This window comes from Giraffa tippelskirchi, chromosome 5 (assembly GCF_054371585.1).
Source record: "Giraffa tippelskirchi isolate mGirTip1 chromosome 5, T2T-mGirTip1v1.2.pri, whole genome shotgun sequence".
NCBI classification, from domain to species: Eukaryota; Metazoa; Chordata; class Mammalia; order Artiodactyla; family Giraffidae; genus Giraffa; species Giraffa tippelskirchi.
In genome coordinates this window covers 12,982,737-13,868,036 of record NC_137279.1, presented here as the reverse complement: position 1 = coordinate 13,868,036, position 885,300 = coordinate 12,982,737, and the positions used below count along the sequence as shown (strand labels likewise).

Here is an 885,300-nt window from a genome sequence, read left to right as displayed (position 1 = left end):
AATTGATCCTAGTATCTGTTATCTGTTGATGCAAGCCTTGTTGCATATCCTGGGCAGTATCTCAGTGGCTTCTCTCCATTCTTGTCTAAGTGGGTTTTGGTGCTCCAGCAAAGATCCTGGGGACTCAGGTCCCAACCTTCCATGGTCTCTGCTCCAGGCAGTAGATGGCAGAATTGAGCTTGGCTTTTGTGATTCTTGGGTCTCACATGTCTTCATTGGTGAAGTTTAAATAGTCTCAAGCTACTCCTTAAAATAACTTCAGTTTTTAATCAAAAGAACTTCAATGTGTCTCTTTTATTCTATTGAATCTCATATATTGCATACTGTATAATGCCTTTTGAAAAAGCTTATAATAACTCTGGTGCATCTCTACCTCATTCAGACTTTATCTACTCTAAAAATGATACCACTCTCATTTCTATACTTTTTCTTCTGTCCAAGCTCATCAAAATTTTCTATTTACTTCCCATTCATTTAGTAAATCTTAAAAATCAATGCTAGATTATTTTCTTTGTGTCCTTCAAGTCACTCAAACAGATCTACCAGTCTTAAGACTATGATGAGACCTCTTGCTTCCGTAGTATGTGAGAACTAAAGTATACTCTGTCAATGGAGGCAGAATCCTCTTTTGATATAAATGAGTGTTTTGAGAAAGCCAAAGTGTTATCAGTTCAGTTTAGTTCAGTCGTTCAGTCATGTCTAACTCTTTGCGACCCCCTGCAGCACTCCTGGCTTCCCTGTCCATCACCAACCCCCAGAGCTTACTCAAACTCATGTCCATCGTGTCGGTGAAGCCATCCAACCATCTCATCCTCTGTTGTCCCTTTCTCCTCCTACCTTCAATGTCTCCCAGCATCAGAGTCTTTTCCAATGAGTTCTTTGCATCAGGTGGCCAAAAGTATGGGAGCTTCAGCTTCAGCATCAGTCCTTCCAATGAATATTCAGGACTGATTTCCTTTAGGGTTGACTGGTTGGATCTCCTTGCAGTCCAAGGGACTCTCAAGAGTCTTCTCCAACACCACAGTTCAAAAGCATCAATTCTTTGGCATTCAGCTTTCTTTGTAGTCCAACTCTCACATCCATACATGACTACTAGAAAAACCATAGCTTTGACTAGACTGACCTTTGTTGGTAAAGTAATGTCTCTGCTTTTTAATATGCTGTCTAGGTTGGTCATAGCTTTTCTTCCAAGGAGCAAGCATCTTTTAATTTCATGGCTGCAGTCACCATCTGTAGTGATTTTGGAGCCCAAAAGATAAAGTCTGCCGCTATTTCCATTGTTTCCCCATCTATTTGTCATGAAGTGATGGGACCGGATGCCATGATCTTCGTTTTCTGAATGTTGAGTTTTAAGCCAACTTTTTCACTCTCCTCTTTCACTTTCATCAAGAGGCTCTTTAGTTCTTCTTCACTTTCTGCCATAAGGGTGGTGTCATCTGCATATCTGAGGTTATTGGTATTTCTCCCAGCAATCTTGATTCCAGCTTTTGCTTCATCCAGTCTGGCATTTCACATGATGTACTCTGCATATAAGTTAAATAAGCAGGGTGACAATACACAGCCTTGACGTACCCCTTTCCTGATTTGGAACCAGTCCGTTGTTCCATGTTCAGTTTTAACTGCTACTTCTTGACCTGCATTCAGATTTCTCAGGAGGTCTGGTATTCCCATCTCTTCAAGAATTTTCCAGTTTGTCGTGATCGACAGAGTCAAAGGCTTTAGTGTAGTCAATGAAGCAGAAGTAGATGTTTTTTCTGAAATTTTCTTGAAATTCTCTATGATCCAGCGGATATTGGCAGTTTGATCTGTGGTTCCTCTGCCTTTTCTAAATCCAGCTTGAACATCTGGAAGTTCTTGGTTCAACTACTGTTGAAGCCTGGCTTAGAGAATTTTGAGCATGACTTTGCTAGCATGTGAGATGAGTGCAGTTGTGTGGTAGTTTGAACATTCTTTGGCATTGCCTGTCTTTGGGATTGGAATGAAAACTGACCTTTTCCAGTCCTGCAGCCACTGCTGAGTTTTCCAAATTTGCTGCCATATTGAGTGCAGTACTTTAACAGCCACCCATCTAGGTCATCACAGAGCATCAAACTGAGCTCCCTGTGCTATACTACAGGTTCCCACATGAACACTATTTTAGATGCCATTTCTTAGTATCAGTTTCCCATGTTAACTGGCCAGCCAGACTTTGGCAAGAGAATAACAATAATTTTGCTCAACCTAAATTTAAACAATACCTGATAACTCTGTGCTTGCTGACCGGAACCAAAGTAAACAAGAGATGCCATAGCTCTGTTGTTATTTCTACCCTACTGAATTCGTTAGGATATGCAGAAAGAATGTGATGTGATTGGAAAAGAATTTTTTCCTGAATGAGAGATTAATCTATGTTCTGTGATTTTTTAATCCTCTGGATAAAGCCTTTAAAAATAATTTGGAACTAATAAATGTTACAGAAGTAATAACTTGAGCCAAGTTAAGCTGTACCCTGTCATTTCTTTTAGAGAGAGAGCAGTCAATACAGACGATTTCTAGGAGCCTCCAAATGGAGATTTCAAAAACAATTAGATCAGGTTCTCAATCTTTGCTACACATTGTAATTACCTGGAAAACTTTAAAAAGATATTAATGCAGATTTAATCAGTCCAGGGGAAGGCCCAGGCAGTACATTTTTTAAGAGGTCCAGAGGTGATTCCAAGTTGGGAATCATTCATGGCTGGATGGAAGGATACTTGGTAAAGAATAGCACAAAATGAAATTTGAGAGAAATTTGTACATCTGGTTAAGAAATCTGTATTTATCCTACAGATAATGCACAGTGATTGAGGGTACTCTAGGCAGAGAAGAGCCATAATTTTGATAGTTTTGAAGATTATCACCTTTTTGTTGGTGTGGATAATGAATGAATTGGCATTGGGAGCCCTTGGGAGCAGGCTTCAAGGGTTGCCTTCATATTTCATGATCTTGAGATTACATGTTTGCCCTCATTTCAGCAAATGTTTTTCATTTTATTTTATTGTTTAATAAAAATAAAGTTAAAATTAATAAAAATTTAAAAATTAAATTAAAAATTACAGTATGGTTGATTTACAATGTTAGTTTCTGCTGTACAGCAAAGTATATCAGTTATACATATATCCACTTTTTTAAAGATTCTTTTCCCATATGGGTCATTACAGAGTATTGAGAAGCATTCCCTGTGCCATACAGTAGGTCCTTATTATTTATTTTATATATAGCAGTGTGTATAGTGTATATGTCAATCCTACCAGCAGGAAAGTATTTTCCTCCTTCCCGCCTCCCCACTTTCCTCCCAGTAACTATAAGTTTGTTTTCTACATCTGTGACTCTATTTCTGTTTTGTAAATAAGTTCATTTGTACCATTTTTTTTAGAATCCACATATAAGTGATATCATATTTGTCTTTGTCTGTCTGACCTACTTCACTCAGTATGGTCATCTCTAGGTCCATCCATGTTACTGCAAATGGCATTATTTCATTCTTTTTTACAGCTGAGTAATATTCCATTATATATATATGTACACACCACATGTTTTTTAAAATTTGTTTTCTTTCTTTTTAAAATTCAAGCAGTCTTATTAACATGTCCTCATGTGGTAGCTCCTTTGATGATGATTTTGTTCTAGTCAAGACTTTCTCCAGATTAAGCCTTTAAAATTGTTTCCTACAAATCAATAGTTGTTAGATAATAAACTTACATGCTTAAGTCCATTTAATCTCTAAGCCTTTTTAGTTTGGAACATATACACTTAGTTTACTCCTTTGGAAGCGTCTTTCTCTTTCAAACAACCTGGAATTGTGAATTCCTTTTTGAGGAAAAAAAAAGACAATGAACAAATTATCAGTTTGTTGTTAGGAAGTTTATGGTTCATAAATAGGAGAATCAAATGACATTGATTTGAAAAAATACAGTTAAAATAAGAATCACCTTTAAAAAATGATTATTTTCCATTTTCTTCATTTAAGCCTCTAGAGACACTTCATTGTCTGGACCAGGGACTTCCTTAAGGATTACGGACTTGGAAGTGGTTTAATGAATATGCCAAAAAATTATAAAAGGCTTTGAAATGGGCAAAAATATTTTGAAGTATTTTTTTCAATTGAATCCTGTGCTTTTTTTAGTGTATGCTCTAGAGTTATCTAATTCTATAAGAGTCTGTGTCTTTCAATGTCTTTGACTTGTTTTACGACTCTGTAAACTGAAGAAAACTGACAGTAATGCAAATTACAATGCAAACCATTTCCATCTGCCCTGTAAAAGAGTCCTGTTTGAAATCCATAATGTATTTCAGCAGTCCTAATCATCTGTTGTGTCCGGCATCCTCCAACCACTCTCAGGCTTGATGATTCGCTTGAAGGGCTCATAGGACTCAGAAAAAACCCTTATATTAGTGGATATGGTTTGTTAAAGTGAATGGCTACAAATTAGAATCAGCGAAAGGAAAAGGTGGGTAGTACAGAGTCCAGAACACACGAGGCACAAGCTTCGAGTGCTGCCAACCTGGGAGAATCATCCAAGCCTTGAAGTCCAGGATTTTTATTGGGGATCAGTTGTAGGCATGTAGTATGTGAGTGACTGACATTAGCTACTCAGTCACTATGCCCCAGAGGTCAGACTGATGCAGTTGTGACCCAAAGCCTCAGACATGAAATAAACCACTCTTGGCAGGCAGGATATTCCAAGAACTCAGAGGTCTTCTCCCAGGTGTCAGCAGAGGATCAGTCCTTTCGTTGAATGTGCAGGGTCGAGTAACCAAGCCTGTTGAGTTAATCCTTTCCTGGACACACCCATACATATATACTAAAGAAACTGGTGTGTGTGTGTGTGTGTGTGTGTGTGTGTGTGTGTGTGTGTGTGTGTGTGTGTTCTTTAGAGTTCCCATTGAACTGGCTGTTGTTGATTTTGCCTTACTTGTTCCCTCATCAGTGGGTGGGCTAAATAAAATCTGACACATTTGTGTTCACATTAACTGTTATAGTTTAGTTTTACCCTTTAAAAATTAATCCTTTAACAAATACATGAGCATAAAAATCAGTAATTTGTTTTGTTTCTGTTTGTATGTTTTGTCTTCCTTCTTTCCTTCCTTCCTTCCTTCTTTCATTCCTCCCATCCTTTCTTCGTCTTTCTTTCTTTCCCCCCCTTCCTCTTTCTCCATATCTGTGTGTATCTATGCCAACAGGGACATACGGAAACACAGAAACTTACTGTATGCCCTATTTCACATTTTCCTTAACAGCGGGAGGAGTTACGTGTCACTAACCAAGCACTCTGCACATCTGCACTGAATTATAGTTTAGAGGGGCCCTTCACAGATGCTGCTTCCTCTGTCTTCCCTCCACCCTCTCGCGGCAGGCAGGTATTGGGTCTCATTTTTCAAATAATGAGACTGAGGCTCAGCGTTTACAAGGTGACTTGTCCAAAGTTTCGTGACTGATAGATGGCTTGATGTGTTTACAGATCTAGACACCTGTACATAACAGCCCACTGGTGTTTCTGCTTGAAGGTGTTGCAGACAATGCGGACTTCGTGTGCAGAACTGAAACTCTTGTCTTACTCTGTCCCCTTCTCCAGGGTCTTCTGCTCCAGTTTTTACTGTTCAGCAAATCCAAACTGGTGGCATTCCTGACTCCCCCTTTCTTTTCTCTCACCTCTCATATCTAACCTATCACTGAATGCTCTGGATTTTAACTGTAAAGCATATCTCCAACCTGTCCTTTTCCTTCCACCTGTACTGTGTGCATGATGGTTTGACACCAGGTCCTCTTTCCATTAAACCTATTTCCTACTTACCTATAATCATATATCCATATGCCCTCCAGAGTGATCTTTCATTAAAAATAAATTTCATTATTGTACTTAAAATCCATTCAATGCCACAGTAACTTACTTCCTAATGTTTCTGCAGAGTCTCTGTACAATTTGGGCCTGTTTGCTTTTCGAACTTCCATGCTGCTTCTTGCCAACATGTTCTAGCCCCATGAACCTCTCTGTGGCTCACACATGCCAAACTTGCTCTGCTTTAGAACCTCTCTATGCTGTTTTCTCTGATAACACCCTCCCCACCTCCATACAAGCTTTTCATTAATCAGTTGCCTGTCTAACTCATACACATCCTTTAAATGTCACATCCTCAAGAAAAGCATTCCCCTAATCATCCAATTCAGTGTAAGTCCTCCTGCATTTTCTAATGATACCCTTTCTTTTCCTTCTGGTTTTTATTATAATTTTAATAAATTTTTTTTCATGCTCTCCTAGCTCACAAAGGCAATGATTATGTCTGTTTTGCAATATTCCAGCAACTGTAGAGTTAGAAAAGGGTTTAGCATACAGTAGGCACTTAATACATGTTTTGTGACAGAATGAAAACAAAGCAAACCCCAGAACCAAAGTTTCTAATTTTGGTGGTAGTTTAGTTGCTAAGTTTTGTCTGACTCTTGCAACCCCATGGACTGTAGACCGCCAGGCTCCTCTGTCCATGGGATTCTCCAGGCAAGAATACTGAAATGGGTTGCCATTTCCCTCTCCAGGGGATCTTCCCAACCCAGGAATCAAACCCAGGAATCAAACCCCGGTCTTCTGCATTGCAGGCAGATTCTTTACCGACTAAGCTATGAGTCAGGGACTTTTCCCTGATGCTACGTTGACTCTCTAGGGAGCCCTCTTCCCATTTTTACAATTTCATTTTCAGTTCCACTCTTACAGATTTAATTTGCTATTACCCAAGTAAAACATGATTAACTCTTTTATCATTAATTTTTTTTTTCAAGTGTTGCATTAAAGGTTCGAAAATGACTGTGCCCTGAGGGGTGGTTAAGTCAGTGAAAGGAATTTGAGGCTCTTATTCTTAAGGCATTAAATCCTAGACCATACTGGACATTTCTATTCTCCATATCATCCCCTTAGCTCATTTCATTTTCTTCTTTTATTGCCTTGATCAAGTCTATAGTTTTCTTTTTTTAATTAATTTTTTTCTTGTGGTAAAAGTCATATGATATAAAACATACTATTTTAACCATATTTAACTGTACAGTTCAGTGGCACTAAGCACACTCACATTGATGTACAACTCACTATTGCCCATCTCCCAAATTTTTTACCTTCCTAAACTGAAACTCTGTCCCCATTAAACACTAACTCCTGATTCCCCCTCCCCCCTAAGTCTATACTGCAAGTTGGCCTTTCCACCAGCACCCACACAGCTCAACTCTCTTCTTTTCAAATTATTTTTGAGGTTGAAAAGAACTACTTTTTCCTTTAATCCATGTTGTGTTACATATTCTAGATATGTAAATGATGCAGAAGGTAGCTCACCATGTAGGGGAGCTATGTTTCCTGAGGAGAGGTTGTGTAACAAATGAGGCACACGCCATTTCTAACCCTCACAACGGCCTTGGAATGGAGATATTATTATTTCCATTTGTATTAACTGTGTAACAACCCCCCTCCAAAAAAAAAAAAAGAAAGCTTAGAAGCTTTAAATGATACATGTTTATCTAACCCATAGTTTCTGTGGGTCAGAAAAGCAGGCTTGACCCCAAATGGCTTAGCTTGACCCTCTGCTTTAGGGATGCTCAGAAAGCTGCACTCAAAGAGTTGGCTGATGCTATAACCATTCAAGGATCAATTAGAAGATGGTGTACTCTCACACTTCCAAGAAATTGAACTTCCACCCCACATGACTGTTGTTAGGCCTCAGATCTTCGCTGCCTCTTGGTCCTAACAGAGGGAGAGAGGAGAGAGAGAAAAGGAATATGAATAAGGGAGTACCTAATCTTGCAAGTGCTATCACATCATTTTTGCTGTATGCTGTTTTCTAGTCATTAGAAGCAATGGACTGGGTTCAACCAAGCCACAAAGGAAGGGGAATACACAAAGGTGTGAATACCAGGAAGCCATCGTTGGGAGCTGTCTTAGAGAATGCCTACCATGCCAGTGGACAGAAAAAGAAGAAAAGAGAGACAGACAAATTAATTGTGAGACTAGGATTCACACCCAAGTCTGTCTGATTAAGAACTCATATTCTTTCCATCTCATTTGGCAGCCTTATGATGTTCAACAAATGATGGTTGCTGAAATGACTCTGACATCACAAACTGGTGCCCTAAAATAACCAGGTATTCTCCACATCCACAGACTAAACTGCCAATCTTGGCCATCCGTTTAACAATGGCCTACAGTTGTTCTGAAGAAATGTCTGGTTAGATCAGCAATATAGTAGGAAATCAAGCACAAGAATGCAGAGAGTGCAACCTAAAAGCAGTCGGCTATGACATGTCTGAAAGACATAGCTAATTACTCCTGTGGAATCATAGGAATGTTGGTGTAGCTTCTGTCTAGATAAATGGGAATTTAGTCAAAGAGTTATTGATCCAAGTATTCAAGTAGCAAATGATTCCACAAGTTCCTGCTTGGTGGGAAATAAGTCTACTAGAGACTAAGTCTCCTAGAAGATCATTTCTTTGGTTTCTATTTTCTTCTGTTCAATTAAAAAAAAAAAAATCTTGGCCACACCACAGCTCATATGGGATCTTAGTTCCTGACCAGAGGTTGAACCCAAGCCCCTGTACTGACAGCACAGAGTGCTAATCGCTGGGCCACCAGGGAAGTGCCTCTTCTATTCAGTTTTTTTAGTACTATTCATTGTACATTTTCTGTACCCCAAATTTTGAGATCACTAATAAAGAAAAGTCACTCACATAATTCCTTCTTACTTTATAAAATAATCTTTATTAGAGTCACTCAGATAGACCTGAGTGAACTGACCTTTTAAAAGGTCAATTTTAAATGGTTTCAGGTGCCAATCAGCAGAGGAAACAGGAAATAGCTGGCAGTCTAATCACCACCCCTCCTCTGTCCCTAAGTTTTTTTCTCTTACCTTCTGTTTCTACACGCCCAGAAGCTCTGGAGGGGGTGAGCTGCAAGAGTTGCCAGCTTCTTCTTCCAAAAATTACATTAGAAGACTTTAAATCCTAACTGTAAAGATTATTCTTCACATCCTAAAGCTAGTTCATAGCTGCAGATTTATGTCTGACTATAAGAGGGACTTGCAGAAACGGACACAGAATTGTTTAATGTCAACTACATGGTCACTGGGCTTCCCAGGAGGCACTAGTGGTAAAGAACCCCCCTGCCAATGCAGGAGACGTAAGCGACGTGGGTTTGATCCCTGGGTTGGGAAGATCCCCTAGAGGAGGGCACAGCAACCTACTCCAGTATTCTTGCCTGGAGAATCCCATGGACAGAGGAGCCTGGCGGGCTGCAGTCCATAGAGTCACACACAGTCGGACGTGACTAAAGTGACTTAGCACACACATGCACGTGGTCACTACTTGTAAATTTGGGCATTTATAATTTTTTAGGATCTAGGCATGAGAATTTTAATAGATGGATGTTTTGTATTTCACATACTGTCTCCTAACTCTTTTAGAACAAAAATGCAGCTGAGTCCTCCTAATAACCCTTCAAAGGTATCCTCTCAAAGTCAAACTGCAAAGCAGCAGCTCTTATAAGATCCACCAAATGATTTTTAGATTACAGGAATGGAAGAAAGGGCAAGGATTCCATGCTAAGCTCCTAGTCAAATCTGGAATAGATAGCTTATGTGTAAGTGAAAGAAGGTTAGTGCCTTTTTCTGATAAGTGTCAAAGTACATGAGCTCTTTGTTAGCAACGAAGATCAGGGAAACAAGATAACCATCACCCATTTGATAGTAGGTAACCCGCCCTGTGTAATTTGGCTTTCTTTGAATTTTCTTTTCACATAACTGCTTTTAAAAAGCACTCCGGCAATTGTGCGACAGAATTGCCAGGGCCTTTCTTTCTTGGATAAGAATGACTTGGTCTGATTCATGTGACAGTCAGGAATAATAAAGAAACACACTCAGCATACTTAACTCCCATGAGGGCACTTTACCAAATAGCTCTACAGATCATAATTGAGACCAGAGAATATCTTTTCTTTTTCTGCTCAGTGATACAGTGTACAACTGTATATGAGATACAGTTGTGGGATAGGCAATGGGGCATGTAGAATTCTCAGGATTGGCCCTAATATAATTTAATCATCCAAGGTCCAGAACTCCCCTACTGACTAGAATTTTTAAAAGACCCAAGCAATTCTGGAAAAACTGGTGTCTGATCTGTCCATCTAGAAGACACACATACATATTGATGAATGAATGAGAAGCATGGGTCTTGGGGTGACACAATGTTTACATCCTTCACTGAAACTGCCCTAATTGGCATCAAAGAATTTTAGAACTGGAAGGGAGGTTAGACATATAGTCAGAAATGGTGATGTTTACAAGTAGATTATCTTATTAATCCCAGAGTTTTTAGGTGAGCCTGTCAGTTTGCTGATCAGTGGTAGAGTCCAATTGAATTCAGTAGGAGTCTTCGTTATGGGTACTGAAGTGAACTTTGAATGATTCAGGCAGAAAAGAGATTTATCTAGACGATATTGGGTGGTTCACAGCATCCCCAGAAAGGCTGGAGAACCAGAATCAGAAGGGGTTGGGAGCAGGGCATGCTGCATTCTGTGTGATATACGATGCTGCTGACACTGCCCCTCTTGGAAACTGGATTTCAGATGGCTCTTCATCTGCCATCAACACGGTAGAACCTCCAGCATCTCTAGGTCTTCTCTGGTGGCTCAGAGGATAAAAAGTCTGCCTGCAATGTGGGAGACCTGGGTTCAGTCCCTGGGTTGGGAAGATCCCCTGGAGAAGGAAATGGCAACCCACTCCAGTACTCTTGCCTGGAAAATTCCATGACAGAGGAGCCTGTAGGCTACAGTCCATGAGATCACAAAAAGTCAGACACGACTGAGCAACTTCACTCTCCAGCATCTCTGCTTGTCAGTGTCATGAAGTTACAGTTTGAAATGTGATTGGGGGATTGGAGTAACCAGGAACTTGGGGAAGTGAGTATCTACCTTTATACAAAGGGACTTGTATAAAGCTTTAAATATTAGGTTGGCCAAAAAGTTGGTCTGGGTTTTCTATACCATCTTACAGAAAAACCTGAATGAACTTTTTGACCAACCTAATACATGAGGGAGGTTTAGATGGTTGGAGATCAAAAAATTGACAGTGTTCACTGTCTCAGGTGTCTCCTGTTATGGTTCATCAGAGAATATTAAGGTCCACTTCATAGTTTTGTAATAGTTCATTCAATGTGATTTTTTGAGCAATTAGAGTATCCTGAGCATATTACCATGAATTCAGCAATTTCTCTCCTTCAGGGTTTCACAGATAGCCAGACGTGTACAAATGTAAATTATAGTAAAATTGGAAGAATGTTTTAATGTCTGTTCCGGCTGCTATGATAGAATATCATAATCTGGGTGACTTTATGCAACAAATATTTATTCTTCGCAGTTCATGAGGCTGGAAAATCCAGGATCAATGTGTGGGGTCTGCTTCCAAGTTCATAGACAGCAAAGTCTGTGTCCTCACAAGGTGGCAGCGGACTGGGGACTCTGGAGTCTCGTTTATAAGGGCGCTAATCCCATCCGCGACTCTCCACTCAGTATCTCCCTAAGGCTCTAGCTCCTGAAATTGTCATATTGGGAGATAGAATTTAACACATGAATTTGGGAGGGGACACAAATATACAGGTATTAGCAAATGTCTCAAGAAAAGAATTTCTCCCTAATCTACTAAATAGACAATATTCTTCCTTTAATTCTAAATAATCCTGCAGGTTAAAGTAAATTATATAGTTATTTGGTTGCTTGGTGATAGTTCAGAAGTTCTTCTGACCAAAAAAGCCCTCAGAGAGACAGGTTATATTGTATCCTTATTGAAGATAAATTTATTTTAGTCTCTACACAGAATAAACTTCACTACTTTTTTTCTTGTCCAATGAACATTTGAAAAATCAAAATACTGGCTTATACTGAATTTTAATTGGTTTCAAAATGTTATAAATTTGACTTAGTTTTTTCTCATTTTGAAGTTTAATAATAAAGATCAAAAGTAAATTTTCTTTTTTTTTCTGTACAAAAATGTATACATAATAAAGTTTTCGTCAGTTTTGGTTTTTGCTCAGACATTCTTATTAGAAACAGTTTAGAAATAAGACCAGACATGTTTCTAATACACAGAAAGGAAAAACACTTTATTTACTCAAGATAGACACACAGGAAAATTGTGAGGGGAGGTTTGTTTTCAGGGTCACTGCTTCTGCCCCTGCCACCCCCACCCCCTTTCCAGGCCTTTTCCTCCCACCAGCACCCTTCCTGGGTGCCTGTGTCCTTGACTTGACCACAAAGGCCAGCCCATAGATCAGGTGTTTCTCTCCTACACAGAGTTTGCTGCTGTTGCTACTGTTGTTTTTAACCAATTCCGTATTTTCTGTTCTGAGTTGGGCTTAAGGCATTTTGCTAGCTGATTAAACATATTAATTTTGTAACAAATGAAAAGGGTTAGAGGAGAACTTCTTAAATTATGCTCAGTGCTCTTTCTTCAGTCTTCTGATAATAATAGTTACCACTTACTGAATGTTTTGACAGACTGCTGAACCCTTAACAATTCTCACACCACCCTCTATGGATGAATAGCATCATTGGCATTCCCATTATATGTATTCATGAATGTTATATGACTTCTTTAAAATCCACTCATGTGGCTGGGTTTTCAGTCTAGATTGGTATGACCACAAACCAATATATTTCCATTAGAGAGTTATTTCATTTCTGAGAACTGTTTTGCTTTTCCTCCAATTGAAGATTAGTTATACTGAACTTTATAAGTGTATGTTCTTTTTTCTTTCCTTGAGTTTTAAGTATCCCCCTTTTCTTTCATTTTTTTTTTCTTTCGGTAGAACTCTATTCACTTGCTTCTTGTCTATAATTCCTTCCCTCGTTGTATGTAATGGTAACTAATGAGCCAAATTTGAAGTCGCCATAGGCAAATCAATCTAGTTTTTGTAAATAGGCAAGATGAAAAAAAAATGGCAGAACAACAAAAAATCCTGGCCTTTGCAGTAAGTACTTAGAAGGCAGGCTGTGTACCAGTTCCTTAGGGCCACCATAACAAATTACTACAAGCTGGTGGCTTAGAAAAAAAGATGTTAATTATCTGAGTTCTGGAGGGAAGAGGTTTAAAATCAAGATGTGGCCAGGGCTGTGCTTCCTCTGAGGACTCTAAGGAAGAATACTTCCTTGTCTCTTTGTAGCCTCCGGTAGGTGTGGGCAGTCCTTGATGTTCCTTGGCTTGTAGACACATCACTGCAATCTCTGCCTCCATTGTCACATGACCCTGTGTATATCTGTCACTGTGTCTCTTCTCTTCTTATAAGAACATGAGTCGTATTGGATTGGGCTTCCCAGGTGGTGTAGTGGGAAGCCAGGCTTCAGCAATACATGAACCGTGAACTTCCAGATGTTCAAGCTGGTTTTAGAAAAGGCAGAGGAACCAGAGGTCAAATTGCCAATATCCGCTGGATCATCGAAAAAGCAAGAGAGTTCCAGAAAAACATCTATTTCTGCTTTATTGACTATGCCAAAGCCTTTGACTGTGTGGATCACAATAAACTGTGGAAAATTCTGAAAGAGATGGGAATACCAGACCATCTGACCTGCCTCTTGAGAAACCTGTATGCAGGTCAGGAAGCAACAGTTCGAACTGGACATGGAACAACAGACTGGTTCCAAATAGGAAAAGGAGTACGTCAAGGCTGTATATTGTCCCCCTGTTTATTTAACTTATATGCAGAGTACATCATGAGAAACGCTGGGCTGGAAGAAACACAAGCTGGAATCAAGATTGCCGGGAGAAATATCAATAACCTCAGATATGTGAATGACACCACCCTTATGGCAGAGAGTGAAGAAGAACTAAAGAGCCTCTTGATGAAGGTGAAGGAAGAGAGTGAAAAAGTTGGCTTAAAGCTCAACGTTCAGAAAACTAAGATCATGGCATCTGGTCCCATCACTCCATGGGAAATAGATGGGGAAACAGTGGAAACAGTGTCAGACTTTATTTTTTTGGGCTCCAAAATCACTGCTGATGGTGACTGCAGCCATGAAATTAAAAGACACTTACTCCTTGGAAGGAAGATTATGGCCAACCTAGATAGCATATTAAAAAGCAGAGACATTACTTTGCCAACAAAAGTCCGTCTAGTCAAGGCTATGGTTTTTCCAGTGGTCATGTATGGATGTGAGAGTTGGACAGTGAAGAAAGCTGAGCACCAAAGAATTGATGCTTTTGAACTGTGGTGTTGGAGAAGACTCTTGAGAGTCCCTTGGACTGCAAGGAGATCCAATCAATCCATCCTAAAAGAGATCAATCCTGGGTGTTCATTGGAAGGTCTGATGTTGAAGCTGAAACTCCAATACTTTGGCCACCTCATGCGAAGGGTTGACTCATTGGAAAAGACCCTAATGCTGGGTAGGATTGGGGGCGGGAGGAGAAGGGGACGACAGAGGATGAGATGGTTGGATGACATCACCGACTCGATGAACATGGGTTTGGGTAGACTCCTGGAGTTGGTGATGGACAGAGAGGCCTGGCGTGCTGCAATTCATGGGGTCGCACAGAGTCGGACACGACTGAGCGACTGAACTGAACTGAATTAAACATGCAATGACATCTGTTTCCAAATCAGTTCTGAGGTTGTAGAGATAAAGATTTCCCTGTGTCATTTTGGGGAGAAACGTGTCAACCCATAGCAGGCCATAATATTTAAGCTAACATTAATTTCCTCTTATTTCTTAAGGGTTTCAGTTTGTGCTGCCATTACTTAAAAAATACATGTGAAAAATAGCCATAAAATACAATTATCCTTATACTGGGAAAAAAATGAGTCCTTGAAAAATTATTTCATTAGCATCTGTTTGTGCCTGGAGCTAGGTATTATGGAGAAAGATACAAGAGGGAAAAAAATTGTTGCAGTATCACCGAGCAACTGGTTAAAAATGCAGATTGTCAGGATCCACCCCAGACCTCAAGAATCAGAATCTGCATTTCAACTGGTGCCCACAAGCTGCAACAGACTAAGACCACCAGAGCAGGGACTCAGGGCAGTGAGTCTGAAACTAGGGTGCACATTTAGAATCACCTGAGAATCTTCAGAAACATTCCCATGCCCAGAATGTACCCCATGCAAATGAAATAGTAATTTCTGGAAAGAGATTAGACAAGAGTAGTGTGAAAGTGTTAGTCACTCAGTCATGTCTGACTCTGCAACCCCATGGACTGTAGCCTGCCAGGTTCCTCTGTCCATAGGATTCTCCAGGCATGAATACTGGAGTGGGTTGTCATGCCCTCCTCCAGGGGATCTTCACATCCCAGGGATCAAATCTGGGTCTCCTGCATTGCAGGAGGATTCTTTACAGTCTCAGCCACCAAGAACAGTAAAAAAATAAAAGCAAGCCCATGTGATTCCAACTCACAGCCATAACTTTGCTTCTCAAATTCTCAAGCACATATAAATCACTTGGGGCTCTTGCTAAAATCCAAATCCTGATTGATTAAGACTGAGGTGGAGACTGAGAACCTGTATTTCCAACCAGTTCCCAAGTGATGTTGATGCAGTTTTATGTCTCTTGTATCTTCTGCAATGTGTTGAGCTCCAGGCACAAGCAGATGCTAAAACTAAATTTTTAAAAAGCAAAATGGTCCAATTATAGAATAAGTCATTTCAGATATGAAGGAAGAAATGGTGTTTGCAATGTTTAATTTGTAAGTACTTCAAACGGATTTTTTCTCCTCCTCAAACTTGAAGAAGGCAGAAACACTTCAAACAAGATGGCTTTTGTTTTCTCAGAATTTTCTACAAGAAAATAGACTCAATAAGAGATAACAGCTAGGGTTGTTTTCCTGTTCCTTTTACACATTTGCTTCAAGTTTCATTTTAGGTTCCCTGGGTACGAGACACAGAGATCTTTCCCAGAGTGTATTAAGTTCTTGTGGACTGATTATTTCATCACAGCCCGTGTACACAGACCAGTGATTTGATAAACAATAGATCACCCAGAACTCTTTATTAAGCTTCATGCCACTAATGCATTGTTTTCTGTTTCAAAGGAAATACATCCTAGTTTTGTTAGAAAAATGCTTTGGGGGATAAAAGCTATATGATTTCTCAGTTCCTGATCAAAGTTTAAAGCATTTGACTTGATTAAAAACAATGGGCTTCCCTTGTGACTTAGCTGCTAAAGAATCCATCTGCAATGTGGGAGACCTGGGTTCAATCCCTGGGTTGGGAAGACCCCCCTGGAGAAGGCTACCCACTCCAGTATTCTGGCCTGGAGAATTCCAGGGACTGTAGAGTCCATGGGGTCGCAAAGAGTTGGACAGGACTGAGCGACTTTCACTATGCTTCTTTTACACAGACTCCATTGCAAGATAATCTCACTTTGGTATGATAAATCCGTTTTTAGGCATTCTAGAATTCAGAATATAAAAATGTAAAGTTCTGTATATTTCATTCATTTCTTGCTTCCCTCACACTCACTATTTCAAACCTCTAGTCTCTTCTTGTTTTTTTTTTTCCTAACCTCTTTTCAAAGGTGCTTGTTTACCTCTGCCTTAAGTCAAGGATTGTGTGATTCATATAATTTCACAGGAGAGTCAAACTACCTACAATAATAACCTACTCAGCCCTGTGTGTTCAAATTCAGTTCCTGCTTAGCACTCGGTTCAATGCTTCCTCCCGCCCCTGACCCTCTGTGCCCCTCTTCATCCCTCAGGCGTTCCTCCAAACTATTCTGTTTGTCTAGGCACTGAAATCTGGTATTCTATCTGTTCTAGGTGCTGAGCACAGGGCTAAGTATACTATGATGAATAAAATACAGCATCCCCTGAAACCTTTCTGGGTTTTTCCTTTTGCTGAATTCTCATGTACTTCTATTGAATACAATGTCATTTAGGATTAAATGGCTCTGTAATTTTTTTTTTTTCCTGTGAGTTATTTTTCAGTTATTCAGCAGATCAAAGACTCATTGAAGATGTTGAGTTGGTAGTATTCAAAGTTGGTAGCACACAAAGAAAATGCATACCTGGAGGGCTGAAGAGGCTCTGGAAAATAGTAAGGGAGACATCTGCTCTAACTTTTAGGGTCATGGAAGGCTCACTGAAGAAGATGACATTTAAAGCTGAGTAGGATAAGCAGGAGGTAGCTCAACCTGTGTCCTTGATGTGCAGGGGACAATACACAATTAGTATGATGAAGTGTCAGATGGTGCTATAGATGCAAAATTCTGTAAAGTAAGATTTTGCTCATCTTCCCAGGGACTTTACAGGGCTAACAGAATGCTATGAGACAGATGAGAGATGGACGAGAGTTGAAACAGTATCCGTAGCAGAGATGGCCTCAAACTGTGGGCTGAGTTGGAAAGACAGAGAGAAGGGCAATACCACTTCAGGCTGGGAATACAGTCTGAACAAAGGCCCAGTGGTTGGTAGTCATGTTTTATGGGCCTGCTGAGAACAGAGATTTCTGCTCTAATTTGCCCAGTGATACATTGGGTTGGCTGAAGCAGGACCGTAAAACCAACTATCTGTTTCCTAGATCACAGAATTATTTATTATGCCCCAATGTCAATTTTCTCGAATCCCTGAATATGCTTTCTTCACCTTTTCATTATTTCTGTTTGATAATCATACAGCACTGACATCTTTTATATCCAAGTTTGCAGCTAAATAGGCCAAGTAAGTTAAAAACAGAACAATGAGTTCTATGCTGAAACAACAATGATCTTTATCTTCATCATCTCAGAAATATTATCCTCATTATTTTCTTGCTCACTATCATTCTCTTCTTTCTTTCAGCTACTCTTCTTTAAGTTCTTTATGCTTTAAGCACGATGGTTAGCTATTTACAAATTGTAAGATACAAGGGATTTCTTCATTTTTAGCATCCCCTCCCTCTTCGTCCAGAAATAAATTTTTTCTTCCTGTTTGGAGACCAACCCGTCCTCATTCTAGGTCATTGCATCCATACCACTGCCCATAAGCTTTGCAGTGGTTGGTGGTCATGGCCTGGTTGAGTCCACAGGTGAGCAAATATCCTGAGGTATATGCCAGGCTTTTGCTGGAGTTTTTAGAGATGAGCTGCTCGCCTTCTGGTGGGGTCATTAGGTATAAGAGCCATTTAAACCTGAGACTGCCCAGAAGCACCTGCTCCAATAAGAAGAGTCCCTACCTGACTGAGGTCAACACACAGGAAAGCAGTCTAAGAGGTGGATAGGGAGCAGCAGCATCCTCAAGACATGAAATTCTGAAGCCAGCCATTCCCAAAGGGAGCATGCTGCTGGGCCTTTCTGTTAGGTGACCCAAGGAATTCCTATCTGTCCTCATTAAGCTAGTTTGAGTTGGGCTTTTGTTCTTGGTCAGTGGAATAGGCACTGCTGCTGCTGCTGCTAAGTCGCTTCAGTCGTGTCCGACTCTGTGCGACCCCATGGACTGTAGCCTACCAGGCTCCTCCGTCCATGGGATTTTCCAGGCAAGAGTACTGGAGTGGGGTGCCATTGCCTTCTCCGGGAATAGGCACAGACCTTGCCTTTTTCTCTTTTTACTAAGAAGCTCCTGTTTTTAAACACCAGTATCTTGAAGGATGTATACTGGTGAAATAATGTGAGTAGTCATGTATGGCTGTGAGACTTGGATCATAAAGAAAGCTGAGCACCAAAGAATTGATGCTTTCAAACTGTGGTGTCAGAGAAGACTCTTGAGAGTCCCTTGAATGGCAAGGGAATCAAACCAGTCAATCCTAAAGGAAATCATTCCTGAATAAACATTGGAAAGACTGATGCTGAAGCTGAAGCTCCAAAACTTTGGCCACCTGATGCGAAAAACTGAGTCATTGGAAAAGACTCTGATGCTGGGAGAGATTGAAGGCAGGAGGAGAAGGGGACAACGGAGGACGAGATGGTTGGATGGCATCACCGGCTCGATGGACATGAGTTTGAGTAAGCTCTGGGAGTTGGTGATGGACAGGGAAGCCTGGCATGCCGCAGTCCATGGGGTCAGAAAGAGTCAGACACGACTGAGCGACTGAAATAAACTGAATGTGACTAAACTCAGAATTGCAGTCCACCTGCCCCCAAATTTTGAGAGCTTCCCTTTAAAGAACAACGTATTTAGTATGGCAGCTTAGCAAAGTGTTAGATTGTGCACAGAAAAGCAAGTCCACGAGAGTGCTTATTTTCTCTTGGATGAGACCTGTAATAGGACGGGAACAGCTGTGTGAGTTTTGGGGAGCTGTTCAGGGTGCCTGCATTGCTGCCAGTATTCTCCCAGTCCTCACAGAGGGGATCACAGGCTTGAGGCACTCTCCCAACCCAAGCTGCCACTGACAAAGTGTCCTGGCTCTTCTCTTTTGCAACTGGTAAACAAACTCCTCACCACCAGTTGAAAAGCCTGCTGTCACAAGAAAACAATTTTGCTTCAGTACAGTCAGGCTTGAAACTGATGAAATGGCCCCCTCCGGTGGTTAGAGCAGCTGCTGTATTCTCCTTTTTCAAGAAGCTGTCTGCAGATAGGAGATCTAAAACGAACCTTAGAGACTCTTGTAGATTCTGTTGTCCCCTCATATTTACTGTGTTGGAAAAACTGTACAAACTAGCCTGCAGTGACCACAGTACTACTTAGATGGCATCGTTCAAGAAATCCCAGTTTGAATGACTTCTAAATACTAGAATGGAGTTCCTTATATTCTGTGAGTGTTAATTCACCTTTATAAGGGGCGGCTCATGAAATAAGCTTTTCGGGAATGTATACTAAATAAAACAAAGCAACCATAACATAGTAGATTAATTTATCTATGTTTAGTCTGTAGAAGGGCAAGATTAAAATGGAAGTACTATATCAGAAAATTTTTTTAAAAAATTACAGGTTTCTTGATGTCCCTGAACATTTGGCCTAAATACTTCCTGGCTTGTTTTTAAATCAGCTGATGTGAATGACAAGTTATAAATAATCAGAGAACCAGAGTGCCCTGCACTAGAGAGAGATGACCTTTGTGTTCCCTGAACATATACTCTAGTGAGTCCACTTGAAATTAGAATGAGTAGAGCTTATGATGGTGTTAAGAATAATTCTTCTTCTTTTCTTCTTTGAATTTTGTGAGACTTAAAGTGATTCTACAGCTACTAAGATGGACCTTTGAAATATTTTCAGAAATATTGTAAATTTTCATTTTGCAATTAGATTGGTAGGCCCAACTCCTACAAAATTACGTATTTAGTTGGAAAAATAACTTTGTAGATGTCACTGCAATGTTGAAGTCTTAATCTTTAAATAACTTTCTGATTCTAAAATTTTGATAGACGTATTCTTTTTTTTTTTATTTAAATAAATTTATTTATTTTAGTTGGGGGCTAATTACTTTACAATATTGTAGTAGTTTTTGCCCTACATTGACATGAATCAGCCATGGGTTTACATGTGTTCCCCTTCCTGGACCCCCCACCCACCTCCCTCCCCATCCCATCCCTCTGGGTCATCCCATTGCCCCGGCCCTGAGCCCTTGTCTCATGCATCGAACATGGAATGGTGTTCTGTTTCACATATGATAATATACATGTTTCAATGCTATTCTTCCAGAACGTCCCACCCTCACCTTCTCCCTCAGAGTCCATAAGACTGTTCTATGCATCTGTGTCTCTTATTCTGTCTCGTATATAGGGTTATCGTTACCATCTTTCAAATTCCATATATATGCATTAGTATACTGTATTGGTGTTTTTCTTTCTGGCTTACTTCACTCTGTATAATGGGCTCCAGTTTCATCCATCTCAATAGAACCGATTCAAATGTATTTTTTTAATTGCTGAGTAATATTCCATTGTGTATATGTACCACAGCTTCCTTATCCATTCGTCTGCTGATGGACATCTAGGTTGCTTCCATGTCCTGGCTACTGTAAACAATGCTGCGATGAACATTGGGGTACACGCGTCTCTTTCAATTCTGGTTTCCTTGGTGTGTATGCCCAGCAGTGGGATGGCTGGGTCATATGGCAGTTCTAGTCCCAGTTTTTTAAGGAATCTCCACACTGTTCTCCATAGTGGCTGTACTAGTTTGCATTCCCACCAACAGTGTAAGAGGGTTCCCTTTTCTCCACACCCTATCCAGCATTTATTGCTTGTAGATTTTTGGATACCAGCCATTCTGACTGGTGTGAAATGGTACCTCATGGTGGTTTTGATTTGCATTTCTCTAATAATGAGTGATGTTGAGCATCTTTTCATGTGTTTGTTAGCCCTCTGTATGTCTTCTTTGGAGAAATGTCTGTTTAGTTCTTTGGCCCATTTTTTGATTGGGTCGTTTATTTTTCTGGAATTCAGCTGCAGGAGTTGCTTGTATATTTTTGAGATTAATTGTTTGTCTGTTGCTTCGTTTGCTATTATTTTCTCCCATTCTGAAGGCTGTCTTTTCACCTTGCTTATAGTTCCCTTTGTTGTGCAAAAGCTTTTAATTTTAATTAGGTCCCATTTGTTTATTTTTGCTTTTATTTCCGATGTTCTGGGAGGTGGGTCATGGAGGATCCTGCTGTGATTTATGTCGGAGAGTGTTTAGCCTATGTTTTCCTCTAGGAGTTTTATAGTTTCTGGTCTTACGTTTAGATCTTTAATCCATTTTGAGTTTATTTTTGTGTATGGTGTTAGGAAGTGTTCTAGTTTCATTCTTTTACAAGTGGTTGACCAGTTTTCCCAGCACCACTTGTTAAAGAGATTGTCTTTTCTCCATTGTATATTCTTGCCTCCTTTGTCGAAGATAAGGTGTCCATAGGTGCGTGGGTTTATCTCTGGGCTTTCTATTTTGTTCCATTGATCTACATTTCTGTCTTTGTGCCAGTACCATACTGTCTTGATGACTGTGGCTTTGTAGTAGAGCCTGAAGTCTGGCAGGTTGATTCCTCCAGTTCCATTCTTCTTTCTCAAGATTGCTTTGGCTATTCGAGGTTTCTCATATTTCCATACAAATTGTGAAATGATTTGTTCTAGTTCTGTGAAAAATACCATTGGTAGCTTGATAGGGATTGCATTGAATCTATAGATTGCTTTGAGGAGAATACTCATTTTCACTATATTAATTCTTCCAATCCATGAACACGGTATATTTCTCCATCTGTTTGTGTCCTCTTTGATTTCTTTCATCAGTGTTTTATAGTTTTCTATATATAAGTCTTTTGTTTCTTTAGGTAGATATATTCCTAAGTATTTTATTCTTTTTGTTGCAATGGTGAATGGTATTGTTTCCTTAATTTCTCTTTCTGTTTTCTCATTATTGGAGTATAGGAATGCAAGGGATTTCTGTGTGTTAATTTTATATCCTGCAACTTTACTATATTCATTGATTAGCTCTAGTAATTTTCTGGTAGAATCTTTAGGGTTTTCTATGTAGAGGATCATGTCATCTGCAAACAGTGAGAGTTTTACTTCTTATTTTCCTGTCTGTATTCCTTTTATTTCTTTTTCCGCTCTGATTGCTGTGGCCAAAACTTCCAAAACTATGTTGAATAGTAGTGGTGAAAGTGGGCATCCTTGCCTTGTTCCTGACTTTAGGGGAAATGCTTTCAATTTTTCACCATTGAGGATAATGTTTGCTGTGGGTTTGTCATATATAGCTTTTATTATGTTGAGATATGTTCCTTCTATTCCTGCTTTCTGGAGGGTTTTTATCATAAATGGATGCTGAATTTTGTCAAAGGCTTTTTCTGCATCTATTGAGATGATCATATGGTTTTTTCTTTCAATTTGTTAATGTGGTGTATCACATTGATTGATTTGCGGATGTTAAAGAAATCTTGCATTCGTGGGATAAAGCCCACTTGGTCATGATGTATGATCTTTTTAATATGATGTTGGATTCTGTTTGCTAGAATTTTATTAAGGATTTTTGCATCTATGTTCATCAGTGATATTGGCCTGTAGTTTTCCTTTTTTGTGACATCTTTGTCTGGTTTTGGAATTAGGGTGATGGTGGCCTCATAGAATGAGTTTGGAAGTTTATCATCTTCTGCAATTTTCTGGAAGAGTTTGAGTAGGATAGGTGTTAGCTCTTCTCTAAATTTTTGGTAGAATTCCGCTGTGAAGCCGTCTGGTCCTGGGCTTTTGTTTGCTGGAAGATTTCTGATTACAGTTTCGATTTCCGTGCTTGTGATGGGTCTGTTAAGATCTTCTATTTCTTCCTGGTTCAGTTTTGGAAAGTTATACTTTTCTAAGAATTTGTCCATTTCTTCCAAGTTGTCCATTTTATTGGCATATAGCTGTTGGTAGTAGTCTCTTATGATCCTTTGTATTTCTGTGGAGTCTGTTGTGATCTCTCCATTTTCATTTCTAATTTTGTTGATCTGATTCTTCTCCCTTTGTTTCTTGATGAGTCTGGCTAATGGCTTGTCAATTTTGTTTATCTTCCTGAAAAACCAGCTTTTAGTTTTGTTGATTTTTGCTATGGTCTCTTTTGTTTCTTTTGTATTTATTTCTGCCCTAATTTTTAAGATTTCTTTCCTTCTACTGACCCTGGGGTTCTTCATTTCTTCCTTCTCTAGTTGCTACACCTTCTCTAGGTGTAGAGTTAGTTGATTTATTTGATTTTTTTCTTGTTTCTTGAGGTACGCCTGTGTTGCTATGAACCTTCCCCTTAGCATTGCTTTTACAGTGTCCCATAGGTTTTGGGTTGTTGTGTTTTCATTTTCATTCGTTTCTATGCATAATTTGATTTCTTTTTTGATTTCTTCTGTGATTTGTTGATTATTCAGAAGCCTTTTGTTTAGCCTCCATATGTTGGAATTTTTAATAGTTTTTTTCCTGTAATTGAGGTCTAATCTTACTGCATTGTGGTCAGAGAAGATGGCTGGAATGATTTCAATTTTTTTGAATTTACCAAGGCTAGATTTATGGCCCAGGATGTGATCTATCCTGGAGAAAGTTCCGTGTGCACTTGAGAAAAAGGTGAAATTGATTATTTTGGGGTGGAAAGTCCTGTAAATATCAATTAAATCTAATTTTTCGTTTGTATCATTTAAAGTTTGTGTTTCCTTGTTAGTTTTCTGTTTAGTTGATCTATCCATATGTGTGAGTGGAGTATTAAAGTCTCCCACTATTATTGTGTTATTGTTAATTTCCCCTTTCATACTTGTTAGTATTTGCCTTATATATTGTGGTGCTCCTATGTTGGGTGCATATATATTTATAATTGTTACATCTTCTTCTTGGATTGACCCTTTGATCTTTATGTAGTGTCCTTCTTTGTCCCTTTTCACAGCCTTTATTATAAAGTCTACTTTATCTGAAATGAGTATTGCGACTCCTGCTTTCTTTTGGTCTCCGTTTGCATGAAATATTTTTTTCCATCCCTTCACTTTCAGTCTGTATGTGTCCCTAGTTTTGAGGTGGGTCTCTTGTAGACAGCATATATAGGGGTCTTGTTTTTGTATCCATTCAGCCAGCCTTTGTCTTTTGGTTGGGGCATTCAACCCGTTTACATTTAAGGTAATTATTGATAAGTATGATCCCGTTGCCATTTACTTTGTTGTTTTGAGTTTGTGTTTAATCATCCTTTCTGTGTTTCCTGTTTAGAGAAGATCCTTTAGCATTTGTTGGAGAGCTGGTTTGGTGGTGCTGAATTCCCTCAGCTCTTGCTTGTCTGTAAAGCTTTTGAATTCTCCTTCATATCTGAATGAGATCCTTGCTGGGTACAGTAATCTGGGTTGTAGATTATTCTCTTTCATTACTTTAAGTATATCCTGCCATTCCCTTCTAGCCTGAAGGGTTTCTATTGAAAGATCAGCTGTTATCCTTATGGGGATCCCCTTGTGTGTTATTTGTTGTTTTTCCCTTGCTGCTTTTAATATTTGTTCTTTGTGTTTGATCTTTGTTAATTTGATTAATATGTGTCTTGGGGTGTTTCGCCTTGGGTTTATCCTGTTTGGAACTCTCTGGGTTTCTTGGACTTCTGTGACTATTTCTTTCCTCAATTTAGGGAAATTCTCAACTATTATCTCCTCGAGTATTTTTTCATGGCCTTTCCTTTTATCTTCTTCTTCTGGGACTCCTATGATTCGAATGCTGGGGCGTTTCATATTGTCCCAGAGGTCTCTGAGGTTTTCCTCATTTCTTTTGATTCTTTTTTCTTTTTTCCTCTCTGCTTCGTTTATTTCCATCATTCTATCTTCTACCTCACTTATCCTATCTTCTGCCTCCGTTATTCTACTGTTGGTTCCCTCCAGAGTGTCTTTTATCCCCTTTATTTCATTATTCATTATGTATTGACTCCTTTTTATTTCTTCTAGGTCCTTGATAAACATTTCTTGCATCTTCTCAATCCTTGTCTCCAGGCTATTTATCTGTAACTCCATTTTGCTTTCAAGATTTTGGATCATTTTTATTATCATTATTCTAAATTCTTTTTCAGATAGATTCCCTATCTCCTCCTCTTTTGTTTGGTTTTGTGGGCATTTCTCATTTTCCTTTACTTGCTGAGTATTTCTCTGCCTTTTCATCTTGTTTAGACTGCTGTGTTAGGCGTGGCCCTTCTGTATTCTGGTAGTATGAAGTTCCTCTTTATTGTGGAGGTTCCTCACTGTGGTTGGGGTTGGACGGGTGGCTTGTCAAGGCTTCCTGGTTGGGGGAGCTTGTGTCGGTGTTCTGGTGGGTGGAGCTGGATTTCTTCTCTCTAGAGTGCAATGGAGTGTCCATTATTGAGTTTTGAGATGTCTATGGATTTGGTGTGCCTCTGGGCAGCCTGTATATTGATGCTCAGGGCTATGTTCCTGCGTTGCTGGAGAATCTGCGTGGTATGTCTTGCTCTGGAACTTATTGGCTCTTGGGTGGAGCTTGGTTTCAGTGTATATGTGGAGGCTATTGGATGATCTCTTATTAATTAATGTTTCCCCTGGCTTTCAGGATAGACATATTCTTAATGAGAGAAACAACTTACACCAACTAGATACTGTGATTCCTTCTCCTTTTGAAATATTCCTCTGGCTTTGAGATGCCTGATTTCCTTGTATTTCTGTCCCCTCTCTTTCTGCTGGCTCTTCCTCTTTAACAAGTGCCTTAAACATTGTTCACCCCAGTGCCCTGCCTGTCCTTGGTTCTCTTCTTAATACACACCTTATCCTTGGGCAGTTGCATCCAACCTCATGGCTCTACTTAGCTACCCATATATTATGGCTTCCTAAATTAGTGTTGTTATCAAAACTCCAGAATTCAGCCCTAACCTCCAGACGTAGACATAACACTGACTGCCAAACATCTACCTGAATGTCCCTTAGGACTCAAATTTAATATACATAGTAATTTAATAAAGTAAAAATAAACCTACTCTATTTCCTCCCAGAACCCAGTATGAGTTCATTTCATGGCACCAAAACCTGGGAAACATATCAGAATTTCTGTTCCCTCTCTTTCTTCAACCAGTCACTTACTTTATGCTAAACCATCTACTTCTTCGATGTCTCTGGTATGTGTCTTCTCCTTACTATTCCCACTGATGTAACATCATTGAGGCATTTGCCATCTTTTAACCAAACTATTGCAAGAGATTCCACTCTCAACTCAACCTGCACATTGTAGCTAGAGTTACTTTTCCAAAATGCAAATTAAGTCGTGTTTCTTTCCTTTGAATACCCTTCAGGGTTTCCATTTCATAAGCATACATTCAAATTCCTCAGAGTAACAGACAAGCTCTTCCACACCTGGCTAACAATTATCTTTCTGTATCAGTTGTGTATTGCCAGGAAAATGCTGTGTAACAAACAACCACAAAATCTCAGAAACATACTGAGGAAGCGTTAATGCTCTCTTGTCTGGGCTGGTATGCTGCCTGGCTCTCTTGATCTTGGCTGAAATTGCTCTTGTGTTTGGTGGTTGGCTGGCCTTGACTGGTCTAGGACAGACTTAGCTGGAAAAACTGGGACAGCTTGACTCAGCCTGTGTGTCCCTCATCTTCTAGCAGGGTAGCCTGGGCGTGGTTTATGGGAATGATAGAGGTACAAAAGAAAGCATAATCAGAAACATACAAGATTTTTTGAGGCCTAGGCTCAGAAGCAACACACTGTCATATCTGCTAAATTTTTTGGACCAATGGAGGTTATAAGACCACTCCAAATCAGGGTTCAGGAAACAGAATCCTGTCTGTTTAATGAAAGGAATTGCAAAGTCATGTGGCAACGGGCTTGAAACAGGTTTGGGGGAGGGTGAAGAGGGGGAGAATTGGAGGCTTTATTGTCCTCTCCATCTTCATCTTCACTAGTCTGTACCTCTACTCTGGCTCTTCTAAACAGAATGGATGACAGTCTCCTAAACATGTTCAGCTCTTTGTCATTTCTGTTTTGTTTAGCTCTTACATATATTAAAAGATAAAAGAACAGGGCACAATGAGAAAAGAAAAATTAAAAGAAATACAATTTTTAAGAGGATGGCAAAATAAATCAGTGGAAAGTTTGGAAGATAAAACTGAGGTATATCCTAGAAAGGAGAGTAAAAAGGCAGCAAAGTGGAAAGAGGCATAGGAAAGAAATTATAAGGAGATCAGAGTCAATCTGGCTTCCCCAGTGGCTCAACGGCAGAGAATCTGCTTGCAATGCAGGGGACGCAGAGGACACAGGAGACATGGGTTCAGTTCCTGGGTTGTTAAGATCACCCAGAGGAGGAAATGGCAACCCACTTCAGTATTCTTGCCTGGAATATTCCATAAATAGAGGACCTGGTGCGTTACAGTTCCATAGGGTCACAAAGAGTCAGACACATCTGAGTGACTACATGTACATGCACACAGAGTCAACCTAGAATATTCAATACCTAATGAACAAGGGATCCAAATAAGAGAAGGAAATTATCAAAAGTATAGGGAAAAAATGCAGATGCCTAGGGTTTATGGCTGGAGAGCTCTTGATTCAGAAGGTCAGTAGGTTGGATTAATGAATTAATTGTATACCTTTCCTCCAGCTTCTTTGAAGCATTCAGTATGAAACATGGAACAGAACTCTAGGATTGATGATGCATTATTAAAAGTTGTTTGATTTGAAAATGTGGAGGCTGAATGTGGGAAAACGTCATGAGGATGGGGTAACTATGATTGAAACTTATTTTGAAAGCAGAAAATAGCTCCACAATGTTCAGTGATTACAGGAAGTAGAGACAATGCAGTTGCTAAATGAGTCCCTTAAATATTGACATGATTGATTCTGGTGTGGCTTGTTTAGTAGGAAGCGGGAGAGGAAGCAAAAACAGACCAAAGCAAACATTTGCTCAGACAAATGAAGAGAAGCACATCCTTTCTGTGCTCCTCCACCCCTGTGAAAACATGGCCACACGCTTATGACAAGTTTTTTCCCTTATGTTTCTATTGTTATATTTATAACAATATAGTAATTTTTAATACACTATATTATTTCTAAGTCATGATTGTGATGTAGCACATTCTAATGACTTATTTGTGCTTGTTTGTCTGACCACATGCTAGACAAATATTTTGTGTTTCCATTGTCACAACTCTTCAGGGATGAAGGTTACTGCTTTCCTTCATCAGAGACTGGAAAGAAGTATTCAGCACTAGCATCTTTTCTAAGATTATTTTAAAATGCAATTTCAAGGAATCTCATTTTTTTAATCTCATCTACTTAAAAAAATTATTGAAGTATTAGTTGACTTATAATGTGTTTAATTTGTGGTGTGCAGCAAAGTGACTCAGTTATAAATATATATATTCTTTTCCATTATGGTTTCAATTATTTCCAGTATGGTTTCCATTATTCCAATATTATCACAGAATATTGAATATAGTTCCCTATGCTATATAGTAGGATCTTGTTGTTTATCCATCCTATACATAATAGTTTGCACTTGCTGTTACCAAGTTCCCAGTCCTTCCCTCCCCAGTCCTTCTCCCCCTTAGCAACCACGTCTTTTCTCTATATTTGTGAGTCTGTTTTTGTTTTGTAGATATGTTCATTTGTGTCCTATCTTAGATTCCACATAAATGATATCATATGGTATCTGTTTTTCTCTTTCTGACTTACTTCACTTAGTATGGTAATCTCTAGATGTATCCATGTTGTTGCAAATGGCAGTGAGAGACTTTATTTTCTTGGGCTCCAAAATCACTGCAGATGGTGACTGCAGTCATGAATTAAAAGATCCTTGCTCCTTGGAAGAAAAGCTATGACAAACCCAGACAGCATACTAAAAAGCAGAGATATTACTTTGTCAACAAAGGTCTGTCTAGTCAAAGCTATGGTTTTTCCAGTAGTCATGTATGGATGTGAGAGTTGGACTACAAAGAAAGCTGAGCACAGAAGAATTGATGCTTTTGAACTGTGGTGTTGGAGAAGACTCTTGAGAGTCTCTTGGACTGCAAGGAGATCCACCGAGTCAATCCTAAATGAAATTTGTCCTGAATATTCATTGGAAGGACTGATGCTAAAGCTTAAACTCCACTTTGGCCACCTGATGAGAAGAACTGATTCATTGGAAAAGACCCTGATGCTGGGAAAGATTGAAGGCGGGAGGAGAAGGGGATGCCAGAGGATGAGATGGTTGGATGGCATCACTGACTCAATGGACATAAGTTTGAGTATGCTCCGGGAGTTGGTGCTGGACAGGGAAGCCTGGCGAGCTGCAGTCCATAGGGTCGCAAAGAGTCGGACACGACTCAGCAACTGAACTGAACTGATGAACATAGGGTTGCATTTGTCTTTTCGAATTATACTTTTGTCTGGGTGTATGCCCAGGAGTGGGATTGCTGGATCGAAAGACAACTCTATTTTTAGTTTTTAAAAGAGCCTCTATACTGTTTTCCATAGTGGCTGTACTAATTTACATTCCCACTAACAGTGTAAGACAATTCAAGTGACCCCATTTTAAAGGTTACGGGACTATGTGTAGACAAAGTTAGTGGAAGAAATTGAGGCAACACTTAAGTAATTCTGAACACATACTGTTTTACTGAATTTTCAGTTATAATTGAGGCAAGTTCAGTGAAATATGAACACAGTTGGATAATTGCTTAGTTCTCCACTGTGCCTTTTATTGTAATGTGAGCACTAGAGAGTTTAAATCCCCTGCAGAGAAATCTTAAAACAAAGGAATGGAGAGCACACATGTCTCTTTTGCCTTTTCTTTTAATGAATGAGAAATAGGTACTACAACAATTAACTCACTCAGGCTATATGGAGTGCTAAGCAAAAGATTTTTTATGTGAAGTAAATTAATTCATTATTTCTATCTCTATTGTTTGAGAAAGTATTTCTAGAGACATGTTAGGTGGAATTAGTGTAAGCACCTTGAGAAATGTCTGTTCTTATTGTACTTGTCTATCCTTACTGTACTGAATAGATGCATTTAGAATTAGACTGAATTTTTTAAAAAATTAAAGTCATAAAAATCATAGGCATTTATTGAATAAAATAATAAAAATTCTTATTCTCTGACTTTCTCTTTTATTCTTTATTTAGACTGAGCTTTTCATTTTAAACTATGTACCTAAAAATAAACTATGTATTGGTGGTGGTGGCGTTAATACTTCTAATACTTCAAAGTTTACAGTGGTAAGCAATTATATTCTATAATAAATATGTTGTTGTTGCTCAGTCGCTCAGTCACGTCTGACAGTTGGCCACCCCATGGACTGCAGCATGCCAGGTTTCCCTGTCCTTCACTATTTCCCAGAGTTTGCCCAAACTCATGTCCATTGAGTTGGTGATGCCATTCAACCATCTCGACCATAGCTTAGACTATATGGAACTTTGTAGGCAAAGTAATGTCTCTGCTTTTTAATAAAATTTAAATCCAATTGTCTGGGTTTGTCATAGCTTTTCTTCCAAGAAGCAAGCGTCTTTTAATTTCATGGCTGCAGTCACCATCTGCAGTGATTTTGCAGCCCAAGAAAATAAAGTCTGTCACTCTTTCCATTGTTTCCTCATCTTTCTGCTACAAAGTGATGGGACCGGATGCCATGATTTTCATTTTTTGAATGTTGAGTTTTAAGCCAGCTTTTTCACTTTCCTCTTTCACCTTCATCAAGAGGCTCTTTAGTTCCTCCTTGCTTTTTTATGCAATAGTAAATTTTGAGAATATATTGCAAGTGCTGTCCTAATATGAAATCCTGAAACTTAAGCACAATTTCTAGCAAGGAATTGCTGTAATAAAGCAAAATATTAATTGCCTATGCCTACCTTATGACATAGGTCATATGACTATGACCTATGACTATGACTTTATGACTCTAGGTCATTTGAAAACTTCTTCAGGTAGATTTAGCAACATCCTACCATAGCTGTTTAAATGTGAAAGATTACTATGCTTTTCCAAAGATTCTCCTCATGTTTATCAACAATAACAGTTGTATGAATTAAGCCTGGGTCAATAATAAGCCAGTTATAAAGAAGAGGCCACCAGCAGAATCCAGCAAGAACTCTGCTACCCAAATGTACTTGAGCACTTATTTTTCAAGGTCTATTTAATACTGTTTTTAAAGTATTATGAATTCTGATTAACTTTGACAAGTCGTAGCCCCCATATCTTTCTAAATAGATTTAATACAATACTATTGGGGGATAAACTGAAGCAAAGCAATAAGAAATAATAGTTCTTTGAGATGATAGAGACCAATATATATATATATTCACAGGATAATTTCAGAAATCATCAAAGGCAGGTTGGTGCTTCTTCCTAATCCTTAACTTCTTTCCCTAGAGGATGTCAAGAAAGTAAGATGAATGATTTTTTATTCTGTATAAACTTTAATAATTGTGCATTTTAGGGATCTGTTTTTTCTACCACTGCCTACTTTCTTAACTTTTCCTTCTGCTTTACTATAGTCCAAAATTACAGTGAAAAACCTGTCTCAATGAAAAATACTGATTCCAAAAATACCAAAATTCCACTACATGGTATTGGAAGCCCTGTGGTAGAAACAGAAAGGGAGTGAAGTTTACTATCATATTAACAAATATATTATCCACATATGGTTAGGAACTTTAAAAACATTGTCCGATTTCCTCGTTGCAACCAACCTGGGAAGAAATAATGAATTCCTCCACTTATAGACAAGAAAACTGAGACTCAAAGAGTTTATACGAATTTCCCAACATTACAGTGCAAGTAAGCAACAGAATTGTCACTGGTAATCCAGATTGCATGATTCCAAAGTCCATACTCCTTTTACTCCACCACCTAGACCTTAAGATCAGAACAAAATAATGCCAAACCAAGTCAGTTAGAGCAATGTTTCTCAGAGCCTGTCTGTATCCATCGAGGTGAGGTAGGAGTTTGTGTGCATCCCTGGTAGCTCAGCTGGTAAAGAATCCACTTGCAATGCGGGAGACCCCAGTTTGACTCCTGAGTCAGGAAGATCCCCTGGAGAAGGGATAGGCTGTTCAGTTCAGTTCAGTTCAGTTGCTCACGCTCAGTCATGTCCGACTCTTTGCGACGCCATGGACTGCAGCACACCAGGCTTCCCTGTCCACCACCAACTCCTGGAGCTTACTCAAACTCATTGAGTCGATGATGCCATCCAACCATCTCATCCTCTGTCATCCCCTTCTCCTCCCACCTTCAATCTTTCCCAGCATCAGGGTCTTTTCCAATGAGTCAGTTCTTTGCATAAGGTGGCCAAATATTGGAGTTTCAGCTTCAGCATCAGTTCTTTCAATGAATATTCAGGACTGATTTCCTTTAGGATGGATTGGTTGGCTCTTCCTGTTGTCCAAGGGACTCTCAAGAGTCTTTTCCAACACAGGGATAGGCTACCCACTCCAGTATTCATGGGCTTCCCTGGTGGCTCAGAAGGTAAAGAATCTGCCTACAACTTAGGAGACCTGGATCCAATCCCTGGGTCAGGAAGATCCCTTCGAGGAGGGCGTGGCGACCCACTCCAGTATGCTTGCCTGGAGAATCCCATAGCCAGAGGAACCTGGAGGGCTACAGTCCATGGGGTCACAAAGATTCGGACACAAATGAACAACTAAGCTCAGCACATCACAGCACAGGAGTTTGTACCAGAGCACAAAACTAGACACTGCTTCCCTCCCTTTGCCTTGAAAGCAAATGTCAGTTGAACTAAATAGTGTGCTTAATGAGGTAGCTGTTTTGTCTTCTGGAACAAGCCGTTTATCACAGATTCATAACAAAGAGTTTGGAAGCGGCAGGACTACACTTTCAGTAGCGCTCAACTCAAAAAAGAAATGATAACTACCGTGAACTAACCAGGGTCACCACCAAGCCCCCTTTGAAGATGGAATCAATACAACTGCATGCCTTGCACCTGTCTAATTTATTACATTGTTATCCATGTGTGTGTACATGTTCATTTGTGTCTGACTCTTTGTGACCCCATGGACTGTAGCCTGCCGGGCTCCTCTGTACATGTAATTTTCCAGGCAAGAATACTGGAGTGGGTTGTCATTTCCTTCTTCAGGTCATCTTCCCGATCCATGGATTGAAACTGAGTCTCCTGCATTGGCCAGCGAATTCTTAACCACTGAGCCACCAGGGAAGTCCATTGTTATTCATAGAGGAAATCAAAGTGTTTACTGTAAAGAAGTTCAACATTTCCTATACAAGGAGAGGGAAATGATTCTGAAATATGGACAGAATCCTGGCTTAAATCCTAGCACTTTCTGGAGCTGTGGTATGAAGGAAAAAGCAGAGTTCATGTCTGAATTACTGGAACTTTGGTAACTGGATGGATTGGTGAAAGTGTGTCATAGTGAGGTTAATAGCATAGGCCTGGGAACTAGACCAATTTGAATTATAAAAGGGTCTTCTTTAAAGGGCTGTTGTGGATAATGCAAAATGCTTAGCACAGCCTGGCATGCAGTGCTCAATAAATGGCACCTCTATTAGATTAGGATCAACTTTACAGAGAAGATACATAAGAGAAGTAATTTGAGCATCTTATTCACAGTACATGAAATGCCATCTTAAATTGTAATTTCTTCACATCTTAAAGCCTTTTAATCTTCCAAAAGCCAATTTTAAAATGCAAATACTCTAGACTCTTCTTATCTTTGGCTAGTATGAATAAGGGGTCAATTTAATTTTCTACTATGTGTTGGGCAGATTTCCAAAATAATCATTCAGAATTGTAAAAAGTATCTTTCTGGAAAGGAGACATCTTAGGTAAACTCATTAGGAATTAGCTTATGTAACAGTGCTTCCCAAATTGTGTTTTAATTTATTATAGTGCCTGTGACATATACTTTGTTTTAAAAAAACAACAAAAAATGTATTAAATCAAGTTGAGATGTGAATATCTGAAGATATTAAAGACCAGGAAAAAGTATACAGAAAAGAAACCTTTGTTTAACCTAGAATTTCCAAACCTCATTTTATCAGAGACCTCTTTTGTTAGGCAACATCTAATCATATGCCATGGAGCACATTTTGGTTTAGGACCATATAGTGGCTTAAGAGATTATTTTCCAAACAATAGTTAACTGGAAAACCAGACTTATTAGGAACAGGACATAGCCTAGGCACTTGGAACAAAGGAACATGATGGGATTGGGGGGAATCCTAAAAGGGAATATAGAAGGATGACAATTACCTCTGTCCTACATACAAAGAGCAGAGAAGAGAGATTCATGTGACCTTTTATCTATTTCTTGTTTATTCACTAATAGCCACTGACCTGTGCTTACCTCTAAGTCAGTTAACTTATCTGGTTTTTAGATTTTTCCTCTGTCAAGTGAGGGGTTCAAGGCAAGATACTTTGTAGAGTTTCATCTATTAACAGGTCAGCTGTCCTAATCTTTGCTTATTTTGTTTTGGAAAAAAAAAAACAAACATATCTTTTACTTTGCTGGAAGTGGTATAAATTTGCTTTACACTTTTAAGGTGTTTCATTTTCTTTCAAGAACTCTATAGACTATCCCAAAGGTCAAAAAAATATTGTGTTGGCCAAAAAATTGTGTTCCGGTTTTCCATAAGATGTTATCGAAAACCACGAATGAACTTTTTGGCCAACTAAATATTTGACATAAAGCATTTTAGTAACTTTTCTTAGTTCAAATATTGTTACTTGTTATAGTTCAAAGTCTCTGTCTATATATGGATTATTAATTCAAAACCTGAATTAATATTAAATGTTTTTTTAAATAATGGTAGATATTTTAGGTGGACAGATCAACTCATGATTTCATTGCCTCCTCTATTATGTCCACTCAGCTTACTGACAAATTGAATGAATCTCTAGACAATGGGAGAAGTAGAAGATGCCTCATGCTCAGTGGCTAACTGGAATTACTCCATTAAACCAGCAATTGTATTTCACTAATGTGCTCACTGTTGACTCAGGTTATTATGGTCTTAGGGAGGGATTAACGTATTTTCACAAAATACGGATGGATTGTCAGGTAGGGACTGGATGTCAGGTGGTCAACTTTTGTTACGAGATGACCTGTAGAGGATTCAGAAGCTTTATGGACTTAATAGCCGTAAAGTGAGTTGGCTGACAAAGGAGGAGAATAAAAAGAGAGATCTAGAGGGCATTACTAACCTCTGAATAATAGGTATGCATATCACTGGATTTTCAGAAGTAGCAGGTGGTCATGAGTCACTGTGTTTAAATTTGCCCACTTTTCTGTTACATAAGGGAAGTGTTTTGGTAAAATATGTGGTTTTATTGCAAAATAGTTATTTATCCATTATAGCAATTCTAATGATACCTCTTTGGATATAAAGTACATCGATTTTGTTTGTAGCCACATTTAACATTCTTACTACAGTGATTATATTTTCACTTAACAACTTGGTTTTTTTCCACTCCTTTTAATTCCTGGGAAAGAAAAGCACTTTCTGTTCAAGTCTTTTCTCTTCTTCAGACAGCATGATTATACAGAACATGAGGTCTCTTTTATACCAAGTAGGAAGTGCTTTGAACTTGTTGGATGATGAGATGTCAGCAGTTATTTTTGATGAACTTCTCAAGAATATTAAATAGATATGAATTAAAATTCTTAATGATTTTTATATAATATTTATTCTTTGAAATTGCAGTCAGCATGGAGAAAGAAAATCTTCACTATAATAGTCTTTCATTTTTCTAATTTAATTAATACATAATTGCTATCTTCAGCTCTCCAAGAGAATGACCATACCTTTCCTTGGTAAAATGCCATTACAATTAGATAGCTAAATGGTAGAGTTTAGAGAAGGTGGTAGTTATTATTTGGTGCTAATAGGTGTGTAGGGGCTTCTCTGGTGGCTCAGTGGTAAAGAACTGCCTGTGATACAGGAGATGCAGGTTTGATCCCTGGGTTGGGAAGATCCCCTGGGGAAGGAAATGGCAACCCACTCTAGTATTCTTGCCTGGGAAGTCCCATGGAGAGAGGAGCCTGGTGGGTTTACAGTGCATTGGGTCACAAAAAGAGTTGGACGTGACTTAGCAACTAAACACCACCACCAACAGGTGTATAGTTCATAATCAGAGAATTCATAGTCCTGATGATTTTCTAAGAAGTTCAGCTCAATTTTTGCTTCCCCAGTGGTAGAGCGGTAAAGAATCCCTCTGCAATGCAGGAAACACAGGTTCGATCTCTGGGTCAGAAAGATCCCCTAGAGGAGGGCACAGCAACCCACTCCAGTATTCTTGCCTGAAGAATATGGACAGAGGAACCTCATCGGCTACAGTCCATGGGGTTGCAAAGAGTCAAACACGAGTGAAGCAACTGAGCATGCTCCCACTGCTCAATTTAGCAAAATTGTCATAGTTTTTCAATTATACTTATTTCCTTGTTAGGTGTTAAATTGTATTTAGACTTTTATGGCTGAACAAGAATAGAATTTCAAGTGCAAAGAGGTAAGTGATGAACACATTTCAGTTCAGTTCAGTCACTCAGTCGTGTCCAACTCTTTGTGACCCCATGAACCACAACACACCAGGCCTCTCTGTCGATCACCAACTCCCGGAGTTTACCCAAACCCATGTCCGTCGAGTCAGTGATGCCATCCAACCATCTCATCCTCTGTCGTCCCCTTCTCCTCCTGCCCCCAATCCTTCCCAGCATTAGGGTCTTTTCCAATGAGATGGCCAAAGTATTGGGGTTTCAGCTTCAACATCAGTCCTTCCAATGAACACCCAGGACTGATCTCCTTTAGGATGGACTGGTTGGATCTCCTTGCAGTCCAAGGGACTCTCAAGAGTCTTCTCCAACACCACAGTTCAAAAGCATCAATTCTTCGGCACTCAGCTTTCTTCACCGTCCAACTCTCACATCCATACATGACTACTGGAAAAACCATAGCCTTGACTAGACGGACCTTTGTTGGCAAAGTAATGTCTCTGCTTTTAAATATGCTATCTAGGTTGGTCATAACCTTCCTTCCAAGGAGTAAGCGTCTTTTAATTTCATGGCTGCAGTCACCATCTGCAGTGATTTTCGAGCCCCCAAAAATAAAGTCTGACACTGTTTGCACTGTTTCCCCATCTATTTGCCATGAAGTGATGGGACCAGATGCCATGATCTTAGTTTTCTGAACGTTGAGCTTTAAGCCAACTTTTTCACTCTCCTCTTTCACTTTCAGCAAGAGGCTCTTTAGTTCTTCTTCACTTTCTGCCATATGGGTGGTGTCATCTGCATGTCTGAGGTTATTGATATTTCTCCCGGCCATCTTGATTCTAGCTTGTGCTTCTTCCAGCCCAGCGTTTCTCATGATGTACTCTGCATATAAGTTAAATAAGCAGGGTGACAATATACAGCCTTGATGTACTCCTTTTCCTATTTGGAACCAGTCTGTTCCATGTCCAGTTCTAACTATTGCTTCCTGACCTGTATACAGGTTTCTCAAGAGACAGGTCAGATGGTCTGGTATGCCCATCTCTTTCAGAATTTTCCACAGTTTATTGTGATCCACACAGTCAAAGGCTTTGGCATAGTCAATAAAGCAGAAATAGATGTTCTTCTGGAACTCTCTTGAACACATTTAGTTAAATGAAAATAGAGACGTTTAAAAATGAAAAATCCAACTAGCTAAGACAAAATAAGATCTGAGGAAGCTCTAAGGTCTCAGAAGCAAAGGAAATCTCCATCTTTTAAAATATTCCAAAAGCTTGCTTTTAAAGCTAAACTTTTAAGTTGAGAATAAAGACCAAATGCAAGGTTGAAACAAAAGCATGTTTGGAAATGTTTAAGAAAATATGTGGCAAAATATGCTTTAATTTGCATACTGACTTGGAATTTTAATATGAAACATATATTTCTAAATATGCAATTTGGGAGCACAGCATGTGCAATGGACATTTCTGGAGCATAGCCTTGGATCTTGAGGAATGGAAGACCTATATTCTTATCCTGGTTTTCTACCCATGAATTTTGTCATTATGAATACATCATGTCATCTGAGTGGCCTTGGCTTCCTCATCTGTAAAGTGACAGGAATGTGTTGACTATTTCATTCATTTCTAACAGCACTTCACCCTATAATTTTAAAATTCTATGGAAAAAATTTTTGACTAGTTTTCTAGATGCTATTTTTCGGACCTTAGCTCCTTGGAGGTCTAATATTTTGCACTAATATATGGTATCCTTTCAATTGTCTGAAGAAACAGGTGAAGGTTTCTTGAAACTTTAGGATGCCTCATTTTTCATAATCCTGAAAATTGGAGGAACTGAATATCAAAGCACAGGCTAGGCTGAAACTTTCTAATATTTTGCTCTTTGGAACGATCTATCACGAAAGGCGCTTGTTTGATGATGTTTCAGGCAACATGGTTAAAATCCTTAGAGAATAGCAGAACTGAAAAGGAATAAAATAACTTCAAATCCTCACCATTTATCCCAATAAACACCTTATACTTCCAGAGGTTCTCACAAATTCTTTCCTAGATACAGGCCTTGATCTCATCATCATTCCAGGAAAAAACAAACGAAATGTACGTGAAATAACTTTGCGACTTACTCATGACTCCTGAGTTAGCGTCTGCGTTAGGGAAACTCAAGCGTGAAAAGACAATGAGGATTTCCTTCTGTTTACAGAACAGATCAGTTTATAGAGTCAATCCATTGACGAGGAAGAGAAAACAAGCCTCCTTGACCCTGATTGAACTTCCTCAGGTGACTCCCCCTGAGGGGTAAGGAGCATCTACCAAAGAAATTCCCAGCCACACAGCCAAGGACGGGGGCGGCAGCTCCAGGAGCCCGGTGGAACAGCTCCGGGAAGGACTGTGTGCACACGCTCACATTGGCGAGGCTCTGAGTGGGAAGATTATACGTGCTGCTGAGCATCCAGTGGCCTTGCCATCCCTCTAGGCTTCTTCCTCTGTTACATAACATCCTAACAAGCCTTCGACAAGAACCAAACAGCGTTTATTTAGCTATGCACCGGAAAACCACTGGAGCGCTTTCTGCTCTGGCAGAAGGACATGATGGTTAGTCAATTTTTACTATGCCTGTGGTACAGAGAGAATTATTACACAGCCAAATGAAAATCACAATTGATTCTTTCTGAATCGAGCCTTTAAAAAAGTTGTCTTTTTTTTCTGGAGTACAGTTGATTTACAATGTTGTGTTAGTTTCTGGTGTACAGTAAAGTGAATCAGTTATACATATACATATATCCACTCTTCTCTTTTATTTTTTTAGATTCTTTTCCTATATAGGCCATTATAGAGCATTGAGTAGAGTTCTCTGTGCTATACAGTAGGTTCTTATTAGTTATCTATTTTATATATATGTATATGTGTCACTCCCAATCTTCCAATACATTCCCTCCCCCTTATCTGTTTCTGGGTCACAAGCTATAGATTAAATTACCCTCTGCTCCCAATAAACAGTTTACTTTCTCCACATCCTCTTAGCTCTGAAATTCTAGCTTAACCAAGGCCTTAGTTTCCTCTTACTTAGGGGAGGTGGTCAGACCTCTGCCCTCACAATAGTATAAACAGAACATTTCTGACTCATTGCTTTCACTTAGCTCTGTTAAATAGTTTCATATTCCCCATGCATCAGAATTCTATCCAGTAAAATGTGAGCCTCTGACCACCAATGTTGGTGGCAATCATTCTGGATCCTCTTTATTCTGCTAACCTACACCCATTTCTGTCCTTTCCTCCATTTTACACAGATCACCTTCATCTCCAAGTACCATTTTAATCTCACCACTTGATTCTAGGGCATGTTTCTGATCTCTGATTCCTGATTTATGGCTCCCTCTTGTGAATGTTGGCTTGGGTTTATCTCATCAGTTTTATCTTGCCAGAACTGGTTCTGATTTACCCCATTCCTGAGAGGAGGAATTCAAATAATGGTAATATTATAACACATAAATATGCGATAATAGAAATATTGCTAGAGTATATTAGACATTAGGAAGGCCTAAGTCAGTCTGGGAGAGTCAATTTAGGCTACACAGAATTGTGAAGGAAAAGTAGGAGTTCTTCAAGCAGAGAAGAGGAAAATATGGTTAGATCTTAGGCATAATACACTTTAACAACCAGGCAGATGGGCTTAGGACAAGGGGACAGCCCAAGATATAGCACAACCCAGGTTTCTGGCATCAGCATCTGGGTGCTGTCCTCCATATTGGAGAATTGGTGGGTGTTTCTCTTGGTTTAATAAAATATATCTTCATAATAATAGATAATGGAAACTAATGCTAAAATTACCATACTGAAATATTTTAAACACATATTAGAATATTTAAAGGTATTATATGTATTTGGATAATTGGTCAAAACATAATTTTTGTAGGCTATATGCTATGCACAGCCCTGTACTATAATGAACAGAGCAGGACTGGCATTATATCAGAGTACAGACTGTACACTTTGTGCAAGAATGGCATAAAGATTCTGATGTTCTTTGGTCTGCTGCTGCTGCCGCATCGCTTCAGCAATTTCTGACTCTGTGTGACCCCATAGATGGCAGCCCAACAGGCTCCCCCGTTCCTGGGATTCCCCAGGCAAGAACACTGGGGTGGGTTTCCATTTCCTTCTCGACAAATAGATGGAAAATTAGCTGCACAAATGGCTGATTTACAACAGGTTGTTATACTACTAGGTGATCAAGTAAATAGTCTGCAAAAACAGATTCGTCTTAAGTGTGATTGGAACATTACTTCTTTTTGTGTCACTCCTCACAAATATAATGAATCTTCATTTCATTGGGACAAAGTTAAACAACACCTCTTAAATCAAGTTAATCTATCTCTGGATATTAATAACTTACAACAAGAGATTATGGACACTTTCTCTCAGAAACTACACCTTTTGCAAGGATCTAATCTGCTGGAAGCAGCAGCAGATGGTATTTCTCAGTTAAATCCCATTCTTCACTTGAAGACTATCAGAGGATCAATGGCTGGTTTTATGTTAATCTTTATCTGTCTTTTTTTTCTGTTTCTACATAGTCTGGCAGCGAATCACTAAGAAAGTCGACAGACAACAACAGCAGTTAGTGACTATCGTTTTGGCTTCTATGATCAACAATAATCAACAAAAATAAGCTTCAAAAAATAAAAGAGGGAGATATGTAGGGAATATGTATGCACAGGCCTGTACTATAATTAACAGGGCTTCTTTGAAAAATAAGAATGACTTTCTCATCACCCCCAGGCGAAGGACTGGGAGCAGTAAAAAGTACATCATGGAAAAACATCTTGAAAACAAGATGCTGAAGTACTGATGTGACTGAGGGAAAACCATTAATGACTGTTCTTGTAACCAGAGCCTTAAGGGAGTTGCTGAGAAAGGTCGTCACTAGCTGAAGGGCTAAACAGAGTCATGAAAGGCCTGAAGGTTTGACATTGAGGACTGTGCACTGTGTATCTTTATCCCCAATCTGAGATTGTAAAAAACAGATATTTCTAGAGCATGTACAAAGAAGTAGATGTTAGCAATAAAAAGCATGCAAGGATTAAGATCTGGGCTTTTGCCTGCGAGCGGCATCAGCCCCCTGATCCCCACCTTATTTCTGAGTCTTATTTTTCCTTCTTCTTCGGTGGCACCGCTCCCTCAGGTCAGTTCATTGTGGGGCTGGTCCCAACAATTTTGGCTCTCATTATCAAAGGAGATTCTCTAAAGTCTTTTGTCAAGATACACTTTTGGTACGTTCTTAGAATAATAACCCTATGTATGTATATTCTTCTATAACACAGGCTTTTAATAATTGACTCTGCATCATTAGTCCAAACTGATGATATCAATTCACTTACTCATTCAATAAGAATGCATTCAGCTTCTCCAGGGTACAGGCCTTATGTGATCCTATGATAGTGAAAATCATAATAAGTTGGCTCTACTTAGTACAGATTATTGGAAAATTTACAACAGTAATCCTGGCTTTTGTTTTGTTATATTCTATGGCTCGTTAATAGCTCTTGCAAATATATTTTATCTTAGAATTGACAGAATTAAATGTGCGGAAAAATATCTCTAGCTGTCAGACTGAGCCATGACCGAACAAGATTTTCACAGGTTCAGAAATATTGACACTCTTCAAGCACTTAAAGCATAAATGGAGGTAAATATATATTCCTTGAGAAGTATGCTTAATATGATGTGAAATTTTCTTGGCAGGTGATGTGATTTTACTCTAATAGAGGCAAGTAATCTCTCAAAAAGAGAGGAATATCTCAAAATTAGAGTGAATTATCCATTTTACCTTATAAAGTTGATTTTATTATTTGTATTTAATGTGGGATTGGGAGAGGTTGAATAGAGACTCATATCACCTGTTGCTGTTTAGTCACTAGGTTGTGACCTACTCTTTTGTGACCACATGGATTGCAGCCCATCAGGCTCCTTTGTCCATGGGATTTTCCAAGCAAGAATACTGGAGTAGGTTGCCATTTCCTTCTCCAGGGGATCTTCCTGACCCAGGGATTCAACCCAAGACTCTTGCTTGGCAGGCGGACTCTTTATCACTGAGCCACCAGGGAAGCCCCTCATATCATCTACCACTTGTTGAAAGCTGTCAGGACTTAGCAAGTTTCATGTTATTAGTAGAATAAATAACATAGAAATGGCTACCCACTCCAGTATTCTTGCCTGGAGAATCCCATGGACAGAGGAGCCTGGCAGGCTACAGTCCATGGGGCTGCAAAGAGTTGGACATGACTGAGTGACTAACTATATATATACATATATATAGATAGTCTTTTAGTTATTTTAGTAAGGAAATGAACTCTGAGGGGAAACCTAAGTTGTTTTTATCCTTAGCAAACTTAACCTTTATTAAAGAGGACTAGAAACTCTTCTCTATAACAAAGGATCCTGTATTATTTATCAATGTGGTACATAAAATGAGCAAACAGAAATGTTAGATATTGCTATAGGAACACTAACCTTTTTTGTTTGTTTCAACTGAAGCCTGAAAGGACCAACAATGAGAAAATAACTACATCTGTATGTGAGTGTGTGTGTGTGTGTGTGTGTGTGTGTGTGAACCTGTGTGCAAATACATGGGCACCCCTGCATCTTTCCCCAGTCTTTGATGGAGACCCCAAAGGAAAATAATCAATAATAGAGAGTATATCGTCCCCAGAACCATGTCTCTCATACAATGTGAGGCTCAATAAATAGGTGTTGAGTCAATGGAATTATATCTGCCAGATAACTTTACTTAGGACAAAAGACAGCTATCAAGTTGCTGTTTCCTTGAAACCAATGCCACGTGCATTGAAATCTGATTTCTGTAGACTTTGGTTTTTCATTTGCATAGGTGTCTAGTGTCTGTTTTTCTGTCAGGTACTGTACTTGAAGCTGATGAAAGAATGATTAGAAAGACATAGACAATCCTTGCCTTCAAGTGACTGACTGTCTCATGGGGTGGTGCAGACAGTCATAAAATGGTGTAATGATTAGATTAGCTAAGGAACTAGGAGAGCAAAAGGGGTCCTTGGGTTTCAGAAGTGTAGCTGGAATTGGGAGTCTAGGAAAGGCTTGTTGGAAGGGAGGGAGCCAAATATACCCTCACTTTTTGTCTTTCTTTTAAAAAATATTTGTATTATGAAAATTTTCAAACATACACAAATGTAGGGAGATAATTTAACCATTATCTACAAATGCTCTGGGAGATGATGAAGGACAGGGAAGCCTGGCATGCTACAGTCCATGGGGTTGCAAAGAGTTGGACATGACTGAATGAATGCAAATGGTCAGTTTTGTTCCATCCATATTCTCGTCACATCTTCCAATCCATTACTGGACTAGTTTGAATCCAATTTCAGACCTCGTATTATTTTATTTGTAAGTATTTTATTATATATTTTTAAAAGATAAGGATACTTGTTTTATTAAAAAAACAATACTATTCAGTTCAGTTCAGTCATGTCTGACTCTTTGCGACCCCGTGGACTGCAGCACACCAGGCTTCCCTGTCCATCACCAACTCCCGGAGCTTACTCAAACTCATGTCCATTGAGTCAGTGATGCCATCCAACCATCTCATCCTCTGGCATCCCCTTCTCCTCCTGCCTTCAATCTTTCCCAGCATCAGGGTCTTTTCAAATGAGTCAGTTCTTCACATCATGTGGCCAAAGCATTGGAGTTTCAGCTTCAGTATCAGTCCTTCTAGTGAATATTCAGGACGGATTTCATTTAGGATGGACTGGTTGGATCTCCTTGCAATCCAAGTGACTCTCAAGAGTCTTCTCCAACACAGTTGGAGAAGCATCTCCAACATAGTTCTTCTCCAACAAAACTGAGTTTTCTCCAACACAGTTCAAAAGCATCAATTCTTCGGTGCTCAGCTTTCTTTGTAGTCCAACTCTCACATCCATACATGACTACTGGAAAAGCCGTAGCTTTGACTAGACAGACCTTTGTTGACAAAGTAATGTCTCTGCTTTTTAATATGCTGTCTAGGTTGGTCATAACTTTTCTTCCAAGGAGCAAGCATCTTTTAATTTCATGGCTGCAGTCACCATCTGCAGTGATTTTGGAGCCTCTCAAAATAAAGTCTGTCTGTTTCCATTGTTTCCCCATCTATTTGTCATGAAGTGATCAGACCAGATGCCATGATCTTAGTTTTCTGAAGGTTGAGAAACAATACTATTATCTCACCTAAATTTAATAATAATTATATTTTCCAATATCCAGTCAGTTTCAGATGTCCTCTGTTGTCTCATGATTTTTTTTAAGATGACATACTTGATGAAACTAAGAGCTGGTTCTTTGAAAAGATAAACAAAATTGATAAACACATTTAGCTAGAATCACCAAAAAAAAAAAAAGATAGAGAAAGGATTCAAATAAAATAAAAATTGAAAAAAGGTGTTACAACAATATCACAAAAATACAAAGGATCATAAGAGACTACTATTGACAATTAAATGTCGATAAATTTTACAGTCTATAAGAAATGGATATATTTTTGGAAGCATGCAACCTACCAAGACTAAATCATAATGAAATAGAAAATCTTGAGGTTGATTACTAGCAAAGCAATTGAATCAGTAATTTTTAAAAAACTTTCAACAAATAAAAGTTCAGGACCAGATGACTTCAGTGGGGACTTATACTGGACCTTTATATAAGAATCAATGCCAATCATTTCAAACTCAAAATATGGAAGGTGGAGGGAGGATTCTTCTAAACACATTTTAGGAGGTCAGCATTACCCTGATATAAATCCAGAGAAGGACACCACAAGAAAAAAAATTACAGATCAATATCCTTGATGAACATAGATGCAAAAATCCTCAGGAAAATATTAACAAACTGAATTCAACAACACATTACAAGGATCATACATTGTGATCAAGTGATATTTATTCCAGGGATGCAAGGATGGTTTGTTATCCACAAATCAATCTATGTGATATACCACAATAACAAAATGAGGAATAAAAATCATAACCATCTCAATAGATGCAGAAAAACCTTTTGATGAAATTTAACATCCGCTTATGGTAAAAATTCCAAACAAAACACGTATAGAGGCAATGTACTACAGCATAATAAAGGCGATAATGACAAGCCCACAGCTAACATCATGCTCAATGATGGATCTGACATCAAAAGCAAAGGCAACTAAAGCAAAATTAAACAGGTGGGACTGCAAACTAAGAAGCTTCTACACAGTAAAGTAATCAGCAAAATTGAAAAGAAACTTACTGAATGGGAGAAAATATTTGTAAACCATATATCTGATAAGGAGCAGATATTCAAAATACAGAAAGAATTCATATAACTCAATAGCTGAAAGACAAGATCTGAGTAGACATTTTTTCCAAAGAAGACATATAGATAGCATGCCCTAAGTACAGAAAAACATGCTCAACTTCATTACAAATCAGGGAAATGCAAATCAAAACCGCTGTGAGATATCACTTCACTCATGTCAGAATGACTATTATCAATAAGACAAGCTATACCAAGAGTTGAAGAGAATGTGGAAAGAAAGAAACCCTTGTGCATGCTCAGTGAGAATGTAAATTGGTGCATCCATTATGAAAAACATATTCCTCAAAAAACTAAAAATAGAATTACCATATGATCTGGCAGTTCCTCTACTCTGCACTTACCTGAAGAAAATAAAAACACTCACTTGAAAAAATATATGTACCCCCATGTTCACTGAAACATTGTTTACAATAGCCAAAATATGGAATCAGTCTAAGTGTCCATCAACAAATGAATAAATATAGAAAATGTGATACACACATATACATACAATGGAATATTATTCTGCTATAAAAAATGAAATCTTGCCATTTCTGACAATATGAATGGGACTTAAGGGCATTAAACTAAGTGAAATAAGTCATAAACAGACTTAAATACCATATAATCTCTCTTCCATGTGGCACCTAAAAACAATAACAACGATAGCAATAACAAATTAATACCAAGCTCATACACAAAGAGAACAGATTAGCGGTTACCAGAGCCCAGGGAGGAGGGGGTGGAAGAAGGGGATGAACTATTTTTTTTTTAAATACATTATAAGCAACACAAAACAAAGATGGCATGCTTGAGACCAGGTTCAAATGAGATCCACACATAGTTTTGTGCTGAGTTTAGAGTGTGTTTAAATGGCATAAAGAATTAGCCAAGATACTATGTGACATATGTAGGGCTTTTTGTGTGTGTTTTGTAATTGTTCTTGTAATTATTATTCACCATTTTGATCACCCCAGTGCTTACACATAATAGGTACTCAGGAAATATTTATTGTATAAGTGAACGAATGCAGGAGTCGGGTAGGGAAGCATTTCAAGCCAAGGGAGCAGCCGCAAGTGTGAGATCACAGTGCATGTGAGGAACTATTCATTTTATTAATGGCTGGAGTATAGCGTTGTGGTAAGGACAGGAAATGTGGCTGAACCAAAGTCAGGGCCAGACCATACCGTGCTAAGCAGAGTCGGAAGAAACTTTTGGAGGACTTTCAGGAGTGGAGGGACATGATCCAATTTGCATTGTAGAAAGGTTGTGATTTCCATTTACCCCCAAGGGACCAGTAGATCCCTTGCAGATCATGTCATATTCAAGACCACACCAATCAAGCTATGAAACTTAATTAAAGGGAAGTGAGTGAGTGTTGAATCTTAGTCACTCAGTCGTGTCCGACTCTTTGCAACGCTATGGACTGTAGCCCACCAAGTTCCTCTGTCCATGGAATTCTCCAGGCAAGAATACTGGAGTGGGCTATCATTCCCGTCTCCAGGTGATCTTCCTGACACAGGGATCAAACCTGGGTCTCCTGCGTTGCAGGCAGATTTTTTACTGTCTGAGCCACCAGGGAAGTCTCAGTTAAAGGGAAACTAATGTTTATTGCAATGTCCCAAGGAAAATTTTCTGGAAAGGTTCATCATAGAGAATCTCTTCAAATCTTCTCTCCCAAGTCTGTCTCCTGCTAAAATCTCTCTCATGTCCTCAGTTCACACAGGCTGGTTCTCTGATCCTTTCCTCATCTATTTTGCTTTTCTGTCCTCTAATATAAATCCAGGTGGACTTCAGGCCTCTCCTGTTTTCCCCATGCCCAGGAGGTCAGATGGACATATCCTCAGCCCAACGGGAGCAGAAAGGTCATTCCTTTTTTTTAATTGAATTTATTTATTTTTAATTGAAGGATAATTATTTTACAATACTGTGTTGGTTTCTGTCAAACATCAACATGAATCAACCATAGGTATACTTATGTCCTCTCCCTCTTGAAAGGAGTGGTTTAACCATATAGTCTGTTCTCTGTTACTCTTACGTGATACAAACTTCTCTCAGGTTCTGCAGCACCTGTTTGGATGATGGTGAGACTCTGACTTCTCTGCTACATAACAGAAAATTGCATCATCAGTGCCTTAGTGGTGTGTACAGTTAACTGGAATGTCACTTTTGCAGTCTTAGAATTTTGAATGCCCCCACAAGGGATGAGTAGCACCCTGAGGCTCTTGTGTGAACAGCAGTGGTGGAGGTTGATGGGCAGGAAGGGAGGCAGGCTGGGGAGGCTTCAGGCAGGAGGCCATGAGCTGAATCCCAAGAAGCTGTTTTCTGGCAGGATTCAGATGCTGAAGCTGAAGCTCCAATAGTTTGGCCACCTGATGTGAAGAGCTGACTCATTAGAAAAGACCTGATGCTGAGAAAGATTAAAGTCAGAAAGAGAAGGGGATGACAGAGGATGAGATGGCTGGATAGCATCAACAACTCCATAGACATGAGTCTGAGCAAGCTTCAGGAGACGGTGAAGGACAGGAAAGCCTGGTGTGCTGCAGTCCACGGGGTTGCGAAGAGTTGGACACAACTAAGTGACTGAACAACAACAACAAAAGCACATCCTTTCTGGATCCAACTCATTTCTGGGGACTGGCTTGTTTTGAATAAAATTTAGAGTCCATATGTGCCTGCCAAGTCACTTCAGTCCTGTCTGACTCTGCGACCCTATGGACTGTAGCCCACCAGGCTCCTCTGTCCATGGGATTCTCCAGGCAAGAACACTGGAGTGGGTTGCCATTCCCTCCTCCAGGGGATCTCCCCCCCCAGGGATCGAACCCACATCACTTATGTCTCCTGCATTTTCAGGCAGGTTCTTTACCACTAGCACTGCCTGGGAAGCCCCTAGAGTAGTTAGTGACAAAATAGTGATTATTCTGGGCCATTCACTTTATATTTGTGTAAGTATTTTATAGTCTACCAAAGTGTGTAGTAGGAATGAAACCTGATACTTATTTTAGAATTTTATTTACGTGGCATGGGCTTCCTAAAAGAAATCTTTATAGATCAATCATGAGGGTTTTTTCCCCTTTTCTGAGTAGCTGCTGCCATCTTTGCTATTATTGGATTTCTTTTAACAGCCTGTTTGGAAACATGCTTATTTTGAAAAAGTCTTTAGGAGCACTCATGTATTAAAAAAAAAATCTTAATATCACTGTGAAAGACACCAAAAATATCCTCTGATGAACTGCTATAAGAAAGGCTTCCTTACATTTTGAATCAGCACAAACTTCAATTGCTTCAATGGGATATATTATCAAAACAACCTCTTTGTAACCCAATTGAAAGGATTTTTCTCAAATGAATGTTCAAAGAAACAGAAGGGTAAAGTAGCAAACTTAGAGTTTTAAAAACTTTTGAAAAGTGAAAGTGTTAGTCGCTCAGTCACTTCCTTGCGACCCCATGGACTGTAGCCCACCAGTCTCCTCTGTCTATGGAATTCTTCAGGCAAGAATACTTGAATGGGCAGCCATTCCCTTCTCCAGGAGATCTTCCCAACGCAGGGATCAAACCCAGGTCTCCTGTACTGCAGGCAGATTCTTTACCATCTGAGCCACCAGGGTAGAGTTTTAAAAGCTTTTACATTCCAATAAAATAAGAGATCGTTAGTTTTAATGCTTGCTTTCCACTACCAAAAAGTCCTTTTTCCACTTTAAAAAGATACCAATGTTCAAACTATTCTTAGAGACTGCTTCTTAAATTTATGTTAATCTAGGACACAATTCATAAGGAAAGAATAAAATATGAAACAGACCAATCATAAGCCCTGTTGACATGCTTAGCAATTCTGACAATGAAGTAGAAATTCAAGTGCATTAATAAACTGTTAACCTCATTATTGATTTCAGCTACTGTGTAGTTTTTCTCACAATTTCACAGATGACAAAAAGTAACCTGTACAAAATCAGTGGCAAAATTAACTCTTCTCTCAGAGCAGTGCTTTCTCTTTCTTTTTTATTTTCCATATACCCTTCTTTGCTTTTGAAATGAGTATTTAAAATATAGATTGGTTTGTTAGTTTTGAAAAGTTCAGATCATGAAGAGACTTACAAGATGTGTTAAAGGAACTTGTATCCTAATGGTAATCACATTTGAATTTTAGAGTTTTATCTTCCAAACCTCACTATTCTTTGCATGTATAATTTATACCATTTCTCAGTCTCTACATATCCTTATTTTTATATTATCTAGTGATATATTTTTATATTATCTAGTAATAAATTATAGGCTTGCTATTTATATCATGTGGAAGTTGGTTCAGAGGTTCCTACACTTGAATTTTAGATATGCTTGTAACATATGTGTATACTTAAGGCTTTGAAGTCCTTCCTTCCACCAAAAAGGAAATAAATTGCAGAATGGTATATAGCTTCTGGCAAGAATGCCATTTCAACTGCATTCTTTTTTTATACGTGTGCAAGAATCTTTTTTCCTAATCTGGTAAAAGTTATGATTCTTAATGCTGGGATTTATTTTTATAGAAAACGCAATTTATCTTGGAAACTACCATTAACAGCAATAAAAGCTAAAGCCAAACATTTCTTCCCTGATAGCTCAGTTGGTAAAGAATCTGCCTGCAATGCAGGAGACCCTGGTTTGATTCCTGGGTCAGGAAGATCCACTGGAGAACAGAAAGGCTACCCACTCCAGTATTCTGGCCTGGAGAATTCCATGGACTGTATAGACCATGGGGTCGCAAAGAGTCGGACACGACTAAGTGACTCACTTCACTTCACTCCAAATATTGATGCACAGTGTTTAAATGGCAAGCACTCTCTCCTCCCAACCGTTGGCAAAATTCTACATAATCCATTGAATACTTCAATATTATTACTAAAGATGATGGGAAGATGATAGAGAATCGTGGTCAAACAGATGCTGGACTTGCCTGAGTAATTTCAGAGGTTTCACACAGACCTTATTAGTAAACAATAGGTTATATCAACCTTTTTCCATCTCTTTCAGTCTGGATTGTGTCACAATTGGGAAGCCCTAGGGAAAGAGAATCTTATTAATTAATCTTCAATTACTCATTGGCATTGATTGAATCAATGTAAATCTGAAACTCCTAGAGCTACCTAGAATAAAACAGAAGGACTGTGCTGAGACTTTATGTACACTCTCTTTAGCAACATAGAAACCCTATATTATATTCAACGCATAGGGCAAAGAGAAGATTCGATAATAAATTTAAACATTGGATCCATACGCATTATAGGGACATCACAACTGAAGGATTCTTCACCTGTAATATTGTTGGTGTTTGAGCAGCACAATTCTTGGTTATGTGGGAGGCCCCCAAAGTCAAGAGATTTTGCATCTCTGACCCCAGACCACAAAATATCCATAGCATCCACAGGTCAACAGTGTGACCTTGCCACCTATATTCCCAAATGTCCATTAGAGGGATGGTTGCATCCCATACTGGCTTCCCTAGTAGCTCAGCTGGTAAAGAACCCACCTGCAATGCAGGACACCCCAGTTCGATTCCTGGGTCGGGAAGATCTGATGGAGAAGGGATATGCTACCCATTCCATTATTCTTGGGCTTCCTTCATGGCTCAGCTGGTAGAGAATCTGACTGCAATGCAGGAGACCTGAGTTCGATCCCTGGGTTGGGAAGATCCCCTGGAGAAGGAAACGGGTACCCACTCCAGTTTTCTGTCCTGGAGAATTCCATGGACTGCGTAGTCCATGGGGTCACAAAGAGTGGGATACGACTGAGTGACTTTCACTTTCACTGTCCATCCCATATGGAGATGAGATGATATCCATCTTGCCTGTACTCAAACCTCACTCTATAAAGAATTTAGAGGAAAGATCAAAAGGTTTTTGTCAGAGGTAAAATTCCTGATCAACCTACTTGACTGGTCTCATGGATGGAGCTCTTTAGGATGCTGCATGGGTGAGGAAGGCTGAAAGTTATATACAATCTACTCCTTCTCCTCCCATTAACTAGAGATTCAGTGGTGCATCCATATAGGGTGGTAACAGAGTTGCCATACAGCTGCTGCTGCTGCTAAGTCGCGTCAGTCGTGTCCGACTCTGTGCGACCCCACAGAAGGCGACCCACCAGGCTCCTCTGTCCTTGGGATTCTCCAGGCAAGAATACTGGAGTGGGTTGCCATTTCCTCCTCCAGTGCATGAAAGGGAAAAGTGAAAGTGAAGTCGCTCAGTCGTCTCCGACTCTTCGCGACCTCATGGGCTGCAGCCTACCAGGCTCCTCCGTCCATGGGTTTTCCCAGGCAAGAGTACTGGAGTAGGGTGCAATTGCCTTTTCCATACAGCAGTGGTTCCTAAACTTCAGTGTGCTTAGAAATCAGTTGGAGTGTCTATTACAGTGTAGATTTTGATCTAGTGTGTCTGTTCAGGATTTGCATTTTATAAAATCACTCTAGATAAATGTGATTCAAGTTGCCACCTCTCCATACTTTCTTTTATTTTGTTAATTTACTTGTTTATTTTTTCTATTGAAATATAGTTTATGTGCAATCAATGTTGTGTTAGTTTCTAGTGTATGACAAAGTGATTCAGATAGATATATGTATATAGTTGGTGTTGTTCAGTCGCCAAGTCATGTTTGACTCTTTGTGACCCCATGGACTGCAGCACTCCAGGCTTCCCTGTCCCTCACCATCTCCCAGAGTTTGCCCAAGTCCATGTCCATTGAACCTGTGATGCCATCCAACATCTCATCCTGTCACCCTCTTCTCCTTTTGCCTTCAATCTTTCCCAGCCTCAGAAGCTTTTCCAATGAGTCAGCTCTTTGCTTCAGGTGGCCAAAGTGTTAGAGCTTCAGCTTCAGCATCATTCCTTCCAATAAATATTCAGGATTGATTCCCTTTAGGGTTGACTAGCTTGATCTTGTTTGTATCTGCTAATCCCAAACTCATAATTTATCACTCCCCCACCCTGTTTCCCCTTTGTTAATCATAAATTTGTTTTCTAAGTCTGTGAGTCTGTTTCTGCTTTGTAAATAAGTTCATTTGTATCATATTTTAGACTTCACATATAAATGATATCATATATTTGTCTTTCTCTTTCTGGCTAACTTCACTTAGTATGATAATCTCTATGCTCATCCTTATTGCTGCAAATGGCATTATTTCATTATTTTTTATAGCTGAGTAGTAGTCTATCATATACGTATATATACCACGTATATGTATACCACATGGTATATACCATGTCTTCTTTATCCATTCTCTCTACCGTTTCTATAGATACTTCCTTAGAAGATTTCAACTCCAGGAAGAATCTTGCAGAGCAACTGGCAATAAAACCCCCTATGTACACACATGTAGGGGATGGGAAAGGTTCTTAGGATAGATAAATGGCTATATTAGAGAGAGAGAAAGCAGTAGTCTTCTGTATGTAAGTCAAGTGGGTCAGGATTCAGACTTATTTGAAGAGAGAAGAAATAAACATCTGGTCCCACGGGAGTGGTCAGTTTATGAACCCTCTGTAGCACTCTCACCAGGGAGGAGGGATGTAGAAATTGATGGGAATGTCTTCAGTATACAAATGGGTGGAAATGGAGAACAGAAGTAGTGGCTTCCTGAGCTGTGATGGACAGGGAGACTATGTTCATGGACATAGCCCTCCACCTTTTCTGGGATCATTTCCAATAATAAAGGCTCTGATTAGAAATGTGTTACTGGGGTTCATCATCACTGTTGGCTGATACTCTACAAAGGTAGCATATTGTGTGAAACCAATTTAAGATGGCAGCCTACTACCTGTGGCAACCTCCTGTAGCTCCTCATTTACAAGACTGGTCCCAGGCAAACCCAAGGAAAGAGGCAAAATTTATCCTGAGAGCCCCATCCCCTCTTTCTCAACCTTCTTCAGCACCCCTTCCTTTTCCACCACCTCAAGTCTACTAAAGCAGACCCTCAGTCCTATTTCTCCAGAGGCTTGTTCTCAGCTAGTTGCTACCTAATCCTCACTGGTGGCTTAACCAGAAAATGAATTAAAATTGTCCTCTGGGAGCTGTGTATTCAAGTAGTTCCTGAAAAGTGATAAGCCTTTACCACACAAACGATAAAATGCAAATGCTGAGATCAGGCACCAGGGTGATGGGCCTTATGGGCAGTCTATTCGTTAGTCTTGAAATTAAATGAAATATCACTCATAAGTCTGATTATGTAACAGTATGAATTAGAAATTCATCTAAATCATGTTAGAGTATTAGAAGGGATATTGAATGGTCATATGGCTTTTAGGCACATCAATACTTAGACCCCCTGGAGAAATGACATTTTTTTCCCTCTTTGCACAAATTTCCACTAAATAAGATTATAGTGAATAGTTTATTACCACAAAGTCCAATCTACCACTGGACTCTAACACTAGTGCCCTAATCATCACTTGCCACAACTACCCCTTTGCCATCTGTTCTCCCTCCTAAGCCCCATCCCCTCATACCTGGTAATCTGTTTGGCACACTGAAGCCCAAGTGATCTTTTAAATATGCTAATTAGAGCATACTAATTCCCAGCTTAAAATCATTTTGTGGCTTCCTGCTGTTTCTAGGATAAAGACGTTCTTGTCCTACAACAACCTTCATGATCCTTACTTAGCCTGTCTCTCTCCCTCTCACCTCCAGCCTCTCTGGTCTCCTTTCATATCTTCAGAGGTACCCTCACCTCCTGTAAGAAAAAATTCATTTGACCTTACAAGGGTTGTAATAGCTCCTGCAGGCTTTCCTCTGTGCTGCCCCAACCCCACCTGTCACTGTGGTGTTTTAACCCATTTTTTGGTCCATTGCAGCTGTCAGTTTCTCTTTGTTAATGTATTGTGTACTTATCTGATTAATGCTTGTTTTCTCAACTAGACCATAAGCTCCATGGGATGAGGACTTGGGTCTCTTTTGCTCATACCCAGTGTATTCCCACAGAGAGAGACTGTAGTAAGTTCACAATTAATATTTTGCCGAATAGATGAATGAGATATTCCTTTTATCTAACAACCACATCTCATGCTTTGGATTGAGCCCATTTTTAATCATTGGAAGAGGTGGGGGACTGGTCATTTTCCTCAAGTTCTCCTTTGTTTGGGGATGTAATGTACTAATATTTTGATGGAAATGCACAGATGCATCATTAACATGGAAACTAGGTGGTATAAATTAATTTTAATGTCACTAGAGTGAGTTTATTCACACATGTTGTTAATTTTGTTCATTTTCTTCAATTTGTTAAAACTCTGACTTGGTAACTGGAGAGGGTTAACTCCACTATTCAAGAGTTTAAGGCTCCTAGACTTTTTCCATATTAAAAAAAAAAAAAAAAATCTTTTTGGGTGGTGCAAGGAGGTGTAAACAGCAGGGGAGAGAAATACAGCAGCAAGAGACGAATAAAAAAAGTAAATGTTAGAATGAGCTTTAAAATGGCAATTAAGGATAAGTTTCAAGAAAGAACCAGGGATCCTATCAGAGATTTTATTTTAAAGGAGAAAGATTGCTCGTTAGATCATATCAGTCACTTGTTATTTAATCTGAATCCAAAATACATATGGGATCCTAACCAAAGTTTCTCCTGTGTTTAGATCTCAGAGATTATTGCCTACAAGTGAACTGTTTGGTTGGTTTGTTCTTACTAATAGTGTCTGTAATTTTTAAAATAAAAACAACCATTTACAGAGTTTTATGTGCCAGACACCTCACATACAGTTTGTTTGGTTCTCAGAACCATATACAATTATTAACCCTCATTTTACAGATAAGGAAAGTGTGGGTCGGAAAATTAAGCAATTTGCCTAGACTTACAGTTTTGGACGGATTCCTGATTCAGATCCCAACTGTGACTGGTTCTAAACTTGGTGCTCATGTTTTGCCTCAGTTCCTCTTAAACTGAGATCTCAACATTTACTAAGGTTCAAGTTTTCCCCATTTTCACAAGTAAACTCAAAGCTGTGATTCTCCAGGTGGGATCCTCAGGTCAGATGAATCAGGGTCACATGGTGACTTGTTAGAAGTGCAAATTGTCTGACCCCATCCAAGAACTGGAGTGAAAACCAGATGAACACAATAGTTTGCATTTTAACTAGCCCTCCATGCGATTCTGTTGCACACAATGGTTGAGAACCACTGCCTGGAGGAATTAAGAACTGAGCCGCCCATATAGCTCACAATGCTTGTAGCTGATCATATTATAGCCCACACATCACATTCCCTTTCCAGATGCCACTCCTGAAGAATATGCCTCACTCATTTAGGTTCTCCAGGGATGAAGCCAAAGCTGAAAGTCTTTCTACAGATTTTGTTTGGGTTTGAAATGATGTCATATAAGTTTACACTAGGTTAAGTAAACAGACAACATTTGAACAACATTTTACTTGGATGTTGTGGTGGATTGCAAAAGGTCAAGTGTTTTTTGGTTAATGTTTTCATGTTTCTCCACTTCTGCTTTCCTCCAGAACAGGAAGCGGAAGTTCTAAATACTACTGTGAAGCCTGCTCTTGGTATTTCCGGACTGGCTGAGACCAGAAAGTAACGGAAGAGACAAATATTTTTTGTTACAGTTCCAATTTGATTTCCAAATCAAGGTGCACAGGATCAAAGGTCTTTTAAGTACAGATCAGCATCCCAAACTTTGATGCTTATCTAAATAAACAACTTTGGATTCTGTGCTACTAGTTGTAACATAGGCAGGTGACTGAGATAAAGAGATAAAGCAACCCTAAGGAATGTGGGGGAAATTCTCACCAGATAGCTGAAAACAACAATCCTTGAGATTGTGGTTGCCTTTCTTATTAGTTTTCTAAGTATTGATGATGAAAACCTATAATAAATTGAAGAATGAACATCTTAGAACCTGAGTAAACTAGGAGGAAAAACCATTTCCACAAATGGTTCTTTCAATATGATAAAAAGTTGCAGAAGACCTTTAAGAAATTACCCTTTGGAGAATTTTAGCTACTTTTGAGACTCATTCATTTACTTCTGTTGCATTCTCTTGCTAAGTTTTGTTCAGTTGTGTCCTACTCTTTGCAACCCCATGGACAGTAGCCCACCAAGCTCCTCTGTCCATGGAATTTTCCATGCAAGGATACTAGAAAGAGTTGCCATTTCCTACTCTAGGGGATCTTCCCAACCCAGGGATCAAACCCACATTTCTTGTGTCTCCTGCATTGGCAGGTGGATTCTTTACCATTGTGCCACCTGGGAAATCTGTTCTGTCTATAATTTCTAAAATAAGTTAAGGCATATGAAAGTAGATAAAACAGAGAGGGATAAAAATCATAACGTATTTTCTATTTATTATATAGCTTAGATTTTTGCTTTCAGTTTGTTTTGGTTTGTTTTTATGGGAAAGAATAAAAGTTCACACTACAAGAAACCAAGGGAAATTTAGATTATTTTTAAAATAATGAAACTTCTAGATGAGTAAACTGGGAAGATAATTTGTGAATCAAGCAAGTACATTTAGTGTGTAATTTTAGAAACTGATAAAACTCACTTATTTAAAAAGGAGGTGAGGGTTTTCTGCTTTCACTAGTGCCTCACTTGGTGAGCTGGTCCCACTACCATATGCAAATAAATAAAACCAGAGGGGCCTTTTAGTCATACTCTTGGTTTAGAATCTTCAGAATCATTAGTCTAGGACTGCTATCTGTCAAGGTAAAGGGATTTAATTACTCAATATCAGCCATAAAATATCTGTACTGATATAGTCACATTAGCCCCTTGTTAAATGTGCTCATGATCAACTGATAAAACAATGATGTTCTCTCTCCTTTAGACCTAAACTTGATATTTCTAAACAATACCTCCACTTTGCCATTTAATATTGTGTTGCTTAGAATTTCCTGAAATACTTGCATGTCGGGTATATTTCCAATCTATGCAAAAGAACCCTGATACATAAGCACTGTTTTCCTCTCGCTTAAACTAATAAGTCGGTTTCTGGCAGAATCTGAGAACACGCACCACTCGAATCTTAAATGAGAAAGTCTGGATTCTAAACTGGAGCCTGCTGTGCAAACGAATCTTTGCTTTAGATCTCCACCTTGTGGCTGTGCTTAGCTGCTCAGTCGTGTCTGACTCTTTGTGACCCCATGGACTGCAGCCCGCCAGGCTCCTCTGTTCATGGGGATTCTCCAGGCAAGAGTACTAGAGTGGGTTGCCATGCCCTCCTCCAGGGGATCTTCCCAACCCAGGGTTAGATGTTTAAAATGTAAATTCCTTTTGGTTTTGTGATCCTCGTTTATAGATTCTTTTTAGAAGGAAGTCGGGATGAACACTGTCTGAAAATCACTTAGAATAGATGGCATTGTCTGAAAATAACTGAGACTGATGATTGGGTATTTAGAAATTTATAATTTGGATTTAGCTTACTCTGGAGTGAATTTTTCCTCTGAAGCATATTTTCATCATTTGATTTCAACTACTTTGAGAAATTAATTTTAGATTTCTCAAGAGACATTCAGAGATCACCATTAGTGATTTCTCATATAGAAGGATCCCATAAGAGAAATCTCATTATTAGTATCTTCCTTTGCCTTCAGTAAACTCCCATGGGTGAATTATAAGGGGTCCAGAGCTTACAACTGCAGAACACTAGGGAAAGATATACAAACTACTCAAATACATGGTTTACCTTGGTCCAAGAAAGCAGGTGACAACTAGGTAACTGCTAGGAATTCTGTGATTTCTTTTTCTAAATTTCTTAGTTAACAATATGGAAAAGCTGTATGGCATTCCCTGGGTGTACTGCTCAGCTCTGTGCAGCTTTACAGACCAGGTAGTTCAAAGATGAAGTCCTGCTAAAGGTGGGCCTGAAGTGCTGAGATCAAGATTGGAGCTCTTTGGACTTACATGAGACTTGATTTACAGGATGTGATTAACAAAACACAGTATTTTATTATTTGTATTTGTTATATCCTTGACTTCTATCTCTTTTGTCTGACTCTAATAGCAAATGGTGACTTTGCCCAAAAATCATATCCAGAATCTGATAACCTTTCATCACTTCCATTGTTCATCACAACCTGACATCCTATTAGAACAGAAGTTGAATTCCCATCATGCTGCTGCTCAGAATGCTTCTATGACTCCCTTTCACTCAGAAGAGAAGCCCAAGTCCTCACAGCAGCCCTCAGTACCCAGGCTACCTGGCTGGTGTTACCTCTGCCAACTCCTGTCCCCTGACTGGCACCACCCGTCCTGCTGCAACCCTGTCACGGTGGCCTCCCCCGGTGGTCTCAGCACAGAAAAAGCTTTTCATTACTGCCCTGTCTGCCTGGAATGCTCTCCCTCCAGACACCCATGAGGTGGGCTCCCTCACTCTTCAGGATTGCTCGCAATTCATGTTTCTTTCCTGGATGCATGCTGTATGCATGCTAAGTTGCTTCAGCATGCGACTCTGTGCGACCCCATGGACGGTATCCCGCCGGGCTCCTCTGTCCATGGGATTCTCCAGGCAAGAATACTGGAGTGGGTTGCCATGCCTTTCTCCAGGGGATCTTCCCGACTCAGGGATAGAGCCCCCATCTCTCATATCCCCTACATTGGCAGTTGGGTCCTTGACCCCTAGCGCCACCTGGGAAGCCTTTCCTGGCCACCCTGTTTAAAATTGCAATGCTCTCCCTACACCCCCATTCCTACTTCCCTGCTTTATTTCGTTAGTCCTGCTATGGTGCGGGCATGCTCAGTCAAGTGCAACTCTTTGTGACTCCATGGATTGTAGCCTGCCAGGCTCCTCTGTGCATGCCATTTCCCAGATAAGAATACTGGAATGGGATGCTCTGCCCTCCTCCAGGGGATCTTCCCAACCCAGGAATCAAACCCGTGTCTCTTGCGTCTCCTGCGTTGGCAGGTGGATTCTTTACCACTCTGCCACCTGGGAAGTCCTTAGTCCTGCTTTACATTTTACTTATTAATCTCATGTATTATCCATCTCCTCCACTAGAATATAAGCTCCATGAGTAGGGATTCTGTTTGTTTTGTCTGCTTTTGCATGCTTGGTGCTCACAACAGTGCCTGGATCCAGGGGATAACAGTAACTATTTTCTGAAGGAGTGACTATGTCACACATTAGTCTTTAAGTTCCTTGGGTCCACATCTTATTTGTTTGCCCCCAACACAATGCCCAGAAATTTGATTTTTAATCCATGTTTGGTGGATAAATGAATGACTGTTGATGTACCTTTCTGAGGGCTCTCAACTTACTGAACATAGAAACATGTAATAATTGTATTTTTTTTCTTATTACTGATTTTAAATGATCTCTGCTGCACTGCCCTTAAAAACATCTTGGCAAATTTCATTTTGTTCTTGTCAGTTTGATCATTGGGTCTGTCTTATTTGAGCATCTATAATGGTTCATTTGGAAACTTCATTCTTTTTTTTTTTATGTATGTATTTTAATTGGAGGCTAATTACTTTATAATATTGTAGTGGTTTTTGCCACACATTGACATGAATCAGCCATGGGTGTACATGTGTTCCCCATCCTGAACCCCCTTCCCACCATCCTCCCCAGGAAACTTCATTCTTAAACTTGATCTAAAGCTTTTCTCCTCTGCTTTCTCTGACACTGTCTACCTGCTGATCTGAAAACTGAGCATGTGTGGGCTGTCTTACATACTCTTTCTTCTTTTCTCTTTATTTTGGAACTTTCTTCTTGACTCTCATCAGGCCCTGGACTCCCGCAGGTTTGCAGTGCCTACTGCGGAAACTCAACAGGAAGGGCACAGAGCTCCACTCTCCTGACGGGTGGCAGATTTGTGGCTGACAGCGCTATCACTCAGACTTTCATGTGTAGGTTTATCTCCTAGTGGTCTTGATGAAAAAACAGCAGATTCTGATTCAGGAAGTTGAGGGTGGGGCCTGAGACCCTGCATTGCTAGTAACTCCCTGGTGAAGCTCATACTGCCTATTGGAAGTTCCCGTGTAATAGAAAGGCATACGCAGTCTTCTGCTCCTCCTGACCTAGCCTGTTTCTATCTAATGTTGGAAGCTGCTGTTGGTATGGTGGTCTCTGCATAGGGACAGTTGTTGGCTTTTAGGGGTCTTAGCTTCCTTTTGGCTCCTTCGTTGCTGCCAGAAGTAAAAGTGCTGAACTCTCCTCCAGGTTGGGCTGCCCGGGCAGCTCCTAGGGCTCTTGCCCCTTTGCTAATCTATGGGCACTTTCTTTTGGGGGCAAGGAATAAAAGGTGGTGATTGTGTGTATCCTCTAAGGGCCCTGGGGAGGTGGGATTGGGTAGGGCTCACCCTATCCTCCTCTTCAACATGTTAGAACTGTCCCATCAGACCTTGCCGATGTAGCCTTCTGGGATCTCTTAACACGAGAACAGATGTTAGGTGACCCTTCCTTCATCCCCGGACTGGGGAGGAGACTGTGAAGGCTAACGTGCCACAGGCCACTCCTCTGAGAATGCACCGTCTCCACCCTGAGAATGGTCTCACCAAGCCTGGCTCCTGTGCTGAGATGAATGTGGACCCGTGGGCTCTGCAGCCCAGTGTGGATCCAGCTAGGACATGATGTCCCTTTCTGCAGCCACCCTGCTGCCCTTTAGGACTTTTCTCAGAGCTTCCCTCCCTTGTCTTCAGGAAGGAAAACTTTCCCAATAGAAAGTTGGGGCATAGCCCCCCTTCTGGCAGACACATGACCTCAGAACCATGGGTGATGACCTCTTCTTTCATTCTTGTTATAGAACTTGGCAAGACTCCATTCTGTGAACTTTGCCTCCTTTTGGGGCCCCTCCTTTTCTCCTTGTTTTTCTGTGACTTCAACCTAGACTCAAAATTTCAGGAGGCACGGAGCCAGGGATGGGTAGGAATGATGGTCCATCCTCCTTGGTCCCTGCCCCAGGGATGAAGTGAAAACTGAGCATCACTGGCCACCCCACCCCTCACAGTGATTTTTTTCCTCTTCTCTCTCCACACCAGAGATGTGAGCTCCACCCTCCTTTCTCCAACTCAGGCTCACCTGACAAGGACCACCCCTTGTTCTGGCCCATATTCAGATCTTAACCACCACCATCCCACATTCATCATCTCCACATCACTTCCAGTCAGGCTCCCCATCTGAGTCTCACTCCCTAGATCTTGCACAGGTCAAGGCCAGTTATATCCTATTCTTAAACCTGAGTGAAAGTCAGTCACTCAGTCATCAGGCTCCTCTGTCCATGGGGTTCTCCTGGTAAGAATACTGGAGTGGGTTGCCATTCCCTCCTCCAGGGGATCTTCCCAACCCAGGGATCGAACCCAGGTCTCCCACACTGCAGGCAGAGTCTTTACCATATGAGCCCCTTACACCTTACCCCAATCTAAAATCAAGCCTAGACTTTAAACCTGCTTGTAGGGCTATGCACATCCTAATCCACCTTCTCTCCCTTTGAGGCCTCCATGATACTCCATTGACAGAAGGCTCTGCACACACAAAGAATTGAATAGATAGATGAATTTTTAAAATTATGATGAGTTTTGGTGGTGGCAGGGCTGACCCTAAATGCTCAAAGTTCTACGAACTTGAGATAAGGAAATATGAAGTGCCATTTACCCTCATCTGGATTTAAGACTTAAATGCAGGTTTGGGGTGATGGGAAAAACCACATTTCATATCCTGGTACCGTTGAATGAATGAACTGCAGCAACCCAAGTCTCACTCTTGTTTCTCCTCCTTTCCTGGGGGTGAGTCAGTAGATAGAGATTTTATAGGGAGGAAGGTAGGGTAAAAATGAAGATGAGAGGTTTGAGAGTTTAGGGTAATCTGTTAATAAGATGTGTGATGTGGTAGAGAAAGCACAGATTTTAGGTCAGGAATACTTGCAGCTCTGTCATTTGAAAGCTCTGTAACTGTGGGCAAGTCATGAACTTCCTTGACCTTATTTCCTTAGCTGATGAATGGGGAAAATAATGCTTATTTCTGCGGTGGTTAAATTATATAAATATTAAATTGAATGCTCATGTACTTAATAATCTCAGGCTTATAGTGAATATTTAGTAAGAGGTAGACATTTGGCTTCCCTGGTGGTCCATTGGTTAAGATTCCAAGGGGGAATCTTATTTCTATTGCAGGAGGCATGGGTTCAACCCCTGGTCAGGAAAGTTCTACATGCAGTGTGGCCAAAAAAAAAAGAGGTAGATATTCAATGAACTGTGGTATTACTATCTTCACCTTTGTTTTTATGACTTTAAAGATTTATTTTATCCTCAAAATCTAAATGTCCTTTGGACACAATGCATTGAAGAGGGCTATTTTAAGTTCTATAATAGATGGAAAGTGATGAATTGGAGAGTGGTATGTTATTAAATGAAAATCACTATTTAGTTAAGTAAAACTTAAATGTTACCAATGTTAAGCTTAGCATTATTTATTACTTTAAATGATGCTCACAACAAACTCTTACAAATGAACCTGTAAAATTTGTTAGTTAAATAAGGTGAATTTCATGTTTTTTGAGCTCTTAAGCATTATGCTTAAATTTTAAAAATTAAAACCAAATTGACTTCTAAAAGTTCATACTATCCATATTTTTTAGGGCCTATGAACAGTATCATACCATTTGAATTAATAGTAACAGTATAAAAACATTTTAGAGGCTATTTCAGATGAAGAGACTTGGCAGTTTGCTAAGGAAACTTCCTTCAACAGCCATAGCTTAATCATAATCCTAATTGTTACCCTGTCTTATTGTTGATGCAATATTTTGACTTCTTTTTTAATACAGTAAAAAGCCTTGGACAGATATGTAGTATTTTCCATTTGCAGGGTAATAAAAGATTACAAATATTACATTGTTAATCTTTACACACTCATGAGAGAATTGTTGTGAAATCCAAAATTTAATTTCAATTCTTGACAAGATATCTTGATGTTACAAGTGAGTTGCACTGAATCAAAATAAGCATACACAGCTGTGAAAATAAATTTTTTAAAATAACTATGCAAAAATTTTCCTTCAGCTGTGAAGTCTTACCATATCATGGCTGCAATAGTAAAAATAATTGCTTTTCATTGAGTAAAACTATATAGTAGTTACTGTATCAGGCATTTTAAATATACTTAGCCATTTAACCAACAAAAGTATGTCTAGTCAAAGCTATGGTTTTTCCAGTAGTCATGTATGGATGTGAGAGTTGGATTATAAACAAAGCTGAGCGCCAAAGAATTGATGCTTTTGAGCTGTGGTGTTGGAGAAGACTCTTGAGAGTCCCTTGGACTGCAAGGAGATTCACCTAGTCCATCCTAAAGGAAATCAGTCCTGAATATTCATTGGAAGGACTGATATTGAAGCTGAAACTCCAATACTTTGGCCACCTGATGTGAAGAAGTGACTCACTTCAGGGAAAAGACCCTGATGCTGGGAAAGATTGAAGGCCGCAGGAGAAGGGGATGACAGAGGATGAGATGGGTGGATGGCATCACCGACTCAATGGATATGAATTTGAGTAAACTCTGGGAGTTGGTGATGGACAGGGAGGCCTGGTGTGCTGTAGTCCATGGGGTTGCAAAGAGTCAGACATGACTGAGCGACTGAACTGAGCTGAGCCACTTAACCTTCAAAATATATACGGTAAGTAGCATCTCTTTTCCCATTTTACAGATAAGGAAACTGAGGCTTTACAAGTTTAAGTGACTTGACCAAAGTTACACAACTTGTAAGCATCAAAACCAGGATTCATGCCCCTAAAGGCTATTTCCAGTAACAATAAATGAAAAATGTAGGTTCAGTCTCCTACCCTAGCAACTAAACATTTGTTGCTAAACATCTGTTGCTAAACCCTTGTAACTAAACATCTGTAAATTGGGTAGAGAATGAAAAGCAGGGCTGGAAGAAAAATCTGGTCTGCATCCTCATTTGACAGTGGCAGAGTGACTTGACCCAACCCAGACAACTGCTTGTTGGTAAAGCTCTGATTGGAACCCCTAAACCCTGCTTTGCTTGGTGTTCTTTTCCACTCTGTTTCCGGAGACAAAACAAGTTAGTAGCGAGAGTAGATCCATTACAGGACATAGTCCTCTCTCCTTAAGTGAGCTGAGGCTATGAGAGTTCTCTGGCGATTACTTCCCTCATATTACTTTAGGAATGTCTTATGTAATGTGTCCTCTTGAAAGTTGTCTGTAAGTCACGAAATGAAGTTGGATGGAGTCTTAAAATTCCATTAGGCCCACTCATTCATTCTTGGATAAGGAAATCCTATCCCAGTGAGATGAAGAGGTTCCTCTAAGGTCACACACCACCAGTAGTACCAAAATCTCCCTCACTTTACCACACTGCTTTAAGCATTTGTATTGAGATACAGAGAAAAAATAAAAGAAGAAAAGAAAAGTTTAGAGTCCTAGGGAATTTTGTTCCTAAAAGGTCTTCTTATGTATTGTTTTGTACAGTGGAAAATCCTTCTATGAAGAGAATAATTCTCCCCGTTTATATCTTCTGTATCTTTTCTATTTTTCTTATTTTAAGTTTATTGAATTCTTTGTATCCTTGAACTTTTGTCCACAGAAATGTGGATCATTAGACTCAATTATTCATATAAATTTAAATTTAAATCTAGATTGTCCATATCTTTCTTTCTTCTAAATCTTGGGTATGTGAACCTATGATAATTTCCGTGGCTTACAGGAGTCATGAATTGAGTGGAAATTTGGCTCCAAGTTATGTCAAATGGTTGCTGTGTTGATGAGCATTACATATTACCAAGGTGAAAAAGAGCTTAAACCAATGAGCCCACTCCTTCAGAGACCAACTTTGTTCTCCTCTGTTGGCAGGAAAACTAGAAAGAAACTATATTTTGTATGTGCAAAGCCAGCCAGACATTGTGAGCATGTGGTAACATGAGCCTTATCTCTCAGAACACTACCAAAGATTGGAACAAGCAAGAAAGGGGCTCCGATCACAGTCATTACAGTGATTTTGAATTCATTGCAAACACAGTTTGTACAAGAACATAGAACTTCTGCCAACTTATCTGTTGCAGCAAGTGGCAGCTCTTCTTGATCATGCCTGAACACAGGAATGCCCCAGCTACAGGAAAATATAGAGAAAAACTCTAAATTGATTTAATAGAAGAACTAGAAAGTGATCATTCACATTGCCAAATCATCTTTCATCTTGTAAAAGATTATGGTAATTACTTTCTTAATAAGCTTTTTCAGGGCTGCTGACATATAATTTTTAGAAAATGAAAACCATGACTCACATGCAAATATAAAAGGAATCCATGTCAAAGATTTAATTCACTCATTTATTAATGAGGGAATTGGGAAGATGTCAAGACTCTTTCAAAGAGCATTTGAGGACTTAAGATTCTTACAGGCAATTTAATAAAAGAATATTAGAATAAGATTGCTGGAATAGATACTCCCCAAACTCCCCAAATATCCTATAGGGCAATAATCATAATCTTTGGGATTATCTATTCCACAAGAAAAAAAAAAACATTGTTTGCATCTCTACTGGACAAAAATCTATATGTTTCCTGGTAATATCACTAAGCCTAAGATCTTTAATTAGTAAATAGTAAATTAAACATGACATCCCCTAGATATCCTTGGGTGGACCTTCAGCCAATATGATCCTGACAAGACTTACCATCTACTCTGTCCCCCTTTTTCCAGTTTTCCTTAAAAAGATATTTAATTTTTAAAATAAATTGCATATTTTTAGTAAATTGACATGGGGAAGACTAGAGATCTCTTCAAGAAAATTAGAGATATCAAGGGAACGTTTCATGTAAGGATAGGGCGCGATAAAGGACAAATGGTAAGGACCTAACTGAAGCAGAAGATGCTAAGAAGAGGTGGCAAGAATACATAGAAGAGCCATACAAGAAATGACCTAGGACGATTCCTTAATGACCCAATAACCACAATGGTGTGTTTACTGACTTAGAGCCAGAAAACTTAGAGTGTGAAGTCAAGTGGACCTTAGGAAGCATTACTATGAACAAAGCTAATGAATGTGATGGAATTGCAGCTGAGCTATTTAATATTCTGAAAGATGATGCTGTGAAAGTGCTGCACTCAATATGCCAACAAATTTGGAAAACTCAGCAGTGGCCTCAGGACTGGAAAAGATCAGTCCAAAGAAGGGCAATGCCAAAGAATGTTCAAACTACCATACAATTGTACTCATTTTACATGCTAACGAGGTTATTCTCAGAGTCCTTCAAGCTAAGCTTTAGCAGCACATGAACCAAGCACTTCCAGATGTATAGGCTGGTTTCAAAGAGGTGGAGGAACCAGAGATCAAATTACCAACATTTGTTGGATCATGGAGAAAGCAAGGGAGTTCCAGAAAAACATCTACTTCTGTTTCATTGATTACGCCAAAGCCTTTGACTGTGTGGATCGCAATAAACTGTGGAAAATTCTTAAAGAGATGGGAGTACCAAACCACCTTACCTGTCTCCTGAGAAACCTGTATGTGGGTAAAGAGTCAACAGTTACAACTGGACATGGAACAACGGACTGGTTCCAAATTGAAAAAGGAGTACAACAGGCCTGTATATTGTCCCCTGCTTATTTAGCTTCTATGCAGAGTACATCATGTGAAACATTGGGCTGAATGAATCACAAGCTGGAATCAAGATTGCTGGGAGAAATATCAGCAACCTCAGATATTCAGATGAGGTACCACTCTAATGGCAAAAAGTGAAGAGGAACTAAAGATCCTCTTTATGAGAGTGAAAGAGGAGAATGAAAAGGCTCTGAAACTCAATATTCAAAAAACTAAGATCATGTTATCTGGTCCCATCATCTCATGGCAAATAGATGGGGAAAAATTGGAAACCATGACAGACTTTATTTTCCTGGGCTCCCAAATCACTGTGGACGGTGACTGCAGCCATGAAATTTGCAAGATGCTTGATCCTTGGAAGAAAAGTAATGACAAAACTAGAGAGGGTATTAAAAAGCAGAGGCATCACTTTGCACAAAGATCTGCATAGTCAAAGCTATGGTTTTTTCAGTAGCCATGTACAGATGTAAGAGTTGGACCATAAACAAGGCTAAGCATTGACGAATTGATGCTTTTGAATTGTGGTGCTAGAAGAGACTCTTGAGAGTCCCTTGGACAACAAGGAGATCAAGCCACTCAGTCCTAAAAGAACTCAACCCTGAATATTCGTTGGAAGGAAAAGGAATTCAAATTATTACAAAAAATAAAAGTTGTGTGTAGAAGAATGGAAAGTACTTAGAGGAAGCTATGAGATGAGGCACCATAGACTGCAAGCCCCCTTTGATCTCTACTACTGTGCTGTGCTATATGTAGTAGTAGTACTTAGTCACTCAGTTGTGCTTGACTCTTTGCAACCCCATGGACTGTAGCCTGCTAGGCTCCTCTGTCCATGGGATTCTCCAGGCAAGAATTCTGAAATGGGTTGCCGTGCCCTCCTCCACGGAATCTACTTCTACTATTTGTCAAATACCTACTGTGTGCCAGGTGTGTCACATTAGGTATTTTATTAGCACTGTGTCTAATTCTCAGGTAATGATCCTAAAAATAACTCTATTATGATACTAGATAACTTACTTGAGATCACACAGCTACTGAGTATGAATCAGGGTCTAAATCCTCAATTAGTGGGCTCCAAAGCTTGTGCTCTGTGGAGGTTACTCTATACTCTGCCACCTCTCACCGTGTTATTATGAAGGTAAGGATCTTAAAAGTTTGCACATTTAATTTTAATCACCGATATGGACTCTCAATCCTTGCCTCTGTATGAAACCTATAACTGATATTTAATGGAGATTTGATTGCTAGCCAGTGTTCAAGTGCTTTGCCCTGGTTGTCGTATTCAATTATCCCAACAGCCCCATGAGGGTGATTATAAAGCACCCTTACTTTACAGTTTAAGACTAAACACAGTGATATTTAATTAAACCCGAATTTGCTCTAATTTTAAAACCTCCAAGTGTCTTGTGACATGGTGTAGCTGTAAAACAGTCTCTTTCCCTCTCTGAGTGTATAATCTGGAGATACTGTGTAAAGGTAAGAAAATATTGACATTTGTAAAACGAGGCAAATACTGAGCAGAAACAGATTAAACAGAGATGTAAATCATGTCCATTAGTAGCTTTCCTAAAGCATTGTGAACATTTCAGAGAAAAATATATCAGTGGTAACTTTTAACTTTTGGAAAATCATGAGCTTGCTTTATTATGATGGTACAAACACTTTTTCTTACTCCTGGCCCTCGATTTAGAAAGTGGAGTTATAAATATATCCTGATATTCTTTCTTTATTTCAAAAAATCTCTAGGCAGGAGATTTCTTGGTAGGACACAAGACTTGAGAAGAACAAATTTGTCATTATCTGTGCTTTGTTTTATTTTTTATTTTTCTTGTAGCTAATAGTCCCAAATGACTTTCATAGGATTAATTTATTAGAATTCCCTTTTTACATCTTGTCAGAAGAAAATGTTGGAACTGATGGGTAGAGATATATGGACACATGGTATTTTGAGAAGCTGAGTACGTCTGATTTTAAATGTCTAGGGTTTGAATGAATGCACATGTTAGTTTGTCTGACCTTTCTAATGCATTAACTGCAATTTACATATTTATTGGCATGAAAATTTTACTGGATGGATATATGTAGAATCCTAGAGTGAGGAGGGATCTTTTGAGATCATCATGTCCAAATTCTCATTCAATGAAGATATTTGTTTCACAACATCCTTGCTGTATAATTGTCTCATCATAGGGAATTGATTATACCTCTTTGGGCTTTTAATGATTCATTGTCTATTAGTTTCCTAGGCTGCCATAACAAATTACCACAAACTTGGTGGCTTAAAACAACAGAAATTCATTGTCTCACAATTCTGGAGGTTACAAGTTTGGAATCAAGGTATCGGCAAAGCTATACTCCGTCCAAAACCTTTAGGGGAGGATCCTTCTTTGTTTCCCCCAACTTCCAGTTGCCCCAGATGTTTCTTAGTTTGTGGCAGCATAACTCCAATCTCTGCCTGTCTGTATCTCTCTCTTCACACAACTGTCTTCCCCTCTTATTATTATTATTATTCCCCCTCCAGCCACATTGGATCAAGGTCCCACCCTAATGACCTCATCTTAATTTTGTTACATGTGCAAAGACCTTACTTCCAAATAGGTTTAGGACTTCAGTGTATTTTTGGTGGGGTACTTGGGGGAGAAGTCATAATTCCATTCACAACACACAGTATACCCAAAAGAGCTAACTGAGTACTCTGGCTATGTCCCATTATTGTGCTTCTGTTCTTGGCTTTTTGGCCACAAATCCTTCATAGCTGTTCAGTCCTGAAGTCTCACCTGTCACTGTTTCCTTGTGACCCCCTACCTGCTGACTGGGTACTGCAGGGAGATTCCAGACTCAGATCAGACTTAACCCCTGACCCAGTCTTAAATCAGTCATTCCAGGAAGCTTATTCTACCTTTGGATAGATTAAGTTGTTTAGAGTTCTTTTTTATATTTAGTATAAAACTCCCACCTTTGGTCCTAATTCTTTTCTTTTTTTTTTTTCTGTAGTAATGAAAGGTTGATGCTGAGCCATTAGGAATTCAATACAGGGCCAGTGACAAAGCTTGATCACTCAGAACTTTTGTGTAATAAAGTTTTATTAAAGTATAAAAGAGATAGAGAAAGCTTCAGACATAGACATCAGAAGGGGGCAGAAAGAGTGCCCCCCTGCTAGTCTTTAACAGGAAGTTATATACCTACTAGGAGGCTGCTAATTAGAGAAAGGAAATAGCAACATCCATTGGATCATCAAAAAAGCACGAGAGTTCCAGAAAAATATCTACTTCTGATTTATTGACTATGCCAAAGCCTTTGACTGTGTGGATCACAACACACTATGGAAAGTTCTCAAGAGATGGGAATACCAGATGACCTTACCTGCCTCCTGAGAAATCTGTATGCAGGTCAAGAAGCAACAGTTAGAACTGGACATGGAACAACAGACTGTTTCCAAATTGGGAAAGGAGTCCGTCAAGACTGTATATTGTCACCCTGCTTATTTCAATTATATGAAGAGTACATCATGCAAAATGCTGGACTAGATGAAGCACAAGCTGGAATCAAGATTGCCGGGAAAAATAGCAATAACCTCATATATGTAGATGCTGCTGCCAAGTCGCCTCAGTCGTGTCTGACTCTGTGCGACCCCATAGACGGCAGCCCACCAGGCTCCTCCGTCCCTGGGATTCTCCAGGCAAGAATACTGGAGTGGGTTGCCATTTCCTTCTCCAGTGCATGAAAGGGAAAAGTGAAAGTGAAGTCGCTCAGTCGTCCGACTCTTAGCGACCCCATGGACAGCAGCCTACCAGGCTCCTCCGTCCCTGGGATTTTCCAGGCAAGAGTACTGGAGTGGGGTGCCATTGCCTTCTCCAATATGTAGATAACACAACCTTTATGGCAGAAAGAGGAGAAGAACTAAAGAGCCTCTTGATGAAAGTGAAAGAGGAGACTGAAAAAGTAGGCTTAAAACTCAACATTCAGAAAACTAAGATCATGTTATCTGGTCCCATCACTTCATTGCAAATAGATGGGGAAACAATAGAAACAATGAGAGATTTTATTTTGGGGGGCTCCAAAATCACTGCAGATGGCGATTGCAGCCATGAAATTAAAAGACGCCTGCTCCTTGGAAGAAAAGCTATGACCAACCTAGACAGCATATTGAAAAGCGGAGACATTACTTGGCCATCACAGATCTGTCTAGTCAAAGCTATGGTTTTTCCAGTACTCATGTATAGATGTGAGAGCTGGACTATAAAGAAAGCTGAGCACCAAAGAATAAATACAGTGTGGTGTTGGAGAAGACTCTTGAGAGTCCCTTGGACTGCACGGAGATCCAACTGTCAGGCGAGTGTATGCTCCTCGGTTCTGTCTCGTCACAGCAAAGATTTGTAGTGACAGACATTAGAGCCCTCGGTGGGTCACGGCTCTCGGGTCTTGGACAGACCGTGTTATAGCTCTCAGGTCTCAAACAGCCTGTGTTATAGTTCTTAGACGAATCACTGTTGCAGCTCAGTGTTACAGCTCTTTTATTTAGATAATAGCAGGAAAATCTATCCTCGAAGCATGAGGGCATGCCGACCGTCGACCCAAAGACACAAAGAGAAGAACTCCCCTGCTCGGGAGGGAGAGAGAGAGGAAGAGCACTTTTGGCTCCTCTTTTTATATGTTTTTTCCCTCCCCCTGGGCCTGCCCTTAGTCAGGAGTGCTGTTCTACCTGAAGTTCTCACTCAGGTCCTCGGACCTTCCTTTGTTCTATTTTTGCAGGCTTTTCCCTTCCTTGTCGTTTAGCCACCGCCATTTTGGACTCCTGTTTCCTATTCTAACTACCTAACACAACCAATCAATCCTGAAGGAAATCAGTCCTGAATATTCATTGGAAGGACTGATGCTGAAGCTGAAACTCCAATGCTTTGGCCACCTAATACGAAGAACTGACTCATTGGAAAAGACCCTGATGCTGGGCAAGATTGAAGGCAAGGGGAGAAGGGGACGACAGAGGAAGAGATGGTTGGATGACATCACTGACTCAATGGATATGAGTTTGAGTAAGCTCTGGGAGTTGGTGATGGACAGGGAAGCCTGGTGTGCTGCAGTCTATGGGGGTCTCAAAAAGTTGGACACGACTGAGCAACTGAACTGAATGTCTCAGAACTCAGAGAGTGGCACCAAGCCCCTCACCCACAACATGCATTTTGAGATAACATTGACACAAGGTGAGTCATCCCTGGCCAAAAAACAATTGACAGGAATCTTGAAGAAAGGCAGGTTTCCAAGCAAATACATAGTCTCATTAACATAGCTTAAGGGAATATTTGCATGAGTAAAACATACTGGTTTGTTGGTTCTGAGTCTTAGCCAAACCGACTTGAAGAAAGACAGAGTCTAAGGTAAATACATAGTTCATTAACATAGCTTAAGAAATACATTTCCAGAAGAAAAACGCACTGGTTAGCTCAAGGTCTGAGAAAAGTTAAATTCAGGTGGAACCAGGTGTCGTAATGGCAACACAGAATTTTAAAAGGAACCTCCTTTTAATTTTGTATAGAGAAGGAAAAAAATCTGACACTTGTAGTTTGTTTCCTCCTGCCTCTTAAGAGAAAGATAAAAAAACGTCTCGACACTTGCAGCCTATTTCCTCCTTTGGAGACCCCTAGGCTTCCTGCCTGTTACCCCCTCAGTAACACACAAAATAACACATCTATAGTGCCATATTTTACAATGAGAAGTCTGCTTCCTGGAAGAAGGCCCTCACGTGATGATGCTGGCACCCTGATCTCAGACTTTGAGCCTCTGTAACTGTGAATGGTAGATTTCTGTTGTCTATTTTTAAAAATCGTATTTCTATATCACTATAATTTACAGAGAGGTTTTATATCTTCACATTAAATCGCAACAAGAATTTCTTAGAAATTAACAAAATGAATTGTCCATGGTCACACAACCTTTGAACGGCAAAACTTGGATTCCCTTGAATGTCATCTGACTCCAGGGCTGAGTTCAGTCACTCAGTCATGTCCAACTCTTTGCAGCCCCAGGGACTGTAGCACACCAGGCTTCCCTGTCCATCACCAACTCCCAGAGCTTGCTCAAACTCATGTATCGAGTTGGGGATGCCATCAAACCATCTCATCCTCTGTTGTCCCCTTCTCCTCCTGCCTTCAATCTTTCCCAGCATGAGGGTCTTTTCTGATGAGTCAGTTCTTCAAATCAGTTAGCCAAAGTATTGGAGCTTCAGCTTCAGCATTAGCATCAGTCTTTCCGATGAATATTCAGGACTGATTTCCTTTAGGATGGACTGGTTGGATCTCCTTGCAGTCCAAGGGACTCTCAAGAGTCTTCTCCAACACCACACTTCAAAAGCATCATTTCTTTGGTGCTCAGCTTTCTTTATGGTCCAACACTCATATCCATACATGACTACTGGAAAAGCCATAGCTTAGACTATACAGACTTTTGTTGGCAAAGTAATGTCTCTGTTTTTTAATATGCTGTCTAGGTTGGTCATAGCTTTTCTTCCAAGGAGCAGGTGTCTTTTAATTTCATGGCTGCAGTCACCATCTGCAGTGATTTTGGAGCCCAAGAAAATAAAATCTGTCATTGTTTCCATTGTTTTCCCATCTATTTGCCATGGAGTGATGAGACCAGATGTCATGATCTTCATTTTTTTAATGTTGAGTGTTAAGCCAGCTTTTGCACTCTCCTCTTTCACCTTCATCAAGAGACTCTTTGCTTTCTGCCAGAAGGATGGTGTCATCTGCATATCTTGGATTATTGATATTTCTCCTGGCAATCTTGATTCCAGCTTGTGTTTCATCCAGCCTGGCTTTCCTTATATTGTGCTTTAATTATTGTAGTCCTCTTCCTTATGATGCTCCTTTAAATATTTGACCAAACATTTATATATCCTACTTTCTAGTAATCCCATTCTTACTTATATTCCTAAAATCAACCTTTGTAAAAATACTCCAGGAGACATATAAGAATATTCTTGGCAAGACTAATCACAATAGCAAAACCCTGAAATAATCTTACAGCCCCACTGACAGTAGAATGGATGATCAACTTTGTATTCATTCAATGTAATATTATTTAGCAGTATAAGTTATTGAACAAAAACAAAAAAGATGGATACTACAAATGTGAGACATTAAGTGAAACAGTAAGTTCTAAAAGAATACATCAAACATGATATCTTTTTATAGAGTAAAAATCAATTAAAATTAAAACTATACTTTTAAGATGAGATGAGATGAGATATGATTATGTAAGATGAAAGGAAGGGATGCATAAACACAAGGTACAAGATGATGGTTACTTAGTTGAGTATGACAGGGAAATGCAATGGTGATGGCCACCTACTAGTATCCAGTTATTGTTATTGTGTAACGAACCACTCAAAAGTTAGTGTCACAAAACAACTATTTAACAATGTTCACAGATTCTATAGATCAGAGATTTTGATGAGAAACAATGAGGATATCTTATATTTGTTCCATGATGTCTGAGTCTCAACTGAGAAGACTTGGTGGATGGGACTGAATTCTTGGCAGTTGTGAACTGAAGTTATCTAACAAGGTCTAACTGTTGATGCTGGGTAATGGTTGGAACACCTATATGTGGTCACTCGACATGGATTCTCTGTGTGGACTAATTAATCTTCCTCACAGCATGATGGCTGGATCCCCAGAACAAGCATCCATAAGGGAAGAAAACAGAAGTGCCTAAAATCTTGATGATTTAGCAGTTGCATAGTGTCACATTTGCCAGACTTTATTGGGCAAGGCCATTACAGTGGTCCTCCCAGGTTCAAGAGGAAGATACATATACTCCACCACTCCATTGGTAGAATGTCAATATTGCATTATAAGAATGGAGACTATCTTTCTGGTCATCTACCAGAGATACCCTTGTGGTCTCTGTCGGTGGTGGAATTAAGTTATTGCCAAGGTTCTTATTTTATTTTGGAGCAGTGATTCATGGGATTTTGCTGTATTGTTAACAGTAGGCAAGGAAACAATGAAACATAAAAATAAATAAGAACATTCATGGATTGGTGATAAGAATGTGTCTTAAATCAAATATTATGATTATCATACTTTGTGCATTGAGGTCCAGTAAACAAGTTTTCTAGTAGTCATGTATAGGTGTGAGAGCTGGACTATAAAGAAAGCTGAGTGCCGAAGAATTGATGCTTTTGAACTGTGATGTTGGAGAAGACTCTTGAGAGTCCCTTGGACTGCAATGAGATCCAACCAGTCCACCCTAAAGGAAACCAGTCCTGAATATTCATTGGAAGGACTGATGCTAAAGCTGAAACGCCAATACTTTGGCCACCTGATATGAAAAACCAACTCATTAGAAAAGACCTTGATGCTATGAAACACTGAAGGCAGGAGGAGAAAGGAATGGCAGAGGATGAGATGGTTGGATGGCATCATTGATGCGGTGGATGTGAGTTTGAGTAAGCTCTGGAATTGGTGATGGACAGGGAGGCCTGGTGTGCTGCAGTCTATGGGGTCGCGGGATGTCAGACATGACTGAGCGACTGAACTGAACTGAAACAAGTGAAAACAAACCTGAAGGCCACTGTTTATATCCCTCAACTTGGATGCCCCGCATTTCTTAGTTTCTCATCCGATGCAGCTTTAGAGCTTCTCACCGTCTCGGTCATCCCCTTATCAATGCTCTTCACTTAGTCAGCATTTTCTTTTCAAGTGTCACACCAGAGGGCAAACATGTGTTCTGTCTAATACAGGGCCAGTGGACCATTTATTCTTATGATCTGTATAGAAGAGTCCTATTAATACTAAATTTACATTAACTTTTTAGTCGTCATTTGACATCATTGGCTCATACTGATCTGTGGTCATTTGAAAACTTTGTATTATTCTTCATGCCATAACTCCCATGCCACATTTTTTTCATTCCACTGAATCCAGATTCTCTCATCTTACATTACATTTTAAAATTGCTTTCATGAATCTAAAATGTCATGTAGGGCTTCCCTGATGGTCCAGTGGTTAAGAATCTGCCTGCTAACATAGGGGGCACAGGTTCCATCCCTGGTCCAGGAAGATTCCACATGCCAGCGTGGCAGGGGGCAACTAAGCCCTTGCGCCACAACTAATGAAGGCTGTACATACTCTAGAGCCTGCGAGCTACAGCAGTTGAAGCCCAGGCACTCTGGAGCCCATGTTCTGCAACAAGAAAAGCAACTGCAATGAGACACAACTAGAGAGTAGCCTCTGCTCACTGCAACTAGAGGAAGCCCACGTGCAGCAATGAAGACCCAGCACAGTCAATAAACTAATAATTAAAATTAAAAATTCATCATACACATAGTTACAAGCTTTAAAAAATCATTTACATTTATCTTTGTTAAAATTTCAATTAGTCCATTTTTCAGATCTTTCAGATAAAGTAGAATTTCCATTCTGTTATTGAGTGTATTAACTTTCCTCACCAATTTTGTAACATTCACAAATTTAATTAGTATGCTGAGTATGTTTTGATCCAAATTGATCAGGACATAGCAAAGAATAAAATCCTCTTGGATTTAGCCTGGCGTGATTTGTTTTTAATGAGTCTGGGCTCTTTCTTCAGTTCAGTTCACTTGCTCAGTCGTGTCTGACTCTTTGCGACCCCATGAATCACAGCACACCAGGCCTCCCTGTCCATCAACAACTCCCGGTGTTTACCCAAACTCATGTCCATCGAGTCAGTGATGCCATCCAGCCATCTCATCCTCTGTCGTCCCCTTCTCCTCCTGCCCCCAATCCTTCCCAGCATTAGGGTCTTTTCCAATGAGGCAACTCTTCGCATGAGGTGGCCAAAGTATTGGAGTTTCAGCTTCAACATCAGTCCTTCCAATGAACACCCAGGATTGATCTTTAGGATGGACTGGTTGGATCTCCTTGCAGTCCAAGGGACTCTCAAGAGTCTTCTCCAACACCACAGTTCAAAAGCATCAATTCTTCGGCGCTCAGCTTTCTTCACCGTCCAGCTCTCACATCCATACATGACCACTGGAAAACCCATAGCCTTGACTAGATGGACCTTTGTTGGCAGAGTAATGTCTCTGCTTTTAAATATGCTATCTAGGTTGGCCATAACCTTCCTTCCAAGGAGTAAGCGTCTTTTAATTTCATGGCTGCAATCACCATCTGCAGTGATTTTGGAGCCCAGAAAAATAAAGTCTGACACTCTTTGCACTGTTTCCCCATCTATTTCCCATGAAGTGATGGGACCAGATGCCATGATCTTAGTTTTCTTAATGTTGAGCCTTAAGCCAACTTTTTCACTCTCCACTTTCACTTTCATCAAGAGGTTCTTTAGTTCTTCACTTTCTGCCATAAGGGTGGTGTCATCTGCATATCTGAGGTTATTGTGAGAACTAGCTTGCATCTCACAGGAAAACTGGTTTTCTTTAAAAAAAAAAAAAAAAACAACCTTATTAAGTTCCCCACTTAAAGTTTTATTTTGAGATTCTGTATGTGCACATAATACAATGCTAAAAACCTCTGGAAACAGTACCTCAGGCACTGCAGAAACAAAGTTTACAAATTTAATGTAGAATTAACTCTTTTTTTCTTCAAAATAGTAACTTTTTACTGCCTGGTTGTACTCCATTACTGTGCTAACAATTCTATGGGGATAAGGAATTGAGATTTTACTAGAAGTAAGCCAAATAACTTTCCCCTAAAACTACGTGGTAGAATTGTCACTTCATTACTAACATGGACTTCATTTTACCATTCAGTTATTCTTTTCAACCAAAATTTTGCCCATTATGCTGTGTGTGTGTGTGTGTGTGTGTGTGTGTGTGTGTGTGTGTGTGTGCATTTTGCTTTCTGTACTTGTCCATTTCTTTTCTTGTACCTAAGTTTCTTTCTTCTTTCAGAGAGAAAGAGGGGAAAAAAGCAATATTTTCTCAGTTCCCTTTCTTTAGCGCTATTGTTTCTCTTCTCAAAGTGTCTGCTTTTGGCCAAATTGAAGGTGGTGAGAAACAAATTGGCCAAATTGAAGGTGGATTAGGGATGGCTTTGTGACTGAGTGGTGTTTCCTTAGGGCTTTTAAAAAGCAGTCAACCACTGAGAGAGTCTTAAGAGAAAGGCTACAGAAGTAATTTAAAGAAGGTAGAAATGGTGAGGCAGTAGAAATTGTCACATATGCAAGGCTATTTCTTCAGTTATTATGTAAGTCAGTCCTGAGCTGACTCCTCTGACACCAGAGAAAGTCTGCTCTTAATGTCTTTTTTTTCCCTCTGTTTTGTGGGGGAAGAGGGTGAAGTGGGCAGCAGAAGCAGGGCCAGAGAAGAATGTTGAAGAAACAGAGGGAAAGGATAACAGTGTGGGTGGGATGCCTTATATATTGGTAGGAACTTGAGACTTCTTACTGAATTCTGAGCTTAAACGCAATTTGGGGGAATACAAATAGTGATTTTGAGGGAATACAAAAAAGTGATGAGTTTCAGTTCAGTTCGGTCGCTCAGTCGTGTCCGACTCTTTGCGACCCCATGAACTGCAGCACACCCGGCCTCCCTGTCCATCACCAACTCCCTGAGTCCACCCAAACCCATGTCCATCGAGTCAATGATGCCATCCAGCCATCTCATCTTCTGTCGTCCCATTCTCCTCCTGCCCTCAATCTTTCCGAGCATCGGGGTCTTTTCCAATGAGTCAGCTCTTCACATCAGGTAGCCAAAATATTGGAGTTTCAGCTTCAACATCAGTCCTTCCAATGAACACCCAGGACTGATCTCCTTTAGGATGGACTGGTTGGATCTCCTTGCAGTCCAAGGGACTCTCAAGAGTCTTCTCCAACACCACAGTTCAAAAGCATCAATTCTTCGACAGTCAGCTTTCTTTATAGTCCAGCTCTCACATCCATACATGACCACTGGAAAAACCATAGCCTTGACTAGATGGACCTTTGTTGGCAATGTAATGTCTTTGCTTTTTAATATGCTATCTAGGTTGGTCATAACTTTCCTTCCAAGGAGTAAGCGTCTTTTAATTTCATGGCTGCAGTCACCATCAGCAGTGATTTTGGAGCCCCCAAAAATAAAGTCAGCCACTGTTTCCACTGTTTGCCCATCTATCGGCCATGAAGTGATGGGACTGGATGCCATGATCTTAGTTTTCTGAATGTTGAGCTTTAAGCCAACTTTTTCACTCTCCACTTTCACTTTCATCAAGAGGCTCTTTAGTTCTTCTTCACTTTCTGCCATAAGGGTGGTGTCATCTGCATATCTGAGGTTATTGATACTTCTCCCGGCAATCTTGATTCCAGCTTGTGCTTCATCCAGCCCAGCGTTTCTCATGATGTACTCTGCGTATAAGTTAAATAAGCAGGGTGGCAATATACAGCCTTGACGGACTCCTTTTCCTATTTGGAACCAGTCTGTTGTTCCATGTCCAGTTCTAACTGTTGCTTCCTGACCTGCATACAGGTTTCTCAAGAGGCAGGTCAGGTGGTCTGGTATTCCCATCTCTTTCAGGATTTTCCACAGTTTATTGTGAACCACACAGTCAAAGGCTTTGGCGTAGTCAATAAAGGAGAAATAGATGTTTTTCTGGAACTCTCTTGCTTTTTCGATGATCCATCAGATGTTGGCAGTTTGATCTCTGGTTCCTCTGCCTTTTCTAAATCTAGCTTGAACATCTGGAAGTTCACGGTTCACATATTGTTGAAGCCTGGCTTGGAGAATTTTAAGCATCACTTTACTAGCGTGTGAGATGAGTGCAATTGTGCGGTAGTTTGAGCATTCTTTGGCATTGCCTTTCTTTGGGATTGGAATGAAAACTGACCTTTTCCAGTCCTGTGACCACTGCTGAGTTTTCCATATTTGCTGACATATTGAGTGCAGCACTTTCACAGCGTCATCTTTTAGGATTTGAAATAGCTCAACTGGAATTCCATCACCTCCACTCGCTTTGTTTGTAGTGATGCTTCCTAAGGCCCACTTGACTTCACATTCCAGGATGTGTCGCTCTAGGTGAGTGATCACACCATCGTGATTGTCTGGGTTGTGAAGAACTTTTTTGTACAATTCTTCTGTGTCTTCTTGCCGCCTCTTCTTAATATCTTCTACTGAGCGTGGCGGCTGCAGTGCACTGAGCGCAGCCAAGACGAGCTACCCCGGGCCAGAGGTCAGGGGCGGCAGCCGAGAGGAGCTACCACGAGTCAGAGCAAAGAGGTGGCAGCTGCACTTTGTTGGAGCAGCCGTGAAGAGAGAACCCGCATCCAGGGTAAGAGAAACCCATGTAAGACGGTGGGCACTAAGAGAGGGGATCAGGGGGCAGATAGGCTGAAACTACTGTCACGGACAACTAGCCAATCTGATCACATGGACCACAGCCTTGTCTAACTCAGTGAAACTAAGCCATGCCCTGTGGGGCCACCCAACACGGACAGGTCATGGTGGAGAGGTCTGACAGAATGTGGTCCACTGGAGAAGGGAATGGCAAACCACTTCACTATCCTTGCCTTGAGAACCCCATGAACAGTATGAAAAGGCAAAAAGATAGGACACTGAAAGATGAACTCCCCAGGTTGTTAGGTGCCCACTATGCTACTGGAGATCAGTGGAGACATAACTACAGAAAGAATGAAGGGATGGAGCCAAAGCAAAACAACACCCAGTTGTGAATGGGACTGGTGATAGAAGCAAGATTTGATGCTGTAAAGAGCAATATTGCATAGGAACCTGGAATGTTAGGTCCATGAATCAGAGCAAATTGGAAGTGGTCAAACAGGAGATGACAAGAGTGAACATCGACATTCTAGGAATCAGTAAACTAAGATGGACTGGAATGGGTGAATTTAACTCAGATGACCATTATATCTACTACTGCGGGCAGGAATCCCTTAGAAGAAATGGAGTAGCCATTACAGTCAACAAAAGAGTCTGAAATGCAGTGATGAGTTTGGCCAATACCATAATATATTTTGGTGTTGGGTATAAAGAAGCAAAAGCAGAACTTTTGTGAACTTTTCTGCATGATGAGAAAGAAGCAAGATGGACAATGGCTTTGAACCAGCTGCTTCACTTGATTAATGGGAAGGTGAGCAAAGAAAAACAGTGAATATCTACAAATTGTAATCTGTCGATTTATAAATTATTATTTATTAAAATTGATTATGTACTTTCTTATCAGATGCATCATGAGCTTATAAGCTTGTAATATGACCTTTGCCTCCCAGAAATCCTCTTCCAGAAGTTTTTACAAATACTTATTGTTAATATGTTGACTAAAAAAGGCAAAATTATGGTAGAAAAGTTTCTATTTTATAACCTACTCTTTATAAGTGATTCATCATCTATTGCCTGTTAACAGATATACTATTTGAACTTAAATTTCCTTTCTCATGTTTTATTCCTACTTTACTTAGTCTTTAACTTACCTCCAGAAGTCTCCTATTGTTGACTGAAGTTTTAAGATGAGAAATAAGTATTATTTTATTTGCACTGAAAATGAATATAATGGGGTACCTGTCTACAGCCATTTTTCTTTATCCCTCTTCTGAATAATAGATCCAACTGAAAATCTATTAAAAATATGAGCCTTCTCTTCATCAAAATGTACAAATCTAAATATGAGTTGGGAGATCAAGTTCCCTTAAAGGTACAGGGATCCCAGCTGAATACACTTTATCTGGGATGTAGGACTGCAAGGGTAACAATAGATTATATAGTTAAAGCCTAAGCATGGCGATAGATCTGATACAGGAACAGTGGTAGGAAGGTGTTACACATCTTTTACACAGAATATTTCTTGATAGTGTGGAAGCTTCTTTAATTAAAGTATGATGAGCACAGCTGGCTACCAGCTAGCACTGGCAACACAACAAGAATGTCAATAAATGCGCTGCAGGAGAAAACTGAAGGCACAGCTGTTTCAAATGGAGACTCTGAGTCTGTAGCCCTACAGACAAGAGCTTCAACTTTTCCATTCGATTCACATTTGCTTTAGCATCTTTAATGTTGAAAATAAACCGAGAACCTCCCTAGAATTTTTTTTTTTTTTAATGCCACCAAGGGCATTTAGTGTTTGTAAAATGATGAAAGAGTGGTTAATTCTAAACAACTCGTCACAAGCCCGACTGTGAGTTACCGAGAACTCATAAAAAAAAAAAAAAAAAGAGCTCCAGGACTCATGACTTGGGTGTCCTTTTTAACTGTGCCTGCTTACTCAATCGCGTGTGCCTCTTAGCGACCTCATGGACCGTAGCCCGCCAGGCTCCTCTGTCCATGGGATTTTTCCAGGCAAGAACACTGGAGTGGGTTGCCATTGCCTCCTCCAGGGGATCTTCCCGACCCAGGGATCAAACCCGAGTCTCCTGTGGTTCCTGCATTGGCAGGGAGATTCTTTACCACTGAGCCATAGTGGGAAGCCCCACGATGCCATCGGCAGCAGGAAACGCGGGGTTTGGGATGCAGTGCCCAAAGCAGGCGGCAGGGAGCGCAAGCGAGCATGTAATTGTGGCTCCTTGGGAGAATGCGTGAAGTAAAGCATCTCAGGTGGGTTAGGAATGATCCCTGGACAAGTCAGAACACATGGTTTCTGATTTTACTCCCCATATTTGGTAGCTCCCCCACCCCTTATTTCCCCTGCTCTCAGTTTCCTTAGCTTTAAAATGCGGTTAATATGAAACTGAAGTGAGAGAGTACAAAGTGTTTTGAAATCTGCAAATCATTAATGTAATGGAAGGTGTTATAATTTTCTCCACTTTTAGTTAATTGGAAAATGATGGTAAGTAAAATAAATTTCCTTAGTGCCTTCCCCAGTGTATGTAATCTCTTTTGAAGTTGGTAGAAACCCTCAAGCAAGCAAAATATGGAAGCTTATGCTGCTGCTGCTGCTGCTGCTGCTAGGTCGCTTCAGTCGTGTCCGACTCTGTGCGACCCCATAGACGGCAGCCCACCAGGCTCCTTCGTCCCTGGGATTCTCCAGGCAAGAATATTGGAGTGGGTTGCCATTTCCTTCTCCAGTGCATGAAAGTGAAAAGTGAAAGTAAAGTCGCTCAGTCGTGTCTGACTCTTCGCGACCCCGTGGGCTGTAGCCTACCAGGCTCCTCCGTCCATGGGGTTTCCCAGGCACGAGTACTGGAGTTGGGTGCCATTGCCTTCTCCGATGGAAGCTTATATATACATCTTATTCCTGGTGGGGGAAAGAAAGGTTTGTAAATTAAATAAATAATGTAACTACAACACGTTTTCTTTCTTCCTTTGTCAAAATGTATCTGAGCTGAATTTGTTGTGTAATACTGATTAGAAAGAATGAAGTTTGCAATTTAAAAAGAAAGGGAACTAAATTTTTGAATGCTTGTTATGTACCATATACTTTGCATAGTTTATCTCATCTAATCTCTACAGCAGCACAAGAAGAAAGTATTGATATTATATTTCTTATTTACAGATGAGAAACCTGTCACTCACAGAGGTTAGGTGAATTTCCTACCACACAGATGGCTATCAAAGCTAGGATTTAAATCCAAGCCTGTTCAACTCCAAAGCGTGTGTTCTTCCTACACACCATACCCCATTCTACCAGAAGCATTTTATTGAGAAATGAGGCTTAATCTATTCAAGAAGACTTCCTTAAATATGTATCAATTATAGGACACTCCTAAGTCCTAGAAATACAGAGAGGAAATAAGAGAGCGCTTGCTCACAACCAAAGCTTCTTGTATCCACATGAAAAAAAGGGAAATTCATTGAAGAATGTGGGAATCAACTTTCAAGTGTGATTCAAATCTTTTCAACAAACAAGGAACTTTCATGTTGTAATGCCTCTTAATCTATTAACACAGGATCATCTAAGACTGAGAGTTCCTACAAATATCTTGAAACATTCATGTCCCCAGATCTTGTGCTACAACTGAAGTTTTAACTGGAGCAAATTCATGCATCTCAATGGTAAAAAGAGAGGCATCATCATCTATCACATGAACTGAAAAGCCTACTCAAATGTCAGAGCTATCTAGTTCACAGGAGCCTAGAGCATCTTGGATGATTAAATTCAGGTTCAGTGAGATGAAATTAAGGTAAAACTGCTATGCTAGGAGACAGTACCTTCACATGATGTGGATAGAACTGTATTTTTAAAAGTATTTATTTTAGTTGGTGCTGACTATGTTTGTCATCATTGCCTAGACATTTTGGACTTTGTTTCCAAAGGAATTGCAAGCCTTACTTATAAGAAGCAAACTCTAATCTCTTAACCTCAAAATGTATCCCCAAAGACTGAGGAATAAGGTAAATGGCAAAACAGACACAATGCTTTTTACTTGAGGGATCTGCCAGTAGAGGGCAATATTAGTTTTCACACTTTCCTAATACCGCTAGTGATCCTTAACCGTTAAGTATAAAATACCTATTTATCACCGAGTGTCAGGCTGGGCTCCCTGTGTTAGATAGCAACTTCTCACCAGGTATCTATTTTACACATGATGATGTATATATGTCCATGCTCTTTTCTCTGATCGTCCCACTCTCTCCTTCACGCACTGTATCCACAAGTCCATTCTCTATGCCTGTGATGACTTAGAGGGGTGGGACAGGGTTGGGGCAGGGGAGGTGAGGGAGGATTAAGAGGGAGAGGATTATGGCTGATTTGCATTGTTGTACAGCAGAAACCAACACAATGTTGTAAAGCAATTTTCCTCCAATTAAAAAATAAATAAGAAAGGAAGTTTAATTAGGAAACAAAAATAGCTATTTAGTAGAAATCTTAGGTGAATAAGACCAGTAACATATTAGAGGCAAAGATAAAGTGTTAGTTGCTCAGTCATGTCTGACTCGATTCGACTTCATGTACTGTAGCCTGCCAGGCTCCTCTGTCCATGGAATTCTCCAGGCAAGAATATTGGAGTGGGTTGCCATTACCTTCTCCAGGGGATCTTACCAACCCAGGGATCAAACCCAAGGCTCCTATGCCGGCAGGCAGACTCTTTACCATCTGAGCCACCAGGGAAACCCCAGTAATATCAGGAGTGGGAAGAAACAAAGATAAGGCAAATGTTAATTATCAAAGACACTTCTACAGTTCTGTACACATCATGTGAAGGTATTGTCACAAGACCTTCTAGAATTAACACCCAAAAAAGATGCACTTTTCATTATGGGGAACTGAAATGCAAAAGTAGGAAGTCAAGAGATACCTGGAGTAATAGGCAAACTTGGCCTTGGAGTACCAAATGAAGCAGGGCAAAGGCTAACAGAGTTTTGCCAAGAGAATGCACTGGTCATAGCAAACACCTTCTTCCAACAGCACAAGAGATGACTCTACACATGGACATCACCAGATGATCAAAATTGAAATCACACTGATCATATTCTTTGCAGCCAAAGATGAGAAACTCTATACAGTCAGCAAAACCAAGACCAGGGGCTGACTGTGCCTCAGATCATGAACTTCTTATTGCAAAATTCAGACTTATATTAATTAAAGTAGGGAAAACCACTAGACCATTCAGATATGACCTAAATCAATTCACTTACAATTATACAGCAGAAGTGACAGATTCAAGGGATTAGATCTGATAGATAGAGTGCCTGAAGAACTATGGATGGAGGTTCATGACATTGTATAGGAGGCAGTGATCAAGACCATCCCAAAGAAAGAGAAATGCAAAAAGGCAAAATGGTTGTCTGAGGAGGCCTTGCAAATAGCTGAGAAAAGAAGAGAAGCTAAAGGCAAAGGAGAAAAGGAAAGATATACCCATTTGAATGCAGAGTTCCAAAGAATAGCAAGGAGAGATAAAAAAGCTTTCCTCAGTGATCAGTGCAAAGAAATAGAGGAAAAAAGAGAATGGGAAAGACTGGAGATCACTTCAAGAGAATTAGAGATACCAAAGGAACATTTCATGCAAAGATGGGCACAATAAAGGACAGAATTGGTATGGACCTAACAGAAGCAGAAGATATTAAGAAGAGGTGGCAAGAATACACAGAAGAATCATACAAAAAAGATCTTCGTGACCCAGATAACCACAATGGTGTGATCACTCACCTAGAGCCAGACATCCTGGAATGTGAAGTCATGTGGGCCTTAGGAAACATCACTACAAACTAAGCTAATGGAGGTGATGGAATTCCAGTTGAGTTATTTCAAATCCTCAAAGATGCTGCTGTGAAAGTGCTGCACTCAATATGCCAGCAAATCTGGAAAATTCAGCTGTGGTCACAGGACTGGAAAAGGACAGTTTTCATTCTAATCCCAAAGAAAGGCAATGCCAAAGAATGTTCAAACTACTGCACAGTTGTACTCATCTCACACGCTAGCAAAGTAATGTTCAAAATCCTCCAAGCCAGGCTTCAACAGTATGTGAACCATGAACTTCCAGATGTTCAAGCTGGATTTAGAAAAGGCAGAGGAACCAGAGATCAAATTGCCAACATCCACTAGATCATTGAAAAAGCAACAGAGTTCCAGAAAAACATCTGCTTTATTGACTACGCCAAAGCCTCTGTGTGGACCACAACAGACTGTGGAAAATTCTAAAAGTTATGGGAGTACCAGACCACCTTACCTGCCTCCTGAGAAATCTGTAAGTTCAAGAAGCAGCAGTTAGAACCAGACATGAAACAACACACTGGTTCCAAATCGGGAAAGGAGTACATCAAGGTTGTATGTTGTCACCCTCCTTATTGAACTTATGTGCAGGGTACACCATGCAAAATGCCCAGCTGGAAGAAGCACAAGCTGGAATTGAAGAAGATTGCTGGGAGAACTAGCAATAACCTCAGATATGCAGATGACACCACCCTTATGGCAAGAATTAAAGAAGAACTAAAGAGCCTCTTGATGGCATCACCAACTCGATGGACATGGGTTTGGGTAGACTCCAGGAGTTGGTGATGGACAGAGAGGCCTGGCGTGCTGCAATTCATGGGGTCGCAAAGAGTCGGACACGACTGAGCGACTGAACTGATGAAAGTGAAATAGGAGAGTGAAAAAGTAGGCTTAAAATTCAACATTCAGAAAACTAGGATCATGGCATCTGGTTCCATCACTTCATGGCAAATAGATGGGGAAACAGTGAAAACAGTGAGAGACTATTTTGGGGGGCTCCAAAATCACTGAAATGGTGACTGCAGCCATGAAATTAGAAGATAGTTACTCCTTGGAAGAAAAGCTATGACCAACCTAGACAGCATATTAAAAAGCAGAGACATTACTCTGCCAACAAAAGTCTGTCTAGTCAAAGCTATGGTTTTTCCAGTAGTCATGTATGAATGTGAGAGTTGGACTGTAAAGAAAGCTGAATGCTGAAGAATTGATGCTTTTGAACTGTGGTATTGGAGAAGACTCTTGAGAGTCCCTTGGACTGCAAGGAGATCAAACCAGTCAATCCTAAAGGAAATCAGTCCTGAATATTTATTGGAAGGACTGATGCTGAAGCTGAAACTCCAATACTTTGGCCACCTGATGCAAAGAACTGACTCATTGGAAAAGACCCTGATGCTGGGAAAGAATGAAGGCAGGACGAGAAGGGGACAACAGAGGATGAGATGGTTGGATGGCATCATCACCTCTATGGAAATGAGTTTGAGCCAGCTCCAGAAGTTGGTGATGGACCTGGAAGCCCGGGGTGATGCAGTCCATGGGGTCATAAAGAGTCAGAGATGACTGATGGACTGAACTGAACTGAACTATCAAAATGTTAATGTCTCTGATAAGAGTTGTTTATTTATTTATCTTATCATGATAACTCTAGATATTGGCTGATTATAGTGTGACTGGAGGGTTGCTATCTCTGTGTTATTCCCTAGTGTCTAGCATATGAAAGGTTCTCGATGACTATACATTGAATGACCTATGAATAAATACATGCTGACCAGATATATCCATGTGTAGAGACTGAGGGTAGGACAAAGACTTCCCACACTTCCTTCTCATTTAGAATGTAGTCGTTTTGTGCATAATTTCTCTAAATGTTTCCAGTAGCACCTTGGAAAGTAGTCTCTGGCCATTCTGAAAATTTTAGGGTAACCTTTAATCAGTGAGCTAATCGTCATAGATTTTTGATAGCAGAAGATAAACAAAATTGCTGATTTTTCCTTAGAAGTGTTCCAAGTTTTACTTAGTATTGGTAAATGTATTTGGCTAGACTGATTTTATGAAGAGAAAGCTTTGGGATATTAACATACTGTTGATCAATTGCTGGTTGAATTAAAGGAGCCACTTGATAAGAACTAGAGTCAGAGAGAGTGAAACTGTGACCTTTTTAAAGCGTCACTCCAAATCTTTGTTGTGACAAGACAGAAACAAGGAGCATACACTCATGTGACAAAAGGATGCATATAGTTGAGAGATATAATATAAATACATTTGCTGAATATGTTTGTACCTCTTTTTGTCGATTTTGGTGTGCAGTTATTATTATTTTGTTCTTTATATAATTGGATAGTAGTAATATTGGTAGTTTGAATTAGTTGGCATAACCCAAATTTTTTTCCAACATCTCTTAAATATGGTTCTAATTTTATACAAAATTTCAGCATATAGCTAAATATTTAGCATTAAAGAGTGCTCTTTGGGGATGACTGAATGAATTTTCATGCTTCTAATAATTCCTTGTACATTTGTATTTAGAAAAATCAACCCTATGCCATAAACTACAAGTCCAGTGGGAGGAAACCCTTTTCTGTGCAATCTTGATGTTCAGTTCCTTGGCAAGTCTATATGTCACAACAAAAGAAATTAGTGGAAATGTTTTAAATGTGGTACATAAAATCCTCTATCAAGAGATTTGGGATTAGCTGCAGTGTGAGTGGAAGGATTTTGCTGAAATTTGTCCATCAAATCTTAGCAAAGTTCTCCCACTAGAGTCATTTATAGTAGAATTTGCTTTGGTTCTGCTCAGGTTCTTTCCCAGGTCAATGCAGGTCAAGTTCCTTAAGAAAGTAAAATACATGATCTATCATCAGTATGACATTTTGTTTAAGCAATTTTTCCTGGGAGGGTTTGGGTTTATGCTAATCTAGGCACACTCTTGTCCCACACTGACTAATGACTGTGAGGCAACAAGCTGGTATGAGGCTGTAGTTTGTCACCAACTATATTAATAGTCAATCTAAATAATTTACATGCTGATGACTTTGGTTTCATTAGCAAGCTGTTCTGATTGAAATAGTAGTTGCAATTTATTATAGATAGGTTTTGCTTTTGAGAAAATAATCATGAATTTCTTCTACCCTCGATGTTTCAGTAACTAACACTAGCTTGAGCAGCAATGATTTGCCATATGGCAATCAGCAACAGCAGTATTTTTGCTTTAGGGTACATTTTTTTAATGCTTATTTATGCTATATAATGCATTTAGTCTGATTTCAATAGGCCCAATAGAATTTCTTTCAGATGTTCTGTATTTTAAGCTTAAGACATTATTCTGCTGATAAACTACACTCATGAATTACCATGAATTATTTAATTCACTTCATTGTATGGATGACAAATGACTAATACAAATCATTCGTATTTTTTGACTCTATCATATTCCTGCCTCATAAAAAATGACTTCAGGGCTCCTTTTGCTATTTATTTTATAAATAACCTTTTTTATTTTACAACAGTTTTAGATTTGTAGAAAATTTGTAAAGATAGAACAGATAGTTTCCATATACCCCATATCCAGTTTCCCACCTTGTTAATATCCTTCAGTGATATGGTACATTTGTTGCAACTAGTGCACTAACATTGCTCTTGTTGTTGTTCATTGTTCAGCTGCCAAGCTGTGTCCGAATCTGCGACCCCATGTACTGCAGCACACCATATTTCCCTTTCCTTCACTATCTCTCAGAGTTTGCTTAAACTCATGTCCATTGAGTTGGTGATGCCATCCAACCATCTCATCCTCTGTCGTTCCCTTCTCCTGCACTCAGTATTTCCCATCATCAAGATCTTTTCCAATGAGTTGGCTCTTCACATCAGGTAGCCGAAGTATTGGAGTTTCAGCTTCAACATCAGTCCCTCCAATGAATATTCAGGGTAGATTTATCTTTAGGATTGGCTGGTTTGATCCCCTTGTACTCCAAGGGACTCTCAAGACTCTTTCTTAAGTACCACAATTCAAAAGCATCAATTCTTTGGTGCTCAGCCTTCTTTATGGTCCAACTATCACATCTGTATATGACTACTGGAAAAACCACAGCTTTGACTATACGGACCTTAGTCAGCCAAATGATGTCTCTGCTTTTTAATGTGCTATCTATGTTTGTCATAGCTTTTTTCCCTAGGAGTAAGCATCTTTTAATTTTGTGGCCGCAGTCACCATCTGCAGTGACCAGCATTAGCTAAATATTAATTAAACTCTACCATACTTCATTCATATTTGCTAGATTTTTACTGAATGCTTCTTGTTTACTTCAGGATCCCATCCAGGATACCAAATTGCACATTAGACTTCTCTAATCTATGACAAAAATTCTTGGGGGGATTCTTGGAAGGAAGATGATAAATGCTAATCTCATCACATTAAGAATACATGCTACCAACATGACTTATCATTGTTGATGTTAATTAACCTTGATCACCTGGTGGACTTAATGTTGACCAGGTTTCTACTCTGTATTTTCCTCATTTCTTTACTGTATTTTTGAGGAGCAAGTTACTTTGTTTAAGGGGTGGGTATTTATCTTCCATTTCCTTGAGAGTGGTGTTTCTACATATATTATTTGGAATTCTTCTGCATAGTAGAAGAACCCCTTGTTTGTTTATTTATCCAGTTATTTATTTGTATCCTTATAGACTCAAGAATATTTATTTTATACTTTGGGTTGTAATTTAGTATTATGTTTTGCTGCTCAAATTGTTTCAGCTTAGACACTAGGAGTTCTTTCAGTTGGCTTCTGTGTCCCTTTGACATAAACTATTATTGTGTGTGTGTGTGTGTGTGTACCTTTTTTGTTTTGTTTTGCATTTCCTTCATTTATGACCCAATAAGACTCTCTAAGCTCATCTTGTATATTTTCTGTTCCAGCCTTATAATCAGCCATTTCTCTGAGGAGCCCTGGTTCCTTTTATTGGAAATTTCCATTAGAAACCAAGATTTGGGAGATTTCCTTTGTGGTGCAGTGGTTAAAAAACTCCATGCTTCCAAAGCAAGGGATGAGGGTTCAATCCCTGACTGGGGAACTAAGATCCCATATGCATGCTCTGTGGCCAAAAAGAAAGAAAGAAACCAAGATTTGGGCACTAAGTTTGCTCATTGCTATTGGAGTATCATTGCTTGTAGGCCCTCTCAGCTGACTGAGCAAGAAAATACATGTGTGTATATTAGCCTGCATATAAATATGTGTGCAGAATTGCTTCAATAGTATCTGACTCTTTGCAACCCCATGGACCTGCCAGGCTCCTTTCTCCATAGGAATCTCCAGGCAAGAATACTGGAGTGGGTTGCCATACCCTCCTCCAGGGGATCTTTCCAATCAGGGATCATACCCATGTCTCTTATGTCTCCTGCGTTGACAGGTGGGTCCTTTATCACTAGTGCTACCTGGGAAGCCAGCCTGCATATATATACATCTCTATAAATATTTTCATATGTATTTATTTGTATCTGTATCAAGTTAAACTGATTCATTTTGATGTCTCTAACTCTATTCTCTCACCACAGTATCACCGTAACCTTCTTTTTAATTAAAAAGAAAAATGTTAATTTTAAACTGATTGTAGGGTGAAAATTAAAAGGAAAGAAAGAAGACTGATTTTTATCATATATTCCCTTATTTCTTCAAAGGAACCTGGAATTATTTATCATATTTTGATTAATGTGATATGAATAGGGCTAAAGTGTTTTTTTTTTAAATAAAGGCAGAAAGCCTAGATCCAAGTGCTTATTATTGAAGCCAATATCTTTCCCTTTTCATGAATTGATAGAGAAAAAAAAAATATTTGGAGGGATGTGACCAGCTGTAGTTCTTCTGAAAACAGAACAAGAAGAAAAAGGCTGAACTTATGTTAGAAGAAATGTAAGGAAAACATTCTGATCAAGAGAGTTACTGAATTTTGGAATATAAGATAGAAAGTTAGAATGTCTTCCTCTGTTTGAAGTTAGGACAGATTCCCAGCTGTATAAAATAGTAAGTGTTTTCTGATTTTCAAAGCTCTTTTCCCTCCCTGAATTCTGGGACTCTTTATATACATAACCAAAACCTTAGCCTAGGGAAAATCCCTATTTGAAAATATGGAAGGGAGGTCTGCAAAAAGAGAAAAAAGTTTCATCTCTAAAAATAAATTGTAGTTAGACTAGAAGTGAAAACAGAAAATGGGTTGTTTACCATCTGAGCTATACTCTACTACTGTTTCTTATTCTTCAGAATCAAATAAATTGATGTTAGAATATTGGTCTTTCTCTTGTTGTTAATAGAAACTGGTCACAGGCATTGATAGATGTTTCTAATAAACAGATGAGTAGCTAAATAAAATATTCACAGCTTCACACTATTCCTTTTTTTTAAGAGCTGCTTCTTTTTTTTTTCCCCCAAAACTACATCCTGCTAAATTGTCCTCACTTTTACAACTCTTTGACTATCTATCTGGAGTTAAATAAAGATAGCTTCATGTAAGCAAGATGATTTAAATACATAATTTGGCCTTAGAATGAATAATTTTCTTTGCAGAACATTTATTTTTCCTAGAAATGTCAGGTTCAGGCTAATAATGAAATTATTTTGCATGATAGTGATGGAGTATATTGGAAAGAGTCCTAAAAGACTTGGGTTTAACTCCTAGATGTACCATGTACTACCAATGTGATTTTGGGCAAATTGCTTTCCATTCTTAGTTTAGTTTGTTCATCTTTGAAATGGTTATAGAAATATTTATCTTATAAGATCATTATGAATATTGAATGTTTTTATTTCACTTATGTGACAAGAACATGGTTAAAATATCCCTTAGATGGCAGTTGTTATTACTGTTGTCATTATTATTAACCATTATGAATTCAACAGTTGATTAAAGAAACATTATTGAATTCCTACTGCATATTGAGCCAATGTGTTTATGAAGATGACCCTAATATAGCCCTTCAGTTCAGTTCAGTCGCTCAGTCATGTCCAACTCTTTGCGACCCCATGGACTGCAGCACGCCAGGCCTCCCTGTCCATCACCAACTCTCAGAGTTTACCCAAACTCATGTCCACTGAGTTGGTGATGCCATCCAACCATCTCATCCTCTGTCGTCCCCTTCTCCTCCCGCCTTCAAGCCCTTATTCTCAAGGAATTCATGGAATCATGGGAAAAATATAAAATTAGCCTGACTCGATAAATAAGGAGGGAGAAAACTCAGAACTAGGCTTAGGGGCAGGAATAGCTCATTATATACATATAATAATAAGCATCCAAAGACTGCTTCATGGATAATGGACAAAGCAAAAGAAATCAAGATTGTAGTATCTTTTTTTTTCTCTGAAAAGACCAATAAAGTATTTTTTATTATATTACTAATAAAACTTTGAAATATACTATAAAGTAATTACTTCAAAGTGTGATTATTAAAATTTTCAATTTTACTGTAAAATAATAGGGAAAATATGGTCTAAAGGCAAAAGGAGGAGAATAAAAGTGAAGAGAAGAATGAGAACCAGATAGAGAACCAGGCCAGATGATCTAACCCCTTTGTATGAATTTCATCTTTAATTTCCTCTTCTGTGAAATGGAGGTCATTATGTTAACTACCTCATAGTTTTGGAATGAGAACTGAAGGTGGTTAACTGTGTTCATACCTAAAAAGTACTTAAATACTCAATAAATATTAGCTAATACAGCTAGTCAGGTAGAAAAGTGAAAATTATGGGTCCAAAATATATTTCCAAGCCCTACTTCAAAATTTTATGAAACCTTGGACAAATCACTCTCTGGGACTCAGTTTTCTCTCTGTAAAATGAAGACCCTGGAGTAGAAAGATACTCTCTAAAGGCATTTGAATTGAGATAAAGGAGCAGAAAAGACTGGGTGTGTGAATATTGCCCTGACTTTATGGGGACAGCAGCTATCTGTGAGAGGGGATGGAGGTTTGAAAGGACATCTGGAGAGAGGTCATTGAGAATAAATTTTAATTTCTTCCATTTTTTTTTTTAAGAAAGGGAAGCTGAGACATTCTTGGTTCAAGCCTCTCTCCTTCATTAAGTGTTCAGTTAAGCTTTCAAAACTTCTCCCCAAGTAGTCTGACCATCTCTTGGTCTTTATTTTAGGAGGGGGTGGAGAGCTGAGGTCCTGATGAAGAGCTCACCATTGAAATGCAAACCAGAGTCCTGAGTCCTAGAGAACTGACAGAGGCTGAGCCAAAAGGGAGGCTCCCTTTGGACAAACTACCAGACACATGTTCCCTCTTCCTTAGGCAGCGTCCTTTCCGTTCCATTATAGACAACAGGGGTTTTGGCTTATAAAGGGGAGAAGACTCAGTCCCAGTGCTTTTCCCTCTGCTGGCTGTCCCCCACAAGCTTTGTGGCTTCATTAAAAATGTAAAAGTAGAATGTTCTATTCCTCAAAGCATGCCATTGAAGAGTTATGCTGTTCTTTCTTCTCTTGACATTTGTACCAAAGGAGAATAAGATTGTAAACATCTGTTTTATATAAGCCAATTCCAGGCTTATAACTTGATTAGTATGAGAATATTTGATGTGATTAATTTTCCAGTTACAACACGATGGCTCCATCCTTTTATTGCCTTCTTAAGGGAGACGAGAAAAAAATAATCTAGCTTTATTCTTTTTTTTTTTAAGTTTCATAGTGGTGCCGAGTACAACCATTATGGTCAAAATACAAATGTACTTATGGTGCAAAAGTACTCTACTTTTAATTCACTGTATTGCAAAGAATAGCCCATTACTTACCCTGTAGAAATGCGCTAAAGTAAACATCAAATAATCCTGGGGCTCGTTACATGGAGAACTAGACATTTGGGGGAAGATCATTGAGGATAATGTCAAACCATCTAGTGATTTGCAGGAGGCAGTTTACAATAAGTGGTGTATAGACATACTACTTTATAGCAATTCTCTTGAGAACTCAGTCTTTTAAGGCAATGTTTTCCTGAGCTAGGCTTTATTAGGCCTAGTGTGATAAATGCTTCCAATTAGGTGATCTCTTAAAATTCTTAGCCAGTGAGCAGAGTCTGATCTTCTCCAGAATAGGTAAAAGAATTCCAAGGGAGAAAACTGAATTAGAGAGAAGATTCTAGTGTTGACTTTGCTATAAATGTGCTAGACCACTATTTAAAACACATTAGCTTTTCATATTTCCATCCTAAAATATAGCAAAGATAAGAATCTTTGTAAACAGGACTTCTGAGAGCTAATTTGGTGATTGTGAGCATGAAACAGGAGATGTTCTGCAATCTACTCCACCTCACTGCAAAATCTGCATTGTGCTTTCATTTCCAGGAGCAGCTACTCACTTCTGAACTCCCGTCCTTTACCTCCAAGGATCTTCTAGGACACCTTGGAGGTAATCTAGGATAGTATTTAGGGTTGACCAAGAAAGGATAGGTATCAGCTACCATGGAACTTGCTTTTTCCTCTCATCCTGGTCTCTGTCCGTGGAAACTTTAAAGAATGTTTTTGGCTTGTGCTTGTTTGGAATTACCTCTGCAGATCTTTCATAAAAGGCAATGGGAAATTACCAAATACTTTTGTTACTTTTTAAAAAAGTAAAACTATCTTTACTTGCAAATAATGTAATCACATATGTAGAAAGTCCTAAGAATCTGTCTGAAAAAACCACATCTTATTAAACTGATAACAAATAAACAAATTCAGCAAGGTTGTGGTATACAAAGTCAATATATTAAAAAGCAGTGGCATTTTTAGAACTTTTATTTTATATTGGAGTCTAGTTGACTTACAATGTTATGTTAGTTTCAAGTATACAGCATAGTGATTCAGTTATACATATAAATAAATAAATATATATATTCTTTTGCAGAACTTTTTCCCCATTTTGGTCATTATAGAATATTGAGTAGAGTTCTCTGTGCTATGCAGTAGGTCCTTGTTGATTATCTATTTTATATATTGTTATTGTTGTTCAGTCACTAAGTCGTGTCTGACTCTTTGTGACCTCGTGGACTGTAGCACACCATGTTCCTCTCTTCGACTAATTCCCAGAGTTTGCTCATATTCATGTTCATTGAGTAGGTGATGCTGTCTAGCCATCTCATCATCTGCCACCCCCTTCTCCTTTTGCCTTCAAGCATTCCCAGCATCAGATTTCTAGTGAGTCAAAGTATTAGACTTTGACTAATAGTGGCCAAAGTATTAGAGCTTCACATCAGTCCTTCCAATGAATAATCAGGGTTGATTTCCTTTAGGATTGACTGGTTTGAAGTTCTTGCAGTCCAAGAGACTCTCAAGAGTCTTCTTCAACACCACAGTTCAAAAGCATCAATTCTTTGACACTCAGCCTTCGTAATGGTCCAACTCTCACATCTGTACATGACTACTGGAAAAACCATAGTTTTGACAATACTGACCTTTGTCAGCAAAGTGATGTCTCCACTTTTTAATATACTGTCCAGTTTTGTTATAGCTTTCCTCCCAAGGAGCAAACGTCTTTTCATTTCATGGCTGCAGTCACTGTCCATAGTGATTTTGGAGCTCAAGAATATAAAATCTGTCACTTCTTCCACTTTTTCCCCTTCCATTTGCCAGGAAGTGGTGGAACTGGGTGCTATGATCTTCGTTTTTTGAATGTTGAGTTTCAAGCCAGCTTTTTCTCTCTCTTTCACCCTCATCAAGAGGCTCTTTAGTTCCTCTTCACTTTCTGCCATTAGAGTGGTATCATCTGCATATCTGAGGTTGCAGATATTTCTTCCAACAATCTTGATTCCTGCTTGTGATTCATCCAGCCTGGCATCTACATGATGCACTCTGCATAGAATTTAAATAAGCAGGGTGACAATATATAGTCTTGTAGTACTCCTTTCCCAATTTGGAACCAGTTTGTTGTTCTTGTTCTATTGCTTCTTGACCCGCATACAAGTTTATCAGGAGATAGGTAAGGTGGTCTTGTACTCTTTATCTTTTTAAGAATTTTCCACAGTTTGTTATGATCTATACAGTCAAAATCTTTAGTGTGGTCAACAAAGCAGATTTTTTTGGAATTCCCTTGCTTTCTCCATGATTCAACGAATGTTGGCAATTTGACATCTGGTTCCTCTGCCTCCTTGAAACCCAGCTTGTACATCTGGGAATTTCTAGGTTCATGTACTGCTCAATCCTAGCTTGAAGGCTTTTGAGCATAATCTTGCTAGCATGTGCAATGAGTGCAATTATTTGGTAATTTGAAAATTCTTTGGCATTGCCTATCTTTGGGATTTGGTTGAAAACTGACCTTTTCCAGTCCTGTGGCCACTGCTGGGTTTTCCAAATTTGCTGACATATTGAGTGCAGCACTTTAACAGCATCATCTTTTAGGATTTGAAATAACTCAGCTGGAATTCCATTACTTCCACTAGCTATGTTTGTAGTAATTCTTCCTGAAGCTCACTTGACTTCACATTCCAGGATATCCAGCTCTAGGTGAGTGACCACACAATTGTGGTTATCTGGGTCATTTAGATCTTTCTTGTATAAGTCTTCTGTGTATTCTTGCCACCTCTTCTTAATCTCTTCTGCTTCAGTTAGGTCCTTACCGTTTCTGTCCTTTATTGTGTCCATCCTTACATGAAATGCTTCCTTTATATCTCCGGTTTTCCTGAAGAAATCTCTAGTGTTTCCCATTCTGTTGCTTTCCTCTATTTCTTTGTATTGTTCATTTGAGAAGGCTTTCTTCACTCTTCTTGCTATTCTCTGGAACTCTGTTTTTAGTTGGGTATATCTTTTCCTTTGTCCTTTGCCTTTTGCTTCTCTTCTTGCCTCTGCTATTTATAAAGCCTCCTCAGACAACCACTTTGCCTTCTTGGATTTCTTCTTCTTTAGGGTGATTTTGGTCACTGCCTCCTGTACAATGTTATGAACCTCTGTCCATTGTTCTTCAGGCACTCTGTCTACCAGATCTAATCCCTCGAATTTATTCATCTCCACTGTATAATCATAAGGGATTTGATTTAGGTCATACCTGAATGGTCTAGTGGTTTTTCCTACTTTATTCAATTTAAGCCTGAATTTTTCAATAAGATACTCATGAACTGAGCCACAATCAGCTCTTGGTCTTGTTTTTGCTGACTGTATAGAGCTTCTACCTCTTAATCTGCAAAGAAAATATTCAATCTGATTTCAGTATTGACCATCTGGTGATGTCTATGTGCAGAGTTGTCCCTTAGGTTGTTGGAAGAGGGGGTTTGCTATGACCAGCGTCTTCTCTTGACAAAACCCCTATAGCTTTTGCCCTGTTTCATTTTGTACTCCAAGGCCAAACTTACCTGTTACTCCAGGTATCTCTTGACTTCCTACTTTTGCATTTCAATCCCATATGAAGAAAAGGACATTTTTTTTTTTTTTTTGGTGTCAGTTCTAGAAGGTGTTGTAGGTCTTCATAGAACCAGTCAAATTCACCTTTTTTGGCATCAGTGATTGGGGCATAGACTTGGATTACTGTGATGTTGAATGGCTTGCCTTGGAAATGAACTGAGATCATTCTCGCATTTTTGAGGCTGCACCTCAGTACTGCATTTCAGACTCTTTAGTCGACTATGAGGGCTACTCTATTTCTTCTAAGGGAATCTTTCCCACAATAATAGATATATTTTATACATAGCAGTGTGTATATGTTAATCTCAGACTCCTAATGTATTAACAATTTCCCCTTGTCTTATCCATTGCTTTATACCAGTTCATAATTTGCAGCCTGAGGGCAGCAGTGCAAAGCAGTGAAGGGCAGGAGCTTGGGAATCAGCTTGCCTGCATCCAAATCCTGGTTCCGCTCCTCACTAAACATGACCTTAAAGCAAATTGCAGAAACTGGCCAAGTCTCAGTTTTGTTAGATGAAGGATGTTGTTAATACTATTACTGCAGCCTACTCCTATTTTTGTCTTTTTCCCCAGTTTACTTCCTTTATTCCATTTCTCATTCATTGTCTGATTTTGCTGAAGTATAACTAATCTTTTTGCTCTTTAGTTCGAATTCCTTCAGTGTCTTTTTCATGCCTTCATGATATAACGCAAGCTCCAACCAAGTTCATGCAGGTGTAACCTGACAGCATTTTGCCTCAGGCATCTCCTGTGCCTCTCTTGTCTCTGTCCTGGGCTTTCCTATTGAGCCTTGGAGCAGGATGCCAAGGAAACCAGAGCAGCACACATATTTGTAGGACCCAGAATTGTGGAGTTTTTTGCCCGATGGGATAAGTCTTTGACCAATGAGGATGGTTGCTGATGGCTAGCTACTTTCCCCTTTTACTTCTTTCACTTCCCTTGCTCCTTCACAATGTTGAGGGGCTAACATAAGGGTTTTCAGTCTGTCCTATAGGACCCAGTAGCCAGTAGCATAAAGCAGAGGCCAACTTGACAGTGTACTTTTACACTGGCTCTCCTTCTCTGCTGCGTCATTCCCTCTACCCCTCATGCCTGCACCCTGGCATGACACCCCAGGCCTTCATTTCAGGCTCTGCTTTCTGAGAACTTCAGCTAAGACCAACAGAGAATGTTACAGCTGGAACCAATTTTAGAAATTGTTTAGTATGACCTGCTTGTGAGTGACAGAACTGAAAACAATTAGTGGTTGAAGTCACTAGATTCATAGACTAGTGTTCCTTCAGCCTCACAGAGAGTGTTTTCAATAACACAAGTGTGAAAAAAGGCTATTATTACTATTTATTATTATTGTTATTTCTGAGAAATACTCTGTTATTTCCCAGAAATATATATTGTTATTTCTGAGCAATACTCTGACTTAAGCATCACCGTCTTTTTCACCCCACCCTTTCTTCTTCCATCCTGGGCCATGCCCTCTTCCTAACCCATCACTTTCTCCCATTTTATATTCTTGGTATTCTTAGCTGACTGCCTGCCAACATCTACTTTCAGGGAGTCATTTATTTTAAAGTGTAACTAACATTTCTGTACAGGGCTACTTGGTCCCTAGAGATCTGCATTTGAAAAAAAGTTCAAATTTTATTGAAAAGCAGTGGGAGAACCATGTATGTCTCCCCTATGTTGCAAATCATAGTCATCAATTATATGAGACTGGAGTGGAGAGATGCACTGGGATTATGGAAGTTAATGTGTATTTACATTAAATACCCCTTTTCTATATCACCTGTTTTCCCCATCATGGTACCTTGTAAACCTTAAACATGTTCTTAAGTGTTACCACCCACTTCGATTTTAGGATGCTAGTGAAGCTACAAAAGATCGATTATAAATAAACAAGTAAAAATGCCTGCTTAGTTATCCATCCCTTCCAAAGCATTGTGTCCCCAATGCATATACACATAGCTTCAAACTTGCAATGCTCTAACTTCAAATAAATATAATGGTAATAATACTACTAAACTTTATGGAGTACTTGCTGCATTGCCAGGCATTGGGCTAAGTGCATCATCAGCATACTTTTCATTTTGCTCTCAGGCAAAGAAGGACAATGATCGCAGAGAGATGGGAAACAAATCCTATAACTGCCCCAGTTCACCATCTTCAGAGTTTCCAGGCTATGGTGTGTGGCGGTGGAGTCAAGATAGAGGGGAGTCCTCCTTGTGTATTCAGCTGAGTGCTGACCAGCAATGTGCATGTGAGGGAAAAAAAACACTTGAAAAGTAAAGGTGACAGGGCCTACACTCACACGGGGATGCGGGTAGCTCTGTCCCTACCTGCCAGACTAGAAAATCTCATGCTGCAAAGTGCATTGGGTAGAGTATTCAGAAGAGTCTTTCCTTAGCAGTGCGGAATAATTCGTTCTCTACTGAATAGTGCTTTGGTCTGACATGACAAATTTTAAAAGTGAGTCGCAAAAGGATCAAACTCTTTCCAAATAACTTTAGTCTGTCCTAGAATAGAGTTCAAGAATATTTATAAAAATACAAAAATATCTAGTATAAATTCATAATATAAAGGTAAAATTCATATGTCTGACATTCAGTCAGAAAATAGGAGACCTGAAAGGTATCAAGAAAATACAACCTAAACTAAGGAGAAACACTGATTAATTGAAACTGATGTAGAGCTGATACAGATATTAGAATTACCAGTCAAGGACATAAAAAGTTATTAAAACTGTATTCCATATATTCACACACTTAAAATGAGACATGGAAGACATATATATATATATAATCCAAAGAGAACTTTCAGAAATAAAAACTACAGCATCTGAGACGTAAGGTACACTGGATGAGACAACCGGCAGAATAAACAGTAAAGAAAAATAGATTAGTGAACTTTAAGAAATAGCTTGAAAACTATCAAAAACTGAAACATAACAAGAAAAGAAAACAGTAATTTAAAAAACTGAAGAGACCATCAGTGAACTAGGTAACAATTTCATGGCCTCATATATGTTGATTGTTTCATATAAAAGGACAAAATATATATGGTAGGAATTTCTCACTGGAAACAGTGCAAGAAAGAGGACAGTGGAGTAACATCTTTAAGGCACTAAAAGGAAAACAAAACCCTGCAAACCTAGAATCCCTATCCAGCTAAATAAACAAAAACAACCCACGGACATAAACAAAACAAAACCCCCAAACTTTCAAAAACAAAGGTGAAACAAAGAATTTTTTGAACACACAAAGGTGAAAGAATTCATCACCAGCAGAACTGCACTACAGGAAACAGTAAAGCAAATCCTTCATGGGGAAGGAAAATGGTATCAGATGAAAACCTGGATTTACACAAAGAGATGAACATCACCAGAAATGATAACTACATGAGTAAATATATTCATTTTTAAATTAATTAAATCTTTTAAAAAGATAATTGACTACTTTAAAAATTACATTAATATAGTGTGGGGTTTAAAATATTGTAAAATAAAATGGATGAAAATAGCAAAAAATTGGGAGGAAATTAATGGGAGTGAGGTTCTTTTACTGTATGTGAAGTGGTATAGCATTACTTGAAAGAAGATGGTGACCTGTATTTAAACATTGTTGTTATTCGGTTGCTCAGTCCTGCTCAACTCTTTTGCGATTCCACGGACTGTAGCCCTCCCACTCTTCTGTCCATGGGATTTCCCACTGCCAGGCTCCTTTGTCCATGGGAATTTCCAGGCAAGAATACTGGAATGGGTTGCCATTTTCTTCTCCAGGGGATCTTCCCAACCCAGGAATCGAACCCATGTCTCTCCTGCCTTGTCGGCAGATTCTTTACTACTGAGTCATCAGGGAAGCCCTGTTATAAACACTATGTGCTTAGTCACTCAGTCCTGTCTGACTCTTTGCAACACCATGGACTGTAGCCCTCCAGGCTCCTCTGTCCATGGAATTCTCCAGGCAAGAATACTGGGGTGGGTTGCCAAGTACTCCTCCAGGGTAAACACTATAGCAACCATTAAAATAAAATAGCTATAGCTAATAAGCTAGCAATAGAGATAAAATGGAATCATAAAAAAACATTCAATCAACCCAAAAGAAGGCAGAAAAACAAGAAAAAAGAAACAAAGAACAGAAGAACATATAAAAAACAAATAGCAAGATGATAGATTTCAACCCAGCCATATCCATAATCATACTGAATGGAAATAGTCTAAAGAGGTCAATAAAAGGCTGAGATTGTTTGCATAAAAAAAAGCAAGACCCAATGTTAAGGTGACTACAAGAAATACATTTTAATATACACAAATAAGTTAAAAGTGACAGGATGGGAAGTTATATATCATGCTAAAACACTAATCCAAACCGGAGTGCTATATTAATATCAGACAAAGCATATTCCACAGTAAATAATATTACCAGGGATAATGAATGTAACTTCATGATGATAAAAATATCAATTAATCAAGCTGACATAATAATCCTTAGTGTTTATGCATCTAATTACAGGCTTCAAAATGCATGAAGCAAAACCTCATAGAAGGACAAGAAGAAAACAAATCCACAATTAAAGTCATAGATTTCTATTTCACTTGTTCTGTTAGGAAGGCAGGAATCAGTAAGAATATAGAAGATTTGAAAAACACTATCAAACTAGTTGACATTTATGGAGAATTCCCACCAAACAACATTGTTTTCAAGTGCACATGAAACAATGACCAAGCTAGATCACTGACTCCTTATTAGGTCAGTCCTACCGTTATTTCCATTTACAGCTGAATCAACAAAGGCATGAAGAAGTAGGTAACTTGCTAAAGATGCACCTTTATTATAGGTCACAGCTGGGCTTTGCACCCAGGTTATCTGACCCAGAAGTCTTAATCAGCAAGCTCTACCACCTCCCCTGAATATTTGGAACAGCTCAGGTCTCAGTGAAATCTCTAGGACTTAGAATGCAATCCCTTTAAGATAAACAAAGGAGTAGGTTACTCAAATAGCATTTTCTAAATACTACTTAGAGAGGAAATGCTTTCCCCCTTTCTTCTCATATTCTCACTCAGCCCAAATGGCTAGGCTGCTTCCTTTAAATGACATGACTTATAGGTATCATAAACTCAGGTTCCAGAGTCGCTGGGTCTAAAGACAATTGCAGATTAAAGTCTAAGAGGCTCAGGGGAGCTGGCTTTTCCTGAGGCTGCCTCCGTGTTGGATGGGTGGTCTAACATACATTCCAACTGGATCAAAATGCCTGCTGGCCCCTCTTTAAATACCAGGATCCGGACAGCAGCTCCTTTGGCAGGATGTGAATACATTTTTATTAAAAAAAGGGAAAGAACCCTCAGCTTATGGTTGACTTTCTTTGTCCACCTTCTTATCTCTGTTACTGGTACCAAAATGTGTGTAATAATGACAAGACGGAAAAACGCTGTACTGTTTTTCAGGGCGAGGTTTCCTCACTTATCAGCATGAAAATGCCCCAGAGGGGAACACCTTTGTAATGGGTCTTTGGCTGAGGCTGGGCACATGGGTGTTCTATGGGAGGAAATATGAAATGAGGATATTACTCTGCCTTACTATGCTGAGGGGAGGATTTATGTTGCTCGGCAAGCATGAATCTTGATAGTGAAATTTAACAAAAAATCAATTTTCTCCTTCAGACGGTCTCTCTTCCCCTCCCTCTTCCTTTGCCTCTCGCCCTCTCATCCGGTGCCCTGAGCCTCCATCCTGCACTCACACCCAGCTGCTTTCTCTCCTCCCATCTTTCCCACCTACGCTCAGTGACTACCCAGGTCCCGCGGTCTCTCTCTCGTTTCCCTCAACAACCCTCTTCCCTGTCCTCCCGATTCTGGCCCGTCCAGCTTTCTCCTCCCTCCCTCCCCCTAAAGCCCCCGAGTCCCCGAGGAGATCAAAGAGTGATAATGTGGCTGCAGCCCAGCCGGGAGGACCTTTCCAGCTCCCCCTCCCGGCTGGGTTGAGTTGAGGGCTGAGGAAGGGAAGCTGGGCTGCGGGAAGCGGGGTGGTCTTGGCTTCCTGGGGGCGGGGGATGGGTGGTCTGAACAAGGTGTCTGAAGCAGCGTTTTGCATCGTAGAAAAAAAAAAGGCAATCCCTTTTGTGCACTGGGTTAGCGCAGTGTCCCTCGGTTCGGGACCTCGCCACACATTCTTGCAAGCCATTGTTTACCCTGGGGTTTTGGAGGGGAGGCGCCGCGCGGGTGGGCGCGGAGGGGACCCCGGGAGCGCTGCCCCACTACTCAGTTGACCCGGGACTCGGTGCGGCGAAGTTGCCCTCCAGGAGGCGGGGCCCCAGAGCCAGGGGGCGGGGGGGCGTCCCCTCGACCAATCAGGAGGCGGGGCCGAGCCGCTCTTCCCCTCCCCGGCCCGCTCGCGGGCGGGCAGCGGGCAGTGGAAAGTTGGGAGCCGCGGCGGCTGGCCGGAGCGGAGAACGGCGGCGGCGGCGAGGGCAGCGGACTCGGCGCGGCGCCGCTGGCTCGGAGCGGTCCTCGGGGCATGGGCCGGGCGCGCCGCCCGCACTCAGCCACACGCCGCCCGGGCCGCGGGCACTCCGCCCTCCCGAAGGAGGCTGCGTCCGGACGAAGGCTGCCGCATCTTTGCCTGCCCGACCCCGTGCAGGGATTTCGGGTTCGGGGCTCGTCCCCGTCTGATTCTCAGCCCCCAGCTTTTTGCAAGTTCAAAGACGTTTCTGGACTCAAATAAATTGCCCCGAGAGGAAACCCGCTGCCTGTTGAGGAGGGCTCAGCAGAGTGCTTAGGCGCTCCTGGAAAAAAAGAAAAGACAAAATGATTTCCTGGAACATGGTCCACACCATATTCCTGCTCGCTCTTCTTTATCCTTCCCGAGCGCAGGATGCAATCCCCCAGTCCGAGGTCGAGGCAGAAGAAATTCCCGAGGGGGCCTCCACCTTGGCTTTTGTGTTTGATGTGACTGGTTCTATGTATGATGATCTAGTTCAGGTGATCGAGGGGGCTTCCAAAATTTTGGAGACGTCTTTGAAAAGACCTAAGAGGCCTCTTTTCAACTTTGCTTTGGTGCCTTTCCACGATCCAGGTAAGGGAAATACTTGTTCTTTGTTATTCCTTATGATTACGTTTCTTATGCTACGAAATTGCGTGTCAGTAAGTTTCAGAACCATTTTAAATGTGTAGCCGAATGCAGTTGTAACAAAGAATTGCTCGCTTACATCTGGGTTTGCTCTCTGATACCTGCTCAAGTCTCAGCCATGGAGGTAGCTTGTTTGGGGTGCTTGCACAGTGGTACCCAAACCTGGAAAGTGTGAAATTATGAAAACCAGAGCAATGCTGTCAAAATCAGAGTTAATTAACTTAAAATTTTTTAGAACTAAAGAATGTTTCAGGCAGAGCGGTACATTGGGTATTTAGCAGCGGTACTTTAATGGCTAACACCCAACTTGAGAGCATTCTCAAGATAACTCTAAAATTAGGGGGAGAAAAACCTGTTGTGTGAAACACAGGGAAGCTTGTAAGCAATAATTACTAATGAACTGAAGAGATGAAAATAAGCCATTCATTTGTTAATTGAATCTACTGGTCTTCGCACCAGATCATTATTAGTTTGGCTCACAGGTGGTAATAAATGTGTCCTCCTCTCATCCAGTAGAAATGCATGTAATTTGGTATGGCGGTGCTCTTTAAAGGTAGTTGAAGTACAATCCCTTTATTTTTTGCCCTAAAGCCATGGGTTTCAGCTGCTGCGCGGTAATTTGATCCTCTTTACTTTTTTCAGTTTCTCTTTAAAGTGGCACCTTTCTGTGAGGCTCATAGGAGCCCTCATTGTCAATGTGAGGGTAGCATTGCCTGGGGAGCCCTGGGGCTGGCTGTCTAGCATCCACCTGAGTTTCATTAGCACAACTCACTGCCCAGTGGAAGAAATAAAGCAGTGGTTTCTTAAAGTCCTCCCCCACTGTTCTCCCACATTTTTATTGAAATTCTCTTTTCACTAGAAGACTTTGACACAGCCACTTCACAATGAAAACTTGATATTGAGAATCTCAAATTCTTTCCTTGTGCTTTTGACAAGCATATGAGAGTTCAAATTATTGCTTGGTTTTAAATGTGGCAGGTTTCAGCTATTAAAGAATTGGCAGAGGGAGGAGTTTAGAGGGGAAAAAACTCGGGGATTTTTGTTTGTTCTTCAAATGATGAAAACAATAACCTGTCTCTTCTGTGCTCTACATATAACCTTAGTAATTTCTATGTTGATTAAAAATAAAATTTTTAATATTTGATTAACGAATGATCATTTACTGTGTTAGCTGTCTCAGTGAGACACCTCATGTGTTACAATGTTTTAATTTATTAAATGTCAAGATGCCAATTGTGATGCAGACCAAGACTTTGTTAGCTTGGAATAGGCTAAATATGTTTCTTCTATAAGAATGAATCTGATGTTGGCAAAAATGTAAAGTAAAAATTCTTTTCTGTGACACCACAGTTTGCATTCCTCCAAAAAGCTCTTATGAAATGATGTTGCTGTAAACAGAACTCAAAAAATTGCCTCAAGTCATAAATGGAAACTAGGTCATCATGATATTTATTTTGATATGATATGAAAAAAAATATTGGAATAAACTGTATTGTGGTGTGCTCCCTGCCAGTTGTTAACAAATAGGAATATTTATTGTAGTTGACTTTCCTATATTTTGGCAATCTTGATTCAAAGTAGGAGAAAGTTAGTATGCTAATAAAAAATGGCTAATAAATTACAGTTATTTTGAATTAAATACTAAGAAAAAATGATTAACTTAAATTGGCTCCATAAAATTAATTGTATGTATAATTCAGCAGAAGTTATTCTAGCTTCATTGTGATTCAAAGTAAAGTGTTTTTGAAGTTAAAGACGAGAATAGAAATTAAAACATACTAACGTTTAGTTTACTGACTCACAATAATGGATTGTAATATTATCTTTGTATGTCATTTTCTGTTTGTGTGTGTGTACAATAATTAAGAGTTTTTGATTCCCTTGTATTTCTGGTTGGTTATCAACTTGGAATCACCAGTGGACAGAAAGGGCCTTGAATGGAGATTTTTTGGCTTACTGAGTGACACTGGAAAAGTCTAGCTACATTTTTGTATCCGTTATCTCAATTATAAAATGGCAGAATTGGATTTGAACATCTCTAAGGTCACTTCCAACAGTAACTTTTTACGACTATTTTACACATGGTAGTTTTTCACAGTCCCTGATACAACTGACAAGCAAATAAATGATGTGTGTAATTTAATATAATTATATTAATAACTTTGCTTACAGCTTTTCAAAGTGTTTTGGCATCTGTGGTTGAATTTAAGCTAGATGAAGTAATGAATAAGATTTGGGATATAGTCTCAGGCATTTGACAGAGACCTTAAGGCCTTCACAGATGATTGCTTTGGACCTCTGCATAATAGTTGGGGGCAAGCTGTATGTTTTGAGGTAGGGGTAAAAATGAAAATACGTGGAGGCTCTGAGGTGGCTCAGACAGTAGAGAATCTGCCTGCAATGCAGGAGAGCCAAGTTTGGTCCCTGGGTTGGGAAGATCCTCTGGAGAAGGGAATGGCAACCCACTCCAGTATTCTTGCCTTGGAAGTCCCATGAACTGAGAGGAGCCTGGCAGGCTACAGTCCATGGGGTTGCAAAGAGTTGGAATGACTGAGCCACTAACGCTTTCACATAGACATACAAGAGGAATAAGTCAACAAGTTGACAAGGCGGTAATAAAATCACTCAGAAAAATGTAGGAAGCTAGTGTTAGAGGAGTTAACAGCATCACCCACGGTAGGAGGAAGTACCACAGAGCACCAGGGTCATGGCAGGTCAAGACAACTTTTTGATGCTACCTCTGCTTAAGATGGGTTTTCCACTTTCATAATCGCATTTAATGCATTAATTTTTAATAGCTTTATTGATCTTACTATATAATCACTCATTCAAAACATATAATTCTGTGATTTATAGTATATTCAGAGATTGTTATTGTTGTTCAGTCACTAAGTTATGTCCAACTCTTTGTGACCCCATGAGCTTCGACCCCATGAGCTTCAGCACGCGAGGCTTTCCTGTCCTTCACTATCTCCCAGAGTTTGCTCAAATTCATGTCCGTTGAGTCAGTGATGCTATCCAACCATCTCATCCTCTAGCGCCCCCTTCTCCTTTTGCCTTCAGTCTTTCCCAGCATCAGGGTGTTTTCCAATGAACTGGCTCTTCGCATCAGGTGGCCGACATATTGAAGCTTGAGCTTCAGAATCCATCCTTCCAGTGAATATTCAGGGTTGATTTCCTTTAGGATTGACTGGTTTGAAGTTCTTGTCGTGCAAGGGACTCTCAAGAGTCTTCTCTAACACCACAGTTCAAAAGCATCAGTTCTTTTGTTCTCAGCCTTCTTTCTGGCCCCAACTCTTACATCCATGACTACTGGAAAAAGTATAGTTTTGACTATATGGACCTTTGTCAGCAAACCGATGTCTCTGCTCTTTAATATGCTGTCTAGGTTTGTCATAACTTTCCTTCCAAGGACCAAGTGTCTTTTAATTTCATGGCTGCAGTCACTGTCAGCAGTGATATATTCATAGATACATGCAACCATACCTCAGTCAAGTTTGGACCATCTTCCTCACTTTAAAGGGACACCCTGTGCTTTTTATTTATCTGTCCTCTCACCCCCACCCCCACTCCCCATATTATCCTCCTCCCAGGCCTAAGCAGCTACTAATTTACTTTTTGTCTCTGTGGATTTTCCTATTCTAGACTTTCATATGAATGGAATCATATATTATCTTTTTTGACTGACTTCTTTCATTTTAGCATAGTGTTTTTAAGATTTATCCACATCATAGCATATATCAGTAATTCATTTTTATGGCCACATAATAATCCATTTTATAGATATACCATAGTTTATTTATCTTTTAATCTATAATGGATATTTGAGTTGTTTCCACTTTTTGGCTAGTATGAATAATACTTCTGTAACTATTTGTGGGTGGTTTCCTGTGTGGACATGTGTGATACTGTGATTTGTAATATGAAATGAATATTTGATCTTTGTCACCTTTTCTGGCATGCAGCTCTTAAAATCCTTGAAATTTCCTAATTGACGGGAACCATAAAGGTATCTTCTGTCATGTTAATGAGGTGACTTTTGGACTCCGCTGAAGAATGAGGGCTCATTGCCAGGAGACTCATCCCTGTGATTAGAGGGTTGGAACTTTCAGTCCCACCCCTAACCTCTGGAGAATGTTCCGTGTGTACTTGAAAAGAATGTGTATTTTGCTGTTTGGGGATGGAATGTTCTATAATAGTCTATTATGTCCATGTGATCTAATGTGTCATTTAAGGCCAACTTTTTCTTATTGATTTTCTGTCTGGATGAGCTAGTTATTGATGCAAATAGTATGTTCCAGTCATCTATTATTATTGTATTACTCTCAATTTGTCCCTTTATGTCTGTTAATGTTTTATATTTAGGTTTGTCTGTGTTGGTTGCATAATACAAGTATTATAATCCTTTTATTGGATTGTTCTCTTTATCATTGTGTAACATTCTTCTTTGTTTTAAAGCCTGTTTTGTTTGATATTCTTATTGCTATTACAACAATTCATTTTGTTTGTTTGTATGGAATATCTTTGTTTCATTCCTTCACTTTTAATCTGTGTTTTTACAACTGAAGTGAGTCCTTTGCAGACAGTGTAGATACAGGCTATTGAAAAAAAATACATTCAGCCACCCTATGTCTTTTGATTGGAGCACTTAGTCAGTTTGCATTTAGAGTAATTAGTCATAGGTTGTACTTACTGCCATTTTGTTAGTTGTTTTTTGGTTTTTTTTTTCTTAGTTGTCCTCCTTTCCTTTCTTCTCTTGTTCTCTTCCCTTGTGATTTGACGACTTTTTTTTTTTTTTGTCTCTGTGTGTGTGTATTTCTTTCTCTTTATTTTTTGTGTAACTAGTATCAATTTTGTGTTTGTGGTTACCGTGGGGTTTGTATGTAACAACCTATGTATATATATAACAAGCTGTTAGTCACTTAAGTTCAAGTACATTCTGAAAGCACTAAATTTTTATTTCTCCATTCTCAACATTTTATACTTTTGATGTCATAATGGTATCTTTTTATTCTGTGTATTGCTTAACTGATTATTTTAAATATCAATGATTTTTATTACTTTTGTCTTTTGACCTTCATGCTAGTTTTATAGATGGTTGAACCTTTGCTATATGTTTGCTTTTATCAGTGATTTTTTTTTCTTTCATAATTTGTTTTATTTTGCTTGGTTTGGTTTGTGCCTTTTCTATTTAAAGAAGTCCCTTTAATACTTTTTTGTAAGGCCAGTTTAGTGGGAATGAACTCCTTTTAGCTTTTGCTTTTCTGGGAAACTCTTTATCTTTCCTTCAGTTACGAATGATAACCTTGCCAGGTACAGTATTCTTGATTGTAAGCTGTTTTCCTTCAGTGTATATATTTTTATATGTATATAATATATATATATATAATGCCAGTTTCTTGTGGCTTGTACAGTCTCTGCTAAAAATTAACTGATTGTCTTACAGGGTTCCCTTGTATGTAGCTAGGTGTTTATCTCTTGCTGCTTTTAAGATTCTCTTTTTTTCACATTTGGCATTTTGAGTGTGATATATCTTTGTATGAGCCTCTCTGGGTTCATCTTGTTTGGGACTCTTGGTGCTTCCTGGATTTAGGTGTCTGTCTCCTTTGCCAAGTTAGGTAACTTCTCAGTCATTATTTCTTCACATTGGTTTCATATCCTTTCTTTCTCTTCCTCCTTCTAGAACTCCTGTAGTGTGAATGTTACTATGCTTGATGTTGTCTTAGAGGTATCCTAAACTGTATCTTTTTATTCTTTCTTTTCGCTGTTGGGATTTGGAGATTTCCACTACTCTGTTTTCCAGATCACTGATCTGTTCTCTGTATCCTCCATTCTGACTGTATAGAGCTTCTCCATCTTTGGCTGCAAAGAATATAATCAATCTGATTTCGGTGTTGACCATCTGGTGATGTCCACGTGTAGAGTCTTCTCTTGTGTTGTTGGAATAGGGTGTTTGCTATTACCAGTGCGTTCTCGTGGCAAAACTCTGTTAGCCTTTGCCCTGCTTCATTCTGTACTCCAAGGCCAAACTTGTCTGTTATGCCAGGTGTTTCTTGACTTCCTACTTTTGCATTCCAGTCCCCTATAATGAAAAGGACATCTTTTTTGGGTGCTAGTTCTAGAAGGTCTTGCGAAGGGTTGACTCATTGGAAAAGACCCTGATGCTGGCTAGGATTGGGGGCAGGAGGAGAAGGGGACGACAGAGGATGAGATGGTTGGATGGCATCACCGACTCGATGGACATGGGTTTGGGTAGACTCCGGGAGTTGGTGATGGACAGGGAGGCCTGGCGTGCTGCAGTTCATGGGGTCGCAGAGAGTCGGACACGACTGAGCGACTGAACTGAACTGAACTGATCCTCCATTCTACTGTTGATTTTAGTGTATTTTTTTATTTCATTGTTTCTTCAGTTTTGACTGGTTCTTTTTAATATTTTCTCTTTGTTGAAGCTCACTGAGTTCATCCATTCTTCTTCCAAGATCGTTAAGCTTATTTATGGCTTTGAAGTATTTATCTGGTAGATTGCTGTCTCTGTTTTGTTGAGCTCTTTTCTGGGGTTTTTATCTTATTCCCATGTTTGGAAGGTATTCGCATTTGTCTCCTGCTTTTGCCTAACTCTTTGTTTCTGTATATAAAGTATATCAGCTATGTCTCCTGTTTTGAAAGAGTGGACTTAATATAGAAGGTATCTTGTGGGATCCAGTGGCACACTCGCCCCTGTCATCAGAGCTACGTGCAGAAGAGGGTGATATATCTTGGGTGAAGTTGGTAGCTGTGGAAATTTTGAGAAATAGTTGGATTCTATGTATATTTTGGAGATGAGACCAAAAGGGTTTAGTGATGAGCTAGATGTGAGAGAAAAATGATAGAAGGCAAGACAGATTCTGAGGATTTGGCCTGAGTGAGTCGAAGCATTGTGTAGTGATTTACTGAGATGGAGAAGAGGAAGCATGAGTAGGTTTGAGCAACAGTGGGAGACTGAGGTCTTTATTTTTTGCTATATGGTTAAGTTTGAGATGCCTTTGTTATCCAAGTGGAGATGGTACAAAGGCAGTTGGATATATAAGATTGGAGTTCAGGGGAGAGGTCTGGGTCAGAAACATAAATTTGGGATCAGAAGGTGTGTATAAGATGATAATCAGGGTGAGGCTAGGTGGGACCACTGAAGGACCTATTAGATGAAGAATCAATGAAGGTCTGAGGACCCAGTTCTGGAATACTCCAATGTTGAACAGTCAGAGGCAAGAATGAAAGAACAAAGCAGCCTAAGAAACTGAAGACAGAGAGAGAGAGAGAAGAGTATAACTAGAAGTCAAGAGAGGAAAGCTTTTCAAGGAAGAAGCACTAATTGGTTGGTTAATAAGAGGCCTGAGGATTGACTAATCTATTTAGCAATGTGGATATTATTGATGTCTCACCAAGAAATGTTAGAAATGAAAGCCTGTTTGGAGAGAATTTAAAAGAGAACGGGAGTATAGGAATTGAAAATGTTTGGAATTATATTGCTTTTTCCAACTACTGGAAAGATTGTTTTGTTCTTGAAGCTAAAATTGAAACTAGTTTTGATAAATAATTCACCCAGCATCTTACAAAATGCGAATGCAATGTAGAAGAAAGAGTCTCCAATTTGGAAGTGAAGATTTGTGTTCTTGTCCTTATTCTTGTCATTTAAGCAAATCATTAAACCTTGCCAGACTTCTGTTTCTTTACCTATAAAAACCAGTGCATTGCTAGATTATTACCTAAGTTGGTGGTTTTAGTGATCATAATTTAATGAACGATAATGGACTGCAAAGAGACTCAAAGTGGCAAGGACTTGATTCATTGGGAGAATTAGCAGCATTACATATCTCTGCACTTGCGTTTCATAGTAATAAAAGTTTTGAACTCTCAATGACTTTGTATGGTTCTGCAGGACCTACACAGTGTTAAAAAAAAGAACACTCTAAGGCTTTTCTAATGAAAATATTCTTTTAGAATTTTTTTCTGAACAAAAGAATAGAAAGATTTTTACAAGGAAAATATTGCCTATTGAGACCTTGAAAACCTATACAAATTTACATGAACTAAACTTCAAATGGAATGTTTTCAGTTTCAACATATTAAAAAAAAAAAAAGGAGCCAAGATGCTATGAGTCTCCCTTTGCCTTTGGCAGATCCTACAGGAAGACGGGTTTTCATGAGGAAAAGGATGTAAGTCCAACAGAAATCTAAAGGAAATTAACTAAAATTTAAGAATGAGAGATTTTGGTTAGACAGTGATAACTTTGTTTCCTAGGATGATAGACTATTTTAACCTGTGTATAGATCCCGTATCACTGGTTGTTTTCTGAGGATACGGAGATAGTTTGCACAGTGAAAACTTTGTTTCAAAGTATAGGGACTGAATCTTGATTTATCAAACATGTTAAATTTGTTGGAGGTGTTTCTATTTTAAAAAATCATCTTTGACTCCTGAAGGATGAAAGGTTTTTTTTTTTCATATTAAATTGAGAAACAGCCCTCTAATTGATTGATAGTAAATCAGAATTTAGTTTTATTTATAGTTTGTCTTTGGTCAAACAAACAATAACCATTCTTAGTGAGCTTTATGACTCTGCTTACCTATAATTAGAGGTAATAAAGTTACCATTTGTCAAGGACTATGCTAGGTGCCTTTGATTCAAAGATGAGGCATAACTTACAAGAGGTTAACAGTCTTTAGGGAGAAGGGCTAGAGAAATAACAGTATTATAAACTGTGAAACATTTTATAGTGGAAAAATAAGCATAGGGAATTGTGTGAGCTGAGAGCAGTGTCCCTGATACTGCATTCAAGAGGGTGATGGTTAGCAAAGGTTTTCTAGAAGTGTTACCTGGAGAAAGTGCGTGAGTAAAAGCAGTTTAACAAAAATATTAAGAAGTTTGAATTTCCTCCTGAAAGCTTTCAGGAGCCTGGAAGGATTATAAGTGAAAAGTGACATGATTGGGTTTTCATTTTAAATCCTTATCTTTTGGATAGATTGAAACAAGGCAATCCTGAGAGCTGAGAGAAAATCTGAGGCCATTATAGCAATTCAGGGAGGAAAATTGAGGTGACTTGGGCATAGGAAAAAGGCTATGCATTTCAGAGTTATTAATAAAGTCCAAAAGAGTGGAGTTGGGCCTTTAAAACATGGAGAAAAGGGAAATATTGGCTTTTGTAGATTAAAATATGAAATTGGCATATGATTAAAGAGAAAAGATATGTAAAGTTAGCTTTAAGAGACACTGTTACTCTCAGGATGGGAGTCTTGCTTATAAGCTCCTTATGCATTAACTTGTCCAAAATCAAGTCTCAATCAAAAGTGTTGAGGTCAGCAGTGAAAAAGTCACAGAAACAGACTTAGACATTGTGCAACCAAGTTCTTTTCCTTAAAAAAATTGTGGTGTAATTGACATGATATTAGTTTCAGTTGCACAATATGATGATTTGATATTTGTCTGTGTCATGATATGATCACCACGATAAGTCAGTATCTGTGAGCATACATGTTACAAAATGCTTTTTCCTGTGATGAGAACTTTTAAGATTTACTCTTAGCAACTTTCACATATACAATACAGTATTGAGTATAGTCACCATGTTGTACATTACAGCCCCATGACTTACTTATTGTATAACTGCATGTTTGTACCTTTTGACCCGCTTCTCTCATTTTGCCTACTCCCTGCCCCTGACAACCAATCTGTTCTCTGTATCAGTGTTGTAAAAAAATTTTTTTAGACTCCAATATCAGTGAGAACATACAATATTTATCTTTGTCTGATTTCATTTAGCATAAACCTGTTAAGGTCCATCCATTTGCTTGCAAATGGCAAGATTTCCTTTTTTTATGACTGAATAATAGTCCTTTCTCTCTGTGTATATGTGTCTGTGTGTGTTTGTGTGTATGCATGTCACATTTTCTTTTTCCATTCATCCATAAAAGGACACTTCGGTTGCTTCCATATCTTGGCTACTGTAAATAATGCTGCATTGAACTTGGCAGTCATATATCTTTCCATGTTAGTGTTTTTGTTTTCTTTCAATAAATACCCAGAAGCGGCATTGCTGGATCATATGATAGTTCTGTTTTTAATTTTTTGAGGAACCTCCAGATTGTTTTCCACAGTGATTGCACCAATTTATATTCCCACCAATACTGCACAAAGGTTCCCTTTTCTCCATATCCCCACCAACACTTTCTTTGTCTTTTTGATCATAGCCATTCTGACAGGTGTGAAGTGATGCTCATTGTGGGTGTGATTTGCATTTCCCTGATGATTAATGATGTTGAGTAGTTTTCATTTACCTGTTGACCATCTGTATCCATCTGTATGTCTTTGGGTCTCTTCAGCTCCACTGCCCATTTTTAAACCAGACTATTTTTTTTTTCTCTTCTTGCCAAATCTTATCTAAGGTTCAGAGTGTTCATTCTACGCTTAAATAACTAGTCCATCATGAGCAGTGTTCCAACTGTGGTGGTAGACTGCTTATCTTTATAAATATGTAATGATGTCATTACATATTTGGATTATACTATTAACGCTCCTTGTTTTGGTCCCATGCTCACTAAATAGCCTCCCAGTAATTTTTTAACCTCATGAATTTTACTTATGGGAAGAGAATGTTCTGATCACACTGGCATATACATCAGATTCACCAGACAGTTATAGTTCTCATTGGTAACTCACAATTTGGCACACCAGCTTTATACATCTGTCTCTATTGTTTAAAATAGTCTGACAGTGTGAAGTTAAAAGTTTCTGAGTTTGCAAGTCTGTGAGCCAGACATCGGTTGATGGTGAATTTATGAAAGGAAATGTCTCCCTGTGTGGATCTGTTTGGGTGGCCTGTCGATCTCCAGGTATTACCCCTCAGCATTTCCAGCTGTCAGTGTTAGTGTGAATAGTGCCAAGTAATGGTTCTGTCCACTTGAAACTTATGCAGATGACAGCTAAAGCCATTGGAATGAATGAGATCATCTAAAGAGAGCATGTGTAGATTGAGTAAAGAAGGGAGACAGGCAAGAACTATGGCAAACACAGCATTTAAAAGACAAAAGGGAGGAACTTCCCTGGTGGTCCGGTAGCTAATACTTCAGTGTTTCCAATGCTGGGGGCTTGGGTTTGATCCCTGGACAGGGAAATAGATCCCATATGCTGCAACTAAGACCCCCCTCCCCAGCCAAGTCAATAAATAAATATTTAAAAGACAGAAGGGAAATTTATAAAAGATTCTGGAAAGGAGAGTCCAGGTAAATAGGAAGAGAAATAAGAATGAGCAATGTTTGGAAATCTGAAAAGTTGTTAGTTTTAAGCAGGAGAAGTTGTCAGCTCTATCCATTTTTAAGGTTACTGAAAGTAAAGGCTAAACCAAAAGGCTACATTAAAATAGACTGTTTTGTAGGAGTTGTGGAGCCAGGTGGCTGAAATGATGGGTAAGAAAATGGAGCTAACAAGTGCAGTATGTTTCTGTCAAGAAGCATAACATCGTGGTTTATAGCATAGGCTCTGGTGTCTGATGCCTGGCTGGGAAAATGGGCTCCACCAAGTACTTTTTGTGTGATCTTAACTTCTCTGTGCTTCACTATCAGTAGCTGTGGATAGTATTATCTGCTTTGTAAGGCTGATGTGAGGATTGAAATACTAGTTGTCCAAAACTTAGCATAATCCCTTTCACACAGTAAATTCTCAGTAATCATTAGTTATTGGACTTGAGAAAGAACATGTTCTTTTAAGGTGGGAGACAGGAAAGAATATTTAAATACTGCTAGAAGAGACTTGGTAGAATAGAAGAGATAAAATATGCCAGAGAGAACAGATGATTTATAAAACCAGGACTTTGAGGAAGCAAGAGGTGATAGGATGCAAAGTAGAAGGACTGGTTGTTCGGGAGGAGATGCCCTTTGGCTCAGTGTGATAGGAGACAAGTGGACCGCTGATAGGTACAGTCATGGTCGAGGTGGTAGGTGAAGATGCAGGATGTTGGATGGCTTCTTGTCTGATGGACTCTTTCTCAAAGGAAAAGGAGGGTCATTTGATGAAAGGAGGGAACTGGCAGAAGGGTAAGTAAGATCTTAGGAAACTGGTGGAGTTTGAGAGGTACCAGGTACCTATGGACACAGAGACAGTTTCAAACCAGGATGAGCTGTGGTTCAAAAGATGAATTTGTAGTGCTTGTATATTGCCTACCTGGGTGATTTTCTCCAGCAATCTGGGTATAATTGCTGAGTTTTATCTTTCGTTTCATCTAGGACTTGGATTTCATTGAGCAGGTGTGGCTAAAGAAATAGAGTATGTTTGAGAAGAATCAGTTCAGCTCAGTCACTTAGTCGTATCTGACTCTTTGTGACCCCATGGACTGCAGCACACCAGGCTTCCCTGTCCATCACCAACTCCCGGAACTTGCTCAAACTCATGTCCATCAAGTCGGAGATGACATCCAACCACCTCATTCTCTGTCATCCTCTTCTCCTCCTGCCTTCAGTCTTTTCTGCCATCAGGGTCTTTTCCAAGGAGTCAGTTCTTTGCATCAGGTGGCCAAAGTATTGGAGCTTCAGCACCAGTCTTTCCAGTGACTATTCAAGTCTGATTTCCTTTAGGATGGACTGGTTTGATCTCTTTGCAATCCAAGGAACTCTTAAGTGTCTTTTCCAACACCACAGTTCAAAAGCATCGATTCTTTGGCACTCAGCTTTTTTTTATGGTCCAACTCTCACATACATACATGACTACTGGAAAAACCATAGCTTTGACTAGACAGATCTTTGTCAGCAAAGAAATGTCTCTACTTTTTTTTAATATGCTGTTTAGATTGGTCATAGCTTTTCTTCCAAGGAGCAAGCGTCTTTTAACTTCATGGCTGCAGTCACCATCTGCAGTGATTTTGGAGCCCAAGAAAATAAAGTCTGTCACTGTTTCCATTGTTTCCCCATCTATTTGCAGAGAAGTGATGGAACCGGATGCCATAATCTTAGTTTTTGAATGTTGAGTTTGAAGCCAGCTTTTTATTCTCCTCTTTCACTTTCATCAAGAGGCTCTTTAGTTCTTCTTCACTTTCTGCCATAAGGATGGTGTCATCTGCATATCTGAGGTTATTGATATTTCTCCCGGCAATCTTGATTCCAGCTTGTGCTTCATCCAGTTCAGCATTTCGCATGATGTGCTCTGCATATAAGTTAAACAAGAGGGGGAAGAAATATGTATTCCTCTGGCTGATTCATGTTGATATGTGGCAGAAACCAACCCAATATTACACAGCAATTATCCTCCAATTAAAAATGAATAATTAAGAGAGGCTGAAGAGATGGATCATAGAGTCAAATCTGGATGTATTGACTGACAAGAGGTGAGATTTTGCTTGTGAAGTACAATATATAACAAGGAACTTGGGATTAATTGGTAAGAATAGCCAGTGATTGGTCATAGAATTCAACTTGAGTAGAAATGAAGATTGTGGGATTAATATCAAAGAACTTGAGTCTATGGAGTGGATTATGGATGTTACCATAACTTGGATAATAACAGAGCTTAAAATAAGGAAGACAGTGAGTCAGGCATCAAGTTTGTATTTAATAACAACTATTCAGAAGTCTTCTTTGGCTGCCAACAATGGTGTAGAAGGTTAGAGGGTGTCAGGTGGCATGCACCTCAGAATGGAAGTTGTTTGCTCTGAAAGTAGGGGGATGGCATATTGGGTGTGGATAAAATGATGACCCCCCTCCTCATGTATCTCTGGTGCTGGAGAAGGAGTGGACTCTACTCGGGAAGTCTGTGGGGGAGGGGGCACCAATGATGGAAAACCTTATTTCAGCTAAAGTGGGAATTAGATGGCGAGTTACTGTGGGAAGGGCTTCCCTGGTGGCTCAGACCACAAAGAATCCGCCTGCATGGTGGGAGACCTGGGTTCAGTCGCTGGGTTGGGAAGATCCCCTGGAGAAGGGAACGGCTACCCACTCCAGTATTCTGGCCTGGAGAACCCTATGAACAGAGGAGCCTGGCAGGTTACAGTCCAGGGGGTCGCAAAGAGTTGGACGTGACTGAGTGACTTTCACTATGTGAAGATGGTTTGGAAGCCATGGAATATGTGAGGAAATAGGATGTGAATGAATGGGTCAGGAGAGAGGAAACAGGAAATGAGAGGAAGAGGGAAGTAAAATGGTTTGCTTTTGGGGCAGTGACCACAGTTGACAGTGATATAAAGCAACATGGGATACTTTGGTTGCAACGTCTGACTTGTTTAATCCCTAAATCATGTCCAACTCTTTGCAATCCCATGGACTGTAGCCTGCCAGCCTTCTCTGTCCATGAGATTTCCCAGGCAAGAATAGTGGAGTGGGTTGCCAATTCCTTCTCCAGGGGATCTTCCCAACCCAGGGATTAAACCTGCGTCTCCTGCGTTGGCAGGCAGATTCTTTACCTCTGAGCCACCAGAGAAGCCTGCATTGTCTGAGACTTGGATATAAATTTAAGATACCAGCTCAGGCTGGTGATAGTTGGGGCCTGATGAAGTCATCTGTTGCAGACAGCCTGGCAGGCAGGGACTGCTGAGGAAACACTTCAGCTCACACATCTTAGTGACACAGGCTTAGTGGTATCATTTTGACTTCTAATAGTCACAGCTACCATCTTAGTTTTTGAGTCATTACCAGGGACCAGGCTAGTTCCATTACCATGAAACTAGATACATTGTTCTCAAAATTGATGTTAAGTTTATTTTACATATGAGGCAACTGAGGCTTATATGGACTCTTGCCTTATGTAGTAAATTTCCTGAAAAAGAATAACTTTCTAAAAGTTATTTTTTGCCACCTTCTTTGGTTTTGAGAAATGTGTAAAATTAAGGAGATGTGCCCTGGAAGGTATGGCAAAGGGAACACCGTGTTGATTTGTGAGGGCTGCCGTCATAAAGTACCACACCCTGGGTGGCTTGAACCACAGAAATTTGTTGTCTCACAGGCCTGGAGGCTAGAGACCTACAGTTAAGTTGTTGGCAAGGTTGCTTCCTGCTGAAGGTTGTGGGGAAGAATCCGTTCCACGTGTCTCTCTTGTCTTCTGGTGCTACACTGGTGATCACTGGGGCTCTTTGGCTTGTAGAAGTAGGGATCTCTGTCTTCACCTTCACAGGGTGGTCTCTCTGTGTGCTGTGTCAATTTTCCCTTTTTGATAAGGACATCTGTCATTTTGGATTGTTGGCCCACTCCTTCAAATCCTAAAAGATGGTGCTGTGAAAGTGCTGCACTCAATATGCCAGCAAATTCGGGAAACTCCGCAGTGGCCACAGGATTGGAAAAGATGAGTTTTCATTCCAATCCCAAAGAAAGGCAATGCCGAAGAATGTTCAAACTATCGCACAATTGCACTCATCTCACACGCTAGCAAATTCATGCTCAAAATTCTCCAAACTAGGCTTCAACAGTACATGAACCGTGAACTTCCAGATGTTCAAGCTGGATTTACAAAAGGCAGAGGAACCACAGATCAAATTGCCAACATGTGCTGGATCACTGAAAAAACAAGAGAGTTCCAGAAAAACATCTACTTCTGCTTTACTGGCTATGCTAAAGCCTTTGACTGTGTGGATCACAACAAACTGTGTAAAATTCTGAAAGAGATGGTAATACCAGATGACCTTACCTGCCTCCTGAGAAATCTGTGTGCAGGTCAAGAAGCAACAGTTAGAACTGGACATGGAATGAACTGGACGTGGAATAACAGACTGGTTCCAAATCAGGAAAGGAGTACGTCAAGGCTGTATATTGTCACCCTGCTTATTTAACTTATATGCAAAGTACATCATGCAAAATGCTGGGCTGGATGTAGCACAAGCTGTAATCAAGATTGCTGGGAGAAATATCAATAACTCAGATATACAGATGGTACCACCCTTATGGCAGAAAGTGAAGAGGAACTAAAAAGCCTCTTGATGAAAGTGAAAGAGGAGAGTGAAAAAGTTGGCTTAAACCCAACATTCAGAAAACTAAGATCATGATATCCGGTCCTATCACTTCATGGCAAATAGATGAGGAACCAGTGGGAATAGTGACAAACTTTATTTTTCTGGGCTCCAAAATCACTGTAGAGGGTGACTGCAGCTGTGAAATTAAAAGACACTCCTTGGAAGAAGAGTTATGACCAACCTAGACAGCATATTAGAAAGCAGAGACATTACTTTGCCAACAAGGTCTGTCTAGTCAAAGCTATGGTTTTTCCAGTGGTCATGTATGGATGTGAGAGTTGGACCATAAAGAAAGTTGAGTGCCGAAGAATTGATGCTTTTGAACTGTGGTGTTGGAGAAGACTCTTGAGAGTCCCTTGGACTGCAAGGAGATCCAACCAGTCCCTCCTAAAGGAGATCAGTCCTGGGCATTCATTGGAAGGACTGATGTTGAAGCTGAAGCTTGAATACTTTGGCCACCTGATGCGAAAAACTGACTCTTTTGAAAAGACCCTAATTCTGGGAAAGATTGAAGGCGGGAGAAGGGGACGACAGAGGATGAGATGGTTGGATGGCATCACCGACTCGATGGACATGAGTTTGGATAAATTCCAGGAGTTGGTGATGGACAGGGAGGCCTGGTGTGTTGCAGTACATGGGGTCGCAAAGAGTCAGACACGACTGAGTGACTGAACTGAACTCCAGTACGAACCTCATCTTAACTAACTGTATCTGAAACATCCTTATTATTATTATTTTTTAAGAAGTCACATTCTGGAGTGCTAGAGGATAGAACTTTACCATATGAATGTTGGTGGGGACACAATTTGATCCATACTGAGACTGTTCAGTAATTATCAACACTGAATAAAACAAAACACTTTCACTCTTCTACTAAAGACAGTTCAGTCTATTGATTTCTAATAAAAGATGTTTGCATCAGGGAGTATCATGGACTCTAAGCTCTGATTTCTTTTTGGATAGGAACTGAGTTCTCAGTTGGAGTTATGGAGAGAGATATTAATATGTTTGGAATGCTATGTAAGTCCTTGAAGTAACTTGAATTTAAAAAAAAATCTGTGACTTTTACCCTTAAAACATTTAATGCTTTAGAACATTTACTCTTAAAATATTTTATAAAGCTTTATTTGATTTTTTTTTTTTCTTTTGGAGACGTTGAGACATTTACTTTAATTTTGAAATAGGGGGAATTATGTAGAAGCCAGGAATGCTGGGAATTATGTGTGTGTTCCACAGTATCTGGGGTTTGTATACCTGTAGATTTCTTTTCTTGGAAACTTCAAACACTAATTGGAGCAATTTTTCCATTAGCACTAAATTTCTGAGAGCTTACCTTTAAGCAGTGTTTTATTCTCAGGTAGGAGGAATTCCTTGAAGTTCCCAGGCTGGAAGTCACTTCGATTGCCATCAAAAATGCTTCAGGGCAACTCAGTAGCTGTTTTCGCCAAGATCTGACTGGGAGAGGCTGGTTAAATAAGACTAATGGGTGATGGGGAAGAGATAAATCCATGAGATGGATCTTGTTCTTTAATATTCTGTTTTTCTTTTTAAATCAAGTAGAAGGTCCAGAGAATACATTATTTCATCAAGCAGTAGAGAGTGAAATTCGAAAAAGATATTGTACTACCTGGAATATTAATTTTTGAGATTCAAAGTGATAACTGTTTTGCTTTTTAGTTCGTTATTTGTATTTCAGAGTCCTTTGTGGGGGCGCACGGTGAACTCAGTTCTAGCATTGCACATTCCCCAGAGGGGCTTTGCTCTTCCTAGCTGAACATGTTGTCTAGCGCCTGGATCAGGTGCTCATTCTCGTGCCTTGAAGTTCTCTCTGAAGTCATACCCTATGTTGGAAAATCTCTGTGTGCCGGACATTTTCTCTCCTGTAATTAAAAGATTTTTCAAAATTTTACCTCTCCCAGGGAATTTTTCTGCAGTATTGCAAAAGTGGCATTCAATATTCCATCTGTCTTAAATGGACTTAATTTGTGCCTTTGATAACGTCACTCCCCCCCCCCCACCTTGTAGCCGATATCAAGGTATTCCTTACTCATTCTTCCTTAAATTATTCACACCCTTCAGTAGCCCCCCCCTCCCTTGAGAATTGTGTATAAAAGTAGGTGTTGATTCACAACCACAGGAGTTTCCCAGGTGAAATTTGAATCCCTTCTCCCAGAGGGTAAGGAGACCAAGGAAAGAGGCAGACTATTCTGGATTCTTAAGTGGCAGTTTTAATAAGACAAGAAACGTACACACTAGACTTGTCTTGGGTGGCTGCGAGATGAGTTATCTTAAAAGAGTTTATGTGGAGGCCTTAATGGGATTCAGTACAAATGGTCTTAAACAGACATTTGTCTCTCAAGGCTTTGTCCCTGAAGTAGCTCCCAGTGTGGGAACAGTGGTCTGAACAAACTTATATTGTAAGGAGAAAGGAGGAGGTGAGGAGCCTCCAGCTCGAGGTCCTGTTCTCTTGGTGGCCTCCTCCAATGATAGGAAATCCTTTTGGCCTTTTTTTAAAGAGTGTATTTATAGAACCTTAATTTTTGATTAGTAGTTTAGTTAGGTATAGAATTCTGTACCTATCTTAGTTCATTAAAGATACTATTTTATTTTCAGTTTGTCATTCCTTTTTAGTCAAGCTGTCTTTCCTTTTTGATTGTTTTAAGATTTATCTGTTTTGCCTTCCTGTTTCTGCAGGTCTTTATTGTCTAAGCTTGGATTTGATTATGGTTTTCCTGCTTGGAACCTGGTTTGCCTCCCAACCTGAGGACTTCAGTTTGTATTCAATGCTAGACCATTCTTATCGCTCAGATATTTCTCCCTTTATTCTTTAGTATCCCCTTCATAAAATTTTTAGTGTATTTTGAGTCTTTTCATTCTATTCTCCAAGCCTCTTTATCTTTCTTTCATAGTTTGCTTTCTCTCTTTCTCCTTGCTGCATTCTGGATGTTTTTCTCAAATCTTTTATACAGTTCTCTTCAACTCCTATATACTCTTTTAAGTCATCCATTAAGTTTTCAATTTGAATAACCATAGTTTGAAAAAAATTCTAGAAGTTTCATTTGACTCTTTTCCAGATCTGCCTGTTTTATGTTGTATGCTCTTCAATATTACGGTCTCTTTAATATTGTTGTATTATTTTTACCTCTTACAGTGGTGCAAATTCTTTCAACTATTTGGTCTGCTGACATTCTCTCATTGTGATTTGTTTCCTTGTGTTGTTGTTGACTGTGAATTCATCTTTAGCAGGGAGCCTATTATACCCTGGGCTGTGCACTTACTAGTGTTTCTACAGAGAGGTTTTGCATTAGATTTTGTTGAGTTCCTAAAATTAGCCTTGAGGCTAATTTTCTCTGGCTTTGGGATCTTGCACCATGCAGTTAGTACAACTCCTTATCTGTTACTTGCTTAAGGTTTCAGTTTATCCTCAGGAGATTTATTCCCCCAATTAGAGACCTGGATAGATGGTAAACTTTCTTGCCAATTTTCTAGGTTAGTGTGAGGAATTTTTCCTGACCCTCATTTCACTGATAGGACTTGACTTTTAATAGAGTACTCTCTTTTAGTTCTCTGATCCCAAAAGACTGATACCATGAAAACTATACTCATATGGGCATTAAAATTTTAGCAGCCAAGCCCTGTATCAGAATCTGACACCCTCTTTTGTTGCCACTGTGACAACTGAAGGTTACTTCTGGTTTGAGTTCTTTTTATTTTAAGTACTTGAGAGATTTCCCCTTTTTATTATTTAAAAGTTTGGCTCTTTATTAAAAAAGAATTGTATTTTTTTTCCTAGCATTTCTATTTTGTAGGGGGAGTGTCTTCCTTGTCAGCTTAGCCTGCCATGTTGCTGAAAGGTCACTGCTCATATCTTTGTACTTTTCCTTCTATGTGATTTTCCCGAGTCCAAATTTCTCCCATTAAGAAAGTTTTACTCATAGTAAAATATCTGTGTGCTCAGTTGCTAAGTTGTGTCTGACTCTTTGCGACCCCAGGGGCTGTAGCCCACCAGGCCTCTCTATCCTTAGGATTTTCCAGACAAGAATACTGAAATGGGTTGCCATTTCTTCCTCCAAGGGATCTTTCTGACCTAGGGATCGAACCCATGTCTCCTGCATTGGCAGGCGGATTCTTTACCACTGAGCCACCAATGAGGCCCCAGTAAAATTTCTGCCTGCAAGTAAAACTCTAGGTCCCGATGCTTGCTCAGGAAAGGTTTACCAAGTATTCAAGGAAAAATAATCTCAATTCTACAAGACTATTTTTTGCCAAAAAAACCAAAAAGGCAACATTTTCCATGAGGCTCACATAACTCTTGTGCCTATATCTGATCAGGCTAATACAAAAAAGAAAAATTATAGGTCTAGTTGCAAAAACTCCAAATGAATTTTAGTAACTCCATCCAGAAATTTATTGACTGTAAAGAGGGACATATGTAATGATCAGGTTCTTTTTATCCTGTAGCTCAGAAGATTAGTTGAACACTAGTAATTTATCATATTAGTAGTAAAAAGAGAAAATAATGTCATCTCAATAGAAGTATTGAGATGTATCAGTAGATACATTTGATATAATTATATTCATTATCAAGTTAGGAAACAGACAACTCACAGAAAACTAGGAATATACAATAACTCCTTTAATCAAAAAGAAAAAAAAAACCTGTAAAAAAACCTCTTGAAAAAACACTATAAAGTGATCATCATGTTTGATGGTTAAATGAAAATTTTTCCCATTGTAATTGCAATCAAGATTGCATAAAGGAGGTTTAACTCTAGTATCAGTTCAGTTCAGTTCAGTCGCTCAGTCGTGTCCGACTCTCTGCGACCCCATGAATTGCAGCACGCCAGGCCTCCCTGTCCATCACCAACTCCCGGAGTTTACCCAAACCCATGTCCATCAAGTCGGTGATGCCATCCAACCATCTCATCCTCTGTCGTCCCCTTCTCCTCCCGCCCCCAATCCTACCCAGCATTAGGGTCTTTTCCAATGAGTCAACCCTTCGCATGAGGTGGCCAAAGTATTGGAGTTTCAGCTTCAACATCAGACCTTCCAATGAACACCCAGGATTGATCTCTTTTAGGATGGATTGATTGGATCTCCTTGCAGTCCAAGGGACTCTCAAGAGTCTTCTCCAATACCACACTTCAAAAGCATCAATTCTGCGGCACTCAGCTTTCTTCACTGTCCAACTCTCACATCCATACATGACCACTGGAAAAACCATAGCCTTGACTAGACGGACTTTTGTTGGCAAAGTAATGTCTCTGCTTTTAAATATGCTATCTAGGTTGGCCATAACCTTCCTTCCAAGGAGTAAGCGTCTTTTAATTTCATGGCTGCTGTCACCATCAGCAGTGATTCTGGAGCCCAAAAAAATAAAGTCTGACACTGTTTCCACTGTTTCCCCATCTATTTCCCATGAAGTGATGGGACCAGATGCCATGAACTCTAGTATATCCTTACCAATAACTCAGTTTTTATTTCCAGCATTATTTCATTGTGCCTTCTCTTTCTTTATGATCAATTTACATCAGTTTGTCTATTTCAAGGAAATGGCCTCTGTTTTTTTGGTCATCTCAGTTTTTTGTTTTCTACTTTATTAATCTATGGCCCTATTTTTATTGTTTCTTAGCTTCTACTTTCCTTAGTTATAGTCTCTTGTTCCTTTTTATCTTCTAAATTTATATGTTTATTTTTATGATTCTTATTCATAATGCAGAGATTTAAGTCTTTTAACTTGAATTCATACTTTTTCTTCTATTAAAAAAATTGACTAATTTTATGAAGAAACCTGTTTTGTCAATTATTATTTCCTAAATATTCTGAGTGTGTTTGAAAAAATCAGTATTTTCTGCTTATTGAATGTGATTCTTCACATATAGTTAGATAAACGTACTGATGTTAATTAGAGAGGCAGTGTAACGTGGTTAAGAACGTGTCTAGGTTTCAAGCTTGGCTCTGCTGCTTACTATGTCTGTGAATTTGGGCATAATCTCTCTATCTTCAATTTCTTCATCTGTAAAATATAATAATAGTACCCTTTCACAGAGTTATTTTCAGGGTTAAATTAATTAAAGTGTTTTTTAATAGTGCCTGGTGCATATCAAGTGCTGCAGAATATCTAAAATGCTGTTGTTCAAATCTGTACTTGTGATTATTTTTATTTGCTTACCCTATACATTTATAATTGAGATGTGTGGAAATCTCCTGTCATCATCTGTGTTTTTGTTCTTTTACTTTGGTCGGTCTCTTTGGTTGGTGTCTTTGTTGTAAACCTGTACTATTACGTGCATATAAATTATCATTTTTCTCTGGGGTTGGTGAGTTGCCAGGGAGATGGGAATGGGAATGAACGGGCTCCCCACGAGTGGAGCAGAGGAGAATCAAATTTCTTATCTCCTGTGTCGCATCCTCAGAAAGCATGGATTCTTCTAGAAAATCCAATCCATAAGCTGGACAGACAGTGTTCACAAATGAAGGTTTGGCAGTGGAAGTCAATAAGACAGTGTGAATGGTTGGGGAGGTGGAGCTCGAGAGAGAACTTAAGCCAAGAGTTTTACTGGACATCCATGATGAAATTCTGGAAAAAGAGTTGTTAAAGGCTTTAGCCAGTTCAATTGCTTATTCTTCTCCTTTGAACATTTTTCAGACATGCTGAGAAGCATGGAAATTTCCTGTGCATACTTTTTCTTGCATTATGTCTTTACTCCCACCTTTGATAACCCTAGAGAGACACTACGTCAGAAAGGACACAGGTTTGAGTCAGAAGAACCTAGATTTGAAACTGTTCTCTACTAGTCATGAGGCCTTGAACAACTTACCTAACATTTCTCTCTCAATTTTACCATAGAAGAAAAAGGAGGGGGTGAGAATGATATCCTCTGCAGTTGTTGTGAGAATTAAGTGAAATAATTGATGTAAAGCACTTAGACATAGCAGGTGATCAATAAACATGAAATCCTTTCCGCTTTTATTTCTCTACCTTTTTCTCTATCAATATTCTAAATTGTGAAGTCAGTCGGTTTTAAACACACGCGCACATTTATTGCACTTGTTTTGTTCTAACTTCAAAATACAGCCTGGACCTGCCCATCTGTCTCAGTCGCCACTATTATCAACAGTACCATCATCTCTCTTAACTGTATAATAGCTTTCAACTTGATCTCCTTTCTGTCAGTCTTGCTTCCATTCACACAAGAGCCATGGTAATCTTTAAAAAATGGAAATAAATCATATTAGAAATCTTTCAACAGCTTCCTTCAGGTTTTAAACTTTGGGTTGGTGGAAAAGTTCTTGGGCGGTTTCCATAAGATGCTACAAAAAAACCCAAACTAACTTTTTGGCCAACCCAATAATAAATTCCTTCTGATTACCTATGTTTGCGACCCCATGGACTGTAGCCGGCCAGGCTCCTCTCTCCATGGAATTCTCCAGGCAAGGATACTGGAGTGGGTTGCCATTCCCTTCTCCAGGGGATCTTCCGGACCCAAGGATTATCCTGGGTCTCCTGCACTGTAGGCAGATTCTTTACCATCTGAGCCACCAGGGAAGCCCAGTTACCGATGAAGCCACACATGATCCGAGTGCCTCTCTGTGCACTTTTTCCCTTTTCAGTTTCTTTCTAGAAATGCTCTTCCATGCTCAGCCCATTCTCATTTCAAGGCCTTTACACTTCCTATTCTTTCTGCCAAGAATATTTTCAGTTCTCAAATCAAATGCTAAAATATCAGAGAGATTGTTATTGACTACATTATCTGAAGTTGGGGGCTTCCCTGGTGGCTCAGTTGGTAAAGAATCTGCCTACAATGAAGGAGACCCGGGTTCAATCCCTGGGTCGGGAATGTCCCCTGAAGAAGGAAATAGCAACCCACTCCAGTATTTTTGCTGCCTGGGAAATCCCATAGACAGAGGACTGAGGAGCCTGGCGGGCTACATGTGTCCACAGGGTCACATGAGTTGGACACAACTTAGGGACTAAACCATTGCCATCTGCAGTTGCTTCCTCTCTGAAATTGATCTCCATCAGATTACTCTTATTTCAATTTATTAAAAAATAGTTGTCATTGTCTAAACTTGTTTATGGTTTCCCAGGTGGCATAGTGGTAAAGAATCCGCCTGTCAAGCAGGAGATGTGGGTTTGATCCCTGGGTTGGGAAGATCCTCTGGAGGGGGGCGTGGCAACCCTCTCCAGTATTCTTGGCTGAAAAATCCCATGGACAGAGAAGCCCGGCAGGTTGTAGTCCAAAGGGTTGCAAAAGAGTTGGACACGACTTGGTGACTAAACAACAGCAACAACAAACTTACATATATATAGATGTTCATTATTTTCTTCTTTGAAAGTTTAAATTTCATCTGTCTTGATTATGGTTGTGTTTCTTGACTCTTTAAATAGTATCAGGTACGTGGTAAAATGCCAGATTAAATTCGGTTAATGCATAAATGAATGAATAATATTGTTTTCTTCAGGAAGCCTTTTCAGAGTACTCCCACTGAAGGTAATTTTTTTGTTGCAGTCTTTATTATATTTCATTTGCATTTCTCACTATCTTTATCACAAAACCTGTATTTTGACTATTTATGGATATTATCCTGTATATTCTACTAGACCATAGGATGCTAGAGGGCAAACTTGGAGGACAAGTGTTCAATAAATATTGGTTGAATTGATGAATCAATTACAACAAGAAAATCATCCTTATTTAAAATGCTGATAGAAGAGTCAGTGCTGAAAATGGCTGTAGCCTAGCTCACTATCACTTCTCAATATTCTTTGACAGTTGTGACATTTGGACTGTAACTAGGATTGTTGGAACACAGTTGACCCTTGAACAAGTGTGTGGGTTATAATATGGGTTAACCCATGTATAACTTACAGTTAGCCTTGCCCCCCCTCCCCATATCTGTATTTCCTCCTCATCCCTGGATTCAGCCAACCATGGGCAGTGTAATACTGCAGTATTTACTACTGAAAAATTTCAGTGTACAAGTGGACCTGTGCAGTTCAAACCAGCATTGTTCAAGGATCAACTATATACATTGTCTGAAGGGTGAAGTGTTAAGGTGCTCAGAGTTGTCTGACTCTTTGTGACCCCATGGACTGTAGCCTGCCAGGCTTCTCTGTACATGGGATTCTCCAGGCAAGAATACTGGAGTGGGTGGCCATTGCCTTCTCCAGGGGATCTTCCCGACCCAGGGATCAAACCTGGGTCTCCCACATAGCAGGCAGATTCTTTCTTTACTGTCTGAGCCACCAGGGAACCTCTAATTATGCCCCTGCCTTTTCTCAGCCCCATTAGATTTGTACAGTTCATTCATTCTTTATTCATTTATACACAGCATTTCAAGCAAACAGCCAGCTGATGGCTTTATTTCCTTTTATGCTTTTAATTTTATAGCTGTTTTGCTTTTGAAGTCAGTGGGTTATGGTTTCCATACTCGATGACATGTTTAAAAAAAACAAAACTTTTCCATTGTCTTCCTTCTCTTCCTCCCTTTTCTTTTTCTCCTCTTCCTGTTCCTTCCCCCTCACTTATCCTTTTTCTTCCTCCTGCCTTTGTCCTCTTACTCCTCCTTTCTTAAAAATTAATTTTTGATGTAATAGTTAGAGAAGCAACAGTTAGTTGTTAGGCATCTTCATATTTTTAAAAGATTTTTTTCTGTGGACCATTTTTAAAGTCTTTAATTTATTACAATATTGCTTCTGTTTTGTGTTTTTTTGGCCAAGAGGCTTGTGGGATCTTGGCTCCCCGACCAGGGATTGAACCCATACTGCTGCACTGGAAGGCAGAGTCAACCCCTGGACCCCCAGGGAAGTCCCTTCATATGTCCTGTATTTTTAAAAGTAGTTGTTATTATCTACCATTGTGTAAATGAAGATCAGCGAGGTTAAAGAGCTTGATCAAGACCTCCTCAGGTGGTGGAGGGGGAATTCATATCCAAATATGCCTACTTCCAAAATCATAACTGTAGACTAACCCAGCAGTGTTCCTTGAAACTGTATTAATAGACAGAAGAGAACAGAAACATGACTGAAGGCCATGGTTGGAGGTTTAAGAGCCTAAATTACATTAGAAGAAAAATGCGTACATTTAAACAAAACTTGACTGGGGTCTGTTTTTTGTACTGTCTGTGGTTATAAACACTGGAGAATATTGTCCTTTCCCCTTATTTCCTTCTTGCCATATGAACACATTTTCACTGTTTTAATACGGCAGCAATGTGAGTTCACTGAACAGATGAGAATTGTGGAGGGAGAGTGTCTTTGGTTGTTGAACTTTGATTCCCTTTCCTGGAATGTTCCTTGAATATTAACACTAGAACATATAATGAGTTGGTTATTCTGTTAGACTCTATCCTGACCTAAACATTAGGGCCATACAGAGAGAAAGTCCTTTTGGGTCTGTTCTGTATTTAGAAAAATTTAATAGACATGAAATACTGCAAAAAAGATGATTTTAGCAGCTGTCCTTCAAGATCGTGATGGCTCCTTATCCTTTGGTGAAGAGCAAAGTTGGAAGCTGCTTTAATTTCAAACACTTAAGTATTATTTTAACCTAAATTTAAATCCACTAATTTATGAACTTCTTAAGGCATAGAACATGATTCATCTTTATAGCTCTATTCTTTAATACATCACAGTGTAATAGGAATTCAATACATATTTTTGAATGAACAGATGAAATAACATTGTTGTAGTACCCTTGATATGGACTTGTATACAACGTTGTGTTATCATCCCATGATTTTGTTAGTATGAAATGTTTTCTGTTACACGTCACAGACAATGGGATGGTGTTATGAATATGAAATATTCTTAAACATGACAACTAATGAAGCCCAGAAGAGTAAACTGAAACTGAATGTATTGAGTCAGGTCATTATTAACAATTACCAATTGCCATTGTACCATAATAATAAGAAAGTAACAAGTGTAATTCTAATTGATACTCAGAACAGATAATTCTTTTCTTTACAGCCACCTAGTTAATGAACAAAGTTGTAGTTCGGGGTGTTATGGTGTCAATTTCCTCAATTACTGGTTGGGGATAAGATATAAGTTGAATGGGAGGAAATGCCCATCCAGGTGGTGACCCTGAGCAGGGTATTTCTTATGCGCAGCTAGGGAACCACGTCCTGTAAATAGTTTAAGAGACAAGCCAAGTCCAAACACTCAGCAAGTAGTTTAGTCCAGATTCTAAAGTATCAAGTTTAGAGTATTACAACAGCTGACCCAAGTCCAAAAGCCTCAAAGTAACATACAGTGGAATTTGGTGTGAGAGCAGTTGAACGCCTGTTGTTGTGAGTGGGGGCCGTGGACTTGCAGGGGCATGGTGACAGTTTCCTAAAAGCAAGTTTGACCTCACGTCTTGAAGGCAGAGTCATTGTCTGATAGTAATTCACTTCTTCTTTGATTCATCAAACGCTTACTGAGTGCAATTCTATGCCTTATATCGCCAAGGCATATGCCTCGGTACTTAGAATGCAATAGTTAATGAGTCAGATCAGGTCCTTTATCTTAGCAGAGCTTATAATGTTTGGAAGATCATGTTATAAGAATAAGAATTGTGATAATAATACACATCATATAATAGGATGTGGGAAATCCAGATTTTGTGGCAATGATAGTATCTAATTCTTATTGAATAGGTACTGCACATCTGATACTGTTACTGCTTTACATGCTTTAACAGATTTAATCCTCACAAAAACTACAAAATAACAATATTGTTTATATTTTGTGTTTGTCAAAGTAGAGGCCCAAAGAGGTGACATTTTCCTACCCTGGGCCTCACAACTAGTAAATGGTAGATCTGAGATTTGAAATCCAAGATTCATCTCCAGAATCCAAGCACCTAGTCAACATACTCTCCCACCTCCCTATGTCCTATTGATTTCTCCAGTTCTCAGTAGCAGGTGATGGAACTGGGACAAAGAACCAGGAAACCTTCCCCCAAGCAGGGGCATGGCAGATAGCTGGGTGAAGAGTTGGAGGCGGAGTTGGGGTGAAAGGCGAAATGCACAGGGCAGAGGGGAAGAAGGAGAGAGAAGGCATGTTTAAGCCTCAGAAGCAAAAAGGCAATGGTGACATTGGAGAGCATCAGTCAGGTTGGCAGTAGAGCTGTTTTTGTTGGCTGATGTGTAAGCTTCTACATGAAGGTACTAGGGTCACAGGGGGAGAGTCTTTTGACTGTAGACACGTAAAAACTAAAGAAGAGCAGGACCCGGAGAGGAAGATGGGCAGGTGGGCTCTTAGGAGAGAGATACCTGACTGTTAACAAGAGCCTAAGTCTTAACATAATTAATCTCAAAAATGCTGTATTTAAGTCTTAGCATGAGAGAATTGTGATAAATATGAAGACATGTCTTAAAACAATATTCACCTTTAAAATTGACTGTATACAGAATACTTTCCTGGCCTGCTAACCTATTTTAATAGGCTCACAGCAGCCTTTTCAGTCTTACCAGTTGTAAGGAACCAGAAGAACTAGTGATAAGGAGCCGGCCTGCCAATACAGGGGACTGAGCGACTTCACTTTCACTTTTCCTGTTCATGCACTGGAGAAGGAAATGGCAACCCACTCCAGTATTCTTGGCTGGAGAATCCCAGGGATGGCGGAGCCTGGTGGGCTGCCGTCTATGGGGTCGCACAGAGTCGGACACGACTGAAGTGACTTAGCAGCAGCAGCAGCAAGAGATGTGGATTCAGTCCCTGGGTTGGGAAGATCTCCTGGAGGAGGAAATCGCAACCCACTCCAGTGTTCTTGCCTGGAGAATCTCATGGACAGAGGAGCCTGGCCAGCTTCAGTCCATGGGGTCACAAAGAGTTGGACACGACTGAAGCAACAACTGGGAACCAGAAGGACTTCCATGTAGAATATTCTGTGCAATTCATACTCTAGGGAAGAAAGAGGGGAAGAGTATTTTAGAAAAATGATTTCTTTTCACCAGGGAAAGACTTAATATGCTACCCTGCATTTAAGTTCTGTCTGGGAAGAAATAATTGGCATTATTTTTTTTGAAGGAGTTTTACTTGAGAAGTTTTATATGTCTCTGCACTTAAAAAAAGTGCAATAATTTGTTTTAATAAAATTCTAGTTTCATCAGGAAAAGATCTGCAGATGTTACTTAGGTCTTTCATTTATAGATGCCTGAGATACCTGGTGTTTTTGAGTGTACATATTCTGGATACTAGTAACTTGTATTAAGGGGCTCATATTTTGCTTGGACACTGAGGTTATTAAAATGAATGAAGCCTGTGTTTGTGGTTTTGTTTTTTTTTTTTTTTTTCAGTTCCTATAGTCATGGTTCCTAGTAAATAATTAAATAAGAAAACGGGAGAAACTAGAAATTGTATCAGTCTGTCAATAACTAATGAGAGGAGAAGCAAATTTTACCACTCTTGGTGATGAAGACAGGCAGAGAGGCTAACAGGACACCACCGATGGAGTTCAGCAGAATCGACCACGGCATTTAACACTAGTTCTGATAACATGTTAACAATAACTTAAAGGAAAAAACGGCAGGGACTTGAAAGCTTTTAGTGTAGAAGAGATTTAGATGTTGGTTCAGACCACAAGATCCCCCTTGTTTTAACACTAGGAATGTTTATGCAAAACTTTTTTGAAGACTTTTATAGAGGCTTTTGTTTTTCCTCTAATGTTATTGTCCTCCTCCTTCTTGTCTTCCTCGAATGATGGAAGTTTCTTCCTTGGCTAACTTATGTATCCCTTTATGCTTGAACCATTATGGCCCAAAGATTAAGGAACAGGGCTGGGGGCATGAGAAGACCTGAAGAGATTGGTGCTCTCAGGAACTTATGTAGAAAAGGGTAGCATTGAGTCCAGTGGTACCTAGGTGCATAAGCCCACAAACACTGGTAAATTGATCATGCCTGGAGCGATTCCATTTTCTGCAACAAAATGTGAGGGAGAGCTGATAGCAGAAGTGGTATCAGAAACCTAGTCCCAAGCCCACTAGAAACAGGCCGACAACCACAGAAATGAACTTAGGCCTGAGGGAAAATTCCAAGGGTGAAGTGTGGGGTCAAGAGTTGGCTGGAATTACAGAGATACAAAGGCACATTCCCAAAATGAGGCTTAATTGCTGAAAGCATTTACTTGATGGAAGATCAGAAAGATCTAGCGGAAGGTAGAGACGCAGAAAAGATTTTGTCAAAAGTGATATCCTTTGCTGGTGCTCTCTCCCCCTGGCTGAAATATGCCTCTGTGTTAACTAACTTTTGGAACAAGCTGATGGTGGCTCTTTGAGAAACTTTGTAGTTTCTCTTCCTAAATGCATAGTGATAATAAAGAGCAATATCTCATTTTAAGGCAGACTCTGTCTTACATTATATTTTGTAGAAGAAAAGGAAAGGAACTTATATTTCATAAAAGTACTCTGCCAAGTGCTCACATGCATTATCTCATGTAATTCTCATAATTTTGGCTTGATGTAAGTTCTTCGTATCCCTGTTCTACAGATGAGAAAGGTAACGCTCTGCGGAATTAGACTGGAATTCACCTTGTCACCCACACCGTGCATGTTCTTTGTTGTCTAGTTACTCATGCTCTAAGTTAACTTAAACATTAACTTAAATGTCCACATGATATGACAGTTTCACACAGCTGAGGCATATCCAAACAAAAATGTTTATGCAACTTGTTTATTCAGGTCAGGAAGAGAAAATGAATTCTAGGACCCAGGAACTAGATATTAACCCTATGCTGGGGCGGGGGCGGGCCATGAGGAAAGGTCCAGCGAGTTTCCTGAGTGGAGAACAAATGTGTGTCAAGAATAGCTTGCAACTCTCAACTTCTTGAATCAGCTGGTGGAATTCCATAAAATGAATTCAAGAAAGAGAAGTATATGCCAGCATATATGCTGTACTTACGTACAAATAGTGTATTAGTGGCCATTATGAGATGAGAAACCTACATTTTCTGCTTTGCATGGTAAATTGGAGAATGAAGGAGAAAAAAGTGTATGTGTTTATCTTCAGTTCAGTTGCTCAGTCGTGTCCAACTCTTGGCGACCCCGTGGACTGCAGCACACCAGGCCTCCCTGTCCATCACCAACTCCCGGAGTTTACCCAAACTCATGTCCATTGAGTCGGTGATGCCATCCAACCATCTCATCCTCTGGCGTCCCCTTCTCCTCTCACCTTCAATCTTTCCCAGCATCAGGGTCTTTTCCAATGAGTTAGCTCTTTGCATCAGGTGGCTAAAGTATTGGAGTTTCACCTTCAACACCAGTCCTTCCAATGAACACCCAGAACTGATCTCCTTTAGGATGGACTGGTTGGATCTCCTTGCAGTCCAAGGGACTCTCAAGAGTCTTCTCCAACACCACAGTTCAAAAGCATCAATTCTTTGGCGCTCAGCTTTCTTTATAGTCCAACTCTCACATCCATACATGACTACTAGAAAAACCATAGCCTTGACTAGACGGACCTTTGTTTATAAAGTAATGTCTCTGCTTTTTAACATGCTGTCTAGGTTGGTCATAACTTTCCTTCCAAGGAGTAAGCGTCTTTTAATTTCATGGCTGCAGTCACCATCTGCAGTTATTTTGGAGCCCAAATGTGTGATAAATTCAAAGATTGTGGATCTGTAACTGGCATTTCTGTAAGAAGTTAGGGCTCTGTGGTTGATATTTCAAGATGGTGTTTTTGAAGAAACTATCACAGTTTGCATAGAATTTTTGTCTGATGCCACTTCCAGAAAGAGTTGGGAGCATTGTTTTCATCCTTAATAATATTTATTGTGCTCTTCATGTTAGTATTACGGATTTTCTCTTGAACATTACTTTCTCAGGCAGTCTCTATAAATTATTCCTTTAACTGTGCTTCCTGACTGATGGATTCGATAGTAATATAAATGCAGGTGATGTGCATATACACATCGTAGAACCTTTCCCCTGGGACAGGATCAGTTTCTTCCTGTTCCCACTCAGGAAGGTCCTGCTATACTTATTGCTGACAACCTCCAGTGATTTTAACATGTGTGAAACACATGGCATGAGCACTCAGATATATTTGAATAGGTTTGTGTAAAAAGAGACGTGCTAGGATATAAGGAAATTTAATCACAGCATTTCATTTTCATGAGAAGACATTGAGCAACAACACTAAATGTTTTTAAGCCTGTAATTATCTTTAGACATGTCAATCATGCTTTCTGCCTCATTTCCAGGCCTTTCTTAGGGCATCTTCCACATTGGTAGTCGCTGTTGGAAGAGCCGCCCCGTGCAGCCTCATTTTGTTCTACCGCCCTCTCATCCTGCTGCCCCATGGCTAGCAGGACCAGGGAGGGTGACCTGGTCCCAGGGCAATGAATTCATGGGTTGTGATGTGACATGGTAGCAAATGAGAATTTGACTAGTCAGATTCCCTGTTAGGAATTTAAACTTTTAAAAATGGACGGCATTAAGTATATAATTAAGTACATAGAGTGTGTGAAGGCAATGGCAACCCACTACAGTATTCTTGCCTGGAAAATCCCATGGATGGAGGAGCCTGGTAGGCTGCAGTCCATGGGGTCGCTAAGAGTTGGACACGACTGAGCGACTTCACTTTCACTTTTCACTTTCATGCATTGGAGAAGGAAATGGCAACACGCTCCAGTGTTCTTGCCTGGAGAATCCCAGGGATGGGGGAGCCTGGTGGGCTGCTGTCTGTGGGGTCGCATAGAGTTGGACACGACTGAAACGACTTAGCAGCGGCAGCAGCAGTCTGTCAGGCATGTTCGACTCTTTGTGACCCCAGGGACTGAAGCCAGCCAGGCTTCTCTGTCCATGGGATTCTCCAGGGAAGAATACTGGAGTACGTTGCCACTCCCTTTTCCAGGGGATCTTCCCAACCCAGAGATTGAACCAGGGTCTCCAACATTGCATTGCAAAAGGTGGCTTAAAACTCAACATTCAGAAATCTAAGATCATGGCATCCGGTCCTATCACTTCATGGCAAATAGTAGGGGAAACAATGGAAACAGTGACAGACTATATTTTTTGGGGCTCCAAAATCACTGCAGATGGTGACTGCAGCCATGAAATTAAAAGATGCTTGTTCCTTGGAAAAAAAGCGATGATCAACCTAGACAGCATATTAAAAAGCTGAGACATTACTTTGCCAACACAGGTCCATCTAGTCAAGGCTATGGTTTTTCCAGTAATCATGTGTGGATGTGAGAGTTGGATTACAAAGAAAGCTGAGTCCCAAAGAGTTGATGCTTTTGAAGAAGGTGTTGGAGAAGACTCTTGAGAGTCCCTTGGACTGCAAGGAGGTCCACCCAATCCATCCTAAAGGAAATCATTCCTCAATATTCATTGGAAGGACTGATGCTGAAGCTGAGACTCCAATACTTTGGCCACCTGTGTGAAGAACTGACTCATTGGAAAAGACTCTGATGCTGGGAAAGATTGAAGGCCGGAGGAGAAGGGGACGACAGAAGATGAGGTGGTTGGATGGCATCACTGACTTGATGGGTATGAGTTTTAGCAAGCTTCGGGAGTTGGTGATGGACAGGGAGGCCTGGCGTGCTGCAGTTCATGGGGTCACAAAGAGTCGGACACGACTGAGCGACTCAACTGAACTGAACTCCAGCACTGCAGGCAGATAACTTTACTGTCTAAGCCACCAGAGAAGCCCTGAGTATACCATAGTCATTAATAAACTCAAAAGATTGGAAATAGAGAAGCTATAAAGTAGACAGTCATATATGACATCATGTCCCTCCTGATACAATGTGTTAAGAAAGATGCAATATCATTTCAGTGGTATTCTTGCCAGAAATGTGTAACTGCAATCTAATCATGAGGAAATACTGGGTAAATCCAGATGGAGGGACATTATTTAAAACAACTGACCAAGACTCTTCAAAAATGAAAAAGTCATGAAAGATTAGGAAACATTGAGGAGTGGTTATTGTCATTATATAAGCTGTTAAGAAGGCAAGCAGTGTAGGGGATGTGCAGGAACTCTGTGCCATTCTTGCAACGTTGATGCAAGCCTAAAATAATTACAAAATAAAAAGCTTTAAAATTTTTTCATAATTAAAAAGTCATGAAGGGGGATAGTGACTAGTCTGTGAGTGTCATGGTGAGCCAAAATCCCAAGGAAGCTATGCTTGAATATTTTTAAAGGCATTTGTGAGAGAGAGGGAGTTGGGGGCAGAAAAAGCCAATTAACATGGTAGAAAATAAAATTGTACATAGGCAAAAGGAGAATAAATGCTGAAATATGATTTAGTTAAAATAGATGAGTGATAATGTTATTAGTAGTAACTGATGTTACCAGTTGCTTGTCGTAATAGATACCGGCACTATTCTATGCATTTTACATCTTTTGTTTCATTTAATCTTCTCAACACATGCTTTGAGGTAAGTGCTACCAGTTTCTCTGTTTTACAGACAAGGAATCTGAGTCACCCAGACAGGAAATAGGCACAGAGAGGTGGGAAAATACAGTGTGTCTAAGGTCACACGTGCAGTAGAGGAGCAACTAGTATTGGGATCTCAGCAGTGAAACTCCAGAGTCTTCATGTTTGAACATGGATGCAGTAGGGCAGTGGTTCTCACAGGGTGATCTCTGAGATCATGAGCAGCACGAGCATCACCTGGGAATCTAATTGTTGTTTCGACTCTTTGTGTCCGACTCTTTGTGACCCCATGGACTGCAGCACACCAGGCCTCCCTGTCCTTCACCATTTCCCGGAGTTTGCTCAAACTCATGTCCGTTGAGTCGGCGATGGCCATCCAACCATCTCATCCTCTGTTGTCCCCTTCTTCTCCTGCTTTCAATCTTTCCCAGCATCAGGGTCTTTTCTAATGAGTTGGCTCTTCACATCAGGTGGCCAAATATTGGAACTTCAGCCTCAGCCTCAGTCCTTCCAATGAATATTCAGGGTTGATTTCCTTTAGAATTGACAGATCTCCTTGCAGTCCAGACATGCAAATTCTCAGGCCCTGTTTCAGAAACCCTGCAGGTGGGGCCCAGCAATCTGTGTTTTCACAGCCCTCCAGGGTATTCTGAGTCTTGCTAAAAAAGGTTTAAGGAACTCTGAGATGGAGTGAAGGCCCACAATCTCCTACTCTTTCTAGTTCTTCTCATCTTTTTTGGCACACTATGAAAGGCTCCTTCTCTTCCCAGTTACTCCTGGGATCCTGTGCACCTGCATTCTTGTAACTTGTTGTTTAGTCACTACGTCGTGTCCAGCTCTTTTGCAACCCCATGGACTGTAGCCCACCAGGCTCCTCTGTCCATGGGATTTCCCAGGCAAGAATACTGGAGTTGGTTGTCATATCGTTCTCTAGATCTGCCTGACCTAGGAATCAAAACTGCATCCCCTGCATTGACAGGAGAATTCTTTACTACTGAGCCACCTGGGAAGCCAATCCTTGTAACTACCCTCAGTTATTTGAAGTAACTTGAGCCATGTTTGTTACGTGCAATTAAGAGAGAGAGTTAAAACAAACACTTCAGACATGTGGGATATGTTTGTTTGAATGGGGCTTATTAACCCTGGGGAAACATCTGTTTCTGGAACCATAGTGGACACTCAGGACCAATTCTGCCACTGAAAACAGCTAACAAGTCTGGGGTGGATGCATATAATTTTAAAAGTATTAGAAAGCTAAAAAATAGTAAAGGAATTACCTAGCTAAAAGTTTAGAGGAAAATGAGACCCAGAATAGTCAGTGGAACACTGAAGCCACTTCTGCTTGAGGACATATGTTAGTTGCAATGCAGGAGACCCTGGTTTGATTCCTGGTTGGGAAGACCTCCTGGAGAAGGGAATGGCAACCCATTCCAGTATTGATGCCTGGTGAATTCCATGGACAGAGGAGCCTGGTAGGCTATAGTTCATGGGTCACAGAGTCAGACACAACTGAGTGATTAACACTTATAAGGAAATAAGCAGATAATTAAGTGAGATGATAAATTTGTCAAGTCCTAAGCTTGAGGTTTTCTACATAAAATGTGGGTGTATCAGTTTGTTTACTAATTAAGTAAGTTATTCTTATTTTCTTTTTCTTAATGGGATTATAAATACCTGTGTGGGTGCTAAGTTGCTTCAGTTGTTTCCGACTCTTTGCAACCCCATGGACTGTAGCCTGCCAGGCTCCCCTATCCATAGAATTCTTCAGGCAAGAGTACTGGGTTGCCAGAGTGGGTTGCCATTTCCTTCTCTAGGGGACCTTCCCGACCCAGGGATTGAACCTAGGTCTCCTGCATTGCAGGCGGATTCTTTACCACTGAGCCACCAGGGAAGCTTGAAGACATGGGCAGGGGTTATTCTTGGTGGCAAAACCTAGTCACATTGAACCCAGGACCTACCCATGGAAGGGTGTCTAAGAGGAAATCTCTCTGTGTAAAATTGAGATCCCCAGGCTACCCCCCGAGCATAAGGATAAGGGCGAACCAGAAGGCAACACTCCTTGCCCTCCCACCTTTAGTGGTCAGTAGTAGAGGACACACAAACCAAATCATAATGAAATTAATCATTGAGAAGTTACAGCCAAACCCTGATGTACTCAAGGATGCGGTACTTAAACACACCTCACCTAGGCAGTTCAAAGAATGCTGGGTGTGGATTTGGTTTAAGGTGGTCCTGAACTGGTTGTGCCCCTGTGTGTACCTAGTAAAAGCAAATGAAGATCCTAGGCTTCCAGGAATTCCCAGAAATAGTTCCTGAGTGTAATGGGAAAATCATAGTTAAATTGAACTAAGCACTTGTGGAAGCCAGGCACCTAGGATAAGTACAAGCAGAAACAACCAGCTGCTGGAACAGATGCACAAAAATGTGAGGTTTTAGAATGATCAGAGTACAAGATGCAGTTCTATCTTTAAAGAAATAAGATACACTTGAAAACATTTTTAAGGAAACAGGAAACTAAAATCCTAGCAAATCTGACGGAAAAAAATAGAATTTAAGAAGGGAAAAAGTAAAAATATATTAAACAAGGACTGATGATGATTAAAGTACACTGTTTTATGCTCTGAATAACCTTCTGTATTTTTGATGAGTATATTTTGTGAGAGCTTATATTTTATGTGGTTAACTTTTGATTTAAATTTATTTGAAATTAAGAAATGACATGTTTAAATTGTAACTTGATCTATAAAGACAATTCAAAGTGGTTTAAGCTTACATTAAATCTGTATTTCAGTTTGGGCATCTGACTGTAATATAGATAATGGTATGGATGTATGAGTGACTTCTCTAATAAATTAAACAGGCCCTAAGTTGGTCTTAATTATCTGAATATATCATGAACACTTGTGGATTTTGAGGCTCAATATTTCAGTTAATATTCAGTTAATATGAAGTGTCCCATCACTTCATGACAAATAGATGGGAAAACAATGGAAACAGTGACAGACTTTATATCCTTGGGCTCCAAAATCACTGCAGATGGTGACTGCAGCCATGAAGTTAAAAGATGTTTGCTCCTTGGAAGAAAAGCTATGACAAACCTAGACAGCATATTAAAAAGCAGAGACATTACTTTGCCAACAAAGGTCCATCTAGTCAAAGCTATGGTTTTTCCAGTAATCGTGTATGGATGTGAGAGTTGGACCAAAAAGAAAGCTGAGCACCAAAGAATTGATGCTTTTGAACTATGGTGGTGTTGGAGAAGACTCTTGAGAGTCTCTTGGACTGCAAGGAGATCCAACCAGTCCATCCTAAAGGAAATCAGCCCTGAATACTCATTGGAAGGACTGATGCTGAAGCTGAAACTCCAGTACTTTGGCCACCTGATGTGAAGAACTGACTCATTTGAAAAGACCCTGATCCTGGGAAAGATTGAGGGCAGGAAGAGAAGGGGACGAGAGAGAATGAGATGGCTGGATGGTATCACCGACTCTATGGACATGAATTTGAGCAAGCTCTGGGAGTTGGTGATGGACAGGGAAGCCTGGCGTGCAGTAGTCCATGGGGTCATAAAGTGTCGGACATTACTGAGCAACTGACCTGAACTGATTTCAGTTAAATGGAGTCAGTTCCCATTTTATGTATCAAATTTAATTAAAGAGTTTAGAGTATAAATAACTTCCGAAGAAATGCAAAAATATGACAATAGGCTGAGTATGTAAGCATGTGAGTGGAAAGTTTCTAGGCTCAACTGGCATGCCAGTGATTCAACAGTAACACAATCTGTGTTCCCCAGAGGAAAATGTCAACTTTCAGGACTGGTAAAACTTACGACTGAGGCTTAGTGTATGGAAAGGATAGAACCACCATTTTCTAACTGTGAGTAAATTTATCTGCAAATGTTGGACGTGTAATATTTGATTCATCCCCAGAGATGCTAATTATTCTTTAAGAATGTGGTAATGAGGTGTAACATACTGTGTGCCAGCAGGCATAATAGATCATGTTTCATATCATTCGTTTAAATCGGGGCATTAATTTTCACTACAAGATAGAGTCAGTGATAGAGGCATACTATAGAGGCATAGATAGAGGCAAACTATGGGAAAAATTTTTTAGCAAGTATAGACAATCAGCCACACAATTATTGGCTCTTAAAATGCTGATCTCATTTGCTTGCAGCCAGACTTGTTGAAAGATGGCTATCAGAAGAAAAACAAAAGTCCCTTCTCTGGTGCCCTATTGATGTTAATAGCCCTTAGCAAGGAAGAAAACATAAAGTTCAAGTTAAATGCCATAAAAGATAATTCTTTTGAATGCAACATGAAGCCACTGGGGCCATAGTTTCTACTTTTGTAAATATTATTATTCCTCAACATTGATTTACTGAACATATGCCATGTCAAGATATAAAGGAAGAAGTAGACTTTGTCCAGAAAGTTTACAATGTTATAACCAAGAACCTGGGATGCATCTCATAGGTGAGAGTAAGTTGGCATCTTATTATTTGTTTAATGGATGTTTTCATGTTTTGATTTGTATTCCATCTTTCTCCCCCACTGTCTACCTCAGTCACAGATTAGAAGACAGGCTGGAAAAAGTCAGACCTTTTGGAGTAGATGACTGATTAGTTTTTAGAAACAGGAAAACACATGTAGAAATGAGTTAGGTGAAAGTGGCTTAGTCCATTGTCATGACCTCCGAGAAGAGAAGAAGCAGGGAAATAGGTAGGTCAGTGCTGAGGATTGTAGGTTCAAGAGTGCACAGACTTAGGCTACATCTGCCACTTGGATGGATGAATAAGCAAAGTGAAGGATTTTGGTTTGAGTTCTATAAGTTGATGCAAAATTTAGTATATCTAAGTCTTTTAAGAAATTAGGGCATTAGTCACATACTCTCAAAGTGAAAATAACCAGTATGGTTTAATGAAAAAAGCATAGACTCTAGAATCAGAAGGACTTGAAGATATGAATTAGCCTATTTTCTCATAGAGAAGGTGAAAAGAGATGTAATTTGTAAAATAGGTGGCACATAGCAGGTTATATATAATCCTAAAAGGATTTGTTTCTGTATTATATGACAATTGTAGGAATTTGTATAATCTTAAATATTTGGTTGAGGGAAATTTTACATAATACTTCCTGTGATGTCATTATGGCTAAGAACACCCTGTCCACATACTTTGGGGATGAGGAGAATTTTTGCATTGAATTATAAGAACTTATGTGCTAGGTGAAAGGATAGTCTAATTGATGAGAAAATTTTAGCCTATCATATGAAAAGAAAAGTAGTAAAGAAGAGGCTTGGTTGTTCAGGAATGTGTATGGGTGGCTGTATTAGTTAGCTTTTGCTGTGTGACAACTTATCCCCAAACTTAATGGTTTTAAACAAGAATCATTTACTAAAGTTCAGAGAATGAACTTCTAGTTGTCAAGGGGAAGGATGGGGGAAAGGATCGTTAGGAGTTTGGGATGGACATGTATACACTGCTATATTTAAAATGGACCAACCAACCAAGCCTCTTCTTTACATTGAGCACAGGGAATTCTGCTCAGTGTTGTGTGGCAGCCTGGATGGGAGCGGAGTTTGGGGGTGGAAATAGATACACGTATATGTATAGCTGAGTTCCTTTTCTCTCCACCTGAAAATGGTACAGAAAATTTCCCTCAGTCAAATATTTAAGATTATATGAATTCCTACAATTGTCATATAACATAGAAATAAATGCTTTTAGGATTTTATATAACCTGCTAAGTGCCACATATTTTACAAATTACATCTCCTTTTACTTTTTCTATGAGAAAATAGGCTAATTCATGTCTTCAAGTCCTTCTGATTCCAGAGTCTATGCTTTTTTGATTAAAATATATTGACTGCTTTCAGTTTGAGAGTATGTGACTAAAGCCCTAATTTCTTAAAAGACTTAGATATACTAAATTTTGCACCTGAAACTATCACAACATTGTTGATCAGCTATACTCCAATGTAAAATGTTTAAAAAATAAAGTTCACAGTCTTATGGGCCAACAGTTTTGGCTGAACTCAGTTCTTCTGGTAGTTCTTCTGGTCTTGGCTGGCTTCACTGATGTGTCTTTGATAAGCTGTTTAGTCAGCTAGGGCCTGGCTACTCTCAGATAATTTCAGCTGGGATGCCTTGCTCTGCTCCTTGTGGTCTTCCATCATCCAGGATGCTAGTTAGGGTTCATCCAAGAGATGTGAGGGATCCCAGGAGACTGAGGGGGAAGTGCACAAATGCTCTCAAAGCCTTCTCTTGGAACTGGCACACCCTTTCTTTTACCATATTCTATTGGCCAAGGCAAGTATCAAAGCCAGTCTAGATTGGGGGTGGGGGAAAGAGATGCTGCCTCCTGGCAGGAGGCCATGCAGAGGGCAGGCATGTATGTAGGTAGTTGAGGCCATTTTTGCAAACTGCTATAGCCGGGAAGTGAGTTCTGGTAGATTTTATGATGAGAACAAAAGATCTTGAGAAGGAACTACAAGAGACTAATCAAAGCAAATGCAACGGTTTCTCAACAGAGGTGGTTAGAAAGGCCTGGATGACTGAGGTAGAACTTGGTGGGAACTCTTTTTGAGAAGAATACTAAAGAGAGGTGCAAAGGGGATTTAAATTTTTTCAGAGAGAATATATAAGGTATTTTATAGATAAAAGAAATTAACTTTGGAGAGAAAATTACTAGTGTTAAACTTTAAGTTAGATAAATGTTGAAGTCAGCAGTTGGGTAATGGACTGTAGCCCTTCAGGCTCCCCTGACCATGGGCGTCTCCTGGCAAGAATACTGGAGTGGGTTACCATGTTCTCTATCAGGGAATCTTCCCAACCCAGGGATCGAACCCAAGTCTCTTATGTCTCTTGCATTGGTAGGTGATTCTTTACCACTGGCGTCACCTGGGAAGCCCGGAGAAAATCAAGTGGAGTGTATACATGTTAAAAAAGAAGAGAAAGGGAAAATACTATGAAAAAAATCCAGATCCTATCCAAAAATATAAATATGACATACACCTATCTGTGATTTTTTTTTTTTTTTTCCTGTAGAAATGTGGTACTTTTGTTTTATGAGGCAGTAAGTTCCATTTTAGGGAACCCAGATGCAAACAGGAATTTCTGAGAAATCTGATCTTCCCCTTGTAAATAGAATGCAGGCAGAGGGAAGAGAAGTAATGTCCCTTCAGGCTGCAGACTGCCTTTAGTTCTGGCAGTGGGGGAATGTGCCTTACCATTTTTCAGAATTTATACTCTATGTGCCTGTCACTGATATTCAGTTGCTTCTACCACGGAGCAATCATTTAGCAGTGATTCTCACTCTATCCCAGCCAATTAAGCAGGAAGTGAAAACACAAGGGACATTTAAGGGCAGTGCCTTATTAAAGAAGTGTCTGTGATCACCAGACTGTTAGTTAAAAGCAATAGGATCACACCATAGCCCAGGCCATCTTATTAGCTCTTGTCTGTATCTTGGTGTCTGTAGCAGTTTTATGTTATTATGGATGAGAGCCGGATCTTTGGCTATTCCTGGCAAACAGGGTTAAATAGAAATCTAAGGGACAGAGAGAATAGGTCTACAATATAGCGTTTTTATACAAATCTCACTTTGGATGTAAGATTTAGCAGTGTGTTACTGGGGCACTGTTTATATCTCTTTAAACAGATTTAAGAAAAAAATAGCTTTTTATGTATGCACAAAAAGAAGCCCTTAGAACTACAGTAGTTGAGAATTCTGGTCTTCTGGCACCATGGCCCACAGGCTAATGCGGTTAAGGTTCTCTGTAAAGAAGAGGAGAAGTGAGCAGGGTTTGGCAAATAATCACAGGTGCATCTTCACCCTGTCCAGGCTGGGACTTCCATCAGGCTGCCAGAGCAGCTAGGTTTAGATTTTTTTTTGAGTGAAACCTCATAAACTTCTGTCAGCTAATTCATATTCTTTGGGACACTGCTGATGAATCTTATGTCTGCAGTTTGGAGTTGAATTCCAAACTCCTGGGACTTTCCAAGAAGTGAGATCAAACTGGGCCAGGGACTCCAACAGGATGTGTTCATCTTTCTCAATGGCATTCCACCCAAACACTGGCCTTTCCAAAGACCGGTGCTTCGTGCTGCCTGTGCTTGAAGGCGTACATAAATGGATCAGATTTATTTGTGGTTCTCTTGCCGACTTGAAATTAAACTTTTGAAAGTAACATAACCACAGTATGGAAAGTTTAGAAGATAATGAAAATCCCAAGCGTAGAAATTATTACACTTAATGGTATAGCCATTATCTTTTTTGATAGATTTAGGTAGAGCTTTTCCACATATGATTGTTTTAACTAATATAATCGTGACTGAAATGTAAGTATCAGGTATCATAAGTACCTCATGTTTTCACATAGAGGCTGCATAGTTTCCAGAGCTAATTTCATTGAATGAATGTAAAAAGATGTAATTAGTCTTTTATGGTGGATTTGTAGATCAATTCTATTTTTTCTTGTTTATAAAGAGGGCTGCAGAGGCACAAAGGTGCTTACAGACTTCCTTCTGGGTTTTTGATTATTTGCCCAGCAAAGATTCCCAAAGCGGAACCTCTGTGACAAAGAGAACTCACACCTCTATGACTCAACACATAGTGCCACATTGCTTTTCCCATTTATAGGCCTCTATAAATTCGGTTGTTGTTTATCTTCTAATTGGGCATCTCGTGTACTAATAAATGTAACAGACCATAGCATGACGCCTCTGTTAGTCTCCCCAGATGGTCTCTGTTGACCTTGACTCCTTTCCTCTGTACCCAGTTTCTACTTCGGTTTGAATTGAAACCAACAACAGCAACCAAAAAACCCCTTTCTTCTTACCCCTTTGGAGATGTGGCTTTTGCTTCATTTCTCTAGTTCAGCATCTCTTGGGGTCTAAGAACACTTGTACTCGAGCTCCTGTTCTCAGAGAGCCCACCCAAAACCCATTCATCGTTGAGGGTGAAGTGTGAGAAGGGATTTGGATAGTCTGTGGGGAATACACGTGTGTAGAAGACTCTCTGAATCATGCAAAGAATTGGAAATTATCATTCCTCTTAACGCATGATTTTATAGATGATATTGATGAATTTTTATTTGGCACACTGATTTTCGCTTTTTGAATTGTTACAATGGCACCCCACTCCAGTACTCTTGCCTGGAAAATCCCATGGATGGAGGAGCCCGGTGGGCTGCAGTCCATGGGGTCGCTAGGAGTCGGACACGACTGAGCGACTTCACTTTCACATTTCACTTTCATGCACTGGAGAAGGAAATGGCAACCCACTCCAGTATTCTTGCCTGGAGAATCCTAGGGACGGGGGAGCCTGGTGGGCTGCCGTCTATGGGGTCGCACAGAGTCGGACACGACTGAAGCGACTTAGCAGCAGCAGCAAACAGGCATTTTGTATGTGTTTTTCAGATAATTTGACTTATTATTAGAGATTAAATGCTTAAATACCTCATTATTTTTTTGGCTACGCTGAGTCTCCATTGCTGTGCGTGGGCTCTTTCTAGTTGCTTCTTGTTGGGGTGGCTTCTCTAGTTGCGGAGCACAGGCTCTAGGGCCCGTGGGCTTCAGTAGTTGTGGTGCGTGGGCTCAGCTGCCCTGTGGCAGGTGGAATTCCCCGGACCAGGGGTCAAACCCATGTCCCTTGCATTGGCAGGCAGATTCTTAACCACTGGACCACCAGGGAAGTCCAGAGATTAAACACTTTTAACTGACTGGTTAGACTTAGTCCCTGAGACTTATAATAGTTTTGGGCGTGGAAATATATTGAAATCAGTTCAATTCCATTCTTTTATTTCAGTAGCTCTGCATTTAGAGCTGTTTTGTTTACATTCTAAGCACTGGACCATAAATTGTTGTTATAAATAGAAGTAATACCTTATTTTTAGTAGCCCTGATCTAACTGCCAGATGAATAAAGCTGTAACATGTTGCATTAAGTGCTCAATCACAATTATATGTTTAATAAATACTGTGCGGATACAGCTGCTAGAGTAATTAATTTCCCATGGGGAGAATGTAAGTCACCGAAAAAAGAAATAGTGCATAAGAAGTATGCAGGACTTGAAGCAGGATTAGGAAGTTAGAGTGAAGAGGTCATTCCAGGCAGAAAAAGTGATACAAACAAATCACTGATATATCAGATGTCTGGTTTGAAAAATAGTAATCTTGAGTGGTAAAGAATAAGGTAAGTGGAGGGGTTGGAGTTTAGACTGCAATAATAAGCAAAGGACATATCATTGCAGCCTTTGTATATAATAGGCTAAAATTTTTCAGTTTGCTTTTTTGGGTAATGAGGAAATACCACCAAACATTTTTAAGTTGTGGGGTGATTCGAGCAGATTTATCCTTAGATGATAACTGTTAAAACTGTAGGAAAGCCTAGGAGGTAGGAAGCATAGTAAGGAGGCAACCACTGAGATACTTAGGTGACAGTGGAAGTGGAGAGAGAAGAGAAAGATCCACAAGGAGCTTCGTCATCAGTGTTGATAGGAACTGTTGACCACTGGACATGAGAAATAAGGTATAAAGATATTACCAGGGTTCTTGGTTTGGGCCATTGTTCTTAGTTTGGGTCACTTGAGTATCTAGACAGTAATATGTTAATCAATATCAGAAATTCAGGAGAAATATATTTTGAACATGGGAAGTAGAAAACAAGTTTGGTTTTGGACATTGCAGTGGCCACTGTTGGTTGTCTAGTTAGCTTTAATTTCTTACCTCCTTTCTTAAGATGACCTTTACTTGTGTTCTAAGGCTGTATCATAGCTAGTCTAAGCCAGTGGTGATTGTGCCCCCCAGGGGACATTCAGCAATGTCTGGAGACATTTTTGGTTGTCATAGGTGGCAAATACTGTTGGCATGTAGTGGGTAGAGGCCACGATGCTGCTAGACAGTCTGTAATGCATAGAATAGCTCCCTACAAGAAAGAAAGATCTGGCCCTAAATGTCAGTAGTTCCAAGACTAAGAAACCTTGGTCTAAACTAAGTATGATAGTCTCATACCATTTGCCAGTGATTGGTTTAGAAATAAGCATGGATCTCTTTCAATGGGACTTCTATAATGTTTTTTCTCTTAGCCCTAAGAGAAACGCTTCATTTATGGATGATATTGTGTTTGAATATTACATTGGTGCATCCATCTTACCATCATCATTACCCTGGAGGATAAAGCCAGCATGCAGAGAAGGGCAGGGCCAAGAAAAATGCAGAGACGAGATTCAGAACCTTGATGTACATCTGAACAGTGCCTGTAGCCTGTTCTACCTCTCGTTACATGGGGCTGTAAATTTACTTATGGTCTAAGTTTGAGTAGAAATTTTTTATTACTTGTAAGCAAAAGCATCCTGATACTGCCATGTTGAGTTGCTAATGGATGATTCAGAATGGTAGTGTTAAATGAAATGTTGCAGTGTGATATTAGAGCTTAGGGAGAAGTTTAAGCCTGGAGTTAGAGCTGTGGAAGATTTCATATAGAGATGATAGGCATAGTCATGGAGCTGATGATCTAATTCAAGCTGGGCTTGGAGAGTGAGAAGAAAAGGCAATAAAAACAGAATCTTACACTGTGGGTCTGAGAAGAGGAAGACTTAATAAAACACGTGCTGAACGGAGTTAGGAAAGCTCAGTGTCAAACCTAATGAGAGATACAGTATGTGGGAGACAACTTGCCATCTTCTGATAAGTTGTGTTTTTGATTCTATGCTGTGGAAGAATCACTGGGATGCAGTGGAAAAATCTCTGGGATGTTCAGCCAGAAATTATCTTTCCCAGACTCCTCTAACTTCAAGAGAGTCCAGTAAGAGAGAATTTGTTATTTAAAGTTTGAGAGAGTTTTGAGCACATATCCCAAGCAGGTGGGAAAAAAAGGCTCTGAAGTGAAAGAATCATTGATTAAAGAAATGAAAGTTGTGATTGATAGACAGCTTTGGAAAAGTGAAGAGTTGCATGTGAATTCACTTGAAGTGTGAAAGTCATTCAGTCATGTCCAACTCTTTGCGACCCCATGGACTATATAGTCCATGGAATTCTCCAAGCCAGAGTACTGGGTAGCTGTTCCCTTCTCCAGGGGATCTTCCCAACCCAGGTCTCCTGCATTGCAGGCAGATTCTTTGCCAGCTGAGCCACCAGGGAAGCCCAATTCACTTTAAGGAGGAGGGTATACCTTTGGCAAATAAGCACTCACGGTCGTTTGTCTATTGCAAGAAGGAAAGTAGTAAGAATGGATATAGTATAAATCAAGAGGGCAGTTTTGGGGGTTCTTGGCTAAAGTCATCTATTTTTTTCTGACAGTTGTTTACTGAGAGTGAGGAGGGCAGAAGCAAGGAGTCTTGTGCTTGAAGTGAGTGTTAAACATTTGGAATAACTACCTGTAGGCAATGGAAAAGGAAGCAGATGAAAAAGAAATTAATGGATTGCTGAACAGCTGAGGTTGAATCTAATAAATTTGTGATGGATCCCATTAACATTTTTATGTGATTCCTCTGTGAATGCTCAGTAACTCTTGAAAGGAAATACAGTTGTATTAATCCAAACTTGGAGATTGGAAGGAGGGGTAGAATGGGGGTACAATGGACAGTAAACTGGCAAAGTAATAATTCTAAAAGTTGGTACGAAAGTTGCTGGTATTATTGAGCATCAATCACATTGTCAACAGAAACACATTTAGGTAAATTCTGAAGGGTATTGAAGATCACAGTAGGAATTACAAATGATTAGAATGGATCATTAGTCATCAGTTAATCTTTCAAGGATAGGCTTATAGGGTGGTAGGGCTTGAATACTTACTTAAAATGAGAGCAGGATAGGATGTAATTGAAGGCAAGAGATCACAGATGGATAGCCTGTTTCATGAATTAACTTTTTTGTTTTGTTTTTAAAGCTATTTTTAAAAATTTTATTTACTTATTTGGCTGTGTTGGGTCTTAGTTGCCACACATGGCAAAGATCTTTGATCTTTTCTAGTTGGGGCGTGTAGACTCTTAGTTGAGGACATGGCATCTAGTTCCCTGACCAGGGATTGAACCCACAACCTCTGCAGTGGGTGCATGGAGTCTTAGCCACTGGAACACCAGGGAAGTCCCAAATTATTAACATTTTGAAAGAGAAATGGAGTTAACCAAAATTCACCCACTTTGTAGATAAGGAATCAGAGCTACCAAGGTCAGGTGGCTTGTAATGGCTAAACTGAGATTATAACCTGGACAGCTTTGTTTCCAGCTGAATATTCTCATCCCAGAGCAGTTCTGGAGTAGATGAAAGAAAGATACTTAACAGACATGTCAAGCAAAGAACAAGTAAGCTTCTTCAGTTGAACAAACATGTGCCTCAGTTGCCCCTGCACAATTGTTTTGAAAACATCTCTCTACCATACTGTTAGAAGTTCTAGAAGGCTAGTCACGTCCTTAGAGGCTAACTCCCATGGTCTGGGAAGGGCATGCTTTGCAGAGACGCTGGATGCAAGCCAGGTGAGGCATTTGCTTAGGAGTCAAGTAACAGGGTGGCAAAAAGTCACTGCAGGGAAACAAAAGGGGATTTGATGTAACTAATTGATTGTGAATGTAGCCTGAAGCCTGCGAATTGGGGGGGGACTTCACAGTCCACTGGCTAAGTATGTGCTTTCTAATCAAGAGGTTAGTGTTCCTGTGAGTCCTGTTTCTCTTTTGAAAGGGGCTTATTCATTGGGGAAGTTATTGGGAACATGTGTTTATTAGGCCGGGCTGGTGAAAGCCTTAACATTGTTCCAAGAGGTCAGCTCTGTTCCTCAACCTCCGCTGTGCCCTACAGTAATTAACAAAGCCGCTCATAGAGTAGAATGGAGAGAGAAGGTGTGGTTTTCTCTGCAGGTTTTATTGACTGTTCCATACGTTGAAATACAATACTGTCAAGGTTGGGTTTGTTTTTTTAAAGTGATCCAAATCGTGGCTCAGAGCGTATGGTTTACTAAGTGATAAGTCATTGGTATTTCCTGTTTATATTTATTATTAGATCTAGTTTATTGTTTTCGTATTTAAATTCTTTGTAAACTCGCTCTGGTTTTCTTTTTAGAGTTGTTTATGAACCTTTAAATGGCCTCTTTTGTGTATTTAGTAATTGGAGAGCTGAGCTGTCTTTCTGCATTTTAATTAGATAGTTTGTTTCAAGGGGGTCATAGCTTTCTTCACGCTTTAGGACGGAATGTCCTTTGTTGTCACTGAATTCTCCCACACTTGGGTGAGTGAGGAGCATGCCCTTGAGGAGGTGGTTAACTTTCAATGTCAGCAATAATTTTACAGGTCTCTCAATTTCCTCCCTTCCTAGCTCCCTCCCTCATTACCTCAGCCTTTTCCTTCCTCACTCACTCAAAGAACATAGCCATAATATAATGTGGAGTAAATACAAGTAGATGCGAATCTTTTTGAACAATTACATTCGCATGACTTCTTTTTCTATGATTAAAAAAAAAATCTCACTAAGGATGAAACTCACTTCGTTAGGTCTCTGCTGGAGGTAAATTGTGAAAAGCTTAGTACAATAAATAGGATTATTTTAAGAGTGGGAAAAATGCATCAGCGTTTAGCATCCACAGATGCTTCACTTGTTCCAGGGTAACAGAAATCTTGATTACTTCAAAATGTTAATGTGAATGGCGTGTCTTCTGGTTGTCTATGTAGGATACTTGTCTTTTATCTTGTTCCTGGTGGGATACTCACTTTTTGTAAGTCTTTGCAGATTTTATCTCAGTAATTGCTGTTTTCAGTTGGTGACCTCCACTTTGTTGTGTTACTGGTGATTGTTGAGAACAGTCTGCGCTGCCTTTGAGTGTGGGTTGCTCATATGAGAGGACACAATCATGCTGCTTGCTTTACTCTTTCAACTTAGCATTCAAGTATAAAGCTGAAGTCAGTAGATCAATATAGGAGAATACTTATTATCTATAGTCTTATTTTGCATAATTTTCAGTCCTCAGGAATTTAGGTTCCGGTGCCTTTTCCTATTCTTCATTTCTGCCTTGGCCCCCTGTCTGATAAATAAGGACATGGAGAGGTGGGGAACCATTTTTCTAATAACTGTCGTCATGGCTTAGTTTTGCACGTGAGTGTTGTCAAAAGAATATGTATTCACTTGTGACTGACTTCTTTCACTCATCGCATTGGTTTTGCATGTGTTTTTTCACGACTATGTAATATTCAGTTATATGATTATACCACAGTTTGTTTATTCAGTCTTGCATAGGTAGACATTTGAGTTGCTTCTAAGTTTTTGACTATTATGAATATTTTTGTATAAGTCCATTTGTGGACATTATAGAGAATGTTTTCATAGGTTTTCATTTCTCTTGAATGAAGATCTGTAAATGCATTGCTTGGTCTTAGATTGCTTAGGATGCTTCTTTAAAGAAATAACTAGAGATATAGTGGAAAACTTGGGGATTTGTCACTGCATATTGCTCTAGTAGAATGTGGTTTAAGATGACTGAGCTACTTTCTAGAATCTCTTTGTCCTGTAGCATCATTTCCTTAAAAAAGATTATTGAAGAACAGATGAGTTACAATTTTGTGTTAATTTCTGCTGTACAGCAAAGTGTAGACATATATTCCTTTTCATATTCTTTTCCATTATGGTTTAACACAGAATATTGAATATAGTTCCCTGTGCTATAGCAGGACCTTGTTTTTTTTATCCATCCTATATATAGTAGTTTGTATCTACTGCTCCCAAACTCTCGATCCTTTCCTTCCCCACCTTCTGCCCCCTTGGCAACTGTTTGGGGGCAGTTGTTCTCTATGTCTGCAAGTCTGTTTTTATTTCATAGATATTTTCATTTGTATTGTCTTTCAGATTCCACATGTAAGGTATTTGTCTTTCTCTTTCTTACTTTGCTTAGTATGATAATTTCTAGGTCCATCCATGTAGCTGCGAACGGCTTCATTTCATTGTTTTTCATGGCTTGGTATTAGTTCACTTGTGTGTGTGTGTGCGTGTGTGTGTAAGTGCACACGTGTAAACTACATCTTTATCCATTCATCTGTCAGTGGACATTACATAGGGGCGCTTGTATCTTTCTGAATTATAGTTTTTTCTCAGACAGATGCCCAAGAGTAGGATTGCAGGGTCATATGGCAACTCTATTTTTAGTTTTTTGAGGAACCTCCGCACTGTTTTCCATAGTGGCTGCACCAGTTTACATTCCCACCAGCACACCAACGTTGTAGAAGGATTCCCTTTTCTTCATACCCTCTCCAAGATTTGTTATTTGTAGACTTTTTAATGATGGCCATTCAGACTGGTGTGAGGGGGTACCTCACTGTAGTTTTGGTTTGCGTTTCTTAATAATTAGTGGTGATGAGGCACATCTTTTCATGTGCCTTTTGATCATCTGTATGTCTTTTTTAGAAAAATGTCTAGTCTTCTGCCCATTTTGGTATTGGGTTGTTTGTTTTTTTTGTTCTTCAGTTGTATGAGCTGTTTTTATATTTTGGAAGTTAAGCCCTTGCCAGTAGCATCCTTTGCAAATATTTTCTCACGGTCTATAGGTTGTCATTTCATTTTGAGAATAGGTGTCATCTGTTTATTTTTGCTTTTATTTCTATTGCTTTGGGAGACTGACCTAAGATAATATTGGTTGGCAATGTTTCTTAAAAAGAAAGTGGCATTAAGGTTTTGCCTCCTGCTTTATTAGATTGCTATGATACATTTTTAATTAGTTTTAGCATATTTTTTTTCATTTGTTTGTAGGAAGGATGGTTCTGTGCTCTGGCTTCAAACAGCTAATATTCATTAGAAGTCCAATGCATAGCAGACAAAATATTGAGTATTGCTCAACTGATTCAGAGTTCTCCTTGCCATGTATTATATATATTTCTCAGAGCACATATTTTAAAACCAAATTTGACTTTATTCTGCCATCTTCCCTCAGAAGTCCAATAAATCTGCTTTTATGGCCAAACAGGGACAATACATTTGCAGTGCAACAAATGTTACATGATTCTGTTTGTGGCTGATAGTAGACTCTCTTGTCCTTAAAAATCAAACATGTCATTAACATGAGCAAATCCAAGGACAATTCTGAGATAGTCATCTTCCTCTGTGGGACGTTTTAAAACACATGGATCATTCTCTTCACTTGCTGGACTTTAATCATTCTATTGTGAGGACACTTGACTGAAACAGCATTGCTTACTGAATAGATGTCTGTTCCATACACTGGATGACCGTGCGTCTAGTCCTGTCTCCACCTATTAGCTGTTGTTGGCAAGTGCCATTTTTTTCTGTGACTGGAATCCTCAATCAGCAGTGTTCTGTGTGTATCTTAGGGAGCCCCATGCCAATAAACACAGAGATGTCTGTAAGACATTTTGAGATATTTTAGAAGAAAAAATGCATTTGTGATCATGTTGTTATTTATCTGGCTCCAAGGAGACCTCTTTGAGTTTCCAGATTGAAGGCCCAGAAATGGTTTTCCCTAACATGAGGTTTTTCCATGGGAATTCAGAAAACGATATTTGGAATTTGCATTTATGGAATTCATATTCTTCCATGTTCTCCCTGTATGTCCGTTGCTTTATATTTAGTCTTCTTTTTTTCTCTGTTAACAGTGATTATCCTTTTCTTCCCTGTCATTTATGTCTTTTTAGGGGGCTCACTATCTGGCCAATAAGAAATAATCCTAATTTTGTTTTAAGATGGAAATGCACATAGGCAAAGGGAGGCTGGGCTTTGTATTAAAAATGGCGTCTTGGCTCTTTTTGCCTCATCTGGGATTCTCTTGCATCTTGGCTTTCTTTGACTTCCTTGGAAATCTGTTCTATGGCTCAGTCTGATTCCAGCAGTTGCGATGTAGCATTGTGCAAATCTTTGCTAGCTGCAGATACCCCCTGAAAGATGTATGTAACTGCAGATTTCAATCTGCAAATTATTAATGCTAAAACTATTTAAAGACGGACACATTTTCAGATACCAAGCCAACACTGAAGCTTTTACATAAATTAAATATGGCAGAACCAAATTAAAACGATAGAATTTTTCCCAGTCTCTAGGTTTGGGCCATCGTAGCGGCCTAATTTCCCATTTGTGGTTAGCATCATTATATCTTACACCATGTGTCACACCAACGCTGCATTTGCCAACATTGCCCAGGGAGCGCTTTTTCTCTTCAGGCTGTTGCAAGTTAAATGTGAGATGAAGGTTCATGCTTTTTGGACTTGCCTCTAGCAACATGAGATGACTTTGCTGTTTTTCAGTGTTTTCTCTTTCTCTTTTAAAATGTAATTTTACAAGTTAAAATACGCTTTCTAAAATTTGAACTTAGGAGGTGGATGTGTGTATGTGTGTGTGTTGTACATAAGTTTTCTTGATGAAAATTTTGCCTAAAAGGCAGATGGAAATGAGAGACCTGCTAGGGTAACTTCTCTGTCAATCAGCTGTACGAGGATTTAGCTAAGACCAGGCTCAAAGGTGGTGAGAGGATGCCCTTCTCTGAAGCTGTTTTAAACTCCGTCTTGGCTTGGTTCCTGACTCTGGGGTGGGAAGGTGGGAATTGACAGGCAGGTGCGTGGCACACCAAATTAAAGTCTGAGAGACTGACAGAAGCACATGCAGGGCTCAGGGATGCCGCTTGACCAAATACATGGTATGCTAATATTGTAAGATGTTTTCTGAGTGCTCACAGGAAACTGTTGTAGAGGGAATGATCAAGGTGAGAACATGGAAGACAGAAAAGCCTTAAAAATCCTGAATCTTCCATTGCCATTTTTCAGCTCTCCTTGGCAAGTCCTGTTTCTCTCTGTGGCTGAAATCCTCAGCAAAATGGAATGCATTTTATCTGCATATTTCAGGGTGCTGTGCTTAATTGCTCAGTCGTGCCTGACTTTTTGCAACCTCATGGATTGTAGCCCACCAGGCTCCTCCATCCATGAGGATTCTCCATGCAAAAATACTGGAGTGGGTTTCCATGTCCTCCTCCACAGGATTTTCCCAACCCAGGGATTGAACCCAGGTCTCCCACATTGCAGGTGGATTCTTTATTGTCTGAGCCATCAGAGAAGCCTAAGAATACTGGAATGGGTATCCTATCCCTTCTTCAGGGGAACTTCCCGACCCAGGAATCAAACTGGGGTCTCCTGCATTGCAGGCAGATTCTTTGCCAGCTGAACTACCTATTTCAGGGTAGAAGGAACAAATGCTGGAGAAGAGATAAGGAAAGTAACATCCATTATGCTTATGTGGATTTTCTCTTTTAATCTTGTGAGATTGTTTATACCAAATTATAGGTAATAAGGCAAAGCTCTGAGGAGTCACGTGACTTAGTGAAGGCCAAACAGCAAGTAAATTGTGGCTGGAATTCAGACCCTATTATTTGGATTCTGAGTTTATGTTTGGACGAATAGATACGAAACCTTTCTCCCACTTGCTTACCCACAAGTACTGATACCCAAAGTAGCAAGTCTGTCCATAATTAAAAATCACCTTAGCTTGCTCTCTCCTAAAGGCCATAACCCAGTGAATTAGATTAATTTTAGGCTGAGAGTTTGATGTGTTTGAAATGTATGATATTTCATCTTATCTTAATTTTTGTTCTTGAGAGATTTTATGGATTATTGCAGAGTTTTGGCATTTCTCTAATGACAACAAATAGAAGTAGGACATAGCTTTATCTCTGCATTTATTCAAATGCCATTACAAAATACCCAGTTCAGTACATCTGTACACACAGATAAGGCACTGTGCCCAGACTTCCCCTCCCCTTACCTTACTCCTTCTCCAAAACAAGAGAGAGGGAGAGAAAGACAGAGACAGTGTAAATTAATATTACATTAGAATACATGACAGTTTTTTATTTTCATGGAGCATGTAAAATGTGGAAGATTTAGTATTGACAGATAAATGCACAAATCAACTTTTAAGTAATAGATGTTTTTAACCCATGCTAGTGGTTTGGTTGGAATTTTGCCATATTGTTTAAATTAGTCCCATAGCCTGGAGGGGGCTTCTGCAGGAAGCCATTGTAATTTTCATCCCTTAGATGCTGGTATTTTCATGAGCTGAAGTTAAGTGTCTCAAGGGGTAATGGAATATCACTAAAACATTTCCTGAGCTCTCCTGAATTGGACATTGGTATGCCCAAGTCTCCTCTCAGAAGAACAGAGCTTTTGTTTCATTTTGTGAAAAAAATGTTGCTGCCTCTAAATGCAGTTTTTTAATGGATTAAAAAAAATATATTCAGAAAAAACTAGTTCAAGTAATGTATTCAATGAAAATGTTCCATGCTTAGTTTGAAGAAATCATGTTTTTTCTTTGCATTTTCATACGTATGTAATAAAGTGTTTGGTTTAAAACAAATTCAAAGTGTTTGGTTAATCTAAGGTTTTCTGAAAAATTATGAAATAAAGCTTACTGGGCCATTTTGAGGTAGAGAAAGAAAACACTTTAATGACACTTGTTTTTATTATAAATTCCTAAAGACTTGTAAGTTATTTTAATAAAAATTAAAATTTACATATAGTATTTGACAAAACTTATCTACCACTGATAATGTATAAAGCAGTAAATAACCATCATAAATAATGGTACCTTACTAGATATTGATGTGATTTAACTGACATTTATGTTCTCCGCTTTAGCAGCTAGGTGGATATGTTTTCTGTTAAGATAAAGAACAAGGATATACGAGAAAAGAGTTGGCTGTTTGGGTCGTTTGAGGTAGTTTATGGGACCGTCACAAGTAATCACAGAGACACTGGCAAATAGTTCCAGGTTTAGCATGATGTGGTATTCAGACTTCATTATGGCTCAGATTGCATTTTGAAATCACCAGATTCTCACTATGACATGATAAAGAATGCTTGATTACATCAGTTAGAAAGCAGATCATGTGCATTGATTCTTTGTGATTTTGTGCAACAGGAATGTTGTAAATATTACAGAACAAAACTATTGTAGATTTTAACTAAATTGTACCATCGATTGTGGTAGCAATCCAGAGAATGACACGTGACATGGCTATTTTCTCCACCACGTTTCTGACTTGATTATAGTCTTGTGATTATACTCGATGTACCTTGTGATGATCTTTCAGTAATCTAAGTGACTCAATCAGCCCTGGCTACTGGCAGAGGCAATTTTATTTTTATATGCTATCTGTTAGCTCCTGTGGGGAGAAGGCAATGGCACCCCACTCCAGTACTCTTGCCTGGAAAATCCCATGGACGGAGGAGCCTGGTAGGCTGCAGTCCGTGGGGTCGCTAAGAGTCGGACACGACTGAGCGACTTCACTTTCACTTTTCACTTTCACGCATTGGAGAAGGAAATGGCAACCCACTCCAGTGTTCTTGCCTGGAGAATCCCAGGGATGGCGGAGCCTGGTGGGCTGCCGTCTATGGGGTCGCACAGAGTTGGACACGACTGAAGCGACTTAGCAGCAGCAGCAGCAGCTCCTGTGGAATCAGGCAGAGTCTGTTTCAGGGTCAAAGATTTACTGTTTACTGGTGTAGTCATTAATTCTATGCTTTCCTTTTCTTTTTTTGTTTGGTCCTATCTCTGGGCTATACCTGCCAAGAACTACAGAATCTTCCTGAGTCTTTATGTTTGAAAGATCTTCCATACTTGAGTATTTGTCAGATCCGTATTTTCTACAAAAATATCTGTTTCAATTCTGTTCCTCTGAGACGCTGTTCTTCATTCAGTTTCAATGGGCTCTTGCAAACAGCTTCTCATATTATTTGTGAAACACACACACCCTGCACTTTATATCCTAGTGTCCTGATCAAAACAACAACAGAACAAAAATTTCCTCTACAACCCAACAACTCTTTCAAACTGCTACTTCAGTATCATGCATTCCTTCATTGTCACATTTATTGAAAGCACATTTTAAACCTACTTGAAATTTCCACTTCCTAGTCACCCCTTCCTGTATTCCTTGTGAAAAAAAAAAAAAGCTACTATTCTTCAGTGGTTGCCAACAACAAGCTTGTTGCCAAAGCAAACAGTGTTTGGTCAGTCTCCTCCTCCTCCCCTTTTCTGTAGACTGTGATGCTACTGACCGTCAGCCCTTTCTAACTCATTGTCTTTGTGCTTGACTTCCATATCACAGCTGTATCCTGACTTGTGGAAGGAGCAGGGCTTTGCAGTTGGATAGACTTGGTGGGAGCCTCTGACTTGGTGTCATCCCCATTGTGCTAGCCAAAAAGTGCCCTGCACATTCCCAGATATCCTCTGCAGAGATGATTCTGCCCTGGGTTGAGGGGAAATGGGAGGTTTTGATTATATTTTTTCCTCAGAGAGTCCTTGACCTTGCATATAAACCCTTACTCATTTATTTTGTTTGAGAGACTAGTGTGGTATCTGAGTCCAGCATCATTTATTTCTATTACCTTTGTCACATAGGATACCTTTTATCCTATTCATACTTCTCCAGACTTGTTTCTTCTTTACTTCTAAGCCTCTATCTTAACTGAGGCAAAACTGTTATGCTTGAGAAACTCCTATGCATACTTTGAAATCCATCCAGACCTAACCCCCTTGACGCCCAGATATAGGACCTGCCTCCTATGAGCGCCCTTACCACCTGCAGAGCATTTGTTGTACTGAAATCCAGAGTCTGTTTTCATGTCCATCTGTCTCAATATACTCAAAGACAGAGACTTGATCTTGTTTATGGCTAGTGTCCAGCGTATAGTAGGCCCTCAGTAAATATTTACTGTTATGTGAATAAAGCAAAAAGTATAAGATTCAGAAGCATTTTAGGTGGATAGAGCTTATATTAATGGTTATGAATGTTGTAGAGTGATATGGGCTATTTTAGAAACTTGGAATGTGGAGGGAAATTTTACTGCACTTATCCTGACAATGAGAACAAGTTAACAAAGAATAAATAGACTTTGAAGTAGCACCTGCTCCCATCTGAGCTTAGAAAGAATGTCTTTGTAGTTAACTTAATTTTTATTCAAGTAATTTTCAAAAACCCTGGGGCAAGACTGAAAAAACTGTAAAACTGTAGAGTTGAAATCATAAACATGAAGGATTGTGATTATTCAGAAAGATTTCTAAAGGTCAGAATTGGGAAAGAAGGAAGAGCTGGAGTCCCGCATAACAAGAGTAAGTTAAAAAAAGCAACAAGCTTTTTTATGAACTGTATCTATTTAGTACAGAGATTTAAATACATTTTGAGAATTTTATTTTTCATAGTTTTTAAACCGCTATCTTTATCATTGAGGACATTAAAAAGAATCTTTATTTGAAAACTTAACTTTTTCTCAGCACTATTTACAGTTGTCAAGACATGGAAGCAGCCTAAATGTCCATCAACAGGTGAATGTATAAAGGGGCCATCACTATGGTATATACGTACAATGGAATATTACTCAACCATAAAAATGAATGGAATAATTCCATTTGCAGCTACATGGATGGACCTAGAGATGATCATACTAAGCGATGTAAGACAAAGAGAAAAATATGATACGATATATGTGGAATCTAACATATGATACCAATAAATTTATTTACAAAACAGAAACAGACTCATATACATAGAAAGCAAATTTATGGTTAACAAAGGATAAGGGGCAGGGAGGAATAAATCATGAGTTTGGGATTAACAGATACAAACTGTTATACATAAACAACAAGGTCCTACTGTATAGAACAGGGAAATATACTCAATATCATGTACTTAACTATAATGAAGAATATGAGAAAGTATATATTAATATGTACATATATTGAGCTATGTACATATATTGGGCTTCCCTCATAGCTCAGTTGTTAAAGAATCTGCCTGCATTGCAGGAGACTTGGGTTCAATTCCTGGGTCGGGAAGCTCCCCTGGAGAAGGAAATGGCAACCCACTCCAGTATTCTTGCCTGGAGAATCCCATGGACAGAGGAGCCTGGCGGGCTACAGCCCGTGGGGTCACAAGAGTCAGACATGACTGAGTGACTTTCACTACTACTACTACTACATATATATGTATAACTGAATCACTTTGCTGTGCACCAGAAACTAACACAACATTGTAAATCAACTGTACTTTAATTAAAAAAAATTTTTATAGTTGCTAGATTATGTTCTCAAAATTATATTCTGTTTATTCTTATGAGCATGTCTTCACTTCTCTGGCCAATTACTTTGTTCCAACTGTTACTAGTTGGCATAGCTGTTTTGTGTAGAAGTCTTTTCCTTAGCACATAGATAAATATGAGCTGCTACTCAATGAGCATAAGCACATCTGCTCATATTTATGTGGCTTAATCTTCATTTTTTGGGTGCTATTTAAGATTTTATGTGGTTCAAGAGATAGGGTACTGATTTGGTTTCCTAGTAGTATTCTAACTGTGTCAATAAAACTGTGCTGTAGCTAATAAACCAAATCATTGGCCAAGGATCCTATGGAGTTTGTAGTTTTCTTATTCTGGTAGTCAGGAAAGCTAGAAAAAGATCTTTCCCTTAGGACATTACAGTTAACTGTTAATATAACCACTTGTTTGGAAGCAAAAACTAAGTTAATGCTTAAAACCAGATGAATGAATTTTTTCTAAATACTATTTTGCTGATTTTATTCAGTGATTTTTGATCCATTAGCTGCCTAGTAGTATATTTGTCTTTGTACAAGAAAAAAGAACTCAGATTAAGTTAACCAGTTGGTTTATATATTCCAGTTGAATGATGTCATTTTTAACATGTCATGAATGTTTAGAGCAATCCTAAACAACTTAAGTGAACTCATGTAAATCCTGAGCTTGTACAGGTGATTTTGCGGTCTTTTGCTGTGGGAGATGCTTCACCCAGGTATAGGTCAAAATAAGATTGAGGGTACTGATGGGTAGGTGGAATGGTTAATTGAATAAACATTGATAAAATGCCTACCATGATACAAGCAGTGAGGGTATAGAGATGAGTAATAGATATGAAAAAATAGCTATAATAAAACCCCCAAAGCCATGCAATGAAAGTATAGAAGTCATTTTAGAAGGACAACTCAAGGTGGTATGTGATTAAAAAAAAAAAAATTGCTTGGCACTTTTGCTAAAGGGCCATCACTATGCTAATAAGAGCAATTGTTTTTACTTGCCTGGGCCATTTAGCAATTCATCTGTCCTATAACCACAAACTGTATTCCCAATCACAGTCTTGTGGTAAGCTAGATGTAGAGATAAACCTTTAAGAGACTGACATAAATCCTTCATCACTGTAAGAAAAACCATCCAGAAGTGTCCAGTTAGTTGTTGTTACAGGTAGCTAAGTGCTGTCATCTTTTCAAGTAGAAGATAATTTCTCCAGTGTGTGCATGTTTAGGAGCTATTTGAATTGATGATGTATTTAGTCTTTAAACGTCTTGATGTCAGAATAAAAACTTGGACCTATTCAGTGCCAGCATTTTCTTTGTGCATTTTCTTGGTTTTTATTTCTACTATTACGGTTTAAGTAATGATACTGTATCATTAAATCTCTTAAAGTGGTTTTTACCTGCTAAAACACAGACATGACGGAGAATGGCTTCCACTGGGAATTTTCAGACGAGTCCACAGCCGCATGACAGTCCTCCCTGAGTGACTGCACCTCATTAATAGTTCATGGTGGGGGGCGCAGTGACGTCTCCTGCCAGCCACTGGTGGTCACGATCACCCCCTCACACTACAGCAGACTGACTATGATTATTAACATGAAGGGGTTTAAAAATTGGGTCATCATTAGTATATTACTTTAAAATAATTTTATAATTATTAATACATTTTTGTAACAATATTTTCAGTGTCTGGACTTAAGAATAGACAGTCTGCTATCTAAAAGGAACCAGCATTTCTTTGAAAAAATAACTTACTGATGGCTGTGATTTAAACACATACCTTTTAAAATGATTTTGTCTAGCCATGTTCAGGTTATCACAGATTAGCAATTTATAATTTTTAGCCAGTTAATTCTAGCATGGTTCTGGTAGATTTTACAATTCTTGACATAATAGTACTGAATTAGTTTCCTATTGTCGCTGTAACAAATTACTACAAACTTAGTGGCATTAAAAAAACACTGTCTTACAGTCCTGGACTTTAGAAATCAAAATATCAAAGTAACAGCAGGGCTGTATTCCTTCTAGAGGTTCTATGGGAGAATCCGTTTCTTTGCCTTGTCTATCTTCTAAAGCCGCTTGGATTCCTTGTCTTATAGCTCCTTGCATTGCTCTAGTTTTTCTTTCATCGCCATAGTTCCTGCGTGGACTCTGATCTACTTGCCTCCCACTTGTAAGTGTTTTTGGGATTACATGGAACTTCCCTGAATGATCGAGGAAAATCTCTGTATCTCTAGATCCTTAATCACAGCTGCAAAGTCCCTTTGCCATGCAAGGTAACTTATTCTCAGGTACTAGGGATTAGGAAATGGACATCTTGAGGGGACCATTATTCTATCACAGATGCTTTAAAAGTGTCTACATCATTAAGAATTATTTTAACTCATTTGAAATGCTGATTGATATCAAAGATGAGTAACATCAAATATTATAAATTTTTTAAACGGGATGGGAAAGTGTTTTAAGAATCATTTAAGTTTTAGAAGGGCATTTTTCAAATAGTATATGACTCTTAAGAAGATTCTTACATACTCCATGTGGGGGTTAAATGTTGCATTCCCCTACCCTCCCTTCTGTTGAGAATCACTATATGTAATGAGAGATAATAATTGGAGTGTCTTTGTGCAGATGAGCTGTATGCCAACTTAAAAAATGGTTCAGAACTAGTGAATTCAATTTTTAGAAACTATCAAAAGATTGATCATTTAACTGTGTTTAGATACGTAATCATTCATTCCAAATCGTAATAATTTCTGACTTTAGTGGCATTAATTTACAACCAATGTTGTCACTTGATTTCTGTAAAACTTCTTGATAAGGAGACAGGCCTGGGAAATGTTATGATTGCCTTAATTATCCAGAATTTTGTCTTTATTTCATAGGTCCTTTTGAAATTTTTGTTTTCTCCTTCTCAAAGGAGAAAACTTTTAAAAATTTTGTTGAAAATAGTAGGGATGTTTTAACAAGTCTGTAATGTAGCTGCAACCTCAAGCCCAAATTATGTATCTATGTCTTATTAATGTATGTAGGGCATTCATTTAAAAACGTGTTATAATAACATTGCCCAAATATGACTTTTGTAAGTAACATGAAAGTAATGTCACTATATTTAGAGTAGGAATTCTTAGATTAGAACCTTAACTTTTGGAATATTAATGTTCAGAAATTGTTTCCATTCTCCATTAAGATCCACTGTGTATTTTAGGAAACAACTACAAATCTTCGCCTGCTATTGAAGAAACAGTGTGTATGTATGATGTATTAGAAAGAAGTGAGTGTACCTTACTCCACACCCACCTTTACAAAAAGTCCCATAACTGAGCATCCAATAGTCTAGTCTAGTGTTAGTTGCTCAGTCGTGTCTGACTCTTTGCGACCCCAGGGACCGTAGCCCACCAGGCTTCTCCAGCCATGGGATTCTCCAAGCAAGAATACTGGAGTATGTTGCCATTTCCTTCTCCAGGGGATCTTCCCAACCCAGGGATTGAACCCAGGTCTCCTGCATTGCAGGTAGATTCTTTACTGTCTGAGACACCAGGGAAGCCCCTCAATGTCGAATAGTAGTGTTTTAAAGATAGGAGCAGTCATAGTCGAACTTGTGAAATTTCTTTCCCATAGTAATTTGGCCACTAGCTGACAGAAGCTATAGTGCCTTTGACTCACTTAGAACACTCAGTTGCCAACCCAAATATTTTAGTTTCTTAGCTGTCCAACAAGTATACATTTTAGTCTTGTTACTTCATATAATCACTGAATTTGAAAACAATAAGTTAAAGAATCATTTCAAAATATTTTCCCAAGAGAAACGCCTTCTCCCCACCCCAAGGAGTTGCATGTTGAGTTGGTTGTGTTACAAATCATCAATTTCTGACTGTTGAAATAACCTCGTAGTAACATACTAAATTGGGTGCCCTCATGCCAAAGATACAGCTCAAGAAAATCATGATGAGAGTTTGGGTGCCAGATTCTACTTTACACTTCTTCACAGGAATGTGTTGAATGTGAGGATCTTGCTTCATTGCTTAAAGTTCTCAGAAATGAATGTGATCTTGGTTTACATTGGTAAGGTTATGAAGAGGAGCATGTCTGGCATATGAGAAGAAATTTCTTACCTCTTTAGTCCTAGAAAACAGCTTCTTGAAGAACCAAAGTCTTGGAGTATCCTTTTTAAATTGCAACACTGATTTCTTCCTCTTCAGGTTTTAAAAGTTACACTTATTAGCTTCAGTGAGGGTAAAGGACACTGGCCATCTTCTTCCCTGTAGTATCCTGAAGTCTTGACCCGATAGGTACTCACTAAATAGCTATTGATTGACTAAGAGAATAATGTTAGTGATGCTTCCATAGTTATGTCTCCTTCTTTTTAACTCCATGTTAGAAATCATCTCATCATCTGTTTGATCTTTAACATTTTCAAGCTTTAATTTCCTTCTCTGTAAGTGTGACATTGTTATATTAATTTTACAGACTGTTTTGAAGATTAATGATGAGCACTTGATACATGATAGATACTTATACGATGGTAGGAAGTAGTATTATAAATAAATGCAGCTTTATTTCATGATTATATTGTGTTGCAAATGAATCAGATCTTCAGTAAAAATTTCCATGCATCAAAATAATTGGATTAACCACATATAATTTATGAATTGTTTTTACTCCTTTTAATTGTTTATGTTAAAGAGGAAATAAATTCCTGCTATTGAAAATATGTTAGGCTGTGTATGAGATGTGAATATCTGATACTACCTCTTCTATTTTTGTGGAGAATAAAGCATTTTTAAAAAAATATAGATTTATATGACATTTAAGAAAATAAGCTGCGTTACACAAAGTGAAAGATGAACTGGTTTCAGCATATATAAAAATAAAACACAACAACTACATCATCACAAGCACAGTAGCATAGCACACGTGTGATACCAGTTACACAGGAAACACTTATTGTTTTCAGTTGCACTGAGTGAAACAACTCTTTCCTGAACAAAAATCGTATACTGCGACAATGAGCATCTTGCCTGGTTAGAGTTTGGTCAGTAATTTAGAATGATTCATGTTAGTGATGAGTGCTGAAACAGGAAAGAATCAGTTGGCTAAGATATATTCACTTGTGTGCTAAGAAAAAGAAATATTCTGGAAAAATAACAGCTAAAATGACTGGATGTGTTCTTTTCCATTTCTTGCAGAGCTCCAACAACTGCAGGTTATTCTGATGTTTTAGAACTCTGAGGCTCTAGTTTGGTCATTAGTTCTTTTTGTTTTTAATGAATTTAGTTTTAGCTGCGCTGGGTCTTCTTGCTGCATTGCAGGCTTTCTCTAGTTGCAGCAGGCAGGGGCTACTCTCTAGTTGGGACACACGGGCTTACCACTGCAGCGTCTCCTCTTGCTGCGGAGCACAGGCTCTCCATCGTGGGCTCAGTACTTGCGGCTGCTGGTTGCTCAGTTGCTCAGTGTCATGTGGGATCTTCTCGGACCAAGGAAGATTGGCAGGCAGATTCTTAACCACTGGACCACCAGGGAAGTCCTGGTCATTTGTTCTGTTATTCAACAAATATTGTTTCCATAATGTCCTAGGAACTCACGTGGCACTGGGATGATTGAGAAACCAAAAAACCAGATGCAACCCCTTCCTTCTTTGGCTGGCAGTCTTGTGGAATGATAGAAATGGATGAAACAGTCAAATTAAAGAGCTGAAAAGGCAATTTAGTGAGTATGAGGCAGTTGGGGGCTTTAGGCAAGGCTTCCTCAAGGTAATGAAGACAGAAATAAATGCCAAGGAGGGACAGGAGTTAATCAGAGGAAAGGATAGAGAGAAAAACACTTTAGGATAGGGACACAGAGGGAAGGTCCTAGGGAATAAGAGTGAGCAGGTAAGTAGGAGAAACCCAAAGGGGTGGAGAGGATTAAGGATTGCTGGAGGAATGGGTAGAAGCCAGACCATACAGGGAAAGACTGCGCGTTTAGGGGTTTCAGCTTGATTCTAAGAGCAATAGAAGTCATTGTTGTTGTTAAGTTGCTCAGTCATGTTCAACTCTTTAGAAGTCACTGGGAAGGTTTAATTAGTAGATGATGTAATTAGATTTATGTCTCAGAAAAATCCCTGTGGCTCCCTGTGGGGAATGGATTAGAGAGAAGTTCGCAGTGAATGATGGGAGGACCATCCAGGCTTCTTTCTATAGTCTAGGTCCTCTAAGAGATAAGAGACGGTAGAGCTAGGACTAAGGTTGTGGTTGATGAAATTGGGACAAGGAGAAAGATTCAAGAGCTATTTAGTAGATAAAATGGTTAGGGTTTGGTGATGGTTTAGGTAATGGAGGAGTGAGCCTGGGAGGCTGAGTGATGATAAATCCAAAGGTTTTGTATTGTGCAACTGGATGAATGGAAGTACTTTTCAGAGATGGGAGACAGTGTAGGAGGACCAGTTGGGAGGGTAATGATAAAATAAGTTTTTCTTTTATGTATTAAATTATATGTAGCTTAAAGACATTTTAGTTCAAGATACATTCTTGAGTCACTGTTGCCTAGGTTTTAACTGCCGTCACTGGCATGTATGAGATCAGCTAGGGAAAAGTATTAATGAGATGGTTTAAAGAGAACAACAAAATTCTGTAAAGCAATTATCCTTCAATTAAAAAGTAAATATATGTGGGGGAAAAAAAAAAAGAATGAGCCTTTAGGAACTGCAAAGTCATTATTGGCCAGGTGAGGCAGAATGAGCATGCAGCTAAGAAAGCTAGATCAATGATAAAAGAGGAGGGAGAGTGACTTCCCTGGTGGTCCAGTGGCTAAGACTCTGCACTCCCAATGTGGGGCGTCTGAGTTCGATCCCTTGATCCCTCATCAGGGATTGAGATCCTACATGCTGCGACTGAAAGATCCCGCATGCTGCAATGAAAATTGAAGGTCTCACATGCCGAAACTAAGACCCGCACTGCCAGTGAAATAAATAATTAATAAAATAAATATTTAAAGAAAGAGGAGGGAGAAAATCAGAACAGTGTGATGTCAGGGTCACCAAGGAAAGAGAGTATTTCAAGAAAGAGGGAGAGTTGCCAGATGCCCTTGAGAGATCTTACAAGATGTGGACTGTGTGCTTATTTGAGTGGAAGTAAAGCCGGTGGTAACTTCATGCAGAGCTGTTTTGGTGAAGTGTTGGAGGAGGAAGCTGGATTTGATAAAGTTGAGGCTTCAGAAGGAGATGAGGAAATGGTGAACATAGACAAGTATTTTGAAAAGTTTGCCTCCAGAAGGGAAGAGAAATAGAGGGTGGCAGTGGAGGAGAACAAGAGGAGCAGAAGCTACCCTTTTTTTTTTTTTGGTTTTAATTAGAAAATTTGTAAAGTTCAAAAGCTAATGGGAAATCAGTGTGGCGTAGATGTGTATAGCAGGAAATCAAATCTAAAAACTGACGTTCCTACTGCATATTTAGAATTAGTTTTTTTTTTCTCTTTGCTTATTAATCAGAATCTGATTAATTTGCACCAACCTATAAGAAGAGGAAGGTCAGAATTTTCTGTGAACTACTCAGCTCCCCACGAAGTAACTGTTACACAAGAAACGGTTTGATTTTATTAAACATCTCCACTAAAGTTAGCAGAACCAAGAAAACAAGACTTTGAGAAGTAAAAATGATGAGACAAGAAAGCAAATGAAACATAAATTCCTCTAAACTAGTTGTGTAAACTTATTTAAGTTCACTCTTCAGTTTTATCATCTCTAAAACCAAAGGGTTGGAAGAGATGACCTCCAAGTTTCCTTCCTGATCTAAGATTCCAGAATTCAGTAAACTTTAGTCATTGCTTCTTGGCTGTCATTTGTTCTCCTCAAAATAAGTCTTTTTGGATCCTTTAGCTATCTGTCAACAAAAATAAATTTTTTATTTCTGAAATATCCCTCCTAGAGCCCCAGATGTGAGAATTGGTACAGAAAAGGGAAGAGATTTTATCCATCTCTCACCACACTCCCTAGATGAGCTGGTTTACAGAGCACTTACAGGTCACTGTTTTTATGGTCATTTGAAAATTGAGAGAAATGGCTAAAGAGGGCATACTGTGTACTGTCTGCTTTCAAGATAAATTTTTAGTAATCAAAGAATGATTGTGATAATTGCAAAATTGAGTAACAATAATTATACATTGAGCATCACAAAAATAGTACTAACAAACCCTTATTTGGTATAATGTCTGCTTACTGAGATACTGACTGCTTTGTATATTTTGTATATTTCATGATTTTGGTGTCTATTGAGTTGTTTTCAGTTTGTTTGAGAGTTTTCTAGAGTGCTTATTACCTAAACTTCAAATGTCTAAATCATTGTCTTCTAAATATTTCAAGAATGCTTCACTGAGTAATTAAAGAAAAAGAAAACCTGATTTTCCTCAAACTTGGGATCTCAGGAGTGACTGTGGAACTCCAAACACCCAGAGCCCTGTGGAATTTTGTTGTTTTGCATTTAAAAATCCACTTTTACGGTTTTCTGAGCAAAACTTTTATGTGCTTAAAGATAGCTGAGTTTATCACCAAACAGGTCTCCTACACCCACTTCCACTCATTACATCATTATTTATCTGTTAGTTTCACCTTTAGGACATGTCTTAAATGTGTCCTTACTTTAACCCGATTCTGCGGAAATTCTTATTTTTGTCTTAATTGCTTCCTGTCCTGACTATAGCAGTTCCTCTTTTATAGTCTGCCTAAATCCTTGTACTCTAAACTTCAGAGGGGTCTTAGAATGATGTTATGACGAGATTACAAATTCCTGCTTTTGGAAAGAATGTGCATTGTGTTAAAGTGATGTCTGTTGCCCTAGTGTTTTTTTCTTTTTTAAACTATACTGTTTTCCTTTTGACCTGTTATGATTGTTTGGTTAGGAAATGGACAAGACTAACATTTAAAAGGGAGAGTACATTTGACAGTTTCTGTTGGAAACTGTATCCTGAATCATTTCAGTTAGATTTTTCATGGAGAAAAATGATTATAATGGTAGATTATTCCTTAAATTTATGGTAGACTTTTATTCAAATTTTACTTATCTAGCCTTAGCTGGGAGGATGAGAAAAGTACGTGAAACATATTCACATTTCTCATATTCTAAAGACATTAAATTTATAGAGATAAAAGTTATAATTATAGTAAAGTTTATAGTATTTTGTCTTATATTTTCAAAGTAGTTTTAAAATTAGTAATCCAATTGCCCACGTATGCTTATAAAGTGGACAGCTAAGAGTTTTGTACTCCCTCAGTCCACAATGATCAAGTGGAGAGGCTAAACTTCAAATATTTTACCTCTGGAAACAGTAAATTGTCATTGTTTTCTAATAACATTTAGGTAGGAATGTAAATTTTTGTGTATGTGAAATGAAAGTGACTATCAAGTTTGACTAACATTTGCTAACTTTAGCAGGAATTATTAAGCTTTTGACACTCCTCATTATTAATAAAGAACAAAAAAGGGGTAATGAACTTCTTATTTTTCTAAAAAACATAAGCTGTTTGATCTTTTTGTGAATTTATTCTGGGAAAGCAGGATTTTTTTTTGTGGCATATGTGTTATTTCTTTCTCTGGCTCTTCGTTTCAATCTCTGTCTGTTGACCACACATGTCTAACTCTCATCCATGGATGAGAGATGCTTGGTAAATATTGCTGAATGAAATTTGGAGTACAAAAGTACTTCTAAAGATTCTGTGAGCAGCACAGTCATTTGCCTTCTTGCTAAAATGCTCCATTGTTGGTCCAGCCAGGACTTTAGTTGATCCTGGTGCAGGCAAAATACACATTTTACTCATTACCAGATTGTGTCATGGCTCATTTTCCATTAAAAAATTATGGCTGAAGAAATGGAGAGCCACCTGTGAGTGAATCTAGGCATAAACAAACTTAACATAATGATAATAATAATAGGTAAATTTATTGGGGCTTCCCTGATGGCTCAGCAGTACAGAACCTGCCTACCAATGCAGGAGACATGAGTTTGATCCCTGGGTCAGGAAGATCTTATGGAGAAGAAAATGGCAACCTACTCCAGTATTCTTGCTTGGGAAATCTCATGGACAGAGGAGCTTGGCAAGCTAGAGTCCATGGAGTCGCAAGAGAGTCATACATGACTGCGTGACTAAACAACAACTTTTATTGAGAGTTTGGCTGTCGATAATGATAACTTACCAAAAATAACTGTCCTAAGTGGTTTTATTTATTAAGTCATTTACATGTACAGTGACTCTACAAAGTAGTTTTATTATTTGATAGATGAAGAAACTGATACTAAGAGGTTAAATGCTCGGATAGTTAAAAAGACACAAAAATGGGATTTGAACTCAGTCCAACTTTAGAGTCCACATTCTTAACTGTCTAGCTTTTCCACCTCCACCTCTGATAACTTGGGAGTACTTTTCTCAGATTGTAATTCTATGTTTCTGAGGTCTGACAGAAGTTTCATTCAGCAATATTTACCAGGCATCTCTCATGTACACTGGCATTGCTTCTTTCTTCATTAACCTGTACAAACTGTCTTACTTCTTAGAAAGAGCTTTTTTTCCCCCTAGAGTTTGAAAATTAAATGCAATCCAGGGAGGTTTGTATCAATGTAATATTATGAGTAGGTATATAAAATGATCACTGTTTTGGTTGTGCTTACTTTGACATGGCTTAATGAAGGCAACATGTTGAGAAGGTTGAATTAATTAGCCTTGTTATGAGAGGACTTCCCTTCTCATTTCCTGTCTTGTAAATTTTTTTCGTAACATTTCATTTATGAAACAGTTGGGGTTTTTCCTCACTAATTGAGAATACTTAAGATCATGCGTTTGACTTTGAAATAACTTTAATTTCACTAGACTTTATAATTATAATAGTAATTATAAGAGGATGTTTAAGGTTTGAGTTATTTGTATGTTGAAGTTTGTAAAATCAGTAAAATAGGTTTTCTGTTAAAAAAAGTGCCCTTGTCCCAACTACCTAAGAGCGTTAAAAAACCTTGAATGCTATGAAAAATTTTAACATTTTAGTGTGATTGTTTCCTGTGGAAGATTACATTATCCTTGTGAAATAAACAGTGATGTTTTGGTTCCAAAGAGTTAATGTTTGGACTGTTTTCCACCTTGCCAATATTCTGTTCCATAGTTGCATGTAATACTAGGGTCCTTACGCCTTTTGCATGGTTCTCAGACAAAACAGATTGCTTCTTAAAATATGAAGAATAAATATGGTTGAGAAAAGCAAATTAATATATTGGTGGTGGTTTAGTCCCTAAGTCATGTCTGACCCTTGTAACCCCATGGACTGTAGCCCACCAGGCTCCTCTGTCCATGGGATTCTCCAGGCAAGAATACTGGAGTGGCTTGCCAGTTCCCTCTCCAGAGGATCTTCCTGGCCCAGGGATCGAACCCAGGTCTCCTGCATTGCAGGCAGATTCTTTACCCACTGAGCTATGAGGGATCTAAAAGATGCACAAACATGTTCATACATATGCACACATGCTCATGTACCCTCACATATTCAAACATAGATTCAAACAGATGCACATATATACATATGCACACTACCGACAAATACATATGTATGCATACACACGTCTGTGTGTGTCAAGTATACACTCACCAATATACACATGTGCACATAGATACTCACATACACACATATGTACTCATGCTCATACACAAACATATCTGAAAGACTAGTTTTGGCCAAAAGGCTATTCTTGGATGACTGTGTTTTGATGTAAAGATTTAAAAACTCCTTTAAAATAAGCTTTCCAACATTATTTAGAATTTGTGAAACTGAACTTTGCATTCCTATCTTTTGTATCACTTCCTTCATGTTTATGAATTTTACATCTTTACACTGGATTCTTTCTGCAGAAATTCTTTTATGACAAGAATACTCTTTTTTCTCTTTTAGCTGAAAGATGAGATAACAAATTAGGTGGTATAACTTCACCAGTTTTCTAAAAAGTAAACATCTTAAAACATTATATTCAGAAGCACAAGTGAGAGAAAATTTCTCCTGTAGAAATATTTAAGGCGTAGAATTTTCTGATCTAATTTTTGGATATAGAGAGACAGTTCTGGTTTGTATTGAAATTTCCAAATAATTATAAAAATGATGAATTGAAACTGAGCAAACTATCTTTGATTTGCCTCTGTTATTGTTTATGGAATGGACTACATGTTACGTTTTTGAATGGGTTGTGATGCTTCCTACAAGGTTTTCTTTTTTGTGGGAATAAGCCTAATAGCTGCATTTTGTATTGTATTTCAATCTTTGCAACTTGATAAACTTCGTGAAATAAGGGAATCCTTCAAAGTACATTCTGCTTTCCCTGCTCCACAGACATCTGAATGACACAAGAGGTTAACTGTTCCATTTTTCTTGGCAGATCAATATTTCCTTATTTGACTATTAATGATGTGATGGCATCCAGCATGGATCTTTGGGCAACTTTTGTAAGAGTCCAAAGCATTCAGAAGGGAAATAGCAACAGGCAGTACGTAATGGATTAGCTCTTTGGAATGGATAGCTATTAATTTATTCCAGACCACTTGTTCAAGGTTACTTTACCCACCCTCCTCTTCTGTGATCCAGAGCCAAAGGATTCAAATGGGTAATTACCTTTTGTCGAATTACATTTTGACTTACCTTATGAGAGCACTTGGTATAGAATTTTTCTCCCAAAGGACATATAAGCACTTTATTAACATCTCTTTCATTCCTAACATATGTCTAAGAAAAAGATTGAGGCCAAGTTTTTTTTCCTTCACAGTAGTAAAAACCCCATTTTACTGACAGGGCTGGACCATAAGGCCATTTTCTGGAACACAAACTTTGGCAGTTTTCTCCAAGAATTTTAATTTTGAAATACTTTCTTTTAATAAGCTTTATTAATAGAAATCTTTGAGATACTCATGATTAATAAAATATGTTCTCTTCTTTGCTTCATTGACAATTGTATATACAAACAATCATGTATGCACACACATGTGATTAGATATATCACTAGAAATTCCTAGTGTGTGTACACACACACACACAGCTTCTTGAAAATAGTAGGCATTCCTGAAATACCTACTATGCATCTTATACTCAGTTGATGAAGATAGGAAGATAATATTGATGAAAAGGTGATTCTTGCCCTGGTACAGTTAGCATTTCTGAAACTATTATTAAGTAGGAACTTGACATACTTCCTGATATGTGGATATTGGGATCAGCTAGGTATGAAGCACTCCAGTATTATTTAGATATTGTCTATATTTATCAGATTTAGTAAATTACTTTCAGTCATTAATCAGTCATCACTTTGAGAGGCTTAAGATACTTCCCAAAGTAATTCAAACTCCTACCACTATCTACCAGAAACTTCAAAATGTTTGTTGCTTAATGTAGGCCATCCTTGTAGTATTATTTTTCACCTTGGGATCAGTTTTATTCTGTATTCTGGAATTCCTTTGGCGCTGCTTATTGTCATTCAGTCAGTTCAGTCACTCAGTTGTGTCCAACTCTTTGCAACCCCATGAACCGCAGCACGCCAGGCCTCCCTGTCCATCACTGACTCCTGGAGTTTATCCAAACTCATGTCCATTGAGTCGGTGATGCCATCCAACCATCTCATCCTTTGTTGTCCCCTTCTCCTCCTGCCCTCAATCTTTCCCAGCATCAGGGTCTTTTCTAATGAGTCAGCTCTTTGCATGAGGTGGCCACAGTATTTGAGTTTCAGCTTCAACATCAGTCCTGATCTCCTGAACATCAGTCCTGAACACCCAGGACTGATCTCCTTTAGGATGGACTGGTTGGATCTCCTTGCAGTCCAAGGGACTCTCAAGAGTTCTCTTCAACACCACACTTCAAAAGCATCAGTTCTTTCGTGCTCAGCTTTCTTTATAGTCCAACTCTCACATCCATACATGACTACTGGAAAAACCATACATAGCCTTGGCTAGATGGACCTTTGTTAACAAAGTAATGTCTCTGCTTTTTAATATGCTGTCTAGGTTGGTCATAACTTCCCTTCCAAGGAGTAAAGTTTTACCTAGTGAAGAGATTAAAGATGAGGAAATAAATTCTTGGAGAGGCAAGGCAAGCTCATCTTTGAAACACTGTTCAGGGATTCTTGGTAATTGCAAAGTAATCTTTTGATGCTATGATTGTAGCACTGCAAAGCACAGGAAACTCAGACTCATTTGAGTTTTCATCACACCGTTAAATGGAATGAGGGGGAAGACATTTTGCAGTTAACTTATTCAACCTCATTCACTTTCATCTGTCATTTTTTCCCATTGATGAAAAAGTCTTTATTATCTCTATAGGGCAACTTCATTATAACTGAATTTAGAAAGTTTTCCATAATAATTGGGATAGTTTTGCATATTGGACAGAGTTTGGAAAGAGACAGAAGTGAAACTTATCCTATATGTTGTTGTTCAGTTGATAAGTCGTGTCCAACTCTTTGTGACCCCATGGATTGCAGCATGCCAAGCTTCTCTGTCCTCCAGTGTCTCCCCAAGTTTGCTCAAATTCATGTCCAGTGGTCGGTGATGCTATCTAACCATCTCATCCTGTGCTGTCGCCTCCTCCTTTTGCCTTCAATCTTTCCCAGCATCAGAATCTTTTCCAGTTGGTGGTATCCAATTTAATCAGTGACAATTTTAAGTTTAAAAGGAAAAAAACTATTTGACCTGATAAAAAGATTCAGGGGCGTCACAGTAATGACTGAAAGTAAAACTCAGGTGTAAGAAAACCTGCATCAATGTTTTACTTGTTGAGTATTGTTTTGATTTGACAGTGAACACTTAAATAAAGGTAGTTTTGCATGTTATATAAAAGTGAACCCAAACCTGTGTAGTAAAATGAAATATTTCATCCCATAATCTACTTATGGACAACTTTAAATATGTTCCTGGAGAGTGACAGTTGAATAAATACTTACTCAATGTGTGTATGTATATGTATGTGTGTGTACACAACATAGGAAGACCATGAATTTTTCTCACAATTAATTAAAATTTATAAAGGACATGGAAAATAAAAGTTAAGCAAAGAAATATTGATCAGAAATGATCAAATGTATAATCTCAATGGTAAATTGATAAATTCCATTTTTCAAAGTTTAGCTGGATTGTGGTTTAAGAAAAAAAATACAGACATTTCAACATTATTTCCATATGGAAAACATTTGAAATTTTGTTAGCAAAGAACAGTGTAAAAAATCTAAGCATTTTCCCCTCAACATCTGCATTTGCTTATTAAAAAACACCCCACAACCCCAGTCTCTCAAACAAGTTAAGTTTGTCACAAAATGTTTTCAAATGTCAAGAAATTTAGTCTTAATTTGTTTGTGCATCTCCAAGTTTTAGTTTATTTGCTTATTTCATTTGAGTTCTTGTTGATTTATTTATTTCATTTCCTCATATCCTTATATTTAAGACTTAAGATGGGAGTAGTCTTACAGAAATTTGAAAAAAAATGCTTAAAATCGTTTGGGGTCTCAATTTGAGACATAGTAGATTCTGTTATACTGGCTCCACAAAGAAAGAACTATGTATGTCCCCTCCAAGATGCTATCAGGCCATTTCAAACAGGGAAGTAGAATTTTGGTAGATATGTGTGAGTCTCTGTTGGTGTAACCCATCTTTCTTATGGTTCTGAGTTTTAAGTTAGGAGACTAAAAGGAAAGAAAGCAGTGTGGTCTCTTGCTTTACTTGCTCCGAGAAAAAAATAAATGTATATTTGAACACATATGCAGATACCTTCATTGAGTCGTGTTAACAAAAAGATTGAAAGAAAATGCTGAATATAGTGAAGTAACCGAACTAGGAGACTTTTCTTCTTGACTTTTTTCATATTTTTCTTTTTAATATTTGCTCAATATTTCAAGATTGCCTCAGTTAATGAGATGAAGTAGTTTCTAGGGCATTTCCTTAAGAATTGTGATCTTATAGAAAACTAGAGACGCATTTAATAACATTTATGTAGGTCATTTATTTTCAGTTTAAGGCAGATCCTGTCAGAGCTCAGTTTTTGATCACCTATCAGCTAATCTCTTGGTAGTATATAGTTGTTTCAGATGGCCAGCTTTAAACCCTTTGCAACTGCTTAATAGTATGTTGGTATTTTTAGAGCAAGATGTAAGTGATGATAAGAAGGAAACACAGCATATGAGTGACTGGAGAATAAACTGGTTGTTGCTGTGTCTGTCCTCTCTGAATTATTTGGCTGATTTCTTCTCAGTCAGTATCTTTCTGCTGAAACATTAATTTTAGTATTATATTTGACTGAAAAACAATACAAAAAGCAGTATTATATTTGAAAAACAGAACATAAACTCTGCTTAAATATTAATTTTAGTATTCTATTTGAAAAACAAAATACACATGATAACATCAAACCAATGAAAAACACAAGCAACTGGATCTTTGTAAGAGCTGATTGACATGGACAAATGAATCTAATTTTGACTTACTGCAAATATTCCTTAAAAAAACTGTATGGGTTGCCATATTCAGCTCCAATTTGAAATGATGGGTTTTTTCACATTCTCTGGTTGTCTGTTGGTGTTAACAATATATAATATTCGAGATCTAAGAAATAAAAGTTATGATCTGCTTCCCAGTACAGAGCCCACTTTGTAAATTTTTAAAGGTAAATATTTAATGCAGATATTGGGCATTTGAAACAGTTTATATATTGGTACATCATGTAAGAATAATTGGGTAATTGAGAGAAAGGGTTGAAAATATTTTTGACAGTTTTGTTATTCACCAAATTGCTTCCTAGCCCTTAATTATCCCAATTTAATACTTTCATGTACATGCACACACACACATTCCTTCATTGTGTATCATGCTCAATGAGATGGGAATGAGTCCTAACTTTTTTAATCTAAGAGGGAAAACATACAGCATGAAATTTATAAGAATTTCAAATTGTCAGTGCTGTACTTCCAAAGAGATAACTATTATGAGTTTTCTCTACAAAGTGCATGGGCACACTTTTGATATGCTTTCCTTATGGGAGCATTTCCCGATGGTTTCCTCATTGCATCTCACTGAAATGATTGCAACAACCTGAATAAGGATTTGTTTAGTTTTTGTTCATCAATTACCCTATAAAGTTCATGTCTTCCTTGCTCAATTCTGCTTCCCACAGCCTAACATGGAACTTAGCCCATTATATGTAGATGCTCAACTAATATTTGTGAATGAATGAATTAATCAACAGATACTTAATTATGTAACTTTCTTTCATTTATTAAGATTGAAACATGGGTATGTGGAAGCAAGGTAGACTGAGTTTAGTGACTAAGGTTTTGACTACCTAGTTAAAATGTGAAAATATAAGAAGCTTTGTACAATAGCAGAATAATTTCCATTTAATTGTACTTTTGGACACATTTTAAGCAAATAAAATTCTAATTATTCTTGTGAGAGATACTGCTATAGGAGGGTTTGGGTCAGTTTTGAATAAACAAATTTAGGTAGAAAGGTTTTTAACTTGGATCTAGAAATACCAGTAGGTGGCTCTGTGTTCCAGTGCTGAATAAGAAATAACCCTTCTAGAGGGTTGACTCATGGGGTAGGACCAAAATCTTGGTCAATACTTCTGTAAGGAATTTTTGTATACCATAGTATGAAGTGCATATCTTAAGTTCTATATACAATATAACCAGAATTTGTAGTTTAATAGAATTTTTTTTTTTTTTTTTTTTTACTCCTTGGCATTATTTTTGGATTTGAACCACAAGTTTACTATCATGAAACAGTCATAATTTCACTATATTACATTTGATATACCTTGACCAGGAACTGAAACCGGAGTAACTGCAAAGCCAAGTGTAGAAGCATCATGAGGAAAGAGTGACAGGGAAGCTCTAGTGAAGGTTTAGATGCTATTAGTTCATGTAAGCATGTTTGGCTTACATATCACTTTTACATTTATGACATCTTATTATTTACTGCTGAAGACACTGCGTATTTTTTTCTGAATGATACACTGGAATTCTAAAAAGTAAAACAGGAACAGTCAAGTGTAATGTTTAATTGGGAGAGAAATAGATGGAACCTGACAACTTGAGAATGGAAACGGCCTTCCTTCAAATTTGAATGTTGTTTTCTTCCCTTAAACCAATAGCTGTATAAGCTGTTCTTAACTCTTTGACTTCGATGTTTATCCTTCTGCCTTTTGAATAGATGATGCTTTTCTGGAACATTTATATACGATAAAATTGAAAATTAGTGCTACTAACAAGGATGAGGAAATATTTCCTAATATGTACTCGTTTTCACCATACAATAAATTTTAAACTACTCCCAGTTCTACCTGGGTGTAGTTGAAGAGAAACATCTGCTTTCATGTTTCTTTTTTTATTTAAACAATAATTTAACCTACCCAGTAGAAGGCAGATTTGGTGCTTGGTGATATTTAATCTGTTAGCCACAGGGGACTCAGCAACAAAGGAGTCTACTTTCTCTTTTCTACTGATTGTTTCTCAAGAGGTTATCTCTTGATAAATTATATTATTATATAATTTAAATAAAATAATATACAAATATCATTATATAAAATAATTATTATACTTAGTATTTTTTTAATATTATTGTATATCATAATTTAGATGTGAAGAGTACAAAAGAATCTTTTGGAAAAGATCTTTGTTAAAAAGAGAAAAGGGAACAATCTTGTTGGTTTGACAAGAAAAACAGCACTGACACCAATAGCAAATAAAAAGAGCTTTATATCTGAGAAATTTTACATTTATAATGGTAGATGTATCACTCAGAAATGCTGACTAGATGATGCTGAAGCACAATATCCGAAGGATGATCTAATTAACCTTCAAAACATGTTGTTTGACATGGACCATAAGGAAATGGGGGGCTTCCCTGGTGACTCAGAGGGTAAAGAATCTGCCTGCAATGCAAGAGCCCTGGGTTTGATGCTTGGTTGGAAAGACCTCCTAGAGAAGGGAATGGCAACCCACTCCAGTAGTGATGCCTGGAGAATTCCATGGACAGAGGAGCCCGATGGGCTACAGTTCTTGGGTCACAGAATTGGACATGACTGAGTGACTAACACTTATAAGGAAATGAGCAGATAATTAAATGGGATGATAAATTTGTCAAGTCCTAAGCTTGAGGTGTCTTACATAAAATATGTGTGTATCAGTTGTTTACAACTTGAGTAAGTTATTCTTATTTTCTTCTTCTTAATGGGATTATAAATACCTGTGTGCCTGCTAAGTTGCGTCAGTTGTGTCCAGCTCTTTGCAACCCCTGGGACTATAGCCTGCCAGGCTCCTTTGTCCATGGAATTCCCCAGACAAGAATACTGAAGTGAGTTGCCATGCCCTCCTTATGGGGATCTTCCTGACCCAGGGATTGAACCTGGGCCTTATGCATTGCAGTTGGATTCTTTACCACTGAGCCACTGGTGAAGCCCATGATACCCACAGTCATCCAGGCTTCTTTTGAAGGGATTTCATGTTTTATCATCTGTACTGCCAAGAACTGTGCTTACACGTGGAAGGTACTCCAGGAAGATAAATAAATGAAAGAATGTGTTTATTCTGAAAAGGAATTTTCAAATCTTTCCTTTCATTATTTAGATTATTTGCTGGGGAGGTAATTTTGATGTAGTGTTAAAAACATCAAGCCAAGCAGTTAGGTATGCACCCTGGAAGAAAGTGACCTATGTTAGTGTGCTCAGTAACAAGTCCGGGACAGTGTCATGCAATTATTTGTTTCCTCTGACTTTGAAAATGTATGTACACTGACCCATGAATGCAAGTGTAACTGACAGTAGTGTCATTAGACTTTATCAACCTGGTTGTCTATGAAAACAGCTTTCCAGTTTTGAGACTATTGCTATTTTCAAAGGTTGTCATTTCTTACAACTTGGCCACATACAACTTGTGGATGACTGGAACTCCTTGCTAAAATATTTGTACTGCTGAACGCCATTTTGATGCATTTATTTATTATAATGCCAAATAGTGCTGTATTCTCCATATCTTGGTGATAATGCTGTTTTTTTTGCAGTATTGTACCCATGAGACTGTATAATATATGTCCCCAGGAGTCAGAGTCCAGGCAAGAATTCTTGGACTAAGTCTGGCATAAGGAAAAATTGGGAGCAGTGGAGTGGAAAGTCTTTTGCCTTAACCAGAAAAATTCCATTTTATTTCCCTTTTAAGGAAGGGCGTTCAGCATGGTCATCATGGGCTATGTCACCATCTGGTCAAACTGGAAGATTAAGGGACCCAAAAGAAGAACAAATTATAGGCAGTTACTAATGCAAATTCATCAATCCAATATGCTAAGGTGACTTTGTAACGCGGTCAGTGATAATCTTCTTCTACCACTTTAACGTTTGAAAAGCAGACTTGTATATTGATGGATGCTTATAGCATGGTAAAAGGAGAAGAGGTTCCCAGAATTTTACCACCATAGCTTGATCACAGCTCTCAAATCTCTTAAAACAGTGCTCATCCCCTTTTGACTTCCCAATATACATCCACTTTATTGGTGATAGGGAAAGAGATGAAAACAATTTATCTCCACTATGCCCGTGACAGAGTAAGTTTTAGATAATGAGGGATGATGTTTGTATGATAATGTCAGCTGTATCTGATTAGCAATAAAGGCAAATTGGAACATAACATGGAAAACCCTGTGGTCAGTATTGGGTAATGTCCTAGCAGCGAGAGTGACTCAATACTAGTGCCCCAACGTGGGGGCTGAGGCATTTCAGAACATCTTGTCTTAAGACTTCAGGAATGTCAAGTGTTGTTAGGGTTAGTGCCTGGAACTGGGTGCATCCATGGGTTGAGCTGAGGGGAAGCCAGGAGACAGAAATAGAAAGTGGCAAGGGCTTCATCTTTGATTATCATATGGTTTGATGGCTGACTGCAAGATGCTCTTGATGCTATGGCCTGAACCTCTTTCCAGTCTTCTGCTTAGACCTCCCTCTAATCACCGGTGGACACCCGACGAGGGCAGAGGTTGCTGGTGGTTTATCCTCCTCCCACCCCTGCCCAAACAACATATCTTTGGTGTCTCAAACAGGGCCTGGTACATAGTAGGAGCTCAGTAAATATTTGCAAATAAACTGAATAAGAGAGACTACTCTGTGCAAGGTGATTTCATAGGTGTGACAGGAGAAATAAAGATGAATGACAAACTCTCCTTTTCTTAGCCAGCCCAGAGCCTACCAGGGAACACATGTCATGTATATAAGACAACACAGAATATCCCTGAGGGTCCGCAGTGGTGAATGAAGTCTCTAAAACTACGGGAGTAGCACTCCAGGGCCCCCCCTGGAGTAAGAGACATTTAACTTGGTCCTCAAATATGGGTTGGAAGCAAGAGGCAGCCCGGAAATGTGTGCACCCAGGTGATGACACAGAGACAGGAGCAAAAGACAGTGGTGGAAGCATCAGAGCACGATTGCAGAGCAGTAAACAGAGAGGTTGGGCCCAGGGTAGGATATGTAAGAGGACAAGGTAGGAGAGAAAGTCGAAGGGAAGGGCTGGGGCCCGATGCTGGAGGGCTAGCAAAGCCCTGATAAAGCTGTTCACACTTCAGGCAGTGAAGATTTTTACTTAGAGATTTGTGCATGCTTAAAGGTGAGTTCTCAAATCCTGAAGGTCACTAGCCAAGGTTTATACCTCTTAGCATGTTGCACAGTTTCAAAAAGTAGTTCATTAAATTGTTTCGGATTTAAATTCACCGAAGCCTATGCACTGTATCTAATATATCTATTGTCAAGCGGCTCAAGAAGTAAGTCTGCATTCAGATTTTGACACGTGGGAAAGGAAGATTGAGAAAAGCCTTCCTTTTGGGAAAAATCATCTTCCTGTGTGGAGCACAGGAAGCTGCTTTGGCTCATAGAAGCTCAGGAGTTAGAAGGCAATGGAACCAAGCTTAGATGCTTGGTCCCTTGCAGCTACTATTTTTTCTTTAACATTAGTGGTTTTTACCTGTGTTGTCTTCTTTGGTTTTCCTTCCATCAACTGTCTGTCTCTTGTATTTGGCTAAACCCAACTCTTTCATCCAAACTTAGATCATTTGTTATTTTTTTCTGTGCTTCTCTCAAAACCTTCCTTCAACTTACCCACATTTATGAGGCAAATAGACCCCCATGTGCACCTAAATATATTCTCTCTTCATATTTCTTTCACTGTACACTCATCATCTTTGATGTCAAGAATGGATCCATTAATCATTCATTCATTCCAAGCCTTAAAGTTGATTATCTAAACTGTCCTTAAACATTTCAGGTGACTCAGTATATGTCATCTTATACCAGTTTTAGTTGTAAGCATACCTCTATGATTTTGTGGGTTCAGGTCCAGACCACCACAATAAAGCAAGTAATCTCACTAAAATGTGTCTTGTAAATTTTTGGATTTCCCAGTGTATATGTAGTCTATTAAGTGTGCAATAGCATTATGTCTAACAATGTATATATCTTAACTTAAAAATATTTTATTGCTAAAAAGTGCTGTTCATCATTTGAGCCTTCAATGAGTAAATCTTTTTGCTGGTGGAGGGTGTTGATTAGGGTGATAGTTGCTAAACGTTGGTGTGGTTGTGGCAAGTTTTAAAAATGACAACAGTAAAATTTGCATCAGTTGACTCTTCCTCTTACTTGAACTCTTAAAGGCCATTGTAGAATTATTAATTGGCCTAACTTCATTATTTTTGTGGGAATAGGGAAGACTAGAAAGAGGGAGGGAGACTGGGGAATGGCCAGTCAGTGGAGCAGTCAGAACATAAGCAACATATATGGAGTAAGCTCACTGGGTGTGGTTTGTGGCACCCCCAAAACAATTACAATAGTAACGTCAGAGGTCACTGACCACAGATCACCATGACAAATATAATAATAATGAAAAAGTTTGAAATATTGTTAGAATAACCAAAATGTGACACAGAGACACAAAATGAGCAAATGCTGTTAGATAAATGTCATCAGTAGACTTGCTTGACAAAGGGTTGCTACAGACCTTCAATTTGCTAAAAAAAAAAAAAGGTACGCATCTGTGAAGTACAATAAAATGAAGAACAATAAGCCAAGGTATGCTTGTACTAGAAAATTCCTTATTATATTGAGCTAAATCTATTTATCTGTTTATTGTTTTTATTGCTGTTGATTTAAGTTCTTTTCCTTATCAGTGACATGGCTACCAGTGTTTGAAGATGATTATCCTCTTATTAAATGTTCATATGAAATGATTTCCAGATGAATATGCCTTGCAACCTTATAGCCCTTCTCTGGATATACTTTAATGGGTCACTTTCCTCTCTTAAAACATGTACTTGCATACTATTCTCCAGATATGAATTGAGTAGAACTGAATGTACTGAAATTTTACCTTCCTTCATGTTAAGAAACATCTTTATTAGCCCTAAGAGTTTTAGCCTTTTTGTTAGTGATTTTGCATTATTGGATGACATAAAGCTTGCAGTTTACTGAGTTCTGAATATATTTTTCATAAGAATTGAAATACTCTGTGCCCAATAGCCACAGTTATTTTCTTAACTGCAAATTTAGCTAACCAGTCCATATATGCTTTCTCAAATTTGTCACTCTTTTCTTCTTTTTTTGAGAAAAGAATTTCCTATTTGTCATTTTCTGTTACATTTTTTTACTGTCTGTGAATTCTGAGATACTACATACGTCTATTTCCTTGTGTATAGTCTTTCAGAAAATAAAGTATAGTTTACTCAGAAATTAGAGAAAAATGTCTTCTTTAATTATTCTCTCCTTGTCTTTTCAATGATTTTACATGTGTTTCTCTGATTACCATGACTTTTTAAAAATACCTCTGTGTAATCACTTTTCTTAAATGTTTTATTTAAAAAATATTCTTTTGTTTGGAAAGAATTGAAGAAAGAAGCAGTCTTACAGGAAATTGTCCCAAATATTTAAAAACAAGAGAAATCCAAAATAGACTGCTGCTGCTGCTAAGTCGCTTCAGTCGTGTCCGACCCTGTGCGACCCCGTAGACGGCAGCCCACCAGGCTCCCCTGTTCCTGGGATTCTCCAGGCAAGAACCCTGGAGTGGGTTGCCATTTCCTTCTCCAGTGTGTGAAAGGGAAAAGTGAAAGTGAAGTCGCTCAGTCGTGTCCGACTCTTCGCGACCCCATGGACTGCAGCCTACCAGGCTCCTCTGTGCATGGGATTTTCCAGGCAAGAGTACTGGAATGGGTCCCCAGTGCCTTCTCTGAAATAGACTAAGGCAGTGTATTGAAGCAGTGATGTTTTCTTAATGTAAATATTCAGTAAAACAATCAATATTATGAAACCTGACCAAGATTCTGAAATGTAGTTTTACTTTCCTTTACTAACGCATCATGCTGTATACCTGTTAGACATAATCTCTTGAAGGTGTAGTAAGGCATGAGAGAAGAAAATAAAAACTCAGAGAAGGAGCAGGAGGTAGAGAAAAGAAGTAGCAGAAAGGAAAAATGCCAAATGAAGTGTGGTAAGGGTACAAAGTATGAGAATCACCGCCAGTGGGCTAACAAACATGTTCTTGCTGATGCCTTTGATTGGAAACTGTGGGCAGGGGGAAATGTTGATGTAATCTGTGGGGATACTTTGTTCTCCTCCTCCAAGAGACAAAATTCATTTGGGACATGGATCCTAAATGAGATTAACCTCCTATTTCATTCCACCTGAACCACCTCACCCAAAGACAATGGCTGCATTTCTGTCACACAGGGATGAATAAAATTATTGAGTCATAAAAGTAAGTATTTGGGATTGAATTTTGCTGTAGTCATTTTATAAACCAAGGCTTGCTTTATTTGTATCCTTAAAATTGAAATTTAAAATTATGATGCTGAGACAGCCCCAAATAATCTTAGTTGGTGGAATGTGTGCATGCTAAGCTGCTTGAGTCGTGTCTGACTCTGTGACTCTATGGACTGTAGTCCGCCAGGCTCCTCTGACCATGGGATTCTCCAGGCAAGAGTACTGGAGTGGGTTGCAATGCCTTCCAGGGGATCTTCCCGACCCAGGGATTGAACTCGTATCTGTTAAATTTCCTGCATTGACAGTCGGGTTCTTTACTACTAGTGCCACCCTGGAAGCCCATTTGGTAGAATAGATCATCAATGAATCTAGATCAAATTTGTCAGAAGAGAAAGACTTGGTTCCATGTGACTTTTTGTAATGTCTTTCTCTCTGTGAAATTAAAAATTGTTTTCTTTGATTCAAAGAAAACTACAAATAATAAAATCTAAAATATAATCTGAAAAATATGTTTAAGCTTGTGGTACATGTTCTTAGTCAGGGAAGCCTTTCTTCTTGGGCTTCTTTGGTGGCTAAGATGGTAAAGAATCTGCCCACAATGCAAGAGACCTGGGTTTGATCACTGGGTCAGGAAGATCCCCTGGAGAAGGGAATGGCTACCCACTTCAGCATTCTTGCCTAGAGAATTCCATGGACAGAGGAGCCTGTTGGGTTACAGTTCATGGGGTTGCAGAGTCGGACATGACTGAGTGACTAACACATATTCTTTTCAGCTTTGAGATCTAGTGAATTAATATGATTAAGATCAAGTTGAGGACCATTAACCAAATGTATTTGAGTCATCAAAGAATACTTTGTGGGAAATATTGATAGCATATATAATATTTCAATGCCTTATAGCATTATTTTCTGGCTGTGCAGTGATTGCAATAAACTATAAGTGAAATGGATTGTCTGTTGCCTTGAGCTGGGTAAAGATTCTTGCTCAGGTAGAGATTAGCACACTGACTTTTATATATATACTTTTACATAGAAATTTTCCTTTGCTAGTTCTGATGACTGAATTTCAAACTTTTAAAATCAGTCATGCTTACTGATAAAAATCTCGAGTATATAGCTGTAGTAATATACATATTAATTGAAAATCACATGCTTGTACTGTTGTTCTTATAAAGTATGTTAACTGAAAAACACACCAGAAATAAATTGATTCAAATAATTTAATATAACCAGAAATTTCTTGCATACTGAAATCTTTTTGCACCCTTTTGAGATATGTATACCTCACTGTAGGACCACCAGTATAAAGGATTGCATTCTATGGCATAATTTAACATTGAGAGGAGTTCTGAGGCTAGTGTCAAGTTTTGTTTTCTCTCTCTTTAAATTTATTGTAACTGGATGTCATTTGGTATTTGACATACATTTGGTCTAAGAGAAATGAGTTTTTTATGGTAGAAAGGTGTAGGAAACTCATATTCTGTCATGTATTTATTGACTATGCCAAAGCCTTTGACTGTGTGGATCACAATAAACTGTGGAAAATTCTGAAAAGATGGGAATACCAGACCATCTGACCTGTCTCTTGAGAAACCTGTATGCAGGTCAGGAAGCAACAGTTACAACTGGACATGAAACAACAGACAGGTTTCAAATAGGAAAAGGAGTACGTCAAGGCTGTATATTGTCACCCTGCTTATTTAACTTCTATGCAGAGTACATCATGAGAAACGCTGGGCTGGAAGAAACACAAGCTGGAATCAAGATTGCCGGGAGAAATATCAATAACCTCAGACATGCAGATGACACCACCCTTATGGCAGAAAGCGAAGAAGAACTAAAGAGTCTCTTGATGAAAGTGAAAGAGGAGAGTGAAAAAGTTGGCTTAAAACTCAACATTCAGAAAACTAAGATCATGGCATCTGGTCCCATCACTTCATGGGAAATAGATGGGGAAACAGTGCAAACAGTGTCAGACTTTATTTTTTGGGGCTCGAAAATCACTGCAGATGGTGATTGCAGCCATGAAATTAAAAGACGCTTACTCATTGGAAGGAAGGTTATGGCCAACCTAGATAGCATATTTGAAAGCAGAGACATTACTTTGCCAACAAAAGTCCATCTAGTCAAGGCTCTGGTTTTTCCAGTAGTCATGTACGGATGTGAGAGTTGGACAGTGAAGAAAGCTGAGCGCCGCAGAATTGATGCTTTTGAACTGTGGTGTTGGAGAAGACTCTTGAGAGTCCCTTGGACTTCAAGAAGATCCAACCAGTCCATCCTAAAGGAGTTCAGTCCTGGGTGTTCATTGGAAGGACTGATGTTGAAGCTGAAACTCCGATACTTTGGCCACCTCATGCGAAGAGTTGACTCATTGGAAAAGTCCCTAATGCTGGGTAGGATTAGGGGCAGGAGGAGAAGGGGACGACAGAGGATGAGATGGTTGGATGTCATCACTGACTCGATGGACATGGGTTTGGGTAAACTCCAGGAGTTGGTGATGGACAGGGAGGCCTGGCATGCTGCGAATCATGGGGTCGCAATGAGTTGGACACGACTGAGTGACTGAACTGAACTGAATGTAATAACCAAGTTTAAGGGTAGTACACGGTAATCCCTACTGAGTTGCAGACAACTGTGGACAATTGGTGTCCCCAGAATCGATATATGTAATTTATTCAACCAAAGCAACATTTTAGAATGTGTTAATAATATAATCATTTATCAGTTTTGTGAGAATCTGCTGACAGTTATATTCTGTGTGTGTGTGTGTGTGTGTGTGTGAGTGACAAGTGTGTTTCAGTCTTGGTGTGACTCAGTATTTTCAGCTTTTCTGAGAGCTATGGGGCTAGTCTGATTGTATCTTATTTTTGAACCGAGGAACATGGTTAGCAGCAGAGTCTGTCCATGGTCCCCATCTACTTGGCCAAATTGGGAAGGGCTCAGGAAGGCCATGGAGAAGGCTGGGCAGCTGGAGAGTAGTTGAGCACGCAGGCAGAGTTGATTCTCTGGGGGTGGGAGAGAGTGTTCTTGACCTGGGATATGAAACCTGTTGATTGCTTTACTGTACATTAAGTTTTATATATAGTTTTTCCCTTCATGTACTAGAACAGTAGAGCTTCAGATATATCAAAACTAGGGTTCTACTTTCTGCTTGCACAGTCAGCGTTTCCTTATTAACCTAAAGAACTTGATTGTGTTTGGTATAAATTACATCAACCCTTCCTTATACAACTGCTTTCATGTGCTTAAGTCTATTAGAATATCTAGGAGTGGTTTTTTTTGCAGCTGATAAAGGTTTTAAACTAAAGAGTGAGGTTAAAAAATATTAAATTAGCATTATAAATTAGTCTGTTGTTGTCTGTTTCAGTGGCAAAAATTCAGTGGCATATTGGTTGCTTGCTCTTTTTCAGTCACTAAGTCTTGTTTAACTCTTTACAATCCCATGGACTGCAGCATGCCAGGCTATTCTCTTCTTCACTGTTTCCCAGACTTTGCTCAAATTCATGTCCATTGACTTGGTGATGCTATCTAACCATTGCATCCTCTGCCATCCCCTTCTCCTTTTGCCTTCAATCTTTGCTAGAGCATCAGGGGCTTTTCCAGTGCGTCAGTTCTTCACGTCAGGTGGTCAACATATTGGAGCTTCAGCTTCAGCATCCGACCTTCCAATGAATATTCAGGGTTGAATTCCTTTAGGATTGGATGGTTTGATCTTGCAGTTCAAGGGACACTCAAGAGTCTTCTCCAGCGCCAGAATTTGAACGTATCAATTCTTTGGCGCTCAGCTTTATTTATGGTCCAGTTCTCACATCCATACTTGACTACTGGTAAAACCACAGCTTTGAGTATATAAACCTTTGTCAGCAAAGTGATGTTTCTGTTTTTCAGTGCAGTGACTAGGATTGTAATAGCTTTCCTTCCAGGGAGCAGGCATCTTTTAATTTCATGGCTGCAGTCACCATCCACAGTGATTTTGAAGCCCAGGAAAATAACATCTGTCACTGCTTCCACTTTTTCCCCTTTTATTTTTCTGAAGATAGGACCAGATGCCATAATCTTATCAGTTTTTTGTATGTTGACTTTTAGGCCAACTTTTTCAGTCTCCTCTTTCACCCTCATCAAGAGGCTCTTTAGTTTCTCTTCACTTTCTGCTGTAATCCATGAGTAACCGATGTTACTCGGTAGGAGTTAATACACCAAAATAAATAATATTTTAGCAAAAATATGGGCTTCCTTACTTATCATTTCTTAATTTTAAAAACTGATAGTGTTTTTCCTGATGGAAACATCCTTATTATCCCGTTTGCAGATAATACTTCAGATACAAGATTTTTCATTTATTTGCTTGTGAAACCAACTTTGCTCCTTGTAGAAAACGTGGAGACAGTGTGAAAGTATAGAGGAGAACAAAGCCAGCAAAGTTCTAACAATCTTACTGTTAAAATTTGGCAAATTTCATTTGTCTCTTGTCTTTCTCTCCCCTCCCTTCACTCTCCTCTCTTTCCTTTTTTTTTTTCAAATGGATACTACATGAGATAGTCGTTTTATATTGTACTATTTTTCCCTACTGATACATTATGAGTAATTCCAGAAAGAATTAACATTATACCAAAACATTATTTAAAATATTACATGTGGATCATCACTTCATTATTTTCTAATTGACCATTAAAATATTTTTCTACCCTTAAGAAATGAATGTTTGATTATGATAATTTTTTGGAAACAATATAGTCTTGTGTTGAGACATTTTATGGGAAAAGGGAGTTCATTTTCTTTTATTACGTAGTCAACAGCAGTATTAAAAATCTTTGTATTGACATTTTCACAAGCTCCCTGTCATATCTAAGGCAAACATGGAGAGTGTGAAAGAGTGGATAGCATATAAAAATGCTCTTAGAAATTTAAGTTCAAGTGTTAGTGATGTTTAATGCTAATTTTGTAGCTCTAAATATTGATAGATATTTTTGCTGTTGTTCTCGTTGCCTCAGTTCACTACAACTTTGGTGTTGCCTCATTTTACTACGGATTTCTGGCATAGATGCTTATTTTTAAGGTCAAAATTAGTCATGAGCTTCCTAGGCGCCATCACTCGACTTTGTGGTTTTGGCGAAATTCAACCGAGGTCTGTCTAGCAGTTCAGAGGACTGAATGCCAGAAGATAGAAGCGAAGTAAAATATCCTGCCCTAGAAAAATAAACTACCCCAAAGACCTGCATATGTTTCCTTAGGTTTTTTTTTTATTTCTAAATTAAGAACTAAAATTTAAACAGGAAGCAGCATTTTCAATTTAGAATTAAAATAATCCTGACTCCTAGAAGAAATTAGATTACCTAGTTCATAGTGCAGTCAAGTGTGTTATTATATTTTTATTGCTTTACTAATACATTACTACTTCTTTTCTTCCAAACATATCTGAGCTAGGGCTAAAGGCAAGTAGGTTTTTGTTTGCTTGTTTAAATCACCATAAACAACATTTAAGGGGGAACTGACAACATGTCTTTGCTAGAAATGAGAGTTGATGTAAAAGTATTCTGTCCTTAACTGTGTGACTTAGATGCTGATAGTGATATTATTCTTAACTCCTGGGTCCTGAGTTCTGAGCCTTATGGTGTGTTAAATCCTCTCTACAACCTTGGAAGGTCTGTTCTACAAGTGAGGAATCTGAGGATAAAAGAGTTTAAGTAAATTGCCCAAGGCCATACAACAAGTGGTTGAGCAGTGTTAGAACACAGGCTCTCTCCTTCAAAATCCGGTGTCTAACTGCTAAGCTTTTGTCCCAGGTGAATGAGGTACTCTTGCTAAACTCCAGTGGCTTTGTTTGCCCTGAACTTCTCTCACATAATCTTATTTGCACTTTTTTCCAGTCCTACTAAAGTGTAGATATTTTTTCTTCTTACTAAATTCCTTTTTTTCTTCCTACTAAATTGTAGACTTTTTACAATCAGGAGTTGAAAAAGCTGAGAATACTCAAATTGTCTAATCCAATAAAATATACCCCCTCTGCAGGGTACACAGTGCCTTCTGATAAAATGGCTATTTGATAAGCTGTTTTAAGAGGTATGAGGTGATACCTTGTGTTTTGATATGCATTTCCCTGATGATTAATGATGTTGGGTATCTTTTCGTGTGTCTGTTGGCTATCTGTATGTCTTCTTTGGAAAAATGTCTGTTTAGATATTCTTCCCAGTTTTTAATCCGTTAAACAGCTGATTTTGTTTGTCTCACTACTGAGTTGTATTGGGTTAGCTTCCTATCAGATATATGATGTGCTGTCATTTCCTCCCATTCAGTAGGCTGTTTTTTTGTTTTGTTGTTGGATTATCTGTGTTCTGCAGAGGTTTAGTTTGATAGAGTTCTACTCATTTATTTTTATTTTTGTTGCCTTTGCTTTTGCTATAAGATCCAAAAAAATCATTGCCAAGAATTATGTCAAGGAGCTTATCATCTTTGCTTTCTTCTAGGTATTTTATGATTTCAGGTCTTAGGTTTAAATCTATTTTGAATTAGCTTTTGCATATAGTATAAGATAGTGGTCCAGTTTCTACCCCCCGCCCCCCAATGTCATTATTGAAGAGACTCTCCTTTTTCCATTGTATTTTCTTGGCTCCTTTGTCATAAATTAGTGTAGGTTTATTTCTGCGTTCTCTATTCTGTTCTGTTGTTCCATGTGTCTGCTGTTATACCAATACCATACTGTTTAAGTTAGTATACCTTTGTAATAAGACTTGAAGTCAAGGAGTGTGATGCCTCCAGCTTTGTTGTTCTTCCAAATTTCTTTGGCTATTTGTGGTCTTTTTTGTTTCCATACAAATTATAGGACTGTTTGTTCTATTTCAATGAATGCCATTGGAATTTTGGTAGGGGTTGTATTGAATCTGTATATTACTTTGGGTAGTATGGACATTTTAACAGTATCAATATTTCTAATCCATGAGTACAAACATCTTTATGTTTATTTTTGTCCTCTTCAATTTCTTTCATTGATATCTTGTAGTTTTCAATGTACAAGTCTTTTATCCCCTTGGTTTAATTTATGCTTAAGTATTTCATCTCTGATGCAACTGTAAATGAGATGTTAAAAAATTCTCTTTCTGATAGTTTATTAGTATAAGTAATAAACAACAGATTTTTGCAAATTGATTTTGTATGCTGCAACTTCACTGAATTTGTTTATGAGTTTTAACAAGTTTCTGATGGCATCTTTAAGGTCTTCTGTATGTAATATTGATGTCTTCTTCAGATAATGACAGTTGTACTTCTTCATTTCCAATTTGGATGCCTTTTATTTCTTTTACTTGCCTAATTGATCTGACTGGTCCTTTCATTACTGTGTTGAAAAAAAGTGGTGGGAGTGGGCATCCTTGTCTTGTTCCTGATTTTAGAGGAAAAAGCTTTTCACCATTAAGTATGATGTTAGTTGTGGCCATGGTGTATAATACTTTTAATGTATTGTTTAATTTGGTTTGCTAATATTTTGTTGAGACTTTTGCATCTGTGTTCAACAGAAATACTGGGCTGTAACTTTCTTTTTTGTGTCATTCTTGTTGGTTTGGGTATCAGGATAATGCTGGTCTTGTATAGAATGTATTTGGAAGAGATCCCTCCCGCCCCCTTACACCTTTTGGAAGAATTAGAGAAGGACTGTTATTAGTTTTGTATGTTTTGTGGAATTCACCAGTGAAGCTCTCTAGCCCTGGGCTTTTGTTTATTGGGAGGTTTATGATTACTGATTCAGTCTCCTTGCTGGTGATCAGTCTGTTAAGATTTTCTTTTTCATCATGATTCAGTCTCTATAGGTTGTATGTTTCCAGAAATTTATCCATTTCTTCTAGGTTATCCAATGTTTCCAGTAACTGTTGTTGTTACTTTTATCATTCTTTGTATTTCCATGGTACCAGTAGTACGTCTCCTCTTTCATCTCTGATTTTAATTATTTGAGTCCTCTCACTTTTTTCTTAGTCCATCCAAACATTTATCAATTTATTTTTGTGTTCAGAGAACCAGCTCAGTTTAATTGATCTTTTCTATGTTCTTTTAAGTCTTTATTTCATTTATTTCTGCTGTAATCTTTGTTATTTCCCTTCTTCTACTAACTTTGGCCTTTGTTCCTTTTGTAGTTCCTTGAGGTGTAAACTTAAGTTGTATATTTGAGATTTTTCTTGTTTCTTGAAGTAGGCATTTATTACCGTGAACTTCCCTCTTAGAACTGCATTTGCTGTAATCCATAAATTTTGGTATGTTACATTTTCCTTCTCATTCTTCTTAAGATATTTTTAAAATTACTCTTTTTATTACTATTTCTTCTTTGACCCATTGGTTGTTCATTAGCATGTTGTTTTATCTTCATCATTGTCATCCTTGATAGAGGAGGCCTTTCAGGGTCTGTAACTACCAAGACTTGATGGAGGAGGCCAATAAAGATAAGAGGCTAATAAAGACAATGCAGCTCTTGGCTGTTCTGATTCACTTTCCACCTCAAGGGGACCTTGAAGGACTGAGAAGGCTGGACAGACCCCAAAGAAGATGCCTGGGCCTGAATCAATGTGCTTTTGTCAGAAAGGGGGGCACCAGAAGGGAGAATGTCCTGAGAACCCTCCTGAGGGACACCCAAGGGGCAACCCTGACCAGTCCCAGTTCTTCGTGAATAAGCTGGGTGAGAGAGCCCACACTGACTGATGGGGCCCGAGTGCCTGCCTGCCTGTAGATCCCACTTGATGCTTTCTCATTACCCCAGTGGAGCCTTGGGTCACCATTGATGTAGTAGGTAAAACTGAGTTTCTTGTGGACACGAGCTGCCTGCTGTGCTCTGACTTGGCTCGCCAGTCACCTCTCCATCCGTGGACTACACTGTGACAGGAGTTGGTGAGCAGCCAAAGGGAGAGCGACTTAAATCTCTCCTCAGATTCCCAGGTGGCACAGTGGTAAAGAATCTGCCTGCAGTGAAGGAGACACAGGAGACTCAGCTTCAGTCTCTGGGTCAGGAAGATTCCCCTGCAGAAGGAAATGGCAACCCACTCCAGTATTCTTGTCTGGAAAATTCCATGGACAGAGGAACCTGGTGGGCTACAATCCATGGGGTCGCAGAGTCAGCTATGACTGAGCGTGTCAGCACATTCATGAATTTTCCAGTTTTCTTCATGTAATTAATTTCTAGTTTCTGGTATGAGACTGATCTTATTTCATTACTCTTAAAGTTATTAAGACTTGTTTTGTGATGCAACATGGGATCTATTTTGGAAAGTGTTCCATGTGCGTTTGAGAAGAATGTGTATTCTGTTGCTTTTGGATGGTGTATTTTGTAGATATCTGTTCATTTTAACAGATCTATAGAAGTCTGTTAATTTGGTCTAATATGTCATTTCAGGCTGATGTTTTCTTATTGATCTACCCACTGAGGTAAGAGGGGTATTAAAGTTCTCTACAGTTACTGTGTTTACAAATGTAACAGATTCTTCTTGGATTGGCCCCTTTATCATTATGTAACACCCCCTTTTGTCTGTTAAAACTACAGTCTTTGTTTTAAGGTCTATTTCGTCTAATAAAAGTATAGATGTTTGAGCTTTCTTTTGGTTTCCATTTGCATGAAATATCTTTTTTATTCCTTCACTTTTTATCTGTGTAGGTCCTTACAGGTAAAGTGTCTCTCTTATAGGCAGCAAATGGATGAGTCATTTGTTTTAATCCATTCAGCCATGGTATATCTCTTGATTGAAGTACTTAATCCGTTTACATTTAAGGTAATTATTAACAGGTATGCTCTTTTAGTCTTTTGGTTGTTTTAAAGCTGTTTGTATAGTTCCTTTCTTTCTTCCTTTACAATTGGATGACTTTATTTAGTGGTATGCTTATATTCTCTTTATCTTTTATGTATTTATGATAGATGTTTGCTTGGTGGTTCGTGAAGCTTACATGCAGCTAACTTGTGTCTGTAGCAGTCTGTTTTAAATTGATAGCAAGTTAAGTTTGCTATCACTCATCATAACATCATGATATTGTGATATATAAATATACCATGATTTTCGTATTAACTCTGTGCAGCAGAAAGGAGAAATAAGAAATTATTCATAATGTTTTTCAGATTCAGTAAATACTTGTGTTAGAAACTACACTAGCCTGTTTACAAAGGTGTTAGCCCACAGAAACACTGAGGAGAGGGTATTTACAAGTCTATTTTATACACAAAGGCAGTGAAGTTTGGAGGTTAAGTAACTTGCTCAGATTCACATCGTGAATAATGCAGAACTGGCATAAAAATTCAAGTCTTTATTTGAAATACCGTGCTCTTCTATCACCTCTTCTTTTAGTGCTGTGTTTAGAGGATATCTATTAAAATTTTAAAATAAAACTTAATTTTGAAAGAAGGGAAGATTTGTGCATTGCTTCCTTCATTTTAATGGTAAGATGAGTATGGTAGCAATCACTAATTTCTGTCTGTAACGGAAATAGTGATTGTGTCTGAAGTTTTCATACATGTCACAAGTTTAAAACATTCATGAAGTAATTATATCAGTTCTGCCCAAAATGAAACATTCGTAATTTACTCTCAAAAATATATTTTTTTTCATGTGAATGCTCGCCTATTTATTATTTATATTTATTAAAAGTTAATTTTTTAGGTAGGGGTGTATCAACATTCTTAATTTTTGTCAAATCCATTGGCAGACACTTTTATAGTAGTGTTTGGTCAGTTGCTTAGGGGATGAAACCAAACAGCATATTGGTTGTGTTATGTTGGACTTTGTGGTTTTACAGTTTAGGAAGTCCAGTCCTCGTGCAATAGCATGCAACCATTTCTGTTCTAAAATTTTTCCTTCTATATGTAATCAGTGTTTAAAAAAATATTTGGAGGAGACTAAAAAAATTTAGATTCCAGAACAAGAAAATAATGCCACCATCTAATCAATCAGGAATTCCTTTGTTTCCATTACAATTAAACATTTAAAAATTATATTTGGAAGAGAGGGACTTATTTGTGTGTGGTTTGGAGTAAAGAATGTGGACCTTAGAGTCAGATAGAGTGAGGTTGAATTCTGGGCTCTGCTGTTCATTTGTAAAATGAAGATAATAATACCTAATTTGCAGGGCTGTTTTAAGGACTACAGAATAAAATAAATATATTTGTATGCAGAGTGCCAGATACAAAGCAGATGGCTATTATTATTTCTTAGTACTTCCAACTCAATTCCTAAACATGTAAAACATGTGGATTTTGAGAATGTTCATTGTTAAGGCTAAAAATGAAAGAATTAAGGATCAGACCTCTGATTTGAATGTGGTAGTTTATAGTCAGATTATTCCATCCTCTTCCCAGAAATTATCCAAAACAACAAGGTGAAAGAGAAACCAAAATATGAACAACTAGGACACTGATAAAACCCCAGATACACCCCAAAATGAATTTCTGTCCAAACCTATGAAACTGTACAGTAGGATGTTGAAATGGAACAGAATGGAGTGAGTGTGTAGTCAATACACTGAAAGAGTATTATTTTTGGAGAAGGGGGATGCATACTTTGGTGCAGTGTCTGACCTGCATTTTTATAACAGGTTGAATGGGGTGAACCAGCAGAGTGCAGGCTCTTTCTCAGACCCAGCTTGGCTCTCAGCAGTAAAGATAAGTCAATCATAATAAAATATAAGCCATAGTTCAGCAAATATCCAGCTTACGTTATAGTGGGGGAAAGAATGTTGAGCTAAGAAATATACCACAGCTACCATGTCCATTGGCTGAGGAAATGTGAAGTGCAAATAAAGACATAAACAAAATCCTTTATCATGAGAAAAAGTGCTATTATCCTGGAACATGCCCCTGGGTCCTTCCCCACCTGAATTTCCAGCAAACAGCTGGTACAGAAAAAAAAGTACCAGGGCTACTACTATGATACAAAAAAAGAACCAGCCCAGGATCTTTGTAAAGAAAATCACAAGGAAAATAATGAGGAGATGAAGAGGAATACCAAAAGATAGGTAAGAAAAAAAAAGTGAAAGTGTTAGTCAATCACGTCTGACTCTTCACTGCAGTCCACCAGGCTCCTCTGTCCATGGAATTCTCCAGGCAAGAATACTGGAGTGGGTAGCCGTTGCTTTTCCAAGGGATCTTCCCAATCCAGGGATTGACCCTGGGTCTCTTGCATTGCAGGTGGATTCTTTACTGTCTGAGCCACCACGTAAGGAAAGCTCATGAAAAACAAAACAAAACAATGCACCCAAGAAAGAGACACCAATTGTTAGGTAAACTTGTCAGAAAAAGAAGAAATAACAATGCTGAAACATAGAAAAGATCTAGAGGATGGATATGAGAAAAGTGAGCAAAACGAAACCAATATAAAGAGTTCAATAAGATTAGAGATAAAATTGTAACTACAGAATGCAGGCAAATGAAGTCAACCATGCATATTACTGGAGTTGCTAATAAATGAAACGGAAATTATGTGACAAAATAAATTATGTGAACCTCCATAAGCTAAAGACATGCTTTTACCAAGCCCAGTGAAAGTTGCCACAGAGCCATCATCCATGTAAAAAACATCCATGTAAACCCATTGCTGATTCATGTCAATGTATGGCAAAAACCACTACAATATTGTAAAGTAATTAGCCCCCAACTAAAATAAATAAATTTATTAAAAAAAAAGAAAAAAAAAACCATCCATGTTACATGTTTAACATTGGAGACAGTGAAAGAATCCTTTGGGTGGCCAAGAAAAACGTCACTTGTAAAAGAAAAAGATTAATTAATGTGACCTGAAACTGCTCTGTAACTGTTCAGGGCTAGAAGATAGTGGAGCAACATGTACAAAATCTTAAGAGAAAGAGTGTGACTCAAGAATTTTATAGCCAGCAAAAATGTTGTTCAAGTCCAAAATCAAAAGTAAATGAATTTGAACATGCTCAACTCTGGGGATGCTGTGCCTGTGAGATATCTTAAGGAATTTTTAAGAAGGTGAACTATGGATATCTAAGAGCTGTCTGAAAAAATTACAGTGAAAATACTAACCAGGAGCACTAGATCCATGTAACTCTTTTAGGAGTAGAGCAAATACAGGGATTAGGGCAACAAAATAGACTGTAATGATAGTTGTACTGACAGTAGAAACAATAAATGTTACAAAAAGGGGACAGTAGAGGGAAAGAGAATGGCAGATAAAGTAAGTACATTTATTTCAACACGGAAAATTCTTAAAGAGATGGGAATACCAGACCACCTTACCTGCCTCTTGAGAAACCTGTATGCAGTTCAAGAAGCAACAGTTAGAACTAGACATGGAACAACAGACTGGTTCCAAATTGGCACAGGAGTACATCAAGGCTGTATATTGTCACCCTTCTTATTTAACTTACATACGAAGTATATCATGCAAAATGCCGGGCTGGCTGAAGCACAAGCTGGAATCAAGATTGCCAGGAGAAATATCAACTTCAGATGTGGCGATTATATCACTCTAATGGCAGAAAGTAAAGAGGACCTAAAGAGCCTCTTGATGAAAGTGAAAGAGGAGAGTGAAAAAGTTGGCTTAAAACTCAACATTTAGAAAACGAAGATGATGACATCCAGTTCTATCACTTCATGGCAAATAGATGGGGAAACAATGGAAACAGTGACAGACTTTATTTTCTTGGGCTCCAAAATCACTGCAAATGGTGACTGTAGCCACAAAATTAAAAGACTGTTGTTCTTTGGAAGAAAAGCTATGACCAACCTAGACAGCATATTGAAAAACAGAGGCATCACTTTGTCGACAAAGGTCTGTCTAGTCAAAGCTGTGGTTTTTCCTGTAGTCACGTATGGATGTGAGAATTGGACCATAAAGAAGGCTGAGTGCCGAAGAATTGATACTTTAAAATTATGGTACTTGAGCAGACTCTTTTATTTTTTTTAATTTATTTATTTTAATTAGAAGCTATTTACTTTACAATATTGTAGTGGTTTTTGCCATGCATTGACATGAATCAGCCATGGGTGTACATGTGTTCCCCATCCTGAGCCCCCCTCCCACCTCCCTCCCCATCCCATCCCTCAGGGTCATCCCAGTGCACCAGCCCTGAGCATCCTGTCTCATGCATCGAACCTGAACTGGCAATCTGTTTCACATATGATAATATACATGTTTCAGTGCTATTCTTTCAAATCATCCCACCCTTGTCTTCTCCCACAGAGTCCAAAAGACTGTTCTATACATCTGTGTCTCTTTTGCTGTCTCACACATAGAGTTCTTGAGAGTCCCTTGGACAGCAAGGCGATCAAACCAGTCAATCCTAAAAGAAATCAACCCTGAATATTTATTGGAAAGGCTGTTGCTAAAACTGAAACTTAAATATTTAGGCCACCTGATGTGAAAAGTCAACTCATTGGAAAAGACCCTAATGTTGGGAAAGACTGAGGGCAGGAGGAGAAGGGTGTGACAGAGCATAAAATGGTTAGATGGCATCACAGACTCAAAGGATATGAGCTGGAGTAAACTCCAGGAGATAGTGAAATACAGGGACATCTGGCATGCTGCAGTTTATGGGGATGCAAAGAGTCAGACACAACTTAGCGACTGAACAACAGTTTCAAATGCAAATTAAAAGTAACCTACAGTCATGATCCAGATGATATAAAGCATCTGACGTTAAGTCAAATTAACCTTAAATGAAACAAAAAGAGCAGTTTATAATGTTAAACAGGATAAAATAACACTTTAAAAGGATTGAAGCGTTCATAGCAAAGGTATAACAATGAAATATATCTATGTACTATTCATAAAACAAGAGAAAGAATCAGCAAATTAGAATGAGGAACTTAAATTTTCCTCCATAGGGCATAACAGACTAAGTGGCCAAAAATATATAAATCTCTAAGACCTAGTTAATATTATTAAAAAGATGAATCTAATTGATGTATAAAAACGTTTCCTTAAAACAGAGAGTGCATCTTCTCTAGTGATCATGGAATGTTAATAGAAATGAAACACTTGCAGTATGACAAGGAAAATTGCACTAATCATAATACTGTGAAACTACAAATTAATAAGAGCACAAAATTGAAAACAACAAATTAAAATATCTTTCTCTCAAAGTCATGTTAAAAAGGAAATCCAAACTAATATTAATATAGAAAATAAATATAATAAAAATACAGCCTGTCAGTACCTATGATAATGAATAAATAACTTCGAGAAGAAAAATTATGCATTTACTACTTTGAGTAGTAAGTAAAGACAGAAAGAAATGAATTAAAAAAAGAGATGAATAGTACTTTTCCCTTAGGAAAACTAAATAAGATTACAAAAAAATGTAGAGAGCAGAAAGAAATACATAATGTAAGAAAGGATAATAGGAAAAATACCTCAAAATGCTGGAAATTTATCTTGTAAGAGAGTTTGCGTTCTAAACTCCAGATGAATAATTTGAAAAATTGAATAAAATGGTTAAATTTCTAGAGAGTGATAATTTACTAAAAGGTTCTCTATATTTTATATAGAGAAAATAAAGACAGACAAATTAAGATGGGGTTGTCTAGGAAGGCAGAGAAATATATACTCCCATTGACAAAAACACTAGGTCCTAGTGATTTCGCAAGAAAATTCCACTAAACCCTTTAAAACCTAATGTCAATGGTATTTAAACTATTTCAGGGAATATGAAAAGGAAGTGTATCAAGTTTTAAAATGATGTGAACATGATGTTAATGTCAAAACTTAATAACTGTTACAATTAAAAAGAAACTTTAGATTATTCATAGTCATATTCATGCAAATAACTACACAAAGTCCTAAATTAAATGTTAACAGGATTTAACACACATTAAAAGAATAAAACATCCTGATTAAGGAAGTTTATTTCAGGGGTATAGTAATGGTTCAATAAAAGGAAATCTATTAACATTACATTTAAGCAGAAAAGCACATGATTGGCAACAAAATTTAAAGTTCATACTTTTAAACAGAAAAATCTCTAATTGTGACTAGGTAGTTATTTTAATATGATAAAATTTATGTATTTTAATCCGAAATCCAGTATCATACTTAATGTGTAAACACTAGAAGCATTATTGCTCATTTTAGAACCTGACAATGATGTCCATTGGCTGACTTTATTTTTTTGGCCTCCAAAATCACTGCAGATGGTGATTGCAGCCATGAAATTAAAAAATGCTTACTCCTTGGAAGGAAAGTTATGACCAACCTAGATAGCATATTAAAAAGCAGAGACATTACTTTGTCAACAAAGGTCTGTCTAGTCAAGGCTATGGTTATTCCAGTAGTCATGTATGGATGTGAGAGTTGAACTATAAAGAAAGCTGAGCGCCGAAGAATTGATGCTTTTGAACTGTGGTGTTGGAGAAGACTCTTGAGAGTCCCTTGGACTGCAAGGAGATCCAACCAGTCCATCCTAAAGGAGATCAGTCCTGGGTGTTCATTGGAAGGACTGATGTTGAAGCTGAAACTCCAATACTTTGGCCACCTCATGTGAAGGGCTGACTCATTTGAGAAGACCCTGATGCTAGGAAAGACTGAAGGCAGGAGGATAAGGGGACGACAGAGGATAAGATGGCTGGATGGCATCACTGACTCAATGGACTTGGGTTTGGGGAGACTCCGGCAGTTGGTGATGAGTAGGGAGGCCTGGCATGCTGCGGTTCATGGGGTCACAAAGAGTTGGACACGACTGAGCAACTGAACTGAACTGAATCACAACTATTATTTAATGTTGTTCTGGAGTAATAACCAATTTCATTAGACATGAGAGAGAAAGCAGAGATACAAAAACAGAAAATGATTTGCAGCTTTCATGACTGTGTACTTGGAAAACCAAAAGAATCAGCTGAAAATTCTTACAAAGAGTAAAAAAAATCCAAATGGTAGTAAAGATAAATTACTATACAAAATCAATAACTTCTGTATAATACAAAGTTGCAACCACTTAGAAGACATAATGGAAGAAAGACCCCTGATTTTCAACATCAAAAAGTATATCTAAAATAGCTATAAACTTAGTAAGAAATATGCACACTTCTGTTCGGGGGAAAAAAAAACTATAAAAAACTTCTAATGATCCCAAAAGAATACTTCAATAATTGGAATAATGCATCATGAAAAATCTAAGCATTTTGTCCATTTGTCCTAATTTATTCTATGAATTTGTGTGACATAGACAAAAATATCTACACGAATTTTGAACTAGATAGACTGATCTTATATTTTTATAGGAAATAAGCACCAATAGCCAGGAAAATTCAGCCAAAGGAGAGTGATGATGTGGAAATTAGCCCCACCTGAGATTAAAACATATTATGCCTCAGTTATTAAGACGGTTTGGTTCTGGGCATGAAGGAAAAGATTAATGGAAAAGCATATAGAATACACATGTGAATTGTAGTGGCATGTAATATCAGTAGGCAAAAATAGATTTCTGTAAATAATTATGAGCCAGCAGGGTACCCATCTGGAAAAAAAGTGGATCCATACCTCACAGCTTACACCGCAGAAACTTCAAATGAACCATAGATGTCAATCTAAAACACAAACCTTAAAGAGTACTAGAAGACATCAGGGGAGAATTTTATATGACTTCACAATGAAGAAAGTTTTCCTAACGATGATAAAAACCAGGAACCAGGGGGAAAAGAGTAATAAATTTTACTTACTACATAAAAGAAAACTATTTTTCATGACCAAAATTGCCACAAGAGACACTGAGCTAGAGAAAGTGTTTTGCAACTCGTATCACAGACAAAACCTAATTTACTTAGTGTAAACAGCTTTCACAGATTGATACACACAGAACAGCAACCCAGTATAAAATTGGACAAAGATTATGGGCATTTGTTATTTTACACAAAGGAAATTCAAAAGGTCTTCCCTGAATGCTGTCCTATTATGCCCGCCCCCTGTCCACTATTTGTGTCGGTAGCTTGCTTATTTGCGTCACAGCACTGATTCCAACACGTTGCTGTTTTCTCTTTGCTCATTTACTTGTTTTATTGTCCTTTTCATCTGCCACACTGTGAAATCCTTGGGGAAGTGATACATCTGTGTCCTCCTGCTGTAGGATATAAGGCATTCACAACTCTGCTCTGAGTCTGTTCTATTCCACCTTAGAAATATGCCTTCTAAACTTTCTTCCTTATGACCTGTGCCAAACATATTCAGCTTGTTTATAGTAAACTCAATAGATGAATTGAGATTTACAGAATTAAAACATCACAAATTCACATAGTAACGGTTGCAGTGTGAATTATTTTATCAGGCTTCCAATAGTCAGCTTTAAGCATGGGGTATAATTAGCTAATAGGGATTGAAAGACGATTTGTTGAGTTAAAAAGTGTTAGAGTTTAAATGTTTGTCAATTTATTCTTTGGCACAGTGTGTGCTTTATCAATAACTTCTTTAGAGTCTTGAATTCAATTTCAGTTTCTTTTAATTTTCTAAATTCATCCATCTGATTAACTTTATTGATTTAATTTATCATGATGAAATTAATAGCTATGGAGAATGAATGGGCTTTCCTGGTGGCTCAGATGGTAAAGAATCTGCCTGCAGTGTAGGAGACCTGCATTCTATTGTGGTTTGGGAAGATCCTCTGGAGTAGGAAATGGCTACTTACTACAGTATTCTTGCCTGGAGAATCCCATGGACAGAGGAGCCTGGTGGGGGCTACAGTCCATGTGGTTGCAAAGAGTTGTATGCAACTGAGCAATTAACACTTTCACTTTCACACTATAGAGATTGAATATGTAGTGAAATGAACCTGTTGCATGAAAAATTTCTAAACCTTAGTGATGAAACATAACAGACATTTAGTAAATCACACTTTTTGTGAGTCAGGAATCACAACTAAACTGGGTACAACTAAACTGGGGCCTCTGACTCTCTCACAAGTCTGCAATCGAGGTACTGACTGGGTCTGTGGTCTTGGCATGGCTTGACTGAAGAAGGTCCACTTTCTTACTCACATGGTTGTTGTCAAGATTGAGTTCTTTGTTGGCTATTGGCAAAAGACTGCCCTTAGCTCCTTGCCATGGGGTCCTCCCTGTAGGATAAAAGGGTAACTCACATGGGTAATTTCCATCAGAGAGAGAGAGAGGGCATGCAAGACAGAAGGTAAAATTTTTTTCAACGTAATCTCAGTGGTGACATTTCATTAGTTTTGTCCTGTTATGTTCATTAGAGGCAGGTCATTAAGTTCATCCCGTTCTTAAGGAGAGGGGATTACAGAAGGGTGTGAACATCAGATGGTGGGGATCATTGGAGGCCATTTTAGAGGACATCTACCACATCAGGTTATTTACCAAACAGTTAAGATAAGTCATTACAAGAATTCAGAGGAGTGACCTCTGAGGATTGAGACACTCAGGAATTTGTTCCAAAAAAGTTGACACCTGAATTAAATCTCGAATAAAAGTTTGATAAGGGAGAAACCAGTGTCTTATATAGAAAAAATATAAACAAAGGTGTAGAGGTGGATATTTTTCTTGATTATTTTGGGCAGAGTGAACAGATAATATACCTTTAGTAGTATTTTCATATAACATTAATTAGCAACCCAGAATCATATACCTATTTTTTTTTTTTATAAATGCTGTTTCTATCTCAGTCTTGTTTGGGTGTTAATATTTTTCAGTATCATTGAAGTGGAAAGTGAAGATCAAGCATATCTTTTAAATACTTGATCATGTAACTTCAAATTCTGAGATCTGATTTAATGGCAAGTATGAGAAATGTTGTTCTGTTATCTCCAAAGGCAAGAAAGAGTTTTAGTCATCTGAAAGTTTGACATTTTTTATCTGATGCAAGGTAGAAATTAAGGCATGACTTGATACAAATGTGTGTGTCTGTTAATCGCTCATTCGTGTCCGACTCTTTGTGACCCCATGGACTGTAGCCTGCCAGGCTCCTCTATCCATGGAATTCTCCAAGTAAGAATACTGGAGTGGGTAGCCGTTCCCTTTTCCAGGCGATCTTTCCAACCCAGGGATTGAACCTGGGTCTCTTGCATTGTTTATTGTCTGACCACTAGGGAAGCCCTGATAAGAATGTACCTTACTTAAAAGAAAAAAAAGAAAGAATGTACTTAACTAATGCCTTTTTGAGTTGGAAATTCAAATTCATTAAATCATCTTACACAGTGAGAAGCACAAGAAAAGTATTATGTTTTACTAAACTCCCAGAGTGAATTTGTTCCTTACAGTAGATTTTTTAAAAAACCAATCATTGTTGTGTGTGTGCTCTTGTGTCTGACTCTTTGCGACCCTATGGACTATAACCTGCCAAGTTCCTCTGTCTGTGGCATTTCCCAGGCAAGAATACTGAAGTGCGTTGCCATTTCCTACTCCATGGGATCTTTCTGACCGAGGGATCGAACCCATCTGTGTTGGCAGGCAGATGCTTTACCACTCTGCCACCTGGGGAGCCCTTAACCAATCATAGTACCTAACAGGATGTCTTTTACATTGCCATGAAAGTCACCGACAGTAGTAGCAGTAGCAATAGCAGAGTTAGCGTGTTTAATCCATTCCAAGCATGACATTTGCTTGCTATCCTCATTAAACAACCTCATTAAACACTTCTCACAACAAACCCAGTGTTTTAGGAATGGTTCAGTTTTCCCATACTAAAGTGGGGGAAATAAAGTCACGAAGATTTAGGAACTGGATAAAAGTTAAAAACAAAACAAAAAAATATTATGGCAGAGCCTTGATTGTAACCCAAGTAGCTTTGATTCCAGTGCCTGAGCTCTTAAGCAAAATAACAGACTGCCTCATAGGTCAAACATTTAGTAAATGAAGGCCATGTGAGCGGACAATTCCAAATCCAGTGTCACTTTTCATCTAGGCTGTATCGGTTTTCTGATGGCATTTGAGTCATTTAAGCACTATAAATTAGTTTGGCTGGGAACTGCACTTGTCAAATTGCCTTCCCAGCGTCCCTTCTAATTGTTATTAGTGGATGCTTATAAAATATGTTAATTATTGCATTTTGGTTTGAGTAATGTTGTACAAAAAGTAACAACCCTCGCCTTGTGGAGTTCAAGTTTTAAACAGAGGCATGTGCTCAGTCGCTTAGTTGTGTCCGACTCTTTGCGGGCCCATGGACTGGAACCCGCCAGGCTCTTCTGTCCATGGATTCTCCAGGCAAGAATATTGGAGTGAGTTGCCATGCCCTCCTCTAGGGGATCTTCCCAACCCAGGGATCAAACCTGGGTCTCCTGCATTGCAGGCAGATTCTTTACCAACGCAGCCACCAGGGAAGGCTTGATATAATTGGTTAATAGGAAGGCTCTTCAGGGGAAGAAGAGAAGCATGGGGACTTGGAGCAGGGGTATTGAAACCCTGAGGTGGAGGACTTCCCTGTGGTCCAGTGGTTAGGACTCCATGCTTCCAAATCAGGGGGTGCAAGTTCAATCACTGGTTCGGAAACTAAGATCCCACGTGCTGTGCAGTGCGGTTAATCAGTCCATCAGTCAGTCATACCCTGAGACGGCAGGAAAGGACTGATTACTATGATACAGGAGAGATGCCACAGTGTCTCTTGTTTTTTATTTGGATGTGTACCATAGCCTTTTGGTGCCTGTGGGGACATGTGTGTCTTTGCTTATGCGGTAGTGCATTGATGAGTTGGGAGGAGAGGAAGTGAGATGGCTCTTATGCGGAAGCTTTCCTCTTACCAAGTATGGGCACAACGCACTGACTTGTCTTGGGTTGAAAACGCCTTGGGACCTAGTCACAATGGCAGAAAGTAATTAACTTCAGTGACCTTAGACTATGGTAACTTCTAAATCTGGGATGCTTTTAGTTACCAACTAAGGTGAATACTCGCAACATCTTTTCCATAGGCTGCTGCTGCTAAGTCACTTCAGTCGTGTCCGACTCTGTGCGACCCCAGGGACGGCAGCCCACCAGGCTCCCCTGTCCCTGGGATTCTCCAGGCAAGAATACTGGAGTGGGCTGCCATTTCCTTCTCCAATGCATGAAAGTGAAAAGTGAAAGTGAAGTCGCTCAGTCGTGACCGACTCTTCGTGACCCCATGGACTGTAGCCTACCAGGCTCCTCCATCCATGGGATTGTCCAGGCAAGAGCACTGGAGTGGGGTGCCTTTGCCTTCTCTGGCAAGAGGTGGACAGGAGTATAACTAGAGAACTAGAAAAAGTTGATGCTAAATTTGCATCTAACTCCTTTAGAGTGTCTCCTTGAGGGTCTACAGATGGGTCAAATGTATATGAGGACCTACTTTTGAAAACATCACAAGAAGATGTACAGACTTTGAAGAAAAAAGATATGATTTGAATGATAAATAGTAAAAGTTTCCCTATGGGACTGTTTACATGATGTTTTCATTGTTTCCCATTAAACATGATGAGAAATTCTTTATTAAAGGAAAATATTTTCATTAAAAAAAAAAATCCTTGAGGCTGTGTCTAAGCCCTCCCCTCCCCAGTCCTACCTGCACTCATGAAGCCCACTCCCAGGCTGACTCCTCAGGACGCAGGAATAACAAACACCACCTTCATCTAGAGGAAATGACCCTGCTTGTCCCTGACATTCCACCATTAGCGAGTCATCCTTTTGGATGGAGTGCTTCCAGCTCCCCCAGAAGGGGACCTTCACCCCACACACTTCTGGGTGACAGGTCGTCAGGTCATCCCTCATTAGGAGCAGGAGATTAATGACATACTCGGCACTCAGTTTAGGCTCAATGAACACGGATGACCAGCCTCACTCTCACTGTGACCTTGACACTCCGGGCCACCTTTATGTATGACGCACTCAGAGATAAGTTCCACCAGGTCCTTGCTTGGCCTGACTGGCCCAGCATTCTCTTCCAGCCTCAGGGGTCTTGGACCTTCACCCTCCACAAGTTACTTAGCTCCTCTGTGCTGAGAAAAGCATGGAATCCAGAGACGCTAGGAGGCAGACAGAAGCCACCCTTCAGCCGGAGAACAGATAATGATGGCTAGAGGCACCCAGCAGGAGGCACAAAAAGCCCCACTCATCCCTCCTCCATGCCCTCCTCCAGCCACTTCAAATAGTGCACATCTCCTTGGTCCATGGGAAGGCTGAAGAGCTCTGGGATTTCAAAAGGATGCACCAACCTGATGTAGCTGGAAAGCATATGGATCTTGGAAGTCTTTGTCTTTATTAACAACAGGACCTCGGTGGCTTCCTCTATTTATCCATTCCAATAGTATAGTGAGGATGCCTTAGGAGAGGTATTTAAATTTAAAATGGAAACTTACATTGATGGAGCTTCCCTGGTAGCTTAGCTGGTGAAGAATCCACCTGCATTGCAGGAGACCCCGGTTCGATTCCTGGGTTGGAAAGATACGCTGGAGAAGGGATAGGCTACCCACTCCAGTATTCTTGGACTTCCCTGGTGGCTCAGTCGGTAAAGAATCCACCTGCAATGCAGGAGACCTGGTCTTGATCCCTGGGTTGGAAAGATTCCCTGGAGGAGGGCAGGGTTTCCCAGGTGGTGCTAGTGGTAAAGAACCCGCCAATATAGGAGACATAAGAGACATGTGTTTGATTCCTGGGTGGGGAAGATCCCTTGGAGGAGGAAATGGCAACCCACTCCAGTATTCTTGCCTGGAGAATCCAATGGAAGAGGAGCCTGGTGGGCTACTGTCCACAGGGTTGCAAAGAGTCAGACACAACTGAACTGACTTACCTTGCACTCCATTTAAGCCAGTTTAGAACCATACTAAGGCAGAACGCATGAGCACAACCTCAAGCCTGTATGTGATCAAGTGAATTTCCTCTCTTTCTCCTTAATTTACAAATACAAATAATATTTGTAATTTATAATATTTACAAATACAAATTTACAAATTTGTAATTTACAAATACAAATATGAGAAATTTGAAGATAAAATAATCATTCCCCCACCTATTCCAAATATCAGTTTTTGCTCTGGGTGACATGGAACAACAGACTGGTTCCAAATAGGAAAAGGAGTACGTCAAGGCTGTATATTGTCATCCTGCTTATTTAACTTATATGCGGAGTGCATCATGAGAAACACTGGGCTGGAAGAAGCACAAGCTGGAGTCAAGATTGCCGGGAGAAATATCAATAACCTCAGATATGCAGATGACACTACCCTTATGGTAGAAAGTGAAGAGGAGCTAAAAAGCCTCTTGATTAAAGTGAAAGAGGAGAGTGAAAAAGCTGGCTTAAAACTCAACATTCAGAAAACTAAGATCATGGCATCCGGTCCCATCACTTCATGGGAAATAGATGGGGAAACAGTGGAAACAGTGTCAGACTTTTTTTGGGCTCCAAAATCACTGCAGATGGTGATTGCAGCCATGAAATTAAAAGACACTTACTCCTTGGAAGGAAAGTTATGACCAACCTAGACAGCATATTAAAAAGCAGAGACATTACTTTGCCAACAAAGGTCTGTCTAGTCAAAGCTATGGTTTTTCCAGTAGTCATGTATGAATGTGAGAGTTGGACTGTTAAGAAAGCTGAGTGCCGCAGAATTGATGCTTTTGAACTGTGGTGTTGGAGAAGGCTCTTGAGAGTCTCTTGGACTGCAAGGAGATCCAACCAGTCCATGCTAAAGGAGATCAGTCCTGGGTGTTCATTGGAAGGACTGATGTTGAAGCTGAAACTCCAATACTTCGGCCACCTCATGTGAAGAGTTGACTCATTGGAAAAGACCCTAATGCTGGGAAGGATTGGGGGCAGGAGGAGAAGGGGACGACAGAGGATGAGATGGCTGGATGGCATCACTGACTCGATGGACATGGGTTTGGGTAAACTCCGGGAGTTGGTGATGGACAGGGAGGCGTGGCATGCTGCGATTCATGGGGTCGCAAAAGTTGGACATGACTGAGCGACTGAACTGAACTGACCTTTCAGAATTTGTCCTTATACATATCTGCCTCTGTTCATAGTTGCAATCAAAGTACCTACAGGTCTGTTTTTTTTTGATGTGAGACATGTTTAATGTCTTTATTGAATTTGTTACAATATTGTTTCTGTTGTCTGTGTACTGGTTTTTTGGCCATGAGGCATATGGAATCTTAGCTCCCAACCAGGGATCAAACCTGCACCCTTGGGTTGGAAGGCGAAGTCTTAACTACTGGACTGCCGGGGAAGTGACTTTACCTGTAGTTCTGTGTTTTGCTTTTTTTGTTTAATGATATATGATAAACATTTACTTGTTTTTCAACATGGAATAATAGTTTAATTGCTGCCTAATATTTAGAGACTTATGTTTTTTAATCATTTCCCTATTTTGATACCATTTGTTACTGTCCTAGCAATCTCAGTATCTATTTTCAGTGGATTATAACTAAATGAGAAATAACTTTATCACAAGATAACTTTAAGACTTATCATACCTATAATCATATCATACATATAACTACAGTGAATTTCATAAAAGTTGCAACTACTCAAATCTTAAAGAGTACAAATATTCCAGGTTGAGTGTGACACTGGTTGCAGTGATACTATTAAAATAATTTTCTTTCTTACAAGTTACTTCAAATTTGCTATAGTTTATGTCTCTCTATAACAAAATATGAGCATTTGTTTTTAGTCTTTTTTTTTGTTATCCTGTTAATGAATTTTCCTTTCTTTTAGTGATGGTACTTTATAGTTTTTTTGGTAAAAATTTGAATCTCTTCAGATAACATAGATTTTAATTTAAATCAATGACATAAATGTTCCCAAATCTGGCTTTATAGCTGTTTTAGGTTTTAATTTTTACTTGATTTTTTATATTTATATATTGCCTCTTGTGATTTCTTCTATTGCTTTGAAAAGGAGAATGTTATTTTTTATATATCTGATATATATATTCTCATTTAGATTCAGTTGAAGTAATTATAATGGTTATACTGAATCTTTAACTCTTTGGAGGTTATTTTTACTAGATACTGTAAAATTTGAATTAGAGTTAAATATTTTTTAACATAAATAACCTTATTTTATATATCTTACCTTCAGATGCTTATTTGTTAATAATTATTCTTTTCCAGTTTTTACATATTTATTTGTATATCAATACTTCTGTCCTTTTAGTTAGTTACACTTAAGTTGTCCTATTTATACTTTTTTTGGCCAGTTTTCATTGATAAAATCACCCATGTGCTATTCAGAATACATTAAAGAATATTGTTGCTACTGCTGCTAAGTCGTATCAGTCGTATCCGACTCTGTGCGACCCCATAGACGGCAGCCCACCAGGCCCCCCCATCCCTGGGATTCTCCAGGCAAGAACGCTGGATTGGGTTGCCATTTCCTTCTCCAGTGCGTGAAAGTGAAGTCGCTCAGTCATGTCTGACTCTTCGCGACCCCAAGGACTGCAGCCTACCAGGCTCCTCCATCCATGGGATTCTCCAGGCAAAAGTACTGGAGTGGGTTGCCATTGCCTTCTCCGAATATTACTGCTAAGTATTCTAAAACACAAGTGAAAAAATTCTTTTTAAGATTTTTAATGTATTAAATCCATAAATTAACTTGGCAGAGTACATATATTTCAATATTTAGCTTTTCTTTATATAACCATGGCCTTTTAATTTAAAAAAATCTTTTATGTTTGTCCATAAAAGTACTACTTAGTTCGATATCATGATAAACCTGGAGTGTTCATACTATTGCTGGGATTGTGACTGAACGGTTCCTCCTTTAATCTTGCTGAATCTGACTTGTGTGTTTCTTCTGGACAGGTGGAGGCACCATCTGTAACCAGTGATGAAATACAAATTGTATAGTTTGCATAAATCTGCATACTAGTCAAATGTTCTGATACTTGCATTTAAAATTGGCATTACACAAAATAAAGATAGATGGTAAAATTCATGCTAATAGTTTAATCTAGACTTCAGAGGGTTACAAGGAGGAAGAGAAAATCTTCCCAGCATGGTACCTGCAAAAGCAGCACCCCTGGGTACCAGGATACCTGGAGGTCAAATGCAGACCAGCGCTGGTCCCTGAGATCCCTAGGGATATAGGCTGTCAATTCCCCCTTGTGCCAGTGGGACGCAAGCACTGCGCTCAGGCTGGAAACAGGTGAAGTTGAGACAGACATCTCTGTCCCTGGCCCCATTGCCTCAACCCTTGTCAGACAGGGCAGCCCCCAGGGATGTTTAAACCTTGGTGTTAGGCTGTGGGAAAGGCTTGGTGCATGAATATGAATTGGGAGTGTATGAAAAGGCTTGTCCCGGCTGAGAGGCTAAGACTTGGCCTCTAGCTTTGGCCAACTGTCGCATGCCTTCATTCTAACCCTCCCTGCCCTCACATCCAGGTCCTCGCTGGGTAGATGGCAGATGGTGACGGCCAGCAGAAGCAGGGATGGGGCTGCTGGGCAGGGCCTGGGGTTTGTGGGATTAGAAGAACAGGTGCCCTGCCCCCCTAAGGTGGTGGGGGGCAGGACTGTGGAAATGAGGCTCCAGGTTTGGAGTGCCTGTTACATCTGCCCATTGAACTTTGCTTTACAAAACACAAATTAAGAGATAAAATTACTTCAGGACAGCGACTGCAAAGCATTAAACCCCAAGGCAAGGGGTCCTTTTGAGATTAGGGTTTTGTACAGTTTACTGGTCATAAGTCCATTCAACCACCTCTTAGTTTGTAAGATACACCCAGATATTTCCAACTTTCTTATACTCAAGCCCTCCACTCTTTAAATATTTGCTTTCTGCTGACAATTTGAACCAACCTTAAGGATAGAATGCCTGTTTGTTGAATGAATGAATGAATGCAAGTATTCAGGGAATACCACATGCATAACATATATAGAGATACATAAAAGCATCTATATTTTTGCCATGTCTCTGATTCTCATTGTTTGCAGATAAAGTGTTTACTTCATGAATATGGTTTTGGACCACTGAAGTACATTTTCCCTGAAAACATGATGAAAGGATTGCATGCATTTATTTAGTTGTAGAAACAATCAGGACTGACATTGTTTATTCTCCTAACATGTTGAAATTTCAACAGTATTAATGATTCTTTTCTAAGGACTTGCAAGCATATTTTTTTCTTTTTCAAAAATACTTTACTGCTCTTTTTATAATTTTTCTTTTCTTTATCCTTCCCTGCTGCCTTAATTTATTTGGAAGACTGGTAATGCTAAGGAATTGTCTAAGAGAACAATGAAAACTTTGAAATGAATTGTCATATTTTTTTATCTTAAAGTTTAAAACACATTTTTCTGTAAGAATATCATTATTTAAATTTTAAAATATTTCTGAACATAGTATCTATTTTCTTCTTGTTTGTTTTCAGAATACCTTAATCATAATGGAAAGCTTGTTTATTAAATTTGTTAAAATAGCATGACTGAAGATATTAATATGTTTTATTATATTTCTGAGTGTAACTTACCAATGCTTGGGTATGTTTTGATGTTTAAATATTTAGGAGTACAGGCAAAACTGAGAATCTGGATTTTGTTGGGCCATTAAAAATCCCACGGCTGTTTTTGCAAGAGTGCTTGCTGGAGCTCTGGCCAAAGTCCAGTCTAAGCAGTAACATCCTACTCAGTACACCTCATGACCCTGTGTCGGTTATGAAGGCATTCTTCTTTGCTTCCTGCTCTAAACAGCTATGAAACATTGCTGAATTCATGTTCATGATTTTTTCTATATCCTGTTCGGTCTAAGTGAAATGACCCTTGCATTATGCATACATTATCTACAGTTGTGCTAAGTGCATCTGTTTAAGATTATACAACTCATTGCTAAATGAGTAACCTCTTTGGAAAGTAAAACAGAATGTTATGTATGTAATCAATATTACATACTCTTCATGAATTCATCCTTGACTCAAATTTTATAAAACATACTAAGTCACATCACTTCATGTCAAAACAATCATTAAGGGTCTTTAAGTTGTCCTGAAATTTACCTGTTTTAATGTGAGTAGGCATGTACTCAATTAAATGAGTCCTGAAATACCTTTGACATTAGCTCAGCTCAAAGTCAGAAAACAGTTCTTTTTTGTGACTTAGATGCAAATCATTTAAAAATGGTGCTGGATAGCAACATTATAATTAAATGAGGAGAGGGAAATCTGGAAAGAGTATCTTGTTAAGTTGAAAACAATGAAAGTATACATAGTAATCTGATTTTCTGTAGCATTCCAAAGCAAGAAACATAATTATTAATTTTTATTTAAATAAATTTAATGCTTTGAATATGTATATATTAATATGACAGTTTTGCACAGAAGATATTATAATTGATTTGTGTAAAATTAATTGAGAGTAGAATTTTTAGAAAGTGAATGTGCTGAGAGTCAGCTCAGAGAAGGCATTTGGAACAGGCCATGTCCCAGGCCTAGAATTTCTTTGCTCTGCTATCAGCCTCTGTGAATTCAATGTTCTCTGCAAGTCCCAACTCATACCACATCTTCTCCCTGATGTCTTCACTGTGTATTTCCCAAGAGCTCTGGACACTGAAAATATTTGCACTTCTTTTTGGCTAGATTAATTTTTCATAGCTTGCTATTTTAAAAATTTTTCAACTATATTTAAATTTCCTCTATAGCAAGCACTGTGATTTATATATTTATTTTGACCGTTTGTAATGCTTTGCAAATATTGATTAATTTACAGTGCAGCTTAGGGATTTTCATTTTAACTTTTCACATATTTATGCACAATTATAAATATAAAACTAAGAGCTACATATTTTTAAAAACCAAGGAAATTGTAAGCATTGTTTTCAAACCATTCACAAAAAGTGTTTGAGACTCCAGCAAGCAGCAGTAAATATACCTCTTGTTATCAAGGAACCACTTTGAGTAAAGAAAAACTGTAAGGAGCAGAAATCTGTTAGTGAAAAGGAAAAAGAAAGTGAGGAACTGGATATTGATCTTGCCAAGTGAAGCAGTAAAAGAAAATACTGCATTGTGTACTTCTTTCCATTATTTGCTCAAATTCAATCCAGCAACTCAGATTAGGAGAACAATGGCTGAGATGTTGGAAATAAATCCAACCCATCTGATAAATCCCTAGGAAACCAGAAATAACACAATTAATGGGAAGAGGAAAGACTTGTTTAGAGTTTCAGACATTTATTATTTTTTTTAATCAAAAATGATCTTCTGAAGTGTGACTTACTCCTTGTACTTAGAATTCATATTCCTTACCTTAATGTTTCTTTTGCTTTTTTTTTTTTATAAATTTATTTACTTTAGTTGGGGGCTAATTACTTTACAATATTCTTTTGCTTTTTTAAGATGAGCAGTATGTGGGAAATTGTATGTGTTGATTATCTGCATCAGTAACTTGATGAAAGAATAAATGCTTTTGTGTAAAGAGGAAGTCAACCATGCAGTTGACTAGTCAGTGTTGCATGCTGATTATGTAGCATGATCTTTAGTGTAGGCTGGAAGTTCCACGATAAAAGGAAAGGCACACAAAATGAAGGGTCTGCAGACCTGGGCTTAATCTTTATTCTTTCATTTCCCTTCTTCTCATCTTCAAATGTTTATTTAGAATCTATTTATAGGTACATGTCCTTAGGCTGATAATCCAGTGAGGGAGACAAAAAGCAATGGCAATCACATATCTTGTGATAGATGCTCTCATATCACAGGCAGACAGTATCGTGGGACCCTTCAAAGGGACTGGTTGGCTTTGGCTTATCATCCAACCTTCAATTATTTGTATAATAATATGGGCTTCCCTGGTGGCTCAGATGGTAAAGAATCTGCCTGCAATGCGGGAGACACAGGTTCGATCACTGGGTTGGGAAAATCCCCTAGAGAAGGGAATGGCTACCCACTCCAGTATACTTGCCTAGAGAATTCCATGGATAGAGGAGCCTGGCGGGCTACAATCCATGAGTTAGCAAAGAGTCGGACACAACTGAAAACCACCATGATACCAAACCATAGGTAATAACAGTAATTTGATGACATACAGAGCTGTTGTGAAAACTTGATATATAGAATTAAAAAAAAATTAACATTAGGGAAGAACTTTTTCATTTTTTCTAATTTGAAATCCTAAATTTTCATTTCCTTTTTGAAATCTCCTTGATTCTGAAAAGTGTTTTTTCTATGTTAGTACTCCCATGCTACTTTTTCCATACTTTTCTTCCTGCATTTATTGTGAAAAAGTGAAACTGTTAGTTGCTCCTTGTCCTTGTGTTGGTCGCTCAGTTATGTCCGACTCTCTGCGACCCCATGGACTGTAGCCTGTCAGGCTCCTCTGTACATGGATTTTCTAGACAAGAATACTGGCGTGGGTTGCCATGCCCTTCTCCAGGGGATTTTCCCAACCCAGGGAGTGAACCTGGGTCTCCTGAAATGCAGGTAGATTCTTTACCCTGAGTCAATTATATCTCAGTAAAACTGGAAGAAGAAAATTGCTTCTTTTAATCTATTTTCAAATATCTAGGCACATGACAATAAAGAATTCTAAATATTGTGTGCATCAGTTTAGGTACTCCAAGTATGGCCTGTTTTTCCCATGATCCAGAGGAAAGAAGAAAGTTCATAGTGATAGAATCATTGATAGAATGGAGATCTTGGAAAAGAGGAAATGTTAGTGAGCTGTGGAGGTTGCTCAGTGTAGAAAATGTTTTTGCATGTCTTAACCTCTTTCTTCACTACCAAAGTTTTTCAATTTGATCATCTCTGAACCTCAGGTTTTCTTGTCTGTAGATAAGAAAATTGAAGCAAATGATTTTTAATGCCCCATCTAGCTTGAGGATTCTCTTTGGAGACTGATGGTGGTTTTATATTGGATTGGCCAAAAAGTTCATTTGGATTTTTCTGTAACATCTTATGGAAAAAACCGGATGAACTTTTGGCCCAATACTTTGTTTGGTGTTGTTTTGGTAAGCAACCAGATAAAGTCATTGAATGTGGGATATGATCACTCATTCTGTTAAATGTTGTGCACCTTCATTCTTCCCATGCCTTTATTATACAAACATCAACCACCATTAAATATACTGAAGAAAAGGCAAAACATCCAGTGAGATGGGACTTCAATCATACTTTTTAGAATGAGAGGTGTATGGGCAAATGAAAGACGTGGGAATGGCCATGGAAGATGTGAAGGAAGAGCAGTGTCTTCATGCTAAGCAGTGTGACAAAGTTTGAAGATTAGATAAATAGAAGAGAGGGCCTGCAATGCTTTGGAGAGTTCTCATTCAATTCTATCAGCAATAGAGGACCATGTTCAGTCAGGAAGAGAAGACAAAGTTATACCTGTTGAATGTTGTCCAAGGCTTGGCAGGGACTAAAATCAACATGAGAAAAAAGGAAGAGAAGAGGAAATTGCTCATGACACAGCTGGTGTAGGGCTCTATTAAATGAAGAGAAAGACTGAAATGGACACAAGTCCTGAAAGGAAGGTTGATTTTGCCAAATAGTTATATCATTCCATTCAGAAGAGTTGGAAAAGATGCTTACAGCTGGAGGGATATGGCAGCCTGGCAAGGCTTTATCTCTCCTGAGTATTTTTTTTAGGGGGGGGGTCTGAGTATTTCTTATAACTGATAAAAGATTTATCTCAAGTGTCCAATGTGATTTGCAAAAAATGTATATTAACGAGCTTCAGGAAATATTTCCTATCTTTGTTGAAAACAGGTGGGTATTTGATTCTCTCGATAATTAAATGAAGGCTAATCAGTTCTCCTATTTTCATAGCATCCCCTAATCTCCACTATTGAGGAACAGACATGTATCAGGGCTATTTACAAAATTGTTATTATGAGGAATGTTCTTGCATGTCTGTACTATTTATTTTCATATAATTGATTTTTCTAGTATCCTTTGTATTCCTTTCTGGTTCTTGAGTTTTGAATTCTAGAATTATTTTAGTGTTATGCCATGTAGAAGCCCAGAAGCGTGGCTTGATGGTGCTGCTGACAGTTTATATGTCAGGGTGTAACTGCCTGACTTATTCTTTGCTGTTTTGCATTCCTTTGCAAAGTATGCCTTTGTTTAGTCTTGAGGGAGTAGTCTTCTCCGATTTTCCATAGACTTAGGACATGACGTTTACGTAGCTGATGACTGTTCTGCTCTGCATGGAAGGCAGATGTTTTCATTTTCACAGTTTCTCCAATCACCTCTTCATTCCTTTTGCATGCTGCAAGGTGTCTAATCTGTGGTGAAGAATGGAGACATATTTTCGTGTAATTTCTAAGAAAAATTATGTGGGCTATGACAAGTGTACCATGCTTCCTATCCAGTTTACCTCATTTATTTCTAAAATTCTGCAATTTGTTTTTGTATCACATTTAGCATACTATAGAAGGCCTGGCTCATTAATTATTATCCTTTGAAGTCATAAGTCTTTTTCTAACAGTATGCGTTTGAAGCTAATGTCTCATAAAAACTACATGTTAAGTATTTTTATAACTTTGTATTGTTATCTTCATTACTTAAAATAGAAAAACTTTCATCCACTCTAGGAATTTAAGATGCTATGTCTGTACACATGATACTCGGATGAATTTTAAACTATTACTTAAATATATGGATGTTTCCGGGCTTCCCTGGTGGCTCAGACTGTAAAGAATCTGCCTGCAATGCGGGAGACCTGGGTTTGATCCCTGGGTTGGAAAGATCCCCTGGAGAGGGGAATGGCTCCCCACTCCAGTATTCTTGCCTGGAGAATTCCATGGACAGAGGAGCCTGGTGGGCTATAGTCTGTGGAGTTGCAAAGAGTCGGACACATGGATGTTTCCTGGGGGAAGTAATTGATACCTGGAAAGGCCAGTTTCAGCTTGTCTATTTTAAAGGTTAATTTTTTTTTTTTTTTAAGAAAATGGTCTCTGCAGATTAAAATGTTTACTATTAAATAAACATGCTCTCTCTGTGTGTGTATCTATATTTATATCTCTATCAATTTAACCCTACTGGTATCTGGACTTCTTCTCTTCACCTGACTTAGGTCTTGGTTTTCACCAGGAAATGGTCCCCCTGCTTGTTTCCACTTGAAACAATGGTTTGTGCATTATATTAGGACAGTCATGAGGGTGGCAGTGACCCCAGAGGTAATTACTTTTATCAAAGGCAGTTTAGGAGAATGGTGATAATGAGGGATGGCAACCCCAGCTATGGCAAATGAAGTGGTAGCAACTGTGTTTGAACTTTCAATATCCTTATATCTGTGCTTCTGATCTTCCTATCTGTGCTCCTGCAAGTTCTTAAAAACCCTGTGGACAAAGAAGGGTCATTTGGCTTTTATTTTTGGTTTAGTATTAAATGTTTTATTTGCAAACATATTTACAATTTGTAGTTGACAAATCAAAATTAAAAGATGAATAAGTGATTAATTTAGAATTCAACAACAAAATAGTTGCTCCATAAATATTCACTGACTGGTGAGAGTAAAAAGAGACTGAAACTGATGTCTCCCGACTCTTTGCCCTGTGACATTTTAACTCCCTCTTTGCATTTTCCTGGTGGCTCAGCTGGTAGAGAATCCACCTACAATGTGGGAGACCTGGGTTTGATTCCTGAGTCGGGAAGATCGGGAGAAGGGAAAGGCTACCCATACCAGTATTCTGGCCTGGAGAATACCATGGACTGTTTAATCCATGGGTTTACAGAGTCGGACACGACTGGGTGACTTTCACTTTCACTTTTTTTGCATTTCCTAAGGCTAAAAATTCACTAAGTGAATTTTAAATTCACTAAAAATTTTAAGTATGCATCATTTATGACAAATTTTAAAGTAGTCTTTGGTAGCTATTAATTGAGAAATGGTCTTTGTTGTTTTGTTGACTATTTCTAATTGTTCAATTAACTATACAGTGCATAGTGAAAGGACATTTGCAACCACAGTACGCTAAAGACTTTAATGCTATTGAGCACTATTCTTGACTTATGTCATTTTTATCTCCCCAGAAATTGGCCCAGTAACAGTTACCACAGATCCCAAGAAATTTCAATATGAGCTCAGAGAACTCTATGTTCAGGTGAGTGCTTTCTTGTAATTTTATTTCTTTCAGGGGAAAGGAAAATCATGAACTTGCGGCTGATCATCTTCAGTTTTAAGTCTGAAAGTAATAATTCTTAGTTTTTAAATTCCAATACCACTTTTTCTGACTTGAATGATACACATGGAATTGGGACAGATTGGATTCAAAACACCACCTTCGTTTATGCATTGTCTGTAGCTGCTTCCATGTACCAGAGGCAGAGTTCTGTAGTTGTGACAGACTGGCCCACAAAACCTAAGTGTTTACTGTATGATGCTTCAGAGAAAAGTTTATGGACTTCTGCTCTAGATGACTTCAGTGGTAAAGAATCCACTTGCCAATGTAGGAGACACAGGAGATGTGGGTTCAATCCCTGGGTCCAATCCCTGGGTCAGGAAGATACCCTGGAGTTGGAAGTGGCAACCCACTCCAGTATCCTTCCTTGGAAGATTCCAGGGACAGAAGAGCCTGGTGTGCTACAGTCCATGGGGGCTGCAAAAAGTCAGATACAACTGAGCACTAGATGACTCCTTTCACTGCCTCCTTTCACTGTTTCATAAGGAACAGTTAATTCTTTTCCTGTAATCGTTGTGGTATAATTAGGATAATTTAAAAATTCTTTAAGTCATCTATATAAATGTTTGTAAGCATAATTTTGTTAGTTGCCGGAGTCCTACTCCAGCTGGTCCAGGGGTTCCCTCAGGATGGATGGTGTCGGCTGGAGAGAAGAGAAGACACAGCGAGACTAGGCAGATGTGAAGCAGCGTCTGAGCTTTATTTTTCAAAGGGAGTTTTTGTATCTTAAGTTGTACATAGAGGAAAATGTAAAATGTAGAGTCATGCCAAATCAGCTAAATGGGTCAGCAGTTTTTGACCCCTGTCGAAACCAGGATACTTTTTGTATATCTTAATTACAAAAGTCTCATGTTGTTTACATCATCTTCTGGCTTGGAGGCCTGCTAACATCTTATGACTCTTTATTGATAAGGGTTGATCAGCCAGAACACCTTTTCTAAAAGTATTTTTGTGTCAGGCACAGAACGTACCAGCTAGATTAACAGTTGTCTTATTATTTTTACATTAGTGCTAAACCTTTATTTATATAAGTCTCTAACTATTATACTTTTATTATACAGGCTCAACATGTTATGAGAAAAAACATAGCAAGTAAATATAGATTGAATGACAGTTTTACAGAATAATATTTCTTATGTTTTTCTAATAGGTTTTCTCCCCCTCGAAGGGTTCTGTGCCCATTGGGACTTTTTATGCGTTCAGGCTCTCAATGCTGTTTATTGTTAAGGAGCATTCATGCACATTAGCTCTAAAGGCACAGGCACATTTATCAAACAAACTAAGATGCTAACAAGAGGAGTTTAGATTAAAATACTCTCTTTTATGGATAATCTTCTAGAGTGCTGCCATTCGGGGGCATGTCGATTAGAGTTTTATTTATTTTTTTTTATTTTATAAATTTATTTATTTTAGTTGGGGGCTAATTACTTTACAATATTGTAATAGTTTTTGCCATACATTGACATGAATCAGCCATGGGTTTACATGTGTTTCCCTTCCTGGACCCCCCACCCACCTCCCTCCCCATCCCATCCCATCCCTCTGGGTCATCCCATTGCCCCGGCCCTGAGCCCTTGTCTCATGCATCGAACATGGAATGGTGTTCTGTTTCACATATGATAATATACATGTTTCAATGCTATTCTCCCAGAACGTCCCACCCTCACCTTCTCCCTCAGAGTCCATAAAATTGTTCTATGCGTCTGTGTCTCTTATTCTGTCTCGCATATAGGGTTATCGTTACTATCTTTCAAATTCCATATATATGCATTAGTATACTCTATTGTTGTTTTTCTTTCTGGCTTACTTCACTCTGTATAATGGGCTCCAGTTTCATCCATCTCAGTAGAACCGATTCAAATGTATTTTTTTTAATGGCTGAGTAATATTCCATTGTGTATATGTACCACAGCTTCCTTATCCATTCGTCTGCTGATGGACATCTGGGTTGCTTCCATGTCCTGGCTATTGTAAACAGTGCTGCGATGAACATTGGGGTACACGCGTCTCTTTCAATTCTGGTTTCCTCGGTGTATATGCCCAGCAGTGGGATTGCTGGGTCATATGGCAGTTCTATTCCCAGTTTTTTAAGGAATCTCCACACTGTTCTCCATAGTGGCTGTACTAGTTTGCATTCCCACCAACAGTGTAGGAGGGTTCCCTTTTCTCCACACCCTCTCCAGCATTTATTGCTTGTAGACTTTTGAATAGCAGCCATTCTGACTGGTGTGAAATGATACCTCATTGTGGTTTTGATTTGCATTTCTCTAATAATGAGTGATGTTGAGCATCTTTTCATGTGTTTGTTAGCCATCGGTATTTCTTCTTTGGAGAAATGTCTGTTTAGTTCTTTGGCCCATTTTTTGATTGGGTCATTTATTTTTCTGGAATTCAGCTGCAGAAGTTGCTTGTATATTTTTGAGATTAATTGTTTGTTGCTTCGTTTGCTATTATTTTCTCCCATTCTGAAGGCTGTCTTTTCACCTTGCTTCTAGTTTCCTTTGTTGTGCAAAAGCTTTTAATTTTAATTAGGTCCCATTTGTTTATTTTTGCTTTTATTTCCAATATTCTGGGAGGTGGGTCATGGAGGATCCTGCTGTGATTTATGTCGGAGAGTGTTTTGCCTATGTTTTCCTCTAGGAGTTTTATAGTTTCTGGTCTTACGTTTAGATCTTTAATCCATTTTGAGTTTATTTTTGTGTACGGTGTTAGGAAGTGTTCTAGTTTCATTCTTTTACAAGTGGTTGACCAGTTTTCCCAGCACCACTTGTTAAAGAGATTGTCTTTTCTCCATTGTATATTGTTGCCTCCTTTGTCGAAGATAAGGTGTCCATATGTGCATGGGTTTATCTCTGGGCTTTCTATTTTGTTCCATTGATCTATATTTCTATCTTTGTTCCAGTACCATACTGTCTTGATGACTGTAGCTTTGTAGTAGAGCCTGAAGTCAGGCAGGTTGATTCCTCCAGTTCCATTCTTCTTCCTCAAGATTGCTTTGGCTATTTGAGGTTTCTTATATTTCCATACAAATTGTGAGATGATTTGTTCTAGTTCTGTGAAAAATACCATTGGTAGCTTGATAGGGATTGCATTGAATCTATAGATTGCTTTGGGTAGTATACTCATTTTCACTATATTAATTCTTCCAATCCATGAACACGGTATATTTCTCCATCTGTTTGTGTCCTCTTTGATTTCTTTCATCAGTGTTTTATAGTTTTCTATATATAAGTCTTTTGTTTCTTTAGGTAGATATATTCGATTAGAGTTTTAAATCGACCTGGTTAGGAAAGGATCAGGGAAGGCTTTCTGCCTAAGTCACAGAAATTAGGGAGCAGTCTATTATAGCAAGCATCAGAAAGATAGATATCACCTTTAAGGTGAGCGCCGAGGCAGCTTATCGAGATGCCTGAGGCCTGAGTTGCGTTGCTCATCAGGTCTTCTCCTCACCCATATTTACTGTCTCCATAAATCACAGTTCCCTCTTAAGTGTCCCTGTGATGACACTGTAACTCAAGTTTGTCTCTGGGCTATATATCACATTCTTCAGTTTATTTCTTATCTCTTTAAATCCTGTTATCCCCTAGTAACTTAAGCTCATCATCTCCTAAAAAGGCTTTTAGCTATTAGTATCTCTAAAATTCCTAGTTTCTATAAGCTATAGTAAAATATGCCAACACTACAATATACCTTAAACTTTTAGCTTCTAACTATTCTTAATTATTCCTAACCCCTAAACTCAGAAAACTTCTTTTGCCATAACCATTCCCCTTACAGGCAGGTTTCAGATAACAATGTTTCCCATGGTCTCAAGCTGCAGCCTATGTGCTCATCCTGGAGCATTCTTTGTAAAGATCCTTGAACAAATGTCAATAGTTAACTTTATGGATTATAACATTCTTTCCAGCCAACTCAACAGGAGGAAGGAAAGGACAAGTCAGAATCACAAGACCTAACTCCTTCATCCCGGGACCGTGCCTGCGGGATGAGGATGGGGGTTGGGGCCGTGCCTCCATTTTATCAGTAATGCCTATTGCGGCTCCCGACAGTTAGTAGAGAAGATGAATAGTTGGTTGAAATATTATTCTGAAAATAGGACTTGGAGATAAGGTTAACATGTACCTTCTCCTCATTCTTCATTGAGGTCATTTTTCTCAAATCCATTTATTTTTTTAAAATAGCTTGCTTCTTTGAGGCTGTTTTACTATCCTATCCTCCATGGATGGTCTCTGCTGCAATCACCTATAGGTCTTTTGGGCACTCCTCATTGAAGCTGTTGGTGACGGGATCATTGGCTGCCTTTCCCCTTTAGGGCTGCCATCATTCCGGGGCACCTCACCAGTGACTGGAATGGCCTGTCAGAACCTTCTTCTCTCAGTTCTTTGACCTTTCCTTTCCTCCATCTCAGTCTTCTATTCCCGCACACCCTCGGGACCTTGTGTGTGTGCTTAGTTGCTCAATCGTGTCCAAGTCTTTGTGATCCCTTGGACGGTAGCCTGCCAGGCTCCTCTGTCCGTGGGGATTCCACAAGCAAGGATACCCAATTCATTGTGCCTGTCAGTGAATGAGGTGACTCATTCAAGCTTTTAATCTCCAGCCACAACCATCTGTCCACCAAGCTTGTTACAGCTTCTTACTACAACTGCTTCTTCACCCTCATCAAACATTCCAGTCCAGTGATCCCTATCCTGTCTCCCAGGCCTTCGGAGCTCTCCTTTTTCACTTTCTTCCAATCTAGCTCAGAGTCTTGTCATTTCAAAACCACTACATTTTTTCTTGTCTGTTGCTTTTTTGTTCAAAAGGCAAAACTTAATTCCTGAATGACCAAAATTATTATGCCAGGTGCCATTGAAGTCTCACAATATGGCAGGTTGATTTCACTATAAATATATAGCCACCTGCTTCCACTGGACTGTTAGTACTCCCATGATCCTATTCTGTTTCTTTGGTCAATTGTATCTCCCACGCCTCCCAATGACATTTGCAAACTTGAGCTATTCTTCTTAAATCTGCATTCCATTACCCTTTTACTACTGACCATTTTCAGCTAATGATCCATTCTGAGCAAGCTGTCTCACTTACTGTTTCACACACGGGCACATTTAAATGAAAGCTCTTGGCTTTCTCAGACCTTACATGTAGTCCACGTGCATTTGATGCCCATCCTATCCTCATTCTCTACTTAATCACAACTCCTTGGCTTTCTCAGGATCTTAATGCTATCAAGTTGGGTGTTTTTTTTTTTTAAACTACTTTAGGTTTCCCATTTACTTTTTAAAAAAATTGGAGCGTAGTTACTTTACAGTGTTGTGTTTCTACTGAACAACAAAATGAATCAGCTGTACATATACCTATATCATCTATTTTTTGGTTTTTACTTCCTCCTTAGGTCACCGCAGGATATTGAGTAGGGTTCATGAGCTATACATTAGATTCTCTTTAGTTTATATATATTATTTTATACAGTCAGCAAAAACAAGACCGGGAGCGGACTGTGGCTCAGATCATGAACTCCTTATTGCCAAATTCAGACTTAAATTGAAGAAAGTAGGGAAAACCACTAGACCATTCAGGTATGACCTAAATCAAATCCCTTATGATTATACAGTGGAAGTGACAAACAGTTTTAAGGGACTAGATCTGATAGACAGAATGCCTGATAACTATGGAGAGAGGTTCATGACACTGTACAGGAGACAGGGATCAAGACCATCCCCATGGAAAAGAAATGCAAAAAGCAAAATGGCTGTCTGAGGAGGCCTTACAAATAGCTGGGAAAAGAAGAGAAGCAAAAAGCAAAGGAGAAAAGGAAAGATATTCCCATCTGAATGCAGAGTTCCAAAGAATAGCAAGGAGAGATAAGAAAGCCTTCCTCAGCGATTAATGCAAAGAAATAGAGGGAAAGAACAGAATGGGAAAGACTAGCGATCTCTTCAAGAAAATTAGAGATACCAAGGGAACATTTCATGCAAAGATGGGCTTGATAAAGGACAGAAATGGTATCGACCTAACAGAAGCAGAAGATATTAAGAAGAGGTGGCAAGAATACACAGAAGAACTGTACAAAAAAGATCTTCATGACCCAGATAATCACGATGGTGTGATCACTCACCTAGAGCCAGACATCCTGAAATGTGAAGTCAAGTGGGCCTTAGAAAGCATCACTATGAACAAAGCTAGTGGAGGTGATGGAATTCCTGTAGAGCTATTTCAAATCCTGAAAGATGATGCTGTGAAAGTGTTGCACTCAATATGCCAACAAATCTGGAAAACTCCGCAGTGGCCACAGGACTGGAAAAGGTCAGTTTTCATTCCAATCCCAAAGAAAGGCAATGCCCAAGAATGCTCAAACTACCGCACAATTGCACTCATCTCACACGCTAGTAAAGTAATGCTCAAAATTCTCTAAGCCAGGCTTCAGCTATACGTGAACCATGAACTTCCAGATGTTCAAGCTGGTTTTAGAAAAGGCAGAGGAACCAGAGATCAAATTGCCAACATCTGCTGGATCATTGAAAAAGCAAGAGAGTTCCAGAAAAACATCTATTTCTGCTTTATTGACTATGCCAAAGCCTTTGACTGTGTGGATCACAACAAACTGTGGAAAATTCTTAAAGAGGTTGGAATACCAGACCATCTGACCTGTCTGTTGAGAAACCTGTGTGCAGGTCAGGAAGCAACAGTTAGAACTGGACATGGAACAACAGATTGGTTCCAAATAGGAAAGGGAGTACGTCAAGGCTGTATATTTTCACCCTGCTTATTTAACTTATATGCAGAGTACATCATGAGAAACGCTGAGCTGGAAGAAGCACAAGCTGGAATCAAGATTGCTGGGAGAAATATTAATAACCTCAGATATGCAGATGACACCACCCTTATGGCAGAAAGTGAAGAAGAACTAAAGAGCCTCTTGATGAAAGTGAAAGAGGAGAGTGAAAAAGTTGGCTTAAAACTCAACATTCAGAAAACTAAGATCATGGCATCTGGTCCCATCACTTCATGGGAAATAGATGGGGAAACAGTGGAAACAGTGTCAGACTTTATTTTTTTGGGCTCCAAAATCACTGCCAATGGTGATTGCAGCCATGAAATTAAAAGACACTTACTCCTTGGAAGGAAGGTTATGACCAACCTAGATAGCATATTTAAAAGCAGAGACATTACTTTGCCGACAAACGTCCATCTAGTCAAGGCTATGGTTTTTCCTGTAGTCATGTATGGATGTGAGAGTTGGATGGTGAAGAAATCTGAGCGCTGAAGAATTGATGCTTTTGAACTGTGGTGTTGGAGAAGACTCTTGAGAGTCCCTTGGACTGCAAGAAGATCCAACTAGTCCATTCTAAAGGAGATCAGTCCTGGGTTTTCATTGAATGGACTGATGTTGAAGCTGAAACTCCAATACTTTGGCCACGTCATGCAAAGTGTTGACTCATTGGAAAAGACCCTAATGCTGGGAAAGATTGGGGGCAGGAGGAGAAGGGGGCAACAGAGGATGAGATGGCTGGATGACATCACCGACTCGATGGACATGGGTTTGGGTGGACTCCGGGAGTTGGTGATGGACAGGGAGGCCTGGCGTGCTGCGATTCATGGCGTCGCAAAGAGTCGGACACGACTGAGCGACTGAACTGAACTGATAGTATTAATAGTATATATATATCAATCCCAATCTCTCAATTCCTCCCAGCCCCTCCTTTATTTCCTATAAATATGATCAAGTGTACTTCCAAAACAAACCCCTCTCCCAGTGAACCAAACTGTTGAAAAGAAAACAAACTAATTAACAAATCATTGTTTTTGTCAAAATTCTCTTACAAATAGCAACTTTTCATTTCTCAATTCCTTCAATGCCTGGAAAGTTGTCAGTATTCCCTGCTGTCTTTTCCTCACGTGCCTTCCGCAGTTACTTCTTAGTATATTTCCATCTAGTCCCCACACCCACGCTCTATGTAGCTCTAGCTTGTGACACGTATTCTCTGGTTTTGCTAAATGCGGTGGAAGCGTTTCATTTGTCAGTATGTTAGTTAAACATCTTTGTAGTTCTCAGCAATACTGGCCTGTCCCTTCATCTTGAGGCATTCTCTTCCTTTACGTATTCTTTCACTTTTCTTCCCACTTTTCTTAAGCTTCTTAGGTAGCTCATTTCCCCCTAGTTGGCCATTAAATGTTTTGGATCCTAGTAGGTTTGTAAACTGGCCCCATTTATTTCTCTCATTTTTTTTTTTTTCTCTTTAGGAAAAATCATCCATACACACATAAATACATTTCTAGCCTAGAACTCTCCTGAGAAATAGACCCTTTGGTCAGTCTGTGGGATGTCACAATGGCACTCCAAAGTGAAACTCACAGATGTTTTCTTTCCACTCCTTCTAATATGGTTCTAAATCCTTGTTCTTTGCCTTATGTTTGTTATCTTTGTGAATTATGCCTGTAGTATCCTGGTTATTCACCAAAATTCTGAATCGTCCTTAATATACATGTCTTTTCCCCTCTAAATCATCAATCAAATCTTGGTTTTTAACTTTCTAAATAATTTTTTTATCAATTGACTTTTATTCATTAATATTAGCATGTCATAGTCCCAGTTATTGTTATCTTTAGGCTGAATTAATGCAAAAAAGCTTCCAAGTGATTTCCCTGCTTTTATTCTTGCTTTGATTTTCCAGGCCTTTCTCTACTCTGACTGGCAGACAAAAGATCTAAAAAAAAAAAAAAGTCGCTTAACATTCCCCTCTAATACCCTGTCCACTCACCTCCTACCCTCACTTCATCAAGTCTTCCTGAGTGACCTGAGGCCTGTCTACCTGTCAGCCCTTCCTGGAGCCACTCTCTCCCTTCGGCCCTGAGATCTGCTGTAGGGGTCTCGCCTAGTCTCCTGTGTCTGGATCCTCAGCTGTCTCTCTGTGGGGCCCTTGCATGCGCTGTTCTCCTTGCATGTGTGTGTGTTAATCACTTTGTCGTGTCCGACTTTTTGTGACCCCATGGACGGTAGCGCACCAGGCTCCTCTGTCCATGGAATTCTCCAGGCAGGAATGCTGGAGTGGATTGCCATTTCCTTCTCCTCTCCTTGCATAGGAAGTTCTTGTTCTTCATCTTGCCTTCATGTCCATGCTTCTTTAATCAAGTTTAAAATCCTGTTTTCCAAATCTCATCTGGAATACCGCTTCCTCAGAGAATCCCGTCCTGTCTTCCAGGCTTGGTCATATCTCATGACCTCTTTCTGTCACAAAGTAGTTGGGATTTCATAGTGAAGGATTATTTCTGATTTAGCCCATCACTGAATCCCTTAGTAAAATGCCTGGCATATAGAATGTGCTCAATTTTTGATGAATGGAAGAATGAAGGAAGGAAGGAAGGAACAAACCACCACTGTGTACGAATTAACAGTTGAAATTAGAGTTTGAAGTTTAATACTTCAATTGGTTTCACTGTTGAGTGCATGACTTCATTTGGAACTATATGTGGTATGAGCATAATTGGGGCATAGGGTGAAAAAACTCAGGAGTTTGGCATTCCAAATATGTTTTCCATTGTGGTTCTTTCGTTGTGCCTGTCTCTATTTTTAAATTGCATACTAAATTGGATTAGGTTTCATAAATGTCTAAATAGGTTTTTATAGTTATCCCTTGTCTTTTTTTCTCTTTTCTTAAATTTCTTCTGATAATTTCTCTCATTAATCCTCTATTTTTTTTCTCATATCATTCTTTTTCAGTCATTATCTCAATACTTATTTACAATTTACTCTTCTATCCTCTGATATAGCAAATTCTTTTCCAGTTTGGATGTCTACATTCTTTGAATGGAAATTTCCATAAAAATTTCTATCCTGTATGTGGAACACAGGAATTAAAAATTGTGTTACCCTAATTGTTTATATTTTTATATTCTGGTGTTTTATCACGAACGCCTGAGGGCAAGAGCCTTACAGCTCTCACTGAGCCTCTGGTCTACCATGGGATGAATCAGTGTCTGCAGGAGAGTGGACTTAAGAGCTATTGAATAAACGAATGTCATATGAGCGTAGCTTCTTTTAAAAATGTATATTTAACAGTGAAACTATATCAAATACAATACAAACTTTACCTGATGGTACAGAAGATACTTAAAAATCTAATCATCACTGTTTGTAATATAAAGATTCCGTATGGCCATGTAATGGAGGTTTCTAGCTGAAAGAATGTTTGGAAGAGATTTACTGCATTCATTTCTTTTCCCCTCTGCAAGAATTCAGCTGGGATGTATTCTTAGAAATCTGGCCAGAATGCAAATGCCTACATTCTCATTGAGACCTGGCACTTCCTCATTTCCTGCCTCTCCCCTTCTTTTGTTCTAAGGGATCTTCAGATCCTCCTTGCTCCATATGTCTCCAGGGTAGAGGGTCATGATCCTTAATCATACTCCATTGATTCCCTTCCCAGAGCCCTCCTCAGCCAACCTCTGGAACTGAACTTGATAACAGATACTCTGTAGAGTCATAATGTCTCTGTTCAAGAAAATAATCTTTTTTTCTTCCCTGGAATGAAAGCTGGTGTCCATTTCTCTGGAGATGTCCTCTGTACTGGCTGCATCTTAAGGATTTATTTTTACATTGTCTTGAGATACAAGAGGATGCTTAATTAGAACAATTAGCCAGGGAAGGAATCAAATATTTACTTTTTCTCTTCATTCAAAATTGGACACTGTTATAAGCATCGGGGAGACCATGGAAGTATTTTTATTTTCAAAGTTTCTGGTGGATTATTCCTTTTTCAATCAGTGGCAAAAATTTTCATCAAGTAAGGGTCAAATATGAAGACACTAGGCTATATCATTACTTAACCCTGACCTAAAGAATGTATTTTGTTTTCTCTTCAGTGTTTGCTTAGAGAATATTTTAATTTATAACCCACTCTGAGAAACTAAAATTCACGAATTTCACAAAATTTTAGTATGATACTAAAGTTTGTGTGTGTGTGTGTGTGTGTGTGTGTGTGTGTGTGTGTAATTTCCAGACCCTTTTTTGGTTCCTCTTCTACAATTTTTAGTGACGTTGCTCAGTCATGTCTGACTCTTTGTGACTCCGTGGTCTGTAGCCTACCAGGCTCCTCCGTCCATGGGATTTTCCAGGCAAGAGTACTGGAGTGGGTTGCTATTTCCTTCTCCAGGGGATCATCCCAACCCAGGGATTGAACCCAGGTCTCCCGCATTGCAGGCAGATACTTTACCGCCTGAGCCACCAGAGAAGCCCTAACTCCCCCCAAATCACTGATATGAAGAGCAACAAGGATGGCTGTTTTATTAAAATTAGCGTGGATTTTTTTTTTAAAGAAATCTTTAAAAATATTCCTTTCATAATTTAATTGTTTTGAAAACAAGAAAAGGAAATTCACTTTGAGTAAATTAAATAATTGCCCATTAACTTTTCACCGGACTCAGCTATTTTTCTTGTAGAGATAATTAACTTGAGGAAAAAGCAATGTAAAATTTTACAAGAAAAATGTAAGAGAAATCACTAAACTTAAACCATTAAATGTATAACATTAATTTTAGTTTCCTATATCTTCTTTCATTTGGGATACAGAAAAGTAACTTGTACAGAAAGCATCTGAGCTTTCTCTGGGGAAAAGAAGGGCTGATAAGTGACAACAGTGGTATTCAAATCACACAGAGCTTTGAGAATTAATATCCTTGTGAATATGCAGTGCAAAGTCTTGTCTCAGGTCACATTCTTTATAAGAAGGTATAAACCTTGTTGATTTTTAGAAAATGGTGTTGACAATGATGTGCTTTCTTTTGTTTTGCATTATGAAGTTTTTTTTTTCCCCGTATAATTTCTTTTTTTTTCTTTTTTCTTTTTTTATGTATTTATTTTAATTGGAGGCTAATTACTTTACAATATTGTAGTGATTTTTGCCATACATTAACATGAATCAGCCATGGGTATACATGTGTTCCCCATCCTGAACCCCTCTCCCACCTCCCTCCCCATCCCATCCCTCAGAGTCATCCCAGTGCACCAGCCCTGAGCACCCTTTTCCATGCATTGAACCTGAAATGACAATCTGTTCCACATATGATAATATACGTGTTTCAATGCTATTCTCTCAAATCATCCCACCCTCACCTTCTCCCACAGAGTGCAAAAGTCTGGCCTTTACATCTGTGTCTCTTTTGCTGTCTCGTATATAGGGTCATCGTTACCATCTTCCTAAATTCCATATAAATGCATTAATATACTGTATTGGTGTTTTTCTTTCTGGCTTACTTCACTCTGTATAATAGGCTCCAGTTTCATCCACCTCATTAGAACTGATTCAAATGCATTCTTTTAATAGCTGAATAACATTCCATTGTGTATATGTGCCACAGCTTTCTTATCCATTCGTCTGCTGGTGGACATCTAGGCTGCTTCCATGTCCTGGCTATTATGAACAGTGCTGCGATGAATATTGGGGTACACGTGTCTCTTTCAATTCTGGTTTCCTCAGTGTGTATGCCCAGCAGTGGGATTGCTGGGTCATATGGCAGTTCTATTTCCAGTTTTTTAAGAAATCTCCACACTGTTCTCCATAGTGGCTGTACTAGTTTGCATTTCCACCAACAGTGTACAACAGTGTTCCCTTTTCTCTACACCCTCTCCAGCACTTATTGTTTCTAGACTTTTTGATAACAGCCATTCTGACCGGCACGAGATGGTACCTCTTTGTGGTTTTGATTTGCATTTCTCTGATAATGAGTGATGTTGAGCATCTTTTCATGTATTTGTTAGCCATCCATATGTCTTCTTTGGAGAAACGTCTGTTTAGTTCTTTGACTTACTTTTGGATTGGGTCAGTTATTTTTCTGGAATTGAGCTGCAAGAGCTGCTTGTATATTTTTGAGATTAATTCTTTGTCAGTTGCTTCATTTGCTATTATTTTCTCCCATTCTGAAGGCTGTCTTTTCACCTTGCTTATAGTTTCCTTCATTGTGCAAAAGCTTTTGAGTTTAATTAGGTCCCATTTGTTTATTTTTGCTTTTATTTCCATTACTCTGGGAGATGGGTCATAGACTATCCTGCTGTGATTTATGTCAGAGAGTGTTTTGCTTATGTTTTCCTCTAGGAGTTTTATAGTTTCTGGTCTTACATTTAGATCTTTAATCCATTTTGAGTTTATTTTTGTATGTGGTGTTAGAAAGTGTTCTAGTTTCATTCTTTTACAAGTGGTTGACCAGTTTTCCCAGCACCACTTGTTAAAGAGATTGTCTTTTCTCCATTGTATATTCTTGCCTCCTTTGTCAAAGATAAGGTGTCCATAGGTGCGTGGATTTATCTCTGGGCTTTCTATTTTGTTCTATTGGTCTGTATTTTTGCCTTTGTGCCAGTACCGTACTGTCTTGATGACTGTAGCTTTGTAGTAGAGCCTGAAGTCAGGCAGGTTGATTCCTCCAGGTCCATTTTTCTTTCTCAAGATTGCTTTGGCTATTTGAGGTTTTTCGTATTTCCATACAAATTGTGAAATTATTTGTTCTAGTTCTCTGAAAAATACCGTTGGTAGCTTGATAGGGATTGCATTGAATCTATAGATTGCTTTGGGCAGTATACTTATTTTCATGATATTGATTCTTCCGATCCCTGAACATGGTATATTTCTCCATCTATTTGTGTCATCTTTGATACCTTTCATCAGTGTTTTATAGTTTTCCATGTATAGGTCTTTTGTTTCTTTAGGTAGATTTATTCCTAAATATTTTATTCTTTTCGTTGCAGTGGTGAATGGAATTGTTTCCTTAATTTCTCTTTCTGTTTTCTCTTTGTTAGTGAACAGGGATGCAAGGGATTTCTGTGTGTTAATTTTATATCCTGCAACTTTTCTTTATTCATTGATTAGCTCTAGTAATTTTCTGGTGGCATCTTTAGGGTTTTCTATGTAGAGGATCATGTCATCTGCAAACAGTGAGAGTTTTACTGCTTTTCCAATCTGGATTCCTTTTGTTTCTTTTTCTTCTCTGATTGCTGTGGCTAAAACTTCCAAAACTATGTTGAATAGTAGTGGTGAGAGTGGGCACCCTTGTCTTGTTCCTGACTTTAGGGGAAATGCTTTCAATTTTTCACCATTGAGGATAATGTTTGGGTTTATCATGTATGGCTTTTATTATGTTGAGTTATGCTCCTTCTATGCCTGCTTTCTGGAGGGCTTTTATCATAAATGGATGTTTAATTTTGTCAAAGATTTTCTCTGTATCTATTGAGATAATCATATGGTTTTTATCTTTCAATTTGTTAATGTGGTGTATCATGTTGGATAATGATATGCTTTCAATGATACTCTTATTCAAATATTTTATAGAGCAAAAAGCATATTAGTCAAATATTTGAAATGTAAAAAGGTAAGATATTTCTACTGTTGATCCCCAGAATTGAAATGCTTCACATAAAATTTAATTTTTCTTGGAGAAGTCTTTTAATAAAATTGACCATAAAATTTTTTTGATGTCAAACAAATTTCAGTTCTTTTTTTTTTTTTAATAACTTGGGAAGTCCATTAAGGCTTACCTTTACTATGTCAACATTTTTAGTGTTAAATATGAAGACTCTTGGACTTCCCAGGTGGTGGTAGTTGTTAAGAATCCTCTGTCAGTGCAGGAGATGCAAGAGATGAGAGTTTGAACCATGTGTTGGAAAGATTTCCTTGAGTAGAAAGTAGCACTCCACTCTAGTATTCTTGCCTGGAAAATTCCATGGGCAGAAGAGCCTGGTTGGGTCCACCTGGAAAATTCCATGGGTCCACAAATAGTTGGACATGACTGGGTGACTGAGCACAGCACCATGGAGGCCCCTGGGTTTTTATATGTTTCTCCTTAAGAGAATAGAAAATTGAGTCTACTTGCACAATTAATCTGTGCTAAATACCCATTATAAATGTACTGTATGAATTGTATTAAATGTTCCTACCTCTCAGTTTCTTTCAAAAAAAACCAAAGTAAAATGGACCTTAATAAAAGCAAGAATAAGTAAAAATATGTGGACTAGCATTGTCACACAGTAACAAGATGGAGTTATGAATTAGGGTTCGGTACAATTATTGTCATTCTTTAACTGGAACAGAAGAGTAAATAGACAAACTGAAGTTAAAGGAAAAAATATTTTACTGTAGTATGGGAACAGTTGATGTTAAAATTAACTGCCAAAAGAGAATATGAAAAACTGTGGCCAGATAGGCAAAGAGTGTTAAAACTGAGAATGAGATAATGCTGAGTTATGATGCCAATTCAGTATCCATTTTATTTAATCTCAAGTATTCCAAATCATGCTACTATGTAGAAGTGTCCTTTTCATTTCTAAATTTATAGAAGTCTTGTATATGAAATTAAAAAGCAAAACTGATATATAACCAAAAATTTAAGAAAGTGAAAAGAAATTGACTAGAACCAGAAGGGGGAAAGCATCATATGTTAGCGTAGATATAATGTGGGCTTCCTGATGGCTCACTGGGTAAAGAATCCTCCTGAAATGCAGGAGCCTTAGGAGACACGGGTTCAATCCCTGGTCAGAAAGATCCCCTGGAGAAGGGAATGGCAACCCACTCCAGTATGCTTGCCTGCAAAACCCCGTGGACAGGGGAGCCTGGCAGACTACAGTCCATGGGGTATCACAAAGAATCAGACATAACTGAGCGTGCACACACACAGACACACGGATATAATGTAGAGTTATAAAAAGTGTGATTTTTATGTTTGGTGTTGGATGTGATTCAACTGAAGAAAGCAGTTTTTATTTCCATTTAAGTTTTCTTAATATGCATTTGTGGAGAAGGAAACGGCAACCCACTCCAGTATTCTTGTCTGGAGAATCCCAGGGACGGCGGACCCTGGTGGGCTGCCGTTTATGGGGTCGCACAGAGTCGGACACAACTGAAGCGACTTAGCAGTAGCAATATGCATTTGACTTATAAATGCATATATATCAGTGTATATATATGCACTTTTACAGAAGGAATGACATGTTTAATTTAGCAAAGAAAGTGACAGTCAAATACATGCACCGCATGATATATATGTAAAAGCTACAAGAATAGTAGAACGGCATCGGATTGAAAGTAAGGGCTTGATAAATGTTAGTTATTGATGCTACTCTTACTACTCCTGTCTCTGGTACTACAACAGTCTTTTCAAAAAGATAATCAAGTAATTCTACTATAAATGGACAGCAGTTATCCAAGTAATTCTACCATAAAGGGATAATAGTTATCTAAGTAATTCCACCATGAAGGGACAACAGTTATCCAAGTGATTCCACATGAAGGGTCAACAGTTATCCAAGTGATTCCACCATGAAGGGGCAATGGTTATCCAGGTGATTCCACCATAAAGGGACAACAGTTATGGAACATGTGCCTTGTGAAAGATTTTCTATGTGTTTTATTAAAGGCACCTTCTCAATTCAAACCCACACAAGTATTAATCTTCCTTTTTACAATTTCAGAGACTCAGGCTTTGAGGTATTAGATAACATGTTTTCCTCAGGTCATCACACTGGCAAGTAGCAAGAGCAGTCTCAAAAGTGGAAGTGTTTTAATGTCCGAGCCAGTGTCCTTTCTCACTTTGCTACTTGCCTTCTAAATATTGGTTTAAGTAACCTTATTAAGCTAATCAAATTAACATTTATTTATTTAATTTCTCTTTGTATTTTACTTCAAAGTAGGAAAGTAGAGGGTTAAAGATAGATGTAGGTATAGGACTGTCTCATTCTCAATGAAACAGTTTTACTTAAAATAAAATTCATCTTCTCCGTCAGTCACTTTGAGTAATTGGCTCACCTAAACTTAACTGAGCAGCAAATGACAGTTAACTGTAAATTGAAAATCACTCCCTTTACTCAGCATGTTTTCTTGCTACTTGGTGTGGTAAGCTTATTTAAGTGGAACCTCACAGTCACCTTGGAGAGACACAAGAGCAGAGTGCATTTCAAGAGATTGAAAGGTACTGTTTATACTGCAGTTGTGTTCATAGCTGGTTTTGATTATTTTTATTGTGAGTTAGGCTTCTTTGGGCCTGACTGAAGCATCTATTAAAACTTTAGTTTGCTGCTGGAGTTTTCTGTTAGAGGACTAAATTTTCTGAGAGACAAACAATCCTATATCTCTGGGAAGTGAAGAATGGGGACTAAAGATTGACACTGAGTGAGAATAATTGGCTCTTTCTAGCCTTCCATCCTAGTACCCTGTCCAGAAGCAAATAGCTGGCTGATTTCTTAATGATCTTTTGCATGAACCTCAAAGGACAGAGAGTATAGAAGGGTGTTCTGACTGTTGGGTTGCTTTTTCAAAGCAGAATACGCAAATACTTAACATGGGTTGGGGGTGGATTGTAATGGGGCATTTTTTGATGTTCTTTTGGGAGTGTGCATGTAGGGGTACATTCTTAAGTGTAAATGCATGAGTCATTGTGGAGTAAAATATTATAAATATATGTGAAAAAAATAACATTTTTAAGAAGAGTCTACTGACCTATGATGCCTGGATTTATTCCATTCATGCTATTAAGCCAACCAAAGGATTATTCTATTCCCTCAATAGTACTATACCTGATTTTGTCTGTTTTGAGGTGATGGTAAAAATGGAGGAAAAAAGTGTTTTTATTGGGAGAGTGTTTTTTTTTTTTCTTTTTTTAATTATTTATTTTAGTTGGTGGCTAATTACTTTACAATATTGTAGTGGTTTTTGCTATATATTGACATGAATCAGCCATGGGTTTACATGTGTTCCCCCTCCTGAACCCCCCTCTCCCACCTCCCTCCCCATCCCATCCCTCTGGGTCATCCCATTGCCCCAGCCCTGAGCATTTGTCTCATGCATCGAACCTAGAATGGTGTTCTGTTTCACATATGATAATATACATGTTTCAATGCTGTTCTCTCAGAACGTCCCACCCTTGGGAGAGTGTTTTTTTATCTAAAGCCTAGACTCCTAGAGAAAAAACTATAAACCTCACTTACAACAAAATGGAAAATTAAAGATTTTTAAAGTAAAAATTAATTTCTTTAATCAAATTAAAGAGTTAATCTTCTCAATCCAACTTGATCAGAAGCAGTTCTCAAGAAGCCATGTTTTTCCTTCTTAGGTCTTGAAAAAGTCTCAAGAATTGTGGAATCTTGATTTTGGTATTGACTTTGAGTATTATTTGCTCAGTTAACCCGTCAGCTGTTTGGAGCCCTTCCAGAAACTTATCAGTACCCCAGGCATCTCTAACATCAGTTAGAGATTTGATAGCACTGGCCTTTCCTCACCAGACAATACCTGGGGCTCCTGTGTGCAGTGTCTGGGACCCTCTGTTGGTGTTGGAGGCTGATAGGGACTTTCTTGAGCAGGCCTATCCCATTGTGATTACTGGTCCAGTCATTAGCTAAGTCCCTCAGGCTTCCTTATATAAACTTTAAACTAAGTCTCCATTCTTCTATATTCATGTTGATTTAAAGAAAAACAAACTCCCCAGGTAGCCACTGTCTATATATATTAGTCTCTTCCTTTGAGATGATCTAGATCTTAGTTTACCAATCTTGCTTAGTGACTACTTACTAGTTCTAAGAATAATGACTTGTCTATCTCAACTTCCATATAAATGCAATATTCATACATTATAATGATTTTATTAATAAAAATATGTTCTCTTGATAATTTTTTGTCAACACCTAATATACACAGTATAAATATATTTTTATCACCTTAAGTAAAAAGAATCACAGCAGTACAACTTCCTCAGTTAACTCAGAAACAAAGGTAATGTCAGTTATGCTGGAAACATAAAATCCATATGTGAGTGTTGGAGCAGAAAGGAAGAGAGAGATTTTAGTGGGCCAGGAGAGCCTGAGAAATTCAGAGGAACGGTAGAGAAAAGTGAAAGTGAAGTGGCTCAGTCATGTCTGACTCTTTGCGACCCCATGGACTCTAGCCTTGGTCCATGGGATTTTCAAGGCAAGAGTACTGGAGTGGGTTGCCATTTCCTTCTTCAGGGGATCTTCCTGACCCGGGGATGGAACCGTATCTCCTGCAATGACAGGCAGATTCTTTACCACTGAAGCCTCCTGGGAAGTCCTGTTCCAACCAGGAACCAGGGCAGTGTCTTAATTTGATGGGAAAAGAAAAAGGTCCCAATAGAAAGGTACAGAATGCTTGAAAAAGGAGGGAATTCTCTAAGTATCAGGAAAGAGGAGATGTACTGAAGTGTATTCTGATAATTCCAAGGTATCATTTTTGTAGTTTTCCATTTTTGCCTAGAGTTAACCCTGAACACGTCTGTAAGTCTTCTGATCACGAGAAGCTCTATGGTGGTATTTTTGTTGTGCTTGGTTACTTACATTCTGTTTCCCTCTTCAAATGACCATGTGTGTCACGCTGAGTCACTTCAGTCATGTCTGACTCTTTGCAACCCCATGGACTATAGCCCACCAGGCTCCTCTGTCTGTGGGATTCTCCAGGCAAGAAGACTGGAGTGGGTTGCTATGTTCTCCTCCAGGGGATCTTCCCGATCCAGGGATTGAACTCAGGCCTCTTATGTCTCCTGCATTGGCAGGCAGGTTCTATACCACTAGTGCCACCTGGGAAGACGTGAAAGGACCATGGTCTATTATAATTCATGTAAGTTATGAAGCTTTTGAAATATTTTAAAGTATGAAGACACAGTATTTTCTGATTTATTAATCAAGATATTGAGTGCCTGGTATATACATTCTTTTTAAAAATTTATTTTTAATTGGAGGAGATAAGTGCTTTACAATGTTGTATTGATTTCTGCCATACAACAACATGAATCAGCCATTAGTATACATATATCCCCTCCTTCTTGAGCCTCTCCCACCCCACTCCCCTATCCTACCTCTCTAGGTCATCACAGAGCACCAGGCTGAGCTCCCTGTGTTAGCGGCAACTTCGTACCAGTTATCTGTTTTACACATGGTGATGTAAATATTTCAATGCTACTCCCTCAACTCATCCCACCCTCTCCTTCCGCCTCTGTGTCCACAAGTCTGTTCTCTACGTCTGTGTCTCTGTTCCTGCCCTGCAAATAGGTTCGTCAGTACCATTTTTTAAATTCCATATATATGCGTTAATATTGTTTAAAGGCAAGTGAACTGAATATCCTCTTAAGGCTCAAAATGAAATAAGTTCCAATTAATGGAAAGATCAGTTTCAGAAGAGTTAGACCCTTACTACTGATGAGTGATAACCTGAAAGCCTGGAAATGGTCGTCATTGTTAAGCTTCAGTGTTGCTGGAACTGAGATCAGCAGTTCTTTGACACCTTGATTTGGATTCCATCTTCTTCAGCCTAGTAAAGGCAGCATGGTGGACTGCCTAGAATGTGGCATCTTCTTTTTTTGATTATGGAGATTTGAAGTCTGGACTCTGAAATATTCTGTCTCTTAGCATATCCATACCATATTTTCTACAAGTGATGAAGACCAAATGTCACTGATGCATTAGGATTCTACAGTCATTCTGATTTATTTCATACTTGCTTGGAAGCAACTTTAAATTAAATTCGATGTAATTTAATGGTTTCCACATGTACATTCTGTTTTCTTGGTTATAGAATCACACAACTGTATTTTTAGAAAGTGAACTGAGGGTTGTAAACTTTTGCACAGTTTATAACTGAGTTTCAATTCCAAAATTTTATACATAAAGGGAAAATTGTGCAAATAAGACATTCAAAACAGTGGATGTTCCATGTGAAAGGAATACAATTGCACTCTGAAACTAGGCTTAGTAAATGGTAGCTATGTTAGAATAAGGGTAAATGTTGTAATGCCAATGGTCAGTCTTTTGGACACAGAAATGAACCTACCAAAAATGTTTCATTTTTTTTGGTTGCTTTGAGTTAGGTGTAACTGGAAAACAATTGGTACAAACACTAATCCATTGAAAACAGATGATAATAGAATTGAAATGGTCTGGAAGAGAAATAATAAGGCATGGGCAAGGGCCCGCTTTGAGATTAATCTTCTTCCTTCTCTGATCCTTTGTTTGATGAGCATTTTCCCATTAGGTTTTGGGCAGAGACTTCATTTATCTTTAACTCCCGTCAGGGTTTAAAGGCTCAGTTTGTTCCAGTACTACTTCCACACTGTTTTGTATTTAGAAAAGACTACATGGTAATCTGTTTTATTACTCCCTTGACTAATAGGATTTCTAGTCATTTTTATTTAATCTTTTTTGACAAGAATTTATTTTCTGAACATAATTATCACTGTAATTCTGAAGTTAGTTTTCTTTTCCCTTTTAATCTCAAGAGCAGTTTCCTGTGAAAGGTCACATGCTTCTGATTTTTTTTTCTCTTTGTGTCTTTGGCAACTTGATCAATTGTAGCTATCAGTAGAATTATAAAGACAAAATGACGAATGAAACTACTAACACAAATTAGTTATGTTTCAGAGTTTAAATAAAAACACAATGTTAAGAGAGTTAGGCCCTTATATGTATTTAAAGAATTATGCAATTCAACACATTATGCAACTTTATATCCATCACAACTTTCACATATGTATGCAGGTTTATATGTGATACATATACATTGCTGTGTTCATTTTTATATATAAATATAAAATTTGACCTTACTATATTGGGAAGGGGTGGAGGATGGCAGGGAGGGAGGGGAAGAGAGAGAAAATGGCGGGGAAGGGAGATTTAGAGGAGTTAGTTTTACATACCACAGTACATATTCATGTATGTATTGCTTACTAAAGAGCAACTTTTGGCACTTTCATTCTTAGGAGACTTAGCTCTGGAATTTTATTACTTGAGTTGAGATGGTCCGGGCTTGGGTAAGCTCAGACTGAATATAGCAAGTAAGTATGTGTAGGTTGTGTCAAGATTGCTCTGTACAGTCTTATTCACCCACTACTCATTTGTTTATCCACTCATTCATCAAGCAACAATGGCATACTGAGTTCCCCATGAAACAATGGTCTAGTGGGAGGAAGCAGATAGATTATAAGTACAAGTCAGCAAATGTTGTAGTAAAAGAAAGCGCAATATTCTGTGGGCATCAGGAGAACAAGAATCTTTCTTCTGCTGCTTTTACAGTTGCTCTGATAAGCTACTTGCAGTCACAGAAGTTGAAGGAAATTAAATGCCTCACTGGAGTCTGTGTAGACTCTCAGGCCAGGCAAAATTGAGTTCAAATCCCTGCTCTTTTAGTTACTGGTTGTGTGATCCTGGGAAAGGGCTTTTTAAGATTTAGTGCTCTGTCAATAAATGTGCTAGAAATGATCTCTACTTCATAAATTGATGTAGAGAGTAAATAGCGTTGTGTATGAGATGCTGCTGTCTCAGTGCTTGGTGCAGAGTTGATATCCACTGAGTTAATACAAGTAGAGTGTCTTATTACCAACAGAAGTGTCAGGTAAATTAATGAGACTTTTCATAGGTTTAGGTTCATCAGTTCTAAGTTTCTCCATTGTAAATGTTTTATAGAATATTATTTTAGTTTTTTACTTGTTATGCAGGTAAAAACAGAAAACATTAAGACTTTTAAAGGACTGCCTTTAAAGTTTGGAACTAGAAACTTAAAACTGTTTGTTTTTATAGTTCAGTCACAATCCCATTGCCCTAATTTTATAATTTGTACATGAGTTTGACACAAATTAACCTAAGTATATGACTTGTGTGGCTTATTTATAAGCATGGACCTTGGACCTTTTGACAATGGTTCTCTCTAGTCCTGTTCTGACAAATGTGCCTTGTAGCTAAATTTAATGATCATAAGATCAGTTAATTATTTGGGAAACACTATTAGCAATCCTGTGAGTTAAGTTTCTGAGGTATTTTATACATTTATATAACTATATACAAATTTTATTTATAAACTTTGTATATAAGTAACATATATTTTAAACGAAGCAAATGATTTACAGATTTCTGGAGTAGATTTTAGTTTGATTCCTAACCCTTAGTAAATTAAAGCAACTTGAATTTTGTTTCTGATAACTTTCATAAAGGCAAAGTTCATGGAAGACTTTTAGATCAAAGCAACAACCTTACAAATAATGGTCAAGAATCCAGCCTACATAACTAAACCAAACATATTACTCTGAAGCAGTGCTCCAGAATGTGAGCCACATAGGTAATTTTAAAAAAACGGTTGAAAATAATTTTAATAATCCATGTAATCCATTATATTTAAAATGTTATCATTTTACCATGTCATCAGGATAAAGAATTAGTGCTTCTTCAGTTTTTAAATTTCAATTAATTAAAACAAAACATTCAGTTCCTCAGTTGCACTAACGATATTTTCAGTGCTCAGTCACATGTGGCTGGTTAGTGGTTATGATAATGAAAAGAAAGTGAAAGTGAAGTTGCTCAGTCATGTCTGACTCTTTGCGACCCCATGGACTGTAGTCTACCAGATTCCTCCGTCCATGGGATTTTCCAGGCAAGAATACTGGAGTGGGTTGCCATTTCCTTCTCCAGGAGATCTTCCTGACCCAGGGATTGAACCTGGGTCTCCTGCAATGTAGGCAGACGTTACCCTCTGAGTCACCAGGGAAGTTATGATAGTAGATAGCACAAAACCAAAGTCTTCCTTTTATAGCTGATTTTGGTGCTTATTTATGATTTAAAATGATTAGAAAATTAGACTCAAGTATTAGAGGCTTTTCTAAAGCTGTAATATTATATTTTAATTTCTTTTGGAAAAAAGAAACTTATTTTTCTTTTCAGGAACCCTCTTGTATAATGAGATAGGCAAACTTCCAAGGATTCTAGTGGTCTCTAGAGTCTACTCCTGGATGATGCTGAGGGATGAACATCCTGAGGTCCTCTTAGGATAAATTTGAATGCAAGTCAGGTGGCTCAGAGATTGTTCTTCACTAAGTAATTGGACAGCATTTTCATCATTCTTGCCATTCCTAGTATGTGTCTCTGGAGATGACTTAGCTGTTCTGATTTTTGGCCCACCGGCAGATGACTCCTCCTATGCCTTTGATACTAGATGACAGCAAAAAAATAAAAAAAAATTAAATTCATCTCTACTAGAGTTATTTACCACACAGCATTATTGTGTACTTGGCCACTTAACAAATGCTGTGAAATGGATTATTTATATAGTGATTTACTCTCAGGTGCACAGTATCAAGTACAACTGAGAAATCTCTTTTTTTTTTTTGCTTAAGCTTGTGAAAATACAATGAAAGTGAAAGTCGTTCAGTCATGTCTGGCTCTTTGCGACTCCATGGACTATACAGTTCATGGAATTCTCCAGGCCAGAATACTTGAGTGGGTATACTGGAGAGGGTAGCTGTTCCCTTCTCCAGGGGATCTTCCCAACCCAGGGAACGAATCCAGGTCTCCTGCATTGCAGGCAGATTCTTTACCAACTGTGCTATCAGGGAAGCCTGAAAATACAATAGAAATCTAACAAATTTTTGATCAGTCCAGGATATTCATTACCAATATGCAAAGTTGGCTACAAGAATAAATTATTCCTGGCCAACATACTAAAGTTACCAGTGTGCACAGTAGTTATTTCCCACTTTGCTAGTACACAAATGCTCATTCAAGGGCATTTGCTATATGCAATAATCTCCCCTCCCCCATAACTGTTATGTCATGGGAAGTGTATTACATTATTAAAGAAGAAAGCAAATTAGAGTCCGTCTGAAGAGTGAGTGTGGGAGTACTTCTGATTGGGAGAAAAGAGAACATTTTCAAGAGAGGAAGGCATATTATCTCAAACTTGGAAGGAAAATAGTTCAATCTGACAAATATTTACTCAGCAATTACTGTATGTCAGCAAATGCTATGATCTGAGGACTCAGGATTTAGCACACCATACTACCATCAAAGAGCTTATAGAAAATGGGAGATTTTAGATATGCATACATCTGTGAGGAATGTTTGATGGTTGAGATGAAACAGTAAAAAGAGTATTTAAGTGAAAATACTAAAGGAATTAAGGTGTGAAGCAAGGGGCATAATTAAAGAATAGAAAATAGATTAAAAGAAGCAATTTTTCCTCTCCAGTTTTATTGAGGTATAATTATTGTGACATACAGCACTGTATAGGGGCTTCCTTGGTGACTCAGTGGTAAAGAATCTGCCTGCAATGCAGGAGACCTGGGTTCGATCCCTGGAGAAGGGAATGGCAATTCACTCCAGTATTCTCACCTGGAGAATTCCATGGACAGAAGAGCCTGGCAGGCTGCCCCCCATGGGGTTGCAAAGAGTCTCAAAGAGATACAAAACCAGAGAGATATCTCTAGTTTTATATTTCTTTGTGCAAAGGTCACAAAGAGATGTAAAACCAGAGAAATAAAAGAATGTTTTCCCCTGTGATGAGAACTAAGTTTACTCTCAGCAACCTTCATATATAACATACAGCACTGTTGATTATATTTACTATGTTGTACCTTACGTTCCTAGTACTTATTTTAGTTGTATCTGCAAGGTGGTACCTTTTGACTACCTTCATTATGTTCCCCCTCCCCCTGCCTCTGGTAACCACAATCCGATTTCTTTTTCTATGGGTTCGTTTGTTTCTGAAATATAATTGATCTATGACACAATTCCTGTTACAAAATACGGTGATTTAATATTTCTCTACATTTCACGATGATTATCATGGTAAGTCTAGTTACCAAGGAAGCAGTTTTTGGAGAGGGAGCATCAGGAGATAGAAAGCTAGAGAGAGAATTTGACCCAACACAGTAGTTAATGAAAGATTTTAGTAGGAATATGATCTAGGCAGCTCTTTACTTCAGGAAATATAAAGTTTGGTGGTCGGAAGAGCAGAAGATTAGATAGGAGGCTATACTTGTAATACAATTAATGATAAGAAGAGTGAATTGTAGGAAGTAAAGGGGAAGGGAGGGAACAAATTCATAATGGATGGAGAAGGAAAATGGTTTGGCCACTGATTAGGTAAAGGAAGGTGGGGGAGGGGTCAGAGGTGACTCAGGATTTGAACTAAACCTCTAGGCAGGCAGTACCCAAAACAGGGACGATATGGTTGAGGAAAATATAATGAGTTCCATAGTAGATGCATTGAATTGTAGATACCTGTAAAACATCTAGAAGTAGAGATCTAAAAAGCAGTTGTAAATAGAAAGTTGAAATTTGGGAGATAGGTACAGTCTAAGGATATGCATATATAAGTTTTTGAGAACAGTATCACCTGTTAGACTAGATGCTGTGAAAATGCATTATCAGTAACAGAGGATAGGAAACATTTACTGCAAAAATAAAAGGACCTGCTAACTCAATAAAATTTCTGGGAGTTGATAGCTGTTATCTTCTCGAAATTCACTACAGCGTCCAGCCCCCTACTGTTTAATGACGTGATTTTTGATGTGTGACATTTTAAAGTGTGTCTCAGTTTCAGAAGTAATTTGTAACAGTTGGTGCTTGGTTCCAACTCATTCCATCGATGATGTTTAAAAGCTAAAAGCATTGAGTGGGATCCAGTGCAAGAAAAAAGATTCTTCAGGTGGTCCAGACTAAAGGGTAAACAATTCTGATGCTTGGTCTTGTATGACCCTGATGAGACCTGTGGTGCTCAGGGTATCTGTATCAAAATTCGAGACTGTTTGGAGTCCAGGGAAAGCCACAGTAGGAGAATCAAATAGAATTCCAAGAGTTTAGAATAAAGCCTTGTCAAGTAATTCTTTTCATTTTGAGAAAGAGCTCCCTCTTACTGGGTTCTGATGGACTGTGGAATCACAAGCCCTCCCACCCCAAAATGTTCCCAAGCTGCCCTGCTGTTCCTTTGATTGCCTTTTGTAGGCATGAGCTGCTTAAGTACAAGACGCCTTGGCTTCTTCATCTTTCTGTGCCTGAATCCTAGCAGGGTGTTTAAGCACTTACTCATTGCTCAAAACATACTGATTAAAAGTTCATTTCCTTGGCCCTGTAGTTATTGATATCTGCTAAGGAAACATGAGGAAAAAAATATATAAAATCACTACAATATATAATATGTATTATAGATATAATCATTCTACGATAGGTTTGTATTTATATCTTTAAAATAGAGGAAAATTTGAAAGAACATTAATGTTTAACAGTAGAGAAATGCCTGACTAAATTATGGGATGTAGACAGAATATTTCACAATCATTGAAAGCTGTGATTTTGGAAAAAACATTGATGACATGATAACATAAGTAGGATATAGTCTTAAATTTAAAATATAATGTATAACACTGTAAACACAGCATGCTCAGAGTTCTATCTTTAAATTCATATGTGCTTGAAGGAAATATATGTGGCAGGAATTCCTCTTAGGGCGAGGGCTGTTTTTGTTTAGGATGATATATTGAGCCTAGTAGTAGCGTGTGCTCAGCTGTGTCCGACTATTTGCAACCCCATGGACAATAGCCCGTCAGTCTCCTCTGTCTATGGAATTTTCCAGGCAAGAATACTGGAATGGGTTGCCATGCCCTCCTCAGGGGATCTTACCAACCCTGAGTTTGAACCCACATCTCTTGCATCTCCAGTATTGACAAGTGGATTCTTTACTGCCAGCACCATCTGGGAAGCTTGCTGCTGCTGCTAAATCGCTTCAGTTGTGTCCGACTCTGTGCGACCCCATAGACGGCAGCCCACCAGGCTCTCCCGTCCCTGGGATTCTCCAGGCAAGAACACTGGAGTGGGTTGCCATTTCCTTCTTATTTCGAGCCTAATACAATAGCAAATAAAGCACAGAGATTATGTGTTAGTAGTCAAAATGAAGCAGAGTGGAAAGAGTTACAAAGGGGCTGTACGTTACATAAGGTGGTCATGGAGGTTTTCTCTGATTGGTCATATCAGAGCAGAAACTTGGGTTATAGGAGATAAACCAGTCTGTTTGTTTGCTGGTGAAAATGATAATCCAGTAAAAAGAAAAAATTTGACAGTGGAATGGAGAGAAGGGATGGTCACAGGAACTGTGTCCTTGATTAGGCACCAGTGAGAAGTTAGCCTTAGCTGTGAGTGAAATTATTCCTTCACCATGAAGGCAAGGCATGTGGCTACTATTACTGTAGGTTAGTAGGTATTGGAGTGGGAGTTTATGAAAGTTCTCTATTGATTGCTTCTGTCTTCCCAGTACAACAGAGGGAAGGTCATGAAATAAGAGTCAGAATAAGAGAAGAGGAGATATATGAAATAGTCATGTATGAGAATGGGAGTCAATCAATATTTAATTACAAAGTGTATAACAATTTCTATTATTTTGTGTATCTGGGGTGAATTTTTTATTTATCTGTAAGTATGGGCTTTTTGTTTTTTTTGTCTCCACATCACTTTATGTCTTTTCCATCTCCTTGTAACCAAAGTGGTTAATCCAGTGGCAAACGGACAGAAAATAGAAATGAAGAGAACTTTCTTGGTCCTTGAGCTTCTAAGGCAATTTGTCATAACTGTCTCTTTTCTGCTAGTGAAATAATAGGATTTTTCTCACTGTTTCTCAACAGGGTGGTGGTGACTGTCCAGAAATGAGTATCGGAGCTATAAAAATTGCCTTGGAAATTTCTCTTCCTGGGTCTTTCATCTATGTTTTCACTGATGCGCGATCCAAGGATTATCAACTCACTCATGAGGTGCTGCAGCTTATCCAACAGAAACAGTCACAGGTGAGTAGGAGTCAACCTTCCACCCCCAAATTATCCATCTGAATGCAGCTGTAAGAAATACAGCATGTAAGAGATTGCCTCCCTTCGCACTATCCCATGTGTGGCAAATGTCAATAACTACAATTATGGATCCATATATAAGGGCTCCAATATGTATGTATGTGTCACTTAATGTAAATGGATATGTGGTATTTGTACATAGCATGTAAATGCATTGTTTCACAATATGGAAAAGAAATGATCAGGGTTTAATTAAGATGTTTGTTATCATCTTATCCATATAACTGACAAAAGCATAGCCCTAACAGAAAAAGCCTGTATTTCCAATGTCACCTTCTATGTGAAATCTTGTCTGAGTCAATTACTCATTGTATCAGTTAGCTATTGCTGAGTAACAAGCTGTTCTAACTCTCAGTGACTTAAAACAATAGTCATGTATTTCTCACATGTTTGTCAGGCTCAGTTGCCCTAGGCTCTGCTTGCTCACTTGTGTATCTAGGCATAGATTGGTTTTGGCTTGTCTCAGCTGATCTCTGGGTGACTTGGCCCTTCCTTGAAAGTTTCTCTACCTCTTTCTAAGACCAGTAATCTAGTTTAGGCATGATCTTGTCATGACCAAGGCAGAAACACTAAGAGATCAAGTGGAAATACACAAGGCCTCTTGAGTGTCAGTGAACCAGTAGAATGCTCATTTTGCCTTGTGCTTATGGCCAAAACAAGTCAGATTTCCAAGCTTTGATTCAAAGATGACAAAGTAAACTTTACCTCTTTTGTAAGATTAGCTTCAAGATCACCTGTAAATTGCGTGAATCGGGAAGATATATGTATATACACACACACATACATATATACATACATACACATATCTCCCACTTGCCTGGCAGTATGTTAATATACAGTAAGTGCTCAATAACCATATGGTGATTTCCCCAAATCCTTTAAATTATCTTCTTTTTTTCAAAAACTGTAGGTGGTATTTGTGCTTACTGGAGATTGTGATGACAGAAGCCATATTGGATACAGAGTCTATGAAGAAATTGCCTCTACAAGTTCTGGTCAAGTGTTCCATCTGGACAAAAAACAAGTTAATGAGGTCAGTTGAATAAAGTGGGTCTACTTTATTACTCACTACCTTATCAACATCAGTTGGGCAAACCTAATTGTGTCAGTTTTGATTTCAAGAAAAATTAAAACAAAAAGGCTTTGCCCCCTGGGCCACGCGTTAATAAAGGCATTAAACTGATGTGCAGAAGCATAGGTTTATCTGGTACTAATTTCTAGACAGTGTTATGCTATACTGATAAGTTATTTAGATTTGATTATACATTTATTTAAAATTCATTTAGCAGAACTTGAAAATTTTTGTAGTTTTTATTGTTTAGTAAGGTTAGTTTGTATTTCTGTTGTAAAGCTTTTGGATAACTGGCAAAATGAGGCTTGATTTGACTCTTCCTTGACTCATTTTACATTTGTTCACTAAACTAGAATATAAGAAGTTAGTTATTGAGCCAAATTCTAATGAAGTTTGATCTCTAAAATAAAAAATAAAAACTATCGCTCAATAACTATATACTTATCTAAAAATTTTTATGATAGTCTACAATGTATATATTAAGAAAATCTTTGTAGTTTCTAAAAATGTGTTTGAGATATGTTTAATTGTCATGATTCTCTCTTTCTTTCTGTTACCTTGCCTTGACCCTAACTGTGATGATAAGATTTTGTTTACTTACTTATTTGGCTCCTGGGTAAGTTTCTAGGAACACACTAAAACAAAGATAAGATATTACATTTGCATAATTCATGTTTGATTTGATGTGGTCAGGGTATCTATACAAATTTTGTTTTTTTGTTTGTCATTACTGAAATTAGTATCAAAATTTTTTTTAACAATTTTCAACTATTGAAGAATAATAGCGTGATTAACTGTATTGTGTGTGTTTATATAAACATACATACCTAAATATATATCGACAGATATATACACACATACTCATATATATGCATACATACACGTGGCTGCTGCTGCTGCTAAGTCACTTCAGTCGTGTCCGACTCTGTGCGACCCCATAGATGGAAGCCCACTAGGCTCCCCCGTCCCTGGGATTCTCCAGGCAAGAACACTGGAGTGGGTTGCCATTTCCTTCTCCAGTGCATGAAAGTGAAAAGTGAAAGTGAAATCACATACAAGTGGATGTGTGTGTGTTCTTATTTTCCTCTTTTTTTGTGATCTAATATGTGGTAAATACTTAAGTTTCTGATATGAGCTAAGAAGATGGGTTTTTTCTTTGTAACACAGGATTTTACATATATATAATACATATATTATATATAAATTTATATTTTTATAAAAATAAATTTATGTATATATTTATAATATATATAAGCTGATAAATGTATATTTTATAAATGTATAAGTTTACATATATAAATTTATATATTTATATATAAAATATCTGGAGCATATTATGCTTAGTCAAATAAGACAGAGAAAGACAAATACCATATATTTTCACTTATATGTGGAATCTAAAAATAATAATACAAATGGACAGATGTAACAGAACAGAAACGGACCCACAGAGAACGAATTTGTGATTATCGGAGGGGAATGGGTGGGGAGAGGGCAAAATAGGTGAAGGGATTTAAAAGGTACAAACTTATAAGCGTAAAATAAATAAGTTTTAAGGATATAATGGACAGCACAGGGAATATAGTCAATAAACAAATTCTGTTCATTTCATGACAGACTCCCTTGTCTTGAAAGAAATGGCTCATGAAGCCATTAGATCATGAAGAGTTCCTATTAGATCATGAAGGAACTAACGGCACATTGCAAATTTCTAGGATAAATAATTTAGTTAAAATATTTATTAATATATGATATACAAACATGGAAGGTTACTTTAGTGTAAACAAATTTTCTTGTAAGAAACAGCCTTTGGAGGAAACTATGGCTTGAGTCCATATTGTGTCCATTGTGGTAGTTTACTCACTAAGTCATGTCTGACTCTGCAACGTCATGGACTGTAGCCTGCTAGCCTCCTCTGTCATGGGATTCTCCAGGCAAGAATACTGGAGTGGGTTGCTATTTCCTTCTCCAGAGGATCTTTCCAACCCAGGAGTTGAATCCGGGACTGCTGTGTTGCAGGCAGATTCTTTACTGACTGAGCTATGAGGGAAGCGTCCCTGAGCTTTGAGGGAAGCTATGAGGAAAGTGTCCCTCAGTGTCCACTGTAGCAATTCAGAAATGCCTGGGCAGGTCTGACAACTACAGGGGGAGACCTTAACAGTTATTTGAATAAACATCTGCATGAGAGTTTGGGAGCCTGAAGTTGGAGAAGCATGCAAGGTGTCTCTGGAACTAGGTTTCTTGTCCCTTGACCTTGTGCTTGACCCTAATGATGGGAATGTCACCATTTGGAGTAGTTTTTAACCTGGGATTATATAAGACTCTGGGGTACAAGTCAATATCATTAGCATGAAGTAGGGCATTGTGGAGAAGAGCATCCTTCTCTCTTATATCAGTGAGGATACCACCCACTTAAGGAGTTGTGAGACTTTTGAGGAAGTGGTAGTGGTGTTCAGTGCAGACAGATGGGGCATTGATGGCAACACAGTATACCATGCCCAGAGGACAGGGTGGTTCCCAGCCGAAGGTACTACAGAAGAGAAGAGGTGAGAAGAGTCACGGCCATGGTCAGCAAGCGCCTGGTGCATTTGAAATAGCAGCTGACTGAACCTGCAGGCGTAACTTGGAGATTCTCAAAACAAGTTGGATAAACTTCTAGACCTTTGCCAACAAAGGTCCGTTTAGTCAAGGCTATGGTTTTTCCAGTAGTCAGGTAATGGATGTGAGAGTTGGAATATAAAGAAAGCTGAGTACCTAAGAATAGATGCTTTTGAACTGTGGTATTGGAGAAGACTCTTGAGAGTCCCTTGGACTGCAAGGAGATCCAACCAGTCCATCCTAAAGGAGATCAGTCCTGAACATTCATTGGAACTACTGATGTTGAAGCTGAAACTCCAATAATTTGGCCATCTGATGTGAAGAACTGACTCCTTGGAAAAGACCCTGATGATGGGAAAGGCAGGAGGAGAAGGGGACGACAGAGGATGAGATGGTTGGATGGCGTCACCGACTCAATGGACATGAGTTTGAGTAAACTCCAGGAGTTGGTGGATGGACAGGGAGGCCTGGCGTGCTGCAGTCCATGGGGTTGCAAAGAATCGGACATGACTGAGCGACTGAACGGAACTGAACTGAAACTTCTAGGGAGGACCTTAGAACTTTATTGTTGGATTTCCCTTGTGGCTTGGTGGTAAAGTATCCACCTGCCAGTGTAGGAGACTCAGGTTCGACCTCTGGGTCCGGAATATCCTCTGGAGAAGGAAATGGCAACCCACTCCAGTATCTTCTTGGGAAAACCCATGGATAGAGGAGCCTGGTGAGCTACAATACATGGGGTCATAAAGAGTTGGACACGATTTAGAGATTAAATGATGATAAACATAGGACATTATTAGGATTGGGTCCCAGAGCTAGAATATAACCTTGTCTTGTCCCATTAGTGTGGCAATTTATATTCATATACTCAGAGAAAATTGATATATGAAAAATTGAAAGTACTGTTGTCTTAAATGAAGGTTATAAGCCCTACAAAGATATAGACTTTCTTATTAGACAAATGAGGTGATGCATAGTCCTAAGAAAGAATTCTGTTGTTCAGTCACTTAGTTGTGTCTGACTCTCCTTGACCCCATGGACTGCAACACACCAGTCTTCCCTGTCCTTCACTATCTCCTGGAGTTTGCTCAAACTCATGTTCTTTGAGTCAATGATACCATCCAACCATCTCATCCTCTATTGCCCTCTTCCCCTTGTGTTTTCAGTCTTTCCCAGCATCAGGGTCTTTTCCATTGAGTCAGTTCTTCACATCAGGTGGCCAAAGTATTGGAGCTTCAGCTTCAGCATCAGTCCTTCCAATGAAGATTCAGGGTTGATTTCCTTTAGGATGGACTGGTTGGACCTTGCAGTCCAAAGGACTCTCAAGTGTCTTCTCCAGCACCACAGTTCAAAAGCATCAGTACTTCTGCACTCAGCCTTCTTTATGGTCCAAATTACCAAATAATTTATAGGAATAACAGTTTAAAAATTTTGGTATAAATTACAGAAAATTGTATGGATGTAGATATATAACAGAAATTTAACCCACTGCTATGTTAATAGTCTGTTTCTCCCAGATTATCAGTTGATACTCAGATCTTTAAATTCAGCTAGGCAGAAGAGGACTAGATAAAAGCATTACTGAAACTGCCCATTTTTATAAGCTGGAGTTTAATGCCAGCAGAGATGGACCTTAATGTTTATGTCAACCATAGCATTTCCAATCCCCCTTTCAGTTGGTTCATGAAAGGTCATTAAATCTCAAGAGACTTAGCTAAGGTTGTCTTGGAAAAGATATTTTCTGGATATTGTCCTGCATGGATGTAAATCCCAAGTCTGGTGCAAGCATCTTCATACAAGTCTGAGCTGGAAATAAATATGAAGTGAAGTTGCTTAGTCGTGTCCGACTCTTTGCGACCCCATGGACTGTAGCCTACCAGGCTCCTCAGTCCATGGAATTTTTCAGGCAATAGTACTGGAGTGGGTTGCTATTTCCTTCTCCAGGGGATTTTCCCGACCCAGGGATCGAACCCGGGTCTCCCGCACTGCAGGCAGACACTTTACCATCTGAGCCACCAAGGAAGCCCCTGGAAATAAATATGAGGGGGATTAAAGAGCTAAGGAAGTCCAGAGCCTTTAGATTAAGTCAATATTCAGACCATCCTACCTCTAAGCCCAAGGATTAAGGAAGTGATCTTTTTGTTTGTTACTTTGTGGCTCAGCTGGTAAAGAATCTGCCTGCAATGCAGGAGACCTGGGTTCGATCTCTGGGTTGGGAAGATCCCCTGGAGAAGGGAAAGGCTACCCACTCCAGTATTTTGGCCTGGAGAATTCTATGGGCTGTATAGTCCATGGGGTCACAAAGGGTCAGACATGTCTGAATGACTTTCACTTCACTTCTTTTTGTTTAAGCCAGTTAGAGTTGAATATTATGGTACCTTAAAAATAAATGCATCCTAACTTATAAAAGTGAAAAGTGAAAGTGAAAGTGATTCAGACGTGTCCAACTCTTGTGACCTCATGGACTACATAGTCCATGGAATTCTCCAGGCCAGAATACTGGAATGAGTACCCTATTCCTTCTCCTATGGATCTTCCCAACCCAGGAATTGAACCGGAGTCTCCTGCATTGCAGGCAGATTCTTTACCAACTGAACTATCAGGGAAGTCCTCCTAACTGATAAGAGTTCTGTATTTTTGTGTGACATGGTCTCTGTAAGTCCCAGTTTCTTTGTAAAAGAAAGGATAAATGGGGATATGTAAATATAAAATGGGGATAGTAGAATTATACATTTCAGGAAGTTGTTATCATATTAAATGAGATAATGTGTATAAAATGTTCCTCCCAAGTTCCAATATAGGGTAAGTGCCCAATAAATGTTAACTAGTATTGTTTTAATCCTTATAATGTTGTTATTTTGCTTTCAAAGTAGGGAAATTGTGCCACTGTGTTTGTTAGAAACCAGATGGCTCGTTGTTGTTGCTGGGAAATAAATTTGAGTGGGACAGTCTGGGAAGAGGCTGGAGAGATGGTTCTTTTTTTGATGTGTGTAAAAGAGATATTCTGAAGGGGTTTCTGGAGCCCCATAAGCCAATATATTCCTTAAAGCCACCAAAGTAAGTGATTTTTTTTTTTTTAAACAAAAAGCAGAATGACAGTGTTAAAATTGGATTTGCAAAATTTTTAGCATGTAATTTAGCCATTTCTCTTTTCTAATTGTTCCAGATTCTCCTATTATGTAAATATTATAAACTCTAAGGAACCTGGATGCTATAATGATGTCTGTACATTTAATGGGTATAAGAACTGCGGTGAAGTCATACACATACTGAGTCCTTTCATTTTAATGGAGTGATTTTCTTCATCTTTTGTTTCCAAAGGAATCTGTTGAGTATTATGCTTTATCCTCCTAACCCAGTTCATCAGTTTCCTAAGCGAGCAGGTTATATTTTGTGTCAACTCTCTCAAGATTACTTGAAGCTTTTTTCTTTCTTCCTGTTCATTTTTTTGGAAAAGATCTAGGTATCTTTCATCTTTATTTAACATAAAAGAGAAACCAAAGAAAAGGAAGTATTTGGCGGAGCATCAGGCGTATATAAATCATTGTGTGGTATTACTCTTTGGCAATACAAGTTAAGACACAAAGATGTACTTAATTCACCTTTGAAGACGGAAAAGGAACTGAACAGTCTAAGTTTTTCATTTCTTTGTAAACTGGGTGATTGTCAGTGATCCAATTAATGCTTCCTAGGTTTAAGTTCAATTTTGAAATCTCAAAGTTACCCACAGATGTTATGTTCTTGTATCCAAGAACCTAACACAAAAGATCCGTCATCCAATGGGTAATTCAGTTGTTCTGTTTCCCAATCTTTTCTCTCCACCTCTTCCAGCTGATGTCTTCAAATATCTCCGTTGCCATCCCCCGCCCCCAAACCTCTCCCTCTATATCCCACACTTGTAGATTGCTTTTATTCCCCACTCCTAACTAATGCTGGCTAGCTGACTATGTTATAGCAGAAAGAAATTTTATTAAATAAAGAAATAATTGTCAAAAAATTTACATTTTTGAAAGAAGTCAATGATGATATTTAGAAGTCCCATGAGACTACATCTTAATGACTATCCTATCATATAACTTGCAAGTTGTCGGTGTAGGATGTTTTAATTCCAACATTCCTTTTTAATACCCACGGCTTTCTTCTAGAGTGGTGTTCTGTGCTACTCTGTTTGGCCTGGACACATTCCTGTTGATTTTCTATCAGACATGAAAGACTCCTGTAACTCTTTCCTTTCCTTGGTGTAATGTAAGAAAATACACTGTGTGATTAAGAAAATGATACCAAAGCAGGATGATTGAGTGCTTGCTATGGCCACTAAGCAAGAGCTGAATTTGATTTTACTTCATTTCACTTAATCCTTACTACTGCCTATAAGAAAGACATCATGAAACAGAGGCTCTGTATCAACCTAGAGGAGTGGGATGGGGCAGGAGATGGGAGGGAAGTTCAAAAGGGAGGGGATATATGTATACCTATGGCTGATTCAGGTTGAGGTTTGACAAAAAACAACAAAATTCTGTAAAGCAATTATCCTTCAATAAAAAAATAAAAAAAAAAGACACCATGAACATCACCTCTATTTCACGCATGAGGGAAAGAGGCATAGGGAGGCAGACCATCTTACTCAGGGTTAAACTGCTGCTGGCTGTAAATGTCTGAATGTAGGGGACATACACATTCTTTATCCTGAAACCTCACCCATAACCACTGTGAATCCTGCTTCTGATTTCCTCTTTTGTTTTTATCAGAGGATGCAGTTTTAACAATAAAGTGACACATCAGAGATTCCATCCTGATTCATTTGTTCAGCACATGATTGAGCTACTGGATGCTAGTCACACACTGAGCACTGGGAAAGCAAGGTCTTCGAAGTTTCTTCATTGATAGATAGGATAGAGCCACATGAGATTAAGCAAATAGGGAAATTTCAATAGTTGTTGCTGTTGTTCAGTCACTCAGTTGTGTCCAGCTCTTTGTGACCCCGTGGACTGCAGCATGCCAGGCTTCCCTGTCCATCACCAACTCTGGGAGCTTGCTCAAACTCGTGTCCATTGAATCAGTGATGCCATCCAACCATCTCATCCTCTGTCGTCCCCTTCTCCTCCTACCTTCAGTCTTCCCCAGCATCAGGGCCTTTTTCCAATAGTCCGCTCTTTGCATCAGGTGGCTGAAGTATTGGAACTTCAGCATCAGTCCTTTCAATGAATATTCAGAAATGATTTTCTTTAGGATTGACTGGTTTGATCTCCTTGCAGTTCAAGGGACTCTCAAGAGTCTTCTCCAACACCACAATTCAAAAGCATCAATTCTTCAATGCACAGCATTCTCTATGGTCCAGCTCTCACATCCATACATGACAACTGGAAAAACCATAGCTTTGAGTATACAGAACTTTGTTGGTAAAGTAATGTCTCTGCTTTTTAATATGTTGTCTATGTTGGTCATAGCTTTTCTTCCAAGGAGCAGGTGTCTTTTACTTTTATGGCTACAGTCACCATCCACAGTGATTTTGGAGCCCAAGAAAATAAAGTCTGTTGCTGTTTCCATTGTTTCCCCATCTATTTGCCATGAAGTGTTGAGACCAGATGCCATGATCTTAATTTTTTGACTGTTGAGTTTTAAGCCAGATTTTTCACTCTCCTCGGTAGTACCCAGCACAATAGACTTGGACATTGGATCTAAATTGACTACCCTCTACTTTATAAGGGATTGGAAAGGCACTGAAAATGCTGTCTACTTTTCTTTGAATAAGTGGCAGGGTAGTAAAAGTCCAAGGTATTAGGAATCTCAGTTCTAAGTTCTCCTCCCCCATATGCAAGAGTGTCCCAGCCACTGCTGAAGCCAATGTGCCCTGGGAGTTTACCAGGAACTTTCTTACAGCAGTAAGGAGAGAGAGATGTCATCCCAGAATTTTTATTGTAAGAATGATTAAAGAAGCAGGATATCAGTAATTATCTGAGCAGAAAAGAGATGGCTCACTAAGCGGGGGCAAAAGAAAGTTTAGTGAATAACGGACTACCAAGGTGTGGGCAGGGCTAAGCGCAGCCAACAGGCAGTGTTGAAGCATTGAGTGTCCAGCAACAATAGAGGAGAGAGCTTGGACCAGCACCCAGGGAGATCGAGGTTGAGATCCTCTGACAGACAAACTGCAGCCGTGGAGGATAAAGCCTGGGGAATCCTCCTTCATGCTTTTCATTTCACCCAGTCTAACTGGAAGCTGGGACACCACGGAGCCCCTAGTGAAGCAGTTCTTAAAGGTCAGCATCCCTGGATGCAAAGCCTAATGGAGAAGGGCAGAGAATTGATCTGGAGGGGCAAAAGCAAAGTTTCTAGCACAAGCAGAACTGTGCAGTAAAGACTCCAGGCCCTGGGACCACGACTCATATCCCAGCCATGTGATGTTACATAAGTTACACAGCCTTTCTCTCTGTTTCCTCATCTGAAAAAGAGGAGAATGATAGTACCTATCTGAAAGTTATTGTATTTAGAATAAATACAATATTAACCAATAAATATTAACTTATTATTTTTATTTAGTGATGCATTTTAATCAAAATATTCCAGCAACGTTTTAAAAATTTTTCCTGAAACAAATACGCATTTAGTGTCCCATGTGTGGTGAGATAACCAAAGGTATTATGCTATGATGGGGCTTTAGGATCTCAGAGATCTGGATTTAAATGAGTACTCTGCCTTTAGCTAGTTGGAAACTTTCTGTAACTTCCCTGAGATTTTCTTCATGTGATAACAGGCATACTAATTAACTCACAGGACTGCCATGAAGCTTAAATAAAATAAGAGATACATGTAATAAGCCGAATAGAGTCCCAGGAGAATGGAACTCAGCGAGCCTGGAGGTCCTCCTACGCCAGAGGGAACCTATGATTTTGCTTTTATTGTAGGTCCTTGGGATGTCCTTCTCCTATGGGGTATTTTGGTGAGCCCCACCTTTACAAATAAATACCTAAGGAAGAATGAACTCAGACTGGTAAAGGCTTTGTGAGATTCTCAAATACTTACAATTGCCCTGTATTTGTCATGTTTTCTTATTTTCACATCGCAGTAAAACCGTTTAAAGGTAAAGGGTTTAACTGCTTATTGTGGTAATAATAATAGTATGAATTAATTGTCGTAATAATATAGGTCACCCCTAGAGAGTGCTTATTATATTCCAGGTACTATGCTGAGTGCATTCCTTTAATCATCACAGATCTATGGGCATTAGAAAAATGCTTAAACAGTAAGTTATGTTATTTTTTGCACCCCCCGCAATGTACCTATGGCCTCATTTAATCGTATTTGTAACCTATAAAACACTAGTGATGATAATAACATGATAAGCACTCTCAGGAAGCTCTGAAGAGAATAAATCCCACTTGCTTGAGTCTACCTTAGAGTCAGCCTGTGTAGTTGCAGCTGCAGAGAAGAGAGGAAAGTGGGAAGAGTCCCTGGATGCCCTGCATGGAAAGAAGCAGGGGCAGGTGATTGGGCGGAGAAGTGTCCTGGAGCTGAGGAGCAGACAGGTTCATGGAGTTCTGGAGGAAGACAGAACAGATGATCATCTTTCTGTATGTAACATGTATTGAGACTCTAAAGAAAACATCTTTATTTGTTTTCACTGGGAAGGGAAGAGTTGCACTTACTAGCTATTTCAGAGGCAGTAACTGAAACCCAAGAAAATGACGTTTCAATTGGCAACTGATCAGGTGAAAAATATGAACAACCTGGCAACCAAGGGCCTCATTGATCAGAAATTACTGGATATATTTCTCTTGTGAATTTTGTACTCCTTTTCCTTGAGGTCAGTATTGATATTAGAAAAGCTGTAAGCTTTTGCTGGAGGATGAATTCAGCACAGCCCCTTCCTGCAATATTGCTAAAGGCTACTTATGATTAGAATTCAGAGCAAGAGCTTTCCGTATATGAGCTTAATGATGAGACTCTGAAACCCAGGGTTTTCAACAGTTAGTGCTCCAAAATGAGGTATCTGCCATTTTCTTTTCCTCTGTTTCAAGTTTCACTCCAGTCATTATTTCAAAAACATAACCTTGTTGCTGACCTTGAAAATAAGTAGGAACGGGTGTTTCCTCTGAAATTTGAAAATGTATGAGATGGTTATAACACCTAGAAAGCTTCAGGAAATGTGTGAAAAGAGCACATAAATGTTTCCACTTGTTCCTTCTTTGAATTCACCTAATTAAGTATTGAAAATGAAGTGGAGAGCTCAGAGCTCATATTTTAAAATAATATGGATATCTCTACCTCCTCAAAAATACCAAAAAAGGAATACATACCTTAGTTCCAGTGGAATGCTTTCTTCCTTTATTATTATGCCGATTGACATATTGTCATGAGTGTGTGCTGGATACACACACTCTTGTCACTATCTTATCACTCCAGGGCACCTGGGAGTGCTTTACAGGTCACCAAGATGGTTAAATGAAGCCATGTGTACTTTATGGTTTCAGTTGTTTAGAAAAAACCAAAATATAACATAATTTATTGTTTAAAAAACTATTTATTGCTCACAGGCCTCTGAGAATGGGAACAGTTTTTCAAGATGGCATTTAAAGTGTGCATAATAAATAATATTCCCTGCATGTGGGGGGAAAAAGATGACTGTTCTCAATAGAATCTTATTTAGGCAGAATATACCAAGAGTCAAAAAGAGCCCCTTCTCCAATGTGAAATACTGGGAAATAGGGAGTATTTAAAAGATATGCTCTGTAAGGAAAATGAGAATTCCACCTTTCATTTCATGGTTTAATTTTCCATGTTGGCTCTGGGAAATGTTTGAAGCACTAGTTACAAAGTGTGGTGGTACTTTCTGTAAGGGCCGTGGGAGTCATACCCACGAAACAAAGCTCCCTGCCTATGAAAGGTAAAGACAGTCGTGATATTTCATCGCTGGCATTACTTGTCTACAAAACTCAGAAAACGAATGGATACCACTCACTAAATTTTCTTTCTAAAATGCCAAAATAAAGCAAAGAGAAAGGAGAAAAGAAGCTATTATAAATGCCTGAAAGAACATTTCTTAAGAAAAATAATGTTATTTAAAGGCAAATGTTAGCCATAGGTTATATGCATTCAACAGGATGAAAATAAGTAGAAAAAGAAATAAACTTGTTTACTTAACTGATTGTTTTTTTAATGTGCATTGCAAAATTTTTTAAAATACTTTTTGTTTTTTATCAGGGTATTGCCAGTTAACAGTGTTGTGATAGTTTCAGGTGAACAATGTAGCTGGTTCTATTTTGATTTTTGTTCAGTTGCTCAGTCGTGTCCGACTTTTTGTGTCCCCATGGACAGTATCTCACCAGGCTCCTCTGTCCATGGGATTTTCCAGGCAAGAATATTGGAGTGGATTGCCATTTTCTTCTCCATTTTGATTAGAAACTGAGGTAAAATATCAAACTGAGATGTCATCTTTAATTGAATCAGTTACTTGCATATCTAATTCTAGGTTTGCAGGAGTCTTATCAAAAAGTTGTAGTGTCAGTCTCAGTCTTTGAAAAATTTATTCAAATCTGCACTGACTTGAAAGAAACAGTCTGTTTTCTCCATTTAGAAGACTTGATGGAAACTAAAAATTTAAGCTGAGAGAAAAAAATGTCCCAAATGCTTGATATTTAAAACTGAAATAACGAATTAGCCTCTGAAATCACTGATCTTGTTCTCTTGAAGAGTTTCGATCGGGAACCACAAAGGAACACAAGAAAATATGAAGAAAATTATTGAAGCAGATAAAATTCTACTGAGCCATTTTCATAGAGCCTCAACAATTTGGATATTTCCTTTCATATTTTATCTATTTAAAATTTAAATGTTCCTTTTAAAGTTTTTTGTTTAGAGAAAGCATGTGTCTCCGTCACTGTCTATGTACACACATAAAATATATATGTCAGAGTATATCTGATCTTATTTCAGAAAGAACAAAAGAACTAACACATTTAAGAGATTATATACCTGTTGTTTAAAAAAATACTATATTTTATATAGATTTATATTATTGTTAAAGCAATTACAAAGCAATAAGGATTTACTGTGTAGCACAGGGAACTATAATATCTTGTAATAACCTATAATGGAAAATAATCTGAAAAAGTATATATATGTACATATATATAAATATATACACACACATTTATGTATATATATACATATATATATACATATATACATATATGGGACTTCGCTGATGGCTCAGTTGGTAAGTAATCTGCCTGCAATGTAGGAGACCTGACTTTGATCCCTGGGTTGGGAAGATCCCCTGGAGAAGAGAATGGCAACCCACTCTAGTATTCTTGCCTGGAGAATGCCATGGACAGAGGAGCCTGGTAGGCTGCAGGCCCTGGGGTCACAAAGAGTCAGACACGACTGAGCAACTAACACTTTCTTTGACATACATATATATATATATATACACATATATATTTCATATATATATCAGTTCAGTTCAGTCGCTCAGTTGTGTCCGACTCTGTGACCCCGTGAACCGCAGCACGCCAGGCCTCCCTGTCCATCACCAACTCCCAGAGTCCACCCAAACCCATGTCCATTGAGTCGGTGATGCCATCCAACCATCTCATCCTCTGTCATCCCCTTCTCCTCCTGCCCTCAACCTTTCCCAGCATCAGGGTCTTTTCCAATGAGTCAGCTCTTAGCGTCAGGTGGCCAAAGTATTGGAGTTTCAGCTTCAACATCAGTCCTTCCAATGAACACCCAGGACTGATCTCCTTTAGGATGGACTGGTTGGATCTCCTTGCAGTCCAAGGGACTATGATACACACACACACACACACACACACACACACACACACACACACACACACACACACACACACACACACACACACACACACACACACACACACACACACACACACACACACACACACACACACACACACACACACACACACACACACACACACACACACACACACACACACACACACACACCTGGAGAAGGGCCCACTTCAGTCTTCTTGAGTGGAGACTCCCATGGAGAGAGGAGCCTGGGGGGCTACAGTCCGTGTGGTCACAACGAGTTGGACATGACTGAAGTGACTTAGTATGCATACATATATATAACTGAATCACTAGGTTTTATACCTTAAACTAACCCAATATTGTAAATCATCTATAGTTCAATGAAAAAAAATAATGGGAAAAAAGAAAGCCAATTACATTTTAGTTGTCTGATCTAGGAATTACTAAAGACAGCAAGGTATTTTTTGGTGAAAATTTAGTGAGATCGTGTGTCTTAATTATTTTGAAAAGGACCTAAGTTTGAATCTTGGGAGGAGGAATGTCTAGGCCAGTTGCTCCATTTAACCAAGACACCTGTTTGCCCAGGATACAAAACATCAGTCTTTTGTTTATCATAGAAGTGGGGGATAAAAAGGTCTGGTTACTACATAACTGCCTCCTGATCAAGAGGTACCTACTGTTAGTATTTATCTTTATAATTGTAATGAAATAATTTGGCCTGAGGTAATTGGGTGTCATTAATCTCTAGACATAGAATAGTTTATATCATTTTCTAATTTTCTTGTTAATTGCCTATCCAGAAGTCCTTTTATATAATTACTATTCATTTGAAAAAAAAATCATAAGTTTTATATGAATAACATGTTTAGATACATATTATTGTAAAGTTGCAAGAAGAGTTGGTTAGTACTTTTGGCAGAAATAATTGTATCAGTTAAAAGTAGTTTAATACTCTGGAGAAAACATATGAATTTGTTTCTTTGAAAGGCAGTTTAAGGGATTTCATGAATTGAATACATGTATTGAATACAAGGAGTGAAGAAAACCCATGATTTTATTTCTAATATTTCTGTATAATAATGAACCAACAGACAACATTGAAAACAGTAGGCTTATTTAGAGAAGTGGTAGGCAATTCCATGAAAATACTAGGTTGCAAATGTAGGTAAATGCCAAATACATATCATGATTTATCCTTATTTACATTTGTTCCAGCATAAATTAGAAACATTCATCAGAGACACTCTTAATTTTTTGCTATTCCTGTAGTTGCAAAGAGGGGATGAAAGAGTTGAGTCAAAGTAAAGGTAGTTTTATATAAGAAATTTCCTTGTGACTTAGAGTAAATAAATGGAAACCGAGTCTATGCTTCATATATTTTCCAGGTTTCCTTATGCATTCCTGGAATGAACCAGCTGTAATAGGGTTATAAAAGCAAGGTATTTTGAGAAATTGTATGGACTACTTTTGATAGCTCCCTTGTAACATTTTGTACATGATTTGGCTGTATGACAAAAATTACAAATGGCGTTCTTCTTTTTTGCTAAAGACCGCAGAAGAAAAATGTACTTTAAGGTCTTTTACCATATAATTTAAACAGCTTTGGTGTGAATGAATGAATGAATTGGAAGAAAAAGATTTTCAAAATTCTTAATTAGAATTTTCAATAGACACAGATCATTTACTTTAAAAATACCATTGTTGGAATATTGTATTACCTTTTAAAATTATGAAAAAACACACGGTCTTGTTAAACCATTTAAAATTTGAATATTAATTTCTTCTGGGAATAGGAAGAAAGTCTTCAGAATTAGTAGCCCATTTGTGAAAATTTTCCCATTATCCATTCAAATATTATTTATTAAATTAATATATTGACTCAATAATTTGATAATGAATTTTAAAGTTTAAATAACAAGTTAGGAAAAGTAAGTAAATAAAATTATTGTTACTTCAAAGGATGTTTATTAAAATTATGTATCTGGTAAGATTTCAGTTTTAAAAATACATCAATCATTTATATATATATATCATATTTCTAAAAAAAATTTGGAAAGGTTGTAACTAAATATGCTGATACAATTACTGTATGGGTAATTTTAATATTTTTTGTTTTATGTACTTTTATAAAATTTTTGAAATAATGAATGTGCATGCATGCTAAGTTGCTTCAGTTGTGTCCGACTCTTTGCAACCCTATAGACTGTAGCCTGTCAGGCTCCTAAGTCTCCTGCATTGGCAAGAGGGCTCTTTACCACTAGCACTGCCTGGGAAGTCTCACAATAATGAATATATTACTTTTAAAATAAAATAAAAACAATGAAAGCATTTTCAGTTAAAAAAAAAAATCAAATACACTGCATATACTTAGAGACCAGGTTTATAGCGAGGCTCTCTGGCGCGATGAAAGGATGAAGCACACATAGACCCAGTGTCTCAAGACACCAGATTCCGGAATCTGGGAGGAGGCAGATCAAGACTCACTCATCCAAAAGCAAAATGAAAATCCAAACTTCTAAACTTTGCTTCTTTCTTCTTCACCAGACTTGTTGAGTGGTAACTACTTCGTCCCCTCATACATCTTTATTCTGGCATCTTAATTTTCACTCTCCACCCAGTTAGAACTATTCATGTAATCAATGACTAACCTCAGTCTTCATTCTTCGTTGTAAAAGGTGACACTGTAGACCACTTAGCCTTTTTTTGGAAACCCTCTTGCCCTGAGCACACCTAATACGGCTGATGTTCTTTTGTAGTCGATCTCCATTGCTTCTCTGCCTCCTTTGCTGGTACTTGTTCCTCTTACTCTAAATGTCTGTCTTTCAACCTTGGGTAGCCTCTGAATATACCCTTTCTCTTGATGTTATAATTTAGGCTTTTCTTCCTTTCTCTGTTATTTCTCTTCTTTCCTCAGTTCATTTAGATCTTTACTTACATGTCTCTTTCTCCTGGAAGTATTATTTAAAATGGCACTTTTCATTTTATGTTCTAGTTCCCATTATCCTACTAAATTTCTTATTGCATTGCTCTCTGTCTCGATTTATATCATAAATCCATTGCTGCTGCTGCCGCTCAGTCACTCAGTCATGTCCAGCTCTTCACAACCCTTGGACTGTACCCGCCAGGCTCCTCTGTGCATTTGACATGCTCATTTTTAGAGCTCCCCTTTGCTCTTGATATTACCACCCTTCTTGTATTCATCCCAGCCCAAATGGCGTGAGACGTCTTTGCCACCTTGCCTTCCTGACATGCAGTCAGTTATTAAAATGCTTTCCATTCTGTTTTCACACTAACCTTCCCATTCAGCACATCCTTTCTTCACCCGATGTCTCATGTAGTCTGTGGCTATAGGGTAGTTTTACTTGTCTCTCTGTCATTCTCTTATTTATTTATATCTTAATTTTTTGCTGTATTTTCTTCACTCATTTATTCATTCAACAGTGTTGAGGCCTATCTCCTATATGTTAGTCTTTAAGGATTCAGTTTTAAGCGAAAATAGGTGTAGTACACATTCTCATGGTGCAAAATGGTTTCAGAGAGAGCAGCTACGTATAAAGTCTGGAGGATTTGGAGACTGTGGTGAGAAAGTGAGATGTATGCGCCTACCTTTGTTGATAGCCAGTCCCTTGATGTGGCTGTGGGAGTCTGTGGCTGAAATGAAGTGGTGATGTGGTTACAGGAGGTGAGAAGGTCAAGGTATTTGAGAAGCAGGTAACAGATCATCTGTGTGAATGTGGAAATGACTGTGTTGACAAGGCTTGGAATAGAAAGGCAACTGGCCAGGTACCAAAATCTTCAGTAAATAAGGAACAGCAGCAATAGAACAATAAAGATGGATTGAGACAGCTTTCAAAGTAGCTGGGCTTTTTTCGGGGTGGGGCAAGCGGTAGTGAGGAAAAAGAAAGCCACCCCAAGGTCTCTAAAATATATGGAGTACAGAAGAATGAACGTCCTTCATTATAAGAAAGTTATCAGAGAAGAAACTCGCCTAAGTAACATATTTCCTTTGAGGTTAGGAAGTATTTTGAAGCTTTGGTGGAGACTGGGAGTAAGAGAGTTCATCAATGGAATGGGGTTTTTAGAAATCACAGTGAAAGTTTTGGGCTATAAGGATCAGGGAAAAGTTAAGTTACTGGGAAGAAGGCACAGAACAGAATGAGGGTGGTAGTACAAAAAGAGATTGATAATTGACGGAATTTCCATCCTAGAGGATGTCTAGGTTTAAGGTAGAGTGAGCCATGTGAGTTTAGTTACAATGTACTTCTTCCTACTTTTAAAATGAAGTGTAGTTAATGTGTACAGTATTATACAGGTGTACAGTACAGTGATTCACAGTTTTTAAAGGTTTTGCTGCATTTATAGTTATTATGAAACGTTGACTATATTCTCCACATTGTAAACGTATTCTTGTAGCTTTTTTTTACATAATAGTTTGTACCCCTTAATCCCTTCCTCCTATCTTGCTCCTCCTCTGTGCCCTCGCCCCACTGGTAACCAACCACTCATTTGTTCTTGATATCTGTGATTCTGCTTTTTTTCTGTTATATTCACTAGATTATTCTTTTTAGATTCCACTTATAAAGTGATATCATACAGTTTTTGTCTTCCTCTGCCTACTTATTTTATTTAGTCCATCCATGTTGCTGCAAATGGCAAGGTTTCATTCTTTTTTATGGCTGTATAGTATTCCATTGTGTGTGTGATTGATATATATATATATGTCCTGCATCCTCTTTATCCTTTCCTCTGTTGATGTTTGCTTGCTCTGTTTGCTTGCTTTCATTTCTTAGTAATTGTAAATAATGCAGCTGTGAACATTGGAGTGCATGTATCTGTTTGAATTAGTGTTTTTGCTTTTTTCAGATAAATACCCAGGAGTAGCATTGCTGCATCATATGGTAGTTTTATTTTTAGTTTTTTGAGAAACCTCCATACTCTTTTTCTACAGTGGCTGCACCAATTTACATTCCCATCGCCCGGGTAAGAGGGTTCCCTTTTCTCCACATCCTTGCCATCATTTGTTTTTTTTGTGTTCTTTTTGATGATATTTATCCTGAAAAGTGTGAGGTGATGTATCATTGTGGTTTTGATTTGCATTTCTCTGGTGATTAGTAATGTTGAGCATCTTTTCATGTGCCATCTATGTTTCATCATTGGAAAAATGTCTATTCAGATCTGCTCATTTTTAAATTGGGCTGTTTATTTATTTTTGATATTGAGTTGTGTGAGTAGTTCATATCTGTTGGATATTAGTGCCTTTTCAGTCATGTCATTTGCAGATATTTTCTCCTATTCAGTAGGTTGTCTTTTTGTTTTGTTGATGGTTTCCTTTGCTGTGCAAGAGCTTTTAAGTTTAATTAGATCCCATTTGTTAATTTTTGTTTTTATTTCCTTTACTATAGGAAATAGACCCCCCAAAATATTGTTAGGATTATGTCAAAGAGTGTTGTGCTTATGTTTTCCTCTTGGAGTTCTGTTTCTGGTCTTACATTTAATCCAGTTTGATTTTATTTTTGTATATGGTGTTAAGAGAATGTTCTAATTTCCTTCTTTTACACTTAGCTGTTTGATTTTCCCAGCACCCCTTACTGAAGAGACTCTCTTTTCTCCATTGTATATTCTTGCCTCTTTTGTTGAGATTAATTGACCATAAGAGTGTGGGTTTATTTCTGGGCTCTCTGATCTGTTCCACTGATCTGTATATCTGTTTTTGTACCAGTACCATACTGTTTTGATTACAAGATATACTTCTTTTAGTTTTTCTGATGCACTTTGTTTTACCATCTGAGACTTTGGATGGGCTGTTCCTTTCTCCCAGAAAACTTTCCAGACTCTGTACCAGTAACCATCAATCCCTCATCTTCCCTAAACCTGGCTAATTCCCATTAATCCTTTAGTCTCATGTTAGAAGTGATTTCCCTTTGTGGCCCTCCTTGAATCCCCGAATTTGGGCTAGGTACCTGTCCGTTGTCCCTCTCTTACTGTATAATCATGTTGTATAATATAGTATATCTACTGTCATAGCCTATAAACGTCACATGAGCCAGAACTGCTTTTGTTTTTATATTTCTGCTGCCTACCAGCGTGCCAAGCATATAGTAGACTAGTAGAAACTTGCTGTCTGTTGAAAGAACAAATACAGAATTAAAATACTGGAATTAAGTTGAGATTTCGACTGGAAGAAATCCCCAGCAATTTCCACATTTACATAAAATCTCAGATCTTCTATTCTGTGTCATGGAAAACTGAAGAAGAAAGGAATTGTCTGGCTAATAGGTTCACCATGCATAGGGAGACCCTATTTATAAGTTTAGCCATATTCCATGTAAGCAGGGATGCTGAGTCTAAAAACGAGCCTGATGTTGTCAACTGCAAACTGGCACTTGCCATGGGCGCTTGCCGTCTAGCTCTGCAAGGATTAAATCACGTGCTGCTACTGAGCTCTAATACGCCCTGAAGGAGTTCAGGGTGGAAAGCAGAAATGAGGCACTCTGTGCTCCAGGAAAACTGGCAGTACAGATTTGCAGATAGTTAAACGTTCTTAGGAGCTGATTTTATGAGCCCAGTTCTTCTATCTCCTCATATCTAGAAAAGCAGTAAAATTCTTTATGAACTTCTCAGGGAGCACTAGTGGTAAAAAACTGGCCTACCAACACAGGAGATGCAAGAGACACGGGTTTGATCTGAGTCAGGAAGATCCCCTGGAGTAGGAACTGGCAACTCCCTCTGGCATTCTTGTCTAGAAAGTTTGTGGACAGAGGAGCCTGGCTGGGCTACAGTCAGACATGACTGAGCAACTGAATAACAAAACCAAAATCTTTCATGGTGATGATTGTTTCTCCTGACTAGCAGAAACTTCACGAGACCATAGAAACTTTCTACCAAAAAACATGTGCTTGATTGCACGTACTCCCGCTTTCTATTCAGTCAGTCAGTTCAGTTGCTCAGTAGTGTCCAACTCTTTGCAACTCCATGGACTGCAGCACGCCAGGCCTCCCTGTCCATCACCAACTCCCAGAGTTTACTCAAACTCATGTCCATCCAGTCGGTGATGCCATCCAACCATCTCATCCTCTGTTGTCCCGTTCTCCTCCCGCCTCCAGTTTTTCCCAGCATCAGGGTCTTTTCCAATGAGTCAGTTCTTTGCATCAGATGGTGCAAGTATTCGAGTTTCAGCTTCAGCATCAGTCCTTCCAATGAATATCCAGGACTGATTTCCCTTAGGATGGACTGGTTTGATCTCCTTGCAGTCCAAAGGACTCTCAAGAGTCTTCTCCAACACCACAGTTCGAAAGTATCAATTCTTTGGCACTCAGCTTTCTTTATAGTCCAACTCTCACATCCATACGTGACTCCTGGAAAAACCATAACTTTGACTAGATGGACCTTTGTTGATAAAGTAATGTCTCTGCTTTTTAATATGCTGTCTATGTTGGTCATAGCTTTTCTTCCAAGGAGCAAGCATCTTTTAATTTCATGGCTGCAGTCACCATCTGCAGTGATTTTGGAGCCCCCCAAAATAAAGTCTGTCACTGTTTCCACTGTTTCCCCATCTATTTGCCATGAAGTGTTGGGACCAGATGCCATGATGTTAGTTTTTTAAATGTTGAGTTTTAAGCCAACCTTTTCACTCTCCTCTTTCACTTTTATCAAGAGGCTCTTCAATTCTTCTTTGCTTTCTGCCATAAGGGTGGTGTCATCTGCGTATCTGAGATTATTGATATTTCTCCCGGCAGTCTTGATTCCAGCTTGTGCTTCATCCAGTCCAGCATTTCTCATGATGTACTCTGCATATAAGTTAAGTAAGCAGGGTGACAATACACAGCCTTGATGTATTCCTTTCCTAATTTGGACCCAACTTTTGTTCCATGTCCAATTCCATGTCCCCCTTTACCAAAATCATATATACACTGACCTTGCCTCTTTGGAGCAGTTTCTCAGAGCTAAATGAAGTGCTGTCTCCAGGGCTGTAGTCCTCATTTTGTCCCAAATAAAACTTAACTCCCATCTCTCATGCTGTGCATTTTTTCTAAGCCTATAATGTCGAACCCAGGTACTCTGACTCAGTGTCCCGGGCGCGCTCTCATTTCTTTCTGCCAAGAGACTGGAACTTACTTTAATGGAATCTTGGAGGTGAGGAAAGGAAAAAGATAAATTTTCCTCTACGCTTCTGTGCCTTAGCTGGTAATCTTGTAACAAAAGACAGTTAAAGAAGAGAAGACAAACCGAAGTCTATTAACATGTATACCTTATGTACACATGGAAAATACCCAGGGGAAAAATTAGTCGCTTTCCAAGATGACTTAGAAACAGGCTCAAATATCACTTTCAGGAATCAAAAGAAGGAAAGGTTGGGGGAGGCAGTCTTGGGGAGGTGACCAGGAAAAGCAAGGTTATGAAAGGTAAGGTTTGTTATGCAGATTTAAGTCAAGCTCTCTCCATTGAAAAGATTCTTTTGTGACTTCCAATTATTCTTATCTTCCTGGTATGCAGAGGGAGACACCATTACAAATGGAGATTTCCTTTATAAATATAAATTTCCTTTATTCAAAGGAATAAAATCCTTTATTCAAACTTCTGCTCTGTTTTCAGAGCCTCTCTTGTGTCTGCTGTTTCTCAAAATAGTTCAGTCGCTCAGTCTTGGGCAACTCTTTGTGACCCCATGAGGTGCAGCACACCAGGCTTCCCTGTCCATCGCTCAAAATAATTCTTGTCCCAAAGAGGCATATGTGGGGATAGCATTCTGTCACTCTTCTGAAGCCCTTAGGAGCCTTCCTTAATTCCTTTGATTCAGCCTGTCCATCAATTGATGAGGTTTTGTTTGTACATCCACAGATAGAGTTGTTCAGATTGTTCTTGCCACTTTTCCTACTTCTTTGGGTTTCTTTATTTTCCTAATGGGGCTTCCCTGGTGGCTAGGACAGTAAAGAATCTGCCTGCAATGCAGGAGACCCAGGTTCAATCACAACACTAAATATTATAGTGTTAACAAACTCAACATTCAGAAAACTAAGATCGTGGCATCTGGTTCTGTCACTTCATGGCAAATAGATGGGGAAACAGTGACAGACTTTATTTTGGGGGGCTCCAAAATCACTGCAGATGGTGACTGCAGCCATGACATTAAGAGACACTTGCTCCTTGGAAGAAAAGTTATGACCAGCCTAGACAGCATATTAAAAAGCAGAGACATTACTTTACCAACAAAGGTCCCCATCTGGTCAAAGCTATGTTTTTTCCAGTAGTCATGTATGGATGTGAGAGTTGGACTATAAAGAAAGCTGAGAGCAGAAGAAGTGATACTTTTGAACTGTGGTGTTGGAGAAAACTCTTGAGAGTCCCTTGGACTGCAAGGAGATCCACCCAGTCCATCCTAAAGGAAATCAGTCCTGAATATTCATTGGAAGGACTGATGTTGAAGCTGAAACTCCAATCCTTTGGCCACCTGATGCGAAGAACTGACTCATTGGAAAAGACCCTGGTGCTGGGAAAAATTGAAGGCAGGAAGAGAAGGGGACAACAGAGGATGAGATGGTTAGATGGCATCACCGACTGGATGGACATGAATTTGAACAAGCTCCGGGAGATGGTTAAGGACAGGAAGTCTGGCGTGCTGCAGTCCACGGGGTTGCAAAGAGTCGGACATAACTGAATGTAGAATGTAGAATAAGACAATACTCAGTACATGGATTTAGAAAAATGTTTCTGAATTCAGGGTGCAATATCAAACAGAATAAAGTTCATTTTCAGGTGAAATTTCCAAAGTAAACACAATAGGATTAGCCAGTTATTATAAAATAAAAACCAATTTATACTTTTTCCAGACTTACGCTGAATACTTTTGCAGCTTCAAAAATATTTGGATAAGTCTTTTAGTATTTGTTCATTTCACTCACTCCCTATACTTCCTCTTTTAGATGGGGCCTGGAAATTGAAGTTCAGGATTTCACAAAAGAACTGTTCTTTCAGAAAAGTCTAACCCACACAGATGTAGAAAAGACTAGGACCCTCATGGAAAACCATTCATTACCTATTTAAAGGCTTGTCAGACTGAATAACTTTGAGAGGTTTAAACTTATTTTTGGTTTAAAATAGAAGTATTTAAGTGCTGTTTTTAAAGGCACATAAACGTGCTTGGCTAGCTGTATTGACCATAGAAGATTTTCCAAATATACGTTGATTTATGCAGTCATGGAATGAAACAAAGCTCATTCCCTGACGAGATCCTGTGAGCCTGGCTTTATCGAATAAACCCTAAGAGAACATCCTCAGCTTATTATTTCCTACCTGAAAGAATAATAAGCAAATTAATGTACTGTTTTTGTGCCTGTATCAAAGAAATGAATCAGTTGTGTTTTAAGTAGAATTTTATTCATTGATTATGCAACAAAGTGGTTTTAAAGTGTGCTTCATGGAGCTTGTTTGTAGTAGGTCTTGGGGGCTCTGCAGTGGCCTGTGTTCCAGTTTCTACTGGAACAGTTATGTGTCTGCCTGTTTTCTGTTTGTTTCTTTCTGATTAAAGTTTAGTTTGACAAATTGTACTGGTTAAACAAACAAACAAAGTTTGAGGAGCATTGATACTTGTTGTCATTGCAACTGAAAACTGAAATTGTTTCAGATTCATTCGTGTAAAACCAGAAGTCTGGGGACTTAACTCTTTCCACTGCAGAAATTAATATATAAAGAATGGTAAAAATATTTAGCTTTGCAAGTTGAAATATCAAATGGAGTTTTTTTTCCCCTTTGGTGAAATATCAAATGGAGTTATGCATTTTCCCCTCTAATGTTAATAGTAACATCAGCTTGAGTCTTCAGCCATGAAAAGTATTTATTTATAGTGTCCACTCTTCAGTGATTATCAGAAAAAAAATTTGTGCTCTTATTCGGCAAGAATCAAGAGCTAAAAGGTGTGTATTTTATAGCTGGTGAATGAGACCATTTATAAAGATGGCCTAAAACTGAGTTCTCTTTCTCCGTAGCTGCCTCTTGAATCCTAGGGCCCACTTGAATTAATCTTTTCCTTTTTCAATACTCTCCTGTTTCTCTCCTTTCTACTATGGTGCCAGATTGTAAGTCCTTGAGGGCAGATATTTTATCTTAAATACTTAGAGCATCTTATCCTACTGTGAAGTTCAGTTACATGCTTTCTGAACATATAATCAAATGAATCATAGAATACACATATATATTTTATTTTATAATTGTGGTATGATTGCTTCACAATGTTATGTTAGCTTCTGCTGTACAGCAGAGTGAATCAGCTGTAACTATACATATATCCCCTCCCTCTAGAGCCTCCCTCCCACCCTTCATCCCACCCCTTTAGGTCATCACAGAGCACCAGGCTGAGCTCCCTGTGCCATACAGCAGCTTCCCACTAGCTCTTAGTTTTACACATGGTAGTGTATATATGTCTTGATAGTTTGTATACATAAATATTTACTACTTTATCCAGTATGAATGCAAAGCATGCTTATAACGTATATCTTTGTATTTTTATGGCATTAACTATATTTCTATACATGTTATGTATTCACATAATACTTTTTTGCAAATGTTACTGAGGTAGAGTTTGCATAAACTAAGGTGAATCCATATTTAGGGTACAGTCTGAAAATTTTGAGAAATTTATATACTTGTGTAACCACCTACACAATTGTGTTATCGAACATTTTCATCACCCTTAAAATTTCCCTTCTGCCCCATCCCACTCAGCTTTTTTCTTTTCCTTTCAGCCTGTCAGTCACTCATTTGCTTTCCATCACCTGATTGGCATATTCTTTTCTAAAATTTCATGTAAATAGAAACTTTTATATCAAGTATTTTCACTTAATGTTTTTTCATTCATCCATGCTTTTGTGTATGTCATTAGTTCATCCCTTCGTATTTAGTGTATCCTATTTCATACTACAACTTATCCATTTCCCTTTTGTCAGACAGTTAGTTAGATGGTTCCAGTGTTTTGGTTAAAGCAGCTTTTGTCTGATCAGTTTGGCTAAAGGGCTATCAAATTTTAAAATTTGTTTTAAGGAAATAGCTTTTACTTTTATTGATATCTTTCTCTTTCTCTCTTTGTCTTTCATCTGTTCTGTTATTTTCTGTTCTTTATTGTTTTTGTTGTTGGGTAGAGAGTGTTCTATAAACATCAGTTAGGTTCAGTTGTTTGGTAGTGTTTCTCATATGTATATAGTTACTGATTTTGTGTCCATTTGTTCTATCATTTATAAAAAGAGAGATGCTAAAATCTAATTGTATATTTGTCTCTTTAGTTATGTTAGGTCTTGCTTGAGGCTGTTCTGTTATTGGGTGCATATGTATATAGAATTGTTGTGTGTTCTTGATTAATTGACCTTGTATCATTTTGAACGCTCTCTTTTATTTTTGGAAATGTTTCTTGTTCCGATATCTAGTTCTTCTTATTTTAATAAAGCAATTCCAGTTTTCTTATGTTTAATGTTTATATAATAGATCTTTTCTTTTAGTCATTCTTTTGCATTTTGTTTACCAGTGTGTTCATATTTAAAGTGTGTTTCTTAGAGACAGCAAATCTTTGGGTCTTGCTTTTTGTATGAATAATACTCCATTTTTAAAAACTGGAGTGTTTAGACCATACATATTTGGTATAATTACCAATATGCATGCGCTTAAATATGCCACTATTCCAGGGGTAGTTTTGTCCTACATATAAGGAATGGCCCTTCTATAGTGTCTACTGATTTCACCAAGGTCTCTCTGCTCTGGCTGAAAAGAACTCATATAATACTGGTCCTGTGTGATCTCTAGGAGTTTTTATCTTACTTATCTCAAGAAAATTTTCTTTTGCAAGAAGTGGTTCCATCTTGTCCTCATGAGGTTTTCCCAGGCCTGCACAGATTGTTACTCAGACAAGACTCAAGAGGCCTCCTATGCAAATATCCGAAATTTTTTTGTTTTCCAAACTTCCGTTTCTTTAGAATTCCTTCCTTAAAATTCTGGTTGCTTCAGCCTCTCCAAACTTAGATCTCTGTGTTCTCAATTCAGTTTCATTTCTCGGGTGGAAATGGCCTCCAGGTAGAAATCATAGGCTTTTCTTATTTGTCATCTTTTAAGATTCACAACCCTTGGCTATTGTTGGATTTTGTTTGAAAAAAAGTTATTTTCTCTATTGTCTCATGGTTTGAATTGTTTTGGGGAGCACAATTTCTAACTTGCTATTCCCTCATGAAGCAAAATTGATTTTAAAGTATCTGAAACAGGTTACTAAGCACATCAACCCAACACTATCAGTTTTGGAAAGCACATGGTGCTTTGCAGGGAATGTTTATAGACTCATGGGCACAAATGGAGGAAACTGCAAAGACATGAGAACTCAGGATCAGATAGAGCTGTTTTACTTTATCATGTCATATAATAGTCTTTTGCAAAAAAAAAAAAAAAGGCTTAAAGATGGCATTTATTGTTTTAAAGATTTTGCTGAGACAGGCAAACTATTATGTATTAAGTGGTAAAATAGCCTAGTTATAAATGATAAAAAATCTAAAATCTTAAAATATCATAAAGTTCAACAATAATGGCTAAGTTATATTACACTAAGAAATCTTTAGGAATGGTTTATAGTAATCAATAGAAGCATGACATCCTTGGTTAAACCTTCATTTTGTATTTTGTCTGGTAGTAGTCCTTGTTTGTCATAAAAACTGTTCAAACTTGAGGAATTCAAGAGAAGTAAAAGTTAGTGAAGGAATTATGAATTCAGTGTATTAGAAAATATTATTCATTATTAAGAATGTAATTACATTTCTAAGTGACATCATAAATATTCAGAAAAGGATAGATAACATCTTAACAAACTCAGTCAGGGAGGAATGAGAACAACCTTGTTTTACTTATAAAAAGGCATGCAGACATAAAGACTATGATTCTGCAGTTTTTAAAAATCGTTAAATAACATTTACCACCATCTCTCTTGATAGTTTGAGACATAATTGATGCAGACAACTGGATAATGTGATTCCATTCTCTTCTGAAATTATTATGTTCCATAGGTAAATAGTAAGTCTTTCTTTATTAGCTGTGTTAAAAACTACCTTTTTACTTTTAGGTTGTGACCAAAGTATTTTTTTTTTTTTTTTTCTAAATTGCTAGCATAATTATACTTCATGTCACTACAGTAAAGGACTGTGTTCCTATATTTAGTCATTTCAATTAGGTCTCTTAAGGTATAGGCTTAGCTCCTGTTGCTCTGTTATTAAGGTTTATAAACACACATACATGCCTATAACAGGATGAATCAGAAGACTTTGCGTGAATAAATATGAAATTCTACTTTCCTGTTCCAGACACATTATCCCCTTTAATTATATCTACTCTGGGTAACGTAGGGACACCAGCCAGTCTTCTACCCTTCAGTCCATAAAACTTCTAAGAGAAAAACTGATTCCAGTTGTCTCTTTTGGTGTGTTGGTAATACTGTGCTTTTCATAGAAATGTGACTCAAGTGGATGATTACACCGCATTTGTAACTCAGATGGTAAAGAACCTGCCTGCAATGCAGGAGACCTGGGTTTGATCTCTGAGTCCAGGAGATCCCCTGGAGAAGGGAATGGCTACCCACTCCAGTATTATTGCCTGGAAGATTCCAAGGATAGAAGAGCCTGGCGGGCTACAGTCCATGGGTCATAAAGAGTCAGACATGACTGAGTGACTTACACTTTCACTTCACTTTCAATCTAAACATAGTCACTCAACAGCTTTGTAGTCATTCTATAATGATTCACCAGTTGGAAATCTAACTTTTTAGGTTAAAAAAGTGCCCACATGCTTATTGTTACCGAAGATTCTATCTAAAGACAGAGAATTATTATTTGTATAACTCATTGAGGAAGATTTTGCCTTGTTTCATTGAGCAAAGCACTTTACTAAACATTCTAAGCCTTAATATAAAGATTATAAACACGTTTAAGGCCATGTGCTCTGCATGTTCTATTGGAAGGCAAAAAGGAAAAACGGGGATAGAAATACACACACACAGAGAAATCCAGTTATGGACATATTAAGTAGTTTTTAATCATTCATGATTTAACTAAGTAAACCTGGTAGCTCAGCTGGTAAAGAATCGCCTGCAATGCAGGAGACCCTGGTTCGATCCCTGGGTCGGGAAGATCCGCTGGAGAAGGGAAAGGCTACCTACTCCAGTATTCTGGCCTGGAGAATTTCATGGACTGTATAGTCCATGGGGTCGCAAAGAGTCGGACACGACTGAGCGACTTTCACTTTCAAACATCCAACATACATAGCTAAGTAGGTAAGTACCCAAGAAATTCTTTAGTTAGGTGTTTAGAAACTTTAGGTCTTACAAAGTTGAAGCTTGAGTGAATCTCCTTTGAAAAGGTTGGAAATATTTATTTCTCATCATTCTTTTTTATTCATCTCCCTTACTCAAAATATGTGTAGATCAAACTCATGTTCAAGTTTCTAATCATAAGTCAAGTATTTTATGAAAAAGAAAAACACGTAGTTTGCTTTTAGGATGTTGAACTTACTACTGCAACATCACATTTCGTTTTACATATGGAATGCACTGTAAAGGTATATTGTGGAAATTTTATTTAATGCATTGTCTAATGTCAGCACTCTAGTCCCAGTGTTCATCACTTCACACCTGTAGTACCGCAATCATTTCTTCTTTTCTGCTTCTCATTTCCCGCATTCAATCCAGTGAGATAAGCCTCCTCAAATATCATTTTAATCATGGCTGGTCCCTGTTCTAAACACCCGCCATTACTGCCAATTGAATGGAGTCCAAATTGTTTTTGTTGGAATTCCAACCCTTCTATTATCTGGCCTCACCTTGCCATCCCAATATATCTCCAGATATTTGCTAACACTCCATTCCCTACTCTAATTAGTCTGTCTGTTCTCTAATTAGGCCATCTCTTCTCTGCATCCGCACAGTGATGAGTACTTTGCTGCCTCTGCCCTTCTTCTTCTAAAGCTTCCTTAGCCGGGAATGACCTCATCTTCCAGTCCTTAACTTCTTTCCTTTCTAGGATTCAAAGGCCATTTTTTGTCCACTTAATAACTCCTTCCTAGAGGATACCTGCCATGTGGACCCTTTCTTAGTCTGAGTACCCACAGTTCCTACTGTTTATCTATGGCACATTTCTCATCCATTCTAAGAGACACTTAAAAGATAATGTATTTTTCATGAAATTTATTTTATAATCAGTGGCATTCATAGATTGATTAGAAGTTTTTCACCTTTCTAATTGGCACATAAAATAATGGTGCATCTAATCAATTTATGGTATCTTAAGAGCTGAAAAAAATCAGTGTATATATTTATTGTTTTCTTATGTTTTCCTATGTATCTGATGTGTTATCCTGCATTATTGTACGTTTGTACCATGGGAATTTTTTTTTAATCTTCTCTTGAATACTGTATAGACTTATATGTATGATTTAATTTCTTGGAATTAATTAGCAAAACTTTGTTTTGGTTAAATTAAACTTAATAAATAAAGGTATAGGTTTGATAGAAAAGTGCTTTTGGAATCATTGTAAATTTTTATTTTATTTTAACCTTTTAATTGAAGTATTATACATTTGCAGGAAAATGCACACAAATGTACAGCTTAATCCATTTTCACAAACTCAACAGATCTTAGATAACCAACACTCATATTGAGAAACAATACATTATCAGGATCCCAAAACCCTCTTTAAACCATCTTTCAGTTACAGGGGTTATCCTTATATCCTGGTCTGGAAAAACATAGATTGGTTTGCAACATTCTGCCCTGTATGTAAATGCAGTCACACAGCATAGGCTTTAATGTCTGAGTTCTTTTGTTAAACCTTGTTATTTGTGAGACTCAGCCACATTGTTACCTATAGTTGTAAATCATCCATCCTCATTCATGTGCTGACTTCTGTTTTATGAATATATCACAATCTGTCCATTCTATTGTTGATGTACTTTGGGTAATTTCCAACTTTAATCTTATACTGATAGTACTGCCCTGAATATTCTAGGATGTTCATTTGTTGTGTATATGGATTGATTTCTCTTGGTTAAATATCTAAGAGCAGGAATGTTGGGTCACAGAAAATAAAATCACCTTCAGTAGATGCCACTTAACTGTTTTCCAAAGTTGGTTCAATTTATATTCTCATCAGTAGTATGGAAGAATCCTGGCTGTTCTACATTTTCACTAACACTTGGTGTTTCTGCCTTTTTTAGTTTACCTTTATGGTGGATATGTATAGTATCATTGTTATTGTTTTTTTGTACATGTAAAAAAAAAAAGCGCTTCCAGCAAAATTTTTGGATTTTCCTTTAGAAATGTGACAGTTACTGAAAATAATCACTTTAGATTGAGTTTAAGGTTTACATGAAAACTATTAAAGCTATTATTTCGATATTTGCTTGACTATGGTTCAGTGCCTTTGAGACTAGTAAACACTGTATTGGGAACTGTTTCTAGTGATAACTTTCTGGTGTAATGATTAACTGTAATCATTTTTGTCTTTGTGAAAATTTACTGACCATTTCATATATCTCCAGAGTTATCTATTTGGCTGTTCTAATTCTCGAGTTTACAATTGGGGCTTCCCTGGTGGCTCAGAATGTCTAGAATCCGCCTGCAATGCCGGAGACCTGGGTTCAATCCATGGGTCTGGAAGATCCCCTGGAGAAGGGAATGGCTACCCCCTCCAGTATTTTTGCCTGGAGAATCCCACGGACAGAGGATTTGGCTCTTCTTCTAATTCTCGAGTTTATAATTAGTATGCTAGTTCCTGGCAGTTGAGAACAACTTAATTAACATTTTGCTCATTACCTCTTTGGATTAATGTCATTTGTTTTTTGTTTATAAATATCTCTGATTAATACCAGCATTGTTTACTGTGTAGATAAAAGTTAGAATAAAACATTGCTCCCCAATGACACTGTAACTATCATCTAGTATGAATATATTTTGCAAGTAAAAGCTGTGGTTTCAAATCTGAGCATTAAATCTCTAATGAACTAGTATTTCTCATTGATTTTTCATGTGCTTCAAAATATTTTATGTGCTTGAAGTACTAGATAATTGCCCTGTAATTCCATTTCTCTACCCTGTGACTGCTGAGAGAAACACTGTGGTCATTTTTCTTGCCAATATTCTTTCCTACTGATGTTCAGGCCAAGACATTTGATTTCTTACTGAATCATAAAGCTATATTTTTTTTAATTATTTTGAAATCAAAGATGCTGACTTCAGTATATTTAACTCCAGAAGTTAGTACAGATTGTGTGACTAATTACCATAAAAATTATGGCTGAGAAATGAGAAAGGTGTAGTTACACAATTTTCCATTTACAAAACAAGGTTTTAGAAAATAACCAAAGATGAATGCAGTAGTTTTATGAAGCCATGGTGTATTTCCAACTATTTCTTTAGTGGTCTGGAAATTCACAATGCAAAGGTCAACCAGGCACATCCCCACATAACTACTGGAAAAACCATAGCTTTGGCAATATGGGCCTTTGTCAGCAAAGTGATGCTATGAACTCTGCCTAATTTATTTTGTATTCCCAAGTATTTACCTGATGGGTGAGTACAGAGCAAGTGTTTATAAATATGTATTTGAATAAGGAAACTAAATGTGTAGTATAATCCTAATTATGTAAATAAGTGTGTATAAGCACATATGCACAAATGCACAAATATAGAAAGAAATATAAAAATATTGAAGTGATTATTTGCAGATAGTACAGTTATGGGTATTATTTTCTCCTTATATGATTGTCTCTTTTCCATTTTTTTTTACATAGTATATAGTACTGTTATAAAAACAGTTTTTATATATAATTTGAAAATTATAATATTAAATAATTTATCTAATTTATATGTTTACCTAAAACAAGTAGACTGCCAGATACTTCTGCAGCAAAGATGAGTTTGGGATCAGCAGAGAATTGCAATTCGGAGACTGCAACTAATGCAAGTTCCCCAAAGGAGAACACTTTTTATAGAGATAAAAAGGAAGTAGTGAGGGCTATAATAAACGGAGAGTCTGTGGCTTTTCATTGTCTGAGTTCTTGCCAGTAAAGATGTATTCTTTCTCCTTCCATTGGGCTCTGCAGTCTTCACAGAGTGTGAGACCACCTCCTTCTTGTCTCTGTTTAATTGAGGTTTTTGTTTATTAACTTGCTTCGTATGTTAGATACAGACACAGCGGGATCATTAGAATTGATTCCTCAAAACTATGGGTCAAACAATCTTGTTGTTATTTAATTGATGGAGAAACCAGGATTCTTCTAATTGTTCCAGTATGTAAATCAGTTTGATAGTCATGAACAGAACAGTTTTATAGTCATTTTATAGTCAGTTATTTGATGAGTAGGTAGGAAACTCATTAGGTTTAGATTCCTACACTACAGCAAAATGAGTATAAAACTGTTCTGTTCATGACTGTCAAACGGATTTACATCTCTCAGTAGTGTTTGACTCTTTGCGACCCCATGGACTGTAGCCCACCAGACTCCTCTGTCCATGGAATTTTCCAGGCAGGAATACTAGAGTGGGTAGTCATTTCCTTCTTTAGGGAATCTTCCCAACCCAGGGATTGAACCCAAGTCTCCTGCATTGCGGGTGGATTTTTTACCAGCTGAGTCGCCAGGGATAGGTGCACATTAATTTGTGTCTTTTCCTCATTCTTTATAATTGGTATAAATCTTATCTTTGTAGGAGATTTGAAATATACGTTCATGTTGTTTTAGTTTTCTTTTTCATAGTAGTTTTTGCCTTCCATGTAATGCCTTCCATGTAATGACTCTTGAGTGGCTTCCCAGGTAGCTCAGTGGTGAAGAACCTGCCTGCCAATGCAGGAGACACGGATTAGATCTCTGGGTCGGAAAAATCCCCTGGAGGAGGAAATGGCAACCCACTCCAGTATTCTTGCCTGGAAAATCGCATGGACAGAGGAGCCCAGTGGGTTACAGTCCATGGGGTTGCAAAGAGTGGGCCATGGTGACTCTTGAACCTTACTTTCCTTTTGTATTTCTGGTCATGGTTTTAAAAGATTTTTATTCTTCTTATTTCTCAAGCCAGAAGTCTGAGAGTCATTCCAGACTTTCCTTCTTTTTCATGTCCACATTAAATTGCCACCAAGGTAACATTGAATCTAAGGTATCTTTGGCTTTTGTTTTCTCTTCTTTCTTCCCTCTATCATTGATGTTTCGTTATTTTCATCCTGGTTTATTTTAACTGCCACATTGCTGATCCCATTGAAGAGTGCTGCATGTCTACCTTGTGGACATATAGCATTAGTTCATTGTAGGGATTTTGTAGAACCTAATGGCAATTGCTTAAAATGGTCCCTGTCATTTACTTAATAATTAGTCCATGACTGTGATATATTTGCGATGTATACCCTTTACCAAGCAAGAGCAATAGTGAAACTCACTATTGACTGGTCTTCAAGCAGCTTAAAAAAAAAAAAAAAATCTGACATTGTTGGTTGCCGTTTGAGTGGTGTCATAGGTGGGCAAGGAAGTTGTAATTAATGTATTTTCCAGAAAAATGGGAATGGAAGCAGAGTGAAAGTTTTGAAAACTTTTGTTACAGTGAAAGTAACAAAATTTAAGTTTGCGTATGTCCTTTTGTGTGCATCACAGAGTTAAAAATTGTGGCTTGGGGGCATTTGCAAAAGTAAGGTAGTTAAACTGTGATTGGTTAAGACCATTGTCTCCTTCAGCTTCAGCTGCCCCCCGACACATGTGTCCTGTGTCTACTGACATTGGGGTGATCTTGGCTATTTTTTTTTGTTTGAGCCATAGCTCTAGCAATACTTCAAGTGTGCCATGTAGGAAGTTGAAAGTTTTAAAGTATCTCAGATAATAAAATTTTTTTGGATAACTGACATTAAAAGACTGTCTTTCTAGTCTCTCTACATAAAATATTACATTTTTTGGTCATGGGAACAGACATTCAAAGAGTATGCAGCCAAAGATGCAAGGGGGGAAATATCATAGCCTCTTGACAGTTAACAGTAGCAGATTTTATATTAATGTATTTATTTTGGGGATTTACAGTATTTGTCAGCTTTTAATAATTTGAAAGGTATGTGAGCTATTTTTTTATTGCACATGTATTTTTCTTAAAGAGGGCCCTCAAGTTGTATAAGTGTTCAGCTCACAGAACCTATGTCTTTATTTAGAAGGTCTCTGGGGAAACATTTATGATCTATTATCTTTTGCTGGGGCATCTCTCACTGCTCTGTAGTCAAAGACCCAGGACTGTCCCCCTGCTCTAAAAGCATGGATTTACTAGGAGTGGAACAGAGAGGCTGTATTATCCTACAAATGTCAAATGCCTGTACTCTGGTTATTTGAATCTGATTTTGTAAACTATATAGGCAGGGCACATAACTTTTTACCCTATGGATTTAATACAGAACCTAGTATTTGATAAAATGACTATTTTTTTTAGTGTTTATCGACTTAATATAAAATCTCATTTCAAGTCATTAATCCCTTTCATTTTTTCCTTCAGTGTAATAATCTGTGATAATTAGATTTAAAGTAAATATAAATAGTATTTACTCTAAAGACCTTAATAGGTTATTCATTGGATGCTTTTTCTTTTTTTCCTCCTCCTTCACTACCCCTGCCCAATATTCAAAATATCCTCTCCTGCCTCTGTATCACCTTTATTTTATTTCTTCTTTTTTTTATGTTAAGTTACTAACAACAACAAAAAAAACCTTTTTATTTTATATTGGAGTGTAGTCAATTAACAAATGTGATAGATTCAGGTGAACAGCGAAGGGACTCAGCCATTCATATACATGTATTCATTCTCCCCCAAACTCCTTTCCCATCCAGGCTGCTACATGACATTGAACAGAGTTCCCTGTGCTGTACAGTAGGTCCTTATTAGTTATCTGTTTTAAATAGAGCAGCGTGTACATGTCCCTCCCAAGCTCTCTCAGAATCCCTTCCCAACCCTCCCCTTCCCCTTCACTTTCCAATCTCTTCTTTTTCAGACATGAAGATTACCTTTTGATATGTGGATGGACCAGACTTTCTCTGACTTAATCCATTGCTTTCTTTTACTTTGCAAATTTTGATTCTTGATTTACTTTTCTCTTTCCCCCTTGGGAGCTGCTAAGATTTGTACAGTTGATTTCAACTACCATCTGTAGTGATGATTTAGTTGTGGGTGCTAATAAAAAGTTTTACTGTAATTTAAAAGGGAGACTGAAGATAACTTGGCAAGTACTGAGTATTCACCTATATTATTTCAAACAGTACCAGTAAAACCCAGGCTGTTATATAAATTTAAGTGTTCTTGCTATAGATTACAGGGAATCTGGAAAGAGTTAGTGTTGCTGAGGTTTTTGTGCATGGTGCCAGATGTTAAAAGCTGCACAGTATTGAAGTTTTACCACTCCTATAAAGCATTTCCCAATAGTTTTAGTCCACACTGATGCTCCTCTTCTTGACTGCCTGAGGCACACATTGTTACTAACATTTATTCCTTGTGGGGCCTCTGAAATAGCTGGACCTTTAAAATCTTCCAGTTTATCTCCTCATCAAATGCACTTAAAGTTATATTATGTGACATTTGAATATATACTTCTTAAAGCTTCTTGTTTTTGAATACTAGTTCTTAGGAACCTAATTGGAAATATGGAAAGTATGATGAAATCTAGATAACTTCACTTTAAAATCTACGTATAATCAGAACAGAGATACACAAAATGTTCCTTTTAGTGGCTGAATGACCCAGGGGTCAGAGAAACTTGCCTGTAACTGAATGTGTTCAAATTTCTAGATAATATGTCAATCAGAATGGATGGGTACGGATCAACGTAGAAACAGGGAGACAGCTAAGTCATTATGGGAAATGTTTGCAGTGCCCATCCAAGTTCTGTCTAAAAGTGAGGGAGTCTCCACTATCTGTTAGGATCCACTTGGTCCTATATGGTTCTGGTTAGTGATGAAAGAGCTGTAGTCTCTAGACTGTGAGATTTTCCCATCTCACTGGTAAGAACACACTGATTGTGAGATTAACTTAATCAACCAAATGCTATTCCTGTTTAATGTATCTGAATTACTTCCTCTGTCTTATTCCCAAACGCAGCAAACACATGACAGTACGGTGGATTTACATACTAAGTATGTGCAGGCGTGCATCTTCGACAAGGACATAGTTTGAAATTTGCATATAATCAAAATTATGCTTGAAATCTTTTGAATTAATTTTGAATTAGTAGGATTTAGGCTTAGAAGCCCCCAAATTAAGTTCTTTCTTTTCCTGCCTCCTTTCCCTCTCCTCCTTCCTCCCTTTTTTCTCTCCTTTTCCTTCACTCCCCTTCTATTTCTTTCTGCCTCTCTTTTTTTCCCTTGGCCCACTTGGAATCTGAGGTTTCTTTCAATGGTAAGAATGAGGGGCAATGGGCACCCAAAGAACTTCACCCTATATTACATTACATTGGTTAAGAGCATGTGATTTGGACTTGTATGCTCTTTTTGGAATTATACTTACTAGCAATGTGTTACATACTATAACATTTAAAAACAGAATATAGAAAAATTGAATGAGGTAAAATTTATTAAGTTCTTAGCATGGGGCTTAAATGAAAGTGCTATTTAAGTGGCAGCCATCAAAATAACCATTCAGTTATGATTGGATTCCGGAATCATACAGTGTATATTGTGATGTGTGTACCTATTGATATACTTGTGTATTGTGAAAGGATTCTCCCCATCTAGTTAATTATCACGTCTGCTGCCTCCCATGTTTCTCTCTCTCTCTTTTTTTTTTTTGGTAGAAACATTTAAGTTCTATTCTCTTAGTAAATTTCAGTTATGCTATACAATGTTATCAGCACAATATTTATGTGGAATCTACCAAAAAAAAATTCTAGCTCATAGAAACACAGCATAGAAAAGTAGTTGCCAGGGGCTCAATGGTTGGGAAAAGAGAGACTAGTAAAAGGGTCCCAGCTTTCAGCTGTAAGATGAACAAGGTCTGAGGATCTAGTGTATAATAGTCAATGCTTTATGTTTTCATTATTTTAAATAATGCATATTTCTGGCAAGAGAAATTTCCTCAGTCATTTATAGCATGTTGAGTTTGTGACACATAGGAATTTTATGAAGATAAATTAATGAAATATACTTTGACACTTTAGAACAGCAGGAATGATTTCACCCTTCAAAAATGTATGAAGTGTGCTTTTATTTTTTCAGCTGTTACACATTAGAGAACTTCCATCATGTTGAAGGTGTGGTAGTTTTATGCAAGTTTTAGGTGTTCATAGAGTTGAAGTTGAGGGTCATTTTTGTCATCAATCCTCTGTAGTTCCCCCGTGGAACCCAAATTTTCTAATGCAATTCCAATTTCTAAGCCTTTTCCCTATCCCCTCCCTGTTGAGCCTCCCCAACCCGGCTCACCCCCTTAGGTAATCACAGAGCACCAGGCTGAGCTCCCTGAGTTATATAGCAACTCCATACTAGCTATCTATTTTACATACGGTAGTATGTATATGTCAGTACTACACTCTCAATTCGTCCCACACTCTTCTTCTCTTGCTGTGTTCACAAGTCTGTTCTCTATGTCTGTGTCTCTATTCGTATGTTGCAAATAGTTTCATCAGTACCATTTTTCTAGATTCCATATATGTGTGCTAGTATATGATATTTGTCTCTTTCTTTCTGACTTATTTCAGTCTGTATAACAGGCTATAGGTTCATCTACCTCAGTTCAACTGATTCAAATTTGTTCCTTTTAATGGCTGAGTAATATTCCACTGTACATAATGTACCACTCCTTTCCTTATTTGTTCATCTGTTGACGGACATCTAGGTTGCTGAGCCATTGTGTACTGATGGACATCAGGTTTCTGGGCCGTTGTGTATTAACATCTAAGTTTATTATGGCAGAATGATGTATTTCCTTGTTTATGTAAGTCCGTGGTGGGGGAAGGGCTGCGAGGGGAGCTTCATGACTTTAAATTTCATTATATTGCCAATCTGGAGCTTCCCCAGTGGCTCAGAGGTAAAGAATCTGCCTGCAGTGTAGAAGACGTGGGTTTGATCCCTGGATTGGGAAGATCCCCTGGAGGACGGCATAGCAACCCACTGCAGTATTCTTGCCTGGAGAATACCATAGACAAAGGCGTCTGGTGGGCTACAGTCCATAGGGTTGCAAAGAATCAGACACAACAAATGAAAAGGCAACCTATTGAAAGGGAGAAGTTAGAATAGTTGCGTATCATATGTTTGATGAGGGATTAATATTCAAAACATAAAGAACTCAATAGCAAAAAAAAAAAACCCAAACAGTTAAAAGCGAGCAAAAGATATGAATAACTCTTTTTCCAAATAGGATATTCTAATGGCCAACAAGTACATGAAACGGTGCTCAATATCACTAATCATCAGGGAAATGCAAATCAAAATCACAATGAGATATCACCTCACACTGGTTAGAATTGCCATTACCAAAAAGACAAGAAATGACAAGTTGTTGGCAAGGATGCAAAACAAAAGGAACGCTTGTGTACTGTCGGTGGGAATGTAAATTGGTACAACCACTATGGAAAAGAGTATGAGGCTTCCCCCCCAAATTATAAAGAATCTTGAAAAATGAAAGTGTTAATCTCTCAGTGGTGTCCGACCTTTTGTGACCCCGTGGAATGTAGCCCACCAGGCTTCTCCGTCCATGGAATTTTCCAGGCAAGGATACTAGAATGGATTGCCATTCCCTTTTCCACAGAATCTTCCTGACCTAGAAATTGAACCTGTGTCTCCTGTGTATGTATCCTGCATTGCAGGGAGATTCTTTACCATCTGAGCTACCAGGGAAAGCCCCTAAATGATCTTATGATCAAGCAGTTCCACTTCTGGGGATTTATCTGAATAAAACAAAAGTATTAACTCAAAAAGCATATTTACTTCATGTTCATTGCAGCACTGTTTACAATCGCCAAGATATGGAGGCAGCCTAAGTGCTCATCTATAAATGAATGACAAAAATGTGGTATATTTACATATACATATTGGGATATTATTCAGCCGTAGAAAGAAGGCAGTCTTGTCATATTTGACAACAGGGATGGACCTTGAGGGCATTATGCTAAGTGAAATAAGTCAGACAGAAAAAGACAAATACAGTATGATTTCACTTATGTGTGGAATCTAAAACAAAAACAAAATAAAACTAAACCAGTAATATATAGAGAACAGAAGCTGGGAATTTGGTTGGGTGGGCGAAATGGGTAAAGGGGTTCAAAAGGTACAGACTTCTAGTTACAAAATCAGTTAAGTCCTGGGGATGTAATGTAGCGCCTATTAGCTATAGCTAATGTATATTTGGAAGTTCCTAAGAGAGCAAGCCCTAAAAGTTCTTATCACAAGAGAAAAAAATGGCAACTGTATGTGGTGATAGATGTTAATTAGACCTATTGTGAGAATCATTTTGCAGTATATACACATATTAAATCATTGTACTATACACCTGAAATGAATTTAATGTTATATATCAATCATATCCTGACTAAAAAAAGAAAAATCTTTCCAAAGTTTTTGTCAAATTCTGTTCTTGAAGATGTATGCAAAATTGATTTCACTTCATTTCTACTAAATGCTATGTATTATGTTTCATAATACATAATAATGTAGGCTAGTTTTGTGTTTTGCAATGATACTTGCATTTCCTTCTTGAGTGAAATAGAAATAGGAACTATTTTTAAGCATTAATTATTATGTAGGATGCAAAATACTTATACTAGGAGAGTATCTTCAAGGACTCAGGGGCTTTATAAAAAATAACTACTGCACCAGAATCAGTGTTTGAAAGGTACAAGAACTCAAGTATCAGTTTCCCTAATTTATAAAATAAAGGAGATGAGTAAGATGTTCTCAAAGGCCTTTTGAGATTTAAACTGCTAAAAATCATTAGAGACTATTTTTACGTTAAAACTTAATGCACAGTTAATGGTGCCTTAATGGTTTGAAACACGAAACCAGTGGTTTAGTAAAAATGTACTCATTCAAAGAATCTCACTTTATTCTAGTTCACTTCTTTTTGTTGTTACAATTTAAGGTCCTTTCCAATCTCATAAGAACATTTCTCATGGTTAGACAAAGTTTTGTTTCTTTTTCCTTATATGTGGCAACATTAGAGACCAGAAACCTCACTTAACTATGATTGTGTGGCTTGTAGGAATCTGCTTTTATTCACATGTTGGTGATATCTGTATTTTCTAATAAAGTGAGTTGCATCTGTCTTCAATTTGATTTTTTCCTATAATTGTATAAAAAAGTGATTTGAGACTTCTGACAGAGGTCTGCACTGTATCTTTCCCAACCAGTAATATCATGATACATGGTAATCTCTTTGTGAAAGCCTCATAAATGTTGATGAATTGGAAACAGTATTAAGAATAAACCAAAAGCCCTCTTATATTTCCTACCATTTAAATGCAGTTCCTGTGTGAGAAGGCAACTAAATCAGAAAGTTTTCCATTTTCACAGGAATGCCTAGAACTTAGCCCTTGTCATCCATAACTAACAGACAATAGTATAATTTTCCAGTGATATATCATAACCTTTTTACATTTGTTTCCAAGGACAGATGTATTTGAGGAGTCACCCAGAATACACTACACATTTAAAGAAAGGTGTATTAAAACTTGATTTCACTTTTATTTCTGCTCAACACTATTGCATTTCATTGTTGAACTTGAGATACTGTAATATCCTTACTTTCTAATTCTTTTCTTTCTTACATTGAGAATTATTTATGACTACATTTTGTGTCTTGTCCTTTAAACAAATGTTCTTTCTATTTATCTGATTTCTCTTGTCTTTGCCTTCTTTAGTCTCTAAATCAGACATTATTCTCAGTTATTTATCACCAGTAAAATTTATCAAGTGCTTTCTCACAGAGTAAGTCAGTTCTTTGCATTCCTTTGAGTTAGGCAGCCATGTTCTATGTTGAAGACATAAAAATGTCAACACTCTGATTTTTAAAATATGTATTCTATTTATGGTCAAATATTAGCAATAATCAGTCTCTGCCTTCTATAGCGATATGGACCGATTTGATTGGCAGAATGATTCATATCTTCCTGTTCATGCATGATAGATCACTCAGAACCCATTTTTCAAAATATGGCATCTGCTTCTTTAGGTAATGATATTGATACATACCTATCTCATATGTAAAATCCCAGGTGCTTTATAGGGTTAACATCTGAGGAAATATATCATTTGATTTATGGGGTAATTTACTGTAAAAGACTTGTTTTTTTGTGCTCAGTTAGTTGATGATACCACTACAAGATTTTCTTTGTAAAATACTTCAAGTATTACTTCTCTGCTTAAAGCAGGAATTCTTTCAGAAACTTTTCACCTATGTCTTTAGTATAGAAAACGATTGTCATAGCTTGAGTTTGTGACCGTACAGACACTGCCCCTGACATAAGCTTCCAACCTCATCTTCTGCTTCTCCCTTTTCTGAACACTTAACTGTAGCCAGTTAGATGCACTCATATTCCCAACATTGAGTACTTCTGTCTCTGTATGTTTTTCAGAACTTCTCTTCTACTTGGAATGACTTTGTGTCTGTTTTTCATTTACAGAAGTCTTATCTTTCAGGGAAACATTTTTTCTCACTTTGCCCATGAAGTAATTATTGAAATTTTCAATTAGGGGAAGGGAAGGGAATTCAGTTGGAGATGGAGGAAAGCATTTGAATATCCACTATGTGGCAAGTACTATGATGGGCAGTTTACATACATTATTTCAACAAAGGCTTCCTGTTTTATGAATTCCTTTCTTTTACTTAAGAAGTTCAGTTCAGTTGCTCACTCGTGTCCAACTCTTTGTGACCCCATGGACTATAGCACGCCAGCTTTCCCTGTCCATCACCAACTCCCGGAGCTTGCTCAAACTCATGTCCCTCAAGTCGGTGATGACATCCAACCATCTCATCCTCTGTTGTCCCTTTCTCCTCCTGCCTCAATCTTTCCCAGCATCAGGGTCTTTTCCAATGAGTCCATTCTTCACATCAGGTGGCCAAAGTATTGGAGTTTCAGCATCAGTCCTTCCAATGAATATTCAGGACTGATTTCCTTTAGGATTGATTGGGTGGATCTCCTTGCAGTCCAAGGGACTCTCAAGAGTCTTCTCCAACACCACAGTTCAAAAGCATCAATCTTCGGCGCTCAGCTTTCTTTATGGTCCGACTCTCACATCCGTACATGACTACTGGAAAAACCATAGCTTTGACTATGTGGACCTTGGTTGGCCAAGTAATGTCTCTGCTTTTTAAAATACTGTCTAAGTTGGTCATAGCTTTTCTTCCAGGCAGCAAGCGTCTTTTAATTTCGTGGCTGCAGTCACTATCTGCAGTGATTTTGGTGCCCAAAAAAATAAAGTCTCTCGCTGTTTCCATTGTTTCCCCATCTATTTTCCATAAAGTGATTGGACCAGATGCCATGATCTTCATTTATTGAATGTTGAGTTTTAAGCTAGCTTTTTCACTCTCCTCTTTCACTTTCATCAAGAGGCTTTTTAATTCCTCTTCTCTTTCTGCCTCGAGAATGATGTCATCTGCATATCTGTGGTTATTGATATTTCTCCTGGAAATCTTGATTCCAGCTTGAGCTTCCTCTAGTCCAGCATTTCCTTCCCTTGTGGTTCAGGTGGTAAAGGGTCTGCCTGCAATGTGGGAGACCTGGTTTCGATCCCTGGGTTGGGAAGATCCCCTGGAGAAGGAAACGGCAACCTACTCCAGTATTCTTGTCTGGAAAATTCCATGGATGGAGGAGCCTGGTGGGCTACAGTCCTTGGGGTCGCAAATAGTCAGACTTCACTTTCATCAGTTTCATTCACTTTCATCAAGACTCAGTCCCTAGAAGAGTTCTTGAACAATGAGCATTTATTTAATGAATAAACATAATTGCCTCACACTGTTAATTTTATGATAATGTCTTAGCCACTTTCCTCATCCTTGAGGACAAAAAAAAAAGATGAGGGGGATCATTTTTACAGAGATTGAAATTATTACACAATACTTGTTGTTTGATTCATTGGTTTGTGACTACCATTATTGAAATTTTAAAAATACTGTTGTTTGAGTAGCTTGGCTGTAGCTTAATATCCAGTGCTGTTCAGTGTTTAATGAGTAATTACAAGGGAAATTGTTCATGATGGAATGCTGTCTTGAAGGATAAATGAACCAGAGGAAGATCTTAGGTGGATTAAAGCTTAGTGTGATTTAGGAGTAATCTTAGTAAGTTCAGCTAAGCAATACCTGTCCAGACATACCCTGTAAAATGAGGAATTGTATTTGATGTTGCGGAGTATTTCCTTCAAGAGCACACCACTTAAATTGGTTCTAACCTGAAGTATTTTTCCACTTTAAAAAACATAATGGTTATTTTTCCCATTATTTTTTTGTATTTTTTATTTTAAATGAATGTTTTGCTGGCATTGCAATTATTTTTCAATAATTAATATACTGCAGTATATATTATAATATACAGTATATAATTATAGTGTACTCTATTATAATAATTCAGTACTCAATATGTTGAAATTGGATTTGATGATTTGCTAATTGTCTTTTATTAGTTGAACTTTCAAAAAAACCAAGAAAGAATAGAGGGAAAGAGAATCTCAGTATTACCATTACCTTGTTTTCTGTAGATTCTTTTCATTTCTATTGAGACATGGAACTGTCTGTAGTACCTATGCATGTAATATATTGCACAACTAGTTTTTGGACATTGTAATCTCATTTTGAATATATTACTCCAAGATATAAAAATTGAAGTTGAGCATGGGTTAAACTAATAGTTTATTCTGAACCTGCTATAATAAGTGGATGTAGGGAAAGTTAGGCTTTTTTAAAAATAAAATATAGCAACGTGTACATGTCAATCCCAAGCTCTCAGTCTGTTCCTGCCCCTTTTCCCTCTGTCCCCAGGTAACCATAAATTCATTCTCTAAGTATGTAGATAGGTTTCTGTTTTGTAAATATGTTCATTTGTAGCATTTTTTAGAGATTCCACATATAAGCCATATGATGCTTGTCTTTTCCCTGACTTACTTCACTTAGTATGATAATCTCCATGTCCATCCATGTTGCTGCAAATGGTATTATTTCATTCTTTTTATGACTGTGTGTTTACCACATCTTCTGGTGATGGACATCTTCATTGCTTCCGTGTCTTGGCTATTGTAAATAATGGTGCATTTAACATGGAGGTGTGTCTATCCTTTCAAACCGTGTTTTTCTCTGGATGTATACCCAGGACTGGGATTGTTTTTATGGGACCTCCATACCATTCTCCATAGTGGCTGTACCAATTTACATTCCCACCAGCAGTGTAGGAGGGTTTCCTTTTCTCCACATCCACTCCAGCATCAATTGTTTATAGATGTTTTTGATGACGGCCATTTTGACTGGTGTGAGGTGATGTCTCATTGTAGTTTTGATTTGTGTTTCTGAAATAGTTAGCATTGTTGAGCATGCACCTCTTTTCATGTGCCTCTTGGCCATCTGTATGTCTTCTTTGCAAAAATGTTTATTCAGGTATTCTGTGCATTTTCCAATTGAGTTATTAGTTTGTTTGTTTTTTTATATTGAGCTGCATGAGCTGTTTGAAACTTTTGGAGACGAATCCCTTGGGGAGTGCATTTTTCCTGTTCTGTGCGTTGAGAAAGTTTGTTTTGATTGTGATGGAAATAAGCAACCACGTCATTTCATTAAGCAAATCAGCTGCTGCTTTAGCAGTTCGAGGTGGTATAAAGCTGTAAATATTTTGATATCACTTATATTTCTCTTTCTCTTATAGGTTTTAAAATGGGTGGAAGAAGCAGTGCAGGCTTCCAAAGTTCACCTCTTATCAACAGATCATTTGGAACAAGCTGTAAATACTTGGAAAATTCCCTTTGATCCCAGTCTAAAAGAGGTTACTGTGTCTCTGAGTGGCCCTTCTCCAATGATTGAAATTCACAATCCTTTAGGTGAGATATATGGAATATTCATATTGAAAATATTAAAAATATAGAATATGAAAAAAATAGAAAAACCATGAAAGGTAAAAGATTTTTAACACACTTACTTGTTAAAATTAATGCTAACTTTATGAATAAATTCAACAAGCTCAAAAGTGACTGGAGAAGATGTTTAAAAATTAAAACTGAGTATTTTCAGTCGTAAGTATTGTTGAATTAACATGAGATTCAAAAAACTGAAACTCCTAATAATTTAAACAGATGGCATTTACTAACTCAATTGTAACTGGAGGATCCAAAAAATATTTTAGATGAACCTGAAATCATATTTTCTTCATCTTTATATGAGGAAATACTTCACAGTAACTTATTCTGTAAAATTCAGTGTTTTGTCATTTTTAAATGAATCATGTGAAAGTCCTTTAATACTAAAACAACTATCTAATTTTTACCATATCATTTTCTTGATAAATTTTAATTCTTCAGGTTGTTCTTGTTCAGTCAGCAAGTTGTGTCCAACTCCTTGCAACCCCATGGACTGCAGTATACCACCAGGCTTTCCTATTCTTCACTATCTACCAGACTTTGCTCAAACTCATGTTCATTGCCTCAGTGATACTATCCCAGTGATACTATCCAACCATCTCATCCTCTGTCATCCCCTTCTCCTGCTCTCAATCTTTCCCAGCATGAGGGTCTTTTCCAATGAATTGGCTCTTCGCATCAGGTGGCCAAAGGATAGGAGCTTCAGCATCAGTCCTTCTAATTCAGGGTTGATTTCCTTTAGGATTGACTTATTTGACCACCTTGCATTCCAGTGGACTCTCAAGAATCTTCTCCAGCACCACAATTTGAAAGCATGAGTTCTTTGGTGCTCAGCCTTCTTTATGGTCCAACTCTCACATCTGTGTGTATATACTGGAAAAACCATAGCTTTGACTATACGTACCTTTGTCGTCAATGTGAGGCCTCTGCTTTTCAATATGCTGTATAGGTTTGTCATAGCTTTCCTTCCAAGCAGCAAGCATCTTTTAATTTCATGGCTGCAGTCACTGTCTGCAGTGATTTTGGAGCCCAAGAATATAAAATCTGTCACTGCTTCCACTTTTTCCCCCCTCTATTTGCCATGAAGTGGTGGGACCAGATGCCATGATTTTAGTTTTTTGAATGTGAGTTTAAGCTAGCTTTTTTCATTCTTCCCTTCCACCCTCATCAAGAGACTCTTTAGCTTCTCTTCAGGAGACAGTTTTTCAGGAGACAAGTAAACTCTGGTATTCCCATCTCTTTAAGAATTTTCCGCAATTTGTTGTGATCCACCCAGTCAAAGACTTTAGTGTAGTCAATGAAGCAGAAGTAGATGGTTTTCTGGAATTCCCTTGCTTTCTCTATGATCCAATGAATGTTGGCAATTTGATTTCTGTTTCCTCTGCCTGTTCTAAATCCAGCTTGTACATATGAAATTTCTCGGTTCATGTACTGCTAAAGCCTAGCTTGAAAGATTTTGAGCATTACCTTGCTAGCAAGTGAAATGAGCACAAATGTGCAGTAGTTTGAACATTTTTTGGCATTGCCCTTCTTTGGGATTGCAATGAAAAGTGATGTTTTCCAATCCTGAGGCCACTGCTGAGTTTTCCAAATTTGCTGGCATATTGAGTGCAGCACTTTTACAGCATCATCTTTTAGGATTTGAAATAGCTCAGCTGGAATTCCATCATCTCCACTAGCTTTATTCGTTGTATATTTCCTGAGGGCCATTTGACTTCACACTCCAGGATGTCTGGCTCTAAGTGAATGATCACACCATCGTGTTTATTAAAACCTTTTTTGTATAGTTCTTCCATGTATTCTTGCCACCTCTTCTTAACCTCTGCTGCTTCTGTTAGGTCCTTACTGTTTCTGTCTTTATCATGCCCATCCTTGCATCAAATGTTCCCTTGTTATCTTCCGAAGCATATTGCACACCTTCTAACCTGGGAGGCTCGTCTTCCGGCATCTTTTTGTCTTTTCATACTCTGTTGGGTTCTTGAGGCAAAAATACTGAAGTGGTTTGTGATTCCTTCCTCCACTGGACCACATTTTGTCAGAACTCTCCACTATGACCCTTAATGGATCACAGCCTTGTCGTAGCAAAGGGGCTTGTGTAATTTTACAGGAGATAGTTGTTAAAAAAAAAATTTATATTCTCATTAGAATAGTGTTTTAATTTGTTCCTTCAATAATTGCATGGTATGATTATTAGTTTTGGCTTAATTCCATCTCTGGTTGAATTGTACAAGACTTAAGGTTGAATTAAATAGTAATCTTAAAAAGAAACCTAATTTTTCTTAAAATTCGTGTTTAGGAAATATTTTAACCAATGATGTTTGTATAATATTTTTATTCCTATTGTAACTGAAGTATATGTTACATTTTTTAAACCTTTGTGAACATTTATAAATTGGGAAGAAGTAACTACCTTTTTTACTTTATTCGAATCTTAGAAAATGACTAATACCTTAGAGAAAATAGTGTATGAAGTTGTCCTCAAAGGCTTCAACCACCCTTAACAATCAAATTGAAATTGATGAGCAAGCAAAACCAATTTTTTGAGACTATTTGGTCTTGAAAATAGATTTGTCTGTAGAAATGGATTTGTCTTTTTAGGTAGCATTCTTCTAGTACCATCTATCCTATCTACCCAGGAAAGATTTGTTTGTCATTATCTGGATTGAAAGTACCTGTAACCATTGCATTAAGTTCTACTCCTTTAAAAATTCATTGACATTGATATTTTAAAAGTCATTTGCAGTGATTATAAAACTTCTGATGCAAAGGTAGGATTCTTTTAATTGATTTGTTTACATGACTGCATAAATAGTCCACAGGAGAGCCAAGACTGAAGTGAATAAGTAAACTGTGGCATAATTCCACATTTGCTTTCCTTCCTAAGTTCCAACTGTCAGATACTGTATATTGATCTCAGTTGGAGATGGTACTGTGTTACTTCATTATACTGTCTCCTCTAATTATTCCTTTGACAAGTAAAAGCCTTCTCCTGCACTTCATGGAAAACTGAGGTTTTACACTTTATGCAAAGTTATGCCCAGGGTTCTTAATGTTAGTAATATCTTGAGTCATCTCCCAAAAAGCATTTATTTTAGTTTACTGTTTTGCCATCTATTAAGTCGAAATGTCTCTAGTGACTGGACATAGCTTCTTTGTAGCCATAATAATCATTACCTAGATTAACTGGAAATATTATCGTCTTCCATGTTACTCTGTTTTTAAGATCACATCCACATAGCAAATAGGAATCTGTTACTTCAATTACAGTGTTCAGAAATGCTCAAGTTGAGTATATTTTAGATATAAAATGATGTTTTGAGCTAGAGGTGTAAATGTCCATCAGATAATTTGTACTGGAAATGTACATAGCTGAAATAAAGATTATGCTTGTAACCTCTATGTCTGTCTTTCAGGAAAGCTGATAAAAAAGGGATTTGGCCTGAATGAGCTATTAAATATTCATAACTCTGCCAAGGTGGTGAATGTTAAAGAGCCAGAGGCTGGAATATGGACAGTGAAGGTATTGTTATTTTACAAAGTCTATTTGTTGTTTTATTTTAATGTTGGCATGTTTTGTAAAGTGTATATAATACTTTATTTATATCTTCTCTAATGATCACGGAGAATGCTTTTACTAAAAATCAATAGATGTGTTGCGTTCTTCGGAGTTGTCTTGATCATGTGAATTGATGGTGTTTGGTTTTGATGACCATGAAAGGGATCAGTACCACCATAAATAGACTTAAAATGCTCAGGTAGTTTTCCTATCATCGAATCTGTAGATTGATTATATTAGCCCTGTCTGCCTCCAAAACAATCAGAGATGGAGCCAGTAGAGAATGATGGTTAGGGACATAGGCCCCATTTGGAACTGCCCTGGGTTTGAATCTCACCACCACCACTTAAAAGCTGCAATCCCTTAGAACTATAGCTTCTGTTGACTTTCTTTCCACCTCTTGAATATAGGATGGCAATACTGATCCTTTCCTTCATAGAAGTGTACTGAGAATTAAATGAAGATAATACAAATGAAGTATTTAACAGAGTTCCTGTTACAAAATAAGCACTCAACATTGCTGGTTATTGGTGTTTGGTAGACCGACATTCACTGTGTGCTTTAACACAAAATGGTATTTGTATCCTAGAGTCGCATTAAGTAGTATATGTTCATACTAAGAAAGCATTGTATTTTGGCAATATGGAGGAAAGAACGTGTTTGCCTTCGAAATTCAGGATGCCATAAATCTGAGATCTAGTCTTGCTGCAAATTATATGTGGGACCCTCCCTAGTAGAAGCTGTGCATGGCTTGCCCATATTTCTCAGAAATTTCAGTGTGCTCTGGCCTACTTCCAACCCCAGGATCTGTATTTCTGTGTCTGAGAAGCTTTTTTTTTTTTTTTTAAGATAGAACAGGAGAAGGCTGTTCAGCTAGAGAGTTAAACCCCTCCAGAGCGGCTTTCAGCCCCTGCAGGAATAGGCTCCCGTTGTCCACAGGGAGAGCAGGCTTAAAGGCACACCCTTTATGTGCTGCGTGTATTACTCTTCCTCTTCCGGTTGGAATCCCTTGTATCTCCCAAATAAGCAGTTTACTCTGGAATCCTGGGGCAACTCAAGTGAAGATTCCCCTTGCATCGTTTACTCTTTCACTGTCTCAGCTTCCCTACGTGAAAAAACAGAAAAACAATGGGATCAATTGGCTCGTTTCAAATTACATAGCTGCTGTGAAAGTGCATGGAGGTGTTATACCATAGAAATTTTGCATGCCAGTTTTTTTTAAAGAAATACTCAAATTAACTTTATAAAATTAAAGAATAAAAGTTTTCATTGTAGCTCCATTTAAGTCCTAGAATATCAGTGTTTCTTTTCCTCACAACTCTCAGTCTTAGAAGGAAAATAAAACAGTAATATGGATATTTTAACATGAATAATATGGAATAAGGGTTTAAGTAAAAAGGCTATGTGAAATAAAGTTAGTAACTTTCATCGAATGGATCACGAACAGTCCCATCTGCCTGTGTTATCCCCCAGTGCCTTGCCCAAAGTAGTGGCTCAGTCCTCCCTGAGTGCATCAGATAGTCAATAGTGAAGTGTTTTGCTGTTATGTTTTAAATAAATATGGCCAAATTTGATATTACAGTTATTTTGGCTAACTTGCCCCAAATATAACTAGATTGAGACTGAATTTCTGTGACCACGGTGGAAAGGAGTATAAGAAGTTTTGAGTCTCTCTATCCTCCAAACACATGCTCCAAGTCAGCAGTCTTGAGCTAGCAAGTTCACTAAGGTAATCCGTTCTTGCTCTCTGACTAGTGACGTTAAGTTGTCTGTTATTGACTTTGAGATGTGTACAAGTGATACTGTTCTTCTGTATGATTAGCAACTGATTGCGAAGTATTTGAACCCATTTTATAGGTGATTTGGATTGCTACCAGTGATATTTCCTCTAATAAAACTCTTGCCTAGAAGGGGGATATTTTACATGTCTGATGTTTCTTTCCTTGTGCCTAACACACCTATTCATCCAGCCATCCATTCAATAAACCTTTACTGAGTGTCTGATTCTGGCCATGTTCCATGATACTTAATGGGCACTAAGTACATCTTAATTGGTCATTACAACAGAGAGTCACTGAGGATGAATCTGCGAGTGAGGAAGGAGATAAGATGATAGGACTGTTTAGACAAGTCTCTAAACTTGATCTCCTGTAATTAAGAAAACAATAAAAAGACGCAGTATCTATTATCACAGTATTTTAAATTCATATCTAATCATCATCAAAGAAGCTTCTGGTCCTGATGTTACACAATTTCTGGTGTACAATTAGTGATATCTAAACAAAGGATAAGAATTACAATGCAAGTAAAGATAATGAACTTATTTTGCTCCTGAATGAAATACCGAAATAATGTGTCAGGTTGGCGTAAACGCAGTTGAGCTGAATCTACTGACATAAATATTGCTGCTGACTTTGGATCTCCCTTTTGGATAGCTAATGAAGGATAGCAATTACATGTGTGTTTTCTCAAGAGGACAAACGTCTGAGATTAGACAGCACATCCCTGGTGCCGTCTCTCATGCGCTCTACTATCGGGAAAGCTCTATCAGTGGAATTACTAGCAGCGTTTTTGAATGTTTTGCATAACAGTTTTAATATCATGTGTGAAACACAGCCCATCTCTTTTTTGACCTTATCATCGTTTTCAGGGAGCACAGAATTGAGCTTCAACCAGTCTTTTTGGTTATCTTCCACCATGTGCCTTTCTACTCTAATCAAATATACTTTTGCAGTGTCTCTCATCTTCTCTTAACACATTCTCTTGGTCTGTGATTTCTCTCAAGCTATTGCTTCTTTCTAGAATATTCTTCTTTTCTTATTTTATGTCTGATTCATAACTCCCAATAATGCTCAGCTCAAATGGTAGCATTTGTATCAAGACTTTTCTCATCCAGAATATACTCTTTTCCCTCTGGCTTCCTATTTCAATTTTTTTGGCACCTCCCTTTTGCATAACTTTTCCCCATTATGTCATATTTATTTCTGTACAGGTTTTGGCTTCCAGTTTTGCTGTAGATCAGACTTTGTCGCAAATATATGCCATAATGCCTGGGAAAGAACTGTATAAATTTTCCTGAATAAAAATGTATTCACTTATTCTGATGATATCCAGGGAAGCAGGCAGAAGGTTTGGTTTAGTTTGCATCACAGTTGATGTGCTGGCACAGAACACTTTATTATGTCCATGATTTGACTATGAGAGTGGTGACTGCTTTTCTTCTGTGATTTCCCTGTGAAACCCTGGTGATTACTTTTCTGTGATTTATTCGAACACTTTCTTTGAACAGAAACAATGAGCCAACTCATCAGTATAATTCATATAAGTAACCTGGATGTTTTCGGTTGCCTCTGATGCAGGTGAAAACTTGCCAAAAAGAAGTAACTGAAATAGACCCCAAGTTATTATTACAAACAAGAGAGACAGTTGTTTGAGGCCCCTAAATTTGTATCTGTAGGGAAGCTAGAAATCCTGGGTCTTATTTCTGAGAAGAAATGTAAATTTTCCATTCGGACAGCTCAGTTATACCCAGGCTATTTGAACATAACCACATAAACTCTGATGCCAGATTGTATGCTCTGCTCTTTAAGGGAAACTTTGTTGCAAAGACATTAAATAATTGTCAGTACCCATTATGTTTAGTGGGTAGAGACTGTTGGATTATCAGTGTGATCCTGGCATGTAGCACATCCCCTGAGGTGTTTCCATTAAGTAAATTTGGATAAACTGTCCTTAGATCATCTCCCAAGTAGAGAAAGGAGTGTACCCAACCACATGATTATATTGAGATTCTGAGACTAGCAGAAATATTTCTGATTGTAGATAATTACTTTGGTTGCCAGAACCTACTAATGTATTTTCTACAGGATAAAGTTAGTTTTAGAAATGCTCAAATGACATAAACTTGTTAAGGAATCACAATAAACCTCAAGTCTAACAAAGGACCACACAAGTAGACTATTACACTGGTCTCCAGTTATTCCCACCTGGTACCTCTTTTGAATAAGCAGTCAGACTACACCAGGTGTATTATTTACATGGATTAGCTATGGCTTAATTCAGTGTTTAGGGTCAATGGAATGCTCTATAGTAGATTTTTTTTCCTGAAATATTCCCCAGTTATATTTGTCTGCCGTTATCAGATTGTCAATCAAATGGAATATTTCCTTTAAAAATATATGTACACTTTTATTTATATTTAAGTGGGTATGTGTGTGTATGCATATGTGAATATATACAGAATTTACATTTCTTTCCTTGTATCATGTATTTTTAAACAAACAATGACTAGTAAAATGATAGTATTTAATCTAGCTGGCTTCATTATATCGTTTTGACTGGCACAACTCTTATCCCACATTAGCTTCTCAATAAATATTTGATTAAAACTATAATAGTCTTTACTTTGTAAAGGATGGTAGTTATATAAGAGCAAATAATTTGAAAATAGATGGACATCTATTTTAAAATATGCTACTTAATATCTTTTTGACCTTGAAGAAATTACCTAAACCTACCCAAGTCTGAGAAAAATAGGGGAAAATAATACCTACTTAATATTGTCATGATGAAATTAGATGTTGTTAAATGTTTAAACAGTTTCTGACACATGAGTGGTAAAATTAAATTAGTTCTTCTCCAGACTGTGTAGAAATAGTAAACTGTATCTATATTTTCTATCAATTCTAGATAGACATAAAGGCTTTATTTACTTTGGCTTATTTAGTATTTTATAAAACATTGAAACTCCTTAGGAGAGAGAAATTAAAGCCAACTCTAGCAATCATATTTTAATTCATTTATAACATGGCAGGCTTCACATTTGGTACCAGGATGTGTTCTCCCTGGCTTGATACAAGTTCCTTCCTCACTAGTGTCACATGTTCTGTGAGGGTTGACAGGATGCTCTCCCTCATAGACTCAGGAACCCAAGCTGATGGAGACACCGCCATATTTAGAACATTGTTGCTGTTCAGTCACCAAGCTGGGTCTGACTCTTTGTGACCCCATGGACTGCAGCACGCCAAGCCTCTGTGTCCCTCACCATCTGCTGAAGTTTTGCCCAAGTTCATGTCCATTGAATTGGTGATGCCATCCAACAATCTCATCCTCTGTCGCCCTCTTCTCCTTTTGCCTTTAATCTTTCCCAACATGTGGCCACTTTTTAGTGGAGGAAAAGACTGGAGAACGTGCATAGAAAAAGGAAGGGATTGTGTCACTTCTAGGATGAGATAGACATTTTTGTGAGTGACAGACACACTTCACTTCCTTTGTAACCCATTGGCCAGAACTGTCATCATGGCCTAATGGTTTTCTGGAGCTGGTTCATAAATGGCTCATGGAGAGTCAATTATGTGCTTTCTCTTCCCAACTCAGTGACATCCTGTTGGGAGCTTGAAATCAGCCACTTGGTAGTATTTACAGCGCAGAATTTGGCAAATGTCCCAAATTAGGGCTTTATTTTTTCAGAGAGAAGTTTACCAGCACTCTACTAACCTGACTCCTCCTAAGTTGAGAATGCATTTAGAAATTTAGAATGGCACATGAATAGATGGGGATATTATTGTTTTCTATGCCACAGGGTCCAAATCAACCCAGAAATTATGTCATCCCAAAATGTTATGCATTGACTTAGAGTATTGAACTTGGAGTAATTGCCATTTAACTTGCTGTCTAAACCTAGGCAAGTAATTAGTTTTCTGAGCCCCAGTTTCTTTATGGTGCTTAAAATCATTTTTGGATGGGACAGGATTTTATGAGCTATTGTGTGAACATACTTAGCATGATGTATCTAGAAAAATTCAATGAATTCTTGATGACTCTGGTATCAGTTGATCCTAGGGAAATCTAAGGGAAACTGCCAACGTTAAGTGTTTGTTGGCCTTATTATTAATGATACTAATAAATTAATTTCATTTATTAAACCTACATGTATTAAGTACCTATTGAATAGTATTTTATAGGTGATATATTTGACATAATTCCTGCCTTCAAGGGCTTTCTATGTAGAGAAGACTTTCAATATTTAATAGATATCTAGCCTTAAAAATAGATTCATCTGCAATATAGTTGACCAGGAAGATATCAGAAGAGCAACTGAGTTTCCCTGGAGCTCTCCATGGTGCTTGCTCCATGGTCCTTCAGCCTGTCCTGCTCCTTCATTTCTCAGACTCATTCTCAGTTCAGAAGCCTACACTCTGGTCCACTCTGCTGCTGTGTCTCTCTCACCCTTTTGTGTGGCTACCTATTTATAATTAGAGAATGCCATTAGGTATCTAGTCTAACCTCATCTTTGCCTCAACTCGGCTTACACTATAGCAACCTCTGTATTCCGGACTCAGACCCTTCTGCAACTTGACCAACCTGACATTCTAACTCAGGGCAAATAATGTAACACATTATAAACCTTTATAAATAACATGAATAAGTATACTGTTTAAAATGCAACTCTCAGAATTTCAGGCTAATACAAACCCAGTCCAGTGTCTGCCTAGAAAATTTCCTGTTATGCTTGGAACCACTGTGAGGCTTCTTAATTTCCCTGTTCCTAACTACAGGAACCATGAGGTGAGGATGCCTCTGTGCGGAAGTGATACTTCTAGATACTCTGTGGTGGAAAGATGCTTTTTGGAGCCAAATTCTCACTTTATTACAGCACACAGTTTAAATCTACATGATATAAAGATCAAATAGAAAAACATCAAGGCAGTGATTTTTATCATACTAATTTAGTTATGTATGAAGAAAAATGGTACTAAGATAGCTAAAATAATTCAGAAGGGAAATATGCAGCTGGACTTCCCCTCTATTTAACTTAGTCATCGATTAGCTAAATTAGCTAAATTTTCTTTGCCCCTCCAAGGCTTTCTTATCTTTTAATTCTCCTCCAACCCCACTCTGTCCATAAGACATTAGAACCCAAAGCCTTTCCCCAATGCTTCTGGGGTTTCCTGAAGGTTTACTCCGTTTTGGTCTCCTTGCCTCCGATTATTTGTATGTTGATTCTAATCTTTTATGCCTCCATGTTGGGTAAACCTCAGTCCTTCAAAAATTTCAGGGAAATCCAGTAACAAGACTGTTTTGTGAATTTAGTAAATTTGACCATAGATTTAGGGTTTATCTTGTAGTAACTTGTGTCCTTTTGCTCTCTCCTTGCCCTCCATTCTTCTTTTCTCTATTTTGTTTCTGCTTCTCTCCTGTGAATAGTCTCAGGAATTCCATATAGATATTCACTCAGTTCACTCAGCCCTGTCTGACGTTTTTGCAACCCCTTGGACACTAGGCTCTTCTGTCCATGGGATTTCCCAGGCCTGAATATCGGAGAGGGTTGCTACTCCCTTCTCCAGGGGATCTTCCCAATCCAAGGATCAAACCCAGGTCTCCTGCATTGCAGGTGGATTCTTTACTGGCTGAGCCACCAGGGAAGCAAAATTCCATATGACTCTTCTCTTATGTAGAGCAGTTGGGTATATTTCAGCCTTTGCCCCCACACCAGCATAACTGAGTTCATTGCAACGATGATGAGATGCGCATGGTGTGCCTGTGGAGTCAGTTTCTGGATCCTCACTGAGCTCACATCCCAGCTCTGTTACCCACTGTTAATCTGTGACTTTGAGCAAGTGACCCTACCTTTCTCATCTGTGAAATGAAGGTAATGATACTGTCATCTCAGAGGGGATTTTGTGGGGATTAAAGATGGTAATTTACATAAAAGATTTAGCCTCCTGTACAGAATGCATTTTGTGTATGTTGGACCTTTCTCCTTTTTCCAGTTACTGATACATTTTACCATCATTATTCCTAAAATCTTTTTGTTCCTATGACAATAATACTTGAAAGAGGGAGGTCAGCTAAGAAACAGACTAAAATAATAGCTTACTTTAAGAAAACAGGTTAAAATAATAAATTGTTAGTACTTTCTCATGAAGATATTGAATGTGATATTTTGTGTTCCTAAAATATTGTCCAAGTATTATTGTAATTCTTTTAAGAGAATGACTCAAGAATAATAAGTGCATAACTAACTAATTCTTAACTAACTTAGTTTAAAATATTTCTTGGCATTATATTTTTAAACTATAATTGTGGTTTATTTGTGGTATCTTTTGCTCCCATTACCCCGATTAACCCAGAGTTGGATGTCATTGTGCATAAATACTAACTCAGTTGGAAATATCTTTTACTTACAAACCCTTTCAAATCCTATCCAGGGATTCTGACTGTTTACAGTATAATATATAAATAAGAAATTACAATCTTCTCTAATTATGTGTCATATTTTTAGCTTCTCTCAGAGTATACCTACATCCTTATCCCCACCCGCTTTGTTGGTATGTTATTTGGATCAAGATTAATTTATAATAATTTTGTAGAGATTGTAAGGGACTCTCTATTCATCAACTCAGCTTTATTTTTAATGTATTATTTACCAGCAGGATACTATATTTTCAAACACTTGGGTAATTTCTAATTTTTCTCAGATGTTAAGCATCACTTTTTAAAAAACTTTTGATTTTGTATTGAAGTATAGCTGATCAACAATGTTGTGATAGTTTCAGGTGGACAGCAAAGCGATTCAGCCATGCATAATACATGTATCCATTCTCCCCAAACTCCCCTCCCATCCAGGCTGCCACATAACATTGAGCAGAGTTCCCTGTAAGCACCACTTTGAAAGTGGACTTATAATCAGTTGGTTTGTGCACAAAACACTTAGAAGATGGTTAGTACTTGATAGCAGTCATTAGGCAAAGTGTGTATCATATTTGCCCTTGATAACCTCTCAATAGCTGTTTTATCATAGAGGAATTTCTGAGGAACAAGGCAACTAACAGCAATAGATGATGTCAGTGAAAAAAAATCTAAATCAACTCATAAAATTGGCTGTTTTGTTTCTCCTTGACAAGAAACTAGTAGACAATAATATTTTCAGTAAAGCTGTCATTATTAAGGCAGTTGAACGTAGACTTGGCAAGGTTTTATATAGCCTTGTAGGAGATCCTCGATTTAAAATTGGATTATGATATATAGTTTCCTTTTATGTCTGTTAATTCATAACACATTTTCCTTTAGAAATAATGGAATAAGTGTACTGAGACTTCTGCACTGAAACATACAGTCCTGTGTAAGCCCTATTAAAATAAGCCATGGTAATTAGGACCATCATTTATGCTAAGAATACAACACATTTTTTGAGAAGATGTAATTTTTTTTTCTTTCCCTTCACTTTCATTTTCCTTTCCTTTGAGTTTTTGCAGGTTCTGCTCAGTGAGGAATATGATTGGTAGCAACAGGGACATACATATCTCCTCATCTTTTCTGTACTCATTGCCACATGAATTACAGTGATTTAGGGAAAACTGTGATTTGCAGAGCCTTGTAGCCATATATAGCCATGTATTGCGATTTATTATATGCATAGTCCTAGACTCCACTCACTAGTAAATTTTGGCTGGAGCTCGGAATCTGTATTTTTACAAACAACCCAGGTGATTTTGTGTAGGTGTAGATATAGGTGGTCCTCAAATCATAATTAGAGAGATACTGAGGTAGAGGCTCACTCTGACTTACTTTGCCCTTGGGAGACGATCTAGCACAGTGGAAAAGAGCCCAGAGTCTGACCTTTGGGTTAAAACCTGACTTCTGCAATGTTAGGAAAGTTGGGAAACCTTGTGAACTTGGGCAAGGTATTTAATGCTTTGGTGCCTCAGTCTGCTTATCTGTGCCGTGGGGCTAATGATGGTATCTACCTTATACTGTTGTAATGAAGAATAAATAAGTCAATGAATGCAAAAAGTCTGGACACAAAGAAAGCGCCCAGTAAATGTTACTGTTTTATCCTGTGGCCCTAATCCAAATTATTTATTATTTATGCACATAGAGGTGACTTCAGCTCTCAGCTATTCAATACATTGTTCACCTCCTTTAGGAGGTTTTAACTGAACTGCAAGCTAGTGTGTGCTCCTTTTATATACATTTTTTTTTTTTCTCTCTACCTTTTCTGTAATTCTATCACTCCATTTACTGTATCGTATTGAAGATTTCTCTTTCTCCATCTGACTCCCTCACTGGCCATAAGCTCTAAGAGGGTGAGGACCTTATTTTTTCACTCATACTTGTATCTTGAGAACTGAGTGCCTTGACTGGACACTGCTGAGCTGAAGATGCTGATCAGCTAAAATCTAGTTGATAATTGACTCTTGCGCTTGTCCTGGCTGTATCTTCCCCGAGCAAAGAGAAAGGAAATATTTCCCATAATAGAACCTGGATGATGCTTAGGGGAGAAGATTTAGTCATTCATTTATTTAATGAATATTCATTTCTTGAACATCCACCATGTGAATCAAGTCCATTCACTATGAGTATGCCTCTCTATCTTTTACCACTGAGCATGCAATGTAATACTCAATTTTATAGACTTTAGGCCCCTGGATATGTATTATAAAACTTGCATTGAAGATATGGAATCACAGTTAAGTTCAAAACACCCAGATAAAGGCCACCATGAGTGGACATCAAGTCTAACTGAACACTCTGCAGTGTCTTATACTGGTTAGTGTTTAGTGTGACCAGCACGCTGGATTAACTGCTGATGGAATTTGTCATTAAACATTTTTCAGACGTCTAGCACTGGAAGACACTCTGTTCGCATCACTGGCCTCAGTACTATTGATTTTCGAGCTGGCTTTTCCCGAAAGCCCACCCTGGACTTCAAAAAAACAGTCAGCAGACCAGTGCAAGGTTTGTATGTGTGCATTTAGTTCAATTGGCATCGTAGATATTGAAGTGCAAAGTATTTCTCAGACTGTAGTTTTGTAATTTTTTAGTTCTTCAATAAAATTGGGAAACATGGGCCTCTTTATTTGAAATATTATTGCACTCCTGTCAGTCATTGTTTCTCAAAGTATGATCCAAAGACCAGGGATATTGAACTCACTTAGGGAGTGTATCAAAAATTAAGATTCCTAGGGCCTACCTCAGATCTCCTGAATGAATATTATAGACAGTAGGTCCCAGTTTTGTTGTTTAGTCACTAAGGCACATCCAATTCTTTTGCGACTCCATGAACGGTAGCCTGTCAGTCTCCTCTATCCATAAGACTTCCCAGGCAAGAATACTGGAGTGGGTTGCCATTTCCTTCTCCAGGTCTCAGGAATATACACTTCAACAAGCACCTCATTGATTCCTATACTTACTAAACTTTGAAAACTGCTGACCTAGATCTTGGGACTTTTTCGTACTACATCTTACTTGCCTGTTGTCAAGGTGAAAATATAGAGTGTGTGTGTGTGTGTATAGTTAAAACATTGAAGATATCACATAGCATTATATGTTCCAAGGTGAAATTATTATTGATTTGAAAGGTGCTTTTTCACCTTATTTTTATTCATGCAAGAAGATTTATAGTTCTGTAGCTGAAAAGAAGGCTTAGTCCTACTGTGACTTTAAATTTCTTTTTTTCTGATTGTTCTTTTATTTTTATTGCTTCAGTTACTAGAAGGATACAAAATAGTGAATCTTTAAAAATATTAATATAATAAATATATTACACAATATTAATAATTCTAATTTTCTACAAATAAATGTGATTAGATAACTTAAAAACCATTATCTATGGTTTCCTGTATTTCTGTGGTCATAAATAAACTGTCTTTTAGGTAGAAAAGATTGCACAGCTGGGCCACAGTTTTTGGCACAGCCTGTAGTACTCATACATATGATCCTGGTTACCTGTTGTTATAATATAAAACTTATTTGGTAGATAACCTCGAGTACATATTACTTATAAATGATAAATTCTTTCTCTTGTAGGAATACCTACCTATGTGCTGCTGAATACTTCTGGAATTTCCATCCCAGCTAGAGTAGATCGTCTTGAACTCCTGAGTATCTCAGGCAGTTCTCTTAAGACTATTCCTGTTAAATATTATCCTGATAGAAAACCTTATGGCATATGGAATATTTCTGATTTTACACCACCAAATGAAGCTTTCTTTCTCAAAGTAACAGGCTATGATAAGGATGATTTTCTCTTCCAGAGAGTGTCAAGTGTTTCCTTCTCTAGTATTGTCCCAGGTAAGATGTCATTTTATTCGTCACTGGAATATTGATAGTTTAAGGGCTTTACGAGGTTCTATACGTAAAAAATGGACTCTAAAGTCAAAAATAATATCCTCACATTTTTACTGAGTCACTGTGTGGAAAAGCATTTACACATAGGTAACACAACTTTTCTTAACCATAAAAAAGACATTCAAAATTTCATGTTAAATCTCACCGATTTGTAGATCTGAGAATCTTAGTAGATTCTAAATCTGTACATCTTAGAACCTTACTTCAGTGTAAGAACTTGAACTGGGAAATTCTGATGCTCTTCATTTCAGTTGAGTCGATTGGTCGTGTCCGACTCTTGAGACCCCATGAACTGCAGCATGCCAGGCCTCCCTGTCCATCACCAACTCCTGGAGTTTACTCATTCATGTCCATCAAGTTGGTGATGCCATCCAACCATCTCATCCTCTGTCGTCCCCTTCTCTCCCGCCTTCAATCTTTCCCAGAATCAGGGTCTTTTCCAATAAGTCAGTTCTTCGCATCAGGTGACCAAAGTATTGGAGCTTCAGCTTCAGCATCAGTCCTTCCAGTGTACATTCAGGACTGATTTCCTTTAGGATGGAGTGGTTGGATCTCCTTGAAGTCCAAGGGACTCTCAAGAGTCTTCTGCAACACCGCAGTTCAAAAGCATCAATTCTTCAGTGCTCAGCTTTCTTTATAGTCCAACTCTCACATCCATACATGACTACTGGAAAAACCATAACTTTGACTAGATGGACCTTTGTTGGCAAAGTAATGTCTTTGCTTTTTAATATGCTGTCTAGGTTTGTCATAGCTTTTCTTCAAGGGAGCAAACTTTTTTTAATTTCATGGCTTGCAGACACCATCTGCAGTGATTTTGGAGCCCAAGAAAATGAAGTCTCTCACTCTTTCCATTGTTTCCCCAACTATTTGCCGTGAAGTGATGCTCTTACTCCCCATAAAAAGCCTGGCACTTTTGTTTAATGTTTGATTAAGCTGTCTAATTTGGCTGAAGTTTATATATGATTATCATAAACTTTCTATATAATAGTCAATTGTTCATTTTAAATAACATGATTTTGCCTTTATTTGATTGGTTGGTTAGTTAGTTAATTAGTAGGCTAGCTGCTTATATATTTGCTATTATTTCCAAATTCTGATGACTGAATTTGACCAAAACTTTAAAACTGTGTAGCTTGAACCATGAACTGACACAGATATCACTTCAGTCGCTCAGTTGTGTCCAAATCTTTGTGACCCCATGGACTGCAGCATGCCAGGCTTCCCTGTCTATCACCAACTCCCGGAGCCTGCTCAAACTCACGTCCATCAAGTTGATGATGCCATCCAACCATCTATATCCAACAGATATAGAAAGATTGATTCTAATATTGTCCTACTGGGTGGAGCAGTAACAATTTATCATTTATATAGAAGGTTATCATTTGGGAAATTCAGGAACAACTCTATAGCTATTGTTTAATTGCTGAAAAAAGATCATATTAGAACCAACCTCAGTATTTCCTTTTAGACAGTATTCAGAGTTAGTTGCTTTAGCCTCTGAACTGAATCCTTAAAAAACTGTTGGATTCTTAAAAAATCAAAATTTTCATTCTTTTTTTGGAAACAGTTACCCTGTGAATTCAATTCTAAGCTATGTGGGTTCTTACATACCTTTATATTTTCAGAATTAAATGCTCTTCTACAATTGATGATGCTTTGTAACTTATTTGGTAACTTTGTTTTCTATCTTGCTGGTACAAAAAAAAATATTATGCCTTAAAATCAGTGGACTCATAGATTCAATGAGTACTTTCTGGAGATAATCCAGAAATTAATAAACTTGGAACAAAGAAAGATAATTAAAGTGATATTTAGTTATTTAGATTAATTGGAATGCAGAGAATTTACTGGAGTAGTTTAAGCATGAAGCTTTTGAATGGATTAACAGGAAGTACCAAATATCATTGTGACCTTCTTGCCCATGTTCTTTTTTTTCCCAGATGCTCCGAAAGTTACAATGCCTGAGAAAACCCCGGGCTACTACCTGCAGCCGGGCCAGATTCCCTGCACTATTGACAGTCTTTTGCCTTTTACCTTGAGTTTTGTCAGAAATGGAGTTACACTTGGAGTCGACCAGTATTTAAAGTGTGTAAATGCTTCTATTAGTAATATTTTATAGCATGAAATATCCAAAATACAGATAGATATTTATGTTAGTGTACATATTCCTTATACATTCTTATTTGCTTCATAGTCTTGGATTATAGCACTGAGCAAAACAGACACGATTCTGTACCTTTGTGGAGCTTATACTGTAAAGAAGGAAGACAGAAACAGATAATAAGTATTCTATAGTAATATGATAAACACTAGGATACATTTAAGAGTTGATTCCAGGTTTTATAGAATCTGAATTTTATAGTTTGAGGGTCCCTTGATAAGACAATACAAAATTATGAATATAAAGTTAGGTACTGAACCTTGTAAGAGCCCTTGCAAATGAAAGACCCTGAAGTTTAAACTTAAGTGGCTTGAGGGTAAATATGTCTCTGAATCTGATTTAAAGTGTTATGATAAGTGAATCTGATGTGTTACAGTAAAAAGTAGAACAGGTTATTTCAGGCAGATAATTATTGGTTGATGGACTGCATGTGATTTTGGCCAATTTGCAATTTTAAAATTCATGGTAGAGACATTTGAGTAAGGACCTGAACATGCTGAACGAGATGGTCATGCAGATATCCAGGGAAGAGTGTTCACATACCAGGAACTATCAGTGCGAATGCACTAAAGCCAGAGTCCACCAGGCATGTGGGAAAGAAGGACAGGAAGGAAGCCAGTGTAGCTGGAGCGCAGGGAGCCAGGAGGAGAAGGGTGAAATGTGTGCTGGGATGCTGTCAGGAGACATAAGAGACTGGGGTTCCATCTGTGGGTGGGTAAGATCCCCTTGAGGAGGGCCCATGGCAGCCCCCTCCTGGAGAATCCCGTAGATAGAGGAGCCTGGAGGGTCACAAAGAGTCAAACATGACTGAAGCAATCAGTGCACACACACTGCAGCCAAATCACTGAAAGTGGGCTGGAGGACACCAGCTTTCCTTGAGAAGACCAGTGAATTTTCTAGACAAATTTAAGTCGTCTAATGATAAACATTAAGTAGGCCTTGAAAACTAAAGGATGATTTCTGGAAAACTTTTTTTTGTTGTTAACTTACTGTCAAACAAACTACATTTAAGGAGAAAAACTCTATTATTTTATGAGACTTTCACACTGGTAACTTAATATTCACATAAATAACTTCTGTAATATGTTAATTTTTGACAAGTCTTAGCTTATACAATCTCCTCATGGGGTTATTTAAAGCAAAAGCTGTGGCAAGAATGTTTATCATAGTTTGAGACAGTTTTCCATTAGGTAAAGATTGGACTTATTATTTGCTGCTACTTTCTTAACATATGTCTTGATGATTTCCTTAGCTGCATAGTTAATAACCAGCAACATTAACTGACCAAGATATCAAATGACAGAGTTACATACCTAACTGATGAAATCAAACAATTCTGCTTTGGATTTAAATAGTAACATTTCTCAAAGATACTTGAGATTCTTTATAAACATTAATTTATTAATTTCACACAATTCCTCTGAGGTAAACCACAAGGATTCTTTCTTGCATTTTTCCAACTCTGTGGCCCAGAGATGTGACATGCCTTGCTGACATTTGTTAAGTTCTTTGCATGTAAGAGTCTAGAGACGAAATTGGGCATGGGTGATGATGGATTTGATACTCTAATCCCAGTTCACTCACACATCTCTGCCTTAGATTTCCTAACGACTCCAGATGCATGATTGGATCTTTGTTATGTGAGTCACGATGGTTTCTAGGGGATGTGGGAGAGAATTAGTTTCCATTAGCAGCAAGACTCATTTCTAACTGACGTGTTCCTTCCCCTGTTCCAAAGGCCGTTCCTTCAAAACTTTTTATTGTGGCCATATAATCTCAGTGAACTTCCCTGGTGGCTTTGATGGTAAAGAATCTGCCTGCAATGCAGGAGACCTGGGTTCTCTCCCTGGGTTGGGAAGCTCCCCTGGAGAAGGGAATGGCCACCCTCTCCAGTATTCTTGCCTGGAGAATTCCATGGACAGAGGATAATGCCTACTGATAAGGCTACATGAAAAGGAGAATTGTTTTCATGTAATAATTTCATAAACAAGATAGGAATAAATATAACACTAAAGAATATTCTCTAAGCAACCCATACACTGGTTATGTGCCTTTAAATAAATTACTTATCCTTCTCCCTGGGTCTCAACTTTCTTGTTTTTAAATAAAGGGCCCTAAGACTAGAAGAATTTCTGCTTTCCATTCTAAAATTTCCACGTATCTTAAGTTTTTGATAACTCCTAATGTATACTTGGCTCTGAAGTAAGCACTGCAGAAGGCACAAAAAATGTATGTAATTCAAACTCCTACCTGCCTGGAACTTACCGGTACCTTCTAGATAATGGCCTTTGTAAACTTGGGCTTAGCATACTGCTCTAAAGCATTCAAGATGCATTTTAGGTGATTGGCGCAGCAAAGAGTAAGTCATACTCCATTTTCTTCTCAATGTGACAGTAAGGACCACTGACACCTAACTCAGAGACACACGTGAAAGGAACCAGTATTAACTAAAGTACATGTTCTCCGTTACTAAAATATATGGAATGGTCACCTTCCTTATTTTCTCACTTTCCCGATGGCAGGAACCTGTGTTTTGACTTTGTCTTAAAAGCTATAGGTTAGTGGTAAATGTACATTAAGAGCTCAATGAATTCTTTATAGTGATTTGGTGATGAGTACCATTCGTTTGAATTGGGAGGGCTCTGGAGTTATTACTGTGAGGAATATATCTTGTACCATTTTCAGCTTCAATGGGAGGTGTCTTGACTCTGCAGTGGGTCATTTTATCTGTACCTTGAATGTTTAAAAAATGTTGTAAATATCTATGGATGATTATAAGAAAAAAATGAAAATATTTATGACATTGCAATCATATTTTAGAACTATATAGTGCTTATTTAATGGCACCCCACTCCAGTACTCTTGCCTGGAAAATCCCATGGATGGAGGAGCCTGGTAGGCTGCAGCCCATGGGGTCACTAAGAGTCGGACACGACTGAGCGACTTCACTTTCACTTTTCACTTTCATGCATTGGAGAAGGAAATGACAACCCACTCCAGTGTTCTTGCCTGGAGAATCCCAGGGACGGCAGAGCCTGCTGGGCTGCCATCTATGAGGTCGCACAGAGTCGGACACGACTGAGGTGACTTAGCAGTAGCAGTGCTTATTTTATAGTTATCGGAATCTTTTAAATAAGAATTAAATGGCTATTACTAAGACATTTCCAGAAGATGAGTAACAATTTGAAGTGTTAGAGGACCTGTGTGCTAAGTTGCTCCAGTCATAACCGACTCTTGGTAACCCCATGGACTGTAGCCCACCAGGCTCCTCTGTCCATGGGATTCTCCAGGCAAGAATACTAGAGTGGGTTGCCAGGTCCTTCTCCAGTAGATCTTCCCAACCCAGGGATTGAAACTGGGTCTCCCACATTGCAGGCAGATTCTTTGCCATCTGAGCTACCAGGGAAGCCCCGCTAAAGGGCAGAGTATAGATATTTATTAAATGAGTGAATATATAATATAGCAAAAAGATTTGTTTTACCTAAATGGCAACTTTGACTATAAAACTGATCATTTTTTTTACTCATTGTATACATATATTGAACCAGATGTGGTATATAGTCTTATGTGGATCTTATACATAAGAAAAGTAAAGAGAATTTATCTTTTTGAGAACCAAAAATTCTGTTTTCTACCTTCACACCTGTTAATTACCTGGTTCAGTTGCTTTGACTAAAGCCCACTGAAAATGACCAAAAACTTGAAAAGCGACTGGAAGGAGAGAGGATTTAAGGAGTCTTTTTCTGCCAGTTTTTAAAAACCTTGTTTATTTATTTATTTTGACCTAGCCAGAGAATATTTTCCTAAAGAAATTTATAGTCTTCCTAACTTGACAGGCACAGACTGGATTTCCAAATAGCAAAGGTAGAGGCCTGATCAAAAAACAATAGTAAAAAGAAAGTAGACATATGAATGTGAAAAAAGTGAAAATTAAAAGTGGTAAAATTATTAGCAGTTTTTTTAAAGTGACTTTTGAGAAAAATTAAAGATGTCTCCCTGATACTTCCTCAGTGAAAAAGGTTCATTCTTCTATCCACAGCCTCTTTAAAGTTATTCTTACATTTGGAAATGAATTCTCTTGTTAGAACCTAGGAAGATCAATAGAAAAAAACAAAACCAAAGTTACTGTCATTGTTTTTTGCTCAGATTAGAGAAGGTTCACTTTCTACTTAAACTATAAAAGGTGTACGTTTTTAAGCTACAAAGAAATCTGCGGTTTAGTCAATTTACTTTCTTTAAACTGTTCTCTTTATTCATTTGAATGAATAAAACAAATATTGGAATCACTGCTTTCAACCTGGTCTTGTTTTTGTAGTAACTAAACATGCTTCTATTTTCTTACCCCAGAGAATCTGCCAGCGTGACCTGGGATATTGAAGAGGTCACTCTGTCTGACGAAGGCTCCTATGAGTGTGTTGCTGTCAGTAGTGCAGGCACTGGTCGAGCACAGACGTTCTTCGATGTGTCAGGTAATTATCACTAATTGCTTGGCAGTTGCCTCATTATCAGTGCTGGTATGGAAATGGGATGTTTGTTAACCAGGCTTTGCTGTGTATTAACTGTGTGACCTGCCTTGGACCAGTTACCTAAAAACTCAGTGCCTTGGTTTTCCCACTGTAAAATGATGATAATAGCAGTAATAGTCTCTTTTTTCATGGAGAAATTATGAGGATTAAATGAGAGAGTATATGTTCAGCACTTAGAATAGAATCAGGCACATAGAAACAACTAATAGACATGAGTTTTTAAAATTATTGTTGTTGTTGTTATTGTAGGGGTTTAATATTTTGAAATCCCTATATGGCATTCTCCTTTGAGAAAACAAGGGAGAGATCCAGTTTTAGAATAGCAAGGTTCAACTTTCCCTTTCTCTTCCCCATATAATATGCAAAGTGCTTTTGTGAATGGATTCTGACATCTGAGTTCAAGACAATAAGTATCACATTTAAAAACATAGGACCTCAGTGATTACAATATTGGTATTGAGAGGGACAGAGGTCATGCTAATTAATTCACATTTAAATAGTAAGTTTCCTGTAAATAGACAAGGCTCTGATTATATTATAATTTTTTCCTCCAATCTCCCAGAATTCTTGAGAAACCAAAACAACTCCCATATATTATCAGTGATCAAGATTAAGCCACCTACTCAACATGTATCTAGAATTTATTGGAAATTTTGTTTTTACTCAGTTATTTTCTGCCTGCCTCATAGCCTAGGGTTAATGTGTGTTTAATAGTAACCCTATTCTGACCTAAACGTGCCTGTGGGGTTTTTTTATAACAATGTCTGAACTGTCAGTTTGTGCATCTGAAATGTCAGATGTGCATTTTCTTGGAAAAATTTAAGACAAAAGAAGCTTTATAACTGTAGGACTGTTTAGAAGCCCAGAGTTTATGTTTATTATCAATAAGTTCAAGCTGAACTTTTAAACTGAGGCATGCAAGCCTGTTCTTCTTGCAGTAAATTATTTGTATTCTCTTATTCTTAGAAAAATAAAGTTTGTCTTCTGAAACAATTTAGCAAGTTGACATACATCATAAACTATTCATTTTTTCATCTCCAGTAATTATGAAAAGCATTGGAATCATGTCAACATTCCTCAGCTTCTGGGAAAACAAACACTTGAGCACTTGAGTTTTTTCCCAGGAATATTAATTAAGAGAAGGACAACAGGGAAAAGAGATTTCAGTGAGTGGACTCAGGCGTCTCGCATAAATAACTGGGAAGTGCCAGAAAGGGCTTATGAACTGACTGCTAAGAATTTGGCCCTATGGTGTCAGTAACTTCTCAATATACACACTACACATGCCCTTGTAGTGTTCATCTGTGCCAGCCAAGCCATGGTATCACTGGGAAGTTGTACTATGCCAAAGCCAATTTTCAGGAATTGTGTCCTGTTTGCTTAATTGTGAAAGAGGAGGAGGAAGTATGAATGATGTGGCAATGACTGTAAAAATAGAAGTAGCAAGAAAGTACCCCTCTGGACTTGAAAGAGTGGACATTTCTTTCTGAACTTTTTTTTTTTAACCTGCCAGCCTTAAACTTCCACCCAGGCCCTGGCTCAGCCACCCTACCGTTACTACTAACTAGCACAAGAGAATCAGCTGTTTATTCATAGGATAATTAGATCTTCTATTTTGACAGGAGTGTTGGGAAGCACAGCACGGTGGGATGGTCTTGTTTTACTTGTGTCACTGTGGACATTATTTTATAAAGTCACACAGCACCTGAGAAATGTTTCCAGGAAAGTTAATGTTCTACCAATATGTTACTTCAATATTTTTAGCATTTTCTTCCAGCCAACAATTTTAAGCATTTTTGGTTCATTGGAAATATTGATCTTGATAATTTTAAATGCAAAATGAGTATAAAAAGAATTATACTTCTTTTTTATTGCATATAAACATATAGAAACTAGTGAACAGAACTGCTGAAGCAGGAAAAACTCTTTACACATGGCATTTGGTACTTTAGTACTAGTACAAGTTTTATTAATTTTCTCTACTGAATTTATTTATTAGCATAATGTCTCTCCCCCAACACATACATACACATTACCAAAATTTTGGCCTTAAGTACAATTGAATACAGAAAACTTGTCAAGCAATCTTAAATTGTAATTACAGGATACTCTTTTAGAACAGGGTAAGACATGGACATGATATTGTACCACCTCATCACTTTGCAACTAAAAAAACTGAGACCCAGAGCAGGCAGGTGCCCCATTTCTGATGTGGATCGGTGGTGAGAAGCAGATTCCTGGCCTCCTGACTTTCAGTCCAGTGAGCCTTACTTAATGTCACAAGGCCTATACTTATCATTCTTTCTCAGTTTTGAGATTCCATTCCATTAGGGGATTCTGGTCCCCTAATCTTAGCCTCAGCCATTCTTTCACTTAGGAATGACTACCCCTCATCCTCTTGGGACCAGGCTGTTTCCAGTAATTTGTTATCTTAGCCTCTTCTGTAAACTGCTGTCCTTCTCCTTCATCCTCTCTCGATCACCACCCAATTTATTGATGTTTGCATAAATATTTCACTGTGCATAATGTTTATCATCTCCAGATATTTACGCAGCAGTGGTATTGTATGTCATGTTTAAAAGCTCTTCTGCCCCTGGATGTTAGTAGAAAGCTGGTATTTGATGTAATTGAATTTATATTTGAAGAGGAAATAGACCCTAAGGCAGATTATGCAAGCAAGAGAGTTATTGGGGAGTTTTCTAGGGAAGAGCACCCGTAAAGGAGTGGAAGAAATGGCATTGTGATGCAATCACAACAGAGGCCTCAGCTGATCCTACAGGGAGCTCTGACGCTGGGATGACCTTGAATTGAGGCAAGAGAGCTGTGTGTTTTTCCTTCATAAAGTGGTCACCAGAAGTGGGCTGCAGTGGAAAGGGAGCCTGACTGAGCATGCCAGCTCCCTTGGCTCTGAGCTCAGTAGTCACCAAGCAGAGCCATTAGGGAAATGAGTGCCTGGGTTCTTGAGAAGGATCTAGGTGAGCACCTGGCACCCCCTGTATGCTGACAATATGGGATTTTACAGTTTCTAAACATCCCTAGTCTAACTGAAGAAGGTTGTTTAAAAAGAACAACAACAAAAAAGGAAATTACACAACACATTTTGTGATCTTCAGGAAGATTTTGAAAGCATATTAACACATTCACAAATGCTCACTTCTGGGTCTTTGTATGTTACAATCATAGAGCCTTGGTGCTAGAAGAGTTTTCTGGATTACCCAATTTAATCATCTCATTTTCAGGTAGGGAAACATTGTGAATATATTGGCTTTTCTAGGGTCATCCAGGTAAATTGGGATAAAATCAGGCAGCCAATGTTTGCCAGATTCAGCAAGTAAAAATACAGGATGCCCACTTACAAGTGACTTTCATATAAATATGTCTCAAAATATTTCATGAGAGATACAAAAATATTATATATTATAGTTATAAAATAATATATAAAATATCTTATATATTATAAAATAATATTTAATGTTAATCTAAAATTCAAATTTAGCAAAGCATCCTGCATTTTATTTGTCAAATCTAACTAGAATTCAGTCAGACGTTTCTCACTTTCTCATATAACTCTCTCCAACTGATTCATTAACCTTTCATAAGCGGTTTTAAAAACAGCAGAATGGTAAAAATTATGGATTTTTTTTATAATTTAAAATAGCATATATTCCTTTAAAAATGTTTGGAAAACAAAGATAAGTGTAAAGGAAAATATGAAAAAATATACATATTTCCTTTTCTCAGAGATAACCACTATGGTTTTGGCATGTTACTTCCAGGTTTTATTTAGGCTTAAGATATTCATCTATATGGTTTTGAATAAAGTTGTATTTTGAATATCTGATCCTCTTTCACATTTCAGCTGAAACAGACACATGGCTTTCCAGCTAGTTTTTTATCGCTGTTATTGCTCAATAGTGTCTTGGTATGGCACGTTATTTTAAAGCTTTTGGGCAGAGTGAGCTTTACAGGGGCATTTAGGTTTATCCTGAAACCTAACTAGAGCAATATGTGATTTTCTCTAGAAATGCTGGTTAAATATTTAATTGGTAAATGGCTTTTGACCACATCTGAAATGAGCATGCATCACTCAATGCCTTTTGTGGTCCTATGTGTATAATTTTATTAAAAGTCTATCCCTACTGTTAACTTGAATTTCTTAAACATTCTGCTGCTTCTCTGGGGGAATATTCATTTTACTCTGCTGTTGCACTGTGTCTTAATGAGGTGATAATCTCCTTAAAGCTGATGCCATTGTATCTTTGCCATATCTCCCATCCTTCGTGTGCTGTTTTCTTTAAAACACTAAACAAATGGTTTTAAATTTAAAAATCCATAAATGCTACTTTCTTCAAAATTTGACAGATGCTGCAATGCTAAATCAGCGTAGTCATATCCTTTTGCCATGCCTCTTTGATACTCACAGCTGTAATTTATAGATTTGGGTTTTAGCGTACTTTGGTGTGTAAACATGCATTTAAAGCATTTTTCAACTAGATGGTAATGGAATTCTACAGGCTAGAATACTGGAGTGGGTAGCCTTTCCCTTCTCCAGGGGAATCTTCCCAACCCAGGGATCGAATCCAGTCTCCCGCATTGTAGGCAGATTGTTTACCTGCTGAGCCACAAGGGAAGCCCTCTTGATCACCCCATTTGTATTAATGAATAAGTTCTTTTGTACTGCATCTTTCCTACCAGATATGCAATACATTCTCATTAAAATTTTAAGCCACCACTGAGTAAAGTGATTTCTGAATCTTTCATCTTGAATCTTCTCATTTCACACAGAGCCCCCGCCAGTCATCCAAGTGCCTAATAATGTTACAGTCACTCCTGGAGAAACAGCAGTTTTGACGTGCCTTGTCATCAGTGCAGTGGATTACAATCTAACCTGGCAGAGGAATGACAGAGATGTCAGGCTGACAGATCCAGCAAGAATGAGGATCTTGGCTAACCTTTCCCTGGAGCTCAGGAGTGTGAAATTCAGTGACGCAGGAGAGTATCGCTGTGTTGTTTCCAATGAAGGAGGATCATCGACTCAGTCTGTTTTCCTCACAGTGCAAGGTACTGTGCTGACAGTGACTTCTGAGTCATGGTATCTTTCTGTTTTCCTTCTTTGATCTCTATTCCCTTAAGTTGTCCATCCGAGGTTATCTACCCAAAAAATTACAGTTTTGAAGGATAGAATGCTTGTGGACCTTGAGGGTCTGAAGGTGACTAAGCTGGAAACTAAAACATCACTAGCAAGTAGTTGACCTTAAACACAGTTAATCCTAGTAATTGAAGACCTTTATTTTAAGGGAGTAGAACTAGAAATAGTCTCTGGATGATTTAATAGTTTTAAAATTTTTTATCTATTCTGTGAACTTGAAAAAAAAACTGTTTTAATTGTTTTAAAAAAAAAGCAGAGTTCCCAGTTTGAGTGCATTATTTGCATATTTAATTTACTTTTATGGTTTTAATTAAGTTTTAAGATGTTTCCTATCAAGGTGAAATTTTATTGAAACTTTAACAGAGCTGTTTTTACCTTATTTATCTTAGACACATGCACAGACACACACACACAAAGAGCACTTACTGAAAATAAGCTAATGATAAACCAATCTTAGTTGTCTGTATAGACTAAATGAGATGTTCAAACAGCTTAAAGCAAGTGTGTTATCAATGTGGTCTAATTGCTACTAAATATGTATGTTATTCCAAACTAACAAATGAAGATCAGAAGCTATTCCCAAGTATCTCTTTCAGCAGAATCCTATTTGGCTTCTAAATGTCTCTGGAGTCTTAATGTAATGAGCAACTTACTATTGGCAGTTTTACACTGTTGAGCTGAAAGGTTCGGTTGCTGCCTTAGGAGAGTATTTTATTTCAAATCCTTGATGTAGGAGACTAATTGCATCAGAATCAGGTCTGGCTACTTGGTTATGGTAGTAGAAACAACTTTATAACACTCCTCACTTGGTTATAATGTTGTTGTTTAAGAAAGTTACCACTGAGTTTGGAGGTTAGCTCTTGGAATGCTATTAATGGCAAACAAAAAAAAAAGTGAAACTACCGTGAGACTTAATAAAATGGTTGACATCTGATTCTGGTTTTCTCACTAGTATTTGAGATATATATTGCAATCTGACTATATGACTGTGTGTCTTTCGTTAGTTAGTTGATCTGCTGAAACCTCTGGGGGAATGTTGCTTTTCTCAATGGCTCACTGCATTTCCACGTGGTAAACTGCACCCCACTCCAGTACTCTTGCCTGGAAAATCCCGTGGATGGAGGAGCCTGGTAGGCTGCAGTCCATGGGGTCGCTAAGAGTCGGACACGACTGAGCGACTTCACTTTCACTTTTCACTTCATGAATTGGAGAAGGAAATGGCAGCCCACTCCAGTGTTCTTGCCTGGAGAATCCCAGGGACGGGGAAGCCTGGTGGGCTGCTGTCTATGGGGTCGCACAGAGTCGGACACAACTGAGGTGACTTAGCAGTAAACTGCCTAGATATTTGAGTCAATCCAAGTAGTAACTTTAGTTACTAGAGTTTTGGAAGTATTTTTTACCAAACTCATTATTTCAGATAGGATATGTGCTAATGGACTTCTGAAATATGACCTTGGTTCTTTCCCTGAAGTCTGTTACAATGGGATTTTAAAATAGAATCAGAGCCTTCCTTGTTTCCTCAGGTTAACTGTTTAGTCCTTTAGTATTGCTTAGTCAATTTGAACAGTGGTTCTCAAACTTGTATGGATGAAGACTTATCCGAGGAGCTTTTTAAAAAGCAGATTTCTTTCTTCATGCCCAGAGATTCTGATTTCACAGGCCTGGGTTAGGGCCTGGAGATCTGCATTTATAACTGACCTCTCAGGTGGTTTCGTGGACAACATTTTCCAAAACAGTATTTGAATCTATTCTAAAGTATGAACATAGAAATGCATATTTTTAAAGGTAACCCTAAAACTTTATCTTCTTTCTTGTAAATAGACTTATTATAACCTAACATTTAAGTTCTTAGGTTAGATGTCACAAAATATACAAAATATAAATACAAAAAACATATGTCATTATATGATTACTGGTTAGCTTGCATAATATCTGCCTGCATGCATGCTAGGTTGCTTCAGTCATGTCTGACTCTTTGCAATGCCATGGATTGTGGCCCACAAGGCTGCTGTATCCATGGGATTCTCCAGGCAAGAATACTGGAATGGATTGCCAGGCCCTTCTCCAGGAGATCTTCCTGTCCCAGGGATCGAACCTGGGTCTTCCACATTGCAGGCAGATTCTTTACTCTCTGAACTACCAGGGAAGCCCCTATGTATAATCTCTAGTGGTGTAAATCTGTTTAAAGGCATTATTTTATGGCCTGTCTAGTTGGTCTTGAGTTTGAGCGAACAATTTTGATGAAAAATTAGGTCTTAAAAATCTAACAAAACTATATTCTAGAATTTGATGGCACTGTTTATTAAAAATAAGACTCTAGCTATTATTATGTCCTCTATTTTATGCTTGAATACATTATTGAAAAGCAGTGGTTAGTTGATGAAATAAAGTGCTGTACCTAGGATTATAATTCATGAGAATATAAGATGCTTGCCAACCATTAACATTGCAACATAAATTGTAAATTAGTTTCACTTTTATGCAGTTACATGTTTAAAAAGCATATATCAAAAATAGTTCAAGAAAGCTTAAAAGATATAACAGCTACTTGGATTGAATATACACTTTAGGAATGTTTTTCTTGCTTACAGAAGCATCAATAGCTTAATTTATAACCTCATTTATCTTGCTCTGCCTCCACAGATCTGTTTGGAAAGTTTTTCTATCTGTAATACTTTTAAAAGTTAAACATCCAGACTTTACAAGTTTTGGTAGTAGTTTTATGAAATATAATTAGCAAGAATTTTCTGGTTAAAAATAGCATATGTCTAGTTACTGCAGCCTTTTCTCATTAACAGTAAAATATAAAGGCCTAAACAAGACACAATTGAAGAATACCAAAAACCAGTTTCAATCTACAGTGGCCAAAATTGGGGGAGGAATTTTATATATTACATATCAAGATTGGTGTTTGTATAAATGAATTCAGTGGAATGAAAATTTCAACCAGTGGTCCACCTTTTTTATGTCCACATGAAAGCAGGGAGGATCTATCTTTGTTTTTTCATTTCTTAGTTTGCTTCAAAAAGAAAATGTTACCCTTTAGAAAGCCAGCATGCTATCTACTTAAACCTATCAATAGCAATAACCAGCTAGTTAAGAAAACGGTAGGACAAAAAGTGGATAGGAAACCTGGCACCATGTAAAAAATTAACCTGAGGTATATTTCTCATGGAATGAATATAGAAACATTGATGGGTATGTCAGCAGGGAGTTTAGAGGCAAATGGTAGCAGAGGGGAGCTTCCCACCTCAGCCAGAAGGGCATCATGGATGGGAATCAGGCAAGGAGCTATGCACATCAGACTCTTAGCCACAGAGCTATAGGGGGTTCAGCAAGAACATAAGTAGACAGAGAACAAAGCTAGGTCCCTTCAGATACTTTGTTGACTGACACTGAGTCTGGATAGATGCCACATCATTTGAGGATTAATAAACAGAAAATTGTTAAATACAGCAAAACAGGAGAAAAATAGAGCATAGAACCTAAGAAAAAATACTGGGGAACAAAACAACAGGGGATAGACTTAGAAGAAAGTCTGTCTACTACTACTGCTTTGAAAGTAGCATCTAAAGACTGGAAAAAATGTTTCTTGTCACCAGTGTCTTTCAAAATGATCTATCCTCTTTAAGTGGGAGTATATATTTATAAAGGAAGAACTGGCTAATATGAAAGGACAATTGCAAGTGTCATGGAAGAAATAAAAAAGGATTTGATTTTTAAAGTGCAGTATTACAATGCAATCTGAATCAGAGATACTGAGGAGCAGGATTTCTACTACGTAAGAATAAAATCAGAAATGTGCTGAATAAACGTGAGAAGTCCTTTCAGAATGGTGAGGAAAAGGACTACGGGTTGAATAATATGACTCTTAAGTAGAAATAAAAGCAGAAAGGAGCTTTAAGGTTTACAGGTATATAACATATATAGGTACACAACAAAAGCAACTGAAACTAAAGAAATAGGCAAAGATATAATTGAAGAAAACTGTACTAGTGAGGAAAAACAAATTGTCCACAGTGAGCAAATCAAGCAAGATCAATGAAGGGAGAACTTCATCTAAACACATGCTGGATGAAATTTCAAATTACTTGTATAAGGGGAAAAAACTCAACAGCATACAGACTAAACCAATATATTGTAAACAGGGAGAAAATCAAGACTGGTATCAAACTTCTCAGGAATGCTAAAAGTTGGAAAGGAATTAAAGTGGATCTTGGTCATATTTTGGCTCTTAGGATCGGAACATGTTCCCTAATTTGGAGAAGGATTCTTTACTACTTTTTTAAGTAGGAGTGTACATGCTTTACAGTGTTGTTAGTTTTTGCTTGTACAGCGAAGTAAATCAGCTGTATGTGTACATGTGTCTCCTCCCTTTTGAATCTCCAGCTCACCTATCTAAGTCGTCACAGAGCACTGAACTCTGCTCTCTGTGCTATACCGCGGGTTCCCACTGCTGTCGATTTTGCACATAGCAGTGTATATATGTAAAACCTTGTCTTCCAATTCATCTCACCCTTCCCCTCCCCCCCCGCCCAGGTTTACACCTTCATTCTCTACATCTGTTCCTGCCCTGAAACTAGGTCCATCTGTACATGTTCTAGATTCCTCATTCATGTGTTAATTTACAATATTTGTTTTTCTCTTTCTGACTAACTTCACTCTGTGTAACAGATGCTAGGTTCATCCATATCTCAACAAATAACCCAATTTCATTCTTTTTTAAGGCTCAGTGATATTCCATTGTATATATGTACCACATCTTTATCCATTCATCTATTGATGGACACTTAGTTTGTTTCCATGCCCTGGCTACTGTAGATAGTGCTGCAATGAACATTAGGGTATTATGTATCTTTTTGAATTATGGTTTTCTCAGGGTATATACCCAGTAGTGGGATTGCTGGAAAACAAATTTATGGTTATCAGGGAATAAGGGAGAGGAAGAGATAAATTGGGAGGTTGGAATTGACATATACATGCTAGTATACATAAAATAGATGACTTGTAAAGACCTACTGTATAGCACAGGGAATTTTATTCAATATTCTGTAATAACATACATGAGAAATGATCTAAAAATCTAAAAAAGATAAATATATATATGTATAACTGATTCACTTTGCTGTACACCTGAAACTAATACAACATTGTAAATCAGCTATATCCCAATCAAAAAATTTTTTTTAAAAGAAAGTAGAAAACAAAAGAGATAATTACCTTTCCCTAAACCCTTGCAGGTCACATTACCTAGAGTCAGCCACTCAGATGCTCCCTGTGGGATTTTTAATTTTTACTGAGACCATGGACATTTAAAAGACTTCAGTTTTGGCAGCATCATAGGATTTTGAGTCCAACAGCAGCAGAAGTAAATGATCTAGTGGCCTTTTTCCATCACTTTAATTTCCCTCACTGACTGTTAGGTTCATTATCAATTTATCAAAAGAACCTTGAAAGGAAATGCTGATCTCAGAAACTGGCTGTCGAATCAGTTTCACTAATGAGCATGAGAGAATGTGAATGGGTTGATATGCTTATTTCATTGTGCGAATTCCTCACTATGGAGATAATAATGTAACTAGACACAGGAAATTTTTTAGAAAACTCTGTTTACCGCAAGCAGGGTTTATCACAAGATTCAGAATTACAGCTGTGCAAGCAAAATAACAAACAGAAGACATTCATAATTATGCTAGGAGGAAAAAAATCTGGATTGATAGATACATAAATGTGACTGTTGGTGTCAATGGAACTATAAGTGACTTTTTTACTTTGCTTTTCTTTACTTGAAGAAAAAGTATTTAATAGAGATGAATTGTTTTAAAACTTTGTATAAATAGGATTTTAAAAGTTTTGAAAATTCTAACATTAATTTTATTAGGGAGATCAAATTATGTGTGAGTAATATGTTTTCTTTGTTTCTTTGCTAAATATTCTATAACTTTGCTTTATAACTTTTATATTTAAAATAATTAAGACAATTTAGAAAGTCAATAGGAGATAATGTAAAAATATGGAATAATTAAGACATTAAATTAGGAAATAATAATGCTTCTCAAATAAGTGTTGTTAGATGTTTTGACAATATAAAAAATCATATTTAAAAGCTTATGGGTCTGGAATTTTATAGGATTATATCACAGAGTCATCTGTTTTAAATCATTTCTGAACCAAAATGAGGAAAAGCGAAAGGAGAAATGCAGAGTATCAATTGATAATTAAATTAGGTTTTCTTATAATGAATAGCCCAGTAAGGGAGTCTTGAAAATTCCCTTATATTTCCCCTTTGCATGATTTTCACAGGAGTACATTTTGATTTATAGAAGTCTGAATCCACTTTTGAATAATATGAATTGAATTTAATTAGTTCATCTGTTTTCCTAGACATTTTAATACATTGAAGTCTTCCTAGTTAAGCTTTTATTTTTGGAGGTTGACCTGAGACACATGTATGTCGGCTTTAAATAGTAGTGCCATAAATCATTCTCTTGAAACTTCCAAATCATTACTGGTTGTCAAAAGTTAATCTTATTCAGTTCCTTCGTTCTTTGATGTCTCAGTGTGAATCAGCACACATGAGTCAGATGCTCTCTTAAAATACTAGGTTTTGCTGATTTCTGTACTAGGGATCTGATAAGGAGGATGTTTCAGGCTTTAAGATTTGAAGGAAAATATTCTAGGGGTATTTTACATCAAGTATTTCCTGCAGTGATATCCAAGGAATATGTAGTTCTCCTATAGAAATGTTTGCTTTCCTAATTCTTTCTATGCTGACTGTAAACTTTATGAAGAGAAAAGTCTAATATTAGCTTCATCTGATGAATGTATTCTACTGACTCCATGGTTAGAGGCAAGCTTCTGTTATAATATGATTCAGTTCCATACAGTTAAAATGTAAAAAAAATTAATATTACGCATTTCATTGTTTTTGTCTTTCATGCAAGGTATCTATATCTTGCATAGATCTTACACCTCTTTTTAAAATTTGTTATTTTTTAAACTTTTTAGTTTGTACTGAGGTATAGCCAGTTAACAATGTTGTGATAGTTTCAGGTGAACAGCAAAGGGACTCAACCATACAGATACATGTATCCATTCTTCCCCAAACTCCCTTCCCTTCCAGGCTGCCATGTAGCACTGAACAGAGTTCCACGTGCTATACATGGTCCTTGTGGGTTATCCATTTTAAATATAGTGGTGTGTACACGTCCATCCCAAATTCCCTAAATATCCCTTTCCCCATCCTTACCTGGCAAGTATAAGTTCGTTCTCTAACTCTATGACTGTTTTTTAAGTAAGCTCCTTTTTTTCATTTGTTTTTATATTCCACATATAAGGGATGTCATATGATATTTCTCCTTCTCTGGATCTCAGATCACTTTAATTGTAGATAGAAAGAACCCTATTTCTCTAAAACTTAGAAGACAGAGAGAAACCTTATTGAAATGTTTTTAAATGGAAATTATAAGGAAGTTTAAAGAATTAGTAATTTACATTATAAAAGAAAAAGAGATGTGATGACCTAACAGATACTTCAAGTATATGAGAAATTATTATAAAGAAGCTTTACACCAAGGATATTATAATTTTGAGCAAAACTAGACCATGAAAAAAATGTATATTAAGCCAGACCTGATGGATTTAAGTGAGCTAGAAAGATGTCCAGATGTCAGGGAGGTTAAATGATGGAACCTGCTACCTTTTCCAGTGCAGGGACTACTGGATGAGATAGGACAGATGAATCAGCAAGCACTTCAATCCACTAAATTATCCAAATGAAACTACAGACATTTAAAAATGTTTGAGAATTTGTGACATGCATTATACCATCTAACTCTCACATGTTGTGTGTATTTGTATTAATATCTGCATTTTGCCCATAAAGATGAAGAACCTCTGTGGAGTTAGTGGCTTGCCCTAGGTTATAAAGCCAGCAGGTGGCAGAGCCTAGACCTGAACTAGGTCTTCCCGTTGTTCTGCATAATATATAGAAATGCCTATGCGTGCAATTAACAGGCCTAAGGCACAGGTGGGTAGAAGAAAGTTTAAAAAGAGAAAATAAATGATTCTTCAGTAGCTGTAGGAAATTGAGTACTGAAGTAAATTTTTTTAAATAGAAAAGTTACAAAGTGTCTGTACATTCCTGGCACATGAGTCACAAATAGCTGGAAATCTAAATCTAAATAAAAAAAAATGACACAGATTAGTGAACCTTTTGACTTAAATTCTGGTAGAGTGGCTGGTAAGGAACAGCCTAGGGGAGAGAGGGGACTGTGAGTATGCACACACAGAACATGTAAGGTGACTGGACTGTGAGCTACATCAGGGCACGACCCAATTTCCTCCAGTTCTGTGTCTTCAATGCCTGACATGATATTTATTTTTTTATTGACGTATAGCTGCTTTACAGTGTTCGTTTCTGCTGTACAGCAAAGTGAGTCATCCACACGTATACCTGTATCTCCTCTTCCTTGGATTTCCTTCCCATTTAGGTTACCACAGAGCATTCAGTAGAGTTCTCCGTGCCGTGCAGTCTCTTCTCGTTAGTTAGCTAGAGCACGTGGTATTGCACACGTCTCTGAGAAGACTGAGAAGCAGAGTGCTTAGTTAGGCAAAGCAACCATTGCCAAGTCTGAAAAATCCTTTTGTCGGAACATGTACTCAAATTTTATTTGATTGAGATTCCCTTGAAACATTGGTTAATGTTTCTTTGAGTTATTTTATAAATCAAGAATTCAACTAAAAAGAAAATTCTGTTTCTAATTCCCTTGAAACATCGATTAATGTTTGAGTTACTTTATAAATTAAGAATTCAACTAGGAAAATTCTGTTTCTAAAGTTTACATATTTATAATACAGGAAAAACATGATGACTTGCTATTTTTATACATGAGGAAGGAGCTTTGGTATTTGACTATTCTAAATAAAAAATGGAATTAGGAATAATGCACAAAGTGGGAGCACTTACTGGTGCATCTGCCGAAGGGTGTGATATGTTAGGGGCACTTGGTTATTGTGACTACAAAGCTGATCACTATTATGTTGATGGGATCCTCATGTATGCTGTTAATTTTCCCATAGCCCTATCTAAATCATGCTATGTCAGGTATATTTTTTCCCATAATAATGAAATCAATACTGAAACATAGGAAGTGCCTTGACTTAAAATACCTTTTATAAAAAGGCATCTCGTTTGTCCATTCATTCATCCTTGTATTCACTGAAAATATGTGCAAGGCATTCCACTCCTTGCCAAGAATATAAATGGGAAGAAAACAACATCCTTTCCTTTAGTAAGTTCAAAGTAGAAAAAAGGACAGAAGTAAATTTTTAAAATATTTATTACCCAAGGGGATAGGAACTTCACCAAGGTACTACCGGAGCCTTGCATAATATCTTAGTAATGAGTGGAGTTTGAGAAGGGCTTCATTCAGGAGATGGTGTCTGAAGTATCTACTGGGATATGAGTCAGCATTTGTCAGGGAGAAGTCATGAAAGCCTTTCTAGATGGAAAACACTGCAAGCGCAAATCCATGATGAATGAGGACACAGAAATACGGGGTTGCTGAGAGTAAAGGCAAGATTGAGTAGATAGGCTGAGAGTAAAGGCGAGGTTGAGTAGATAGTTGTTTTCCCACGATGGTGTCATTTTTCTTTTTCCTGCCATCTTCAATCTTTTAAATATACACAAAGAAGAATCATTTAGGTTTGGGGTTTTGTGATGTTGGTTCAGCAAAAGAAAAAGTAATTGAGAAAAGTGTTTGTAGTGATTATCTGTGGAATTTAGACCAGATCAAGAACGAAGAAAAGGTTAAAGGCTTAGTCTGATAGATTAAATAAAAAAGAAGAAGGTTTAAAGGAGTTGAGGCCATGATGAACTTGGTGAAGGGAAATGTGGGAGTCAGGAAGTGACAGCTGGAAGGATGGGAGGTTGTGACTCAAATTGGACTCTGGAGACCAAATGTTCTTCCAATCCCGTTGTGAGTTGCTTCCCTGATAAGATAAGTAAGGCAGCAAATGAATTTGTCTAGCAAAATAAACGAATTGCCAGATTTTAAATTTTTTCCCTTCAAGCAAAATGCTATGTAGATCCACTTTCATATGCTTTTGATTCTATGACTGTGGCATGATAATTTGTAAAATAATACTTTTTTTGTAAAATGTGTAACCACATTTTTTAAAAGACTTTTTTTTCTTCCAGAGCAGTTTTCGCTTCACAGCAAAATTAAAAGGAAGGTACAGAAATTTCCCAGATGCTCCATGCCGCCACACATGCATAACTTCCCCCATTATGAACATCCCCCACCAGAGTGGGACATTTGTTACAAGTGATGAACCTGCATTGACACACCATAGTCACCCAAAGTCCATAGTTCACATTAGTGTTCACTTTTGGTGTTGTACACTCTGGGTTTGGCAAATGTCTAGTAATATGTATTCATCACTACAGTAACCATGCAGAGTATTTTAACTGCCTTAAATATCCTCTCTGCTCTGTCTGTTCATCTGTTTCTCCCACCACCCCAACCCCTTCAAACTACTTATCTTTTTACGATCTCTATAGTTTTGCCTTTCCCCAAATGTCATATACTTGGAATCATTCAGTAAGTAGCCATTAGTGATTGGCTCCTTTCACTAAAATTCCTCCATGTCTTTTCATAGCTTGATTGCTCATTTCTTTTTAACACTGAATAATATTCTGTTGTCTGAATGTACTTAATAACCTTTTTATAATCAAAAGGTATTCTTGCCATACTTCATTCTGAATTAGGAGTTCTAAGTACGATAAGTATATGTAAAGCTTTAATAGTCTCCTTCTAGTATGCCAAAAAGTAATAATGGTAATTATGATTTGCCTCTCCCCCCCACACCCCAAGTTAAATGAAAATATATAAATATATTGATATGTCTAAATTTGGCCTTCCTCTTTACTTTGGAAATTCTGTGATTGGGGGAAATTGTTATAAAGACCCACTAAAGAAAAGGCAATGCTAGTTATCATTTAGTTGAAGATTTTCTAAGAAAAAAACTAAATTAAAAGTTCTTTCTTTCTTATCAATCATATTTATTGTCTTAATCTGTTTTGGCTAATCATCCAAAGAAACTCCTGAATTCATCACTTCTTGTGGTTGTTGTTAAGGAAAGAAAAAATATAGTTATAGTGGAAATAAGGATAATGTATAATAATTTTGCATTAGGAATTATCTAAAATGGGTATCAAGTCAGCAAACATTTGGTACATTTACATATTCCTATATTTTATATTGGAAAAATATAGTTGTAAAAAATATAAGTTGTAAATTTTAAAGAAGTCTTGATGCATGTATGTATGCCATTAAGATTTTGTCATTAAAAGAGAACGTGACTTAAATTTATCATTGCTTATCTCTGAAATTATCACCTTTCTATTTAAAAATTTTTATTTTTATATATTTATTTTTATTTTTGGCTGTGCTGAGTCTTTGTTGCTGTGTGCAGGCTTTCTCTAGTTGTGGTGAGTGGTGGCTACTCTTCTTGGGATGTGTGGGCCTTTCATTGTGGGAGCTTCTCTTGTTGCGGCTCAAGGACTTCAGTAGTTGTGGTGCATGGGCTTAGTTGTTCCATGGCATGTAGGATCTTCACAGACCAGGGATCAAACCTAGCTCAGTGGTTACTGGACCACCAGGGAAGTCTCTGCCTTTGTCTTATTAACTGAATTTCATAACCACACTGGGATATGGGTGTGGAATTTTTTGCAAATCTAGCATATAGCTGTCAATATATAGTCTTCCCCTCTTTAAATTGAATTAAGCTAAATCAGTGTGTTTTACTGCTGTTGTACCCACCTAGTGATAAGTCATTGAGTTAGTGACCTTCTCTTGAGATTTAATTAATATTTTTCCTCTAGTCCAACACTGTCCACAAAAACCTTTTATAATGATGGAAATGTTGTGTATCTGTGCTGTCCTGCATAATAGCTACCAGCTGTTTGTGGCAGTTGAGTACTTGAACTATGGCTAGTGCACCTAAGGAGCCTGTTTGTGAAATTTGATTGAGCTTTAGAATTTTTAAATTTGAATTTAAATAGGCTTGGAGGTAGTGGATACAACTCTAGTTTTTCTGGAGAAAAAAGGCAGATATAGAAAGAGCAGAAATTTTAGGAAACCTGTTGCTACTGCCATGTAGAATAACCACCATCACAATTCGTTTGAGTTACTGCCGTTCAGTAATAATTCTACCATTTTGGAAAAGTTGTAGCCAGGCCTTCAGAGTTCCATTGATGAGATTTCATTTGAAAATGTTGCATTTGACTGCATATCTTTGGAATTTCAGTACTCTTGACTCTTTGCCCAGGTAATTATCTCTGTTTTGTTTGTTTGGCTGATTGGTTAGTTTTAAATGTTCATCCTTTGCTTTTTGAAAAGAATCCCTGGCCACTTATGCAAGCTGACTAGTAGTCCTGAAAAAACTTAAAAATCTTAATATATTTCATTGCAATTTCTACTCATTGAAGATTGAGGAAAAGTTAAGTGAGCAAGCATATCTATCTACTGTAAATCATTCTTAGTGACACTGTGTTAGTTTCATTATGCAAATTTCACATTTTAAAATTAGTTACCACTAAAACTAGCTAGAGTTATCTTCCTACTCAAACTGAAAAATACATTTTCAAGCAATGTATTATTTGAAATATCAATATGTTCTAAGTAAATGAGGTATATCAGTAGATATGCATCTATTAGAACAGGACACAGCTATTAACTACAGTTCTCAGCACGCTCAATGATAGTCATTATGTAACCTTTTGAAGCTAGTTTTTTCTGTAGTAAATACCGATTTTTAGAAGGGTCATCGATTGTGTAAAATACATTTCAGGCTGTAGGACTCCATGGAAATGAAGTTCAGTAATTAAATACTAATTATTTTCCAACTTCTCATGTAGCATGGCTTGATGTTAAGTCATGCCAATATTTTAATGGAATATATTATTCACAAAGAAAAATACATTGGGGAACAGTTGTAAAACAGTTGTATTATGTGTTCAGAAGTGCAAGTCAATTACGTGGTTGGACTGAATGTAGGTTTTAATTATCTCTAAAATGAGGATCTTAGCTTTTCTTGTGAGACCTCAAGTAAGAAAACAAACAATACTAAAAACTAGTTAATGGAGTATCTTTCTTCTCATCAGAGTCTTAATTCCTCATGATGTAAAGTTATCATTAGGAACATTTAGAAGTTTGGTAATCTTACATCCCAGAGATCAATTTACAGCCTTGAAATACTTCTTTTTTTAAAGGATGTAATTTTTATGCCTATTTAAACAACAATTGATAATCCATTGTTCTGTTAGGTTCATTTGGGGCATAAATCTTTTTGGAGGAGGGAAATAAAAGCTTCTAAAACTGTACAATCCTGTTTCTTTTGAACATGAAAAGTTATTGAGGTAAAAATCCTTTCATGGTTGATTCTGTTAATCTAATTTGCTTTGGGGGTTAAGGAAAGCTCTAGACCAGGAAGTAGGATGCTTGAGATGTATTTTCAGGAATCATGCCTCTCTCTCTCCCCCTCTCTCTCCCCCTCCTCAGTCCCCTTTTCCCAAGGCCACACAAACACAATGCATCAGTTTTTAACATTGAATTTCCCATGCCTTTTTTATTTCTGGACATCTGTATGGGACACATTTTCTACAGCCTGATGATGGAATCAGTGGGTGATTGGCAATGCTAATAAGGATCTGTAGGAATGATCTAATGGGAAATTTCAAGTTCAAATGGAATTATCCCAGATGTAATGATATTTTTCTGCCAAGGTGCCTCTCACTTTCCCTATGCATGGTTAGTTCAGTTCTTCACTGCCCCTTATATCACTAACTTTTTTGTTATCTCCACTGGCATTATCCTTTTCCTCCGTGTGATGTACATGCCTAAACTAAATCCATAAAAATTCTCTTTTTATGGACTTCCTTTCTTCTGATTTTGTTGCCCCACTCTACTCCATAGTACAATCAGTGAATTTCCCCTAAATATTAATTTAAATGTTCATCTATTCAAAACCCTTTTTGTGGTTTCCTAATTACCTTGGAATAAAATTTACACTCTGGAGTCTTCCACAAGCTAACTTTCTTTTAATAATATTTCCAGTATTTTATCTTCACCCTTTATTCACATAAAACCATGTATGGCGGAAAAAAAAAATTAAAATGTTTCCTTTCAATATATGAAAACTATTTACCCTAAAAGAATTAGATATTCATATGCCTCTTCTTTTATTCACATTTCCTTAATAAGGATAGCTGAATACTTGAACTTGCTTTTGAGAGCTCACCTCTAATTATTGATGACAAGTAGATAATCTATTAGATTAATTCTTTTATCCATAAAATATTACTGATGCTGCTATATTTCATGTCAGAGTAGTATCAGGCAGATAACTTTTGGTGTTTATATATGAGATTTGCATTTTTTGTTGTATAGAATTTCTCAAAAAGATAGATAGGTACTACTCTTATCCTGTCTTCAAGTTTCCAGAACCAAGGTTTTGTTTTTTTCAATTTTGTAAGTCTGTTGAATTTGTTACAATATTGGCTTCTGTTGTTTTTATGTTCTGGATTTTTGGCCGCAAGACATGGGATCTTAGCTACCCGACCAGGGATTGAACCACCAGTCTTAACCACTGACTACCAGGGAAGTCCCTAGCACTGAGTTTTTATGGTCACTGAGTGTTTTCTGTCATGCTCCATGTTCGTTGTGCCTTCAGTGAATTCTGTTTCCTAGTGTGTCTGGTGGGCTACAGTCCACGGGGGTGTCACAAAGAGTTTGACATAGCTGAGGATGCACGCGCGCGCGCACACACACACACACACACACTCAACTCTAGCCCCTGCCCTGTTACTTTCCACCACTATGTGATTTCCCTCAATTCCACTTCTCATATTTGAGTCACAGGCATGTCCTGACTGCTTCCAAATTACATCATTTTCATTCTAGTCCTATGACTTAGCTCACAGAGCTGTTTGACTTTAATGCTCCCTACCTGTATCCTGTTGTTGTTCAATCGCCAAGTCATGTCTGACTCTTCTCGACCCCATGGACTGCAGCATGCCAGGCTTCCCTGTCCCTTACCATCTCCTGGAGTTCACTTATATCCTACCTATAGTGAAATGCTAAGCCTTCCTTTCTGAATATTGTTAATTTCTTTTTAACTGGTATTCTGTAGAACTTTTATTTATTTTTTTGCCATGGAATTCTGTAGTTAGTCATGATAAATTTCATGTGTTGTGAAATTTTGTTTTCCCCTAATCATATTATATGCACTATGAAATATTTACTGCCCTTAAAAAAAAAAATCATGATGCCTTATACAGAGAGAAAAACACAATTGTACCCAATAGATGTATACTCCTCAATTGCTGAATGGACTTCAGAATAACAATAATAGACTCTTAGGAAGATTGGGGTCGCCAACCTTATCTTTCATGTTTCCATATTAACTTCAATGGATTATTTGAATCATATCAACAATTTTAGATTTCATTATATAGGTACTTTCTTTTCCTGTTACAACACATGCCAGTATATGACTGCTTATAAAACCATATTTTCTAACAAAATCTGATAATTATCTGGTGAAAAAATTTATAGAGATATTATCATTAAGGTATTGCTTAATCTAGTTCACCCTAATTTAAGAATTATGTGAGTTTTGCAAAATTGTATGGTAGGCTAAAACAGTTGATCACTTCGAAGGTGACACTGCTGCTGCTCAGTCGCTTCAGTCGTGTCCGACTCTGTGCGACCCCATAGACGGCAGCCCACCAGGCTCCGCCGTCCCTGGGATTCTCCAGGCAAGAACACTGGAGTGGGTTGCCATTTCCTTCTCCAGTGCATGAAAGGGAAAGGTGAAAGCGAAGTTGCTCAGTTGTGTCCGACTCTTAGCCACCCCATGGACTGTAGCCTACCAGGCTCTTCCGTCCATGGGATTTTCCAGGCAAGAGTACTGGAGTGGGGTGCCTTTGCTTTCTCCGCTAAGGTGACACAGTGGCCACTAAATTTACAGATGCTTTTTACTTGCCAAGGTTAGGAATAAAAATTAGAAAAATTGGAGTGGTATTTATTTATATGTAATGGGTTTTAAATTTTGTTTAAAACAGACTAGGGACTGCCCTGGTGGTCCAGTGGTTAAGACTGCACACTTCCAATGCAGGGGGTGTGGGTTCGATCCCTGGTTGGGGAAATAAGATCCCACATGCTGCACAGCGTGGCCTAAAGATTAAGTAAAACAAAACAAACAAAAAACAAAAACAGACTGTCTTCCTGTTTATCTGGGAAGAGAAAAAAATCTTCTGTTGACTCCATTGACTGCTCCTTTATGAGGAAGATTGTTGAAGCTGAACACAGGCATCCTGCTGAAATGTGAGCACAGTCACTGTAGAGCTGACGTTTCCTCCACAATCACATGCTGCCACATGGAATCGAAGGGCCAGACAAAGCCTCCTTTCCTCCTCCTCTGTCTGTATGAACACGAGAAGTATTCGTCTTCTGTGGTGTCAAGAAAGGGCAGATATCTGTCACTAATTAGACATGTCACTGGAGAGAATTTTGCAATAAAAAAGGAAATATTTCTCAAGCTGATTGATGAAGTAAGTCCCTAATGACCAGAATTACTTCACTACTATTGAAATTTATATTATCAGAACCATATGCTCATTACATCATCATAACTCTTTTTTAGCATGTGCCAGGTGGCATAGGTATTAGTCTTTTTTCATCAGTAAAACTCAATTTGTCTATTTTTATTGAAATTTCTAATATATTTTGAATATCTGGAAGCATCTCAAATTTCAGAGGAATCAAGTAACATATGATAAGTATTATATATTACTGGGATGTGTAACTGAATACTATGTGCAAACCTAAGAATTGTGATCAAGTTTCATGTGTAAATGTCTGGATAATACATTTGTACATACATATTTTAAATACTGTGGTACTTACTCTATCATTCTTTGTCATACTTTGCCATATAATGGAATATAAATAATAGCAAAAATTACAGAGAGCCTATTATGTGTCAGGAGTTTTTAAAGTGTTTTATGTATTCAATGGAGTTCCCCTGTGGCTCAGATTGTAAAGAATCTGCCTGCAATGCAGAAGACCTGGGTTCGATTCCTAGGTTGGGAAGATCCCCTGGAGAAGAGAATGGCAACCTACATCAGTATTCTTGCCTGGAGAATTCCATGAACAGAGGAGTCAGGCGGGCTTCAGTCCATGGGGTTGCAAAGAGTTGGACATGACTGAGCAACTAACACTTTCACTTTTCATGTATTCAGTACATTAATTCCACAATATGAGTTAAAATACCTTTATTATCTCCATTAAAGTATACATCAGATGCCATGGATTCAGTTCAGTTCATTTCATTCACTCAGTTGTGTCTGACTCTTTGAGACCCCATGAACTGCTTCCCTGTCCATCACCAACTCCCAGAGCTTGCTCACACTCAAGTCCATTGATTTGGTGATGGCTTCCAACCATCTCATCCTCTGTCATCCCCTTTTCCTACTGCCTTCAATCTTTTCCAGCATCAGGGTCTTTTCAAATGAGTCAGTTCTTTGCATCAGGTGGCCTAAGTATTGGAGTTTCAGCTTCAGGATCAGTCCTTCCAAATGAATATCCTGGACTGATTTCCTTTAGAATGGACTATTTGGATCTCCTTGCAGTCCAAGGGACTCTCAAGAGTCTTCTCCAACACCACAGTTCAAAAGCATCAATTCTTTGGTGCTCAGCTTTCTTTATAGTCCAACTCTCACATCCATACATGACTACTGGAAAGACCATAGCTTTGACTAGACACCATGTTTTGACTTTAACACCATGGATTATTTAACCATTTTGAGTCTTAGTTACTTTTTTTTTAACCTGTAAAATGACAATAACACTTCACAGGGTTATTGAGGAAAACAAATGCTGGGTCTAGAGTTAGATACTTGGCACATAGGTACTCAGTAACTACTGCCCTCCTTCCTATTTCAATGAACTGACTACTAGAAAGAGATTTAGTCCCTAATTGTATATAATACACTTTTGTGTACAATATTCTATGAGATCTTTGAGGTCACAGAGTGTCAGAAACATAGTAGGTACTCAGTATGTATTTGTTTTGTGAAAGGATGAAAGCAGATTTTCCCAAGTACTCTAGATATACCAGTGGTGAAAAATATGTTGAATTATTGTTTAAGTATTTCAAATCATTACCCATGTCTGATTAAACCACCTTGAAGAGAAAGGGCTTAAGTGTTGTCTTTGATAATTTCCTACCAGAGGCATAACATCAACAAATCAGACCCAGTTACCAATAACAGGAAATCTGCCTCCTATGTATGAAGATGATGTTGGAGATTTTTAAGAGGTTGTTGAGATTTTATCTTCTTGGTCTTTGTAGTCGGAGCCGTGGCTGTTTTCATGCTCTTCTTATATAAGATGCATTTTGCCAACTTGAGCAGTGATAGTATGTTAAGAGACCTAAGTCTTAGAGTAGTATTTTTCATTCCTAGTATCCTAATCTACATTTAACATTTTAAAATCATTGGTGGGGAATTATGAAAACTTGCATATTTCTCTTTTGTTGTGGTTAAAATATAAAGAATGAATTAATGCCTTGTTACCTAACAGAGTGCCATGTTCCCATCACTTTGGCTAATGAGCAGTAAGTTGTTATTTAGGATGATGGTGCTGGTGGTAGTGGTGGTGATGATAATGGCAATGACTGGTGTTGAAATGAGGTTGAAAACCAACTTAGAATGGATTACTTCTCCTCAAAGCCTAAAAGTGGACTCTGGACTTTGATGAAATTGAACTTCTTCTTACTTCATGAGAACTATCTTATTAAAACAAGATGAATTTTTTTCCCTAGGAATTAAAAAAAAATATCTGACAGTTGAAATAATTATGGTGAGAGAAGCCAATCTCTCCTAGCAGGAATCCTACTGGTAGGCTCTGTGGTTCAGATATCAAAGTGAAAATAAATGTCAGTTACCCAAACCAAGATGTAGAGATCTAAGAGGTCATTTCTCCAATAAAACCTGGATATAGAGTACATCCTCATATAACCTGATCAAGTAAGCGCTGAATCATTCTGATCATTTTTATTCAACAGTTATTTGGTCAAAATGCAGTTATGTGTGCCTATGTTTGTTCATATTCTTTCTGATTTTCTTATTGTCAGCAGAAATATTCTTTCCAGGGCAGTGGTAAATTTCTCACCTTCTGTGGGATGATGTCATCACATCTGTATGTTGCACACAGGCTTACTTCATGACCCTGAACAGCACCCTATATCCAGGCTTTATTGGAGAAATGACCTCTTAGCTCACTACATCCTAGTTTGGGTAACTGACATTTATTTTCACTTTGATATCTGAACTACAGAGCCTACCAGTGGGATTCTTGCTGGGACAGACGCCAAGCTAGTTCTGGCAGAGGCCACTGGAAGGCATCGTGTTTAGCCAGAAATCCCGGGAGCTGCTGAATCTTTGCAGCAATCCTATGTCAAAATGAGGTAGATATGAGAAATCTTTTTATTTTGGAAAGGTGGGAGTAAATGTGGGTATTCAAAAATTTCCAAAGAGAAGTGTTCGTTTTTTTTCCACTTCTTCCCCTGGAGATTGTCTGCAGCTCTCCCACAACATGTGTAGTACTCCAGCATTTCAGAATTGATGGACTCCAGATGGAAGCACAGTTCGGACTTACTGGCTGTGGCTAGTCTGCCCTTGACCTCACACGTTTCTCTAGCCCTCTGTTCACTAAGAGGAAACCATAGGATAGTATTAGCTATCAACCAAGTCTGCTGGCTGGAAAAACCCTTAAGCATTAACTTCAAAGACAAAATTATTTGAAAAACACAATATAAACAGGAAAAAAGGGGGAGTGAGTGATTAGAAGCTGCTAGCAATTAGGCACTAATTAGGTTTGTTCTGTGGTATAGCTGCCCAGTCGAGTGGCAACATTTGTATCTCTTTTAAATGTATAGGGATTCCTCAGGCTAGTGTTTCTTGGTGAAGCCAAACCACAATTTGCAGACTAACTTATTATGAAGATACACCACAAATATATCCAGATCTAACCGATTAACTGAATTCTCAAATTCATTTGTAGTGAAAACCCGGTTAAGTGGAAAACTGACACCCTGTCTGTTTGGCTCATCAGCGTATTCCTATAAGTTAGCACAGAGCCTGGAACTTACTAATTGTGCAAAAAGAATATTATTGAATTAATTTATTTTTCTTAATACTCATGACATCTATGGAGAAGGCAATGGCAATCCACTCCAGTACTTTTGCCTGGAGAATCCCATGGATGGAGGAGCCTGGTGGGCTGCAGTCCATGGGGTTGCAAAGAGTCGGACACGACTGAGCGACTTCACTTTCACTTTTCACTTTCATGCATTGGAGAAGGAAATGGCAGCCCACTCCGGTGTTCCTGCCTGCAGACTCCCAGGGACTGGGGAGCCTGGTGGGCTGCCATCTATGGGGTCACACAGAGTCGGACACGACTGACGCGACTTAGCCGCAGCAGCAGCAGCATGACATATATTTTAGACATCGTGGAAATGAATTTATTTTTATCTTATTGAGTGGGGCATATTTACACAAAGTAAATTATTTAAAATACCAGTTATAAATAAGTCACGGGATATAATGTACAGCACAGGGAATTTAGTTAGTAATATAACAATTTTGTGTGGTGTCTAACTATAAAAATAATCATGTTATACACCTGAAATAAATATAATATTGTAAGTCAGTTACACTTCAATAAAATTAAAAAAACTAAGCAGGCTTTAAAGAGAAAGGCAGTCATTAAATATTTCTTTGATGATACCTTTTTTGATGATTAATTCTTACTTTGAAGTAGTATAGATATAAAACATATAATTGATTAGATCAGCCTTATCAGCATCCCAGTTACCCTACAGAATTCTTCTATCCTTTTAGATAATAAATTTCTGATTTAATGTTTCATTTTTAAAGGTTTTTTTTTTTTTTCTGCCACAGAAGTAGAATGTAATATGCACTTTGAATAATGGATATCTTCTGTTAAGTTGAGCTGTTGTGAATCCGTGGGCATGAGGCAGATGATCAGTATAGCAGGATCTTGAGAGGTTGGCAGGCATAACAATTCTCAAAATCAAGTTACAGTTTAGGAATGACCTGTGTTCCCTCAGTGGTTTTAAGTCTCTGTTATTTACAAATCACTGGACAATGTGAAAGGAATGTTAAATATTGTGAAGTATACTGGAATATGGAATAATATGAAAGACATGGCCTCAACCTCAGCAAAATTTATAAAAAGGGAAAGAACAATTCAAACAAAGCAGGCTGCTGTCAGGACAAGTTTGGTTCTCAGCCTGTGTTCACTATATAGAAAGAGGCAAAAGGCTCTATCTGGAGACCTTACCTGAAAACAGGTTTGTATTGAAGTTACAGATGAGCAGGTAGAAGTCAGTGGTCAGCTAGTTGGACCAGAGTAACAAGGGTCCCCGTGGTAACCAGTGGAGATACTGAAATATTTGGATCAGATTCATTTTACTCTCAAAAGCAATTTACCTGTCATGCTTTCATTGCTTTTGGTGTCTCTTCTGCACTGATAGGGCCAGATCCCTGATGGAGAGTACCCTAAGAGCTCCTTCCCAGCCAGAGCCCGGGGCGGGTAGCCTAAGGCCAGTGTCATCGAGGCTTCAAGGGCACCACCATACATGTGTGGTCCCAGTTCCGCCTTGGCCATGGAGCTCTTGCTGTGGCTGACTGCACACTGCTACAGCTGCTACTGCTGTTGCTGCTTGTGTAGCTGAGCTGCATGGGCCAAGTTCTAAGCCAGGATCACCTTTATACTGCTTGCTCTGCTTCATGGTCATCACTGTGGCCATGGTCACCTGCCTGCCTGCTAGGTCAACATGGTCAGGTAGTAGAGACTGTGAGCATCATCAGGTGATTCATCCAGTCCTTCAAGTATATATATTCAAGCGTGTGTGTGTGTGTGTGTGTATTCAAGTGTATATAATATATATATTCAAGTATATATAATGCATTCACTTTGTGATAAAGGGCCACCAGAAGCTGGAGGTGGACCCCTTCTGTGTCATTGTTTCTAACCACTAGAGCATCCTGGGCATGATGCTGGAGGGGCAAGGAGGCCCTTCCCAAGTGTTGCCAAGAAGGAGCTGCTCTTCACAGGGCATATGGGCCTGACCGTGTGTACCTTGGGGCATCTTCATTGCTGATGCAGATAATCGGTAAACAGTCTATAATAAGAAAAGAGAGTTTTATTCAAGTCAAACTGAGGACGGTGGCCTTGGAGACACAGATTCAAGAAACACTTGAATTGTGTTCTGCCTGACTACAAAATGAGGGAGGCTTATATAGGCAAAAACCAGAGTGTTGCATAAGTTGTTTGTCAAGATTAGGATTGGAACTGGCAAGAAGGATGCTTGTTAAGCAAGGACTGTTTGGGGAGCGAGATGGTTGCATAGTTACAAGGGAAGACCTTGAGACCATAAGGTTGCAGCTGGCAACTGCTAGTAGATGTTTTGACAACAGCTGTCGGTGTCCTTGAGTCTGATTCAGTTCAGAAGATTCAGGTTCTTGGTGGTGCAGGAGCTTGTCTGAAACCACATCCACAGCAGCCACCTGGCTCCATTTTGAATGCTTGAGCCGCAGTTACTCCATTTTGATTTTCTAAATGCATTCTTTAATGGTTAAAGCAGATGTACAATGCATGTTTGATAATCCATCGACAGGCTGTTCTCATTAGCATAAAGTTCAAGCCAGATCATGTATAAGCCAGAATGACTTTGCCATCCCTCGATATGTGAACATTTCTTCCATCGTCATCGGCAGTGCCCCAGGACCTGATGGCCCACGTGGTCTAGTGTGTGGTTAGGGAGAACCTCAAAGTGTGGTGCCACTCCACGTGCACTCAGAATGACAATACGGACCTGCTGCCTTTCGAGAAAGGAGACTTCTACCTGGTGATCTGGTGTATGTTTGCCCCTTCCATCCGTGTTGGACTCTACCTTCTTCTCCTACAAATGCAAGAGGAAACTCTTGGCCTCAGGAACCATTAAGGTGGAGGTGCTGAATGCCACCCCTACCAGCAACCTCCCTGTGGCTGATGTCGGCAAGGTCATGGACACCTGCTGCCAGGCCATGAGGACCAGCTGGCTAGAGAATGGACAGAGGAATCCCCGCCCCAGGACCTCATATCACTGTCCGAGGCCAGCTGCTCTCCTCCTTGTATTTAGGGGCCAGAAAGGGGAGGCCTCTTCCTGTCATTGACCTCCGATCCAGGCTCCTGATGTGCCCTCAAAGGAGAGTGTGCCAGGCCCTTGCCAAGCTCTGAAGGCAAGGCCTTGCCCACCTCAGGCCTCCAAGATCTGGGAGTAGGAGCAGGCCTGCCGCTCCAGTGGGCTGACGGGGTGGGCTGAGCTACATGACCTTGGGACGGATGACCAGAGATGAGGCCCTCTGTGGTCCTCCCCAGGCCTGTAGGGTACAGAGTCAAGCTCTGGGGTCCTAGCCCCAGCCTGCATCAGTATTTCATGGAGAGGAGGGGCTCTGGGGAAGCGAGGAGAGCAGACCCTGATCTCATACAACTTGGGCTACTGAAAGCTGGAAAACAGAGTCTGCATTCCTTGCCCGCCTTGGGGAGCACATCTGCTGAGTAACTGCAGCTCTTTTGTTACTGTTTATAAACAAGCTCTTGGAAGTGCAGAATAAATAAATATTTACAAAGGAAAGGTGTGGTAGTGATAAGTCTGCAAATTTGCTAATAGAGGAAGCTCCTGACATCATTGGCATTTCACGCTGTGTTTTCTTTTTATCTGCAGAACCGCCCAAAGTCACTGTGATGCCCAAGAATCAGTCCTTCACAGGTGGATCTGAGGTCTCCATCATGTGTTCTGTAACAGGTTATCCCAAACCAAAGATCGCCTGGACCATGAATGATACGTTTATCATGGTTTCACACAGGTACTGGGTTTGTATCATGTTCTTTGTTTTTACTGAGTAAGAGGAGTTGATGAAATTTCTGGTCAGAACTAATCTGACCAAATCTCTGGGGTTAAGGGAGATTTGACCCAAATCCACAGCTTTAGATGTTCTCAGTAGGCCAGGAAATGTCCATAAAATAATAAATGATGGATGTTTAGAGTTTGAGGTTCTTGAGTGTTGAATTTAACAGCTGGAACTGAGTGTTTCCTCACTTTGCTTTGTAAACAGAACAGTGGAACAGCTGATTTACCATGAATAATTGTGTGCTAAGTCTCTTCAGTTGTGTCTGACTCTCTGTGACCTTATGGCTTGTAGCCCGCCAGGATCCTCTTCCCATGGGATTCTTTAGGCAGGAATAGTGGAGTGGTTTGCCATGACCTTCCTCCAGGGGATCTTCCTGACCGAGGAATTGAACCGGCATCCTTTATGTCTCCTGTATTGGCAGGCATGTTCTTTACCACTAGCATCATATGGGAAGCCCATGAATAACTGAAATGGGGATAATAAACTTTCTGTGGGTAAATTGATGTGCATTTAACCTATCCACTAAAGGCTTGGTCCTGGAATTTGACAGAAGAGAGAGGCAGAAGCACAGGATGGAACAGTAGCTCTAATTAAAGTGTGTGCGGACTTTCTTCATAACTCATGTTCACCGTTGCCTCTCATAGTACATTTCTCATTGTAGTATTTTATTCTGCTGGATTCTTTTAAAAGGAAATGAATCCTCTCATGCTCAAAGAAAGTACTGAACACGTGGGACACAAACAGTGACGTTTCCAGCCATCAGGCTCCCATTACTCTGGGTTTGGCACGAGGAGACGAGCTTAGCTGTGAGCCAGATTCTATTCCTGGTCTCTTCAGGGACTCGCTTGAGGCATGAGGCATTGCATCTCTCAGGTTTTCATTTTGAGGAACTGTTTAGCTTCGAAGTTCACACAGAGCAAGATTGCCTGGGAGCAAACTTCGCTTCTTCCCTTTACTGACGCTGACTTGGGGCAAGTTGTATAACCTCTTTGCTCATCTGTATAACAGACAGAATAGTAGTATCTAACTCATTGGATTGTTAGTGACATTTAAAACATGAATAAATGTAAAGCTGCTAGGTCAGCCTTGGCACATGGCAAGTATTAGATATGTGGAACCTATTGTTGCTGTTATTCTGGAGAAGGAAATGGCAACCCACTCCAGTATTCTTGCCTGGAGAATCCCATGGAGAGAGTAGCCTGGCCAGGCTACAGTCCCTGGGATCACAAAGAGTCAGACACAACTGAAGCGACTTAACACACACACACATATTGTTATTATTATAATGTTTCTTCTTACATAATGATGCTATTAATCATTTTTGTGATCAGCACCAAAAGCATAACTCTAAAGTAGTTGAAGATATTTGAAGGAAGATGCTATAGTTCCTTGATCCTATTACGATTTTCAATTTTATTTTATTTTTGTCTATAGGTATAGAATGACCTCAGAAGGTAACTTATTTATCAAAAATGCAGTTCCCAAAGATGCAGGGATCTATGGTTGCCTGGCAAGTAATTCAGCTGGAATGGATAAACAGACTTCTACCCTCAGATACATTGGCAAGTATAATCAGTTTAAAAGTCAGTTCAAATAGGATGAATATCATATCAAGCAATGTAAAAGTGCTTTTTAAAAAATTAGTATTAGGAATGAGTTATATCCAGTTGTATAATTTTTTATTTGCCTCACACACTGATTAAAGCAAATATATTAACTAATTTAAGTTAAAAATTCAGGGAATGAATAGCTTCATTAGTCAACAGAAATCAAGGAAGATTCCAGATTATGGAAGAGTTCTTGATTGTCCATAGAGTTCTGTCCTTCCATGGTTGATCTGTTCTTTGTAATATTTTACTTACAAATCAACAGATTCTGTATTTTTCCTAGTTTACCTCAACTTTTGTTTTACATTTTCCACTTATGTCTATATATGTTTGGATTTATATATTCATACATAAATGCATATATATGAAATTGTTTATAACATTTATATTATAATTAAATATTTATAAAATTTCTGTTACTATCTAGATATTATTTTTGTTTTTCATCTTCAGTTTTTCCCCTCCAAGCTCAAATATTTATTGAAGATAAATATTTTATTTTTCTTGTAATAATAATAATAAGTAATATCATGACAACTATTCTATAATACACATAATATAGTAGAATATAATACATTCTAACATGTATAATGTAATCTAATTATTATAATACATAATCATATATTCTAATAATATGTAATATAGAATATTTCTTTTAATTTGACGTTTCTTAGACAAAGAAAGGGCATTGGCATTACATACTCAATCTCAGTTTGTAAATTGTTAAGTAATTAGTGACTAGCAATTCACTCTTTCTCTCATTTTTATTTACCATAATTCATAGTAAGGCAGTGAACTTGGTAGTGGAGAGGAGGGAGTATAAGAGAGTCATAATAAAGGCTGAGAATTATAGGTGGTATGTATAGACGAGGGAGGTAACAGAAGTATCACAAATACTCAACCCAAAAGCCTGGTAAGAGTGTTCTCATTTGTAGAAATTAGAAAGGCATGTGGTGACTAAGTTTTTGAAGGGGAAATGGGCTTAGATTTAGAGATGACAATGAAAATCAATCACAGAACACCCACATGGAGAGAGACCAGACAGTTGGGAATGGAATTTGCATTGCAGAAATGAATTTTGGTTCATTCACAAAGAAACCAAAATATTCCACCCATTTATTTAACTTATTAATCACTCAAACTATGTAAAATGCTATGCTAGAGATTGTGGAGTGTAAAATTTTTAAAAAAGTACATTATGAGGCCCTTACTTTTCAAAGTGTGAATAATGAAAGTAGATATCCATAAAGAAATATAATAGGGAAGACACATAAGCACTAACGTGGAAGGCTGGCGGAGGGAAGATTAATAATTCCAGATGGGGAATTTGCAAGCATTTCTCAAAGGAGACAGGATTTAAGCTCAGTCTGGAAGAATGAGTGGGATTTAAAGAGTTGTGACATAGGGCATCAGGCAGAGGAAACAACTTTAGCAAAAGTAGGAATATGGGAGAGAATAGAGCATGTTTTGAAACAAGTGTAGCTCCATACCTGTGGCAAGTCAGAAAGTGTGAAGGGGGTGAAATTCAAGAAAAAGAGATGTACCAATATGATTTGAAAGGCAGACTAGGAAATTATGAAATGCAATCACTGAAGTTTTCTAGCCAGGTAGTAACATGATCTTTGAGAAGTTAACTCTTGGCTTTGTTTATAACTACCTCAGTTGAAGTTGGAAAGACCTAAAATGTTGAGTTCATTTAAAAAAAAATGGGTGTGTAAACTGAAGCATTAGGCAAAGGGGTGAATCAAACAGAGCTAAGGAAAGAAACTTAAAGAATGTCTGTATTTAACATCAAAGGGGAAAATAGAGTCAAAAGTGGGAGACTGCTTTTATAGGTGCAAAGTTTAGCCTTAAGTGAGTGTTAGTTGCTCAGTCATGTCCTACTCTCTTCAATCCCATAGACTGTAGCTCCCCAAGCTCTTCTGTCCATGGAATTCTCTAGGCAAGAATACTGGAGTGCCATTTCCTTCTCCAGGGGACCTTCCCAACCCAGGGATTGAACCTAGGTCTCCTCCACTGTGGGCAGATTCTTTATCGTCTGAGCTACAGAGAGAGGAACCCCCAAAAAGTTTAACCTTGGAGAACAACTGTCTCTGTAGATAGACATGAATATCCTTAAAGTCACATAGAAAATGTGCATCAAGTAATTGAAATATGCATCAGTTGTGCACATTTCAAAATGTGTATCTCGGTGAGAATGTGCATCAATTAATATCCTAAATTTTTGGACTGTTTTAGCAGAATTATTTTCACCTGATATTCTTTTGGTTTTTATAGATGATCTTTACATCACACCCATCATTGTGCATATACATTAGAAGAGTTTATTTCTTATTTATAAAATCTGAGATGGCCACAAGCACATAAATAATGATCGTTTTTTTTAAATTGCTTTGTTTAGTAAACATAAACAAGTTGCACGTGGCAATGTGCTGGGCTTTAACTGTTTGCATGTTTGTTGTTTTCAGAAGCCCCAAAGTTGATTGTAGTTCAGAGTGAGCTCTTGGTCGCCCTGGGGGATACAACAGTTATGGAATGTAAAACCTCTGGTGTTCCTCCACCTCAAGTTACATGGTTCAAAGGTACATTTCTTAAGTATGTTCATGTCTGATTCACTTAGTATTGCTTTCTCTTTTAGATAAAAATAATTTGTTAAAAATTTGTTTTGGTGTGTGACTTAGCAGCCCCATAAAATGTGTTTATGGTCTCACTAGAGACAGCAGTTCAACATGCTGCACTCTGAATTTCAGCATTTGACATCTGGTGTGGATTATAGAACCGTGAAAATCAAAGCAGGAAAATTTCTCCTCTGCTAATCCAGCTGAACATTCTCTTTGTTAGTTTAGGATTGTTTCCTGTAGAAAATTGTCCAGGAATACTCAGTTCATGTTTAAAATAGCTTCTCTGATTTCAGTTCACTTTGCTTTAGGCTCTCACAATTAGGAAGTTTCCTAGATTCTGCAGGATACTTTTCTATAAAGTGCTCAAATAAAGACTCGTATTAAAGCTTACAATTGAATAACATTTGTGATTTAAAGACAAAGGTATTTTGTGGTCAGACAAATGTATTTTTCATCATGCGTGGTAGATGTTTATGTCAAGTATAGAAATTATCTGCCCCTATTTATGACATAAAGGTTCTGCCTCTGTGATTCTGTAATAAAATAATAATAATGTGCTGCTTGTCCTTGGTGAAAATGCCCTTGGGCCCTGGTCCAGGCTCAGATGCTGACAGTGGCTATCTCTGCAGAATGTCCCACTCCTGTTTCTCTCAGTTTTTCCAGTCTATGAGAAAGAAAAATCCCCATAAACACCCTGAGAGGGGAGGTTGCTAGGATTATTGAGATGCTGTTTGCAAAATACTCTTTAATCTTCAGATGAAAAATGGTGAATAGTACAAAGCACTATTGTTATGATTCTGTTTGTTAAATCACAGACATTCCCATAGCAACGGGTTGATGTCATAATCACAAAATTGTGAATTCACCTCGGGTTCAAACTCTTGGGGAACATGAGGTGAAAAAGAACATGAAGCTTTATGCAGAAAGCAAATACTTTCAATAATATAAATCAGAAACAGGGAGGGAAACAAGGAGATAATGTCATTTTTCATAGTTTTCCTTGTTAAATGACTTTTAAGTCTTTGTGTTTTCTCTGATAAGAAAGCATTTATGGATTTGCTTCTTAATTAGGTTTCAATTCTATTTCTGTGAACAAAAATGAATTTTCCTTATTTGAAATGCTTAAATCTTTAACTTACAAATGAAATAGATAACAGTTTCAAACTCACAACTTAAAGAAATCCAGAAAAAATGTGTTACAGAGGTAGTTCTTTTTTAAATTGTCAATCAGTAGTTTATATTAAAAATAAAAATGTTTTAAAAACTAATAGAACCTGCCGAATTCTCTGCCTGTGTAGAGCTGAGTCACAGAAAGAGTCTTTTATGCTCTCAAATTGGGACTACTCTCCTGAATAACTTTGTATGTCAGTTTTGGTCCCACAGATACCTTGGGATCTAAATGAGAAGTTAGGGAACCATGCAGCCACCACATGGAAGATTCTAGAATTAAGTATGCATTTGTTTCTCTTCTCGACCAGAGACATTGGAGTTCAATGGGCCAAGTAAATCCTATCTCGTTTCTCTGTTCAAATGATGGACAAGAAGAGCTAGCATGTGGGCATTAAACACTGACAGATGATTATGGAGGACCTGCATTTTGTTCAGCAGCAACAGGCAGAGCAGCCCTGAGCCCCAGGATCACTGGCTGTCCCAGTCACAGGCAGGCAATTTATTCCTTAGGCAGAGTCTGGATCATAGAGAAAAGCCAGGAGACAAGCTCTTTTACTTGCAAACTGGCTTGAAAAAAGAAAGAGGTGGGGGCCGCTGGACCTTCCTTGTCCACCTCTGCTGGGATGAGACATCAGCAAAATTAGGAAAATCCTCCATTGGGGAAACTACAGGGTGAAAGATTAGTTCTTTCCCTAACCATAAGAATAAACTTTTGATCATTTCTTTTTTTTTTTCCAGGCAGTTCTGATTGAATAAACTAACTGTTTTTTAAACAGATGGTACAGCAGTGTTAACTCTATGCACTGTTGCACAGCAGATCTCTAGGACCCATTCATCTTGTGGGACTGAAACTTGAAGCCTGTTGAACAATGTCTTCTCATTTCCCCTGCCAAAGGTGCAGCCTTTGGCAGCCACCATTCTTAAATAAGTGGTATTTCATTCAGACCATTTGAGAAAAGGAATCTCACACATATAAATGCCCACCAAAATTTTAGATATTAGAAACGATCAACATAAGGTGGGTTCAAAGAAAGAATCAGGGACACTATTAAAATATTGTATGAAGAATATTTCTGGCAAAATAGTAAAGAGATTGGGTTTCTTTAGATTGGTGGTTATTAAAGTGTAGTTGGGAATCCCTGGAGGTTCTCATCAACTCTTTTCAGGTCCATGAGACCAAAATTATTTCCCTGATGATACTAAGTTGTTATTTGACTTTTTCACACTCATTGTCTTATGAGTGATTCGTGAAGTTTTAGGAGCTGTGTAATGTGTGATAGCCAGTAGAGTGAATGCAGAAGCAAAAATGAACACTCAACTGTCTTCTTTTAAGCTAGATAGTCTCGAGATTTGCAAAAATGTGAAACAATGCAACTTTTCTCACTAAATTTCTCTAGTTCGAGGAAATATTGTTTTTTATAAGATAGATTTATGTTAAAATGTCATGAGTTGCTAGAAAATAAGTGCATATGCTTTTAAACTTTTCAGTTTCCTTTCTAAAATGCTAAGTACAAATAAATATAATACACATACACAAAAACTCATTGAAGTCCCTGATGATTTTGAAGAGTGTAAAAAGAGTCTTGAGACAAACATTTTTGAGAACCAATAAAGAACTTTCAACAGTTTAAACGATCTTATGTCATGGATAATTATCTATTAGTCTTTACATGCATAGATGCCAAAATCTAATTTAAAATAAAGCAGAAATTATCCTCCTTAATGGTAATGATTGTTTTAAATCCTAGAATGTCAGCAAAGTTTATATGCTATAATGTATGCAAATATTCTTCTAATCTTATCTAATATTAAAACTAAAGAGTTACTCCCCCAATCATCATCTCAAAGTTCTGTATTTCTTAATGGCTTTATAGCAATACTTTGATTGCTAATTGTTCAGTAGAAATCAAGAGAGATTATCAAATATGATTAGTATATAAACTGGATATAATCAGTGTTTTCCAATTTATACATTTTTTCATTACTGCTATTCTTTAAATACTTTTATTTAAAAAAAAATGCCAGCAAAAAGGTCTTTATTTCATCCTATTGTGTCCTCTGACATATACAAAAAAAGCTAAGGGAAAAGTAAAATCCAAAACTCTAAATGTGTTTTAGTCCAAACATTTTAATGCTTGATGAACAGCTTGGTCACTTTGCATCTTCCCCTAGTGGGAGGAAGGTTTATGTCAACATCATCTGCTTTTACTTATGAAAATTTCCCAGAGACACATAGACAAGGCTTTCGCTGCTTCTCTCATTCTCGTGTGGTATGCAGTAGCCAGCTTAAAAGGATGATTGAGGTTTTAAATGTTGGAATGCTGAAAAATACTTTATTTTTGGCACTCACAGTTGCTAATGTAATTTTTTTGTTTTGAAATTTATGGCTTCTTTGACCTCATCTCCTCCTCAAATTATAAAAACAAAATGAGAATTTGTTTGTCACCCTAAGTCTGTTGGTTGTTGCTTTGTATACTGACCTAGAGAATTACTAGCTCTAGGGTTTTAGCCTGTTAAAAGCTAAGAGACACGGATGTAGAATACAAGCTTCTGGTTACCAAGGGGGAAGCAGAGGGATGACATAAATTTGGAGATTAGGACTGACATATATGTACTATTATTAATATACATATATATTAATTAACTAGATAACTAATAACCTACTGTATAACACAGGGAGCCCTTCTCAATACTCTGTAATGACCTATATGGGAAAAGAATTTGAAAAAGAATGGCTATGTGAATATGTGTAACTGATTCACTTTGCTGTACAGCAGAAACTAATACAACATTGTAAATCAGTTGTACTCCAGTAAAAATTAGTTTAAAAAGCTAAGGGAGTTACTTCTGCAGTCCTCAGTCCCAAGACACATGGCTAAGCTAGTAAACAGCGTTTTGGAGAGTACTTCTTCAGACTTGACATCTGGCATGCTGTGAAACCCTAAAAGCAGTGGCCTTTAAACCTCCTGGAATTTTTTAGGATCCCCACAAAAAGTTTGACATCGCCCTTTGCAAAATAGAAGCAAGAGAGATAGGAACACTAAACTGTCATTTAAACATCAGTAAGTAAGTGTTTATTGCTTAGTTGTGCCCGGCTCTTTGTGATCCCATGGATTGTAGCCTGTCAGGCTCCTCTGTCCCTGGAATTCTCCAGGCAAGAATACTGGAGTGGATTGCTGTTCCCTTCTCCAGAAGATCTTCCCGACCCAGGGATCGAACCCGGGTCTCCAGTACTAGGTATTGTTTTATGATACTTGTCATCCTGGTTAATTTCATTCTTACGTGAGGAAAAACCCTGGAAGAAAGGAAGCCTAAGGATAGGCTAACTCAGCTGACAGATTTGTTGAGGCCTTGCCTGCCCTCAAATAGAAATGGTTCTTAGAGGATCTGAGGTGTTACAGGGAGAAGCAACCCAGACATAAGTCATCTTTCTTGGGTTATTCTACCCTCATACTGAGGTCAAACTCATTATCTGGTTCCATCCTCAACTCGTTTATTCCCTACCTGCTTTTTCCCAAAACCCTATAACTCCGACTTAAAGAACTTTGATGTATAATACAAATTTAGTAGAGGTATCCTGGGAGATTAATATAACAACAGTCCTCTCTGGCCATTTCCAAGAGTTCTTCATCCATTCTTTTTCTTTCAACAAGCTCCTTCTCCTTCCTACCCTCTCTAGCCAGCTGTGGTTCCTTAGCCATTCTTAGAATCCCCTCAGGCAGCTTAAACCTCTCACAGGACAAAATCTGACTGAGAACATTAAGCAAACCAGAAACCTGGGCATTTAGCCAACCTAAGAACACCCATGTCTCCCAAGTATATCCTGGGTAATTGAAATTCATCCTGTTACAAAGATGGTAGAAATTTTGTTTCGATCTTCATCTTCCTTTTCCATTTTCACAACCATGGTGATAGCTTCCACTCTTCCTTAATCTCCCAACATAGCTTCAAAGAGTTTGTTCTCATTTAGGTACACATGCAGTAGGAAATATTTGCACATAATTCATTTAGGGCCTGATTTTTTCTATAGGTTAGCCTGTGGAATTATATAGGCCCAAATCAGCTCATTACCAAGAAACACTTCCTTCTTTCATTGCATAAGCATTGTTTAAGTGTCTGCATTGTGCCAGACATTTTGGATTTAAAAACTTTACCATCAGTTTTCTTCAGAAGTTTTGCAGTCAGATCAATAGCAAACTACTGAAACCCTTAACTGTGTAACATTCTCCCCGTCATTCTTACTTAGGGGATCTTGAGCTGAAGCCCTCAACATTCCTCATTATTGACCCTCTCTTGGGACTTCTGAAGATTCAAGAAACTCAAGATTTGGATGCTGGTGATTATACGTGTGTTGCTGTCAATGATGCTGGAAGAGCAACTGGCAGGATAACTCTGGATGTTGGCTGTAAGTAAGCATCCTGGCTCTGATTGACAAGTTTGTTTTGAAATTGACCTGGAATTTTGTCACGCTCACAGCTTTGAAACAGTTAGTGGAAATACTTGTCAGAATGGCAAAATTAGAGTTAGCATTTCATATTATTAATATAATGTAGTTACCAAGTTTTTTTTTCTATTTACCAAGCATTGTACTAAGAACAGTGTGTATATATATGTATGCATTATATCACTAAACCCTACCAAGTTTTTTTTCTATTTACCATGCACTATGCTAAGAACAGTGAATATGTATGTGTGTGTATATATGCATTATATCATTAAACCCTTCTAACAATCTTAAGAGGAATATACTATAATTTTCCCCACTATATAGGTAAGAAAATGGAAACTTAAAAAAGTCTGAGCAAATTGACCAGGTCAAGAGCTATGGAGGGACAGCCTGGTTGTTTGAACCCAGTCGTTTGATTTCAGAGACTATAGGCTTCAGTGTCTCTCATCTGTTTGCCAAACATTTTCCTATCAGGAGTCATCCATTTGGACAGCAAATTCCTAAGTATTAACATCTGAAAGCCGAAAATTAGACTTTGGCCCTCGATCATAATTTGGAAATGTTGATGACAGAAAAGGTAGCAGATTGTCCTCTTCCTTTTTTTTTTTTTTAAATTCACTAGCAGTGACTCCTTTGTGTATAAGAACAAAGCATGAACTACAAATAAACATCAATCACAATGCGAATGATGCAGCATGTGCATGCCAACTTTAGTCGAATTACTCAGGGAGTTTGGTCCTCCCTTCTTCGTCTCTCCGTCTCATGCTTCTTGAAAAATAAAATTACACAGTGATGGTTAACACATGAAATAAAACAGAGCTTGTTTCATTTGAGAAAGAACCCAGCAGCTTAATTTTAACAGATAAGTCAAATGGTTGCATCACTTAAATTTATAAAATATGACATTTCATTAAATTGCATTTTCATTTATGCATGATGATTTTCAAGCCAAAGCTGCTTTTTTTTTTTAAAAAAAAAAAAGGTTAAGAGCTATAAAGAAAGTGCATTTTTTATTTTGAATAAAGTAACACAGAACATTTTAGTTCTACTATCTTAGTTCTTTAAATGAAAATCATGTCCCTCTAAGCTTAGTATTTTGTTTTGTATAAACTAAATGTTTTTCCTCTTGGGATCTTTTATGATCCCCATGCCCCTAGGCTTTCTGCTGAACACTCTGCATTCTTGCTGATTATGCCCTTAGGGTAGAATCAACAAAGCTGGATATGACCACAAAGATCACTGTAGAATCTGTCTGGGGCACAGCAAGAGTGTTTGAACCATGACTAAACCCTGTGGTTACTGAGAGAAGTGCTTTGGAAATAAGATTGGACTCTCTGAGTGGAGGGTCTCTAAATCTATCAGCAGAGTGTAAGATATAAGAAATGCTTTTAGAAATACTGGGTCAGCCAACCCATCTACCAGTGTTCAGAAAAACTCAAATGAACTTTTTGGCCAACCCAATATAAGGTCCAAATGAAGTGGGTGATCAGATACAGAATTCTTGTTTTTAAGATACATACAAAGTAAAGAGTTTCACTTGTCAACATTTTCTAGTTTTGCTTCTCCCTCTTTCCACAATGGATATTTTCTGTTAACCCAACATTCTTTTAGAGTTGTCTAGCTCTAGAGGAGTGAAATAGCTCGGCGAAAAGGGAATGATATCCTCAACCCCTCCAAGATTGTAGAAAATGTCTAGAGAAAAGAGAGTGACACCCTCAACCCCTCAAAGATTGTAGAAAGTCTCCAGAGAAAAGGGAGTGACACCCTCAACCTTCCAAGACTGCAGAAAATCTAAACACCTTACATGCTTACTTGGTGCCTTCTTGATAATTTTTTTAGCTTCTGGACTTCCCAAGCTTCTCTTCTGATGAGTGAAAAGCCATTTAAGGTTAGAGCTGTCTGTGCTGGAGTGACTTGGAGTAGATTAGGAAACATCCTGATGAAAGTTTGGTATTTTATAACCTAGACATCAATCTGCCTCTCTGTCCTCAGTACATCTCTAATTAGTGCCCTCAGGTCTCTTGCCCTCTTGTGTTTACACCCCTCAGACAGGCTGTAACCTGGAGTCATCTTCCCATCCTTTCCTACAATCATGATGCTGACACACCAATGGGAAGGATCACCTAAACCTTGGGCTGTGATAAATTAACAAAATCCTTCCTCAGCTCTTGACTCAGAGCTCAGTCCTCCTGTGTATCTGTGCATAACTTTCTCTCCCATTCCCTGTGGATGGTTCAAAGCTGAGAACTTTTTTCAAATCTCTTCCTAATGCCCACCACCTTTACTCTCAGCTGTGACTTTCCCTTCCACCTCAGAGACGGAAGTGAGACATTTTGGCAGTCAGTCCCTTTGCCTCCTACCTCTGTGTCTGTAGACTAATCCTCACCTCCTTCCCTCTCCTCTCCAAGGTTGTAAAAGAAACGAAGATGGGGAAAAGTTGATAAGATGATAATATATGGATCAAAGGACTAAAGATCGTTAACACCAAACAGTAAGATTATGAAAGACTTACCTTAATAAGTCTTTGATTGGTACTTAATAAGCACCAACCATTGTGTGAGGCATTTTACATGCATTATTTCATTTCACTAACTGTGAAATCTGCACTATGAGTATCTCTATTATGAGCTCAAAGAGGTTAGGTAAATTACCCAACATCATACTGCTAATAAATGACTTAGCCTTCTCACCTGTTATATTATGAGACCACAGGCAAATTGTTGTTGTTCAGTCACCCAGCCCTGTCCGACTCTCTGCGACCCCTTGGACTGCAGCACGCCAGGCCTCCCTGTCCATCACCAACTCCCAGAATTTACCCAAACTCATGTCTGTTGAGTTGGTGATGCCATCCAACCATCTCATCCCCTTCTCCTCCCACCTTCAATCTTTCCCACATCAGGGTCTTTTCAAATGAGTCAGCTCTTAACATCAGGTGGCCAAAGTATTGGAGTTTCAGCTTCAGCATCAGTCCTTCCAACGAATATTCAGGACTGATTTCCTTTAGGATGGACTGGTTTGATCTCCTTGCAGTCCAAGGGACTCTCAAGAGTCTTCTTCAACACCACAGTTCAAAAGCATCAATTCTTCGGTGCCCAGCTTTCCTTATAGTCCAACTCTCACATCCATACATGACTACTGGAAAAACCATATTCTTGACTAGACGGACCTCTGTTAGCAAAGTAATGTCTCTGCTTTTTAATACGCTGTCTAGTTTGGTCATAACTTTCCTTCCAAGGAGTAAGCATCTTTTAATTTCATGGCTGCAATCACCATCTGCAGTGATTTTGGAGCCAATAAATAAATAAATAAATAAAGTTTGTCACTGTTTCCACCTTTCCCCCATCTATTTGCCATGAAGTGATGGTACCAGATGCCATGATCTGAGTTTTCTGAAGAAAAAAAAGATGGCTGTCCCTCATCATCTTCCAAAGTTTGCCCAAGATCATGTCCATTGCACTGGTGGACATCCAGCCATCTCATCCTCTGATGCCCTCTTCTCCTTGTGTCTTCAATCTTTCCCAGCATCAGGGACTCTTCCAATGAATCATCTGTTCTCATCAATGACCAAAATAGAGGTGCTTCAGCTTCAGCATCTGTCATTCCAGTGAATATTCAGGGTTGATCTCCCTTAAGATTGACTGGCTTAGCAAATAGTTATAGTATGGCACCCCACTCCAGTACTTTTGCCTGGAAAATCCCATGGACGGAGGAGCGTGGTAGGCTGCAGTCCATGGGGTCGCAAAGAGTCGACACAACTGAGCGACTTCACTTTCACTTTTCACTTTCATGCATTGGAGAAGGAAATGGCAAACCACTCCAGTGTTCTTGCCTGGAGAGTCCCAGGGACGAGGGAGCCTGGTGGGCTGCTGTCTATGGGGTCGCACAGAGTCAGACATGACTGAAGTGACTTAGCAGCATAGTGAAATTAAAAAACTGTTTTGAGTTTAGAAAACTGTGGTCTGGGCATGAAATTTGATGAAAAGGAGGAATTGCTGGACAGCTGAAGGTCTCGAAGTTGGTAGCTGGTTGACATGGGCCTCAGAGGAACACGATTACTAATTTGGAGCAGAGAGGTGGAAATTTGAAATGGCCTTAAAATAAAAGGATGTAAGAAAAAAGTTATATATTTATCCCTTATTTCTTGATCTGGATTTTTTTTTCTCTTCACTCATATTCAAAATCTTCACTTTCAATGACCTTTTCTAAAACAATGACTTCCTTAATTTTATTCCAGTAATTTTCCTGATGGAGCTACTTACATAAACCCTTGTTTGCTTACTGTAACCTTGATCATTGTTAGCAGTTGCCAAATAACTTAATATTACATCACCATTCATGATTTTGGCATGCCTTAACTATTTCCCTATTCACCATTAGTATTCTGATCATTGTATTGATAGCTCACAGAGTTTGATTAGACCTCTTCTGGCCACCTAAAAGTATTGTTGCATATCCTAGCAAATAGATGATGTAACTGCCACACACTATGCACATCACAGTTGTGGTGATGGTTCTTATTACTACAAGCAGGTTTAAAAGCAATCTCCCGCACCCCTAAAAAAGCCAAGTTTTTCCCAGAATTTATATAGTGGTTAAGAGAATGGCCTGCAGAAAGGGACTGGGTTTTCTGCCTAGCTTTTAATAGTATCTACTTGATAGATTGGGCTTCTCAGATGGCTCCGTGGTAAAGAATTCGCCTGAGAAGCCGGAGACATGTGTTCAATCCCTAGGTCGGAAAGATCCCCTGGAGACAGAAATGGTGACCCACTCTATTTTTTTTGCCTGGGAAGTCTCATGAACAGAGGAGCCTGCTGGGCTATAGTCCATGGGGTTGCAAAAGGAGTCAGACATAACTTAGCAACTAAACAACCTACCAACCAACAACTTGATAGGTTGGCTGTAAAGATGAAATGAGGTATTGTAGCCCATGTATTGGGTTGGCCAAGAAGTTCGTTTGGGTTTAAACTTCTTGGCCTACCCAGTACATTCAGTATGTGAGCAGTTATTGCTTTTCCTTCAAAGCTGCTTAATGGGACAAAATGGGACAAAAGCTGCTTAATGTATCAAATAGGTGAATATTTACTTTACAATCTGAGTGGTCATTTTGATTCTCTTGAGTCTTGAAAAATAATACAAGAAAGCATTAAAAATACTGGTATAGCATTTAATATTAAGCATTGTGCTTTTAATATGATAGTGTTTCAACTTGATTTTTGAAAAGAGGGCTTGAGATAATTTAACTGCTACTTTTAGTAGTGCATAAAATTATTCATTTGAGTTCTAGAACTATTGGGCATAAATTTGAGTAGATTATGACTTAAGAAGAAAAACTTGCTTTTATCCATATCATGTAACTAGTTGGACTTTCAGATTGTTTTTGTGGGTCTGTTACTTCACATAAACAATACTAGATCAAAAAATAATCATAAAAAGTCTGTTTCATGTTATTTTTGAGTTCTAGCTTCTTGTTGTGAGTCTCCGTTTTCCTATTTCTCATTATCATGACTTTAAGTTGTGGACATTTCAGGTCAGTGTTCAGGGAACGTTACCAGTGCTTTTCATCCTTTTTCAAAAAGGATGTCATTTGGAAGAGAAAAGGATTGGCTACGTCAAACAAAAAGTTGGCCTGGCAATGACTGTATTTTCAGGATTCCACACCACAGAGGGTGATGTTTTAGACATAGGCTGTGGTTTCATGTTTTGTGGTTTGGTAAAACCAAAACAGGGTGTTCAGCCATTTTAGAAAAAACAATTCTCAGTTGGACTAATGTAATGCAAAAGTTGCCATAGTGGGGAGAGATTTAATTATCACTGAAGGAACTAGAATAACTTTATAGAATAGGTTTTAGATCATAATGGTAAATCTGTTTGTAAGTTTTATATTTTTGAAATAATCCATTCATATAACCACGTCCACTTGTAAGTGACACCAAAGCTGTACTGAGCATTAACCCCGTGCGATCAAGGTGCTTGCATATAAATATTTAGGGGATCATAGAGGACCCAGCATAATAGATCTATTAGACTATATGCAGAAGCCAGGGATTTCCCTGGCCATTCAGTGGCTAAGACTTCACTTCCAGTGCAGAAAGTGAGGGTTCAACCCCTGACTGGGAGTTAAGATCCCACGTGCCTTGGGGCCAAAAATCCAAAACATAAAACAGAAACAGTATATACAGAAACCAAATTTAAAACTAGTATTAGATACATTAAACTCCAGAACTATAATTTAACAAATTAACTATACAGCATTTATGATCACTGATAGTCAATACTTGGGTAATTACTACATGCTAAATGACTGATGATTCTTTCTTTTATGAACATGAGATAGGATATGTTATTATCCGTCTTTTGTTGATGGGGAAATTTAGGCTGGGGGAGGTAAAATAATTTTTCAAGTTTATATATTAAGAAATAGTGAAGCTGCAATTTGATACCACCTGGTGGGCTGTAATTTCCCTAAGCTACCTCTCTAACCTACTAGCTCCTCTGTGTTAGTTGCTCAGTTGTGTCCGACTCTCTGCGACCCCATGGACTGGGGCCCATCAGGCTCCTCTGTCCATGGGATTCTCAAGGCAAGAATACTGGAGTGGGTTGCCATTTCCTTCTCCTATTTTTTGTTTGTTTGCTTTTAACTAAATTCACTTCTGCTTCCTTTCCCACTGGTTTTGCTAACCTGTTTACCATCCACCCAACGTAATTCACTTGGAGACTGAGTTGGCCACACTCAGAAGTAGGAAGTTCTTAAAAGGCCTCTTGGCTTGAGGTAGGAGCTGCTGCCTATTGAGGTTTGCTTGTCATTGATGCTGTCTTGGCTGCCCATCTAGTGCCTGGTACTCTCATTTGCCTTCTTGTCTGGTACCAGGACATTTATTCCCTGACCTTGTGCTTGTCTGGTGCCTCACAGCGTTCCCAAAGCTTCTTCACCACAGATGACTTCTCTCATCTCAATTGAGTTTTATGGGCACAACTTGAGCTTCACTTATCCTTTTTAAATCTGATTTGTTCTTGGCTTTCTTATGTCTGAAAAGTCTCATTCATCTCCATTTTCACTGATGACTGTGTTCTATTATGTCACTAATCTTGGTTTCCTCCCAAAGAGTTGATTAGTCCCTGGCTTCTGCATATCTTTTGCTTTTCTGGAGCTTATTTTCGGTCCCATCTCTAGATTCACCTGTTCCCTCTGAACCTAGCATATTTTGTGACATTTATACATCTCTTTTTCACAAAAGCTACTAGCTCTAGAATAAAGGACTAATCTCACTCTAGATAGATGTAAGGCCATACATACCTAGGATAAGCAAACGGTGAGCTGCTTTCTAAACTATTTTTAAGTGCATTTATTTTACCTATTGTTTTTTATTAGTCAGATTCCCATATAGAGGTAAGAGAAATCTGAATAGATACACAACTTCTTTTTAGAAACGCATTACTCAATATAGTATTAAATTTTATTTTATGTAGTTTGAATAAACAAATGACGGGACTTCTGACATTGCCGTGTTTTTTCAAAATTCAAATTCAAGTGTACTCAACCAATGTTGTTTTCAGCTTGTACACTTAATGCACACACACACACGCTAGGTTATTGTTTTAATATTGATTCAGTCATTCACAGATACCTAGCAGTCATGTATAATGCACAGAGTGCCATGTTAGTTGCTATAGAAGATAAAAACATGGTTGCAAATATAAATTCTCTGGGGAAATTCAAATGTATAGTCTAGTAAGAGACTGAATGGGGCCACCGCCATGAGAGTGGTGTAGAGTGAGTTCTCTGAAACCTCAGAGAGGGAAAAATGGATATCCATTTAGGATGGTAAGAGATGTGATTGAGGAAGGGCCTTTTGAACTGCATTCAAGAACTGTTAGTATTTCAATAGCCAGAGATCAACATCAGACATCACATTTGAAAGGAGTGGTGTTGGCACAGGTGCTGATTTGAGAAAGATCAGTCCTTGCCTGGGGTAAGCTCTGATTGTCCAGAGAATAAGATTTGTATAGAGAACTAATGGAAAATAGGGCTCCAAAGTTAAAGGAGGTCCTTTAGCCGAGGTTAATAAAGCTCTAATGCTACTTGGGAGACAAGTGTACACCTAAGTCCCAGAATTACCATTTAGAAGGAGAGAAGTGATCTCCACACCCATTTTTACCAGCTGTGTAACCAGCTTGAATATGAGCAGTTATAAGAACCCATAGAAAAGAGAGGCTGATAAAATGATAAAGAGCTGTGACTCTGGAGTCAGATCAATCTGAGTTTCAATACTAGTTCCATTGTTCAGCTCCATGTGACACTTAGCAAATTAACCCTCTCTGTCTCAGCTTCTATAAAATTGGGATAATAACAGTATCTACCTTGTGGGGATATTATGAAGATCAAATGAGATAATTAATGAAGAGGACTTAACCAAGTCTCTGGCTCTATAAGCTATAGTAGTTGCGATTCATAAACAATGTTTCATCTTGACATTATCAAGGAGACCTTCTTAGGGTACTTCCTTTTAGAGTCCTACATGAACAGGCTTATCTATTACCTCTAATATTATCTTATATGTTTTTCCTTGCCTGATGCCTCACACATCATTATTTATAAGTTCTGTGGGATATACTGAGAGCTTCATCTATTTGAGCTTGCTGACAGCATCCTCCCTATCTTGCATTCCTGTGTTTTCCAAGATAGGCCTGTTAACCTCTCATTTTTCCTTCTGGCTTCTGTGGTTACCTAAATTATGTAGATAACTGTAGACTTCTTATCTATAATTTTATAATATCTGAATCATTTCTTGACTCTAAAATTAATCACTCCCTAGGCTCCATTTATCAAAAGCTACCCTATAAATTTAAATTATTGATTTTCAAGCTGCAATTTCTTTAAATCAAAAATGCAAAAAATAAATAAAAGGTATTGAGAAGCAAGAATGTGATATACACCAAGAATATAATTTAAGATTAAATACTGTCTGCTTGTTATATAGTGATATATTGAAGAATAAGCCCTGATATGAATTAATTTATTTAAAAATTCCACCAAAAGAAGTAAGTTTTGGCAATTGTCTAAAGTATTTCATTACAAAGCAGACTCATTTATTAGAAAATTTAAAGTTTTGAGGAGTGTGGCATAAACTAAAAGACAAATTCCAGAAATGGAAGATTCTCTTTAGTTAAGGAAATCCTGATTTAAATTGCCATTGCTTCTATCTTATCACATTAAGGGAACAGTTGAACTTCTTGTGCCTCTGTTCATTTATTAAGAAAATGTGTTTTAATAGCAGACAGATAAAACATGTGTTTATAATAGTATATGAACAAGTTGATTCAAATTCAATCTGTTGTTTGTTTATTAAATTCAGTTCACTCACTCAATTGTGTCCGACTCTTTGCAATCCCATAGTGCAGCACCCCAGGCCTCCCTGTCCATCACCACCTCCCAGAGTTTACTCAAACTCATGTCCATTGAGTCGGTGATGCCATCCAACCATCTCATCCTCTGTCGTCCCCTTCTCCTCCCGCCTTCAATCTTTCCCAGCATCAGGGTCTTTTCAAATGAGTCAGTTCTTCGCATCAGGTGGCCAAAGTATTGGAGTTTCAGCTTTAGCATCAGTCCTTTCAGTGAATATTCAGGACTGGTTTCCTTTAGGATGGACTGATTGGGTCTCTTTGCAGTCCAACGGACTCTCAAGAGTCTTATCCAACACCGTAGTTCAAAAGCATCAATTCTTCGGCACTCAGCTCTCTTTATAGTCCAACTCTCACATCCATACGTGACTACTGGAAAAACCATAGCTTTGACTTGATTGACCTTTGTTGGCAAAGTAATGTGTCTTTTTACTATGCTGTCTAGATTTTTTTGTCATTGCTTTTCTTCCAAGGAGCAAGTGTCTTTTAATTTCATGGCTGCAGTTTATTCATGCTCTTTATTAAATTAGCTATAAATGAATTTACATTTCATGTGCCTGTATACGATACCAATGACCTTTTATTTTTCATTTTAAATATCTACAGCACCTCCAGTTTTTATACAAGAACCTACTGATGTATCTATGGAAATTGGCTCAAATGTGACATTACCTTGCTATGTCCAGGGTTATCCAGAACCAAAGATTAAATGGCGAAGATTAGACAACATGCCCATCTTCTCAAGACCTTTTTCAGTGAGTTCCATCAGCCAACTAAGAACAGGAGATCTCTTTATTTCAAGTAGGTTAAAGGAAATATATTTTATACAAATATGTACACTGAAAGTATACATTTTTTACACATAGGCGTTGGTATGTTTAAAATAGTAAATTAATCTTGCCAACACATTTTGTGTTTTTTGAATTTCATTTTAATAATACTGAACTCATGCCTGGAATTATCATACATGAATAGCATTTTATTCAATTTTATGTCGTTACTATATCATAAAGACTTATGAAGCAGTATGACTTCTTTATATCTCAGTTTCCTATTACAAATAGAGTCAACCTGGGCCTGTAGGTGGATAAGTAATCATGTCTTATTTACTCTTGTACCAACTGTTGTATAGAGAGGTAAAATATTACTAGTAGTTAGTTAATATTAATTGTTTGGGGCCAAGAATTCATAATCACATGCATAGGGACCCTATTCACTATCAATGTTGACTAAAAACTCTCTATCTGGAGCAAAACATTTTTTAAAAAGTCAAATATTCCCTCATCCCAAACTTTTACCGATAATCTCTTAACCATTCAGATGTTTGTAAACTCTTAGTACTTTTTCAAATATTGTTAAGAATATTTGGATAATGGCATAAGAAGAGTAAAAAGAATTCAATGATTAATTGACTTTTTTTAAAAAATTGAGTTTAAGGGTATTTTGTAGAAAGCCCTCCATAAGTGATTTTCATATTTATTAACAATGTCAAATGTACATTAACCTCCCTTAAAGTTTCAGTACAAATTAAACTAATTACAAGCACTTAAGTATTCAGCTTTGTGCTAGGCTCTGTGGTGAAGACTGAAGTCAAATATGGGGTTCCTCCCTCAGATATTTTATAATCTACTGTCTGAGCAGGTGGCCATATTAGTACATACGAGAATTACTCAATAGATGGGTCAGATTGTGCAGAACCTGAAATGTGCAGGTGAAGAAATGTAGTTGGTAAGATAGCAAATAGCCCCCCAAGCTTCCTCAGCGGGAAAAGGCATGTGAAAGTACTGTTTCAGAACAGCTCCTCTGCAGGATAGAGGAGACATGAGCTAGAAGAATAGAGAAGCTCACAGAGATAGGGTGATACAGTGGTGATGAGAAACAGCCCAGATGGAAACAAAAAGACTTGAAAACAAATCAGTTGGTGGAAATGAAAGAAAAGAAAAAATAAAGGAGGGCAGTGTGTTCATCAATGGTTTCCCAGTTGCTCAAAGTAAATTATCTAAAAGGAAGCTACAATTAGAAATTTAGTTCTCAGTGGTATTTTGTATTTCTCTACAAAATAGCCTGAGTTGATGATATGAAAAATATCTTGGTTAGAAATAATCTCCAACTTATTAACCAGGTGGTTTGCCGAAGTTGCCTTGGCAAATGAATGTTTGCTAATTTTGAGAGTATATACCATCAGCATTTACCAGATGCAATTTTGTAGTTACATGCATATGGTTAACAGAGTAGAAACTTGGTCAGCACTCTTTGAGATAGGATGGAACTATTCATAATGGAAAACTATTATTTTTTTCTCTGTCAGTGTCTTATCAATAGATTAAAATGTGCTTATTTTAGTTAAGATATTTGCAAAGATGACAGTCAGTCAGTCTCCTATTTAAAACCTTCTTTTGACTTCCCAGTTGCTCATAAGATAAAACTTTGCTTTTTAAAAGGCAGCAGTCTGCCTCTTCATCTTCAGGCTCCTGATTATGTCCACACAACCTGTAACCCAATAATCCTCCCCCTTATCCCAACACAATCTTTAATTTAAAATATTTCATAAATATGCTTTTTATTACTCTGAAAATTTTATATATTTGACTGACTTACATAATAAGAAATTTTAACATGCAAATTTAGTACAAAAGAAAACAAAGTAATTTTTCTTAAAATAATAGTATTTCAGTAGATAAATGGGCTTCCCTGGGGGTGGCTCAGTGGTAAAGAATCTGCCTGAAATGCAGGAGACCCAGGTTTGATCCTTGGGTTGGAAGATCTGGAGGGAGGCATGGCAACCCACTCTAGTACCCTTGCCTAGAGAATCCCATGGACAGAGAAGCCTGGTGGGCTGCAGTCCATAGGGTCACACAGAGTTGGACACGACTGAAGTGACTCAGTAGCAGCAGCAGCAATAGATAAATATCCAGGCAATGCTCACACAGTATGCATACATGTTTATTTATATCACCATGAATTTGACAGCTAAAATGTAGAGTGATAAAGGAATGGATTGATGACCCAGAAACTCTTAGCTGGTTCTAAAATGGTACACAATTTTGGAAAAGTTCTTTCTTCCACTTATACAGGATTAGGTTGTAGGCTCAAATAAATATAAACAAAGTCATCAAATCCAAAAATTTGCAGTAGGGCCTTCGAAACTCTTGCTGAACTTGGGATATTCCTATTGTGAATCCACCCCCACACGTTGTCTGCCTAGTTGTTGCCAGTAGACACTCCTTATCATTTGCTCTTGTTATTTTAAGTTATGTCTGACTCTTTGTGACCCCATGGACTGTAGCCTGTCAGGCTCCTCTGTCCATGGGATTTTTTTGGCAAGATTACTTGAGTGCATTGCCATTTTCTCCTCCAGAGGCTCTTCCCGACCCAGGGGTCTAACCCACATCTCCAGGTCTCCTGCATTGCAGATGGATTCTCTACTGCTGAGTCACTAGTGAAGCCTCCCCTAATCATGGTACCAATGAAAACAATCTCTCCTGCAAGCCTCCAGAATGTCTCCAGGGAGGTGATACAGCTTTCCATTCTTTGAACAGAGCATGATTTTTCAAGTCATGTTCTTGCCTTTGAGCCCATTGGTTTGGGACTGCCCTTCTTCTGTTCTACCTGTTGTTTAAGGTATAGCCCAGGCTTCCCTAGTGGCTCAGAAGTAAAGAACCCACCTGCGGTGCAGGAGAGGCTGGAGATATGGGTTCAATTCCTGGGTTGGAAAAATCCCCTAGAAGAGGAAATGGCAACCCATTCCAGTATTCTTGCTTGGGAAATCCCCAGGAGAGAGGAGCCTGGTGGGCTGCAGTCCATGGAGTCGCAAAGAGTCGGACATGACTAAGCAAATATGCGCGTGCAGATATTAGCTCCTATGTGACTCCTTCCCTAAGTCCTCCATGTGCCGTTAGGCACTTCTGTCTCTCTGCTCCCACAGCTCTTGGTCTGAAGCTCACATGAGAGCATTTTCACATTGCAATAGGATAGTTGTTTTCTATGTATGTCTCCTCTCCTAGAATGGGAACTACCAGGCAGCAGTATCATATTTTCCACTCACAGATCTCAACACTGTGACTCACACGTGGTTAATGGGTGGTGCTGAGTGAGTGAATAATCTCTTCTTTTTAGACTTATGGGCAAGTGATAAAGGAACATATGTTTGTGAAGCAGAAAACCAGTTTGGAAAGATCCAGTCCCAGACAACAGTCACAGTGACAGGACTTGGTAAGATCAATGAAGTACTTAGCACACTTTTTGCAAACATCAGGCTTCTTTTACTACCTCATCTCTTCCTTGTACCATTTAAAAAAAAAAAAAAAGTAAATATCTGATTGCAACATTAGCTGTCCTTCCCTCCTACCCTATTTCATATTTCACTGATGTTAGAAGTGGAAGTAACCTTAGACATATCCACTTTAAGCTCCTTACCTTCCACTTGAAGAAATGAAGGTCAATTGAATAAATTCATTTAAGTCTGAGTACACACACAAACACACATGGTGGTGGTATTCTTTTCTAGTTCTTCTCTTTACACTTATCATCTTTGTCCACATGGAATTATTTCTGTGTGTGATATGAAGTAAGAATACAAAATCCTTTCTTTCCAAGTGGTAAGACTTTGCTACAGTATCTTTTATTGAATATTCTCTTCCCACTGGTTAAATTATGCATTTGGCCACACGCTTAAATATATATTCTATGTCTGTTCCTTGGAATTCTGTTCATATGCTAGTCCTACACTCTTTAAAGTATTATAGCATTTATTGTGATTTTTAAATTTGTCAGTGCACATTTCTCATTAATACACTTCTACAATATTTTCTTATGTATCTCCCTTTATTCATCTACATATGCTTACATTTTCCAAGAAGAATCTCTTAGGGCTTTTACTTTGATTTATGTTGAATTTATTCATTGATTTCTAGAAAAGAATATATTTACAATGTTTCTGTGCCTTCCATCATTCTATTTGTCTGAGCTGTTATGACAGCCTCCTCATTAATCTCATTCATTCTAATTGTCCCTTGTCCAGTAATTTCCCAGATGAATATTTCCTGATGATTCTAGTTTTCTATTTATCAGTACTTTCAGTCATTCTCCATCTGTCTGCTGAATATTTTGCAGATTTCTTGGCCTGCCTTTTCTGCCCTTTAAGCCATAGACCTACTCTAGTAACTTTCTTTACTTCTATACTATTACCTGTCCTCTTGCCGTTCTCTCTGGCTTAGAAGGGTCCTGCATCTCTATCTTCTAATTTGTACATGTGTGCATTTAAATATCTTGTTCTTGAAAACTCAGTTTTCTAATAGCTTCATTAGTAGTCATCTTGGTCTATAAAAGAATTGGCCTTCCTTTTGAGTGAAATAGTGCTGATGGCGGCTGTGTGCTCTCTCTGATTTAGTCGCTCCACTCATTGGAATCAGCCCCCCGGTAACCAGTGTAATTGAAGGACAGCAGCTTACTTTGCCTTGTGCTCTACTGGCTGGAAATCCCATTCCAGAACGTCGGTGGATTAAGAATTCAGCCATGGTAAGAGCATTTTAAATCCATGTGTTCGTATTCCTAATTTTCTTCAGTAAGAGGCAGTGTGTTTTAACCACTGAAATTTCAATAAAATAAATATGCAAACATTTATTTTTTTAATGTATCAAAATGTTTTTTCAGTATTAACATGTTTATGCAGTTTATATGATTTTGGAATTAATATGATGGAGAAATAGTCAATGGTGTAATTTTCATGATTTTGCATTAAATTCACTGTTACTAGTAAATTCCAGAATATGTAAAAAATGAAGCAAGGATGAAGTTTGTTTTCATAGCATTTAAATATTTTATATACTTCCTTGCAGGACATAATAAAATGTTAATATTCTCATAAAATTGTTTCATTTTATATTTTAATCTTTATTATTATCTTCAAACATTCTTTTACAGTGAACTATTTTACAATGTGGATCAATTTTGTGTCATTGTTCTTCAAGGCATAACTTGTGATTATGAAGGAATTTGAAAAATTTTCACAGTTCTAAGGAATTATTCTGTAAACATACTATCTGTGGCAATAAATTTTCATCTAGTTCAGAGCATTTTTCCTTCTATTTTCCAGAGTATTTAGACTTACTTTCCTCTTGAAGTGCCAATTAAAAGTGAATTGAGTCCATGAAATAAGATGTAAAAACGTTCATATTTGCATAAAAATCCGAGAAAAATGAGTGCAGCTCACTCAATAATAAATGCCCTTATGACATAGGATGATACTGTTTGAGCACTAAAGTACCCTGTGATTGAACAAAATACATAAATGGTACAGAGTTAGAGGTAATGATTATTAACAAACTGTTGTCACCCTTCTCTCGTGTAGTTGCTATATCACGCATTGACTTCTAATATTTGTATCTGTCACTGAATAGAGTGGGTGTTTAGATCATTCTGTCAGTTTGAGTGATGCTTGACTGCCAAAATAAAAATGTCAAATGGCTTGCAAGTGGTAATCAAATCTTCTTGAAAAACAACAAATTAAGCCAATAGTAAGAGTCAAATTTGGGTTCTGCATGATAATCAAAATTACAGAGACAGGGGATAAATGTTTCTATTTCTTTCCCTTTGCAACATGTGCATAATTCCGACAGATGTTAGTGGATAGAATTTTTGGTTGTATATCACAATGGCATACAAATGTTACGATGCTTAGTAACATTTTATGCTCATCATTTTTCACTTAAGGATGTTAAAATATTTTGTTATTTTATAAGACATTTAATAACCCAGTTGGAAAAGAAAGCAGATCTGCTTTTGGCTTAGACACTATTGCCGTTTTAATTAAAAATGACTTTTTTTCCCTTCAAGTTGGTCCAAAACCCTTACATCACTGTACGCAGTGATGGGAGTCTCCATATTGAAAGAGTTCGCTTGCAGGATGGAGGCGAGTATACTTGTGTGGCCAGTAATGTCGCTGGAACCACTAACAAAACTACCACTGTGGACGTGCATGGTAAGAGGCGCACCCATCATAATTTTTTTCCCAGTTCAGAACTGGGTCCATGTCTTTAAATCAAATCACTCTGTTCCTCTAATTATAAGAAGTAGATATCTTTCCTAATTGTTATTCTTAACAAAAAGCCTTATTTCTTGAACAATATTTAACATTGTTAAGGCTGTTTCCAGATTTCCCTTTCCTGTGTACACAAAAAGATATTATTGGAAGTCACTAGCTGAGTCTGTCCAAGGGCTTTTGTAAGTAGTTTCTTAATTGATAAAAGTGAACTTAGATCTCAAAGAGTTATATTTAAAAATACATTTTAATTTCAGGCAAGCAGAACTTATTATACCATCCAAACTGCCTCTTCTTTTCAGATTGTGTAACAGCCATGTCCTTACTAATAACCCCTTTGTGTCTTAGCTAGAAATGACCTAAACTTTTCTAAAGGCCATCTCATGTGCTCCAAACAATCTTTTTGCATGTTATAAAGGTCACAAATAAAAAAATCCAAAAGCTATCTTTTTTTCCATTCATGAGTAACCATTGTCAGCTTTTTACATCTCAATAGATGACAGCTACATAGTTTAAGAAATTGTCATAATTTTTTTTAATATTTCCTTTCAAGACTTTGCAACATTGCTTTTCTAAAGTGTAGTATTAAAAAAACTAGCTCTGTGTACAGGGATGAAAGTAGAATAGAACATTTATTTTTAGTAGTTGATTCAGTCTTTCTTAGGGCCTGAATTGGACAATCCAGTAATTTCCAAATTTTGCTTGTTCTGTTGAAGTTTTCAGTGGATGCAGGCCATCTTCTTTTTAATGTCTGCTTTTCCTATAAATAGCCTCTTCGACCTCTTTCAGTCTCAGACCAATCTTGTGCCAATCTCCACCAACCTTGTATGAAATATTCTTGAAGAAATAGTAAAGTAACACTAAATTAGTTATGGTCCAAAAGAGTAAATACATAATGCCAGATTGGCTACAGTTATGTTTGATGTATGGCTAGAGCCCATACATTTCCCAGAGGGTGCTTATGGACTGGTTTGACAATCGACAGTAGAAGTGTACTCACGTCATCTTCCTTTGACTTCTAACAACTGCCTAGAATATTGTTTTGAGATGGATTCTGATGTAAATTTTCGCTTGGGTCAAAGAGTGACATGAAGTTGGCCAGTCCCAAGGAGTTGGAGAAGACTGACAAACCAATGATATGGTTTATCAAGATAATGGAAATTTAACAATGAAAAGTTAAAGAGGTCATTTGAGAACATTGTTTCATCCATTGTAGTCCAAAATGCATAACTGATTTAGTTAATAAGATTAAGAAAAAATTAACCCAGCCATTTGACATGGACTAAACCAACCAGCTATCCAGGGGAAAGATTTGTCTTTGAGTTGGATGTGATGCAGTATTATAGTTTCTCTATACCTCTGTATTTATGTTAATTTCATCACTCTGTCTCTCCACTTTTAAGAATATTTATTATATCCTGAGATAAACCATAATGGAAAAGGGTAAAAGAAGGTATATATATATGTATAAATGAGTCACTCTGCTATTTATGAGAGATTAACACAACATTATAAATCAACTATACTTTGATTTAATCAATTAAAAAATATAGTAAAGGCTCTCAATGAATTCTTAAAAGAATTGTATTAACTAATGTATATACAAATGCAAATTAAAATGACAAACCATTTCATTGTTATGTTGATTTACATAGATTGACAATCTGGAAAGAAAAAGCTCTTCCATATTCAAATGTCATCAGATTTGAAAACCATTGCCTGCATTTATAACTGACATTTGCCTTTATACCCATCAAACTTAATATGCATTTAAGAAAATGGCTTATTCCACATTGCCACAAAATGACAGCAAAGTTGAAAGTTGACTATTCCGTGATAATTCTGGGAATTAAATTTCTCGCTTTAAAGAGTAGCCCGACATTCTTGTTTAGGGCTTGGAATTTGCTGGCAATTCTTCAAGAAGATATTATCTAAGGAATAAGCCTAGTCTTAGGAAAATACAAGTATGTAACAAAGCTAATCTAAGCTTTTCCAAAAGGAAGCTTTTGCACTGAGGTCTCTGGTATCTCTTGTCTGGTTAACTTCAACTCCAGGGTAGCTGGGATCATTCTAGGGATATTTGACTTAAAGACAAGAGACGCAGTGAGTGCTTGAGCCCTAGAGAGCAGCTCCATCTTTCAGGGGAAGGAAAAGAACTGCATGGTATATATATATACATGTGTTTTTATGATGTTCATTGCGCTGTTAGGAACTTTCACGTATGAGAGCTTCTTTCAAATTCATTATTTTAAGAACATCAAATAATGGTAATTTTTTGTATTTGGAGAGGTTGTGATTGGGCTTCTCTGGTGGCTCAGATGGTGCAGGAGACCCAGGTTCAATCCCTGGGTCAGGAAGGCCCCCCTGGAGAAAGGAATGGCAACTCACTCCAGTCTTCTTGCCTGGAGAATCCCATGGACAGAGAAGCCTGGTGGGCTACAGCTCATAGGGTCACAAAACGTCAGACATGGCTGAGAGACTAACACTGGTTATGATTAGCAGACTTACACAGAATGGAGTGATAAAATCTCTTTCCTATTGCTTCACTCATTAGTGCCAATTCTTGAGTTGCTTTCTAAAATCAAAAGGTATCCTATTCTTCTTAGCAAAAAAATATTGACTTAGAATCTTGTATTTTAGACTTTTAAATGTAAACTCCTAAGGCTTTGCAAGTATAACTTTTGAATTCCTTTTGAGAAAACAGATTCTATTTTCAAGGTTAAATTTAGTAGCTTGCTAAGTGATTCTTGTGTATAGACAGATATTTAATGTGAAGTGGTTAATAGTCCATTTATCTAGAGGTGAGTTTAAGTCAGCTCACTGCAGCTTAATGTGTAATGCACAATAGTGAAGATATATGTTAAATGTGTAACTCTTAGGGTGTAGTTCTATGTTGAATTTCTGGAAAATACAGATTTCCTTCAATCCTCTCATATTTTTATTAGGAAAATCATATTACACATAATTTACTACTTCATTTTAAGTTTTTATTTAAATTGTTCAGACTGTAACTCTTGTATTTACTTTATTACACTCCCTTACAAATGACCCTACGTTTTAACAGAAAAGATTGTCTTTGCTTGTTCTTCTAAATATTCGGTTTATCACGAAAAAGTTCCACTTTAAACTTGTAAGGCAAAATGGAAGGGTAGGTGCTCAGATTCTTCATATTGCTTCCTTTTCCAGTTCTGCCAACAATTCAGCATGGACAGCAGATCCTTAGTACCATTGAAGGCATTCCAGTAACTTTACCGTGCAAAGCAAGTGGAATTCCCAAGCCAACTATTGCCTGGTCCAAGGTAAAGGATGCATTTAGTGGTGTTTGTTAATGACACATGCTGTAACAATAACATTTGAATATTTTTAGTTATACGTGGAACTTGTCACTCTATCGGACCTTACAGAAAGGAAAAACCACGCAGTCTTACCTCTTGGAAGGGACCTTAAAATGTCCTTGGTGCATTCACCTATTTGACCTTAAAGTAGTATTCACACAACAGAGAACATTAATATAGCACATTTTGTGGGCTAGGCATTTTTCTGAGCACTTCACACGTTTTAGCAGATCCTTTTTTTTATTCCCTGTCAGTGGTTAATTCCAAGCCATTTTGACTTCAGCGCAGATCTGGTGGACAGCTGCATGCTCCCTGCCAGGGTCACACTTCATACATGTACCTCTCTGGTTTGGGGACTCAGGGCTTTCTGCAAGCTCTGCAAGGTCACTCAGCCTGCTGAGTGGTCAGGAAGTGCAGGAACATTAACTCCTGGGAGGGGGAGATGTCCCATATACATGCCCGACTTCTCATCTATCAGGAGAACCCTTCTGAGTGTATGTGCATAGTGTCTCAGAGGGTCCCCAGCACACACTCAGCTTATAAACCCCTCCCCAGAGGAAACTGGGGCAGTGAAACCCTTTATTAGCCTGCCTTCCTTCTTGCTTCGCTCTCCCACCCTCCTCTTTAAGGCTCTGGGAGTCACTTTCCAAGTAGGTTCCCTGAGTCCAAATCTTTGTCTTGGAATCTACTCTTCTCAAAGCCAAAATAAGACACATATGTGAACTTGTGTGGACTTTGCTAGTGACTTGGTGGTAAAGAATCCACCTGCCAATGTAGGAGACGTGGGTTCAATCCCTGGGTCAGGTAGATCCCCTGGAAAAGGAAATGGCAACCCGTGCTAGTATTCTTGCCTGGGAAATCCCATGGACAGAGGAGCTCGGCGGGATGCCATCCATGTGGTCGCAAAGAGTCAGACATGACTTAACGACTAAGCAACAACAGTGAACTCGTTTATCCCCTCTCTGTATTCCCTGTCATGAAGCTTTATGGTTTTTCCTTGCAGTGAGGAAAAAGGCATTTTCTGATGAAGTCCTTTCCATATTTTAACAGCTTCTAAGATGGCATATTAAATCTGTTAGAAAATAATGTAAAATGATGGCATAATAATGAAACGTGTTTTTAGAATTAGTACACAACTAGAGTATTTTGCCTTAACATCTAATTGTTAAAAACTTTATAGTTTATATCAAAGTATTGCCAATTAACAATGTTGTGATAGTTTCAGTTGTATAGCAAAGGGACTCAGCCATACATGTCCATGTATCCATTCTCCCCTAAAACTCCTCTCCCATCCAGCCTGCCACATAACATTGAGTAGAGTTCCCTGTGTTATAAAGTAGGTCCTGCTGGTTATCCATTTTAAATATGGCAGTGTGTATATGTCCATCTAAAATTTATAACTATCCCTTCCCCCAGTACTTCCCTCTTGGTAACCATAAGTTCATTCTCTCAGTCTGTGGGTCTGTTTCTGTTTTGTAAATAAGTTCATTTGTATCGTTTCTTTTTCATATTCTGCATATAAGGGATATCACACAATAATTCTCTTTGACTTACTTCACTCACTATGACAGTTTCTAGGTCGACCCATATTGTTGCAGATGGCATTAGTTCATTCTTTTTAATGGCTGAGTAATATTCCATTGTATATATTTACCACATCATCTTTATCCATCCAAGACATTTAGGTTGCTTTCTTGTCTTGGCTATTGTAAACAGAGCTGCAGTGAACGTTGGGGTACGTGTATCCTTTTGGACCGTGTTTTTCTCCAGATAGCTGTAACATCTAATTTTATGCTTCTAAAAGTCTACAAGCAATAAATGCTGGAGAGGGTGTGGAGAAAAGGGAACCCTCTTACACTGTTGGTGGGAATGCAAACTAGTACAGCCACTATGGAGAACAGTGTGGAGATTCCTTAAAAAACTGGCAATAGAACTGCCATATGACCCAGCAATCCCACTGCTGGGCATATACACCGAGGAAACCAGAATTGAAAGAGACGCGTGTACCCCAATGTTCATCGCAGCACTGTTTACAATAGCCAGGACATGGAAGCAACCTAGATGTCCATCAGCAGACGAATGGATAAGGAAGCTGTGGTACATATACACAATGGAATATTACTCAGCCATTAAAAAAAATACATTTGAATCGGTTCTACTGAGATGGATGAAACTGGAGCCCATTATACAGAGTGAAGTAAGCCAGAAAGAAAAACAACAATACAGTATACTAATGCATATACATGGAATTTGAAAGATGGTAACGATAACCCTATATGCGAGACAGAATAAGAGACACAGATGCATAGAACAATTTTATGGACTCTGAGGGAGAAGGTGAGGGTGGGACGTTCTGGGAGAATAGCATTGAAACATGTATATTATCATATGTGAAACAGAACACCATTCCATGTTCAATGCATGAGACAAGGGCTCAGGGCCGGGGCAATGGGATGACCCAGAGGGATGGGATGGGGAGGGAGGTGGGTGGGGGGTCCAGGAAGGGAAACACATGTAAACCCATGGCTGATTCATGTCAATGTATGGCAAAAACTATTACAATATTGTAAAGTAATTAGCCCCCAACTAAAATAAATAAATTTATTAAAAAAATAAAAAATAAATAAATAAATAAAAGTCTCTGAAATACAGAGAAGTTGGTTTTGATGTCTGTAAATTAAATTGGAAGGCTCAGATTCCTGCATCCTGGGCACAAAAGTATGGTGGTAAAGCTGACTCCACAAACTGCACAGTGTCTGGTTCTGAATAGAAGTTTAATTTGTTTTAGGGAAATATAAAACCAAAATCTTTCCCGAATGGCCTTTGTTCTGTGATAAAACAATGGAGGTGAAGAGTTTGGCCTCCTGAGCCTGCCTGCCCAGGGTCAGGTTCTAGTTCTACCAATGACTGACTCTTTCACATTGGGCAAGTTATCCTGCCAAGCTCCCCGCTTTAATACTTTCATCTGTAAAATAGGGGTTGTGGTAATTACTACTCATAAGATTGTTGGGAGCATTACCATAATTAATTCATGTGAAGTGCTCAAAAGGATGAACATTTAGCACAAATACCCATCCCATTTGCTGCTTCCTCATCCAGAATGAAGGGGACCCTGTTTAGTAGGAAGAAATGTCACCTTGGCATTATTCGTTTTTCTTACAAAGAACTTTCTTTAAATTAGCGTCCTTTCAATCTAGTATTTTCTCCCTTAGAGATTCTTTTTTCTCCTTCTATTCCTCTTCCAGACATTAAGTCACTCCTTTATTATCTTAAAAAACACTTCACTGTGTTGTTTTGCAGAAGGGCGAGCTGATTTCCACCAGCAGTGCTAAGTTTTCCGCAGGGGCTGATGGAAGCCTGTATGTGGTGTCCCCCGGAGGTGAGGAGACTGGGGAGTATGTGTGCACCGCCACCAACGCAGCTGGCTACGCCAAAAGGAAAGTGCAGCTGACTGTCTATGGTGAGAGCCCCCGTGGACGACTGCTCTTCTCTGAGGCTGTCTGTCTGTGCCAAAACTCACATTTCTCTCCCAAATAACGTTACCAGAGGCCTGAACCCCTAGAGTGAACTACTCCCCCAAGTTTATAGTTTTTTACAAAAATGTACTTTTCCTGCCAACCTACATCTCCTCTCTTAAGATTCTGATTTAAAGGGAGAGAAATGGTATAGCCTTTTGGAAAAAATTTAATGGTGTTTTTCCAAGGAGTATGCTTATGGCACCCAACCCTCTTTAGAAACACCACGTAGTTAAGGCTGCTAGCAAAGCCAAACCTCAGCTATGTCTTGGTTAGCGCTCTGCCTTGAGGGGTTACTTTACATATGGCAGATTCTGAAAGGGCATTTTGGCGGACCTTTTCACTGTGTTCTGAAAGGAAGAGCTGAAAAGGAAAATGTTCTAGTCATTTTCCGTTAAGCTCTCACAGTAAATGTTTATGGAAAGCTTTAGATATGTCCCCAAACTTTGAAATCAACAGAATCTTTTTGAAAATTATTTAAGAATATTAGTAGTCCTGATTTTAACTTGAAGTGTGCTTTGTTTTCAATGTACTTCCCTTCTCAAACTTGTGTTTATTTTAGTAAAGCCCAGAGTGTTCGGAGAACAAAGGGGACCATCCCAGGATAAGCCTGTTGAGATCTCAGTCCTTGCCGGAGAAGAGGTGACCCTTCCATGTGAAGTGAAGAGTTTACCCCCACCCATCATTACCTGGGCCAAAGAAGCCCAGCTTATCTCTCCATTCTCTCCAAGGTAGGAGACCTGGAATGAATTGCAACACATGAAACAATCTCTTGGGACAGACGACTGTTCAGGTTTTCAAATGTGTCAAAAAAACAAAAAAACCAATTTTTATTTTTTATTAATTTTTATTGGAGTATAGTTACTTTACAATATTGTGTTAGTTTCTACTGTACAGCAAAGTGAATCAATTCTAAGTATACATCTAGCCCCTCTTTTTTAGATTTCCTTCCCATTTAGATCACCACAGAACACTGAGTAGAATTTTCTGTGCTATACAGTAGGTTCTCATTAGTTACCTATTTTATACACAGTATTACTAGTGTACGTGTGTCAATATTAATCTCCCAGTTCATCCCATCCCCACTTTTCCCCTTGGTGTCCATAAGTTCTCTACATCTGTGTCTCTATTTCTGCTTTGCAAATATGTTCTTCTGTACCATTCTCCTAGATGCCACATGTAAGCAATATTATATGATATTTGATGCTACTTGTTTTTCTCTTTCTTACTTCACTCCGTATGATAATCTCTAAGTCTATCCACAACTCTGCAGATGGCACTATTTTGTTCCTTTTTATTGCTGAATAATATTTCATTGTATGTACATACCACATCTTTATCCACTTCTCTGTTGGTGGACATTTAGGTTGGTTCCATGTCCTCACTATTGTAAATAGTGCTACAGTGGACAATGGGGTACATGTATCTTTTTGAACTATGGTTTTCTCCAAGTATCTGCCTAGGAGTTGGATTGCTGGGTCGTATGGTAATTCCGTTTTTAGTTTTTTGAGGAACCTCCATAGTGGCTGCACCAATTTACATTCCCAGGAACAGTGTAGCTGGGTTCACTTTTCTCCAGAATTTCTCCAGCATTTATTGTTTGTAGATTTTTTTCATAATGGCCATTCTGAGCAGAGTGACGTGATACCTCATTGTAATTTTCATTTGCATTTCTCTAATAATTGGTGACGTTAAGCATCTTTTCATGTGTTTGCTGGCCATCTGTGTGTCATCTTTGGAGAAATATCCATTAGATCTTCCCTCAGAATGGGAGAAAATATTTTCAAACAAAGCAACTGATAAGGATTAATCTCCAAAATATACAAACAGCTCATGCATCTCAATAGCAAAAAAACAACACAATCAAGAAGTCCAGTTTTGAAATTTGAGATAATTTACATTACATTGAGCCTACAAGAAACATGTAAACCTTCTAAATCATTCTTTAAGAGCAGAAATGCTAAAACCCAGGTTTGACATAACTTCCCACTGGTACATTCTATAAGGTAGTTATGGAAATGGTTTGCATGTAGATTTGTATGTAGATTCTTCTTAGCACAAAGTGCATATTATCTATAAAATTGCATTATTCCCAGAGAAGCAATAAAACACAATAGGTTCTCTAATATCAAGGTTTTGACTTTCATTAGGTAGTTTTGTACAAATCTTCTTAATTAAACTAAAGCCCTTAAACAAACAAAGGTCCACTGAAAAAATATATTTGATAGGCTAAGAGTCATGGGAAGCAGAATGCCAGAGCCTTTAAGAGCACAACTTTTGTTACCATGCAGGTGTGAGTTTAAATTTACCTCCACTACATAAAACTTCCTGAAACTTTGGCAGTTTTTTCAGTGAGTCTCTTTGAACCTTGGGTTTTTTGTTTATAGAATGAGGATAGTTCCTGAAAGGATGATGTAATCTACATTCCATATCTCTCCTCTTGTTCTCAAAAAATGGTATCAATTACTGTTTTAACTCGATATTATGCCAGAAGTTACCAGCAGAATAAGAACTATAATCTCTAACGTCTCTTGGACTTGTTGCTGTATATAGTTTTGAAGCTATAAATTCATACCACTCTAATTTCCCTCCCACTGTTGAGGGAAAAAAATAAACAACCAGAAACAACTTTATTATTTCTTTGAACAAAAATACTTGCCTTGAAATTTTTGAATAGCGGAAATACCTTATTTCAGATCATGTTGAGGTTTCAGTGTTCCCCTTCTCAGTCACAGCCTGTTTCTCTCTTCCCAGGGGCAAACACTGCCACAGACTTGATGTGTATCCTACACATACATCCTTAGATAGTATAGAATATTTTCTCTGCTTTTAATTCTGTTTCATGTCCTTGTTTTCAGTTTACCATTGTAGCATGTTATCTATTATTCTACTGCTTGCTTTATTGAGTCAACTTTTATCCATTTTTACACATGTAGATTCAGTTTACTCATTTTCATTACCATAAACATATTCTACGTTTTATTTAGACAAATTTCTCTATTTATGCTCTGGTTTGTGTTTCTACATTTTATTCTTCTTTTTTTCCCCTTGGCTTTAGAAACAAAACTTTTCAGGGAATATCTTTTTATGGCTCTCTTTGTATGCATATGCATGAGTTTCTTTGAGACTTGTACCTAGAACCACAATTTCTAATTAGAATGAATTCCTATTTTGAGCTTTGTAGACATTGCCTAACTGCCTTCTGAAGGGGCAGTCCTGATTTACCTTCCACCAGCGGAATATAGATGTACCTGTTGCCACATTATCAACAATACATGGTGATGACTGATTTAAATGTTTTTGCCATTCATATAGGTGTGAAATGGTATCTTGCAACTATCTTACTTTTCACATGACTAAATTCCACTGAGCCTGGAATGCTTTCTCTTGTTGTTGGCTATTTGTGTTGTCTGTGAATTGCATCTTTTAAATCTGCTCCAGTGTTCTGGTGACTTGTTTTTCTTTTTATTATTGAATGTAGAAATTTGGGTTTTTTTCTTAATAACAATCCTTTGTCTCTTGTGTGTGTTGAAAATATCTCAGAATACTCCTAGCCTTTCAAGTTAATTTATATCTGGTGTCTAGTTCCATCCCTGGGTTGGGAAGATTGCCTGGAGGAGGAAATGGCAACCCACTCCAGTATTCTTGCCTGGAGAATCCCATGGACTCAGAAGCCTGGTGGGCTACAGATCTTGGGGTTGCCAAGAGTTGAACATGACTGAGCATCCTAGCACTCACATACTGGTGGTACAGAATTTTAAAATTTACATGTAGCTCAAGGTGTTTATTTTTTAGATTTGTACCTTAGTAGATCATAAATAAAACTGTAATGTTTCACTGCAGTATTTTAAGTTTGTTTTCACATTTTGGATTTTAATACTTCTGAATTTTATTTTGTGTATTGTACTAGTTCGTGCTCTAATTTTGTTTATTTTCCCATGTGGAGAGCCACTTGCCCAACACTATTTTTGAATAGTCAGTCATTTCCTAACTTTCTGTAACATCACCTCTGATATTACATGTTACATATTGAGTTCTCATATATGCTTAAGTCTTTTGGTGGGGATGAGGGGATCTCCATCTTCAACTGTTTATCCATTTGTCAGTCTCAGGGCCAATAGCACACTTTATTTGTCTTAACTTATAAGAAATCTTGATAGTAGGTAGGTCTATTTGGCCCCTTCCCTCTTAAAGCTATTTTAGTAAAGCGAACATAGTAACATTTTATGTGTAGATCTGGTTTACCTAACTACATACGTGGAATGTGTGTGTGTGTGTATATGTATGTGTGTGTGTATGTGTATATTCTCAATATATATTTGCAAACTGCATATGTACCTTCTTTTGTCTTTGTTTTAGCACATAAAATTTTTAATGAAGCATTGGAGAAAAGCTATAATGTGTTTGAAGTATCTTCAAAGTTTATTAAAACATATTTGCTTTGTAAAGCTATAACTTAGTAAAGCAAAGAGATGTACAATTATTTGACAATGTCACACCCTTAGATTAAATTTAAATGTGAAAGCAAATTAGTTTGGTATTTGTGAGTACATCGTACAGAATACACAGGATAATTATGAAAATACCTGACTTTTAAGGTATATAGAGATGACATTATAGATTGGAGAATGGTTTCAAAAACTGTTTGCAGAGTAATAATTTCATAGTGAATTGCAGTTGCTTAGGGGATATAAATTCTCAAACTTTATGGTCTACCCTGTGGTTTCCTTCTCTTAGACACACGTTCCTCCCTTCTGGTTCAATGAAGATCACTGAGACCCGTGTTTCAGATAGTGGGATGTATCTTTGCGTCGCCACAAATATTGCAGGGAATGTGACTCAGTCTGTTAAATTAAACGTCCATGGTGAGTTTTGAAATGAAAGTACATGCTTTCTGTGGACTAGCCACCAGGAAACCTATTGTCCCAGTTTCTCTGATAGTTATCCTCAAATTGTATATGGAGTAATTATACAAAAATTTTCTAAAATCTGAGACTCACAACTTTCTTTCATTTACTTTGAAAATGTTATCTCCTATCCATAAACACCCTTCCCTTTTTTCCTCAGGTGAACAGTATTAAAATTTTGGATCTCAATTTTACTAGATGTCTGTTCACAGGTCCTTTATAAGTATTGTTGATACACCGTAAAAAAAGAAATATGTTTAGGAACTTTCCTGGTGGTCCAGTGGTTAAGAAACCACCTTCTAATGCACAGGATGTGGGTTCAGTCCCTTTTGGGGGGACTAAGATTCCACCTGCTGCAGGGCAGTTGAGACCTCCTTCCCTGGTGGCTCAGACGGTAAAGCACCTTGCTTACAATGCGGGAGACCTGGGTTCGATCCCTGAGTCAGGAAGATCCTCTGGTGAAGGAAATGGCAACCCACTCCAGTACTCACACCTGGAAAATCCCATGGACAGAGGAGCCTGGTAGGCTACAGTCTATGGGGTCGCAAAGAGTCGGACATGACTGAGCAACTTCACTGTCTGTCTGTCTGCTCTAGAGCCCATGCTCTGCAACTAGAGAAAGCCTGCATGATGTGACGAAGACCCACTACAGCCAAAATAAGAAATAAATAAGTAAAAATAAGTATATTCATTCTAATGCTAAAGCATACTTTAAAAAAGAAAAAAAGAAAGAAATGTGTTTAGACTGGTGGCCTTTTGTGGAAGCAAAGGCAAATGCTCAAGGAAGGATTTTATAGCATTTATACAGTTATTTTTAATGTTTATGGAGCTCAGCCACTGAAAACATTCTGCTCCTGGGGTTCTTTAACTACTTTACAAAATTTTCTAGGTAGTCTGCTTTCTTCCCCCAATTTGCCATAGTCGAATTACTCATTTATTCAACATATGTTTAGTGAGTACATATTCTAAGCCATGCATTCCAATAAGAGAAGAAATTTTCCCATATAGTCTTGACCTGATTTCACTCTCAGATCAGTCACTACACTAGTGCCCTCTTGACTGTGGGATATAAAATCCACTGAGAGTTCTGTTATTCACTAGTTCTAGGGCATTAGGTAAAACCTACCCTCTTTATCTTTAATGTTTTTTTCATAAAATAATGAAATAATAATACACATAATAATAATAATAATACACATCTTGGAGATATTAAGAGTTTGGTTCCAGAGCATCTCAGTAAAATGAATATGGCAGTCAAGTGAGTTACATGGATTGTTTTGGTTTCCCAGTGCCCATAAAAATTATGTTTACACTAGTCCACTCAATGTGCAATAGCATTATGGCTTTAAAAACAATGTACATGCATTGAGCATAATACATACAATGTTAATTTTAAAAATACTTCATTGCTAAAAATGCTAACCATCATTTGACAATGTAGGGTTGCCATAAACTTCCATTTGTAAAAATTGCATTATCTGTGAAGTGCAATAAAGCAAAGTACAGTAAAATAAACTGAAGTATGCCTGTACTATCAACTTAAAAGATTGTTGCAAATGAAACCGTTAGGATATCTTGGTTAAATATCAAGTTTTAACCAAAGGACAGAGGAATTGGGTTTTTTCGGGATGTAAAGTACATAAATTCTAATCATATCCTTAGAAATCAATTTGATTTTATAGTGCACAATGCATGTATGTGGAATCTAACACTACTTTTGATAAATTATCTCATTTACATTTCTGAAGGAAGGTAGATAAAGGGAAATAATAGAAGTTTTATCTTGATTTTCTTCTTTGAAATAAGTGAAAGCTATTATGAGAAATAGTTCTTACTGTCTGGTTAAACCTTCCACAAAGAGAACAGAAGCTAAGAATCCATGGAGAGAGACACTTTTTGGCTTACTCTATTTCAGAAATCAACTGGATTGCCATTTAAGAGGGTTTTAAACCTTAAGTTATTTATATAAGAAATCTGATATCCTTAAATGCTTAGTATTCCTTGAGTTTGGAATGAGAAGTTTAAATTCATTGTTTCCCATAATCCTTGCAGTGCATTGGTACTGAAGAGGTTATTTTGCCTGGATTAGCAAGGAAACAGGCCTCACACAGTATACTGAATCGCCCTCGATCACACAGCTAGTAAGTGGCCTGAGCCTGGGTCCCCATCCTGAGATGATTCTACTTTCCCATGCTGTGTCTTGGTGAGGAGGTCTCATTTAAAGTGAAAAAAGGAAGGAAGTTTTAAAAAATTGGATTATTAATACTCAGTCATTGTTTCCAGTGCCTCCAAAGATACAGCGTGGCCCTAAAGTTATGAAAGTCCAAGTCGATCAAAGAGTGGACATTCCATGCGGTGCTCAAGGGACACCTCTTCCTGTTATCACCTGGTTTAAAGGTGGAAGCGCCGTGCTGGTTGATGGACTGCAGCATATTACTCATCCAGATGGGACATTAAGCATCAAACAAGCGGTACTCTCAGATGCTGGCGTATATACATGTGTCGCTACTAACATAGCAGGCAGTGATGAGACGGAGATAACACTACATGTTCAAGGTGATTTGGGGCCTAGGAAGATATATGTATGTTGGGGGGGAGTGGGGGAAAATCCCTTGAGTCTATGCAGAAGATATAGTCTTGAATAGTCTTGGATCACTTTCAGAAAACTTCTGTATAACTTGATGACTCTGTAGTTATCTTTGAAAGGAAAATGATTCCAGAAATGAAATGAAACTATATGTTAGTAAACTGTTTACCTTTGAAAATGGAGTTGCCGAGGATGAGGTAGATAGTGCAAACAATTCTAGATAAGTACCCCACCCACTATTTTTGGTTTGGAAGAAATTGTGGGCACAGTTGATTGGAGTAGGATTTACCTCAGAGTAGTAAGGTGCACTCAACATTAATCCCTAGAAAGTCGAGGTCCACTGTTCCCTCTAATGATGGCCTTATGTTGAGGGTTTAAAGATTAATCTTTGGGGAATTCCCTGGTGAGCCAGTGGTTGGGCTCCATGTTTCCACTATAGGGGGCATGTGTTTGCTCCCTATTTGGGAAATTAAGATCCTGCATGCCACATGGTGCACCCCCAAACTTGAGTAATCTTTATTCCTTTAAGCAACAAGTGTTTGTCAAGTTCCAGCCAGGTGACTGTCGTGATCTGGGCAGTGAGGAGAAGATTGTGACAGAGGAAAAAACACCTGCTCTCATGACTGCTTCTGTAAGTAGGCAGAAAGCAAGCAGGCAAATAAATAAGAAATAACAGATTGTGAGATGTGCTTTCTAGAAATGTAAAATAGGGTGATGCTCCCAGCAGTTGGCTACTTTAGGTTGAATTGTCACGTAGGACTTCTCTGAGGTGATGATAAATATAGTGAAATCTTGTTGATGAGAAGGAGCCAGACACGTTCAGTCATGAGGAAAAGCATTCCTATCAGGGAGACTACCAGTGCAAAGGCAGGAAAAGAGAAGCAGGTGTCATACGTAGCCTCAGAAGAATTCAGTATTGCCCAAGGAAAGCCTGTGATAATGCATTTATTTTTCTAATAGAACCACCTATTCTGGAAGACCTAGAGCCTCCATATAACACTCCATTCCAAGAAAGAGTGGCCAACCAACGCATTGCATTTCCATGTCCTGCAAAAGGTGTGTACCACTCGGTCACATGGGCATTGGCATAATGTTGTATTGTTCTAGAATTCTGTATTGAACCCCAGGCATCATTAAATTCTACTTGTTACAACATTTGTGCAAAATGGAAACTAATACTTCTTTTAAATAAAAACTCTTTAAATGAGGTATTTTTCCCTCTAGGTGTTTTATTACCTTCACTGGAAATACCTTCTGTTTTTTCAGACTTGCCTAAACCAGTATGTTTTCCAGTTCGTTCATGCTCCTTCCTGTTACTTCTTAGTTCATTTTATTTCTGACAAGATTTCTCTTTATAATGTGACAGGGCTGTTCAAAATATTGCATATTTATCTCAGTCAGGGGTATAAATTAGGACCATCCCCTTGTTACTCTTCTTTTCTAAAAACTCCCTTTCTAGATTTATCCTCTACTGGTAATTCTGGAGCCAGGTGATAACTTGGCTCTCTGATGCTTGTCCAAACTCCTCCTTTCCCTGAAATTTCTGGGCTTTCTATCCCATCATGTTTCCTGAAAGGAAATGTTTATTCTTTCTCCTCCAAAGCCTATAAAAAAGGTCACTATCACCTTACCCTGGATGCCCAATAGGTGGCCCAAAATAGTCTCTGCTTCACATAATGTCCATCTTCAGTGACTCAAATGAGTCCATACTAATTCTGGCAAAAACCAAGCAGTATTCTTTCCATCATCTCCTGGAGGAATCCATCCTCCCACGTGAGTCTCTTAGTTGTTGTTCCTGGAGACAGTGGAAGTTGAAGGACCTTAAGCTGTCTCTGTTTCTGCAGCAAGGTTTTGCATCTCTTAATATCTCTCTCATCAATGATTATTTTCTACCAGTGTTCAAAAAAAGGTAATTCTAATAAGCTCTTCTGATATGTAAAGAGTTGTCAGCAACTATTCCTAGGGTCAATGATGGCTTTCCTGGTGGCTCAGTGGTAAAGAATCTGCCTGCAATGCAGGAGACATGGATTCAATCCCTCGGTTGGGAAGATCCCCTGGGGAAGGAAATGGCAAACCTCTCCAGTATTCTTGCCTGGAGAATCCCCGTGGACAGAGAGCCTGCCAGACTATAGTCCAGGGGGTCTCAAGAGTCGGACACAACTTAGCAACTAAACCACCACCACCATTCCTAGGGTCAGTGGGGTGGTAGGCAAGACCTGGAGAAGAATCCTTGAGAAAGGTAGGTTCAAGTAAGTTCTGTGGTTGCTCACTACCAAGGGAGCCCTGCCAGTGGTACTACTGCTTAGTATTCTCCGCTGAATCCCTGACTTACAAGCTGACTTGAATGTCCCTTTTCCGGTTTGATATACTACCTCTTCCTAGTTTCCTATTTCACCTGGGATAGAATTCTTGTGTTAATTTAAAATTGTCATGTTCAGTCGCTCAGTCCTGTCTGACTCTTTGTGACCCCCATGGACTGCAGCATGCCCAGGCTTCCCTGTCCTTCACCATTTCCCGGAGCTTGCCCAAACTCATGTCCATTGAGTCAATGATGCCATCCAACCATCTCGTCCTCTGTTGTCCCCTTCTAGCTTAGTGCTTTTTCATTATCTTTGCCATGAATTTCATCTTGACCATGGTTGTTCCACCATTGAGAAAGCAAAGATAATACAATTTATTTCTTATGCTTGTTTAATTTGCTTTTTCATTTATTAACTTAACAAATAATAGTTGAGAAATTTGGGAAGTCCATAAAGGAATAAGTAGGATGTAAGGAAATGATTATAACTCCCTTTAACCTTGGCAGCATGCTCAATTGTAGTCCATCAGTTTTATATTCTCTTCTTCATCAGTCAGCATCTTACAGTGAGGTCAGTGAAATATGCCACTATTTTTATTTTATTTTTTCCCATAAATATAGTCATTTTTATAATTCAGTCATTAATAGTCAAAGTCATTTTTATAATACTTTGACTCAATTTGAGTTTAATCTTAATGATACATTCTATGTATCCCTTCCATTTGTATACTTGTCTTTGATATATGACCATTCTCCATTCTTTGATATTTTTATTATGCTTTAAGATTATTAGCCATGTCTCATACAGTATATTGATTTTATTTAATGTGCTTTATTTTTTTATATAAAGTAAAATGTGAAAGTACTTAGAATAGTGTCGCGCACATTCTTTGCTGTATAAATAGAGTCATATTATGGAGTTAATGTTTGTCTATTTTCAGTATGTCCTTTGGCTCCATTATGCATTTTAAAATGGTTTTTTATCACTTTTATTCATATAACTTCCATTCACTCTGTTGGTCATAAATAAATCCAGGAAAGCAGGTCTGCTCTCACTGCTTTCTCAACTTTATTTTCAGTATAAAAACTCAAGAATCAATCTATGCCCTCTGTTTAACAGAATGGGATCCCCAGAAGATGTGTGAATAGTAGATGTTCCTGATCTCTGCTCTATCAGAACTGTTTAAAATGTGAATGATGAAGCGTCATTTCTGTACATCATTCCTTTCCTCTTTGTGTTTGCATAATCTTCATGTTTTGTTCCTCTAAGAGTATCTTATTTTTGCTCTTCCTTTATTATCACCCCAAAGCTCTGCCTATTTCTAGTCTATTTAACTAAAATAGCTTTTTCCCTCACTAATACCATGATCTCACTCAAGAAAATGTTTTGCTTACTATCATCTGAATGTCTTGATAAAAACGACTTTGATCAAATTCTACACTGGAGACCTTAGATCTTTTAAAACCAATCAGGAAATAGAGAGATGACATACTATAATCTCTTCAAAATTACATATCTTGAAAGTACCTAAGGGTACATAGTATAATGATGAGAAATGTTATTTCTCCTTAAGATAGTTGATATTTAATAGTGATTTCTAATTTTGTTGTAAAATATCACAAAGCTTTAATTTCTTTCTTAGGTACCCCCAAACCAACCATCAAATGGTTGCGGAATGGTAGAGAGCTGACAGGCCGAGAGCCTGGTATTTCTGTATTAGAAGACGGCACATTGTTGGTTATTGCTTCTGTTACACCGTATGACAACGGGGAGTATATTTGTGTGGCAGTCAATGAAGCTGGAACCACAGAAAGAAGATATAACCTCAAAGTCCATGGTAAATACAGATAAAATCATGTAACTGAATATGTAACATGTTCAAATTCCTTTATATGTTTTTCTTTCAGTGTAGTATCATTTAATATTTACATAAAAAGACGTGTTATCAATTTAAAAAGTAGTAGTCTAACTTCATTTATTCATTTGACTTAAAAATTTCATATAATTTTTATTGTGATTTTACATCATTGAAAATTCAAATGGTAGAAAAAGATACAAAGTCAAAAGTCTCCCGGCCCTGAGCTAAGCGATCGTCTTTATATCCTCCCTATGGGCAAGGAAAGTTGTTAGGGGTTTGTGTTTGTTTGTGTGTATCTTCCCAGAGATATTTGCTGCAAAAATGAAGAAATATGAATATATATTTCACCCTCTTGTTTTACCTATAAAAAGAATTTATAGTAGACCATTTTATCCATTACTCCATACCTTGCCTGTATCATTGAATACTTTATCTTAGAAATTATTCAATATTCCTAACTCTTATTTATGCCTATCTAGGATCCCACTGTACCATGACTTAGCTTTCTATGATATTAATGATGAACATTTAGTTAGGTACCACTTGTATACTATTTTAAGTAATGCTTCAGTGAAAGTCATGTACATATACCACTTTGCATGAGTCAAAGAATATGTACACTTAAAAATTTAATGGATATTGGCTTCCGTAAATACCGGGCAATATTCATTCTTATCAGCAAAGTAGTCCCACATAACTTGAGACGAGCAGTTTGCATTTTGAGTGGTATGTGAAATAAATAGTTTCTCCCTTAAATTTATCCTTAATACATAACTGAATTTTTTTTTAATTTTTAATTTTCAGTTTTAATTCATAACTGAATAACTAAAGTAAAAATTTAGTGAGTTACTTATAAATATATTGTCAAGACTCTTCATTTCATAATAAAAGCTTTGCTTAAGTATGACCAACCTTTTCTAACTATCAAATACCTCAGATTTGCTTTCCAAAGTCCTTTGTAAAGAAACTATATATAATATTTATTTTAAACTAACTACAGTTCCTCACTTTTTGCAGTTCCTCCAGTAATTAAAGGTAAAGAACAAGTAACAAATGTGTCCGTGTTGGTCAACCAGCCAACCAGTCTCTTTTGTGAAGTTGAAGGTACTCCATCTCCCATCATTATGTGGTATAAATATGATGTTCAGGTAAGTGGAGACGTCCAAATATGCGTACATCTTTGCCTCTGCCTCTGAAATTAATCATTCAGATGTGACTGTCTTATTAATAGCAATATAAAAATTTTGCTTCAAATTTTAATTATGCATTTTTATTAGGATTGGAAATAACATTGACCCTTTTGGCCTTAAAAGGTGACTGAGAGCAGCAGTATTCAGATTGTAAACAATGGGAAGATATTAAAGCTCTTCAGAGCCTCTCCAGAGGAGGCAGGAAGATATTCCTGTAAAGCAATTAATGTTGCAGGCACTTCTCAAAAGCATTTTAACATTGATGTGCTAGGTAAGGAAAATATTCTTTTAAAAAACTACAATTCAGATGTGTTTTATATAGCATAGCACTGACTGTATTAAAGAGTTAAAGAGATGAAAATTTGATAGAAATATCATTCATTTTACTCTTATTATTTTTGTCTTTAATATTGGTTAATCAGAAGTATATGATAGAAAGTTTGTAGATACTTGTTATTTATCATATAGTCATGTCTTTGGGTTCATGGTACTGTCTTATACATAAAATACTAAATTACTGCTCTTGCCAGTTTCTCTATTGAGGTGGTCAGGAAATTCTTTGGGAGGTAACTATAGAGGATAATGCAGAGTAAAATTCATTCATTTACTGACCTCTCCTGAAGCTCCTAGGTTGTACTTGAACTGATAAATGTAACAAATTCACTGTCCTCTGCATCCTGAATAATTTCTGTAACTAAATTACCTCAGCCCTAATTCTAATTAAGTGGGGAGAATTCTGAGAACAGGCTGAAACTGTAATAAATTGGTGTTTAAAATATTTAAAATGTTTGAATCCTAATCATAAATTAAAATTTTAATAAGTTTAGCTTGTGAGGTTATTTTTGCTGATTAAAGTTCACTTTGTGATAAAATGACTTCCTTCATGTTCAATATTTTGCTCATCAAAAGACATATGATTTGTAAGTCTGGAGTGGAAATGAGATCTGGGGAAGATCCTGTGCTAGAGTGATCATTCATAAACTGCTATAACATAAAAATTCTGTCTCATAAGTGTTGTCAAAGCCTGAAGTACTTTGCATTCTTCTGCCAAAATCACCATTATTATCTATAAGTATCGGCTATAAAAACAAAGTAATCTTTCTATAGTCAGTCTCAGTGGCCTTATTTCTCTTGATACTCATTTACTCTCATGACTTTTACTGCTTTCTGTGTGGTGATGACATCCACATTTTTATCTCCAGCTCAGACTTCTTCTCTGAGCTCTCAGGCTGTATGTCTAATCTCCTCCACAGTATCTTGGCTTTTTTAGCTCAATATCTTTGGCTCAATATCTTAGTTACATAAAGAGCAGAAAGAAAGAAAGTGAAGTCGCTCAGTCGTGTCTGACTCTTTGCGACCCCATGGACTGTAGCCTACCAGGCTCCTCCATCCATGGGATTTTCCAGGCAAGAGTACTGGAGTGGATTGCCATTTCCTTCTCCAGGGGACCTTCCCCACCCAGTGATTGAACCCAGGTCTCCTGCATTGTAGGCAGACACTTTTACCGTCTGAGCCACCAGGGAAGTCACTCAGAAAGGTCTCAGTAAATGTCTGTTCTGGTCACCTTCAGTGACCCACGTCATAGTGACCATCACCTCCATACTACCACTTGCTTCTGCCACAACCTGGCACTGATTCTTTCTAACTCCCTCTTCCCAACTCTGTGAATTTGTCTACATCCTGTTAAGTCTGCTTCTTAACCCCATGTTAATTATAAACTGAATTAATGTAACAGCCTCCTAACAAGTCCACTTCATCCACTCTTTGCCAGTGGAATCTGATCTTCATTTGGAAGCCAGCATGGTCTTAAAACAAATTTGATCACCACCTGCCCCTCCCGGCATTGATACCTTTTAGTGGCTGATCATTCCCTGGTGCCTCAGATGGTAAAAAAATCCTCCTGCAGTGTGGGAGACCTGAGTTTAATCCCTGGTTGGGAGGATCCCCTGGAGGAGGACATGGTTACCTACTCCAGTATTCTTGCCTGGAGAATCCCCACGAACAGAGGAGCCTGGTGAGCTACAGTTCCTGGGATTCCAAAAAGTCGGACATGACTGAGCGGCTAAGCACACCACAACACGTGGCTCTGAAGTTGCAGGTTAATCACCATAACATGATGTGAAGGGAGAGGATTTGAAGATCAGGGAAATTTATGGGAGCTCTTTAATATGCTTGATAATTATAAGAATAAAACTAGCACCTTTTCGCATGAGATATAATGTGAATCTTTTCACATTTTATCTGACATGCAATTTTAGCATAGGAGGCCTTTAAAAGAGACAAGGGTAGTATATTTCAAACAGCACTATGGTATAATATGTAGAATTTGAACATTATCAGATTGTCGTTGACTATGTCATTCATTATTTAAAATGTATAGCCATAGTAAATTTCATTATATGAGCTTCACTGCTCATTTATATTCTAAGCTCATTTTGTGCATTGATTTAATGTTGCTCAAAATGAATTCTTTATTACCACAATTCTTCCAAGTAATTGTTCTGCTGTCAGATCTTTCATGAGTGTGTTCCTATATTTAAATTTGATATTTGGGTCTACAGATATGATATGAAAAGGGAATATTGCATGATATTTTATTTTTGACATTAAAAACTTGTTGAAATATTATAGAAATCATTACCTTCTCTCCTCCCTCTACTCTTTTTGCTAAGTCGTAGATTTTCATAATAAAATATCTTTGTTTAAGTCCCACCCACCATAATAGGTGCTGGTTCCCTTGGTGAAGTCTCAGTTGTCCTGAACCAGGATACCATCCTTGAATGCCAGGTTCAAGGCACCCCCTTTCCCGTTATTCACTGGTTCAAAGATGGCAAGTGAGTACTTTTTCTATATTTGTTGCAAGGCTCAAACTGTAAATAGATGTGGATTTTTTCCCTCTTAATTATCTTACCACCTTGAGTGTTTTTAAGTGAACATGAAGGAAAAGGAATATTCAAAAATTGTCTCAGATTTATGAATTATACGATGCTTTATAAATGCTCGGAATTTATTTTAGAGACGTGGAGAAATTCAGTTTGTTATACACTGAATATATGCAAGGGCTTTCCTGGTAGCTCAGCTGGTAAAGAATCCACCTACAATGCAGCAGCGCCTGGTTCTATTCCTGGATTAGGAAGATCCCCTGGAGGAGGGCATGGTAACCCACTCCACTATTCTTGCCTGGAGAATCCCAGTGGACAGAGGAGCCTGGCAGGCTACAGTCCATAGGATCACAAAGAGTTGAACACCACTGAAGTGACTAAGCAGAAATACACGCTAAGAGCAACAAATGAAAAAATGCAAGATCCAAATAAAGAACTAATTTTGTGTTTACATGGAATTTTGTGAATTATTAAAAAATGAAATTTGCTTATGACATCGAGATAAGTACTTAAGCTAGTTTAGTATATGGGCAAAAAGAACACCCCCTAAAGAGCAATTAAATGTTTCCCAGACTTCAAGTTCCAGGGCTGCTGAGGTTTGCCCACATTGATAATAGGTGCAATGATTGGTATTTGAGAGCTTATTTGTAAATGAGAGCTTATTTATACAGCATGGTCACAGTTTGTGTATTTTTACAATACACAATTTGTGTATTTTTCTAAAAGTAGGTATCTAAGACTTAAGTAGCAAAACGTAAAGATTTGCAGTGTATGAAACAAAGGATTGTATAAAAAGTTTTTTTATGTCAAGAAAGACAACATAGGAAAATGTATGGAGGTTATAAACAGTCAATTAGAAAGTTATACAGTTAAGCAATAGATGTTGTAAAAGATGATCACCTTCAGTAATTTGTAGAAGGTAAGCAAAAATAACGTAACTTTATTTTTCATAGATCAGTTTGGCAAAAAAGTAGTAGAAGTTTGAAAATTATCAGTTGTCGTCTTAGAGTGTGGTAGGTCAGGATATAATACTCTGATGGAACAAGGTATCAATAAATTAGTGCTCTGAAAGTCAGAGTTGTTGATATCTATTAAAATTTAAATGCTCATATGCTATAATACAGCAGTTATACTTCCAGTGTCTAGGAAAGGGAAGTCAATTTTCTCTTCCACAGGAAGGCTTGTATGTTAATTCTCTGAAACACTGATGGCAGAAAAGTGAAAACTGCTTAAAGCTTGACCTTGGGAGAATGGATAGGTGACATACAGCTTTTTCATATTGTGAAACACTGAAAAGCAATTAAAAAGAAAATGAAGCTATAGTTACCAAAATTATCTCCATAGCTATTGTCAAGTTAAAAGAAAAATAGAACAATAATACAATGCCATTTATGTATAACAACTTGACATTCCTCTAGCAATACGTTTATGAGTGAAAATGTTTAGAAAAATGTGTGAAAGAACACAAACTGACAATGGTAAGTGGAAAGACTCACATTGTGACAATAAACCAAGAAGACCTTTTCTTATTATAATGCTTTTTTTGTTTCAATTTTTATGTTACTTGCATAGTGAGCAATCAGCAAAAGTTTTAAAGTTGCTTAAATTTGAGTAGCATTATCAAGTATTCCACTTCTTTGAACAGAATACATTAAAGTAAGGTACTTTATTCTGTCAGTTTTAGGGAACTTCAAACAAAGTGTCATACCAAGAAATGGTGAGGGGTGCTGCCACAGAAAATTAAATGTGTGTTCTTTAATCTTGTAGTCTTAGTAGTGACTTTCAATATAGCACTGCGTTCATTCATCATGTGGCAAATCCCCTGTGGCTTTTTAAAAACAAAATATAGGTCTTCCTGAAATAATATCAATAGGATTTTAAAGGTATGACTCTTAAGATATCATAGACTTTAATAACCATGATGTTTTAAGTATTAAATAAAACTACTACCAAACATAAAGCAGTCACATAATAGTAATTGGTTAATGAGTGAATAGTGGAAAAAGACTCCGTGACAAATATAGGAACTACCTTTGGGATAAATATCTTTCAGTATTCATGATGATGAAAGCATTCATATTTATTATAATACCTCCTTATTAGGAAAGTTGACATCATTGTCTTTAGTAATAACTATGTATTGTGAATATTTTCCCAGGTATTATAATATTAGTTTACAAATAATATTGCTTGGCTTGAAGCTCCTCTACACTTAGTTTTTCTTTTCTGAATGATGGTAGAAAATTTATCTATATAAATTTAAGAAAAGGGGGGGGTGAATGAATGAAACAAAACGTTTTATTTAAGTTTTAAAGGAAGAATCTTCATCTCAAAGTGATAATTAACTTGCATTAATAAGGTGATTTAATAATTCCATTCTTCTGAACAAGAGTACTAAATCATATCATTGCATTTTTTAGATTCCTACTAAAAAATTCAACTTTGATCCATATTTTTAAACTCATACAACTTAATGATTTCTATTGTGATGAATAAAACAGAAAATGTTTAGGAAAATAAAAATGCATCCATAGAATAAAATTGTATTTTTTCTAGGCCTTTATTTTTGGGAGACCCTAATGTTGAAGTTCTCGACAGAGGACAAGTTTTACATTTAAAGAATGCACGAAGAAGTGACAAGGGACGCTACCAGTGTACTGTGTCTAATGCAGCTGGCAAACAAGCCAAGGATATAAAACTGACAATCTATAGTAAGTGTGACTTTCTTATGCTTTTTACTGTTATTATCAGTTCTCAGTATACATTGAAAATTAGGGTTGACTCTGTTAGCTGCTCTTTTATTCAATGCAGAATAATTTAAAATGATACTGAACTTTAAGGGAAAAAGCCTATCTTTGGTTTTAAACTAGAACATTGCATCCAATTTTAATGCATTTTGTCATTAAGTATGTATTTCTTCAGGGTCTAGTAATTTTTATATGATCTCACTTAAGAGGTCAGGTATTCCCTTATTTGTTAGTGTAACATAAATTAAATGTCTCTATACCTGGAGGGGTTTTTAAAGAGCTCTGAAAAGAGTAGAGATGCATGAAATAAAGTGAAGTTGATAGTATGCAACCAAGTCAGTTATTCTATTTTCATTCCATCTTGGCCTTTCTTCAGACCACCTGATAATAATTTAAATATTTTAAGCAGTGCTATTATTTTCTTTCAGTTAAGTCCCCATCAGAGGTATGTAGCCCTTGTTTCACTAAAACTTTCAATATCCTCTGAGGAAGATGACCGCTAAAGTCATTTTATTTTTATGCCTGGAGCCATGGAAGTTATTTGAATATTCTGTTGCTGGCACAAAAAATTACACCATAGAAAGGAATAGAACTCGTTAGGTCTGTCATGCTTATTGGTGGGTCTGCTTCCTGCACCGTCCTCTTTGTGTAGTGTATGACGCTCAGTATAAGTTCAGATACCTCAGGAACGTCACTTCTACAGGATCTTCCCAATCCAGAGCAATCACCTAATGACTCTCCATTACATTGTCCTAGTTTTCCTTATAGCACGGATCACTGTCTGATAGTTTAATTGCTTGATTATGGGTTTATTTACTTATTTGCTGTTTCTCTCCAAGGAAAGTAAACTTCATAAGAGCAAGACCTCGCTTTGCATGTTCTCTAATGTCTGATAGCATCACACAGGCATACAGTAGCTCTCAAGAAATATTTGCTCAGTGAGTAAATTATCTAGTGACAAACTTTTCAGTATGCTAACCATCAGCTATAGCTGACTGCTGAGCACTGGAAATGTGGCTAGTTCAAACTGAGACAAGCTGTAAGTATAAAATGTTGTGGAGTCACAAAGTTGTGTTTGACTCTTTTGCGACCCCATGTACTGTAGCCTGCCAGGCTCTTCTGTCCACGGGATTTCCCAGGCAGGAATACTGGAGTGGGTTGCCATTCTCTTCTCCAGGGGAACTTCCTGACACAGAGATCAAACCCACATCTCCTCCTTTGCAGGCAGATTCTTTACTGCTAAGCTACCAGGAAAGATCTCAAAGACAAACTTAATATGAAAATATAATGGAAGATGCTTAAGTAATAATTTTACCTTGATTACATCTGAAATGATGATATTTTAGACATATTGAACTAAGTAAAAGGTGGTTTTTTTCATAGTTTTTAATGTGACTATTGGAAAATTTTAAATTATATATATGGTCATTATATTTCTGTTGGACAGTGATTGTTTGCTTATCAATAAGAACTTGGGCTTCTGAGGTAAATCAACTTGGGTTCAGATCCAACTTACGCCACTTACTAGCTTTGCAACTTTGAACAAATTACCTAACCCCTCTGAGCTTCAGTTCCTCATCTCTAAAATGGGGATAATAATAGCACCTACTTAATAATGAAATTGTAAGGATCAGTTGTTGGATACTTGACACATATTGCCTGGCTTACAGTGAAACTTCAATACATATTTATGGTTGTTGTTTAGTCGCTAAGTTGTGTTTGACTTTTATTATTATCTACTTACTATTCTATTATCTTGCTGCTTGAAGTCTGTATATAGAATATAGCTTGATTTCTATATAAATTCATTGAATTGCAGATCTCCCTCTTTTTAATGTTAGTTGTCCTTATATAATGTTTGACTAGCTTTCTTGAATCAAATTTTACTTAATACAGGCTTTTAAATCATTTCTGTCTATAAATAGAAGTGTGTGGAATAAATTAGTCTTGAATAGACATGTCCTCCAAAATACAGTAATGTTACTGAAAGATTAGCTATACAGGCATCCAAGTTAAACAAATGTGCTATTGCTACCATTGGCCTCCTACCAAAACCAGGCTTTGAAACAATAGGTGCAATATTTCCCTTAAGCCATTGAGTAGTCTTTTCTACATTGTTGTGTTGTTGCCAAAGTCTGTGATGAATACTTGTGGTGATTCAGTTCGACTCCTACTTCCATAGGACTTGGGCTCTTTCATTTCAGATCCTCTTGTTCATTCAGTATCATGTCCTCAGGCATGCAGAAGAGTATAATTTTAAATATTATAATTCAGGAAATACCATTTCTTCTCTAGCAAGCTTGTCTACACCTCTGAGTGGGTTATCTTAAGCTTATTTTATTTCACTTGTGAAAATGCTTTTATTTATAAAAATAAATGAAACATATACCATACTTGGACTGTGAGGAATACTAATATAGATCTCAGGTTGAGAATGTGTTTCACACTGCAACTGATTCATTCATTTTCTTTATTTATGTGAGGATAAAGCAGGTGGATCTGATGCACCTGAAAGGCAGAAATACACATTTTGCATGAATAAGGAAAGAAATGGAGAGAAAATATGAGTGAAAAATAAAAGATATGGAGGGAAAATGAATGTGAAAAGGAAAAAGAAATAAACGAGCATTTAATAACCTGTGGGGAGATCATGCAAATTCTTAGCTAGTAGTTTGAGGTAAAGATTTTTACCCCCAAAATAAATGATTTTTATCCATGATTTTTTACTTAATCATGGATAAGTTTCAGATCTGAGAGTTTCCCCAAATAGTATAAAAGTTTTTGAGTGTATATACACGGCACATTTTCATGTACAATGGGTTCATAACATTTACCTGTATCACCTTTCCTCAAACAGAAGTATGGAACTCAGGAAAGTATATATGAATTAAACTGATGCAGGAAGAAATATTTATCTGAGAAATTTAAACAGTAAATGGTATATTGTTCTGCTGTCAGCTAGAAATGTTTTTTGAGTAATTTTTTCTCAGTTTCATAAATGCAAACTTTTTAAACAAGCCCTTTTCAGTACAAGTGGTATTCCTTTGTAGAACATTCATGGAGGGTAAGGGGTTGTTTGAACCTATGTCCTTGACTTCATTAATGTATCATCCAACTAATTAGGCTAGCCAGTTTATTTAGACAATTTGAGCCATAAAGTTGATATATATTTCCAGATTAACATCAATAGGCTGAAATCAATATTAAAATTTAAAGTCTGAGTAAAATGTTCTTTCTTAAGATTTAAAAATGGTGGCTTGAATTTATATTAGCTAATTATTTATAGCAGAACTTGACAAACTTTTTTTATAAAGGGCAAGATGGTAAATAGATTTACCTATTGATGAACAGATTCAAAGAATTAAATCTTACAGACAGAATGCCTGAAGAACTATGGATAGAGTTTCATAACATTGTATGAGAGGCAGTGACCAAAACCATTGCAGAGAAGAAGAAATGCAAGAAGGCAAAGTGGTTGTCTGAGGAAGCTTTACAAATGGCTGAGGAAATAAGACAAGCTAAAAAGCAAGGGAGAAAGGGAAAGATATACTCCACTCAATGAATGCAGAGTTCCAGAGAATTTCAAGGAGAGATAAGAAGGCCTTCTTCAATAAACGGTGCAAAGGAATAGAGGAAAACTACAGAATGGCAAAGACCAGAGATCTCTTCAAGAAAATTTCATGTAAGAATGTGCACAATAAATGATAGAAACAGTAAGGACCTAACAGAGGCAGAAGAGATTAAGAAGAGGTGGCAGGAATGCACAGAAGAACTATACAAAAAAAAGGTCTTAATGACTGAGATAACCATGATGGTATGGTCACTCACCTAGAGCCAGACATCCTGGAGTGTGAAGTCAAGTGAGCCTTAAGAAACATCACTATGAACAAAGCTAGTGGGGGTGATGGAATTCCAGCTGAGCTATTTCAGATCCTAAAAGATGATGCTGTTAAACTTATGCATTCCATATGCCAACAAATTTGGAAAACTCAGCAATGGCCACAGGACTGGAAAAGGTCAGTTTTCATCCCAATAGCAAAGAAGAGCAGTGCTAAAGAATGTTCATACCACCATACAATTGCATTCATTTTCCATGCTAGTAGGATTATGCTCAAAATTCTTCAAGCTGGGCCTGAGCAGTACTTGAATTGAGACCATCCAGATGTACAAGCTGGGTTTAGAAAAGGCAGAGAAATGTGAGATCAAATTGTCAACATTCGTTGGATCGTAGAGAAAGCAAGGGAATTCCAGAGAAACATCTACATCTGCTTCATCAACTATGCAAAAGCCTTTAACTGTGTGGATCACAGCAAACTGTGGCAAATTCTCAAAGAGATGGGAATACCAGACCACCTTACCTGCCTCGTGAGAAATCTGTCTGCAAGTCAAGAAGCAACAGTTAGAACCGTATGTGGAACAACTGACTTGGTTCAAAATTGGGAAAGAAGTATGTCAAGGCTGTAAATTGTCACCCTATTTATTTAACTTATATGCAAAGTACATCATGCAAAATACCAGGCCAAATGAGTTACAAGCAAAGACATTACTTTGCCAACAAAGGTCCATATAGTCAAAGCTATAGTCTTTCCAGTAGTCATGTATGGTTGTGAGAGTTGGACCATAAAGAATGCTGAGCACTGAAGAACTGATGCTTTCGAGTTGTGGTGCTGGAGAAGACTCTTGAGAGTCCCTTGGACTGCAGGGAGTTTAAACCAGTCAATCCTAAAGGAAATCGATAAACCCTGGATACTCATTGGAAAGACTGAGGTCCAATACTTTGGCCACCTGATATGAACAGCTGACTCATTGGAAAAGACCCTGATGCTGGGAAAGATAGAAGGCAAAAGGAGAAGAGGGAAGCAGAGGATGAGATCTTTAGATAGCATCACTGACTCAATGGGCATGAACTTGGGCAAACTCCAGGAGATAGTGAGGGACAAGGAGGCCTGGCATGCTGCAGTCCATGGGGTTGCAAAGAATCGGACACAACTTAGCAACTGAATGACAACAAAGTTGGAAAATATTTTAGGTTTTTCAGACTGTGAGAAATTCAATGATATTATGTAGGTATTTACATAAAAAAATAGAAATAAATGTCTACCAATTGTTTGATATTCTGTCTTTCTGGTAATCATAAAAATTGTAAAATATGTTGTAATACAAGTCTACTAATGAGAATGGAATTCCTTTGGAAGGATAACATTTTACTAAGAGTTCAAAGTTAATGTTTACTATCACCAAAGTTGAATTCAGATGTTCATCTGTTAATACTGATCTGTAATGAGATTTTATGTATTTCATCTTTGAAAATGTCTTTTCATGAAAATAGATATTCAAATACTAACGTCATTTCACAAACATGATTTTAATTGATTATATTCATTACTTGAAAGGCATTTGCAGAATTCTGTTACATTCTTTTGAAATTTGACTTTCACCCTGCCCTTCTGCTAACTAGCTAATCAATTACAATTGAGGGTTAGATGGAAGGACCTCATTTTCAGAGATAAATGGACTTTAAATGTGGAAGGTTATTCTGCATTTGCATCAAAGTCTGACAAATGTTATTGAAACTGAATGTTGAGTTCAGAAAATATATTCGTTACAAATTTGTAGGGAAATCAAGATCTCAGTTTTGTTTGACAGCATGGAAAATGCGAAGAGCAACTTGTGATTACTTGTGATTCAAACAACAGAATGATTATCAGCAATATAGATTTTGCATTTAAGAGCTGATTTTGTCTGATACTTTTAGGTTGAATTTATTAAGAAACATTGTCAAGTTTGTAGTAAAACTTAAGTTCCACAGTCATTCAGTATGCAATTAGTGTTTGAGAACAATTCTCATTCAAAGAAAATTCAGTCTTAGTACTAAGCTCAAAAAATTAAAATGTAACTTTTCCACCATTAAGACATTAAACTGCTATAAGTTAGGATAATTCATTATATTCACCTTTTAATTCTGACAAAAATTCATGGAACTGATGGTATTTAAGTCCATAAGAGCAAGTAAGATACACCATGGACAGTACTGCCTCAATAACTCATGAATATTTTACACAAGTGCTTGCTGATTAATACTACAAAGAATAAAGATAGACTTTTAAACCCTTACATTTTAATAAGCCATGTAAATTTTTCTAGTAACCTTAGTAAATTTCTCTAAACTAATGGTATTTTTTATCACCATCAGTTATAGCACATCTTAGCAGATTCCACTTCAGACTGTACTGATTTAGTGTTTTTTCAACTTCTTTGAAAATATCTTTATCTGCAATTGTTCCATGCAGGCTATTCTTAGTGGCCAATTTTTCAGTATATTCAAACATGGCATTGACTCATCAAATAAAAGATGACTAAGCAGTATCAGCAACATCTGTCAATGTGTTAAGAGCCAAGAATATTGTTCAGAAAAGTCCCTTTAAATAAAATTATTAATGTTGTCAATGTTCTCAACTCTTCAAGCAATTATTCTTGTGGAAAAGCTAATAATCTTAAACAAACTGATTAGACACAGTTCTTTACTAATGCAATCATGCTTGATTTATTATACTTAAATCACTCTTAAATTAAAGGCTTTCCTTCCTTGGCTAACAAAATGAGCCACTAAGAAACTTAAATTGTAGGCTCATTTTGACTTTTTCTCTTTGTGAAGAAATTCTGCTTAAGGAAACATTCCATTTTTTATTAATTTATCTGCTGTCTTTCTTTGAATGGGAAATACTGTGATGAGTGCTTAGTCTTGTAAAGTTAGTATACACTGATTTTAATAACACTATATTTTTTTCAAAACAGCTATACTGTTATTAAAAAATAAACTGAGTGCTTTGCCATTGAACTTAATAACAGAATAAACCACAATGTGCTGTGCTTTAAAAATGTTACATTTTAAAGCCCATTTTTCTCTCTTTTATTTTCAATGTTTTTATACAAGGAGTATGCACTGGTAATAAAGGTAAAATAAAATATCATGTTATGGTGATATTTATGGCACTTCAAATGCTATTGGGTTATAACTATGTTACTGAAATTTATGGTGAGCTGAACAACAGTGAGAAGCAGTGAGAACACTGTATTTGGTATTTATTGCAACAATTTAACTTGGTCGTTGTAGAAGTGAAAGTATCCATAGACGGTACCTAAACAAATGAACATGACTGTATTCCAATAAAACTTAATGGGTGCTGAAGTTGGAATTTCATATAATTTTTACATGTCACAAAATATTATTGTTTTGCTTTTTTTCCAATTGTTTAAAAATGTAACAACTACGCTTGATTCAGCATCTCCATGATTGGCCTGTGAGCTGCTGCCTGATCTATATAGTAAATTACCTTATAGAAAAATTATTCTACCATCAAATTCACCTCACAATGCAGGTATACATCTGAGATATTGCAGGTTTAGTTCCAGACCACCACAATAAATATTGCAATAAAGTGAGTCACACACATTTTTTTTTTAGTTTCCCTGTCTATTAGATGTACCAAAGTATTATGTCTTAAAACTTAATTTTAAAAAATACTTTATTGCTAAAAAATACCATCATTTGAGCCTTTGGCAAGTCATAGTAGTAACATTAAAATCACTGATCAAAGATCTCCACAACAAATATAATAACAATGAAAAGGCTTGAAACATTGATAGAACTACCAAAATGTGATGGAGATGGCAAGTAAGCAAATGCTTTTGGAAAAATAGTGCCAATACACTTACTCAGTGCAGGGTTGCCACAGACCTTCAGTGTGTGAAAAATATACAATGTCTGCAAAGCACAATAAGTCAAAGTGCAATAAAACGAGGTATGCCTGTATAGTATGCCTGTATAGTAGATCTTGCCTTCATTTATGTGTGAGAAAAAAATGTGTATATGAATGTTTGTCACTATGAACTGGTTCTAAGAACAATTATCAGAAAACATTAAGGAATTTCGCTTAGATTCGGATATCATTTTCTAATATTCTTTTCTACTAAAAAGAACCAGAGCTTCTAGGAGAAATAGTTACTTCTAGGGCTGGGGCAGGGAATATATAGATGAGCCTGGAGCCTGTAGTAGGGGCAGAAAACAAGAAAGTACTAAAATAATGTAATGTATGTCAAAGGGGCTTGCTGCTGCTGCTGCTAAGTCGCTTCAGTCGTGTCCAACTCTGTGCGACCCCATAGACAGCAGCCCACCAGGCTCCGCTGTCCCTGGGATTCTCCAGGCAAGAATACTGGAGTGGGCTGCCATTTCCTTCTCCAGTGCATGAAAGGGAAAAGTGAAAGTGAAGTTGCTCAGTCGTGTCCGACTCTTAGCGACCCCATGGACTGTAGCCTACCAGGCTCCACCGTCAAAGGGGCTTAGGTAGGGTCAATTGGAATTGTTCTCAATGGCCATAACTGGAAAAATTTGAACAATAAAATAATGTAGTGTTGGATTATACTCAAAGTATAATAAGTCTCCATGAGTCTATATTGATTGAAATAGATAAAGTGGGGATGAGAGACAAATCTCCCATACAGAGAATTCCAAAAAAAATTATGTAGATACTTTCCCCCTCTCAAGGAAGTAGAACATAATAGCTCCCCACCTGATACCTATGGGCTGGGAAGAGAGTAACTTTCCAGTAAGAAACATAGCAAAATCTACCTCAACCAGGTGATGAAGGTCAACATCATCAGTGATATGCCATGTTGATAGTGTGTACCCTTGATACAATTGATGAGAATGGCACTCTACCTCTGTCATTGTGCTTCCAAAACTCATAATTCTCGTCCCATAAGAAAATATTCTCTTCTAAAATAAAATTTTATGTAAAAAAATAAGACACTCAAATTCAGGCACATGCCATTTGATTTCTTTTAAACTATTGGAATGATAGCAGAATCTTGGCATGATTGTGTTCAGAGTATATAGCAGGGCTTGAGCTAGTGCCATTGTTTTTCCAGCAGCACAGTCCTCATGTAGTGTGAGAAGCCAGGCATGTGGTTGCTGAATTATGGAAGATACACATGCAACCAATTAGATGAGTATAGTTCAGTGAATGAACTCTCTGTAGTTCCAAAAGAAAATAGTAAGCAAAAGTTAGACTCTACAGTTCTTACCAGTAGCTGGATTCTAAAAGCACTTAGACCTTTTGTATTTCCTGGGGAAAGGGCATGCAGTTGTATCTCCTCTGACATTTTTGCTCTCTTGGCCTGATTTCAAACTTACTGTATTTACTTTAAGTGGGATTTATTTTTGTTTTGCTTTGTTTGTTAAACATGACTTTCTTAGTTACAGTAACATGATCTATTGGACTTAAATGAACCCCTGAAATGAAAACTGAGTTTCTACTTTTACTGAAATCTGACTCCCAAAAGGAGGGTGATGAAAATTGTTTTGACAAGACAGGCAACTGATTGTTGTTGTTATCGTTTAGTTGCTAAGTCATGTCTGACTCTTTGCAACCCCATGGACTGTAGCCAGGCTCCTCCGTCCATGGGATTCTCTAGGCAAGAACACTGGAGTGAGTTGTCATTTTCTACTCCAGGGGATCTTCCAGACTCAGGGATTGATCCTGCATCTCCTGCATTTGCAGGCAGGTTCTTTACCACTGAGCCACCAGGGAATCCCCAGGCAACTAATGATCGGTAGATAAATCACAGACTTCCTAATTGTCTTTAATTCATATTTACTTTACTGCATTATTTAAACATCTGGAGCATTCATTTGAGACTTTTATGCAGATGCTAGAACTTAGAAGGCTTGTTTGTGTTCTGAAATCCTTTGTAGTTCCACCTAGTATTAAAGGAGGGAATGTCACCACAGAAGTGTCAGCTTTGATCAACAGCATGATTAAACTGGAATGTGAAACACGAGGACTTCCAATGCCTGCTATTGCTTGGTATAAGGATGGCCAGACAGTCATATCCAGCTCACAAGCACTTTATGTTGAAAAAGGACAATTTCTTCATATCCCTCGAGCACAGGTCTCTGATTCAGGGACATATAAGTGTCAAGTAACCAATGTTGCTGGAACTGCTGAAAAATCCTTCCATGTGGATGTCTATGGTAAGGAAAATACGTATGTTTTTATTATGTGCTTTTCTGCCTATGCTTCCCTGTACACTGACATCTAGTTTGTTCACTGATAAATCCCTGCTGAGTTGTGTTGTCTTCTATATTCATGGATTGAAATTGGAAGAATTTGTCCCTTGATTTGAAAAAAAGTTTTAAGAAACTAAAGGTAGTAAGAAGTGATCATTCATTCAGTCAGTCATTTGCCTTTGGCTCCTAGGAGTCTAGACCATTTGATTTTTATGGAGAAGGTAAAGTAGTTCTTAGGACAAAGATCATTCTCTCTAGTTTGTCCTTTGTAAACCAGACACGGTATAGAGTAACCCTCAATATTTAGGACAGTTGTAGATAAGCAGAACCAAGAAATTCTTTCCTGAGTAGCTTAGTGGGGGAGGGTCATGACTGTTGTTTGAGTATAGTTCCTATAGTCAACCTGTGTGAGTAAAAAGAAAGATCCCCTTTATTTCATTAGGATTCCAAAGAATTGCCTGAAATATTGCTTTTCTCTGCCTCTAGTTCCTCCAATGATTGAAGGTGACTTGGCTGCGCCTCTGAATAAGCAAGTGATTGTCGCTCATTCACTGACACTGGAGTGTAAAGCTGCCGGCAACCCTCCTCCAGTTCTAACCTGGTTGAAAGACGGTGTACCTGTGAAAGCCAGTGACAACATCCGTATAGAAGCTGGTGGGAAGAAACTAGAAATCACAAGTGCCCTAGAAGTCGATAGGGGACAGTATATATGTGTGGCTACGAGTGTGGCTGGAGAAAAGGAAATCAAATACGAAGTTGATGTCTTAGGTAAATGAGAAGGCCACCCCCTTATTCTCATATTCATAACACAACCTGCCTTGTTTGTGAAATGCTTTTGTGTTGTTGAAATAATCAAGCAATCTTAGAGAAGGTTTAGTTATCTGTTCAGCTCTGGACTACATATTACTGAATGGTGGATTGACCACCAGAGTCCCAAGATGTAAAATCCCACCTAAATCTTCCACTTATTCTGATAAGTACACTTTTTAAATATATAGATGCATTTTTACATCTGTGACAATATCTGATTGCAGTGAATGATAGCATGGTCTCTCACTGTGACTGTGAGTAACATTTTTACATCTGTGACAGTATCTGTGCATTGAGTGACAATATGTCATGAACACTGTGCTAAACAACAAGAAACAGTCTGTGGACCTTGGGAAGTCATCTTGTAGCCTTACTCTCTTTATGAAATGAAACTTTCAATGCAGGCCCAATTTTTGAGGTTCCCTTATCATATTCTAATGACAATAAACAGCATAAGATATGAACCAACTATGTTCTCATAGCATCTGCAGTGCCATAGTGCTAGATTAACTGAGAAAAATTCACAGTGTGGCAAAAGTATATTTATTGACTCTGGCAAATGCACATTATAAAATGTATCTTAGAGTCCATTTCAAGTATTCTTCATGTACCAAATGACTGATACTTATCAGCCTTCTAAAGAACAACTTAGTATTGCTTAATGTGATACTATATTTTCTCTTGTATACATTTCTTTGTATGTTTCATCCCTCTTTTTTTTCTAGTGCCACCAGCTATAGAAGGAGGAGATGAAACGTCTTACTTCATTGTAATGGTCAATAACTTGCTGGAATTAGATTGTCAAGTGACAGGTTCTCCTCCACCAACTATCATGTAAGGGCTTTGGTATGTCTTCTAAATACCTCCCACTTTTTTATTTGAGAGTTTTAGAGCTATTTTGAACGAGGTTCTGTGTCACTAAAAAGTGATTGTATAAAGTTATACTGATTATATACCTCTTTTATTAAAAGATGTATTCTGTAATTGGGTTGGCCAAAAATTTCATTTGGCAGAAGAAAGCTGAATAAACTTTTTGGCAAACTCAATGCAAGGCAACTTTTATCTGATACTCACAGGGCCCATAAATCTGCTCCATTAGCCGATTCATTATACGCTCTTGTGAAAGTGAAGTCACTCAGTCATGTCTGACTCTTTGCGACCCCATGGACTGTAGCCTACCAGGCTCCTCCATCCATGGGGTTTTTCAGACAAGAGTACTGGAGTGGGTTGCCATTGCTTTCTCCAGAGGATCTTCTCAACCCAGGGATCGAACCTAGGTCTCCCGCATTGTAGGCAGACGCTTTACCGTCTGAACCACCAGGGAAGCCATTATATGCTCTTAAAAATTACATTTTCAATTCATGGAAACAGAATATTAAGCATTATCTGTCAGATCTTCTTGAAGCACTGAGATGTTTAATGAACAACTAAATTTAAAACAGTGTACCAGAATTATTAGGGAAATAGAGGAACTTAACATGAATATATGACTACCAATTCTTTTTTTTCTCATTCCTTCATTCACAAAGTATTTCTTGAATACTTACCTTTCATTTACAAGGTGCTATGGGATACGCAAACAAACAGATGCTCAACTAGTTGTTGGAATAAAATAGGTCCACACATGATTATGGGCTTCTCTAGTGGCTCAGACAGTAAAGAATCTGCCTGCAATGAGGGAGACCTGGGTTTGATCCCTGGGTTGGGAAGATCCCCTGGAGGAGGGCTTGGCAACCCACTCCAGTATTCTTACTCGGAGAATTCCATGGACAGAGAAGCCTGGTGGACTACAGTCCATGGGGTCACGAAGGGTCGGACAAGACTGAGCGACTAAGCACATATACACATGACTATAAACTAAATGGAAAGTGATAACTCATAATAAACTAAAATTGATAAAATACCATATGATTTTATTTTTTTCTTTTTTTTTTTTTCCTTTTTCTTTTTTTTATAAATTTATTTATTTTAGTTGGGGGCTAATTACTTTACAATATTGTAATAGTTTTTGCCATACATTGACATGAATCAGCCATGGGTTTACATGTGTTTCCCTTCCTGGACCCCCCACCCACCTCCCTCCCCATCCCATCCCTCTGGGTCATCCCATTGCCCCGGCCCTGAGCCCTTGTCTCATGCATCGAACATGGAATGGTGTTCTGTTTCACATATGATAATATACACGTTTCAATGCTATTCTCCCAGAACGTCCCACCCTCACCTTCTCCCTCAGAGTCCATAAAATTGTCCTATGCATCTGTGTCTCTTATTCTGTCTCGCATATAGGGTTATCGTTACCATCTTTCAAATTCCATATATATGCATTAGTATACTGTATTGTTGTTTTTCTTTCTGGCTTACTTCACTCTGTATAATGGGCTCCAGTTTCATCCATCTCAGTAGAACCGATTCAAATGTATTTTTTTAATGGCTGAGTAATATTCCATTGTGTATATGTACCACAGCTTCCTTATCCATTCGTCTGCTGATGGACATCTAGGTTGCTTCCATGTCCTGGCTATTGTAAACAGTGCTGCGATGAACATTGGGGTACACGCGTCTCTTTCAATTCTGGTTTCCTTGGTGTATATGCCCAGCAGTGGGATTGCTGGGTCATATGGCAGTTCTATTCCCAGTTTTTTAAGGAATCTCCACACTGTTCTCCATAGTGGCTGTACTAGTTGGCATTCCCACCAACAGTGTAAGAGGATAAACTAAAATAAACTAAAATTGATAAAATACCATATGATTTTAGAGTTTTATTTTACAGATGTTTTAGGATTGTGTGTGTTTTGCTGGCTAATGTTATGTAAACATTGGAAGTAAGGGACGTGTAGGAGCATTTGCCTCTTTCTGTAGCCCGGCATTGATAGAAAAATGAAGAACTGTACGCATAGTTCTTTGGTTTCCTACAATATGCCAACTTCTTTTTAAATTTTTTCTTTTCCTGATTTACAATTTATTTCATAGAGTGAGCAAATGGGGAATTAGGGAAGTACATAATTGAGAATATATATAAACATATCATGCTCTTCTGTGCTGTGCTAAGTCGCTTCAGTTGTATCTGACTCTTTGCGACCCTACGGACTGTAGCCCACCAGGTTCCTCTGTCCATGGGGTTCTCCTGGCATGAATACTGGAGTGGGGTGCCATGCCCTTCTCCAGGGAGTGTTCCCAACTCAGGGATTGAACCCAGGTCTGTTATATCTACTACATTAGGCAGGCGGATTCTTTACCTCTAGCACCACCTGGGAAGCCCAAATATAAGTGTACACATACATAAATATATAAGTATAATATATGTTAGTAAATGTAGCTTCTCCAAGATAGAGTGGTTGGTTGATGATTTTTAGGAATGCAGTTATTTAAAATATATCTCCAGACTTCTTTTTGCTCTATTTCTATAGGTGGCTGAAGGACGGCCAGCTCATTGATGAAAGAGATGGATTCAAGATCTTACTAAATGGACGCAAACTGGTTATTGCCCAGGCTCAAGTGTCAGACACAGGCCTTTATCGGTGTGTAGCCACAAACACTGCTGGAGACCACAAGAAGGAATTTGAAGTAACTGTTCATGGTATGCTGAAGAAGGGACAGGAACATTTCACTGAAAATTCATTTACGCATCATTTCTGTATCTAATTCAGATGTGACTCATTAATCTGGATAAATCTTGAATTGTGGAAAGTAGTGCAAATTTAAATGTGAATTTGGATGAAAATTTGAGTTAAATAATGGAAAATTTTAAGGCACTTTATTAACACAGAAGATTTAACTGAGAGGTAACCATGTGAATGAATTGAGATGGAATTTAAATGGTAGGAGGTATATTCTACATAGCATGCAAGGGTCTGAGCAATGAGATCAAAGAAGATAGAAGAGATAGGCAGCAAATGTCAAATAAAGGGGGGTTATAAGCATTCAAGCTTTCAGCCAAAACAGAAGGGAGTGTGAATAAAGTCACTTCCAGAAATGGAGGCTGAAGGTGGGATGTGAGATCCATGGCACATAAGTGCATTCTTGGAACTGACATAATAGGGTTAGAACCATTACTCTAATGAGAGCAGCAAGCCTCTGCCAGGGTATTATGTATCTCATTTGCTAGTCGACCTTGGGAAGGGAAGGACTGGAATAAGAAACTGGAGAGCCTTTGGAAGCTACCAGCGGAGGTTTCTACGAACATCAGTTTCATTCTTCCCGGGCAGACTGGTTTTTCCCCCACTTTTTCAATCCCATGCTAGAATATAGCTAATCCCATTTCTCAGTGTCAATTCCAGTTCTTGAGGGAGGAAATCTGGCAGGCCCAGCCTAAATCAGATTACCATCCTGGATTTAATCAGCCCTGCTGGGGACAGATCCATGTGGTATAAATATGGGTACTGGAAACGTACCCTGATTTAATGAGGCAGTTCTGGAGAAATGGAAGGTCATAATACATTAGGAAAACAGACCAAAAGGTTGTAAGCCAAACATACACGTGGATTGCAGTTGCTGTAAACACATTTTACTTATTCTTTGGAGAACTAGAGATCCATACTTAAGAAATAAGTAACTCTAAAATTGCTAAAAATGAGAAAAGAAATGCATGGGTGAATGCATTTTGTTGTTTGTCAAAATAAATGTCTTTTTCTTTCTAAATGTCAAACCTTCAAGTTCTTGAATACAGATCTTTAAGTGTTGATCCTACTGATTATGGTTTTTGTTCTCTCTCTCCCTCTGTCCCTTCCTCAACTTTCTTTTTTCTTCCTTCTTTCCTTCCTTCTCTTCTCTTTTCCTTAAATCTAGTTCCTCCAACAATCAAATCCTCAGGTCTTTCTGAGAGAGCTGTATTGAAGTACAAGCCCATGACCTTGCAGTGCGTAGCTAATGGCATTCCAAATCCATCTATTACATGGTTGAAAGATGGACAACCTGTCAACACTGCCCAAGGAAACCTCAAAGTAAGTATGAATATTATTATGTCGAAGATAAGAAAGCTATATAAGGAGCTGTCATATTCTCTTTTCTTAATTATTGATTTTCCCGTTGGACAGATTTCGCAGGAAATGCACTAAAATGTTATGTGTTTTCCTTAGGCTTGTTTAGAATTTAATATTTTGACTTGAAAAATGAAATTAAAGGCTAATAACTTTAACAATAATGTTGATTTTAACGTAGTGGTTGTTATTCATATTATCTCAGCATATGCCTGTTTTACTTGTTAAAAAAACAGGTGTCCCATAGATGAACAGTTCATCAGTACTAAGTCTGAGTATCCCAAATATGTTCATCTTTGACTAGGATTAAGGTGGAGTTATAAATACATAAGCCTAGGTGAAATATGTCTTGGAAAATATAGTTTAGTTTATAATCTTCAAGATGGCAGAGACTCAGTCTCTATGAGTAAGTTGATTTCTGTATCTTTCATACTGAGTATAGTCCCTGGCATATAACTGTAGTCAGTACATACGTGTTGAATTAAGAGATGGGTAGATTGTAAACCTGAGTAATTTAAATGATGCATTTATAGTAATAGATTTTGCTTCTAAGATCAGGTTGGTTGACTAAAATGGGCTTGCTCTTTGCTTGAGGTAAGTTTCAGTAATGGGGGATATGCAGAGTTCTTTTCCTGGCAGAAGTGATCGTATCTGTTCATTTATTATTCCTAATCCAAATCTAGTGGAATTAATCTCACTCATTTTGTGCTAACAAAAGATTTAAACGTAGCCTTCTAACATAGTGCAGGTAAACAACTGCTTACCTGTGAGACAGATATTTATCATATAATCATACAAAAGTATAATTGGAGACAGGGATGAGTAATTTTAAGAGAGAGTTTAGAGAGGTTTAAGAACAGATAATAAAAAATGCTGCCTTTGAGCATGTGTGGTTTGCAACCCCTGGAGCTTCCTGGATGTAATCTTGAAACCACCCCCCTATTCAGAGGGGAGAGAGAGACCTCAGAAAGAGTCACAGCACTCCAGATTGGTAGGGGCAGGTTTAATAAGCAAGGGAACTTACTTTCCAGGCTTGTCTTGAATGTCTGTAAGATGAGTACATCTGCTCACCTGCCTACCAAATCTTAAAAGTTTATATGGAGGCCCTAACTAGGTTTAGTCACATATCCGTTCAGATGGTCTCAACACCACACTACTATCTCAAGGCTATATCCTTGGGCAGTGTCTAGCACTGGGGAGGCAGATGCAATGCACATTCCAAACTTGAGGAGAGGGTCAGGAGCCTCCAAATGCTTGAGTCCAGCTCACAGGTCCTGCAGGCGGTCACATCCTCTCAACGGCCTCTTCCAAAAACATGAGGGTGATTTATGAAGGAAGTCTGTAAGCAGAGACCTGAAGAACATATGGAGTTAAATGGAAAAATTAATAGAAGAGAACTGAGTAGAATCTTTCAGAGAAGATGTTTGTGGGCAAACAAAGGGCAATATGACACCTCTTGAGAACCTGAAAGCAAGCTATTGGCTTAGGGAAACAAGAGCAAGGGAGAAATGATATTACAGATCAGAGGATGGGTAGAAAGTATTCAAGTATTGTTAATGTTTTTATTTTCACATTAAAGCATTGGGAGATTTTTGAATAGTTTTAAGAGAAAAATGACATGAGTAGGCTTACATTTTCAGGAGTTACCTAGGCCTCTTTGGAGAAAGAATTGAAGGAGTCAAGAGTAGATATGTGGAAATCCGTTGAACTTATTTATTTTTGTCTAGGAGAGAAAAGATAGAAATTTGGACTCATATACTGGCCACAGAGATGAAGATACATAGATGTACTTGAGAGTTATTTGCTGGTTAAATCATTAGGGCTGGATTGTAGATTGTTGATAAAAGGTGAGGGAGTGGGGAATATCAAGAAAAACTAGTAGGAATCTAGCATACACAGGTGCATAGATAGTGATGCCATCAAGTGAGAAAGGAGATTTTGGAGGCAGACAAGTTTGAGGGGGAAAAACTATGAGTTTTAGACTTTTCAGGGTTAAGATGGTCTTGAAATAAACTAGTGGAGATGCCAGGTGTAGACCATTGAATATATGGTCTTGGAGCTCAAAGGATAGCTGGAGATATTGACACATTATGATATTTCAAACTCATAGACAGGGATGACTTAATTCAAGGGCAAAATAAAGAGTAGGAAGAAATGGGAGAAAACTGATGTAACGCAGAGTCTTAAGAAATTATGGCACTTTTTAAAGGCCATGTGTGAAAGTACAGAAGTGAATATAAGTGTGTGAATGTGCTGCTTGCCATGTTTAGTACAGTATGGCTGGAGAATAAGTTAAGTGGGAGTGTACATGGTAGCGTATGGAGAGATCATCTGGGGTCAGAATGTGGTGAGCCTGGAAGGTTTTGCTGAGCTCCAGTTTCGTTCTGGGCAAAGTGGTGAGCCATGCATGAGCTTTGAAGGGGGACTGGTAAAAGGATCAAATTTGCATTTTAGACAAATTATTCTGGCAACAGTATGCAAGGCAGATTAACAGTTTGGGAGGCTGGAGACACTGGAATATAAATTAAGGAGCTATTATAATCCCACAGTGGCTGTGAGAATGGAGACAAGGGATCTGGGAAACATAGCATTGCCTAATTACTAGGAGAGTCAAAGTGGCCTCTGAAACCCAGATGACCGGTGCCATTAAACAAGACTGGAAACGTGACATGAGAATTAGGTTCAGAAATACGGGGAAAACAGTTATAAGCTTTGTTTTGGATGTGTTACACTTCATATGCTAACTTGTCCAGCAGACAGTTGGAAGCTCAGGAGAGAAGTTGAGGCCAGCGCTGTAAATTTAGGAGACTGCGCAGGATTCTTCATCGAAGACATGGATTTGGATGAAAACTATCAGAGAGCCAAGTTTCCTGTTTATGGGACAGGAAGAGGAAGCAGGTTCTGTAACCTACTGAGAAAGTCAGAGAGTGAGAACTAAGGGAGTATTGTCTCTGCAGCTACCAGAGAGCACAGTGACTGAAGGAGCAGGAAGTCCACAACGCCAAATGCTGCAGTCTGCGCTCACTGCCTGGACTGCTGGGTGCTGTGATTAGAAGTTACTGATGGGACTTCCCTGGTGGTCCAATGCTTGAGACTTTGCTTTCCAATGCAGGGGGTTCAGTCTCTAGTTGGGGAGCTATGATCCCACATGCCTGACGGCTGAAAAAACCAAAACATAAAGCAGAAGCAATCTTGTAACAAATTCAATAAAGACTTGAAAAATGGTCCACCTCAGAAGAAATCGTAAAAAAGGAAGTTACTGCTAACCCCTGAATAATCAGTTTCAAAGTATAACCACAGAATCACGAGTTCCAAAATGGTGGAGGCTGGTTGTCATGTGCTTAAGAGGGAAATAAGGAAAACCAGACAGGAGGAAATTTATCTGCATTTCCATTACTCATATTTTATAATTTTTATTGTTTTTCTGGCCCCTGTGACCATTTAATCAAAAAAGATTGTTGTTTTAAAACTATTTATGAAGTGTTATATAAATATAACCATGTTTTTTTTTTTCAAATAGCTACATTTTCATCACATACCTCATAGTTGCAGTGCTAAAGCCTTTTTATTCAGTGGACTTTTATGACTATACCAGCAGGCTGGCCTTAGGTAACTTTGTGTTTTCCAATGCATAAGAAAAGCTTTTCACTCAAAATAGTCTGTTTTCTTGCGCATGATGAAGTGATCTGGCTCTAATTTGTCAAAAGGTAATTAAGATACCAGCATAAAATATAATTAGATATTATAAACTTAAATGAGTTTGTCTCTTCAGCAAATATTTTCAAGTCCACGTGTAAAGTACAGAATGCTGCCATACTTTCTGATCCCAATTAGATACAGTCTTCTGGTCGACTTCTACAAATTGCCAAAGCCCTGATGGAAGATGCTGGCAGATACACGTGTGTGGCTACCAATGCAGCTGGAGAAACACAACAGCACATTCAACTGCATGTACATGGTAATGGCACCTCCATGTCTTAACAAAAGAGTATTTCTATGGTCTTTTTAAAAAAACATATTGGGCCCATTTTTATTGAATTGTAATATAAAAGAAATGAGGGTTTATTTTAGTCTGTATGAGAAAAGTATATAGTTTACTATAGTATATTGTCATTACTCATATTGAAGATCTTCAGTTTTCATGTCAAATAGATATGCTAGAGCTCATAAACAAGCATTCTACCTTGTATTTTAATTATTTCAATTCTGTCAGCTGATGGCTTTGTACAGATAACTTTTGTTGAAAAACCAGAAGTTGCAGGTTTGTTCCTTAGCATTGTCTGTGATTATCTTGCTTGCCTAAAAGATGAATTTTTAGAAGCTCTCTATTTTTAGAAGCTAGAAGTGAGTAGAAGCTATCTTTGACTGGGGATCTTCTCTTGTGTACTTTAATAAAAAGTCTGAGTGGCCATGGAATGCTTCATAAATATTACAGCTTTGCAGTAAACTTGAAAGACTCCCTGACCGTCAGTGTGAGACTTCAGATCTGTAGAGGTTCATCAGAAAGGACCAAGAATTGAAGGTTTGGACTTTCCTAATTCAGCCAAGGATATTTACAGAGAACTAGCAAACATATCCTGTACACTTGATTCATTTTCTCTAATTCATCTGATTGGTTGTTAAGCATTTTATTCATTCATTCCATCCATTTATTCATATATTCACCCCATATTTACTGAGTGATCTTAACCTGAAATAACACCCCAGCATTTAGCTTAACTCCAGGTATATAGTAAGAAGTCAATAAATGTTTGACAAATGAAAGAGTAAATAATAAGTGAATGAAAAAATTTCGTGTGAACATTGAATTGTTCTGTTTCTTTACATGTTTTCTTTTAATTAAATCTCCCAGTTAAAAAAACTCAAATGATCAATTCTCTAAATGTTTCCAAAACCCACTTGATCCTTTCCCCAGTTTTTCAGATATGAACATCTGACTTATGTCATGTACACAAACCATATTTCTTAGAGGACCTTTAGTTTTTCATTAAATAATTAACTTAATGATCAATATCTGACTGTAACCATCTTGGAATTGTCTCACTTGCGGGTTAGGGGACAGATTGACTGTGCTGTTCCTTAAGTTGCCTTGAATTTACCCCATTCCTCGTGAGGCCTTCTGTATCTTTCAAGTGTTCTTTGGCAGCTGTCTGCAGCATTTACTCAGACCTCAACTTCCATCTAAGAGTGTACTGGGGGTGGGCTTGCTCTCCTTCCCCATTTTCCTGCCCTGAGTCTCCTCCTCTCCTTTTTTGTGCAGATTATTTATCTTCTCCTTTCCAATAGCTTCAATCCTCATCTGGTCTCCATGGCTGGCTAAAAGGAAGTAGTTGAGTAGGATAGCATGATATGTTGCCATCATCTCAGGCACTGGACTCATGCCAACTTTGGTTTAAATTCTTTGTTAACCATGATCTGTATAACTTTGAGCAAGCCACTTAATTAGTCTCTCTGAGAAACACTGGACTGGAAGAAACACAAGCTGGAATCAAGATTGCCGGGAGAAATATCAATAACCTCAGATATGCAGATGACACCACCCTTATGGCAGAAAGTGAAGAAGAACTAAAGAGCCTCTTCATGAAGGTGAAAGAGGAGAGTGAAAAAGTTGGCTTAAAGCTCAACGTTCAGAAAACTAAGATCATGGCATCTGGTCCCATCACTTCATGGGAAATAGATGGGGAACAGTGGAAACAATGTCAGACTTTATTTTGGGGGGCTCCAGAATCACTGCAGATGGTGATTGCAGCCATGAAATTAAAAGATGCTTACTCCTTGTAAGGAAGGTTATGGCCAACCTAGATAGCATATTTAAAAGCAGAGACATTACTTTGCCAACAAAAGTCCGTCTAGTCAAGGCTAAGGTTTTTCCAGTGGTCATGTATGGATGTGAGACTTGGATGGTGAAGAAAGCTGAGCACGGTAGAATTGATGCTTTTGAACTGTGGTGTTGGAGAAGACTCTTGAGAGTCCCTTGGACTGCAAGGAGATCCAATCAATCCATCCTAAAAGAGATCAATCCTGGGTGTTCATTGGAAGGTCTGATGTTGAAGCTGAAACTCCAATACTTTGGCCACCTCATGGGAGGAGTTGACTCATTGGAAAAGACCCTAATGCTGGGTAGGATTGGGGGCGGGAGGAGAAGGGGATGACAGAGGATGAGATGGTTGGATGGCATCACCGACTCGATGGACATGGGTTTGGGTAGACTCCGGGAGTTGGTGATGGACAGAGAGGGCTGGCGTGCTGCAATTCATGGGGTTGCAAAGAGTCGGACACGACTGAGTGACTGAACTGAACTGAACTGAGTATCTGACTTGAAGAGTGCTTTAGAGGTTTTAGATATAATACTAGCTCTCACTTCTACTCTTTTAGAAGCTGTCCAGAAAAGAGAATTTATTTGTTCTCTAGACTGCTTTAAATTACTTAAATGAAGACTCTGTAGTGAAGAAGAGAACATGTCTCCAAAACTGGGAAGAACCAGACCTCAGTATTTGGGGCTCCCAGACTTGTATTCATGAAAATCATATGTATTGCTTTTTAGAAATACAGTTTTCTGGACCCGTTCCCACATCTCATGAAACAGCATCTGTCATGCAAGTAATCTGAGCCTTTACATGGAGAAACATTGGCCCAGACTGTAAAGACTGGTCTAGAGACTTGCCAGTGTAGTCAAGACTGACTGAAAACTAGAGTCCATGAAAGAACTCGAGTATCCCATCAAACACAGGGCAACAACAGAAAAGAAAAAAGCAGATCTAATATCTGAGAAAACACAAGTCTCGTCTATATATTGCTAGCAAGAGATTCAATTAGAGTACACAGGTGGAAAATCATCAGATAGGAGAAGGAGGCTGGAGAATATCTGGGTTAGTGTGAAAAAAGAGAGAAACACAAGGTTGGTGATTGTAAGGATTTTTTAAAAACTACCAGAGTAGTCGGAAAATATAAAACAGTCTTCTTGATATGAATTACCATAGAATAGAAGTAAGATATATTACTAGCTGAAAATGTTTCCTTTAATATGATCTTGACTTGTCTGGATAACATTTCATCAGTCTGAAGGAAGAATAAATGATGAAGTGAACTAATCTGATATTGATCATGATCAACCTGGAGGAAGTAGTTAACATGACATGTGACAGGAATGTGAACAGAAAGTGACGTACCATCTTGGCCTTCATGATGGCTATGTCACATTGAAGGGGCATGGTGCCAGACTTGATCCTGTCCTCTTTCATACTTGTATTCATAATTTCAGGGAGAATTGGAGATGTTAAAAAAGATGTAAGAATTTCTAAGGGATTAGCTGATGAATTTCACAAAGACCTCAGAGGTTAAAAGTGACAGATTAATCTGAGGCAAAAAAAATTGCATAAGAATAGGGAGAGAGTGACTTAAAGATACCACACATTGAAATACTTGAGATATTAATGACTCTCTCTAATTATTAATTTGATAGTTCAGTTTTGTAATAAATCTAAGAAGTCAGTAATAGAAGTTTGCGGTAGCCTTCTCATACTCTTGCTTTCTGAGTGCTTCCAAAGTATTATATCTAAGTCTGGTGCTGTATATTAAGAGGGACATTGAAAAATCTATAGGCAAGCAACTGTCATTTAATTATTTCATTTATTGTTTAACCAATCCTATAGCTGTTTTTTAAATTAGGATTTGTTTTAATCCCAGGAGTAACACACTCAGCAAGCAAGTCTTTTCTATCCATACAATCGTCATCCAAAAGTATTCAATCCTAAGAAAGTCAGCTTTCAAATTGTTTATTATTTTGCTTTTCTATGAAAAAGGAGTGTAGATGCTTCCATTTTTCTCAAACATGGAATAAAGTGTTTCCAAAAGGTGGAGTAAGGGTGCGTGGTCTCCTAGACTGGAAATGAAGTCATGATTATGAGAAGGGGAACATTCTTATGATCCCCTGGGTTTTCCAGGGGAAGTTCTATTATAGAAGGTAGAGGCTCTCAGTAGGTGGTCCTTTTGATGATCAAAGTTTCATAATTCTGGAAGTTCTAATTCTCTAGACCAAACTATGAAATTATATTTAAACCTCAGATACTTGCCAAGTGAGACAGATGTTTCCACAAACAAATGATTCTTTGGGGTCTAATGGCTCAGGCATTCATCTGCACATAATTATTTTCTAGCCAAAATCAACCAAGGTGAAGCACCCAGAAGTAGAATATTGTGGTGAAAAGCTTTAAACTAGGGCTCCTACACTCTCAAGTATTATCTGGAGGAGAGTGGGTTAGATGCTAACTTTTTAAAAGCTTAGTTTTCTCATCTGTAAAATGGAAAGGATGAAGATAATACCACAATCAGGGAAGTTGTTCTGAGGAGTCAATGCAAGACTAGACATGAAAAATATAGCCTGATGTCTGGGTCCTAGTCATCATCTGAAAATAGCAGCTTAATGACTGTTTTGGCCAAACACTTATTTTGCTTCTGGCCTTTCTTATTACACCAACATTTTAACAAATATATCTAAAGTCCTGCTGTCGTTACTGTTGGCCAGGATCTATTTTGTGTCTGTATTACTTGTCTGGCTAAAACATTAGTAGAGCACCCTTAATTTTATTATTTGGAAGTATTTTCTTGGCTAAAATATGCTAACACCCACTGAAAAATTTTTTCTATATTGTTTTTGTGTTTTGTGTAATAGCTCACTTGTGGCCTAGAGGAGACTTGAGAATATTGTAGAGAACTTTTCTCTTTTAAAGGATAACTTTAGTTCAGGGCTCTACTATGCTATTTTCTTGGTATTGGTGAATTTATTACTCATTGTATTATAATTTTCATGGTTAGGGAGTATCCAAGGCACTTTTGATCAGTTATATATTAATTGAAATTTTACCATGATTTGAAAAAAATGAATTAATGCCTCTGAATGATTAAATAGGCAAAATTTAGACCCACAATACGTTCAGAGAAAGGTGTTTTGATTTTGGCATGATACATGCCTAGAACTTTTAGAAGAAAGAAAACAAGTCAAATCGAGTTCAGTTTTCTACTTGGAGTATGCAGTACGCAGATATCTTATTGTTATCACAAAATATTATTACTAAACTAATTCTTCTTCTACAACTGTTCACCTAAATTCAAAATTCCAAGACCATCTCTTTGTGCTAGAAGGGAATAATAGTATTTATATTTTTATTTAGTTTTTATAATAAGTGAACCAGCACCATTTATTGAAAAGGCTAATCTTTCACCCACTGAATGACTTGACACTCTTTTTGAAGTCATTTGATTGTGCATGTAAGGGTTAAATTTCTCTAAAATCAATTCTGTTCAATTGCCTAATTATGATTCTTATGCCAGTACCACTCTGTCTTTTTTATTCTTTTTTCCCCAGCTTTATTGAGATATAATTGATGAATAAAATTCTATACATTTGAAGTGTACCATGAGATGATTCAATATATGTATACTTTCTGAAATATTATTACAAATTAACACATCCACCATTTTACACAGTTATGATTTTTATGTGTGTAGTGAAAACATTTAAGATCTACTATCTTACCAGTACAGTATTTAGTTGTAGAATAGTCACCATGGTGTACATTATATTCCCAGAACTTGATCTTTTAAATGAAGGATTGTACCTTTTGACCAGTATTTCCTCATTTCCCCCACCCTCCAGCCCCTGGTTCAGTTCAGTTCAGTCGCTCAGTCATGTCCGACTCTTTGTGACCCCGTGAACCGCAGCACGCCAGGTCTCCCTGTCCGTCACCAACTCCCGGAGTCCACCCAAACCCATGTCCATTGAGTTGGTGATGCCATCCAACCATCTCATCCTCTGTGATCCCGTTCTCCTCCTGCCCTCAATCTTTCCCAGCCCTCAATCTTTTCAAATGAGTCAGCTCTTCGCAACAGGTGACCAAAGTATTGGAGTTTCAGCTTCAACATCAGTCCTACCAATGAACACCCAGGACTGATCTCCTTTAGGTTGGACTGGTTGGATCTCCTTGCAGTCCCAGGGACTCTCAAGAATCTTCTCCAACACCACAGTTCAAAAGCATCAATTCTTCGGCGCTCAGCTTTCTTTACAGTCCACTCTCACATCCATATATGACCACTGGAAAAACCATAGCCTTGTCTAGACGGACCTTTGTTGGCAAAGTAATGTCTCTGCTTTTTAATATGCTGTCTAGGTTGGTCATAACTTTCCTTCTAAGGAGTAAGCGTCTTTTAATTTCATGGCTGCAGTCACCATCTGCAGTGATTTTGGAGCCCCAAAAATAAAATCAGCGACTGTTTCCACATCTAATTCCCATGAAGTGATGGGACCAGATGCCATGATCTTTGTTTTTGAATGTTGAGCTTTAAGCCAGCTTTTTCACTCTCCTCTTTCACTTTCATCAAGAGGCTCTTTAGTTCTTCTTCACTTTCTGCCATAAGGGTGGTGTCACCTGCATATCTGATGTTATTGATATTTCTCCCGGCATTCTTGATTCCAGCTTGTGCTTCTTCCAGCCCAGCGTTTCTCATGATGTACTCTGCATGTAAGTTAAATAAGCAGGGTTACAATATACAGCACCTGGTACAGCACCATTCTATTCTCAGGTTCTATCAGTTCAACTCTTTTTGAATTCCACACAGAAGTGAGATCGTATAGTATTTATTTTTCTCTGTCTGGCTTATTTCACTCAGCATAAGTTCCTATAGTTTCATTCAGGTTGTTTCAAGTCACAGAATTTCCTGCTTTCTTGTGACTGAGAAGTATTCCATCTCTCTCTCGCTCTCTCTCTCTCTATATATATATATATGTATATATATATGTATATATATGTATGTATATATATGTATATATATATGTATATATATGTATATAAAATGTATGACAGTGCATATAATAAACACACAGATTAGAGAGAATGAGAGAGAGAGTGAGAAAAGTAGCATCTTCATTTTCCATTCATCTATCTATGGACACTTAGATTGTTTCTGTGTCTTGGCTTTTGTGAATAATGCTGTAATGAACATGGGAGTTATAGACATCTCTTTGAGATACTGATTTTATTTCCTTCAGATATATAACCAAATATGAGATTGCTGGACCATATGGTAGTTCTATTTTTAACTTTTTTGAGGAAAGTTCATGCTGTTTTCTAGTGATCATCATCATTTACATTCCTACTGAGAGTGTACAAGTTTCTTTTTTTCCACATTCTCACTAACACTTGCTATTGCTTGTATTCTTTATAATAACCATCCTAACAGTTGTGAGGTGATAATTCACTGTGATTTTGATTTACATTTCCCTGACAAGTAGTGATGGTGAGCTCCTTTCCATATATCCATTGGCCATTTGTATATCTTCTTTGAAAAACTGTCTATTCAGGTCCTTTGCCCATTATATATTTGTATTATTTGTTGGTGGTTTTTTTTTTTGCTATTGAGTTGTCTAAGTTCCTTGTATATTTTGATTATTCACCCTTTGTTATATATATGGATATGACACCAAAAGTACAAACAGTAAAAGCAAAATAAGCAAGTGGAAGTACATCAAACTTAAAAGCTTCTGCAAAGTAAAGGAACCCATCAGAAAAATGAAAAGCAACCTACAAAATGGAAGAAAATATTTGCAAACCACATATATGTATTTGCATTTATTGTTCATACTTTTGGTGTCATATCCAAGAAATCATTGCCAAGAACACTGTCAGGAAACTTTATTCTTATGTTTTCTTCTAGGAGTTTGTGGTTTCAGGTCTTACATTTAAGTCTTTAATCCATTTTGAGTTAATTCGTTAGTATAATACTGAATTGAATACAGTACTTTATTTTCATATGTTAAGCCAACCCTGCCATTCTGGAATAAATTCCTCTTAGTCATGGTGCATAATATGTTTTATGTGCTGCTGTATTCATGGTACTAGTATTTTCTTGATGATTTATGTGTCTCTTTTCATAAGAGATATTGATCTATAGTGTCATTTTATTGACTGTCTCTGGTTCTGTTTTCATGTTACACTGACCTCTTAGGATGATGTAACAAGTGTTTCACTCATTCTCTGCTTTATTTTGAAAGAGTTTGTGAAGGACTCAGTTTAATTCTTCTTAAATGTTTAGCAGAATTCACCATTAAAGCCATTCTCCAGTTTTGTGAGTATGTATGTGAAGGACTTTTTAAAATTATTATTAATGCAATTTGTTTTTATGTGTCTGTTCAGATTTTCACTTTCTTTTTGAGTCTGTGTCAGCAGTTTGTGTCTTTCTGAGAAATTATCTATTACATCTAGGTTATAACCTAATTGTTGCCACAAAACTGTTTATAATATTACTGTATAGTTATTTGTAATTCTGTAAGGTTGGTAGCAATGACCTTTGTTTCATTTCTGATCACAATAATTTGGTCTCCTCTCTTTTGTTTTGTCTTGGTCAGTTGGGCTAAAATTTTGTCACTTTTATTGATCTTTCAAAAAAACATATTTTAGTTTCATTGATTTTCTCTTTCTTTCTATTGTCTATTTTTGCTCTGTTCTTTATTATTTCCTTTATTCTGCCTGCTTTGGGTTTAGTTTACTCTATTATTCTGGTTTCTTATGTGAAATGTTAGGTTATGGATTTGAGTTTTAATATAGTTGTTTACAGCTACGAATTTCACACTAAGTGTTGCTTTATGTGCATCCTGTAAGTTTTGGTGTGTTGTATTTTTATTTTAATTTATCTGAGGGTATTATGTAATATCTTATATGATTTCTTCTCTGAGAAACATGTTATTTAGGAGTGTGTTATTTCACTTCTACATATTCGTGAATTTCCCAACTCTTCTCTTCTGATTGATTCATAATTTCATTCTGTTGTGGTTTAAGAACACACTTTGCATGACTTAATCCTTTTAAATGTCCTGAGACTTCTTTTATAGCCAATATATGGTTTATTCTTAAAAATATTACATGTGCCCTTGAGAAGGATGTTGATTTTGCTATTCTTGTGTGGACTATTCTATGTGTATCTCTTGATTTATAGTGTTGTTCAAGTCTTCTATTGCTGATTTTTGTCTAATTGTTATATCTATTATTGAAAGTGGAATATTGATGTCTCCGACTATTATTGTTGAATTGTCTTTCTCCCTTAGATTCTGCAAAATTTTTGTTCTGTGTATCTAGAGAGTCCATTGTTTTGTGAATGCGTATGTTAGTTACTCAGTTGTTTCTGACTCCTTGCGACCCCGTGGACTGTAGCCCACCAGGTTCCTCTGCCCATGGAATTCTCCAGGCAATAATACTGGAGTGGGTGGCCATTCATTCCCTTCTCCAGGGGGTCTTCCCGACCCAGGGATTGAACCCTCGTCTGCTTCACTGCAGGCAGATTCTTGCCTGGAGAATTCCACGGACAGAGGAGCCTGACAGGCTACAGTCCATGGGATCACAGAGAGTCAGGCATGGCTGAGTGCCTAACACTTTCACTTATGGGCTTCCCTGGTGGCTCAAATGGTAAAAAAAAATCTGCCTGTTCTTCAGGAGACCTGGGTTCAATCTGTGGGTCGGGAAGATCCCCTGGAGAAGGAATGGCTACCCACTCCAGTATTCTTTCTTTGAGAATTCCAAGGATAAAGGAACCTGGTGGGCTACAGTTTATGGGATTGCCAAGAGTCAGATACCACTGAATAACTGTTTTGTGAATATGTGATTATAATTGTCACATATTTTGGATAAATTGATACTTTGTGTCATTTTAAAATATCTTACTTGGTTGCTACTAACAATTTTTCTTTCAAAATCTGTTTTGTTTTTTTTATATTGGTATAGCCTCTCCATTTTTATTTGTTTACTGTTTGCATGGTATATCTTTTCCATCCTTTTGCTTTCAACCTATTTGTGTCTTTGAATCTAAAGTGGGTCTCTTGTAGACAACATACAGTTAGGTCATGTTTTTATTTTTCTTTTGCTTTTTAAATCCACTCTGCTGGTCTCTTCTGCCTTTTGCTTAGAGTGTTTAATACATTTGCATTTAATGTAATTACTGAGATGCTAGGATTTATGTCTACCATTTATATGTGTGTTTGTATGTGTTGTTTTTGTGTTCTTCCATTACTACCTTTTTGTGTTAAATAGATATTTTCTTGTGTACCATTTTGTTTATCTTATTCCTTCTTTTTCCATATTTTTGAGTTCATTTTTAGTGGTTGCCCTAAGGATTACAATTAGCATCTTAATTAATAATGTTAATACTTTCAGTTCAGTTCAGTCGTTCAGTCGTGTCCAACTCTTTGCGACCCCATGAATTGCAGCATGCCAGGCCTCTCTGTCCAGCACCAACTCCCGGAGTCCACCCAAACCCATGTCCATCAAGTCGGTGATGCCATCCAACCATCTCATCCTCTGTCGTCCCCTTCTCCTCCCGCCCCCAATCCTACCCAGCATTAGGGTCTTTTCCAATGAGTCAACTCTTCGCATGAGGTGGCCAAAGTGTTGGAGTTTCAGCTTCAACATCAGTCCTTCCAATGAACACCCAGGAATAATTTAGTTTCAGTATTATAAAAACTTTGCTCCTATATAGATCCCTTCCCTTTCCCCTCTTTTGTGCTGTTATAGTCATACAAATTACATCTTTGTTCATCATGTGCCTATCAATATTTATTTATAATTATTGATTTATGTTATTGTCTTTTAAATCAGGAAGGAGAAAACAGTGTTATATGCAAAATATACAGTTTTACTGTCTTTACTGTTAGTTACCGCTACCAGTGCTCTTTACTTCTTTATATGTATTAAAGTCACTCTTTTTATGCAGCCTGAAGGACTTCCTTTAGTATTTTTTTTAAATTTAATTTAATGTTGTCAATCAGTGGACCTTAAAATAGGGAGATTATTGTGGATTATCTAGATGGATCCAGACATGTCCTTCATGAAAAGTAGAAAACTAAGGCAGAATTTAGAATGATGGGATGTGAGGGCTTATGAGCTTCCCTATTACTAGCTTTGTAGATGGAGGAAGGTGTCCACAATTAAGGAATATGTGTCCTCTCTAAAAGTCGGAATAGGCAAGGAAACAGGTTTTCCTCTGAACCCAGCAGAAAGGAGATGAGTCCTTCAGCAACTTTGATTTTAACCCAGTGAAGCCATGTTGATTTCTGACCCACAAAACTGTAAAATAATACACGTGTGTTGTTTAAACTACCAAGTTTGAAATAATTTGTTATGGAAAGGAAAGGAAACTAATATGGTAACTTTGCTGGACAATCTCTGTGGAGTCTGTTTTGATAGACTTTAAAATGCCTCTGGGAAAGGGGCTGATTTCACTGAGCAAACTTTGGGTCTGGCTAGTTAAAGACAAGTCCTACGAGTGGAAATTTCCAGAGAAAGGATGGACAGGTCAAAGAATGAGTTTTCTAGGAATGGGGCCTTTAGGTAGCTCCACTCCCCTCCAATATTTACCATGCTTCTCTTCACTGTGGCTGCAGAGCTGTTTGTTTTCAAGATTACTGCTGAGGTAGGGAAAGAGTGATGGGAAGAGAGTGAGATAAAATGTCGTAAAACTCACTCTTCTTAATTAGATTTAGCTCTTTTTCTTGAATAAACCCTTCTTGAATTATTGCAAGCATTTGGTTAATTTCCCGAGTTGTAAGAAAGTTGGTTTTGATAACTTTCCACTATTCTTATTTTTATGGTGGCATGGATTTTGCAAGTCCTTATTCTGCCATTCTTGCTGACATCTAATCTTTTTTCTTTAAGTTGTTTAGTGGAATGAAAAATAGCCAATCTGTTTCATGGCTCTTTTATTTCTTATTCCCACCATATTGTTTTATTGCAGCAGTTACATAGCCTGTCAAAGCCGTCAATGATCACTTTAGTCCAGAAGGCTTCAAGTTAGTATTTAAATAACTATTTTGGAGGAATGTGCCATGGACTAATTATTTTTCCTTTCCAGTTGTAAAAGTCAGATAGTCATATTTAAAGGTTTTTTTCTTTTGCTTAAATGCCATATCATAAGTCAGAATTCAACAGAAAACAGAAACAATCCAAGCATTTCAAACAGGAAAGGTTAATACATTGAGTTTGATGAATACAAATGAACTACAGGTTTGAGGGCCAAGTGGCCCTCTAAACTTTGTCTTCAGGAACAACTTCCAAAAAAATAGAAATCTGATCTACAAGATCATCTACTTTTGAGGACAGACTTTATTTTAAACTTGTCAAAAACCAGCTTTGAATGATACTGTTTGTTATTCCTTTTGCTTGTTTGTTTGCTTTGGTGTAGTCTTCTACTTCTATTATTTCTTTATTCCTGATGTTTTGGGGTTTATTTTATTGGTCTTTTTCTAGAATCTGAGTTGAATGCTTAGAACATTTATTTTTAGCATTTCTTAGTTTTTAATATATTAATTAGAACTTGAAGATTGACTTGGGGTAACGTACTGCTTATTGATGGCACACAGATTTTAGTTTTAGTCAGTCTCATTCTAATTAATTTTTTCTACCTGTATACATTTGTCTTGACTTCCTCTTTAATAAGGTTTTTCCCCATGTAGAAAACTTTGTATTTTACTACTGAGTTCTGTGATTTTCTTATTATGATTTTTTAAATTGTGGTATAAATACCTTATTGAGATTTTTTGTGATGTAATATATAGTCTGTTTTGAAAATATTCTGTTGGCGTTTGAAAATAATATGTATTCTTTGTCAACAATAGATACACAAATAACGTGTGTGTGTATAAACATATATATGTATGGGTAATTTTAGCTTTCAAATTCTTTATAACTTTATTTTTTGTTTCACCATGTAGTTAATTTCTAAGAAATACTGAAATATACTACTTTTAGATTTTTCAAATTTTCTCTCCTTTTTTATTTACAATTTTGCTTTTTTATTCAATGCATAAGGCATTATCATTGTAGTGGATTCTTTCTGAATTACAACAGTTCAGTCAGTAGAAAGCATTACTTTTGCCTTGTATACCAGTTTGCCAGAAATTGATATCTCCCTTATTGTTCTGGTTTATCTCTGTCCAGCTCTTTACTGTCAGCACTTTTACAGTTGTTTTGCTTATGCTTTTTAATTAAAAAAAAAAAAATGTTAACCCTCAGATAGTCTTAATTCTTTCTGCATTGACCAAGAAAATAGACTCATTCACATTTATGCTCTTGATTTACGTATTTGATTTTATTTCTACCATCTTATTTGGTTCTAATCATTTTTCTTATTCCCTTGTCTCCTTTTCTCTTTCTGTTTTTGCTAGGTTAATGGATCAATTATTTAATTGTATATGGGGTGGAGGTGAGGTGCTCTAGTGCATTGGATAAGTTAAATTTATCAAATCTTTAAAATGTTTTTTATATAAACCCCAAAGTTAACATATACATAGCATCTTTTCCAAATAAGAGAAAACCTCTAGTTTATTTGCAATTTTGTTTTTCCTCACATCCTTCCTACATTCCTTAAGATAGGAGATGTAGGGCTTTGCTATTCCAAGTTGTCATTACTTTTACACTATGCCTCTTAAACTTTCTGAATTCCTACTTTATAAATACATGGTTTAGTCACTAAGTCATGTCCAGCTCTTGTGACCCCATGGACTGTAGCCTGCCAGGCTCCTCTGTCCATGGGCTTTCTCAGGTAAGAATACTGAAGTGGGTTTCCATTTCTTCAGGGGATCTTCCAAACCCAGGGATAGAACCTATGTCTCTTGCATTGCAGGTGGTCTCCTGCACTGCAGGTGGATTTTTTACCTCTGAGCCACCAGGATGCCCAACATTAAAACTAGCCCCCAACTAAAGTAAATAAATTTATAAAAATAAATAAATAAATAAACGAACATACACTTAAAAAAAAAAAAAAACTAAAGCAGCATTATCTGTGATTATTTAAAGTTGAAAATGTAGTTTTCTGTTTTATTTTACTAACAATTGTAACTTTCCTATCAAAAAGGACTCTAATAAACAAAAATGATTCTAATTTCTCTGAAATGACATAAGATAGTACTGTTCTAAGGTAAAGTCACGCTTCCCTGGTGGCTCAGACGGTGAATCCGCCTGCAACACGCGAGACTTGGGTTCGATCCCTGGGTTGGGAAGATCCCCTGGAGAAGGGCATGGCAACCCACTCCAGTATTCTTGCCTGGAGAATCCCCTTGGACCAAGGAGCCTGGCGGGGTAGAGTCCATGGGGTCGTAAACAGTTGGACACGACTGAGTGGCTAAGCACAAGGTAAAGTCAGATATTTTGAGAAATACTAATGTTCTTCACTGGAAGAGTTCAAATACATTAGATTACTTCTTGGAAAAGGCAGTTCATCATCAGACTGATCAGATTAATTGAAATTAAAAATACTCCTTTAACTTTCTTTTACTGCTCCGCTGATGTATGTATCCAAGGCTTTTCCTTTACGAGCATAGAGTAATGGGTGATCCAGAAAACCTTGTAAGATCTTTTACATCCTGTTTTTCAGTACTACTTAATAGTATCCCTCTGCCCATGGGGATTCTCCAGGCAAGAATACTGGAGTGGGTTGCCATGCCCTCCTCCAGGGAATCTTCCCATCCCAGGGAATGAACCCAGGTCTCCCACTTGCAGGCAGATTCTTGACCGTCTGATCCACCAGGGAAGCCCCGCTTAACAGTGTACCTTAGTTTTATTACAAATATATCATTGTATATAAGTGAAAGAAAGAAAGGAAAAAAGAAAGAAATGACAAGTCCCAAAGAGGAAACCATTTCAGTTTAACACCCTATTTATGTGTGCTAGTTACCTATTTGGGGTCGCACAGAGTCGGACACGACTGAAGCGACTTAGCAGCAGCAGCAGCAGCAGTTACCTATTTGGGCTTCTTGCAGAACCACCCAGCCTGGAGGATGCAGGGAAGATGCTGAATGAGACCGTGGTGGTGAACAGCCCCGTACAGCTGGAGTGTAAGGCAGCTGGAAATCCCTCGCCTGGTATGTTTGTTTGCGGGCTCTGTAACTTACCAACGTTTTAAGATTTCTGTGAATTGCTAAATCTGTTTGTAAGGATACTATAGTAATTGCTAATGAAGAAAATATTATAGAATACATTTCAAGGGTAAAACACTGATAAGGATATCATTTGGTGGATGATATTTTTGAATTTTCATTGCTTTTAGCTCCATGAAATAATTTACCCATTTAAACAATGTACAGATATGTGAATAATTGTCTTACTGCCCTTACCATGGCCATAAAACCCACAATGTCATTGTATATACTTTTATGCTGAAAGTATACTTTTAATCTAGTCTAAGTTGATTATGAATCATTCATTTGATGAGACTATTATTGTATTGATTCTCATCACTGGTAAGTTATTCATATGAATCAATAATAACATAAAATTCTTGAGGCTAATAGTATATACTGTGTTTGGTTTTGATTAGAAGCCTAAACAAAATTTTTGTAGATGAGAGGCATATATTCTACATGAGAAGAAATAGAATTGATTAAAAGTTTGCTCTCAAACAAATATTGATACATTAGAGAAAATGTAAAGAATATCATTTTTATAAATTCACTTCAAGACACTTATATTGGCCTGACTATTAATATTTTTCTAATGTTTACCTCCTTCCTTCTAAAAATCAACCTTAAATATTTAAACAAATTAAACTAGAGTGTTAAGTGTAAGAATAAAGCAGTTGTTACTGTTGTAGTTAACCTCTAATTCAGTGTGTATATTGAGTGTTTAAAATTAATTTATTTTTTACTGAAGGATGATTTTTAAAAGAAACATTTAAATGGATGGGCTTCTCTCCTCTTCTCCTTGCAGCTATTACATGGTACAAAGATAATCGTCCACTGTCAGATTCCAGTAGTGTGACTTTCTTGAACAGAGGACAGATCATCAATATTGAAAGTGCCCAGATCACAGATGCTGGCATATATAAATGTGTGGCCATCAACTCAGCTGGAGCAACCGAGTTATTTTACAGTCTGCAGGTCCATGGTTAGTGCCACTGCTAGATTGATCCAGGATAGAGAAGCATTCAAAATGATCGAGTGCCTCTATAAAATTCTAGTGTTGATGTTTAACAGAATGTATTATTGTCATCTTTATTTAAGGATGCAGTGCTCTAAAACTGATAAGTGTTTACATTTTTTGATTCCTATTAAATGCTCTATTTTCACATGCTATTGATCTTAAGTTTGCTTTAAATGAATTGTTCAGAATAGTCATCAAGTATCTTATCAGCTAATGACAGTAGCCCTGTTTGTCAATATTGTCTATCAGAATCATAGGTTCAAGATATGTTTTCAAGTTGTTTTCTCTAATAATGCTTTTAAGAGGAGTTCATAGTTAGCTTACTAGAGTGGATACAAGTGGAGGGAAACACACATATACACACAGACCTGGAAGTCAGGAGATAAAAATGTAAGACATGTTACTATGGACAGAACACATAGTTGTTATTATTCTGAGATGAAATATTCTGTGATGTTAACATGCCTTATTTTTATTTACTTTTTTGTTCCTTTTCAGTGCCCCCATCAATTTTTGGCAGCAATAACATGGTGGCAGTGGTGGTTAATAACCTGGTGAGGTTAGAGTGTGAAGCCAGAGGTATCCCGGCCCCAAGTCTGACCTGGCTGAAAGATGGGAGCCCTGTCACTAGTTTCGTTAATGGGATACAGGTACTCCGTGTCATTTGTTAAGGCAAATCTACCATCTCATTATTCATTCCACGAAGTCTGAACAAATAAAACTATTAAAGGAACTTGCAGAACAAGGATTCACAAATGTTATCCAAAAATGTACATATATACATCTATAAATATGGACACACAACTGGGATTTCTAGACAGTTCATTAAAAGCTCAGTATGTCTAAGAGTTCCCTTTGTCTCATATATAATTCTGTGTTTTGACTGTTGTTTTAGGGACATCTGCTTCCCTATTCCCACTCTCTGGTATCACCATAAGAGATACCTTACACAAAGAAATGTTCATCAATGACAGAAGCAGGAATTTCCTGGTAGTTATATTTAAATTTCTGAAAATAATAATGAATCAGAGAACCATCTAGAGTATAGTCACTTCTACTAAAACATCATATCAGGAAAAATGAAAAAAGACATTATGAGAAATGAAATTTGAGTCTAAGAACAGAATTTAAGTACTTTGCACTGACTCAAAATTTGAAATACAAAAAGACATATATCCCATTTAAAGTGTACTTTAATCTTGGTTTGCCTTGAAGAAGCCATAGTTATTCCACCATTCTATTTCTTGAGCTTTCCTTGAAATCCCTTTGCTTGCAGAATTTGGGATCATAGACTATCTAGAGTCAATGTCAGTATTTTTGAGGTATAGCTATGTGAATGGAATAAAAGGGCTATGAGTGTGACCAGTTAATTTGACTGCTATTATGATGTTAATTTTAATTTCTTAATTGTTCTCCCAAGGAAAAATTAGGAGGAGGATTAACTCCTCTTATCCCCACTTCTTATCTTTCTCCGCTGGTGGCTTTCTCTCTTTCTGTAGTAAGCATAGATAAAACTGGATCTTCACTTGATCCTGTATGTGGAGAGTTGTTTTCAGTGATTATTGCCAGCTTTGGTTCTATGCTCTGCCTTCCTCCACGGAGAAAACGAGGACATTGAATGATGCTTGCCCTCTTTAAAATATCCAGGTAGAAATCCTTCTAGAGGCAAATGTTCGATTGATTAAACTCAGAAAATAATTGAAAAAGTATGTTTACCCTTACCTTTCTCAGGAGACATGTTGGTTATTTAGTGTTCTGTTCTTTGATAGGTTCTGTCCGGGGGCCGCATCCTAGCATTGACGAGTGCACAGGTCAGTGATACTGGGAGATACACCTGCGTGGCAGTAAATGCTGCCGGGGAGAAACAAAGGGACATTGATCTCAGAGTATATGGTGAGACATTTTAATAATTATTTCTGCTCTGAAATAGCTCTGTTTAAGTCCCAAGATCATTGACAAAGTTGAGAGTTTTTAACAATGGAGAGCTATGAACAATAGAAATGAAGTTATAAGATTAACAGAATCAGTTTCACCCTTTCTGCCTCATGTTTTACTTTGACTGATTTTCCTTTTTTGAACTTCTGAGAATGAAAATGCATACAAAGATATGATCTTCTCACTAAAGCAAGATCCTCTTCAAGGAGCTCTCTTGATCAATTCTATTTGAATCCTAGATTTTCTTACCTTTTAATTATATGTACAATCAGCATATTTTACAGTTACTACTATGTCTATGAATTAAAAGATTATTTAGGAAGCAAAAATTGAATATAAATTAGGCGAAATTCAAGTTTTTTTCCTACCTGTGATGCAGCTGTAATATACAAAAGGAAAGGTCTGATTCCGTCACACCAAAAAGCCCCCAAGATGAAATTGCGGTCTCATTGGCCTCCATTCGTAGATTGCACTTGTCATTTCACATTTTAGTATATCTTTGCATTTAGGACTTTTTCAGGTTTGCTTTTTTCTTCTTAGTGTCTCATTTTCATTATAGTTTTGCTTCCTGGAATAATGGATTTGTTTCTTCTGTGGCCCTCAAAGAGTATCTGTTTAAAGCAGGCCTTTCCTTCTAGGTCCTACCTCAGTTCCAAAGAATTCATTCCTTTGAAAAATATATATTAAAAAATGTATTATTTTTTTTAACCTCCAGGCCATGTGAATTGATGTGCCTTTTTGAATTCGCCAAAAACAAATATAGTCATCACAAATAACTTTGACTTTGACTTAATAAGTCTTAATTTTTTAATTAAAAGGCCCCTCGTGACAACATAGATACCATACATATCTAATTAAGCTAAAAAAAACCCAGTTGGCATCAGTAAACTACTCAAAACTTGTATGCATCTCCCATTTTTGTTGCTTCTGCAGTTGACATGTGTGGGTATCCAGCCTCCAGATTTGTTGGTGCTGTCTAAGATAACAGAGTCTAAAATGCCTAATCGCAAGGAATCTAACTCCTTCCCTTAATGGATCACTTTTATGCTTTATGAAGAATTAAAATGTTTCCAGTCTAAACTGTTTTTAGAGGATGATTCATCAATTTAAGTTTGTGACACAATAGATCCTTCAGTCATGAGCAAGCCAAGCCCAGGATTGCCATTGGTATTCACTGGGTTTTAGTTAACACTGAAAATCTGGCCTTTGCTTTTTCCATTTCTGCATTGATTAATGTCAAAAGTGGACCTGAGTGGTGATAGAGAGTTGATATTTTCCAGGAGTTATGAAGATGTGCATGACTATTCTTTAAGATTTTGTTAAGATACTCCCATACAAGTCTCTTAGTCCAAAAACCAGAATCTTCCCTCTGTAGTAAAAGTCAAGAGGCTAGCAAACATGTACATGTGTTTGAAAATGTGTGTGTGTTTAGTAGCTTGCAATGCTTATATATTTCAAATGTTGTGTGAAAATAAACAATTTTAATTTAAAATTAGCCTCCAATCTATCCTCTACTATTTATATTATGCCCCTGCATTATATTCCTAAGTTTGTGGTATTAACCTTGGCAATCTTGGGTTGGTTTGTTGCTCATGGCCAAAGATAAGTTCAGATTCACATTATAGAGTGTAGGTGTGTAAAAGGAGCACATACTGGGCAAAATAGCTATCCCTGCAGTTACAAGAATAGTTCATTAAACTGTTTCTCCTTGGTATAAATTTGGAGGATGCTTTACCGTATTCTGAAGTGCTGAAACAAGAGAACTGAGTTTTTAAATGATTTATATTCCTACAGTACCTCTTCTTTAAACTGAAACTCAGAGAGCTTTCTTAGCGATCACACATTGCCCAGCATCTCCACAAGCATAACCCCATGGCAATTCTGACGTGGTTGCTTATGTGTCACAGATATAATGCACAGGATGAGAAACAGGCCAAATATACCCCTTTCTAAGCAACATGACTGCAAAGCAGAATAGGGATATCATCTAAGAAACCCAGGGATCTAAAGGGTGGAAGCTTTTTCTCTTCTCAGACTAAACAAAATTTGGAAATGAAAGACAGGGCAGAAAAAAAATAGATGGGCTTTGGTAATATATATCCTCAACTATAATTAGATTTGCTTTAATTTATGTTAAGAAACAAATACTCTTTTGTTTTTATATTTTTCCTCTCAATGTGAAAAACTTGATTTGCTTTGGAGCTTGACTCAACTCACTTAGCTGTAAGAAAAGTAATTAAAAGAAAACTATTTGGAAATTAGCATTCTGCTCTCTTGAATTATTTCTGACATTTACGTCTACAAGCAGTCCTAAAGAATCCACCTGCAATGCGGTGGATACTGCAAAGTCTACAAGTAATCTAAGTTAAACATGTTTTACATAGTCATGGGGCTTCCCTTGTGGCTCAGCTGGGAAAGAATCCACCTGCAATGCGGGAGAGCTGGGTTCAATCCCTGGGTTGGGAAGATCCCCTAGAAAAGGAAAAGGCTACCCACTACAGTATTCTGGCCTACAGAATTCCATGGACTGTATGGACTTCAGTATTCTGGCCTGGAGAGTTCCATGGGGTCACAAGGAATCGGACACGACTGAGTGACTTTCACTCACATAGTCATGGTACATTTTTATCCAGAGACCAGACTTGACCTGAAATTATTTCCAAGCTATGAAATATGCTGTTCTATTTAGGACTCTTTATGCAAAGACTGGTGAATATATCTTTTTTTTTCCATAATAGAACATGGCATTCATTGTGCTCAATTTGCTGAGATTATAGAAGTTTTCATCTCAGACTAGTTGCGTATCTTTTTCTGTTGTCTCACATGTTAAAAATAATCCCACTCTTTTCTGTTACCGTAGATAAATTTAAGCTGATGGAGAGCCAGTATCTGTGTGTGCTATTAAATTTAGCAGAATGGACATCACAGATCTCTGCCCAAATGCTCCACTGGTCTGTTCCAACCATTGTGCATGAAATTTCTTTTGTTAGCATCAATTCCTTTGGGTTTAGCACAAGTCCTGCATCCAGAAACAGCATAAGAAAGTACCCTCTAGTTCGTATGCCTTTTCCTGTGTAGCAGAGAAATCTCCTGGTTACAGAAAAACATGTTATTTGCTAAAATCCACAGAAAAAAACATGTTACTAGCTAAAGTCCATTGTCATTTTGCCACATGCAGCAGTGTCAAGCCAGAAGCAATGGCTAACAGGCTGTTAAAATGATCTTTACCACAAGCACCTTATTTCTCCCAATGCATTTGGAAAAATCCTTTAGGATTCATTTCAGTGAAACTTTGCCTTTCTTGTAAAAACAAAAACAAAAAACTACAAATATGGTATGTTTCTTACAATCCTAAATAGTTACAGAATTTAGTGAGAAATGGCTGGGGAAATTCCCCTTTGTGCTTTTTTGGAGTCGCCCTTTAATAACAGGCCTGATTTCATTATTAGTTCATGTTTTTGAATTATTATAAATACAGGCCTGAAAGAGGCCTTGAGAGCTTATGAAGCCCACCCTCTCATTCTTGGCAGGGCTGTACCTAGACCATCTAAGACAAATGATTGTTTACTCTCTTTTTTAATATACCCAAGGGAAGGCAATTCCTTAAACTCCTCCAAGAACATATTTCAGCATCTGACAAGCCTTATAGCCAGGGAATTCTCATTTTAATCTCATTAAAATTTCAACTCATTTCTTCTTTTTATGTAGCTGTGTGTTGTACAGCTGATCACTGATTTGGTTATCCCACTTGGTCTTCATTCCATAGAATCATGTTACTTCACGTAAGGTCTTATCTGTCACCCATCTTATATTTTGCATGCTGAGAGGTGTGACAGGATGATCCCGTTGAACTCTATTTTTATTTTGCCTTTACGTGTATGAAATTTATTTTATTTTGAAAAAAATATATAAGTAAGCGTCAAAAATGTATTTGCTTTTAATTCACTGTTATTTCCAAAATATTTCATGAGTGATTTAACACTTTGAAAATCTTAAGGGGTGACTTCGAGTTCAAGAAGTTTCTTAAATGGGCACTTGGTGAGAACTTCCAGTTCTAAAACTTTTTTGCATGAAAAGTAAGTGAAAAACTATTTTTGTTCAACAGGAACACATTAATCAGTGATTTATGAACACTTGATTCAGAACCAAGTGATGCAAAGAGGGTATACTAGAATTACTGTGATCCTACATCTTAAAAGGACTAATAAAGTTATTCAGTTTATGTCCTGATGATTAATAAAAGATAAGCAGTGTGCTAGCCTCTTTTATCCTGAGGGAAAACCCATCTTTCACTTAGTTGCACCAAATATTATGGGAGAAGAACAGAACGTCTCTGTCCTCATTAGCCAAGCTGTGGAGTTACTATGTCAAAGTGATGCTATTCCCCCACCGACTCTGACCTGGTTAAAAGATGGCCGCCCCTTGCTGAAGAAACCAGGTCTCAGTGTTACTGAAAATGGGAGTGTGCTAAAGGTAAGGCTATAGATTCATTTACTTCTTATTTCTAAGATCATGGCTTTAGTATTACCCCTATCAAAATAGTACACTATTAAACTTTATAAGGATCCTACTAAATTTATCCTCTAAAATTCTAGGAACCCTTTTGAGGTTTATGATATTTTTCCTAATTTATGCCTAATAAGATTTGAATATTTAAGTGTAAATTCATATTTGAAGGTAGAAGCGATTCAAAAAATGCTTCTAGCAAAACATTATAGCAACATTCTAAGAAGTGCATCATTTCAGTCATCCAACCAATCAGCAAATACCCATTCTAGATGCGCTGCATAGGGGTGCAATAAAGAATGACACATTTATGCAAAATTTTCCAGTTCTATATAAATATATATTCTATATACATACATATAAAATTATTTCCAATTTTATATAATATGTGAAAATCTATCAGCTTAATTGAAAAATGCAGTTAAGTGCTATAAGGCTCTAAGTTACTTACCCAGTAGATGATACAGACAGTACATTTGGGAAAGATAGCAAAAAGTAAGGTTATGGTTGCCTAGAATAGTCTTGGATGGCTATTTGGCTTTTTATGGGTAGATGGAACAAAAGACCTGATTATGAAAAGCAAGTAAACTCATGAGACTGAAACAATTTAACAAAGTGAATTTTGGAAATAATGTTGACAGGGCTGATTTGAGTGAAATAAGAACTAACATGGAAAGTCAGCCTAAGGAATTAGGATTCAGGAAGCTAACAGGCCACTGGAATGTTTATAAAATCCTCATAATAACCCTATGTAGAATTGAGAGAATGGCCAGGTAATCTGCCCACGGTTACTATGTGGCAGAAATGGGATTTGAATACAGAAGTATAAATTCAGCATCCTTGCTGCTAACCACCATGCCACATGGCTTCTTGTTAAAAGAAAATTATCACTGTCAAACAAAGAGAGCCTTGAGAAGTGAATGAAAATTGTCAGCATGAAGGGAAGCTAGGAAACTTACACAAGTAGAAGTATAAGAGAGAGAGGGAGGGAGTGTGAATGTGTGTATGAGAGGCAAGAGAATGGAGTCTTTGAAAATTACAGTCCCGTAATAGAGCTGGTAAGGCTGGAACAGTCAGGGTCACTGAAAGAGGAAGTAAGATACGTCAGTTGAGTTATAGAGTGGAAAAAAAGGCAAAAAGTGCTGCCCTTTTCAGAAGCAGAGCCCAGAGTTCTAGAAAGCAGCGAGAATTCTCCGACCTCAGCACTGACTGAATGACAGAGGGAGATGATTGTATTAACACAAGTCCCAGCACTGCTCAGGGAGAGCTGTACATGATTAGAACTGTCTTAGCAATTTCAGTGAGTAGAGGAGTTCATTTCTTCAGAGCACAGATCCCATTGGAGTTGGGAAGCCAGGAGAGAGGGAATGAAGAAATCCTGAGATCCACTGAATCGCTACCACCAAGGCCATCCAGGCACCCTGGAATGTATGGGTCCAGAGGAAGGGATGTAGGGAGAAGACTTCATGGAAATGAGAGCTAGTGAAGACTAAATACTTTCAGTGATAACTGCAACTCCAATGATTCACCCCCTTTTGAATATTCTAGCAATTGATTTCAAAGTTAGCTGTCAATTACATATTATTTGTTATACCTCTTATAGTATCTTATATTGTTATTTACACCTTGTTTATTAAACTCTTTTTTATGTTCACATGCTTTATATAATCAGCTAGATTGCAAACTTAAGGCAGAAACCATACATTACACTATATTTCTTAGTATCTTCTACCTGTAGTACCTAGTACAAGATTCTCAATAACTGCTGAAAGGTCTATGAGTAAATGATGGATAAGTATTCATGTATGTTGCAGATAAATATATGGAAAATATTTACTGATATTCAATTATCTACCAAGCACCAAACTGGGTACTAGGAGATTAAAACTAATTGAGTATAATGGTTGACTTGAAGGAGCTTTTAAGTGTGATATAGAAGAAAGCAATAAACTAAGAGTAAGGGTGTTATTTTACTTAACAGTGTCCTGGGCATACAAAAAATTGTATATTTAAAGCCATAAATAACTCATTCAAAGGTCAATTGTGGGGTTTTTTTTTTTTTGGTGCTATTTTATCTTAATCATATTTAAAAGACCTTTCTAGACCTTCAATCACTAAAGTTAATGAGATTAAAACAAGGTATGATGTAAGTGATAACTGTTGAATCTTGATAAGTATTGAATGTGGGTAATGGGCATATAGCCCTCAATTTTATTGGGCTGGCCAAAAAGTTCGTTTGGGTTTTTCATAACATCTTAAGTAAAAAACAGACCAAACTTTTTGGCTAACCCAATACTATCTTCTCTACTTTTTATATGTTTGAAAACCTTTAGAACAAATGAAAAATCAGAGATCACAAGCAACATTAATATAAAAACCCCAATTAATTACAAAATAGAAACTGTGGTTTCAAAGCATGATTTTGTTTTCAGATTGAAGATGCTCAGGTTCAAGATAGTGGTCGCTATACTTGTGAAGCCACAAATGTTGCAGGAAAAACTGAGAAAAACTATAATGTCAACATTTGGGGTAAGTGAGATCAACCCTTAAATGATTCAGCTTGTGGTTTGACCTTTCATTGTTTGTATCAGTTCTTAAACTGACAACCACATAAATAATACCTAGAAGGATATTAATTAATATGTTTAAATGATACTGAGCTGTCCTGAATATCAGCTTATATAGTTAATTCAAGGGCAACTAAATAGATTTCCTGAACCTAAATACGTAGGTCACTGTACCTTTGATGTTCTCCTCTGCTGACTGATTAACATGCCCTTTAGCTTCTAGAGCCAGGATCTGCTAATGATTGAGCATTCTCCATGAGGAGCAGAGAGCATGTTGGTTAATTGAAAATGTCAGAAGGTCAGATTAGGTACGTGAATTTAGTGTGTGAGAAAGACAAAGAGCCCATGCAGTTGGGGTGGGAGATGAAGTTACTCTGCTGAGGAATGTGAAATGCTATACTCACTTGAAGTTTTAATAAGTTACTAAGAAAGTTTGTTTGTTACTAAGATAGTTTTTAGGAATAATCGCAACTTTTATGTTAGCTGTGGTTGTCTGCCAGTTGTTAAAAAGTGTTCCCATTTCCCAAATAATCAACTTTAAGTACTTGTTTACATTCATTTATAACATATTAAGCACTATTAATTTTGATTATATTTGTTTAAACATTTTAATTATTGAGATAATGACCTGAAATATAACTTGGATTATAAAAGTTAATTAAAAATCACATTTTAAAATAAAAATAAGTAGAAGAAGTAATCTGATTCCAGTGGAGAACAACTATTGTTTAAAAGTATGCATTTACTTAGAGAATAGCTTGTTAATTATACATTGTTATTATCACTTAAAAAATCTTGAAAATTATGAGAAGTGTTATCATTTATCCTATAAAGGAATTCATTTACTTTTAAATACTAAAATTTATTATGTAGTAAATTTATATTTATTACATATTAGTTACATATTGGGCTTCTCAGGTGGCTCAGCGGCAAATAATCCGCCTGCCAAACAGGAGACACGAGATCAATCCCAGTGTTGGGAAGATCTCTGGAGGGGAAATGGCAACCCACTGCAGTATTCTTGCCTGGGAAATTCCATGGACAGAGGAGCCTGGTGGACTACAATCCATGGGGTTGCAAAAGAGTTGGACACAACTTAGTGACTAAACAACAAGTTACATATTATTAACTTCTCTTCCTACTTCCTTCAATCGTTTTTCTCCCTCTATGTTTCCTTTACTTCCCTTCTCTTATTTCTCTCAAGTGGGAAAAATATTCATATACTTCCCAAAATGGACAAGACACTGCTAAGTGTTAATCAAGTAAAGGTTGAAAAAAGAAGTGAAAAAGAAAAATTCGGAGTGATGATCAATTAGAAAGTGAGGTGAAGAATTCACTTTTTAAAAATTGTACAACAAAATATAATTTTATTTTCAATTCTTTATATTTTTAAAGTTTACTTTATTGAAATACAGTTGATTTATCAGTTCAGTTCAGTCACTCAGTCATGTCCGACTCTTGGCAACCCCATGGACTGCAGCACGTCAGGCCTCCCTGTCCATCACCAACTCCTGGAGTTTACTCAAACTCATGTCCATTGAGTTGGTGATGCCATCCAACCATCTCATCCTCTGTCGTCCCCTTCTCCTCCTGCCTTCAATCTTTCCTAGCATCACGGTCTTTTCCAATGAGTCACTTCTTTGCATCAGGTGCTGAAGTATTGGAGCTTCAGCTTCAGCATCAGTCCTACCCATGAATATTCAGGACTGATTTCCTTTAGGATAGACTGGTTGGATCTCCTTTCATTCCAAGGGACTCGCAAGAGTCTTCTCCAACACCACAGTTCAAAAGCATCAATTTTTCAGTGCTCAGCTTTCTTTATGGTCCAACTCTCACATCCATACATGACTACTGGAAAAACCATAGCTTTGACTAGATGGACCTTTGTCGGCAAAGTGATGTCTCTGCTTTTTAATATGCTGTCTAGGCTGGTCATAGCTTTTCTTCCAAGGAGCAAGCGTCTTTTAATTTCATGGCTGATTGCCTAGAGAAAGTAAACAGAATATGTATAGAAGAGTACTGTGTAGAATGACTCTCACATACCACGTAAGAAGGGAGACAGAAAAAGAAATCCCAGATGGGAAACTGAGTTGAAACATTTGTCAAAGAGGTAGGAGGAAAACTGGGTAAAACTTCTATTTTGGAAACTCAGGACAGTGGTGTTCCCAGAAGAAGAACGCAAACAGGAAATAGGTTGGACATGATTATGTGAACGAGTGAATGAATGCATAATGGCACACATTGCAGAGAAGTCAAATGAGACATAAACTACAAAGTGTACTTAACAGATGAGTAGACCTGTGCCTCTTAAAGAGGAAAGCAGTAGATGTAAGAATGAATGATAAAGGAAAGTTGAGACATTAAGACTAGATTCACTCAAAAATTATTTATAGTGTGACTCTGTGTTCTAGGCACTATGCCATGTGTAAGCATAGGTAGGTTCATAAGACAATGACACTGGTCACACAGAACTTAGAGTCTGCTGGTGTAGAAATACCTTTCAAAAGATAATTAAAATTGTCTCCTAAGAATTATCACAGGAGATTTTGTGGGAAGACATAGCAGGGGGCTGGCGATATCCAACCGAGGTTTTAAGGATGAGTAGGTGTTAGCTCTCTGAAGATGGAAACATAAAGACCTGGAGAACATTATCTGTATTCAATGAATGGAACATCATTAACTGTGGAGCCTCGTGTGGCTCAGAAGAGAATAAGAAGATATAATATTAGGTAGCAAAGATTAAAAGGGGCATATAGAAGAGTACCTCTTAAATCAATTTTAAAAGTATGGATTTGATTCTAAAGGTGATGGAACACCACTAATGGTATTCAAAGGAGGACTGGGGCATTCAGATTTGTATTTTAGGAAGAAAGCCAGTATACTCTAGTTTTTTAATATTAAATTAATTATTTAAGTTTTTAAGAAATTGAATTAATAGGATTGGTTGATTACATTGAGAGGTATGGATACAGGAAAGGGTAAAAGATGGATGTTGGTTTGGGCGGATCAGCTGGGCTGCGTGGACAGCAGTGTCCTCCCCTTGGAGAGGGAACAAAGGTTCAGTTTAGGGCAAGTTGAGTTTGACAGACCCTCTAAGGCACCCACATTGAGATATTAAGTAGACAAATATAAAGATGGTCAGCATCATTAATTATTAGACAAATGCAGATTGTCTAAACTACAATGATACATCACCTCACACCAATCAGAATGGTCGTCATCAGAAAATCTACAAATAATAAATGCTGGAGAGGGTGTGGAGAAAAGGCAACCCTCCTACACTGTTGATGGGAATGTAAACTGGTGCAGCCACTGTGGAAAACAGTATGGAGGTTCCTTAAAAAACTGAAAACAGAGCTACCATCTTATCCAGCAATCCTCCACCTGGGCATACAACTGGAGAAAAATGTGGTTCGAAAGGCTACATGTACACCAGTGTTCATAGCAACACTATTCACAATAGCCAAGACATGGAAGCAACTTAAATGTCCATTGACAGATGAATGGATAAAGAAGAAGCGGTATGTGTATACAATGGAACATTGCTCAGCCATTAAAACAAATGAAATAATGCCATTTGCAGCAACATAGATGGACCTGGAGATTATCATATTAAGTAAAGTAAGTCAGACAGAGAAAGACAAGTATCACGTGATATTGTTGGTATGTGGAATCTAGAAAATGATACAAATGAACTTATTTACAAAACAGAAAGACTTAGAGAATGAATTTATGGTTACCAGGGGGAAGTGGGGGTACAAAGGGTAGATTCGGAGTTTGGGATTGACATGTACACACTGCTATGTTTAAAATAGGTAACCAACAAGGATCTACCAATAAATAAATTTTTTAAATGTAGTCAGATATAAAAGTCCAGATCTCAGAGACTATCTGCATTACAGATACAGGTTTGCAAATATTTGTATTAATGGAAGCCATGGGAGTAGAGTGGAGTTTGGTTTGGGGGTCATGGATTTATAGTTGGTGGCAATATGTGTAGCTGTCATTTTCTTCTGTAGACATTTCATGTGTGGGATAAGTTATGACAGAGTAAACTATAGGATTTATCCCAAGAAATGGTATTGCCAAATAGGAAAAGCAGTGGTGCAAGTTGCAAATATTGGCAGAAGACTACTTGAAATTATTAAACATGAAGTCAAAGCTGGATAGTGAAGTCTGCAAATAAAAATGTAGATAGCAGATTGGGAGGCTTCTGAAAGGTAAGGACCTGAGATTCAATGAGGTCACTGAATTGAGGGTTGGGAATACTTCCGTGAAGGAGCTGTAAGGATAGAAAGTGGCCTACATTTATAAATTAATAGGAGAAATGTTATAGATGGTGAGAAGTGTATGGCTTGTGACGGAGAAAGGGACGAGCAAATCAAGGAACCGAGTAGTCAGATGTTTAGACATGGCAGTTGAGTTTATTCAGAAGGATAGCAGGTCTTCAATGTGAAGAGAAGGGATGGAAACAAGTACCAAATTGTTCAGTGAAAGGAAAAAGAATGACAGGTTCACAGAGAGTGAAAAGAAAGAGAAAGGGAAGTAAATGGATGATATGAGCCTCAAAGGAATAGAGACTTTCGTGGAGGTGGTTGAACAATGGCTGGAAGCTGCATTTGGGAGTGAGGAGGATTCTCCCACTCCTCAACTCCCAGGAGCTTAGGAGAACAGGCATCTATCATGTGATAATACTGCAGCCAGAAGAGTGTCCGAGGGGAGAATTTGGCCAGCAAATGCAGACTCAGCCTCTTAGAGAAAAGTTTGGGTTGTTGATTCACTTTGAGAGTTCCAAGGAGAGGCTGGAGGCCAGTGGGGAGACAGACGGTGCAATCTAGGATCGGTAACATATCTGTTTCTTAGATCAAATTCCTCACCTCTGTTTTTTATTGTTTAGTCGCTCAGTCGTGTCCAACTCTTTTGCGACCCTATGGACTGTAGTCCACCAGCCTCCTCTGTCCATGGGATTTCCCAGGCAAGAATACTGGAGTGGGTTGCCATTTCCTTTTCCAGGGAGTCTTCTCCACCCAGGGATCAAACCCATGTCTCCTGCTTGGCAGGCAGATTCTTTACCACTGAGCCACCTGGGAAGCTTTGCCTCTGTTCTTTACTTTATGTCGTATTCCTGATGCTTTTTGATTCTGTTCAGCATCTGAGATATCAAAGCTCACAAGCTGCAAATGGCTGGGTTAAGTTTAAACTTGATAGATGTCTCCATTTTTGAAATTTTACATGTCTCAATATCCATACTATACTATATCATCTTTTTATGTCGCTCTGAGTATTTTGATAATCAAATTTGTCTGTGAAAATGGGAAATCTGCTATTATATATTCATCTATATCTTACAATTGGCTTTTAATGTGGTGTTGATATGTCAGCTTCAAGTGCTAGATTATTTCTTCATTCCATTTGAGTGGGAACCTTTTTTTTTTTACATGCAAAGCATTAGGGAAATTTTATAATTGTTCTTAAAATAGTGTTTTTCCTTTTTTAAAAAAATCTTTCAGTACCACCAAATATTTCTGGTTCTGATGAAGTTGCTCAACTTACAGTCATTGAAGGACACCTCATTAGTTTATTGTGTGAATCAAGTGGTATTCCACCCCCAAATCTCATTTGGAAGAAGAAAGGTTAGTTTTTATCTTTTGACATTTATATAATTAAGTATAAATATTAAATGAATTTATGTTTTATTTGACAAATGTGCCAATTTATTAGCAAACTCACTTGAAGTTTGCATACTAAAATATTAGATAGCATACTTGCTTTATGCTAAATGTGCCACAAGTGATAATTCTGTGCTGTCAAGGTGAAAATCTTCAGATTTGAGACTACTCCTAAGAAGAAATTAACTTAAAGGGCACCTATACTCATCATGAATCCACCATTCAATTAACTATTTTTTTCTTCTTTAAAATAGATTTAAAAATTATTTTCTAAAGTATTTTTTGGTATATGTGACAGTTTTGTAATGTATGTTAAATTGAATTCTGAAGTTCAACAGATTTTCAGTTATTCACAAATAAATATGTGTCCTTTAAATACCAGATCTTCTAAATTTTTAGCTGATTTAAGAAATAATTTTTGTTTTACTTAGAGTTTTTTTTTAATTTATTTTACAAAATATGCTTTCTTAAATGCAATATTGATTGAAAGAAAAGTTTGCAGAAGATAGCCTTCTCTTCCTCCTCCTCTTCTTTCTCTTCCTCCTCTTCCTTTTTTGCATTGATTATTATACAGTACCCTCTGCCTTTTGATTATATGAACAGGAAGTAAATAAATATGTATGTGTACTTATTAGAAGTATATACACAAATGCCTTATATGTTTGTTTCCCATTCTGCCACTTGTTTTTTCTTGCAGGCTCCCCAGTGCTGGCTGATTCTGCAGGGCGAGTCAGAATTTTATCTGGAGGCAGGCAGTTGCAGATTTCAATTGCAGAAAAATCTGATGCAGGGCTCTATTCATGTATGGCATCAAATGTTGCTGGGACTGCAAAGAAAGACTACAGTCTGCAAGTTTACAGTAAGTTATTGATTAGCCAGGCTTTGGCACAATTAAAAACAAAAACTTTTCCATCCTTCTCTTTTACTTTTTCTTCATATCTTTAATATTCAAAGTAGTATAGTTATAACATATAGTTGGCCCTCCTTGGCCCTCCGTATCCACAAATTCCACATCCAGGGATTCAACCAACTGCATATCAAAAGTATTTTTTTAATGTCCAAAAAGTTAAAAAAAAAACAACAACAAAACTTAAATTTGCTGGACATCAGGCAACTATTTGCATAACATTTACATTGTATTTACAACTATTTACATATCATTATAAGGGATTATAATCTTGTGATGGTTTAAAGTGTAACAGAGGATGTACATAGGTTATATGTAAATGCTGTGCCATTTTCTATATAATGGACTTCAGCATACCCACATTTTGGTATCTGAGTCAGATCCTGGAACCAGTCCCCTCTGGATACACAGGGACAGCTATACCTTTCATAAAACCCACAGGTTTAAATTGTGTTGACATAACAAGAGAGCAGTTATTTATTTCTAGCGAGTACTTATTCAGTTATACAGCTGTCGATTCTGCATCAACTTGCTGATAGCAGACTCACAATGTGGCTATAATTTGTTGGGGGCAGGATGGTAGACATAAAATGGGGAGAATGGCATTGCATCATTGGGTGTAGTTACGGTACGTAAAAATAGCCCTTTTTGTTTGTTTGTTTGCCTTAAACTTTTTATTTTGTATTGGATGTAGCTGATTAACAATGTTGTGGTAGTTTCAGGTGAATAGTGAAAGGACTCAGCCCTACATATACTTATATCCATTCTCCCCCAAACCCCCCCCAAATATCCCATTTTAAAGATTATTTAATTCATATAAAATTTTAAAGTATTTAAAATATGTACATTACCTCATTTAATCCCTATATGAGCTATGATATAAAACAAAAATATGGCCTCCCTTTTATATCAGCAGAAACTTAAGCCCAGAGAAGTTTCCATGACTAGCTGAGGTCATATGACTTGTGTACGACAGGATGGGCACTCGAACACAGGATTACTAACATGGGTCTATTTGCTTCCCCCCACACATATGTCTTTGAGATCGTTTAATCTTCTTTCTTGGAATCAGGTTCCATTAGGTGAATTTAGCTATAAGGTTACAGAATCACTGGCCATCAGTGGCTTAAACAAATAGAGATTTCTTTTTTGATATAATGAAAAGCTGAGGTTGGCAGTCACTGGAGTTGGTCAGCATCTTACTTTTATCAGGACAGGACAAGAGATCTAGGATCCTCCTGGCTCTTCTTTTGTGATCTCAAGATTCTAGTTTCTGTATTTGTAATGACAAGTCCACATTGAAGGCAAAAAGGGGAAGGGATGTTATCTTTCTCTTTTAGCAGGAAGGCAAAAAATTTCACAAACCTTCCCCCTCACTTTACCCCTGCCAGCAGACCTCCATTCAGATTTTTTAGATCTACAGTGATTTGTTCGGTCACCATAATTTCTAAAGATGAAGAAACAGTCTCAGTTTTTCCAACTCCTCTAGGGGGTGGAAGAAAGGAATTGGTAATGGACTTTGGGTCATGAACTAGATTATCATACATATTTTAAATTAGTACTAGGAAGACTTACACAGGTTAGAGCTACAAGTGATGATAAGTTCAAATACCTGTATAATGTCTCCAAAGCAGGAAAAGTAGCTAGTGCAGCTTTCTTTCCTTACTATACTGAGTTTAGGTATGAACCCATTTAGAAACATTGGAGAAAAATTCCCCCTCTCCATATGGCAATGCTATGTCTATTAGTCCTAGGTCTTTTCTTTGTACTTAACTTTTCGACATCAAAAATGAATTTAACTTTGCCTGATGAAAATTCATATATAAGACTTGGTCTTCCCAGGTGGTGCAGCATAAAGAATCTGCCAGCCAATGCAGGCGACTCAAGAGATGTGGGTTCGATCCCTGGATCAGGAAGATCCCCTGGAGAAGGAAATGGCAACCCACTCCAGTATTCTTGCCTGGAAAATTCCAGGGACAGAGGAGTCTGGTGGGCTACAGTCCATGGGGTCACAAAGAGTCGGACATGACTGAGCACAGCACAGCACAGCACAGCACATACATCTGTACTCTGCCTCATCTGAGGCAAACATTTCATATTTCTTTTCTTTTTTTTCCCCCCAGTTCGACCAACTATATCCAACAGTGGTAGCCATCCTACTGAAATCATTGTAACTCGAGGGAAGAGCATTTCCTTGGAGTGTGAGGTGGAAGGTATTCCTCAGCCATCAGTGACCTGGATGAAAGATGGCCGCCCTTTGACCAAGGGAAGGGGAACGGAAATAATGGATGAAGGTCGTGTTGTTCAGATGAAGAATGTTCATGTGTCTGACACAGGCCGTTATGTGTGTGTTGCTATGAATATAGCAGGAATGACTGACAGAAAATATGACTTAAGTGTACACAGTAAGTATAAAGAGTCTCCTTGAGTCTATTAACTGGCTGATGTAATCTACAGCCTCCTGGATGGGAGATACAGACCTCAGGTGTTGAGTGTTTTATTTATACTCTATTGTTTTCTACTCATTGGGAAAGAATCTGATGCTGGGAAAGATTGAGGGCAGGAGGAGAAAAGGGCGACAGAGGATGAGATGGCTGGATAACATCATCAACTCAATGGACATGATTTTGAGCAAATTCCGGGAGATAGTGAAGGGACAGGAGAGCCTGGCATGCTGTATTCCATAGGATCGCAAAGAGTTGGACACAACTTAGTGACTGAACAACAACAATTTTCTACACGTATACCACTTCTTTAGATCAGTCTTATCACTTATCATTCTATGCCTGACCTCCCTTTTCTTGCTTTGCTGAAATAAGCATATATTGGATATTTTTTTAGAAAAGCACATTGTGAGGTCGATAATTATCTTTTTTAAATACTTTTGATCCAATGCCATCCCAAGTAATATTCCTTGATTCTATGTTTTCCACATTAGCTGACTTGACAAGTGTAAACCTAGATTCCTTACAGCTTACTGACTCAGCTTCAATTGGGCATAAGTTGTATTGAAATCAGCTTTAAAATTCTAAATAATGAGCATAAATGTCAGTAGGAATGGATCAGACACACATATACTCCTATTTATGTGTGACAGCTATTTGTATGCGTATAATTTGAGTTGGAGTTTGTTTTTTGTTTTTTTTTTTATAAATTTATTTATTTTAGTTGGGGGCTAATTACTTTACAATATTGTAATAGTTTTTGCCATACATTGACATGAATCAGCCATGGGGAGGGAGGTGAGTAGGGGGTCCAGGAAGGGGAACACCTGTAAACCCATGGCTGAGTTGGAGTTTTTAAATCTATAGAAACAATGGTAAATCTAATAGACTTAGTCTTTTAACTTAATTCCAGTTAGAATATGCACAAAGTCCAGTATAGTTTGCAAGCAGTGTGTGAATCAAAGCTAATGATTGAAAAGGAATCAGTCTTATATATCTTTTAGTTAGATTGTGGGGTTTTTTTTTTTCATTCTTTTTAACAGGCGCTTATTGCATTATTTGAATGTTTCATACTTTATTTGATCAATCCTCTAGGAAAGAACATTTAGGTCAGGTGTATTAACAAGAGTGTCTGTCATAAAATTTCCTAGGCAAGACTGATGTTGAGAAATCTAGATCTCAGATTATGAAAAATTCCAATTGACTCAATCCTCTGCTTGCTTCAATTCTGTGAGATCCTGAAAGTAGAGTGTCACTGGCCCTGCTCTGTACAGAAGGAAACCATGCTGGAGGGGTAACTCCCTGGACTACTGAGGGGCGTATAGAGGCACTCAAGGGCTGTGTGTAGCCTTGTTTCCTCTGTCTTCTGGTGTCGGCTTAACTGGATTTTAATGCCAGTTGTCCTCTAACCCAGCCCTTGCACTTGTCGAAGCCTGTTGGGTCAGTGTGACCTGCCACCCCATCCTTAGACTATCCTGATTGTACTCAGCTCTTGGCCCAAACTTGTCTTCTCTGCCTACTTTGTGTGTTGCACATGTTTTCCTCCACAAGGCATGCTTGACCTCTAGGAGCTGGTCGCTCCTGTCTTCTCTAGGCTTCTGGGTTCCCCCTCCTCTGCCCCTCTTCACTGATCCCTGACTCTCAGGCAGCTCCTTCCCATTTTTACTTCCAGGAGTGTCGCAGTCATCGTCATCCTCGTCCCATCGCTGTCGTTGTTTATTTTGCTAGTGTTGACCAGAAAATCATTAAGAATAAACTATTTAGAATTTGGTGCTTTGTCTTACAGCCCTTCCAAGCATCATTGGAAACCACAGGACACCTGAAAATATAAGTGTGGTGGAAAAAAGCTCATTGTCCCTAAATTGTGAAGCTTCAGGAATTCCCCTGCCTTCAATTACGTGGCTTAAAGATGGGTGGCCCGTCAACCTTAGCAGTTCCCTGCGAATCCTCTCAGGTATTAAAAATTCTTATAGCTTGGTAATCTGGTTAGCTTCCTGTGGCCACAGCTTCTCCTTAATTTCTCATATCTCCATGTTTTATTTTTTTCCTTTTGTGAGCTAACTGCTTACTATAATACCCACTGATCATATTAGGAAAACACTTTGGAACAACATCAGAAGCTATAGGACAATGGGGAAAATCTCTAAATATCTCTGGATCCTTTTGAAAGAGTAATCTTGGCATTCGATTATTACTTAATTCATGGGGATGTCAAAGTGTTCATGCTAGAATGAGTACAAACTAATTTGAAAAGGGAAGAATGAAAAAAAGTACTGGAATTGAAACCAGAGCCTAGAGGGTATAATGTTACATAACATATCTCCATATTCAAACAAAGTATTTGAATTTATTCATGGCTATTCTAAGTGAGATTTGTATTTCCAAGATGGGATAGTTTCTTTTGAGCTAAGAATAATAATGATTCTTTATCATTATTATAGAAGATACTCTGCTGATTCCTCATCTAATTATGTAGGGAAATCTATTATTCTTTATAGATCAGTGTAAGTGTGGAGAGAGATGTCTTGGGGCATGCCCCTGGAATCTACACTTGGCTCCTTTCACTAATGACTTAGATACAGACTAAGAAAATAATCTCTCCAAGTTTATGGGTAATAAAAAGCAGGAGTACTTAGAAGAATACCTAATGTGTTGAATGAAGACATCTGAATTCAAACACATCTTACTCTGGAACTTCTGAATTAAACCTAACAAAATGAAAGTTAAGTAGACTGCTGTACTCACATTCAAAAACCATGGATGAAAATCAGGGTGAGCTTTGCTTCAGAATTCCTCATATGAAAAGATCTCTGAATTGTGTTAGTGATTGAGTATGCATTAACAGTGTAAGGTGTTTTATTGCAAAAAGCAAATACAGTGTTTTGCCACCTGAATATGTTTTTACCAGTAAGACAAGACCAATTGTACTCTGGACTTATCTTACTCATTAGGAAGAAGTAAGAAGTATTTATTGACAATATTTTCATGGAGAATAACCATTATGGCCAATGATTGCAAAATAAGCTATATGCCTGATTCTATTTAATCTGAAAAAATAAACTTTGTGTAACCTTATGATCTCAAAGTGAAAATTATATTTAAATACTTGAAGAGCCATGGGGTAGAAAAGATCATGTTGATTCTATGTAGTTCTGGAGGTTAAAAGTAATGCTAATGTATGGAAAATTCTAGGGACAGATTTGTGTCTGAATACAAACAACTTTAAAAAAAATTTGTGTTGTTGAAAGTCAAGATAAACTATTTTAAGAGGTAATGAGCTCCCTGCCCCTAAGTGTATTCAAAGTTTAAATTCCCACTTTTGAAGGATTTTTCAGAAAAGATATTTTCCTAGTATTTGAATTAGATCTAAATGTCCTATTATCTATTTCTTCAAGATCTTGGTCTATAAATGATAGGGACTAAATGAGAAATGTACATTGCTCTAGTTATTATATTTATTGCCTATAATTAAATATATAAATAAAAATAATTATTAGCAATATTTATTGCCTATAATGGGCTTCTCCGTGGTAAAGAATCTGCCTACTGATGCAGGAGACGCAGGTTCGATCCCTGGCTCAGGACGATCCCCTGGAGAGCAGAATGGCAGTCCACTCCAGTATTCTTGCCAGAATAATCCCATAGACAGAGGAGCCTGGCAGGCCCCAGTCCATGGAGTCACAGAGTTGGACACAACTGAGCATGCATGCACACATTACCTACAATACTAGATCTATGCCCTCAGGCAAGTTACTTCACTTTGCTAATCTCAGTTCTTCACTTATAAGTGAAGATATTAGTAGTATTTAGGGGTTTTTATAAAGATGAGTTAATATGTGTAAAGCAGCTAACACAGTGCCTACTTATATCCTAAGCATTCAATAACATGTTTGCTTTTATTGTCATAGACAACCTGCTAAAAAGTTTGGGTCTCCCTATCCTGGGAAACTTTCCCATGTCCTACAATGCGTTCATTTTCTTGAGACGTCCATCCTCTGTTGATCTTAGAGAATACCTACTGATGGCAAAGGTTTTATTATAATTTGGTTACCAAAAACCTGAACACTTTATCTTCTTCTCTTAAAAATATCCTTGTATTGCTTTTTTTTTTTTTTTCCCATTCTCAATTGCTGGAAAAGTAGGAAACTTTTTAAATATAACTACATCAGAGCTCCTGGAAATGAAAAAGTCAAGACAGAGTGATGTACTCTGGCTTATAATAGATTCGCAGGAGTAGTGTTTTGGCTTTATCGTATGGTTTTGTTTTGCTTGACTAGCAAATGGAGATCCCTGAGCGAACACATTAAAAGTATTTCACCTTGTGATGCTGCCAGAGGAGTCATTCAGTTTTACAGTCTGAACATGTGTGTCGTGCAGTTGATGACTGAGAATCAGATGAATGGCGTATGATTCTCTCATTCCTTGATCGGCTGCATGCTTCTGTTTCATTAAGATTAGTTCTCCTGAGATGTTAAGTCAAGTTTTTCTGAAGGCAGTACATTGTTGAAGTCTCTATCATTGTTAGGAAGTTACCTGCCAAGAACAGATAGCTGCTATAAAAATTTAATAGGTTCAAGAAATGTCTCCATCTAAGTCTAACTTACTGTCAAATCTTTTTTCTTTTTTTTTTTTGGTCTTTCACTGGAATGGGGGAGAGGACCAGGAAACAGAGAAAAGAAAGATCCTGAGATTTATGAGGTTGAGGTTTGCTGAGCCAGCAATGACTCATAAAAGTTGTATTGTTTTAATAATATCTTTCAACTGGAATCATATTATTGTCTCATGGTCTCACTGATCTGAAGTAGCAGTGAGTGCTTGAATCTTCTCTTAATTAATATAAGTTTTTTGAAATGTTTAGAGAATTTTTGTATTCAACTTTGCTTACTTAAATTCAACTGGGAAAAAAGACTGAATTTGGTAATCCATTTTGTCTAAGTAAGATGCTAGACAAAGTTCATCTTTCAGTGGGTTGAGGATAAGTAGGTTGCTTAAAGGAAAAAAAAAGCTCAATTAAGACTCGCTGTGTTTATAAAACAGAAAGCAAATGGAAACTCCTGATGAATTCAGATCAAGGTAATATTTACATGAAAATTTTATGTTTAACCATTTCAGTTGTTTTAGCTCAAATTCAGGGTACTAAGCAAAAAAATACCAAATGGAAAATTATTACAAAATCTAAGAAATGATTTACATTTTGTTCTTAGAAATTACTTCTCAAATGATTTCAAGGACTCTGCTCTTTCAATATATTTCTTTGTTCTCTACTGGCTTTTTCTCAGTCCCATTTGCTGACTCCTCTTTCCTTGATCCTTAAGAGGAATTTTCCTCCAAATCACACCCTTCAGCATATCAGTTTCATTCCTAGTCTACCAGAGGCTTTCTTCATTAGGTAGAAGTTCAGAATATAAGAAGGAAAAAAAGCAGAGTCATGCTAATAAAGGGAGGTGACCCTCATAAACTTTGATATAAATAGCTCTAGAATTCCACGAAACTCAAATTGAAAACTGGTTGTCAGTCTCCATGGTTTCATCCATCCCTTGTATAATTGATGTCATTCCAATCTGGGTTGTTGGTGTAGTGTTCTTTCCAATGCTTCCATTTCACAAGTTCCATGGAAAACTGGGAATCTTTTCCTAAACATTCTGTCACAGTTGTTTCTCTAAAGTATGAATCATACCATGACTTTGTTTGTTTGCATACTTCCATAGCCTTCAGTGAACATAATAAAGCCTAAATTCCTTAACATAGCATTTGAGCACCCACAGAATCCTCAAAATTGATCATACTCCAACTAGTCTCATCTCTCACTGTCTTCTCCCCCTGTTCTGTTTTAGGTGCCACACCTACTTTCTACCTCTATATCCTCATGCTCTACCTACAGTGGTATCTTTTGATTGCTTTCTGTGTTAAAGTATACTTACCTTTCAAGATTATGTTCAAACATCACCTCTGTGAAACTCCATTTCTTGCTTGGTGTCACCTGGGTTTGTATTAACTTTCTTTGTCCATTAAACTGGAAAATTATTCTGAATTATCCATTCTGTCATATACAGCCTTAAAACGTGATATTTAGAAGAAATTTGACATAAATACATTTTAAAGGACTTTGAAGTGAATTGATTAAATTTTACCAAAATCAGCACTGCATGGCAAACTTGTAAAGTTACAGATTTCTTTTTGAGTCATCTGGTGGTTTGCTTCTCCAGGAGGTAGGATTCTCCGATTGATACAGACCAGAACAGAAGATGCTGGCCAGTATACATGTGTTGTAAGAAATGCAGCCGGTGAAGAAAGAAAAATCTTTCGGCTTTCAGTATTAGGTATTTATACAGTTTACAATATTGACTCAATGGCCATGAGTTTTAGCAAACTCCAGTAGATGGTGAAGGACAGGGAAGCCTGGCATGCTGCAGTCTGCAGTCCATGGGGTCACGAAGAGTCAGACATGACGGAGTGACTGAACAGCAACAGAAAAAATAAAATTGTCTTAAACACATTCTGGAAGCAGATTTAACATTTATCTGCAGCTTGATCTTATATTTATGTATTCTTTGGCCCCTGGATTATCACTCTTGGCAAGAATTCAGTGTTATAATGGTTTGTATGTAATCAGTTGGATTAAAATGGCTGAAATGCTGAAATGTCAGTTCACAATTGTACACCAGTGCTCTAAGACTGTGATAACTTTTTTAATGTGAGTGCGTATCTGAATTGTAGAGAGAGAAATAAGTGTCCAATAGATTTTGTTACTCATTGACTTGTTGACATATTTATCTGGATTTTATGATTTACATATAATAAAATTCATTATAATTGAATTTATAACATGTAACTTTATAGTTCATCTTAGAATTGATCAAACAATATGGTAACATTATTCTAGTAAATAATAATGAGAATTTGGAATGTTTTAAAGGCTACGGCTTAATAAAAAAATATAAACATAGATACCTGTAAATAACGAAACTGCTGCTATAATTGTTCCTTTTTCTTTCTTTTTTTTTTAAGTACCACCTCACATCATGGGTGAAAATACATTTGAAGATGTGAAAGTAAAAGAAAAACAGAGTGTTACACTGACTTGTGAAGTGACAGGTAAGGGGCTCCGCTCTTAGATTTTTCCTCAACTCACTGGTTATTCATTGCCTTCACTTACATCACAATTAGTTGAGAAAAATCAAGCATTTGAGATTGAATTCTAGACCAGTATAGGTGGTAGAAATATAGGAAGAAATCTTTTAGATTATATGAAGATAAAAAGGAAATTCTTAACAGTGAAAGAAGAAAGGGAGAAAAGCATGGAACAGAGACAGAAAAAGAAATACATACTGGTCTTTTCTTTCAATTAGGTAAATTGGTTTTTCTTTTTTAATTCTTCTATTTGTGGGTAGGATTTTTCTGTCCCACCTCCTGTTATTTTTTCTTTCCTTCCCTATGTTTGTACCTTCCTTTCCTTTTTACTGTTTTCTTCAAAGAAATAATTTTGGTGAAAGGATAGCATCATTAATAGTTACCCACCATCAATTATGACCAAAATTGTCACCTTTAGTTAACATGTTTGTTTATGATACGGAGAATGGAGATGAATAAAAATGAAAATTCTAAAGCCAATTTTACTGGCTTTCCCCATGAATCATTGTGTTGTATGTAATACAAATAAATCTATGAGAGAACATTTCCAAGACCGTCTCTTTCGTGAAGAGATGACCTTGCAGTTTTAATGGAACAACTGGAGCAGCCCATACATTTTATAGAAAGTAAGAGTTTTAAGGAAGATTCAATTAATTTATTGCTTTGTTGTTTAGATGCCCTATAAGACATTTATGAAAGCAAGGAAGTATTTTCATTTTAGAAAGGCAAATATAAAAACTGTCACATATACTATTATGTAACCTGTTTTCTTTCTTTTTTTAAAATGATGTGGTAACAACTATTGCAAGAGACCAGCTGCCTAAATTTTATAACATCTTATCTTGAGCCTTCTAGCTTCTTCTTAATGTTGTCATTTGGTTTTTAGAAATTTCTTTTTTATTTTTGTTTCATCAAGATATAATTGATATATAATATTGCATAACTTTAAGGTGAACAACATAATGATTATCCACACTCTCACACACGCACACACACCGACTACCACACTGTTAACATCCATCACCTCACATAGCTGCACACTATTTTTGTGATTAGGACTTTTAAGATCTACTTTCTTGCAGCTTTCAAATATACAATAAGTATTGTTACCTGTAATCATGATTACTATCTTGTTATTAGAAGTCTGTGCTTTCTGACCACCTTCACTTATCTATCCCACCTCCAACCCCGTACCTATACGATCACTAATGGGTTCTCAGTTTCTGTGAGTTTGATTTTATTAGATTCCATGTATAAGAGAGATCAGACGTATTTGTCTTTGTCTGTCTGACTTATTTCACTTACGGTAATGTCCTCAAGGTTTATCCATGTTGCCACAAACGTTAGAATTTCCTTCTTTTTCATGGCTGGATAATGTTAATATATGTATATATATATCGCATTTAATGTTAGTATTATATATTGTAGAATAATAGTATTTCATAATAACATTAAATTATGTGTATCGTTTTACATATGTCACAGTAACTTTATCCAGTCATCTATCTATGGGCACTTAGGTTGTTTCCTTGTCTTGGCTATTGTGAATAATGCTGCAATGAACATGGAAATGCAGATGTCTCTTTTGAGATAGTGATTTCATTTTCTTCAGATTGTTGGACACATAGTAATTCTATTTTCAGTTTTTTGAGGAAGTGTGATACCGTTTTCCATAGGGGTTATACAAGTTTACATTCCCTCCAAAGGTGTACAAGGATTCCTTTTTTTCACATCCTCATCAACACTTGTCATTGACTGTATTTTTTAAAAAAAGTTTTTATTGGACTGTAGTCAATTTACAATGTTGTGTTAGTCTTAGGAGTATAGCAAAGTGAATCTGATATACATATATCCACTCTTTTTTAGATTCTTTTCCCATATAGGTCATTCAAGTATTGAGTAGAGTTCTCTGTGGCATTCAGTAGATCCTTATTAGTTATCTGAGTTCTTTGTGCCATGTAGTAGGTCCTTATTAGTTAACCTATGTGATAAATAGTAGTGTGTATATGTCAGTCCCAGCCTTCCAATTTATCCCTCCCCTCTCTTATTCCCTAGTCACCATAAGTTTATTTTCTGAATCTGTGACTCCTATGTTTTTGGTAATAGCTATTTTAACAGGTGTTAAGTGTTATCTCATTGTGGTTTTGATTTGTATTTCCTGGATGATTAGTGACATTGAACAGCTTTTCTTGTACCTGTCAGCCATTTGAATATCTTCTTTGCAAAAATACCTTCTTTGCAAAAATATCTATTCAGGGCCTTTGCCAAATTTTTAATTGGATCCTTTGTATGTTTGTGTGTGTGTGTGTTGCTGTTGAGTTATATGAGTTCCTTACATATTTTGAATATTAACCACTTTATCAGATAGTGACTTGCAAATATTTTTACTATTTTATAGTTGCCATTTCATTTTGCTGATGGCTTCTTTGCTGCATAGTTTTTTAGTTTGATATACTCCCGTTTGTTCGTTTTTGCTTTTGTTGCCTATACTTCTGGTGTCATATCTCAGAAATCATTGCTAAGACCAGTGTCAAAGAGCTTTGTCCCTATGTTGTCTTTCAGGAGTTTTAGGGCTTCAGGTCATACATTTAAGTCTTTGATCCGTTTCAAGTTAATTTTTATGAGTAGTATAAGATATGGATCCAATTTCATCCTTTTGCATGTGAATATCCAGTTCTCCCACCACTATTTATTGAAGATACTGTTTTTTTTTCCATAGAGTATTCTTGACCCACCTGATTGTATATGTATCAGTTTATCTTTCCATTTATAATACTGTTCCATTGGTCTATATGTCTTTTTTTTATGGAATACCTTACTGGTTTGATGACTAGAGCTTTGTAATATAGTTTTAAATGAGGAAACATGATGCTGCTTGCTTTGTTCTTCCTTCTCAGGATTGCTTTGGCTATTGAGGGTCTTTTATAATTCCAAACAAATTTTAAGATTTTTTTTTTCCTATATCTGTTAAAAAAACAAAATGCCCTGGGAATCATCATAGGGATTGTATTGGACTTATAAATAACTTTGAGTAATATGGACATTTTAACAATATTAATTCTTTCAACCCATGAATACAAGATATCTGTCCATTTATTTGTGTCTTATTTATTTCATGAATGTCTTATAGTTTTCAATGTAGGGATCTTTCACTTCCTTGATTATATTTATTCCTAAGTATTTTTTGGTTTTGATGCTATTGTAAATGAGATTTTTTAAAATTTCTTTTGCAGATAATTTGTTGTTAGTGTATAAAATGCTACTGATTTTTATCTTGATTTTGTATCTGAAGCTTTACTGAATTTGTTAATTAAAGCTAACAGGTTTTTTTTGGTGGAATCTTTAGGATTTTCTCTATAATCATTCCATCTACAAACAGAGACAACTTCTTCCTTTCCAATTCTGATGCCTTTTCTTTTTTTGTGTGTGGTTATCTGGCTCAGATTTCTAATACTGTGTTGAATCGGAATGGTGAGGGTGGGCACTCCCATCTTGTTCTTGGTCTTAAAAAAAAACTTTTACTCTTTCACCATTCAGTATGATGTTAGCTGCAGAGTTGTTATATGGCCTATTTTATATTGAAGAATGTTCCCTCTATATATGATTTGTTGAGTTTTTTTTTTTTACCATGAACAGATGTTGAATTTTGTCAAAAGCTTCTGTGCATCTACTGATAGGGGTATATGATTTTTATCTTTCATTCTGTTGATCAGATGTATTATATTTTTTGTGTGCCTTGAACCATCCTTGCATCCCAGGGATGAATCCCATGTGATCATGGTGCATGATCATTTCAATTTAATGTTGAAATTTAATGTTGAATTTAATGTTGAATTCCATTTTCTAGTGTTTCTTTTTTTTTGAGAATTTTTTTGTGTGTGTGTGATTTTTTTATTTTTTTATTTTTATTTTTTTATAAATTTATTTATTTTAGTTGGGGGCTAATTACTTTACAATATTGTAATAGTTTTTGCCATACATTGACATGAATCAGCCATGGGTTTACATGTGTTCCCCTTCCTGGACCCCCCACCCACCTCCCTCCCCATCCCATCCTTCTGGATCATCCCATTGCCCCGGCCCTGAGCCCTTGTCACATGCATCGAACATGGAATGGTGTTCTGTTTCACATATGATAATATATATGTTTCAATGCTATTCTCCAGAACCGATTCAAATGTGAGAATTTTTGTTTTTGTATTCATCAGGGATATTGGCCAGGGATATTGGCCTGTAGTTTTCTTTCTTACCTGACTTTGGTATCAGAGTAATGCTGGTCTTCTCAAATGAGTTTGGGAATGTTCCCTTGTCAATTGTTTAAAGAGTCTGGGAAGAATTGATATTAATTCTTTTTAAACATTTGGTAAAATGTATCACTGAAACCATCTGGTCTTAGCTTTTCCCTGTTGGGAGGTTTTAGATTTCTGGTTTAATATACCTTACTAGTAATTGGTCTGTTTAAAATTTTCTGTGTTTTCATGGTTTAGTCTTGGCAGGTTTTATATTTCTAAGAATTTATTCATTTTCTCCTAGATTGTTCAGCTTGTTGGCTATAGTTTTGGAGAGTTCTTATGATTCTTGTAGTTCTGTGGTATTAGTTGTAATGTCTCCTCTTTCATTTGTAATCTTATTTATTTTGATCCTCTCTCTTCTCTCTCTTTTTTTCTTAGTCTAGCTAAAGGTTTGTAAATTTTATCTTTTCAAAGAACCAGTTCTTAGTTTTATATCTTTTCTGTTGTTTTCTTGTACTCTATTTCATTTATTTCTGCTCTAATATCTAATTTATTTCCATTTAAGAATGCCATTTTTAACTTCTTAGAAGACTGGTCTGGTGGTGGTTTTTGTTTTTGTTTGTTACTATCAGCTTTTGTTTGCTTGGGAAAATCTCTTATTCATATTTTGTCAGCTTTAGTATTCTTGGCTGACAGGCTTTTCTTTTTTTTCAATATTTAGAGTATCTTAGGCCATTCTCTCTTAGCCTTCTAAGTTTCTTATGAGAAATCTGCCTATACTCTTATGGGAGTTCCCTTGTATGTGATGTGTTGCTTTCCTCTTACTGCATTCAAAATTTAGTTATAATGTATTTAAATGTAGCCCTTTTTAGTTCAACCTATTTGGGATCTTTTGGGACTCATGAATATGAATGTCTATTTGGGGAAGTTTTCAGACATTATCGCTTTAAATATACTTTGTCTTCCTTTCTCCTTCTCTTTTCCTTCTGGGATTCCCATAATGTGTATATTGTTTTGGTGATAGTACTTCGTAACTCCTGTAGGCTTTCTTCATGTTTCTTCATTCTTTTTTTCATTTTGATCCTCTGATTAGATAATTTCAAATCTTCTAGTTCACTGATTATTTCTTTGGCTTGGTCAAGTCTGAAGTGAGGCTTTCTTTTGAATTCTTTAGTTCGGTCATTGTATTCTTTAGCCCTAGGATTTGTTTGTTCGGTTGTGGGGTTTTTGCTTTTTTCTTCATGGTTGCTATTTCTTTGTTGAATTTCTCATTTTGTTCATGCATTATTTTCTTAATTTTGTTTACTAGTCTTCTTTAAGAGGATTATTCATAGATCTCCACATTTTTAGGGTCAATTATTTTGTTCTTGGAGCTTTATTAGTTTCCTATGAAGAGTCATGTTTAACCAATCCCTTGCAGTAATTCCAGACTTTAAAAGTTTGCTTCAGCAGAGACAGTTCTTCACCATGCAACTCAATTTGGGATTCTGTCTGGGTCAGCTGGTAGCATGCTTGCAACAGATGGGCCTTTCTGCCAGGGTCTCTATGTGGGTGAGGCCCACCATCTCGTCCTGGGATGTGAGGTCGGGATGCAGAGTGCCATGTGTGCTACACCCAACAGTTAGGTGAACCTGTGAGCTTGCTTTCCTGCCCTATTAGGGCTTTAGAACAGACTTCATGGCCAGTACAGTGGAGCCTTAATGTATCATCCTAGTCCACTTTCCTAACAGAACTTGTTTTTATCGTTTTACATATTCAAAAATAAAAAATCTGAGCAATTTAAAGCAGTATTTTTAAAAGTCCCATTAAAAATATGAAAGGTATTTTTTCTAAAGGCTATAAATATTAAAGGAATAATACTATGTATTTCTATCTTTCTACCTATCTATATATCTATGCTAGAATCCTGGTATAAACACAAAATACCTGCTTGTTGAATTGTTTAATTAAACGCTTTCCTTATTTGCAGCTTTCCCTCAAAAATATAAAATCTTCTTTAGAAATTTAATATGCATATAAAGGTATTCATGAGTAACAATTTTAGTAAAAATGCATGCTCCATTCTTTTTTAAATGTATTTTATTATGAAAATATTTAATTATAATAGCCTAAGGTATGGGGTGTGTGTGTGTGTGTGTGTGTGTGTGTGTGTGTGTTAGTCACTCAGATGTGTGTGACTTTTTGCAACCCCATGGACTGTAGCCCACCATGCTCCTCTGTCCATGGACTTCTCCAGGCAAGAGTACTGGAATGGGTAGCCATAGGGATCTTCCCAGCCCAGGGATCAAACTCAGGTCTCCTGCATTGCAGGCAGATTTTTTACCATCTGAGCCACCAGGGAAGCCCAAGGTATGGTATAAGTTTAGTTAAACACAAAGACTAATATAACTATTTCACTTGTAGATTTTTAAAATATAAGCATGATTATTATTGTAAATTTGCTTATGTTTGCAAATTTATTTTAAAATGAATAGCTATTCCATTCTTTTAGAATTGGAATAATTAGAAATGGAAATGAATGAAAAGTGCATCCCTTTATTTAATTTTGTATTGGAGTATAATCCAGAGAAAACCATAATTTGAAAAGATACATGTACCCCAGTGTTCATCGCAGCTCTGTTTAAAATGCCTCCTTTTAGTTACCAATTGTAGACGTGATAATTAGCCAACTCTCAGAAATGTCTTTTTGTTACAGGGAATCCAGTACCAGAAATAACATGGCATAAAGATGGTCAGCTCCTCAAAGAAGATGACACTCATCATCTTATGTCTGGTGGCCGTTTACTTCAAATTACGAATGCCCAAGTGTCACACACTGGAAGATACACATGTTTGGCTTCTAATACAGCTGGTGACAAGAGCAAAAGTTTCAGTCTTAATGTGTTGGGTAGGTATAAGCATTGCTTCACATCTTGAAGAATCAGTCATGGCAACAAGTTCAATTCTCTTCTTTTATTGTTGAGCTAATATTTCTACCTGGACCAAAGCTTGTGTACATTTGCTTGTTTTCTTTCATTATTTAATTTATGCATTCATTCATTCCATTTGGCATACCTACCATTTCCAGGTACTGTGTTTTGTACTAACCACAACTATGAATAATATATACATTAAATAAACAGTAATAAAGGAAAAACAAATACTGGCCAAAGAAAAGCAGGTCAACAATGAAAGGGATTCAACGTGAGATATTTTTATCATCTCTTTGGGGGATTCTGCCATTATTGGTAATTGTACATACTGGAATCTCTGTTGGTAACTAAGATGAAGAATAGATGTGGACAAGCACATCGAAATTTTATGCTTGCTCATGAGTGATAATGAATTAACACAATCCCTTATGAGGCTGAAGGGTTAAAACAGCATTAAAATGCTTTTATTTTAGAAGTGTGTTTCCTCTGTCTTAAAACACATCCTCTCTTCTTCCCTTTGCTAACTTATATAGCAGTACTGGGGGCTGCTCCCACTGGGGTGAGCGACTGCTGTAGGTTTTCTTTTCCTTCACGTAACATGCTGCTCCTCTGTTTTTATGTGTGTTTATCTGTGTTGTTTGCTAACTCATTAATACCTAAAAAAATCTTAGAGGGTACTACTGTGCAGTAAATTACCTGGAAATTGCAAATTTTGGTTTTTTACCATTTGATTAATGATTCTTTTTCCTAGACAGATTCCCTCCCCTTGAGATTAATATGCAATGTGTAAATTCTATACTGAGTCAGTGATGAGCTGTGAAGATTCCTAGGTTAAAATGTACACTGAGAACACAAGTGTAGGTTTTAAATCTCAAATGGCTTCCATCTCATTTAACACAGATCAGTTGCACATTTGAATATCAAGCCCTTTGAACTCAAGAAAAACTATACCATGAAAATAGATGGACTAAGAATGGTGAAATAACTGTACATTCAGTTTCTGCAGCATTAAAGTTATACTTATGTCTCAGGAATAATATTAAAATAGAGTCCAGATTTCTGCTCACATTAGAAATTTAAAATGCACCACCTAAGTATATTGCATTTGATTACTGATATCAAAACATGTTTCATTCTACTAAAAAAAAACTGACTATAATTTAGGATGCAAATTTTTGCAATTTTTTTATTTCTTTACTTGTATGTTGTGATAGTTACTAGCTAGACTAGTGGAATAGCTAGTCTCATACAGGATACAGTCCTCAAGCAGCTTACTGTCTAGTTGAGTAGAAGAGACATGTAGGCCAGAAAAGTTAAGTCAGAATACTGAATAATGTATAAGTAAGTGTCAAATGAATACTATATATAAGTAATAATTATATAAAATATAAGCTCCCTAAGGCAAAACTGTTTTTATCTTGAAAAAATATACCCCAGCACCTAATATGTTTTGTATGGATCAATAACAGCAAGAGTTTGTGAACCAGTTGTCCTGTAACAAACTCATCTTCCCTGCATGCCCATCAGTGTTTGAAAGTCAAATGCCCTGCCCTGGATTTCCTCCCCTCTGCTGTAGCTTGTTGCTTCTCTTAGAGCTCTAAATTCCTCATGACCCATTCCTCCCACCACTGATTGACCTCCCAGAACTGGCCAAATCCTACCCCTGTCCTCTGGAAACCGGATTTCAAACTCTTTCCAGCTCCTTGCAGTAATTGAACTCTGACTCTTCCCAAAAGACATCAGCTCCCTGGGGATTCTCTGCAGTGGAGATCACTTATTGTTTATCATAGGCATCTCAAGTTATATAATCAGACTATATTCCTTCCTCCACCTCCTACCCGCTTCCAGGTTACTGATTTCTTGCCATTCTCATTGTTTCATTGAAGCTGAAGGATCTGAATCAAAGTCTTCTTTTCATCAACTTCATATAAAGTTCAGTTCAGTTCAGTCACTCAGTCATGTCCAACTGTTTGCAACCCCATGAACTGCAGCATGCCAGGCCTTCCTTCCATCAAGTCCCAGAGTCTACCCAAACTCAAGTCCATTGAGTCGGTGATGCCATCCAACCATCTCATCCTCTGTGGTCGCCTTCTCCTACTGCCTTCAATCTTTCCCAGCATCAGGGTATTTTCCAATGAGTCAGCTCTTCGCATCACGTGGCCAAAGTATTGGAGTTTCAGCTTCAACATCAGTCCTTCCAGTGAATACCCAGGACTGATCTCCTTTAGGATGAACTGGTTGGATCTCCTTGTAGTCCAGGGGACTCTCAAGAGTCTTCTCCAACACCACAGTTCAAAAGCATCAATTCTTCGGTGCCCAGCTTTCTTTATAGTCCAATTCTGACATCCATACATGACTACTGGAAAAACCATAGCCTTGACTAGATGGACCTTTGTTGGCAAAGTAATGTCTCTGCTTTTTAATATGCTGTCTAGGTTGGGCATAACTTTCCTTCCAAGGAGTAAGTGTCTTTTAATTTCATGGCTGAAATCACCATCTGCAGTGATTTTGGAGCCCAAAAAATAAAGTCAGCCACTGTTTCCACTGTTTCCCCATCTATTTGCCATGAAGTGATGGGACCAGATGCCATGATCTTAGTTTTCTGAATGTTGAGCTTTAAGCCAACTTTTTCACTCTCATCTTTCACTTTCATCAAGAGGCTCTTTAGTTCTTCTTCACTTTCTGCCATAAGGGTGGTGTCATCCGCATATCTGAGCTTATTGATATTTCTCCCAGCAATCTTGATTCCAGCTTGTGCTTCTTGCAGCCCAGCATTTCTCATGATGTACTCTGCATATAAGTTAAATAAGCAAGGTGACAATATACAGCCTTGACATACTCACTTTTCTATTTGGAACCAGTCTGTTGTTCCATGTCCAGTTCTAACTGTTGCTTCCTGACCTGCATACAGGTTTCTCAAGAGGTAGGTCAGGTGGTCTGTTATTCCCATCTTTTTCAGAATTTTCCACAGTTTATTGTGATCCACACAGTCAAAGGCTTTGGCATAGTCAATTAAGCAGAAGTAGATGTTTTTCTGGAACTCTCTTGCTTTTTCGATGATCCAGCAGATGTTGACAATTTGATCTCTGGTTCCTCTGCCTTTTCTAAAACCAGCTTGAACATCTGGAAGTTCACGGTTCAGGTATTGCTGAAGCCAGGCTTGGAGAACTTTGAGCATTACTTTACTAGCATGTGAGATGAGTGCAATTGTGTGGTAGTTCGAGCATTCTTTGGCATTGTCTTTCTTTGGGATTGGAATGAAAACTGACCTTTTCCAGTCCTGTGGCCACTGCTGAGTTTTCCAAATTTGCTGACATATCGAGTGCAGCACTTTCACAGCATCATTTTTTAGGATTTGAAGTAGCTCAACTGGAATTCCATCACCTCCACTAGCTTTGTTCATAGTGATGCTACCTAAGGCCCACTTGACTTCACATTTCCGGATGTCTGGGTCTATCTAAGTGATCACACCATTGTGATTATCTGGGTCGTGAAGATCTTTTTTGCGCAGTTCTTCTGTGTATTCTTGCCACCTTTTCTTAATATTTTCTGCTTCTGTTAGGTCCATACTCTTTCTGTCCTTTATTGAGCCCACCTTTGCATGAGATTTCCCTTGGTATCTCTAATTTTCTTGAAGAGATCTCTAGTCTTTCCCATTCTATTGTTTTCCTCTATTTCTTTGCATTGATCACTGAGGAAGGCTTTCTTTCCTCTCCTTGCTATTCTTTGGGACTCTGCATTGAAATGAGTATATCTTTCCTTTTCTCCTTTGCTTTTCGCTTCTCTTCTTTTCTCAGCTATTTGTAAGTCCTCCTCAGCCATTTTGCTTTTTTGCATTTCTTTTTCTTGGGGATGGTTTTGATCCCTGTCTCCTGTACAGTGTCACGAACCTCTGTCCATAGTTCATCAGGCACTGTATTAGATCTAGTCCCTTAAATCTATTTCTCACTTCCACTGTATAATCATAAGGGATTTGATTTAGGTCATACTTGAATGGTCTAGTGGTTTTCTAATTGGTTTTCTTCAATTTAAGTCTGAATTTGGCAATAAGGAGTTCATGATCTGAGCCACAGTCTGCTCCCGGTCTTGTTTTTGCTGACTGTACAGAGCTTCTCCATCTTTGGCTGCAAAGAATATAATCAGTCTGATTTCGGTGTTGGCCATCTCGTGATGTCCATGTGTAGAGTCTTCTCTTGTGTTGTTGGAAGAGGGTGTTTGCTATGACCAGTGAGTTCTCTTGGCAAAACTCTATTAGCCTTTGCCCTGCTTCATTCTGTACTCCAAGGTCAAATTTGCCTGTTACTCCAGGTGTTAAGTTAAAAGTTAAGGCTATTTAAGTGTGTATATTTGCAAGTTCCAGTCTACCCAGCCATATTTCAGTGTTTTACTCTTTCTTTTCCCAGAGGGTGAATTATCCTTTTGGTTCACAGTTACTGCTTCTGCCCTTCATCCTGTATCTTGTCCCCCTTTTTTGGTCTGTCAGTCATACTCACTGTCTGCCTTACCTCCAGCTACACCTTCTGTTGTCTCCATCACTTCACATAGTCAACACTCTGTCTTGTCCCACTAAAAACAGGCTTCTGCCCACACCATTCTTGATACTACTGTTGTAAGACTAGCTGTTGTTAGATCAAACATTGTTCAATTCTTATCTTAATGTTTCGATCCCTTAATGATGTGTCCCTTTCTCCGGGACACTGCCCTTCCCTAGTTATCCTTGCACACTTTGGTTGCTCTCTTTCTCCCCCCTTTATGAACTCTTACTTAATCTATCTCTTAAACATTAGGTCCCCTTATGATTCATCCTTATTTCACTGCTCATTTTACTCTGGTCTCATCAGGTAACAAATTGAATTTCCAAAGGTTTAATTATCATTTCCTATCAACTGGAGAGTTAAAAATCCATACCTATAACCCAGATATTTCTCCCAAGGTTCAGATTTCTATATACAATTGCTTGTTGGAAATTTCTACCTGGAATTCTCACAAGCAATTAAAATTTAAGATAGTCAGACTGAACAAACCATCTTCCCCTCCTGAATGTGAAGGTCTTTCCATATTTTCTCTTTGTTTCTCAGTGCAGTTTACCTAGGTTCTTTCCTAAACAAGAAAATTGGAAATTACCTTTGACTTTGGTTTCTTAACCCCTTAAATTCTATCAAGTCCTGACAGTTGGTTTTCTAAATCTTTCTTTAGTTGCCCCCTCCTCTCTGTCCTTTCTGCACTGCTCTAGTTCAGGCCCTCATTATTTTTTTTTTTTTACAAAATAATATTTCTGTTTATTCTCAGAAGTTTCAAACCTCATTCAAACTGTTTTTAATCACCAAGATAATAATTTTTTTAGATTTTTAGCAGCAATACTAGATGTCAGAACACATGGAACTATATCAAAATTTTGAGTGAATATAAATTAGAAATCTAGCATTCTATTCAGGAGAAGGCAATGGCACCCCACTCCAGTACTCTTGCCTGGAAAATCCCATGGATGGAGGAGCCTGGTAGGCTGCAGTCCATGGGGTTGCTAAGAGTCGGACACGACTGAGCGACTTCACTTTCACTTTTCACTTTCATGCCTTGGAGGATGAAATGGCAATCCACTCCAGTGTTCTTGCCTGGATAATCCCAAGGACAAGGGAGCCTGGTGGGCTGCCGTCTATTGGGTCGCACAGAGTTGGACACCACTGAAGCGACTTAGCAGCAGCAGCAGCAGCTTTCTACTCATGCTAATTCAAACAAATAGAATCAAAATGTCATAAATTTTTTAGCTAGGCAAAATTTCATAAGTTTTCTAAAAAATACATATTATATTATACATACTACATATATATATGGACTTCCCAAGCGGCTCACCAGTAAAAAGTCTGCCTGCCAATGCAGGAAATGTAAGAGACATGAGTTTAGTTCCTGGGTTAGGAAGAGCCACTGGAGAAGGAAATGGCAACCCACTCCAGCATTCTTGCCTGGAAAATCTCATTGACGGGGGAATCTGGCGGGCTATAGTTCATGAGGTCACAAAGAGTTAGACATGACTGAGTGGGTGCACACACGCATGAAGACACACACACACACACACACACACGTATATATATATATATGAAAGCTTTTTTGAAAAATACAAATGCCCAGGTATTGCTTTGTTTCCTCCAAAGCTCCACATATGTTTCTAATGAGCTACCATGTTTAAAAACAACAGGACTACATGGTGATCTTCTACTTTTATCTAATGTTTTTCACTTTTTCTATTTCATATTTAGTGCTCCCATTTCATTTAGTTTATGTTTTCCAATTATTCTGTCTCTTTTTTTCTTTTGATGTTCTTTCTCATGCCTTTACCAAGCGTAGTAGAAAAGCTTTTGTTATTTTTTATGGAACAAGTGTACCTATCTTTCTCTTGTTTCCAAACTGACCCCTTTGAGTCCAAACTCTGTATATTTCCTATATTCTCTGTATATTTCCTGCTTGCTCCTCACTGTTTACACTACTCTGCTCCCAATATGCTCCCGCCTCCTTTCACCTTTCTCTTCTTTCATCTTCAAACCAGTACCGGTTCTTTGAGGCTCACTTTGAAATCTGCCCCTTTAGGTGATCTTCCCTGATGAGAGTCCTCTCATAGCCCCGCACCTCAGATTGGGTTGGATGCTCTTCTGCCTCCGTATATCCTGTACCACGATTTCCATGACTGTCCATACTGCAGTGTGTGGGATTCCCTCTTATGTGTCATCTCCTCCATTACTCTGTGAGCTTTTGAAGGTTCTCACTGCTTTTGTGTAGAATGATAATAACCAATTGTTTCTACAGTTGTTAGGGAATAGAATTATGCAAATAAGTACTTACGGAAACTTAGAACTGTACAAATAAAAAGTCCCTGAGTCTATTTCTTGGACTAAGTTTTAAATCTTTTTCAGTATCGCCTATAATTGCTGGTGTTGATAGTGATGGCAGCCCTGAAGACGTCACTGTTATCCTTAACAGCCCCACATCTTTGGTCTGCGAAGCTTATTCGTATCCCCCAGCCACCATCACCTGGTTTAAGAATGGAACTCCTTTAGAATCCAACCGAAATATCCGTATTCTTCCAGGTAACTAGTTTACTTCAGATAACGAAGATGTGTTTGTGCTACCTACTTTTATAAAAAAAAGATAACGAAGATGCGTTTGTGCCACCTACTTTTATAAAAAAACAGAATCATTGTCTATTTTTATATAAACACTTATGTTGTCCATGGTGGTGTACTATTGCTATCTTATTTTTTAATTTTATCTCTATATCTTGTAATCTAGGATAATAAAATTATGTTTTGAAAGACCAATAAAGTAAATAAAAGGCAAATAAATAAATACTACAGTGTGATTAACTGCTTAAATATAATGTGAAATACCAAAAAGGGTAGAAATTCACTTCTTGTTGAATTGAACCTTGAAGGTTAGTATTTAGATTGGCAGAGTTTGTTATTCCTCATTAATACTTGGAAATATGTATGAAAACAGAAAGCATTTAAACGTATGATCACTGACTTTAAGAAATTTATAGGGTTAATACATGTGAAAGGAAGTTCATTAATGATAGGAATCCATGGATAATCATGGATTATGAATAGTCATGTTGTGTAATTGCTAAGTCATGTCTAAGTCATGTCTGACTCATGTCTGACTAAGTCATGAGTTGCTAATACTCATGTTGTGTAGTTGCTAAGTCATGTCTGACTTTAAGAAATTTATAGGGTTAATACATGTGGAAGGAAGTTCATTAACGATAGGAATCCATGGATAATCATGGATTTTGAATAGTCATGTTGTTGTGTAGTTGCTAAGTCATGTCTAACCTCGTGGACTGTAGCCCACGTAGCTCCTCTGTCCATGGGAATTCCCAAGGAAGAATACTGGAGTGGCCTTCCATTTCCTTCTCCAGGGGATCTTCCTGTCCCAGGGATTGAACCTACATCTCTTGCATTGGCAGACATTCACAGGATGATTTTTTATCAATAGTCATAGAGTATAATAAATGAGGTAGTGACAAGTTTTATAAGAATGAAAAAAGCAATGGCCACCATAGGCTGAAGTGGTCATGAAATGGTTTGTCATAGCCAAAACTTGAACCAAACCTTCAGGAAAGTTATAGAACTTTGTTGGTTGGAAATGAGTTAGGGGAGATTTCAGATCCATCAGAATGACTAGTGTGGGAAAAGTACAAGGTAAGAATGCCCTGTCTACATGCAGGCAATAATAAACATACTCCTTATCTCCCTCCTGAGTAGACTGTGTACACAGGTATATATGTCAGGGAGGAGGGCAGGGAGGACATAGATCAGAAAGGAACATTGGAGTCTTGTTTTGAATGCCTAGATTTAAGAGTTTTGACTTTAGTCAATTGAAAATCAGTGAAGATTTTTAGGAAGAAAGATTATAATGAAAAACTGTGTTTTAGGGACTTCCCCGGTGGTCCAGTTGCTGACTCCACAACCCCAATGCAGGGGGCCCAGGTTCAATCCCTCGTTACGGAACTAGATCCCACATGCTGCAACTAAGAGTTCGCATGCAGCAAGAGCCAGCCCAGCAAATAAATAAATTTTTTTTTAAATAAGCTGTTTTAGCAAAATCAGTCTTTACTGATAGGCCAGGTAGATGAAAGGAAGAAGATGACTAAGGCAGAAGACCTATTTGTAAAGACACATGTACACCCATGGCCGATTCATGTCGATGTATGGCAAAACCCCCCACAATATTGTAAAGTAGTTAGCTTCCAATTATAATAAATTAATTAATTTAAAAAATGCTAAAAATAAACTTAAAACCCTATTTACAGTGTGTGCAAAGAGGCAGGGGAGGGTCAGAATGAGTATGGGGTCATTACCACAGCAGACCACTGAGGACTTACCAATCTATATTGTATTTTGTCCATCTGTATTGTACTTTGTTTTGTCTGTTGTAGAATCGGCATAGAGTAGAATAAATAGGTTAATAGTAAGAACTAAAACTTGTGGTTGTGCAAACCCCACTGCCAGTGTGACTTCAGAGATTCTTTGGTGTTCTGTTGCTTTTCAGGAGGCAGGACTCTGCAGATCCTAAATGCACAGGAGGACAATGCTGGGAGATACGCTTGTGTAGCCACTAATGAGGCAGGGGAGATGATAAAGCACTATGAAGTGAAGGTCTACAGTAAGTTCTGAAAGAACACTATGTTCCAAGTTTTCTCCAGGTTTTCTAACTTTTTCAATTCTTTTTTTCATTCTGGGTTCATAATCATTTATATTCATCATTAAAGTTGATTGTTAATGCAACTCTGTTCATTAAGATGGAAGTTGAATTAAACATTGTGCCCATGACCTCAATTGCTTCAAGATGTGAAAAGTCCACTGAATCTGCTCACTGACATTTTGGAGAACTTGTCAGTAGCACTTTCTTAAGTTCCTCTTTTTTTTTCTTATGAATTACCCTCTTCTGAATTTTGCTGTGTAGAAGTACTTTCATGCTCAAAACCGTTCCTTAAATATACATGCTTTATTCAGCAGCCTCAGATGAGTTTGTCAGTGCCTTTGGGCTGATCCACTGTACACTGATTTATTTAAAAAAAAAAAAAAGAATAGTACTGTTAATAAGGACTACATTTGAAGATTTTTTTTTTTTTTTAAAAGGAAAAGCATCGTTTAAATTATCTTTTGTTCATTGAATAATTCCCCTTAGGAACTAATAAAATGCATTTTATGGGTTATACTCAGGCTGTGTTTGGGGACCCAGAACAAACTAAACTAACTATTTTGTGAAGGATATTAACCTCACTGGCAGTATTACAGTGATGAGGGGAGAAAGAACATTTTCTCCACATTCTATGTCTGAACACTGCCATTTCATAAAATGCTCAGTTGGGTCCTTGATGAAAGGAGAGCATAGCAAGTGCCTAAGTTATTTCCTTGTTTTCTTAAGTGGTTCTCATTGTGATTTCCATGGCATTCCATTTAAAGAACTAATGTTTGGGACCTCCCTGTCAGTCCAGTGGTTAAGACTCCAAGCTTCCACTGCAGGGGGCACAAGTTCAACCCCTGCCCAGGGAGCTAAGATCCCACCAACTATGTGGCATGACCAAAATAAAATAAAATTAGATTGCGCTAATGGTTGCACAACATTATAAAAAAAATTAAAATAGAAAAAATTTTAAAAAGTAAAAGAACTAATGTTTAATACTTTAATATTCATGTTTATGCAGTTCCACCCATAATCAATAAAGGGGACCTCCTGGGGCCAGGTCTTTCCCCTAAAGAAGTGAAGATCAAAGTAAACAACACACTGACCCTGGAGTGTGAAGCCTATGCGATTCCTTCTGCATCTCTCAGCTGGTACAAGGACGGACAGGCCAGTCAAGTTTTTTTCTTTTGTTGATGGTTTTTTATAGACTAAAATGGTCAATTAAATTAAAAAAACAAAACACCCAGACACAGGTAACTCAGAGAATCAATGTGAGCTTAAAATTAGAACAATCCCATGCTCCTGGAGTATAAAATTGCAAAACCACACACAAAAAAATTGAACCATATTCAGCAGTTTTACTATTATTTCATCACTAAAAAGTTTGAAGGACTGTTTTAATATACACTAGCGATTGTCTTTGAAAATCCAGCCACCTTGCCACTGGTGAATGATTTTTGTGCTCTGTGGTTTTTCAAAGTAAACTTTGTGGAGAAGAAACACAAAAACAGTGCTGAGTCAGATTAGAATGATCGGTATAACACAGGTACTAAATATACTCAGAACTTTCTCTAGACACCTTTAACTCTTATTCAAAAGGGTAATATTCCTAACATTTCAAGATGAAGAAAAAAAGCTAAATGTGATGATAAAGTGCCCAATACAGGTAACTAGGGCCTTGGAAAGACACATCCTTCAATTATGTAATCTGACTTTCAGACCACACACTAGTTCTCATTCAACTTACTTCAACTTACTTCTATGCATGTTTTAAAAACATGTGCTAGTGTTTTAAGACCAAAATAGATTTTTTTTAGCTGCTGTTAACAGTCTGCTTAATACAGATGTGACATAGCTAAGCTGATGTTTGTCCTGTTTTACACATAATCAACCAAATAGTCAGTCAAATTCCAATTGTAGATGTTCAGGTCAGAGTCATAATTTAAGATGCAGAAAGATATAGATTTATTTTTTTCAGATCACAGATGGATTTTGCAATCCTGGTGGCCAGAAAAAAAATCATCTCTTGTAAAATAAGCAAATTTCATCTGGAAACCATTGCAAAAGGAAAAATATGGGACTCCCACTGTGTTCTGTTTACACTTTCTTTTCTGACTACAAGCACGCTTTACGAACAATATCAATTCTATATGAGTTTGCTTGGAATCAAATAATTCCTTTCTCTTTTGAAATGTTATTATTTTATTTTTAATTTTACCTCAAACCTTTTCATTCCTTGCATTTTAAACACATGCACACATATACATATATACACATAAAAATTTGATAAAATCTAGCAGTTTACTAGGAATAGGGCAGTTTTTCTTAAGTTTTATAATGAACAGTTAAACTAGTTTCACATCTAGACTGAAATTGAGCCTATTATGATGCTTTAGTTAAATTGCTAAATTTCTCAGGATTTGCAATTGGTCCCCTAAAATGTGTACAAAAAATACTGGTTTTGGTTTATCTTCCATATCTTCCCTTCTGCTAGTTCATTTCTCAGATCAGCAACACTGCTTGAATAAAACAGTGCTCTTGAGAAAAAGCCACCAAAATATCGGCAGCATTAACCACAATAAGTTTTGATAGAATCTATGTGTTTGTTTATTCATGCTCTGAAAATTTTCTTTGACATGGAAAGTTTAAATTATACTATTTTTATATGTGATGTTAATAATGGTTCATTGCATCCCAAATTATTTATTGAGCATATAGTATTTGCCAAACACTATTTTAGATCCAGGTGATACCACTATGAAGGTAAGAGAAAAAAAATATCTTTGCTTTTGTGGAGTTTAGGGGGTAGGGAGGAAACTAAACAAAAAAGTATAATACACAGTGCTTAAGGGTGAATGTTATAGAGAAAATTCAGTCCGAAAGAATAGGAAGTATGAGGAGTATGATCTCCTGTTTATCTACGGAAGACCTCACTGATAAGGTGATATTTAAGCTGAAACTCAAAGAAATTGAAGGAAGCAGACGTAAGATATCTGAGAGGAAAATATTCTAGAGGGACTAGCAAGGGGCAGAGGCCCTGAGGCACTTGGCTGGAGCGCAGCGATCAATGGAAACACGAAGGAGGGTGAGAGCAAAACATGAATGGAGGGTTGGATCATATAAGGGCTAAGGTGGCACAGTGGTCAAGAATCTGCCTGTTAAATGCAGGAGATGCAGGTTCAATCCGTGAGTTGGGAAGATCCCTTGGAGAAGGAAATTGCAACCCAACTCCAGTATTACTGCCTGGAGAATCCCATGGACAGAGGAGCCTGGCGGGCTGTAGTCCATAGGGTCGCAGAGAGGCAGACACGACTGAGGGACAGCAGACACACAGATTATAATGCTTACAGACCTATTGGCCTTATACTGATGGAAAGCCTCTGGAAAATTTTGAACACAGGAGTCAAATGATCTGACTTAAAAGATTTTTGAAAGATTACATTGGCTTCTTTACTGGTTGAAGAAAGAGGAAGTCCAGAAATGAATTTATTGCCATTGTCCAAAAGATAGAAGTTGGTTGCTTGGATGAAGGTGGTAGCAGGATGTGAGGGAAAGAGATAACTCAAAGGTTTTGCATGAAATCTCTGGGAGAGTGAGATTAGGTGGAAAGAAGAGGTTCAAGGATTAAGCCCTGGGGAACTCCTCCGTTTAGAGGTTGTGGGGCAGGGAGTGAAGTGTCCCAAAAGATAAGGAAATAAAGTTGTCAAAATTAAGACAAGTTAAACTGTGTTAAATACCACTGATCAAGTAAAATAAAGACTGAGAAACTGACCAGCAAATTGAGCAACATGGATGTCACTGATGACCTTGACAATGTCGTTTCAGTTAAGTAGAAATGATAAAAGTCTTATTGCAGGATTCAAGAAAAGATGGAGAGAAATGGAGATAGGAAATGTAGGAAACTTTTTAAAGTCACTGGCTATAAAAGAGAACAGAAAAATATGGAGTTAGGCTGCAGTCTAATGAAGTGGGGTTTTTTTAAATTTATTTATTTGTCTATTTTTTTACTTTGCAATATTGTATTGGTTTTGCTGTACATTGACATGAATCCGCCATGGGTGTACATGTGTTCCCCTTCCAGAACCCCCCTCCCACCTCCTTCCCCATCCCATCCCTCTGGGTCATACCGGTGCACCAGCCCCGAGCACCCTGTATCATGCATTGAACCTGGACTGGCGATTCATTTCACATATGATAATTTACATGCTTCAATGCCATTCTCCCATTCTCATCCCGCCCTCGCCCTCTCCCATAGAGTCCAAAATACAGTTCTATATATCTGTGTCTCTTTTGTTGTCTCGCATACAGGGTTATCTTTACCGATTTACTAAATTCCATGTATATGCGTTAGTATACTGTATTGGTGTTTTTCTTTCTGGCTTACTTCACTCTGTATAATAGGGTCCAGTTTCATCCACCTCATTAGAACTGATTTGAATGTATTCTTTTTAATGGCTGAGTAATATTCCATTGTGTATATGTACCACAGCTTCCTTATCCATTCATCTGCTGATGGGCATCTAGGCTGCTTCCATGTCCTGGCTATTATAAACAGTGCTGCGATGAACATTGGGGTACACGTGTCTCTTTCAATACTGGTTTCCTCGGTGTGTATGCCCAACAGTGGGATTGCTGGGTAATATGGCAGTTCTGTTTCCATTTTTTTAAGGAATCTCCACACTGTTCTCCATAGTGGCTGTACTAATTTGCGTTCCCACCAGCAGTGTAATAGGCTTCCCTTTTGTCCACACCCTCTCCAGCATTGCTTGTAGACTTTTGGATAGCAGCCATTCTGACTGGCGTGAAATGGTACCTCACTGTGGTTTTGATTTGCATTTCTCTGATAATGAGTGATGTTGAGCATCTTTTCATTGTGTTTGTTAGCCATCTGTATGTCTTTTTTGGAGAAGTGTCTGTTTCGTTTTTTGGCCCGTTTTTTCAGTGGGTTGTTTATTTTTCTGGAATTCAGCTGCAGGAGTTGCTTGTATATTTTTGAGGTTAATTCTTTGTCTGTTGCTTCGTTTGCTATTATTTTCTCCCATTCTGAAGGCTGTCTTTTCACCTTGCTTATAGTTTCCTTTGTTGTGCAGAAGCTTTTAATTTTAATTAGGTCTCATTTGTTTATTTTTGCTTTTATTTCCAATGTTCTGGGAGGTGGGTCATAGAGTATCCTGCTGTGGTTTATGTTGGAGAGTGTTTTGCCTATGTTTTCCTCTAGGAGTTTTATAGTTTCTGGTCTTACGTTTAGATCTTTAATCCATTTTGAGTTTGTTTTTGTGTATGGTGTTAGGAAGTGTTCTAGTTTCATTCTTTTACAAGTGGTTGACCAGTTTTCCCAGCACCACTTGTTAAAGAGATTGTCTTTTCTCCATTGTATATTCTTGCCTCCTTTGTCAAAGATAAGGTGTCCACAGGTGCGTGGATTTATCTCTGGGCTTTCTATTTTGTTCCATTGAGCTATATTTCTGTCTTTGTTCCAGTACCATACTGTCTTGATGACTGTGGCTTTGTAGTAGAGCCTGAAGTCAGGCAGGTTGATTCCTCCAGTTCCATTCTTCTTTCTCAAGATTGCTTTGGCTATTCAAGGTTTTTTGCATTTCCATACAAATTGTGAAATTATTTGTTCTAGTTTTCTGAAAGATACTGTTGGTAGCTTGATAAAGATTGCATTCAATTTATAGATTGCTTTGGGCAGTATATTCATTTACACTATATTGATTCTTCTGATCCATGAACACGATATATTTCTCCATCAATTTGTGTCCTCTTTGATTTCTTTCACCATTGTTTTATAGTTTTCTATATATAGGTCTTTTGTTTCTTTAGGTAGATATATTCCTAAGTATTTATTCTTTTCATTGCGATGGTGAATGGAATTGTTTCCTTAATTTCTCTGTTTTCACATTGTTAGTGTATAGGAATGAATGAAGTGTTTTTAATGCAGAAATTATTCTGTTGTATGCTGACTGAAATCATCAAGTGGGCACAAAGCAACTGATGATGACGCATGTGAGAGAGGACACAGCTACTGGAGTAGATCCAGGGATGTGGAGAATGGACAGAGACGGGTATTAACCAAGGTTAGGGTTTTGCTAGGCAAATAAAGGGAGAAGGCGAAAGGAGTTGATTTTTTTTTAATGCAAGTTTATGCAAGGAGTGATTGCCATAATAGACCCTCTCTGAATCAGGAGAGTGAGTGATAGTGAAAAGATTGCAAGTTCAGTAAGTTTTGGGTCCTCCTGTGGCAACAAAAAATTATGGGAGTTGGGATGCTAGAGAAAATGAGTTAGAAAGTTAAGAGGTGGTGGTCAGAAGGTGAGAACTTGAAACTGAGACTATGAAGAGGGGTGATTATTGATAATTATCAAGTTTTAGGTATAACTCTCCTATTAAGTGACTGAGAGAAGGTTGGGACCAAAAAAATAAAAAAGATTCACGGAGCTGAGAGCACAAAGCATTGGATGGCTGTCTGTGTGTGTTTTGAAGCCACCAAGAATTATGAGAAAAATCATTGGAAGGAGTAACAGTGAGCCAAGAACTAAAATTTTCAAGAAATAAGAGGGAATTTAGTATATACAGAATGTTTAAAAGATGAGAAATGTCCTATTAAATGTAGCTAATGTTATCAATAAAACATCATAATATAAATATCTCCTTGTTGATTTTTTTCATTTATTAAGTAAAGATGTTTCTGAATGAGCAATAGTGATTTTTAAATCTAACAAGGCTATGCTAATGCCTTCAATCTTTCTTTAAAAAACTCTAGCATTTGCTACAAAATAATAAGAGATGCTGCACTACAATGTGGGATCAGCTGAAGTCAATTTTTTTCCAACATAGATATGATACTTAAGAACATTTTTCATCATAAATAATTTATAAATGCACCACCCAAAAATACTTAGCACAGATATAAACTACATGAACTACAAATTTCAATAAATAAAGACATGATTGCTCAAAAACAATCAACTTATTCAAAGTAAATTAAGTTGTCTTGAGTATTTCTATTTGACCTACATTTTAATTTTTATTAAAGAATCATAAAACTCTCAACTGCATGGCCCCCTAGAGGATTTATTGGAGTACTTAATGATAACATTATTATAATTGAATCACAGCCTCTTAAATCGGATGATCATGTTACTATTGCTGCCAGTGGACACACACTTCAAATCAAGGAGGCTCAAATATCAGACACTGGACGATACACATGTGTAGCATCTAATATCGCAGGTGAAGATGAGCTGGATTTTGATGTGAATATACAAGGTAATACTAATATGCTTATTAAATGTAATTTCATTTATATAATTTGGCAAAGCAATGACAAAGAGATTTGCCTTGGTTTGCTTTAGTATTTTTTTTTCTATTGACAATAATATAAATTCATTATTGAAAACTTGGACTCAAAAAATTAACAAAGCAGAAAATAATCCTGTCATTCAGGATTACTTCTGTTATTTTGTGTGTTTCCTTTTGATATATTTTTGTAAATGTATATATTATTTATAAATTGGGATCCCCCAATACATCTCTGTTACATTAGCTTTCCCCTAACGTTATATTGGAAGTTTATCAGAAAGCCAGTGTAACATTATATCAGATTTTAAAGTAGTAAGACTTGGAATCTGATGAATTTAGTCTCCTTCAAGCTTTGTGACTTGGTGAATTACCTACATATTTTAAGCCTCTTTTTCTTCACTTTTAAAATTAATGCCTTGTAGAATTGTAGTGATTACTAAATAAGATAAATTATATAAAAATCTTAGCAAAATGCTTAAGAAATGATACTTGTTTTTATTGTTGCTCTCAACATGATTTTTAATAACTTACTTGTTTTATCACTTGAGTATCCAAATGTTTATTTAACCAGATTCTTATTGTTGAATGTCTGGGTTGTGTCTAGGCTTTTACCACTCATAAGTAATACTTTATTGAACATCTTTATACTTAAAACTTTTACACATTTTTTATTTTTCATAAGTTGCTAATGATGGAAATTTTAGGTCCGTTGTTTATATACTTTTTAAATTCCTTTGATGTACAGGCAAATTGCCCTCTAGAATGTTCATAGTTCTCACCCAGAAAACTTTGAGAATGTCCCTTTATTTTTGTTAATACACTTTTTAATCTTGGCTACATATCTTCTTTAGATTTCTTAATAAGACAGATCTTTGGGAAATGCTCTATTGAGCCAATATTTTTTAATGGTTTCTCGAAATTAGTTTTCCCTGCTATGATCATATTCTTTAGCCATGTTTATTATTATGTTAACAGTAGGTCCTTCCTAAGAGCAGGACAGTCCATCTTCTAAGTGCTAGATCCTTTGAACAGAAATGGAGAGCAAGGCATGAGCACAGCATTCCGAGCTCCATCCTCTTGCTTTTCCACTGGAGAACCAGCTCTGACTTATGTCTCCTACCTTTTTTTTTAGCCACGGGCTGAGTTGGTAGGTGTATAAGTACTTGAAAAAATTTTCACGTTGTCTAATTTATTACATGTACAAATCACTCTCGTACCAGCCAAGGTCTTTCTTTAATGGATTGACACTGTCATTTACATGAGTCCAAAATTTTATTTGTCTTTGCTCTGTAGTTCCTCCAAGTTTTCAGAAGCTCTGGGAAATAGGAAACATGCTGGATACTGGCAGGAGAGGTGAAGCCAAGGATGTGATCATCAACAATCCCATCTCTCTTTATTGTGAGACTAATGCTGCTCCCGCTCCTACACTGACATGGTATAAAGATGGCCACCCTCTGACCTCAAGTGAGAGAGTACTGATTTTGCCAGGTAAAGACTGCTAGGAACAGGGTGAAAATCTGAATCTCCATCAGATGTGCTTCTTCTCATTTATTGAAGTGAAGTGAAGTCAAAGTCACTCAGTCGTGTCTGACTCTTTGTGACCCCATGGACTATATAGTCCATGGAATTCTCCAGGCCAGAATACTGGAGTGAGTAGCCTTTCCCTTCTCCATTAGACCAGTCGAATTGATTGATTTCATGGCCACTGGTATCTATGTAGCTTCAAATTAGGAGAGTCTAGGCTGAGAATTTGACATAGGATAGAACACCTTAGTTAATTTTCAGATCTACTATGGAATCATTCTATCAAGTTAAAATCTTTTGGTTCCAGGTGCCTCTATTTTTCTATATAGTGTGATGAAATAATCAGCTCTGTTTCTGTACATTATTAATGATAAGTTCTAAAATATATTTGCCCATAGTTACTACTCAATTATTCAATGCATTTCTCATAAATCAATCGTAAAGATTCTTAGTTTCAGATATTTCAGTTATTACATAGTTTATGATGGAAAAAGATGTTTAAATTGTAGAATAATATTTTCAAGGCTTCTATTTACTTTTGGCAAACATTCAAATAGGCTTGTCAAAATTTATCAAACTGTACATTTAAAGTCCAGTGCCTTCCATTGTATGTAAACTTCATCTCAATTAAATAAAAGAATCTTGGAGTAAAAAAGACTAAATAGAAATGATGACCAGATATAGTATGTGATCCTATATTGGATCTGAGCTTGGGAAAAAAATAGATATAAAAGACAATATAATAATAATGAAATTTGAATATGGACTCTGGTTCAATAGTAGTTTTTTTCTTGATTCTACATATTGATCATTATACTATCATTATAATAGGGATTATCCTTGTTTTATGAAATATAGATTTGTGAAAATTTAGGGGTAAGGGGGCAACATGTTAACAGCTTACTCTCAAATTTTATATATATATATGTAATCTTTTTCTAAATCATTTGAGAGTATTACATATTTATATATATATATAAATAAAAGTTAATAGGTATGTATATATGACAGATCAAACTAATGGATTGAAAGATAAATATTTGATAAATATAGATACAATTTTTATATAAATATTGCAACTTTTCTCTGTTTGTAATTACACCATCATGAAAAGGTTGAAAATATAGTTATTCTTTCAAAGTCATATGTGTAATGGTATACTTCATACCTTTTATATCCTTGGCTATTATTTGCTCAGATCAGTACTTGTCTCCAACAGCGTAAACTTCTTTTGCTGTTGTCATTTTTTATCATGTAGTCGGTGTGTCGTGTCTGACTCTTTGTGACCTACTGGCTGTTTAAAATTTTCTGCAAAAGCAAGAAGTCACCACGTAACAGCATCCCACATGGAGCATGGGCAGGGCATAGAGCAGCATTGCTCCCATGAGGAAAATCGACACAAGCTCTTTAGTTCTCGGGAGGTCTCATTTATACGCTGGGTCACTTTTCAGTAATGCACTGTTTGGTATAAATGTGGTATGTGGGGTTAATGCTGGAACACTGGATGAAGAGCCTTAAAGGAAAATGTAAGGAAGTGATTAGACCTGAAAAGTTATGTCTCTGTTTATGACCACTTTCACTCTAAGATTTAGAGTAGTAAACATGTGTACTGGGATCTGTTTCAGGAGGGCGAGTGTTACAGATTCCCCGGGCGAAAGTAGAAGATGCTGGGAGATACACATGTGTGGCTGTGAACGAGGCTGGAGAGGATTCCCTTCAGTATGACGTTCGTGTACTCTGTGAGTTTGTTTGTTTGTTTTTTGTTTATTGTGCATTCTTTCACTAAAAAGTTTTTTGAGGGACTAATGTTTGCATGATGTTGCACTCAGCATTTTAGAGACATAAAGATAATCAGAAACTGATAGTTCTCCCAGGGAGTTGTCGTATACAAATTGAGAGCACCTTAGTTAGTACGTCTGAACTATCAAATAAAAAACTGGCTTAAATTAAAAAAAAAAAAAAGAGAATCACTGATCCATGAACCTGAAAACTCCCAGGCTGCAATCATGTCTAACTTCTGTGACTCAGAAGAGATCCACTGAACTTTCTCTTTCTCTTGGTTTGGTTTTTCTCTGGGAGCCTCACTATCTGGTGAGGAATCCCTTTGATTAACAAGTTGACACCTGGAAACTCTCATCTTACATCTTCCTAGTTTCACATACAAGTAAAAGCGCTTCTTTCCCAGTATTTACAACCGGAGTCCTAAAATTGGATCTCCATGGCTTTAACTGGCCAAGCATGAGTCACATATCCATATCTGAACCAATTACAGAGGCCAAGAGGCCTCACTGATAAGGCATAATTTGTATGTCCACCCTTGGACCACAGACATGTTGTGAATTCATGGACTGAGAGTAGAAGAATTGTACCTTTAAGGGAAAAGAGAGGGGATGGTAGTAGAAGCAGGAAAAAAAGAGATGTTTCATTAGAAGGAGCTAAGCTAGAGAAGTAGCAGTGGGAATGTATAGGAGTCAGTTGGTATGAAAGTTTATAAAAATATAGAGGAAGTGATTAGGTTATATGAAGCGGTAGGCACTTATCTGAGAGTATAAGATGAAACAAATTTTTGTCCTGTGTGATTAAGAAAATTATAGAAAGAGTAATAAAAATAGAAGATTTAGGAAAACAACATGACTTTAGAAGAATGAAATCAGTGTTGTTTTGGATATGTCGAATTAGCATGGTACTAAGATATTCAGGAAGATGTTGAAAGAGACATTGGAAATACGGAACTACAACACAAGAGGGAGAATAGAACTAATAATATCGGTTTGAAAGTTGTACCCAAACAAGTGATATTCAGAGACATGAGATTTTTCAACAGAAAGTGTTATTGATAGAGTAGAAGATAAAAAAGATCATTGAACCATCATTTACAAGTAGGAAACAGGACAAAGAAAGTAGATTAGAGGAGGAACAATCTGAGGAGTTCATGTAACCTACCAAGTCATAGAATCCAAGGCATAGAAAAGGTTATCAAGAAGTGGGTTTAGTATGGAATGCTAAAGCAAATTTCAGTTCATTTCAGTTGCTCAGTCATGTCCGACTCTTTGCGACCCCATGAAATGCAGCACGCCAGGCTTCCCTGTCCATCACCCACACCCGGAGCTTGAACAAAATCATGTCCATCAAGTTGGTGATGCCATTCAACCATCTCATCCTCTGTCGTCCCCTTCTCCTTCTGCCTTCAATCTTTCCCAACGTCAGGGTCTTTTCCAATGAGTCAGTTCTTTGCATCAGATGACCAAAGTATTGAAGAGTCAGCTTCAGCATCAGTCCTTCCAATGAGTATTCAGGACTGATTTCCTTTAGGATGGACTGGTTAGATCTCCTTGCAGTCCAAGACTTTCAAGAGTCTTCTCCAACACCACAGGTCAAAAGCATCAATTCTAAGGCATTCAGCTTTCTTTATAGTCCAACTCTAACATTCATACATGACTACTGGAAAAACCATAGCCTTGACTAGATGGACCTTTGTCAGCAAAGTAATATCTCTGCTTTTTAATATGCTGTCTAGATTGGTCATAGCTTTTCTTTCAAGGAACAGGTGTCTTTTTATTTCTAAGCTACAGTCACCATCTGGAGTGATTTTGGAGCCCAAGAAAATAAAGTCTGTCACTGTTTCCACTGTTTCCCATCTGTTTGCCATGAAGTGATGGGGCCAAATACCATGATCTTCACATCGTTTTTATCACCACCCTAATAACTTTGGCCACCTCATGCAAAGAGTTGACTCATTGGAAAAGACCCTAATGCTGGGTAGGATTGGGGGCAGGAGGAGAAGGGGACGACAGAGGATGAGATGGTTGGATGGCATCACTGACTTAATGGACACGGGTTTGGGTAGACTCCGGGAGTTGGTGATGGACAGAGAGGCCTGGCGTGCTGCAATTCATGGGGTCGCAAAGAGTCGGACATGACTGAGCGACTGAACTGAACTGAATTTATTAATGTAAAATGTTACTTCAGGATCATGGAGTCTTCTTCACCTTTTGCTTCTCTCTTCTCCCAAACTTTTAAAAATTGTCATGAAGCTAGAATAATTTAAAAAGGACTTTGCTTCCTGTCTTTTCTCTTTGTTTCCATCTCTTATTAGTGCCACCAGTTATCAAGGGAGCAAATGGTGATCTCCCTGAAGAGGTCACCGTGCTGGTGAACAAGAGTGTGCTGATGGAGTGTTTATCCAGTGGCAGTCCTGCACCAAGGAGTTCCTGGCAAAAAGATGGGCAGCCCTTGCTAGAAGATGAGCATCATAAATTTCTATCTAATGGAAGAATTCTTCAGGTAACAGTAAACTAATTTAAAAATAGCTATTTGACTTTGTATTTTATAATCACTGTCTTTTTGCTTTTAAAAATAATTTGTGTCCGTATATAAATACTTGTGGACTTCTCTGGTAGCTCAGCTGGTAAAGAATCTGCCTGCAATGCAGGAGACCCCGGTTTGATTCCTGCGTCAGGAAGATCCCCTGGAGAAGGGATAGGCTACCCACTCCAATATTCTTGCCTGGAGCATCTCATGGGCAGAGCAGCCTGGTGGGCTTCAGTCCCCATTTATAAAAACAACACATCATAAAAAGGATATAAAATAAAATTCTTCTTCCTCATTCTTTTCTCATTATCACAAGGCGACCACTATTAACAGTTTTATGTGAATTCTTCCAGAAGTCATCTGTACATTCAACACACATACACCTAAATTTACTATAATATGGCCTCTGAGATAAAAATCAAATTATAAGCAAATTATTATAATCTTTCCATTGCAGATTTCTGATGATAAGATTCTAGATGGTATAAGGTTCCGTGTAGATTAAAATTTGTCCTGTGTTGGCAAAGAGTTGATAATAATGGAAACCATATAAATATCCTGAATATTGAGCACTAATGGGCATGTCTTATTTTTTTCTTTTGAAGTGTCCTAAAAGAAAGGTAGGCACTTGAAGATATAACACCAACTCTTCTGTTAGGACACAACTTAAGAAATTATTTCTTGAACTTGTTAATGGACGTTCTGTAGGCCCAAGAATTTAAGCATCAGGAAATCCAACCCAGAACATATCTCATGGAGTTCTTTATTTTTTTAAAAGAAAGTATGAGATTCACTGCTTATAAATACTCTTGAACTCTCAAAATATATTCTAAATATGACTTTTTATTTGATGTACGTACAACCTCTAGCTAAATGCTTAAATATTTACGTTGGCTAGAGCTAAAAGATATATAGATCAATAGAAATGTCTGCATAATTTAAAAACATAGCTACTGTATTTACTTTTGCTGTGGGAAAAAAAAACACTCCAAACAGCTTTAAACAATAGGGATTTATTCAGCTCACAAGCCTTCTGGTTGACTGGGTGATTTTCTGGTGTTGGCAAGGCTTACTCAAGTGTCTACATACTGTGGGTTGACTTAGTGGCTCTGCTGATCCTAGCTGGGCTCGTGCACGTTTCTGGGGCCTCAGTTGCAATAACTAGGATGACTCTTCCCATGTGATCGCTCACCTTCCAGCAGGCTAATCCTGGTGTCCTTGCAGAGTTGTGGCAGGCTTGCAGATGAGTGAGTGGAAGCACACGAGGCCTAGGTTTGAAATGGAACACTGTCACATCCATCACACTCTGCTGGTTGAAGCTGGTCACAGGCCAACACAAATTCTACATCTTTATTCCACTTCCTGATGGGAGGAACTTCCAGTGGTGTAGTCACACGGGCAGGGATGTAGATGGGGAAGTGGGAGAAAGACTTGCGACTTTTCTTAGTCAGTATACAAGTATGTACAAAATTGCCTTTTCTGATTAGAAATCTTTATAAATATTTATTTAATTGATCTCATAAAGACCAGCATCAGCCATGCTACATATGAAAATTCTTTATTATGTTTATCTGGTATTAACTAGAAAGAATATGGATTGTTTATTCTCAAAATTGACAAGTTGCTTTCTAAGAAGTTTCAGTTGGAATTTCTTCATTTTTCCCCTTAGGTTCTAAATAGTCAAATAACAGATATCGGCAGATATGTGTGTGTTGCTGAGAACACAGCTGGAAGTGCCAAAAAATATTTTAACCTCAATGTTCATGGTAAGAGCTCAGTTCCAAAAACATCTGTTAGAGTATGCTTGAAAAAGCAGGAAAACTGTGTTTTAGATTATGTAGGCTTATTTCCTATTTTTTAACTTGAACAATGTGTGGAGCCAGCATTCATTCAATCTTTCCCCTTCTTTCTTTCTTACCACAGCTTGTGGGATTTATAAAGTACAAATCTTTTAAGAAGACGTTTTTATATTATTTCAGTCCCCTAAGACAAAGTAGTTACTCCTACGTATTTGAAAGTTAAAAAAAAAAAAATCAAAATTTGAAATCCCTAAGAGTATAAGTTTATATGAAGTAAGAACCAAAATAGCTCTTCTACTCATGAAAATTTACTCACTGGGCCTGATTGGAACCAGTTTCTGTCCTCAGTTATAGAATTCATGTTGAGTTACACCCTCCAGAACTTAATACACTCCCCAAGGAAGAAAAAGTCACTTTGTGGAGTTAAATAATTCCTAAGAACCATCCATACATCTAATTCATTTATCAGATTTTAAGTTTTTGATAAATGCTAGACACTCCATAAATACTAGTTTTTTTTGTTTTTGCTAAAAATGCTGTTGGATGTCAACCATAAATAATTTTATTTTCATGACACACAGCTGCTTCCAGAATATTAAATTGGAAATGGTGAACAATTATTATAACAAATTTTCTTTATACTGTTGAATTCACATGGCTCAGCTGGTAAAGAATCTGCCTACAATGTGAGAGACCTGGGTTCAATCCCTGGGTTGGGAAGATCCCCTGGAGAAGGGAAAGGCTACCCACTCCAGTATTCTGGCCTGGAGAATTCCGTGGACTATATAGTCCATGAGGTCACAAAGAGTCAGACACAACCAAGCGACCTTCACTCACTCTCACTCTGTGTGATTCATATACCAAATTCTAGCTCATTTTGAAAATAGCAGAAATTTGACATTAGTGAAACATTTCTTCTTTCAAAAGACTTTCATTTAGCACAATGGATATTCTTTTGTGGTGCGATATGTAGGAAGTATTGATGTCTAGCAATGTCTGGTACTGATGCTGTGTAACAGATTTGAGGCACTGCTATCTTTGCAGTCCCAGTGCTTAGCAACTTTTATTGAGTAAATCTGACCAAAATGGTAATAATGTGTTATGATTTCCCAGAAAGAATGAATTAAACAATAATAATCATTGTGAAAGTATACATTCTAATCTATAAAGTACAGTAGAATAAATGTTGAAAAATAAAAGTGTTGATTATTTTTCCTGATTCCCCAAGTCAGTATTCATTTTTATTCCTTTATGTGATCAAAAGCATCTTGTAAAAACCCCAGTTTTAGCAGTTACAGATGCTGCCTTATTATCTTTATATGTCTGTATCTTCACCTCTATCTTATAACTTCATTATAAATGCTGTAGACAGATGGTTATTTCTTATGGACCTTGTTCTTCCTAAAACTAGTCTAATGGCATGGTAGTTGCTAAATAAATATTTGTTGTTCCTTGACTATGTTTCTTTCATATCCACTTTCTCTTCTTAATGTATAGCAGAATCATCTGAATTGGGAACCTTGCATGAATTTGAGAGGCAGCTGCCATTAGTGTTTACTGTTAAGAATTGGACAGGAGGGGGTCTCCTCTTTTGCCAGTTCCTGGTGTCTTGATCTCCTGACTACATTAGGGATCCATACTTAATATTGGATTAAATACTGGAAAATCCATGTAGGGGAGAAACCATTTAAATTGCTTCCCTAAAACCATACCATTTGTTTTACAACAGTGCTTGTTCTTTTTGGTCTCTTAACCTTCAGTCTGTTGACCTTCGATTATTTTTCAGCCCTCTGTGTCTTTGCTTTCCTTCACATCCAGCTTAACCTTCATTGACCAGCATATCAATTACTGCTCTTAGCCCATGTCTTCTCGTGCCCTTGCTTAATAAAAGTTCAGCTCCACATATAGCAACACAACATACTGACTGCTTGATACCTACAAGATGATGCATCAGGCCTTTATATGTATGTTATTTTACTTAATTGTCTCAGCCCCAGGTGGTTAGTACTATTATATATCTGTTTAATGGATGAAAAAGATGAGCCTCTGTGAAATAAAGTAACATGGCCAAAGTTACACAGCTGGCAAATACAGAACCAGGATTTTAACTCAGGTAGCAGGCTTTAAGCTTAGCTGCTTTTCTGTATTACCTCTCAACTGAATTTCATACCTACACCTAAGTAGGTAACCCTGGCTGGAGAAACTCTTGGCATCAGGAATATTGGAGTTATAAATTCACAGGTACTGCTTGAAATGAGCCCGTTATACTGGCTGGGGCGCATCCTCATGTCTCTACTTCAGAGTGGCTCTCATACCTTCTCGAATGTCAGGTGGCCCCTGTCATAGCTCGGGCAGCCATTAACAAAATACCAGAGACTACACGGTTAAACAACAAGAGTTTATTTTCTCACCAGTCTGGAGGCTGGCAAGTCCAAGATCAAGGTTCCAGCAGGATTCAGCTCTAGTGAAGGCGCTTTCTGGCTTGCAGATGACCAGTTTGTCCTCACAAGGCCCTTCCATGAGCGCACGTGGACAGAGAAAGCAAGGAAGCTGTCAGGTTTATTTTTATAAAGACAGTAATCTGGTAGGATCAGGTTTATGACCTTTATGGCCTCATTTATGTGTCATTTCTTCCTTTAAGTCCCCATCTTCAAATACAACCACACTGAGAGTCAGGGCTTTAGTATATGAATTTTGGAGGGACACAAACATTCAGTCACAGCCCCCCTCACTTTCAGTCAATACCCTTACCTCCTGTTTTACAGGGGAAAGAGATGGCATATTGCAGGAACCACTTCTAATTCCTACCATCCAATTGACAGTATCAGCTGCATCTGATATTGTCATTTCTTCTTTCCCTCTGTTACAACACAGAATGGAAGAGTTCCTCTGCGTTCCAAAGACTGACTTGGCTCTAGATCCCTGCCACTGCCTCCTCAGAAATCCCACAGTCTCCTCTCTTCCTCTCCAGTATTGAAATTCACACTTTTACTGGCTCTTTCCCAACAGCACTTAAATTTACTTCTCTCTTTCCTCTTAAAAAATAAAAATAAGAAACTCTCCCTTGGACCTAATATTTCTCTTCAGCTGCCTCCCTCTCTTTGCCCCCTATTTCAAAGCAACCTTCTCTAATCACTGTGTGTATTTACTGTCTCCATCTCTGTCTCCTCACTCCTGCTCACTCCTCCCACCACTACTCACCAGATTTCACCCCCACAGCTCCAATGAAGCTGCTTGCTGAATTCCTGAAATGACATCAGAAATCCAGTAGGCATTTTCCAGGCTTTATCTTTCTTACTTTTGGGCATTTGACATTCTTTAGCATTTGACCATCTTTTTCAAAATCTCTCTTCCTTCCTTTGGCTTTTGTGACACCTACGCCCCTTGTTTATATCTTTCCTTTCCAATCTCTGATGCCCAGTTTCCTTTGTTAGTTCCTTCCTTTCTACTTGACGTTACTCCTTATTTTTCTAAGCCCTCAACTTCATTTCTTTGAACTCTCCCTCATGCATCCTGTGATCTCATGAATTCCCAAATTTCAGATACCATTTATGTGCAGATAGTTTGCAAAGTTTTTTCTCCATCCAGGGCCCCCTCAGGAACTCTAGACTCTTCTATTCAGATATTTACTTCTTATCAATACAAACATGTGATAGTCACTCATAAGACTATGTATATGTAATTGAGCCTATTACCTTTCCCCAAAATGTGTTCCTCCTCCAGGGATCTCTGTCTCAGTAAAGGGAATCACCATCTTCCCACTGTTCAAGCCAGGAAAAGGAATGTCATCCTTGATTCCTCCTCCTCTTTAAACCTCACACCCAAAGCATTGAGTCCTAGATATTCTACCCACAAAACATCCTGGATCCACTCACTTTTCTGTTCTTTCTGACACCATCCTGAGCATAGCACTATAATCTTTTGCACTTATCACAGCAGTAGTCACCTCACTGATCTTTCTGAGTCTGTCTTAGCATCTCACCAGTTCCCTCCACTGTGGCCAGATTGGTATCTTTTAAGTGAATTTTTAAGTAAACCACTCTTCTGCTTTCCTTTCCTTAGACTGTTTCAGTATTCTTAATGATGCCCAGAAGACCTTGTAGGACTTGATCCTACTTAGTCCTTTAATCTTGTTTACTCCCCAGCCTAACTCCCCAACAACCTTGCTCTTCAAGCTCTGGTCAGGTCAGCCTTCTGGTGCCATGTTCTTTTCCCCATTTGGACCATTGTATATGCCGTGCCTTTTTTCTGGAAGACACCCCCATTTTCCATCTTCTTGGAGAACCCCATGGACAGAGGAGCCTGACAGGCTACAGCCCATGGGGTCACAAAGAGTCGGACACAACTGAGCAACCAAGCATGCACACTTGTAATTACAAGGCAGTATCAGATGGTGGCTAAGAATAGGGCTCTAAAGCCAGACACCAGTCTCTCCCAGTAACTGTGAAACCTTAGGCAAGATGCTAACCCCTCTCTGTCTCAGGTTCCTTATCTATAGTAAGAGGATAAGAAGTGTACCTAAAACATAAGTTTTATGAGCTTTCAGTGAAATGGCATTATGAAGTGTATAGTGCCTGGCACAGCATAACCACTCAAAAAAATGTTATCTGTCACTTTTTTGCTCAATGTCACTACCACCAAATTATTCTTTATAGATATTATCTATTATATTTTTGTACTGCATCAGCACTTAGCACAGCATCTGAAATAAGTATAAATGAATGGTCATGAAAATTAGTGATTAAAAATTTGATAGTAATATTTAAAAAGCAATTTTGTCTTTTTGATCTTTTTTGTTTTGTTTTTTGATGCTGTTTTAAAACCTCAATCTGAATATAATCTGTAGAGAGAATAATATAGAGAGTATAATATAATAATAGAGTGTTACATTACATTCTTTATCTCATGTCTTACTATCTTCGCTAGCCTGAGCAAGACCTATCTCTGCCTTTATTAACCTATTCATTCATTCATGTATTCATTCATTTTAAATGCCCATCCCCACTTCAGAAGTCATTTGAATCCATAATATTATTCCTTCAATATGCATGTGTTCTTATAAAAACATCTATTGTTCCATAAACGTGTTTTAATATGCATAATTATCATTACATTATTAATCTTTTTTTACTCCAGTTTTTTTCTGTACTGCTTTTGCTTTTGGAATTCTTTTTTGGTTTGTAACAATAAGATGTTATATTGTTTATTTCTCAGATTTTTTGCTCATCTTGAAAGTCATTTATTTACATTGTTGAAATTACCTGTATAATTTACAAATAGATACCCTAAAATAAAATGTCTAATATTACTATAAGCAAGAAAATAAAAACTTTAAGGGTGTAATATTAAAAGCTAGAATATTCAAATATATTTAATAAAAAGCAGTATTGGATCTTTGTACATTGACAAAATCATCTTAAGAACTTCCAACTACATTTTACAAATAAAATGTACAATAATTCTGCCTTTGAAAATTCTAGTATTTTCTTTCATTTCGATAAAACAAAACTGGTGTACATGAATTTGATGAAGGCATTAGGGAATTCTAAGAAGAAAGGTAAATAATTAACAGTATCATTAACTCAGTGTTTTAGCAGAATACAGTGGTTGGGCTTATATTAATAAATTGGAGTATGTGTTATTGATAATATAATCTTTCACTTTTAATATGTTTGATATTAACATATTTCACTTTTAATGTATTTACTATTATAGTTCCTCCAAGTGTCATTGGTCCTAACCCTGAAAATCTCACTGTTGTGGTGAACAGTTTCATCTCTTTGACCTGTGACGTCTCTGGCTTTCCACCTCCTGATCTCAGCTGGCTCAAGAATGAACAGCCTATCAGACTAAACACAAATGCTCTCATTGTGCCTGGTAAGGAACTTAGTACTCTTTTAAAGTAGGTGACACTTTCTCATTTTTCTTTATTTTTAATACAAATGGAATTTCAACTTAGTCTCTTTCCAGACTTTTTTCTTGCTGCATTCATTTGTTCACATTAAATGCCTCTCTCTAGCCATTCGGGGCCGTTAGGATGAAACTGTGTAGACTTTTATGAGTTTAGTGGGAATGTACAATAACAAGGTCTGCTTCAAAAAATTATGAAATTTAGGAACAGAACTGCTTACTAATCCCTTGGGGATGATAAGTTTACGAAATAGTGCTTTCATTGGATAAATTCACTGGTTGTTTTTAATCAGTACTAAAGCTCCTGGAGGGTAGATGAATTGACTAACAGATGATAGCCACTTCCGTCCTGAGGGAGATTTAAACCAGAAATACTTAACGTATCCTGACTATAGTACAATTATTGTTTACTCACAAGAATCTGTAGGAAACAGTTCTGTTATCCACATTTGGTTACTGGAGATAAATTTTTATTAATTTCTTCTTTTAGAAGGAAGTAGAGTAAGTAATGGGTTTACATGGTTGCTTAAATGGTAAAGAATCTGCCTGCAGTGTGCAAGACCTGAGTTCAAACCCTGGGTGGGGAAGATCCCCTGGAGAAGGGAATGGCAACCCACTCCAGTATTCTTGCTGGAAAATTCCATGGACAGAGGACCCTGGTGGGTTGTAGTCCATGGGGTCACAAAAAAGAGTTGGACATGACTGAGTGCCTAACACTTTAACTTTCAGAGTAAGTAATAATGGCACCCCACTCCAGTACTCTTGCCTGGAAAATCCCATGGATGGAGGAGCCTGGTGGTCTGCAGTCCATGGGGTCGCTAAGAGTCGGACACGACTGAGCGACTTCACTTTCACTTTTCCCTTTCATGCACTGGAGAAGGAAATTGCAACCCATTCCAGTATTCTTGCCTGGAGAGTCCCAGGGATGGCAGAGCCTGGTGGGCTGCCGTCTATGGGGTCGCACAGAGTCAGACACGACTGAAGCAACTTAGCAGTAGCAATAATGAAAGGGTCCAAGGAAACTGATGAAATTGTTTCATTTTATATATGAAATGCTTCTATTAACATATATAGAAAGGGAAAGGATATAATTGGTCATTTATGTTATTGAGAAACTAGTTATTACAACAATTTCTATACCACTCTTCAATTTGTATTATATTTGCCCACAGGTGGTCGAACTTTGCAAATTATCCGGGCCAAGGTATCTGATGGTGGTGAATACACTTGTATAGCTATCAACCAAGCTGGGGAAAGCAAGAAAAAAGTTTCCCTGACTGTTTATGGTTTGTTTATACTCTTCTCATAAGAGTCTTTCATTTTTAAACTGGTATTAGCTATCTTCTATCTGAGCATCTTAATAGAAAAACAAAACCTCTGTTTTTTATTTTCTTCCTTCAGTGCCCCCAAGCATTAAAGATCATGGAAGTGAATCTCTTTCTATAGTTAATGTAAGAGAGGGGACCTCGGTATCACTGGAGTGTGAATCAAATGCTGTCCCGCCTCCAGTCATCACCTGGTATAAGAATGGACGGATGCTAACAGAGTCTGCTCAGCTGGAGATCTTGGCCGATGGACAAATGCTGCACATCACAAAAGCTGAGGTGCATCTTTTATTCTTGTTTCTGTGTCGTGCGTGACTCCTTGGTGGGATTATGGAAGAGAGAATTGGAAGTTGTATCTTTCCTTTACTACACTAAAAAGTTATTTTCATTAAAAAAAATAACATCATCAATGCCATTATCTTCATTTTTTCATTTAAAAGAAAAAGCAGGATTGTAGAAGGCAATTAGGACTGGGGCATTTGAGCATAAAGATGACTGATGATTTAATCTACACTCAAACAGTGTGATTGGTCATCTGTAACTTAATGGAGCACAGACAATAGTATCTTTTTCTTTTAGGTATCTGACACAGGCCAGTATGTATGTAGAGCTATAAATGTAGCAGGACGGGATGATAAAAATTTCCACCTCAATGTATATGGTGAGCATCTGCCTCTAATACAAGTCTTTTTCCCCCAGATATGCAAATGAAAGAAAGTATCCTGAATTAACTTAATGAGGACACATGATTTTCTTCTGTCTTTTTACAGTGCCACCCAGTATTGAAGGGCCTGAAAATGAAGTCATTGTGGAGACAGTCAGCAATCCTGTGACTTTAACATGTGATGCTACTGGAATCCCACCTCCCTCCGTAGCATGGTTGAAGAACCACAAACCCATAGGTAATGTATCTGTGCATTTCTTGTGATTGTTTTCTTTTGCTCCTCATTCATTAGGTTAATAAACTAGCACACATTCAGTATTGTGCACATAGCTATGTTTAGTTCAGAAAGCCTAATGTACTGTAATATAAACTTACAAAAGAGCCTTCATTTTACGGAGATTTTTCTCCTTGTCTTTTTCAAAAAATAAGGCTGTCCTTTAAAATCAAAGTACAAAGGGAGGACCTTTAAGAAATACATTTATCACATAAAGTCAGACATTTTTATGGTGAATTGTAGAGATGTTAAAATAAAAGCTTTTTTATGATTTGCTTTGTTTCTACCACTAGAAAATTCTGGCTCACTGGAAGTCCATATTTTGTCTGGGGGAAGCAAACTCCAAATTGCCAGGTCCCAACATTCAGATAGTGGAAACTATACATGCATTGCCTCAAATATGGAGGGAAAAGCACAGAAAAATTACATTCTTTCAATTCAAGGTACGTGGGGTACACTCTGATCTGTCTTCAGTTTCTTTATTCCATTCTATTTATAGTACAAAATAAGTGTATATCTAAACAGATCATTTATAATTGATTCAAAATATCTCTTTTGAGTGTTTTGGATATTATAGTCTTTTCAGTTTATTGAGATTTAAGTGATGCAAAGAACCATAAATTTTAGAGTACACGTATAATGATTTGATTTACAAAACATCTTTTTTTTTTAAAGATTTTGTTATATGTGGACCATTTTTTTTAAAGTCTTTATTGAATTTATTACAGTATTGCTTCTATTGTTTTATGTTCTGGTTTTTCGTCACGAGGCATAGACATTTAAGATCTTAGCTTCCCAGCCGGGGACCAAATCTGTACTTCCTGCATTAGAAGGTGAAGTCTTAACCACTGGGCCACCAGGGAAGTCCCCAAAATATCTTTAGATAAACAGAAAATACTGTGAATTTTCTGTTTATCAGTAGGTAGTGTTTTCATGAAAATGGACATAAATGTGAAGAAAAGAATAGTAGAAATTTCAAAATCTATTTTTTATGTGTCCTGAAATGTGTACCTTCCTATAGTGTATATTCTATTGAATTACTTGTTCACTTAAACCTGGAATAACTTATTTTGATACTAAGCCTATAGGTCTCTTTCTGTTTATATAGATAAGTAAGATTTATCTCATGAAGAGATTAAATATGTCCTAATTACTGGTCAAGGAATGGGTAAATTTAAATAATCATGAGTCTAATTGGAGGTGAGAATAAAGAGCATTGATTTATCCAAGAAATATTTAATTAACGTCTATTATGTTCCAGCATAGAATTGAGCACTGCCGGGAGAACTTGCATCCTTTTGATTTTCAGCAAACCTTTGGGTATTATTTTCAGCCTAATTTTTAAATTGAAATGGAAGTCTAACTTGAAACCAAATTGAAATGCTTGCTTTTTCCTATTTTATTATAGTTATTGTGAAAAGAATTTGTCCTAAGTTTGTCCAATGCAATTGTGAATATGTATTATCTAGTTGCTGTGTGCTCTGCTGAAAATAACCACAGAAAAATTGAAATTTTTTTCCAGTTTTATTGAAATATAATTGACATGTAACATTGTATAGGGCTTCCCATTCTTTACTCAGAGGTAAAGAATTCACCTGCCAGTGCAGGAGACGTGGGTTCAGTCCTGGGATGGGTGGTTATAATCTTTATAACTGAAATTTTCCCAAATAAATCACCTTCTATAATCTTTGTATTATCACAAGGAAGAGGAAATGGCATCCCACTCCAGTATTCTTGCCTGGGAAATCCCATGGACAGAGGAGCCTGCTGAGCTACAGTCCATGGCATCGCAAAGGGTTGGACACAACTTAGTGACTGAGCATGCACCAACATTATACAAATTTAACATGTATAACATAATGATTTGATATATGTATATACTGCAAAATGATCACCACAGTAAGATTAAAATCCATCACCTAAAAATTGAAATTAAAGAAAAATCAAAATTAGTTTATGAACATCAGTGGTTTTTCCTGTTAGTGATGCTGAAGATTTTAGAAGCACAAAAGGAAATACAGCTGTTCAGAGATTCAGTGTCAGAAATTGCACACCTAATTTATGTTTAATGCATTAATAATAGATGTCAATCATGGAGTATGTAGTATGATCAAAGATTTTTACCAGACATTTTGTATATGTTATTATATCTTAAGACTATATAGAGACTATATATGTACATGAGGCCTAGTCCATGCTTTTCCTTTGTTGTTTTAGTCGCTAAGTCGTGTCTGACTCTATTGTGACCCCATGGACTATAGCCTGCCAGGCTCCTCTGTCCGTGGGATTTCCCAGGCGAGAATACTGGAGTGGGTTATTATTTTCCTTCTTCAGGGAATCTTCCTATCACAGGGATTGAACCCACATCTCCTGCATTGGCAAGTGGGTTCTTTACCACTGAGCTACCCAGGAGCTTGCTTTCCTGTATTAGACACTTGTTATGGAATGTCTCACTAGCATTCTTATTGATTCAACTTCTTTGGTAAATATAAATTTAGTATAATTATTATTATCTTCTGGACAACTGAAATGAGATTTGGAGAGATTATGCAGTGGTGTGTTGGTAAATGTCTAACAGCTGACTCTGCAAATAAAATGGTCTTGACTTGGAACCAATCATTTGTCAGTTTCTGTGGTGTGAGTATTCCCACAGTGGCCCATTTCAAGCTACCACTTGAAATGATGGCACTGAGCATGGAGTTGTAAAGATCTGCAAAACTGGCTCTTGCAAGTTGGTGTGAACTACCTCCACTTATGAACCACACCACTGTAATTATTAAGAAGAATAATTCAAATGTTTCTAATAGAATTGTCAATATTTTTATTATCCATTATTTCTTAATTGCATCATTAAAGTGAGGAAGAAAGATGCTAGTAAAAGAAATAGAGATGATTGAATCTTGAAAAATAAGCTATTTGCTGTTCAGAAGAAATTGTATTTAAACTGTATCATAGAGAAAGAAATACTCAACTCAGATACCTTTCTCAGACCTATGCTAAACTTTTATAAAACAGATTCTCCTGAACTGTATTAATTCTGAGCTATCTATTGAGGCTTTAATCAGGAGTGATTCTCTCTGGCCAAGAAGGGTGCCCATGAGGTAGATTTATCACCAACCCCTATGACTAAATAATTATATCAACTTATAATATAACAAGAATATTGAAGTGATTCCTATACTTATTTTTCAAGTAATTTCTGACAATGGCAAGAGTTTAATCTTGAACCACAATCTAGGAAGAATATGACATTAAAATGGCATATTGTTCTATGATTCTGTTGTATTCATAGAATTTACATTCTTATGCCTTGATAATGAAAGTCTTAATTATTTCTCCAAAGTTCCTCCAAATGTTGCTGGTGCTGAGATTCCAAGTGAAGTCAGTGTCCTTCTTGGGGAAAATGTTGAGCTGGTCTGCAATGCAAATGGCATTCCCACCCCACTTATTCAGTGGCTTAAAGATGGAAAGCCCATAGTTAACAGTGAAACAGAAAGAATTCGGTATGTGTAAAAACAATCTTTGTGTCATTAATTGTAATGTCTTCTACAATGCTTTATGCTTCAAATTTCACGTGAATAATAGTGAATTCAATCTCCCTACATGTTCATTTCTGCAAATGTAAGTTAGCTGTTGTATATTCTGTTCCTCTAATTCCAAAACATTTATACCAAAGTCTACATCATAAAAATAATTAGTTCTTCTTTCTTGCTAGCATCAAATCGATTTCATCCTACAAAAGATTCATCAGTCAGCTCTTAGATGTGATTTTGTGTCCTGAAATCACCAAACCACCAGACACACCATAGTGCTTGGTTCATTTTGAGAAAAGATACTATCGACATAACCTGGCTCATCCCTTATAATGATGTGTCCAAATCCTGTTTTTAGTTGACTCTTCATGCCACAAACCTCATAGAGATGGAATGATAAATGTTATGGGCTTCCTGATACTTACAGTAAATGCATTTTGAAGGACAATCCATTATTCTATACTCTGCTAGATTATTTCTTCACAAAGTCCCATAATATATACACACCAGAGTAATTGTAACTACTTGAAGAATTGTATATACCTTGCGTGCACGCTTAGTCGCTCAGTCATGTCTGACTCATTGTGACCCCACAGACTGAGGCCTGCCAGGCTCCTCTGTCCATTGGATTTTCCAGGCAAGAATACTGCAGTGGGTTGCCATCTCTTTCTCTAGGGGATTTTCCTGACCCAGGTATCAAACCCATTTCTCCTACATGGCAGGTGGATTCTTTACCACTGAACCACCTGGGAATCCCTTACATATACCTCAGCAGGCATTAATTAAATGTATTGCAAACTTTATTACTTTGCACCAATATTTTAAATTTAAGGGCTTGCAGTATATTTTCTAATCAATGAATTGAATATACACAATTTATGGAAAAATGTTTTTTTTCCCTGAAGTTTTATGTTAAAATTTAGATATTAGTCCCCTTTACAAGATAGGTGAATTGCCAAATAATGTTTTAGTTTAGAGGCACATTTTGCATTTCACTGCTCTGGTTGGACATCCCTCAAAAGTTAACCAATATTTAATTATTTTTATTAAATCAGCTATGATATCAACCGAGTTCCAAACCAAGTACTAGATAGTTGGTGGGACTTTAAGTTATTCTAAAAGGTAATATTTATACCTGGGAATTTAGGATCTATTACTTCCCCTCTTACATTAAGATCTCAAATATATTTATTCTTATTTTCAATTTTTTGATTTTTTATTCCCAGCTCCATAATATATGTAGGTTTGGGAGTGGGCCAATTTGTCCATCAAATGAAGTAATTTTTCCAAAGTCAGCTTACTGCTTTTCTTTAGTCATGGCAGCTTGCTTTTTATTTATTCATATGGTTAAACTCATGGAATTTTAAAATTTATGTTTTGAAAAAGAAAAAATAAAATAGACCCAGATAATAAAATTGTAATTCTCAATAATTATATTTAATAATATGATATAGTAGAAATGGAGTATTTACTCTTGACACTGGGAGAATCTAATAAAATGACTATTGTAAGAATAACCATAGATAGTAATTTAACCTCTTTATAAAACATAGGAAGTTTTATTTGATAATAAATGGTGTGTGAATAGAATCAGTAATGTAATAATCTTAATTTAGATATCATTGATAATGTAATCATAGTGTTAATATTCACTATTATGTAATTCAAAGAGAAAGCTATAGCAACTTGAAAAAATTTTACAAACGATGCCCGTACATAAATACTATGCTGTTGTCACTGTTTAAATAAATTATTCCATGTTGCTCCTCCTCATTAAGACTGATACTAAGTTGTTTATAGCTAGATTTTTCACTTTAATTTCTCATTAAACCACTATAAACATTCTTCAGTTTTTATACCGAAATTTTTATAATTTTCATTTAATTTCAACCTTATATTGATATGTAACAACAAAACATTATATTTCTGAGAAAAACATGCCTTTGCCTGTGATTTGGATAGAAAAATCCCTGATGTTGTTCATTTCCTTTTCCTCAGAAGGAGGCAGTGGGTATATGACACCCCTTACTGTAGAAGTTAGTTGGTTACCTGAAATCACCATCAGTTTCACTAGCTCTGATTTCCATGTACTTACTGAAAAAGATTTGAACCATTATATCCAAGATGAAGATGCATTTTAGTATGACTCTTTTTTTCTTTTTAAGAATATAATAATCCAAGTAAGTTTTCCAGAAATAGCTAGCTCCATACAAATCATGTCAGTGCATCTGTTATACTCTTTCCTACAGGGTGACTGCAGATGGCAGCACATTAAACATTCATGGAGCTCTCCCATCTGACATGGGGAAGTACACGTGTGTTGCTACTAATCCTGCTGGAGAAGAAGACCGGATTTTTAATTTAAATGTCTATGGTAAATATGAAATTTCATCCTATTTTGATTATGCTGCCTTAGAATCTATCAGATGAAATGAAGCCATAGGTGTCTGAAGCATTTAGTTCTAAAATCTGATGTCCTTGTTGTTTCCTTTTGGGATACAAAGCAGAAATATGGGTAAATGTAGTTGAATGATTTGAACTAGTAATAAACCCACTCCCCCCTCTCTCATTTTCTGCATGACATAGTTCCACCTGCAATTAGGGGTAATAAAGAAGAAGCAGAGAAATTAAGGGCTTTGGTGGATACCTCAATAAATATTGAATGCAGAGCCACAGGAATGCCTCCACCACAGATAAACTGGCTAAAGAACGGACTTCCTCTGCCTCTGTCCTCCCATATCCGGTTGCTGTCTGGAGGACAAGTTATCAGGTCAGCTTTTATTGTGTGTGATTTGCTACACAGAGTTACTGTAATTGTAAACCTTAACTTTGGTGAAGTTGTACCAAAGTTGGCTCCCTGATAAAGAATCCACCTGCAAGAGATGCAAGAGACATGGGTTCAATCCCTGGAGTGGTAAGATCCCCTGCAGGAAGAAATGGCAACCCACTCCAGTATTCTTGCCTGGGAAATCCCTTGGACCGAGGAGTCTGGTGGGCAACAGTCCATGGGGTAGCAAGAAAGTTGAACACAACTTAGCTGGTAAACAACAACAGCTTCATCTAAATAATGTTTTAAAAATGTCTTTTTCTACATTTTTTACTTTGCTTCCCTTTCAATTTTTTTTTTTAGAAGAGGGAGAATGGCAGATATAAATTTGAAATGTTTTATCATTCTTATTTAAATGTTCATGTTTTAGTAAATTTGTATACAATAGGTCTTTCATAGACTTATATCTATCATATATATTTTTTCAAGAGCTGCTATTTTAGCTAAAACTTTGTATGGAAAAATGATGGGAAGATGCTTACTATAATCATGTGATTTTCCTCATTCTCTATTAATATGTATTTGAAAAATATTCATCTCTCATATTGTGTTACATTTTCAGTGGCTTACTCTTAGTGCCTAATCAGCTTTGTCAAATAAATTTCATTGGAGGCGTCTATGTTTTGTGATGGATGGTTATAATCTTTATAACTAAAATTTCCCCAAATCACCTTCTGTAATCTTTGTATTATCACAAGTATTTTTATTTGTATGTTGATCAAATGTCAAATTATGAAGTGGGATAAAATTATGAAGTTTTGGGTCAAATTGTTTTTCAGGATTGTGAGAGCTCAGGCATCCGATGTTGCTGTGTATACTTGTGTGGCATCCAACAGAGCTGGGGTGGATAATAAACATTACAGTCTTCAAGTTCTGGGTATGTTACCAGAAACGTCCCTAGTACTTTACTATGTGTCCAGTATTAAGCCACAGGTTTAATTTAAATATTGACCTATCTGGAAAGATTGGTAAAATAGGATCTTACTAACTAGGGCAGAATGCCTTTCTTCCCAGGGGATACATATATATTAAAGCATACTGTCTGTCAAAATACTTTTGTAATCTAGAATTTAGCATTAAATGAAATGTCAATTTTTTAAAATAGCATTTCAATCCAGACACATACAAAAAGACAGTTAAGACTGTTTTCTAATGTGTTATCGTCTGAGAGTATTTAAAATATGAATGGATATTTGTGTGTAGACTAAATATCTCTCTGTGATATTAGACAGAGATAGAACTCAAAACGTTCCATTTCTGAAGATTTGCTAAACCAGAGAGTTCACAACCTCAAGAACATCCCAGAAGAGTTAAGTAACTATTTACTATAGGCTAAAAATGATTTGTGTTGTATTATATAAAATTGTCTCTGGAACTTATTATTTTCTTTATTCCACACAAGGTAGTTGAAAGTATACTTCTGGAGTAATATCCGGAACTTATTATTTTCTTTATTCCACACAAGGTAGTTGAAAGTATACTTCTGGAGTAATATCCGTTCAGTTCAGTCACTCAGTCATGTCCGAATCTTTGCAACCCCATGGACTGCAGCAGGCCTGGCCTCCCTGTCCATCATCAACTCCTGGAGTTTACTCAAACTCATGTCCATTGATTTGGTGGTGCCATCCAACCATCTCATCCTCTATCCTCCCCTTCTCCTCCCACTTTAAATATTTCCCAGCATCAGGGTCTTTTCTAATGAGTCAGTTCTTTGCATCAGGTGGCCAAAGTATTGGAGTTTCAGCTTCAGCATCAGTCCTTCCAATGAATATTCAGGACTAATTTCCTTTAGGATGGACTGGTTGGATCTCCTTGCAGTCCAAGGGACTCTCAAGAGTCTTCTCCAACACCACAGTTGAAAAGCATTAACTCTTCGGTGCTCAGCTTTCTTTATAATCTAACTCTCACATCCATACACAACTACTGGAAAAACCATAGCTTTGACTAGACAGACCTTTGTTGGCAAAGTAATGTCTCTGCTTTTTAATATGCCATCTAGGTTTGTCATAACTTTTCATCCAAGGAGCAAGGGTCTTTTAATTTCATGGCTACAGTCACCATCTTCGGATATTTTGAAGCCCCCCAAAATAACGTCTGTTACTGTTTCCACTGTTTCTCCATCTATTTGCCATGAAGTGATGGGACCAAATGCCATAACTTTAGTTTTCTGAATGTTGAGTTTTAAGCCAACTTTTTCACTCTTCTCTTTCACTTTCATCAAGAGGCTCTTTAGTTCTTCTTCACCCTTCACCATAAGGGTGGTGTCACCTGCATATCTGACATTACTGACATTTCTCCTGACAATCTTGATTCCAGCTTGTGCTTCCTCCAGCCCAGCGTTTCTCATGATGTACTCTGCATATAAGTTAAATAAGCAGGGTGACAATGTATGTCCTTGACGTACTCCTTTCCCTATTTGGAATCAGTCTGCCATTCTATGTCCGGTTCTAACTGTTGCTTCCTGACCTGCATACAGATTTCTCAAGAGGCAGGTCAGGTGGTCTGGTATTCCCATCTCTTTCAGAATTTTCCACAGTTTATTGTGATCCACACAGTCAAAGGCTTTAGCGTAGTCAATAAAGCAGAAGTAGGTGTTTTTCTGGAATGCTCTTGCTTTTTCAATGATCCAGTGGATGTTGACAATTTGATCTCTCGTTCCTCTGCCTTTTCTAAATCCAGCTTGAACATCTGGAAGTTCACAATTCATGTACAGTAGAAGCCTGGCTTGGAGAATTTTGAGCATTACTGTACTAGTGTGTGAGATGAGTGCAATTGTGTGGTAGTTTGAGCATTCTTTGGCATTGCCTTTCTTTGGGATTGGAATGAAAACTGACCTTTTCCGGTCCTGTGGCCACTGCTGAGTTTTCCAAATTTGCTGGCATATTGAGTGCAGCACTTTCACAGCATCATCTTTTAGGCTTTGAAATAGCTCAACTGGAATTCCATCACCTCCCTAGCTTTGCTCATAGTGATGCTTCCTAAGGCCCACTTGACTTCACATTCCAGGATGTCTGGCTCTAGGTGAGTGATCACACCATCGTGATTATCTGGGTCTTGAAGATCTTTTTTGTTAGTTCTTCTGTGTATTCTTGCCACCTCTTCTTAACATCTTCTGCTTCTGTTAGGTCCATGCCATTTCTGTCCTTTATTGTGCCCATCTTTGCATGAAATGTTCCCTTGGTATCTCTAATTTTCTTGAAGAGATCTCTAGTCTTTCCTATTTTATTGTTTTCCTCCATTTCTTTGCATTGATCACTTAAGAAGGCTCTCTTATTTCTCCTTGCTATTCTTTGGAACTCTGCATTCAGATGGGTATATATCTCCTTTGTGTTTCGCTTCTCTTCTTTTCTCAGCTATATGTAAGTCCTCCTCAGACAACTATTTTGCCTTTTCTCATTTCTTTTTCTTGGGGATGGTCTTGATCCCTGTCTCTTGTACAATGTCACGAACCTCCATTCATAGTTCTTCGGGCACTCAGTCTATCAGATCTAAACCCTTGAATCTGTTTGTCACTTCTACTGTATAATTGTAAGGGATTTGATCTAGGTCATACCTGAATGGACTAGTGGTTTTCCCTACTTTCTTCAATTTAAGTCTGAATTTGGCAATAAGGAGTTCATGATCTGAGCCACAGTCAGTTCCCTGTCTTGTGTTTGCTGACTGTATAGAGCTTCTCCAACTTTGACTGCAGAGAATATAGTCAATCTGATTTCAATATTGACCATCTCTTGATGTCCATGTGTAGAGTTTTCTCTTGTGTTGTTGGAAGAGGATATAATATCTGGAATATATTATAATAAAGGTGAAAGTCTAAAATGTTAAAAAATGACCAAATTTAAACCACATTTAGTTTTGTATGTTCAACAAGGAAACAGTCCTGAGAGCTTATTATTAATATTTTTCTTTTTTTTATTTCTATTTTTTTTTAATTACTTATTTTAGTTGGAGGCTAATTACTTTACAATATTGTAGTGGTTTTTGCCATACATTGAAATGAATCAGCCACGGGTTTACATGTGTTTCCCATCCTGAACCCCTCTCCCACCTCCCTCCCCATCGCATCCCTCTGGGTCATCCCAGTGCACCAGCTCTGAGCATTTGTCTCATGCATCGAACCTGGACTGGTGTTCTGTTCCACATATGATAATATACATGTTTCAATGCTATTCTCTCAGATCATGCCACCCTCGTCTTCTCCCACAGAGTCCAAAAGACTGTTTTATAATCTGTGTCTCTTTTTCTGTCTCCCATATAGGGTTATCGTTATCATCCTTCTAAATTCCATATATATGTGTTAGTATACTGTATTGGTGTTTTTCTTTCTGGCGTACTTCACTCTGTATAATGGGCTCCAGTTTCAGCCACCTCATTTTTTCAAAGTTAGTAATTAGCCTATAGCACATGTTTTTATAGTAAAGTCATTAATTAATTATATGCTATTTTAAATTCTATAATTTTATAGATCACAGTAACACTGTAGAACTAAGTGAACCATTTAAATTTTTAATCTAAATTGATATCCAAGAATAATAGATATATAATTTTGTTTTCTCTATAGTACCACCAAGTCTGGACAATGGGATGGGAACAGAGGAAATCACAATTGTCAAGGGTAGTTCCACCTCCATGACATGTTTTACTGATGGAACCCCAGCTCCCAGGATGTCCTGGCTTAGAGATGGTCAGCCTCTGGGGCTAGATGCCCATCTGTCAATCAGCTCTCAAGGAATGGTCCTTCAGCTCATCAAAGCAGAAACGGAAGATTCGGGACGGTACACCTGCATTGCCTCGAACGAAGCAGGAGAAGTCAGCAAACACTTTATCCTCAAGGTCTTGGGTGAGTAAAATAATTGGGAAATATGTCATAATAAAGACAATGAGTTAAGTGTACTTTTTAGAATCACTGGCTATGGTACAAAATTTTTAAAAATTTCATTGTACTTCTTATTTCTGTTCTATAATTCACCTATGTTTACTTTTATCTGAAGCATGTTAAATTATTGTTTCTTATCTGTATAAAAGGATGAGCCCTACTACTTATAAAACATCATTCACTGACCAAGTCATACAACTAGTAGATAAGTAGTTTTTTAACTTTTTTCCAAGAATTAAAATCCCCCTTCATGGATAACAGCCTTGTCACGGTGAAGGGGCTTGTATAACTCAATGAAGCTATGAGCCATGCCTTGCAGGGCCACCCAAGGTGGATGGGTCATAGCGAAGAGTTCTGACAAAACATGATCCACTGGAGGCAGAAATGACAACCCACTCCATTATTCTTGCCATTGGAACCCAACGAATAGTATGAAAAGCAAAAGGATATGACACTGAAAGATGAGCCCCCCCGAGTCAGAAGGTTTTCAGAATGCTACTGGCAAAGAGTGGATGGCAGTTACTGATAGCTCCAGAAAGAATGAAGTGGCTGGGCCAAAGCAGAAACAGCATCCAGATGTGTACATGTCTGGTGGTGAAAGTAAAGTCCAATGCTGTAAAGAACACTATTGCATAGGAACTTGGAAGGTTAGGTCCACGAATCAATGTAAATTGGATGTGGTCAAGCAGGAGATGGCAAGAGTAAACATCAACATCATAGGAATCAGTGAACTAAGATGGACTGGAATGGGCGAATTTAATTCAGATGACCAATTTATCTACTACTGTGGGCAAAAATCCCTTTGAAGAAATGGAATAGCTCTCATAGTCGACAAAAGAGTCCAAAATGCAGTACTTGGACTGTGGCTCAGATCATGAGCTCCTTATTGCCAAATTTGGGCTTAAATTGAAAAAAGTAGCAAAAACCACTAGGCCACTCAGGTATGACCTAAATCAAATCCCTTATGATTATACAGTGGAGGTGACAAATAGATTCAAGGGATTGATCTGGTAGACAGAGTGCCTGAAGAACTATGGGCAGAAGTTCATAACATTGTACAGGAGGCAGTGACCAAAACCAGCCCAAAGAAAAAGAAATATAAGAATGCAGAGTGGTTGTCTGAGGAGGCTTTACCAATAGCTGAGGAAAGAAGAAAGGTTAAAGGCAAGGGAGAAAGGTAAAGATATATACCCAGCTGAATGCAGAGTTCCAGATAATAGCAAGGAAAGGTAAGAAGGCTTTCTGAAATGAACATGGCAAAGAACTCTTCAAGAAAATTGGAGATATCAAGGGAACATTTCATGCAATAAATGAAATAAAGGACAGAAATGGTAAGGACCTAACAGCAGCAGACGAGATTAAGAAGAGGTGGCAGGAATATACAGAAGAACCATACAACAAAGGTCTCAATGACCCCGATAACCATGATGGTGTGGTCACTTACCTAGAGCCAGACATCCTGGAGTATGAAGTCAAGTGACCCTTAGGAAGCATTTCTACAAACAAAGCTACTGGAGGTGATGAAATTCCAGGTGAGCTACTTAAAATCCTAAAATCCTAAAGATCATTTTAAAGATGATGCTATTAAAGTGCTGCCCTCAATATGTAAGCAGATTTGGAAAACTCAGCAGTGGCCACAGGACTGGAAAAGGTTTGTTTTCATTCCAACCCCCAAAAAGGGCATTGCCAAAGAATGTGAAAACTACCATACAATTGCACTCATTTCACATGCTAGCAAAGTTTATGCTCAAAATCCTTCAAGCTAGGTTTTAGTAGTACATGAACCAAGAGCTTCCAGATGTTCAAGCTGGATTTAGAAAAGATAGAAAAACCAAAGATAAATTGTTAACATTTGTTGGATCATGGAGAAAGCAAGGGAGTTCCGAAAATACATTTGCTTCTGCTTAATTGACCACATGAAAGCCTTTGACTGTGTGGATCACAACAAACTGTGGAAAATTCTTCAAGAGACGGGAATACCAAACCACCTGACCTGCCTCCTGAGAAACCTATATGCAGGCCAAGGAGCAACAGTTAGAGCCTCACATGGAACAACTGACTGGTAAAAATTGGTAAAGGAGTATGACAAGGCTGTTCATTGTCACCCTGTTAATTTAACTTCTATTCAGAGTAGATCATGTCAAATGCCAGGCTGGTGAATCACAAGCTGGAATCAAGATTGCCGGGAGAAATATAAACAACCTCAGATATGCAGATAATACCACTCTAATGGTTGAAATTGAAGAGGAACTAAAGAGCCTCTTAATGAGGGTGAAACAGGAGAGTGAAAAACCTGGCTTGAAACTTGGCATTAAAAAAACTAACATCAAGGCATTGGGTCCCATCACTTCGTGGCCAACAGAAGAGAAAAAAGTGGAAGCAGTGACAGATTTCCGCCCCTGCCTTGGGCTCCAGAATCACTGTGGATGGTGATTGCAGCCATGAAATTAAAAGAAACTTGCTCCTTGGAAGGGAAGCTGTGACAAAGCTAGCATGCTGAGTTGCTCAGTCATGTACAACTCTTTGCAACCTAATGGACAGTAGTTCACCAGGCTCCTCTGTCCCTGGGATTCTCTAGGCAAGAATACAGGAGTTGGTTGCCATGTCTTCCTCCAAGGGCTTTTCCCAACCCAAGGGTTGAACCCACATCTCTTTCATCTCCTATAATGGCAGGTGGTTCTTTACCACTGGTGCCACCTGGGAAGCCCTACACAGAATATTAAAATGCAGAGACATCACTTTGCCAACAAAGTTCTGTATAGTCAAATTTATGGTTTTTCCAGTATCCATGTACGGATGTTAGAGTTGGACCATAAAGAAGACTGAGTGCCAGAGAATTGGTGCTTTCAAGTCATGGTGCTGGAGAAGACTCTTGAGAGTCCCTTGGGCTGCAAGGAAATCAAACCAGTCAATCCTAAAGGAAATCAACTCTGAATGTTTATTGGAAGAACTGATGCTGAAGCTCCAGTACTTTGGCCACCTGATACAAAGAGTCAGCTCATTGGAAAAGACTTGATGGTGGGAAAGATTAAAGGCAAAAGGAGAAGGGGGCGACAGAGGATGAGATGTTTAGATTACATCATCAATTCAATGGACATGAATTTGAGCAAATGCCAAGAGATAGTGGAGGACGTAGGAGCCTGGCACACTGCAGTCCATGGGTTCACAGAAAGTTGGACATTACTTAGTGACCAAACAACAACAAAGAGAACTAAAATCTCTTCTGATGATAGTAATTTAATGGAAAAGCATAATGTTTATGCTGTTGTGTTATTCCAACAGTCTTTAAATGATCCAGTCTGTAGATTATAGTTGTAATGGTCATTTCAGATGATCTAGTTCTATTTATTATTCTGTACATTTATATATATATATGGAAGAAAATTTTTACTGTGGAGATATATACACTTGTATATGGTTTCAAAAAGCCAACCTGGCAAGTTGAATAATTCTTGCCTAGATTTGATTAGGGATTTTTTGTTTTTACTTTTTAAAAAAAAAATTGTTATTGAAATATAGCTGATTAACAATGCTGTGTTAGTTTTTTCTGTATAGAAAAGTGAATCAGTTATACATGTATCCACTCTTTTGGGGGATCTTTTTCCATGTAAGTCATTACAGAGTATTGAGTAGAGTTCCCTGTGCTATATAGTAGTTCCTTATTACCTATTTATATGTAGTAGTGTGCGTATATCAATTCCAATCTCCCAATTTATCTCTCCTCCACCTTTCCTCTCTGGTAACCACAAGTTTGTTTTCTGCATATGTGACTCTATTTCTGTTTTGTAAATAAGTTCATTTGTACCACCCATTTAGATTTCACATGTAAGTTATATATGATATTTGTCTTTCTCTGTCTGACTTACTTCACTTAGTGTGATAATCTCTAGGTTCACCCATGTTGCTGCAAATGGCATTATTTCACAAAAAAAAATATTTTAAATGTGTATTCCAATGTTCTACATGCAAACAAATAGTTTAAAGAGAAAACATATGTTTTCCGTGAAGTAAAACATTTTTATTGGGAGGAGAAATGAACATGAAAGAAATGAACTATTTCAATGATCAATAATTTTTTGGAATTTTGTTTGTTTTTTCATAATGTTTGAAATAAAACCTCAGGCTCGTTAAGTTTTTTTCAACAAAATGTGCCCCACAAGGAAAAATTAAGAATTTTGGTAGCCAGATGTTTTCAGGATGTGCTATAAACTTTCTCATAGTACCTATTACAATTTTAATTTTTTGTGTAACCTTAAAAGTCTGTCTCAGTTAAACTCTGTGACAAGCAGTACCGTTTTTACATACTGCTGTATTCCTAGGGCTTAGTATGGCATTTGACACATAATATTTATCTGTTGGCTTGATCTGAATAGATTTAGCTACTTATCAGCTGACTAAAGTTAGTTTTAACTGTAGCAGGAAACAGAACAATATCAAATAAGCAAACAGAAATACTGTGGTGTAGATGAGCATTCCACAGAATGAAAGGTGATAGTGGAGGCCGTACTCCAGAATATTTAGAGACAGAAGGCAGAAGAAAGTGTGTGTTAGTGAAGAAGGGTGGAATAACAAATTCCTATATAATTCACAGAATATGAGGAATACCAGGAGATGACATAAATGTGATCTTGTACATTAATTATTCATATATTATTAATTATTGACTATATATTATGTGCTCAGCATGTTTCTAGTATCATGTAGCACATGATCACTGAACACCTACTATGTGCCATATGGTATGAAAGATATTTGAATGCATCATTGAATAAACGGGATGTGGTCTCAGCCCTCAACTTCCTCCTTCAGCAGAGAACACAGATATAGAACCAGTGATGACTTCTGAGTGTGATAGGAATGATATGGTGAAAATTCTGTGGGATGGGAATGTTCAGAGAAGATCCCCTCAAGGAGACATCTAAGCCTTAAAAAGCCAAACTGTCCTGACGAGTGAGGAGATGCATCCATTTTTCACCTAGGAGTGAGAAAGCTTGAGCTTTCTGTTTGTGCTCACTGAAGTTGAGCGCAACAGGAAATATACCTGGACAGAAGCCATGCTGTGAAGAGACTCTGAAAATCTGGACCTCATTAGGAAGGAAGAAGCAGGAATATGTTACAAGCAGATTTCACTTCCAAAAAAAATCCCTCAGACGACAGAGTGAAGAATGACTTGAAGAGTCTGTTATACTCACACAGGCCTGAAGATACAGGGGCCTGGTGCAGCATGTGGCAGTGGAGACAGAGAGAAGGAATACTTCCCCGGGAATTCAAGAACCCAGGAGCAGAATCACAGCCCGGTGTGTTTATGGATGTAGAAAACAAAAAGGAAAGTAACAATAATGCTGTTAGAGTCATATATCAATACAAAGAACAACCTTCCCTCCTGCAGGATTTATAAGGATATTAAAACAGGTTTGAAAACCGCTCAACAGAAAGATGAGCAGCTTTAGCATTTCAGCATCTGTTGAAGGCTCGTTCCATTAAAACCTGCAAAACTTCAATCTGTACTCCACTAGGAATGTGAATGTAAATATCCTAATTTGGGGAACTGCTAGTCTCAACTTAACTCCATCCATCTGGCGGGAGGTCTCACGGTGTGTTAGCAATTCTGGAAAGTCTGCTGTGGCTAAAATACTAAAAACAAGGGAGAAGATCATGCAGAATAAAGCTGGGGTTGGGGGGGGGGGGTTGACAGGGTTCAGACTGTGAAGGGATTGTCGACCACATTAAGAATCTGGGGTTTTGTCCTAGAACAACGGGAAATCTTTAAAAGTTGTAATAAATGGAATGCCATGAGTAGAGTTGCAGTTTGAGAATATCGCTCTGACTGCAAAGTGGAGAGTGGCCTGGAGCAGGACAGTGTATTATTAGGAATCATGTTTAACTGTGATTAACAGAGTCTAAACATGGTGACTTAAAGAAAGAACTTTTGTTTTTCTCACTGAACGAGATGTCTGGAGCTGGGCACTACTTGCATTCATTCAGCAGTTCAAATCTTTACAGTTCTCTTGGCCCTTGGCCTCAACATCATGGTCAGTCTGTGATCATGCGCCATCAGCTCACCCCCAGCATCACTAGTTGCAACAGTAGAGCAAGAAAAATAGGGAAGGCAAAAAATTGTCCCTTTCAGGATTTTCTTAGAATTCCCACAAAACTACCTCCACTTACATCTCCTTGGTTAGATTCTTCACATGCCACACCATCTACTACCAACTAAAAAGGCAGAAAATGTAATGTTTAGTGCAATGAGAGCCCTAACAAGATTGAGTTCTATTAATATAAAAGAAACAGGTGAATGATATTGGGTAGGCACCTATAGCCAAGATATATTAGTCCAAATAAATGGCATTGTAACTCAGATTAGTGATGGAGGTGACAGGGAAAGATACACTCTAAAGATAACTTCAAGTAGAAGTATTAAGACATGGTTGTGGATTTGGATGTAGGGAAGTGATGATGATGAAGAAGATATCAAGGATGACACCCAGTTTCTGGCTTGTGTGTCTGAACAATTGGCAGTTTCATCACATAAATTCAGGGAATGCTGGAAATGGACCAGGTTTTGAGGAATAAGGTCACAGGTTCAGTCTGAATACATGTTGAGTTGGAAGTTGTTTTCAAAGAACCTACTGAAGATTATTATCTGGTAACTGGGTATATGGATCTGGAGCCCAGAAAAGAGATCTAGGCTAGAAATGTAAGTTTTGGAGTCATCAGAATATGGACAACTCCTATCCTGCCCAAAGTGTAAGACAAATGGGCTTCCCTTGTAGCTCAGCTGGTGAAGAATATGCCTGCAATGTGGGAGACCTGGGTTAGATCCCTGGGCTGGGAAGATCCCCTGGAGAAGGGAAAGGCTACCTACTTCAGTATTCCGGCCTGGAGCTGTCCATGGACTCGATAGTCCATGGGGTTGCAAAAAGTTGTACAAGAGTGAGCAACTTTCACTATTCACAAGATACAGAGTGAAATGTGTTTGCAATCACTTAACACATGTGAGAACTGATGGCTGGGGTTTGAACCAGTTGGAAACATGTTGTTTGTGTTGTTACTGCTATTGCTGAGTCTTTAAATCTAGTACTATAAGCTTTTGAGGATAAAGGCCATAGTTACTTAATCTTTGTATCCACAGTGACTTACCCATAGTAAATAATGAAAAAGTGAGAGGAATAAAGAATTGCCTATAGTCACGTGGAGAATCTGATCAATGCTTTTGAGTGATACAAACAGCATACTATGAATATTGGTGGTGGTGGTTTAGTCGCTAAGTCATGTCCAAGTCTTGAGAACCCATGGACAGTAGGACAAGTAGCCTGCCAGGCTCCTCTGTCCATGGGATTCTCCAGGCAAGAATACTGGAGTAGGTTGCTATTAAAGGGATAGAAATTTTAGAGTTTGTTGCAGAGCAAGATGCAACTGAACTTGTTGAGGGAGAGTAGTAGTTTAATTTGAAATCTAGGTTACATAAAGTGTATTAAAAATAAATAATGTTATAAAGAGAGATTGAAGCTATGTTGTAGAAGTCTTGGAAATCGTGATGAGTTTTTATTTAATTCAGTGAGCAACATAGAGACACTGACATCTTTTAAACAAGGAATGTGGGACTGACCTAAAATGCACCTATGAAAATGTATTTTGACCAAAATACATCCTAAGATGGATAAAACTGAAAAAGAGTGGTCATATGGGACAATAGTTATGAAACTCTGACTTCTTAATTATAATATATTACCTTTTTCCAGAAAGGAAAACAAGGACCATAGGTACAAATTTTAAAAGGTAGTATTTTTTAATTTATTTTTAATTGGAGTATAATTGCTTTACAATGTTGTGTTGGTTTCTGCCATATATCAACATGAATCAGCCATAAGTACACATATGTTCCCTCCCTCTTGAAGGTCCTTCCCACTTCCCACCTCTCACCCCATCCCACCCCTCTAGGTTGTCACAGGGCACCCTCTGTTATATCGCAGCTTCTCATTAGCTATCTATTTTACATGTGGTAATACATATATTTCAGGGCTACTCTCTCAATTTGTTCCAGCCTCTCCAACCCCTGCTGTGTTCATATGTCTGTTCTCTATGTCTGAATCTCTATTCCTGCCCTTCAAATAGGTTCATCAATACCATTTTTCTAGATTCCATATATATGTGTTAATATGATACTTGGTTTTCTATTTCTTGTTTACTTCACTCTGTATAACAGACTCTAGGTTCACCCACCTCACTAGAACTGACTCAAATCCATGCCTTTATATTGCAGAGTAACATTCTATTGTGTACATATATCTACATCTATATCTATATATCTGCAGTGATTTATGACAAACCTAGATAGCATATTAAAAAGCAGAGACATTACTTTGTCAACGAAGGTCCGTCTAGTCAAGGCTATGGTTTTTCCAGTGGTCATGTATGGATGTGAGAGTTGGACTATAAAGAAAGCTGAGGGCTGAAGAACTCATGCTTTTGAACTGTGGTGTAAGCTCTATCAGTTCAGTTCAGTTCAGTCGCTCGGTTGTGTCAGACTCTTTGCAACCCCATGAATCGCAGCACGCCAGGCCTCCCTGTCAATCACCAACTCCTGGAGTCTACCCAAACTCATGTCCATCGAGTTGGTGATGCCATTCAACCATCTCATCCTCTGTCGCCCCCTTCTCCTTCTGCCGTCAATTTTTCCCAGCATCAGGGTCTTTTCCAATGAGTCAATTCTTTGCATCAGGTGGCCAAAGTATTGGAGTTTTAGTTTCAGCATCAGTCCTTCCAATGAATATTTAGGACTGATTTCCTTTACGATTGACTGGTTTGATCTCGTTGCAGTCCAAGGGACTCTCAAGAGTCTTCTCCAACACTATAGTTCAAAGCATCAGTTCTTCAGTGCTCAGCTTTCTTTATAGTCCAATTCCCACAGCCATACATGACCACTAGAAAAACCATAGCTTTGACTAGATGGACCTTTGTTGGCAAAATAATGTCTCTGCTTTTTAATATGCTGTTTAGGTTGGTCATATCTTTTCTTCCAAGGAGCAAGCGTCTTTTAATTTCATGGGTGCAATCACCATCTGCAGTGATTTTGAAGCCCAAGAAAAGAAAGTCTGTAACTGTTTCCACTGTTTCCCCATCTATTTGCCATGAAGTGATGGGTCCGGATTCCGTGATCTTCATTTTTTTAATGTTGGGTTTTAAGCCAGCTTTTTCACTCTCCTCTTTCACTTTCATCAACAGGCTCTTTAGTTCCTCTTCACTTTCTGATATAAGGGTGGTATCATCTGCAAATCTGAGGTTGTTGATATTTCTCCCGGCAATCTTGACTCCAGCTTGTGCTTCATCCAGTCCAGCATTTTGCATGATGTACTCTGCATATAAGTTAAATAAGCAGGGTGACAGTATACAGCCTTGACATACTCCTTTCCCAATTTGGAACCAGTCTGTTGTTGCATGTCCGGTTCTAACTGTTGCTTCTTGACCTGTATACAGATTTCTCAGGAGGAAGGGCAGGTGGTCTGTTATTCCCGTCTCTTGAAGAGTTTTCCATAGTTTGTTGTGATCCACACAGTCAAAGGCTTTGGCGTAGTCAGTAAAGCAGAAGTAGATGTTTTTCTGGAACTCTCTTGGTTTTTCAATGATCCAGCGGATGTTGGGCAATTTGATCTCTGGTTCCTCTGTCTTTCTAAATCCAGCTTGAACATCTGGAAGTTCACAGTTCATATACTGTTGAAGCCTGGCTTGGAAAATTTTGAGCATTACTCTGCTAGCATGTGAGATGAGAGCAATTGTGTAGTAGTTTGAGCATTCTTTGGCATTGCTTTTCTTTGGGATTTGAATGAAAGCTGACCTTTTCCAGTCCTGTGGCCACTGCTGAGTTTTCCAAATTTGCTGGCATGTTGAGTGCAGCACTTTCACAGCATCATCTTTTAGGAACTAAAAATGCTCAACTGGAATTCCATCATTCTTTAATGGATTCCACAACTTCTTTATTCATTCATCTGTCAACAGACATCTAGGTTGCTTCCATATCCTGGCTGTTATAAATAGTGTTGCAATGAACATTGGGGTACACGTGTCTTTTTTCAATCATGATTTTTTCAGATGTATGCCAACTAGTAGGATTGCTTTTTCAATTATGGTTTTTCTCAGGGTATATGCCCAGTAGTGGGATTGCTGCGTTATATAGTGTAGTAGTTTTATTCCTAGTTTTTTAAGAAATCTAGGAGGCAGTTTTTAATAACACCAACAGATATAGTAGACTTAGTAGTAGTTATAACTTTCTTAAAACCTTTAATTATAAAACAGATTCTGAAACACAAAAGAAATATACTTTATACATTATCTCATTGAATCTTTACAATTCTCTTAGTTAAATAATAGTGTTTTTTTTTTTTGAAGATTTGCTCAAATCCACTAACCTAATAATTGTTGGAGCCAGGAATCAAAATCAGGCTGTTTGATTCCAGATTCTCTGTCTCCTACTGTGAACCTCTGCTCTAAACTGTGTGCCCGATTTAAAACACACACACATATGCGCACACACACACACACAGCTAATCCTTGGAGCTGTCCAGCAGCTATTTTTGCTGCCTTGTGAAATAGTAAGCTGGAAAGTTTCATAGAAAATTTGAATGATTAGTGTAAGGGAAATCTGTTTTAAAGTGATTCTTAAAGTTAGGAATAGTTGGACTAAGAAACTTTAATGTTTCCTCCAAGTGTTTAGATTCTTTAACATCCTCTTGAGAAAGGTAATTTAGAAGTATAAATAACAAAAGAGGAAATTATTTCTGCCCAGACATAACAAATGTGTTTTATGCAGAAATAGTCTCCAAATGTAACTGTTTTTTCTTCTGCTTAGTCATTGTTTCCTCTTAAAGCTCTGCATGGAAAAGATGATTGCAAAATTTCATAGCATTTGCTTATTGCTTTTGCAGAAACAATAGATGTTTTAAAGGTGCAAAAACACACTGCTATATTTAAGTAGCTCTTTAAAAATAGTACTAGATGGGTTTAGTTTTTATCATTTTCAAATCTTCACAGGTAAGACTGCTCTAATTATCTGAATCTCAATTGCTGAGCTTTAATTACCTTTGATGGCTTGCCGTTTACTTCATGATCTATTATAAGAATGGTCTGTCTCTTTTAAAATAGTGCCAGTGAAAAGATAATGCACAAAGACTTTACATAGTGCTGACACTTAATAAATTGTTCCTCAATAAACTACAATAATGGAGAAGGAAATGGCAACCCAATCCAATATTCTTGCCTGGAAAATCCCATGGACAGAGGAGCCTGGCAGGTTCCTGTCCATGGGGTCACGAAGAGTCGGACCTGACTGAGCGACTAAACTACAATAAAATAAAATAGTGCCAATGACAAATAACATCTCATTAATAATACCAAAATGATAATTCATTATCATCATTTTGGTAGTCTTGTTTGAATCAATTTGTATTGTACGAAGATAAATTTGAGTTGAATTTTTAAAGTTTTTCTAAACTGTAGTATCTTATCAAACAGCAAGTTTATTTATTTGTTGTCTTTAATTCCCTTTAAATAGAACCACCTCATATCAATGGATCTGAAGAACCCGTAGAGATGTCAGTAATTGTTAATAATCCGCTTGAACTTACCTGCATGGCTTCTGGAATCCCAGCTCCTAAGATTACGTGGATGAAAGATGGTCGACCCCTTCCACAGATGGATCAGATGCAGACTCTTGGAGGAGGAGAAGTTCTTCGAATATCTAGTACTCAGGTTAGTTCAGAGTTCATATGATTATTTGGTCCTAGGTTAAACTTCTTACTTGCTAATCTCTGGGAAGTGTTGGAGAAATTGTCCTGGAGTCTGAATATATCACAGATCTCTATGATGACTTTAGCAAGGGTAGATTTGTTCTATGACATGCATGACTGAATAGACACTTACAAGGTAACGTGACTAAAACGAAGAAGTGAAATTATCAGATTAAATACAGAAGAAAGCAAGATACATTCATATTAATTTTTTCAAGTTTTCACAGTGCCATGAGTGATAGTATATTTCCTGAAGCTCTTGATTTGTGCCATGTAGCCCTTTATAGTAATGGCAAAAAGCAGTCAAACATATAAGAGGCTTCAAAGGGCAGTTTTGATCTTCAGAATGAACTCACAGACATGAAAATCTGAAGAGATGGAATTTTTCCAAAAATGGTCAATTCAATAAAATTGACTGTTCTTTTAGTTTATGTTTAAGGAAATTAATCTGAAATGTGAATATATTAAAGAGAGGTATGTCTCAGGGTGTCTTATTGTAACAATATACTCTTCTGCAAACAGAGGTAAACCTTATGTTACAAATATGAGCCATATGTTCCCTGATGCCTTCTTCTGTTAACTGGGGATCAAATAGGAACAATACTGAATTTATGTACTTAGGGCTTTAGAGATAATCTAAAGTGATGTGCTTAGACTGATGCCACAGACATGGAGAGATGCTGCAATGGAGTTAGAATGATTATTGTTACTGCTGCTTTTATTGTTATTATAATCATCATTGCTTTAAAGGTAGAATAACACATTACTTAACTATATTTCATGTACATTTTCACTGAGGAAACAGAAAAGTAAGGGAGCTAGAAAAGAGAGCTGAGAGCTATGAATTGTGTCAGTCTTATGTTGGGCTCTGAGCTCTATCACACCCATGATCACCATGACAACTCAGTGAGGCAATGTCTTTATCCCCTTTCTACAAATCCAGAAACAGACAGAGAAAGATGAAGTATTCACCTGTCCAGGACTTATCACTGTTCAGTGATGGAAGTGGTCTCAATCCTGGGTATGGTTCAACAGCGTAGCCAGTGGAAGTCAGCCCAGTTTCTTGTTTCTAACATTAAAGAAAACACCCAATCAAGCATTTTAGCAACCCAGAAAAAACTCAGGTCACACTATCAAACCACTTGCTGAATCAAAATACTTGAATGCTATAATTTCAATGGACCAAAAGGGAAGCAAAAGAATTTTGTGACTTAAGGAATAGCATGGAGACAGTGAAGTGTGCACTAGAACCATAAATATAAACGAATCATGGTAAATAAAGCTCTAAAGAGAGACTAAGGCCACATTACATTAGGTCTTAAATGTGAAAATGAAAAGTTATGTTCAAACAAGACCGAGTTTCCATCAAGAGTTAAATGGTGACCCACATGGTCTAGCTATTGTGAAGAACACAAATGTGATACATAAGACATTTCTCAGCCTTCAAGAAGTTTTCAGTTGTCTAAGAAAAGTAAAACTACACACATGACAAAATTAGGAAAAGAAACAATAGAAAACCATTAAAACATTATAGAATTAAAAAATTATTATCAAGTCCCAAGACTGCTCGTGGTTCCTCTGCTCCTCTGTGGTTTTATTTTATCTCTGTCAGAGCACTTATTACTAAATTATGTCTTAGCTACCTGAACTTTGTCTTTTTGTGTATGTATCTATTGCACATAATTATGCCTGGTACATAATGGATATTTTGCAAATTCCAAATTGTGTGGTGAAAGATGAGAGTTTGCTAAGACATTTTCCATCAAACTCTCCTTCTGTAATTTACTCTAAAGGGAGTAATATTCTATGACAAAACAGGTTGGAGAAACTCTATATACTGTACCTTTCTCTCCTTTGTGAGCCATAATGCATGTCAATAACTCTGCAAAATCTTTCTCTAAAAAACCTGATTAACTATAATTTTTCAGACATCCTGTTAAGAGAACACACGTTAGAAAAATGTGGCTACTGATAGTAATTGTCAATATTCAGAGGGCGTAAGTTGTCAGGAAATGGTTCTTGGAGGAGGTAAGATCTAAGTACAGTCATGAATGATGGTGCAAGTTTGGCTGAGTCAGGACAAGTGGAGGGGGCAATATAATTGGGGAATAGACTGTATTGATGGAGAAGAGCTGACTTGTAGAGGTTTTCAGGATCTGATGAGCAACTTTGAAATTATTCTCCAGGCAGTAGTGCATCCCTTTCAATTCTTCATTGAAGAACGATGTGACTGGCACTCTTCTGAAGTTATATTTAGTAATTTTCCAGACATACTAGTCTTAACATCCTAATCTAAAATTTTTTCAGTGGAGTCTATACACCCTATCAAGAAAAAGTTTTTCAATAACCCATAAAGTCAGTTTTGAATGTAAGAATTTTAAAATTCTCAATTTTCTAGGCATATTCAAGTAATAAATGAAAACAGGATTTTCTACTTTTTCAAAATACGTTTTTCACAGTAGTAAGACCATCTGTTTTTCAGTGTATACTTTTCACTTATTTAAGCATGGGCTGTGTTTACATAATGTCAAATATGAATAAAGTCTAATGCTTCAGTGGAAACTATGCATGGGGATTTTTAAAGAAATGTTTCTGGTATTAGTCAGAAAATAGTAGATTTTTCTGTCCGCATGACCTGTTTACAGCCAAATTACATAACATAGCTATATTGTTTCACTATGTGTATCAAAGATAGATTAAAAATATGGTATTAATGTTTTTTATTAAAATAAACTGATTTTTATTTACTTCTTTGCTTGGTTGGTTGGTTAACATATTTTACTTGCCTTAGGAAGCCTCCAATAGAATTTCGCAATGTGCAATTTAAATTCATAAATACTTAGTTCTTCAAGAAATACTGAGTAGTATTTGTGTCATATATGGTGCTACATTCTATATGTATCTGCCTTTTCTGACATCATTAACATAAATAACATGCAAACATTCTGAGATCAAATACTGAAACCCTGTTTTTGTTTTGTTTTGTTTTTTGACAAAACAAGAGACTTTATTGGGAACGAGTGCCCTGAAACCCTCTTAAATCTACATCAAATACATAGGTTTACATGTAGCAGAGATGCTGAGCCATGCTCAGTATCAGAGTGCTAATCACAAATGTTAAGACCATTTATTAAATTTTAATTATTGTGTTATATTAATGATACCTTGCTTTGTGTGAGTCCTTTACATTTGTTCTAATGGATATTTATTCTCATCATCAAAACCAGCATGTTAACTTTATGTAATTCACTTATTTGAATTTTATAGGTGGAAGATACAGGAAGATATACATGTCTGGCATCCAGTCCTGCAGGAGATGATGATAAAGAGTATTTAGTGAGAGTGCATGGTAACGTTGACAAAATGTCCTGAAGTCAATCATACACTTATACCTAATTAAAAGGCATAATTTATGGAACATAGGGCAACTATCCAACACATCATAAAACTATCCTTATATACTAGGAAATATGTATTTTGCAAATTTGATTTTTATATTTGGTTCATCATGTGCTCATGGGAGTAGTTTAATGGATTTTTGAGTTATATGTTTTGTTCCTGAACAAGTAATTCATATTCATTGATTTTAAATCATAGAATATAAATTACAGTAAAAATGAAACTAAAAACTATTCATAATCTCATCACACAAGAATAAGACCTTTTTTCATATAAATATTGTCACAGAAATGTGGTCATGCAGCATATAGTATTTAACTTTTTATCTCAGTGGCATGTTAAACATGTTTTCATGTCAAAAAATATATATTTTTATAACATTACTTTTTAGCAATTGCATGATTTCCAATTTTATGAACATGCCATTACTTATTTAATACATTCCTTATTTTTGGCTGTTTCTGTATTTTTACCAACATAAGCAGCGCAATTATAGACATCTTTGTTTAAGTGTGTTTGACTATTTTTACTTATTTTGTTTTCATAAATTTCTATAAATCCACTTTCTTGATTGATTATATGCAAGTATGTGCATATGCGTATACACACATACATTCAAGACCAAATTACCTTCTAGAAAAGTTGGGCCAATTAGACTGTGGCTCGTACTACTTTGACATAGAGCTGGAAATTACTCTTCAAAGAGAGGGACATTTAAAGAACTTAACAGAAGATCTTTATCTCCTCATAGCCTAAATCACTAAGCAATCCAAACTGTAGGACTGGTGTAATGTAGGAGTGTTCCCCTGGCCCCACCAGTCCTATACACAAATTAGACAAATTGACATGTAAATTGTGTATACAGCAGTCACATAAAAAAATATACACTTTTAAAATTGTAGTATAGTTGATTTACAATATTATATTAGTTTCAGGTATACACCATAGTGATTGAAAATTTTTATAAATTATACTCGACTTAAAGTTACTATGAAATATTGACTCTATTCCCTTTATTTTATATCCTTGTAGCTTATTTATTTTATATATAGTAGTATATACCTCTTAATTCCTTACCCCTCTTCTGCCCCCCCTGCATATTAAGAAAAATCTATTTATTTCTGTTTGTTATGATGGACAGAACCTAATTTAGAAGTTTTATAATATGTTCAGAGAAAATTATTACCAAGTGTAGACCTGGACAAAAAAAAAAAAATCCCTTCTTTGGGCCTTAGTTTCTTTACCTATTACATGGTGATAAAATGTGGTTATATTACTTATCCTATCATTCATGTGGCTATTGGAAGAATTTCATTACTTAAGGTACTTAAGTACTGAGTGCAATTTAAAAAATTCACTGTTTGTTATCAGGGTAAGCAGCAGCGTTTTAAATTTATGCTGCTTCTTTCATACAGCAGAAACAACACTGTTGCACACCTAAGATAATCCAGAGCATTTTATATCTCATTTATTAAAAGCCTTTGGTGTACTTGTTTTCACATCTAGTACCCCCTAATATTGCTGGAACTGGTGGGCCCCAGGATTTCACTGTGTTAAGGAACAGACAAGTGACTTTGGAATGCAAATCAGATGCAGTGCCCCCACCTGTAATCACTTGGCTTAAAAATGGAGAACGGTTACAGGTAAGTCTTGCCAAGTTCCACAGATTCATTTTGAGAGAAAAAAAAATCAGCTATAGAGTCCTTCAACATCAGGTTACTAGTTATTCAGCATTGCAGGGCTGGGCACAGAGTCCTTTTGTCAGCCTTCTTTTCTCAGCCTTTGCTGTTGTAGGTAGTCGCTAGTTATGAGTCAAAAGACAGGTATTTTAATTCACATAGTCTGTAAATTGGCCTAAGTCTGTATCCCCTGGAGCTGGTGAATTAAATTTGGATTGAAACACTCACCTGTGTCTTTTCTTGAAAGAAAAGAAACCATCAAAGTCTCAAAAGAACTGACTTGTCTTGCCAAGTCCCTGGGCAAACCTGTTACTGACTTTCCTTGATCTAAACCTGAACCTCAGGAGTGACCCCAATGATCTGTAATTCAGTTCTGTTCAGTCACTCAGTCCTGTCTCTTTGCGACCCCATGGATTGCAGCACGCCAGGCCTCCCTGTCCATCACCAACTCCCAGAGCTTACCCAAACTCATGTCCATTGAGTCAGTGATGCCATCCAACCATCTCATCCTCTGTCATCCCCTTCTCCTCCCGCCTTCAGTCTTTCCCATACCAGGAGTCTAGACTGAAATCTTTGGAAACACAATTACTGGCTCTGTGAGGCTCCCATGCTCTGGTGATACCTGTCTGCTTCCATAAAGTATCACAGCCCAGGATCCTAAGTAGCCTTTTAGGATTGGCTCTAAGCCTTGACTTTGAATGTTCTGTTTTCCTTATCTTAGTAGTTACTTATCCTTCTTTTTCCTCATCCTCTTACTATAACCAATTGTAATACACTGAGTCTAAATAAAAGGAAATTATGTCCCTAATACCTAAGACAGAAAGACTTTAGCCATCATCAAATCACACAAACACTAAACACAGACTGGATTCTGAGAGTTACTAACGTGTTTAATTATCATGCATATCACTTAACAGCCCCATGCCTCAGTTTCTCTATTTATTGTGTGCCTGCTATAATGCTATGCATTGATTGCTCCTGACAATAATCCTGATCCATAAGGAGCTCATAGACTATCTGAAAATATACAGAAATACATCAAAGATTATAGAAAATTGATACTGCTGATAAATTTTATCTTAGAGGGATATACAGAGGGGAAACAGTGGGAAGAAGCAAGTAACCCAGACTGAAAGGTAAAGAATAGCCCAGGGGAGCCTCTTGGAAAGGGTAAGTTCAGTTTAAATGTTGGATGAGAAAGAAGGGGACTCCAAACATAAGTGACAGTATGAACAAAGACATTACAGGAAAAGGAATGCTGTTGTTTCAGGAACTGCAGGTAGCTTGGTATGGTTGAAGTAGACCTTGATTAAAATCCTTTGATGATTCTCCCTAGATTTCAGGATTCAGGTTCAGTTGCCTAGCTTTGCTCATAAAGCCCTTCATGCTCTGACTTTTCCTGCATAGTCTTCTCTCCCATATGTGCATTTCACTCTAGACCACTAGATGTTCAGACAGGGACTGAGTAAATGTTAATGATGGAGAAATCAGGCTAATTTCAGATATGACCAAGTGATGTCAGTACTGGGACAGACTGAATTCAACAGTAAATGAAAAAAAAAAAAGAGATGAGTTGTTTTAGATATTTTGAGTTTGAATTATCTATATATTATCCAAATGGAAGTTCCAGAAAGTTCTAAGAAATACAGGTTCATATTTGCTCAAACATATCTTTGATTTGGTGGTCCTCAATAGTATAGCCTGTTGTTGAAGCCATAGGTTTATATGAGGTCAACCAGAAAGCATGTGCTGTGAGCGGACCTGTAAATGAGAATAACGCCTAAGGCAATATCGACAATTAAAAGGTGAGCAAAGGAAGAAGCGGAGAAAAGTGGGACTGAGCAGGAACACTTGGAGAAATTGGTGTCCTAAAAGCCAAGAAATAGAGAGGGAGCAGTTAACAGAGTTCATGTCAAGATACAAAGTAAATTGTATTTATTGGCTTTGGTAATACACAGATGTGATTCAAGATGTAAGCAGTCTTCAGTAGAGTGATCAAAGTAGAAGACACGTTACAGTTGTTGGGGGAGTGAAAGAAGAGGAAGTGGAAATGACGGTGGACTATTATTTAAATACAAAAGAGATAGTATATTCTTAGTTACTCAAAGAGTTTGAAGATAGAGAACTAAGTGTGTTGAGTAGGGAAAGGATGGGACCCTGGTGACAGATGAAGTGATTAGCCTTGGACTGAAAGGATGACCTTTTTCCACAGAGATGGAAATGCAGGAGGAAGGATGCATCCATATGCAAGATGAGAGGGAGACATTGCAGGCATTTGGCTTTGATTTTCTCAGTGGAGTAGGAAACAGGGTCATCTGCTCAGAATAAGGTTCTGTCGGAGGAAAGAAATCAAATTTGGAAGAACCACTGGCAGTAAATGGGAAGAGAACCAGAGAAAGTTGTAGTGAGACTGAGTAAATAAGCAGAACTTACTGATACTCATGGAAGAAAGACATGAAAATCAACTCGGAACTTTTTATTAGCATAAAGTCCTGCTATACCCATATTGAACTTAAAAATTAAAATATGTTTTGTAGAACTTACCATGTATATTGAAAAAATCACCTGTTCTCATTAGAAATAATAAAAATTTACCGTTAATGGCCCCTGTAGCAATTAAAAGCCTACAGAAAATGTGTGGACTTTAAAGATAAATTGACCTGCACTGTACATCTTAGTGTTAACAACTTTTTTCACTAGAAATATATGTTTATCTGGGACAGAACCCATATGGTAGAAAAATCTCATTTGGACTCTTCCTGAAGTAGATACACTTTGGCACAACCAGAAATCATTAGCTTTTGTTGCTACCTGGCATTTTTTTAAAAGTTTATGAACAATCCTCAATTGGACCTAACAGAGTAGATAGCATTATATTTCAGTATTTCATCTCAATATAGATCTCTATAGTTTCATAATTTTTGGTCCCATGCCTGGACACAAAATACATGCCTAACAAATATTTGTAGACTAAAATCATTTATTTACTTATTTGAAAAATGTTGAAGGATTAATTGTTTCCTTTAAGTTAACCAAAGGTAATTTATTATCAGGAAACTTTCATTTTTAAGTAACAGGCTTCAAACTGTAAACAACTTGATTGGCAGCAGGAGGAAGATATTTATTAGCAATAATAATTGGTGAACTTAAACTTTAGGCATTATCCAAAGACTGTAATTATGTAGTCAAACATCTCTGTCCTTCCTTCTTTATCTCAATTCTGCTTATGTCTTAGATTCACAGCAAGTGGTCCCCACAGGTGGTACAACTGCCACCAGCCTATGTCATCCTCACTATCAGATTCCAGTAAAAATATGCCTTATTCCAACACTTTCAGAAATGTCCTGCAGGGAGCTCTCATGGGCCCAACTTGAAACACTTTTCCATCCTTGAGTGGATCACTGTGGCCGTCACTGTGAAGAACAAGAGACACTGATTGTGCTCTTGCCTTAACTACACTCATAGAGACAGCTCCCAAGAGTTCTCGATACCAGGATAGTAGTAGGGGGAGCAGACAAAGATCCTGGGAGATGGGTATGCTACAGTTCACTATTTAGTTACTTTTGATGATTCTTATTTCATTTTCCTGTCATTTTAATGGTAAATTTTACTTGTTGAATCCAGGCAACACCTCGAGTAAGAATCCTATCTGGAGGGAGATACTTACAAATTAATAATGCAGATCTAGGTGATACAGCCAATTATACTTGTGTTGCCAGCAACATTGCGGGAAAGACTACGAGAGAGTTTATTCTCACCGTCAATGGTAAGAAAGCTTAACCACTGTTTCACACTTTGAAAATTTAGACAGGACATTCAAAGAGATAACATTTTTATTTTTTATGAGCATACTAAACAAATTCTTGTGCTTATCTTATTTCTTTTGACATAGCGTGTGACATTTGTGTTATAGCTATATTCAAACTAACTCAACTTCAAAAATATAATTAAAGATAACATTTCTCTTAGAGAACAATACATGTCCAATTGTTATCAGCATATTCTGATGTTTTGTATCATTCAGATCAGAGCCACTGGAGAAGTTAATACACTAAATCTCTGGGTGACAGGAGAAGGCAATGGCACCCCACTCCAGTACTCTTGCCTGGAAAATCCCATGGACGGAGGAGCCTGGTAGGCTGCAGTCCATGGGGTTGCTAAGAGTCGGACACGACTGAGCTACTTCACTTTCACTTTTCACTTTCATGCATTGGAGAAGGAAATGGCAACCCACTCCAGTGTTCTTGCCTGGAGGATCCCAGGGACGGGGGAGCCTGATGGGCTGCCGTCTATGGGGTCGCACAGAGTCGGACACGACTAAAGCGACTTAGCAGCAGCAGCAGCTGGGGACAAGTAGCTGATTATTTAGTCACTTTTATTGGTGTTGGGGTTTGATTATATATGTGCTAGACAGAGGCTGCCATGGGACTGTAATTTTCTCAAATACAAAATCTAAACACTAAAATTTGCCAGATTTCAGTAATATGACATTGATTTTTTAAAACCGTTCCTCTGATGTTTTAATAGATGAAATTTTACAAGTTGGATGACCCAGGCAGTTAATATCTCTAACACTAAAATTAAAATTCAAGTTTTCTATTCCCATGTGAACTTAGGGATTAGTAAAATACGTGTTCTGAGACTTGCATGATTAATCACAGATGTGTTTTTTTTAAAACAGCCCACTTTCTAAGCTTTATTTAAAGTGAAGTTGTTCCAGTGTTAACATTCTCTGACCATTATTTGACCAAAGAGAAATAAGAAATATCATCTTTAATTTGTATCATACCAGAGCTGATTTTTTTTTTCTTTCTTTACTCTTTTCAAGCCTCTTCCATAGAAAGATTTCACACACCATGAGTGAGTGAGTGAAAGTCGCTCAGTCATGTCCGACTCTTTGCAACCCCATGGACTATACAGCCCATGGAATTCTTCAGGCCAGAATACTGGAGTGGGTAGCCTTTCCCTTCTCCAGGGGATCTTCCCAATCCAGGGATCGAACCCAGGTCTCCTACATTGCAGGTGGATTCTTTACCAGCTGAGCCACAAGGGAAGCCCTCCACACACCATATCAGGGATTTAAAGCCCCGTCCCCACTATTAACTCTTCATTTTTGAGTAAATTTTTAAATAAAATCTTATCTTGAATAAGGTTTTAGGAATTCAACCCCAATTCTATTTATACTAAACTGAATTAGCTGTAGGCAAAGCCATATATTTGACTCAAATCTCAGCTTGTATTATTACCTAATCAGAGTCTTAGTTCAGGCTGTGTTACTGATATAAATGAAATTTTCCACATGCATCTCTTTTACAGTTCCTCCAAGCATAAAGAGTGGCCCCCAGAGTCTTGTCGTTCACTTAAATAAGTCAACTCTATTGGAATGCTTTGCGGAAGGTGTGCCAGCCCCAAGGATAACATGGAGAAAGGATGGAGCTGTTCTATCTGGGAGTCATGCAAGGTAACAGTTCTAGAAAAGGATGAAAAATACTGTAGGGACTGAAATGTAAGTCTTTAAATATTTGATTGAATGCATTATTTGAGTCTTTTCATTCTAAAATCAGTCTCTTCATCTTAATATGAGAATGAAAATACAGTATTTTAAAACTCTAACCCTAATTCCTAAAGGCTTGCATCTAAAATGTAATGATTATAATGTATCCAAGATCATAAGTCCATCTGCTCTACCCCTTTGCAGAATATCCTTTTTTTCTACCAAGGGTATTACAAATTTCTGAAGCAGGAAAAGGACCAAAAATGGATAACTGAGTCTTTTAAAATGCTCTCAGTTAAAATGTGCATAATCAGAAAGACTCATTCAGAGACCTTCACGTGTGATCTTTCTTGTAGATACTCCATCTTGGAAAATGGATTCCTTCATATCCAGTCCGCACAAGTGACTGATAGTGGGCGATATTTGTGTATGGCTACCAATGCTGCCGGGACAGATCGCAGGCGAATAGATTTACAGGTCCATGGTAAATATACATTTATGAACAACATCCAGTCTTAGAGTCAAATATTCTTGGGTTGCCTACATCAGTGAAGTCGTAGCACAAAGACCTTCAGGTCCAGTGCTCTATTATGAACAATCAAGACTCATGGTGAATAGCATTATCATAGCACTATGTAAGTTCAGAGAACCTTATTGTGTTCATAAATGTAAAGTAAGTTATCAGTGATTGATTTCAGTTTGGCAGAGATACTTCAGATGGCATACTGTTGGCTGAACGTGTTTTCTCTCTTACTTGGTGTCTTTGTTTTAGTTCCTCCATCCATTGCTCTGGGTCCTACCAACATAACTGTAACAGTAAACGTTCAAACCACTCTGGCTTGTGAGGCTACTGGCATACCGAAACCATCAATCAGCTGGAGAAAAAACGGGCATCTTCTGAATGTGGATCAAAATCAGAATTCATACAGGTAAGGAAGAATTTACCTGGAAAATTCCACCAGCTATTTAGAAACATATTTTTCAAAGAATTAACATTTTCACATTATCAATGGGGACAGAAAATGTATAAAGTATGAAGAACTAGCTAGTATGTAGAGAGTGTATTATTTTTTTTCTTAGTATTAGTTTTTCAATCTAAAGTATTTTTTCTGAATTATAAGTACAACCTCTCTTTCCATAAGCCCTATGGATAACTGTCAGTGAGCTCTATAGCATTAGATTTCCATTCTGCTGCTGTTTTTAGCACCTTTTGTAATTTTATAATGACAAAGGATAAAAACATCATTTGGCATAAAAGAAAAAGTGCTCTTTAAAAATAATACAAGTTTTAGTTGCAGAATAACAATCAAATTTTATACCTTCAAATACAGTGTATTTGGCAGCATGTGTAAGGAGGAGGAATAGCAGTTTCTCCGGTTTTCTGTACTCTTCCAGCTTTACTACCATTCTTCTTACTCTGACATCATATTTTTAAAGGCTAACCTTAAAAATACTACAGATTTCTGATTCCTTAGATGAGCATCATTTCTTGTATCTAAAGTTAATAGATATCTTGTCAAAAGATTTGCCATGTCACTAAAAACAAGAGTTTTCATAGACCTACCCTTTTAAAAATCGATTCTGTTACATCTGGAAATATGAAATTAGGAGGGTTTCACTTGAAAATCTGTTGTCTCTCTCTCTCTCTCATCCTTTTAATCTTTTGGCATTGGGGGTTTAATGACTTGAAAGCGTACTCAATGTGGAAAATGCCAATGCCCTTGAATTAAAAAGCAGGTCAAATATGTTCCCAAAGAATCAAATTATTCCCATTCATCAGTGCACAATTTGAGGTAAGAAAACAGATATTCTTATTTAAATTACTTTGAATAATGTATGTATATTTACTCAGCCTTTTGTATATTTGAAGTGATTCAGATAACTTTAGTTTTGAGTCTATTTCAAGTTAGACTCTAGTTTATGTACTGTGTATCTCCAAAGTATCTACCACAGGTAAGGAGACATGTGAAGTAGGGAAAGCTGCAAGACAGACTTGCGGTTGCCTATCAGTCAGTGGAAATAATCAAATACCAAACTGCAAAGTTACTGTGAAATTTAGAGGTCATCTATGCAAAGCCTCTGAGATGGTGCCAGGAATGTATTCGGTGGTCAGTGAACAGCAGCTATCATCAGTGTGCTCATTTCACTGTATTTCACCCAGGAGAGCGTGGCTGCTCATGCTATCAGCGTTCAGAAAATGCAGGATTCCCTCTTACGGCAATCATTCCACACCACTGCTTCCTGCAGATGTTGAGGCTGAGGCCCTGTTAACCCACTGCCATATAAACTTAAAAGTTTGATACATAAAATGATGCTCCCCTTATCATTTGAGGAAAGAGTTCCATTTCCTTCAGTTCACAACATGGTACCATGTTGAACCAACTAGAAACATTTATGAAAACTGATATATAGCACCTCATTGCTTTGAAATCTCTTCTAGGCTCCTTTCTTCAGGTTCACTGGTAATTATTTCCCCTTCTGTGGATGACACGGCGACCTATGAGTGCACTGTGACAAATGATGCCGGAGAGGACAAGAGAACTGTGGATCTCACTGTCCAAGGTAGAACCGGCTTAGTATGTGGACTGAAAGTTGTTATAATGATATCATTTCTTCTTTTCACTACTTCACAAAGGGCCTTCCTTTTCCACTTATCAAACATTCACTTTCAATGTAGAAAGAGAAAGATATATGAGTAGGCTTTGGAAATCTGTCAAGATTGGAAATATGTAGTTTTCTTTCTTTTTGTTGTTGTTCTTTAGTTCCACCTTCCATTGCTGATGAGCCTACAGACTTCCTAGTAACCAAACACGCCCCCACAATGATCACCTGCACCGCTTCAGGAGTTCCGTTTCCCTCAATTCACTGGATGAAGAATGGTATCAGACTGCTTCCCAGGGGAGAGGGCTATAGAATTCTATCCTCAGGTAAGACCCAGCCCAGTGATTACACAGATATTGATTGGGTTAGTTACTAATGGATGGCCTTACTTGGACTTTTGTTGCACCAAAATAAAAGAAAAAATACATCGATACTCCTAGGTTTAGGCATGTGGGAAAAAATTCAGTTAGGGTGAGGAGGGGAATGAGGGAAAGGGATAGGAAAAAAACCTAAAAACAAAATAATAAATAATACCTAAAACTGATCTGCATGTATTCAGCATGACCACTTAGAGTTTATGGGGATTTTTTCTAAACCTAAGGTTTGGAAGGACTTTCCTGGTGGCTCAATGGTAAAGAATCTGCCTGTTAATGTAGGAGCTGCAGGAGTCGCATGTTCAGTCCCTGGGTTGGGAAGATCCCCTGGAGGAGGAAATGGCAACCCACTCCAGTATTCTTGCCTAGGAAATCCCATGGACAGAAGAGCCTAGCGGGCTGCAGTACATGTGTGTGGTAGTCAGTCAGTCAGTCATGTCCAATTCTTTGCAGCCCACCAGGCTCCTCTGTCCATGGAATTCTTTAGGCAAGAATAGTAAAGTGGGTTATTTCCTTCACCAGGGAATCTTCCCAACCCAGGGATCAAACTCAGGTCTCCTGCATGCAGACAGACACTTTACTGTCTGAGCCACCTGGGAAGCTCAGTCCCTAGGGTCACAAAAGAATCAGACATAACTTTGCGACTAAGCAACAACCTGGTTTAAAAATTTTACTGGTTGCCTTTGAGTGAACCACACTTCTTTGGCCAAATAGAATGTCCATTCATTTAACAAACATTTAGTACCTCAAATGGGCTATGTACTCCACTAAATTTCTGAGGGTCTAAAACTAAGACAGGGTTCTTGCTTTGAAGTTTTCTATAATTTAACAAGTAAAATTGGGTGGTAAGTGTTATGATGTGGCTATTTTTTGAGGACAGTTGTAAACACCATTTATAAAATTTAAGCTCTGAAAATTTTATATATTAAAGAGAAAAAATAATTCACCTAAGTGAAAGTGCAGGTGAGTCACATTTGTGTTTCTGAAAATTCATCCTGCATTGAGGTGGTACACTGAAGATAAAAAGTAGCAACTAACATCCTGAACATCCTGGGGCTTTATGAGCATATGCATCTTATGCTAAGAGAATTTATTTCTTCAAAAGAAGAAAAATAAAGAAAGATGAACTTGGCTTTCATAGCAAAGTATGTTGGCTATCTCAGAAATCTGCATAGATGGATAGCAAGTAAAATCATAAAATATAAATTAACTGCTCTTCACCACAAAGTACTGTGCTAAGAGAACAGTTTAGAACTTTCTCAGAAAGAAAGAGTTACCCTACGACCCAGCAACTCCACTCCTGAGTATCTACCCAGAGAAATAAAAACATATGTCCACGCAAAGATTTGTATGCAAATATTCATGTAGCAATCTTCTAAATAGCCAAAAATTAGAAGCAGTATAAATTTCCATTAAATGGCTAATGGATAAACAGTGGGAATCACATTACACAATGGAATTCTATTTAACAATAAAATGGAACAAAAATATTGACACATGCTACAACAGATGCAACTCAAAAGCTATGCTCACAGTTGAAGTCAGACACAAAAGATTTCAGTATGATCCCATCTAGGTAAAATGTCCAGAAGAGGTCAGTGTTTAGAGACAGAAAGTAAATTAGTGATCGCTGGGGTTGAGAGTAAGGCAGGACTATAAATGGGGTGAGATTTCTTTTTGGTGTAATGAAAATGTTCTAAAATTAAACTGTGATAATTGCATGAGTCTGTAATATGCCAGGAGTTATTGAATTGTAGATTTAAATGGCTGAAGTTTATAGTCTGAAAATTTGCCTAAATAAAGCTGTTAATGGTGTTTTTTTTTAAAGTTCTATGCTAGGTAGGCACAGGGAATACGAGTAGGACTATAAGCCAAGTACCCCCACGCGAGGGGGACAGAAACACAAAAATCAGAGAGACATGGTTTATCAAACCAGAAAAAGAGGGATGCCCTATGCATGAAATTCTTTGTTCCTTTTTAGGAGCAGTTGAAATACTTGCCACTCAACTAAGCCATGCTGGAAGATATACTTGTGTTGCCAGGAATTCAGCTGGCTCTGCACATCGACATGTGAGCCTTCATGTCCAAGGTATGAAAGGGTACTTATTCATTAAAATCTTGCCATTATCTCTTTAAGTCATATTTTTTCTTCAAAGATGGTCCTGTCTAGGGTCATAAACCACAGTAATACTTTGGGGATATGAAAGCTGGTAGATATTCTTCAGCAGACTAAAGAAAGCATACAGATGAGAAACCACACTGAACAACCTCTAAATTATTTTCATTGAATTTTTACGATCTGTTTCTGATTTTAGTCTTTTCTCTGGAGTTCTTCTAATGGAAACTGGCTACAGTAACAAGACTCAAAAAGCAACGTGATACAGCTGATATGTGCTTTTCCCTGGGGCAATGAAATCACTAATATTTTGGAATTATGAATTCAGACAGGTTTAACCTCACGGCTACTGTAGACATTTATGCCACTAACTAGTGTCCTTGCAACATTTCTGTTGATTGGTTCTTATAGAGCCTCCAGTCATTCAGCCTCAGCCAAGTGAGCTGGACGTCATTCTAAACAATCCCATTTTGTTACCCTGTGAAGCAACAGGGACACCAAGTCCTTTCATCACTTGGCAAAAAGAAGGCATCAATGTCATCAGTTCAGGTACTGTTTCTCTCAAGACAATCATGGCAACTCAGTTTTATAATTCAGAAGTCAGTATAATTTTTTTAACAAAAATAAAAATTCTTCTCACCCTGTTTTTGTAACTATGATGTAGGTAGAAGCCATGCAGTTCTTCCCCGGGGTGGCTTGCAGATCTCCAGAGCTGTCAGAGAGGATGCTGGTACTTACATGTGTGTGGCTCAGAATCCAGCTGGTACAGCCTTGGGCAAAATCAAGTTGAATGTCCAAGGTACGTAAATGTGCTTACATTAGTGTCTATCAAAATTCATATTATGTCAAATAATGATGCTGCCATAGTCCTTCATATTCTTAGTTTACATTATTCTATTTGTTTTCTATTCTATTTCTATTCTGTTACCCTTTTGAAGGAAAAAAATTTAGTGCTCAGGTGGTTTCGGGGCATTATTTGTATGAGAAAACCGAGACATCTCATATTTTAAATTTCTGTGACCTCCACTTGGTACTTCCATTGTAGCACATATTTAAGGTGATTTTCAAAAACCATTCTCTCCATCATGCTACTGTGTACATGTTACAAAACACTGGATTGTAATATCCACTTAAAAATCATAATTGTTTTTAATTTTACAAAATGACAGAAGTTCTGAAACCAAAAAGTAAATCATATTGCAAGTAAACCAACTTGACGGGAAAAAATATTTAAGGAGAGAGTGGTTTTTTTTCATAGTTACCTTACATTTTCTTGATGTAATGTTCATATCTTGCATGCATTGCTTTTGTGGATAAAAACCTGACCTAGGAATGGATTCTGAGCTACTCAGTTCACATTGGCTGATTTGAATTTCCTTGTAGTTTGATTTTCTTAGGGTGAATGAATAACTGTAGTAAAGCTCACTTACTTTTCTGCAGGTTATAAATCTAATTTCCTTGTATTTTTCAACAATTTTAATAAACATTTATTGGGTGTTAAGTGGAAATACATTGAACATTAAGACATAATACTTTTATGGTGCGAAGAAGGAAAAAACAAAACTACCAAATAAATAATCATAAATTCTGACATATGCTAGGCAGAGGTAAAGCAAAAGGCTGAGATGGAGAATAATGGGCAAATATGAGGACCACTTTACACTAGTGGGCAAAGCAGTCTTCTCTGGGGGGCACCATTAGGGCTGAGATCTGAATGATGACTGAGGATGAGCCATGTAAAGGTAGCAGAGTGTCCACGGAAGAGAGGGCAGCATATGCAATGGTCCCGAGGCAGGAAAGGGTAAGAAAAGAATCGTGGCTGACAGCAGTGAACGTGGGAAGGCTGCCAAAATGGAAAGGAGATCAGAAAATAAGGTAGAACCAGAGCATGGAGCACCTGAAAGACTAGAGGAGGGGTAAGATTTTCTCTTCTGTGCAATATTGAAGGCTTTCAATGATTTAACGAAGACTTTTTGGTTTTAAGAAGCTCTCTTTTGCTGATACGGAGAAGGCAATGGCACCCCACTCCAGTACTCTTGCCTGGAAAATCCCATGGACGGAGGAGTCTGGTAGGCTACAGTCCATGGGGTCGCTAAGAGTCGGACACGACTGAGCGACTTCACTTTCACTTTGCCCTTTCATGCACTGGAGAAGGAAATGGCAACCCACTCCAGTATTCTTGCCTGGAGAATCCCAGGGACAGCGGAGCCTGGTGGGCTGCCATCTTTGGGGTCGCACAGAGTCGGACACGACTGAAATGACTTGGCAGCTTTTGCTGGTATGTAAGTAATGATTTAGTGAAAGCTCAAGACTAGATCTGGAAGAACTAGTAAAGTGCTTAGGCCAGGGGTCCCCAACCCCCAGGATCTAAGACCTGATGTTTGGAGGTGAAACTGATGTAATAATAATAGGAATATAGTACACAATAAATGTATTGAATCATCCCAAAACCAGCCCCCCTCCCCAGTCCATGGAAAAATTGTCTTCGAAGAATAGTCCCTAGGGCCAAAAATGTTGGGGACCACTGCTCTAGGCATCTTGTGATGTGGTCTGGCTGGGAGTGGGAGTGTGTGTGTGAGTTACAGGGGTAAATGAAAAAAAGTGGTGGTATCAAGAATTTTTTTGGAGATGTAATAGCCAGGATTGCTGATTAATCAGATTGGGAGGTTAGGAAAAGAGAAGAGTTCATGATGCTTCCTGGGCTTTGGGCTTGAGCAGAGATAGTGCTAGGGGAGGTTCAAGGAGAGGAACTAGTTTTGGAGGAAGGAAAATATGATTTCTGATCATGTTAGATGTGGGAAACTGTTAGAAATCCTAGCAGAGATGTCAAAAAGCATTGATTATTTATGAATTCAGGAATCAAGGGAGAAGTACAGTCTAAGATACAAATTTGGAAGTAATTAGGGTTTTTCAGTCCACAAGACTGGATGAATATTTGGATAGAAAAGAGCCCAGGACTCTGCAGTAAGAGGTCTGAAAAACAGAATGCTAAAAAGAATAACAAAGGAGAGGGAAGAGATGACAGAGGAAAACTAGATGGAGTCTAGGAGAGGATAGTGTTTCAAGAAGGAGTAGACAGATTTTTTTTTAATGCAGTTCAGTCGCTCAGTCGTGTCCGACTCTTTGCGACCCCATGAACTGCAGCACGCCAGGCCTCCTGTCCATCACCAACTCCCAGAGTCCACCCAAACCCATGTCCATCGAGTCGGTGATGCCATCCAACCATCTCATCCTCTCTCGTCACCTTCTCCTCCTGCCCTCAATGATGCCTTTCCTAGCATCAGGGTCTTTTCAAATGAGGCAGCTCTTTGCCAAAGTATTGGAGTTTCAGCTTCAACATCAGTCTTGCCAATGAACACCAAGGACTGATCTCCTTTAGGATGGACTGGTTGGATCTTCTTGCAGTCCAAGGGACTCTCAAGAGTCTTCTCCAACACCACAGTTCAAAAGCATCAATTCTTTGGTGCTCGGCTTTCTTTATAGTCCAATTCTCACATCCATACATGAACACTGGAAAAACCATAGCCTTGACTACTGCTGCTGCTGCTGCTAAGTCGCTTCAGTCATGTCCAACTCTTAGCAACCCCATGGACTGCAGCCTACCAGGCTCCTCCATCTATGGGATTCTCCAGGCAAGAGTACTGGAGTGGGCTGCCATTGCCTTCTCCAATAGCCTTGACTAGACGGACCTTTGTTAGCAAAGTAATGTCTCTGCTTTTTAATATGCTAGGTTGGTCATAACCTTCCTTCCAAGGAGTAAGCGTCTTTTAATTTCATTGCTGCAGTCACCATCTGCAGTGATTTTGGAGCCCGAGAAAATAAAGTCTGTCACTGTTTCCACTGTTTCCCCATCTATGTGCCATGATGTGATGGAACCAGACGCCATGATCTTTGGTTTTTGAATGTTGCATTTTAAGCCAGCCTTTTCACTCTCTTCTTTCACCTTCATCAAGAGGTTCTTTAATTCCTCTTTGGTGTCATCTGCATATCTGAGGTTATTGATATTTCCCCCCACAATCTTGATTTCAGCTTGTGCTTCATCCATTGGGATCATATAAAAGAATTAGTGAGGATTTTTTCTTTCACTAATTGATTAAAATTACATGAGCAATTATGGGACAAAGAAACACATTAAAACAACTGATAGGATTTCAGTATTCCAAAAGCAGAGATAACTGCATACTCTAGAAGCATGAAAAACTCTGAATAGACTGTCTCTTTTCAAATACAGTATGTAGGGACTTCCCTGTTGGTCCAGTGGTTAAGACTCCATACTTCCAATGCAGGAGGCATGGGTTTGATCCCTGATTGGGGAACTAAGATCCCACATGCCATGCAATGGGAACAACAACAAAAAAAAAATCTCCAGCAGATATAGTATGTAATAGCAAGCAGAAAATCAACTAGATAACTTTGGTTGATATAAATAATTTTAAGTTATTCATATTTTTCACAACTTGTTGATTTTATTTACTCATTACCATTATGTATGTGTGTGTGTGCGTGTGTGTGCATACGCACTCAGTCATGTCTGACTCTGCAACCCCATGGACTGTAGCCCACCAGGCTCCTCTGTCCATGAAATTTTCCAGGCAAGAAAACTGCCATTTTCTCCCCCAGGAGATCTTCCTGAACCAGGGATCAAACTCACATCTCTTTTGTCTTCTGCATTGCAGACAGATTCTTTGCCATTGAGCCATTGGGGAAGCCCGCTCACTACTATTAGTGTGCCCTGAAATTTGTTCTCACTTGGTTGGCCGTTTCTGCCCAGCCTCCTCTAGAGACGCAGTAGATAGTTCCAGGTCTCCAGGACTTGATATCTACAGGACATAACTTAGATCAGGAGAGTTCTCAGAGGCCCCCTGTTTCTTACAGCATGTGGTAACAAGGAATATTTTGAATGGATGGTAGACGTTTCAGACGATTTTATTCTTTTGGCCTGCACATGTTTAAAAGAGGTAAATTTACCATCACTGTTTTCTGCACCTTGTCGGTGTCTCTGGACTTGCGTTGACTGACATTGGGAGTGGGTATCATCCTTACCCTCCTTTCTCCTGTGCTTGTGGTTGGTTGTTCCTCACTTGTGTTTGATTTTTCTCTCGTAATTATGTGATGTGTCTTTAAAGCTCAGTAAAATAGCCTGAGTGGTAATCACTGTTGTAAACACTGGGAAGAGAAACTGTTATCATAAGCCTGTCCACAATTTTCTGAAAAAGTAGGAAGAGCTCTGTCTGTACAAAGTCAATCCTTAACCAATACGATTTGAACCATGCAGGTCCACTTATTCAGTCGCAAATACTACATTACTGCACGAGCTGAAGTTGGTTGAATCTAAAGATGTAAAACCACAGATACAGAGGGACAAGGATACTGAAGGCCAATTATAAGTTAAATTTGGATTTTCTGTAGTGCAGACAGTCATCATCCCTACCCTCTGTGCTTTTCAAAGATTAATTGTAATTCAATATCCCACTTCTTTATTCATTAAAATAACACGTTGTTAAATATAGTCCCAGTATATGAGATCATAAGCACTGCAGGAAAAGCAAGAATAAAGGGGTCTGAGCAGGTGAATAATTTCCAAACCTTGAAGAGATCTATTTTGAAAGTTTAAGGAGCTGATGAATGAATCACATAATACATGTATGTTAAAGAAAATACCTCTATCAAACACAGTCTTAGTTTTCTAGACACGCAATCCCTCATGAGTACATGTTTAAATCTTAAGATTGATTGTCATTTATATTTGTTAACTATGTAGAGAATGATTTTCTGCAATGGATTCAATGAATCTTCTTTTCCAGCAAAAACAAACTGTAGCAACCCTTTGGTGATGATATGGTAAAATCGGGGCTTCGTTTCTTAACAACGTGACTTCATTTTGCTAGAATAAGACCACATTGCATAAATAGTACATTCACGCTTTTAAGATGATGTTTAAACTTTGTAACTTTTAGTTCCTCCAGTCATTAGCCCTCATCCTAAGGAATACATCACTGTTGTGGATAAGCCCGTCATGCTACCATGTGAGGCAGATGGCCTCCCACCACCTGACATTATGTGGCATAAAGATGGGCATGTTATTATGGAGTCAGTCCTCCAGCGCATCCTCAGCTCCGGTGCTCTGCAGATAGCATTTGCTCAGCCTGGTGATGCTGGCCAGTACACGTGCATGGCGGCTAATGTGGCAGGATCAAGCAGCACGAGCGCCAAGCTCACTGTCCATGGTAGGTTGTTGAGCATAAGTTATTCCAGTTTACTACTTTACCATGGCAGAGAGAAAAGACCACCAGGGAAAATATGACGGAAATAAAAACAACGTAAAACAGCAGACTAGAGTGTGTGCGTGTGGTGTGTAGGTACGCTTGTCCTTCCAATATGTTTTTGTTAAGCTCTGTTTATTTGTTCACCTATCTGTGTGAGAGTGATTTTATTAATAAAGCCAGGATAATTAATCTGTTGCCGATACCCTCATATGTGGATTATTGGGGTCTATAAGTTAACTTATGAGGAGTTCATTTGTTTTGTTGTTCTTCTGCTTTACTTTTCAAGTTGCAAGTCATCTTGGCCTAAAACTAATCAGCATATGATCTACATTATAGCTGTAATGTCAACCTGGTGAGAATTGGAGATTTATTTGATTCGTTATTTTAAAGTAGCAAAACATTGACAGGTATATCTTTGTAATAGAAAAAAATACCTGTTTTCCTTTGCATCAGACAACTAATATCTAAAAGTCAACATTGAAATATCTTAGTTATTAATATGTATTTTTAAGACTAAAGATAGAATAACCATTAATATCAGTGGTAAGAAACAATAAGTAAATTACACTGTTTTCAACCATTATTTTCAGAGGTATCTCTCATTTTAGTAATGAGTTTCCATTTTTTCCTTTTTAAAAAATTTGTGAAAGCAGTTTTTTATCTTTCAGGTATATTTGAATTTTCTAAAACTTTATTCTTGCTTTCAGTTAATATAGTTGAATTAATCAATACAAACTTGTCTTTTAGTTTCAAATAAATAGTATTCTTTTCAAGTGTTTGTAGAAAATTTACCAAAATTAAACATATACTAAGCAACAAAGATGGGCTTCCCAGGTGGCTCAGTGGTAAAGAGACTGCCTGCAATTCACAGCCACAGGAGACACAGTTTCAATCCCTGGGTCAGGAGGATCCCCTGGAGGAGGAAATGGCAGCCCACTCCGGTATTCTTGCCTCCATAATCCCATAGACAGAGGAGCCTGGAGGGTTACAGTTCATGGGGTCACAAAGAGTCAGACACGACTGAGCATGCATGCATGCAAACAAAAAGAAATCATTATTAATAACTTAAAAGTATAGGCCACAATTCCTGCCCACAATGCAATAAAGCTTAAAATGTGTAATGAATTTTTAACGCCAAAACTCCAGCCCCAGGCAAATTAAAAATTATGATTCTGGTTAAGTAGGTCAAAGAATATGATTTTATTTTCAAATTATTTAGAAAATCATAAAAATAAGGACACCACATATCAAAATGTATTGTGTGTAACCAAAACTAAAATCAAATATAGTGGTCACAGCCTTAAAATTTTCATTTTGAAAAAGAATAAGTAAATGTACTAGTGCTGCAACTTTATAACTGTTAGCAAAGTTGAAATGTCAACTCCAAGGAAACCAGGATAAAGGAGATCATGAAAATACAGCATAAATTAATGAAAATGAATTGGATATTTATGATATACCATTCAACCAAATAGATTTTAGGCTTTTTTATGTTATCTATTGGCTTCCCTCATAGCTCAGTTGGTAAAGAATCCAGTTGCAATGCAGGAGACCCAGGTTCGATTCCTGGGCCCAGAAGATCTCCTGGAGAAGGAAGTGGCAACCCACTCCAGTATTCTTGCCTGAAAAATCCCATGGACAGAGGAGCCTGGCAGGCTACAGTCCATGGGGTCTCAAGAGTTGGACATGCCTTAGCAACTAAAACACCACATGTTATCTACCGTTTATACATGTCTGCATGCATACATGCATGTTAAGTGGCTTCAGTTGTGCCCGACTCTGTGCAACACTATGGACTGCAGCCTGCCAGGCTCCTCTGTCCGTGAGATTCTCCAGGAAGAATACTAGAGTGGGTTTCTGTGCCCTTCCTCAGAGAATCTTCTCAACCCAGGGATCGAACCCACATCTCTTACATCTGCCTGCATTGACAGGCAGGTTCTGCACCGCTAGCACTGCCTGGGTGTTTATGCTGCGCTGTGCTGTGCTTAGTCACTCAGTTGCGTCCAACTTTTTGTGATGCCACGGACTGTAGCCCACCAGGCTCCTCTGTCCATGGGGATTCTCCAGGCAAGAATACTGGAGTGGGTTGCCATGCCCTCCTCCAGGGGACCTTCCCAAACCAGGGATCGAACCTAGGACTCCTGCATTGCAGGTGGATTCTTTACCATCTGAGCCACCAGGGAAACCCAAAAATTCTGGAGTGGGTAGCCTGTCCCTTTTCTAGGGGAGCTTCCTGACCTAGAAATTGAACCCGGGTCTCTTGCATTGCAGGCAGGTTCTTTACTAGCTGAGCTACCAGGGAAGCCTGTTTATGCATGTGCATATAATTATTCATTTAATGTTTGTGTATTCAGATACCCATTTTTTTTTGCTGAAACCTATTGTTCTGTAACTTCAAAAAAATTGCCATTTAAGTTGATCCATTTCTCACTGATGTATTTGAATAATTTTGAAATTTACTGTTTCAGGAGGAGAGTATATTTTTACTTTTTTAGTCAAGTATTCCTAACATATTTAAACTTTTCTATTAGAAGTAAATATCTTAGTTCTGAATCCTCGAAGATAGTTCTTCGTACCCTGAAATGTTCAGTTGATCTTTCCATGTTGCCTAAATTCCATTTCAAAAAATTTGAAGCATAAGCAGTATTTGCATGGAATTATGAAATCACTATAAAACATTTCCTCTGTGATAGTATAAAAACTAAATGTTTTCACCAGTTTTACTTACATTTGTTGTAACGTGTGAAGTACTGCAATAAATTTTTTCTTTAGCTTTAATATGAGGTATTTTATAGTGTTTTAAACTAGTGAGTTTTATTAGTTTATCCTCACAATATCTCTGTGATACAAATCCAGCAATTATACAACTATAGATGTGGTTTTGGCTTTAGTTGCTCTTGTTTGTTTTATTTCACTGCAATAAGCAAAAGAAACTCAAGGGAAAGTAAGTCAAATAAAATCTAAATATTTCTCACCAGCTCAAATGTCATTTTTTCAGAGGCTCATTGTAAATATATTCAGCATGTACAAATGCCTTAGAATTCTTGCTGGTGTCAAAAATATTGATTGCTTTCAGAATAACAAATGACTTGATACATTTTGTTAGTATTTCTACCAAGTTACTCTCAAGAGAATCTATTGTGTGTTCATTTTCAGTGTGAATAATGATTGAACTCACCTGAATGATTTTCTTTTTTAAAACTCTTTATAGTACCACCTAGAATCCAAAGTACAGAAGTACATTACACGGTCAATGAGAATTCACAAGCCGTTCTTCCATGCGTGGCTGATGGAATCCCCACACCAGCAATTAACTGGAAAAAAGACAATGTTCTTTTGGCTAACTTATTAGGAAAATACACTGTCGAACCCTATGGAGAGCTTATTCTGGAAAATGTTGTGGTAAGTTTAATAAATATGAAGAGATACATTGAGACAGATTATTAATTCACTGTTTTACTTTTAGTGACTTAGCTTGAAAATATATTTTTTTGTTTTGTTTTTGTTTGTTTTTGGCTGTGTCACACAGCTTGCAGGATCTGGTTCACTAACCAGAGGCTGAACTATTCCACGGCAGCGAAAGGGCCAAGTCCTAACCACTGAAGCACCAGAGAATTCCCATGTATTACTTAATAATGAAAGAAAAGTACCCTTATAAATGCAGGTCAAAAAATTAATTTTATACATATTTCATTTTAAATCCCCGAGAATAGTATTTAGCACATTATGGGAACTCATAAATGACTGTCTTCTAAAGTTATTTTATTTTTGTGGCAATCTTTGTTTATCAGGAAAATTCTAAGCCTCTGTTATATTCCATGCTTGTAACAATGCATGAGAATTGTTCGAAGAGTAGAGGTGTAAGAATGTCTGATGTATTATTAAGCAGATACAAAAACCAGGCTTTTTGCTCTTTTCAGGTTTTTAAATAACTCTCAGTCTTAGGAATCTGTGCAAGCTGGGAATTTTGAATATTCTTAGGTGGTGTTTCTCCAGTCTGCAGAATAGTAGCCATGGGAAGCATCTGTTTTTCAATATTAGCCCATTTGAAGAAGAATCTATATCTATGCATACCACATGACTTTAAAAAAAGTTATCATGTGGTTTCAGTGTATCAACACTTGGTACCAACCATTAAACATGATTAAAACGTGAATCACTTTCAGAGCTTTTGTGCCTATCTCTGGGCTTCCCTGGTGGCGCAAATGGTAAAGAATCTGCCTGCAATGCAGGAGACCCAGGTTCTATCCCTGGGGCAGGAAGATCCCATGGAGAAGGGAATGGCTACCCACTCCAGTATTCTTGCCTAGAGAATTCCTTGGACAGAGGAGCCTGTTGGGCTACTGTCCATGGGATCGCAAAGAGTCAGACATGACTGAGTGACTAACACTTTCATTATTCCTTTTCATTACCCTTCAAAGTACCTAAATTTCATTACAAAATCTTCATAGAATTCGAACAAATTAAGTTGATAAAATTGATCACCCACTTCATAGTATAATTTTAGCAATTAGCTAGACTCCTTGATTACCAGATAAATAGCCCTAGAAATAGGCTAACTTGATCTTCTGTGAAAGCAGAAATTGTATTTATTCACATCTAAGTTTCCATCAATTGTAAGATGCACCTTTATTTTATGTACCACTAAGAAAGAAAGAAAAAAAATTCAGTCAAGTAAACTAGAGAAGACCATCAATTTTTAAGTTGTATCCCAATTTCAGAGCTATTAAAAGTTAAAAATGTGAACTTAAAAGTGATAAAATAATGTTAAATTTGTTTGTTTAAACTGGTATACAGTCTCTGGTAGGGACTACTATCAGATTCAAGAATGTTGAATTTGACCTCTCAATCGCTCTTACAGACCTGGAGGAATTAAATGAGAAAAGTTTAAACTTTTAGTGCGACAACTGAAATAATTTTTTTAAGATAGCAACAATAAGTTAGCTTATAAATATCAGATGAAAGACACAAATGATAAGTCTATCTGTGAATAATATATATATAATCTGGATTTTCCAAAGCTTTACGTCCATAAAATCTTTGATTTTTAAACTTAAGATGTTAAGATCCAGAAATTTAAGAGCAGCTAAGTGGTGTCAGGGTGAAGAGACCTTTACATGGAATATGATTTATTTCTGTTTGCCCTTAAAAAATCATTATAAAACCTACCAGTGTTAGACTGTATCTATAGTAAGTGACTATTAATTTTTATGCTGCATTGACAATCAATTACTTGATGATTCAATGCAAAGAAAATCTATTAAACTTCTTTTTAAAAAAGAAGGAAAAGTCTGTGCTATGGACCTGAATACAGCCAGAAGCATTCAGTTGTTAGTTTAACAAATATGTATTGAGTATTGAGTACCTTCTCTGTGATCAGCATAGATTTAGACACTGGGAATAAATACATTGAACAAAACAATCAAAGATCCTTGCCTTCATGGAGTTTATTCCTAAAGGAGGGAGATAGTCAATAACAAATAAAAATAAATGATGCATACATTTCAAAAGAATAAAAATAAAATAGTAAAAAAATAAAGAATGTATACAATTTAAAAGAAAACAACTGGTATGAAAAATAAAATAAGAGCAGGTAAAAGGTATCAGAAGCTGGAAGAGTACAAGTTACATTTTTAAATAGCATGGTCAGAATAAATATCCTCTGGGAAGCAAACACTTTGAGCAAAATTTGAAGGAAGTGAATTAGCTAAGCAGGTATCTGGGAGAGGAGCATCCCAGTTTTCTCTTCCTGGGAGAGAGGCAGAAAACTGGGATCCCCTACCTAGATTTGGGGGGCAAAGAAATGAAGCTGGGTGCAAAGAATAAAAAAAAAAAATAAGGTACGAACATGCCTGATGTATTTGAGAAACAGAAGACCAATGAAAACAAAGAAGGAAGAGAGAGAAAGAAGTCAGAGAAAAATGAAGACCAGATGCATGTAATACCTTATTGCTGTTCAGTTGCTCAGTCGTGTCCAACTCTTTGCAATCCCATATAACAATTTGCATTTTACTCTGAGTAAAATCAGAATCCATTACAGGTTTTGAGCAGGGGAGCAATGCTGTCTGCCTTATGTTTCTGCAATATTGCACTGACGACTGTGATGAGAGTACATGGTAGGGAGGCAAGGAGAGAAGCCGAAAGACCAGATGGGAAGATGGTCTGAAGGCAGATGAGAGATTATAGGACTCAAAGCAGAACATCAGCCGAGAAGGGGTGGGTGAGAAGTGGTTGGATTTTGTGTATACTTTGAAGCTAGGATTTCCTAGCTGACTGAAAATAGTGTGAAAAAGAATAAACAAACACTCCAGTGTCTGAGGGCAAAGTCATGAACAGCTGGAAGAACAAAACAGCCATCAACGGAGATGGTGTGAAGGCTGCAGATAGAGCAGAAAGGGGAAGAGGGGAGTTTGGTTTTGGACCTGCACTTGAGATGTCTTTTAGGCAACCAAGCAGAACGTTGGAATGAGTTCAGTACAATTGGAGTTTTGGAAGAAACCCTTGGGCTGGACATACTGGTACTCAACTCAGCATGTAGGTGGTCTTTAAAGCCATTAAAACCGAGTTGAGTGTAGACAAGAAAATAGGAACAGAGACTGAGTCCTCTCAGACACCTATGTTGACACATTAATGTGGAGGGGAAGCCAGCAAAAGGAGATGGAAGAAAAGCAATCAGTGAGGCAGAAAGGAAACTAGGGGAATGGGGTGTCCTAGAAGCCAAGTGAAGACATGGCTTTAAAAAGAAGGAAGCCAGAATTGTGTCAAATTCTAAAACTTCTAGTAAAATGATTGCCAAGAGCTGGCCATTGGATTTAGCAAGTGAAATCTTGGAATTGCAGCTAATTGCCCTGACTCTTGCCATTTCCTTTGATCATTTTCATGGTCCTTGGTGCCACATTACCCAGAGAACCAGCTATGCCATCAAGATTCTAATAGCCTTTGGGAGTAAATTTGCTCTTTAGTTGGACATTGCAGTACAGCAGTTGATGTTTAGTAAAACTGTATAAAGTTTTCTAAGATCTTATTACTGTAAAATGCTATAGTTCTGTAAGGTACGGACTTTTGTTTAATTTCTTAAACGTTGTAAATTATGCTATGTAAAAACTAGCCAGATGGTTCAGACTAAAAGATGGAAATTTAAATCATCTTTAGAGTGCTCCTTTGGGGACCAAGCTATGTAGTTTTATGAATTATATGTAATATGATGTAAGATCGTGTACTTTTATGCACAATGACTTTTCTTTCTTTAAGCCGGAGGATTCTGGCATCTATACCTGCATTGCTAACAATGCCGCAGGTGAAGACACACATACCATCAGCCTGACTGTTCATGTTCTTCCCACTTTTACTGAACTCCCTGGAGATGTGTCATTAAATAAGGGAGAACAGCTCCGATTAAACTGTAAAGCAACTGGTATTCCATTGCCCAAGTTAACATGGACCTTCAATAACAATATTATCCCAGGTTGGTAATTTAATTCTTAAGAAGTGAATAAGTACACTGATAGAGAACTTGAAACCCATCTCCATTTTCCTTAACTTGGGAATTGATTGAAAAGTTACATGGATTGCTTTAAATTCTGTAAAATGTGTACTTTTGCCTGGATTTTAGCCTATGCCCAGTATATGTGTTCTTTTTATTCTTTAGAAAGGACAAGTTGATCACAGGACCATATATTGAAGGATATAGGTAGGTTTTTTAACCTAAAAATAATTCCCCTCCCCATGAGAAGTCATATACACAGATGCCTAAATGTATCCCCCGGACCTCCTTGCTGTTCTTACTCAGTCATGTCTGAATCTTTGTGACCTCAACGGCTGCAGCCTGCCAGGCTTCTCTGTCCATGGGATTTCCCAGGCAAGAAGATTGGAGTGGGTTGCCATTTCCTCCTCCAGGGATATTCCCGACCCAGGGATCAAACTCGAGTCTCCTGCGGCTTCTGCATTGGCAAGAGGATTCTTTGCCACTGAGCCACCTGGCACCTGCTTCCTTATTGATAAATGGATTAAAATGACTGGGAGAACCCTGAAGATTCACCTGATTTTACAGAGAGCTCTACTTTTCACTGTATGAATTAACCTCTCTAATCCACTATCAGAGTGTAGATCAATTAATTAAACAGTTTCCAGTCTGTGTGTGCACTACATGTTCAGGTAGAGCCACTCATCCCGGGGAAGATGTGTTTCTTTCTATCTGTTAGACTTTTTTTTTTTTTTTTTTTTTGAGAATTTAAAAAATAATTAGTTTTAATTGGAGGCTAATTACAGTAGTGTTAGACTGTTAGACTTTTATCACCAGCACAAAGATACTGTTTGTAAAAAGAAATTGTTGCTTCCCCAAATTGAGTTCTGAAGTACTACACTATTAGCATTTAATAAATGTCTTGCTAGAAAGTTAGTAATAAGCTTAGCATTTAATAAATGCCTTGCTAGAAAGTTAGTAATAAGCTTGAGTTTTCTGTTATAAAGATTTATGATAACTAGAATTCATCAGCTGTGTCACCTTAACAGTAATTGTATAATACACTTCACTAAAGAAAAATAAACTCTAAGAAACCTAATCAGTACTGTTTTCTGAAGATATAATACTAACTTAGATATTTAAGTTTTTAAAGCTTAATTTTCCACTTACTACTCAGCAGTATGAAAACTTTAAAAGATAATTTGAACCGGCTATATAGCACAGGGAGCTCAACCCCGTGCTCTGTGATGACCTAGATGGGTGGGGTTGGGGAAGTGGGATTGGGGAGTTGGGGGGGAGGGGGTGGTCCAAGAGGGAGAAGATATATGTTCACATATACCTAATTCACTTTGTTGTACAACAAAAACTAACACAACATTGTAAAGCAATTGTACTCAAAAAATAAATAAATAAATAAGATAATGTGAATGGGAGAGAACCTGCAAAGTAAACATACTTAATGTAATTAGATATTGGTTGGTCTAATCAGAATCTTATTTAGTATCTATTGTTTTAGGATTCGCATATGTATCTTATAATCTATTCCAAGTATTGAAACTACCTTTGGTAATTTATATCATTACCACTTATGGGCAAGTTCAAATTATTACAAATTTAATTTTGTCATTATTACCTAACTAGCGTAGGTGTTCATGACTTTCCCTCTGAGCTGCCAGGTCAGTTGAATTACAGCTGAAAAGGTTTTCATGTTGTTGATGTAAATTGTTTGGGAGGAAGAGTGGTGGTGAGAGAAATGAGATGGAAAATGTCATATTTCTGAATGAAAGATTTTTGAAACCTAGAGAGACTGTGAGCCAGCTTTTAGGCAACTCTTTGAGATGAAAGGTGTAATCGAAAATAATTTTATGTGTTTGTTTTCATTCTCTTTTCCTGTTCCTGCTGCTGTTTTTATTCTTCAAACAAGTGTCTAGAGACATAGCAAATAGCTCAGAGGAAGAAATCTCTGGAAAGGGCTCTCTCCTCCAGTGTCGTAATGAGATCTCTTTGGTTGAACTGCTGACCAACTCATAAATCTAACCTGCAAAATACTGAGCTGTCGTGGTTATTTTCTGAGGTTACTGAGAGGCATCTGTGTTGTTTTCTACGTTGTTTCCTTCAGCCCACTTTGACAGCGTCAATGGACACAGTGAACTTGTTATTGAAAGGATATCAAAAGAGGATTCAGGCACTTACGTGTGCACTGCCGAAAACAGCGTTGGTTTTGTGAAGGCAATTGGATTTGTTTCTGTGAAAGGTGGGTGAAAGTGTTCTATTTTTAATATTTATGATGAATGGTTTGTATTTTGCATCCCTATTGTATAATAATATGATATAACTTCAGTTTGTTAGTCTTATTTCACAGATGTGCAAACTCATGAGATATAAAAAAATTATGAACGTTCATCTGAAAAGTAGGTAAGCAGCATGTGAAGAGATCATTTGGCACAAATGGAATCATCCACTTAGATTATTGAAATGGACAAAATTCTCTCGTCGATTAGCATGAGCAGTTGATTCTGGAAGATTCATGGGGCTCAAAAGTGGCGTTTCCCCTCTTCACTAAATTATCTTTTAAATAGGTTAGAATCACGAAGACTAATGTACACTCGTCTTTTGTAATTTCCCAGAACCTCCAGTCTTCAAAGGTGATTACCCTTCTAACTGGATTGAACCACTTGGGGGTAATGCAATCCTGAATTGTGAGGTGAAAGGAGATCCCGCCCCAACCATCCAGTGGAGCAGAAGGGGGATGGATATTGAAACTAGCCACAGAATCCGGCAACTTGGCAATGGCTCCCTGGCCATTTATGGCACTGTAGTAAGTCGCACTGAATTGCCAGTACACACTTTAAATGTCACAATCAACACCTCTCTGTAGGTGCCACGGAAAGTTTCTCTGCATTCCTATTTTAATCATAAAATCTGAACCAATGGGTTCTTTTAAAAAACTGAAAGGCTAGTTCAAATTGATGATTTTTAGCCCTTCAAAGGAGTACGAACAATAAAAAAATTTTGCTGCTTTGTTCTCCATCATTGACCTATTCAGCATCAGTAGATAACTTCCTCAAATCTGTTTTAGAATGAGGAATTTGAAGAATTACAAACACCATTTTAAATACAAGGTAGATTTCATCACTAAGTCAACAACTTTATCAGGCTTTCCAAAAGCTTCAGTAATTCTGGCAATATTAGTACTTTGTTGTTCTAATTTGAGGGTCAAATGAATGAGATATTTTATCTAAAAAATTCTTAACTAGACTAAAGGTGAGTTATTTGCTAACCCACTGTTGAATTAATTGAAATCATAATTAGACCATACTGTCCAATGGACCTGTTCCAATGGACCACTTTCAGTCTTTTATTCAGCTTGGTTTTATTTCACCATTAGATGTTGTTGACTGTTCCTTCATTTTTGAGATGATTTCTACCTCTGGCTACACTAATCAGTTGCTGCTGCTTCACTGCTGCATTCCCTGCTTTACCTCTACACAAATATAACTACTTTTGAAGTCCTTGGTAGTTCTTCTAATATTAATACTGATTTTTCCATCACACAATTTCAGATTCCTAACCCTGTATCTTCAACCCTGAAACTCTTTCAAGTTCCATCTACAGTTTCCTACTAGAAATTTCTATCTGGATCATGCATTGATACTTTGATTAAATATCTAAACCAACATCCGTCTCTCTTCCCCCACCCTCTTCCACTTCCTGCAATTCAGTTCCCCTTAATTGACTTACTCTTCTTATTAACAAGACCAGAATTCCTCTGTTCATAAGACCTTAGCAAAATCTCTCTGTAATTAGATATCAAATCTAAATTCAATATGGTACTTCTTTTCTATATCATATATGTATAAATTTATCACTTATGTTTTGATTTGCATCACTAGTAAATTAGTTTTTCACTTTCTTTCCTATATTTCAAGCTTCTAAAGTAGAGGCTAAGATTAATGTTTTTTTTTAATAACCTCTGTAACAAAGAACTAGATATTTGTTCATTTATTCTGAATACTTAATGCTTTTTCAGATATCTATGAGAATATATTGGCATTTTTCTTTACTAAGATAATTTTGGATAAATGATTATAAAAAAATGGTATTTCTGCTTTGGTTTCTACTAGTTATTATTCCCTGAGAATTCCCTGGGTTGTTTAGAAAAAAAATTAAGCTAAGATTTTTTTTCTTTTTTTTTTAAAATCTATTTGTGTGGTTAAATATATGTAAGTTTTCCTCTTTCTATTAAAATACCTTCTTAGAAACACAATTGCATAAACAAGCTCACAGTGAAAAAAAATGATTTTCCCTGCTCTATAGGCTCCTGTTTTTATAAAACACTGTTTATTTCCATAGAATGAAGATGCTGGTGATTATACGTGTGTAGCTACCAATGAAGCTGGGGTAGTGGAACGCAGCATGAGTCTGACTCTGCAGAGTAAGCTGCTTAATTACTTAAACACTTGATTGAAGAAATGTCCATATAATTGTTCATTTAACTTTCTAGCAAGTACATTAATGGTAGCTTTCAGAGTCTAATTTAGTTTTCTACTGCTGGTAGAGCAATTATCAACCATAAGACTGATACAACTTTGCACAGGCATTTTTGTCTATTTTACCTAACATATGCAGTTCAAATTTGCAGTGGTTTGGTATCAGAGCTTTTGTTGTTGTTTGCAATATATTCTGTCAAATACCCTTTTCATAGCTCCCTACCATTCTTGTAAGGAGCTTACAAAGATGTCATTTTACAGCACTTTAAAGCTAGGTGTTAAAAATGAAGACTAATGTAAATGAACTCAGGAGTTCTCTGGATCGGTTGCTGTCAATCTGTTGTGAAGTGTCTGTGTTCTGGGCAGGATGAGCGTGCTTATGATGAAGGTCCTCAGTATAAACAATTTGAAAAGCATGAAAGACTCAAGTGGCTCAGTGGACAGTCCCCAGGACCACTTCAGGGGCTGACCTGAGAACAGTGTCATTAAGTTAAGGAAATCAGTTTATTTTGTGAATAGGCTCAGTATTTAATGGAATGAATTTACATTTTTTTATTCACTATTAAGAGATGCTATAGACCAGCATTTGCTAACAGCTGTTTACCAAACTATTATTCTCTAAAACTTGAATAGATATTTAATAGATATTTAAGGCAGTGGTTCCCCCCTGCAGCCTTAGTGAGGTATAACTGACAAATAAAACTATGTATATTTAAACCGTACAATGTAGAACTTCCCTGGTGGTCCAGTGGTTAAAACCCCACACTTCTACTGAGGGGGGTGCGGGTTCAATACCAAGTCAGGAAACTGATCCTACATGCCATGTGGCATGGTGAAAAAAAGTAAAGTGTACAGTGTGATGTGTAAAGTGTGATGATTTGATATACATATATTGAATACACTGTAAAATGATTACCACAATCAAGTTAATTAACATATTCATCATCTCACACATTGTTTTAGGGATTTTTGGTGAGAATATTTAAGGTCTACTGAGCAAATTTCAAGTATACAGTACAGTGTTACTAACTGTAGTCACCATACTGTACATTAGATTCTCAAAAGTTATTCATTTTTATGATTGAAAGTTTGTAGGTTTTGACCAGTATCTCCCCATATCTCCCACCCTTCAGCCCCTGGCAACCACCAGTCTGTTCTCTGTGTCTGACTTTTTAAGATTCTACATGTAAGTGACACCACACAACTATTTGTCTCTTGTCTGGCATATTTCATTTGACGTAATGCCTTCCATGTTGTCACAAATGGCAGGATTCCCTTCTTTTCATGGCTGAATAATATTCTACTGTATGTGTGTGTAATACACAACCATATTAACAACCATGTCTAATAGTGTTTTATTAAAATACATATGTACCAAATGATAACTTTATGGATATTAAATGATAACTTTATGGATATTATTAGGAGAAAAGTTGAGTGCCATGATTGAATAACTCTGAGAAAAATAAAGTTTTCATTTATTAAACATATATATATAAAGAGCACCTACTATAGCCAAGTTCTGCTTGGGTGCAGCAGTGTTCTTTACTGCAGATATTTCCAGAAATGTTAGCATGCAGATGTGAATTTAACTCAATTAGAGGAGGATATAATATTCTAAATTTCCCCCCAAAAAATGTTATTCTCATGAAACCCCCCTCCCCACTTTCTTGGGTGAGTGTATAGGGCATCTCACAATTAATCTCCCCTGGAAGAGTGATTCACTGACCAAGTTTAAGAAAAACTGCATTAGATTAGCTCATCTACACATACTGATAATAAATTCATTGTAATAAATGAGGGATATAAAAAAGTCAAAAATATAATGTTTAAAATTAAGATTAAAGTACCATAAGGAATGTCTTCATTTAGATAAAATGCTCATATTTAACAAATCATTATATGACTGATAGAATTAATTCAACTTTGAAAGATGTACGTATGGAATTTTCGTTTCCTTTTTTAATTTTAAAAAATTTTTTTACATATTTTTTACATAATTGTTAAATTAATTTATAGACTTATGTGCCATTGGAAATGTTCAAATATGGAATCTAAATTAAGATTCTTAGTTTTATTTAACACTTTTTTGACCATAATGATATGAACAGGCTCATTTATTCATTGTTCTTATTTAATGTGTTGCATGATTAATCTGAGCCCTTTACTTTATTCAACAGTTTATTTAATACATAATGTAATCTGAAACTGGGGCGGTGTTCTTAGAGCCCAGAAAGTTCTTAGAGTGATTTTAATATAAACATCAAGTAAGAAGGCAATTGTGTAGGATGATGTGGACATATATATGAATAATTCATTAATAACACTGAAAGATTCAAACCTCATGTGAAATAATTACTTCTGTAAAAGACAACATGTCAGTGATGCTTTCACATAAAATACTATCATAGTGGTATCTCCATAAAACACATTTTACTTCTGTTTTTGTTTTGTGTTCTATCATTCCAGATACACTTCCTGATTTATAATATGCAGCCACTGCCCTGAATTAGCTCATATGCATTACTTTTTGTTGAACCAATCATTCCACCATTCAGTTCAGTCTCACTAAAACACTGCTGTCATCCTATCATACTCTATCAAGAAAAAACACACTCCCCTATTCTCACCTATTCAAATGTAAACCGTTCAGATTTTAAGATTTTAACCAAATGTTTAAAACCTTCATGCTACTGCTGTCCAGGCTGAATCACCTTTCAGAGCTAACTCTATCTCTATACTGTTTCCTTCTCTCCACAGCAGTTCCTTTCTCCTATATGTAATCTTACTCATGTTTTTAAAAATCCAGTTCAAGCTTCTCCATGAAGTCCTTCATACTCTCTTTGACACTGTAGACCAGTATACAGATAAACATTATGCCACCAACTTTTTATAGTTCCTTTTATCTTTCCAATAACTTCATTTGAACAGCTGTCATCCACTATAGATACTGTTGATCTCTCGCTCCTCCTTGAAACACACTTTGGTTGCTAGGATACCATTTTCTCCTGAGTTTCTTCCCTCCTCAGTGATCAGCTCTGAGTATCATTTACAGGCTCATTTTCTGTCCATTTCTTGCCTAGTAATATTGTAATAGTTTTTGTCTTTGGATCTCTCCCTCTCATTTTAGACTCACTCCTGAAGCAACCTTACCTCTATCTCTATTCTGAGCTTGAGATATGAATATCTAGACATCTCCACTTGACTGTCCTACAGATATCTCAAGCTCAGCATTTCTAAATGGATGCGAATCATCATTCCTTATTCCTTCCCAATAAACCTGTTCTTTCTTGTATATTCTACTGAATTTACCCAAAGATACACTGTATTCCCCACGTCAAAACCCTGTAGTCGTCAGTTCCTCCCTTTATGCCATACTATTGAGTGGCTAACTCCTATCACTCCTACTTTCTTAATAATTCTGGAATGTCTTCCTTTACCTCTTCATTTCCAGAGACATACTTTTGTTTGATGTATTCAGTCACTATTGTTTATGCTCTCATGTTACCACACATTTATCTATCCTTTACTAAGTTCTATTCTACTTATTGTGTTACTAAATTTTATATGTTTATTTTAGCTCAATAATTGGTTACTTGTCTGTCTTTCTTATAAATGGACTCTGAGTCCCTTGAAACTAGAAACTGTATCTGTGCACAATGCCTGGCAAGAAATAAATTCTCAATATACGTATATATTGAGAATGATGATCAGTGATGAAAGAATAACTTAATAATGCCTCTTTACCTCAAAAAGTGATGTAAGGAAAAGAATTGAATGTTCACCATATAAAACACAGACAAAAACAATAACAATCAAAACAATAAGAACAGTAGTACTGATATTGTCTTCTTGTCTATTGTTGAAGATTGTGCTTGCATCATCTTAGTTAAGTCAAACAAGATCCTCTGAACTAGGCACCATTTTTAAGGACACAGTGATTCAAAAAGGTAGAAACGAGCAGAGACAGAATTTCAATCCAGAAAAGCACAACTGCAGAGCCCATGCTCTAGGCTAGACTGCTTTAGTTCTTAGTGCAGTCGCTCAGTCATGTCCGACTCTTTGCGACCCCATGAATTGCAGCACGCCAGGCCTCCCTGTCCATCACCAACTTCCAGAGTTTACCCAATCCCATGTCCATCGAGTCAGTAATGCCATCCAACCATCTCATCCTCTGTCATCCCCTTCTCCTCCTACCCCGAATCCTTCCCAGCTGCTTAGGGATTTTAAATTTTTACCATTTACTAAGTAAAACATTCTGTCAATGGCAATTACAACCTTAACAGTTGAGAAGCTACATTGTATTAAAAAAAAATCAGCGTAATTTTTTTCTAAATAATGTTATTATATAATATGACTCACAATGTTTATAATTCCACAAAAAATAAGAAACATGTGCTTTTCTCCATAGGTCCTCCTGTTATCACTCTTGAACCAGTAGAAACTATTATTAATGCTGGAGGCAAAGTCATCTTGAATTGTCAAGCAACTGGAGAGCCTCGTCCAACCATTACATGGTCCCGTCAAGGGCACTCTATCCTCTGGGATGAGCGAATTAATGTGTTGTCCAACAACTCATTACATATCGCTGCTGCTCAGAAAGAAGATACGTCTGAGTATGAATGTGTTGCTCGAAACTTGATGGGTTCTGTCCTTGTGAGAGTGCCTGTCGTAGTCCAGGGTGAGTGTCATATTCGTTTACCCTGAGATATTCTTGTTAAACAGTACCTGGGGCAATCTAAACAGTAAAAATCATTAAGCATCTTAGGCCACATCTCTTATTACCCTTAAGATACTTCTAGATTATAGGGATAGGACAAAAATCACATTACAAACCGAAGAGATTAAAAACAGTACAGATGAGAGCTGCAGAATACCAAGTTAATAATTCAAACTCCCAAAAGGAATTTTGTTTTTAAAACTGGTTTAAAATTATTCTCAAAAATCTGTGCATAATTTTGCTTCAAAGAATGACTTATTTCCAAAAGGTAAACAGCATGTAAATGTCTTTGTCGTTCACTCTTTCAACAGGCATGTCCAAATGAGTCAGGACTGGAACCAGGAAGAAACTCGAGTTAACTGCTCAGTTCTTCTTGGATGCTTCGGTTTTAATTTTACAGTAAAGAAGAGCTTCCATAAACAATCTCTCAGCCTTTCTATGTTCCGCGCTAGACCCAGTGCATATCTTCCATGAAATCTGACTGACAATTTTTGTATTTACAATAACAGAGACCAAGCACGGTGTTTTATTTGCAGTGCCCGGTGGCTTTTCCCGGTGGTCTGCCTGGAGACCCTGCACTGTCACCTGTGGAAAAGGGATCCAGAAGAGGAGTCGTCTGTGCAATAACCCCTCTCCAGCCAACGGTGGGAAGCCTTGCCAGGGATCGGATTCAGAAATGCAAAACTGTCAACAGAAGCCATGTCCAGGTACACCTCTTTATTCAACAGACAGGCACGTGTTCAATAGATACTCACTTCTGTCCCCTAACTATGGCTTGTCTCAGTATAAGTTCTTTCGATTGAAATGTCTCTGATGGTGTTAACGTGTCGCCTTTGGATAGTGGATGGGAACTGGTCAGAATGGAGTCCCTGGGAAGAATGCACGAGGAGCTGCGGACGTGGCAACCGAACCAGGACCAGAACTTGCAATAATCCATCAGCTCAACATGGTGGGCGGCTGTGTGAAGGGACTGCCGTGGAACTCATCATGTGCAACATTCGGCCTTGCCCAGGTGAGAACCCAGAGATGGGCAAAACTTGCATCTTTTTGACCTGTACAAAGGAGTTATAATTACCTTTCCTTCTTTATTGGGAAGAGATGTTATGGCCTCAACCCTTGAACACATTCTCTATGTTCTCACTTCTGTCTCATGAATGAATTTATGGAGGTGTGACATTAAATCAGTGTTAATTCAAGTACCTGATTTAACTGAACATAAGAAAGAATTCCAAACTGTGATATATTTTTTAATCATTTAAAGGTAATCAATAGAATTTTAGAGATGTTGAAGACCTTAGATAACAGCTAATGCATTCATTCATTTTCAGATGAGAAAAGGGAAGCCTAGAGAGGTTAAAGACCTGCCCAGAAACACACAGCTGGCAAGGAGAAAAACAGCATTAGCTACATTCACTCAATAGATGTCATGTGCTAGGAACCATGCTTAGGACTTTACCTACATGTCATTTTTGACTTTATGAAACAACATAGGTATTTTAGGGTTCTAGGTATCTTCAGTATAAGAATCTTGGCTGCCAAGCAAGCAGTATTGCCACATAACTAAATAGACCATAAGACAATTTTGCTGTAAAAGATAAATTAATGAAAATAAAGGTACATCTAAAAGGATATAATTAAGATGAAAAATTAAAAACAAAGTTTTTTAAACAATTTGTCGTGAAAAATTAAAAATGAAAATATTTTAGAAAACACTTGAATACATTCCAAATGTGTGTAAACTCATGGTATAGTTGTATGGCTTCCCCAGTGGTTCAAGTGGTAAAGAATCTACATGCAGTGCAGGAGATGCAGGAGACTTGAGTTTGATCCCTGGATCTGGAGGATCCCCTGGAGAAGGAAATGGCAACCCACTCCAGTATTCTTGCCAGGGAAATCCCATGGACAGAAGAGCCTGGTGGGCTACTGTTCATAGGGCTGCAAAGTCGGACATGACTGAGCTTGCATGCACATAGTTGTATTGGGGTATATCTTGGAAAACAAAGGTACTTCCTTTCTCAAAGTTTATCATCAATGATTCAGGATCTCAGTGTGTTAGCCACTCAGTCATGTCCGACTCTTTGCGACCCCATGGACTATAGCCCACCAGGCTCCTCTGTCCATGGGATTTCCCAGGCAAGAATACTGGAGTAGGTTTCCATTTCCTTCTCAGAGGATCTTCCCAACCCAAGGATTGAAGCTGGGACTCCCACATTGCAGGCAGATTCTTTACCGTTTGAGCCACTAGGGAAACCCTCAGAATTTTATGTTGGATATAAATTCTTTCTGATATAAAAAAAATCTGTTGTTAAGTCTTTTCAGCTGTCCCCTGAGAGTTAAATGAACAGAGGAGGGATACTGCTATTTCTTATCAATATATGTAACATATGTAACTGATCATACATATCTGGACCATATTTAAATGTTCCATCCCATTCTCAGTCCTTATATTTCACCAAATTCTCTAAGTCAGATTCTGTCTCAAATACCACAATTCTGGCTACATTATGTTACCATTTTCTAGAAACATATTCATCAGGAAACACATAACCTTTTCCTTTTGCAAGGATATAAGAAGAGCTGGATACTTTTGCCTGCAACTTCTAATATTGTGTGATAAATTTGATAAAGACAGCATTAGAAGGCAATCTGTAGCACCTAAATTAGCTAAAAATGATACTGGAATAATTAATGCTCCTAAAGGCTGTTATGAATTACAGTTAGTCATTCAGTCATGTCTGACTCTTTGCAACCCCATGGACTGTAGCCCGTCAGGCTCCTCTGTCCATGGACTTGCCCAGGCAAAAATACTGGAGTGTGTACCCATTCCCTTCTCCAGGGGATCTTCCTGTCCCAGGGATTGAATAAAGGGTCTTCTGTATTGCAGGCAGATTCTTTACCGTCTAAGCCACCAGAGAAGCCCCTATCCTATGAATTATTCATCACCCTTTTATATTCACCATAGTTTGGTAAACCTTTGCTTTTGATAGGTGGGAGGGATGATTGTGCTCACCAAAAGATTTACAAACTGATATGTTATCACTTTAGTATGGTATGCAATCCAACTTTATACTCTTATTTCACACTTCCAATAAGTTTTCTTATCACTGTATTTTCTACCAAGTCATTATACATAGTTATCATCGACTTTTCTAAAACCATCACATATGCTCATCACTGTATAGATCTTAACGATACCTAAGATGTATATAATATAAAAATGGGAACACTGAGTCAGTGGAGAAATAAAACCACTGCCAACTAGTTGAAACCTGTCAACCAGTTATTTTATCTTTCACAGCAAAATTGCCTATAGCCAATTAGTAGGAGGAAAACCTCTTTGGGACAAAGATTCTCAGAGTGACTATAGTAGGTGTGGTATATTAGGGCTCTTTCAGATTAAAGGGACAGAGATTAAACTTAAATAAATAGACCATCTAAATAGACCAGACTAAATACTAAGCTTCCATAGAAAATTCTATTTTCAGGTATAATTGAATCCAAGAATTTGGCTAATGTTTGTACCAGAGTGTTTTCCATCTCTCATCTACTTTCCTTTCTTTGGCTTTATTCTTCATTATACTCTCTCTCCTTGTGGAAAAAATGACTGGCCCCTACAAGGGCCTTAGAACCTAAGGCCTCAGAGCAAAAGAGTTCCTCTCTCTCAGAATTTGTATCAGCCCCTGGGAAGGAGCCCTGCTTGATTTTGTGGGTCCCAGGCTCACCTCTGAACTCAGTGAGACCAGGAGAAGGATACTGCTCTGAGAGCCAGCTTGGACTACTTATCCACAGTGGATCAAGAGAGGCAGGGCTCCTTGTTTGATAGCCTGAAAGAAATCCTATGGGATAGATGAGTGACTATTGATTCATTAATTCATTCCTTAAATCACTCATTAATCCAACAGATATTTATTGAGCACCCAGTCTGTGCTCAAGGCACTGTTCTAACTGCTAGAATAGAATGGTAAATGGAGAATATCATTCACATACTGATAAGCATACAGAACAAACTCAAGAGCTGAAGTGATAGAACATACCTGGAAGAGATACTTTACCTGAGATGGTCTAAAAAAGGGATGTTGACAAAAATGAGATAGTTACCCTCTGCATTGGGTATTGCATTCTATTGCACATTTCAGGAAACTATATGATAAAATATTTGATATGAGGAAATCTATGATAATTTACTGAGGTTATATAACTACTAAAAAGTAAATTAAGGATTTGTGCCCAAGTTGATCTGATTCCTAAGCCTATTCGCTTAGATCTTGGGTGTCTTAATTTGCAGCTCTGAATATCTATTATGTTATAAAAATTAAATACTCTTATGAAATCTTTAAAAGCCAAAATTAATCTTGAAAAATTAGAAAGCTAATTTTAATAGCATAATATATCAAAGTAAAAAAAAAAACATGATTAATCTTTGTACAGTTTATCAGCTATGATATCTATATAATGAAAAGCTAAATGATATTTGTACATGTCCTAAAACAAAACTCAAGGTTTTTTTTTTTCTTTCTGTTTTTATTGAGTAACTATTGGCTTACTACTGTTTTGCTCACTGTTCTGTTGGCTTACTGTTTTTAAGACTTTCTTTGGTTATCTCTCAGCCTGTAAACCAATTGAATTTAGCTGTTTTTATGGCATAATGTCAGTGGTATTCTGGATCCAGCCTCTGAGAGCGTGTGTCTCTTCCCACTGGGAGTTTGATGCCATCACATTAATAGGTAGATATTGACCATGGTGGGAGTGTTTTGTACCATAAAAATTATAGATGCTATAAATCAGAGTTTCCTCCCTACTCCCAGAGAGCTGGCTGTTAAACATTTATCAGTGTATACCACTGCAAAATGGGCAGATAGCCTAAGATGTTCTTTTTCATCCAGGGAGTATGTCAGCATCTTAGGGACAGAGAGGTTTTCTTTTAATACATTGTTGGATTCAACTTGATAATATTTGTTGAGACTTTTTACATCTGTATTCATGAGAGATATTGGCCTGTACTTTCCTTTTCTTATAATGTCTTTGTCTGGTTTTAGTATTAGAGTAATGCTGGCCTCATAGAAAGAGTTAGAAAGTAATCTCTCTCCTCTGTCCTCTGCAAGAAAAGGTAGAGAACTGGTATATGGTACATTTTGTCCCACAAATGTTTGGTAAAATTCAACAGTAAATCCATCTGGTACTGTGTTTTCTGTTATGGAAGTTTATTAATTAGTGATTACCTTTCCTTATTAGATACAGAAATATTCAAACTATTTTTTCTTGTGTGATTTTTGGCAAATTGTGTCTTTCAAGGACTTGGTCCATTTCATCTAGGTTGTCAAACTGGCAGACATACAGTTGTTCAAACTCTATTAAAATATTCCTTTTAATGTTTTTAATACCCATAGGATCTGTAGATGTGCCTCCTCTTTTATTTCTGATGTTAATAATTGGTATTCTCATCCATTGATTTCATATTTTCAGTTTCAGTGATCTCTGCTCTATTTCTTTTCTTCTTACTTTAGATTTCATTTTCTCTTCTTTTTTAGTTTCCTAAGGTGGAAATGTAGATAATTTATTTTAGATCTTTTCTAATATATGCATTCAATACTATGAATTTCCCTCTAAGCACTACTTTTGCTGCATCCCATAAATTTTGATAAGCTGTGTTTTCATTTGCATTTAATTCAAAATATTTTTAATATCTCTTGAGATTTCTTCTTTGAAATTATTTAGTAGTGTGTTAATTTCCACATATTTGGGGATTTTGCATCTATCTATTATTGATTTCTAGCTTGATTCCACTGTGGTCTGAGAGCAGACATTATATAATTTCTATTCTTTTTAATTTGTTAAAGTATATTTTATGGCTCAGAATGTGGTCCACCTTGATGAATGTTCCCTGTGAGCCTGAGAACAATGTGAATTCTGCTGTTCTCAGATGAACTAGTCTATAGACGTCAACTATATCTAGTTGATTGCTGTTGTTCTTGAGTTCAATCATTTCCTTATCGTTTTTCTGCCTGCTGGATCTGTCATTTCTGATAGAGGAGTATCGGAGTCTCCATCTATGATGGTAGATTCATCCATTTGTCTTTGCACTTCTGTTAGTTTTTGCCTCACATGGTTTGATGAGATTTTCTTTTAGTAAAAGTTTGTGTTTAATAGTGTCAAACTTATAGAAAAGTTGCAAGAATAATACAAAGAACTTCTGTATACCCTTTACCCAGATTCACCAATTGTGCATATTTCCTAAAACAATAACAGTCTCTTTTATAAACACAATACAGTTATCAAAATCAAGAAGTTTAATACTGTTACCAATCTTGTCTAATCCACAGTTCAAACTGTTAATTGTCCTGGTCGTATACGCGTCACAAACCGGTTTTCCACTCCAGGATCTCATCCGGGATCACACTTGCATTTATGTGTCATGTCTCTTTAGTCCCTTTCAACTGGAACAATTTCGTAGCTACTTTTTACGTTTTATGGCCTTGCTGCTTTTTAAGTCTATAGGCTAGTCATTTTGTAAGAATTTTCCATTTAGGTGTGTCTGATATTTTTTCATGATTAGATTCAGATTTTGCATTTCGGCAGGCATATCATAGAAATGATTTCGTGTCCTCAGTACATCATATCACATGCTGTCTCAAACTGGTTACTTTGTTCACTTGTTTAACATGGTGTTTTCCAGTGTGTAGTTACTATATTTACCTTTGTAATTAATAAGCATTTTGTAGGGGAACTTTAAGACTTCATAAACATCTTGTGCTTATCAGTCTTTTACCTACCAGGTTTAGCATCTATTTTTGATTGATCTTTGCTTTAAATCAGTTATTCAATGATCTTACAAGACATTTTGTTTCTAACTTGATCATATCTCCTACATCTGTTATTGGCTTTCCATTGTAGGAAAGAACTTTTCTTTCTCTTTCTCCCTTTGAGTTATATCAGTAAGAACTCAAATATCATTTCCTTCAGTGATTTATAATGCGCTACTGTCGTCATTTATTGTGATGCACACACTGTCCTAGACTTGGTTAGTGGAGATCCCTGGAGCTCTCTTCAGTGTCCTCTTGACCTGTCCCCATGATTCTATGAACACTTCTACTTTCTGGTACAAATTGCTAATTTAGGCCTATCTTGTCTTCCCCCAGTTAGAGATATTTCTAAACTGACCATCTTCCCTCTAAAACAGATTGATATCTTCTGGGGTAGACAATCCTGCTGCCATTTGAGTCCGTCATTAAAGATACATTGGTGGATTGCTTAAAGACTGGGCTTTTTCTGAAGTGTTCTTCTGAAAGCATAGAGAACTTTGAGTGCAGAATAGGTGATATTGTGTGTCTTATACTATTCAAACACTTTTCATCTATCAACTCATTATTTTTCACGCCCATCCTAGTGAGGTAGGTTCTTATCCACATATGGCAGGTGAGGAAACTAGACGCCCAGAAGCTAAGTAACTTGTCTAGGATCGCACAGCGGTTATTCAGGCACAGGGTATCTGCTCTAGAGTCTCTGCTCTCCTGCCTTTCCAGAATCAGAATTGCAATGCAGTGTAATAACAAACTCATCTGTTTTACTTTTCATAATGTTCTAATTCCTCCATAGCTGTTTTCTTTTGTATTCTTTAAATACCATGAAATTTTACACCTTCTCTGGTTTATATTTGTCATTCTTGCTATCATTCCATTCACATAAAAGAAACATTTCAATTCTACCGCATTTCATGCCATAAATTCAATTTTGGTTAGGGTTTCCTGTATTGAATTAAAAAATTAAAAGGATCTTCAGCTGAAAACCTCTATCCATATGTCATAGAAACTGTAGCCCACCAGACTCCTCTACCCATGGAATTCTCCAGGCAAGAACACTGGAGTGGGTAGCCATTCCCTTCTCCAAGGGATCTTCCCCACACAGGGATCAAACCCAGGTCTCTTGCATTGCAGGCAGATTCTTTACCATCTGAGTCACCATGGAAGCTCCATAATAGAATCTACAGAGATAAGAAATTAATAAATGTCACCCAGTTATAATCCTCCAAAAAATGAATGTATTATAAGGCTTTTTATAAGAGATAAAGGTTTTCATTAACCAACAGCCTTGAAATTACAACATATTAAAATAGTTGGAATAGCAGAATTTTGAAATGCCATATTCCATATGTAATAATTTTGAAATGCCATATTCCATATGTAATAACTATGAACATCAGTGATCTTAATTAATAAAATAGTAGTCTTGAGTAGTACTTGGCATTTAATGAAAGGCTTTCTCTCCCTTTTATGTTTAGTCATGATTTTTAGTGAAGATTCTTGTCAGCTGAAATAAATTTGTGACTGTGTTTCTTGTGTCTACAAAGTACAAGAATGTGTAGTCAATTCAATTGGACAACAGTTAATTAGAAGAAAATTCAAGATGTGTTTTAAAATATTTTCTAAACAAAGAAACCAAATGATAATTCCATTCCTTGTTTTTCAACTTACAGGTTGTGTTAAGAGAATATTTAGACAAGACCTTAAAGCCCAATGGTTCCAATCTTGGTTAAACCTGGTGACCACAGCAACAAACTTTTTGAGCCCCACATCTCGAAAATACCTTTTGACAAAAATATGACCTGATACTGACTTATACATAACAGAAACCATAATGTTTATTCTCAGCCCCTACACCTTGAAGGAAACATAAGGTTGTTCCAGTCTTGTGGTCAGATGGTGTAATATGTTAGTTACTAAAAGCAAGGCCTTAATCTCATTTCTTGGAAACTACTGGTCAGTTTTTTCTGTTGTCTAGGAAGCAGGTGTGTTATTTAGAAGTTTTAATTCATGAACATTATGTAATGGGGAAAAATGTTCAGAGAGTTACAACTGTGCAAATCATCACGCTGTTGAAAAGTCCAAGTACATTTTTAAATGTGAAGCTGGATCAGGTTTGAAGATGTGGCCTTGCAGTGTGGGGTCCAAGTTATTATGGAGACATTTGTGTTCTCCATAACTACATCGAGATTTGTTATACAGCTTAGCTTCTGGTTTCTTCCACTTTCCCCAGAAAATACTTAGTTAGGGCTTATGAGCTCAGACTTTATTTACATATAGTAGTTTGATTACATTTAATTTTAATAAAAGAGCCCCTTTGGATAATTTTAAGCATTTATTTTGGCATCAGGTAGCCTTCTCAATTTCCCTATAGACACTAATTCTCATGAAAATCTAACCAGAGGGGGAAGGGAAGAACATCATTTGTTATGTTTACTTTGGTTCAATTTCAGTTATTTTAGATTCTGGGCTAATTTAACTCATTATGAGTTATTTATTTGTATAATTTTTTTTTATATAACAAACGTGGTTCTGTGACTTGAAACTCTGTCTTGGGATGTTTGTTTGTAGTTCATGGAGCATGGAGTACCTGGCAGCCTTGGGGTACATGCAGTGTAAGTTGTGGAAAAGGTACCCAAATAAGAACAAGACTGTGCAATAACCCACCACCATCATTTGCTGGATCCTACTGTGATGGAGCAGAAACACAGATGCAAGTTTGCAATGAAAGACACTGTCCAAGTAAGATAAATACAATATTTGTACCCTCAATAATTTAACCTCTACCTCTTATCTAAGGAGTATGTCATTAAGAATCAATGTCAAATGTACACACTGCTACATTTAAAGTGGATAACCAACATGGTCCTACTGTATAGCACAGGGCACTCTGCTCAATGTTATGTGGCAGCCTGGATGGGTGGGGAGTCTGGGGGAGAATGGATACATGTATATGTATGGCTGGGTCCCTTTACTGTCCACCGGAAACTATCACAACATTTTTGATTGGCTAGACTCCAATACAAAATAAAAACTTTAAAAAAGAATCAGTATGAATAAGATCATCACTCACTCAACCTATCAATGCACAGGGTTTAACTTGATCATTTCTTAGTAACAGAGCACATATGTTTTTCTTTAACTCAGTTGATGGCAAGTGGGCCACTTGGACCAGTTGGAGTGCCTGCTCTGTATCCTGTGGAGGCGGTGCCAGACAGAGAACAAGGGACTGCTCTGATCCTGCTCCCCAGTATGGAGGCAACAAATGTGAAGGGAGTGATGTCCAGAGTGACTTTTGTAATAGTGACTCTTGTCCAAGTGAGTGTTGGAAATAGTGAGTCAACATTATACTTTCTTTAAGTTTCATTATGGCCTTAAGTCCTTAAAATTACAACAGTCTGTTACTTGATTTGTCTACCATTGGTTTAGAATATCAGAATGTTGTGTGGTTGCTGTTGTGTCTATATAATACCATAGACCCCACTGATTTATATGGGCAGAGGCTGCATTCTATTTCATGTCCTTTATAGGACCAGCTGCAGCGTGCAAGGACTAGGGCATCCTTCCACACTAACTGGTGATGATGTTGATTCCTTAACGGAAGCAAGCCGGTGCCTCTCTGCCTTTAGTCACCCAAGCTAGAATTGTGGACCCTAGCAGCATTTCAGTTCACTGTATCCTGAATGTTATAGCTTGACTCCTCAGAGACCTTTTCTCATTCCTATTCTCCAGCTCCTGGAAAACTCTCTTTGTTGTGGTTCAGTCGCTAAGTTGTTGTCTGACTCTTTGCAACCTCTTGGACTGCAGCACACCAGGCTCCTCTGAGCTCTGCTGTCTCCTGGAGTTTGCTCAGATTCATGTCCATTGAGTCAATGATGCTACCTAACCATCTTACTCTCTACTGCCCTTTTCTCCTTTTGCCTTCACTCTTTCACAGCATCGGTCTTTTCCAGGGAGTCAGCTCTTCGCATCAGGTGACCAAAGTATTGGAGCTTCAGCAGCAGTCCTTCTAGTGAATATTCAGGACTGATTTCCTTTAGGACTGACTGGTTTGATCTCCTTGCAGTCCAAGGGACTCTCCTAAGTCTTCTCCAGCACCACAATTCAAAAGCATCAATGCTTTGGCACTCAGCCTTGTTTATGCAGGTTAAATAGAATTGCACAGTCACACCCAGTTTCCAGTCAAACCAACAGCCAAAGCACCTGTCTTTGGAAGATGCCTATTTATAGACCTGTTTCTTTTCACTTCCTGGATAGAGTCTTTCTGTACTCTTTGGATGAATGTCATTGTTTACCACTTCTCCAATGGTTCTTTGTCGTAGCTCATGGTAACTGGAGTCCTTGGAGTGGCTGGGGAATATGCAGCCGAACTTGTAATGGGGGGCAGATGCGGCGGTACCGTACATGTGATAACCCTCGTCCCTCCAATGGAGGAAGAGCTTGTGGGGGCCCAGACTCCCAGATCCAGAGATGCAACACGGACATGTGTCCTGGTGAGCTTCCCAACCCCTGGCAGCAGAACAAGTAAAGCCTTTCATTCAGTGCTCCTTGTAGCAGCCCCATCATTTCAGGTCTTGAAATGAAAGTTGTATAGGCAGAGTCACCCTGAGGGTAGATTTTTATAACCCAGTTGTTAATATTGACCATCTCGTTCTTGTTCACAGTGGATGGAAGTTGGGGAAACTGGCATAGTTGGAGCTGGTGTTCCACCTCTTGTGGAGGAGGTGAAAAGATACGAAAACGGCTGTGCAACAATCCAGTACCATCCAAAAGTGGTCGCCCCTGCCCAGGTGATGCTACTCAGGTATCCAGATGTAATATACAAGTATGTCCAGGTAAGCAACTACAGTAGACTTCGGCTGGACCACATTTACAGACTTTCTGTGAATTTAAAAAAAAAAAAAAAAGGTGTCACTCTGAGCCCTCAAATTACAAAATAGTGCCAACTCTGGGTGAAAGAGGGGCTTCCCAGGTCGCTCAGTGGTAAAGAATTCACCTGTCAAGCAGGAACATAGGTTTGATCCCTGGGTTAGGAAGATCCCCTGGAGAAGGAAATGGCAACCCACTCCAGTATTCTTGCCTGGGAAATCCCATGGAGAGAGGAGCCTCGTGGGCTACAGTCCATGGGGTTGCAAAGTGTTGGACACAATACAGAGACTAAACAATGAAAACAACTGGATGGAAGAATTAGGAAAAGGGCACTTTTTCCCCCCTCATTGATGCAGCTCTGCATCAAAGCTCATGCTGTATATTAGTCTCTACTTGCCCCCTTCTAGGCTCCTTTTATAAAAGGATATCATCTTCCCCCAGCTGTAAATAGTAGTCCTGGGCTTGAGGAGTAAAAAGGCCAAGGAAGAGTGGGAAAACCAGGCTGAGATTCCAGGCAGAAAAATGAGGGTGGGGCAGAAACTGAATAGCTAATAGAAATATACAATTGGAGGCTGTTCTTTCACAGATGGAAATATAGAGAACATGAGTATAGACAGTAAAACAGGGAAAATCCAGTTTAAGGGAAAAGATTAGGGGGAGTCCAACTATTATCATTCAAATCATGCAATATGGCTAGATATTGAGATACAAAAATTCAGAAGGAACAGAGTTGGAATTCTAGAACTCATGGACCTCACAATTTATTGGAGTCCCAAGAAATAGTGGAAAATATTAAGGGTATTCATCTCAAAGAACTGGACTGCCTACGGGCTTTCAGAAGACCAAAAAGGACATTTTCACACTGTTGAAATATTGGCATACCATTGGACATTCCCAAGCTTTAAGGTTGCTTTGGAAATTAAATATCCCTGAAAATCAACTAGGCCCATTTGACAGAGTGACAGAAAGGAGTTACAGGAACAGATGTATAGGATGTAAGCACGCTGAAAGAGCAAGCATCCCTCCCTCAGTTGCTTAATGCCTCTCCTCAACATGGCGCTGATCACCAACGATGTTGAGACTCTTAACATGTAGGCACAGTGATAGGTCTCATTTCAGTTGAGACATTTTGTAGCTCAGTCTCTCATGGTATCAGAGACCCAGTGACAGAAGGAAGTCCAAATAGGCAAATAATTTGGATTACAGGATCTAATAGAGAGTTTGAAGGATCCCAACTGGGTAGACAGAACTAGGAGACATCTGTTGAACACTGGGATTCAAGTTCCTCTGAGACTAGAGAATCAAGGTCAAAATGGGAGGCCACTTGTTAGTGATGACCTGGAGAACTAAGGAAATTAGTGATCCTACTATCCTCCTCTCGCCCTGCTTAGGACTAAGGATAAGAACAAAAGTAGCCAACCAGGTCCTACTATGTATTTTGCTGCGTCATCTTGCCACATGGTTCCCATCACTCTCTAAACTCTCGACTCTGAGCTTCTCAGATGTGACAAGCCACCATCTCCTAAAAGGGAGACATGTGCTGTATCTTCTACCTAGAAAGGCTTTCTCTGCCTTCCTTGACTTGTGTGTATGCTCAGTCCTCGACTTAGCTAAGACCTAAACCACTAATCTTCCCATCTCTAGTCTATTTTTACCTCTTTCTCAGACTTCCCTGAGTAGTAGATATCTTATACATTGGTGCATTTCACATCTATTTGTAGAATTCTAATTTCATTATTATCTCCCCTGTTTAGACATAAGTGCTATGAAAGCAAGCATCATGTCTTTTTTACTTTTCTTACCACTGTATCTTCAATACTTGACTAACAGATGAATATAATCAAGAACATGAAGGGTGAATCAATGTAAAAAAAACTGTTTTCTCTCACTAGTAAAATAATGCAACACTTATTGACTTTTCTCAGATTGAATACAACTGTATTTCTCCCCAGTATATAATTTGTTGTTTAGTTGCTAAGTCATGCCCGACTCTTTCGCAACCCTACGGACTATAGCCTGCCAGGCGCCTGTGTCTGTGGGATTCTCCAGGCAAGAATACTGGAGTGGGTTGCCACGTCCTTCTTCAGGGGATCTTCCCAACCTGGGATCACACCCACATCTCCTGCATTGGCAGGCAGATTCTTTACCACTGAGCCATCAGGGAAGCCCCAGTGTATAATACATGACAACAATATCTTAAACACCTTATGATTGCTTTAAACTATATTCAAGTAAAAGGAATTAAATAATGAATATTTTTAACTATTAACTGCTCTGAACCCAGATACCAAGAATATAATTTGCATTTCTGTGGGCTTATTCTGATTGTTATTTAAACGTTTTTTTAATCCTATTATCCCTTGAGCTATCATCCATGAAATCCTTTCCTTATATTGCAAAGAAAAAAAAAAAACTATTTAAAACCTGGAAATATTCACTTTGCTAAATATTTCTGAATGCATGCAGAAACATATAACATTGTAAATCAGCTATACTTTGATAAAATTAATTTGACAGAAAACAAAATTCTGTAAAGCAATTATCCTTCAGTTAAAAATGAATAAATTTTTTAAAAAGCCCTAGAAATAGGCGAAAAAAACAAACTATTAGTTTCTCCCCAGTGTATTTCCCTCTCTTGTCAAAGCATGGACTCCTTAGCCACTGATTCTGTACTAGTAACCAATATTTTTGTTGAACAATGGAAAGAAGGCATAAAGTTACTGTAAAGTTACTTTTAAAAGATTGCATGATTCTTGCTCAGCATAACTGTCTTGGTATAAATTTTGCAGCAATGTTAAAAGTTCAACATTCTTCTCAAATTTTTCTCAAGGTAAATATATTCCAATATATATATATAATATGAAGAGCTTGGTAAGCCATTGATCTGAAACCCAAGACTGAACAATAAGCCTTAAACACTTCACATTTATGTTGATAGTGACCTGTCACAAGGCTTCGGAGCTGTTTCGTTGGTGATACCTCCTTCCTTCTGTGTTCTCATGAAGGAGGCAACGGATAAAAGAATATGGGTTTTCTGAACCATTTTTCTAGATCCCACATATATGCATTAATAGATGATAACTTGTTTTTCCCTTTCTGACACACAGGGAGCTCAGTTCGGTGCTCGGTGATGACTCAGAAGGGTGAGAGGGGGTGGGAGGGAGGCGCTATATGTACACATATAACTGATTCCCTTTGTTGTACAGCAGAAACCAGCACATTGTAAAGCAACTGTACCCCAATAAATAAATTTAAAGAATATGGGTTTTGATGACAAGCAGATCTCTCTTTATATCCTCATTCTGCTGCTTCCTAGTTAAGTAATCATGGGACAATCACTTGAATTCTCTGAACTTTATTTTCCTAGTCTGCAAACTCTGGCTATTTATTTAAACTGTGGCTATTTAAACTTACCTTATAGAATTTTTGCTAGAATGAGTTAACACATGTTATGTGCTTCCTATAGTGCATGACATGCTCAATAAACCCTCATTATTATCAACATTTCATCACCGTCACCAAACACATACTTTATTTTGGCTTTGGGACTGGGCGCTGAATGTATTCTTTGGATTGTGAAATAATACTATGATGTACATAGATTGGAAGGATCCTAGATTTATGCAGGATGATGAGTGTTACATGAGAGTAGAATGTTTTGAAAGCTTATTTATTTCACTCTGAAATTCAGATGTCATATGATATTTTAAATGTTTAGCAGAAGATTTGGAGCATCTTTGAATACTGGCCTTCTCTTCTCCAATGTAATGTTGATGAAATTGTTCCCTTTTCCAAGAATGTTTTTTCTTCCCGCAATAGGTGGGCCCCAGCGAGCCAGAGGGAGTGTTATTGGAAGCATTAATGATGTTGAATTTGGAATTGCTTTCCTTAACGCCACGGTCACAGATAGCCCAAACTCTGATACTAGAATAATACATGCCAAAATTACCAATGTACCTCGCAGTCTTGGTAAGTCTCTTTGCTGATAAAAGTTGTCAATAAGCCTCTTTTTAAAAACATACATTATTCTTCTTCATCTGTTATTTCCCCTTAAAATTTCTAGAGGATGCTACTACTAAATGAGCAGTGTAATAGTCCTTAGTTTTATCACAATGGTAAATTCTTTTTAAAAACTGATATTTTTTAGATGCTGATATTTTTGTTGTTATTCAAGTATATTTAGGATTCATCCCTTTGAATAACTTGCTGTGAATAACAATGGGCTGTAAATATTTTGCTTTGACATCTTATTTACCCCTTTTTTCTCTAGGTCCAGCAATGAGAAAGATAGTTTCTATTCTAAATCCCATTTATTGGACAACAGCAAAAGAAATAGGAGAAGCAGTCAATGGCTTTACCCTCACCAATGCAGTTTTCAAGAGAGAAACCCAAGTGGAATTTGCAACTGGTTCGTATCAACTGAACTTAAATATCCTATTGCTATTTAAAAATATGATTGCTGTAAAAGTTGGCAGTTTATAAAAATACATTATATGTTCCCACAGAGGATAATTTCAAAGTTTTGTTGCCATCTTATCATAAATGACATAAAAGCAAGTTTATATTTTCCTATAAACTTTTACTGTCATGGTTCTGTAAGAAGCCATATGTTTCCAGATAGTATAGTGATTTTTATAGCCTAAAAGTTTTCTTTCCTTCATCTTTCCTGTATCTGTTCTCTTTAATTCCTTAGAGAGGGTTTTGAAGGCCAAGCAGAGCAGGAAGCTGAATCGTAGCTATTAATTAAAGGTTTTTGTCTTTGAACCGGAGACTCAGTTATGATATCTGATAGGGATTCTTTAATCAAAAAATTGGAAATATAAAAAAGCAAATCTAAAGACTTTTCACTTTATCCTTAGCCTTAATGCATATGGATTAGCAATTCATGGTCTTTTCCAAGGGCTAACGACTTTTTAAAGACCTTCTTATGAGCTATCTTCGAAGGTGGTCCCCCTTTGCAGCAGTGATCTTTAAGATAGCAGGGCTGAGGAAAACCATAGCTTTAATCAGCCCACAAGACATGTGGGTCTTTGTATGGCAATCCACTTCCTAAGATGCCCCTTTGCTGTTTCTAAAAGCATCAGAAAGAACAAAGCGCTGGAGCCAGACTTGTGGCTGATACCAACCTTCCTGGTGATGCAGACCCCTTCTCACAGGCAAGGTGTAATTAGGTGAAAATTTTTGTAAAAATTGTAAAAAAAAAAAAGGAACTTTAAAATCACTTTAAGTAAATCTAAGTCTTTAATTTGGGGACTAAGTACTATTTTAATTCTCATATGATCTGTATTTAATCAAGTTTAAAGTACAATAACATAGCTGAACAGGTATAAAAAATAAATCTGCAATGTGCTTACACAAACCATATTTTATAAATACACACACACACACACACACATATATGCATGTGTGCATACTCAGTCGTATCTGACTCTCTGTGACCCCCTGGACTGTAGCCTGCCAGGCTCCTCTGTCCATGGGATCTTCCTGACCCAGGGATTGAACCTGCATTGGCAGGTGGATTTTTTACCACTGGGAAGTGTAACACACACACACACAACATATATATGCTGTTGAAATGAATAAATTGTAATTCCTAGGAGAAATCTTGCGGATGACTCATGTTGCCCGGGGCTTGGATTCTGATGGTGCTCTACTGGTAGATATCATTGTGAGTGGCCATGTCCTGCAGCTACAGTCACCTGCTGAAGTCACTGTGAAGGTAAAGCGTTAGGGTAACTTGCCTTCACTGTTTATTGGAGTAATGATAAGAGTAAGAGTCAAAGATCATTAAAGAAGCACAGAAAACTTCTATAGTTTCCCTGGTTCACTTTGGAGAGTAAATCTCTAAACCACTAAGGGTAGAAATGGCTATGTGGCCTTGTCTAAAAATCTTTGAGGAGGAGTCTTTATAAGCTTTTAGTAGTTTTATGACCATGCTTATCAGGACTAAGATCAGAGCTATGTTGATTTAAGCCATTTAACTTTCTATACACATATAAGCTTTTAGTAGTTTTATGACCATGCTTATCAGGACTAAGATCAGAGCTATGTTGATTTAAGCCATTTAACTTTCTATACACAAAGAGAATAGTAAGTCTTACATAAAAGATTTTATAGACCATCCACAGAAGTACTCCAGAAATTAAAGAATGATAGCAATCGCCCTTTCACATTTTTACTTTACTCTTGACCGACAATTCTGAGTCCCTTATTAAACTCATTTATGACACTAAAATTATGAAACTAAGGTAGTTATAATGGTAGGTAGGTTCAAACTCTAAGTTTGAACACTACTATACAATTATAATTTTTATTTAGAACTGTATATTTTTAGCCCCTAAGTCGTTTTTATTTTTATCTCATTTTACATATCATAGTACCCTCAAGAAAAAAAAAAAAAAGATAGGAGCCATACTGATCCTCAAATCCGTATTGTCCTTCTTAGGATTACACTGAGGACTACATTCAAACAGGTCCTGGGCAGCTGTATGCCTACTCAACCCGGCTGTTCACCATTGATGGCATCAGCGTCCCTTACACATGGAACCACACTGTCTTCTACGATGAGGCACAGGGAAGAATGCCTTTCTTGGTAGAAACACTTCATGCATCCTCTGTGGAATCGGACTACAACCAGTTAGAAGAGACACTGGGTTTCAAAATCCACGCTTCTATTTCCAAAGGTAATTTGGTTAAGGCAAAGTCCAGCTCTGCATGCTATGTAGTCCTTTCTAAATGGGTAAAAGAATTGCATTGATGCCATTCAAAATAAGGATGTCAAGGTATAGACTGAACGTAACATGTTTTTCATGTGTGTTGTCTGTGTTTTATAAGTAAAGTCCTATGGTAAGTCCAATTCAATTAGCATTCTAGTACATTTGGTTTGCTAATATGCGTCTTCATATATTAATAGCATATTGGAGGTGTTACTGTTCTAGCCAATATACACAGAGCAGTTTAAAAAGATATCCTCTGTCAATGATTTTTCTTTGGGTAATAAAGTCCATTTGTTCTTGTTTTGAATCTTACAAGATTTTTTTTAATTCCTGAAACATGATGTAAAGATGTATCTTATCCTAGTCAAAAAAAAAAAAAAAAAGTTTCTGTATTTTAAAAGCAACTTTTAAAAACTGGGGAGTAATCACCAGAATTCCAGCTGTCATTTATTGTTCTTGGAAATTATAGCTTTTGAACTGTTTACTCTTGATCTTAGTAGGCCCCCTATGCTGGTGGGTTTTGATGTATCTATATTCTGAGATATCCTTTTTCACTTTTGTTTTATTTAAATATTTATTTTTTAATTTATTTTGAATTGGAGTATAATTGCTTTACCTTATTGTGTTGATTTCTGCTGTACAACAATGTGAATCATGAATCAGCCATAAGTATACATATGTCCCTTCCCTCTTGAACCTCCCTCCCACCCCTCTAGGTTGCCATAGAGCACTGGGCTGAGCTCCCTGTGTTATACAGCAACTTCCCATTAGCTCTCTATTCTGCGTATGGTAATGTATATGTTTCAGTGCTACTCTCTCAATTTGCCCCACCCTCACCTTCCCCCGTTGTGTTCACAAGTCTATCTTCTATATCTGCTTCTCTATTCCTGCCCTGCATATAAGTTCATAAGTACCATTTTTCAGTTGTAAGAGGCACCATGACAATTAGCATTCCATATCCCATGGGGTTTTGATGCTTGGAGATACTTGCATGGGTTATGTTATAGACACTAACTGTTTGGATGATTTTAATATTGAACTTTAGGCTCCCATGAGTATACTTAAAATGATTCAGAGTGGTCTGGTGAGTGTGTGTTTTGCATTGTGCTGGCTTTCCTAAAATAAATCCAAGTAGATTTAGCCAGCGTCATTTTATCACGTTCAGCACATACACTAAAAATTCATTTTCACTGTTTACCCTCGCTCTCATCAGTTGTGCATGTAACTGTTTCCTTCTTCAGCATCAGAACTGCTTCATCAAATCTGAGGTCATAGTAATGTAAGAATATATTCACATTTTTTGAACTAATCTCAGATTCATGAAGCCTCACAGCCCCACACCTTCTCCACCCATGTCAGTCATGACCACCTTATTTTACTACTGTCATGCATGTTACTTTAACTTGGACAAGAGAAAAGAGCCACTGGAACAAAGAGTTATATTTTCAGTTATATTTTCTTTTCCCCAGTAATACCTACTTTTCAAATTTCATCTCCACTTCTACTTTTTACAGTGCTCCATACAATTTTTTTAAAAAACTTTAGCACAAGATTTTGCTTAAAATGAATTTATATTATCTGGGACTAGAGGAATTAAAATGATTTTTGAAAACTCATATATACTTTCTACCCAATCGTGTTAAGTCGTCTCAACTTGAAACTGCTTGATGGTCTTTATAGTTTCTATCTATTGAGGGATTTGAGTCCCACGGTAGAAGGAAACACTGTGAGACATTTAAAACCTCTTACTATTCTTGAATAATATGATTCTATGAATTACAGCTGATGTAGTTGCCCATTGGTTGTTATTGTTCCTATGAGTTGTTAAGAATTGTACACCTGCAGTTTCTTTTTAAATGACCACCAGGGGGCAAGCCTGCATTCTGAGTTGCTTAACCAGCATGTTCTTTCTCTTTGTTGGGTCTAAACTAGAACTATGGTTACAGTGCAGTTAGACTTGTACAGAGACTGATGATAGTTCAGATTTCTAGACACAAAGATTTTGGTTTATGTCATCATGGTCAACAAGAGAGTCTGAAATGCAGTACTTGGATGCAATCTCAAAAACGACAGAATGATCTTTGTTTGTTTCCAAGGCAAACCATTCAAGTAATCCAAGTCTATGCCCTGACCAGTAACGCTGAAGAAGCTGAACTTGACCGGTTCTATGAAGACCTACAAGACCTTTTAGAACACCCAAAAAAGATGTCCTTTTCATTATAGGGGACTGGAATGCAAAAGTAGGAAGTCAGGAAACACCAGGCGTAACAGGCAAATTTCACCTTGGAGTACAGAATAAAGCAGGGCAAAGGCTAATAGAATTTTGCCAAGAGAACACACTGGTCATAGCAAACACCCTCTTCCACAACACAAGAGAAGACTCTACACGTGGACATCACCAGATGGTCAACACCGAAATCAGATTGATTATATTCTTTGCAGCCAAAGATGGAGAAGCTCTATACAGCCAGCAAAAACAAGACTGGGAGCTGACTGTGGTTCAGATCATGAACTCCTTATTGCCAAATTCAGACTGAAATTGAAGAAAGTAGGGAAAACCACTAGACCATTCAGGTATGACCTAAATCAAATCCCTTATGATTATACAGTGGAAGTGACAAAATAGATTTAAGGGACTAGATCTGATAGACAGAGTGCCTGATGAACTATGGAAGGAGGTTCATGGCATTGTACAGGAGACAGGGATCAAGACCATCCCAATGGAAAAGAAATGCAAAAAAGCAAAATGGCTGTCTGAGGAGGCCTTACAAATAGCTGTGAAAAGAAGAGAAGTGAAAAGCAAAGGAGAAAAGGAAAGATATTCCCATCTGAATGCAGAGTTCCAAAGAATAGAAGGAGAGATAAGAAAACCTTCCTGAGTGATCAATGCAAAGAAATAATAGAGGAAAACAACATAGTAGGAAAGACTAGAGATCTCTTCAAGAAAATTAGAGATACCAAGGGAAGATGTCATGCAAAGATGGGCTCGAGAGAAGACAGAAATGGTGTGGACCTAACAGAAGCAGAAGATATTAAGAAGAGGTGGCAAGAATACACAGAAGAACTGTACAAAAAAGATCTTCACGACCCAGATAATCACAATGGTGGGATCACTCACCTAGAGCCAGACATCCTGGAATGTGAAGTCAAGTGGGCCTTAGAAAGCATCACTATGAACAAAGCTAGTGGAGGTGATGGAATTCCAGTTGAGCTATTTCAAATCCTCAAAGATGCTGCTGTGAAAGTGCTGCACTCAATATGCCAGCAAATCTGGAAAACTCAGCAGTGGCCACAGGACTGGAAAAGGTCAGTTTTCATTCCAATCCCAAAGAAAGGCAATGCCAAAGAATGCTCAAACTACCACACAGTTGCACTCATCTACACACTAGTAAAGTAATGCTCAAAATTCTCCAAGCCACGTTTCAGCAATACGTGAACCGTGAACTTCCAGATGTTCAAGCTGGTTTTAGAAAAGGCAGAGGAACCAGAGATCAAATTGCCAACATCCGATGGATTATCGAAAAAGCAAGAGAGTTCCAGAAAAACATCTATTTCTGCTTTATTGACTATGCCAAAGCCTTTGACTGTGTGGATCACAATAAACTGTGGAAAATTCTGAAAGAGATGGGAATACCAGGCCATCTGACCTGTCTCTTGAGAAACCTGTATGCACATCAGGAAGCAACAGTTAGAACTGGACATGGAACAACAGACTGGTTCCAAATAGGAAAAGGAGTATGTCAAGGCTGTATATTGTCACCCTGCTTATTTAACTTGTATGCAGAGTACATCATGAGGAATGCTGGGCTGGAAGAAACACAAGCTGGAATCAAGATTGCTGGGAGAAATATCAATAACCTCAGATATGCAGATGACACCACACCCTTATGGCAGAAAGTGAAGAACTAAAGAGCCTCTTGATGAAAGTGAAAGAGGAGAGTGAAGAAGTTGGCTTAAAGGTCAACATTCAGAAAACTAAGATCATGGCATCTGGTCCCATCACTTCATGGGAAATAGATGGGGAAACAGTGGAAACAGTGTCAGAGTTTTTTTGGGGCTCCAAAATCACTGCAGATGGTGATTGCAGCCATGAAATTAGAAGACACTTACTCCTTGGAAGGAAGGTTATGGCAAACCTAGATAGCATATTTAAAAGCAGAGACATTACTTTGTCAACAAAGGTCCATCTAGTCAAGGCTATGGTTTTTCCAGTGGTCATGTATGGATGTGAGAATTGGACTATAAAGAAAGCTGAGCGCCGAAGAATTGATGCTTTTGAACTGTGGTGTTGGAAAAGACTCTTGAGAGTCCCTTGGACTGCAAGAAGATCCAACCAGTCCATCCTAAAGGAGATCAGTCCTGGGTGTTCATTGGAAGGACTGATGTTGAAGCTGAAACTCCAATACTTTGGCCACCTCATGCGAAGAGTTGACTCATTGGAAAAGACCCTAATGCTGGGAAGGATTGGGGGCAGGAGGAGAAGGGAACGACAGAGGATGAGATGGCTTGATGGCATCACTGACTCGATGGACATGGGTTTGGGTAGACTCTGGGAGTTGGTGATGGACAGGGAGGCCTGGCATGCTGTGATTCATGGGGTTGCAAAGAGTCAGACACAACTGAGCAACTGAACTGAACTGAGTCTAACGTAGGACCTTGGAGTCTGTATATTTAACATAGCCCCTGAATGATTCTATTGTATCTAGTCTTTACTATATGATCCAAACCTAGGTTGCCCACATCATAGTGACCGTAAGGAAACCTTCATACTGGTTGAAAACACAGATTTCCCAGGCTTCTTCCTTTGCCATTCTGACTGGGGTAGAACCAAGGGATCTATATTTTTAATCAACTCTCCAATAGATTATAGTATCAGTAAAGTTTGGCAGTTTTTAGTCTATAAAGATCTTAACTTAATTTTTTGAAGTGTATTCTGATAGTATACTAATATGATAGTATACTGATAGAAGTGACTGCAAGGAAGAGCATCAAAATCTTGGCAGTAGTTTGTCTCAAGTGAAAAGGGTACAGAGAATTTTATACTTACCAATGTTTTTACAATTATATATTACAATAACACATTTTGAATTGCCTTCCTACTATGTCAAAAAAGAAAATCACTATATAATTCAAAGTCACGTTCTTAAACTATAAGAGAAAGAATAAAAGGAAAATATGTATTTTATGTACTTTGATATGAAAATCTTTGGACATTATAGATAGAAGTGTTTATATGGCTGAACCAATATTTAGAGCCCAAGTATGATGTTTAAAAACAAAAAAGAAACATTCAGTAATTCTTGGTAACATTCCGACTAAAGCAATGTATGATGAACCATCCATTTACATGACAGTTGCATTCCTGGAAAGTTCATTGTATATTTTAATCACACAAAAAAATGTTTAATAATTGGAAGATGAGTTCTAGCCATAGATAATTACAAACAGCTTTCTGGATTCCACAAAAATCTTTTGAGTGAAGGGACACATCTTCATCTTGCATCCTTATCCCACACATTGCAATATTTAAAACTTGCCCTGGGGTCAACTCCACTCACGAAATAGGCTTCCTATTAAATTTTGTCATCATCAGGACAACCAAAGTCTCTCTCAGAAAACTTCCCAGATGCCACCTCATGGAAGCTATCTCCCTGTTTAGGACCAAAAATCTAAAGCTTCTATCAGATAATAACTTATATTTATGTGACACATTTTTCCACAACTGTGGCCCCAACACAATGCTGTACACAACATACTGGCTACATTAAGGCATCTGTAAATAAGTGAATAAAAATGAAGCATGAATTATAACCACCTGAAGTGTATTCCTGTTGAAACTTTATGTTGGGGTATAGTTTCTGCTGCAGAGTGAAGTGAATCAGCTGTATGTATACATATTCCCCTCCCTGCCACCCCCATCCCACACCTCTAGGTCATCACAGAGCACTGACGTGAACTCCCTGCACGATACAGTAGGCTCCCCCTATCTGTTTTACACGTGGCAGCGCACACATGTCAATGCCACTCTCCCAGTTCATGCCACCTACCTCTCCCCCTGCCGTGTCCACACATCCGTTCCCTACATCTGTGCCTCTATTCCTGCCTTGCAAATAGAATAGGTTCATCTGTACCTAATAGGTTCAAATGTACCATCTGTACATTTTTCTAGATTCCATATACATGTATTAATAAATATTTTTTTCTTAGTTCACTCTGTGTGACAGACATTTCTCTAAAGATGACCGAGAGACACATGAAAAGATGATCAAAATTACTAATTATTAGAGAAATACAGATCAAAACTACAGTGAAGTATCACCATCTCACACAGGTCAGAATGGTCATCATCAGAAAATCTATAAATAAAAATTGCTGGAGAGGATGTGGAGAAAGAGAACTCTCTTGCTCTATTTGTGGGAATGTAGATTGATAACAGTCACTATGGAGAACAGTATGAAGGTTCCTTAAAAAACTAAAAATAGAACTACCATATGACCCAGCATTCCACTACTGAGCATTTGCCCTGAGAAAACCATAACTCAAAAAGACATCTGCACCCAGCATCAATCATAGCACTATTTACAATAGCCAGGACATTGGAAGCAACCTAAATGTCCATTCACAGATGAATGGATAAAGAAGATGTAGTACATATACATAATGGAATGTTACTCTGCCATAGAAAGAAATGCGATTGGGTCATCTGAATTGTATTCTTTGGAGTTCAGGGGTTGAAAGTCACACGGACTTGCATCTAAATCCTTGTTCCAGATTATAATTTTATTACCTTCGGTTTTAGGTAACTTGCATGACCTCAGTCTCAAATTCTTCACCTGAAAATTGGTTATGATGGGAGTCGGAGAGTTCTGAGATTTAAATGTAATATAGCATGTGAAGCTCACAGTACTGTATGACAGTCAACAATCATTTAGCAAAGGTTTCTATCCCATCTATCCTGCCCCCATTCCCTTGAAGATGCAGGAAGGCTTGGATACTCTCAGGGTCATTTTTATACTTGGAGAGGAAATGGATCATGAACCTCTGCTTTCTCTTCAAGGTTTTAAGCAGTTTGATTGCCTAGAAATAGCAAGTATGGCTTTAGCTTTCTAGTCAAGGTACTATATTCACTGGAGTAGTATTTCTTCCACCACCCGCCCCCCGCCAAATATAAATGTATGAGAGTTTTGAACAGTGTCATGGTCTCAGCAGGGCTTAAATAACTTTGTAATCAGAGACTGTCCAAAGGAGAATGAATATGAAAAATAAATACCCAGACTCACTCTATGAAGAACGCCTAAGGCAATAAAAGTAAACCATCTCATGTATTTGGAATTGAAGGAAAATCTAAAATAATTTCTAACAGATTGACTATAAACTCAGTGTGTTATATGAATTAAATAAAATTCCCCTTAAGAGAAATCTATTATGTCAATGATTGTCTTTTAAGGTGTGTGTGTGTGTGTTTACATTACTTTGGTAACTTGAAAATGAGTTTAAGTTTTTGCATTTCATTAATGTTTATAATATATTGGTAAAATAACTTACATCTGTCAAAACAGAGTTACTTTCTAAGAAAAGAGATTCCCTAACCTACCTATTCTTGTTAATATGTTTTCTTCTAACGCTAATCTGACATCTATTCCATAATGATATGCCTGTTTCTTCTTGCTTTGACTACATGGAAAGGAGAACACTTGGTTACACACAGAGGAACTTTGACCCAGATGCTTCACTGTGCAAATGGAGATTGACAAAAGGAGAGGTTTTCTTCATTAGAGTTTGTTTTTCACTGGCATAAATTATTTTAAGGGTTTTCAAAATACCATTCCAACTTCTAGAACAGATAAAGTAAATGGCTGGAAGAATAGGATTTTGCCTGTGGTTATGCCTGGCAGTCACATTGATTTGTATCCTTTTTTGTTATCAAAGAATAATTAATTTTCTTTTGATTCATGTAAACTACTTAAGCAGAAAATCTTCCATTGGCTGCTTGCCAACAATCTCTGTACTATGATTCATTTAGTTCTTGGTTGAGAAACAGGAAGATTTTTCCATTCTGCTTGCATTTGCTGTGTCATGTGTTCCACTTTTGGCATATCTTCCCAGGGAGGATGGTTCTGGAAAGAAATAAGGTGGTAAAGTTCTAACGAGTCAGTTAATTTTGCTTTTGTCTCTATGGTAGGAGAACGCAGTAATCAGTGTCCCTCTGGATTTGCCTTAGATTCGGTTGGACCCTTTTGTGCTGGTAAGTACAAGAAAAAATGATGCATTTTTGTTTTTCATAATCTGTTCATGCTCTCATTAATGGGCATTTACTGTCATGTTGCTAGATTATCTATTAGTCACAATAGTCCCCTAACTGTCTCATTTTACAGGTGAGGAAATTGAGACGTGAAGAAGTTGACTGCCTAAGTTCACTCAGCTATCAGATGGCAGAACTAGATTTGAATTTAAGATAGATGCAAAGCCCGTGCTGTTTCAGTTAGTTCCACAATCAAGTGTGTCAGGGATGATGATCAAGTACAGGGGTAAATTGAACATAGGAACCGAACACTGGACTATGTTTGGCCACCTGATTGCCACAAATGCGAAACAGCAGTAACTCAACTCTAAGTCACCTAACCCTAGAATTGCTCAGCTGTAGCATAGGGCTGGATTGTGGGTGGAAGACTGATGACTAAATCTGCCTTGTGCCATCCATGTACCAGTGCAAGAGAGTCACAGATAAGTAAACAGCTAAATAAATGGCTAGAGGAGCTCACGCTGGCATCCACAGTGCCTTTCTTTTTGCTGGTAGGCAAGGAAACATCATACAGGGATAAAAAGGTCTTTAGAAACTGTACTGCCCAGGTTCAAATCCCAGTTCTGCCAATAATGACCTATGTGACCTTCAGCAATTTAGTTAACCTCTTTGTTCCTCAGTTTTAGCATGCAAATGAGAATAGGAATAAAAATACTTATCTCCTAGGAATGTTGAGATGAGTTAACATAGGTATACTAAAAAGCATTTCAATCACAGTAAATGGTCATTATGTCTTAGCTTTCATCATTATTGTTTCAAAATTAATCCAACCACTGTCAGAGATAATATGAGGACCCCAAAGTAATTTCATTTTGTGCTTCTATTCTGTGGCACATGGAGCATCTTCTATTACATTGGATCTGTTCATTGGCCTCTATAGGCAACTCTTTTCACCTACTTTAATAACTCCTTGAAAGTAGGGCTTCTCCATACTAATTGGGTCTTATTTCTTCTTCCAGATGAAGATGAATGTGCCGCAGGGAATCCCTGCTCTCATTTCTGTCACAATGCCATGGGAACCTATTATTGCTCCTGCCCCAAAGGCCTCACCATAGCTGCCGATGGAAGAACTTGTCAAGGTAGTTACATGGCTAAATCTAATCAACACATTTAAGCAATGGGCATGGCAATCTCTGACCTGGGGAAAGCATGGAAGACCAAGGCTCTTCTTTACTTCTTCTTCTGCCTCTGTCTTCATTAAGTTGAAAAAGTAAGACAGGGAGAAGACTGCTCACACACTGCCTTCGTATGGGGCACTCTGTGGGCAGGGATGCCTCTGCTGATTCACTCAATCCCCACAACACAATGATGAGAGGCAGGCAGGCCTATTACCATATGCATTTTATAGGGATAACACCAAGGAAAAATAAGGTTATAAAGAATTTAAGTGAACTGCACAATCCTGGTAGGACTTTAGGAACATTAAAAAAAGAAATCACACATTTCTATCAGATTCTAGGTATACTTCAAAGTTAGAAATTGTATAGGAGCCTAATTTATTATAAATAAAAAATGAAAAGAAGAAAGGATTTCTCCCTGTATGCCCAAGGAGGCCTCCGTCTAAATACAAAAGAGAGAGGGAGTACGGACATAAGAGGGCATAGGAATAACTTCTACGGGAATGTCCAGTATGGATTGGGCACTTTGTATACGGTATTTCCTTTAATTTTTAAAGCAGTACTGAGAGACATATATTATCCTCATTTTACAAATGAGAACTCAGATGTTAGAAAGAAGTACCTTTTTCAGTCACCTAATTTATAAGTGGTCTGATGAATGGCTTGGTCTTTGAAGATATACACTGTCCTGCTATGAGCTTGTCAGCCCTTTAACCCATCTGAAGGGACCTACCCCAAAATTCAACATTCTTGCTCTCTTGTGTATTTCAAGTGTCACTCATTGCTTTCCTTATTCTTATTTCACAGCAGGTTCTTAAGTTGGTTTTTTTTCCCCACTCCCCTTAGTTAAATGAATCACTTTGTTGCAGATATTGATGAGTGTGCTTTGGGTGGATACACCTGCCATGCTGGTCAGGACTGTGATAATACCATTGGATCCTATCGCTGTGTAGTCCACTGTGGAGTTGGCTTTCGAAGAACTAGTGATGGGCTGAGTTGTCAAGGTACACAAATGGAAGCCCTTGCTTTATCTTCATTATACTAAGAGTTAAAAACCCTGCCTATTGAACCATTTAAGGTGAACTCCATTTAATAGATTGAGCTTCATAGTAAAATATTTAAATGTAATATTCTATGGCTATTTTAAGTATTTGTAACAGTGATTTTGAACAAAACTTGCCTATAATACTAGAGAGAGGAGATCATACAGCATGATCTCAATAGAATCTGTTTCATACTTGAGATTCAACAGGTGTACAAGAAAGCCTTCTTAGAGCTCCCCTCACCTGAGTAAAAGCAGAACCTTCTGAGAAATGACCATGACTATCAATTACCTCTTCAGGGTAGAGTCTAGTCCCAGGAGAGAGACGTAGAGTAACCCTACCATAAATCTCTTCTGCAGGGTATTTTATGATCCTGAGGAAGATGTGAAAATCACTCATCCTTGTACAGACAAACATTATCATACAATCTCTTTTATCTCATTGTTTTCTGAAGAACCCTGTCTGTTCTTCTCATAGAAGCCAATTATTCCCTCTTTGTTTCTGTTCTTAAGTCTGGTTTATAAGCCTTTAACTTTCACCATGAAACATGTTACTTTTTTGGTTGGCACCTATGTGCACAGAAATAAACCTTTTCTCTTATTTAAAAAAAAACCCTCCATTTCATAAGACTACTGTTATTACTATTTATTGCAGGACTTTTGATATAAAACTTATTTTTTAGAGGAATTTTAGATTCACAGCAAATTTGAGTAGAATGGAAAGAGATTTTCCAAATTCTCCCTGCTCCAACTCCTTCACAGCCTCTCCTACTATCAAATTCCTTCTAGAGTAGTACATTTTTTACCAAGGATAAACCTACATTGACACATCATTACAACCAAAAGCCCATTGTTTACATTAGAATTTACTCTGGATGTCTATATTCCAATGTCATGTATCCTCCATTATAGCATCGTGCAGGATCATTTCCCTACCCAAAAAATCTATGCTTCACCTAGTCATCCTTCCCTTCCCCAACCTCTAGAAACATTGATGTTTTTGTCTCTCTAGCTTTACCTTTTCCATAATGTCATATAGTGGGAATTATGCAGTATTTAGCCTTTTCAGATTAGCTTCTTTCACTCAGTAATATACATGTATGTTTCCTCCATGTCTTTTCATTGGTTGATAGCTCCTTTCTTTTTAGTGCTGAGAAACAATCCATTGGATGACTCTACCACAATTTCTTTATCCATTCTCCTACCAGAGGGCATCTTGGCCCTTCCAGGTTTTAGCAGTTATGAATAAAGCTGCTGTCAGGATTTTCCAAAGAAAGACACAGTGGATACAAAGCTAAATTCTTATCAGTAATAGAAAGAATGAATGAATTACAGCATATCTATACCATAAACCACTGTGCTGCCATTATAAAGAATGGAATGAAGCTCTACTGTTTGGCTTGGAGGAATTTCCATGAGACATCCTTTAGTGAGAACACTAAGATGTTGGAAAGCATATGTAACTTGTGTAGAAAAGATTATGTGACTGGAAAACAAACAGTAACCAAAGAAAAAAGGAAGTGTACTTATATATTTAGGGAGAGCTATGGGTGTACAGAACAGAAATATTACCATTTCCATGCTAACTATAGATGTTATTTATATTAGATTGTTAATGTAGGTTGGCTTTAGTGAACAAGAAGGGTAAAAGGGATAAGGGAGGCCAAGCAAAGGAAGAAGAAAAACTGCACGAAGAAAATCTTTTAAAAGTATATGATCACAGAGAAGGGAGCAGACAAAATGGGGGAGCAGAAGGACTTGAGCTCACCTCCACTCATGAAATCACCAAACTTACAACTAACTGCTGAACAAAAAAGACTGACACCTACCAAAAAAGATATTCTGTACATCCAAAGATGAAGAAGAAGCCACAGTGAAATGATGGAAGGAGCACATTTGTGATATAATCAAATTTCATTCCTACCTGGTGGACAACCCACAAACTGAAAAATATTTATATCACAGAGGTTCTCCCATGGAGTGAGAATGCTAAGGTCCACATGTCAGGCTCCCTAGCCTGTGAGTCTGACATTGGGTGGAGGAGCCCCCAGAGTGTTTGACTTTGAAGGCCAGGAGCTCTACCGGACTGGGAGAAACAGAAATTCCCCTCTTGGAGGGCACACACAGGGTTTTACATGCCCTGGGACATACAGGAAAGCAGTGACTACATAAGAGCCTGAGCCACACCTACCTGTGGTCTCAGAGGATCTTTTGGAGGGGAGGGGGTCAGCTGAGGCTCACTATGTGGGCAAGAACACTAGAGGCAGAGGCTCCAGGGAATATTCATTGGTATGAGCTTTCTCAGAGGTCTCAACAACAAGACCTGGGCCCACCCAACAGACTGCAGGCTCCTGTGCTTAGATACATCAGTGCAAAGAACCAACAGGGTGAAAACGCAGACAGACTGCCTAAAGCCTGAGCTCACGGCTATGTTTAAACATACCCTTGACATGGACCTGCCTACCAGAGAGAAAAGACCCAGCTCCACTAGTGGGCAGGCAGCAATCCCTCCCACTAGGAAGCCTGTACAAGCCTCTGGACCATCATCACCCACCCGAGGCAGACACCAGAAGCAAGCATAATGACGTACTTGCAGCCTGAGAAAAGGAGGCCACAAACACAGGAAGTTAGACAAAATGAGTCAGCAGAGAAGTATGTTCCAATTGAAGGAACAAGATAAAAGCCCAGAAGAACAATGAAGTGAAGTAGAGTAAGGCAATCAGACTGAAAAAGAATTCATGTATGATAGTAAAGATGATCCAAGATTTCATAAAGACAATGGAGGCACAGACTGAAAAGATACCTGAAATGTGTCACAAAGACCTAGAAAACTTAAAAAAAAGAAAAAAAAAAAAAACGGAGTTGAGCAATACAGTAAGTGAAATGAAAAATACACTAGAAGAATAAAAAATACACTCGACAGAATCAGTATCAGAATAAATGTGGCAGAAGAGCAAGTTAAGTGAACTGGAAGAGAGACTGGTATTGGTGGAAATCACTGGTACAGAACAGAATAAGGAAAAAAGAATGAAAAGAAATGAGAACAGTTTAAGAGACCTCTCAGACATTAAAGCACCAAAATTCACAAAAAGGGGGTCCCAGAAGGAGAAGAGAAAGGTCCTGAGAAAATATTTGAAGAAATAGCCAAAAACTTCCCTAACATGGTAAAGCTGACATTCAAGTCCTGGAAGCACAGAGTCCCATACAGGATAAACCCAAGGAGGAAGATGCCAAGACACGTATTTATCAAACTGATAAAAATTAAAGACCAAAGAGAAAATATTAAAAGCAACAAAGGGAAAGCAGCAAGTAACATACAAGGGAATCCCCATATGGTTATCATCTGACTTTTCAGCAGAAACTCTGCAGCTTGAAAGGACTGGCATGATATGTTTAAAGTGATGAAAGGGAAAAACCTATAAACAAGAATACTCTACCCAGCAAGGCTCTCATTCAGATTCAACAGAGAAATCAAAGGTTTTATAGACAAGCAAAAGCTAATAGAATTTAGCACCACCAAACCAGCTTTACAACAAATGCTGAAGAAACTTCTCTACAACAAATGCTGAAGAAACTTCTCTAGGTGTAAAAGAGGCCACAACTGAAAAAAAGAAAATTATAAACGGGAAAGTTCATCAGTAAAGTCAAACAAACTGTAAAGATAGAAAATCATTTACAAACAAAAATGGTATCAAACCAACAATCATGAGGAGAGTACAAATGCAGGATATTGGAAATGCATTTGAAATTAAGAGGCCAGCAACTTAAAACAATCTTGTATGTTTATAGACTGCTATATCAAAACCACATTGTATTAATAGCTGCAAACCAAAAATCTACAATAGATATATACACAAAAAAGAAAGATCAATCCAAGCACAACACCAAAGATAGTTATAAAATCACAATACAAGAGAACAAAAGAGGAAGGGACCTATAAAAGCAAATCCTAAAGAATTAACAAAATGGCAATAAGAACATACATACTAATAATTACTTTCATCTATATTGTCTAAGGGAAGGGTTGGGGGCAGGAGGAGAAGGGGGTGACAGAGGATGAGATGGCTGGATGGCATCACCGACTCGATGGACATGAGTTTGGGTAGACTCCGGGAGTTGGTGGTGGACAGGGAGGCCTGGTGTGCTGTGATTCATGGGGTCGCAAACAGTCAGACACGACTAAGTGACTGAAATGAACTGATATTGTCTAAGAGACACACTTCATATCTAGAGACCATACAGACAAAGTGAGGGAATGGAAATAGGTATTCCATGAAAATGGAAATTAAAAGAAAGCTGGAGTAGTGACAGTCATATCAGACAAAATAGACTTTAAAATAAAGACTGTTACAAGAGACAAAGAAGAATACTACATGATCAAGGGATCGATCCAAAAAGAGATAATAGTTGCAAATACACATGTACCCAACATAGGAGCACCTCAATATATAAGACAAATGCTAACAGCCATAAAAGTACAAGTCAACAGTAACACAAGAATAGTGGGGGACTTTAATGCCCCCCTTACCTCAATGAATGGATCAGAGAAAAAAGTCCATAAGGAAACCTAGGCCTTAAAGGACACATTAGACCTGATAGACTTCATTCATATTTATAGAGCATTTCATCCAAACGTAGCAGAATACACATTCTTCTCAAGTGCATATGGAACATTTTCCATGATCAATCACATACTGAGCCACAAAGAAAACCCTGGTATATTAAATTGAAATTTCTTTTGCAACCACAGCACTATGAAATTAGACATCAACTATTAAAAAAAAAACTGCCCAAAACACAAACACATGGAGACTAAATGACCAAAAAAAAAAAATGGATCACTGAAGAAATCAAAGAGGAAATCAAAAAAGACTCAGACAAATGAAAACACAATGATCCAAAAACATTGGGATGCAGCAAAAGCAGTTTAAGAGGGAAGTTTATAGCAATACAATCTTACCTCAGGAAACAAGAAAAATCTCAAATAAACAACTTACCTTACACCTAGAGCAACTAGAGAAAGAAGAACAAACAAAACACAAAATTAGTAGCAAGGAAGAAATCATAAAGATCAGAGCAAAAATAAATGAAATACAGGAAAAAAAAAAATAGAAAAGATGAGTTAAACTAAAAGATGGTCCTTTGAAAAAATAAAATTGATAAAGCTTTAGCCAGACTCATCAAAAAAAGGGAGAGGGCTCAAATCAATAAAATTAGAAATAAAAAAGGAGGAATTACAAATAACACCACAGAAATACAAAGGATTGTAAGAGACTATTACAAACAACTACATGCCAATAAAATGGACAACCTAGAAGAAATAAACAAATTCTTAGGAAAGTACAGTCTCCCAAAACTGAATCAGGAATAGATAGAAAATATGAACAGACCGTAGCTCAGTTTGTAAAGAATCTGCCTGCAATGCAGGAGACCCTGTTCGATTCCTGGGTGAGGAAAATCCACTGGAGAAGGGATAGGCTACCCACTCCAGTATTCTTGGGCTTCCCTTGTGGCTCAGGTTGTAATGAATCCGCCTGCAACGCAGGAGACTTTGGTTTGATCCCTGGGTTGGGAAGATCCCCTGGAGAAGGGAAAGGCTACTCACTCCAGAATTCTGTCCTGGAGAATTCCATGGACTGTATAGTCCATAGAGTCACAAAGAGTCGGACATGACTGCGTGACTTTCATGAACAGACCAATCACAAATACTGAAGTTGAAACTCATTCAATGGGGACACCATCACTCTGATATGAAAACATGACAAAGACATCACAAAAAAAGGAAATCTTATAGGTGAATATCACTGATGAACACAGATGCAAAAACCCGCAACAAAATATTAGCAAACCAAATCCAACAATACATTAAAAGAATCATATACCATGATCAAATGAGATTTATTCCAGGGATGCAAGAATTTTTTAATATCTGCAAATCAATCAGTGTGATATACCACAGTAACAGACTGAAGAATAAAGCCATATGATCATCTCAATATATGCAGAAAAAGCTTTTGACAAAAATCAACATCCCTTTATGAAAAAACTCTCCAGAAAGTGGGGATAAAGGAAACTTAACTCAACATAATAAAAGCCATATGACATATCCACAGCAAACATCATGCCCAATGGAGAAAAGCTGAAAGCTTTTCTTCTAAGATCAGGAACAAGACAAGAATGTCCACTCTCACCACTTTTATTCAATATAATTTTGCAAGTCCTAGTCATGGAAGCCAGAGAAGAAAGAAATAAAAGGAATCCAAATTGGAAAAGAAGACATAAAACTATCACTCTTTGCAGGTTACATTATACTATACATAGAAAATACTAAAGGTGCTACCAGAAAACTACTAGAGCTCTTAAATGAATTGGGGAAATTTTCAGGATACAAACCTAATAGCCAGAAGTCTGTTGCATTTCTATAAAACACCAAAAGATCAGAAAAAATTACAAGGTACTTAAGAATAAATTAAGGAAACAATCCCATTTCCATCACAGCAAAAAGATTAAAATGCCTAGGAATAAATCTACCTAAGGAGGTAAAAGATTTGTACTCTGAAAACTACAAGATCCTGATGAAAGAAATCAAAGATGATTCAAGTAAATGGAAAGATATACCTTGTTCCTGGATTGAAAAAGTCAACATTGTCAAAATGACTACACTACCCAAGGCAGTTTACAGATTCAATGCAGTCACTATCAAAATACCAGTGACATTTTTCACAGAACTAGAACAAAGATTTTTAAATTTGTATGGAAACATAAAAGACCTGAAATAGCCAAAGCAATTCTAAGAAAAATGGAGCTGGGAGACTCGCTCCCTAACTTTAGATTATACTACAAAACTACAGTAATCAAAACAGTACAGTACTGCCACAAAAACAGAAATATAGATCAATGGAACAGGATAGAAAGCCCAGAAATAAACCCCACACACCTATAGCCAATTAATTTATAACAAAGGAGGCAAGAATATATAATAGAGAAAAGACAGTCTCTTCAATAATCATTTCTGGAAAAACTGGACAGCTGCATATAAAAGAATAAAGTTAGAACATTCTCTAACGCCAAATCCAAAGATAAACTCAATGGATTAAAGGCTAAATGTGTGACTGGACACTATAAAACTTAGAGGAAAATGTAGGCAGAATACTCTGACATAAATCACAGCAATATATTTTTGGATCCACCTCCTAGAGTAACTGAAATAAAAACAAACAAATGGGACCTAATTAAAGTTAAAAGTTTTTGCACAGCAAAGGAACCTAAACAAAATAAAAAGATAACCCACAGAATGGGAGAAAATATTTTCAAATGATGCAACTGACAAGGGATTGATATGCAAACTGCTCATGTAGCTCAATATGAAAAAACAAACAACCCAGTCAAAAAACGAGCAGAAGATCTAAATAGACATTTCTTCAGAGACATACAGATGGCCAAAAAAGCACATGAAAAGATGCTCAACATCACTATTAGAGATATGCAAATCAAAACTACAATGAGGTATCACCTCATACCAGTCAGGATGGCCACCATTAAAAAGCCTACAAATAATAAATGCTGGAGAGGGCATGGAGGAAAGGGAATACTCTAACTGTTAGTAGGAATATAAATTGGTACAGCCACTATGGAGAACAGTATGGGGGTTCCCTAAAAAACTAAAAACTGAACTACTATATGATCCACCAATTCCACTCCTGGGCATATATCTGGAGAAAATAATAATTTTAAAAAACACATGCACCCCAGTGTTCACTGAAGCATTATTTACAGTAGCTAAGACATGGTAGCAACCTAAATGTCTATCTATACATGAATGGATAAAGATGTGGTACATATATACAATGGAATATTACACACTCATAAAAAGAATGAAATAATGTCATTTGCAGCAACACAGATTATCAAAGTAAATAAACTAGAGAAAGACAAATATTATTTGATATCACTTATACGTTTGATCTAAAAAGATGATACAGGTGAATTCATTTACAAAGCAACCAGACCTACAGACATAGAAAACAAATTTATGGTTACCAAAGGAGAGAGGTAGGAGGAAGAGATAAATGAGAAATTTGGGATAAAGATACACACAGAACTATACAGGCTTCCCACGTGGCACTAGTGGTAAAGAGTCCTCCTGCCAATGCAAGAGACATAAAAGATTCAGGTTTGATCCCTGGGTCAGGAAGATCCCCTGGAGGAGGAAATGGCAATCCTTTCCAGTATTCATGCCTGGAGAATACTAGGGACAGAGGAGCCTGGCACGCTAAGGTCCATAGGGTCACGAAGAGTTGAACACCACTGAAGTGACTTAGCACACACGCACATATATAATAATCAACAAGGACCTACTGTATGATACAGGGAGCACTACTCAATACTCTGTAATAAGCTATATGGAAAAATAATGGATATATGTATATATGTAACTGAATCACTTTACTATACACCTGAAACTAACCAACATCGTAAATCAACTATAGCCCAATACAAGATAAAAATTTAATTTAAAAAAATGTTAACACATTTGTGCATTTATATGACATGTACAGATTTTGAAAGATTAAATTAGAAGATTTGAAATAGAAAATAAGAACAAAATAAGACACTGGAAATCTCAAATTTAGGAATGTAAGATGAGAACACGAAGACCCTAAAACACGTTTTGTTCTTCTAAGGGTTTGCAATAGGACACTAGAGAAGTGGCAGGAGCTTGAGGTGACTATAGACCCGAGAGAGGGACTTTGTTGAGAAAGGAAAGATTTAATTACGGCTACAGGGTTATAGGCAAGATGGCAGTGAGGACGAAGAGCTTTAAGAACGTATGAGAGGAGGCAGTGCTTGCTGGATCACAGTCCTCAGCTTAGTGAGGAAGGAGAAGACAGACTACAGAGATCAGAAGCTCAAGTAGAGGAACTTTTCTTAAATGGAGTAGTCATCTCCCTTTTTCTGGGAACAGAAGGAATGAAAAAAGAGAAGGAACAAAATACAAGCACGTACGTGTCAGTTGGGGTAATTCACACCCACACTTTTTTTCCATTACACTGTGACCCAGATGATGTTCACCAAGACTAACTTGGCAATGACTACAGATGAGGATAAAAGCTAAAGTTGCTGCAGTCATTTGAGCACAAGGTGATAAAGACCTGCATCAGGCTGATAACAGCAAAAATCCTAAAGTTCAAATTTCAAAAGATGTTGCAGAAGACCCTAACTTTATTATTATTATTTATTTTCAGTACTTCAGTCAGTCAGCTACGTTCCAGGGCTGAAAGTTCCTAAAAACAGGAATGGGAGCCATATAGTAAACAAAATAGTTAAACTACAGAAGTATTGCATCAACATAGCTCTGAAGCAATAGCAAATGTCAATCTTGGGATAGTGTTGAAGAGAGAAACCCTCACTAGCAGTTAATTCTATCAATTATCTAGCAGATTCCTTGAGAGCAATTAGATTGGATTCTGTTCAGGGAAGATCTTAAACATGATATTGATCAAAGATCACTGAAATATTAAACATTTGGGATAAATTAACCTGTTTTCTAACAGCATGTAATTAAAGTTTTGTTTTATTTAACAGATATTAATGAATGTCAAGAATCCAGCCCCTGTCACCACCGCTGTTTCAATGCCATAGGAAGTTTTCACTGTGGATGTGAACCTGGGTATCAGCTCAAAGGCAGAAAATGTGTGGGTAAGGAAAGGGCTATGAATTCAAAGCAGTGACGTCTTTGTAATGTCTTAATGGTGTCTGATCTAATCCATGTGTTGTATCTGATATAGGGCACCTACCATGCATCGTTTATGCGATCCATGCAAAAACAAAATGGAAACAAATGCTATACTTTACAGGTTTCATTTTCTAATTTTACAACCATTTTTAACATGTTCTTTATATTACTATTTTTTCACAAAATCATAATATATGTTTGTATATAGTTATATACTGGCTTCCCTGGTGGTTCAGACAATAAAGAATCTGCCTGCAATGCCGGAAACCTAGGTTTGATCCCTGGGTCCGGAAAATACCCTGGAGTAGGGAATGGCAACCCAATCCAGTATTCTGCCTGGAGAATTCCATGGACAGAGGAGTTTGGTGGGGTACAGTTCATGGGGTCGCAAAGAGTTGGACACGACTGAGCAAATAACACACACACACACACACAGTTATATACAATATACAACTTCCCTGGTGACTAAGTTGGTGAAGAAACTGCCAGCAAGGCAGGAGACACGGGTTCAATCTCTGAATCAGGAAGATTCCCTGGAGAAGGAAATGGCTACCCACTTTGTCCCATGGACAGAGGAGCCTGGTGGGCTGCAGTCCATGGGGTTGCAAAGAGTCAGACACAACTTAGCAACTAAATATACATATAATTTTTATTTTTCTAGGAGGGGGAAATGTTTTGGCATGGCTTCCAGCTATGTGATGTAATATTTTTTATTTTTATCATTGTGTTCTAAAATATAGTGTGTTACATACCTTGATGGATTTAAACACTTCAACCTTATACCATGATTATATAATCATCTATATTAGTTTATCCTTAAAATCCAAAGGCAAACTTTTATGAAAAAGTGGAAGAAATCAATTTCTCAATCTGCATGATCTTTGTTCTTTTATCAAGATATAAATGAGTGTAGACAGAATGTATGCAGACCAGATCAGCATTGCAAGAACACTCGCGGTGGCTATAAATGCATTGATCTCTGTCCAAACGGAATGACCAAGGCAGAAAACGGAACCTGCATTGGTGAGTGTCTGGCTATTTCAGTGACTGAGATCCATTTACTGTCAACAAGCCAAATAAGGCATCCCTGCTTAAAACTAATGATTAGAATAAATTTCATCCAACAAAGAAATATGTTTTTCTATAGGTTTTTCACTACCAACTTCTCATATGGTTGAGCTCTCAAGTCCCAGCATCATGACTATACCAGGAAATGAAAGCTCACCCAAGAGACTTAGACCATTTTGAGCTCCCATGAATTACACAGTTGGTTTATCTAGTTTAATATCCACCTACATTAATATTATCTCACATGATTTCTAATATGAAATTTAGCATAGATGTTAAGAATTTCATTGAAGGGGTTAAGAAAAATTATGTTTGTAGAGACTTATTGAAAGTTCAAAATATAATTATTTTAAAACTAAATATTCTTTAAATGTTAAACCAATGACCAGGCAATGAAGTAAATTGTATTTCTTCCTAAGTTTGTTCTTTGTGTGCCTATTCTGTGCTAGTCTGCCATAGTTGGCAGAACTGTGAGCTGCACAATTTACAGAACTGAGCAGATGGCATCCCTGCTCTCATGTGCTTACAATTGCCTGGGTTAGATCAGCCAACTCCACTCTGCTCACCAAAAGAAAAGAAAAACAGTAATATAAGATGAAATGCCATAAAAGAGGTACAAATAGGACTTCCCTGGTGGTCCAGTGGATAAGAATCCATATGACAAAGCAGGGGGCCTGGGTTCAATCCCTGGTCCAGGAAGATTCCACATGCCAGCAGCTAAGTCCATGAACCACAACTACTGAGCCCTCGCACTCCAAGTACTGAAGCTAATGCGCCCTAAAGCCTGCGCTCCGCAACAAAAGAAGCCATTGCAATGAGAAGCCCATGCACCAGAACTAGAGAGTAGCTTCCGCTTCCTGCAGTTAGAGAAAGCCCGTGCACAGTAACAAGACCTAGCACAGCCAAAAATTAAAGAAAGTTTATTAAAAAAAAAAAAAAAGGTACAGATAAAATTGTGTAAGAGTACTCAAAAGAGTGCTCATATCTAATAGGAGTGACTAACAGCCATATCATGGAAGTGATCATATTTAAATTATCCTTGAATGGGATGTCAATATGTGGAGGTGGTAGTAAAAGGAAAGAAAAATAGCCCTGTATGAGGGGGAAAGAGCTGGAGTTAGGGAGAACATGTTAAAATTCATCCTCCTTAACAGCTATCTGACCTTGAACAAGTCTTAAAATGACACAGAAATTTGAGTTTCTGTTGAGAAACACAGAAGTTTATCATTTTAAAAATGGGAAAAAGAAGAATTTCGTAATGAAACATTTATTAATAAAGTTAAAATAGGCCTTGGATTTGTTTCAAAATAATGTAAGAGTGAGGGGAGATTGTAGATATAAATGAAGGACTAGTGACCCCTTGTTGGTCTTTGTTGAGATACAAGAAGATTTAGTATACTTTTTTAAAAATGGGAGGGTGGACTATCAGATTTCAAAGACTCTTTTCAGCAATATGGATACAGGTAAATATTTTTCTAAATTCCTACGAATAGTAGCCAATTCATAGCATCATAACTTTTTAAGAATATTGACTCTAGTTTTGTAAGATTAATTAGAAATAAGGTAAGCTGAAAGATCAGAAGACTGTTTAAGAAGCTGTAGCAAAAATATAGCTACATGAAAATGGAAAACGGGGATACATGGCTTTTTTCGAAGGAAGTAGAATTACTCAGTCTTGGAAATTTAGGGAATAAAGATAACTCTGATGTTTACAGTTTGGGGAAAACAGAATGCTGTTATCATAAATGAGAGTAATGATAAGAGTAATGATACTATGAACAGGCTGAGTTTGAAGTTCTAGTAAAATATGGTGATGGAGATGACCAGCTAGCAGCTAGAAATCTGAGTCTGTAGATAAGAAGCAGTGTGGTACTACCGCTCTAAATCTACATCCCGAAGCTCATTAGAGTCAATAGTATAAATAAGATGGCAAAAGGAGGAGGGGTATAGAGAAGAGAAAGCTGAGAACAAAACTCTATCCAGAGTAGGCAGCAGAAAGAGGAAAATAAGCCATTAATAAGTGACCTGGAGGGAGGGCATGGCAACCCACTGCAGTACTCTTACCTGGAGCATCCCCATGGACAGAGGAGCCTGGCGGGCTACAGACCATGGGATCACAGAGTCGGACACAACTGAGTAACTAAACTTTCTAATAAGTGACAGAGCTGGGACTTGAACCCAGGTTTTCTGACTCCAGAGTTCAATCACTTGATAAGAAATGAAACATTCTAAACAATTAAAATGTTCATTTTAAATATAATGACTTCAGGTTTTGAAAGGGGAAATGTTATTGCTTTTTATTGCCTCCATGTCCATAGATGTTGATGAGTGTAAAGATGGGACCCATCAGTGCAGATATAACCAGATATGTGAGAATACAAGAGGCAGCTATCGTTGTGTGTGTCCAAGAGGGTACCGGCCCCAAGGACTTGGAAGACCCTGTTTGGGTAAGTTAACAGAAACACTTATTGAGTAATAAAACTGTTAATATAGTTACCCACCCCTACCAGCTTGATTAGGACCACTGTATTTTCAAATGCTTTCTTGCTACATTTGGAAGAGTTAATTGGTTTAAGTAATCCATTACACAGTTTGAATTACCCCTTAGAGACTTCATATTAAGTTCGACTTACACTGACTTTCAAGTGATAATAGTAACTACTTACAGAATGCTTACTATAAGCTACACATATCAAAACGAGGTGTGGTATAATTACCATGACAACTTAATTAAGAAGATTATCTCATTGTCTCACTATGCACATGATATGTTTGTATAGATACATTTTATTTGAATGTGAAGTATATTTGTATGTACTATGAAGGTTTAGTTGAGGGATTAAAATGTGAACACATTTTCAGTGAATTGGTAATTAGCACTTTATCTACCATATATTTAGCGTATACTATATACCATTCCCGGTGCTAAGAATCTCATTTAATTCTTCCAATTGCCTATTTGTTTTCATCTTAGTTATAATTGAGTGTAAAGTAAGACAGGTAGATAGAAAATATCTTTACGAAGACAACCATATGCTTTTTTAAAATTAACATATTTATAATCAAGAAACTGACCTATAAAATATTCTACCTCAGAATATTTACATTTACATGCAGCAAAAAATTTGTGTGAGCTTTTAAATACTGGCTTCTGGTTTGCATGCTATTATACCTTTGAAATTGGATGCCTTGGTTATCTATTTAAGAGACAACCTGTCTTTATAGCAACAGAGAGACAAGCCTGTCCTGTCTTTATAGTGAATTCTTCCATAAAAATTTAGTATTGTCTTTATGTAGTTCCTAGCATAGTACTTTGTGTATAACAAATGTTTATAGTAGTATCATTATTATGAACTCTTTTAAAATAAATACTGTTTAATAGAAATGCAAGTCATTTTAGTCTTCTATTTAGGTATTGTAGTTTATATATAATTTAACATTTTGATCAGTTATTACAGTGACCTAGCAGAATGAAATATGTTCAGTTGTTCACTTGTTTGACTTGAAACTGAATGTCAGAAATTAGGCTGAGGGGTAAATTTGTCAAGAAGGTAGGGCCATTGCCTTAGAGAGACTAAAAATGTTAATTTTAACTTTTGCCTACTGAAATACTTATTAAAGCAAAATTTACTCCTTTAGTCTACTTATTTATGTTGTTTTCTTTTATGGCACTTTGGTAATGAATTTAAGAATTTGGTTCTGATCTCTGGTATTTATTCACTTTACAAGAAGTGTTGTGAGTACATACTCTGTGTTGATCTAGGAAAGGATAGCTTTAATTTTTGAACTTTGTGAGTTTCTTAGGAAGAATGATCTTGTGTCATTTCCTTCTTTTTAATTTTTGTTAAGAAAATGTGCTTAGCATGATTATTCATGAGTAATTATGGATTCAAAAGAAAAAAAGGAAAATAAAACTGATTGTAGTTGTACCAATATTCCTGCATCTGAAACTTGTAATTATATAAAAGATTAGAAGCCCTAAGTGATCAAAAATATAATTAAACTGTAACTAGAGATATGATTGCATTCTTCACCAACAAAATTAAGATCTATATTAGCTTTGAACTCTAGTTTTTCTGGAATCAAGACCACATTTTTCATTGTAATCCTGTTTGTTTCTACTGTAAAGCAGTCTTTAGGGAGAATCATAGAATCTCTCTATATATTTATATCTTAGTGATGAAAGCTTTTTCAGAAGTTTACAGCAGTTGAAAAAGTACTGTATTCCCAGCTTTGGAAGGTAACATAATGTTTTCAGTTTGTTTCACAGACTGATTCTTTATTCCTGTGTTTTCTGTGTATATATGTGTGTATGTTTTTTTTTCTCTTTTTTATGTATCATGGCACACGAGCAGATATTAATGAATGTGAACAAGTGCCTAAGCCTTGTGCATATCAGTGCTTCAACACCCCTGGCAGCTTCAAGTGTATCTGTCCACCAGGACAACACTTGTTAGGGGACGGGAAATCTTGCGCTGGACTGGAGAGGCTGCCCAATTATGGCACTCAGTACAATAGCTATAACCTTGCACGCTTCTCCCCAATGAGAAACAACTATCAACCTCAACAGCATTACAGACAGTACTCACATCTCTACAGCTCCTACTCAGAGTATAGGAACAGCAGAACATCTCTCTCCAGGACTAGAAGGACTATTAGGAAAACTTGCCCTGAAGGCTCTGAGGCGAGCCTTGACACATGTGTAGGTAAATGTCAGCCATATTCCATTTCCTTTCTGTGGGTTCTCTTATGGACCAAAGCCTGAGCAGATGTACAGCAGCTGTGAGAGTCTGGGTGCAGTGATTTCAGATATGGGATGGCTCGAAGCTTCAGACATTTACTCTGGCACCTTCCCCTATTGCCAATTTTCTCAAATGAAGCGATGCATTTATATGTGTACATTCTGATAATTTATTGTTGTATGTTGGCAATTACCCTTTTTTGATTGCCCCGAAAGTGTTACTAAGTTTAATGCTATACAGAAGCAAAATGCAGTGGCATTCAGAATATGTTTTTTTTAAAAAAGAGAATATGCATATGGCCGCCGTAATACAGTACCAGCAGATTATGGTTTTGTCCAGTGGATGCCAAAGCAGTGGGATAAAAGTGAAACTCTGCTACTGTGTCAACTGCTTGCTCTGTATGACAACCAACCCTGTAGTTCCCCACTCCCCATGGAACTTCTGTTTGATTATTTTGTGTATATGTGAGTCACTGAAAAGATAATATTCAGGACAAAACTTTTTTCCATTGTTCTAAATTGTGTGCTTTTAGCACCTTTAAACTTACAAGTCTGTAACTTAATTTGTTTACAAAAGTGAAGTGTAATTTCCAACTCCAGAATGAAGACCCTGTCTTCAGTTAAATTGCAAACAATTCCATCTGTCGTTCATATAATTCAATTTTCTGTGAGTATCCACAGTTTGCATGACGTGGAACTATACACTGAGAGGAATTAGCAAGCACAAATGAGCCCTAGGGTTTGGTCGAAGAAACGAGAAAACAAGAAAGAAAGGGAGCGGGGAGGCAAGAGGGGAAAGAATGAAATTCTGTTTAAATTTGAAGACCCCCATGCCAACCTCATGTTATTGCATTTTTCTTAGGTATTTGATGCTTCGTTTATTCTCTCCCAAATGTGCTCTCTGTTAAACATTTAAGTATTTAAAAAATACCATCTGACTTCAGTTTTTGTCATTTCTTTTTCTGCCCTTCTCCAAGTCCTGTTCCTGCATCACAGTCTCCTTTGACATGTCTCCTTTGTCACTGTTAGGTGGACTCAGCTTCCCACATCACCTCCACTCTGCTGGACCTGCAAACCCTCCAGATCCTTACACTTTCAAACCTTTCTTCTTTAGCCCCAGATGTTCCCAGGACTTTTCTACCTAGCTGTCTTGAAGTACCTAAAGCTTATTATGATGTATATGGACTCTTCTACCTGTGGTCAGCTTCCCTGGACTGTGGACAGTGCTCGTTTCTTTTACTTCTTGAACGTGAAACATTCATACGTTCATTAACAACTCTCAACATTTTTCCACATACGGTCAAATACTACTTAATTATTAATACTAAGCCTGTGGACTCTACTGTTCTTGGGAGTATATCAGCCTTGCTCTCAGCCTGCTTCAAACCATTCTTACTGGGTTTTTTTCATCGGTAATTTTTTATGCCCACAATTTTGACCTATTTACTAGTGAAACTTTGCACTTTCCACAGAATTAACATCTAACATTTCATTTTTCAAAGTTTCTTCCAAATAGTCATTCCCACTGACAAGTTTTCATATCCCATTAACATCCCACTCTCTGCCTTTGTTTCAGACAACCCTTTTCTTCTACACCAAAAATCTTTGCTCATGCTTTGATAATGAGGGAAACAATGTTCCCCATACCATGTACCATCTAGTTGATTTCTAAATCATCTGAAGGTCCAAATCATTTTAAGAAGGCGTCCCTGATTGATAACCTTGTCTCCTTTTCCCTATCACAATCTATGCCCTGTAATTTCATCGCAGTAAAGTCTTATGAATGTTTTCTTTGTCTCTGTGTTTATATTACACTAACATATTTATGTGAATTACATTCCCAAAACAATCTACTGTGTGAGGCAGTTACTACTTCAGAGAAAGGACCAGTCTTGGAGAATCTAAAGTTAACTACTATAACTAGTTTATTACTGGATATTTAAGTTTTATTGGGAACCACTGAATAGGCTTGGAGATATTTCTTAAAATACAGTGAATATTTTATGGTGTTTGTACTAATAAAGAAATTCACACTATGATTGCAGACAGCTTTGGAATGATGTAACAAGCAACTTTCAGTAAACACCAAATGTCTTTCTTTAATTAACCATCTGGGATAGACAGATTACAAAAGATTCAGATTAACACCATGGCATTTTGTTAGACTTGGGCTAAAATTTAGCTTTTTAAGGAATTTATTCCAAAGCTTATTAGGGAAAATGAATGATACATCGCTTCTGGACATAGAAATCACACTTGGGGCCACTTTAAACTACTTGGAGTTCAACATGATTTACATTTCTGTTATTTTTTTTAAAGCAGATTATAAAGAGAAAATGTAAAAATAACAAGTGCTGCAGTGAATGCTTTGGTTAAATAAAATGGGGCAAAAACAATGACAAGTATTTGATGAGTATTTGTCATTAACAGATTGAGTCATTGCAATTATAATCTGAGCATCTACAGAATGAACAGGTTCTTTTGCTCTGAGTCGTCTACAAGTTTTCACTTTCTCTTCCCTTTACTTCCACCCCACAGGCCTATTGCTCCCATTTCATACCACCTTCTCCTTTTTCTTCTAACACTGGTTGGCAAATTTTACTATTAGGCAAAACACAGTTGGGTCAGTAAATCTAGGCCTCTCAAATCCCATCCCTGACTCTGAAAGCAAACAACAATTAATTTTTAACTATCTTTATAACTGTCCTTTTTATTACTGTTTTCTTAATTTTGTTTAGTGATAGCAGGTATATTAGCTCTTTATAGTTTATAAAATGTTTTTCATATCTTATTATATTTGCACCTTCTAACAAACCTGTGTGAAGTAAGGAGATTGTGTCCATGACTCCTCTTGGCAGAGAATCAACTGAGATCTTGAGAAGTTAAGTGGCTGGCCCAAAGTAACATAGCAACTATGTATATGTAGCTGTCATTAGTGAAATACTTTATAATTGTATAAGCTGGATAAATATTCCTATTGCAAAGATAAAACCACCTCCACTAAATGATATCTGCATATGGGAAAGTTATACACGGCTGCTGGAGAGAGACAGGCAGCTAAAGTTTAAATCAAATAGAAAAGAATATTTCTTTTTCCAGTTAATCTCAATAGAAACTTTATCTTTTTAGGTAAATTCTACTGTTCCGTCAAGAGTTTAGCACCTTAGTGGTTTGGGATCTTGCACAGTTGTGTTTTGTCTGTTGTTCTAATCTTACTTAAGTAACACTGAAATTGGCTAGGTTGGGGTTTCAGCTCAAATACATTTATACACAAAAGAGATGTTCATATTTTATAATATAGGACAGCTTATATTGGACTCCATTAAAAACAGATCCTGATATGAAACCACTTTGAGCATTTTTAAACACGTAGTATAAAATCACTAAGTTGTCGACTGTATGTCAAAAGCTTGTTTATAGTTGATTCTGTCACAGTTTCTGCCTTTGTTTTGTGTTCTTACATATTCTGCTTTCTTTCTGCACAGATATTGATGAATGTGAAAATACAGACACCTGCCAGCATGAGTGTAAAAATACCTTTGGGAGCTATCAGTGTATCTGTCCACCTGGCTATCAGCTCATGCTCAATGGAAAGACATGTCAAGGTGAGAAAACTGTGGGACGTTTACTGCTGCAACTTAACTTAAAACCAGTATAGCATAGTGTGAGAAATGTCTTTTTTTTTTTTTAATAATTATTCTTCTAGTTGATTCCTTTCCCTTCACATTCCCATGGGTCAGACTTACCTTTAATCATTGCTTTTGCAAGCAGGAAAAGCAGAAGAAGGCAATTAAGCAAAGGAAAATTTGAGAAACATTTTTGGTATGGTCTTATAAGGTGGCACCAGTTCATATCATGTATATTTAAAACTAAAAGGAACTAGACCTCTTCAGACATGTTTTCACAATCCAGCTAAGAAGAAAGGAGAAATGGGATGAATGCTCAGTAAATGTACTTCAGCATTAGGCATTATTTTATACTTTGTTTTAGTGATCAGTGGGTAATTGCTTAACTCATTCATTCTTTGAATCAAATGAAGAAAACCAATCATTTTCTAGAAATTCAGGATGCAGTAGGTTAAAACAGGTGAATAACGTACACTATTTTCTTTATGATCTTAGAGTCTAGTGGATACAGACATACAAATAAGTGCTTGTCAACATACAAAGTTCTATTAGTAGGTGTTACAACAGAGTTTTAGACAATGTGTAATGATGGTAAAAAGAAAAAAAAAATCAATCTCAATTGTACCCTCTTCACACAAAAATGTGAAAGGAGCATTGTATTCTGATGAAATGTAGTATGTGGCAATGTGTATTTGTACTTAGAGCAAAAAATTGTCAAAATCTAAGAAACAAATTCTATGGACAAAAAACCTAAGAATATTATATAGGTCTTTAAAAGCTGAATTTTATTCATCTCTGTCCTGTATGAAAGACTTCCCTTTACAAAATACTTGCTAGGATGCAGCTCATGGAAATGTGTTCTGGAAGGCAAGAACAGGATGGACAGCAGCTTCACCTGGGTTACTATGAGCCTCCCCACACTTCCTTACCCCGTTCACCCATCACACTCCCTCAGAGCCCCCATTGATCGTGTGAAAGCAATAATAAACTTTGCTCCAGTCAAACATTTATGAAAAGCTTGCCCTAGGAAGAACATTTTACCAAGTTTTGAAATACTGGAATAACGTATCTACATTATAGTTTTACATTTTTCTGAAACAACTATTAGCTCATTTTAATCAGCAGTATAGCTTTGTCAAGAACAATAATTCGGACCCACTCTAGAGATGATAAAACCAATTCTTAGAGTGATTGTGTGAGTCTCAGTGTCCTGTAACCATCAAGAACAAGGGTAGGACTTGATCACAGATTTCACAATGTTTAGAATGGTCCTTTGTTTCTCCTGTGATGCTGTGAACACCAGGGTCATTGTAGTGTGGCAGCAGAAGAGAGATGTAAGAGCACTTACATTGTCCATATCTTACAACTTTCTCCAGCTCTTCAACCCAAGAATCCTTCTGAAGGGGAGGCAGTGTACAACACTACCATTACTCTCTCTACAGTGCACTAGGTACCAAGGAAGGAAGGGGATAGATACTGAAACATTTGGAATAACCTAGTGGACTGCAAAGGAGAAGGCAATGGCAACCCAATCCAGTACTCTTGCCTGGAGAATCCCATGGACGGAGGAGCCTGGTAGGCTGCAGTCCATGGGGTCTCGAAGAGTCAGACACGACTGAGCGGCTTCACTTTCACTTTTCACTTTCCTGCATTGGAGAAGGAAATGGCAACCCACTCCAGTGCTCTTGCCTGGAGAATCCCAGGGACAAGGGAGCCTGGTGGGCTGCCATCTATGGGGCTGCACAGAATCAGACAGGACTGAAGCGACTTAGCAGCAGCAGTGGCAGCAGTGGACTGCAAACTCCTTAGCCAGATTTTTAAGGGTTATATTATGTCATATTCTCATTAGAGGATTTTTTTTCTCCTTTAAATTATGCCAATATATTTTTTAGTTGCCCTTGTCACTTATTCAGTTCAAAACATTTTTCCACTTTCATTTGTGCTCCAGAGAGTGGAAAATAATGCGCACAAATCAGAAACAGGCATCATCTAAAATGTTTTCAATTTAAGCAAGTTACATATTTTTGTGATTTTAAAAAAAGACATGAGAGAAAACAATTACAACCTTTAAAGAAGTCTCCACTCGAAAGAATAACTTGGAGTCTTTTATGGCTTTAGAAAGTGTTTGAGGCATTTATGAGGAACAAAAGACTACTTTTCATTCCCAGATGAATTTTTGAAGCATGTTTATACATTAGTGTTAGAAATATCAATAATAAAAGGGATATTAAAGTGAATTTTACATTGAACATGGACAGAAACTAGTCAAAAGTAGAAGTCATCAGATTGCAAAATGAAAAGCAAAAACATGACCAAGCATAATTTTCCCCAAAAGCAGAAACTGAAAAATTTGTATGCTAATTTTAAGCCCCACTAACCTAATTCCAATCCCAAAGAAAGGCAATGCCAAAAGTGTTCAAACTACTACACAGTTGCACTCATTTCACATGCTAGCAAGGTTATGCTAAAAGTCCTTCAAGCTAGGCTTCAACAGTACATGAACTGAGAACTTCCAGATATACAAACTGGATTTAGAAAAGGCAGAGAAACCAGAGGTCAAACTGCCAATATCTGTTGGATCATAGAAAAAGCAAGAGAAATCCAGAAAAAAAAAAATCTACTTCTGCTTCACTGACTACACTAAAGACTTTGACTATGTGGATCACAGCAAACTATGGAAAATTCTAAAGAAATGGGAATGCCAGACCACCTGACCTGCCTCTTGAGAAACCTCTATGCAGGTCAGGAAGCAACAGTTAGAACTGGACATGGAACAATGGACTGGTTCCAAATTGGGAAAGGATTATGTCAAGGCTGAATACTGTCACCCTGCTTATTGAACTTATATGCAGAGTACATCATGTGAAATGCCAGTCTGGACGAATCACAGGCTGGAATCAAGATTTTCAGAAGAAATGTCAATAAGCTCAGATATGCAGATGATGCCATCCTTATGGCAGAAAGTAAAGAGGAACTAAAGAGCCTCTTGATGAAGGTGAAAAAGGAGAGTGAAAGTGGGCTTAAAACTTGAACAATCAAAAATCTCAAGATCACGGCATCCAGTCCCAAGTCCCATCACTTCATGGCAAATAGATGGGGAAACAAAGGAAACAGTGACAGATTCTATTTTCTTGGGCTCCAAAATCACTGTGGACAATCACTGCAGCCATGAAATCAAAAGACATTTGCTCCTTGGAAGAAAAGCTATGACAAACCTAGACAGTGTTAAAAATCAGATATCACTTTGTCAACAAAGGTCCATCTAGTCAAAGCTATGGTTTTTCCAGTAGTCATGTATGGATGTGAGAGTTGGACCATAAGAAGGCTGAGCGCTGAAGAATTGATGCTTTTGAACTGTGGTCTTGGAGAAACTCTTGAGAGTCCCTTGGACTTCAAGGAGATCCAACCAGTCAATCCTAAAGGAAATCAGTCCTAATATTCATTGGAAGGACTGAGGCTGAAGCTCCAATACTTTGGCCACCTGATGCAAACAGCCAACTCATTGGAAAAGACCCTGATGCTGGGAAAGATTGAGGGCAGGAGGAGAAGGGGACAACAGAGGATGAGATGGTTGGATGGCATCACTGACTCAATGGACATGAGTTTGAGCAAGCTCCGGGAGATGGTGAGGGACAGGGAAACCTGGCGTGCTGCCGTCCATGGGGTCGCAAAGAGTAGAACACAACCAAGTGACTGAACAACAATCTAATTCTAAAAATGTGAAAATCGTCTGTCGGTATTTCTTCAAAATGAATAATGTATCCAAGTTTTGAAGACGCAATTCATGTCTACTGAGAATCTGAATTACTTTATACTCTCTATAAGTCAAATGTTTATTCTGAATTACTTTTTTAATGTATCCAGAAGCACTTGGTTAAATGCATTCATATGTTCTAAAGCTATTACTGAAAGTTTTTCAACTCATCTTGGTATACATTTTTTGTAGCAATAATATGTTATGAAAAGCCTATACTTTAACTTTTTATCACACTAATTTTTGAATATTTTGTGATTTTATATGATGTACAATTATTTAAATTAATCTTACAATATTTCATATAATTATATAATATCTTACAAAAACCAGATATCACCACACTGTCAGTTAACAGAAGATAGCCTGCTTGCTCCACCTTTTCTGGCTACTTTTTTTTTATGACTAGTGACTAAAGTGAGTGAACAAAGTGAGCAGATTGAATGCCTTAAAGATACTTACTCCTGAGGAGATAGTGACAGACAGAAAACAAAGAAAGGTTACCTTCTCAGAAGCTCAAATACTTTGTGAAAGCTCTTCTATGGGAAGTGTACATTATTATGGAGCTAGGGACAAACACTTTGTATATTAGATTCTGACGTTTGATATATTCATATTAAGCCAATGGAAATATGTGATAAGGCAGCTGTTCTTACTGTGTATAAATGTTATCTAGATTCTGGCCTCCAGGCCACCGTTTTCATGGACCCTAAGAGTCCACTGGCCCCATGTTTCTGTATGAGTTCACTATAAAAATTAAAGCTAAAATGAAATCTGGAATATGGATGGGAGGGGAATGGAATTTTTTTATGATAGCAAAGATAAGGTTAATTGAATTTCTTTCACATTTTCCTAAAGGGCTTTTCACTTCATTCTGAGACAATTTCATTTTGTCAAGGAGATGGAACACTTCCAACAGATAAAAATCATAATTGGAAGTTGGTTTGCAGAGTCAAAAGGCAAGATTTAACTGAAGTAAAACATGTTTCTATTTCATTCCTGGAGGAAAACTAATCCTGTTGTAAAAGGAGTAATAGAAAGCTCATTATGTCATTATCAGGCTCAAGTCCCAGCTCTACCCACCAGAGGGCAGACACCAGAAGCAAAAAAACTACAGTCCAGCAGCCTACAGAACCAAGTCCAGAAATGCAGATCAGAACCTACCCTAGAACCACCTGGTTTCTGGCCCTTTGGTAACAAAAGGGGAGTGTACTGCTGGGACACAGAGGACATCCCCCATAGAGGCCGCTTCTCCAAGGTCAAGAAACATAACTAACCTTCCACATACATAAAAATACAAATAGAAATCTAGACAAAGACTTCCCTGGTGGTACTGTGGATAGGAATCCACCTACCAATGCAGGGGACACAGGTTTGGTCCCTGGTCCAGAAAGATTCTGCATGCCATGGAGCAACTAAGCCCATGTGCCACAGCTACTGAAGCCTGCACACTCTAGGGCCCATGAGCCACACTGCTGAGCTCGCATGCTGCAACTCCTGAAGCCCCTGTGCTGTAGAGCCAGCAACAAACTATTGGGCTCACATGCTGCCCCGCTGAAGCCCATGTGCCTAGAGCCTATGCTCTGCAACAAGAAAAGCCACCATGATGAGAAGCCCTATGCACCACAGCTAGAGAGTAGCCCTCACTCTTTGCAACTTGAGAAAGCCTGCACACACCAATGAAGACCCAGGGCAACCAAAGATTTTTAAAAAAATAAAAAAGAAAGAAATCCAGGTGAAAGGAGATAACAGAGGTGTATGTTCTGGACAACGAACAAGATAAACCCCTAGAACGACTAAGTGACATGGAGATAGGCAATCTACCTGAGAAAAAGTTCAGCGTAATGATTGTAAAGATGATCCAACAACTCAGGTAAAGAATAGATGCATGGTGCAAAAACCTGTAAGAAATTTTTAGCAAAGAGTTAGAAAATAGAAAGAACAGCCAAAAAGTTGAAGAATACAATAACTGAAGTGAAAAACACCCTAGAAGGAATCAATAGCTGAATAAAGGAGGCAGAAGAATGGATAGGTGAGCTGGAAGACAGAATGGTAGAAGTCAGTACTGCATAACAGAATAAAGAAAAAAATGAGAACAAATGAGAGCAGTTTGAGAGACCTCTGAGACAATGTCAAATGTACCAACATTTGCATTAGAGAGATCCCAGAAGGAGGAGAGGGAGAGAAAGGGCCTGAGAAGATGTTTGAAGAGATAATAACTGAAAACTTTCCTAATGTGCAAAAAGAAACAGTAACCCAAGCCCAGAAAGTGCAAAAACTACCATACAGGATCAACTCAAGGAGGAACATGCCCACACACACAGTAATCAAACTGACAGAAAATATCAAAAGCAACAAATAACATACAAAGGACACCCATAAGGTTATTGTCTGATTTTTTAGCTGAAACTCTGGCTAGAGGAGAGTGGCACATTATATTTAAAGTGATGAAAGTGAAAAACCTACAAACAAGATTACTCTACCCAGCAAGACTCATTCACATTTTGACAGAGAAATCTAGAGCTTTACAGACAAGCAAAAGCCAAAAGAACTCATTACCACCAAACCAGGTTTACAAAAAATGCTAAAGGAATTGCTCTAGGCAGAAAAGAAAAGTCTACAACTAGAAACAAGCAAATTAGGAAATGGGAAAGCTCATCAGTAAAGGCAAACCTACCAAAAAGGTAGGAAATCATCCACATTCAAATATGATATTGAAACCAGCAATCAGGAGAGGAGGAGAGTAAAACTTCAGGGTACTTGAAGTGCATTTGAAATTAAGAAATCAGCAACTTAAAACAACTGTGTGTATACCTAGACTGCTGTATCAAAACCTCAAGGCAGCTGCAAATCAACTCTGTAATAAGTATATACAAAAAAGAAAAAGGAATCCAAACACTGAACATAGTCATCAAATCACAATAGAACAAAACAGGGGAAAAAAATGACCTTCAAAGGCAAACCCAAAAGAATTTTAAAAATGGCAATAAGAACATACATAGATACCTGTCTTAAATGTAAATGGATTAAATGCTTGAACCAAAAGACATAGATACAAGTGAATGAATGGGTACAAAAACAAGACCCATATATATGCTGCCTAAAAGAGACCCATTTCAGATCTGGAAGCCATGAAGACAAAGTAATGGAATGGTTTAAGAGATTCCATGTATATAGAAATCAAAAGAAAGCTGGGAGTAACAGTCACATCAGAAAAAAACAGACTTTAAAATAAAGACTTCTACAAGAGACAAAGAAGTATACTACATAATGATCAAGGAATCAATCCAAGAAGAAGAGAGAGCAATTGTAAATATACATGCACCCATAGGATACACAATGGGACACACAGGAACACAATGTAGGAAATCATCCACATTTAAATATGATGTTGAAACCAGTCATCATGAGAGGAGGAGAGTAAAAATTCAGGATATTTAAAGTGCATTTGAAATTAAGAAATCAGCAACTTAAAACAATTGTGTGTATACCTAGACTGCTATATCAAAATCTCATATTCACGGCAGTTAACAGACATAAAAGGAGAAATTAACAGTAACACAATACTAGGGGGGGGACTTTTAACACTCACTCCACTTACTTCAATGGACAGATGATCCAGGCAGAAAATCAATAAGAAAACATAGGCCTTAAAAGACACATTAGTCCAGATGAACTTAATTGGTATATACAGAGCATTCCATCCAAAAGCAGCAGAATACAGATTCTTTTCAAGTGCACATGGAACATTCTCCAGGATTGACATGTGGTACTTGTACAAGTTCAATCAAAGTATGTACTTGGCCACAAAGCAAGCCTCAAGAAATTTAAGAAAATTGAAATCTTATCAAGCATCTTTTCTGACCACAGCACTATGAAATTAGACATCAACTACAAGAAAAAACTGCAAAAAACAGAAACACATGGAGGCTTAACATTGTGCTACTAAATAACAAATGGATCACTGAAGAAATCAAAGAGGAAATTGAAAAAATACCTAGAGATAAATGAAAACAGAAACATGATGATCCAAAACATGGAATGCAGCAAAAGCAGTTCTAAGAAAAAAGTTAATAGCTATACAAGCTTACCTCAGGAAACAAGAAAAATCTGAAACTACCTAACTTTACACCTAAAGCAACTAGAGAAAGAACAAAACAAAACCCAGTTAATTAAAAGGAAAGAAAGCATAAAGATCAGATCAGAAATTAATGAAATACAGAGGAAGAAAACAATAGTAAAGATCAGGGAAACTAAAAGATGGTTCTTCAAAAAAGAATGTATGTATGTATACGTATAACTGAATCACTTTGCTATATACCTGAACTAACAGAACATTGCAAGTCAACTATACAATAAAATTTTTAAAAATAAAAATGTCAAAATATTAAAAGCAATAAATAAAAATAAAAGCTGATTCTTTGTAAAGATAAACAAAATCGATAAACCTTTAGCCAGACTCATCCAGAAAAACATGGAGAGAGCCCAAATCAATAAAATCATAAATGAGAAAGAAGTTACAATCAACACCACAGAAATACAAAGGCCCATACTAAAAGCAACTATTTGTCAATAAAATCGACAACCTACAAGTAATATGCAAATTCTTAGAAAGGTACAATCTCCCAAGAGTGAAAAATGAAGAAAAAGAAAACATGAACAGACCAATTTTAAATACTAAAATTGAATCCGTGATTTTAAAAACTCCCCCAAAAGATACCATATCAGATAACTTCACAGGCAAATTCTATAAAGTATTTATAGAAGAGTTAACACCTAAATCTTCTGAAACTATTCCAAAAACTTGTAGAGGAAGGAATGCTTCCAAACTCATTCAATGAGGCCACCGTCACTGATACCAAAACCAAAGATACAACAAAAAAGAAAAATTACATACAAATGTCACTGATTAATGCAGATGCAAAAACATTAAACAAATTACTAGCAAACTGAATCCAACATTACATTAAAAGGGTCATTCACTATGATTAAAGGGGATTCATTCCAGGGATGCAAGATTTTTCAGTATCCACAAATCAGTGTGATACACCACAGTCACAAATTGAATTAAAAACTAGATGATCATCGCAAGAGATGCAGAAAAAGCTTTTGATAAAATTCAATAGGCATTTATGATAAAAAGTTCTCCAGAAAGTGGGCATAGGGGGAACTTACCTCAACATCATAGAGCCATATATGACAGACCCTACTCACAGCTAACATCCTACTCAATGGTGAAAAGTTGAAAGTGTTTCCTCTAAGTTCAGAAACAAGACCGAGGATAAAGGATATCCACTTGGCACTTTTATTCAATAGAATTATGGAAGTCCTAGACATGTTAGAGAAGCAAGAGAAATGAAAGGAATCCAAATTGTAAAAGGAGTAATAAAACTGTCACTGTTTGCAGATGACATGATACTGTACATAGAAAATTCTAAAGACGCTACCAGAAAATTACTAGATTACAGTAATTTCAGTACAATTGCTGGACACAGTTAATACACTGAAATACTTTGTCTATACACTAACAGTTACCATTGCATCAAAAAGAATAAAATACCTTGGGATAAACCTACCTAAGGAGGCAAAAGACCTGTATTCTAAAAACTATGAGATGCTGATGAAAGAAATCAAAGATAACACAAACAGAAGGAAGGATATACAATATTCTTGGATTGTAACAATCAATATTGTCAAAATGAGTATACTACCCAAGACAATCTACATATTCAGTGCAATTGCTATCAAATTACCAATGGCATTTTTCACAGAATAAGAAATTTTAAAATTTGTATGGAAGCACAAAAGACCTCAAATAGCAAAAGAAATCTTGAGAAAGTAAAACAGAGCTGGAGGAAACAGGCCCCCTGACTTCAGACTATACTCAAAGCTATAGTCATCAAAATAATGTGGTACTGGCACAAAAACAGAAATATTGATCAATGGAACAGTAGAGAAAGCTCAGAAACAAACCAACACACCTATGGTCAATTAATCTACAACAAAGGAGGCAAGAATATACAATAGCAAAAATACAGTTTCTTCAATAAGTGGTGCTGGGAAAACTGAACAAACGCATGTAAAAGAGTGAAATTAGAACATTCTCTAACACCATAAAAATAAACTCAAAATGGATTATAACCTAAATGTAAAACCAGATATCATAAAACTTTTGGGGGAAAACATAGGCAGGATACATAAATAGCACGAATATCTTTTTGGATCCATCTCCTGAGTAATGAAAATAAAAATTTTAATTAAAAAGAAAATTTTAAAAAATGAGATCTAAATAAACTTAAAAACTTTTGCACAGCAAAGGAGACCATAAAAAATGAAAAAGGCCACCTACAGAATGGAAGAAAATATTTTCAAATGATGTGACTGACAAGGGATTAATCTCCAAAATATATGAACAACTCATTTTCTGAAAAATGGGCAGACGACCTAAATAAAAGATGCTCAATATCAATTATTAGAAAAATGCAAATCAAAACTACAATGAGGTATCATTTCACACCACTAAGAATGGCCATTATCCAAAAGTCTACAAATAATAAATGCTGGAGAGGGTGTAGAGAATAAACCCTCCTGCATTGTTGGTGGGAATGTAAACTGTTATAGCCACTGTGGAGAACAACATGGAGGCTCCTTGAAAAGCTAAAAGTAGAGCTATCCTGCTTTTTTTACTCCTGCAGCTTTACTTCTGGGCATATATCTAGAGAAAACCATAATTTGAAAATACCTATTCACTCCAATGTTCATTGCAGTACTATTTACAACAGCCAAGACATGGAAGCAACCTAAATGTCTATTGACAGATGAGTGGATAAAGATGTGGCATGTATATACAATGAAATATTAGTCATAAAAAGAATAAAAAAGGATAAAATAATGTCATTCACAGCAACATGGATGGATCTAGAGATTACCATACTAAGAGGAGTCAGAGAAAGATAAAGTAACATGTGATATCACTTATACGTGGAATATAAAATAAAAAAGATACAAATGAACTTTCATACAAAACAGAAACAGACCCACAGACATAGAAAACCAACTTAGGATTACCAAAGTCTTCCTTGAATGTAGAGCTTCTTTAAATTTCTACTACCCAACCTCCCACCCAGTAATTTGACCTTACAGAATATTAGGGAAAGATCAAGGATCATTCATGTTTTAAAGAGATTTTTCACTCCAAGAAAGGTTCACATGTGTCTTTTAAATTTTTAGCTTGTTTTTAGTGAATTTAAAGTATTGGCTTGATAGAACTCAAATGTATTCTATGTCCCGAGTGTAAAAAAAAAAAAATTTTTCTTTGTAGCTTCCCTTCTACTTTCATAGCTCTTTTTTTTTTCAATGTCTTTTCACATGTATTTTTTAAAAAACTTAACCTCAGAATAATCAGTCTGGGAAATAGCACACCAAGAATCACGATCCCCACTTGGTGGGTGAAGAAGTTTAGGTGCAGCAACCAAGTTCCTTCTGGTGGAGGAGAAAGCTAACCCTTAGTATTCCAGGCAAATATGCACAATGCCTGCCCTGATGGCCTCTTCTGACCCAACTTGCTGATGCTGTGTTCCTTGTGCTGTTGTAGATATTGATGAGTGTCTGGAACAGAATGTGCGCTGTGGGCCAAATCGCATGTGCTTCAACATGAGAGGAAGCTACCGTTGCATTGAGACACCCTGTCCACCTGACTACCAACGGGATCCTGTGTCAGGGTATGTCTTGCCTTCTCTTCCCAGGCATGCTTGTGAAAATCCTTCTTCCCCTCTCTCCTTGACCAACAGGCCCTGTCTGCGGTCATGTTTCTCACTCATAGGAAGTCAATAATCCCTCAGGGGCTAGGGGTTTACAGTGTGTTCCTTCTTCAGAGAGTGGGCAAAAAAAATGAAATCATCCTCAGCAGCGATTGCCAGCTTTGAGCTGCCAGGGTTTCCTGGGACAAGTCTGCTCAGTGTGTGATGCACCAGGCAACATCTAGAATCCTTCCTCAGCAGGGAGCATTTTATAGGGCGATAGAGCCTACCTATCTTTGAAATTGTCCTTTTTCTCTTGGTGTTGCCTCAGGGTTTTCAGGGCTCTCTGCTTTTAGAGCATTCGCTCTAAGAAGTACCGGGGTTGTTAACGGGATGAGTCATCATGACTCCGTGGGAGTGTGGAGGAGACCAAGGATGAGTCAGTAGTCTGTTCACATCTCATCTTGTTTACATATTCTGCTGTCTGAAACACTGTCTTTTCTGGGTTTTGAATAAACTGCTTTGTTTTCTCCCTCCCCTTACAGAAATGTTGCACTCTGTTTAGGTAGCAAGTTGGTGGGGTGCTTGGAAAATGAGATAATGGCCATCATGAATAGGCTCCACTAATAAGGAGGTAGTTCTGAAACCAAACACTGGTTGGATCTCACTGTTTTCCTCTCAGTGGTGACTCCCATGTTACTGTAACATGGTCAAGTGTGCGCTGCCCAGGATTCATCCAAAACCTCTGTGTAATCTGTCTGAGGGGAATAGGGCAGATTAAAAATACAGACTTAATCAGACTTTTAAAAATACTATGAAGAATCTGTATCTTCAGAACATGGACCTTTGTGCATTTTTTTGTTTTACTCTTTGTTACCAGTGATTTCTGGCACACAATTTCAAAGTCATGACAACTCATAAACAACTACTGTGGGCTCTGGAAAAAGAAAATATACTATTTTTAATCTAAAATGATGTGGAAGGCAAATACCGAGAAGAAAGGTTTTTTTTTTGGAGTCGTAATTGATCTTTTATTATTTTTAGAAAAATAAACCAATATATCAATATATTCTATTTCTGCTTTCAAATAGTCTTAGGGTAGATGTTAAAATTTTAAAGTCATTTGTAGTCGTCTCTTTACGAAGTCCTTGTGTGCAATATATATGGAGATGTTTCTCTTTCCAAAACTGACTTTTCATTTGAAAGATGTTCTGTGGTACTTTTTTTGGTGGTTCAAAAGATTCTGACTTTAATGGAGCTGCGAGAGAAATATATGACTCTAGACCAGCACACTCTTGTCGGCATCTGGCATCTGGTTTCAGTTAATAACACAGACTATTGGGTGAGCCTTAGTATTTTGCAGTCAGCCTGTCTCCTGCCTTTAATGCCCCAGAATTGTCATGGATCATGATCACCTGCATCATGCCTTCTCCTGCTACCAAGCCAAGATAACTTTATATATTTCATGTGATTCTTGTCCTTAGGTTCTGCCTCAAGAACTGTCCACCCAATGATTTGGAATGTGCCTTGAGTCCATATGCCTTGGAATACAAACTCGTCTCCCTCCCGTTTGGAATAGCTGCCAATCAAGATTTGATCCGGCTGGTTGCATACACTCAAGATGGAGTGATGCATCCCAGGACAACTTTCCTCATGATAGATGAAGAACAGACTGTTCCCTTTGCCTTAAGGGATGAAAACCTGAAAGGAGTGGTGTACACAATACGACCACTGCGAGAACCAGAGACCTACCGCATGAGGGTTCGAGCCCTATCCTACAGTGCCAATGGGACCGTTGAATATCAGACCACATTCATAGTTTATATAGCTGTGTCTGCCTATCCATACTAAGCAGCTCCCCAAAGCCTAAATCCACATAATTAAGCCGCATTTATCATGGGAATTAAGTTCCCTGAACAGTTGCAATCTTGGCAACTTGAAGATGGTGCTGTGCTCTGTTTTGTGTGCCTGCCTTGGTACAGCTGAGGTCTCTTCATGATCCCACCATGGTCATATCTTTTGGTAAGGTCTAGAAAAGTCTCGTAGTATTTTCTTTATTTATTACACTGGAGCAGTTCCTTTGCAAGGATTATTCTGAACATTTAACAGGACCCATCAGCAATGTTTTATAGTAACCTAGTAGCTAAGATAATTTTGTAAAAAAGAAAAAAAAAATTCAAAGCCAAGTGAGTTTGAGCATTTAACCATTTTGAGAATAATAAAGCTAGTTGCTGTGTGTTTTGATCAAAGCTTACTAAGTAACTTATGAAGATATATTTTTAAGTATTAATACTTTATATTAATAATAGGACTTACATACTTATTTTCACTTTAAAAAGGAAAGAAATACCACTCATTATGGAAGTATAGTACAGCTTCTAGAAAGCTTTTTAACACCAAATGATGTTCACCTTGATTGAGCATCCAAAATAAGGATATTGTTTTCAGTAACGTTGTGGAACCAGCTGAACCAGTTATAATAGTGGAAAAAAATATATTTGTCCTCAGTGATTATGGCAAGGATCTTTGCTCTAACATTTTTGACATGGCTTTCCATTCAGTTAGCGCCATAAATTTTACATTTTAGCATTTTTAACATTTTCCTGTCAATTGGAAACACTTTTTTAAAACACCAATGGGACAGTTTTGTTTTTCTTGAAAATCTTGTATGTTCAAATTAGCATAATGTTAAACGTCAATACACTGTACATGGTGGTAACAGACTCTGGAAGCAATTGCCGAGATGTATTGTATTTTTATGAAGTGTACATATATTACCTTAGTGTGTATTTTCTTTATAATATCTTGATGGACTCTTTCTTATTGTTATTTTATAAAAAAAAATTGTTCCAGTAAAACCTGCCTAAATAAAATTTTCACATCCTTTTTCTTAACCTTTTTAAAAACCTAAATTTGATTTCTTATACCCATAGCAAGTATTAAAATTTATAGACATACATACATGTATGTGTCATACATATCATGATTTAATCATCACAACTCTTGAAATAGTATTATTCACGTTTTATATGTCCACATCCTGGGATTCAGATAACCTATATAATTTCCTTAGGATAACACAGCTGATTAATGGCAAAAATGGCATACCTTCTACATCTCATAACTCCAAGTTAAATGATGTCTCCATTTCATGACAGTTTTCTTAAACAGTTTTATATTGCATCAAGTGATTTCATCTACCTATGATAGGTAATAAACTAACAAAAACCTAATCACTGTCTGTGATTGAAGAAACCTGGAAAAATCATCTATTCCACAGCCAGGCAGTCAGACAGGTGGTTATCTAAATCAGTGTCTGCCAAAGAAGTTCTACAGGACAAGAGCCCAGTTAAGGTGTTTTGGGTCAGTTGAGTTCCAGTATCAAACATGTTTGTGAAACACTACATAACATGTCCTCCTATTAAGTATTTACTATGATATTAAGCAAATACTTAACTCAGCAGGGGCCAAGGACTAGAAAAGGTCAGTCTTCATTCCAACCTCAAAGAAGATCAATGCCAAAGAATGTTCAAACTACTGCACAATTGCACTCATCTCACATACTAGCAAAGTAAACTTGCTCAAACTTCTCCAAGCTAGGCTTCAACAGTACATGAACCGAGAACTTCCAGATGTTCAAGCTGGATTTAGAAAAGGCAGGGGAATCAGATCAAATTGCCAACATCCACTGGATCACAGAAAATGCAAGAGAATTCCAGAAAAACATCGGCTTCATTGACAACGCTAAAGCCTTTGACTGTGTGGATCACAACAAACTATGGAAAATTCTTGAGAGATGGGAATATCAGACCACCTTACCTGACTCCTGAGAAACCTGTATGCAGGTCAAGAAGCAACAGTTAGAAGTGGACATGGAACAATGGACTGGTTCCACATACTGGGAAAGGACTATGTCAAGGCTGTAAAATGTCACCCTGCTAATGGAACTTACATGCACACTACATCCTGCAAAATGCTGGGCTGGATGAAGCATAAGCTGGAGTCAAGATTGCCAGGAGAAATATCAATAACCTCAGATACGCAGATGACACCACCCTAATAGGAGAAAGTGAAGAGGAACTCAAGAGCCTCTTGATGAAAGTGAAAGAGGAGAGTGAAGAAGCTGGCTTAAAACTCAACATTCAAAAAACTAAGATCACGGCATCCAGTCCCATCACTTCATAGCAAATGGACAGGGAAACAATGGAAACAGTAACAGGCTTTACTTTCTTGGGCTCCAAAGTCTCTGCAGATGGTGACTGCAGCCATAAAATTAAAAGATTCTTGTTTCTTGGAGGAAAAGCTATGACAAACCTAGACAGCATATTAAAAAGCAGAGACATTACTTTGCCAACAAATGTCCATATAGCCAGAGCTACACTTTTCCAGTAGTCATGTACAGATGTGAGAGTTGGACCATAAAGGCTGAATGCCAAAGAATTGATGCTTTTGAACTGTGGTGCTGGAGAAGACTCTTGCGGGTTCCTTGGATTACAAGGAAATCAAACCAGTCAATCCCAAAGGAAATCAATCCTGAATATTCATTGGAAAGACTGATTCTGAAGCTCCAATACTTTGGCCACCTGATGTAAACTGCCAACTCATTGGATAAGACCTTGATGCTGGGAAGGGTTGAAGGCACGAGCAGAAGAGGATGACAGGATGAGATGGTTGGATGGCATCACCGACTCAATGGATATGAGTTTGAGCAAGCTCTGGGAGATGGTGAAGGTCAGGGAAGCCTGGCGTGCTGAAGTCCATGGGGTCCAAAGAGTTGGATTCAACTGAGCGATTAAACAACAACAATGACATTGAGTCCAAATATCAAACAAGTTTGTGAAACACTATATAACATGTCCTTCCATTAAGTATTTACTATAATTACTGATACTTAAGTAATCTTAGAAATTCAGTAGTAAATAAAATTTGCTCAAGTTTTAACTGTTACCAAGATATTTAATCACAAACATTTTCCCTCAGTATATTGTAATATATATATATTGTGGTCTTCCCTGGTGGCTCAGAGAGTCAAGAATCCACTTGCAATGCAGGAGACCCAGGTTCAACCCCTAGATCAGGAAGATCCCCTGCAGAAGGGAATGGCAACCCATTGCAGTATTGTTGCCTGGAAAATTCCATGGACAGAGGAGCCTGCTGGTCTACAGTTCATAGGGTTGCAAAGACTCAAAACACAACTGAGCAATGAATACTTAATACAAGATATTTAATCACAAACATTTTCCTCCAATATATTACAATATATCACTGGACTTTTGGAGAATACAGGTTTAATATAGTCAAGATATCCGCTCGATTCCTCAGTCCTTAGAAAGGACAATTTATAGCCTACTTTAGTAAACAATTCTAGGACATGATCCTGACCATTGAACTTCTTCATAAATTAAACCACATTCACTTCAACATCCTAGTCACATCACTGGACAGATCGTCCAGACAGAAAATCAAGAAGGAAACACGGGCCTTTACATTATCTGATGGACTTAATTGACATTTATAGAACATTCCATCCAAAAGCAGCAGAATACATATTCTTTTCAAGTGCACATTTAACATTCTCCAGGATTGATCACATGCTGAACAACAAAGCAAGCCGGAGCACATTTAAAATAAAATCTTATCAGGGCTTCCCTGGTGGCTCAGACAGTGAAGAGTCTGCCTGCATGCGAGAGACCCAGGTTCGATCTGACAATACTATGAGATTAGACATCAACCATAAGAAAAAAAACTACAAAAAAACAAACACATGGAGGATAAACAATGTGCTACTGAACAAACAATAGATCGCTGAAGAAATCAAAGAGAAAATAAAAAATATTTAGAGACAAATGAAAACAAAAAAACAATGATCCAAAACCTGTGGCACAGGTAAAAGCAGTTTAAGAGGGAAGTTTATAGCAATACAACCTTACCTGAGGAAACAAGAAAAATCTCACAAATCTAACCTTACACCAAAAACAACTAGAAAAAGAGCAAACAAAATCCAAAGTTAGAAAGAAACCATAAAGATCAGAGCAGAAATAAATAGAAACTAAGACAACAATAGAAAAGATCAGTGAAACTAAAAACATTCTTTGAAAAGATAAAATTGAGAAACCTTTAGCCACACTCATCAAGAAAAAAAAGAGGGTCCAAATCAGTAAAACCAGAAATGAAAAAGAACAGACATCACAGAAATACAAAGGATAAGAGGCTACTGCAGGTAACTATATGCCAATAAAATAGACAACTTAGAAGAAATAGGCACATTCTTAGAAAAGTACAACCTCCCAAGACTGAACCAGAAAGAAATAGAAAATTTGAACAGATCAGTTACAAGTTCTGAAATTGAATCTGTGATTAAAAATTCCCAACAAACAAAAAGTCCAGAACCAGAAGGCTTCACTGATGAATTCTGTCAAACATTTAGAAAAGAGTTAAACACCTGTCCTTGTGAAGGTATCCCAAGAAATGCAGAGGAAAGAACACTTCCAAACTCTTTCTATGGGGCCACCATCACCCTGATACCATAACCAGACAAAGTTACCACAAAAAAAGAAAAATTACAGGTCAACATCAAGATGAACATAGACACAAAAATCCTCAACATAATACTAGCAAACCGACTCCAATGCAAAGGTGTCATACACCATGAACAAGTGGGTTTATCCCAGGGATGCAAGGATTTTAATATCCACAAATCAGTGTGGTATACCTCATTAATACATTGAATAAAAGCCATATGATCCTCTCAATAGATGCAGAAAAAGTTCACAAAATTCAACATCCATTTATGATAAAAAAAACTTTCTAGAAAATAGGCATATAGGGAACCTACTTCAACATGAAGGCCTTATATAACAAACCCACAGCTAACATCATATTCAATGCTGAAAAACTGAAAACATTTTATCTTAAAATTAGGAACAAGACAAGAATGTTTACTCTCGCCACTTTTATTCAACATACTTTTGAAAGTCAAAGAAATAAATTCAAACTGGAAAAGAAAAGCTATCACTGTTTGCAGATGACATGATACTGTACATAGAGTATCATAAAGTTGCCACAACAAAACTGTAATGATAGAACTCAATGAATTCGGTAAAGTTGTAAGATAAAAAATTAATACACAGAAATCTGTTGCATTTCTATACTAACAACAAAAGTTCAAAAGCAAAATTAAGGAAACATTCTTATTTACCGTTCCATCAAAGAGAATAAAACATCTAGAAATAAACCTACCTAAGGAGGCAAAAGACTTGTACTCTGAAAACTGTAAGTTGCTGATGAAAGAAAACAAAAGATAACACAAAGAAATAGAAAGATACACTGTGTTTTTGGATTGGAACAATCATGTTGTCAAAAGGACAAGGCCATCTACGCAAGGCAATCAACAAATTCACTGCAATTCTTATCAAACTAACAATTGCATTTTTCACAGAACTAGAAAAAAAGATTCTAAAATTTGCATTGAAACACAAAAGAGCCCAAATAGCCAAAGCAATCTTGAGAAAGAAAACTGGAGCTGGAGGAATCAGGCACTCTGGCTTCAGACAATACTACAAGGATACAGTCATCAACTGTATCAACAGTATGGTACTGGCACACACACAAAAAAATACAGATTAATGGAACAGGATAGGAAGCCCAGAAATAAATCCATACACCTATAGTTAATCTATGACAAAGAAGGCAAGACTATATAATGGAGAAGAGACAGTCCTTCAATAAGGGACACTGGAAATACTGCACAGTCACATGTAAAAGAATGAAATTAGAATATTTTCTAACACCATATGCAAAAGTAAACTCAAAATGGGTTAAAGACTTAAATGTGAAACTAGATACTATAAAATTCCTAGAGGAAATTATAGAACACATAGACAGAATGTTCTTTGACATAAATCACAGCAGTAACTTTCTGGATTCATCTCCTAGAGTAGTGGATATTAAAAAAAATAAATGGGGCCCAGTTAAACTTAAAAACTTTTGCACACCAAAAGAAAGCATAAACAAAACGAAAGACAATCCAGAGAATGGGAGAAAATATTTGCAAACAATGTAACCGACAAGGGTTTAATCTTCAAAATATACGAACAACTCACACAGCTCAATATGAAAAATAACAACCCGATCAAAAAATCTCATATGCATGTGATACCATTCTAATGGCAGAAAGCAAAGAAGAAATAAAGAATCTCTTAATGAGGGTGAAAGAGAAGAGTGAGAAAAGCTGGCTTAAAACTCAATTCAAAAACCGAAGATAATGGCATCTGTCCCATCACTTCATGGCAAATAAAAGGGGGAAAAGTGAAAACAGTGGCAGATTTTATTTTCTTAGGCTCCAAAGTCACTGCAGACCCTAACTGCAGCCATAGAATTATAAGATGCTTGCTCCCTGGAAGGAAAGCTATGACCAACCTAGACAGCATATTAAAAAGCAGAGACATTACTTTGCCAACAAAGGTCCATCTAGTCAAAGCTATGGTTCTTCCAGTAGTCATGTATGGATGTGAGAGTTGGACCATAAGAAGGCTGAGCACTGAAGAATTGATGCCTTCAAACTGTGGTTCTGGAGAAAACTCGTGAGAGTCACTTGGACTGCTAGGAGATCAAACCAGTCAATCCTAAAGGAAATCAACCCTGAATATTCATTGAAAGGACTGATGCTGAAGTTGAAGCTCCAATACTTTAGCCACCTGATGCGAATAGCCGACCCATTGAAAAAGACTGTGATGCTGGGAAAAACTGAGGACAAGAGGAGAAGTGGGTAACAGAGGATGAGATGGTTGGACAATATCATGGACACAGTGGACATGAGTTTAAGCAAATTCTGGGAGATGGTGAAGGACAGGGAAGCCTGGCATGCTGCAATCCGTGGGGTCACAAAGAGTTGGAGACAACTTAGCAACACAACAATAACATATCCAAAAATGGGTAGGGAGATGACATACAGAAGGCCAATAAACACGTGAAAAAATGTTCAACATCACTAATTATTAGAGAAATACAGATCAATACTATAATGAGGTATCACCTCACACCAGGCAGAATGGTCATCGTGAAAAAATCTACAACATATGCTGGGGATGGTGTGGAGAAAGGGAATCTTCTTGTACCATTGATGGGAATGTAAATTGATACAGCCACTATGGAGAATAGTATGGAGGTTCCTTAAAAAACTAAAACTAAAGTTACCATATGCAACAACCCCAATGCTGGGCATATATACCCAGAGAAAAACGTAACTGAAAAAGACACATGCATCCCAGTATTCATCACAGCACTATTTACAATAGCCAGGACATGGAAGCAACCTAAATGTCCATCACCAGAAGAATAGATAAAGATGCGGTACGTATATACAATGAAATATTAGCCACAAAAAGGAATGAAAATGGGTCATTTGTAGAGATGTGGATGGACCTAGAGACTGTGATACAACAGTGAAGTAAGTCAGAAAGAGAATAAAGATAAATATTGTATATTAATGCATATATGTGGAAACCAGAAAAATGGTATAGATGATCTTATTTGCAAAGCAGAAATAGAGACAGGCATAGAGGAAAAACGTATGAATACCAAAGGGGGAGTGGGAGAGTGGGAGGAATTGGGATCCACACATACACTATTGATACTGCAAAGATGGGCTCGATAAAGGACAGAAATGGTATGGACCTAACAGAAGCAGAAGATATTAAGAAGAGGTGGCAAGAATACACAGAAGAACTATACAAAAAAGATCTTCATGACCCAGATAATCACGATGGTGTGCTCACTCACCTAGAGCCAGACATCCTGGAATGTGAAGTCAAGTGGGCCTTAGAAAGCATCACTACGAACAAAGCTAGTGGAGGTGATGGAATTTCAGCTGAGCTATTTCAAATCATCAAAGGTGATACTGTGAAAGTGCTACACTTGATATGCCAGCAAATTTGGAAAACTCAGCAGTGGCCACAGGACTGGAAAAGGTCAGTTTTCATTCCAGTCCCAAAGAAAGACAATGCCAAAGAATGCTCAAACTACCGCACAATTGCACTCATCTCACATGCTAGTAAAGTAATGCTCAAAATTCTCCAAGCCAGGCTTCAGCAATACATGAACCGTGAACTTCCAGATGTTCAAGCTGGTTTTAGAAAAGGCAGAGGAACCAGAGATCAAATTGCCAATATCTGCTGGATCATCGAAAAAGCAAGAGAGTTCCAGAAAAACATCTATTTCTGCTTTATTGACTATGCCAAAGCCTTTGACTGTGTGGATCACAATAAACTGTGGAAAATTTTGAAAGAGATGGGAATACCAGACCATCTGACCTGTCTCTTGAGAAACCTGTATGCAGGTCAGGAAGCAACAGTTAGAACTGGACATGGAAAAACAGACTGGTTCCAAATAGGAAAAGGAGTCCGTCAAGGCTGTATATTGTCACCCTGCTTATTTAACTTATATGCAGAGTACATCATGAGAAAGGCTGGGCTGGAAGAAACACAAGCTGGAATCAAGATTGCCGGAAGAAATATCAATTACCTCAGATATGCAGATGACACCACCCTTATGGCAGAGAGTGAAGAAGTACTAAAGAGCCTCTTGAAGAAGGTGAAGGAGGAGAGTGAAAAAGTTGGCTTAAAGCTCAACGTTCAAAAAACTAAGATCATGGCATCTGGTCCCATCACTCCATGGGAAATAGATGGGGAAACAGTGGAAACAGTGTCAGACTTTATTTTTGGGGGCTCCAGAATCACTGCTGATGGTGACTGCAGCCATGAAATTAAAAGACGCTTACTCCTTGGAAGGAAGGTTATGGCCAACCTAGATAGCATATTTAAAAGCAGAGACATTACTTTGCCAACAAAAGTCCGTCTAGTCAAGGCTATGGTTTTTCCAGTGGTCATGTATGAATGTGAGAGTTGGATGGTGAAGAAAGCTGAGCGCCGCAGAATTGATGCTTTTGAACTGTGGTGTTGGAGAAGACTCTTGAGAGTCCCTTGGACTACAAGGAGGTCCAATCAATCCATCCTAAAGGAGATCAACCCTGGGTGTTCATTGGAAGGTCTGATGTTGAAGCTGAAACTCCAATACTTTGGCCACCTCATACGAAGGGTTGACTCATTGGAAAAGACCCTAATGCTGGGTAGGATTGGGGGCAGGAGGAGAAGGGGACGACAGAGGATGAGATGGTTGGATGGCATCACCGACTCGATGAACATGGGTTTGGGTAGACTCTGGGAGTTGGTGATGGACAGAGAGGCCTGGCGTGCTGCAGTTCATGGGGTCACAAAGAGTCGGACACGACTGAGCGACTGAACTGAACTGATAAAATGGATAACTCATGAGAACCTGCTGTACAGCATAGGGACTCTACTCAGTGCTCTGTGGTGGCCTAAATTGGAGGGAGATCCAAAAAAGAGGGAATAAAGGTATATGTATAGTTGATTCACTTTGCTGTGCAGTGGAAACTAACCTTGTAAAGCAACTATTGTTGTTTAGTCACCCAGTCATTATTGACATGTTTGATCTTTGCGACCCTATGGACCGTAGCTTGCCAGGCTCCTCTGTCCATGCAATTTCCCAGGCAAGAATACTGGAGTGGGTAGCCATTTCCTCCTCCTGGGGATCTTCCCAACCCAGAGATTGAACCCAAGTCTCCTTCATTGGCAGGTGAATTCTTTAGCACTGAGCCACCAGGGAAGCCCCCCAAAGCATCTTTACCCCAATAAAAATTTAAATAAATTGACATTTCTCCAAAGGAGACATACGCATGGTCAAAAAGCACATGAAAAGGTGCTAAGCATTGCTAATTATTCAGTTCAGTTCAGTTCAGTCGCTCAGTCATGTCCGACTCTTTGCGACCCCATGAATTGCAGCACGCCAGGCCTCTCTGTCCATCACCAACTCCCGGAGTCTATCCAAACCCAAGTCCATCGAGTCGGTGATGTCATCCAACCATCTCATCCTCTGTTGTCCCCTTCTCCTCCTGCCCCCAATCCTACCCAGCATTAGGGTCTTTTCCAATGAGTCAACTCTTCGCATGAGGTGGCCAAAGTATTGGAGTTTCAGCTTCAACATCAGTCCTTCCAATGAACACCCAGGATTGATCTCCTTTAGGATGGATTGATTAGATCTCCTTGCAGTCCAAGGGACTCTCAAGAGTCTTCTCCAACACCACAGTTCAAAAGCATCAATTCTGCGGCACTCAGCTTTCTTCACCGTCCAACTCTCACATTCATACATGACCACTGGAAAAACCATAGCCTTGACTAGACGGACTTTTGTTGGCAAAGTAATGTCTCTGCTTTTAAATATGCTATCTAGGTTGGCCATAACCTTCCTTCCAAGGAGTAAGCGTCTTTTAATTTCATGGCTGCAGTCACCATCAGCAGTGATCTTTGAGCCCCAAAAAATAAAGTCTGATACTGTTTCCACTGCTAATTATTAGAGAAATGCAAATCAAAACTACAATGAGGTATCAACTCACACCAGGTAGAATGGACATCATTAAGTGAAGTCGCTCAGTCGTGTCCGACTCTTTGTGACCCCATTGACTGTAGCTCACCAGGCTCCTTCATCCATGGAATTTTCTAGGCAAGAGTACTGGAGTGGGTTGCCATTTCCTTCTCCAGGGGATCTTTCCGACCCAGGGATCAAACCCGGGTCTCCTGCATTGCAGGTAGATGCTTTGCCGTCTGAGCCACCAGGGAATCCCATTAAAAAATCTACAAATAAATGCTCAAGAGGATGTGGAGAAAAAGGACGCTCCTCCATTATTGGTGGAAATGTAAATTGGTGCAGCCACTATGGAGAACAGTATGTAAATTCTTTTAAAAACTAAAAATAGAGCTACCATATGATTAGTAATCCTACTCCTGGGCTTATCTTCAGAGAAAACCACAATCTGAAAAAGTACATACACCCCAATGTTCATTACAGCACTATTTATAATAGTTAAGACAGAGCCAACCTAAACATCCATGGACAGATGAACAGATAAAGAAAATGTGGTGTAATGTCCAATAGGACATTACTCAGCCATAAAAGGAATGAAATAATGCCATTTGCAATAACATGGATGGACCTAGAGATAATCATACTCAATAAACCAGAAAGACAAATTATGATATTGCTTACATGTGGCATCTTAAAAAATGATACAAATGGACTTATATAAAAATATACCCACAGCCATAAAAACAAACTTACGGTTACCAAAAAGGGAAGGGATAATTTAGAAGTTTAGGATTAACACATACACACTACTATACATAAAATAAATAATAAGGATCTATTGTATAGCACAGGGAACTCTACTCAATATTCTGTAATTATGAGAAAAGAATCTGTAAAAGAATTGATATACGTACATGTGTAACTGAACCATTTTGCTGTACACCTGAAATGACACATTGAACATCAGCTATGCTTCAATTAATAAATAGTGTAGTGAACCCCCCAAAATAAAACAATATAAAAAAGAGCAGTGAAGTGACTTCGTGTGGCTGCGATAACGGGTTGGCCTCGTATTCTTTGTGTTTCTCACTGTCGTGCTCTTACTCTGCTCTTTTTCAGAACTCCCATCCACTAGTAAACATTTCCCTCTGCTGAAAAAAAATAGAGTAATATGATGTTTAAAGCCACTGATACTCCTAGTAGGACTTCTGACGAGAGGCAAGGCTTGGACAGAGTGGGAAAGTAATGCTTTAGTAAACATCTAAAACGGGCTTTGCAAATGGCAAAGAACCCATCTGCCAATGCAGGAGACATAAGAAATGCAAGTTCGATTCCTGGGTCAGGAAGATCCCCTGGAGAAGGACATAGCAACCCACTCCAGTATTCTTGCCTGGAGAATCCCATGGACAGAGGAGCCTGGCAGGCTACAGTCTAGGGGAGTCACAAAGAGTCGGACATGACTAAAGTGACTTAGCATGCCTGCAAACATCAAAAATAGTGCACTGGGAAGAAAACCTAGTTAATTGTCAGGTCTGCCGTAAAAATCCTGGCTTACAACAATCATTACAAGTATAAATAGGTACATGTTACATGAATATTATTAATTCAAACACAGAAAAAATCCCCCTTCACCAATTTGAGCACAACGGGCAATACCCTTTCCCTCTCAGGCCCGGTATCTTGCCTCCTTTTAAAAGGGTGGCTTATACCTTTTCCATTAATCATGACTACTTTCATTGTTGAAAAAAACCACTCATGCTTTCTATACCACTACACCCATAATGGTTCTTGGGACTGTGGTGAGCCTCTTTGGGGCCATCTCTGGCCACTGGATGCTACAGATATCGCCAGTGTTTTAGAACCAGGACCCAAACTGCATTCCCCTGAATGCCTCTACTCTATGTGCTTATAATGAAGACCAGACAGGTGCCCATAGGATAGCAATGGAAAGGACTAAAAGTTGGGCTAGAAATCGTCAGGATCTATGGAAGTGGTGGCTAAAGCCTTCTTACCACATCATCTCATCTCAGCCAAGGGCATGGGATACTCCCAGACTTAACAATTTTGAATATACGATTTTGAGTGGGCCCTTATCTCTGTTTTGTGTGCAAAACTTGTCCCTTCCATAGATTCGGATGGCTGCTTTCTTGTTAAATTCTTCTGCTCCCTGATCTCTTGTTTGAACCTTCAGAATATGTCTGGATACGAGGCACCCACCAGAATGAGGGCCCAAAGACAAGGGCTCCCCAGTGAAAATTTGGCCCCGGTGTAAATGCTTATTTTTTAATCAATGATGTATGACATGAGGGAGCTTAGACATTATGAAGTTTGCTCCCATTCACCACAAAACATAGTAATACTCAACATCATCCCAGGAGGGCCATCAGATTAACATTGGCAGGAATAGGATTGGCAGGGGGGTTGGTAGCTCCATGAGGAAGCCTTGCCTACCATGAGGTAACCCCAGAAAATCTCACCAACACTTTAGACAGCCTCACCCTAATCACTGGAAATGCCCTAAATAGATTTTCATCTTCTTTAAACTCACTGGCCAGTGTGGTTAGGACAATAGATTGGCCTTGGATTACTTGCTGGCCAAGCTGGGTGATGTTTGTGTGGTCATAAACAAAACCTGCTGAACCTATGTTAATAATTTGGGCCATATGAAGCCGGACTTCCCAGGTGGCGCTAGTGGTAAAGAATCTGCCTGCCGATGCAGGAGACACAGGTTCAATCCCTGCATCAAGAAGATCCCCTGGAGTAGGAAATGGCAACTCGTTCCAGGATTCTTGCTTGGAAAATTCCATGGACAGAGGAGCCTGGCAGGCTATAGTCCATGGGGCTGCAAAGAGTCAGACACAACTGAGTACACACAAGATGGGCATCAAAAAGATTTATGAACAAGCATCATGGTTATACCACTACCACCAGGGGTCAGACCCTAATGCCATCAAGTCCACCATTAAGGGTGCCCTTCCTAGGCTTACTTGGATCCTGCTCCTTCTGGACCCAATAATACTCATATTCCTCCTCCTCCTCTTTGGACCCTTCATGTTTAACCTCTGGGTAACATTTGTGTTTTTCAGGTTACAACAGTTCCTTATTAAAATGATGGCTATGCGAGGAGTCCAGCACCTACCACCCTGACTTAAGATGCTGTCCTGGCCCTGGGGGCCTTAGATCAGGCATCCCCAACAGGCAGGGTTGATGCTTCTGCCCAGCCATAAGGCAGCCCCAGAAGACAGACCATCACTCCTCTGCACCCCATAAAAATACGGGAGGAAACTCTGAGGAGGGAAATGAGACAGGAAGGAAAGGAGCAGGACACAGACATTAGATAATGAAGAAGGGGCACAGCTCTTGGGATGCAGTAAAAACTAGCTGAAACCAAGGTGGCTTTGAGAATAGTCCAGTAGTTCATTATACCTTCATTGTAATACTAAAAGTCACCACTCCTTATACCAGAACAGTTTCAAGGAAAGCCAAAAAGTGGGCAGTGACCCAATTCCTGGGAAATTCACACCTATTCTGAAACAGCAAGACTATTCCTCCAATTCATTAGCCTATGAAATGACTTAGCCCATAAAAACCTATGACCCCAAGCCCTGGAACACTTTCACTTTGAGACGATCTGCATTCTGACTATGGATTATGTATCTCTCTAAATAAACTTGCTTTTCCTTCACTCTGGTTCACTCTTGAGTTCTTTTCCTGTGTGAGGCCAAGAACTCTGACTTGGCGGTCCATCCTAAGGACTCCTGCAGGTACCGGGACCTGACATGTCCCTCTCCTCCAACAGCACCTCCCCCATAATGGGTCCTGTTATGACCGTGCCGCAGAGCAGTGTCTGCGAGTGCCTCAGGAATCAAAACAATTGTGCACTATGTCTCCAGCCTGACCAAGTATGATCTAAGTCAAACCCCACTCTATGGCCCTCTCTCTGGCCTTTTCTGAATATACTAGGAGGTATTTTGACAGGTCAATCTGTGGGAGAAGTGATCCTCTTGCCTCAGAGGATACAGTGTTAGATTAGGTGTCCAGCATCCCTTTTTGATAGGACTTGCATTGGCCATGGGAGAAGGCAATGGCACCCCACTCCAGTACTCTTGCCTGGAAAATCCCATGGATGGAGAAGCCTGGTAGGCTACAGTCCATGGGGTCGCTAAGAGTCAGACACGACTGAGCGACTTCACTTTCACTTTTCCCTTTCATGCACTGGAGAAGGAAATGGCAATCCACTCCAGTTTTCTTGCCTGGAGAATCCCAGGGATGGCAGAGCCTGGTGGGCTGCCGTCTATGGGGTCGCACAGAGTCGGACACGACTGAAGCAACTTAGCAGCAGCAGCAGCAGCATTGGCCATGTATTTTTGGCCTTTCGTGGGAGGCCCTGACACAGACTTCTGGTCTTACCTTTTCCTAGACCTCTGGGGGAAGGAGCTCCTTCCTGGGGGTTCCAAGAGTGCCCTCTGTAGGCATTAACGTGTGTTCTGGTAGGACTCTGATGTCAAGCTGTTCTGGTGAAAAACTTCAGGGTGGGGTGTATCAGACTGTTCACCAGCTCATCCCTCACTGTCAATTTCACCTAGGGCTCCTGTGGGTGATTAGGTGCCTCAAGCCCAAGCCCTTGTCTTTCTTCAGTGTTCCTCTCTTTCTATCATATGAGAGGCTCTTTTGTCTCATTGTTTTTCTTCCTGTGTTTCAGTCTAGGGCAATCTGTTTGCAGGGTTTTTCCTCCTCACAACAGCACACTGTATCTTCCCCAATAGCAGCTTCTCTCTGCCTGCCACCGCCTCCCATCTCTTCCCCTCTTTCGAGGGTTACTTGCCTTCTGAGAATTCAGTGCCACTGCCAAAAGAGTGGTGTTCCATTTTGCATTTTCCTTCTTGTGTAGTTCTCTGTTCAACATTTTAAAAGCAACTCTACCAACTGAGAAGAGTCTATTCCAAATGTTCCATCTAATCTTTGCAACTGTCTTCCTGATATCTGAGGCATTTTGCTCCTCAAAAAAGTTCAAGTTTACTGTTCTAATATTACCAGGGGCCTCAGGGTCTGCATTAGTACAATGTCTGTAGGTCTGATAAATCTTTTCCAAAAATCTTTTCTAAAAATTCAGAGGAGTCTACATTTGGTGCTTTTTGTTTTTGGGGGGTTTGGGGTTTTTTTGGGGGGGGGGACTGGATTTCTTGAGTTTTGTTCAAGCTCTCTTACTTTGGTTCCCTTTTACAAAGCCCTGCCAAGATGCACTAAGTAGTGCCCTAATAAGGGTGTTCCTCCCTTATTAGGTCCCAATTTGGTTCAGCTGTGGGTGCTGCCAAGTGTAGGAGATCCTTCTATAAGGATCTTCCCAAGTAAACAAGTCGAGAAACCCAGGTGGCTTGTCGTTTGCATTTAGCCCTTCTATAAGACAAGGACATAAAAAGAGGTTGCCCTGCCCTGGGCGTGACTCCTGACTCAAACTGGGTGCCCTGTCAGGAGTTAGAAAGCAATTCCAGACCAAGTCCCTGTTTCCAGGGAACTAACACAGGATTTTCTAACTCATCCCGATAAGGAGGGGCTGTTCTGAGCCCCTGTGTCAGGAACTGGAGCTGAATAGAAACACAAGGTAGGATAGGAAAAGGAGCGGCTGAGGCAGGTGTTAAGATTTAGAGCAACCTGTCCTCACTCTCCTTCCCTTTCTTTTCTTAATTTCCCCAACACAGGAGCACAAATGGTTACACATAAACAATTCTATCATTCTTCCCCTATTCTTCACAGAATAGCCACCATAAAACCGTAGATAACAATTGATCATCCCCAAGCATTAAAAGGATGCCTTTTTGCCTTGGCATCAACCAACCAGGCTGAACTCTGGGCTGGGGCTTTTTGTGATTTTAGGAACCAAATGAAACCTTTTCTTCCTGTAAATATGCCACAGACACATCTTTTTTTTTTTTCTTTTCTATTCTTATTTGACACCAGTAAAAGTTTTAAATATCACAAAACTGATTTGGCTATAAATGGAGAAATAGTACGAAACAAAAGGAAACAAAAAATCCAAAGGACAAACAGAAAATCCTAAATAAACCTTCGAGTTTGGTCTCGGGGCTTTACATATACCAATAACACAGGAGTCCACAAGTATGTAATTAACAAAGCTGCTGCTGCTAAGTCGCTTCAGTCGTGTCCAACTCTGTGTGACCCCACAGACGGCAGCCCACCAGGCTCCGCCATCCCTGGGATTCTCCAGGCAAGAAAACTGGAGTGGGGTGCCATTGCCTTCTCCAGTGCATGAAAGGGAAAAGTGAAAGTGAAGTCGCTCAGTCATGTCCAACTCTTAGCGACCCCATGGACTGCAGCCTACCAGCATCCTCCATCCGTGGGATTTTCCAGGCAAAAGTACTGGAGTGGGGTGCCATTGCCTTCTCCAGTGCATGAAAGGGAAAAGTGAAAGTGAAGTTGCTCAGTCATGTCCAACTCTTAGCGACCCCATGGACTGCAGCCTACCAGCATCCTCCGTCCATGGGATTTTCCAGGCAAGAGTACTGGAGTGGCGTGCCATTGCCTTCTCCGTTAACACAGCAAGGGTAGCCATATGTGGTGTACAGGGTCCCAATATAACCCTGCCTAAACCCCTTGTGGAGATCCTAACAGGTACTGTAACCACACATTGTTACAATAAAATAGCATCTTCTTCTCACTCATAGGTTCATGAGTGTAATCAAATCACTTATCCAAAAGAACATTAAATAACTTTTTTTAGGGCTTGTTGAAACATTCCCCATTTTTATAGACAAATTAAAGACAAACAAAACACAAAAGCCACACACAAATGCTAGCACACAAAGAAAAAAATGGACCGTTTCATAAATCAGGTAAAAGTCCAACAGCTTTTTCCTCTCTCTGACAGGGTACCCAACTCAAATACAAAGCAAATTGGCTTATTTCAGGAAAAAAAAATAAGCCTCAAATGGAGAGGAAATAAAGTTTCCAGTTGTACACACCAGAGCGACTTACCCTTCTGTATGGAGCCCGCAGGTCCCAAAGGTTGATTCCTTAATCCCACTGCCAGGTGCTGGGGCAGGCAATGACACTTTGGGGAATTTTGAAGGACAAATCCTCAGAAGTGGTCTCGGCAGCTGCTGGAGCCTGACCCAAAAATTCTCCAACCAGGTCGGCTGGCCTCAAGCAGCAAGGCTCCTGGCTGACTCCTCACAGTTTGTTACCAAGCCCAAGCTCATACTATTTGATGCACAAGAGACCAGTAAATTAAAAGATGAGCTGCTGGGGCAAGGAATAGCGACTTTATTCAGAAAGCCAACAGACCAAAAGGTAGATACCTCATGGAACCATCTTGCCTGAGTCAGTCTCCAGGGTTCTTTTATACTTAAAGTGGCAGGCGTGAAGCCAAACACTTCCTGTTTCCGGTCAACCTCCGGAAGGGGGTGTGTTTTCGTCCTTCCTGCAGTCATTCACAGGTGGGCCTACTCAAGATGTTTTCTGTGAATTAAAGAAAGGTATTTTAGCTTAATGCTTATTACCTGGGAGACAGGGTTCCCAGAGATGGGCCATTATGTGTAATTTAAGCTGACAGGCAGCATCTCTTTAGTGATTAATTTGTAATAAAGTATAAAGTTTCTTCCCTATTACTACACTGGTAGTTGAGCAGACTTCAGTAATGATATCAATTATCAAGCTTGAACGTTCTCTTAGGATGACATGACAGGGTGTTGAACCTTCCACAGCATCTAGAAAAGCTGTAAAAAGCAAGCCCAAGTTTTGTATGTTGCTATTTTAGTCATAATAGCGTAAAAGGGAAGGTCTCCAAAGGCAGGTAACCAAGCGTGGGGGGGGGGGGGGGGCAAGTGAGAAATCATTTAGGCAATAGTAGACTCACATATTTACAATTCTTTATGTGTCATATAAAGTCTACCTAGACTATAATTAAGTAATCTGGTGTAAACATAGCAAGAAGTGTGATCTACACTGGTGGTCAGCAAACTTTTTCTGTAAAGGCAAAGATAGTAAATACGTTAGGCTCTATGGGCCATATGGTTTCTTTGACTACTAGTCAACTATGATGTTTTATCAGAAAAACAGCCACAGATAGTATGTATACATGTGTTCCAATATTACTTTATTTACAAAATCAGGCTCCTCTGATCTACACCATGAGTATAATTCTTGTAATCCTTCAGCTTAATCTAAGCTCAAATACAGACACTAGATAATGGCTCCGATCAAGTTTTGTAACAGGAGTATGCCTCTGTTTATGCAATCCTGCCACATCTAAACCATTCTATTTTTTCTTAAAATCTATTTTATACTCTGATCCCTGATATTTAGGTATCTTTTTTTATTGGAATATAGTTGCTTTACAATGTTGCATAGTTTCTACTATACAGCAAAATCTAAGCCATTCTTATTCTTTACATTAACCCAGCCTACAGACTTAGTGGTTGAGTTAGTCTTTCACTCCCTTCATAAATACAACCTTGCACACAGGAACATGCTTTGCAGAACTGGATAACAGCACACTGAGAAATGGAGTATTTCCTGCCATATCAGTAAACACAAGGATGTCACAGTCATAATAGATTGCAGCTCTCCAAAGTGAGCTGGTTTAGCTCTGAGGGAACTCAGGAAGGAGAAGATTACCTGCCATCTAGCAGCATCAGATTGCAGTCACTCCTTTTGGTGAGCACTGAGAAAATTCAGGATGTGAAGACAGGATACTGCCCCCAGATAACGGAGGTGTATATCAAAGGAAGGATTTCAGTGAGCCCAGACTCTTGTCATACATAAAAAAAAAAAAAAAAGTGCTAAATTCCTTAACCTGGGATATCTGGTTTTCTTCAATTAACAATAATAATCTTTTGACATTCAGATTACCTGTCCTGCGTTGCAAAACCTCTATGTAACCTGGCTCTTCCCTTAACCCCCTATGAGCAGTTCTTTCAGCATTACTCGAAATGCTGACTCCAGGCTTGAAGTCTTAAAAATTCCCACCAAATAAAACATAACTCTCAACATTTATGATATGAATGTTCTTCAAGTCGACCACACTCACTAGAACTTATTTGACATTTCAGTCCCTCTGTGTGAGCAAGGTAGAGTGGAGATATGACAATCCCTTCCATGCTCAGAGCATGAACTGAGAAATATCATAACCTCATATATGCAGATGACACCACCCTTATGGCAGAAAGTGAAGAAAAACTAAAGAGACTCTTGATGAAAGCGAAAGAGGAGAGTGAAAAAGTTGGCTTAAAGCTCAACATTCAGAAAACTAAGATCATGTCATCCGATCCCATCACTTCATGGCAGATAAATGTGGAAACAGTGGCTGACTTTATTTTTCTGGGCTCCAAAATCACTGCAGATGGTGATTTCAGCCATGAAATTAAAAGATGCTTACTCCTTGGAAGGAAAGTTATGACCAACCTAGACAGCATATTAAAAAGCAGAGACATTACTTTGCCAACAAAGGTCCGTATAGCCAAGACTATGGTTTTTCCAGTGGTCATGTATGGATGTGAGAGTTGGATTATAAAGAAAGCTGAGCGCCGAAGAATTGATGCTTTTGAACTGTAGTATTGGAGAAGACTCTTGAGAGTCCCTTGGACTGCAAGGAGATCCAACCAGTCCATCCTAAAAGAGATCAGTCCTGGGTGTTCATTGGAAGGACTGATGTTGAAGCTGAAACTCCAATAATTTGGCCATCTGATGCAAAGAGCTGACTCATTTGAAAAGACCTTGATGCTGGGAAAGATTGAGGGAAGAAGGAGAAGGGGATGACGGAGGATGAGATGGTTGGATGGCATCACTGACTCAATGGACATGAGTTTTAGCAACTTCCAGGAGATGGTGAAGGACAGGGAAGCCTGGCATGCTGCAGTCCATGGGGTATCAAAGAGTCGGACACAAGTGAGCGAGTGAACAACAGCAAGTACCATTAAAGCAGTTACTTCAGCTGAAACCCTGGGATTCACTCATAATGTCTCACTCACTCATACTCCCCATATTCAGCTCATCAAATGATAACTCTCAATCTCTACTGCTATCACCTTAGGTGCTATGGTTGTATGTCTCCTCCAAATTCATATGTCGAAACCTAGTCCCCAGTGTGATGGTATTTGGAGGTGGGGCCTTTGGAGATGATTAGGTTGGAAGGACTACAACTCATAAATGGGATTTATGGCCTTATAAAAGCCCATGTGGGTTTCCCATGTGGCTCAGTGGTAAAGAATCCATCTGTCAATGCAGGAAATGCAGGGAGATGCAAGCTTGATCCCTGGGTCAGGAAGATCCCCTGGAAGTGGAAATGGCCACCCACTCCGGTATTCTTGCCTGAAGAATCCTGTGGACAAGGAGCCTAGAGGGCTACAGTCCATGGGGTCACAAAGAGTCAGATATGACTGAGTGAGCGTACACGCATGCATACACACACAAGAGACCCCAGGGAACTCCCTAGCCCTTCTACCATGTGAGGACACAGCAGAACAATAGCCATCTCTAAACCAGAAAGCAGACTACCAGCAGGCACCCATTCTGCCAGTGCCTTGATCTTGGACTTCCAAGAATCCAGACCTGTGAAAATAAACTTCTATTGTTTATAAGCCACTTGGGCTATGATAATCTGTTAAAGCAGCCAGAACTGACTAAGACATTAAGCAAGAGCACCATCTTTTCAAACAAGACATTCCTTACTGGGTCCTTCTCCACCTCTCTGCTACACTCCATCTTTTACCAGACTGATCTTTTAAAAACATCAGATCATGTCATTCCATCAATGACATTCCATTCTTCTTTTCTTCCATAGCCTAAAAGTCTTATATGATCTAGTGTCTGCCTACTGTACCAGCTTAGATAAGCTGGAACTACATACACCTTATCTGCATAGTTCAAAGTGTGTCCACAAGAGACATTTCTTACAAAACTTGGAAGGTAAAAGTGAAGCTACAGTCAGAGTGCTTTTACCCTTTGAAGGCTGGTGCAGGGGTCCCAGGTACTGTGGAAACCTATGTACCTTGTCACTGTAATCTGGCTCCCTTTGCCGGTATGAGGTGGTCATTGGTGTGGGTCAGCCGTTCCACCTCCCAGTGGATCTTCTACAACCCCTGAGTCAGATAAGTGTTTATCTCTGTGTCAAAGAGCCAGCTCTTTCCAGAAGAGACCCATACCATCGAAGGTGGAGGATTGATGATGAAAAATTAACACAGGTTCTAGTCTGTCCTCATGGGTTCCAATTCATATTCCTGGGTTTCAGTTTTGCCTTACTCTTCCCTGCACAGCCATGTTCCCAATTCCCTGCTCTGCTGAAATCAAACTCCTACCTGAGAGGCAATGTTTTATAGAGACTTTATAGTGATATTAATTCATATTCCATATTGCAAAAGCTCAAACACACACACACAATTTCCTAGTGATTAAGTCTCTGTAATAGAACCCTATGGATACAGACTTTAAATAGATTCTCTGAAATGGTTCTGAGTTAATTTTAATTGGTTGCATGATCTAGACAGATATCAGTTCAGTTCAGTTCAGTCGCTCAGTCGTGTCCGACTCTTTGCGACCCCATGAATTGCATCACGCCAGGCCTCCCTGTCCATCACCAACTCCCAGAGTCTACCCAAACCCATGTCCGTCGAGTCAGTGATGCCTTCCAACCATCTCATCCTCTGTCGTCCCCTTCTCCTCCCGCCCTCAATCCTACCCAGCATTAGGGTCTTTTCCAATGAGTCAACTCTTCGCATGAGGTGGCCAAAGTATTGGAGTTTCAGCTTCAACATCAGACCTTCCAATGAACACCCAGGATTGATCTCCTTTAGGATGGATTGATTGGATCTCCTTGCAGTCCAAGGGACTCTCAAGAGTCTTCTCCAACACCACAGTTCAAAAGCATCAATTCTTCGGCGCTCAGCTTTCTTCACCGTCCAACTCTCACATCCATACATGACCACTGGAAAAACCATAGCCTTGACTAGATGGACGTTTGTTGGCAAAGTGATGTCTCTGCTTTTAAATATGCTATCTAGGTTGGCCATAACCTTCCTTCCAAGGAGTAAGCGTCTTTTAATTTCATGGCTGCAGTCACCATCAGCAGTGATTCTGGAGCCCCAAAAAATAAAGTCTGACACTGTTTCCACTGTTTCTCCATCTATTTCCCATGAAGTGATGGGACCAGATGCCATGATCTTAGTTTTCTGAACGTTGAGCCTTAAGCCAACTTTTTCACTCTCCTCTTTCACCTTCATCAAGAGGCTCTTTAGTTCTTCTTCACTTTCTGCCATAAATAGCAACATTAATAAGCTGCTTCAAGTGGTAAAGTGGACATTGATAGTTCTTGGGAGGCAGTGCCAAAATAGTACTTAAATTGTCACCAATAGACATTTCTTTAAGAAAAATATATGTTATCACTGGAATATTTTCTGGGGCTCCAAAATCACTGCAGATGGTGATTGCAGTCATGAAATTAAAAGACACTTGCTCCTTAGAAGAAAAGCTATGACAAACCTGGACAGCATATTAAAAAGCAGAGACATTACTCTGCCAACAAAGGTCCATATAGTCAAACCTATGATTTTTCTGGTAGTCATGCATAGATATGAGAGTTGGACCATAAAGAAGGCTGAGCACTGAAGAATTGATGTTTTTGAACTGTGGTGTTGGAGAAGACTCTTGAGAGTCCCTTGGACGGCAAGGAGATCAAACCAGTCAATCCTAAAGGAAAACAATCCTAAAGGAAATCAGTCCTGAATATTCATTGGAAGGACTGATGCTGAAGCTGAAGCTCCAATACTTCGGCCACCTGATGCAAAGAGCTGACTCATTAGAAAAGACCCTGATGCTGGGAAAGATTGAAGGCAGGAGGAGAAGGGGACAACGGAGGATGAGATGGTTGGATAGCATCACTGACTCAATGGACATGAGTTTGAGCAAGCTCTGGGAGTTGGTGAAGGACAGGGAGGCCTGGCATGCTGCAGTCCATGGGGTCGCAGAGTCAGACACAACTGCTTGAACATCAACAACAAATAATTGCTTTATAATATTGAGCTAGTTTCTGCTGTACAGCTAAATGAATCAGCTATATGTATGCATATGTATATATGTATATATCCTCTCCCTCTTGAGCCTCCCTCCCACCCTAGTGTTTAAGGAATCAAGGCTTTGAAGATCATTTTGGTGAAAATGGAGAATCTGTTGGTTGCTTGCTTATAAGTGCACTGGAGAATGTGGAGACTGAAAATAATGAGTTCAGGGCTTTACATTCCCAACTAAAGTCCAGCACCAAGGATATAAAATTGAATGAAACGCTTATCTCCTATAACTGCAGAGTCAATTTCTCCAAAAACCAAAACAAAGATTTAATTCTTAGAGTGGCTAGATTATGTTACAAATTTAACTCACAATCTCTTATGCTAAAGTTAGGGCACTAAAAGAAATGTGTTCCTAAAACCTAGGATAGAGGCATATGAGCAGATTTTGATGAAGCTAGAAAACTTGAACCCAAAATCAGATGTGTCTTCTCTGCCAATAGAGACAGCACTTGCTCTGTCTGAGGAAATTATTCCTCTTTGTCTAAAGTGCTCATAATAGCCTCTCCCAAAACCCTTGCGAGAAACTCTTAGCCTCGTCAGATATTTTGATGCAGAGTTAGGGGGTTATAGGATTTGAGCAAAGGAGGATCATTGTCAAACTCAACGAATGTTAGGATGTGTGGAGTGATAATTATCACTACAAATGGATATATCATTGTCATTAATGATGATAAGAAGTTAAGACTTCATACAAGACAGCCTGTGCTTTTTCTGTTAAAATAGATGCTAAAACAGAGGGATTGGGAGTTTGAGAAGAGTCAAGTTCTGTAGTAGCAGGCAAGAAGAATCAGAATCACAAGAGACCTGCACTAAGATTGGCAAATATTAAGAGCATAATAGAAATAATCAGAAAGCTTGAATATTTATGAACAATAGTACAGATAATCCTGTGTCAGCAGCTGAAATGGTAAAGAGAAGGTAAATGGTTCAATTTGTCTGTAATCCAAGCTTTACTGAGCGGGTAAAGTGTGGGAAAGTTGAGGCAATGGAGTTGATGGGCTACTGATAGCGATGTCTAAACAAAGGGATGATGGATTGTAAGCCAGAGAGGAAAGAAAAGTGGAACCAAAAAGAGCATAATAGACCAAACAAGTAAGAAAAGTGAAAGGGATGAAGATTTATTAATTTTCTCACTTGAAAACTATTTCTTTTTTCTTTTTAGCAGCTTTATTGCAAGTATAATTTATAAACCATAAATTTTATCCATTGTAAGTGTAAATTTTAATTATGTTTAATAAATTTACAGTTGTGCAACTGTCATGACATTCTAAACTTAGAATGTTTATGTCACTCCAAAAATCGTATCCATTTGCGTATATTCTTTAATTTTACCTCCAGAGCTAAATAAACATTAATCAATTTTCTGTATAGATTTGCCTCTTCTAGACATTTTATATGAATGGAATTATATAATAATATGTTGTCTTTTGTATCTGGCTTGTTCTACTTAGCAAAAAATCCCTGAGGTTCATCCATGCTATCAGTATTTCAATCCTTTTTATTGCTGAATAGTATTCTATTGTGTGACTATGGCACTTTTATTTATCTATGACTCAGGGTCCTATTTTTGGTTATTATAAATAATACTGCTATGAAAATTCACACCTAAGTCTTTGTGTGGACATATGTTTTCATTTCTCTTGTATAGATGCCTTGGATACCCAAGAACCTAATAATTTTACTCCTGGCTGGGAATCTATGCAAGAGATGTCCACACAAAGACTTACACATAAATTTATGTTTAAATTTGCAAGAAGTTGTCAACTTGTATTTCAATGTGACTGCAATGTTTATATTCTGAATAGTAATATATGAGAATTCTAATTTATCCATATCCTCAACATCACTAATTATTATCCACTGTAGTGGATATAGAGTAGTATCATCAAGGAAGTGAAGTGAAAGTCGCTCAGACGTGTCCGACTCTTTGTGACCCCATGGACTATACAGTCCATGGAATTCTCCAGGCCAGAATACTGGAGTGGGTAGCCTTTCCCTTCTCCAAGGGATTTCCCAATCCAGGGGTCAAACACAGGTCTGCCGCATTGCAGGTGGATTCTTTACCAGCTGAGTCATGAGGGAAGCCCGGCATCTCCAAACAGCCAAGGGTATCATCAATACTGTGATTTATAAGAAATATATATTTAATCATTTGGTCTTGCACACAGTCCCTGGCTCAAAACTTTCCAAACCCTTGGAATTTCCTAAGTGTTGAGAGTCATAAAAGTGTCTTTTGTTATGTGAGTGAGGTGACTTTGGAAAGCACCTAAAGATGGGGGCTGGTTGCCAAGAGAATTAACCCTGTGATTTCTTGTTTAGTCGCTGAGTCATGTCTAACTCTTTCATGACCCCATGGACTGTAGCCCTCCATGTTCCTCCATCCATGGGATTTCCCAGGCAAGAATACTGGAGTGGGTTGCCATTTCCTTCTCTAGGGGATCTTCCAGACCCAGGGATCAAACCCATGTCTCCTGCTTGGCAGGTGGATTCTTTACCGCTGAGTTAGGGTTAGAACTTTGAATCCCACCTCTTCATTTCTTCAGAGAGGAGAGAAGCTTGAGGTTGAGTTAATCACCACTGGCCGATGATTTAGTCAACCAAGACTAAATGAAACCTCCATAAAAGCCTCCAAAAGACAGTTCTTTGGCTTCTTTTGGAGAGTTTTCACATTGTTGTTGTTGTTGTGCTAACTTGTGTCTAACTCTTTGCGACCTCATGGACTGCAGCACACCAAACTTCCCTGTCCTTCACCCTCTCGTGTTGGGGAACCAGAAAGCTTCTGCATGCCGCCACACCCTAGGAGGATGGAAGCTTCTTTGTTCATGACTTGCTCTATGCATCTCTCCACCTGGCTGTTGGCTTATATTCTTTATTATTGTTTTATAATAAATTGATAGTTCTGCTTCATTGACTATGCTAAAGCCTTTGACTGTGTGGATCACAACAAACTGGAAAATTCTTAAAGAGATGGGAATACCAGACCACCTTACTTGCCTCCTGAGAAACCTGTATGCAGGTCAAGAAGCAAGTAAGAACCAGACATGGAACAATGGACTGGTTCCAAATTGGGAAAGGAGTATATCAAGGCTGAATATTGTCACCCCGTTTATTTAACTTATATGAAGAGTACATCATGTGAAATGCTGGGCTGGATGGAGCTCAAGCTGGAATCAAGATTGCAGGGTGAAATGCCAATAACTTCAGATGTGCAGATGATACCACCCTCATAGCAGAAAGCAAAGAGGAACTAAAGAGCCTCTTGATCAAGGTGAAAGAGGAGAGTGAAAAGGCTATCTTAAAACTCAATTCAAAAAACTAAGATCATGGCATCCAGTCCCATCACTTCATGGCAAATAGATGGGGAAACAATGGAAACAGTGACAGACTGTATTTTCTTGGGCTCCAAAATCACGACAGATGGTGACTGCAGTCATGAAATTAAAAGATGCTTACTTTTTGGAAAGAAAGCTATGACAAACCTGGACAATGTATTAAAAAAACATAGACATCACTTCTGACAAAGATCCATCTAGTCAAAGCTATGGTTTTTCCAGTAGTCATGTATGGATGTGAGAGTTGGACCATAAAGAAGGCTGAGCGCTGAAGAATTGATGCTTTTATAGTCTGGTGTTGGAGAAAACTCTTGAGAGTCCCTTGGACTGAAAGCAGATCAAATTACTCAATCCCAAAGGAAATCAATCTTGACTATTCATTGGAGGGACTGATGCTGAAGCTCCAATACTTGGGCCACCTGATGTGAAGAGCCAACTCTTTATTTTTATTTAATTTTTTTATTTAATTTTTTTTCTTTTTTTTTTTCCAACTCTTTAGAAAAGACCCTAATGCTAGGAAAGATTGAAGGCAGGAGGAGAAGGAGACAACAGAGGATGAGATAGTTGTGGCATCACTGATTCAATGAACATGAGTTTGAGCAAGCTCTAAGAGATGGTGAGGGACAGGGAAGCCTGGCATGCTGCACTCCATGGGTTCACAAAGAGTGACTGAGTGACTGAACAACAACAAAAAATTCATAATCTAGTGAATAAATGAGTTTCTCTGAGTTCTGTGAGCCATTCTAACAGATTAATCAAACCCAAGAATGGAGTCTGATATCCAGTTGGTCAGAAGCACGGGTAATAACTTGGGCCAACAGCTGGCATCTGAAGTGGAGGTTGGTCTTGTAAAACTGAGCCCTTGAACTTTGGAATCTGGTTTTATCTCTAAGCATACAGAATTGAATTCAATGCCCAGACACCCTGCTGGAATCCAAGAACTGCTTATTGGTGTAGGGAAACTTCCATGCACATACCTTGGAATCGGGTCCAAAAAACCTTTTCTAATACCTCATTTTAATTTGCTCTTCCCTACTAATTATGAGTATTTCTTTCATGTGATTATTAATTATTTGGACATCTTCTTTGTTAAGATGTCTATTCAAATATTTCACCCATTTAAATTGAGTTATGTCTCATTATAGTGTGTTGTAGGAGTTTCTTATATATCCTAGATTTCTGATTTGGAAATATTTTTCCCAGTCTGTAGCTTATCTTTTCATTTTTTTAATAATATCTTTTGAAGTGCAAAATTTTATTTTTAAGCCAAACATCAATTTTTTCGTGATGAATTACACATTTGGTGTTGTAGCTAAGACATCTTTTTCTTTTTTTTTTGGCCACGCAGCTTGGAGGATCTCAGTTCCTTGATCAGGGATTGACCCTCAGCATGACAGTGAAGGCCCAGAATCCTAACCAATAGGCCTCTAGAGAGCTCCCAAGAAATCTTTATCTGAACTAAGTTCTCAACTATTTCCTCTTTTGTTTTCTTTTAAAACTTTAGAGTTCTAGCTCTTACAGTTAGGTTTATGATACAATGATTTAATTTTTGTGTATAATTTGGGCTAAAGATCTAAATTCACCTTGTTGCCTAAGGACATTCAGGTGTCCCAGAACCATTTTTGAATAAACTAACTTTTCTCATTGAATTGAGTATCATTGTCAAAAATCAATTGACAAAAAATTGATTACTGTAGTTTTATACATTTATAAGTTTTATAAACAGGAAATGAAAGTCCTCTACTTTTTTCTTTCTTTTCAAGAATATTTTGGCTATATTGAATCCCTTGTATTTCCACATAAATTTTAGGTTCAACTCATTGATTTCTATAAAATAGCCTGTGATATTTTGACAGAGATTATACTGAAGCTATAAATCAATTTGGGGGATTAAAACTATTCCTAAATTATAGAAAAATGGCTACAAAATAGATTCTGGAGTCAGATGATCTGAATTCACATTTAGTTCCATTTTCCACAGAACCAGGGCTTCCCTGGTGGCTCAGACAGTAAAGAGTCTGCCTATAATGCAGGTGATCCAGACTGGATCCCTGGATCAGGAAGATCCCCTGGAGAAAGGAATGGCTACCCACTCTAGTATCCTTGCCTGGAGAATTTCATGGACAAAAAAGCCTGGTGGGCTACAGTCCACGGGGTCACAAAGAGTCAGATGCAGCTAACACTTTCATTTCTCACTTCCCACAGCATAATCGTGGACAAGATTGAGGTTTATCAGTTTCCTCTTCTTTAAAATGAGGATATTAATAATATCTGTTTTTGCTTCCCTGGTGACTCAGACAGTAAAAAATCTACCTGTAATGTGGGAGACCTAGGTTCAACTCCTGGATCAGGAAGATCCCTTAAAGAAGGAAATAGCATCCTACTCCAGTATTCTTGCCTGGAGAGTTCCATGGACAGAGGAGCTTGGTGGGCTATAGTCCACGGAGTCTCAAAGAGTCGGACACAACTAAGTGACTAACACTTCACTTCTGCTTATTCAGAATCAAAAGATACATCTCCTATTACACCTATAGCCCAGTGCTTCGTGTTGTCCATTATTCGCGTATTGGCATTTATTAGTACCAGGAGCTGAGTCGGCAACTAAAGATGAAAAGAATTACAGGTTGAAGTAGTCTTTATGAAAAGAAGAAATGGGATTGCCCCAAATACTCTGTGTTCATTGCTTCTAGTGGGTGGAGGATAAGAACATAACAGGAAAGATGAAGCCTAGCAGGAAGACATGTGAAAAGAAAAAATGACTGACTCCCCCAGCTACCTATAAGAAGGGAAAAACTTCTCATGATTTTACATTCATTCAACCAACACACAAGCTCCCTACTCACTATTCTCAAAGAAAAATAGGTCAAGAAAATTATTGTTGCATCTCCCTCTCCTGTTGAGATTTGTTTTCTCTTCAAGATTTTTATGACCATTCTTACTTGATTTCACAGAGTAATAATGTGTCCACAGGTAGATGTGTGTGTGTTAGGGGGAAGGGTGTTACTTGACTCAAGCCCATGGAGAAGCCCAGTGTTTTCACCACTCTAAGAAAGTTCCTGGGCTTCCCTGTGGCTCAGGGGTCAAAAATCTGCAGGTTTGGTCCCTGGGTTGGGAAGATTCCCCTGGAGAAGTAAATGGCAACCCACTCTAGTATTCTTGCCTGGGAAATCTCACAGACTGAGGAGTCTGGTGGGCTACAGTCCATGGTAGGGTTGCAGAAGAGTCGGACACGACTTAGAGACTAAACAACAACAGAGAATCCTAGTAATAATAAGGGACTTGGATCCAATGAGACAAAATCTACATGATTTTCTGGCGCTAGAGGAGGCTACCATGCACCCTGATCCACTTTGCCCTATTGGTTTTCAGTTCCCGGAGCGCCTGAGTTTCAGGCCTGCAATCCACACTGTCCCAACCTTTCCAGTTTTCTGCAGCTCTGAGTCAGATGGCAGGATGGAGCTCGCCATGCTCTGGCCCAGGCTCCCCAGTAAAGCGGATCCATGTGTGGAAACAATGCCTGATGTGTCCCACTGGCTGAGGTTGTTCCAACTCTGTAGGGACACTGAAAGAATGTTATCAGCAGCCTGGCCCAGGTATCTAAAACACATTTTCAAAATGTCAAGTGACCCTTGATGACCAGACTGCTGATTAACTGCAGCATCCCAGGGGTCCTTGGAGGGGAGAAGCTGAAGCCAAGTTTTCAGTGTGTGATCACCTCTCACTGAGTCAGAAAGCTCACTGCCAAGCTGGAGCAGCAGTAGACCATGGTCAGAATGGTTGTAGTTTCCCAGTCACCGTCCTCAGCCAAGATTCTGTTTCAAATTCTCTATTCTCAGAGGAACAGCCTGGGAATTTGGAAGTTCTTCATAGAAGTTCCTGGATGAACTCCTCCCTCCTCATTTCTACCACCTCAACCCTCATGCCAGGTGTAAGACATTGTAGTTGCATCAGCTGACTTCCATCTTTGCTGGCCCTCCCCCCTCTCACATCACCCTGCACTCGGTAGCAGAACCATCTTTTACTAGGCTTTGTCTCTCACCTGGGAACCTACAGTAATACTTGTTAGTGATGGAGAGCTGATATGAAGCCAGCAACCATGACCCTCAATGATTTGCCACCCAATCACAATCAGTTTACATGGAGAAATAAACAAGGTTAAAGTGACACCATAGGCTTTTCTTGAACTGGAGCACTTGCTTACACTATGAGTAGATCCAAGGACCTTAGCAAAATAGACGAAGGAATATTTGGGGCTTCTTTTTCCTGGGCGCTTCCAGGAAACAGGTATTTCCCATAGTTGCATAGGCTATAGAATTCAACAGAGATTGTGAATCTCAAGGGAGAAAGCTCAAGGAAAGAGAATACACCAGAGAGAATCTAACCCTTCTGTTTCCGAGCCACTCCTTAGCTCCAACTTGGAGGTCCAGAATAATCGCTGACAATGTGGCTGTTTTTTTTGTCATCTGACAAAAGGATTGTCTTCACAATAATTTCCGAAGTGAGAAATTAAAAAATTCTACAAATGAAATAAATTTAGCAGATATTCTGTACAAAAATGAAATATTAAAAATGTGAATGGATGCTGGTTATCTCTTAACTCATAAATCTTGGTCAGCTTCTCCCCAAGCTTACCTGTTTACATACTTCATACTGTGGCTCAGATGGTAAGGAGTCTGCCTGTAATGCGGGAGACCTGAGTTTAATCCCTAGCTTGGGAAAATTCCCTGGAAAAGAGAATGGCAATCAACTCTGGTACTCTTGCCTGGAGAATTCCATGAACAGAGAAGCCTGGAGGGCTACAGCCCACGGAGTCCAAAGAGTTAGACATGACTGAGTGATTAACACCTTCACTTCCTTAAAGTATACATTTTTAATGTAAAAAAAACCATTGATATCCTGACTTCTTTATGTGGTTATTCTGCGTACACATGTCCCTGTTGGTTCTGTGTGTCCAAACTACATCTTATAAGGTTTTAAAGACATCAGACAGATTGGACTAAGGCCTGCTCTATTGGCCTTATTTTAACTCTATCACCTTTTTAAAAACCCTCTTTCCAAATAGTCGCACTCTGAGATATTGGGGGTTAGGACTTCAATAAATGAATTATGAGGTGACATGATTCCATCCATAGTAATAGTATATGGTGATTATCTGTTTACACAGATACCAATGCATTTATAAATACAAGTACATACCAATGCATTTGTAAATAAATTTATCTCCTGTGTTTAGCATAGCACAGCATATAGCTTGATATGTATGTATGGGCGTATGAGTGAATGTATATATGCCTAACATCATTGTGGTCACTAAGGGAAGGTTACTGATTTGCCTGGTTTTAGGTGGAAGGAAAAACCCTCCATTAAGTATTAATTAAAGATATTTGAATGTTGCTCAAAAACCCTCCAAATGTTGCTCCAAAACCAAAGATCTCTGAAGTTATGGCTAATGGGATTAAAACTGCCACTTTTCTGCCACGCCATATCCTATTCACTTGATGCTCATTTACATGTGAATTATAGTACCAGAGCTGTTTAAAGAGTTAACAGTTAAAGGGAACAGGCAGGAGTTTGGGAGTACAGGGTAAGACCAAATGAAATATTTAGTGAGAGGTGGAGGAGAGTGATTACTAAATGGATCAGCTGTCCTAATGTCAAGGAGACCTAATGAGATTAAGGAAATTGGAGCGGAACATAGAAACATCTGGATAGCAAATGAAAATTTCATTTTCCCAGATATTTGGTCGACACAAAACCTCACTCCACAGCATCAGACAGTCTTCAGAAGAGTAGCTGAATGCGTCACCTCTCTCCTGGGTTTCTCTTGTGTGTCGAGACACTGTCAGTCAGGCCTCCAACTCTGAACTCCCAGGAAATACGGGGCAGGAAAAGCAGTGATTTTCTAGTGCCAAATGATCACAGCTGCCAACGGGGCAACACTTTATGTGTATCCTATGGCATTTCCAGGATATGGACAATAGCCTTAGAAGCAGCAGTAAAAGATGTGTGATGAGACATACCTGCGTGTCTATGTACTGCATACCTCTGAACAGGTATCACCAAGTGTGAGGGAGGACCCATGATACAGGGTGAACTCCACGAAGCAGCCTATCCTTTGGGGATAGAGAAACTTGATAGAAAAGAGTATGTCACATTCCAGAGAAATGCAACAGCTTCCTGGACTCACTGTAGAGAATAAGCTTGTGAAAGAAGTTCTGTGGGCCCAGTAGGAAAGGAACAGGCTGTTTCACAGATATGGCTTTCATCTTGTCCTCCTTTGAAAGCAAAACTTTTTATGTGGTGTCTCTGAGGGTGGGTGGTATGGGAATTCTTTTCAGTGACTTGACTATTGAATACGGGAAAGAGCAAGAAGAGGTGAAGTATAACTACTCTGTGGTAGCAGTATTGGAGCCCTGTGCTACCTCATCTCAGCATCTTTCCCAAAATATAATACTGCTTGGAAGTCATATGGGAAGGATAAGCACAGGGAACTGTGAGAGTACACACAGGGTCCCTGAACCAGGATGAAGGGGTCCCTGAGGAATGTAGTAGCTAGGCAAAAATCTGGATCACAACAATGTTAGCTAACCCTTATGAAGCCAGACACAGTTCTACATAAGTTACATATATTATCAAAATTTGTCAATGAATACTTTAACAATGCCTTGAGGTAAGGACTGTAATTTATTCCTAGATTATGGTGAGTCAGTGGATAAGGGCCATTCTCTAAAGAGATCATTGGTTTTGTAGAGGCTCAGTGGTAAGTGAGTAGTTCAATGTGACTAAAAGGCGGGAGAATTAAGCAGATGCCAAGATATGAAGGGTCCCATAAATCCTTTTAAGAAGTTTTGACTTTATTTGCAGAGTAACATGAAACAAAATTTGTTTTGAGAGACCCAGGAGGGCTAGACTCAATGAGACCAACCCTGGCAAGTTGGTCCTTGTCCCACACTGAGGTATGTGAGGGGAAATTTAGGAATGGATTTTTTCATACTTGGGTGAAGTTCATTTATTTTCCATAAAGCAAAATGAGTGAACGCCCTTATTCTAGGCAGTGAAGTTGAATGAGTTTTAATCACATCTCTCTAAAATGAGATCTACCAGATGCTCAACAAGGCCAGGAAGCCAGAGGTGGAATCACTGGCACCAGAAAACCAGGACTCTGTCTCAGAAATGGAGTTCCCTCAAAAACTTGATGTTGCCAACGACTGCTTCCCTGGAAGAGCCTGAATCTGGCCATTAAAAGGCAATCAGGGTCCTTGCTGCCGCCGACACATACATGGAGTGTTTGTCTTCATGATAATTCTCATCCCTGGTGTGAGGTCAAAGGTACCAACAACTGTAGAAAATTATAGAAGGAAATAGACCACTTTAGCAGCATTTGGAAAGCCACTGCAAAAGGCAGGAAAAATTCCTAAGTACTTGTTATCAAGTAAGATTAAAAGCAAGGATAAAATTTACTAAATTAGCATTATCAAGTGAAGTGGTGCTCCATCCTTTTGGTGGTTTTTAACTGCACTTTGAAACAAACTACAATTCAAAATATCTGATTGTAGTCTAGGAAAATGATCATCCAAAAAAGTAGAAAATGTATATATGTATGTATATATATATATATATATATATATATACACACACAGAGAAAGAGAGACAGAGAGAGAGCTTTATTCCCCAGTAGCACAAAAGCTAGCTTTTATTCAAAGCAGATGAGAATGAACACGAAGTGATGCTTCTGTGCATCCACTCAGCTTCCTGCCTTCAGGGTATTATTCCACAGACAAAAGGTGAAAAATGGAAACACCTTAATCTTTCTCAACCCTCAGGAGCTTCATTTCTATACACTTACTTTTGAATACCAATGGCTACATCTGGTTTCTGAACAAATGAAGCTGAGCTTCCTTAGCCTCCAGTTAGAACAAGCACAGTCATCTGTCCTTAACTGACATATACCCAGCTCAAATGCTGCAGCACCGGCTGGCCTTCTGTCATTGCTCTCTTGATAGCAAAATCACTATCATCTGGCTCAGTTGGATCAAAGAAGGACATGCATTTGATGTAGGGCTGTTCCTTACAGCCTCACACGTCGTTATTATTACCTCTTTGGCAACATAGTAGAGAGATGAAAAATAGGCATCCTTTGATATGCAACAGAAACAACTACCAGACCTGCAGACTGAGCTTGACTGTTTGCCTGGTAGGCTCTTTGGAACTGCTGCTTCTGCAGTCCCTCTGTTCTGTTGGAGGTTGCTTCAGATGTTGGGTTTGAAGAAAACTTGAAGTGCGAGCCAAAAACAACAAGAGAACAATTGTTGATATGAGAAATGAGGGTGTTCCAAATGAGGAGGCAGTTTATCTGGGTCAATCCCAGTATGCCAAATGGTAGGGCTTGTTTTAGTCTGTCCCGATCACTGCCCCTAATCAAAGACCTCTGTTTCAGAAATGTTGGCTACCCCAGTTTGTTCACACATACTGTTACTCTTCAAGCTTGCAAGTTGTGAAGTCATTTTACACATGGGGAAGCTGAGGGCAGAAAGGATGACTACTATGGGTAAGGTCAAGCTGTTTAGGCCCTACTTTAAGCTGGATACCACTCGATAGAGCACTTCCCAACCTTTTCATTTTTGTTTACACTTACAAATCTCAAAATTTACTATAGTCACTGGAGTATGGAAAATGGAAATAATCCTAATGAAAATAAATATGGGAAAGAGTTTGGAGGTGGTAGGGGTTGTGGGAAAGAGAATACACCGACTATAGAATATGGAACAGAACAAAGTAACCAAATGATAAAGAAAGAATAAGGTGCTTGTTATGATTGAATTTTGTCCCTCAAAAAGATAATGTTGAAGTCTTAACTCCTCATTCTTGTGAAAGGGACCTTACTTGGAAATCGGGGTTGTGCAGATGCAATCTAGTTATAATGTGGTCATTAGGGTGGGCTCTAATCTAATATGACTGATGCTTTTACAAGAAGAGGAAAGTGTCATGTGAAGAGACAGACACACAGGGAAAATGCCAAATGATGACAGAGGCAGAGAACATCAAGAATTGACAGCTACCACCAGCTTCCCTGGTGGTTCAAATGATAAAGAATCTGCCTGTAATGCAGGAGACCTGGGTTTGATCCCTGGGTTGGGAAGATCCCCTGGAGAAGGGAATGGCTACCCACTCCAGTATTCTTGCCTGGAGAATCCCATGGACCGAGGAGCCTGGCAGGCTACAGTCCATGGGGTTGCAAAGAGTTGGACATGACTGAGCAATTATCACTTTCACTGATATCCAGGAAGAGGCAAGAAAGTGTTTTTCCCTACAGGTTTTAGGGGGAGTGTGCCCTGTCAAGACTTGGATTTTGGACTGTAAGCCTCCAGAACCATAAAAGAATGAATTTCTGTTGCCTTGAACCACCCAGCTTTTGGTTCTTTGTTAAAGCAGTCCTGGGAGACTGAAACAGGGCACACGAGGAGAAACCTGCCCCTGATATCATTCAACTCTACCCTGATGTGAAGTAGGATTGAGTAGCTTCAGCATCATCTCAAAAACCTAACATGGTCAGTATCTTCTTTACTCTTTGGAAAGTGAAAACAATCTTTGCTTATGCTCAGCTTTCCAGCACCTCTCTATGTCTTCACAGTGGGACAGAGCTCTCTGAAGCCAATTAGATTATTTCATTTGCCAGTTGTGTTGGTAACCCAGGATTTAATCTTCTCGTTCTAGAGACTTGACCTCATTGAAGGCAGCCAGATGAATCTCAACCCCTCTTTAGACGGTCCTGCCACCTTGAGGATGTTCTATCTTCTTCATCCTGAAGTTCAAGCTTATCAATAGACAGAACTGAAACCGAACGGATCTGGAGAAGTTCAACTTACCCATGTTAACCATAATGGACTTGTATCAGGTTTTTGTTTTTGTTTTGCCTAAAACACAACTTTGCCTCTCTGGTGGGGTGCATTGCGTTGTGTATATTACTGCTGGTAACACAGGGCATTATCCAGTCCCTCCCCCAAGAGTCAAAGTAAAAAGGACTCACATCTTGCCATTCTCCTGTCTGGGACTTTACATGGGGCAAAAGTGAAACAAAGCTATCCAAAGGGGAAGGGATGTTTGGATTTTTTTAGGCAACTTTGTATTTAGGCTTTGTCAACAGTTATATCCTGTTGACTTTGTTCTGCTAAGTCATGATTACTATACCTCTTTCCTGCTTCTGATTTTTCTTTTACATAAGGGTATCTTTGTCACATAAGAATGATTTTATAAGTAGATTTGCTGAGTCAAAAATTCTGATGACTCCTGAGATTTCTGAGAACATGTCCAAATTGTTCTGATAACAAATTATACCAAGTTACCTTCCCATATGTGGAAAATATTTTATCTTGTCAACTTCACAATACAGTTTTGTTATTATAAAATTATAAACTATATATTTTATGGTAAACTTTGTTGCTGTTATTGTTCAGTTGCTAAGTTGTGTCTAACACTTTGTGACTCCATGGACTGCAGCACGCCAGGCTTCCTTGTCCTTCACCATCTCCCAGAGTTTCTCAAATTCACACCCATTGAGCCAGTGATACCATCCAACCATCTTATCCTCTACTGCCCTCTTCTCCTCTCGCCTTCAATCTTTCCCAGCATCAGGGTCTTTTCCAATGAGTTGGTTCTTCCCATCAGGTGACCAAAGTATTGGAGCATCAGCTTCAGCATCAGTTCTTCCAATGAATATTCAGGGTGGATTTCCTTTAGGATTGACTGGTTTGAGCTCCTTGCAGTCCAAGGGACTCTCAAGAGCCTTCTTCAGCACCACAATTTGAAAGTATCAATTTTTCAGCATTCAGCCTTCTTTATGGTGCAACTCTAACACCCGTACATAACCACTGGAAAAACCATAGCTTTGACTATATAGATCTTTGTTGGCAAAGTGATGTCTTTGCTTTTTAATACACTGTCTAGGTTTGTCACAGCTTTCCTTCCAAGGAGCAAGCATCTTTTAATTATTTGTAAATGAACCAGACAAGTATAGTTTTACAGTCAATGTGTTTCTTCAACTCTAATTCTTATCATAGTTTTTTTAAAAGCTCATGTTTTTCTATTTGCCAGTATACCCCAGCACCTGACCAACAAGTAACACATAGTTAAGTGCATAATAAACATGTAAATAAATGAATATGAATTAATGCCTGAATGAGAGACCGGTTTGAAGAAAAGAAATCAGTAACATTGCAGAGAACATTACCAGTGTTTTTTTCCATACCAGAAATGTCCTCAAGTAGGTAATAGGACAAATATTCAAAGAAAAAAGAGGATACTATGAAGATTTTGCCAAATATTATTATTTTTTAATCTACTTTTGAATGATGTGTTAGCAGCATTATTAACAAACTACAAACAAAACTACAAACAACAGATACAGAAGTGAAAAGTGAATTTTCTTCCCATGTCTATGCCTGAATCTCCCACTTTCCTTCCAAGAGGCAACTATGATTACAGCCAAACCACATTTTTAAATGCTATTAACTCACTCAGAGGCATTCTCCAAATTCCATCCATCAATGGACACCATTCCTATAGATAAAAGCATGTTTGCAAAGCATTCCACAATTTTTCTTTCTACCCTTGGATGAAGATACAGTGTGGAGGACTCTATAATGATGGGTGACATCTGGACACCACCATTACTTCCCATGACCCTGGGGGAAGAAGCAAACATCTGTGGAGTGTCTGCCTTGCCTTACCAAAGAGGGTCTGAGAGCACATTTGTGTGTTCTGAGGGTGACATCCACTGGTGCACAGTCATCACTGCATGCGCCAGGCCTTCAGAGATCTGCACACAGAAAATCCTTAACTGAAACATTTTACCAGGCATGGTGATTCTCAGACATCCGTCCATGCAGTTCTCTTAAGTTTCCAAACATAGTGACTATATCTACGTTGAATCCATATCTACGTTGAAGAGAAGATATAACAACCACCAGGTCTAGATGGGATGCGTCAAAAATAAAGATGTGCTGCTAGACATCATTGCAAATGAAGCAACTGACAAAGAATTAATCTCCAAAATATACAAGTAGCTCATGCAGCTCAATATCAGAAAAACAAATAACTCAATCAAAAAATGGGCAGAAGACATTTTCCAAAGAAGAGATGGCTAATAAACACAGGATAAAATGCTCAACATCACTTATTATTAGAGAAATGCAAATCAAAACTACAATGAGGTATCACCTCACACCGGTCAGAATGGCCATCATCAAAAAATCTACAAACAATAGATTTGCAGAGAGGATGTGGAGAAAAGGGAACCCTCTCGCACAGTGGGTGGAAATGTAAATTGATACAGCCTCTATGGAGAAGAGTATGAATATTTCTTTAAAAACTAGGAATAAAGCTACCATATGACCTAGCAATCCTACGACTGGGCATACACCCTAAGAAAACCACAATTCTAAAAGACATTTTGTACACACCCCAAAGTTCATTAAAGCTCTATTTACAATAGTCAGGACATGGGAGCAACCTAGATGTCCATCAACAGATGAATGGACGAAGAAGATGTGGTACATATATGAAAAGAAACATTACTCAACCATAAAAAGGAATGAATTTGCATTAGTTCTAGTGAGGTAGATGAACCTAGAGTCTGTTATGTAGAATGAAGTAAATCAAAGAGAGAAAAATATCATATATTAATGCATATATATGGAATCTAGAATTCCATATATGGAATCTAGAAAAATGGTACTGACGAACCTATTTGCAGGGTAGCAATAGAGACACAGACATAAAGAACAGACTTGTGGGCACAGTGGGGAAAGGAGAGGGTGGGATGAATTGAGAGAGTAGCATTGAAGCATATGCATTATCGTATGTAAAATAGATAATGAGAATTTGCTATATGATGCAGGGAACTTAACCTGGTGCTCTGTGACAACCTAGAGGGTTGGATGGGTCGTGGAGCGGGGAGAGGAGGGGACGTATGTGTACCTATGGCTGATCCATGTTAATATATGGCAGAGATCAACTCAACATTGTTAAGCAATTACCCTCCAATTAAAAATAAACAAATGTTTTAAAAAATTTAAAAAAAGAAAGAATATACTTTAAAAAATATCCTGTGATAAGCCATAATGGAAAAGGATATTAAAAAAGAATGTGTGTATATATATACATATATATATATGTATAATTGAATCACTTTGCTATACAGCAGAAATTGACACATTAGAAATCAACTATACTTCCATAAGGACTTCTCTGGTGGCTCAGACGGTAAAGCATCTGCCTACAATGTGGGAGACCCGGGTTCAACCCCTGGGTCACGAAGATTTCCTGGAGAAGGAAGTGGCAACCCGCTGCAGTATTCTTGCCTGGAAAACCCCATGGTTGGAGGAGCCTGGTAGGCTACAGTCCATGGGATTGCAAAGAGTCGGACACGACTGAGTGACTTCACTTTCTTTTCTTCTTTCTTTTATACATCAATAAAATGTTAAAAATCCACACACATTCTGAGAAAAACCAATATCCTTAATCTCAATATCCATTGGAATTCCTTCTATGTCATCATCCCCAGGAAGCAAGTATCATTTTGGTGAAAGCAGCAGGAGTCCCATGTCAGAGACCTAGGCTTTTTTAATACAACCATTGATGACATGAGATTCAGTCTGCTCATGACTTTATGTAGCTGGAATCTGAGACTACACCCTCCAATTATACATAACGTGATTCTGTATACTCAGCGGCTGCCCGCAGAACTTCCCACCCAACCCCTACTTTGGCATTACTGTAATAACAACCAAAGCTTATGATCCTGGAGGCTTCAGAAGTTCTTCAAGGAGATGCTTCTCATCAGGGTTGCATTTAGGACTGGTTCTAACAGCAGTGGAATGTGTCTCTGGTCCTTACAATGCAGTCTTTCACAGTCAACCAATTCCCAAATCTCTTCGGACTTGATGGATCAAACAGCAACTCTTAACTCTTAGTCAAGAGCAGCTTAATTCTTATAAAGGTAAAGTTAATCCACACACAATGGATTAATGCAGTTTTAGCATGGAATAAATGCTAGCTACAGTCTTCTGCTCTCACAATAGGCTTAATTAAAAGTCTGAGTTTATTGAATTCTTATTAGATTTGATTTATAACATCAGCTTTCAGAATAAACCACATGACAGATCAAAAAATACTGTCTCTACTTGCAAATGTGTGACTATTTAAGGTAACTAGATATCATGTTTTTTTTTAATTGTAGTTGATTTACAAGGTCATGCCAATCTCTGCTCCACAGCAAAGTGACTGAGCTGTACATATATATACATTCTTTTTCATATTCTTTTCCAGTATGAGTTTATCATAGGATATTGAATATAGTCAGTTCCCTGTGCTATACATTAGGACCTTGTTGTTTATCCATTCTAAATATAATAGTTTGTATCTACCAGCTACCAACCCCAAACTTCCTGTCTTCTCTCTCCCCCACCTTCCATTTGGCAACCACAAGTCTGTTCTTTATGTCTATTGACTCCTTTTCGTTTTGTAGATAGGTTCATTTGTGCCATGTTTTAGGTTCCACATATAAATGATCGGATATCATACTTTTTAAGTACTGTACTTAAATGAGTGGGAGATTAAAAATAGCAAAGGAAAATCTCTGGTAAATCTCATCAGATACATTGAAACCTGCCATATTGTGACTTATCATGATTTACTTCGGCTGATGGCCTAACTGTCTTTTGAATACTCCAAATTGAGATGCTCTGGATATTTGACCCTTATGAGCTAATTATAATTGGTTTGGAATCTGAGTTTAAATTATTTTTAGAATATAAATATGGAGTATTGGCACAATGTTTGAGACTAAACAAAAGCAGTATTTTTCTTTCCATATTGGAAACCATTACCAGGGAAAATAAATTCTTAAAAATAAAACTACTATATAGCATAAGAATTTTGGTATCAAGGGATTATTAAATACCAGAATGCTGATCATGAAAATACAAGGTGTTGCTGTATTTAGTCTACAAGGCGTTGCAACAGAAATTTCTTTGTAGCAAGTCTGTGCTTGCATGGAAAACAAAAAAAGCAGTCTTACAGCTTAAATTATAATAAAAAGAAATCATATTCATGAATAATGCTACAGCATTGATCAAAACTCATGCCTGCATGTCTAAAAGGCATTTAAAATGTGGGGACTCAGAATAATAAAGCCAGAAAATAAATTAGCACCTAATCCAAAACATTTGAAAATCTAAAAGAGGAGCCCAGAAAAATGATATTATGGGTGATTCCATATCAGGAAGAATCATGCATATATGTTGTAGGTGTCCTTGTGGATTCATTTAATGGTGGGTGGCTTTGTTTCCCCTTGGGAGGTGAATATAAAATTGTTCACAAATAGCACAGATCTAAGTAGGGCCTAACTTACCTTTGCTGAGAAAGATCTGTACAAACAAGACTTTCTTCTGACTTGCTCAATGGGAGAAAGCCATATTCACATTTATTTAAACCGCATTTTGTGGGGTTTTTTTTTTTGAAAGCAGAAAAATAATTTATTCCAAAAGGTATTAGAAATAAGAGATTCATCCTGATAATATACTTTGGTATAATTCTGGTGGGACAAATTTTCCCTCTGAACAAGTTTTCCTACTGACAGCCCCCATGGAGTCTTACTGTTATGTAACATTTCTAAACACTTCACTGATTCTCATGTTGTGAGCAGGTAAGAGCTATCTTTAAAATCACTGGTTCCAAGGAGGGAGTAATGTTATCTCTCGGAAGAACAGCACTTTTGATCTCAGAAGAATACCTAATCATTTCATTGAGGCAGCACAGTTTAGATTAAGTGGGCACATCACTCATCAAAGTATAAAAATGGTGACAGGAAAAGATTACTGCGCTGTAGAATAAGATGTTCAAATGTGGTGTGAACATTTAAGGCAGCTGATGGCCAAAGGGGGAGAATCAAGGAAGGTGGTCTGGGTATGGAGGTGATTTTACATCTAGAGGAGTTCTCTTCCTGACCTCAATGATTGAGCACTGGCAAGCAAGCCTTCTTCCTCAAGGTCAACGATACTTGAAGTACCAGATGGTTTCATTTTTCAAGTGTGTTCTACAGAGAGGACTGATTTGGGCCAGAATTGCAATCAGCCAAAGGAGGAACAAACAGAACAGGTCACCAGCACAGTGATGGTAACTCCTTGGTTGGGATCCTTAGAGATGAACCAGGGCGCCAGGAAGCCGATGAAGCCCCAGAACATGCTCGTCACAGTAAGAGGCACGATGAGGCCAGTATAGGCCATGGTTGCTCATACTTTGTGCTTGTGATAGAAGAAATGAAACTCATATTTATTAAGCATCTGGTTTATGCCAGCACCAAGTTATGTACCTCTCTCATAGCTTTCTTATAACAGAGTTATTTTCTTTTTTAAAAATATAATTATCTTTATTTACTTGTAAAGAAATGGAAGCTCAAAGAGGTGAACTAACAGCAACTTAAGTGTCAATTAACAGATGAATGGATAAAGAAGTTGTACCTATATATACATATATGTATATATCTACATATAAGCATATATTTACATATAAGCATACATATATTTACATATCTACATATATATATCTCTACATGCATGCAATAGGATATTACTCAGCCATAGAAAAGACCTAAATTTTGCCATTTGCAACAATATGGGTGGACTTGGAAGGCATCATGCTAAGTGAAATAAGTTACACACAGAAAGAGAAATACCAGATGATATCATTTATATATGGAATCTAAAAATACAACAGACAAGTGAATAAAACAAACAAGAAGCAGACTCATAGAGGACAAACACAAGATTACAAGTGGAGAGTGGGAGATGGAGAATAGAAGGGTGGGAGTGACAGGTACAACCTATCGAGTGTAAGGTAAGCTCAAGGATGTATTGTATAACATGGAGAATATAGCCACTATTCTGTAATAACTGTAAATGGAAAGTAAAGATGCTACCAGGAAACTACTGGAATTCCTCCATTAATTGTAAAGTTATAGGATACAAAATGAATACACAGAAATCTCTTGCATATCTATACACTAGCAGTGAAAGATCAGAAAGAAAAATTAAGGAAACAACCTCATGTGCCATCACACCAAAAAGAATAAATCACCTAAGAATAAACCTAAGGAGACAAAGGACCTGTACTCTGAAAACTATAAGATACTGATGAAAGAAATTGAAGATGACACAAACAGATGGAAAGCTATACCATGTTCTTGGATTGGAAGATTTAGTATTGTCAAGATGACTATACTACCCAAGACAAATTCAATGCAATCCCTATGAAATTAACCATGGCACTTTTCACAGAATTAAAACAAAAAAGTTTTAAATCTGTATGGAAACACAAAAGACGCTGAATTGCCAAAGCAATCCTGAGAAAGAAAAATGAAGCTGGAGAAATCAGGCTCTCTGACCTCAGATTATACTACATATGTGTCTGACTCTTTGTGACCCCATGGACTGTAGCTCCTCTGTCCATGAGATTCTCCTGAACAGAATACTGGAGTGGGTTGCCATTTCCTTCTCCAGAATAACAATAATCAAGACAGTATGGTACTGGCACAGAAAACAGAAATGTAGACAAATGGAACAGGATAGAAGCTCAGAAATAAGCCATGCACCTGTGGTCAATTAATCTACAACAAAGGATGCAAGAATATACAACAGAGAAAAGACAGTATCTTCAATAAGTGGTGCTGGGAAAACTAGAAAACGACATGTAAAAAATAAAATTAGAACATCCTCTAACACCTTACACAACAACTCACATTGGGTTAAAGACATCAGTGGAAGACCAGATACCGTGAAACTCTTATGAGAAAAACATAGGCAGAACACACTTTAACATAAATCACAGCAGTATCTTTTTGGATCCACCTCCTAGAGTAGTGGAAATAAAAACAAAAATGAACAAGTAGGATCTAATTAAAGTTAAAAGCTAGAAATCAACACAATACTATAAAGCAATTATCCTTCAATTAAAAATAAAGAAAAAAGAACACACTCATAGTAAAGGCTGCTTATTAAAAAAAAGTCAAAAGTTTTTGCATAGCAAAGGAAACCGTAAACAAAAAGACAACCCACAGAATGGGAGAAAATATTTGTGAATGATGTAACCAACAAGGGATTAATCTTTAAAATATACAAACAGCTCATGCAGCTCATTATCACAAAAAATAAACAATCTAATCAAGAAATGGGCAGAATAGCTAAATAGGCTTTTCTCCAAAGAAGACATACAGAGGGCCAAAAAAAAAAACACATGAAAAGATGTTTCACCTCACATCACTCAGAATGGCCATTATTAAAAAGTCTATAAATAATAAATGCTAGAGAGGGTGTGGAGAGAAAGGAATGCTCCTATGCTGTTGATGGGAATATAAATTGGTGCACCCATTAGGGAAGTCCCTTAAAAAGCTAAAAACAGAGCTACCATATGATCCATTCCTGGTTATTTATCCAAAGAAAACCATAATTCAAAAAGATACATGCACTCCAGTGTTCAAAGAAGCACTATTTACAGTAGCCAAGACATGGAAACAGCCTCAAAGCCCATCGACAGAAGAATACAGAAGACGTAGAATATATACACAATGGAATATTACTCAGCCAAAAAAAGAACGGAATAAGGCTATCTGCAGCAACATGAATGAACCTAGAGATTACCGTACTAAGTGAAATAAAAGAGAAAGGCAAATATCATATGATATCACTTACATGTGGAACCTAAAAAATGATGCAAATTAACTTATTTTACAAAACAGAAACAGACCCATGGACTTGATAAACAAATTTATGGTTTCCAAGGGGGAAAGCCTGGAGGGGGGGCGGGGAGGGATAAATTAGGAGACTGGGATTAAGATATATACACTACTATATATAAAACAGATAATCAACAAGGACCTACTGTATAGTACAGGGAACTCTACTAAATATTCTGTAATAATCTATATGAGAAAAGAATCTGAAAAAGAATGGGTATATGTGTATGTGTAACTGAGGTCTTCCCTGGTGACTCAGTGGTAAAGAATCTGCCTGTGATGCAGGAGACTCAGGTTTGATCCCTGGGCTGGGAAGATTCCCTGGAGGAGGGCATGGCAACCGACCCCAGTATTCTTGCCTGGAGAATCCCATAGACAGAGGAGTCTGGTGGGCTACAGTCTATAGGGGAACGAAGAGTCAGACACAACTGAGGCAAGTAAGCATATATGTAACTGAATCACTTTGCTGTACACCTGAAACAAATAAAAATTGTAGCTCAATTATATTTTAATATAAAACAAAAACTAAATTTAGAAAACCATGGGGGATATAGTCAATATTCTGTAATAACTATAAATAGAAGGTAACATTTTAAATCATATAAAAACTTAAACATTAAAAAAATTTTAATAAAATAAATTAATCCACGGTTATATTAAAAAAAAAGAGGTGAAATAACTTTTAAAGTTGGTTCATGGAAGAGAAGAATGGGAATCCAAGTTATTCTGTCTCCAGTTCCACATGCAGGGCACCATCCTAACAACAGCCCTGTGCTGCCACCAGCATCAGCTTTGCCCAGGTGCTCCCTTTGACACCAGCTCTCTACTACAGAGCTCTGCTCAAGTGCCCTAGGGGTTTTGGAATCGCTAGACCTCTGTCAACTCTCCCTTCCCAGGTCTCTTACTGTATTTTATTTTGTCCAGAGTGGGAGGGCAAGAGGTGAGGGAGCAGGAATTCTTCACCTAGTTTCTCTCCTAGACACTCCCTGCATCCTCAAAGCTCCCAGAATACCTCACAGAGTCTCTTCTATTGGGCTTTTGGGAAAACAAAAAAAAAACACAGGGAGCCATGCCACAAACCTCTGCTGAAGCAAAAATGCCCAGAACCAGCTCCCTATTCAAATGCAGGGAGAAAAGGAAAGGGAGAAAACAAAGAGTCGAAAAACTCTAAATTATAATTTAAAAAAATGGGTACTGCCACCTACCAAAGAGCTGAACATAATGCAGTGACCTGCTCGGATTTGCGCTAAGTATCATTGCTTTAGCTGTGGTGCAGAGACTAGGGTGGGGCAAAAAATGAATATGCAGAGATCAGTGAGCAAATCATTGCAATAGTCTTGACAAGAGCAGATAGATGGCAAGAGGTTATAAGGAGCAATGGCAGTGGAGATGGAGAAATAGCAAACATACTCAACAGGTAAACCCCAAAGACATCATTATGGACTGGTGGGCGTCAGAGAAGGAAAAGTGTCAATGACACTCTAGATCTTTAGTCTTCACAACTATCCTGATAATAGAAATACTATTAAAGTAACTAAAGAACCTAGAAAATGTGTAAGAGTGGTGTTGAAATAAAGTACCATACTGTCTCAGCTACGAGTGTTTGCCTTAAATCCATAAAGTACAAAGTGAAGTTGCTCAGTCGTGTCCAACTTTTTGCAATCCCATGGACTGTAGCCTACCAGGCTCCTTCACCCATGGAATTTTCCAGGCAAGAGTACTGGAGTGGGTTGCCATTTCCTTCTCCAGGGGATCTTCCCAACCCAGTGATTGAACCTGGGTCTCCCACATTGCAGGCGGTCGCTTTACCATCTGAGCTACCAGAGAAGCTTTTACATCCATAGCCCATTGTCAAAAGCAACACTGTTATACTTTGTTCAGTTCAATTGCTCGGTCACGTCAGGCTCTTTTTGACCCCATGGACTGCAGCACACCAGGCCTCCCTGTCCATCACCAGCTGCCAGAGTTTACTGAAACTCATGTTCATTGAGTCAGTGATGCTATCCAGCCATCTCATCCTCTATCATCCCCTTCTCCTCCTGCCTTGAATTTTTCCCAGTATCAGGGTCTTTCCAATGAGTCAGTTCTTTGCATCAGGTGGCCAAAGTATTGGAGTTTCAACTTCAGCATCAGTCATTCCAATGAATATTCAGGACTGACTTCCTTCAGGATGGACTGGTTGGATCTCCTTGCAGTCCAAGGGACTCTCAAGAGTCTTCTCCGACACCATAGTTCAAAAGCATCAATTCTTTGGTGCTCAGTTTTCTTTATACTTTGTTATATTTTATACTTTCTTATACTTTGTTAAATAACAAATTCAAACTTATTAAGGAGACTTTTTTTTTATGAAAGAGATTATTGCAAGGTGGGAGTGGAAGGGAGTGAGAGTACTGTGACCCTAAAATCTGCAAAAGTCTCAAGAGTTAGGCAAAGTAATAGAGAGTCCTAAACAAGGTTGGGAAGAACTGAGTATGGGGAGGCAGGAGGAAAGGGTGATATGATCAGATAGTAAAGAACATTTCACCCTGAGCCTGGTGCATTCTCAGTAGGGGCTGTGTGCTGACCTGAGTGAGGGGCAAGGTTCAGGCACTTAGGGGAAGGAGAGAAGCACAAAATCAGAAGTATTTTGTATCCATTGATCAATGGGGACAAGTAGTTCAGCTAACTACTTAAGAAACAAAGAATGGAAATTTGAAGGGACTGTATCTGACCTTGTCACAGGTAAACAAGTGGGGAATCCATGAGTCTTATCTATGTTATATGAAGAAGGGTGATATTTCGCAGTAAATCATTTTCCAGAACACAAAGGTAGACAGGGTTTCTCAACCTTCACCATTTTCTAGGATCAGTTTAAAATACAACATTGTCATCCTTTATGACTTTTAGTGTTGACACAGCTTAACAGTTAGGTAATGTGTTAAGGGTTAATACCTCTGCTGAAAAATATCAGTTAGAAAAGTTTACATTGTACCTTTATCAGGGAGTCTTACAGTTTTCTTTGTATACATTGTCCACATTTCTAGTTAAGTTTTCTGTAGAAATATTATGTCTTTTGCTATTACTATAGAAGCTTCAATCTTTTAACATATCTTCTATCTGGTCATTGTCTCTCCCTATACACACATACACATACACACACACACACACACACACACACACATATGAAAACCATAAAAATAAAAGTAGATAGAAAAATTTAATCCCCATTAAATACATCCTTTTATATTTAAAAATACCAATTAGGCATAGGCTCTGAATGCCTGCACTAGACGGTCATTCTACTAGCTTGTGGTTTGATATTGCTTCCTAGACACTTCCTTTTAAATGCACACATTCTTGGAAAACTACTGAACTTAAAACTCTTGACTGTCTTTAATGCAGTGCCAGAGGGAAAGGAGCAAAGATTTTCACAAGATCTCCTTGAAGCTGGGCACATTCACTTTATTCAGTTATTTGTTCATTCATGCAGCAATATTTAATGACCCTCTACCACGTTCCAGGTACTTTCCCACACTGCAGAGATTCAGCCACGAAAAACGAAGCGACAACAAAAAACATCCTACCCTCTTGGAGCCTTCAGTTAGTGGGAGAGCTAGTCAAGTAAGTATGAACATATGAATGATATAATTTTTTTCATGATGAGAGTTACAAAAATAATAAAATAGCACTAAATAAATAGATGACCATGGGCAAACGATTCCTATTTTGTGTAGAAAAGTCCAAGAAGCTCACTCAGAAGAGAAATTTTAACAGCGATCTGACAGCCTGAAGAGTAGGGAAGAGGAAGTGATGCAGAGACACATGGAAGAATGCCCGAACAACGCGATGCCGAGTCCAAGCTCACACGCTCGCCACACTAGAAGCCAATAAACTGAGAAACAAGTTGTTGGGGAAGGAATAGCGACTTAATTCAGAAAGCCAGCAGACCAATAAGATGGTGGACTCGTGTTCCAAAGACCCATCTTGCCTGAGTTAGAGTTCAAGCTTCTTTTATAGTAATAGGGGAGGGAGTAAAGCCAAACATTTCCTGGTTCCAGCCAGCCTCCAGAGGAGATGTGTTCATTTCATTCTTAGCGCAGTCATTCTCAGGGAGGCCGGGTCAGGATGCTTCCTGTGTGCTAAAGGCAGGTACTTTAGCTTAATGCTCCTTACCTGGGAGTCAGGGTTCCCAGAGATGGGCCATTATGTATTAATATAATTTAAGCTTATAGACAACATCGCTTTAGTGATTAACTTGTAATAGAATACAAATGGGGTCGAACCAAAATAACACACCAGTGAAATGCCAAGATATCTGCATTGGCTACTAAAGATAATTCTACTAAAATCACTATTTAGTTTTTACTTACATAATTTTACAAGGAAAGAAAAAACCATATGTTTCCTAACTCCAAAACAATATGATAGCCTTTTATAAGGTTAAGTGTAAGAAAATCAGTTACTATTATGATTCATAAGTAAGTGCAATCTTCTCTAACAAACAATGAGTATAATTTAATGAAAATAAGTATCATAGCCTCAAAGTTAAGGTTTATTGTAATTAGGGTAGATGATTCCCATAGGGAACTTCTTATAAACAAACCACAGAATTTTGTAATGACAAGATACAGCTTAAGTATGGAAGTGGTAAGAAAGGTTCTTCATCCCTTCAGGCCCTGTGTCTATATATTCAAACTACCTAACTGGTGAATAGTCTCATCTTCTTTCTTACAGTTATTGTAAAAAGGAAGTTAAAATGACTTAGTACTCTGTATCCTGAAAGCACTGTGTTACTAGCTCAGCTGTTCTGTCTTAAGCTTCCTTTTGTTGGAGCCTGTGCCCTCTGGCCACATATTAATTTTAATCAAGACAGAAATAGATATTTTGAGCCTGTAATAATTTATCTTTGTAATTTGTTTTCATAATTAAATGAAATCATACATGTAAAGCATTTAGAATAGCGCCTGACACACAGTCGGTGTTTGGTTTCTTGTAGTTACTGTGATAAATTGTGTTACCCTTCTTATGCAGCATCCATTGGCTTTTGCTGGTTCCTTTCCTGGATGTCATTTGGCTCTTTTTCTGCAAGTCCAAATCCTGCTTACGTCCAACACAAATGCTGTGGCTTATAGGAAGCCCTTCCCCATTTTTATCCCAGAGCACCTTAGTAAACTTATATTATACATTTTCCCGCTTCTTTATATTACAGGTTTATGTCTTATACTTTTTGCTAAACAGTAAGCAGTAGTGCTTTGAAGGGAGGATCTTTGTCTTATTTTTATTTTCTTCTTGATACCTGAGTGACTGTTGCATAGAGGAAGCTCAAGGAATGTTGATTCATTATAATCAAGAGTAAAAACATGTTAGTGGAGGGCAAGAGAAAACAGAATCAGCGTGAGGAAAGCAAGGAAAAGCAAGAGAGAAGTTCAGTGATTGCTTGGGAAATGGAAATGACACTCGGAAAAAGAGAAGCTTCTGTGACTTTAGGCATCATCCTCTTTCCTTCTTTCCCCCAAAACTGACTAAAGTTCAGCTACGTTCCAGGTGCTGGGGAAGAACAGTATCTATGGTTTATTGAGTGACAGCTTGTGTACGAAGCAATTTACAAAGATCCTCATGTTAACAACCCCAAAAGAGAATTATTAAGTCACAATTGAGAGAGCTAAAGATGTGAGAAGTTTGAACATTTATCTAGGGTGATCCTGTCAGCGGGTGATAGAGCTGGGACTGAAGCCCAGGTCTGCCTCACTTGCCCATGTTGTTCCACATTCATAGATGCTTAAGTTCCAACTTGCTCCTCCCTGCCAGCAAATTATGCAGCTACTTATAAAAGAAAACTGAAAGTCGGGACAGGGAGCTCAGCTTGATGCTCTGTGATGACCTAGATAGGAGGGATCAGGGGTGGGAGGGGTGGGGGCGAAGGAAGGTCAAGAGGGTGGGGGGGGTATATGTATGCATAAAGCTGTTTCACTTCATGGTACAGCAGAAACTAACACAGCACTGTAAAGGAACCATACCCTAATAAATTTTTTTTAATTAAAAAAAAGAACGGAAAAGAAATCACTGAGTTCATTTCAAAGCATTCCATGGATTTCTGTTAAGTCATTTACTGCTCAAAGATCCTCACTTTGCCAAATTCAGACAGCTTTGCACCTGGTTCCCTTTCTCTGGATTCTTCAACTGAAACAAATGATTTTGAAACTCTTTGACCCATAAAGTGTTCAAAAATGATTCGGAAACCCCTTGCTTCTTGCTATTCTGCTATAAAGAAGAGTACTGTCCCTAGTAGGAGTCTGCTGGGAATCTAGACTGCGTTTGTTTCTCTGTAACAGTCTGTGATTTGACAAAGCGGATGTCGGGGAGCCGAGAAGATGAACATCTTTGGGACTTGGGTGTGTTCAGAAAAACATATTAGCAGCAGACTGAGATTGTCTCCGTTGATGTCATTGGGTTGGGTCTGACCGCGGTCCAACGCCTCTCACTGGCTCACTAGTCTGTTGGGTTTCCCACCCCTGAATGCTTCAGGACAGTGAAACCCTGGTGGAAAAAAAGAGACAGCTCCCTGGAGTCTCACTGTACAAAGAACAAAAGAGGAACATGAAGGACAGCCAGAAATCCATGTCTCCCCCAGAGAAGCCCAAAATGTGCTTCAACATTCAGAATGTATTACCTCAGTGTAATCTCCTCATGAAGCAAATATTGAGCTATGGGGAGAAAGGAAGGGATGTGCTGCAAAGAGAATGGGAAGCTCTTCTAGAAAGGGCCATGGTTATCCTTGTGAAGTAAATGCTACATGGCTGTTCTCACACACCCGAAGGATATTTATATGTGACCAACAGGCCTTTCCCTCATGAAGGACAAAGAACAATTAATGTGTCCCTGATTGCAGTCTCATTGCTCCTTTTTGTAGCTGTTAAAACAGTATGTGTCAACATCTCAGAAACATAACACTATGAATAAAGACGATTTGGGGTAAACACAAACCTGCAAGTATATCTGGCTCTGACATTAAGCTTATGGTACCTTGGACAGGCAAGCTAATCTCCCTGATCCTCAATTTCTGCTAGTGTAAAATGGTGAATATAATATCTAGCTTGAAGGATTAATATGAGAAGTGAAGAAAATAATGTAGTAAAATTTTCTGGCCCAGGATCTATGACATAACAGGTGTTTAATAGAAACTTTTTATGCTCATAATCAATGATGAAGGAAATGTCCAACTCTTTGCAACCCCATGGACAATCGCCCACCATGCTCCTCTGTCCATGGAATTCTCCAGGCAAGAATACTCGAGTGGGTAGCCATTGCCTTCTCCAAAGGATCTTTCCAACTGAGGGATTGAATTCAGGTCTCTCACATTGCAGGCTGATTTTATTTTTTTTTAACCACCTGAGCCACCAGGGAAATCCAATCAGTGATGAAATAAAACCAAAGAGCTATTTTTTTTAACTTTTCTATCTGACATCAAGTAATAAACTTGATGTACTGTCAATCAACTTCAGAAATTGCCTGCTTGATTGAAATGATCATATTCATCACTTGCTTAGGCATTCTGACCCAGCTGCTATGGTTTGAATGTTTGTGTTTACCTACCCATCCCCCAGATTTCTATGTTGAAATCTTAATACCCAACATAATGGTATTAGGAGGTGGAGGATTTGAAGGGGGATTTGAAAGGTGGTTAAGTCATAAGAGTGGAGACCTCATGAAAGGGATTAGTGCTCTTATAAAAGAGAGTCACAGAGCCCTCTTGACCCTTCTGCCACGTGAGGATACAATGAGAGGTCTGAGACCAGGCAGATGATTCTCATCCAGTCATGCTGGCACCCTGATCTCAGACTTCCAGCCTCCAGAACTGTGAGAAATCAATTTCTGTTGTCTATCAAACATCTGTACCTAACACTTTGCTATGCAGCCCAAATGAATTAAGACACTGGCCTTTTGGTTACTTTGTATGCATTCTCTCTTAATGCTTTTTTTTTTTTAAAGAAAAGCTTAGGTTAAAAAAAAAAAAGTGGGCTTCCCTTGTGACTCAGCTGGTAAAGAATCTGCCTGCAATGCAGGAGACCTGGGTTCAATCCCTGGGTTGGGAAGATCCCCTGGAGAAGGGAAAGGCTACCCACTCCAGTATTCTGGCTTGGAGAATTCCATGGGGTAGCAAAGAGTTGAATGTGATTGTAGTCTGGACATGAAAGTAATCGATCACACGACTTTCACTTAGGTAAAAATAAAAGAAATATTCTATAGAATTCCTTCCAGTCATGTCTCCCTGCCTTCTAATATCCATAAGCATTGGCAGCATCCAGGAGGGAGCTTCAATGCATCTTTAAGATATTGTGTTCTCTATCAACCTCATCCCCCAGGCCACCCCCTCATAGCTGTGTTATACCTCAACCAACTAGGATATAAGCCTGTCTTACCTTCTGGTATAGCTGAGCCCAAGAGGATTTGAAGTATATTGCTGCCATGCTAGTAGACCAGCTACCTTCCAGAATTCTGTCCTGATTGGCAGACAAAATGGATGAAAAATGTCAGAAAACTGGAGGTGACATATTACACAGGATACAAAAACTTTGTTCATTATAGACTTCATACCCTTGAGTCTAATGTCTTTGGAGAGCTGCTGTGGTAGGTGGAAAGATGATTCCCAAAGTGCCCAGGTCCTAATCCCCTAGAATTTGTGAATATTTTATCTGATATGTGAATATACCTTATATGAAAATGTTACAGATGTGATTAAGAGTCATGAGACAGGGAGATTATCCTGTATTATCCAGGTGGGTTCACTGTAAACACACAATTTTTAAAAGAGGGAGGCAGAAGGGTCAGAAACAGAGATTGAAATATACAATAATGATGACTTTGAAGGTGGAAGAAGAGGCCAAGAGCCAAGCAAAATAGGAAGCTTCTAGAAACTGGAAAAGGCAAGGGAATGACTTTTCCCCTACAGCCCCCAGAATAAATACAGGCCTGAGAATGCCTGGATTTTAGCCCAGTGAGACCCATTTCAGAATTTTGACCTCAAAAGCTGCAAGATAATAAATTGGTATAGTTTTAAGTCACTCATTTTATGATAATTTGTTTTAGAACCAATAGGAAACAAATACAGCTACTAGGTTTTATGTTTTCTGCATAAAATGGATGCCTATATAGGCCATTAGAAATTCATTCATTACAAAATGAATGCCTATATAAGGGTGTCAAATTTAGCACGTAAAAATAGTGTACACAGTTAAATTTAAATTTCAGATAAACGTGTAATTTTTTAGTATAATTATGTCCATTCAATAGTTGAGACATACTGAAACCATTCATTTTTATCTGAAATTTATTTACCTGAGCATCCTGTATTTTACTTTTTACCTAAATCTGTAAGTTAACTACCCTCTAGAGAAGGAAGACTTTATTCTTTTCATCTTAACCCTACTTTTTCCAAGTTTTGAGATTTCAATTCACCTAGATTTGATTAAGCCAAAATTCATCTCACCTAGTTTCATTAAAATATTATAGGCTGGGACTGTGTGTTTTCTCCATAGCTTTATAAAGAAATTCCAATTATATTCACATGGAAAATTCTTGCTGCCTAACACCTGGAATCAAGACTTCAGCAAAAAAAACACTTTTGTTTTGGTGTGAGGTGTCTGTGGATGAGGCCCACTAGAATTAAAATATGCTAAATGTGAAAGTAATGCTCAAAATTCTCCAAGCCAGGCTTCAACGGTATGTGAACCATGAACTTCCAGATGTTCAAGCTGGATTTAGAAAAGGAAAAGGAACCAGAGATCAAATTGCCAACATCCATTGGATCATAGAAAAAGCAGCCGTGGAAAATTCTTCAAGAGATGGGACTACCAGACCACCACACCTGCCTTCTGAGAAATCTGTGTGCAGATCAAGAAGTAACAGTTAGAACCAGATGTGGAACAGACTGGTTCCAAATTGAGAAAGGAGTATGTCAAGGCTGTATATTGTCACCCTGCTTATTTAATTTATATGCAGAGTACATCATGCAATGTGCTGAGCTGGATGAAGCACAAGCTGGAATCAAGATTGCCAAGAGAAATATCAATAACCGCAGATACGCAGATGACACCACCCTTATGGCAGAAAGTGAAGAGGAACTGAAGAGCCTCTTGAAATTGAAAGAGGAGAGTGAAAAAGTTGGCTTAAAACTCAACATGCAGAAAACTAAGATCATGTAATCTGGTCCCATCACTTCATGGCAAATAGACGGGGAAAAAATGGAAACAGTAACAGACTTTATTTTCTTGGGCTCAAAAAATCACTGCAGATGGTGACTGCAGCCATGAAATGAAAAGACACTTGCTCCTTGGAAGAAAAGCTATGACCAACCTAGACAACATATTGAAAAGCAGAGACATTACTTTGCCGACAAAGGCCCATCTAGTCAAAGCCATGGTTTTTCCAGTAGTTATGTATGGATATAAGAGTTGGACTGTAAAAAAAGCTGAGCTGAAGAATTGATGCTTTTGAATTGTGATGTTGGAGAAGACTCTTGAGAGTATTAGACTGTAAGGAGATCAAACCAGTCAGTCCTAAAGGAACTCACTCCTGAATATTCACTGGAAGGAATGATGCTGAAGCTGACATTCCAGTACTTTGATGCGAAGAACTGACTCATTGGAAAAAACCCTGGTGCTGGGAAAGATTCAAGACAGGAGGAGAAGGGGACGACAGAGGATGAGATGGTTGGATTGCATCACTGACTCAATGGGCATGAATTTGAGTAAGCTCCAGGAGTTGATGATGGACAGGGAAGCCTGGCGTGCTGCATTCCATGAGGTCACAAAGAGTCGGACATGACTGAGCAACTGAACTGAACTGACTGAAGTGTGAACTGTGACAGACAAGAGTAATGCCCTCTCTTATGTTGCTATTCCATGTGATGTCTCCTGTTAGATGTCTCATGGACACCTCAAACAGATCCACAATTAAGGTCATCATCTCTGTTTCCCATCTCTCCCAGATCTACCTCTTTTTCTTTCTTTTTTGAGGGAATGACATCACGATCCACCCATTTCCCAAGGTATTCTGGAGCCTTCCCCATCTTACCATCTCATCAGCACATCTTGGTCATGCTATGTATTTTTTAGTTTTTATTTTTGGCTATGCTGGGTCTTCACGGCTGCATGCAGGCTTTCTAGTTGAATGAGCTGGGGCTACTCTCTGGTTTGCTGGGTGTAGGCTTCTTGTTTTAGTGGCTTCTCTTGTCATGGAGCATGGGCTCTAGGGCACACAGGCTTCAGTAGTTGTAGCACGTGGGCTTGGTTGCTTCACAGCATGTGGGATCTTCCTGGTCCAGAGATTAAACTGGTGTCTGCTGCATTGCAAGGGGGATTCTTAACCACTGGACTACCGGGCAAGCCCTATGTTCTTAATATTTCTCAAATACATACCTTCCATTCCACCCCCACCACCACTGCCCTGGGTTAGGCTCTTGCTTATCATTTTTTAACTGGGCTTTTTGCCTCCAGTCTCCCTCTGGGGCGAGGCTGATGCATTATCCACACTGTGTTCTGAGTTACCTTTCTGAAACAGATCTGATCATTTCACTCTGGTGATGTAAAGCTTGAAGTGGCTCCCTGGTGTCTTTATTATAAATTCCAGACCCTAAACATGGGACAAAGTTATTTCTTATCCCAACTCTTGTCATGTTTCTATCGTCCTGCACCATTGCATTCACATCACAGGTTTTAGGTAAACAGAACTGCTTCACTGAACACACTCCCTTCATCACATCTCCATTCTTTTGCATCTTCTATTACTGCTGCAGATAATGTCCTTTCTTCACTTATTTATTTAGGTAACTGCTATTCATACTCAAAATACAATTCAGGTTTTATCTCTTTCCTAGTAGCCATCCTTGATTCCCCTCTGAAATCTGAGTTTAAATCTTCTTCACTCAAGAATCTAAGATTTCTTCTTTAAAAAAAAAATAATTTATTGGCTGTGCCAGGTCTTAGTTGCAGCATGCAGGGTCTTCGATTTTGGTTGCGACATGCACAATCTTTAGTTGCAGCATGTGAACATGAGTATGTGGGATCTTGTTCTATGCCAGCCTTCCTGAATTGGGAGCACAGGGTCTTAGCCCCTGGACCACCAGAGAAGTCCCTTAGATTTCTTCTAAGTCACCCTTGGTAATCAGCAGTCAGGCATCTCATCACAGCGTTACTACTTCCATGGTTTTTGTTCATGACCTCTCCTTCAATGGGACCTTTACAGTTGACACTATAAATTTGAGTTATCAAAGAACAAAATTTCATCTCCATTTCCTACTGACTAAATTTCTAATTTCCTCTTTTTTAATGAGTTAAATATCACGGGAATTTAAAAGCTTCTATTGAAACTAAGTTGGAAGATTTTGACAAAGATGAGCACCTGAATGATAGTTCTTCACTATACATCAGTTGATCACACCAAATCTTCCCAATTTTGTATATCTATAATCTATTCTAGAATATTTAGTAGTTCTTACGTTCAATAATTAAATATTTTGGCTTGAGTGAGCAACCTTCTAGTTATACAATATTTTCTCATTTTAATATTTCATCATAGTAAATAGAAACCAGAGACTTAAACTTCATAAAATGAAAAACACTGAATAGTAATATTTTAGGTACTATTGATGAAGTTGAGTATATAGAATAAATTTGAAACTTGTTAGAACATGCTGGATATAACAGAGGAGCTGTATTTTTAAATAATAGCATTTCTTAATATTAAATGGAAATGACACATATTTGAGTATTTAACTTCACATTTTTCCTAAGTAGGAATATTTCCCAGCAATTATTTAATATTAAAATCTTTGAATTAAAAAAAGATTTATTTTTGTGGATGATCAGCATGTCCCTGGCTATAACTCAAACTATGAATCTCAAAGATATAAAACCACAAAATGGATTTCAGCAATTAGCCTGTTAGTACTAGCATTAAATATTACATTAAAAAGAAGAGATAGATTAACATAAAAGTTTTGACACATTTTAAAAATTAATTTACTTATTTCAGTTGGAGGCTAATTACTCTACAATATCATGGTGGTTTTTGCCATACACTGACATGAATCAGCCACGAGTGTACATGTGTCCCCCATCCCAAACCCCTTCCACCTCCCTTCCCATTCCATCCCTCTGCGTAGTCCCAGTGCATTGGCTTTGAATGCCCTGTTTCCTGCATCAAACTTGGACTGGTCATCTATTTCACATATGGTAATATACATGCTTTAATTCTATTCTCTCACATCATCCCACCCTTGCCTTCTCCCACAGAGTCCAAAAGTCTGTTCTTTACATCTGTGTCTCTTTTGCTGTTTCGCATATAGGGTCGTCATTACCATCTTTCTAAATTCCATATATATGCATTAATATACTGTATTGGTGTTTTTCTTTCTGACTTACTTCACTTTGTATAATAAGGCTCTGGTTTCATCCACCTCATTAGAACTGATTCAAATGTGTTCTTTTTAATAGCTGAGTAATATTCCATCGTATATATGTACCACAACTTTCTTATCCATTCATCTACCGATGGACATCTAGATTTCTTCCATGTCCTAGCTATTGTAAACAGTGCTGCAATGAATATTGGGGTACATGTGTTTCTTTCCATTCTTGTTTCCTTGGTGTGTATGCCCAGCAGTGGGATTGTTGGGTCATATGGCAGTTCTATTTCCAGTTTTTGATATTGGAACATTCAGTTCAGTCGCTCAGGAGTGCCTGACTCTTTGCAACCCCATGGATTGCAGCACACCAGGCCTCCCTGTCCATCACCAACTCTTGGAGTTTGCTTAAAATCATGTCCATAGAGTAGGTAATGCCATCCAACCATCTCATCCTCTGCCATCCCCTTCTCCTCCTGCCTTCAATCTTTCCCAGCATCAGGGTCTTTTCAAATGAGTCAGTTCTTTGCATTAGATGGCCAAAGTATAGGAGTTTCAGCTTCAGCATCAATCCTTCCAATGAATATTCAGGACTGATTTCCTTTAGGAATGACTGGTTGGATATCCTTGCAGTCCAAGGGACTCTCAAGAGCCTTCTCCAACACCATAGTTCAAAAGCATCAATTCTTTGGTGCTCAGCTTTCTTTATAGTCCAATTCTCACATCCATACATGACTACTGGAAAAACCATAGCTTTGACTAGACTAACCTTTGTTAAAAAGTAATGTCTCTGCTTTTTAATATGCTGTCTAGGTTGGTCGTAGCTTTTCTTCCAAGGAGCAAGAGTCTTTTAATTTCATGGCTGCAGTCACCATCTGCAATGATTTTGGAGCCCCCCAAAATAAAGTCTCCCACTATTTCCATTGTTTCCCCGTCTATTTGCCATGAAGTGATGGGACCAGATGCCATGATCTTAGTTTTCTGCATGTTGAGTTTTAAGCCAACTTTTTCACTCTCTTCTTTCACTTTCATCAAGAGGCTCTTTAGTTCCTCTTCACTTTCTGCCATAAGGGTGGTGTCATCTGCATATCTGAGGTTATTGATATCTCTCTTGGCAATCTTGATTCCAACTTTTGCTTCATCCAGCTCAGTATATCGCATGATGTACTCTGCATATAAGTTAAATAAGCAGGGTGACAATATACAGCCTTGACATACTCCTTTTCTGATTTGGAACCAGTCTGTTTTTCCATATCCAGTTCTACTATTGCTTCTTGACCTACATACACATTTCTCAGAAGACAGGTGTGGTGGTCTGGTATTCCCATCTCTTGAAAAATTTTCCACAGTTTTGGACAAAAACACATTATTCAGAAAAATGCAATTATCATGGTCAAAACTTTTACTTATTTTGCTCTTCTTTCTATACCTCAATAACACTTTTCCTCAGTTGGAGGTGTCAAATTATTCAATAATTATGCATAATAAATTTAGAATCTTAAAACAATGCAGTTTATTCTTTAAAAATTATGCTCAAGCAGTTATAGAGATTAAAATAAAATTATATAGTCCAAAAATATTGCATCATAAGTTATTTTTTTCATTTCAAGTAAAAATAAGGATTAAAGTTAAAAAATTCAAACCAGATTAAACTACCAATATAAACAATTTAACCAAGATTAGAATGCAATAAATGATATTTGATAAAAAGCTGTTTGTACATGCATGACTACATCACACATTATTCACTGCCTAATTCATATAAAGTTGTTGTATTGATATCAATAATAAGATACTTTTACATTTTAGAAACATTAAAATTTTTTAAAAGATATGTGCTATAGACCCGAGGAGTATTAAAGATTCAAGGAACACAGATTTATTTGTATTTGTCTCTCTCCCATAAAACTGTGTTTTCCCACAGCACAGGTTCTGTGTCTTTTTCTTTATTACCTCAAGTATTTGATGAATATTTGAAAAATGAGCAAATGGATGAATAAATGACAATGTTCAGGGAATTCATAACATCTTAATCTCTGCTATGCCCAGTACTTCCCATTGAAGCAATTTTCTATACAGACTGTCTTGTGACCTGCTAACTGGTAGAATTAGTGATAGGTGCTAATACCCAAAGAAGTGCAATAAGGCATGCATGAGACGACAGAAGGGGAGACACAGCCCAATATCGGGTGGCCAGAAGAACTGATGACTCAATGAGACCCTTTTTTTCAGCGCATTCAGAGAAAGCAGCAGGGATAATAGTAGCTCAGCTGGTAAAGAACCCGCCTGCAATGCAAGAATTTTGGACTTAGTTGCTCAGTCTTGTACGACCCCATGGTCTGTAGCCCACCAGGCTATCCATGGAGATTCCCCAGGCAAGAATACTGGAGTGGGCTGCTATGCCCTCCTTCATGAGATCTTCCCAACTCAGGGATTGAACCCAGGTTTCCTACTTTGCAGGCAGACTCTTTACCAGCTGAGCTACATGGGAAGCCACTCTGGTTCAATTCCTGGGCTGGGAAGTTCCCCTGGAGAAAGGGCTAACCACTCCAGTATTCTTGGGCTTCCCTGGTGGCTCAGAGAGTAAAGATCCACTTGCAATGTAGGAGACTTGGGTTCAATCCCTGGGTTGGAAAGATCCCCTGGAGGAGGGCATGGCAACCCACTCCAGTATTCTTACCTGGAGAATCCCCATGGACAGAGAAGCCTGGCGGGCTACATTCAGTCCATGGGGTCATAAAGAGTGGACATGACTGACTAAGCACAGCATAGCAATCAGGGGAACGGAAGATGACTGGGTCAGTTCACGGGCCATTTTACCCTCAGTAGTGATGGACTACTATTCCAGTTCTTCGTGAGTCCTGCTGTATATTCCTTCTTGTCACAGAGACACCAAAACTTTGTGCTATTTCTGAGACAGTTTCCAGTCTTCCTTACTTGAACTTCTGTCTTTAAGAAGTAAACATAATTTCAACTTCAGATAATATATAACCTTTACTTCATTTTTGTGTGGTGGATTAAATTACTAATAAGCCTATGTTCACTTTCTCTCCTCATTTCCATGAGAGGTGCATGCTTCTTTACTCCATGGATATTGGGGTTGGTCATAGGACTTGCTTTGACCAACGAAATATGAGAGGAGAGACAATGGGCCAGATTTGAACTCAAATGTTAAGAAGAGGAATATGTTTTTGCTTACTCCTTTTGTATTTCTGCCTTTCTCCATGAGAAGAACATGCTACTGGTCCAACAAGGATCAGGGACACATTCAACAGACTTGTATCCAACCCACAGAATAGAACCAAGCCCTGTCTAGGTCAGATAAAGCCAGCCCACCCACCAACACATAATAGAGAAAAGCTCATTGTGTTAAGCCACTGACATTTTGTGGTGGTTTGTTGTGAAGCAATAGTTAAAATATCCTCTGAATCAGATTTAACTGTCTTTTTTCTCCCTGAATGGAGAAAATGTCAAACTGAGTCATTACTGATATCATCTCCATAAAAATCTCAGGCGTCTTACATAAGGTACAGAGCATTAATCCACATAAGTCACTGATAATAACATTGTCTATGAAAGCATGGTTGCCAAAGGTGAGTGACTTCACTGCTCCAAAGCCATCTTTATGCACTATGATCTTTATCAAGGTTGAAACTCTGATTCCTGGGGGCCAACCTCTTTAGATAGGGTAGAGATTGACTAGCTATTCTCCTTTACCTCCTGGGAACACAAATAGGTAATTTTCCTCTAGACTTTGTTAAAATTCCATGTACCCATATGACCAAATTCCAGCCAAGTGGAAGTGCTATACCAGGCAGACCTTATTGTAGTTTGTTTTATTGCACCTCACAGATACTGCATTTTTTATATGTGACTCCCACGGTAGCTACCATATTCTTTTATTTTTCTGGCTGGGTGGGAATAAATATAGGCCTCAAGGCAATCTTGGAAATCAAATGGTAAAGATGTTAAAGTTATAAAGCGGAAGATGTTAAAGTTATAAAGTGGAAGAAACCCAAGTACACTGATCACCCCTTCAAGAAGGGGTGTTTGACAAGTAGGGTAACCAACTTGTTCTAGTTTGCCCAGAACATTCCCAGTTTTAACAATGACAGTCTCACATCTCTGGATCCCCCGCCATCCTAGGCAAACCAGAACATTAATCACTTTACTGACCAAGAGCCTCTCCATCGGTGTAAGCTAGGGGACAAGCTTTTATTATGATAAGCTACTTAAATGTGGGGAATTATTTGTTTTAGCAACTAGTGTTACTGAGACCAACATTTTGACATGTGTGATAGTGTTTCATATTTAGCAGTTTGGAAGGAAGTCAGGACAGAGACATAAAACCCTTATAACTGCTCAGCATGTCTGAAATTTTGCCCAATTTTTAGTTGATTTTTTTAAGTCATGGTTCTGATATTGTATCTACACTGGATGATTCTTAAGTTATAGTCGTAACTAATAATTTGAATTTATTGGCAGAACTAACAGACATTCTATTTTTATAGACTATGAATCAAATCCATACTTTTGAACCTCAGTCTGGTATCTACTCTGTTTTCCCAGTGATGATATGTTACTATTCAGTTAACTTTTCCTTCCCTTCTCCCTTTATATGCCTAAATACATACACAGCCACATACGTACATATGACTGTAAGCATATGATATGTGGAGTGTCTGTTCACACTGGTTTCTCTCTATTTCCAAAACACAAATGCTTAAGCCTACTGCCTGCAATGCAGGAGACCCCAGTTCAGTTCCTGGATCAGGAAGATCCCCTGGATAGGGATAGTAGATAGTAGCTATCTACTTCTTCTTCTATCTAGCTTCCTCCAGTGAGCTTCCCTGGTGGCTCAGATGGTAAAGAATCCACTTGCAATGCAGGAGACCTGGGTTCGATACTTGGGTTGGGAAGATCCCCTAGAGGAGGACATGGCAACCCACTCCAGTATTCTTGCCTAGAGAATCCCCATGGACAGAGGAGCCTGGCAGGCTACAGTCCAGGGGGTTGCAGAGTCAGACATGACTGAGCAACTAAGCACACACCTCTGGCAATAGCAGATTGTCTAGAAATCAAGACTATCATCCTCCAGGCTCCTACTCCCAGAGATTCCCCTCATGCTTAAAAGAGTCTGGAGAAAGAGAGACCAGTTCACTTGAGACCTCTATTGATGTACACCATTATGATAGAAAGTCACTGATTCTAATGATAAATCATCCTTGGTGAATCATGCCTTGATGTTTATAAAGTAAGGCAAAACCCTGACTGACAAAAGTCACAGCCAGTGGGCAGCAGAGTTCCACACAGAAGCCAGTCTCTTTATGGTCGTCTATCCATCCCCCAGTGTTATGCTCAGTGGAAGAGCCCCCAGAGAGTATGCCCAGGTTCCTAATGATGGGAGTTCTTTTAATTTCTGGTTTCCCTACCGGTGTGAAGTTGTAAAAATTTGGCCTGTGATAGAACCAAGCTGCATGACAGTAGTGGACTTACTTTGGCAGAAGACACCAGGCAATCCAGAATGAATCTTAGCATGGAAGATGCTGGTAAGAAAAGTATTCTCTCTACCAACAAAGCTATTCATACATGTTGGGTCTAAAGCCTAGTGTAAAAATAGAATCCTCGGCTAGAGTTGATCCTATCCTGTGGGTGCCAGGATAGGACCCTTTACCAACAATGCTTTGGGGAAAGACTATCTCTAGCTCCATGGATACTGTCTCCATATTGTATCTGAATACTAACACTTGATGTAACCTCTGTCAATAAGTTCACTTAGACAGTTCACCTATACAGCCTACTTCCCTGAATCTGAACAAGTCACCCCAAGAGAACTGGTCAGAATGTTTTCTATCTCTCAGAGTTGAACCTCATTTTTTTTCCCTAGAACTAAGGGGGTGATACTCAGGTATTTCAAGGTGACTTCTCTCTGGCCCTATTTTAGTGGTGAAGACCTCTCTGGAACCTACTATGTGCACTACACTTGGTGGTGGTTTTAGTCGCTAAATCATGTCCAACTCTTGCAACTCCATGGACTGTAGCCTGTCAGGCTCCTCTGTCCTTGGGATTCTCCAGGCAAGAATACTGGAGTGGGTTGCCATTTCCTTCTCCAGGGGATCTTTCTGATTCAGAAATTGAATCCGTATCTCCTGCATTGCAGGCAGATACTTTACCAACTGAGCTACGAGGAAAGCCACCACACTTCGTTCAGTTCAGTTCAGTCGCTCAGGCGTGTCCCACTCTTTGTGACCCCATGAACTGCAGCACGCCAGGCCTCTCTGTCCTTCATCAACTCCCGGAGTCTACCCAAACCCATGTCCATCGAGTCAGTGATGCCATCCAACTATCTCATCCTCTGTCATCCCCTTCTCCTCCCGCCCCCAATCCTACCCAGCATTAGGGTCTTTTCCAATGAGTCAACCCTTCGCATGAGGTGGCCAAAGTATTGGAGTTTCAGCTTCAACATCAGTCCTTCCAATGAATACCCAGGATTGATCTCTTTTAGGATGGATTGATTGGATCTCCTTGCAGTCCAAGGGACTTTCAAGAGTCTTCTCCAACACCACAGTTCAAAAGCATCAATTCTTCGGTGCTCAGCTTTCTTCACCGTCCAACTCTCACATCCATACATGACCACTGGAAAAACCATAGCCTTGACTAGACAGACTTTTGTTTAGCAAAGTAATGTCTCTGCTTTTAAATATGCTATCTAGGTTTGCCATAACCTTCCTTCCAAGGAGTAAGCGTCTTTTAATTTCATGGCTGCAATCACCATCAGCAGTGATTCTGGAGCCCAAAAAAATAAAGTCTGACACTGTTTCCACTGTTTCCCCATCTATTTCCCATGGAGTGATGGGATCAGATGTCATGATCTTAGTTTTCTGAACGTTGAGCTTTAAGCCAACTTTTTCACTCTCCTCTTTCACCTTCATCAAGAGGCTCTTTAGTTCTTCTTCACTTTCTGCCATAAGGGTGGTGTCATCCGCATATCTGAGGTTATTAATATTTCTCCCTGCAATCTTGATTCCAGCTTGTGTTTCTTCCAGCCCAGCCTTTCTCATGATGTACTCTGCATATAAGTTAAATAAGCAGGGTGAAAATATACAGCCTTGACGGACTCCTTTTCCTATTTGGAACCAGTCTGTTGTTCCATGTCCAGTTCTAACTGTTGCTTCCTGATGTGCATACAGGTTTCTCAAGAGACAGGTCAGATGGTCTGGTATTCCCATCTCTTTCAGAATTTTTTACAGTTTATTGTGATTCACACAGTCAAAGGCTTCAGCATAGTCAATAAAGCAGAAATAGATGTTTTTCTGGAACTCTCTTCCTTTTTCGATGATCCAGCACATAGTGGCAATTTGATCTCTGGTTCCTCTGGCTTTTCTAAAACCAGCTTGAACATCTGGAAGTTCACGGTTCATGTATTGCTGAAGCCTGGCTTGGAGAATCTTGAGCATTACTTTACTAGCATGTGAGATGAGTGTGATTGTGTGGTAGTTTGAGCATTCTTTGGCATTGCCTTTCTTTGGGATTGGAACGAAAACGGACCTTTTCCAGTCCTGTGGCCACTGCTGAGTTTTCCAAATTTGCTGGCATATCGAGTGCAGCACTTTCACAGCATCATCTTTCAGGATTTGAAATAGCTCAACTGGAATTCCATCACCTCCACTAGCTTTGTTCATAGTGATGCTTTCTAAGGCCCACTTGACTTCACATTCCAGGATGTCTAGCTCTAGGTGAGTGATCACACCATCGTGATTATCTGGGTCGTGAAGATCTTTTTTGTACAGTTCTTCTGTGTATTCTTGTCAGCTCTTCTTAATATCTTCTGCTTCTGTTAGGTCCATACCATTTCTGTCCTTTATCGAGCCCATCTTTGCATGAAATGTTCCTTTGGTATCTCTAATTTTCTTGAAGAGATCTCTAGTCTTTCCCATTCTGTTGTTTTCCTCTATTTCTTTGCATTGATCGCTGAGGAAGGCTTTCTTATCTCTCCTTGCTATTCTTTGGAACTCTGCATTCAGATGGGAATATCTTTCCTTTTCTCCTTTGCTTTTTGCTTCTCTTCCCAGCTATCTGTAAGGCCTCCTCAGACAGCCATTTTGCTTTTTTGCATTTCTTTTCCATGGGGATTTTCTTGATCCCTGTCTCCTGTACAATGTCACAAACCTCTGTCCGTAGTTCATCAGGCACTCTGTCTATCAGATCTAGTCCCTTAAATCTATTTGTCACTTCCACTGTATACTCATAAGGGATTTGCTCTAGGTCATACCTGAATGGACTAGTGGTTTTCCCTACTTTCTTCAATTTAAGTCTGAATTTGGCAATAAGCAGTTTATGATCTGAGCCACAGTCTGTTCCTGGTCTTGTTTTTGCTGACTGTATAGAGCTTCTCCATCTTTGGCTGCAAAGAATATAATCAATCTGATTTCGGTGTTGACCATCTGGTGATGTCCACGTGTAGAGTTTCTCTTGTGTTGTTGGAATAGGGTGTTTGCTATTACCAGTGCATTCTCGTGGCAAAACTCTATTACCCTTTGCCCTGCTTCATTCTGTACTCCAAGGCCAAACTTGCCTGTACACTACACTTAGAGAAATAGAAACGTGTACACAGATCTGTGTGGGCTGAAAGGGTATGGTAAATATATGGATAATCCATGATGATTATTGGAAAGGGCATGGTGATTATTGTATGAAGTATCTCAGCATTTTATGGGAATGAGTTAAAGAAAAGAAAATTCAAGAGTTAAACTGCTCCATTGGGTCAAGAGAGCCACCCACTTTTGAGCAGGACTGAAAGGACAGCAGGGCTGAGTAACTCTAAGTAGAGGAGCAGAGTTGGTGATGTCCAGGGAGAAGCAGGACAAGAAGATTTCAGGAGGAGAGGGGTGTGTGACTCACTGCAGAGGCATCACACATCTGATCCCTGACACCATCTCACCCTTGGGCTAAGGAAACCATTCCCAGTGAGAGATACCCAAGCAACTCCCAGGGGAGCCTCAGTGAAATGACTTCCCAGGTCACGAGTACTCACAGGTGCAGCGTACGAGTGACTGTTGCCAACAGAAAGCAAAGCCCTCAAGAAATGGACCCTGGTGATCTTTACATGACCTTGAGATTTACCAAGAGAGGCAGACAGAAGGAAAAGGAGAAACAGACTATTTTCAACTAAGGTGCACAAAATAATCTGTAAATTTTGATACAAATATTCTTTAGTTATTGAGCTGAGTACCTATAGGTAAAAGTTGAGTAAAGGTAATGAATTAAAAGCATGATCACCAGAAACACACAGCCTGGATTATCTCCGGTGTGGTGCTGGACAAGGTACTTGAGTTCCAAGGGTCTCAATTCCTTCATCTGTAAAATGGGAATAATAATAATAGTTTCCAATCAGTTATCACTATCATCATCATCTATGTGTAATGATGTTTATTTCCCAGGTTTCTAAGTCAGGAAGTCCACATAGCTTAAGAGGAAACAATATGAACTGATTAATATCTGGAAGACAGCTCATACATTCAGACATCTTTAGAATAGGATGATATAATCACAGCCTAATGAAGATGTGGACACTTAGCAGCTACAGCATAATACTCATTCCCATTGAAAGGCATGGGTGAGTAAATATGTGTAATAGATCTGAAGAAAATCAGTGAGTTGCCACACATATGGAGAAGATGAAAAGGAAGTAGGCAAGAAGTAGAAAATTGTATACACACTTCCCTCGTGGCTCAGATGATAAAGAATCTGCCTGCAATGCAGGAGACCCAGGTCGGGAAGATCCCCTGGGGAAGGAAATGGCAACCCACTTCAGTATTCTTGCCTGAAGAATCCAATGGACAGAGGAGCCTGGCAAGCTACAGTCCATGGCATTGCAAAGAGTTGGACATGACTGAGTGGCTAACGCTTTCATTTTCTTTCAAGAGATAAGATTATGACTCCCTTCTTGAGGTTTTCACACACTATTTTTTTCATAAAACAAATTAGACAATAAAGAAAGGAGGAAAATCAGGCTCTTAATTACACTGTGACTTTCCTCTTATAATTTTGAAGCCTGCATACCTGATTTCTAATACTTGTTCTCTCTAGATCCCCTTCCAGGGTTCTGTTTTCACAAGACCTACTTTGTTGTGGACTGACTGCAAATAAAAGGCTAGTTAGTAACTCTACTCCTTCCTTGTGCAATGTGTGTATTCAAATAGGGGATTCTCTTAAAGGAATAAAGCTCCATCATGACCCAGGGACTTTCCACAAAACCCCTCACTTACACCACAAAAGCTCAACATTCAAAAAACTAAGATCATGGCATCTGGTCCCATCACTTCATCACAAATAGATGGGTAGACAATGGAAACCATGACAGATTTTATTTTCTTGGGATCCAAAATCACTGCAGATGGTGACTGCAACCATGAAATTAAAAGACGCTTGCTCCTTGGAAGAAAAGCTGTGACCAACCAAGACAGCATATTGAAAAGCAGAGATATTACTTTGCCAACAAAGGTCCATCTAGTCAAAGCTATGGTTTTTCCAGTAGTCATGTATGGATGTGAGAGTTGGACCATAAAGAATGCTGAGCACTGAAAAATTGATGCTTTTGAATTGTGGTGTTGGAGAAGACTCTTGAGAGTCCCTTGAACTGCAAGGAGACCAAATCAGTCAATCCTAAAGGAAATCAGTCCTGAATATTCATTGGAAGGACTCATGCTGAAGCTGAAGCTCCATTACTTTGGCCACCTGATGCGAAGAACTGACTCACTGGAAAAGACCCTGATGCTGGGAAAGATTGAAGTCAGGAGGAGAAGGGGACTCCAGAAGATGAGATGGTTGGGTGGCATCACCGACTCCATGGACATGAGTTTGAGCAAGTTCCGGGAGCTGGTGATGGACAGGGAGGCCTGGCACGCTGTAGTCCATGGGGTCACAAAGAGTCGGACACAACTGAGCAACTGAACTGAACTGTGGAAGTCTTACTGTTTGGCAAAAACCATCACAGGGTACAAACTCTTGGGTAATTTAAAAATTATCTCCCTCAGCCGTCATTAAGTACAAAATGTTCCTCAACATGCTGAAATCTGCTTGATGATGCTAGAGATTAGGGAGGGAAGGAAGGAGCTTGGATTTTCACAAAACAAGCCACTAAAATTCAAGTCTTTAAATGAAGAAACCATATATGAATAAAGGAAGACTTCTTAATTGAAATCCAAATAATTGAAATTCAAATATTCAATACAATCTTGGCTTTATATGGACCCAGGAAATGGTCTTTCCCTTTACTTGCAGTTCACCTCCATGAATAGATGGCTACGTGTTTTTTTCATCATCCTTTAAGAAGCTAATTGTATCAATATATACCTCTGAGATGTTGCTCAAAAAGAAAATATCCTTTAAGTATAAGGCCAAAAACACTAACAGTTTTCACCACTATCACCAACCCAGCCACTGATTCATTTAATACAATTAAGGCTTCAATTATCCTATAAGAGCCAAAGAACATTTGCTTTCTCTGAGATGGCCTCTTCTGTGACCTCAGGAGATCCACTGGGCCCCCAAGGAACATGTTTTCTCTCCAGCTCAAATATTTCACCACATGTTTTTGTTATGATTGGCTAAGTATGTGGTGACTACTATTTAATTAGGGCAAGATTTAAACTCCTAAAAGAAGATGTGGTTCATGTTTTTAAGATCAGACCATCCTGAGACCGTTCTCCAAAATAAAAACCAGTGAAGCCATAATTCTTCTCATGAAACAGATTTTCAGTCATATAAGGAGGGAATAATTTTAATATTCTCTAGTGATATGTTGGCACAAATAAAAATTTCAAAACCTCAGAACACCTGTTTTTGAAAATGAAGAAAAATGCATCTTTTTCTATTATATGTCTATGTGGTTCCAGATGACAATATTTCATCATGGATATATTTAGCTGTGACTTCTAATTCAGGACATTTGATTAAAATATGTCAAATTAAATTATTCACCATAATTTTCAGCCTAATGTGAATTCTCTCCAGGAACATGTTTATAATTGTCTACATTTGTTTCATTTTCTCAGAATTTTTTGCTTTTCTTTGCGCATTCTTTTTTATGCTATTTTACTTTATAATTCTATTTTATACTGCTTCATAAGTGATGCGGTATATTTTATGCTCTCTTTTGAGTTATATGTAGCAGATTTATGACAACCATATCTTCTCCAGGGGCAATGCTCTTCAAAATTGACACTAATCAAAGTATTTTTCAATGCCATAAGTGAATAACAGAAATCATTATTATATATTATATAAAATTACAGTATTTATTCATATTACACATTGTTGTTATCCAGTCACTAAGTCATGTCCAGGTTTTTGTGACTCTGTGGAGTGCAGCATGCCCAGCTCCTCAGTCCACTGTCTCCCAGTTTGCTCAAAGTCATGTCCATTGAGTTGGTGATGTCATCCAATCATTTCATCCTCTGTTGTCCCCTTCTTTTGCCTTCAGTCTTTCCCAGCATTAGGGTCTTTTCCAATGAGTAGGCCCTTTGCATCAGGTGGGCAAAATATCGGAGCTTCAGCTTCAGCATCAGCCATTCCAATGAATATTCAGGGTTGATTTACTTTAGAATTAACTGGTTGGGTCTCCTTGCAGTCCAAGGGACTCTCAAGAGTCTTCTCCAACACCACAGTTCAAAAGCATCAATTCTTCGGCACTTAGCTTTCTTTATGGTCCAACTCTCACATCCATACATGACTACTGGAAAATCCATTGCCTTGACCATATGAAGCTTTATTGGTAAAATGATGTCTCTGCTTTTTAACATGGGTCCGTCTGGGTTTGTCCTAGCTTTCCTTCCAAGGAGCAAGGATCTTTTCATTTCATGGCTATAGTCACCATCTGCAGTGATTTTTTGAGCCCAAGAAAATAAAATCTGTCATTGCTTCCACATTTTCCCCTTTTATGTGCCACAAAGTGCTTACTCTGAGGTAGGTACTAGTCTAAGTGCTTAACATTTATTAACTCATTTAATTCTCAAAACATCCCCATGAACAAGGTCCAACAGCAGTCTCTGACTTCTGATGGTTTAACTTACAATTTTTCAACTTTATGATGGTGTGAAAGCAATATGCATTTAGTGGATATCAAATGAATAATAATCTTCACTTTACAGATGGGGGATTTGAAGCAAAGAGGTTAATAACCTGCCATAACTCATCAGCTAATAACCGCTAATAGACCCAGTTTTCAAGCACCAAAAAGCCTCACATTGAGAGATCTTAACCACTAAGCTGGGTTGCCTCACTGAACTGAGATCACTTTACACCATTGCCACAAATGTATATCAAATACACAAAAATGCTCTTGCCATCCCCTTGTTTACAAAGTTCTGATACTTCCTCACTGATCCAGCTGTCCATGTATTATACATTTCACACTCAACTCATTGTATGGCACTTATGCTTGTGTAACTCTCCACATAAGAACCGTAAATTCTACACAGACAAAAATCATGGTTTATTGCTGCCTGTTTGGTTTAAAAAGTTTTTGCCTCATTCTCTAACACATTTCCTTAACTCAACAGAACTTGTTAAAGGCACATACAGTGAAAGAAAAGGACTGCACAGCTGTTGCTAGCTGAGGCTTACAGAAAGATGAGCAGCTCAATGTAAACAGTCCTATGAGTGTAAAAAAGCTCAGTTAAGTTCCATGGAAAAGTAAACATATTTAGGCCAAAGGGATCATTTGGTTGGAAAAAAATAGTTAAGAAAAATGCAAGATCTAAACGTAAGACCAGAAACTATAAAACTCCTAGAGGAAAACATAGGCAAAACACCCTCCGACATAAATCACAGCAGGATCCTCTATGACCCACCTCCCAGAATATTGGAAATAAAAGCAAAAATAAGCAAATGCGACCTAATTAAACTTAAAAGCTTTTTTGCACAACAAAAGAAACTATAAGCAAGGTGAAAAGACAGCCTTCAGAATGGGAGAAAATAATAGCAAATGAAGCAACGGACAAAGAATTAATCTCAAAAATATACAAGCAACTCCTGCAGCTCAATTCCAGAAAAATAAATGACCCAATCAAAAAATGGGCCAAAGAACTAAACAGACATTTCTCCAAAGAAGACATACAGATGGCTAACAAACACATGAAAAGATGCTCAACATCACTCATTATTAGAGAAATGCAAATCAAAACCACAATGAGGTACCATTTCACGCCAGTCAGAATGGCTGCTATCCGAAAGTCTACAAGCAATAAATGCTGGAGAGGATGTGGAGAAAAGGGAACCCTCTTACATTGTTGGTGGGAATGCAAACTAGTACAGCCACTATGGAGAACAGTGTGGAGATTCCTTAAAAAACTGGAAATAGAACTGCCATACGACTCAGCAATCCCACTGCTGGGCATACACACCCAGGAAACCAGAATTGAAAGAGACACATGTACCCCAATGTTCATTGCAACACTGTTTATAATAGCCAGGACCTGGAAGCAACCTAGATGTCCATCAGCAGACAAATGGATAAGGAAGCTGTGGTACATATATACAATGGAATATTACTCAGCTATTAAGAAGAATGCATTTGAATCAGCTCTAATGAGGTGGATGAAACTGGAGCCCATTATACAGAGTGAAGTAAGCCAGAAAGAAAAACACCAATACAGTATACTAACGCATATATATGGAATTTAGAAAGGTGGTAACAATAACCCTATATGCGAGACAGGAAAAGAGACACAGATGCATAGAACAGTCTTTTGGACTCTGAGGGAGAAGGTGAGGGTGGGACGATCTGAGAGAATAGCATTGAAATACATATATTAACATATGTGAAACAGAACACTAGTCCAGGTTCAATGCATGAGACAAGTACTCAGGGCTGGGGCAATGGAATGACCAAGAGGGATGGGATGGAGAGGGAGGTGGGAGGGGGGTTCAGGATGGGGAACACATGTAAACCCATGGCTGATTCATATCAATGTATGGCAAAAACCACTACAATACTGTAAAGTAATTAGAAGACTCTACACATGGACATCACCAGATGGTCAACACTGAAATCAGATTGATTATATTCTTTGCAGCCAAAGATGGAGAAGCTCTATAGAGTCAGCCAAAACAAGACCAGGAGCAGACTGTGGATCAGATCATGAACTCCTTATTGCCAAATTCAGACTGAAATTGAAGAAAGTAGGGAAAACCACTAGACCATTCAGGTATGACCTAAATCAAATCCCTTATGATTATACAGTGGAAGTGACAAATAGATTTAAGGGACTAGATCTGATAGACAGAGTGCCTGATGAACTATGGACAGAGGTTCGTGACATTGTACAGGAGACAGGGATCAAGAAAATCCCCATGGAAAAGAAATGCAAAATGGCCTCCTTACAAATACCTGTGAAAAGAAGAGAACTGAAAAGCAAAGAAGAAAAGGAAAGATATTCTCATCTGAATGCAGAGTTCCAAAGAATAGCAAGGAGAGATAAGAAAGCCTTCCTCAGCGACCAATGCAAAGAAATAGAGGAAAACAACAGATTGGGAAAGACTAGAGATCTCTTCAAGAAAATTAGAGATACCAAGGGAATATTTCATGCAAAGATGGGCTCAATAAAGGACAGAAATGGTATGGACCTAACAGAAGCAGAAGATATTAAGAAGAGGTGGCAACAATACACAGAAGAACTGTACAAAAAAAATCTTCACAACCCAGATAATCACGATGGTGTGATCACTCACCTAGAGCCAGACATCCTGGAATGTGAAGTCAAGTGGGCCTTAGAAAGCATCACTATGAACAAAGCTAGTGGAGGTGATGGAATTCCAGTTGAGCTATTTCAAATCCTGAAAGAAGATGCTGTGAAAGTGCTGCACTCGATATGCCAGCAAATTTGGAAAACTCAGCAGTGGCCACAGGACTGGAAAAGGTCAGTTTTCATTCCAATCCCAAAGAAAGGCAATGCCAAAGAATGCTCGAACTACTGCACAATTGCACTCATCTCACACGCTAGTAAAGTAATGCTCAAAATTCTCCAAGCCAGGCTTCAGCAATACGTGAACTGTGAACTTCCAGATGTTCAAGCTGGTTTTAGAAAAGGCAGAGGAACCAAAGATCAAATTGCCAACATCTGCTGGATCATCGAAAAAGGAAGAGAGTTCCAGAAAAACATCCATTTCTGTTTTATTGACTATGCCAAACCCTTTGACTGTGTGAATCACAATAAACTGTGGAAAATTTTTAAGAGATGGGAATACCAGACCATCTGACCTGTCTCTTGAGAAACCTGTATGCAGGTCAGGAAGCAACAGTTAGAACTGGATATGGAACAACAGACTGGTTCCAAATAGGAAAAGGAGTACGTCAAGGCTGTATATTTTCACCCTGCTTATTTAACTTATGTGCAGAGTACATCATGAGAAATGCTGGGCTGGAAGAAACACAAGCTGGAATCAAGATTGCCGGGAGAAATATCAATAACCTCAGATATGCAGGTGACACCACCCTTATGGCAGAAAGTGAAGAAGAACTAAAGAGCCTCTTGATGAAAGTGAAAGAGGAGAGTGAAAAAGTTGGCTTAAAGCTCAACATTCAGAAAACTAAGATTATGGCATCTGATCCCATCACTTCATGGAAAATAGATGGGGAAACAGTGGAAACAGTGTCAGACTTTATTTTTGGGGCTCCAAAATCACTGCAGGTGGTGATTGCAGCCATGAAATTAAAAGACGCTTACTCCTTGGAAGGAAAGTTATGACCAACCTAGATAGCATATATAAAAGCAGAGACATTACTTTGCCAACAAAAATCCGTCTAGTCAAAGCTATGGTTTTTCCAGTGGTCATGTATGGATGTGAGAGTTGGACGGTGAAGAAAGCTGAGCGCTGAAGAATTGATGCTTTTGAACTGTGGTGTTGGAGAAGACTCTTGAGAGTCCCTTGGACAACAAGGAGATCCAACCAGTCCATCCTAAAGGAGATCAGTCCTGGGTGTTCATTGGAAGGACTGATGTTGAAGCCGAAACTCCAATACTTTGGCCATCTCATGCGAAGAGTTGACTCATTGGAAAAGATCCTAATGCTGGGAAGGATTGGGGGCAGGAGGAGAAGGGGACGACAGAGGATAAGATGACTGGATGACATCACTGACTCGATGGACATGGGTTTGGGTAGACTCCAGGAGTTGGTGATAGACAGGGAGGCCTGGCGTGCTGCGGTTCATGGGGTCGCAAAGAGTCAGACAAGACTGAGCGACTGAACTGAACTGAAAATAAATTAATTAATTTTTAAAAATGCAATAATGATATAAGACTGGACTCCTCAATACACTCAAGATCATTTGCTCCTCTCCTGCACAACAAAAGCTGGAAAGAAAGTTTAGAAATTAAATAACCTAAATTCATCTTTAACAGATGAAGAAACTTACCCATACAGGTAAAGGGACATGTCTAGTTTTACCAAACTGGCTAGAGGTAAAACTAGGTCAAGAATCAAATTCCCCCATCCTCCCTCCAGGGCTCTGTCTATATTCTATCACACATCTACTTTTCAGTCTGGTCTGTCTTAACTGAAACTGCTCAGCTTCAGCTCCTGGTTTCCTGCTTAACTCAGACTAAATAAAGATTTCACTGTGTCAAGGATCTACCAGCCCAGATCATCTACTTTAATTGAAATCTAGGGTGGAATCAAGGCATCAGTACTTTTTGTTTTACAGTAAAAAAAAAAATTTCATGCATATACAAAAGTAAAGTTTAATAGCCAAGAATCATCCTGTTTCAGCAACTATCAACTCATCATTGTCAATCTTGCTTCATTGTGGCTTCTTCCTCCAGGTGATTGTTAAGTGAATTCCATATGTCATGTTATTTCATCTAAAAACATTTTGAGGTGTGTGCATGCTCATTTGCTTCAGTCAGGTCCAACTCTTTGCAACTCTATGGACTGTAGCCCGCCAGGCCACATGGGATTCTCCTGGGATTCTCCAGGCAAGAGTACTGGAATGGGTTGCTATGCTTCCTCCAGGGGATCTTCCCAACCCAGGGATTGAACCCTGGTCTCCCAAGGCTCCTGCACTCCTGGCAGATTCTTCACCATCTGAGCCACCAGGGAAGCCCCAATACTTTGATATGTGTATCTAAAAAATAAGGGGGCTTCCCTCATAGGACTGTTTAAAAACTGAAAGAAAAAAAAAAGAGTCATGCATAGGATTCTTCCCGCATAAGGACTCTTTAAAAACTGAACCAAATAGCATTATCGCACCTTAAAAAATTAATTCTAACTCTTTCATAATGACAGATATACAGATAGTATTATCTAGTTATCGTTATTTCACTAATGTTTTCAACAGGATCCACAAATTTATACCTTGCATTCAGAGTATACTTTTTAGACACCCTAGCTTATAGGCTCTTCCTCCATCCTCTTGCCTTTTAATTCTTTTTTGAAGAAATCAGGTTGCTTTCTGTAAAGCATTCCGTAGCCTGTATTTTTCTAATTATATACTTGTACTATAATACCCTTTAATGTGTTTCTCTGCTCCCTGTGTTTCCAATTGATCAGGAATTAGGTAAATAAATTTATTTGGCTTCATTTTGATTCTTTGCAAGACTACTTCATAAGCAGAGGTGCACATATAGTGTTTGGTTGTGCCTTTATATGATGCTGACTACTAACAATCATTGACTAGATCCACTAATTCACCTGGGTTGCAAAATGGCAAACACTAACTTTACCTTTCCTTCCATGGTCATTAGCTGGAATACTCTTACAAAGAGGAATTTTCCCTCATTAACTTTGTAGTTACTTTGAGGAATATTTCATATAGGAAAAGTAAGGAAATGCTTCTTTCTCTTAATTTACTACTTTCAAAATAAAGTCATTTTACTAACAACTTCCAAAGGTGACCATAAAGAGTTTTTGCTTTGTTTAATCTTTTGGTAGTGTTATTAATTTGTGGATGGAAATATATTTGATGTGCATTAATTGCTGCTAGTATCCTACTAGTACCACCTTTAGGTTAGTTCACACTTCTTTTTGCTATGACTCCAGTGGTATTTGATAGCAGTACTATCTTGCTTTCCAGAATGACAAGACATTCCAGTCTCACAGCCACATGTATATCAATGAAATTAGAGCACTCCCTCACACCATACACAAAAATAAATTCAAAATGGATTAAAGAATTGAATATAAGACATGATACTATGAAATTCCTAGAAGAGAACATAGGCAAAACATTCTCTGACATAAATTGTACTAATGTTTTCTTAAGTCGGTCTCCCAAGGCAATAGAAATAAAAGCAAAAAGAAACAAATGGGACCTTATCAAACTTACAAGCTTTTGCACAGCAAAGGAAACCATAAACAAAATGAAAAGACAATCTATTGAACAGGAGAAAATATTTGCAAATCATGCCACTGATGAGGGCTTGATCTCCAATATATACAAACAATTCATATAAACTCAACACTGAAAAAACAAACAACCCAATAGAAAAGCAAGCAGAAGACATAAATAGACATTTCTCCAAAGCAGACAGATGCTCAAAAGACATATGAAAAGATGCTCCACATCACTAATTATTAATATTAGAGAAGTGCAAATCAAAACCACAATTAGGTACCACCTCATACCCATCGGGATGGCCATCATTAAGAAGTCCATAAATAATAAATGCTAAAGAGGGTGTGGAGAAAAAGGAACTTTCCTACATTGTTGGTGGGAATGTAAATTGGTGCAGCCACTATGGAAGACAGTATGGAGTTTCCTCAGGAAACTATCCAACAATCCCACTCCTGGGTGTATATCTGCACAAAAGTTTAATTCAAAAAGATACATGCACTCCTATGTCCATAGCAACACTATTCACAATAGGCAAGACATGCAAATGACCTAAATATCCATGGACAGATGAATGGATAAAAAAGATGTGGTACATATATACAATGGAGTACTTCTCAATCATAAAAAAAGAACGAAATAGTGCTATTTGCAGCAACACGGATGGACCTAGAGATGATCATACTAAATGAAGTAAGTCAGAAAGAGAAAGAAAAATGTTATATCATATCCCTTATATGTGGAATCTAAAATATGACGCAAATGAACTCACCTGTTTAAGAGAAAAAGACTCACTGATATAGAGAACAGACCTGTGGTTGTCAAGGGGGAGGAGAGGGGGAAGGATGGAATGGGAGCTTGGGGTTAGCTGATGCAAACTGTTGTATATAAGAGAGATACATGACAAAGTTCTACTATATAGCACAGAGAACTATATTCAGTGTCCTGTAATAAACCATAGTGGAAAAGAATACAAAAAAAATGTGTATATATATGTGTATATATATATATATGTATAATGTGTATATATGTAATATATATTAATACTGTACTATACAGTTTACAAATAGCTGAGAGAAGAAGAGAAGCAAAAGGCAAAGGAGAAAAGGAAAGATAAACCCATTTGAATGCAGAGTTCCAAGAATAGCAAAGGGAGATAAGAAAGCCTTCCTCGGGGATCAATGCAAAGAAATAGAGAAAAAACAATAGAATGGGAAAGACTAGATATCTCTTCAATATAATTAGAGATACCAAGGGAACATTTCATGCAAAGATGGGCACAATAAAGGACAGAAACGGTATGGACCTAAGAGAAGCAGAAGATATTAAGAAGTGGCAAGAATACACAGAACTATACAAAAAAGATCTTCATGACCCAGATAACCACGATGGTGTGGTCACCCACCTAGAGCCAGACATCCTGGAATGCAAAGTCAAGTGGGCTTTAGGAGGCATCACTATGAACAAAGCTAGCGGAGGTGATGGAATTCCAGCTGAGCTATTTCAAATCCTGAAAAATGATGCTATAAAAGTGCTGCACTCAATATGCCAGCAAATTTGGAAAACTCAGCAGTGGCCACAGTCAGTTGGAATAGGTCAGTTTTCATTCTACTCCCAAAGAAAGGCAATGCCAAAGAATGCTCAAACTACCACACAATTGCACTCATCTCACACACTAGCAAAGTAATTCTCAAAATTCTCCAAGCCAGGCTTTAGCAATACGTGAACCGTGAACTTCCAGATGTTCAAGCTGGATTTAGAAAAGGCAGACGAACCAGAGATCAAACTGCCAACATCTGTTGAATCATTGAAAAAGCACAAGAGTTCCAGAAAAAACATCTATTTCTGCTTTATTGACTACGCCAGAGCCTTTGACTGTGTGGATCACAACAAACTATGGAAAATTCTGAAAGAGATGGGAATACCAGACCATCTGACCTGCCTCCTGAGAAATCTGTATGCAGGTGAAGAAGCAACAGTTAGAATTGCACATGGCACAACAGACTGGTTCCAAATCAGGAAAGGAGAACGTCAAGTCTGTATATTGTCACCCTGCTTATTTAACTTATATGCAAAGTACATCATGCAAAATGCCGGGCTGGATGAAACATAAGTTGGAATCAAGATTGCCAGGAGAAATATCAATAACCTCAGATACGCAGATGACACAACCTTATGGCAGAAAGTGAAGAAGAACTAAAGAGCCTCTTGATGAAAGTGAAAGAGAAGAGTGAAAAAGTTGGCTTAAAACTCAACATTCAGAAAACTAAGATCATGGCATCTGGTCCCATCACTTCATGGCAAATAGATGGGGAAACAATGGAAATAGTGAGAGACTTTATTTTCTTGGGCTTCAAAATCACTCCAGATAGTGATTGGAGCCATGAAATTAAAAGACGCTTGCTCCTTGGAAGAAAAGCTATGACCAACCTAAACAGCATATTAAAAAGCAGAGACATTACTTTGCCAAGAAAGTCTGTCTAGTTAAAGCTATGATTTTTCCAGTAGTCATGTATGGTTGTGAGAGTTGGACTATAAAGAAAGCTGAGTGTCAAAGAATTGATGCTTTTGAACTGTGGTGTTGGAGAAGACTCTTGACAGTCCCTTGGACTGCAAAGAGATCCAACCATTCTGTCCTAAAGAAATCAGTCCTGAATATTCATTGGAAGGACTGTTGCCGAAGCTGAAACTCCAATATTTTGACCATGTGATACGAAGAACTGACTCATTAGAAAAGACCCTAAAGCTGGGAAAGATTGAAGGCAGGAGGAGAAGGGGACAACAGAAGATGAGATGGTTGGATGGCATCACTGACTCAATGGACATGAGTTTGAGTAAGCTCTGGGAGTTGGTGATGGATAGAGAAGCGTGGCATGCTGCAGTTCATGGGGTCACAAAGAGTCAGACACGACTGAGTGACTGAACTGAACTGTTGGATCATAGAAAAAGCAAGAGAGTTCCAGAAAACATCTACTTCTGCTTCATTGACTACACTAAAGCCTTAGACTATATGGATCACAACAAACCATGGAAAGTTCTTGAAGAGATGGGACTACTAGACCACTTTTCCTGCCTCCTGAGAAATCTGTATGCAAGTCAAGAAGCAAAGTTAGAACTGGACATGGAACAACAGACTGGTTCCAAATCAGGAAAGGAGTACGTCAAGGCTGTATGTTATCACCCTGCTTATTTAACTTATATGCAGAGTACATCATGCGAAATGCCAGGCTGGATGAAGCACAATTTGGAATCAATGTTGCCAGGAGAAATATCAATAACCTCAGAAATGCAGATGACACCACCCTTACGGCAGAAACCAAAGAAGAACTAAAGAGCCTCTTGATGAAAGTGAAAGAGGAGAGTGAAAAAGTTGGCTTAAAACTCAACATTCAGAAAACTAAGATCATGGCATCTGGTCCCATCACTTCATGGCAAATAGATGGGGAAACAATGGAATCAGTAACAGACTTTATTTGGGGGGGCTCCAAAATCACTGCAGATGGTGACTGTAGCCATGAAATTAAAAGACGCTTACACCTTGGAAGAAAAGTTATGACCAACCTAAACAGCATATTAAAAAGCAGAGACATTACTTTTTAACAAAGGTCCATCTAGTCAAGGCTATGGTTTTTCCAGTAGTCGTGTATGGTTGTGAGAGTTGGACTATAAAGAATGCTGAGTGTCAATGAATTGATGTTTTTGAACTGCGGTGTTGGAGAAGACTCTTGAGAGTCCATTGGGCTGCAAGGAGATCAAACCAGTCAATCCTAAAGGAAATGAGTCCTGAATATTCATTGGAAGGACTGATGCTAAATCCTAAATACAACTCCCTGTATTCATCCTCACTAAATACATACTCACTTTTTTTCCTATAAAAGAATATACATATACATTATAAGAGTAAAACTTCGTTAATTAAAATAACTAAATAATGAAAATAATTCAATTTTCCATCTAAATTATAGTGAATAAATTATTGGTGAGTTATTGCTATGAATGTTATGCAGATCTGAAAGAAAATAATAGCAGCACAGATGAATCTCCAAAGAGACAATTAGATGATAAAAATATGTGACAGGAGTATACACAGTACATAACCTTGATATTAAATAGTCTTAAAGAGATAAGCCAGGACTTCCCTGGTGGTACAGTGGATAAGAATCTGCCTGCCAATGCAGGGGACATGGGCCCAATCCCTTGTCCAGGAAGATTCCACACATTGCAAAGCAACTAAGCCTGTGTACCCCAACTACCGAGCCCACATGTTGCAACCACTGAAACACATGTGCCTACAGCTTGTGCTCTGCAATAAGAGAAGTCCCCACAGTAAGGAGCCTGCGCACTGTGACTAGAGAGTAGCCCCCACTCGCCTCAACTAGAGAAAGCCTGTGCACACAAGTGAAGACTCGGTACAACCAAAATTAACACAATAAATAATTTTTTTAAAAAATTCTTTTAAATAGTAATTAAGCAAAACACTTTTAGGGAAAAATAAAATAAATTCAGGGTAGTGGTTATCTCTGTAGGGAGGAAAGTAGATAGGTTGGGATGGGATATACAGGAGTCTTAAAAGTCTTGGGAGTTCTATTCCATAAACTGAATTATGGCTACACAGGGGTCTAGTTTATTATTACTATCTATGATTATTCTCAAGAGTGCATATTTAAATTATGTATATATTTTTGTGTCATATGTTTAATAATATTTTAATTAGATGCACATGTCAATGAGGAAAAACATTTGAATGCTAAGCAACACTAATGATCAAATAACTGAAGAGTAATGAAAAAAGTTTATTGAATTCATAAGTAAAAAGTTAAATGTACATATTTCATATTTTACATATAAGAGCTTACCTGGTGGCTCAGCTGGTAAAGAATCTACCTGCAATGCAGGAGACCTCGGTTCAATCCCTGGGTTGTGAAGATCGCCTGGAGAAAGGAACAGCTACCGTCTCCAGTATTCTGGCCTGGAGAATTTCATGGGGTCGCAAAGAGTTGGACACGGCTGAGCGACTTTCACTTTCACTTTCATTTTACATATAAAGTAAAGGGACAATAAAGCAGGCACCCATGTTCAGCTTATCAGATATAAACCACTGTATTTCTAACAAATAACTTTGTTAATTATTTAGCAGAATGCATCAAGAGTCTTAAAAATGTTTTTATCATTTGGTGCAATTCATTTTTCAGTTTTCAAAGAAGCATCCAGAAAGATTATGTAATGATATTCATCATAATGTTTCTTATAAATTCAAAAAATGTAAGCAACTTAATATCATAATTAACTATAAACAAATAGATTAAAGTACACTCATGAAGTGAAATATGCAAACACTAAGAATATATTTTCAAATTTTAATAATGTGAGTAAATGCTTACGTGAAGTTATGAGAGGGGAAAAATCAAGAATCTAAACAGCTAATATAATATCCAGGTGTTCCTGAAAGCCTTAAAATTAATTTTCTTTGATGTTTGAATTCATTTTTTAGGCATTTATTGCAAAGTACCTGGAAATATTCACTGTTAGATTTTTGGAGGGATGTTAGAATATTAGAAGTGATTATTTCTGGAAACAAAAATTATAGGGGCTCCTGGGATTTTTTTAAACTTTTCTTTTAACATTTTTCTTGTACTTTACACTTTTCTGCACCTTTCAAAAATCTCACAAGAATGCAAATTTTGTACAAAAAGACATCACTAATATTTTTATTAATTCATTCAATAATTATGCATTTAATATCTGCTCTGTCTAGACACTGAGGATCTGTTTGCAAACAGGAATAACACTAGGTCATCTTCCTCAGACCTTACATTCAAGGGGAGGAGACAGAAAATAAACAAGGGAAAAAAAATTCCTGCTGGTTTGGATGTGGGGTGAGACAGGAAGGAAGGACTCAAGATGGTCTGAACTACTGAGAGCATGGTGACATTCACGGAGGGAGAGAAAGAAAGTGTTTCAAGTGTGTCAGATGCATAGAGAAGTTACTGATCAAATAATATACATGAAATACACATATAAAGAAGTTAGGATTGACCCTTAGCTGAATACACTGAAAAGCTAACTCCCCATTTGTCTTCAAATCATAAAAAAATAAACCTCTCTTTTTAATTATGAAAATTTCAATGTAATAAGTTAAGCACCTCTTATCAGAAGGGGAAAAAAATTGAAAATTAAAGGATTTTCAGGTTCTATAGTTTTTTGCAACTTCAGGTTTGAATTTCTTAACTTGCCTGAGAGGCTAAGAAAGTTAGGTGTGGAAGCTTTGAAAAGGCATTTTATAGGGTTCCTTCATCAGATTCATTTCACTATTTTGGCCAAAATTTTTACAAGTGTCCAAGCATCCTCTAATTATAACCATTATCTGTACTTTGATGATGCAGATTAATCAATCTCTCTTTTTGTTTCCATGAAAAAAGATCACTTCAACTTAAGAATTATGATGTTATCTCCAAGTGTCTTAATGTCACACACACCTAATACTTTTCTTTGACCGTTACTAGTAGATTCATATATTATTCAATGGTAACCTAGGCTACTGTGGCTTATCAAGCACCAAATAGTCAAATAATTTTTACACACAAACACACCTGAGAAAATAACCTGCATTTCTTAAATTTAAACAGAGAAAAATTTCAATATCGTACTATGTGACAGCTAAAGTCATAGGAGGGTCTTTACAATTTCATGCCTACCATCTTCTCCCTTCTATTCCAGGATGCCCTTGCCCTTCCCCATCCCCAACTGGTCTATAGTTATTATTCTTTCTACTGTTACTCCTCTTTCACAGTACACTTTAGGAGATCCCCTCATCTCACGGCCCTTACTGACACCCCACCTCACCCTGACTGTGTTAAGTGCTGCCATAACCATAGGAGATCTCCTCATGCTTATGTCTCATAGCCGCATGGAACTTGCTTACTCATCTGCATCAATGATTGATTGTCAAAGTCCAAGACACTGTGCTAGGGACTAGGGATACAGTGGTAAAGAAAACAGTCCCTATCTGAAAATTCCTTGAGTAAACAGAGCTTTTATAGTTCATACTCAATGTTTTGTAATCACACCAATAAATAAATTAATCTGGAAACTAGATAGACTCACTATTATCACAGAGCTGTTGTGTGCATAGTTGCTCAGTCATGTACAACTCTTTGCAACCTAATGGACAGTAGTCCACCAGGCTCCTCTGTCCATGAGATTCTCCAGGCAAGAATACTGGAGTGGGTTGCCATTCCCTTCTCCAGGGCATCTTCCCGACCCAGGGATTGAACCTGCGTCTCCTGTGCCTCCTGCATTGCAGGAGGATTCTTTACCCACTGAGTCATCGGGGAAGCACCATTACCACAGAGCTAGCCATAAAAAATTAACTTTGGTGGTTATAATATCCTTTGTGATTATGTCAACAAAGCATAAAGTAGATTTTAAAAGTTGAGAACACTTCCTTGTGTCTACTAACCTAAAATCTTGAAGAAATTAAAACAGTACTTTTGGGAGAAATGAAAAGCAGTCAGAATATAAGGATATGAGCTTTTCATAAAAGTTGAAAATGCTTTTGAAGCCCTGAAGCAGTCCTTTTTTTCAGGCCATAAATTATGCTTGGTTTTGTTTTGCTTAGTTTTCAGATTTTTGCACGTGTCCAATGCCTTTAAAATTAGTGTCATATTGTATAAAAAACTTGTAACTAAGAAATCAGAAACTTAGGTTTTAGAGCAATCACCATAGTTTCATACCTACTGGGGAGGTTCTCAGTATTTCTTAGTTTAAGCTCCCATGTGTACAGATGGGTCAAAGATACTTGTCTTTTGTCTCAAAAGACTTAGAAAAAAAAAAAAAGACTGTTCTCAGGTTCAGTTGCACGATCATAGATTGGAAGTCCATCAAAACTTAAAAATGATAAGAGAGATATACTTTGATGGGAGTGGAGTAGTTCTGTCATTGCTATCTACGGTAGGCAGACTAATACCCCCTACAAAAGAGGTATAATTCCTAAGCCTCAGAACCTGTGAATATGTTACATTATATGGCAAAAGGGACTTTGCATGCAGATGGGATTAAGAAACTTGAGGTGGAGAAATGATCTAGGTAGTAACAACGATTCTCTTCTTGATCAAACTCTGATCAGTCTCCTCTGAGCCCTCTTCTCCACGAGGCCTCAATAATGGCCTATGAAGACTTGAGCAAACACTGATATAGTTTCTAACAGCTCCAGCGTGCATTCATAGGAAGACCCTACCCCCTCCTTAAAGTTGCCTGCCAGAGTAAACAAGGCTGCCAACAGAATTTACTGTTTGTTCCAACCGACAGCTGAAGATAGGGCCCCTGTCTCCCAGGCTCTGTGGGAGAAATGAGTCTAACCATGATAAACACCAGTTAGCAAATCCAGATGGATTTTAAATAGACCAATGCCCACCTCCTGCTTTTTACAGTTTTTCATTTCCCTGATTCTGCTCAAGCCATTGCCACCCCTTAATATCTCATTCTCCCTTTAAAACACCCAAGCACCTATGCACAAATGAGAACTGAACTCAGATTTCCCCCCTATTTCCAGTAGTCACCAAATAAAATCTGTTTGTATTACTTTAACTAATGCCTGACTTCATTTATCTTCGATAGTGAGCCAATATAAAATGACAAGGATCCTTATAAGAAGGCATGACCATCAGAGAGAGAGAGGAGACGTGACAAAAGAAGCGGAGATAGGGATGTAGCCTAGTGTCAAGAAATGTGGGCAGCCTCTGAAAACTGGAGAAGGCAAGACAAGGATTCTTCTTTAGAACAAAAGAACAATGCAATCCTGCTGACACCTTGATTTTCAGTTCAGTTCAGTCGCTCAGTCGTGTCCGACTCTTTGCGACCCCATGAATTGCAGCACGCCAGGCCTCTCTGTCCATCACCAACTCCCTCTACCCAAACCCATGTTCATCGAGTTGGTGATGCCATCCAACCATCTCATCCTCTGTCGTCCCCTTAGCCCCCTTCAAAATGATTAAGACCTCTGACCTTCAAAACTGTAAGATAATACATTTGTTTTATTTTAACCCACTGTTTGTGGTAATTTGTTAAAACAGCAATAGGGAACTCATACATCATCTGTGTTACATGATCATCCCAACAAAAGAATGTTAATATCATCTGACCACATGAGACAGTATAATATCAATCATCTGTATGGACTTTGTTTTCGCCATGGAAGATCAAGAACTTATACCAAACTGGTAATCAACAGAGATTTAAGGAATATATCTTCAAATAGGTCCATGATTTAAAATCGAGTATTTTGGAGAATTCCCTGGCTATCCAAAGGTTAAGACTCTGCACTTTCACTCCTAAGGACATGGGTTCAATCCCTGGTCAGGGAACTAAGATCCCATAAGCTATGTAGGATGGCCCAAAACAGAACAACAAATCAAATATCTTTCTTTGAGAACATCAGTCAGTTCAGTCACTCAGTCGTGTCCAACTCTTTGTGACTCCATGAATCACAGCACGCCAGGCCTCCCTGTCCATCAACAACTTCCGGAGTTTACCCAAACCCATGTCCATCGAGTTGGTGATGCCATCCCACCATCTCATCCTCCGTCGTCCCCTTCTCCTCCTGCCCCCAATCCTTCCCAGCATTAGGATCTTTTCCAATGAGTCAACCCTTCGCATGAGGTGGCCAAAGTACTGGAGTTTCAGCTTCAACATCAGTCCTTCCAAATGAACACCCAGGACTCATCTCCTTTAGGATGGACTTGTTGGATCTTCTTGCAGTCCAAGGGACTCTCAAGAGTCTTCTTCAACATCACAGTTCAAAAGCATCAATTCTTCGGCACTCAGCTTTCTTTACTGTTCAACTCTCACATCCATACATGACCACTGGAAAAACCATAGCCTTGACTAGATGGACCTTTGTTGGCAAAGTAATATCTCTGCTTTTAAATATGCTATCTAGGTTGGTCATAACCTTTCTTCCAAGGAGTAAGCGTCTTTTAATTTCATGGCTGCAATCACCATCAGCAGTGATTTTGGAGCCCCCCAAAATAAAGTCTGACACTGTTTCCACTGTTTCCCCATCTATTTCCCATGAAGTGATGGGACCAGATGCCATGATCTTAGTTTTCTGAATGTTGAGCTTTAAGCCAACTTTTTCACTCTCCTCTTTCACTTTCATCAAGAGGCTCTTTAGTTCTTCTTTGGTTTCTGCCATAAGGGTGGTGTCATCTGCATATCTGAGGTTATTGATATTTCTCCCAGCAATCTTGATTCCAGCTTGTGTTTCTTCCAGCCCAGCATTTCTCATGATGCACTCTGCATATAAGTTAAATAAGCAGGGTGACATTATACAGCCTTGACATACTCCTTTTCCTATTTGGAACCAGTCTGTTGTTCCATGTCCAGTTCTAACTGTTGCTTCCTGACCTGCATACAGGTTTCTCAAGAGGCAGATCAGATGGTCTGGTATTCCCATCTCTTTCAGAATTTTCCACAGTTTATTGTGATCCACACAGTCAAAGGGTTTGGCATAGTCAATAAAGCAGAAACAGATGTTTTTCTGGAACTTTCTTGCTTTTTCACTGATCCAGAGGATGTTGGCAATTTGATCTCTGGTTCGTCTGCCTTTTCTAAAACCAGCTTGAACATCTGGAAGTTCACGGTTCACATATTGCTGAAGCCTGGCTTGGAGAATTTTGAGCATTACTTTACTAGCGTGTGAGATGAGTGCAATTGTGCGGTAGTTTGAGCATTCTTTGGCATTGCCTTTCTTTGGGATTGGAACAAAAACTGACCTTTTCCAGTCCTGTGGCCACTGCTGAGTTTTTCAGATTTGCTGGCATATTGAATGCAGCACTTTCACAGCATCATCTTTGAGGATTTGAAATAGCTCAACTGGAATTCCATCACCTCCACTAGCTTTGTTTGTAATGATGCTTTCTAACACCAGAATTGTCGGAAAAGACTTAGTAGAACTTCTTGCCCAACATTTAAGTGTTAAATCATAATCATTTTCCTCAGCACTTTTAACAAGGCTGACTCATCTTTACTGAAACAAATTCATTTCACAATTTCTAAGGGAAATTTTTGACTTATAGTAATCTCAGATAGCTCTGCTCACAGGAGCAATATATTAAAATTATATATAAAATATTAAAATTATATTATTAATTAATTATATCATATTATATATTATATTATGTTATATATCAGTTTCTTACAAAACCTTTAAAGGGTTGCTTCTGTTTTCTTGGTATGCTTACTTAGAAAAGGGAAAGAATGGTGGACTATATTCCCAGAAGCAATGTAGAAAGACCAAGCAGGAAATGATCAGCAACTACATGTAGCCTCTTTGCTGGAGATGAGATGTGATTTTTTATTTGGTCATTTATGTTCCCTCTCTTGAGTTTAGAGTGATTAAAGATTTTTGTATTTCAAGGTGTTTTTGTTGTTATTTGTTTTCAATTCTGAGGCAAAAACCATCAGATGCCACCATCAGTTCCTTTCATGTTTTCTAACTTACTGATTTGATAAGTTTCCATTGTTGATGTCTTTCTTAGTTAATATTATTCAGAATAAAGCATCTGGTCCAAGTTTGCCCAGTCATGAAGATGGCTATTAACATTCCCATTTATCTCACATATCTCTTAGATGTACACTTTATAATCTAATACTTCTGGGCTTAATCAATTTCTTCAATATACATGTAATACAAATAATTGTGCCCATTTCTATTTGGCTGCAGTTTTGGTTGCCATATCTGGGGGCAAATAACTGGAAAATGACTTCTTTTCAGGACTCTTTTTGATGTTCATCTAGGTTCAGGGATATTAACAATTCAAACTGGATGAACACTTGCAGCAAGGAAAGTGGAAACTATATTTTTCTGGGAACTTCTGTTTTGTCACCATTAAATCATTCTATGAAAAAGTTTCAGTTTGGAAAGATCCCATCTCTGCTCCGTCAATCCTGTGGCTCTAAATGGGCATCTTCCTTCAAACTATAAACTTCCTTCAGCTTAGTTTAAATTTAAATTAACTTCATCAGGAAAGTAGGTGAAGAAAAATATTATGTTTCAACTGTAAGTTTGGAAGGGATTCTGTTGTTGTGCCCCTTTGCAAATTCTGTAATGGCAAAACTGCCTTGATGCAAACAACACTTCTTTTAACACATGTGCATGATACACATGGTTTAGGAAAAGGAAACCAATTATACGCTGAGATCCACTTGTAATGAAGTAATGTCTCTAAAATTACCATTGACATTCTACCTTCTTTGGTGGCAAGTCTTGCAAAGGCAACAGCTAGATGAATAACCTTGTTACTTCAATTTTCAGAGGATTATAACTGGTACATCTACTCATGAGGGCCTCAGTGATTCATAAATTGAGAGTTGCCTTCTAAATTAATTAACAATGACCCAGTAGGAGAAACACAGATCTAGTCAACTTGATTGTAGAGCCTTGGGATGTAGCAAATCTCTAGAAGATAAGTGTCATAGAACTGACTCTTCTTTTAAAAAATACAAACTGATCTTCTAGAGAGTCAATTATTTTGGCATCTATCATGGTTTGGGTGAGTGAGGCACTGAAAAACAGCTTATTCTTACTAAGAGTTTTATAAATATGCCATACTTAACTTGACAATTGTATGCAAGAACTTTTAGCATAATAAAATATAATTTATTTTTAAAAATTATATGATATGGATTTGTGCTTCTAGGAAAGGTAGATCAGGTCTTCCACTGAAGACAACTAGAAAATCTAGACCAAAAGTTTTTGAAACTTATACATTACCTTATGTAAAACGGATATCCAGTAGCAATTTGCTGTATGACTAGGGAGCTCAGACCTGGTGCTCTGTGACAACCTAGAGGGGTGGGATGAGGTGGGAGGTAGAAGGGAGATTCAAGAGGGAGGGGACATATGTATGCTTATGGTTGATTTACATTGTTGTATGGCTCAGAAACCAACACAACACTGTAAAGCAATTATACTCCAATTAAAAAGAAACAAATAAAAAAATAAATATAAAAACATTTTAATGACTTGATGGAATATTAGAGCTAATAAAACAGAGAAGAGTTATTGAGCCAGAAGCCAGTGGAGGACAGAGGCTTGGAAAGAGAGTCTGGAGTTTAGGGTCACTTCTCCCCTGGGGATGTTTGCCAGTCTTGGAGGGCTCCTTTACTAAGCCCCGAGGAGAGCGCTGAAGTTGAATGGCGCTTCAACAGCCTCACAAGTCTTGCAAAACAGGGCATGAGATCCAGAAACTACCGCAAGTGTGTCTGATGAACCTTCTTTCCTTTATTTCAGAAAAAGAGAATTGTACTCTAGGAGCAGGAATGAACCAGAAGTTGATAGCCCAGAAAATGAAGAAAACATGTCTCAGCTTCAATTATGTCAATGCCTAAAACTGAAATAATATGAAGCACCCAGGCAGAAGCAAATGTAAATCCACTTTGGAGGAAGATTACATCTTCCTAGGATTCCAGTTCCAATCTGGCATAATCAAAAATAACCAAGGCCATAAAGGAAACACATAACATGAACTAAAAACTAGAAAGAAAGAAAGAAAAAGACCTACAGGTGCTTCAGAGAGTGGTATTAATAGACATGGACTCATGATTGTTGAAAAAGAAGAAAAAAAAGTTTGTTGTCTGGCCTATCCTGAAATATCAAATTGCTCTAGCATCTCTTTGCCAGACTAGCCAATCCAGACTGTGTCCCCTCTACCCTAATATCTCTTCAAAACTATTCAGCACAAGCCCTCCCTACTCCCCCTTGTTGACACACCCTATGGTTTCTTCCAAGCACATTCTCCTTGCAGTAGCCAATGAAATGAAAAAAAACCCGACTTTAACTAAAAGTGAATTTCCTGCAGTCTTTGTCTGGTGGCTTTAATACAATTCAGCCAAAGAGTTAATATCATGTCCCTCCTTGAGGGATAAGAAAGCTCTGATATGACTTTCTAACAGTTGTAGACATAATAACCTAAGAGTATGAAATATGAATTTTTTGAGTACTGTGAGTCACCTAAACAATGGAAAAAAGTCTTAGACATTTAATGTCTATTAATCACATATCTGAAGAACATAATAACAATATAATTCCAAGATTCTTTAAGCTATGATGGGCTTCCCTGGTGGCTCAGAGGTTAAAGTGTCTGCCTGCAATGTGGGAGACCTGGGTTCGATCCCTGGGTCGCCTGGAGAAGGAAATGGCAACCCAATCCAGTATTCTTGCCTAGAGAATCCCATGGACGGAGGAGCCTGGTGGGCTACATACAGTCCACAGGGTCGCAAAGAGTCAGACACAACTGAGTGACTTCACTTTAAGATGTGATACCAATCAGTTCCTTGAAGGAACAAAAAAATTATGACATAGACATCATGGTTTAGAGCACCTAACATCAGATGATAAAATCCTTCAAGTTTAAAGTAATTAATTAATTTCTTTGGCTGTGCCAGGTCTTAATTGTAGCATGTGGGATCTTTAGTGGTGGCATGAGGGATCTAGGTTTCTGAACAAGGATTGAACCTGGACTCTGGCATCAGGAGTGCAGAGTCTTGGCCACTGGATCACCAGGGAAGTCCAGTCCTTTCAGTCGTATATAATTATTTTTTTATTTCATCTTTTTAATATTGTAATTTAGCAAATTTTGTTTAAGATAAGCTTTGCCTTGGCCACAGGTTCATAATTACTTATATGAATACTGAAAGGCAATATTATTTCACTTTCTTTGACTTTATATTTGAGCGCTTGTCCAATTGAGTGCCAGAGATAACACTTTCATCATTGCCTGGGCCAATGAAATCAGAGTCTCTGGGATGGGACCCAGTTATCGGAATATTTCTAAGCTCCAGGTGATCTGAAGTTCATCCAAGATTGAGAATCACAAGTTTACACCTCGGTGTCTTTATACAAATACAAAAAGAAAACCTTGTTTAGGACAATGAAGGACATATTTTCATGTCACATTATTCTGTTCTGAAACAAATTAATCATATAATTGAAGCAAGGTTTAAGTCACAATAATAATAAAAGTTCTTTTCATAACCAAGAGGAAGGTGTCATGTAGATCAGACTTTCCACACATTTTTTCATTCTACAAAGATTTATTGAGTGTCTACTGGAAGTCAGGCCTCGGGCACTGGAAGCAAGAGTGAACCAAAGAGACCTGATCCCTCAAGAACCTATGGTCTACAGGAGGAGCCAGACATTAACTACAGAGTCACATAAATAAGTATTTTAGAATGTGACAAAGGCCACGCTATGAAGAAACAGTGCAGAGTGCTCCGAGAGAACACACGGGAGACTCCTGTCTCCGTCTAAAGTATTAGGGAAGTTTGAGTTGAAATGTTTGAGTTGGGAAATTGATAAGAAAGACAAGAGTACTCTGGGGGGAAAAAAAGAAAAAGCATGTGCAACATCCTTAAGTAGAGAAGTGATACAGGGTAATGTTTCTCAAAGTTGAATGTGAAAAAAAAAGTATTTGAGGGAGTCTTACTAAAAGACAATAGACCTGAAGTAGAACCTGGCATTTTCATGGCTAACAAGGCCCCAAATGATAATTTTGGCCCTTAGATCACAGTTTGACTATTAAGAGAACAGTCAAGAAACCAAATGACTTTCAATGTGTCTGGACCACAGACAGGGAGAAATGAAGCAGAAGCCACGTTCTACGGTAGGGTCACAAAGGTCATGGAGTGCTAACAATTTGCCACTTGATTCACCTGGGTTTTCTATATTGATAAGCGTTATCATCTAAAATTAACAGCTATTCTTTTTTTTCAATCTGTATAACTCATTGCATTTCTGAAAACCTCCAATATAATGTTGAATAGTTGAAAAGAGAGTGCCAATGTTTTTCTTCTCTCTGACTTTAACAGGGAGCTTCTAAAGTTTCACCAAGGAGTATGTTTGCTTTAGTCTTTCGTGTGTATCCTTTTTTGCAGTCAAGGAAAATTTATTTTATTCCTTGTCTGTTAGGTATGAGTGTGTGTCTTTACTTGTGAATAGGTGTTCAGTTCAGTCACTCAGTCGTGTCCGACTCTCTGTGACCGCATGAATTGCAGCACGCCAGGCCTCCCTGTCCATCACCAACTCCCGGAGTTTACCCAAACCCATGTCCATCGAGTCAGTGATGCCATCCAACCATCTCATTCTCTGTCGTCCCCTTCTCCTCCTGCCCCCAATCCTTCCCAGCATTAGGATCTTTTCCAATGAGTCAACTCTTCGCATGAGGTGGCCAAAGTATTGGGGTTTCAGCTTCAACATCAGTCCTTCCAATGAACACCCAGGACTGATCTCCTTTAGGATGGATTGATTAGATCTCCTTGCAGTCCAAGGGACTCTCAAGAGTCTTCTCCAACACCACAGTTCAAAAGCATCAATTCTTCGGCGCTCAGCTTTCTTCACTGTCCAACTCTCACATCCATACATGACCACTGGAAAAACCATAGCCTTGACTAGACGGACTTTTGTTGGCAAAGTAATGTCTCTGCTTTTAAATATGCTATCTAGGTTGGTCATAACCTTCCTTCCAAGGAGTAAGCGTCTTTTAATTTCATGGCTGCAATCACCATCTGCAGTGATTTTGGAGCCCCAAAAAATAAAGTCTGACACTGTTTCCACTGTTTCCCCATCTGTTTGCCATGACGTGATGGGACCAGATGCCATGATCTTAGTTTTCTGAACGTTGAGCTTTAAGCCAACTTTTTCACTCTTCTCTTTCACTTTCATCAAGAGGCTCTTTAGTTCTTCTTCACTTTCTGCCATTAGGGTGGTGTCATCTGCATATCTGAGGTTACTGATATTTCTCCCGGCAATCTTCATTCCAGCTTGTGTTTCTTCCAGCCTAGTGTTAGGTGTTAGATTTTATCAAATGACTTTCAATATATATTATCAAGTGATCTTCCCCATTCAATGTAATTTAGTAAATTACAATAATTTTCTAATGTAAAACCATCCTAAAATTTCTGAGAAAAATCTAGCATAAAAAAATCTAGGACATAAAGTACTGTTCTTTTAACTTACTGCAGTATTCAATTTATTACTGTTTCACTTACTTTTGTGTTCATAAATTGGCTTCAAGTTTTCTTGTGCAGTCTTTGTCTAGTTTTGGTACAGTGTTTATCCTACCTTCACAAAATGAATTGAGTAGCTTCCTATCTTTACCCTGTTTCAGGGATATTTCTATAAGTGAATATTGTTTCTTGAAGATGGGTAAAGCTTGCCCAAATACTGTAGGGATCTAGGGATTTTTAGAGATACAAAATATCTTGGTCTATTCAAGGTTTTTTAAAAATTATTTGATAAATTGATATTAGTAATTTATATTTTATAAACTGTTGGCATAATGTTGTATGTAGTATTCTCATAATTTTAAAGCATCTCTTCATTATCTGAGGTCAGTCTCCTATTTCTTCCTAGATGCTGCTTATTTGTGGATTCTTCTTTTTATTTGGTTATTTTCACACTCTTTTCTACCTTTTAAACATTATACTTCATTTTATTGAGGAACTTTTGTTATTTCTTTAGCTCTGGTTCCTGTTTCATCAATTTCTTCATTTTCATTTCTTTGTTTATGCTTTATTTGGATTTATTCTGTTTTACTTTATCTGGTTCCCTGAAGTGAAAGATCACTTAATTTCAAGCTTCACTGTTTTCAAATAACAATTACTTTAGTTTCATTATGCTAAATATTTCCTCTAAATACTACTTTAGCTGGATTCCACAGGTCTTATTATATAGTGTGTTCTTTTTCACTTCTTCACTCAATGAATACTTACTGAGCACATACAGTGCTCCAAAAACTGTTCTAATTGCTAAGACTACAGCAGTGAATGAACTAGACAGTTCTTCCCCTTGTGAAAATTACGTTCAACTCTTCTTTTAGATGGACTGAACAGAAAATGCCTTTCTCAGGAGATAAAGTTGAACAAAAATGAGAAGAAAAATCCCAACTAGTATCCAAAAGGAAATCAGAATAAGCATAGAGAACAATAAGTAAAAGGCCTTGAGGTTAAAAAAAAAAAAAAAAGCAGGAGGAAGCAGGTGTGGAAACAGCACAGAGAGTAAAGAGGGAAGCTGAAGAACAGGAATACCAGATGGGACCTGGAAGACCCTGGTTAAAAAACTTAGGTTATGTTATAATTGAGAAATGAGGTCAATGCAAAGTTTTGAGCAGGAAAGTGATGTGATCTGACTCAAGTTATAAAGTATCTCCCTGGTAGAAAAGACAGTTTCTTCAATAAGTGGTGCTGGGAGAAACTTCCCTCATGGTCCCGCGGTTAAGAATCTGTCTTGCAATACAGGGGACACCAGTTTGATCCCTAATTCGGAAAGATCCCACATACTTCGAAGCAACTAAGCCTGTGCACCACTGCTGAGCCTGTGAGTCACAACTACTGAAGCCCGTGTCCCCTAGAGCCTGTGCTCTGCAATGAGAGAGGCCACCACAAGGAGAAGCCCGGGCATCACAACAAAGAGTAGCCCCTGCTCCCAGCAACTAGAGAAAGCCCACAGCCAGCAACGGAGGCCCTGTGCAGCACAAATAAATAAATAAATGCAATTTAATAAGTGGTACTGGAGAAACTGGACAGCACATGTACAAGAATGAAATTAGAGCAATCTCTAACACCATACACAAAAATAAACTCAAACTGGATTAAAGACCTAAACGTAAGACTGGATACTATAAATCTCTAGAGGAACACATAAGTGTGACACAACATAAATTGCAGCAATATCTTTTTGGATCCATCGCCTAGAGTAATGGAAATCAAACAGAAATAAACAAATGGGATCTAGTTAAAATCTTTTACATATCAAAGGAACCCATAAACAAAATAAAGACAACCCACAGAATGGGAGAAAATATTTGGAAACAATAGGACTGACAAGGGATTAATCTCCCAAATATACAAACAGTTTATGAGCTCAATATTGAAACAAAAACCCAATCAAAAAATGGGCAGAGGATCTAAATAGATATTTATCTGAAGAAGACATACAGATGGTCAAAAGGTACATGAAAATATGTTCCACATCACTAAATTATTAGAGAAATGCAAATCTAAACTACAATGAGATACCACTTCACACCAATCAGAATGGCCATCATTAAAAAATCTACAAATAATGTTGGAGACAGTATGGAGAAAACAGAACCCTTCTACACCATTGGTGGGAATGCAACTTGGTACATCCACTATGGAAAACAGCATGGAGGTTCCTCAGAAACCTGAAAATAGAATTACCATATGATCCATCAATCCCACTCCTGTGCATATATCTGGACAAAAGTTTAATTCAAAAAGATACATGCACTCCTGTGTTCAGAACAGCACTATTCACAATAGCCAAGACATGGAAAAAAAACCTTAATGACCATGGACAGATGAATGGATAAAGAAGATGTGGTACATATGTACAGTGGAATACTACTCAGCCATGAAAAGAATGAACAATGTCATTTGCAGTAACATGAATGGACCTAGAGATTATCATACTAAGTGAAGGAGATCAGAATGAAAAGACAAATACCATATGGTATCACTTAGATGTGGAATCTGAAAGATGCAAATGAACCTACCTATGAAACCGAAATAGAATCACAGACATAGAGAACAGACTGGTGGTTGCCTAGGGAGAGGATTTAGGGGGAGGGATTAAGTAGGATGTTGGGGGTAGCATATATAAGCTCTATATATAGAATAGATAAGCAACAAGGTCATACTGTAAATTACAGAGAACTTATATTCAATATCCTATGATCAACAATAATGGGAAAAAATATCACAAAAAGAATGTATATATAACTGAATCATTTTGCTGTACAGCATAAAAATTAACACAACACTGTAAATCAACAATACTTCATTAAAAAATACTAAAACTGAAAACAAAACACTAAAAATAGAGCTATCATATGATCCTGCAACCTCACTCCTGACATAATCCAGAGAAAACTATAATTCAGAAGGATACATGCAGCCCAATATTCACTGTAGCACTATTTACAATAGCCAAGACATGGAAACGACATAAATGTCGATCAACAGATAAATGGATACAGATGTGGTATATTTTTACAATGAAATACTTCTCAGCCATGAAAAAGAATAAAATAATGCCATTTGCAACAACATAGATGGTGCTAGAGATGATCATACTAAGAGAAGTCAGACAAATGTCATACAATATCACTTATACGTGGAATCTGAAAAATGATACAGATGAACTTATTTACAAAACAGAAACATACTCACAGACATAGAAAATACACATGCTTACCAAAGAGAAAAAGTGTGAGGACTGATAAACTAGGGTTTGGGATTAATATATATATACACTACTATATATAAAATAGATAACAAGGATGTACTATATTGCACAGAGAACTATACTGAAAATTTTGTAATACCTAAAAGGGAACAGTTTCTGAAAAAGGATATATAAAATTATATATATATAAAATAACTGAATCACTTTGTTGTTCACCTGAAATAACACAACATTGGAAATCAACTGTACTTCAATAAAATATATTAAAAATAAAAATTTTAAAACAGCAAAAATAAATACATACATAATAAATAATTTCTGTGGCTACTCTGTAGATAATAAATTATACTGAACAGGAGCCTTTCTATCCTGAGGTGTTTTAAGCTTGCACTTTGGACTTTTTTTAATTTTAAAGACGTTTAGCAGATAGTTTGTATTTTCTAAATGTATTTTGACAAATTTCATTATTACATTTAGAGAAGTGAGTATACCTCATGTATTAACAGGTTTCATTTATATCGAGACTGAGACCCAATTCATGATCAAATGGTTTAATCAAACACCATAGTCATTCCAATCATAGTATGTTTCATATGCTTTATCTACCTGATTTGTAGGTTTCTGTGAAAAGTGTATGAATTCTTCCTCTGTGACTTGATACATTGTTATATTTCCATTAGTTACTACTTAGCATATTTTGGGAGTAGGCAATGGCACCCCACTCCAGTACTCTTGCCTGGAAAATCCCATGGACGGAGGGGCCTGGTGGGCTGCAGTCCAGGGGTCAGTAAGAGTCGGACACAACTGAGCGACTTCACTTTCACTTTTCACTTTCATGCACTGGAGAAGGAAATGGCAACCCACTCCAGTGTTATTGCCTGGAGAATCCCAGGGATGGTGGAGCCTGGTGGGCTGCCGTCTATGGGGTCGCACAGAGTTGGACATGACTGAAGCGACTTAGCAGCAGCAGCAGCATATTTTGAGGTGATATGGCTATATAACAATTCATGGCCTTCTTGGTAGAATATTCTACTTCCCATTAAGATTCTCTCTCCTTCTTCCTTTTTTTTTTTTGCATTAAATAATGTTTTGTTTATATTGTTAACCTGTCATCTTGTGACTGTTGTTTGCCTGGTATCCTCTCCCTCACTCTTCCATTGCTCTCTCTCTCTCTCTTTCAGTCGATTAATGTTATTTTTCTTCAGGAACCAGGCTACACATGGGGCATTTATTTGTTCATTTCTAATTACATCTTAGCACATGATAATCTGAGGAAAACCTAGGGAAGGACAATAAGGATTATGAAGAATCTGGAAACCATGGTGAATGAATAAGCTCATAACAACAGTGTACAAAAAGAAAACCTACAGGGAAGATAATAGTTGCCTTGACATATCACAAGATTCTGTGGCTGTGATATTGGAAGTTGGAATTTAAGAAATAACAGATTTATCTTCCTCCTCCAAGCTCTTCATTCTGCAGACCAGAAGTTAGCTCAAGGACATGAAAACCCTAATTTAAAGTCACAGGGCAGTTAGTTGCCAAGTTAGGGATAGAATCCTGAGCTTCTGATTCAAGCTACAAATAACCTAGGAAAGCTGATCTACTGCCTATAATACATTTTTTAATAGTTAGAGTGCTTTGAAACTGGAATGGACTGTTATGATTTGAATGCTGCTGCTGCTGCTAAGTCACTTAAGTCGTGTCCAACTGTGTGCGACCCCATAGACGGCAGCCCACCAGGCTCCTCCATCCCTGGGATTCTCCAGGCAAGAATACTGGAGTGGGTTGCCATTTCCTTCTCCAACACATGCATGCATGCTAAGTCGCTTCAGTCTTGTCCGACTCCATGCGACCCTATGGACAGCAGCCCACCAGGCTCCTCTGTCCACGGGATTCTCCAGGCAAGAATACTGGAGTGGGTTTATGATTTAAATAGTGTCCCTCAAAAATGTATGTTGAAGTCTTAATCGTCAATACCTGTAAACGTGACCTTATTTGGAAATAATCTTTTTAAATGTGATCAAGTTAAGATGTGTTCATACTGGATGAAAGTGTCCATGTAAGAGGTAAATTTGGACACAGATACACAGGGAAGTAGGCATGTAAAGAGAGAAACAGAGATTGAAGGGATGTATCTACAAGCCAAGGGACCCAAGGATTGCCAGCAACCACCCAGGAGCTGGATTTGTTGGTGAGGATATGAAGAGATCAGACCCCTTATACATTGCTGCCTGGAATGTAAAATGATTGAGCCTCTGGAAAACAGTCAGATCTTCAAAAACTTAAAATATAGTTACTACCTGATCCTGAAATTCTATTGCTAGCTGTATATCTAAAAAGTGGCTCAGTGGTAAAAAATCTGCCTGCAATGCAGGAGACATGGGTTCGATCCCTGGGTTGGGAAGATCCTCTGGAGAAGGATCTTCCTTCAGGCAGTATGCAGGCAACCCACTGCAGTATTCTTGTCTGGGAAATCCCAAGGGCAGAAGAGCCTGGGGGCTACAGTCCATGGGGTCACAAAGAGTCAGACATGGCTTAGCAGCTGAGCACACATGAGCACTTGGAAAAGTACACACACACACATGTTCAGAGAAGCCCTCTGCATAGCAGCCAAAAAGCAGAAACCACCCAAAGGTCCAGCAACAGAAAATCAAATTGAGATATACACATGCAATGGGATATTATTCAGGAGTGAAGTACTGACATGTGCTACAACATGGATGAACTTCAAAAACAATATGCTGTGTGAAAGAAGCCAGACACAAAAGATAACATGTTGTGTGATTTTATTTATATGAGACACACAGAATAGATAACACCACAGAGACAGAATAAAGACTGGTAGTTTCCAAGAGCTGGGGACAGTGGGGAGTAAAGAGGAACTGCTAAGTAGATAAAGGGTTTTATTTTAGACTAATGGAAATTCTTTGGAACTAGACAGAAGTGACGGTTGTACATTTTGAATGCCCTTAATGTCGCTGAATTGTTCACTTTGAAATAATTAATTTTATATTATGTTAACTTCAACTCAGTAAATATTTTTTTATTGGGGACTGATTTCCACTTCCATTTCTGTACTAGATAGAGTAGACACACTTTCTCCATTCCTCATATTAAATATAAATTCCTTCCCTGAATGTTATACACAAAACAAACATGATGAGACCCTGAAATGTAGAGATTAAAAAGTCAAGTCTAGAGACTTAGGGATCCAAGAATCTACAAGGCGGTATGCTCCTTGTTTTTTCTTTCCTTTCTGTCTGATATATCTGAGTAATGGAGAAGCCAGAAATGGAAATCTCAGTAGTACAGAACAACAACAACAAAAACCCCAAAGGAAAGATTTCTCTCTTCATTCAGGGGACCAAGAAAGAGACAGACTGGTGAGACAAAACCTTTTCAACAATAATTGCCCTAAGCCAGCCATATAGCACAGAAAAAAATAATAAAAGAACACTGTCTCCCATTAACAGAGGCTGAGTGGGGAGCTTAGGTTCCCACTTCAAAAGAGATAAAGAGGGATCTCTCCCTTCCCTGCTAGGTGATACCAGAGAAGGCCTAATGCAGAGTCAGGGATTTCACTGCTATGTGGTAGTAACAAGGTCACCCCAGGATGTATCAGTGGAAGCCACGTGCAGAACAGAAATAAGACACACCTGCCATTCTCAGCCAAGGTGGTATCGGTGGAAGCTTGGTGTGGCTGGAATGTTCATTCTCATCCAGCTGTGAAGAGGAGCCCTTCCCCCATCCTGCATCTCAATGGAAACTGCACTTCCACCTCCACTTAGTAATAATAAAGCAGTGCCCCTCCTTCCCCACCAGTATGATGTCAAAGAAGTCTGCTAAATAAACCAGAGGTTACCAGGGAGAGAGGAGATTAAGAGGTATAGACTATTATGTATAAAATAAGCTACAAGAATATACTGTACAACACAGGGAATATAGCCAATATTTTATAATAACTATAAATGGAGTATGACCTTCAAAATTCTGAATCACTATATTATTCACCTGCAACTTATATAATATCATACATCAAATATAACTCAGTTTAAAAAAAGAAGCCGGCTAAGCAGAACATTTGAGTATGATTCAGAGTCTCATGACAGAATATAAAAATTCCAGGTTCAAACATAAGTCTCTTTTTATACTAAGAGCTAGGAAAATCTCAACTTGAATCAACAGACTCCAAAACCAAGATGATGTAGATAGATGTTAGTATCATCGACAAAGATTTTAAAGCAGCCAAAGGAAGAACCAAATGGAAACGTTAGAACTGAAAAATACAATAACCTCAATAAAAAATCCAAATGAATAAGCTCAACAACAGAAGGGAGTAGAGAAAAGAATCAGAAAACTTGCCGATAGAAATTCTCCAATCCAAAGAACAGAGAAGACAGATTGACAAAAAACGAACACAGCCTTAGGGATCTGTGGGGGTATAAGCTATAACAAAAGATCTAATGTTTGTGTAATAAGAATCCAGAAGAGGAGGAGAAAGACAAGGGTTGAAAAGATATTTGAAAAAAATAAGAACTGAAAATTTCTTACATTTGGCAAAAGACATAAACATACAGCTTTAAGAAACTAAGTGAACCTCAACTTAGATAAATTCCCCCCCAAAACCCAACATAGTATAATATTTTCAGGACATAGGGCTTGGTAAAGAGTTACTAGACATGACACCAAAAATATGATCCATAAAAGACATTATTGACAAATTGAATTTCACCAAAAATTTAAATGTTTGCTCTGTGGAAGAATTCTGTTAAGGAGTTAAAATAGATAAGCCAAAGACTGGGGGAAAATACCTGCAAATCATTTATACTAGAAATGACTTACATTTAGAATATACAAAGAGCTCATCAACAACAAAAAGTATACAATCCACTGGAAAATAGACCAAAGACGTGGATAGATGTTTCTTTGAAGAGGATATACATATGGCAAGTAAGCACATGAAAAGTGCTCAAAATCATTAGATATTAAATAAATAAAAATTATATAGTGAGATATTGCTTTTTACACATAATTTTATTATGAAAGCAAAAAAAAATTGAAATAGTAACAATACTAAACGCTAATAAAAATGAAGAAAACCTGGATCACTCATATATTGCTGGTAGGAATTTAAATGATACAACTACTTTGGAAAATAGTTTGGCAGTTTTTAAAAAAACTAAACATACACCCATCATATGACCCATCAATCATCCTTCTGGACATTTAAAAAAAAAATGGAAAAATGCTCACAAAAATCTTTCACACTATTGTTCATTGTATCTTTATTTGTAATAGCCCCAAACTGAAACAACCCAGTTGTACCACAACAGGTAACTAATTAAACTGTAGTACACTGTGCATGGGATACTACTTGTTCCCTTTTTCAGCAATAAAAAGGAATGGCTATTCCAAGTAGGCCCTTCATTGATTGATTTTTTTCCCTCAAACAATGGATTTTAAATCTATGTGTACCTATTTGATTTTTTTCCCTAAAACTTCAAATGAGCTGTTTTCTTCCATGCAATAGTGTATACCTGCTTGTGTACAGAAGAAGCTGGTGAGAAAGTCCTACTGAAGCAAGTGCAGTGTTTTGCATGCAAAATTTTTTAAAAATTAAGTTGTACTGATTCTATTTTGTAAACGGAGAAACAATCATATCTTTCTCAGCAGTAATGGAAAAAGATTAGTGCTTTGTGCATTTTGATATATTTGAGCTCCTCTTTTTCCACAATGTAATATTTGACACAATTGGGTTTCTTATATTATCCGAATTCATGTATATCAGAATTCTAAATAATACTGTACTTAAGTTTTGTGTTGCAAGAAACAAATGAAATAAACTTGAATTGTGCTACCAAAAAAAAAAGAATGGCTATTGATATAAAAAACTTCTATGAGTATCCAGGGAATGATGCTGAGTGGGGAAAAAAGTCAATCTTAAAAAATCACATGCCACGTGATTTTATTATAAAAAATTATAGAGATAAAAAACAGATTAATGCCCACATGATTTTATTATATAAAATTATAGAGATGAAAAACAGATTAATGTCCATGTGATTTTATGATATAAAATTATGGAGATGAAAAACAGATTAATGTCCACGTGATTTTATGATATAAAATTACGGAGATGAAAAACAGATTAATGTCCATGTGATTTTATGATATAAAATTATAGAGATGAAAAACAGATTAGTATTTTTCAGAGGTTAGAGATGATGGGAAATGAGAGATGTGGCAATGGAAGGGAAGCACCAAGGAGACATCTGGGGTGAAGGAGTCATTCTGATCTTGACTGCACTGGTGGTTACACAAATCTACCCACGTGGTAAAATGACATAGGACATCCATTGTATCAATATCAATTTCCTGGTTTCAGCATTGTTATATTTAATATTATTATAAATAAGTTTATTTATATATAAATTATTTGTAAATAATTTTGATTCCTGGGTCGGGAAGATCTGCTGGAGAAGGGATAGGTTACCCACTCCAGTATTCTTGGGCTTCCCTTGTGACTCAGATGGTAAAGAATCCATCTGCAATGCAGGAGACGTGGGTTTGATCCCTGGGTTGGGAAGATCCCCTGGAGAAGGGAAAAGCAGCTCACTCCAGTATTTTGGCCTGGAGAATTCCATGGACTGTATAGTTCAAGGGGTCCCAAAGAGTTGGACACAACTGAGCGACTTTCACTTTCTTTTCACATTATAAATAAGTACTATTGTACTATAATTACATAAATTATAACCTCTAGGGAAAAGTGGATATAGGGTACATGATTCTCCCTGTATAATCTTTATAACTTCCTTTGATCTATAATTATTTTAAAAGAACTGGTGACTATAATTTGACAGCCATTTAATTTAGAGGAATTTTGCTTTAGTCATATTTTCTAATGATTTAGTATAACCCTCTGGGACGTTTGGTTGAAATTTAAAGGAATTACCACTAGATGACACCATAGATTGCACAACCAAACCATCAGAATATTCCCTAAGGGTTTGAAATTTACTTAAGCCTCCATTGTTTTTTTAAAAAACATGAGTTTTTATGAGTATAAATGATGGAATTTACAATCAGATGAAACTTTACTTTCTGTCGATCTTAAAATCTCTCATATCTTAAAGCTTACAGATCATTTTTGTTTTTAAAATCTTGGTTCAACAACAAAAAAATGGTTTTATTAAAAAACAGACTTCTAGGTACTTCCTTGGAAGCACTTAAGTTATTTTGTGGCCATGACTGAAGACCAGGAAGGTGGAAATATCACTAAAGAACCCTGAGAGATGTAAATCCTATGAGTTAAGTACCAAATCTGTGAGCCAAGTTACAAACCAACTTCAAATCAAATGTATATGAAGCCTCAGTTGGTCAGTCAGTTCAGTCGCTTAGTCATGTCCAACTCTTTGCAACCCCATGGACTGCAGCACACCAGGCCTCCCTGTCCATCACCAACTCCCAGAGCTTACTCAAACGCATGTCCATTGAGTTGGTGATGCCATCCAACCATCTCATCCTCTGTCATCCCCTTCTCCCGCCTTCAACCTTTCCCAGCATCAGGGTCTTTTCAAATGAGTCAGTTCTTAGCATCAGGTGGCCAAAGTATTGGAGTTTCAGCTTCAACATCAGTCCTTCTGGGTCCTCCCTATTTGCTCTAAGCGTCTAGGAGGACTTTCAGGCTAAGCAATCCCACACCCATATTTTTTTTGAAGGTGAACCTGTTTTTCCTGGTCTTGGAGTGCAAGAGGGGTCATATGGGGTGACAAATACATTTCAACTTCAGAGCCTTTGTTCTTACTGTTATCTTTGCCTGGAATAATCCTTTGTCAGATGTCTGTTGGCTCACTCCCTCCCTTTACACAAGTCTCTGTGTGTGCTTGCTCAGATGTGTCTGACTCTTTGTGACCCAATGGGCTATAGTCGCCAGACTCCTCTGTCCATGGAATTTTCCATGCAGGAATACTGGAGTGGGTTACCATTTCCTACTGTAGGGGATCTTCCCAACCCAGGGCTTGAACCCTCATCTCTTGAGCCTCCTGCATTGGCAGGTGGATACTTTACCACTAGTGCCACCTGTTCTTTAAAACATTTACCTACTCAGAGATGTCTTCTCTGAAACACCCTGTCATGTAGAGCAAACTGCCCCTGTCACATACACTCTATTTCTTTAACTATGCCACCCACTTTCTTTTATTCTTCTTAGTACCTATCTGACATTATGGCATAATTTTTCCCAAGGTAGAAATTTAAATCCATTTTATTCAGTACTCCTATCTAGTACAAACACATGTTCATGAGATAAATGAACAATTAACAGAGATATACCAGAACTTCTACAGCATGCACAATAAGAACTGGTTTCTGGGGCTTTTGAATATTCTGGGGCTTTTGAATATTCTGGGGCTTTTGAATATTCTGCTTCGATGGCCAACCTATTCCTGGTAGCCTCTCCTGACATCTAAAAACCTACAAGCAAAACATGACTGTTTAGAGCTCTTCACAGTTCAGTATTTAAAATCTGATGACTTTCCAATGAATTTTCAAAACTAAGCCATATTTTCTAAAAGTCACATCTTTAAAGGGCAGAAAATATCAAAAAACAGAGTAATTAGTTGTCAGCAATACTTGTACATATATTTAATGCAACTTTAATTAAATTTTATACTGGTTTTACTTTCTGCCAGTAAAAACCAAAACATGTGGCACTGGTTTGTTCTTATGAAAAACTAGCAAGTGTTTCTTAACATACAATAAGTATAAATCATCAGTAATATTTTTTCTTCTTATGAAGCTAGCAGTATAAAATGATACTCTATAATACCAACATAAAAAATTTGTACTCAAGTTTAACTACCATCTCCTCATCAGTACTTTCTTATTGTATGTTGAGAAAGTTGTACTTTCAGTCATATGATTTTTTCATCTCCTTTATCCAGGTCATATGTTCACTGAAAAGGTGAATTATCTTAAAAAAAAAAAAAAAGAATTAGAACATGATTCATATTCAGATAAAACTTATTTCTACAATTCAAAAACGTTCTGAAAAACTGAAACTCATTTAGTCTATAAAATATGACCTGAGAAGCACATTTTGTTCAGCAGAATAAGAAGCTCTGAAAATCAGCTCCTCCATAAAGGCAATGAGAATATTGGCAAAAGGGTCAAATCAACTTTTTCAGAATTCTGAGAAATAGCCAAAAGTCACAATAATACAAAGAGCATTTCTGAAGAAATATTACAACTCAATATTTTAAAGACAAAGAACCCAACTTAAAAATGGGAAAAGATTTGAATAAATCTCTCTCCAAAGATACAGAAATTACTAATAAGTACATGAAAAAGTATCTGAGATTATTAGCCATCAGGGAAATAAAAATCAAGATTGCAGTGGAAACCTCTTCACAGTCACTGGGGTAGCAATCAAAAATATGGACGATAACAAGTACAGGCAAAGTCAAGGGGAAATTGGAACCATCATACATTGCAACCATTTTGGTAAAAAGTTTTCCAGTTTCTCAAAAATTTAAACAGTTACCACATGACCCAGCAATTCCACTTATAGGTAAATACCATATGTCCACACAAAAAAATCGTGCCTGATTATTCTTAACAGCATTATTCATTAAAACCAAAAAGTAAAGAACCCAAATAGCCATCAAATGATGAATATACAAAATGCGATATATTTATACAATGGAATACTATTCATCAGTGAAAAGGAGTGAAGTACTGATATATGCTATAACATGGATAAACCTTAAAAACATTATACTTAGGACTTCCTGGTGGTCTAGGGGTTAAGACTCCATGCTTCCAATGCAGGGGGCATGGATTTGATCCCTGGCTGGAGAATTAAAATCCCATGTGCCACTTGACACAGCCCCCCTTCACCCCCACAAAAGCATTATGTTAAGTTAAAGAAGGCAGACACAAAAGGCCACATATTGTATAATTCCAATTGCATGAAGTGTCCAAAACAGGCAAGTCCATAGGGACAGAATGTAGATTAGTGGTTGCCAGAGGAAGGGAAGGGAGAAACGGGAAGTGATGAATATATTGTAGAATTAGAGAGTGGTGATGGTTGCATAGCCCTATGAATATATTGGAAACCTCTGAATTGTACACTTTAAGATGATGGATTTTATGGTATGTGAATTATATCTTGGTAAAATTGTTTTGGGGACTTTCCAGGTGACTTCGTGGTATAGAATCCACCTGCAAATGCAGGAGACGCAGGTTTGATCCCTGGGTCAGGAAGATCCCCCGGAGAAGGGAATGGCAACCCACTCCAGCATTCTTGCCTGGGGATTCCCATGGGCAGAGGAGCCTAGCAGGCTACAGTCCATGGGGGTTGCAAAGAGTCAGACATGAGTGAGCACAGACAATATTGTTTTAGAAAGTAAAAGTATGACTTGAACACATCTAATAGCAAAATCTAACTTCTATAAAATTGTTATCTTTCTTTATGCCACTTAATGTAACTTTTCATATAGTTTCCTTCAGAAATATTAATGCAATTCTTTATCAAGTACTGTCCTGAACCCTGCTACATGTGTTGATATTATGAAATGTGTTTTCCCTTTACCATTCTAAAGTGCTATAAATTCTGAATACTTAACAACAGGTTCCAGGGATTTTTGAATAACGAATATGAACCTAGATTATTATTGATAACCACGTGCATAATGACAAATACTGAACTTCAATTTTGGTTTCCCTCTTGCAGCCCAAGACTAGAATGAATAGATACATATTTAATAAAACAGCTACTACGGGGTTACTTGGTCTGAAACCACTCCTAGACATTTAGTCCAGAAAGGGACTATCTATGATCTATGAAGATACCTCTGATCTAATGCTGGTTTGTAAGCTAGGTTTGGTCCTTTATTCACAGAACTCACAGCTCTCAGAAGTTTTTGTTGATATGTCTACCATTTCCCTCCCATTTTCAATCACAGCTATAAAGATACTTCAGCACCTCCAAGAAGTGCTTAGAAGTTTTTTTTTTTAACACTTTTTTTAATGGGACCAAAAGTTTAAAAAGAAAAGCAACAAAAATAAGCAACAAAGCCAAGTAAAACACATATGTTCAATGTATACTTTCTGATACAAAGATCTCCTCCATCATCTGTAAGACTAACATGTCTCTTGTGAATTGCCCTGGGATGAAACACGAATCAGTGTGACACCCTAAGACAGTGTTTCTTTCATGTTAGAAGCACAGACTATGATTATTATATACATCAATGCTGTAATAAAACAACCTGTGGGTTCTTGGAGAAGCTCAGTGAATTATTAGTAGTTCTTGGTTTATACTTTTGAAAATACTAGATTGTGTTTAACCGAAAACAAAACAAAATTTCCAAGGTAAGATCTAATTTTTAGCTCGCCTCTTGCTGGGAGTTGAAAGATACAAAGAACCTCTAAAAATGTACTTAAACACAAATGGTTTGAGTACCATATATCTAGGCCAGTGATCCCCAAATACTGGACAAGCAGTATCAGCTTCAGCATCATCTGCATACATGTTAGATACACAGTCCTTGGGCCCCACCACACACTGACTGAATCAGGAACTCCAGTCAAGGTGGGCAGTACTGTGTACTCACAACCTGAATATTCATTGGAAGGACTGATGCTGAAGCTCCAGTACTTTGGCCACCTGATGCAAAGAGCCAACTCACTGGAAAAGACCCTCATGCAGGGAAAGACTGAAGGCGGGAGGAGAAGGGGGAGACAGAGGATGAGATGATTTGATGGCATCACTGACTCAATAGACATGAACTTGAACAAGCTTCGGGAGATGGTGAAGGACAGGGAAGCCTGGCATGCTGCAGTCCATGGGGTCGCAGAGTCAGACATGACACAGTGACTGAATAACAACAACAAAAGGCTTTAGGTGATTCTGACTCATGCTAAAATTTGAAAACTACAAAATGTCCATGTGGAATATGAAATATCTCCACGTAATCCAAAATACTGGGGGAAATGCTTTATGTAGCATTCCCCTTTAAAATGACATGCTGCACACTAACTGCATATTAAAGCTGAGTAGCCTACAGTAAGGTCTTCCCTGGTAGCTCAGTGGTAATCTACCTGCAATCCTGCAATGCAGGAGACCCGGGTTCCATTCCTGGGTCGGAAGATCCCCTGGAGCAGAGCATGGAAACCCACTCCAATATTCTTGCCTGGAGAATCCCAAGGACACAGGAGCCTAGGTGGCTACAGCCCATAGTGTTGCACAGAGTCGGACACGACTGAAGCAATTAAGCAGCAGCCTCCAATAAAAGAAACAAGAAAGCCCAGGAACCCAGGGAACTAGTGCAGGGCTTCACTGTGCCTTTGGGGGCAGTTTGTTGCTTTTCTGGAGGCACAACTTCAGTGTACAGAGATCAAATCTGTTTTTCCTTTAAGCACCGCAGTAAAAATTATTTTTAATGGTCATTTGTGCTTTTTGTCTTGCTTGGCTGCTATTGGTCTTTATGTAGGGCACATCTGCCTGCCTGTAATGGGCTATGGTAAATTGCTCTGGTTCCCAGAGGGACCCCACATGGCTTGGCAAACTCTCCCTATAGGAGGGGTTGGTTTTAGACTGTTTTTTTCCATAAAAGAAAAGCAAGGATACGACTCCAACCAGAGACAAGCTGCAAAGATTCAGAAGTTGGTACAGATGTGGTTCATTAGTAATATTCTAAAAAGGCCAAGGCATGTCAAGAGTGGAGCATTCTCTCATTCTTTCTCACTCTTTGTAAGATATTCTTTTATTTATTTATTTTTGTCCAAATTCACCTTTTGCCCTTTAAACACCTGTTTAAAATTAAGAAAGCAATTTATTATTGAAGAACCTGATAGCTATACTGCCTTTAAAAAAAAAGAGAAAAAAAAAACCCACATCCTCTTTTACCTCTAGGCTTGACACCTCAGTCTCAAACTGATCTGGAAGAAATAAGCAGTTCTCATTTCATTGTCATTACAACTGGACTCTATTAAACAAAAACTTCTACCTTCTTAGCAAACGTATAGATCATGAAGATAGACATTTTGTGCATTAGCCTTATTCTTCTCTACCTTAGTTTTTTCTTTGCATTAATCTTCTCTATTTATATTATGTTTTTATTTTTACCAGATTGCTTTACATTTTCTAGAAGTAATCTATGAATAAAAGTGAATTTGTATTTTCTCTTTCATTCCTATATGTAAAGAAATAACCAAGTTTGGTTTTTTCCTTTAGTATTCTTTCAGTTCAGTTCAGTTGCTCAGTCATGTCTGACTCTTTGCGACCCCATGAATCGCAGCATACCAGGCCTCCCTGTCCATCACCAACTCCCAGAGTCTACCCAAACTCATGTCCAGCGAGTTGGTGATGCCATCCAGCCATCTCATCCTCTGTCGTCCCCTTCTCCTCCTGCCCCCAAGCCTTCCCAGCATTAGAGTCTTTTCCAATGAGTCAACTCTTCGCATGAGGTGGCCAAAGTATTGGAGTTTCGGCTTCAACATCAGTCCTTCCAATGAACACTCAGGACTGATCTCCTTTAGGATGGACTGGTTGGACCTTCTTGCAGTCCAGGATACTCTCAAGAGTCTTCTCCAACACCACAGTTCTAAAGCATCAATTCTTCGGCACTCAGCTTTCTTCACCGTCCAACTCTCACATCCATACATGACTACTGGAAAAACCATAGCCTTGACTAGACGGACTTTTGTTGGCAAAGTAATGTCTCTGCTTTTTAATATGCTATCTAGGTTGGTCATAACTTTCCTTCCAAGGAGTAAGCGTCTTTTAATTTCATGGCTGCAATCACCATCAGCAGTGATTTTGGAGCCCAAAAAATAAAGTCTGACACTATTTCCACTGTTTCCCCATTTATTTCCCATGAAGTGATGGGACCAGATGCCATGATCTTAGTTTTCTGAATGTTGAGCTTTAAGCCAACTTTTTCACTCTCCTCTTTCACTTTCATCAAGAGGCTCTTTAGTTCTTCTTCACTTTCTGCCATAAGGGTGGTGTCATGTGCATATCTGAGGTTATTGATATTTCTCCTGGCAATCTTGATTCCAGCTTGTGTTTCTTCCAGCCCAGCATTTCTCATGATGTACTCTGCATATAAGTTAAATAAGCAGGGTGCATTCTTTACACCTTAGCAAATATTTTTTGAGCAATCCACTGTGTCTGCTCTATGGCAGGAAACATAGATATACAAAATTCTACTCTTTTTATCTCCAAAGTACTAATAAAAACAATTAGGTAGAAAAACTAGGCAGTTTATGGAAAAATTCAAGTAACAGTCCCAGACAATGGTGAAGTGAAGAAAGGAATATGATGAGCAACATTATCAAAAATGACTTGCAACCGGATTGCACAGACAAATTTAGAAAGCTGTCTACACTTTGTTTCTTCACTATTTATGACATAAATTGGAAATAAGATGAAAGATTGAGAAATGCTTTGTTTAAATTTACTATTTTAGGGACTTCCCTGATGATCCAGGGGTTAAGAATTCACCTTGCAATACAGGGTACAAAAGTTCCATCCCTGGGGAACTAAGCTCCCACATGTCACAGAGCAACTAAGCCAGCGAGCCACAATAGAGTCTGTGCACTGCAGCAAAAGGTCCTGACTCAGCGAAGATCCTGCCTGCCACAGCCAAGACCCGAGGCAGCCAGATAAATATCTTTTTTTAAAGTATAAATTAGTGCCAAATTTAGTGCCATCCAAACCAAGGCCCGATATCTATAATATAGCTCTTTAAAAATCCAGGAGAAAATAAGAACTCCAACTGAAGGGTTTGTTTGACCTCACTTGCAATTGGGAGAAATGCAACCTAAAACTATACTACATGCTTGTCCTCTATGTAATGGCAAAACAAAACAAAAGGCTGACAATGCATGCTGGTGATAAACTGTGGGGAAACAGACACTCTCATAAATCACTGGTGGAATGTTTTAAGGGAAATTTGGCAAATTCTAACAAAACAAAATATGCACTCAATTTTTGATCTAGTAATCCGACTCTGGTAATTGACCCTGAAGATGTACCTCCAAGTATACAAAAGTAATATGCACAAGGTTATTCATTGCAATATTGCCCATTATTTGCCCATAAAACACTTAAAGCCCCCTAAATTCTTATATAGAGAAGAGTAGTTGAATAAACTATGGTACATCTATACAATGGAATATACACAATTGTAAAAAAAAAAATAGAGTAACTATAATCTCTATAAATTGTTATTGATATTTCTCCCAGCAATCTTGATTCCAACTTGGGCTTCATCCAGCCCAGCGTTTCTCATGATGTACATTGTGCAAAACAAACAACAAACGCAAGAGAAATAAATCAGAAAATCATAAGATTGGTTAACTAAGAGGAATGGGGGTAAACATGGTGGGGAAATGGAGGAAAGGGAATAGGATGAAGGAAATCACATAATAGAATCCCTATGAAGCTGGATGGGGAAAAAAACCAAACTAACCTTAGCAACTTTGGACAATACTCTACTTAAACTATATACTCCAAGGTTAAAGAATTGTGCACATAAACACTCCTCAGTTAGTAGATTTGTTTTGCATAAGGACATTGTTTAGCATGTGAAACTACTTGCTCTAGGACTAAGCAAATAAGTAAATATATCGTGGATAATGAAAACTAAGTTTCTCACTGTTGGAGTAAGGTGTTACAAGTTAAAAAAGAAAAAAGAGTGAATACTGTGGTATTGGATTGAAATTGGAGGTATCACAGTATGAACTCGTGATTTTACTAAGCATGCACATGGTTAGATACAAAAATAAATATAGAGTGTATGAGTGTGTATTTGCTATTTTATGGCTCTGTCCTCTGAGAAGGCCTAGAAGCAAGGATACACCAGCACCAAGGAGCACACCAGATGCTCGGATTTGATTTCAGAACAACATCCGCCTGTGACCCTGCTTGGGTGAGGGAGGGCACAGAACTAAGGATCCTTGGAGAAGTGGCTGATTCCAGCACTACATGAGAAGTATAACGCTAAAATCTCTTGCAGTGCCAGAAAGTAGGAAGTGCTCTAAGAAATGATGGGGCTGTGTCTAACGGACATGGGAACCAACTTGGTAAGACTCCCAATGGCCAAATCTAGAATACTTTAAATAATAAATAATGATGTCATAGATTATTACCCATTTAATAAAATAAGAATCCATAAGTTCATTCTGAATAAAAATAGGAAAACTATTCCTTTTAGTAGGATTCCAACTAATAAATGTAGAAGGAATGAAGAAATTGAAAATTACTATTTGCTAACACCACTGTAATAATTGTTTTAGATGCTAACATGAATGGTTGAAAGTATAATGAGAAACAAAATATGTATTCTTAAATTATCTCCTCAGAAGATATTTATTAACTACAAAGGTTTAAAAACAAAGTAGCTTTACAGTGGAAGACTTGGTAGATACCACCTTTGCCAAGTGACCAAATAGATAAAATCTGCCTTCTAGGCAAGGGTACTGGAGTGGGTTGCTATTTCCTTCTCCAGAGGATCTTCCCGACCCCGGGATCAAACCCGGGTTTCCCACATTGCAGGCAGATGCTTTACCATGTGAGTCACCAGGGAAGCCTCCTAAGATATATTGAAAGGACAACATTACTTCTGTAGTATTCTTGATAAAAATGTATAACCTGAACTTAATCATGAGGAAAAAAAACTAACTCACATTTAAGGGAATTTGAAAATATTAATTGGCTAGCAACCCACTCCAGTACTCTTGCCTGGAGAATCCCATGGATGGAGGAGCCTGGTGGGCTGCAGTCCATGGGGTTGCGAAGAGTCAGACACGACTGTGCGACTTCACTTTCACTTTTCACTTTCATGCATTGGAGAAGGAAATGGCAACCCACTCCAGTGTTCTTGGCCTGGTGAATCCCAGGGACGGGGGAGCCTAGTGGGCTGCTGTCTATGGGGTCGCACAGAGTCGGACACGACTGAAGCGACTTAGCAGTAGCAGCAGTACTCTTCAAAATTGTCAATGTCACTGAAACAAAGTCCCCCTAAAAACAAATTTCCCAGCCAAGTTTATGATTAACTTTTCTATCTTAAACTTTATTCTGTATCTTGTTTCACCCCTGTTCCCTTCAGGGTTGAGGAGTATCAAGAAAAGGGAGGATTGAAACTGTGTAGAACCTTGAGGGACCCTCCTGGGTACAAAGGCCCTTCCATGTCCCCTGTTTCTTATTTGTAGAAAAAGACTTGAGTCTCTTGAGTTCCCAAGAGCAGACTCAAGCAATTACTAACTGGGAAAGTAACGGAATGCAGAAACAAAGGGAGCAGTTAAGCAAGATAGCTTGAATGGTACTAGTATTAAGTCACTTCAGTCTTTGCGACCTTATGGACTGCAGCCCGCCAGGCTACTCTATCCACAGGATTCTCCAGATAAGAATACTGAAGTAGGTTGCCATTTCCTCCTCCAGGCGATCTTCCCAACCCAGGGGCCCAACCAGCATCTCTTACATCTACCTGCATTGGCAGGAGGGTTTTTTACCACTAGCGCCACCTGGGAAGCCCCTAAGATACATTGAGAGGACAATATTACTTCTGCAGTATTCTTGATAAAAATATATAACCTGAACTTAATCATGAGAAAAAAAAAATCAGACTAACCCAAATTTAGAGAAATTTGAAAAGGAATAAAAGAGAGTCCTAGTTCCTTCCCAAGAGATACATGTAATAATATGATGTATACTTTTGAGTTGTTCTGCAAAAACTGAGATCAAGTGGAGGATGGTGACTGCATGCTGACTACAAGAGAGTGACCCCAGACTGGGTGGAACCAGAAGGTTGATGATTAAGATTTCTGAAACATCATCCCGTTATTTCACCACAATCAGAAGAAAGTCCATGAGCTGCAATTCCCATCTCAAATGTTGCCTTTAAAAACCCTTCTCTGAAGGTCACTGGGGAGGTCAGGTCTCTTGAGCATGAGCTCCTCATTCTCCTTGCTTGGTGCCCTGCAAATTAATGCTGAACTGGGACTTCCTTGACAGTCCAGTGGTTAAGACTGCACGTTTTCAATGCAGGGGGCCTGCGTTTGAACCCTAGTCAGGGAACTAGACCCCACATACCACAACTAAAGATCCTGAGTGCCAAAATGAAGATCCTGCATGCTGCAACTAAGACTTGGTGCAGTCAAATATGTTAATTAATTTTTAAAACTTGCTGAATTTCCTTCACCATGAACCACTGTCAGTAGATTCGTTTTGCTACATGGGGGTTGGCAAGTGGACCCAAGTGATGTTCAGTAACATCATTAAAGAAAAAAATTGAAATTTTCTAAAGTATAGGAGAATGAAAAAAAAAAAGTATAGAAGAATGAGGCTACATGACATTTAAATGCACTATATGATGCTGGATTGGACCCTGGGCCAGAAAAGGACATTAGTGGAATAATGAAATAAAATGTGTAAAGTCTATAAATTAGAAAATAATATTGTCATATTTCTTGATTTTTGAAATTGTGGTGGTGTAAGATGTTTACTTTATAGAAATCTAGGTGAATATATGAGAAATCTTTGTTATTTTCCAATTGTTTGTGTCTGAAAATATTTAAAATGAAAAGTTCAAAATAGTAATTCTAAAGTGGTACTCTTCTTATTGATAGTTCTCTTTCAATAATGTTGCTTGAGTTATGTAAATATAGTTTTTTCAATAGAGCTTTTTATTTTTAATTCAAAAATGCAAATTACAACTATTTTTTTCTGAATTCCTTTCATGAAAAGAAAGCCAAAAAAAAAAAAATTTCCATTGCTAAATGTCAATAAGTACAGTTGTCCATAAGCCAGAGCAGAATTCTACAGATAAAATACAGTATATATTTCTTTTCCTATGCATTTTAATACAGAAGGTATACATTTTAAGTTAATATCAATGGCAGCCTGAAAAAGAGAAAATAAGTGAAAAATTAAACAACACATAGCTTGAAGCAGGAGAAGTAGAAAGTTTGGGCCATTTCAGCTATTTATTTTGATGACAGTAGTAGATGCATTCATTTAGTCATTCAACGAATTTCTAGGCACTGAGGTATGAGAGAGAACAGAGATGAACAAAACATGAGCTTTGTTCTCTAGAAGCTCACAGCAGGGTGTGTGTGTTGGGGTGCTGGAGGAGAAGGTACAGTGAGCAGTAAAGTGCAATCACCAAACACTGGAACAGGGCTGTTACAGGGCTATACACACTGATGTTGGAACACACAGGGCTACACACGGGGCTATTACAAGGCATAGACGAAGAAACTGATCAAATGTCTTTAAAGGAGCAAAATTTGCCACTCCAAGATGAATCTCTTTTGCACAAGGATTAATTTAGGCTGATTATTTTTTATTAACAGAAGACTCAGGATGTAAGAGCCTGTTTCTGGAATAGAGCTATCATCAGCGAAATTTATAAAGAATATGGGCTACATGTGGTAGAGAAAAACTCAACAGGACCTGGAGATCAGAGTTCACTCTGTGTCCCATTGTCTTTGCATTGCCCAACAAACATTTGTTTTCCAAACATTTGCTTTTCCATCTCTGTTAATTGCCTTCCCCTGCCCCTCAACCTTTGAAGTCCTAAACCACTAACCCCAACATTCTCTTTTTAGCTGAAGATGGTGTTTAAGATGAGGCTTTCAGCCATTTTGGTGAGTTACTCAGCTCTCCTGGGTCTCTCCCAGGTATATAAGTTACTAAACTTTCGTTTGACTTTCTCCTTCTAATTTGTCTCAAGTCAACTTAATTCTTAGACCAGCTTCAACATCTTCCAGGTAGAAAAGACATCTAAGTGAGACAAAAAGGTCAGAACTACTAAACATATTTCTTTAAATCCCCTCAGATTGCCATTTTTTTATTACTACCAATTGCCTCTTTGAATCTCTGTCCAACTCGTCAGTCATAGGGAAAGTAAAAAAGAGCTTTACTAGCTCTGAGAAGAGAAACAACGTTGGTACAAAGAAAAGTAGAATCGGGAAAGAATAAGAGCAAGAGAAGAAACTATAAAACATTCAATATGGTCCATGTAAAATGGCAGTGGGGATTAAAAAGAGACAGGGATGTAAGGTAAACAAAACCAGCTCACGAAGGACTTGTATTCTACCTGAGTTTTTCCAAAATTATTCTGAGGGAAAGGGGCATGACTCTTTACAGAGAATTCTTCATTTCAGCGTATAAATTCTTAGTAATTTTCAGTTTCGTTTTTGGACCTGCTGTTGGAGAAATTTCCCTCTGTCTCTTCCAAAGATAACAAAGATCATACTGACTTGCTGGGTCCTATAGAAAACTCTGTCGATTACGTGATATATTCAAAGATGGAGACCAAAGGAGATTATCTTTGGGAAAATTTTTCTGCTTAGAATACTAATGTCTGGACTTCTCTGGTGGTCCAGTGGCTGAGAATCTGCCTGCCAATGCAGGGGACATGAACTTGACCTCTGGTTAGGGAAGATTCCATAAGCCGCACAGCAACTAAGCCCATGTACCACGACTACTGAAGCCCGCACTCCGCAGCAAGAGAAGCCACCGCAATGAGAAGCCCATACACAGCAAACGGAGAGTAGCCTCCTTTCGCCACAACTAGAGAAAGCCTGTGGAGAAGGCAATGGGACCCCACTCCAGTACTCTTGCCTGGAAAATCCCATGGACGGAGGAGCCTGGTGGGCTGCAGTCCATGGGGTCGCGAAGAGTCGGACACGACTGAGCGACTTCACTTTCACTTTTCACTTTCATGCACTGGAGAAGGAAATGGCAACCCACTCCAGTATTCTTGCCTGGAGAATCCCAGGGACGGTGGAGCCTGGTGGGCTGCCGTCTATGGGGTCGCACAGAGTTGGACACGACTGAAGTGACTTAGCAGCAGCAGAGAAAGCCTGGGTGCAACAACAAAGACCCAGCACAGTGAAAATTAAATCAATCAAAAAATTTTTAAATAAAAGAAAAAAGAACACTAATGTCTAACTCTTTCTGCAGGCTTCTCTCCCTTTCTGAAACTGGCTTTGCTTCTGAATCCAGGAATTTATGGCTAGTAAGTATCCTCCGTATCCTCTCAAGAATAATGGTAACTAATACTTAAAAAAAAAAAAAATGTAACGTAATGGGATTCCTGGTTTCCAGTTCTGTGTATGAGCAGCTTGGAGTTACCACTCCACTGTAACAAGTAAAAAGGTCTTTTTTACAAGTAAAAAGACTAAAAAAATCAACCACTCTTCTTAGGCCCATAAGAGAAGTGAGGCCACAGAGCAAAATGCTACCCCTAAATTTGGAGAACACATAGAATCACAACTTACCCAGCAGAAACCCGAAAATGGAATCCTCCATGGGAACCAATTCCCTAGTAGGAAAACCAGAGCTGTAACTGATAAATTGCTGGAGGCTCAGGCTGGACAAATCTGAAAGTAAAAAACTCCAGGGGGACCTAAATATAGGGGCCCACTGAAGCCGAGCAGGGCCCTGTGGGGCTCCCAGGCACGGAGGCCCTTTTGTCCATTTCTTGTTGGCAAGACTCCAGTCTCCATGACCTTCGCTGACTTCCAAAGAGCAGAGTTGCTAATCAAGGGAGGAGCATTCAAGAAATCACCTAAAACAAGGTTAAATGGACTAGAGAAGCTCATCAAGATTAGGAGACACCTGAGAAAAGGGCTTCCCTGCTGGCTCAGCAGTAAAAAACCCACCTGCTAATGTAGGAGACAGGGAGGCGTAGGTTCAGCGCCTGGGTGGGAAAGGTACCCTAAAGGAGGAAATGGCAACCCACTCCAGTATTCTTGCCTGGGGAATCCCATGGACAGAGGAGCCTGGCGGACTACAGTTCAAGGGGTCACAAAAGAGTCCGATACAACTGAGCGACTAAGCAACACCTGAAATGAGCTTAAAAAAATGCAGGTTCTACACACACCGTATTTTGCCAGAGACCCCACCTTCGAACCCTCATCAGATCCTCCTGGGCTGGGACACATAGTTTTTGAGGGCACAAGGCACTGTGTCCCCCTTTGCAAAGTAATCAAGTTATCTTTTTCTACTTCACCCAAAATTCTGTCTCTAAGGCTTGTTTCAGCACCAGTGTCAAGTTTTCAGTAACATCACCACCACATTTTTGGGACTCTTACCTCCAGGAGTTTGACCAGGGTCTCAGAGTGAACATTGTAGAAAAAGCTTGTGCTTCCAGCAGTGAGAGGGAAAAAGGAGCCATTTTGAAACAAACCAGAGCACTCTAGTTCTTTGTAACAGGGTCTGCCCTCAGGAGAAACTAGTCGACCATATTTAACCTGCTAGGGTTTTGTCTGGAGAAGGAAATGGCACCCCACTCCAGTCCAGTACTCTTGCCTGGAAAATACCATGGACGGAGGAGCCTGGTAGGCTGCAGTCCATGGGGTCGCGAAGAGTTGGACACGACTGAGCGACTTCACTTTCACTTTTTACTTTCATGCACTGGAGAAGGAAATGGCAACCCACTCCAGTGTTCTTGCCTGGAGAATCCCAGGGACGGTGGAGCCTGGTGGGCTGCCGTCTATGGGGTTGCACGGAGTTGGACACGACTGAAGCAACTTAGCAGCAGCAGCAGGGTTTTGTCAGAGGATAACTGACCCTGGGGAAGGGAAATACCCAACTTCAGTCCACTCTAGCCTTCCTGTTTCAGTATGGGGGAGGGGAAGGTGAAGAACAGTGCAGGAGAGGAGATTAATTAGAAGCACTTGTGAAGTCCACAGTCAAGAGGTGTAGGCTCGCTGAAAGACTGAGACTTAATCATAGGACTACAGGATGCTTCCCCTGCCCCCCTACCTCACCATCACATTAGTAAAGGCTTATTTACAGAAGTTTCTTTTACCACTGACATCATGTCTGGCTATAAGGAAAAACTGCAAGATACAGTAAAAGGCAAAAAAACACAGTTTGAAAATACACAGCAAGCAGAATCAGATATGGCTGGAATACCAGACCAGGAATTAAAAAAAAAACAAAACTATGATTAATTTATTAAGGGTATAAAGTAGGCAACAGACAAGAACAGATATGTAATTTAAGCAAAAGCAAACCCTAAGAAAGAACCAAAAGAAATGTTAGAGATTAAAAATACTGTAACAAACATGAAGGATGCCTGTGATGGGTTTGATTGAGGAAAACAGAATATTCAAGGGCTGTGGAACAACTACAGAAGATGTAACATATGTATGACGGGGATACCAGTGAAACAGGAGGGAAGCTGACAGGGCACAACCTTTAAAAGAATGACATAGTCATAGGACATGACAAAAGCTGGTTAGAATCCACTAGATCCAAGATGGCAGAAGATTTGGCTCCCAGACCATAAAAACTAACCACTGCATTTTCAAGGCCTCTCACCTTCTGAGACCACCCACACCCTAAAGAGTGCATTTCTCCCAAGGCTGTTCTCACCTTTTGAGTTGGAGTATATAGTGTCTATGGAATGTGTATCTCTTTAAATAAATCCACTTGTTACCTATCACTTTGTCCCTAGCTGAATTCTTTCTGCAATGAGATGTAAAGAACCTGAGCCTCATCAAGTCCTGAGATTAGGAGTGTAATCTCGGTTAAAAGACCGTGAATTCCATTTCCAATTTGAATTCTGGCTGGGTTTGAGTACTGGCATATGGGTTTAAATGCCAGTCTGAGGTGCGCAGTATCACTGGAGGAGAAGAAAGAGAGAAAGGAGCAGAAGACAAATTTGAAACAGTAGCGACTGAGAATGTTGTTGAACCCAAGTTTGTGCGCCCTACAGGGAAGATAAACCAAAGTGTCGGAGTCGGGAGCAGAGAAAGGTTAATTGCAAGGGCCAAGCAAGGAGAACGAATATCTCAATGCTCAAAAAGCCCAAATTTCCCAGTGGCTTTGAGGGAAGAGTTTTAAAAGGCAAATTTGGGGGTAGGGCTACAGGATATATGACTTTCTTCTGATTGATTGCTGGTGAGGTAACAGAGTGGTCCAGAAATCTCAACCATCAGCCTTCTGGTTCCAACCAGTCTGGGGTCCATGTGTTTGTGCTCCTGAAGTTTCCGTCGTGCACCTGGGTGGAGGCCCCAGCACCTATAGAAGAATTCAGAGATATGTATCAAACTGCTAGTCACAGCCCCTGAAGAGGGACCAGGGAGCTGCCCCATCGCTGCACTGCGGTTTCTGACTGCTTTTCCTCTGTTTCTGCATTCCCTCATTTCCCCAGTTAGTAATTGTTTGAATCTGCTGTATTTAACTCAGAAAAGGTCTAGGAGGATGAAGCCTTTTTCCTACAAACAAGAAACAGGGACACAGAAAGGCTTTTGTATCTAGAAGGGCTCCACAGGGTCCAGATCAGTTTCAAGAATTTTCCCAAATTAATGTCAGACAACAAACCACAGATTCAGGAAGCTCAGAGAATGCCAAGCAAGATGAGTGCCACCCCAACCACAAACTATCCCTAGGTATAGTTATATATATATATATATATATATTTTTTTTTTTTTTCCCATCCTAAAAGAAGCCAGACGGGAAGGGCAGGGGGAACCCCTTATCTATAGACAAAAAAAAAAGATATGCATTATATCTGACTCCTCAGAAACCATCCAAAGAAGATAGTAGAGTGAAAGTGTTTCAAAGTGTCGAGAGGAAAAAATGTAATTCATTGTGGACTGGTATAATTTAAACGGTTCACCACAATCTTTTGAGGTTTCAGAATGGTGAAGTTCAGGACTGATTTCAAGTGGCCAAGCGGAAAGGGCTTGACACTACTCACAATTCGATGCAAAGGATTTTCCATTCGGTCTCCTCTTTTCATTTGCCAGAGGCACTTTGTAAAATTACTCACCAGAGATGGTAATGTTTTTCAATGTTATCTCAAGGGTGTGTTTTGCTTCATTGGAAGCAAACTCAGTTTACATTTCCCCAGTTTTGTAAGATTTCTGTATTAGTCAGACTATGCTAACTGCTCCGTTGCCGTGTGGTCGCTAAGTCATGTCCGACTCTTGCGACTCCATGGACTGTAGCCCGCCAGGCTCCTCTGTCCATGGGATTCCCCAGGCATGAATACTGGAGTGGGTTGCCATTTCCTTACAGCCGAGTGGCTCCTCCTAATCGTAAAAGATGCAGATAAATGCAATTTCCATGTGAAGACTTGAGTTAACTGGCTCCATATTTCTGACTTATTCCAGTAATGTTTTTTTGTGACAGTTGTTGCCATCTTCTTCCCTTCCCAGCTCTGGTTGGAGGCTCTCATTTGGATATTGACTGGATATTGTCATGCCTTTTGGATTCATATCATCAACAGTTTAATATACTTGCTTTCTCACACGTTATTTATTGGTCATATTAATTTAATATGGCAGACAAGAAAATAAGCTGTGTTTACAAAACCTATTTGAACTATCTCCAGTGTCTTTTTAAAAACTTTGTAGCAGAGAGTTCACTGAAGCATTTGAAATACATGCTACTTTACAGAAAAAATCATGTGACTCAAGAGACTCTTGTTATAGTTAAGCCATAAATTTAGCCTTAAATTTTCAAGCGATTAATATAAATAATTGTTATTTCATCATATATGGATCTTAATTATTTATCATCTAATCATTTCATAAAATAGAATGCTGTAGGGACCTCTCAGGTTCGATCCCTGGGTGGGGAAGACCCCTCCTGGAGAAGGGAATGGCCACCCACTCCAGTAGTCTTGCCTGGAGAGTTCCAAGGACAGAGGGCCCTGGCGGGCTATAGTCCATGTGGTTGCAAAGAGTCAGACACGATTGAGTGACTAACACTTTCACTTCACTTTCAGGGACCTCCCTGGCAGTCCAGTGGTTAAGGTTCCTCATGCCTCTTGGCCAAAAAACAAAATATAAAGCAGAAGCAATATTGTAACAAATAAAATAAAGACTTTAAAAAATAAAAATATAACGTTATATATACAGGTTATATTTTTTGTGAATAAAACATTGAAGACTTTTAGAAATACAGCCTTTTACAGATATTTTTCAAGGGATTTTTGTGATTTTTTAAAATTCAAATTCAGTGGAGAATTATGAACCTTTATATTAAGGTTTGACTCAGGTGGATGATGGGATGGGGGTTTGAATGGGTTCAAGAATGTAGAGAATCTAGATGAGATTTCTGTGATAAAACTGTACAATATAACCATGAACTCTTCTGATTCCAACCTGTATTTTTCCTTCTCTACTATAAACCCACTTTCTATTTGAAGATGCCATACATTTTCATAGGATAATCTGTTAAATCTCAGAAGACAGTCCTTTGACCATGGATTGTGGTATCACATTAAGTAATTCTTAAAACTCATGAAATAAAAACAACAGTGATATTTAAAGGTAGCTTTCATTGAATGTTCAACAGCCTCGATTTGAGTTATATTTTTTATAAGAATTTTCATATACTATTCTTCATATTAACAGAGGCAGTGTTCAGCCTCACAGCAGCTTCACAAAAGTTTCTGATAGACCACCAGTTAGATTATGTGTTCATAATACTTAATCATAATACATAGTTTTCCCAGTTCACAGTAGAGCAGAATACCTTTTAAAAACCTATTTGGAACAAAACAAACACCTTACCTAAGGTATCATATTTTGTGTTATTGTTTTATTTACTCTATTTTTGCTAAATATGCCTACATATTAGGTATCATGTGGTATACTTAAATTTATTTAAATTTATAAAGTTGTCTATTATATCTGGATTTGCCTCCAGACTTTACATTTCTGTGCCTTATTTTATGATTATATAAGTTAACAGCCTTAATAATCAGAAACCGAATTGAATGTGCTCCTAGTTCTCTGCTTAATGATGAATTGGCTAGAAGCTAACACGGTTCCTTTTCCAAAGTTTAAAATCAAGGTGTGGGGAATTCCCTGGTTGTTCAGTGGTTAGGACGCTACACTTTCACTGCTGAGGGCCAGGGTTCAATCCTTAGCCAGGGAACTAGGATCCTACAAGCTGTGCAGAAGTGGTCCAAAAAAAAAAAAAAAATCAAGATGTGAAGATTTGTTTATTAAGTCTCTCAAAGTAGCTTTGATAAAGGTTGACACTGTAATTGCAGTTATGAGTGTTCACGCTTTAAAAATATTTTTTTTATTTTGTTTATTTATTTATTTGACTGCACCAGGTCTTAGTTGCAGCATGGGTATTAGTTGCAGCATGTGGGATCTGGTTCCCTGACCACGGATCGAACCCAGACTCCCTGCATTTGGACTGAAGAGTCTTAGCCATTGGACCACCAAGGAAGTCCCTCCATGATTTTTTAAAAATAGTTTTCTTTAATTAAACATTTGTTAATGTCTAAAAAAGCAAGTGGGAAATGTATGAAAAAAATACCCAGGTTACATATAAGAGAGAAAATAGTCCCAGTCCTCAGCTGGGGCATACTTTTGCATCTGATGTAATTAGCTGTTCCTTCTGAGAAGAAACTAGAATTCTCCTTGATAGGTTTTAATGAGTTTAAAAGTACTTCTGTGAACCCCAGCTTTCATCTCTCAGCCCTGGGAGAAACTCTTTGAGAGTCAAATGATCTTAGACTACGGTCCTTCATTTTCTTATCTAAGAGTCTAAGCTCTAGACTTTATTGTTAAATATCTCCTTTTTATTGCTGTTGTCGTTTAGTCACTATGTCATGTCGGACCCCAAGCACAAAGTCGCCAGACTCATCCATCCATGGCATTTTCCAGGCAAGAATACTGGAGTGGGTTACCATTTCCTCTTTCAGAGGATCTTCCCGACCCAAGGATGGAATCCTTGTCTCCTACACTGGCAGATAGATTTTTTACCACTGAGCCACCTGGGAATCCCTTAATGTCTCTACCAAGAGAAAAATCATGATGTGTGTGAGAAATGATTTTGTCTGAGAAATTTCTTTACAGATATTTTTCAAAGGTTTGTGGTTTTTTAAAAATTCAAATTCAACTAAAAAGTAACACAGCTTCATTGTTGAATTTATTTCCTCTACTGATGAATGAATACCCTTTATCCATTATTCAAAGAAAATGAATTTCCTTTATTCATGTCCTTTCCAAAGGCTTGCTTTTTTCCCCTTTAAACATTAATTTATTTATTTGGCTGTGCTGAGTCTTAGCTGTGGCATGTGGGATCTAGTTCTCTGACCAGGGATTGAACCCAGGCCCCTTGTATTAGGAGCATGGAGTCTTAGCCAGTGGACCACCAGGGAAGTTTCTCCAAAGGCTTGTTTTTGCTAGCATGGCTTTGATGGGAGGACATAATCTCAACATTGATGCCTGAGGGGAGGAAAGTGGAACATCTTTTAAGGGGCGAAAATATCAGATTCAAAACTTAGCATAAATTATATTTAAAATGGATAACCAACAAAGACCTGTACAGCACAGGGAACTCTGTGCACATGTCACAGACTGGATGGGAGGGGAGTTTGAGGGAGAATAGATGCATGTATATGCATGGCTGAGTCCCTTCACTGTCCACCTGAAACTATTACAGCACTGTCAATAGGCTACATTCCAATATAAAATTAAAGTTGTTTTTTTTTTTTTAAGTTAGCATAAGAAAGTCAAGAAAGACCCATGACACACTCTGATGTATGGCAGAGAACAGTTGCTCTCTAGCTCTATGACTGTAGACTCTCAAAGCCAGGGATGAGCTAATGTATTGTCTCTACATTTTATAGAAGATTACTTATTTAATGCAACTTAACTTTTGAAAAAACAAGTCAATTTCTCTGTGCATCAGTTACTTCAGGATATTATTTGCTTATTCACTATGGACCATACAAGGGCTGACTAGGAAGAATGATTTAACTCTTAACATCTGCTCTCTAAATGACTGGAATAGACTTGTCTTGGCTATCTTGAACCATAAAATTTACATTCTTGAAAATACATCGATTTTTTTTTACAAAATAGAAGAAAATTCATTGATGTTATAAAATTTTCTTTCTTCATATATTTTTAATTAGGTGACTTTTATTGGTACCACTTGTGCTGCCAGCATCAAACACTCAACTCCAGCACATCTGGATTTCTGGTGCTGCTGCATTCACCATGCCTACAATAATTCTAACTGCCACAATTGCCATTGCCACTGTGAATAATGGAAAATGTGCTAATTAAAACATAATCTTTCGAGGCACTTGTCTCAGAAAGTACCAGGTGAGAAAAAGACACCACTCTTCCTAGTTCTCCAAACACAGCACGTTCTTTGCTGAGAAGGGCTGTAAGTGATACGTAATCCAGGGGGTCTGGGTAAGTGCCCACCCGATGCACTCCACTCATCAGGCCTCATCACCCTTTTTCTTTGGTCAGTTCTGTCCCATGCCTATCCCCAGGTTGCTACCAGGTCTAAAATATCCGCTGACTACTCTTGTTTCTGGACAGTCGGAGGGGCTGGGTTGTCCTCCACCTCCAACCTGCCACCCTGGAGACCCATTAACTTCTCAGATCCATGTCTCAAGTAGTGACTCACTCTTTCCTTCATTAAACCCCTTGCCGATCATCATTTTTTATTATGTTCTACAATTCCCTGTTGGTACTTCCTCACTAATGCTAGCAGTTCTGAAACTGGCTGCTTTTCGGCAAAATATACTTTTCTACTGAGATTTCTCTTAAGATTTTGTCTTATATAACCTTTATATTTCCCCTGCCTTTAGTTTTCATGAGATTCAGTCAATAACCCCACATATGCTGGTCAGTCTGTCGGACCACTAGGATGAACCCATTGGTTGTCACAGAAACCGCAGCAGAGGCTGCAAATAAATAGCATTAGCAGCTTCTAAAGAGAAATCTTCTGAAGGAGTGAATGGTTTTGTGTGTTGCCAGTGGCGGGAAGCCTGGACTAGTGATTAGGTCACTCCCATTGAGCCTTTGATTCATAGGTATGCTTCCTGTAAAAGGCTTTTAAAAAAATGTGTTGAACCCAACTTTCCTTGATGCAATGAAACACGTCAAGGATATTCAGGTGAAATTCCAAGAGCAAAGGGAGAGGAATAGAAGCGGAAACCAGAAGATATAAACTGACCCATTACCCAAAAGTTGGTATAGTTTGTTGATCCAATATCCCGACAGTGAATCACTCTGGCCGTCAGACTTCATTCCGGTTTATGACAGAGCCTTGCTTATAAGAATTGCCATCAAGGAAGAAGAAGCTGGCCACAATCCATGAAGAACAAAGAGCCACTCTTACCTTTTCTGCTCTATATTTGAACACTTTCACTTGCTTTTGAGTTGTTTTCTTTATATCATGATTCACTATTGTTTTGTTCAATGATAAATTATAAACAAAAAAGCCACACTGTTGTCTCTCCCCTCCTAGCCACCTCAACCCAGGACTCTGGAATGGCCACACGGAACAGAGCAAGAATTAGCCCTGCCAGGACTCTGTGTCTGACAGAGGCCCCAGGAACATGGCAGGGCTCTGCCTGACCGCTCCACATCAGTCTTCAGGACAGAGATGTTTTCTCAAAGCCTTCAGTTAGCTCTAGCTATTTCTTAATTCACCGGAGCCATTCACACTGTCAGCCCATACCCCTCCTCGTGACTCTCAGCCTCTGAAGCCTCTGAAAGCAGCTCTGATGAGGTGGCGCCTTTTCCTAATATTTTACATATTAGATGTCATCTCACTGTTCAGTTTTCTTAGAGGTCAAGTATGAGAGTAGTCCACATGTAGCTTCTGGTTTGACACAGCGCCCACCATGACTATGGTCCACAAATCCACTGATAGCAAACACTTTTGTGAACGTGGTGGGATTTATTAAAGATTGTGTAAGGAGGGCTTCCTTACCTGGTTCAGTAGGTAAGAATCTGTCTTGCAATTTAGGGGACACTGGTTCGATCTCTGGCCTGGGCAGATCCCACGTGCTACGGGACAACTAAGCCCATGTGCCACAACTACCAAGCCTGTGCTCTAGAGCCTGGGGGCCACAACCACCGAGCCACACGCTGCAGCTACTGAAGCCCGTGCAAGAGAAGCCGTCGCAAGTGAGAAGTCTGAGCACCGTGACTAGAGAGGAGCCCCCGCTCACCACAACCCAAGAAAAGTTCACGCAGCAGCGAGGACCCAACATAGCCAAAAGTAAATAAATAAATAAAGATTTTTAAAAGATTAAAAATTAAGAAAAGACTGTGTGAGGAACAAGGAAAGGAGGAATGACACTGCACACCACACAGCACATGAGTTAATAGAGTCTTCATTAGTCAGTTGCCGTTTATTTCAATTTTCCATTGGAGGTAGGTTTCTCTCTCCATTTTCTCTCCAACCCAGCGGTCACTCCCTCTCCTTCCTTCTGTCTTTCTTTACTATGCAGAATGCCTGAATGCTGGCCAGCTTTTACTTTGCTAAGGGTGTATGAAATTCTTCTTATTTCAACCAAGTGGTCTCTCTCGGGAAGGCAACATGGGAGTGCAAAATGAGTTGTCACTTAAAAAAATAAATTTTTCCAGATCGTTGCATTTCACAATCTGTAGTTTCTTGACTTTCCTGTGTCAAAATAACTTTTTTAGATTCAAAAACAGAGCCACAAGATAGTTCAACTGGTTTCTCAAAAGTTTTAAACAATTGCCATCAATTGCCTTGATGGCAAATGCCAGTAAACTTTAGTTTTACTGGCATTCAAATAAATTGCTCTGCCTTTTCCCTTCTCTGCTATTCTTACCTGCCTCATACTGAATAAAGATAGATGGTTCTGTGCAAGACTGTGTCAACTATTTACGTCTAGATTTATCTTTTTGGCCTTTTACTTCTTTTCTCCTTAAGTCCCCCACATTCCTTTTCTACAGGAAGCATGGAAGAGATAAGGTGCCAGGAAAGATATTAGCTTTTGGCTGCTGGCCTAAATGTTGCCCTTTAGCATTCATTAGCTAACTTTCCTAACTAGCAATATACTTTAACATGAGCCATAAAGGAAAAAAGAACCAAAGGAGAGAGCAGTTTTTGTTTTCAACACTATGGAGGGCTGATTTTAAGTTTTCTGAGTTCTGGTGTCATTCAATGGAGGTTTCCTCCGGAAGTCACTTTTTTTCCCAGCACTGTTCCTTGCCTTACTGAGTTTTTACAAACTGTTTTCCAAGGCCAGAGGTCACATCCATTAGTTGTCTCATTTCTATAGATGCATGTAGTAAAATGGAAAAATAAACAGGAGTGTATCTAAGTATCAACTCATTTTGCTTGTTGGGATGGGAAAAAAGAATTTTAAAAAAGACCTGTCTTACTGATGATAACTCTACAGTTTCACTAAACTCAACTTGATATTTCATGAAACACTTATGTGCAAGTCCTTTGCTAGGTGTATGCACACGTGCTAAGTTGCTTCAGTTGTGTCCAACTCTTTGCGACTCTATGAACCATAGCCCACCAGGCTCCTCTGTCCATGGGATTTTCCTGACACAACTGGAGTGGGTTGCCATGCTCTCTTCCAGGGGATCTTCCCCACCCAGGGACTGAACCTACATCTCTTGCACTGCAGGCAGAGTTTCTTTACCACTGAACAACTGCATATGGACAAAATTTTGAAGAGAATATGTAAGTATATAAATTTGTAGTTGTATTACAAATGGTAAAATTATACATGAGTGTTTTTATTAATTAAAACATTTTTATAATTAAATAAAAATTAAAAGCTGAGACTTACTTCTCATATTCTACTGATTCATCACCTCTAATGTCATCTATGAAGGAGGAAGCCACATCTCTCTTTAAAACTGGATCAATGTTTTAAAGATTCAAAGCTGTTTTGGGTTCATACAGTAGTTCAGTGTTAGAATTTGGAATGTAACATTAAAAGAAATCTACTTCTATAATTTTTGGACAAATGTAGGCTGGAATCCTCCTTCCAATCAGAGGAAAAGCTACTGAAATGCTCGTACTCACTTTCCTTACTTGTAAAGAGAATAATAATAAAACCTACATCATTACTTGTTTTGTTTTTGTTGAGGTTTGTTTTGTTCTAATAAGAATTAAGTGCCTGGTGCCTCTTCAGGTTTCCCTGGTGGCTCAGATGGTAATGAATCTGCCTGCAATGCGGGAGACCCGGATCTTCAATCTCTGGGTCAGGAAGATCTCCTAGAGAAGGGAATGGCAACCTACTCTGGTATTCTTTCCTGGAGAATCCCGTGGACAGAGAGCCTGGTGGGCTACAGTCCATGGGGTTGCAAAGAGTCAGATATGACTGAGCCACGAACACTTTCACACTTTCACCTACTTGGTATTCACTAAACGTGGATGGGAGTTGGTGGGAGTGTTAGCTGAAGCCTGACCAGACTCTGGGGGACATTGCTGGGACCTTGAGTTCACCTCCATAAAGGGTACAGCTCCTCATGATACTATATTTCAAGGAGGACTTGAGGGGACAAAAAGATCTGGCCTGTACCAAGCCCCTGCCATAAGTGTTTCCTTTGCAGAAAGAGCAGAGTTCAAATAGAGGATAAATAAATAACCATTGTTTTCATCTCCCTCCCAGTCCCGCCCCTCTTGTGGTTTAATTGTCACATACAAAGAAACAAGGGGCTTGTAAATACCAAGACTGTCCTTCCCTGTCTAAGGGAGAGGAGAGAGGGGCTAATATTAGCTGTAACATTGATTCATGAATTCATTCAACCAAGATCGATGGAGCCCCCTGAGATGTGAAGACCCTCTGCTGTCTGGTTTCATAAGGCAACAGCTTAAAGGGTCAAGAGGGGAAAAAAGATTGAGTTTTACTTTACGCTTCTGACTGTTTTCTGTATCAAGCTGAATAAAAATTTCAGTGGAGCAATTCATCATAAATGTCTTGCTTCTTTATTCTTTTGACAGAAACTAGCTACCATGGGCAGACAAAGGGATTTTACAAAGACTATTACGTAATGTTCTACAATCAGCCAAAACTGCATTATGCTCAGTCTTTGAAGAGCCTGGCATTTCTGCTTTGGAATGACTCAATAAAACGTCCTAGATGGTGTCCCTTGGAAGACTTTCCTCTTGTCCCACCTATGTGTGGTCCTTCAACCACAGCCAAACTTCGCTCCCACTCTATGAATTTCCCAGTCTCAAGTATTTGTCACACTGAGTTATTAAAACATCCCAATTCACTTTCACTCACTTAAACAGTTACGTGGAAATTACTCACGTTGTTGGCTTCTGGGAAATACATTTGTAATGATTTCGTCTGAGCTGTCATACATAATATGCTTCCTTGACATCTGGAATCCAAGTTATGTAGATATCACAATGCTGTACCAGTAATGGCTAGAAAACAGAGATGCAATGGCAAAGTAGTCATTAGAAGAAAGACAGTAAACTTGAGTTAAATTCAACAAATGGATATAGAGTATCAATCAGGTACAGAAAGAATGTACACTACAGAATAAGCCTAATGTAATTGCTCTGGAGCCTTCAGAAGTTTATGACTTAGTGGGAAAAATGGATATTGATAAGTAAGAATGCCCTTATAGAATTAAAATAAAGTTATGTAGGAGCACAAAGTAGATAGTTATTAACCTTGGATATGACAGCATTGGGTCATAGAATTGGTTAAAATCATGGCTTTGTAGCCCGACAGGCGTGGGTTAACATATTCACTTTACCATTACTGCTTTCTAGTCTTGAGCACATTACTTAATCTTTCTGTGTCTTAACTAGCTCAAAGGTAAAATGGGTTTAATTACAATAATTATCAGATCACTGGAAGGCACAATTAAGCCATGTGCATGCGCCATGTAGCTTTCTATGAGAAGTGAGGAAAGAGGATGTCTAGGTTAAGTGATTTCCTGTCTGGGAGGCAGAGTGGAAGCTGTACATACTCCATCCACTCACATTTCACTGGAGAAAATGCAGTCACCTTGTCACGCACGACTGAATGGGGAGCTGGGCAGCGGAATCTCTAGCTGGGCAGCTGGAAGAGGGTAGAAAAGGCCCATGACCTCCACAAACAAATGCAATAATTCTTAGGTAATGGTCAGACTTTTAATCCATGTTGAAAAAAAAAGCCACAACTCTGTGAAAGTGCCGTGAACAGAGCAGACAGACCATGTGTCATGTCATACTGTGTCTCAGTCGTGTCTGACTCCCTATGACCCCATGGACTGTAGCCTGCCAGGCCCTTCTGTCCATGGGATTCTCCAGGCAAGAATAGTGGAGTGGGTTGTCATGCCTTCCTCCATTGGATCTTCCTGACCCAGGGATTGAGCCCAAGTCCCCTGCATCTCCTGCACTGGCAGGCTAATTCTTCATCGCTGAGCCACCTAGGAAGCCTGAGGTGGTCCCCAAATCCTCTGCTCTATTCCATAAGAGAGGTCCCCAAAGTTTTTGGCTAGAGACTGGTTTCATAGAAGACAATTTTCCTACAGAGGGTGGGAGGCAGGGATGGTTTTAGTTTTGCCCACCACTCTCCTCCAGCTGTGTGGCCAGGTTCCTAACAGACCGGTTGGGAACCCCTGTTCCAGAGTACATTAATTTGGCATTGTGAGCAACACTGGGACGATAGAGAGCAAAACTGCATCTGTGGTTTTCCCCTCCCAGCCTTCAGTTTTTCCTAGGCTGCTGCTGGAAGAAACAGAAACACATCCAAGGTGTGGAAAGGTGGAGAGCAGCCACTCAGGGCAGATGCACTGGCTACAGGGCAAAGTGCCAATGCACAGCAGGGATGGAGAAACAGGGCACACCAGGTGGAAGGGCACGTCGGTCTGGGATAATTTAATGCAGAGAAAATATCCCTAAACACACTTGGATGTTCTCTGAAGGCATCACTGTGTTGCTGCCAAGTACAGATACTGGTGTTCATGAGGGTGAATTCAGTGAAAAACAGCCCTAGAAGATGCGGGTAGGATCCAGTATTATTAACATACTCCCCACCTCTCTTCACCCTCCTCCCCATGTCCTTCAAACCAAAAACCAGTCCTGAGATAATTTTTATCCCAATTAAGTGAGATTTAAGTGAACATTAAGAAAAAACATTTAAATGAGAAAAGAAATCTCAGATGGGGAAACTATAATCTAATGGAAAGATTTCTGTTTGGTCAGCAAGGAAAGCTGAATGGCCCAATACTCACAGAATGAAGTGTTTAGTACAGTTTGTATATTTAGTAGATAAAATGAAAATGCTGCCATGCTTTACAGGCAAACTGTACTCACCCAGACAGCTTCATTACCCAATAGAATTATACAAATCAGGTTAAACTCCATGAACCTGATATTTAATAAAGTTTCTCATTTTTTCCCTACTGTAATATGCAGAGACAACATGTTTGATGTCTCAGTGGATATGTTTAAAGTTGTTATTGGTCACAATTATGTGTGTGTGTTGTCAGTTTCCCAAGCCTAGAAGGTGAATTTAGCAAGAATTACTGGAGAAGATTTTTCACTTTAAGAACACCATTTGTGAACTTCCCTGGCAGTCCAGTGGTTAAGACTGATGGTTCCACTGCAGGGCGTATGGGTTTGATCCCTAGTTGGGGCATGAAGATCCCACATGCCATGTGATGCAGCCAAATAAAAAAGAATATATCTTGCCATCATTCTAATGATTTTCCATCTTTATCCAAAGAAGGAAAACAGTACAGATAACTCTAGAAGGCAATAATCAGAATTCAATCTGTTTAAGAATATATGTCTGTGTGTATTTCTGATATTCTTGGTATTCCCAGCATTTCAAACAAATAACAAAAAAACAATGTAAATATCTGACTTGAAAAAGTTACAAAGCTTCAAGCTTCCCCTTCTTGACTTCAGGAAAGCTAAGAATTAAGAGAATTCAGTTCAATTCCATCCAACAAGATTGTCTGTACATCTGCTATGTACTGATTAGTGATTTTAGGTAAGACGAGTCATAATCTTTAGCCACCTTCATCCCGGAAGGGAGAATCTGCCATAAAGACTCAGAGCAAGAAGGCAACTGGGTCTCAGGAACAAGGAGTAACCAAGACCCGGAAAGCACTCAGAACAGTCTCTGCGTGACTGCTACCTTCATTTGCGTGTCTTTATTCTGAAGGACTTTCTCTACTTCTTTAGACAGTTGTTCACATGTTATATGTCTACATAGACAAACGTCGTCTCTGGATTGCAATTCCAAATTTCCAGGACAGGGAAACATATTAACCCAGTTTATTTCAGGTTTCTATTCCCCATCTTGCCGGCTGAGTCTCATGTGGCAAAATCCTGTATATGAAACTGGCTAAAAGGGAAATATCCCTAAAGTCAGGGAGGTAGTTCTCAGAGAAAGGAGATTATTTAGATCAGATAGTCTCTAAATTGTCCTCATACATATATCCCAGAATAAGAATTGCAGAAACAAAAGAGATGCTTATATTACAATCTCTGGCTTTACAAAGGTCACAAGATCATAAACTCGCATGTAACATTTAGTACTGGGGTTTAGGTATATTGATTAAGTACTGAAGGGTTGACTTCGATCAGAAGGGAGCTGAATAGAGTAGGAACACAGTAGACCTCAAAATAAATAGGTTCAAATTTTGGCTCTGGTTTCTACTCATTTATGTATCCTTAGGTGGGTCACAGATTCTTCATTTGTAGATCTTCATCTTATTTGTAAAATATGGATGATTATATATAAATTTAAAGACATTTTTTAATGACAATTAAATGTAGCACCTACCAAACACGTAGTATACAGCAGAATCCAGCTCACAATAGTTTGGTTCAATAAGCTTGTATTGAACACATCCTTGGTGAAGCACTGGACTACATACAAAGACATAGAAGTTAGGTGTCCCGGGGAAATTCAGATTGTTCGAGGGGCCTGGGAGGTGGGAACAAGACAGATGAACAGTTAATTCAATAATCATTCTAGTTGTGCTTTAGATTGATCTGACAAGACTTCAGGGAGGTGCTAGGACATAAACTAGGCCCTACGTAGGCAGAGAGGACTTAAACAGGAACATGCATGCACGCTCAGTCACTTCAGTGGTGTCCAACTCTTGGTGACCCCGTGGACTGTAGCCCACCAGGCTCCTCTGTCCATGGGATTCTCCAGGCAAGAGTACTGGTGTGCGTTGCCATTCCCTTCTCCAGGGGATCTTTCCAACCCAGGGATTGAACCCACATCTCTGTCTCTTAAGTCTCCTGCATTGGAAGGCGGATTCTTTACCGCTAGCGCTACCTGGGAAGCCCTTGAACAGGAACATTTCCTATCAAACCAGGTATAACCTTGAGCTAGCTGACCCAACTCTGGGAAGCTGACGGTTCACATTTCTCTGTGACAAGGAAGCTACATGAATAAGTAAAAAGACCTTTTCCAAACATTGCTGGGCTTAAATAAAGGTGTTAAGGGAGACATCAATATAGTTTTTAAGCAAGTTTCTACATAGTAAAGGAAGTTATAAAATCCACAGTGAAAATCATCCACCTAACAGGTAACTGAAAGCATATTTTCTGTGCTCAGTGAAAATGAAAATACTCAAGAAAAGAAATAAATATTTGAATGTGTAAGTTCTGAAAACTTATGCCATAAGCTGAAATTAGATAAAGTTTCAAAAACACTCTTTGCTGGATTAAGTGGAAAAAGAAAAAAAAGAAATGATACCAGCATTTGACTATTTTAAAGTTGCAGCACTAGTGAAAGCCTGCCAAGCAATTTACCATCTCAGAACAATTTGTTCACTTCACTTAGAAATTAGAAATGTGTTTGGGCCAATAAATCTAAATTTATTTGTAGTAGTCATTTTTATTAATGGAACTGTTTTCCAGATGTTACTTAAGTCTGGTCGTCTGGGACCTGTTCCAATAAATGAGGAAAGTTTGATTTCATAGGTTGTCACTGTTGATTTTGTCTAACCTTTGGACTAATTGGTTCATCCTAACATATTTGCTCTGATATATAAGACTTATGGGACATTGGAGAAATTCATCTCTCCTTTTACGGGTAAGTGTCACAGTTAACTTGCTTCATGGAATTATATGTTTTCAATTCAATAAGGATATAATTTATTAAAGGTGCTTGAAAAAGTTTATAAGGATAGTAGTTGGAGAGTTTAGAAAAGAATCACATTTATGCAATACACCTGCTGGAAGCTTATGAATTTAAATTGAGAGTTAAGAGAAAGTTGGAACTACAACTGTTTGTTAAATTAAATTTTACTAAAGCCGGTTACTTATTTTTTCCCTTCAAGATAAAATTTAAACCTTGCACTGTAAGTACATATTATAATTGGAGTAGAGTTTTAAGATAAGTCTTTTTTCTATTTGGGAGATTCTAAAGTATTAAAATGGTCAATAACATGATTGAGATGGTGATTTGATGATTTGTTTTCTGTATAAGATTAAATCTAATGGTCAAGTACTTACAATGAATTAAGGCTGGTTACTTTTGAAAGTCTTGTTTTAAGAATGGGAACTTTTTTTATCATTAAATTGCACTTTAAAATTACTGAAACGCTGTAATACAAGCATAAATTAGTGGTGAGATCCAAGAGTTTTCTAATACTTTTATTTTCTTTTCAGCGAGGGCTCAGTACCTGAAAACAGCCATGGAGTGGAAAATACTTCCCATTTACCTGCTGCTGCTTTCTCTTTTCTCGATTCAGCAAGTTTCTTCTAAAGGTACCTTAACTGTCAAAAATACTTTTATTTGACAGAGATTGCTATTTGTTCAGTTCTGACTTTTATGACAACAAAAGAAATAACTTTCTAAAAATGATGTTTGTTTAATGCATAGTAAAACCTTAAAAGTAAGGAAAGAATATGTAGCATATTTATAAGCATTTTGTATTACGAAATCTTTCTATAAGTTTTGAGTTTTCAATGCAGTAATTTTTGTACTCATTGTTCCTATGGTTCTCCCAAAGGTTTAAAACACACAGACACACAATAAAACTATGTTGGAATGATATATCATCAGATGAACTGAAATGAATAATATTTAAACAGCATATGACTTTTTCCTGTATGTTTACAAAGAAATTCAACTAATCTTTTATACCAAATAAATTATCGATAGTTTATGTTGGCATCATATTGATATAAATATACTGCAGTGAATATTTACGTTTCAAAGGGGATTTTAGTAATCTTGAAAGCGTGCCTTCTTCTTTCAAGGACTATTCATTCAGATAGGAATTTACACAGGTGTGAATGTCATTTTACAATATTGAACCATTCACAGCCCTCCAAAAATAGTCCTGTACGAACAGTTCTTGTTATTCATTTTTAGAAAATATTAAGGTACATGCAGTGTAATCACCTTAACAGAAGTCTCTAGCATCACGAAATAGATTACTTAACAATAACACCAAGCTTTGGATTTTTGTTTCCCTTTTTTTTTCTTTGATAAGCAAAATATGAGAGAAGAAAAATCAGGCACATGATTGTTACGGTAAAATTACTCTTATAAGGTAGACACTTTCAGTAAAATGATTAAATAAACTGAGCATGTGAGATACCTGCCTGCATAGACATAGTTTCAGAATCACTTAGGTAAGGTGGAAAAATTATGAGAGCAAATATAAATACTTAATCAGGAATGATGAGTACTCTGGTGTCTCCAAGCTCTTCTGTTCTCTCAGAATAAAATTACAAGGTTCATAACACAGGGTGCATTTCCTAAGTCACTTCTCCTTTGTAATACTATTCGTGGGTCACAAAATATTTTACTCCTTTGATTAAATGAATTTAAAACTAGTTGTTAAAATCATCAATAAAACTAGACAGTCATTAAATCTATGGAAATAAATATTTCCTATAAAAATAATTGACTTCCTATTTCAGAAATCTGCTAGTTTTAAAAGAACAACCTTTTGATGTTGTCTTGTCTGCTTTTCTTGCCTTCTCAATCTCTTCCCATTCTTTTTTCTGTATATATAATATATGTATTCATATACATACACTATATATGATATGCATTTTTAATGCATTGTGCACATATGTATGTAAAAAGTTCTGATAGTTGTCCTAATGTTTACTGTCTTATTTGCATAGTAAGACTTTAATTTTCCTGGATTCATTATTTTGAGATTTTTTCGGTGTTTCAACGTCCCTCTGTGGATTTAGAGCATTGCACCTGCCAGTATCTATTCCATAGATGGATTCAGTTGTTACATTTCTGTGGTTATTTCTCAGGGAGGTTTTCATGGTGTTTCCAAATGATTTAAAAAATATATGTAAGGATAATTATGCTTTTATTTTACCTAAAATAATTCTGTTCATGACTTTTATATTCATGCTCAGATGCTTTTCAAGAATTACCTATTTTGTACTCTCTTTAGCAGTGGTTGAAGGCCTCTGACTTCTCCCCACATTTATAGACCCCAGTTATCCCCACCAACAAAAGGAGCAGGAGTATAGGAAAATTAGTGCTGGCATCGCCAGCTTGCTATAAATGCATCATCAGGAATGAGAGGCAATGTAATTGGGTGGGGAAAATTTGGGTTTTGGATTCAGGTATATCAGAGTTCAAATTCTAGGTGGGCTGTTTACTTAGGATGACCATACAATTTGTTATACACATCAGGACACTTCTAAGAGTGAAAGAGGTCGATATGAATGATTGATAGGTATTCACCGACCTGTAATACATATATGCTGGAACTATTAACTAACTGGGTGCCCTTGAGCAAGTTCCTAAAATTTCTGAATTTCAGCTTTCTTATTTCTAAAACAGAGACTGCTGAAACCCTCCTGGCAATGTGTCATAAGCGTTAGAGATAATGTATGACTCAGTGACCAGCACAGAGATGCTCGGTAAATGGCAGCATTAGTAGAATTGTAGCTGCCAGCCCTCCCCCAGGAATAGCACCCTTTTTGTGCAAAGCCATTACCAGCCTGGTTTTCAAAGGTGTATTTATGTTCTCAGTCTGGTAATGACTAAATAGGCATGGTCAAGGTCACCTAGGAGGAAGCAAATGTCACTGGGACCCATCGTGAACCATCATTCCCAATCTTTTCCAGTGGATAAAATTTTCCATCACCAAGAGGCTTAGTCCTTCTTCTTAGACCTCTTCTTTATATAAAGTCATTTGGCCATGTTTACGCTAGTATTGTATGATTTTAGATTTATCAAGCTGTGCAGGGAGATGTGGGGAAGGGTATTCTAGAGATGCCATCTGCAACTGTGATTATAACTGTCAACACTACATGGAGTGCTGCCCTGACTTCAAGAAAGTCTGCACTGTGGGTAAGTCCCGAGAGCTGCTGTCTCCTCTGTCAAGCTCATGTCCTGTGAGAGTCCCCTTGCACCCCTTGCAGTACTGTTGTCAAACTGTTTCATGTCTTTGTGCTGAAGTGCCTTTCTCCCTCCCCTCGCGTAAATGTTGCAGTGTGCTGTGCCTGAAGATGACGTCAAAGCTGCAACCATAGGGGGAGGGTAAGGGGAACCTGGAAACCTGTCACTTGCGCAAGACTATTGACTACTGCCAAGTATCATGTCTTGTTTTAAATAGAGACTTAACACTGTGACTCAGGAGTCATTAAGTAAACAGGAGTAATTCTTTGCTATTAACCAGAGAGGTAATTACTTAGTGATGGACCCCTTCAATAGCTTCATCAAAGAAGCTCATGGAAATAAAATAATTTTGCTTACTCTTTGACTTTTTGATATTATGTTTCTAAGTTACCTGAAAAAAGGCACTTTACAGTGTTTAATAATGAGTATTTAATGATGTATTTCAGTTAAAACCAAAGGGTGTAATTTTAAATCGATACTTCACATAAACGTATTTTGGACCATTTTGTTGTTAATGTGCAAAAATTTCATATTTACGAAAATTATTAAGGTGGCTCAAAGTTATGTCTGCTTTAGAATTTGCATGTGAAGTTGGTAAATATATTGTTGTACAATTTATTTGTTGTGTAAGGTAATTATTTCAAATATGTCTGTGTAAATCACTGTGGCTTTAACCAAGGCTCTTGGGGGAAACAAGCAGACTTCTCTTATATAGTCCATATCAAAGGATTGGGCTGACATCTTTCAGTTCTATATCATGTCAGTTTGTCATAATAAAGGTCTGTGCATTCTGAATAAGTTTTGAGCCTAACTAGTGACCTAATTATTTTAAGCCAGCTTTTTAGGATATATTGTTATAGAATATGCATCCTCAATTAACGAAAATCTATTTGGAAAGTAATGGTGTGAGGAGAGGATGGGGGAATTCATATGAAGGATACTTACCTCTTTAGACATTTCTCAGTTTTCCACTGTTCATACATGAAATGACTCAGGCAGCACTGGGATGTCTCTTGGAGCCTTGAAGGGCAAGAAAAGTTTCCCTATGTCTCCAGATTTCTTTCTTGACTTCAGCTGTCTTCATTTGGGAAACCAACCATTTTCCAAATTCCAAAGAAGGCTTAGCTATGCACTTTTGGAGCTCTAGTCAGCTATAAGGTGGAAAATGGTTAATCAATACACAGGCACGACTGACCACACAACCAATAACCTATAATGTTTTCCTTTGCTCTGGGTAGAGCTTTCCTGTAAAGGCCGCTGCTTCGAATCCTTTGCAAGAGGGAGGGAGTGTGACTGCGACTCAGACTGTAAGAAGTACGGCAAGTGCTGTTCCGATTATGGCACTTTTTGTGAAGAAGGTAAGCATCCCGTTACCATCAGTGCCTCTCAGTACAGCCAGATCTGTGCACCTACCCTAGCGCCACAGATAATGTCTAACACGTGGTTCATCTCAGGTCTCCATTTTACTAACATGTAAGCTCTTTGTTTCACCATGATGAATTAAAGAAGGAATGCTTCTTCATATCACTCCCTGGCTCAGCCAGGTTCCAGGAGCACAAGAGATTGCGGGTTGAGTAACAGAGATAGGGGCCGGTATCCATGCTTCTCTCCTCCAGGTGTGGTTCAGCTGCAGGTTAAATCAGAATCATCCAGCTCATTTGATGATTTCTTGTATCCAGCTCATTTGATGATTTCTTGTCTAATCCCATTGTGCTGACCTCAAAAAGTCAACTGTCCTTTGAGCTATCTGTGCTTTTGCTCTCAGTGTTCTTGAGTGTGTATCTGAGGACAGAATCAACACGTTCAAATTCTCTGAACTAGTAAATTTAGGAGTCAGTTTAAAGCACTAAATTGATAAGCAAATCAAGAAGTTAACTGTCTACTGTGTTCCTCTCCCCTCTCTACAGTCTCAATAGTCTCTATCTAAATGCCTGTATATGAAGGGGTCAGTAAAAAAAGGTAGTTCCATTTTAAAATCCTCTGATTATAGGTCCTGAAGGAGTACTCTGAGAGCTTAATAAAACCCTCTAAATTTACCAAAAGAAAAAAGATTTACAAAAATGTATTTAAATAATTGATTCCTTTCGTTTACCAAATGTTTGCTCTTAAATCCTACTCTGTTAAAGCAAGAATATCTGTAAAGTAAAAGTGAAAATAAGTACTGCTTGCCTAATCTTATCATTTTATTTAAACAAGGTTGCATCTTCTGCTTCTGTCAAACAGCGAAGAAATAGGGTGGAAAACTATTAATCAGCATAGTGGAGGAACATTTCTTAACTCTTCAATGTTTTCATTGGAAAGCATTCCAAAAATAATGGAGACAACACCCTTGTAATTAAAATCTCCAAGTGCAGAGTTCCTGCAGCTTTCAGATGGACCTATGAGATGAGTGCTTCTTATTCACTCATCACTCTGATAATTGTTTTGGCTGTGAGACAAAAAACTAAGAATTTATTTTGGGCAGAGGACAGATGGGGAGGGAAGATGATTAGAGAATGATCATTGACAGAACCATATTAATAAAGGCAATAGTTTATGCTACCAAGTGGCGGGTCAGATTACTTGAGGTGTATGTAAAACTCAATGAAAAAAAATTGATGAAGGTAGTGCTTCATTCACAGAATTCACAGAGATGGTCAGGGTCCAACTGAAAATGGAGGCATCAATTAGAGCTTCAGCATTTTCTTTAAAAAAAAACAAACACCCAAGCTATCTTGCAATTCACCACTTAGCCATTTTAAGATTGCTATAGATACTGCTTATAGGCATCTAGATGTCTCAAAGTCCTAACAGTTCAAGAATTGAAGCAGTCAAGCACCTCTGAATGTGGATGAGAAAACCAAGAGGTTTTTCTCTGTTAACCACGAGGTTAAGTAGTTTGCTCAGGATCATTAGAATGTGAAAAAACTTTTTCTCAAGTTGTGGTACCTGGCATTTTTGTGGGGTGGGAGGAAAAAGAGGGAACATTGTGGTGGTCAGTTTATGGAAATTACAAAAACAGAGTTTGGAGAAGTTTGGTAAGAGTAGCAGGATTTATCTCCTCCACCCAGGGGGCCTCCTCTCTCCCTGTTTTCTGCTTTCTTATCTTTCAGAAGTCCCTCTTCTTTTCTTCTGGTTCCTAATGATCAAAACATGTTCCATGTCTTCTCTTCTAGGCATGAGAAGGGGTAAAGAGTAGGGGCAATAAAAGGTTAAAAAGATACATGCCAAACCATTAAGCTATTTCACCTTGGAGAAGGGCAATGCATTTTGAGGAAAGCATAATATGAAAGTGTGAAATTCTTCCAAGGGTACATATTCATGTAGAAATTTTGTAATTAAAAAAAAAGGTAAATTGGTATCATTTGATTTAAATGAATATGACAACAGGAAAATGTAAGTTTTATATTTTTCCTCTTGAGAGCATAAATATCTGTCAACCACATGCAGGGATTATTTTTATATCACAGAAGGCTGGCATAAAGGATGGAACGCATAGAGTTAAGCATGTTTTAGGCAAGGCAGGCAAACACCTCTGGAAATCATCTAGGAGAACACATCTCAGTTTGCAGGCGGGGGGGATTCAAGGGGGTTTGCCCATTTGCCCAAGGTCAACCGCAGAGCCTTGCAGGTCTAGAACTGGAATTCAGGTCTTCTGACTCCTGAGCCTTTGCTCCAAGTCATAATTTACAGTGATTTGAGAATCAGTTTTTTTTTTAAATAGCAATGCATTCTCAGAATTCATTAGTTTGGAGTAATTAGCGCTGGGCTGAGAGCTTGCCTGCACTGGTCTTCACCAGCATCTACTCTTGAAGCCAGATGGCATCTGTGCCTTTCAATTAGAGTTGCTGATGAATGTGAACAAGATGTTAACCGACCTGTCTTGCTTGGCCTCAGTGCATAAGCCCACAACACCACCACCTCCAAAGACTGCACCTCCAACTGCAGGAGCATCTCAGACCATCAGATCAACAACCAAACGTTCACCCAAATCACGAAACAGGAAGAAGACTAAGAAAGTTATAGAATCAGAGGAAATAACAGAAGGTAGGAAGATGACAGATGTAACAGAAGGTTGTTTCTAAGATGAAACAACCCGTAGGGAGACTACTTCTATAAACTCTTCATAGAATAAGGTGATCTTCTGAGTCATTAAAGGCTCATCACACTTTTTGTTTAAGTCAAAGTTCAAGCCAAAGTTATTTTCTTATCTTCTGAGTCATTAAAGGCTCATCACACTTTTTGTTTAAGTCAAAGTTCAAGCCAAAGTTACTTTCTTATTTACCAAACTGTGCAGGACTAGATTAAAATAATCAGAAGAAACAAGACTTATTGTTTTAAAAAAAGAGTCCATGATTTTCTTCGTATAACGATTTGATTCGGTGGGATATAAGAAAGTTGAGTGATGTATGGCAAAAATTAAAAAAAAAAAGAAAAAAAAAGAAAGTTATATATTGAATAGTTATACTCTAGCATCTGTGACAAGCTCAGGTGCCCTGCTTTTAACTGACATTTACAAGAGCAGTTGCTCATTTTACTGATAAAACAAAAGCAGAATATGACATTTGTAGATCAATAAACAGCATTTCTTGTTGTATTTGGACTGGCAGTTCTTTTTTGCTTTAAATCACAGTTGGTGTGATCAACTTTTTCATTTGATTTATAGAACATTCTGTTTCTGAAAATCAAGAGTCTTCTTCCTCCTCTTCCTCTTCCTCTTCAACTATTCGGAAAATCAAGTCTTCCAAAAATTCAGCTGCTAATAGAGAATTAAAGAAGAAACCCAAAGGTTTGAGCATTGATAAAGATCAATGACTATATCAATGCCATGTTAAAAATAATTATCTAGAAGCAATGTGTGTGGGAGAATGACTTGAGGACATTTCAATATTGAGGGGGGTGTAACTTCATAAATATAAAAAGATATTCGTGAAAATTTCCTATAGGAAATTAGTGCCAAGCAGCTAAGACACCACTCTGTAAAGCCAAAGAAGATGATAACAGCAACTGTAGAACCGTAGGATGGCATCAGAGATGATTACTAATGGTTTTCTATTTCAGTTCCTCTCTACCTGATGGCATTTCTCTCTCTTCTTTCTTATGGTTTCATTTCTCCTAAAAGAACATTTATATTGTTAAGTATTTTGAAACTTTAATCCATTAAATTCTCATATATTCCCAAAAGGCAATATTATTATTCACATTTTACAGATCTTCTTTATGATTTTTCTAATTATGTCATATCTGATTTTTCTGTAATAAAGGACATACTACAGAATTGGCTATTACCTCCTAAAGAGAAATTTCGTTTGTTCTGCTTTTGAAAAATTATTTCCTGAATTTCTAAAATATATTCTCATTCTCCAGGAAATGGCAGATTTTGGATACTGGAGTTTTGAAGAATTCTATTTCCTGGGTGGTTATTTCCCCTGAAGCCTTCTTTCTAGCTGAATAGCAAGATATTTAATCTCTGAGCATTAATAGAATTGTTTGATAAACAGAACTCATCTAAGTGATGTGCCTCTTGGGCTCTGTAGTTCACCTATGGGGTGGCTGCTATGGGAAGTCCTGTTAAATAGGGTCCTTTTGCTGCCATAGTATCCTAATCTCCCTCTCTGCATCCCCTGAGCCTGCTGAGTTTAGATGGACAGAGAAAAGGCAGTTCAAAGCCATGTGCATGGAAGCAGGGCTAAGCTGGAAGCTTGGGGGTGACTGGAACAGATTCCCTGGATGTAGTTATGGAGGTTTCTGAGGGAATTGGTGCAGTGGATCTAAAAGATGCTGCAACTAGGTTTCCAGTAAAGGGGCACTGAACAATAAGAAATAAGAAGAGGTGAGAAAGTGAGGAGCAAAGAACATTGATATGAAAGTTATTAGTGTTACTGATCATATTAACAATTTCCAAGTTGCCACTTGCTTCCATGTATCAATTGTATTGAGTTTTGTATTTTTCATCCTTTCTCTCATTCATTCCCTAAAATAGTCCAGTGAAATAGTATTTACCATTTTACAGTAATTCAAGACATGTTAGAGATTAGCAATTTGCCTAGACACACACAGCCAGTCAATGATAAGGATGGTATCTTTATGTCACAAAAATAAAAAGATGTATGTTTTTTTTTCTCTAGTAAAAGATAACAAGAAGAAAAGAACTCCTAAAAAGAAACCTACCCCAGAACCACCAGTTATAGATGAAGGTGGAAGTGGACTGGATAATGGTGATTTCAAGCTCACCCCAACTCCTAACATTCCCACCACTCAACGTAATAAAGTTACCACAACTCCCAAGATTACAACAGTAAAACCAACACTTCCTAAGCCCAGTCTTCCACCTAATTCTGACACAACTAAAGAGACACCTTCGACAGTCAACACAGAGACAACAGTTAAAACTAAAGAGACTTCTACAACAAATAAACAGACTTCCACTGGCGCAAAAGAGAAGACTACTTCAGCTAAAGAGACACAAACTACAGAGAATACATCTACTAAAGGTCTTGCACCAACACCTGAAGTTCCTGCTACATCTACACCCAAAGCTGAAACTATAACCAAATCCCTTACACCCAGCACCCCCAAGAAGCCTACTCCCACCACCCCGAAGGAGCCTGCACCTACCACCCCCAAGAAGCCTGCACCCACCGCCCCCAAGGAGCCTGCTCCCACCACCCCCAAGGAGCCTGCATCCACCACCCCCAAGGAGCCAGCTCCCACCACCATCAGGGAGCCTGCTCCCACCCCCAAAGAGCCTGCTCCCACCACCCCCAAGGAGCCTGCTCCCACCCCACCAAAGGAGCCTGCTCCCACCACCCCCAAGGAGCCTGCTCCCACCACCCCCAAGGAGCCTGCACCCACCACCCCCAAGGAGCCTGCTCCCACCACCCCCCAGGAGCCTGCACCCACCACCCCCCAGGAGCCTGCTCCCACCACCCCTAAGGAGCCTGCTCCCACCACCCCCAAGGAGCCTGCTCCCACCACCCCCAAGGAGCCTGCTCCCACCACCCCCAAGGAGCCTGCACCCACCACCCCCAAGGAGCCTGCACCCACCACTACCCCCAAGGAGCCTGCTCCCACCACCCCCAAGGAGCCTGCACCCACCACCCCCAAGGAGCCTGCACCCACCACCCCCAAGGAGCCTGCACCCACCACTACCCCCAAGGAACCTGCTCCCACCACTCCCAAGGAACCTGCACCCACTACCCCCAAGGAGCCTGCACCCACCACTACTCCCAAGGAACCTGCTCCCACCACTACTCCCAAGGAACCTGCTCCCACTACCCCCAAGGAGCCTGCTCCCACCACCCCTAAGGAGCCTGCTCCCACCACCCCCAAGGAGCCTGCTCCCACCACCCCCAAGGAGCCTGCTCCCACCACCCCCAAGGAGCCTGCACCCACCACCCCCAAGGAGCCTGCACCCACCACCCCCAAGGAGCCTGCACCCACCACCCCCAAGGAGCCTGCACCCACCACTACCCCCAAGGAGCCTGCACCCACCACTACCCCCAAGGAGCCTGCACCCACCACTACCCCCAAGGAGCCTGCTCCCACCACCCCCAAGGAGCCTGCACCCACCACTACCCCCAAGGAGCCTGCACCCACCACTACCCCCAAGGAGCCTGCACCCACCACTACTCCCAAGGAACCTGCTCCCACCACGCCCAAGGAGCCTGCTCCCACCCCACCAAAGGAGCCTGCTCCCACCACCCCCAAGGAGCCTGCTCCCACCACCCCCAAGGAGCCTGCACCCACCACCCCCAAGGAGCCTGCTCCCACCACCCCCCAGGAGCCTGCACCCACCACCCCCAAGGAGCCTGCACCCACCACCCCCAAGGAGCCTGCTCCCACCACCCCCCAGGAGCCTGCACCCACCACCCCCAAGGAGCCTGCTCCCACCACCCCCAAGGAGCCTGCACCCACCACCCCCAGGGAGCCTGCACCCACCACCCCCAGGGAGCCTGCACCCACCACCACCCCCAAGGAACCTGCACCCACCACCACCCCCAAGGAACCTGCTCCCACCACCCCCAAGGAACCTGCTCCCACCACCCCCAAGGAGCCTGCACCCACCACCACCCCCAAGGAGCCTGCACCCACCACCACCCCCAAGGAGCCTGCTCCCACCACCCCCGTCAAGGAGCCTGCACCCACCACCCCCAAGGAGCCTGTTCCTGCCGACCCCAAGAAGCCTGCTCCTGCTGAAGCCAAGAAGCCTGCTCCTGCTGAAGCCAAGAAGCCCACTCCAAATTCTCCTGAGACACCTGCTCCAAGTTCTCCTGATATACCTGCTCCAACCATCTCAGAGGCCTCTACTTCAACTACCACCATGGAGCCTCTCACTACTCCGAAGGGCCCTGCTGAATCAACTCCTCAACCTCCTATAGAACCCACACCAAAGGCTCTTGAAGACAGTCCCAAGGAGCCTGCAGTACCCACAATCAAGCCTCCTAAAGTGAACATACCTGAAATGACTACAACAGTTAAAGACAAGTCCACAGAAAAAGACATACATTCTATACCTGAAATTACAACAGCTGTAGCTAAGATTATAACAGAGGCAGCAACTAAAACAGAAAAGACTACTGAATCCAAAATACCAAGTACAACCACAGATGTAACATCTACCACAACTGAAGATGCCACTACATCATCCAAAACTACTCCTAAAGCAACTCTTGCACCTAAAGTAATGACTGCAACAAAGAAGACGACCAAAAAGACTACGAGCAAACCTGAACAAACCACAGCTGCACCAAAAGGCACAGCTACTCATTCTCAAGTGACAACTCCTAAACTGCAGAAACCAACCAAAGCACCCAAAAAGCCCACTTCGACCAAAAAGCCAAGAACACCTCGAGTGAGAAGACCAAAGACTACGCCGACTCCCCCAAAGATGATGACATCAGCGATGCCTGAACCGACTCCTACTTCTTTAGCAGAAGCCATGCTCCAAACCACCACCAGCCCTACCCCAGCCCCCAGCTCAGTAATAATTGAGGTAAACCCAAAGAATGAGGATGCAGATGCTGCTGAAGGAGAAAAACCTCACGTGATTGTCAGGCCCCATGTTCTAACTCCTATAGTCATTCCAGGCACTGAAATCATAGTGAGAGGACCCAGTCAAGGCTTCGGCATCAACCCCATGTTTTCAGGTAATATCAATCAGTTACTTTCATGTTTAAAATTGGCAATGTTACATCTTTCTGAACCAGAATGCCCGGATTTAGTATTATTCTATTGATATATATTTAAAACCCTGAACTTAAACTTGTGAAGTTTTACATCTTCTCTACAGGTAAGCAGAGGGGTAATCAAATAAGTTTATTTGGTATTTGGAAAATCAAATAACAACCTAGGGTTATAAGAATCTGCAATCTTCTTTGCCAAACCAATTCCACAGGGCAATCAGAACTAAGAAACAGAATTTCTCATTGAGACTGAACATCTAAGACCTGTCTAATTTACATGAAGATCAGGTATCCTGACCCATTCCAATTCATAATGTATGTTTATATACTTTTTTGAGTAATATCACCTTTAAGTAAAACTATGAACAGTGTCACTTTTTTTAACCTCTGAAATACATGTACCTCAAACATGTACTCTTCAAGAACTTAGGAAAGGGTGAAGAGAGGAACAAGAACCTAATGGGAAGACTTGAAAAGAGCGGAGCCCTCTTCTCATGTTTATGTTGACTCAATTTGTGTTAATTTGTTTCAGATGAAACTAATTTATGCAATGGTAGGCCAGTAGATGGACTGACTACTTTGCGCAATGGGACATTAGTTGCCTTTCGAGGTGAGTTTGGTGCACATTTCTTTTTCTGCTCCTTGTTTGGTTCTTGGTATTTAGGAGAATCAGTCACTGGAGAGTACAAATTTGAGTTGAGCTTCCTGGAGGGAAACCTGACTGATAAACTTACCTCACACAATTATTATAAGGACCTAAGGGTAAATACTAAAGTATTGGACTAAAAAAGTTAGACATACTGAAAGTACGTTAGTTGCTCAGTCATGTCTGACTCTGCAATCCCATGGACTGTAGCCTGTCAGGCTCCTCTGTCCATGGGATTTTCCAGGCAAGAACACTGGAGTGGGTTGCCATTCCCTTCTCCAGGGGATCTTTCCGACCCAGGGATCAAACCTGGGGTCTCTGACATTGCAGGCAGATTGCTGACCATCTGAGCCACTAGGGAATAAAGTAACAAAACTAAGTTATTTAATTATAACTACTTAATTCTAACAGATAAAGAAATTGAGAGATTAAGTGACTTTCTGTAAATCAAAGCTAGAAGGCCCTTTCTAGAGAAACTGGGAAGCTAAAAATTTTGTCATGCTAAATTTCAGACTTGAGAAACATCTATTCCCAAAAATGTTCAAATACTGTCTTCTGCATTTAGTACTCACAATTCTGACTAACCATCAGAGAATGCTTGTCAACACATTCAATCTGTTTATGATAAACTATTTTTAAAAGATTTGATTTTGATTTCTTCTGGAATAGGTTTCAGTCTTCATTCAGCTTGTAGGCTGAACATCACTTTCAATTTTAGGTCATTATTTCTGGATGCTAACTCCATTCAGCCCACCATCTCCACCTCGGAGAATTACTGCAGTTTGGGGCATTCCCTCCCCCATTGATACTGTTTTTACTAGATGCAACTGTGAAGGAAAAACTTTCTTCTTTAAGGTAAGAAAAATATCTTTGTGAGAGAAATCAGCAAACAGTTACTTTTTATTACAAAAACATAAATCAGTTTAACTTCCATTTCAGAAAGTCTCCACACTTTAACAAACTACCATTAAAATTTGATAAAAAGTTAATTTGGTAACCCTGTCAAATTATTCAAATTATTAACTAAGGTAAAACTTTCTCCCAATACTTAAATCTAATAATGAGTTTCTAACCTTCCCCCCACTCACTTTATAACCTTTTAAAAGAGCTGTTCGCATCATTTCCTCGTTTTAATTATCAGGATTCTCAGTACTGGCGTTTCACCAATGATATAAAAGATGCAGGATATCCCAAACTAATTTCCAAAGGATTTGGAGGACTAAATGGAAAAATAGTGGCAGCTCTCTCAATAGCTCAATACAAGAACAGACCTGAATCGGTGTATTTTTTCAAGAGAGGTATGTGTTACATAATTAACAAAATTGAAAAACTTTTAAGGAGAGATCTGACAGGAAAATTTCATTCAATATTTTCATTTATTACTGGGATTGCTGTCAACAAATATCTTTGATGTCTAGAACCAAATATTTTCAATTAAAAAATAAATTAAGGGCAGTAAGAAGTATTTTGTTTTCTTGACATTCAAAGCACAATTTCATGAGTTTTCAGGACATTTATATAAAGAATGTTATTTATTTTCAAACAAAGCTAAATATGTAACTATGCAGTGTGTTGGCTTTATTCACAAGTACTTCAAGATTCAGTTATTTTTACAGTACCCTTAACTAATAACCATTATTAATGTCTGGACCATACTGTATAAAAAACATCCATTGTTTCCTCTACCTTGTAAAAAGCTCTTTTCCACCTCTTTTGGGCATTAAGATTAATTTTCATATTATATGTGATTTTCTAATTCATCATAGGTGGCAGCGTTCAGCAGTACACTTACAAACAGGAACCTACCCAAAAGTGTACTGGAAGAAGGCCTGCTATAAATTATTCCGTGTATGGAGAAACAGCACAGGTTAGGAGACGTCGATTTGAACGTGCTCTAGGACCTTCTCAAATACACACCATCAGAATTCATTATTTACCCAACAGAGTCCCTTATCAAGACAAAGGTAATATTTTTTCACTGTGTTAATTCTTAGACATGAAGTAGATGTAATATAGTATCGATTATTAAATATAAATTCTGACCAAATAACCCTAATACTTTAAGCTTATTAACGTAAAACATCAATTTGCCTCAATGAATGACCAAAGATCAATACTGTATTTTTCTTTGTGGATAAGAAAGACAATTTATTCAGGCTTATTAATTATAATAAATACCATTAACTAAGAACATTAAGCTCAAATCTATAACCCTCAAAATAGTCCTAAAAGGTAGATATTTGTACCACATGAGAGACAGCAAAAGTTGAGGCATCCAAGTTAACTCACCCAAGGTAACAGAGCTACTAAGTGACCAAACTAAGGTTAAAACCCATGTCTGTCTGATTCAACAACTGCTCTTTCCAATACAGTACAATGCTGTTCAATCTAATACATTTAAAATGTCATCTACAGGTTTCCTCCATAATGAAGTTAAAGTGAGTACACTGTGGAGAGGACTTCCAAATGTGGTTACTTCAGCAATATCACTGCCCAACATCAGAAGACCTGATGGCTATGATTACTATGCCTTTTCTAAAGGTAAGTTATTATCTCTGAAACATGAATAAAATCAAATCAAAACCAAGTGTTCAATGGTGGCTAAAGGTGAGAAGTTAAATTCTATCACTTACTGTAATTATTCTGAAGAGAAAGCTTAGATTATTGGTTCATTTTCAATTAAACTGAATGGATTACAATTCATTTCTGCCCTATCCTTCATGAGATTAAAGCCTAGTGTAATAAAACATCCACTAAACTGAGTTAAAACTGCTATTGAAAATATTTTACTTTTATTACCAGTGGCATTTAACAGAGGCCTTATTTACTATAAAGTTATACCAATTTATATCATTATACAGTCTGTAAGATCAGAAAGAAGTTCCTAAGAAACTAATTTTATTAATTATATTACCTGGGGTATTTTTCTTTGAAAAAGTCATGAAAATATAAGCTATTCTGCCTATATAAATGACATCAGAATGTATTTTTTTAAAGAATAAAATTCAAACGAATTATCATTTTTTAAACTAACTTGGTTTTCTCAAATTCTTACACTGAAAAAGCAGAATTAAATATAATTTTATTGAAAGATGGTGAAAGGTCACTCTGCCTATGCAGCAGGTTTTCTTTTTGTCAGAAAGTTCAAATTAATTAATACATTTCTGATATTAAAATGATAAATACTCTGAGCATAATAATAAATAGAGACTACTTTTAAGTGTTTTACTTTTCTTTTTAATTGAAAAAGTGATCCTTCCTCTTTTTAGATCAATACTATAACATTGACGTGCCAAGCAGGACAGCAAGAGCCATTACTACTCGTTCTGGGCAGACCTTATCCAATACCTGGTACAACTGTCCTTAGACTGATGGGCGAAGGAAGAATCAACTAATTAAAATGAAGAAACAAATGATAAATGTTGACACTGAAATACATTTTATTAATAAAGAACACTGAGATAAGCATACCAATTTAAATACAAAAACGTTTTTAAACTCGACAGTCATTACACTAAAACAGATCTGACAATCTTATTCACAGTTATTGTAGTTTACAGAACATTTAATTAATATTTCCTCTGTTTATTCCTCCTCTCCCTCCCATTGCATGGCTCACACCTATAAGAGAAAAAAGGAATAAAACTGAATGCATCTTTAAAAAAGTTAGCTCAAACTAGAGTATTTTAAGAAGTTAGCTTAAAACAAGAGTATTCACTTACCCTAGTTCATTATAAAAATTTTCAAGATCAAGTGTCTAAGCGTATAGACACAAAACTGTGTTAGGTATTTTACATCTTCAATGGAAATCATTACAATTATATTCATGTTTTATAACATGAATGCAATCTCTAATAGTTAAACTGGAAAACAAAAGTATTAAAATTTTACATTTTTCTTTACATTTTTTTCTTTTTCTTTTCTTTTGTGACTAGCTAAACAAGTCACAAAGCCTTATTCTTCTGTTTAAAAGGTGTAACAACAAAAGGCATGTAACAAGTGATTACATAGCACTATAACATTTTAGCTTTTCCAGATCTTACCCTGAATTCAAGGAAGAAATGAGTAAAAATAAAATATAAGCACATATTCATTATATACCTATGGTACACAAACCTGTCTACAAGAAGCTTATAGATTAGTAAACATCAGAAGCTCAACGTGTAATTATTTAATAGCCCTTGGAATATTTTAAAGAACAAACAAAAAAGTCAAGTGAATACACACTGGAAGCTTAAGGATTAGAAAACTCACTCTATTTAATACTACCGCACATCCTATCACGTGATCAGTATATTAGAAATTTACCTCTCTGTCTGTTAAACTGGCGACCACGGACACCTTGCCTCAATGTTGTCTGAAGTCTTACTCGTCTGAAAGGCTTCGGCTGACTACTGCTAGTATCTAAGAAAAGCATTAATATACAGGAAAGCAAGTTAATAAACAAGAAAGCAGTTATTTAAAATGACAAAAACTAATTACTAAGTGAATGCATGAATAGAATGCAGAGGTGCCCATTGCTTTGTATATTTAAATATTGTTTGTTTTTTAACAAGGGACATTTAACAAACAAAAAGGTAAAAAGTTAAAAAATGTAAAAAAAATTTTTTTGACTTTTTCATTCATTTCACCCAACTCTTAGATTTAATAATAAATATTTACTTGGCTCCTATCCACATATCAGACACTGAGCAAGGGGCTGGGGAATACAATGGGAAAACAAACTACCAACATCCTTCAGGAAACCACAGTCCATTGCAATATACCACCAGTCATATCTGACTCCTCCCTTTTCCAGACATCCCTAATCCAATCATTAGCAAATTCTGTAAGCTCCAATTTTAATCTATATCCTGAATCGGAGTCCTCACAATCTTGACTCTACGATCCTGTCTAAAACATCATCGTCTCTATCTTCAATACTGCAATATTCTCCAAACTTTCTCTTTGTTGCTGCCCATTACTCACTTTCAGTCTCTTCTCTACCCAGCAGCCAAACTGATACTAAGTTCAGTCAGATCATGTCACCACACTGTCTGAAGCCTTCCAAAAGCCTGATACATCCATGAAAGCCGAAGAAATGACAGTGGGCTACAAGATCTATCTATCCTCCCCCATCCCATTATCTCCCGCTATTTTCTCTCTGTCCAGATCATGTTTCAGCCACACAGGCCTCTTTGCTGACCCTGAACATATCACACTGTTGCCTTATGGACTCCGCATCTACTCTTTTTCTCGTCCTGGAACACCTTCCCCTGAAGAGCTGCACAGCTTTGCTCCCTTACCTTCAGGTTTTTCCTTAAATATCACTTTCTTTCGTAACGCTTCTGTAAAACTGCCTGGCACTTGGTAGGCACTTAAATATTTGCTGAGCACATGGATGACTGCTCAGATGGGGAGGATTAGTGTTAACACCCTAATTTCATATTATACTGTAAAAGGGAACAAGAACCGCATTTTCTTATGCAAGCTCTGATAAGATATAACTTGTGCCCTCCCGTGGAGGAAAGACAATTCTCATGGGACATCAGAATATGACTAGGGGCATAGAATTTCAATTATTGTATTATTCATAATGCTATCATACTGATAATAATTATGACAGCTACAATTTGAACCTTACTGTGTGCAAAGCACTGAGTTATATAATTTACATACATTATTTCTAATCCTGATTGCAAGATGAGTTATGAATGTCCATATTTCACAATGAAGTGAGCAGAGATTTAAAGTTACTAGCTGTTAAAAGACAGATACAGAATCTGAATCTGAGCATATTAGCTAATGGGTTAATATGTCACAGAAAAGCAGCAGAAAGGGAGAAGAGGTCTTGAGATAGCCAAGTGCCATGACTGTTTTAAAAAAGTAAGTAACTGAGCAGGTCTTCCATAAAACCTGAAGGTTCCATGACAGAGTTTGAAGATTACTGCTATAAACAATTTAAAATGAAATAATTAAGAGTGGCTGACTGAGGATATATTTCTTTAATAATAAAAGAAATTCCCTAGCTAAAAACTCTGAGATAAATAAGCTAGCCCAGTGTACCATTTAAGAGTGGAGTCTCCAATCAAACTTCTTGAGTTTGCATCCTGGCTTGCCCATTATTGCGTGACTTTGAAGGAAATTATTTAATCTTTTTGTGACTCAGTTTCCATTCTATGAAATGGAGATATGTGCTTACCACGTTGGGTGGTATGATAATTAAATGAATAAATACAGGTAAAGGGCTTAGAATACTGTCTGATACAAAGTAAGTGCTCAATAAATATTAATTATTTTTTTAAAAAGAACTGCAGAAATAATTTTTATCGCAAGAAAGATCCATTGCCCTTTTCAAAGTTAACTTCAAAAATGTGAAAAACCAAACTTTAAAATTATTTACATCAGTAAATTTCAATTTCTTTTTAAGCAACAGGCCTCCCAACCCTCAACTCTACATACCAAATCTCATGTAGAACTTACCAGTTAGAAGAAATAAAAAAGGAACTGCTCTGGTTTAAATATTAGGCAAGAGGCCTGGAGACTACTCTTCAGCATCCCTCCCAGTAATCCATCCCTCACAGCCCCTATGGCACCTTTGATAAAACCAATTCCCTTTAATACAAATTAAAAGTTCCTTTTAATAAAGTAAAACTTTTCTTTCAAATGAAGCATTTTAAAAGTCAAGGAAAAAAGAATTATCAATTGTTACTAACAGAACAGTGTCTTTTGCAAACAAGACTGATGTGTAAAAGGTCTATTGTAGTCTGGAGCAGGAACTTACCTACAGAAGAACTGGAAGGAGGGTCCTGGCTGGTGGAAGGAAGATCTGACTCATCAGAGGCCTGAACAGGCTCTTCTTCCTGCTGGCTATCAATTTCGAGGCCTGCTTCTGAACTAATACTAAGAAAGGAAAACAAAAATTCATTAAAAAATACAAAACTGATCCTATCATGTATCCTAAACTGTTCCCACACTTTTTTTTTGATGTAGTCTATTATTTAAATAACCCAGAGGGTCCCCTCCAACTCAAAATTTCAGACTCTAACAATAGTAACCATATATTTAAAAGGCAGGGGAAAAGAGAGCTCAAGTTCCTTTTTCCTTCTTTTCTCACTAGGACATATTCCAATTTTATTTTTTCCTCTTTTTTGCTGTTCTTTTTTTTCTTTTTAACAAAAGATATTCACATTCTTGATGTTCACAGTAGATAACAGTATCTGGGTTTTGATAAATTGCAGAACAACTTTCAACGAAAGCAGATACTAAAATAATCCACAACAGTTCCAACTACTAATAATATACCACTGTTTCATCATGGGCTCTAGCCCAGATGAGGCTAGGGTAGGTGAATCCCTGGCTCAAAGCTATAAGTCCATCTCTTTCTCCCATTCGAGAAAGCACATCAAAAAACAAGTGAGGAAGATTCAGAGTACAAGAATAACTTAAATGCGCTCCTGTTTTTATCATCTGCAAACTTCAGTACATTTATTAATAACAATGTACCTGAAAGATCAAGGCTGTACATTGTCACCCTACTTATTTAGCTTATATGCAGATTACATCATGTGAAATGCCGGGCTGGATGAAGCACAAGCTCAGATCAAGATTTCCAGGAGAAATATCAATAACCTCAGATATGCAGATGACACCACCCTTATGGCTGCAAGTGAAGAAGAACTAAAGAGCCTCTTGATGAAAGTGAAAGAGGAGAGTGGAAAAGTTGCCTTAAAACTCAACATTCAAAAAAGGAAGATCATGGCATCCGGTCCCATCACTTCATGGCAAATAGATGGGGAAACAAGGGAAACAGTGACAAACTTTATTTTCTTGGGCTCCAAAATCACTGCAGATGGTGACTGCAGCCATAAAATTAAAAGACGCTTGCTACCTGGAAGAAAAGCTATGATCAACCTAGACAGCGTATTAAAAAGCACAGACATTACTTTGCCAACAAAGGTCTATCTAGTCAAAGCTGTGGTTTTCCCAGTAGTCATGTATGCATGTGAGAGTTGGAAAGCTGAGCGCTGAATACTTTTGAACTGTGGTGTTGGAGAAGACTCTTAAGAGTACCCTGGACAGTAAGGAGTTCATACCAGTGAATCCTAAAGGAAATCAGTCCTGAATATTCATTGGAAGGACTGATGCTGAAACAAGATCCAATACTTTGGCCACCTGATGTGAAGAACGACTCACGGGAAAAGACCCTGATGCTGGGAAAGACTGAAGGCAGGAGGTGAAGGGGACCACAAAAGATAAGATGGTTGGATGGCATCACTGATTTGATGGACATGAATTTGAGCAAGCTCCAGGAGTTGGTGATGGACAGGGAAGCCTGGCGTGCTATAGTCTACGGGGTCACAAAGAATTGGACACGACTGAGCAACTGAACTGAAATGAACCTGAAAGATACCTCTTATGATTCTGCTACAGTTGAAAACTAGAGAAGTACAGTCTAAGCAAGTTATTTTAACATGTTCAGAGTCTGAGCTTTCTCATTTGTAAAATGGGGACAAAACTTTGTGATACTGTGTGGATTAAAAATGACACATATAAAGTGACTTGCATACATGGTATGGAATTAAAGGCAGCTAGTATTTTCAGCAGGGTCTGTAACTTTTTCAAATTAAGTAGCACTGAGTTAGAGGTGTAACAGTAGACTTCATTTTTTCTTATATATCTTCTAGAGTTGGCCTGTTAATTACACTAACAAAATGTTGCTAAATAAAACAAAACTTGAGCACTACCTAGGAATCTGGGTTCTACTTCTAGCCATGCTTTTGACTACAAAGCATTCTAACATTTTTATTTTATAAAGAATCAGGTTCCACTTTGAAAGTTAAACTTCTCCAAAGCACTGTCCAGTGAGTTCTTTCTATTAAATTTTTCCACCCCCTTTGGTTTAAAAAATATCCAGATGATTTGTTGTGAAATATTTTTTAAACTTTGTTTATAACTGATGTGTTAAGTCAGGTCTTGAATATCTCTAATTTTTAAGAAGTCAGTGTTTCAGACCAAGTTCTAAATGCACATAAATAAAAAAATAGGTGAGGTTTGCTTGAGAGCCCACTGCTAAATGGAAAAGTGAGTCATTTCCTAACATTTTCTAATTTTCACAGAAAGACTTCTTTCTTGGGGAAAAGTTCAAGCAGCTACATTAATGGAAGAGGACCAGTGATTTTAGAGAATACTTTGTCCTAGAATGCATCATATGCAATTTTCAAGGATATAACCATTTAAAAAGTTATCTGTCCTCTGTAATAACAATGTCTAAGTCTTAAAATATAGTATTTTGTGCAAAAATTGGTTTTCCAAAATATATGGCTTGGTTTATTTTTGTAAAAGGATGCCACTGAAAATATAGCTCAAGAGACTGTTTCTTTCTGGCTTAAGCAGAGAACAAACAAATGTAAAAGTCTGACATGTATAAGCACTCAAAAATTACAACGTAAACATTTACCCTTCAGATTCTGCCTCCACAAATACTTCATCTCCATCATCGCCTGTCGCTGTTTCGTTTGTTGTGGACAAAGTACCAGTGGATGTTGTCACCATTGGAACAGACTGAGAAGCATGTTCTGAGGCATCGGAGGTGGTGCTCTCAGTAAAGACGGTCACTGGAAAATGAAAAGACCAGAACAGCAATGAAAACTTTAGCTTTGTGGTTTCCTTAAATTTTTAATCACAGGTTTCCATTTCACCAATATAACATAATCTACTGATCTGCCTTTGATACCCACCTGGGGCTGCTACTTGTAGAGGAGTAGTAGGAACACTTCGGCCGCCCGACTCCTCTTCATGAGCCAGGAAAAGGGGTGTTTCATACATTCCCAAACCTAAAGACAATTTTGAACATTAATGATTGAAAGGACAAAATACTGTCCACATCCTAGATATCTACAAGGAAGAAAACTAATCAGTGGAGACACATAACTCTGTTGAAGCCCACAATTAGCCCATTAAGCAAAAGTCAATCCCTAAAAAATGTAAATGCAATTTAAATGTATCCTTAAAGCTAACACTAATTTGTTGTTTAGTTGCTCAGTTGTGTTTGACTCTTTGAAACCCTATGGACTGTAGCCCACCAGACTCCTCTGTCCATGGGATTTCTCAGACAAGAATACTGGAGTGGGTTGCCATTTCCTTTTCCAGGGGATCTTCCCAACCCAAGGATCAAACCTGCGTCTCCTTTATTGGCAGATGGATTTTTTACCAATGAGTCACCATGGAAACAACAGTAATTTAAGTACCCTAAAAAAGACCAGCTGAAGTGCTCTCATAGTTTCATAAAAGCTAACTTTATTGAGTAGCCAACTATGAACTAGGTACTATGTTTGAATTTACCGTTCACCAAAACTGAAAGCTTACTATTAGTCTCCTTTTTTGCTAAAGAAACTGAATTTCAAAGACGTTAATTAATTTCCCAAAGTTACTAGTAAAGTGGTAGCATTCCAATCTAAGCTTAGATCTGACTTCCAAGTCTTAGAAGTACTATAATAAAGCCACATTAAAACTTTGAATTTCTCTGAAGTCAACTCACAATTTCCTATTGGTAGAGGGAACCAGTATTAGACCTAACATCCTAAACCACCCAGGGACTAAGATGAATTTCATGACTTACATAAGGACTGCAGATTAGTCTTCTGTTCTGGGCTTATTATTAGACCAGTATGCATTCCCTATTCATTTACAAAATACCCTAACAGCTTCCCAGAAATACAGTGTGTTCTATGAATGCCAACCAATGATTAAAAGGTAATTAATTCCAGAAATAGTGTAATTCATGTCCAAGTAACCAACTGCGATTCCTTAATTTAGATGTCATTTTATTCCTCACATTTTTAACATTTTTTATTTTGAATGTTAATGGGAAATATCTAACTAGTTTTATAAACTTAACTGGAATGTTAAACATCAAACTAAAAAAATATGCTGCATTCCTTCCAACAACTTTAAAATGGATGGTAGTACCCATGTATATTTATGGGCACAACAAATATTCCTGATACTATGCCAGGAACCAAAAGAGATACAAATGTAAAAGTTAGTCATTATGCCCAAAGAACTGAAAATTTTGTTGGGAACACTTATATCTAAGGCAGTGCTTAATAAGTAGTAAATATATTACACCTTTTTCCCATAAATCAGGATAAGAATTATTTAGATAAGTTTTTCTTTAAAATTAATACTTGCTCACTTAAAAAAAAAATCATGCCAGAATAGTTTATTACCAAATACATGCAAATTCAGGAAAGCTAAGCTTTTATTTAGCTATTTACCTCCTTGAGAAGCAAGTTGGCCAAGATCAGAGTGACTAGAACTCGTTTGTGGCATATCTTCAGGTGGCCCAAACCGGAATCTAGGAACACCAGCAACCTGTGGGGAACTAAATAGCCAAAATTAGTTTAAGATGACCTTTAAAGTTACCTTGCTTAAACTGAAATGATGGAAAGAAAACAGGAAGAAGGAAGAATAAACAAAAACAAAGTAGGAAAACAGTTTGAAAATAAAGTTGATAAAGAAATTCTCATATATGAAAATATTTTCAAAATATCAGTTGTCAAGAACTTAGCAATAATATAAATCATGGGATTCATATTATGTGATTTATATAAACATGATTTATACATAAATAGCCTCCAGCTCTCCTGACCTAATCCTCACATTTCTCAAATCTGCTAGAAATCTCTATGTAGATATATAAAAAGCAACATAAACTGAACATGAGATATAACAAAAAATGAATAAAATCATGAAAAAAGTTTTGTCTCAGTTTTCAATGTTGGTCTAGAAAAGATTTAATTATTAGCTGGCTAGAAATTTGTTTTCTTCCTGCCCTAATAACACTATCATTCAGCTTTCCACCCATAATCCAGGATAGAAATTCCTTTGAGCTGTGTGAGAATGCTGTTGATTGGCTGGCACTGAGCAGTTTTTTAGATGAGTGTTTCTGATTGGCTGACTTTCAGAAGGGTGGGGCTGACACTGATCAATTGGCTTGTAAAGCTGTGCTACCTGAGGTGAGTCGTGGTTAACTGAGCAAGTTTAAAACTCGTTCTATGGCCATATATTATCACACACCTTAGAAAATTAATCAGCTCCCATTTCTGTGGAAACTTTTTTTTTCTATTCTTCAAGTACATATCATGTAACAGATATTTAAGCCATAATTAAACATACACACTTCCACGCGAAAAGCCTTCTTATCCTTTAGAAGGAGTGGTACAGCACAAAGAGTTAAAAATAGGTTCCAGAGCCAGACTGGTTTGAAATAAAAAACTGCCACTTCCTAGCTGTCTGAAATCTAGTCAAAGTGTTAGCATCTCTGTGCTTCCTTATCTGCAAATGAAATAACAGTATCTATTTTCACAGTCCAGTTCAGTCGCTCAGTCATGTATGACTCTTTGCGAAACCACGTACTGCAGCACGCCAGGCTTCCCTCTCCACTACCAAATCCAGCAGCTTGCTCAAACTCAGGTCCATTGAGTCTGTGATGCCATCCAACTATCTCATCCTCTGTCATCGCCTTCTCTTCCCACCTTCAATCTTTCCTGGCATCAGGGTCTTTTCCAGTGAGTCAGTTCTTCACATCAGGTGGCCAAAATATTGGAGTATTGGTAGTACTGGACTATACGTCAATACCAAAGTATTCCAATGAACATTCAGGACTGATTTCCTTTAGGATTGACTGGTTTGATCTTGCTATTCAAGGAACTCTCAAGAATCTTTTCCAACACCACAGTTCAAAAGCATCAATTCTTTAGCGCTCAGCTTTTTTATGGTCCAACTCTCACATCCATACATGACCACTGGAAAAACCAGAGCTTTGACTAGACAGACCTTTGCTGGCAAAGTAATGTCTCTGCTTTTTAATATGCTATCTAGGCTGGTCATAGCTTTTCTCCCAAAGAGCAAGCATTTTTAAATTTCATGGCTGTAGTCACCATCTGCAGTAATTTTGGAGCCCCCAAAATAAAGTCTGTCACTGTTTCCCTTGTTTCCCCATCTATTTGCCATGAAGTGATGGGACCAGATGCCATGATCTTACTTTTCTGAATGTTGAGTTTTAAGTCAGCTCTCTCACTCTCCTCTTTAATCGAGACTCTTTAGTTCTTCTTCACTTTCTGCCATGAAGGTGGTGTCATCTGCATATCTGAGGTTATTGATACTTCTCCCAGCAATTTTGATTCCAGCTTGTGCTTCATCCAGCCCAGCATTTCACATGATGTACTCTGCATATAAGTTAAATAAGCAGAGTGACAATATACAGCCTCGACATACTCCTTTCCCAATTTGGAACCAGTCCGCTGTTCCATGTCCAGTTCTAACTTTTGCTTCTTGACCTGTATACAGATTTCTCAGGAGGCAGGTCAGGTGGTCCAGTATTCCCATCTCTGTAAGAATTTTCCATAGTTTATTGTGATCCACACAGTCAAAGGCTTTGGCGTAGTCAATAAAGCAGAAATAGATGTTTTCCTGGAACTCTCTTGCTTTTTCGATGATCCAGCGGATGTTGGCAATTTGATCTGGTTCCTCTGTCTTTTCTAAATCCAGCTTGAACATCTGGAAGTTCTCGGTTCACATACTGTTGAAGCCTGGCTTGCAGAATTTTGAGCATTACTTTGCAAGCATGTGAGATGAGGGCAATTGTGCGATAGTTTGAGCATTCTTTGGCATTGCCTTTCTTTGGGACTGGAAATGAAAACTGACCTTTTCCAGTCCTGTGGCCACTGCTGAGTTTTTCAAATTTGCTGTCATATTAAATGTAGCACTTTCACAGCATCATCTTTTAGGATCTGAAATAGCTCTACTGGAATTCCATCACCTCCACTAGCTTTGTTCATAGTGATGCTTCCTAAGTCCCACTTGACTTCTCATCCCGGATGTCTGGCTCTAGGTGAGTGATCACAGAAGAATACACAGAAGAACTATACAAAAAAAGATCTTAAAGATCTGATAACCACGATGGTGTGATCAGTCTCACAGTTATGAGGACCAAAATACTGATTCATGGGAATGCTCAGTAAGCTTCAGGTATTTTTTTTCAAGACTCAATTTAATGCTGTCCCCATTAAGTCCTCTCAGATTCTTTCCCCCTATGTGTTGGTATAAATCACTCCTTCATTTTTATAAACAAAGCTTCTTGCTCATTCCTTTATTCTAGAGTGTTAAGATTATCATTAGTTGTGCATAAGCTTAGCTTACACAACAGTAGTTTCCATTATGATGACTGTAATTATTAACACTTTCCCCAACATCTGATATAAAGCATTTACTATGTGCAGGTGATATTATATAAACATGGTAACATAAATTCATTTAATTCTCACAATTTATGAGGTAAGAAATATTGTGTTATTCTCATTAATAAAATGAAGATACTCAGGTACAGAGAATACACATAACTTGATATAGCAAGTAAGCAGTACAGCTAGGTTTAAAAGCCAGGCATTCTAACTCTAAAGCTCATGCTCTTAACCACTGTTATACTGCCTTTAGATTTTAAATTCCTGATGGAAGCAACTGTATTTCATTCACCTCGGTGTGATTTTCTCGAACACTGCATCCTCAACCCTTCTACTCTCAAGTGCTTAGTACCCAGCATAGAACTTCACAAATAATGTATCCATCAAATGTAATCAAGTTAAGAGGGAAAGTTTGATTAATCACAAAGTATGGTTCTGTCTCATTAACTTACTGAATTGCTTCAGCAAATCCATCAGTACGATGTGGCACCACAAGAGTTGGGGTACTTGGAACTGTTCTATCTTCATCATCAAAAAAATGCTGCTGCTAAAAAAGACAGAAAACAAGTACTTAACAGGCATGACAGGAGCATCTGTATGGACAAGACAAATAATTGCTGAACAAATGAATCACTTTTACACGAGAGGCAGGTACTTACCATGCCACCTATTCCTGGAGTCAACTGAAGCCCACGTCCTACAGACTGCCTTCGAGTCATCTGAATTCTCTGTGTCAAGAAAGGAATTTCATTTAAGGAATCAGGCAATGAAAGAAACACCAAATGCTAACAGATACAGCTTATCAGGCTGGTAATAAAATAACTGAAATGTTAGCAGATTAATGTAATCATTGGAACTTTTCTTAAACTGCTACTAATCTTGTAACAGTATTAAAGAAGTCTATTTTATAAACAGTGACATGTTTTTAATTATACAGACTATAATATTAACCAACAAATATTTTATTAACCCCCCAGGCAGGAGGTCAGGGGTGGTGGCCAAGAGGAGCTACCCTGCGCCTGAGGCCAGGAGTGGCGGCCGAGAGTAGTTATCCCAGGTCCAAGGAGCAGCGGCTGCGTGGACACAGGAGGGCCGAGAGGACTTACTACACATTCTGGGTCAGGAGGGGCCGTCCTGAGTAGATACCCCTTGTCCAAGGTAAAGAGCAGCAGCTGCACTTTGCTGGAGCAGCCATGAAGCGATACCCCACGTCCAAGGTAAGAGAAATCCAAGTAAGACTGTAGGTGTTGCGAGAGGGCATCAGAGGGCAGACACACTGAAACTATAATCACAGAAAACTAGCCAATCTGATCACATGGGCCACAACCTTGTCTATCTCAATGAAACTAAGCCATGCCGTGTGGGGCCACCCAAGACGGATGGGTCATGGTGGAGAGGTCTGACAGAAAGTGGTCCACTGGAGAAGGGCATGGCAAACCACTTCAGTATTCTTGCCTTGAGAACCCCATGAACAGTATGAAAAGGCAAAAAGATAGGACACTGAAAGATGATCTCCCCAGGTCGGCAGGTGCCCAATATGCCACAGGACATCAGTGGAGAAATAACTCCAGAAAGAATGATGGGATGGAGTCAAAGCAAAAACAATACCCAGCTGTGGATGTGACTGGTGATAGAAGCAAAGTCCGATGCTGTAAAGAGCAATATTGCATAGGAACCTGGAATGTTAGGTCCACGAATCAAGGCAAATTGGAAGTGGTCAAACAGGAGATGGCAAGAGTGAACGCCAACAATCTAGGAATCAGCGAACTAAGATGGACTGGAATGGGTGAATTTAACTCAGATGACCCTTATATCTACTACTGTGGGCAAGAATCCCTTAGAAGAAATGGAGTAGCCATCATGGTCAACAAAAGAGTCCGAAATGCAGTACATGGATGCAATCTCAAAAATGACAGAATGATCTCTGTTCGTTTCCGAGACAAACCATTCAATATCACGGGAATCCAAGTCTATGCCCCACCAGTAACGCTGAAGAAGCTGAACTTGAACGGTTCTATGAAAACCTACAAGACCTTTTAGAACTAACACCCAAAAACGATGTCCTTTTCATTCTAGGGGACTGGAATGCAAAAGCAGGAAGTCAGGAAACACCTAGCGTTAACAGGCAAATTTGGCCTTGGCGTACAGAATGAAGCAGGGCAAACGCTAATAGAGTTTTGCCAAGAGAATGCACTGGTCATAGCAAACACCCTTTTCCAACAACACAAGAGAAGACTCTACACATGGACATCACCAGATGGTCAACAACGTCATCAGATTGATTATATTCTTTGCAGCCAAAGATGGAGAAGCTCTATACAGTCAGCAAAAACAAGACTGGAAGCGGACTGTGGCCCAGATCATGAGCTCCTTATTGCCAAATTCAGACTTAAATTGAAGAAAGTAGGGAAAACCACTAGACCATTCAGGTATGACCTAAATCGAATCCCTTATGAGTATACAGTGGAAGTGACAAATAGATTTAGGGGACTAGATCTGATAGACAGAGTGCCTGATGAACTATGGGAGGAGGTTCGTGACATTGTACAGGAGACAGGGATCAAGACCATCCCAATGGAAAAGAAATGCAAAAAAGCAAAATGGCTGTCTGAGGAGGCCTTACAGATAGCTGGGAAGAGAAGAGAAGCAAAAAGCAAAGGAGAAAAGGAAAGATATTCCCATCTGAATGCAGAGTTCCAAAGAATAGCAAGGAGATATAAGAAAGCCTTCCTCAGCGATCAATGCAAAGAAATAGAGGAAAACAACAGAATGGGAAAGACTAGAGATCTCTTCAAGAAAATTAGAGATACCAAAGTAACATTTCATGCAAAGATGGGCTCGATAAAGGACAGAAATGGTAGGGACCTAACAGAAGCAGAAGATATTAGAAGTGGTGGCAAGAATACACAGAAGACCTGTACAAAAAAGATCTTCACGACCCAGATAATCACGATGGTGTGATCACTCACCTAGAGCCAGACATCCTGGAATGCAAAGTCAAGTGGGCCTTAGAAAGCATCACTACGAACAAAGCTAGTGGAGGTGATGGAATTCCAGTTGAGCTATTTCAAATCCTCAATGATGATGCTATGAAAGTGCTGCACTCAATATGCCAGCAAATCTGGAAAACTCAGCAGTGGCCACAGGACTGGAAAAGGTCAGTTTTCATTCCAATCCCAAAGAAAGGCAATGCCAAAGAATGCTCAAACTACTGCACAATTGCACTCATCTCACATGCTAGTAAAGTAATGCTCAAAATTCTGCAAGCCAGGCTTCAGCAATACATGAACCGTGAACTTCCAGATGTTCAAGCTGGTTTTAGAAAAGGCAGAGGAACCAGGGATCAAATTGCCAACATCCGCTGGATCATCGAAAAAGCAAGAGAGTTTCAGAAAAACATCTATTTCTGCTTTATTGACTATGCCAAAGCCTTTGACTGTGTGGATCACAATAAACTGTGGAAAATTCTGAAAGAGATGGGAATACCAGACCACTTGACCTGTCTCTTGAGAAACCTGTATGCGGGTCAGGAAGCAACAGTTAGAACTGGACATGGAACAACAGACTGGTTCCAAATAGGAAAAGGAGTACCCCAAGGCTGTATATTGTCAACCTGCTTATTTAACTTATATATGCAGAGTACATCATGAGAAATGCTTGGCTGGAAGAAACACAAGCTGGAATCAAGATTGCCAGGAGAAATATCAATAACCTCAGATATGCTGATGACACCACCCTATGGCAGAAAGTGAAGAAGAACTAAAGAGCCTCTTGATGAAAGTGAAAGTGGAGAGTGAAAAAGTTGGCTTAAAGCTCAACGTTCAGAAAACTAAGATCATGGCATCTGGTCCCATCACTTCATGGGAAATAGATGGGGAAACAGTGGAAACAGTGTCAGAGTTTATTTTTTGGGGCTCCAAAATCACTGCTGATGGTGATTGCAGCCATGAAATTAAGAGACGCTTATTCCTTGGAAGGAAGGTTATGACTAACCTAGATAGTATATTTAAAAGCAGAGACACCTCTTTGTCAACAAAGGTCCATCTAGTCAAGGCTATGGTTTTTCCAGTGGTCATGTATGGATGTGAAACTGATGCTTTTGAACTGTGGTGCTGGAGAAGACTTTTGAGAGTCCCTTGGACTGAAAGAAGATCCAACCAGTCCATCCTAAAGGAGATCAGTCCTGGGTGTTCAGGACTGATGTTGAAGCTGAAGCTCCAATACTTTGGCCATCTCATGTGAAGAGTTGACTCACTGGAAAAGACCCTAACGCTAGGAAGGACTGGGGTCAGGAGGAGAAGGGGACGACAGAGGATAAGATGGTTGGATGGCATCACCGACTTGATGGACATGGGTTTGGGTAAACTCCGGGAGTTGGTGATGGACAGGGAGGCCTGGCGTGCTGCGATTCATGGGGTCGCAAAGAGTCGGACACAACTGAGCGACTGAACTGAACTGAGATAATGTTAATCACTATGTAAAACCAAACTCTGATCCTATGTTATTTGTTGATAACTAATATAGTTTCTATCTCCTTGATTTAAGTGTTTGGATAAAGCTTAATTATCTTTTAAAGTTCAAACAGCAGTATTGACTACTTGTAAACTGTTTCCCAATTTAGACAATTAAAAATTGATAGAGATGGTATATTTTGCAGGATCCATAAACAATCCTGTAAGACTTTATATTTCAGAAAATGAGAAAATTTATCTTCACCAGTGGTATTTCGGTAAAATCTACTCTTGACCGTGTTTAGTATACTACAAAGTAAGACTCAAGCTACATGATTAATCAATCCTTTGTACTTTTCCAGCTGTTTCTTAAAGAGCTTCTGATAGAGATGTCCAATCCTACTACAAAGAGTGTCTCATGTAAAGGGTTATGCACACTGTCATGAATTTTAAAAGTGGGTATTAATATGTGTGATTCCAAAAAATAAGAAGAAAAAAGATCTGTTAAGAACAGAAATTTCTTTTAAAAAGAACTCATGCACCTCGGAGAAAGAAGCCTTCAAAACCAATGGGTCAGCTACTGAAATATATTTTAATCAAAATCCAAGAAAAATTTCTTTTTTAACCTGTAGGAACAGCAGATCCTTATTTTCTCTGAATATAATCATTTCAACTTATATAGGACTTTAACAAGCCTTGCTTTTCCAAAGTCCACGTCTGCCATATTTCAGGGAAAATAATTCAGAGATTAGTTTCAGCTCAAAAATTTTATAAAAATGTACCAAAACATTAAAAAGTTCACTTAATTCCTGGGGAAAAACAAATAGCTAATGGAAAGAAAGGGAGAAAAAGCCAATATTTTTCAAAGTAAAATGTTCAGAATGACTTGTACTTTTAATACCTGAACTGGCGGTCCCAGCTCCTGAGGTGGAGCATGAATGGTCAGTCTTGGGGGAAGCGGGTGTGGTGGGCGTCTTGGTGACTGAGGTGCTCGGGGGGTCTGTCTTTCAGATGCTGATGATGGCTGCTGTTCTCTAGATATCTCCTGGGAAAAAGAGGACTCTGCAGTACCAGTATTTCCTTCGCCTATAGGAAAAGAGATGTTTATTCTGAACGATTAAGTTTACAATAAGGTAACTTGGACAATCGCTAGAACTATAAATCTTACCACTATGAAGGTTTACCTAATATTTTCATAAAAAAAAGTAGTGGGGTGTGGCAGACCCAGAGATAACAGGTATGCAATTAACAGCTGTACAGCTTTAAGCAAGTTCCTTTTATTTCTTTGGTTGGTTCATGAAACAAAAATGTAACCCACAAGAAACATTCTTCTGAAGATTTCAAATAATGGACATAAAGCATTTAGCTTAACATAAGATAAATATTTTAACACTTAATAGCTTTTAACACTTATCCTGGTTATATCACTTTGCTTCTGCTTTTCAGATTCTTCACTGGTACTTAAAACCTGATAAGCTTATTGTAAGAATTTCCCCAACAAGTATTCAATGAGCATCTGTTATGTTTTATATCGAGGAAAAAAGGCTACGAACACTCATGTTCACAAGACTTAGCTTTCACTGATAATATTAGGCAAAAACTTTCCCTCTATAACCCAATTATGTGACATAAAAAAGGTATTTCTTAAATCCATAAAATGCTTTAAAGATGTAAATTATTACAATTAATCTCCTTAGCTCCTTATCTCCCTTAAAAAGCAACACTATTCTTCATTATATAGTTCAATATTCATTCTCTTAAAAAATTTAAAAGTTGAAAAGACTGCTTGCCTTTCCTTTCCTTAATTCAAATGAGACTACAATTTGCATTTTTATACACAGGCCTACACAAAAACTCAGATATTCTGTTTTCCCACTAGTCTACATATATAAGGTTTTTATTATATTACTACTGAATCTGGCTCAGTATTGTCTGTTAAAACCAGAATATCAAAACCACATGATCACAGAGTCTTCAAAAGACATTTAAAAATGATTCAAAAAGAAAATCATTTCCTATGAATTCTATAATTCTTTACTGCCTACAACATTTTAGCTGATTGTCAGGACTCATCTTTTCAAGAATTAGCAAAAGGCATACTCTATTGATGAAAAAGTCTCTTATTCATCAGAAAACTGGACAATATTTTAAAACTGATACCCACAAATCTTGAAACATGTAGCTTGATTAGACTGACCTCTCCTGGTTGTGAACTGCTATTACTGTTATTAGAAGTCCTTGATTAAGTTTTACACTTAAGAGCAGAAGTAACACATGGCATTTATAATACTTTATAGATTTAAAATGTCTGAATCTCACAGTATTCCAATGAGGTAGAAAAAAATAGTATAATGACTACATTTTAGATATAAACACAGTAAATTTTATGAGAATAATAGTGACAAAGCAAGAACAAGAGCCAATCTTTTCCTTGCCAGTTTAAGTTTTATTACCTATGTGATAATTAAGTGTAATCTTAGTTTAGAAAATGTTAGGTTAAAATATTCAATTAAGTAAAATATTAAAAGTGTTCAATTAAAAAGAGACAAAAATAACAAAAGAAAAACCAAACAAAATCTCACCACTGTTTTGAGAATCAGCTGCTCTCTGATTACTTTCACCCCCACCCATACTTTCTTCTGTTTCTGTACCTGGATCAGTCCCGTCACCACCCTGAAAACAAAATATGAATACTAAATACAAATAAATCAAGTGATTATCTTCAACAATTAACTAAATGACAGAAGAAACAATCAAAAAACCCAAAGATGTGAAAAGCTGTAGTGTTCTGAGAATACAGCATTTTTATACTCTTGGAAAGTACCAAGCAAGTTCCTGAAGAAAATGATGGTTCAAATTCTAGCCAGTTACCTCAGCATCATCAGCTTCATATCCATCATTGCCATCTGCACTACCGGTGCCTTCATTACTATCTTCACCCTCATCTCCCATCCCTGTGTCATCTTCATCATCATCATCATCATCTTCATCTTCTTCATAATCCTTGTAAAAAATCCCAAGTATAAATAAAGATACAGGATACGGTACACATGTTCTACATTTTCTTGATACCATGATTAGAAATTTAAGTGACATCTCATTGATCAGGATACAGGAGCTGTCCTGAAAGTTATATGGAATTCAGACTTCAGTGGCATCAAGAATCAAAACTGTGATGCTTACTGGAATTAGTATTATTAACAGTCAACTCTGAGTTCTAACTATCCACATGAGATCAATTCAAAGATAAAAACTTCTAGGTGTCAAATGAATGTCAAGTGGTCCACTTTGATTCTAAATTTAAAAGGTGGCATTGAATGAGAAAATGGTGAAATTATACTATGAGCTTTAAATACCTAGTTTGATTAATAAAAGAATCAAAAAAGGAGAAGGTATCAATACTGAACTAACACCCAAAACAAAATGCAAAGTTTCACTTAGAAAATAATTACCTTCACACTTCAATTTCTTTTGAAAAGAACTGAGGGTTCCACAAAATAAAAAAACAATCCTTTTATTTTCAGAAACCATAGTGCTTACAATTAAATCTATAGTCACTTATCGGTGAGATTTAAGATTAATTAATCTAACAAATCCTAAAGGATGTAGTAATCATTAAAAAAAAAAAGATTTTCCATCACTTGCTCCATGTAAATTTCACTACCAAATGTTAAGTTCAGAACTAATCAGGATAAAAGAAAAGCAAAATAATCTACTTAAAGTGACAGGGAACCAGAATTTCAGTTTAAAACAATAAACGATTTCAAATCAAATTCACCTCATGTTCCCCATCATTTTCATCCTCCTCCTCCTCTTCATCATCACTGTCAATTACAATGACATCATCTCCTTTGCCCTGACCATCTTGGGATGAAGCTGTTTGTTGATCTGACTGGAGAGGTCCAAGGTCTATTTGTAGAGATTGAGAGGTTTCTTCACTGTCTTCCATTGGCGTATAATCTCCCTGGGTGACTCCCTTTAAAAGTAAAAAAAAAAATAAATGAATAAATAATAGTCAATTATATTTAAAATCATCAGTGACATACTGTAGATATAAGTAAAGGCTAAACAATACTAATGGGCCATGAGAATTTTATTTTAAAAAATGTGGAAAAAAAAAAAAAAAAAAAAAAAAAAAAAATGTGGTTTTCAAAAGCAGAATTAATTCACAATAAATGTTTTGGGTTTCTTTACAGTCTTCTTGTAGACAAATTATTCTAAATCCCACTCGGTAATACTCCAATAAAAAAGATAGACAACACACACACACACAGACACACACATGTATATGTGTCAAAGCTACCAGGGTGGTACTATAGATGAGTGTTGTCCATCAGAAATATAATGTGAGCCACAATACATTTCCCATGTATAATTTAAAATTGTTTAGCAGTCACATAAAAAAACAAGTGAAATCAGTTTTAATAACAGTCTTAATATAGCCAAAAATCATTTCAGTGTGGAATCAATATAAGAATTATTCATCCGTTTAAAATTTGTAATACACCTACAAATTCAATGTATACTTCATATTTAAGAGTATCTCACTTTGGGCTTGTTGCATTTCAAGTGCTCAACAGCCAACACAGTGAGTTAACAGTGCAAACCAAAGTCAGAAAAAAGAATATCCACGGAATTGCAACATATAATTTAAAAAAAAGACAAAAAACATTCCCTAAACCAGAAACCATCTGTAAAACACACTAAATGTAATACAAACTATTACAATTATCTTTTTACAAAAACACTTCTCTTTCTAAAAATTGTATCTTAAGCCTTCAAACCACATTAAAGATATACCAGATGCAAAAATAATTATTTCCTTAATCTAACAAGTTCATATTTTTAGCTACTGAAATAAACCATAATTTAACTTGATTTTTGATATTTCTTACAAACAAGTTCACTTTTTAGTTCAGTACTCAGCAAAATCTGTTTTCTTTGGGGGGGGGGGAGGGGGGCTGTGCCACGTGGCACATGGAACCTTAGTTCCCTGACCAGGGATAGAATCCACACCCTCTGCAGTGGAAACGCAGAGCCCTAACCACTGAATTACCAGGGAGTTCCAAAATCTCTTTCTGGTACACAAGGCAGAAACAATGCCTTATGAACTAAATCATTCATAAAGACTATGTTTACTGTAATGGAAAAAATGAGTAAGTCATGGTATAATTAAAAATGTAACTCAAACTGACATGCTTATTTCAAGAAAAACAACACTTACAAGGAACATCTGCTTCACTGTCAGAAAATTAGAAAAATGAACTGTTACACATTCACACACTTAGTAGACAGTACTAGAAGGCAGAATGCAAAGTCCAACAGCACTTCTGAGTCACAGACAATTTTGTCAACCTCAAGTAAATGCTTTGTACAATTTTGTATAATTTAATCAAGTCTGGCAATAACACCAAAATTCACATCTTATTTCAAAATTGTTATGCTCTTCAGGTATGACCCTCTCTGAAAGATACATGAAACTGATGCCATTTAAAGTATTACCTATTCATCTTGGAGGTTTAATTTTCTGTTCACAGTCAAGGAAATCCAAAAAAATTACCTTAGAAAATTAATGCATCTATGAAACTAGTATTTACCTGCAATCTGTGGTTACTTGTGATTAGCCTGAAACAATTTCTTTATTTTATACAGATAAAATAATTTTAGAATAATGCGATCCTAAAACTTTATCCAGAGAGAAAGCATTGTTTCAAGCTTAACATGACAAATGAAAAAGAGACACCCTGAGCTTAAATTCTAGCTGCAACACTATGAGAACTTGGGTACATGACTTAGCTAGGCATTGCTTTCTTCACCTATAAAACAGGGTTGTGACCAGATCTGTTATAAGGATTATTTAATAAATGCAAATATTTCAACTACACTTGGCATATAATAATGAATTGTGGTAACTAATGTTATAATATTACAAATGAATTACTATAAATTGACTTCCCAGGTGGTACAGAGGTAAAGAATCTGCCTGTTAATGCAGGAGTTGCTAGAGTCACAGGTGTGATCCCCAGGTTGGGAAGATCCCCTGGAGAAGGAAATGGCAACCCACTCCAGTATTCTTGCCTGGAAAATTCCATGGACAAAGGAGCCTCGGAGGATACGGTCCATGGGGTTGAAAAAGAGTCGAATACGACTGAGCAACTGAGCATATGAGTACACGCACGCACACACAGTATAAATTATGAATTCTCAATTTGTAGGGCAGAGGAAAGGAAGAAAAGTATTGAGTGCCTAATATATGGCAGATACTATTTTAGGTACTCTACAAGACTAAAAGTTATTCCAACAGATGAGAAAATTGAGGCTTAAAGAGAATTAACATCTTGCTTATAGTCATACAGCTTCTAAGTGGCAGAGTAATGAACGAAAATTAGAGCTCTGTACCTTCAGAGTCTATGCATTTCCATTAGTCAGGCTGTTTCTGGAGAAGTCTCAATGAGAGTTCAAAAGATGAAGATGTATACAAATGCATTTCCTTCCAGAGATTATTTTAATTTAGTAAGGGAAGCAATAGAGGGGAACAACGGAGGGCCAGCAAACGGGCGCTATGGATAAACGCACGACTCAACCAGCTCGTCCTTCCAAGTGAATACGAGTGGGTAATCTTTACTTGTGACAACTCTTAGCTTAGAAAGTCTGTGCCTTCTATAAAGAAACACACTTCTTTAATAAAATTTAGAAGGCAGGACACAAATCAGAAGTAAAACAAAGCAGAAATTGTACTGGCAATTCTAATTAATATTTCACCAAATATAAAAGCAGCATATTGAAAACAGAAGTCCAAAGAATATTTCAATTTGTCAAAGCTCATTTCATTCAAGCAATCATTTGTTTACTTTACTTTCCATATTTTTACTTACTTCTCCAATGGAATCTTGAGAATCCTGGGTGTATACTTGAGTCTCTACCTCTCCATCAGTACTTTCTTCTGCCATAACTTCTTCCTGAATCAGGACATACAAGTGTGTGAATCGTATCAATTCACTAGATGAAGCAACACTTGTTCAGCTGCTGCTAAGTCGCTTCAGTCGTGTCTGACTCTGCGACCCCATAGACGGCAGCCCACCAGGCTCCCCTGTCTCTGGGATTCTCCAGTCAACAACAATGGAGTGTGTTGCCATTTCCTCCTCCAATGCATGAAAGTGAAAAGTGAAAGTGAAGACGCTCAGTCGTGTCCGACTCTTAGCGACTCCATGGACTGCAGCCTACCAGGCTCCTCCGTCCATGGGATTTTCCAGGCAAGAGTACTGGAGTGGGGTGCCATTGCCTTCTCCCTTGTTCAGCTAGTTTTCCCAATAAAACAAAACTCAAATCTGTAATTTTATGAAGCAATACATCAGAAATGTTCACTTATATTTACTTATAAAAATATAACCAATCATATTCCTCTTTGGTATATACAAAATAAGATTAATGAACATTAATTAAATACATGCCAGTGAAACGAATTTAGTAGTCTCAATGCTTGATATGAAAACAATTCATTACAACTTATCCTAAACAAAAGAAAATGAAGGAAAACCATTTTGGTCAACCAGAGGGAAAAAATGGCAGGTACCAGTTTAAAACACCCATGAGACTATAAACTTCCTTATTCTTTGAATTAAAAAAAAAATTGAAATGGAATTCATTCTATGTTTCTATAAATGTGTTTTTAAAATTGAAATTAGAAATTCAATAAAACACATGCAAAGAATATAGAACAGTATTGGCAATGGTAATAGTACCAGGGCTGTCAGTAGAAACGTTGCTACTTAACAGCAGTTTTTTCTGAATTTTGACCCCAATAAAGTCCATTCACGTAATAATGTTGTAACTGAAAGAGTATCTTGTTTTTATCGGTATAAGTAAAAATAAACAGAAAGACCTTTAGATACCTCAGTTCCTACAGGTGTAACACTTTTCAGCTTCTTTGGAAGAGGCATTTCCACTGTATCATCAGAGATCTGGTCTGATGCTTCTATGGTGCTATCTTCTTCCTCTTCACGTGTACGCTTTGGCAAAGAAGAACTTGGGGTAGCTGAAACTGTGAAATTATGTAATTTAAATCTTGAATTACAGCATAACAGCTCAATTTAAACAAAGTTAATTTGAAAACATCTTGATCATTTACCCAAAAAACAAAAACCACAGTAAAGATTTATTTGGATAGAACAACAAAATCTGTTCCTGCCAATTTATGTGTAAACAAAGAGCAATTTATGTTCTGAATCAATGGTCTCATACTATCAACTTAACCTTTCGTTAAAGAGCCAATCAACATTTGCAGTAATACATCTAACTCAGTGACTGTATTACTATAGAATTGCTACTCACAAAGGTTACACAGGGCCTTCTTATAATTTATAAATCTCAAGACTCCTTGGACAAACAAATTCTTACATGATCTTTTCTTAGGTATCTTTTAGTTCTCAGGACTTGTATTAAGTTACAGCTGACCCTTGAACAATTCAGGGGAGAGGGGCACTGTCCTTCCAAACGTGCCATTCTTTGTATCTGCAGATCCAAGCAACCGAGGATGTGTAGTTACTGTGGTGTTCACTACTGAAAAAATCCACATATAAGTGGACCATGTAGGTCACATCTGTGTTGTTCAAGGGTCAACTGTACATATAACATGTTATGGGTTGTACCACTTTTAAAATCAGTGAAGAAATAATTGGAAAGGAAGAAAGACCTTAATGACAAAAATCAGTGACCTAAATTAGAATTCAGCAGTAAACATAAAATAAGATGTTAGGAATACAATCATCTCCTTTAATACCTGATAGAAAACAAGTATGTACAAAGAATATTCAGGATATATAATATACTCAAGAAACTGTAAATGCACAGGTCTACTCTAACTTTATTTTAAAATTAGTCTTACCAGTGCCAAATACTGCTGTGGAAGTAGAAGGCCGCTCAACTGGCGAACTCTGAACCACCTCCACTATGTTTGGGGATAGTTCTTGATTTGTAGGCTCAATCTGAGGATGACTCTGTTGAGTAGGCTGCACAAAAGCCGTAGCCTGTGTTTGTTGCTGAACGGTTAAAATGGGTTGAGGGATAGAAGGCTGGACGTTAGGACTGGTAGAACGGACAGATCCACTTGTGCTTCCAAAAACTGGAACATGTTCCACAGGCCCTTCTGACTGCATAGCTGAAAAACAATTAGAGTATCTAATGCATTAAGGTTTCTATTCTTACCAAAGTTGGGATTACCCTTCCCTATTCTGTTACAAGTGACATTATGCATCGTTATTTGTGTACAGACCTCTCATCACTCATTAGATAAAAACATTGAGGGTAAAAGAAATGTATTATGCATCTTTGTATTGCCTATGTGACAGATACAGTAGTGTGCAGTAAACTGTTGGTTGAATTAAATAAATAAATAACCGAAACTGTTTTTGCATCCATTGTTCTTTTCAAATGATGACCAAATAAAATGATATAAAGAGACTTAAGTATCATTTTGCTTTCAATTCATATAAAATAACCATTAAGTTTAACTGGCAATATATCTCATAATCATTTTACTGAATGTAGTTCAGTTGAAATATTCTGTCCTTTCATAGCATAGATAATTTTATATATTTTTAAACATCAATAATTTACAGAATTCTAAAATTTGTTAAGACAAGAACCTATGGGAATTGTATTTAGTCAAGTTTTACTGACACCTATCTTGAGATCAGGTAAAGGAATTAAAACAATGAAAAACAAAATTCCTACGCTTGAGAAGCTCAATCAAGTGGAATTAAAAAAAAAAAGCATTGAACTGAATAAAATGTGGCTGTTTAATTGCTGTAATGACTAAGAAAGTGACATGGAAACAAAGTGGAAAAAAAATGAAAAGATCAGATAGCTTTAGTGAAGAAGTTATGTTTAGGATGAATCACTGATAATATGGTTTTCCAAAGTGGATTTCATATCATCTTTCTTAGCCAAAAGAGGTGAAAAACGTGGTCGTGAAAAAGATGACATACATTTATAAGGGTTTATTTCCCTCTTTCTTTAGCCTGGAAACAAAACAAAGCAAAAGTGATAGGAGGGAGGAAATATGCTACATTAACAAGTAATCCCAGGAGGCACACACCTGAAAATACTAACTGCTCACTTTTACTGTGGTGTCTGACGTTAGCTTTAGTGGAAGTCTCATTTATCTTTGAAACCACTCATCTCATAATAAATCTAAGAAAACTGTCGGTTCAATCAGATCTATTATTATTTTACTTACCTTCCTGTGACTCCACTTGTGTAGTGGGCATTACTGTGGCTGTTGGGGTAGTAGTAGGATTTGTAACAGTTGCAGGTGTAACCATTGGGCGGATACTAGCTCTGGGTGTTGACTTATTCCCAGCCATAGCTGCAGCTGTCACTTTACTTGGCGTAGACACAACAGGGGTTGGCTTGATATTGGCTGTTGGTGGGTCTGACATGCTGGCACTTACGGAAGGAAAAATGTGAAAATAATAATTACAAAAAGTACTACAAACATTCCATATAAAGTACAAATACTTCATCAAAAGTAAAGCACCTATACTTACTGAAGTGAATGTCCAGTAATTATTACCTTAATATGCATTCAAACCATTAACTGTTTTCCTAACACTGCTTTGAGTAGATTTTTGGCAGATTAGGAAAAAAATTAAAGACAGTAAATACTGTTGCTGCAAGTTGTTGTTCAGTTGCTCAGTGGTATCCGACTGTTTGCAACACCATGGACTGTAGAACGCCAGGCTTACTTCAAGACAGTAAGTACAATTTTATTTTTTTTTGTTCACTAAATATTATGAAACTTTTATTGAAGAGGTTCTGAATTTAAGCATTAGAAACTGCAGGAAATAATCTACAGTATCTGCATCCTGACAAGGCAGAACGTATTAACTGCTGATTACTGAACCTCAGTCTCACCTCAGCCTGTTGCTCTTCAACTATATAATTTTATAACATAAACTTTTTTCTCCCCCAAGATCACTAGGCCCTCCCGTATTTTAAAAGAAAAACAGGAAACAGGCTGTAAACAGGCTGCCAAAGAACAAAACTCACATTCCTCTTTCACCAGAAGCTGGAGTTGTTTTCAATGTGATCTGTCTCTGCTGTTCTGGGACCTATAGAAAGAAAACTGGATTTTGTGCCAGTCCTACAAGAGTCCACCCAACAACGCCATCAAAATATTTTACTTGTTAATTCTCTCTGACAGAGGCTCCTAAATCATCAGACATCTTCAAGCAAAATGTACAGAGAAAAAATGATTTGTCATTTAAACAGAACTGGCTGATGACCTTATTGCTAGGTTCCTGAGGCTCGTCTCTCTGCTCCAGGTGTCTCTCTTGATGCTCCCTGAGTTCTCTCTCCAAGCGACTAATTCGACCTTCGTACTGGGACTTAAGAGCAGTCATACGAACATCCAGTTCATCTTTCTGCTGATCTAAGGCTCCATTCCTTTGTTTAAGCTCTTCATTTTCTTTAGTTAGCTGATCTTTTACACCTAAAGAAGTAACCACATCATTCTATTAATATCATAATCAAACACTGGAAACAAAATATTTATGTGCTTTGTAAATACTCAAAGGCTGTATTGGATTCTATTCCTGAACTTTAGCATCTACAATAATTCTGATACACTCTACATTTCAATAAACAAAGTTTTAAACGTGTATTTATTACTCCAATATAAAAAAAACTCAGCTTTTCCTAACTAAGATCTCAAAAGAGATAAAGGATCTACCATAAACTAGTCAGCAGGAGCCCTTTTATATGGCCTTTAAATATTTTTAATATATTAGAGACTATAAAATTTTCATTTCATATAATTTACAGCAGATACTCAAGGATAATTAAGTAACTTCATTTTTTTTTTTTAATGAAATAAGTTGCCAGGGACACTACCTTAGAGATTCATTTAAAAAACTGCTCATAATAAAATTCAACCTACTTGGCATTTTATTTACCTACTAGCAGACTGGCAAGCAAGGTGCAGTAAGGCCCTGAGCATTGTAGCACTGGGCTCCTCATACAGCTGACATGATATTCTCCCTGAAGGGCTAATGGGGCCCTCTGTGAAGTGAGGCACAGAAAACTCACTGGGCTAAGGTCTAATGCTGCCTAGAATTTACAGAAGGCCTCTGGACAGTATACTATGGACCCAAAGGGTTACCATCAGAAGGCAGTAATAGTTACACATTAAAGCAGAAGGACAGCTGTACTCCCTATCTACTATCAGTTAACAATTAAGACAGACATCATAAATTAAGGACATCCTTATTACTTGAAAATTAAAATTGCTGTAGTTTGAATCCAATTAAATAAACCTAATATCTAAAGTATGCACACACATACACAGAAGTCACTTAGTAATATCTACTTTTCTTTCCCCTTTAATTGTAAGCCTCTATCAAATAACCAACTTCCACCATCAAATTCGAATCATAAAGCGTATAGAAACTTACCAGCTAAATGTGCAATTTTTGATTTTGCTGCTACAATGGCCTTTCTTGTTTTTTCTTCCTTTTCAGTTATCTGCTGTCGGAGTTGCTCTTCCTGTGTGGTTCTATCTTGAAGGTCCTGACGAAGTCGTGCAAGTTCAGATTGAAGCTCCAGAGTCTGTTCCTGGAGACTTCTTGCTTCTATCTCTTTCTCAGATAAGGTCTTTTTTAAAGGAAGACAAAGTATTAACTGTAATTCAGCCAAATCAATATAACTACATACCCTATAGACTTAAAGCATAAAACTTTCTAATTTGTTTAAATGAAAGTATAAATATAAAATGGTAATCAAATAAGTGGACACTTGCAAGATGATTAGGTATTATCTGCATACATAAGTCATTCAAAGAAAAATTAAATATGTATGTTTCCATATGATAAGAAAAAGTACCAGTATTTAACACATTTTTCTTTTTTCAAAATTCCTTTATGACTGAATTATATTCCATTGTATTTTTCCAGCTTTTCAACAAGGAAACAATTAGGAATATACACCTTTCACTTCTCTTCCACTCATACCTTCTGCAGGTTCTCCACTTGATTCTCCAGTGACTTTGACTTGGTTTCAGCTTGGTTTAGGGTCTCTTTGAGCTCCTGCATTTCCTGGACTGAGACATGCTGTTCCTGATGGTCTCCAGAAGACTGAGCTGAGGTCTCCATGACCTAAGATGACAAACAGTAATAATACACTTTCACATTTATATTCAGTCATTTTGCAAATTCATCTAAGAAAATAATAAGTATAGAAAGAAACTTATCTTTAAGGGTATTCATAAATAAATCTTCTATAAAACAACTTTAATGTCCAAGAGTAAGCTATTAGTTAAATAGATTAGGGCTTTCCATATTACTAGGTATTAACCAGCTAATCAAAACGATGATGCACTGTTTAACGTACAATTATCTAGAAAAACCAATCACTCATATGTAAAGGAAAGTATATTAAAGTATTAACAGTGGTTAATGAAGGGGTAGGAATTTTGAAATTTTTTCTTCATATATTTTCTAGTCTAACAAGTGCTAAACACACAATAAAGTCAATATACAAGTTCTTTACCACTGGTAATCAAAAATAAAAATCAAGTCTAAAGTAAAACAAAGATGTAAAATTCTTTTTGATAGATGGTTAACACAGAATACTTATTTAAAATAACACAACCTGATCAATTACAAAAAACTAGCACTTTTTGATATATATCATTTTAATCAGCAATGAGTTATAAGAAAATAGTTTTGAAAAGGAACAATATTTGAAATTGGCAAACTAAATAAAAATGCCTAGCATTTACTACTATTTCTTTATGAATTTATACTTCACTTTAGGATATACTAAAGAGCTAATCTTAAATTAAATAAAATACCACATATAAGATTAAAAACCAATTACTAAATATTATGAATAAGGTTTTTGTAAGACTCACCCAAATATTTGTAAATCCAAATATGCATATCCATATATCTAAATATATATAAAAAACTGTGTATAAATTGTGTAGACCAAAATTGTGTATATCAAAAAATTATATATATAAAGAATATATAAAAAGAAAACCACTTCAAAAATACCTTATCTTGTTGTGCTTTAAGTTCTTCATATTGAGTCTTGTACCTACGTCCAATTTTCTTGACTTGAGTAATAGTTTTAACTTTTTCTTGAATATCAATTATTTTGGCATCTAAGTCCCTCTGGATATTTTCCTTTTCTGTTCTTACTTTATTTAAATCTTCCTTTAGACTCTGGATTAAGTTCTGGTTGTTAGTCAAAGATGCATTTGATCTAAGCAAAACAGATGGGATAAAGCAGAAAGACTAAATATTTGAGACTTTTCCAATTTTAAAACCTTTTAAGTTATATTTTTATTGTGTTGCTTTAGTGTGTGTTTTATTTAGAAAATTCTAGGAAAAGCACACACACACACTTCAAAAGAGAATTCCTTAACTTATGAACCTGTAGTACTTTAGAAAGATGTGATTGACTTATTACATTCCATATACACCCACGGTAGAGATGAGAAACACTGAGCTAGAAGTGGTTAAGTAACATGTACAGTTTCACTTTGCATGGTACCCAGAGTTTAATCCACATGTGCCTGAGAGCAAAATCTACGTTAAGTACATGCGCTTTTGTAGGCCACATAGAGTGTTTGCTGTGTGTTCCTCTTCTTTTTTACGACACTTAAAAAACGTAAAAATCATTCTTAGCTTCCAGGTTGTACCAAAAAAGGCCTGTGGGTTATAGTCTGCCAACTCCTGTATTTTTATCACGAACTGAACTTGATATCAGATGACCTGAGTTAAGAGCATGTTGTTAATCGTTACTAACCTTAGAAGTAAGCCTGGGTACCTTTCTGAATCTTAGCTTCCTCATCTTTAAAATTAAGTAATATCTCTCCCACTTAAAATGCCAGACTACCATTATGAAGAAAAGGGAATAAACATGACAAAAATTTGTAAGCCGTCAAGTATCACATAAATAGGGGCTAAGATAGGGACAAAGGACATTAAAACTTACAAGAGGTAAGCCAGAAACATTAATTTTAATATTACATTTATCTTTAAAAGGCAATACTTCACTATAAGTTCATTTAAGAACTTTCTTTAGGAACTTCCCTCGTGGTCCAGTGGTGAAGAATATGCCTTCTAAAGCAGGGGACATGGGTTTGATCCCTGGTTGGGCAACTAAGCCAAATTAGAGAAGCCTGCAAGATATAACTACTGAGCTTGTGCTCCACAACAGGCCTCTGCATGCTGAAACACAGGCTCAGTGCAGCAAAAACAAAAAACGCTTCTTTATAAAAAACTTTCAAAATAGATTCATGAAAATATGTTAACCAAAAGAAAAAAGAAAAATCTACTTGCAAAAGTTATTTTGACTATTTAAAAAAATGGTCTGCTTCAGATTCACAACTATGTAGTTTAAAAAGTAATCAAGTATGGGGAAATAATTCATATATGAAGGCATAAAACTAAATGACAGCTTGCTTGTTTTTATAAAGCAATAAAAGGAAAGCTACATATAAGAGTTACAGCACTTTTCATTCTCTTTAAAATCAGGAAGCACTTAGGGTATCACATAAAGAATAGAAACAAACTCCTTTAAGATTGTCTAAGTATTGTATACAACTTGAGGTTTATTCCATATACCTTGCAGTTTCAGCTTTAAGTCTTCCAATTTCTTCAGTCAATTGTTGAATACGCTTAGTGTGAACTTCCTTTTCAGAAAGCAGCTTACGATATTCTTCTGTATCTGGATCTTTCTGTTGACTCACTAGATGCTAGAATAGGAACAATGCATAACACGATTTTATGAAACTGATGTGCTGTATTAAAATATCAAAGTATCTAATTATGTTTATATTAGATGTTTGAATACATAGTGATCAATCATCAAATTATAAAAAAATAAAATCAAAGGTTTAGTTCCTTTGTTTAGCTAAGAGGTTTAGCCAAAATAAAAGGGGAAAACAAAGTAAATGTCATTCACTATTCATTATTTTTCACAGTTGCAAAGGAACATTTCAAAATAGTTATAATACAGTCAAATAAAGGGATCCAAAGAATCTATAAGCTTTTAATATTAAATACCCAATTTCATTAAAGTGACATATATAGGGAAAAAAATGTTCATAATGCATTACAAACAAAACAAGAAAATGAAAATAATCCTAAATGCAATTGATTCCATTAACCAGGAAAGAAGGCAGCATAATTTAACAGGAATATATCTAGACTTGGGCAGATTATCCTTTCTGGATTTTTCACTCTTTGCATGAATAAAAAAAAGCATGAAGGGGCTCTAAAATTTTAAAATTCTATTCAGATATGAGTAGTTCTTTAGAGCATTTTCTAGGTGCTGGGTGAACTGCTTCATTTAATTTTTGTAAAATGAACAGGGTGATTATGTCCTCATTTACAAAATCAAGGAATATTGTCTGAGAAACATTAATGTCCTCATTTTCACAAAGCACATAGCTAGTATGAGGTAAGGCAGATTTCCAACTTCTTCTCTGAACACAGAGCTACAGCTTCTAATCATACTATATGTGTATAGTATGTGAGGTTATATCAATAACCTCAGATATGCAGATAACACCTTATGGCAGAAAGCAAAGAACTAAACAGCCTCTTGATGAAAGTGAAACAGGAGAGTGAAAAAGCTGGCTTAAAACTCAACATTCAGAAAACTAAGATCATGGCATCTGGTCCCATCACTTCATGGCAAACAGATGGGAAAACAATGGAAACCGTGAGAGACTTTATTTTTCGGGGCTCCAAAATCACTGCAGATGGTGACTGTAGCCATGAAATTAAAAGACGCTTGCTCCTTGGAAGAAAAGCTATGACCAACCTAGACAGCATATTAAAAAGCAGAGACATTACTTTACCAACAAAGGTCAGTCTAGTCAAAGCTATCGTTTTTCCAGTATGGCTATAAGAGTTGGCCTATAAAGAAAGCTGAGCGCAGAATTGATGCTTTTGAACTGTGGTGTTGGAGAAGACTCTTGAGAGTCCCTTGGACAGTAAGGAGATCTAACCAGTCCATCCTAAAGGAAGTCGGTCCTGAATATTCACTGGAAGGACTGATGTTGAAGCTGAAACTCCAATACTTTGGCCACCTGATGTGAAGAGCCAACTCATCAGAAAAGACCCTGATGCTGGGAAAGATTGACGGCAGGAGGAGAAGGGGACGACAGAGGACGAGATGGCTGGATGGGATCACTGACTCAATGGACATGAGTTTGAGTAAACTCCAGGAGTTGGTGATGCCTGGCATGCTGCAGTCCATGGGATTGCAAAGAGTCCGATACGACTGAGTGACTGAACTGAACTGAACTGAATGTGTGGGTCCATTTTGTTGCTCAGTTGTGTCCGACCCACTGTGAACCCATGGACTGTAGCCTGCCTGGCTCCTCTGTCCCAGGGATTTTTCAGGCAAGAATACTGAAGTGGGTTGCCATTCCCTTCTCCAAGGGATCTTCCCGATCCAGGGATTGAACCTAGGTCTCCTGCACTGCAGGAAAATTCTTTATCATCGTCTGAGACACCAGGGAAGCCAACCATACTATGCTATATGGTTTTGTCGTCTCTCCTCCATCCCCCAAAATATTGCAGTGAACAAGTCTTCTTAAAGTGCTTCAATGAATTAAATAAACCCATTTCTCATGTACAAAAACATTTTAAAGATAAAGCAAAAGCCTAAATTTTGGAATACAAATAAACAATTTAGCTTTTTAAAAAAATACACAAAATATATCCAAAACTTTAAAAATTTAGTTATAAGCTTAATGCCCGAGACAACAGGTATAGGTAACAAACACATCAGACTTTCACTGATCAACATAAGACACTTCCCATTAGCTCATCAAACATTTTTATCCTCTTAAATTTTACCTTATTATTTTAAATCAACATGTTTTTATGTTTTGGAATGGGTTTGACTAAATTTACCTGGTTACGTGCTTTCCAACGTTTGACATCTTCTTCTAATAACTTCTTCTCTGCTTGCAACATACCGCTTTTCTCACTCAGCTCAGCATTTGCTTCTTGTAAGGGTAAAATATCTAACTCCAGTTTCCTGACCTGAAAATAGTTTCAGTATTTTTTTTTAATACCTGATGTGAAAATTTATTTACAGCATTACTAAAAATATGTGTCTCTACTCTTCATTTGTAAATTACAAACCTTGGCTTGCATCTGCTGTAGATCCTGTTCCAGCCTCTCCTTCTCTTCTCTCAGCATCTTATTGGTCTCCATGACTACGTTCATTGTTTCGGTTTTCTTCATCAGTTCCTCATGCTGGGCCATTGTTTTTGCAGTTACCTAAAGATTTCAAACACATGTGTACAGCAACACATACCAATAGATTAAGGCCTATCTTTTCCTACCAGCTCTAATCTTTCCTACAAAAGTAAAAAGGGTTTAAATGTCAACTTTTAAAACAAATTTTTAGGAGTCTTACATGTTTATTTTTCTGTGATTCATGCTAATTACAGAGTTCAAACATGCAAGAACTTAAAAGGTGAAAGTAAAAAGATACTACAAATCTCACCAACAAATAGTTATTTACATTAGGTAAAAACATTAATCCAGACCTCTATCTTCCTGTTTCTAGTCTTTTTCTTTCTACACTGAATTCAGCAACAGTTCTAAAGTGATGTTATTTTGGTCCTCAGTTTTCCCCCTTTTTTTCAGAAACTCTTTTTCATTTCACTCAATTGTTTCATCAGTTTGATTCTGAGCAATTTTACTGAATACTTGTTCATTTGTGAAGAACATTTTTCCTGTTCTGAGTACAATGATCCATTTTTTGCATGTATTACTTAATACCTTCACCGTTTTTAAAGCTACCATTCATGGTTGCCATGTACACTGCCTGACTTGGGTAGACATATTATTTTTGATATAACTTAGGTTACTTCTTGACTCTCTCCCTTTGTATGTAAGACTTGGTTGAGCTAGGTATTTTGTAGTATTATTTGTCTTTATGTAGCCCAAAGGAACAGCAAAGAAAACACAAGTGACTGAAAGAATATACAATCTTCACTAGAAACTCTGATTCTGCTCTTTCCTGCAAGTGTTAGCTCCACTGAATCAGAGGGTCTGTTTATTATTTCCACAGTGAGATATTTGAATTTGAGTTGTTTTCTCAATAGGATATAATTCTGGAACTTTTCATGTGTCTGAAAATGTAAATCCCTTAAGTCTACTTGTTCAGTTATCCACTTTCCCCTGTTTCAATGATTTTTCTCTAGTAGCCATTCCAACTATCTATCAGTTAAAAGAAGATAAGTGATTCAAGGTCTTAATTTCCTTCTTTCTAGATGTGAAGTTATATTACTGCATCTCCTCAGAATGAGGTTATGCGATAATAAGCTTTCAGTTGGTTGGGAGGACTAAGGAGTTAAGCTTGTGTTGTGATCATATATGCGCCAAAAACCTTTTTTTCCCGCTTTGGTTGACTGTTTTGACTACATTTTACACCTCTGCTGGGAAAAAGAAAATTCCATAGCAATTTCAACCAACCATTTTTTGTGAATGACTGATTTCTATAATGACAATTACAGTAGTAAATAAAGATGACTGAAATTTATTAAGCGCTCATTGTGCACCAGTCATAATTCAAAAGCTTCACGTGCACTAACGCAATTCTCACTATTTTTATCATCCCCCATATTACAGACGAGGACGTTTAAGAGCAAGGAAGTTAAATAATGTGCCCAAGTAACACATCGAATGGTATGAATTAGAATTTGAAACCAGGCAGTCTTGGTTATCATTAGTCTCCTATCACTACACTGTGCCAATGTTTAGCATCTAAGGAACTTACGAGTTTAAGAAGAATCCTTATTTCAAACTAAATTTTATGCTACTAGAAACTGAAATGAGTACATCTCTCGATTTAACAAGTGCCTTCTTAAAGCTTAGGATACACACCTGAACTTTCTCCCTTTCAGCATTTAGGCTATCCTGCAGTTCCTGCAGCTCTCTTTCTAAAAGTTCAACCCTTTGTCGATATCGCAGGCTCTCAACTTGAGCCACTTCAAATCTAGTTTCAGCAATTTCTTTCTCTCGTCGTATAAATCTACAAAAATATGTAAGATGTTATTTGAATAGATTAATGCCAGTAACAGAACATTCAAAAACTTCGATAATTTTTAAGGTAACAAAATTACTCACTTTAAAAACTATTTTCATTAAAAAATAATAATAGGAGATATACTTTATTACAGACAGTGGTTTCTATCTTTAAAATAAATCTGAAAGGCATTCACTTTTCTAGGAATCCATTCAAGTTCTTACTGTCAGATTCAACTTGAACTCACTTATTTAAATCAGCATATGTCTAAATGTCAAAAGTGACCACTAATTGGGTGGTAGTGGGTTTGTTGACTATATGTGACAAAATGAGCTTTATATTTATTTACCTAAATAGCATATAACTTCCACTGGCCTTATTTATACACTTACAGTGTAACTTCATAATTGTTGCTCATCATGGAAGTAAAGCATTAAGAATATATTGGATTTACCTGAGAATTTCTAAAATTTGTTCTTGAGATTTTCCTTCTTCACTGAGAGATACATTCAATGGACCTTGTACACCTTCCTTCATTGAGGAAACGACTTTATCACTTAATTTTTCAATCTGATCATGAAGTAATCTGTTTTGTTTTTCTAGATCTTCACAGCGAGACACACTCTTAGAAACTTCATCCTATAAGCCAAGAGTCTATCATATAATAGCAGATTTTCCAATGTATATTAAAAAACAATAAAAAAACACCACACCTTTCAATTCTCCAGAACATTCTATTATGAATAATACCTTTAACATTCTCTCTCTTTCTTCCCAAGATGCTTTACATTCCAACAACTGTGATTCTGCTTTTTGGGCCGTTTCTTCCAAATGCTGACGCATTAATGCCATTTTGGAAACCTGTTCCTTGGCAGCTTGCAGAGCTTCAACATCAGCAGCATGTAGCATCAATTCTCTCTCATACTTATTCTGAGCTTCCACAGCTATTTTAGCCTGAAAGGAATTATTGCCCCATTGACACAGATTAACATTCCATAAGGCCAGTCTTTGAAAAGAAGCACACTGTATTACCTACAGCAATAAATGTGAACACAATCTAAATGTTTCAAAATATTTAAGAGAATAATGAAAAATTATGCTGTACCTATTTGATCAAGTGTTAAACAGCTGTTCAATATGAAACTTAGAAAGATGAGGCAGTAACTTGGAACAGACTTTATGAAATAAAGACTAAATATAACTCAGTTACATAAAATATATGCATATATACACACAAAGTGAAAAAGGAAATGACAATAATCTATGTGAATACTGAATCATGGATACATTCTTTGATTCTAATTTCCAATGTTACAATGTTTGGCAATAAGCTAATGATAATTTGTTTTTGTCTAATTTATCTTCAGTGTGAAGCACTTTCTCTTGTACTCCATTTTTAAAATAATCCTGATATATATACATGTTATGCATGTAAACAATATGCTATTAACATACCACCAATCACAAAAATGAGAACGTTACCAACATCCTTACATGTATTCCTTTCCCATTCTACCATTTCAATAATCCTCATTTTCCTGAATTGTTTTATCATCTCTTATTCATAACAAACTATAAAAAGCAGTATCATGTATATGTGTGTGTGCATGTGTGTATATATACTTAAATAATGTGCTTTTGTACTGTTAAAGCTTATAAACAGTGGTGTAGAGAAATCTGTGTAAGCTCACTAATGCATTAAAAATGTTTTCAAAAGGTCCCTGTTTTGCTGAGGAAAAGTATCTCTATCTTGTCTACAGCACAGCTTTACAACTAGACTTAGTGTAGTACTGCAATAGTGAAAGAATGCTTGCAAGTGAGATTAAGTACACATTTAATCTTCTACTCCTATTTTTATATATTTTCTCCATTTACCAATGTTGTTTTATTAATGGATATTGCTCTACAGACATCTCTTTTTTTCTTCAAAGTTTGCTTTATGCCTCTTTGCTTTTATGGAAGACCTAGGTTAGCATCTGTTTCTGCTAAAAAAAAAGAAATCCAAAGAGGACTACTGCTTTTACAGAAAAGTGAAAACAGTGTTCAGCATTTATTTAGTAGATGCTATTATTGAGGCAGTGAGCACCCTGAGTAACAAGAGGGGCACTGCCAAGCTCCTTCCCCAGGAACTACACTCAGCATCTCAGCATCAAGCCATCACAGCTTTGGACTGTGAGCGTCTGTGTTTTATCTCCATTTAATCTGTGTTTCCATTAGGAAGACATGACCTGAGATAACGGTTTCTTCACTTTATGCCATTTCAGCTTTCACAGGAACGTTCTATTTCTGGACAGCAGGGGAAACCTGGCCTTACTTTGAGCTTTCATCTATGTTTTTCAGTTGATCTTATTCCAAGTGCCCCAAGAGTGCAAATAACCTGCATGTTTTATAAAATGCGCAATCCCCAAAATGCATTACTATACTCGAACTGTGCCCTAAGATCAAAGCTCACTTTCTAATAACTGGCTCTTAGTGACACTTACTTGTTCCTGACAGTCCCGTCTGGCTTGCTGTTCATTACTCAAAGCTGTGCTTGCTCTCTGAAGAGCTTCTTGTACTTCATTCTGAACACTACTGAGTGTTTTCTTTAACTCAGATAACTAAATTGAAGAACAAGATTAAAATCAAGAGTTAATTGCAAATTTACTTGAAAATTATCGAAGTTAGGTTTTTGAAAATACAAGTAGCCCAAAGACTTCTTATTAAGTTTAAATAGTTTATCACCTGATATACTGTGCAAATTTTGCAGGCTTATATTCACTCCACATTATTAAAAATGCATACAAAAGTAAATTTTTAGGCAGAGGCTTCTGAAAAGCGACACTGGTATCTAGTACCATAAAGTAATCTCAAATATCCCAAAGGAAATATGTACAGATCAGAGTAAAATATAAAACTAAAACAGTTTTATAAAGAATCTAAATCCTTATAACAGAAAAAGTGATTGGTATGGTAATAACCTAATTTACCTGTTGTTCCATGCTCTCTATGGCTTTTCTCTTGTCATCCTGAAGTTCCTGTTTTTCCTTCTCTACTTCCATCAACTTCTTTTCCAGCTGTGTCTGAAATTCGGCTGACTCTTTTAAGCGAACTTCAATGTTCTTACGTACTTCTTCTGTCACCTTCACCATCAACCAAACAGTAGGGTACAAAGAACACGTACATTTAAAATTATACAATTACTTTCCCCAAATCAAAGCTAAATTTATTTATTTTGACAGGTAAGAAGGGGATTTATTTAGAGAGAAACTCTGTTCACAGTGTGGGCCATCTCAGAAGGCAAGACTGGCCTAAGATAAATTTAAAACATACTAAAATTCACAAATGGAATACACTGGCCTTCCTATCTCAGCTGATAGTGCCTATTACAAGGAATAACTTCCTACCTTTACTATTCAAATGCTGCTTTCCTTCAACGCCAGGCAAAAATGCCATCTCCCCTGTGAAGTCATGCATACTCAAAAGACAAACAATCTCACCTACCACCCACTCACATCAGCATTTCATCTGCACTTTTTCTACAGGAATATACTTCCCATGTTCTACAAATTTTGTGTGACTTTTTTGTTCTATCTGGCTTATTAGACTCAAGCACTTTCAAGAGGTAAGTGCAATGCCAGTTGAACCTACACTTTTACACAGTGCCTGACACATCCTAACTTTAAAAAAAAGTATATGCAAACTGATTTCAAAATTGTATATACCTGTTTTTCCTTGTTGAGGGACTCTTCCAAACTAGTAACCATTGCACGATACTGTTCCACATTACTAGTGCTTGTTTTGAGTCTTTCCTTCAAGTCATTCACCTGTTCCTCTGCTTGCCTTAGCTGGCTCAGAAGGTCATCCATATCTTCTTTGTTGCTAGGCTGACCTAATAGATTTAACAGCTTTCTTAAAATTAACATTTTAAATGATATTAAAGATGACTGCTATTAAAGATTTGTGAAATTAGAATTAAGGCTGAAATGTGGAAGTATTTAACTATCTAGAACTATTTCAACCTATGCTGAATACCAAAATAAAAACAGGTTACTGTCATAGGTTATTTCTTTAAAAACAAAAATGTTTAAGTATCTGAACTCTGCTGTTACAAATATTTGTTTTTAAAAGGTATTTAAAAGAGAATATAAAATATTTCCACTAAACTGAAACAGCTACTTGTAGAAATTAACATTTTTAACTTATTTAAACCATGTTTATGCCAAAACCTTACAGCTTAAAACATTTAGCGTAATTTTCATTCTAAAATTCACAGAAAAGGAAGAAATTACAGATTAAAAGGAATGTTTTCTTACCATATGATAACAATAAGAAAGGAGTACTGGAAAATTATATATATACAATATATATCACATACATACACATGTATACTTATGTTTTAAATTTCTCTTCTGTATTAAGAAATAAATAAGACTATGTAGAAAGATTACTTGGACTCAATGGGTTTGCATTTGAAATAATGTATTGACAAAGAGTAGCAAAGTCTAATGAGACAAACCTTTCCCCTGAAGCTGTCAATGAACAAAGATTAGGAATACTGCTCTAAAGAGATCAAACAAATCCATGATTTCTGTAAGTTAGCCTTATTATTACAAATTTAGCAAGTAACTTCATCTCAAAAGGGAGAGTTAAAAATTCAAATTATTAACCCTCCACAAAAGAAACATTCTTAAAGCATCAATGAAATGGTTTCAATAACTGGAAAACTAAAAGCATATCTTGGTCAGCTGCCATATGTACAACTATTGTGAATCTTTCAAGTCTGTGTATTTATTAATTTAGGTAGAAAACTGGGCTTTACTGTATGAAGAGTAAAGTTTTTGTTTTGTTTAAATCTTTTGCTAGTATCTATGAAAAAAATGGCTATTTATTTATAGGATATGTTATAAACTGAAAGAGGTACTTTCATCAGCCTACTTAATTATTTACCTTTACCAGTTCTCTGTGAAGACTGAGAAGCAAGTTGCACTTCCATATTACTGAGGTGCTGTTTCAATGTAGCAATTTCTTTTTGAGCATTTTTTAACAGTTCTTTTGTGTTAAGATGAAGATTTGTCTCAGTATCCAGCTGTCTCTTTGTATCTAAAAGCTGAACCTATAAGAAAAAAATACATTAACCCTATAAACACTATCTTTCAGTTCTTAAGTAACTAGAGGGTCAAGTTACCTTTATGCAGAACTTTAAACTGGCTAAACCAGAGCAACAGAACTGATATTTAACTCCTGAACTGAAACAACCAAAAAAAATCAACAACAAAAAACAGATATAACGCTTTGAAACAACTGAGACAGGAAACAGAAGAGATGAACCCTACAATTTCTCAGCTCATTGATTTAAGAGTGTCCAGGCTAAGGCACAGGGAGGGGCAAATGAGGCCACAGACTCCATGAACTGGGAACATAGAACTCAGAGTAGAAGAAGGCTAAACCAGCTTGAATTCATAAGACAGACAGACTATCAGAGACAAGACAGCCACCCAGAGAGAGTACTGTGGAGACTTGCACAGGATCCCTTGTTGAATCTTCAGCAAAAGAATGACCAGTGCATGCACGTGAAAATACCCCAGACAGGGTAAAGAATCACACAGAGACGGAGTGAAGACTCTCTGGCCCTCAGAGCAAGTCAGGAATAATGCCCATTTCCAGGAGCCTGACTGAAAAGGCTCTTAATTCACTGGACTCTGGGACTAGAACTCAGGAAGATACTGCCTTGGTTCAGTTCAGTCACTCAGTCGTGTCCAACTCTTTGTGACCCCATGGACTGCAGCACGCCAGGTTTCCTTGTCTATCACCAACTCCGGGAGTTTACTCAAACTCATGTCCATCAAGTCGGTGATGCCATCCAACCACCTCATCCACTGTCGTCCCCTTCTCCTCCCGCCTTCAATCTTTCCCAGCATCAGGGTCTTTTCCAATGAGTCAGTTCCTCACATCAGGTGGCCAAAGTATTAGAGTTTCAGCTTCAACATCAGTCCTTCCAATGAATATTAAGGAGTGATTTCCTTTAGAATGGACTGGTTGGATCTCCTGGCAGTCCAAGGGACTCTCAAGAGTCTTCTCCAACACCACAGTTCAAAAGCATCAATTCTTCAGCCCTCAGCTTTTTTAATAGTCCGACTCTCACGTCCATACATGACTACTGGAAAAACCATAGCTTTGATTACGGACCCTTGTTGGCCAAGTACTGTCTCTGCTTTTTAATATGCTGTCCAGGTTTGTCATAGCTTTTCTTCCAAGGAGCAAGTGTCTTTTAATTTCATGGTTGCAGTCACCATCTGCGGTGATTTTGGAGCTCCCACAAATAAAGTCTCTCATGGTTTCCACTGTTTCCCAATCTGCTTGCCATGAAGTGATGGTACCAGATGCCATGATCTTAGTTTTCTGAATGTTGAGTTTTAAGCCAACTTTCTCACTCTCCTCTTTCACTTTCAAGAGGCTTTTTAGTCCTTCTTCACTTTCTGCCATAAGGGTGGTGTCATATGCATAGCTGAGATTATTGATATTTCTCCTGGCAATCTTGATTCCAGCTTGTGCTTCATCCAGCCCAGCATTTCGCATGATGTACACTGCATATAAGCTAAACAAGCAGGGTGACAATATACAGACTTGACGTACTCCTTTCCCTGTTTGGAACCAGTGTGCTATTCCATGTCCAGTTCTAACTGTTGTTTCTTGACCTGTATACAGATTTCTCAGGAGGCAAGTCAGGTGGTCTGGAATTCCCATCTCTGTAAGAATTTTCCATAGTTTGTTGTGATCCACACAGTCAAAAGCTTTGACACAGTCAATAAAGCAGAAGTAGATGTTTTTCTGGAACTCTCTTGCTTTTTCTGTGATTCAACAGATGTTGGCAATTTGATCTCTGGTTCCATTGCCTTTTCTAAATTCAGCTTGAACATCTGGAAGTTCATGGTTCACATACTGTTGAAGCCTGGCTTGGAGAATTTTGAGCATTACTTTACTAGTGTGTGAGATGAGTGCAATTGTGCGGTAATTGGACATTCTTTGGTATTGCTTTTCTTTGGGATTGCAATGAAAACTGACCTTTTCCAGTCCTGTGGCCACTGCTGAGTTTTCCAAATTTGCTGGCATATTGAGTGCAGCACTTTCACAGCTTCATCTTTTAGGATTTGAAATAGCTCAAGTGGAATTCCATCATTTCCACTAGCTTTGTGCATAGTAGTGTTTCCTAAGGCCCACTAGGCTTCGCTCTAGGTGAGTGATCACACCATCGTAGTTATCTGGGTCATGAAGATCTTTTTTGTATAGTTCTTCTGGGTACTCTTGTCACCTCTTTTTAATCTCTTCTGCTTCTGTTAGGTCCCTACCATTTCTGTCCTTTAATGAACCCATCTTTGCATGAAATGCTCCCTTGGCATCTCTAATTTTCTTGAAGAGATCTCTAGTCTTTCCCATTCTATTGTTTTCCTCTATTTCTTTGCATTGATCCCTGAGGAAGGCTTTCTTATCTCTCCTTGCTATTCTTTGGAACTCTGCATTCAAGTTATATCTTGAGTATGGGTATATCTTTCCTTTTCTCCTTTGCCTTTGGCTTCTCTTCTTTTCTTAGCTATTTCTAAGGCCTCCTCAGACAACCATTTTGCCTTTTTCCATTTCTTTTTCTTGTGGATGGTTTGATCACTGCCTCTTGTACAATGTCACAAACCTCTGTCATTAATTCTTCAGGCATTCTATCAAATCTAATCCCTTGAATCTATATGTCTCTATTTTTTACGCTCAAAGTTCAGCCTGCCTAATAAATCGTAAAAAACAGACTCAAGAGAATCAAACTATTTTCTATTTTCAGTTAACTTAACTGCAGTCCAGGACAAAGCTCAAGATTTAAAGAAAACAAAAAATCCGGCACCCCTCAGGATAAAACTCATAATGTTATGGCACCCAGTGAAAAATTACCAGGCATACAAAAAGGCAAGAAAAACAAAGAGTTTGTAAGAGATCTCTTCAAGACTATGCTTCAACATGAGCTTGATTTTTAAGCATAAATATTCTACAGAAATTCAGAACACTGATAAGACTCACGTCCAGATTTCTAGTAAGTGTATGCCTCTGTTCCACTTCATTCTCCAGCTTCTTCTTTAGATGGGATATTTCATGCTCCAGTTTCTCTATCTGGTTACTAAGCCTTTGTTTGGTTTCTGTTTCAGATCGTTCTAATATTCCCTAAGGTGAAAACAAACAAAAAAAGATTTTGGTTATACTTAAGAAAAAAGTAAAAACAAATGAACAACAACAACAAAAAAATCAAAGGCAACTGGAAATCACAGGAATACAACTCATTTCTACATGAAGCAGTTAAGATCTAAAACATTTACCAAGAAGGTATTTTGACATTTTCCATAGTAAAACATCTATTTAATAGGGAAAATAAGAACCATATTACCATAGCCAGATTTATTGATGTTTTGAAGACTATAAACCAAAGATTTAATCTTGTAAACAATTAAACTGTATAGGACTCGGTAAATACAGACCTGAGGATCAAAACTGCCAATTGCCTGACTTCAGTCAGTTCTCTTTCAATGTTTTATTTAAAATACTGATGTCTTAAATAAACTTCAAAATTCAATGATCATCATAATGCATGACAAAAATGACATAAATGTTCTCATGAAGCAAACTGAGAGAACACAATGCTAAAATTATTCAAATTTAACTTAAAAATTGTTTTCTACTTATTCCTTTTTTATTTGGTTACCTGAATTGTTTGCAGATTAGTAAGCAGTAAGTTTTGCCCCCGTTGTTCGGCCAACAAAGATTCTCTTTGCTGAGAAAGACGGACTTCTGACAATTTGAGCATTTCCTTTTCCTTTTTCAGATTTTCTGCTCTTACCTTGAGTCAAGTACAAATTAAAGAAAAAATGTTGAAAAACAATGTGTCAAATGTAATAACACAATTATAAAAGTTTCATGTATTGAATTATGAAACAAATATTATTGGAAATACCAATAAATCAAAGGAAAAATTCTTACAATTACCACAAATACTTATATTATCTTTGGTCCAGCAAATCAAGACTTTAAAACAAACAAACAAACAAAAATCTAAAGTGCCAGAGTATAAGAGGCAAAACTGCAAAACTATGCAATAGTCACACCTGCATACTATTAAACTATGCAAGTTTTAGAAACTAAACTTGGCTTCTAAGTATCTGTTTGAGTGCTGACTTATCTATTTGAACTTTTTTCCCCCATGAAGGGTACCCTCTGAGTCTCAGAGGATATAGAAGGGCTTGCTGAAAATTAGTATCCTCAAAGTATTCATATTTACAGGATGAGTCAAAAACCATCATCATAAAACTTACTCCACCAGTTTGAAACAGTGCTGCTGTCTATTCTCTACAAAGGGGTGGGGACAAGATAGAAATAACAGAGCCAACAGAATTAGAAAAGCTAGGTTTTAAGTCCCAACCAACCCATATCTCATCATGGTCCCCAAACGGGCAAATTACTCAGCTTCTGAGTCCTTTTCAATAAGTAAAATGGGGGAATAACTATACCGAGATCATAGAGTGTTTGTTGCTCAGTCGTGTCCGACTCTTTACAACCCCATGGACTATAGCCCACCAGACTCCTCTGTCCATGGGATTCTTCAGGCAAGAATACTGGAGTGGTTTGCCATTCCCTTCTCCAGGGGATCTTCCCAACCCAAGGATCAAACTCGGGTCTCCCACATTGCAGACAGATTCTTAACTGTCTAAGCCACCAGGGAAGCCCTATACAGAGATCATAAATAATGATTAAATAGTTGTGAGAAATAACTTTATAAAAAGCAAAACACTGCTATGAGAATATATCATCAAAGACTGTAGAATTTAAGTTGAAAGTACTGTCAATTTCTGATTGACATTTACATTTATGTTGTGATTCAGGAACAGAGTTCAATGCTAATGAAATTTTTATACTGGTTTTTATTAGAAATGAGCAAGAATGGATAAAATATTCATCCATAGCCTTTGTTGTAACCAAAGAAATCTTAGCCCAGAAAAACCAACTTCTTTCCCTTTCCTCTTTCACTAGAAACAATCACCCAACTGCTCTGATGGACAGGTGGATTCCAGGAAACTATGTGATAAGGATGTATAATCCACACACCTCAAAAATCTACATTATACCAACCAGTAAAATCAAAGTAATAATTAAAAAACAAGTGTCAAAATGCAACTTATAACACAAGACAGATGATAGAAATTGGCCTCACTTCTGCAACAGCTAGCTTTTCATTAGCTCCTCTCAAATCCTGCGTCATTGTGTTGATGATCTGTTCCTGCTTCTGAGTTGTTGCAGTGAGTTTCTGATTTCTCTCATGTAGGGATGTTATTTCTCGACGGTATCCTTCAACATTATCTTGTAGCATTTCATAACTTATATGAATGAAAGAAAAATAATTCTGTAAGCAAATGAAATACTGTATGTAGCCTAGCTCAATTTCTTGAGTTTCACAAGAGCTTAATTTTATATGATTGATAATATGAAAAATATGACTTGTGTAATAATGTAAAAATCTTCATTCTTTTTTCTGTACTCCAAGTTTAGCAGTTAAGTTCAAATTCTAAATAAGCACTGTATTTCATGCTGAATTAACTTCTTAATCTTACTTACAAGCATTTCAATCATATGCAAAATAATGTCAATACAACGTTCATACAGAAAGACACCCATCAAATGCAGTATGCAATTTAAGGTATTTATGCATGGTTAGTGACAGACTTTTGGCAATCCTTTTTTTCCCCATCTATAATTCTTCACCTTATTGTCTTATGCGCTTAAAAGCTTAGAAAGTGGCTGGCTAGAGCTATCAACATAGGAGGAAAAATGGTGCTTTTACTGGGATATCAAACTGTTGGAAATACAGAGATTGCTGGTAATACTTGCAAAAACAGTCTGATCATGTAGTACACAAAGAAATAAGTTTTTCCTAACTTGATAAACTACCAACTATTCAATGGATCTGTTAACTACGGAATGAAATTTACTGTTATTCCTCTGCAAGTGACCAAAAAAGTCAATTTCCCCAAAATTAACTCTCTAGTGCCTGCTTCTCCTCTACCTAGACTAGAAAAGGCTGAATGAAATTTCTCACACTTCTCTTATCCTCCTTAATTAAAATAATTAAGTCCTATGGAAACAGTATGTTCTTTAATCTCAGAAAGGAAAAATAGAAACATTCCGTATAAGAACTTACATCCTTGGAACCCTTAGTAACATTCACAGGAATCATTAACCAAAAGTGAAAAATGAACCCCTGTAACTTCTCAACCTAGATCAGAATCCACCAAAAAAAGTAATACTATCACAAACTAACCCTTGAATTTGATTCCACTGAATACCAGGTATTATGTTTAGACTTAACTTTTGAAAATAAAATTTACCGTTTAGAAGCAAAATCTAGCTGGGTAGAGATTTTGGTATTTTGTGATCGCAAATCTGTGACTTGCTCCTGAAGTTTCTCAAGCTGCTCATTCTGCATTTTTTCATTATCTGCCTTTTCTTTTTTGTAATTCTCAAAAATTTCCTGCAGCTAAATATTGGAGAAATTATTAGAAGATGACAGTCCATGTTCTGAAAAACGTGACTCAAAATAAAGGTGTAAAGTTAGGGGTATTTTACCTGTTTAAGTGCAGCCTTAGCTTCTATAGCCTCTGCTGGCTCAATTACTTGAGCAGGAGTGGAAGTAGTCTGTGATGTACTTGAACGTTTTGGAGTTGACACAAGAGAAATATCATCTAAGCTTGAAGCTTCAGAAATGTAAAAAGAATGATGTAACACCTCTTCACAAAATACATCATTATCAAAAGTCAACAGGCTGACTTATTTAAATTAAACTACAAGATCATAGAAATCATGAAACAAAGAACCTACTAAATAACTTATTGCAATTATTTATGACTTCTAGTTAAATAAAGGGACTTTTTGCAGGCTAAATGTTAAAACATAACAAAAATAAGTAATATAATTCACTGACTCTCAGATGCATACTTTGCAACAATGATCAGAATTTTTCTTACCTAAAATAATGGTGTATTTTAGAATTGATAATGTATTACGATCACTCATATATGGTAGCCACATTTGAAGTTATCATCATTATGCGAGTAGATATTGCTTATGTTGCAAAACCCATTCCCTAATATACATTTCAGAAATATTTCCCAGAAATACTTGGAAACTTTTAAGGTAACATATAAAAACTCCTACCCTGTAAAGGAATGGCAACTCCTGTCGTCTGTGACAACAGAATTCGGTACATATCACGCTGACGAACTATAGAATCAACAAGTTGCATTTGATGTTGCCGTGATTCACGGAGTTGTTCCAGTTCAGTGAGGGCGTTCTCAAGTTTGACCTGAAGCTCAGAAATTCTGCAGGGAAATAAATCAAGTCTATTTAACAGGACTGGATTGACAGGCAGTTATAATTTCTACTGCAAATTGACTTAAGCATTTTATCGCCTTTCATTAAGCATAGTATTTTCATCTCTCTTATCCTTTCCTCCTATTGTTGCGATTTTAAGAACAGCTTTTAAAACACCCACTACATAGGACTCAGGTACTCAACAAGGTCAGCTGAAAAATTTGTTTGCCGAAGCAATTGACAAAGAATTAATCTCAAAAATATACAAGCAGTTCCTGCAGCTCAATTCCAGAAAAATAAATGACCCAATCAAAAAATGGGCCAAAGAACTAAACAGACATTTCTCCGAAGAAGACATCCAGATGGCTAACAAACACATGAAAAGATGCTCAACATCACTCATTATTAGAGAAATGCAAACCAAAACCACAATGAGGTACCATCTCACGCTGGTCAGAATAGCTGCTATCAAAAATTGTATAAACACTAAATGCTGGAGAGGGTACGGAGAAAAAGGAACCCTCTTACACTGTTGGTGGGAATGCAAACTAGTACAGCCACTATGGAGAACAGTGTGGAGATTCCTTAAAAAACAGGAAATAGAACTGCCATACGACCCAGCAATCCCACTGCTGGGCATACACACCCAGGAAACCAGAATTGAAAGAGACACGTGTACCCCAATGTTCATCGCAGCACTGTTTATAATAGCCAGGACATGGAAGCAACCTAGATGTCCATCGGCAGACGAATGGATAAGAAAACTGTGGTACATATACACAATGGAATATTACTCAGCCATTAAAAAGAATACATTTGAATCAGTTCTAATGAGGTGCAGGAAACTGGAGCCTATTATACCGAATGAAGTAAGTCAGAAAGAAAAACACCAATACAGTATACTAATGCATATATATGGGATTTAGAAAGATCATGATGACCCCATATGAGAGACATCAAAAGAGACACAGATGAAAAGAACAGTCTTTTGGACTCTGTGGGAGAAGGCGAGGGTGGGATGATTTGAGAGAATAGCACTGAAACATGTATATTATCATACGCGAAACAGATTGCCAGCCCACATTCGATGCATGAGACAGGGTGCTCAGGGCTAGTGCACTAGGATGAGCCAGAGGGATGGGATGGGGAGGGAGGTGAGAGGGGGGATCAGGATGGCGAACACATGTACACCCATGGCTGATTCATGTCAATGTACGGCAAAAACCACCACAATACTGTAAAGTAATTAGCCTCCAATTAAAATAAATTAATTAATTAAAAAAAGAATATAAATAAATAAAAGAATGAGATGTAAAAAAAAACAACAAAAATTTGTTTGCAAAAATCAAACCAATTCCACTTAGTCCAAATTCCAATCTTCTTGTTTTCATAGCCATTCCTCCTTCTCTAGCACCAAAATCATTATTTCAAAAGATTCTTTCCTTTGAATTATTCTTAAGTATCTTCTTCATGAAGCCAGGTCTGTTCCCCCAAATCTAGGCTGGGTCTCACACCTCTATGCTCTCACAGAAAGGCATTTATCTATTACTGCACGAATCACACTGAACTAAAATAATCTATTTATTGATCTTATTATCTATCTCACTTATTACCCATCTCATTCAAAAACTAGGGTCCCTGAGAGTAGAATTTTTTGGCAAGATTGTTGCTTGGTTTTAATTTTTCTCCTAAATCACTATATTCCCAATATCCAGTACTGTCTAAAGCACAAAAAAGGTTTTCAACACGTTTGCTGAATAAACCAAAGTAGTCTATTGCTTACTTGGATGACGTTGTTTCTTGTTCTTCTCTTTCTCTGGTTTCCCCAAGTTCCCGAAGGGCCACTAGGAGACGTTGATTTTGCTGCTGAAGCTCTTCAATGTTTCTGTAAGATACTAGATGCTGTGATATTACTTCAGATGAACTACTTATATCAGCAGAGCTTACTTCCTCATCACGGATTACATGGTTACCCCTCGCTTCTTCAAGTTCCATCAGAAGCACTCTAATCTAAAAAAAAAGTTTTAATATGTTATCAAGCAGTATTGGTTTTGATTTTGGAAATGTTTAGAAGTGAAAATTTTCAAATGACAAGGTTACTTTATGAACACCTTTGACTGATTATTAAATTATCTTGAAAAAACTAATTTTCAAGCTTATCATTTTAGATATTAAAGAACTAAAAAAAGAAAATCTTAATGGGAAGTTATTTCTCATTTCTATGAAAAGTACGTAATGATAACTGTTATTTTTTAAAAAGAAGTCAAATTACAATTCCAGAGGCACGGTTCCATTTTTGTAAAACAATGACCTTATAAAACACTCAGAAATACATACCCATTGTGTCTGTATGCTTGCACTTGCATGCTTAGATATGTATTACATAGTGGGGCAGAAAGGGGAGCATGGGAAACAGATGCTAATTTCATTCATGAGAAGTTTTTGTCTATGTTTGTGTGTGTATTTGTTGTTGTTCAGTCATTCTACATACAAAAATTAGGGTAAAATATATGAACAAAACAGATTTACATCTCCAAACTTATTCAGTCAAAAAAAAAAAGTGTTAGGGGAATGCACTTACAGATGCATATACAAAATAAGTGATTTTATTTCAGTAAAAACAAAGAATGCTTACATATGTTCATATATGCTTACATGTATCTGTACACTTAAGATATGACAGAATACACACCCGTCTGCTAACTCTGGGACTTGACCTGTGGGAAGATAACTCTTTTATCTTTGAATTACTTTATTAATTACAACCAGTTATCTTCAAACTGAAAATTAATCAAATGCTTAAAGAAAAGAAAAAAGGGAGGGGCTGAGAATAAACACTGACTAGACTGCAATTCATTTAGAGCAGTTTTCTCAGTTGATGAAAATTTCGTATGTACTAGTTCTATGTTACATACTTGGAAACAAACATTACTAGGCAGTCAGTTCAGGAAAAATAGGAAAAAAAACAAAAAACTAACCTGTTGTGAAAGATCTTTTATTTGTACTTCCATTCTTTGATTGTCTCTTTCAAGCACAGATGAATGCTTATTGGCTTTATCTGTATCCTCCTGCAATCGCTGAATCTCCTTTAAAATTAAGTAAAGTGAAAATTCTGTATTTCCTTCTAAGATGCATATAAATAGCAGTTACACAAATAACTAAAGTATACAGTGCTCAAATATCACAGTAATCAACTTATAATTTAAAAATATTCTATATAATATAGTAGCCTCTAAAGAGAAATTTCTTAAAAATATGAATACATTTTTTAACATTTCAAATAAGCTCAACATTATAATGTTCATCACTGTATGATAATGAAGGGGGTTCCTCCCAAGTTAACTGTGAATCAAAATGTTACAGCCACATCAAATTCATAGTGTATTATCAAATGATGTTGGAGATAAACAAATACTCTAAAAAAACTTTGTTACTAAGACAAAAACAAAGGACTGCATTACAGTGATAATCATTATTATACTATCTAGAAATAAGTATTAAAAACAAAAAATGTTGGGTAAGACTTGGATTTATTAAAAAATGCATCGGGAACTAATTTTAAAGAATCAGCAACGAATGTCACAAGGCTGTTAAAAAAAGAAAAATGGTTAACATATTGCAGTAATGTTTTGCATCACAGTATTATTAGGGATTTAGGGGCACAGTTTAAAGAAGCTTGATGTAAGCACAAAGTATCTTTGAAATCTTATGTTTTATCTCCAGTTCATATAAATTTTGCTTCTTAATGCACTGTTATCACATAATACATATTATTTCACAAAGTATGTATTGTTACAGAGACTATACAAGTGAAAGATGGCTTATATTTATCCTGGTGTTTCAAGTGCCTCTGAGCACAATGCCTTCAAGGTACAAGGATAAAGCAATTTCAGCAGGAACAAGTATGAGACAAAATGAAGCAGGCAAATATTCGTGAAAAATGGTAATGACACAAACCTACTGAGTTCAAACTGGGATCAATTAAGATGCCAACAAAGAAAGTAACTTGGTTATAAAATTCTAGAAATCTGAGAAATGAGCACCATAGAATCTAGACTGGACATGATATATGTTATGGACAGAAGGTTCGGCTACAAAAAAAGATAATGAAATTATTTTTAAAGCTTTTGGAAGTTATGAAAAAAGTCTGTATTTATTACTGTACCTGCACATTAGTGATGAATTAACAAACAGGTTTTCCCACAGTGAACAGCCACTATTACCTGATTCTTAAGCCCTCCACTTTACCACCTCCTCAGAGAATAAGCTTGAGGTAAAATGCTCACTTTCAACAGTGAGAAAGTCAAGGAGATCCAAAGGACCTCTTTTTAAACCACACCAGAGGGGCAGGGGTGTGTCTTAAAGCCCCATATTCTCTCAAGGCAAGACTGCTAGACATGATTTGATTCAGGAAAAAGAGACCATCAGACACAATACATCCTGATTTAAACTGACATCTAAATTGTAATAACAACAGCAATAAAAGTTTAAGTCAAATTAAGGACACATCTGGGCTTCCCCAGTGGCTCAGATGGTAAAGAATCTGCCTGCAATGCAGGAGACTTGGGTTCGATCCCTGGGTCAGGAAGATCCTCTGGAGAAGGTAATGACTACCCACTCCAGTATTCTTGCCTGGAAAATTCCATGGACAGAGGAGCCTGGTGGGCTACCGTTCATGGGGTCGTAAAGAGTTGGACACATTGAGTGACTAACACACACACATACACATACACACACAAAAACCCACAGAGATGCATTTATACTATTCAGCACATACAAATTTAACTGATTTCCTTCAATAAAATTTGTTTAATAACTCTGAAAGATTTCTAAGTAATATTAACAGTTGTATCTTAATAAAAAACAACACTGTGCACACAAGCATTCTAAGTCGATTCAGTTCAGTTCAGTCGCTCAGTCGTGTCCAACTCTTTGAGACCCCATGAACCCCAGCACGGCAGGCCTCCCTGTCCATCACCAACTCCCAGAGTTTAACCAAACTCACGTCCATCAAGTCGGTGATGCCATCCAGCCATCTCATCCTCAGTCGTCTCCTTCTCCTCCTGCCCTCAAGCCTTCCCAGCATTAGGGTCTTTTCCAATGAGTCAACTCTTTGCATGAGGTAGCCAAAGTATTGGAGTTGCAGCTTCAACATCAATCCTTCCAATTAACATCCAGGACTAATCTCCTTTAGGATGGACTGGTTGGATCTCCTTGCAGTCCAAGGGACTCTCAAGAGTCTTCTCCAACACCACAGTTCAAAAGCATCAATTCTTCAGTGCTCAGCCTTCTTCACAGTCCAACTCTCACATCCATACATGACCACTGGAAAAACTATAGCCTTGACTAGACAGACCTTTGTTGACAAAGTAATGTCTCTGCTTTTAAATATGCTAAGTTGGTCATAACTTTCCTTCCAAGGAGTAAGCGTCTTTTAATTTCATGGCTGCAATCACCATCTGCAGTGATTTTGGAGCCCCCAAAAATAAACTCTGACACTGTTTCCACTGTTTCCCCATCTATTTCCCATGAAGTGATGGGATCAGATGCCATGATCTTAGTTTTCTGTATGTTGAGCTTTAAGCCAACTTTTTCACTCTCCTCTTTCACTTTCATCAAGAGGCTCTTTAGTTCTTCTTCTCTTTCTGCCATAAGGGTGGTGTCATCTGCATATCTGAGATTACTGATATTTCTCCCAGCAATCTCGATTCCAGCTTGTGCTTCTTCCAGCTCAGCATTTCTCATAATGTACACTGCATATCAGTTAAATATGCATGGTGACAATATACAGCCTTGACGTACTCCTTTTCCTATTTGGAAACAGTGTGATGTTCCATGTCCAGTTCTAACTGTTGCTTCCTGACCTGCGTACAGGTTTCTCAAGAGGCAGGTCAGGTGGTCTGGTATTCACATCTCTTTCAGAATTTTCCACAGTTTATTATGATCCACACAGTCAAAGGCTTTGGCATAGTCAATAAAGCAGAAATAGATGTTTTTCTGGAACTCTCTTGCTTTTTGGATGATCCACCGGATGTTGGCAATTTGATCTCTGGTTCCTCTGCCTTTTCTAAAACCAGCTTGAACATCTGGAAGTTCACGGTTCATGTATTGCTGAAGCCTGGCTTGCAGAATTTTGAGCATTGCTTTACTAGCATGTGAGATGAGTGCAATTGTGTGGTAGTTCAAGCAATCTTTAGCATTGCCTTTCTTTGGGATTGGAGTGAAAACTGACCTTTTCCAGTCCTGTGGCCACTGCTGAGTTTTCCAGATTTGCTGGCATATCAAGTAAAGCACTTTCACAGCATCACCTTTGAGGATTTGAAATAGCTCAACTGGAATTCCATCACCTCCACTAGCTTTGTTTGCAGTGATGCTTCCTAAGGCTCACTTGACTTCACATTCCAGTATGTCTGGCTCTAGGTGAGTGATCACACCATCGTGATTATATGGGTCGTGAAAATCTTTTTTGTACAGTTCTTCTGTGTATTCTTGCCACCTCTTCTTAATATCTTCTGCTTTTGTTAGGTCCATACCATTTCTGTCCTTTATCGAGCTCATCTTTGCATGAAATGTTCCCTTGCTATCTCTAATTTTCTTGAAGAGATCTCTAGTCTTTCCCATTCTGTTGTTTTCCTCTATTTCTTTGCATTGATCGCTAAGGAAGGCTTTCTTATCTCTCCTTGCTATTCTTTGGAACTCTGCATTCAGATGGGAATATCTTTCCTTTTCTCTTTTGCTTTTTGCTTCTCTTCTTTTCTCAGCTATTTGTAAGGCCTCCTCAGACAGCTATTTTGCTTTTTTGCATTTCTTTTCCATGGGGATGGTCTTGATCCCTGTCTCCTGTACAATGTCACGAACCTCCTTCCATAGTTCATCAGGCACTCTATCAGATCTAGTCCCCTAAATCTATTTGTCACTTCCACTGTATAATCATAAGGGATTCGATTTAGGTCATACCTGAATGGTCTAGTGGTTTTCCCTACTTTCTTCAATTTAAGTTTGAATTTGGCAATAAGGAGTTCATGATCTGGGCCACAGTCTGCTCCTGGTCTTGTTTTTGCTGACTGTATAGAGCTTCTCCATCTTTGGCTCCAAAGAATATAATCAATCTGATTACAGTGCTGACCATCTGGTGATGTCCATGTGTAGAGTCTTCTCTTGTGTTGTTGGAAGAGGTTGTTTGCTATGGCCAGTGTGTTCTCTTGGCAGAACTCTTTAGTCTTTGACCTGCTTCGTTTTGTACTCCAAGGCCAAATTTGACTGTTACTCCAAGTGTTATTTGACTTCCTAATTTTGCATTCCAGTCCCCTATAATGAAAAGGACATCTTTTTTGGGCGTCAGTTCTAGAAGGTCTTGTAGGTCTTCAAAGAACCGTTCAACCTCACGTTCTTAAGCATTACTGGTTGGGGCACAGATTTGGATTCCCGTGGTATTGAATGGTTTGCCTTGGAAACGAACAGAGATCATTCTGTCGTTTTTGAGATTGCATCCAAGTACTGCATTTCGGACTCTTTTGTTGACCATGATGGTTACTCCATTTCTTCTAAGGGATTCCTGCCCACGGTAGTAGATATAATGGTCATCTTGAGTTAAATTCACCCATTCCAGTCCATCGCTTCAGTAGTGTGCGACTCTATGGACTGTAGCCCATCAGGCTCCTCTGTCCGTGGGATTCTCCAGCAAGAATACTGGAGTGGGTTGCCATGCCGTTCTCCAGGTGATCTTCCCAACCCAGGGACTAAACCCGCGTCTCTGATGTATCCTGCATTGCCAGGCAGGTTCTTTACCACTAGCACCACCCGCGAAGCCAGCATACAAATGCTCTTTTTAAACCAATATCTATTAAAAAGGAATCTAAAGAAATAAAGAATATTCTTAAACTTCCTTGGTACTTCTGATACACAGAGGAACAGTAACAAAATAATGTATATAAAGATTTGCCAAATTGTGAAATGATATTTTTATAAAGGAGTTCTTTTCAACAAACAGCACTATCATATCCAGACAGAATATCAGAACTGCCTGACAAAAAACGATCATTGCTAAATTTAGAAGGTTCTATTACAAAAAGAGATTGTTATTTTAATCTGAATAGTGGTCCAAGGAGATGTGGCTATTTATTTTCCGCTAGAGAACCCTACAGAAAACATCCCAAAAGTCTTAAAAAATGCCAACGGTTTTCAATGTTTGCTGAATAAAGATAAAACATTTTGCAATTGGAGATATTTAATAATGTAATGACAAGCTTTAAAATATATAACTACCCTACCACTGAAAAAGAAATTAGCTTTTGAGGTAAATTCTTTAGTTCTAAGAAAGAACCATCCTACTTAGTAAATTATTTCTACGTATTTTTTCTACAGTTAAAATTTAGGAATGGAACCAACCTTCATAGCTTGTTCAAGCTTAACAGATAAACTTGCCACAGCTTTCTGTGCACGCTCATACTCCTCACGCTGGCGTTTCAAAATTGGTGCTTTGGCTTCAACTTCTTTCACTATTTCATCTAGATACTTATTAATTCTTTTGTTTTCTAGTTTCTCCAAATGCAGCTGATCCTGAGTTTCCACATAAGCATTATACAGCTGAAAGAAGAGAGGTCATTTCAAATCCAAGCATAATATAGCCTGTATAGCTTCTTTACAAACATTCATCAGCAATTACACAAGATGGAAATGTTTCCTATATGTTGCATAGAACCAGGAACCAAGAAAGCCTTTCCTAAAATGATCCATCAATCATTAAACAACAAGAATAAATTTTGGCGGAAATAAGTGTGAGAGGTCTCAACACTTTTTGCTGATGGAAAACAACAAGATCTGAGATCATTCTTACCTCAGTTAACTTCATGCCAGGTTTCACTATCTTAGCTACAGCTGCTGCAGTAGGAGACATGGCTGCAAGCTCTTCTTCAGATAAGATGGCCCCTGTGCCAACACACAGAAGTCTAGTATACTTTTGTAAAATTTCAAACTAAAGCCACTAATGTTTCTCACAAAACAGGCAAAAAGTGACACCTACTATACATCATGTATAAATTCCTATGAAGACTTTAAAATATGACAACAAATAATCATTTAACACAATTCTAAAAACCATGCAGCATTAATAGTTAAAACTATTCTGGAAACTAACGCACAATCATGTGTGATCAAATGGTACTTACACCTGACAATAAGAAACACTATTAGTGAAGTTAAGTGAGGACTACGTAGGAAAGTTCTACTATTTCTAGCCTTTAATAAGCCGTCTATTAACCCATACCTTTACGTTTTGTGGCAGAAAGCAGGTCATTTGCATTCTCTAATTCCTTCTCTAATTTCCTTATTTTCTCATGCATTTCTTTTTCCATTCGATCTTTAGATTCTTCCACCTCTACGATATGTTCTTGAAATCCTTTACTGGCTAACAACATTATAGAGACAGAATAACCAAAAACATAATTAAAATCTTTGAGTTTATAAAATTTAATAGAATAGTCATTATTTTTCCCTTCAGCAGACAATATTAAATTCTACAGACGCTGTGGTTGATAGTTATTACTCAATGGAAGTTCTTAATGTACTTATAATTCCTGAGGTGTGTGGTGTAGTGAATCCATTTCTTCTTTTGCTGTCTCTTTTGTAAAAGTGGGAAACTAGGAGAACTCAAACTGTAAAACAGTGGCTCTAAGTATCTTTTTGGCTTAATCTGATCTTAGATGTCTAGAACACAAGAAATAACTGGGAAAGATCATATATAAATAACTTACATTTTAAAAAAAGCAAGTATAGAAGAAAACCAAAGACTTTAAAATACACTTTATAACTTAAAAAGTAAGACTTAATTATGGATTAAGACAGTACCCAAACTATAAACCCCTTATATATTAATATTTATCAAAGTAAATGTTTCAAAAATGGAAGAAAAACTTCCTATTAGAAATCAGAACACATATAAGGCTATTAGATGCAAGAAAACAGAAAAACATTACCTACCTATGTTTTCAAATATACTATTTGCTGAAAGATTTAAAATTTGATCTAAGCATCTTTCTTATATATCAAATTTTGTCCCTAATAAAGTTAATCTGACCTCTAAATATACACAAGGGTAAAGAAAACAGTACCTTCTATCTAAAAACAAAACAATCTTCCCATACTTGAAAAGTCTTACCTTCTCCAGTTGACTTCAAAAGTCTGTGTAGCTGGTCCACTGCTCGGGTCAGTTCATTGCTCTTTGCCTCTGAATCATCAGCAGCACTCTAAAATTTAATCTCAAAAAGGTTATCCAACATCCATTAATGCAACATTAGGGCACGAAAATGTATGGTAAAGTACTTACCTTGTAAAGGTTAGAGAGTTTTATGTGAGCATTTAATTCATTGTGGAATTTCTCTTCCATACTAGCCTGCTGTTCCTTGGCCTGAAAAACAAAAGCAAAACACCAAAAAACAAATAAAAAGAGTCTCATCTGAACTGAATTTAGAATGCTTACCAAATGCCAAGATAAAAAATTCAGTTTTGAAAGTAAAGAGGTAAAGATTAAAACACCACTAAAATTAAAATCAGTTGTCATAATAGCGATGAATTACCTTAAGGATAAAATGTTTGATATTTTTACCTTAAAGCAGAATAGTTAAATGTTATTAAAATTAACCATATTTATTTTTAGATAGTACTTCAGGTGTGGTATACAACTGATTCTAGTGATTTTAGCCTACCTACAACATATAAAAGTGTTCTAGATATTTTAGGGTGTTAGAACACTAAAAAATATGAAATTATTTTACAAATCAACAGGTTCTTGAGTGTTACAATATTTTCATAAGAGACATTTTAAAGGGGTCAACTATACCTCTTTCAGTTTGGTCAACAGATCCTCTACATGCTTTTGAAGATTCTCATTTGATGCTTTCAGGCCATTCATCTGTTCTTCCATTCTAGAAACCTAGAAACAAAAATGCCGAGTTGGGTGGGGTGGGGGGTGGGGAGGGTGGTGGTGGTGGTGGATACCATATTAACTGAAATTAATTTGACACCAAGTTTCACTGCCAAGTAAAAGCAAAATAATCCCCACCTACCAAAAAAGCATTTTATAGGACCTCCCTGGTGGTCCAGTGGTTAACAAGCCGCCTGCCAATTCAGGGGACACAGGTTTGATCCCTGGTGTAGAAGGACTCCGAATGCCATGTGGCTGCTAAGCATATAGGCCACAACTACTGAGCTGACATTCTAGAGCCTGTGAGCTGCAAGCAGAGAGTGGCCCCCCACAAGTTGCAACTAGAGAAAGCCTGCTTGCAACAATGAAAAACCCAGCATTCCCCAAAATAAATAATTATTAAAAAAAAGCATTTTATATAAAATATGAATGCTTTAGAAAATGAAAAATAATAGCTCACACAAGAACATGTTTGGATTTAGCTCACAGAATCTAACTACCACTTCTTAAACATGTATCTTAGGAAAGATACATTATAAGAGAGAAGACATTATCAAAATTCATCAAAGAACACCTTAAGTTCTTTATTTAAATGCAATTGGTTAATTTTCTAGGCCAATTGTTTACGTGTTATATCCTCCACATTTGAATCCCTAATCTTACAAAATATTTAATTTGGTATTCCACTAAATAAATTTTTATAAGTTGGCACACAAACATAAGTTGTAACCAACAACTTTTTGGTAAGTTTACTAACTTACCTCCTCTTTTTTGTTTTCAAGGTTACATTTAAGCTCTAGAATTTCATTTCCTTTTTCTCTGCCGAGAGCCAGAAGTTCATCAGTTTTGGTTTTCAACTCTGTATTGAGCCAAGTATTTTGATTATGTAACAACTCCTTTTCTTGCTCCAAGCGCTTTTCTCGATACTAAGGAAATCCGAGAAAAAACGGTTTACGGTGAAAGATTAATATATGGTTATTCAGAAGATTTTGTGTGTGGCTAAGGGACACAAACTGAATTTTATTTTACAACAGAAATAAGTATTTGCATGTATTCTTAACAGAAAACAGAACCAGATAAGCACTATATGAAATTTAAATATCCCATAAGCAAAATAGTTCAATCAAAATTGTCTTAAAAACTTAATCTGCTAATATTAAAAAATATAGCTTTTAATTACTTTATAGATAATTTGCCTATACTTAAAGTATAATTTAGGTGAGTTTAAAGCAAACGTTGTATTTTGTGCATTAGAAATTACTTGTTTCTCACCTTAACAGAAACATCAGAAGCTTGAAGTTCATCCAGTTTTAACTGAAGCTCACCCTTTGTTGCATTGCTTTCCTTAAGTTTTTCATTTAGACGTTTAAAATCCTCTAGAAAGGTCAGAAGAGAAAGGGAAAATGATTAATTAATGCTCGGAGGAACCAAATATCAAAAATGCATCTCTAGGAGTATAAACATCTAATATAAGTAGTTCTCAACTCTACTATTTTAACTTGTTTCTCCAACGCTTAATCAAAATTTAATTTTAAATGAAGCCAAATTCATGCATCCAACCAAATATGCAAATTATACTTGTTATTTTAAATGTAGTATGTAAAGTTAAATATACAGTATTAACGTTTCCTCATATTAACCAAAAGTCTATTAAAATTTCACAAATTAGCCATTTCTTAAGTTAAAAAGCAATTATACATATCAAAAATTTATACTCAAAACAAGCCAGGATATACATGTAATTTTTCTTATATTCCTTACATGAAGGTTTTTATGAGAAAACTTAATTTTACCTACCCACTAGTTGATCAAAAGTAACTTTTTTTCTGAGACTAGCTACCTAATTGACTATTGTTGTAGAGTAACATAAATATTTGAAAATTCTTTCTTCAGCAGAAATAAAATTTCTCAAAACTCTTAGGAAAAGGACCCAAAGGGAACTGGATACCATTAAACTGCTTAAGAGTCACATTCACTTAAATACATCAACTATATTATATATTATATTCTATATTCTTGCTTTGTAATTCCTTCAGTCTGCCCTTTCAAATATGGGCTCTCCTTTTAGGTTCTTAAATTGAATGCTTGTGGACAGCTTTTATCAGTAAAGATGCCTGTGTAAAATGAAGGAGTTCAGCCTCTACAACCAAATATCTAAACAAGTTCCCAATTTTGATACTATAAACCATACCGTGGTACATAAATCTTGGTCCAAATTCTTTGAGATGTTTTTCATTTGTGTACTTGTCTGTAGCACTCTTTAAGTACTTAGAATGATCTGATACATTACTCTGAAATCTACTCTGAGCTATGACAAACACCAGCCAATAGAAATGAACTGGGCATTAAATCTTAGCACTATTAGAAGAGAAAGGAAAGAATGAAGTTAGAAGTTAAAGGTACTTCTTCATACCTGTTAAATATTCAAGTTCTTGAGATAGTCTCTCATTGGTTCTAATTAAATCTCTTTTCTCAGCTTCCAATTCTTCCTTTGTCCTTGTAAACTGGCTCTGTCACATAAAGGAATAAGCGTAATACATTTAAATAAAATCAAATTGATCAATTATAAAGAAATGAACGTGGAATTGGCATTTTAATTATCATTGAAAGCGAAGTCGCTCAGTCGTGTCCGACTCTTAGCGACCCCATGGACTGTAGCCTACCAGGCTCCTCCATCCATGGGATTTTCCAGGCACGAGTACTGGAGTGGGTTGCCATTTCCTTCTCCAGGAGACATTCCCCACCTAGGTATTGAACCCAGGTCTCCTGCATTGTAGGCAGACGTTTTACCGTCTGAGCCACCAGCTGTGGTTTAAATATGCCTGATTTTCTTCCTCATGGCTTATACATCAAAATGTTTAAAAATTACCCATAATCTCAACACTTCTGTTCATATTCTAGATTTGTTAAATTACTTTTCTTAGATTCACAAAAATAATTTCCCAGCCTGGATGGGAGGGGAGTTTGGGGAAGAACGGATACATGTGTATGTATGGCTGGATTCCTACACTATTTACCTGAAAATATCACAATATTGTTTGTTAATCAGCTATATTCCAATACAAAATATAAAGCTAAAAAAAAATTTTCCATGTCACTTTCTAATCACTTGGAAGTATCATATAATTATATAATTACTTCAACAAGCCTTTATAGGAAACTTGGTTTACTTCTAATTTTTCTGTCATAAAATAAAACTTTGACGACTATCACTGCATCCTGGTTCAAATTATTTCTCAAGAAATAGGCCCAGAAATGAAATTACTTAAAACTCTTAATATATTTTGACAAACTACTTTGTAGCAAGACAATGGCAATTTATAGGCTTTTAAGTCATAACTGCCTATCTCAAGCCACTTATGCCAGAACTGAATAGTATGCTTAAAAAAGGAACAGAGAAAAAAAGAAAAACCAATGTTAACATGGGGAGGTGAAAAATAATTATATCCTGTTAATATTATCTGCATTTTTCTGATTATGAGTGAAGCAGAATAACATATCATATTGTTATTGGCTATTTGTTTAGCTTCCTATGTTTTTAAAAACTCCTTTGCCCATTTCCCCCCTTGAATGGTTTTCTTATAATTTGAAAGTTGTCATGTATTAAGGATATATATAGAGAGAGTCATATTTTTATTGAGAAAATACTTTTTGGTGATTGTATTTGTTCTTTGTATGTAGAAAATTTTACATTTCTATTGAATCAAGTCTATCACTCTTTCCCACTATAAATACTTTTGGTATGTATTTTTTAACCTCAAATCAAAAGCAAATTTTTTAAAAAGCAATGGCAAGAGTCTGAAGGTCTATCTGGTCAAAGAATCACTGAGTATGATCACTTTATTAAACAAACTGACCTGCAATCCTTGTGATCACCATCAATTTGTTATTCTTAATCACTACTCTAAAGAAATAATTATCAGTGTAGATTCACTCATATCCCCAACTGCATTGAAATACTTGAAATAATGCCTGGGCAACAGTAAGCATTAAGTAGGTAATTTCTAGAAGAATGGAAGGTAGGTAGGTAGGTAAGTGGGCGAGTGGGTGGATGGATAGATAGATGGATCTATGAACGCCTGGGCTTCCCTGGTGGCTCAGACAGTAAAGAATCTGCCTGCAGTGTGGGAGACCTGGGTTTCATCCCTGGGTTGGGAAGATGCCCTGGAGAAGGGCATGGCAACCTACTCCAGTATTCTTGCCTGGAGAATCCCCATGGACAGAGGAGCCTGGCGGGTTACAGTCCATGTGGTCACAATGAGTAGGAGACAACGGAGCGACTAGGCACATACAGCCTGAATGTCTACCCTACTTACAAACTGATGGCATCTTAGTTACAATGCAAAAAAACCTCCTTTTTAAAAATCATGACTTAAGAGCTACACAGCTAGTAGCAAATGTGTTTTTTTTTTTCATATCAAGTGCTCATATTTTTCAATAAGTAAAAGGAATGTCCAATTAATCATTACAACATAAAATCCCACTAAGAAATCTATGTATACACATTTCTGTTAGTAGCTTCTAATTGAACATATTTCCTCTTCCCACTGACTAAATGAACAATAAGCACAATTAGAACAGAAAAATTCCTCAAGCATCATGTTCACAATTAGCTTTATTCACAGGAATAACTATTACCTGAATGGCAATATTGCGATCCTGAGCAACTTCAAGTTCCTTGTTTTTCTCGGTAAGTGCCTTCAGTTGACTGTCTGGATAAAAGGAATTTTATGAATGTCACACACATAAGCTTAAAATCTGCAATGACAGTTTTTATTCAATTGTCACCCATACACACTTTGAAATTAAGAAACTGAGTTTCAGAAAGGTTGAATTGTACAACACTGCATTTCAAATTCTTAAGTACAACCCAAATTTACTGCATTTCTAGTACAACTTTTAAAATATGCTATCCTGTTTCCAAAATTATATTTGCAATCATTCTAGCCAACATTCTTAGGGAAAAGTATTTGCAATTAAGCATTTCTTTATTTTTCAATGACATCTTCTAGGTCAATCATAAAAAACTGAACTATATTTACAAATTTAAAAATTAAGTACAAAAAGACAAAAATCAAGAGACCAAATAATATTTAAACCACATAAAGTATGTACAGAATACATCACAATAACGGATAATTGTAATTCAGCTGGTTTATGGCCCTGAGAAGAGCTATGCTTAATACTGAATTTTCAGTTCTAGGATCTCACCCATAATGTGTTACCTCCCCTTACAGTTTCTCTTTTAAATGCATGTCAATAATTAGGAAGAATACACTTTCTGAAATTTTCTTCCACTAAAACACACATTATATACTAGTGATTTAATGAGCAATTATTACTATTTCCAAGTTAAACAGCTGGCTTATTAAAAGAAAAAAAATCCTGCTAATTTAGTCTAAATTTTCTATATAGTTTTAATTAATGCTATTTACAGCTTTCTAAACTTACAAATTCAGAATAAACTACAAAACAATAAACTGTACATCCTAGGAAAATGTGTCTATCTAGGTTTATTCCCATCTTCTCCTCCCTCTCCCCCTCCCAGATTTCATATAAGAAGCTATGATCAGTCATTTTCTTGAAATATTTTAGCACTACTGCTCTACAAACCTTTTATTTTCTATGCCAAGATAAAACAGTGTACAGATGATGAGTCACATGCAGCTACTCAATAACTATCCACGCTCTCACTACAAATGTATACATACCATCATATGTACACATCATGTTTTAAAAATGAGATGTGCCAAAATTAGCCAAAAAGAATTTCAACTCAAACATACAGCCAGTGGGCATGGACTCAGTTAAAAAGACTAATGTTTCAGCTTTTCTCTTGATTATTAGCTTCTTGCATTCCCAATCAAATTAAAATCCAGCTGTATCTAACAATAAATATTATGATGTCCCTACTCTATAAAGATCTTCCTACATTTGCTTTTGTTCTATTGCAAACAAAGCACATAAAACACATCATCTTTCAGATCTTATGTATTTTCAGGACTTAGTGATGTAAGAAAACTTATCATGAAGAAAACTGGCTGCTCAGCTTTCAAGGAAATTATACCTTACAGCAGAAATTACATCCTTAGATTCATAAATATTTATAAAAATTATAATCAGTTAAAACACAAATATTATAATGGAACTAATAGGCTTTAATTTTTCAACATAAAAATAATTAAGTTACTCTCTTTACTTTTTCAGTTGCATATTGCTTTAGCCTTTTCAAAATGCTTTCATACACACCTCATTTGACATAGACAGCTGTTGAAGTAGATAGACAAGCGGTCCTAGGCATTTTGTGAACAATAAACACTATCACGATTTATATGACAAAAGAGCTTTTAACAGCAGTCAGAACTAGAACCCACACCTCCTGACCAATAAGCCCTGTACTCTTTCAATGTCTTTACCACTGAATGAAAAAACAAATCCTAATTATCACCGTAAATTAAAATAAGGACAATCAATATTTTCATATACAGTAATTAAATGTTTTCAAAGCGTCTAAAGGAGTAGCCGACCTCAATACCCCAAGAATATTAGAAAGACACACTTAAATACTTACTGAGCTTCTCTAGCTCAAGTCTCAAGCTTTGACACTCTCGGGTTTCATTCACAAGTCTCTCCTGACTGTGGGACAGTCTCTTCTCAATCTCAAAGTACTGTTGTTCTACAGACGATCAGAGGAAAAAAAGTAAAAATCAAAAACACACATGTACACTGTCAACATTGCTACATATTTTTAATAACCCTGATTTTAAGATTTAGGACATAATATTGGAACCCACACTCCATATAAGAGCGAATCTGAGTAAAGACAAATAGATCCAGTTCAGTAAAGGACTTCAACGCAACATTTTCAGTTGACTTATATGTATATGACACAAGAAAATAAAGCCTGAATGGGGTTTTAACAAATAATTTTTATGTTTATTCCACAAGATTATGAAATTCCTCAAGGCTGGCAACATGTCTTATTTATCATGGTATTTCCCCCACACATCAACTGACCTCTTAGCATAAAGCAAACCAAAAAAAATTAAATGGAGAAAAAATCATTTAGGTTAATAACTGCTTTGTTTTAAAAAGGCTTGTATTAAAATAGCCAAAATAACATCTGAACATACAAAATGACTAAATTTATGTAAAAAATTTGTTAACTTTCCAAGGGAAGCAACTGATAACGTTCTGCTCAGCAAAGTATCAGTCACATAGAAGACATTCAATATTTATTGTGTAAATTAACAAGTAGAATGCAGTGTACTATATTCAATGTTGGGATTCAGATCATTTTCAACATCAATTCTGCTTGACAATTACAACTGTTTTGTTTTTTTAAACGAAAACTTAGAGGAGTTTCAATTCACTTAGCAAAACCAGTTACAATCCCTACCCCAACCTACCCCCAAAAAACTGGTAAACCAAGACACACAAACGGTTTAATTTTCAACATCAGTTCTGTATCGACATTCTACCACTGGTAATTACTATGATCTTAATCTTTCTTAAACACTGTTCAAATCACTATGTCAGGAACTTTCTTATTTGTGGGTTTACTACAGGTATTTGTAAACAGATCTTAATATATTTTCTATTAAACTTCCATTTTTAGAGAGAAGTCAGATATATTAAACATATGGCACGTCTACTGTGCTTCCAGCGCTGTCTTAGGCACTTAATCGTTTTTGGGTACATTTAGTTCATTACCGCACAAGGCGACACACAGTCGGAACAAATGCAGGAAGTTATCAATTAGACATAGGCCTCTGAACATAGACTACTAGAAAACAGCAAACACGACTGTCATTTAACGTGCAACATACAGACAGGCTTAGAAGAATCAAGAGTCGCACACTCCCAGACTCAAGTAGACTCAAATCACCACAATGGGTTTGCTGGACAACGTTAGATTTTCCTAAATGAGATCACTCTAATTACAGAGAAAACGAAACTCCAATGTAGAGTCAGATTTTAAAAACAAAAAGCTCTTTCGTATCAAACCGGGAGAGGGGGTAGTTGAGAGAAGGCCTACGGTGCCCACCGAGCCGGGGAAGCGATGCTACCAGGGAAGCTGTGGGCAGAGCGAGCCTGCAAGGGGAGACCAGCCATCGCTGTGGAGTCGGGCCCAGAAACAAGCGCGGGAAGACCGCCGCACTTACCGCTCTCCACCTTAAATTTCTCGTGCCGCCCCTTCAGGCCGTCGATCTCGGACTGCTGGTCAGCAAGGAACTTCTCAAGTTTGTTCTGGACGGACTTAGGCAGCTTGTTCAGCTCCGTGCGCTCCAGGACCTGCTGCAACACCGCCGCCATGTCGACTGGGCCGGGGATCGCGGCGGCAGCGGTCGACGCGGCAGAAACGGAAAAGAAAGGCGAAGACACAGAGGGCCCAAAAGCCTGGGCGGCCGCCTCGACCTCCTCACTCGGTGGCTCGCGCGCGCCCGCCCGCCGGAGACTCCCGCGGCGGGACCCTGGGAAATAGAACTCTGTGTTAGCCGCGGCAGTAGCCGCGGAACTAAACGCGCCACAGCGCCCGCGCTTGCAATGCGCGCGCAGCCGCCGGAAGCTGTGCACCCTGGGAATCCGAGTTCAGAGGCAGCCTCTGACCCTGTCTTGCAGGCCGCTATCCAGCTTTCTCTCACCTGCCGCTCCGCCCCGCTTCAAGCCGCGCAGGCTTCTGGGAAACGTAGTTTTTTCCAATCCTTTCCGTGAGTCCTATTCCGCACCTCCCATTCCGCTTCCTTCTTTCAACCCCGGCTCCCCACTCTCGCCTGCGCGTGGACCACTCCTCCGCGAGGTGGCGCCATATCGTACTCGTCGACCCACGTTCCTCCCCAAAGAGCAAGGCAACCTTACCGTCAAAGCTTCGGGATGCCATGGGTCGTCCTCTTTGGCGGTTTCTAGACACTGAGCCACTAGAGGGCATCGGTCTTGGCAGGGTCGGACAGCAAGCGCTGGGCTACTGCCACGCTCTCAATGGCGCCCAGAAGGGGGCGGAGTGGCGACCGCAGTAGCTTTGGCTGAAGTGGTGCGGTAAAAGCTGGGGGGGGGGGGTCAGCTTGCGTCATCAATCCGCGCCACCTGACTCCAGAGACCCCGGGTTTGGAGTGGGAAGTGAGGTGCGGGAAGTCCGTCGCTTTCTGATGATTTCACCGACTGTGGACTTGGGACCAGACGGCCATCGGGTCCCTGGAGGCTTACGCTTAAACGCTAACCCCCTCCTCAGGTGGTCTGACAGTTCGGCAGGTTTGTCTGCCACGTGTGCATAGTCTGAGTACAGGTGAGTCAACTTGAGGGTGGAATTCATGTGTGTGTGTGTGATGTGTGCACTGGACACAGAGCTGCCTTTTCAAGGAGGGGAAAAAAAGGACAGGCTATAGGAGACATATGGACGGACGCTCCTCCACAGCACAGATCCAGTTTTGAGACTTGTCTTACTTAGATGTTTTTGTTTGTTTTGGTGGCAGGGGTGGGTAACAGTGATTTAACAGAAATGTAAGGAGTTCGGTTTAGTTTCCAGGAAGAAACCAAGAAGAGTTTGAGTGTCGCTTTTATTTGTATGTTTTAAGGTAACGTTGCGGAAAATGTTGCCTTGTGTTTATAGTTAAATTGAAAAACTATGGGGACAGAAGTTTTGAAACACATTCTTAAAAACCATTTCGCCTAACACCATAACAGAATAGTTTGTTTCCCGATTGTTATTCGATGGCTTCTAAGCTGAATCTGGAAATTGTTTCATGTTTGATTACTCTTGAAAAGAATTTGCTTAATTCTTTATTGAAAGTGAAGCGTTCCTAATGTCATCCTCCCACCTTGAGAGTACCAGTAAGGAGCTTCATTCAAATTTCTTTCCCTTCAAATATTGTGTGTGTGTTAGTCACTCAGCTGTGTCTGAGTCTTTGTGACCCAGTGAACTGTAGCCCACCAGGCTCCTCTGTCCATGGAATGCTCCAGGCAAGAGTACTGGAGTGGGTTGCCGTTTCCTCTTCCAGGGGATCTATCCGACCCAGGGATCGAACCCTGGTCTCCTGCATTGCTGGCAGATTCTTTACTATCTGAGCCACCAAGGAAACCTTAAAATATTCTATATAAGCACTTTAAATAAGGTTACTGGTATGTGCAGTACTGTATCATGTCTTGCAAATGTGCTCAGTTGCTTAGTCATGTCAAGCTGTTTGCCACCCCATGGACTGTAGCCCACTAGGTTCCTCTGTCCATGGAATTCTCCAGGAAATCCTGGAGTGGGTTGCCATTTCTTTCTCCAGGGGATCTTCCCAACCCAGGGACAGAACCCATGTCTCTGGCTTGGCAGGCAGATTCTTTATCACTGAGCCATGTGGTATGCCTGTATTATGTCCTAGGCCCACGATATCATCATTATTGATCTACTGTTGGAAAACACAGATGTTCTATACTTGGACTTACAGAATTCTAAAATCAGGTTTTCAGACCTGCTGTGATCCAAATTCTTTATTTTGAAGACTAGCAAACTAGAGTTCAGGAAAGTTGAGTGGTTTCAATCAGCTTTTGAACAACTTCCAAAGCTTCTGCTGATATGCAGTATTTCAGGAAAAATTGAACTGTGTAAGAGAAGATCTGCATTTTTAGTATTAGTCTTTATTATAGTATGATCGGCTACATTTTTAATATTTGCTGCTGCTGCTGCTGCTAAGTCGCTTCAGTCGCATTTGAGGGAGCACTAAAGGAAAAAAAAAAATCCAGCAGTCAACTAGATTTCATAACCCCAAAATTCTCGTCATCCTAAGGCATTATTTCTTACATCTTAGCATGGCTAGTATATGACACTAGAAAAAGTAAGATTAGAAAGTTACATATCATAACCTTGTAGTGACTACCATTGTTATTTCTTGTAAAAATTAAGAATTATTTAGGGCAGAAGGGAAGGAGTAGGATAGCATGAGAAGTAGCTGCTGCTGCTAAGTCGCTTCAGTCGTGTCCGACTCTGTGCGACCCCATAGACGACAGCCCACCAGGCTCCCCGTCCCTGGGATTCTCCAGGCAAGAACACTGGAGTGGGTTGCCATTTCCTTCTCCAGTGAGAAGTAGAAGAGAATTTAATACACAGAAATGCATACCTTAAGGTGCTAAAAGTGGAAAGCCCCTAAACTTTATAGAGGCACTAATGATAAGACAGTTCTAGACTTAGCAAATATATGTGCAAACCTGGGAGCTAGGAAGAAATTTAATGCATTTTGAGACAAAACCGAAAAAAAAAATATATAATCTAATAGGCCATTTCAAACCAGAACCAATTCTCTGGGCTTTAGTTTTAGAATAATGGGAAATCATTGTGACTGGTGGTTTATTTTACTGGTATTAGATAAGACACCCCAGCACATCTAGAATTGCCTTGTTGTCCTGAATAAGATTGGAATTTCTTTGCAGGTAATGACTATTACCTATATTCAGAATGCTGCAACTGTGTTTCTTCAGAGTCTCTAATGGCTCTTTTTAGGTTTTTGGAATCATGTCTCTTTTTTTTTTCCTGTGTACATGTGTGTGTGTGATTATTAAATGTCACCATATATTAAATACTTAGAACAATGCCTTACATGAATGAAAGCTCTGCATATTTTTGTTATTATTACATTGCTTTTGTTTACTTCCATCCTTCTAGTTGTACTCTGAGTCACTCAAGGGCAGAGGCCAAGTATTATTTATCTTTGTGCTATCCCACTTTAGCAAAGTTTTTAGCACATAGTAGGTCTCCATAGTGTGCTTCTTGAATGCATGACTTTGATTCTCCTTACCTCTCATTGAGCAACTCAGAAATGATCATCTTTTCTATTTTAAAAACTAACACAGAGAGGCTTAGCAGTAAATTACCAAAGATGATACAACCAAGGAGCGGTAGATTTCAATGAGAAATCTGGTGTGTGGCTTACTAGCTTAGTGTTCTCTTTATCTGAGATATGGGAGTAGGCTTATTGCTCGTGTCAACTGTAATTAATGGGAGTCATTTCCTGCAACTCTCTGTTGAGAATTAGAACTTTGCAAAAAAGAGTACCCTATTGAATAAGCAATCACTGCAAGGTTTGGGATATTGGCAGGTTAGTACAGTTTCTCTATACGACTCCCGTGAGAAAAGCCATTGCAAATTCTGTTTTTTGCCTAAACATGCTGTATATTTTTTCTTGTAATTTAGGAAGTTGAATTAGTTCTTAATAATGGGAAGAACCTACATTGTAGAAGAGGCTGTTGGCCAGTATCTTTCAAACATCAATCTCCAGGGAAAAGCTTTTGTCTCTGGTCTTTTAATAGGACAGGTATGTATCTTTTCTTGTGCATTTATTGATGAAACTAATTTGTTTACTTTAAAGTTAAAATATTCTATGTAATAGTAAACCCAACTTAGGTGATGGAGGGATGGAATGAAGAAGAATGTAACCCAGGTTTGCCCAAGACAGAACACATTCCATTTTGATAATGTAAAAGTAATTTATAAGGTAAAAACTCCAAAATTAGAATTTTACTAACCAGATTATTCACATTTCATTGTCTTTTCAAAGTGATTTTTACTCCCCTCTGATCTTTAATTCCAGGTTGTCCAGTTCTTTACAAAGTAGCTTTTGACAGTTTTATTTTGAGTTTGTCTTATCTCAGACCTGTGGCAAATACAGGTCATGTATTTTATTACATACCATGGTACTCATTTACTGAATTTTTTTTTTTTAATATTGATTCAATGGAGAGGGAGGGACAGGGACTGGGAGAAGTTTGGAAATTAGACAAATTTTATTTTCCTCTTAGAGTTAAGTCTTAAAAAGGAACACAAAATGGAACAAATGTTTGAAGAATTACTTTAAAAAGCATAAGCACTGACTGATTTTTTATAATTGATGGGAGGATGTGTTAATCAGCAGGGAGGATTGTCAGCAGTACACAGCAGTGAGCAGAGGAGAGTCACACAGGCACACTGGCTGCTTCCATCTTCACTCTATTTGGGGAGAGTGTACTATGCTCCAAGGATTGATTTTTGAGGCCTAATAACAAATAAAACTCTGTTGAGATGGGTTTCCTCCTGGATATTTTCAGTTCAGTTCAGTTGCTCAGTCGTGTCTGACTCTGTGCGACCCCATGAACCTCAGCATGCCAGGCCTCCCTGTCCATCACCAACTCCCGGAGTCCACCCAAACCCATGTCCATTGAGTCAGTGATGCCATCCAGCCATCTCATCCTCTGTCGTCCCCTTCTCCTCCTGCCTTCAATCTTTCCCAACATCAGGGTCTTTTCAAATGAGTCAGCTCTTCACATCAGGTGGCCAAAATACTGGAGTCTCAGCTTTAACATCAGTCCTTCCAGTGAACACCCAGGACCTATTTCCCTTAAGATGGACTAGTTGGATCCCCTTGCAGTCCAAGGGACTCTCAAGAGTCTTCTCCAACACCACAGTTCAAAAGCATCAATTCTTCGGCACTCGGCTTTCTTTATAGTCCAACTCTCACATCCATACATGACCACTGGAAAAACCATAGCCTTGACTAGACGGACCTTTGTTGACATTTTAGCATGATGCTTTAGAACATTCACATTGTGTAATTAACATTCCTTGTTCTAATTCTGTGCACATTCCCAAGCTACTTTCTCTTATAATTGATGTCCTATGTTGTCTACTTACAAAGAATGCACTCTGCGGAGGATTTATGTGCTCACACCCCTTTACGATATTCTCGTTTTCAACATCATTCTGAATGAGCTTAGTGTTAGTGTAGCCCCAAGAGACAGGTACATTCGAAGAGTTTATACAAATCTGATTTCTCATAAGACAGAGCAGACCCAGGTACTGTCGCCTCATGAGGCTTCTCACCAGACAGCCAGATGGCCTCTCTGGCTGAACTTGCTTTAGATTCAGATTACTTAACATCTATTATGGGATTCTTTTTGTTAGAAACCTTTCATTTAAGGATCTTTACTTCCCTTTATTTTAAAAATTGAAGGGAAGAAAAGTCTTAGAGAAAGATGTAATCAGTAAAGGTAAAAGGTCAGGGAGAAATACCTTTTTCCAAACTTGCCTTACTTCACGTAGGACATTTCTCAGCAAAACCGCCATCTCACATGTAAGTCTCCCACAGTTTAGGGAGAATTCCACTCTCACTTCATGCAGCTTTTTCATTCCTGCCAGTATTCTACTTGCTGCTTCTTATGTCTTTTTTCCACGTTCATCACTACTCTCTCCTTTCCCTCAAGCTTTCAGGCTTGCCTGTTTCCTATTCTCAGAGTCAGTTTCTTTTTCAAAATCATAGATTTTATGAAAGCAAAGAGTTTTCTTAATCAGTGCCTACCTGTTCCCAGTGTTCATTTCAGTGTAACCTGAAAATAACTTTTATTGAAATAATATATCTTCAATTTTTTTTCTGTTCCAGATTAATACTAACGATTAGGATTTCAGGTCATGTGTGAGGATAACATCATGCTACCTTGTACTTTTACTCTTTCTTTGTAGATTTTCACTATAATGAGACTGAGCTAGTAAATTTTCCCCACTTTTATCTTCAGCTTTCCCACTTTCGGTTAGCATTTAATTGCTGTTAAAACTGAGGAACATCAATCTAATAACACTTCGGTTATCTGTCCTACACCTCCTTTGTTTTCTGTGGACCACATGAGCAAGTTCCCCACTACCATTGTTTCAATGAAAGTAAGACACACAAGGTCATTACTTCTTTATTTTCCAGGGATTTTATATTTGTTGAACTACCTAATCTGTTGAGATTACTTAGAAAATAAATGAAATAACTAGAAAATTGACCAAACATGTCATCTTTTAGTTTATGTGCGGTTTATGGGACTTTCTTGGTGGTCCAGTGGTTAAGAATCCACCTGCCAATGCAGGGGGCAGGGATTCGATCCCTAGTCCAGGAAGATCCCACATGTCGTGGAGCAGCTAAGCCTGTCTGCCATAACTTCTGAGCCTCTGCTCCAGAGCTCGTGCTACACAGTGAGAGAAGTCACTGCATTGAGAAGCCTGTGGACCGCAACTAGCGAAAGCCCACGCACAGCAGGGAAGACCCAGCGCAGCCAAAAATAAATAAATAAATCCATTTTTAAAATGCAGTCCTTTCACTCATCTAGTAAGCTGTTTTATAGGACTGCTGCATGCTTCATGGAGAAGGCATTGGCAACCCACTCGAGTGTTCTTGCCTGGAGAATCCCAGGGACGGCAGAGCCTGGTGGGCTGCCGTCTATGGGGTCGCACAGAGTCGGACACGACTGAAGCAACTTAGCAGCAGCAGCAGCATGCTTCATAATCATGATGCCAAATAAATAAGGAGCTGCTATTAACTATATTGAAAGATAACACGTGAGGGAAATATTGTAGGGCTGTCCATGAAAATTGGTTTCCCTGTAGATTCATTCCATTATAATACAAGTATTAACAATTTAAGCTACTATGAACATGGCTCAGTTTTTGCATATCATGAAGGCTTTGCATTCCTTGGTGACATTTCCCTCTAGTAAGCTTTTCTAATTTGTTTTTAAGTGTTCTTCACAAAAGGATTATGTGATTCTTGCCACGAGAACACCACCCAAAGAAGAACAGAATGAGAGCCCCAAGCATTCCAAAGCCAAATTGGATAACTTGGATGAAGAATGGGCCACAGAACATGCCCACCAGGTCATCATGTTTGTCTCTTTGTATAGTTAAATTTGTGTTTATTAACTAACAAAAGTTCTTTATCCTCAAGTTACCAGACTAGGATTTCAGAGTACTCATTCTTAAGTTTTCAAAACTTGGGTAGTACATCAAAAATTAGGAGTATTTTCTGCTGTGTTTCATCTACAGTTATATTTTTTGTTGTTGATTACTTGTATCTAGATTTTAAAAAAGAATTTTCTTACTTGGAGTTAAGTAATTCACTCAAGATTAGTATAACAGGTAGTGAAACTGGGATTTGAACCCAGGCAGCGTGACTTGAAAGCCTTTGATCTTATATGCTATGCTTTTCCATTGTTAACTTTTATCTGTTGTGTTTTTTAACTTAGCTTACTTCCAATTTTTCTATACTTTAAAATAATACTAGTTATTGATAATATTGTTGCTGGTCAGATTGTTCTAAAGACTTAAGTTAGGTACTGAGAAAGTAAAATGATGGTTAAAAATTTTTTTAATGTCCTTACAATTTATATTTTAACCAAAGTGAGAAACATTATTACCAAATGAGATGAAATAGAACAGTACTATAGGAGTATGGAGTGGGGGATGATCAAATATCTATAAGTCATTGGATTCAAACAGCTTCACAGAAGACTCTGAATTTTAAAGATGAATAGGACTTTGCTAGTAGAAGTCACAGAGAACATTGAATGCACAAAGGTGTGGATAAGTGACCCAAAGGCATAAAATTTAAAGGTGTGTTAGAATAGCAGGCAACTGGATATAATTGAAGCATGGTGTATGTTAAAGAATGTGTTTAGACTTAAGACTGGTTGGGGCCAGTTTATGGATGGTTTGAAGTGTCAGTCATCCTGGGAAGGGAGGAGTTCATTTGGGAGCCAGTAGCTCTGTAGTAGACTTTCAGAGCTCCCTGTTTGGAGGGTTGATCTGCCAATAATTGAGAAAGTAATTTCAGTGCCTTGGTACAGTGTAAATGGAGAGTAGGGAGATTGGAAAGAGAGCAGAAAACATAATTACAGTAATAGTGCAAGAAAAGGTGACATTATCTAGTGACTAGACCCTTAAGCTTCATGAGAACAAGGGTCATGTCTCTTTTGTTTATGGCCGTATCCTTAGGGCCAAGCACAGTATTCCCATGGTTTATGATGAGAACACCAAAATAATAGGTGAATGAATGGATGAATAAACAAACTACAGCAGAGGGGTAAAACTTCATTGCCAAAACATTTCAGAGAAAGAGCTAGTATTAATATGATTTAGTGACCAAATAGACTGGCAGTAAAGAGATTGTGAGAAAGTAGCTAAAGGTTACTGAGACTTTTTCCAGGGTGTCCAGGAAAGTGGTGTTGTTGTCACACAAAGAAGAAACAGATTTGGGGTGGGTGACAGGAGACCATGAGTAAATTCACTTAAAAGTGAAATGGATTATATCATCCAGTGAACAGTGTTAAAGTAAGGTAAAAATAGAATTAGCTCATTCTCCATTTAGCTTTAAATCTTCAAACACACATACTTGTTTGCCTGCATTTATTTTGGGAGGTAGTATATAGTTTTCTTTTTTAATCCATTAAAATATTTAATATGATCTTCCAATGAAATATTAAATATTTAATGGATAAAAAAATCTATATGCATCTATACAAACAAAATTTCTATGGCAAAGTGTATAGCCTTTTTGCTTCTAGAAAGAAATGGTTAATTTTATTTATTTATGATTTTGAAAAGATATGCAGGTTCCCCATGCTAAATATGAAAATTTCATTCCTTTTGTAGGTCAAGCTTGTGTCTATATAGTATTTAGAATTTATAAAATCAGAGAGAGCTATCAGCAAACATGTGCTGTTGGCTTAGTTGTCAGTTGTGTCTGACTCTTTGCGACCCCATGGACTGTGTAGCCCATCAGGCTCCTCTGCCCATGGAACTCTCTAGGCAAGAATGCTGGAGTGGGTTGCCATGCCCTCCTCCAGGGGATATTTCTCACCCAGCAATCAAACCCAGCTCTCCCACAACAGCAGACATAATACAAATGTATTAGGAGTTAGATTATGGTATCTAATTTTCTGAAGACTTTGCATATACATTAAGTACATAAAAGATAACCAAAGCACTCTGATCTCTGAGTATAGCTGGTAGAAAGCAATCCATGTGGTATGAGGAACTAGCCACAATCATATGGAAGGAAAATCAGATATTATAAAGGACAAACTTGTAGTACGTTTCAAAATCCTGAAAAATATGTATAACTTTTTAGCCTTGTTATCCACTTGAAGAGTAACCATTATTATTTAAGAGGACAGAAAAACTGTAAATAATATAAATGCCCAGTATCAATAAGATTTTAAAAATTGAGGTAAATCTAAACAGTAGGAAGCAGTGGATTTTCAAATTGGACTCCCTCTCTTCAAATCCCAGACTCTGCTGAATATTATAGGAATACAGAGGTAGTTGAGAGTTAAGTTCTTCTATTAAGGAGCTCCCAGATCAGCAAGTATGGTATACACATAACCATAGCACAGGTTCATGTGATAAGCTCCATGGGAAAACTACACTGAAATCCTGTATAAGTTTGAAGATCTAAGGATCAAGGAAGACAGCTTCCTCAAACTGACTTTGAGGTGCTCAGTAGAGTTCCGACACGTAGATGTGCAAGAGAAAGTCTTTCCAGGCTGAGTGAAAGGTATAGAGTTAGAAAACCTAGCCGTATGTGTGGAGAAGAGTGAGAAGTTTGTGATTGACACTTGAATATTTCATGGGAAGTAGTATCAGATAAGGCTCTGCATATCAGATCTTTCAGATTTTAGAGAGTCTAGAATACCAGCCTAAGATAAAATTTGTTTATTTAGCTGATAGTGGAAGTCGCTGAAAAATTTAGGAGAGATTTCAGTCTTTTGATCTTATGAGAAAGAAGTTCATTTATTGCTGTAGCTAAAGTGAAAGTGAAGTCGCTCAGTCGTGTCTGACTCTTTGTGACCCCATGGACTGTAGCCCACCAGGCTCCTCTGTCCATGGGATTTTCCAGGCAAGAATACTGGAGTGGGTTGCCATTTCTTCTCCATTATTAAATGGTTTTATTTATAAGGTAGTTTTAAGGTAGAAAGCTAAGAATACTCTAGGAAGATTGTGTACATAATGACACCCCATTCATCTTGGTTATCTTGGTTAAAATATTTCTCAATATTTTAACCGTTTTTTTCAAAGCCCTTACTTACCTCAGTGCTGTGCATATAGTTGGTACTCGGTAGGCATTTGCTGATCTAATACTTAGTTTCTCAAACACAAGTTGCATATAATGTCAAATGCCTTTGTTAGCTAATGCTATATTTCTGTTTTTAGGTATCCAGGATGCTACCAGGGGGACTTTTAGTTCTTGGAGTGTTTATTATTACAGCTTTAGAAATGGGAAATGAATTTCAAAATACCCTGCGTAGAGTAAGTCTGAAATATCAAAAATTCTTAAAGTTACATCTTAATTGATTGTATATGTTTACAGTGATCCTAGGCGCATTTAGATTAATTCTCTATGATGGGATTATGTTAAAACAGCCTTTTCCACCCAATTGCTTAGTATCTTGAGTGTAATATATGTCAATATATATTTTCAATCAAAGCTATGTATTTTAAAAATATTCCTTATTTTAAAGATAATTTTTTTGCTATTGTGAAACAAGTTATAGTGGGTTAACAATTTTTATTGTGCAATAGCAGTATTCTGCTAGCGCTCCCATTTAGTTCCACGTGATTGTCTTAATGTGAAATTAATGTTTTGTAATTCTTCATCTCTTCAGTTCTCTCAGGATCCTGAGAGTAAGACATAAAGTAACAGCAATCAGATACTTATTCTTTATTTCTGGACAGAGTATCTATCATGAATCACTTACTTTTTGTTTAATTCCTTGTCAGTCAATTGGGTAACATAGTTTACCAGTAAATATAAGGGTCCACAAACAGTTTCCTCTTAAGCCCAAACCTAAAGCAAGCTCTGGGCAGCCAGCTTGCATCTCTTTTAGTACTCAAGATCCAGATAAGGGGACTTCCCTGATGGTCCAGTGGTTAAGCGTCCGCCTTCCAATGCAGGGGATACAGGTTTGATACCTGGTTGGGGAACTAAGATCCCACATGCTGCAGGGCAACTAAGACCCAAAGCAGCCAAATAAATATTTTTTTAAAAATCCAGATAAGCCTTCACAAAGTTGTTTTCTACCCCAAGAGAGAAGGGGACCTCATTATCTTGAGAAGTGTAAAACCCACCAGAATCCCCAAAACCTGTATGTATTTAATAGCATCTGCTATGCATCATTTTGTGGTTTGCGTTGGATTGAATGGGTTGAATGTAGACTCAGTGCTAGAGAGAGACAGAACCTCCTTCCTCTTGCTTTCTGCATCTCTTGTTTCTAAGAAGCATATAAGATTTTAGAAATGCTGTTTCAGAAACTGTAGCGTTTTAGTTACCTAACTTTGTTTCCATTGGCCTGCATTGAAGATATGATATGAAGTAAGCTTGTAAAACTTGTCACGGTCTCCCATTGCAGAGAGCTTTGTTCATTGTATTACATAATACTGTCTTTGAAGAAATTTCTTTTGATATCATTATCAAGAAAGTTGTGCTTATTCTGGTCAACTGTTTAGCTTATGGACCATGTGAATTAGGGAACAGATTAGGTTGCTTTGTGCACAGTATTTTTAGAAAGCTTAGAGCTAAATTTATGAGCCCTCTCCCCATATCAAGTATGCATTTTTATCATTCTTATCTGTGGCATAGATTTATGTCATTATTTCTGATTTTCTCAATTATAATTTGTGTTATTACTGTATTTTATGTACCCTTATATATTGCCTTACATCTTTTGTGACATTTAAATAAGAAATGCCAAATGGGTGACATGCTCCATTTTTTTAGGCTAAAAATCACTTATCATTTCTCATTCTAATTAAATAAAATCTTCATACTTCACTTAAATGTTGCATGTGTGCTAAGTCGTGCATGCTAAGTCACTTCAATCGTGTCTCACTCTTTGTGACCCTATGGACCCCACCAGGCTCCTCTGTCCAGGGGATTCTCCAGGCAAGAATACTGGAGTGGGTTGCCACGCCCTCCTCCAGGAATCTTCCTGACCCAAGAATCGAACCCGTGTCTCTTTAAGTCTCCTGCTTGGCAGGCATGTTCTTTACCACCAACACCACCTGGGAAGCTCAGTTGCCACAAATTGGGTTCAGTTGATCATGAATGACAGTGAATTATGTTTTTTTATTTAATGCCCAATTTTTATTTATCTCTAAAAATGGAATTCAAATGATTAATAATCAGTTGCACTCTTTCTTTTAAAAGAAAGAAAATTTAATGATAGGATCATGAAATTTTAAAGCTAAATGGGACCTTAGGATTATTATAATTGTCTTTTTCTGCACTTTCCTTTTGTCTTTTATTTTGCATTCAATTGTGTGTTCCTCTTTTTCAGCTAGTATTTGCTGTGGAAAAATCTGTGAATAAAAAGAGACTGTGGAATTTCACAGAAGAGGAGGTCTCAGAACGAGTGATACTTCACTTTTGCTCTTCTACAAAAAAGTATCTTTTATTTAGGTGTTAATGTTTTAAAGTATAGGATACCAATATAATGTTCCTGCAACTTTTTTACCCAAATGTTTATTTAAATCATTTATAAGTTTTCTGTAAATAACACATAAATAGGACTGCCAATAAGAATAGTGTTAATAGTTGTTAATCATGTCTCATGTTGTAAGGAGTTTGAGAGAGGAGGCGGGAACTAGGCCTTCTGAATTCTTCAGCAGCTGTCTATCCCTGTCCATTAAAGTACACTAGGTCCCCTGCAGAGAGGTACAGCTTAGGCAAAGTAGTGCTTTTATATTGTTTATCTCCAGTTCCTATAGATAAAATGTTCAACTCAAAGCACAGTACACTGAGCTGGAAATTTTTGTGACTTTGGCCAAGATAGGTGACACTAAAGCCAGTTATAGGGCCTTCTTAGCTTCTTTCCTCTACATGTTAGCAGGGCAAGTACCTCCCAAGCGTGAGGCAGTCTTGCCAAGGGAGTGAAGCAATGTAAGGGTCCAGTAAATTAGGACCTGCCAAAGACAAAATTCAAATAAGTGGTCATTCCTGCAGAAGCTGAGCTCTTAACTCCTTTGATATTTAACTAGAATGTTTCCTGTACAGACCCTTTGACCCAATAAACATTCCCAGGCTTGAATCCATTCAGAACAGCAATCCTGTTTGTTAAAAAGGGTGTGTTTATGAGGACAATTTTGTAAGAGCTATCATTCTATTCGTTGGGATGAGCAGGATTTATAAACAGTAGGAAATAAAGTATCAGAAGTGTTTTAGTCAAAGGAATTTATATGTATAAAAGTATATATATTTGCACAAACACATGCATGCATATATATGTGTGTGTGTATACCTATCTTTTAAGTGTCATTCCATGAAGTGGTATGATTTTGTGAAAATTTGGATACATATACTTTGTTTTTATTTTTTGATGGTTTTTTTTTTGGGATTATTAAGAATTGCTTTTTTATTTTTACCTTTTTGGTTATTTCTATCCTTAATTAGTAAAGAATATTTTGTCGAACTTATGATATTCATGATCCAAAGGTAAGAAAAACTTCTCTTTATAAAGACTTTTCTGTGTTGCAGACTATTTTGAAATGAAAATCAAATTTTCATTTTAATAATTCTCAATGCTCTCTCTTATTATTGATGTCCACAACCACCCGTAGTTTTTTATTTTGAAATATGGTTAATTTCATTGCAGACAAGGAAAATTTATGTTTTGTTTTATTGTTAGAATATTTTTGTTAAGCTCTCCTTATCTTGTTTATGGGTCCAGTATTATATTTGAGAGGCTTGTAGTAAGAGTGTCTAGGCTTGTGGCAGCCACAGTGCATAGTAAACAAACTGTACTCAAAGGAATCCAAACTAATCCTTTGCTAACATGTTGAAAAAACAGAGTGAAAAGGAGCTGCAGTATTTTGTTAGCAGGGATAGGACAGAAGGGAAAACGTCTGGCACCTCGTAGTTGCTCAGTGATTATTGATGCCACATCAGAAGCTTCAGAATCGACTCTGATGAAGCTACAGATGAGAACTACAGGACCAGAGGACTTGCCAGAATTTTAAAGGAGCCTTTCACTGGGGGAGGGAGTTGCCAGGATTGCCTGGGATGTGTTGAAGAATACTGAACTTTTAATGCATGCTTTATTTTTATTTAGTTCTTACTTACTGCTCTTTGAGGAAGAAATTTGGCTAAATATGTTGGATAACAGCTTGTATGAATTACTAGGCTGTAGATTTTATGATGTTTTATTGCTCCATGTGTTTTACGTTAATCATGTATTTTATGTTTTCTTCCCCTTTGCTAAAGAGTTCTGCAAAACCGGCAGATTGGAAGTATCAAAATGGACTATCAGCTTCATGGCTTTCCTTAGAGTGCACAGTTTACATTAATATTCATGTCCCACTGTCAACTACTTCTGTCAGCTATACTCTGGAGGAAAATACTAAGGTATCAGAGTGAAACGAATTTTCTTTAGTAATTGCTGAATAGACGTTCTACCTTTATTCCTGTTGTCTGTGCTGTTTATTTTATAATTTCGAAATTGCATTCTAATTATAATATTATTACAGGTAACTAGTTTGTTAGTCCAGCCAGATTAGAAATTTAGACGTGGGACAATGTCATCATATTTAGCATAATAATAAATGCTCCATAAATATTTGTTAATTAACATGTAATATGTCCCTTGTCTTGGAGAAGGAAATGGCAACCCACTCCATTATTCTTGCCTAGGAAATCCCATGGACAAAGTCTGAGCCTGGTGGGCAACAGTCCATGGGGTCGCAAAGTCGGACATGACTTTGCAACTGAGCACATGTACATTGTAAAATATAACTATGTAAGAAGATACAGTGTTTGGTCTTTTTTGTTTTCATCTCTAGTTGTTTTTTTTTTAATTTTTATTGAAATATAGTTGATTTACAGTATGTTGATTTCTACTGTGGCATCACTGATGCAATGGACATCAATTTGGGCAAACTTTGGGAGATGGTATGGGTCACGGAGGCCTGGCGTGCTGCAGTCCATAGGGTTGCAAAGAGTCGGACACGATTGTGTGACTGAACAACAGTTTCTACTGTACATCAAAGTGATTCAGTTATACATGTATATATTATATTCTTTTTCACATCCTTTTCCATTATGATCTGACATAGGATATTGTGTATAGATTGAAAGTTTGGGATTAGCAGATGCAAATTTTTATAAATAGAATGGACAAAAACAAGGTCCCACTGTATAGCACAAGGAACTATCTTCTTCTTTAGTTTTGTTTTCCTTCTTCCAGTTAGGTTTTGTAATTCTGTACCATTCTTTCGTTCATAGCTTTTTTTGTCTTCTTTTTTCCTGTTGAAGGAGGTAAATGGAGCTTGCTTATTGTTTCCTCTTTAATACTGTTTTATATATTTGTTTGAGGCTCTTTCTCTTTTCTTACTTTTTTTAACAGGAATTACTGAATTTTATTAGACTGTGGTTATTAAGACACCTAGATCTGTGATATGTATGTTAGTTTGGGAAAAAATTAGAAAAACTATTATTTAATATGGGTAAGGTACCGCAAAGTGTCGGAGATGACTCAGCGACTGAACTGAACTGAAGGTACCAAAAATTGGGGATATACTATTTTGTTGTTTATGATGCTGAATGCCACATTATTGAAACTTAGGGATATTTATCATTAATATTTCAATGTACTAGATGGGAAAAAGTAGACTCAAGGGAGTTTAATTGAGACGGCATCGTATCTGAAAGATGTCCGTGTTGTGTTTCTTTTAAGAATGGACTTGCACGCTGGGCCAAGCAGATAGAAAATGGTATTTATTTGATTAATGGGCAAGTTAAAGATGAAGATTGTGACCTATTAGAAGGACAGGTGAGTCAAGAGAAAATCATCTTATGAAATTATTTGTGCTTAAGGAAAAATAAAAGATGACTTATCTTTAGTTATTTAGGCCTTGCCTTCATGAAACCAACTTTTTATCTACTTCTTATTTCTAAGGTCTTTGAAACTAAGGGGCACGTGATTATCTCAGAAAATGATAGGAGATTATTTCTGAAATCATAAGAATTTTGAAACCTGCAGGAGAGGTTGTCATCTAAATTGTATCTGATTTCTACTTTGCAATCTGCTTACTTAGAACTAAACTCATATGTTCTACCCTGGTAACAGTTTACATACGAAGTTTGGCCATTTTATAGGGGGTCTGAATGGGGGGCCTTCTAAAATATCTTTGGTCTGAAGAGGAACTTTGATGATTTCTCCCTTTGGAGCAGAGCTCAGTGAGGTTAATGTAAAAAAACAAGTAGGCAATATTTTAGGCTTTGTAGGCCATATATATTCTCTCTTACAGCTATTTAGCTCTTCTGTTGTAGCATGAAAGTGACCACAGACAATATGTACATGAACAATCTTGGTTGTGTTCCAGTAAAACTTTATTTACAAAGACTAGAGGTAGTTTGGATTTGATCCATAGGCATAGTTTGTGAATGCTTGCTTTAGAGGAATAAAAATAGGAGATGAGTGGTTTTTAAGAGTATACATTAAATTTGTAGACTATAGAATACACAAACTAATGTATCTATAGAAAAGACTAACGTAAAACAAATAGTAAGACGTTTTTCCCTCTCAGTGTATGTTGGATAGCTCCTAAATTATCTTTTATGTTCCACTCCAATCTCAACAGTCTAATTTTTTAATTTCTGTGTCATTTCAGAAAAAATCTTCTAGAGGAAATACTCAAGCAGCTAATCATTCATTTGATATTAGAGTGCTAACACAGTTGGTAAGTATTAATACTCCTTATCTAAAATTAAAATGCAGTATTTCTTAGCATAAGCTTAATGAAATCATTTTTTTTTAACTGTTTATTTATTTTTTGGCTGTGCTGGGTCTTTGTTGTTGCTGCATGGGCTTTTCTCTAGCTGCGGTGAGCGGGGGCTTCTCTCTAGTTGCAGTGCACAAGCTTCTCGTTGCAATAGCTCTCCTTGCTGTGGAGCAGAGGCTCTGGGGCACACGGGCTTCAGTAGTTGCAGCACATGGGCTCAGTAGTTGTGGCTCCCGGGCTCTAGAGCACAGACTCCGTCGTTGTGGTGCACGGGCCTAGTTGCCCCATGGCACATGGGATCTTCCCGGATCAGGGATCAAACCTGTGTCTCCTGCACTGAGCCACCAGGGAAGCCCCGTTTCTCTTGTCATGCTTATGATTAGAGAGTCAAAAAATTTTTGAAATGTAAAAGAAACTATAAAAAAGGTTCCATTCAAAGAAAGTTATTTCCAAGAATTTATTCCTAAGTTACTTATTGTAATAAAATCTATTTGAGTCTATTGCCTCAAGACTATTAAAATTTTGACATCATGTAGCTAGCAGTTAGAAAAAAAATGTATATATGTGTATGTATATATACATATATACGTGTGTGTAATATTTTGTATGGTAAGTTTTGTGAGCAAAGTTGTAATTCTTAAAAGATGTGTGCAGTAGAGTGAAGAGGTGTTACATACCTAATTTGAAGCAAATCTATATCTCTGATTTGGTAAAAATCACACAATATTAGCAAGGTTTCTATTTTTATATTGTTGTTTTACTTTACACATGTCTTCTCAGAAATTTAAATTTCGATAATTAATTCCTGAAAGTATGTATATGTTTGATTTTAGTCTTGCTTGAAATTATCCTAGAAGCTAGATAGTATATAAAGTACATCCGTGATTTTAGAAAACTTTTCATTTCAATATTATACTGAAAATGTTGAAACAGGGAAATGCTACCAGGACTTGTATTTTTTTTTTAAAACTTAATAAAGTAGACCTAAAAGCCATTTGTCACAGGAGGGTGCTTTCATTGCTGTTTTTCTTTCTTTGTATTTAGCATTAGAGCATTACTAAATTGTCGGACTTATGCCACTAAACATTTCTCAGTTTCTCTTCTCAGGACCTTAAAAGCATTTTTAGAAGTGTTCTTTAAGTTTATTCCTCTACCTGTATGCTTTTTACTAGTTATACTTTTATGACCTCTTTGTTTATTAAACAATTCAGTTAAAATCATTTCAGTTATAAAGTTACAGTTGAAAGTGTCTGGAGAGTGGGAATATAGAAGAGTAGAAGATAATATCATGAGATAATTTATTATATATTAATATAATAAGTAGTCAATAAGTATTTGAGGCCACTTTTCTCCCAATCACCCTCTATCAAGTTTTGTTGATTCTTTCTTTGCAGCATAGCTCATCTTTTATTTTATGGTCCCGTTGCCATTAGCCTTACAACCTAATTGTTTTACCTAATTCATCACAGGAACTTAGTCTCTCTCTTTCAATTTATTCTTATCCAAAGTGATTCATTCTCTGAATCCTGATACCTTTGTTTGTATATTTCCTGGGATATCTTTCATATTTCTGATCTGTCCTATATATTACCTTAGATTATCCTTTCGGAATCACAATTTGCATTCATTCACTGTTCATTTACTTATTAGTTTTTTTTTTCCAATTATTAAGTGTGTATAAGGGGCAGACGGAGAAGACAATGGCACCCCACTCCAGTACTCTTGCCTGGAAAATCCCATGGACGGAGGAGCCTGGTAGGCTGTAGGCCATGGGGTTGCTAAGGGTCAGACACAACTGAGCAACTTCACTTTCACTTTTCACTTTCATGCATTGGAGAAGGAAATGGCAACCCACTCCAGTGTTCTTGCCTGCAGAATCCCAGGGACGGGGGAGCCTGGTGGGCTGCCGTCTATGGGGTCGCGCAGAGTCGGACACGACTGAAGCGACTTAGCAGCAGCAGCAGCATAAGGGGCAGACGCTGTGTTACTCCCCTTGTGTAAAATTCCTCAATTTCTCTATATGTACTAGTTTGAATTCTAATTCAAGGCTTTTTGTGGCCTCAGCATGCCTTTTCATTATTTTCTAACTTAACTATTTTAGATGTATGCTTTCCATACCTTTAAAGTTCTGTGTATTTCCCAAGTTATCTGTCTTATCAGTGCCATTTTTTCCTTTATTGTCCAGACTGTCAAAGTCCTACCTGTACATTAAGATGTAGCCGAAATGTTACCATTTTCGTAAGGTTTCACTTGGTTACTGTAACCAGAGGGATCTTTTCTTTTCCAGAATATAATATCAGCATCACAGAAGTTCCTCCACTTATGAATAGGTTAGCTTTTCAAAGTCTGCTAGCTGGTTTGTTCCGAAGTCCAAAGAAACCAAGATGGGTTGACATTTATAGAACCCAAATACATTTCCACCAAAAAAGAGTGAATCAAGTCCTTTTATCTTTTAAAAAGTCTTCTCCTTGATATGTGTGTATGTGTATAGTCTTTTATATATACAGTCTAGTCAATTTTGGAAAATAATGTTCTAATGTATACATATATAAATATGTAGATATGTAAGATATATGTTATTATACATATACATATGTAATATATGTGTAAAATATGCATATATAATATATATGTTGCAACTGTGTTAATATATGTACCGTAAATTAGATATTAAATATGTAAAATGGGGCATTATTCTTCTACAGTAGAGTTATGTTTAGTGGATGAGGGGAGCTGATCACTCCTCCTCCACTCCATTTATTGATATATCAGTGATCTCTACAAGTATCATAGGAGGCTTATTCCAAAGAGTACCAGCATTGTCACCCTGTTGCTTCATTTGATGACTGACAGTTTTGAGCAGACCTGGAACCTTCTGAACTGTTTGGCCTGTGACAGATTTTTTACCAAGACCCTTGACTGTTTTTAGGCTTAAATTCTTTAAAGAAAAAAAGAATTAACCTTCTCCTGAATTACATTAGAGTCATCGGCACATAGTCAGTTAGCACTGGTTAAGTTGTGTGAGTTGTCTTTTTTCTTCAGAATTGACTCCATTGTGTTTTTTTAAACAAATTATTTCTTTACTTATTTTTGTCCGTGCTTGAATCTTCATTGCTGTGCGTGGTCTTTCTCTAGTGGGGCGAGTGGGGGCTGCTCCTGCAGTGCATGGGCTTCTCTCGTTGAAGAATAGACTCTAGGTGCAAGGTCTTCAGTAGTTACACCGTGTGGACTCAGTAGTTATGGCAAATAGGCATTAGAGCTCGGGCTCAGTCTTTGGGGCGGATGGGCTTAGTTGCTCCGTGGCATGTACCCTCCCAGATCAGGGACTGAACCTGTATCCTCTGCATTGGTAAGCGAATTCTTAACCACTGGACCACCAGGGAAATCTATTGTTGAATGGTTTATTTCACATGCACTTAGAATATATATTTGTACCACATCCTTTTCTTTTTAAATCATGATTTTTGTTTCCATTATGATTATACAGATCTCTAGTAGTACTTTTGAAGTTTCACTGCTTTCCTTGTTTTGGCACTTGTTGAAATGATAAGGTTACAAATGTCTGTGAGAAAGCTCAAAGCCAAGCATGAACTAATACTACTTAGATTAGAAAAGAATGGGTCTATGAGATGAAAGTGATGATCACTGATAAGTTTTCTGGTGACAAACAGTTGGCCTGCGGAGTCTGTAACATTACTTTTGATTTATGAAAGTTATGAGTTAAAAGTATAAACAAATGAATGTTTATATGTTGCTTATAATTTTACTGTATTTATCACATCCTGCTCTGTATTTCAGTTATTTTTTTTGCAGCTCTTGAATTACATACCTTCTGTTCCTAGATCATGTTTTCTTTTTACATCTTTTCGTCGTAATAGTACTTATCTGAGTTATCTGCAAATAATATATGTTTAATGAACATATTGAAAGAATATAGGTATTATAGATAGTTATGTTAGTAAGAAAAATTTAGATGTAGTGTATTTGATTTCAGAGTATGTTCAAAATACTCAGAAAATAACATAATTTATAAGGAGAAATATAAAGGCCTTCTAAAAATTTATGAAGAATATTTTCAGACACCTGGGTCAGTTAAAAATTTCTTCTTGCTTCATGAAATGACTTATATAATGTTTAAATGTTTCATATAGTTAATAATCATTGGCTATTAGAACTTAAACAGATTTTGTCTTTCAGCTTCTGAATTCAGACCACAGATCCACAGCCATGGTCCAGATCTGCAGCGGCTCTGTAAACCTTAAGGGTGCTGTGAAATGCAGAGCTTATATTCATAGTAATAAGCCCAAGGTTAAAGATGCTGTGCAGGTACAAAAGGAATAACTGGTATATGAAAGACAGAAGCATGTTAACATAATTATTAAAAAATCATAAAATTTTATCTTTTTTCAGTCTCAAATTTCATAATTAATTTGTTTTAACTGATAAAAGTCCAATCTGTTGGGCAGTCCAACTATACCAAATGATTCATCCCAAGATTTTCATATGTAGAATGTCTATTTTTCATATGTAGAATATCCTTTATAAAGTGATGATTATGCAGGTTTATTAAATGTTCCACAGTTAATACTGTACGTATCAGTACATTTGAAATCATTTCTTCTGAAGGAAATTGAGCTTTTTAATAGCAAGAAAAGTGCTCCTAGGAAGAATTATTATGTGGTGTTCTATAGTCTATATAATTTAGAAATTTTAAAAATGATGACTGGCACTTTTGTCAATGCTTATACATTTTCTAATTTGGAATACTAGCATTATCGTTTAGACGCAAAATTTCATTCATTTTTATTTGGTTTAAATTTACTGTATAGATGAAGTTTAGGTAAATCTGCTGTTAAACATGATAAACATGTTAAATAAATGGGCATTAAAAAATGAAATGATGTACTAGTTATTTTAGTGGACACGTTTATACACGCGTGCATGTTCAGTCGCTTCAGTCATGTCCAACTCTTTGTGACTCCATGGACTATAGCCCGCCAGGCTCCTCTGTCCATGGGATTCTCTAGTCAGTTATGTGGGAGAGGGATTGATGATAAAATACTGTGAATTTAAAGTAATAGATCTTATTTCTCATTGTGATTTTCTTTGTTTTTCCATAGGCCATGAAAAGAGATATATTGAATACAGTTGCTGATCGTTGTGAAATACTATTTGAGGATCTGCTTTTGAATGAAATTCCAGAAAAAAAAGTTATGAGTATAAAATTAAGTACTTTTTTTGCATGTGTTTAATTTGTATATTAGGATGTCAAGATCACCTTTTTAACTGCATATATCTATTAAAATAATGTCATCATTTACTTTTCTTATATAATGAAAAATTTCAGTTGCCACCTAAAGAAAGTTTTGAACACCTTGTAATAGCAAATCTATCAACATTTAATAATTTCAGGGAGGATTAAAAAAAAACTCTGTGTGAATTTTTGCCGGAATGGATAAACTGTGTTACATTTTAAAGCCATTATTTTTTATGAATACCTATGAAATTTTTTCAAGAACTTATTCATGATCAAAAAATTAATGTATTAGTGTTCAGCATTATATATAATAGAATCTTTAATAGGTATATATGCAGTTGGTCATATTCTTTTCATTTTTTTTGGTGTGTGTACTAGTTCATATACTTGTCATCTGTGTTACTCTACAGACTTCATTAGATTTAAAAAAGTCTGGTCATGATGTCTTAACCTTATATAATTATTCCATCTTTTGAGAAACATGAACAATTTATGCTTTTTCAGTAATTTGTGTTAGAAATCTTTTATTTTTGCTCAAAAGGAAGGTTATCATATTGAGTATGCTTTTGAAGCTACACATTTATCTGCCTTTCCATATTCAGGTGTGAGTAGATTTGCAGTTCACAGTTGAATGTGTACATAGTTGAAACATACATATTAGTTTTTTAAGGGAATGTGTTTATTTTTGTAGGAAAGAAAGCATAGCTCCTGTGTATAAATAACTTCTTTTAGTTTTAAAAGCCAGTGTATCAGGTTTGGTGGACTGCTTATAATTTTTTTGTGTTTGCAGTATGTTAATACCTGGAATTTCCAGATTTAACATATATCCTTCATGTACTTCACAAATAACTGTGAAGTTCCATCCACTAATAATATATCATTTTCCAGAGACATGATTTTGAATTTTACGTGGAGCTATTGGATTGAGAGTTTTATTTTGGGAAGTGTGTAAACCTGGTCACTTAGCCACCCAATTAGTCTAGCATTTCTGTGGCTTTGTTTTTGCTGCTTGACTTCATGTGTGTGCTAATTCTCATAATATTAAGCATTACTTAACTTTCTGAGTAACACTATATGTTGCAACTGAACTGTGAATTTTAAGATTTTCAGGGATATGGGGATGTATCCACCGTTAATGCCAAAGATCTACTGTATCACACATGTTAGTTAAATACTCCCTTCCATTACAAATGCTTCATAAATAGGATGTCATAATACTGCTCTGGTATTATTTCATATTAAGTGAGTTAGTATTTTGAAATTTTTGCTGATGTCCAATCAGTAAAGTTAACTCTTTCTAATAGCAATTGTTTATAGATTATATTTTAAAAAGAAACCAAGTGTAAATTACACATTTTTGAACTGTAGTAACAAGATAATTATTCCAGTAACATGTCAGTATATCTTAGGATATCAAGTAAAAAATATATTGCAAGTATAATAACACAACATGTAAATTTTATAGTTGAATATACATACACTACATTTTAGATCTTAGGTTTAGTTCTCATTTTACTTAGCTTATCTTTCTTATATACTGGTAAGATCTTATAGATTTGTAATATGGTAAAATCTAGAATATATGCTATGAAATTAACCTAAACCGGAATATTTTTTGCATGCATAAGGAAATCTGCAAAGGGCATATTAACATTACATTTGTAATCTTTAAAGTAAACATAGTTTTTAAATCCTGGCTATCCAGATGAAAGAACTTAATATTTAAATGACAGTTAAAAAAAAAAAAAGGACTCCATTTGGTCCTTTTACTTATTGTGGTCTTCCTCTTCTCTTTCCCTCAAGAAGAATCCCAGACCTTCTTCGTTATTCTCTATCAGCCTACATTCAATCCTGCCTACTTACTCAGGAGATGACATACTCACGAAAACTGAGGTCGTCAATTATGAAATCTCTTCTTCCATCCTTTCCTCCACATCCATCTATACTACCTGTCCTCTCAGAACATTTGTATTCCTTTTTGCCTGTAGTCATGGTTACACTCTCTTAACTGTACTTCTCATTCCTTCATGCATTAAGAGTCAGCTTAGATATCATCTGTTCTGCAAAATTTTCTGTAATACTCCAGTATGACTTAGGAGTCTATGCTTAATCAGCAAAAACTCAATTCTTATCATATTGGCTTACCTGTAAATGTTTTTATCTGTTTTGAACTTATTTAAATAATTTTTAACTAAATGCTCTGCTATGGGAATATGCCTAAAGGATTCTTTTTTTAAGTACTTTTCAAGATGTGCTGTTTTAAAAAGATCTCCCCTCCCGTTGTAAACCTCAGATGAGCTAGAAAACTTGTTCTTATTTGGATAATAAAAGATTAATCTAACTTTAATTTGAAAATTATATTTTTATTTTTTAGTAAGTTATTTAAGTTTATTGCAACCAAATCTTTAACATTTTGATTTTATAAGCAAATATATTATCTCTTTTTCAGTCAAACCTAGAATTAATGCAATTTTAAATAGTTTTAAAATTTTGCGTGCCAATTAAAAATATACATTAGCACCACCTTTGAAAGTTTTGAACTTAACTTGTTTCAAGAAATTATGTCCACCTCCCCCCAAAAAGAAACTATGGCCCAAAATAATAGTCTTAACGTTAACGTGTGGATGGTATACATACTACAGCGCAAATTGCAGTAATGTAATTTTACAGCTAGGAGGCAGTCTGGTCACAGTAAAATTGGCCCAGTTCTCATATGAAAGCAATATATTAAGCAGAATCTGGCAGGAACACCTCATTTAAGCCATGGCATTTTCTATGACACTTAAGGCATTCTTCAGTGTCATCTGTTATAAAGCTAACACTTGTTTGTTAACAATGAAATGTAAGTTATTGTTAAAGTTAGCCCTGGTTTTCTACTTAATCTGTATATTGGTAGCTTTTTAAATCACATATCCATTGCTAAAAGTCATCCTTTACACAAAATCTCTATCTTTGTTGATACTTCATCAGTCATGATGTTGTGCCAGACAATAATTACGTGTTTATGTGGATCAGTGACTGTGTTACAAATTGAGGGAAATGTGATTATTGAAAGAAGAATGAAATGCTCATTATTTACTGACGTCCATATTATTTTGTCTAAAAATGATTTAAAGCTGTTCACAAAAGGCATTGCAAGTTAACAAGACAAAATAAGTATTAATAATGTGAATGAGGCAAAGGGAAAATGAAAGCAAAATGAAGTTGGTGGTGAGATTAGTACAGAAAATGTGTATATCTTGATATCGTATACATGCTTGATTGGGGAGCTGCATCATGTAAGATGAAGTCAGTGGTGAGATTAGTACGGAAATGAACGCTACCAGGTTCTATACACTTAATGTAAGTGAGCCACTAGTTTGTCTCTAAACTTGCATGAAGAAGGGAAAAATTGTTCAGAAAATTCAGTATTTGTAAGGTTAAAACAAACAGGAAAAACAACAACTTCTGAGACCAGGGACAAAAATGTTTCCTGTGTATTTTTTCATAGAATAGTGAATAACATAAATATGTATAATCAACAACATCCTCAGAGTGAAGGCAATGATGAGTTGATATTTTATGGGAGTATCATTTAGGTCCCTTGCAGAGGCCTTAAATATTGAGTTAAAGAATTCAGTAAGAATTTTGCATGAGATCAGTTAGAAAATGAAAAGACCTTTTAGGTTTTATTTCTTTTGGCATATACTTTCATGTATTTATCACTGACTGATACCATTGACAAACCCATCTAAATATTGTTTCTTCTCCTTTTAGATTCTGAAAAAGAGTTCCACGTTCTCCCTCACCGAGTTTTTGTCCCCATTCCGGGATCCACTGTAATGTTATGTGATTATAAATTTGGCGATGAGTCAGCTGAAGAAATAAGAGACCATTTTACAGAGATGTTAGATCGTATGATTCAAATAGAAGATTTGGAAATTGCAGAGGAAATAAACACAGGTAATTATATGAGGTTATTTAAGAACCAGATTAGACTATGCCTAAGGTTACTTATGGGACATCTAGTTTAAGTATCATGTCTTTAGATTTCTTTCAAGCTAGTCCTGTTTGATATTTTTGAGGCATTTAAAAATGTGTCTGTTTAACTTCTACATAGTATGTAAGCATCAGTGTTTTTTGGAAAATAGTATCAAAATTTAAGATACATTAGATTTTTTTTCCAAGCCTAGCAAGTAGATCTTCATAAAACAAGTTCAGTCTTAAATAGGTAGAAATGTATAGCTTTAAGGGATTTCTTTTATTCTAAGTGAATTTTTCTCAAAATCCATTATCTTAACTAATTATTTGGTTAAGCATCAGGTCACAAATATTTCTTTAAAAACTCCTTCAGACTATTTGCTGTTATTTTCCTGTCCCCTTCATATAATTGGGATGCTAAGCTAAAATGGACAGGTCCAAAATTTAGATCAAGATTATTTTTACAGAGCATAGATTTGCCATACTGAGTAATTGTGTAACACATTCTCTTTCTCTAACCATGACTTTCACATTTGCATTTTAAAAGTCTTTTTTTGTTTTGCTTTGCTCTGCTTGCTTTGTTTTTATTTCTAGTGAGAGCAGGATATGAAAACATATCTATAAATAAATGTATAAGTATATACAGTCTTCCTGATACATTTTAAAAAATATGTGATAAAAGTATTACTTCTAGATATCCATAGATATGTAGTATGTAGCCATTTTTTATCAGTCTTGAAATTTCTGATATCATAGTGGTTATTCTGTTGCTTTACTAATTCCCACCCCTCACAAGAGTTGAGTGATTGAGTCTTGTTTCCATTGTGAATCAAGTAAGTGTTTAGTTGATGAATTTCTCATCTGTTAGTAAAGCCTCAGGCTAGTTGGAGATCACCAGACTTGTTTTTTCAACAGCTCCAGGCTCATATTAATCATGTGGAACAGTAAGTTTGTTTTAAAGCAAAACAAAAATAAAAACCTCTAAATTGCTAAGTACCAGATGTTAAAGCTGCAGGTGTGTTTCAGTCCCCTGAAAACTAATATTTTTAAAAGTATAGCTATAGCATATTCTCTGAATGATAGATTTTGAGGTAGATTGGTAGAAATGTTTGCTACCTTGTGAAAGATGCTTTTCTAGATGAGTGACTTGGAGAAGCAACTACACTATTTCTGCCAACCGATCTTAGACTCATGAGGGCAGAGATTTTTGTTTACCTTTGTTCTTGATCACCTCTGATGTTGATAACTTGAGTAAGTTAGAGTTGGCCTGGTTCATCCTCTTTCTTATAATACTGAAACCTGTAAGTACTTAGACTCTTTTCTTCCTTATTTTGAATTCTAGTCTGCCTTCCTGAAACTTCTACTTTGTTCAGTAATCTGGAGCAATTAAATATGAGCACAGTTGACCCTTGAACAATGCAGGAGCTAGGGGCACTGACCTCTGTGTGGTCAAAAATCCATGTATGATTTTGAAGTTGGCTCTACATATCTGAACTTCTGAGTTCACATGTTCAACCAACCATGGATTGCCTAGTACTGTAGTATGTATTTATTGAAAACAATCTGCATATAGGTGGACCTGTGCATTTCAAATCAATGTTGTTCAGATGTCAACTGTACTGCTTTACTGAGGCCTTCCTTTAAGTTTAAACTAAGGGCAGTTGTCATGTTCTAAATATTTCAAAGCCGAATACTCCCAAGTATCTTTAACTGTTCTTATTATTATAGTTTCTAGACCTCATTTTTCTTTACCACCTTGTTTACCTTCCTCTAGATTAAGAATTTTTAACCTGGGGTGTCCAAAACTTTTGGGTCATACCTGGCTCTCAGGAGATCCCTAAACCACTTAAACATACCTGTATAATTTTTTGGATTCTTTACCACTGAGCCACCAGGGAAGCCCTAATTTCTCACTTGTTGGCTAGACGCTATCATCTGTTATCATATATAGTTTTCATATTCTTTTGAATTATTTGTCACACTTTTGGTGTATAACACCTTGCTGAATTAAGAATGACTAAAAGGAGCACTATATGCAAAAGTTGATCCATTCACAACTTGGCTTTGAAAATCAGATATAAAAGAATAGGCAGAGAGAAATTTCAGTTAGGTTTTTTTTTAAGACTACCATCTGTCTGAAATAGTTTTATTTTAATTTCATGTTATATTTTAAACATAAGCATTTATAGGTTTGTATTTTATTAAGTACTTTTTAAGTTACATTTTTAAAATAATTATAGTTATTAATCTCAATAACAGAGATTCATATCTATTCTTTATATTGCTAAAACAAATTAAAGTAAAAATCCAAGTAGCTTTCACCATTGTAATACATTCTTAAGGAGGCAGACATGGCAGCCTTGCATGACAAAGCTTTCCCCAAATAAAACTAAAACCCAATAAATTAAAACCCTAATGAAATAATTTTATATTGCATTTCAGCACTTACTGATTTTTCCATAAGATTCTGAAGGAGAGGGACTTTTCATTTCTTGCTCACTGCTTTCATTTTTAGAACTTTACTAAGAATCTAGCCTTAACACAACATAGGTCCTCAGTAAATATTTGTTGACTGAACAGATTGTTGATTTTGTCAGTCCTATAGTTTGGGGTCCAAAGATAAATAAGATACTGATCCTGTCTTCAAGGAGCTAAATAGCATTTTTTTAAGCTGTGTAGATACTTTTATCGGAGAAGGCAATGGCACCCCACTCCAGTACTCTTGCCTGGAAAATCCCATGGACAGAGGGGCCTGGTGGGCTGCAGTCCATGGGGTCGCTAAGAGTTGGACACGACTGAGCGACTTCACTTTCACTTTAAACTTTCATGCATTGAAGAAGGAAATGGCAACCCACTCCAGTGTTCTTGCCTGGAGAATCCCAAGGACTGGGGAGCCTGGTGGGCTGCCGTCTATGGGGTCACACAGAGTCGGACATGACTGAAGTGACTTAGCAGCAGCAGCAGCAGATACTTTTATATGCTCACATAAAAGCTCAGACTACCTGGATTCCTCCATTATGTTTAATTATAGTTTTTTGCTGCTTCTTTACATTATTTTCCATTCTTATAATTATTGATGAGTATTAGTTATATATTTAATGATGTTAATCTTTCAGGTAAGACTGTAGGATTCTTGAGAGTGTTTCTCTGAGTTCCATGCCTAAAGCATGATAGGTATTTGTAAATATCTGTTACTAACTGAATGACATAGACTGAATAGGTCAATTTTGAAAACTATAGCACATCTTTTTTCATACTTACTGTATGCTTAAAAAATTGTAAGCATATGCCTAGCTAGATAGAAGGTTTTTAAAGTTTCTGTAATGTGCTACACTGAACATGATGATGATTTTAAAAGGATATAATAGTCGTAGCTCTATGGCTCAGTAGTTTAGAATGTTTTAATGGATGTAGAACATTAAAACGTGACAACATGTAACACGTAATTGTTGCCCCATAAATGTTAATTTTACTTTATAGCATTTAGTATGTCTATTTATTAGATATTTATTAAGCGTTTGATCTGTTCAAGGCAGTGTTATAGGTGACAAATCAAAGGTCAGATTCCTTTCCTCAAGAAGTCTATAATCTGACTTGGAAATAGAATTGTATGCTTTATTATTATTCAGGGCATGTAGTAAGGTCCTAAGAGGAACTAAGAACTCAAAAACATCAAGATTACTGACAGGTCTTTAGGATCTCCAGTGATTTGGTTGTAATAATTCAGTCAGAAAAAATACTTTGATGACAGGTGAGCAGTAACCTGTAATCTATGGTGACAAAGGTTTGACATTAGTGTTTTCAAGTTTTAGTAAATTCTTTTGTTTTTTTCATTCTTTATTATTACTACTTTTATGTTTAACTAGTGGTTAGTTCTATAATAGGAGAATGAACAGGGAATTATCAGAACATTTAGTACAGGAACTATCCCTATAAGTGATTTAGAGAAAGCTTCAGAGCTGGTGACTCTTGAGTTCATTTTGAAGGATGAATACAGTAAAAGTAACTCTAAGCTTTTTCGGAATTGAACACTTGGATCAGATGTATTGTGGCCAAAAATAAGACTTGTGTATTATTTTTGCTTTATCAGGTATTTGTTGAATTAGAAGGAATTAGTTATTTAGAAGCAAAATACATTCCAAATTATGGAATAGGGTAAAAACATAAACATTTTAATAGAAAAATTAAGTGCTTTTACATAAACATTCTATTAGTTTAGAATTATCTTAACTTTGCGTTTATTCATTGGTTCATTTATTTATTCAAAAATATTGGATGTGTAATTTTACCAATTGCACATCTGAGTCCAGGTCTGCCAGTTACAGCTTCAGTTCAGTTCCATCACTCAGTCATGTCTGATTCTCTACAACCCCAAGGACTGCAGCATGCCAGGCTTCCCTGTCCATTACCAACTCCTGGAGCTTGCTCAAATTCATGTCCATCGAGTAGGTAATGCCATCGAGCCATCTCATCCTCTGTTGTCCCCTTCTCCTCCTGCCTTCGATCTTTCCCAGATGAGGATCTTTTCCAGGGAGTCAGTGCTTCACATCAGGTGGCCAAAGTGTTGTAGTTTCAGCTTCAGCATCAGTCCTTCCAATGAATATTCAGAACCGATTTCCTTTAGGATTGACTGGTTGGATCTCCTTGCAGTCCAAGGGACTCTCAAGAGTCTTCTCCAACACCACAGATCAAAAGCATCAATTCTTTGGTGCTCAGCTTTCTTTATAGTCCAACTCTCCCATCCATACTGGAAAAACTATAGCTTTCACTAGACCTTTGTTGGCAAAGTGATGTCTCTGCTTTTTAATATGCTGTTTAGGTTGGTTATAGCTTTTCTTCCAAGGAGCAAGCGTCTTTTAATTTCATAGCTGCAGTCACCATCTGCAGTGATTTTGGAACCCCCCAAAATAAAGTCTCTCACTGTTTCCATTGTTTCCCCATCTGTTTGCCAAGAAGTGATGGGACCGAGTGCCATGATACTCATTTTTTGAATGTTGAGTTTTAAGCCAACTTTTTCCCTCTCCTCTTTCACTTTCATCAAGAGGCTCTTTAGTTCTTCACTTCTGCCATAAGGGTGGTATCATCTGCGTATCTGAGGTTATTGATATTTTCCCAGCTATCTTGAAGCACATTTACAGCTGTGTAACCTTAAACAAGTCCCCTTTGAACCCCAGGTTCTCTTTGGGTTGGTATTAGAATTTACTAAAAATGTTAGGGAGAATATATTCTGAACAGAAAGAGATATATAAATGTAAGGTGATACTTACTAGAATTATTATAAAATGTTTAAATAATGTACCTTCTGAATTATAATGAAAGTCAATAATATTAAAGTATGATACTAATGCTATATAGTATGGATATATTTTCCTAATTATTTGAAATTAGGGATTCCATGGAAAATCATGAAAAGTAGAGCTCAAATGTTCAAATTTAGAGATTGAAATCAATGACTGTACATTTACGATTGTTAAACCTGTTATAAGTGTCTAGCTTTATTCTCTAAGTATTTGATGTTGTTATTTGCTCATTTAATTATTTCTATTCTATAATATAGTTGCTAAGTAGTTGCTATGTTTCAAATATATATTTTGCCAAGTAAGTATTTTAAAATAACTTAAGGGATGAAGAACAATTTGTTTGTCAAAATGACTCACTTAAGGTGAAGAATAACTGGCTTTAAAATTTCTTAAATGTATTAGTCATCTCCTAGTAGATATTAACTTAATAATTCAGATGTACTTTATTCACAGTATCAGCTAAAAATTGAGAGACACACCTTTAAAATCTGGTGGAACCCATCTTTGCCAATTCTGACTTGGTATCAGAAGTGAAATTAATTTTTGTTGTTTGGTTAAACATTGATAATAAAGGGAAACAAGTAATGCTGAAAATGTATTTTCATGCCCTTGTTCATCATGCCCTCGTTTTCTCTTTTGTTGACAGTTGCTTAAGAAAGATTGCTTTCTTACATGAATAATTTGAAATTTGTCTGCAGTTAAAATTACCTGGTTTCAAGAAATGACTAAGATCTAATTTCCTTTTGAATCACATGTTGTTTGCATTTAAAGTTCAGATAACACTAGGGTGTTGGTAAAGGCACTACAGTGCCTGAGATTTTAATTAAATTCTACATGCCATCATAGGGACTTCCCTGGTGGTCCAGTGGTTAAGACTTCACGCTTCCATTGCTGGGGACGTGAGTTCAGTCACTGGTCATAGAACTCAGATTCTGCATGCTGCACAGTATGGCCAAAAAATAAAATAAACGTGTATTAAAAAAAACGATTCCACATGCCCACACCCAAAACCAAATTGTTATAAGGATTTGCTCATTCTTGAAAAATGCTCTGCTTTAGTAAAACTATCTCAAATTTGTATCAAATCAATATAATTTCATATGACAGATTTTCAAATGAAAATAGAGCAATGGAATGTCTTTTTTAAAGAGATATAAATTGTTTATACAAAGGATTTGACCTCTTTGAGCATTATGTTCACATATAACTATTCAGTATTAAAGGTGTAAGTAATGTCATGAAAAATAAAGCCATTTTTGTGCTCTTTATAAATACTGAAGTAAAAAAGTAAAAAATGTCTCTAGCATATAAGTGAAATAAGTGTACTTCATACTTCATCCGTTATTTGTGTTTGTACCTGAGGTAAAGATTTTAATGGCACAAAGAAAAAGCTTTTAAGCAGTGATATTTGCTAATAGAAAAGCCAAAAGTGTGTGTATGTTTTTAAAATAAATAAAATTGTACTTCCATTCAACTTTTAGACCTATGGATGAAATTAGGGCAAGTTTTAAGCTGGTAAGCTAATGTCGTGTAGAAGTAAAGTGTTACGGGGAAAACTGGGAAGAAATATAGAAGACTGAATAATTCTGGAGACAGTTCGTAAGAACAATTTGTTGGTCTTTGTGACTGATTTGATATGGGAGTAGAACAAAAGAGAAAAATGTTTTGTGTTCGTTTTTAAAGTACTTAAGATATGCTCAAAGAGGAAAAAAGAGTGCTTGTGCCCTTGATTCTAATGAGGTGTGGCTGCTGAGGATTATTTCTCAAAATGACAAACTTTTCTTCATGAGAAATTGATGAGAAGTAAGCAATTTTTTTTATCCATTTTGGTATCATAGATAATTATTTCAATAATTTTATGTGTCATCCTTGTAAGCACATCCTCATGCATGTGCACACGGTGTATTGGGATACAAAAATGTCTATGAAGGATATTTCAAATCTAAGCAATAAGATATTTTACTTTGAATTTAAACAGTATTTACTGTTTTTCACTCTGCTATTCTCGTCTCTTTGTAAATATTAATAAAGAGATCAATATGAAGTACAGTTGATCCTTGAACAACATGGGGATTTAAGGGCACTGACCCTCCCACAGTCAAAAATCGCATACAACTTCACAATACGGGCAGTACCGTAGGCTTCCCAGGTGGCGCTAGTGGTAAAGAACCCGATTGCCCGGGCAGGCAGATGTAAGAGACGTGGGTTTGATCCCTAGGTTGGGAAGATCCCTTGGAGAAGGGCACGGCAACCCACTCCAGTGTTCTTACCTGGAGAACCCCATGGACAGAGGAACCTGGTGGGCCACAGTTCATGAGGTCACAAAGGGTCAGACATGTCTGAAGCAACTTGGCATGCACAGGCAGTACTGCATCCCTAGATTCAACTAACCATGGATCATATACTATATATTTAGCGGGAAAAAAAGTCATGTGTAATTAAATGGATCCATGCAGTTCAGCCCTGTGTTGTTTAAGGATCATCTGCAATTGCTTTCTCTAGAACAGCACCCTGCTGTCACGTCTTGAGGCAAAAGAGGGAGAGTGGCTCCAGGATCCATCCATGCTTCAACCAGAATAATTCTGCTTTCATCTATTTTACATACTGGGATTTCTTGTCTGATTTTTTAGCACTAGTTTAAAAAAGAAAACCATTTGTCTGTGTGATCCCTAAGAATGTTTTCAGTTCAAAAACTTTTAGTCAGTTTTAAATAAATTCAGCTAGGCTAGCCCTCGCAAATTATTGTCAGCATAATGAAGTCGGAAGAAAACTTGTACTTGAATCCTCATTCTGTTGCTTATGACACTCAAATATTCACTTAATGTCCCAGGTTTTATTTTTCAGCTATAAATGAGATAATGTACATACTTTGCTTAACATTGAGTTGTTTTAAGGTCAAACTTATGATCACATTTTGCTTATATATTACAAATTTCAGGTGATCTAATTTTTCTGTAAATATTTTAAGCTTTGCAAGGTATGTAAGGTCTGTCCCATGGACTGCAGTTTGGCCCATGGGTTAGTTTGCCAGTCCTTGCTTTTGTATTAATATATGATTGCTTAGAATGATTAATTGCCAGAACAATCAATAAGTATATTATAAATTAATCCTAGTTAAGAGAGAAGGTTACCCTGTCTGTGTAGTTTGATTTTTAGTATCAGTTTATCTCTACTATCATATGGTAATCAGATTATAATTGTGGACATCATTCAGAACTAGCTCTGTGGCTCTTTGATATCAATCAGTTATGAAAGTACATAAAGTATTTTAAAAAGTATATCAGTCTGACATATAGTCCATGAAATTTAGTTCACCTACACTTAATAAAGAGCAAATTGTTATTTTAAAGTCAAGTTGAAAAAAATATATTTTTTAAAAAGTCAAGTTGAAGGAAAATGGAGCTCATTTTGTGTTTTTTATAGTGTTCTTTAAAGGTTATTTTTAAATAGTAATTATTCCCATTTATTCTTTAAATAGTAATTATTCCCATTTATTCTTATTTAATATTTATTATTATTATCTTCTTGCAGCCTGCATAAGTTCCTCTATGGATACTGAAGCTTCATTGGACAACATAGATGATGAACAACCAAAACATCCAATTAAAACTATAATAGTGTTGAAAATTCAGCAAAACATAGGTATTATATTTCTTCTATAACATTGAAAAGATGATATTTTGGATTTGCGTTTTCTTGTTACTTTAAAATTATTTTCATTTTGTTTTCTTAAAAGAGCTAGATTAAGCTAGATTTATTGAGTAATATGGAAAGTGGTGGAAAGATTTATAAATAAAGCATTGTCCCAAGTGCTCTCAAAAATGACACTTCCTATTAAATGTTTTGGTGTTTTTAGAAGAAAATCATGTTGAGTTTTGGGGATCAACAGGTATAGTAGTGCCAATGTTTTCCAAGCTGGTGTTCTCAGGATTGCTATTATGAAAGATTTTGATAGATATTCTATGAAGAGAGTCAAATTCAAATCTGAAAATTCTAATGCACTTTAATTTTAAAGTTTCCAAGAAGTGTGGTGGTCACTTTACCATTTTTCAGACTTATTGATAAAAGAACCTGTGACCTGTTGCTTAGTTAAGACTTTTTCGGCTGACTGAGAGTTAGAAGCCAGAAACTTCAGTTATTTTTCATGTCACTTACTCACTGGGTAAACTTAATTACCTGTTTTTTGTACCTGTGTGTGTCTAGACTACTATGGTAAGTTTTGTTGTTGTTTTTTTAACTTAAAATGCTCAGGGAAAAAATTAAAAATAAAAGTTGCCACCGTAAGCTTAATAAATTTTAGATTTTAGTTTCTGTGGTTTTTGATAGCTATATAAATGACTTTGCATTGTGATGTCTCTTTGGTTTAGGCTAAGTTGCATGAGATGGCATGGCTGAAATGTCAATATAAATATTTATAGAAGCCTTTTAAAGTATGTGTTAGTTTGTCTCTTAGACGTGTATGACTGCACTTGTGTCGGAGAAGGCAATGGCACCCCACTCCAGTACCCTTGCCTGGAAAATCCCATGGACGGAGGAGCCTGGTAGGCCGCAGTCCATGGGGTCACGAAGAGTTGGACACGACTGAGCGGCTTCACTTTCACTTTTCCCTTTCATGCACTGGAGAAGGAAATGGCAACCCACTCCAGTATTCTTGCTTGGAGAATCCCAGGGACAGTGGAGCCTGGTGGGCTGCCGTCTATGGGGTTGCACAGAGTCGGACACGACTGAAGCGACTGAGCAGCAGCAGCAGCACTTGTGTATAAGAAAAGACACTTTAAAAAAAAAGAAAAGAAAAGACACTTTTTTTTTAAGGTGTTAGAAGAAGTAGATTACCAGTCCAACCTTTGTAAAATATCAACTATTACTATATTTTCCTCTAAGATTTTGCTGGCTTTCAATGTCTATATATGTGTATGCATATGTATTTGTGTTTGTGTATTGTTATTGTTGTTTAGCCCCATCAGTTACTTGCATTTCAAAGCCTAGGAGCAGTTAAACCTTTCTTTTGCTCATTCCATTTCCATTTGTTTGTGTTTGTTTCACTTTAGGTGTGATTGCAGCATTTGCAGTTGCAGCCCTTGCTGCGGGTATCTCCTTTCATTACTTCAGTGATTAGGTTGAGGCACAGAGAGCTTCCTGATCATCCAGAGAACACTGACAACAATTATGAATCATAAAGATGCAAACAAGCCATCTGCATTTAAGACAACAGCAGCCAGATCTGTTGCCAGATTCCTGTTAGATGTGTTTCTGACTAAAATGAAGTCACCAGCTGCCTTGTTTAGCCCTGCTTCTATAAATTATAGGTGGCTCAGGCTTCCAAGAATAAAGTTATGCATCTAGATGTAAGTTGCATATAACAAATCGTTATTGTCTGTTTTTTAAAATGTTCAAAATAATGGTTTATTTTCATAGATTTTAGTTCTGTTGACCTGAACCACATATTGGTCAGGACATTGAAAATTTGAATAGTCAGGGCTGTCTGAGTATCTTAGTAATAGAATAATAAGAGAAATTTCTACCGGGTGGGGCAACAACTTATTGGATAAGTTCGTACTTTGTACACTCAGTTCCAGAATACTGATTGAGTTCCGATTGAGAGGTAGGAAACCTCTCCATACCTCTTTGAATCAGCAAGGATTATCATAAATCATGAGCTTTCTCGGGTTATCTCAGGTATATCAGGTTAGTATATCATATATTAAATAAGACTTTTGCTTCCAGTAGTACTTGAGGTACTGCAGAACAACTAGATCTTGAATAAAATCTCCTTTGAATCCATTAATAGGCTCAAAGAAGGTAGGGGAAATCTCTAAGAAACATACCTTTATTTTTTTCTCCCTGCAAAATGAACACATTTTGATCTGTAAATTGTGACAACCCCATTAGGCCTAAGTTTGGCAGTGGTTGCCTGGATGACAAATACCACTTGCGGCATTGCCATATGCTGTTCCCCTCAGACCAGACACAAGGAGATAAATCTGAATCTGAGGTGCCCCACCCAGGACAGCTGAAGTAGGCCTCAGTTTGCAGTACCCTATAGTTCCTGGTGGAAACAAGATCTAGGCCCAAGATACCCACAGATTAAGATAAAACGATACTATTTCATGACTGGAGATCCCCAGATACAAGTGGAAACTGGCTATTAATAGCACGAGGAAGAACCCGTAGAAATAAACTTTGGACTCAGTTTTCCAAGGTCTCGTCATCAACACACATGAAGGATGGAACCACAGGCAGATCTGAAAAAGAAACAAATGAAACTGCTAGATAAGAAATATATTACTTGCAATTAGAAAAAAAACAGACATGTTGAATATGATATTAAATCAGCTGAATAGTCAATAAATAAACTGGAAGCTAGATACAAAGAAATTACCCAGTGTGCAGCAAGGAGAAAGAAGGTGCTAGAAAATAAATATTAAGGAGAAGGCAAGAGATATAGAAGGAAAAATTATGAAGACTATAAGTACCAGCAGAAGAGAATAGAGAGGATGAAGTGGCAATATTTGAAGAAGTAACAGAACTTTCCACATTGGTTGGAAAAACACAAATTCATAAATTCAGAAAGCACAATATATCCCAAGCATATATAGATGAAATCTAAGCCTAAACTCAATGTAT

At 37.8% G+C, this 885,300-nt stretch overlaps 4 protein-coding genes and 1 pseudogene across 6 annotated transcripts; 3 read left to right on the top strand and 2 right to left on the bottom strand.

Annotated features, from left to right (window-relative positions):
* The first annotated feature begins 105,406 nt into the window (after positions 1 to 105,406).
* On the top strand, positions 105,407 to 626,977 carry HMCN1 (hemicentin 1). The gene is made up of 107 exons (XM_081492191.1): positions 105,407 to 106,070; positions 224,088 to 224,158; positions 252,650 to 252,808; positions 253,779 to 253,901; positions 299,154 to 299,325; positions 302,775 to 302,881; positions 313,537 to 313,657; positions 314,729 to 314,992; positions 316,993 to 317,137; positions 321,561 to 321,682; positions 326,525 to 326,800; positions 350,751 to 350,892; positions 352,372 to 352,499; positions 355,013 to 355,126; positions 360,582 to 360,740; positions 370,788 to 370,982; positions 374,298 to 374,393; positions 375,571 to 375,698; positions 377,016 to 377,160; positions 380,407 to 380,519; positions 383,856 to 384,015; positions 384,633 to 384,801; positions 388,808 to 388,935; positions 391,261 to 391,533; positions 392,525 to 392,620; positions 395,507 to 395,701; positions 396,740 to 396,870; positions 397,036 to 397,183; positions 399,620 to 399,746; positions 402,351 to 402,505; positions 412,296 to 412,574; positions 413,097 to 413,378; positions 414,146 to 414,254; positions 416,828 to 416,997; positions 418,206 to 418,360; positions 422,231 to 422,354; positions 437,193 to 437,294; positions 438,139 to 438,315; positions 438,850 to 439,001; positions 440,121 to 440,244; positions 444,584 to 444,759; positions 447,225 to 447,321; positions 452,870 to 452,992; positions 453,726 to 453,887; positions 456,059 to 456,340; positions 458,166 to 458,333; positions 462,586 to 462,699; positions 463,388 to 463,474; positions 470,438 to 470,629; positions 477,560 to 477,733; positions 479,697 to 479,810; positions 480,856 to 481,001; positions 486,956 to 487,106; positions 488,433 to 488,627; positions 490,289 to 490,402; positions 492,760 to 492,947; positions 494,644 to 494,740; positions 500,489 to 500,650; positions 501,856 to 501,969; positions 502,085 to 502,287; positions 502,588 to 502,669; positions 502,779 to 502,910; positions 503,240 to 503,389; positions 506,290 to 506,449; positions 508,729 to 508,853; positions 509,066 to 509,249; positions 510,086 to 510,183; positions 513,865 to 514,143; positions 525,728 to 525,924; positions 529,230 to 529,311; positions 530,868 to 531,004; positions 534,665 to 534,806; positions 536,357 to 536,501; positions 536,891 to 537,018; positions 537,307 to 537,463; positions 538,975 to 539,096; positions 539,297 to 539,461; positions 541,491 to 541,598; positions 542,037 to 542,174; positions 542,290 to 542,424; positions 547,583 to 547,852; positions 551,103 to 551,293; positions 555,143 to 555,356; positions 557,473 to 557,607; positions 557,981 to 558,171; positions 559,707 to 559,788; positions 564,255 to 564,524; positions 565,100 to 565,270; positions 565,405 to 565,575; positions 573,932 to 574,102; positions 574,508 to 574,678; positions 575,683 to 575,853; positions 576,025 to 576,195; positions 580,049 to 580,198; positions 580,500 to 580,637; positions 581,827 to 581,948; positions 582,675 to 582,912; positions 591,128 to 591,190; positions 592,207 to 592,326; positions 593,235 to 593,369; positions 602,993 to 603,106; positions 604,041 to 604,166; positions 606,530 to 606,658; positions 608,567 to 608,917; positions 612,438 to 612,557; positions 623,927 to 624,053; positions 625,556 to 626,977. Exons 1-107 carry the CDS (start codon positions 105,803 to 105,805, stop codon positions 625,920 to 625,922), a joined length of 16,908 nt encoding a protein of 5,635 aa, XP_081348317.1. The 5' UTR covers positions 105,407 to 105,802; the 3' UTR covers positions 625,923 to 626,977.
* A 41,987-nt stretch (positions 626,978 to 668,964) lies between these two features.
* Positions 668,965 to 669,200, bottom strand: LOC145505153 (V-type proton ATPase subunit e 1 pseudogene; annotated as a pseudogene).
* Positions 669,201 to 764,092: 94,892 nt separating this feature from the next.
* PRG4 (proteoglycan 4) lies at positions 764,093 to 780,066 on the top strand. The gene is made up of 13 exons (XM_081492188.1): positions 764,093 to 764,165; positions 768,021 to 768,140; positions 770,659 to 770,808; positions 771,428 to 771,550; positions 772,890 to 773,319; positions 773,677 to 773,909; positions 775,032 to 775,910; positions 776,479 to 776,556; positions 777,311 to 777,447; positions 777,734 to 777,890; positions 778,359 to 778,556; positions 779,008 to 779,133; positions 779,862 to 780,066. Exons 1-13 carry the CDS (start codon positions 764,093 to 764,095, stop codon positions 779,957 to 779,959), a joined length of 2,802 nt encoding a protein of 933 aa, XP_081348314.1. The 3' UTR covers positions 779,960 to 780,066.
* TPR (translocated promoter region, nuclear basket protein) lies at positions 780,015 to 847,174 on the bottom strand. Of its 2 annotated transcripts, none has more exons than XM_081492187.1 (51): positions 846,791 to 847,174; positions 845,197 to 845,301; positions 843,264 to 843,337; positions 841,039 to 841,135; positions 839,898 to 840,001; positions 839,387 to 839,551; positions 838,542 to 838,634; positions 838,029 to 838,109; positions 837,861 to 837,948; positions 836,970 to 837,110; positions 836,541 to 836,632; positions 836,093 to 836,290; positions 830,683 to 830,790; positions 829,488 to 829,714; positions 827,549 to 827,712; positions 826,961 to 827,088; positions 826,723 to 826,871; positions 825,552 to 825,714; positions 824,049 to 824,183; positions 823,373 to 823,513; positions 820,262 to 820,427; positions 819,037 to 819,203; positions 818,302 to 818,454; positions 817,816 to 817,932; positions 816,083 to 816,286; positions 815,787 to 815,971; positions 815,191 to 815,338; positions 813,439 to 813,576; positions 813,205 to 813,336; positions 810,901 to 811,031; positions 809,323 to 809,533; positions 808,276 to 808,419; positions 807,721 to 807,919; positions 806,554 to 806,759; positions 806,318 to 806,379; positions 805,506 to 805,714; positions 804,153 to 804,425; positions 803,161 to 803,309; positions 802,144 to 802,227; positions 799,047 to 799,244; positions 798,140 to 798,271; positions 797,851 to 797,941; positions 796,170 to 796,354; positions 791,477 to 791,545; positions 791,270 to 791,364; positions 787,851 to 787,957; positions 786,312 to 786,407; positions 786,032 to 786,188; positions 783,356 to 783,474; positions 780,901 to 780,996; positions 780,015 to 780,213 (listed from the first exon to the last, which is right to left on the bottom strand). In XM_081492187.1, exons 1-51 carry the CDS (start codon positions 846,939 to 846,941, stop codon positions 780,158 to 780,160), a joined length of 7,083 nt encoding a protein of 2,360 aa, XP_081348313.1. In that variant the 5' UTR covers positions 846,942 to 847,174; the 3' UTR covers positions 780,015 to 780,157. The 2 variants fall into 2 exon arrangements, with proteins under 2 accessions (XP_081348313.1, XP_081348312.1); XM_081492186.1 differs by having other exon boundaries at positions 791,270 to 791,361; positions 846,791 to 847,088.
* A 599-nt stretch (positions 847,175 to 847,773) lies between these two features.
* Positions 847,774 to 884,040, top strand: ODR4 (odr-4 GPCR localization factor homolog). Of its 2 annotated transcripts, XM_081492189.1 has the most exons (14): positions 847,774 to 847,908; positions 850,795 to 850,915; positions 854,131 to 854,265; positions 857,599 to 857,694; positions 859,722 to 859,828; positions 860,839 to 860,875; positions 861,644 to 861,784; positions 863,112 to 863,207; positions 864,049 to 864,117; positions 868,357 to 868,485; positions 869,280 to 869,376; positions 873,173 to 873,358; positions 882,208 to 882,318; positions 883,725 to 884,040. In XM_081492189.1, the coding sequence occupies exons 2-14, from the start codon at positions 850,817 to 850,819 to the stop codon at positions 883,790 to 883,792; spliced, it is 1,371 nt and encodes a 456-aa protein (XP_081348315.1). In that variant the 5' UTR covers positions 847,774 to 847,908; positions 850,795 to 850,816; the 3' UTR covers positions 883,793 to 884,040. The 2 variants fall into 2 exon arrangements, with proteins under 2 accessions (XP_081348315.1, XP_081348316.1); XM_081492190.1 differs by lacking the exon at positions 863,112 to 863,207.
* The last annotated feature ends 1,260 nt before the right edge of the window (positions 884,041 to 885,300 follow it).

Coding starts and splice junctions, on each gene's coding strand:
- TPR (XM_081492187.1), bottom strand. CDS start 846,941: ATGGCGGCGGTGTTGCAGCAGGTCCTGGAGCGCACGGAGCTGAACAAG. Junction 787,958..791,269: donor GGATTTGCTGAAGCAATTCA/GTAAGTTAATGA, acceptor TTGGCTATTTAG/TTCCCCACAGGTTGCTGGTG. Junction 780,214..780,900: donor CCAGTTTAACAGACAGAGAG/GTAAATTTCTAA, acceptor TTTCTCTTATAG/GTGTGAGCCATGCAATGGGA.
- ODR4 (XM_081492189.1), top strand. CDS start 850,817: ATGGGAAGAACCTACATTGTAGAAGAGGCTGTTGGCCAGTATCTTTCA. Junction 859,829..860,838: donor TTTTGCTCTTCTACAAAAAA/GTATCTTTTATT, acceptor TAATTAGTAAAG/AATATTTTGTCGAACTTATG. Junction 869,377..873,172: donor TCCAGAAAAAAAAGTTATGA/GTATAAAATTAA, acceptor TTCTCCTTTTAG/ATTCTGAAAAAGAGTTCCAC.
- PRG4 (XM_081492188.1), top strand. CDS start 764,093: ATGGAGTGGAAAATACTTCCCATTTACCTGCTGCTGCTTTCTCTTTTC. Junction 764,166..768,020: donor TCAGCAAGTTTCTTCTAAAG/GTACCTTAACTG, acceptor TGCTCTGGGTAG/AGCTTTCCTGTAAAGGCCGC. Junction 773,910..775,031: donor CAAGGAGCCTGCACCCACCA/CTACCCCCAAGG, acceptor CTGCTCCAAGTT/CTCCTGATATACCTGCTCCA.
- HMCN1 (XM_081492191.1), top strand. CDS start 105,803: ATGATTTCCTGGAACATGGTCCACACCATATTCCTGCTCGCTCTTCTT. Junction 321,683..326,524: donor GACGTTCTTCGATGTGTCAG/GTAATTATCACT, acceptor CATTTCACACAG/AGCCCCCGCCAGTCATCCAA. Junction 576,196..580,048: donor TAATATACAAGTATGTCCAG/GTAAGCAACTAC, acceptor TTCCCGCAATAG/GTGGGCCCCAGCGAGCCAGA.